At 42.1% G+C, this 1,153,433-nt stretch overlaps 1 protein-coding gene across 2 annotated transcripts; it reads right to left on the bottom strand.

Moving 5' to 3' along the window:
* Positions 1-174,629: 174,629 nt before the first annotated feature.
* Positions 174,630-939,720, bottom strand: SYT1 (synaptotagmin 1). 2 transcript variants are annotated; one of them, XM_068276627.1, is made up of 13 exons: positions 939,354-939,720; positions 815,070-815,167; positions 737,840-737,902; positions 643,301-643,339; positions 518,061-518,126; positions 390,186-390,372; positions 368,701-368,885; positions 349,845-349,970; positions 336,477-336,644; positions 291,922-292,089; positions 266,992-267,109; positions 189,103-189,236; positions 174,630-179,905 (listed from the first exon to the last, which is right to left on the bottom strand). In XM_068276627.1, the coding sequence occupies exons 5-13, from the start codon at positions 518,088-518,090 to the stop codon at positions 179,699-179,701; spliced, it is 1,323 nt and encodes a 440-aa protein (XP_068132728.1). In that variant the 5' UTR covers positions 518,091-518,126; positions 643,301-643,339; positions 737,840-737,902; positions 815,070-815,167; positions 939,354-939,720; the 3' UTR covers positions 174,630-179,698. The 2 variants fall into 2 exon arrangements, with proteins under 2 accessions (XP_068132728.1, XP_068132727.1); XM_068276626.1 differs by having other exon boundaries at positions 349,845-349,979; positions 939,354-939,719.
* Positions 939,721-1,153,433: the final 213,713 nt, after the last annotated feature.

Here is a 1,153,433-nt window from a genome sequence, read left to right on the forward strand (position 1 = left end):
GGAAGCTCTCACCCCATTGCAGCTCACTCCACATCCCCCCTTATCTGTCCATGCGCGGCCGTCGCATGCACAGACTACGGATGCCACACCTGATGCTGCTTTGCAGGTGAGCCTGCAATGCTCTTATTATCGCATTTACTTATCTAGAACTTCATCGCGATACCAGCTCTGCTAGAGGTTCTGTGTGTTGTACCCTCTGACCAATGTTTGCCGTGCCACCACCTAAACTACCAAAAAAAAACTGGCTGCCTCCCTGTAGGAAGGAGCACTTTGCACTTAAACTACACAGGGTGCAGGGCTAAGCATACCAGCGTCACATGCCTGTATGCAGATCCCTGAATGCCCACATGGAAGGTAGTCACATGGCCAACAGCGTACTGATACACTGTCACTCTGTAAACGGCAATTCTATCATCTGTATAATTGCCCCATGAACTGTTGTCAGTCCTTGTTCTTTGTGCTACAATTGATAGGAGCTGCAAAAAACATATTTGACCAATCAGTGGACGAACAAAAAACGCACACAAAACAGCTCCAGCCCAGCATAGACCTCTCAGTCCAGCTCTGGCCCTATTCACGACAAAACCGGAAAAAAACGTTACCGCTCTGCAGAAGCGGCGACGGAAACCCGAATTGGTCAACTCCCTTTTTTCCAACTCCGGCACCCCCTTTGATGCGCTGTCCCCCTTTTCTTCTATTGGGAACTCATGCTGCACCACCCATTAAGGTGCCTCACTTACAGGAATAATCCCATAAGCAACACAGTACAGACCCATTTCCGATCTGTACTGCTCCGTGTGTCCCTGCACCGAGCTGGGAAACACTTCCTATTCTGGCATTCCTGTCCATGGACTCTGGGAAAAACTCTGGGGAAATACGTTGAAACCCGAGACACACAGTAGCATGTCTCTGTATCTCTACCCCCCTCCCTTTCAGCTGCTCTGCCCGGAGCCGCGAGCACAGCCTGACGTGACGTGGATCCCCCAGCCCCTCCTCCCCCCTGCCATGACGTGTGGGGGCCATGACTCACGGGGGCGGGCTCTCTCCACTGCCGCCATTTTGAGTCCTGGACTGCCAGCCAAGATGGCTGCTCCCATAGCAGCCTCTTGTTCCTATAGACCTAGGAAAAAAAACAAAACTCACACAGAACATATATTTTTTTTTTTTTATCGTTACACACAGCATCTATCCACAGTGCACAAAAATCAGCCTCAGCATTCCTTCACGTCTCAGCTGTAATCCGAACTGCAATCAAACATACGGATCCCCAGAGACGTAGGAATCTTTCTCACTCTATCACAGACATAACTAGGAACTGCCCGAGCGAGCTATACGACTCCCAACCACTGTAACTGTTTTAACTGTTAACATCCCAGCTCGAACTTCAACACAATACAGACATTGAAAAAACATGTTAGCAGCAGCACCGACTGGAAATGCGAGAAACGTGCAGAACATCTCACAAACAGAAAGACACTCGCTTTCCTCCTCTCTCCCTCTATCCCCTCTCTCCCCAACTCATCTGCAGCTTATCTCAGCCATAACTCGGAACTATTACAGCGCTATTACTGAGACGAACAACAGACGAGCTGGCTGAACAACATAACAGATGCAGATATTTACAAGCATGTTAGCAATGTTAACGCGCGGAGGAAAGACAAACAAAAACCTCACCCATTATCTCAGCTGTCCCTATGCGAACTTCCACAGCTACCCAGAGACAAGGGCTGTCCAGCCAGCTCCCCGAGAAAAACGTACTTCTAAGTTTTACAACTGTTCTCTCCTGTCTACTCTGCTACCTCTCCCCCCTGTCCAGTGCTAACAAAAGCACCGCTGGCTTATCTCCTGCTGCGGGGGACCCCCCCCCCCCTTTTTCCCAGCCTCTGTAGAGACGGGGAGAGAAGAGAAGAGAAAAAAAAAACCCAATCGACTTCTTTCCAGCAAAAACATGCCTGAGACAAATACAGAGATAACCACTACATAAATATACAACAGCCCGCAGCCACCATGCTGCAATTAACACGGAATATACACATTAACACATTATCCTCCTCTCATACAATAAAGATAATGCAACACAACAACGTAAAACATACTTGCCTGAGCAGAAGACTTCGTAAGCCTGCGAATTCGACCAGCTTTTGGCAACTTTCCACGACACTGAGTGGATCTCTGGAACTACTGAGCGTCAGCTCTGTGTACCCACACTGGCTCAGCGGATCATCTCCAGCGGCAGCTGCCAGCCGGCCTCGGAGCTTCCAGACACCTGCGATCCGGTTTAGGCTAGGACTGATGTGCACTTCAGTCTAAGTTTAACATCCACGAGTGTCGCCGCTGGTTCTCTCGAATTGCAGCTGTGTGCTTGGCTCCCGGGTTTCGGCACCACTGTTATAAACTGTTCTTATCACCTTGCTTCGACACCATCGTCTCACAGACTGTGAGATCACTTGACTCTCCACACAGCAAACAGGATATAGACTTTCTCAGGCTTCTTAAAATGTTTACGTTATTTATTCAGGAAACAGGAATACTACATTCATCTCCTGGCAAAGCAGACTTCCATGTTGCGTTACAGCTGCTTGAGTACCTTCCTTCTGAAAGTACCCAGGTCTTCTTGTATCTACTCTATGTTACATCTAGACTACCTATGTACAGCATACATTATATCAGATTACAGAAAGGACGAACATACTTAGAGAAATAATTGGGTTCCAGTCAGTATTGCGAGCTAGTGAGGAAGGAAGAAGCAGAAGTGAGTTCTCCATTGCTTGCTCCAGCTTTAATACCGACTAGGAAAGAGTTAAATATGACATCATCTTCGCCACCCCCTATATCAGTCTATTGGTGGACCCACTCGTGGTGTCATCATACCCGCCTACTCGATTAATAATCAATGAGGCACTTGACCCAGATGCGGGAATGTGAATGTTTAGTAAATATGGCCAATGTTTACTGTTCCTGTCCTGTAAGTGGAGGTCAGAGTAAACCGATGGCCTTCTCTTAGGAACATGTTCTCAGTATCTGCGTGTATCTTCTGCTACACGCAGACCCTGAGATGCCTCTGTCTATTTTAAAGGCATACACTGCGGACAAGCCTTTTACATAAAACTCAGGCCAAGTAACTGAGGCCTACTTAAATTATAACAGGAGTCATTTGTTTCCTATGCTAGCTACAGAAACTAACATTTTGCAGGGATGTGCACTCATAGGTTTAAGATTAGAGTGATTTTCCCTGTATCTATTTTTTTCTTTTCTCCTATCCTCTGTGTCCATGTGATCTAGCTGTGAATGTTAAGCAGCAGGTGGAGTGAAGGTGAAATTGTTGCCATTGCAGCAATTGGCTTCCCCAATATTAGAACATGGTGATTTGTCAAACCTGCACTGAAGCGATGGTGATTGACAATTAAGTGGTAATGGAAACTTTCAAGAAATGAATCTCTGGTTAGTTTTCAAGGAGTCCCTTGTTTCGAATTTGACTTCGAATCTGTTTCGATTATGACTTTCAGTCTTTCGATGATGACTTTCAGTCTTTCGTTTATGACTTTCAGTCTTTCGTTTATGACTTTCAGTCTTTCGATTATGACTTTCAGTCTTTCGATTATGACTTTCAGTCTTTCGATTATGACTTTCAGTCTTTCGTTTATGACTTTCAGTCTTTCGATTATGACTTTCAGTCTTTCGATTATGACTTTCAGTCTTTCGTTTATGACTTTCAGTCTTTCGATTATGACTTTCAGTCTTTCGATTATGACTTTCAGTCTTTCGATTATGACTTTCAGTCTTTCGATTATGACTTTCAGTCTTTCGTTTATGACTTTCAGTCTTTCGATTATGACTTTCAGTCTTTCGATTATGACTTTCAGTCTTTCGATTTTGACTTTCAGTCTTTCGATTATGACTTTCAGTCTTTCGATTTTGACTTTCAGTCTTTCGATTATGACTTTCAGTCTTTCGATGATGACTTTCAGTCTTTCGATTTTGACTTTCAGTCTTTCGATGATGACTTTCAGTCTTTCGATGATGACTTTCAGTCTTTCGATGATGACTTTCAGTCTTTCGATGATGACTTTCAGTCTTTCGATGATGACTTTCAGTCTTTCGATGATGACTTTCAGTCTTTCGATGATAACTTTCTATCGGTTTTGACTTCGTCTGGTTTGATTTTGACTTCGAGCCTCTTTCGAATTGGTCTGCAAACCTGTTTCGAATTGGTCTGATATACAGGCCGGCACTTTATCTATGCTGGCTGTGGATATTGAAAATCTTGTAGAGAGGATATAGGTGGAGAGCAGAGTTGACAATACTGCTCTGAGGGCCAGTGCGGTTGTGTGGCAGAACTGTTCTGCATGGGAATTTACTGCCCATACGGTTCTGTGGACCTATGCATAGTACGGTGTTGTTTTGGTAGAGTAGTGCTCCAGGGTTGTGGCCCTCCCTAGTTATGTCTTTTCAGACTACTTGTTTATCATCTCCAGTGTCCCGTATGACGGCTGGAGAATATTACAGTTAGACTTACCGGTAACTGTATTTCTAGACTTCATACGGGACACCGACCCACCTCTATTCCTGTCGCACTCTCTTACGGCTATTGGATTGGGGGTTTATGGGTTACACTTCTTTTGAGGTGTCTTATTTCCTCTCCTCTTCTCTGTGTTTTAGTTGGAAGTTACTTGCATTACACTGAGGAGCCAGGGGAGGGTGGGGGCTATTAATACTCTTTTTACTCTTTCAGGTGGTTTCCACTGATTGGATGGGCGGAGCCACATCTCCAGTGTCCCGTATGACGTCTAGAAATACAGTTACCGGTAAGTCTAACTGTAATATTTACCTCTCTTGCAATTTATTTTGCTGTTCAAAATGCACAACACTATCTCCAAGGTTGTCTTTTCTGCTTGAGTTGAGGTAAGAACAGAGTTGTGACCAGCACTTTATGTTGGTCACCTTGTACTTATTTAGGGGTTGCTTGGTCTATTCAGTATGAAAATCTTAGGGGAAGCTTAGAAGGGAATTATATCCCTATTTATCAGAAACACACTGAGACAGAAACTTGTTCTTCCCAAGTATTGAACATAAAAGCAATTCAACTTACCAGTGTAGCAACTCTTCAAGGAGAAAGGAAACACTTTTGAGGATGTTAAGCTTCACATTTTGGACTCAGCATAAAATTCATTTGCAAAATGTCTGAATGATGCCATCTATTCCAGACTGTAAAAAATATACCTAAACAGGGCAGGGGGCCTACAGCACAATTCATTAGAAATACAAATGTTTTAAAGTACACAACTTCAGACAGGTATTACAATAAATAACTTGTTGGCAGAGGAGCAGCCTTCAAAGGGAATGGAACTATTAGGGATCCTCAGGAGTTCAGGAACTATTACCGGTAATCGCAATATTGTTGGTCATTCAATTACAAATCATAAACTAAGAAATACAAGGCTATATGCACAAAAAATAAATAAAATGATGAAACATATCCCACAGTGGATAGCTGGGAGCATAGTAGCTGAAGCGTTCAGAGCTTACAGAAATGTTAATATTGGTCATAAATAGCAAAAATATTTAAACAAGCAAAAATACCGCGGGGATCATACCAGATGTTTATATAACCATATACATGATTGCAAAAATCTATTAACCCTTCGCACTCTCGCATGCAAATGTTCATACAAATGCATTCACAGATTCACTCATCCAGGCACAACGGTTATCCCTACAGCTAAGTTAAAAGCCGGGGTTTTAGTTCACAGAAGAATGCATTCTTATGCTTGGCCACCTGATTGGGCATAATAGAACTCCCTTTGAAAAGTACGTCTTAAGATGTTGCCCTTCCCAGTGCATTATGCAGGCCAGCTCCCTTTTCATCAGGGGTTGCATTAACTCAGATATGAACAGGGGATGTCCTTTATCTGTGACGCTGAAATGAATAAAAAGCAGTTTGTAGTGGAAAAATACATTAATGGCTTGATCTTCCTAATATGGTATTCAGTAAAACTATTTTTGACGTGTAGAAATAAAGAATATATTTGAGCAGTCACTTCTGTGGCAGTTGCAGCCAAAGTATTGTAAGGTCCCCAATTCTATCCAGCTGGAGGTGATGGGAGCATTAACCTACTTGTTTAGTTATGTTTTTCCCCCAGTGTTATATTTTGGGACCATTTATCTAGCTGTAAGTTGACCCTGCTCTACTCTGTTAATTACCATGTTATTCTTTAGCTATGTCCATTGTCAGAAATAAGATTACCATGACGTGCTTACTCCATTTGTGAATGCAGCTCTGAACCCAGTGACCCGCTGCACACATTCATTGAACATTTATTCTGATGACCCTTTCTTACTAGAGTTCACTGAACCTCTTGTGCAGTGCTAGATGAAATGAGTTTCATATTAAAAGAAGCATCCACAGAAATGAAGAACCAGTGTGTTTGTAATGTGTTTTCTAACAGTGGTTGCAGTTCTGCTTTCATATGTTCTTTGTGCGATATGTATGTTCAATAAATTTATTCTAAGGGTGTGGCAGTTGCCAGTGTAGTATGCAGTCATATCTAAATTGAGTGCTGCCAAATGAAATGGTTGTGTACAGGACTGGCTTTTTCAATGTATCTATTTAAAGTGGTAGGGTAATTACATTTAAAGAGACTCCGTAACAAAAATTGCATCCTGTTTTTTATCATCCTACAAGTTCCAAAAGCTATTCTAATGTGTTCTGGCTAACTGCAGCACTTTATACTATCTTTGTCTCTGTAATAAATCAATGTATCTTTCCCCTGTCAGACTTGTCGGCCTGTGTCTGGAAGGCTGCCAAGTTCTTCAGTGTTGTGGTTCTGATATGAACTCACCCCCAGGCCCCTCTCTGCACACTGCCTGTGTATTATTTAGATTAGAGCAGCTGCTCTCTTCTCTCTTATCTTTTACAAGCTGGATAAATCTTCCTCTGAGCTGGCTGGGCTTTCACATACTGAGGAATTACAAACAAGGGCAAAGCTGTTTGCAGAAAGAAAAGAGCAGCCTGAAACTTCAGTGCATGGGGGAAAGAAACACACAAATGATCTCTTGAGATTCAAAAGGAATGCTGTATACAGCCTGCTTGTGTATGGATGTATTTTTTTATGTGTGGACATACTGTACATCAACCTACTTCCTGTTTTGGTGGCCATTTTGTTTGTTTACAAACAAGCTTTTTAACCACTTCAGGATTCTGCGTACGCTTAACTACGCCCCTGAATCCTGAAGTGGTTTCCATGGAAACAACGAGCGGCCGTTCCATGTCAGTTCACGGAGGGTGTCTCCGTGAACACCCTGCGAGCCGCCGATCGCAGCTCGCAGGGTAAATGTAAACACGCGGGGAAGATCTTCCCCGGTGTTTACATATATACGGCGCTGCGCAGCAGCAGCGCCGTAGAGGAGATCGGCGATCCCCGGCCTCTGATTGGCCGGGGATCGCCAGCATCTGATAGGCTAAAGCCTATCCTATCCGGCGCAGGACGGCTTTCCATCCTGCACCGCACACAGGGGACGGGAGAGGGAGGGAAGGAGGCAGAGGGAGGACTAGTGCTGCGGAGGGGGGCTTTGAGGAGCCCCCCCCCCGCTAGGCACAGCAGCGCGGCGGCGATCAGACCCCCCCAGCAGGACAACTCCCTAGTGGGGAAAAAAGGGGGGAGGTCTGATCGCCCTGCCTGATTTCTGATCTGTGCTGCGGGCTGAAGAGCCCCCGCAGCACAGATCAGCCAAACCACCCGGTATCCGGAAGTGGTTAAAACTGTTTTTAACCACTTTTAATGCGGCGAGGAGCGGCGAAATTGTGACAGAGGGTAATAGGAGATGTCCCCTAACGCACTGGTATGTATACTTTTGAGTGATTTTAACAATACAGATTCTCAAAGTTTAGATTCAATGAGGCTGTAGTCATTAATGCAGTTTTGCATGGTTGGTTTTAGCCATAGTTTCCAATACCAGCATGTTACCTCCAGCATATGCAGTAAAAACTGTGCTGTACTACCCTGTGTCTATCTTGATAAACTATCTATAGAGTGTCCTCCTCCCATCTTTAAATTTGTACTTCTAAAATGTCTCCTTTCCCCCAGATTGTTGTCCGCACTGAGGATAAAGTACTGGCAAGTCATTAGCCTTTTTTAACAACGTGAGTGACATGTTAAGAACCTAAACTAAACCTAAAGTGACAGGAGTATAAATACTGTCAGCTTTTTTCTCTTTTAAGCTATTCATACCGTCAGACTGGCATACTCCTCTCCTAGTTTCAGTAGTTACACCTGGGACAAGCATGTAACCTGTGATGCTGGACACAAGTCAGTTCATTTGTTCTGCATAGTCCTTTTAGGTAAGTGAATCCATTCAGTTTGTGGGGCTGAACTGAAGGGGTTGCTTTTTACTTAACGGTGGTGAGATTTTACTTTTACTATGGTTACTCTCATTGTGTTGAGCTGATAGGAGAATTTTCTGCCTCCCCACTCTACAATTAGTAAATAATGAGTGCATAGAAGTGATTCATGCAGGAATTCTGAGTAATTGCCTTCTTATTTGTTCTAGGTAATGAAGTAGGTTCAGATATCTTTGTGTCCGCTAAGTCTTAGGTGTGACTCATTCTGGTGAAAATTCCATGTCTGTTAGAGTTAATAATGGATGTTTGGCATATGCATTAACACATGGATATAAGATGTTTTACAGCATTAATTCCCCACTTGGTGTTTTTGTCCTATTCTACATGCACTGTATGTAATTTGGTGTGATGTTCCTGTGCCTTCAAACCAACTCAACAAGTTTACTTCTATTTGCGTAGGCATCATTTCTTAGCACGTTCTATGTAACCTTTATTCATTTCTGAAAGATTGTAAACACTGTTCATTCTGAAAATTGTCTTTGGATGCAAAAATACAATTTTCTAGCTTTTATAATAATTTATTCAATGTATACAATAGAAACTGCAAATACTGACTGTTTGTAATGGACCATTATAGAAGACACAGCTGTTGTTGTAAAAGAAAATATGAAATTAACAAAATTATTGTATTTATACTTACCTGGGGCTTACCAGGGGGATCGTGGGCTCCCTCTTCATCCTTCCGGCCACTCTGTTGTCCCAGAATTGCCTCTGGTATCTTCTTCGGTTGTGGTGTTCCAAGTATGCGCAGCCTGGTCGCGTGTGCCCCCATCACGCTCCTGCAATTGGGATCATTCTGCACCTGCGCAGGGAGGCCATGCAGCCAAGCAGCACATGCGCAAAGCACCGTGACTGGCCCTGACTGAAGGAGATACCGGAGGCGATCCTGGGACAACAAAGTGGACATGGAGGATGGCAAGGAAGCTCACAGTCCTCATGGGGATAGTAGAAGCACCAGGTAAGTATAAATAAGGTTCAGTGTACTGTCTCAGATACACTTTAAACAAGAAAATTGTCAAATTGTGCTTTTGTTTTTCAGGATTGTAATTGGAATCACAGATTTTTCTTTTTCAACAATTTTATTCAAAGCATAACTTTAAAAAAAGTATGTTGGCACAAATATTTCAGTTATATGTACACAGACATGATATTGTACAGTACTTTCTAACAATCCCACAGGGGGTTCAAGAAAAGGCTAAAGAAAACTACTAAGAACAAACACAACAACAACAAAAAAATCTATGCCAGATAGGTGCAATCTAGCCATGAAAAATAGACCTTTTAAAATGTCATTAAAACTCTATCTAGGTTTTCCTACACATATACCAACATCCCAGAATCACAGATTTTTCTTGTTACACAAAGCTATAGAATAGATGTGAGAGCCATAACTGAATGGAACAGAAAACTTCAAGGATACCATAGATGAAATGAAATACTGTTCTTTTACTTACCTGGGGCTTCTCCCATCCCCGTAGGCTTCTATGTCCCTTGCTGTACTCCTCGCTCAGCTGTTAGGCCCGCAGCAGCAGTTGAGTCCCCTGAGCCATGCACTTCTGTGCTTGTCCAGTGACATGTGATTGCACCTCTGTGGCCCTGAGCATTCTGCGCATGATTGACTACGAGGCTTGTCATAGTTTGCATGTGCAGAGCGCTACAGGAGCACAATCAAGGAGACACACCTCCGGGCCAATGCATGTGCAGTACTGCGTGATTTGGACGACTCAGCTGCTGCAGCGGGCCAAACAGCTGAGCTATGTGGACATCGAGGGACATACAAGCCTACCTTTTAAAAAAAAAAGATTGGTAAGAGCACCTGCCTTTTGAAATGGTCTGCAGGGAAGTCTTAACAGCAAATTTAAGGCACAGCAACGTGCACCCAAATCTGCAGTACCAGATTATGCAAGGACTAAACAGATTTTATTACCGCCTCGAAACTCGAAGGAGACTTTCAGTTTACACAATAATACAATTATATTGCATTAGGAGCAGCGTGGACAGTCAGTCTCCAGGCCCCAGTCTTACAACTGTTATGTGACTTGTAAACTAACTTACCTGTGGGGTTTTCAAAACGTACACACAGGGATGCGCAAAACCTGTGGCCTCCCTGGCACAGTGCAATTTATGCAGCTGTAGAAGCACATTTTTCATCTATCCAGAACCAGGTTTTATTCCAATAATCCCTCACTACAGCTTTGCACAGGTGACTGTAAGCACACAAATGCCATTTCATTCAACTTCCAGACTTTCTCAATGGGATGTACAATTCTCAGGTGAAGGTTTCAAACATTTGCCATGCCTTTAAATTTGCTGATTGTCTTCCATGCAGACCATTTTAAAAGGCAGGTTCTGTTTGAAAAAGAGCTCTTACCAATCTTTTTTTTAATGCTGTGGTTGGAGGTTTTGTGAGTAATCTCTAGTGGTGGGGACAGTAGTGGATAGTCCCTCAAGTGGTGAGAGCATCTTCGGGGGGCTATCTGCACTGCTACTACTTTCAATTGGGTATAGCTTGCAGTTGGTGGTCCCCGGAGGTGAGAGTGCATGGGACCCCACCTGTTTTGCGCACCCCCTTGTGTAAATGTCCACCTGTTACACAGTGATGCTTTGCACACAGGTCAGATAAAAAAATAAAATGAAGCATATTGAAGACCTCTGCACAGTTCAAATTCTTATGTAAGAGAAACTATCTTGATAAAAATGAGCAACAATCTAACTGCAAAGAATGTTCAGAAGTAGAGAAAATTGTTTTGTACTGTTAGCTGAGAGGAATACGTGGGTAGAAATAAAACTACTTTTTAATGGCAAACTGAAGAAATACAAACTTAGCTTTTTATCTTATCTTCAAAAGATTGGGATTTGAAACTTTTTTTTTGTTAGCCATAAAAAAGCAACAATTATTTCCTTTCCAAGTCTAGAATATTAAAAAAAAAAAAACTTAGCTATAAATAATCACTTTTGATGAGAAGAATCTAGTATAGATGAGATGGGAAAGTTGCAAACTTACCAGTTTTCCTCTGATGATGATACTCCAAAAATAAGTCTTTGTCCAGGGCAGGGCAGTTTCTAGGCTAAATTGCACCCAGGGCGAGGGTGTAAAAATTGCGCCCCCCACCCCTGTGGACTCGGGAACCCTTACTCTTTAGGAACAGAAACACAGCCACAGGTCACAAGTAGATCTGTCTACTTTCTAGTGACCAGCCGCTCATCCAGGAGGAAGCAAGAAAACACCCACGCGAGGAGAGCCCAGAAAGCCAACTCCTCCATGTACTGACAGCCTGCAGTACCGCTACAGGACATCAGGTGTCATCACAGGGTGGTGACGTGATGATGACTTGAAGTCTGACGCAGGCAGCCTAGGAGGAGTCAAGGAGGGTGATCACGCTGGTAATCTTTCTTCTTCCATTTGGCTGCACTGCTTGTCACCAGCTCCCTAGCGGTAATGTCCTTCTGCCTGCGCCCCTCTTCATCTACTTTCTGGTCTGCGCCCAGTGCGGTCGCCCTGCCCGCACTGCCCAAGAAACTGCCCTGGTCCAGGGGCCTGATTTATTGTGGCTCTTCAGAACAGAGGGAACAGAAGCAACCCAGCAAACCTGGACTAGATTTTTTAAAACTGCAATTGGTTGAAAAATGTTTGAAACCTTCACCTGAGAGTTACAGATCCCGATGATAAATTCTGGAAGTTTAATGAAATGACATTTGTGTGTTTACAGTCACCTGGGCACAGCTGTAGTGAGGGATTATTGGGGGAAAAACGGTTTCTGGATATATCAAAAAAATTGCAAGTGCAGCTGTATATACTTCAAGAGGCTCCAATCCACAACCATTATTTCACTAACTTTCCAGTTAGATTTGCTGTAGTCTTTAGAACCACTCAAGGGTTGCAAAGTTTTGCCACTTAAACACTGAAGGGAAAAAAAAAATTATGATATATTATGATTTGTATGTGTAGTACAGCTAAGAAATAAAACATTAAGATCAGATACATCAGTCTAATTGTTTCCAGTACAGGAAGAGTTGAGAAACTCCAGTTGTTATCTCTATGCAAACAAGCCATTAAAGAGAATCTGTATTGTTAAAATCGCACAAAAGTAAACATACCAGTGCGTTAGGGGACATCTCCTATTACCCTCTGACACAATTTCGCCGCTCCTCACCGCATTAAAAGTGGTTAAAAACAGTTTTAAAAAGTTTGTTTATAAACAAACAAAATGGCCACCAAAACAGGAAGTAGGTTGATGTACAGTATGTCCACACATAGAAAATACATCCATACACAAGCAGGCTGTATACACCCTTCCTTTTGAATCTCAAGAGATCATTTGTGTGTTTCTTTCCCCCTGTTCTCATGCACTGAAGTTTCAGGCTGCTTGTTTCTTCCTGCAAACAGCTTTGCCCTTGTCTGTAATTCTTCAGTATGTGAAAGCCCAGCCAGCTCAGAGGACGATTTATCCAGCTTGTAAAAGATAAGAGAGAAACTGCTCTAATCCTAAATAACACACAGGCAGTGTGCAGAGAGGGGCCTGGAAGGGGGAGTTCATAGCAGAACCACAACACTGAAGAACTTGGCAGCCTTCCAGACACAGGCTGACAAGTCTGACAAGGGAAAGATACATTGATTTATTACAGAGACTGTTATAGTAGAAAGTGCTGCAGTAAGCCAGAACACATTAGAATAGCTTTTTGAACTTGTAGGATGATAAAAAACAGGATGCAATTTTTGTTACGGAGTCTCTTTAAGCTCTCCGACTAAGTGGAGAGGGCTGTTATCTGACTTATTATCTCAACTGTAAGTGAACTGTTTACTTTTTCTCTGCTAGAGGAGAGGTCATTACTTCACAGACTGCTCTGAAAGAATCATTTTGAATGCTGAGTGTTGTGTAATCTGCACATATTATAGAATGATGCAATGTTAGAAAAAACACTATATACCTGAAAATAAAAGTATGAGAATATTTTCTTTGCTGCTAATCTTCTAGTAATTATTCATAGTACACAACCAATTCATTATATCATATTTTTTTTTCCGCTTCAGTGTCTCTTTAAGGGCAAATCATAAACACAATGCAATTTTGTAATCCGTACTTACATTTGCAGTTTTTCTCTGGATGCCAGGAATGCAGAAGAAATGCAGCATGTTTGTCAAAATGTAATAGCAAATCCCAGTAAATCGCAGTATAAAAGGGTTTACATGATTTTTATTTCTTTTGAAGATGTCCTTGCATTTTGCGTTCTTGCATGTGATCTGAAACAGCAGCAAATCGTATTTAGTATAAAACAGCCTTTATAGACAATTTTATAAACCGTCCTATCCAGGTTTGTGGAGTCACTTGTGATATCCAGTGTTCTGTCAATGCTTTATAAAGACAATACCATATATGTTTGTTGAAACAAAGAAAGGAGGGGGGCGGGTCTGTATGTTCTCCTTTAGGTAATTATGTACATATCTTCTTTACTTTGTCTCTGTGATGTCCGATTCCTCAGATATTCTTACTTCCTGCCTTGTTAACTTACTCAGCAGTAGAGGTTGTCCATGAGATGAAAATAATTCTGTCTCACATGCAAGTTTTAAGCACATTATATGCAGTTTGAAATCAGGGCAATCAAATTCAGAAGGAAGGTATTCCGATTGGTCCAATTCTAAGCTGCAGGCAATTTGTATGCAAGCTGGAATTATTTTCATCTCAAAACATCATCATCAGCTACTTCTCCTCACCTCTAATCCCCCAAAGCCCCCCATTCCCCCTTCTACCCACTTACTCCCAAGATATTTAGAGCAAGAGACAGATAATGTAACGATCGGAGTAACACAGAGAGGGTCTGATTACCGGTGATCTGCAGTATCACAGAGAATGCAGAATATACCCGATTATTGATGATCTGCAGTATCACCAATAATCAGATATATCTACTAACCTCTGGACACCTGAGAGAGAAGTGAGTGATTGGGTGTAACAGTAACACAGTGGATTGTACTTAAGGAGTAGGTACAGAGGCAGTAAGGAGTACTGCACAGAAGTATGCTCCTTCCGTAAGCCTAGACTCTCCCGGGGGAGGAGCTAAGCAGGATATGGGAAGGACAGAGTGTGAGTGACACCAATGAGCGGGTGTCACTAACCGATCTGGGAACTGCCTCTAACAGTAAGGCTAGTTCTCGAGGTCGGCCAAGCCAGGTCGTCAACACACAGACAGATAAAGTACAGAATCAGAAGGCAGGTGCGGAATCCAATAACAGGCAGGGTCAGGCAACGGAGAATCAGAATAACGAGGTACAGAATCAGGAGGCAGGTACAGAGTCCAGGAACGAGCAGAGATTGGCAACAGGATATCAGAAATAGCAAGGTACAGGATCAGAGTTCAGAGGAATAGTCAGGCAGGCAGAAGGTCATAACAAATACAATTCAATATTCCTAATGCTAAGGTGTGAGCGCCTTGATGTCGACACCTTTGGAAACTATGCTAGAACACAGAAACAGACAAGGCCTGAGTGCTACCACGTAGTGATCGCAACGACAGACAACCAGAGAATGACCAGCACCCAGTATAAATACTATAGCGCTCTCCAGCGCCACCCTTAAGTGCTGGACCAATGAAAAGTGGTGGAGATGTCAGCTGACCAGCTTGGTCAGCTGACCTTCTTCTGGCTGTCATATTAACTGTGCCTCTCAGCGCGCGCGTCATTCTGAACCTGTGTGGACTATCAGTCCCAGCCACACCAGTCACGTTTTGCAATGTCTCTGCTGGCCTGCACGCGGGGTGAGACGCACCGCTATCTGCACATGTGGTGGCCTCCCCGCGCCTGGTCAGATCGTCAGTAGCAGGCCTGTGCGCGCAAACCGCCGTGTCAGACGCGGTGGTTTCTCCGCGTTCCGCTATGCCAGCCGTGGAAACAGCCGCCTCATCCTGCGTCCATGCGGCGGCTTTTCCGCGTTTTTTCACAGATAACAACATTTTTTAAAAGCTGTGGAGAGCAAGATGGCAGCCCCTATGTCATAGATGCATTTTGCAGTGCCGCTCAGAATGGCTAGGTGGCATTGCAGATTAGTGAAAAAAAAATGTAATTCAGGAATGTAGAACAGAGTTGAGATGAGATCAAGAAATGGTGAAATACGGTTTGCATGAAGTTTTCATGTAGTTGATGGAAATACTCTCTTCAGATGAGTAATAAAACCTCAGCATTCACCCAGCCCTGTCCTGCAGGTTCACGAGACTAGAGTTGGAAGATCCAGCAAATCATACATTGCAGTTCACAAGGAAGTAGAGTTATAAAGTAATGGCTAATGTCCTGTAAAGTACATTCCAAAAGAGTGTATACAGCAACTTTTCAAGTATATCACTTTCTTTGGAAACTGCTATAAAGGTATATCTGTGCCTCACTTTTTCCATCTAAAGCTACTTGTAAAATTCCAAAGCTGATTTAAAGAACCACCATGGGTAAAAGCTGTCAAAGTTTAAATACATTTGTCCCTGGGTAAAATGCACTCTAATTGACCTTTTATTCCTTTGATGCTGTCACTTATGGTAAGTAGTAAACATCTGCCAAATTTGACTTTGGCTTTGGACTGGTCCATCTTCTAATGAGAGATTCTCTGTTTTTTTCCCTAATTTTCAAAAGCACTTGAAGAACTGTTGCTCGGTCCAGCTGCTAAAATAGCTTGCAAGCGAGTAGGGAGGCTGGCCAAAATCTTTGTATAGATCCTCTCCAGGAAGTGATTTTCTAAAGAACAAAGGAGAATCCCCCATAAGAGGATGGATTAGTCCAAAACTAGTCAGATTTGTCAGATGGTTATTACCTGCTATAAGTGACATAAGACAAAAAGTAATTTATAGTGCATTTTACTCTTACATTAATAGTCATTATATGTGATGTTTTTGTATTACATTTAGGTTTGACAACTCTGGTGTTTGCAGTTCATTTTCCTGCCTTTGTTTTGAGGAATGTTACATCAACACAGTTTTTACAGAGGCAGATGAATGCAGTTTGGCGTACGGAGCATTGACCCGAATGGCCTGTTACAAAACTATCATCCTCCGGTGAATACATATGATTTTTTCTTCTCTAACAAAGAATTATAGCCAGAACTAGTTTACACATCAGCATTTAAAATGACAAAGAACATCTCACAAATACATTACTAGCTGAAAAAAAACAAAACAAAAAGCTGTAAATGCTTTCCTTTGCTAAGAGTACACGGAAGGTAACACTAGAAAATGAAGGTAATCCTTATTAAAACATGCTTTATAGCTGCATTTGATTGACTAGGGTTCTTTTATTGATTTATTAAGCACCATTTCTCCCATTTGAGAGTATTCCTTTCCTTTATTGTTCATGTTCAGGTTCACTGAGATCAGCTATTAGGCTTCATTCCAACATTTACACCTTCTTTTGTCTTTATGTCTGAAGGTGGGGATGTCCAGCTTACTAGAGACATTGGAATCTTTTGCTGGATGGCAGTTTGTGTACATCCAAACATATATGGCATGTGAAGTATGCAGGGTCAGTTCCCCTGGGCCTGCACGGAGCAGGGATACATCAATTGCAGCCACACACAATCAAAGTTATTTAAGGTTAAGATGAAACATGTTTAACTAAGAAGGAAAAGGCTGTCTCCAAGCTCCTTATATCTATTCTGAGGATTCTAGCATATATTATCTGCTTTTGTTCAGTTGATAATGAAATAGGCTATGACAGTTAAGGTGGGACCACATTATGCAATTTTTTTTAACCAATTAGATCTAACCAATCAGATCTTGGTTAGGAAAAATAAGTTTTAATGTTCAAACGTTGCTCACAAAATGTTTCCAGTGTGAGATCAAGCAGGATGGAGCACAGGGGTAACAGGGGCATGCAGGAGCAGCACGAGAGCAAGGCTTCCTATCTTTGTATTGTAGCAAGCAGCGGGTCTATCAGATTAACTCTAGTGGGACCTGTTTGAGCTCTGCTGTTTCATTCTTATAGACCAGGCATGGGCAAACTCGGCCCTCCAGCTGTTACGGAACTACAAGTCCCACAGTGCATTTGCCTTTGAGTCATGACTGTGGCTGTCCGACTCCTGCAATGCATTGTGGGACTTGTAGTTCCTTAACAGCTGGAGGGCCAAGTTTGCCCATGCCTGTTATAGACCAATAGCAACCCTACTAGTCTGTAGCAGTGGGCTAACGGGATTGTTTGGTGGGAAATTAAAATATGCACCATGCTGATTTGAATTATTGGTGCTCAGCAATGGGAGGACTTAGCTGGAAATTCAAATATGAAGATGCTGGGCTCTGCTACCTAATCGGCAGGGAAGTGACGGTAATGGACAATGGAAGTGGTGTTTTTCAATCATGAAAGAAGAATTGCAGAGCAGAAAAGGAAATGTACTGATTAAAAATGGAAACATTACAGACAGCAGAAGAATTAAAGAGTTTGTGTATCTGTGTTTATTTTATTACATTACTTTTTAATGGTGTGGGTGTTTTTATGTTTTACATTTTATAGTAAAAAAAAAAAAAAGTAAAAAAGTATAGGGGCCATAAAGTGATTAGTGAAAATTATGTACATCTCATCCTATCCTATCTGAGATATTCGTACGTGTAATTTTAATGTCGAAGGCTTGAATTAACTTGTCTATTATGATCCCATTGCCAAAACTATTTTGGGCATGTGCCATTAAAACAAAAACACCTGGTGTTTTACTCACAAGCAGAAGCGCAGCTATGACAATGAATGTAGTAATCCTTGGAAATGTGCCTTATTACAAAGCTTATTCATGTTAACATTACTTTATTTCATCATCACGAAATGACAATGTATTGAACCTGTTCAATGAATGGTTCCCTGATAGTGTGCTTCAACACGTAAAGTATTAAAATGTACGATAAAACATAAGTACTTAACAGAACTTGAGAAATTGTCAGTTGTTCACATAGTGCTCAAATGTTTTCTATTACATATGCTTAGAATTATTCAGTGAAACCTTTGTAGAGAGTAATTCAGTTCAGCTGAAAGGGTTATTTAGCTGGTGGTTTTGTAGACTGGAGACAGGAATGACCTCCTGTTTAGTGGAGATTCATGTCAATGATTTATTGATAAATAAAACATTATTATAAATAGTAGGGATGCACACATTTTGGCAAAATCTTGCCTGCCAGATATAGACCCAGAAATAATTTAGCAGTTTTGGATCCAGTTCTCCTGATTTATGATATTATTTAAAGTTCATCAGCAGTTTAAATACAAAATAGCAGTAGGTTAGTGCAGACTAGTTCCATACTAGATAGTGACTCTCAATGGGGTGCACACACTAAACTGCGTTAAAGTCAATGGGAACCTGGGAAAAAAAAAAAAATCACCCTCTCAAGTAATGAGAGGGAAAGCTCTAGGTCTTATAGTACCTTCCCGCTCCTCTCACGGTCACATCATTGCAGTGCTGGCTTCCCAATTTGAATCCCCGCCAGAGGAGGTGGCTCTGTACTGTGCATGCGTGAGTGCGCGAGAGAGCGTGCTCATGCAGGCGCAATACAGAGCCACCCATCTTTGGGAGCACTTGGGCTCCTGAAGACTTCTGAAGCCTCCTGTGGCAGCAGAAAGCAGTATTTGACCAGTTGGTCGAATACTGCTACTGGGGGAGGAGCGGGAAGGCTCTATAGGACCCAGAGCCTCCCTCTCCTTAGGTAAGGTTCGCAATGACTTTAAGCAATGCATATGCTCTACTCATCCTGTATATTACTTTACGCTCGTAATCTTACTTAATGCAGTTTAATGCCTACACCCAAATGTCCCCAGCTCTGCTTGTCTGTAAATCTGTATTTCTATCAGACCTGAATGTCAGCATTTTTCTGCACATGAAAGAAAAACTAAACATTAGAACTGACAGCTCGTTTAAAATCAATTTGCTGTTTTTATCTAATGTGTTTACTGTGTGCAGGAAAAAGACTTAAAGAGAAATTGTTGCGAAAAATCATAAAATTTAAAACACATACAAATAAGAAGTACATTTCTCCCAGAGTAAAATGAGTGACAAATTATTTTTCTCCTATGTTGCTGTCACTTACAGTAGGTAGTAGAAATCTGACAGAAGCGACAGGTTTTGGGCTAGTCCATCTCTTTATGGGAGATTCTCAGCATGGGCTTTATTCAGGGATGGCAAACTTTAGTTAAGGGCCATATCCATGCCAGTGTTTAGGATGGACTGAGAAATGGAGCTATGTGTTCTGCTTGATGAACCACACCTCTCCTGATTCAGTCCCATCAATTTATTTGAGCTGTGCCAAACATGTGTGAGAACCTCGGCCCTTGAGGACTGGAGACATATCTGCACTAAATGGTGAAGGGTTGCATACATTATAGTGAGCTCATGGTCCTTCCACAAAACGAATGCAATTATAATTGACCTGATCCAATTCATTTTTCTCTCCAAAGTTTTCTCCTAGGAGATAATTTTTCATCTTCTTCTAACTTTTGCACTCTGCAATTGAAAAAGTACCAAAAAGTAGGTTAAATAGTACTGTCAAAATTATGCTAAGTATTTTCGTGCTTGCTGGTGGCTTAAAATGACATTTTATTTTATAATGTGAAAATATTACTTAGGAGAAAAGTAAATTGGATTGGGCCCATTGTCTCCCTATATGATAAGTGACACCTTAACCACCTGACCACTGAGGGGGTTTTCCCCTGTAGAACCAGAGCAATTTTCACCTGTCAGCGCTCCTCCCATTCTTTTGCCGATAACCTAATCACTACTAATCACAACGAAATTATCTGTATTCTTTTTTTTTTTTTTTGCCACCAATTAGGCTTTCTTTGGGTGGTACATTATTCTAAGAATTATTTTATTCTAAATGCATTTTAATAATAAGAAGAAAAAAATAGAAAAAAAATCATTCTTTTTCAGTTTTGGCCAATATAGTTTTAAAATAAAACATTTAAAACCCACACATTTTATTTGGCCATTTGTCCCAGTTATTGCACTGTTTAAAATATTTCCCTAGTACAATGTATGGTGCCAATATTTTATTTGAAAATAAAGGTGCATTTTTTCAGTTTTGCATCCACCACTAATTACAAGACCATATATGCAAATATAACAGTAATATACCCTCCCGACACACACACTAAAAAGTTCAGTCCCTAAGGTAACTGTTTATGTTGTTGTCATTTTTTTATGCAAAAATACAACAATATTTCTTTAAAATGGATAAAATGAAGTAGGTAGCGGTGGACTTACCCCTTCAAAACAGACACAAAAATTGCTGTTTTAAGCAAAAATCAGTTTATTTACATACTCCGAAAAAGGTGCAACGCGTTTCGCGGGTATATCCCACTTCCTCAGGCAATAAATAGGAGCATATCACTGTTGACAGAAGACAGTATGCTAAGTACTCATACAGACAGCCAAGATATATAAAAATATTATACAAAAATTAATTCAACATTTTTTATATATAGAATATTTTCATAAAATGGCTAAAATGGGCTTTGAATTGAATTTATATCTGTGTATATGCGTGCTCATATTTTTGTCTCTCATACATATTAACACAGGGGTATATAGTGTATTCCAAGTATAATAGGTTGTGGGGAAAGAAACTGGGGGGGGGGGGGGTGTTGTGTTTTTTTTTTTCTCTCAAGGGGGGGGGGGGGGGACGAGAAGCGATCAATGTGTGGACTAGTAAGAGAAGCAATCTTATATGCATATGGGTCTTACATGTGCAAACATAGGGACTGGTGAGGTCTGTGGATAAAGAGTATTCTTACATACAACAAATTAAAATTAAGTGCTTAAAAAGGGGTTAAATAAAGTAATCAAAAGACTCACCCAATGCGGTCCGGTACATAGCCTGGCGCCTCTGTACCGAGCAATGTTGGAATGAGGCCTCTTATACCGTGTTAATCCCCTATTAGGGTGTAATTAGCCAATCGGAGGGAGAGTGTGGGTGTGCATCATCAGTGTGGGTCGTAGCTCTGTGTATGACATCACTCACATGTCTAATGCAGTCCTCATAATAAGAGCTGGTGAGGGCAGGATTTTTGTGTCTGATGTTGTGGTGGCTGGATAGTACACTGGTCAAGGGTTCCGCCTCTGACACAGGAGACCCGAGTTCGAATCCCGGCTCTGCCTGATCAGCAAGCCGGGCAAAATCTCACATATAAAATTTATATAACCTGCCAGCATGTTGAGAATGGGATTTTATGCCTATTTTGGGGGATACCTTATTTTGAGTATAAAAAATATAAAGGTTATAAAGCAAAAATCAACATAAAAGTAGATAGTAGATTTAGACTGGGTGGTTTAAAACGTCTAAAACTCAAATGGTCTAAAAAAGACCTTTTTTAGACTATTTTTAGACCATTTGAGTTTTAGACGTTTTAAACCACCCAGTCTAAAACTGTATATATGGGTCCATACCGAACAATCCTTCGCAGTGTATAAATCATTAATTTGCCAGTTTGTACAATGTTTGAGTTATTCTTATAATTACTATTGAATATACTAATTGTATTGGTCTTATGTTAGATGTTTTACACTATTCATCATTTCTATCTTGTTTATTACTCATGTACTATTAATTATTTTTATCAACACATTGATTTTTAATGTACTATTAATCATTTTTATCACCACACTGATTTTTAATGTTATATCTACTTTTATGTTGATTTTTGCTTTATAACCTTTATATTTTTTATACTCAAAATAAGGTATCCCCCAAAATAGGCATAAAATCCCATTCTCAACATGCTGGCAGGTTATATAAATTTTATATGTGAGATTTTGCCCGGCTTGCTGATCAGGCAGAGCCGGGATTCGAACTCGGGTCTCCTGTGTCAGAGGCGGAACCCTTGACCAGTGTACTATCCAGCCACCACAACATCAGACACAAAAATCCTGCCCTCACCAGCTCTTATTATGAGGACTGCATTAGCCATGTGAGTGATGTCATACACAGAGCGACGGCCCACACTGATGATGCACACCCACACTCTCCCTCCCATTGGCTAATTACACCCTAATAGGGGATTAACACGGTATAAGAGGCCTCATTCCAACATTGCTCGGTACAGAGGCGCCAGGCTATGTACCGGACCGCATTGGGTGAGTCTTTTGATTACTTTATTTAACCCCTTTTTAAGCACTTAATTTTAATTTGTTGTATGTAAGAATACTCTTTATCCACAGACCTCACCAGTCCCTATGTTTGCACATGTAAGACCCATATGCATATAAGATTGCTTCTCTTACTAGTCCACGCATTGATCGCTTCTCCCCCCCCCCCCCCCCCTTGAGAGGAAAAAAAAAACACAACACCCCCCCCCCCCCCAGTTTCTTTCCCCACAACCTATTATACTTGGAATACACTATATACCCCTGTGTTAATATGTATGAGAGACAAAAATATGAGCACGCATATACACAGATATAAATTCAATTCAAAGCCCATTTTAGCCATTTTATGAAAATATTCTATATATAAAAAAATGTTAAATTAATTTTTGTATAATAATTTTTTTATATATCTTGGCTGTCTGTATGAGTACTTAGCATACTGTCTTCTGTCAACAGTGATATGCTCCTATTTATTGCCTGAGGAAGTGGGATATACCCGTGAAACGCGTTGCACCTTTTTCGGAGTATGTAAATAAACTGATTTTTGCTTAAAACAGCAATTTTTGTGTCTGTTTTGGAGGGGTAAGTCCACCGCTACCTACTTCATTTTATCCATTTTAAAGAAATATTGTTTTTACCCTGTTGGCGCCTCTGTACTACTTTTACAGTTGTTTCCACCCTGGTGGAGGGAAATTCCTCTTTTTTCCCGATCTACAGAGAGCGACTTCTTAATCCTGAGTGGGGACAGGTCTAATCTCCTCACCTGCCTTCATAGTGGTTACCTGGACGGTAACCCTTGTTTGTGAGTATAATCTACCTATACTTACCTTCCATACCCAATTTACAGTACATACTACACTATACTGGGCTCTCGGCGTCTTCCCTTATATTTTATGCAAAAATGTTATTTGGGTACTATGGGAGAGTGTGTGAGGTAAGGAGTTAATTTTAAATGTAAGTTAGGTCTTTTATTAAAAAAATGTATGTAGATGTCATTTTACTATTTGTCCACAAGAGCTTTGAATCCAGGTTGTTCAACTCTTTGCCTAGCTTAAAAGAACTAAACATAGCGATTGTTTCGTCTGCATCTTTAATACCGATTAGAGATACTCAATAAGATGCATCACAAGTTTATTGCAAATAACGTGAAACTTGGAAACAAATGGAAAAGCTACTAATGTGATATAGTCTCTGGGCTGTGTTCCCATTTGTGCATAAAAATACAACCGGACCTGCACAGTAATGTGAAGCTGCTTGTCCACAAGCGTCTTCGTGCTACTGTGCATGTGCAGCCATACATCTGCATGTGCAAGTGGCCATGCATAAGAAGACTGTCCTGTCCAGCAGGGGTGGGGTGCAAGGAGGACATTAGAAACCTCTGGACCATTCAGAAGCTTCCCTCTACTTAGGTAAGTATATAACTTTTCCTGTAAGGGACATGTTACAGGTTTGCAATAACACTTTATTTAAGGGGTAATCAGATGTGTTAATTGAATTTAGCCAAAGTCATATAAGCATAAAAAATTCAATCTCTACGAAATGCATACGAGGCAAATATTTGATTTTGAAGCCGTCGTTTGGCGAAGCGTAATTGCATAAAACTACGCGTAGTTCCAGCGTAGCGAAGTTGGCTGACTACGACCATCCCTGTTTGAAATCAAATATTCGCCTCGTATGCATTTCGTAGAATACGCGTTAAAATACGCAATTACGCATAGTGCAAAACATAGTGTATGCGGATACTTATGCTTGTATGCAGAAAATTGTAAGCATTAATTCCTCTTTAATTGCTTATACCGGGAACTCTTCTATGCGTGCATTCCCCTTTACAATGCGTAAATTTGTAAGTATACAATCGCACGTGGAAAATTAGCCGTAACGCATTCATAGTTCACTACACAATACACATGTTAACTACGCCTAGTGGGCGTAAGCTATGCGTAGCGGAACTTCACTACGTGTAAATTCGTAAGCGCAGTTTTGAAACGTCACCTACAAACTATGATACGTAGATGCGGACTATGATGCGTAAATTCGCACTGGCGTGGTTTCTGCTCATCCCTGGTGAGAATGAAGTTCGATTTGGAAACATGGACATATATGTTGGAAAAAGCAGGCAAGTTACAGTTGTGCATATATACAGTGAGTGGAGCAGTATTTTGATGTTCATAGTATGCTTGCAGCACTGCTCAGTTCAGTGAGGGGAAAGGCGCACAGCCCTGTGAATAACATAATAGCACCAGATGAGGTAGCTTTCAAATCCTCAAAGATATAGTAACATTATGTAAGAGCACCTGTTATTTACAGAATGTTTCAGATTTCTCTTCAACAGAATAAGGCTGTTTCTGTTTTTTGCTGCATTGAAAACTTAGATCACTGTGATTTAAACGAAGGAATGAATGATGTACTAAGAAAAAGATTGGTTTATGGGCTATACACTGAGAGCATACTAAAAAGGCTGCTGACAAAAGATCACATTATATTTAAGTGAGCCATTGAAACTGCACTAGCAGCAGAGAATGCTGGATGGACCTACAGAACAAAATAAATGGTGCAGAGTGACTACAGATATACATAAATTTAAGATATATACTGTATACTGCTATACTATAATGAATGTAATAAGAAAGATCATAGTCAAGCCCAGTTTCTGGACTGAAAGAGACGGTACAGCCACAATCCCATAGCATCCAACTACCTTTCTGATAGGACCTGTGTTTGGGTCATTAAAAAAATGTGTTGCTGGGGAAAATGGGAGTGGTCCGTTCAACATACAAACAATTTAGGATAATGACTGGGTAATTTGGCCTTGAAAAGTTCCTGTCTTGGGAAGATCAATGCAAAACATGCTATATATTATGTATGTAAGTATGGATGTGTGTGTTTGTATAAATACACTGTGAGGGAGACAGAGAGAGAAGACTGGTTATAATCTTCTATGTGTCTGCTTTTTAAAAAAAAAATCATCACAATTTAATCCCTCAGCATCATAGATCAGGCTCCCTTCCCTTAAGTGTGTGCCTCAGGAGTGGTTTGAGCAGCCAGATATATTTAAAATGAACCTGTAATTCTTATACCGCCCCCCACCAACCAAGAAAGGTAGATACTTATCTAAGTAGAGGGAATCCTCTGGATTATGCAGAGGCTTCCCAATCCATCCATAAGCTAGAGTGACCAGCCGAAAAATGGGGTGCTGCCTCAGCGCGCACGCCGGAAAATGGGCGTGGCCATGACATTGTATGGGCGGAGCTAACAATGATGTAACAGCGAGGCATAAGAAAGCAGTGTTTACGGCATGATGTGGTCAAACGACGTTGGTCAAACGACGTTTCGCATCATGGATGTGCAGAAACTGTGTGAAGCTATTTAATAGTATACCGTCACCCCAAAGCAGCAAACATAGCCAACTATGACCATTAAATAATAAATGCAGCAACAGTTACCCCAGACACCACAAAATAAACGCATTGCGGGCAACATGTCAGCACAAAATAAATGCATTGCGGGCAACATGTCAGCACAAAATAAATGCATTGCGGGCAACATTTCAGCATAAAATAAATGCATTGTGGGCAACATGTCAGCACAAAACGCATTGCGGGCAACATTTCAGCACAAAATAAACGCATTGCGGGCAACATGTCAGCACAAAATAAACGCATTATGGGCAACATTTCAGCACAAAATAAACGCATTGCGGGCAACATTTCAGCACAAAATAAACACATTGTGGGCAACACACAAACTAAACGCATTATGGGCAACATTTCAGCACAAAATAAACGCATTATGGGCAACATGTCAGCACAAAATAAACGCATTGCGGGCAACATGTCAGCACAAAATAAACGCATTATGGGCAACATTTCAGCACAAAATAAACGCATTGCGGGCAACATGTCAGCACAAACTAAACGCATTATGGGCAACATTTCAGCACAAAATAAACGCATTGCGGGCAACATGTCAGTAGAAAATAAACGCATTGTGGGCAACACCTGGGGAAAAAAAATTTACTCACCTGACAGAAGACTCCTCTGGTGCGCAGCTCCCCGGACGATCCTCCTGCAGCACATCTCCTGCGCTGACAGGCAGAGCAGGGCTACGGCAAGATGGCGCCAGAAACCCTGTACTGGAGACACAAACAGTCTCCAGTACAGGGCTTCGGCAGTGTAATGATCTGCTCAGCTGCCTGTGCAGGCAGGCAGCTTTTTGACCATTGTTCAGGTCTGCATTCTGCAGGTCTCTGGAAGAGAGACCTTTTGTCAGTTTTTCAGCTTGCTGCTGCTGAAGAATTTGCATACGTTTGTCATGCAAATTGCCTAGCCACATCCTATATATACCATGTGATATCACAGACCTTTGCTGGTCATAAGGGTTAGTTCCTGTAAAACACTACGGAGAGTGTCAGCCTTGCTCATTGTTTGAAGATTAGCTTAGAGTAATTCCTGGGACTGCACTAGGCAGGTTTTCCTAGTGCAGTTAGGATTGCTTATCTGTTTTGTTTGTCTGTTGCGATTGTCCTGTCCCTGCGGTGGTCGACAGGAAGTCGTTCTGATCTTTGTTCTTGGAGTATAGCTGGAGCAGCGGTTGCTACCAGCTATCTCCTCTATCTGTCTTGCCTGGATCGCACTCGCCTAGCGCTAGTGCTGTGGATCCGTCTGATCTCCATCTCTCTGTCTCCCTGGATCGCACTGGCCTCTTTTCGCTAGTGCTGTGGATCCTATCTTTCGCTTGTTCCTGTTTTCGTGTGTCTGTCTTGTCTGCTACGAATGCTTGCTGGAGACTTGGTGAGGTAACCGTTAAGCAAGCGCTCGCGTCCTCTGTTTTATGTTTGTCTGTCGGTGGTTAGTTAGGCGTGCTTGTCTCTATTGTGCTTATGTGGAGACCGCGCACAAACGCGTGCACTGTTGTGAATGAGTGCGGTGTTCGCGTTTAGCTAGCATTTGTTGTTTTCCTTATCTCCTCATTGTATGATTTGCTGTACCTTTGCTACTCTCGTGCTCTGCCTTGCTGTAGCCTTGTGTCACCTCTGGCAATCGCCTCTCCCGCGATTGCGTTCCTACTTCATATCTGCTGTTGCGTGTGCACCATCGCGGGTTGTCGACTAGTTTGGTGCACACACATACAATCTGTCTCTGTGCTCACTCTCAATCGCTTCTCTTGCGATTGCGTTTCTTCCCTTCGTACAATTCCTGTTTGGCATGTGTGGTAGGACAGAGGAGCTGTTCCTCTGCACTCCACAGCTCCACCTGCCGACAGGAATTTCCCTCTACAGGTGCATGCACCTTCTGCTGTGTTCCCTCAAATTATACGCTTGTGGAGGATTTCCGCAGTGTCAGCGCACGCCTTGTGCGCTGATCACGGAGAGAATTCCACAACCGTTACAGGCAGCCATCTTCCCGTAGCCCTGCTCTGCCGGAAGAGGAAGACTGAGGAGGTTGGAGCGGGGCTGCGGGCTATGAACTGGCAGCCAGTGCATTCATTACGCTGGCCAGTGTCCCGAGGCCGGGACGTCCCGCAGCTGAAAGCGGGATGTTTCCTGGGACCTCATGCTGCCTGGGACAGCGGACCCCGAAGGCGGGACGTGTCCCAGGTAAAGCGGGACGTATGGTCAGCGTACATAAGCCCACAGTTGCTGTGTAAGGTCCCTCTTGATATATCTGACTAGAGCTCGTCAAATATATTTTCATGGCTGCATGCATGCACAATACGGCCACCAGGGGCGTAACTATAAATCATCCCCTAGCAAAACTTTAATGGGGCCTCCCAATGTTCACACTCTTTCCCTTGCCTACCCCTTGTGACCCTCACAGCCTGGTGGCCAATCTTGCAAGAGTCATAAAACAAGTGTGGACATTGTAATCCTCACAAACATAACAAATGTAGCCACCAAAACCCCTAAAAAGGATTGACCCCTTTATCAGAGGGAGTGAAGTAGTTGTTGGGGCCCCCTTACAGCGCTGGGCTCCCTTGCAGTCACTGGGGCTGCTCCCCTGTAGTTACACCCCTGACGGCCACGTTCATACATGGAGGGGAGCGTGGCCCTGAACAAGAAGATGGTCGACGATGGGCTTGAGGAGGAAATTAAAACACTCTTCCCAGGCCTAGATTTATCTCACAGGAGCCTATAGGCATAGATGTCCCGGTACCTAAGACTTCGCCCTCCACGAACCTACAAACCCCCACCGAACTGCATAGCAAGTGTGCTGCCTGTCCAAGCTGTCATTTCCCAATTACCTATCATAAGGTGCCCCTTAGTATCAGCCAGAAGTACCCTCAATATTAAGTAGCTAGAGATGCCACCAAGTATTAGGTAGCTAGAAAAACCTCAGTATTAGGTAGCTAGAGGTGCCCCTGTCTGAAGGGAGACCTAGTCAGTGGAATGCCGAGAGCAGGGTGAGAAACCTCATTTACACTCTCATCAGGACTCTGTATAGGGAAGGAGGGAGACACTCGGTGAGGGGAGTGAGCCGCCTTTCCATCATCGTGCGCCTGTAGACACGTACCTACAGTGCCCTATGTTAAACCCAGCCCTGACTCTTCCTTTGAATTTTGTTCACTGGATACACCCAGTGATATTACCTAATCATGTATTTTCTAGCCATAACAATGTATTATTAAAGAAACTACTGTGCATTGGTAGAAAGGGGAATTTGGACTGTAGACTCCAGGAAGAGCAGTTTGGAGCAGGTCAAAAGGACTACACAGCATATGCGTGGCAAGTTTGTCAGGATAATCTGGTATAACAGTTGTACATTGTATTGTTACTTCCCTTTGTGCTCTGCTATTTTGTGCTCTTTTTTTTAATTTAGACAAAGCATGTTTACAAATGCTTGAAAATATACATTTTGCTCAAGAGGTCATTGCAATCTCTCGAACTGGAGGTGTGGTGGGGGTGTAATTTGCCTAAATATTTCTGCACTGGAAGTTGTCCTCCCTCTTTCCCATCTCTAAATGCTGGGAGGTATGGTAAACTACTGACTCATGTTGGTACAAGGAAAGATTGTCTCGTTTTCTCTGTTCACTGCCAACGCCCAAGGAGCTGCATCCTGCATGTGATCAGCCTGCACAAACAAGGCAGCAGGCACAGCCAGGCTCATTCTAAAAAGCTTCCTGTTTCGTGGCTATCAGACTGTATATCAAGAGTGTCATAAAACAAGAAGCTTCAAAGTGCTCTCTGTGCTCCTGCTCTCACTTTCCTCCTAGACATCTATTTGTACTCAAGCCTTCCAGTCATATTTGTCCTGCGGACATTCCTATTATGTTTTAAAACAAAAGAACCACACTGATATGTATGTATGTATGTATGTATGTATGTGTGTGTGTATTTCTGTAATAAATCCAGATATTAAGGATATTTTAACCCCTTCCTGCCCCTATGGATCTGAAGTGTAAAAATATAAACCACATTGTCCTGATTCACAAGACAGAGCAAGATGCAGAGAGGCCAGCAGATTGTCCTTACATGGATTATGGGTAGATTGTCACCTAATATAATCATAAACAATTGGTCCAGGTGATGGTTATCCTTCATGTTTAGTTAGTCTTTGTGTAATGTGTAAAGTACTGTTGAAAATTTGGTTATGCCACATAAAGGCATAACACCATTAATACTAATATGTTAAATCAATGGCATTGGTAAGTCAAAGTGATCCTTCCATGGAACTAAATAGTCTTGCTTGCCATGAAGCCACGAGGCAGTGTACTATAGATTGTCCTGTGTGCCCCTCCTGTCTGCAACGTCGGTTTTTATCGAGTGATATCTCCTTTCAGCAGACTATTAAGCTAATTATGTAGACTAGTTGCAGGGACAGGGGCATCAGGGGCATAATACACTGGGCGAGGCCACCCAGCAGAGAACTGTTGCCCCCCCCCCCCAACCACTATTCCAGGGCGGGCCAGGAGGTAGGTTGGCTCGGTTGTGTACATAATGCAGAGCAGCAGCAAAGCGTTATACATTACCTATTCCTGGCAGAGATACAGGTCTCTCTTCACTTCCTCATCAGTTTGCAAGTGCAGTGCAGCCAACTAGAGATGGCCCGAACCTCCGATTTTAGGTTCGTGAACCCGTTTCGCGGGATCTGTCGTGAACCGCAATAGACTTCAATGGAGAGGCGAACTTGGAAAATTAGAAAAAATGATGCTGGCCACAAAAGTGATGGACAAGATGTTTCAAGGGGTCTATTACCTGGAGGGAGACATGGTTGAGTGGAATAAACATCAAAAGTTCCAGAACAAAATCTGGATTTGACACAAAGCAGTGTTTTAAGGTCAGAAACCTCATTGAATGTTCAATTGCAGGCCTACACTGCTTTACAACATCAGGAAGTGTAATGCTCCTTCCTCCCTTCCCCCAGAGGGAGGAGGAGGGTCTTGTCTTCCAGGGAATTGTAGGATTTAAAAAGCCAGCTTACATACATTGGCCAGGAATCTAACCCAGGTCTAGTGCTTGGTAGGCAGCTCTCCTCACCACTATACCACCACCAACACTACATGCTGAAGCCAGCCTAGCATGTACCATTATGATATATCCAAGAGAAAAATGAGCTTGCTTAGGGATTTGTAGGATGTCAAAGGCCAACTCACATACATTGGCCGGGATTAGAACCCAGGCCTACCGCATGGTAAGCTGCTATCCTAACCATTATACCACCAACACAACACACTACAATGCTAGTTGGCAGGCAAGTGAGTAAAATGGCTAGAGAACATTGCCTTTTATAAGGGGTGGTGGGGCTCTAGGAGTGAGTGTAGTCTGATTGGTGACTATGTGCCTGCTGACTGTGTTGTAGAGGGTCAAAGTTGACCCTAATGGAGCATTATGGGGCGAATCAAACTTCCGTAAAAGTTCGCTTTCGGTGGCGAACGTGAACCACCCAAAGCTCGCCTGGAACCGTTCGGGCCATCTCTACAGCCAACCAATTATATTGCGGAATCAGTCCCATGTCATTTGACAGGGAAGGAGGGTGCATGGGCAATGGCTTGTTGCATGGCACTTGCAAACTGAGGAAGTTAAGAGAACCTGTGTAACCACCGGAACCAGTAATGTATAACTCTCCACTCCCCTGCTATTCTGTATTGCACAGGACTGCCCTCTAGCTCCTGATCCTGCCTCCTCCCACGCCCTTGTCTGAAACAGCATTAGCATGACAAGGGCCTACATGTACACTGCATCTAAGGGAGGAATCTGGTACCCTCCAGGTAAATCTGCTCTCACACTAGTCTGCTGTGATATTCATAGTGCTGAATATATATCTGAGAAGTTGTCTGCTATGCTATGTGAGTTTACTCTAGGGAGAAATCCCCAGATCTCCTTGACTCTAGGAAGAGACTCGCTGCAGACTTCCTGTCTCCACTGAGTGGCAGAGGTTGTAAAACTTATCTGACTTTCTCTCTTATGCACATAGCACAGATGTTACCAATCAGACAAAAATAACCAAGCATGGTGCTTGAGAGTCAAATGAACTGTAGTAAACAAACAGTGGAGATGAGCAACTACACTTTGCAATCATACATAGTAACTACTCACTGCATTTATGAATCTCAGAGGATCGTAGCTAGTCTTATACAAGTTCATTGTTTCAGCAGATTTCACTGCAGTGATGTTTTTGTGATTGTTTGCCTGAAGTTCCTAATTTATACCCATTATTCAATGTACAGCACCACTTAATGAAATGTCAAGGCAAGGATCACACTTGGAATCCCTTGCATTTTGCCGCAACGCGTAATAGCATGTAAAAATACACATGATGCTTTCCAATGGACATTTGCGTGATCATTCCTCATTATACCTCAGTCCTTTCTGTACCTCCTGTTGCTTATGTCTTCCTTCTACATGCCTTGTATTTTATCATGCCTTTAGCATTGTCTCTTCCTTATGCTTCACTATACCTCATATCTCTTGGTGTATTACTATGTTAGGCCAGACCATGTTTGGCTAAAAAGCTTATGTCCTCCAGTGTTCTTCAATGCTAGTTAAATAAGCAACCGTATTATATGGGTATTGATGATTTTTTTTTTTTTTTTTTTTTTGCATTACGCATGTTATTATTACTGATCATTGTGCATTTACAGTATTGACATATTGTGCAGCCAGGGCAGCTTCTAGGCTAAAATGCACCCAGGGCGAGGGTGTAAAAATTGCCCCCCCCCCCAACTGAGCCAGGTATAGGTACCTGCAGTATAGGTTAGCCAGGTCTAGTTGCACTCAATATAGGTCCCCCCAGTATAGGTAGCCAGGAATAGGTACCCCAGTATAGGTAGCCAGCTATAGGTCCCCCAGTATAGGTAGCCAGGCATAGGTGCCCCAGTATAGTTTCCCCCAGTATAGGTTAGCCAGGTAGGAGCCTCTAGTATAGGTAGCCAGTATAGTTGCCCCCACTATAGGTTAGATAGGCAGGTGCCCCTGGTATAAGTTAGATAGCTAGGTGCCCCCAGTACAGGTTAGCTAGGTGGGTGCCTCTAATATAGGTAGCCAGAATAGTTGCCCCCAGCATAGGTTAAATAGGTAGGTGCCCCCAGTATAGGTTAGTTAGGTAGATGCCTTCAATATAGGTAGCCAGTATAGTTGTCACCAGTATAGGCTAGCTAGGTAGGTAGGTGCCCCCAATACAGGTTAGATAAGTAGGTGCCCCCAGTATAGGTTAGGTAGGTAGCTCTCCCCAGTATAGGTTAGATTAGGTAGGTGCCCCCCAGTATAGGTTAGATAGGTAGCTGCCCCAGTATAGGTTAGATTAGGTAGCTGCCCCCCAGTATAGGTTAGATAGGTAGCTGCCCCCCAGTATAGGTTAGATTAGGTAGGTGCCCCCAGTATAGGTTAGATTAGGTAGCTGCCCCCAGTATAGGTTAGATTGGTACCTGCCCCCCAGTATAGGTTAGGTAGCTGCCCCCCAGTATAGGTTAGATAGGTAGCTGCCCCCCAGTATAAGTTAGGTTAGGTAGCTGCCCCCCAGTATAGGTTAGGTAGTTGCCCGCCAGTATAGGTTAGATAGATAGCTGCCCCCAGTATAGGTTAGATTGGTTGCTGCTCCCCAGTATAGGTTAGATTAGGTTGGTGCCCCCCAAGTATAGTTTAGATTAGGTAGCTGACCCCCCCAGTATAAGGTAGGTAGGGGGGAGCCGCAGATACTCTGCATCTGAGGGGGGAGCACGGAGGGCGGCCTGGGGAGAGGAAGGGAAGGAGAAGTTGGGCTGCCCTCCCCACGGCTGCAGCTCCACCCTCCATTACAGCGCCCCCCCTCCCAAAAGCGCTCAGGACGGCTACACGGCCCCTAGAAACAGGCCTGTGTGCAGCCCTTTACAGAGTTATGCCACTGATGCTAGGTACACAGTGCCTAGACATGGTATACAATCAATAGCTGTCTGATATCCACCATTTACCTCCTGGATATGTGATCTCAGTAGAGGTACAATAAACTACCCCCTCCCTGTTGGCTAGCTTAGAACTGTTCGCTTTAATACAAAGTCTTACTCTTAATACAGAGCCTTACTCTGTTGCCCTTCCTGTACTCCTGTCCTTTCTATCTCTAGTACAACAGTCTTTCTCAATCAATTTTTGATCAACAAAAGGATCAATATTAATTAAGATAGACCTTAACTCTTGAACCAGAGATGAAGCACCCTCATGTATTTTACCCTATATATCAGTGGGAACATTAGAGAAAACATCTACCCTGCTTTCTGCTTCATCCTTTCTGCTCAGCCTGCTTGTTTTCAGCCCTGATAAAATCCCTGACTGAGCATTCAGTCTGGCTTTGCTCAGGAATCATTATAGCTGAGTCTGTCTTCTCTGATATCTTTTCAAGCCCAAGCCTGCCCTCTTCTGGCTCTGCTATAATGACTCAGCTATAATGATTCCTGAGCAAAGCCAGACTGAATGCTCAGTCAGAGATTTTATCAGGGCTGATAACAGGAAGACTGAGCAGTGAAGGATAAAACGAGAGCAGGGTAGGTGTTTTTTCTAATGTTCCCACTAATATATATGATAAAATACATGAGGGTGCTTCGTCTCTGGTTCACTTTAAAGGTTATTATGCTGTTGCTTATATTTTAGAGCAGAGAGGAAGTTCTGAGTTCAGGTCCCCTTTAAGGGGGTGCCCTTGTTCTATTAGAGTTTAATTGATTTGGATTTATTTTAATATTTATTTTTAATCTAATAGAAGACTGCATGATGTATGCCCAGCTTAACTGTCTCTCAGAGGAACTCACAATCTAATCCCTACTATTGTATACTGTCCCATGCTGCTGCTCCTTTCAGCTGGTTATAATAAGCCTTACTGAGCAGATGATTTCTTTCTTTTTGCACACGATTCTTACTTCTGCAGTCTGGGTGTCTATGCTTGTGCTGCCTGCCATACTACGCAGTGACTGAAGATGGTGCTGTAGTGGTGGCTTTATGAGCTAATCATTAGTAAAAAAGATGTACTTTACTTGTGGGAACACAGAAATATGTTGTTATCTTTGGCATGTTCTGTTGTCAGAGCAGGCTGAAGACTGCAGAACATTTCACAGCTGCTGGAAGTGGTATACATACCAGCTACGTATTATAAAGGAAATTGTTTCCAAAGATACTTATTGTTGACCGTAAATGGAAAAGCCGGTTCTCTTGTGTTCCACGTAGAAAAAATAACACAAACACACTCAGAGCATATAAAGTTTCAGTGTAGATATAATAATTCATGCAAAGTAGAAAATGAAGTGTTACGTAGACTTGCTATTTTCAAAACATACTTATTATTGCCAAGTATTGTTTGTAAATGGTTGGCACGCATGGTACCTAACAATCTGTGAAATATTTTGACTGCTATGTGTGTGGTTTTTGTTCAAGTTAAGGCCCATACACACATTCAATTAATGTTGCCTGACTGGGATTGGGACTCGAACCTTTTGGCGACATTGAATGGCTGAGGCTTGTTCTGTCGGGTCGGCAACTTCTGTGCACAGGCTGGATTCTCAGCAAAGGCGGCCGATACTGCCCGCCTTGGCCGAGTTTCATCAAGTGTGTATATGGAGCTTAGCTGACCTGCGTATTACCTACGACAGATTGAGCATCTGGAGTACGAATAATTTTTCAACGTGATCACCGCAGGGCTGGATTTGTGGAAAGGCCACAAAGGCCCGGGTCTTGGGCAGCTATAGCCCCAGGGGGCATCTGGACCTGAAAACAAGGGTTGCTGCAAATGAAAGAGAAGGCTGCAAATGGAGAGCCACACATGAAAAAGGGAAGCTGATGCCCAAATAAGCTGTACATGACAGAAAGGGGCAATGGCGTAGCTAAGGAGTTATGGGCCCCGATGCAAGTTTTACAATGGGGCCCCCCCAAACACTCTATACGTAATAATTGATACGGAGCACCAAAATCTGCCAATGGCAACTACAGGGTCAGAGGTGCAAGAAGGGGATGGGGAATAGTTTGTTAATGATAACCACTATTCAAAGTATCTATAGAAGTCATTATTATGAGCACAGGACCAATAGAGAGCTAATACTGCAGTTGAGAGATGGCCCTTCGGGGCCCCTCTGGCCCAAAGGCCCCGATGCAGTCACAACCTCTGCAACCCCTATTGCTATGCCCCTGGAAAAGGGGCTACAGTACATGGATGAGACACATGTAGGAGAGGGCTACATGTAGAATGGAAGGAGCGCTGCTGCACATGGAAGGAGAGCCCAAACCTACTTGGCCTAGTAGAAGCAGTAAAGTGGTGTACCGTGTTAGCCATGAGTAAAAGCAGTAACTACTTGGCCTAGGGGTGGCAAAAGTATAAATCCAGCCTTGGATCACCCATATTATTGCCCGGTAAATGCGTATATAGAACACTAGATTTCTTGCCTTGGGCTGCTATGTGTGTAAGTAACAAGGCCAGGAGCTATAATCTAACCTTGCTTTGCTGCATGATAGTTCACCAGTCAGAGTGTTCTGTTCTGTGGCTGATTACCATCAAGCTGGAGGAATCTTTGGAGTACACATAGTACAGGATGTTAATCAATGTACCTTCTGGCACAAGGATCCTGTCAGGAGGAGGTGACTGCAATTAACTTAGCCTGTGATGAAAGCCACACACTTCATTAAAGGAGAGTTGTGGAAGTTGTGGAAAATAACCATTTTTTTTAGCTGCAATGGTTTAAGAAAATATCTAAAGTTACAGATTACTATAAATCCTCAAGTGGAATTCATGCAGAATATGTCTAGATCTTCTCCAAAATATTGCCTCAAAATTAAGGCAGTATTGTGATATACATGTATTTCTGTATGTTTCACATAACATTCAGATGTATCTCTGGATACTTTCACTGTACTTTATTGCTGCATAGCTCTCAACTGTGCCTTTTTCAGAGGGAAAGTCCCTCTTTGGGAACTAAATCCCTTTGTCCCTCTTTCTTCCTTATTTGTTCTACCTTCAGGATCATACAAACAGGGCCGGTTCCAGATTTTTTGCTGCCTGAGGCCATCGTGTTAGGATTGCCCCCCCCCCCCCTGATTTCGAATGATCGCACAGCCTCTCCCCTCCTTACTCACGATCAGACTTCTCACACAGCACAACAAGCTGCTTTTCCCCAATGATGACCTCTTCACCTCGCTCTCCTTTCCCGTCCCTCCTACTCTGACTGCATGCTGTTAGTGTTAACACAGTACAAACATGCTGCCCCTGTAAACTCTGCACCTAATGCAAATGTTTCACCTTGCTTCATGAGAGAACTGACCCTGCATACAGTTGTAAATATATGTATTTTTTACTGAAAAAATGTGTTTAATAGACTCTAAATATTATTTCTATCACTTAACCACCTCGGCGTTCTGATTCCCAAGGATTTCTGTGCAAAAAGCGGTACATTTAATTTTCAGCACCTTTTTCCTGTAACTTACCAAAATGAGCCAAGCAAGAGTTTAGTATACATTCTGAGTATAATAAAAGTGTCAAACACTAATTCTTGTCAAAAATAAAATAAAATTTATGAATAACTAACTGAAATACCTTGCATTTTTCCTCAATGCAGAAATATAAAGAAAATGCAGAAATAAATAAATCAATGCAGAAATAAATAAATGAAGGCAGAAACAAAATTATACAGGCTACAAGTGTACCTTAGAACACTTCTTTAGTGTGGTAGATCTTGAAGCATGGTAATGCGCAAAGTGCCACGTCACAATCTGGGCAGTAAGTGCGGGTCTCCTTCCGCATCTTTTTGCCATCCTTGTCCTTCTTATTGCAGCAAACAACGCACCTTCTTGTAGGGTTTGCTTTCTGTGGGGTCGGTGGCAAGTACTCCACAAAGTGTCTCCCTGAAAGCCGTGCCGGATTCACGACATATGATGCCCTGCGCCCCGGTCTAGATGTTGACTCTGGTGCGGGGTACTTCGTGCAGATTGCTTCCGTCAGCTGCCAGACAAAGTCATGGTGGGGTACAGGCCTTACACACCTTTTCTTGTAGAGCACATAGCCATTCCACAAGCACTGCTCAAGTAAGTGGCGGAATTTTTTTTTATAATATTTCCGCTGCTGCTTGCGGACAGCCGGATAGAAAGTCATGGCTCCATCAGCCCTGTCCACACCCCCCATAGTGTTGTTATAATCCAGTATGGCTTTGGGTTTATCCACCTCCTGTTTACTCCTGTTGGTGGTGCGGACAGTCTCGGCATTATGAATAGTGCTGAGGACACAGACATCACGTTTGTCCTTCCACCTTAGAGCCATCATTTTGCCTTTCTGCCAGGCAACGACCTCCCCCTTTTTCAGCTTCCTGGCAGAAAAGGCCGGCGGCAGATTCCGACGGTTAGCCCTCAAGGTACCATAGGCATCGGTTTTATGCTGGACCAGGTAATCAAAAAGTTCAGGGGAGCTGTAGAAATTGTCTGTCGTCAGGCAGTACCCCTGATCCAGCAATGGCTCAATTAGGGTTAGGACAGAGGAGGTGGCACACCCAAACTGGCTGAACTGAGGGGCAAATTTGGTGCCTTTGCCCGTGTAAATTACAGAGTTCCAGATGTACCCGGAGTTTGCCTCACAGAGCATATACGACTTCACCCCAAAGCGTGCCCTTTTTGAGGCAATAAATTGCACCCAGCTCAGTCTCCCCTTATATGCCATGAGGCTTTCGTCAACCGTGATGTCGCGATCTGGAACATACACAGCCTTGAAGTTCGCAACAATCATCTGGTATATGTCCCAAATTTTTTTCAGCTTGGGTGCGGGATGGGTGGCCTCATCAAACTCCTCGTTGTTTCCGAAGTGCAAATACTTTATGATGAGGGTATACCGTGGCTCGGACATAACAGATCCAAAGAAGGGCGTACTGAGGATCTTATTAGTGGTCCAGTACCACTTCTGCAGCGGCTTACCAACAACTCCCTGGAGGATGACGAGCCCCAGGAACACCCAGATGTCGTTGCTGGTCACAGGTTCCCACTTCCTGCTCCGCGAGAACCTGGGTAGAGAAGATCCCTGCTGATGTTGCGCTGCATAGCGATTCGTCTCCTCAACAATCTTGCGGATGACGTCATCAGTCAGGAAGAGCTCCAGAAAGGACAGCGGACTCTCGTCGCACGCGATCTTCTGCCCGGGTGCCCCTGTGAAGGGGAACCTGGGTGGCGGAGCTTGAGTGGGGCTCCCCAGCTCACACCAGGTGCGTGCGACCGTCACTGGCTCCTCGGCTTCCTCATCACTGGTCTCCGTCTCCGAAGACAGGTTACCGGGAACATCGCTGTCTGTCGATTCCTCTAGGAGCTCGTCTTCGCTGTCGCTTGCCTCGAGGACATCCAACAACTCCTCGTCACGCACACGCCTCCGGGAGGACGAGGCCATGACCCCAAGCAGGGTACGGGGTCACGAGCAGCGACAAAAAAAAAAAACAAAAAAAACCAGCAAAAGCAAACGCACAGGGATCACAGCGTCTTGAAAAAGACGGAAAGCAATACGCAATCTGACAGTAATATGAACGAAGCTAAGGCTGGAAAAAAAGCAGTAATCGCACAGAAATCGCACAGAAATCACAGATGATAGCTGTAAACAGACTAACACTGGACGCTGAGGACTCTGAAAGAGGGAGAGCCAGTAACTGTTCAGGGCTTTTATTGAGAGCTGACAGGTGTTTGTGTTTGTGCAAACAACTTTTTTAATTACTGTAGCATGATTGGATTACATAGAGTTTGTGTACCTATGTAATCCAATGATGCAGTCGCCGCGACGGACACTAGGGGGCGCAGGAGCCGGCGTCAGAGGAAGTGGCTGGGCTACGCCATCTTCCCTGACTGCCGGATCTCCATAGGCTTGCGGAGAGGAGGGGAGCAGGGACCGGAGGATCGGGGGAGCCTGGGGAGCGGGGACCGGAGGATCGGAGGAGCCTGGGGAGCCTGGCGCCGGCGATCAGAGCCAGCAGGAGGGAGAGGGAGCCCCGCAGCAGCCGCAGCAGCACAGAGGAGGCGGCGGAGATCACGCTGTGCACGCTGGTGAGTGGGGACAGCGCTGGACGAGCTGAGCTCGTCCTAAACACTAACAGCAACTTTTTCTTGGACGAGCTCAGCTCGTCCAGAACGCTAGGGTGGTTAAATTGAGATATTTCTCATTTAAAAATGTTAAAATGAGGGAGAACTAATACTAATAGAGAGGACCAGTGTGGTCTGAATTTAAAAAATCTTATATTTTGCTCCTGAATGTGATTAGCGGTGTGGTGGGGTGTGTCTTAAAGTGTCCCTCTTTCTTATCTCCAAAAAGTTGGGAGGTAGGCTACTACGAAATAAAATGTCAACTGTAAAAAAAAGTTACAGTTTAGAGCATTTGTTGGTGACTTCTAAAATTGTTTGGGGACCCCAGTGTGGTACAGATGCATTGTTAAGCAACAGTACAGCAATGCATATATACAGGTAGTCCACGGTTAAAGAACGAGATAGGGACTGTAGATTTGTTCTTAAATTAAATCCGTTCTTAAGTTGGGACAATTGAAACCGCTTCTTCAAAACTTCCCCCACGGAAATGACATCATCGCAACGGAATTGGGCTGTTCATATTGGCGGATCATTCCTAAGTCGGGCGTCTGTAAATCGGGGACTACCTGTGCAGCGTTAGGTCCCTTCACTACAAGGGCTGATCCAGATGGCCGGCTGAACCAGCAGCAGTATCGTCTAGTTTTAACACTATCAAATGCTTCTCTGCTAGTGAGCAGGAAAGCATTTGGCAGCCTTTGGTGGTACTTCCCCCGCTTTTACTTGCCCCGCGTCCCATTTTGACCCTTGGGGAAGGACACGGAAGCGCAAAGTATAGCGGATCCTGGGACCTGCTTGTAGCACCCAGGATGAAATAAGACAACAGGATCGAGCACAACGTTAGCACAAACAGGAGAAGCTGGTACCAACATTGAAAAAGAGCTGTCCATTCATATGTTAGGACAGGACTTGAACGACGAACACAGCAACCACCGTTTAACGCCCATGTGAACCCGCCTTTAGTTTGACTGTCGCTTTGATGAAATTTTTTTTTCAAACTGCTACCCTTTTTTTTGGGGGGGGGGGGGGAGGGGAATGATCACTGCTATTTACTACAGCAGCCGCGATTATTCACTTTTAAACTCGACGGGGCGTGTGCGTAATGACTTTAAATGCAGGACAGGGATTTGAAAAGGGAGGATTTAAAAATTCATGTCCTTAAAGTAAAACTGTAAGGAAAGAAAGTACCCCCTATGCGGTACTTACCCCTTGGAAGGGGGAAGCCCCTGGATTCTAACGAGGCTTCCCCTGTCCTCTACAACCTTGGGGATCCAGAAATTGCAGCCCCTGAAAATCCACCAAGCTTGTTGGTGGGCGCGCAGGCACAGTAAGGGCTTTGGCGCGCAGCAATATTTACCAATACACACTTCTGCGCAGGCACAGTACAAGCTTCCCATCAGGCTCTGCGGAAAATAGCTGAGCCTGATGAGGTGCGCTCTACTGTGTGGACACACTGATCTTGCAGCTGAATCATCTTTAGGAGATGGTCCAGTCACATGCTTTCTTGGGTGCCTTGAAGCCTTCTTTACAATTGAACCTCTCTCCTTGAAATTCTTTTTGCAGAATATCAACCTGTCCCTAATGTTTTTCTTGGAGAGAAGTGGTATCTTTGCTGCCCCTCTGGACATCAGGTCATCCTCCAAAAGTCTTCACCTCACTGTATGTGCAGATGCATTCACACCTGCCCGTTGCCATTCCTGAGCAAGCTCTGCACTGGTGGGACTCCAATTCGGCAGCTGATTCATCTTTAGGAGATGGTCATGGTGCCTGCTGGACTTTCTTGGGAGCTCTTCACAACAATTACCCCTCTTTTCTTGAAGTTCTTGATGACCGGATACAAGGTTGATTTAGGTGCAATCTTAGTAGCAGCCTGTGAAGCCCTTTTTATATACCGCAATAATGGCTGCATGTGTTTCCTTGCAAGTAACCATAGTTAACAGAGGAAGAACAATGATTTCAAGAATTTAACCACCCTCCTTTTAAATCATCCAGTCTGTTATTTTAACTCAATCAGCATGACATAATGCTCTTAATCCTTGGGTTCCTCAACATTTTCACCTTTGTTAAGGAGAAGGTTACTGAAATTATCTCCACAGGGATTAAGTTCACTTTCATGGCAAAGAAGGACTTTGCAATTCATCTGATCACTTTTCATTCTGAAGTGTATGCAAACTGCCATTTTAAAAACCGAAGCAGCAAACGTTTTAAAAACCAGTATTTGTGCTATTCTTAAAACTTGTGGCCATCACTGTACATAATACAAGTAGATAGGTAGGTAAACAACCTTATAGATACTGTGAGGTAGACCAGGTTGTTGGGCTTCTGATATCAGAGTCCTCTCAACCCTGGCCCTACCAGACCATCCTAACATTAATATTTAAAGTGTAAGTGTACTTTTACGAGGGTGGGATTAAAATGTTTTAAGACGAGACTCTGGAAAATGATACACTATACATGGATTACTGATTTTAGCTCTATATTAGAATACTACTCTAAGTAAATTACTCATCACTAATCCTGCATAATCTCTGTACTGAAGAGCTGATAAAATCTGCACATTGATGAAAAATGCAAAATGGAGCATGTAAGAAGCATATTATTCAGCACACACTGCAGCTAGTTTATAATCATTATATGCACAGTAGAGATGGCTCAAACCTCTGATTTTAGGTTCGTGAACCTCGAACACGAACTTCCGCAAAAGTTTGCAAACTGTCGATCTTCGCGAACCGCAATAGACTTCAATGGGCAGGCAAACTTTCAAAACTACAAACACTAATTCTGGCCACAAAAGTGATGGAAAAGATGTTTCAAGGGGTCTAACACCTTGAGGGGGGCATGGCAGCGTGGGATACACACCAAAAGTCCCGGGGGAAATTACGGATTTGATGCACAGCAGGGTTTTAAGGGCAGAAATCACATTGCATTGCTAAATTGGAGGCATAAAGTGCTTTAAAACATCTTGAGTGTGTATACATCAATCAGGTAGTGTAATTAGCGTACTGCTTCACACTGACAGACCAAACTCACTGTGTAACGCACCGCAAACAGCTGTTTGTGTAGTGATGGCCATGCTGGACTGGTGCGCATGATGGCGAGAGTGCAGGCGATGGCGGTTTTCAAGCCCATATGATCAGGCTGATGTAGCTCAATGACAGAACTACAGTGACTGTCCAGCTGATCGAATTTGGTCTGTCAACAATAAAGCAATGACCTTATTATCTTGGGTCAGGTGTCCCCCCCTCCCCCCCCCAACACACACATCTAGCCGGTCATTGCTTCATTGTGATACGCACGCCCCTTCACCGCGGCAAGGTAACGATCGCGAAAGGGAATTGACACATGTACATGCTTTTTGTTTTGTTGTTGCAGCCCCAGTGCATCCAGAAAAATTAGGCAGGCATGTACACATACTAGAAAAATTATTATTCTTTTTGTTCAGGAATCCACCTGGAGTCCTGGACCCTGTTGGTGGTGGCGCAGAAGGCAGTCAAGCAGCCTGCAGAGATGCTGTGTGGGGACTGACTTAGTCTTTGGGCAGGCAGTCACACAGCGTGCAGGCAGAGATGCTGTGTGTGTGGGGACTGACTTAGTCTTCGGGCAGGCAGTAGCCCTCCGGGATCCATGCCTCATTCATTTTAATAAAGGTGAGGTACTGAACACTTTTTTTGACCTAAGTGACTTCTCTTTGCACTGACAATGCCTCCAGCTGCACTGAAGGTCCTTTCTAGGGCGCTTGAGGCAGGGCAAGGCAGAAGTTGGATGGCAAATTGTGACAGATCTGGCCACAGGTCAAACCTGCGCACCCATTAGTCCAGGGGTTCATTGCTGCTTAGACTGTCGATGGTTCTTTATCTACCATTGTTAAAGAAGGGGTCTGGCCGGGGAATCAGGGTTCGATTCCAGTCCAGAGTGGGAGCCAGAGAAACGGCTACTACCACACATCCAAGGAAGGCAGCAAGTCCCGACTCGGGGAGGTAGTGAAGAAAAATAACAATACAGGACTCTTTCGAGGCCCTGTATAATGAGTACACTTGAAATCCTTTAATGGGAATCTGTTATGGAGGGCAAGTTTGCCATTCTTTCAACTGTGTGACCAACTCTCTTTGGTACTTTCTGCACCATGATGACCACGGGTAATGGCCAGGGAATCAGGAGTGGGAGCCTGAGAAACGGCTACCACCACACATCCAAGGAAGGACCCAATGTGCTGTATAAGTAATGTACCTGCCCTGACCGTGATTTTCAGATCAGGCATCTGTGGTCAGATGGACCCTTGACCCAACGCTGTGGGCCAGAGATGACACCACTTGCCTTTCAACATCACGGTACAGTTTGGGTATCGCCTTTTTAGGAAAATAATTGCGGCCTGGCTGACTGCTGGTATAATACAATGTGCAGTCACACAGGTGCAGTGAAAGGTATCCACTGACTGCTGGTATAATACAATGTGCAGTCACAGATGCAGTGAAAGTTATGCAGTGACTGGTATTATAATACAATGTGCAGCAGTCACACAGGTGCAGTGAAAAGGTTGAAGTGACTGCTGGTATAACAATGTGCAGTCACACAGGTGCAGTGAAAGGTATACAGTGACTGCTGGTATAACAATGTGCAGTCACACAGGTGCAGTGAAAAGGTTGCAGTGAGTGCTGGTATAACAATGTGCAGTCACACAGGTGCAGTGAAAAGGTTGCAGTGACTGCTGGTATAACAATGTGCCGTGACACAGGTGCAGTGAAAAGGTTGTAGTGACTGCTGGTATAACAATATGCAGTGACACAGGTGCAGTGAAAAGGTTGCAGTGACTGCTGGTTTAACAATGTGCCGTGACACAGGTGCAGTGAAAAGGTTGCAGTGACTACTGGTATAACAATGTGCAGTCACACAGGTGCAGTGAAAGGTATGCAGTGACTGCTGGTATAACAATGTGCAGTCACACAGGTGCAGTGAAAATGTTGCAGTGACTACTGGTATACCAATGTGTAGTCACACAGGTGCAGTGAAAGGTATGCAGTAACTGCTGGTGTAACAGTGTGCAGTCACACAGGTGCAGTGAAAAGGTTGCAGTGACTGCTGGTATAACAATGTGCAGTCACACAGATGCAGTGAAAGGTATGCACTGACTGCTGGTATAATACAATATGCAGTCACACAGATGCAGTGAAAGGTATGCAGTGACTGGTATTATAATACAATTTGCAGCAGTCACACAGGTGCAGTGAAAGGTATGCAGTGACTGCTGGTATAACAATGTGCAGTCACACAGGTGCAGTGAAAAGCTTGCAGTGACTGCTGGTATAACAATGTGCAGTCACACAGGTGCAGTGAAAAGGTTGCAGTGACTACTGGTATAACAATGTGCAGTCACACAGGTGCAGTGAAAAGGTTGTAGTGACTGCTGGTATAACAATGTGTAGTGACACAGGTGCAGTGAAAGGTATGCAGTGACTGCTAGTGTAACAATGTGCAGTCACACAGGTGCAGTGAAAAGGTTGCAGTGACTGCTGGTATAACAATGTGCAGTGAAAATGGATGCACTGACTGCTGGTATATAAAACAGCAGGCGGTCACACAGATGCAGTGAAATGTATGCAGTGACTGGTGTATAAAACAGTGTGCGATCACACAGGTGCAGTGACTGGTATTATAATACAATGTAGTGTAAGTGTAAGTGAGGAACACAGGTGAATGCTAATGTGCCTGGCTGTACACCGGCTTACCTAGAGGACACCTCACACTTATTTGAGGACGGGATGTTCTCTTTAAGTGGCTGTGAATAGTTAACTGTTACTATCTTTTTCTTCTACATCTTCCCGATCTTTGCTGCAGGATTTAGTTTCCATTGGGCAGACCAGCATGCTTCTAATCCTAATCACACACCAGGTTGTACAGCTGCCAATGTTCATTACTGTAATTCCTTCACACCAGCTTGCTGAATAAAAGAGGCAGGATGGCTTTTGTTTCAAGCAGGGTACTGGAGCTGAAAAACAGGCTGCTGTGCAGCAATATAATCAATGTTTATATAATGTAACTTCCGCCTACTTCCTTACTACTTGCCTTTTGCACTGTAAAATAAACTGTGGAAGTGGAATATCATTATAAATGTCCTTCATTGTAATTAGTGCTGATACTGCTGGCAATGGCATGTCTTTTGTGTGCCCTACGGGTGGGTGCATTGGGACTGTTTTAACTGTGAGTAATGTTATTCCACAATATTCAAGTTCCAGAAACTTGTCCAACTCTTATTATATGCAGCCATGTTTTTGTGATAGCTACGGGAGTAACACTCTATATTAGCTGCATTTTATACTGCCACACATGCTTATTAGTTATGGCATGGATACATGAGCACTGATGCAGGACGCTTGCCTCTTTTACACCACATATACAGGAGGTGAAAGGGAGCATCCACACAATGAAATCAGGATCTGCATGTCATTTGGATTTAAATGGTATTTAATTTGCAGTTGAACAGTGTCATAGACCGCACAGGCCGATCCTTGATCGGGTCAATCACTCAGAGTCAGAAACTCGGTCTCGCTGTCACTTTGCGCATAGATGCTCATATGTGGATTCGCAGTCTATGAACCGACTAGCCGAGAGGAGCGTCCTGACTCCAAAGGATTCCCCACACACGTACAATTCAAAAGCTTGCCACCACCTGTGAGTCAGCACAGGACTGTAAATATATTAGCACATTGCGAACACTGTAAGTTAACCCTTAGCTGTATGCAGGGATCGGCGACAGATCTGTCTATCTGTGCCTGATTCAAACATACGGGTTGTAAATACAAGCTACTCTAGAACACAAGGTAAAGTTTTCGGAGGAGTAAGTACGATTGTGTATGTTTAGCAACAGGTCATAACCGCTAAACGATTTTTAAATGTTTAATAACAAAAATGCATTACACACATTTAAATACACTAATTAACATATACACACAAAGCTTAAAATAAAAGGGAATAATTGTGAAAAGGCTTACTTAGCCGAAATGCAGTCTGTGTGGGGATATTTCCTTATGGAAGAATAAATGCAAAGTCAGAGGCCTTTAGGTATACTTTGTAATCCAAACTGAGGTTACAGTTCCAAGATGGCTGCTAACCACATGATCCTCTGGTTAGCAGCAGCAGGTCGAGTTGTAATCCAGATGATGTTAAAATGGAGGACTGAAGTCCGCCTGCTGGCAATGTGCTTTTGATGAAGCTGGTTTGGGGGTGTGGCAACGCCTGCCCCCTCTGAATTACCCACCAATGACAGTCCACCTCCTCCTAGGAGGATGTTGAGCTTAAACTGTAAAGCCCTGTAACTCATAAACTATACATGTCATATTTGGGTGGATAGCAGATTAATATTCCTCAGATTACGACAATTCCTATGACATCAGACTTGATTAGGGTAGAGGGTCCAGTTCCTGAGAAGTTAAATAACTTGGTTGTAGCGTACCCCTTGCCCCTCAAGACTGGGATCAAAAGATTCAGCAAGACACTACAAACCCAATGATACTACTCTCATAACTATCCTAGATACTATTTTCCGTAAATAGGCAAACAATCATATACAGCATTCATTTTCGCTCTGCTTCTGACGGAGTCAGGCAGTCTGGTCTCATGCTGAGTTTATCCTGTCTCTTCAAAAGGCAGTAGCACTTGCCATTTGGTTACTACTGGAGAGCTTTCACACCTCTGTGTCATTGGCCAGCAAGGAATCCTTTTGAACAAGTTAATTCAATGTGGGTGATGGGTTTGCTTTCACTCAGAAGAGAGAAAAAGACATCTGTTGTACATTTAAAAAGAGAAAAAAATGTCATTCTGCTTTGCTGTGCAGAAAGATACAGAATCGCTAATCGTCTTGATTTCGGTATCATTCATCACAAACAGCATTTGTTTTAACTCTTTCTGATCCTGTGTTGGATTATGTCCAAAATTTCCACTTTCCAGTATAGGCCCAAATGGCTGCCGCTAGGTGGTGATGTTGTTGGATAAAATCCAGCACCACATCAGCCTCTTTAAGTGGTGGACTGAGTTCAACACTTTGATTGCTGCCCGGCCTCATCCACCGCTGCTGTGCCACATAATATAAATATTATGTGGGTGCATTTGGGCTGCCTGCACCACTGCTGGCATGGCTTCAGGCAATGTGGAACAATGTCTGACCATGCCCCACTCTTTCAGCACCTTCAGTATCACACGGCGCTGTCTTATAGCATAAGTACACTGGTGCATAATTAACCTGCTTATCAACCCTATGCACCTCTTATGAGAACCTCAGCATGTGCTGAGTACAGGGGAGCAGAACTAATGATAAGTCACTCCTTTGTGTAAACAGCGGGATTCTCATGACGGTAATTTAACCCCCGTGGCGTTACAAAAAAATTGCCAGGGGGGTGGCGCAGCACTTTTTTTTTTTTTTTTTTTTTAATTATGTAGCTAGCCTAGCGCTAGCTACATGATAGCCACTGCAGCGGCATCCCCCACCCCTTCCGATTGCCTCCGGCGATCAGAGTCCGTTTGGGTAAATATTCATGGTGGAAATAAAAGTTACCAATTGCTTATTGGGGTATGCTACAGGCCACCTCATATTAATGAAGCTGCAGAACTGCGACTACACCAGCAAATTGAAAAAGCTGCAAGTAAAAATGAGGTCATAGTTATTGGCGACTTCAACTTTCCAGACATTGACTGGGGTATTGAGGCTACCCATTCTGGTAAAAGCAGCAGATTTCTGGCAGCACTACAGGACAATTACTTGACTCAAATGGTAACAGAACCAATTAGGGGGAATGCGTTACTGGATCTGATCATTTCTAATAGACCAGATAATGTATCAAATGTGCAGGTTCAAGAACATTTGGGAAATAGTGATCACAACATGTAATGTAGCAGAAGGCAGCACACCGTCAGTAGAAACAAGAGGGATGTGCCAGGGCTATCCGGTAAACCAGTCGGATGCTTGAAATGAAAGTATGGAGCCGGCACCATCCAGTAGTATCATGCTCTTTTAATGCAGATTCATAGCAATCACAAAAACGACGTTTCGGGGCGCAGCCCCTTTCTCAAGTTGGTGACAGCCTGACTGAATGAAACAATTGTGCATAATATATACCCCCTCCCAGATTCAAACTGCCCAATCCTGGCCTGAGAAGACTCTCAGCCAATCAGGTGTGTTAGGCCACAAACCGGACCTGATGGGAAACATGTGCAATCTGGTGAGCCAATAGAAAATAGAATAACCCACCTGTGTATACATACTGGCAAGGAACGGATTCCTCCGCTCTCCGCGATGGACGCCGCCATATTGGCACGCCCCCTCTCCCAGCAGGCAAAGGAGACGCGCACATTGACCAGCCGCGGTGGGCGGCGTCCCGCGGTCAGATGACCACGCAGTCGGAGGGGACACGACGTCTAAACCAGCGCGAGGCGCAGATGTAACAGCGCACTGAACGCGCTGGGACGTCAGTCCCCTCCGGCATGACCCCGCCCACCACAGCGTGGCCACTTCCTGGCTGGTTTGACGCAGCTCGTGGCTTTGTTTACATGCTGGCTGGAGGGGAGGATCCTGCTCCCGTGGTGGTTGTTTCCATGGCCACGCTGTGGTGGGCGGGGTCATGCCGGAGGGGACTGACGTCCCAGCGCGTTCAGTGCGCTGTTACATCTGCGCCTCGCGCTGGTTTAGACGTCGTGTCCCCTCCGACTGCGTGGTCATCTGACCGCGGGACGCCGCCCACCGCGGCTGGTCAATGTGCGCGTCTCCTTTGCCTGCTGGGAGAGGGGGCGTGCCAATATGGCGGCGTCCATCGCGGAGAGCGGAGGAATCCGTTCCTTGCCAGTATGTATACACAGGTGGGTTATTCTATTTTCTATTGGCTCACCAGATTGCACATGTTTCCCATCAGGTCCGGTTTGTGGCCTAACACACCTGATTGGCTGAGAGTCTTCTCAGCCCAGGATTGGGCAGTTTGAATCTGGGAGGGGGTATATATTATGCACAATTGTTTCATTCAGTCAGGCTGTCACCAACTTGAGAAAGGGGCTGCGCCCCGAAACGTCGTTTTTGTGATTGCTATGAATCTGCATTAAAAGAGCATGATACTACTGGACAGTGATCACAACATGATAACGTTTGATCTGGTGACTGATAGGCCACGGGGCAGCGGGACCACTAAAACTATGAATTTTAGAAAAGCAAAGTTCAATCAAATTAGGCAGGCACTAAGTTTAGTGAACTGGGATAATGTACTACAAGGGGAGGACACTGAAGGGAAATGGCAAGCTTTTAAACTTATTCTCAATCAATATTGTAGTATGTATATCCCATATGGAAACAAAATGTCTAGGAATAAAAAAAGGACTCTATGGATGAATAGAAAGGTTAGGGATAAAATGAAGAGGAAAAAGAATGCCTATAAGGTCCTAAAACATGAGGGGACCGAGGCTGCACTAAGCAATTATAAGGAGTGCAATAAAAATTTAAAAAAATAAATTAGGCTGGCAAAGATCGAAGCTGAAAATCAAATCGCTAGGGATATCAAATCTAACCCAAAAAAGTTTTACAAGTACATCAACTCTAAAAAAAGAAAGGTTGACTGTATAGGACTCCTAAAGGATGAGGGTGGAAACTCAATGGTGGATGACCAAGGTAAGGCAGAGTTATTAAATGCTTTCTTTGCTTCTGTATTCACAAAGGAAACAGCACTGTTGCAAATTACAGAGGCAGAAGAGTCTCAATCTTCAAACTGTAATATTAAATACTTAACGCAGGAAGAAGTGAAGGCAAGACTAAATAAATTAAAAATAGACAAGGCACCTGGCCCGGATGGCATGCATCCTTGGGTCCTAAGGGAATTAAGTTCAGTTATAGATAAACCCCTTTATCTTATCTTTTGTGACTCTCTTTCAACTGGCAGAGTCCCAGTGGATTGGTGTACAGCCCACGTTTTCCCATTATTTAAGAAGGGCAAAAAATCAGATCCAGGAAATTAGACCTGTAAGCTTAACATCAGTTGTATGCAAACTATTTGAAGGGTTACTAAGAGATACTATACATGACTTCATAGTAGAAAATAATCTTATTTCTCAGCATCAACATGGGTTTACTAAAGACAGGTCCTGTTTGACTAACATGCTCAGCTTTTATGAGGTAGTGAACGCTAATATGGATATTGGGAATGCTGTAGATGTGATATACTTGGACTTTGCAAAGGCCTTCAACACTGTTCCCCACAAAAGTCTGGTGCAAAAATTGAGGATGCAAGGATTGGGGAAGAGTCTGTGTGCATGGATAGGGAACTGGCTAATGGACAGAAAACAGAGTTGTGGTCAATGGATCGTACTCAAAATGGGAGACTGTTAGCAGTGGGGTCCCACAGGGGTCTGTACTGGGTCCAGTGCTCTTCAATTTATTTATTAATGACCTAGTAGATGCAGTAGTGAGCAATGTTGCTATTTTTGCAGATGATACAAAATTGTGCAGAATCATCAACTCTCAGGAAGATAGTGTCATATTGCAACAGGATCTGGATAGGATGGCTATATGGGCACATACATGGCAGATGAAATTCAATGTTGAAAAATGTAAAGTCATGCATTTTGGTCGTACCAATGGTCTAGCACCATACAAAATAAATGGGATACAGTTGGGGACATCAAACTTGGAGAAGGACTTAGGAGTACTCATCGACAACAAGTTAAATAATCGTACACAATGCCAAGCCGCTGCAGCTAAAGCTAACAACATTTTGGGATGCATTAAAAGGGAAATAAAAACTCGAGATTACAAAAAAGATATTGCAGTTTTAGAGCAGGTGCAGAGACGAGCAACAAAATTGATACGTGGGATGGAAGGTCTCACTTACCAAGAAAGGTTAGATAAACTGGGTTTATTTAGTCTAGAGAAAAGACGCCTTAGAGGAGATCTAATTAACATGTATAAATACATCAGAGGTGTAAGGCTTGGTGGTGTATTCTCCACAGTCAGCATGCAACGCATGAGCTGACGTGGAGGAGGTACACACACTAGCACCAGGAAACAGGCTATCCCTTAGTATAGTGGAGGGGAGGACTGACTCCAATAGGAGATTGTGGCGCACAGAGCCGGTGCAGATCTGACAGCCACAAACAATGCTTTCGTATAACGTCTCAGCGCAAAGTAGCGCTGAGCGCACAAACCAGAACTGAGGAGATCAGGACAGGTAGACAGAATGAACGCTTGCTAGCTAGCGGCTACTTAGCGACAGCAAGCGTCCAAAACCAGACAGACTGGAATGAGGCAGCCAATGCGATGCGGCGATGGCGTGCCTCACAAAGACAGGACAGGACAGTCAGAAAACAGCAGGATTAAGATAGATGAACGTAACACAGATAAATATACAATAAGTATGTTTTCCTAGCGTATTACAATTACAGCTATCAATGAAACTATTTGTAACGTCTGACTAACATATGTATATATCGGCAATGAACCGATATATGACATAAGCAGGAACGCTGACTAGGAATGGAGTAACACAGGGAACAGGACTCAGAAGGATTCGCTATCTCTTCGCAGGGATGAACGCAACCCACAAACGGTAACAGAACAGGATTCAGAAGGATTCGTTATCTCTTCGCAGAGATGAACGCAATCCACAAACGGTAACAGAACAGGATTCAGAAGGATTCGTTATCTCTTCGCAGAGATGAACGCAATCCACAAACAGAACCAGGAGCAGGGTAACTACCTCAGCACGGGTGGTCACGGTACGCGCAACCTACCAAAACGTGCTGGAAAGCTGACTAGCTGCACACAGGATATAAACAGTTCGTGTACGTATACATCAGCGACACTGATGTATTAACGTAACACAAATACAAGGAAAATAATAAACGTGCTGGTATGCATATATATTGGCAATGAACCAATATATGATGCAAAGACCAGCAAAGTATCTTTAACAAGAAACACGATCGGGGGCTAAAGCGACAGCAAGGCAGGCTTAAGCTGAAGCTATGAAAACCCAAGGAAACCCTGCAGGAAGCAGATCTTTATACTGAGGTCATCCAATGGGAGCAGACATGCAGATTCCCACACAGGTGAATGATAATCAGTCACAAGCTGACAGCAGGGAAAGACAGACAAGGCTATGCAGCTTGCATGGAAAGACATCAGAACTGCCTGAGCTGCAGCACTACTTCCAGCAATAGCTGCTGCAGCAGCGATCATTACAGTACCCCCGCCTTTAAAAGTGGATTCCAGACGCTTTTCAAAACTGAAATTTCCAACAAAACAGTCTGACTGATAATTCATGATGACCGGGACAGCCCGGCAAGACCGAATTCCAGAATCAGTCCCCACAAGACTGGACCCATCAGAACCAGAACCTACAGAACCATGCCCATCAGTACTACAAGCCCCAGTGTGACACCCATCAGAACCATGATTTCCAGAAGAAAGCCCTCCGAAACTCCCTGAGCGATACCCACCGCCTTCCAGGAACCGTTCAGAAACGACAAAGCCTTTGCAATGCCCACCGGTACTGTCTTTACCAACACAAAACCCACTGTTGAACCAGTCCAAGGCACCAGGACAAGTTTTCTCAGAGACCTCCCAGAACACCTTGAAGCTCCAAAGAGATCTCCATAGGTCAGAATGCCCCTTAGGCTCACATGGAGAACCATCAAGAACCCCTATGGAACCTAGGGCAATTCCCGAGTCAGGGCCACAAGGACAAACATCAATATCAGGGCTTTCAGGGACCAGAACCATCTCTGGGCATGCAGGCAGACTGGCAATATCAGGACGTGTTCCCACTAAGGAAGCATCAGAGCACGCTAACACCTTAGACACACTTGGGCATTCTGGCACACAAAGAACATCTGGGCACACCGGCACAAGAGAAACCTCTGGGCATGTCGAGGAACTGTGAGCCTCAGGGTCAGCCAAGACAGGACCAAAACCAGGACTGGCCAAAAAAAAATCATCATGACTAAACTTCGCAACTACTGGACTTTTACACGAGAATGCTGGATCAGACTTAGATGTCGCTGATTCCAGCAAAGTCAGTAACAAATCAGATTCAGGGGCACTAACAAGACAGGACAAATCTTCTGATGTATGCACTGAACCAGACAGGGACTCCACAACTACCTCTGGACTGGACAGAGACTCATTTAATACACTGGATTGGAGCTCATGAGGCGCTGCAGAACAAGTCAGTATTGCAGCAGCCCCCACTGGACTAGGCAAAACTGAGGAATTCCCTGGACAGGAAGGGGACTCTGGAACCTCTGCCACAGCGGCCAGAGAACCAGAATCTTTCAGGATACAGGGCTGGGTTTCAGGAACACTCATCAGACCGGACTGAAATTCTGAGATTTCTATTATTTTGACCAGAGAATCAGAATTATCCATGTTACAGGGCAAGACTTCTGAAACATTCAGAGGACAGGGCTGGAGTTCCTCGGCTGTTACAACACTGGAGAGGGACTCAACAACATTGGTTAAATCAGACTGTGTACAGGACAAGGTATCTGACACACTTGCTGACGAGGACAATATTTCAATGGCTTCTGCTTTGCTGGGCAGAAATTCATCAAGTTTTATTAGAGCAGACTGTAATTCCAAAACAGCTGCTAGACAAGTGAATATTACTGCAACACCAACTGAGGTAAGCAGTGCTTCAGCCTCCTCTGCTAGAGGGTTTAAAGTATCCAAAGTACTGGGTGAAGCATAAGACTCTGCGACCACAGCTTCACTGGACAGGATCACTGAACAGTCCATATTGCAGGGCAAAACCATGGAAGCACCTGCTGGACAGCATAATGATTCTGTGACCTGAGTTTCATTGGAGAGATCTACTGCACAATTCATGGTACAGGGCAAATTTATTGGAAAATTTTCTGAACAAGGTAATAATTCTGCGATTTCAGGTTCACATAGCAGATGCTCTGAGCTATTCACGAAACTAGAGCAAGGTGTAGAAACAGGAAGATCAAGACACAATGTTTGCGCATCTGCTGGATCAGACAGGAGTTGAACTTTATTAACACAGGTAATTTCTGCAGAAGTGTTTGCAGAGACAGGCAAGATTTTTCTGGTGTCTGTTTCACTAAACAAAGAGTCATGAGTACTGGCTAGGCTGGACTCGGAAGTCAGCAGGACCTCTGGATTCTCTGCTGAGAAATTTGCGCAGGGCAAGGTTAAGAATGTATCAGTGGCTTCTGTTTTACTGGGAAGTAACACTGAGTTATCCATGGTACAGGGTGGAATTGCAGGAACTTCAATTTCACACAAAAAGAGCTCCGAATCACCTGCTGAATCAGCCAAAGGTGCTGAAGCAGGCGGGTCAGAACGCCAAATTTGCGAATTCGGAGTCACAAAAAAATCATCCAAAATCAGTTCCCACACATCAATCAATGGAGCCACAAAGTCATACTCACACACACCAGTTTTTATTAGGTTATAGGCAGACTTAATGCATGCATTCAATACCAATTCACTTTTTGCACTGTAAAATTGACAAAATGAACTTGAATCATTCTTCCATTCATTGACCAGAGCTTCCATCTCTCCTTTCTCAAATGGAGGATTCCAAGCATACTTAACAGGCAGATCATGGTTTGCAGATATGATTGTGGCAGGCACATGTATAGGGTTAATTAGCAGGTGATTGGCAGATTCCTTATTCTTAAGAATATCCAATACCTGTAGCAAGTGTTGAACTGTAGTGTATGCAAACTTCCCTTGGTTCACAAATAAGTTGATTTGTTCAATACTCTGTAATATCTCATCATAATCATACTCAGATAATTCTTTTAAACAAAAATCTTTATTTTCCCTAGCCAGGGAGGAAAGTTCATTAGTAGTTTCATAAGTCCATTTAACTCCCCTGAAAGACAATTGCATTTCATTATCTGTTAATGGCAGAATCTCATTATAGGTCTCAGTCGCTAAGGATAACGATTCTGCAGATTGGACACGTTTCTTAGAACGTTTGCGTTTTGCCTTTGACCTTGCGGTTTTTGGTGATTTATTCAAAGCTGCAGGAAAATTATCAGTAACACTTTCTGCTTGCTGCTCATTCTTGCAAGCAATTGAAGGAGTAGCTGATTGGCCTGCTGCCAGGAGTTCATTAAGAGGAAAAGGCAATGGATCTATGCGCAACCAGTTATGGATCACAAACTCTAGAAATTCCAGTGGTCTCTCTTTCAAATCGGAATGATTGAGAACATCAAATGCCCACTGGAATAATTCCCCTTTAAACAAAATATAACTTAGTTGGAGTGCCCAGGTTGAAACAGGAGTCGCTTGGAGATCAGGATTGGTCAGGAACCTGGCACATTCAGAGAAAAACTCATTTTCTGTTTCAGAGCTAAGTTCTTCAAATTTCTTAAAGGAACAGGAACCATAATTAACAGTGTCATACTTTCTGGGAATCCCCCCCACAATGGGGATTGGTAAGGGGGTTTTCATAATGTAAGGCTTGGTGGTGTATTCTCCACAGTCAGCATGCAACGCATGAGCTGACGTGGAGGAGGTACACACACTAGCACCAGGAAACAGGCTATCCCTTAGTATAGTGGAGGGGAGGACTGACTCCAATAGGAGATTGTGGCGCACAGAGCCGGTGCAGATCTGACAGCCACAAACAATGCTTTCGTATAACGTCTCAGCGCAAAGTAGCGCTGAGCGCACAAACCAGAACTGAGGAGATCAGGACAGGTAGACAGAATGAACGCTTGCTAGCTAGCGGCTACTTAGCGACAGCAAGCGTCCAAAACCAGACAGACTGGAATGAGGCAGCCAATGCGATGCGGCGATGGCGTGCCTCACAAAGACAGGACAGGACAGTCAGAAAACAGCAGGATTAAGATAGATGAACGTAACACAGATAAATATACAATAAGTATGTTTTCCTAGCGTATTACAATTACAGCTATCAATGAAACTATTTGTAACGTCTGACTAACATATGTATATATCGGCAATGAACCGATATATGACATAAGCAGGAACGCTGACTAGGAATGGAGTAACACAGGGAACAGGACTCAGAAGGATTCGCTATCTCTTCGCAGAGATGAACGCAACCCACAAACGGTAACAGAACAGGATTCAGAAGGATTCGTTATCTCTTCGCAGAGATGAACGCAATCCACAAACGGTAACAGAACAGGATTCAGAAGGATTCGTTATCTCTTCGCAGAGATGAACGCAATCCACAAACAGAACCAGGAGCAGGGTAACTACCTCAGCACGGGTGGTCACGGTACGCGCAACCTACCAAAACGTGCTGGAAAGCTGACTAGCTGCACACAGGATATAAACAGTTCGTGTACGTATACATCAGCGACACTGATGTATTAACGTAACACAAATACAAGGAAAATAATAAACGTGCTGGTATGCATATATATTGGCAATGAACCAATATATGATGCAAAGACCAGCAAAGTATCTTTAACAAGAAACACGATCGGGGGCTAAAGCGACAGCAAGGCAGGCTTAAGCTGAAGCTATGAAAACCCAAGGAAACCCTGCAGGAAGCAGATCTTTATACTGAGGTCATCCAATGGGAGCAGACATGCAGATTCCCACACAGGTGAATGATAATCAGTCACAAGCTGACAGCAGGGAAAGACAGACAAGGCTATGCAGCTTGCATGGAAAGACATCAGAACTGCCTGAGCTGCAGCACTACTTCCAGCAATAGCTGCTGCAGCAGCGATCATTACAAGAGGGCAATATAATAGCTTGGCGGATGAGCTTTTTGTCCCTAGGCCTTCTCAAAGGACTAGAGGACATGATCTGCGCATGGAGGATAATTGTTTTAGCCATTTATTTAGGAAAGGGTTCTTTAAAGTAAGAGTGATTAAGATGTGGAATGCATTGCCACAGGAAGTCGTTATGGCAAACTCTATACCTGCATTTAAAGGGGGCTTAGATGCTTTCCTTGTGTTGAAAGACATCCATGGCTACAATTACTAGGTAATGCCTAATGATGTTGATCCAGGGTTTTTATCTGATTGCCATCTGGAGTCGGGAAGGAATTTTTCCTTTTTGGGGCTAATTGGACCATGCCTTGTAAGGGTTTTTTCGCCTTCCTCTGGATCAACAGTGATATGTGAGGGAGCAGGCTGGAGTTGTACTTTGTACTTGTTGAACTCGATGGACGTATGTCTTTTTTCAACCAAAATAACTATAACTATGTAAGAGCAAACAGTTTGGCTTCCCCGTCGCCATGGCGACAATCGGGATGAGGTCATCAACGTCATGGCACACGGGGGAGTCCCGATCCACCCCTTAGCACTGCCTGGCAGTGATTGGCCAGGCTGCGCAAGGGGTCTGGGGGGGGGGCGGCGCGGCGTGGTGGGTAGCGGCGAATCGGCGCGGAGTGGCAGCGATCGTGTAGTACATGCAGCTAACAAAGTGCTAGCTGCGTGTAACGTAGTAAAAAAAATTGTGCAAATCGGCCCACCGGGGCCTGAGAAATCTTCTGCGGCGGCTTAGCCCAAACTCAGTTGGGGATTACTGCCAAGGAGGTTAAAATCGAGGTGAAATCATAACTGCAAGTATGGTGCATTCTGGGTTACAATCTAATTTTAAAACACTCCAACTACATTTCAATTATAAATACATTAATACTTTAAGGTGGAATTAAATCCCAGACTTTTCAATAACTTTAAATACTATGGGAAAAGGTTGGAATTTTTTTCAGTTTAGTTTTAATTTTGCCTTTGAGCCTGACAAGGAGTGTTTCTTTTACTGTCTAACTAAATAGTTGGGGTTATGTCTTTGACAGAAAGTGAGGAAAAGTGTGACACACACACAAGCCCTTAGAATTTAATATGATAAGATGGTTAATGAAATATTTACTGCTTGCAAGCATATTTAATGCAAATTGTATATTGGAATTGGGCCTACCAAAAATAAACAGGTAGTTAATTTGACTGGTCCATATTCAAGCTACATAAAGGGGGCATTTCATTTGCATGCAAGTTGAAATTATTTGTGTCTCATTGACCAATAGGCATGCAGCAGGACTTCTGCAGAGTTGATAACCACAGGTACCTTTTCCAATTCCAAGGAAGTGGATATTTTGTTGCCGCCCCCCCCCCCCCTTCTACCCCCATCCCTGCTTGTTAATACCTACTCAGTAGTAGCTTACTTTACAGAAAAAAACTGCCTCTGTCTAAAAGGTAATCCTGATAGAAACATGTGGACGAAGCAGGGCTTTTTGGTGCACGCCATGCGCCGCATAGAACCAAAGCTCGTCACGCTATAGCGATAATGCTATATGTGGGCGTTTTCCTACCCACAGTCTACTTTACAGGAAAACTGCCCCTGTCACCAAGGTAACTCTAATAGCAGCATGTGGGTGTTTTTCCACCCACAGTCTACTTTACAGAAAAACCGCCTCTGTCACCAAGTTAACCCTGATAGTAGCATGTGGGCGTTTTCCCACCCACAGTCTACTTTACAGGAAAACTTCCTCTGTCACCAAGGTAACCCTGATAGCAGCATGTGTACGTTTTCCCACCCACGGTCTGCTTCACAGAAAAAAAAGCCTCTGTCACCAAGGTAACTGTAACGATCGGTGTAACACAGAGAGGATCTGATTACCGGTGATCTGCAGTATCACTGGAAATACAGATATATACCAGATTATTGATGATCTGCAGTATCACCGATAATCAAATATATAGGCTAACCTCTGGACACCTGAGTAGAGTAGTAGTGTTTGGTGCAACAGTGATACTTAGAGGACTAGGCCTCAGGGCAGTAAGGAGTACTGCACAAATTCCTTCCGGAGACCTGAACTCTCCCGGAGGGAGGAGTCAGGCTGAGAGTAGGAAGGACAACCTAGAGTGACACTCAGGAGGGAGTGTCACTACCAGGACAGAGAACCGCCTCTGACAGTAAGGTCGGTTCTCGAGGTCGGGCAAACCAGGTCGTAACCACACAGACAGATACAGTACAGATTCAGAAGGCAGATGTGGGGTCTAATAAACAAGCAGGGTTCGGCAACAGGGTATCAGAAATATCGAGGTACAGAATCAGGAGGCAGATGCAGAGTCTTAGGGCGAGCCGGGGTTCGGCAACAGAGTATCAGAATAGCAAGGTACAGGATCAGAGTTCAGAAGAATAGTCAGGCAAGCAGAAGGTCATAACAGATAATACAGTATAATTTCCTAACGCTAAGGTGTGAGATCCGTGGCCGTCAACACCTTTGGAAACTATGCTAGAACACAGATACAGACAGGTCTGAGTGCTACCACGTTGTGTTCGCAACGCCAGACAACCAGCAACTGAACAGCCAGCAGTATATATACACAGATACTCTCCAGCACCTCCCTAAGTGCTGGACCAATGAAAAAGAGCAGAGTTGTCAGCTGACCGACCAGGTCAGCTGACCTTTTTCTGGCTGCCATATAAGCTCTGCCTCTCCGCGCGCACGCGCATCATTCTGAACCTAGAGGGACTATGAGTCCCAGCCACACCAACACCGTCTTGCAGTGTTCCTGCTGCCCCATGCGTGGGGTTGGTCGCACCGCTGGCAGCACTGGCGGCGGCCTCCCCGCGCTGGGACAAAGTATCGGTAGCAGGGTCATGCGCGCTAACCGCCACGTCAGACGCGGCGGTTTCTCCGCGTTCCGCCATGCCCTTCCCGGAAACAGCCGCCTCACGCTGTACAGAGGCGGCTGTCTTTCCGCGTTTCCTCACAGTAATTCTGTTAGCAGCATGTGGGAGTTTTCCCACCTACAGTCTACTTTACAGGAGGAAAACTTCCTCTGTCACCAAGGTAACCCTAATAGCAGCATGTGGGTGTTTTCCCACCCACAGTTTTCTCACCCACAGTCTACTTTACAGGAAAAACATTCTACTTTACAGGGGTCCAAGAGCGGCAACTAAGGTCCGGAGGACAGTGTGAGAAGCCTCTACAGGATCCAGAGGCTTCCCTCTTCTTATGTAAGAATGTTTTTTCTTTGACCCAAGGTTTGCTTCGTGTATACTTTTAAACTGGTCATAGACTAGAGAATTTTCAGGAGTAACGCAAGTATTTTTTTGTGGTCTACATCATTTTATAAACAACAACAGAAAATTAGGGAAAAAAATGAATATGGTTAGGGTTACTTCCTGCAATCATTCACAATGGTGGAAAATGAAGTGTGTCCATTGCAGTGATCATTTCACATTTACAAGGATGGAAGGGGTATGCCAAGGTTTTCTGTGGTTTTCCTCTGCTAGGCAGCAGGCTCACTTAAAGAGAACCTGTACTGAGTAAAAATATTTAAAATAAACACATGATTGCCATCAGTTCCTCTCAGAAGCTCACTATTTTCTTCTGACAATGATCCCTTCCAGTTCTGACACCATTTTGTCAGATCTGAAATATATCAGTTGCTGTCAGTAAAATATCAGTTGCTGTCAGTTATAGCTGAGAGGAAAACTGATGTACCAGGTAATGTCCATGTTTCCCTATGGCTCAAGTGGGCGTTGTTACAGTTTAACTGTGTGCTGACCAGAAAGCTGTTATGGGTAATGACCATTTTCAAAATGGAGGACGGAAAATTCCCTTGATCACAGTGAACAAACAGGACGCGGGACAGGAGAGACACTGAGGAGTAGACTACATGGAAGGTAAGTATGACTTGTGTATGCTTATTTTGACTTTTAATTTTCAGTTCAGGTTTTCTTTAAGCAGCAGAAGTTTTCATGGAGCAATTTGTCATGATAATAATGAGAGTCTTTGCTTCATTTAAAAGATACAATCTGATTGAGCTGTTTAAAGAAGAGCTGTCAGCCATACTATCTCAGAAAAAAAAACACATATATAAGTAGATAAATACTTTCTCTACTTACATAATGTATTGCACTGTCCACGTTTTGATTTTAGTGATTTTTCTACAGTAAAAAAAAGAGAAAATCCTTCTTAGCATTTCCCATTTTAACTGTGGCTATTTTGAAGCCAATCCTGATGTCATTTCCTCCCTTACTTTCCCCTGCCTGATTTGCCCACCCTTCACTATAGAAAGTGCATTGTCTCAGCATGAGAAATATTGGCCAATCAGGGAGGAACAGAGGCGTGGGAAGGAAAAACAGGGGGGAAAGAGGCTTCAGCAAATTAGGCTGCATTAGTTAACTCTGAGGGGAAGTAGAGAAGCAAAAAAGGACAACCCAGCATGCCCTACAACTTCCTTTTTGTGTACCAAATAAGAGTCAGGTAAACCGGGGAAGGATCATTTATCAGCAAGAAAAGTAATAGTGATTTTAACTTTTGGATTACCTGATTAGCATCCTTATTACTTGTTTACCAGATAAAAATAAAGAATCTATTTTTTATTTTATGCCCAACAGTTACACTTTAAGCTAGTCTTCCATTTTATGTGAATCAGCCCCTATCTGCATGCTGTTTGTTGTCCTCCCTTTTTTTCAGTTCTGTCTGGATGCTCTCTGGTTTCCTTCCATGTACACACAGGTAAGTTAATTGACATCTGATAAGATTGGCAACAGTGTGCACCTACTTATATTACTATGGCACAGACTGGGGCACTATGGCGAAAAATTTTAAAATTTACAGTATGTGCAAACATAAACCAATAAGAAGTACATTTTTTTTCTAGAGCAAAATGAGCCATTAATTAGTTTTCTTCCATGTTGCTGTCACTTACAGTAGGTAGTAGAAATCTGACAGAAGCGACAGGTTTTGGACTAGTCCATCTTTTCATCGTTCGCATCCAGGACTTTTTTGACTGTGGCCAAATAGTAAACTGCACCCACGTACATTTTTTTATTAAACAATTCTATTATATTACATGTAAAAATAGCTGTTTCCCTCCCACACCAAAAATTACCCAAATACATTTTTTTATAAAAAAAAAAATACAATTAAAAAAACAAAAACAACACAAATAGTTACCCAAGGGTCTGAACTTTTTAAATATGCATGCCAAGAGAATATGTTATTATAATATTTTAAATTATAAGCTTATAAAAAGTGATTGACGCAAATTGAAAAAATGCACCTTTTATTTCTAAATAAAATATCGGCGCCATAAATTGTGATAGGGACATCGTTTAAACGGTGTAATAATCGGGACAGATGGGCAAATAAAATACATGAGTTTTTATTACGGTAGCGTATATTAATTTCAAACTATAATGGCCAAAAACTGAGAAATAATTTTTTTTCATTTCTTTCTTAATCTTCCTGTTAAAATGGATTTAAAAATAATTCTTAGCAAAATGTACTACCCAAAGAAAGCCTAATTAGTGGCGGAAAAAACAAGATATAGATCAATTAATTGTGATAAGTATCAATAACGTTATTGGCGAATGAATGGGAGGTGAACGTTGCTCGGATGCATGCGGTTCTCGACACTGTGGCGCTGAACCGGTTAAAGAGAACCTGAACTGAAAATAAAAAGTCAAAATAACCACTCACAGGTCATACTTACCTCCCGTGTAGTCTACTCCTCAATCTTTCTCCTCTCCTGCATCCCATTTGTCCACTGTGATGAATGGAGTTCTCCGTCCCCCATTTTAAAAGTGGCCATTACCCCATAACAGCTTCCTGGTCAGCACACTGTTAAACTGTAATATCATCCACTTGAGCCATAGGTAAACATTGACATTACCTTGCGCATTCAGTTGTAACTGACAGCTGCTGATATATAACTGACAGCAACTGGTATATGAGATGAACTGATGGTGAGGTTAGTATGTAATATTCATTTGCAGCTACTTCATGTGTTTATTTTAAAGAGAAACTCCGACCAAGAATTGAACTTTATCCCAATCAATAGCTGATACCCCCATTTACATGAGAAAGCTATTCTTTTTCACAAACAGACCATCAGGGGGCACTGTATGACTGATATTGTGGGGAAACCCATCCCACAAGAAACTCTGAGGACCATGGTACTCCTTGCAGTTTCCTGTCTGTGAACCTTGCTGCATTATGGGAAATAGCTGTTTACAGCTGTTTCCAACTGCCAAAAAAAGCATGCAGCAGCTACCTCACCTGCCAACAATAAAAATGTCACCATGTAATAAATGTCAGAATGTAAATCAGGGATTTAAAAGATTTTACAATGGGCAAACACTGACTAAATCATTTATACATAATTATTGTAAAAATGAAGCACTTTTTTTACATTATTTTCACTGGAGTTCCTCTTTAAATAATTGTACTCGCTTCAGGTACCCTTTAAAACCAGGTGTGTTATATGCCTATGGCTTAAGGCATTTGGTCACTTTTACCTGCATTTGCCACCATTTTACTATACCCAAATACAGAAAGCTGCGATTATGTTGACTCCATTAAAAAAAAATCTGTAATGTCCGATTTGTACAATAAAAAACATACCAATCGAGTCACTGTAATCTCCTGGGACCCTCTGCCATTTTCTGCCTCTCCCGTCCATGATCCTGGCTTTTAATCGCCCATTTTAGGCAGTGTTTACAAACAAAAAACATGGCTGCTAACCAGGAAGTGATGTTTGTGTTTGTGTGTATGTACAGTGGCTTGCAAAGGTATTCGGCCCCCTTGAAGTTTTTTTTACATTTTATCATATTACTGCCACAAACATGAATCAATTATATTGGAATTCCATGTGAAAGACCAATACAAAGTGGTGCACACTTGAGAAGTGGAACGAAAATCATACATGATTCCAAACATTTTTACAAATAACTGCAAAGTGGGGTGTGTGTAATTATTCAGCCCCCTTTGGTCTAAGTGCAGTCAGTTGCCCATAGACATTGCCTGATGAGTGCTAATGACTAAATAGAGTGCACCTGAGTGTAATCTAATGTCAGTACACATACAGCTGCTCTGTGATGGCCTCAAAGGTTGTCTAAGAGAATATTGGGAGCAACAATACCATGAAGTCCAAAGAACACACCAGACAGGTCAGGGATAAGGTTATTGGGAAATTTAAAGCAGGCCTGCAAAAATATTTCCAAAGCCTTGAACATCCCCCCGAGCACTGTTCAAGCGATCATTCAGAAATGGAAGGAGTATGGCACAACTGTAAACCTACCAAGACAAGGCCGTGCACATAAACTCACAGGCCAAACAAGGAGAGCGCTGATGAGAAACTCAGTCAAGAGGCCCATGGTGACTCTGGATGAGCTGAAGAGATCTACAGCTCAGGTGGGGGAATCTGTCCATAGGACACCTATTAGTCGTGCACTGCACAAAGTTGGCCTTTATGAAAAAGTGGCAAGAAGATAGCCATTGTTAACAGAAAAGCATAGGAAGTCCCGTTTGCAGTTTGCCACAAGCCATGTGGGGGACACAGCAAACATGTGGAAGAAGGTGCTCTATTCAGATGAGACCAAAATGGAACTTTTTGGCCAAAATGCAAAACGCTATGTGTGGCGGAAAAGTAACACTGCACATCACTCTGAACACACCATCCCCACTGTCAAACATGGTGGTGGCAGCAACATGCTCTGGGGGTGCTTCTCTTCAACAGCGACAGGAAAGCTGGTCAGAGTTGATGGGAAGATGGATGGAGCCAAATACAGGTCAATCTTGGAATAAAACCTCTTGGAGTCTGCAAAAGACTTGAGACTGGGGTGGAGGTTCACCTTCCAGCAGGACAACGACCCTAAACATAAAGCCAGGGCAACAATGGAATGGTTTAAAACAAAACATATCCATGTGTTAGAATGGTCCAGTCAAAGTCCAGATCTAAATCCAATCGAGAATCTGTGGCAAGATCTGAAAACCTCTGTTCACAAACGCTGTAACTCTAATCTGACTGAGCTGGAGTGGTTTTGCAAGGAAGAATGGGCAAGGATTTCAGTCTCTAGATGTGCAAAGCTGGTAGAGACATACCCTGAAAGATTGGCAGCTGCAATTGCAGCAAAAGGAGGTTGTACTAAGTATTGACTTAGGGGGCTGAATAATTACGCACACCCCACTTTGAAGTTATTTTTTTTTTTAAATGTTTGGAATCATGTATGATTTTCATTCCACTTCTCACATGTACACCACTTTGTATTGGTCTTTCACGTGGAATTCCAATAAAATTGAGTCATGTTTGTGGCAGTAATATGACAAAATGTGGAAAACTTCAAGGGGGGCTGAATACTTTTGCAAACCACTGTTTATATATATATTTATATTTATATTTCAAAGTCAGCCATTTTGAATCCAACTTTTGTTGTTTTAATAGTAAGAAGGTCATGTTGACACATCAAGGTGACACATCAAACTTATTGGGAATTTCATAAGAAAAACAATGGTGTGCTTGGTTTTAACATAACTTTATTCTTTCATTAGGTATTTACAAGTTTCTGACCACTTATAAAATGTGTTCAATGTGCTGCCCATTGTGTTGGATTGTCAATGCAACCCTCTTCTCCCACTCTTAACACACTGATAGCAACACCACAGGAGAAATGCTAGCACAGGCTTCCAGTATCCATAGTTTCAGGTGCTGCACATCTCGTATCTTCTCAGCATAGACAATTGCCTTCAGATGACCCCAAAGATAAAAGTCTAAAGGAGTCAGATTGGAAGACCTTGGGGGCCACTTTCCAGGAAACTGTTCATCTAAGAATGCTTGGACCTGACACACAGGGCCGGGCCGAGGCAGAGGCTGGAGAGGCTCCAGCCTCAGGGTGCAGTGTAGGAGGGGGCGCACAATTCATTCAGCTGTCATTCCCAATTGTGTTTGAAGCAGAAAGAAATAAGAAAAGGGGATACATGACAGTGACTGTAAGCAAGATAACTAGAGATTAAGTTGTTGGGGAGGTTGGGTCCTTGGGGCACCTATTAGTCTAATAGCAATCAGTGTGTGATGGCTGGGGTTCGAGGGATGGGGGGGCGAACTTTGGTGTCTCAGCCTTGGGTGCTGAAGGACCTTGTCCCGCCTCTGCTGACACCCATAATGTGGTGGCGCACCATCTTGCTAGAAGAACTCAGGGAACATGCCAGCTTCAGTGCATAAAGAGGGAAAAACATCATCATGTAGCAATTTCACATATCCAGTGGCCTTGAGGTTTACATTGATGAAGAATGCCCCCACTATCTTTGTACCCCATATACCACATCATACCATAATTTTTTTTTGTTCCAACAGTCTTGGAGGGATCTATCCAATGTGTGTCAGTGTCAGACCAATAGCGGTGGTTTTGTTTGTAAACTTCACCATTCGCATAAAAGTTTGCCTCATCACTGAACAAAATCTGCTGGGTAAACTGAGGGTCCTGTTCCAATTTTTGTTTTGCCCATTCTGCATATTTAGTGCACCGATTTGGGTCATCCTCATTGAGATACTGCAGTAGCTGGAGTTTGTAAGGGTGCCATTTGTGAGTAGCTAATATCCGCCTAAGGGGTGTTCGACTAATGCCACTCTCCAGTGACATGCAGTGAGTGCTACGCTGTGGACTCTTGCTGAATGAAGCTAGGACAGCCACTGATGTTTGTTCATTAGTGACAGATTTCATGCTTCCACATTTTGGCAAATCCAACACTGAACCAGTTTCACAAAACTTAGCAAGCAGTTTGCTAACTGTAGCAAGGGAGATGGGTGGTCTCGTAAGGTGTCTTGCATTGAAATCTGCTGAAAAGACCCGGTTACTGCATTCACCAGACATCAACACAATTTCTATCCGCTCCTAACGTGTTAACCTCGGGGACATGTCAATGGCTGTAAACAACGAGAAACTTGTAAATAACTCATGAAAGAATAAAGTTATGTGAAAACCAAACACACCATTGTTTTTCTTGTGAAATTCCCAATAAGTTTGATGTGTCACATGACCCTCCTTCCTATTGAAAAAAACAAAAGATGGATTCAAAATGGCCGACTTAAAAATGGCCACCATGGTCACCACCCATCTTGAAAAGTTTTCCCTCTCACATATACTAATGTGCCACAAACAGAAAGTTAATATGAGGCCGCAATAGCAGCATAGGGGGCGATATACAGGCTGGGAACGCGAAGAATTACGCTCGTTCCCATGCCTGTCGGCCGGTGACGGCCAAACCGGAATTGTTCGCCGGCGGGTCCTGGACCATCGGAGCAGGGCTGCGAGGGCACCGACCGGCTGCAGGGGGCTGAGGGAAGCCCCAGGTGAGTTAATCTCATTTTTTTACTTGACTTTAGGTTCACTTTAAGGGGCGTAACTAGAAATCACTGGGTCCCCCTGCAAAACTTTGAATGGGGCCACCTCCCCTGTACTGAATAGGGACTGTCTACAAATCTTTGTCTACAAAACTTTGTATGATTCGTTATCAGTAGCTGGGTAGATGCAGTCATTAGAACAATTGTGCAGAGAGCAGAAAGCTTTTTCACTCCTTGCCCTGAGTTGTCAGTCTTTCAGGACGGGGCCTCCTGTGTCTTCTGGGCCCCCCCGGCAGCTACATCTCTTGCAGGGTCTATTGTTACGCCCCTGCATACAACTGTATAAGCAAATTCTAAACCAAATCCATATTTATGATGTAAAATATCTGTTGTGGATGTATTGCAATTACAATTAAAGTGAACCTGCAGTAAAAATAAACTTAAGAGAATTAACTGTATGTGTACTATGGATGATAAATAGAACATTAGTAGTATAGAAATTAGTCTCATAGATTGCATCAGACTGTCACAGTTACTGTTTAGAATATACAGCCTTTGAAGCTGAAAAAGAAGCAGAAATAATGACCATTTGATTTTTCTTGCACTAAAACCTTATTATTCATCTCCTTTCTGACAGATAACAAACTTTAGGCTTCTGTTTACTTTTCAGGAAATCTGACTGAATTCAACAAGCTGTTCCACAAGCTTGTTTATATAGGTAACAACTAAAATTTTAATTACAACAGAGAGAAAATGTGTGCATCAACCAAGTGAACCTGACAAATCTGGCTTTGCAAATTTGGCCTATTGGCTAATCACGAGACATTGCTCATGCAAATATGCATTTGCTTTCGCATGCCTAAATATGCAGGGTCAAAAACCAAAAACCGAAAACAATCGCCCTGCGGGAATTAGTTCATGCATATTTGCATGAGCAATGTCTCGTGATTAGCCAATAGGCCAAATTTGCAAAGCCAGATTTGTCAGGTTCACTTGGTTGATGCACACATTTTCTCTCTGTTGTAATTAACAACTAAAATTTTGTTTAACTCTTACTGTACTGGAAAACAGAATGGATCTTCAGATAATTTCTTAGTAGAATTAGTACAGTGAGTGTATATGTTTATCTCATGCTTATATCATGGCACCTGTCCCTTCAAGTACGTGTTAAAGCTAAACATTTATTTAGTTTTCAATAACGTCTTAACATTTTTAGTTTTTCTATTATTTTGCTGTTAGCCTTTCTATAGAACCTAAAAAATTGTGTCATCTTTTGACAGGAAAGAGGAGGAAGTCTTCCCACCCAGGACACAGCAGCAAAATCAATTATTCCAAAATAGTGATATAGGTTTAAATCCTCCTCAGTCAGTGTTTTCTTTCAGCTGTCTTTGTCTCTAGTGATAAGTGTTTCCCTCACTTCCTTTTCTAATGATTGGGGTTTCCTAGACAGGAAGTTAGCGGAAACAATCCCACTGTGTCTAAAACTAAGCAAGTTTAGTCTTGAGTTTCACCTCCAGTGACAGGATGAAATGAATGCCCCCCCAAATGTCACTCATAAACCGTTAAGTGTTTTCAGCAAAAGAGTGAGCGTCTTTTTCTCTCTTAGATCACCTAGATCTTCTGTGAATCTGTTTCTGTGCAAAGCAGTCCGCTCAGCATTCATTCTTTTCATTTCACAGGGGAACCTTCTGGAGGAGAAACATAAAGAAATATAGGCATTTTTAATTGCTTTCTAACCGCAGCTTTGGGCACAGAAGGTCCACTGAAGATGAAGTAAATAGCAGCAGAGCAGCAGGGTGAGGCAGCACAGAGTTGCATACAGAACATCCTCTCTCTATGCAGGAACAGCTCCTATATCCCCATGTAGGCCAGGCTGAAATGAGTGCAGGAAATTGTTAGAGAAAGGCACAGCATGCTAAGGTCTGCTCTGATTTTTCTCTTGTCTGCTTTTCCGACAGAAGCTGAGGGGGAAGCAGATCGGTTCTTGCCAAGACAACAGGGATCCTGCATGTAAATACTTCCCTCTCTGCACTACATCTCTCATAACATGGGTAGCTATAGGATAATAACCTGCTGTTCTTATATATTTCTTGCTCTCTCTCTCACTCTCTCTCTCTGTCTCATTCTCTCCCTTTCTTGCTTTCATTCTTATCCAGACAGTTCAGCAGAATCTACAGTATTATATTTGCTACTGAACTTTTGTAACATACTCTTGTGCATGAACACTGCTTTCCTCATGATACTGTCTGTGTAGAAGGCATTCACACACTGCTAATAACTACTTAATACTTCATTCACGTTAGAACTTGCAGGAACAAATGTCTCCACCTTCTTTATAGCTGAAGGAAAAAGAAGCCTAGAAAAGGCAAGCAATGGCTGGTAGGCCACAGGACTGCACAACACATATATTCATATTCATGCGCATTACCTGACTAATAATCCTGAGACATGGATTGTATGTCACATTGCTTGGTTATCTTATACTGGATCTGTCTACACCCTTAAAGTGCCACATTATCTAGCTCTATTTCGTGAAAGCAATATCAGTGCTGCTAGAGAACAAACAATGGATTGCTGTCAGTCCTTCTATGTATAGTCTCAGTGATTTAGTGTATCAGTCATGCATTTGCTTTGCTGGAAATGACGTCAGCAGGCCAGAGTACACATTGCAGGGCGACGTGCTGTATACTCCAGGCTCAGCCACTTATTCATGGAATTTCACTGGAGAACACTTTTGTTCGTGACTCTCCAGTCATTCTTTTATCTTATATAACAGCGGTGAGATGGGTTCTGATAAGGCACTGCAGTCAGCTATACTGTTCATACATGGACATGTCTCTGAGAACTTTGGAGGACTTTGTATAATTCAGATAAGCTAAGCTAGTTTAAAAAAATTTTTTAAACGTAAAAGTAATAGGGATAGAGAGGATCCAAAGCTACTTAACGATGAACTGTAAGCAGGGTTTGAACTTCATTCCAATCAGTAGCTGATACCCCTTTTCCCATGAGAAATCTGATTCCAGGACCTAGAACAGTGTTGCATTGTAGAAAATAAAGATTGTTTCCAACTGCCAAGCAAGCAGTATTTCCCTCTGTGAATATATGCAGGGTGGTCCATTTATATGGATACACCTTAATAAAGTGTGAATGGTTGGTGATATTAACTTCCTGTTTGTGGCACATTAGTATATGTTATGTGAGGGGGAAAACTTTTCAAGATGGGTGGTAACCATCACAGCCATTTTGAAGTCAGCCATTTTGAATCCAACTTTGGCAAATCCAACACTGAACCAGTTTCACGAAACTTAGAAAGCAGTTTGCTAACTGTAGCATAGGAGATGAGTGGTCTCGTAGAGTGTCTTGCATTGAAATCTGCTGCAAAGACCCATTTACTGCATTCACCAGACATCAACACAATTTTTATCCGCTCCTCACGTGTTAACTTTGGCGACATGTCAATGGCTGTAAACAAAGAGAAACTTGTAAATAACTCATGAAAGAATAAAGTTATGTTAAAACCAAGCACACCATTGTTTTTCTTGTGGAATTCCCAATAAGTTTAATGTCACATGACCCTCTTCCTGTTGAAAAAACAAAAGTTGGATTCAAAATAGCCAACTTCAAAATGGCCGCCATGGTCACCACTCATCTTGAAAAGTTTTCCCCCTCACATATACTAATGTGTCACAAACAGGAAGTTAATATCACCAACCATTCCCATTTTATTAAGGTGTATCCATATAAATGGCCCACCCTGTATATATATATATGTCTATAGAAAAACAACCTTTTAGCCTGTTGCATTGTTAGGGGGTGTGGTTATAGATGATGGCAGTTGGTGCAGTCTGGTTTTTTTTTTCATGTCTTCCAGCAGTAAAGATGATTACATGCAGGCTGATAAAAAAAATATAAACAAATTACATGGCGAATATCAATCATTTCTTGATCTCTCTCTCTTTTTTAACTTCTCAGTTTGCAATGTAGTGATTACTTTTTTCCCTTTTTCCGTTAAAGTTCTTTTTTAAAGGCATGACTGTCCCATGAACCAACCAACTAGATTCACATGAGAACCCAGAAACAAAGTAACTGGGCAGTTTAGATTTTCCCTACATATCACTGTTGTTTCCCTAAAGACATGAGTATTACTCCTTGCTTATACCCAGCAGAGGTTCTCAACCTGGGTTCTGCGGTGCCCTGGTGCACCACAAGCACTTCTCAGGGGTGCCGCGCTACCCTCTGAGTCACTAATCTATTTCTGCTGACATTTGTGTCTCTCGCCTAATCCGATGGTGCCTGCGGGATCATTGGCTTCTCCTCTCCCTCACTATTCCCCTAGTGCTTTTCCTGATTGCGTCATTAAACCTAACCGGCACTAGGGGGAAGAGTGAGGGGGAGGAGAGGTCTCTGATCGGCGCTGGCTCCCAGGATCAGATGAGACATGCGTTCGTCTTCTGTTGCTTTCAACACTGCATGGGGAGCAGCGGAGAAGGACACAGGAGGACATGAAGGAGGGGACAGCAATGCACATCATGCTCAACTGAGCGTAAAGTACACCTGACATGAAAAGCATATGGAGACTGACAAATGTATTTCTATTTAAACAATACCACTTGCCTGCCATCCTGCTGATTTCTTTGGCTGCAGAAGTGATTGAAACACACAACTGAAACAAGCATGTGGCTAATCCATTTAGGGGCGTTTTTAGGCTTTACTGTCCACTGCCTGGAGTGCCATTGGTCCTGGGAGGTGCCATGTCCCTGATTAAGCCTCAGCCCCTGAACTAAGCCATGCCCCTGAATGAAGCCACACCCACAACAGGTGTTTGTACCTCCTTCTGTCCCCTTTTGCCACCTTCAGTCCCCCTGTGCCACCTCTGCCCCCCTGTGTGTTCATCTGTCCCCGGTGCCTCCTTCTGTCTCCTGTTGTACCTCCTTCTGGCTCCTTGTGCCTCCTTCAGTCTCCCTGTACCACCTCTGCCACCTCTGTGACCAGAGATGGATTAAGGTGAAATGGTGCCCTAAGCAAGCAACGACTTTGGGCCCACACTTAATGGCTACCTTACTTTTTTGGGAAGATTTGTTGGGGGTTAGCATAAACCGAGCCCCTAGACTCTCTCCAGGCCATAGGCACCTGCCTAAGTTGCCTTGTGGATGATCCAGCTCTGTGTGTGTCCCTCTGTCCCTCCCTCTGTCCTACTGTGCCTCCTTCTGCTCCCCTTTGTACCTCCCTCTGTCCCCTTGTCCCATTATCTGTTTCCGTCCCCCTTCTGCACTCCCCTAGTCCTGTGTGTGAAGGCAGTGTATAGCACAGCAAAAGCTGTGCTCTAACCTCCCCTTTGGAGTCCAGTACTGTGCCAGTATGACCATCCTGTCTGTTTTTAACTCCCTCTAGTGATCGCACCTTACTCTCCTCATGTATCGTGTAATCATGCTACATGCGGTAGGAGATGCTGGGCACTATGGCGAGTAGTGAGCGGACAGGTGGAAGCACAACACCCAGCAGAAAGGTCAGAGCACAGCTTCTGCTGCACTATATTCTGCATTTACACACTAAGCTGGGTTAGAGCCACAAGGGAGTGTGCAATGAAATGTGATGGGATCGTCAGGGGTCAGGCCTGCAAACCACCTGCCTTTGCTGGAATGAACCTTAGAAAATCAGAATGACAGATATTGAAATATAGATGGTCCACATTTAAACCAAATTTAAACCAAACTTTCTCGGGCGAAAGTTTAAAACACAAATCTTTAATAGACTACAGACGCAAGTTTTTGTAATTGTAGCTTATTTAAAAAAAAAATCTTTTTTTTCTGCTTGCTATTGCTGATCTCTGATTGCCAGTCTCCTAGTCGCTGATTGAGATTGGGTTCAGCTGCTGCTTGTCTGTTTTGTCAAAGAAGATGGAAAAATGAAATGTAAATCCAAGATATAAAACTGTACAACTGGTATGGCATGCTTGACTGGCTTTCAATATTTCAACAATAGTCAGATTAGTTATTTATGATGTTAGAATTTTGCTGTTCTGGTCATTTCTTGTTACATTTGTGCTGGAGGGAGTATCTATGCACAACAGCAGACTGATAATGGAAAGCTGCTAAGTTATGCCTAATTTGTAGTCTACTCCTGCCACCTAATGGAAATCACGTTTAGTACATGCAGAATGATAAATGCTTAGGGCATGTGCAAAAATGAAATCAAATGTACGGTATATTAGATGTTACACATCAAATATGGTGAAGATAGAATGCCTGACACAATGAAAATACTGTATTAATGGCATAGCTCAGAGAATGTGATAAAGAATATGGACACCACTCTATGTGGCACTGCGTTTTTTTTGTATTTCGGTGCCTGTGACCAACAGACTTTTCTTCTTGACTGGTTAAGATCAGGGATGTGGTGGGGGAGGCATTCTGTGTAAAGACTGGGCTAATCAGGTGGTACCTACAGAGCCTACAGGATGTGTATGTGTGTGTTGATGGGAACGTGTGTGTTTAGAATATCACCTAAAATAACGACATAAAAATAGACAGTACCATGTGTTCATAGTTAAAGACTTTAATCCAGAACTACACATATACTATTATGTATTTATTTGTGTTCTATAGAGTACATTGAACAATTCACAAGTTAACCATTCTGCGACCGCCTTACTCTGAGTGGCGGCCGCAGAGCAGCTCTCTCATTCCTCGATCACGCCATATGGCATCATCTCGCGAAGAGCGAGATTAAATAGGGCTCGGACAAGTGCTCTCTCCCGTCACTAAGCACAGGGGGCACCAGTGATCAGCCTGTCAGCCCACGATCGCAGCTGGCAGGCTGTTTTTTGTACTTACACATTGAAATCTGTGCATATAGCGCTGACATCTTACACAGCACTGCACAGAGTATAGCCTTGTCATTTCACTGTCCCTCGGATGGGCTCACAATATAATCCCTATCACAGGTATATGCCTATGTATGTATAGTGCAGTGTATGGATTGTAGTGTAGGGCCAATTTAGGGGGGAAAGGGGGGAGGGAGGCATACAAATATACAAAAAATGTGCCCTTTTTATGTTAAAAAAAAAACCCTAAAACTAGTAACAGCAATCAGAGACCATCAACAGAAATTTTTTTTGTGAGAAGAAAAGGGGGTAAAATTCATTTGGGTGCTAAGTTGTATGACCAAGCAATAAACCGTTAAAGTTGTGTGAATTGTAAAAAATGGCCCGGTCACTAGGAGGGTATAAACCTCTGGTCCTCAAGTGGTTAACATGGTCACAATCTAATGTGCATACAGTGTTTCACGGCTAGTTATTGGGAAAGTGATATCTAACAGTTTTAAGAGGAGAAAAGAGATCCAGTAGGAAACCAACCAAAAACACCAACCACTGTGCTGCTGGTGGCAAGTTGAAAAAAACAACAACAAAAAAAAAAACAACATGCTTCTTAAATGCAATTTCACAAAAAAATATGCCATAAACATACATCAGTGCAGATTGATACTATTACTTTAATTACCTCTTCTATATAAATTCACAGCCAGCTATGAATTTCCAAAACTGACCATAACCATAGATGGCATTTTTTTGTGCAGCCTTGAATCTGTACTCTGTGTTTTCAGTAAAGATAGTACAAGTATATGCTTTTTGTTGTATGAGTAATGAGCTGCACCAGTGGCGGACATACGGCCGTGCAGGCCGTGCCGCCGCACGAGGGCCCCTGAAGTTCCGCTGCTTCAGGGGCCCATTAAGTATTGCAGGTTTTTTTTTTAAATTTTACCTTTTATTTTAACCTGGGGGGCCCCGACTCCTGTCCTCCCCCCTCACATCGGCCCCCCCCTCCCCCTCATGCGATGCGGCGGGAGAGCAGAAAATCCAGGAAGTCTCCGCCGGGGCTGCAGCAGACACTAGAGGCTGCTGCCGCTTGGTCTCCCGTGTCTCCAACTTTGTACACTGCTCGCTACTTCCTGGTTTAGTAGCGAGCAGTGTACAAAGTTGGAGACACGGGAGACCAAGCGGCAGCAGCCTCTAGTGTCTGCTGCAGCCCCGGCGGAGACTTCCTGGATTTTCTGCTCTCCCGCCCGCCGCCGCCGCCGCGCATACCGGGAGGGGGGCCCCGAGGTGAGTGAGGGAGGATAGGAGTCGGGCCCTTCACCCGGATAGCTACACACCCATCCACCCGGCTACCTTACCCACCCGGCTAACTACCCACCCGGATACCCACACACTCACCCGGCTACCTACCCACCCGGATACCCACACACCCACCCGGCTACCTAACCACCCACCCAGCTACCTACCCGGCTACCTAACCACCCTGCCGGCTACCTACCCACCCGGCTACCTACCCACCCGGATACCCACACACCCACCCGGCTACCTAACCACCCACCCGGCTACCTAACCACCCTGCCGGCTACCTACCCACCCGGCTACCTACCCACCCGGATACCCACACACCCACCCGGCTACCTACCCGGCTACCTAACCACCCACCCGGCTACCTAACCACCCTGCCGGCTACCTACCCACCCACCCACCCACCCGGCTACCTACCCGGCTACCTAACCACCCTGCCGGCTACCTACCCACCCACCCGGCTACCTACCCACCCGGCTACCTAACCACCCACCCGGCTACCTACCCACCCGGCTACCTAACCACCCACCCGACTACCTACCCACCCGGCTACCCACCCACCCGGCTACCTAACCACCCACACATCTACGCACTCACCCGGCTACCTACCCACCCGGCTACCTAACCACCCACCCGTCTACCCACCCGGCTACCTACCCACCCAGCTACCTAACCACCCTGCCGGCTACCTACCCACCCACCCGGATACCTACCCACCCACCCGGCTACCCACCCGGCTACCTAACCACCCACACATCTACCCACCCACCCGGCTACCTAACCACCCACCCGGCTACCTACCCACCCGGCTACCTAACCACCCACCCGTCTACCTACCCACCCAGCTACCTAACCACCCTGCCGGCTACCTACCCACCCGGCTACCTACCTACCCACCCGGCTACCTACCCACCCGGCTACCTACCCACCCGGCTACCTACCCACCCGGCTACCCACCCACCCGGCTACCCAACCACTCACCCGGCTACCTAACCACCTACCCGGCTACCTAACCACCCACCCGGCTACCTACACACCCACCCGGCTACCTACCCACCCACCAGGCTACCTACCTACCTACCCACCCGGCTACCTACCAACCCACCAGGCTACCTACCTAAAGACCCACCAGGCTACCTACCCACCCACCCAGCTACCTAACCACCCACCTACCCACCCACCAGGCTACCTACCCACCAGGCTACCCACCCACCCGGCTACCCAGCCACCCACCAGGCTACTTACCCACCCGGCTAAGGGCTGCCTACCTACCTACCCACCAGGCTACCTATCCACCCAACCACCCATGGGAGCTGCGCGCTGGATGGAGGCTGGGACAGGAGGTCTGCTGCTGCAGGTGAGTAAATGGTTTTTTTTATTATTTATTTTAGCAGGTGTATGTTCTGGGCAGGTCTGCCACATGATTGCGTGTATGTTCTGGGCAGGTCTGCCACATGATTGCATGTATGTTCTGGGCAAATTTGCTACATGATTGCATGTGTTTTCTGGGCAAATCTGCCGACATGATTGCACGTATTTTCTGGGCATATCTGCCGACATGATTGCACGTATTTTCTGGGCATATCTGCCGACATGATTGCGCGTATTTTCTGGGCATATCTGCCGACATGATTGCACGTATTTTCTGGGCATATCTGCCGACATGATTGCACGTATTTTCTGGGCATATCTGCCGACATGATTGCACGTATTTTCTGGGCATATCTGCCGACATGATTGCACGTATTTTCTGGGCATATCTGCTCACATTATGTGTATTTTCATGAGAAAACCTGCACAATTATGTGAATTTTCTGGGGAAAGGGTCACCAAAACCTGGGCCCACTGTCTTTGCGTTGCACTTTTCAAGGGAACCTGAGGTGAGAATAATATTGAGGCTGCCATATTTCTCTCCTTTTAAGCAATACCAGTTGCCTGGTTGCCGTTCTGGTCCTCTGCCTCTTATTCTTTCAACCATAGACCCTGAACAAGCATGCAGCAGGTCAGGGGTTTCTGACAATATTGTCAGAACTGAGAAGATTAAGCTGCATGCTTGTTGCTGGTGTAATTCAGTTTATTACTGCAGCCAAATAGATCAGCAGGGCCGCCAGGCAACTAGTATTGTTTAAAAGGAAATAAATATGGCAGCCTCCATATCACTCTCACCCCGGGATCACTTTAAATTACAGTTAGCTCCGCCCTTATCCGGTCATTGCCACGCCCATTTTTTGCCGCGGCGCTACGCGCCGCAGGTTCTATCCACACCCATTTTTTGCTGCGGCGTGCTTCGCGCGTCGTAGGTTATAGCCACGCCCATTTTTTGCCGCGGCGCGCTTCGCGCGCCGCAGGTCAGGGGGGCCCACAATTGATATTTTGCACAGGGGCCCACTGCTGCCTGTGTCCGCCACTGAGCTGCACAAAGCAGAAAGTCTTGTTAGTTTTCACACTTGAACTGATTGAGTGACTGGACACTCACAGCCTGACAGTTTGCATTATGATTATGATGGAGGGTTGAAGGAGGTGCTGGGCGCTCTTGTGCTCAGAATCACAACTAGAAATACTGTAATGTTTATGCCAACAATGTGTACAGCTGAGCAATGAGTACAGCTAAACCAATTGTACATTGTCTTTGCGCTACTGTGCAGGTGCAGCTGTACTCATGCATGTGCAGGATGGCCACAATTGTACATAGAAGGGAGCATGGCCGTGAATCGGTGGTGGAGGTGGTGGTGGTGGGGGGGGGGGGGGTTAAGAAGGACAATGGAAACCTCTGCTGCTCTGCACCATCCAGAGACTTCCTTCTAGGTGGGTCAGTATCTGTTTTTTTTTTTTTTCACTCATCGGTTATCTTTAATTGCTCTTTTTGAGAAGCCTACAAGATTATTCCATGGATTTAAACACTTTTCTGTATGGTTCCAGCAAAACAAAGTAGAACAAGTGTGGAGAAATGTATGGATCATATCTGTTGAAAGATATACAGTATGTTCAGGGTCTGCTCATCTCTGCAACTGCACTTCACATTGCAAAACAGTTTTTAGAGACCCTGTACTTCCAGCTGGACACTGTTAAGCTTCCAGCTTCCATGTGGCAGACTATGGCAGGGAGAAGGTCACCCATTCCAGCAGCAGTGCTGCTCAGGTTAATGCGTGTTTGATGGGGTGTATCTCTGTATTCTCTCATTTATCTGTTGGATAATGATGTCTGTTTGGGTTTCTACGCAATGCTAATTAAAGAGTGGCTGTACAACCCAACCAGGGCCAAACATAGGAAATAACAGATTCTTCTGGTAAAGGCCAGGCCAGTGCTTGGAAATAATTCTTGAACGATTTTCTGTGGAACTCTGTGGACCTGGTGAGTAACGGTTTCTATTTTTATGGAGTGACATTTAGGGTTCTTAGTCAGGGGCATAGCAATAGGGGGTGCAGAGGTAGCGACCGCATCGGGGCCCTTGGGCCAGAGGGGCCCCAAAGGGCCCTCCCTTAACTTCAGTATTAGCTCTCTATTGGTCCTGTGATCATAATAATTACTTCTATAGATACTTTGAATAGTAATAATCATTAACAAACTGCTCCCCATACCCTTCTTGCACCTCTGATACTGTAGTTGCCATTGGCAGGTTTTGGTGCGCCGTATTAATTGTTATGTATAGAGTACTTGGGGGGCCCCAATGTAAAACTTGCATCGGGGTCCACAGCTCCTTAGCTACGCCACTGTTCTTAGGCTTTCCAATCTTCGGTATGAAGCAAGCGCCCAGGAGAGGATAGTAGACGTGCTATGCTTTCCCACATGTGGAAGAGTTTAGATATCCACCCCTCATGTCATTCCGACGCCCACCATCCATTAGGGACAAAGTTGCATGCACCTATATTCAGCCTGAGCATAGATAGAGTAGACAGGGTACATATCGCTGTCTAAACTGCCACATGTGCAGTCATGTGACGAAAGAGAACTGCTTTACACACCCACGGAGCGGTCAGACATTTTCTATTAATGGGTGTCATAATTGTGAATCGAGATTTGTGGTATATTTGATCAAATGTCCTTGTGGGTTGGAGTATGTCGGTATGACAACCCAGCGATTAAAGGTGAGGATTTTGTTGCATAAAACTGCGATTAGAGGTGGGAATAAAGAACAAGCCATTTCCTGCACTTTAAAAACGTTGGGCATACTGTTGCACAGCTCAGAGTGCAGGTTATTGATCATGTCCCTTTAACTCTGAGGAGGGGGTACCGTCACAAACTGTTACTCACCAAGTAAGCTAGTTGGATCCGGAAGTAAGGAACTATGGGGAGGGGAGGTCTAAACAAAGAATATGATCTGCTGCCTTGTATTTGAATATAGGAGTTATTGGGGTGTCTTTTTCATGTATTGGATAATGTTTTCATTTTTAATATTGTGTTTACTGTGTACAGGTATTTCTCAGCTGAAAAGATGCAGGTGGCTGTCCTTTCCCAAAAGAAGTCTGGGGCGGGCGGTGAGTCTTGATCTAGTGCAGCACTTTAACTTCTATTTTTTCTTTAAATAATGTGGCAGCGTCTTTGTATATATGTAACATGTATGCGCCGGCTTGGTCGCGATGAAAACTCCACTGAGGTGGAACACCCCTCTGAGGATGAATCACGTGACTTGGTCATGTGGTCAGAGACATCATTCCGATGTTCTAATGCGGAAGATGCCGCGGTGGATGGGGAGAAGCCGGCCGGCCGGCTGTGTGACAGTGTCCAGTGGGGAGCACTCTATTATGTAGGTGCGCAGATGATTTTATGCATGCGCCTAGTACATTAGTATTTTTGATTAGTGGTCCCTTCTGGATTTGACAGTGAGGGGAGGGGTTGCATACTAGGATGAGCGGTTTGGATATTATGGAATGTAGCAATTTGCATATGTAGGACCTTAGTTCTCTATCAGGTACGCCGGAGAGCAACTGCAATCTGATTGGTTGAGGAAGCCTGACTGTGATTGGTTAGAATTTAGGTATGTGCCTATATATGTGGATTGATTTTAGATGGTAGCTTGATGCACAAACTGAACGGCTTGAGAAAGGTCTGCTTGACCGAAACAGCAGGGCTGTCACTGTTAGGCTCCCTGCACACTGCATGCGATTCCGATTCCGCTTTTTAATCGGTTTTTACATCCAATTCCGATTTCGATTTTTAATCTTTACTGCATGCTGCATTTTTTCATCCGTTTTTCTGTTGAATGTATTCAGGGAAAATCGGAATTGAAAATCGGAAACGGAATCGCAATTGGAAAACGGATTTGCAGTGTGCAGGAAGCCTTACAGCTAGACATCATGCTATTTTAATCAATAAAGAGCTTTAATACTTTTTTGACGGTGCTGACTCGACTGCTGTTAGGTTCTTACTCTTTAGCCCCCCAGACCCCAAATGCACAGAGATAAAAGTCCTCAACTAAGTGGCCACAAAATATCCATTTGTCTCAACAACTCTGAGTAGGACACTTGTTTTTAAGTGTGAACAGCTTTTTACTACCTTCAGCATGGGGAGAAAAAGTAACTGACAAATTCATGTTTGCTAGCAGCAGCTTTTACAAATTACTAAAAATAATACAAGTGTCTAAATGTCACACTGTTCTGTTAGAAATAGGTTCAGAAAACTTCTCCATAAAGGGAAGAAAAAGACTGTTCGTAAGTTTATAATGAGGTCACTTATTGCTGAGAAGATTCAGCATACGCCTCATTCTCATTCTATGTATGTCTTATCTCAGTGTGAAAAAGTCTAACCTGTAAATAAGTCTGCTTTCTACTTGTCGCTTGCATGCCTGAGTTAAAATCTAAAGATAAGGCCGGGGATTATTTGGTGATTTAGACCAGCAGTATAGCTCTCTCGTAGCTTCAGGGCTGCACCCTGACATATAAGCTCCTTGACACAAGACTATGAAATTTCATAATCTACATTTCCCTAAGTAAAGTTTAAAAGCTAACCTTTTCTTTGTTGCTGCATGCCTTTATCTGGGCTTCTGGTACTATCAGCCTGACAGATGCCTGAGAAGGGGAACTGTAGTTGATTTTCTGTCACTGCCTGTATTATTTGTAGTGCTTGCCCTAAAGAAATGTTTGTATTTTACATACGTCAGATGCTTCCTTCACTTGCTGCTTTATTTCAATAGAATCACTCAGCTAACCTAATCAAAAACTGATGAGATAAAATCTCTGTCACATGGGGACTGTATTGCTAATAAATCAGACCGCACTGACAGTGAATGTAAATCTCTTAAAGCAGTATTGTCACCATAAAAATCAAATTTCACCAGCAACTGGTCTGAGTGTATTACCGTAAGTGATAAAGATGCTAATACTGCATTCAAAACTTGCAAAAACTTTTTCTGCTGTTATGATTTGGAGTTATCACATACTTAAAGGGACACTTAAGCCAGAAATAAAAAAAATCAGTTTTACTTGCCTGGGGCTTCTACCAGCCCCCTGCAGCCGTCCTGTGCCTTTTCAGGCACTCACAGAGCCTCTGGTCCCCTGCTGCCAGCTAGTTTAATTTTCGCTGACAGGCCCTGACAGGGAGTGGGTGGGCTTTCTGCGCCTGCACAGACCTGGCCACACGTATTCCTCATCATGTTCTAATCCTCAATAGCATCCTGCACAGGCGCAGGACGTTATTGCAGACGGGAACGCAAATAAAAATACACGTGGCCAGGCCTGTCGGGCCTGTCAGCGAAAACGAAACTAGCTGGCTACGGGGGACCAGAGGCTCTGTGAGTGACTGTGAGGGCACAGGATGGCCGCAGGGGGCTGGTAGAAGCCCCTGGAAAGTAAAAATGATTTTTTATTCCTGACTTAAGTGTCCCTTTAAGGAGCACTGGCCCTTTAGTAGTCAGTGCCAAACAGTTGAATGTTGGGGGTTCTTTTTATCTATAATATATTCCTCCTCTTCCATTTATTTCCCAGCCTAGCTGCTTATCCTCTGCTTACTTGTGTTTACCAGAAAGGCTGAAGTGACTCAGCGATTGGAGGAGAAAAGTGCAGTTCTTAGTATTCACCTCAGTGGGAGTTTCTGAAGACTCTGGGAGGAGGGCAGCTAATGAATACACAATGAGCAAGAGAAGGGAGGGGGGGGGGAAACTAGAGTCAGGGAGGATATGATGTCAGTATTGGCTTAGCCAAGATGGCCACTGCCTCGAATAGGATTTTCTGGTTTTCCTTTATAACATTCACAGGAATCATTACGTTTATAGCACAATACATCTGTTATGTAAGTAGAACTAGTATTTATCTACTTATATATGTGTTTTTTATTTCTAGGTTAGCATGGGTGTCGCTTGTTCTTTAAAGTAACATAAAGAGCAGTGAAGCAAACCTATTTTCCCTTCAGGCTCCATTGCCACATGCACCGGATCACATGCGACCAGCGGGAACAGACAGTGTAGTGTCCGCTCCAGTAGTCTGCTGTGGTCTAGCTGGAGCCTGGGGCAGATGGGTTTCTCCCCTAGGCTATAAGGGGAACACCTCTGCCTGATTGCAATTATCAGGAACTGCACAGAAATGCAGCCCGCTTGCCACGCTCAGTCTAGACTGACAAGTGTGAACGGCTCCTATATATAAAATACAATAGTCAGTTTAGCAATGAGCAGAGAATGGACAAATATGTCCTTTCTCAGCTCAAGTAGGAACACAGCCTTAAGCTTGCAGAAGTGCTGCTGCAATTTTAAAGGAAACCATAGATGGGAAAAGTAAAAAAATGTATACATACCTGGGGCTTCCTCCAGCCCCATCCGCCTGGGTTGCTCCCACGCCACCATCCTCCGATGTCTGCAGCTATGAAAACCGGGTCCTTGCATTGCCGTCAGTTGGAGCCAGTCTAGCGTAAGAGAGGTGCGCTGTATATTTAGGCATCCCCTACAAAAAAAAAAAAAAAAATTGAGTAAATATTTGGAGTTTTATTTGTACTATTCTTTTCTATTACACAACCTGAATAGGAACTCCACTAAACAGCAATAGGAACTCCACTTAAAACTGCAAAATGCATACAAATTGACTTTACCTCCAGACAGGTCTTAAACTGATCGGTAAATTATGTGCTAACATGCCCCCTAATTTCCATGAGAATAGCTATTTCCGGGAAAATTAATGCAAATAACTCACAAATTACCTCATCATTTACCGCATGAGGTAAAACACGACTAAAACCTACTAGAATTGCTAAATGTCATTACCTCATGAGGTAAATTACTGTACATGAGGTAATTTATTTGAAAACCCTACCAGAATTGAGGCCATTGTGTCTGGAACTGTCAGCGAAGGGCATGAGATTTAATTGCATTCTAGTCATACAGCTCACCAGAGAGACACTTCACCAAACTTTTGCTTGTATTAACTTTTTTTCGTTATACAAAGTTTTTTATTGTAAATTGTAACAGGTAAGATAGGCAGTTCACTACAAATTATTGGGATACACAGCTCATTGTACAAATGCGGAACAATGAAAGAGGTAACATCATTATACTTAACAGGACAAGTCATTAATCAGGAGGAGAGCTCCTTATCTGACATTTACACAACCCTTAGGGTAGTCATCAAGGCGGGTGAGCCCAATTACTAAAACCGGCAGGACCAGATGGCCATAAGGCCACCTGCCAGTGTAGGTATATAGTCTGGTTTCACTTGTAGTTGGGTTCCAAGTAGGCATGTATTAACTTTTAAAAGAAAAGCAATATTTTACAGATGCATGAACTACAAACTGTTATTCGTATTCAATGTCCAATGCAAATCAATTTCCATGTACATAGATTTCATTTAATGAAAAATAGACATTTCCCCTGCATTCCTAATTGAGAATTTTAATTTGTCACACCTGTATTCATATCTCTGGGCTTAGAGAAGGAACACAGGAGAATATGTTGTAGGCTGTACGCTACACACTTGCTTAAGTCTCTTAAGCTATAAAACAAATATAAAAGAAAAAAAAGATTGTTTTAACTGCAGAATTCACACTATGCTTCATCAGGCTAAAGGCTATTCTTACTACAGACAAGCTCAAATACTGCATATATAGTTTATAGTACTACATTGTATGTAATATTATCAGGAATTGATGGATTATACTACATTCTCCTTTCCTACAGGATCCTTTCCTACTCCCACCTCATTAAAGTTACCTTAGTTCAGTTCTAACAAACTTATCGTAGAGTTATATAATTTTATCTTACCTTATTCACTCAATAACATTTCAGCCTATAGCAAGTCAAAATGTCAACCAAAATAAAGCTTATGCTTGATATAACTTTTTTTTATTATTTAGCATTTATATCCTTCTTATAGCTTCTGTGATCTCTGTAAGGCCCAGTGCACACCGAGCGGTTTTTGGAGCGATGCGCCGGCCGCATCCGCCTCTAAAAACGCTTGTCTAATGTATTGCAATGGGATGGTGCACACCGACGGTTTGCGGTTTTTGCCAAGCCGCAAACGCGCCTCCTGCTGCGCGTTTGTGGTTTTCGGAAGCGTTTCGTCTTCAATGTAAAGTATAGGAAAAACGCAAACCGCTCTGAAAAACGCTAGTTCAGAGCGGTTTGCCAGGCATTTTTGTTACAGTAGCTGTTCAGTAACAGCTTTTACTGTAACAATATGTGTAATCTGCTACACAAAAACGCACGCAAAACCGCTAGGTATGTTTAGAAAACCTCTCTAAACATACCTAGAATCGCTCTGAAATCAGCTCCCAAAACCGCTAGCGTATTGCGGATCTGCTAGCGGTTTTGGTGTGCACTGGGCCTAAAAGTGCTTTTACAGAGATCATAGTCTTCTCACTAACTGGGTCTGATCCAATTCACTTTTTCTTATAAGTTTTCTCCTAGGCAATATTTTCACATTTTAAATAAAATGCCTTTCAAAGGGACCCTGAGCAAAGACCTAAATTAAAAATCTGGACTTAACTGGGGCTTCCTCCAGCCCCGACAGTCCGCGAGGTCCCCAGCATCCTCTTTGTCCCTTTGTCTCTTCGTGGTCCTGCTCTGGTAATCTGGCAAATTTGGCTGAAGTTGCATGTGTGTGAACACGGGGTGTTATCACGCCGGTCGCCAAAAGTTTACTGCGCATTTGCCGCACATGTGTGGGAGGCTTACGGCAACCAGCCTGATAATGGGCCAGATGCACACAATTGCGATTACCAGAGCCACCAGAGGGAACATGGAAGGGACAAAGAAGATGCTCAAGGACCATGTAAGCCACCAGCAAACAAGGAAATACTCAGAATTTTACCTACTTTTTGGTACTTTTGAAATTGCTAAATCTATTTTAAACAGAAGATGAAAATTATCTCCCAGGAGAAAACTCTGGAGAAAGAATTAATTGAGCTTAGTACAGAGAGGCAGTCCAGACACTGTCCCTTTAAACGCTTTATTTCATGCTTCAGCCATGTCTACAAAAACAACAGTTCCATATAAGCATTCTTAGCAAGACACTGCAAACCTGCATTTATGCGTAGTGTGGGGGTGGCTGGGAAGAAGGTGACCAGGGGATGAAGGACGGCACTACAGCCGTTTCACGACGTTCAGGCGCTTGCTCACCTGCTCTTGTGTCCTGGGTCAGTGGCAGTGCTGTTGGGCTTCCGTAATAAGTATATAAGCTCCGCCCCGCTTCACCACCATTGGCCCGATTAAGCTGACATAATTTAGGTCAAAGGGGAATAGGTGGAGATTTGCCGCGTTTCAGCGAAGTGCATAGGAAGGCAGTGCGTACATTACATAGTGCAAAGCTGCTAATGAAAACAATTAAAAATCACAACTGTGCAAAAAAAGTATACAAACCAATATGAAAATCTTGTGTTAATACAATACATTACATTAATCTTAGTGAAACGCTTATATCCACTCCACATCGTGTGCCTCGCAGTTCTGCTGTCTGTAACCATGGTGACATAGCCTCATTTTCCTACACATAAAAACACTGTTTATTACTACATTTAAAACACCTACACCTGTTAAAAACCTAAGCGCATGCTGGGGGTATAACCTAGGCATATAGATAGGAGACTTAATAGAGGTGCATTCACCACATATGTGTTTAGTCGCCAACTCAAAGGACAAGGAGGTGACAAATAATTCTGGAGGTAATCTCTCACAGAACATAACCTGTAGTTGGGAAAGTATTAGAGGGAACCCCGAGAGGTGGGGGACATTACCCCCTCTCCTGCTGCATACACGTCATCCCAAGGTCTTTATGGCTTGGATGGGGGTACGTCCCCATGCAGCTCCAGAGAAGTACAGTAGGAACATAAGCTAGGGCGCCTCCCGCATCCAGAATGGTGATAGGCAACCGCTGGCAAAATGCTGCTCGGGGTTAGCACAGGTGAGAAGGGGCCGCATGTCCTGGATGGCTGAGAAATGGTCTCCAGGAGGGTGCACAAATGATGGTATATGCTGCCTGCCTAAAGGGGGACGGGGATAATCACTGTACATACCTCCTCCCCACTCCATACCGCTTTTATTAAAGCTAATCTTTAGGGATACACTGCCGTGGGTGGCCCTCCAGGGTGCCATACATCTAACGGTGTGAGCCCTGCCCTAAATCAATCTATGCCAAACCCAACCGCGTTTCAATCGCCAGTTGTTCCATTCCGCAAAAAAAACAGTGAGAAAGTCCACCATTCAAGTGCAGGCTCACTTGGCACCCCAAACTTACCCCAATGGGCCCCACCCTGGAGAATGCAGGAACATCCGGGGATGTTTGCAAAGATCTTCCAGAAGATATTCACATAATGTTGACCTAAATACATAGAGGCCAAAAATGGGGAGAAAAGGAACGGGAAAGGAAGAGGGAAAAACGGGGAAGGAGAGAAGGGGAAGAGGGAAAAAAGGGGAAAGCAGGAGGGGAGGAGGGGGGAGGATGAATTCAGGGGAATACCCCATTTAGGTGGGGTCCAGTGAGAGGTGAGAGCCTTCATCACGTGACAGACTAGTTTTGTACTAAGCTGAATTTGTTTTCTGGGTATTGACCCGCTGCACACCCCTATGCTACTTCAAGTATAGCCAATTCCATGGTTTAATTTGGGGTGAAGAAATACCCAGTGTTTGTTTGTATTGGTGCGGCATAACCTTCCCTCTCCCTATACCGGGTGCCGAGTATAATATCCTCCAGTGTACTTGTGAAAAAGTGAATTGGATCGGGCCCATTGTCCATCAGAGGAGCTCACAATCTGGTCTTTGCCACAGTCCACTGTTTCTCAAACCTGTCCTCGTGACTCCAATGGTGCATGTTTTTCAGGCACAGGTGGAGTAATTAGTGTCTTAGCTACATGGAATCCACCTAGCTGAGACACTAATTGACTGAGAAACCTGTGCATAGGTGAAGTTGTCTGCAAAACATGCACCGTTGGGAAGTCACAAGGACAGGTTTGAGAAACACTGCCACTGCCCAATTCTCGGGAAACCAGTATCAGTATCAGTGTTATTTGTATATTTCTGAAATGTGGGAGGAAATTAGAATGTTAGAGGAAACCCACACAAGCAAAGGGAGGACATATAAACTCCTTGTAGATTTTATCCTGGCTGAAATTGATATCTGAGGCTCTTGTTCTACAAGGCAAGAATGTGGTCATTGCATCACCATTGTGCCTTTATTTAGACTATTTTTTCTTTCTAATTAAAATGTTTTAATTATTTTCTAATTGAAATGGTATTAGACAGGTAAGGTGAGTTGATAAGGGAATATTAATAAAAAAGCTTAGTGTATGAGGGCCTCTTTGTAAAGGAATCGTTGTCCCATGTGCAGAAAGGTGTTTCACATCCTAATTTCTTAAAGCAGGAGGGTCAGCCATAGTATGCCAGGAAACAAAAACACATATATAAGTAGAGAAATGCTTGATCTACTTACATAACAGATGTATTGTAGTGCCCACGTTTTGATTTCAGTGAATTTTATATAGTAAATGAAGAGAATTCTGTTCCTGGCAGTCTCTCTGTCTTTTTCCCACAGTCTAAAGCTAAATCCTGATGTCATTTCTTCCCGTAGTTCTCCTACAATCCGCTGTGTCAGTCTGTCTTGCTTTCTAACCACGTGTGAGCAAAGCATCAGACTTCAGCTTCAGCCTGCCACTCTGCCCAATCAGAGAGGAGCAGGAATGTGGGAGGGGAGATGACAAGTAGAGATGGGCCGAACGGTTCCCGGCGAACTTTGGTGGTTCCAGTTCGCCTGCCAAAGGCGAACTTTCCCGGAAGTTCAATTCGCCCCATAATGCTCTATTGAGCAAAACGTTGACCCTCTACATCACAGTCAGCAGGCACATTGTTGCCAATCAGACTGCACTCACTGGTGGAGCCCCACCTCCCCTTATACAAGGCAAGGTCCTTGAGCCATTTGACTCACTCATCTACCTATACTAATTAGTTAAGGGAGAGCTGCTAGGGAGAGTTTAATTAGCCTCTTGTAGGCTTCTCCACCCTTCGAACCCTGGTCTCCTATTTCAGAGGCAGAGCCCTTAACCATTACACCATCCAGCCACTGCTTAAGGATATGTAGCCAGGCATGGCCTTGCCTTTTGTGTTCAACAGTTGTCCAAAGAGAACCCCAGATAGCCAGGTAGATTCATCACTTTGAGTCTGCCAGGAGAAAAGCGTGATATAAATGTTATTTGTCTTGTCTAAGTTTTCTCTTGACAACTGTTGAACACGAAAGCAAAGGCCATGCCTGGCTACATATCCTTAAGCAGTGGCTGGATAGTGTAATGGTTAAGGGCTCTGACACAGGAGGCCAGGGTTCGAATCTCGGCTCTGTCTGCTCAGTAAGCCAGCACCTATTCAGTAGGAGACCTTAGGCAAGTCTTCCTAACACTGCTACTGCCTATAGAGCGTGTCCTAGTGGCTGCAGCTCTGGCGCTTTGAGTCCACCAGGAGAAAAGCACGATATAAATGTTATTTGTCTTGTCTAATCTTTCTCTTGACAACTGTTGAACACAAAAGGCCAGGCCATGCCTGGCTACATATCCTTAACCGGAGGCTGGATGGTGTAATGGTTAAGGGCTCTGCCTCTGAAATAGGAGACCAGGGTTCGAATCTTGGCTCTGTCTGCTCAGTAAGCCAGCACCTATTCAGTAGGAGACCTTAGGCAAGTCTTCCTAACACTGCTACTGCCTATAGAGCGTGTCCTAGTAACTGCAGCTCTGGCGCTTTGAGTCCGCCAGGAGAAAAGCTCGATATAAATGTTATTTGTCTTGTCTAATCTTTCTCTTGACAACTGTTGAACACAAAAGGCAAGGCCATGCCTGGCTACATATCCTTAAGCGGAGGCTGGATGGTGTAATGGTTAAGGGCTCTGCCTTTGAAATAGGAGACCAGGGTTCGAATCTTGGCTCTGTCTGCTCAGTAAGCCAGCACCTATTCAGTAGGAGACCTTAGGCAAGTCTTCCTAACACTGCTACTGCCTATAGAGCGTGCCCTAGTGGCTGCAGCTCTGGCGCTTTGAGTCCGCCAGGAGAAAAGTGTGATATAAATGTTATTTGTCTTGTCTAATTTTTCTCTTGGATTGAGCATAAATGGTACATGCTAGGCTAGCTTCAACTAGTAGTGTTGGTGGTATAATGGATATGTTAGCTACCTACCATACACTGAGACCTGGGTTCAATTCATAGCCACGGTATGTAAGCTGGCTTTTGAAATAGATGAGAACCTCCTCAGATGAGAACCTCCTCCCTCCGGTAGGAGCGTGGAGGGTGGAGCTCCAGGTATTAGAACCCTTGAAACATGATTTCTATCATTTTTCCAGCCAGTAGAAATTTTTCTAAATTTTGAAGTTCGCCTCCCCATTGAAGTCTACTGCAGTTCGCAAACTTTTTCGCGAACCGAACTTTCCGCGGAGGTTCACGAACAGCGTTCGCGAACCTAAAATCAAAGGTTCGGCCCATCTCTAATGACAAGCTTCCTTCTCTCACTGTCTTCAGCATCTGTTAGAGAATAGAGCCTTAAGCTGCGTACACATGCCGTACTTTTGCAAACAACGGGTCCGTCAGACCCTCCCACGGGGCGGTCATTCTGCCGACAGTTGCACGTGAGTACAAGCTGTCGGATCAATCAAAAACAGTCATCAGTCTGCGACAGCTTGTCCTCACGTGCAACTGTCGGCAGAGCGACCGCCCCGCGGGAGGGTCTGATGGACCCGTCGTTTGCAAAAGTACGGCGTGTGTACACGTGCCTTTAGTGTTCTGAGATAAGATAATTACAGCAGAGACATTTCTGAATGGATAGGATAGCTTTCACTGCAGGGTGAGATTCCTGGCAGCATCATAAACACATTGCAGTGTTTAAATGGAATTTGATTTTGTGGCTTACAATCCCGCTTTAAACAATCATTTTCCTAACCCCTACTAGCCCTAATTCTTCTAGCCCATATTCCCCTACCACTAGTTCTTCTATCTCAAATTTTATTAAATACATCCCATAGTGAGAGGTATACGGAGGCTGCTATATTTATTTCCTTTTAAACAATGCATATTGGGTAGCTGATCTTGTGGCTCTAATAATAATTTGAAGCACTGACCCAGCGAATATACTAATTAGGTGCTCTGACCAAAGCCTGGCAGGTGTTTGATTCAGACACTACTGAAGTTAAAATGATCAACAGGACAGCCAGGCAACTGGCATTGTTTAAAGCAAGTATGTATGGCAGTGTCCATATCCGTATTGCTTCAGGTTCAATTTTAAGCTAACTAATTTTCTTAATTCGTATTGAACCTATTATATAGGTTTAACTTAGAGTTATATAATTTAGAATTATATAATTTAACTTAGAGTTAGAGGAATAAGGGTTAGGAAAGAACAAGTCAAGCATAATTTATTGCATCATTCCTACCAACATTAGCAATTTATGTCAAGAATTCTCTTTTGGAATCACTTTAAACCTCCCCAAAATCTGCCTTTCTCATAAACTTTAATACATTTTGGTAAACTTTCAAAAAAATTTACTGAAATTTTACATAATTTGGTTCAAGGTAAACCAACAAATTCATACATTATTATCATTATTAATGATAGTTTATATAGTGGCATAATCTTCCATGTCACGCTACAGCTTAAAGAGACTCTGTAACATCAAAAAGATCCCCTGGGGGGTACTCACCTCGGGTGGGGGAAGCCTCGGGATCCTAATGAGGCTTCCCACGCCGTCCTCTGTCCCACGGGGGTCTCGCTGCAGCCCTCCGAACAGCCGGCGACAGACCCGACTGTCAGTTCAATATTTACCTTTGCAGGCTCCAGCGGGGGCGCTGTGGCTGCTTTCGGCTCGGAACTAGACGGAAATACCCGATCTCCGTCGGGTCTGCTCTACTGTGCAGGCGCCGGAGACTTGCGCCTGCGCAGTAGAGCAGACCCGACGACGATCGGGTATTTCCGCCTACTTCGGAGCCGACAGCCACCAGAGCGCCTGAGCAGGTGCTGGGAAGGTAAATATTTACGTAACCGCTGTACGGAGGGCTGCAGCAAGACCCCCGAGGGACGGAGGATGGCGTGGGAAGCCTCATTAGGATCCTGAGGCTTCCCCCACCCGAGGTGAGTACCCCCCAGGGGACATTTTGATGTTACAGTTCCTCTTTAAGAAACAAACAAGGGTACATAAAACCACAGACACCCTCCCTCAAAAGGACCCAGGGACCTCCTCCAGTCCCCACCCTCCCTCAGAAGCACCCAGGGACCTCTCCCAGTCCCCACTCTCCCTCAGAAGCACCCTGGGACCTCTCCCAGTCCCCACCCTCCCTCAGAAGCACCCTGGGACCTCTCCCAGTCCCACCCTCCCTCAGAAGCACCCAGGGACCTCTCCCAGTCCCCACCCTCCCTCAGAAGCACCCTGGGACCTCTCCCAATCCCCATCCTCCCTCGGAAGCACACTGGGACCTCTCTCGTAGTCCACCACCCTCCTCAGAAGTACCCTGGGACCTCTCCCAGCCAGTGGCGGCGCCACACTGGGGCTTACCCAGGCTTAAGCCCCAGCTGTCAACCTCTTAGCCCCCCTTAAAGCCACCCCCACGGCGGGCCGTGGCTGCGCGGTTCAGAACGTCGGAACTTGGAAGGAAGGAGGAGGAGGAGGAGGAGGAAGAGGGCTGGCCTGTCAGACGTCCCTGCCTGTAATTATACTGACAGGTGCAGCCAGGCACAGTCAGAGCAGCCCGCAAGGGAAGGGGACATTCGGGGCAGTTAAATTTGAGTCACGTCACGTGACGACGTCCGTCACGTGACACTCACGTAGTGTGCAGCGCGCTCAGTCTCCCCTTCGCCTGGCTCGCACAGCTTCAGAGAGAAGCTTGCCACTTTCGCTCCGTCCAACCAACAGCCGTTGTAGGTGGCAGCAGCAGCAGCAGCACCGGGGACTCAGTGCAGCCAGCCACACCAGACCAGACCAGACTGTGTCACTACTAGTGACTCGAGGTGGGTTACCGTGGGGTAAGCAGCCAACTTGAATGATTTTTTTTTTTTGGGGGGGGGGGGGGGGCATGTGATGCTGATGTGACATGTGAGCCTGGGGCTCCCAGACCCAGACCACCACCAGCCAGGCCTGAGCCTCCCTCTCTCTCTCTGTCTCCCCTCTACTCCCCAACCCACCCCTCACCACCACCAGCCAGGCCTGAGCCTGGGGCTCCCAGACCCAGCCCACCACCAGCCAGGCCTGAGCCTGGGGCCTCCCTAGCTCTCTCTCCCCTCTACTCCCCAACCCACCCCTCACCACCACCAGCCAGGCCTGAGCCTGAGGCTCCCAGACCCAGCCCACCACCAGCTAGGCCTGAGCCTCCCTCCCCCTCTCTCTCTGTCTCCCCTCTACTCCCCAACCCACCCCTCACCACCACCAGCCAGGCCTGAGCCTGGGGCCTCCCTCTCTCTCTCTCTGTCTCCCCTCTACTCCCCAACCCACCCCTCACTACCCAGGCCTGAGCCTGGGGCTCCCAGAACCAGCCCACCACCAGCCAGGCCTGAGCCTGGGGCCTCCCTCCCTCTCTGTCTCCCCTCTACTCCCCAACCCACCCCTCACCACCACCAGCCAGGCCTGAGCTGGGGGCCTCCCTCTCTCTCTCTCTCTCTCTCTCTCTGTCTCCCCTCTACTCCCCAACCCACCCCTCACCACCACCAGGCAGCCAGGCCTGAGCTGGGGGCCTCCCTCTCTCTCTCTCTGTCTCCCCTCTACTACCCAACCCACCCCTCACCACCACCAGCCAGGCCTGAGCCTGGGGCTCCCAGACCCAGCCCACCACCAGCCAGGCCTGAGCCTGGGGCCTCCCTCCCTCTCTCTCTCTGTCTCCCCTCTACTCCCCAACCCACCCCACACCACCACCAGCCAGGCCTGAGCCTGGGGCCTCCAGCACACCACCAGGCAGGCCAGAGCTGCCCTGGGGCCCCCATCCCACCACTACCACCACCAGCAAGGCCTGAGCCTGGGGCCTCCAGCCCACCACCAGGCAAGCCAGAGCTGCCCTGGGGCCCCCAGCCCACCACCACCAGCCAGGTCTCAGGCCCCCATCCCACCACTACCACCACCAGCCAGGCCTGAGCCTGGGGCCTCCAGCACACCACCAGGCAGGCCAGAGCTGCCCTGGGGCCCCCATCCCACCACTACCACCACCAGCAAGGCCTGAGCCTGGGGCCTCCAGCCCACCACCAGGCAAGCCAGAGCTGCCCTGGGGCCCCCAGCCCACCACCACCAGCCAGGTCTCAGGCCTCCAGCCCACCACCAGCCAGGCCTGAGGTGCCCTGGGGCCCCCAGCCCACCATCACTAGAATGACTACATATACTAGGGACAGCTATACGCCTGGCTACATATACTGGGGACACTGGCTGTCTGTCATTATGTGCATTAACTGGTGAAACGCTGTCTCTCATTACATGCATTTACTGGGGAAACGCTGTCTGTCATTACGTACATTAACTGGCGAAAAGCTGTCTCTTATGTGCATTTACTGCAGAAACGCTGTCTGTCATTACGTGCATTTACTGGTGAAAAGCTGTCTCTTATGTGCATTTAATGGGGAAACGCTGTCTGTTATTACATGCATTTACTGGTGAAAAGCTGTCTGTCATTACGTGCATTTACTGGTGAAAAGCTGTCTGTCATTACGTGCATTTACTGGTGAAAAGCTGTCTCTTATGTGCATTTACTGGTGAAAGGCTGTCTGTCATTACGTGCGTCAGCTGGTGAAAAGCTGTCTCTTATGTGCATTTACTGGTAAAAAGCTGTCTCTTATGGGCATTAACTGGTGAAAGGCTGTCTGTCATTATGTGCATTAACTGGTGAAAAGCTGTCTCTTATGTGCATTTACTGGGAAAATGCTGTCTGTCATTATGTGCATGAACTGGTAAAAAGTTGTCCCTTATGTGCATTTACTGTGGAAACGCAGTCTGTCATTATGTGCATTAACTGGTGAAAAGCTGTCCCTTATGTCCATTTACTGCGGAAACGCAGTCTATCATTATGTGAATTAACTGGTGAAAAGCTGTCTCTTATGTGCATTTAATGGGGAAACTGTCTGTCATTACATGCATTAACTGGTGAAAAGCAGGCTCTTATGTGCATTTACTGCAGAAACGCAGTCTGTCATTATGTGCATTAACTGGTGAAAAGCTGTCTCTTATGTGCATTTAATGGGGAAACGCTGTCTGTCATTACGTGCATTAACTGCTGAAAAGCTGATTCTTATGTGCATTTAGTGGTGAAAGGCTACCTGTCATTATGTGCGTTTACTTCATTTTTTTTCCATGTAACTACGTTAGCTGGTACAACTACATTACAGTTAGCCCCGCCCACATGACATCATGACCACGCCCAATTTTTCGCCGCGGCGCAAGTCCCCCCCCCAAGCCCGGCCTGCCAGCCCTCGTGCCCCCTTTGAGCCCCCCCAAAAATCTGAAGCTGGAGCCGCCACTGCTCCCAGCCCACCCCCCCTCCCTCAGAAGCACCCTGGGACCTCTCCCAGTCCACCACCCTCCCTCAGAAGCACCCTGGGACCTCTCTTAAGGCTCGTACACACGCTTGATAGTCTGGAACGACGGGTCCATCGCAGAAGCGTTGTGGCCAGCCGCTATGGACTTGGACAGCATTGCAGAGTTACAAGAAGAAGATGTAGAATAGCAGCCGCCAGTCACTCACATCTCCGCTCGTCTCCAACGTAGAAGCTTCCTCTTCCTATATGACTCGCTGGTAACGGCAAGTCACAAGTGAGAGATGCTGGTTGGAGGGACAAATATACAGCAGCGGCTGATGGAAATAGATGTGAAGAGGAAGCTTCTGCGCTGGAGACAAGCGGAGAGGAGACACAGATGGCTACTATGGTGCGGAGGCGAGCTGGCTACCTATACTGAAAGGTGGGAGTGGGATAGGGGGGTATTAAGGGAGTTATCTGGCTACCTATACTTGAGGGGGAGTGATCATCATGGCTACCTATACTAGAGGGAAAGGGTCATCTGGATACATATACTGAAGGAGGGTGGCTGGCGACAGTGGCCTTGGGCGGAAAAGAGTACAAATTCAGCCCTTAGCAATTAGAATTCCAGTCTAAATCAATACCAAACACTAAAATTTTGGATGCTAATAGTTTTCATAATAATCTCATAGAGACTGTATGTACATTCAGAGTTTGATAGATAACTGATGGGTTCCTATGCTGCAGCGCCTGATAGCAGTCTTATGGTTTGATAGGTCTGCAATGGTTATAGTTAACACATTCTCTATGAATTCTCATTTCTTCCTCTTGCTGGGAGGAAAAGTACCTTATACTAGCGAATGTGTACTGGAGGTATACAGGCAGCCTACGTACATTGCAGATGGAAATCACACATTGAAACTGACAGTATGAGCACACTGCATGCATTTAAATATTATTAGACAACTGAAAAACATCCTACCTCATCTTATCCATATCCCGTTCAGTATGAATGTGAAAGCAGCCACTTCTGATCTAAAGCTCCCCTAGTTGTACGGTAACTGTGCAACAGAGAAAAAAAGGGAATTTCACATTTCCATTATATCGTGGCTGGTGCAATAAACACATGCAATATAAAATCAGAGAAGACTCTTTTACCTGCTCCCACACTGCAGACAGATTTCCAATACATTTCAACATATAATCTATTGTAAAGCATCCTAGCGGTGTCGTCAACGCCTCCACCTGCTGGGGTCACCCATGTAAAGTAGATAAATACTTGTTCTACTTACATAACATATGTATTGTACTATTCACATTTTTATTTCAGTGAATTAGTAAATAGAGAGAAAACTGTTTTAGGCATTTTCCATCTTTACTGCCTCTGACTGAACCCAATCCTTATATCATTTCCTCCCTTACTACCCTACTGCACTATCATTTCTAGCTTGCTTTGTAAATGGATAAGAGCACAGGATAGATCGTATTTCAGCAGGTTCTGCTGGTACATTGCAAGGTATTTTCTCAGCCTGTCACACTGAACTGCCCTGAATAATAAGTGAGGAACAGAAATGTGGGTAGGGAGATAACAAGCTTCCTTCTACCCTGCAATGTACCAGCCAGGCTGACTGAGATAAGATTCATTACAGCAGAAACATTCATGATTGTATTGGAATGCTTTCAATGCATGGTCAGGCTGTAGACTGCATAATAAACACAGAGCAGTGAGTAAATGAAATTTGATTTTGTGGCTCACAATCCTGCTTTAAAAACCTGTGCCATGTCTCCCCCCAAAAAAATCTGTGAAAAAAACAAACAAAAAGTTTACCTTCCTCTGGAAACAGGAGACCCAAAATGGCCCATATGCAATTGACTTTTTCTCCTGAGTTTTCTTTTAAATAACTTTTCAGCATGATGTATTTGAAAAAGCATCAACAAATAGGAGAAAAAGTACTCTCAAAATTATTTTGAGTATTTTCTTGCTTGCTGGTGGTTTAAAAGGCATTGGGCCATATGCAATTCCCTTTTTTCCCAGAAGAGACATTTTTTTTCATCTTCTGTTTAAAACAACTTTTCAGCACTCTTTAATTGAAAAATTACCAAAAAGTAGGTTAAAAGTATTGTCGAGTATTTTATTGCTTGCTGGTAGCTTAAAAATATCCCCTAGGAGATACATTGAATTGAGTAAGGGCCATTATATTGACAAGGTATGAAAATGACACCTAGGAGAAAACTCAGGGGAAGAAAAACTCAATTGCATATTGGCCAGTAAATTCTGTACATAGTTTTGCTTTGGTAGATGTATTCTTATCCCCTAATTACCTAAGATATGAAGTGATTCAACATATCCTTGTATATTTCACATTTATCCAACCCTTTTTGTTCTCAAATCGCTAGCGTGCTCCGTTGTCGGTGTGGTCCATGATAAATAATTTATTTTTAAAATGTAGCCAGTTAGTCCATATGCACATTACATTACAGTGACCCCTTTACTCCGTGGTGTTTGCTAATAGGTTGTATTATTTATATCATAATGAGGTGTTTTTCCACCTTCTGCTCCTGGACTGCTAGGCACCAGCGGGAGTCCTCTCTCTCTGACCCAATGCTTTCCTCTGATTGAGTGCCGCTTGGGTAGCCGAGAGCACTAGACACTTGTTGGCTTTATACGGCTTGACCTGTGTCAGTGCAGCCTAGTAAAAAATAAGTTGCCAGTTGGTCTCTTCTGACTTTCTGACTTTTCTTGTATATAATAAATATTAGATGTCTTCCTTTGCCACTGTTTCTCCTTTTGAATCAAAAAGAGCAGAAAATGATAAAAAACAGGCTGGCTAGTGGCTACACTTTGGAGAAGAGACTTTACAATTTCCATACCCCACTGTAATTTATCCTGCTTGCTCAGTAACTGGAAATCGTTTTCTGACTGGTCAGATTGTGAAAAAGAACAGTTGTAATCATTGAAAACATTTACAGTCTACTTTTGGCAAACTTCCATCTGTGGAGTGGGAATTTGTTGTTCCCAGACTGATTAGATTAACCAGTCCATGAGAAAAATTGACTGGAATAGCTGAGATACTACAACACTAAGGATTTATCAAAACATATTTGGTACAGTGATTTTCCACTATCCTTAGACTGATGAAGCAATCCTATAAGCAGAGCATGTACGTTGCTTTTGCATTATGCATGCTAAAATGTCGTGTTCGCATCTACGGCTGAAACAACCGATTCCTGTAATATTGTCAGTTTCACGTTCACATATGAAAACGCTAGATAGTCGTATAAAGCAGCTGTATATTTCCATATAATTAAATCTGTTTCTTGGTACTTAGATGTTCCAAGTCTATTATATCTGAACAGTGAATAAAGAAACAGAGTAGTACATTTAAAGAGGAACTCTAACCAAGGAGTGAACTTCACCCCAGACAGTAGCTGATACCCCTTTTCTCAAATACAGTAGATCATCAGGGTGCTCTGTATGGCTGATATTGTGATGAAACCCCTCCCACAGTGTGATGTCAGCACCTAGGTACTGACTAGGGATGCTCAAATTCGGATTCGGAAGATACCCGGATAGTTGCAATCCGGATATCTCCCAGTAATGCTGTGCGGGCTGGGCGGGGGGGTCAAGCTTACCTCTCTGACGTCTTCTTCGCTCGTCCCTCGGCGCCTCCTACGATGCGGTCCACGCGCATCACGTGACTACAAATGCTTCCTCCTTAAACCCGGAAGGAGGAAGTGTTTGTAGTCACGTGACCGCCGCGTGGACCGCATCATGGGAGGCGCCGAGGGACGAGCGAAGAAGACGTCAGAGAGGTAAGCTTGACCCCCCCGCCCAGCCCGCACAGCATTACTGGGAGATATCCGGATTGCAACTATCCGGGTATCTTCCGAATCCGAATTTGAGCATCCCTGGTACTGACATCACACTGTGGAAACCTTTTTGCATTGTGGGAAATAACAGCTGTTTCCAACTGCTAAAAAAAGCAGCATCTCCTTCCACAGACATCACTTGCCAGCAGTGAAGATGTCACCACGTGATAAATAAGAAAGATTTTACAATGGGCAAACACTGACTAAATAATTTGTAGATAATTATTGTAAAAATGAAGCACTTTTTCTCATTACTTTATTTACACTGCAGCTCCTCTTTAAAGAAAACCTGAACTGAAAATTAAAAGTCAAAATAAAAATACACACGTCATACTTACCTCTTGCATAGTCTCCTTATCAATCTCTTCTCCTCTCCTGCTTCCTGTTTGTCCACTGTGATCAATGGAATTCTCCATCCTCCATTTTGAAAATGGCAATGACCCCATAACAGCTTCCTGGTCAGCACACTGTTAAACTGTAACATCGCCCACTTGAGCCATAGGGAAACATGGACATTACCTTGCTCATCAATTGTCATTTCAGTTATAACTGACAGCAACTGATATATAACTGACAGCAACTGATATATTTCAGTTCTAACAAAATCAGAATCAGAATAATTTATTTCGCCAAGTACAACGGGGGTTGTACCTAGAATTGTTTTTGGCTCATACAGGGTCGGTGATGGTACAAACACATAGGCGCGATGGTACAACACATATAATCTGTACAGTAATAAACAAGTAAACATATACATGAATGCATACTATAGTGAAGTGCTATGTGAGGGGAGCAGCCACATCTACCAGCTGCGCTCTCTCTGCTCTGCAGCAGTATCAGATGCCCCACAGTGTGTAATGGAAAAGAGAGGATAGAGAGAGAGAGAGAGAGAGAGAGAGAGAGAGAAGGGATAGATAGAAGAGAGAGTGTGGAAAGAAAGAGACAGAGAAACAAAGAAAGAGGAGAGCGATAGAGGCAGAGAGTCCCTCTAGGGCTGCAGATTGAAGCACCCGTGCGTACAGACAGATGATCAGTCCGAAACCATGTGCTCCCAGTCGAACTGTTGGGATCACTGAGGGGGGGGGGGGGGTCAGTCTGAGTTGGTCAGGTCCAGAGTCCATTTGATAGTGGTTGCAGGCAGAGGGGGCCCGGTGCTCCTGGGAGCTGAAGTACACAAAGCCAGGTCTGGTGGAGGAAACACTAAGCCTTCCAGGGCGTATGGGGATCCAGGGCTGCTGTGTGGGCTTGTCTGAGTGGCCTGGTGAATGAGAGCAGAGAGGACCCAGGGCTGCACTGTGCTGTTGGTGACTGCAAGGCTCGGTGGTGGGGAGCAGGGCCTGGCTTGTTACAGTGGCATGCATGGGGCAGGGAAGAGATCAGGGTGAGCGGAGGCGCACATACCCCTATGGGCTGCAGCAGTGGAGAGGCCACAGCCCTAATTCTCAGTGGCCGTCAGGGAGAAGGACAGGGAGCAGGGTGAGCGGTGGTGCACATACCCCTCCGGGCCGTGGCGGTGGAGAGGCCTGCATGTTTTTGTGATGACATCTTCAGGCAGCAGCGGTGTAGTGGCCCCACATGGAGAGAAGCAGTGTGGATCGGGCATGGCAGGGCAGCCGCATGTCCCTGGCGGCATCTTGTTACCCTGGCAGTGGTGCTGCAGCTGCACCTGTGTTGGACAGGCAGTTGCCGGGTCTTTGGATCGTCAAAGAGCCACTGTGTCTCCTAGGTGGTGTCTGGTTGCCCCGGCTCCCATCGTATCGGCGATGTGGCAGCCAGCGGTGATGGAAATGGCTCCCCTTGTGCAGTGGTGAGAGGGTCTGGTTTGCGCCAAGAGTCAGGCAATGAGGGTAGTGCAGTGAGCACAAGGGCCCGAACAGCTGATCAGCTAGCGGCCCACAGCCAGTATCTGAAACTGGGTGCCCTGGACCAGCGCATGTCTCCGTGTGTCTGTGCGTGCCTTCTCCTGTGTCCCCACATCCTACCCTGTAGATTAGGAGGGATTAGGGGCAGAAAAGAGATAGAAAAGGAGATAAAAACAAAAGAGGAGGCCGGAGCCCTGTGGCCGTGGCTACCGGTGTGGCGCCATCAGTGATTTTAAAATCTTGTCAGAACTGGAAGGCATCGTTTTTAGAAGAAAATGGTGGGCTTCTGAGAGGAACAGATGATGAAGTAAGTATGTAATATTCATTTACAAGTACATCATGGGCCATATGCAATTCACTTGTTCACCTGAGTTTTCTCCTAGGAGATAATTTTTTATCTTCGATTTATTATAACTTTTTAGCATTTTGCAAAGGAAAAAGTACCAAAAGTACATGGAAAAGTACTATCAAAATTATTTTGAGTATTTGTTTGGTTGTTGGTTTGTTTAAAAGGCATTTTGAAAATTTCACCTAGGAGAAAACTCAGGTGAAAAAGTGAATTGCATATGGACCCATGTGTTTGTTTTAAAAAAATTGTACTCGGTTCAGGTTCCCTTTAAGGTGGCTGTACATTACTCAATGCCCGACCAGATCGTTCATCAGAAAGATCCCTCTCTAATTGAATCTGATCACAGAGGGATCCTTTACCTGCCCACATACTGCACACCGATTTCCAATACATTTAGGCATGGCATCTATTAAAAAATCTCTACCACTCCCCCATGTAATGTGCCCCCCTCGGTCTGTGGTGATTGTGGAAGTATCTCACCTATGCACTGGCGCACCTCCTCTAGTGTCTTTTCTTCATCACCCAGGGTGACTGCACCCCATGACCCTGTTGCAGGTACATGACATCAGTACTTGTGGCGGGGTCAAAGAGTACAGGTGCCAGGTGCCACTGGTGGCAATGGAGAGAAGACACCGGAGAAGGCATGTGGGTGAATAGGCAGCATAGAGACCAAAGGAGTATCTGTCCATAGGACCATAAGCCATACTCTCCATAGAGCTGAGCTTTGTGGAAGAGTGGCCGGAAAAAAAGCCATTGTTTAGCGTTAAAAATAAGAAGGCACATTTTGAGTTTGCCAAAAGGCAGCAGTTCCTGGGCAACTTTCCTAATGTTTGAAGGAAGATACTCTGGTAAGATGAGACTAAAATGTAACTTTTACTGTTACTCCATTGAGTGGAAGCGCTTGCCTTTAGCGCTGTATGTGTTTTGATGTCTTGGATTATCATTTTTTTAATCATTTGTGTACAGCTTTTCAGCAGCAGTTTCACATGGCTCACATTTAGCCCATTTTAGTTTAACTTGGAAACTATTACATATGTATTATTATTATTATTATTATTGATTTATAAAGCACCAACATGTTCCATGGCACTGTGAAAATTAAGAAACAAACATGGTATACATAACAATAGGCAATGGTATACACCAAATATAGACACTGGTACAAAAAACAGAATTGGTAGACATAGTAATTACAGTGACAAAAATGTAACATAATGAATGAAATATATAACAAATTTCAAGACATAAAAAAGTTGAGAGAACCCTACCCTTGGGATTTTACAATCTAAAAGAAAATGTTCATTAAGTGTTTACAATTGGGGCTATCAGAGTTCTGCGGATCCCAGCACAATAACACACTTCATGCAGTGCGTTACCGGGGCAACTTGCACATATACCCTGGAAGTGAGGCATGCTTTCAATGGGAAGTGTGCCTCATTGATTTGGTTGCACCATGGCTATAACATGTGCTGCAACTTCTCACGCACAGTGGGCTCTATTCACAAAAGCGTGATAACTGCTATCACGGCAGTTATCACGCGATCTGCCGTGCGTGAAGGTTTGCACGCATAAAGGATTACGTTAGCTTGTAAACGAAGGTTTGCGCACGATCGTGTGCAATTCACACACGTGATTGCGTGCAAACCTTCGTTTATCACGCAGCATAATCCTTTACGCGCGCAAACCTTCACACGTGGCAGATTGCTTTTGCGAATCGAGCCCATTAACTTTCAAGTAACATCGCACTAAGTGTAAAAAGAGCCTTACCATTTATATTGTTACTACTGTTTATATTCTTACTTCATTTGACTGGCTAGGTTATGGAACAGTGTCTCCATGTCTGTGTTTGTGCTGTTTCTCCGATTCCACATAGTTTCATTATCAGTGCAGTGTAGATAGAACTTGCGGCAAAGTCCACTCTGCTTATCCTGCTCACCAGAAGATGATTGACATAAACAGCACAGACGTCTGACTATAGCTCACTGCTTGAGTGATTTCTGATTCGCCAGAGGGAAATAAAAAATACAGTTTGTATCTAAGAGTGAGAAATGCCTATTGGTTCTAATTTTCAGTTTTCAGCTTTTTGGATGCTCTTTCTATTTCTTCTCACTGAGCCGATAGCAGGTGAAGCTCCTTCTGGTTCAAATGAGTGACACTGACAAATGACCAACACATTCTTTGATGCTAGACTTGAAAGTACATTATAGATTTACTACAACTGGAAAAAAGGTCAGCATGCTAGGAGAATGGTTACAATTAAAATCAGTTCTTTATTAATACAGTTACAGCAACATAACAGAAGATGATTAAGACCATGCAGTGAGTTGCAAAAGTATTCGGCCCCCTTGAAGTTTTCCACATTTTGTCACATTACTGCCACAAGCATGCATCAGTTTTATTGGAATTCCACATGAAAGACCAATACAAAGTGGTGTACATGTGAGAAGTGGATCGAAAATCATACATCATTCCAAACATGTTTTACAAATAAATAACTGCAAAGTGGTGTGTGCGTAATTATTCGGCCCCCTGAGTCAATACTTTGTAGAACCACCTTTTGCTGCAATTACAGCTGCCAGTCTTTTAGGGTATGTCTCTACCAGATTTGCACATCTAGAGACTGGAATATTTGCCCATTCTTCTTTGCAAAAGTACTCCAGCTCAGTCAGATTATATGGACAGCGTTTGTGAACAGCAGTTTTCAGATCTTGCCACAAATTCTCGATTGGATTTAGATCTGGACTTTGACTGGGCCATTCTAACACATAGATATGTTTTGTTTTAAACCATTCCATTGTTGCCCTGGCTTTATGTTTAGGATCATTGTCCTGCTGGAAGGTGAACCTCTGCCCCAGTCTCACGTCTTTTGCAGTCTCCAAGAGGTTTTCTTCCAAGTTTGCCCTGTATTTGGCTCCATCCATCTTCCCATCAACTCTAACCAGCTTCCCTGTCCCTGCTGAAGAGATGCACCCCCCGACCATGATGCTGCCACCACCATATTTGACAGTGGGGATGGTGTGTTCAGAGTGATGTGCAGTGTTAGTTTTCCGCCACACATAGAGTTTTGCATTTTGGCCAAAAAGTTCCATTTTGGTCTCATCTGACCAGAGCACTTTCTTCCACATGGTTGCTGTGTCCCCCACATGGCTTGTGGCAAACTGCAAACGGGACTTCTTATGCTTTCTGTTAACAATGGCTTTCTTCTTGCCACTCTTCCATAAAGGCCAACTTTGTACAGTGCATGACTAATAGTTGTCCTATGGACAGAGTCTCCCACCTGAGCTGTAGATCTCTGCAGCTCGTCCAGATTAACCATGGGCCTCTTGACTGCATTTCTGATCAGCGCTCTACTTGTTCGGCCTGTGAGTTTAGGTGGATGGCCTTGTCTTGGTAGGTTTACAGTTGTGCCATACTCCTTCCATTTCTGAATGATCGCTTGAACAGTGCTTTTTGGGATGTTCAAGGCTTTGGAAATCTTTTTGTAGCCTAAGCCTGTTTTAAATTTCTCAATAACTTGATCCCTGACCTGTCTTGGACCTGTCTTGTGTGTTCTTTGGACTTCACAGTGTTGTTGCTCCCAATATTCTCTTAAACAACCTCTGAGGCCCTCACAGAGCAGCTGTATTTGTACTTACATTAGATTACACACATGTGCACTCTATTTAGTCATTAGCACTCATCAGGCAATGTCTATAGGCAACTGACTGCACTCAGATCAAAGGGGGCCGAATAATTATGCACACACCACTTTGCAGTTATTGATTTGTAAAAAATGTTTGGAATCCTGCATTATTTTCGTTCCACTTCTCACGTGTACACCACTTTGTATTGGTCTTTCATGTGGAATTCCAATAAAATTGATTTATGTTTGTGGCAGTAATATGACTAACTGTGGAAAACTTCAAGGGGGCCGAATACTTTTGCAACCCACTGTATATACTAATGTATATTTTAGATGGTAGCTGGACAATCTTTCAAAATATATATTATTAAGTGAGGATCCAAACTGTGCTTCTGCATTCTCCCCATAGCACAGTAATGTGTGCCATTTCAGCCTACTTTTAACTGGATGGTTTGCAAACCTGACTACATGCAGCTTAAAGAGGAACTCCAGTGAAAATAATGTAATAAAAAAAGTGCTTCATTTTTACAATAATTATGTATAAATGATTTAGTCAGTGTTTGCTCATTGTAAAATCTTTCCTCTCCTAGATTTACATTCTGACATTTATCACATGGTGACATTTTTACTGTGGGCAGGTTATGTAGCTGCTCCTAGCTGTTTTGGCTGTTACAGACAGCTGTAAACAGCCATTTCCTGTCTGTGAACATTGTTACATTGTGGCAGTTTTCCCAGAGTACTGCGGTACCAGAGCTTCTTGTGGGAGAGGTTTCATCACAAAATCAGTCATACAGCGCCCCCTGATGGTCTGTTTGTGAAATGCAATAGATTTGTCATGTAAAAGGGGGTATCAGCTACTGGTTGGGATAAAGTTCAATTCTTGGTCGGAGTTTCTCTTTAAGTTATAGCTGCATTATCCACTGTGATATTTAGCGAGCAAAGTCTCACAACACAGTTGCATGAGGACTTCTGTCTGTATGTATGCAATGGGCTGTGGTGCATATAAAGAATGCTCTTAAGTTAACCATAAATCTATTGATTCTGTGGCTCAATCAACCCTCCAATTTAATGATTTTATCAAATTGGAGGAAAGTCAGTGGTGCAACAAGCATGCCCAATGCCCAATCAACAATTCAATCGATTTAGGGGCTGAAATGTATCAATCCAGCATGCTGACCGATGTGTTTGATCATGTGCATGGTGGTAATGGTGGGCGATATCACCACTACCGACAAACATGATGTAACCCCTTTTCCGCTGTCCCCCTAAATGTTAATGGGCCTGTGCATTCAAACTTTCACCTGTCCAGCTCCTGCGAGCGTCTAGCTGCTCCTGCTTCCCTATTTGCGCCCCACGTGGCTGCTGCGTATAGCACCTGGTGTGTATGGGTAACTGATCTCTCTCTGATCAAATTAGATCAGAGAGAGATCTGTCTCTTGGTCGATCTTCCCATAAACTGCTATAAGCTGGAAGGATTTCCTTATGCATTTAATATGATACATAGATGTATGTCTTTCCCTGGCCTGAGGGGTTGTGGTGTTTTGGAACAACAGCGGCTGTTGTGTGCTGGGTAACAGTGCCTAAGCTCTTTGCCTCTTTAGTACATATGGAGAGAATATGGTACATTTTGGGAAAAGAGGTAAGGATTCTCTGTTAAAGCGAGATGGTCAGCCATAAAATCAAATTCCTATTACTCACTGCTCTGTGTTTATTATGTAGTCTACATCCTGACCCTGCATTGCAAGCATTCCAATGTAATCATACATGTGTCTGCTGTAATCAAACTTATCTCAGTCAGCCTGGCTCTTTTCTCGTACATTGCCAGAGAGATGAAAGCTTGTTATCTTCCCTTCTTCCCCTCCCACATTCCTGCTCCTTGCTTATTGCCTGAGGGCAGTTCAGTGTGACACGAGGTTGAGAATGGAAATAGAAGATAAATCACCTTATCTCTTTGCAGAGGCTGCTGAAATCCGATCTATGTTCTGCTTACATGTGTTTACAAGGCAAACTAGATATGACAGTGCAGTTTCTAGAACAAAGCTCAGTGAGGAGGAGTAAGGGCAATGCATACACCATTTCAGGCAGAGGATTAAAAAAGAGTAAGGGAGGAAATGACATCGGAATTGGCTGCAGTCAGAGGCAGTGAAGATGGGCAATTCCTGGAACAGTTTACTCTTTATTTACTGTATAATTGATTGAAATCAAAATGTGGACAGTACAATACATATGTTTTGTAAGCATTTACTTATATATGTGTTTTTTCCCAGGAATAGTATGGCTGACCCTTGTGCTTTAAGAAGAAAATTCCTAGACATTGGCCTCAATTCACTAAGCTTATCTCCTGTCTTTAATAACATTTCTAGAGTTGTTACCATGGTGATAAGGCATGTAGTATTCAGGAAACATTTTACCTCAGGCAAACCCAAAGTTACCTCTTCTGTCTTTAAGTTAACTCTCCAATCCTTAAAATAACTCCAGAGTTAAAGACAGGCTGTTAATTAACCGCGTGTGAAAATAACTACAGAGGAGGTAACTTAACTACAGAGGAGGTAACTTAAAGAATGAAGAGATAAGATAACTCTCTCACTGGGCCATATGCAATTCACTTTTCTCCTGACTTTTCTCCTAGAAGATACTTTTTCACCTTTTATTTAAAATAACTTTTCAGCACTCTGCAAATGAAAAAGTACCAATAAGTAGGAGTAAAGTACTATCAACATTATTTTGAGTTTTTTCTTGCTTGTCGGAGTCTTAAAAGACATTTTATTGACAGGTTTGAAAATATCAGCTAGGAGAAAACTAAGGAGAAAAACTTAATTGCATATGGGCCACTGTGTGGAGGTAAGTTTTCTCTTGCCTTATCTCCAGCATGATCTTAGTGAATTGAGGCCATTGGCCTCAATTCACTAAGATCATGCTGGAGATAATAAGGCAAGAGAAAACTTACCTCCACACAGTGAGAGAGTTATCTTATCTCTTCATTCCTTAAGTTACCTCCTTGGTAGTTAAATTACCTCCTCTGTAGTTAAGTTACCTCCTCTGTAGTTAATTTACCTCCTCTGTAGATAAGTTACCTCCTCTGTAGCTATTTTCACACGCAGTTAATAAACAGCCTGGCCCATATGCAATTTACTTTTTTTCCTCAGTTTTCTCCTAAGTGATATTTCAAAACTTGTAAATAAAAATGCCTTTTAAACACCAGCAAGCAAGAAAATACTCAAAATAATTTTGATAGTACATTTCCACCTACTTTTGGGTACCTTTTCAATTGCAAAATACTCAAAAGCTATTTTAAACAGAAGATGAAAAATTATCTCCTAGGAGAAAAGTCAGGAATAAAAGTGAATTGCATATGTGCCCCTGTCTTTAACTCTGGAATTATTTTAAGGATTGAAGAGTTAACTTAAAGGGCCATATGCAATTCATTTTTTCACCTGAGTTTTCTCCTGGGTGATATTTTCCCAACTTCTAAATAAAACGCCTTTTACTCCACCAGCAAGCAAACAAATTCTTAAAATAATTTTGACAGTACCTTTTAGCCTACTTTTTGGTAATTTTTCCATTGCAAAGTGCTAAAAAAATTTATTTAAATTGAAGATGAAAAATTATCTCCTAGGAGAAAAAGTGAATTGCATATGGCCCAAAGACAGAAGAGGTAACTTTAGGTTTGCCTGAGGTAAACGGTTTCCTGATAACAACATGCCTCATTACCATGGTGATCACTCTAGAAACGTTGTTAAAGACAGGAGATAAGCTTAGTGAATTGAGGCCAATATCAATTCAGGGAGTACCTTCAAAGTGATCAAGAATAGCAGGAACCACGATCTGTTGGAGGTGCTTCAAACAATGTTCGGATTTTTAATTTGATTGTATCTGCAGAGACAGCTTCAGTCTTGCCACAGGACTAGTAATAACAATAAATCTGCTGGGAATATCAGTTGAAAAATGACTGCATGTGTTCAGTGCACAGTTGCAATGCTCCCCGTTCTGTGCATCCATTCACTCATAAAGAAATATGGGAGGTTTTGGGTTATTACTGAATAAGCTATTCTTTAGAGTTTTTTCTGAAATGTAGTCACAGTTAGAAAAATTGTTGTTTGTAGTTATAGTACTTTTTGGACTTCTTATCTTAACAGCAAACTGAAATGGGAAGATAATTTTAAACAACCTATTACAAAAGGATTTTTGAAGTAGTTACATATGTCATAGCAATTATTTTAAACAAAGGTAGAATTTATTTTAAAAATAAACACAATATAGCTTTAAAGTGTATTTTCACTTTTTGTGGAGAATTCAGAGGGAATTAGGTAGGCACCCCCTACAGCACAGTACCCCCATGAATGTAATCCCGCCCATCATGTCATGCACTCTCTTCTCTCGTATCTCAGCAACAAGGGGACTCACTTTTACTGCTCTTTGCTGTCTCTTCACCTTCTCTTTTGCTTATCTTTCCTTCCTATCCTCTATCTCTCTTTCTGGGATAAACCTCGGGTGTATCTGATTCAAAATATCGCTGCAGAAGCGTTTTGAGTGGATTAATTACCTGGTCCTTTTCCTGGGTCCTCCTGTGTATCTATCTACTCCTTATTCTACTCACATGCACTATACCCTGTATGATAGACAAATATATGCACACTGCATACTGTTACAACCAGGACTAAAGGATACTATGTCCAAATTGAATCAGTTCTCCAATGCCAGTGTCAGACAATGAAAGGAGGAAAGGTAGCATCCAGTGCAGCTCTCTCAGTGGTGGGATTTGACAAGTGTCTGTATCAGAAAAAAGAGAGAGAAGAGAGCGCCTCTATAGTGCAATACCGTTAATTCAGTTGGCAAATGGTAAAACAAATGCATGTACAAGATTGCATAAATTTGCAAGCTTAACTCACATGCTCAATGTTCCACTCCTCGGATGTCAACCATGAACAGCGGGGGACATCAATAAGGGTACATGGTAGGCCTGGAGTCCAGGCAAGCTCCAAGTGCCGGGTGATAATGATGATGCGTTTCAACACACCAGTGTGTCTTTGTCAAGTCAGAATCAAGGATCAAAGATCAAGTTCCTGACATGACAAAGATACACTGGTGTGTCAAAACGCATTGTCATTATCACCTAGCACACAGAGCTTGCCTGGGCCCCAGACCTACCACGTACCCTTGTTTATGTCCCCCGCTGGCCACGGTGGACATCCGAGAAGTGGAACATTGAGCATGTGAGATATGCTTGCAAATTTATGCGATCTTATACATGCATTTCTTTTGCAATTTGCAAACTGAATTAAAGGTATTGCACCATAGAGGCGTTCTCTTCTCTTTTCTTTTACTGTACCCTGTAAGGACTGTATCTACCATACTTGTATGTATCTGCATGCAGTTACTGTATATTACTGTTATCTACTGTATCCACTGCATGCTAAATGCACTTTTCAGCTATTGTATTACCACCGACCCTGTTTGTGCCAAAATCAATTCCAGGTACCTCTCTTGTTGTACTTGGCGAAATAAACATGATTCTGATGTGTAGCGTGCAATCTGCAAGCCCCAGGGCCTGTTTCAGTTCTCCCCTTGGTGTGTGGTTGTATTTTGGATGCAGACTAATACTTAGCAAAAAGGAGCTCACTCTCCAACCATGGACAAGGAGGATAGAATGGTGGGAGGGAGGAAGGGTCCATTCAGAAGCAAACAGTGTGTCCCTTTGTTCCTGATTTTCACCCGCTAACCAGGAGAGGAGACTTTGGGCTTGATTCACTAAACCGTGATAAGTCATATCACGGCCGTTTTCACGTGCATTTTCGTGATTGCGCGCAAACGCGAATTTGCGTGCGAAAACTGCTGTGATATGACTCATCACGGTTTAGTGAATCAAGCCCTAAGAGTCCCCCAGTATCAACTATATCCACTATGTTGACGGATCCCATGTTATTAATAGGATCTGTTCACTCATCTCATTTTGCAATGGATCTGTTGAAATGTAAATTCCTCCGGACCTGTATTATAATTCTGGACTTGTTGATGCATTTCCTTTAGATGCTTATGTATGAAATGCATGTGCTCCTGACTCCAAATGGACCACCGGAGTGAAATCTACAATGTCTGCTCCAGCTGGTTATTGGAGATCCAGCTCTAGTGCGGACAGAGCCTCAGACCATAACCAATTTTGATTGTGTGTGTATGAGGGAAAGGGGGAGGGGCAGGGGATGTAGAAAGGGACCCATGAAGTTTCTTCTGTGCGGGGACTATTATTTGCTTTCCCTGTCCTTCTTGTAGTCCTTATCTCATAGATGTGTGTCTTTACCAGTTATTTGATTGTAGAAGTGGATCAGAATAATTGCAAATGGGGAGTGACTGTATCTTCTAATTAGCTGTTCATTTTGCATAGGACTTTAAAGAATGTTAATCTGGACTTCAGTATATTCTATCTGGGTATAATATCTTATTTGGCCAGTTTTTGCTTTGTAGATTTGGTTTGGCTTTAGTAGCTTTAGCTACAAGTTTGGAAATACAGAAACCTACCTAATTACCTTTTTTGGTGTGTGGAAGCTCTGAATACTCATACTGCTAAAATACCAGTTGCTTTATTGTTGTATACATCCAAATAGTATCAATTTTATATAATTAAAAAATAGCTTTACACCCCAGAAATCTTCTTCTATACCTTTTATATTATACTTTTCATCAAAGAAGAATGATGTACTGCTATTGATGTACAGCCATACTTTGTTTTTGCTCAGCTGCACTGTGTCCATACGTTCAGGTATTGTGCCCTATGCACACAACACGTTGTTTATTTCAGATTGATTCTTATACTGTGATTAATCTAACAATACACTCACTGTGTGGTGCCTGGATGCTCGCTGAAGTCATTAAAACTAGGAGGCAGTACATGATTCCTGCACATTACACAGAATATCTGTTTGTCAGTGCAGCTTCATTGATTACCAATGCGCAGGAAGGGAAGCGGCGTTATCTACAGGTTGAATCTTATCAAATACTCTTTTCTTCCCATTGTCACACCGTGAAGCCTGTTTTCCAAGCTGTATTGAATATATGCGCTAAAAGAAGTAATGATTTATTTGTTCCGTGGCAAGTATAATAGCTCTTTTCTCTCAGTGACAGAATTACTAATTATGAGCGTGTATTAATTGTTTATCTCTCTCTTTAAATCATATTCCCTGTTTCAGCTTTGAGCAATGCGCTATTTCATGTGCTGACAGTTGTACCCCTGGGAAGTGTGCCTGCTATGGAATGTAAAATGCATGTTGCTATAATTCTTTGTCATAGTTAGTCATTGTCTTCCTTCTATGTCTTTTATTTAGCATAATGTTTGTAACAGTGTTAGACGTCAGCATCTCTCCATGACTCTTTTTAAACATGATCTATGCTTCAGTGCGGATTTCATCTTTTTCTTTGTGCTTTATTTAAAGTAATTTTTGACAGGATGAGATATGTATCTTTGTGCCACTGGACTTCCAGTTAATACGTATTCACTCATCCTTCCTAGGACAGGTTTCTCCATTAGCGACCTTGAAAAGATTAAAGGACGGAGTTAAAATTGTATCCGTAGCCACTGGACATTATGAATAAAGTGGCAGAGGGGAAAACGCAGTTGATTGCCATAGAGCAGTACAGATATAAGGTGTCAGTGCACGCTATAATTAAAGCCTAACTAAAGGAAAAAATTTAATTTCAATCATGGATAGTGTGGAAAGGGTTTAGTAGCTGATTTCTAGCAGCAATGTCCCCTCAAGCATCTATATTGAACTTCACAACCCAAATGCTTTTTTTTGGCTGTGGAAATGGCCGCTATATATGTAAGTATATAGAACAACAAGGCAATAGTGGACATCTCATTTGTGTTAAGTTCAATTAAAGTGTGACATTTCCTTAAAGTGAACTTAACACAAAGTAAATGCCCGCTATTGTCTTGCTGTTCCATAGGGTTTGGTTGAAGTTTTTCTGCTGTTGTTTTCCCATTGAAGGGATTTTCACTTCAATCCCATTTATAGGGCATCCATGGACACTGAACCAAATTTTAGGGGAAACAATAGTTTTGAATAGTGCAAAAAGGGTCTAGAAATTTTGAGAGATTTTAATTGATTTTGGTATTGCCATTTAATTTAAAGATATCCCTCCGCTCCCTGGGACCTAAATGGAGATATGTGACTTCAACCATGTCAGGGTTCAAATGCCCACACATGCTTTTTCAAGCAGCTGGGCAGCTTGAAAAAGGGCAACAGCACCTGAAACAGAGGACTGTAGCAGCTATTCAGCTCTATCTGCTACCATGGCTTTTTTGATGTTCTTGTTGTTTTATGGATCATCAAATAAAATTTGATTTATGGAGGTGGTGTTGGTGAAGATCCTGGTGGTACCCAGGAAGGGATTTCAGCACATCTCACCCTTTCTTTGGGCTAAGCTAAGTGTGTGTATGTTTGAGCCGCTGGTGAGCTTGGACGCAGGGTGAGCCAAATGACAGCTCAACCTGCTGCCGCTCAAATCCCAGGAGGCGTTAAATACTATTTCTATTCTGAGTTGAGTTGTAGCAACTCAGAAGGAGATGTTATTCAGGGTCTGGTGATTGCTGGATCCGCAAATTACTTTTTTTTACATGGGGCACGCAGCATAGCACTAGTGCTGTGACAGAGCCCAGCTTCGGCACTCGGTGCTGAGCTCCAGGCGACGAAATGACCTGCTTTATAAGTCAAGTAGTGTGGATCCATGATCCAATTGCAAATATTCAATATATAGAAATTGTATTGCCTTCTTGTTTTGTTTATTGTAGATGATTTTACATACTGTAATTGTGTATCATTTGTGAAGAACATTACCTTGTCTGGGCCAGCTTTATACCCCCCCCCCCCCCCAGGTTAGGCCATGTTTCTTTTCAAGCTGAGCTACAATGGAACTAGGTTACATTTCTATCTATAAATCTTATGGTGACACAACATCCCATCTGTCACATGCCCCCTAGTGGCCGGACCGCACCGCACCGCACCGCACCATGGATTCCAAACAGTTTTAGCACACAGACCATGCAATCTGTGGTCACAATCGATGTGCAGAAACCACTGGAATTTTGACAGCAGACAGACTAGAAGGGAGCTTGTGAGTTACAGTAATACAAATTACACACTATTTCAGGGTATAACTGCCACCACTCCTACAGAAGGGTAGGAGACCTAACTGCACTGATACAAATACCTGCAAATAAAACGGTTAAACACCTCTATTTTATCTAGCTACCAACAGTAGTAGCGACTTCAGAAGCTAGAATTCGGTTTGTGCGGCTGAATTGCAGGGGTAGCTAAACAAATAAATGACTTTTTAGAAGTCTTTTATTATAAATGCAATATAAATAATTAATATATACAGAAAATCATTAAAATCAACAATTATAGAGACATTAGTAGCACAGTATGAAAATAAAAATAAGGGAAGAAATAAAAGGATACTTAAGCCAGGTGAAAATATGTCCTTTCTGGGAAATCTGAGCACATGGAAAATGTCCTTTGTTTCAGTTCAGGCAAATGGCCGCCAGCCATGTGGTCCTCTGACTGGTTGGCTTGATCAGGTGATGGTACACAGGGGAGGACTAAGGGAGGAGTCGCTGGCAGTTCTTTTGAATGACCCACAATTTTGGGTGGGGTCTCAGGTTCAGCCCAGGGGTTGGACAGGGGCAGTTACCCTCCTGGGTGGGACATTTCCCATCCACCAAATATGACATATTTCATAACTCAGCTTACGCTTCCCGCAAACACATCACAATCACAGATTCATATTCCTCAGAATATGACAGTTCATATGACATCAAACTTGATTAGCATATTATGCGTAGTTCCTGAGAGGTTTAATACTTTGTCGAGGCTTATCCCTGGCCCCCCAAGACTGGTATCAAAATGTCCATCAAAACACCACGAATCCAATGATATAACTCCCATAACCGTCCTAGGCAGGGTATTCCTTAAACAGGCTAAAAATTATAAACTCCATGTATTTCTAAGGCTGGCTACATGGCTCCGCGGTGTCTAGACCCCTGCTGTGTGGGAAGCTTGCTTTTGGCTGGAGTCACCAAATGGTATCCTTTCAAATAGCCTTAACTGGGATCTGCTTGTGAAGAGAAAATCCTTTGTTCTTTGCTAATTAAACAAACCTTGGAACATTCAGAGACAAAAGGGGCTTCATGAAAAGAGCTCTATCAGCTAAAAAGAAAAAGGGAGACCCCCAGGCTTGACAGCTTGCTACCCCTAAACACAAGATTTTGATCTGGGGTTGGTAACAACAATCAGTGCAGGAAACCGATTTCGACTGTGTTCTCTTTTCTCACGGCTGTTCAGTAACACCATCCTCATGACGAGATTGTGACAGCATGCCACTCATCACCAATGTGCTTAGTGTAAATGTATAAAAGTAAATAATGAAATATTCAGTTTTGTTGGCTATTCAGATGGTATGAATTATTATATCGGGTTAAGTCAGCTTGAGATTGATGTGATTCAAGTATTTTTTCTGAAGTGAAAATGAATTAGATAATTAAAAGAAACATGAGAACACAAGCCCCTTACAATTCTGACTGTGGTAGGTAGCACTGGAGCATCCAACACAGGGACCCCCCCACCCTCCGAATCTTCAACAGAGGTCATTGCAAGAGATGAAGAGCTGAGACTCTCAGTGGGTCACTCACAGCCCCCCGAATTACCTCACCAGAGTGAGTGGACAGATTGGGCATAGCAAGAACAGAGTTTGACTGGATAAATTGATGCTGGAAGAAGCAGGTGGATGACAGGTTTTGTTGAGAAACATAGCTGAAATTGAGGTGGGTGGCTGACAGGCTTGGTCTGGAAGTGTAGCTGAAGTCGAGGCAATTGGTAAGCACTGGGCAGGCTCAATAACGATTGTAGCTGAGGCAGGGGGCAGGCAGACTTGGTTAGGAAATGTGGCATAATTCTAAACAAGTGCAGGCAGAGAATAATTGAGAACATGTTGAGGTTGGCAATTCACATAGGAGACAGGATTGAATTCATTAAAAACAATTGACAGAGTACAAGGTACAAACAGGAGCTGTATGGAGGTCACAGCACCTGGCTGTAAGCTGATGAGGACCTATGTACCTTTGTTGAAAAATGACATGTGGCACAACAGGACAAATGCTGGCCCATGTGTTTGGTGCTCATTTAAATCTCACACCTGAATGCAAACACACCATGTGCATGTACCACATGCCTTAGATAATGGACCATGGTTCACATAACATTCATCACAGGGACATGACACCTGCAGATATCAGTCAAAGTTTGACACTCAGACAGTACCTTCATTTATTTATGTATCCTGAACTTAACTTTAGCAAAATTCAGAATATTTATTATTGATTGCTTATGTAGGGGGCCAAGGATTTTTGGCAGATTTGGTCAAAATGATTACATTACTTAAAAAATGTGATATGTATAATGTCCACATAAACGTTGCATGGTCCAGAAAGGCTGCAGAAGAAAGAAAAGGAGTCAAACGAGGAGTGAGGACATTCATGCAATTCTGATCATATAATTTATAATAATAAAAATTATACATTACTGTATTTATACCTGATCCCACAGAAAGTGATGCTGTCAGATTTCTTTGACTGGAGATGCACTTTAAAAATTTTTAATTCTACGATGATCTTTATTGGTACCCAAGGGAAATTTTCCTTCTAGTAGTTTTTAGAAAGTTTAGAGGGAATAAGCTGCTACTACATATATTGTATGTTAAAAGTTAAAAATATGTAATTTTCTTGAGTTTTATTTATATGCTTTTCCTGAAAAGACCTGACTGTTCTATACACACAATCACTGCTGAGTATGCGTTGTTTGAGCAAGAGATGTAAAAATAAGCTTAAGATGTACAAAAGCATTAATCAGAATTTCAGTCCAATGTAACCATTTAGAGTTATATGCAAAATGACTAGAGTAAGGTGAAAATTATATCCAGTCCACCACTATGTTTATATGTTACAGTGGATGTTTATAAAAAAGCACAATATTATTAACTAAATAAAGAAAGATCATTTTATTTCAGAATTCTGAGTCCCTTTGGGGTTGATGGACTAAACTGCAGTAATATTGCTGTGCGCAGACAGCGCATGGCAATATTACCGTTACTAATGGCAGCATGTATCCCAAGTTACGATATTAGCGCGACCCATGGTACTCAAGTGGTGGAAACGTTGCTAAGGTAACGTGCATTACTAACGGTAACGCTCATTAGTAATATACATTACTGCAGCTCAGACTAATATCGTAACCTGCGGTGCACATTGTCGGTAGTAATGGTACTAATGTTGTGCACAGCAATACTGCAGTTTAGTGCATCAACCCCACTGTCATTTAGCAAGTACATTGATTTGGTTTCCACTTGTATTATTTATACATCTTTGCTCCTAGAGTCCTGCAGATACCTAGAGTTGGAAGTTCCTGAGGGATGATGCAAAAAATAAGCCAATGCATTCTAAATCTAACATTGGGCAAGCAGTCTCTTGCCAGCAATGGCATTGTTACAAAAGACAAGCTCTCATGCATTGCCTATGTTTTGGGCTCTGCACATCTATGTAGCTGGTCAACTCAGGTCAGGTGCAGCCTGTATTTAGAAGTGCTGCCAATATCTCCTGTTGTACAAAAATGTAAGTCTACTTGTGGCTAGCCGCATCCATGTGTATCAGTTTGCATTCAATTTATCTAGATGATGGTTTAGTGCATAGATTTGCATCTGATTCGTATTCAAGCTGTGTATTTAAGTCCCTGGGGGGTGTTGCACCCCTCTGTTGGTTTTATTTCAATTGCAGCCTGATTAGGGGCAATGCCAGTTTTTTCCTGTTCTTTAGAAAATATGTATACCATTAATGGCTAGCAGCCTCAGGTTCATACTATATTTTAACTGTTAGCTAGTGGTTAGGTCTCTTCCATGAGCATGTGATCACAGTGGAAGAGTCTAGTACTTAACAATTTGCGCGCAAACTGTTTTGAAAGCTAATGTACTCCATTTGCTGCACCTTAAATGCAAGTTAGTAATGTAAGGTAATCTGCCCGTGTTTTGGGCTCTGCACATCTATTCAGCTGGTCAATTCGTGTGCAGCCTGCATTTGGACGCTCTGTCAATATCTCCTGTTGTACAGGCTCCCACGGTTTGCTGGCAAAGAGCCAGGGAAAGCTGTGCAGGTCATGCGACTACAATGCAGTGGAATAAAATCAAGGTGAGAAAAGATTTTTTTAAAATATATAAAATGTGTTTGGGTAAGAGGGTGCTACTCACATGAACAATAATAATATAGAAATTGTAACGATCGGTGTAACACAGAGAGGATCTGATTACTGGTGATCTGCAGTATCACATAGAATACAGAATATACCCGATTATTGATGATCTGCAGTATCACTGATAATCAGATATATCTACTAACCTCTGGACACCTGAGAGATGAGAGTGTTTTGGTGCAACAGTAATACTTTGAGGAACGCACCCGTAAGATGGATGCTAGACAGTAAGAGATACTGCTATGGATCAGATTCCTTCTACCGGCCTGAGGCTCCCCAAGGGGAGGAGCAAGGCTGAGAGAGAGAGAAGGATAGAAGGGGAGTGACACCAATGGTGAAGTGTCACTGACAGGTCTGTGAACTATCTCCAGACAGGGAAGATAGATCTCGAGGTCGGACAGGCCAGGTCGGCTACAGACAGACAAGGTACAGAGACAAAAGGCAGATGCAGATTCCAGAGACTAGCCGAGTTCAGCAACAGAGTATCAGAATGACAAAGGTACACAATCAGGGATCAGAAGAATTGTCAGGAAAGCAGAAGGTCATAACAAATAATCAACAATGCCTAAACTTGAGTGTGAGCTCCAAGATTCTCACACTCCAGGAACTAGACTAGATATTACAATTATACAGAAGGTACAGAACTCCTAGACTAAGGTGTGAGTTCCTTGGCTGTCAACACCTAGGAAACTGGTCTGATGACAATACAGATGATAACAGAATTCCTATACTAAGGTGTAAGATCTTTGGCCATCAACACCTTTGGAAACTGGTCTAATAACACAGATACAGACAAGGTCTGAGTGCTACCACGTAGTGATCGCAACGGCAGACAACCAGAGAATGACCAGCACCCAGTATATATAGCAAAGCGCTCTCCAGCGCCTCCCCTAAGTGCTGGACCAATAGGAACTGGTTGAATCGTCAGCTGACGGGCTTGGTCAGCTGACTCCCCTCTGGCTGTCATAAAAGTTCTGCCTCTCGGCGCGCGCGCGCGTCCTTCTGAACCTGTGTGGACTATCAGTCCCAGCCACACCAGACATGTTTTGCAAATCCCCCTCCGCGCTGGACTCGGAATCTGCCGCACCGCTATCAAGGCATGCGGCGGTTCCTCCGCGTTCGGCCATATTACTGGATGTAGGCCTATGCGTGCAAACCGCCACGTTGGACGCGGAATCAGCCGCCCTGTTCTGAGTACACGCGGCAGCTTTTCTGCGTTTTCTCACAGTAATGCTGCATAAACAGACTCCCCTGATAGTGTACATGTAAAATAGACACTAATGAATTTGCTGCTAGCCGCCGATAGTATTAATATTGATCATTTTAAATTACTGGTGTTAAACTATTATAATTGTAACAGTCTCATCAAACTCTCTTTATCCCTTCTCTCACACTGACCCTCCTACTCCTGCTACACCTAGCACTAGCCCTCCTTATAACGCTGCACCTAACTGCTGTTACACCTATACTAACCTCACTGCAGCTACTGCTAACAGTAATATCACTGCTGCTACACCTATATTAACCTCTCTGCCGCTACACCTACTTGGAACTCACTGCTGCTACTTCTTAAGCCCCATCTACACCATACAACTTTTTGTCCGATTCAATTCATTGATTCGATTCAATCCAACATGTCCGATCAGGACTCAATTTGCCATTGCAAAACAATGGCAAATTGAATGAAATCGAATCGAATCCCGATCGGACATGTCAAATTGAATCGAATCAATGAATTTGAGCTATTTAAGCGGTGCATATGAGGTGATGAGTCATTCAGTTGCAGCCCATGTTGGTGAGCGCTTGCTTTGTTTTCTGCTGAATCAATGAATCAAATCGGACACAAAATTGTATGGTGTAGATGGGGCTTTAGACTAACCTCACTGCCACAGCAACTAACAATAAATGTCCTTCCAATACACCCAGCACTAACCTTCCTGCATAAAATACTGACCTCAATTACCAATGGCCACAATTCACTAAGATCACACTGGTGATAATAAGGAACGTGAAAACTTATCGCCACACATTGATCAAAATTTTAAGTATTGATTCACTAAAGAAGCTTGCCTTATTAACATGTAGTGATAAGTTTTCACAGTGAGAGTGTTTTCATTCCAGTCCTTGAAGGATAACCGAGGCACTGAACATTGTTAGAACCTTGTCATTTCTGTCCCTTTCCATTCTCTCGTAAGAGCAATCAGAAGCTGCTTCCTGGTCATCTGGGTCGACAGCAGTGCGCAAGTACTAAGCCCAGCGGCACGCATAATTGATTGCGCTCCCGTTACCGGGGGGGGGGGGGGGTATACTGTGCACACGCACTACGTCATGGCTCCACTGCTGGGCAGCAGCTTCTGATTGCTCTTATGAGAAAACTGAAGTAAACGGGGGAAGCTGTGGGAATGGGGACTGCTCTCTATACATGCCTGCTTCCCCCGTTCTTACAATGCTCTTTTCCTCAGTTATCCTTTAAGTTATCACCTCTGTAGTTATTCTTACATGCAGTAGATAGGGAGGGGAGGGGCACATGCAGGCAGGATGTATTTCCACCCCTTCTGCTGTCTCCTCTGCCAGCATGATTACAGCCAGCCTGTAGCTTGTGTATGGCAGCCAGTGAAGGAGAGAGAGAGTGTGCAGCTCTGTGTGTGTGAAAAAGCACTGCTGTAGAGGACTTCAATCACTATAAACAAACTATGCAGGAGCTCAGGGATGCCCTCACCTCTGCTAAGCAGTCTTATTTCTCCTCGCTCATGTCCTCACAGTCCCACAACCCAAAACAATTGTTCAACACCTTTAACTCCCTACTTTGTCCCCCACCTCCTCTCCCTACCACATGTCTGTCAGCCGACGACTTTGCATCATACTTTACAAGAAAGATTGATGCAATACGTAATAGCTTCAACACGCAACTATTTTTACCAGCTCAACCGTCACCTAAAAAATTCCTTCTGTCCGCCTGCACCCTCGCCCACCACTAACTGCCTTCCCCCCGCTCCACAAGACCACTCTCCCACTCTAACATCTTTCACCACACTAACTGAACAGTGTCTTTCCTCACTAATCTCCAAAGCGCATCTCACTACCTGTGCCCTGGACCCCATTCCCTCTCATCTAATCCCCCAGCTTTCCTCCTCCTTTAAAGAGACTCCGTAACAAAAATTGCATCCTGTTTTTTATCATCCTACAATTCAAAAAGCTATTCTAATGTGTTCTGGCTTACTGCAGCACTTTATACTATCACTGTCTCTGTAATAAATCAATGTATCTTTCCCCTGTCAGACTTGTCGGCCTGTGTCTGGAAGGCTGCCAAGTTCTTCAGTGTTGTGGTTCTGCTATGAACTCCCCCTTCCAGGCCCCTCTATGCACACTGCCTGTGTGTTATTTAGGATTAGAGCAGCTTCTCTCTTCTCTCTTCTCTTTTACAAGCTGGATAAATCGTCCTCTGAGCTGACTGGGCTTTCACATACTGAAGAATTACAGACAAGGGCAAAGCTGTTTGCAGGAAGAATCAAGCAGCCTGAAACTTCAGTGCATGAGAACAGGGGGAAAGAAACACACAAATGATCTCTTGAGATTCAAAAGGAAGGCTGTGTACAGCATGCTTGTGTATAGATGTATTTTCTATGTGTGGACATACTGTACATCAACCTACTTCCTGTTTTGGTGGCCATTTTGTTTGTTTATAAACAAACTTTTAAAAACTGTTTTTAACCACTTTTAATGTGGCGAGAAGCAGCGAAATTGTGTCAGAGGGTAATAGGAGATGTCCCCTAACGCACTGGTATGTTTACTTTTGTGCGATTTTAACAATACAGATTCTCTTTAATCCCGCTCTAACAACTCTATTCAACCTGTCTATCTCCACTGGCACTTTTCCTTCCTTATTCAAACAAGCTATAATCACACGGCTAATCAAAAAACCCTCTCTTGATCCAACTTCTCTATCCAACTACCGTCCTGTCTCTCTCCTCCCCTTTGCTTCTAAACTGCTGGAACGTCACATCCACTCAGAATTGTCTGCCTTTCTCTCTACCAACTTCTTACTTGACCCCTTTCAATCTGGATTCCGCACACACCATTCCACTGAAACTGTCCTCAGGAAAGTTGCTAATGACCTACTGGTAGCTAAATCCAAAGGCCAGTTCTCCATTCTAATACTCCTTGACCTTTCCTCTGCCTTTGACACGGTTGATCATGCTCTGCTTCTGCAGACACTGTCATCTTTAGGAATCAAGGGACAAGCACATTCCTGGATCTCCTCTTATCTCTCTGGACGCTCTTAGGCCTCTTGCACACTGCAAGCGATTCAGATTCCGATTCCGCTTTTTAATCAGTTTTTATATCAGATTCCGATTCAGATTTGCAGTTTGCTCCCTGCACACTGCAAATTGGAATCTGAATCGGATGTAAAAACAGATTAAAAAGCGGAATCTGAATCGGAATCGCGTGCAGTGTGCAAGAGGCCTAACACTGTCTCCTTCTCTAACACCAATTCCTCTCCACACCCACTGTCTGTTGGTGTGCCTCAAGGCTCTGTTCTTGGGCCACTTCTTTTCTCAATCTACACCCATGGCCTGGGACAACTAATTAACTCTTTTGGCTTCCAGTATCACCTCTATGCGGATGACACCCACATTTATCTCTCAGCTCTTGACCTGTCCTCACTACTATCCAGAGTCCCCGACTGTCTACGTGCCGTTTCTGCATTCATGTCCTCCCGCTTCCTCAAACTCAACATGACTAAAACGGAAATTGTGATTTTTCCACCATCGCTATCTACACCCCCACCAATTGCAACCATAACGGTTGACAACACCCCAATAACCTCAGGCCCGCTGCTTGGGGGTTATACTTGACTCAGAGCTCTCATTTAAACCTCACATTGCCTCATTAACCACCACCTGCTATTTCCAGCTCAAAAATATATTCCGTATCCGTCCCTTCCTCACACAAGAAGCCACCAAAATGCTCGTTCATGCCTTAATCGTCTCCCGCCTAGACTACTGCAACACCCTGCTCTGTGGCCTACCAAAAAACAGGCTAGCACCTTTCCAATCCCTTCTAAATTCAGCGGCCCGCCTCATTCACCTTTCCACACGCTCTTCTGATGCAGCCCCACTGTGCCATTCTCTCCACTGGTTACCCATTACCCAGAGGATCCAGTTCAAACTCCTGACTCTAACATAAAAAGCACTCCACGAGTTGTCTCCTCCATACATCTCCTCACTAATCTCAAGATATTGGCTATCATTCATAAAGGAGCTGTCGGTACAGGGAATCAGTGCGGGAAAACACCGCTGCCGGTGTTTTAGACTTCTGGGTGGGCATTCATAAAAAAACATCCAGGTGCGGTGGCAGTGCGGAGATTCCCCAAACTAGGCAGGTGGTAGGCTGGCGGTAGGCAGGCGGAGACACGGAAGCTGCCGAGTTGATACATTTCTCCGTGTTCCGCTCTGCTGCAGCTGCCTGGGAGGTTTGTGTGTCTCCATTCACTTGCATTGGTATCGCCACATCACAGGGAGCGGTACTTCCCGACCTCTCACCGCTTGCGGTGATCTTTATGAATAAACATTTTGCTACATTTGTTCCGATAATCACCGCACAAGGCGGTGATTTATCACTCTGCTCGGTAGTGTCATTTTTTTATGCGGAAAGAGCCTTTATGAATGCTGACTTTGCCGAGTGGTCGGTAAAGTCAGCTGTTTTTAGCATTTCCGCATGCGGAAATGCTTTATGAATGATAGCCATTGTCACTCCCGCAACCTTCGCTCCTCCCAAGAAATTCTCCTGGCCTCTAAGCTGATCACCTCCTCTCATGCTCGCATCCAGGACTTTACACAAGCATCATTCCCTATCTGGAACTCTCTTCCACAGCCTGTACGTCATGCTCCAAACCTGGACATCTTCAAACGCACTCTTAAAACACACCTTTTCAGACAAGCTTATAACATTCTATAGCCCTTATTTACTTCTCTGTCACAATGTAATCACTGCCTCATCCATCCTCCACCCCCTTACCTAGTGTGTCCCCCACAACCCATTAGATTGTAAGCTCTCAAGGGCAGGGTCATCCTCCTAATGTTTACCGTTCTTGTAACAATATTTGTGCTGCTTGGAACTCTGCTGTACATTTGTTAGTTGTATCTATGTTCCCCTTGTCGTCTTATTGTGCTTTGTAAAGCGCTGCGGAATATGTTGGCGCTATATAAATAAAAAATAATAATAATAATAATATGGCTGTGTGTATACATACACTTGATGTCTTTCTCTTCCTCTCTCCCTGTGTGCCTGCTGTGTATTTATCTCTATACACAGTCCCCTTCTATATAAAATAATAAAAAAAATTACGCAGATAGCTCAGAATCGTGTACTTTAGGTAGCTGTCTCAAGTAACACTTCACTTAATGACTTAGGCAAGGTGATAATTTCTCACACACTTTACAGTTATCACTTGCATTCCTTTCTGTGAAATAACATCCTGTCTTTAAGTTTAGGATTCAGTCATTAATTTAAGGATTCAGTTGTTAACTTTAGGAGTCACTCATTAACTTAAGGACAGAATCCTTGTTTTAAGGTTTGCCTGAGGTAAATTGCTTAGGGAATACTAAATGATTTATCGTTATGGTGATAACGGTAAGAAAAAAAAAGCTGAAAACCATTATTAAAGACAGTAGATAAGCTTAATAAATTGTGGAAAATGTCTGCTTCCTGATCGTCATACTGTTGAAACGCTTGACTTTGGTACTGCCAAGGACATTGGGGTTGATTCATCAATAGTAACGTGCTGCGGCAGCGTGAGTTAAATGGCCTTACGTGCATTCATTATACTAGCGCAACTTAATGCACCCACGGGCAGTGTAGCGTGTGCTCCTTAGCAATGCTCCACACTTTGAAAGTTCACACAATAGTGCACTAGTGTGGCCGTGCTACTACGTTAATTAACATAGTAGCAAAGGTGATAGTGAAGTCACTATTGTGCAGCCTTTCAAAGTATTGGGCATTGCTAAAGAGCGCATGCTATGCTGCCAGTAGCGAGCGTAGCGTGCCTGTGGCATCATTAAGTTGCGCTAGTATAATTAACGCGCTTAAGGCCATTTAACTTGCGCTGCTGTAGTGCATTACTATTGTTAAATCAACCCGATTGCATAGCACCTGTTTCAAAAGTAAGCATTTTGCACAAAATACATCTGAGGATTATCATGAATTTGCTACTGTTTTTTAAGTGAGTTTACATTTTTATCATATAACAGATTAACATAAAGGAAAAGCAATGTTTTCATCTGTTCACTTGATGATGGTTTTACAAATTTAGAATTGTGAAAGAAATAACTAGAAAGCTGCTAAACTTTCAACAATGAAACATGTAGCTTTTACAGCAGTCATTTAACTTTTCAACAGTTTATTTTCACTGTAAATAATGGCTGTCATTTTAGCAGACCTAGGGCTTGATTCACAAAGCCGTGATAACTCTTATCAAGGTCGCGCTAGCGCTATAACGTGCGTAACGAATTTGCGCGTAAATTTGCGCCCGTTTTTGTGGGAAAAGTCACGTTTGTGCCACGTTACACGCGTTATAGCACGCACAAAAACGCTAGCGCAACCGTGATGAGTTATCACGGCTTTGTGAATCAAGCCCCTAGAGTCCAGAACATTGTTGTAATTGTGTAAATGCTTTCCTGGATGCACAACTGCGCTTTCACAGCGGATCCACTCAGTATACACTGTGTTCCATTGTATGTCCATCGCAGGTCCATGCGTAATGCTTATATTACCTTTCTGTGAATCCCATCTGCTGTCATCTCTACCCATCTGGTTCACCTGCCACCATCCAATTGCTTTCACTACCGCTTCTGGCACTGCTGCTTGTGTCCACTGTAGGGAAGAAACTCCAGTATACATATTGAAGCCCTGGCAAAAGTATTGGGGGGCTCCCCATAGGATTGCAGCAAATCAATAGGAATCCTCTCTTCCATCAGGGAGGATTCTCATTGGTCCATCACTCATTGAACCCCTTGTTGCAATCCAGTGGCGAGTCCCATGCTTCTGCCAGGGCTCTGGTCTGTATACTGGCACCTCCCCCCTGCAGTGCATTGAGCGGGGGTGGAACTGAATGGACTGTGGCAAGTGAGTAAAATTAGCAAAACGTACAGAAGACCAGCCTAGTGAGAACGGACACTGTCCATTCTTATAGGCTTCAATTGATTCTGTCGGCATCTACTTCAACAGCAATCTGTATCCAGAATCTGTACGTCCTTGCATTCCGCTTGTTGGAACAGATCAAACAGATCTATTCCAAATGGACTTACGTGAACGGGTCCTATTGTTTTGTATAGAATCTTTTCTTCTGCAAGTTGGTTCACTCCACTGGAATTATCGCAAGTCACACATCCTTGCATTACTGTCATTGGAACTGAATCATGAATCCATTCTGAATGGACTTGTGTATTGTTTTGCATAGGATCTGTTTGCTTGCGTGCCAATTTGTTGCATTAATATGAATTCTATCAAACATACATGGAAAGAACTTAAAGAGAACCTGAGATGAAGAAAAAGGGTATATTTATACTTCCACATGACATGGCAATAAAACCACAAGGTTCAACTGCCGCGTGTCGGGCTTACAATCTGCCCTTAGTCATAGTTAAAAGTGAACCTGCAAGGGGAAGGCTTTATGTAGGTGGGAGAAGAACAAGCTCCACCCCATACCTCAACCAGCCTTCACCTTAAAGGAGACATATACAAATATACATTGTACATAGATACATAAGAAAATATTCAAAATATCTAAGATTATAAAGCGGAATAAAAAGTTATCTGTATAAAAAATCATCTCTGGAAAAGACAAAGTGCCTCAAATTGCCCACAAAAAAGGTTTCTAAATAAAGGAGGGGAGAGAGCACCTGAGTCCCAAGAGAGGGTGAAAAGGAGGGAAATGGCAAAATTAGTGATCATAGACTAAACTCAGATCCCAACGTGTGTTAAGACCCTTTGGGATGCGAGTGCCCATCTTATAGATCCAATATGCTTCTCGCCTTAAAAGCAACTTATAGATATCACCACCTCTCTTGGGACTCACCACCCGTTCAACCCCCTGAAAAACAAAAGAGGAAAGATCACCTTTACGTACGTTTTGAAAATGTTTGGAAACCACCGACTTTTTGAAGGTGTTCCAATTTGTACCACAATAATGTTCGGCAATGCGGGCTCTCAAATTGCGGGTGGTACACCCCACATATTGTAGGTGGCACATAGTGCAGGAAATAACATAAATAACGTACTTGGTATCACAATTCACATACTGTTTGATGGGGAAATTAGTACCAGTGGCAAAAGAAACAATGGAGGATCCCTTTTTATGGCAGTGACAATAGTGGCAGGTTGTAAACCCGCAGGGATAAGATCCCACTGTTGCCAACTAGGTAGGGGGACGAGAAGGGAGGGGGGACTGAAAGGAGCTGGGGAAAGAATAGACCCAAGGGTGCGTGCCCTTCTGGCAGAGAAGCGGCACCTCTTCTTTAAAATAAGTTTAAGTTTAGAGTCGGAGTGCAGCAACGGGAGATATTTACTCACAATGTTCGTGATTTTATTGTACTCGAGGCTGTACTCCGTAACAAATGTCACCCTGTCGTCTCGGCCCCCGTCCCGGTCTCTAGTATGTAAAAGTTCACTTCGTGGTTTTCTGGTACCTCTAATTCGTCCCCTAGTTAGCTGTTTTTTTGTGTAACCTCTTTGTTTTAGTCTGTCTTCTACCAAGAGGCATTCCTGCTCCAATTGTTCAGAGCTAGAGCAGTTGCGGGCTGCCCGAGTAAATTCCCCTGTGGGAATAGCATTGATAGTGTGTCTTGGGTGGCAGGAACTGGCAAGGAGTATGGAGTTGCCTGCTGTGGGCTTGCGGTATGTTTTGGTGGAAAATCGATGGAGTGAGAGATCCCCAGTCAAGGTTAGATCCAAGTAGTCAATTTGTGTGTTGTGGTGGCTCATAGTAAATGTCAGATTGAGTTCATTGCTGTTAACATAAGCTAAGAAATCCTCCAGAAGGCCGGGAGGACCCCCCCACACCAAAAGCAAATCATCTATAAACCTGCCATACCAAATGATATGGGAGGCAAAGGGGTTCTCATCCCCAAAGATGCGGAGCTCCTCCCACCATCCCATAAATAGGTTGGCTAGGGAGGGGGAAAATTTCGCCCCCATGGAAGCTCCGCATCTTTGGAGGTAGAACCCCGAATCGAACATAAAATAGTTATGTGTGAGGAGGTACTCCACGGCCCTCAAAAGGTAAGATCGCAGGGAAGCGTCAAAAGTAGAATATTTGTCAAGGTGAAAGTCCAAAGCCTTCAACGCGAGTTTGTGTGGGATTGAGGAATATAAAGAGGCAACATCCAACGTTACCCAATGAAAATGTTCCTCCCACACAAAGTCTGCAAAACTGGACAAAACATGTTGAGTATCCTGCAAATAGCCTGGTAGCCTCAGAACTAGGGGCTGCAGATGTGAATCGACCCACTCACTGAGGCGCTCGCCCACGGAGCCGATGCCCGCCACAATAGGTCGGCCCCGGGGGGGAGCGCCCGGCTTGTGTATCTTCGGGAGGTGATGGAAAACAGGGACAATGGGATGAGATGGGCATAAGAATTCTGACATACTTTTAGTAATGACGCCCATATTCTGACCCAATTCCAAGAGCTCCCCAAGATCACTAAGAAAATCCATGGTAGGATTTCGGAGTAGGGGTCGATACACATCTGCATCCCCCAACTGCCTCAAGGCCTCCGACCGGTAGTCTACGGCATCCAGGACAACGACCGCACCGCCCTTATCCGCAGAGCGGATGACAATGTCAGTGTTATTCTGTAAGGAAATCAGAGCCTGCCGCTCAGAGGACAAGAGGTCAGACGGTGCCCTGGACGATCTCGACAAACCGGTGAGTTCCTTCTCTATGAGATCCTGGAAGGTATCAAGCTCAGGAGACCTAGCATTGACTGGATAGAATGAGGGGTTAGAAACCCTAATAGGTGTCACCTGTTTAATGTCAACTCCTGTGATGGGGGGGAGGGGCAGGCACCCCTGACTAATCTACCTTTGGGTAACCCCACCAACTTTCGAGCGTGCAAGTCCACACGGTCAGTGCCCATTCCCCCCGGCTCCCCAATTGACCAGTTTTTTCACCAGGTCGTGGCAGAAATGAAGGCCATGTGTTACCAGCAGGCCCCTGACAATTTAAACAAAACCGATAAGGCTGCCATTAGATGGTTAAGACAACGCCGCGACCTGGTGATCAAGCAGGCGGACAAAGGGGGGAATGTAGTGATCATGTCCAGTGAGTTTTATGTCAACGAGGCCCACAGGCAATTAAACAATACAGAGTTCTACCAGAGATTGGGTGGAAATCCCACCCCAAGGTATCAGGCCAGCCTCCGCTCCCTACTGAGACGGGGGGTGGAAAAAGGGTACATGCCGCAGAGATTAGCGGTTGATTTGCTTCCCATGTCTCCCCGAAATCCAGTGTGGTACCATCTTCCCAAATTGCACAAGTCCTCGGAGAGCCCCCCAGGGAGACCGATCGTCTCGGGGTGTGGCTCCCTGACGGAACGTCTGTCCCGGTTCCTCGACCACCTGCTACGCCCTCTCCTGTCGGGGGTCCCATCCTACCTGGCGGATACGCTCGACGCAATTAAGTTGGTCGAGAAAATCCAGTGGAGAAATGACTATATTATGGCCACCATAGATGTGGAAAGTCTCTATAGCAGGATACCCCACGGGGAGGGCGTGGGGGCAGTCCGGAGGTACCTGGACAGAACTAACAAGGATGAGGGATACAAGGAATTTCTCTGTGATTGTCTAAATTTCATTTTGACACACACTGCCTTCATGTTCGATGGAAGATGGTACCACCAGAGGTCGGGAACAGCCATGGGAACCTCTGTGGCATGTACCTATGCGGGTCTTTTTTTGGGGGCCTGGGAGGAGGACTATGTCCACAATCCCAGGAATCCGTACAGGAAGAACATTAAAATTTGGGCCAGGTATGTGGACGATGTGCTGGTCGTGTGGCAGGGGGGCCGGGAGGTTTTCAACGCCTTTATGAGTTACCTCGATGATAACCAGGTGAATATGCGCTTTACGACAGAGGTAAGCGAGCAATCCATCAGTTTCTTGGATCTGAGGATTAGGCCCGATGGGGCCAAGCTGGCCTGTGAGGGGTACAGGAAGGATACTGCTGTGAACTCCCTCCTACACAGACATAGCTTCCACCCTAAGCATGTCAAAACCTCCCTGCCATACGGCCAGTACCTCCGTCTAAGACGAAATAACTCTAACATGGAGACCTTTGAGATACAAGCACGAGAACTAACCGCAAGACTTGAGGCTAGAAAGTATGACAGGAATTGCCTGGAACAAGCCCAGGATAGGGCGAGAAAGATGGATAGGAACTCCCTACTTCTGAGAGGTTCAGAGGATCGAAGGGATAATGGGAAAAATAATCTGACCCTTACCTTCGACTTCACCCCAATGTCAGCTAAGTTGACTGAGATCATAAAGAAAAATTGGGGGGTAGTAGTGAGAGATCCAACCCTCCAGAAGGTGTTCCCAAGCCCTCCCAGGGTTGTATTTAGAAGGGCTCCCACTTTAGGGGACACCCTAATTCGAAGCAAATATCGCTCACCCCCCATTCGGAATTGGCTATCGAGCAATCGCCCCAAAGGTAACCACAAGTGTGGTCACTGCGATTTTTGTGCCAACATGTGGGAAGGTACCAATTACCGTTTGGGGGGCTTACAGTGGGAAGTGAGAGCCTTTATTACATGCCAGACGAAGTTTGTTTCTTATGTGGTATTTTGCCCCTGCCTCTTTTACTATGTTGGGAAGACTACTCGCCCCCTTAAAGAGAGGGTGGGGGAACATTTCAGCTCAATCAAGTCGGGCAAAGGTAGCCCTAGACTGATTGAGCATGTAAGGGAGGCACATGGTGGGAGGGCAAGATGTTTAAGATTTGCGGGCCTCCTGCATGTCGCCCCGTCAGGGCGAGGGGGTGACCGCGATCGCGAATTGACCAGACGTGAGTCAAGGGTCATCCTGCGCTCAGAAGCTATGGGACCTTTGGGCCTGAATGATAGATTGGAGTTGGCGTGTTTTCTTGAACCTTAGAACACCTGGTGCCCCCTTTTTCTTTTTCTCTTGGTGGAATACCCTGACTCCCCCCTTTGGTGAACGAATCTCCCGGGAAACTCTATTCTTCTGTTCTTTTCCCCTTTTTTGGGTAACTTTTTGGAGGTGATGGCTGGACAGTCCTCCGCGAGGCGTGGGCAGGGGCACAGTGCCTAGTATGGTTTGTTCGGATGTCCGCATGGGCAGTACAAAAACGGGCAATAATGAAAATATAACCTCAAAAAGGTCCCCAATAGGTGGACATGTAGGGACCCAATAGGGCCCAACAAAATAGGAAAAGAGTTGTTAATTTATTGTCCTGTAACTGGGGTCCCGTGGGCTGCACCATGCGAACATCCGACTATGGGGGTGAACCTATCCACTCCTGGGCGAGCTAGAGGATGTAGGGTACACAACGCACCCCCTTAAACCAAGGACTAATAAAGTCCTCCCCCTATGCACAACAGGTGGGATGGGTCTGCAAGGTGGTGCCCCATGGGATGACGGGGGACAATGCCCCTCCCTTTCTTTCTTCTTCTTCTTCTCTTTCCACTCCCGCTCTCCTCTCCCCCCCCTTTACCCGACTAACTTCTAAAATTTGCGGGGACAGAGGATGTCCCCACAATAATGGGGTGCGTGAGTTCACCTTTTTTTTTTTTTTCTTTAAGAAATATCTCCATAAATGTAATTATGTGATTGTCCTTCCCCTCCTCCTCCTTTGTTCATAAGGGTACGTTAGAGATGGGGTTAAATATAACCCACAAAGTATATGGTCTCCAGAGTCCCGCCCAGCTCTTCCAGGTTTTTAATGAGGGTTTTTCTTCAGGTTCGGGGGTCCCCTTTAAGGGTTTTATTGGATGAAATAAAGTGATAATTTTCTACAATGCAGGGATGAAACAGGTGAGCTTTATGACATACACATAGGCTAATGGTGTATATAGATGCTTATTTGCACAGAGCACGGCGATATGCCTTTTTTATTTATTTTTTGACAAATTGAATGGGTTATGGCATAACTATGTTTGTTATGATGTGTATGATGTTAAATTTATCCAATAGGAGTTGTAAACACTGTTCACGTCACGATCTGGGCGTTCTGCCCCTTCTAGATGCACTGCACAGCGCTATTTGGATGTGCAACACTGATTCACTTTCTTTTCCGCATAACGGCGGAATCCCGCCCCCTCACCCCCGACCTTTCCCTGTCACAACTCCAAACCAATGGGGTGGCGCCGGAGGCGGGGACTGTAGGTCCTATACAGGAAGCTCTCCGGCGTCATCCCCATACGGACACGCATGTGAGCAAGCGCCCAAGCGGCGAGAAACGGCTGTAGTGCCGTCCGGATTTTCCCCTGGTCACCTCTCCCCTCCACACCACCACAACGTCGGCACACACAGGTTTGGCACCTCTCTTTGAAGTATGTCAAGGCTGATTATGTATGTCTAAAGGAACGGAATAAATCTTTTTGGGAACTGTTTATGTTACAGGTGCACAGTATTCCTTTTCACACGTACTGTTAATGTCAACTCCGACAGTGTCACTGTCATCTAAAGCCTGCAATGCCAAAATATTCCTAACGTCACAGAAGGAGGGAACATCCTCAATTTCAGTCCGTGGCCTGGACAATGGCAAGCAAGGTTCAATCGTCTCGGAAGGATCTTCAAAAAAATGTTTTTTCACTACTAAGTTTCTTACAAATTTATTGAGATCCAAAATTGTGTGAAACAGATCAAAATGATTAGAAGGGGCAAATGATAAGCCTCTGAATAGCAGTTTGACCTGGTCAGGAGAGAGGGTATAACTGGAAAGATTGACTACGTTGTGTGTGGAGGGCTCACTATTAAAAACTACCTGGTACCTCGGCTTACTGTGTTTGCGCCCTGCTCGTCTAACACGTTTCTTTTTTGTTTTCGTTTCTTGGTTCTGTTTGGTTTCCTCTGTGTCCTGTAGTAAGATGGCTGGGAGATGGGAACCCCTGACGTTTGGAGAGGAGGAGGGTCCCCTATCTGATGGGTAGTATTGGGGAAAATGGACTGTAAGTTCCTGCGATTAGAATCAGGGGCCTCAGAGGTATCTGATTGGGAGCCTGAGGTGTCAAGGGAACTGAAGCTCACATTTTTCTTAGGAGTGAACTTTTTCAGGATGGACTTGGGAGACCTGTAAAAAGACTCCCATCTCCCCCATTCGTAAACTACATTGCGGTTGTAATCATTGGTGTCTCTGAGGAATTTGACTCGTTTTGTCTCCATGATGATAGTTTCAAGTTTACTAATGTTGTTCTTGAGTTTACAATTAAGTTCATCATAGAGGCTCAAGGAGTCAAATTTCCTCAGATCCTGACTGGTTTTGTCAATCTGCAGCTTGAGGTCTATTAACATTTGTTCTTCATACGAGACTATAAGTCTCATAAGCTGCAGAGAACAATCAGTTAGGATCTGGTTCCACTCTATGACAAATTTGTCTGAATAGATTGTGGTAGGAATTTTTTTGATTCTTAAACCCCTAGGAATAATGCCTTTACTAATGTAATGTTTTAAACTAGTGACATCCCACCAGAGACGCACCTCCTTATCCATCAAACACTCCAATGTAGTGCATAGGGAATGTAACGTAAGTTCCGGTTGCAGGCTAGCTGCATTACTGTCACCTGAAAAAACTGACATAAACTTATTTTTACGGTCAGAATTTTGCAAAAGGTTACTAAAAGTATTTAAATTTGTATTGGGATCAAAATTGTAGCTAGATTCACTGACAGTGTCAGTCTGTCTAGAAGATACCTCTAAAGAGCTAAGAGCTATTTCATTATACACAGTGTCGTTGGAAGACAGGTCAGCATCTACATTAACAGTTGGATCAGGTGACTGTGCAGCTTCAACAGTCTGGGTAGACAAAATGTGATCAGTGGATGGCAAGGGATACCCAGAGTTGATATTGGAAGACATAGGTAAAACACCACCCTGCATTGACACAGACGAATGATCCTGATATTGACCAAAGTACATGGGCCTGTGTGAATAACCAGCAGAGTGTCCCAATGCATGATAAGGGAAAGACATATGAGTGGGCATATTAGCAAAAGGTGGCAAATTCGGGGGTACGAGAGAAGCAAAGTTCAGTCTCTGGAAGTCCATAAAGGAAGGTTGTATGCCCGCATAAGTGGGTAAATTCTGATTGGAAACCAAAGTCTGTGGTAAAGCATGCGGAATGGCAGCAGCACTTGAGGCAGTAATATATGATGGAGCCAGAGATTGAGAGGCTGCGGTTACATATGTGCCAGCAAAGATATTAGTTCCACATGAGTACTTTGGAATAGCCCCCAAGCAATGTGGCACAGAAATCTGTGTATGCAGGTCACTCACCATAGGTTCAGGTTTGTTAAAGTCCTCAGAGGAAGCCATGGAAGGGAGCCTAGGGCAGGAAAGCGTGGCAGCGGTGATGGGATGGATATCATACCGCTGTTTGGCCAAACGGAGGAGATCTTATGTCGACAGCTGGGATAAGAGAGGTGAGCTAGGAGAGCTGTGTGATGCCGGGGCTCTGGACGCTGGCTCCGTCTCTCGGCGCGGATCCGTCGTGTCATCATTTCCGGGGGAAGTGTGTGCCACCAACATTCCCCCGGCAGTATCGGCAGGTAGTGGAGGTTCCCTTACAGCATGCTCACCGCCGGGCGCGGACAGCGCAACTGTGACGGAGCTGGGATCCTCTTGGTTGGCAAAAATGTGGCTTGATCCCTCCGGAGACGTCAAGACCGGGACCACACCAGATTGCTGCTCCTGCACACCAGTTTGAGCAGGGAAGGAAGGAATCAATCGATCAGCCATCCAGGTACCCACCAAAGTAGCAGAAGTCTCGATGTTGGGGGGAACATGATGCACAGTACTCTCCCCTTTGTGAGTGGGCAGTAAGTTCTTGGAGCGCAGCTCCATGATGGGATCCAGAGATGATTAAAATGTGGATTGTTGCATAGCCATCTTAGTGGAATGAATCAAAGCAGCGTTTGGGGGGGAGCATAAAGACAGGCAAACATAGAGCAGTGGGAAAGTTCAAAACGCTCTACCCCCTCAAATCAGACCAGCAGGTGCAGGACCAGGAAAGCCAGGCCAATTCTCAGATATGCATAGAAGGATCCACAGACCAAGTGCTGGTAGAAAAATGCTGTTGTTCTTTATTCAAAAGATTCCACATGACATGGCAATAAAACCACAAGGTTCAACTGACGCGTGTCGGGCTTACAATCTGCCCTTAGTCATAGTTAAAAGTGAACTTGCAAGGGGAAGGCTTTATGTAGGTGGGAGAAGAACAAGCTCCACCCCATACCTCAACCAGCCTTCACCTTAAAGGAGACCTAGTAATCAGGCTGGCCGCGCTCTTCTGCGCATGCACTGCTGGGCCGCGTGCACACCCCCACCACATGGGCACAGAATGCCCCCAGCACGAGAGAGAGAGTGGGGCTCGCATGCGGCCATGCCACACATGTGCAGAAACCCACTGCTGGCCAGATCACCAGGGATGATTAGAAGGTGGCAGAGAGGACAGCAAAGGAGCCCATGGACCTTATGTGGAGGAAGCCCCAGGTAAGTATATATTAATAAATATACCCTTTCTCTTCATCTCAGTAACCTTTTAGACTTTCAGTCTGGAGAAAGCACCTTTCAAATCTGACACAGATGGAGCACTTTGCTCAGAAAGTGTGGGCCAAACTGCCTGCTGATAGGTGCAGATGTTTTATTGCGAGCTGCAGGAATGGTTTGTTTCCAGAGATGGCCTCTAAAACTTGTGCAAGAGTATTAGTATAGTTTTGTCCATGCCGTTTTCATTTGTATTATTTGAAATATTCTGTTGAAACAGAAGCTCTAAAGCAAAATCTGGTTTATGTTGAACATAAAATAAACAACGATGGATGCAATGGATGTCAGTTACATTTGTCAGCTTTAAAGTGATACTTAAGTGAAATAAATTGAAGAGATAAACAATTGTATCTATTCTCCTACTCCTAAAAATGACTTTTAGATAGCCCACAGTTTTATGCTATGTTTAAAAACTTAAAAAAGCAGATTCATTGTTTTGTCTCAGCTAAATGTAACAGGCTCTCTCTGTGTCTCAGAGTGCTCAAATATATGAACTATTGACCTTTTTTTTTTAATCTATCTGTGTCTCAGAGTGCTCAAATATATGAACCATTGACCTTTTTTTTTAAATCTATCTGTGTCTCAGAGTGCTCAAATATATGAACTGGGCTTCCTAGAGCAAAGTATTTTATGGCTGTAATTTCTCATCAGTGGGGGATGCTATAGTCCAACTGGGTCCTGACTGGAGAAAAACTGTTAGTTGCATAGTAGAATATTAACTCTTTCAGGCAGAGAAAGAAGAAAAGCAACACAGCATATGTATTTGTGTGCTATGCACCGTATATACACATGTCTATCTCATCATGTTACATGTCACTTAAGGTTCCCTTGAAGAGGAACTCCAGTGAAAATAATGTAATATAAAAAGTGCTTCATTTTTACAATAATTATGTATAAATGATTTAGTACCTGGCCAAATCTTTCCTCTCCTTGATTTACATTCTGACTTTTATCACATGGTGACATTCTACTGCTGGCAGGTGATGTAGCTGCTGCTTGCTTTTTTGGCAGTTGGAAACAGCTGTAAACAGCTAATTCCCACAATGTAATACGGTTCACAGACAGGAAACTGCCTGGACCATGGTTCCCACAGTTTCCTGTGGGAGGGGTTTCACCACCATATCAGCCATACAGAGCCCCCTGATGATCTGTTTGTGAAAAGGAATAGATTTGTCATGTAAAAGGGGGTATCAGCTACTGATTGGGATGAAGTTCAATTCTTCGTCACGGTTTCTCTTTAACGTTATATCAAGAACAACTGTGGCTTCTTTTTTCCATGGATGGCCATTTCAGTCCTAGGCACGATATAAGTTTATATTACATTGGGAATATTTTTAGGTTTTTAAAAGTCCACATTATTTTATCATTTTTCAGTCATAGACACAACATTTTTTGTCGTTTTCTTAGTTCCACATTGTAATGATCCGCTAAGCTGGCTGCACAGGCAGACAGCTGTTTGACCATTCCTCAAGTCTGTGGGCTGCAGATCTCTGGAAGAGAGACCTGTCTTCACTTTGCAAGTTTCAGACCTGCTCTGCTGCTGAGGAATTTGCATACATTTGTCATGCAAATTATCTAGCCACCTCCTTTGAAGGCTTGCAGCATAAATCCCATGTGATCCCACAATCCTTTGCTGGTCATGATGGTTTGTTACCACTAAAACACTCTTTGAGTGTCAGCCTTGCTATTGTTTGCTAAAGATTATCTTAGAGTAATTCCTGGGGACTGCACTAGGCAATCCTTCTAGTGCAGTCAGGTTGTATTGTCTGTATTGCCTGTCTTGTCTTGTCCTTGCGATTGCACTCGCTCTGGCGGAAAGAGCAGTGGATCCTGCTAGGCCTATTCCTGTACTCGGATCACACTTGCTCTGTTGGAAAAGAGCAGTGGATCCTGCTAGCTCTGTTTCTGTACTTGGATCACACTTGCTCTGGTGGAAAAGAGCAGTGGATCCTTCTAGCTCTGTTTCTGTACTTGGATCACACTTGCTCTGGTGGAAAAGAGCAGTGGATCCTGCTAGCTCTGTTTCTGTACTCGGATCACTCTCTGGCGGAAGAGCGGTGGATCTTATCTGACCTATCCCTATTTTCCGTTCGTCTGTCTGTCTGGAGCAAAAGCTTGCGGTTGTCTGCGGTGAGGCAGCCGTTTAGCAAGCGTTCCTGTTATTTGTTCATTTGTGTTCATTCGTTAGTAAGGGTGGCGTGCTTGTCTCTGTTGCGCATGACGTGCGGAGACCGCACCATAAACGCACTTGTCGCTGTTGCGCCTAACGCGCGGTGACCGCGTTTAGGTATTGCGTTTGTTATTTTCGTTGACATTCTCATTGTATGATATGCTGTGCCTTTCTCTCTGCTCCTGTGTTTAACCTTCACTCTGTCTTGTGTCATTATTGGCAATCGCCACTCCTGCAATTGCGTTCCTAATTTGTTTCTGCTGTTGTGTGTTCACCGTCGCTGGTTGGCGACTGGATTGGTGCACACACATACATTCTGTCCCTGTGCTCATTCTCATTGGCAATCGCATCTCTTGCGATTGCGTTCTCACTTGGTTTCTACTGTTGTGTGTTCGCCATCGCTGGTTGGCGACTAGATTGGTGGACATACATACATTCCTTCTCTGTGCTTGTTCAGTCTTGTGTCGCTGTTAGCAATCGCCATCTCTTGCGATTGCTTTTCCACCTGGTCTTCATGGTTGTGTGTTCATCGTTGCTCTGGCGACTAGATTGGTGGACACACATACACCCTGTCTCTGTGCTCTCTCTCTTTAAGGGCTATCTTGCTCTGCATCACTTCCCCTCATACAATTCCTATCTGGCATCTGTGGCTGTGCAGAGGATCTGTTCCTCTGTACTCCATGGCTCCATCTGCCGGCAGGAATTCCCCTCTACAGGTGCATAGCACCATTGCTGGGTTCTCTCAGATTATACGCTTGTGGAGGATTTCCGCAGTGTCAGCGCGCACCCTGTGCGCTGACCGCGGGAATAATTCCACAATCGTTACAGTATGACCAGCCAAACCGAAATTCCCAGTGTAGAGGGAATTTCCGATTTGTACGATTTTGTCGAATATGGGTCTTGTATCTTTAAGAGGTTTAAGATACTGGACTCTGATTTCATATCAGAATGTTCCAGATTCTTGGCAAATCCTGAATTTCAGGCCACCAACATTTCCACTTGGAGTGTTCAGATTGCTTACAATCTTTTCCAAGGAGATCTGTTTGTGTGGGCTGCTGAGTATGCCAGACACAAGAATCTGAGACATAACCCTCACAGATTTCTTGCTCATTTGTTCTCTCGTAAGCTTGGAATTCCCATGCCATGCTATTTCTATGAGTTTTTTTCCTGCAGTGCAAGATGCTGATCAGATTGGTTTATGCAACACCTCTCAGTCATTAACATATGCTAATGAGTTGGTGCTTGCAGGCCAGTCTGCTGATTCGGCTTTTCCGCCAAAAAATCCGTTGCCCATAGCAACTACAAATAAGGAAATTATTTCTGTCAAGTCTGAAATGTGTAAAACCCTTGGGTGTGATGAATTCAGAGAGACTTCTCAGTCTCAGGGTTTGTTGCCCCAGGCTAAAGCATATGTGGAACCTATGATAGGCAGAAGTATTTGGTATATTAAAGGTGTAAGAAAATCTATACATATTCCTGATCCCAATCCATATGAATCTTACCTTGATACAGGTTTGTTTGATCCCCCATTTGCTTCATGGGATATTGGGGCTTTGGTTGAGGAGCTTGAGTTTGATTGGAAGGCCTTTTGCGATTATTACATCGCAAAAAGCGAGGTGACTCTTAATGCTTGTGTTGACTCGGTGTACGCTTTGATTGGTTCTGATGAGTGTGAAGAATGTTTTGTGGATCCGCTGATTTGTGTGTGGCAGACGATTTTGGATGAATTGCACACACATCAACCAATTGACTCCAATAAAACGACACCATGGTCTGATGATTGTTCCTGTCTTTCTGGGGTAAAGCAAGTGAGTTTAGACACTGTGCGATCTGAAATGAATGGGTGTACTACGCTGGTGGACACCTGTGTGAATTCTGAAAGACTCTCTCTTGTTTCTGCAGATTGTGATCAACATAAATGTGTCAGTTTTGTCAAAGATATGTGGGATCCCGTGTCAATTAAAAACAGATCTTTAAGACCTTCCATCTATGATCCTGCTATGGGGAAAATTCCTAAACTATGCAGCATCAAAATTAAAATTAATATGTCTAATAAAGTTTCTCCTGTTGTTGTCGCAACTTCTTCTGCATATGAATCGATGTCCCACTCTGTTCACACCTGTAAAGGCCCTTTGCCTGATGACAGTTGCTCCAGTGTTTCTGTCCTGAACACCTTGCAGTCTGGTCCACAGATTGCGGACGTTTGTGCTAAGGAAGCGTCAGTTTCACAACCTAAAGCGATCTTGTATTCGCAAATTTTGCGTTCTGACTACTCGGTTTCGACATTGTTAGCCGAGTCTAAGGGTGAGACAGCGCTTTGGTTTTGCGAATCTGATACTGGGGAATCTTTGCCTTGTCCAGAGAAGATCTCTGGGAGCCTGCCCTGTACCATGAATAAAACCATGATGTCCAATCGCACTGACATTTGTGAGTCCCTTTCTTGCTCAGAGGCTGGTGCTAACTCTCCACCCTGTACTCTGGATGAGTCAGTATTGCCTTGCATAAAATCTCCTGCAGTGACCCTAGAGGCTCGTCTACATATTGCTACCATTCTCACCTGTTTTTCTGCCATTTTGGAATTGCAGTCTAGTTTAACTGCTATGCAGAATTCTGTGTGCAGTGAGATTAGAGTTAGGGAGTCAGTGTGTGTTCCAGTAAATATTCCTGTGCATCCTGTTCATGAAGATAAAATTCAGTCTCAGCAGATTGTAGAACCATCCCTGGGACATTTGCTCTGTCCGCAAAATGTATCTGATGTTTTGCCCTGTAACATGGATAGTTCAGAATCCTTGATTTCTTTGTCAGAGAACTTGGGAAACGATGCTCCTGAGCTTTTGTCTATTGTTCTGGAGGTCTCCGACTTGCTTCCAAAGGGTGCAGAACTTTTAGGAGGTGCCTCCTGACCCGCAGGGCCACCTCAGGTGTTGCCCACTTCAGTAGGCATTGCTGCTATATTGACTACCTTTGCAGCTCTTGGGGAGCTTCAGTCATGCGTAGTCAATGATGAGTGTTGGTTGGATACCAGTACAGTCACGGAAATTTCTAAGTTGGAGTCCAGGACTTCTTTTGTAAGTCCAGTGCTTGTGACCACTACTCGTGATGATTCTCTGCCCGGTTTTGGTTTTGATCTTGTCGTGACGGACTCTGAGGTTGGCAGTTCCTCAACATGTCCTGAGGTTTCTCTTGTACTAGTGTACCCCGATGTGCTCTGTGACCCAGAAAGCCCAAGTGTCTCTCGGTTGTTAGCATGCTCAGATGCTTCCTCAGTGGAGACATTTTCTGATATTGCCTGCCTGCTTGCATGCCCAGAAGTGGTCCCTGAAAGCCCTGATCTTGATACTTGACCTGGTAATCCTGAATCCAGAATTGTCATCGGTTCCATAGGGGTTCTTGGTAGTTCTCCATGTGAGCCTGGTGATCATTTTGCCCTCTTGGGATCTCTGCGGAGCTTCAAAGCGTTCTGGGAGATTCTGGGAGAAATATTTACTGGTACCCTGGATGAGATCAACAGTGGCTTCTCTGTGGAAAGAGACACTTCGAATAGGTATTGTGGCAGGTTTGGTATTTTTGCACGATCCCTGGAAGGTGGTGGGCATGGCTAGGAGGGTGTCGATAGGGTCTTCTCGGGCATTCACAGTTCTGATGGGTGTTACGCTGAGACTTGTAGGGCATGTTTCGATGGCTTCTGCTTCCGTTGAGGTCGGTTTCAGGAGGATTGACTCTGGAAGTGGGTCTAGTCGGGCTGTCCCGACCTTCATGAGTCTTCAGTCACGGTTTTTTGCTAATACCAGTTTTGAGAGATATCTAGAAGCCATCTCTAGAGGGAAGGGGGGGGGGTACTGTAATGATCCGCTCAGCTGGCTGCACAGGCAGACAGCTGTTTGACCATTCCTCAAGTCTGTGGGCTGCAGATCTCTGGAAGAGAGACCTGTCTTCACTTTGCAAGTTTCAGACCTGCTCTGCTGCTGAGGAATTTGCATACATTTGACATGCAAATTATCTAGCCGCCTCCTTTGAAGGCTTGCAGCATAAATCCCATGTGATCCCACAATCCTTTGCTGGTCATGATGGTTTGTTACCACTAAAACACTCTTTGAGTGTCAGCCTTGCTATTGTTTGCTAAAGATTATCTTAGAGTAATTCCTGGGGACTGCACTAGGCAATCCTTCTAGTGCAGTCAGGTTGTATTGTCTGTATTGCCTGTCTTGTCTTGTCCTTGCGATTGCACTCGCTCTGGCGGAAAGAGCAGTGGATCCTGCTAGGCCTATTCCTGTACTCGGATCACACTTGCTCTGTTGGAAAAGAGCAGTGGATCCTGCTAGCTCTGTTTCTGTACTTGGATCACACTTGCTCTGGTGGAAAAGAGCAGTGGACCCTTCTAGCTCTGTTTCTGTACTTGGATCACACTTGCTCTGGTGGAAAAGAGCAGTGGATCCTGCTAGCTCTGTTTTTGTACTTGGATCACACTTGCTCTGGTGGAAAAGAGCAGTGAATACTACTAGCTCCGTTTCTGTACTTGGATCACACTTGCTCTGGTGGAAAAGAGCAGTGGATCCTGCTAGCTTTGTTTCTCTACTTGGTTCACACTCGCTCTGGCGGAAAGAGCAGTGGATCCTTCCTGTCCTATCCCTGAACCTGGATCGCACTCGCTCTGGCGGTAGAGCGGTGGATCTTATCTGACCTATTCCTGTTTTCCGTTCGTCTGTCTGTCTGGAGCAAACGCTTGCAGTTGTCTGCGGTGAGGCAACGTTCCTGTTATTTGTTAATTTATTGTCGCTGTTGCGCCTAACGCGCGGCGACCGCGTTTAGGTATTGTGTTTGTTATTTTCGTTGACATTCTCATTGTATGATATGCTGAGCCTTTCTCTCTGCTCCTGTGTTTAACCTTTACTCTGTCTTGTGTCACTATTGGCAATCGCCACTCTTGCGATTGCGTTCCTAATTTGTTTCTGCTGTTGTGTGTTCACCGTCGCTGGTTGGCGACTGGATTGGTGCACACACATACATTCTGTCCCTGTGCTCATTCTCATTGGCAATCACATCTCTTGCAATTGCGTTCTCACTTGGTTTCCACTGTTGTGTGTTCGCCGTCGCTGGTTGGCGACTAGATTGGTGGACATATATACATTCCTTCTCTGTGCTTGTTCAGTCTTGTGTCGCTGTTAGCAATCGCCATCTCTTGCGATTGCTTTCCCACCTGGTCTTCACAGTTGTGTGTTCATCATCGCTCTGGCGACTAGATTGGTGGACACACATACACCCTGTCTATGTGCTCTCTCTCTTTAAGGACTATCTTCCCCTGCATCGCTTCCCCTCGTACAATTCCTATCTGGCATCTGTGGCTGTGCAGAGTATCTGTTCCTCTGTACTCCATGGCTCCATCTGCCGGCAGGAATTCCCCTCTACAGGTGCATAGCACCATTGCTGGGTTCTCTCAGATTATACGCTTGTGGAGGATTTCCGCAGTGTCAGTGCGCATCCTGTGCGCTGACCACGGGAATAATTCCACAATCGTTAGACACATGTTTTCATACAGATTTTCCCATGTTCCTTTGGGCACAATGGATTCTTCTCTACAATCATGGAAGTCGATAAACAGTTAACAAATACATGCTGAAACTTAGAGATTTCAACATCTCTTTTTCAATATCATATTTTCTCAGTAAAAGAAAAAAGTCTTTAAAAGCCATTTTTTCAAAATTGTATTTCACTGAACAGTTTTCAAGCGCTCAGAAAAGGGCACATAAACATAAAAGTATTACCCACCCTGCCTCTCTCCCTCCAAGCGAAGGGCCAGAAATGTCAGCTCTTCAGATCACCCTCAGTGTAATAACACTGCACACTGTGTTATAGGGCTGCATCTGAACCAGTAATGGCAGCTGCTGTCAATATCAGTAAGCTATAAAAAGCATCCTGGAAAGTGAAGATTAGCCTCAGTAGCTGCCTGCTTTCAAATCTAAATCTTCAAATAGGAGAATGCTGCATTTAAACTTGACACGACAAAAAAAGAAAAAAAAAAAAAGAAACTGCTGAAACTGTAATCAGAACCCATAATGGCTTCATTCTTCTTCTGCATAAATGATAAGCAATTAGTTTGCTTTCTTTGGATCACTATCAGGAAGAAGTAGAATTGAGAAATGCATTCAGGCTACGTGCTATAAACTGAGCCTGTCAGCGGGGATTTCTTCCTTCTGACAATTGATTCGGGGGTTAAATGTACTGGAGAAAATAGATAATTTCTTTCTGTTATCTCCCTGAAATGTAGTCATGTATGTGTTTGAAATGAGCTCTAAAGAATGCTCAGTGCTCCGGAGTAACTCCCGATGTCAGTGTTGGCCAATCTCTCGTTCGGCGCACTGCTTCTGCTTCAGTGTGTAGCACATGTCAATAACTAGATCAAGACTTCAAAGTCCCAGCAAAGCAGTTCTGTTTAGCTCCCAGGATCGGATGAAAATGCTTGAAAATATTTAAGCTGCATGAATAAATGTGCCTTAATATGTGGCTTTGTGTGTGTGATAGAAAAGCTGGCATCCTGTCTTGCATTAAATGAGCAGGATTTCAAGGAGAATTTCCGTAATGCAATGTGGCAAACCAGAGCCTTTGATTCAATACTTTGACAATCCGACGTGCTACTACCTCAGTCTGTCAAGTTCCTGGTTAGTGCTGCTAAGATGTATACAGTCAACACGCCCACACCAGTATAATCATCTGAATTATGTTCTGTACGTAAAATCCACTTAGTTATGTTTTTTTTCAGATTTCTTTGAAAAGTTATCAGACATCTGTGTAATCCAGACATATGAGGGATGCTTGACGTGGAAGTGAACTTTTCATCTCTTGTTGCAGATGGTGAACCTGTAAGTGTTACTTAGTATGACTGCTTTTCTGACTTACTCTCTGCAGAGAAAAGGGATGATGAGTGTCAGCTAGAGATTATGGGGCCCCATAGGAGAATTTTGATGGGGTCATCAGACATAGGCACTCTTGAGCAATGCCACCTGCCCCTCCCCATGGGATATGATTGATTGGACAATGTACGTGTCTATTCAATGTACACTGCAAACAGTCTATGGGCACTGGGATAACATCAGAGGGTGGAGAAACACAGGAAAATTAATAGTGAACATATCTATTACCACTTGGGCCTTTTCTGCTCCAGGGCCCCATAGCAGTTGCTATGGCTGCTATGGCTATTGCCATGCCCCTGATGATTGTTCACCAAGCCTCTTCTATTCTGGCTCCTTATCTCCTAACTGCCCTGTGAGTGTGTTTGTGGGACCACATGGAACCCCTGGGTCCCCCTCTGCCTATTTGGTTTGGACCAACAGGCATGACATCTTTATTCCAGACGTGCCTGAGCAAAATGACAGCCTGACATACTGCATGCGGCCGCTGTGTGGTTTGCATTATATACACAGGATGGCTTGTGAAGAGTCAGTGGCTTCAGGCCCACTGTTGATGGGTGTGAGGGGAGAGTTTGATAAATTTTTACATTCTCGATGCACCCACACCGGTCGAAAGAAGTCTAAATTACTTCTAAAATGATCACAGAGGATGAACTTGTTGTAATTCTTGTAAATTATGGGTTTTTACCTACATCGTTGTCCACCTAGGAAAGGAACAAAAATGGCCTACGTTATCTGTCACTGGCAAGTAAAAGACTGAAGCTGAATATAGCTATTCAGGCCAAGAGTGTCTTTACTTTACCCCCAATCCACAATCATGGCTGGCCTATCTAATGTAAAAAAGGAAAACATCTACTGTGAACTTTTTGTGAAAATTCTCAGTTATCCAGGGCATGATATGTACTAAGAATATATATAGGCAGTAATAAATACCACTACTGAATAACTACTGAATATTCTTGTTAGTAAAGACTTAATTATTGGCTAAGTGGTGTGAATAAAAGTTTGTAGCTATTAATGGGTGCTGGATGCATGCTTGCTAACAAGTGCCTCTACTTACTTCCCCTATGAATCAGTTACAGAAAAAGATCAGGGATACCCTCACTGATAGCTGACCCAATACTTTCCTTCCCCACCCTGTAGTATATGGAGTGCCCTGTTATCTTGCTAATTACAATATGAATGATACACATCTAGCCTACTTTAGCCTCAATTCATAAAAATGAGTGCGGTAGTTCAGAGACGGGCGGGAAATACTGCTAGCGGTAAATGAGGGTTTTTGCAGTGAATTCATAAAAAAATTCTGAGTGCGATAGCAGTCGGTAAGTGTGTGGTGCGGAAAGCTGTCGGTAAAATTTGCTGAGTGCGGTAGTTTGCCACTGACTTCCTAATGACAAGGTGCATGCTGGGTAGAAGTGGGCAGTTTTAGACACGTGACTTATTTTTTATAAATTATATTTTTTATAAATTATTATATATATATATACTGGTATATATATATATATATATATATATAGATAGATAGATAGATAGATAGATAGATAGATAGATATAGATATGTATGTATGTATGTATGTATGATATATATACATATATATGTGTATATGTATGTATGTATATATATATATGTATATATATATATATATATATAATTACTCTTATAAATTATATAACTCTGTACGATTTCTAACCCTTCCTCCTCTATATCCTTAAAAATTCCATAACATTAAAGAGAATCTGTATTGTTAAAATCGCACAAAAGTAAACATACCAGTGCGTTAGGGGACATCTCCTATTACCCTCTGTCACAATTTCGCCGCTCCCCGCCGCATTAAAAGTAGTCAAAAACTGTTTTAAAAAGTTTGTTTATAAACAAACAAAATTGCCACCAAAACAGGAAGTAGATTGATGTACAATATGTCCACACATAGAAAATACATCCATACACAAGCAGGCTGTATACAGCTTTCCTTTTGAATCTCAAAAGATCATTTGTGTGTTTACCTTCTGTCCCCTTCTTCTCTCATGCACTGAACATTACAGGCTTCCTGCAGACAGCTCTGCCTGTGCCTGTGTTTGTAATTCCTCAGTATGTGTCAGCCAGCTACTTTCACAGCCTAACAGAGGAGGATTTTTATCCAGCTCTCTTCTATCACTGATAAGATAGCAGAGAAGCTGCTGGCTTATGTAAATAAAACACACACTGGAGTGTGCATAGAGGAACAGACCAGCACAGAAGAGTTGGCAGCCTTCCAGACACAGGCCGACAAGTCTGACAGGGGAAAGATGCATTGATTTATTACAGACACCGTGATAGTACAAAGTGCTGCAGTGAGCCAGAACAGATTAGAATAGGTTTAGGAACTTGTAGGATGGTAGAAAAAACATTGTAATTTTTGTTACAGAGTCACTTTAAGCTGCAAGGGCTCCATTTGTCACCTAAAATGCTACTCTGCAGGGCAAACTCGCCAGGTCTTTGCTGGCAATAACAAGCTGCTTTTTATCGCTTCCTTACTCCCCCCTTTTTTTTCCATGAATACACTTTATTCACTTTACCGACACAAACAACGTTTACATTACCGCACCATTACCGCACTGTTACCGGTTATGCGGTAAACATGCGGTAAATTTTATGAATCCACTAACAAAAACATACCATGCGGTAATTTACCGCTTGGGTGATAACGCATGCGGTAATGCTTTATGAATTAAGGCCTTGGTAGGGAAGCTGTAGCCTGTAGGGAGAGAGAAATGGAATGGCATGTCTCAAAATGCTACATGCCTGGCTGTTAAACTGATCTTCTACCAGTAATACTATACTGACCCAGCATGAGGGTGCAAATCAGCTGTTCTGAATCCAGACATATTCCACTGTCTGCATGTTTGTTGCAGGTGTGTAACTCCAAAAACATGGAACAGAAAAAAAGAAACAGCCTGGTAAATGTCATGTTTCAAAAATGGAAATAAACATATTATCTTAAACATTGATCCTCCAGTGGTATTCTTAAGGCTCAGTTCAGAAGCTCATTGACAAACTCTGCCAGGAGCTATGCCCATGCCTTGGAAATAATTACCACGATTATATTTTAGGATTATGATGAGGATAGCTTGCATGTGTTACTTATTTTAGAAAGATGACTGTATTGCTTGGCACCGTTGTACTGATTGCAGATTGCTTTTGCATATGACTTTTTTCAAATGTATTCTATCTTGCCAAAACACTGTTTCCAATACCTCATTATAGCAGATTTCCTGAGTATTTGCATTCTTCAGAGGTGACACTGGTACTGTGGTTTGCAGATAATTCTTTTACTGCAGACTTCACAACAGGGCAGAGATTAAACTGCATGCAAATAAACACAAGATCCAGGCAATTCTCTAGGAGTTCAACATCATAACATTTACAGACTGTGTAAGCTATAGTAGCTCAAGATAGAACGAATTCTCCTCTAGTCCACCCTAATCCCCCCTGCTGTGAACAATATTAATGTGTAGGTTTGAAAAAAAAATTACATACATATTTTCCTAAACATTCCAGTATTTGCTCTTTGGAATACACCATTATTACTCTCTCCTCTAAAGGGAGAAACAGATTTTCCCTTGAAGAATACCTGTCTTCGTATATGTATATTTGTAATTAGTGCTAGTGTCTTGGCACCTTTTAAATGGGCACAGAATATTATATGAAATCCTATAAACTCTATATATGACTAGGGATGTTAATGAGATGTAAATGATTCAGAGTTGATGCAGGTTATGCAAATTTTATATGCACATGTATACAGCTTGAAAATGGACCAATCGAATCCCGTTGAGATGGAATTCAATTGGGCAATTTTCAATCTGCATAAATGCTCATCTCGTTAATCACCCCTAATCTGGACTTTTTGTGTCAGATTGCAGACTGCTATCTTCAGCTAAGTACCACGGGCAGATCAGGGCCAGATGGATCGGGAATCTCCACCAACAAATTATCGTTTCCTGATCCAGCTGGCCGAATCTGCAATTGTCATTTGCACCATCATAAATGAATGATAATGTAAATGATCATTTACACGACTTTGGCAAAACAGAATGAAAGTCAATGAGGATCAGAACAATCCTCCACAATTTAATCCAACATGGTGGTCATTCAAAAGTAAACGGTCACCATGGCTGGCGTGCATCATAAAACATCATTTAACACATTTTAATTAAACAATGTTGCGCAATAACGTGAAAAAAATGGTTTGCAAAAAAAATCATTTGAAAATAATTGCAAAATGATTATGGCCCGTTAAACATAATTTCACATCTGCCCCATGTCCAACCCTAACTTCTCCCTTGCTATGTCCTAGCCATAACATCTTTGCTGGCTGCATTAACTTTAACTTTGTAATTAATCCATACTCTTTTCCTCCAGTTCCCTAACAATAACCCAGGCTATTGTGTAACCCTAATTCTAAGGTTAAAAGTTTAGTGAGTGCCTAATCCTCATCTACTGCTAGTAATAACATAATGTGATCTGGTGCCTTAAAGAGACTCCGTAACAAAAATTGCATCCTGTTTTTTATCATCCTACAAGTTCCAAAAGCTATTCTAATGTGTTCTGGCTAACTGCAGCACTTTATACTATCACTGTCTCTGTAATAAATCAATGTATCTTTCCCCTGTCAGACTTGTCGGCCTGTGTCTGGAAGGCTGCCAAGTTCTTCAGTGTTGTGGTTCTGCTATGAACTCCCCTTCCAGGACCCTCTCTGCACACTACCTGTGTGTTATTTAGATTAGGGGAGCTTCTCTCTTATCTTTTACAAGCTGGATAAATCGTCCTCTGAGCTGGCTGGGCTTTCACATACTGAGGAATTACAAACAAGGGCAAAGCTGTTTGCAGGAAGAAAAGAGCAGCCTGAAACTTCAGTGCATGAGAACAGGGGGAAAGAAACACACAAATGATCTCTTGATATTCAAAAGGAATGCTGTATACAGCCTGCTTGTGTATGGATGTATTTTCTATGTGTGGACATACTGTACATCAACCTACTTCCTGTTTTGGTGGCCATTTTGTTTGTTTACAAACAAACTTTTTAAAACTGTTTTTAACCACTTTTAATGCGGCGAGGAGCGGCGAAATTGTGACAGAGGGTAATAGGAGATGTCCCCTAACGCACTGGTATGTTTACTTTTGAGCGATTTTAACAATACAGATTCTCTTTAAAGTATACCTAAAGGCAAATTCGGAGAAAAAGTTAGATACTTACCTCACTATAGGCTTTCCCACCCCGTTCGAGTTAGCTGTTCCAGTGCTGGGACCCTCACAACCTATTTGACAAGGGTACAAGTGGCTCCATGCTACTGTACAGACACAAGCCATCAGTAGACTTGTGCAGTGTGGCCACGCTTGTTCACACATGGGAGTGCAGCAGCGAGGAGAAGAGGGTCCCAGAGAAGAGCTTTGAGCTCCCCAGAAGAACAGATAAGCCTCTGGAGGATCCAGGGCTTAACTCTACCAAGGAAAGTATCTAACCTTACTGCATCATTTTTTCTGATTGACTACCACCTGGTTTCATTGAACCTGACAGTCATCTATTGCTCCAACATATCTGACCAATTCAGTTTTGACCAATTTTATGCATTTTATGGATTGAAAGACTGATCAGACATGTTGGAAAATCCCTACGTGAGGGGAGAAGGGCAAGAACTGTTTTTTTTTATTGAACCCCACTATGTTGTTTTTGTAGTTGCTGCTCTTTGTATGCAGCAGGTCACTGACATTTTAGTAGTGCAGTGAATCACTGTGCCATCAAACACCTCAGTACTCAATCAACTTGAACCACTAGGATTATTTAAGGAACTACAAGAAACCCCCTCCCCACATTAAACGTTATGCTAAATATATGGTAGATTTGCCTTTCAAAGGTAATTGAAATTAATCAGCATTTAGTGAGCACTCTTATGATGCATCATTTCTAGTGTTGGTGTTCAAATTCATCATAGCCGATTTGAAACTCTCAAATATTACTGTTTTCTGCTGTTAAGCAGTAAACAACCAGGGTCAGGAGGAGGAGTTCATTGGCTTGCAAGTCATCTTGCACTTCTAGTTTAGAGGGAGAAAGCATCGGAGTCACAGGAAACACCACACGACTTGCAAGCCAGTTAACTCCTCCTGACCCTGCTTGTTCAGTGCTGAACAGCGGCAAATGGGAGTATTCGGGTGTCTCAAATCAGCTATGCCAAATTCGAACACCAACACTAATCATTACTGTTCAGTGAGTAAATATGCAAATCATTCATTTATGTCCCTGTAGAGCCAAGCACACATCCAGAGTCACAGCTCAACAATATGCCTATAGCTTATTAATTTATTAATTTTAAAGAGCCATTTCATCCAACCTGCAGACAGCAGTTTCGGGCACTGATGAAAGACAGCTTATGCCATAAACAGTGTTCTGCAAGTTGGATTGAAATAGCGCTCTTAAATTAATAGGACAAAGCACTGTGACTCTGGATGCACGCTTGGGGACATACATATATGATTTGCATATATATTCACTGAGCAGAAATTATGCACCATGGGAGTTTTTTATTGCTCATGTAATGCTGAATATTTGGTTTAAAGTGTTCTCTGAGGTGAACTTCAAGTTCAAAAAAATATATACTTACCCAAGAAGAGGGAAGCCTCTGGAACCAATAGAGGCTTCCCACTCCATCCTCTGGTCTCCCATTGCCAAGCCCGGACCCACAAAGAAAATGGACAAGGGCTTGTTGTTAAGAAGATCGGGGCCTTGCTCCTCTTTAGGCAAGAGCAAGGCCGTTCTGCTCCTGCACAAGTATGGCCACACCCCCATTTGGCCTTGATGTTCCAGAGAGTCTCCAGGAACAGTGTCTTCTACAGGATCCAGCAACTTACCTATTCTTAGGTAAGTATGTTTTTTTTCACTCAAGGTTTGCCTCGGGGTCCCTTTAAGCAGATGCATTTCTATATATTCAGAGAGATCTATCAGTTTTGATCTTTATGATTGCCCTGTGTCAGTACAGTACAGGTATTTGTGGTAAGAGAGATTGCTGTTCATTTCATTCTGGCTGTGTGCTTTCTCTTCACCCACCTGCAGTTATACCTAGACTAGTGCTTTATCATTGTATTACACCGACACAAATAGGCAAGTAATTGTACATGAGTTTGCAGGGCCTTCCCTTGTTATAGCAAGGGAGGCAGTCATACATTTATCTTAATGATACAGAGCTAGCTACAGACGTATACCTAGAGAGGCTACTTGGCATAGCAAACTAGGTGGTAATAACTGTGAGTCTCACGTTTGTATTAATAATGTAGTTTTATTGTGTGTGTTTAAATGATTTATAAGAAGGGAAGCTGAAATCATTTGGGTAAGTTGCTTCAAGCTGTGTGCACATTGGAAGGCCTCGGATACTAAAAAGCCCTGTAGTTAAACTTGCCGCACACAAATGAATGCCAAATGTGAGCATTTAAATAACTCTCTAGAACCGATGAAGTATTTAAAACCAAATTACCTTGTGGAACAATTGTTTGAAAGGTTGTGCATTTCTGTGCCGGTTTTACATTCATTAGCACTGAATACATGCACACATTTTGTCATAAAGGTATTTAATGTCTAATCCTTTTGATGGCCACAGTACTGCATTTAGTGATATTATTGGCATTATTCAATTTGCAGAATGCAGTAAACCATGTCAACGAATTAGCAGTTCTCTTTCATGGTTTATGCGGCCGCTCTCTCTAGTGTGGTGAGAGCGAAATTAGTTGCTATGTTTCTCTATTCAAATCATTATTGCTTCCTGTTCTGCCTCGATAATACAAATTTGTTTGCCTGTTAGTTCAAACCTTGCTGCCGAAAGTGCTCCCGAACTCAGAAACTCCACTGCAGACAGAAACTAGTTGTAAGCATGGGCAGCACAGCGGCATTGTGGGATAGAGCTCATGCTTTATGCTACGTTTCCACTGCTGTGATTTCCATCCGATTCCCTACATGCAAAATGCAAATTTGGATGCAGTTTTTCAGCCTATGGGAATTCACGGGTATGTAAAAACAGACGACATGCACAGGGCCGGCCCGCTTATGAGGCGGGATGAAACTTTTGCCTCAGGCGGCAAATTTCTAGGGACGGCATCTGCCCGTCGGTGGGTGCGGGGAGCCCAACCTGGAGGGGTAGCGGGCAGGACGGGGGTATTGGGCCTAGCGGCCTCTTCCTCGCTCAATCCAGCGTGCGATCCACTGACGTCACTTCCTGCAACGCCGCCCACTGTATTGTAAGTGGACGACCGCGGCGTTGCAGGAAGTGACGTCAGTGGAGCGCACGTTGGATCGAGCGAGGAAGAGGTGAGTCCTCCCCGCCCGTGCCTCTTACGAGTAGCGGCTGCTTCTGATCTATTTAAGGCTGGAGGGGAGCGCAGATCGGGGGACCCAGGCGAGGGAGGGGGAGGTCCTACCCCCCTCCCCGCCTCTAGGCCCAATACCCCCGTCCTGCCCGCTACCCCTCCAGCTCGGCGGCGGCGGGGGTGGGGGAGTGGGGTGTTAGCAATCATTTCTTTCAAAATTTGCCTCAGGCGGCAAAAAGTCTAGGGCCGGCCCTGGGCATGCAGCATTAAATCGCATCACGCATTCTAATCCCATAGCCATGCATGAAACATCTAGAGGGATTTGGTTGTGTCCTGCATCACAGCTGTGCCGTCATCACGTCTTGCAGGACACATGCCTTGCACAGTGGAAACTTAGCCTTACAGCCAGGGCCGGAATGGTACTCTTTACCGCCCATGGCCACTGTCAGCAGCCGCCCCCTTTGCTATAGACAGTTAGATGGGCCCCCTTCCCCCCAGTATAAGTAGCCGGATGACCCTTCCCACCGCCTCCTCCAGTTTAGATAGCCTGATGACCCTCCCTTCCCTCCAGTATAGGTATCCTGATGACCCCTCCCCCATCTCTTTAGTATAAGAAGCCCAATGACCCCCCCCCTTCTATATAGATAGCCTGATGACCCCCTCCCTCCAGTATAGGTAGCCAGGTGACCCTTCCCTTCCCTTAGTCCACATATATTCAAATAAATGCTAAAAAAGCAAAGTTTTGGAAAATTGCAAGACCAAACAAAAACTATTTTAAATGGACAATCAATATGTATTGTTATTAAGATTATCACTAATAGTATTATCATGTTTTTTATTATTGTATTTGTTATTGGATCATTTTACATTTTGTAACATATTATACTTTTATTATAACTTTTTCAAATGGTGTCGCTTTCCTGTTTTTTTTTTTTTTTTTTTTTTACTTTTTCTTAAAGGACAACTGTAGTGAGAAGAATGTGGAGGCTGCCATATTTATTTCCTTTTAAACAATACCAGTTGTCTGGCAGACCTGATGATCTATTTGGCTGAAGTAGTGTTTGAACAACACCAGAAACAATAAAAAGGAGAGAAACCGAGAGCCCAATATGGTGTAGTATGTTTGATACAAAGAGGAAATGTGACATGTAAGTATTATACTCACAAACATGGGTTACCTCTCAGGTAACCACTGTATAGGCAGGTGGGGAGATTAAACCTGTCCCCACTCAGGATTAAGAAGTCGCTCTCTGAAGAAAGAAGAGGGTTTGTCACCCTTCCACCCAGGGTGGTAATCACAATTTGACGATGTACAGAGGCGCCAATAGGATAAAAGATAATTAAAAAGTTTAAAATATTCGGGTGGCGGCGGTGGACCAGCCACTCAAAAATGGACTTGATGCGTCAGTCAAGAAACATAAAATTTATTCACATACTCCAAATGAACAAAATCGCAACGCGTTTCACGGGCAAACACCCCGCTTCATCAGGCATTCAATAGTAGGAGTACAACACTGAAAGATGACAGAGATAAAAGGCATATCAGAGTTCTGCACAAGTATTTGTTGTAGAAAATATAATGATATAATATAGCACATATGGTGTATGGCAGCCTTCCTCAGACTATAAAATAAACCGTGGGGCATACAATATGGTGACAGTTGCAGATCACATAATAGTGGCCAGTGACTTTTATGACTATATATAAAAAAAAAAAAAAAAAAACATGCCAAGAAGTGGAAAGTAGGTAGCTTGGGGTGTATCAATATATTGAGCAGTTCTCTGTCTAGTGAAAAGTGTAGTTTTTGAGAGAGTGAGGGGTGCTGGGGAAAATGAGAGGTACGAGGGCTGATAATAGGCAGGGCTGCAGGGGACTCAGGGGGAGAAGAGGGATTGCGTGAGGAGAAGGTATTAGGTGAGGGGAAATAAGCTGAGTACATGTAAAAACAAATAGACCTTCATGCTAGAGAAAAAACCCTTATTTACCTTGAACAGGTCCAGTATACGCTTGGCACCTCTGTGCCTTAGTGTCAGCGTAGGACCTTTAAATAGAAATGTATGGAGCGAGGACCTGCGGGAGGGGGGTGTGGGAATGCGGAGGGTACTGGCCAATGAAAATCCGTGTCTAAGGGACGGTGGCCAATGAGGGTAGGTGTGGGGCGGGGTTTTGCTATTTGTATAAACGGGTGGGGGATTAGGCGGCAAGGGTAGGGGCGGAGTATCACGCACGCTGCGTCATGTGTGAGGCAGGCGCCCGTACTGATTGTGGAGGTGTACAGGCGTATGTAAGGACGCATGCGCAGACACCATATGCGTGTCACTGATTAGGGTGGGACGCACCGCGGGTGTACTGCGCATGCGCCCGCACATGTGACGCAGTGCACGCCATGTTTAGTAGGGGAAGAGAATCCTCCAGACTTAGTATTGCTGGTGACAACAAAAGGAAACATATACTTGTAACATAGAATAGATAATATACATAAAAAGAATATAAATGTTGGTTAGTAGACAGCATTAGAATAAAAACATGTGTAAAAGCAGGAAAAACATAGATAGCAAGGTAAAACAGTGGGCTGATGCCCTCTGGTGGTATATATGTATATTGCACGTCTTTCACATTGATCAGACTAATGTAATGCATTGTGTGATGAGATTGTATACTGTTGTCTAGGAGATACAAAAAATCCAACCTAGAGACAGTATATGACACAGACTCATAAAACAAATCAGAATCATAAACGGAATTAACATTCACTTTAAAAATCAATATCACTGTTAAAAAATAGAGTTAAAAGACAATATTAATAAATGTTCTATTGTACACAGTAGGAATTGCACTAGCAAGAGGAGTAATGCCCGTTAGGAAGAGCAGTAAAAGAGAGGACTATATTAAAAGAGAGCGGTCGCTATGATATGGAGTGGTTAATACGTTTTTTCCAATATTTCATTAAGGCCATCCGGGACCAGAGTTTTAAGGATTTGAATCCAGTACATCTCGCGTTTTTTTAGAGAGTCAAAAGAGTCTGGACCATTGTGCGGGGTGGATTCAATGAATGTGATCCGAAACAGTGCAGGATTGCTGTTGTGATGAGTGGAGAAGTGGCGCGAAATGCTGTGTAGGGGAAATTTATTGAGGATGTTTCTTTTGTGTTGCCCCACCCTACTTCTAGCAGGTTGGGTCGTTCTGCCCACATACTGCAGTTGGCAGGGGCATGAGATAACGTAAATGATGTATTTGGATTCGCAGTTGATGAAATTCTTTATTTGATATTCTATGTTGGTAACAACAGATGAAAATGTGGAGGATTTGTTTACAAACTGACAAGCTAAGCATCTTTTATGATTGCATGGGGCGCTACCAGGTGTGTGAGTGATGGGGAAGTGTGTATTCTTACTCTGTCTCTGGCGCAGTCTGCTGGGGGCCAGGATACTGCGGAGGTTGGGGGCCCGTCTGTACGTAATTGCTGGTGTAGTGGGTATAATGGATCGTAAGTGTGGATCCTGAAGGAGGATCTCCCATCTGTTGGTAAGGATGTTGCGGATGGACTGGTGTTGTTGACTGTATTGTGTAATGAAGCGTGGTGTGTCCGGAAAAAGGTTGTCTGGTGGTGGTAATGAAGGCCCTTGAGTTTTGGCTTTGAACTGTGCATCCTTCAGAAGTTTTCTCGGGTATTTTCGGTCTGTGAATTTTGTAGTGAGGACATTGGATTGGCTGTTGTATTGTTGGATGTCTGTGCAATTACGATAGATTCTCTTATACTGGCTGTAAGGAGTATTTCTGGTCCAGGGGCGGTGATGAAAACTGTGATAGTGGATATAATTGTTAGCGTCAACGGGTTTGAAAAATGTTTTTGTTTTTATCTGGTGTGATTCAGCGTATAGAACCAGATCTAGAAATTCGATTGATATTGGGTCGTGGTGGGAAGTGAATTGTAAGCCTGCGGGGTTATTGTTAAGATAATTCAAGAAAGACGGGATGAGATCGGGAGTGCCTTTCCAGATGAAAATTAGATCGTCTATGTACCTTTTATAGAAGATGATGTTGTGTGAAAATGGGTTGTCTTGGTGTATTTTGATCTTTTCGAGGAGTCCCATGGTTAGGTTAGCATAAGAGGGTGAGAACGAACTTCCCATGGAAACTCCGCTGACTTGATGGTAGGTAATGTCTTGGAAGGTGAAGAAATTATTGTTGAGGATGAACTCTGTACAGTGTATTAGGAAGGATTGTTGTGTTGGTGGCATGGATGTATCGGATTTTAAGTAGTATTTCAGGGCCGTGAGACCAAAGGTATGTGGAATGTTAGTGTACAGGGATGTGACGTCACAAGTTAGCCAGATGTAGTCTTTGTGCCAGGGTGTGGATTGTATAAACTGTGTCAGATGTTGAGAGTCTTTGAGGAAGGAAGGGAGGGACTGGACGTGGGGCTGTAGGTGTGTGTCTACAAATCGCGATAAGTTGCTGGTGACTGAGTCTATTCCAGAAATAATGGGTCTGCCGGGGGGTTTATGGATGTCCTTATGGATTTTGGGTAAATAGTAAAAGAAGGGAGTTTTGGGGTGTGGATTGATGATAAAATTTCTCTCGTTTTTGGTGATGATATTGTTGAGTAGTGCTTCATTAATGAAAGTTTTGAGACTTTTGTTAATCTCTGGGGTAGGGTCCGAGTTTAGTATTGCATAGTGTTTGGGATTGTTTAATAGTTGATGGGATTCTTCCAGATAATCTGACCTATTTAGGATGACAATCCCCCCCCCTTTATCAGCTGGTTTAATAACAATGTCGGAGTTGTTACGAAGGGTTTTTAGGGCTGTGGTTTCAGGTAGAGAGAGATTGGAGGTGGGTAAGGAATCCGGGATATTCAAATCTTGTAGGTCCTTAAGGACCAGAGAGTAGAAAGTGTCAATAAAGTTACCTTTAGAAGCTATGGGATAGAAGCGTGAGCGGCCTTTGAGTTTGGTGTTGATGTACTTCTCTGTTTCTATTTCTGCTGTAGAGGTGGAAACTATGGGTAATTGGTCATTGTTGGTGATGATGATTTGGGTGGAATCGATATGTTGTTTGGGATTGTGTTTTTTCATGGCAAAATGTCTTTTGAGGGTGAGTTTTCGAATGTACGTGTTGAGATCGTTAAATAGTTCGAATAGTTCTGACTGATTGGTGGGGCAAAAGGACAGACCTTTCTCTAAAAGGCTCGTTTCATATTTTGTAAGAGTATGATTAGAGAGGTTGAAAATGCTTCTTTTGGTTGCTGTGGTGGAAGTGGGCTGTGGGGGGGTGGTTAACATTTGTTTCGTTTTTCTTTTACCTCTAGATCCTCGTTTTCTGATTCGGACAGCTGTCGTTTCGTTCTCTTTGGTAGTTGTGGAAAGGAGCGGGTTGAAATGGGGCTGGGTAATTGAGTGGCTAGAGTGTTGGTTGAGAGGGAGGCTGGTAATTCTAAAAAAGAAGATGATAGAGTTTGGTTTTGTGGTTCTGAGTTGTCGATGTATTGGGTGATTCTAGGTACGAAAAATTTACAGATAGTGGTTTGATGAGATGGAGCTGTGGTGGAACTGGATGGAGGGGATGATGAGTTGGAGATGAGAGGGGACTCGGGGCTTGAGGTATATGTGCTAATTTGAGATAGCCGGAGGGCAATATCCGGATCAGTGATTGGTGGGGCCTGGTTGAGGGAGGGACTGTCATCCCTAGGGGGTCCCATAATATTGGGTGTCTGTATTGTCAGGCTACCTGGGGGGTTGGAGTTTGTGAAGTTGAATTTTGGTGAATTTGGGTCATTTGTTACAGAATGGAGGTCAACTGCAGTATGTGGGTTTTTTGTTTGAGATTTTGTTTGGGCTGGAGAAGGTGAATAGGAGATGATTGGTCGAGGTTTGGTGCGTGTGTATCGTGATGCTTTTGGGGTATGTTTCACCGGGGTGGGTTTCTTGTGACTGAAACTGTTTGGAGTTGGTACTAATACGGATAAATTTATGGTGTTCTCCTGAGGGGGTGGATTCTTCCTGGTGTTGTCTGGTGTGTGGTTCTGGATTTTAGTTGAGAAGGTGTTGTCTTGGGGAGGTACGGTGTTGGATGGTGTGGGCTTGTGGGTGTCAGTGGTGAAGATAGGAGGGGGTGGATAAGGTGGATATATTTGTGATGTGGGTCTAGGGACGGTGATGCTTATGAGTGGGGGTGGTGGGAAGGAAGGGAATTGGCCTAGTGTTGGTGGTGCTGGTAGGGTGGGCCGTGGTTTCCGTTCCCTTTCCCTGTGTTCAGCGTACGCTAGTCTGTCCCGATTGAGTTTTTTAAGTTTTGTTTCCGTGGTGTCTTGTTCAAATCTTTTGACTCTGGACGTGAGACTGGAGATAAGGGGATGATATTGAGGATTATGGTGTTGTTGGGCTAAGAATTTTTTACAATCGGTGATGGTGGGCTGTAATTCAGCCACTAGGGATTTTCTCTTTTTAATAATTCTCTCCATTATACCCTGTGTGCAGCTCTCTAGATAGCTGTAGAATTCGGTGGTAAAGACGGTGTCTTTGGGGAATGCGGAGTGTATTTTGATTCTAATCCCATCCGGGGAAATTTTCTCGTTGATATAGGTTTCCTGCATGGTGATATCCGCTATATTAGAGAACTCGTCTTTCAATGCTGTTTCTAATTTCTGGAAGGTGGGTTTTAAATCAATGTGGGCGATGGTACTGGATACTGTCGCATTATTTTTGGGTTCTGGTGTAGTATGTTGAATGTTCTTGAATTGTGCCAGAAGTTTGAGTCTGTGTGTGTTGTGTTCTTCACTGGCCACTATTATGTGATCTGCAACTGTCACCATATTGTATGCCCCACGGTTTATTTTATAGTCTGAGGAAGGCTGCCATACACCATATGTGCTATATTATATCATTATATTTTCTACAACAAATACTTGTGCAGAACTCTGATATGCCTTTTATCTCTGTCATCTTTCAGTGTTGTACTCCTACTATTGAATGCCTGATGAAGCGGGGTGTTTGCCCGTGAAACGCGTTGCGATTTTGTTCATTTGGAGTATGTGAATAAATTTTATGTTTCTTGACTGACGCATCAAGTCCATTTTTGAGTGGCTGGTCCACCGCCGCCACCCGAATATTTTAAACTTTTTAATTATCTTTTATCCTATTGGCGCCTCTGTACATCGTCAAACACCAGAAACAAGTATGCAGTTAATCTTGTCAGATCTGACAATAAAGTCAGAAACACCTGATCTGCATATGCTTGTTAAGGGTCCATGGCTAAAAGTATTAGGCTGGGTTCACAGTAGTGATGCTCATCCGAGCTAGGATATCCGAGATACTCGGATATCCTAGCTCTTTTTTCACTATTCGAGCTCGAATACCGAGCTCGAATAGTATTAGCTATCCGGGCTGTGCTATCCGAGCGCATTCGGATAGCAATCAGCTATCCGGAGATATCTGAGCTATCCAAGCTCGAATACGGAGCTCGGATAGCGTCATCAGCGGGTGACGTCACCTCGAGTCCTCACAAGTGAATCAGAGGGCTCCCAGTCCTCTGACTGCAGCCAATCACAGAGGGGGAGCCTGGCCAAGCCCCCCTCTATAAATAGCGGGCGCCATGTTGCCTCACTCGTCCTGCTTGTGACTTACTGACTGACTGTACTGAGAGACTGCTCCAGTGCTTTTTGTCTGTGCATTTATTGTTCAATACACCTAGCGTTTTTACACTTCAACACTTGATATTCACCTGTATTGCTTTGTATTGTAGATAGATTGTATTTTAGGCAGTTTAGTTTGTAATTCCGCCATGGCTCCAGCACTAATAATGGCCCTGGTCGAGTCCCGACCCCTCTGAACGGGTCGGGTTCTCAACTCATTCCCCCCTCAATATGGCCGCCACAGATTGCCGCGGCTGCGCAGTCCGCATAGACGCGATTGCGGCTGCGCAGCTCTAGCACTTCCTCCCGATGCGTCCGATGTATGCACGCATATTGATGACGCGGCGGGAGGAGGGCCTGGAGCTGCACAGCCGCAATCGCGCCTATGCAGACTGCACAGCAGCGGCAATCTGTGGCGGCCATATTGAGGAGGGAATGAGAACCCCACCCGTTTGGAGGGGTCGGGGCCCGACCGGGGCCGGTATTACTGCGGGAGCCATGGGGGAATGAACGGGAGGGCGCGGATGGCGTCCTCCATGGATCTGGATTATGAAAAGGTATTTAACTTTTTTCACATTTGTGGCCTAGGAAGTCAGTTAAATATTGTTTCCTGCTATCTTTTTAACATATTCTGCAAATTTGGTGTTGCTAGGATGTAAGGGTCCTTTGCTATTAACTGCTAAAGTCGGCGGGTGATGATGATAACCAACCAGAATTATAGGGGTGCAAAAGTGCTGAATTCTGCCATAGGCTTCCATTAGGCTCCCTATTTCACTTTCAAAAATCTCAAATCTTTTCAAAGGGCTATGGCTCAGCAGTGGCAAATTTTCTAGCATTGTAGGGACTCTTAGGGGGATCATGACTGGTGAGTTTCGGGCCCCTAGGCCAAAGAGGTCATAGCCTAAGGCAGGGGTGCCCACACTTTTTCGCTTCTTTAAAATTTGCCAAGCCCAGGAGATCTACCAACATTAAGGTAGCTAGGTATACATGCCTTCAGTATAGGTAGATAGGTATAGGGGCCTTCAGTATAGTTAGGCAGGTATAGTGTAGTTAGGTGTGGGTGCCTTCAGTATAGTTAGCCAGGCATAGTGTAGTTAGGTGTGGGTGCCTTCAGTATAGTTAGCCAGGTATAGAGTAGTTAGGTGTAGGTGGCTTCAGTATAGTTAGCCAGGTATAGTGTAGTTAGGTGTAGGGACCTTCAGTATAGTTAGCCAGGTATAGAGTAGTTAGGTGTAGGTGCCACTCACCTCCCTCCAGTTCCAGCGGCGGTGTCTGGGGCTCCTCCTGGTCTCCCCTCCTTCGGCCGCGCTGGCTAGAGTCAGTGCAGATGCGCGGCATAGAAGAAGACTCCGGCGAGCAAAGAGGCGGCGGGCAGCATGCGCTGACGCATTGTGCCCAGCACCGCCCCCAGCTATGACGTTGCGGCATCCTCCATTCCCACTGCGCCGCCCCTCTCCTCTCTGCCTCTTCTGATTGGCTAGCGACCGACAGGGGTGCAAAAGTGGTAAAATCCGCCATAGGCTTTCATTGGGTCTCCTATTTCACGTTCCAAAATCTCACAACATTTCAAAGGGCAATGGCTCAGCTGTGGCAAAACTCACAAGTCATGATCCCACTAAGAGTCCCTACAATGGTAGAAAATGTGAAACTGCTGAGCCATCGCCCTATGAAAAAATGTGAGATTTTGGATAGTGAAATAGGGAGCCAATAAAAGCCTATGGGGGATTTCACTACTTTTGCCCCCCTGTAACTCTGGTTTGCAGAGATGTAGGGAACCCATCTTTGGAGTCCAAGTCTAACAATATGTCTTCTACCTGCATGAGACATTTCGTGAGATTCAGACGTTGCTAATGGCCATGGCTGCGATTTATGTACGTCAGAATCACCACCATTGAAATTGCCCAAATAAACAGGTTTTTGTGACCCTAGGCTATGACCTCTTCGGCCTAGGGGCCCGAAACTCACCAGTTGTGATCCCCTAACAGTTCCTACAATGCTAGAAAATTTGCCACTGCTGAGCAATTGCCCTTTGAAAAGATGTGAGGTTTTGGAAAGTGAAATAGGGAGCCAATGAAAGCGATTTATGTACGTCAGAAGAAGAAGATATAGAAGAAGAAGATATAGAGAAAGAAGAAGAAGAAGAAGACAACGCAAATGCGGACTTCCAACTTACAACCATTTTGGACACACATTCTCATGCAAACATTTTTCATGAAGTTAATTTACTTTTTTTGATACCTTTTTTATAACTACTACATCGCCACATAATCACTTGATGTTTTTCTTCATAAAAAAGGTGGTTTCATGCATCATTGACCTCCAATACAAGTTTTAAAAGCTATTTAAGGCCAGCTCGAATATTTTACTCGAATACAGACTCGGATAGTGACGTCGGATATCCGAGTTCGAATCGGATATTCGATTAACTCGAATATCGAACTTCGAGTGAATTCGGATAGTTTACCAAACTCGAATAGGATAATGAGGTATCCGATCAACACTGGTTCACAGTGGGATGTTACGTTATGTTCCATGTTCATTACCGCTGTGTTGTATACAGTAGGCATACAGTAGGTACAGTGAAGGATCCAGACAATGAAGAGTGTGCTTCTCTGTACCTGTTAACATGTGGGTTTAGAGGTATTGCCGGCATGCAGTGCATCACCATAACGCAACACATTACACCGTTATGCTAACGCCACTTTGTGAGTGTCACATAGACTTATAATTGCAGTGTGATAAGCAACATTATAAGACTTTCTAACATACAACCAAAACGTCCCACTGTGAACCTAGCCTAAGCGGCAAAGAGAGAGCAGTATAGCCAGGCAACTAGTATTGCTTAAATGGAAATAAATATGGCAATCTCCATCTCCCTCTCTTTTCAGTTGCCCTTTAACAGAGAGACACAAACACTGTTGCCAGCAGTGAGTACTCTTGTCCTACTTCTGAGTACTAAGGAGAGAACAGACTTGCAACAGTTTGACCAGTGTGATCACACGTGAGTGCCAACTGGCTGCTCTCCATACACCTTTGACTTTCTCCAGAAAAGTGTCAACAGGTCAATCAAACAGTAGTACAAGCACTGCATATATACATGATACTTTGGCTTACAACTGACCCTTTTGTGCCATATGGTTATCCAAGAGCTGTGCTAGCTGATTAGGGAATTGCTAGAACTAACACTTTTAGGTAAAACTAATTTACATGTTGGGAGATTTGGTTTTTTTCTGCTCATCACTACAAGTCAGTAGTTTCAAAGATTTAGGCTGTTGGACTAATAAGCTTGGGCTCGCCTCATCCATTTTGCAAAACTTTTTATTGGAGATAGATTCTCTGACCAGTATGGGAATTCAGAATTCAACTCACCTTACTTTTACTTTGCCTACACATGTGAGAAAGATTAGTAGTATTAAGTGTTCAGTTTGCTGGAAAATTGTAAAAATAAAGTAAGTTGAGCTTCACTTACTGGTCAGTGAAGAAGACTTACAAGGTGGAAGAGATAGGCAAAATCAGACTGACTGACATATCCAATGTTCACTTTACATTTCTGTAACAAAATGTTTTGATTAGTTTTTTACTGATGGTAATATCTAATGATATTGTTGACACAGTGCCCCATGCGCAACTAACTCCTAGGTGTTATTTCACTCTTTGTCAATAAAATGCCCTTTAAAGAGACTCAGAGATGAGTCTCACTACAGTTTTTTTACTTACCTGGGGCTTCCTCCAGCCCCATAAGCATGGCTGTGTCCCTCGTCGTCCTCCTACGATGTCCCGTTCAGCCGCGGTGAGCCCTGGTAAGCGGCTGACTTCACTCAGTCAGACCGAGTCCGACTGAGCCGATTACCGGGGGTTGTTTGCGGGAGAACGGCGGCGCTGAGGAGGACACATCCATGCTTATGGGGTTGGAGGAAGCCCCGGGTAAGTAAAAACTGCAGTGTGACTCGTCTCTGAGCCTCTTTAAACCACCAGAAAGCAAGAAAATACTCAAAATAATATTGATAGGTCTTTTTCAACTACTTTTTGGTACTTTTTCAATTGCAAAATGATGAAAAAATATTTCATATTCATATTACATTATTTTATTGATGACCCATCTGATCTGCCTTTTTGTTTCTTGTTTTAATTCTGTTCAATATTGCTAGTACTAAAATGGAAACACATAACAGATGTATCATCCTCAATCTGGCTGTTATTTTCTTTAAAGTTGACTAAGGCCTTTAGGGCTGTAAACACATTAGATATTCACAGTAATTTACTGCACATCTCTAATTAAATAATTTTTTCCCCAGTTTTATGGACACCAAGGTAACAGGGTGTAGATTTCAGCCTTAGGCTGCATACATTTAAGATAGCTCAGTTAGGCACATTGTATTTTCTACACCAACCCAATTAATGTCCTCCTTTCCAATGGAGAAAAAAATGAGATTCATCCCCTCCAGCAAATCATACTACAGCAACAAAAGGTGGATATGGAAATCGAGAAGGCCCCCAACTTGGTTCTTTGCTTGGGAAATATTGTGTTCAGATGTTCACAACTGTGGGTATAATTGCAGAACTATTTATAGTTATTCATAATAACTGCTCCATTTACAATGTAATATTATATTTCAGGGGGTGAAAACAAGCTAAAAATATTTTTAGATTGGCTCAATATTAATGATTACCACCTGACCTTCACTAGTGAGTACAGCCAAAGTGAGGTCAATTTTTTAGATTTAAATTTAAAGGTAGAAGGCAGTGAAATTAAAACTAAAACCTTTTTCAAAAAGGTAGACTGTAATAGTTTTATCTATTTAGATAGTTGCCATATGATCAAATGGCTGGCTAACATTCCCAAGAGCCAATATATGAGGGTGCGTAGAAACTGTTCCGATATACAGGATTTTAACGAACAAGCTATGACTTTAAAAAGTAGGTTCCTAGAGAGGAAGTACGAAGAGTCCACATTAGTTAAGATAGAGGAGGAAGTTAGGAATTACAAAAGAGAGGACCTTTTGATCCCCAAAAATAGGCACCCCACTTCCCCTCCAGTTAGTATCAAGATGCAGTATACACAACAGTCCAGTAAGGTGAAGCAAATTGTGGGTAGATATTGGTCCATCTTGCAGCAAGATAAGACCTTAAACGGGATTTTACCTGACAAACCGCGATTTACATTCAGCAAGGCATCAAACATTAAAAATATGATTGCTCCCACCGTACCACGATTGGATAAAAAAGTGCTAAGGGGGTCCTTCAGGAGGTGTGGATTTTGTATTCCGTGCAGAAGCACAGGCCATGTGAGTCCTATGTATAGCTTTAAATCTTGCGCAACTTGTGAGGAATTTAAAATAAATGCCAATTTAAATTGTATGAGTATGGGTGTAATATATGTAATAGAGTGCGGGTGTCAGAAGCAATATGTGGGTAGGACCAAAAGGAAGTTGCTATCTAGACTTGGGGAGCATATTAATAACATCAAGGGGGGTAATGTTAAATATCCACTAAGTAAACATTTTATGGAGAAGCATGGTGGAAGCTTACGGTCTTTTAAATTTTATGCCATATGCCAAGTAGAGAAAGAATGGAGGGGGGGTGATTTCATTAAAAAAATGTCGAAAAAAGAAACGGAATGGATTTTTCTTTTAAATAGCCTAGCACCAAGAGGGTTAAACAACGACATTGAACTTTTTGCCTTCTGAGAGTATCGTCTATTGGAGAACGGGGGAAATGGTAAACAATGTATCTCCACACAATGCCTAGCGCAAGCTCCTATCAGCGTGGCCAAGATGGAAGAGGAGGGTGGAGCTACCAAGATAAGTGAAGGAGTCCAGGGACCAATCGGGAGATGCCCTGAAGAAGACAGGCGTGCCTGTTGAAACTAGTTGGCTCTGATTGGTCCTCTAACTGTGGTGACGTCACCGAAGGATTTCCGCCCGCTCGAACGGCGGCTCTGGACTTACAGCGGCACCAATCTCCATAGTGTTCACGGCCGGAACCCAGGAGTATGCAAGCCGCAACCAGTATCACACTTACGGAACCCTCTATCTCTCCGGACCTGGTGGGACACGTGAGTCAATAGACTACTCAACCACGGAGTCTATATAAACAGACTTGGCTATCGTGAAATGAATGACGCTTTAGAGTACATGCCAAACTTACGTACAGATTGATACATTACACTCTAAAACTGCAAAAAAACCTCCGGATCAGAGGTTTACCAACCAATTTATGTTGAAGCGGATGATCTGCTTTGTGGAGAGGTGCATCACTATTGCAGCGCTGCACTGTTGGACATTAGGCTTGTTTCATTGAGGCACCCGCCAGGAGCTGATATTTGGGCATATACGAGCAGCTCTGGATAGTTCACTATTCATGGTGCTGGCTTTTGTCTAGGTTCAGATCTAGTTGTGGATGTTTGATGCATGAGGCTTATTTGTCACGAAAGGCACTGCATATGCAGAGTATGTGAGACTGCGAAGAGGTGTGCAATATGATTTTACTGTTTATTTATTATCATTCTGAATTCTAACATTGAGATTTGTTTTTTATCATTTTTATTAAAAGTGCTTACTTTAATCAGTGGCAGTTCCAATTATTAGTAGGCGCAGAGAATTGTTGAAATCTAATATTATATTCAATCTAATTTTTCATTATTGACGTGTTTGTGAATTTTCGTTGTTGTCTGATGACAATTAAGAAAAAATCCTCCAGATGCATCACTTTTTCATGCTACCTAAATAAAATGTTTTCATTGCTGTCTTTGTCCCCAGGGGAGAGATCTAACTTTACTTTCTGCAGTTGGTGACAGACAGCAATAAAATACATTCTAATGCTTTCCCATTCTATTCGAAATGAAATACAAAGGTGCTGTCTGTGACTGTCCCTTTACAATCCATTGTTTGAGATCCCACCCTTGTCCAGGATGACAGTTATTAAGCCACTAAATGTGATTATATGGTGTAAAGTTATTATTATTTTTATTATTTATATAGTGCTGACATCTTACGCAGTGCTGTACAGAGTATATTGTCTTGTCACTTAACTGTCCCTCACAGGGGCTCACCATCTAATCCCTACCATAGTCATATGTCTATGTATGTATCGTGTAATGTATGTATTGTAGTCTAGGACTCCTTACAGTGCTAATCTGCATTTTCTTGTAATCATCACATATTAATTTGCAGCAAAAACAAAACAAGAGTTAAAGTGAACCTTAAAGAGAAACTCCGACCAAGAATTGAACTTTATCCCAATCAGTAGCTGATACCCACTTTTACATGAAAAATATAATGATTTTCACAAACAGACCATCAGGGGGCGCTGTATGACTGATTTTGTGCTGAAACCCCTCCCACAAGAGGCTCTGGTACCGTACGGTACTCTGGGCAAACTGCCACAATGTAACAATGACACACACAGGAAATGGCTGTTTATAGCTGTCTGTTAAAGCCAGAACAGCTACATAATCTGCCCACAGTAACAATGTCACCATGTAATACATGTCAGAATGTGAATCTGGGAGAGGAAAGATTTTACAATGAGCAAACTCTGACTAAATCATGTATACATAATTATTGTAAAAATTAAGCACCTTTTTATATTAAATTATTTTCACTGGAGTTCCTCTTTAAGTTAAAATAAACAGATAAGATAAACAATTGTATCTATACTACTCCTAAAATGACTTTTTAAGATATTCCACAATTTTTTGTTATGTTTAAAAACTTCAAAAAGTAGCTTTATTGTTTTCTCTCTGCTCAATGACATAGTCTTTCTGTGTCTCAGAGAGCTCAAATTTCCTTCGGGAGTCAGAAGCTGAGAGAACAGCTTCTGACTCCCGGAGGAGCTTCTGATGCCAGGAAAGAGTTTTATGGCTGTAATTCCTTATCAGTAAGGATTCCGCATGCCTGAATGGTTAACTCTTTCAGGCAGTAAAAGAAAAAAAAAAGAACACAGACTTGTTATGTATGATGTATGCTTGACACTGTACATACACATGTAAATCTCGTCATGTCACGTCACACTTTAAATGCTCTTTATTGGCTTTAGAATTAAATCAAGTGACTTCAGGGAGAAGATTTTCTGTATCTCAGGCTCATATTCAGGGCCCCATGTAACCTCTTTACAGTGCCCTATAGGAGTGAGTACTGCACTTCCATGCTATTTTCCCTTGCCACAAAGCCCAGGAAGGAAAAGCAGAGAATTACTGCAGTCACATGTTTGCTCATTACATACTTGAGACTTGAGACTCTGAAGCCATTATAAAATCATCTTTTTACTTTCTATTTATCTTAAGCAGTATGAGTAGACCTGAAACATTGCATTCCCACAGCAAAACGAGGGTTTTATACCCCCCAAATCCCGGGGCAAACATCCACGACTTTCAAAGTCGTGGATTTTGCTGCCCGGGGAGGCAGAGCTTAGTGCTGTAGCTCTGCCTCTACTGAAGTCAATCTCTGTGTGGATCTCCGCCTCTCCCCACCCCTCTCAGTGAAGAAAGACTGAGAGGGGCAGGGAGAGGGGGCGATCAGCGGTGATTGACTCCAGTAGAGGCAGAGCTACATCGCTAAGCTCTGCCTCTACCAGGAAGCGCTGCCCACATTTTGCCATGGGGATTTGGGGGGTAATAAAACCTTGTTCTGCCATTGGAATGCGTCATTTCAGGTCTACTAATATTGCTGAAGATAAATAGCCTGTAAAAAAAAAAGTTTTTTGGCTGCAGACTCTCTTCAATTCAGTTTATTCGTAATTAGCAGCTAGTGAAATTGCTGTATGGGAGCTGTGAGAATCATTTTGTTTCATTTGGTCTGCTGGAAACCCTAATAAATGTTTAAAATACAATCTTCAATCAGCAGCTCTTTAACCCCCATCTCACCTTTTATCCATTCATATGTAGAAAATGCAGCTGGGTTTCGGAGAAAGGGGAATATTCTTTTTGTCTGGTTTATGGTGGCGTTATAGCAGTCACAGCCAGAGTACAATGTACCAGGCCAACTGCCCTGGTCAAAAACATTGTGCTCTGGTTTTGATTCTTGTACTGCCAGCCTAAAACCAAATAAAGAGGATATTTCTGTCAATAAAGCTGAGCTCCTGCCATGTTTTTTTGCATGAAAACAATAGAGCTGCCTTTGCTGACCTTCTTGAAATGATCTTGAATAAAAGTTGAACATCATAAACAAAGCCTGTGATTACAAAGTTCGTGAAAGGTTACATTCAGAAACAAAATGCATGACCTAATGATTTTCTTTTTTTAAAAAGCTACAATTCAAATAGATGCACATTTTGCCAAGTCATGAGCTATTTTAAAGGGATACTTAATATGTAATTATTATTATTACAAAATGTTTACCTTGGAAATTGGATTACCACTGTAATTTTAGACCAGTCACAATTCTAGAATACTAGGTATTCCGATTTCTACGGTAATCTTTTTCACTGATTGGTCCAATACCTCTGAAGTATTTGGGCAATCAGATAAATTGGAAGTGTATTGTGGATGTACGCATAATAGCGTACATCTGCAAATTATTCAAATGTTTGTGAAAAAAACATATATATATATATTAAATTAACTAACCTTATTAACAAAAATAACAAAAGAAAATGTTTCCACAGAAATTAGACCATCCCTGGTTTCAATGACCATTAGGAAAGCTCACCTCATTTTAATAGCTTCCACTTTGTCTTATGAAATCTGATCCAATCTCTGGCACTACTGAAAATTTTCCAACAGTGCTGTTAATCATCATGGACAATTGTAAATGTTAAAATACAAAGATATAAGATGTACATTTCTTCCAGAGTAAAATGCACGGAGTAGTCCATCTCCTCAAAGGGGGTTCAACAATCAACCCCACATATTGAACACAAGGAATTATCCCCACATATCAAATGCAACAATTACTCCCACAAAAGAAATTGCAGCCACATATAAATTGCAATAATTACCTTCACATACATATGCAATGCAGTGAATACCCCACATATGAAAAACAACAATCACCCACAAACATGAAATGGAGTGAATACCCCACATATGAAATGTTGCAATCACTCCCTCATATGAAATATGCAGTGATTTGAGCCTCCTCCCAGAGACGCACACATAGTGCAGCCGCCATCCCCTAATCATTGCTGCAAGTAAGCTATTAAAAAGTGTGCTCCCCATGCAGTACATGTCCCCCAATGCAGCCACCATCCCCCAATTTAGTGGTGTATAACAAAAGTGTGTAAAACATTCGTTGTTATAACATTAGTGTTATAACATTCGTTGGTGTCAGTGGGCTAAAAAAGTGTGTCCTCCAATGCAGTTACTGTCCCCCAAATCAAATCGTTGTTGTCCTCTCTCCCACCCCACCCTTTGCCTCTGTAATCATTTGCACAATATTTTGGCAGTTGATCTGAGCAATTGCTGTAGTAAATGCTTTTGAAAATAAATAAAACCTTGAGAATCTCCGATAAGGAGATAGGCGAGTCCAAAACAAGTTATATTTGTTGTACCAATTGTATGTGACCGCTACATAGAAAAAAAATCATCTAATTTACAGGGAATTAGTCTCTGGGACAAATGTTCATCTTAAATGCATGTATTTTATTTTAATTTTTTTTTATTAAATGTGCAGTAAAGAATATTAAACATTCTATAATTTGCAGAGAACATCATATTTCTTACTGTCTCGCCACCTGGCTGCATGTTTGAAATCATTCCATCAAACATTTTTGTTTCAACTTTTGTTTTTGTTTTTTGCTTTTCAAGCACAACTTTTATTTTGCTTGAAATCAACACATTAACCACTTCAGCCCACAGGTGTTTTCACCTTAAGGATGGAAGCAATTTTCCCCTGTCAGCGCTCCTCCCATTCATTCACTCATAATTTTATCACTTCTTATCACACCTAAATTATCTATATCTTGTTTTTATGCCACCAATTAAGCTTTCTTTGGATGGTACCTTTAGCTAAGAATTATTTTATTCTAAATGCATTCTAACGGGATTAATATAAGAAAATTGAAAAAAATAATTATTTCTCAGTTTTCTGCCATTATAGTTGTAATATAAAATGTTCTACTGTGCATAAACCCCACACATTTTATTTGCCCATTTGTCCCTGTTATTGCAATGTTTAAAATATTTCCCTAGAACAATATATGGCGACAATATTTTATTTGGAAATAAAGGTGCATTTTTTTTCAGTTTTGCGTCCATCACTACTTACAAGCCCATATAGGCAAACAATCACAGTAACATACAGTACATATTAAAAAAGTTCACTCCCTAAGGTAACAATTTATGTATTTTTATTAACTGTCATTTTTTTTACATGTTACATTTTTTCAGCTACGGGGGAGGTGGGGGGTTTAATATGGTTTTATTAAATATTAAATGCATATATTTTTATTATTTTAAATGGAATATTACATTTTGGCCACTAGATTGCTCGTTGCATAAGGTGAAAAAATACAAGTGTTTGGCACATCCCATAAAAATGGGGTAAGGTTTGATTGGAGCAGAGCAGTATATGAATGACACTTAGCAATATACAATGTTTCAATTCCCTGCACCTATGAGCTTGCGTTTTCTGTCAGATCGCATTGCAGACGTGTGCACAGCTTTACACAGTAGAAAGACACATCAGTATTCAGTATTCCAAGAAAAAGTAGATAGCGTGCACCTTCCGTCTTAAATAGATGGTTTAATGGCCAAAAAAATGACAGTTCATTCAAATGTGCAAGCAAAATGTCATTTCCATCAAACAATGACACCCCCTGTTGGGGCAAACAATGCCAGGCAAATCTTACGTGACCGGCGGTGGCAGGGATGTGAGAGTTGGAGTTGAACAGTGGTTCGCGTGACCAAGCGTCAGACAGACGCGAAACGGCCGTCGCTCCACCACCACAGCCTCCACCCACCTCCAACTCTCACATCCCTGCCACCGCCGGTCACATAAGATTTGCCTGGCATTGTTTGCCCCAACAGGGGGTGTCATTGTTTGATGGAAATGACATTTTGCTTGCACATTTGAATGAACTGTCATTTTTTTGGCCATTAAACCATCTATTTAAGACGGAAGGTGCACGCTATCTACTTTTTCTTGGAATACTGGCCACTAGATTGCACTGTACACTATCCTGGAAGTTACGAGGAAGTGTATGATATATATATATATATATATTTTTTTTTTTCTACATTCTTTCACTTGCGGTTTTAAGAATCAACATGCCTCACGATTTAAGGCATGTTGATTCATTCACAGGGAATCGGTTGCCTCAGGGGAACACTCGTTCCTCTTCCACATTTGTTCCCCTGTAATAGTGGCCTGGACCAAGTGTGCACCTGCTGGGAATGAGCGCGCACCCACTGCAACACTGCTGGACGAATATATCCATCAAGATTGCTGCTAAGCAACTCCTGCTGGACAAATATATTCGTCCACTTAGGCAGAAGTGGTTAAAGTTTCAGTAAACCATCTGCATTGTACGTACATTTTGGCTGAGCTAATAAAACCTGCCAGGTCAATCTGCCAGTGTATGACCAGCATTGGTTTGTTTGCTAGCTTTGCAGTCCAGCTGTTGGAAGGGAGTATGCACCCCAAAGTAAATGATTTAAAAACAGCTTAAAATCGTGAGAATTGCTTGCCTACTATAATGTACAACCATATTAGGTAAAATAGTTTCATGAAAGACTATGGACAACACATTGCGAGGGAAACTTTATTTTTTTTCAGTTCAATACAGGTGTCTGCATGTACAGCAAGCATGGCTAAGGTGCTTCTAGCAGTATTATGTAGCAGATCATACAAACAGGTTAATTAAAGAGTCAGAGACCAAAATCAGGAAATAAAATATTTTTATTGAATATTTGCTGACTATGTCAAGGTTTTTAACAATGACCTGAAAACTCTACTGTGGGAATCACTACACAAAAGTGAAACTAAACTGTAACCACTTCATCAGAAATGAAGGTATACACAGCAAACTTTGTTAGCTCGCGGGTTACGAGCAATATGGCAGGAGAAAACACCCGAACATTTCTACCAGTTACAAGAGAAAAACTCACACATAGAAACACTCAAGCAGGCAGTAAGTATAGACAAAGGCAACTAGGATTCTACAGCATCAGATTCTAATACTTTACACAGCTTTGTCCAGAAGGTAGATGTGGCTTTTTTGTATGGAGTAAACTATATATTGATCAAATAGCAGGTTCAAGGACTGATGCAAAGTACTGCCTTATGATAAACCTAAGCATTACTATAGGAACGCATCAAATCTATGCTCCATAATGGATGCAAACCTGCAGCTTGAGCATATTTGTCAATACACATACATATGCTGAAAAACAATAAAATAAGCTGAACTAGTATGGTTAACTTTGTGTGCGTATATATATATATATATATATATATATATATATATATATATATATATATATATATATATATTCATACTTGTCTGGCTTTTTAGACTGCACCATACAGGTTTGCAGTTTGTACACTTGTGGGATATGTACACACACTATGTGGTCCATGTAGTCACTGTAAGGAGAATTTGTTTGTGATGCTGACTGCAGTCTGTTCATTGTTGGACTATATGCAATTACTTGAACTAGAGACCATAGAAGGTGTATGTATTAATTTGCCTGTAACTAATGGCAGCTCTAGAAATATGACCACATATATTCATAGTGAAGTTTACAATAAATATGTCATCATCATTCAAGATATTTGGATATAGTATTTGGCTTATTCAATAAAAAAGAGCAAAGGCAATGATGTTGATAATCTGCTTCAAAGCAAAACCCTAACATGAATTTAGCGATGATTTTACATAGAACAGAGGAAGGTTACAACTTCAGCTAATTTTATTTTCTGTGGACCCACTGAGAAGATTCTACCTCTCTTGCTGCTCTGATGACATCCAATGCCCTGCTGTTAGCATAGATGATTGTTTCTGCATTATTATATGGAGCGGACCAGTGGCCTAGCCCCCAGCACGTATGGGATGCAAACCATGATTTATACAATAGATTGCTGTTTAGAGAAGTGAAACTGGTGGTTATGCTCAAAACAGAGCCCAGGAAGTCACATGGACAGGAAGTGAGGAGGAACTTGTAAAATGCTTGTTGAAGAAGTTGTTTCCCTGCATCCATTCTACTAGTAAAACATGTCACTTGGATTTCCTCTTTTTTATAGTAACTGTTTTTAAAGGAAAAAAAATAAGACTTCAGTGTACTTAAGCCACATGACTGGAATATTCTTTAGAGGGAGATACAGGAATGATCGGCACACAAAACAGACTGTCAACAAGTCACAGAGGATGCTGAAGTCACACTGTGCTCTCGGTTTAACCAGATTCCAAAAGTAACTTGAAGAGACAAAGTGACGCCGGGCACCAGCGTGTCGATGCTTCAGTGCTTTAATCCAAAAGGTACACCAGTTACAGCAATTTAAGGATACCTGAAGTGACATGGGACATGATGAGATAGACATGTGTATGTGCAGTGCCTAGCACACAAATAACTATGCTGTCTTCCTTTTTTTCTTTCTCTGTCTGAAAGAGTTAAATATCAGGTATGTAAGTGGCTGACTCAGTCCTGTCAATAAGTGACTACAGTGTGACCCTCACTGATAAGAAATTCCAACTATAAAACCCTTTCCTAGCAGAAAATGGATTCTGCGAGCAGGAAAGAGATAAAAAGGGGAATTTCTTATCAGTGAGGGACACACTGTAGTCACTTCCTGTCTGAGGTCAAGACTGAGTCAGCCACTTACATACCTGATATTTAACGCTTTCAGGCAGAGAAAGAAAAAAAGCATAGCATAGTTATTTGTGTGCTAGGCACTATACATATACATGTCTATCTTATAATGCCACATGTCACTTTGGGTATCCTTTAAGGAGTGGCAGGGCAGCCTGACAGCTGGGTTTCCCTGCTTTGTCAGAGGGCTTTGCCTCTTCAAGTTACTTTTGGAACATGACTGGAATATGTTTTCTCATTCACTGCTGTACTGACCAATGTCCTTTTTTTCCCTTTTTTTTCTTGAATAAACCTCCTAATCCTTGATCACAAAGCGAATAATGTTGCATTATTACTGTACTAGTGTGTACATAACCTTACAGGAACATTAAAATAATAATAATTAAAAAAATAATCTCCTTCTAAGGGTTCCTTAATTTTACTGTTTGAAACAGCTTTAACCTCCTTAAGTCTCATCAGCTGTCGAGGAACTACACGTCTCAACAGGATGTGACAGAATGTGGCTCACGGTGTAAGTTAGAGTATGTGATTCATCAATGGCCTGATGGTCAGTTGGTGCCCAACACTGGTTTGCAGTAAGACAATCTCTGACACGTTGTACAGTTTTATATCAAAATCTGTCAGAAACTTATTACAATCACATGCGACATTGCTGATGTTCAGTAATACCAATTCCTAAAATTAAAAAGTGTACATTTTACTTTCGCAGTAAAATATGTTGGAATGTTTGCTAATCTTTTCCCTGACATCACTTGTAAAAAAGTAAATAGATAAAACTAGAGGCTATAGACCCTTTTACCATACTTATCTCTCCAAAGCCACAAATCAGATTTAGACTTTAAGATCTGGTTTAAAGGATACCTTAGTCCTTATCAAAATCAAAAATGACACTGTGTGTATGTATGTGGAGGTGCGCATAGGTTTACCGCAACTTCCGTGGCCCAGCATCTGCCTCCATTTGCCCACATTGGTTCCCGTTATCCTCTTCCTGGTCAGAGTGGTTGGCGACTGTTGCCCAGGAAATACTGTGAAGGCAGCTTGTGCACACTGGGTACATCATCGTGCAGGCTTGCACGGTCACAAGCCACCCCAAGAGGTCACCATTCGTATGGGCAGCACAGTATTTCTGGGGCAAAGGTCGCCAACCACTCCGACCAGGAAGAAGATAACGGGAGGCAATGTGGGTGAACGGAGGCAGACGCCGGGCCATGGGAGGTGCGGTAAGCCTATGCGCACCTCCCCCCACACACACAGGGTATCATTTTTATATTTTAATCAGGACTAAGGTATCCTTTAAATGTCATTAGTGATTAGGGAAAGCAAAATTAGGCCTATAACCTCTATTTTATTCTTAATTCTCCTTCACCATAGTAACTTATAAAAAGACCAAAGTGTCCTATTCACATTCTGTGCAGAGAAATGAACGAATCATATTTTGTGCCACTGTCCAAGGTATATTTACTGAATGATATGTATAAAGGATATAGTCTACGCTATTTATTATTGATATTCATATAGTATTTATAACAATATATAGAGATAATTTATGGATTATATTGCACAGTGCTCAATACATTGCTGTGTGATCTACCTGTTCTATGACCAAGACCCAGCATAGCTCCCAGTTTCTAATTGGTCCGTAGTAACCTGTTTGTGCTATGCTCTCCTGCAACAGTGCAGTAGAAAGAAATGGCAGTATCAGTATACAATATCACTATAGAATTAATTGATTGCTATTCACTGAGAGAACTAAGTTTCATCTAAGCACACACGGCAGTCACAGTGATACACAGAGCAGTCATTTAAGACTTGTATGGAATGACTAATAGCTTCATAATAGTGCCATTTACTACATAATAACATTGAAAACATTTAAAAACTCCTCCTGAAATGAACATCTAGTATACACAAGAGGGTGCTCCAGTTTGCTAGCACTTGTTCTTTGTTTTATACCATTTTTAAAGGACAAATTAAAACTCATTATACAAATAGTATATATATATAAAAAAGGTCACTAGCTGTTTTGGCTTACTTGAAGTGCATTCAGAATTATGGCTAAATTAGTTTAGTCTTTATATATATATATTTATAGAGGGTCACAATACTGTTCATTAACTATGACAATGTAGATGACTGTGTTCATTGCACAATGGTTTTCAGCAATGTTCAGTATGCCTCACAATCCATCAATGTAACAAGGTTTTTTTTTTTTTTTAACATACACACGCGCACACACACACGCACACGCACACACACACATATATGAAATATGGCATGTGAAAACACAAGGATAAATACCAGGATGTACACTCTATCTATAGCTATAATTTACAGAAATGAGTGACAGTTGCTTTATACAGAAGCAATTATCAAGGAATGTTGAGGTTAATCTTAGAGTGAAACCTTCACTCAGATCTAAAGATCTAACGAACAGATTTTTTTCTCTCCTACAACCTGTTAATGTATATACACCAATAGCTTGGCATCTATTGACCAGATCTGTTGAGGACAATCACGAATTTAGTTAACCTGATCGAGCTTGTTGCTCCTGACTCTAATCTACGCAAATACGAACTTGGAATGGTGGAAGGTTGCCCATCTAGTGATCATTTCATGTATCTGGTCAACCTCAGATTTAAGTTGTCCTTTAAGATGTCAGTGCAACTCTTCTAGTGCCCTGTAAGTTGGAATTTCTCCTGGAATGCGGACGATACAATAGTTAAAACCTGTAATATATTATCAGCTCTTCTCTATTTAGTCAATTTACATTGTTTAAAATAGAACATCTTATTAAAAACATCAAAGTATACACAGAATAAGAAACTCTTACGACATACAAATACACAGACTAGAAATCAATGTTGGCATACTGTTATGTACAAGAGTGTGATAATAACAAATTGAATCATGCTCTATCTACACATCATATTGCTTAAAAGAAGAGTAAGAGGGCAGTTTTGTGGCGCACAATAGGGTTCCTTTTGGAGGGAAGTAAGGACATTTAAAATTTGTGCAAATAAAATGAATTTACAAATAACCTAGGTCAGGAATGCATGGAAAGACATGAAAGGACCCATACTACTGAGGTATTTACATGTACTGGCTAAAGAGCACTATGTGGGCAGTTGTAGAGAGAATGTTTTATTTCTTACATCCTAGCATTACATCTACTTCCTCCTCAGGTTGTAAAGTGTGCCACTGTGCAATGGGTCGTCGTGGGTTGGCCAACATGTCTGACCAGTGCCGCAGCTCAGCACCAGTGCAGTTGTATCCCACAAACACCTTTCCAATGGCATCATTTTTTCCAATCTTGTCATAGTCCAAAACTGTCACAACAACTTGCACTTTCTGCAAAAAAAGGAGTGAAAAGACAAAGGTGAGAATATACATATACCTTTTGTCTAACAGTATTTAGAATGGCTGATCACTGAATAAGTTAAAGACAAAACACATTTTAGATAGAGTGGGGAAGCTTTATACCTCTTTTGGGTTTCTTTTTTTTTTTGTCATTCTGTGTGCAGGTTGGGGGATTTTCATTTACACTATGTTATGGTGATTTCCTGCTAAGCATTTATTTGTTTTATTTTTTATACTCATTTTGGCTTCTAGAAACATTTATATCAGGATTTACTCCTGGTGGACTCAAAGCTCCAGAACTGCAGCCACTAAAGATGTGCTCCAGGGGTGAGCAGGATCATTAGGGAGTCTTGCCCAAAGACTGCTTACTGTTTAACATACTGGCTTGAGCCGGAATTTAAACTCTCAAAGGGTTCAAATCCTACATCACAGGTAACAGCCTTTCCAGTACGCTATATCCAGCTGGCCTCTTTATTCTTGCATAGGTTCCTTTGTGCTGCCAAAACAACTCTGACCTATTGGGGCATGGACTCCACAAGACCTTAGAAGGTGTTCTGTGGTATCTTGCACCAAAATGTTAACAATAGAAAGTCTTGCAGATTGTGACTGAGTTGAGGCTTTCTCAAATTGGATTTATTCTATAGATTTTAGTTGTATTGTTTGAGATCTAGGGAATTTGCAAGGCAGAGAAACTCTGATTCATCATCCCAGGACAAACTCTTTTGTTGCTCCATGGTCAAGGTTTGAGGCTCAAATCCCCACTGTAGGCCCTTCTGGAGGTCTACAGATATAAGTATGGGCAACCTGACTGTTCGCAGGAAGCTGAGATGCACAGTACATTCTGACAAAATTAATTTTTTTCATCATTTTGTGCTTCAGAACTTAGATCTTCTGTGTGATTGGACCAGATATACTAGCCTTCTCTCAAACACATAACTTATAAGATCGGACTATAAAGTTACTGTCTAATATATTCCACTCCTTGAGAGATGAAATGATCTATGTTATTCATGTCACCCATCAGTGGTTTTAATGTTCTGGGTGGTTGGTATGAAAAATACATTTCATAAAGGGTAAAAAGGAAGTTCAGTTTACAGCATAGAAAATGAGAAAATATTTCCATTGTGCACATGAATGGCAATAAACTCTGGCTCTTGCTCTTAACACTTCACCACTTCAGCTGAAACTATAAATAAAAAAAAAAGTTGAAGTTTAGATCATGGCTAGACATGGTCAATGAGGTGGTAATCATTCTGGCTTGCATGCAAATGTAATGCAAATTGTATGCAGCTTTAAACTGGCCCAATCAAATGCAATTCCTGTGCTATTGTAATTGGGAATTGCCAGCTTTAAACAATCGTTCACACTACAGGAGCTTTGTGATTTTAAAAGCTCTTGCTAATGTTATCCTATGTGAGTGTTCCAACTGCAGCGATGTGATTTTGTAAAAATCCCCCATAGCATTGCATTAGCAAGAGCTTTTAAAATCTTTGGCATTTAAAAAGCTCTTGTAGTGTGAATCAGCCCTAAGCTGCATACATTTTGCATTATATTTGCTTGCAGGGTAGAATAATTAGCATCTTGTTAACCACATCTAGTCTTGGCAAAAACTTTGGCTAAAATTTGCTTTATTTTTTAAAATATTTACCATCTCCAACTATGACTTTTAATTTTGTTTCATTGGTTTGTGTTTGTGGCTTATTCAATGCAATTTTGCATTTGTGAAACACTAAGCTCTGGTATACATGCTACGTACTGAGCAGGCATATTCTTGAACGTAAAGATTGTGCATAATGTACACAGAGTACAAATAAAGAACAGCCTGTTTATAAAGGTGAAACATGCAAAAAGCAATTAACATATTTAAATAATAACAAAAAAAACAGAATCAGATGAAACTCTGCTTTTTCCGGTGTATAAAGATGCAATATAACACTTTTCCACGGTCATATCACAACTTTTTTTGTAGAATACCTTCAACAATGTAGTAAAGCCAATTATTCTGTGAGGCTCAACAAAATCGTGTGTGTGCAACCCCCCAACCCGGAAACACACAAACACTTTCAGAGGGCTGACCATCAGTAACCCCCCACCTCATCCCATGTGGAGCTCTCAATAGTGGCCATTATTTTCTTTCTCACTATCCAATTACCTTCTTCAGGCATGATATGGAAGGGGTAGGGATAATAATTGTCACTTTTCCCTCTTATTTTGCATTAGAAGGAGCATGACATCAGTAATAAAGTTTGTGGTATATGCCATGGAGCACTGTGGTAGGGGGAATGAGGAGGGTGGGGGAGTGGGAAAGTTTATGAGAGGAGGCTGGTCGACCTACTTGTCAACCTCTCTCTTCTGTAGGCAGTTGGGGGCTAGGCAACAGACTTGACTTCTGAAGTACCAGTAACCAGACACGTGCGTGGAAGGGACAGCCTAGTCATCTGAAAGCACGGTAATCTCACCCTTCAAATTGAGGACCCCAATAGGTGAGTATGCTGGGTTTAGGGGAAAGGACTAATTTTTAGTGTTAAACAGCAGCACAAAAGTTTTGGGTTAGTCTTTAAAAGCAGAGCATCACTAAGTCAGGCATAATATTAGAGATTGTCCATGCGATGCAAATAATTCTGACTTTCATGCACATTTAATGCAAACGGTATACAGCTTGGAACTGGGCCAATGTGTACTTCCTGACATCAGGGCACAAGATATCTTTCATAACAGGCTAATTATACTTAAGTAAATTGAAGAGGCACATAAGACATATAGTATGTAACACGTTGTTCAGGATAAACAATTTTATATGGGTTATCCGGGTTGCAGCAGCAGAAACACTTTTCATTTCTATGTATTGCTGTATATTGGTATGTAACCCTGTTTTCCCAGTGATGTTTAACCTAGGCTATGTTACTATGCAGCCTTCCGCCCTAGAGCCTTCTGGGATACCAGATGTTGGCTGCTTGCTTTGAGACATACAACAAGTGAACATTCTGTTATTAAATACAAAAAAGATCAAATAAGTTATTCTGGACTTCAGGATCACCAAAAACACCAATCACATACTGATAACGTCAATGCAGAGGCTATCACAGAAGACCTGTTCTGGGCTGACAATGCTTTTGCTGTATTTTGCAAAGCACAACAACGCCTCTACTTTTTGAGAAAGTTAAGGAACGCTAACCTTCCACAGAAGCTGCTAGTTAATTTCTACAGTACTATAGAAAGCGTCTTGATCAACTGCATGACAGCCTGGTACAACAGCTGCACCAAGGCTGGTAGAGAAGCCCTGCAGTGAGTTGTCAAAACAGCAGAGGTCATTATTGGCACTGAACTACCATTACTTAAACTCTTGTATAAGACCTGCTGTATAACAAGGGCCCAAAACGTTACCAAGGACGACACCCACCCTGGAAACGCCTTGTTTGAACTCCTTCCATCAGGTAGACATTTTAGGTTAATCAGCATACACACAAACAGACTGAAAACCTGATTATCTGCCATAAACTTGTTAAACTGAATCCTCTTGAAAATAATGAATACTGTGTACTAATTGTTTAAATAGTAATTGAAATACCTGGCAAACTTGTATAATTCCTCCATTTCTACCTTTATTCTATCACTATGTTCCTTACTTACAGTGGCTTGCAAAAGTATTCGGCACTCTTGAAGTTTTTCACATTTTGTCACATTACTGCCACAAACATGAATCAATTTTATTGGAATTCCACATGAAAGACCAATACAAAGTGGTGTACACATGAGAAGTGGAACGAAAATCATACATGATTCCAAACATTTTTTACAAATAAATAACAGCAAAGTGGGGTGTGCGTAATTATTCAGCCCCCTTTGGTCTTAGTGCAGTCAGCTGCCCATGGGCATTGCCTGATGAGTGCTAATGACTAAATAGAGTGCACCTGTGTGTAATCTAATGTCATTACAAATACAGCTGCTCTGTGACGACCTCAGAGGTTGTCTAAGAGAATATTGGGAGCAACAACACCATGAAGTCCAAAGAACACACCAGACAGGTCAGGGATAAAGTTATTGAGAAACTTAAAGCAGGTTTAGGCTACAAGAAGATTTCCAAAGCCTTGAACATCCCACGGAGCACTGTTCAAGCGATCATTCAGAAATGGAAGGAGTATGGCACAACTGCAAACCTACCAAGACAAGGCCGTCCACCTAAATTCACAGGCCGAACAAGGAGAGCACTGATCAGAAATGCAGTCAAGAGGCCCATGGTGACTCTGGACGAACTGCAGAGATCTACAGCTCAGGTGGGGGAATCTGTCCATAGGACAACTATTAGTCGGCCTTTATGGAAGAGTGGTAAAAAGAAAGCCATTGTTAACAGAAAAGCATAAGAAGTCCTGTTTGCAGTTTGTCACAAGCCATGTGGGGGACACAGCAAACATGTGAAAAAAGGTGCTCTGGTCAGATGAGACCAAAACTGAACTTTTTGGCCAAAATGCAAAACGCTATGTGTGGCGGAAAACTAACACTGCACATCATTCTTAACACACCATCCCCACTGTCAAATATGGTGGTAGCAGTATCATGCTCTGGGGGTGCTTCTCTTCAGCAGGGACAGGGAAGCTGGTCAGAGTTGATGGGAAGATGGATGGAGCCAAATACAGGGCAATCTTGGAAGAAAACCTCTTGGAGTCTGCAAAAGACTTGAGACTGGGTTCACCTTCCAGCAGGACAATGACCCTAAACATAAAGCCAGGGCAACAATGGAATGGTTTAAAACAAAACATATCCATGTGTTAGAATAGCCCAGTCAAAGTCCAGATCTAAATCCAATCGAAAATCTGTGGCAAGATCTGAAAACTGCTGTTCACAAACACTGTCCATCTATTCTGACTGAGCTGGAGCTGTTTTGCAAAGAAGAATGGGCAAGGATTTCTGCCTCTAGATGTGCAAAGCTGGTAGAGACATACCCTAAAAGACTGGCAGCTATAATTGCAGCAAAAGGTGGTTCTACAAAGTATTGACTCAGGGGGGCTGAATAATTACGCACACCCCACTTTGCAGTTATTCATTTGTAAAAAAGGTTTGGAATCATGTATGATTTTCGTTCCACTTCTCATGTGTACACCACTTTGTATTGGTCTTTCACGTGGAATTCCAATAAAATTGATTCATGTTTGTGGCAGTAATATGACAAAATGTGGAAAACTTCAAGGGGGCCAAATACTTTTGCAAGCAAAGAGAGGGTGGTGGATGACACCCCTTGGTGCGATCAGGCCCCTGTCGAATATGCTCAGCTGCTCCCAGTATAACCACTGTAGAGAAAAATATAGAAGAAGGGGCGCTTTGAGTCTTCTACCAACGTAATACAGCGCTGCTGTTGGGCAGGTCTAACCTGATTCAGATGTGGCTGGCACAGCGTACGCAGCCTCAGCACACTTGCGTCCCACTTGGCCGAGCCGGGGACCAGGCTCACACACGTAGGGGCGGATGTGACGTCACGTCCCGGCGTCCTCCGTGGTCTGTAGTGATGGAAACCAGGACGCTCACCCGGGGAGCGATATACGGAAGTGAACTATCCAATATGCTGCTGCGGACGGAACTCCGCAGTTTGGATGGAAAAAAGAGGTGCATTCAAAGATAAAAGTACTGGGAAAGTACAATTTATTAAAACGACGCGTTTCACGAAGGCTCACCCTCCGCTTTATCAAGTACTTGATAAAGCGGAGGGTGAGCCTTCGTGAAACGCGTCGTTTTAATAAATTGTACTTTCCCAGTACTTTTATCTTTGAATGCACCTCTTTTTTCCATCCAAACTGCGGAGTTCCGTCCGCAGCAGCATATTGGATAGTTCACTTCCGTATATCGCTCCCCGGGTGAGCGTCCTGGTTTCCATCACTACAGACCACGGAGGACGCCGGGACGTGACGTCACATCCGCCCCTACGTGTGTGAGCCTGGTCCCCGGCTCGGCCAAGTGGAATACTTTTGCAATCCACTGTATATGCACCGTGGGTCTGTCATGAAAGTAATTTTATTGTGTTACACAATAACAATAAAGTGCTTGAATCTTAAATGAATATTGTAAAATATAAACAATTTTATTCATTAAGTTATATCACAAGACGTTAGACCAAGCACTCCAATGGAGATGAGGCGTGCTATAGCTGATGAGTCCCTGTTGCCCTCCAGGGTCACAAATCAAAAAAGCCAAAATCAGCAGCACAGCACATGAAAAAAGATAGCTCTTTATTGAAACATGCAATTAAAATCACATGTCAAAAAATGGGCTTAGGCCAGTTTCACTTGTATGATGGCCGATCGTTAGGGAGCATGACTCAGGCGAAATCCTGAGCGATGCTCCCATATGACAGGCGATGGGGAGTGAGGTTTTAACCTGCGGTGCTGTCCTTCAGCACCATGGCCTCCAGAGCCGGCCTTTGGGGGTGGCAAGTGGGGCAATTGCCCCAGACCCTGCGCCTGAAGAGGCCCCGCACCCTCTGCGGCGGTGGGGAGAGCGGTCATAGTAGTTAAAACTCAGCTTTCTTCCTCCGATCATTGCAGCTTCCAACTCCTTCCTGTCCCGACATCTTATGTATTGGTAACAGCGCCCCCTATGATGATGTGACCACATGTCACCACAGGGGGTGCTGTTACCAATGCGTCAGATGCTGAGAGAGGAAGGAGATGGAAGCTGCGATGATCAGAGGAAGAAAGGTGAGTTTTAACTACTATGTCCGCTCTCCCCACCGCTGCAGCCACCTACCTATCTAACCTGTACTGCAGGACACCTACCTATCTAATCTATACTGCGGGGCACCTACCTATCTAATCTATACTGCGGGGCACCTACCTATCTAACCTATACTGCAGGTACCTATCTAATCTATACTGCGGGGCAGCTACCTATCTAATCTATATTGCAGGCACTTATCTAATCTATACTGTGGGGGCACCTACCTATTTAACCTATACTGCAGGCACCTATCTAATCTATACTGCAGGGCACCTACCTATCTAATCTATACTGCAGGGCACCTACCTATCTAATCTATACTGCAGGCACCTACCTATCTAACCTATAATGCAGGCACCTACCTATATAATCTATACTGCAGGCACCTACCTATCTAATCTATACTGCGGGGCAGCTACCTATCCAATCTATACTACGGGGCAGCTACCTATCTAACCTATACTGCAGGCACCTACCTATCTAATCTATACTGCAGGCACCTACCTATCTAATCTATACTGCGGGGCAGCTACCTATCTAACCTATACAGAGTGTGTGTTTCCACAGTGTGTATGTATCCACAGCATATGTCTCTAGGCTCCGCATATGACACTCGCCCCAGGCCCCGCATACTCTGACGGCCTCGTTCCCCACACATGCGTGTGCACACTCACCGAATGTTGCCGCCATCTTCTGCCACTGCACCTGGGAGTCTCCTTTAACCTCTTGACGACCAGCTAACGCCGATTGGCGTAAACTGGTCGTCTGCGGGTTACCATGAGCGGCCTTTCCATGTCAGTTCACGGAGGGTGTCTCCGTGAACAGCCGGAGAGCCGCCGTTCGCGGCTCGCCGGCAAAATGTAAACACGCGGGGAAGAAATCCCCGCTGTTTACATCTTACGGCGCTGCTGCGCAGCAGCGCCGTAGGGCAGATCGGCGATCCCCGGCCTCTGATTGGCCGGGGATTGCCGGCATCTGATAGGCGGAAGCCTATCCTTCAATGCGCAGGACGGAACTCCATCCTGCGCATTACGGAGAGAGGGAGGGAGGGAGGTAAGGAGGCAGAGGGCGGAAATGACTGCGGAGGGGGGCTTTGAGGAGCCCCCCCCCCCCGCAAAACGCAGATGGCCGGCGGCGATCAGACCCCCCCCCCCCGGCAGGACATCCCCTTAGTGGGGAAAAAAGGGGGGAAGTCTGATTGCCCTGGCATAATACTGATCTGTGCTGCGGGCTGGAGAGCCCACGCAGCACAGATCAGGCAAATCACCCCTGGTTGGCAAGTGGTTAATAAGGAGACCCCAGAGCTCCTTGTCAGGCCGCACATCTCTAATGCTCCCCACGAAGCTGCACACCCCAGAGCAATTTACCTCCCGCCGCTGTACACCCATCGGCCGCCACCACTCGCCGCAAGTCTCATTGGTAATTACAGTGTATGTGTAACTGTAATTACTCTGTCTCTATCGCAGAGCTCTGGCAAAAGATCTTTGAATCTCCCACCGGGGCTACCCATTAGTCCACTGTCTGAGCCAATGAAAATGGTCCAGACAGTGGACTAATGGGGAGCCCCGGTGGGAGATTTGAGAGTAATTACAGTGACTCATACATTGTAATTACATGATGGGGCTTGCAGTGAGAGGGGACGGGTGTTCAGTGGCAGAAGGTAAATTGCTGTGGGGTGCCTGCACAGCTACATGGAGGGTGTCAGAGATGTGCAGTGGCCCGACGGGGTGCTCTGGGGGTCTCCTTATTGTTGTTAGCATGTTTAGACCTGCTTTTTGCAGATCTAAGCTAAACCTCATGCCTCCCGGGAAGCATCACTTCCCGGAGGCAGGCAAAGTATAATAGGATAGTGTGTAAAGAACTCGCTGGGCAATAATACCACCCAGGTGAGTTTTTTTAACACCCATCCTAGGGCTTAAATGCAATTGGATCAGGCAACATTATCGCTGCCCGATTATCGGACTCACCAGCGTTTAACGCTGGGGAGTCTGACAATTGCATCAGACCCATTCAGTAAAGTTTCTCTTTAATTGTCAAATTAAATTAGATTGCATTTATCCAAATAACATTTGTTGGGATACCTCTTATTATTTTGTATTTTATGTTCAAATAAGACTTACTACTGTTTAAACACAACACCAAATGTCAGTTGAGCATTTTTTAATGGTACTCTACTCAGAATGGAATGTTCAGCCCCATTGGAACATAGCAGCAGTAGCTAAAAAGGGACACTGATTAGTAAAATGTGATTGCACAGCGCAAAAAGCCTCTGCCCACACTCTACCCCTTTTCTCTCCTATATTTTAAGATATGTCTAAAGCTTTTTAAAAGAGATGCTAAGAGCTTCAGTAAAATCATATTTCAAGGTCATGTGAGAACCTTGAAATTATGGTAATATCATGGCAAAGCTGCATACATCTGCTGGAGAATAGAGCAACAGAAGACAACATATTTGGATACTCGGAGGAGATGTTTCAGATTACCTGAATTTGCTCAAATGGTACTTCGAAGCTGAACGACTCATTGTAATAGGGATTAAGAGTATTCTTCTTAATAGTTGTCTTCTTTTTCTTCAGTCTCTTGCCGTTCTGCATGAGATGAATTTTCACATAGGGATCTGAAAAGATTTAAATTTAATTAAACATAAGTACATGGAATGCAGAGGTCTATAAAAAAGTATTTAACATTTTTCTGCAAACAGTTGGCACAATTTGCGGTGGATTGCACTGTGAAGTTTACCTCGTGCAAAAAAAACAACAATCCGACATATGAAGATGTGTGAGGGCTGATCTTCATAAGATACAAATTACAGGTGTTTAGATGGAAGATTCGTAGCATTAAATATTAGCTCAACAGATAAAGGAACAAGGAAATTCATCAGAATAATGAGAACAATATTAGTCTCTTTATTAATCCTGAGGTAAAACTAGAAGTCTGCTACACGTTTGACTCTTAAGATTTGCTTTGACAAAGTGCTATTAGTTATATGAAAAAGCAGCCGGGTATATTATAATAGTCACGATTAAAGCCTAGGCTACATTCACAGTGGTGTGGCATAGTGGCTGTATTCTAACCAGGGCCGGATTTCTACTTTTTGGTGCCCAAGGCCCGCTGTCATCATGCGCCTACCCCAAACAGCATCCTTACCAACCACACACACAAACTTTTTCCCCCAGCAAACACAAAACTTTAACTGAAGCTACTGTAGAAATCATCTTACATCCCACCATTTCAGCACTGGGTCCCTCTCTGGTCAAATGGGTTTCTGCAGTGTTCGAGCTTGGCTGTAGGTGAGTGTGTCCATACTGGGCATGTACAAGTAAAGTTGCCACATTCTCAGTAGAACTAAGGCACTTGTGTACAGCTTTTTTCCTCCATGCACAAGCATTTCATTTTACTGAGCATATGCAAACCTTTTTTGCACATGCCCAGTACAGATACGCTTGGCCACAGTCCTGCTTGCACACTTAAGAAACCTATTGGACCAGAAAGGGTCCCAGCACTGCAACTGTGTATGTGTGTGTGTGCATGTGAATGGAAGAAGGCAGTTATAACTGAGGAAGGTCAACTAGAGGAGGTGTATGCAGAGGGACAGAACTAACGCCTGGCAGACACAATGAGATTTTCTGGCAGATTTCCTGTCAGATTGATTTCCAATATGATTTCTGATCGATTATTAGGCCCATACACACGTTGGATTACCGCGAACGACGGGTCGTTTGAACGTCCCGTCGTTCGCCCGCTAAATCGGGCGTGTGTACAGACTGTCGTTCGCTTGATAAGGGTGAGTTTGAGCGATCCGCCCGGCGGATCGCTCAAACCCACCCTTATCAAGTGAACGACAGTCTGTACACACGCCCGATTTAGCGGGCGAACGACGGGACATTCAAACGACCCGTCGTTCGCGGAAATCCGACGTGTGTATGGGCCTTATTTCTTTACTTCTATTGAAGATCGATCGGAAATTAGATTGGACATGTTGGAAATAATCGATTTCACAGTACATCTGCCAGAAAATCTCATCGTGCATACCAGGCATTAGGGACAGAAGGGTTGGTGTAAGGTAAGTGAAGGGCAGTTAAAACTGAAGAAGTGGTCATGGTGAGGAGAGATCAGTCAGGCTGGAATGAGGTAAGAAAGGATAGAGAAGGGCGGTCAGAACTGAAGGGGTGTTCAGGGTAAATAGGTCAGCCAGGGTAGGGGATGGTAACAATTGAAGGGCTAGCCAGGGCTCGTTTCCATAGGGGCAAGCAGCCCCCAGCATGTGCACCCCCCACCTACAGAAGCGCCACAGCTTCCAGTTTGCCCCTCCATAGAAGCACAACAGTTCCCAGCATGCAGCTTTTAAAGAGAAAAAAAATTGGCGCTAGATGCACCTGGCAGCCTATGGTGGCGTCCTGGTGAACAACTCACTGTGCCTCCGGTTAGAAGATTCCACTCAAACCTGAAGAAAGGCAAGTTCCGGGCACCAGATGCGTTGCAAATAACACCACTTTATTTCATCCCACCAAACAAATACATAGCACGGCTGGTCTGACAGCTGTTTCGCAAAGGAAGCGAGTTTTTTGTGAAACAGCTGTCAGACCAGCCGTGCTATGTATTTGTTTGGTGGGATGAATTAAAGTGGTGTTATTTGCAAACGCATCTGGTGCCCGGAACTTGCCTTTCTTCAGTTTTAAGTTCCCAGCATGCTCCACCTCTCCATAGAGGCACCACAGCTCCCAGCATTCCCCTCCTTATAGTATTGGGGTGACCCCAGGGCCCAAGAGCAGGCTGGCGACCCTAACCCCCCAATGTGTATAGTGGTCCACGGTGCCCCTGCACAGTATTCGCAGCAAGGTGCACTCACCTGTCCAATCGGCATGCTCCTCCTTCAGTCTGCGTGCATCATCCTTGTGGATGCTTCATCTCCATGACCTGGCGGCATGTACATACTCGTGTGCCACTGGGTCATGAAGATGAGGCATCTGTGTGGATGAAGCCGGAGGCACCCAGAGGAGTGTATCAGCTGGACAGACGAGGGCACTCCGCTGCAAATACTCTGCAAAGGCATTATTGACTACTATACACAGAGGGAAGAGGGGCATGCTAGGAGCTGTAGTGCCTCTATAAATGTGGGCATGCTGGGAGCTATAGTGCCTCTACAGAGGTGGGCATGCTGGGAGCTGTAGTGCCTCTACAGAGGTGGGCATGCTGGGAGCTGTAGTGCCTTTATGGAAGGGGGCAGCCTCCATACAGGTGGGCATTCTGGAAGCTGTAGTGCCTCTATAAAAGTGGGTAGCTTGGAGCTATAGTGCCTCTACAGAGATGGGGAATGCTGGGAGCTGTACTGCCTCTATAGACTTGGGCATGCTAGGAGCTGTAGTGCCTCTATGGAGGGGGAAGCCTCCATATAGGTGGGCATTCTGGAAGCTATAGTGCCTCTGTATAGGTGGGGGAAGCTGGGAGCTGTAGTGCCTCTATAAAGGTGGGCATGCTGGGAGCTATAGTGCCTCTACAGAGATGGGGAATGCTGGGAGCTGTACTGCCTCCATAGACGTGGGCATGCTAGAAGCTGTAGTGCCTCTATGGAGGGGAGCTGGCTAAATTGTGCATTCTGGGAGCTGTAGTGCCTCTGTATAGCTGAGCAAGCTGGAAGCTGTAGTGCCTCTATGGTGGGTGGAGGGAACAAAGGGGTCACCATCTAATGCTGCTTCCTGGTGGGAGTTCAGGACCAGGTACTTACACAGGTTTGAAGTCAATCTGCAGCAGAAGGCACCCTTCCTGATCTCTATTCTGTACAGTGTCTTGCTTCAGCTTTCTCCCCACGTGCAGTCCGGGTGACTTCAGCACTCTCTCCCTCCCCCGTGCTTTGCTGTCAGGACTCAAAGGAGGGAGGGGGGAGTGTATACACAAACGTTCTGTGGCCTTCCTGATGAGTTCTGCTGTGCACAGAGGTCTGTCTCCTTCTCTGCCTGCGCCCTGGGGTTTCTGACATGTGTGTCCTATGTCTGCCCCAGCGGCGTGGTGAGACTTCCGTGCAGCACTTGTTCCTATGCTGCCGCTGCCTGCTCTGATCAGCTGATCCGCTGCTAAGTGCTAAGTTAACTTCCCTGGCGTCCGCATTAGCCGCCCGCTGCGCACACACACACAACATGCTGCAATGTGCAAAGCAATGCGGGCGGCTGCATGAAGGAGAGGTGACAGGTGGATAAGTGGCTTCCCAGTCGCCCCAAGAATTCCCCGCCCTAGGAACCGGCCTTGGAGGCCTGCCCAGAAATCCGGCCCTGATTCTAACACAGCTTGCTGCACTGTATTGCAATACCTATTGCAACATTCACAGTGCATCGCATACAGTGCGTTACTGCAAAATCAACCAATAACAGTATAAGTTACATGGGATGCAACACAATGTTCACTGTGAACCTAGCCTAAGGCTAGATTTAAAATGGGGTGTTGCAATGTGTTGCATATAACACAATGGAGAACAACATTTGCTGTAGCATGGCAAAGAAGCTGCTAACCAATGTGCACCTTCAGTGACTGATGTTGTGTCCATCAACATGTGCACATCTTGCAACACTATGTTCTGCATTGTAAATAAGTTGTGAATTGTTCATAGACTTTGAATTGCACCACTTTGCAATGTGCAAAGCAGTGTCCATTAAAACGCACCACAACATGTTAGTGTGAAAGTACAGTACCCTTACTTTTTCAAACAATGTTTGCACTTTGCAGCTATTGACCATAAATTGTTGGGAACAATGACTTTTGCAGTCATGCACACAAAAAGAGCAAGCAGAGAGAAAACAAACAAGGTGACTTTGCACCAAGTAAACTGGATATTGTTTTTTTTGGAGCAGCCAATATTTCAGTAGTCCTGATACTGATAGGTAAGAGTCAAATGTTTAAGGCTAAGACTGTTTAGGGTTATACAGAGTTAATATCAGGGAAAGTAATCTAATGACCCCCAAATCTATAGATCTATTTGGTGGACTTAGGTCTTGGTTTTCTGACTACATCAAAGCTGGTGGGGAATAGGATGGCTAAGGAAGGAGATGTGCTTTGCATGCATTTGAAATCTTCTGGATCCCTTATTCAATTTAAGTTTTCTCCTTGGAGATAATGTTTCATCTTCTGTTTTAAATAACTTTTCAGCACTCTGCAATTGAAAAAGTACCAAAAAGTGGATTAAAAGGTACTGTTAAAATTATTCTGAGTATTTTCTTGCTTGCTGGTGGCTTAAAAGGCATTTTAATTGATAAGATGTGAAAATATCACCTAGAAAAAAACTTAGGAGAAAAGCCCAGTGCACACCAAAACCGCTAGCAGATCCTCAAAACGCTACCGGTTTTTGGAGCAGTTTTCAGAGCGAGTCTAGGCATGTTTACAGACATTTTCTAAACATGCCTAGCGTTTTTGTGTAGCAGATTACACATATTGTTACAGTAAATGCTGTTACTGAACAGCTTCTGTAACAAAAACGCCTGGAAAACCGCTCTGATCTAGCATTTTCCAGAGCGGTTTGCGGTTTTCCTATACTTTACATTGAGGCAGAAACGCTTCTGCAAACCACAAACGTGCAGCAGGAGGCACGTTTGCGGTTTGCTAAAAACCTCAAACCGCTGGTGTGCACCATCTCATTTGAAATACATTAGCCAAGCGTTTTCACTGGCGGAAGCGGTTTGTGGATCGCTGCAAAAACCGCTCGGTGTGCACCAGGCCACAAAGCAAATTGGATCGGGCCATGGGACCCATATGCAATTCACTTTTCCCTCTGAGTTTTCTCCAAGGAGAGAGTTTTCCAACTTCTTTTTAAAATAATTTTTAGCACTTTGCAATTGAAAAAGTACCAAAAAGTAGGTGAAAAAGTATTATCAAAATTATTTTGAGTATTTTACTGGTTGCTGTGGGGTTGAAAAGCATTTTATTGACAAGGTGTGAAAATAACACCTAGGAGAAAACTCAGGAAAAAAGTTGCATATGGGCCTGGAGAAATCAGCTGAATTACAGTAGTTTGCATGGTCTATAAGAAATATATCCAAATGCATGCATCAACTGCCTTCAAATGCCTTGGATAATATCTGCTAGGTCCCATCAGTATTTATTCAAAGCCTCACCTACTCCTAATGAAACACAACAAAAATGTTACACTGCAGAATCAATCATACGAATTATTTGAAGTGTTTAGAGTGGGTTTTACGATTAAAAAATGCATGCAAAAATGCTTTAATTGATTGACTATGGTTCCGCTGCATTTTCAGGCAGTATATGTGATTCTGCGTAGCATTTAAAAAAAATACAACCTGCACTGCTTTTCTGCACAACACATGCATTTTCTCATTGAAATCACCAGCTACTGTAAAAACGCATGCATTAAAACGCACCGAAAAAAACACAAAGGCAGCAAAACTATTGCAGGAAATTGACTGTGGTCCCCACACACACAAATGTGATCCCTCCTAACACTTGTATGACTTTCAAATGTTCAAGAACATGCATGCTGAAATCTAAAATAAAATGAAAATAAATAAACTGAAATAAATACAACTAAGAGAGGCATCCTCAGTCTATTTAAAAGTTAACATTTCACTATTTATTAAACCACAGAAATCGGTAAAGTTAATGGCTGGGACATTGTTTGGGACATAAACTTTTATTCTAAACTAAACTCCAGCAAATTCCTTTTTAAACTGGTGTCACAGGAACAGCAATTTCAATTGCAAGTTTATGGCTGCTATTTTAGACAGAAATTCAAAGCAAGAAATTTGTGATTCAGTTCGTTTCAAGAATGTTTCGCTTTTACGTAGCATTTTTTTGCAGTAAAAGCTTTACAGGCACTAAAAATGAATCGCTCCAAAGACCCATTCAATCACGCAAGCTGATTGGAAGTATGGCTACATTCTAAATTATGTTTGATTGTTCAGACACCTGGAAAGGCATACTTTATACTGTATCCTCCGCTTCCCCCGTGGAATATGCTGCCCATCTTGATAACCAATGTAGCATGAGGAAGTCTATCAACTGCATGACATAAAACATCCCAGCAGACATCGGTCTCTTGGGACAATGCTAGCACAAATACACAGAGGAACAGATGGCTTGCTCTGCTCACAGAAGCCAATGGTAGGATGAACGAATGGCTCCATAGATTTGGTGCCATGTGACTTAGCCTTTTACAGCACAATAGTTCAACATATAGTACTGAGCCTTTGAGAAAAACAGCGCAGAGTTTAGGCAATTTAATCCATCTGATGTCGGTGACTGATGTCAAAATATTTTAAATGGTGTGATTTCCTGCTGAAGGTCACCTAATCTTTCAAATCTGAGGGTAAAATATGTTGTTCAGCTTTACAGTGATTGCGGTGTTTGTAAAAACTGAAAGCTGAATTGGACATTTTCATTGCCGCAGTTAGAAAGTGTTGAAATCTCATCGTTGCACAAATGGCATAGTGCAGCAAGGCAAGTTGTGTGACATCACTGGCATCTGGTGGTCCATTTACCATTCCATTAATCTGTCTGCTCTGCAAAGCAATACAGTTACCATCATTTTTTTTAAAATAAGATATTAAAAGCTAGTTCAGAGATATGGAGCAGACAGAAGGTTTGAATCAGCTATTTTATATATCAGAATTCCTAATAAAGCCATGAGAAATTAAAGCAAAACTATCATCAATCATCTTTAACCTTAAAGTAACTCTGTAGTGACATGTGGCATAGAGAGACCTCAGTATATACTAATGTACAGTATATATATATATATATATATATATATATATATATATATATATATATATATATATATATATATATATATATATATAGTACCCCTTTTCCCCATTTTGGTTGTGAGAGTTAAGAATCCAGTGTTATAAATTGCAGTCCATTTCTAATTGGCCTGCATCCACTTCAGGAGCATTCTTTGCTCATTTCCTCTATAATTCAGATAATTGGAGTAGCATTTAATCCCCTTTTAAATGTGTGTGTGGGGCATCTAAAATCTAAACCTGTATGACCATGACATGGACCATATCTCTGCTGGAATAAATTGTGAAAATCAGAACGCTCAAAACCCCCTACCAGTTCGACCAGTGGGTGCAGGATCTGGGAAGCCAAGCCAATCCAAGAATGTGCACAAAAGGATCCGCAAGCCAACAGTGGTAGAAAATGCTGGTATTCTTTATTCAGGAATTCCACATGGCAAATGTTAAAAATCACAGGGTTCAACTGACGCGTGTCGGGCTTACAATCTGCCCTAAGTCATAGTTAAAGGTGCAAGGGGAGGGCTTTATGTAGGTGGGAGGAAAAAGACTCCACCCTATACCTCAACCAGCCCTCGCCTTAAAGGGAACATTACACACATACATTATCTTAAAAGAGACATAATAAAAAGAGACATAATAAATGTACAACATTCATAAATATGCTCAGTTATGATTAATAACAACTATCAACGAGTGTTAATAAGTAATGTAAAAGACCAGTACTGGAGAAAACATGTAAGGCCAAATATGAAAGCCCATTTAGCAAAGGAGAGCAAAAGAACGCATAAATCCCATGAGTAAAAGAAGATTGAAGGGAAAGCAAATACATAGGTGTCCAAACATTTCAAAAATGTTCATGAGGGCAACCTTTCTTCTTTCATTTTTCAAGGGGTGGAACGCATAGTGAGTCCCAAGAGAGGTGGGGACACTTATAAATTACTTCTGAGGCGAGAAGCTTATTGGATACATAGGATGGATACTCGTACTCCTATGGGTCTCAATACACGCTGGGATCTGAATCTTGTTTATGATTGTTGACCATATGTATTTGCTTTCCCTTCGATCTTCTTTTACTCATGGGATTTATGCGTTCTTTTGCTCTCCTTTGCTAAATGGGCTTTCATATTTGGCCTTACAGTTGCCATGTTTTCTCCAGTACTGGTCTTTTACATTACTTTTTAACACTCGTTGATAGTTGTTATTAATCATAACTGAGCATATTTATGAATTTTGTACATTTATTATGTCTCTTTTAAGATAATGTATGTGTGTAATGTTCCCTTTAAGGCGAGGGCTGGTTGAGGTATAGGGTGGAGTCTTTTTCCTCCCACCTACATAAAGCCCTCCCCTTGCAGGTTCACCTTTAACTATGACTAAGGGCAGATTGTAAGCCCGACACGCGTCAGTTGAACCCTGTGATTTTTAACATTTGCCATGTGGAATTCCTGAATAAAGAATACCAGCATTTTCTCCACTGTTGGCTTGCGGATCCTTTTGTGCACATATCTCTGCTGGGGTGGAGGAGGAAGAAGATGACACACGGCAAGAAGGTCACAGCCTGACGACAAAGTAAATCTAGAATGAAAATAAATAGGTTCCTGTCTTAGGCTCTGAATCGAGCTTGTATGTTTTCCATATTCTTGTGTGGGCTTCTTCCAATCATTCTGGTTTCCTCCCACATCCAAAAACATGCTTGTGGGCTAACTAATTTACCTCCAAATTGTCTTCAGGCTAAGTCTAGGGACATTATACATAGACAATGTTATTGACTAGACTTGGAACTCCTTTGAGGGATAGTAACTGACATGATTCGTTAGATGTACTCTGCAGAAAATGTTTAGCGCTATATAAATGAATAATAGTAATAATAATAATAATAATAATAATAATAATGCATGCCACGTGTAGTTATTAGAGATCATTAAATTAACAACGGCATACAGAAGGGACACATTCTATGTATGTATGCTTCCTTCGCCGTGTTATAGAAAGTCTGTACATTTGCCAGCAAATACATTTAGACAGTGGGTGACAAGAAAATAACTCACTGCAAGAAATTATTCCGGTGGGATGAAGAAACTGCAGACAAAAATAACATTGTAGATGAAATACTGATTCCTGTTGAAGTCTCTCCATATAAAAAGGAGCTTGCTTGAATGCATTTGTATGCATTTTATCTTCATACTTAGGATTTATGCATGGAATAACTTATAGGAATAAAATTGCTTGCAAGTAAAACAGTTTTACTTCTTACATGGAGCACCTTGCATTTTTATATTGAGGTTTTTGTACTCCTACTGTTCATGAATTCACATCTGTTTTGATGATATCCATGTTTCTTTTTCTTACTCCCACTGTGCATGAATTCAATCATATTTATGATTTATTTTGAAAGAAACATTACATTAGCATTTGTATTATCTGTACTTCTCAGTGTATATTGTCTACTGAATGTAAAAATAATTTAGTTTCATTGTTTTTTTAGTTAGACTTTGATAAACATATATGCAGCTGGTGAGTGAAACTGCATTTTCCTGTTTGGACACCTGATGTCTTCATAGTAGCCTTTTGCCCTAGTAAGCTAAATTTCCGATGTTAGACTGGACTGCTCATCTCAAAATAGTAGCTTTACCTTTCCTATCACTTAGTGGCTTAGCCAATCTGAACTTTGCACAGCAGATCATTCTGGAATCCAGAGGATAGAGAGCTACTTCTTCTCTTACAGCCCCACAAGTCTAAAATTAGAAGCTTAAAAGGACATCCAAGCCTGGGGTGTCTTTTGAATGGCTCCAGCTTCTGAGCTTCTGAGGTAGCTGGTGCTATAGGGGAGGCAGCTGTTTTGCCTCCATTCAGTGAATGCTGCAACAACCTGGAGGACATCACTCTGTGGGCCTGGGGGCAAAACTCCAGACAGGCTTCTTTTCCAATGCAGTAGAAGCCCCATTTTTATACCTATATATACTCACCTTTGTAACTCCTATCTTTACTTGGACCTACCAACCAGATAGCAATATATGTGAATATGTGTGTACCGCTACTGAAACAGTTGACTGCTGTTATGCATTTGGAATTTCTTTGAGCTGGATCACCATAGATGATTGGTCAGGGATTTCAAGCTCCATTTCTTAAAGCGGAATATAACCTAGAATTTCTTCTTTGCTCTAATAGAATGTTCACAGCATATTATATACAACCAGCATTTTTTTTTTACTAGAATATCATTCAAAGGGTTAATCACAGGCTTTTGAAGCTCCCCTGCCAGTAGAGTTGCTGCATCGGAATGTTAAACAATGTAATCTTGTGTTTACTTAAATGTATCAAGTGTGGAATGTGACACATTCTCTGACTGTGCAGAAGCTGGTGGACAGAGAGAGAGAGTCAAAGCTTGTCTGCCTGAATGAATGAATGAATGCATGAATAAAACCAGTTATTAATAAAATGCAAAGTCAGCTCACAAAGCAAAAAAACTGTAGTTTTGGGAACCTATAACTTATAAATGAATAATAATACTTATGCACAAATGCAAATATGATAACCGTATGGCATATAAAAAGTAGGAAAACATGTTTTTATTGAAAAAACAAAAATGTGTGAGGACCTCGTCCCTCGTGGACTGGAGTTCAACATTCCTGGCCTAGATATTAATTTATAACTATTCATTGATATGTTGATGATTATTGTGTAAAATTACATTATTCTATAGAAACATCAAGGTGAGGTGCTGGTAACTTTCTTAAAAGGACCCAGAGTAAGAGACATATGGAGGCTGTCATATTTATTTCTTTTTTAACATTACCAGTTGGCTTTCAGCCCTGCTGGTCTTTCTGGTCAGTTGTGTCTGAATTACACACCTAAAACAAGCATGCAGCTAATCTTGTCAGAAAACATCTGAACTGCATGCTTGTTCAGCGTCTATGGCAAAAAAAATCATCAGGACAGCCAGGAAATGTGCATTGTTTAAAATTAAAAAAATATGTCAGCCCCCATTTGTCTCTCATCTTGGGTTCCCTTCTTGTTTTCCATACCATCTTGTTTTGTGATGGAGATTGCTGACAAGTTAGTGAATAAGCAGATTTGTGATTCCAATCTTATTTAAATCCCTGCAGTCAAAACTTTTATTTTGCCAATTTAAACTGTCCTGCATTTATAAAAAAAATAAATCAAAACAAAACAAACTCTGCAGTCACGCAATTACTTATTCACACACCTCTCCGCAATCCTGACTATGATCTGTTGTGTGGCAGATGAGGGTGACAAATTCTATTCCTAACCACTTAACAACAGGCAGTTTTTATTAAATCTAGTCCAGGTTTCCAGGATCCCTTATGATGGCGTACGCATTAGTAGAGCTGGCACAGGGTGAGCTGAATGGTCACAACTTGGAGGGAGAAGTAATTCAGAGTCTGGCAATCACCAGAACCCTGAATTACTCTAACACACCCCGCGCACTATAGCATTACTGCTATAGCGGCACCTAGTTTTGGCGCTCAGCACCAAAACCACCTGCTTCATTAAGATGTCCCCATAGAATGTGCTTGGTGATCTAAGGTAGAATAGTTTGGTAAATCAAACCTTCCATGTAACAAATAATAAAGATACATTTAAAAGAGACCGGTATCATTAACCTATTACCGACCACGTCACGCTGATGGGCGTGGCCACAGCAGCAGCCCCATGCCGATTGGCGTAAAGTCCTGGGGCTTGCTTTTGCATCGTGCGCAGGCTGCGTGCGCATCTCCTGCTTGGTAGGCGGAGTTCAGCTCCGCCTTCAGTCTCCCAGCGGTGATAGACGTTCACAGACTGTTAGACGGCGAAACCGCCATCTAATTACCCTGTACAGTGCTGCGATCAAAGGCAGCGCTGTACTGGGGACAGCCATGTGACATGGCTGTCCCCTCCATAGGCTGGGAAGTGATCGGCTGTCATAGGCTGAAGCCTATGACAGCCGATCATGCTGATTGACTGGCGGGGGGAGGGAGACGGATAAAAAAAATATACAAATTTAATAAAAAATGAATAACAAAAATATTTGACACAAAATAAACAAACATCTGGGGGGCGATCAGACCCCACCAACAGAAAGCTCTGTTGGTGGGGAGAAAAGGGGGGTGGAATCACTTGTGTTATGCGGCCCTGCAGCTTGGCCTTAAAGCTGCAGTGGCCTATTTTACAAAAAATGGCCTGGTCTTTAGGAGGGTTTAACACCGTGGTCCTCAAGAGGTTAAACTGGCAAAGAGAAATGTGTAGCTTAGGTATTATCGGCTCAGTAACAAGATTATTCAAAACTCTATTTTGTGACCAGTGAAGTATTGTACATGTTTGTAGAGCCATATGAAATTAAAGGCAATCTTGCTTAGAAGAAAGGGGAATCTTTCAAACACAGACAAGCTATTGTGAAGAGGTACAACTGTCTCTCTTTATCCCACAAATTAGAGCTCTTGTCTTCTATGCTGCTGCTTCAGTGTGAGCAACAAAATGGTTAAGAAAGCAATTACTGGGCCTACCCTATCTTCTGTGCAGTGGCAGATTGTTGACTTCAGTTTTATTTTTATCTTATTTTGTTAGACAAATTATTTCATTTTTAGCTACAGTTTTTGTGTTTTTAATAAATGTTGATGTGTTTCTAAATTAAAGATATGCGCTGTGTTTTCTTGCTTGACAATAAGAGCAACTGGTATTTTTCTGAATCAATACAGCAGTAATTCTAACATTAGCAAAATATAAATTCTAGTTAACATTCTAACCATGACTGTTGAATCAGTCCATAATTACGTGAAGGTACTAATTTAAAAGCCTTCATTTCACTTAAAATTAGAGCAAGATATCAGCCAATTATCTGAAGCTGAGCAATTGTCCTGTTTATCACGAGAATAAAAATAGCAATAGTATTATATAAACAGCAAATTGCCAATTCCTTCTCAGATGAGCTGCTTCATTTAAGGATATATAAAGCGGCTCATAAGATGTGCTTAGAATGCTACAAATGGAACAATTCAACTATTTTCTTGTATATTTTTCAAGCACTTTCTAACACGGATTCTCCAAAGTTAGATATCTTAAAGCGTGTTTCAGTCAGACAAGGAAATGTCATATTTAAGCCTCAGTAAAGTCAAAAGTGAAAAAGCAAATGCTTAATGCAATTATGTTAAATTGTAAGTATTACCTTTGGAACTAAACTTTCAAAGTTCAAAAATTAATTGGCAAGCTGTGTTTGACTCTCAGCTTTGAACTTATCCATATAAACGTATAACTACTAGACTCTGAGCAGTTTCCTGTGAGCAGATAGCCATCTTACATTTTCTTACACACCTACTTCCTGTGGTTCACAAGTATGTGTCCTCAAGTAGAGGATAGAGCACCAGCATAATAGTGATTGGTCTAAGGTTCCATCCACCTGTTGTAGATACATCTGAACATGGATGAAGGGGGCAGGCAGAATGGTGAATTGTGCAGCAAAGGAAGGGACCTTGGCCCATGTGCAGAGTAAACTCTTGTATGCATAAAATACAAACTGCCACTGTTTCCACCCACCCCTGCCTCTTTCTCATCTCTCATCTTCAGCTATTCCACCATCTGTATACGTTCCCTAACATGCTGTTAGGAAACCTGCTATTCACTGTCTTACCTGCTGGTGGCATAGCTTACATTAAGTACTGTTGGACTTTTGCTCACCAGCAGGTGGCTCTCTTCATTCAGTTACAGAAGACTGCTACTCTCAGTTTTACCTGTAGATGGCACTTTGGACTTGGAGCATCGTGTACTTCTATTACTTACCACCAGATGTCCTCAGAGGGACTTTACTCTGCAATTATGCAGTCAGCTGCAGAGAGCCTATTTGAAGACTCCACCCTGCTACAGATTTTGCCAGAGCTCCAGTTAGGATTAGGCCTCTGCTTGCTGCTAGCTGCCTGAACTCCTGGTCCCATTGCCTGTTCCTGATTTCCCTGGTCTGACCTCTTGCCTGTTTACTTACCTGTCTTTGGATTCCGATTCTGTACTGCATTGCTCTCCTGGTTTATGATATTGTGCTTTGTCTCAACTTGCTCTTGATTACGATTTGGTACTGCATTCTTGGATCTGTATATTGTGTATATATTCCTGTCACTTCTAGTTAGTATTGTATGGTGTGTGCATGTGGAATTATTCACTGTGGTTGTATTGTTCATACTGACCACATTCACTGTTGTATATAGTTATTGCACTTTTCAATAAACATTATTGCTGATATCTACTGTCTCATCTCCTGTATGTGCTGCACAGAGTGGTCACCAGCTCTTCTGTCAGTGAGGTTTACAACAGATGCATTTTGGATAGAAAATGTACTGGGAGCAGCACACACAATCTCTGTTCTCTTGTCCAGCAAAATCCCTTGACTCTGGCGCTGCCCTTTTTTCTTGCCTATCTGCCAGGGACGTAACTAGAAATCACTGGGCCCCCCTGCGAAAATGAGGATGGGGCCCCCCATAGGCGCCAAATAATCGTAATGGGGCAGCGTTTCACTATAAAATAATCCTAATGCAGCAATGTTTTACCAGAAATGAATCATAAATTGGGCAGCATATCACCAGAAATGAATCGTAAAATGGGCAGCATTTCACCATAAAATAATCGTAAAGTGGGCAGCATTTCACCAGAAATTAATCATAAATTGGGCAGCATTTCACCAGAAATTAATTGCAAATTGGGCAGCATTTCCCTATAAAATAATCGTAAAGTGAGCAGCATTTCCCCATAAAATAATCGTAAAGTGGGCAGCATTTTACCATAAAATAATCGTAAAGTGGGCAGCAGTCACCATAAAATAATCATAATGTGGGCAGCAGTCACCAGAAAATAATCGTAAAGTGGGCAGCAGTCACCAGAAAATCTCAATGTGGGCAGCAGTCACCAGAAAATCGTAATGTGGGCAGCAGTCACCAGAAAATCGCAATGTGGGCAGCAGTCACCAGAAAATCGTAACGTGGGCAGCAGTCACCAGAAAATCGCAATGTGGGCAGCAGTCACCAGAAAATCGCAACGTGGGCAGCAGTCACCAGAAAATCGTAATGTGGGCAGCAGTCACCAGAAAATCGCAATGTGGACAGCAGACACCAGAAAATCGTAATGTGGGCAGCAGTGACCAGAAAATCGCAACGTGGGCAGCAGTCACCAGAAAATTGCAATGTGGGCAACAGTGACCAGAAAATCGCAATGTGGGCAGCAGTCACCAGAAAATCACAATGTGGGCAGCAGACACCAGAAAATCGCAATGTGGGCAGCAGACACCAGAAAATCGCCATGTGGCAGAAAATCGCAATGTGGGCAGCAGACACCAGAAAATCGCAATGTGGGCAGGAGTTACCAGAAAATCGCAATGTGGGCAGCAGTGACCAGAAAATTGTAATGCGGGCAGCAGTCACCAGAAAATAGCAATGTAGGCAGCAGTTACCAGAAAATCGTAATGTAGGCAGCAGGCACCAGAAAATAGAAATGTGGGCAGCAGACACCAGATAATGGCAATGTGGGCAGCAGTCACCAGAAGATAGAAATGTGGGTAGCAGTTACCAAAAAAAAAAAAAAAAACCTATTTCACCTGTGAAAAGAAAACCAATTCACTCACCTGACAAAAGTCTCCTCTCCTGGCATCTGGCTCGCAGCTCCCCGACGATCCTTCTGTAGCACATCTCCCGCGCTGACAGGCAGAGTGCAGGGCTACAGCAGGATGGCTCCCGAAGCCCTGTACTGGAGACATGAATAGTCTCCAGTGCAAGCTTCGGCAGCCATCTTGCCGTAGCCCTGCACTCTGCCTCCCGAGAGACTGCGGGGCTGCGGGCAATGAACTGGCCCGGCGTCTATTAGACGCCGCGGCCAGTTATACACCTGGCTGGGGGGTCCCACAATCGGGGGGCAGCGCTTCCCCCGCACATGGCTGGCGGGTCCCAGAGCGGCCCCGGGCCCCCCTGCAGCCAATGGGGTTGCATCCCCAGTAGGTACGCCACTGTTGTCTGCAACCTTTATCATCCCTGTGCATTTTAGCAATTATTGTCATTGTCATTTTCTACTATAAACAAAGTGAGTCACATGCTAGTATTTTAAAACAGCAAAAATCAGCAATGTCCATCGCTGACCAGAGTTTCAATTTAAGATACTTAATTTCAAGTTCAGAAACACTTAGGCCAGAAACCCACTAGGAGCGCTTTCTAAGCGCTGGTGATTTGGAAAAGCTCTTGCTAATGCAATGCTATGGGGGATTTTTATAAAATCACATCGCTCAAGTGGGATCACACCCATAGCATTACATTAGCAAGAGCTTTTCAACTCACAAACCACTCAGAAAAGCACTCCTAGTGGGTTTCTGGCCTAAGAGCACAAATTCCTAAATGTCCACTAGTGCCATAGTTGCCATGGAGGCCTAAAACTTCTAAAACAGGAAACAAAAATGTTTGGCATCTACATAGAATTACTCTTTAGGAAATGTTTCCTACTAAAATGCATTGCACAAAACATTTAGTGCACTAGAAGACCAGTAAGAGTAATGAGCAGTGCTGCTCACAGACCAGCCAAGGAGCTGCTGAGTGCAGGTCCAATTGCATTGGATGTTTGTAGGCAGCTACAGGTTATAAGGCCTTGTTCCCACTGGGCATGTATGTATGTATCTGTTCTCTGCAATTGTGTGCCTCCCTCCCTGTGCCACCCTCTCTCCCTGTGCCACCCTCCGCCACCACAACTCTAATCTCACCCCACCACACCCCTAGTCATGTATGCCACAAATAATGTATACACAAAATATGTAGTTTTATAAAAACACACTGGTCCTTTCTATCATCATTAGTTTTCCTTCATATTAACATTTAAAAATAAATAAGAAATACAGGTGAGACTCGAAAAATAATAATGTGCAAAAGTTCAATTATTCCAGTAATTCAACTTAAAAGGTGAAACTAATATATGAAATAGACTCATTACATGCAAAGCGAAATATTTCAAGCCTTTATTTGTTATAATTTTGATTATTATGGCTTAGAGCTTATGAAAGAAGAATGATTTAAGAAGAACGAGGGACAGATGGATTTGGTTCTTGAAGAGGGAAAGTCTTTTCAAAAAAGGGATAGTTGGGAGCTATGTTACTGTGTTTGTGGTTTGTGCATCCACCATCAAACTTAGACAGAGAGAGACAAAGATGAAAGCATGGTTCCCTTTGGGAGGGAAAGCAATAGGGCCTATATGCAATTACCCTTTTCTCCTGAGTTTCCTCCTAGATAATATTTTTACACCTTATCAAGAAAATGCATTTTTAACCACCAGCAAGCAAGACACTTCTCAAAATACTTTTGATAGTAGTGCTAAAAAGTGCTAAAAAATTATTTTAAATAGAAGATGAAAAATTATCTCTTTGGAGAAAACTCAGGAAAAAAAGTGAATTGCATATGATGGGCCGAGCAATTGTAAGAAAACATCTATTTTAGGTGACAGCGCTACCGCCAAACAAAGTTATCTTTAGAAGCTGGGAGCAGCTGTAGTGTTCATAAATGACTGTGGAAATGAGCAAGTATGGCTGTCCTCATCTTCTTATATTATAACAAACTATACTTAGAAATAAGTTTAAAAAAACAAAAAACATTAGGATGTAATAAAATAATTTTCAATCAGCTAATCACAATAACATAAAGAGCTTAAAAATATAAATAAACAGGCTACAGCATTACTTAACAAAAAACAATTGAACACAACTGAATAAAAATGCTCACTTTGATGAGGAGCATTTTCACAATTATATTTTTTTCTTCCATTCAGTGTATGGTTTTGTATATGATCCACTAAAACATTGGCTTGTAGTGTACATAGCTGCAAGGCACTATTGATGTCTATACCCTAGGGAGAGAAGTTCATTCTACTGGTCAACAGCACAAGACTAGAGGTCATGCTTTGATAAGCTTAGAACATGAGCTCTGAGACCCCGAGTAGCTTATTTTTAATCTAGTGAGCTTGTTTAACAAACTACCTGCAGCAATAAAATGACATCCTACATAATGTAGAAAGACATAAATACTGTAATATGCTTTTGGGATTAGCCATTTGCCATTCTTATTTATAGCATGCAATTTTTTATGCAGCTCTGTAAAAATATGTATACAATTTAAAGAAACAGTTGTTCTTGGTTTCTGATGGTTTCTCATGATGCCAGAAAATGGAGGCATTAGATATCCGCTCAGCCAGATTAAGACTAAGTAGGGCCCTAGGCTGAGTAAAAGCTTTGTGTCCCCTGCCTCCCACACTATCAACTGAAAGGTTGATCAGACAAGATGGAAGTAAGAGATTATGTATTATACTGAAGCAAAGATGGTTTGTTTCTTATCTGTGGGCCCACTTCAGCAATTAGACAGCTGTGTGCCCACCAGGTACTTAAATTAAGTAGCCGTGAGCCCCAAGATCCAGAATTAGGTTGTTTTGTGCCCCCAAATACTAGAATTAAACTGGCATACACCCTCATCAGATTTAGTATTCCATGTGCCCCTAGTTATCAGTGTTAGGTAGTTGTATGCCCCTAGATATTAGAATTACCGGTAAGTAGCCATGTGTCCCCTGATAGAAGGTTTGGATAGCCACTTGCCCACCAGATTTCTGAATTAAGAATTCACGTGCCCCCGGATAAGACAATTAAGTAGCTGTGTGCCCACTGGATATCAGTTTTCTGCCTCTAGAGCACAGGTGAAATCTAAGGCCAACCTGCAATCCATAATCTCAGAGAAATATATATACAGTACAACTTGCAGCCTTGGTACCCAGAGATACATCTCTTCTGTCCTCACAGAAGAGAGAACAGGCAGCCAGACCACCATGATGTGACTGACTGCACGCAGTGTTAGGTACGTGAACAGGTGCAGTGACTGGTATAGAACACTGCCTGCGGTCACGTAGGTAGGTGCACTGAACAGGTAGGTATGCAGTGATTGGTATTACAAATGTGCAGCTGTCACACACACAGGTACCGTGAACAGGTGCAGCGAGTGCCTGGTATATAATGTAACACTGCTTGCGGTCACGTAGGTAGGTGCACTACTGAACAGGTATGTAGAGATTGGTATTACAAATGTGCAGCTGTCACACACACAGGTACCATGAACAGGTGCAGTGACTGGTATATAACACTGTGTGCGCTCACGTAGGTAGGTGCACTGAATAGGTAGGTATGCAGTGAATGGTATTACAAATGTGCAGCTGTCACACACACAGGTACCGTGAACAGGTGCAGCGAGTGCCTGGTATATAATGTAACACTGCTTGCGGTCACGTAGGTAGGTGCACTACTGAACAGGTATGTAGAGATTGGTATTACAAATGTGCAGCTGTCACACACACAGGTACCGTGAACAGGTGCAGTGACTGGTATATGTGTGTGTGACAGCTGCACATTTGTAATACCAATCAATGCATACCTGTTCATTGCACCTACCTACGTGACCGCACTCAGTGTTATATACCAGTCACTGCACCTGTTCCCGGTAAAACATGGCCTGACATATCATTGCTATGCTGATGACACCCAGCTATATTTGTCATTCAAACCTGACGTCACAGACCCTACTCCACAAATAAACGCATGCTTAGCTGAGCTTCAGGAGTGGATGAATAATAATTGGCTAAAACGTAATGCTGACAAAACTGAGGTTCTTGTTATCGAGGGCCAGGGCTCAACAGCAAAGCAGCTCCAGTCTCAACCAACACCGCTAAGGATAGGGAGCTCAGACCTGAACAACTCAGACTGTGTGCGCAGCCTGGGAGTACTGATTGATGGGAAATTAAGCTTCAGGAATCAAATCTCAGCTGTTGTGAAACATTCCTTCTTTCACCTATGGAATATTGCAAGGATTAAACACCTAATTCCTTCAGAGGATCTTCCAACCCTAGTTCATGCCTTCGTCACATCAAGGTTAGACTACTGCAACGTCCTCTATACAGGCCTGCATAAGAAAGACTTACGCCGCCTGCAATTAGTACAGAATGCCGCCGCAAGGCTGTTAACGAGTCAACCCCGCCATTGCCACATAACACCAACCCTGAGCTCACTCCACTGGCTACCGATAAAATGGAGAATTCTGTTTAAGATTGGCTTACTGACATTCAAATCCTTGCACAATCTGGGCCCTGGATACCTGAAGGACTTGTTGCAACTACATCACACCCCCCACAATCTTAGATCAAAAGGACGTAACACCTTGGTCACCCCCAGAGTCCACCTCAAAACCTTTGGAGACAGAGCCTTTTGTCATGCTGCCCCTACACTTTGGAACTCCCTGCCACACCCAATCAGGACAGCGCCATCCCTGGAAACATTTAAGTCTAAACTGAAAACCTACCTTTTCAGTCTGGCATTTATGAACATCTCATCTCCTCTGTAACACAACCCAGCCTGAAACCCTGTATTAATCTGAGACACAGCTATGCGCTTTGAGTCCTATGGAAGAAAAGCGCTTTACAAATGTTATTGTATTGTATTATTGTATTGTACCTTTGTGTGTGACAGCTGCACATTTGTAATACCAATCACTGCATACTTGTTCATTGCACCTACCTACGTGACCACACGCAGTGTTATATACCAGTCACTGCACCTGTTCACAGTACCTGTGTGTGTGACAGCTGCACATTGTATTGATACCAGTCACTGCATACCTGTTCAGTGCACCTGTGTGATGCATACCTAATACCAGTGCACCACTGAAAGGTATGCAGTGACTGGTATTACAATACAATGTGCAGCTGTCACCCAGGTGCAGTTAACAGGTATGCACGGACTGGTATATTAACACTGTGTGACTGCACATTGTATTAGTCAAGTCAGTGCATACCTTTCACTTGAATGGATGGCAAACTTGCCCTTCATAACAGATTATCGTTAAAGGATTTAAAGTTGATTCATCTCATATACAGCAGGGCCTCAAAAGAGTCCTCCTGTATTGTTATTTCTCGTCACTACCTCCCTGATTCGGGACTTGCGTGCCGTGCCTGCTGCCTTCCTTGGATGTGTGGTGGTAGCCGTTTCTCAGGCTCCCACTCCGGACCGGAATCGAACCTTGATTCCCCGGCCATTACCCGTGGTCACCATGGTACTGAGAAAGTAATATGGAAAGTGTTTATCAGTCACACAGTTGAATGAATGGCAGAATTGCCCTCCATAACAGATTCTCATTAAAGGCAAGTGGTGTCATCTCTGGCACACAGCATTGGGTGAAGGGTCCATCTGACCACAGATGCCTGGTCTGCAAAGCACGGTCAGGGCAGGTACATTACCTTTACAGCACAATGGGTCCTTCCTTGGATGTATGGTGGTAGCCGTTTCTCAGGCTCCCACTCCGGGCCGGAATCGAAACCAGATTACCATTACCCGTGTCACTATGTCACTGTGTCATAGCCATTACCCGTGTCACCATGGTACAGAGAAAGTACCATTGAAAGTTTCAAACAGTTGAATCAATGGCAGATTTGCCCTCCATAACAGATTCTCATTACAGGTACTGAACAGCCAGCAGAAAAAAGTAATTTACAAAAATAGATGTAAGCTGTAACAATAGTAGAGAAAGAACCATCGAAAGCTGATAAGGCAGTCAGATATTACCTGATATCACTGAGAAAGAGCAATCTCGCCATGGTGCGCACCAGTCCAGCACGGCCGTCACTACACAAACAGCTGTTTGCAGTGCGTTACACAATGAGTTTGGTCTGTCTGTGAAGCAGTACACTAATTACACTCCCTGATTGATGTATACACATGCAAGATGTTTTAAAGCACTTTAGGCCTCTAATTTAGCATTCAATGTGATTTCTGCCCTTAAAACGCTGCTGTGCGTAAAATCCGGATTTTTCCCCGGGAAATTTGGCGTGTATCCCACTCCACCATGCAAAAACTCAGATGTTAGACCCCTTGAAACATCTTTTCCATCACTGTTGGGGCCAGCATAAATGTTTCTACTTTTCAAAGTTCGCCTCCCCATTGAAGACTATTGCGGTTCGCGAAAGTTCGCGCGAACTGAACTTTTGCAGAAATTTGCGTTCGAGGTTCGCAAACTGAAAATCGGAGGTTCGAGACATCTCTAGCAGGCAACCCGCTATACAAATTGCAGCTACAAATGGCGTGTGGCACCCACATTTCCTGTTTTGCTTGGTTTATCAACTCATGTTTAGCAGTCATGTGCCCAGGATGCATACAAGTTGAGTTGCATCTTCGGGGCCAGAGTGGAAATCAGCAATACATGGCAGGCCAATCTCCTGAATATAAGTAGCCTAAAGAACATTTCCTGGTGACAGTTTTGTAGACACTTAGGGCTCGATTCACAAAGCGGTGATAACCCAGTTAAAGACTTTAGGCGTGATAACCATTTTTATCATGCCTAAACTCAGTTTAGGCATGATAAGTTTAGGCATGATAAGTTTAGATAGGTTTAGATCGCACGCAAAGTCCCGCCCGCAAAGCAGCACCATTAAACTCTATGCAAAGTGCACCAGACTTTGCTAGCGCAAAACTTTTGATCAGCTGTGCACTGCGGTGCTAACCCAGTTGGTGCTTAAACTTATCATGCCTAAAAACTTATCACACCTAAACTTATCATGCCTAAACTTATCACACCTAAACTTATCACACCTAAACTTATCACACCTAAACTGGCTTTTCACCAGCGTGGTGCAATGGTTATCATGCCTAAAGTCTCTAACTGGGTTAGCACCACTTTGTGAATCGAGCCCAAGGCGTGATAAAGGGCTTTTCACTAGTGTGCTAACTGTTAGCACCGCTTTGTGAATCAGGCCCTATATGTTTCATGGCATACCTAAAAGGTTACATGTACAACTAATAAAGGCAGAAAAGAAATTAGCAATCAAAAAGTTATCAGAAGTACTACATGGAATGAATAGCAGATGAAGTTTTGATTTGATGAAGTGGTGTTCACATTAAGCACTTCAATCAAAGAAGTCAGCTAGTTCTGTGTTAGAAAAAAAAAGCCAAAATACTGCAATCTTTCTCTTCTGATTACATTTTCACCTGCAAGATCTTCAAGCTGAAACCCGATAAGTAATGCAGTGAAAAAACATCCGTAGTGGTACAGAAATGTGAGCACAGGTTGTTGTTGCTAGTTTTATTTTAAAAAACAGCTAGTATATTATTTAAACCATGACAGATTGTAATGAAAACTTGGACAAGATGGAGATTTTTTCCATCTGCAAGCATGACCCTTGTGCTGGCATTACATTTTCAATTAAAATGGTACTATTCACTAAGGAGACCCACAGGCCTAAATTTTACTTCATCAGTTCATTATTAGTGTATGTCATCTTGCTGCTGTCTATTTCAATAAATGTTAATCATTAAGCACAAGCCAGACTGCAGTAGAGATTTGCCAGACACTAATATGATATAATTCACTTATTCATTACTCTCTCCTCACTCCTCTCCTGTAACTGGGACCCCCTTTTCTTCTTAATGATATGATGAATAATTTTTAGTGTGATGGTTTCTTGTTAGCTCTGTGCTGTGGAACAACCTGGAGGCTGTGGCATTATCAGCAGATGGAACACAATTTTACAAGTAGAAAGTGATAGAGGAACAGATTGAAAAATTCTTCTCCATGACCACTGACATGAAACATTACAGAAAAAAAAAATAATAACTTAGAAAGCAGAGTACTCAAATGTTTCTTTTTTGTGTGTAAATTAAGACCTTTACAGGTTTTGGATTACCATGGCCAAAAAAAGCAAAACTTGAGGCAGCTTTTAGGCTCTATTTGGGACGATGCTGCTGATACTTCAATTGCATTATGCTAGCTGTTCAGACTGGAGTCTGGCACAGTCTGAACGTGTCTTAAAGGGAAGGTTCAGGGAGGGTGGGTAAAAAATAAAAATCAATTTCCACTTACCTGGGGCTTCCTCCAGCCCGTGGCAGGCAGGAGGTGCCCTCGCCGCCGCTCCGCAGGCTCCCGGTGGTCTCCGGTGGCCGACCCGACCTGGCCAGGCCAGCTGCCAGGTCGGGCTCTTCTGCGCTCCAAGGCCCGGAACTTCTGCGCCCCACGCCGGCGCGCTGACGTCATCGGACGTCCGCCGGGCTGTGCTGCGCAGGCGCAGAACTACTGCGCCTGCGCAGTACAGCCCGGAGGACGTCCGATGACGTCAGCGCGCCGGCGTGGGAGGCAGAAGTTCCGGGCCTTGGAGCGCAGAAGAGCCCGACCTGGCAGCCGGCCTGGCCAGGTCGGGTCGGCCACCGGAGACCACCGGGAGCCTGCGGAGCGGCGGCAAGGGCACCTCCTGCCTGCCACGGGCTGGAGGAAGCCTAGGTAAGTGGAAATTGATTTTTATTTTTTACCCACCCTCCCTGAACCTTCCCTTTAAAGCGGAATATAACCCTGCATTTCAACTTTGCTCTAAAACATTATTTACAGCATATTATATGCAAAAAGCATTTTTTTTTTACTAGACCAGCATTGGAAGGGTTAAACACAGAGGTTTCAAGTTCCGTGGAGAGATATGCAGAAGTTCAGATCGTTACATTCTATTTAGTTAGATGTATCTATTGATAAATGTTACACACTCTTTGGCTGTCCTCCAAGCTCCTTCTCAGTCAGAGAGAGTGAGTCACATTCAACACTTAGATACATTTATGTAAACAAAATGTATCTAATTCAGCTTCGGATGCATCTGCAGAAATCTCCAGGAACTTTAAAGCCCTGTGTAACCCTTCCAATGCTGGTCTAGTAAAAAAAAAAATGCTGGTTGCATATAATATACTGTAAATAATGTTTTAGAGCAAAGTTGAAATGCAGGGTTATATTCTGCAGCCTAAAGCACAGTCAGTTACACAGGAAGTGGCCAGCATCTGGACTGCTCACCAAATACTTTATTATTGATTTATACAAAATAAGCTTATGTGGATTTTATTTTTTTGGCAAATGCTGATTCTGACCATTCTTACTATTTATAAATTGACAGGGGTGTTGTTAAAGAGGCATCATAGAAGCGTAAAGAATGGCACCGGGGAAATTTTGGTGCTGTGAAAAGCTGCTACTGCAATATCTATAAACTTACAGATATTCTACTATTGATCACTGGCTAATACCAACATCAGACTATTGGCAATGTTACTGATATTCTGCTATTGCTCTACCAAACCTTCCTCTCACATTTATCCTCTCCTTCCTACAGTTTGTTGACTTGCACACTGGATTTATGAGCTTGACTGATGGATATAACCTACTTTTAGTCACTCAGGCACAGTCAGTTTTTTGAAGATAAGGTAGGGGGGGCCCCATACTGCAACATCTTCTGAACTTGATCTACTATGCAGATTAGCATGGGCAACTGAATGTTTGATTGTGTGGGTCAGTTGGCTGTTTGACTGACAGTGGCCACTATATGCACCATTGCAGCAGATATGCATTTTATTTGCAGAGTCCAACCCCCCCCCAAAAAAAAAACACAACAACAGCGCTCAAATCTTTTCCTGCTGGATTTTTTTCTCATTTAACCACTTCCCGACCGCCGTATATACAATTGGCGGCCGGGAAGTGGACGCCGCAAGGACCGCCGTATTGACAATTGGCTGCGGTCCTTGTATGGGCATGGGCGGAGCGATCGCGTCATCCGTGACGCGATCCTCCGCCTCCGCCTGGCGCCGCTCACCCGCCGCAACATCCCGCCGGCCATACGGAAGCGCCGGCGGGATGTTAACCCGACGATCGCCGCATACAAAGTGTATAATACACTTTGTAATGTTTACAAAGTGTATTATACAGGCTGCCTCCTGCCCTGGTGGTCCCAATGTCCGAGGGACCACCAGGGCAGGCTGCAACCACCCTAGTCTGCACCAAGCACACTGATTTCCCCCCCCCCTGCCCCAGATCGCCCACAGCACCCATCAGACCCCCCCCCTGCCCACCCCCCAGACCCCTGTTTGCACCCAATCACCCCCCTAATCACCCATCAATCACTCCCTGTCACTATCTGTCAACGCTATTTTTTTTATCCCCCCCCTGCCCCCCGCTCCCTCCTGATCATCCCCCCACCCCTCAGATTCTCCCCAGACCCCCCCCCAGACCCTCCCCCCCCCCATGTACTGTATGCATCTATCCCCCCTGATCACCTGTCAATCACCTGTCCATCACCTGTCAATCACCCGTCAATCACCCGTCAATCACCCCCTGTCACTGCCACCCATCAATCAGCCCCTAACCTGCCCCTTGCGGGCAATCTGATCACCCCCCCCACACCAATAGATCGCCCGCAGATCCGACATCAGATCACCTCCCAAATCCATTGTTTACATCTATTCTCTCCTCTAAACACCCACTAATTGCCCATCAATCACCCATCAATCACCCCCTATCACCACCTGTCACTTTTACCTATCAGATCAGACCCTAATCTGCCCCTTGCGGGCACCCAATCACCCGCCCACACGCTCAGATTGCCCTCTGACCCCCCCTTATCAATTCACCAGTGCATTAATTACATCTGTTCTTCCCTGTAATAACCCACTGATCACCTGTCAATCACCTGCCAATCACCTATCACCCATCAATCACCCCCTGTCACCCCCTGTCACTGCCACCCATCAATCAGCCCCTAACCTGCCCCTTGCGGGCAATCTGATCACCCACCCACACCATTAGATCGCCCGCAAACCCGCCGTCAGATTACCTCCCAAATGTATTGTTTACATCTGTTATCTTCTCTAAACACCCACTAATTACCCATCAATCACCCATCAATCACCCCCTATCACCAACCGTCACTGTTACCTATCAGATCAGACCCTAATCTGCCCCTTGCGGGCACCCAATCACCCGCCCACACGCTCAGATTGCCCTCAGACCCCCCCCTTATAAATTTGCCAGTGCATTAATTACATCTGGCCTTCCCTGTAATAACCCACTGATCACCTGTCAATCACCTGCCAATCACCTATCACCCATCAATCACCCCCTGTCACTGCCACCCAACAATCAGCCCCTAACCTGCCCCTTGCGGGCAAACTGATCACCCACCCACACCAATAGATCGCCCGCAGATCCGACATCAGATCACCACCCAAGCGCAGTGTTTCCATCTATTCTCTCCTCTAAACACCCACTAATTACCCATCAATCACCCATCAATCACCCCCTATCACCACCTGTCACTGTTACCCATCAGATCAGACCCTAATCTGCCCCTTGCGGGCACCCAATCGCCCGCCTACACGCTCAGATTGCCCTCAGACCCCCCTTATCAATTCGCCAGTGCAATATTTACATCTGTTCTCCCCTGTAATAACCCACTGATTACCTGTCAATCACCTATCAATCACCCATCAATCACCCCCTGTCACTGCCGCCCATCAATCACCCGCTGTCACTGCCACCCATCAATCAGCCCCTAACCTGCCCCTTGCGGGCAATCTGATCACCCACCCACACCAATAGATCGCCCGCAGATCCGACGTCCGATCACCTCCCAAGTGCAGTGTTTACATCTGTTTTCTACCCTAAACACCCACTAATTACCCATCAATCACCCCCTGTCACTGCTACCTATCAGATTAGACCCCTATCTGCCCCTAGGGCACTCAATCACCCGCCCACACCCTCAGAATGCCCTCAGACCCCAGCCCTGATCACCTCGCCAGTGCATTGCTTGCATCTATTCCCCCCTCTAATCACACCTTGAGACACCCATCAATCACCTCCTGTCACCCCCTAGCACACCTACCCATCAGATCAGGCCCCAATTTGCCCCGTGTGGGCTCCTGATCACTCGGCCAAACCCTCAGATCCCCCTCAGACCCCCTTCCGATCACCTCCCCAGTGCATTGATTGCATCTATTTTCCCCTCTAACCACCCCCTGAGACACCCATCAATCACCTCATGTCACCCCCCTAGCACTCCTATCCATCAGATCAGGCCCAATACAACCTGTCATCTAAAAGGCCACCCTGCTTATGACCGGTTCCACAAAATTCGCCCCCTCATAGACCACCTGTCATCAAAATTTGCAGATGCTTATACCCCTGAACAGTCATTTTGAGACATTTGGTTTCCAGACTACTCACGGTTTTGGGCCTGTAAAATGCCAGGGCGGTATAGGAACCCCACAAGTGACCCCATTTTAGAAAAAAAGACACCCCAAGGTATTCTGTTAGGTGTATGACGAGTTCATAGAAGATTTTATTTTTTGTCAAAAGTTAGCGGAAATTGATTTTTATTGGTTTTTTTTCACAAAGTGTCATTTTTCACTAACTTGTGACAAAAAATAAAATCTTCTATGAACTCGCCATACACCTAACGGAATACCTTGGGGTGTCTTCTTTCTAAAATGGGGTCACTTGTGGGGTTCCTATACTGCCCTTGCATTTTAGGGGCCCTAAACCGCGAGGAGTAGTCTAGAAAACAAATGCCTCAAAATGACCTGTGAATAGGACGTTGGGCCCCTTAGCGCACCTAGGCTGCAAAAAAGTGTCACACATGTGGTACCGCCGTACTCAGGAAAAGTAGTATCATGTGTTTTGGGGTGTATTTTTACACATACTCATGCTGGGTGGGAAAAATTTCTATGTAAATGGACAATTGTGTGTAAAAAAATCAAACAATTGTCATTTACAGAGATATTTCTCCCACTTAGCATGGGTATGTGTAAAAATACACCCCAAAACGCATTATACTACTTCTCCTGAGTACGGCGGTACCACATGTGTGGCACTTTTTTTTACACCCTAAGTACGCTAAGGGGCCCAAAGTCCAATGAGTACCTTTAGGATTTCGCAGGTCATTTTGCGACATTTGGTTTCAAGACTACTCCTCACGGTTTAGGGCCCCTAAAATGCCACGGCAGTATAGGAACCCCACAAATGACCCCATTCTAGAAAGAAGACACCCAAAGGTATTCCGTACGGAGTAGGGTGAGTTCATAGAAGATTTTATTTTTTGTCACAAGTTAGCGGAAAATGACACTTTGTGAAAAAAAACAATTAAAATCAATTTCCGCTAACTTGTGACAAAAAAATAAAAACTTCTATGAACTCACCATACTCCTAACGGAATACCTTGGGGTGTCTTCTTTCTAAAATGGGGTCATTAGTGGGGTTCCTATACTGCCCTGGCATTTTAGGGGCCCTAAACCGTGAGGAGTAGTCTTGAAACAAAAATGACCTGTGAAATCCTAAAGGTACTCATTGGACTTTGGGCCCCTTAGTGCAGTTAGGGTGCAAAAAAGTGCCACACATGTGGTATCGCCGTACTCGGGAGAAGTAGTATAATGTGTTTTGGGGTGTATTTTTACACATACCCATGCTGGGTGGGAGAAATACTTCTGTAAATGACAATCTTTTGATTTTTTTTACACACAATTGTCCATTTACAGAGGTATTTCTCCCCCTGAGCATGGGTATGTTTAAAAATACACCCCAAAACACATTGTACTACTTCTCCCGAGTATGGCGATACCACATGTGTGGCACTTTTTTGCACCCTAACTGCGCTAAAGGGCCCAAAGTCCAATGAGTACCTTTAGGATTTCACAGGTCATTTTGAGAAATTTCGTTTCAAGACTACTCCTCACGGTTTAGGGCCCCTAAAATGCCAGGGCAGTATAGGAACCCCACAAATGACCCCATTTTAGAAAGAAGACACCCCAAGGTATTCCGTTAGTAGTATGGCGAATTCATAGAAGATTTTATTTTTTGTCACAAGTTAGCGGAAATTGATTTTAATTGTGTTTTTTCACAAAGTGTCATTTTCCGCTAACTTTTGACAAAAAATAAAATCTTCTATGAACTCACCATACTCCTAACGGAATACCTTGGGGTGTCTTCTTTCTAAAATGGGGTCATTTGTGGGGTTCCTATATTGTGTGTAAAAAAATTAACAAATTGTCAGTTACAGAGATATTTCTCCCACCCAGCATAGGTATGTGTAAAAATACACCCCAAAACACATTATACTACTTCTCCTGAGTACGGCAATACCACATGTGTGGCACTTTTTTGCAGCCTAACTGCGCTAAGGGGTCCAAAGCCCAATGAGCACCTTTAGGCTTTACAGGGGTGCTTACAATTTAGCACCCCCCAAAATGTCAGGACAGTAAACACACCCCACAAATGACCCTATTTTGGAAAGTAGACCCTTCAAGGTATTCAGAGAGGGGCATGGTGAGTCCGTGGCAGATTTCATTTTTTTTTGTCGCAAGTTAGAAGAAATGGAAACTTTTTTTTTTTTTTTCTCACAAAGTGTCATTTTCCGCTTACTTGTGACAAAAAATAATATCTTCTATGAACTCACTATTCCTCTCAGTGAATACTTTGGGATGTCTTCTTTCCAAAATGGGGTAATTTGGGGGGTATTTATACTATCCTGGAATTCTAGCCCCTCATGAAACATGACAGGGGGTCAGAAAAGTCATAGATGCTTGAAAATGAGAAAATTCACTTTTTGCACCATAGTTTGTAAACGCTATAACTTTTACCCAAACCAATAAATATACACTGAATGGGTTTTTTTTTTTTATCAAAAACATGTTTGTCCACATTTTTCGCGCTGCTTGTATACAGAAATTTTACTTTATTTGAAAAATGTCAGCACAGAAAGTTAAAAAAATCATTTTTTTGCCAAAATTCATGTCTTTTTTGATGAATATAATAAAAAGTAAAAATCGCAGGAGCAATCAAATAGCACCAAAAGAAAGCTTTATTAGTGACAAGAAAAGGAGCCAAAATTCATTTAGGTGGTAGGTTGTATGAGCGAGCAATAAACCGTGAAAGCTGCAGTGGTCTGAATGGAAAAAAAGTGGCCGGTCCTTAAGGGGTAGAAAGCCCTAGGTCCTCAAATGGTTAAACGTCGCCATCACCACACAACTTATGAAATGACTCACCAAGTCCTATGACCATAATCAATGGCCATATGCACTTATGCTGTATCCTAGGCCCGCCTTGTCTCAATAGGGCTCCTGCAGCTGTGGCGTGGATGGTAAATTTCCTCCAACCATGCATGTAAAAAGTACTAAACTAGCAATAGTGTCATGCTTCTTTTCTTAAAATGTATTCTCACACAATATCTATGGATGACTGTTACAGGCATACTGAACCAAGAGAGTGCAGTTAGGATTGGGTAGCAGGAAAGCAGCATTACAAATGATCGTTCCACACACACCACCTGGGTGGCATCCCTCTGCCCTCCCCTCTCTCTCCTGGCACACAAGCATCAGCAGATGCCATCAGGCACATACAGGAAGTGAAAATCACTTTAAAAACATTGTTGACATGTCTGTGTAAAAGATCCTCACATATCTGTTAATGTTCTGAGGAACTAGCATATACTTTATAATTACTGCAGCTTATTATACTGTGCTGGAAATGTGGACAGGTAATAATGTACATGACCCCAAATTATGATCTAGGATGGGCACAAACACTCAAACACATATTTTCTATGTTCTGTTAAGGCGACTTTATTCTCTTGTGTGTTATTGCCACAAATCACACATACTCAGAGAAGCTGTATGAGCCACACTCTCATTCTCTAGTGCTCTGCGCATTGGGCTTATAATTACAGTTGATGGACAGGTTGGAGGGAAAAATAGCCAAATTGTGCTGGATTAAAAGAAGGTTAATGGCCACTAGATGCCAGTGAATAAAAGAAACACATTATTTGTCATTAATAATTCATTACACTAGATAAATCAGGAAGTAAGCACATCATTTGCATATTTTAACCTATTGCGCAGTGTGAAATGTATGTGTCCTATAATCTGCAGTAATTAACTAACCTACTATAAGCCCAGCAATAAAATGGAGGCACACAATTTGCAATAACTAATCAGCTGCAAATCAGAGAAAAAGGTGCATGCCACACAGATCTGGCTGGTCAGTGTTGCAGATGGTGTACACCAGCAAAGGTGGTATCAGGAAAATAAATATTCTGAGTATGGGAAACAGGGTCGGTTGAAGCCACATGGGGTCCTCAGAACAAAGGTAACCTGGGGCCCCTCCACCACCAAAGTTAGCCCCCGATCACCCTGATCTGGCTGCCGCACATCCACTCTGATCAAGGTGTGATTCCCTTGCAGCGCTGTGTAGGGGATGCGGAGGCCACACACATCTGCATTACAGTACCCATGATCCCTTGCATCGCCTACTGCTCATACCAGGTGACAGCTCCTAGCCAATGAGTGGTCCCTTGGTATGAACAGTAGACGATACAAGTGATTGTGAGGGCTGTAGTGCGGATGTGTGTGGCCTATGCATCCCTTATGCAGCGCTGCAATGCCGCACAGCCAGCCCTTAAACTGTAGTGGTGCTGGGAGAAGTAGGGGGGGGGGCACTCTGAGTTCCAGCGCTGCAAGGGGGCCTGGTAGCTGTCGGGGACCTAAGGGCAATTTCTCCCTTTTCCTTAAAGCGGAATATAACCCTGCATTTCAACTTTGCTCTAAAACATAATTTACAGCATATTATATGCAAAAAGCATTTTTTTTTTACTAGACCAGCATTGGAAGGGTTAAACACAGAGGTTTTAAGTTCCGTGCAGACATTCAGATGGTTACATTCTATTTAGTTAGTGTGTAACTGTTTATCAATAGATACATCTCTTTGGCTGTCCTCCAAGCTCCTTCTCAGTGAGAGAGATGAGTCATAATAAACACATATTTGTAAACAAAAAGTATCTAACTCAAGTTCGGATTCGGTTGCAGAAATCTCTAGGGACTTTAAAGCCCTGTGTAACCCTTCCAATGCTGGTCTAGTAAAAAAAAAAATGCTGGTTGCATATAATATACTGTAAATAATGTTTTAGAGCAAAGTTGAAATGCAGGGTTATATTCCGCTTTAATGGCAGCGCCAGCCCTGATGGGAAATTGCAGTACAAGTTTCTGCAAAAAAAAAAAAAGGTTGGATTTTCCATTTTCAGAAATGTTAATACAAATAGTCATTATGATGAAACGCGTAAAACGGAGTAAGGGAACGTGCTGACGTCACCAGGAAGTAATTGGCAGAATCGTGAAGACGCCCTGCCCTTTTTTACCGCGGCCAGGGCGAGGAGAGATCTGTCACTTACTGCCATTTTATGTTTGCTTTTAATAAAGCTGTAAATTGTATCTGGATATACCGCCTGGACAGTACAGTTTTATCTGGTACACGCAAGAGACAAGTTTGGAGTTGGTGAGTGAACTCACGAGGGGGGACCTACCTATTGAACTTCCCAGGTGGTGGCACATCCCCCAGGAGTGGAAGCACGAGGTGTCAGAATTGGTTTTAAAAGCAGTACTGTGCACTATGTGCGCATTTTATCTTTTATAGAGAGATCTTCATGCTGTGTGAACGATTTGATGCGCAACTTGTTTTTGGATTTGAACTGTATTGAGTGAGGTACTCTCGTGGAGTTGCAATCCCCTATACCCTATTGGCTTTTTTCTATGGAGCGCAGTTGAATTCCTACTTATTGTGCAACTTTACAGAGGTGTCTTAATGCAGAAGGTCGCACTACAATAGTAAGTCTATGCGACATTCAGAGAGCATCCGCTGCATTGCAAACCAAAGGACCAAAGTATCCCAACGGAGTGCATGCAGTGCATTAGTGTATAACACATATGTTAACAGTTGCAGTGAAGCATACTTTCCATTGAATGTATGCTTCCCTATGTGCGACCCAATGGTTGCATAAGGGGCGGTGAGACTTTTTCGTTCTGTTGTGTTTCTGTTTTTACAAGGATCACAATCCAGCTTCCACTGTGAACCTAGCCTAAAATGAAGAGAATGAGGGATAAAGAGATGTCAGGAATAATAATGGCAAATGAGCTTTATAAATCAGGCAAGGAAGTCATCAGTGAAAGTATGGTGAGGCCTGGCCTTGGTCGTCTATGTATAAACTGACCCCACATTCATGCCGTGTTTTATCACAGACACCATATTTTGTTCTTTTTTCCCCCTCTCTCTTTTACCCGAACCAATAAAATATGTAATTAACAAACACATTTCATTTTTTCAGGGCATGCATTTATCATGCAGAGACTCAGTGACCTGAATTCTAATACTAGTTCAAAGCCGATGCTTATATTTCATACTTAGCTGTGAGCAGAAAGTACCATAATCTAGCATTTCTTACATCCTGAGCACAAATACACACCTGATTTCTGATGGTTTTAAACAGGAATTCCTTGCAAAGGGGACACATTTTGCTATTACAGTTCTTAATTTCCACCTTAAAAAACCTAAGATGGCAAGATGGGCAGTACTTCCTGCAAATGGCAGCAACAGGTTAGTTGATGCTCAATTACCCCACCGCCTGTCTGTCTTATACAGCTCTGCAGTGTATGTTTCTTTCTGTATGAAACGTACAACTCCAGGGTTGTCACAAATATAAATAATATAATAATACATTTTCCTCATTCTGCTTTCAATAATTCTGCCTTTTTACAACAGCAGTAGAATCAATGGAATGTGTAGTAGAAGCACTTATGCCTATACTTCCCTGCATGCCCGGGTGTTCATGGGAAATTGGAGGAGGAGGGAGGTGGTGGTTTACAGAGGAACTGTAGGGAAAATAACATAATAAATAAAATGGCTTATATATTACGATACTATTTATAGATTATTTAGTCAGTGTTTGCCCATTGTAAAATCTTTCCTCCTCCTGATTTACATTCTGAAATGTATCACTGGGCTGACCTGTACAGCATGCTGCCAGGTGATCTGTATGGAATGTTTGTTACTGAGAGTTCTATGCCCAGAGGAAGACACTGCTTGCTTAGCAATTGGAAAAGGGCAATATTTCCCACAATTCAACGAGTTTTACAGAGAGCAAACTGTCAGGTCCGCAGACATAGCCTCGGAAGAAGCACCACAAGACGTAAAATGGCCTTCAGGCTTTTTGTGTCCGCACCCACTGCTTGAGACCACCTCTGGAGCCCAGTATGTTAACCGTACACTGTGCACTTTATGTGCAAATTGTACCAGCTGTACGCAACCTTTGTATGAAGTAATAAACAACATTTAGCAGCAGTGCCTGATGCCCTCTCTCTCCATTTTGCATATTTACAAAATAACTCTTCTATATTGGCATCAAGAGCACACTGCATTTTATGTCGGGGAGCAAGAACTGTGCAAAACTAATCCATGTGCAATGTAGTGCTGACAATTTTTTTTACATGACTGTCAAGACCACGGTCATGACATCACACTGTGGAAGGGATTTCACCACAACATCAGCTATAGAGACCCCCCTGGTGATCTGTTCGGGAGAAGGTAAAGATTTCTCATGGGGAAGGGGGTATCAGCTACTGACTGGAATGAAGTTAAATCCTTGGTTACAGTTCCTCTTTAAATTGGAGCTACTTATTTTTTCATTACTTATAGCAGAAACTGAAAAAACAAGAACCCTCACAGAATAATCTAGAAACCTTGACTGTGTTTTGAATCATGTCTGAAAAGCATTACTGACTAGAAGATACATTTAAATACCTGGAATATGGCAGAACATCCTGGAAATATGAGATTTTCTCTCCGGTATCTATTAGTAGTTATCTGAATTCAATTTCCATTTACCTCTGCCTGTGAGTGTGCCTTAAATGCAGAGAGGAATATGGAAATTGCCTTTTAAAACATTCTACTTTCCTGTGCTGATCTTCTGCTGCCAATCATTTCTGAATCACTGACCCAGAACAGGAAAGCAGATCAGGTGATCTGGCTGAGGTATGACCTTACTGCCTGCATGCTTGGTGCAAGTGTGGGACTTAGAGGTTGATTCACTAAAGCACTATAGGTCTTACAATGCGGGTTAAAATTAGCAGATGCAAGCTACGCGTGGTCCTGGCAGGGTAGTGTGCACTGTAATCTTATGCAAGATCTTGCTAAGCACTGTGCGGTACGCTCGTAGTGCAAACACGCTACTCCTCTAGCTAAAAGAGTAGCGGGGTCAAGCTACGAGCGCACCACCCAGCAATTAGCAGGAAGTTTACAGTGTATGCTACTCTGCCAGGACCGCGCGTAGCTTGTGCATGCTAATTTTAACACGCATTGTAAGTCCTAACGTGCTTAAAGGGGAACTTCAGCCTAAACAAACATACTGTCATTAAGTTACATTAGTTATGTTAATTAGAATAGATAGGTAATATAATTTTTTACCCACTCGGTTTTAAAAGAATAGGCAAATGTTTGTGATTCATGGGAGCTGCCATCTTTTTGGTTGAAAGGAGGTGACAAGGAGCATAAGACACAGTTCCAACTGTCCTTTGTCCTGATAACCCCTCCCAGCTGCATGCGCTAGGCTTCAAATGTCAAATTCAAAATGTAAAAAAAAAAAATTGCACCAAAACAGCAGAACGAGAACATCATCATCAAAAATCCCATCATGCTTTGCACAGCATCAGGGGAAAAAAGCCCGGGCAGTTTTCTTCTGTGCAGCTAAAAATGAGGCTTGTATAAGAGAAACAACGTTCTAATGCTGTGAAACTGTTAAAGAAACACCAGGCCTTTTCAGTGCTGCTGAGTCGATTTTTAGTCTGGAGGTTCACTTTAAGTGAATCAGCCTCTTAGAGACTAAAGATGGCAGCCTCCATGTATCCCTGTAATGGAAAGAACAAAGACTCAACCGGTTGTGAAGTCTTCACAAAGTAATTTCCATTTATTTCATGCAGAGTACATGTAGCAACATCAGCACAAGGTTTTGGGCTGGTTTCCCTTTTATCAAGTACCCATTGCACTGAGGGAACAGCACAGAATAATTATCTTTAAAGTGGACCTAAACCCAGAACTTCCTCTCTGCTCTAAAAGATACGCAACATCATACTAACCTTTAAAGAAAAACATTTATTTGTTACAGCTTACAGATCTCATACAACAAATTTGCAGTGTCTACTTCCTGGTTTCATGGGAGCACAGAACGAGTGAACCTCCTGTGTTTGCATATTAGCACATAACTCAGTTGGCACACCCACGGCACAGAGCTGACAGCTCAAATTACACTTGTGAGTTCTTGCTGAGGAGGGAGAATTAGACAGGCTGCTCTCTATAAACACACACAGGGTGGACACACAATAGATTTCTCTGTGTTTTCCTTTTCTCTTATGCAAGAGTTTAGGACCACTTTAACACAGTTAAACACAACCACAAAGGTCAGGCACAAACTTTAACGAGGTACTTAACCCTCATAGATAACAAGGTAATTAAAAATAATTGTTCAGTCCACCTGGCTTCAGCGACCCCAGGCAATCAAATCACCATGTTTCGCATCACAGCAACATATTGATGCAGTCCCAACCCTCAGGCATTTTGACACACTCCAAAATGACGGAACCCTGAATTAGTCGTGTACAGGATGTGGACTGGACTACAGCATTGTTGCTATAGAGGTAGCGATTAAATAAATCAATACTAATAATAACTTGGTAAACAATGATGTTAACCTTACTTCACTACTCTTGTGGGCTTCATGTAAAAAAAATAAAAATGTCAGCAATATGAGCCAATATTGTGATATTAAACAGTATTTTAGATAATTTTTAAGAAAGGCGAGTCTTAAAGTTTACACTTTTCTCAATGCCTAATCGTAAAATGTACCTAAATCTTTATAACCTACCGGTAACTCTTTATATTTATATTATGGTCTTATTTTATGGAATGCAATCATTCTAGCAAGTTTACTGCACAACCAGTATTCTACTATGTTGTAAAGGATATTGTATTGCTTTATTTTTAAACCAAAATAAGTGCACAAACTAAGTGGGAAGAAAAATCCATTTCCAATAATACTTTCAGATTGAATTAAAAGATAGAACTGAAAAATCTTTGTAGCTTATAAGTGACTCAAAGGAACAAAGGGAGCCTTTCATATTTGTGGCCTTGCTATATTTCTCCATAAAATAAGCTATATAGACATGAATAGATCTTCCCTAGATCTAAGGACATTGGTTTCTAAACTAACAGGATTTCTGGCAGCTGGATACTTATTGTAGTAGGTGTCCTTTATGACCTAGAGCAGAATCCAAGAGCATTCATCAGACTTGTATTAAAACATACAAGGGGTTTCATATGATACAAACAGAACTTTCGGTATTTTATAGTGCTAAAAGGGACCACTGATGTACTGATCCTACTGATAACAGTCCATAAATCACAGGCTCAATATTAACATATCAGACCCAATATTTACAAAAAAATGTATTGAAATAATGTGGCATCCTGCATGTTCTCGCAGTTCTGGTTTTTATTAAATTGTAATCAAACTTAAGTTTTCTTGGTGGGGTACAGTTCTCTTATCTGTTTGTTTACATCTTCTTACCCCTTTGAGGCACTGGCCCTTATTCAATTCACCTTTCCTCCTATGTTTTCTCATAGAAGATAATTTTTCATTTTCTGTTCAAAATAACTTTTCAGTACTTTGCAATTGAATAAGTACCAAAATGTAGGTACTGTTAAAATTTCAGTATTCTGGGTATTTTCTTGCTTGCTGGTGGATTAAAAGGCAAATTATTTATGAGGTGTAAATTTATCACCTAGTGGAAAACTTAGGGTAAAAATGAATTGAATAAGGTCCATATGCAATTCACTTTTTCATCTGAGCTTTCTCTTTGGTGATAATTTTTCATTTTCTCTTTAAAACAACTTTTCAGCTTTTCACAATTAAAAAAAGTACCAAAAGTAGTAGTAAAAATACTATCAAAATAATGTTGTGTATATTTTTACTTGCTGGGTGTTTGAAAGGCATTTTATTGACAGGGTGTGAAAATATCAACTTGGAGAAATCTTAATGAGAAAAAGTGAATTGCATATGGCCCATTGAGTCTTAAAGCAAACCTGAACTTAAATACATTTATGAGGTAATTAATTCCATGCGTAAGTAGCAATAGTATATAGAATCTCCCAGTAGTCTCATATCTATATTTCTATTTTAAAGGGATGTCATTTTTACTTTGAAGTCTACACAACAGCCATTTCAGTGGGATGTGCAATCTGGTTCATTCAGCTGTCAACAAAACACATTTTGAACATTTTATTACATTAATTACTGTGGTGCTGCTCATTTCCTAGTCACCCGATGACCACCAGAATTACAAAACAACATGAGCCAACTGGGTTTAGACTTTTGTGTTGTATGTAAGCAGATTTTATAGAAGCCTTGGCTTCCTCTTTATTGAACAGACTGAGATAACTGCATTGAACTGTCATATTTAGAATGTCTATGCTAGTTATATATGAGAAACGGAATGTTTTGCCAACTGATATACAGTCATAGACAGTTATGGCTCATTTAGAAGTAATTATCTCAGGCAGTACAGTAGACAGATTTTAGGGGTCCTTCTCCTGTTGAAGCATTTTTTATAAGAATATTTTCAGTACCTCCCAATGGAAGGTTGATGCAGTGTATGACACCATTCTCATCTCCACAGGCATACAAAATATGTATGATAGGATAGGAATTCCAAAGCTTGACTCTGCTCTAAGTCACTTATAAAACTGCAGGGCTTCCAGGGGTATGTTGTGTAAAACATATAACTGTCCCATTAAGCAGGTAAAGTAATATTTTGTGTGGCGTTCAGCTTTAATGGGAACATCTATGTTGTTTTATCACTCTTAGCGTCCCCGTTATTTCTCTACATACTGCAGCAAAAATGTTGTAAGCTCACAGTCGAATTATAACATGAGAAATCTGCACTGCGCAGATAAAGGAAGCAACATTCCATTTATGTGACATAATAACAAATAAATGAATACATATTTACATTGCCGTCTTGGGAGAACAACACAATATTTTAACGCTGCCCATAATGATACAAACTTGCAGTTACATAATAGGAAACATCATACAAATGAACCACAATCTAATCACTGTGAGCACATTACAAAATTCTGTTCATTTACACCTTGCACATTGTTTAGACAATACAATGGGACTAAATTGAAATTTACCAGAATCTGCCTCAAGTCTTATCATTTTCAACAGTGTCTTTTAAATTCCCAGCGCGGAGTGGAAATCTATTGTCTTGATGACTTTGCAGGAAATAAAGTCTGTGGTGATTTCTTTCTTTCATGCTGAATGCTAACCATTTCTCTGAACAAAGGTTTCTAATAAGTAGGAGATTTTACATACATTATTCAAAGCTGGAAAATGAAGCATTCACATTGTAAAGGCAGAAGCCGCAGTCGCTTTCCACATTATTCATCAACTCTTGTTTTGTCACCAGCTTTGTTTTTTAACCCATTAACTGACATGACAAAGTCATTTGTGTTTTCAGATCAAAAGTAGCCGCTGGGCTGTTTATGAAGCTCATCATGGTCTATTTAAAAGCTTGGCTGTTCTGTTGATCTTTTTGTGTTCATTGGTGTCGGTATCAGCCACCTCAAACAAACATGTAGCTGGTGAGGTCAAAGTTTAGTCAGAGCATCTGGGTTGCCTACCTGTTGTGGGTCAGTGGCTTAAAGTTTTGCAGGGTACCAAATAGTTATTGCCATAAACATATATGTAAACCCTTTTCCCTAAAATATGCCCCTATATGTACCCCCATTTATGTCTTGTTACTTGGTCTGGGTGACTTTGCCTTACTGCAGGAACTGTACACAGCTTGCTGGATTGTGGGCAGTTTTTTTCTTTAACTACAGTATCAAGATTATCTCAGCAAGCAAATAACAAAAAGCCTCCTATTTTGAAGAAAATAAGGACACCATGACCAGACTGTTATTGAATCCCCCTTCCCTTTGAAGAGTTTACACAGTGATGTAAGCCTATTGTCTAGGGTGTGATTGCTATGGGAGGGACAGTAAACTGTGGCAGTTGGGAGGGAAAAAAGAAAAGGGCAGAAGTGATGTCAATTTTGGCTTTACAGAAAAGATGGAATCCAACAGAAATATATTTTTTGGTATTTTTTCCTTATCGCATTTCTCTAAAATCTGACATCATTATATGTATTTATATTCTTCCACTTTAAGTCATACACCTGGGATAAACATGCAATCACTGGAGTTAGACTTGGATCAGAACTTAGGAAATGAATACATATTCTGGGCCAGTCAATCAAACAGTCCATTACAAATGTGTTTTTCTAGGGATCAGATTCCTCACTGCTAAACTTAGCAACCTGTCCTTTTCTATAGAGAAGAGAGTTAGGAAGAAAATCAGAGATGCATATTGCAGGTATTACAATAGAAGAACAATAGAACTTGCATGTTAGTAATCCACATGACTGAGCACTGTGATATCATAAATGACATTAGGGAAAATTGAAGACTGCCACAATCTAAATTATGCTCTTTCATTGTAACCACATGTGTTACAGCCATTCATAGGCAACATTTTGGAGCAATGTGCTCCTTGTCAAGCTTTGCTGCATCAATGAGCACAGTATATGGAAACAGGAAATTTGGGTGACCACTAGCGGTGGAAGTTTGGGGCCACCATAAGCACCCATATAAATACTGGTATTTATATGGGCCGGTATTTATATGGCACCTATGGTGGTGGGGTGGTTAAGGAGGTGAGGTGGTTAAGGTTAGATGTGGAAGAGTGGTTAAGGGCAGGTGTGGAGGATGGTTAAGGTTAGGCATCAAGGAAGGGTGTTTAAGATTATGGATTCAGTAGAGGAAGGGTTCAGTGTGAGAACAGGGCTAGGACTAGGTTTAGCTGTAGTAAAATAAAGGAAATTTACCGATAGCTGACCCCTACAATACTATGACATTAGGGCAAAGTCTCCCATGAGTTTATTGATCTCCCATGAGTTTATTGATCTCATCTTTAGTAAACCTCTGTATAATAACATTTTTGAATAATGAGAATTTTTTTTTTATTCTCTCCTCTTTTGCTTGTAAAGTGAACAATGGATCCATTTTAAAAAGAGAATGTAAGGCCTCTTCAAGAGAGGGAACAGTTGGGGGTTCCTTCTGGATCCACTGTTTAAATATAATTCTAGGCATTTCTAGAATGATATGGTTAAGTGGTAACAAGTGGTCTCTATATCTTGCAGTGCCTTCCAGGTTTGAATAAATAGATGGGAAATCAAACTGTCCATACATTTTTCTCTTGTCTTGAGATTATTCTTTCAACACAGGAAAAAGGGGGTGGGAGAGGACTTAGTTGTACTGAGAGTTCTTGGTACAAGATGTAAGGGTTTAACAAATTCAGCCTGCAGGTTGTGTGACGAATATTACGGAAAGTCGTGCGCAAAATCGTCATCGATTTTCGCATGGTCGTGCACAGTTCCTGTCAGTCCTGGGTAAATGCACAATAGATGTCAATTTCCCTCTCTCTTACTGAGAGCAGCAGCCCTCCCCCACATCCTGTGTCATTAAAGAATTTCACAAGTGGCTCGCTTCCCTGGGCCGAGAAGCCATTTGGTCACTCAGCTCATGTTCCCCAAGCCAGCTCAAACTGGTTGAAATTCAAAATTCCCTCCCAAACTCATAAGCTTCAGACAAAGAGAACTTTATGTATTAATAATTCAAAATGAGGTTGGCACAGCAAGACAAAAATTACATTTCCTGATACCTAGGAATCAGTTCTATCCTACAAAGGAAGTGCACTTTTCTAGCTATCAGGAATCGGTAGAGAATCCACTTTATCCGGCCTGCGTAGAGCGAATGCGACAGACTAGGCATGTATAGCCTTGTTTAATACAGAGTCGCATGCTGCTTATGAATATGGTCTGGGATTTGCGATGCACCAATCTTGGGCCGAGTCACACAAATTATTAATAATTGATACATTCCTTGCTCTGAGTCTGTGGGTGGCAACCTGACTGCAAGGAGGTAACCCTGCCTTAAACACACCTACTTTCCAGGTAGTGACCGCCCCAAAACTCAGGTCAGTAAAAAGTTTTTGCGAGGAACTCCTCCCAAGTTCTTCAATTTCCATCGACCAGGGAAGTCCAGACATGTGCTCAAGGAGAACCGGGCACATGTTGTGTACAAAGGACTTTTAACCTGAATGCCTACCTTTAAACTGGACTATTTTTTTTCATGCTTCAAATGGACTGCTCAGCTAGCTAAGTAAAAATTTTCTGATTGTATTCCTTTTTATTTATAAGCTCTGTGTTTATATGTTAATAGGTGTATATAACTGTATGTAATGCATTTTTGTTATTAAACGTTTTAAAAACGTTTAAACGTTCTAAAAATCGTTTAGCAGTTATGACCTGTTGCTGAACATACACAATTGTACCTATTCTCCTGAAATCGCTACCCTGTGTTTAATAGAAGTATACACTTATAACCCGTATGCTAGAACCCGGCCCAGACATAACGATCTGACCCAGATTCTTGCATACTGCTAAGGGTTAATAGAGCGTTCTCGAAGTCCTAGTAAAATTACAGTAGCAGGCTGTGTAACTCGCTTGGTGGCAGATCTTTGAATTGTATGTGTGTGGTGAATCGGTTGGTATCAGAACGCTCCCTTCGCGAGTCAGTTCATCAAATTGCGAACGCGGGTTACCCTTCGTGATGAACAAATGACCGTGTGAGAGGATTTCTGACGCTGATCGATTTACCCCATCCGCAGACCGGCCTAGCGGTCTGTGACAGGTTGGTTTCACCTTAAAAATGGAAGCAATTTTCCCCTGTAGAGCTCCTCCCATTCATTCACCAATAACTTTATCACTACTCATCACACCTAAATCAGAATCAGAATCAATTTATTTTCGCCAAGTAAGTTTGAACCTACAAGGAATTTGTCTTGGCAGTTGTTTAACAAACACAAACAAAAACAATACAAGGACAGACAGTGTGTATATTACAAGTCAAGGACATTATAAGTATAGTGGCAGTAAGCAATGTGAGAATTGATCATTTTCAGTTCTGTGCTGATTATTTTCAGTCCTAGCAGCTCTAACGTGGTTCAGCATTAAGTATGGCTACCACTTGAGGAAAAAAGCTGTTCCTGTGTCTAGAGGTTTTGGTAGCGATTGACCGGAATCTTACTCCTGAAGGAATGCGCTGGAAGATGGAGTGAGCTGGGTGAGAGGGGTCAGAGGCAATTTTGGTCGCTCTCTTTCTGCACCTGCTAGCGTAAAGATCCTGCAGGATGATCTATATATTGTTTTTTTTGCCAGATTAAAGGTGCGTACATACGCACTACTATAAGGACCGTCCCGCTGGGTGGGCGTTCCAGTGATAGTAGAGCATGTATACAGTCTGTCGGCAGACTGATAACACGGTTTCTGAACAATACGCTCAGCGGATAATTCAGAAACAGTGTTATCAGTCTGCTGACAGACTGTACACACGCTCTACTATTGCTGGAACGCCCGCCCAGTGGGAGGGTCTGACAGACCCATCATTCCTTATAGTGGTGCGTGTGTACGCACCTTTAGGCTTTTTGGGGGTGATATTTGCTTTTAGTAATTACTTTACTTTCTATGCATTTTAAAGGGCAAAACAAGTTAAAAATAAAATATACACTATTTCTCCACTTCCATCCCCTGTAGTTTTAAAATACACAATGCTACTGTAAATAAAAGCCACACATTTTATTTGCCCATTAGTCCCAGCTATCACAACATTTAAATTATGTTCCTAGTACAAACTACGGTGACAATATATTATTTGGAAATAAAGGTGTATATTTTTCTGCTTCTACCTTATCAATCACAAGCCCCTTATTACTAAAATAATAGTACTATACCCTCATTACGTACATATTAAAAATTCACTATTTTTAATATGTATTTAACTATTTATTTATTGTTTTAAACTGTCACTTTTTTTTAAACATGTGGGGTTTTTTTTGTAGCTAAGGGGAGAGGGGGGAGTGTTAATACGGTTTTATTTAATATATAATGTATTTATTTTAATTTTTTTAACTTTAATTTTACTTTTTGGCTACTACGTGGTGCTAAGCACTATCCTGGTAGTTATCAGGAAGTGCTCACTCTTTTTTTTTTTTTGTACAACTTTTAACTTTCAGATTTATAAATCAACATGCCTCATGATTTGAGGCATGTTAATTAATTTACAGGGGCTTCAGTTGGCTTGGGGAAACAATTTTTCCCCTTCACTGATCAATCCCCTATAAGTGGCATTGTGAAAGATTGGCGGGTGCATGCATATGTGCGCACCTGCCTCAACAACACTGGGCACGAATACACATCCAGATAGACTTCAATGGCTCCTATCTGGACGACTATAGTCTTCCAGTTCAGGGATGGGCTCACGAGTAATCACGAGTCCGTAAGGATTCAAATTCATAATTAAAATGGGTCTTAATAGCCACAGCTGTGCGGCTGGATGATAAGGGATTATTTACCCATAATTCCGCCATCCAGCCTGTGCTCCAAACAGCTTGCATGCGTTTATTGGCTTGTAGGAGGAAGTGCGCGTAGTGAGGCTTGACACGCGTCAATAGGATGTGTGCATGCTGTTTAGAGCACAGGCAGGATGGCGGAATTATGGGTAAATAACCCCTTGTCATCCAGCTGCGGCAATTAAGGCTCATTTTAATTATGAATTAGAGTTCTTACAGACTCGTGATTACTCGTGAGCCCATCCCTGGTCCTGAAAGGAGTAACTGGTTAAATAGGATACTGTAGAAAATAGTAATGGATCGTATAGACAGTGAGTCTTATATTTTTAACTGTAACTATGCGAAGATGTCTTAGTATCTGGAATTTTATACATACATGTTATTAGATCTGCAGTATGAAAAATCTCAATAAAAAGATATTGGAAAAAAAGGAAATTTACTGATATTCTACTTTCGGCTATTTATGGGTGCCCTTTTTTCATGAATACCAGTATATAGCTATATATATATATCATACAGACATGTCATTTCCACAAATCATGTATCATTATTTCAAACTAGCCAATCACATAGATCTCGCCACTTGCAGACCTGATGGGGGAGTGACCTCTCTTTGTTACGATTGGTTTGCCGATATGGCAGACACTGCATCCTCCCCCTGCTGGTGTGTATGGCATACAACCGAGATACCATGCCCCTAGCATCTCACATCATCACCCTCCCACCCAGGTCATGCCCTCAATGGACTTGATGGTGTGCCATTCAAGTCTGACTCCAGTGACTGCATGCGCTCATCCCATTTGTGTGGGGATTTCCCTACATATACCTTTTGAAGCTGACATTTTATAATAATTTGTGTGATACAACTACATGAAAATATCTTAATAAGAATAAATGATATAATACCCTAATGCTTGACATGACTATGGATGAATGTTGCAATGTTTTGTAGTTCATAGAACACTATAATATGTACTGTAAATTGTATTTTTTCCAATCAACTACATGACAGTCTAATTGCACAAAAATAATCAGTTTGAGGCATACTTGTATTAGGTAATATTGCTTGAAAGAAAATATATGGTGAAAATCTAAAACAAAATGCCCCAACAAAGTTAACAGCGAGCACGAGTGATCTATGTATTTGTTAAAAGAAATTGGAGTTTACTCCCCAGGCAACAAACGGAAATTGGGTATAATTAGCTTTCTCTATAGTGAGATGTACAGAAATTACAAATTGAGCTTATTATTTCTGTGTTATCTTAATAACTACGTAGATATTTTACCCAGTCAGTTTTATTATGGCCTTTAGCCATATTTTACTATATGTAGTTTCATCAACAGCAATTTAAAGTACTGTGTGGGAAGGTCTTAAAGGGTCCTATTGCAAAGAACTTGCGATTTTTCTATTTACCTAAATTGCTACCTACTATAATCCTGCAGAAATGTATTCACTCTCCCTTTTGGGGTTGTAACGTTGCCTACATTATGAAGAATGCAGTACAATAGATTCTACTTCAGCTGGGGCAATGTGAAGGCGATTCCATGGCAGGAGGAAGGACACAGAATTGGTGATGCACAGTGGATAAGCGGTTGTACCAAGCCTTGCAACTGTTGAGTTCTGGGTATAAATCCCACAAAGGACACTGCATGAAAGTTACATGTTCTCAATGTTTGCTGAATTTCCTCTGGTTGTGGCCACTCTACTTACCACTCCAGTATACGTCATTACCATTAGTGTTGGTGTTCCAACTCGGCATATCAAATCTGGAACTCTCGAATACAGCCTAACACCACACTTATTAATTTATTGTATTTATAAAGTGCCAACCGCCATTTCAGTACCCGACAGGCAGAGAGGGTCCGGGGTAGATCAAAAGTCAAAAGAAGTAAGTATCAGAGTGTTTCCAAATTTGATATGCCAGATTTGGACACCAACACTAATTACCATACATGCCATAGTGTAGCTAAATTCCATTAAATACTACCTTTAAACTTTAGTCTGAAGCTGTTATTGGTTCAAAAATCTGCACATAGCAGGAGGTGAAACTTATTGCATCCCTTTGCATCCTAGTTGCTTTGCTGAGTTTGTAATAAGTAATAGTATATCGAGTAATAGGTACACCAAAGCAAGGCAGATTTTACAGTGAAACATGCATTACTGAGAAGTGATGTGAGCAAATACCAGAGTAATTACAGATATGTCTATGTAGCTGTTTTGTTAATATACTATAGCTATCTAGAGACTATTATTTATTATGATTTGTTGTAATAGGCGAGTAGGGGGATAATGGAGATGCACTTTAAAGTGCACCTGCACTCAGAATCCTCATTGCAAATAAAAACTATGTCTAAGCTCCCTGCATGATCATAGCCCAACACTAATATTTTGTTTGCACAGCTGTAGCTCTGTTAATGAGAAATTCATCTCCTTCATTGTTGAGTCTGTCTGAGAGTTTGATAAATTAGAGTGCACTTTCCTTGCTGACTCTGTTTGAACTGTCTAGTGCAGATGAACATCTGGCAGGGGAAAAGCAGAGACAGATATTGTCCTTTAGTGTATTAGGGAGCTGCCAGATATCACTCGCAGACATCAGCTCTGCAGGTAAGGTAGCTGAAATGACGTAGTGCACTTGCATAACAATCCTATTTCTATTTGTTCAATTTTGCTTTATAATAACTGGTTTGTTCCAAATTGATATGGACATTACACTGTGAGCGTTAAACTATATAAGCAAGGACATTAGGATCTGAGTGATTTGGATTGCCCAGTATACCTTGTAAAGTGACACATAGCATCACGAATATGTAACAATCAGAAATACATGAATACTGTACAAGAGATTTTAACAAGCAGAAACTCTTCTCAATAGCTGTAGGAAGCCAATCTGTGGTTTAATTATTTACAGACATCTTAAAGTGGACCTGAACTCAGAATGTCCTCTCTGCTCTAAAAGATAAACAACAGCATAATAACCTTTAACAAAAAACTTTTCTTTGTTACAGCTGATACAAATCCTGCAATAAATCTGCAGTGCTTCTACTTCCTGATAATGAGGGGGAATTAAACAGGCGAAACTCTCTAAATACATACAGGGTGCATTTCTGTTATGTTTTCCTTCTGTTCTGTGCAAGAGTTCAGGTCCACTTTAAGGCTCATACACACGCTGCTTCAGCTGTTTATCATGCGTGTGTATGTCAGCCCTCGACCCCAACCCATGAACGATCCTGATGTATCTATTTACCTGACTGGCAGCCAACTTCTCTGGAGGCACTGCCACGTGACATTGCGCAATTGATGCTCCGTACCCCCACCCCGCATAGCTACAGAACACATTGTCAGCTGCATAGCTGACACACATCTGTACTTCCCCACCCAGCAATGTCACCCAAGGGGATGGGGTCCCAATCCCCAACAGGTAACGTACATCATAGGTGTGTATGCACCTTAAACCACAAATCAGAGTGTGATTACAGTCTGGCATACAGTTAAAAATGTACCTCCTAACTCCTCATTGCCTATACAATCATCTTACCTCCTTTTACTCAAAGTAGCATAATCTTGGTGAAAAAAACATAATCCTTTATTAGTCACAGCAGCTAGTACTGGAAGACTTACTGAAGTCTTGCACAATAATGTAATGTTCAATTCAATCTGAAAGCATACACTGCTATGACCCTAAAAGTACAGGTTTCTATCAATGTAGCTTGCAGACAGAAATTTTCTGCTTTAAATCAGCCTTATTATCTACACTGAGGCATAATAAAACTAACTCCTGGTAGCCTGGAGAGGTCACTACACCACTCTAATAAGTCTTCTTGGAGAAAACGCCCAGAGTTACAGAGTACCCAGCAAGCTCATGGTGAACCAGAACTCCTGGGAGTGTGTAAGGGGCTACAATGAACCAAAAAGCCCTCTTTCTAAAATGCTATGGAAAACAAAAATGTGCTTTCTTAAAACAAAAAGTATTTGCAATAATTCAGGTTGGAGTGAGCTCTGAGATGTCTCCCAGTGCATCAGTGCTAAAATATGCAAATCATCCATTATCGTCCCTGCATATTTCATCAGTGATGCACTGGGAGAAATCTCGGAGCTCACTACAACCTGAATTATTGCAAATACTTTCTGTTTCAAGAAATCAAACTTTTGTTTTCCTTGGAGAAAAAGCTATTAACCCATGTTCTTAGAACCTATAGTAGCAAAAGTAGCGCGACTCCCAAATCCTAGGTAACACACACGTTGCTAGCAATGCATATGTTGCTAGCAACATCTGTATTACCTAGGTAATGTGAATTGTGTTATCTGTGCAGCATGCATTATGTACCTTGCTAAGTATTAATAATATTGCTGTGTGTTGCCTGCGCATAGCAACTTTACAGAAATGTAGTGAACCCACCCCAATAAGCTGTGGGGCATTGAAAAAAGTGGGATCTTGGAGCACAAAGGATATTAAGAATACATTTTTTTTGCAATAGTGTTCCTTTAACATAAGCATTAGAAACAAGCAGGGGTGTAATTGGCCCTCCCCTGCAAAACTTTGGATGACCCCCCCCCCCCACCTTGCTTTCTGCACAGGTAAACTGAGAACCAATGTCAGTCAATTGGCTAGTGTGCACTTGAATGTGTTCTCCCAATGCTGATAAAAATAGACTTCAAAACTTTGCATGGCTCCTTATCAGTAGCTGAGAAGATGCAGTTTTTAGAACAATTGTGCAGAGAGCAGAAACATTTTCTTAGTTGACAGTCTCTCAGTACAGGGAAAATAAACGTCTCCCCCCTGCGGCTTTTGGGCCCCCCTGTGGCTGCATCCCTTGCAGGGTCTATTGTTACGCCCCTGATATCAGACTTAAAACAGAGACAACAAAAGACTAAAGAGGGCTGAAATTTACATCCAGAAGAGGGCTAATATGTAGCAGGTATACATTCTTCCTTTAAAAGCCATTACTGTTTGAGTCCATCCCTAAAATTCCATGTAGTAATGTGTTGGCATAATAAGAAAAGGAATCTCAGAAGGTATACAGTATGAACTTTGCAGAATTGTTTCTAACATACTGAAGCTCATTAATAAACAAGATGCAGTCATGCTAAGTGTTCTGATTTCTGGCAAAACTATCAGAGCTACTCTAATATAATCAGACCATAAGTAGTTGTTAAATACGCCATCAGTGCATGGCATGCTTGAGTTCATTTAAAACATGCCAGTGCTAATTGTCAGAAACCATTAACAGTGTTAATCATCTACTGGCACTTTTTCTACTCTTGATTTGAAATAAATAATTCAGCATTTTTATTTGCCAGAATAAAAAAAAATATATAAGGAGCACAATTAAAAAAAAAAAAAAAAAAGCAACCACCACTATGTAACACATCATATTGGAACCTTGATTATTGTTTATTAGTTACTGCAATAGAAGACTTAATAATTATGCAGAGGTAGAACCCACAGTGAAAGCTAGGTGAATGAGCATAAACAGTGCTTTACTCAAGCTGTGCAATGAAACACCACCTGTTAGTCATCAACACGTAAATAATCACTTATTAGACGGTGCTGCATAGAGCAATACGTACATCGTATACAATGCCAGAATATTCCATGCAGATGTAGAGACTAATTCCATAAAGCTACGGTACGTACACTTTAGTGCTTTTATATGCACCATGTTGCAAGGCAGTATGGTGTACTTGGATAGCAGCTTTCAATGTTGGCAGTGTTTACAAGACAAAGATGATATCACTATACATATGGTAAGGGCTGATTGCACTCTCATGTAGCGGAACCCGATATGTACTTTCTTCCTGCTTTAGTTTGTACTCTAAAGGAAATCTGTATTAAGCAGATCAGAACTGTATTTCCATAAAAATGGCAATAGCCTACATAAGCATTTTTAGAGTACATATGTTTCAGCTGCCCAATCAGTTGGGTGCAGGGTGAGGTGAATGACAGCTTATTGCTGCTGCCACTGAAATTCTCATCTGTGTTAAAGAGAAACCGTGACCGAGAATTGAACTTCATCCCAATCAGTAGCTGATACCCCCTTTCCCATGAGAAATCTTTTCCTTTTCACAAACGGATCATCAGGGGGCGCTGTATGGCTGATATTGTGGTGAAACCCTCCCACAGTGTGATGTCAGGACCAAGGTTCTGACATCACACTGTGGGAGCCTTGTTGCATTGTAAGAAATAACAGCTGTTTACAGCGGTTTCCAACTGCCAAAAAAGCAAGCAGCATCTCCTTCTACTGACATCACCTGACAGCAGTAAAAATGTCACCATGTGGTAAATGTCAGAATTTAAATCAGGGAGAGGAAAGATTTTACAATGGGCAAACACTGACTAAATCATTTATACATAATTACTGTAAGCACTTTTTCTATTACATTATTTTCACTGGAGTTCCTCTTTAAAACCCCTCAGTTGTGAACACTATTCCCCCTCCAACTTGTAGCAACTCGGAGGGAGAAGTAATTCGGGCCGGCACCAGAAATTACACTGTAAATCCATCTGCGACCGCTATAGCCGTAATAACGTTATGTCTGTGGCGGTGCCTACGTCAGGCACAACACAGCAGAGGGAGTGCACGAAAATGACCTGCTTCGTTGCAATGGTACTTTCATCAGTTGTCTTTCATCATTGCCTTAAAGCAAACACCTGTGCACTCCGGTCTTCATCAACTGCTGGCTGCATCTTCTCTGTGACCCGCAGCATGTTATTATGTAATAAAATGTTCCAGGTCACAGAGGAGAGGCTCACCTGCGAGGATGAAGTTACAGAGTGCATGGAATTACAGATTGATATTACAGATTGATAGTAGCAAGCTCTGTTGGGGGGCCTATGGGTTAATTCTGCCCACGGACTCCATTGCATTGTTACTATAACTGGCCCTGTACATTATAATAGAAGGTAAAGAGGCGCCCAATGTATATATAAAACACTTTAAAATCAATAAAATGAAAAGGATTGAGGTAGCTTACCTCATAGACGACTGAGGAGTGTTTTGTCATCTATGAGGTAAGCCACCTTTTCATTTTATTGATTTTAAAGTGTTTTATATATACATTGGGCGCCTCTTTAGCTTCTACTGTACCTTACTCCCCCCATCCTCTCTGGAGGGGGGCCTTGCACACCTGCTCAAGGAGCGCAGATTTTTTATGAAGAGAGCGACCGAGTCCAGGATTCCTGGGTAACTTGAGTGGAGTCGGGTTTTAAAATACTCCACGTGCCTGAAGTGGTCGGTTGCCCCCTGGTGCAACCCACCTTTGTGAGTACCTTTCTATAGAAGTATTTTTCAATACTCAATACTCGTGACATGCTGCACCATTTGGGCTCCCGTTTGTCTTTGTTTTTTCATTCCAGTATTATACTGTACATTATAAAGTGTTGCAGAAGATGTCAGCATTATATAAATACTGAAATAATAATAATGCTTCCCTACTAGATACTGATGGCCATGATGAGCTATGAGCCAACAGGAAGGCATGTCTAAAGCTGTTAGAGCCATCACCCCCCAGCATGCCCATGAAACAGAAGCCAGGCATTCATTCTATGCTGATTAAACCCTCCCTGAAAAATAAAGTTACCTGCAAGAAAATATTCACAGCACTGTGACCAGAGTGAGCAAAAGAGTAATGGTATCTTAATGAATTGGGGCAGATATAATTAGAATAAGTTTGCATATTATGACAAAGTCACCCTTCACATGTGTGACTACTAGAATTAGTAACTTGGGTTTCTGAGTTCTTGGAGACAAGTTTGTGGTAATAGTAATACATAAATCAGCAAAAGGGGCTGCCTGGAGCACAAATAGCATGTATATACTAAAATAACCCTCTATGTCTGTTTAAGTTTCAGAAAAACATAAAAATCTGTTGTACATGCTAGGTTTTCCATCACACTAGCTTGGTTTGGACGTTTGTGTTATCCTAAACACCTTTTTTTTTTCAAAGCACTGTACACTTTCTACAGTTCTCAAATGTATCACACTATCCACATGCTGTAAAGGTTATGTCATTTTAATCCACACATTGTTGCTGTGTTCACTTCGTAAACTGCATAGAAATGAGCCATTTATGTTATGATTACTTCTGCAGTCAGGTTTTGCTGGCCTGTCTGAGTCGGCTTTAGGATAATGACCTATTGTTTGTGCTGTGCTTTGCGAAATTACTTTCTTTCACTGCAACAGAACATTTCAAACTGTGTCACCGCTTTACAGATCTGCAAGATCTATATATTCCGTTCCTGGCAAAGAACCTCAAATTATTTGTCCTCTCTCTATTTTCTGAGTCATTGGTTTCCATTTCGTGGTTTACAGTTGAAATGTTCTATACACTTGAGCTTTAATCTTAAGCCCTATCAATTTGTTGTTTTATCCAGGATTTTCCTTGGATGACCTGTTGTTCAAGGTGCCAATGTATGTTTTTTCTGTAAGCCATTATATAATTACTTTCAAACTGACACAGGCAAAACAAAGCCATGTACATACCTAATATATCATATTTAACAAAGAAATAACAGATCTGCAGCACAAAACATAAAGATAAATCTTGTATTTAACATATGGAAGCCATCTCCAGTCATAGTTATAATACAAAATAGAGATACTGCAGGAGTTTATTGCCTTTGTCACGCTATGATGATGGGGGTCACATGTTTTGTCTGGGTATGCTTCTGGACTGGTGTCAGAATATTGACCCTCCTCCAGGCTTTAGCAACAGCCAAAGCTTTCACAATGGCCCTTATGGGGTCCAGAAGCCTGGAGGGACCAGTCTGTCCTGAACCTGTGGTGATGGAGATCAGAGAAGGAAGGTGGTGCACGATGCATGAAGTGTGGAGACTGGGACATCAATGAGCACATGTAATACAGCACTAAAGTGCCCGCAGCAAAGTTCTACTGAATATTGCAACATCTCTTCCAAGCGCTTAGAATGATATGGCGTTCCTTTTCTGCATGAAGTACCATTTTTGATCAGAAGACCCTGCAGGAGAGGTAGGGATATTTCTAACATGGTACTTGGAGAACACAAGTAGACACAGCTTTCCTGTAGGCTCTGCATCTATCTGCAGACGACAGCTCTGTGTCCAGTACTGAGTGCACAGCACTGTATAAAAGTTCTCTTAAGCCTGGGGCCCACAAGCAATGCTTGCCGGTCACTGGCGAATGGCAATGCACTGCACCAATGGAACTCTAGGGAGGTGGTTCCACAGCAGCATTGTAGAGTGATTGCAAAAGTGCTGCCTGCAACAATTTTGGGATAGATCCAGAGTGGTTGCATACAAGGCAAGGGTGCAATTGTGATTGCTCCAGAAATTGTGCAGAAAATTGCAGTACTTCTGTGATCTGGAAATTGCGAGTCATTTTCGAATCTTTAACAAATGCTCTAGTGGGTCCCAGGCCTTCTCTATGAGTGAAGAGAGATAGCAGGTCATCAGTGCTCAAGTGTCTAGGGCTTTGGGCTAATTGGTTTCTAATTTTTCACTCAATAATTTCAACCCCCTTGTTTAACTGCAACATCTAAAACAAAATAAAATATTTCCAATAGAATTGCTTTCAGAGTCTGTGGTCTGCTAAATCATCCTGTAAAAAAGACAGGAATTCTCCTCCCTGACAACTGTGGCAGCTTTAAATTAGCAATCAAGTAAAGCTATGGGGGAAAGAAACATGGCAGACCATGATAAATTAGCTGCCCAGAGATCACTGTGGAACATGGCACAGAAATATCAGTGAACATTATTCATGGCCTCAATCACAGTCTATTGAATCTGCACAACAGGAAGTGGTCCATCATCCATGCTCAAGGTCTGCAATAGATTGATGTCATTTTAAAAGGTAAGATCTTAAACATAATCATCTCTATAATTTTTGATACTGAGCGGACTGCTTACATCTATTGGATTTGCTTCTATTCCTTCTAGAAGGAATAGGAATAGGGATATGACTTAAAATGTAGCACCACTTTAAAAATGACTGTGCTTGTTATATAATGGTGTGTGTGTGTGTGTGTGTGTGTGTGTGTGTGTGTGTGTGTGTGTGTGTGTGTGTGTGTGTGTGTGTGTGTGTGTGTGTGTGTGTGTGTGTTTGTGTGTGTGTGTGTGTGTGTAATAGGGCATTATGAATGCATGTATTATTAGGGTGGGGGTACAAGGGCAATTCATTACACGATGTAGGTGGAATGCTGTGATTGCACCAGGGCAGTTGCAGGGGAGTGGGGTCTGCAATATTTGCACTAGTATCTCAGGGCTGTCTACCTGTGCCAATGGTTACATCAGCCACTGTGTGAGTTTTTAATTCATTGTTTCCCGGCTTAAAGGACACATCTGAGGAATTGGAAAAAAAAGGATCTGCTTACCCGGCGCAGAACTGCAGTAGTGCAGTAGTGCAGTGCCTGTGCAGAAAGCTCCAGGCCATGTGAGGGTGATCGCAATCGGTGCAGCCGCAGCTCGCTCAGTGGCAGAAGATGCTGACCTGGCGAGGTCGGCATCTGCAATGGAGGGGATCCTTGGGTAAGTATTTTTTTGTTAATTCCTTGGACCTTCCCTTTAAATACGTTTAGCATTAGCAATATTAAACCAATTTCTTCTTGATATGAACCACCTATTCTAATGTCTCTACAGGAGAAGAAAATGTTGATGCGTATGAAAGCTGACTAGAGAGGGGAGTGAGCAGTATTAAAACATGTTATAGATGTCACATTTTAAAGTACTCAACATTGAACTTAAAGGATAAGTGAAGTGACATGTGACATGATGAGATAGACATGTGTATGTACAGTGCCAAGCACACAAATAACTATGAGGTATTCCTATTTTATTTCTCTGCCTGAAAGAGTTAAATATCAGGTATGTAAGTGGCTGACTCAGTCCTGACTCAGACAGGAAGTGACTACAGTGTGACCCTTACTGATAAGAAATTCCCCTTTTTATCTCTTTTTTACTCTCAGAAGCCATTTTCTGCTAGGAAAGTGTTTTATAGTTGGAATTTCTTATCAGTGAGGGTCACACTTCCTGTCTGAGTCAGGACTGAGTCAGCCACTTACATACCTGGTATTTAACTCTTCCAGACAGAGAAAGAAAAAAAGGAACACAGCATAGTTGTTTGTGTGCTAGGCACATGTCTATCTCATCATGTCGCATGTCACTTTGGGTATCCTTTAATCAGTGAAAAATACAATTAAACTTCATGGAGTGCTCTGTTAAGTTGCAAAACATCTCTTTTGTATAAAAAGTTCAATATTGTTTTTGATGTTTTGCTGGGGCTTGTGCATCTACATTCAGAGCTGCTACTCAGTGTTCCTCTGTCCATACAAGTCTGTCTCAATAGATTATTTGTAGCATTGCCAACACCTCAGTGTTACAAAATGGTTCCTTAACGCATCCTCTGGAGCATAAGAGTAGTCTGTTATTTATAATACATACAACAAACTCAAGCAACATTTTCAATCCCGCCATGTAGGGGTTCACATCAAAGCAATGTAGAGTGCTTCTGAACATCACAAGAGCTTTTGTTGCATATGAGATTTCCCATGTTGTTAAAAAATCTATGCGTAGTGAAGCTACAGGAAGTTTTTTTAAAAAAAAATCTTACTGCACAGTCCTAGCAGTCAGCATATCTTTCATATCTCTTATTTTTTTTTTTAAACATTTGCTTTTTAAAACTGGGTATATAGATGTACAAAGCATGATTTGACATCTATTATACCCAATACTTATGTGAACATGTACCTTAGCTCAGCTAACCAGCATTCTCATTTGCATAGAAGACAGTGGGATGTGGGGGGATGGGTGGAAAATCAAGGAGTGGGGTAGAGCGCACTCAGGTTGTCATTCAATAAAAATGGCCAGCCATGCGATGAGAATAACCCACTCACAGCGACTTCATTTTAACTACAATGCATCATGGTCCACCAGCATATCAGCATACTGACGTGGGATTGGATAATCTCCCACTCCATGTCACACCAATCAGTGAAGAGTGCATTGTATATAAACCCATCTCAATTGTAACAATATTTTAGCCTGATGAAAGAGGGTTGAGCCCTCTGAAACGCGTTGCTTAGTTACAATAAAAGTTTTTACTTTTGATTCACACGGCAGCCGCCGTCTATTTCCTACTTGCATACACTTGAACTGGCAAATCGCTTAAACTCAAATTTCTTAATCCAACCACGACTGCCTGACAGTGCAGCCGCCTATAGTGGCATCACACCACTCAGGCTAGGTGGAAAATATACCAGAACAGCAGCCTGCTACTACAGCTCTGAAGGAGGCTATCGTCTTCACGCCTTGTGGAGGAGGACTTCTGCCAAGACTTGGTCCCAGGTCCAAGTGGGACAAAGCCTTTCTGCTGGCCACCCCGTATGGGACAGTCAGCCACAGATCCAGGTGAGAATATTCCACGGCCGGCTGGCCATTTTTATTGAATGACAACCTGAGTGCGCTCTCCCCCACCCCTTGTTTTTCCACCCATCCCCCCACATCCCACTGTCTACTGCAGATTATATACCACCTAGAGTGGCACCCAAGAGAGCAGCACCCTTCGATGACAACTACACAGACTTGCACAGTATTGTCAAGATCGCTCCCTCTGTCCAACACAGGGGTTTAGGCTCCTTTCCTCTTCACATTTGCATAGAAGGAGGGAAAGAGAGCACAAGAACCTCCCACTCTGGGGCAGTTAAAGTGGACCCAAATTAAAAAAATACAAGATTTCAGAAATAAAATCTATTTTCTAACTTATAATAATAAATAGCAGCCTTTTTTTTAGCTGCATGATGACAAATATAAAATATTTTACATTTATTGGAGGAACCCCTCCCTTCCTTTCAGATTGCCGGGACAGAATCAGGCAGACTGGTAGAGGAGATAAAAAACAAAAACAAATCACAGGCTGCTACTGATGATGTCACAGGGGAGGTGATCTCAGCTTGTGTGAGATTTCACATAGACAACGCCCCTGTAAGAGTGGGTAGCTGATGACAAACACACCCATGATCTAAAACCTCCTACTAAACTCAGAAGTAATGGCTGCCACCTGTATAGCCCTAGTTATGAAAAGAGAAGGGTGAAAAGCATGCACTGAAATGCTCATGAGCTTGAAGGAGTGTTTATTTATCTTTGTATGTGTCAGAGTGCTGCAACTAAATATTTTGAATTAAAAACATGTTTGGGTTTGGGTCCGCTTTAAGTAGTAAATAAGAAGTAGTAATAGAAGTTATCGGCTTCCATTGAGCTTATCGGCTTCCATTCCCTTGAGGATTGCTGATGTCAGGTAATAACAGGGAATCTTACAGCCATAGGATTGTTACCTGAACAAACTAAATGGGATGTGGGCTTTATGTATACCTAGGCTTTTGGAATTTGTATTGGTTTTGGCATTATCATAGACTGTAGGGCCGTGTTACAACACTACTTTAAAGCCAACAAATTTCAGCTATTTAAATATGCTACATTACACTGGCACATCTGTGATTACTCCAGCAACTTCCTGATCTCTCCTTTGAACCATTCCATTTTCTTTATAATAAAAATACTTGGAAAGCTGTGAAATTATACATAATTTTTGTGATTACGATCATAATGGAAAAATCGCAATCACGAAACATTACACAAAATTTGGCGAAGTTCTGACCATACACAATTTTTTGTAACTACGATTATTTTCATAATTACAGTTATTTTCATAACACAATTTTCATCATTATGAAAATTTTGAAAATTATCAGTATTTCGGGTTACCTGTTATATTGTTTAATTTTTCGTAATTATGCTAAATTAAGGAATTAGGAATGAAACGCAAAATTACAAAAAAATACGAATGACAAAATTAATAATTACGAATTACGATTTTGTGTAGTAATCGCAAATTTTGTGTCCTAATTACGAAAATGTGACATTTCTGCTCATCACTAGTGAGGACACCTCCTCCCTGTGGAATAAATATGTCATCATTGCATTAAACCCAATATAACTTCAGGTTTATAAGTGGGGTGATAAATTTTGCTCCGTGCAAATTTATGAACCATTTAGGGAAACAGAGGGTTTACTTTACTGCAAATATTTCTGACTGAACTGAATATTATATTACTATGCAAAATGGCTGCTTCCATTTTTTGGGGATTTCCACAAAAATGACCTTTTGTTGGGTCGAAGGCAGGTACAGTAACTATAAAGCCAAAGAGGAGTTGTTAGACAGGTTTTTAAATGTATGTCTTTCCAGAGTTTAGTTCTGCTTTAAGACCATAGTTTCATTGAGTCTTCAAAAAAGTTATAGCAGCTGCAGACTTAATTTTTGATGTCCCCCTGTCCGGATTTAAGCCAAGGCCACATAGGCCATCGCCTAGGGCACCACAGGATCAAGGGTGGGTGTGCAGCAGGCTATACTAGGGGGAAGGGAAAGATCTCCTTGCTGCCTAAACTGGAGGGAGGGGGCGTCATCAGGCTATCTATATGGAAGTGTGGGGAGGGTCATCTGGCTTCTTATGCTAGAGGGATGGGGAAGGGGTGATCATGATACCTATACTGGAGGGAAGGGGAGTCATCATTCTATCTAAACTGAAGGGGGGGGGGGGAAAGAGTCATCTGGCTACTTATAGTGGAGGGAAGGGTCAATGGGCTACCTATACCAGAGGTATGGGGAAGGGTCATCTGGCTATCTATACTGGAGGGAAGGGTCATCTGGCTACCTATACTCGAGGGGTTCATCTGGCTATCTTAACTAAAGGGGGGCGGTTGCTGACAGTGGCCTTGGGTGGTAATGAGTACAAATCCGGCCCTGGATGTCCCTGTTATAGTCCAATATGTGGATACTGCACATGCGTTGTGAAAGGGTACGATGGAGGAATTAGAGTTGTTTGTTAAATTAAAATATACTGTTATTCCCCTCCAAAATCTTCTGTTTAGTCTTCTTGAGGCCCCAAGCTTCCACCTGCAGTACTAAAAGAGGCAGTTCCTCCGGAACAGTTCTTATAGTTTTGGTGAACCTATAACAGCTGGAGTTACTCCAGACGGACATTTATAAATGCCTGCAAAAGACCTGGAAATACTGTACATCCTTATGTCCCGACAATACGTTTTGAAATGGTGACTAGGTATGGACGGAAAATGTCTGTGGAATAAAAATTTCCGATTGGAAATGGGCGTAACGCAGCAGTAATTGAAAACCAGTATTGGAAATTGGTATCCCACGGAATTACAGCAACATGAACATTTTAGCCTAATCACAGAGCTCAGAAGCATTGAGCCAGTCACAGGCTGCAGAATTTTTCTGTTACAATCAGAATACCGCTGAAATTTTAGACCAATCATAAGACTCAGTAAAACTCGATCATATCCGAGCCTCGTGATTGGTCTAAAATTTCTGTGCTATTCCATTTTCTGTGGTAAATCACTATATTCTCCGCTTGATCTAATACTAAAGAGTATTTCCAAATTATGAGTGTTATGATTGGCATAAAATTGGAAATTTTAGGCCAATCACAGGACTTGGAAATACTCATTACTATTGGACTGAACTCAGAATACGTACACAGGCTAAACCAAAATCTGTATTTTGCTGAACATGTTGATATAAATGTATTAAGTGTATTACATTATTGAAATGCTGAACACAAAAGATAATCTCAGCAACATGAATTCTATAAAACTTTTAATTCCACCCTAACATAAAACTTTTTTTATACAGTCTTGCTGACCTTGGAGCTTAATTTGTAAGTCACATAATAAGTACCAATGGGTGATTGCAATGTACTATCTGTGTTTTGCACATAATTAACATCACACTATGTGGTTCAGATTTAGCTGACAATTTGTATAGGTCTTTCACAAAGTCTTATCAGCTACCTGGTAATTTGCATATCATTACCCTCTGTAATCCTTCATTTGAGTTATGCTTGGATTAAAAACTCTAATTAAGTGTTATAGTCTGGTTAAAACATATTTTATGGATTCTGCCTTTTAATCAACTTTGCTTGTGCATGAAATTTAACAATAGCAAATTAGTTTTTGTAACATTTACCAATAAAGAAAGACTGTGTAAACATAGCCATTGATCTCTGCTGGTTCCAGCTAGCAACCTGGGCAGAAGTGAAAGGAATCGAACAATCATTCTGTGAGCATTCATTAGAGACTTGACCTATGTCTCCACACCTGTCTTCATTATTAATAAAACCAATGTTCAAAATACACTTTTTTTGTGTGCAGTTATGCTTCTGTATCCACAGCCGATGAGCTGGCAGTCGCAAAATCTTTGTCATGACACATTATCTATTTTTTCATTCAGTACGCACATTATCATACACACCTGCATTCAAATACTGTATAATAATTTGAGAACTATGGAAACAGCTTATCTCTGTACCGACTCTAGAGAACAATAGAGACTTGATGCAGACCAGATTTTTGCCTCCCCGATCTCCTATTTAAGCTTTAGAATAATAAACAGCAGGCATCAGTGGGCCAGGAGACATTACATTATCTCTAGAGTAGCTGACTACGCATTTAATGATGGAAGGGATGGGACATTTACAATAACATCTGGTAATATATATATATATATATATATATATATATATATATATATATATATACATATATATATATATATATATATATATATATATACAGTATATAACTTTTGTCTGGAACCACTTTTTTTTTTTTTTTATTCTATCTGACAGAAATGATACAAAGCTATGTTGACGCCGGGGTAAAACCAAAATAGTTAAATTCAGCAACAGGTAATTTTGGCATAATGGTACTTGTCATAACCAAAACAGTAAGCCAGAATTTTTTAGCAGGAGGAGCTGAATTTTATTGGTGCCCTTGCTAATTCTTATCAGGTGCTTTATTTTGGCACCCGTGTTTGGCTATTATAACACTGAAACATCAGGTACTGAAGGCAACAAATGGTATTTGTTAGGCTTATTAATTAGATATTGGTATATAACAGGAAGGTTGGTGTTATGGGGATAGGATGGGGATTTATTTTATTGGTCACCTCTAAGAGGTTAGGGATAGACATCATAAAATAATTAGCTTAGGGGACAAAGTACCGTAAATGGGGGAGAAGAGAGTTATATTTCAGGATGCAGTTAACACTGGGAGTGAAGTTAGGTTTAGGCCTCAATACAAAATAAAAAGAATTAATAACGTTGTTCTGACTTTTAAGTTGAGCACCTTCATGTTAATTTATCAGCATTTTCTGAATAAAGATACTATTGCAGATCAACTTGCACTGTGCCTAGCTCTAACCTCAATGCCAATACATGTCCTTTCTCTAGCTTTTACTTTACCCCCACAGTTTGTGTGTAAGTGCTGCATACCAGTCTTTACCACCTCTTCTATCATGTGCCTAAAAAAACTTCCCCCATACACTGTGCTTCACATTAAACTATCTATCCTGCCATGTGTTTCACTATAAGCTTACCACCAGTTCTATGACTAGTTCTAACCTTATCTTACTAACTTTGCCTTTTAGTATCTCCCTTGCCCTAAGCTTCTTCACTTATCCAGTGCCTAACATTAATCCTCACCACCTACCCTTTGCCTTATTCTAGTCCTCCCATGATTAACCTTTTTGCACACGGCACCCAATTTACATCCTTACGTGCGCCCAACTGGCACACATTTGCTAATATACGCATTTATGTCATGATCTTAAATCTCTTTTACTGTGATGCCCATTCTGTGTTAGTTAAAGTGTTATTTATTTAAGCTGGTACATACTTTGAAAACAAACAGTATATTACTATCACGCAAAACTGGTGCATGAGCTCTGTAAAGGTATTGTGGAAGTATTTAGGCTGAATAAATGAATTAAATATGTTACATTTTAGTCCATTTTTCATGATGAAACAGAAAGGCTGTTAATGTGCATGCGACATCTGAGAATTGGAGGCTATTTATCAGTTTCATCAAGATCTGAGGTCATGACCATAGTATCTCAGGTGTCCTGAGGCAAAGTGCCAACCATCTGCTCTCCAAATTCTGACATCCAATTTACTTTGCCTTGTTACTAAATACAGGAGATTAATATTAGTCAGAGCACATGAGGTGTATTGCAAATCCCACTTTCTGTCTGACACACCATATTCCTAACTGGACCAGAGTCTGTTGGTACAGTGTCCATTTTAGGATCTTGTCAGCTGGAACTTTGTTGCTCATGCCAAACTCTCTATTACAAACCGGTTCTGTTTTGTACTATGCATGGCTTTGTCTGTATAAAACAAGTCACCTATGAAATTGCAGTGCAAGTTAAATTTTCTTATCTTCTTTAAAGCGACTTAATTATAGAGCGGACATCGGTACTAATAAACGGTTAGAATACGCCACTATCGCGTGGCATTTTCAAGGATCGCCCGTTGCTTAAGGATCCCATGCTACGCTGTCATTAGTGTACATAGCCTGCCCGCACTATAATTATATTGCGTTAATTTAATTTACGTACATAAGAAGATTTAACTTGCGCTGTTTCAGTGTGTTAAGCATTAATGTATCAACCTACTTGCCTTAGTAGGAGGAATGTTGATAAGAAGTGTAGGTCTTCGTGGTCATCTCTGTGACATGGATCGCTATGCTATCGTTCTGCAGATATCACAGGGAGTTTGGCTGAGCTCAACAGTAACAGATCAAACCACTTTTGTGGCAAGTTAGATTGAGAGACACTGGCTTTACCACTTGGGGAGACCTGCAGGTATGGTGGCCACATTCACAGGATTGGGCTCAGGCGTGCTTAGGTCAGCCAGACCAAGGTATCTGATATACAAAACAGAGAGTATATCCAGTACTACCAATAAGCTTTAGTGGTGTGAAAACACACTGTTTAAAAATAAATTGGTACCTGTCAGATGAACAGGCGGTGGGTCCATGGCACTGACTTATGCCTTCATTAGTCAGTGCCCTGCACCCACCGCCAGTTCATCTCACAGGTACCAATTTCTTATTGCGCCAGCATATTTTTACACCAATAAAGCTTATTGTCAGAGCCGAACATACAGATCAAACCACTGTAGTAGCAGTCTACAGTGTGTCTACATTTGACTTTTCACTATATTATTCTGCCTGTGTCTTCATATTACTAAACTTGCTGATATATCAACAGAAGGATACCTCCATCAGGGTGGGGTCCCTGGTCCAGCCCATCTTTTGATTGCTGGGACCTTAAGCTGCCAGAGATCTTGTTAACTGCTTTGGCAACTTAAGCATGCTAAGTGTTTGTCACAAGTGCCTGAGCAAGGCACTTTCTCTTCGTTTCTATGGTCCTGTCCTCACCTTTCTCCTTCTATAAACCCTGATGGTACTGACCCTACCCACAGCACTCTAATGCTGAATTGTTTTATGCCCACCTCTGTCCAGTGCCTTAGCTGTCATCAGCAGGCTCATCCTGAATAAAGGGTACACTACCTGTCTGGCAAGCATGGCAGAGTGCTCCTATCAATGTGATGATGAGCATTGCCATATCTATATAAAGATATGATTATAAGTCTTCTGCTTTAAAAGATATCTCATGATAGAGCAACTACACTGCAGATGATGTACTAATCTAAAAATGTATTCTCATAATACTCATGCATAGGTTTCATGAAACATGCAATTACCTACTGTAATTACTTTCAGGAGGTAAACTGATTGGACAGGTAAGAAATCTTTGGCAAGAGCACTAGGAGCATCTATATTTCTCTTTATATTTTTATTCAGAACGCAATGTCCTGACTGCAGCTGGAATACGTCTTTGTGTCTAAACACCCTCTACTGGTTTCTAAGCTTCAGAAAAAGTGTTTGCGGCATGGACTCAGTTAGAGATGGAGAAGTGCCAAGAGAGACAAAACACAGGCCCCAGGGTATTCATTGAAAGGACTCGGGAAAGATGTATACTGGGGATCTCAGGTAACGGCACAGTAGGTCAAACTATTATTTCTTTGTTGAAAATATTAGCATTCAAATACACCAGAACTGTAAATAATGAAGCAAGCAGGTGATGGTAAACATGAAAAGCTGAACACGAATGCCCAAGAGCAAGCAAATTCTTGTGTAAATAGCAAGCGTTCTGGCCTTCTGTCGAATGCAGTGTTTTCTCTTCAAAAGCCAATATAATCTACTGAAACATTTTCTAAAATCCCGATAATTTGTAAGATAGAGGCCAAACAGTTTCTTTATGCTATTCTCTCCAGGATGCCAGCATCACAGTGAGAGTCCTCTTGGTCGCTGCAATATAAATCCCTAAGATGGAATTAACTGAACTTGGAGTGCTTCTTTTATAAAAGATGCTGACTTATCTTATAACATTTGAGCTCATAGCCTGCATAGAAGTGCTTATATTACAAAACTCCACTTTTCCATTTTCCCTCTCTGTACATACTGTTCAGTGCTTTAGATAAAATGCAGAGGTGAAATAAAATGCTGCAGATGCAAGAAAACGCTAAGTCAATTCGATATCTAACTTTTCTTGAGTGGAAAAACGGCTGATGTAGGTGTTTCAAATGTGTATTTATTTATTTATATAGTGCCAACATATTACGCAGTGCTGTACAGAGTATCTTGTCTTGTCACTAACTGTTCCAATGTGGTCTGTCTTACTGCAGTCTTTCCTAGTTGCACAGTACAAACTCCTTGCAGATGTTGACCTGGCTGGGATTCGAACCCTATACCTGTTCTAATGTGGTCTGTCTTGCTGCAGTCTTTCCTAGTTGCACAGTGGCTGTATTATCTTGTCTTTTGCTTGTAAACACTGCATAAAAATGGCAATTACAAGCCAGGATTGCAGCAGGGAGTGGCAGCAACAGCACAGAGGGGCCCAGGAGAATAATGAATAGAATGGTATGCTTTTTATTGTAATAATTTTAGAGTACAGATTCTCTTTAAAAGAACTACAGCTGTTTAAACAGGTTACCAAATTGTGCTACATCTTAATCTCTGTTTAAAGGGAACCTGATGTGAGAGATATATGGAGGCTGGCATATGTATTTCCAGGCTACTGGTCAGTGGCATAACTACAATTCATGGGGAACCCAGGGGAACTTTGATGAAGGCCCCCAATGTTCACACCCCTTCCCTTGTGCCTTTCACAGCTTTGGGGCCCATCTCACAAGGGTCATAAAACAAGTGTGGCCATCATGATCTTCTCACCCATAAAAAATATAGCCACAAAACACCTGAAGTATATCTTCCCCTGTATAGGAGGAAGGGAAGGTTAGTAGTTGCCCCTCCCCCAACAGCGCTGGGCCCCCTGCGATTGCAGGGGCTGCTCCCCTCTAGTTACACCCCTGCAACTGGTCTACCATAATGCAAAACACTTAAATAAAAATGCCCTCCCAGAAGAAAATATAGTGAAATCATAAAGCAGTTATAAATAAAATGCAAAGTCAGCTTTCAGAGCAAAAAAAAGTGTACTTTGGGAACGTATCATTTCTAAATGAATACTAATACTTATGCACAAAAGCAAATATGATAACCGTATGACATATAAAAAGTAGGAAAACATGTTTTTATTGAATATTATGTCAGGGTTTTATACCGCTTTAAACTATGTAGGCATTCCAAGGGACGGAAAGATATCTACTGTATATTACCTAAACACACTTAGATGACATCGCAAACATGGCTAGAGGGGTGATATTCTGACTTGCTCTATTCATAGAATACACATGTACTACTCAGGCTCTGAAAGCAAAAGCAACTACATTTGTAACAATGGTTGCAGGCTACAAAAGCTTGATCTGATGAAAACAATAAAACATAGTAACAGGCCATCTGGATTCCAGCCCTGCCACATTTGGAAGCAGGATCATCCAATTTATGCAATCGGAGATCCACTTTAAGTGATGTAACATACACATTATTGAATCAAAACTGTTTGCAGCCCAATCCTGATATTATTATGATTATTATTACTATTATACTAGAACAATATACACTTCCGGTGTTACGGTAATCCAACATGCACATTGCTTTAAAATGTGGCATGAATGGTAAGCGTGCATCATTTATTAAAAGTTAATGTATGACTACTAACTGATTTTTATTTTTTTTTGCTGGGTTTATTCCACAACAAAAGCAATAAAGGCAAAAAATATGTGTGTTAATTTGCATGCTAATGTTAAGCATTTAAAAGTACTCCCTAGAGCAGAAATTATTTTAACAGCAGATGGGAAAGCATATTTTCTGCAGTTGTTATTCCAGAAGAAGCTAAAATTTTTTTTAAATTAAATGTATAAAATCTTGTTATAACACACATACACATTATTTATAGAAAAATCATGTACATATATTATTTCTAATGGATTCTATCTTTCAGATTTCTAGAATGGTATAGCTAAGTAATGAACATTTTGCACTATTATCTCTACTGCTAAAGCCATTTAAAGCCCTACTTATAATTATTAGAGAGAAACCGTGACCAAGAATTGAACTTCATCCCAATCCTTAGCTAATACCCCCTTTCCCATGAGAAATCTTTTCCTTTTCACAAACGGATCATCAGGGGGCTCTGTACGGCTGATATTGTGGTGAAACCCCTCCCACAGTGTGAACTGTCAGGACCATGGTCCTGGCAGTTTCCTGTCTGTGAACCTCATTGCATTGTGGGAAATAACAGCTGTTTACAGCTGGGTCCAACTGCTAAAAAAGCAAGCAGCATCTCCTTCCACTGACATCACCTGCCAGCAATAAAAATGTCACCATGTGATAAATGTCAGAATGTAAATCAGGGAGAGGAAAGATTTTACAATGAGCAAACACTGACTAAATCATTTACACATAATTATTGTAAAAATGAAGCACTTTTTTATTACGTTATTTTCACTGCGTTCCTCTTTAAGGTTTAACCTCCTTAGCGGTAACCCCGTGCTGGACACGGGGTAAGCCGCTGCGGAGGATTTCTCAGGCCCCGCTGGGCCGATTTGCATAATTATTTTTTTATACACGCAGCTAGCATTTTGCTAGCTGCGTGGTACCTTTGATTGCCGCCGCTCAGCACCGATTCACCGCTACCCGCCGCGATAGAGGTTGCCGACCCGAAACCCCATGCGCTGCCTGGCCAATTAGTGCCAGGCAGCGCTGAGGGGTGGATCGGGACTCCCTCTGATGTCACAACATCGGTGATGTCTGTGACGTCATCGCGCTCATCGCCATGGCGACGGGGGAAGCCCTCATGGAAATCCCGTTTAGAACAGGATTTCCTAATGCGCCTGATCGCCGGAGGCGATCGGAGGGGGTGGGGGATGCCGCTGCTCAGCGGCTGTCATGTAGCTAGTGCTAGACTAGCTACATGATTTAAAAAAAAAAAAATTAAAATAGGGCTGTGCTGCCTCCCTGGCGGATTTAATTGACCGCCAGGGAGGTTAAAAAATATTTTTTTTTAAGTGTACCTGAAGGGAAAAAAAAGATACTTACCTCAGTAGAGTGAAGCCTCTGGATAGTCCAGAGACTTCCTTGATCTTCTTTTCCCACCCTATATTCATGTGCTGGGACCTTTTGAAAATATTCTACAATAATGTTGAATATGGTGCTTGCAGCCTTGCTCCGCTCCATGTATAAGTGTGGACGAACTGTGCAGGCGCAAACTATGGCCCACCCCTGCGCAGTAGCATGAAGGCACTTGTGCATGCCTTTTCCTCCATGCAGGTGCGTCTCTGTGCTACTGCATGGATTTGAATCGTAACCTGATCAGTGCGGCTGTAACTTGTACACCGAGGGGAACATGGTTAAGGAGAATAAAAGGGTCCCAGCGAGAAGCGCAGGACTTGATGAGGATTGGGGAAGCATCCAGTCTTCTCTCTACTGTAGTAAGCATTTTTTTTTCTTTGTAGCTTCAGATTCGGTTTAAGTGTACAAGAGAATTGGCACAAGCATTACAACTTTATCATACTAACTCCGAAACTGATAAACAACTTCTCACAGTGCACTTTCCCAAGCAAAAAATAAAACCTCTGTAGGTTATAGATAGATGATCAGTCATTTTATTATAGGATTATGCTTTTTGCCTGTAAAAAGGCACCGAATTGCTGTATGAAAAATATAGAGGTTGCCATTGTTGACCTACTTTTGAAAATCCTTAGCTGTGTGGATATCTTTCAGTTCTCTTACCATTAGTAAAAATGATTCAGTTAGTGAAGTCAAAACACTTAGGTCCCTGTTTATAAAAATAGTAATAACACTAAAGCCTAAATCACCTGCTTAATGCATTTTTTCCTTTCTGCTCCTATTTATTGTCATGCCTTCCTTGGTGGTTGTGGGTTTTCTGTCTATGTGCCACAGTACAAGCATTGTTGATTGCAGTCTTTTAGTTGTGGCTGAATTCCACATACATGTGCATACAATCTAGCATGGGTATCATATGCTGTGCATAGAGACATGTGCCAGATATCCCAAGGGAATACTTTGAGTCCTATGAGTAAACACCTTAGGCAGGTGTCCTCAAACAGATTGATTGATTAGATTAATCTTAATTTGCTTTTTCCCACTGTACCTGTAACCGTTACTCCTTCTTTTGACTACTCCTTACCTGCTGCTACCTTTAACCCTGCTGTTGATATTTAGCCTAGCCCAGGGATGTCAAACCGGTCCTTCAAGGGCCAAGGTCCTCACACATTTTTGACACAGCTCAAATTAATTGATTGGACTGAATCAGGAAAGATGTGGTCCATCAGGTAGAACACATTCCTCTCTATCTCAGTCCATCCTAAACACTGACATGGATCTGGCCCTCCAGGCCTGGGGTTCGACACCTGTGGCCTAACCTGTCTGTCATCTACCTTGAACTTGCTGTGGATGCTTGACCAAGCCTGCAAGCCTCCGGCTGCATCCTTTGCTACAATCAATGAACAAAGCTTCCCAGCCACCTACCCATATCTTCCATTGCTCTTGACTATGTCTTCTGTCGCTCCTACTCACTCTCCTAAGGCCTTCTCTATACTATAGTAGTATTTTACAACAGCAAAAATCAGTAATGCATGTCTATTACCGTAGTAATCAAAGTCTTTTACAGCACTGGAATATAAAAATGCTAACACTTTAAAGGACTACTATTGCCAAAAATTGTAAAATTTAAAAAACATATTTATAAGATGTACATTTCTCCAAGAGTAAAATGTACCATACATTACTCTTCTCCTGTGTTGCTGTCACTTATGCTGTTGTAGAGATAGAGGTAATCCGCACTCCAATTCTTAAGTTGTGGGACGTGCCAGGATAAGGAATTGACAGCTATCGATTCCAAACTTCAGTAAATAGAGTTGAGTCCGTATGATATGTCAGCAATCTTTTAATAAATTATAAAGAGCAAAAAGTGGATGGTGCCAGACTCAACTCTATTTGCTGTCACTTATGCTGGGAATACACGGTGCGTTTCCGTGGCTCGATTCTGCCACCCGATCAATTCCCCGCTCGACCCCGCGGGCAATTCTCTTATCTTCTGCTCGTTTTCCTTATCTTTTTCCATTGTCCCCCATGTGGTATCAAGCGTGGAATCGATTGGGCTGGTGATCGATCGCACATATCGGAAATTATCAATGGCGCCATCTAAATACCGTGTAGTCCCAGCATAACAGTAGGCAGTGGAATTCTGGCAGATATGATAGGTTTTGGACTAGTCCATCTCCCCACCTTCTGGCATGCTGTAGCATGATAAATATGTGCGGAGTTGAGAAATGTGGTATGCAATATTTAACAGTGTTCCAAATGCATATGATTGTCCAGAAGATAATTTATGTATTGTATCACATGCATATGAAATTACAGATGTATTGCTTTACAAATTTACTTGTTGTGTTGCTTTAAATGTTTTGTTTTACTTGCAGTTTGAAAGTAGTGCAAGCAGTGTTAAGGGTCTATTCTGTCCTCTTGGAGCTGGAGTGCAGATTTTTGATCATGAAATTGATAAAAATGGTATTTGTCATCAGAACACACCACTGTGGTCATAACCTTATAATTCCTCTTGACCTAAATTAATCTTGCCCGAGGCACGTCATTTCTATGTTGTATATTTTACAACTATAGTCCAGAACCACAGTTTTATATTATCTGTTGTTATTTAAAAAAATGCTTTCATTATTCTAATTTCCAGAAAAATGTGTCCATATATTCCAGTCATGTATATAATTTTAAGGAAGGATTACTTGTAGCTGTAAGCATTCATCTTTAAACTTGTACAGCACACTTTCAGCCAATTGTAATAAAAATAATTTTTTAACATGGTTAATCAAATACAACAGTTCTCCCTCAGTGAAAACAAGCTAGATTGATTACATTATCATACATTTGAATGATGGCTGAAGGCAATAAACATTGCCATTGTAAGTAATGGAAATTAGCCTCTTAATGAAAACCTTTGGTTAAAGAATTAAATTTGTTGATCTGCGTCTAAAAATAAATGGCCACTTGCCTGAGTGTGGTGCTGGTCCGTTGGCCCTTAATACTTTCAGAGCCACTGACTAGGGAAATTACAGTGGTCAAAAAAACTGTGTGTTTATTTAGGGTTAGTGATTCAAGGTGACAGGCAGGTAACTAGTAGCTTTTGAAGGAAAAAAAGATTCAACATGTGTCTGCAGTTGTTATGTTGAATTAAACCTCTACATCCTGAGTCAAGCAGCCCTAGCTACTTAACAATAATACTGTTTGTAAAGTATTTTTATCTTATTTATTTTTTGTTTTCTGTTAGCATATGTTGTAGCTCCTTTTTGTAACAAGCATTAGCACGTGCTTTTTTATATATGCATGTGAATATCCATTGATGCATTCTCTTCATGTATATTAATGTGAGTTTTTTCTCTGATATGTTATGCAAATTGAAAATCTAGCATTTGTGGGGAAAAAAATCATTTTCAGTATGCACATGGGCTAAAGGAGCTCATTTAACGCTTGTGAGTGCATTTTTAACATTAAAAGTTTTTAAGTTTTATGGAGCTGTACTATGTGAGCTTTTGTTCCATGAGGTGTACATAGCGTGGAGGAAGCACCAGGAACTGAAGTGGAGGAGAGTGACGAGCAACTACAGCACAGGCGGTGCAGGACATCACACAAGTAACGACAGCACAGGCGGTGCAGGACATCACACAAGTAACGACAGCACAGGCGGTGCAGGATATCACACAAGCGATTGATGACCAATCTAACAGTGGTCAACTGACGGGGTGAGTGTGATACCAGATGGAAAGTTACTATTGAGTGTCAATTAATGTTGAACCATTGTGAGCTGGAGCGCTACCCGATTATACCTGAAGTTTAAAGGACTTGCTCTCAGGATTGCTAGTTGCCCGTGATAGCTTTAGTCACTGGAGCTAGCTACTGGGTGTGATTCCATTGCCTTCTGTTTGGAACGATTGCTTTTTGCCTGACCACTCTTCTGACTATTGCCTGGACTAACCTTTGCTAAGTTTCACCATTCTTCAGTCTCCACTTTGTATTCCTGGTATTGATTGCTTGTGTATGGACTTTGGCTTGTTTGACTACATTATTGGATTACCCTCTGTTTGTTGGTCATCTAATCCCTGACCCATATGCAATTAACTTTTTCACCTGCGTTTTCTCCTAGGAGATAATTTTCCTCTTCTCTTTAAACTAACTTTTGAGCATTTTACAATTGAAAAAATACTGAAAAGTTGGTGAACGGAAAATTGTCCGCGTCCGCCGGCAGTGACACACTGCGTTTGCGTCGACTGGCTTGACTGGCCGAAAGTACGGGACCCGGTACCGGCGGATAGAGGCAGCGGAGGACAGTGGCGTGGGAGCGATCCAGGCTTATGGGGCTGGAGGAAGCCCCAGGTATGTATAAAATCTTTTTGCACACGTCTCTGGTTCTCTTTAAAAGGCCTTTTATGACAAGTTGTGAAAATATCACCTAGGAGAAAACTCAGGAGAAAAAGTGAATTGCATATGGGCCCCTGTGTATGACCTTGGAGTGTTAAACTACTCTAAATCGACAGAGCAACTGCCTAGTGAATCTTGGTGGCATCATTTCTTATACCTCATCAGTTTCTATATCCTATGCATTAAGGCTTGGGTGTAACCATGTGCTGGGTAGATGCATCAAGTCTCCGGAGGCTGAGTGGGGACCCACCACATAGGGTAAAGACTGTGGTGTAATTTATGGGCATACAAAATGATAATAGAACAGTGGGTCCAATGGGCCTGTCATCTGAATTTCTGAAGCATACTTTAAATAGTACCATATAAAATCTCACAAAGGACTTGTATTCTGTGTCCAAAGGCACTGATCACATGGCTGCTGCATTTTCCATTTCTGTACCTGGACCCCAGGGAAGGTCCTGACATTTGCCATTCCTCATCCTACTTCCTTTGATAGAACACCATGGTGAGGTTGGGGGGTGCATATCATTACCATAAGATGTGATGCATCTCCCAACATACCAGAGATGGATAAGACAGTAGAAATAGCTGTGGTCATGTCATCAGTGTCATCCTACTAATATAATAAATGGGAAAGTTCGGATGTTTGGATGTTTGGATGTTTGTTACTCGATCACACAAAAATGGCTTAACGGATTTGAATGAAATTTGGTACACACATAGTACATTACCTGGAATAAAGTATAGGATACTTTTTATTCCCATAACCAAAAAGGGGGCGGAGACAAATACAAATTTCACTGGTAAAATGTACACTGCAGCCATTCTTACACTGTTAATGGTAAGGTTCTCAAACTTTGTACAGTTGGTCGCTGGGTGACTGGGATTAATATTCAGAAAAGTGGGTGGAGCCTATAACAGCCAATCAAAATTCACCTACTGGTTTTCAAAGGGAATATGTAATTGCTGCCATTCTTGCACTGTTAATGGCACAAGCCTCAAACCTGGTACAGTTGCTCAATGGGTGACTGGGGTTCAATTTCAGAAAGGGGGGTGAAGCCACAAACAGCTAATCAGATTTGTTTCATTCCAATGCAAATTATTGATGTCAAACATCGCAAAGCTCACAAACTTGGTAATTGAGTAATTGATTAATTGTGTGTTAGGGTTAGAAAAGTGGGCACAGCCAACAACGCCAGCCAAATACATAAGCGGGCAACGCGGGGTCATAAGTGGGTGGAGACAAATACAAATTTTACTAGGAAAATGTAAACAGCAGCCATTCTTAAACTGTTAATTGTAGGGTTCTCAAACTTTGCACAGTTGGTTACTGGGTGACTGGGATTAATATTCAGAAAAGTGTGTGGAGCCTACAAAAGCCAATCAAAAATTATCTATTGATTTTAAAGGGGAATATTTAATTGCTGCCATTCTTGCACTGTAATGATTCCAAAGACCGCAAAGCTCACAAACTTGGTCATTGAGTAATTGATTAATTGTGTGTTAGGGTTAGGAAAAGTAAGCGCAGCCAACACCAGCCAAAAACATAACTGGGCAATGTCGGGTCATCAGTAGGCGGAGACAAATACAAATTTTACTGAGAAAATATAAACTGCAGCAATTCTTACACTATTAATGGTAGGTTTCTCAAACTTTGCAGAGTTGGTCACTGGGTGACTGAGATTAATATTCAGAAACGTGGGTGGAGCCTACAAAAGCCAATCAAAATTCACCTATTAATCTTTAAGGGGGATATTTAATTGATGCCATTCTTGCACTGTTAATGGCACAAGGCTCTTGCACTGTTAATCACCTGTAACTGGTACAATTGGCCATTGGGTGATTTGGGTTCAAATTCAGAAAAGGGGTGGAGCCACATCAATCAGATTTATTTTATTTCAATGCAAATTATTGATGCCAAAGACCACAAAGCTCACAAACTTGGTCATTAAGTAATTGTGTGTTAGGGTTAGGAAAAGTGGGCAGAGCCAATACTAGCCAAATACATACCCGGGCATTGCCGGGCATCCAGCTAGTTGGTTAAAAAGGTTAGATACTCACCTAAGTAATAGAAAGACTCAAGATGCTACAGGGGCTCTCCCTGTCCTCCTCGATCCCACCGCTGATGGCCAGGACCCTGTTCTTGTTTGCGGCTGTGCTCCTATCTCTCTATGAGTGTGGTTATCCTGCATTCTTGTTGAACATACTAAGAGGATCCCAGGGACAGTGGGGCAAAGGTTGGTGGAGAAAGCCTTTTGGACTATTCAGAGACTTCTGCCTACTGAGGTACGTATCTAACTTTTATTTATTTTTTTCTTTACAGGTTCACTTTAAAGAAACCCTGCATAAGATACATATGCCATCTTCATCCTCTAACAAAAATGCCAGTTGCCTGACTTCTGTGCTGATGCCTCTTATGCTCTAACTCACTTGTCCAGAATGAGCATGCAGATCTGTTGCTTTGACTCTGGTCTGACTCCACTGGCTACACGATTGTTGCAGTTGGGTGACTTAAAAACCAGTCAAAGTCAAAAGCTAACAACATCACAGGCAGACACCTGAAATTGTTTATAAGGATATTAAATGACAGTCTCCATATTCCTATCACCATAGGTTCCTTTTAAGGAGTTATTTACCATCCTTTAGTTCAGCTTTAAAGAGTAACTGAGGGAAATATAAACTGATGAGATAAAAATGTGTTTCTATCCTCCTACTCCTGAAATTTTATTTTTTTTAGATATCCAACATTTTTATTTTATCAAAATTAAAATTGATGACTGTGGCGCTTTATAACAATAATAGTGTGGGCTGCAGAAAGAGCTATGGGGTTTGCTCAAACCCTAATCGACTTAAGGACATATATGATACTTGCCTCACTGCGCCTCAATGACCATTCATTTGATACTTCGATAAAAATATTTATTATAAAATTCATTTGTCAGAATGATAATTGATGATACTGAAATGTCTCCCAAGCTTTTACTGAGATCAGCTGACCTCACCACACTGCATACCTTCCTGCATACTGTACAGTATGCATGAAGGTATGCAGTGTGGTGAGGTCAGCTGGAGTCAGACCAGAGTCAAAGCAACAGATCTGCATGCTCATTCTGGACAAGTGAGTTAGAGCATAAGAGGCATCAGCACAGAAGTCAGGCAACTGGCATTTTTTGTTAGAGGATGAAGATGGCAGCCTCCATATTTATCTTATGCAGGGTTTCTTTAAAGTGAATCTTTAAAGTGGTCATTGAGGCACAGTGAGGCAAGTATCATATACATCTTTATTTTATGTTTTAAAACTCAAAAAGTAGATTTAATGTTTTATTGTCTCTGCTCAATGACACGGTGCTTTCAAGTGTTCCAGAGCTACATTAACTACATGAACTGTTGACCTTTTTTAAATGTGTATCCTTTTTAATCTCTGCCAGGAAATGGATGTAATTCCATATTAGTGAGGGTTATGCTATAGTCAGACTAGGTCCCAACTGGAGGGAAACTGTCACTTGTATACTTGAATGTTTAATTCTTTCAGACTCAGAAAAGAAAAAAAAGTAACATTCCATAGTTATCAATATGCTTGACAGCACTGTACATACATGTCTCTCTCATCATGTCACATGTCACCTCAGGTACACTTTAACATACCTTTTTTAAATAGACAGACACAGCCAACAACTGAAGATCTGCCCTCTAAAGGTGCTCAGTAGCATTTACAACAGCACAATCCTAAATTTTACACATTGACATAATTCGCTACACAGAGAGGTAAGAATTCTCATAGGTAATCTTCTGCTATCACTGCTTCAGAGAGTTTACCTTTAAGCACATGCTGTGGAGACTTATAACATATATATAATTCTTGCTATACAATCATTTGAAAATGACTAGGACACAGTGTGTACAAATTTGAGTACCAAACTTTATTGTCTATGATAATACCATGCATAATTTTTTTCTATTGGGAGGAGAGATGGATTTCTATCACTGTTCTTTTATACTTATGTATTGTTGTACTCTAAGGACTTTTTTGTACTTTTGTACTGAAAAATTAAACAAAAAGTTTAATTAAAATGCATGTATAAAGGAAAGACTTGGAGGCAAAAACAGGTGCAAAAAACAAAATAAAAAACAGTGGAGTAGAAGTGGACGAGGTGCCCAGAGGGAATAATCAAAATTCTTGCTTCATTTAACAGTTTAAAACTAATTGGTTTCACTGGGCAACTGCATGTCAATTGCTCCAGTTTTCCTTTCCTCCCTTTCTGTAAATTTGCTGCTGGGTTTGATTATTGCTTAGTTTCACATAGAACACCATAAGCTGTTCTTGGTCTGCAGGAAAGCTCAACAGAGTTTATCATTACGTTATTACTGCTGTAAATAACCTTTTGTGTTTTCTGTTAGTATAAAGTGAATATCCTTTATTCAGCCATACCATACATTGCATGCATCATGCTTGCTGTCACCGCTTAAGATATCATAAAATCAAACCTGTATCACATTACATGGACATGTTGCTTGGCTGAATTATTTAAAATGCAAATGACCAGATAAGAAGACTAACGGCAATTGTATTCTGAACGCTTTAGAGTTTAACACAAACACATTAATTTACTTGTAGCTATGTATCACTTACCAGATAAGCCACCAACATCCATCTTCTTGAGGTTCTTTGCTTCGAGAATAACAACTGTGAGCTTGCCAGCCGTGGGTACATAGCGGAGAGAGAAGCAGATGTCCCCAAGTTTCTCTTGCTGTAAAACAAATCAACCAGTAAATCAGCCAAAATGTTCATACTCATGCATATCCTTACCAAATGGACCAGTTCTGATTATATGTGCAGAATAGTGATGTTAGTTTAAATCATTAATACTTTTGCGCTGAATTTTTAAGAATAACTTGGTTGTAAACTTATGGTTGTAAACTTATGGTTGTGAAAAAGTTTCCACTGGGGAAAAAAAAGGTCAACGTACATAATTACCTCAGAAAAGGGAAGCCGCTGGATGATCCTGCACCCCACCACTGCTCACCGGGACCCTCTTCATCTACACGGCTGAGCTCCTGTCCTTGTGCATTGCGCAGGCGCAAGTGCGGTCCACTCCTGCATAGCAGCACAGAGCCACCCCTGCACACAGGAGAAAGCCATGCACGTGTGGTTCTGTGCTACCGTGCAGGCATGGGCCATATTTTTGTCTGTGCAGTGCAGCCGCACTCTCGTGCCAGATGGGAGCACGGCAGCAAGAACATTTTCCACAAGCCCTTGTCTAATATGTTCAGAGGGTCTTAGCACTGTATCAACAGGACTGAGGAGGATGGAGGATTATCCAGAGGGTGCCCTCTACTGAGAAGCAGTTAGAAAGGACACAAATCGTGCTTTGTTTAAATGGGCGCCCGCTATGATAGAGGGAGGCCGTGGTGCCCGCTATCATAGTGAGCAAAAATACGGATTGTGGTTACAATATTTGTAGCTGCAATCTGCATAGTGGGTGGTCCCAGCACAAACTATTATAGTGGGTGTAGATGTAGATGAGCGGTGTAAGGATTAGTTTTGCAGGGGTTAAGGTTAGGCACCACAAGGGAGTTTTAAGGTTATGCACCATGAGGAAGAGTTAAGGTCAGACACCATGAGGGGGGGTTAAGATTAGGCACCACGAGGGGGGGTTAAGGTTATGCACCACGAGGAAGGTTAAGGTTAGGCACCACAAGGGGGAAGGTTAAGGGGTTAGGCAACCCCAGAGGAGGGTTCTGTGTGAGAGTAGGGAGAGGTTGGATCATAGTCTGCACCCTTTTAAATAGGTGCCTTTTAAAAATGTTTGCCCCTCTACTGAGTGAGGTATGGTAAGTAACTAAGTTTGACCTTTCTCTCCCCTTCAGGTACCCTTTAATGTAAATCTAATAAGCATAGAGACTTGGTAGTGTAGATCTTGTAAAAATCGCTAACTTTTTCCCCAAAGGTGCCCTCAGAGAAGTCATTGTGTTGAACTGTGTCACTTTAAATGCACAAGTAGGTTTGCATTCTCTGTATTCAGGCAGCACTGTGAGTAGAGGCTGACATAGCTGTAGCTATTGCTGTCCCATTTGAAGGTGAAGAAAACAGTCCCACTTGTTTCCTTTGATGCAGTAAAGCACCAATCCATGCTCTTTCCACCAACCACCATTTTCTCCACCACACACATTATTTACTACTTCCAAATTGCCTTCCAAACAGTTGTTCCCACTGCTATTAAGTTTCACCCACTTTGTGGAGGGATTCTAAAATCACTGATGTGATTGCAGCAGCTTAGCATTGCCCTGTTTAGCAGATTTATTTATTGCCACTGCTGTTTGAAACCTACGTTCAGCTACTGTCAGCTGACTATTTTCCACTGTGAGCGATAGCAAAATATCATTAATTTTGGCTCACAACAACTTGGAGTGATAATTCATGTTTAACAGTTCTACACTGAAAATAATCTTCTCATATACTTCCAAAAAAGCATTGTTCCCATACCCACATATAATGTATTATTCACTTGTCCTTAATATAAATGTTGTTGGAGTTGATAAATGCAGCTCTTTGTTTACATGTATATGAAAGTAAAGTCCAACATCCTGCTACCATTAATCTACTGCTGCTATGTAAACAATGTGCTTCATTTTCGAGAGATCCAAAATACCAAAAAATTATTTTGAACTTATGGAGAAGCATTAAACAAACACCATTCGAATCCTGTTTTGAGTTATATTCTGCTTTTCTAAATGCAGCCTAATCTCTTCTCTTGTTATTCAGAAATCCTTTGGTTAGCTGATAGAGACCAAAGAATATGTAAATGCAAATGCATTGTCAAATCAAAATGAAACTGTACAGCCAAAAATGCCTTGAAAATGGACATGCACTTGTTCTGTTAACCACTTGATGACCCACCCTTTACCCCCCCTTAAAGCGGAATATAACCCTGCATTTCAACTTTGCTCTAAAACATTATTTACAGTATATTATATGCAACCAGCATTTTTTTTTTTACTAGACCAGCATTGGAAGGGTTACACAGGGCTTTAAAGTCCCTAGAGATTTCTGCAGACGAATCCGAACTTGAGTTAGATACTTTTTGTTTACAAATATGTGTTTATTATGACTCATCTCTCTCACTGAGAAGGAGCTTGGAGGACAGCCAAAGAGATGTATCTATTGATAAACAGTTACACACTAACTAAATAGAATGTAACCATCTGAATGTCTGCACGGAACTTAAAACCTCTGTGTTTAACCCTTCCAATGCTGGTCTAGTAAAAAAAAAATGCTTTTTGCATATAATATGCTGTAAATAATGTTTTAGAGCAAAGTTGAAATGCAGGGTTATATTCCGCTTTAAGGACTAGCGCTGTTTTTAGTGATCTGTGCTGGGTGGGCTCTACAGCCCCCAGCACAGATCAGGGTGCAGGCAGAGAGATCAGATTGCCCCCCTTTTTTCCCCCCTATGGGATGATGTGCAGGGGGGGTCTGATCTTTTCTGCCTACGTGTGGCTGGCGGGGGGGGCACCTCAAAGCCCCCCTCCGCGGCGAAATTCCCCCCTCCCTCTCCTACCTGCTCCCCCCCGGAGATCGGGGCTGCACAGGACGCTATCCCTCCTGTGCAGCCAGTGACAGGACGTCCCCTGTCACATGGCGGCGATCCCCGGCCGCTGATTGGCCGGGGATCGCCGATCTGCCTTACGGCGCTGCTGCGCAGCAGCGCCGTACAAATGTAAACAAAGCGGATTATTTCCGTTTGTGTTTACATTTAGCCTGCGAGCCGCCATCGGCGGCCCGCAGGCTATTCACGGAGCCCCCGCCGTGATTTGACAGGAAGCAGCCGCTCGCGCGAGCGGCTGCTTCCTGATTAATCAGCCTGCAGCTGGCGACGCAGTACTGCGTCGCTGGTCCTGCAGCTGCCACTTTGCCGACGCACGGTATAAGCGTGCGGTCGGCAAGTGGTTAAGATATTAGTTTGCAAGCCTAAGCCTTTAGGTGAAAATCAATCATCAAGATAATGTTATGTAATTAACAGAATTTCTCAAGCAACACATTTTCCCTCTCATTGTGTGTGTGTGTGTGTGTGTGTGTGTGTGTGTGCGTTTGTGCGTGTGTGTGTGTGTGTGCGTGCGTGCGTGTGTGTGCGTGCGCGCATATGTGTTGAGGAGTGGGTTGCTCCTACCCCACTCAGTTCAGTACCATTTTTCTTTTTCTTCACCCATTGGCATTTGTTAATAAATTCAGTGTAAGGGCAAGGCTCAAGGAATGGATGAGAGCTGTTTAGGTACTATTGAAATCAGTGGGTGTCAACAGATGCAGAGCCTGCAGAGAAACTCTGCTGAGTGTTTTAGCACATCCCCTAACAGCATTTTTAGAGGCCAGGTTTTTGAACATATTTTCCCTGCAGGCTTTGCACTGTAGGTTGTACTTGGATGTATGTTATCACGTTCACTTATTGCACAATGGAGCAGCTTCCAGTAGACAGGGTGAGTAGGAGAACAATCCACTTGGGGCTGCTCAAGCATCAGAAGAAGGTACTAAAAGTCTGGCATGATGGATCTTTAGGTGATGTTGGGACGCTTACGTGCACACAATAGATTCTTGAACGAAGTAGTCTCTATCTGCCGCCTCAGCCCAGTTTAATCCAGTGTGTGTACAGAGCTTTAGTGTGAATGTTGATACGTTTATTATCAGGTTTACATTGGTATCAGAATTATACCAGTCATAAAAATATTTTTTTTTCTGTATTTCACCTCTTTATAAGCACAATAACATTAAATTGGATTACTTCCTCCCTTAGAAGGACTTGAGATCAGATTACATATAGCCTTTTGCATAGATTATATGATCCCCATTAAAGAGGAACTGTAACCAAGGATTGAACTTCATTCCAATCAGTAGCTTATACAATACAATACAATAACATTTCTATAGCGCTTTTCTCCCATGGGACTCAAAGCGCTTAGGCTCTCTCAGATTCAGTAATTGGTAGTAGGATGAAGTATTCACACAACAAAAGTTATATTTCTGCAAATGCCAAACTGAACAGGTGGGTTTTCAGTCTGGCTTTAAACACGTCCAGAGATGGAGCTGTCCTGATCTGTTGTGGTAAGGAGCTCCAAAACATAGGGGCAGCATGACAGAAGGCTCTTGGACCAAAAGTTTCCAAGTGGACTCTGGGTATGACTAGATTATTAGAACCTGTGGATCTCAGAATGCGGGGATTGCTACGCAGCTGCAACATTTCTTTCATGTATCCAGGGCCCAGCTTATTCAGGGATTTAAATGTCAGTAGGCCGATCTTGAATAGGACCCTCCATTCTATAGGTAGCCAGTGAAGGGAGTCCAGGACTGGCGTTATGTGACGAGGTTGGTTGGCTAGCAGTCTGGCAGCAGTATTCTGTATCGGCTGTAGGCGGTACAAGACCTTTTTTGGAAGGCCAGTGTAGAGAGCATTGCAGTAGCTTATACCCCTTTTCCCATGAGAAATCTTTACCTTTTTTCGACAAGATCATCAGGGAGCTCTGTATGGCTGATAATGTCGTAAAACCCATCCCACAGTGTGACATCAGCACCTAGGTACTGCCATTACAATGTGGGAGCCTTGTTGCATTATGGGAAATAACTGCTGTTTTCAACTGCCGAAACAGCAGTATCTCCTTCCACAGACATCACCTGCCAGCAGTAAAGATGTCGCCATTTATACATTTCAGAATGTAAATCAGGGAGAGGAAAGATTTTACAATGGACAAACACTGACTAAATCGTTTGTAACTAATTAATGTAAAGATTAAGCACTTTTTCAGCACATTATTTTCACTGCAGTTCCTGTTTAAATTTGCTACATTGCCTCTTTAAGGATATACTAGCACAGAAAATATACATTTATAACTGTACAACTGATAAAGCTAGCCATACACAGGTCAATAATGTCAATTGATTGATCACACCTAAAGCATAAATCCATCAGGATGTAGTGATTGATTGACCATCTTGCCCATTTAGTCTCTATCAGATTTTATTATTGATCTGATCAGACCAATGAACCTGCCAGTACTGTATTGCTCAGTGCTGTACAAAACTTTGTCAGTGTCAATTGCTGACTGTTCCTCCCCATCCACTTCATTAAAATTTACTGCTACACCTGATTATTGCTTTTTATAACATAAGGGTGTGAAACCCTTTGGAGGTCTATCTATCAGATATATAAAAATGATTGCCAGATTCAAACTCTTCTTTCAAAATGATCAAATCTGACAGAAACCTTGACCATTACAGTAACTGCTAAATGTTTCAGATTCAGTGAGAGCCATTATTTCAAAATTGTCTTAATCATAAACTGTCCATGTTGTTCATGGCCATTAATCAGAGCCAACCCTGTCAATGGTCTCAAGACAGAATTTGGGGTGAAGGTGACATATCCCTTATGTGAAACAGGGCTCTGCGGCAAATATACTGCACCTTGCTGAGTCTATAACAATTATTGTGCTCTAATAAAGTTACAATAGTCAGCTTTAGAAGAAAACTGGGGAGTAGTTAAAGGGCTGGACAGAGGTGAGACAGACTTCAGCCTCGGGACTAAGTGTAGGAGGGGGCACATAACTCACAGACCTATCATCCCCCATTGGGTTTGAAGCAGTGAGAAATTAGGAATGGGGTGACATGTCAGTGACTGCAAGACAGCTAACTTGAGATTAAGGCATAGGTGAGTTTGGGGGCTCTGTTGCACCTATTAGTCTCATAGCATGGCTGGGGTGAGAGGGTAGGAGGGGCAAACTTTGGTGTGTCAGCGTTGGATGCTGGAAGACCTTGTCCCAGCACTGAGTAGTAATATGTTCCGTGTCCCATATTTTGTCAGAACCCATACCCAGAATTTAGATTTTATAAAATGACAGATACCGGCGTGAGATAACAGGTAGAGAACTGGGGGCCACTGTTATTTGGACTACAGATTTGTGTCAGGCTGATGTGCTTTTATAATAGGATATGTTTGCAAAGATCAGAACTGATACCAAATTTTGAACGGTGAAGTAATCATACAATTTTCATGACATCTACCAAGAATTGAAGAAATGAGCGTTGCAGTCCCGTTTGGACGAGGAAGTTGTATGATGTGCAAAAAGTGTCTCCTGTGGCCTAATTATCTCATGTAGGTAGTGTGTGAATGTAGTGATATGAACTTTTTTTCTGCCCTGAAAATAAATAATTTATGTAAGTAAATTACTTTGATCACTACATGAAATCTGCAAGGTACTGTTCGAGGAATCCCACTGTGTGGCTTGCAGATGCAGCCTTAACCTTCTATCTTAGAACACTAAACTGACAGCAAGCAATGTTCTACTGCCGTGTTCTTGTCATACATTACTCATTACTGTTTTAATTTAAAATAAACTGACTTAGACACTTGAAAGGAGTGGAAACCATTTGAACATTTTATTGAGCAATAAGTCCATGACAAACTTTTGCCTTTTTCAAAGTAGCAGGTTTGCAGTAATGCAGTCTTTTCTTTTTTTTTTTTTACATAAGATGGGAAGGATTTGTCTTTTGTGTAATTAAGGTGGGCACTAACGATTCAATTTCTAACGAAAAATTGTTCGAGCGATCAGAAATTCTGATCGGAAGTGAAATATTGTAATACATCATTCACTAAACCATTTTTCACTAGAAATTGGACCATTAGTGGCCACCTTTAGTAATTTCTTAAGAACTGGTGAAAGTTAAAAAGATACATTTTTAAGAGACAGCGCAGCTCACTGCCCTTAAAGTAATGCCATCACTGCATCTGAATAACCATTCAATTGCTTTTTTGGTAGTTTACAAAATGTGTGGATGGGTTTGTTGATGAATAGGGCACGAGCGGGCAATTTTTTAGAGAAACTGTTTTTGCTACAAAAGCAGTGTATTGACAATGACTGAAATCTCTAGGAAAACAACTGTCATTTTAGTTTTGATGATAAAAGCATTTGTTAGAGGTCCAGTGGCTAACAGATTCCACCAGAAGGCCCCTTCAGAGCCTCAACCTAATAAATGATTTACTTACACTTACCCCCACCTCCCTTAGCAATTAGGGCAATTTTCAAAAGGGAGGAGACTTTCACATATCCCCTTTGCAGATTGCCTCCTATTCTTTTTGACAGCCTCCGAGCTAGCCCCTAACTAGAGGGGTGCAGAACTGGCATTCACATGGGGGCCCAGAGCTGTCAGGGACCCTAACTACTAACCTTCCCTTCCTCTGATGCAGAGGACTACAATTCAGATCAGGTGTTTTTGTGGCTACACTTGTTATGGGTGTGAAGATCATGATGGTCACATTTGTTTTATGACCCCTTGTGAGATGGGCCCCAAGGCCACAGAGGACACTAAGGGGAGGCAAGGGAAAGGGTGTGAACATGAGGGGAGCCCCATCAAAGTTTCTCTGGGGGGGCCTCATGAATTATTGTTGCGTCACTGCTTATGGACTATGTAGCTTGATTTAGCTTATTGTATGTAGCCCAGCATTGGTGGGCTCAGCAGTCACTGAGTTATATGGGGCATGGGGCTAAACAGCTTGGGGACAGGGGAGGAAATATGATCATACTTATTCTTAAACTCTTGAGGACTGCAGTCTTAAACCCCCCCTAGTGACCAGGCCATTTTTTGCTAATTAGGCCACTGCAACTTTAAGGCCTCACTGCAGGGCTGTACAAATCAGCACACAAGTGATCCCCCGCCTTTTCTGCCCACCAACAGAGCTTTATGTTGGTGGGCTGTGATTACTCCCCTAATGTTTATTTATTTTTAAAAAAAATATTTATTTGTTTATTTTTCAATAAATGTATCTTTTTTTTTAACCATCCCTCCCTTCCTCCCCCCAATAGCCAATCAGCGTGATCAGCTTTCATAGGCTTCAGCCTATGACAGCGGATAACTTTTCTGCCACCCAGGGGGACAGCCGTGTCACACGGCTATCCCCAGTACAGCGCTGCCGTAGATCGATGGAAATAGATGGTTTCGTCGTCTAACAGTCTCCTAGTGGCGATCGCCGCTGGGAAGCTGATGATGGAGTGTAGCTCCAGCATTAAATCGGGGATGCGTGCACATTGGTGCATGCGATCCCCTGCAATCTCCGCCCATTAGCACTTCACGCCACTTGGCGTGGTGTGGTCCTGGGGCTGCCGCTCTGCTCACGCCGATCGGTGTTGAGCTGTCGTTAAGCAGTTAAAATTCATGTAAGTCTTACTTTTGACACACATAGCCCATTTGTGGCAAGTGTCTTGTAATGCGATCTCTATCACTTTTTTGGAAAACTTGCAAAGAATCACTGGCAATGAAACAGAAATTATATGAGATTTTTATTTAATAAGCTAATTAATGACATTGTAGTTTTCAGCGTACACCTATTTAAATCAATCTTGTATCTTTTTCGTTCTACATAATTAACTTGCAAGCAGTATTTAATTTATACTGTCCTTGAGACTTCAGCTTTCCTCCTTTTTAGAAATTCAGAAATTAACACATTTAAATGCAGATCACATAATAGAAAGCAAGGTTGCGACTATTTTTGGTTTGTGACTTGTAAAACCCAGACGACATGGATAAAACACAACAGGATATAGCATTTTTCTTGAGCAGGTCACAAATGACACACTAATTGAAATCATCATCCAGTTAATCCAAATCTACTTAATCATGCTAATTAAGCTGAGACTCTGAGAAAGTCACTCATTTAGGGAAACACTGTAAGGCATAAGAATATTTTGCAGATCATTTGTATTTTGGAATGCAGCATTTCTGCATATGAAAAAATGCCATGTTTTGTACTAAAGGTCTGTGTACACATCCAATTTTGATTGGCCGATTTTTTGCTTTCGTGTAGTATTGGAGCTTACCTACACAATCTGTTTGTAGTCTTCAAAATCTATTGGCCCTCATAAAAGGAAATTATACAATTGTCCAACCATTGGCCAATCAACATTTGATCTGTGTACACACCCTTAGATAGTTTTTATTGGTTTTCAGAGTGACCTGTGAATTGTATGCAATAAAATAAAAACTGTTCTTATTAAAATATATTGTGAATGTTCTTTTATTATTATATTATGTGGTAATTAAATGTTATTACTATTAATATTCCTTTTCATTTCAAACTAAAGCTAGCTATAATATTTTATAGGTGTAAAAAATATATATTTTTTGTATCACTGACTAAAACAGTATAGTAAATTCCCAGAGTTATGGTCTATCTACATGGGCACCAATCTGCTTTTCAGAAGTTTTAAAACAGTTTGAAGTAAAATTTGAAGCATCTTCATGCATTGCCATTAAGATTAATACAGTAGTAATAGCTACTCATGTATACATTTTATTGTAATCTGCCAATCTTCAATTTTTAACTATTTTAGTTAATTTATTAAATAAGTTATTTTTCCTGAGTCACTCTGTGTAAGTAAAAAAAAAAAAAAAAAAAAAAACATTTAAAAAAAGGAAAAAAACAGCATGGGGTGCCCCTTAACCACTTCACCACTGAGGGGTTTTACCCCTTGAACACCAGAGCAATTTTCACCTTTCAGCGCTCCGTCCATTCATTTGTCTATAACTTTATTATTACTTATCGCAATGAAATGAACTATATCTTGTTTTTTTTTGCCACCAATTAGGCTTTGTTTAGGTGGGACATTATGCCAAGAATTATTTTATTCTAAATGTGTTTCAATGGGAAAATAGGAAAAAATGTGGGAAAAAAATATTATTTTTCAGTTTTCGGCCATTATAGTTTTTAAATAATGCATGCTACTGTAATTAAAACCCATGAAATGTATTTGCCGATTTGTCCCGGTTATAAAACCGTTTAAATTATGTCCCTATCACAATGTTTGGCACCAATATTTTATTTGGAAATAAAGGTGCATTTTTTTTCAGTTTTGCGTCCATCCCTAATTACAAGCCTGTAGTTTATAAAGTAACAGTGTTATACCCTCTTGACATAAATATTTAAAAAGTTCAGTCCCTAAGGTAACTATTTATGTTTTTTTTATTGTATTTTTTTTTTAATTACAAAAAAAAAAAATTGGGGAGTGTGGGAGGTAATGAGTTAATTGATTGTGTAAAACAATGTACTTGTATGTGTAAAATGCTTTAGGGTGTAGTTTACTATTTGGACACAAGATGGCCACAGTGAGTCTGTTTACATGCAACCTGTAAGCGTCCGGAAGGACGCTTACAGGAAGCAGTAGGAGGCTGGGAGAATCACAATGGATCGCGCTGTTTCGCAAAGAAGCAGCAGATCATTGCGGGGGCTTAGATCAACGAATGGGAATGGATTTTCCCGTTCATTGATCTCCGGGCAAGCGGACGGCGGCGTTCACGAGCGGCGGGAGTGCGCGCACGAGCGGTGGGAGCGCGGACAGCGGCAGTAGCGCGGAAGGTACGGATTTCTCCGTCCCTGGTTTTTTAGGGGGGGAAAAAGGGACGGAGAAATTCGTACCGCCGGGGGTAAAGTGGTTAATATCCTAGCCAGGCATGCAGCTTGGGTGGCCAAGAAAAGAAAGGCAGAAATGGTGCTTCCCCTTCTCACTTTCTGAACCCTACCAGACAAAACTCCATATCTAACACCTGGGATACCTTTGAAGTTGAGCAAGTGGGGAAGACAACCCCTAATTTCCCAACCCAATGCCCCTCAATTTCCCAGCTCAATGCCCCTCAATTTGAGATGAAGGTGATATTATTTTTTAGCAAAATCTTATAGTCCCCTTAGTTTATAAGGGGGTTGTCAAATATCCACTTTTGGAAATCCACTAAGTGTATGGGCATTGAATTCACAAAAAGAAAAACAAAAATACACAAGACAGAAAAAAAAACCTTTCCACTTATGTCCCATGATATTATCAAGGCCAAGGTGGGTTTCTCAATCTTTAAATCCTCTGGGGTATTTGCAAAGTCTTTACTGAGGAACCTCAAGGCACCCCTGAGTACCACCACTGAGCCATGAAAAATTGCCACCAGCTTGAGTCTTGGATTTCTAAATGACAAAAGTCAAGAGGATGGCAGGAATCCTAATAATGATATTTAGTCATGTCATTGACTAAATATGATATCAAGATTTATATTATTTCTGGCAATCATGGTGTAGAGTTAAATCATCAGAAAGAGAGGCATTGGATAAATATTTATCATGGCAGTTTAGACTAAGAAGGAGATCCACCTCAAAAAGGGCTTGTGTGCAGTGTTTCCCAAAATGTTGTAGTCAAAGCCCGCCAACAATACATGTTTTGCAGGAAACTGCACATATTCATTGGTGGGGCAATTGGTGCCTCAGCAGTGCTAATTAACTACAGTGTGTGCACTGTTGGGTGTCCTTCAGGACTGGGTTGGGAAGCACTGTTGTAGTGGAATGAATATGTAGACCCTGTAGTGAGATGAATATGTAGGCTGCCATCTTTATTTCTTTTTAAGCAATGCCAGGTGCCTGGCTCTACTGCTGACCTTTGTCACTTCAGCAGTGACTGAATCACATAACTGAAGTTAGCATTTGGTTAATGTGGTCCAACGTTTGTCAGGGCACTTGATCTGCTATTCATTCTGGGTCTGTTGTAAAATGTTTGACACAGAGGATCAGCAGAATAGCAAAGCAATTGCCACTGTTATACATTGTAGCAGTCTGCATATCTGTCTCACTACAGGGTCACTTTAAAATCGCTTAATTCAGCTAAACTGTAACCCTAAGGATAGGCATAGAAATTCAAGATGGTGCCAGTAATGTAAGCGGTCATTTTGCAATGTCACTGAGTATGATATTGGGATTGCCCTACTTTCTCACATTCAGGATTTAGTGATGGTGTAAGCACATGAAAGGCATTGGACATAAATAATACTCATTATTCAAAATACTCCTTATGGGATTTTTTTTAAAGGTTTATTTATTTAAACATTTAGCACTGTGTGATTAAAGGAGAGGTTTGCAATGATATATCTGCTTATTCACATTGGTATGAGCTGATAACCAGAGTTCAGCTTATTATTAAAGTCCTTCCTCCCAGTTGCAAGGTACCACCCATAAGGTGGTATGAGGGGAGCCTACAGACTCTTCACCCTTTTCCTGGTAGCAAAGGTTCCATATCTGAATATAAGTCTGGGGTATTATGGGAACACCCTTGACATTTTTTTTTCATTTTTTTAATAATTTCACTTAACCCCTTTAATGCTTTAACATTACCTAAGATAGGACTGCTATCCTGTTGGGCCTTTCCAACCAACTCTCCATGCTAATGCAAAGCATGGGAATGTGGGGTTAGTGGTGTATAAAGTGGGCAGGGAGAAGCTGTACTGCAAGAGTAGTCACACCAATGACAATAGCAACCAGAATGAGATAGATCAGCGGTAGGGAACCTTGGCTCTCCAGCTGTGATAAAACTACAAATTCCAGCATGCCTTTGCCTTTATTAATCATGACTGTGGTTGTCAGACTCCTGCAATGCATTGTGGGGCTTGTAGTTCCTTAACAGCTGGAGAGTCAAGGTTCCCTACCCCTGAGATAGATGTATCTGGTGCCTGGACCTTCCACATTATGAACCTTCCTGAATGAACAGCACTGGACCTTCCAGGCACCAAGATTACACAGTTAGCAGTTAGCAAAAGTAATTTTAGCGCTGGCTTGAATTCATCTCAGTTCTGGGAATTTTGTCAATGGACTTTTTCACTAGTTAAGTAATTTAGGGGATTTAGTTGGTTGTACTACTTTAACTCTTTCTTGGGGGTGGGGAGTTTGGTTAGGATTTGGTACTACAGGGAGATAATTCTAGAAAGGGTAATATTATGTTGTGTGGAATTAATGCTAGGCTACGAATGAGAAGGTAAGATATTGCTATGCTTTGGGGGAGATGTATTCAATACTGGGGCTAAATACTAGGGGAGTGAATATTTTTTAAGGTGTTTTATTTATTTTCTTTATAAGTAGTGTGGAGGAGCGGGAGTAGGAGGTAAAATGCATTGTTTGCTTTTTGCATATATTTTCATTGCATCGATGGGTTCTGGCCACAAAAGATAGGGGAGGAACTTAGAAAAAGGATTTAGAATATTTATTGCAGACAAGAGTGTTTTTTTAAATGTAAATGCATCCAGCTTTGTCTGTGTTCTTGTAAAGAATGTACACATAGGTCTGCTTTAACCTTGATTTTTTTAGCATTGTCCCAAAGGTGCATACTGAGATCTAATTTTATGGCACCAGAAGCCCTTTGCTGCACTATACCATTATTATGAATCCTTTGCTGGTGCTCTAGAAAAGAATTTCTCTTTGTGCAGCAGTAAATAACACAGACAATTCCACTGACAAGCTACACAATTCTTTCCTGAGACCATAGCACTTCAATGTATTTTCTTAACTATCTGTGAGGACTACGTTGCTGTTTGACAGAAAGTTGAAGGTGCTTCACAAACAAACACTGTAATTTGAGTTTTATGAAAATGCTACTTGATTGTCATTACCGGGTAAAAAGCCTATGCAATCATCTGTTCTTCACATAGTTCTAAAAGACGGTAGTTGAAAACACTTTAAATCACTGCTTAGGCACTGGAAAATGCTCTTTCATTTCAAAATGAGGGTCATGATGTCAACCATCACGTGTCTTAGTTCAAGTAAAAGTAGAAGTAAAAGGGAGAGAAAACAAGAAAAAGGTAGGGAGAAATTCTTTGAAATGAAACCAAAAAAGAAAAACCTCTCAGGAATGACATTTGAGTGCACTTTGCTTCTTACCACTAATGCCTACAGCTGGCTGCTATGCTCTAATGATTGCATCTCATTCCATTTTGCAACTTGGCTTTCCCTAAGCTTCTGCCTGATCATATTTCCAAATGTCACTCACGTTTATGTGGGCCATTGCACAAAACAAAAATTAATTTAATTCAGAATAGAATCTTAATAATATTACTTTGGACAGCATGGAAAACTTATTAACTATAGCTTGTCAAAAAGCTTTCCCACAAATGAATTAAACATTGAGCGGAAACATAATATGGATTGGATTTTTTTTTTTATTTCAGATTGTGAGAAGTTAAACTGCACAGTCCTGGTATAATTACAGTGGAATAATGTGAGCATTGTATGGTGTTGAGAGTTAATCTTTGTTCTGTTGTATTGGCTAATCAGAAGTCACAATGTGATTGCTTGCGTAGCAAATAAGCTGGATGGACAAGACGGGAAATGAAATTTGCTTAGGGAATCAACATGTCGTGTTTGCATGGCTCTCTCAGGCATTGACACCTTCCAATAACCCGTGCTACGTGTTTTAGCGTTTTCTGTAATTGTTGTCTGTCCCAATAATCATAACGATTTGGAAAATCGACAGCCTAAGGGTCAGTTCTTAGTAAGCAAAATGCTATTACTTTTCCTGCTTGCAGGTTTGATAGCACATTCTGAGCGAGGCAGACATTTAATATATAAATAGCCTTAGCACAGCTGCCAGTTGATGTTTGTCATGGGAAAGCATAAACAGATTTCCTTCCTCTCTCTATCGTTAACGTCTGGAGAAACATTGCTGATGGTGTTAAACTAAAATCACATTCCAGCTACTTCAGTACAGTATGTGTTTTGATAGCAAGATATCATTAGTGCTGTTTCATGAGCTGTGTGTTCACATTTTTATGCCACTTAGCCACTAGCAGTGTGTAGATGATTACAGCACTTAAAGTGAACAGATACTTACCTACAGTATGTAAAAGGAAGGCTCTGGATCCCATTAAGCTTTCTTGGTCCACTCTTTGTGCCCTTGTCCCACTGCTGTTCCCCATTGGATTTACATGCCTGGTATTCCTCAGCAGGTCTTGGAAGCACTTGCGCATCCTCATGGGCGCATCTGTACTCTGCATACAAGAGCCTGGACTCACACATGCGCAGTACGGATCCGCTCATCTTCGGCAATACTTGATGTGAATATTTCCAAAGCCTGCGCAAGGAGTCCCAAAGAGGTATTCTACCTGCACGTTGAATAACTTCAACAGGGGACAGCAGTGGAACAATGGGAGGATGAGAGGACTGAGAAGGTTCTATGGGATACAGAGCCTTTCCTCTACATAGGTAAGTATCACTTTTTTTCCCCACTTCAGGTTCAATTTAACCACTATGTGACTAAGCTGCTAGAGTTCACACCTTGCAGCACTAAAATTCCAACCAGTATACTGTCTGCAAAAAATGTGCCTGCCCTAGACGGTGGTAGGTATTCCAGGATATTACTCTGGTAGGGATATTCAACTGTGAGCTCCTCTAAGGGACAGATAATTACATAATTTGCTTAACCAGCTTAGCGGTAGTATTCTTCACAGATTTTAGCTTCTAAAAGCGGTACAATGTTTTCCTGGAAAGAATCAGACTGCTAAGTTAAGGCAGGTAGAGAGCCCCCACCCCCACTTTTAGGCAGCCTCCCCCAAGTGTAGGTAGTCATATCGTACCCCCCAGTTTAGTTAGAGAGAGTGTAATGCTGGTACAGGTATCCAGAGTGTGCTTATGGGTAGCCAGGGAGCGTGACATGAGCAGGACTGTCACACTGGCCCCGGTAATGGCGCATAGCGGCTGGCGTGATGACAAGGAGCGTCATAAAGCAGGAAGAGCCGGCCTGACACCCGGCCCGAGTGTCGCCGGTAACGGAGCCACCAGAGGGACACGGACAGGAGCCAGGATGACTCCGGGGGACCTCGCGGCCTACGGTGGGCTGGAGGAAACCCCAGGTAAGTGACATTTTTTTATTTTAGGGTACTGCTCAGAGTCCCTTTAAAACAAAGTGAACTTGAAGTAAAAGAGGGATATGGACAATCACACATTAGAAAAAAAGCATGCATCCTGTCTGTTAAGCCCTTCACATGCTCAACAGCTGTCTTTTATGCAGCACAATGGTCAAACAGCTTTTGTCGTGAAACAAGTTGAAACCACAAAAAAAGTATTTTGCTATTGTTCAAAAAAGCTGATAAAATCCTTATCAGTCTTATCAGCTGTTTGAACAATAGCAAAATATTTTTTTTAGTTGTTTCAACTTGTTTCACAACAAAAGTTGTATGGGGCTTAACAGACAAGTTTGGTAGATAGTTGGACAGATAGCTGGTAGGTGTGTATGAACCTTTAGATTTGCTTTAAATGTGATTTATTAAGCCCATACTGAGGAGGTTCCTCAAACTTTCTGTTCTGGTTCCTTCACATGCATCATATAATTGGTGCATGAATTCCAAGGCATCAAGAATACAAGAAAGGATTTTCAATGTCTCTGTTACATTAATGTTTACTCTTATTACAAATTTATTTAGTGTTGTTACATTGATGGCATTGCCTACCATAGGTAAACTTTAACTTGGATTCCTAATAATATCAAGCAACCTAGTTACAGACTTAGCAGCAGGCTTGACACTTGCACATAACAATACATCAAGAATACAAAAAATAATATAAGTTATTTCTACTGAGAACACGCCTGTTCTGAGTTCTGACCTCACTGAACATTGCATTTCTTGATAATAATTAAATTGCACTGAAGAAGATGCAGAAGATGAGAGTTCTAACATAATAATTTCAGAGTAAAAAACACTCAAAAAGCATTCTGTAAGAGTGTATGAAACTCTCAAATAAAACAAACAACACTTTGGCTATTTTATTGACTTACATTTTCTCAGAGTAATTGTCTTTCCGTGAACAAGGCATAGCATTAAAGATTTTGCTTTTAGTCAAAAATTGCAGTACTTTTATTCAAGAAACAGAAATTCTTAGCTTGAGTGTGGTTCAGAACAATAATGCATACATTTAAATTCATTATTACCCCAAACCTTATCTGAACTCTAGTAAACTTTTTTTCAAAGCAGGAAAAAGGGGCACAGGAGATCTTTCAGAAAAAACAGCACTGCTATAGTTGCCTATAGCAAGAGCCGAATGAAAGGGAAATTTGGGCTCATGGTGGCGGCCACTAGTGGGTGCCTCTGGGTGCCAAATTTTACCTTCTTTACCGATGGTAACAGTGCAGTGTACAATAGAGTAAACGTGGATTATCTTGATTATTGTAGAGCTTTCAGAATAGCTGCAATATGTGGCTTTGAAGGTAAATTGTGTTGCCCGATTAGCAGCAAGTGGAGGCAATTTCGGCAGACAGGATTGCGGAAAACAAAATTGGCTTGAGCATAACAAAATTGCGGCCTTGCATAGCAGGCGCGGAGCATTGTTATCTGCAAGCCAATTTTGTTTTCCGCAAGCATATCTGGTGAAATTGCCCATCTCTTGTCGCTAATCAGGCACCTCTGGGCGCCAAAATTTACCTTCATAGCCACATATTGCGACTTTATGGAAGGAGGGTTTAGCTTTAGGAGGGGGATTTAGGGTTATGCAGCACCAGGCAGGTTTAGGTTTATTATTTTACTATCAAAATCCAGTAGTAGAATATCACTAACTTAAGCAATATTTTACAAGGAGCAATGCCCTGTGTCCTTTTTTTCCAGGTGCCTTTTTTCATGTATGCCTTTTTTTGGGAGGTCAGTTGTTTCATATATATGTTACGGCCAGAACCCGAAGTTTGGCCAGAACTAGAAGTGGCCGGCCACTTCGGGTTCTGGCCGGCCAATGTGCGAACTGGCCGCTGCGCTGCGGCCAATGTGAGAAATGCAACAATTCCTGTAAGGTTAATGTTATGTTGTGGCCGCAGCGCAGCGGGCAAATGTATCACATCTTACTTTATTCAATGAAATTAAGCCGCCCGGCTTTTTCTCTGCCTCTCTCTCCTCCCCCCCGCCTCTCTCTCCTCCTCCCCCGCCTCTCTCGGTCTCCTATGGGCAGCCGGCGGGGACACGCGTGTCCCCTCCAGAGTCGTTCGTCGCGGCAGGGGAATCCTGCCGTTCTTGCAGAGCGGGTGCTGGCAGAAGCAATGTCTGCAGCCTCCCCACTCTGCTCTCCTGCCGCGAGGAACGACTCTTGGGGACACGCGTGTCCCCTCCGGCTGGCCATAAGAGAAGGAGAGAGAGGCGGGGGGAGGAGAGAGGCAGAGAAAAAGCCGTGCAGCTTAATTTCATTGAATAAAGTAAGATGTGATACATTTGCCCGCTGCGCTGCGGCCACAACATAACATTAACCTTACAGGAATTGTTGCATTTCTCACATTGGCCGCAGCGCAGCGGCCAGTTCGCACATTGGCCGGCCAGAACCCGAAGTGGCCGGCCACTTCTAGTTCTGGCCAAACTTGGGGTTCTGGCCGTAACATATATACTACAACCTAATTTGCTGTGTAAACTATAAATAAAAGCAGAAAAGCATGGTAAAGTGAGAAATATTTTTTTAATACGTATTTATTATTTGTTGATTTCTACACAGCCTTTCCAACTTTTTTTTTCATTGTTGTTGGTATCAAATTTGATCATATATTTTTCAGAAGACATTATGTTATGTTTTTATACTGATTTGCACTGATATTTGCAGCTAAGCACATTCTATGTTTATTTTAAGGCCTGGCAGATCTCTTGCCTTCCTTCAGCCTCTATATCGCAATCCATTACCATGCTCTTCACCTAAATGACAAGCCCCTGTGTGAATGGGAGTCAAGTACTTCTACCCAACTACTTTTACCCAGCAAGACTTCAGCAAGGTATAGAGACAGAGGCAGAGAAGACAAGAGTACTACCAGAACCCACTAAGCAAGATAAACGTTACTGGATAATATCAGATAATAGTGCAGGAAGCATTTGTAGAGGAGACAACACAGATTACAGCAGGAGTAGTAGACTAGAGACAAGGAGGAAGGTTTCTCAAAGTGACTGCAGCTCTGCGCTTCTGATAATCACGACAATAAACAAGAACAGGATGGTTGCTCAGAGCGACTGCAGCTCTGAGCTTCTAGCAACCGCCACAACAAAGACAAGGACAGACAAATCGCTACTGCAGCAATGGCAAATATCCACACATCCACAAACAAGACAGAACAGGTAGAAGCGTCACTAATAACAACCGCTGCTATAGTCACATCCACAGGAGCAGGGCTAGCAGGAGAGCTTGCCAATCACTACCGCAGTGATGGCTGCGTCCAGACTAGCTAGATTGGAAGGGACTTTGCTGTTTGCCCATGCAGGAACAGCAACCGTTCACTATGAAGCAAGACAAGGCCTGGTTGTAGCCCAGCTGCAGCAAGCCACAGGTGGATTCATGACAGTATCCTGTGCTGCTCTGAACTGCAGGATAATTGCAGATGGAAATGACACTAACTGCAAATGCTAGCAAAACTATGCAGCTGGCCCAGCTGCAACAAGCCACAGGTGGGCTCATGACATATTTATTCCACAACTTGTTGGATAACTGAGTTGTATATTTTATCTGTGTATTTTGCTTTCAGTCTGGATTCTTTAAAGAAAATCCTGGTATGAGGAGATTTTTTATTAACTGGGCCAATGTCTAAACAATTTATTGCTACAAAAAAGAAGTTGATATTGCAGGTATCTACAATGTTCTAGGAGTCTATTGTTCATAACATTGTTGGCCATAGTGGTACATGGTACAGCACAGCCTCATTTAAAACAACAAATGGGCAACCCCATCCATTGCATCAAAATGTAACCTGCCAGATTTTCTTCTGCTTTTGGCTGCATGGGCTGCAGTGTGAATACGAGAACTGTAAGAAAGAAAATAGTGTGTAAGTCCCCATAGACTTACATTGCCCTAGCGCTGAGCTGTGTGTGTGTGTGTGGGGGGGGGGGGGGGGGAGAGAGTCCCGCAATGTATTAAATGCAGTAAGTGTGAAAGTAGCTTAAAAGTCCTTTTTCTCTGCTTCTGTTTTTTTTTTTTAAATTAATGATCACAAATGCCCTTTTCCTTCTCCACTTAATTGTATATGTACAAAGAGATTTTTTTGGGAATATTAAGCCCGTAACAAAGAATATGGTACAACATGGTTTGTAGTACATTCTACAGCTACAGACTATGGTTTAGTACCATAACCCAATATATTTCACTTTAGAGGTAGATGTTAAATACGGAGCTGCCAGATAATAAAGGGCTCATTTATTTCCTAAGAATATATTGTGTTCCAAATAATGTCATTTACAAGTAGCCCAGAAACGTACATCTTTTTGTGAAATGTCAGATACTGTGGAAAAGTCAAGCTTTCCATATCTGTTTGACACATCAGGGCCATGCATGCTATTTTTCACAGTATATTCCTGTTTCAAACTTACATTTTATTTGTTCTTATTGATTGTGTCTAGACGATAGTGCTTACTTTTTATCTGTTCCCAGTCTCAAGAGACTCTTGATCATGAAGGTGTCTGCTGCAAACCACTTCTTGAAATAATACTTCTGAATGCAGGTTTTTTTTGGTTATTTTTATTAGAATTCTTGTTTAAGCATCCCTATATCTGCTTGGAGATTTTTTTTATACTTCTTTAATCAGGAACACATTTGAAGATAAGGCACAATTAAGTACTGTTTGTAAAAAAAAGAAAACAAACTAAATGCGGTGAGTTTGTTTTCAAAAACTGTGTATGTCATTTCTGATTACTGCTTCTTCAGTCCTGATCCTTCGGCTGGTTTTAGTATCTACTTATATGTTGTCCTACTTGTTAACAATGAACTGTCAGGCCTAGGACCCGCTACAATGCACAAAGTGCTATCTCAAACGCTAGTAATTTGTGGTAGTGCTTTGTACGCAATTTTGGGAGTGGTTTCCCTGCTCCTATACAATACATTAACATGGAAATGTTCCCAAAATACTGCATGTCCTGCAATTATGATTTCCCTAATTGCAATTGCTCCAGTGGGATCTACTTCATCCACTCATTGGCAAAGCGTTTTGGGAAATTGCTAGCGATTGATCCCAAAATGCTACCAAAAATGCATGATTGGGTCCAAGCCCTAGTTGCTTAAATATCAGGTTGCACCATTGTAGTAGCTTGTGAATACCATGTGGGGTCAGCACAAATTGGACTCTTGCAGTCTTTTGTGGTCTGCTGGGACTTACAGGAATGAATGAATCAGGAGTACGTGTAAAAATGTACATGATTCTGCCTTACATTCATTTTAATTTTTTGTGAGTTTTAAATCAGTTTAATTGAGATGAATAAACTTAGGGCTCTTTCATACAGGCAGCTCTCTTGCACTGGTTGGGTGCTTGTTAGAGTTCAGCACTGGCAGTGGACAATCAGCCCCCTATGAGGCCACATCTGAGCATGGCCGTACTCAGACTGTCGCTGTTCTCTGCCACCAGGTAATGCCATTGTGTGTCAAGCACTGACACACATAGTGCTACAAACGTAGCCATATGGCTGCAGATTTTAATTACACTCAAATGGCTCATGGGTGGCATACATGACACCAAACTGCGGGATAAGCTTGCAGTTAACCCTCCAATCTAAAAAAGGCCTTATTGGGCTTACTTACTTACTACTATGGATTAATACAGTTAGTAAACTATTCATGCACATTGCACTAAGTAGCCCAATAAACTTTCACAAGAACTTTCTTATTTCCATTTGTTAAAGTTTTAAACTTTGCTGTAAAAAAACCCTGAATCTTTTCAGGACAACTATAACCATTTTAGATGTAAATATTAAACGTTAAGTTTTATCCCTTGTTGAGGGAATATTTTGTGAATTGTCTGAGCAATCAGGTTCTGTGTTGATTTCAACTATAACCATTGCAAGGATTTTACCAAATTTCACTACAGCAAGATAACCTCTGCCCATCTGATTGGGGTGAGGTTACTACTTGGGTTGATAAGAGGATTTGAAAACAGGCGTTTCTCTAAAAACTAAACCCTGGCTTGTAGAACAGAACTATCAAGGGTAAATCGATAATTGGTTATGCACAAAACCCAACCATTCAAATAAAATATGTAGTGCACAAAGGCAAAGAAATTAGCAATTTTGGGGGGGAAAGAGTATACTGTTGCCATGGTTACAAAGAAGCAATATTTTGAAATATTTAGAAAAACATAGATGGCTGTAGACTAAAAAGGAATGGTGATTTAAAACAACATTGCAAAAATCACTTGTATGGCATACTTCCTCTGTATGCCATGTTTAAAGAAAGATAACATTTCCTTAAGGCAAACTACTGTTGGTTTAATTACAAAATAAACACTGCTTATGCTTGGTACACACTATGAGATTTTCTGGCAGATTTACTGTCAGATTAGACATGTTGGAAGAAATCAATCTGACAGTAAATCTGCCAGAAAATCTCACAGTGTGTACCAGGCATTAGGCTAATTTATGCTTTAGCTTAAAGAGGAACTCCAGTGAAAATAATGTAGTAAAAAAAGTGCTTAATTTTTTACCATAATTATGTATAAATGATTTAGTCAGGGTTTGCTCATTGCTCATCAAATCTTTCCTCTCCCCGATTTACATTCTGACATTTATTACATGGTGACATTGTTACTGTGGGCAGGTTATGTAGCTGCTCCTAGCTGTTTTGGCTGTTAGAGACAGCTGTAAACAGCTAATTCCTGTCTGTGAACATTGTTACATTGTGGCAGTTTGCCCAGAGTACCGCGGTAATCAGAGCTTCTTGTGGGAGGGGTTTCAGCACAAAATCAGTCATACAGCGCCCCCTGATGGTCTGTTTGTGAAAAGCACTATATTTCTCATGTAAAAGGGGGTATCAGCTACTGATTGGGATAAAGTTCAATTCTAGGTTGGAGTTTCTCTTTAACAGGTCTGGTAAATCACCCTATATAATAAAACCCCTGTGTCTCTGCGTCCTGCGAACCTCATTGCATTATGGGAACAGCTTTTTCCAACTGCCAAGCAAGCAACATCTCCCTGTGTGCATATACTGCAGACAACGGTGGAGGAGGGGCAAGCGGGACGCATCTGTGCTCGCGTTGCTGGGAGGGGGGGACGCCCGTTGCCTAGCGCCTATTTTTGAATGGGCAGACTTTTTTACTAGTACATATATAGAGGATTTATTTAGCTAAGCCTTCTCTCATTGTGCAATAAACTCTTTGGATTAAGCATTTTGAGCATAATAGCTTGTAACTGAGTGAATAAGAAATTACCTCTACAGTGGATTCATAAATATAATATGAAGCAAGGCAAATGTGAAATTGATGATTTAATTAAAAAGGTATGCAGAAACATTTCATGTGATGGGGATTGGGGAATTACACGATACCTAAACAGTGATAACATCATCAAGAATAAGGAGATTATGCATTGCTGCACCAGAAATAACAATACACCTATAATTCTGTTGTTTTAAAGCTTTCATATATGTGATTATAACCTGTGTCATAGAAGTACACTAAACATTTCAGGTGGACTTTTCTAGTGTAATGTTGCATTATACAGTACATGCAGTAAAAGCTGCTAGTAGGATATCGGCATTACCAATATTCTTTTATTGGGCGCTGGCTAATGCTGATAGTAGAATTTCTTTAATTTACCGATATTGTCCTATCGCTCTACCTAAGTTTCTTCTCACACTAAACCTCCCCCTATCAACTCCTAACACTAACCTACCCCTATTTTATGCCGAACATTAGCCCCCCCCCACCCCCACCTATGGCTAACACTGTACCTCCTATTTGGGATTCAGCTAGAGTCTAGATCCCACATCCCAACCATCATCTGTCCTTCTAGTTCTAATTTTCTTGCTTTTTGTTGCTATCTGTCCTTCCGCCACTCTTTCCAATGCTTTGGCTATCCCATCACCTCCAGCGCCCAAATTGTCCACTGGGCACTGCTATAGTCACGATTAACATTGCAGTCTATGGCGACGCCCACATTTCTAAAAAGCTTTATGCACCCATTTTTGCTCATTTAAACCATTGAATTGATTTACTACTATAAACACTGGGTAATGTAAGACCACAGAGGAAATGTACACAAAGAAATGGTATTTGCAATTAACTAAGCAAATAATAATTTATAAGGAGTGGTGCAATGTAAGACTGTGACTTTATTATGCTTTGTAACATCCTTTTAAACATGAAAAGCTAGGTTTTAAAGTATTTTCACTTGAAAATGTTGTTCTTCAGATCCTTAACCTTCCTGGCGGTAAGCCCGAACTGAGTTCGGGCTATGCCGCCGGAAGGCACCGCTCAGGCCCCGCTGGGCCGATTTGCATAATTTTTTTTTTTGCTGCACGCAGCTAGCACTTTGCTAGCTGCGTGCAGTGCCCGATCGCCGCTGCTACCCGCCGATCCACCGCTATCCGTCGCGCCGCAGCCGCCCCCCCCCCCAGACCCCGTGCGCTGCCTGGCCAATCAGTGCCAGGCAGCTCTATAGGGTGGATCGGAATCCCCTTTGACGTCACGACGTCGATGACGTCGGTGACGTCATCCCGCCCCGTCGCCATGGCGACGGGGGAAGCCCTCCGGGAGATCCCGTTCTTTGAACGGGATCTCTGGATCTCCGATCGCCGGCGGCGATCGGAGGGGCTGGGGGGATGCCGCTGAGCAGCGGCTATCATGTAGCGAGACTTTGTCTCGCTACATGAAAAAAAAAAAAAATTAAAAAAAAAAGATTTGCTGCCCCCTGGCGATTTTTTTGCAAACCGCCAGGAGGGTTAATGAAGCGTTTAGCAGAAAACCACCACAACAACGCACACAAGTACGTATGTTCATACTAAGTTACACATTAGCATTCTCTTACCTCTTCCTTCTCAGCACTGAGTAGGTCTCGCCATTCTTCTGTCACATGGCCAAAATCTACAGAACTCATGGGGATCTTCACCTCTCCAATTATGTCATGTTTGGAGAATCGATCAAAGTCATAAACAGTCATCACCAATGTCTTCCCTCCCAGTTCTGCATAGGGAACCTATGAAATAAAGATGTTTGTTACTCTTAAAGCGGTATCAAACTCTGACATAATATTCATTAAAAAGTTGTTTTCCTACTTTTTATATCCCATACAGTTATATTTGCTTTTGAGCACAAGTATTATTATTCATTTAAAAATTACAAGTCCCTAAAGTACAGTTTTATTTGATCGGCCATTGCATTTTATTCATAACTGGTGTATTTATATTGTAATGTACCCAGTAATGTTTTCTAAACAGCTGTCTGTGTTCTGGACACATTAGAAGAAGTTTCTGCACAGTCAGGGAATGTTTACATTCCTCTCTGCTACAATTAAGTAAACAAAAAATAATGTTATCACCAGTAAGGATGCAGATCTCCCAAGAAGGGAGCTTGCTATTGAAAATGTAAAGGTACACATGGACACATGTCCAACTTTTTCAAACAACTTGTCATTCGACTTATCATTTGAATGACAGATTGGATGTGTGTACGCGCTAATGAATCTATCAACTATCATTGTGGCGCGTGGTGGGCGCGCACATGCGCACTCTGTGGCGGCAGTCACAGGGAGAAGGGGTTCCGACACAGACCTAGAGGTCGTTTTTAAACGGGCTTAGGTCTACTAGTATAGAATAAATCATTATAAATCATTTGAAAATCTGTTATTTATCTTCGTATATTAGTAAGCAGAATTGTTTTATTTTAATCTTTTCACACACAAAATCAGTAGAATTGCAACCATGTTTGCAAGTGAGCTTTGCATAATATATTACCTCTCTTACATGTAATATAGTCAGATATTAACACTATTTGTATATATCTATTGTGTTTAGAGACTTGTATCAAAGTTTGCTTTGCACTAAGCAGTCTATCTTCTTGGAATTAAATGCGAATTATAGGACCAAATGATTCTCTGAAACAGTTATAATATTGGCATGTCTTTGTAACATAAGTACACTATGATGCATGAAAATATACTGGTGTTGGGAAACACGTAATATTAATTAATCTAAAGTTCAGTTAATATATTGTTATTGCAGTTTAGGAATTAAGGAAACATTTTTCTTCTAAATTTTTTCCTCAGAGATAATTTTTATCTTCTGTTTAAAATAACTTTTCAGCATTGTGCAATACAGGGCTTATTCAAAGTGGGGCGTTGCAGAGCTGCGTTAAAAACACTTATAACGCAGCTTACCGAACTGCAATTATAAGCCTATGAGATGTTCACAGTGCAACGTTAGCATCGCATTGTAACAGTGCAGTGCATTATCTCTAAACACACACGTTACCAGGTACAGGAAAGCATACTTTTCATTGCCTGTATGCTTTACTGTACTATTGTATGCAGCAGTAACGCAGCATTAACCCCCTTGGTGGTATGAAACATTCCGCCAGGGGGCAGTGCAGCTGTTTTTTTAAAAAAATTTTTTAAAATCATGTAGCGAGCCTAGGGCTCGCTACATGATAGCCGCTACTCAGCGGCATCCCCCCAGCCCCGCCGATCGCCTCCGGCGATAGGCGATCAGGAAATCCCGTTCAAAGAACGGGATTTCCTGGAGGGCTTCCCCTGTCGCCATGGCGACGGGGCGGGATGACGTCACCGACGTCGGGACATCATTGGGACTCCAGATCCACCCCTCGGCGCTGCCTGGCACTGATTGGCCAGGCAGCGCACGGGGTCTGGGGGGGGGGGGCCCGCGCCACAACGAATAGCGGCGATCGGGCGCCCGGTGGCAGCGATCGGGGTGCTGGCGCAGCTAGCAAAGTGCTAGCTGCTTCCAGCAAAAAAAATTATTTAAATCGGCCCAGCAGGGCCTGAGCGGCACCCTCCAGCGGCTTACCCCGTGTCACACACGGGGTTACCGCTAAGGAGGTTAATGTGCTTTACCACCTTTTTTTGTGTGTTGCCTTGTAGTGCTGTGTTGTGTGACTTTAACATCGCTTTACAACGCAACGTCCCACTGTGAATGTAGCCTGAAAAAGTACCAAAAAATACTGCCAAAATTATTTTGTCATAAGAGTGGAGAAGCACCCATGCAATAAGACTTTGGTGTGCCCAAGCCTAAGGTCACAGTACCATGTGGCCAAACAGCAGACAGTCCACGAGGCTGGCACCACCAAAGGGGTAAAACAATGCTCTTTTATTAGAACGTCATTAAAATGACATTGAGTCAGTAGAAAATAGTAAATATAGCCAAGGCTATATAAGACAGTAGAAAATAGTAAATATAGCCATGGCTATATTTACTATTAAAGCCATGGCTATATTTTCTATTTTACTGTTTTCTACTGACTTCTAATAAAAGAGCAAAGAGCAATGTTTTACACTATTGGTGGTACCAGCCTTGTGGACTGTCTGACAATTTATTTAAATTATTTTCTGCTTGCTGGTGGCTTAAAATGCATTTTATTGATTAGGTTGAAAAAAAAATCACCTAGGAGAAAAGGTGATTTCAATAGGAGCGGATGTATTTTATTCAATAGCTTTATACAAAAACCACTGTTATTTGGCTCTAGCAGCTGAGGAAAGGCTATATGAACTAACAAATTAAAAGCTGTCATCAAAAATATTTACTAGTTTACTTTTTTGCATATTATTCATTAAAAAAAGAAACTCTTGCCCATATGCAATTTACTTTTTCTCCTGAGTTTTCTCCTAGGTGAAACTTTTTCATCTTCTCTTTAAAATAACTTTTCAGCATTTTGCAATTGAAAAAAAAAATAGCAAAAGTAGTAGAAAAAGTACTATCAAAATTATTTTGTGTATTTTCTTGCTTGCTGAGGATTGCTGGGGGTTTAAAAGGCATTTTATTAACAAGGTGTGAAAGCATCAACTTGGAGAAAACTAAGGAGAAAAAGTGAATTGCACTCTTTCATATTATACTCTATACTTAACCAACCTCCACAAAACTTTTGACATAAATACCAAACAGACTGGGAAAATGATATAGGATCGCTCTTATAGGAGGAAGACTGGTTACAATGTATGGAAACATTATGTCAGGGACTTACCTGTATGCTCCTGCGATGATGGCCCAAACGCTTCGCCGGCAAACGGTTCCAGGTGAACTTTGGGTGGTTTGCGTTCGCATGCGAACATTAACTTTTCCGGAAGTTCGATTTGCCCCCATAGTGCACCATTAGGGTCAACTTTGACCCTCTAATCACAATCAGCAGGCCCGTTGTAGCCAATCAGGCTACACTATCTCCTGCAGCCACCCCACCCCTTATATAGGGCAGGCAGCGCTGGCCATTATAGTCGTTCGTGTCCCTGTAGTAATTAGTGAAGGGAAAGCTGCTGACAGTCTCTCATAGGGAAAGATTAGTTAGGCTCTTGTAAGCTTGTTAGCTTGCTCCTGCCTGATTGTTATTCTTAAAATAGCACCCCACAACAGCTCTTTTGAGAGATAATCTTGCTCTTATGCTTTTTTTTTTTACCCTCCTCCCTCTCTCTCTGATTTTGTCTTCCAGGGATTTGTAGGCTGTCAAAAGCAACCTCACATACATTGGCCAGGCATCGAACCCAGGTCAACTGCTTGGAAGGCAGCTATGCTCACCACTATACCACCATTGGCCAGGAATCGAACGCAGGTCAATTAACATTACAGGCTGAAGCCAGCCATTTCACTCATCTCTTCAACTACAAGAAAGGCCCAGGAGTAGTCTTAGTGTAACATCTGCAACTATGGTGGCTGCGGACATGCAGGGGATACCCGCAGCCGCCTTTGTTCCCTGTTCACAGGCCTCATCTGTTCCGTCGGCGTCTAGCACGCCGGGAACGGTACTGTCTCGTGCTCATAGGGTCGCTGTAGCACGCGGGCACGCGCGGAGACAGGGCCTTTATGCTGGAAGAAGGCGCATCAGCTGACCTGCCGGTCGGCTGACGTCAGAGGTGACTCACGCCACTTGGATTGGCTGATTGGTAAGGGGTGCGGCTGTGAGCTCTCCTCTGCTTCTTAAGCCTTCACTGATCATTGGCAACTTGTCTGCTGTTGTGAATATACTCGTTTTAGCGCTCAGACCTTAGACTAGTATCCGGTGTGCTTTGATCTGGGAGGAAACCAGGGATTTCACACAAGACTAGGACTATTGTTATATTGTATTACTGATTACCTGTGTATGATTCTGGCTATACTCTGACCTTGCTATTGCTTATCGATTCTGTACTTCTGCCTATCTGACCTTAGTTGCTGAACCTCTGCCTGATAACTCACTATTCTTCTGCCTCACGTTTCTGTACTGTAATTGCCTCTCAGTTGCCAAACCTTGCCTGTCTGACCTCTCTACTCACCAGTGTCCCCTTGCCACTGGTGAGGTGCTCTTTTGACTAATACCCACCAGCTCCTCTGGTGAGGTAAGTTTAAGTAATACAGCTCCTGTGACTGATAGTACCTTAGCAGCTCCTCTGGTAAGGTCTAGTTAAACTTTTCTGTCGCTTGTGCTGTTAGTACCTTACCAGCTTCTCTGGTAAGGTTTAGCCAAACTTTGTTGTTACTCTTGCTGTTAGTACTTTACCAGCTCCTCTGGTAAAGACCTATTATTTATACTACTGTTGTTGCAGCTAGTACCCACCAGCTCCCCTGGTGAGGGCTTGCACTATTGTTGCAGCTAGTACCCACCAGCTCCCCTGGTGAGGTCTAGCACTGTTGTTTCAGATAGTACTCACCAGCTTCTCTGGTGAGATCTATCCATTTATCTACTGTTGCACCAAACACTTTACACCTCTGTTTCTCAGCCTTCTATACTTGCATTATTGGTGATACTGCAGATCACCACATAATCAGGTATAGAGTCTGTATTATTGGTGATTCTGCAGATCACCCAATAATCAGACGTCTGTGTGCTACACCAATCGTTACACTTAGCTACCGTAATATCTATGTTACAGCAGGGCCCTTATTACACTTTCTCTTACAGAGCTATGGAAACCGTTTTGCCCATGTGATAAAGCAAGGTGCAAAAATTAAATCATGCCTAGCAGAGGATGGTTTCAATCCATTAACTTCTGGGTTATGGGCCCAGCACACTTCCGCTGCACCACTGCATGCTATGCAACTGGAGAATTTAACCATAAAACTGTTATGTACTGATTCTATAAGTGAAAATGTAATGCCTCTATTTATTGAATATGCACCCATCTGTACTACTATTGCATACATTTGTGGGGAACAAAAATATGTTTATATACAGGTCAATGTAAATGTCTAGAGGTACAGCATGCAAGGCACTCCAATCCAGACATGCTGTACCTCTAGACACCTACATTGACCTGAAGAAGTGGGAATGTACCTGCAAAACTTGTCATCTTGAGTGTTCAATAAATATTTTATCTTCTCAATAATGGTTGTACATAATTGAGCAAATCCATTTTAGATTATTTTTAGATGTTTCTTTTTCTTGGTGTGCCTCCTCCCTCCTATTTATTGCCATAAACTGACTCATCAGGTACATAGCTCTGATTTGGTTGCATCACTCTACAAAAAAGCTTTCATCTTCTGCCACTCACCAGCTTAACCCTTTCCCCATCCGACAATGGATATCAAATAATAGTACAATTCATTTCATGTACATGAGTCATGGTACATTCTGACACAAAGAAATATTGCTGCCAAAGTTCTTGAATACAATACTGCACATACACACATTTGACTTGGTCTTTGTGTGCATTATTAATATAAAAGAATCAGAATTGTAAAGGTAACTATAGTAACATCAGAACCATTTATTACAGTCCCCTGTGTTAACAAAGGTTACATAAGAGGGATGCTGATTTCATGGTTGGGGACTGACATTTTACGCAGTGAGTAGTTTCCAGGTCATTTATTTCTGAGGGAGAACCCAATGTTATTCTGAAAAAAGTAAATTTCCAAAATTCCGAATGTTGAGCAGTAGAAAAAAACACTTTCAGTTACCAGCAAACAGATCTGCATAACTGATTAGAAATACAGTTGACACAATAGAAATTGAATAATGCTGGTATTTTTGAACAGTACTTTTGGTTTTGGGGTTGAATACAGGAATTAAAGGAGGAAGTCTGGAGTAAAAGGGAGACCGCTTTAGAAGGGGTACATGAGGACTGAGTTGAGAAACCCTAGATTACAACAGAAGCCAATGGCCCATATGCAATTAACTTTTTCTCCTGAATTATCTCCCAGGAGATAATTTTCAACTATTCTTTAAATTAACTTTTCAGCATTGTATAATTGAAAACTATTGTTTAGTATTTTCTTGCTTGCTTGAGGGTTAAAGGGCATTTTATGACAGGGCATGAAAATAACACCCTAGGAGAAAAAGGGAATTGTATATTGGCCTATGTCTTTGATAACTTTGCTGCACTCTGTAAAGAGTGTGTACAGAAATTGCTAGATTTGTAACAGTGTCTGTGCAGTGTGCATAACTGAGCAAAGTGCAGCTGTGGTATAGGGCTTATGTTTGCTTTTCTGTAATAACACATCCACTGTCATTAATGATACCATCTTGAACTGTCAAATGCTGTCTTTAGGACTCAGTGTACATCCATCTTTCGAAGAGGTATGTCCAAATTCTCAGCAGTCCTGCACTCTGGATGGGTTTGGTGTTAAGTGGGACCAGGGGAGGACTGGGACCTTTTGGCCTGGGGGGAAAACACAAACTAGAGGCCCGTTTTCACGGCAGCCCCAGCCCAAATGACATCACACACGTGCCCCACGTGCTATATGTCGGTAGTCACGTGGGAAATACAGCAAGGACACTCGAGGGACAGCGTGACAGGTAAAGTATGAATGCACTGGCTCCGGGGGGCACATAATACATTTTGAGTTACAACGGTTAGGGTTTCTATCACTTACACAAGTCCTGCAAGCAGCCCTTATGGAGTCTAGGGACTGTCTGTAAGCAGCCCTTCTGGAGTCTAGGGAGTGTCGAAAACTTTTCAACCTAGACAATATCTTATGTAGCTGTGCACATGCAGTTAACAATGGTGAGAGACCAGACAGATTTTTTTTCCCACGGACCCTGCAGGCAAGTCTCTGCTCTGTATCATGCTGTGTATATGTGAGGATCTGTGCCTGTGTTATCCTGCTGGTGGCAGCACTGAGGTGGACTTCCGCTGTCTACCAGCAGATGGCTCTCATATTGCTGGGAGCAGGGCAATTCCTCAGCTCACCAGCAGATGGAACTGTGGGAGATTCTGGCCAGTCACCTGAGCAATGTGCTGCTTATTTAAGGCCGGACTTCCTAGCAGCACATTGCTAGGTCATTCCGTTTGTCTGCTTGCTGCAGTTGTGACTCTGGCCATCCAGTCCTGTGCTCCTGAACTCTGCTCTGATATTATGTACTCCTGGTATTTGATCCTTGCTAGTCTGACTATTCTCTGTCTTCTGCCCTTGTACCTTGTATTCTCTGGTTATTGATCTTGGCTTGTATGACTATTCTTCCGTGTGCTGATTCTGCTGAGACGTGTCTGTATATATTGTATATATTCTCATATTGTGTGTGTTGCTGTATAGATTTGTATAGATAGATAGTTAGATAGTCAGGGTCCTGGTATTTGTGGTGCACCACGCGTTGTTTGATTGTATATTGTATGTGTATGGTGATCTGCATTTGTTCACTTGCATTTTTGTAAATAAAACACATTTATTATTCTACTCTGTTGTGCAGACGTCAGTATTTCCATTGTGATCTTCTGGTTTTGTTTAAACCAAAACGATTGCCATGCAGAGATCGTGGATCTGCCAGTCAGGTTCCAGTCACGACCACGATCTGCATGGCCAATCGTTACAGTATACTTACTAGCTTGCCCGTCCTGCAATTGCTCTGTAATTGGGCATTTATTTCCCTCATTCAGCCTTGTGTTTCACATTGCCTTATACAAAAACCTGAATTCACCAGGCACAGTGCCAGCCCTAAATCACTAAATGAGAGGCAGCCTGGGGGGAAATCTCCCCCCGTCCCCCCTGGCCAGTCCTCCCCTGAGTGGGACTGTTGGTTATGGTTACACTTATTCTACAATGTAGGGCATGTCTATCAATATGGGAATTTAGTCTATTGGTAGTACAGCTAGTCATTATTATCCTACTCTATACTATTTTGAAAGAAGCATGGTGATGCATTCACATGTAGGGATTGGAAGCCTTTCTATCGAAAGGTATTTTTGGAGGTGTTATTATAAACATTCTTGCTGAGTCCTAAAAGACATGATTTTGGTACTTAGTGCTGTAAGGGCTAAATGTGCATTTGCTTGTCAGGATTTGTCCTGTTGTCAAAGTATAAATGTCAATGCGGATATTTTATGGCAAATTAAATACAGTTAGTCCGCAGATCTTTGATGTGAAACAGCCAGTGAAAAGGAGTGATGATTAGATTTTTTTAAAAGAGGTTTTCATCTAAGAAAAATGTTGTATGTCTATTTGACAGCAAGAAACAGAAAGTGAACATTTGCTGCGTAGCACACAGTTTTCTGAACACGTGTAAAAGTCAAAGAGTAAAAGCAGACACACTTTTCTTGGTTGACACTTAACCTTCCTAAATTGTTAGAGTCTCTGTGGATGATGGAAACTTCAAGTGTTATTTATAGCCTAAGTATTATTACAATTTGACAACATTGTCCCTTCTTTTTCATTTACTCCTTCAAATGCTTTGGGCAGAAAATAAAATAGAGGAAAGCGTGCTGCACTTTCCGAATTTATTTCTGATTTTATTTATTTATTTATTTTGCTCTTACCCTGGTGTGCAATTATGTAACCAGTGAATATCAACATGGCTGCATCCGACGTCTGGTGTCCTTAAGGCAGACAACTCTACATTCATGTTAAAACACAGCTGTCTTATGACTAACAATCTACCTAAGGGTTCTCATTGCAACCAGAATGATAAATAGAAAATCCTTCATTGTGCTACAGGCCTTTCACGGATTAACCCCGCAATTCATAATTAACTCAGTTTAATTATAAATATACTAAAATGTGGCAAATACACTGATCAGCTGCAATATTAAACCCATGACAGGTGAAATAAAAGACACTAGTTTTCCTATTACAATGGCACTTGTCAAGTGGTCTGGATATATAATTCAGTAAGTGAGCAGTCACTTATAGAAGCTGATGTATTGGAAGCAGGAAAATGGGCAAGCATAAGGAACTGAGCGATTTTAACAAAGAAGGAATTGTTGTAACTGGACAACTGAGTCAACATTTCTCTAAAATAGCAGGTCTTGTGGAGCATTTCCAATATGCAGTGGGTAGCACCTACTAAAATGATCCAAGAAAAGGAAATACATTGAACTGACCACAGGTTTATGGGATTCCAATGTTCGTTGATTCTAGTGGGTTGCAAAGACTAGTTTGCTTGGTGCAAACCCACAACAGCTACTGAAGTGCATAGTCGGAAAACTCAATTTAGGTAAATAGAGAAAGGTGTCAGAACACACAGTGCATCGTAGCTCAATGAGTATGGAGCTGCATAGTCCCATACCAATGCCCATAATTCCCCCATGTCCACAGTACAAATCATCCAAACTGGACCATGAAGCATTGGGTAAAGGTGGCCTGGTCTGAAGAATTCTGTTTTCTTTGGATTACATGATCTCTGAGATGTGCTGGAACAACATTTTATGCCAAGGAGGCCCTACTTTGCACCTTTAAAGTCTTAAAGGTACTGTTGCCAATCCCTTGGTATCTGAAATCACAGGATCCATACTTCAGATGGGGAGTGCTAGCTTTAATAGGACAGAGCTGTTTTTCTGGCACAAAGGGACCTACATAAAATTAGGAAGATAAGTTTGATGTTTTGGTCAGTGTATGTACAGTGGTATTTCAACCTTGTGGGGAATCAGCGGTTAAACTGTAGTGAGAGGGATATGGAGGATATTTTTTTTAAAAACAAATGCCTAGAAGTTTGCTGCCATGATTTTTAGAAACAGTAGTTAAATAGTAGGCTTCAGCAGAGGCGCTTAATTTGAATCCTTGTGCAGATTGTTTGATACTCCTCCCTATATTGCCTGATGAAGCGGGGTTGAACCTGCGAAACGCGTTGCATTTCTTTTTGGAGTTCCTAATAAATGTGTTTGACTGTCTGAATCGCAGTCGTTGTCGTGTCTGCTTGAGGGAGGTAAGACCACCACTTCCTCCTTCAATTTTGCCATTTAAGTTGGTTTTTAAGCTCATTTAATCTAATCTTATACTTTTGGCGCCTCTGTTCATTGTATACAGTAGGCTTCAGTAGTCAAACTGGGGAAAACTACATTAAAAAACATGGACAAAACCTGTTAAACCATAACTAAGTGTCAATAATTATAATAATTAATTAAACGTATTATTGGATACGTGTTATCTCTATGATTCTCTAGAAGATTCAGTCATTCAGAGGCTTGCCATCTCTTTGTACAAATATGTGTACAGCCACGTATGTACCTGTGGTGGATGCTCTCTAGTGACAGAAATGGAATAGTATTTCCTTCAGTGTTGTCATTAAGACATCATCTTATTATTATTATATTGTGAAAGTTTGAGTACAAACTTTTCCTGCCTCACCCTGATTCTTGCTTACATTGTCTCTCAATAAAATAACTTGTAGCAAATCTCCTCTAGGTTCACCTCTGATTGTCATCTCTCCTTGTTAAAACAATTTGCTTCTTATCGGTTATGAGTCTGATAACTGTGATGAGCCTGTTTACCAAATTAGCTTGCAAACACATATTTGTATAAAGACAGGAATTAATAAAGGGGGGGGGGGAGCCCAGGACCATTGGAGAGGGCTCATGTGGCCACAATGCAAAGTACTAACCACGGCATGTTTCATGAGTCAGGTAGGCTGAAAATACTTCCAGACACAAATTTTATTTATTCTGCTGAGCAGCATGTCTGGGACTCTAGAAATTGCATTTGCATATCTATTATTATCTTTCATTTAAACAGATGCTTTAAGAATTTGTGTGTGTAAAAAAGCTATCAAATAAAATCTGCATGGTTTTACCAGTTAGTAATATTGATAATTTACTGATATCGTACTACCTGTTTTTGACATTAGTAGCATATCAGAAAATTGACTATGTACTTGTACTATTAGCAGAATATCATTGGATTTACTGTTATACTAGTATGACTCAACCATTTTCTAACCCTCACATGAGCCCACCCCTACCTATGCCTAACACTAACCCCCCACCTACTCCTTACACTAACCCTCCAGACCAATGCCTAACACTAAACCTCCCACTTACTCCTAACACTAATCTTCGACCATAGCCCCTAATAGTCTCACGCTATAGTAGCTAAACTCCGGCACCTGCAATAGCCGCTTATTATCCCCTGCTGGAGGACTGCTATAGCATAGTGGAACTCCACCACCCACCATAGCTGCTAATTATGCAGCACTGGAGCTCCCACTTATCCTGTGCAAGAGTTTCGCTATAGATTAGTGGAACTCTTGTGCCCGCCATAACAGCTACTTATCCGGTGCCAAAATCACAGCTGTGGTGCGGCCATAGCCACATTTTGACAGCGGCCTATGGATTTTCCCATATTATCAGGAGCGAACCGCATTTAAATGAACTGATTCTGGAATTTTTGCTATGAGGATGATCATATTTGGTTTGCAAAATGGGTGTCAGTGAGGTGAGATACATTTTTTTAACTTAACTAAAATGATTAAAAACAAGTTAAAGTGTAGTCTAAAAATATAAAAAAAAACAACAAAAAAAACTCAAAAAGGCAAATTATATGACACCATTTGTATGATGTGAACAATGATTAATTTAGTATCCTAACTTCTTTTCTACTCATCTCTTGCTTAACTACATGGTTATATATACAGGGACAACATTTGCATAAACTGGAATAACATATAATTATATTCTGTGTCGACATATTTGGTAATTTAAAAGTAACATGTTTATCTGAAATGATGTAGTCCTTTCTCAAACGGCAATCCGAAGACACATCTGTTATTTTCCTTACACAGCAGAACTACAATAAAAGAACATTTTGCTCAAGGATTCATGCCTTATTGATATGTTAAGGAAAATACAGTCTTCCTTGCAAGTGCTGAAATGAAATGCTCATTTATGCCGAATTTCGTTTTTCTTTAGCTCTGTAGAATGACCCATTTTACATTTCTCTAATATGAACATCCTTAATGTGCTTCTTATTGACAGTTACAGATTGGAATACCATCTTACTAAAACAGAAGACATTGAAAAGAGCAGTATGAAATCGAAATGAGGATTGAAATGCTTTTTTCCAGGGTAAAGTTTACACAACTTAACCTGTAAGTTTTAGATTGTAAGCTTGCAAGGACAGGGCTCTCAACCTTTTGTGTTTTGGATTTTGTTACACATTTATTTGTATTAATTCTGTCACTGTTATTACCAATTCTGTACTTTGTTCCAGTTCTGTATTTTGTACCCACTTTGTATTTTGTACATTGGGGTATAACATTCTCTGTATTATTTTGTACCCCATGTTTGTTTCTTACTTTGTACAGCACCATGGAATATGTTGGCGCTTTATAAATCACTAATAAAGGCAGCATGACATTTGTGGCATAATTTTCTGTAGATTCCACTGAATGAAATGTGCAAAAATAATTCATCACATACTTACTTGTGATCTATTTTACTGTAATTAGTTTTATTGTTTATTGACCTAAGGAAGCGGGCAGAGACCAGTGAAACACGTTGCCTTTTATAAAAATGCTTGAATAAAATCTTACCCTACAAAACCCCACCTTGTCTGGGTTTTGCATCCGGTGAGGTAAGATTAAGACCCCCCCCCCCCCCCCCACACACACACACACCCCCCCGCATTATTGTAAACACAGTGTTTTTTGCTGAATTTGTAGTTGTCAGTAAATTTTATCCTCACCGTTTTCAGAAGCTGTTGTTTTTTCTGACTTACCTTTGAAATATAATATTCAATTGTCACTTGTGATCTCTATTACTATGCACAGGAACCCAGCTGTTTGTGTGTATGAATTTTCCAGTGGGACTGTATTTTATCCTGTTTTCAAAAGGAGCTGTTCTTGTTTTGGTAACTGATTTTTGAAATTTATAGTCACAAATGTAAAACCTAATTACTCTTGTATTATATTACTGTGTAGACAGACACCCAGCTGTTGGCATTCTAATTCTCTGGTGGTATTGCAGTTCATTCTGTTTTCAGAAGAAACTGCTCTTGATTTTATATGTTATAATGATAAACAATTGGTCAAAATAATGCAGCAAGTATATGGGGATCTATGTGCCACAACCAATGGAGATTATCTCTTCTAACTTATCTCTAATAAATAAAATAGTAAGAGGCAAAGGAAAATTAAGGATCAGTGGTACTAGTGGAAGGGTACAAACTGCAACAAATAATGTACCCAATGAACCTTTTATTAAAGCAAACCGTAATTACTGAAGATACAAACCGGGAGTGGGACATTTTCTTTAGAAGACACAATTCAAGGAGGCCCATACAGTAACCCAACTTCCAGTCCTAACTTATCTCATTAGCTGAAATCATGTAATTTATTATATGCTCTCTTGGTGTTTATGTGTATTTCCTCCAGACAAACCACTTCCCTCCTTCATTCCCAAAACATTCTGGCAAGCTAATTCGCTCCCCTTCAAAATCAGGCTTATAATATGTTAACTGCACTAGACTATGACTATGGTAGGGATTCAATTATGAGTTTCTCTGATGAATAGTTAGTGACATGATGAAGGACTCCATAAAGCACTTTGGCCAGGCATGTGCAGGGGGGGGAGGGCTCTGGCTGCCCAAGCACCCCCTCTTTTAAAATACCCATAAAAAGGCTTCTTTGGAGGTGAAGAATAAGTCCTGCCCCTGGCCGCAATAAACTCTGCCCACTGCACATGGGAAGCCCCGCCCACCACCAACAGTAAGCTCCTCCCCATCTGGGACACTTTGGAGTAAAGAGGTCCCATACAGGATTCTAGTGTAACCATCCCTGCAGCTGTGTGGGAGAAGGTAAGATGATGTCTCCCTGACACCAGTGACCTCTCCCTCCCCAGCATTCATAGTGATCTCTCCCTTAACCCTGCACCCACAATAACCTTTCCTTTCACCTAGGACCCATACTGACCTCTCCCTCTTCAGCATTAGCACTGCAGTGATCCTGTCTCCCCCAGCACCCACAGTGACCTCTCCCTCCCCCAATGGCACCTTTCTTGTCCTCAACAGCACCCATAGTGACCTCCCTCAGCACCTAAACTGACCTCTCCCTCCCCAGCACCACCAATTACTTCCCCTTCCTGCTGCACCCACACTTTCCACTACTGACCTCTACTTCTCCCAGCATTCATCCACACCCTTTTCCCCCGTAGTTGGCACCCAGTACTCCCTTTCACATGATACCAAGTACCTGCACCCAGGCATAACATTGCACCCAGTACTTACACCTGCACTCAGCTTCCACATGGCACCCACTATCTGCACCTAGCACCCACTTAACCAGTACCTGCACTTAAAATTCCTGCATTTTGACACCCAATGCCCACCTGTAGCCAGCACCCAGTACAGGGACTAGAGTTGGGCCGAACCTCCGATTTTAGGTTCGCGAACCGGGTTCGCGAACTTTCGCGTAACGTTCAGTTCGTGTTAAAGTTCGCGAACCGCAATAGACTTCAATGGGGATGCGAACTTTGAAAAAAAAAATTATGCTGGCCACAAAAGTGATGGAAAAGATGTTTCAAGGGGTCTAACACCTGGAGGGGGGCATGGCGGAGTGGGATACACGCCAAAAGTCCCCGGGAAAAATCTGGATTTGACGCAAAGCAGCGTTTTAAGGGCAGAAATCACATTGAATGCTAAATGACAGGCCTAAAGTGCTTTAAAACATCTTGCATGTGTATACATCAATCAGGGAGTGTAATTAAGGTACTGCTTCACACTGACACACCAAACTCACCGTGTAACGCACCGCAAACAGCTGTTTGTGTAGTGACGGCCGTGCTGGACTGGTGCGCACCATGGTGAGAGTGCAGGTTTTGGTGGCTTTACAGCCCATATGGTCGCCTGGCTGATGTAGCTGAATGACAGAACAGTGACTGTCCAGCTGATCAAATTTGGTCTGACCACAATGAAGCAACGACCTTATTATCTTTTGTGTGCCCCCCGAGACACTCATCTAGGCGCCGGTCATTGCTTCATTGTGATACACAAGCCCCTTCACCACGGCAAGGTAATGATCACGAAGGGGAATGGGCGCATGTACATGCCTTTTCTTTTGTTGTTGCAGCTGCCCGCAGTGCAGCCAGAAAAATTAGGCAGTCATGTACACGCACCAGAAAAATTATTACAGCGGCCGCTGCTAGCAGCGGCCTAAAAAATTCAGCAATCCGCCTGGAGTCCCGGACCCTGTTGGTGGTGGCGGAGAAGGTAGTCAAGCGGCCTGCAGACAGACATGCTGTGTGGAGGAACTGGGAGCGACTTAGTCTTCTTGGGGCAGGCCAGGCAGCCAGTCACACGGCGTGCAGGCAAAGATGCTGTGTGTGCGGGGACTGACTTAGTCTTGGGGCGAGCAGCAGCCCTCCGGGATCCATGCCTCATTCATTTTGATTAAGGTGAGGTACTTAACACTTTTGTGACTTAGGCGACTTCTCTTCTCAGTGACAATGCCTCCAGCTGCGCTGAAGGTCCTTTCTGACAGGACGCTTGCGGCAGGGCAGGAGAGAAGTTGGATGGCAAATTGGGACAGCTCTAGCCACAGGTCAATCCTGCGCACCCAGTAGTTCAAGGGTTCCTCATCGCTGTTCACAGCAGTGTCTACATCCACACTTAAGGCCAGGTAGTCGGCTACCTGCCGTTCCAGGCGTTGGTGGAGGGTGGATCCGGAAGGGCTACGGCGAGGCGTTGGACTAAAGAACGTCCGCATGTCCGACATCACCATGAGATCGCTGGAGCGTCCTGTCTTTGACTGCGTGGACACGGGAGGAGGATTAGTGGCAGTGGTACCTTGCTGGCGTTGTGCTGTCACATCACCCTTAAAGGCATTGTAAAGCATAGTTGACAGCTGGTTCTGCATGTGCTGCATCCTTTCCACCTTCAGGTGAGTTGGTAACAGGTCCGCCACTTTGTGCCTGTACCGAGGGTCTAGTAGTGTGGCCACCCAGTACAGCTCATTCCCCTTGAGGTTTTTTATACGGGGGTCCCTCAACAGGCAGGACAGCATAAAAGACGACATCTGCACAAAGTCGGATCCAGTACCCTCCATCTCCTCTTGCTCTTCCTCAGTGATGTCACGTAAGTCAACCTCCTCCTCCCAGCCACGAACAATACCACGGGAAGGTTGAGCAGCACAAGCCCCCTGCGACGCCTGCTGCGGGTGTTCTCCTGCCACCGTCCCCTCCTCCTCCTCCTCCCCCAAAGAAACACCTTGCTCATCATCCTCTGAGTCTGACTCATCTTCTGCACACGACTTCTCTTCTTCCTCCTCCTCCCCCCTCTGTGCTGCCGCAGGTGTTGAGGAAACAGCTGGGTCTGATGAAAATTGGTCCCATGCCTGTTCCTGCCGTAACGGTTCCTGGTCACGCTCATTCGCAGCTTCATCCGCCACTCTACGCACAGCACGCTCCAAGAAGTAAGCGTAGGGAATTAAGTCGCTGATGGTGCCCTCACTGCGGCTCACCAGGTTGGTCACCTCCTCAAACGGCCGCATAAGCCTGCATGCATTTTTCATCAGTGTCCAGTTGTCGGGCCAGAACATCCCCATCTTCCCAGACTGTTTCATTCTACTGTAGTTGTAGAGGTACTGGGTGACGGCTTTCTTTTGTTCTAGCAGGCGGGAGAACATAAGCAGGGTCGAATTCCAGCGAGTCGGGCTATCGCAAATGAGGCGTCTCACCGGCATGTTGTTTTTCCGCTGAATTTCCGCAAAGCGTGCCATGGCTGTGTAAGACCGCCTCAAATGCCCACAGAACTTCCTGGCCTGCTTCAGGACATCCGCTAAGCCAGGGTACTTTGCCACAAATCTTTGAACAACTAGATTCATGACATGTGCCATGCAGGGTATGTGTGTCAGCTTCCCCATATGCAAAGCGGCAAGCAGATTGCTGCCGTTGTCGCACACCACGTTGCCTATTTCCAGGTGGTGCGGGGTCAGCCACTCATCCACCTGTTTCTTAAGAGCAGCCAGGAGAGCTGCTCCAGTGTGACTCTCCGCTTTGAGACAAGACATGTCTAAGATGGCGTGACACCGTCGTACCTGGCATGCAGCATAGGCCCTGCGGAGCTGGGGCTGTGTAGCTGGAGAGGAGAACTGCCACTCAGCCAAGGAGGAGGAGGACAGCGAAGAGCATGTAGCAGGAGGAGAGGAGGTGGCAGGAGGCCTGCCTGCAAGCCGTGGAGGTGTCACAATTTGGTCCGCTGCGCCCTGCTTGCCATCGTTCACCACCAGGTTGACCCAATGGGCTGTGTACGTAATGTAGCGGCCCTGCCCATGCTTGGCAGACCAGGCATCCATGGTCAGGTGTACCCTTGACCCAACGCTCTTCGCAAGAGATGACACCACTTGCCTCTCAACTTCACGGTGCAGTTGGGGTATGGCCTTTCTCGAAAAATAAGTGCGGCCTGGCATCTTCCACTGCGGTGTTCCGATGGCCACAAATTTACAGAAGGCCTCAGAGTCCACCAGCCGTTATGGTAACAGCTGGCGAGCTAACAGTTCCGCCACGCCAGCTGTCAGACGCCGGGCAAGGGGGTGACTGGCCGAAATTGGCTTCTTCCGCTCAAACATTTCCTTAATGGACACCTGACTGCTGCTGTGGGCAGAGGAGCAGGAAGCGCTCAAGGGCAGAGGCGGAGTGGAGGAGGGTGCCTGTGAAGGTGGAAGGGAGAAAGCGGCAGAAGCAGATGATGCACCTGAAGGAGGAAGAGGAGAAGGAGGGTGACTTTTCTTTTGTGTGCTGCTGCTGCTTTTGCTCAGGTGGCCATCCCATTGCTGTTTGTGCCTTTTCTCCAGGTGCCTTCGTAAGGCACTTGTCCCTACGTGAGTGTTGGCCTTTCCACGGCTCAATTTTTGTTTGCAGAGCGAACAGATGGCTTTGGTCCGATCTGAGGCACACACATTAAAAAATTTCCACACCGCTGAGCCACCCTGGGATGTGGGCACTATGGGGACCTCAGCAGCTGATGCTGAAGGGCAAGTTGGCTGGCTGTACATAGGTGGCGATACATGGTGCCGGACACTGCCACCAGCTGTTTCTGACGAAGAGCTACCACAGCTTCTTTCAGCAACTTCTCTCCTCCTACTACTCTCTGACTCCCCCTCTGAACTGTCCCCCTCTTCATCTCCTCTATTGGGAACATACAGAGGATCCCTATCATCGTCATCATCGTAATCATCCTGCCCAGCTTCGCTTGCCTCAGACAAATCCAAACATGCACCATCAGTAGGTCCTTCATCCTCCTTACACGTTACATCCATAGTGTTGCCGCGTAACTCAGACATATGAGCTGGTGAAAATTCATCTGGCTGTAACAACAATGGCTGTGCATCAGTGATTTCAACACTAAATAATTCTTGCGAAGTGTCAAATGCAGCGGAAGTGGTGCTAGTAGTAGCGCTGGTGGCTGAGCAAGATGAGGTGTTCTGTGTCGCTAAATACTCAACCACGTCCTGACAATCTTGGGAGGTGATGGGACGTGCCTTCTTCCGAGCACTGTACTGTGGGCCAGGTCCACATGAAATTACATTTACACGACTTCGCGCATACCTGCCATGTGGCCTTCCTTTGGCTCTGGCACTACCTCTTCCTCTACCTGTTTTGTCCATATCGGGTATGCACGGAGTGGTATATCACACTGCGTGCACTCACGTAGGTAGGTGGGTTCACTTACCTGCACAGGTATGCGCACTGATGTGGTGGGTTCACTGAACAGAACAGGTATACAGTGGCGGGTTCACAGAACAGGTATGCAGTGGCGGGTTCACTGAACAGAACAGGTATGCAGTGGCGGGTTCACTGAACAGTACAGGTATACAGTGGCGGGTTCACTGAACACAACAGGTATGCAGTGGCGGGTTCACTAAACAGAAAAGGTATACAGTGGTGGGTCCACTGAACAGAACAGGTATACAGTAGCGGGTCCACTGAACAGAACAGGTATGCAGTGGCGGGTTCACTGAACAGTACAGGTATACAGTGGCGGGTTCACAGAACAGGTATGCAGTGGCAGGTTCACTGAACAGAACAGGTATGCAGTGGCGGGTTCACTGAACAGGTATACAGTGGCAGGTTCACTGAACAGAACAGGTATACAGTGGCGGGTTCACTGAACAGGACAGGTATACAGTGGTGGGTCCACTGAACAGAACAGGTATGCAGTGGCGGGTTCACAGAACAGGTATGCAGTGGCAGGTTCACTGAACACAACAGGGATGCAGTGGCGGGTTCACTGAACAGGTATACAGTGGCGGGTCCACTGAACAGAACAGGTATGCAGTGGCAGGTTCACTGAACACAACAGGTATGCAGTGGTGGGTTCACTGAACAGGTATGCAGTGGTGGGTTCACAGAACAGGTATGCAGTGGTGGGTTCACAGAACAGGTATGCAGTGGTGGGTTCACTGAACAGGTATGCAGTGGTGGGTTCACTGAACAGGTATGCAGTGGTGGGTTCACAGTACAGGTATGCAGTGGTGGGTTCACAGAACAGGTATGCAGTGGTGGGTTCACTGAACAGGTATGCAGTGGTGGGTTCACAGTACAGGTATGCAGTGGTGGGTTCACAGAACAGGTATGCAGCCAGGAACAAGCTAAGCCTAACTAATCTTTCCCTATGAGAGACAGTCTGCAGCAGCTCGCCCTACTCTCACTAATGCAGACACACGAGTGACCGTAATGGCCGCCGCTGCCTGCCTTATATAAGGGGGGTGGGGCTCCAGGGGCTAGTGTAGCTTAATTGGCTACACTGGGCCTGCTGACTGTGATGTAGAGGGTCAAAGTTGACCCTCCATGTGCATTATGGGGCGAACCGAACTTCCGCAAAGGTTCGCCTGCGGGACGCGAACGCGAACCATGGAAGTTCGCATGGAACCGTTCGCAGGCGAACCGTTTGGCCCAACTCTAACAGGGACGGCACCAAATATTCACATCCATGTCACACCCAGTACCTGCACCCACATGCCAACCAGTACACACCCAGATCTCACATGTCACTAAGTACCTGCAATCAACACCCGCATGACACTCGATACCCACCCATAGTCAGAACCCACATGACACCCACACCCAGAACCCACATGGCACCATACCCACATGACAACCAGTACTCCTAGCCAGAAATAAGGAGGGGGGAATGTGCGGCCACCAGTGACAGGTCCGACTGACTCCACACTATTGAATGCAGCCAGCGCTTCTGTGACTGAATGTGTGTGTAAAGCGGAGGGGCTCAGGGGTAAGGTTTGGGACAGTTGGAGAGCCTGGGATCCCAAGGTCACATGTCACAGCAGGGTCAGGGGCCTGGGGGGAGGTCTTCCACCACTTCTAGGTACTACTCTGCATTTCGGGGGGAGGATGGGGGGAGTCCCCTTTATTAAATTTGAGCATCCCTTACTTAAGGACCCTCTGCACAGCCCTGACTGCGCCAGTGCTATATAAACATGCAATTATAATATTCTTGGGGAGTTGTTTCATAGCTCTGCTATGTCAGAGAATATTACAGCAAGCTACTTGAGATAAGCGGTTTGGGGAAAGCGTGCATTAGACATCTGCCTATATTTTGTGAAAATGTTTTAAACATGACAGTTAATCACAGTCCCAGTTAAAAAATAAAATGTAGACTATTTACCAACTTGCCCAAAATTTCACTCAGACAGCCATGGCCGTAGTTAAAGAAAACAACCACATACAACAATATGTGTAAAGTTGCTTTCCACTATTTAACATTGTGACACATGCCCAAGATAAACAATATACAGTAGTTCCCTGAAACATATCCCATATTGTTTAAAGTAACTTTGTTTAAACGTAGGGACATTTTAAAGCTCTGGATACTTTGCAAAAGTTTAGCAACTCACTAATTTTCATCCTCTCCATTGACCACAAGGGGCAAATTCTAACAAAATTCCAGCAGAGCAGAGTTTGCTTTTTCCCAATCATAAAAAAGTCAACCTCACTGGATTTTTAAAGTGATCTAGTTTTACTACTAATCAAGGTACATTATTCAGTTGAAATGTGATGAGAAAAATTCTAGCACAATTTAAGTAACCACTCTCTCAGATTTGCATTATATTTTTCTCAATAATTAATGATTCTCCAGTGATGAATTGTTTAAGTTTTTTGTAGATGAGGAAGGTTTAAACTCTCTGATGCTATACTTGTGCTTATTGAATCAAATCTGTATAGTCATGCAATATACCCTACAATTATTCTTTCTACACAGGCAATAACAAACACTCAGTTTAGTGGATAACAATACTGTATACTGAGTACAACTATGTATGGTATGCATAACATCTCTCCAATGTCAGCTTCATCACACCCCCCACTACTCAACCCCCTTTTCTCACCACCAACAGAGCTCAAAGCTGTGTGTGGTAGCTACTTATATATCTGTGATATGCACATCTCTTTTATTCTCTCCCACCACAGATACTGTAGTGGGAGAATAGGAATGTACATAGGAACTGTTTGCATATGCAGAGAGCAATGATCAAACCTTTGAAGCAACAGGGACAGCCATACTATCCCTGGGAAAAAAAACACATATAAGTAGATAAATACTTGTTCTATTTACATATCATCAGGCAAACATTTGTTGGAGGGTACTGGGTGAGGGGAACAAAGGGGAACATGGGTTGCTAGAGTAACACTTAACACAAGCACCCAGAAGGGCAACAGTATACAGGTAATAGTAATATAATGCAAAATATATATACACAACAATGTGGTTCTAGATACATTGTAAATGTCAATAATTACTGCAAAAATGCCAATGCTACGTAATGAAAATGACAGTGCAAAACAATACTACTCAATGGGTTTAAGATGTCAAGAAACAATAAAAACACATAAAAAATAGCAAGCATCCAAATGTTATGCAAACTGAAATTATGATCGAGCCTGGAGAATGGAAGTACTTCCACATGGGTTGGGACAGGTTGATGAATATTTGTATTAAAGAGAATCTCCGACCAAGAATTGAACTTTATCCCAATCAGTAGCTGATACCCCCTTTTACATGAGAAATCTATTCCTTTTCACAAACAGACCATCAGGGGGTGCTGTATGACTGATATTGTGGTGAAACCCCTCCCACAAGAAGCTCTGAGTACCGAGGTACTTCTGGCAGTTTCCAGTCTGTGAACCCTGTTACATTGTGGGAAATAGCTGTTTACAGCTGTTTCCAACTGCCAAAACAGCAAGCAGCAGCTACATCACTTGCCAGCAGTAAAAATGTCCCCATGTAATAAATGTAAGAATATAAATCAGGGATTTAACCACTTGCCGACCGCCCACTCATAACGCGCGTCGGCAAAGTGGTAGCTGCAGGACCAGCGACGCACATCTGCGTCGCCGGCTGCAGGCTAATTAATCAGCAAACAGCCACTCGCTCCAGCACCTGCTTCCTGTCAATTCACGGCGGGGGGCTCTGTGAATAGCCTGCGGGCTGTCGATCGCGGCTCGCAGGCTAAATGTAAACACAATTGGAAATAATCCGCTTTGTTTACATTTTTACACCGCTGCTAACAGTAGCAGCGTTGTACTAGATCAGCGATCCCCGGCCAATCAGCGGCCGGGGATCGCTGTCACATGACAGGCAGGAGCCTGTTAGAGGCTGCACAGGACAGATCCGTTCCTGTGCAGCCTCCGATCTCCGGGGCAGGGAGGGAGAAGAGGGAGAGGGGGAATCCTGCCGTGGAGGGGGCTTTGAGGTGCCCCCCCCCCGCCACCACCCACACGCATGCAGGAGCGATCAGACCCCCCCAGCACATCATCCCCCTAGTGGGGAAAAAAGGGGGGTGATCTGGTCGCTCTGCCTGGTATTTGATCTGTGCTGGGGGCTGTAGAGCCCACCCAGCACAGATCTTAGAAATCAGCGCTGGTCCTTAAAGGGGGTTAAAGGCTGAGTCCTGAAGTGGTTAAAATATTTTACAATGGGCAAACACTGACTAAATCATTTTTACATAATTATTGTAAAAATGAAGTACTTTTTTTATTACATTATTTTCACTCTTTAAGTAAATTTGAAAATTGTGTTACGCTTGCAATGTGTTCTGGGAAAGTATAAATAAATGCATAGAATTGTATGATGCTAACAATTAAATTAGTTATTAGTTATTATTTAAAGAATTAAATAAGGAAAGGGGAATGAAGCAACTTACATAAAATACAAAAAGCATAAAATCGAGTGAGAATAAGAGAGAGGACAACTAGTATATTTTTTCCAGTTGTTCATTCAACCCTTCTAGCATTAGTGTCTTAAGGATCTGGATCTAAAACATTTCCTCAAAAGCATTTTGTGTTGAGATGGATACAATGAGTGGGATTTTAAGTGTTAGTGGATATTGACATTAATTAAGCTCAGTGACAGGTAATATCAGTGGACATGAACAAGTACATTGTGGTCTGATAAAAAGCAAGTCGTGATAAAGTGCAGTTGAAGTAAAAAGTATGGGAGTTTCAGTTAACAAAATTGGGTCCTTCCATATTGTCAGCACCCAAATTCTGTTTTGGACACCCCACAAATCTGACAAAATCAATTTTTGACAAACCAATAAACAAACAACCCACCCAGGGCCTCAAACCCAAACCAGTTGGCAAACCCTCCCTAAAAAAAACTATTCCCTCCCTAGGTAATCCCAATACAGCCATTGTTGCTGAAAATATAGATCATGATCTTACAAATAATCTCCAATCCACACCCCTCCACTACTAAGAATGCCCCATTCATACCCAACACCAGTCCTGCTTGTACTTTCCTGGGTGGTTCCCCTCCGGAAACCCTCGCTGGACTAACAAAAAACTATGCTAGTGGATTATCCACGGACGAAGTCCATACGAACTCCGTGTTAAAATCCACGAAGACTGATAACCTAAGACTATCCCAAATCAGTGTCTATGATACACAACCACCACCACCACCCACAGCTACCGCGATCCACAGTCCAAAACCCATCCCAGGTACTAAAACCACTATGATCAAAAATTACTTTTTAACAGTTACCAAACAGCTTAAAGAACTCATTCCCAATGATGACAACCCCAATAGCACCATGTCCTCATCTTTTTTAGATCTTCCCTTTTGCATCACCCAGAACACGTTACTACAACCACTACCCAGCCCCACCGCCTCCCATGTGATCCTCCAACCGAAATACAAACTAAAGAGATTACTCCCAGAATCAAGAAAAGAGGACATGGAGGGAAAAGAAAAAAAGAAATTGAATAGAATCACCAACCCCGTAACGACTAATCAAACAACCACGCTGCATTTTCAATCTCTCCCATCCTGTACTCACCCCCCATGAAACTCAACTGCTAGAAAAGGGTCTCTCCTTTTGCCCCACCAGTACTTCACAGATGACTAAATTATTTGTTGAATTCAACTCATACATCCGTAAATTAACCCGTAAAAGGCACTTTGCAATAAAAAAGCATGGGTCTTCCCTAAGAGAGACAGAAAATGTCCTCATCATCACAGCTAATGATCAACTACCTACCTACCTACACAGCCAATGCAAATGAAATCAGCACTGAAAAATAAATTAACACACATCTAAAAGGCCGTTTACGTTTTTATCCTACTGCTTCGAAGGGCAGTTTCATAGAGACTTTTTACTCATTAGTACTCAATGACTTGCAAAAACTTGACCTGGATACATTGTTCCCTCAGTCAAATCTGACCATACTTGAGAAAAGAGCTCTTAACACTCTCAAAAAGGATCAGGATTTAATCCTCAAACCCACCGATAAGGGTGGGGGTATAGTATTATTAAATAAAACTGACTATTTATGGGAAGCACACAGACTATTAGATGATCCCCGTCACTACACCAAACTAGACACTGACCCCACCACTGACTTCAACACCATTCTCAAACAGTTCATCAACCAAGCATTCATAAATGGCATTATTACTAAAAAAGAGAGGAATTTTATCATTAATCATCATCCAAAAACACCTTTTTTCTATTACCTCCCAAAAATTCACAAAACCCTGACTAACCCACCCGGCAGACACATCATTGCAGGCATTGAATCAGTCACTAGCAACCTATCCAAATGTGTTGATCATCACTTACAACCCCATGTGCAAAATTTACCATCATACCTGAAAGATTACCAGCACTTAATCCAATTTCTAAATAATGCTCCATGGGATATAGAATACCTTTCGTTGACATGTGACGTTTCTTCATTATATACAAGCATTTGACATTTATTCTGGCTCAGAACATTAGTACATTTCCTGACATGCCCTCCTCTCAACAACAGTTCATTACCCAATGTGCAGAATTTATTTTACAGCATAATGCTTTTTCCTTTGCTGACAACTATTACCACCAAATTACAGGCACGGCCATGGGAAGCTCATTTGCACTCCCTCATATGCCAACCAATCCATGGGACTAATAGAACATCTCAAATTTTCACAAACGCACCCTTTCTCCAAGAACATTATTCTATATAAAGATACATTGATGACCTCATTTTCATTTGGAAGGGCGACCATTCACTCATTCCCTCTTTCCTTACATTTCTTAACGACAATCTGGCTGGTCTGACTTTTACTCACCAACATCACCCGACTTGTATTGATTTTCTAGATTTAGTTCTATTTATCGATGCAAATAATATTAAAACAAAAACCCATTTCAAAAAAGTTGACTCTAATAACTACATACATTTCGACAGTCACCATCATCGCCCATGGACAAACAACACACCATATAGTCAGTTCCGTAGAATTCTTCATAATTGCACAGATCTCACAAACTATCAGTCCCAATCTGACATACTCACCAAGAAATTCATTGAACATGGATATCCCAGAAAACTCATTAAGGACGCCAAATGGAAAGCCACTACTACCACTATTAAAACTACTGTACTGTTAACCCCGTCCACATATACCTCGTTTCCCAGATTCATCACAGGATTTAGCAAACAACACAGACAGATACGATCAGTTTTACAAAACAGGTGGGAGATCCTCGCAAAGGATCCTTACCTCAAATTGACACTGCCAAAAACCCCTCTGCTCACTTTCAGAAGGGCACCAAATCTCAGGAGCCTTCTAGCCCCCAGAAAACTTTGTTACCAAAGTCCCAATAATACTGAAACCCCACTTCCCACTGCTCCTGGTTTTTTCCCCTGCAAAAACGCTAAGTGTACTGCTTGCAGATACATTAACACTGCTAGCAGCTTCCAAACAAGTACTACACAAATCGAATATGATATTAAACAACCTATCACTTGCTCTTCCAGGAATGTTATTTATGTCATTTCATGTCCGTGTAATCTACAATATGTAGGCCGCACCACCCAATTAGCCCAGAACAGAATAGGGCAGCACAAACGCAACATACTGAAAAACTATCCACTCCATAGTGTATCCCGGTATTTCAGGTCCTTTCACAGCTGTAATCCACTAACACTTAAAATCACGCTCATTGAATCCATCTCAACACAAAATGCTTTTGAGGTCCTGAGGAGTAAGGAAATGTTTTGGATCCAGATCCTTAAGACACTAACGCCAGAAGGGTTGAATGAACAACTAGAAAAATTATAATAATAAAATCATACGAATTTGGTTATCCTTTAGACTTATTATTACTTTTTAAAGGTCTTCTGACTGGTCCTCTCTCTTATTCTCACTCGATTTTATGCTTATTGTATTTTATGCAAGTTGCTCCATTCCCTTTTCCTTATTTAATTCCTTTTTAATCACAATTTTTATATTTTTCTATAACTCATGCAATTCTTTGCAATATATGCATAATTTTGTATCTGTAAAAACATTAATGCTGTGAAGATTTCGTTTTGAACCCTACAGAATTCTTATCCACTGCCTTTATCGGTATAGCCTATTTTACACATTAGTAGCGTTATATAATACTGTTTTATTGATTGATCCCCCATTAAGACATTTGATTTGTCTATATCATTTTTATCCGGAAGTTCTGTGTTTTTAGGCTTCACGGCTCACAATGTGTATAATATTTGTACCCACCCCTGCTTTTTATGTTTTCAAGCTGATAATAACATTTGATGCAATTTTTAGCAACATACAATTCTTTGCATGTATTTATACTTTCCCAGAACACATTGCAAGAGTAACACACACTTTTCAAATTTACTTAATACAGATATCATCAACCTGTCCCAACCCCTGTGCCAGTACTCCCATTCTCCAGGTTCGACCATATTTTCAGTTTGCATATTTTTTGGATGCTTGCTATATAAAAACTCATAATTGCCCATAATATTCATGTCTGTTCACCTGCAAGAGTTAATGATGCAATGATATAATCGCACCCGCCCCTCATCAAGTGGGCATCTCTTAACAGTTATAAGGGAGTAGTGGAGCGTCCCAGACCTCTTCAGAGGCGCTCAGCCAGGCTATTGACCCGATTTTGGTAAGTGAAACTCCCATACTTTTTACTTCAACTGCACTTTATCACGACTTGCTTATTATCAGACCACAATTTACTTGTTACCAGTTCACGTCCACTGATACTACCTGTCACTGAGCTTAATTAATGTCAATATTCACTAACACTTAAAATTACGATCATTGTATCCATCTCAACACAAAATGCTTTTGAGGAAATGTTTTGGATCCAGATCCTTAAGACACTAACGCTAGAGGGGATGAATGAACATCTAGAAAAATTATACTAATAAAATCATACGAATTTGGTTATACTTTAGACTTATTATTACTTTTTAAAGGTCTTCCGACTGGTCCTCTCTCTTATTCTCACTCAATCTTATGCTTATTGTATTTTATGAAAGTTGCTCCATTCCCTTTTCCTTATTTAATTCGTTTTTAATCACAATTTTTATATTTTTCTATAACTCATGCAATTCTTTGCAATATATGCATACTTTTGTATCCATAAAGACGTTAATGCTGTGAAGATATCGTTTTGAACCCTACAGAATTCTTATCCACTGCCTTTATCGGTATAGCCTATTTTCCACATGAGTAGCGTTATATAATACTGTTTTTACTGATTGATCTCCCATTAAGACATTTGATTTGTCTATATAATCTTTATCCGGAAGTTCTGTCTTTTTAGGCTTCACGGCTCACAATGTGTATATTATTTGTACCCAACCCCGTTCTTTATGTTTTCAAATGGATGACGTTTGATGCAATTTTTAGCAACATACAATTCTATGCATTTATTTATACTTTCCCAGAACACATTGCAAGCGTAACACAATTTTCAAATTTACTTAATACAGATATCAATAACCTGTCCCAACCCCTGTGGAAGTACTTCCATTCTCCAGGCTCGACCATAATTTCAGTTTGGATGCTTGCTATTTTTTATTTGTTTTTATTGTTTCTTGACATCTTAACCACTTCCGGATACCGGGTGGTTTTGCTGATCGGTGCTGCGTGGGCTCTCCAGCCCGCAGCACCGATCAGCTAGCAGCCAGGCCGATCAGACTTCCCCCCTTTTTTCCCCACTAGGGGGATGTCCTGCTGGGGGGGTCTGATCGCCGCCGGCTGCTTGCGCTTGCGGGGGGGGGGCTCTCTTCAAAGCCCCCCTCCGCAGAGCTTCCTGGCCGCCTTCCCCTTCCCTCCCTTTACCTCCCCCTGTGAGCGGCGCAGGACGGAATTCCGTCCTGCGCCGGAGGTGCCGGCGGTCCCCGGCCAATCAGAGGCCGGGGATCGCCGATCTCCGCCACGGCGCTGCTGCGCAGCAGCGCCGTATACATGTAAACACCGGGGAAGATCTTCCCCGTGTGTTTACATTTACCCTGCGAGCCACGATCGGAGGCTCGCAGGGTGTTCACGGAGACACCCTCCGTGAACTGACATGGAACGGCCGCTCGTATTTCCATGCAATCCACTTCAGCATTCAGGGGCGTAGTTAAGCGTACGCCGAATCCTGAAGTGGTTAAACCTGTTGCGTAGTATTGTTTTGCACTGTCATTTTCATTATGTAGCATTGGCATTTTTGCATAAATTATTTACATTTACAATGTATCTAGAACCACATTGTTGTGTATATATATATTTTGCATTATATTACTATTACCTATATACTGTTGCACTTGTGGGTGCTTGTGTTAAGTGTTCCTCTGGCAACCAATTTTCCCCTTTGTTTCCTTCCCCCAGTACCTTCCAAAAAATTTTGCCTGATGAAGCGGGATTGTGACCCGTTAAACGTGTTGCAACTTTGGAGCTTTTAATAAAAAGTTACTTTATTCTGTAAGTAACATTCCATTGTCCGGTCTTTCTTTCTACGAGGGAGGTGAGTCCACCAACTTCCCCCTTTTAAACAGTTTTTAATCGATTTTACTCTACTTGGCGCCTCTGTGTTACTGCTTTACAAATTGTCTAGTCCCCCCTTGGTGGAGGGGTGTATCCCCATTTCTTCCTGTCTACAGAGACCGACTTCTTAAACCTGAGCGGGGTCAGGTTATAATTCTCCCCGCCCACTTATCCAGTGGTTGCCTTTGTGGCGACCCACGTTTGTGAGTATAACCATTACTTTGTTGTACACCTGACTAATTGTCACTGAGATACTACACTATATTGGGCTCTTGGTTTCCTTTTGTCTCCTTCAAGCTACTTACATATCATATGCACTGTATTGTCCAGGTTTAAATTTTGTGTGAATTTTATATAGTAAATAAAGAGTAAACTGTTTCAGGCATTTTCCATCTTTACTGCCTCTGACTGAAGCCGATCCTGATGTAATTTCATCCCTTACTCTTTTTTCCTCCTAGAAACTGCACTGTTATATCTAATTTGCTTTGTAAACATGTGAGCACAGCATAGATCCCATTTTAGCAGCTTCTGTAGAGGGGTAAGGTTTATTTTCCTTCTCAAGTTTAGCTTGTCACAATCAACTGCCATATCAGTGAGGAGCAGGAATGTGGGAGGGGAGATAACAAGCTTCCCTCTCTTCTGCACCAGAATAGAGTCAGGCTGACTAAGATAAGATTAATAATTATGATTCTATTAGAATGCTTACAATGCAGACTGCATGTTGACTACATAATAAAAACAGAGCAGTGGGTAAATGGAATTTGATTTTGTGGCTGACAATCTTGCTTTAAGGAAGAATCACAGATATGTATGACACAGTGATGTATGTATAGCAAGACATGGGTGGAGGATGAAGGGCAGGGATTAGCATGAGGAAGAAAACAGAGAAGCAGAAAGTGGGTATGACAGAAGAAAGTATATGTAAACAATGCTTGGCCAGAAAGCTCTTAGATAAGTTCATAGGGTGATAATTAACAATTCATGATAACTGCATTATTGATCGGTGTAGTCTGTGAGAGAGTTAGAATACTGATGTTATCATTGCAATTACATTTTAAGGCATCATAGCTCCAGGAACTTCAGAGCCTGTTCGCTTAATAAAATCTGTTGTTAAAAATGTTTTCTTACACTTGTGTTATAGCATATTTAGCGATATGTTAAATATGATGACATTATTATTATAGGACTTCACTGATAACTAGAATTTTATGTAAGCATTTATGGTTTGTGAATAGCTATGCAAATGACATTACAATCATTTAGGTCTACAGGATCTTCTAAAAAAAATAGCATATTGTGATAAAGTTCATTATTTTCTGTAATGTACTGATAAACATTAGACTTTCATATATTTTACATTCATTACACACAACTGAAGTAGTTAAAGCATTTTATTGTTTTTCTTATTGATGATTTTGGCATACAGCTCATTAAAACCCAAATTTCCTATCTCAAAAAATACTTCCATCTGCTGAAAAGCTTTATGGAGATGAAGATTTCATTTTTCAGCATGACCTGACACCTGCTCACAGTGCCAAAACCACTGGTAAATGGTTTACTGACCATGGTATTACTGTGCTCAATTGGCCTGCCAACTCTCCTGACCTGAACCCCATAGAGAATCTGTGGGATATTGTGAAGAGAAAGTTGCGACGCAAGACCCAACACTCTGGATGAGCTTAAGGCCGCTAGCGAAAGCAATACCTGGGCCTCCATAACACCTGATCAGTGCCACAGGCTGATTGCCTCCATGCCATGCCGCATTGAAGCAGTCATTTCTGCAAAAGGATTCCCAACCAAGTATTGAGTGCATAACTGAACATAATTATTTGAAGGTTGACATTTTTTTGTTTTAAAAACACTTTTTTCTTTTATTGGTCGGATGAAATATGCTAATTTTTTGAGATAGGAAATTTGGGTTTTCATGAACTGTATGCCAAAATTTATCAATAAGAAAAACAATAAAAGGCTTGAACTACTTCAGTTGTGTGTAATGAATCTAAAATATATGAAAGTCTAATGTTTATCAGTACATTACAGAAAATAATGAACTTTATCACAATATGCTAATTTTTTTTAGAAGATCCTGTATGTGTTCCATGGTTCTGAAGTAGTAATAAACACACCGACTGACTGCCTTGCCATAATAGCAGGTCTATGCTTCTTTTGGGAGACTGTTGCCAAAACAACAACACAAAGCTATTAACTCACTATATTAGAACTTTAGACTTGAGGTATAAAGCACGTTGTGGCCAAATGCCAGCTGGGCTATAATGGAGCATTCAAAAAATATTGTGAAAAAAAGAACAAGGAAAAAAAAAGAAACCATTGGATGCAGTGAACTGCTATAGTTGTGTTACAATGTCAGAACAAGGGGTTAAAGTAATTACGACCACAGGGTTTCCAAATAATTTTAAAGCTGAAAGCTTCTAGTAAAAGGGGAAAATAAAAGAATTATTGTGATGGGAAATTACCTGAGGGGGTTAGAAAGACTTTAGCACACAGTAAAGGCTAAAGCCTGTAGGGATATCTATCTTACTGAGTGATTATTGAGCTTGTATCTTTTATTGTCTCTGTTTGTGAACTGAAGCTGTCACCATAAGACTGAGCATGCTGTTGAAATGAAAACGGCCTAGAGAAAAACAAATGGGATGTGAGTTAAAAAGATATTTAGGAGATGACATAACATAATGAAGAATTACTGAGTGAGAAGTGACAGTATCTGTGCCCCCAAACAGGCTTGGGAATATTAATTCCTTTCAGTGTTAACATAACACACAAACCTGAAAATTGAAAATGTAAATGCCCCAAAAAAAGAATGCATGCTCAGCTAGAAGGGACAAGATCCATTGTCACTGCATGTCAGCAGTGAGTGGCTATATGGATTGTTACTTGAGACTTTATCACATGCTTTAATTTTCAGTTCTTCATTCCAAAGATAAATAGTGGATCATCCTTATTATCTCAAGACATTGGTATCATTCCTTATGCCTTTGCACAATATCCTAATATATTCAGTGGGGCAGTGCACATAGGCATTTTGAGGCAGTAGGTGTGAGCTGGCCCTGAGGGAAGGGAGGAGTTCTCCCTTTGGACCTCCTCCTTTTCCTGGGTCCAGTGATTAGCTTTAGGGTGGTTTGAAAGGAGGCCTGACTTACTTCCTCCTTCCTAGGGTATCCCTCCTAAGTCCCCTATATGCAGCATATGATTCAGCAGTGAGGCTTAAGTCTGACCTGATCTGATGCCTCCATTCATCCTCAGCACCAGCTGGCTGCTCACTGCTTCCTGATTCTCCTGCATGTTCCATAATTATTGTTGGCATGCAGAGATCAAGCAGACACAGAGCACCAAGCTACTTAAGAGGACGGATTGGACACATTACAGCAGGTAAGGCTCTAAAGCTCTTACTGCTGCACTTTACTCTGCATATAGAGGAGGCAGGAGGGGGAAGGCACAAGATTACCAAAGAAGCCATTGAGGATGGGGCGGGTCTAAGCCACTAGGGAAGCTATATCGGGATGGAAGGGCTACTAGATCACTAGGGGAGCTATACGGCAGTGTTTTCCAAACCTGTTCTCATCACCCACCAATGCTACATGTTTTGCAGGTAACGTCACATATGCACAGAGAGGGTAATTAGTGTGTCAGCTATGTGGATTAACTGACTGCATGGATTTCCACAAAACATGAACAGATTTATTTATTTAAGTATTTATATAGCGCCAACATGTTACGCAGCACTGTACAGAGTATATTGTCTTGTCACTAACTGTCCCTCAGAGGGGGCTCACAATCTAATCCCCACCATAGTCATATGTCTATGTATGTATCGTGTAGTCATGTATATATCATCATCTAGGGCCAATTTAGAGGGAAGCCAATTCACTTATCTGTATGTTTTTGGGGTGTGGGAGGAAACCGGAGTGCCCGGAGGAAACCCACACAGATACGGGGAGAACATACAAACTCCTTGCAGATGTTGACCTAGCTGGGATTCGAACCGGGACCCAGCGTTGCAAGGCAAGAGCGCTAACCACTACGCCACCGTGCTGCCCACGTTGGTGGGTCATGAGGACAGGTTTGAAAAACACTGTTATGTGGGGCTGGGGACACGACTAGACTACCAGGGAAGCCATTTGGGATGATAGGGGGCAACTAGATCACCAGAGGTGCTTCTGTATATGGTGATGGGGCACCTCTAGACCACCAAGCAAGCTATATGGGTGACCACTAGAACACCAGGGAAGATATATGGGGATGGGGGCACCAATAGACCACAAGCGATACTATATGGGGATCAGGAACCATTATTTATACATTATGTTATTTTTGTCTTTCTGAAGTCAAAACCCAATAATTCAAGCAAACTTTTACTTAGTGTGGACCTTAAAAAAGTAATATTACCTGCACCTTGCAGCAAATCTCTGTTGACCATGGTATGTATTCTCTGTTAAGTCTTCCTGATACCTGATTATGGTGCTTAGTATTTTTTGTTGCCTGCATAGGAGCTAAAATCTTGCTACCAATTTCAGAACTATGCACAGAAGAGGGATAATACACAGCATTTAGCTGCTGTGCAGTTGCCTCTGCCTGCCAGGTGAAACATGCCACATGAAACGTGAAACGTTAACTGCTTAAATTGACCCTGATTAATTCTGTGTAATCAGAAAATGGTCATGAAGCATTAATTGGTTATTCACATCTGCACGGGCCCTGAACTATTGGAAATTTAGACTTGTTTTCATCCATTCTTGTATTGTTCGAAACCTTTTTCTTCAAGAAAAACTTTACTCGTTCCAGGCTAAAAATATGAATCTTGCTGCTGTAGTCATTCAGTGTCAAGCTCAGTGTCTGTGTCAGTTTCTCATTTACATGTATATTATTCAGTAAAAGAAAATAAAGTGTTAGTGATACATAGTTGTCATTTTGGGGAAAACACTTGAAAAATGTCATTATCATTGTATCAGAATCAGTGACATTGAGCAGCAATGTTTCAATTTTTCCCCATCACCATTTCCCCCCCTTTGTTGAATCAGATATAAAGAGGGTGGAATGGAAAGCTGTAGACACAAACTGGAACAGGATGGCATCTCTGGTAGGCAAGGATGTACCCTAGAGATGTGCCAGATTGCTAAGTTTTACATACTCACATTACTTAAAGCAAACTTGAAGTGATAATACATTTATGAGATTTGACATTTGTAAAACGAATACTAAGTAAAAAGTACACAGTACATACAGTATATTCATTTTAAGGTTTGAAAAGGCAGGCCTGAAGTTTCATCCAGATGTAACGTCACACTGACAATGCTGTTATTCAGTTACCACGCAGTGAAATTAGGATTTGTAGTTCTTCATCATCATCCTGCTATCATAAAGTGTATACAGGGGATTTATGGCCTCTAATTAGTTCTAATAGTGCTTCTGCGGCAGTCTGACTGCTCTGACTGTACAGATAAAGTCCCAGTTTACAAATCAGTTTATACATCAGAAAAATATAAAATTAAAGAAACTCAGGCACATTCTAACCAGGATTGGTACTATATGTGCATATCATTCACAGCACAATAGGGGTAAAGAGGCACCCAGATTTGACATTACTTTGCACATGCAACACATTTCACAGTAGCAGTAGCCGGATACTATACTATCCAGCTACTGCTATTTGGCACTTGTATTGGCCTGAGGAAGCAGGCTCAGACCCGTGAAATGCATTGCCTGTGCGAAACAAACTTTGTTGTCTAATGAGGCTATTGTTATTGAGGTAAGCCACCTCATGTTTCATTTTTATTGATTTTAACCTAATTGTATTAAAATCTGGATGCCTCTTTACCCCTATTGTGCTATTAACCCCCCTTCCTTAGAGGTTGGAGGGGACCCTATTAGTGTCACGTGGCTCGCACCACTGTGACAACCAAGTTCTTTTACCAAGGAGAGTGACCGCATTTGGCCTGGACACCCTGAATGGAGTCAGGTTTATTTTTGCCACCTGCTTCAAGTGGTTGGTTGCCCCTGCTGCAAACCACCTCTATGAGAAGCCCTTTACTTGATTATCTCACATCCATTTTATTACAAAGTTACTACACTATCTGGGCTCCTGTTGTCTTTGTGTCTTTTCATTTAGGGTGACAAGACACCCTTCCCCCCACACATCCTCCACAGGTGCTCTTTAACCACAAATGTTGTGCAAAAAAAAAATAATAAAATGAAAATCGGTTCTGGAAAACTTAGTAGTAGATCTTATGATGTATCATTAAAGGGCTTGATGAGACTCCTTAGTGATACAAATGCTGCAATCAGAATAATCACAGTAGCCCCCACCTGCATGGCTTCCATCTGCATGGTGCTGATTGAGCAAACAGTACCTTTTCAGACCCAAAATCAGAGTAAAAAAAAGCCTTTGATGAGCAATTTCCAGTGTCAGCAAAGGAACTATTTGGTCAATGTTACTGGCCAATCATAGTGTGGCCCCAAGGCATTCTGTCACAGGCAGGCAAAACACTAGTCATATTTGTGCAAAGCATTTCGTTAGCTATACGCTGAGGTGATTTGCTATTCTTCCTTCTATGGTTATGAACTCTCTAGTTATAATCAATTGCATCGTTGGCTGGTTAGAATTGTAGCCTCCTGTGCTCACATTTCTATCTCTACAAACTGAGCAATTTACTGTTATATCTCTTGCGGATAATAACTGAACAGAACTTAGGAGGTTGGTAAAATACTATTATTTTTTTTCTCTCTTTAAATAACAAGGAAAGGACAGAAATAAGACTGTGGTTGCTTAGGCTCCCTGCACACTGCATGCGATTCCAATTCCGATTCCGCTTTTTAATCTGATTTTTTATCCGATTCCGATTCCAGTTTTTAATCTTTACTGCATGATGCGTTTTTTGATCCGTTTTTCTGTTGAATGTATTCAGGGAAAATCGGAAATTGAAAATCGGAATCAGAAACGGAATCGGAAAACAGATTTGCAGTGTGCAGGAGAACTGTTTTCAATGAATGGTTGCCATGCATTCTGCATGAACTGCACATTAGTCTGTCTGGCTAGGCTGAAACCATGGTAGATAGAGCCCACAGCAGAGTTTGATACACTTGAAACTCTGCCTGAATGAAGCCAGTATCCACTTATTAACTGGATACATTGGGAATTGGCAGTGATTTGTGCAAAAGCATAAGAGATTAAAAGACACAAGGCAGATAGATGAGTTTTCACTGTATGTTCTATGATGCCGAAAACAACTCAGATAAAGAGATTCAGGACATTGCTCTGCTTATAGTAAGTCTATTCATAATCAACTTGAATTTGTAATATAAATAGGTTGCCTAATGCTATTTATAAACTACAGTACCTACAAAATAAATGCATATTGTACAAATGGCCATTAAACATGTCAAACTGAGCCACATATGGGTTTTGCAAATGGAGCATGCACTTGTAATCCTGAAAAGAGGATTAAAAGACTTCCCTGCTCTGCACCAGTTACGGCTGTGAGGCTGTTATAGTCAGTACATTTTAGCCTTCAGTAATGCACATGGGATGACAGTTGAATGCTCTTTTTATCACAATTACTGTATATAAAAATGTATATGTTCAAATATGTTCTTTTTATAGTGCAAATCATTCTTTCTAATTGACAGCTGTCTAGAAGAAATTTTTTTTTTATCAAAATCAAATCAATCAAAATTCCATTCTTTGCATTTACCTGCAGAACATGTTTGTGAATGTCATTCATTATTTTATAATGGTAACCACATTTAAAGGAAACCTTAAAAGACATGTGACATGATGAGACAGACATGTTAAGTACAGTGCCTAGCACACAAATAAGTATGCTGGGATGCTTTTTTTTCTTTCTCTGCCTGAAAGAGTGGATATTCTACTATGCAACTACTCTACTTGTTTTAAAGTGACACTGTAGGGGGGTCAGGAGAAAATGAGTTGAAGTTACCCGGGGCTTTTAATGGTCCCCCACAGCCACTCTCCAATGCTCCGGCCCCGCCTCCCGTTCACTTCTGGAATTTCAGACTTTAAAGTCTGAAAACCACTGCGCCTGCATTGCCGTGTTCTCGCTCCCGCTGATGGCACCAGGAGCGTACTGCGCAGGCCCAGTATGGTCTGTGCCTGCACTGTGTGCTCCTGGTGACATCAGGGGAAGCAAGGACACCGCAACGCAGGCGCAGTGGTTTTCAGAATTTAAAGTCTGAAATTCCAGAAGTGAACCGGAGGCGGGAGGCGAAGCCGGAGCATTGGTGAGTGGCTGCACGGGCACAGGATGTCTGTGGGGGACCATTAGAAGCCCCAGGTAACTTCAACTCATTTTCCCCCAACTCCCCTCTAGTATCCCTTTAAGTTTTTAAACATAACATAAAACTATAAGATATCTAAAAGTAATTTTAGGAGTAGGAGGATAGATACCATTGTTTATTTCTTCACTTTGGTTTCACTTAAAGTGAACCTAAACTCTTGCACAGGACTGAAGGAAAACATAAATAAATGCACCCTGTATGTATTTTGAGAGTTTAGCCGGTCTTATTCCTCTCATCATCTGTGACTAATCACCACTGTAATTTGATCTCTTCAGCTGTGTCAGCTCAGGAATCTCGTCTGCTAAGACAGAGCTGCTAATTGGTAAACACAAGATGTTAACCCTATGTCTGCTTCCATGAAAGCAGGAAGTAGACCCACTGAAAATGTATTGAAGGATTCGTATCAGCTGTAACAAAGAAATGTTGTTCTTTAAAGGCTATTATGCTTTTGCATATCTTATAAAGCAGAGAGGAAGTTCTGAGTTCAGGTCCGCTTTAAGTATGACTTCAACTGTAGTCTTCTTTAAAGTGAACCTTCGGAATAAAAATCTACTCAACAGAACTGAAAAGGCTTGGTGATTCTTTAACAGTTTCACAGCATCAGAACTTTGTTTTTCTTACCAAAGCATCATTTTTAGCTGCATTTTTCTCTAAGCTCCACCCATAAAAGAAAAAAAGCCCAGGCTTTTTTCCCTGATGCCGTGCAGAGCATGATGGGTTTTCCTATGTTGTGATTCACGTTGCCTAGCAACTGGGAGGGGTGATCAGGACACAGGACAGTTGGAACTGTGTATCATACTCCCTGTCACCTCATTACAACCAAAAAGATGGCTGCCATCATGGAATCAAACATTTGCCTGTTCTTTTAAAACAGGGTGGGTAAGAGATTATATTACCTATCTATTTTAATTAAAATAAGTAATGTAACTTAATGAAAGTATGTTTGTTAAGGCTGAAGTTCCTCTTTAAACAGAAGCTAAAGACATGTAATTGCTTTCAGCTATCCGGATTAAAACATATATAATGCATACATTTAGGACAATGGGCAGAGCCATGCAATTCATTCCTTTATGTCTCTGTGGGCTGGAAATGCGTGCATAAACCTTAATGTACAAGCAGATGGAATTATGTATGTGGCTCAGTCTATTGTCCTGAAATGATGTATTATAGGAGTCTTGTGTTGGACAAGAGGAAGCAATTACAATGCTAATGTCTGACTACATTTCCAGTGGCTGGATATGCAATGATTGTGTATATGGCTCTGCATGACACCTTCTTTCCAATACATCTCCTATATAGTGTCAGGCATTACAGTGTCTTCCATTGTCACATGTGCAGAGGGTTGCAGGCACGGGTCTAGATATGAAGCTGAGGAGGCAAAGTGTAAACAGAAAAGGCCATTTCCCCTTGTGAGCCATTCATGTATACATGACACACTTCATCTACATACTCATTGCGTGACACCCTCTCCTGGTCTTCTCTGAGTGGAAGGTCATGTAAAATATTTTATGATGGACACACTTTTAAATTGTCATGTTGGCTTTACTGTTTTTACCTAAATTTAGCACTTTAAATGAACTATTTACAGCATATATTGTCAAATAAAAAAAAGACAACAAATGACAGCTTCATCCAGATTTATTTTATATGACTTCTATGCCCTGTCTATTCTGCCTGGATACATTAATATAACATTTTGATTCCTGATGAAGAAACGTTAACCTGGTATCACTCCCTAATTGTGGCCTCTATAGCCATTCACATTTGCATGCAAGATCTATCTCACATGCAAATAGCAAAGTAAGAGCTAATTTCACATCAAAACAGATTTGCAGCATCTGACTGATCGGCCAATCCCACACCACTTCCTCCAGCTGATCACATAAATCAATCAGCTGCGAGTAGGCTTTATTTTTCTGTCTGTAACTAACAATCTCAGTGCCCCAAGCAATACTATCTCCCCCCCCCCTCAATCCCCAATTCACCACCCCACCCATTGTCCATGACTTTTCCAACACTATCAGTGCCCCAAGCAAGACAGCCTCCCCCCAAAATTCCCACCCTTGGTCCATGGCTGTTTCTGAAAACTTCAGTGCCCAAAGAAAAACAGCCTCCCCCAATTCCCCCCCCTACCCCCCCCCCATCCTGTACATGGCTGTTTCTGACAACTTAAAAGCCCTAAGTAAGACAATCACCCCCCATCCCCCTCCCACCCCCCATGGCTGTCTCCAACAATTTCAGTGCCCCAAGCAAGACTTCCTACCCCTTATCACCCCACCCCATCACCCATGGCTGTTTCTAACCATTTCAGTACCCCAAGCAAGGCTATAACCAACTTGCATATGTGCATTCCGTTCATCCTAAATCCAGCTATAGATATGCCAGAAATACAGGGTGTGCAGATGTAATTCAGCCTCCATCAGCACACTCTATAAGCAGGAGCACAATACTTATACATATACTAACAGCTCCTGCTTGTGCAATAGAGAATGGAATGTGGCATGAAGCAGACACTGAAGTTCCTGGAAGATTTTCCATCATATTCAGCAGATTTAGTTACTAGTCTCTTGTCTTTGCTGACAGATTTTTTGGGAAGTTTACTCAGGTCAGTTTTTAGCTGGATTGAGCTATGGTTAATTTAAATCTATGGGCAACTTTAAATAGTAACAACCAATGCTGAATGGAAAAAATAACTAAATTAAATACATACATGCAGTCCTTTTACCATTAATATGACTTGATTATTTTTTACTTTTATCAGTGATATATTGAATGTATTATTTGTGTATTTACTTTATTAATTAATGTTTTTTCTACTATTTGATTGATCAGAAAGGACTCTGAGCATCAAAATCATATCCATATGTATTAATAATAGTCACACTCCAAATGTGGGGCATATGAAGGTATGGGGGTAAAGGTAATTGACCCACCTAGCAATATTATTATTAAGAGATGAAAACCAGTCCCCTTATGATCACATGGCACTACACATTTGACATTGTGCAATCAAACAATTAGTTTATTGAAACACCTGTTACAAACAATATGAAAACAAATTACGTCATTGGGACGTCTACGCAATGCCTCCGGTCCCACACGCCCACTATGCTTCTCTGTTTCTATAGGAACGAACGTGCTTTGCGTATGAATGGATTGGCTGCTTGTTGGGTAAAAGGTGAGGGGAAACAGTATTGTGGCAACCACGCCCCCTTGAGGAAGCCGGAAGCCGGCGAAACGTCGGGGGAGCCGCATACTTCCTGCATGGGACGCCACGCCGTCCCGACCTCCATTCAGTGCATTGCAGGTCCGCATTAAGGCATTGACATCTAGCCGTGCAAGCCGCCCGGTCCCGGGGCCGAGGTGGAGTTTGCTGTGGACTTGCTGTGCTACTCCTCTGCACGCCTTCACATACCCGCTTGGGGCACCTGCTGGAGCATTACACACGCACAATCTGCTTAAACTTCATTGATGGATGCCTGGGAGATGAGATTGCCATCCTCTGATGCGGTCTGGTGAGCCAAACTGTTGCACATTGACAAGTTCTTTGCTGGGCATTTATATATATTGCATATGAACTGTGATCGTGGAGATCCGATCTGTGTGTTCTTCTTTATGCTGCCTGGCTTTTGCATGGACTTACAGGTCAATTCGCATATAGCTTGTTATACTCCTGCTTACTAACAACCCGCTTCAAACCTGCTGCATAGACTCCCGTCCATTTATCCTGGTGGACTACATATCAATAGTGAGCTATACTTTGGTTGATTATATTTTTGAACTGCTCTGGAATTCCTGTCAACCAGTAGACATTGGAACATAGACCCTATACATTGGGTCCGACTTTCCAGATGCCGGCTAGTGAATGATGGTGTGCATGAGGAGCTGGATGGTTTGTGTTGTGACGGGGTGGCCATCCCATGTTCCTTTTATTGATTTTATGCTGTCTCTTGATATTTAATAAAATATACATTTTTGTTGCTACATACATGAATGAAGCTTGTTCTTCTAGTTAATGCTATAGGGGGTGTAGGTCCTGTTGCTTAAAATTTACCACTGCCATTATATTGTTTGTTGATGAAAACATTTAAAAGCAAGATGTGACTACAGGGTCCTCCCCTATAGTAATAGGTACAACTGGGAAGCTGGGAGCAAATAAATACAGTACAGTTGTAAAGACTGCCCCGCTCTGACCAATGAGAAATAAACACAGTCCATGACCATTGAAATAATGTCAGGGAAATTCAATGATATCATGATTGGTCACTGTTCTTAACAGGTGTTGAGGTGGTTATATCTTTTCCTGAATCCTGACTTCTGTTCTAACCCCTCACTTGTACCATCTGTCTTTTTCTATTGCCTCACGGTGAGGAGGCCAGAATTTAATGTGTCTGATTATTGTCATCTGGGATGATTGAATGACTACGAGTCCTCTTTCTTACACAGAATATGTTTTGTTAGTTATTTCAGAAAGAAAAGCTAATTTGGACATAAATACCTTTGAAGACCATCCATACCACTCAGCTGCGACAAAACCTCAAAGAACCAGATAATGTTTTTTTTTGTTTTTTTTTGCTAAATTGCATCTTTGCATATAATTTTTCTTATACATGTTTTAATGGGCTTGTCATTTCTTGTCTCTCGCCTGAACTACTCTACCTCTAATATATGTTTAATTTAAATATAAACTCCAGAAATGGTACAATCTGCTATAAAATAAATAGGCTATAAACAAATCCATTTGTATGTCTACTTTAATGGAACTGCTTAGAAACCACTGTATATTTCCATTACACACTGTGGTCCTGATCTATTAAGAAATCTCTTGTGATACCTGAGGATCCCCAGGGGTAAAACCATCTCTGATCCAGAAAACCCAGACTGGATCCTATTAATTAATCATTTTCCTGCTATTAATTTGTTAAGCTTTTCCATCTTTATCTGGTACACAACAGATCTTAGTGAGGCTTGCCAGGACGTTTGTGAATTAGTAGTGGTGTGGTTGCAGTTGAATGCATCATCCATAACAAGAGTTGTTTTCTTAACCCTCAGGCTGTCACAGATAACTATAGATGTTCTGTGTTTTCCCATTCATATGCCACGGATGTGTAAGGCATTTTAGTATAAAACTAATTCCGCCTGCAGCAGAAGTCTATAGGCATTTACGTTTCCCAATACTCATGTGCCACAGATGTCTACAAGGTGTTTAGTACAAAGTTTTGGCTCAGCGGCAACTTTCTCCTTTACTTGAAAAATGTACAATAATGCAGAATTATGCAAATGTTGCTGCAAATCTATTCAGCTTCAAAATGAACCAATTAAATGCTTGCACTACAGCATTTGATTAGTCAATTTTACAATAGATTTTAATTATAATTAGCATAATTCTGTATCATGATAATTAGCATAATTCTCCATCATCTCAAATGTATTTGCACCTGAATGACATCCCTACTGACTAATGTGGACTTTGGTACATGTAGATTTGGGCATTTTTTTTTAAAAGCTGGCAGTCTATCTGTTATCAGAGATGAGGTCTTCCACCTAGATCCTTTGAACCACCTCATGGAAATACATAGTTTCTATAGAAATGCTAGGTTTTGGGGAAATCTACTCAAGAATCTATTTTTTCTAAGAATGCTACAAAATTTTTGTGACACATGGTTGCACCCATCCCACCCAGCAGCTATCTCCACGGAGGAGAGAAATCAAGTTATACCACAATTTCAAGCACATTCAAACATGGACGGACCCTGGAAGTGGCACGGAGCTTATAAAAGGAGAATAACGTGGCGGGGAATAGGGGACAAGATGAGCGAGCTTCCGGCAGAACCAGCCTGTGTATAGTAGCTGGATGTCGGGAGGAGCTCTCCAGTGTCCAGTGGAGAGCCCATGGAGAAACTAGACTGAACTAGAATATGTAAGTGCAATAAAATATTAAATTTCAAGTTCAAGTCCTACAGTGTTACACTATTATTCTGAGGTACTGTGAATCAAAGCTGCTGGGATTTGATGGAAATTAATCAAGCTGATATGGAGTCTGGATGACTCAGTCACTCACTTTGGATACAGATCAATAGGTTAGGGGTGACCTGGAAATATCCCCAAATTGCTACTAGACCTAATTGGAGGTCTAAGAAAAGGAAGAGTCCTGTTTAATTGGGTGAGGGGGTGGCTTTCCTTGTCACGGATTAAGAAACTTGTGATTGGGAATAGACCTGTGAAGTGTCAGACCTGTGAATAGATCTGAAAAGTGTCAGTTCTTGGACAAACCTGATAATTGAAGGACATTGTATGACACCCTGATTGTTTTTTTGCAGACCCTTTTGTTGAAGTATATTGAGAAACACACCAAACATAGTAGTGTAGTGTGGACTAAGTATCTGTCAGCGTGTTGGTATAAAGTAAGTGAATTATACATTTGATTCATCATCAGTCAGGTATTCTGTTTAGGACTAGATTTTGATAACTTTTCTATTGTTAGAGGTATAAAAACACAGTTGCTCTTTTCACAGAATCCATCTTTCACTGGTCTGACTCCAGGTAAGTGAAATTTGTTTGCCATGTGCTGCTACAGTTTATGTTGCCGTATACACATCCTGAGTACTCTTTTAACTTCACATGATTAAACTCATATACAATTTGTAAATACCTTAAAGGTGAACTGTTCATTGAAGACAGGGTTAAGTGTCTTTCTGTGGACCTTGGTTTCAAATTTCTTCTTTTTATCTGGCAGCAGAAACAGCTTCACATAAGGATCAGATGTACCTCCCATATCTAAAGCGGGCAGCTCAGCTGCTTGAATTATCCCAACCATCAGCTAAAAATAGAATAAAAGGAAGAAGACATTCAGCTCTACATATAGCAAAGCACATCATATTCTTAATTCTTCCCTATAGGTTTTAGTACAAAGTTAAGAATAAGCCTAAAACATTTACTGCATGGAAACGTAGGTTAAGCTTCATTTTAAAGTGAATCTGAAGTGAAAATAAACTTATGAAATAATGATTTGTATGTGTAGTACAGCTAAGAAATAGAACATTAATAGCACAGATATGGGTCTAATATTGTTTCCAGTTTCAGAAAGAGTTTAGAAACTTCAGTTATCTCTGAGCTCTCGACCACTTGAGTTGGCTACTGTGCTGTTTTCTGAGACACTTATACTGTACTTCAAAGAAACAGCGACAGACAGCTTCAGATAAGATTTTTACTGCAGGGAAGTTGAAAGGGTAATTAGCTCTGCTCTGTTTCATAGTTTAATATACAGTGTGGTTTGTAAATTGAAAATATGATAGAATGATGCAATGCTATAAAAAGCTTTATACCTGAAAATATAAACATAAGACTGATTTGTTTGCTACTAATGTTCTATTAATTATCCGTACAACACATACAATTTATTATATCATAAGCTCTTTTTCGCTTGAGTGTCACTTTAAGATAATAATATCTTATTTTTCTAGATCACTATGTATATCCTATAAGGCACCCAGTAACATGCATGTTGTGAGGTTGACAGCACATCAAATATATTTTAATGGCTCGGGATGCAACACTACTGAAACATACTGCAGGACCAGTTTCCATGTGATATAATGTGGGGAATGATTTACTGCAGACATTGGGGAGTGGGTTATATCATATACTACACTGGCCACAATGCAGTAGCTGTGCGTTGTGGTATTTCCCTAATTGTCATATAGTGTTATAACCAGTTATTTTAATGATATAATAGTACTAATAATATTTCATATATTATAATACTTAAATAATACATTTTTGAATCCTCCTGAACATTAAAGTCTGAAAGTGGACAAAAACAAAAATTCCTCCACTAAAATAATGTAGTGAACAGCTCCATGGAAATTTATAAGGCCCAGATAAGTCTTTGCTATATTGTTTGACAGATATATCCAGGCCATTCAGCTCTGGAATATCTGTGCTTTAAACTAGCCAAAAGGAGCAACATGGCTGTTCGTCCTTCTGATGTGTAACAATGGCTTACAGTGCTGTTTATAGCCTACCTAAAGGATATCCAACATAAGTGAGTTTAAAAAAGTAATTACCTATTTATGTTCAATATCCTTCTGGTACACCCTGATTTGCTCCAATTGTTGCTAAAGACTCCGGACTGACCCCTGACCCTCCTTGACCCGGAAGAAGAACTCTGACTGAAATCACTGCTTGCAACCTGTGCAGGTGCACTCACTGCCATGCAAACTGCATAGGTGCGGTGGCAATTGCAGAATTCTATCATGTCAAGGCTGCCGGAATAAACTCACTTGTCTCAGATGTCCTTTAAGTATTTTAAGTTGATATTTACCTAATCCAGAAGCAGGACTCCTCTTCCACCACTGAGCAGTGCTGTAATGCTGACATCCTCCTTTGGATCCCAATTATCGTATTTTTTGGACTATAAGACACACTTTTTCTCCCCAAAAGTGGGGGGAAAAAGTCACTGGGTCTTATGGTCCAAATACAGGGAATCCCTGACTTACGAACGCCTGCCAATATGAACTACCGCTTCGCTGCAATGTCGGGGACTCCCTGTGCAGTCCCTATGTCCTCTCTTTGTCACCCTGTCTTTCTCCACCTTTCCCTTTCCCCTGTAAGTAGCGGAAGTATGTACCAATTGCCCCCACGCTGTGTACTTAGTGGCAGCCATGTATTACCGCCCCCTGCTGTGTAATTAGTGGCATCAGTATAATCCAATTGCCCCCGCTGAGTAATTAGCGGCAGCAGTATAATCTGATTGCCCCCTGCTGAGTAGCAGCCATGTCTCACCCGATCTTGAAAGTCCACGCTGTTCAGAGACCTCTCCTATGCATCATTCTTCCCCTACTGCCGGCCCCCTGTAATGACGCTATCAGGAAAAGCTGGCACTAGGGGGAAGAATAACGTGTAGGAGAGGTCTCTGAACAGCGCGGACTTCCAGGATCGGGTAAGACATGGCTGCTACTTAGTGGGTGGAAGGGAGGGGGGGTAGGGCAATAGGATTATACTGATTACACAGCGGAGGCGATCAGGTTATACATGGCTGCTGATAATTACACAGCGGAGGACAATCTGAGTATACGGATGCCGCTACTTACACTGCAGGGGCAGCTGGTGTAGGACATACAAAAAAGAGAGGGCACTTGCACAAATGCAGGATGCAGGGGAACAAGCTGGGGACACAGGGGGACAAGCAGAGGACACATGAGGACAAACAGAGGACACTGGGTCAGGGTCACAAACAGAAGACAAAGGGTGACAAGCTGAGGACACAGGGTGACAAGCTGAGGACACAGGGGGACAAGCAGAGGACACAGGGAGACAAGCTGAGGACACAACAGGACAAGCATAGCACACATGGGGACAAGCAGAGGGACAAGCATAGCACATATGGGTAAACAATTTATTTTAACACAGTTGCGATTCTGGATAGTATTAGTCTCAGCAGACCTGCAAGCATGGTATTTTCCTAGAAAGCAAGTTAAAAATACATAGCGGGTAATCCTCTACTGCAGTACACCCTGTGCTGAAACACACACTGTGTAGGAAAAACTTCCACCGCATGCAGGATGGGGATACACTCTCCCCCTTCAGTTCCCTGCTCACCAAAACGATAAGTTGTTCTAGGTGTATCACAGTATCTTTGCAGGCAAAGTTCTAAAGTGAGAAACACAGAAAGCCGCTTCTCATAGCGTAAAAAATGACTTTTTAATATGGCTCAAAAGCCCCACAGTCCATAAAACATACCAGATACAGAAAGAGTTAAAAGCTTATCTCACAATTCCATAATACGAGCAGGTCTCTCGGTTTCTCTGCCAGCAGCCCTCCGTCTCATGTTGATTCAGCAGCGTGCGTGTCTCTAGCTCCGCCCTACGTGTTTCATCACTAGGGGGCGTGACTCATCAGGAATTGTGAGATATACTTTTAACTCTTTTTGTATCTGGTACATTTTATGGACTGTGGGGCTTTTGAGCCATATTAAAAAGTCATTTTATGTTATGAGAAGCGGCTTTCTGTGTTTCTCACTTTAGAGCTTTGCCTGCAAAGATACTGTGATATGTCTAGAACAACTTATCGTTTTGGTGAGCAGGGAACTGAAGGGGGAGAGTGTATCCCCATTCTGCATGCGGTGGAAGTTTTCCCTACACAGTGTGTGTTTAAGCACAGGGTGTACTGCAGTAGAGGATTACCCGCTATGTATTTCTAACTTGCTTTCTAGGAAAGAGGGCCATAATAATTGGGGTGAGGACATCCACAAGATGCCCCTGGACCATAGGCGCACCAGGTTTAGTATATTTTTTCCCCTGGTTTTTGCCCTCTAAGCCTAGGTGCGTCTTATGGTCCAGGGCATCTTATAGTTCGAAAAATATGGTACATGTCATGTCATGTTGTGACCGGGACCTGGAGGATGATGTCTGCATTACAGCACCACTCAGTGGTGAAAGCAAAGAGCCGATCCTGCAACAAGAGAAATGATCCTGTGTCCAAATCAGGTAAACATCATGCAAGCCCTGGCCCACTCTGCATTTACTATGCCGGAGGCCACCAGAGTTTAGCTGTGGCAGACCTGCCCGAGTTATCTAAAATGAGATAACTTGAGTGGAGCTGTTAAAAGGTTCATTAACAAAACCCTAGCAAAAACTGGAGTGCACTGACAGCTATATGAACATATGAAGATATATCTTCTTATATTGTAGTATGAGCGCTCCTCTTTGATGACACCGATATTAACTATAATACCCAGTATGATTGTTTGATTATTTTTACTCTTATCATCGGTGCAATGAGCACTCTGTATTTAATTTAAGTCTATCTGGACGGATATATCCGTCCAGATAGACTGTGCAGCTGCCGTTGCCTGCCATTACCCCCCTGCCCCATCAGTGAATGGGAATATAAATAAATGAATAGTTACCTAAGGGTCTGAACTTTTTAAATATACATGTCAAGAGAGTACCATATATACTCACAAGCAAGCCGAATTTTTCACCCCCCAAAAGTGGCCCAAAAGTTGGGGGGTCGACTTGTTTGCGAGTTATGGTCCAGTATGGGTAGGTAGGTTGGTAGGTAGTGCCCCTCCCCGCTCCCCCCGCGGCCGCCGCTGCTATTACCTTAGGTGGCGCTGCTTCCTCTATCCCCGTCCTGCTCCGGTAACTAATTCACAGCAGCGTGCCCCTCGGCGGCTGCTGTGTGATGATGGAGGAAACCATAGAGAGCGGTTCCCATAGTAACGGCGATACATATTGCCGCTACAGGAAGCCGCTCTCTATGGTTTCCTCCGTCATCACACAGCAGCCGCCGAGGGGCGCGCTGCTGTGAATTAGTTACCGGAGCAGGACGGGGATAGAGGAAGCGGCGCCGCCTAAGGTAATAGCAGCGGCGGCCGTGGGGGGAGCGGGGAGGGGCACTAACTACCTACCCACCCACCTAGCCATACTGGGCACTATACTAGCCATACTGGGGCACTATGCTAGCTATACTGGGGCACTATGCTAGCTATACTGGGGCACTATACTAGCTATACTGGGGCACTATACTAGCCATACTGGGCACTATGCTAGCCATACTGGGCACTATACTAGCCATACTGGGCACTATACTAGCTATACTGGGACACCATACTAGCTATACTGGGACACTATACTAGCTATACTGGGCACTATACTAGCTATACTGGGGGACTACCTACCCATACTGGGCACTATACTAGCTATACTGTGCACTATACTAGCTATACAGGGACACACTGGGGGGATTACGCGGCCAGCATTTCATACCCCTGGCTTGTATGGGGGTCAATCATTTTTTCCTGGTTTTTCAGGTAAAAGTTGGGGGGTCGGCTTACATGCGGGTCGGCTTGCTTGCGAGTATATACGGTATTTTATTATATATTTTTAAATTATACGCTTGTAAATAGTAATGGACGCAAATTGAAAAAATGCACGTTTATTTCTAAATAAAATATCGGCGCCATAAATTGTGATAGGGACATAATTTAAATGGTGTAATAACTGGGACAAATGGGCAAATAAAATACATGAGTTTTAATTATGGTAGCATGTATTAATTTTAAACTATAATGGCCAAAAACTAAGAAATAATGAATTTTTTCCATTTCCAAATGTACTACCAAAAGAAAGCTTAATAAGTGGAGGAAAAAAACAAGATATAGATCAATTAATTGTGATAAGTAGCGATAAAGTTATTGGCAAATGAATAGGAGGTGAACTTTGATCGGATGCATACGATTTTCGAAACTGTAGGCAGTTAACTGTAGTGGTTAATGTTAGGCACTGTACTTGGCCTGAGTAAGTACAAAAATATTATTGACATTAGAGATGGCTCGAACCTTCGATTTTCGGTTCGCGAACCTCTAACGCGAACTTCCGCAAACTTTCGCGAACCGCAATAGACTTCAATGGGGAGGCGAACTTTGAAAACTAGAAACATTTCTGCTGGCCAGAAAAGTGATGGAAAAGATGTTTCAAGGGGTCTAACACCTGGAGGGGGGCATGGCGGAGTGGGATACCCGGCAAAAGTCCCGGGGAAAAATCTGGATTTGACGCAAAGCAGGGTTTCAAGGGCAGAAATCACATTGCATGCTAAATTGGAGGCCTAAAGTGCTTTAAAACATCTTGCATGTGTATACATCAATCAGGGAGTGTAATTAGAGTATTGCTTCGCTTGCCTCAGACACCTCATAAACTGCACCAACAGCAGTTACATCATCCTCCTCCTCACACGTTACGTCCATAGTGTCACCTAACTCAGACATATGAGGTGGTGTAACTTGCTTAGCGCCTTCATCTTGTTGTAACAATAATGGCTGTGAATCAGTAATTTCCCCACCAAATAACTCCTGCAAAGTGTCAAATGCAGTGGATGTGGTGCGTGTAGTTGCGCTGGTGGCTGCGGAAGATGAGGTGTTCTGTGTTTAATAGTCATCCACGTCCTGACAATCTTGGGAGTTGATGGGACATGCCTTCTTCTGAGCACTGTACTTTGGTCCAGGGCTGCACGAAATCACATCAGCACGACCTTGAACAGACCTGCCGGGTGGCGTGTGCTCACGTAGGTAGATGTGTGGGTGCACTGTGAACAACAGGTAGGTATATGCAGTGATGGGTATTACAAATGTGCACCTGTCACACACACACAGGTACCGAACAGGTACAGTGACACTGCATGTGCTCACGTAGGTAGGTGGGTGCACTGAACAACAGGTAGGTATATGCAGTGATGGGTATTCCAAATGTGCACCTGTCACACACACAGGTACCGAACAGATACAGTGACACTGCATGCGCTCACGTAGGTAGGTGGGTGGGTGTACTGTGAACAACAGGTAGGTATATGCAGTGATGGGTATTACAAATGTGCAACTGCCTGTCACACACACAGGTAGTCACTGAATGTTTTGAGCCTGGCAGTGGCGCAGTAGGAAACAGTAGAAATTACCAAGGGGCCAAGGTCCAGCACCTAAGACTGACTGACAGGGCTGTATATGCAACACAAGTGTCTGTGGGACGCACACACACAAAAACAAATAGATCACAAGAACAACATTAGCTCTCAAAAGAGCTGTTGATGATGAGGAGTGCTTTTTAGCAATAAGGATCAGCAAGAAAGAGCAACCTAACAAGCCTAACTAAGCTTTCCCTACCGCAACCACACGAGTGAGTGAAATGGGTGACGCTGCCTGCTTTTTTTAAGGGGGGGGGGGGTTGGGGTTCTAGGAGGGAGTGTAGCCTGATTGGCTATCCTGTGCCTGCTTACTGTGATGTATTGGGTCAAAGTTGACCCTAATGATGTAGTATAGGGGGCGGGTCGAACCGCAATAAAGTTTGGGTTCGTTCGCAAACGCGAACCACCGAAGTTCGCGCAAATAAGTTTGCGGTCAAACCATTCATGCTATCTCTAATTGACATATGTGATGGTCATTATTGAGGTAAGCCACCTCCCCTTTTTTGATTTTTAGTTTTTTTAACCTAGTTTTATATACCCTTGGGCGCCTTTTCTGCCTTTTCTGCTATTTATCAAGTTTACCTGGGTTACATTGAATTATTGAATTCTCTTAGATATTTGTAATTCTTCAAGCCAGGCAATTCACAGTTGCTGTGCCAGTTCAAGTCCCATGTCTATAAAGGTTAGATCATTTTCATCCCTTATGTTCATACTGCAGCATGCAATATATTTTTAGATCTACATTAACATGGGGCTTGTTATTAAGAGTAATGGTCTATCTCACAGAGAGAATTGCTATGTGATAATGTAAATCAAGGCAGCAACATGCAAATAATAATTTAGTGCAAATTGTTTTATTTTGATGGCATTATTATTATTCGAGAGAGAGAGAGAGACCAAAACAACAGCAGTAACTTTACATGAAAGGCTGAGAAACGAGTCTATGATTTTTACCCAGTGGAGTGGAAAAATAATTCACTTCCTCTTCTGAAATATTTGCTTGAAATAAGCTATCATGCTCCTACAGAGTTCTTTGGTCATGTCTCCCTTTGAAGCCTAGTGCAATGCACAGCTCAAGGTGAATGACAATTAGGTTTCCAGCATCCTGCATGTCTGGGTAAGTGCACAGTGCAGAAATCTGTTTCATATCAGAATCAACATCTATAGCCATATTGCTGGAATATGAGCTCTTCAATATAACAATAATAATAGGGATACAATTCAGAGTTATCATTTAACCTTTTTTAATATCGGTTCAGATCATTTATCATATTAATAGATTAATAGATTATTCATGTTATAACTATTTTATTGCGAAAGGGAGATGGACCTTTCAAGCTTGTCATTGTAGCTTTTTTCCCCTTTTCTTTGTATGTATTTGGAGATTGATCTTGAATCTGCTTTCAGCCTTCAGTGCATTTAGCATATCAATGTCTACCAAAATCTTGTGTTGTTGAAATAACTCAATGCTTTCAGAGATATTATTGGAATAAAACCTGGTGCAAATTTAATATTAAACATATTTATTGGGAGGATAATAAAGGGTACTGTTTAATTGCCTCCTATTGTCTAGGTTTTTTTCTTTAGGGAAATGGTTAGTAAAGTGAATTAGTGACAAAACATATTTTTTGTTGTTATTACACCCTTGATTATACTTTGGAGCTGAATCAGTAGTTCAGCTAAGCAGGGCCGGCTCTCTCATGAAGCAAGGTGAAACATTTGCATCAGGCGCAGAGATTACAGGAGCAGCATTTTTTGTACCGTGTTTACTATTATTATGAGAGCTAGAACAAATAAATATATTTTAAGGGGGTATACATACTTTCCTAACAGCTATCTACATAGGGCTGAAGTGCATATTGCTGAAAATATTAGGCTTCATTGACTTCAAATACATGTAATGACATATATGGCATGGGACTATTTAGTGATGATTCTCCGTCACATAACTAAACATTTTTTATCCGCCAAGCATCAACATATGTTAATTGCTTCTGGACCACACTAATTGAAATCTACACCTTTCAATAAATCTCATTGGCTCATACTGATCACAGGGTCAGGAATCAATGAAATCAGTGAATCCTTAGCAGGCCCCGTTCTTTGTACCAGTGGTCTCTGATCCATAAGAGGCCAGAGACCACTTGTACTGATGTGGTTCAGTTTAATCATTTTTGTTCTCTTGCATACAACATAAAAGACCAATATCAACATCTTAAGATCTCTTAATGGGAAAACCATTGCAAGATGTAAAATTAAAAATGTTCAAAATTTTAGAACAGGTCAAGCACCCTAGCTCTAAGAAACAATCCTGACAAGGCACACGTGCACCAATATAGGTAGCCAGGCAAATGTGCGCCAGTATAGGTAGCCAGGCACATGTGTTCCAGTATAGGTAGCTAGGCATACGTGCACCAATATAGGTAGCCAGGCAAATGTGCGCCAGTATAGGTAGCCAGGCATATGTGCTCCAGTATAGGTAGCCAGGCATATGTGCTCCAATATAGGTAGCCAGGCATATGAGCTCCAATATAGGTAGCCAGGCATATGTGTTCCAGTATAGGTAGCCCAGCAAATATGTTCCTGTATAGGTAGCCAGGCACATGTGTAAAGGTAGTGTTCCAGTATGCCCCCCACCCTCTCCACCGGCTGCCGCTCAGCCACCCTCCTCCATCACCACACTGGCTTCCCCCTCGCTGGCGCTGCATGCCAGGCTCAGAGACTTCATATCAGTGGCGACATGCAGAGAAAAGGAGAGCAGTAGCCTAATAACTGCACATATGTGCACCGTTGCAAGGCCACCACTCTCCACTCCAATGCGGGTCGCCGCTGATATGAGGTCTCCGAGGCAGACATTCAATGCCAGAGAGGGAGATGCCAGTGTGTGGAGGAGCAACCGGGGAGGAAGGGGGGCAGGTCCAGAAGGAAGAGGTGGAAAGTCTGCCTCTGGCTCTCTCTTGCCGTGCCTCTCCCTTCTCCCCCTCTGAGAGGCTGCATGCTGCTCTGCATAGGACAGCAGAGCAGCAGAATTAGATGGTACGCCACCGCTGCACAGTCAGTGCCCAGCATACTATTTTAAAAAGTCCTTTGCGATCTACCCAGCAGTCCTTCACGACCTACTGGTAGATCGCGATCGACGTAATGGGCACCCCTGACTTAAAGGAAACCCAAGGTGAGAGTGATATGCAGACTGCCATATTTATTTTCTTTTCCACAATACTAATTGCAGACATCCTGCTGATCTTACTGGAATCAGTAGTGTCTGAGTCAAAACCCGGAAACAAGCATGTGGCTAATCCAGTCACACTTGAATCATTGCACCTGATCTGTATGCTTGTTTAGGGTCTATAGCTAAAACTTTAATTGACACAGGATCAGGGGACAGCAATTGTTTAAAAGGAAATTAATATGGCAGCCTCCATATAAATCTCACCTCAGGTTCCCTTTAAACTTTCTGCTCACATCCATCATTCATACCTCATCTGCTTTCTATGCAGCTTTAATACTGTATATTATTATATTGCATCTCCTATGTTTAAAGCCTATGGTCAGTGAAAGCAGTTTTGGGATATTGTGGGCACATGCTTGTATATTTACAATACAGCTCTTAAACACAGCTCAATTGTTCTGCACACATTTTACACAGTGGGGGATTTCAATGACTTTTCATTTGACTTTGCAGCAGCAAGGACCAGCACAACGGTTTTCCTTCAATAAAGTTTCCAAGTTTGTTTTTATCTGCAGAGAAAGTAAAATGGGTTTCTAAGGACCAATTTCTCCCACTTATTATTCTTTGGCAGGAATAAGATGTTTGAGGTTTAGAAAGTCCCCCATCGATTTAATGATATTCTCTGAGTATTGAGTGGTCAGTCACAATGGAATGGCACAGCTGAAATGTGCTCCTGCATTGCCACAGAACATTAAGATGACATGTCTTTCATCTGCAGGCTCCTCGATCTGCCTCATTTGAAATGTACACGTTTTATCATAATCACACACTGTTCTCCCGGTATCTCTAGTAATGTTGCTAATGTATTTAGCACAAACAAACTAAGCCATAAAAGGATACTTGTAAAAGTAGCAAAATCATATTACTGAATTATGTTCACTAGTAATTGAATGCAATGATGTTTTAAGTTATTTTTTATCTGCTCTAGCTACATCACATCTTAATGCCTATCTGTCTGTCTATCTATCTATCTATCTATCTATCTATCTATCTATCTATCTATCTATCTTAAAGTGGGTTTATGCTTTATAACAGACGCACTGATTGTTTCCATTTGTGGGGCCAGACTAATGCTGGGGATACACGGTACGTTTCTGTATGTGTATCAACCAGCTGATCCGGCCAGGGAATCGAGCGCTGATAAGGAAGCGCCGGCGGGAATGAGCGGCAATCGATCCGCGCGCGCAGATGAGCGGGGACGCGGCAGGGATCCGGCTGGGGTCGATCCGGTGGCTAATCGGCCGCCGGATCGACCCGTGTATTCCCAGCATTAGTCACATGACAGAGTCCTCACTTCCTCTCCTGTTGACTTGGAACATCTCTAGTGGGATCCATATAAACAATTGTATTCATTTGCACCTACATTTAATTTGTATTTGCACCACATTTTGTGTTCCTTAAAAAAATGCATTAAATTCAAGTAGTTCAGTACCCAGTTAGTTCATAGGGTCCCCAGACCACTAGAAAATTATAAGGGACTCAAAGAGTCCAAAAAAACCTTCTTACTAAAAACAAAAGCTGCACTTAATACAAGTTTGCCTTCTTAAAACAGAAGATATTTGCAATAATTGCATTGGTATGGCTCTGTAAAATTAATAGACTAAAGGCTCACTGCACACGTCTCTGGCTTTTGAGCCATGAAAATATGCTTTGTATGATGGGAGATCTTTCTTGCTAAATTATTGCAGATGCCTTCAGTTTTAAGAAGGCAAATGTATATTAAGCTTCCGTACAGTCATTCAAGTTAGCAAACAAAGAAGAAAAGAATAGGCTTACTTTAGAAGAATGCTATTTAATGTAATAGAAATGCAAATGGTGTACCTATATTTAAATGCAAAAGAATGCGATTCAAACACAAATGATTGTCTCGTTTATGTAAGCTTTTGGGATCAGGTCCATTGGTGGCACTAATGTGACAGAAAGGAAAGTTAGCAGTGGTGGTGATTTGAAAGATTGATCATTTAAAGACATTGGGGTAAGGTATATTAATTTGGTAAGCCTTTCTAAAAGCTAGTAAATGGCATGAACTGTACTTTGTAAAATGCTGTGGAAAATATCAGTGCACTATAAGTGAATAATAATAATAATAATGTCCGAATAATAAAGTTAAAATGTGGCAGCACACACTTGTGGTTCCTTGGAAGCAGCAAACTGCAGCAAAATGTTGCCAGGTGATGCCTCAGCATTGGGACACAAATATACAGATAAACATGGAACAACACAATTTTTGATGTGTTGTATAATGACATAGACAAACAAGAAGGATCCACAGGCCAGGTGGGTTCGATGAAAACTGATATACTTTTATTGGTGGCTCTGTATGGTGACTCCATACAGAAAGACCAGGGGCGTAACTAGGCCCCACCGGGCCCCCCTGCAGATTTTCTGAGCGCCCCCCCCCCCCCCGGGGCCCGCTCGCGGCCGTTTTGTGGGTGCTGGAGGGGTGGCAGCATGAGGGGAAAGCCTTGCCCACAGTCGGCGGGGAGAGGGGTAGTTCCCCCCTCTCCCTCACCTCGGGGCTCTCCCCTCTGCGCTCCCCTCCAGCTCGTAAGTGTCTGTGGGGCTGTGGTGGGCAGCGAGCGGCGGGCAGATACATACCTGCTTCCGTGCGTTCCATCGGAGACTTCTCCCTCTAGCGGCTGATGTCACTTCCGGAAGTGACGTCACTTCCGGAAGTGACGTCAGCCGCTAGAGGGAGAAGTCTCCGATGGAACGCACGGAAGCAGGTATGTATCTGCCCGCCGCTCGCTGCCCACCACAGCCCCACAGACACTTACGAGCTGGAGGGGAGCGCAGAGGGGAGAGCCCCGAGGTGAGGGAGAGGGGGGAACTACCCCTCTCCCCGCCGACTGTGGGCAAGGCTTTCCCCTCATGCTGCCACCCCTCCAGCACCCACAAAACGGCCCCGAGCGGGCCCCAGGGGGGGGCCGGGCCCCCCCGCGGGCGCAGGGGCTGCAGGGCCTATTCCTACGCCCCTGAGAAAGACAACACATCCACACATCCATGTGTGGAGTTAACAATAAAAGTATACCGGATTTCAACTATCCCACTTGGCATGCGGATCCTTCTTGTTTGTCTATGTGAATTGGTTTAGCTTGCCAGATCCTGCACCGGTAGGTGAGCATTAATGGGGGGTTCAAAGCGTTCTGGACATTCTTTTTGACCTGTATAATCTCATTGTTTGCTGTCTATTTTGTGACAGTGATCTTTCTCTCACTTATACACCCAGCTATAGAGTAGTATATAGGGCTGCTCCTTAAAGTGACAAGAAACCAACAAAGGTTGTCATATAATAAAACACAGCTTTATTTTGTATCTTATCATTTGCCTGACCTGGTTATTTTGGAAGTCATAGTCCAAAGAGTACTGAAGTTTCCCAAGCTTCTCTTCTTCTTTTGGTTTCTCCTTATCTTCTCCGTCAGTTAAACCTGTTTCTGCATCGTCATCATCATCATCATCCTTCAAAGCCTGGTGAGAAATACATAAAGTCTTTAAACTGTTTGAGGTATAAGCAATCAAAGTGGAAAACAGTTTTCTTTACCCTTTGAAATGTATGCTCAGCAAGCAGCAGAATAATCATTTCATAGAAGGCAGGCAGAAAAAATATATGTAATAAAGTACTAGATTAAGTCATATCCTGTGAGGTCTTACTGAAGAGATTAAAACAAGCTTTATTAAAATACAGTGAACATGCTCATACCAGTATGCAAAAAATGTTACCACAAGAGTAACGTACTGTTTTACAAGGCATTTCGGCATGCAATATATCAGGCCTCATTCAGAAAATGTGACATGTGGAAGTTTCTAGTTTTCTATATGGTAGTTGTCAGTATGAAAGTGCCAACCATGGGTACATATGCAGTTCAAGAAATCAACATGCTGTTATTGCATTGAATGGAGGCGTATGAAATAAAGGGTCCTCTATGCTAATTATTTCATTTTTTTTAGGTAAAGCCAGGCTGATCTAAATTAATTTCACAATGATTATATTTCACTAAGTCATCTGGGCATTGTTTGCTTGGTAATTAAGTAGTCACTTTACAGTTTCATTAAGTGAAGATTTAGTTTTATATTTCCAACTACTAATTAGAAGCTTACGTGTTCTTGCTGCATTATAATAACATTTAGAAAATGAATGTTTCTCCCTACTGGAGGTCAGGAGGATTTTTATAACCTGCGTATTTGTGTTTTCCTTTATTTTGCTGTGTGGAATTTGATGCTCGCTGTTATCTAGCCGTGAGTACAAACATCATGTTATTTATATAAGAGACAGAAAAAAGTGTTAAGCCTCTAAGAATGAATCATAATGTGATTGCAAGGTAATTACACTTTTAGAACTTTTATTCTAAGAATACTCCTTGTTACTGTCTATTAATAATACTCTAGTTCTTCAAGCTCCCATCTCCAACTGTCCCTTTCGTTTATCAGCTGTGACTGACACACCCTTGTAAAAGAATGCTACCAGGTGTCTTTAGAAAGACTACAATGTACGCCTTATTTTTGAGTGGATAAAGCCTTATACTGCTCTTTGATGACAGAAGGCAGTTAATCAAGGCTGATTTTTGGACATTCTAGTGGAAGACCATATATTATATACATATTTTATATACACAAAAGGTCAGCTTGACTCATAATTTGTGTTTTTGCTTATAGAAAGAGAGAAGTGGCATTTTATGTGGGGATTAGGCAAAAGATGCTACCCACCATGGTCATTCTAGTAGGAATAGATCAATAGCAATGAAGTTAGGGTTTAATATGGCTTGAATATGCTACCTGCAATAGGTGGCAGCCATCTACACTGCCTACAGGCATGAGATTATTACTCAAATGACCCAAAAATGACAATATTGGTGGCTTGTCATCCCAGGTCTTGGAGCATTTTAAGTGTGTTATTTAGTGTAACAACAGATTGAATAAAGCCTATTAACTAATTATATAAAAGAAAAGTCAACTGGCAGGTTGAAATCTTTGTTAGACAGTGAAATTAACCCCTTAGATGAGCAGTACCCGGGCCATCCAGCTGCTCTTGCCTCCTCTTTGCCTTCCTTAGCTACGGTAAATATATGACAAGAAGAAGCTAACCCACAGACATACCCTTGAGCAGTTAAATCATGTTTGTGTATATCTATAACATATAATTTCCTAGTGCTGCTACATGAATGAATGGCTTCTTGTTTTAAGACTTAACAAACAAACACTACGGTGTGTGTCAATTTTAATTTACAGCAGCACGTCGTTCAGAAAGATGTGCCTAAACTGCAGCGAATGCCAAATCTACATTTCCAGTGGTATTCAATCACATTGGCATTAGGGCTTGGCTGTCAAGCAGGCCATAGAGACATTCAGTTCATTTCGGGTCCTACAGTAATAATTGGAATAGGTGATAACTATCAGATGTCTTTTCACAGTTTGAGACTTTGGTAAATTTACATAATGTTCATTTGCATAAAAAGTATATTAAATCTATTATATTGTATGCATGACTTGGAGAGTACATTTTAGCATAATATTTTGCAGGAACACACGACATGATTTGGCTCCAGAACTCGAGGTATCTGCCAAGAAACTATGCAGCAAATGAAACAACAGCATAAAAGTTCAGGATAAATGTTAACTAAGGAATATATCTGGCAGAACACTCTCTAACGGATGCCAGTGTGTTAAATGCTTTTTTATTACTGTATTTTATGTGTGGGCAAAACAACAGTTTTATGGCAGAGAGGACTCAAATAACGTAGAAGTCATTTGACCTACCGTGCATACTTCCCTAGATAGTTAACTAAGTTGCTTTTTTATTCAAACCACTGATAAGATTTTAGAGATCGCTCTGTAAGTTATAGCAAGCTTATGCAGACACCTGCAGTAATGTGATATGCCTTATGATAAAACAAGGAAGTCATTTGTTATCAAGACATTTATTGTATTTGATCTTGAAAAAGTTTGAATTTATCTCATGCCATGGTATGCCATCAACCAGAAACATCAAATTTATATACAAGGGTATGGTTACCAATCTCAGTACTGACAGCATTTCTTTTTGGCTTATTTAAATGATATTCATGAGCTATGTAACATGAGCTACATGATTGATCAGTCATTTTGTGTGATAAATGTTAATTATTTGCAGCAATTACACAATTTTCTCTTTAGAATGCAATTTTGTTTGTGTTGGTGGGGATAACGCTATTTATGTTTGAATGAAATCAATTTAGTTCAGCCTCTTGATGTATTAAGCAATGTTAAGCAGAGGATTAATCTCAGTTGAGAAGCCCCAGCTGTCAAGACAACTAATCACAAAATGTTTTCACTGTCTATGGTTTATCCAAACAGGAAAAAAAAAACCTACCGCAAGTGACAATCCAGAACAGTCATGAGATACAACACAGAAAGGGATGACACAGAAGGAAGAAATCAAATTAGGACAGCCACACATTGTAAGAGCCATGGAGAAATGACCATTAGATATGCATCTTATTAGCACTTTATCTTATTGCAATGTAGGTCAATGCTGCTTTGTAGAAAGCACTTCATATGCCTTCCAAATACATTCTGCCCATGTAGTTTGTAAGGGTGCTACTTGAACAGTTGCTGCACACACTTGGATTTTACATGTGTGTTGGACTGGAAACTTGCTAAAAATCAATATGTTGTGTTGACTACAGATGCTACAGATATGACATTTGTAAATTAATCCATCTTTGCAAGACTTTAAAGAACATTAAAGCCAAATATGTCTTATTCATTAGCTAGAGGTATTAATCGGCTTCATTTAATTCCCTCACTGGGTCTGTGGAGAATTGAATGTTAAGAGAATGTTTTGCTCATCACTGTTGTCCAAAGTCCAGTACCAAAATACAGAGATTAAACTAAGAACTCTATTTCATAGGTAGTTGAACTGCCTGAATTTTTGGGCTTTCAGATACCTGCACAGCATCTGCCTGGTCACTTATTTACATTAATGAGAGTTTTATTGTAGGATATGTATGGTATATACAAGAACTGAGCAGCCACATGTATATTTTCTCAGAATTTCTGTGTTTGCCAGAGACTGAGTAGCAGGTAAGCAGCAGCTAAAAAGGCTAATTGAACCTTGTTAAGCAGTCCAGAAATTGTGAACAGTTGTCTGATGTTTCCAAAAAGCATCCATACATATAAAATATTGTTTTCTTCTACAATTCGATACCATGGGCCATATGCAATTCACTTTTTCACCAGGTTGATCGTTTCAAAATGTGTTAATAAAATGCATTTTAAATCACCAGCAAGCAAAAATAAATAAATAAATACTTAAAGTACTTTTGATTGTACTATTTTTTAACAACTTTTGGGTACTTTTTCTGTTGTAAAATGCTTAAAAGCTAGTTTAAAGAAAATATGAAAATTATCTCCTAGGAGATAACTCAGGAGAATATGTTAATTGCATATGGGCCCATCTTCTGATTAAAAGTGACAATTTTTGTCCATTTTGCTAAAGCATTCCATAATATGAATTCTAAATATTTCCCTTAGTGCCAATTCTTTCATTTTTAATTTGAGGATGACACTAATACAGCATAGAATAGAGAACAAGATCAAAAACATTTTATTTTTTGGTAAATGGATACAAATTAAAATAAAACACAGACTTGTTTATTTTTATTGCCTTGTGTACTAGGCTATGGCCCATATGCAAATCACTTTTTCTACTGAGTTTTCTCCTAGCTGATAATTTCACAACTTGTCAATAAAATGCCCTTTAACCACTTTCCGACCGCCTAACGCACAGAGGCGGCCGGGAAGTGGAGCCCTGAAGGACCGGCTCACCCACAGAGGCGGCGGCCCTTCTAAGGGCATGGGCGGAGCGATCGCGTCATCCGTGACGCGATCCTCCGCCGGCGCCTGTCACCGCTCGCTCGCCGCAACATCCCGCCGGCTATACGGAAGCGCCGGCGGGATGTTAACCCCGCGATCGCCGCATACAAAGTGTATAATACACTTTGTAATGTTTACAAAGTGTATTATACAGGCTGCCTCCTGCCCTGGTGGTCCCAGTGTCCGAGGGACCACCAGGGCAGGCTGCAGCCACCCTAGTCTGCACCCAAGCACACTGATTTCTCCCCCCCTGCCCCAGATCGCACACAGCACCCATCAGACCCCCCCCTGCCCACCCCCCAGACCCCTGTTTGCACCCAATCACCCCCCTAATCACCCATCAATCACTCCCTGTCACTATCTGTCAACGCTATTTTTTTTTATCCCCCCCCTGCTCCCTGCCCCCTCCTGATCACCCCCCACCCCTCAGATTCTCCCCAGACCCCCCCCCCCCCAGACCACCACCCCCCTGTTTACTGTATGCATCTATCCCCCTGATCACCTGTCAATCACCTGTCAATCACCTGTCAATCACCCGTCAATCACCCGTCAATCAACCCCTGTCACTGCCACCCATCAATCAGCCCCTAACCTGCCCCTTGCGGGCAATCTGATCACCCCCCCACACCAATAGATCGCCCACAGATCCGACATCAGATCACCTCCCAAATCCATTGTTTACATCTATTCTCTCCTCTAAACACCCACTAATTACCCATCAATCACCCATCAATCACCCCCTATCACCACCTGTCACTTTTACCTATCAGATCAGACCCTAATCTGCCCCTTGCGGGCACCCAATCACCCGCCCACACGCTCAGATTGCCCTCTGACCCCCCCTTATCAATTCACCAGTGCATTAATTACATCTGTTCTTCCCTGTAATAACCCACTGATCACCTGTCAATCACCTGCCAATCACCTATCACCCATCAGTCACCCCCTGTCACTGCCACCCATCAATCAGCCCCTAACCTGCCCCTTGCGGGCAATCTGATCACCCACCCACACCATTAGATCGCCCGCAAACCCGCCGTCAGATTACCTCCCAAATGTATCGTTTACATCTGTTATCTTCTCTAAACACCCACTAATTACCCATCAATCACCCATCAATCACCCCCTATCACCACCTGTCACTGTTACCTATCAGATCAGACCCTAATCTGCCCCTTGCGGGCACCCAATCACCCGCCCACACGCTCAGATTGCCCTCAGACCCCCCCCCCCCTTATCAATTCGCCAGTGCATTAATTACATCTGTCCTTCCCTGTAATAACCCACTGATCACCTGTCAATCACCTGCCAATCACCTATCACCCATCAATCACCCCCTGTCACTGCCACCCAACAATCAGCCCCTAACCTGCCCCTTGCGGGCAATCTGATCACCCACCCACACCAATAGATCGCCCGCAGATCCGACATCAGATCACCACCCAAGCGCAGCGTTTACATCTATTCTCTCCTCTAAACACCCACTAATTACCCATCAATCACCCATCAATCACTCCCTATCACCACCTGTCACTGTTACCTATCAGATCAGACCCTAATCTGCCCCTTGCGGGCACCCAATCACCCGCCTACACGCTCAGATTGCCCTCAGACCCCCCTTTATCAATTCGCCAGTGCAATATTTACATCTGTCCTTCCCTGTAATAACCCACTGATCACCTGTCAATCACCTGCCAATCACCTATCACCCATCAATCACCCCCTGTCACTGCCACCCAACAATCAGCCCCTAACCTGCCCCTTGCGGGCAAACTGATCACCCACCCACACCAATAGATCGCCCGCAGATCCGACATCAGATCACCACCCAAGCACAGTGTTTCCATCTATTCTCTCCTCTAAACACCCACTAATTACCCATCAATCACCCATCAATCACCCCCTATCACCACCTGTCACTGTTACCCATCAGATCAGACCCTAATCTGCCCCTTGCGGGCACCCAATCGCCCGCCTACACGCTCAGATTGCCCTCAGACCCCCCCTTATCAATTCGCCAGTGCAATATTTACATCTGTTCTCCCCTGTAATAACCCACTGATTACCTGTCAATCACCTATCAATCACCCATCAATCACCCCCTGTCACTGCCACCCATCAATCACCCCCTGTCACTGCCACCCATCAATCACCCGCTGTCACTGCCACCCATCAATCAGCCCCTAACCTGCCCCTTGCGGGCAAACTGATCACCCACCCACACCAATAGATCGCCCGCAGATCCGACATCAGATCACCACCCAAGCGCAGTGTTTCCATCTATTCTCTACCCTAAACACCCACTAATTACCCATCAATCACCCCCTGTCACTGCTACCTATCAGATTAGACCCCTATCTGCCCCTAGGGCACTCAATCACCCGCCCACACCCTCAGAATGCCCTCAGACCCCAGCCCTGATCACCTCGCCAGTGCATTGCTTGCATCTATTCCCCCCTCTAATCACACCTTGAGACACCCATCAATCACCTCCTGTCACCCCCTAGCACACCTACCCATCAGATCAGGCCCCAATTTGCCCCGTGTGGGCTCCTGATCACTCGGCCAAACCCTCAGACCCCCTTCCGATCACCTCCCCAGTGCATTGATTGCATCTATTTTCCCCTCTAACCACCCCCTGAGACACCCATCAATCACCTCCTGTCACCCCCCTAGCACTCCTATCCATCAGATCAGGCCCAATACAACCTGTCATCTAAAAGGCCACCCTGATTATGACCGGTTCCACAAAATTCGCCCCCTCATAGACCACCTGTCATCAAAATTTGCAGATGCTTATACCCCTGAACAGTCATTTTGAGACATTTGGTTTCCAGACTACTCACGGTTTTGGGCCTGTAAAATGCCAGGGCGGTATAGGAACCCCACAAGTGACCCCATTTTAGAAAAAAAGACACCCCAAGGTATTCTGTTAGGTGTATGACGAGTTCATAGAAGATTTTATTTTTTGTCAAAAGTTAGCGGAAATTAATTTTTATTGGTTTTTTTTCACAAAGTGTCATTTTTCACTAACTTGTGACAAAAAATAAAATCTTCTATGAACTCGCCATACACCTAACGGAATACCTTGGGGTGTCTTCTTTCTAAAATGGGGTCACTTGTGGGGTTCCTATACTGCCCTGGCATTTTAGGGGCCCTAAACCGCGAGGAGTAGTCTAGAAAACAAATGCTTCAAAATGACCTGTGAATAGGACGTTGGGCCCCTTAGCGCACCTAGGCTGCAAAAAAGTGTCACACATGTGGTACCGCCGTACTCAGGAAAAGTAGTATAATGTGTTTTGGGGTGCATTTTTACACATACCCATGCTGGGTGGGAGAAATTTCTATGTAAATGGACAATTGTGTGTAAAAAAATCAAACAATTGTCATTTACAGAGATATTTCTCCCACTTAGCATGGGTATGTGTAAAAATACACCCCAAAACGCATTATACTACTTCTCCTGAGTACAGCGGTACCACATGTGTGGCACTTTTTTACACCCTAAGTACGCTAAGGGGCCCAAAGTCCAATGAGTACCTTTAGGATTTCACAGGTCATTTTGCGACATTTGGTTTCAAGACTACTCCTCACGGTTTAGGGCCCCTAAAATGCCAGGGCAGTATAGGAACCCCACAAATGACCCCATTCTAGAAAGAAGACACCCAAAGGTATTCCGTACGGAGTATGGTCAGTTCATAGAAGATTTTATTTTTTGTCACAAGTTAGCGGAAAATGACACTTTGTGAAAAAAAACTATTAAAATCAATTTCCGCTAACTTGTGACAAAAAAATAAAAACTTCTATGAACTCACCATACTCCTAACAGAATACCTTGGGGTGTCTTCTTTCTAAAATGGGGTCATTAGTGGGGTTCCTATACTGCCCTGACATTTTAGGGGCCCTAAACCGTGAGGAGTAGTCTTGAAACAAAAATGACCTGTGAAATCCTAAAGGTACTCATTGGACTTTGGGCCCCTTAGTGCAGTTAGGGTGCAAAAAAGTGCCACACATGTGGTATCGCCGTACTCGGGAGAAGTAGTACAATGTGTTTTGGGGTGTATTTTTACACATACCCATGCTGGGTGGGAGAAATACCTCTGTAAATGACAATCGTTTGATTTTTTGACACACAATTGTCCATTTACAGAGGTATTTCTCCCACCCAGCATGGGTATGTGTAAAAATACACCCCAAAACACATTGTACTACTTCTCCCGAGTATGGCGATACCACATGTGTGGCACTTTTTTGCACCCTAACTGCGCTAAAGGGCCCAAAGTCCAATGAGTACCTTTAGGATTTCACAGGTCATTTTGAGAAATTTCGTTTCAAGACTACTCCTCACGGTTTAGGGCCCCTAAAATGCCAGGGCAGTATAGGAACCCCACAAATGACCCCATTTTAGAAAGAAGACACCCCAAGGTATTCCGTTAGGAGTATGGTGAGTTCATAGAAGATTTTATTTTTTGTCAAAAGTTAGCGGAAATTGATTTTAATTGTGTTTTTTCACAAAGTGTCATTTTCCGCTAACTTTTGACAAAAAATAAAATCTTCTATGAACTCACCATACTCCTAACGGAATACCTTGGGGTGTCTTCTTTCTAAAATGGGGTCATTTGTGGGGTTCCTATACTGCCCTGGCATTTTAGGGGCCCTAAACCGTGAGGAGTAGTCTTGAAATGAAATTTCTCAAAATGACCTGTGAAATCCTAAAGGTACTCATTGGACTTTGGGCCCTTTAGCGCAGTTAGGGTGCAAAAAAGTGCCACACATGTGGTATCGCCGTACTCAGGAGAAGTAGTATAATGTATTTTGTGGTGTATTTTTACACATACCCATGCTGAGTGGGAGAAATATCTCTGTAAATGGACAATTGTGTGTAAAAAAAATTAACAAATTGTCATTTACAGAGATATTTCTCCCACCCAGCATGGGTATGTGTAAAAATACACCCCAAAACACATTATCCTACTTCTCCTGAGTACGGCAATACCACATGTGTGGCACTTTTTTGCAGCCTAACTGCGCTAAGGGGTCCAAAGTCCAATGAGCACCTTTAGGCTTTACGGGGTGCTTACAATTTAGCACCCCCCAAAATGTCAGGACAGTAAACACACCCCACAAATGATCCCATTTTGGAAAGTAGACCCTTCAAGGTATTCAGAGAGGGGCATGGTGAGTCCGTGGCAGATTTCATTTTTTTTGTCGCAAGTTAGAAGAAATGGAAACTTTTTTTTTTTTTTTTTTTCTCACAAAGTGTCATTTTCCGCTTACTTGTGACAAAAAATAATATCTTCTATGAACTCACTATGCCTCTCAGTGAATACTTTGGGATGTCTTCTTTCCAAAATGGGGTCATTTGGGGGGTATTTATACTATCCTGGAATTCTAGCCCCTCATGAAACATGACAGGGGGTCAGAAAAGTCAGAGATGCTTGAAAATGGGAAAATTCACTTTTTGCACCATAGTTTGTAAACGCTATAACTTTTACCCAAACCAATAAATATACACTGAATGGGTTTTTTTTTATCAAAAACATGTTTGTCCACATTTTTCGCGCTGCATGTATACAGAAATTTTACTTTATTTGAAAAATGTCAGCACAGAAAGTAAAAAAAATCATTTTTTTGCCAAAATTCATGTCTTTTTTGATGAATATAATAAAAAGTAAAAATCGCAGGAGCAATCAAATAGCACCAAAAGAAAGCTTTATTAGTGACAAGAAAAGGAGCCAAAATTCATTTGGGTGGTAGGTTGTATGAGCGAGCAATAAACCGTGAAAGCTGCAGTGGTCTGAATGGAAAAAAGTGGCCGGTCCTTAAGGGGTAGAAAGCCCTAGGTCCTCAAGTGGTTAAGCCACTGGCAAGCAAGAAAATACTATAATGGATTTACTGTGAATAATAGATAGTGCTGTATCGCCTATTTTTTTGGTATTTTTTCAGTTGCAAAGGGCTGGAATGTTATTTTAAAGGAAAGAGGAAAAATTATCTCCTAGGAGACAAGTCAGGAGAAAAAGTGAATTGCATATGGACCTATGACTGTTCAAGGATAGTAGCTGCCTCTCACTCCCAGCAACCACAGCCACCATAAGAATATGTGCTGATTCTGTTTAAGAGCCAATGTAGACCTTACATTAAGTAGTTTTTTTAACAAAAAAAAAATATATTGTGCTAGTCAGTTCGTTAATAAACCTTAATGTTCATAAAACATATAACTGTAAAAATAGGTTTCTGTAAACTGTATTTTGGATTTAAAATAAGAGAGAATGTTTGTTTTTCATTTCATTTTATTACTCAGTAAACCATGGGTAGAAACCATTGAAGAGTGTATCCTTAGCATTGACCTGCTTTGTAATAAATAGAAATAACTTTATAGAGATAACATTAATAGCACACTTCATGAAAGGCTCTTTGCTGTAACACTAAGCACATTGCTGTAAAACTATTATGAAATGACCATTGACCTGCCATATGACAGCGTAATTCACATTACACAGCAGAAGCCACCATGAAATGTGCCTGTAAATAAGACAATTTTTCTAATGATATTGCCGCAAAGAAGATTTTAAATGCTAATGTATTTTTACAAATATTTCAGTTGCCTTCTTTCTAATACAACAAACACTGCAGGTCATTTTTCCAGTTAGGAACGGAGATAATACATTCTGCAACAACTGATATTTTGCAAACATTAAAAAAAACAAAAAAACACAAACACAAAAATATGAATTAACATTTACAATACACGTTGTTAGCGACACAGTGGGAACTATTCACATAAAAGATGTGGATTTCAGCTGAATAAGTATACATTTGTAGCAGTTATTTTTTACTCTAAATATGTTTCAATCTATTGTAATTGTCTGATGTCTGTACATAGTGTGCCTCTAGTTTTGGTTCAGTTACATTATTTTTTCTGAAATCATGACTCAATGAGCCATTAAATGACATCAGTTGGAGACCTTGTCAGAGCCAGTTTTATTATTTTCGCTAGGCAATGGAGCTGAGCAGATCAGTTCAGAAAATTGGTATCAACAAAGCGATGGTGTAGAGCAGCCCAGGTTGATGCTGGAGAACCAATTCACCTGTGAATTTCGGATCTCCTAAGAGTTCATGATTGAATGCATTATTTCTAAACATTATTAAAGGGAACCATTGTCTGGCTGTCCTGATGATCCTCTGCCTTAAGTCATAGACCCTGAACAAGAATGCAGATCAGATAACTATGACAAATCTCACAAGATTAGCTGCATGCTTGTTTCAGGTGTGTGATCTAGACCCTACTGACGAGAAAGATCAGCAGGATAGCCAGGCAACTTGTATTGTTTAAAAGGAAATAAATATGACAGTTTCCATAGGTCTCACACCTCAGGTTCCTTTTAAAGCATGTATCACTTTATTAAATGTGGCATTTACCATTTAGTATTTCCTCATGCTGTTAATTAACTAAAACTTATTTTGGGTTCTAAACATATATTTGACTTTTTTTCTCTAAATTTCAAATAATGGATTTCCTGTGACAAGTTCAGCCACCCTCTGACTCTAACATACTTTAAGTATCCTCAGGGGTACATATACTATATTCTGAGAACCTACACTTTAAAGGGAACCTGCAGTGATGTGTGACATGACAAAATAATCATGTGTATGTACAGTCCCCTTCCTTCACTGATGAAAAAATCAATGCTTCAAGATTAAGCTGTTAAAGTGCATCCGAGATAAACTTTTACTCATTGCATAATTGTGTTCCTTTCATATAGTTTAGAGGGCATTCCTCAAGCCAAATATATATATTTTTTGTTTTAATGCTCTAATTCCCTATAAACTAAACAAGCCTTGCCCACAGCTTCTCCAGTGACTTGGCAATCTCAGATCTGATCCCATGGCTTATGGAAGCTCAGTCTGGGCAGGAAGAGGTTACTAGCTAGAGCTTTCAGGGGCAGAGGGGAGGAAGGAGGAGGAGAGGGGAGTGAAGTTTTCACAGGCCGAGGGCTGGAGATACAGATCAGCTTGCCTGTATATAATGTGACAAACAGAACATGGCCACTCTCGTTGTATCACAGGAATAAATAATCATAAACTGTTGAAGCTGTTTGCAGCTAAATTTGCTGTGTAAACTATCTCAACTTTAGATAAGCTATATAGACAAGTTACTTATTATAGTTAGTTTTTCATCTCGGATCCGCTTTAAATACTACAAATCTGCTCTGATTCAACTGACACAATAGAAAAAAATGAAACTTTTTTTTTTAAACACAAAGTACAATTGTGGGATTCCATAGGATGAGCACTATGGATACAATTATTTATCTCATCAGTTTATTTTCAGTTCAGGTTCTCTTTACTCCAAATATGCTTTTATTATTGCACTGCTCCACAGTGATAGCTAACAACTAGGGTGACTAAACTTAAACTATCCTCCATGTAATTTTGATAATTATGCCTTTCTGAAACCCCAAAGACAGGAAAGGTTTATTATTTCAAAGATATAGTATTAAATAACAAAGTATTACAAAATTTGCAAAATGAATCCACAACATCCATGTTGTTCCAGGATTCTGTTGATAACAACTCTAGTTCATTCATTTGCCACTTGGTACTACACACCTTTGTCCAGTCCAGTTGGAACTTGACTAACACTGGCCACACAAAAATTGATGTTTCCATTCCAGTACTGATCAATTCAATCAATGTGTTTAAGTCTGCCTATTATTAGCCAATCAATTCTAAGCAGTTAATCAACATGTTGGGAGATCTCTCTATGAAGGAAGCAATACGGGTAGGAAATTGTTGGCCCATAGTGTTGCACTGAATTGAACAGTACAACGCCTGTTGTCTGATTGATGCTCAATAGACTTCTGGTGAAATTTACTGGAAATGGTGCATGCCATGTAGAGAATGAATTAATCACTATTTGATCAAATTCAAATTGGGACTGATTGGTTGGCCAGCTTTACTCCCAAGGAAAAAAAAAACAATCATTTTTAAATCTATAAGGTCAGGTCAAATTATAAACATGTACAAGTTGTCCTCATTAGTAGTTACTTACATTGATAAGTAGAAAAACTAGTGCAAAAGGTTAAACATGAGATCAAGCAATCATGTTTCATTGTCAAAAGCAAGCAGCCATGGATCATCTGTTCAATGAAATAATGAGCCTGTTGCACTACGCTGCAGTAATGTTTACCCCAACTTTACCACAATGTAGGGCATTGGGTATATTGATTATTATTGGCTGATCTGATCTGCTATGCTTTTGTTTCAGTTCTTTTTGCACCTGTCTTTGTAAATCAGCCCTAGTCATATAAGTTAAACACAAAACAATTTTTCACAATTAGCAGACTTAATGAGATGTTATATAATGCCCTGAGCTTTGAAAATAAGGAGTAAAAATGGAAAAATGGTACTAATCCATTAGCCGGACGCAACCACCAGGTGGCGTTAATTACGATTCCCCCTCCAGGCCACCATGGATAGTAGAGAAAGATGTAACTCTGGTGGAGTTTTATCTCCACCTAGTGGATGCGCCCGGCTAATGGAAAAGAACCAAAAAATGTTAATGATCCTGTGTAATTTTAACAAACAAACATAAATGGAACAAAGCGATGCTTCCTCTTTTCCAACATGCTAAATTAACTTGAGGAAACAAGACTGCTTATAAAAGAACAAAAAAAACCACACTTTATAAAATGATAATTCTGCACAATATATTTCAGTTCAGTTAATCATTACTATGGTTAAAGTTGTAAAATGCCATTAAATGGCATATTTTAACATACATATTAGAATTATTAAATTTATAAGTGTAACATTTTATTTGAACCATTGTGATACTATATTAGATCTATTAATAATTTATCATACTGTGAAAGTTCTTAGGACCAAGGCCCATGGTTGAGAATATTGCATGGTACTACTGCTACAAATAAAATAATAATAAAAAAAGCTGTTTAATCTTTCAGTGTTGGCTAATAAACATTGGCTGTTTTTTAGCTACCAGAACAACATTGCATTGGTGGCCAGAGACACTATACATTATAAAGATAGATATATTCAGGAAGCTCTAGTAAATTGTCATCAGAAATGGAGCAACCAGTGCGCTACAGCTTTTAAATCTCTACTCCTTTGCTGTTCTCAAATATGGTATTTTTGGGGGGACATCCCATGCTTTTGGATGCTGTTGTATCTGTTATCTGACTCAAGTTCTTTGATCAATCCATAACCATCTACACTTCAAACCTATTCAGAAGTAAAGACAATATGGTAATATTAGCACCATGGAATATGTACAGTGCCATGGAATATGTTGGTGCTTTATAAATCAATAATAATAATTAAGGGATGCCATATTAGAGACACTGTACCATTAATGGGCACCTTTAAGAGTAAGGTTGAATTTTATTAAGCTGTTTCATCCTCTCTACAGTGCTCTTTTTTTACAGCTGATTTTTTTTACTGCTTGGGAAAGTGGTACTGGAGTACTGGCATTGACCTTAGTCATACCCCTGTTCACCCACCTGACCATGCATCAGCTTTTGGAACACTGGGGAAGTGACCATAGTCCATTAAGCCATGATCTGTGTCTACACAAATACTCAAATAGGCAGTAGTGTGGCTTTATGGACTATTGCTATTGGGTCAGTGGGGATATGGCTACTGTTACAAAAGGATTGAACTCTTGAACCAGGAAATTCAGACCTCATATTGGTCTGTAAGCTTTCTGCATACTGGTTGTAGGAGTGGGTGCTGCAGTAATGTTGGCAGTTCTGCAAAGAATATGTGAAGTATGACACAGGTTCACTTTAAAGGGGTTCTTTCGCGAAAAAAGTAGGCAGTTAAAAAATGTGACAGATGACAGGTTTTGGGCCAGTCCATCTTTTTAAGGGGGATTCTCAGGGCTTTCTTTGTTTTCAACAGCATTTCCTGAACAACAGTTGCAAAATCTAACTGACATAATAGTGTGCAAGTGATTAGGGAAGCCGGCTGGTATCTTGCTATTTTGGCAGTTAAACTGCTGTTCAGGAAATGCTGTTGAAAACAAAGAAAGCCCTGAGAATCCCCCTTAAAAAGATGGACTGGCCCAAAACCTGTCATCTGTCACATTTTTTAACTGCCTACTTTTTTCGCGAAAGAACCCCTTTAAGTAAGTACTTCCATAGATTAATTAGCCTTAGTTTATTTAGATTTTGATTACATTCTGAAGCACATTGACTGTTTTATGTGTTTGATGGGCTTTTAGAGCAGATCTTCTTATCCTCTTGACTATTTATATGTATGCGTAGAGTGGGATCAATATTCTTCAGTACAGACACAGGAGAGGAAACAATTTTTCTTCAAAGAAGATGATTCTCAGAAAATCAGAATAATACTTATGAGAATATATTGGTTCTTATTTCTAATGATATATAGTGGAAATATCATTCCGCACATCTGTCATACATATATATTTACTGCCTTGACAGACTCAAGTAGAGTTCATTTAAAATCATGAGTATATACTGTAGTATATTATAATGTCATCATTTTTCAAACTTGAAATAAGAAGAATAAACAGGCCTTTTGAGGTTTGGATGTTACATGATAAATCAAATATCTATCTGTATATATGTATAGTGAGATTTATCACATGTAGAACAAGGAGCAATATGCAGCGGGATTTAAAAATAGGTAAATGCAGATCAGATTTCCTAATGCCTGGTACACATCATGCAAGATAGACAGATAGACAATCAAATAGACAATTTCCAGCAGGGCTGAACTGATTTCTGATCGTTTTTATGATCGATGTTGTATAGAAGTGTTCAGAAAAATGATCAGAAAAATCAGATCGGACCAGTTGGAAATTATCTTTTCAACCGTCTCTCTTGGCTGAAAAATTGCATGGTGTGTACCAGGCATTAGTCTGATTACTCCAGTTTGTTTAATAATCTTATCTGTTACAGATTACCATTGATCTTTGCACTGTATTATTACAGCGTTTCACAAGATGGTGAGGTCACACCAACAAAATAACAGATTTAAAGGTCAAATCCCTGTTAGAAAATGGTAATGTATAGTGATTTTATGTTTCGACAATATTTTAGTGCCTGATGCTAGAAATATTTTTTTCTTCTAATTCAGAAAATAAAATATTGCATATGAATATTGTATATTTATTAGCAGGTGGGCAGGGAAAGCAACGTCTTTTTCAAATTTAGAGGACAGCTGCTCATATGAGATCACATTACAGACACATTTAGAAAACACCCCTTTGCTCCACCTCCTGACAAAGTAAAAGAAAAAAAAAAAGAAAAGAAAAACGCTAAAAAAAAAGCTCTATTTTATTTGCACAATATTTAACTAAAATAGTTTTTTTTAGATATGTTACCAGTGAGCTGCTTTATTTTTATTTGGTACAACCTGTATTAAAAGATTGTTTTGAAAATTAACTACTTGAAATCACTTGAAAAGTGATTGAAATGTAATAAAACATTGTTTAAACGTTCAAAACATTTATAAGAGTTACACAAATTAAAGAAACAAGTAATTATCATCAAATTGGCCATTGTGCTTCCCTTTTTAAATGGGCTTTAACACACACATACTGCAGCTACTGCTGTAATTTTGTACAAGGTTAGGGCCCTTTTCCACTATGAGATCGCGATTCTAATCGCGATCACAATCGCGTTTCAATTTCCACCATGCGATTGCGATTGAGCTACTATACTCATTATAGTCCAGCTCAATCGCATACAAAACGCGGCAGGACGACGATTGCGCTTTTACCAAAATCGCATCGCAATCGGATCGCACTAATGGAAATTGCTGCTGCAGTTTCCATTAGTTTAATGTACCTTGCGATTTGCGATCAGAAGCAAATCGCAAATCGCAGGCTAGTGGAAAAAGGCCCTTAATAACAGTAGGAAATCATCAGAATAAATGTTTAGACAAAAAAAGATATTTTATACAATTTTATAAAATTAATGAAGATAATCAATTTCTCCTACATGACTTTTCTTTTAGTAAAACAGAAACTATAGAACCTGTTTGCGACCAGGCAATCAGATACTTGCAAATTATTCATATGATCATGCTTCACTTCCTCTTCCTGTTGGGACATATGATCACATAATCATATTATCTGTTTTCAAGTCTCTAACTGGCAGGCTATGGTCATGCTTTCTGTTTTATGCTACACAATGCAGAGAAAATGTAACACAGTAAATGCATGCATACATTGTAGAATTCTCAATTATTTTGCAGCATTGTACATGTTAATGCAATCCTGAAGTCAAGGGAAAAAATAGATTATCCTGAGGTTTATCTTCATACACTTTATCTTCATTTGGCTCTGGATCACTCTAAACATATTCAACCAAATGGATTCAATATGTTTCTGCAGTTTATGTGCGCGGCAGTGGACGAACACGTCTATGCTACACATGCGAAAGTACATTTCTTACATGCACAGGAGAATGAAGGTGCTTGTGCATGGCTTTTTTGCCTCCTTGCATGAGTCCCATTGTTCTACTGGCCCTGCACAAACCATACTTGCGCATGCGCAGTATGGTCATTCTCATCCAAGGCCATGCTCACACACTGGAGACATCTATGGACTGTACTATTCCATTCCTGGCACTGGAATAGTACAGTGTAAGAAGATACAGGAAGCAAGAAGTATCTATCTTTTTTTGCCAAGTTTTAAAGGGGTTCTCCAGGGGGGTTTATAAATAAAATCTGACACTTACCTGGGGCTTCTATCAGCCCGCTGTAGCTGTAATGTCCCACGCCGTCCTCCTCCGATCCGCCGTTCTCCACCACCGGCACCGGACAATTATTCATCTAACAAGACGAATAATGCGCGCTCCCACTTGCATCATTAGAAGCTTACTGCGCAGGCGCAGTATAAAGTTTTCTTGTATTTCGCCTGCGCAGTAAGCTTCTGCTGACGCACATGGGAGCGAGCATGCGCCAGGCCATGGCTGCGCAGCCGCAGTTGGATGGGATGCCGTGCTAGACCAGGGCCGGCGGTGAGGAATGGCGGATCAGTGAAAGACGGTGCTACAGGGGGCTGATAGAAGCCCCAGGTAAGTATCAGATTTTATTTTCAAACCCCTCTGGAGAACCCCTTTAAGGTTTGCTTTAGACTACACAAATTAAATTACAAAATGACTGGAAACAGAGTTCTGCATTAAAAACATGTAATACAAATTATAATAAGTAAATTGCTGCCATATACAGCCTTTTAAAAAGAAAACCATGTTCTTTGATAGCCCTATTGAGGAAACAAAAGCATTAAAATGACTTTATATTTGCTGTACACATGGCTTTATCTCAATTAAAAAATATTTGTTACCTGATCTTTCATAGTCTTGCCTAAATCTTTCACATCTTTCATGTTGATGGCATTTTTTCCACCCTTTTCTTTTCCCTTCTTCTTGTTCTTCTTTTTGAATAAACATTTTTTGCACACGCAGAAACAACAGGTAAGTATCAAGAGGACAGCAACTATGGCTATAGCAATTAAGGCCCATGGTGGCACTGAAAAACAAAAGTTATACATCTACATATAACATCAAACAGGTAAAGAAATTGCTCACAATTAGTTAAATATACCATGAAGATAAATACTGGCTATCCAAACTAATGCATAACGCAGCATCAGGCTATATACATGTGGCTAGGTTAAATAGAGATACACGTTTCTGTGTAACACTCAAAGCAAAATCATGGGTATGCTCATTATGGTAAAGTGACTTCAATATTGAGTGAGCCTATGTGACGTTAAGAAAGTAGCGCACATAATGAGAGCACAATTCCAGAGCTTCATCTTGGAGTTAAAGTTATCATTTGCATATTTTACATGTTCCATTTTGGAAGCTCTGGGAGGTTAATTTGTGATTTAGGAAAAATAACACCTATACCTGTGTACATTCTGGTGCCCAGGAGATGGATTTGCTGGTGCATCTTTGCATGGTTCTTTTTGAACCGATTGCCAGCACATTTTCTGTGCCCTCTACTTAAAGGGAAATCTGTTTTCGGGGTGCCCACAAATTTATATATAGTGTTTATTAATTGAATGATGCATATATTTATTTTATCAACACAAGAAGCAACACTTTCAGCACAAGAAAATATCACCTAGGAAAAAAACTTAGCATAAAACGTTAATTGCATATGGGCCTTTAGCGCTAAAGACAAAGTATAGTAATCTATAGGCAAAAGCACATAGGTATTGGATCTAGAAAATATGCTTATATTGTTAAAGGATAAGCTGAAAAGGGTTTGTTGATTACATTTTCCTCACTTTTAAAGATGCCCTGGAGCATATTTTGGGTAGATGAAATGGTAAATTTAAGACCTGATCCTCCAGAAAGAAAACAACTACAAAGTACTTGAAAAAAAAACCTCTGCACACCAGTAGCTCTCACATGTGCACACAAAACAAGGCAATTTCAATGAGGCAGTTATTTTGCTTCTGACATGACTGCAGCAATGTCAAGGACATTCAAAAACAGGACAAGAATTTTAATGATATATTCAAATAAAAAGGGCTTTCTTATTGTGAGGCTTGGTGGTGTATTCTTCACAGTCAGCATGCAACGCATGAGCTGACGTGGAGGAGGTACACACACTAGCACAAGGAAACAGGCTATCCCTAGTATAGTGGAGGGGAGGACTGACTCCAATAGGAGATTGTGGCGCACAGAGCCGGTGCAGATCTGACAGCCACAAACAATGCTTTCGTTATAACGTCTCAGCGCAAAGTAGCGCTGAGCGCATAAACCAGAACTGAGGAGATCAGGACAGGTAAACAGAATGAACGCTTGCTTAACTAGCCACTACTTAGTGACAGCAAGCGTCCACAATAACACAGACTGGAATGAGGCAGCCAATGCGTTGCGGCGATGGCGTGCCTCACAAAGACAGGACAGGATAGTCAGGAAATAGCAGGATCAAGATAGATGAACGTAACACAGACAAATATACAATAAGTATGTATTCCTAGCGTATTACAATTACAGATATCAATGAAACTATTTGTAACGTCTGACTAACATATGTATATATCGGCAATGAACCGATATATGACATAAGCAGGAACGCTGACTAGGACTGGAGTAATACAGGGAACAGGACTCAGAAGGATTCGCTATCTCTTCGCAGAGATGAACGCAATCCACAAACGGTAACAGAACAGGATTCAGAAGGATTCGTTATCTCTTCGCAGAGATGAACGCAATCCACAAACAGTAACAGAACAGGATTCAGAAGGATTCGTTATCTCTTCACAGAGATGAACGCAATCCACAAACGGTAACAGGACAGGATTCAGAAGGATTCGTTATCTCCTCGCAGAGATGAACGCAATCCACGAACAGGACCAGGAGCAGGATACTAGCTCAGCACGGGTGCTCACGATACGCGCAAACTACCAAAACGTGCTGGAAAGCTGACTAACTGCACACAGGATATAAACAGTTTGTGTACGTATACATCAGCGACACTGATGTATCAATGTAACACGAATACAAGGAAAATAATAAACGTGCTGGTATGCATATATATGGGCAATGAACCAATATATGATGCAAAACCAGCAAAGTATCTTTTAGAACAAGAAACACGAACGGGGCTGAAGCGACAGCAAGACAGGCTCAAACTGAAGCTATGAAAACCCGAGGAGTCCTGCAGGAAGCAGATCTTTATACTGAGGTCATCCAATGGGAGCAGACATGCAGATTCCCACACAGGTGAATAATAATCAGTCAGAAGCTGACAGCAGGGAAAGGCAGACAAAGCTATGCAGCTTGCATGGAAAGAGATCAGAACTGCCTGAGCTGCAGCACTACTACTTCCAGCAACACCTGCTGCAGCAGCGATCATTACACTTATAGAATCAGGAGACAAGTCATCATTAATATTAAACACAGTTGCTGGTAAAAGTAAATTGAAATTCACAATAAAGTATATAATCTGTGTACCAACTGTTTGGTACAGATGATATTCAAATAAAAAATGAATTTACCTAAACTGGATATCATTTTCTTTTCTACAAAAAGAACATAATTCCTGCATGGAACCTTCTTCAGTATGACTATTGTGTCACTTTCTCACCACAACACTGACTGTAAGGCCCACATTTTTTGAATTTCCCACAAAGGTTTCACTTTGATCCACTGAAACCAATGAAAGTTACTGGCAGCAAATTCAAATGATCCTTCCAGCAAATGAAAATGAGATCCAGTGGGGCTTATTTGAATGTACTGTTGAGTATCCATATAAGTTCATACCAATTAGGGTAAAGACATTAATAACAAATATCCATCCCTACCTTAAAACTTAACACCAGTATAAAAATAAAAGTGGCTGCCTGGCTGAATACATATCTACTTACTTTTGTCATCAAAATAGTTCAGTGCTGTGGACATAAACTAGTACTTTACATTTATTATCACCTGTCAATACCAATCTCCTTTAGAGAAATGACAAAGGGTAAGCCCATGTAAAAATCCTTTATCTAGACCCTTTCTTTGCCTTTCTGCATTAATGTGACTTTTTTCTCTAATAAAAATGAGACAATTTTGAAAATATTTAGACTGTGATTGCATCTTTAAATTTCCTCAAAATGTGACATCTCTGATCAGCATCCCCTGGCTGAAAGCACAAAAGCATGCAGACCCTGATTTGTTGCTTAGGCATTCCGCATTTGTAGTTAAAAAATAAATAAAAAACATTTTGAACAGGTCTTGGAGGATAGCCAGACTTCTACAGGGTATACTTTAATTGATTGCTAACATTGTAGGTCAACTGCTGAAATTACATGTATTTTGTCCTTCTAAAGAAATCAAGATGTCCAAAAAAGGAAACAGAATCTCTTGTCAGTGCACAAGACCTTTCCCAAGCTCGGACAATTTTACTTTTTAGCCGGTGGGAAGAGAATGCTAACTCCCCAGGGACAGTCAGATTTACAGTTATCTTAAGTTTACCACAGCACAACTAAAACATCCCCGAGAAACATCTGCCTCAAACAGATTGGACATATCCAACTTGAAGCTGGTTTTCAGTGAATTACTTCATTCATATTTGTTATCTACATTTAACAAAGAAAAAAGAAGGTAAATGTATGTGCAGAAAAAAATAACACCACATTTGATTCTTCTGAATCAGTAAGAAATACTTATTATGACAATTACGTCAATTGGTTACTATGGTTACTGGAAATACAGAGATTCCAGGTAATTACTGAAAACAACAAAAGTAGTTGTAACTGACAGATGAAGATAAAATAATGCCGCAGAACTGTTAAATAATAATAGCCTGTGAAGCAAGTCATGAAAGTCTCTTAGGGTCTGTTTATTAAGTTGTCTCCAGAGATCTCGAAGCATCTCCGGTGGGGATATCACAAGCAATCCAGTAAACTAAAATGGATTAATTAAAAAGCATGTACTGGCACTGCAGCCCTCACTTGGTGGCTGTTGAAAATGGAAAAATTAAGTTAGCAGTTGTGTGATTGCAACCTTATAAACGTGAACCTGAAAAATGTAAACAAAAAGACTTAGATACTTACCTAAGAAGAGGGAAGGCTCTGGATCCCATAGAGCCTTCCCGCTCCCTCCACCCACTGCGGTCCCCCGGTGAAGTTATTCAACTAACTCTGTTGAATACCTCTTTGGGACTCCCCGAGCAGGCTTTGGAAGTACTCACATCTCTAAGTTCTACCAAAGATTAGTGGATCTGTCAGTGTTGTAGCTAGAGATTATGGGGCCCTATAGTAAAACTTTAATGGGGCCATAAGATGTAGCACTGTTAAGCAATGCCCCATGCCCCTAACCTATGTATTTAAGGTAATAAGGCAACTAACTTCCTCATGCAATGTACATTGCATATAGTCCATGGGCACTGAGACTAAGTGGGAGGATGGAGGAACACAAGAAAGTTAATAGTAAATACTTCAAGTATTACCTGGGCTCCCTCTGCTCCAGGGCCCCATAGCAGTTGCTATGGCTGCTATAGCCATTGCTTCACCCCTGGGGTCTGTATTGCGCACATTCAAGTCCGAACTCGCACATAAGCTGTATGGTATGGATGTGCCCATCTTTGGAAGCACTCGTGCATGAGAGTGCTTCCAAAGCTTACTGAGTTTTATATGATTTTTACAGACAAGATATAAAGCATTATTCTTTGTTTAAAACAGTAACACTGCCCACAGACAGCAACTGTGTATTATCACCACCTGGATTCTCTGCTCACAGCCACCTCCCACTCCATGTCCACTGTGGAAACCCTCAAAGCAATTCAGAGAGATATCATTGTGCAACATACTACTATTAGTATTCAGCATACATGCTCGGCCAGAATGACACTAACATGTGCAGCATCTGCAATGATCAAACAATACCTGTCTGGTCACCCTTAGACCCTGCTGTCCATTCTAGCTGTATGCACTCTGACACCTGACTGCTGCTTCTTCGTCCTGGTTATATACTGTAACAATATTTGTAATCTGCTACACAAAAACGCTCCCAAAAACGCTAGGCATGTTTAGAAAACGTCTCTAAACATGCCTAGAATCGCTCTGAAATCTGCTCCAAAAACCGCTAGCGTTTTGAGGATCTGCTAGCGGTTTTGGTGTGCACTGGGCCTTTCTCTGGATGTTTGAATTCTCAGCAGCCCTGGCACAGAATGCTGAAAGTTCTCATTGTTTACTGCTTCAAGGCATCTTGAAGATTTATTATGAGTAAGGGGAGTAAACAGCAGTGTTTTGTGTAAGTGTTCAGACTATTGATATAACAGAAGAAGTACCAGGAAACAACATGTAGCCAGAAAGTTTTTTTATCCCAATGGGGCAAAATCATTAAAACATTATGACTGCAATATTGAGCTGATTTAAAATACTTATCTTATTAGTCCATTCATCCTTTAGTCATCTTGACTGTAGAATACAGACAAACTAAACAATTCATTGATCCACAACAGTTTCACTAATTATATGGGTCAAAAAGGCACAAAGCACACACATAAATCTTTCCACCATCATCCACAAGGAAATCAGGGTCAGATTTTTGGAAAGGCCCCCAAGGTCTAGGCCTTTGTCAGCTGCAGCCCAAGGGGCCACGTAGACCTGGAATAGGGGTTGCTACATATGAATTTGGGACCAACACATGAAAAGGGAAGTGTGAGAATCCGCTCAGCTGCCTGCGCAGGCAGGCAGCCTTTTGACCATTGTTTAGGTTTGCATGCTGCAGGACTCTGGAACAGAGACCTGTCTTTCCATTGCAAGTTCTGGTCTGTTCTCTTGCTGGGGAATTTGCATACATTCGTTATGCAAATCCCCTACCTGCCTTCTTTGATGACTGGCACTATAAGAGCTTTATGTTTCCCAGAAGGCTTTGCTGGTCATTTCCCTTCCATGGTCTGTTCCTGATGGATACTGCTGGAGTGTCAGCCATTGCTATCTAGTATAGTTAATTCCTGGGGGTTGCTTTAGGCTCCCCTTCTAGCCCAGTCAGGTTGTATTATCTGTATTGCCTGTTCTGTCTTGTCTTGCCTGTTGCCATTGTCCTGTCCCAACGGTGGCCGACAGGAAATGGTTCTGATCTCTGTTCTTGGAGTATAGCTGGTGCAGCGGTTGCTACCAGCTATCTCTTTTGTTCTGTCTCCTGGGATCGCGCTAGCTACTTTTCGCTAGCGCTGGGGATCCTTCTGTTCTGTCTTCTGGGATCGCGCTAGCTACGTTTCGCTAGTGCTGGGGATCCTTCTGTTCTGTCTTCTGGGATCGCGCTGGCCACTTTTTGCTGGCGCTGGGGATCCTTCTGTTCTGCTACTCTGTACCTGGATCGCGCTAGCCACTTTTCGCTAGTGCTGTGGATCCTATCTCTCGCTTGTCCCTGTTTTCGTGTGTCTGTCTTGTCTGCTATGCTTGCTGGAGGCTCGGTGAGGTAACCGTTAAGCAAGCGCTCGCGTCCTCTGTTTCATGTTTGTCTGTCGATGGTTAGTTAGGCGTGCTTGTCTCTATTGTGCTTATCACGTGGAGACCGCGCATAACCACGTGCACTGTTGCGAATGAGTGCGGTGTTCGCGGTTAGCTAGCGTTTGTTATTTTCCGCATCTTCTCATTGTATTATTTGCTGTGCCTCGTATTCTAATCTGATCTGCCTTATGTCACGTCTGGCGATCGCACCTCTCGCGATCGCGTTCCTATTTCATATCTGCTGTTGTGTGTGCGCGGTCGCGGGGTGGCGACTGGATTGGCGCACACACATACAACCTGTCCCTTTGCTCGCTCTCATTCGCAATTGCCTCTCTTGCGATTGCGTTCTGCGCTTCGTACAATTCCTGTCTGGCACTTGTGGAGGTACAGAGGATTGGTTCCTCTGCACTCCCCAGCGCCATCTGCCGACAGGAATTTCCCTCTACAGGTGCATAGCACCTTTTGCTGGGTGCCTGCAAATATACGCTTGTGGAGGATTTCCGCCGTGTCAGCGCACGCGTTGTGCGCTGATCACGGAGAAAGTTCCACAATCGTTACAGGAAGCTGATGTCCAAGAGAGTTGTTCATAAAAGAAAGGGTCTTCTGTACATGGATGATACGCATGAAAAAGAGGGGCAGCACATGGAATGGGAGTGGTACTGCTGCAATTGGAAGGGGAGTCCCAACATACTTGGCCTAGGTGCGAAAAAAAGTATAAATCTGGCCTTGAAGGAAATTCTAGGCAGCTGCCTAGTGCCTGGAGAGAGTCTAGGGGCCTGGTGGATGCTATCCCCCACCAAATCTTATTTAAAAAATAAGCCGGGTGACCATCAGCAGAGGGCACAAAGTGCTATCTTGCCTAGGGCCCCATTTCTTCGTAATCCTTTATTTGAGCATCACGTAAGATAATTAACCACTCAGGACAGACTAGATGCTCTGTGCTCACCCAGTATTACACCACTCACTAGATGCACTCACCAGAAGCATAGGTATTGAACAGCAAAAAACATGTTATTTTTCCTGAGTGAATAATCATCTTACACTTGCAAGTGAAGAAAGTGGAAGCACTTGCACAGACTGTGTGCTTTTGTGACCTATGAACTGCAATACCTTGGGAAATTTTTGTTTACCACAGCTGCCCCAATTTAAGCAACTCCTCTGTGGCGCAACTGAGAATCATTAAAATATAATTGATTATGCTATCACTTTATAATACAATGTAAAGGGGGAAAAAAACACGGACCTTTGGACAAGTGGAGGTTTTTAAACCACATTAAAGCCGTTAGTTAAGAACGAGCAATGTGCACGAGGATGTTTTGACACAAGAAGCCCTTCATCACGACTTCCTTCAAAGCACACGGAGCCGACACTCCTTTCTGCTTGCATGATTACATGCTAGAATAATGATGAAAGAAAATCAAAAAACCATCTGCTGATGGAGACAATTGCAACGATGCCTGTCATCACTAGACTGATAATTTCCCCTTGCTAACATACCTTTTTGGTAAAGCTCAATACTTTTCTTAGCATCTGTACTAAAAAAAAAAGAGCAACACAGCAGTAATTTACTAAGAAGAGAGTCGAGGCTGAAAACAGGAAAATTGCTTGCTGAAAGTAGCCAAATGGAGTGGAAATTATGACTGCAAGACGGTGGATAGGATATTGCTACTTGAAGAGATAATTTGTGTCTTTGGTGAGAAAATGAACACCTTCCATAGATGGCTACAGTGTCCCTCCTTCCTAAAGTAGCTGCACTGTTCACACACGTCAAGAGAGAACAAGCTTCCTCCCGGCTACTCCAACAGAAGCATTTACATAATTCTAACCATAAAAGCCAATTCTTAAAGTCATTTTCCCCAATCAAGACCACTTTCAAGCAAATGATTAATTTGCCATTTATTAACCCTCCATGAAATTGGAAAATACATTACTGTATATAAGAGAAGAAACATGGCTGGACAGTTTTTTTTTAATTATTCCTGTAGACTAAGAGCATTTTTACGATAGTAATGAAATTCTGCCATTATCAGTTTAAATATATATCAAAGCAGCCAAGGTATAGAATACTGTCATTACACACACACTACTGGTGTCACATGTTATTTGTATAGCTATATCAGCTCAAAATTAGAGATGTCGCGAACCTCCGATTTTCGGTTCGCGAACCCTGTTCGCGAACTTCCGCGAAAGGTTCGGTTCGCGAAAAAGTTCGCGAACCGCAATAGACTTCAATGGGGAGGCGAACTTTGAAAATTTTAAAAAATTCTACCAGCTAGAAAAATGATATAAAACATGTTTCAAGAGCTCTAATACCTGGAGGCACACCTGATTGAGTGAAATACACTGCTGAAGGACCCACCCACCCACCCTCCCTCCTCCAAGTTAGGTCCTTTATACCATTTGACTCAGTTGTCTGCCTACACTAATTAGTTATGGGACAGCTGCTACACACTCTGCTAGGGAGATTTTAATTGGCCTCCTCCCTCCTACCGGAGGGAGGAGGGTCTCATCTGCCAGGGAATTCCAGTATTTCAAAAACCAGCTTATATACCATGATATGGATTTTATACCCAGGCCTCAGTGTATGGTAGGCAACTAGCATATCCATTGTACCACCAACACTACTAGCTGAAAGTAGCTGAAAGTAGCTGAAAGTAGCCTAGCATGTACCATTTATGCTTAATGCAAGAGATAAATTAGAAAAGACAAATAACATTTATATCACACTTTACTCCTGGCAGACTCAAAGCACCAGAGCTGCAGCCACTAGGGCACACTCTATAGGCAGTAGCACAGATATGTAGACAGACATGTCCTTGTATTTTGTGTTCAACAGTTGTCAAGAGAAAAATTAGACAAGATAGCAGTGTTAGGAAGACTTGCCTAAGGTCTGCTACTGAATAGGTGCTGGCTTACTGAACAGACAGAGGCAAGATTTGAACTCTGGTCTCCTGTGTCAGAGGCAGAGCCATTCACCATTACACCATGCAGCCACTGCTTACCGACATGTAGCCAGACATGGCCTTGTATTTTGTGTTCAACAGTTGTCACGAGAAAAATTAGACAATATAGCAGTGTTAGGAAGACTTGCCTAATGTCTCCTACTGAATAGGTGCTGGCTTACTGAACAGACAGAGACAAGATTTGAACTCTGGTCTCCTGTGTCAGAGGCAGAGCCGTTCACCATTACACCATGCAGCCACTGCTTACCGACATGTAGCCAGACATGGCCTTGTATTTTGTGTTCAACAGTTGTCAGGAGAAAAATTAAACAAGATAGCAGTGTTAGGAAGACTTGCCTAAGGTTTCCTACTGAATAGGTGCTGGCTTACTGAACAGAAAGAGACGAGATTTGAACTCAGGTCTCCTGTGTCAAAGGCAGAGCCATTCACCATTACACCATGCAGCCACTGCTTACCAACATGTAGCCAGACATGGCCTTGTATTTTGTGTTCAACAGTTGTCAAGAGAAAAATTAGACAAGATAGCAGTGTTAGGGAGACTTGCCTAAGGTCTCCTACTGAATAGGTGCTGGCTTACTGAACAGACAGAGATGAGATTTGAACTCTGGTCTCCAGTGTCAGAGGCTGAGCCATTCACCATTACACCATGCAGCCACTGCTTACCAACATGTAGCCAGACATGGCCTTGTTTTTTGTGTTCAACAGTTGTCAAGAGAAAAATTAGACAAGATAGCAGTGTTAGGAAGACTTGCCTAAGGTCTCCTACTGAATAGGTGCTGGCTTACTGAACAGACAGAGACGAGATTTGAACTCTGGTCTCATGTGTCAGAGGCAGAGCCATTCACCATTACACCATGCAGCCACTGCTTACCAACATGTAGCCAGACATGGCCTTGTATTTTGTGTGGGCGGGCCTCCAGCATTGAGAGCAGTGTGAATGGCAATAATGTGTCTGCTGGCTGTAATATAAAGAGTCAAAGTTTTGCTCAATAGAGGTTGATGGGGCGAATCGAACTTCCGGAAAAGTTCGCGTTTGGTAGGCGAATGCGAACCCCCGAAGTTCGCCTGGAACCGTTCGCCGGCGAACAGTTCGCGACATCTCTACTCAAAATCTAATTCTCCATTAAGTTGCAATTTTGTTTTTAAGATTTTTTTTTTATAGAAAGTGTAAACTCCAGCACAGGCTAATAATATTATCACTATATCATACCATATTATCGGGCTTCAGTAAAACCTGATCTGCATACTTGTTTAGGGTCTATGGGTAAAGGTATTTGAGGTGATCAGAAAGACAGGCAGGCATTTCACATTGTTTAAAAGAAAAAAAATATGCCAGTTTCCATATCTCTCTCTCTTCAGGTGTGTGTTAACCCCCAATTTGAAATAATCCATATACAAAATCATATAAATTAAAGTAAAAAAACTCTCTCGCTTAGAAAAAAAAAGTCAATTCCTTCATCATATCTGTGGATAGCAGGGGTTCATGGAAAATGTTATTTCAGCTCACTTACATGCAAGCACATAAAACATGGGCAAGTAGAATGCCACATGATCTGCGACATGGGTGTGTCCGCATTTGCTGCCAGCCAGCTGCCTTTCTTTGCTTGCACCGAAGTTAGTGCAACACATATTTATGAATCAGGAAAGGGTGATATCGGATCACAATTCTTCACTTCTTTAATGTCTTTGTTTATAACATTTCATAGTTGTAAAATTATTCTCATATAAACCAAACTATTGATAGCCATTCTTTCTAACTTATAGCATGGTTTCAAGTCCGTGCTTTTAGTAGTCTTTTTGGGTCCATGTTTGTCATAGCATGCCATAGTACCAAAAAAATCCATGTTTTTATGAGTTTTCACAGCCTATTCAGTACAGTGAATAGTGAAATATTTCAAATTGCATATATCAGGATTCAGGAACAGTGCCATTGAAATACATTGGATATGGGGAAACACAATAAAATAATCATGTTCAGAGAACTTAAAGGTACATACACAAAAGTCGTCCAAAATGGCTCATAATGGCTGCTTTGGCTTATGATTGGTCATGTCCCTGGTGTGTGTAGCTTACAGCTGATGTCGCTTAATGACCCCCAATGCTCGAGCATGCCTGATTACAATGTTATTTTTGCTCCCTCGACCCACTCCACTGAATCAATCGTCTGTATAACATCAGTACCCATCTTGTCACCCGAGGAATCATTTCCTGGAATCCTGATCCCTGATGGTGTGTAAATAGCTTTAGTTAGGGCTGTATTGCATATTTTCATTGACCCTTTTTCTACTACATTGGGCAAAACTCTCTGATCCTAAAAAAATGCTTGCCCCATCACCTTTTTGATGTTTATGAAAGTATCCTGTCTCAGTGAAACATGTTCCACACTTTAATCTGGTAGGAGTTTTCTGTCATATGTAGGCCACCGCCCTCCCCTCCTCCACTAAGTGCATCATCCCCCCCTAGATAATGCAGCATGTGGATTTTACAAAAATCCTACTTATCATATCCCACCGAAGACATTGATGAAGTAAAATGATTTCTCTTCTTCTGCCCCCTTGGTTTTTATTTTATGCCTCTTTTTGCATCATATTAGGTCCAGCTTAGATAAAAAAATTCCTCCAACAGTTGGGCACATTTTTTGCTTATTGCTTACTGCAATTTGCTCCAAGCTCCCTATTTTTACCACTGTTGGTGACTTCAAATCTTTTAAATTAAAAACTTGATAAAACTGTACATTTTTGCAAAATATCTGGTTGGTAAAGTCCAAACAACCATAGTAATTTACAACTACTAGTTAGTAATAGAGATCATTTTGGCTTGCATGGAAATGTTATGGTAATTGTGTGCAGCTTGGAATTGGAATAATATTAGAAGAAAAATTAAATAAAAGAGATTGAGAGCCCCAAAAGTGCAATATGTTACTTAAATTGTTATCAGTTATGTGTATATGAGCTTATACTGACAAATCTGGGTTATCCCACAGGTAACCACTGGACAAGCAGGTGGGGAGATTAGACCCAACCCCACTCAGGTTAAGAATGTTGCTCTTGTAAAAGCAGAAATAAGGGGATAACACCCCTCTACCAAAGGTGTACTTACAAGACTGATGGCTAGAAACAGTGGTACCAGATAAGGACAACATCATTAAAAACCTTTTAAAATAGGGAGGTAGTTTTGGACTGCCCCAAGTAGACTCAACAGTCTGTTTTCACAGAAAATAATACCTTTATTCAAGGGTACTCCAAAAATTGTGCAACGTGTATCACAGGCTTCAACCCATTTCATCAGGCAATATAAGTTGCTCCTTGCATTGTATTGTAATGTTATTGTTGTGGTTGCATTATTATAAGGAGGTATGGCAGCATGCATGGTTTCTTATGCAGAACAATAGAGGTTAAATTTTTTTTTACAACGCAAATTTAATTTGTTCCTCATTTTAATGAAATCACAAAATCTGACACGTCCAAATTGCAATACTAAATCTTCTAATGTATTGTTCCTGTTATGAAATAACTATGTACTTTTTCTGATTACACACTTTCCTTGACAGCTTTGAATTGCTAGTCATGCTTCATCTGACATTTTTAATTTAAAATTTTAATTCAAGTCCTTTAGTCATTTTAAAAGCCTCCTGATTAAATCCAAACAGAAAGCAGAAATGGAATGGATGCATGTAGGTTTCGAAGAAACCTGAATACATTCACGATAATAGTAGTAGTAGAAAAAGTAAAAGCAAAAATATCCACACAACACTGCCAGACTGATTTACTGTGGCAAGTACATCACAATCCCGCATTTTACTTCTTGCCATGATAACCTAAGTAGTAGATAGTGTACACCTGAATTGGCATTAGCTGTGGCTGGTTGCCACTGCAGCTATACATGTCTTCACTGAGCTAAACAGAGAAACAATGCACTTGCAAGCCAAGTCCATTTCCCTATACATAGCCAGCCTTGCAGTGGCCAGATAGTCACCTGTTCACACAAATGGGTGGAGGCAGGACACTGTAATGGACAGCTATGTCACTCTTGACAATCTTATGCATGTATGTGCCCTTGAGCATGTACAGTTTGTCAAGAGTGGGACAAAAGTTTTTTTTTTTTAATAAAATAAATGTGAAAAACCCCAAGCCTCGTTCTTCAGCCCCCCTTAGACCTTTGTCACCCATGTAGCCTGATAAATACCATTCACTGAAGAAGACATCAGTATGGGATTCAGTTCTATAAGCAATTCTAGTCCACAGGATACCTAACATTGTGGTTTGGGTCAATCTTATGAAAGGGGAGGCAAGCAATTCAGATTTCAGAACACAGCAGCCACCACTCTCTAGTAACATCTGACCCCCTTCTCTCTCTGCTTGCCAGGTTTAGAAGTCAACATTACTTCTCTTCCAATGCTATCAATAAAGAAAGAGGAGGCAAAGCCTGTAAGGTGGTCATACATCTTTCAATTTTTGCAGCAGGATTGACCATCCAATTTAATAATTTTATTGAATCAGATGAAAATCATTGCAGCAAGCATGCCTGATCGATGATTCGACTGATTTTGGATTGAAATTAGTCAAATGTATGGATGCATGTGATATTGTGACAACCAATGAATGCGATGGAACCCCCAGCTGCTGTCCTTTCAAATGTTAATGTGCGGCCCCTGTGCCGTGAGTGAGTGGGGAAGCAAGAGTGGCTAGATGCTAGCAGCAGCTTGAACAGGTGAGATTTGAATGCACAGGCACCGAGGGGGCACTTTAAAGGGACTCTGTAACAAAAATGTCATTGTGTTTTCTACCATCCTACAGGTTCCTAAACCTATTATAATGTGCCCTGGCTTACTGCAGCATGTTCTACTATCACCATCTCTGTAATAAATCAGCTTATCTTTTCCCTGTCTGACTTGTCGTCCTGTGTCTGGAAGGCTGCCAACTCTTCAGTGTGATCTGCTATGCATGCCCCCTCTACGCACACTCCCCTGTGTGTGTGTGTTATTTACATTAGCCAGCTTTTCTCTGCTCTCTTATCTTTTACAAGCTGGATAAATCCTCTGTTCACATACTGATGAGCCACATACTGCAGAATTACAGACAACCGGGCAGAGCTGTCTGCAAGAAGAAACAATCAGCTTGTAACTCTTCAGTGAGCTACAGGGGGACTGAAACTCAAAAATGATCTCTTGAGATTTAAATGGAATGCTGTATACAGCCTGCCTGTGTATGGATGTATTTTCTATGTGTGGACATGCTGTACATCAACCTACTTCCTGTTTTGGTGGCCATTTTGTTTGTTTACAAACAAACTTTTTAAAACTGTTTTTGACTACTTTTCATGCGGCGGGGAGCGGCGAAATTGTGACAGAGGGGAGTAGGAGATGTCCCCTAACACACTGGTATGTTTACTTTTGTGTGATTTTAACAATACAGATTCTCTTTAACATTTAGGGGACAGCAGCCGGGCAGTGGAAGAGGCGAAGGTGGCTTCACAAGGCCGATTCCGGTGTATGGGAAGCAAAGAGATCTTGGATCAGATTCGATCAGAGAGAGATTTGTCTCTTGGTCGATCTTATATCACTAGATGTATGGGCATTTTAACACACAGACAAAAGTACAATACCAATCTCTGCACTCTAGCAAACTATAATCAAGCCAGAGTAAAGTAAGCAATAGAGATGGCTCGAACCTCCGATTTTCGGTTCATGAACCTCGAACGCGAACCTCCGCAAAAAGTTCAGTTCGCGCGAACTTCCGCGAACCGCAATAGAATTCAATGGGGAGGCGAACTTTGAAAATTAGAAACATTTATGCTGGCCACAAAAGTGATGGAAAATATGTTTGAAGGGGTCTAACATCTGAGTTTTTGCATGGGGGAGTGGGATACACACCAAAAGTCCCATGGAAAAATCTGGATTTGACGCACAGCAGCGTTTTAAGGGCAGAAATCACATTGCATGCTAAATTGGAGGCCTAAAGTGCTTTAAAACATCTTGCATGTGTATATATCAATCAGGTAGTGAAATTAGTGTACTGCTTCATACTGACTGACCAAACTCACCGTGTAACACACCGCACACAGCAGTTTGTGTAGTGACGGCCGTGCTGGACTGGTGCGCACCAAGGCGCAAGGTCATGGCGGCATTCCAGCCCATATGGTCGCTGGGCTGAGGTAGCGCAATGACAGAACAGTGACTGTACAGCTGATCGAATTTGGTCTGTCCACAATGAAGCAACGAACTTATTATCTTGGGTGTGCCCCCTCCCCCCCCAGAGACACTCATATAGCTGGCGGTCATTTGTTCACCGAGGCAAGGTAACGATCACGAAGGGAAATTGACACATGTACATGCTTTTTGTTATGTTGTTGCAGCTGCAGTGCAGCTAGAAAAATTAGGCAGGCATGTACACGCACGAGAAAAATTATTATAGTGGCTGCTGCTAACAGCGGCCTTAAAAATTCAGGAATCCGCCTGGAGTCCTAGACCCTGTTGGTGGTGGTGGAGAAGGTAGTCAAGCAATCTGCAGGCAGAGATGCTGTGTGGTGACCGACTTAGTCATGGGGCAGGCAGTCACACAGCGTGCAGGCAGAGATGCTGTGTGCAGGGACTGACTTAGTCTTCGGGCGGGCAGTAGCCCTCCGGTATCCATACCTCATTAATTTTGATAAAGGTGAGATACTGAACACTTTTGTGACCTAGGCGACTTCTCTTCTCAGTGACAATGCCTCCAGCTGCGCTGAAGGTCCTTTCTGACAGGACGCTTGAGACAAGGCAAGACAAAAGTTGGATAACAAATAGTGACAGCTCTGGCCACAGGTCAAGCCTGCGCACCCAGTAGTCCAAGGGTTCATTGCTGCTCACAGTGTCTACATCCACACTTAAGGCCAGGTAGTCGGCTACCTGCCAGTCCTTTATTCCATTGTGCTGTGACATCACCCTTAAACGCACTTTAAAGCATAGTTGCCAGCTTGTTCTGCAAGTGCTACATCCTTTCGGCCTTCTAGTGATTTGGAAACATCTCCGCCACTTTGTGCCTATACCGAGGGTGTAGTAGCGTGCCCACCCAGTACAGCTCATTCCCCTTGAGTTTTTTTATACGGGGGTCCCTCAACAGGCTGGACAGCATGAAAGATGCGATCTGCACAAAGTTGGATGCAGTCGTACTATCCATCTCCTCTTGCTCTTCCTCAGTGATGTCAGCTGAGTTCTCCTCCTCCCCCCAGCCCCGAACAATACCACAGGAAAGTTGAGCAGCATAAGCCCCCTTCAACACCTGCTGCGGTTGTTCTTCCGCCACCTCCTCCAAAAAAAAAACACCTTCCTGTGTGTCACGCTTGGAGGTGTATTCTCCACGGTCAGCACGTGATGCATAAGCTGACGTGAAGGAGGTACACACACCAGCACAAGGAATCAGGATATCCCCAGTTTAGTGGAGGAGAGGACTGACTCCAATAGGAGATTGTGGCGCACAGAGCCGGTGCAGATCCGAACAGCCACAAACAATACTTTCGTGATAACGTCTCAGCGCAAAATAGCGCTGAGCGCATAAACCAGAACTGAGGAGATCAGGGCAGGTAGACAGAATGAACGCTTGCTTAACTAGCCACTACTTAGTGACAGCAAGCGTCCACAACAAGACAGACTGGAATGAGGCAGCCAATGCGTTTACAGCGATGGCGTGCCTCACAAAGACAGGACAGGATAGTCAGGAAATAGCAGAATCAAGATAGATGAACGTAACACAGACAAATATACAATAAGTATGTTTTCCTAGCGTATTACAATTACAGCTATCAATGAAACTATTTGTAACGTCTGACTAACATATGTATATATCGGCAATGAACCGATATATGACATAAGCAGGAACACTGACTCGCACTGGAGCAATACAGGGAACAGGACTCAGAAGGTTTCGCTATCTCTTCGCAGAGATGAACGCAATCCACAAACGGAAACAGGACAGGATTCAGAAGGATTCGTTATCTCCTCGCAGAGATGAACGCAATCCACAAACAGGACCAGGAGCAGGATACTAGCTCAGCACGGGTGATCACGATACGCGCAAACTACCAAAACGTGCTGGAAAACTGACTAACTGAACACAGGATATAAACAGTTCGTGTACGTATATATCAGCGACACTGATGTATCAACGTAACACGAATACAAGGAAAATAATAAACGTGCTGGTATGCATATATATTGGCAATGAACCAATATATGATGCAAGACCAGTAAAGTATCTTTTGAACAAGAAACACGGTCTGGGGCTGAAGCAACAGCAAGAATAGCTACACTGAAACTATGATAGCCCAAGGAAACCCTGCAGGAAGCAGATCTTTATACTGAGGTCATCCAATGGGAGCAGACATGCAGATTCCCACACAGGTGAATGATAATCAGTCACAAGCTGACAGCAGGGAAAGGCAGACAAAGCTATGCAGCTTGCATGGAAAGAGATCAGAACTGCCTCAGCAGCACTACTACTGCCAGCAATACCTGCTGCAGCAGCGACCATAACACTGTGATTTTAGCAGCCTGATTGAATGACCATCTGATTTGACATTAACATTTGGGCAGTGGCCATGTGGGCACAATCAGTGGCATCACAAAGCTGATTCCTGAGAGATTTCCAACTGAAATCGATTGGGAATTGGCCTGGGCTGTATGGGCAGCCAATATATTTCTTTCCAATCATATTACATCAGAGAGAAATCTGTCTCTTGGTCGATCTGCCCATACATCCCTAGATGAATGGGCACCTTTAGAAATGTAGCTATGGGCACATTTAGAAATGTGACTACTTACATGAACAAAGACTATTATAACGAGCAGGAAGTTTTGAATGCGGGTGACACAATTTATTGGTTAATTTAAGAGAGGAAAAAGTTTTCAGCCAATAAGCTGTCTTAAGACTCTATTCCTGTGGACCACTGTACATTATAATGAGTATAAGAGAAACTTTGCTAATTAATAATTTCAACAAAGCAATATGTTAATATTCAGAAGAAAATGACAAATTCTAATCTGATATGGACATTCACCACCACAGAACTTTACCATTTATTACTGTGCCATTTAAAATCCTACATCAGCTTATACCATTCATTTTTTTCTTTTGTTTAATGCTGAGTTTATCTTTGCCTAATTAATTGTTAGGAGAGATAATGAAATGCTAGACGGAAAACAATGACAGTTTGTTAACCTTAATGATCTAAAGTAGGCCTGTGAGAAATAAACGCCAGATAAATGAGAACAAATCCAGCAACACAACTTTGCTTTGTTCACAACTTTCAGCAGGGTAGCAGATTTAATATTATATTAATAAAGTACTGGTGGTATCCTGTCCTTGTTGGTCACTGCACATGTCTTTGTTAATGACATGCAGGCTATAGCTATAATAACACATCTCTCTCGGCGAAGGGGAATTTTATGTGACACGGAAAATCTGCTTGCTATCAATTCTGCAAACACGGCATCTGCCAGATTGCCAAGATCCATCTCAGGGATGAAAATCAATTAATATTCTAATTTATCTGTCATTATTGGTCACAGTGCATTATTCATCCCAATTTATGGAGTCCTACATGACTGTACTTGAAAGACAGACTTGTCTTATATTCCCAAAGTGCTCATAGTGAAAGCTATAAAATGATATTCTGTAAATGTTGCACTGGTATATTTTCTTCTAAAATGGATTATATTACACTTTGTTTTTTCTAGGTTAGCCATGCAGCCATTTTCTTTACTGTATATTATATATTACAGCATTAGATATCATGCTATATTACACCTTACTGTTTCCTATTATTGAGTTCTCTTTATTAATGTTTTTTGGCATGGCACTTTTAAATGCTCTTTCAATACAATTTGAGTTAAAAAACAAGTGGGTTAATATGTATTGTTTCGTTTAAGTTATATTGCAGCAAGTATACTGCAGGCCTGCTATGTATGTTACCCTGTCTGCGCACTGTGCCACAGGGTAATATGCATGGTGGAATGGTGCAGTGCAATTGTCCTGCCCCAGGCTCTCCTGCCGCAGGACGATCACACCGCACCATGTGTAAAAGTAGCCTGACACAACCTATAGTACAGTCACAGACAGAGAACATTTATAAAGAAAGTAATTTTGGGGTGTTACACAATGACAATAAAGTGCTTAAATCTATACTGCACTTTTCTCCTGATGGGCTCAAAGAGCTGCAGCCACTAAGATGCGCTCTATAGTCAGTAACAGGGTTAGGGACTCTTGCCCAAGGTCTGCTACTGAATAGGTGCTGACTTACTGAACAGGAAGAGCCAAGACTCGAACCATAGTCTCTGGTGTCAGAGGCAGAGCCCTTAACCATTAACTGCTACTGCTAGTATCTAACAAATGTACACTATGCAAACTAGACTTTTATCATGGTAAGGAAGCCAAAGTTATATTTTAAATAACTTTTAACATGGTAAGGAAGCAAAATTGTATTATACATATAGTCATAAAAGAAAGGACATAAGAAATTAACATTTTTTTTTACTAGTTTCATTGATTTTTTTTTTTTCGTTTCATGTCACTCCTGTAGAAATTGTGCATATTGAGCGAGCTCCAGTAAAGTTGGTGTGCACACTTACAAGGTAGAGCACATTACACAATTAGTGCAACTCATGGTCCCTAGGTAATGAGAGTAAGGTGCTACCTGCTTAGTGCACGGTATTCTAACAATGCTCACATTATCCAGGTAACACGGGTTAATGGTGCAATGTACTACCTCACCAGCAAAATGGTAAAATTGGCATGCATTTCCTGCATAGTGGCAACTTTGCTTGAGATTACTGAAAATGCTGCATTGATTCTTATCTTTACTTCTAAGGCCCAAGCCTTGGCAACCTTTCCAGAAATCTGTCCCTGAGAGCCCTTCTCCTCTATGTACATATTATCTGCATACAGTATACAGTTCAATATGCCATGGTTACAAAAAAATACATTTTTAACGATGCATATCTTTTACAGCAAACTGCTAAGTAATTAGGCAACATACTACAATCTGCTCATAAGTAATATGTACAAAATGTAAAACTGTTTTACATTTGCTTGTCTAGGCACAAGCCGCACGACTGAGCAAGAGACATTTTTAAAGTTACCATTCCTTTAAAGCCTAAATAAACCTAAAATCAACCACTAGTGCAAATTCTCAAAGTAATCATGCTGATAAGACTAAACTATAAGAACTGCTATTGGTACTGAACTTTTCAAATTTATAAACTTGGCTAATTTCTTTGTAGCAGATTGATGTCTTACCCACTACCTACTTCCTGTGAACTGTAAGGTATGCCTCCTTGTAGGAACACATGATTTCTACCATAATGCAGGTAAAATGTAGCTTAGTATTTATTGGTCTTTGTACTTTGCATGTCACAAGGTCACACCTTATTGACTAACTTAGCAACTGAAGCTACAGAGAGGAAGACTAAATCTGTACTGCAGATTGCCAAGTCCGTTGACCCATGAATCAGGCATTCTGTCTTTCACTTTGCTTCTACGCATGTATGAATTTGCTTATCATCCTGGTTAGTATTTGAATTGGCCTTGTTTAATTACAAGTTCAGTTAGGCTTTAAGTTGAAAAGTTCAAGCCAGACAGTAAAACAATAAACATCTGAAACACTTGTAGGACACAAATCTTAATCCAACATCCCAATTATTAGAAGTCCTTTACTGCATTAACCTGATATGACATTAGTTAAACCAGCAATTTGCAAGAAAAGCTGTTAAACCTGTCAGACAGAGAAATACTTCAGGCCATGGTAATTCCCGTCTAAGGAGAAAGCTCTTTTTAAGTGTGTTATTATAATCGAAAATAAATGACTTTTATATAACTTTAATGTTACCATTAGAAATAAAAATTAGAAGTTTCATTTTTTCTCTCTGGTACTCACATGGAATTTTATTCAGTTCGTTCATGAACTTCTCTTTGAGCTTTGAAAAGTGATTATCTTTCCCATCGCCCGGAGCCCCCGCCTCGGTAGTGTTCTCCCGTAATGCAGGTGTGACAATTGTTGTTTGGGGTGCTGTCATCGCCTCGCGACGAATATCGCTTGACTTCACTTTGGTCCCAAGGGACTGCTGCAGACGAAAGATAACAGAAAATATTTTTTCAAAAGATTCAAGATGAATTCTATCTCGCAGCCAGAAAAAGTAATCAAATGCTGCATCTGCAGGGTACCCGCTCACTATATAAATATGACTTTACTTGTGCATTCATTGGTGTTATTTCCCATAATATTTAACAAGAGAATATTTTCCTGTTTCATCCAAGGCTTTCTGCTTAGTTATACAATTAGTTTAACCAGCAAATCTGCAATCAGGGCCGTATCTATAATGAAGCCGACTGAATCATGCAATTCATGTGGCAAACTGATGGGGGCAGCATGCAGCACTATGCAGTGGTACTGCCAATTTTTCTCTTTCCCTCTCTTATGGTGCCACCATCACTGTGCAGGAAGAGATTTCCTCCTCCGTAGTTGGGGAGCCGCAAAAAATAAAAATCACAGAGCGGCATAGAGCTTTCCCTGTGCCCTGCCTGATAGGACTCAGATCAGATTACTGCAGAAAGTCTGGAGCCTGCCCTGTCTGCAGTGCTCATTCAATGTATAATTCTTTACTGTTATTGATCACAGTGCTTATTCTACATGAATTTTTGTAGTCCTCAAAGAGGACAAATCACAAATAAGCATTTAACCTGAAAACCACCCTAGCACTGACATTTTAACCTCTCAAAACAAAGCACTGCCATTTAATCACGTCATCTTTCTCCACTAAAACTGCTGAATCAACTAGTATGATTGCAGAGGGCTGTGTTTTTTACTGTCTGAATCCAATGGTTCTGATTGCCTTATTCTGAAAACTCACATAGCACATAATTCTTTTTCAACTATTTTTTAATGCTTTACAGTTTTATTACTACTTATTCTCGTTAACAACCTCAGACTGTGAATAAGAACCCTTTCCTTCCAACACAGTCAGTGTTAAGTTCTATTTCCTAGTGGCAGTAAGCATGACTAAGTAAAAAAAAAGTCACTGGGTCAGATTTGACATAGTGACCTCAAGAGCATACAATCTATAAGTGGCGAGAAAGGTCACAAATGCAGTCTCTGCAGTTTTTATTAGGGCACTCCTAAAACTGCTGTTAAGAATGTTTACAGCTTTTTTCTTTAAAACCAATACTGCAGAGGGTGTGTTAAAGTCTTAATCATGCAACACTTTCTGATTTAAAGAAATGGCTGGCCTGTAGGCAAGTAGATGCACAGCAACCATTACAAAGCCTCAAAAAGCCACACATTTGAGGGCATGGCCATTCTCTTCTTCCTCCTGAATGCAAGATTGCATCACCTGCAATGCAGGAGATTGCTTATAGGAAGGTGTCAAACTCCAGGCCTGGAGGGCCAGATCCATGCCAGTGTTTAGAATGGACTGAGAAAGAGAGGGATGTGTTCTACCTGATGGACCACACCTTTCCTGATTCAGACCCATCAATTAATTTGAGCTGTGTCAAATATGTGTGAGGACCTCGGCCCTCGTAGGACCGGTTTGACATCCCTGGATTATAGGAAGGTGAATAGGCAGGAGGCATGGCTAAAATAAAAATAAACAGAAAATTCTATCTGCAGTCTTTTTTTTAGACAAAAAAAAATACTGTCTATAATAATAATAATACTGTTATTATTATTTTGTAAATGCACTAAAATATCTATAAGACTTAATAAAACAGAGATTAAATTCTACATTTCGATTTTCCATATATCTTCTGAATTTGACTTTAAGATTGTAATTGTTATTTTGCAGCCACTAGGATAAAAACCAATATCTTTGACTTGGGTGTGAGATTACTTTATGATGATTGCTAGAGGGATATTGTGTTATGGAAAGGTCTCCAGTGAGGTCAGAGAGCACGCTATAAAATAAATTTGCCAGAAGGTAACAAAGAGAAAGCAGCAAAGAAATCAAAGGTCCAAGCAAAATTATGTCAAATGGAGCTTTTTCTAGACCTGAACATTGTTGAGATTAAACATTAAGGTTAACAAGGGTATGTTTGCCACTCACAAAGTTTTCCATTACTGCATTTTACTTACAGAAACATGAGGATATATTCCAAGCACAAACCATTTCATGACATTAACAATGTTGATTGTTAAATAAGTTACTATTTATCTAAATAAGACGTTTATAGGTTTATTTTCCTAAGAACTTCAGTGTTACTGTACAATTTTGCTGATCTTCAGTCATGTTTATTTTGTGATTATAAAAAAAATTATATAGAAAAACATAAAGCACCACAAGCTGTATTATAAACTACTGTTTTCTTATGTTGCTGTCACTTATAGTAGATAGTGATATCAGTAGAGTGTTGTACAAGGTTAGCCATCAATAAAAGCGAGAAGTTCTTAATCAGGATGATAACATGTATTAGCTAAGTTAAAAGAATAAGGGTAATCTTTTGGTTATTCAGCTTTCTCAGACTGGAATTCTGTATGCTGACAATATTTAAGAACAGACAAGAATATACATGCAACATCAAAAGTGGATACATAGATTTTTTTTGCAAGTATAAATACATGTTATTAAGATACCTTAATTGTAACAAAACATCCAAACAGGGTCTTGAGAGGATTTTAGCTGATTTGACACATAGATAAGGCCCTTTGTTTACTCAATCCTCACAAAACTGAGACTTAGACAGGTGTAGAGGCATCATAAATTACGAGTTCAAAAGTAAGCTAAATTCAGAATGGATGCAATATTTGTCTAGGATGAAAAATAATTATGGCATTAAACAGGGCCGCCTTCAGAAATTTCTGGGCCTCTTACTGGGCAAACTAACTGGGCCCCCACTTCACCTTCAGTGGATGATTTTGTAAGTGAAATACTGAGAATCCACTTTGGAGAGATTGACTAGTCCAAAACTTGGCAGATTTTTATTACTATTGCAAGTGACAGTGATACAGGAAGAAGATAGTTTATAGTGCACCACACACTGGAAGAATTGCACATCATATGCATGTGTTAAAATTTCTTTTAAATCTTACAATTTTATTCGTGGCCGTTTAAGAGTGAAAACATATTCCGGAATGCCATTTGTGGTCTTGACTAAACAGCTGCAAAAATATTAAAGTAACAATTTTGTATTCATTTTTTTCACTGACTTATGAATAGGCATTGGGAAGAATTGAAGTTTTGATACTTAAACTGTTATCACTATAGATTTTTTTAAATGTTAACTTCAAGACATTTTGGGCCATATGCAATTCAATTTTTCACCTGAGTTTTCTCCTAGGAGAAAAAATGTCATCTTTGATTTAAAATAACTTTTTAGCATCTTGCAATGGAAAAAGTATCAATAAGTAGGTACAAAGAACTATCAAAATTATTTTGAGTATTCTTTTGCTTGCTGGTGGTTTAACCACTTTACCCCCGCCCGTACGGATTTCTCCGTCCCTTTTTCCATCCTTTAACCCCCAGGGACGGAGAAATCCGTACTTTGCGCACTCCCGCCGCTGCCCGTGCTCCCGCTCGTAAACACGCCGCCCACCGCTAGTAAACACGCCGCCGCCCGCTCGCCCAGAGATCAACGAACGGGAAAATCCATTCCTGTTCGTTGATCTAAGCCCCGCAATGATCCGCTGCCGCTCGGCTGAGCAGCGCGATCATTGTGAGCAATAACAAACTCCCAGCCTCTTTCTACTTCCTGCAAGCGTCCGGAAGGACGCTTGCAGGTCGCATGAAACAAAAAGTTACTGTTGCCATCTTGTGGCCAAATAGTAAAACTACACCCTAAGCATTTTTTACACACAAATAAACTAGTTTTACACAAAAAATTAACTCCTTACCTCCCACACTCCCCAATTTTTTTTTGTAATAAAAAAAAATAAAAAATTTACAATTTAAAAAAAATACATAAATAGTTACCTTAGGGACTGAACTTTTTAAATATTTATGTCAAGAGGGTATAACGCTGTTACTTTATAAACTATGGGCTTGTAATTAGGGATGGACGCAAAACTGAAAAAAATGCACCTTTATTTCCAATTAAAATATTGGCGGCAAACATTGTGATAGGGACATAATTTAAACGGTTTTATAACCGGGATAAATAGGCATATACATTTAATGGGTTTTAATTACAGTAGCATGCATTATTTAAAAACTATAAAGGCCGAAAACTGAAAAATAATAAATTTTTTCCCACATTTTTTCCTATTTTCCCATTAAAACACATTTAAAATAAAATTATTCTTGGCATAATGTCCCACCTAAAGAAAGCCTAATTGGTGACGAAAAAAACAAGATATAGTTCATTTCATTGCGATAAGTAATGATAAAATTATAGACGAATGAATGGAAGGAGCGCTGAAAGGTGAAAATTGCTCTGGTGGTCAGGGGATAAAACCCCTCAGTTGGGAAGTGGTTAAAAGTCATTTTATTGACACTTTTTAAAATATCACCTAGGAGGAAACTCAGGTGAAAAAGTGAATTGCATATGGCCCTTTATCTTTTTGGAAAACACACTATGTTAAGGCTTTAACAACATGGCTTTAACATTTTTATATACACACACACCAAAAATTCAGAACTCCTCATATGGTACATTCACATCCCTAAAGTGTAAAGCAGGCCATACACTGGCTCGATTCCCGGCCGTTTCGACAGCAGATTCGATCCTGGGATCGAATCTGCTGCCAATCGTTCGCGGTAAACGCAGCCGCCGATCCGATTTCCTCCCGAAATCGGATCAGTCCGTCGATCGCGCCGTGCAGGAAATTACCCTCGATCGCCCGCGGGTAAAGTGCGCGTCGCTAGCGGCGGCCGATCCGATCAAGTATACATTACCTGAGGCTGGCTCCCGGGCGTCTTCTCCATGCTGCACGGCTCTGTTCCGGCTCCATCCATCCCGGCACTTCCTGTGTCACTGCAGTGACCAGGAAGTTCAAATAGAGGGCGCTGTATTTGAACTTCCTGGTCACGGAGTAACACAGGAAGCGCCGTAATGGAGCCGGAACAGAGCCGTGCAATGCGGAGAAGATGCCCGGGAGCCAGCATCAGGTAATGTATACGGGGGGGGACAGGCGGCAGGAGCAGCTCAGCAGATGGTGAATCGGTTTCAGGCTGAAATCGATTCACAATCTGTTTGCAGTAAAGGCAGCCATACGATCCCTCTCTGATCAGATTCGATCAGATAGGGATCTGTCAGCTGGTCGATCTAATGGCACATCGACCAGTGTATGGCCACCTTTAGAGTGCTTACATACATCCAGTTTTGGTTGGCCAATAACCTGCCAGTTTTACCACTTACGTATAAGGGCCAACAGACTTTGAGTACTATGAACAGATTGTGTAGGTACATGATTCAGAGGCCCCAAAGTGAAATATAATTATTCAAAAAGGTTGAAAAATCAAGGATCTAAAGGTAACATTTTCCTCCTCTTGGGGAAACACTTAATGGTGAGGTTATCAACTGTTATTTCATGGATCTTAATTAACAAAACTCTCTTAGATTTCAATGTGAGTGTAATCATTGTCAGAAACTCACTACCCTATGTTGGCTATTGGTTTCCTCCCACATTCCCCTCCTCCTTCTTTTCCTTTGAGATTGTGTAGGTAAGCTCTATATAGAGCTGTAAGATGGGTCAACCATTGGCCAGTTGAAATTGGATGTGTCTACCGGGGTTTAACTATTGTACATTACAATATTTGTTATTCTTTAATTTATTCTTAACGTTAACTAGAGGCCCAACTACTGGTTGAGTGGGTTGAGAGTGAGCATCTGCATTTAGGTGCCCCCTTACCCAAGTTCAATCTGCACTGATGCAGAGCAGATATGCCAACCTTCGTCCCACAGCTTTTGTTGTACATAGTCACAATGTCACAACTTCCATCACAGCGCAGCCCAGAAAAGTAGATTTGCTCCTTTAAAAACTGACTGTCATCTCAAAGGATGGAAATAGTGGAAAATGACAGACAACTATTAGCCTGACTGACAAGATAAAATAGTCTGTTTCATGCATCTACAGTTGTGAATTGTAAAGAGAACGTGGAGTTTTTAATGTGACTTTATTTCTGTATATTTAATTGCAGACTTTAAATATCCTATAATTGCTTAAATAATACTTTCCCGGGTCTGTTAAAATCTGGAATATAAAAATGACAGTATTTATGGCTACAAAATATGAAAAATTTCATTAAGCTCTAGCAGAAAGTAAATGAGAGATGAACATATGCAGAAAGTCTTATAAATTCAATCACAAAATTAATAAAAGGCATTGGTGTACCAAAGACACAAACAACAGCTGCAGACTGTGTCAGATTCACTATATCAAAGCATAAAGCCTCAAAGTCAGCTTCAAAATGCAGAAAAAGGAATCAGAGATAGGAACTGAACAAATGCGTGCCATGCATAGATTGCCACCTTCTGTGCCACTGGCATTAGCTAGAATAATTCACATTTGTATAGTCATGGCGTGTAAATGGACTTAAACCTTCCTAATATTGCAGTTGATTGTACTGTATGTATTCACATTCACTGGTAGTTGCATATTTCCTGTGAGAAAAGGTAGGGTATTAAATCCAGTAATTATGAAGCCTTTTTTTTGGGGGGGGGGGGGGGCACCTCCCTATACAAGGTAGAGGAAATCCATTTGAATGTATTACTTGAATTTATTATTTTGAAAACCTGCTTCATTTTTTTTGTCCAGTTTTATTTGCACTGATTAATGAATTTATGATTAACTTTTGTAATGTATTTACCTTACATTTTGACCTGAATATTAAAGTACACACATATATAATATTTCCAGATTGATCGAATTGTCCATATTCAAGTATACATGTCAACAAACCTTCCCGGTTGCCTGATCTGAAGGGGAAGACTTGTTCCCAGATGAGATTTCTTAGTCAATAGCTCTGAAATAAGAGTGACAAGGGGTTGCCTGGTCATGCACACACGTAATTCATGCTCCAAGGATTCAGAGCAGTATGCTAATGTTGTCATGATTGTCAGCTGAGTAGTGGACCTTTGGTGTCTTTCATTGGGCTACACTACTTACTCTACCTTTTTAGTTGCGTTCTTCAGCTTTATCAGTCTTCATTTATGAAGTGAATATTGTGCTCACCAGTATGCTGTTCCCCCCCAACAGCGGATTTATATCAATAGTGTACATTTGTGATTATACTTGACAAACTGTCCAAATCACTATAAACATGCCTAGATTTTAAATAAGACAGTAGTCTGTTTTCCTTTTGTCAGAATGTCAAGCTTTGCTGTTCATTTATCATTTGAAGAAATAAGTGACAGCTCAAGATTCTATATATATATCCAGACATTCAACAGGTATAAGTTGTCTGGATCTAAGTTAAATGAACTTGTCACAGTAAAGTCAGCCTGTTTTCAAGACATGACAAAAAGCAGTTGAACCAATTAGTAAAGAAAAGATTCTTTTTGCAACATGACCATTTTTCATTTTGTGTAATTGTGCTTTGCACGGATCATATTGCACAGACTTAATGAACCTATCAATGGAATAAAAAAGATACAGATGGATTTTAGTCAAAACACCTAGTGTTTAGATAATTTGCTAAGGATAGGAAATGAATCATGTAAAGTGAAGAAAGGCGTTTTTCTTTTGGATTTTAATATTTCCTGAACGTGTGCAGAATATGAATTATTTTAAAGTAAACCTGAGACGAGTTAAAAAAAAAAAACGTTTTATGCATACTTGGGACTTTCTCCAGCCCCCTTCAGGCTGATCAGTCCCTTGCTGTCCTCCTCCTCTGCCTGAATCCTCTGCTTGGTGGCCACGCACACACGTGAGAGGTCTATGCCTGAACAGTACTACTGTTCTGGTGCAGAACACTCCCAGCTGCAGGATTGCAATGCGAGAGTGCACACGGCCGGACTGTCCTGCGCTGACTGCCACCACCTTGGGAAATTACCGAGCTACCAAGCGGAGGATCCAGGCAGTGAAGGAGGATGGTGAGGGACCAATCAGCCTGAAGGGGGCTGGAGAAAGCCCCAGATATGTTTAAAATTTTTTTTACTTGTCTCAGATACACTTTAAATACAGTATTTTGGAAATATATTTAATAAGGTACTACTTCTGATAAGAGCAATTTATAGTAATAATCACTACTGATATGGGTCAGATTACAGTGTATATTTGTTGTCGGCGCAGGGCTTTTTTGGTGCACGGTGAGCTGAATGAGCCCAAAAATCCTTACAGATTACAGACACTATTCAATTCACTTTTTCTCCTAGGTGATACTTTCACATTCAAATCAATAAAATGCCTTTTAAGCAACCTGGGAAGCAAGAAGGTACGCAATATAATTTTGACAGTACTTTTTCACCTACTTTTTGAATTGCAGAGTGATGAAAAGTTATTTTAAAAAGGTGAAAAAACTCCTAGTAAAAAAAACAATGAATAAGGGCCTGTGGGGTTGAAGTGCAAAAGAGCAGTAATATTACTGTGCATAGATAGCTCATGGCAATATTACTTTTAGGACCCTTTTACACTTAATCAGTTGCTTAATCAGTTGCTCAGTTCCCAATATATGCGTTTTACTTTTAACTGAAATCTTTTTCACAATGCACTGCTATGGAAAAAATGCATACCAACGTGTACTAACGCATACTAACGCACACTAACGCATATCAACACATTAAGTGTAAAAGGGCCCTTACTACCAAGGGCCACAAGATATGCTATTAGTGTGACTTGCAGTACTTGAGTAGCATGAGCATTGCAATGAGCATTACTAAATGGTAACAAGCATTACTAATGTTATCCTGGCAATGCTCACGCCAGTCGAGTACCGCATAATATATCAGGCTAATAGCACAATTTGAATTTCATGCTGCTGGTAGTAATAGTAATATAATATTGTCATGCATTGTCTGTGAATGGCAATATTATCACACTTTTGCGCATGAATCCCCGTTTGTGCCAAACAGTGACTGAGCATGATCCCACAGAGCAGGCCACTGTGAGGAGAAAAATGTACTGTAGAGCCTTAGTGATATGTAATATGTCCCATTTGTATTATAGCAGCAGAATTTTGGCATCTAGCTCACCATATAAAAATGTCATCACAAAGAATAGTGTCATTGGAGGTTGCGCTGAGAAATGACAAGCTAGTTCCCCCTCATAGCAAAAGTGATGAAATTGCCAGTGGGACTGGGAAGTCTAACTTTCCATTCATCATAGGATGATGAATATAAGACAGACACTTTATTTGAACCAAGGTACAGCCTCCATGTAATCATTCTGTTTGTGCATAAATCATCATGCAAATTTCTCTTCATCTTAGTCTCCCCTAGCGCCAGGTCATTCTGATTTTGTTGTCAGGTAAAATTACACTGGTCGTGCCAGTGCAAGGCTTATATCTAAAGTTAAGCTCTATTTAAGAAGGACATGAAAATGGATGAAAAAATGTAATGTCTGTAACAAGATGATGAATCAAACAAAGGAAAAAAATGTGAAGAGGAGCATTGAAAGTGAAATAGCAGGTGCTGGTAGCAGTATTATAAGTAGTAGCAGTTGTGATATCTGTGTTAAATCTAGAAGAGGTAAGAACAGGAGAGGAAGAGGGAATTTGTTTTTGTTTTAAATAAGAGCATTATTAGTTTTTACATTTTCATTATTATTAATATGTGGTTATTGTTGTTGTAAAAACGGCATGTTAAAGCAAACCTGATTTCAGAACTTCCTCTCTGCTCCAAATGTTAAGCAACAGCATAATAACCTTTATAGAAAACTATTTCTTTGTTACAGCTGCAATGAATCTGCAGTGTGACTACTTCCTGCTTTCATGGAAGCAGACATAGGGTTAGCATCCTTACAAATTAGCTGCTCTGCTGAGGCTGCCAAGATTCCTGTGCTCACACAGCTGAGAGATCAAATTACAGTTGTAATTACTCACAGATATGGGGGAATTAGAAAGGCTAAACTGTTTAAATACATACAGGGTCGGTCCTCTGCAAGAGTACAGGTCCACTTTAAGTATGGTGATGTAATGGTTACATGGAGTAGATATCACTATAGAAATGAAGTGGAGCTAAAAAATATTATGAGCTGTGCTTAGGCTTGTCCAAAAAGACAAAGCTGTGCTTCTATAGTTGTATAGAAACTGGTACTGCAGTTGTAACCTCTCCCTCTCAGGTTGCCAAAACTTGGAAAGGGTCATTGGAAGCAGTAATCTTTGAATGCACCTGTCCATTCTGGTGTTTTTTACCTACTTGACCATGTGACTTATACATTACCATATGAAGTTTGTATAAGCCAAGTCTATAGTGTAACCATCTAGTCGTGCATTTAATAGGTTTGTATTTAAACATGTATGTATACAACTAACCGTGAGGTTCATTTTTTGTTACTAAAATAGTATTGTATAATTCTGCCATACTGTGTGAAATGCATAGTGGCCTACAGCATGAACCCTTAGGCCAGAAACCCACTAGGAGCGATTTTCTGAGCGCTTTGCGATTTGAAAACTCTTGCTGATGTAATGCTATGGGTGTGATCCCATTTGAGCGATGTGATTTTATAAAAATACCCCATAGCATTGCATTAGCAAGAAGTTTTTCAAATCACTAGCGATTAGAAATCGCTCCTAGTGGGTTTCTGGCCTTATAGTGTTATCAACAACAACAAATAACATTTGTAGAGCGCTTTTCTGCCATAGGACTCAAAGCGCATAAGCATGGCTCAGACCATCGTGGTACAGAGGAAGAATTTTATAAGTCCGGAAATGCCAGGCTAAACAGGTGGTTTTTCAGTCTGGATTTGAATAGCTCCAAAGATGGTGCTGTCTTTACTGGGTGTGGCAGGGAGTTCCAAAGAGTAGGGGCAGCATGACAGAAGGCTCTATCTCCAGATTTTTTGAGGTGCACTCTGGGAGTGACCACGTTTATAGAACTTGCTGATCTGAGGTTGTGAGAGGTGTGGTGCAGCTTCAGCAAGTCCTTCATGTATCCAGGGCCCAGATTGTGCAGGGATTTTAATGTCAGCAGTCCAATCTTGAAGAGTATTCTCCATTCTACTGGTAGCCAGTGCAGTGAGTGAAGGATCGGTGTAATGTGACAGTGGTGAGGCTGGTTTGTTAGCAATCTGGCAGCAGCATTCTGCACTAATTGCAGGCGACGCAGGTCCTTTTTGGGGAGGCCAGCATAAAGGGCATTGCAGTAATCCAGCCGTGATGTGATGAAGGCGTGAACTAGGGTTATGCTTTTCTCAGTCAGCAATCCAGAGGACTGTATCTTTATTATAATGTACAGCAATTGTGCTATTGAATAGAATCTCCACTGATATGTAATTCATCCCTTTCACCTTTATTCTTCCTTGTCAAACACTATGCTTTTCCATTCACATAGTCTACAGAACTTGCTATAACTCATATTCACTTCCATAAAGAGGATATTTGGAAAGATTTCAAATGTAAATGAATCAAGTAGTTCAAGGGATGTGATATATAATTTGTAACACATATACTTATTTACTTTGGAAAGGATAGATAGCTCTATTTAGAGTCTAAGAGGATCCTCAGCATAAATACCACATTTAATTGATAGTTTTCTAATATTAAGTTATACAGTAACAACCTGCTGGGTCTTTTGCTTCCAAATCCATTACCAAGATGCGTGTTCACCATTGTTCGCTGTATAACCCCGCCCCCTTGCCGAATAAGACTGTGGCACTTTCTCTAGCTCGAGTAGAGAATGTGCCGAGGTTCGTTTCCCCTTTACAGTGGTATCTAACTTTTTTTTTCGTGGCTTTAGACTTACTGCAATGCATATCAAGTTTTCTGTAGAATTGATTTTAGTAAGCTAGTTATGCACATCAGATGACTTTTAGATTAGCCAGCACAGTCTGATCATTCTCTATAGGAGACTACTGGCAGAAGAGAGCATTAACTCGCACACTTGGATTAGACCAGCATTCACCTAATGCTTATTGGAGAGGAGAAATGGTGAAAGAAATATGAATACTTGATCAGCTGTTCAGGGGCGTAACTGAAGGGGAGCAGCACCTGTGATAACTTTGGTGCCCAGAGCTGTGGGGGGGCCCTAACCTTCCCTTCCACCGATACAGACTATACTTCAGATCAGGTGTTTTTATGGCTACACTTCATGATGTAGATCATGATCTACACACTTGTTTTATGACCCTTGTGAGATGGGACCCAAGGCCATGAAGGGCACCAAGGGGAGGCAAGGGAAGGGGTCTGAACATTTGGGAGCCCCAGCAAGGTTTAGCTGGGGGGCTCAATGAATTGTAGTTATGCCACTGGCTGCAACTGTTCCTCCCAACATTGTTTGTACAATGATTGTTAGCTGTTGGTACTCTAGGCGCCTGACCTAATAAATACTGACTCTTTTAAATTGAAATCATGTAAACTGTATTTATTTACCAAACTCACATATTTTATTATTGCCACAACATTCTTACATATGGTTCCAAGGAAGGATATCCCGCTATACCAGATGGCAGGGTAAAAATCCAAGTCTTTATTTAGAACATCATATGACACACAGGTCATATGACATGGCTCTTACATGGCTCTTTAATCATAGCTTACATACAGGTGTGTTATACAGGTTTAAATTGACAGGTAGCCACCTCCAATGGGCATGGCTCCTGTTTAAAAGCAATACATACACATATATATAAAATGGCTAGGCCAAATGCAAAAATACAGTAAAATTTAAAACCGTGAAAAACATCACACAATCAAGTACCAAATCAATGTTAAACAACAGCATCAAGTATATCACCTATGTCCCACACACCATCAACCCAAAAAGATTGGGTGCGGGTGAAGCATAAGATTGAAGCCTAGGGGATGCACATGAAAAAAGACAAATGAACATGCACAAAATTGTATGCTATAGTTAGGTTCTAATGTCGTAGATCAAACTAATGTCTAACCTAGATTTTAAACCTGCGGGAACTTAGGTGCCCAACCTCCAGATCCAGAAAGCTTCGTGTTTTAATAGCCGTCTGAGGATATCACCCCCTCTGGGTGAATGAGCTAACCTCGTGATTGCAGCGGCCTCATCTTCCACTACTATTCTTAAATATGCTTGCTACAAACATGGCTTGCTACAAACATGGGTGGTAGAAACTGATCATATGATAAAATAATGTATTCACAAAAGAATGATATATTGAAATAGAGATCTCAGCTGCTGAAGTTTTAAGCAAAAATGTACTTTTCTGTAGAAGTTTTACTGGTCTGCTCATAGTCTCTGATACAGCAGACATATAAAGTTATTTAAAGTGGGCCTGAACTCTTGCACAGGACAGAAGGAAAACATAGAGCAATACACCCTGTATGTATTTTGAGAGTTTAGCCTGTTTAATTCCCCCTCATTTGTGTCTAATCACATATTGTAATTCGATCCTCCCCTGTGTCACATGACTGCCTATGGCAGAGGAGCAGATAAGCCCATTTGAATGCACAGGCTGTAAACAATATGTCTGCCTCCATCAATCAGGATGTAGAAACTGTGCAGATTTATTTTAGGATTTGTATCAGCTGTAACAAAGACATTTTTTTTGTTTAAAGGTTACTATGATATTGTGTATCTTTTAGAGCAGAGAGGAGTTCTGAGTTCAGGTCCACTTTAAGTTAAGCGAATTATCACAAGCAAAGTTCAGTGGTATATAGCATCCCCTTTCACTATTCATTATTGTGTATTAGTAATACTAATAATATCCTGTGTGAGCGAAATACTGAGAATTTTAATGAGTACATTTTTTTTCATGAAATGCTTATTTTGAAAGATTTATGTACAAGCATGTAAATACAATCACACTGCTGGAATGGAATACCTTCAAAATAATAAGCTAATAAATAATACACGTCAAAATACACCATAAAACAACATGGTTAGTGACTCAACGTAGTTATTACAATCTATATGGGTCATATTTTTGGAGTGAAATGCTTCCTTTGAATAATATCCAGGCTTTATATAGCCTAATATACTCACTCGTTACCAGGGGATTAGAAAAATTAATTAGAACATGCAAGATGGTTCATGCACTGATGTACCAAACATGAGGATCTGAGAAGCACAGATTAGTTTCAGCTCACAATGTTGTTAATTGTCAGAAATATGTCTTGAGATTAGCATTTTAAATACAATTCTTGAGATTTTACCGTTAGACTAATCACTCTGGCAACCGGGATTTGAACTGACATAATTCTGGGATCTGATATTAAAGGGATATATCTCATATAAAATAAACGGATGTAAGGATGACCTATACGTGTTGTAAAGGTTGGCTCTTCAAGACTGTTGTGGTGTTCGGGGAAAGCTAAACTATTATTTCTAATTAGTGTTTAAATGCGATGCAGTGCATTGTACACAGCAATCCTCTCTTGCTTGCTTCACTGGAGACACATCTTCAAATTGGTTGCCTCATTTTAACAAAGCTGGTTTATCACCCATACAAAGTGTATCTGTTAAAGTAAATCTTCTGCTTTCTTCCACTTAACAAATAGAGATGGCTGAATGACGGTTCGCAGGCGTACAGTTCCTGGTGAATTTCCGCTGTTCGCGTTCTCCGCGAACTGCGAACATATGGCGTGTTTGACCCGCCCCCTTTACATTATCATGAAGCCAAACTTTGACCCCTTACCTCACAGTAAGCAGACACATGGCAGCCAATCAGCTAGCACCCCCTCCTGGACCCCCCACCCCCCTATCAAAAAGCAGTTGCAGTGGCCATATTGGATTCATTCTCTGCTGGCTGCTGACTGTTAGTGAGAGCAGGGTCAGACTGGCCGCAGGTAGGTAGGGAAAGCATTAGCTCGGCCTGTGTTCTTGTTCCTTACTTGCTGTGAAAGCACCCCAAACAGCCCTTTTGAGGGCTAGCACATCGGTCTCCAGTGTTTTTTTGTGTGTGTGACACTCCACAGCCCACTGACAGCCAGAGCTGTGTGCACACTACTGCTGTTACGGAAGTTTGAGTTCGCTGTTTGTGAAAGAAAAATTCTATGTTCGCGACATCTCTATTAACAAACTAAACTGAGATTTATGAAGCAAGATTTGATTTGATTTTGGATTTTTTTCTTTGGAATTGGGAAACAACAAAATGCTGAAAAGAATGGCACTTCCATGGGGTGAAACTAAGAAATTCGGGTGCTGTCATAGGCTTCCACATTTAAAAAAGGAAATACCTGCTAGAGATGGAAATGTAGGCTCCAGTGTGCCCAAAAATGTATAGCGGTGGTAGAGTTCTATTTTTATGTAGTAGAACTCCGAAGAAACAACAGTGGGCATGTGATGGCGAGTGGCTATATATCTGCTCACTGGGATAAGTAGTGCACCCGAGTTTGGCTACTCTGTTGCTGACCTTTGAGGTTTTAATTACCTGCCTGGCTTGGTCGGTTAATTAGCAGGTTTAGAGTTAGGCATAAGTGGATGGTGGTCAAAGTTATGGTGGCCATACATGATACAATAAAAATGTTTGATTATACCGTTTATTCGATCTAAATGATCGAATTGAATGAAAGTTGAAAATATTTTTTTTTCAAACAAAAAATTCAACCGATTATCCCGTTTTTTTTGAGAAAAATCAGATTGGACATGCTGGAAAATTCTTTATATTAGATCTAACGGAATAATTGAACTAAATTATCTAATTGAAAAAAGGTGAAACATTGTACCATGTATTGCTACCTTTAGGAAGAGGTTGGGGGTGGTTAGCGTTAGGTATAGTTAGGGGAGAGTTTATGTCAGAATAAGGGTCCAGAGGGAAATGTAGAATGTTGGTAATTTTACCAATATTCTTCTATTGCGGATAGTAGAATACCAGTAAAATTACCAATATTCTGCTATTGTGGATAGTAGAATTAAGTACCAGTAACATTACCAATATTCATCTATAGATATTTGATTCCTATTTTTACTTATGCCTTTATTTGTAAAAATTCAACAAAATTAGGTCACATGATGTCACATATCATGTGACTTTGTAAATAATTAAGTAAATGAAAGGATACCCCACTCCTTCTCTGAAAAATTAAGGGGCCTGATTCACAAAGCGGTGCTAACAGTTAGCACCCTGGTGAAAAGCCCTTTATCATGCCTAAACTCAGTTTAGGCATGATAAGTTTAGGTGTGATAAGTTTAGGTGTGATAAGTTTAGGCATGATAAGTTTAGGTGTGATAAGTTTAGGTGTGATAAGTTTAAGCGCCAACTGCGTTAGCACCGCAGTGCACAGCTGATCAAAAGTTTTACGCTAGCAAAGACTGGTGCACTTCGTATAAAGTTTAATGGCGCTGCTTTGCGTGCGGGACTTTGCAAGCGATCTAAACTTATCTAAACTTAGCATGCCTAAACTTATCACACCTAAACTTATCATGCCTAAACTTATCACACCTAAACTGGCTTTTCACCAGAGTGGTGCAATGGTTATCATGCCTAAAGTCTCTAACTGGGTTAGCACCGCTTTGTGAATCGAGCCCCAAGAGAAGCTGTAACCAAGGATTGAACTTTATCTCAATCAGTAGCTGATAACCATTTTCCCATAAAAAATATTTTCTTTTTCCCAAAAAGATCATCTCACTCTGTGGGAGCCTTGTTGCATTGTGGAAAATACCAGCTGTTTCCAACTGCCAAAAAAAACAGCATCTCCTTCCACAGACATCACCTGCCAGCATTAAAGATGCAGCCATGTGATACCTGTCAAAATGTAAATCAGGGAGAGGAAAGATTTTACAATGGGCAAACACTGACTAAATCATTTATAAATAATTATTGTAAAAATTAAGCACTTACATTACATTATTTTCACTGGAGTTCCTCTTTAAATAGGCCATGATTTGTGGCTGTGACTGACCAAAGAACAGACCTGCGCATTGGCTTGTATTCACTGAATATGGAAATTTCTTGTGCAGGCTCAAAGGGCACTTGAAGGTCACATGACTATTCTACAAGGAGATGTGATGCGCCATAAGCGACGTGCCTCCTTCAAGCTTTAGTAGGAAATAGGATACCAGACTTTTTTTGCATACAATTTGTCAAATGAGGCTTTCTTTGGCTATCAAAAATATTCTCGAGTATCAAAATCGGAAAAACTTTATAACTACATTATTAATCAGATGCAATTTAGTACTGATTTAAAACGGTCTATTTATGTTTTAATATATACATGTAGATTTTTTTAAATAATTTAAACATTTGCAAAGGACCCACTTTTACATTTTTTTTACATCTGCTATATATTTTAATATTAGTGGCACACTAGTTGTATTCATAGCACTGTCTGGGTTACTGACTGTCACTATATATTAAATCACATTTGCACAGTAACTACACAGTAATCACAAGATACCTTGTCTGCAAATGGAAGTTTATTAATTGCACACTGTCACTGCCTAATTGTTATTACACAAATGTCATAAATAAAGGCATATAGAGCAATCAACTCACCATCTGCTGGGGAAGGGATTAGATATACGATCTGTGTGCATAAGCATTTGTATTTTGAAGACTATTTTGTATGTTGTGTATTTTTACTAGAGCTGAACAAATAGTGTGGATTTCAGTCTGCTGTCTGTCTGTACACCTGGTCCAGTGACCCCAATCATTTGTAGTTGCCAGCCTTGCAAATGTCTAATAATTTTTCATTTTCAGCTTTAAAGTGGCAGGGGGGTGTAACAAGAGCCCCACGACCAACTTCAATGCGCATGGGGGGTGGGGGTGGGACTGGAGGTGGTCCTGGGGTGCAGAGTGGTGTACTAGTGGAGCTTCATACTTTACTTTAGCTCAGCTGTGAGACAGGCCCTCCTCGCTCTTCTGTGTACCTGCACAATGCAGCCTATCACCTTGCGGTTCAGGAATGCCTCTCAAATGACAAGCAGTGTCAGGTAATAGTCTGCACATGGCACATCGCGGTAACACTAAATAGGAGTGAGGAGGCCCTATCCTGCTGCCAAGTCGAGCTAAAATATGAAGCTTTGCTGTAACTTTTGTGCAAGATCTGGGGAGGAAAGAGTTTGGGAGCTGTACACATGGGGAGTGGGGGGGGTCTCTGCAGCTCTTCAACCCTCCTTCTCTTTGGTGTGTGTGTGTGTGTGTGTGTGTGTGTGTGTGTGTGCGTGCGTGCGTGCGTGCGTGCGTGCGTGCGTGCGTGTGTGTGTGTGTGTGTGTGCGTCTCAAGAGGAAATTTACTGTACATAACTTTATAAATTGAATTGAATTGACAATGTTTGCCCCAGTGTAAAATCTAACCTCACCCTTATTTACAGGTCAGCGCCTAAATAATAAAGTACAATCCGCATGCAAATCGACTCATGAAGAACACTATGCCTATTAATGGTTACACAGGATAACTATAATCAAAAGAAAGTTTCCTCAAAATCTACACAGATCAAGGAGGGTCCATCAACTAAGATACCATACACTGGGATAGCAACATCCTTACAGAGAACCCTACCTCATACGACAGAAATTCTGTACATCACTTGCAAGGGGCAACAGGAAGAGACAAACCAGAAGAAACTGCATGAAAAAAGGTCAACTCCAACTGCACCACATCTTTGAACAGGGATGCTTCAGATCTTATGAAAACATTCAGGATTTGTAGCTGCAGAGGAATACTACCAGCAAAAAAATAACATTTTGGCACTTTGGTACAAGTAGAGTTCCAGGATTATTTTGAATCTTGCCCTCACAATCCAGAACATGGCATTTATTGTTTTCTTGATTTTTAAATATACATACATACTTTTATTTTTATGATAGTGCCTACATTGCTCTTGCATTTTTGAAGAACCTGGCTGATATTACAGAGAAGGCCTTACTTTGACGTCTTCCCATCTCTTTGGGCACCTTTGGAAGCTAAAGCTGCCCATTGAGGATGCAATCTTGATAGTACAATCTTACCAAATCTATGCAGTAGAAAAGTAAGTTGCCTGAATGTACTTTGAAGTGGTCCTTTAGTTAGTCCCTCACATGAGATAGATGTGGTAAGATTGTACAATCAAGACAGTTTCACAGATGGGCATGCTTACAGGCACAGTGATAATGCACTGGTGAAGTGCCTTGTCTCTAGCAGGAGTAAGGAGGGGGTAACATGTAGAACTGTGGGGTCTGCAATCTAAATCAACAGTTTTCTAACTTTTCTTCTTTAACTTAATGATACCATTTCTCCTACCCCTTTAGTGTTTAATTAGGCAGTGATGCCAATAAACATGAAAAAGACCTAAGGATAACTGATAGTAACAGAGGCGCCAATTTAGAATAAAATAATTTAAAATCTGTTTAAAAGGAGGGGGGTTGGTGGTTACCACCCTCAGAAATATAATGACCAGCCAATAAGTGGTTGTACATAAATAATAAAATTTATTATAAGTTCTCCAGGCATGCAACGCGTTTCACGGGTCAAGAGCCCGCTTCATCAGGCAATCAGTGTTGGAGATACATACGACTGTGTCACTCAAGAGGCCCAGCGCCAAATGTGTCATTTATTATTTATGTACAACCACTTATTGGCTGGTCATTATATTTCTGAGGGTGGTAACCACCAACCCCCCTCCTTTTAAACAGATTTTAAATTATTTTATTCTAAATTGGCGCCTCTGTTACTATCAGTTATCCTTTGATCTAGTCCACCCCTGGTGGAGGGGTATATCCCCACTTCTATCTACGGAGAGCGACTTCTTAATACCTGAGTGGGGTCAGGTCATAATTCTCCCCACCTGCACATCCAGTGGTTGCCTTTGTGGTAACCCAGACTTGTGAGTATAATACTCGTAATCGTTTTGTCATATTTCCTTTACATGACATACTACACTATATTGGGCTCTCGGTTTTTTCATTTTTGTATTCTTCTAAGCTAATGAAAAAGACCTAATACTTAAAACAAAAGAAAAAAAGAACATGTTTTTTTCCAGCAGTTAAGTCTGTTGGGATGAAATAAAACTATTTTCAATGGCTTCAACATAGACAAAGAGCTGCCAAAAACAACTGTGAGCATAAAAAAGCTATTTTCTTTGTGTTGTTCTAATTAAACAAGATTGCACCAGAATCAACAGCAGGAAATTACACAAGATGCTTTTTGGTATAATTAGAAAATATGGATATTGTATGTACTGGAAGGCTATGAAGTCTCTTATGGCTGGACTGTGCTGGTGGTGAATCTACAATATAAATTTGTAGAAGATAAGGAATGGCTGACTCGTGAATTTGTTTGGGGCAAGTCTGACCTCACAGTGGTGGAAAGGGCACTCTATCGTGCTGATAATAAGTTTGTGAATAGAACAAAAATGACTATCAATACTGTTTTTGGCATATGAAATTTGATTCTCTGACTTAAATGAGGACTGGATGTTTGGCTTCTCTCTAGACAAAATAAAATTTACATGAATATGTAATTTAATTCAAAAAGGGAAAACTGAGAGCCCACTATAATGTGTTTATACAGATGAGGATGTAGGTGTTTAGCAAAATAATAATACTCACAAGTCTGGGTTACCAAAGGTAACCACTATATAGACAGGTGGAGAGAAAAACCCCGACCCACTCGGGGTAAGACGTCACTCTCTGTAGTAGCTGGAAGCAAGGGGTAACACCGATCTACCAAGAATGGACAATCGATAATACAAAAATGAGATGAAAAACAGAGGCACAAAAAAAAATAATAAAAGATACAAAAAACAGTTTAAGAGAATGGGAGGTAGTGACTGACTTATCTCCCAACAGAATACACATTTGGTGTTATTTGAGAAAAGCAATCCAATCTTTATTGACATACACTCCGCTTTGCAACATGTTTTGTGGGTAGAAGCCTGCTTTTTCAGACAGTAAAGGAGCAACTGTATTGAAGTCTCTTAGCACTTATATGGAGGTGCCCAGAGACCTCGATACAGTTGCTCCCATTATTAAACTGATTTAGCATATTTTATTCTTTTTTGGCACCTCTGTTTTTATCTCACTTCTGCAATGACATTTAATTCATTCAGCTCATGGCTTTGAAACATACTCATATGAAAACTTTTTTTCTTGAAAACCTTTGGGCTCAGTGTATGGATACATATATTAGTTTGTTTTTTTTGTTTGTTTTTTTGCATTCACACAACTTCCTGATTTGCAGTCAGTGCATATCTTTTAGTCACTTTAAATATTGGTGCTTTAGCTGAACCATTGTAAAGACAAAATAATATATTAAGATTATCATCATCTTCAAAACACAATAAAAGACAAGTTTCCACTTGCTCTTCAGTTATCAATGTATACTGAGGGTTTTATGATATTAGATTTACATTGGATAATGTAATTGTAATGAATCAGGCCACCATATAGAATTATTTTCTCCTAACATGTTTAGACAGCTTCTCGATAAGGACAGAGCCTTTAAGCAACCTGTCTGCTATCTAGACCACTGGCTACACAATGATTACTAATGTAGATACTTAGATAACAAACCTGACCCAGCTCCATTCAAGACCACCCCTTTTTAATATCTTTCATAGATCCAATTACTGGTCCCCTTGAATTGTATTATTCTGTATTTTTACAACCTTAATCAATGTTTATTTCAAAGTCTGATGTTATTTCAGTATTAATTTGCATATCTGTGTAGCAATTCAGGGAAAATCACAGCTATGCTGTGAATACATGCAGTGTCAACACATACAGCTTATACAACTGCTGAACAGATCTCACATGCACACACACACTAGCTTCAACATAGCAAAGCTTTATATACCAAGGTTTCTGTCTCACTACAGACAGTACTAACAGTTCCTTGACATTGCCATTTCTAGTAGTAAATACACATGCTTAGCAAAGGCATATGAGTGATTCTTTAAATTGATAAGGTCTCACTAGAGGAAATGATTAGCTGTGATTGCAGATTATCATGGCTATCCAAGTGCTTTAATCAATTCTAGGAATGCTAATATATGGTAATATGAAAGTATATTTATGACTACCAAATCTCACTTGATAAACAGACAACTTAAGTTGTTGTTCTTCCCACAGACCAACTGCCACTTACAGCTAGCTAGCGCATAATTATATTTCCTCTTCAGTTCAAGTGTAATATGGAATATGAAAGGCTTACATCCTAACTGACAGCTATCCATTGCTAAAGACCACTTTATCTAGTAATTATTTGTACTTTATTCCACCACATTAAAATCAAACTAAAAACATATCAAGACAATAAAAAAAATAGTTGGGCCTGTTACTAAAAAAAAAAATTGGTAGATTTCAGAACTCAGCTAAAGATTTGTGTGACAGGGATAAATATCTTCAGACAGTATAACGCTTATCTAGACAAGTGCTTGAAAGGATTGGGTCGGTTTCGCCAGAATCGCCAGCAGCAAGCAATCAGGCTCTAACTGTCACATTATGTGGATTTGAAACAGGAAGGAAAATGTAATAGGTTGCTGTACCAGGCACATATCATTTCCCATTGCAGAATTTGTGGGCACACGAGAAAGGCTGTATCCTCCAGATCTACTCTGCTCAAATGTTGTAAGCTGTTCATTTCCAGCATTGGTTAGCTTGTCTCCACTGCTTTGATGTTTGGCACTTAAAGTGGACCTGATCTCAGAACTAATTTTCTGCTGTAAAAGATACACAACAGCATAATAACCTTCAAAGAAAAACATTTATTTGTACCAGCTCAGTAGACATTGTTGACAGGTACCCTTTCCAGACAATAGAGTTCTGTTCAGATACCACATACTGCATGTCCTTTGTAAGTGATCAGGCTCAATACCATACATAGGTACAGTCTGGCACACTTTCACAAACTGTGAAGTACTCAGGCAGCTGCAGCCATTCAATGTGAGCTCTTTGACCACTTGAGGACCCACCCTTTAACCCCCCTTAAGGACCAGCGCTGTTTGATGGGATCTGTGCTGGGTGGGCTCTGCAGCCCCCAGCACAGATCAGAGGGCACGCAGAGCGATCAGATCGCCCCCCTTTTTTCCCCCCTATGGGGATGATGTGCAGGGGGGGTCTGATCGCTCCTGCTGGTGGCATGTTGTGGGGGGGGGCACCTCAAAGCCCCCCTCCGCGGCGACATTCCCTCCCCCTCCCTCTCCTACCTGTCCCCCCAGTGATCCGGGCTGCACAGGACGCTATCCGTCCTGTGCAGCCAGTGACAGGACGTCCTCTGTCACATGGCGGCGATCCCCGGCCGCTGATTGGCCGGGGATCGCCGATCTGCCTTACGGCGCTGCTGCGCAGCAGCGCCGTACAATGTAAACAAAGCGGATTATTTCCGCTTGTGTTTACATTTAGCCTGCGAACCGCCATCGGCGGCCCGCAGGCTATTCACGGAGCCCCCCGCCGTGATTTGACAGGAAGCAGCCGCTCACGCGAGCGGCTGCTTCCTAATTAATCAGCCTGCAGCTGGCGACGCAGTACTGCGTCGCTGGTCCTGCAGCTGCCACTTTGCCGACGCACGTTATAAGCGTGCGGTCGGCAAGTGGTTAATCTCCTGCTCCAGACATCCTGATATTTTTTCTGGCCATTCTGAATAGAAGGGGACAGAAGTAGGCTGAAGGGGGGGGGGAGTGTCAGCAGTTGCAGTATGTGTAACCAGTACCACAAGTGTAACCAGCAGTTGTGGAGTTCATAGGTGTGAAGGGGTGGCTGGAAAGTTGCCCCTAAACAATGCACAGAAGTGGTACATTATTTTTTAAAACAAGCTTGTAGTGACTATTGCTGTTTCAACCCTTTCACTGCCATGACAGATGACTGTCAGTGATAGGCACAGTCTTTTTCAGATTCATCTAATCAATGCCAGTCAAAATTGGGAAAAAATAAGGCAAGCCGTTGTTTTTAAAGGATCAGATACCAGCAATCCACTCCCTCACTATGTTAAGAGAGTAACTGTCGGGCATAAGATAAAAAAATCAATTCTTTGTTTTTATCTGGTAAACAAGTAATAAGGATGCTAACCAGGCAATTCAAAAGTTAAAATCACTATTATTTTTCTTGTTGACAAATGATCATTCCAGTTTACCTGACTCTTATTTGGTACACATACAATTTGGTATGTAAAAAGGAAGTTGCAGGGCATGCTGGGTTGTCCTTTTTTGCTTCTATACTTCCCCCTCAGACTTAACTAATGCAGCCTGATTGGCTGAAGCCTCTTTCCCTCCTGTTTTCCCCTACCACACCTCTGTTCCTCTCTGATTGGCCAATATTTCTCATGCTGAGACAAAGCACTTTCTATAGTGAAGGGCGGGCAAATCAGGCAGAGGAGAGTAAGGCAGGAAATGACATCAGGATTGGTTTCAAAATAGCCACACTTTAAATGGGAAATGCTAAGCAGGATTTTCTCTTTCTTTACTATAGAAAAATCACTAAAATCAAACCGTGGATAGTGCAATACATATGTTATGTAAGTAGAGCAAGTATTTATCTACTTATATGTATTGTATGTATTATCTACTTATATGTATGTATTTTTTTCTGAGAAAGCATGGCTGGCAGCTCCCTTTTTAAACATATTTATGTCACCTCAGATAAAAGAAAAAAAAAATCAGTTACACACAAAAGTCATTTTGCGCAGTTTGTGCCTCACAAGACTATACCACGCTATTAAGACCAGAATACAGTCATAGTAATGAGCATTCATATGACTAAAAAATTCTTGAGTCAAGTAGCTTTAATAATGTTACTCAGAGCTTAAAGCTAATTCATGCCAAGGAGACAGATGGGTTATTAGAAGCTGGCGAACATAACATCTCTTTTTATGCATATGCAGTAAAATTAAGTAATATGGCTGAAACCACATTAATTCTACATTTCTAAATGATAGCAAATATATTTATTAAATTGCACTCTATTTAAATAGCAGTGATGGGCAAATTCTCTAGACGTACATTTGCCATCAGTCCTGCATTTAGATAGCTATGAAATGGGCTTTGGGAACGCTTAGGGTATCCTTAGAGATGAGTTGAGTGTGGCTTGGACCATCTATATTTAGCTGCACTTGGTCACTGCCAGATGACAGCTTTTGAGTACCTTTATTAGTCTACTTAGGAAACCTGATCTCTAGTCTTTGAGTCCTATGGGAGAAAAGCGCTTTACAAATGTTATTGTATTATTGTATTGTATTATTGTAGTCTTGCTTAAAGTCTGGTTCAGGGACCATTCACACAACACTGTTGATATCCACAAAGGTCTGCATTGTACTATGCATTACAGCCAAACAGAGGGACAACATTAACTATTAACAGTGCCTGAAAAAGTTTTTCAGCCTCATTTTACTGCAGTACCATACCATTGTATCATACTGATGGGTTGTGATATGTAGAGTAATGCATAGATATACAAATATTAACCTTATAGAAGGAGCCTCATCTGGGCTAATCAAAGATACTCTGTTGGAGGCACCCTAATGATTCTAATAACAGGTTGGTGTATTTTGGAGTGTATAGCTCTTACCTTCTTAAGGACAAACCGCAAAGGAAAGTGTACTCTTTATTCATGCACATAAGACAATGCATTTCACGGGTGCTGGCCTGCTTCCTCAGGTCAATACAAAAGTGCCTTAGCTGCAGCATAACACAGACGTGAGCACCTCTCTATTCTAATCTAAGCGATTAGAGAGGTGCTCATGTCTGTGTTATACTGCTCCTAAGGAGCTTTTGTATTGACCTGAGGAAGCGGGTCAGCACCTGTAAAACGTGTGGTTTGTCTTATGTGCATGAATAAAAAGTACACTTACCTTTGTGGTTTGTCCTTAAGGAGGTAAAAGCTATACATTCGTAAATACACCAACCTGTTATTAGAATCATTAGGGCGCCTCCAACAGAGTATCTTAGATTAGCCCCACCCTTTGGGGTCTCATATTGCAAGCACTAGTGTATGCAATAAAACCCAAGGAGCTGACCGACCAGAGCCTGCCCAGCAGACCTGGAATACCGAGCGAGGATGGTTATTTTCCCATAGGCCTGAATGGTGGTTGGAGATTGCTGCAACCTACCTTTGTGAGTATAACTTTTACATTGTTCTATACCATCTCTTACAAACGATGTTGCACCATTGGGCTCCTGGACTCTCTCATACAGATACTTGGAGACGATTTCAACCACCAAGGATCACACCAGTCTTTCTCTCATCCTATATTCCTGCCTGTTTAAAGTGGACCTGAACTCTTGCACAGGACAGAAGGAAAACAGAGAGAAATGTACCCTGGATGTATTTAGAGAGTTTAGCCTGTCTAATCCGCATCGGCATTTCATCACAACTGCAATTTAATCTATTAGATGTGTCAACTGGCTGCCATGGCTGAGCAGCTAATTGGTAAACACAGGATGTTAACAATATGTCTGCTTCCATGAAAGCAGGAAGTAGGCACATTGCAGATTTACTGCTGGATTTGTATCAGCTGTAACAAATACATTTTTTCTTTAAAGGTCATTATGCTGTTACATATCTTTTAGAGCAGAGAGGAAGTTCTGAGTTCAGAGGTAGTAACTTAGCGAAAAATGACTTGCAAGGTGACAACAGCTAGCTACAGTAGATACGCCTGAAGCACTGTGTAGTTGTAAACACATTTTAGCAGAACTGGTCCAGTAATTATTATGACTTCATTTTAAACATATTCCCTTTTAGAAAATACATTCCCATATATCGGTGAAAAGGGTTAAGTTTCTATCCCTGTCACAGTATAGTGCTATTTTAAACTTTGCATCTGAGTGACTATACAGAGGCATCACCAGAGTGAGCTTCTCATTAAATGCAGAAATGCTGCTCTGCAAAATACTTTAGTGCAGTAATTCCTGAACCAGAGGTTTTAGTTGACATGTGAATTTCATTTCTTGTTTTGAAATATTCAGACATTAATGATCATTTTCTCATGCTATACTCACAGTCACTGTATAGTACATGTCAGATACATTCCCATAGCCAGAGTGTGATTGTTTGCAATAAGGAAAAGTTTAACTTATTCTGTGCAGTTCTTTCTCACACATTGCACAGTTGTTATATATTGTAAAACTGACCACACAATGCATTGCACTCCCTCTCAGGGGTATTGTTTATGGTAGGCAGCCCCAGGACTAGTATACGCACTATACATTATTTAGGAAATTATGGCATCAGTATAGTATGTCCCTGTGAATGGAGAAATATCCTCTAACTCATTCTTAAAGGGACCTCGAGGTGAGAAACTTATGAAGGCTGACATATTTATTTCCTTTGAAAAAATGTACATTGCCTGGTTGTCCTGATCCATAGCCTCTAATAATTGTAGACAAGCATGCAGATTAGATGTTTCTGTCAAAAATCTGACAAGATTAGTTGCATGCTAGTTTCTGTTGTGTGATCCAGGCATTACCGATGCCAGGAAGATCAGCAAGACTGCCAGGCAACTGGTATTGTCTGAAAGGAAATAAATATGACAGCCTTTAGGGCTTGTTCACTCCTGGGGTGTTTTTGCCTATTTTTTAGCACCTGTGATTTTCAAAATTGCCCTAAAAACGCTTGTGCAATGAATCATTATGGGATAGTTCACATCAGAGCGTTTCATTTGCTTTTCGCTGACCAAAGCGCTGCCTGCACCATTTTGGGGCAATTTAGCTACAATGGAAGGTATAGGAAAAGTGCACAACACTCACAAAATCACTTTGTGTGGCGATTGCGTTGGCACTTTCATGAATAAGTACATTGTATTTATTCATTTTCTGGTGAAAGAGTTCACTTCCTGATGTCAGTCAAAAACAAATCGTTCTGCAAAAGTGCTTAGAAAAGCATTTTACAAAAAAATCATAGCGCGTAGGTAAGTGCCAGGAGGGGAAAAAAATCACTCACAAAATCGCAAAACGCTGGTCTCAGCGACTGCAATTTTAGATGTGAACAAAGCCTTATATGTCGCTCAACTTGTGTTACTTTTAAAAGTAGGAATCATTAAAAACCTCAGTATGCAAATTACCTTGACCTCAGTAATACTGTTGCCACTGATGGTGCAGCAGAGGTATTGGTGGTGCAGTATAGGGTTAGGCACTGCAGCTAAAGCATTAACAAAAGCCATTAAGTAAATATAGGAAAGTTAGTATAAGGCAATAGACATTAATAGGAAAGGTTATGAATATGAAGTAATGTAGAGGGAGAATAGTTTTTTCCAGATATGTTTGAGAGGTAAGGATTAGACACTGCTAATAAGGATAAGTTAGTGATATGTGTTATTTCATTTTAAAGGAAAGGTAAGATGTGACTAAGCATTAGAAAGAGGGATTTGTTGGGATAGTTCAAGGGGGAGAGCAGTGGGTAGACATTCTAAAGTAGAATCTCGTATGACAAAGATGGGCTTGGCCTAATCAATGGGCTAGGCCTAAGCAAGGGAAGAAGTTATGTTAGGAAAATTATGAGTGGAAACCATCAAAATACGGCATTATTTGATAACGGTAATGAAAAAACACGATCTGGCAGTTAATTCCAAACCATTGGTAGTGTATCCATACATTCATAGACCAGGGGCCCAATAAAATTAAAACACTTGCAAGCAATAAGCACTGGTGGGTTCTTAAATCAGATTTAATTAAACTTAACACCCCCAGGTGGTAAAGAACTCGCTTTAGCGATATTATAGCCCAGCAAGTTCTTTCCTCCCTATCCAATTGTAGAAATCACTCCACAGGAAACGTTGCAGGGTGATTTTCAATGAGGAGCCCAAGCGGGAGTTTCAAAGATGCTTCTACTGGGCCTCCAAAGAACAGTGAGAAAAGGATGGCAGCAGCGGCAATCATGAAGGGTCCGAAGGGTGACACAGAACGATGGGAGGCTGGCATGCAGCATGGGCGTCAGGTAAGTTCTGGGAGCCTGTTGGCTCTAGTAATGGGCATCAGGTGGAAGTGTCAAGCGCACACGCATTGTCTGGGGGAGTGAGACAGCAGTGCCATGGTGCTGAGTTAAGCTCTTAGCTACCAAAAAGTGAGTAAGAAAGTAATATCAAACTTATTTTGAATATGTATTTTCTAGCTGGTGCTTAAAAAAGTATTTTTTTTATAAAGGGTGAAAATAGGTTGTGCAAAAAAAAAAAAAAAAAGTAATTGAATAGAGGCCTTGATTCATTACTGGAGATGCAGAAAGTATGCCAGTGTGTGTGACCATTATTCACCAGTGCCAGGCCATACATTGTTATACTACCTAAATTTATAATGAATCCACCTATATTGTTTTCATGTATATCTAGGTTTAATTTCCCAGTGAATTGTTGATATATAAAATGTATTATTATCTTTTACATTTAAACTATACTATTCCTCTAACTTTTCCTAGCTTTGGTATGTTTATGTGATTGTTGTAAGCTGTTGTATTCTGTCTTTATAACATGTAAGCTTTCTTTCTTTCTTTTAATTACACATCTATGTTATTTTTATATGTATGCTGTCTTTGTTCATCAAGCTTATGGTGAACCAGAACTCCTATGAGCATGTAAGGAGCTGAAAGAGACCAAAAAATATCCTTACTAAAATGCTATGCAAAATTTATACTTGTTTAAGACATTACTTGGGGGTTTGACTGACAAGCTCATGAAAGTCCTGAGATTGCTATAGTAAAACCTGCATATTTGCAAATACCTTCTGTTTTAAGAAGGCAAACTTCTGTTTAAGGCCTCTTTCACAGTGCGACGTTAAAGTCGCATGTTAGAAAATGTTTTAATGTGAACTAACGCACAGCAATACTAAGTCTGTGCAACATTCACAGTGCACACGTTGCATTGTGTGTAATGTGTAGCAATATTTAGAAAGTGCTGCATGCTGTGTGTTTAGCAATACATTTGCTGCGTTATGTGTGTTGCACATGCTCAGTAATGTTTCTTTTTTTTAAAAAATGTAACGCATTCGCCGTTTTTGTTCCATCAGTATGCGACGAAAACAGCGCACAAAGAGACACATAACGCAGTGTAAAATAACGTCTAATTGCATAAACTACCTGCGCTGCGTTAGGGGCACGTTGTGCAATCAAACGCAACGTCCCACTGTGAAAGAGGCCTTACTGTAGCAATCTAAGTATTTTCATGAGCTTCCTGCAACAAACACAATTGCTAACTCCCAGCTAGAGCAATTTCCTGCCTTTATCTGGTCAGTAGACGCCAGTTAGCTAATCAGGTGGTGTACTATTATACACCCTTTGCCTGCTGTACCAAATCTAGCAGGAATTGCATAAATTAGCATTCAGGTGGGAGGCTTCGGTTGGACGCAATTGTAGTTACAGGGATGCCCCATGTAGGCACATCTCCCACATGGTCCTGTCCCTTACCACTCACCTGTCAACTGCATCCTGGAAGCTGCAAAAAAGAAATTTAAAATCACAAACACTGGTCTGCATGACAGGTGGGGCCCCCAGTCTCTCTCACTGGCTGGGGACCCCAAACCACCATGCGATATGCAGTTAGCATTCAGTTTAGAGGCAGTGGGGGTAAGTTCCCTGGAGGTAAGAGGTCCAGGGCTTGCCCGCACTTCCCTCTAGGTATCACATGGTGGTTTGGGGGCCCCAGCCAGTGAGAGAGACTGGGGCCCCTGGCTGTCATGCGGACCAGTGTTTGTGATTTTAAATTTCTTTTTTGCAGCTTCCAGGATGCGTCTGGCAGGTGAGTGATTAGGAAGGGGACCATGTGGGAGATGTGCCTACATGGGGCGTCCCTGTAACCGATGCAATCTACGATTACGTCCAACCGAAGCCTCACACCTGAATGCTAATTTATGCAATCCCTGCTAGATTTGGTACAGCAGGCAAAGGGTGTATAATAGTACACCTGATTGGCTGACTGGCGTCTGCTGACCAGATAAAGGCAGGAAATTGCTCTAGCTAGGAGTTAGCAATTGTGTTTTTTGCAGTTAGCATTCAGTTTAGAGGCAGTGAGGGTGAGTTCCCTGGAGGTAAGAGGTCCAAGGCTTGCCCGCACTTCCCTCTAGGTATCGCATGATGGTTTGGGGGCCCCAGCCAGTGAGAGACTGGGGCCCCCGGCTGTTGTGCGGACCAGTGTTTCTTATTTTTATTTGCACGAGCTTGTCAGTCAAATATACATTTTCCATCTACTATGTTTAAAGAGACTCCGTAACAAAAATTGCACCCTGTTTTTTATCATCCTACAAGTTCCAAAAACTATTCTAATGTGTTCTGGCTTACTGCAGCACTTTCTGCTATCACAGTCTCTGTAATTAATCAATGTATCTTTCCCCTGTCAGACTTGTCGGCCTGTGTCTGGAAGGCTGCCAAGTTCTTCAGTGTTGTGGTTCTGCTATGAACTCCCCTTCCAGGCCCCTCTATGCACACTGCCTGTGTATTATTTAGATTAGGGCAGCTTCTCTCTTCTCTCTTATCTTTTACAAGCTGGATAAATCGTCCTATGAGCTGGCTGGGCTTTCACATACTGAGGAATTAGACAAGGGCAAAGCTGTTTGCAGGAAGAAAAGAGCAGCCTGAAACGTCAGTGCATGAGAGATGCAGGGGGAAAGAAACACACAAATGATCTCTTGAGATTCAAAAGGAAGGGTGTATACAGCCTGCTTGTGTATGGATGTATTTTCTATGTGTGGACATACTGTACATCAACCTACTTCCTGTTTTGGTGGCCATTTTGTTTGTTTATAAACAAACTTTTAAAAACTGTTTTTAACCACTTTTAATGCGGCAGGGAGCGGCGAAATTGTGACAGAGGGTAATAGGAGATGTCCCCTAACGCACTGGTATGTTTACTTTTGTGCGATTTTAACAAAACAGATTCTCTTTAAAATGTCATGATTTCATAAACAAAAGACTTTTTAAATCTATGTTTTATTCGTAAAGCTAAACAAAATTAAAAAGAATACAATGATTCTGCATTCACTCTGAACTATCATTTATAAAGCCATACCTACAGTATTTTACACATGTAAAAACAACTTACTAGATTGTAAAATCTATGTTTGGCCCTGGTAAAAAAGAGAACATTTTATTTTTTGCTCAGATGGCAAAGGACTTAAGTCACGCTAACCTTCTGACTTCTAATTCTTAGATATGGAAACAAGCTAAGATTAAGTCAAGTAGCCTGAAAAGATTAGATAGCTATTATTAAATTGGCTTTACAGTCTATTTCACAGCACAAGCAAAATTGCCCAGGCTGCACTTAGGTATAGAGCACAGTTGGAAAACTGTAAAACTAAAGTTAAATAAAAAATATAAAGGTTTTTAGAATTGAGGCTTGATGTCGATATTCATTACTACAAAATGGCGAGACAGGACACAGGCATTCAAGAACACATATGGCCACTTTATTCTATTTAATGTGAAATAGTTTAAAACATCTTATTAAAAACTTGTATTGCAACCTGGAAATGTATATACGTGTATATATATATATATATATATATATATATATATATATATATTCATGATAATGAAATATTCAATGAGATCCTCTAGGTATGTACACCACAAACTGCTTATTGCTTCTTCTTGTAAATCTTTAAGCAACTCAATCCAAATAAAGTACTCTGGACAACGGACAAAGCAAGTCTTGCCTTTTACAGTAGTACTAGAAGTTAAACTTTTGCTAAATAATTATTGGGCACATAATTGATTCACAATTATATTTGTAATGTATTGTTACCAATAATTTAAAATGACCTGTTTAGTTCAGTCTACAGTCAGCCATAGTTTACTTTACATGCTGAATTAGATATTTTTTTCCGCTATGGCAACAATGTACTGTTTGGTGTAAGGAAATGCTCTGAATTTTTGTCACCCTGTAGTGAGCAGTATTAGTATTTTTTGCTATTGATTGCACTTTATTTTGGTGAAACATTTATTCATGACTTCCCCTCTTTTCCTTGTTAGGTTAATTTTAGTACATACCAGTAGAGCTTACAGATGCTCATAATTTTGGACCATTGAGAGACCTTGTAAAATATTTCATATTTCATGCATAATTTTTATGGATGTGACACTATGCTCTTCACCTTTGGGTGATTTTTAATTGTTTTTATATATTTTTGGTGTTCTGTAATGTCTCAATAAAGTTCATGTGATTATTCTAATTTATTGGGTCAGTGTGTTGTGGTGAGCATTTCAGTCCTGTGGCTAGGGCTACATACAGTATAATGTCAAATGTCTGTTCACAAACACAGTCCATGTACAGCCACACTTAAATAAGTAATCAGCAGTCAGTATACACATTGCCCTCAGCTGACACAGAAACAAATGGAAAGAAGTCAACAACTTTTAGAAATGTAAAGGTTTAGAATGCACAGTAAAACCTTGGACTGCAAATAACTTGGTATGCAAGACAATCAACATTTTTATTACATTTTTTGAAACTTTTATGAAATGTTGGCTTGATAAACAAGCAACGTCTTAATATAAGAGCACAGTAAACAAGATGTTGCATGCTTCACTTCCCCCCCCCCCCCTCTGGAATGCCCTTCCACAACACATCCTTCACTCTCCAAACTTTGATATCTTTAAACACTCCCTCAAAACTCACTTTTTCCAACAAGCATACATTCTACCTTAGGCCATTCCCCATTTGACCTCTGGCCAAGTTACACTCCTTACTAAATAACCTAAAGACACACTGCCTCTATTTATGATTAGTGTATACTACCCCTCCTCTTGCCCCCCCCCATTCCTTTAGATTGTAAGCTCACAAGGGCAGGGCTCTCTCACCATTTTGTGGCTTGGAGTTTGTTATACATTATACTCATCATGTTACTTTTGTCACTATAATACCATTTCTGTATTTTGTACAAGTTCTGTATTTTGTATATTGGTGTATACCATTATCTTTATTATTATGTACACCATGGTTGCCTCTTGCTATGTACAGCGCCACAGAATATGTTTGCACTTTATAAATCAATAAAAATAATAAAACAAGTAAACTGTCCTTTAAAAAGTTTTTGTCTTGTCAAATGCAAAAAAAAAAGTCCCCTGCCCCCGCAAGCATTACTTTGTTACTAAAGAAAACCATATGTTTCCCTATGAAAAAAGTACAAGATTGTGTATGTCAGGTAAACGAGCTGCAAATAAAAAAAACCCATACCGAGAGATGGTTGTACTGGTAGTAGTGAAGTGGTTAATATAAACACTGATCATCTCACATATTTGGAAAACCCATTATTTTATATAACAACTCAATATAGTTTAGTGAGTTCTAAAAGATAAGGTGCTATTAAAACTGTGCTAATGTACTTGTCAAATTTGAAGTAAAACAATTGTGACTAGCATATGTAGAGCTCTCAGTGTTTCAGTTTTCACAAAGTAATCACATTAGCTGTAGAGGAAAAACAACTAATATATTCCGGCAATTGTGAGTATTTTCAAAGCACTCACTTTTTATGGGGCAAATTACACATTTTATGGACTGCTTTTTTTAATGGGATTTTTATGAACACAACTTCCACAAATCTACATTTTTACTTCAGAGCTGGTTCAGCTAGGCACTCAAGCTTAATGTCAAATATAGCTTTTCTACTTCTAAAAGTAGATCTTAAAATGTCAAGTGAATAAAATGCCCATGTTCTTTGCTAACCATGAATTTTATTTGTCTCACTTCACTTGCTAGCATAATGCAGCAATAAGCACCCCGTGATCATTGTCATTATGTATTATTATTTTGATGTACCACAAATTTCTGTTTATGGAACAACTAAGGAAAAATGGGACTTTAATTGTGGTGTTTCAAGATGTTAATTTTTTTTCTAGGCATCTATTTATAAACTTTAAGTACCATACCCAGCTAAATGGAAAACATAACTTTTTATTTCCCAACATAACTGATGTTGTTATTAAAGAACTCCAATTATAGGAATACTTGGGGAATTTATGAAATCAGGCAAAAAAGAGACAGAGAGAATAAGCACAGTGTGTCACCCATTCGTGCAAATCTGGCGCACAATCCCTGCTAGCAATGTCTTCCTCTGGTGTTTTGATATCCTGACCGTGCTCAACTCAATAATTGCCCTCTATTTGAACTGGAAAAGGTCAAAATTAACTAATGCCATTCAGGGGCAAATCTTGTGCCCCCCCCCCCGTCCGTCGGAGCCCCCTTCCCCTCTAAAAACAGCACTTTTTCTTGTGCATATTTCTTATGTTTGCCGGTGGTTTTTTGGCTCGGGATATTGCTGAAGTTACTTTTTTGGAAATATCTATTTTTATTCTCTATATACTCCATTCTAATACAAAGTGCACCCTACATACATAAATTAAGTAGCCATGTTCCCCAGATAACAGAATTAATCTGATATGAGGTGATCTGAGGGAAGGAATAGCATGGGACAGGCATGGTGCGCAGCAAAGGAGCAGGCATGGAGCGCAGCACAGGAGCAGGCATGGGGCGCAGCACAGGAGCAGGTATGGTGGTGGAGCACAGGAGCAGGCATGGTGGCATAGCAGAGGCGCAGGCATGGTGGCAGAGCAGAGGAGCAGGCATGGGGCTCAGCACAGGAGCAGACATGGGGATTAGCACTGGAGCAGGCATAGGGTGCAGCATATGGGCAGGCATGGTGCCCCTCTTGATACGCCACTGGTGCCACTACCAGCACCCACATAATTATTCAAATGCACTTTTAATTAGATTTTTTTTTAAACTAAACAGCACACTTAAAGGATACCCCAACTGAAATGTAACATAATGAGATAGACATGTGTATGTACAGTGCCTAGTACCCAAATAACTATGCTGTGTTCCTTTTTTTCTTTCTCTGCCTGAAAGAGTTAAATATCAGGTATGTAAGTAGCTGACTCAGTCCTGACTCAGACAGGAAGTGACTACAGTGTCACCCTCACTGATAAGAAATTCCCCTTTTTTATCTCTTTCTTGCTCTCAGAAGCCATTTTCTGCTAGAAAAGTGTTTTATAGTTGTAATTTCTTATCAGTGAGGGTCACACTGTAGTCACTTCCTGTCTGAGTCAGGACTGAGTCAGCCACTTGCATACCTTATATTTAACTCTTTCAGGCAGAGAAAGAAAAAAAGGAACACAGCATAGTTATTTGTGTACTAGGCACTGTACATACACATGTCTATCTCATTATGTCACATTTCAGTTGGGGTATCCTTTAACACACATATGTCTAGCCACATTCTGGCTAAAGATTTTTCAGCCTTTTCTCAAATGAAAAAACACTACCACTGAAAATACACATCTGTTAAAGAAAACCTGAACTGAACATTAAAAGTCAAAATAAGCATACACTAGTCATACTTACCTTCCATGTAGTCTAATCCTCAGTGTCTTTCTACTGTCCCGCGTCCTGTTTGTTCACTGTGATCAAGGGAATTCTCTGTCCTCCATTTTGAAAATGGCCATTACCCCATAACAGCTTTCTGGTCAGCACACAGTTAAACTGTAACATCGCCCACTTGAACCATAGGAAAACATGGACACATCAGTTGTCCACTCAGCTATAACTGACAGCTACTGATATTTTACTGACAGCAACTGATATATTTCAGTTCTGACAAAATATTGTCAGAACTGGAGGGGATTCTTGTAAGAAGAAAATGGTGAGCTTCTGAGAGGAACTGATGGCAAGGTAACTATGTAATGTTCATTTGAAGTTACCTCATGTGTTTATTTGAAATATTTTTACTCAGTACAGGTTCTCTTTAAGAAAGTACTTTCTTGTGTCTTAAAGGGAACCTGAACGAGTAAAATTATTTAAAATAAGCACATGATGTACATGCAAATACATATTACACACTTACCTCATCATCAATTCCACTCAGAAGCTCACCATTTGCTTCTAACAATTATTCATTGCACCACAAGATTTTGTCAGACCTGAATTATGTCTGTTGCTGTCAGTTATACATTAGTTGCTGACAGTTACAACTGAAAGGGCAACTGATGTGCAATGTAATGTCCATGTTTCCCTATGGCTCATGTGAGCGATATTACAGTTTAACAGTGTGCTGACCCGGTGTTACAGGGTCATTGCCATTTTTAAAATGGAAGACAGAGAGTTCCATTGATCACAGTGAACAAACAGGACGCAGTAGAGGCAAAAACGATTGATAAGTAGACTACACGGGAGGTCTGTATTATGTGTGTATGTTTATTTTGCCTTTTAATTTTGAGTTCAGGTTTACTTTAAGCCCCATATATGTTTTTAAATTCTATCACCTAATATGATCTATAGTGATGTTTTCAAGCAGCAATTTAGCGACAAGTGCTATGCAGACATACTACTCAGCTCTTAGCCAAAACTGTTCTTCTGTATGGTGTGCAAAGGGTGGAAGATAAGCGAGTGAGGAACCACTTCACTTATCTCTTCTAGATCTGTGTCTGTAGTATAAGCCTACATCTAAATAGATTAAAATATTAATAAAATGTATTTTTACCCAATATTCTATCAAATATAAACAACAAAAAGCACAATGAGTCCATGCTTTTGCCCTTTAGATAGGTCCTGCAAAAACGAGTCTGTTGCTCAATATACTTATGTGCTGCTTACATAAATGGTAGCATACCACCAAGGTGGTGGTCTATCACCTGTGTAAGCAGCAGACTAATATATTGAGCAACAGACAAGTTTTTGCAGATTTAAACCTGGTTGAAACAGTAAAAACACTGTATGTTTCGTTGCTGTGCTCAGTCTTGCTGTTATGTAAGATTTTTTAACTGAAAAGGCCAACAAGCATGGACTATTTGTGCTACACATTGTTTAGATTTATTGGAACAATGCTTATATAGTTGAAATGGAAGCACAGGGTGTGCACTATTTTGTACACTTGGTATAGTGCAGCATTGATTGCATTGTTTAATTCTAAATTCTATGCTGTCTGCATTGTGATTTCCAACCAGGTTTGTTTATTATTATTATTTAGTATTCATAAAGTGCCTACATCTTCCATGCCGACAACTGTTTGTCAGAGGAGCTCACAGTCTAATCCCTACCATAGTCAAAGGTCTGTTGTAGTCTATGGCCATCTTTTATGGGGAAGCCAGTTAACTTATTTGTATTGTTTGTGGTACATGGGAGGAAACCGGAGTGGCTGGAGAAAACCCAGAAAGAACATACAAGCTCCATGCAGATAGTTCACTGGCTTGGATATGAGCTGGGAGCCAAGCATTGCAAGGCGGGAGTGCTATCCACTATACCACTGTGCTACCTCTGTTTGATGCAAACAAGTGCCAATGGATATTGATCCCTTAAAACCACACTTTTTGGCCTAACCAACCCCTTTTAATTTATGCTGTGCTTGCATTACAAGCAAGACAGTGGTAGCCTTGTGAGAAAACACAAGCAGCAGAAATCACTTATGAAGAGGAAGTAATGGTGGAACATACTGTGGTAGGTATATTTGTTAGTTCCGTAAACAGATAGTGTCACATATTTTTAGGCATGTGAAAAAAGAAAGGTTTTCTTTAATTCTTGTATGGTTTGAATGATTATAACCATCCTAAAAATGCAGCAATAACTTAAATATATCACACATATATAAATCTAAAATGTTAGTGAGTCACAAGTAATAGGATAGAACTTTATTTCAGCTACAGCAATATAAATACAGAAGCCTGGCATTGATGTGCTACAAAATATGCTATTGAGTTTTATGTAAATGTGCTTATAAATATTAACAAGAAATCCAGAAATGCAAAGGTGTTTTTGACATGTCTTTAACAGCTTATGCAATCTGAAGTTTGAGACTGTTGAATATTGGATGTCAAGATGTGTGAATCATCCCTGTTGATTGGTTTTCCAATCCATTATAGTTTTACTTTAATAACATATTTTTCTAAGGCAAGCAGGCTTGTGACATGAATTTGGATTGTCAAATAAAAATAAAAAGAGAAAATAAGGAAAACAAAGAGCAAGTAGGACCTCAACCACATTATTTGCAACATTTAATAATCTAATTTATTAATTTGACACATTTATATTTTAAGCTAGTCCATGTAAACATAGATTAATAGTTTAATGTAATTTAGAGAAATACATCATATCCAAGTTTGTTTCAGTCATCTGAAGAAAGTTTTATTATGAGGAAAACTAGAGATGAGCCAAATAATTCAGCAAGTTTTATAATCTTACAGCTTTATTCCAGGCAAGAGAAAAAGTCTAAATTTAAAGTGAGACTCAATTTCACAGAAAGGAAAAAAGCAATTACTTCCAACCAGATTGCATAGATTTTCGCAAACAATACAAAAACAGTTTAGCTGTTTGCTTTGATCTGTATGATTATGATTATTACAACGCACTTATCTAGCACTGACATCTTCTACATCCCATAGTCATTTCACCAACTGTCCTTTGGAGGAGCACACCATCTAATCCATATTACGGTTAAAGTCTGATGTCCTTACCATATTCTAAGGTCATTTTGGAGAGATTACATTAACCCATCGGTATGTTTGGGAGAGTGGGAGGAAACTTGAGTGCTCAGAATAAACCCATGCCAACATGAGGAGAACCAGCAAACTGCATGTAGACAGTATCATACATCACGGATACTCATATTCCTCTATATGTGAATATACAGCTAGATAGATAAAGTGTAGGGATTTTAGCTGGTCATGTGAAAATGAGAATGTGACTTTTTCATCCATCAGGTGAGGAATTGTTACCATGGTTGCAAGTATATTTTGAGTATGTTGGTATACAGAAAATCATAGCTGGATGCGGATTGAAATGTAAAGATAATCTATATAACATTAAACTGCAAAGTGTCTTGTGTATCAGTGATATGCAGTTTTGTGCAAAAGTTTAAGGGCTTGATTCACAAAAGGGTGATAACTAAGTTATAACGCCTAAAAGCTTTGCACGTGCAAACTAGGGTGCTAAGTAGTTTGTACTCTAGTTTGCATGTGCAAACTAGGGTGCAAACTAGGGTGCAAACTACTTTGCACCCTAGTTTGCACGTGCAAAGCTTTTAGGCGTGATAACTGAGTTTTTAGGCGTGATAACAGAGTTATCACACTTTTGTGAATCAAACCCTAAGAAAAACTCTGTGCAGTTAGGATACTTTCAATATATATGCAATGCACTGCACTATAATTCAACTTTTTGCATTTTTGATCCTCAGCACTGCTTAGTTTTGTCTTACTTGAAATGTCTGCCTGGGAGAGACCTAGTTGAAATAGCAGCAATCTGCAGCATTTTTCACTAGTCCCTAAAATGTTTGCAGTAGTGCTTTATTTATAGTCTATGCTTTTTTATGCTTTTCATGAAAGTAGAGTTACACTTTCTCCAAGTCATGTATCAAATAATTAGTAACAGTATCTCCTGCATTTCCTGCACAACAGAAATCAGACGTTGACGTAGAGATTCAGAACTATGAGCTACTCATACTTTACTTGAGCTCTGGCAGCCTTACTAAAGAAGCCTAATTACAATAGGGATTTTAGAATCACCACTTCTTCAGTATGTTGTTGCATTTTACTATTTCATAAGCTATACTTGGGAGGATCTGTGACCTGTCCAAAGTCAAGCACAGCAATAAGGGAGCGGAGGTTGCAATACAGCTAAGACCCTCTGTACGACAATGGCAATGATCTCTTCTCTTTGTGCTTTGAGCAGTGCTCATAGATTTGCAATCATTAAAGAGAGTCTGAAGTAAAAAAAAAAAAAAAACAGATACTCACCTAAGGAGAGGGAAGGCTCCTCATGGTCCCCGTGTTAACCCATAGGCTCCTCCGTTAGCAATATATTCGACCCATGGGTCGTAGACTGCTCTCTTCTGCATTTAGCTGGCTTCCGGAGTCTTTGGAAACTCTCGGGCATTCGAAGATGGGCTGCTCCGAAATGCGCATGCGCGAGAGTCCCCTCTGTACAAAGCCGCCGATTTTTGGGAGCCTAAGTGCTTCCAAAGACTTCCAAAGTCTCCTGTGTGGGAGATTTAAACGGAGGAGCCTGTGGGTAGAGATGGCCCAAACCTTCAATTTTCGGTTCGCGAACTGCATTCGCGAACTTCTGCAAAAGTTTGGTTAGCGCGAACTTTCGCGAAACACAATAGACTTCAATGGGGAGGCGAACTTTGACAACTAGAAACACTTATGCTGACCACAAAAGTAATGGAAAAGATGTTTCAAGGGGTCTAACATCTTAGTTTTTGCATGGATGAGTGGGATATATGCCAAAAGTCCCGGGGAAAAATCCTGATTTGATGCAAAGCAGCGTTTTCAGGGCAGAAATCAAATTGGATGCTAAATTGCAGGCCTAAAGTGCTTTAAAACATCTTGTATGTGTATACATCAATCAGGGAGAGCAGTTAGAGTACTGCTTCACCCTGAAACACCAAATTCACTGTGTACGCTCCGCACACAGCTGTTTGTGTTGTGACGGCTGTGCTGGACTGGTGCGCACCATGGCGAGAGTGCATGCCGTGGCGGTTTTCAAGCCCATATGGCCGCCGGGCTGTGGTAGCTCAATGATAGAACAACAGTGACTGTCCAGCTGATCAAATTTGGTCTGTCCACAATGAAGCAATGACCTTATTATCTTAGGTGTGCGCCCCCCTGAGACACTCATATAGCCGGCTGTCATTGCTTCATTGTGATACGCAAGCCCCTTCACCGCGGCAAGGTAATGATCACGAAGGGGAATTGGCGCATGTACATGCCTTTTGATTTGTTGTTGCAGCTGCAGTGCAGCCAGAAAAATTAGGCAGGTATGTACACGCACCAGAAAAATTAGTATAGCGGCCGCTGCTAGCAGCAGCCTTAAAAATTCAGGAATCCACCTGGAGTCCTGGACCCTGTTGGTGGTGGCGGAGAAGGCAGTCAAGTGGCCTGCGGGCAAAGGTGCTGTGTGGGGAGCGACTTAGTCTTGGGGCAGACAGTCACATGGCGTGCAGGCAGAGATGCTGTGTGTGGGGACTGACTTAGTCTTCGGGCAGGCAGTAGCCCTCCGGGATCCATGCCTCATTCATTTTGATAAAGGTGAGGTACTGAACACTTTTGTGACTTAGGCGACTTCTCTTCTCAGTGACAATGCCTCCAGCTGCTCTGAAAGTCCTTTCCGACAGGACGCTTGTGGCAGGGCAAGACAGAAGTTGGATGGCAAATTGGGACAGCTCTGGCCACAGGTCAAGCCTGCGCACCCAGTAAGGGTTGATCACTGCTTACAGTGTCTACATCCACACTTAACCACTTGAGGACCGCAGTGTTAAACCTCCCTAGTGACCAGGCCAGTTTTAGCAAAATAGGCCACTGCAGCTTTAAGGCAAAGCTACAAAGGCGTACAACACAGCACACAAGTGATCCCCCCTCCTTTTCTCCCCACCAACAGAGCTCTCTGTTCAAAAAATATTTTCTCCTGCTAGCCCCATAGACGGCCATTCACGCCTATCGGCGTGGAGTGGTCCTGGGGCTCCGGAAGGGCTAAGGCAATGCGTTGGACTAAAGAATGCTGTTTGCCTTTAACATCTGCCACAGCTATCGGGCTCCATGTGTGAGTGATCCCAGCATGCCAAAGGGTGCACCTGCCTTTCTACTTCTCTCCTAGACCTGAGGGACTTTCCTGCCCAGAAAGCATTTCATAAGACCGTTTCCTTCCATGTTGTTGGGTGGTGGATTTATTCCTAGCAGTTCCCTGTGGAAGTGGAGTTATTCTAGCAGCTAGCATAAGGACTCAATTGACCACCACAGTCTGTGCATTGCTAAAGTGAGAGTGTGACTGTGTGTGGTGTGATTCATTGGCCCCAGTGGGCTATGGAGAGTGGGAGGGAATTAATGTGGTGTTTTGATGCAACCTTTTTAACTCAAACAAAGATGAATTATTGCTGATTGAGCACAAGTACTTTATTTATATATTGCAGCTTTCTGATAATTTTGTACAGATTTTCCCACACTCGTTGGTGAACCAGCAAATAGTCATAGGGTGGTGCAATTCAGGCTTTTTCATTTTTATGATTGGTCCATACCAACACAGAAAAACACAAGGAAGGGAGGTAGAAGTGGAAATGCCAAAGAGATTTGAAATTGTTATATTAGAGGGCTTTGGGTTTCTGGTCCTAGTAGGAGCCCGTTCTCTTAAAAATCTCAAGGAATCAGAAAGCAAAAGTTTGTTTTCAAAATATACTTCTAAAGAAAAGTACTTTTGCTCCTATTCTCCTATTTGTGCTTTTCTAAGCTTAAGGTCTTAAATGCATAGTTTAATCCCTCTTTTAGCTGCTATAAAGGAGACAAAAAAAAAAAACACACAATCAATACACACAATCAAATTACTTTGCTGAACATGTACTACATGACCTCGAATTTTGGAGGATTACACATTTAAATGGCTTGTTTTGTCAGTTTTAAAGCAGTTACGTGTCTAAATTGCAGCAACATTCAGGACAGTTGAATAGCCAGTGTTCTAAATTGCAATCATTTACTATTCACTAAAGAAAGCAACCTCAAACATAATTTTCCAGATGGTAAGTTGAATAGTTCTCTAGCTTCATATGTCACAGCTGGTACAAAAATAAAACATTAGAAAAAAAAATGACAACAATAACAAAAACACTTTGTTAAACAATCTATAAACCTTAAAATACCCTGTATAAAATAATATTTATTTGAAATATGTCACAGATAAACAAATATAAAGTCTTGGTACCTGCATTAAAAGCTTGGCTACTAGTCGTGTCATGTGACTGGGTTGCCTGTGAAATAGTTATGGAGGTCATGCATACTATCCACTTATTAACACCCAATATAGAAGGGAAGTTTTTATGAGGGGCAAAGTCTTTTGAGGGGCTTAAATATAAAGAATTAATCACATAAATAAAAACAGTCCAGGATCGTCAGGGATTCCGCTGCAAATCTGCTTTATTTCTCACATGGATGTGTTAACAGGACTTAGGGTGCAGAGGGGAAAAAGGAACACACACTACAGCTGTTTCACATAACAAAACCCTTGTTCACATGCTAAGTTGAATGCAGAATTCACACCGAAGCAAGTAATTTGGGCATGATCATGGCCTGGAGAAATGGGCACCGGCATAGTTGCCCATGTTATTGACTATAGCCATATGTAAAAAGAGAACCGAGAGCCCAATATAGTGTAGTAATTCAAGTCAATTGATATGATGAGAAAGAGTAAAATGTATACTCACAAACCAGGGTTACCTCCAGGCAACCACAGTATAGGCAGGTGAGGAGATTAACCTGTCCTCACTCAGGATTAAGAAGTCGCCATCTGTAGACGTGAAGAAAAAGGGGTATCCCCCTCCACCAAGGGTGAATGTATAACGTATTGTAAATTGAACAGAGGCGCCAAAAGAATAAAATCAATATTTAAAATATTTAAAAGGGCTTAGGAGGCAGTGGTGGACTTACCTCCTTCAAGCAGACACAACAAGCTGTGTATTCAACAAAGGTATATTTATTGGTACACCCCAAGGGTTAATCACAATGCGTTTCGCCGGTCTATACCCGCTTCATCAGGCAGTAAGGGTAGGAGTACACAACAGCAGTATGTCAGAGTCACACCTGCCGCCTTTGTCCAGGTACATTGTACAGAGCTGCGATTTACAGCAGCGCTATACAGGGGACAGCCGTGTGACACAGCTATCCCCCTGGGATGCACACAAGTGATCCGCTGTCATAGGCTGAAGCCTATGACAGGTGATCACAGTGATTGGCTGGTGGGGGGAGGGAGAGAGGGGATCTAGTGAAAATTAAAAAAAATGTATTTAAAAATAAATTAAATAAATATTTATATATAAAAAAACATCCTGGAAGCGATCATTGCTCACCAACAGAGAGCTCTGTTGGTGGGCAGAAAAAGGGGGGGGGGAATCACTTGTGTGCTGAGTTGTACAGCCCTGCAGCGAGACCTTAAAGCTGCAATGGCCTAATTTGGAAAAAATGGCCTGGTCACTAGTGGGGTTTAAGCCCAGGATCCTCAAGAGGTTAAATTGGTCACATAATATTGAAAAACTAATGCGATCTGGCTGACCAGTGAGAGACTGTGAGAATATCTTAACCTTTATGCCGCCAGGCAGCATGGTGGCATTGTGGTTAGCACATTCATCTTGCAGCACTGGGTCCTCGGTTTGAAACACAGCCAGGGCACCATCTGCATGGAGTTTGTATGTTATCCCTATGTCTGCGTGGGTTTCCTCCTGGCACTCCGGTTTCCTCTCACATCCCAAAAACATACAGATAAGTTAATTGGCTTCCTCCTAAAATTGGCCTTAGACTACGATACATACACTACACGATATACATACATAAGCATTAGATTGTGAGCTCCTCTGAGGAGCAGTTAAGTGACAAAACAATATACTCTATACAGTGCCGCATAAGATGTTGTCACTATATAAATTCTAAATAATAATAATAATAATAATAATAATAATAACAACAACCTCTCATTGAAATACATTGGCATACTTGGCATCTGGGAGTCAACAGAAACCCCTGACTGAAAGGGGCTTGTGATTATTCACTTCCACTGTTAAGCTCCTCAGTAGCCTCATAGATTTGAGTAAGGCCTGGTTCACATTAGCGTTCGCTGTCTGGATTCGCCTGATCGGATCCAGACCGTATACTGTACAAACGGAACGTACGTTCCACATAGCAATGCAAAGTCTATGCGGACGTTCACATGCGTCCCTTCCGTACAGAACGGAGCCGGATCAGATCCGGACTCCGGACACTTTTCCAACATGCGCTATTTTTCGGGTCCGGATCATCCGGCCCACGCACCCGGGCCGGATCCTGACCGAACATGCGGCCATGCTGTGCAATGAGAAACGGATGTTTCTCATCACACTGGCAATAGGACTGGATGCTTCCAGCACCGGTCCTAAGCCACTTGGGGGACCCGGACTACACGCCGGTATCCCCCATGCTTGCGGTGCCTTTCTGGCACTGCAATGTATCTAGTTCCGGCTACTTTATTGTAGCCAGAACTGATACATTCCGGATCCGCAACTGGTGGCAACTTGTGGCCACCGCAGAGACCCGTACGGTCTCTTTGCGGCCCCCGGACCCGGACCCCCGGACACTTGCGGACTCGAACTGCAAGTGTGAACAGGGCCTTATATTCACTACCATTGATGTGACAAAGCTATTCTTGCAAAGAGATGCAAACTGATAGTTTGCATTTTTCATGCCCCATTACTGTATATATAAGCCCCTAAAATCATAAGAATGTATCAGCATCAAATTCCTCCCTATTTATTAAAGTGGAAAGTAAAATAAATAATTATGTAATTGTTTAATTTCTATTCACCAAAAAGAACAACCAAAAAGAAAGAAAGCATACAGTAGCATGCAATAATTATTTTATATATTTTTAGCTACATTAAAAGCAATGTTGTCCTCTTTTTACGCCTGGTGATAAATTTTAAGCTTCAATTTTCCAATGAGAACAAATTTTGATCTAACCTAGAAATAGTTTGTTTATGCTTTATATGTACTACACTGTATATGTTTGGAATATATAAGAATATTTCTAGTAAGCATGGTCCACAATCACCTCTCGATTAATGCTTGTTTCTCAAACATTGGACATATTCTATATAGTACAGATTCTACAACACATGCAAAATGATTTGTACAACTGAAAACTAATAGTCAAATGAACATGTTACAGCTATACTTTTTTTTTCTAAGGCGCCTCTCTTTTACATAATAGTGTCATTTATATGCAAAAATGTATAATATGTTTGATTTAAAATGCTTGTCAGTTCTTGTACTAATTAATGTGAAATTATCTTCCATGAGCAGTTCAACTTAATTATAGTCATTTTAAAAGAAATGAACTTTGTGTCAAACTAATCTCCAAACCATCATCACAGGAAAACAAACTCCGAGTCCTGAATACATTTCCAAGTCTATATACTTGCTACAGTTTGGCCCTGGGTATTTATTTCAGAGTTTTTTCTTCAGTTGTCATAGCAAAGTTCTGTACAATTTAGACTTAATTTGCAGAAATTTAAATTTTTATAATTGTTCTCAGAATCAAAAAATATTTTTTTCTTTCAGTTTGAACAATTAAAGGGGCACTACAGCGAAAAACTGTAAAATTTAAAATATGTGCAAACATATGCAAATAAGAAGTACATTTTTTTTCCAGAGTAAAATGAGCCATAAATTACTATTCTCCTATGTTGCTGTCACTTACAGTAGGTAGTAGAAATCTGACAGAAGTGACAGGTTTTGGACGAGTCCATCTCTTCATAGGGGATTCTCAGCAAGGCTTTTATTCTTCATAAAGATATTCCCTAAAAAGCATTTAAACAATGATGCTGGTCAGCTTCCCTGCTCCCTACAAAGTTTTTTGGCAGTTGGACGGAGCAACTGCCATTCACTAAGTGCTTTTGATAATAAATATATCCCTGAGAGTCCCCTATAAAGAGAAGGACTAGTCCAAAGCCTGTCACTTCTGTCAGATTTCTACTACCTACTGTAAGTGACAGCAACATAGGAGAAAAGAAATGTATGGCTCATTTTACTCATATTTTAAATGTTACAGTTTTTCGCTGTAGTGCCCCTTTAAGCTAGTGATTGCCTTGATTCATCATTTAAAAAGGTATCTATGAATATAATTAAATGAAAACTTACAGTATATGGTGAGTGCTTTACAACAAAATGAGAGCCCAAACCTGATCAACAAAAGTTTATTTTCTTTAAAATGACACATATTATTCTAGGTGCACACAATGAGATTTTCTGTCAGATTTGCTGTCAGATCAATTATTTCCGACAGATTTTCCAACCAATTTTCCTATCAATTTTACATGGAAGTGAATGGAAAATGGATAAGAAATCAGATTGGCCCTGTCGCAAATAATAGCTCTGACAGTAAATCTGACAGAAAATCTCATTGTGTGTACGAAGCATTAGCTTATATGACTAAAACGCAGACAAACAGTTATCCTGATACCCACCAGAGTAACGAATAATACTAAGTGCTGCTACTGACCCCATATGCATTATCGTAGTGGTACGGACAAGGGTCACAGAGCAAACTGACCAACCAGTCTAATCATTGACACCACTGTCTGTGAAAGTAGAAAGGGGCATAAGGCAGGGAATAAGACATTACGGTCATCAGTGACCATAATGACAGAAGTACTTCCTCAGCCTTGTCCTACCTCCTATTTCCATAGGTGCTAGACATTATGTTGTTCAACCACCCAACTACTGTGTTAAGCCAGTTTATTCTGCATATAATGCTGACAGGGTGAGTAGGGTGAGCATTGGAGAATGCGGGTTGTGACTGTGGTGATTAACTCACCTATGATGCTGCCTCTGGTCGCAGCTCTCCTTGCTTCCTCCTGATACTTCCTCCATAACAGTATCGGGAGCGGAAGGAGGAAGTATAAAGAGGATGAAGAAGGGCGTAGAACACTATGGCCAGCGTTGCCATGGCCTGCATACAGCACTGCTAACTTTCTGTTTTGCCTCCATTAATTTCTATTCTTGAGAATGAATCATTAAATAAAGCCTTAATTTTTCAAGTGTAGAATGCAAGCAAGCCTCCGACCAAACAAAAAAAATATGCATTTATCAGTGGACACTGAGTCTGTTCAAGAATATCTTCACGCCCAAAACGTTAACACTGTCTGTCTTACAATTTTCTTGACATATTTAGTGATTAGTGCTATTAGAAATACTGAAATAAAATACTAATTTTATAAAGAAAAACATACTCTATTTTAGATACAGTTTCCATTGCGCATTATGTCTTTTTTTTCCTTAATAAAGTTAAGAGCAATGTGCAAAATTCAATAATCCAACAAAATCAATAACTATTTTACTAATTTTCCTACAGTAGACTAAAATCTGATTGGGTGCTGAATCATTGCTGGCACAGTTATGCGTTGATGTTATATATTGATCAACATTAAAAGGCATGTAAGACAACAGCTATTTCTAGATAGGATATCGACGCTGTATTGTTGGAGTGGAAAAAACTTGATTGCCATTTATCTTTATAAACCTGAATACATTCTTTCTTCTCAGTTTCTGAAATTAGGTTTGTAATGGCAAGTGGCACACCAGTACATTTTATTTGACTTTGCAGAGATCGATAATCTACCAACTATTACATTTAAGAAAAGGTTGAAATCAATGAACATATGTCCTCTCAACCTTAAATGTTTATTGCATGTGTTATTATTTTCAAGATGAATAATACATTGCTGTATGGATAGAAAAAACAAAACTGTAAACCTGTAATTTAAAGGTATATGCTGAAAAAAAACCTAAATATAGAAAAATAAGATGTTAAAAGATCTGCATTATTGACATACAAATATAGCCATAGTGGTTTGGATTAAAACTTTTAGTTGTGAATATCAAAGCTGGTTCTCCATCACTGGTTTAGTCCAGGTGTTGAAAATAAGTAACAAGGGCTTGTACACTGTATGGCTAAATACGCATACTACAGTACAAATGAGGCATCTTGCTCCATGCTTCCTTGTGACCATATTAGGCAGGTACCAAGAATTGTTAAAAAGAAAGAAAAATGCCATAACTGGCTCTTTGCATATATCTTTCATAAGAAGTCCCTTTAATGCTACCAATAAAATACAAAGAATTGGAAATCATACATACAGTGCACATTTTTAACCACTTGAGGACCGCGGGCTTTACCCCCCTTAAGGACCAGACCACCCTTTTTTTCCATTCAGACCACTGCAGCTTTCACGGTTTATTGCTCGCTCATACAACCTACCACCTAAATGAATGTTGGATCCTTTTCTTGTCACTAATAAAGCTTTCTTTTGGTGCTATTTGATTACTGCTGCGATTTTTACTTTTTATTATATTCATAAAAAAAACATGAATTTTGTCAAAAAAATAATTTTTTTAACTTTCTGTGCTGACATTTTTCAAATAAAGTAAAATGTCTGTATACATGCAGCACGAAAAATGTGGACAAACATGTTTTTGATTAAAAAAAACCCATTCAGCCTATATTTATTGGTTTGGGTAAAAGTTATAGCGTTTACAAACTATGGTGCAAAAAGTGAATTTTCCCATTTTCAAGCATCTCTGACTTTTCTGACCACCTGTCATGTTTCATGAGGGGCTAGAATTCCAGGATAGTATAAATACCCCCCTAATGACCCCATTTTTGAAAGAAGACATCCCAAATGATTCACTCAGAGGCATAGTGAGTTCATAGAAGATATTATTTTTTGTCACAAGGTAGCGGAAAATGACAGTTTGTGACAAGAAAAAAAAAAGTTTCCATTTCTGCTAACTTGTGACAAAAAAAAAGGAAATCTGCCACGGACTCACCATGCCCCTCTCTGAATACCTTGAAGTGTCTACTTTCCAAAATGGGGTCATTTGTGGGGTGTGTTTACTGTCCTCACATTTTGGGGGGTGCTAATTTGTAAGCACCCCTGTAAAGCCTAAAGGTGCTCATTGGACTTTGGGCACCTTAGCGCAGTTAGGCTGCAAAAAAGTGCCACACATGTGGTATTGCTGTACTAAGGAGAAGTAGTATAATGTGTTTTGAGGTGTATTTTTACACATACCCATTCTGAGTGGGAGAAATATCTCTGTAAATGACAATTGTTTGATTTTTTTTACACACAATTGTCCATTTACAGAGATATTTCTCCCACTCAGCATGGGTATGTGTAAAAATACACCCCAAAACACATTATACTACTTCTCCTGAGTACGGCGATACCACATGTGTGGCACTTTTTTGCACCCTAACTGCGCTAAGGGGCCCAAAGTCCAATGAGTACCTTTAGGATTTCACAGGTCATTTTTGTTTCAAGACTACTCTAACGGTTTAGGGCCCCTAAAATGCCAGGGCAGTATAGGAACCCCACTAATGACCCTATTTTAGAAAGAAGACACCCCAAGGTATTCCGTTAGGAGTATGGTGAGTTCATAGAAGATTTTATTTCTTGTCACAAGTTAGCGGAAATTGATTTTAATTGTTTTTTTTCACAAAGTGTCATTTTCCGCTAATTTGTGACAAAAAATAAAATCTTCTATGAACTCACCATACTCCTAACGGAATACCTTTGGGTGTCTTCTTTCTAGAATGGGGTTATTTGTGGGGTTCCTATACTGCCCTGGCATTTTAGGGTCCCTAAACCGTGAGGAGTAGTTTTGAAACCAAATGTCGCAAAATGACCTGTGAAATCCTAAAGGTACTCATTGGACTTTGGGCCCCTTAGCGCACTTAGGGTGCAAAAAAGTGCCACACGTGGTATTTCCGTACTCAGGAGAAGTAGTATAATGTGTTTTGGGGTGTATTTTTACACATACCCATGCTGGGTGGGAGAAATATCTCTGTAAATGACAATTGTTTGATTTTTTTTACACACAATTGTCCATTTACAGAGATATTTCTCCCACTCAGCATGGGTATGTGTAAAAATACACCCCAAAACACATTATACTACTTCTCCTGAGTACGGCGATACCACATGTGTGGCACTTTTTTGCACCCTAACTGCGCTAAGGGGCCCAAAGTCAAATGCGTACCTTTAGGATTTCACAGGTCATTTTTGTTTCAAGACTACTCCTCACGGTTTAGGGCCCCTAAAATGCCAGGACAGTATAGGAACCCCACTAATGACCCCATTTTAGAAAGAAGACACCCCAAGGTATTCCGTTAGGAGTATGGTGAGTTCATAGAAGATTTTATTTTTTGTCACAAGTTAGCAGAAATTGATTTTAATTTTTTTTTTTTTCACAAAGTGTCATTTTCCGCTAACTTGTGACAAAAAATAAAATCTTCTATGAACTGACCATACTCCTAATGGAATACCGTTGGGTGTCTTCTTTCTAGAATGGGGTCATTTGTGGGGTTCCTATACTGCCCTGGCATTTTAGGGGCCCTAAACCGTGAGGAGTAGCCTTGAAACCAAATGTCGTAAAATGACCTGTGAAATCCTAAAGGTACTCATTGGACTTTGGGCCCCTTAGCGTACTTAGAGTGTAAAAAAGTGCCACACATGTGGTACCACCGTACTCAGGAGAAGTAGTATAATGTGTTTTGTGGTGTATTTTTACACATACCCATGCTGGGTGGGAGAAATATCTCTGTAAATGACAATTGTTTGATTTTTTTTACACACAATTGTCCATTTACAGAGAGATTTCTTGATATACTACTTCTCCTGAGTACGGTGATACAACATGTGTGACACTTTTTTGCAGCCTAGGTGCGCTAAAGGGCCCAATGTCCTATTCACAGGTCATTTTGAGGCATTTGTTTTCTAGACTACTCCTCACGGTTTAGGGCCCCTAAAATTCCAGGGCAGTATAGGAACCCCACAAGTGATCCCATTTTAGAAATAATACACCCCAAGGTATTCCGTTAGGTGTATGGCGAGTTCATAGAAGATTTTATTTTTTGTCACAAGTTAGTGAAAAATGACACTTTGTGGAATAAAAACATTAAAAATCAATTTCCGCTAACTTTTGACAAAAAATAAAATCTTCTATGAACTTGTCAGACACCTAACAGAATACCTTGGGGTGTCTTTTTTCTAAAATGGGGTCACTTGTGGGGTTCCTATACCGCCCTAGCATTTTACGGGCCCAAAACCGTGAGTAGTCTGGAAACCAAATGTCTCAAAATGACTGTTCAGGCGTATAAGCACCTGCAAATTTTTATGACAGGTGGTCTATGAGGGGGCGAATTTTGTGGAACCGGGGACCCAGTGGTGCAAGGTGAGAGCGCTAACCACAATGTCACCATGCTGGGATGGCAGTGTGTTGTTCTTCTTTTACCGCTTACAATTATGAACATTTGAAGCTCTCCAGGGCCGCTTAAAATGGCAATGGCGTATATGGCCCGCAGGCCTGGAGTTTGACACCTATGGTCTAAATGAAAAACCAAAATGTAAAATGCAAAAAGAAGAGAAAAAGAGAGCGAGAGAGAGAGAAAAAGAATCCATTTAGTTATTTCATTCTTTCAAGTGACTTATTTTTCATGCAAATGACAAGCATTCTAATGGACTTAGTGAAACCCTCTGCAAGCTCATTATGCTCTAAATTATAACTGTGCCTGGTGTTTCAATTTTCCAATTAGCATACAGTTTTATTAATAATTATAAATGTAAAATAAAGGCTCACTTTGCTTATAACTGTTTAATATATATCTGTTTAATTAGATACATTGCATCCTCATAAGCACTGTGGAGCAGGTTTTACTGTCCAGTATTAAATATAGTGCTGAGTGTTCTTTTTACATTATTTTAAGTGCGTGTATGTCTGTGTATATAAGTGTATATGTATGTGTGTGTATGTGTATATGTGTGCGTATGTGTGTATATGTGTGTGTGTGTGTGTGTGCATGCATGCGTGCGTGCGTGCATGCGTGTGTTTTCACCTTATGGATGAGAGGAATTTTCACATTTCACAGCTTCCCTCTTTCATTCCCCAATAACTTTATCACCACTTATCACAACAAAATGATCCACACCTTGTTTTTTTGCCATCTATTAGGCTTGGAAGTTAGTGCTAATAATTATTTTATTCTAAATATATTTTACAAGGAAAAATAAGAACTACTGTGGATAAAAGACACACATTTTATTTGCTTATTTGTCCTGGTTATTGCAATGTTTGAATTATATTCCTAGTACAATGTATAGCGACAATATTTTATTTGAAAAAAAAAGGTAGGTGTACTTTTACTATTTGGCCACAATATGTCCTTGCGCAGTATTTCCTATTAGTGCACTATAAGTATGCAAATAGGAAGTAATGCATGGCTGTGTTACTTTGGAAGTGACGCAGGCATCTCATTGATGCCGCTGATCACGGGGACTTAAAGGGGAGATAAATGAATGAGAATGAAGTTCCCATTGATTAATCTAACTATCAGCAGCGGGGCAGTGGGAGCGAGCAAGCGGGAGGGAGCGCGGCGGCACAATCTTTCCTACATCTGAGAATGATCACTGTTTTTGAACAAAAATACGTACAAGCACGGATTGGCTCAGGGACTTCTGTCTCCTGCCACAACCCCTCCCCCCCCTCCCTCGTCTCTGTGACCATCGTTATCGTGGGCTTACGCCCGCACGATCATTCGCGCAGCCCTGCAAAGTGCATGGACGTGAGTCTCCCTACTCTGCGGCTGAAATGGTTAAAGCCTTAGTGTTCTTGTCCTAAGATATGCATAAATGTCTTAAAATGGGTCACATTATATGTACACTAATTTTTTTAACACAAAGGCAGGCCAGTTCTAATATGTACAGTATAAGCTGTTACAATTTTCTTATACAGATAGAAAATAAACTGCAGTCTGAGTTGATTTCTACTAGAATGTGCTGTAAAGCTACCTCCTACCAACTCCTAAAGTTGTAAATTCCCTCTTAGCTGACACACGTCACTTTGGCGTGTGCTCAAAGCCACATAGCACCTGACCTGGGCCCATACATAGACATAACGTTATTATGGCTATAGCGGCGCAGCAGGATTTTCAATGTAATTTGGATGGTTTTCAATGTATTACTTGCGCCTCCAAATTGCTACAACTCATAGTGGGACTAGTATTTAATGCTGCCGTAATTTCAGCGGCAGCAGGATGAGCCGTCATTCGGCTACCCTTCACCTGGGCGACAATCCATTATGTATGTCTTTCAGTGCTTGTTATCTTTCCTCTATATAAATTCTGATATTATCAGCAGCAATACTAAGTATACAGAATAGGCTGCAAATAGCTCATTTTTGTAATGAAAACAGTGGCAGTGATAAGCTTGGTTTTTATCACATACATACATGGCATTGGTTATGTCACATACATTCTCAGAGCTTCATATAAGTTATATTAAACACACATGAAGGAAAATGTCATGATTGTTAGGGAAAAAACTCAGTGTTTTCAGTTTGGCTTTATATAGTGCAAAGGTAAATGGTAAACATGGTTATAGTTTGAGTACTTTCTACTAGTAAGTGGATTAACCATTTCAGCCCCGGGGTATTTTTCACCTTATGCATGAGAGCAATTTTCACCTCCTATTCATTCACCAATAACTTTATCACTAATTATCACAATAAATTGATCTATATCTTGTTTTTTTCTGCCACCAATTAGGCTTTCTTTAGGTGGTCCACGGGGGCACGCGTGCGCACGCACAATCGCGCGCGGGAGCATGCAGAAGCACAGCAGCAGCCGCCTGGACGTGACATTCACGTCCAGGCGGCTTAAATGGTTAACCCATTCAGGTTCCGTCGTTTTCACGTGAGAAATGTTCACCTCCTATTCATTAGCCTATAACTTTATCACTACTTATCAAAATGCACTGATCTATATCTTGTTTTTTCCGCCACCAATTAGGCTTTCTTTGGGGGGTACATTTTGCTAAAAGCCACTTTACTGTAAATGCATTTTAACAGGAAAAATAAGAAAAAAATGGAAAAATTAATTATTTCTCAGTTTTTAGCCATTATAGTTTTAAAACAATACATGCCTCCATAATTAAAACTCACGTATTGTATTTGCCCATATGTCCCGGTTATTACACCGTTAAAATGATGTCCCTGTCACAATGTATGGCGACAATATTTTATTTGGAAATAAAGGTGCATTTTTTTCATTTTGCATCTATCACTATTTACAAGTTTAAAATAAAAAAAAAATTGAAATATTTCATCTTTACATTGATATTTAAAAAGTTTAGACCCTTAGGTAAATATTTACATTTTTTTTTTATTGTAATGGTTTTTTTTTTATAGTAAACATTTTATTTGGGTAGTTTTGGGAGGGTGGGAGATAAACAATAGATTTATAATGTAAATGTGTGTTAATTTTTATTTTTTTTTCTTACAGGTGTAGTATTACTTTTTGCTTGAGTTTGTTTATATGACGTCACTCTAAGCGTAACACACGCTTAGAGTGACTCATCGGAGAGGGAACGGTCAGAAAAGGCGCAGCTTCCGAGAGAAGCTGTCGCTTTTTCAGCGGGGGAGAGGAATCAATGATCGGGCACCATAGCCCGATACATTGATTCCGTGGCTACCGAATCCGCGGCCGGGAGTGCACGTGCACGCGCGCGATTGGCTGCGGGAGTGCGCGGTAGCGCGCATGGTTCCTGGACGTAGAAACTACGTCCAGGAACCAGAATAGGTTAAACTAGGTTTCTAAATTCAGTAACAAAGCCTCTTGTCCTGTGTGGTTACTTACCTCTGCAGCAAGGTGGGAATTTCTGGAAAGTCTCATAGCAACTGCACTCCAAACAGAGTTGACAGTACTATTGCTAAGGCTGAAAAGACAAGTATTTTACCCCTTTCTGAACCAAAGTAATGTAGATCTCTTGCCTTTTTATATTCAGTAATCGCTGCCAGGACATAGATTTCAATTACTCAGCTGCAGCCCACTCGCTCATCTGTATAAAAGATAGCTGAGCTCTGTACACCAATCAGGAGATAATTTATTGGCTCCTGACTATGTGTTCATTGTGAGCCAATCACAGTGACCACAGAAATGTGTGAAAAAAATATCCTTTTACTCGTTAGCATCTTCAAACAAAATATTTTGTTTGAAGATGCTGCACCCATTTTAACTTCAGCTGGCAGAACTCGTTGTTCTGCCTACTGAGGTCATGCAGAGCAGTGCAGGGAGCAGTTTTCATAGGTAGCTGTTTCAGATGCTGGACCAGCTTCTCCTCCACCTAAGACGATTCACTCCCAACAGCCTCTTCTGACTTCCGATCACGGTATTAAATGTAGTCGGGGCTCAGAGAATAGAGTCAGCGGTGCAGCGCCACCCAGTGGTGGAAGAGGGGTAATAGAAGAGTCTCTTCTATCTACCCTGTCCCACCACTGGGTGGCGCTGCACAGCTGACACTATCTTCTGAGCCTCCAATCACAATAGATCTCTTCTATGTGACTATTTAACATACTAAACCTAACAAACCTAGAAATATCTTTATCTTAAGTTTTTTTGACAATGTTAACTTATTATTAACTCCTGAAATATATTAATCGGGACCTAAAGGCTAACCATTCTATCCAATAAGCCATTGCCAATTTCAGATTACATTAATACATGGCAACTATTCATAACATATATTTTCACTTTGCTATATACAGTATGTTCACTGATATTTGAACAGTCTTGAATAAGTATAGATTTAATTTGCATTCAAAAATAGTTCCATCAGTGATAATGCTGAATGAGCTAGTTACAGCTTTATGTTAGTGTTTGGATGCCTCTGTTCTTAGGAATTGCAGAGTATTGCAGAATACATAGTTGTGCCTCTCCAGAGAATTTCCTGCTAGCAACCTCAGATGGAAAGAAGAGACACTTGTGGCTTAAAAGGCATTATTTGGGATCATGGTTTCTGTACAGTTTGCACGAGGGAATCCTTTCAAGATAATGCAGATGTGTTAAGTGTATTGAAAAGGCTTAAAGCAACACTTTACTTAAAGGGAAGGTCCAAGCAAAATAAAAAAAATGAGTTTCACTTACCTGGGGCTTCTACCAGCCCCATTCAGCCATCCTGTGCCCTTGTAGTCACTCACTGCTGTTCCAGTCCCCTGCTGGCAGCTTGCCGACCTCGGAGGTCGGCGGGCCGCATTGCGTAGATTATTACGCATTCCAGCTAGCGCAGGAACATTAACACATACATTTTTACGCGTTAGTGGTTCAATGCGTACATTTTTAAGCTGCCAGCGGGGGACTGGAGCAGCAGTGAGTGACTACGAGGGCACAGGATGGCTGCATGGGGCTGGTAGAAGCCCCAGGTAAGTGAAACTCATTTTTTTATTTTGCTTGGACCTTCCCTTTAAGGCATTTTCCTAAAATAAATGTGAAATTATCACCATCTTGAAGTAAAGGACATGCTTAGCACTGTACCTTTCTACTTAAACTTTTTCCATACCCACAGTAATTTCTATTGTCCTTTTTTCCATGCATGGGAAATGGCATCTTGCTGTTGATATCAGTGCACAGAACAAAAAGAATCAACTAACTACCATCTCAGGGTGTCATCAAAATGAATGGCCAGAGAATATCAGCTTCTAATCACTGCTTTGTTTCCACAGCAACAAGTGTAGATAAAAGTATAACATTTATTAGCTAGTAAATTCAGACAGGGCCCGCACAATTTTTTTTATCATAATATATTTTATTTGGTGTGCTGTCCAAAAATGTTGTGATGCTGTGTAAAATCAGGGAAAAATACTAAACCTGGTGCGTCTATGGTGCAGAGGCATCTTATGGACCACCACCAAACTCTTTCTAAGCTACTCTATGCTACACTGTCCAGCTAACACTAACACCTGCTGCATCCACCAGTTACACTGCATTACACTGCACTGCACCGCACTACACCGCAGTGCAGCTACACACTAAACTACACTAACCCCCGCTGCACCCACCAGTTGCACTGCACTCCAATAAACACTACACTACACTAACACTACACTGTAATGCACCAACACTACACTGCACTACACTAACAACTCAGTACTTCAGCTATTACCTGATCCACCCTCTCCCCTTTGCTCATGTTCTGCTTCTATACTGTACATGTTTCTCTTCTCCTCCAGCGTACATGCGCTGGGGTAACGCATGATGTAACCCCAGCGGTGCACGTGAATTCCTGGGGTTACACAACAGAACCAATACTCTGGAAGTACAGAAGCAACAAACAATGGTTAGTAGATATGAGATTATGTGCAGGGTGGTATCTGGAGACAAATGCATTCGAGTAGGGAGGGGATGTGACTGTAGAGTGCTTTGTAGGTGAGAGTAAAGGTGCCCATACACTTAAAGATTTGCAGCAGATACGACCATCAGATAGATTTCTGTCAGATGCCTAACAGGTCGAATCTGACAGGAATGTATCTGATGTGTGCCACATAGTAGGAATCAAATTTAAATCGGTTTCAGTATGAAATCGATTGAAATTCGATCGAAATGCAGTGGTGGACCATTCGATCCAATGCAACCCTATGGGCCATCGATCGGCTGCCGGCAACGGATCGACCCAGATTTTCCGTCTGGACCGAACGATCAAATCGATCGAAATTGGATGGAAATCGATCGTTCTGCCGATCGATCATGCTTTCTGCTGCATCGAATTCTAGCCGATTCAATCAAAACGGTTGAATCGGCCGTCGATCGATAGCTAAAATCGACCAGTGTATGGGCCCCTTTAGTATCTTGAATTGCATCCTTTGTGTGATAGGCAGCCAGTGCAGTGAGAATGACAGAGTGGGTTAGCAACAGAAGCAGCATTACTACTTCTCAGATTTTCAGTAAAGAAAATCAGTGCATTGTTCAGGGCTGTTTTTAAACAAAGGCATTCCAGGTGTTTCTGAGATTTTTCTCAGACCGGATTCCGACTGGATTAGCTGCAGGCTTTTTTCCGGTGTGATTCAGACTCTACTGCAGCCAAATAGAACAGCAGGGCTGCCAGGCAACTGGTATAGTTTAAAAGGAATTAAATAATGTAGCCTCCATATACTTCTCACCAGGGCAGTGTAATGATCTGCTCAGCTGCCTGTGCAGGCGGGCAGCTTTTTGACCATTGTTTAGGTTTGCATGCTGCAGGACTCTGGAAAGGAGAGCTTCTGTCAGTTTTGCAGCTTGTGCTTGCTGAGGAATTTGCATACGTTGTCATGCAAATTGCCTGGCCACATTCATTGGAGGCGTGTACTATAAATACTATGTGTTTCCCACAATGCTTGGCTGGTCATAAGGATTCAGTCCTGTGTAACACTCCTGGAGGAGTGTCAGCCTTACTCTCTGTTTGAAGATCAGCTTAAAGTAATTCCTGGAAAACTGCACTAGGCAGGTTTCCTTAGTGCAGTTAGGATTGCTTATCTGTTTGTTTGTTCTGTTGCGATTGTCCTGTCCCAGCGGTGGTCGACAGGAAATGGTTCTGATCTCTGTTCTTGGAGTATAGCTGGTGCAGCGGTTGCTACCAGCTATCTCTTCTGATCTGTCTCACTTGGATCGCACTAGCATCTTGCGCTAGCGCTGTGGATCCTTCTGTTCTGTCTCCTTGGATCGCGCTAGCCACTTTCCGCTAGTGCTGTGGATCCTTCTGTTCTGCTACTCTGTACCTGGATCGCGCCAGCCACTTTCGCTAGCGCTGTGGATCCTTCTGTTCTGTCTCCTTGGATCGCGCTAGCCACTTTCCGCTAGTGCTGTGGATCCTTCTGTTCTGCTACTCTGTACCTGGATCGTGCTAGCCACTTTCACTAGTGCTGTGGATCCTTCTGTTCTGCTACTCTGTCTGCCTGGATCGCACTCACCTAGCGCTAGTGCTGTGGATCCTTCTGTTCTGTCTTCCTGGATCGCGCTAGCCACTTTCGCTAGTGCTGTGGATCCTATCTCTCGCTTGTCCCTGTTTTCGTGTGTCTGTCTTGTCTGCTACGAACGCTTGCTGGAGGCTCGGTGAGGTAACGTTAAGCAAGCGCTCGCGTCCTCTGTTACATGTTTGTCTGTCGATGGTTAGTTAGGCGTGCTTGTCTCTATTGTGCTTATCACGTGGAGACCGCGCATGAACGCGTGCACTGTTGCGAATGAGTGCGGTGTTCGCGTTCAGTTAGCGTTTGTTATTTTCCGTATCTCCTCATTGTATGATTTGCTGTGCCTTTGCTATCCTCGTATTCTGTTCTGATCTGCCTTGTGTCACTTTTGGCAATCGCCTTTCTTGCGGTTGCGTTTCTGTTTCGTATCTGCTGTTGTGTGTGCGCTGTCGCGGGGTGGCGACTAGATTGGCGCACACACATACAACCTGTCCCTTTGCTCGTTCTCATTCGCAATCGCTTCTCTTGCGATTGCGTTCTGCGCTTCGTACAATTACTGTCTGGCATCTGTAGAGGTACAGAGGATTGGTTCCTCTGCACTCCTCAGCGCCATCTGCCGACAGGAATTTCCCTCTACGGGTGCGTAGGACCTTTTGCTGGGTTCCTGCAATTATACGCTTGTGGAGGATTTCCGCCGTATCAGCGCACGCGTTGTGTGCCGATCACGGAGAAAGTTCCACAATCGTTACAGGCAGTTTCTAGGCTAAATTTCACCCAGGGCATGGATGTAAAAATTATGCTCCCTCCCCGCCACCCCTGTGGACTTGTGAACCCTTACTCTTTAGAGACAGTCAAAATGCCACAGGTCACAAGTAGATCTGCCTACTTATCATCCGCTCATCCAGGAGAAAGCAGGGACCAGGAAAACATACAGGCGAAAAGAGCCCGGAAAGCTGACACCTTCATGGGCACTGCACACTGACAGCCTGCAGTACCGCTACAGGACACCAGGTGTCATCACGTGATGGTGACTTGACATCTGACGCAGGCAGCCCAAGAAGAGTCAAGGAAGGTTATCGCGATGGTAATCTTCTTATTCCATTTGGCTGCACCATGCGTCACCAGCTCCCTAGCGGTTATGTCCTTCTGCCTGCACCCTCCTTCTTCTACTTGCTTGTCTGCGCCCAGGGCAGTCGCCCTGCCCGCACTGCCTAAGAAACAGCCCTACTTCTTGCTTCAGGTTCTCTTTAAACTGCAGTGTCAGTTGTAACTTACAAACATTGCAGGTCCAATTTCCAAAAAGCTTTTAAAACAAATGGATAGAAACCTATCCATAGGAGCTTATCTGTCATGTTGTTTATCTAGACCATTAAAGGTAGATTCACAAGGGCAAAAGTACACGATGCATTATTCTAACCTTTGAGCACAGCTAATTTCTGAAACAGCACAGAGCACATTTACCAATCACTTTATTTATGTAAAGAAGTCAAATTTCTCACCTATTCACGCAACAAATGCACACATTTACTTTATGTTTTATGAGGTATTATTATGTGTAATGGGATGTTAATATGACCCCAAATGTCCATAATGGCTAATACGCTTCAGTGAGAGTTAGCTATTTAACCTGATGTTCAGTTTGAGCTTTGTGGTATAAGCAGGCTAGGATGAGTCATGCACGCACCCTTTTCATGTCTCACAGAGACCATTACAAGCTAGATGGAACAATTATCTGCCTCACAAATGTTTTTAGTACTGTGCAATTTTTCATCACAGGCTTTACCACAGTTAAGAGTATCAAACGGTTTTCTCCAAATGTACGTAAAACGAAGAAGATGGAAATGGCGCTGCATTATAATTGAAATGTTTACGTTAGCCCCCAAGCATGTTAATTTGTACAGCTGCCAAAAGCACCTGTAACAAATCTTTGCCTCTCATCAAACGACAATACATTAAAATAAGCCTTTATCATACCTGCAGCTTGAAGTAAAATACATGCCTACCACTGGATTTTTTATTTATTTTCATTTTGCCTGTATGGAAGTTGCCATCTTTCTAATGATGTCAGCAGGCCTGGATTTACATCACAGGAGCCTATAGGCACAGATGTCATAGCACCCTAGAGTTTGCCTGACATAAACCTACAAACACCTGCCAAACCACAGCACAAGCTGTCACTTCTCCCTTACTTCCCTTGCCCATCATAGTTAGCTACAAGTACCCCTTAGTATTAAGTAACTAGAGCAGAGCTATCCTCTGTATTAAAGGAACAATATCAAACCAAGTGTTCTAAAATGACAATGTACAAAAAATGTCTAAGTAGTGGTGTTAACATATTCCTGCTTTTCATGTTAAATATCAGAAGCTGACAAAAGCAAAAAAGGCAAAAGCTGTAATTCACTGTGTGTAGATTTTAGCTGCGGTTGGATTGTCTCATTTGCATAGGTGAATCTCTGCAGTCTGACATGCTAAGAACAGTGTAATATTTTTTATTTTTTTTTAACAATAGATTTTTATTGTAATTTTTTCTTTCAAAACAGACATATATGGTGCGGGATATACAATAAATGTGTAACATAGCATATAATAAAAAGTTCAGAAATTAAACCTGTTCGCCAACTCCTTCCATATTTCAGGCTCTTAACCTTTTGAGGACTGCAGTCTTAAACCCCCCCTAGTGACCAGGCCATTTTATGCAAAATTGGCCACTGCAGCTTTAAGGCCAAGCTGCAGGGCCACACCATACAGCACACAAGTGATCCTTCCTCCCTTTTCTCCCCACCAACAGAGCTTTCTGTTGGTGGGATCTGATCGCTCCTCATGTTTATTTTATTTTACAAATATTTTTGTTTATTTTTTTTACATTTTTTAAACTAAAAATCTGTAACGATCGGTGTAGCACAGAGAGGATCTGATTACCGGTGATCTGCAGTATCACTGGAAATACAGATATATACCAGATTATAGATGATCTGCAGTATCACCGATAATCCGATATACAAACTAACCTCTGGACACCTGAGTAGAGTGTTTGGTGCAAACAGTAATAATGAGAGGACTGGGCCTCAGAGCAGTAAGGAGTACTGCACAATTCCTTCAGGACTCTCCCGGAGGGAGGAGTAAGGCAGAGAGAAGGAACGACAGAACGAAAGTGACACTCAAGAGGAAGTGTCACTATCAGGACTGGGAACCGCCTCTAACAGTAAGGTCGGTTCTCGAGGTCGGACAAGCCAGGTTGTAAACACGTGGACAGATAAGGTACAGATTCAGAAGGCAGAAGCGGAGTCTAAAGTACAGGCAGGGTCGGCAACAGGGTATCAGATATATCGGGGTACAGAATCAGGAGGCAGGTGCGGAGTCTAAAGACGAGCCGGGGTTCGGCAACAGAGTATCAGATAAAGCAAGGTACAAGATCAGAGTTCAGAAGAATGGTCAGACAGGCAAACAGGTCATAACAGATAATCACAATCAAACTAGTACTTTAAACTATCAACAGAATCTAGCAAAGTGTAGGATTACAGCTCCAGCTGGTCCCGGCACACTTTAGGATCTGCCTAAGGTCTGAGTGCTACCACGTTGTGTTCGCAACGCCAGACAAACAGCAACTGAAGAGCCAGCAGTATATATATACAGGCATCTCTCCAGCACCTCCCTAAGTGCTGGACCATTGAGATGTGGAGCCAGTGTCAGCTGACCCACTTCTGGCTGTCATATAATCCCTGCCTGAGTGCGCGCGCGTGTCACTCTAAGCCTAGAGGGACTACGTGTCCCAGCCACACCTCAGCAATGGGGCCATGCGCGCTAACCGCCGCGTCCAACGCGACGGTTTCTCCGCGCTCCGCCATGCCCCGTATGGAGACAGCCGCCTCACACTGAGTGGAGGCGGCTGCCTCTCCGTGCTCCGCCATGCCATGTGCGGAAAGAGTCGCCTCCCGCCGAGTCATCCCAGAAGGGCTGAATCCCTGGACACTCCCAGAATATGTGTACAAGAGTACCAGTTTGGAAGCACTTCCTCCAGCATAGATCAGATGTGGAAGTGAAAAAAAGAGCTAGCTTTTTGGGGGTATAGTACCATTTGAGTAAGATTTTGTGATACGTTTTCCAGTGAGCCATATATTTGGAGTATTTGCAAATATCTGCGGAAGCTTTTATTAAATGGTATGGTTGTATTTGTGTGGAAAGATCATTTGACCATGTCAAGCAGTATCTATTTAACTGTCTGTTAGAATCGGAGGTTAGGGCATTATACCATACTAGTAGACCTAAGCCCCTCCCCTCTCCTCTCCCCTCCCCACTTCTCTCCTCTCCCCTTCCTTCCCTTTCACTCTCCCCGTGACCGCTGCAGTCACCGCGCATGCGCGCACCAGCCACGCGCACACCCACCGCAGGCACGCCGATGACCCGCCGCGCATGCGCACACCGCCTGCCCGCCATGTGCGCGCACAGCCAGCCCATCCTCCCTCATCTGTCAGTCTCTGCATCCCTCCCTGCACATGTGCAGTAGCGCAAAACACGGGACACACACACACACACACCGGAAGTGCAGGGATGGGACGCAGAGACATTAGGGTTTTATTATATACGAATGCCTTCGGGCTTGGGGAAGATGGAGTTAAGATGCTTAATTAGTAAGAATAGTGTAATATTGAAGCAGAGTTATATGAAAAGCCTTGTGGTATCAGGTTTCACATACTATTACAAATGTTCATGTTGTGCTTCATGTTGTGCATAAGATACATTTCCTCTGTTTTCTGCAGACAGCTCAGTCAGAGACAGGCAGCTGCCAAGAGCTTTCTCACACACACAGGTTTAACAGATGCAGTGTGACAGGAATTTCCCCCTCCCTTCATGATGTAGCCCATCAGATTTTGGCGTCACTGAAGCATGAAAGGAATTTGATAACAGTAAACAAAGAGATAACCAGTCAAATGTATACACCTGTACTTAACAGCACTTCCCTAACAATTCCTATCTTAATTGAAAAAAACATGTTAATTGATAGTGTTTCTTTAAGTAGCTAGAGGTACACCCAAGTATTAGGTAGCCTCCTACTGAAGGGAGATATGGCCATTGGAATGCAGAGACCAGGGTAAGAAACCTCACATTTGCACTCCACTTGGGACTCTGCATATGGAGAGAGGGAGGCACTTGGGGAGGGGAATGAGCCGTCTTTCAATTATCAGACGCCTGTAGGCAAGTGCCTACAGTGCTTTATGGTAAATCCAGTTCTGAATGTCAGAAGTAAGCAAAAAATAGAAACATTTAGCCACCCCTACTCTACAGTCACTTCAGCCTTTCAGTGAAAGCTACCAGACTGTAGCGATTCCTTATCAGGTTATTGTTTAAAGCCGACCTGAACTCAGAACTTCCTCTCTGCTCTAAAAGATAAGTAACAGCATAATAACGTTTAAAGAAAAACATTTCTTTGTTACAGCACATACAAATCCTGCAATAAATCTGCACTGTGTCTACTATCTGCTTTTATGGAAGCAGACATAGGGTTAACGTCCGGTGTTTAAAAATTAGCTGCTCTGCTGAGGCAGCCAGCTGAGAGTTTAAATGACACTCATGATTAGTCACAGATAGGGGGAATTAGACAGGCTAAACTTTGTAAATACATACAGAGTGCATTTCTCTATGTTTTCCTTCTGTCCTGTGCAAGAGTTGAGCTCCATTTTAAACCAGAGTCTGTAAAATTTGTATTAACTTTATCAGTATAAACATGAAGAAGTCTTAACAGTGAATTAGCTGTTGACCTACATTTATGCTGCTGCTTATTTATTCTATTGTTTTATGGAAAAAAAATCTAGCACAAAGTGTACTTAAAATTCATGAGGGATTGTAATAAATTACTCTTGTGCTGCCGATCTGGTTTGGCAGAAAACTAACTTTTGCCTTTTTTACCCCTGTGATGATCTGAATTTAAAGGGAATGTGAAGTAAAAAGTATAGGGAGGCTGCCATATTTATTTCCTTTTAAATAATACCAGTTGGCTGGCAGCCCTGCGATCTATTTAGCTGCAGTAGTCTCTGAATCACACCAGAAACAAGCATGCAGCTAATCTTGTCAGATTTGACAGGAATGTCAGAAACACCTGATCTGCTGCATGCTTGTTCAGGGTCTATGGCCAAATGTTTAACCTCTTGAGGACTGCAGTGCTAAACCCCCCTAGTAACCAGGCCATTTTCAATAAAATAGGCCACTGCAGCTTTAAGGCTAAGCTGCAGGGCCGCACAACATAGCACACAAGTGATCCCCCCCCTTTTCTCCCCACCAACAGAGCTCTCTGTTGGTGGGGTCTAATCGCTCCTCCCATGTTTATTTATTTTTTTTATAAATGTTATTGTTGTCTTTAAAAAAAACAAAAACCTGTTTCTTTAAATAATCTCCCTCCCTCCAGCCAGCCAATTATGGCGATCGGCTGTCATAGGCTTCTGCCTATAAGAGCCGAACGCTCTCTTGTCCCCCAGGGGGACAGCCGTGTCACACGGCTGTCCCCAGTGCAGCGCTGCTGCTGATCACAGCGGTGTACCATGCAAATAGACGGCGATCACGCCGTCTAACAGTCTTCAGAGTGGCAATAGCCGCTCGGAGACTGAAGGCGGGACGGAGCTCCGCGCCCCAAGCAGGAGATGCACGCGCAGCCTGCGCGCGATCTCCTGCAAAACAGAGCCCCAGGACTTTACGCCAATTGGCGTTAGGCGGTCCTGGGGCTGCCGCCGCGGCCACGCACATCGGCAAGAGGTTAAGAGGCAGAGTATCAGCAGGATAGCCAGGCAACTGGTATTGTTTAAAAAGAAATAAATATGGCAGCCTCCCTCTACCTCTCGCTTCTGGTCCCCTAAAGGCCACCTGATTAAGAGGGATATGGAGGCTGCCATATTTGTTTGCTCTTAAACAATGCAAATTGCCTGGCTGTCCTGCTAGCCATAGACCCTGAACAAGCACGCAGAGCAGATTTTTGACAGAAGTCTGGATTTGCCACATGCTTTTTTCAGGTATGTGATTGATACACTTCTGATGCTAGAGAAATCAGCAGGACAGTTAGGGCCCGTTTCCACTAGCCACCGCGCGTGTGGGAGACACGCGGCGGCACTTTTGGGTCTGCGGGAACGCAGACGAATCCCAGAAGACGGCTATGGGATTTGCTGCCTCCCGTGCGAAAACTGTGGGCAATGCCGGCTGAATTGCTAGGGCAAGCGATTCGGCCGGTGACGCCATTATTTCCTATGGCAGAATTTCCCCAAGCAATTTGCCTGCGGGAAAACTCTGCGGATTCGGCCCGGTTTCCGCACTAGTGGAAACGGGCCCTCAGGCAGGCAATTTGCATTGTTTAAAAGGAAACAAATATAGCAGCCTCCATATTCCTCTCATTTTAGGCGTCCTATAAATAAAAAGATAGTAGGCAGTAGTACTTTCCACAGCTGCGTTAACAGTGATACATAATTTCTTCCAAGCAAAACCCATTCCTTTTGTTGTCCCTCTAGGTGATGGTACTGTCTGTGGTACAATCAATCAAGAATGGAATGATGTCTCCCTAGTGCCCTCTCAGAGCACAGCCTAAGAGATGACTAAAGAGGAAGTTTGAAAAGCATTTAAAATTTTTTAAAGCTGGTTTCAGACAAATACATTGTTATGTTTACCTCAAAAATGCTTGACATCCGCAAGCCTTTGTATACAGTAATGGCTATAGTGTGAAAAGATAACAGGATGTTCCCAATATAGCTGTCAGAGAGGCCATTTTAGTTAAACTGTATGTGCTGCTAAAGGTCCAGCTGACTATTCCAACAGAACTGGCAAAAAAACAAAAAAACAAAAACAAAACAGCATCACAACGACAAGCAGATGTTTAAAGGACCACTGTCACAAAAATCCTAAAATACAAGTGAACACAAACAGGAAGCATGTTTCTTCCAGAGTAAAATGTGCCATACATTACTTTTCTCCTATGGTGCTGTCACTTCCAGTAGGTAGTCCATCTCTCCATAGGGGATTCTCAGCATGGCCTTTATTCATTATAAAGACACTCCTTTAAAAAGATTAATAAAAAAGATGCTGGCCTGCCTCCATACTTGCTGCCCACTTTTTTGGCAGTTGGACAGTGCAACTGCCATTCACTAAGTGCTTTTGAAAATAAAGAAAACCCTGAGAATCCCCCATGCACAGATGGGCTAGTTCAAAACCTGTCAGTTCTGTCAGATTTCTACTACTTACTGTAAGTGAAAGCAACATAAGGGAAAAGTAATTTATGGCTCATTTTACTCTGGAAGAAACATACTAATTATTTTTGTATGTTTACATATATTTTAAATTGTAATATTTTTTTGTGACGGTGGCCCTTTAACTTTTTGGTCTTATATTTTGTCCTCATCATTTCCTCAGTTCTGAGCATCATTAACCTCAAAGTATAACTCCATTTTTCTGTTGGAAAAATAGTATTATGCAAGTAATTCTGTACCGGTAATAGTAGTTTACACTGCTACTGACAGGAAATTATTTGTTGGGCATATCAGGTTGGCATCGGCGATTATTATTTAAAGCCCCTCCTGTGGTGTTAAGCTAATATCCTGTGCAGAAGAAATAAAGTGGGGCATTACTGGGCAGGACATACTTAGAGGGTTGACCAAATTGTAATCATTCACGTGAATTACATGAATCATTCAAATGGAATAAGAAATAATTTTAACATTAAATAGCAAAATGACTTGTTGAAGTACACCTCATTTGAGAGTGATATGGGGGCAGATATTTCCTTTTAAACAATACTGTTTGCCCAGCTCTCCTGGTGAGCCTTTGTCTCTAAAACTCTTGAACAAGTATACAGATCGGGTGTTTCTGACTAGAGATGGCCCGAAAGCTTCGCCGGCGAACGGTTCCAGGCGAACTTCGGTGGTTCGAAATCGCGGAGAACTGTGAACTTTACCGGAAGTTCGATTCGCCCCTATAGTGCACCATTAGGGTCAACTTTGACCCTCTACATCACACGTCAGCAGGCACATTGTAGCCAATCAGGCTACACTCCCTCCTGGAGCCTCTCCCCCCCTTATAAAGGGCAGGCAGCATCAGCCATTTTACTCACTATATCTACCTGCTGTTGTTCACTTCAGTGCACCCACCTACCTATGTGAGCTGAGCACAAGCAGTGTCACTGTGCCTGTCCAATACCTGTCTGAGTGTGACAGGTGCACATTGTAATACCCAACACTGCATATACCTACCTGCCGTTGTTTCCTTCAGTGCACCCACCTACCTATGTGAGCTGAGCGCATGCAGTGTCACTGGGCCTCTTCGATACGTGTCTGTGTGTGGCAGGTGCACATTGTAATACCCATTACTGCATATACCTACCTGTTGTTCACAGTGCACCCACCTACCTATGTGAGCTGAGCGCGCACAGTATCACTGTGCCTGTCCGGTACCTGTCTGTTCCCTGCTGGGTGGCCTTCCCAAAGGAAGGCCACCCAGCAGGTCTGTGCGAGGTTTTGGCATGTATCCCACTCCGCCATGCCCCCCTCCAGGTGTTAGACCCCTTGAAACATCTTTTCCATCACTTTTGTGGCCAGCATAAGTGTTTCTAGTTTTCAAAGTTCACCTGTCCATTAAAGTCTATTGCAAATCGAACGTTTGGCGAAGGTTCCTGGTTCGCGAACCTAAAATCGGAGGTTTGGGCCATCTCTATTTCTGACTGATATCTGACTGGATTAGCTGCATGCTTGATTCAGATGTGTGATTCAGACACTCCTGCAGCTAGAGAGACCAGCAGTACTGGTATTGTTTAAAGCAGCAGGGACAGCCATACTATCCCAGGAAAAAAATATATATATAAGTAGATAAATACTTGTTCTACTTACACAACATATGTAATGCACTGTCCATGTTTTGATTTCAGTGAATTTTATATAGTAAATAAAGAGAAACCTCTTTTAGGCATTTTCCATCTTTACTGTTTCTGCCTGAAGCCAATCATGATGACATTTTCTCCCTTACTCTTTTTTTCTCCTAGAAACTGCACTGTTATATCTAGCTTGCTTTGTAAACACATGTGAGCACAGCATAGATCGTAATTTAGCATTTTCTGCAGAGGGGAGAGGTGTATTGTTTCACACTGAACTGTCCTCAGCCGATCAGTGAGAAGCAGGAATGTGGGAGGGGAGATAACAAGCTTCCCTCTACTCGGTAATGTACCAAATAGAGCCAGGCCGACTGAGATAAGATTTATTAAAGCAGAAACATTTATAAGTATATTAGCATACCTGCAATGCAGAATCAGGTTGTAGACTGCATAATAAACACAGAGCAGTGGGTAAATGGAATTTGAGTTTATGGCTGCTAATCCTGCTTTAAAAGGAAAATATATATATATATATATATATATATATATATATATATATATATATATATATATATATATATATATATATATATATATCCATATCCCTCTCAGATCATATGTACTTTACACACTGATGCACGGTATAACAGTTTATAACAACAGTTGAATATCATTTTGCAATACGTTTTTCAATTTATATCATTTATCTCCATGAAATGTTTGTCTTTTCTTCCTAAAAACAAAGTTATACATCCCATAGACAGCATGAGAGTTTATAAGTAATGAAACTCACAATATTATCAGCACCTATCTGTTTAGAGATATATATAGAGCTAAGAAGAAATTGAGTAATTCTCATGGATTCTTACAAGGTGAAGGAGTTTGGTGAGCTGCTGAAAAGGTTAGGTAAGGGTTAGGACCTGCTTATCCCATGGCGGTGCTGAAGGTCTGCTGCTTTGCAGTAGGCAGTACATACAGATGAGGAAATATAATTAAACAATAAAAAGTAACTCTATTTATCATGCAGCTTTTATTGTCTTTTTTGTCTGTCTACCCTTTGTGTGAATAAATATTCAAGTCTTGAAATGATGTCAGTGAAATGACTTACAATTGATTGGAGCCTTCACTTTCCTTTATCCATCTAATTTCCTTTTGTCTTTTGACTTTACCTCTTAATTGGATGAGGTTGCAATCTTGTTTTGCCAAGAGAATATTTAAAAAGGCATGGTTCACAAAATTCTTTTAGTTCCAGCACCTTTGATTTTATATCCTTGGACATCTATTTCATTAACGTTTACCTCTCATTGTGCATTACAATTACTTTCAGTAATTACTACCTGTGGTGGATTACATTAGTCTGAACTAAGATGTGACTAAAAAAATTCCATCTCAAAGCAATTACACATTCACATATGTGTGCAATTATCCTCTGCTTGTTCCCCTCCCATCTTTCTTTAAGGTTTACCATGGGTATTGTGTGGAAGAAAATCCATTGTTTTTGGTTGAAACACAGAGTATGCTTAAAAGTATAAAAATCATCATGATTTGAGCACTATGTCATTAAAATTATTATGCACAGAAAAATAATAAAATACTGTGGCCCTTTTCAATATTAACATGCAAGTTTTAAAATGAGGTTTCTTTAGAGAAATACTACTGCCACAGCTGACATTTGTTAAAGCGGTATTGTCACCATAAAAATCAAATTTCAACAGCAACTAGTCTAAGTGATAAAGATGCTAATCCTGCATTTAAACTTGCAAAACTTTTTCTGCTGGAGTTATCACATACTTTATGCAGAGCAGGGACAAGGTCCTCCAGCACCCAAGGCTGAGACACCAAAGTGCGCCCCTCCATCCCTTCCACCCCAGCCGTCACACACTGATTGCTATTACACTAAGAGGGCCACAGGGCCCACAACCTCCCCTACACCTTAATATCTAGTTATCTGGCTTGCAGTCACTGCTATGTATCCCCTTTTCTTATTTCTTTCTGTTTCATACACAATTAGGAATGACAGCTGAATGAATTGTGCGCCCCCTCCTACACTGCGCCCTGAGGCTGGAGCCTCTCCAGCCTATGCCTCGGCCCGGCCCTGACTTTATGAGCACTGATCCTAGTGCCAAACAATGCAAAAGAGTTGAATGCTGGGAGTTCTTTTTATCTATTATATATTTCTCCTCTTCCATTTATTTCCCTGCCTAGCTTTCTTATCTGAAACACCTCTGCTCACTTGTGTTTACAAGCAAGGGCTGAGGTGACTCAGCGATTGGAGGATAAGACAGTGTAGTTCCTAGTATACACCTCAGTGTCTGAAGACTCTGGGAGGAGGGCAGCTAATGCATACACAATGAGCAAGAGAAGGGAGGGGGAGAAAACAAGAGTCAGGGAGGATATGATGTCAGCACTACCTTGGCAAGATGGCCATTGCCTAGAATTGGATTTTCTGCTTTTCCTTTATAAAATTCACAGGAATCAGTACGTGGATAACACAATACATCTGTTATGCAAGTAGAAGTAGTATTTATCTACTTATATATGTGTTTTTTATTTCTAGGTGTAACGATTGGTGTCAGCAAGAACAGATTTTCTGATTATTGGTGATCTGCAGTATCACCAATAATACAGATACTATACCTGATTATGTGGTTATCTGCAGAATTCCCAATAATGCGAGTATAGCAAGACACAGGACAACCAGATGTAAAGATAGGTGTTTGGTGCAACAGTAACACAGAGATACCAACTCCCCCAGAGAAGCTGGTAGAGGGAGATATCTCTATAGAACACAGGGATCAGCACTCGAGCAAGCTGGAGATGCAGATGAACTAGTAATCAGTTCACCCGAGGAGCGGGTGGTGCACAGTAAGACAACGTATACTGATCACCCGTGGAGCGGGTGATTCAGACTGTACTGCAGCAGGTGATCACCTGAGGGGCAGGAGATCAAGACTGTACTGCAACTCCTGAGGAGCAGGTGATGAGGACAGTACCGTAGTTACTAGTCACCTGAGGAGCAGGTGATTTAGACTGTACTGCAGCTACTGGTCACCTGAGGAGCAGGTGATTAAGAATGTACTGCAGCTACTGGTCACCTGAGGAGCAGGTGATTAAGACTGTACTGCAGCTACTGGTCACCTGAGGAGCAGGTGATTAAGCTGTACAGAGAATCCCTCGCCAGGGACTAGGCTCACTGGTGAGGGCAGGAAAGTCAGACAAGCAGATTCGGCAACAAACGGACAGATACGGTACAAAGACAGAAGGCATAAATCAGAGTAGTGTTCATGCTGAGTCGGCAACAGGATCAGATAGGCAGAAGCACAGAATCAGTAAGCAGAAGAGTAGTCAAGGCTAGCAGAAGGTCATAACAAATAATACAATTCAATTAGTACTTTAGCTATCAACAGAATCTGACTAAGTTTGGATCCCCAGCTCCTGCTGGTTCTAGCACACTTTGGGATCTGACTAAGGTCTGAGTGCTAACACGTAGCATTTGCAACAGCAGACGAGGAGCTACTGACAGGCAGGTCCTATATATACTGAGAGCGCCTCACAGCGCCGCCCCAGTCACTCAACCAATCAGGAGCACTGCTGGAGTCAGCTGACCGGCTGATCAGCTGACTCCCCTTCTATTCGCATAAAGGTCCTGTCGCTTGGCGCGCGCGCGCGTAGCCCTCAGTCTATGTGCAACTGACAGACCAGGCAAAACTCCACCGTGTAACTGCACGGCGAAGGCCGCCGGCTGAGACGCGGAGACAGCCGCCATGCCGCTCTCCGCTGCGGCAGCATCTCCGCTATCTATTACAGTACCCCCCCCCCCCTGAGGAGTGGACCCCGGACACTTCTTACACGGCTTTTCAGGGTGTAACTCATGAAACTCTTTCTTTAGATCCTCGGCATGCATGCGGCAATCCGGAACCCAAGTTCTCTCCTCCAGGCCATACCCCTTCCAATGGACCAGGTACTGTACAGAATTCTGCACTAATCGAGAATCTAAAATCTTCTTGATCTCATACTCAGGTTGGTCGTCAATCATCACAGGGGGGGGGGGGGGGGGAGAGGAATCCACATGTACAGCAGGCTTCAACAAAAAAATATGAAATTATCTCACACCTCTCATGCTGGCTGGGAGATCAATTACATATGTCACGTCATTACTCTTTCTGGACACAGGATATGGGCCTACAAATCTGGGTCCTAACTTAGGTGATGGTTGCTTTAACGCCAGATGCCGAGTAGACACCTACACCATGTTTCCTGGGAAAAACTTCCACTCTACAGACCGCCTTTTATCCACCTGTTTTTTCTGCGTCTGGAAGGCTTTTCCCAGATTCCTTTTTACAAGCCCCCAAATTTCCTTCAATGCCCTTTGCCAATCCTCTAGAGCCGGAAAAGGGGAAGATTCCACTGGTATTGGGGAGAATTTGGGAGATCTCCCCGAAACCACCTGGAAAGGAGAAAAACCTGAAGAGGAACTCTTCAGATTATTATGCGCAAATTCCGCAAATGGCAGAAACTTTACCCAATCTGACTGCGCATCTGCCACATAACACCTGAGAAATCGCTCCAAGGACTGGTTAGCTCTTTCGGTCTGTCCATTGGTCTGTGGGTAGTAGCCTGATGAAAATGAAAGGTCCATACCGAGCTGGTGGCAAAAGGCTCTCCAGAATTTAGACACAAACTGGACTCCCCTATCTGACACCACATTTTCCGCAATGCCATGCAGCCGGAAAATGTGCTGGATGAAGAGATCAGCCAATTCCTGGGCCGAGGGGAGTCCCTTCAGAGGGACAAAATGAGCCATTTTACTGAACCTATCAACTACCACCCAGATGACCGACTTGCCCTCAGATCTGGGGAGTTCTCCTACAAAGTCCATAGACAAGTGAGTCCATGGTTCATTTGGCACCGGTAAAGGTTGTAGCATACCTACTGGTGCTTGATGAGAGGGTTTATTTCGGACACACACAGAGCACTCTCTCACAAACTCTTTGCAATCAAGAGCCAACGAAGGCCACCATACACATCTGGCCAGAAGGTCCTGAGTTCGAGCAGCCCTGGAATGCCCTGCATTCTTATGGGCGTGGAACAATTGCAAGAGTTGTAGGCGAAAAGGAAGTGGCAAAAACAGAACCCCCTCGGGCTTCCCTTCTGGAATATCTTGCTGGTAAGGCCCTAGGGTAACCGCCCAGTCTTCCCAGGTTTCCGTGGCTGCCACCACCAGTCTTTGAGGTAAGATGGTCTCAGGGGTTGATGGCTGAACTGTCTCACGCTCAAAACACCTAGATAATGCATCTGCTTTGACATTCTTACTTCGCGGTGTATACGTGATAACAAACCTGAACCATGAAAAGAACAAGGACCAGCGAGCCTGTCGGGGGCTAAGTCTCTTGGCCCCTTCGATGTACTCCAAATTTTCATGATCAGTATAGACCGTGATTGTATGTTCTGCCCCTTCCAGCCAATGGCACCATTCTTCAAAGGCTAACTTAATGGCCAAGAGCTCCCTATTGCCAATATCGTAGTTCCTCTCAGCTGGAGAGAACCTACGAGAAAAGAAGGCACAGAGATGTAGTTTGCCTTGAAGGCCAGAGCGTTGAGACAGTACAGCCCCAACCCCAATCTCCGATGCATCCACCTCAACAATGAAGGGGAAGGTGACATCCACGTGTCTCAAAATGGGAGCAGAACAAAATAACTTTTTCAACGTAGCGAAGGCAGACTGTGCCTCTACTGTCCAATGGTAAGTGTCAGCCCCCTTCTTGGTAAGGTTGGTGAGGGGTGACATTACAGAAGAAAACCCTTTGATGAACTTCCTGTAGTAATTGGCGAAGCAAAGAAATCTTTGGAGTGCCTTCAATCCTACAGGTTGAGGCCACTCCAATACAGCAGCGACTTTTTCAGGATCCATGGAGAGACCTGAAGTGGAAATAATATATACAAAAAAAGGGACCTTAGTGACTTCAAAGAGGCATTTCTCTAACTTCGCATACAACGAGTTCTGCCTCAATTTTCTTAAAACGAACTTCACATGTTTCCGATGTTCACTTAGATTGGGTGAGAAAATCAGTATATCGTCCAGATACACTAGCACACATTTTCCCAGAACTTCCCTAAAGACTTCATTGATCAACTCCTGGAAGACGGCAGGAGCATTACACTACCCGAAGGGCATGACCAGATACTCGTAGTGCCCATCTGGCGTGTTGAATGCTGTCTTCCATTCATCACCGTCCCTAATGCGTACCAGGTTGTATGCTCCTCGTAGGTCTAGCTTAGAGAAGATACTGGCATTAGTCATCTGAGCAAACAAATCATCAATCAAAGGCAATGGATAGCGATTTTTCACTGTGATCTTATGTAAACCCCGATAGTCAATACAAGGTCGAAGCCTACCGTCCTTTTTCTGTACAAAAAGGAACCCAGCCCCTGCTGGTGACCGGGAAGGATGGGTAAAGCCCTTGGCCAAATTTTCTTTAATGTATTCCTGCATAGCCAGCTTCTCTGGCCCCAACAGATTATAGAGATGGCCTCTAGGGGGCATACAACCTGATCTTAACTCTATGGGACAGTCGAAGCTCCAGTGTGGCGGGAGTTTCTCTGCTAATTTTGGACAAAACACATCAGAAAATTCTGCGTACTGCACTGGCACCCCTTTCACCTGAACCTTGGTGGCGCAAACAGCAACTCTCTCCAAACAATGATGATGACAATCGGCTGAACAGCTCTGTAGCTGACCTGAAGCCCAGTCAATCTAAGGGGAGTGTAGTTGCAACCAAGGCATACAGAGGATTATGGTGGAGGTTGCCATTTGCAGGACAAAGAACTGTAGTTTCTCCTTATGTAGAACCCCGATATTACACAACAATAAGGGGGTTTGGGAGAGAGGCTGTCTACACTGTAATGGAGAGTCATCTACCGCTGTGATCAAAATCTGACAGTCTAAAGGAAGTAAGGGAATCCCCAATTTTTTGACAAAGTCATAATCTATAAAATTAGCTGCAGAGCCTGAGTCCATGAATGCTTCTGTGGTCGTGACCCTCCCCTCCCAGGTAATGGAGTAAGGGAGGAGTAAGCGGTTATTATCTAGAGGTAAACACGGCTCGCCTAGGGTATTACCTCTGACTACACCTAGGCGGCAGCATTTCCCGACTTTTTAGGGTAATTCTGGACAATGTGACCCTCCTCAGCACAGTATAGACAGAGTCTTTCTGACCTTCTGCGATTCTTCTCCACTTGTGTTATCCTAGACTGACCGAACTGCATCGGTTCGTCCTGAGGTGACGAGGGTGGAGAAGAGGCATAGGAAACAGATCTTACAGCATTTCTGCCACTGGTTTGTTTTTGATAGCGAAGGCGGCGATCAACCCGCACCGCCAATGAAATTGCTTCGTCTAGAGATTTAGGCTCAGGATGACCTAACATCAAATCAGAAACTGCATCGGATAGTCCTGACAGGAAACAGTCTAATAAAGCATACGTTCACCATCTAGCTGATACAGCCCACCTCCTAAATTCTGCGGCATAAACCTCCACTGGATTACGACCTTGCCTGAGAGTCTTTAGTTTCCTCTCAGCCGTGATAGCAATATCCAGATCATCGTATATAACGGCCATGGCCTTAAAAAACTCCTGAACTGAGCATAATGCCTCATGCCCTATGTGAAGACTATATGCCCATGTTTGTGAATCTCCTGTCAAAAGGGTCATTATAAAGGTTACCCTCTGGTTCTCAGATCCTGACAGATTGTGTCTCAACTCAAAATAGGATAGTACACGGTTTCTGAAATTCTGAAAGTCAGATCTATGCCCAGAAAACTTTTTGGGTACGGACATACGAAGGTCCGTGACTGAAGGGGATCGCACTGTATCAATAGTCGTTTGAAGTACCTGTACTGTCCCAGACAGTTGAGTGATCTGAGTCTGTTGGGTATTGATCACCCCGGTAAGATTGTTTACTGCGGTGGTCAGGACTTAAACCTGACTATACATTGCGTCCATAATGTTTGGTCTGCTGTTCTGTAACGATTGGTGTCAGCAAGAACAGATTTTCTGATTATTGGTGATCTGCAGTATCACCAATAATACAGATGCTATACCTGATTATGTGGTGATCTGCAGAATCACCAATAATGCGAGTATAGCGAGACACAGGACAACCAGATGTAAAGATAGGTGTTTGGTGCAACAGTAATACAGATAGAGATACCAACTCCTGACAATATAGAAACAAGGGCACAAATTGCCCATGGCTGTAGTCCCTTAGCTATCTTACCCATATTTGAGAAAAGGTGATGGGCGGGGCCAACCCCAAAACTACAATTTACCAATTAATCTGAACACATATGGGTTTTCCGGCCACCTTAATATGCAAAGTATCACAATTTTATTGATTAGCCAAGGACATACAAAATTCTCAATTATTCACAAAAGAAAAGGACACATATGATTCAAGTTTAAAATTGCGTATGCAAAGCTACATATAGCCATCAATCAGCCGTAATAATTACTATTTCAGCTCGGTAGTGCATAAAGGAATTACACATTCACACACTCCAAGCATTCCGCGCTTTCGCACTGGTGCCATGCAGTATTAAATAGTTGTGGTGGGGGCCCCCCTTTTAATAATTCAATAGTTCAGATTCCTGTTAAGGTCCACCACTGATACTTGGATTAAGGAACATTTGGGCTGACAAAAGTCAATTCCCCCGGAGATAATACAGTTCAAATGTCTGTCTTAGAAAGGTAAAGGATGGGTCTCACCACATGTTATTGCTAGCGTCCATTCAACTCCCCTGGTACAAATATCACCATTTCATGCACCATCATGGAGTAACCTGAAGAATGGAAGGCCGCCTCTCTACCCGTTGAGTGGATCGCCTCGTCCTATGCAGTCTTGTTAGCTGCTTCATCCGCGAAGGCATCCAAAGGAGACGGGACCCTACTCCATGCGCTCACCAGCGCGAAAGCGCAGCCGAGAGGTTAGGCTGTGTGGCTCCGGCCACCGACGTTTCGCGTCATATGCACCAGGGAGTACAGGCCAAGAGGTGGCCTTCCATTCTTCAGGTTACTCCATAATGGTGCACGAAATGGTGATACTTGTACCGGGGGAGTTGAATGAACGCTAGCAATAACATGTGGTGAGACCCATCCTTTACCTTTCTAAGACAGACATTTGAACTGTATTATCTCCGGGGGAATTGACTTTTGTCAGCCCAAATGTTCCTTAATCCAAGTATCAGTGGTGGACCTTAACAGGAATCTGAACTATTGAATTATTAAAAGGGGGGCCCCCACCACAACTATTTAATACTGCATGGCACCAGTGCGAAAGCGCGGAATGCTTGGAGTGTGTGAATGTGTAATTCCTTTATGCACTACCGAGCTGAAATAGTAATTATTACGGCTGATTGATGGCTATATGTAGCATTGCATACGCAATTTTAAACTTGAATCATATGTGTCCTTTTCTTTTGTGAATAATTGAGAATTTTGTATGTCCTTGACTAATCAATAAAATTTTGATACTTTGCATATTAAGGTGGCCGGAAAACCCATATGTGTTCAGATTAATTGGTAAAGAGATACCAACTCCCCCAGAGAAGCTGGTAGAGGGAGATATCTCTATAGAACACAGGGATCAACACTCCAGCAAGCTGGAGATGCAGATGAACTAGTAATCAGTTCACTCGAAGAGCGGGTGGTGCACAGTAAGACAACGTATACTGATCACCCGTGGAGCGGGTGATTCAGACTGTACTGCAGCAGGTGATCACTTGAGGGGCAGGAGATCAAGACTGTACTGCAACTCCTAATCACCTGAGGAGCAGGTGATGAGGACAGTACCGTAGTTACTAGTCACCTGAGGAGCAGGTGATTTAGACTGTACTGCAGCTACTGGCCACCTGAGGAGCAGGTGATTAAGAATGTACTGCAGCTACTGGTCACCTGAGGAGCAGGTGATTAAGACTGTACTGCAGCTACTGGTCACCTGAGGAGCAGCTGATTAAGACTGTACTGCAGCTACTGGTCTCCTGAGGAGCAGGTGATTAAGCTGTACAGAGAATCCCTCACCAGGGACTAGGCTCACTGGTGAGGGCAGGAGAGTCAGACAAGCAGATTCGCCAACAAACAGACAGATACGGTACAAAGACAGAAGGCATAAATCAGAGTAGTGTTCAGGCTGAGTCGGCAACAGGATCAGATAGGCAGAAGCACAGAATCAGTAAGCAGAAGAGTATTCAAGGCTAGCAGAAGATCATAACAAATAATACAATTCAATTAGTACTTTAGCTATCAACAGAATCTGACTAAGTTTGGATCCCCAGCTCCTGCTGGTTCTAGCACACTTTGGGATCTGACTAAGGTCTGAGTGCTAACACGTAGCATTTGCAACAGCAGACGAGGAGCTACTGACAGGCAGGTCCTGTATATACTGAGAGCGCCCCACAGCGCTGCCCCAGTCACTCAACCAATCAGGAGCACTGCTGGAGTCAGCTGACCGGCTGATCAGCTGACTCCCCTTCTATTCGCATAAAGGTCCTGTCGCCTGGCGCGCGTGCGTAGCCCTCAGTCTATGTACAACTGACGGACCAGGCAAAACTCCACCATGTAACTGCGCGGCAAAGACGTGGAGACAGCTGCCATGCTGCTCACCGCTTCGGCAGCATCTCCGCTATCTATTACACTAGGTTGGCATGGGTGTCGCTTGTTCTTTAAAGGACTTACGATGTAATGAAAAAGACTGTCAGCGTTTTCCTTTCAACTGTCTGGCCCTCTGATAAGGTAATCCACTCATCATTGCTGGCCCTGACCCTCCCCTCGGTCGTCTTATCAAATGGCTATTAGAATTGCCGCTTTAAAAGATCCAACGTCTGTGCAGTTCTGTGCCACTAGTGCGGTTGCGCAGGTATTCTGTGACGTCCGCGGCTTTCCTGCTCCTATCGCTCTGCTGGAACGTCATGTGGGCGTGACTACACGACCGCCCACATGACTGAATGAACTACAAGTCAGCCGCACTCCCTCAGCAGAGAAGAGCAGCACCGAGGGAGGGGAGACGCAACTTGTCATAAACTTGTGCTGACACTTTTCATTCAGTCATGGGGGCGGTCGTGTAGTCATGCCCACATGTTGTTCCAGCAGAGTGATAGGAGCAGGATGGCCGCGGACGTCACAGAATACCTGTGCAGCCGCACTAGTGGAGAAGAACTGCGCAGATGCTGGATCTTTTAAAGCAGCAATTCATATTGCCATCTGATAAGGCGACCCGGGGGGGGGGGGGGGGGGGTCGGGTCGGGGCCAGCAATGATGAGTGGATAACCTTATCAGAGTGCCAGACAGTTAAAAGGAAAATACTGCTCTGAGGATTACAATGGCCATGAGGTAATTCATTTTTTTTTTCATTACTCACTTCATAAGTCTTTTAAGGCTTTATCTTGTTTTGAGGTAGTCTCAGAGTGATTTCTGAATTCCATTACTGGCAGTAAACATGATTGGTTACAGGTTGTAGATGCTTGATTTTTTTATGTTTTCCTTTTATCTTGTAACATTTGGTACATAATTTGTTTTAAAACTGTTTGCTTGCCAATATATTGTATCTTTGTTATTTTACTAGACATAAGGTAAAAATATTTTTTTTCCTTAATTATAAATATTAAGCATTTTGTGTAGTACTCACAACTCAGACAGTCCAACCGAACAACAATGCCAAGATGGCAATTAAAATTATTTTATATCCACAATACATTAAGAAAACAGACTATAATAAAGCAAATATAACTACAAGAAAATAAGATAAAGCACCACATTATATATCCCTATAGTCACCATCTACACAGGTATATAGACAGACATATGGCCATTAAGTTCTTCCAAAGGACACAAAATAAATAGTGGATGATCAGAAAGTTCCAAGTCATCCAATATTAAAAAATAAACAAAGAGTAAAGCAAATTATATATATATATATATATATATATATATATATATATATATATATATATATATATATACATATATATATATGTATATATATATATATATATATATATATATATATATATATATATATATATATATATATATATATATGTGTGTATCTTATTTCATTGAATGTAACTGAACCATCGTACCTCATTCATAGCAGAGATAGATATGGCAGATATCTGCTACATTCAAAGAATGTTTAGATTTTCTTTAAGAATTAAATGTCCCTCCTAATTCCTTATTGCAATGAAGCATTGGCTTAACATTCCTCTTCATAGTCACGCTTATAACCAGTATGCTTATAAATGGCACAGTATTTTCCAAAGAGGAATATAGCACAGTTCGTCCAATGAAGAATACATTTATGCAGCCATATACTGTAAGATCAAGCAGATACATTACTTGATTTAGTTCTTAAAGTGAACCTGACAGCAGAACATTTTGTCAGGAACTGAAAGATGAGCCATGGAAAACACTGAAAGGGGAAGGGGCGAGCTTGACCTTAAGACTTAAGTCAGTAGTTGATTTATTAGTCACTTTCAGAAATGACAGAAGTTACAGATTACTCATCCACTAACACCTGGGCACTGACTGTTGATATTAGAATAAGAAACACATCTGATAAAGTAGTAAGCATACTGCATGTAGTGCAAACTTCAGTTTCTTTGGATGAAATGCAGTAAGTGTCAGGTTTAGTATAAAGATTCCATATGCATGGTCATAAATATGGTTATTTATATTAGATACAACCTGCTAACCAGGGGCTTAACTCGAAATCACCAGGCACCCCTGCAAATATTTGGATGCCCCCCCAGGTCCATATTGTGGGGCTGGAGGGGTCGCAGCACGAGAGGAAAGCATGGCCGCTCATAGGTGGGGAGGGGGGACATTCCCCCCCTCCCTCACTCAAGGGAAAACAAAGCTAAATCTAAAGGTGCCTATAAATCAGACAATATATGGGCAGATCGACTGAGAGACAAATCTATCTCTGATTAAATCTGATTGCCTGTTTATGCAACACAGAATGATTCCTGATCAACAGAAATACAAAAAAGATGGAGCACTTCTTGATGCATTACCTTTTTAAAACAACCACACAACAATAATATTGCACTTACAAGATTCTGTAAAACAACTTGTGTTTTGCACCCTCTGGTGCAGAGTAACCTTCTCCCCTCCAGGTCTTTCCACCACATCAAACTCATCCGCACTATGGCCACAGTGTAGGACTCCTGAAAGGAACATAGCTTCAGCGTGTAGAAGGGGGACGGACCTGGAAGCAGACTAATGCTTATTGCGTCATTACGCATTTTGGCGCTCTACGCCTTCGTCTTATCTAATTCCTGATCAATTTCAGCATAAAATCTCAGGGAATCGGCCTTGTGACACTGCATCCGCCAAACTCACACGGTAGCTGGCATATATGTTGGCAAATATATGCCATCAGACATGTACCTACGTTATGTGGGGTGCATGGATGAAGATGGAGCCCAGAACCAGCAGCGGACACGGACAGTTAAAGAATACTGCAACGGGCACCAAGGGGAGCACATTTTACATTAGGGGAGGACAGCTCTGAGGGTTCTGTTGCAATCGTTGCTCATCCTGATATTGGCCGCCATTACTACTGCACACCCGATCGAGCATGTCGGCCCCACATCTTGCAGCATGTCCGACAATTCACCAATACTTGCTGTGCTGAGGCCGATTGCAATATGGGATGTTGGGCAAAACCTCCCTATAAAATAGACATAGAGGTGCTGGTATGCTGTGTAAAGAACATCACAAACTATAATCTTGTTATTAGGACTCCCTGCATTGGGGCACCTGCAGAGATGGATTAGGATGTAATGTTGCCCTGGCAAGGTAATAGATGTTGGCCCCCTTGTGGTCAATTCCGTAAACTGAAGCAAAGAAGCAAAGAGAGGTCAAAGAAGGTGGCAGGTGGGTCCCTTGACACCCACTAGGACCCAAGTTCCTGCCTATGTTTCCTGATGGATGATCCTGCTCTGGGCACCTGCTAGAAGACGAGGATGTATCCTGTAATTGTTCAGTAACACCATTAGTAGTTGAAAAACATTATACATTCATTTCCTCATAGAACTTTCCTTCAAAGAAATAGTTAATGTTTTAGTTTCATCTTTCCTTTTCCCTATATTTTTTGTCATGAGTAAAGATAACTGCTGCAATTTCTATTGATGTGGATTATTCTAAGATCAAAGCGCAATTGTTATGCTTTAGAGAGGGAATATGGAATTCGTCATGCAAATCTTTCTGCAATCATTCTCACAAGCATATTATCATGATTACATGTGTATGGATGAAGACCATAGTACACTACTTAGAGAAGCACATACTGGGCCAATTACTTGGAGCAATCTGGCCTGCATAAGAACATTGGAAATATTTCAAAAGATCCTGTCAGAAGAAGAAAATTGAAGCTACCGTTTTTTTTAAAGGTGCAATGTTCCAGTAATGTTATCTTGCACCACATAGTGGAACACTGACCTAGGATAAATGTGCAGTGTCCTAATGTCAAACACTCAGCATTGTGCTTTAGGGCTGTTTTATGCTACCCATTATTTGTTGTGTTAATCTAATCACATGCAAATCATAACACCCAAGGACATTGGCAAAATAATACAAACCATTTTAATTCTAGTAAAACCTGATTTTGCCTGATTATAAATGTCCTGCATGCAGCATTTCTTCTGCATTTCTTATGTGCCTAACATCAGCAGAGATTGCAAAATGCAATCGCAGAAAAATCGTGTAAAAATCGCATCGTAAAATTGCTAAGAAATCACATTGAACTTGTGTTTTGAGATTTGTAGTATAAAAAGCTCTTTGGGCAAATAATTTTCAAACTGTGAAGCAAATGGAAAAGTCCTGAACATTGTATATTTTTTGTTAGATATGTTTTCTAAAGCAGCACCAGTTTTTTGTCCTTAAGACACTTCACTTTTTAGTCTTTCCTTGAAGTGAGAAGTGGGTACTTTTTCTCTATCTATCCACCATGTATCTTTATCCAAATTTTATTTTATTAATTTCATGAGTTATTTATGTGCGATCATTTTTATTGTGCTTATTTTAATCTTTTGCGGTTGTATTTTTCTAAAATGGTAGTATTATTATGTTTTTCTATAATAGTAGTATTGCTTATTTTCATGTTTGCACTTTATCCCTCTAACTTTGCCAAATGATTTTTTCCTTCTTCAGTTAAATCCACTTCCCTGTTGTTTTGCTTTATTTTTTGTTTTGTTTGATGTAGGGAACTTTCTGTACCTGCACATCTCGGCATGTAATTCAAACAACAAGAAGATGGGTACAGGATAAACTTCAATAGCTTTTTATAGTGACATAGGAGACCCAAAATACCACTAAGGAGACAGAAACTAAGCAGAGAGATGTCAAAGAAAAATGAAGCATAAAGAGGACAATCTGACCCAAACTGCAATATGCATTATAAAATTACACATCTAGGCAATAATACAAACAGAATAAAAAAAACAGCAACAGAATGCATTTTTGCTTTAGGTAGAACTATGTACTGCATTAAAGCCTCATTATACGCAAAACTGAACAAGGTACATTAGCAATCAGGTTTATAACTGAACTGTTTAGAAACTAAGTGGTTAATAGGATAGCTATTTCAAGTGCCAGATATTCTAGGAAGGAATTTGCACTAAAAGTCTATGAAATTGCAGCCAAAGTCCAGTTTTCAGTAAACCTCTTCAAAACACTATCCAATACTTCAGCGCAGGTATAAACCGTCACCACAATGAAAAATGGAAACATAGGCCCTTAGAAGCTTTTTGGAAGTGAAATCAGATGGGTGTGGTGGATGTGGCTGGTGGACAGCATCCTGCACTATTACATGTGAGATACTACAGCTTGGTCCCTGTAATAAGGGCGCTGATGTATGTTTCACTCTGTTTTTATACAGCCAAAGACTTCCCTCTTCTTGTAATCCCAATAAACACAATTAAATATCTCAGCGAGCTCCACTATTGTGTTAGCTAAACCTATCATCCACTGTGGGTATGCTGCAAAGTCACAGATGTTGCACCAATATATAAATCATACACAAATACTTAAAAACTTTGCGCTGCCTCACAGTCCACTAATGAGTAGAAAAAAGTCCCCAGCCACACAGCCAACGTGTTTCTTCATTGCATAGACTCAGATCAACGAGACCAATCTTCCACCAACTATGGCCCTTGCAATTATGAAGCTTCTCATGTACTTTCATGAAATAAACCACATTTGTTACAGGATGATCAACCAAGTGCAGTACCAAAACTAAGAAGAACTAGTAGAGTCTTAGTCCTGCTAACTGTGGCACCTTGCTGGAGTGGGAGAATGCACATCCCACTACCTACAGAAAATAACAGTAGTTGGTGATCAGCATTGCAGGTGGTGCTGACCTAGTTAGTAATAGTCTTGCTGATAATATTTAAGAGAGAATTTACTTTTGTTACAAAGATTGAAACATTGCTATAAACATAGATTGGCGCTACATATGTTGCAATATAAGATCTGTCAAGAAATTGACCATTTTGCTGTAGGAGGGACTACCACATCTGCAGCACAATGAGTATTACAATCCTCTTCTTTTTCAGATTATAAATTGGCAAAAGCATTGCTGAGCAACAGCATATACACCAAGCACTTCCTGCCAAAAAAACTCTCCTGCCAATAAACTTTCTGGTGCTGGCAATGGCTATGTTACAGCTGAGCACCAGCTCCCAAACTAAGGTGTCAAAACAACCTGATTAAATCCTGGCTGTCAACCAGCCAGCACTGATTGCTTAATCAGCAACCATTTGTGACTTAAGTGTGTCCATCTGGGGTAAGCAAGTCTCTGGCTGGCCACTGGGCTGTAAACAAAGGCATTGATTAAAAAAATTCCTACTCCACTCTTCAAATGAGTTTAATATATTTAATTTTATGAAAATAATTCCATTTGGCAAAGTTGTAATGAATTTTTGAGAAGTCTTTTGCAAAACAAAAATTGGACTGTGTCACTCATCTTTACTTTTGGCAACCATATAAAGCTTGTGCATTAAAGTACACCTGAAGGGAAAAAAATCTATGCAATAATGAATTGTATGTGTAGTATGGATATTAATAAATAGAATAATGGTATTACTGGAAAGAGTCTCATATTTTTTTATTTTCAGTTTTATAGCTTTATTTTTAGGATTGCATCAGTCTGTCACATCTATGGTTTAGAATCAACAGCTGAAAAATAAACAAAAAACTGCAATTGTTATCTATGCAAAAGAGCTGATTTAACAGCTTCTCAAATTCGGCCTGCTTTTCTGATAAGTAAATAGATGCTAAAATGCTGATATCTGTCAGGGAGAAAGTAGATAATGAGATTTTACTGCAGAAAAGTTGAAAGGGTCATTACTTCTAATTTTTTTTCTAGAAAACAAAAAGGGACTATAGATATGTTAATGAGTGTGTCCTGACACCTGAGGATATCTGGTTTAATAAATCTTTTTGAAACCCACTGCTGTAAGTGCTTTGTCTGTAGGGGTTATAAATATATGTCAAGGACCTCTTTAGAGGAAATCTAAGCCTTTGGGTGCTTTCACACAGATATCTATGTAGTGTTGCGACAGACAATGTAATCACAGGCAAGCGCAATGCAATCAAAATGTAATGATACATTAACATTGGTGGGTTACCAGTGCAGTACGTGATGGAATCTTACAGAATAACATGAAGCATACTGTGCATTACTGGAGGACACATGCTTTTACAGTTGCCGTGAAGTATATTTTTTATGTACTGTATGCTTCACTGTTCGCATCATAGTATGCAATGCCATTTTCCCCTCCAGTGTTTTGCAATCCTGTTTCTACACAATGCGCAATCCCCCGGTGTGCAAATAGGCTTTGTGGAAAAAATAAATTCACTGACTCTTGCGAGCTAATTAAGCACCTGCACAGCAAGTGGAAACTGGGTGTGGCTTCAGAAAAAATACACCAATACTGAAAAGGAATATTTGAGGTGTGGTTTTCTTTTCACTGTACACTGTTCTGTCGGTAAGTTTTCTTTCTATCTTCCCCACCAAAACCACATTTGTTTACAGAGTGAAAAGTAAAGATAATTTTTAAAAACATTATATTACAAATTAGCTTTGCACAACACTGGTATATTTTATAAATTAGTGTAAAACATTTGCTTTTTTATTGGGTACGCATTAAAGGTGCCTCAATGTGGGTTCCTGCCGTGTTTCTGATTGAGTTATTTCGTATGGATTGAACTGACATTTTAAGTGTTGATTTATAGGGTTTATATTTTACCCTAAAGCAATGGCCATGTGTGTTTTCACTAAATGAACTGTCAGAGTTAGCCTGAACATAGACAATCATGCAATTACTATTTAGTAATTGGAGTTACCTGAGGCTGAACAAATATACAGAAATGGCATTATGGAGGAAATATAGCTAAAGGCAATATGCAATGAAAAAATTGAGAACAAAATAGAGTTGTTATTTGATTTAAAAAAAAGTATTTGCAGGTGAAATAGGTTTTGTCTTTGGTAAAGTGGGAAAGGTCAAAGATTGGAAATTGGGCCAACCAGCTGCACTTCCTGTTGAATGAAATTGGTGCAGTTCCAAGCTGCATGCTATTTAGATACAATGATAACATTTGTATGCAAGATGGAATCTAATTGACCATCTCTACATGTGGTCTAAGGCAGAGCTCCCCAACCCTGTTCTCAAGGCCCACCAACAGTACATGTTTTGCAGGAAATTCTAATTAACTGCACTTTCCTAGCAGCAGGGCTAATGAGGGGGCCTGATGTCTTCAGCACTAGCTGTCTGCTGGGCCAAGATGTTCACTTCCCAAAATAACCCGTGGTGACTTTTGGCTGCTAATACCCTCTAGGAACCTCTAAATATTCATGGCTGATTTTAAATTGTATTGTAGTTCTGATGGCCATACATGGCAATGAAAGGAACAGAGTAACAGTAGAGTCACTAACTCTTGTCTGTCATGCCAACACAGCTAGTATGGGTGTCGAGTTTTTCAGCAACTAAAAATGCAAGAATTAACAGTCAAGGAAAAGTGCAATATCTTTAATGTATTTACAAATGGATCCATAGATTTTACATTCTCATTTTTATCCCTAGGATTTATAATGCAATTCAGTACCAGCAAAAAAAAATCTAAAAAATAAAAACAACTGAAAAAAGCCTGGTTCAGTGTCCAAATAGTACTATAATTATATTACGTACTACACAAATATTCTACGCTTAGACCGTTTTTAGCACATTACATGTACCATCATATTGGTACAATCGAATCTTGCTACTATTGATCTAGAGACACACTGGACCTTATGGAATGGAGGGAGGACCTCCTTAACACATTGTCTGTGAATAAATGCGATTTACTTTACCTATGATTCTGCTCTGTCTATAGCACGTTCCCCAACCGCGTCCTCAAAGCCCACCAACAGTACATGTTTTGCAGAAAGCCACAAACATGCACAGGTGAGGTAATTAGTGTCTCTGACTATCTACCTCTGTGGATTTCCACAAAACAAGCACTCTTGGTGGGCCTTGAGGACTGGGTTGGGAACACTGCTCTATAGCATATGCTGTATGCTGCCAGCAACCTAGCGGCAGTGCAGCGTTCTCATTCAGCAGCTATGGCTGCCTGCGGCTTTACAGCGTCTACCCTCTGGGCTTGATTCACAAACCGGTGCTAACTGTTAGCACGGGCATGCTAAACAATTAGCATGTGAAGTGCTGCTCGCGGTCTTTTCCACGCGCAAAGTCCCGCGTGCTGTTTAGCACGCCTGTGCTAACAGTTATCACCGGTTTGTGAATCAAGCCCTCTGTATGCTAGAGACCACTGAGTAAAGCATACTGCTCCCCATTGGGGTCTCCCTGCAATCCTGGAATACACGCAGGGGATACCATCACCTCCGCTGCCAAAGGGAAGCACGTCCACCTCCACCACTGCAGCCTGAGAGCCTGGTCCCCGGCTACCAAGTGGGACAAACACTACTACAGGCTGTTATCAAACCACAGCCACATCTTAAAGGGAACCTAAAGTGAGTAAAAGTATTTAAAATAAACACATGACGTAGCTGCAAATGAATATTTTACATGCTAACCTCACAGTCAGTTCCTCTCAGAAGCTCACCATTTTCTTCTTACAGTGATCCCTTCCCGCTCTGACAAATTTTGTCAGAAATGAAATATACCAGTTGCTGTCAGTTATATATCAGCAGCTGTCAGTTACAACTGAATGTACAAGGTAATGTCCATGTTTCCCTATAGCTCAAGTGGGTGGTATTACAGTTTAACAGTGTGCTGACCAGGAAGCCATTATGGGATAATGGTCATTTTTAAAATGGAGGATGGAGAATTCCATTGATCACAGTGGACAAACAGGACGCAGGAGAGGAGAAAGAGATTGAGGAGTAGACTACATGGGAGGTAAGTATGACCTGTGTATGGTTATTTTGACTTTTTATTTTTAGTTCAGGTTCTCTTTAAGGAGGTGAGGCCTGTCCTGGATAGGGCCCTACGCCATATTTACACAATAAGCTGAGAATGCTTTTTTCTTTTCTTATCTTTGTACTACAGTGGATACAGAGCTGCCCAGCTTAACATCACGCCTGATCGTTGCACCTATGGAGACTATCCAACTCCTGCCATACATATGTATTTAAGGAGAAACTCCAACCAAGAATTGAACTTTATCCCAATCAGTAGCTGATACCCCCTTTTACATGAGAAATATATTGCTTTTCACAAACAGACCATCACGGGGCACTGTATGACTGATTTTGTGATGAAACCCCTCCCACAAGAAGCTCTGGGACCGCGGTACTTTTGGCAGTTTGTTACAATGTAACAAGGTTCACAGACAGGAATTAGCTGTTTACAGCTGTTTCCAACTGCCAAAAAAAGCAAGCAGCAGCTACATCACCTGCCAGCAGTAAAAATGTGACCATGTAATAAATGTCAGAATGTAAATCGGGGAGAGGACAGATTTTACAATGAGCAAACACTGACTAAATCATTTATACATAATTATTGTAAAAATGAAGCACTTTTTTAATTACATTATTTTCACTGGAGTTCCTCTTTAAAGGACCACTATCACAAAAAAGTAGGCAGTTAAAGGGGTTCTTTCGCGAAAAAAGTAGGCAGTTAAAAAATGTGACAGATGACAGGTTTTGGGCCAGTCCATCTTTTTAAGGGGGATTCTCAGGGCTTTCTTTGTTTTCAACAGCATTTCCTGAACAACAGTTGCAAAATCTAACTGACATAATAGTGTGCAAGTTATTAGGGAGGGCGGCTGGTATCTTGCTATTTTGGCAGTTAAACTGCTGTTCAGGAAATGCTGTTGAAAACAAAGAAAGCCCTGAGAATCCCCCTTAAAAAGATGGACTGGCCCAAAACCTGTCATCTGTCACATTTTTTAACTGCCTACTTTTTTCGCGAAAGAACCCCTTTAAAATCTAACAGAACCGACAGGTTTTGGGCCAGTCCATCTCCTTCGTTCATCTCAGCAGTTTAACTGCCAAAATTGTAAGATACCAGCCAGTCTCCCTACTCACTTGCACACTATTTTGTCAGTTAGACTTTGCAACTACTGTTCAGGAAATGCTGTTGAAAACAAAGAAAACCCTGAGAATCCCGCATGAGGAGATAGACTGGCTTAAAACCTGTCGATTCTGTCAGATTTTAACTGCCTACTTTTTTTTTGCGATATTGATCCTTTAAAGTCTGAAACATTGTAACTAAAATCTAAGAATGTAAAATGCCTTTCTTTTTTTTTTTTGAAAATATATTTTATTAAACTTTTCAAATATATTTAACATACAAAACATTACATAACCCAAGTACCTCCCACCCCCCTTCCCACACAGTCTTCCCACCCCCCCCCCCAGATCGACCCTCCTCCCTCCACCCCACATTGTATTCATAATAAATATGGAAAATCTCCAATTGACACTTGAGAAACTTCTGGCTGAATCAAATATCAATATCAAAAGTTTTTAACCATTTTTTCCACACCTTATAAAAATTTTTAACAGAACCACGATTTTCATATACATTTTTATAAATCGGTAAATCGAGATTTACAGAAGATTTAAATTCTGCAATAGAGGGCGCTTCTGGTCTCTTCCATGCAAGAGCAATTGCTCGCCTAGCATAGAAAAGCAGGAGCTTAGCAAGAAATATTTTTTTGTCACTAAGAGTGGTATCCCCAAAGTGGTTGAGTAACATAGCGACAGCTGTGAAAGGGATCTGCGGACCAATCACCTCTGTTAACAGATCATGCACCTGTGACCAGAACTGCTTAATCCACCTACATTCCCAGAAGATATGGAAGAATCCTGCTCCCTCTGCCTTACATCTCCAGCATGCGTCCTCAACATTAAACCCCATTTGGGAGAGTCTTCGGGGAGTGTAATATACCCTATACAAGTATTTTAATGCACTTAATTTTTTAAGAAAGTCTACTACTATTCCTCCCCAGTCTTTGAGGGACAGATCTGGAAAGTCTATTGCCCATGCTGCTAGGGCTCTATTGGGCAATTTGGAAGGGTGTGAAATGAAAATACCGTATAGTTGAGATACAATCCCAGTGAGACCAGAGTGCATGTAAAATGCCTTTCTAAGTAAGACAAAGTTCATTCATCAGCTTGTTTTCCTGTGTGTCTCAGGTACTTGGAAAGTCGCTTTCACCTTCTCTGCCCCATGACTGCTTTGGCCTTGACGTGCCTTATGGCAACATCAAGAAGTACACTCGTGCTTTTGTAATTTAAAATTTCCATTCAGTAGCCAGATTTAGAAGTGTAAGTTCACAAACTTATTAGCTTGCAGTCATTTCCCCGGCCTTCTGTGAATTCCTTGATTATTATAAATAGACTCAACAGCCAGCACACTGCAGCCGTAATACAACATTATGGAGACACTACAAGAATTCAAGCACGGTTACACAAAAGCTCCATGTGAGGCTGTTCTCACTGCCCAATAAAATACTGACAGATATCATACCACGTTTGTCGTGCTACCTACCATTTATTTGTATGTTCATGGAAACACTGTAAAACACATTTCTTTTGTTTTCTACTAGTGTTTCATGAGAATTATTATGCATGATGTGCTGCTTTTTTTCCTTTGTAAAAAAATACAGCTTAAAGCGGGCCGGAACGCATAACTTCCTCTCTGCTCTAAAAGAAAAGCAACAGCATTTAAAAAAAATGTCTTTGGTACAGTTGATACAAATCCTGCAATAAATCTGCAGTGTGTCCACTTCCTGCTTTCATGAAAGCAGACATGGGGTTAAAGGACAACTGTAACAAGAGGGGTATGGAGGCTGCCATATTTATTTGCTTTTGAGCAATACCAGTTGCGTGGCTATGTTACTGATCTTCTGCCTCTAATACTATTAGCCATAGACCCGGGACAAGCCTGAAGCAGATCAGGTGTTTCTGACATTAATGTCACATCTGACAAGATTAGCTGCATGCTTGTTTCTGGTGTTTTTCAAACACTACTGTAGCCAAGTAGATCAGCAGGGCTGCCAGGCAACCAGTATTGTTTAACAGGAAATAAATGTGGCAGCCTCCATACTTTTCTCACTTTAGTTGGCCTTTAACATCCTGTGTTTGCCAATTAACTGCTCTGCTGAGGCTCCAAGGTCCCTGAGCTGACACAGCTAAGAGATCAAATTACACTTGTGATTAGTCACAGGTGAGGGGGGAATTAGACAGGCTAAACTCTCTAAATACATACAGGATGCATTTCTTTATGTTTTCCTTCTTTCCTGTACAAGAGTTCAGGTTCACTTTAACATTAGATCTATCTGTATATTGCACAATATGACATTAACGCCTCCCTGAATTTATGAATTTATGAATAATTGGTTATCTTCATCAGAATGGTAAGACTTAATAAAACAGCAAGATGAGTCTTCAGACTGCAGATTAAATCATCACCTGTTGCCAAGAGCAGCTCTGTGTAAATATGTAGTAAAGTGAGCTGGTATGATCCCAAGGTGCAAACCCCAGTCCACTACTTGATGTTCGTTAATCACTGAACAATGATCCTGACATTTCTGTTGAGCTTTTCTGAGCTCTAAAAGTAGACACATTCACCCAGGATTTATGCACAGTGCCTAAAACATATTAGCTATCCAACTCCTTAGCCATGCTGCTCACGTCTAATACAAGACAGCTACTAAAGCACATTCAAGGGCATTACCCAAGAAACAGTATGCTAATTTGGTGTCTCAAGACGCTGCTAGCTAAACTGGGCCCAGATGCACATCAGAGCACACTTCTGAAAGAAATGAGGATCATTGACACACATTTAATAAATAATAGAACTCTGATATTATTATCACATGTATTTAATTTCTTTCACAATTCTGCAGCAATACATAAAGTACCAATAGTCATTAAGGGTAACAAATGCCACGTATTCACTGCCTCGGGTTCATATTTCCCATTCATATAAAAACTCCATTATGAAATTCCAATAGAGGATTTTCTACAAAATACTCACTGGTTTTCTGCCGACTTAAAATAAATATGTTAACATCAGTCTGTATTATTAAGGCTGAACTCTAGGCAATCCGTTAAATACATAGCTTAAATACTGACATTTGAAATCTTCCTGCCAATAGATTTGTATTAGTGCTCATCAAGCTCAACAGCACATCCAGGTTGGTGAGTGACATCACTTTTCTCCCTTAAAGCAAAACAATACCCGCTTGTCCAGCCTGCCATTGGATGCACCAGCACACTGAGGAGGACGTTATAATTTTTTTTCTCTCCTTTTTTTTTCATACTAGTCACAGTATTACAGCAACAGCATTACACAACGCTGAATAACCTGACTGATTCATTGGTCTTGATGCACAAAAGGGTGCTAACACAGTTAGCACGCCTAAAAGCTTTGGACGTGCAAACTAGGGTGCTAAGTAGTTAGCACGTCCAAAGCTGTTACGGATTGCCCGTTAGGTTGATGCACCCGAAACGTTGCACCAGTGTGCACAAAATGTCGTACTGTTCATGAGTAAAATTCAGGCTATTTTGTGCGCGAATGGTGCAACGTTTTTGCGCGCACCACGCAGCACTAACCTTTGCGCTTGCAAACACTTGCAGGCATATTAGCGCGTGAAACGTCAGTTTTCGCGTCCTAAGTGCCTTTTTTACTGGCGTGCTAACACTTATCACCCTTTAGTGAATCAAGGCCATAATGTTGCCCATCTGTTTCTAAATATGGATCCTCAGTGCTAAAAAATTACAGATGGCGAATATAAAGATGGGTTTGGTTCGGTCACATGTACTATCTCTACTTAAAAGTAAGTCATTTCTCCTTGCATACACAACTGACATAGCATATGTATTTATTTGGGGTTCATTTCTGGAGAGGCCAAAGGGGTAATTTGTCAGGGATTCTTATGGAGTATCAAACCCACATAAGATACATACGCACATTAGATAAAGATTGGACAAAGTGTCTGATAATAATTGATTCAACTGATAATAGTTTGCTTATCTCTTGCATGTACAGCATCCACCCGACATTGCTTAAAGATCCAACAGGATGGATCCTTAAAAACCTCCAATGCCCAAACAGCCCTAATTGCAGTGCTGGGCCGAAATTACGCATTAGCGTAATTACGCATCGTAATTCACTACAAATGCACCGTAAGCGTTACGTGTAAGGTTACGGTATTACGCGTAATTAATTACGCGTAGATCGCAGGGTTACGTTTTACGCGTAACAAATTACGCGTAAGACAGTAAACTCCCATTGAAATTACACAGTCTGCCGTAATCCCGTAATATTACGCTCCCGTATAATATAAAAAAGCCGCCGACTTTAAGGGTTAATAGCAAAGCCCCCTTAAGTGCTAAGAGCCTCAAATTTGGAGAATATATTAAGGAGATCAGAAGGATCTCCTTAAGGATCTCCCCGGCGGGGACTTAGAGTGTATGCGGCGGCCGGCGGGTGAGCGGCGAGTGACGTCGGGTGCGGTGGTGTTACAAAGTAACAAAGTTGTTACATTGAATAACTTTGTTACATTGTAACTGATTAGTATATTTCCGAGGATATTGCGTGGGAACTGGCTTTTAAAGGGACAGGTAAGTATTAATGGTTAATTAAGAATATTAAAGGACTTTTTTCGTGGTTATGTTTTTTGTTCAATTAAAATACTTTTTCTATGTGTTTGTGTGTTTATTTACTTTTAACTCTTAAAGGAAATGGGTAAGGGGTACTACAAGTACCTCTATACTCATTTCTCCTGGGAGGGGGGTGGGCATCTGGGGGACCCCTTTTTAAAGGGGACTCCCAGATGCCACCATGAACCCCTCCCCAGGAAATCGCGGCCTCCACCTCCACCGCCCATCGGAGGTGGAGAAGAGCCCCTTGTCCTTGGATTGGACAAGGGCTCGGAGGGGGAGGGGAAAGCTTGGCTGCCCCTCCCCTTCCGAGACCCCCCAATCCATGGACCATGCGGGCTGGTATAGTCAGGGTGCGGAGCCCCACGCGGCCGGTGCTCCGCATTCTGGCTATCCCAGTCTGCATGGGGGACAAGGGGTTAAAGAGGTCTGGGAGGGGGGACCCCACGTCGTTTTTTTTTTATATTTCCCACACTCAGAACGAAGTAAGTAAAACTCTTCCCACTTGGGGGAATCTATGAAAATAAAACACTATTGTTACCTGTGCAAAAAAAACTGACATTTTCCGCATTTAAAAGACATTTTCGCCCTTGAAACTTAAAAATCGATTTTTAAAAAACTATAAGGTCTTTTTGAAAAAAATTTTTTTCCTCTTATTCCCACTGATCCCCTTAATATACCCTGTGAATTTGGTGTTCCTAAATTTTAAGCAGGCTTTGCTATTAACCGTTAAAGTCGGCGGGTTTTTAAATGTATATATTTTTCCTTTGAAACTTTAACATCGATTTTCTCAAAAACTATAAGGTCTTTTTGAAAAAAATTTTTTTCCTCTTATTCCTTCTGATCTCCTTAATATATTCTCCAAATTTGAGGCTCTTAGCACTTAAGGGGGCTTTGCTATTAACCCTTAAATTCGGCGGCTACCTAACATTGATCCATGCGTCAACTTTTCCGCTTGGCAGCATGACCTTACGCATTAATTGCTAGCAGGATTTTACGCGTAAGCCTATAACGTAATAACCTGCACTACGGTATACTTACGCGTAATTGCGTAAGTGCTATGCGTAATTATGGACATGTACCGAAATTTACTGTCTATGCCGTAAGCGTAATTTCGTAATGCGTAATAGCGTAAAATTACGCGTAATGATCCGTAAGCGTAGCTTTCTCCATTACGACCAGCACTGCCTAATTGCATTGTTTCTTTTCCCACTCGCTCACCCACAGGAAGCCACTCCATCATGCTTCAATCGTTGCCCCTCTGCCTTCCTCTATAGCAAAATATTGCATCACAGCATAGGAAAAACGAGGGGAGAAGGCATGTAAGGGGAGCTGTCCTGATGTCCACCTCTCCCTCTGTTCTGCTATGTCCCCCTCCTTTCTTACCTAAAGCCCCACGGCAGTCTCTTCCAGGTTGCCAGAGTTGGTCATCAGTGTGCAGGTGCTGGCCCAGCTGCGAGCGTCCTACAGCATGCAACCACGGCCTGAAGTGCTCTATGTATGCCCATGAGGCCACGATTATGTCATGTGCATGCACAGAGCACTCCCAGCGGCGGTTGTGCACTGTAGAATGCATGCAGCTGGACCAGCACCTGCGCACTAATGCCTGTCCTGCGGTAACCCGGAAGAGGCTGCTGTGGGGCTTTAGGTAAGGGGCTTTAGGTAAGAAAGGAGGGGACACAGGAGAACAAGGGGAGCAGTGGCCATCAGGACAGTTCTCATATATGCCTGCTCCCCCTGTTTCTCCTAATGTTTTCAGCTCTGGTATCCTTTAAAGACCATCACATTTGCAATTCTTTTGGAGAATATGCAGGTACAAAATGCTGATCACCTTAAGGTGAGTTTAACTTTTACAGTGTTACAAATGTGCACATATGTGGCTGGGAGACAGCTTTAGAATGTATGACAATCCAGTATAAACAAATCACTTGGACCTTCCCTCTATTGATGTCTAACCCTGACCGACCCCTCAACTGCAATTTCTGCCAATACGTGCACCACCTGCCAAAAACTCCCTCTTCCAATATCCACACTGCCTAACTACAAAATGTAATGTGCATCACAGAACCCAATTTCCTCCCCTAGCCTTTTACACTGCAAGCTTATAAGGACAGAATATTATTCCTTATTGCCTGTAATTATTGTAAGTTTTATTATTACCTATTGTCACATTATGACTTTTTTTTTTAATCTGCACCAATGAAGAATGTGACCCATATAGAGACTCTCTCACTAGAGAGAATAATAATAATAATAATTTGCCAAATTAGATAAGAAAACAATATTTAAGGTAAACCTGCCACCTGCATCACATTAAAATAAGTTAGCAACCACTATATACTATGTGTTCCTCGATTTGATCTACCATTAAAATGACCCTCAGCAAAAAGTAGGCATGACTGTTAGGAGATAAAGCAAGATTTCCTGTCCTATTATCCTCTGAGCAGCAAACTTGTAGTGATTGGACTCTTATCTATGCAAGTCTGATCACAGGGCCCATCCAACCCTACTCTAAAGGCTCATACACATGCTCAACAAAAGTATTTTAAATGCACGATTATCAAACAACTTTAAGAAGTTGGATAACTTTTGTCAAGTAAAAGACGTGCAAACGTCAACGTGTTATCACTGATAAGAGGCGACCAATGACTGATAAGACGCAGCACAAGTCAATCCAACTGTTGGATTGCGTTGCAGTCATGTGATAGTATGCTTTGGTTCAACTGAGAATCCTTTCAAAATTATCATTGCATAAAATGATAGGTACAGACAAAGTTGTTGTGCTACAGTATCATTCTCAGTTAGCCTTAACTATAATTTTTACACTTTTAGAATTGGCAGTATGATTATTATTTAGTATTTATGGCATACAGGGACTGTTTTTAGTAGATGCAATTGCACTTGATTGATTTTCTATACTTGATTTTTTTAAGTTAAGATAAAATGAATGCTTTCAAAAAGTAGCAAATATTAGCTATTATGTGAACTGTAGATGTATTGTACCATTTGACACAATACTCTTACTTCAACTTTTGTAGAATCATCATGGGTCCAATGACCCAGGGCAAGTCTCTTCACAAAGCTCACTATAAAATAGATTACAGGTCTTCTGGAATAAATACTAGCATCTGTGCCTGTTTACAAATAGTAGTTAAGGCTAAAGTGTGCTTCAAGGGTGACATCCTGTCATTGATGAGTCATTATTCAGCAGCAAAAAGCTGAAATTACTACAGAACTTAACTTGAAAGGATTATGGTTAAATCTGATGGATGCTTTGCCCTGCTTGCATGAAAACATTTGTATTTTAATAGTTCAATCAAGAATGTTATTAATGCTATCAATCAATTTGTTTCTTAAAATACCTTAATAAGGCACTGAAAAAATATTTGTACTCACTGTAAAATAAATATCTTAATGATTATGCATTTGGATACCTATGGCATTTAGACACAATGGTGTTGCCTCTTCAGAGTAAAACTGGTAGGCTATAAAGATTCTAAATTCAAGGAGACCTGAAAAGAAATATTGGAGGCAATGAGTATGGATGGCCTAGAGCAGAGTTCCCCAACCATGTCCTCAAGGCCCACCAACAGTACATGTTTTGCAGAAAAGCACAAACATCCACAGGTGAGGTAATTAGTGTCTCACCAGAGCTGATTAACTACCTCTGTGGATTTCCACAAAACATGCACTGTTGGTGGGCCTTGAGGACAGGGTTGGGGAACACTGGCCTAGAGTTTGTAAGTGCCATTAGATCTAGCCCACAGTCTCAGTAAATTTTGGCCTGTGTTAGTTCATTTTGTATTTGTTCACAACTATGCTAGCTTGCTTTGTTGTCTTGCAGATGTTCCAAGCCAAGTCAGTTTACAAGGATGGATATATGAGGAACTGCTGTTATATCATTTGTAATCGTAAAGTCCACTGCGCTCTCACACCAGAAACCTAAAAACAAAAAACAGACTACACATACAGACAGCTGAAACACGTGCAGGAGAAGACTTTTAAGTCATTTCCTGCACTTGTTTCAGCTGTTTGTAGTCTGTCTGGAGCCTCACAGCTGCCTGTCTCCCCTCTGCCTGCCATCCTATGCCTCCTTTAGCAGGACCAGCAGCAGAAGCCAGCCACATACTCACATTTTATGAAGAATTAAAAAGATTTAAACAAGCATCTTGTTATTGTTCACTGAAGTTCCCTGTTGAAGCATAAGATTAAGCGAGAGATCCACCTGAAAAAAGAGGTGTTTTTTATCCGGTGAGCCTCTCTGATTGTGGGTGATGGTATCATGAGTGAGAGCACTTGGTTCACACTGCACAGATTTGAAGTGTATTGACTGTTGAAACAGGATCACGCGATGTGTGGTCTGTTTTTTTGTTTTTAGGTTTCTGGTGTGAGAGCGCAGTGGACTTTATGATTACAAATCTACTGTATGGGAATTCCCACAGCGAACTCACAGAATTTTTTATGAAAAAAGTATTGGTGTATTTAAGGACTGTATATGTGTAAGAGGTGGTGCAGCCTGTTGTGTTGTATAATTATTGCTGTTATATCATGTCTAGAATTTGTAAGGATTCTGCATTCAGTCACTAAGAAAGCTAATACAAAGAATATCTAGAAAGTATGATCTGGCTGAGAAAATCTGAAGCATCAACTTTGGCAGCCAAATAAGAATACATATAAAAATTACTATTTAATAATACAGGACATACACAGGGAGTGCACAGCAAATTTACCGTTACCCCAGGGAATTAACCTTCTAGCACCATAGGCAGTACCGGGGTAACAAGTGCATTGCTATGGTAATGCTCGGTGAAATGCACATTACCATAGCAACGCTCACCACACCTTAGAACGTATGTACTTGCCCCCTGGTTAGTTGGCAAAGGGGGAGCAGAATGAGACCTCACCCTGCGGTCGCACAAATTCCAGATGGCATTAAATACTATTCCCCTTCCGAGTCATAGCAACTCGAAGGGAGAAGTAATTCGGGGTCCAGCTGTTGCCAACACCTGAGTTACACTGTATATCTTGCTGTGCCACTCTAGATATAATGACATTACGTCTATGGCGGCACCCAGGTCAGACGCACACATTAATGACCTGCTTCGAAACATACTTACACAAGTATGCTTTCAGAGAAGCTTGATTTCCTTTCTGTAAGTGAAGGAATACAAATGCATTAAATATCACAAGCCTATACACACACACATGTATAATGTATATGAAGGAGGTACGTATCAGTAAAGCAGAGATACTGGCAGAGAGGCCAAGAAGTGGGACCATAATTCAGTTAATGATAAGGTCCATGGAATAGAGCTTTGAATATTGGTAACCTTAGGTAATTGCTGTCTGTTCTATACATCTGTTAGCCTGTCATCTGAAAAGGTACATTATTAGTGTTTTGAATGGATTATAAAAAAAGAGGAAAAGCACTTAAGAGCACTTAAAGGTACTTCTAAATTGCACTTTCTAAATTGCTCTCCTTTAGTACCTCTATTACTCCACAAGTGACTCGCAATACCTTTGCAAGATATCACTGTGGCTTAATGAACATAAACATAGCATTAGTAACTATGGGCCAACAACGCTGACAAGGCTAATTGGAGCATTGGTGTGCAGGCATCTCTTGATATGGCATTTTTTTACATTAAAACATATTGTAACAGCAATTGATATGGTTACTGTTGGAAAGGGTAAAAGTACCTGAAGGAAAATATCTTTCTAAAGGGGCCCATACACTCAGCCGATTTTCTGGCCGACCGATCGATCGAAATCGATCGATCGATTGATCGATTGCAAATCGGTTGGCCAATCGACCGATCGACGGCCGATTTCAATGGATTTCGATGAATTTCCATCGAACTGGCAGGGTGGAAAATCTAGGTCGATCTGATGAGATTGCTTATCATTTTGCATTGGCCCTAATGGAAATCTGATGGCAAAAAAAATGCCATCAGATTGAATTTCAATGGATTTCAAACTGAAATCTATTGGAATTCTATCCTGGTAAAAAATGTTCTAAAACACATCAGATAGATCATCAGATCCATTTCTTATCTATCTGCTGCCAATCTGACGAGTGTATGGGCCCCTTAATGGTGCCCATACATGGTACAATTTTTTTCATCCAATCTTACCATTTCTATGTAGTATAAGGGTAAATAAGGATAATTTGGCAGTTACCTTATATTACAAAGAAAAGGTAAGACTGGATGAAAAAAATTCATGGGCACCATAAGTCTTTCCACCAAAAAGAGTTTTATTGGATTAATAGGCTGGATGCACACAATCTTTCGGGTTTAAGTAAGGTTGATTTAAAGGAATACTATCGATTCACATATTTTTTTCAATTGACACAGGAATTGTTTGAGAAGTGCTGCTAAGTACTGGTGTATACATTTTAGTAGCAATCTCTTTGTTTACTGTTATCAAAATACTTTCAATCTTTACTGACGCCAAAACTGACGGCTGACTGAGCCATGAGGAGAGGGGAAATTCCCCTCACACTTGATCATTTAACTCTATGGCCTGGAACACACCAAAGGAGTTTTTCTGAGCGTTTTGAGTTTTTAAATCTGCTGCTAATGTTATCCTATGTGTCTGTGCACACTGGAGCAGTGAGGTTTTGTAAAAAACCCCATAGCATTACATTGGGAAGAGCTTTTAGAGGTTTCAAAAGCTCTTCCCAATGTAATGCTATGGGGTTTTTTACAAAACCTCACTGCTCCAGTGTGCACAGACACATAGGATAACATTAGCAGCAGATTTAAAAACTCAAAACGCTCAGAAAAACTCCTCTGGTGTGTTCCAGGCCTATGTGTAGCTCTGTGTGTGACAGAGAGAGACATGACACAGGAGCTGCAGCTGTTGGGAGCTCTGTTTCTGACTGAAGTGTCTGAAGAGAGCAGAGAAAATGTAACTAATTGTCACAGCTTTTCATACTGTTTTTGCTTTCAGAGTTTGATATATTTGATATTTTCTTTCTGTAGTCTGATATGCAACACTGGCTGTGCATTGAAGCAGACACCCCTTCTGCAATTGATTTGTCCCAATATAGCTAAATCCTACCCTCAATAAATTACAGTTTTTGCCTCTGATATTTAACATGAAAAGTCGGAAAATGTTTACACAGCTACTTAGACATTATTTGCACACTGTCATTTTAGAACACTTGGGTATCGATAGTATTCCTTTAAGTGTCTTAATGAATCAATGCATTACAGATGTGTTTAAAGAAAATCTGTACTATCTGATTTGTACAATAAAAAACATACCAATCGAGTCACTGTGATCTCCTGGGTCCCTATTTGTCCTTTCTGCTGCTGCCCGCCGCGATCCTGGCTTTTAATCGCCAGTGTTAGGCAGTGTTTAGAAACAAAAAACATGGCCGCCAACCAGGAAGTGATGTATGTGTGCATATAGATTTACACACACACACACACACACGTACGCACACACACACACACACACACACACTCAAACACACACACACGCACACACACACACACACACGCACAAACACAAATAATTATGTATGTGTATATATATATATATATATATATATATATATATATATATATATATATATATATATACAAGACAAGACAAGACAAATAACATTTATATCGTGCTTTTCTCCTAGCGGACTCAAAGCGCCAGAGCTGCAGCCACAAGGACACGTTCTATAGGCAGTAGCAGTGTTAGGGAGACTTGCCTAAGGTCTCCTACTGAATAGGTGTTGACTTGTATAAATATATTACAAGTTAGAATTATCTGCACTCCAGTCTGGGATTAGTCACAGTTTGCATGTGACAGACAGCAGCTCCCTTCCCCCCTCAGCCTCACATTCTGCAATAAACAAATCACACATACAGAGCCTGCAGGGGTGTGCATAACTTCTCCCTATCACAGCAGCGGCAGTGTATTCCTCCCTGGGTCCACAAAGCTTGATAAAGAAAAGAAGATTAGATTTATTACAGAGACAGTGCAACTAGAAAAGGCTGCAGTAAGCCAGAGCACATTAGAACAGGTGTAGGAACTTATAGGATAGAAGAAATAAGGCTGACCATTTTGTTACAGAGTCTCTTTAAAGCTATACAATTTTCAAAAAGCATGCAGTAGGAAGCTACCCATGCCATGTGCGCTAATGCACCTTCATATCAACTCAGATGTTGGCTTTTGAACATTAATCAGATGATCCTTACTCTTTAGCCTAGAGGACAAATCAACGAGTTTAACATTTTAATTGATCATATCACAGGACAGGTTCATTTTGCTTTGTCGTCTTATTAAATGAGCTCAGGCCCACTGAAGGTGGCAGTGTCTTTGCAACATGTTTATCTCTATAGTTTCACTATTTTAGCTTATTTCTCATGTGTACATGCAGGCACATATAATGCATCACTCTACAACTATTAACAACACACGGTACCCTTCAAAGGGGCTCATAGCAATGGTTGGAAATACCGATTTCTGATTCCATGGAAATTCCAATTTCCGTCAATGCCGATTACTGATTCCACTGATTTCCGATTCCCAAGTAGTCTTCTTTTGGTTATTTTTTGCATTCTCTTATTGGCCAAATACTTCTGAGTTGACTCTGCATTCTCTAATTGGTCCAATCCTTCCGAGTTCTGTGATAGGGCTAAAATTACAGAGTTGTGGTAATGCAGAATTTCTGCAGAATCCGAATGAGCATCCCTATTCATAATTGAATGTCCCAATTAACGTTTAGGGCCAACGTGGCAGGAAGCTAGTTATCTTACCAATTTATTTTTGGGATGTGGAAGAAAAGGAGAGTGTCCAGAGGAATCCATACTGACATGGAAGAACATACAACATTAAAATAGTCTCTTTGTTGGTGACTGATCCTGTGATTCTAGCACTGGAAGACCACAGGACCACAGTGCTTACCACTTGGGTGCGAATATATATATATATATATATATATATATATATATATATATATATATATATATATATATATATATATATATATATATATATATATATATATATATATATATATATATATATAATATATATATATACTATTCTGCTTTTGCTCCCTTTTAATAGCAATTTCCTACAGAAATAGGAATCTCTGCATGGGGTATGCGTACACACTGAAATATCACAAACCTGAGGCACTTGCTTAGAAAGTCTATTCTTTCAACATTCCCATGCTAATTAACATTCTCATTTGCTTACAGTGCACTGAGTCCAGCTTATAAATGAATTTAACCTGGAGTGTTTCATCTGCTTTGCCGTTTTACATCCTAGAAAAGACTTTCAGGATTCCTTTTATGTTTTCATCATCCTGTCATACTGTATCCAGCAGGTACACTGATTTATTGATAACAATATCTCTGCTAAAGTAGAAAAGGCAGAACGCAAGCTATCCACCAGAGGTTAAGTCGACTGACTTAATGACACTGAATTTCCTGAGTCTGAAAGGACAAATAGAATTGAGGGCACTTTCTTAAAGGTTTTTCTTTTATTTATCAAATGTTTTCATCTTTAAAAAAAACAAAAAAAAAACACTGCGAGTAGTATACTAATTAGATGCAATGATGAAACTCAAATGTCAAACTAGATGAGGGATCTTACTATATATACATATATCTCACTTCCCTTAATTTTGTTGCAGTGAATTAAGTTATCTCTATTATTATTTTTTCATTCCATTGATATGGGCAGACAGTATGATCAAAATGTGCATAAGTGAAATTGTTTCCAACAAACGCATGACTGGGACAATTGATGAAATGTACGTGAGGTCTGCAACTGTATTAAGGTATGTTTAATTTAAAAGAAATATTATTTATTAACTTCATATCTTAATCCAAAACTGAGCACAAAGTAAATTCTAATAGTCATCAGAATGATAAGTAAATATAAACAGTGTATATAAGCAAAGTGGTGACCATTGCATACAACTAATCTCTCCTTTACATGCTGAAGCTGCTGGGCAGGTCAAACAGGTTTAACCCATGTAACACAAAGGAGGAAGAACTATGTAGTTCTTCAGCTAGTCAGACAGCTACATTTCCAAGAATCTCCCAGCGTTACAGGAAAAAATGTGTATGGGGAGGTGGTACCTGTATTAACAGGAAGTAGGAAGAAAGACCCCAACAGAAAACTAACAAGATCTAGAGTGTTGAGCTTGCTAGTATAAATACCAAGCTGAATAATCTTGTGGAGACGGATAAGGGATTCTGATTTACCTGTTCCCACTTCTCCAGATTATAAAGATATGTAGAGAGCTATCATGGCATAACTCTGGAATAGAATGCAGCTCCTTTAAGATCAGAGTAGTCTGATATGTTTAAGCATTTTGGGTTGATGCTAACCAGTGGGCTCTGCCCTCCAGATCTATCCAGATCTATCCTTGCATTGTATAGCTATAAGGTAGCATCATATAGACCTAGAGCACACCAGTATGAATCAACCCTCAAACTGACCTGTGAATTCCTACAATGCAAAGAAGAACTTTAGTCTTTGGATACAGAATCATATTCTAGATGCTGGCTAATTTATTTTAATGCATGAGCACAAATGTCCTATACTTCCTTTCTGTTGGCATCACCTTAATCAAGTGTATGGTGTAATGGTGTAATGGCATTCAGTAGATGCTACTAGTGGTGAATGTCTTTGCTATTTTAGATGTAAAATTCTTGCCTGTAACATCTATGGACATTTCCTTTTTTCTGTTTGTTCTAACCTATATTCCTTAAAAATGTAATTATAGTATTGTGAGGAAACGCAGAAAAGCCGCCGCAAGGGCTCATAGTGAGGAGGCTGTTTCCGTGTCTAACATGGCGGCACAACGTGAAGAAACCGCCGCATGCCGCATGGGCAGAGCGGTGGAGTCCGCGTTGGATGCGGCGGATTGTACACATGGCAAAGCAGCTGGCATTGCGGCTTGACGCGGGGAAACCGACGCTCGCTTAGAGAGCGGGGCGGCGGTCCCCGCGCCTGAATCAGTGGTCACATTGCAAGACATGTCTGGTGTGGCTGGGACTGCTAGTCCACACAGGTTCAGAAGGACGCACGCGCGCGCTGAGAGGCAGAGCTTATATGACAGCCAGAAAAGGGTCAGCTGACCAGACGGGTCAGCTGACATTTTCACCACCTGCCATTGGTCCAGCACTTAGGGGAGGCGCTGGAGAGCGCTTTGCTATATATACTGGGTGCTGGTCATTCTCTGGTTTTCTGCCGTTGCGATCACTACGTGGTAGTACTCAGACCTTGTCTGTATCTGTGTTCTAGCATAGTTTCCAAAGGTGTTGACGATCAAGGAACTCACACCTTAGCATTAGGAATATTGAACTGTATTATTTGTTATGACCTTCTGCCTGTCTGACCATTCCTCTGAACTCTGATTCTGTACCTCGCTATTTCTGTTACCCTGTTGCCAATCTCTGCTCGTTCCTGGACTCTGTATTGGCCTCCTGATTCTGTACTGTGCTATTCTGATACTCCGTTGCCAAACCCTGTCTGTTTATTGGATTCCGTATCTGCCTCCTGAATCTGTACCTTATCTGTCTGTGTGTTAATGACCTGGCTTGCCGACCCCGAAAACTGGCCTTACTGTTAGAGGCAGTTCCCAGACCTGTTAGTGACACTGTCTTCCTCGGGTGTCACTCTCGCTCTGTCCTTCCTCCGATCAGCCTAGCTCCTCCCTCCTGGAGAGTCTAGGCCAGAGGAAGGAACATACTTCTGGAGAAGTACTCAAAGTATACTGTTGCATCTAAACACTCACTTGTTCTATCAGGTGTCCAGAGGTTAGTAGATATATCTGATTATCGGTGATACTGCAGATCACCAATATTCGGGTATATTCTGTATTCTCGGTGATACTGCAGTTCACCGGTAATCAGACCCTCTCTGTGTTACACCGATCGTTACAAGTATATTTTACATTTAAACATGAGGTACAGTTTTTTGTCACTCAAAATACAATTTCCCAATTTCAACAAACTCAGCTAAAATGAGCTTGAGAGTATCCAGTGGTCTCTCCAGTTCTCTGTAATTCTCTTCTCCCCTTCTCTATTGAATGTCAGATGGTTGCTGTTTTATTTTATTTTCCAAAGCTCTGTTCACAAATCAAAGTTAATATGTAAATATATGTGTATTTATCAGACACAGGTGATATAAAATACAAAGTAAAGAGAATTGTTTAGAAAGTCTCAAAATTTGGAGTGGATCTAGATATCAATTGCTATGAATCTGCTTCAAAAAGGCAGGAAGGTAGAGTATAGTCATACAGCAATTTATTTTACTACATGTCGAGATATGCTGGCAAAAAAATAATAGTTTGTTGGATTTCAGCCTGAGCAAATGGAAAGCAATACTGTACTAATTCTGTGATCTGCAAAATGTATTAGCACTAACTGTCTCACTCTGCTATTAATTACAGTGTAAAGTAATTGTTACAAATCACTTGGTAAAATGCAATTCTGTCCTACTTTTAATAATTTAGCAGGTAAAAAATCAAATACAAATTATTGAAAAGTTCATTAATATTGTTTCAACACATTTGATTACAAAAAAAGTGAATGGTATTTGAAAAATTGTGAGTAATAACATCTTTAAAAACAAAAACAAAATTACATTTTTACTGTCTATGTCACCATTGGAATTATTCTCTCACTTTCTAGTGGTGACACCATGCATAGTGAGTGGGATTAATCTAATATGGCCACAGATAACAATAAATGACAGAAGCTTCAACCTTCCCTTCTATACCCACTGAAAAAGACAAAAAGTTTAGCTGGATCCTGGTTTTTACAGTTAAGCTGAATGAGATGGGCTAAAATTTGTACACGGGAAATCAAATGTCAAAATATTATGTAGTATGGTAGTTAACAAATTTTGACTCTTAGGTCCTCTACCTACATGCCATGCTTTTAGCCAAGATTTCCAAACATTGATGCGATCTGCGGGAACATCAGAAGTGCATAGACAGTGCATAGACACTGTCTGATGTCCATATTAGTGTTGGGCGAACAGTGTTCGCCACTGTTCGGGTTCTGCAGAACATCACCCTGTTCGGGTGATGTTCGAGTTCGGCCGAACACCTAATGGTGTTCGGCCAAACTGTTCGGGTTCGCCCGAACTGCTCAATGGCCGACCGAACAGGGCCCCTGTTCGGCCAAACAGGGCCCTGTTCGGCCGAATACGGCCCACCTATGGGGTCGCAGGCATAAGGGGGGAGCATGCCCCGATCGCGGGGGGGGGGGTCGGAAATTCCCCCCACCCCCTCCGCTAGCGCTCCCCCCTCTGCCCGCTTCCCAATAAAAAAAGTTTAATGCAAGTTAAATAGTAGCGGTGGCTGGCAGTGGAGTGAGGAGGAGGAGTCCGAGTAGGAGAGTGACGCGTTGAGGCCGGGCAGCGGGCGGTTCAGCGGTAGTACCCTTGTGGTACTTCCGCCCTTTCTCTGACCTCACGTCCTCTACGTGATGACGCATACGAGGGTACGCGTGACGCATACCCTCGTATGCAGAGGACGTGAGGTCAGAGAAAGGGCGGAAGTACCACAATGGTACTACCGCTGAACCGCCCGCTGCCCGGCCTCAACGCGTCACTCTCCTACTTGGACTCCTCCTCCTCACTCCACTGCCAGCCACCGCTACTATTTAACTTGCATTAAACTTTTTTTATGGGGAAGCGGGCAGAGGGGGGAGCGCTAGCGGAGGTGGTGGGGGGAATTCCCCCCCCGCGATCGGGGCATGCTCCCCCCTTATGCCTGCGACCCCATAGGGCCCCCAAAATGGGCATGTTCGGGGGTCCCATTGACTTCCATTGAGTTCGGCATGTTCGGGCCGAACATGCCGAACATCTGGCCCATGTTCGGCCTGTTCGGCCCGAACCCGAACATCCAGGTGTTCGCCCAACACTAGTCCATATCCATGTGTTGCGATTCACCACGGAATCTCAATGCACAGTTGCTGATTAAAACGTGCATTGTGATTTCCATTCATTATATGAATGCAATTGCATTGCCGAAAATTGCATCTAACGTCACATTAACCGAACATCCCAGCGAACCAGGACTTGGTTACTATGGCAACAGACCGGAAATTCCGTTTAATCATCTAGAGTGTGCGAGCTGTATGCCGCAGCCGCGCTAGTCTGTAAAGGTCTGCCTCTTTGCAAACTTTCTGCTGGATAAATAGAAGTTGCGAAACCCACTGAGGATACAAAAAGGATAAAAGCTTTATGAAGTGTGGACAGTGAACTGTGAGTAACCATCATAAAAGATATAACGATCATATGGATGCAAAATTTTGCACTGGATAAATTAAGAACTGTTATTTTTAGTACATAATTTAACTTTTTTTTTACCGGTATATTTTTTGTGCATCAGCAAAAATTAGAGTAACAGTGGATGCTTTACGACAATAATCATCACAACAACCCTAATCAAGCAGGATCTTGCGGTGTGTGATTCTGTGATGGTGGGTCGGTGAGTGTGGTTGGATGTGTGTTCTGGAGCATTAGCACTGCCATAATTGAGCTGATTTTTATAGGTGAATGCATGCATAATGTATATATATATATATAAATGTATTTTATCATTATTAAAGTTTGTATACAAGATTATTTTTACACGTTTTTGGATCTGTTTGAGTGGAATTAGGGTACTTGTCCACTTTTCTTCCTTGCAGGCTAATCTAATTTTGGGAGAAGATGCTCTGTAATCAGAACTATGAATAGTGGCTGATAAGGCAGTGCTTCATACTGGCAGTACTTTAACTGAACACAAGCAGAGAGTGTACACAGAAGGCAAAGTCTCACTGGATACATTATAATTTATATGCTATACAAGATATTCCAATGGCAGCTTTCAAGCAAATAAACTGCACTTTGGGAACTTGTAATTTGTAAATGGATGATAATACTTTAAATAAGTAACTGTATGGATCATAAAAAGTAGGAAAACATGTTTTTATTGAATGTTATACCATAGTTTAATCCCACTTTAATTAAGTTATGAATAATAAATTTTACAGCTCAGTTTTATGATCCCTGTCACTGAATCATTATTCCACTGTGCTGTGGTTGTACAACTTTGCACGTTTTTCAATTTTTCCTTATTTTGTTTTTGGATTTTCCACATTTAACTATGCAAGGAAACTGAGATGGGCTAAGAGAAGGTTTTGGCCAAATGTTGCCTTAAATAGATGTTGCACGCTGACAGAGACTTGTCCCAAAAAGTTTGAAGCTGTGACTATGGAAAAATACAACTGTTTGAATACTTTCAAGATGCTAAATGTAACCTCACCCATGGTCTCCTTCACTGGTCTAATCAAAGTCTCTCCTTTAATATTCACTGTACTTGATTCTGCATGTATGTGTGTTTTCTTATTTTATTTTAATAGTCTGTGTAACAACATGCCGGACAAAGAAAACTGAATTTTCTCAACATATTGCATCAAAAGATAAACACTACTAGCATCTTAAGCTTGCAAATAAAAATGAATAAACATCAGATTTCATTTTCTGAAAAATGAAGAGGTAGCAAATGCTTTTGTCATGCATGTCCAAATATAAACCGTATAGAAAAGCATACATATATCACAATTATACACGTTTCTTCAATTGTTTATGTTCCCTTTATCATTTGAGCTCACTTCACAAAGAAAAAAAAAACATGCATACAAGATAAATGTATGCCCTGAAGAACTTACAATTTTACTTAGTGTCTGAGATTCAGGGAGATAAAGTGGCCTGCCTAGGGTCAGCGTAATGCAGCCAAACAAATCAACAAAAGCTCTCCGCTGTGCTCCTGTAGTGAGAATGAAGTCTGATACACTTGATAGAAAAAGAACTCCAGGACCCGCTGTAAATTCCCACTGGCTTCACAAAAGCATATCTGAGTGATCTGCTATGCTGCGTATATTGATTATTTTTACAGTCCTTCAAACAGGCAAACATATCTATAGACCATTTATTAGTAGAAACTCTAGTGTAATGAAACAGGAGGACTTTGTATTAAAATGAGATGCATTTCATGACCCAAAATATAACAAAGTAACTAAAATCTTCTCATTCTTAAATCTCCCATCCTCATTATGAGAAAGCTGCTAATTAGGTTTATGGTGCACATTGATCTCACCTCCCCCAACCAAAAACAAAAAACAAAAAACAAAATTGGTTTGTCTTTCCCCTGCACCTTTTACTGTAAAATACTGATCAAGAAAACTGTTTACACAGGTAAAAATTATAAAGTTCTTACTGTACTATCAAAGCAGACAGTTTATTTTCTGCATTTAAAGGATACCTGAGGTGACGTGACATAATGAAATAGACGTGTATTTACAGTGCCTAGTACACAAATAACTGAGCTGTGTTCCTTTTTTTTTCTTTCTCTGCATGAAAGAGTTAAACTTCAGGTATGTAAATGGAAGTTCCTGTCTGGGTCAGGACTGAGAGACTACAGTGTGACCCCTCACTGATAAGAAATTACAACTATAAAACACTTTTCTAGCAGAAACTGGTTTCTGAGAGCATGAAAGAGATAAAAAGAGTCAATAGTTCATAGATTTTTGCTCTAGCATACTTCAATGAATGTGTCATTGAGCAAAAACAATAAAACAGTAAAAACTTGAAAAGTATATTTAAATATAAAATACAACTGTGGAATATCTTAAAAAGTCATTTTTAAGAAAGGTAGATACAATGGTTTATTTCATTCGTTTATTTTCACCTCGGGCTTCCTTTAATCTGTTGAGCTATGATGTGCAAATTACATGAAATGACCCCACTTTGGTCCTTGACATTTTCCTTCTGCATCAGATTGGCTGTTTAAGATCTTGAAAATTATTTGAAGTATAATTAATTAAGTGTTGTCATGTTTATTATTTTTTAATTTTGTTTTTAGATCACATTGAGGTTATATTCCTTGTATATTCATGCCAACTTTTATTTTCCTTCTGCAGCAATGTGTTACTGTTAATTAGTGTGACTGATCTTCTAGACATTTGTAGAAATGTTAATGCACCCTAATAGCTGCTTATGAAGGTAGAATCAAAGTCTCAGGGAGATGACTGTGTAACAGTATTAGTATAACTTTCTCATTATTCTTTGTAAAGCCAAAACTGTATGTTTTTTTCTGCCACTTTTAGCTTATATCATTGCTCATCCTCATACTTTTCTTTTCCAGGCCCAGGCTATCTGGAGAAGTAAAAATCTCATGGGTTGCCTAAAATAAGTTCTCTGCAGTCTAGACTCTCAGCCAAGAGTAAAACGCTAGGTATTTGTATGAAGAAGTTTAAACAAAAGTATCTACTTTGGTAATTTTCATGTAGTAAACTTGTTGTTAAGAAAAAGCTCGTTTAAAGAGAACCAGAGGTGTGTTTAAAGAATGTTATCTGCATACAGAGGCTGGATCTGCCTATACAGCCCAGCCTCTGTTGCTATCCCAAACCCCACTAAGGTCCCCCTGCACTCTGCAATCCCTCATAAATCACAGCCGTGTTGTGAGGCTGTGTTTACATCTGTAGTGTCAGTCTCAGCTGCTCCCCCGCCTCCTGCATAGCTCCGGTCCCTGCCCCTGTCCCTTCCCTCCAATCAGCAGGGAGGGAAAGGGATGCAGGCGGGGACTGGAGTTCTGCAGGAGGCGGGGAGAGCAGCAGACTGACACTATAGAGATAAACACAGCCAGCTCTGACAAGCTGTTTGTCAGCAGCGTGGCTGTGATTTATGAGGGATTTATGAGTTCAGGGGGACCTTAGGGGGGTTTGGGATAGCAACAGAGGCTGGGCTGTATAGGCAGATCCAGCCTCTGTATGCAGATAATATTCTTCAAACCCACCTCGGGTTCTCTTTAAGTGCAGGTGTCTAAAGAAGCATAAACATGCACTATTGGTGCCATCACTAGTACAAACATGTACTATTGCAAAAGGGAGAGTAACAGGAAAGAAGATATGGTGCACAATGTAGTGATGTTTGGCAGGGGATCAATGTGCTTAATCAACGCTCATGTTTAATGATTTCAGGAAAGGAAAGGAAAGGATTGCTACCTCCACCGATACATGACCCAAGGGAGCAGGGATCATGTGGTCTCAATTCAGGCAGCAAAATGAAGAATGTCCCACTAAACCATGGGTTGAGTATAAGAGTTTCTTCAATTTTATTAGCACATCAGTAGATACACAACAGGCTCACGCGTATCGGAGCTCTAAATGGCTCCTTAATCATAGCCAACATACACAAATTCATCACAGGTTTAAGTAGTTGAGTGCCAGTCCACAATGGGCATGGCTGCTCCTCTTAAAGTGACATATACAAAAATACATATAAAATGGTATTGCCAATATACAAAAGTAGAACATTTAAAGACCGATAAAGACATAGTCAAGCACTAAGATATATAGATGGATAAAAAACAGACATAACATTTATCAGATAAAGTAATATCCAGAAGAGAGCTTATATGTGAGTTATCGCTCTCAGGAGAAAGGTTGCAGTAGTACACATTATAGGTGAATTGATGTCTAATCCAGATAGGATGAATAAGTATATATCTATTTTTCAACGGCGTTCTTGCCTCTGATCCCTCTCTTAACATGCAGTCTTCTTTTACTAATCTTGAATGTTTATTGGAAAAAGAGGTGCGATTGTGGTGGGATACTACTACTTTGAAACATTATGTCTCTGAAGGTATGATCCCGAGAGGCTTACGTATCAAAAATATACCCACCACTATTTATTCCAATCAATTCATAATAGAATGGAACCAATTTCTTACTGACTGTTCCATTCGACTCCTGAAATTGATTATATATTATGAGGAAAAAAAGCTTGCTGACATCATAGTTCAAATTACAGAGACTAAAAGGGATCTTGAAAAATTATCTTCCTTTGAACTCTTTGATGAACTCAACAGTAAAATAAAAGACAATATTGCTAAATTTGGAAAGTATCGTTACTAACACAAAACAAGTGAAATTTCTCAGGGACTCGGGAGACTACAAGAACAATGTGGTGCTTGACTATGTCATTATTGGTTTTTAAATTTTCTACTATTGTATATTGTCAATGCCATTTTATATGTATTTTTGTATATGTCACTTTAAGAGGAGAAGCCATGCCCATTGTTGGCTGGCACTCAACTACTTAAACCTGTGATGAATTTGTGTATGTTGGCTATGATTAAGGAGCCATTTAGAGCTCCGATATGCATGAGCCTGTTGTGTATCTCCTGATGTGCTAATAAAATTGAAGAAAATCTTATACTCAACCCATGGTGTAGCGGGACATTCATCGTTTTGCTGCCTTTAATGATTTCACATGCTGGACCTTTAACCAATGTCAGGGATAATGCTACACACTAGATTCTTGGCCAAATGATCCTAAAATAACTGCCTTGGCCAGGTTCCATCTAGCATGTGTGTGAGGTGAGGCTTAATTCTGTCAGTAATTACATACACATAGGGGCTAGCACCCTTGTATCTCTTCCCAAACAAGCTCGACCTAGATTGTGATTGGGACATCAGACTGTGAACCACTCTCATAGACAGTTAGTGACAATTCTACACTCTATTGTAGAGCACTTAAAAATTGTACCCTCTATTGCAAAGCATTGCAAAATATGCGAACATAACATAAATGAATAATATAATAATAATAATAATAATAATAAACTGGAAAATCTAGCCTAAAGATTAATTAGTGTGTCATTAGTGTCATCCATAAGACATGCCATGATGAAACATAATATAATAATTATACTTTTCTATAAAAAAAAAAATATATATATATATATATAAATATATATATTCATATTCTGTATGCAAACAATGAATCAGAAGCTACACAAGTACTCCCTTGCTGGGGGAAAGTGTGCAGACAAAAGAGGGTCCTTAGGGTCCTTAGATTCAGAAATAAATGCAACAGGGTTTTAGCACATGAGATGGTCTTTACTGAGCCAAAAGCAAGTTGCACAGCAATACAGCAACGGTTTTGTACATGACTGCTATGGGTGCCTTACTTTTCTTTATCTAAACAACAAGCACGCAATTTAGAAGATAGAGTAGAAATCTATATTGCTGTACATTATCAGCGCTGCAGATAATCATGGGCAGCAATGAGACAAATCTATAACTACATTATACGTGCCATTACTATTTTTTTCAGTTACACTGTCAAATTTTCCTTTGATCCTTAAAATCCTTTGATGTTATTACATGGTTTGCAGCAATTTTCCAGATATGTTGAATGAAGACTGTCATGTGTAATAATTAAATAGCTAACCCATTATTTCGAACTTAATGCAAACCTGTTCCTGCAGCATACTTCCTAAAAAGTGACTTTGCATGTTAACAGAAATGCTTATCACAACAAGATTAAAGGTCACTTGTTCTCCCAGGGGATTTATTATGCCTGTTTTTTTCCTTGTATGGGGTCTTCCATATTTTTGTGAAGTTATATCTATAAATGGAATCAGTTGTAAAATTTGTAAAACCAAATTTTTGACAAAAACTGGATTTTTTTGTGTACTTGAGGCGACATGAGACATAAGATAAACATGTGTATGTACAGTGCAAAACATATATAATAATCAATCTGTTTTACGTCTTCTACTTCTATTTTGTTGTCTAAAATAGTTAATTTCTAGGCATGGAAGTGACAGCTTCTGTCTTGTCGGTACCTTGTCAGAAATATAATGAACATTACTGATAAGCAAATTACAGTCATAAAGTTTTCCTGGCAGAATACAACTTCTGAACGCAGAGGGAGATAAAATACATGAACTATTAACCTTTTTCTAACTCTGGGATACTTATTAGGCTGGCACTGACCAGAGACAAAAAACATTCAATCCAGTTTGTAAATGTTTAGATATAAAATAAAACCACAGGAAATCTAAAAAAAAGTCGTTTTCAGGGGTAGAAGCATAGATACAATTGCTTATTTAATCTGTTTATTTTCATCTCGGGTTCACTTTAAAGAGACTCTGAAGCGAGAATAAATCTCGCTTCAGAGCTCATAAATAGCAGGGGCACGTGTGCCCCTGCTAAAACGCCGCTATCCCGCGGCTAAACGGGGGTCCCTTCACCCCCAACCCACCCCCCGCAAAAGTGTGTCGTGAAAAGGTCGCTGGCTGTCTCTTCCTGGAGGCAGGGCTAACGGCTGCAGCCCTGCCTCCAGTCGCGTCTGTCAGCGGCGCATCGCCGCCTCTCCCCCGCCCCTCTCAGTGAAGGAAGACTGAGAGGGGCGGGGGAGAGGCGGAGATACGCGCTGACAGACGCGCGTGGGGCAGGGCTGCGGCGGTTAGCCCTGCCCCAACCAGGAAGCGCTCCCCCGGTGTATCGAGGGGGATTTGGGGGTGAAGGGACCCCCATTAAGCCGCGCTATAGCGGCGTTTTAGCAGGGGCACACATGCCCCTGCTATTTATGAGGTCTGAAGCGAGATTTATTCTCGCTTCAGACTCTCTTTAAAAGATTCCTCACTGTCTCCAATTCTTTTTTTTTTTGCAAAAACCTTTCTCAATAAATATGCATATTTTTTACAAATCATTCAGCAAAAATGACCATCCTGCTCATCAATAGTACAAAGATTGGCATAATCCTGTGCAATTCTCTCTCCGTGTCTCAACACAAATTATGCTACTGTGTTATCAAAAATATTTGTGTATCTCGGAAAAAAATATTTCTCATCAGCGGTAATCTTTGTCTGCAATCTTCTCCTGAGGTTTTTCTCCTCAGGGAACTTAGAAGCAAAGCAGCAGGGGCACAATACAGTTAAAATATAGACAGAAAGAAGGAAATGAGACAAGGTTGTAGAATCAAGATAAAGCTTCCAGTCCATGCCTTGAAAAGATGAAGTGACTGCATCTGTTGGCAGCTGGCCATTTTTTGTACTGAGCTTTCAGCATTGTAAACTCATAAAAAAGTTTGGTCTAATGAAAAACTTTAATCACTTCACCACTGAGTTTTTTTCTCTTTTTGGACCAGAGCAATTTTCATATATCAGCGCTTCTCCAATTCATTCGCCAAAATCACTTCTTTTCACACCTAAATGATCTATAGCTTGTTTTTTTCTGTCACAAATTAGGCTTTTGAGGGGGATCATATTTGTTTTTAGTAATTACTTTAATTTATATGAATTTTTAAAGGATAGTGTACTGGTCAAGGGCACTACCTTTGACATGGGATACCAGGGTTTGAATCCTGGTTAGGGTCAGTACTTATTCAGTAAGGCGTTCAAGGCAAGACTCCCTAACACTGCAGGGTGGCCTCTTGAGCGCATCCCAGTGGCTTCAGCTCTGGATCGCTTTGTGTCCGAATGGAGAAAAGTGCTATAAAATGTTTGAATTATTATTATTACTAAAGGGAAAACTGGGGAAGAAATGAAAGATGGTCTGGATTAAATTATCCTTCTATTTTTTTAGTCTATGACACCTACCTGTTAAAGCACAAATGAAGTGAGAGGGATATGGAGGCTGCTATATTTATTTACTTTTAAACAATGCAAATTGTCTGGCAATCCTGCTGGTCTATTAGGCAGCAGTAGTGTCTGAATCACAAACCTGAAACAAGCTTGTGACTAATCTAGTCAGACTTCATTCAGAAACATCTGATCTGCATGCTTGTTTAGGGTCTATGGCTAAAAATTTTCAAGGCAAAGGGTCAGCAGAAAAGCAATTTGAGCTGTTTAGAAGGAAATACATACAGTATGGCAGCCTCAATATCTCTCTCACTTTGTCTGCTCATTATGCTATATGAGCATCTAGGACATGATTTTGATAGGTGGAAGACCTATGTTTTAACATTATTATAACATAAATATTGATCACATAAAGGTTATTTTTTGTGGAAATGGATTATTAAAATGTTTTTTTTTTAAATCTATAATCAATACCTCAAAAGGCAAGTCTTATTTATAAAAAAAAATAAGTATGTATGAGAAGTGATAGGAAGCAACACAGTGAATAGGACTTTTTAAATAAGAAGATTACACAGTGAAAACAGTGAATTATTTTTTATCATTTCTATGAAAATGTCTGCCTCACACACAAAAGATACCAAATGCCTCCACCTCAGTGTGAGGTATATATATATAGTATATATATATATATATATATATATATATATATATATATATATATATATATATATATATATATATATGTATATATAGGTGTGTGAGTATATATATATATACATATATATATATATATATATATATATATATATATATATATATATATATATATATATATATATATATATATAGGCAGGGGGTCAGCAGCATCACAAGTCTATTCCACTCAAGGGAAGTGTATGCAGGCAGACAGAGGAATCCCCAGGTCCTCACGATATCATAGAAAATCCACACGGGTCTGCAGCACACAATGCTCTTTATTGGAGACAAACTGAAACAGATACAAGCAGCAACAGTTTCAGGCATCCCCACCCTTTGTCAAGCTAATTACATACAGGAGTTTATACATTTATATATACTCCCACACAGGAAGTGAACTCATGGTTGCCTGGAAACCAATCCAAACAAAAACAATAACAGATCAATATAACACATGTGTTCAGTCACAATTATCTGAAAGAATGAAAATTAAATATAAGTTCATTTCAAAGTCCAACAGTAGTTCCATGGTGATGTGGATAAAACCCATGGTGACCTAGAAAAACTCAACTACCAAGCATTCTCAATCATTCGGCAAATATGGCCATCAGTGCTCAAAGTGATGAAGGCCAATTTCTTAGCCTCTTTGGGTGCTCTGCTGAGCTTAAAGACCGAGTTCCTCAGCTCCCTCAGGGTTACTTTACTTTCAGTCACTGTATTTTAACATTTAATACAGAGTTCATGGTATGTATATATAGTGGGGGTATAGTATTTTTTAAATTTTATCTCAAGCAACCAGAAAGCTCACTTATCCTGCATCAGCTGATCCCTGTCAGTGCACTATCTATTATTATTATTATTATTATTATTATTATTATTATTATTATTATTATTATTATGTATTTATAAAGCGCCAACATATCTATCTATCTATCTATCTATCTCTCTATCTATCTTTCTTTCTTTCTTTCTATCTATCTATTACCTTAAAAAGCAGCTTACCCTTTCTTCCACCTGCAAAGCATAATATAGCATAGAACTATTATGCTTTTTTTCTCCTTTGATTTGGATACATAGCTGTCTACCTATCTATTTTTTTTATCTAAACATGTTAAACAGGTCACATAGAAGGTAGAATATAAACTGAATATACTTTGAATGGGTACGTAAGATAGTCCATCATATTGCATAGAGGTGGTAAGATTGTACAATCAAGATTGAATTGTTAGTGGGCACCTTGAGGAATAACTGGTAATTCTTTCAAAGATGTTTTAAAAGTATTAAAAAGTATTTTTAAATGGCCTGGGAGCTTTTAATAAGCTAAAAGTTTCTGTTGCCTGGGGCAGCAATGGCATAGGAGATCTGAAAGTATATAGACTAAGCAAATCAGCATCCACTTTTCTGGAAGGAAATGGAGACAGGTATGCTTAATCACTTGCTGACCGCACACTCATATCGTGCGGCGGCAAAGTGGTAGCTGGAGGACCAGCGATGCACATCTGCATCGCCAGGGGCCTCCCTAATTAATCAGGAAAGGCCGTTTCCTGTTAGATCACGGAGCAGGTCTCCGTGAATAGCCTGCGAGCCGCTGATCGCGTCTCGCAGACTAAATATAAACGCAGGAGACGTTTGTCTCCTTTGTTTACATTAAACGGCGCTGCTGCTACAGCAGCGCCGTAAGGCAGATCGGCGATCCCCGGCCGCTGACTGTCACAGGCTGCACAGGACAGATAGCGTCCTGTGCAGCCCTGATCACCAGGGGTGAGAGGGAGGAGAGGGAGGGGGGAATTTCACCACGGAGGGGGCTTTGAGGTGCCCCCCCGCAACACCCAGGCAGGCAGGAGCGATCAGACCCCCCCTGCACATCATCCCCATAGGGGGGGGGGGGGGGAAGGGGGGCGATCTGATTGCTCTGCCTGCAACCTGATCTGTGCTGGTGGCTGCAGAGCCCACCCAGCACAGATCATAAAAAAACACGCTGGTCCTTAAGGGGGGGGGGGTAAAGGCTGAGTCCTCAAGTGATTAAAAAATGATCTTCCATGACAATCCCACTGCAAATGAAATGCAAATTCCATTGCTGTATCCACTCATTCCTATTGCATATCATATTGTGAATATGTGTATCAGACAGATCAACGTATACAGGAAACCGCAAATTGTGTCTGATTTTCTGATGATTTGATTCTGGATTGGGAAATTGGGCAACTGAAAGATAGATTGCCTGTAGAATGGCTTATATATTTATAGCTCTTGCTCCAACAGCTGGATTGTGGTATCAGTCTTTCAGCAGGCGAGCGCCTGCAGGTGGTTTACAACAGGAACACATTTTGACCTGAATTATGAAACTGTGACCTCTGTTGCTCAAACAGCAGGGATTGCTGAGAAATTACTATATTAACAGCGGTGTGCTTTCAATATCACGCAGGTACTCCCAGTGAAAAGTTTTTATTTTTACATTTCTCATAAACTCAGTCAGTCCTAGCTTTATTTATAAAAGGAACATGCTTGCTGTGGATGCTGCATGCAGTTGTAGTCACACTACCACAACCTTGGAATTCTTATGAGAGTGGCAAATCCTAGGTTAATAATAACATAACAATACTTTACTATTATATTATATCATCAGAATAGCTGTTAATCTAACATTGTTCACTATATAAAAATCACACAACATTTTCTAAACTGGGTAACCCCCGCTGTGTCCCATGTCTCAGTGGTCACAAATCTCTAGGTTAAAGGCACTATGTAATATTGGTCCAGCTTGCAAAAAGACTCTTAAAGGAACATTATCAATAACCAAGTGTTCTAAAATGACAATGTACAAATAATGTCTAAGTAGCTGTGTAAACATTTTCCTACTTTTCATGTTAAATATCAGAGGCAAAAGCTGTAATGCGTTGTGGATTAGTTGTAGCTGCATTGGGATGATTCATTTGCAAAGGTGTGTGCCTGTGCTTCTGTATTAGAGGGCCAGTGCTTTTCCTTGCATGTGAGACTACAGAGTTACATGAAAAGCCTTGAGTGTCAGGTTTCACACACAATTACAAACAAGATACATTTATCTTCTGCTCTCTGTGCAGACAGCTCATTCAGAGAGATACAAGCAGCTGCAGTTAAGCTAGTGAGACTTATCTCACACACAGGGCTAACAGATGTAGTGTTAGGAATTCCTCCCTTCCCCATGGTCTACTGGTCCATCAATTTGGTGTCAGTGAAGTGTGAAAGGAATTTGATAACAGTAAACAAAGAGATAAGCATTCAAATGTATACACCAGTACTTAGCAACACTTCCCAAAGTATTCTCATCTCAATTAAAAAACAAAACAAAACATGTTCCTTTAACTGTTGTTCCTGGATGATTCATGGAATCCTCACTAGAGAAGTTTAGAGATGTCTTAGTAAATTGAGTCCTGAGAGTCTTTTTTTAAATACATAAATCTAGGATGGTCTTAGTTCATCAGAAAAAAAAATGCAGGCTGAAACACACAGCTGCTAATGTATTAACCTGTTAGCAGTTCCCACTGTGTCAACATGATTTCAATATGAATCATTTTTTAAAATCCAAACTAGGTTTCCTGAATCACTTGTGACAATTTAAATGTAAATGTTTAGTGAAATCAGAAGATTCTTAGAGATGCCTTAAAGTAAAGTGTGAGAATAAAAAATAAAAAATGGGGTAATTACCTCAGGAGAGGCAAGTCTCTGGATCCTCTAGGATCTAGAGGCTTCTCTCTCCTGAGGTAAGTACCCCATTCTTTTATCCTCCTCCACCATGGGTGTGACTCCCAAAGCTCTCAGGCATGTAGCCTGCACAGTAGCACTAGCAAGGACCCACATGGGGTTCAGTGGAAAAAGGATCCAGAGGCTTCCCTCAATTAATATAAGTACCATTTTGGAGCACTTCTCTTTCCCTACAGGTGCGCTTTAAAAAAAAATCAAGCTCATAATGCTGTGGTGTATAATCTACCCTGGCTGAATGAATCATAGATTATGACAAAACAGGTAAGGGGATGTACCCAACTAATTTCATGGATTTGGCCAAGTGACAATATTTACTAATACTTGCATACTTGCTTATCATAAGCCATCTTTTCTCATTTGTCCTGCTGCCTGTCTTCTTTACACTGCTACTGCAGTACCTGGTTTCCTTCTGCGCTTCACCTTATACTCCCCTGCCTTTACATTGGTACAGAGAAACGCCCAAACGGCATGGCAGTCCTGTCCATTCCCTGCCATGACATTATTCATGTGCAAGGGTGTGCAGAAGAGAGCTACAAAACTGAGTCAGTTTCCACTTTAAGTGATAGAGCCAGTCAAAGTAAATTAACTCAAGTTGGTAAGAACAATAGATTCTTGCATGATTGCTGTGTGGTTAGCAGTGTACATAATTTATTCTTTAAAAATGTAAAAGCTACTTGTCTGCTTTACTCTGCAAGAAACACAAGCACACACATATATACGGCTGCCCTAACATCTTCTTTGTTATCTTCATTTTAAGTGTCAAACTGTTGTAGCGCTGGTTCATGACTATGTCAAATTCCATTCACAATCCAAGCGCTTGACTGTTAAGCTATCTATACGGCCTGTTCCTCTCTCTTTTTGTATATAAGGCCATATTAGTTGAATCGATGAAGCTATTTGTCAGCTAGCCATGCATTATTAAAGTTTATTTGTTCCACATATTTGTTGGTTCTTTCGAAGCAGTCGAGAAACTCTTTCATTTGTCTAATTTATAAGCTTTCCTGGGCTTGCATTCTAGTAGTTTAGACGTGTCACCGGCAATAACTATGAAAAATTGCAGTGTGCATCTTGCTCTCCTTTACTTTCTCCAGCTTTACAGTCTATCCCAGCTACCAAAGGGACTTCAGCTTCAAGACGTAACAAATCTAATTTAACCCTACTGAATTTCCATTTTCGTGCCTAATGTTCATTTTGTGGAGCCTGAACACATTTCAAATTGTATAGAATCATTTATAGTAAAATAAAAAAGCAATCAAAGCAAATTTTATATTAAAAGATATTTTATTTAAAGAAGTTGAAATATAGCATCAGTACTGAAGGTGGTCTTTGTTAAAACTGGTTCATAAGTGTATTGCAAATACCTTATTATACCCCTTTTAAGTTCATAAAAAGTAAATTGATCAGTGTACCTAAATTTGCAAATGGCACATATGGCTAAGCCCAAGACAGAGACTATGGGAGCCCTGATTGTGTAGTAGTTTTTGTCATTTGGAGAAGAGGTATATTAAAGGGGGTACTCACAATATGAGATCTCTGTAAAGGGCAATCATCCAATATAGCCTTTTGGGAGACTACAGTCTCCCCACGGGCTCAGGGATCACCAAGTGTACTTTGGTCACTCTCCAATGCCAAGGCTACTGTTGGATTCTGGCACTACTATTTGACATTATGAAGTCAGTTGTGTACACTCGTGTTGCCCTAGTGCAAATACATTTTGTTTACCTAACCCTATATCCATGTCATTCTTGAGGTAAGACACCTTTTAATCTTTAATTTTAAGGATTTTCATGCATTTTATTTCCTCCTGGCTTCCTCTTTCCCCATTATGTCTTCCAATGATCTTTTTTATGCACCAGTGAACCAGTATACTCCCTAAACTACTAAAAAGGCGATTTAAAGCAAACTCAAAATGAAAACAACCATAGAAGATAATTAACCTCCTTAGCAGTAACCCCAGGCTGGACACGGGGTAAGCCGCGCAGGAGGATTTCTCAGGCCCCGCTGGGCCAATTTGCATAATTTTTTTATACACGCAGCTAGCACTTTGCCATGGCGATGGGGGAAGCCCTCATGGAAATCCGGTTCAGAACGGGATTTCCTGACGGGAGAGGGTAGGGGGATGCCGCTGCTCATGATTTAATAAAAATATGTTTAAATAGTGCTGCGCTGCCTCCCTGGCGGATTCAATTGACCGCTAGGGAGGTTAATTGTATGTTTTTTCTAAAGGTAAGTTAAACAATTAACTGGGTCTCATATTTGTATGTTGAGTTTAAGGTGCTCATTTTATGACTTCATTGTAAAAAACAGCCATGATAATTCTGCCTTTATGAATGGAAAAACTACATAATGGCTGGTATAATAAAGAACAGTCTTACCTTGTCAGGAGTTTTTTTTTAGAGTTTTATTGGACACCACAAGACAGGTGCTCCTGGGAAATTGCTGTCACTAAGACTATACTACAGTGGTATTATTAACCTGAAGAAGCGGGAGAATCCCAAGAAATGCTTCAATTGTTTGTGGTGTCCAATAAAACTCTAAAAAAGCTACTGACAAAGTAAGACCTTTATTATACAAGCCATTATCCTGATACACCAGTGGGGTGCCTCCTTCCTCCCAGTATAATAATACATATGTTTATGGTTTCACATTTAAGTTCATGGGTGATTATCCATTGAGCAAAATAATCATTGCTGAAGAGACCATAGCATAGTTATGCCTTCACATTGCAGCTAGTGGTATCTTTAGTGATGGCAGCAAAACTGCTACTGTCAGCTTTTCAACTAGCCACAGGACTACATTGTGCAAGTGGCTGTAATTAAAAGCACATGTTAGTGAATGTGTTACTAACTGGGGATTCACTTGTGTGCCACCATGGCCTGGATTTATGTGATCTTTGTTATTTCTACCTTACCATTATTAACTTTGGGGTAAAGATATCACTCATACTCACTATATTATATGATAACCAACATGGTGACACTGCTGTTTCATTGTAATAAAAAAAATATAGTTGCAATTTTGAAATTCTCTCCATTATGCAAAAAATAGCACCTCTAGCATGTGTTCTGCAGCCTCTGACCTCTGGTCTATTTTAGACATGCAGTTGTCTTTTCTTCTTGGGTTGGAGTTATCCAAACTGGAGCTGAAATACTCATTAACCACCATGGACAAGCAATGTCTATGACTACTATCTGGGCCTAGGCCTGCTTTCAAAATGCAATGTGAAAAAAAAACCCTTTTAAAGCATTTGCTAGATGTTTCCTGCTGATGGCCTCGAAGATCAACATAGCTCACAGAGCCTTCAGCCAGAAGCATGGGGATGCAGTACAAGGTGGGAGATTCCTATCTCAGGTGAATGGGGAGGGAGTGAAAATGCCAGACAGGATATTAGCTGCTACAGTTGTCCCCCACATTTAAATGGGCAGTGCTAGAGATGCGTCAGTAACTTACCAAACACACAATTGGAGAAACTCACTCCCAAACAGTTCTCTGCTTCTTTATAAAGCCTGCAGGCTGCTTATAAGCCAATGAGAAATGCACACATATGCGTCAGTAACTTATCTGGTGTAAGTCATGTCAAAACTTGCCAATTTAAGTATGTCAAAACTTGCTTATCTTGCACAAATCAGGTATTACTTTAACTGCGTAACCAAGCAGCTCGAGGTGACCCAAAACCACTAGGAAAGTAAGGGGACTAAAAGAGGCCAAAAATCCCTCCTACTAAAAATCAATGCTTCATGTGTTTTGAAAACAGAAGGTATTTGCAATAATTCAGCTTTAAATGCACATCCATGGTTATCCGCAATGCACTGCTACTGATTATGAGATTCAGAGATAATTTGCATATTCAGTAGCGGTGTATTGTGGGCAAACACACATGTTCATTTAAAGCTGAATTATCGCCAATACCTTCTGTTTTAAAAAGGCAAAACACACTAAGCATACCTTAACTGAAAAACCCTGAATTCACAATAGGGCCCCTTTAATTTCAGTTCAATAGTTTCACTGTCAGTTTTCCTTTGTTCCAGTTTTTCTTTGTGACAGAACGCTTTTTTCTGTATATATCTGTATATTTTTAATACAATGGCATGAAATATGTTTACAAAATACTTTTATAAAATAGATCGTTATACAGTAGTCATTATACATCATCTTCTACAAGACACAAAAGTTAAGTATTTCACAAAATATTTATGTATGACATACCTGTAAGCAATTATAGGATAATATGCTGCCGTAACAGCTGGCAAGTATACAAATACCATCTGTTAGGAGCAACTAATTCAAGGCTTTCATGTTTGGCTGTGATGGTGTATGGAATGACTGGCAGCAGATAAAGCCCTTACCATAGGTATATACAATATTAAAAATAATGCATAAAATGTTTTGCGTTATTTATGTTAATGATTTCATTAAATAGAAAAATGAGTTATGCCACTGGTAGAAGATGATCTTTGTCCACAGGAATAAGAAATATGAGCAGAAAGAAAGGAAGATTGACTCTTGGCTAATGAGTAATAAATTATTCAGCTTGAAATAAAATTATGTTTAGCATTTTACAAATGTGCTGAACTATAACGAGGGCAGGCACCAGATAAACCAGACCAAGCAACTATGTAATAGGATTAAAATCTATTATGAATCCTATAAATAGTGCAAGCATCAGTCAGACTCCTGGTCACAAGACAAAATACACACACTTTCTAATGAGCAAAAACTGCTTTGTAATTGTGTATAGTAAATATATATAGCAGTGACATTCAGTAGAGGTCAACGTAACACAATTTTTAATTTCAATTCTTCAGGACAGTGCGTGCTATACTATACCTTATCAACGTGATTGAGATAAAATCCCATCTTTCTCTGATTCCACGTCACAGTTTAGGCAGATCCCTACACAAAATAAAGATACAAAATAGATTATAGAAAAAATGCGCAAACAAGAAACACGCTTGAATACTTTGAATACCAATACACTAAAAATTATAGCTTCCTTGGAATAAAAAAATATGTTAACATAGTTTCAGTTCTAGAGACATAGGCCCATATGCAATTCACTTTTTCACCTAAGTTTTCTCCTAGGAGATCATTTTTAATTTTTGATTTCAAATAACTTTCCAGTACTTTTCAACTAAAAAAGCACCAAAAAGTAGGTGAAATAGTACTATCAAAATTATTTTAATTATTTTCTTGCTTTCTAGTGGCTTAAACAGTATTTTATTGACAAGTTTAAAAATATCACCTAGGAGAAAACTTAGGAGAAAAAGTTAATTGCATATGGGCCATAAACTCACAAAATAGTTTTTAAATGCAAATACTCTCTGTACATTTCTAGCTTGCCCTCATTCATCTACCCCTTTTCTCTTCTAAGGACCCTTTTGTGATTTATGGCTTCACTGACCAGCAGTGATAGTTTTGACATGCAACATAAACTGGAGGTAGCTTAGCTAATTCTGAATGTTCATCATCATATGCACAGATTTGTTACCAGTTTGCATTAAGCTTTGAAGGAAAATTGAAATACATTAGCCATATATATATAACAGCAGATAGGCCAATAAAGTTTGGGTGTAAAGTGGGGGGATCGGCCTATCCATAGGCGATATACCGCAGGTGACTTGTGGGGGCTCCCTGTATGCACAATGCACTGCGGAGCGTGCTTCAGCTATAGCTACCTGTGCTTGCTCTGACTTGCTTCCTGTAGTGTCCCTGATAGCTTTCTGAACTGGCCACTTAGGCTCCAGACTCTTTGTGGTCACATGACACTGAGCCTAGAGCTCTGGTGGCCAGTACAGAATCTGCGCGGGACACTAGAGGATGCAAGTTCAAGTGAGGAAAGACAGCTAAATATACTGAAGCAAGCTCTGCAGTGCACTGAACTCTGCACCTATGGACATACTCCAATATGCGCTCTGCATGTGGAGCACCTGCGCCATGCATGGGTTGGGGGTTCAAACAATTGGAAGGTCATAGCTTTGGGCCTATTTTGTAGGACAAAGGTGTGTGTGTGTGTGTGGGGGGGGAGGTGGTGTTTGTCTACACGTAGGAGAGCGTATCCAAGCGTATATACAATAGGTTTGTTTTACAAATTGTCATGTTTGCATTTGTGATTATTCAGAAAAGAGTGAGCATAGGATGTCTCCCACAATGCATCACTGCTGAATGTGCAATTCATCCTTTGTTGTCCGTGTAAGCTAACCACACCTCCAGAACTGCTGGAATGCAATGGCATGTCATATTGTTAATTGTACAGAGCCACAATAATCCACCATGAGGTTCTAATGTTATAGCTGTTAGCATGAAAAATATTTTCCCAATTAAGTGATTGTTGTGCTTACATTTATTAAACATAATTCCTACAGTTAATTCTTGAGGTCAAGCATGTTTTCATTAATTTTTAGCATAACCCATTAAAATCATTGTTTAAAAAAAGCATCTGCTGGTGTGTGTGTGTGTGTGTGTGTTTGTGTGTGTGTGTGTGTGTGTGTGTGTCAATGTTCCCAGTTGTTTGTTTCATTTCCAGCTAAAGCTGTACATTTTGCTTATCACAGTTTTGTGGAGAAAATCCATTTTTGAAAGCTTGGTATAGTTACAGCCTAGGAAATTGCAGCTAGGCTTATCTTCTTACTAATATTTCTCATCTATCAAACCGCGGTGATTATGAAACTCCAAAGGACAAAATCAATACTCATATAGCATTTGAGATCATGTCTTCAAAGGTAGCTTTCATAGAGGAACTTCAAAAGCCTATAAACATTGTTCTGAAGCCCTGGTTTGGTGTCATAAAAGCCATGTACTTCCTAAAAAGGATTTGTCTCAGCAAACTGTTGGCCTACAAATATATGTATATAAAATCAACAAATCTGTAGGCCTTAGGTGCCTTAGGTCAAGACAGTCATTGGTCAGTACATTAACATACTTGAAGATTCCGTACACTGATAATATGTAAGAGAGCACTGTCATACAAAACAGACATTTTAGATAAAACTGTTGTCACTGTTCACTTCTAAAATGCTATATAATGTATTAAAAAAAAAAACAGCAAATGCCTATTTTATCAATGGCATGAATCACATTTTACAAAAAGGCATCCACTCGGGTTTCTCTAAAATGATCCATTTTGAATGAAAATGACTACTGCGGTCCCAGGTTGATATTTTGCAGGCAATCGATCAGCAGTTACTCATTCATTCTGTTTTTGCACAGGGAATTAATGCTCAGATATCATGACCCCGAGGTATGCATTCGCTGCATAAGCTAGAAGTATGTCACCCTTTGCTGATGATGTCATGCCCCAAGGGCCTCTGTGCAGAGTTCTCAGTCAATTTTGTTCATGACACGTCAGTAGCTAAAGCTATTAATAAAGTGCTGGCAAAATATGCCTTAATGACTGCTAGTAATAATGTAAATCTGCTTAGGCCTCTTCTATGGGTAGAATTTGTTGTAGAAGTGATGGGTTTCATACAAAGCAGCTGCTAGTTTACTTATGGCAATAAATGAAGTTTTTGTTATAGGTGAGAAAATAATAGGATTTAACTAGTATTTGAAAAGGAATCAGCAACTGAAATAGAAAATATATTTTTTTTTTAAAGTGGACCTGAACTCTTGCACAGGACAGAGGGAGAGAAGACAGAAATGCACCCTAGATGTATTTAGATAGATTAACCTGTTCATTCCCTCCCATTTGTGTCTAATCACACGTTGTAATTTGATCTGTCCCTTGTGTCACATGACTGCCATGGCAGATAAGGTCATATGAAAGTACAGGCTGTAAACCATATGTCTGCTTCCATAAATCATGAAGTAGAAACGGTGCAGATTTATTTTAGGATTTGCATTAGCTGTAACAAAGAAATGTTTTATGTTTAAAGATTATTATGCTGATGCGTATCTTTTAGAGCAGAGAGGACATTCTGAGTTCAGGTCCGCTTTAAGGAAAAAGCCCTCCGGTCCTGATGCTTAGACATTTTAATTAGTTTAATAGAGTATGACAGGAGAGGAAGTCGCATACAAGACAGCTTTCACTTAAGTAACTAGCAAATCGTTTCTCTGTTGAGATTGATTGAAAGGGTGGAAACTTTTGACCTTTGTGTTAAGAACACCATGTTCTCTATGTGAAAATTATGCATCCAAGGTTTAATACATCCTACGCAGAATATAAAACACTTCTAGCTGTGGAATAAGAGGTTAAGCATGGACACCCTTAAAATGTGACAGCATCCACAGACATAAACAGGCTGAGCTGTGTAGCTATGACAAAAACCATCTGATATTCTCTGAATTCTCTTTAGAATAAACATAAATAGACTTTATTCATTTGTAGAGATGAAAGAATGGAAGAAAATGTTATTTGTATTTTTTTACCCTTTTTTTTTTTTTTTTTTTATACAATTCAGTAAAATGCCAAAGAGAAAATTTTAGCAGCTCTAAATATAATTATGAAATCCTGAAAATCTGTGGAGTCTTAAAGACCCCTTTTAAAGCGGATCCGAGATGAAAAACTAACTATAACAAGTAACTTATCTACATATCTTATCTAAAGTTTAGATGGTTTACACAGTAAATCTAGCTGCAAACAGTTTTAATAGATTAGGATTATTTATTCCTGCGATACAATGTCAGCAGGCATGTTATTTGTAAACATTACATAGAGGCAGGCTTATCTGTATCTTGAGCCATCAGCCTAATCCCCTCTCCTCCTCCCCTCTGCCTCTGAAATCAATGGCTAGTAACACCTCCCCCTCCTCCTGCCCAGACTAAGCTCCCATGAGCCCTCGCTACTGCCAAGGCTCTCTGAACCTGTGGGTGTGGCTTATTTAGTTTATAGGGAATTAGAGTATTAAAACAAAAACAAAAAAGTATTTGGTTAGAGGAATGCCCTATAAACAATAGGAAAGGAACACAATTATGCAATGTGTAAAAGTTCACCTCGGATCCACTTTAAAGTCTATAACACCATCCTGTTACCTGAACAGGAAGCTACAACTATATTTGTCAGCTTTCAGCACTTATATATACAGGGAAATGCTTCTTCAGCTGTGAGTAGTATGAATAAGAGCAGAATTAAAAATCAATTGCAGCTTCAATCACATGTCGGTAAAATAGTCTAATGATGAGTACACATTTGCGATGTATGTCGCCCATAAAGGATTGAGACCCTGATGACCTTGGGTGACATTGCTGGAATGGACAATACAGATGTGTGTCAGCTGTATAGCTGATGATGCGCACTGTTGCTATGTGGGGGGCGGAGGGAAAATGGAGTGGTGCGTGCGTAACATCATGTGGCGGATGGTGGAGCAGTGTCTTCAAAGTAGTTGGCGGTTCGTCGGGTGAGTAGATCCGTCGGGCAGATCTCTCTGGTTTGGGGGTCAGGGGCTGCCATACACATGCCTAATTATCAGCTGAGGCGGTTGCTATTTGGCTTCTCATCTGACTTTAGTCAAGATGAGACCCCTAACTGACCCCTAACCATTAGTGTCTATATAAAATAAAAGGGAGAGGTTGAGTGGTGATGCAGATGACAGTGGCCAAACATCTTCCATTATCTTCTATGGTGAGCATCATTTCCTGTTTTGTTGCAATAATTTATTAGCCATTACATATTAAGTTTTCCCAAGTCTTCTGCTTAATGGCCAGAACTGTAGGCTAATTAGTATTCTCCATGGTAGTCCTATTTCCCATATATCAGTCCAAAAGACCTGCCCAACCTACATCTCTGAACTGGTCCACGGACATACACCAAGCTGCCCTCTCTGATCTTCCAATGACCTATGCCTGACCACATCTCCCACTCACATGCAAGACTGCAGGGTTGCGCAAGAGCTGCACCTACTCTCTGTAACTCCCTTCCACCACCCATCAGACTCACCTCATCTTCGCCACACCTTCAAACAAGCCCTAAAAACTCACCTACCCTTAAAGCCATAACTGCTGAGCACCTATTATGCAACCTGTACCTAGTGTGTCCCTATCCCCTCCCTTTACACTTTAAGCCTCTGGCAGGGTCTTATCCCTTAGTGTATCCAACTTGACCATGCACCCCCATCATCGGGTACCCTTCCTGCGGACTGAATTGCACTTGAATTATGTAATTTCCAAGACTTAAACTTCATTGTATGATCTTGTAGCTCAGCGCTACATAATATGTTGGTGCTTTATAAATACGATAAATAATAATACTATTGTTTCTGTCCAATAGCTCTATGCAATAAAGGCTGAGGAATACTGGTTCTGTTACAAATAAAAATATCAGAACAGTAGAGAAGAGAGTAATTCCAGGCAGTTTCTATGCATTGCTTACAAGATATCATAAACATTTAGTAAGGTATGCTCACCAATTGGGGAAAAAATGGGAAATAGCATATTTTTATTAAACAATTATGAAAGTTAAAAGGCTGCTTTAGGTGCAAAATTGATTTATTGTGAAATGTCTACTTTTCCTTAATATTATTTTGCAATGGTAGATGTTAATCTATGTAAGCACATAAACCATACACATTGCGTGATAGGATTTTAAAGAGTTGGATTCTTTGAAGTCTGATAGATTGTATAATACGGTTCTAGTTAAATAAGAGAGTGTGGGTACCCATACAGATAATCCAGTTTCGTGCCAGGAACATTGGCAGTTGTACAATTTGGAAAGCAAGCTAATTTGTGCTGCCAAGACCAAAACTGTAAATGAGGAATGTGAAGATCATTTATTTGAATCTTACTCTCTGAATCCTAAAGTACATAGAAACTGAACACTAACAATTCCTACAAAGCTTCTAAATGATGAAACGTGGTATAAGAATTGGGACACAACCAGTGTTAATGACTGTTTATGTTGCAAAATTCAAGGAAAATAATAATACTTTTCTAGTGCTTTTCTCCAAGGGAATTGCTGTGCTGGCCACTGGAATCATACAGTCTCATAGGGTGGGCAACTCTGGACTTGGATAAATGTTTTTGGATCTATTTGGTGGGTTTTCAATGTGTTTAAACTGCTTACAAAAGTTTATGCAGTATATTGCATAAACTTTTGCAAGCAGTTTAAGCACATTGAAAACCTACCAAAAAGAACAAAAAAAAAACATTTATCCAAGTCCAGAGTTGCCCACTAGTAAATAATGTATTCACTATGTACAACTAATGACACAAATTACAAACTGCATGTTTTTGCCATTGAAAAAGCATAGTCCCATATGGGTCAAAAACATCAAACGGGCAGGATGAACAGTAATACCAGCTTTGGTGCAGTTAAATATTGCAATCTTTGACACCTGGCAGACATTACGTGGCTCACTGGCCTCTTCCTCAGACACAAGCTTTTAGTTTACAGACAGTAAACCTCAAAGTTAGTTACACTGTCATAATTCTCTCTATAAAATGGACATAAGAGACTTGAAAACAATGGCATGAAAAAGGAAAACAGGAAATAAAAGTTTTTGTAAACAAATGCCAGTCAAATTAAGAGGCTTTTAGTCATAGTATGATCTTTTTTATCTGTATAAAACACACACTACGAGCCAAGCATTGGTCTGCTCCCTAAAAGAAGAACTAACAAACTAACCAAAAAAACAAAAACAAACAAACAAACAAACAAAAAAAAAAACAACAACACATTTTTTCATTATTTTTAGTATTGTCAGTTATTTTTTAATAGTTGTTAGAGAAGCATAGAAACCTAGATGCAGAAATAGACATCTCAATAGCAATCTGATATGGCTGGCAAAAATGAGAACTCTAGCTCTCTCATTTTTCAGATTAAAATGTTTCACGTGGTACACCATTTGCATGGCATGGCATTACAACATACAAGTCAATTCACTAACCTACAGTAAAACTGCCCTGCATATAAAGTGCACACACTTGTGTACTTATCTACCACTGGTTGTGCCAATTATGCCTGCTGAAAATAAAGTACCAGTAAAATTGTTTTGGACAGCATGTGTACAACAGTTTTACCATAGATTAATGAATTGACCCCCAGCGTTGCTATACTACAGCTAATTCAGAAGCCAGTGTCTCTTGCACGCCCCCCATGCTTACCAATGCCTATGAACAGTACACATTCCTTAAGGTGTGCTTAAAGAAATGTTTTTTTTCGTAATAATCTTGTAGAATAATATTGTATTTTTACTGTTCAGAATAACTTTGTAGTCCTTTAAATTATCATAATTTTATGTTTTTAATGTAATATTTTTAATGACATTGTTGCTGATACCCAGTGCTGTCTGAGTACGTGTTTCTCTACCAACTAACAGTTTTTACCTGGGTTAGGGCCCATTTCCACGGTGCGATGCGGCTACATAGCCGCATCGCACTGCGGGTATACTGAAACACATGCACGACAATGGAATAGTTTCCACTGCGTGCATGTTGTGCGGAGCGGTGCGGAGCTATCCGAGAATCTGCAGCATGCTGCAGATTCTCACACGGCCGCATCCTCCCACAGCTGCAGGGAGATGCGGAAGTGACGCGGGTGCCTGCGGAAGTGATGTGTTGCTACATCACATCACTGGAAAAAGGCCCTTAGAGATTATGATCATACAGAAAATAAATTTACACACCCCTGTATTTTTATTATCATACAGGTTATGCTTAAAATGTTTCCAACCACAGAGCTGTTATTTACATTCTCAGAAGACAAACAGTTAAAAAGATACATAGCATAAACTGATCAGGGCATATATCGTTGCCTCTTTTTATCTGTTTGTCTGCCCGCTAATGACAGCAGTACCCATCAATTTCAAATAGAGAAAGAAGTGGGCACTGAATAAAAATGTAGACTATTTACTTCATGACGTAAAAAGGAGAGGCCCAGAGCACATACCCTTCACTTCTTTTTTCCATGAGAGATTGCTATTTAAATTAACCCTAACCACCACAGATTTATTTTCTGTCATAAACATTCTAGGATAATGTCATATTTATACAATTGTGCAATTTAAATTGGTGTTCAGCCTTGAATTTTCTGGTCCAGTATACAAAGACATCTCAAAAGATGTTTTGTAAAATCTGTAAATAAAGCCTGGGTTTTTAGTAGCCATGATAATTCCAAGCTCGCTTTTATTCCCTTATTTGGAAATGGACAAAAAGGAAAGAAATGCCTTGTTGGGGATTTTTTTTTAACCTTTTCAAAAATGGATACCTCTAGCCCCTTAAAATCGAAGTCTTTTCCCTATTGTGAGCTGTGATTACTGTGATTGGCTCACAGTAATCAAGAGGTCAGGAGCCAATGATATTGGCTCCTGACTGAGATGCGGAAGCTCTGCTGTCGCTGAGATAGCAGAACAAGCGTGTGCAGTGATAGAACAGGGGCGCTAATGGCAAGGAGGGTGTGAGAGCTTGGCAGTCAATGGAATCTATGGCCTGACAGAGCCACACAGCCACCTGCAGGATGTAGATTCAAACCCTGCCAGTCCAGAAAAGGTTAAGTCTATGTCTATGTTTATGTTATATCTATTTATTTATTTTGTAAACAGAAACATTTAATAATGTAAACAAATGAAAAATATAAACTCATCTTAGGTATTCCTGGTCAGGGCTGAATTTGAACTCTCAACAAAGCTTCCTCAACTACTGCAGACCATGGAAGGAGGCCAGATAATGCCTGCTCACTACACTTCCCACAAGCCCTCACTGCAACACAACTTTGCTTCCAAGGCATCAGCACCTTTTATCACTCCCTGTCCTTTCCCATTTTCTCCAACAACACCATTATACCTGTTTGAGTTACATTACAAAGTAATATATTAAAAGGTATTAATTATTATTATTATTTTTGTTGAAAGGTAGTAGAGATAACATGACTGCGGCTTTCTTGTCCAGGTGGGTGCTGCCTAGAAAATGGGGTGCTGCTGTGTTCCAAGTTCTGTCCTCCCTGTAGGGGTTAAAGGTGGGCATGTAGCTTGCATTGCAAGAGTGCAGGACTGCATTGATTCTCACTAGACCATCCAAGACTAGCAGACTAGCAAGAGAGAAGAGAGGTAATGGGATAATCACTACTCTTCAGGAAATACACCATTTTTCATTATTCTGTTTAGCAAAAAAAGTGCTAGGTTTCCCATGCTCTTCAGGGCAATCCCTGGGGCATTGTTATTATTATTTTTCTTTTACTTCCGAAACAGCACAAGAATAGTAAAGCTGTATGTTTTTAAGCCATAGGATTATTTTCATATTTCATGGATTTGTCCTCAAATACTGAATTAAGATGAAGCAACTTTGACTTTAAAACACCTCCGCTAACCCAAATGAAGCCAATTTATATTTCTTATTGCTAATGTTGTTGTCTTGATTGTTTCAGATTTAAACTACTGTATCTTATGTTTATAACAAGTCAATAAGAAAGAAAACTATTTTTTAAGGTTCTAACGTTGCATTACAGATGCCTCATGGGAACAGACAGCAATGTCTATTCTCAGTGCTTAAAAGCTGTGTTTCTGCCAATCTGAAATTGTCCTTCACCACTGCATAATTCATCATAGTTATTCTAGCATGACTTAAATACAAGTGGAGTCAAACCAATGCCAATTTAACTTCACACAAAAATGAAATAGTACCGACCATATAGCAAAGCTATCCTCAAATTATGTCAAGCCAGCATCGATCTACCAAAATATAGATAACTGAATAATGTTGTAGCTTAAACATGTAATTATACAGTAGCTGCAACATCATTTTTAATCAAACTGAATGAAAGCTTACAGTCTGATTTTAGTACTATACAGTAACTAAACACAAACACGATGAACACATTTATTGAAATGCATTCTTTCCTTGATTCACGAGAAGCCAAATATGGAAAGCCTGCGCGGATTGTATGGGTCAGGCGATGGATTCTACTAATTATATATAGACAGATATGTGTGAGAGTCTAATAAAATAATTTAATGCTTGATTTTTGTTTAACAATTAGCTCTAGTTTGGATTTGGATGCATGCAGATTACTTTGATAATAACAGTAATTAAACATGATTCTCATGCTATGTAACCTCACAGGCAGTGAGTGAACCTGAACAAATTGAAATAAGCTGAATTCATTTGATATGAATCATGAAAATCTACCGTGGAGCTTAAGATCCAAACATGTGCATTGAGAATGGCTTTAACTGTATTATTTCTGTAACTGCACCATATGGTGAAAAGCTGAAAGGAATGTGGACGCTCTTGGAGGATGGAGTTTGGTACTGCCCAACTCTTGATCTGAGTCCTGTGTGAGGCAGCATGGTGACAAAAGTCTGGTCCTGTTCTGGTAAGGAATCTTGATCCTGGTCCTCCATGGGGATTAGTTATATGGAATGAGCTTAAATAGTAACAGACATGACAACTGAAATAAGAAGAACAAGGTGCCTGCTTTCGTGCATTCACCTTTTTTATTTCCAAATCATAAAACCATATTGCATTTACTTGAATGTAAAAGTTGCAGGCATATCATAAAATCAAGGATTTCCCTCCAGTGCTGCCTAGTCCCATCCTTCCTCTTTAAAGAGAAACTCCAACCAAGAATTTAACTTTATCCCAATCAGTAGCTGATACCCCCTTTTACATGATAAATCTATTGCTTTTCACAAACAGACCATCAGGGGGCACTGTATGACCTGATATTGTGGTGAAACCCCTCCCACAAGAAGCTCTGAGGACCGCGGTACTTTTGGCAGTTTGTTACAATGTAACAAGGTTCACAGACAGGAAATAGCTGTTTACAACTGTCTCCAACAGCCAAAACAGCTAGCAGCAGCTACATAACCTGCCCACAGTAAAAATGTCACCATGTAATAAATGTCAGAATGTAAATCGGGGAGACTAAAGATTTTACAATGAGCAAACACTGACTTAATCATATATACATACTGATTGTAAAAATGAAGCACTTTTTGTTATTACATTATTTTCACTGAAGTTTCTCTTTAAGTCATGGCCAGTAGCATTGGTGTAAACTCGAGTACTCAAATCTACCTGGAGAGGAGCCAGCTGAGAGGTGGATCCAAGCGTGCTATTGCTCCAAATCTTTGATTTTATTATATTCCTGCATCTTTTACATTCTATCAAGTGAAATATAGTTTCATGATTTGAAAATAAGAAAAGTTAATAGCAGGCTCCTTGTTCTTCTTCTTAGACACCATCACTGACCCTCAGTATTGGAGCTGCGCTTGTTGCTACCTCAGAAATTGTTCCTGTTGGTTTCTTTAGGTTGTAGCGCAGGCATCTTACTGTAATAACTATAATAACAACTGAAATGCTTGATATCATTTTTATAGAGATTGCAATGATTAGCAGCATTAAGGTTCTGTCTATGTGACCAGACTATGTAAAGAGCAGAAAACAGTAGGTCTTGATGGTGAAAATATTCTCCTGGTGATTAATAATGGAGCAATAGAGTAACAGAAATAAAATGGCAATGGCGGTAGGTTAGTGGTGGCAGATGCAGTCATGCATGATGCAGTGTTTATGGCAGTCCCTTTCCACCGTGTGTTGATTCAATAAATCTCTGCTTTAGGTGTCCAGGAGATGTGAGGGTAATTGCACCCCCCCCCCCCATTCTTGTGGTGGTAAATCCTGGGGGGGGGGTGACATAGGTGGACACTGGAAGTCACCTTAAAGAAAACCTGAACTAAAAATTAAAAGTCAAAATAAGCATACACAAGTCATACTTACCTTCCATGTAGTCTACTCCTCAGTGTCTTTCTCCTCTCCCGCGTCCTGTTTGTTCACTGTGATCAAGGGAATTTTCCATCCTCCATTTTGAAAATGGCCATTACCTATAACAGCTTTCTGGTCAGCACACAGTTAAACTGTAACATCACCCACTTGAGCCATAGGGAAACATGGACATTACCTGGGACATCAGTTTTCCTCTCAGCTATAACTGACAGCAACTGATATTTTACTGACAGCAACTGATATATTTCAGATCTGACAAAATATTGTCAGAACTGGAAGGGATCACTGTAATAAGAAAATGGTGAGCTTCTGAGAGGTACTGATGGCAAGGTAACTATGTAATGTTCATTTGAAGTTACCTCATGTGTTTATTTTAAATATTTTTACTCAGTACAGGTTCTCTTTAAATCAGGGTATCCCAGATATCCCCCAACCCAATGTAAATTGTATCCATTTCCACAAATCATTAAATGTACAAAAACAAACACTTTAACCAATGAAAAAAACTTTCTAAAATTGTATTTAACCCCCCCCCCCCCAAAAAAAAACTAAAAAAAAAAACTGTTGTGCTGGTGATACACCTGCTGATGTACAGTATATTTTAACAGGCTCATGCTGTTGCCTGAAGCCTGTATCTGTTCTGGACCTGGATTGTCTGTCTTACTTTGCTGTTAGACTTACACTTAACCTCTTGACGACCAGCTAACGCCGATTGGCGTAAACTGGTCGTCTGCGGGTTACCATGGAAACGGCTGCTCGATCGAGCGGCCTTTCCATGTCAGTTCACGGAGGGTGTCTCCGTAAACAGCCGGAGAGCCGCCGATCACGGCTCGCCGGCAAAATGTAAACAGGCGGGGAGAAATCCCCGCTGTTTACATCATACGGCGCTGCTGCGCAGCAGCGCCGTAAGGCAGATCGGCGATCCCCGGCCTCTGATTGGCCGGGGATCGCCGGCATATGATAGGCTGAAGCCTATCCTTCAATGCGCAGGACGGAAATCCGTCCTGCGCAGCTCACAGGGGGAAGGAGAGGGTGGGAGCGGCGAGACGGCGGAGAACGCTGTGGAGGGGGGCTTTGAAGAGCCCCCCCGCTAAGCAAATGCAGCCGGCAGCGATCAGACCCCCCCAGCAGGACATCCCCCTAGTGGGGAAAAAAGGGGGGTAGTCTGATCGCCCTGCTTCACTCCTGATCGGTGCTGCAAGCTGTAGAGCCCACGCAGCACCGATCACTGTAATATCCCCTGGTCGGCAAGTGGTTAATCACTGCTTGCCTCTGCCCTGTTCCTAAACTTATGTCTGTTTGCCACCTGCCACTGACTTCAGGTTACCACAATTTACCTCCCCCCCCCAAAACCAACACCACCATTTTGGCAAGCGGTTAACTACCCCATGTTCTCCTGAGTCCTAGGAGTGCAGATGAGCCCCTTGTCCTTGACACTGACATATATTCACAAACTGTTTTATGAATCAGCTGGTAAAATGTGCATCATAAGGGCTCAACAGTTTACTCTCAGGAAGCCAGTTTTATTATTGGGATTGAATTAGGCCCAAATATGGTTATTGGGAATTATAGCACTTTAGATACTACATACTATTAGGCTAGGTTCACAGTGGGACGTTGCGGAGCTGCGTTATAAAGTCTTATAATGCAGCTCACCGCACTACAATAAGATGTCTATGAGACATTCATAGTGTGACGTTAGCGTTGCATTGTAACGTGTTGCGTTATAGTAACATACTGCTGCAGTGCTTTACCTTTAAACGCACACACTACCAGATATAGGAAAGCATACTTTTCATTGCCGGTATGCTGTACTTAATGCTGTACTTAATGTGACGGTAATACAGTGTTAATGTACGTTTCCACTTTTTTGTTGCATTGCGTTGTAATGTTGCGTTGCAACTTTAACGATGCAAAGCAACATCCTACTGTGAACCTAGTCTGAATCTTCTCTGCACTGCCTTGTTGAATTAGCTAAATTATTTTCATTGCTCTCGGGACGTCCTGCTTTAAAACAATAGAAAGTGAACTTGAAAATAACTTCATGTAAAGCATTTTTCATTTGTAGGTCATTTTTCCTTTGAGCATTGCAGTATAATATTCTGCTATTAATGTTACTATTCTTTGTTAAATACATTGGCAAAGGTTGTCAGGTTCCAACCTAAAATAAAAAAAGAGCCTTAAAGATTATATAGAACAGCAGGCATGTTAAAAGTAAAGGTAAAACTTTTTTCCTATCGTTCTTTAGAATGGGATGACAAGCGTCCAATGTATTATGCCCGTGACAGTATGAGCAGCGCTGAACTAAGAAGGCCTACTGTCTTGCAAAGACACATCTAAAGAACAAATTGGCAGACTAGCTGCAGCCATTTGTCCTTCACACTGGGGAGTTATCTCATGCAAGACTAGCCATGGAGATCATTTTACCCCAAAACTTGTTTCACAGTCAGAATCGGTATAATCCCCGCGGGCTGCAATCAATGAAACGCAAACCATTTGGTATGGATCATGGTTTTCATGATGTTTTTGGACATAAGAGCACTGAAAAATAACCTAGATTCAGCTAGCACAAATCCCTTTGTTACTCAATGAACAGACAATAATCTTTTCTCTTTGGACATTTCGCAGACGGATAAATGATCTGGAACCATGGTAAGAAAGCTCTTTATAGCAATCCAGCAAGGGTAACATATGTAGTCCTTTAATATTTTCTGCTAACAGAGTTGAAGGAACCTGCTTTCAATTAGTTATAGCTGTAATTGTTAATTAACTTTTTTGGGAATTAATTAAAAGTGGAAATATAAGACTGATCCCTGGAATCATTTCAAACATTCAGAAAAAAAGAAAAGACACTAAAATGCCTTAAATACATATCAAAGAATATTTTGCAGGCATTCAGTTATGAAGACCGCATAGTAGGTTTTTGTTGATCAAAACAGTACTTGTTAATAATGCCCTACAATGGTTTATTGATGTCCATGCATGAAAAGACTTTTGCAGCAATACAAAGATAAAATGCAGTGCAAATACATCAAAGAAAAATGGCTCTTTTAAAGTTATGTTTCTTTTATTACATACAAGCTATATACAACTTTGATGGTGCGCTATACAGTTTGTCATATAAGAGATTGCTGCCAATTTAAGACACCGCTTCACACACTCTTCTTGACACAAAGTAGGATATTATATGGAATACAAAAGATCCATAGTTAAATAACATTTGGGATGGTTTATCAACACACAGAAACAGGAAATAAAAGTGGAACAGTTACCCAGAGCAAATAATACGTTTACAGATATAAAAATTAAAGGGTTTGAATTGGCTGCTCTGAGTAATGTGAAGGGTGCCATATTAATTTCCTTTTAAACAATGCACATTGCCTGGCTGTCCTGTTGATGTTCTCCCTCTAATACTTTTAGCCACAGACCCAGAAGAAGTATGCAGATCAGATGTTTCTAACTGAAGTCTGGCTAGATTAGCTGCATGCCTGTTTCAGGTTTGTGATTCAGACACTACTGATAACTAAAAGATCACCAGGATGCCAGGCATCTGGTGTTCCATTTAAGCACTGCACTGTGTTTATAATGCTGCCAGGAATCTCACCCTTCGTTGCAAGCACTTCAATTTATTCAGAAATTTCTCTATTGTAATTATCTTATCTCAGTCAGCCAGGCTCTATTCTCTTTCCATCACTGAAGACAATGAGAGAGGGAAGCTTGTCATCGCCCTTCCCACATTCCTGCTCCTCAGTAATTGGCTGAGAGCAATTCCGTGTGACAGGCTGAGGTGAAACCTGATCCTGTGCTTACACGTGTTTAGAAAGCAAGCCAGAGATGACACTGCAGTCTGCAGATTGGAGAAGTAATATAAGGGAGGAAATTACATCAGGATGTATCTTCCGTCTGTGGGAAAAAGAGATGGAGACTGCCAGTAACAGAAATCTCTTAATTTACTATATAAAATTCCCTGAAATCAAAACATGGACAGTACAATACATGTGTTATGTAAGTAGATCAAGTATTTATCTACTTATATATGTGTTTTTATCCCTGGCATAGTATGGCTGAGTCTGCTGCTTTAAAAGAAAATAAATATGGCATCCTTCATATACCTCTAAGTTCTGGTGTCCTTTTACTGTCTTAGTAACTCACTTCCAAAGAATCACTAAATTGTGACCATATGACATCAAAACATGCAAGAATATTACATGCCAGATTACATTTCCCAGCATGCTTGCATTACAGTAGAAACCATGTGTCTACATGAGCAGACAGGACTGGTAGTTCACAGGAAGCTTCATAAAGGGTTTCTAAACTTGAAGAGCTCTGCTCCAAAGACACTACTGGCACTTATAATTTACACTTATTAATGTAACTACTTTGAAAATGTGGCTCATTCATCTAGCTAAATACTACTATTTACATGACAATAAAACTTTCACCGGCAAACTAAGAATTTATACACAGATACTGGGAGCAGAAAACTATGTGAGTTTGATTGAGCAATAGTAATGGTTAAAAGGAATCTGAAGTGAGAGGAATACAGGGGCTGCCATCTTTATTAACTTCTACACAATGCCAGTTACCTGGTTGTCATGCTAATCTTTTGGCTTTAGTTGTTTTTAAATCACACATCTACAAGCAGCATGCAGCCAGTGGAGTCAGAGAGTTAAAGATTTTGCATGCTCATTCTGGGCCAGTAACTTTAATCACTAGAGGCAGAGCATCAGCACAGAAATCAATCAACTGGTATTGTTTTTGTTTTTTTTTAAGAATGAAGATGGCAGCCTCCATATCACTCTCACTTCAGAGGAATGTATAAATATAAATGAAAGAATGTATAAATAAGGCAAATCCCCTCAAATCTAATGATATCGTTTTAGCCAGTGGTATCAGAAATTCATGCCCCATCGAAATACAATACAAAGCTTTATTCTAGTTTATTATCTTACTGTAGCGTATTCATGGCAATGTGCTGCAAACAAGGAATACTCCAGGTGATTTATTGAATATTCAACACAGATTATAAGGATTTTAATTATAGATAAAAGTCAGCATTAATGATACTGTTGCATCTATAATAAGTGTGAGTCCAGCCCAGAGTCTCCTTGAGGCATTGCTGCATAGTAATAATAAGTCCTGCATTCTTGTGCAATTATACAGTACGTTATATTTATTTATCATATGGAGTAAAATAATATACAGTTGTTCTTTAGATTAGCATTATATGTATAATACAGAGCAAAGAGTATATTTACTAAGAAGAATAGCATGGTAAAACGTAAAACGAAAATAATAAATGGAGCTCAACCTAATCATACAGGCGCTGATCCAGGGAATGAGCATGATTTTCACTGTAATGTGCTTTTGGTATATTAACAGGTGACAGATGCCCAACACGTAACTATAGTCAACACTGATGCAGATCGTTATACTGTTACATTACAATGTAAAAGCTTCATTTATGTAGTACCTCTGCAATTGGTACCAAAAGAACATGCTTCCAATGAACAATTCCAGATAGCAACAATGTGTAAAATACCATGAAACACAATAACTGGACTTTAATTAAAAGATGAAATCTGTTCCAGTGATATGACAGGAGGCTGGAACAAACTTTCCCAGGTGGAGGTGAGATTTTTCTTTTGGTTACTGTAGCATCCATCCCTACTTGGAATTGTATTTGTAACAAGCACATGAGTTTGGGATTTAAAGAGCAACTCTGACCAAGAATTGAACTTTATCCCAATCAGTGGCTGATACCCCCTTTTACATGAAAAATCTATTCCTTTTCACAAACAGACCATCAGGGTGCGCTGTATGACTGATAGTGTAGTGAAACCCCTCCCACAAGAAACCCCTACCACAAGAAATGTACGTACTCTTGGCAGTTTCCTGTCTGTGAACCTTGCTGCATTGTGGGAAATAGCTGTTTACAGCTGTTTCCAACTGCCAAAAACCCTGCAGCAGCTACATCACCTGCCAACAGTAAAATGTTCACTGGAGTTCCTCTTTAACCCTTGATGACCGCCTAACGCTGATAGGTGTCGGCGGGCCGTTAGTGGTATAGCATGGAGGCCTTTCCATGCCAGTTCACGGAGGCTGTCTCCGTGAACAGCCGGAGAGCTGCCGATCGCGGCTCGCCAGCAAACTGTAAACAGGCGGGGAAGAAATCCCCGCTGTTTACATCACACGGCGCTGCTGTGCAGCAGCGCCGTGACGTAGATTGCCGGCATATGATAGGCTGAAGCCTATCCTTCAATGCGCAGGACGGATATCCATCCTGCGCAGCCCATGGAGGGAGAGGGAGGTAAGGGGAAGGAGGGAGTGCCGAAAACGCTGCGGAGGGGGGCTTTGAAGAGCCCCCCGCAGATCACAAACAGCCGGCGGCGATCAGACCCCCCCAGCAGGACATCCCCCTAGCGGGGAAAAAGGGGGGGAAGTTATGATCACCAAGGCTCAATCCTGATCGGTGCTGCGGGCCGAGAGCCCACGCAGCACCGATCACTGCAGAAAGCCCTGGTCCTTAAGCGGTTAAAGAAGAACTGTAGTGAAAATAACGTAATGAATAAAATTGCTTATTTTTTACAATATTAATTTATTGATTATTTAGTCAGTGTTTGTCCATTGTAAAATCTTTCCTCTCATGATTTACATTCTAAAATGTATCACATGGCGACATATTTACTGCTGGCTGGTGATCTGTGCGGAATGTTCGTTTACTGAGGGTTCTATGCACAGAGAAAGATATAGCTTGCTTGGCAGTGGTAAAACACCATTATTTCCCACAATGCAAAAAGGTTCACAGGCAGGAAATATTCAGGATCATGGTCCTGACATCTCTATGTGGGTGTCACCGTTTAAAAGCAGTATCCGCACACTCCAACGGGTGACATCCAAGCAATTTTATTGAACAACAAGACAAATTAAAAAGAGGGGTGTCACCACAATATCAACCACACAGAACCCCCCTGAAGCTTTATTAGAGAAAAGGTAAAGATTTCTCATGGAAAAGGGGATATTGGCTACTAATGAGATGAATTTCAATCCAGAGGAACTCCAGTGAAACTAATGTAATAAACAAGTGCTTCATTTTTACAATAATTATGTATAAATGATTTAGTCAGTGTTTGCCCATTGTAAAATCTTTCCTCTCCCTGATTTACATTCTGACATTTATCACATGGTGACATTTTTACTGCTGGCAGGTGATGTCACTGGAAGGAGATGCTGCTTGCTTTTTTGGCAGTTGGAAACAGCTGTAAACAGCTATTTCCCACAATGCAATGAGGTTCACAAAGAGGAAACTGTCAGGACCATGGTCCTGACATCACACTGTGGGAGGGGTTTCACCACAATATTAGCCATACAGAGCCCCCTGATGATCCGTTTGTGAAAAGGAATAGATTTCTCATGGGAAAGGGGTATCAGCTACTGATTGGGATGAAGTTCAATTCTTAATTACCATTTCTCTTTAAAGTTCCTTTTTAACTCACATGTTTCTTCAGTGCCAAATGTCACTGAAAGAACCTCACTAAGAAAAAGTTATGGACACACTTACATCTTAAAGTGCGCTCAAACTGACAATTTGCATGGGCAGTTAAATACACGTGGATACCCAACTGAGGTTACTAAAAGGCTTCCTGTTTTTATCCTCTTAAGACTGTAGTATTTGTAATTCACACCTAACTGGAGAGTCAGCAGGCCCGGCTCAATATTTATGCTCCCCCAAGAAACAGCAGGCAGGTAGCCTCGACAGTACCATGGAAAAGAGAGAGTGGTAGTGTTGCTGCATCATTAGCTTCATTCATCTGATCTGCATTGTGCTTGCAGGTCTGCACTGATTGCAAGTGCCCTTTCAGTCCATGTGTGGTTCAGCTGAATGAAGAAAATCGTTTGGAAGTCGTAACAGACCTCTCCAGTTTTAATGTACAGAATTGGCTCTTTATTGTTTTAAAGGGGAGCATAGAGAAGAAGGGTCTGTTTCTCAATGCTAACAAGCAAAACACACACACACACACACACACACACACACACACACACACACACACACACACAGAGATACAGAGCTCATTGTGCCATAGCCCAAAAAGCCAGAACAAAAGTGACTATCTTTACACACAGTTGCTATGGGTGACTTCCTCAGGCATTGCTCTCAGGTTTACTGAATATGCTGTTCACTAATGTTAGTGTATTCCCACTAATATGTTATTTTATTTGACAATGTAGTCAGACTGTGGTATAACGTTATTTTATTTCCCATCAGTTATTCTTACATAATGAAATTCAAATTCTAAGGGCACAGTGTTGACCCAAAGTCTAAGTGATGTAATATTATTTCTGAACAATAAAAAAAATGCAAAGTACAGTAACTCATAGTGAATATTCAGAATTCCCTGGGCTGAAGTCAGATCAGTATGTCAACAAATTGTAATAACTCCAATTGATATTGCACTTTATAGCTACCATATTTGTTGAGACAAGAAACACTTTAGTTCAACTCTAAACCATAAAAGGGTTAATGTCAACTGTTGTTTCACCTTGCTTGCTTTATGTGTATACCAAGCGGTGCCTTTCCATCAGTGGTGCTCAGCAAGATTTTGGATATCCGAACTACCCAGATAATGAGAGAGAGAGAGAGAGAGAGAGAGAGAGAGAGAGAGAGAAGAGAGAGAGAGAGAGAGAGAGAGAGACCTCTGAAAGAGGTTTTTGCTATTTGAAGAAACTTTTGGAAGTTATCCAGATATCTGAATCCGGACGGTTATTGGGTTTTGATATCCTAGTTTACTGGGTATCTGGATCCGAATCAATTCGGATTTTAAAAAAGAATATCCGAGCACCCCTGCTTTCCATAGTGCTTTACACAGAAACTGTCAGATTGGAGTGTCAAAGCCTTTTGTCAGTCAATGGACTTACCCATGTCTTGAAAATGAGTAACAGGAGCTCCTGTTCTGCTAATTTGTTCAGGAAAATGAGAATCTCTAGGCAGTCCATATTTTAGAAAGAGTCAAATGCAAATAGCAAGATCCCAAGGACATCAAAGAGGCACTACACAGTAACCGAGTCTCTAAGAATAGTCTATGTATGGAACAAGTAGATGAAAGTGAACAGTATAAATACTTCTCACAAACCAGGGCATCCACTGCACAGATAAGTGGAGAAATAAATATGTTGCCACTGGGGTCTCTCTGGTGTTCCTCAAGGATTTCACAAGGAATTGACTCTATAACTAAAAGATAGTGGTGGAGCACAACTGGTGGTAAAGACAACTAGAGTTATTTTCTTAGTAACATACAACTAGATTCCATGCTCCCCCCCCCCCCGCCATTTTAGTGCTGCGCTGCTATGTGAATATATTTACCAGGATCTGTCCTCCATACATGGCGCCTGATGTCACATGATAGCCATGTATGCAGCACAGAGTGGGTGGCCTCCTGGAGGAGGAGAAGAAGCAAGGCACAGGGATTAAGTAAGTATAGTCACATAGCACCACTTCGCTAATGCTTTGCAAAGTGGGTGGTTGGAGAAGTGGGCTCCCATAGCACTGGGCTTCAAGATTATGATAATCTTAAAGGTGTTTTTTATATAGATATACTGTACATATTCACAGAAATAGATACTGGTTGTTCGACAGTTGGAAATGTTTCCCACAATGCAACAAGGCTCCTACAATGAGATGTCAGGACCTAGGTGCTGACATCACAATTTGGGAGGAGTTTCACCACAATATCAGCCATTAGACCCTGCCGATGATCCTTTTAAGAAAAGGTACAGATTTCTCATGGAGATGATGTTCAATCCTTGATTACAGTTTCTCTTTAAGGTTTATAACCAGTTAAAGCTAATATGTTGGAATCTGAATTTTCTTTGTGTACTTACTTTTACTTTGCATTGTCTACCATCTGGTGCAAACCCAATGCTAAAATGCAGCAGCGCACACCTCATTGACTCTATTAACTATCTCTCCCCTGCAACAGTTACCCTAAACTCTAAGCCATGTGGTTGACTTTGTGGGATGCATTGTAGAACAAACTCAGAGACGCATTCAGAAGGCTTTTTCAATTACTGTATTTACAGTAACCAGAGCAAACAGAGGCACATGACATGTTTTGGGCGTAGCCCTTCCTCAGGTGTGGCCATGCCCGAAACATGTTGTGTGCCTTTGTTTGCTCTGGTTACTGCCAATACAGTTATTGAAAAAGCCTTCTGAGTGTGGTCTCTGAGTTTGTTCTACAGTTCTGGTGTGAAGGAGTGGTGTACCTGCACCGGCATCCAGGTCAAGGGTTTCTGACCTGTCAAGTGGTAGCTAAAGTGCGTGTTTCGAATTGACTCTGCGGGATGTCTCTCAATTCTACCACATTAAAAATGTAATAGTAATTACAGGTTCACGTTAAACGGTTAATATCTAAACCAACAGTTTTTTAATATGTATATTAAGAACTACATGTGTTTATGTTTTAAAATATCAGAACATACAGATCAGTACATCAGCTCATTTCTCATCTATATTCCTATATGGTGCAGCCTGCAATACTTCGTATATATTCATCGCATTGCCTCCTGGAATGAACAGTTTTTAGCTAACAACTGTATGTGGCCTCAGGAAACAAACATGCCAAATGTCAGCTGAGCTGTTCGGTCAGCCACACTTAATAGCACAATGCTGCAATGATATTTCACTGTTTGCCTTTCTATTTACTGTCTATTCCTCTCTGAATTGTCAGCTCTCGTGGACACTTAGCAACACAGGAAACCAACAATTTTGCTTGTGTCTGTCTATCCATTCTTCCATCCTCCTTTCCACCCATCATTTCAGTTTTTCCATTATTTCCAGTAATACTTTTAAAATAAATATGACTATTCACTTGTAGCGTTTCATTTGATTGAATGTGGATTTGAAAGGCACTCCAGGGAATACGTTGGATATGACTGAAAGAAAATAGCACTAAAATCTGAACATCACAGCTTGTCTTGAGCAGAACTTCAGAGTGATAGAAATGATTGTGTTTCCTGTTCTGCTTACTATGCAGAATGTTCATCGCCTATTTCATTTGCTATTACATTTCATCTTGGGATGTTTATCAAGGATAGAGAGAAAAATGACTTTTGTAAACTGGAACAGAAACATTGATATGCAGGAAAAACATTGTTACACTTATTCAGTATAAAAATAAGTCATAAATGTATGACACACTGGTGCTAACGGAGCAATGACTGACTTCTCTGCCCTTTATATGTCTTGCCTTTTGCTCTAATATCACTGTGGTTGCTAATGACAAACTCATCAGTCTTCACTACCTAGAGGTCAATTTATAAAAGGTGAGAATTAAAACATTTGCACCTTTGCCAACTACATAGCACCCTGTTCTGATATGACAGCAAAGGGTGCTATTTATAAATCTGTGAAGCGACACGTCACAAGAACCACTTTCCAAGTATAGCTTTATCAGCTTTAAGGTGTCAAACTCTGTTCATTTTATATTGACATTACTGATGGGAGTGGATTTACGAAGGTCAGAAAACTGATGAGAACATTCGATCCAGCAAGCATAGCATGATTCTTTTGAAAATTGTCTCCTGTTGCATTTAAATTGGTTTATTGTCAAGCTGAATAAATATACATGCTATTACCATACCATTTTCACCAACATCTCATTTCTATCCCTTTTCTGCAGTCTTTTTATATTATCCTTAGTGAAGAGTGTAATGACCCAATTACGATTATGCGAAAATTCACATAATTTGCGAAATTACGAATATGGCCGTAATCCTAATTTCGTGAATTTCACAAAATTTGTAATTACAATAGTTTACGTAACACAAACAAATGTTTAACACAGAAATGTGTCTGTTCTTGAAATTGTGTTGCGGTCCAGAGCCTCCTGATTAGGGATGGGCTCAAATTCGAATTCGGGTGAATCCGGATAGTTGCTATCTGGATTTCACCCAGATACCTGTGCGGGGTAGGCGGGGGGTCAAGCTTACCTAGCTGACGTCTTCTTCGGTCCGTTCCTCGGCACCTCTCATGATGCGGTCCACGCAGCGGTCACGTGATTAGAAACACTTCCTCCTTCCGGGTTGAAGGAGGAAGTGTATAGTCACGTGATGCCGGATTGGACCGCATCGTGGGAGGTGCCAAGGAACGGACCGAAGAAGATGTCAGATAGGTAAGCTTGAATGCCCCGCCCACCCCGCACAGGTATCTGGGTGAAATCTGGATAGCAACTATCTGGATTCACCCGAATTCGAATTTGAGCCCATCCCTGCTTCTGATACATTTAAAGTGACAGCACTTGCATTACCACCTTTGCCTTATCAGATATTGCAACTAAGGCCCAAAACCAAGTTTCTCAGCATGCATGACCGCTAAGTGCACCTTGACAAAGAGCACCCTTCTTAGAAGTGGCTGCAGGTAGAGCCTCCTGATGCATTTAAAGTGACAGCCCGTTCAGGGACCTTTGCATTATCAGTAATTGCAATCAATGAGTGACTTTCCTGAATGTATGCATTACCTAAATGTGCATAGTTACTATTAGAAACAAAATTATGTCCATTTTCATAATTAAAAAACCTTTGTTTCTATAAAAATCCCGAAATTATGAAATTTTGCGTTAAACACGAATTTGCACCGAAATGTGAAATTATGAAATCGAAATTTCACTTACGGAATTACGGTTTGTATGGCAATTACGAAAATACAAATTTGTGTCATAGCGACAAAATTTCGTATCAGTAATTCACCTATTTTGGTTCCTGGATGTAGAAACTACGTCCAGGAACCATGCGCGCTACCGCGCGCTCCCGCGCCCGATCGCGTGCATGCGCGCGCACTCCCGGCCGCGGATTCGGTAGCCACGGAATCAATGTATCGGGCTATGGTGCCCGATCACTGATTCCTCTCCCCCACTGAAAAAGCGACAGCTTCTCTCGGAAGCCTCGCTTTTTCTGGCCGTTCCCTCCCCGATGCGTCACTCTAAACGTGTGTTACGCTTAGAGTGACGTCATGTAAACTAACTCATGGCCGCCATCTTGTGGCCAAATAGTAAAACTACAACAAAAAGTAAAAAAAATTAAAATCAACACACAATTACATTAAAAAACTATGGTTTACATCCCACCCTCCCAAAAATACCCAAATAAAATGTTTAATATAAAAAAAAAACATTACAATTAAAAAAAAACATGTAAATATTTACCTAAGGGTCTAAACTTTTTAAATATCAATGTAAAGATGAAATATTTCTATATTTTTTTTATTTTAAACTTGTAAATAGTGATAGATGCAAAACGGAAAAAAATGCACCTTTATTTCCAAATAAAATATTGTCGCCATACATTGTGATAGGGACATAATTTTAACGGTGTAATAACCGGGACATATGGGCAAATACAATACGTGAGTTTTAATTATGGAGGCATGTATTATTTTAAAACTATAATGGCTGAAAACTGAGAAATAATGATTTTTTTCAGTTTTTTCTTATTCTTCCTGTTAAAATGCATTTACAGTAAAGTGGCTCTTAGCAAAAAGTACCCCCCAAAGAAAGCCTAATTGGTGGCGGAAAAAACAAGACATAGATCAGTTCAATGTGATAAGTAGTGATAAAGTTATAGGCTAATCAATGGGAGATGAACATTGCTCAAGTGAAAACGACGGAACGCGAATGGGTTAAGGAAACACGAAATTACAAAAATTTTGGCTCAGCGCTAATTATCCTTACTATGCTCATGTGCAATAGCACCAGTAAAATCCAGGATACCTCTCGACTGGCTGTAGTTCCTTCAGCTGCTGGAGACAGTGAAGATCAGTCATCCATTTTTCCACAATTGCATCTGTTTTTTTTTTTATTAAGGAAGGAAGGGAAATAGCTGCCCTGTGATCAGTAATTTTTGCATCATGTGTTCTAAACAGGCAGCTCCTAATGTGGAGTTATTATAGACACATCAGAGTATCCTCTGCGTGATCATCAAATTGAACCTCAAGTGAGGGGAATACACAGGATGCCCTTTCCATTCCCTTATGAACAATAACAGTTATCTGGTTGTCATGCAAAGCTTTTGGCTTTTAGTTGTGTTTGAGTCACACACCTACAACAAGCATGGAGTCAAGATAGAATAAAAAAAAAAAATAGGTCTACATGCTCATTCTGGACCAAAGTATTAGAGACAGCGCATCAGCACAGATGTAATATCCACCAAACCCAGGAATAAGCATTTATGTGACAAAGAAATGATGCTAACCCTGGAAAGAGTTAATATAGCATGCATGAAAAGGTAACAAAATGATGATGAGCTTTGCCCTTATTGGGCATGGCGTAGTAGGCAGCATGGTGGCATAGTGAATAACACTCACTTAGCAGAGCTGGGTCCCTGGCTTGAATTTCAGCCAGGGCAACATCTGCACTGAGTTTTTTGTGTTCTACCCGTGTCTGGGGACTATGGCTTCCTCCCACATCCCAAAAACGTACAGATAACTTAATTGGTTTCTCCTCAAAAATTGCACTAGACTATGAAGGACATATGACTCAGGTATGGAGTAGAATGTGAGCTCCACTGACAATACTATATATAATCAGTAAAAGCACTGCAGAAGAAAGTTTAATGAAAAAAATTTAAATACACTCACTGAGTGTATAATAATTAATTGTTATATCTACCCCACTATATGGAATAGCACGTAAAACATGTAATATTGTATTTAAAGACTGTAACAGAGAGTTTATTAGGGCTGTAAGAACAAACAATAGTAATTTAGTATATGCATAGTAATGCATACATGTTACAAGTAACATCCTGGGGATGAAAGAAATTAATGTACACATGTAGGAATTGCACAAAAAGAGGACAAACAATACCTCCATGTGTCCCTGATGAGTTACAATGAAAATGAATCATGTAAAATGGAACTACAGAGCCTACATGTGTGCTCGTAGTATGTGGTGATATCACGTACCTTGTGCTATCACGTTCCTGCTAATATGGAAGCCTAATACCAGACATTGCTTTAATTAGCATGTTTATTTTTTGTTTTTGAAAAGCAAGTCAAGTTTATTGAGGCAAATATGACAAAGAATAGTTACATACATAGTGCAAAGTAAAAACATTAATGTACAGTCTTACAGGGTAAAAAAGCACACCATGTAACATCAAACATTGTTGCCAATATCCCAGAGAAAAACAATATAATTACATGGGAGAGATCCGTACCCTATCAAAATAATTATCACAAACAGACAGCTAGTACCTATTATCATAAGGGGGCAATTACCTGGTCCTATGGAACTCAGTCCAGGTATTCCAGACTTTATTAAACATAGACAAAGTTTTTCTCCTTTTTGTATATCCGAAAAGAATATTAGATTCATCTGATCCACTCTGTACATGTCGGGACCGTAGCGAGGATCCAGGAACTGGTTACACGTTTATGGGCTAGATGTCGTACCTCTATAGTGATAGTAAGCTGTATTGCGTATTTGCCTCTAAAATATTTAAGGGAAATGGAGAGGAGGCATGCCTTTGGGTAACATATCATTAAAGGGACTCCGAGCAGTGCAAAAACTATGGAAAGATGCATATCATTTTAAAGCTCTCTTTCTCCTCTTTCCAAGGATATATAAACCACCACCCTACGCCTTTTAGTTTTTGCTATTTTCGCGATTGAAATAGCTGCGGCCGCAATTCTACAGCAATTCAGCAGAATGGAGCTGCTGACTTTAGGAAAAAGTCGCCCTGTGTAATACAATGTAACTATGGAAAGATGGATATCATTTTAAAACTCTCTTTCTCCTCTTTCTGACGACCCCTAAATAGTCGCCCTACGCCTTTTATTTTTCTCTATTTTCGCGATCGAAATTGCAGCCACTGCAATTTCAATCGCAAAAATAGCGAAAACTAAAAGGCGTAGGGCGGTGATTTATATATCATTGGAAAGAGGAGAAAGAGAGCTTTAAAATGATGTGCATCTTTCCATAGTTTCTGCACTGCTCGGAGTCCCTTTAAGAAATTTGACAATTTGCATCCAATATGCATTGACCACTGTACAGGACCACATCAATTGGCAAAAGGTGTCTAATTAAAAAAAAAACATTTAGGACAGTTGGTCAGCACACCAGGTTTGAACCTCGCTAATCTATTTGGAGTGAGGAATGCTTTATGCAACACATACAGGTACAGGAGTCAAACTAGGTACATGTGTGAAGACTTTAAGCACTCTTTCAAGCGTTTCATCTCATTCCTCTGTGGAGATGGATCCCACATCCTGCTGCCACATAATTCTACGGTAGGTAACCCGTGCAGAGGCAGAGTGGGTAATAAGTGTACTATATAGAGCTGAGGTTAGCTGTTTAGAAGAACCTCTAATGATTTAAAAAAATTCGATAGTCAAGTAATTCTGTGGAGAGAACATCAAACTGACTATACAGGACATGCGTGAGTTGTAAGGATATGCACAACTTTCTAGTGGATTTTTGCCTAGTTTCAAACTAAGGGTGATTATGCCATGTATGCATGGAGTTTTCCAATGTCCCAAGGAAAACATGGTTTTAAAGTGAAATAGTCTATGCTAGTATGAGAAGGTGAAATAACCCAAAGTAGAATAGAGTTCACATCAGGGAACTTAACCCTTACCTGTGGCAAGGGGCGGCAAACACCCCAAATAATTATTTTGTCCCAATCCGATCTGAGTTGAATATATGATGAGCCTCTCCTTGGTGGTGGTGGTAGTTGTGGGGGAGGGAGGGGGGCTGCTAAGTGCACAGCACTTCAGCACTTTACTGCTTGAATTTTTTGTTGAAATGATCAATACAACTGCATATTAAACATGCTTGTATAAATTTGCATCTAGATTCATAACTTAAAATTCATCCATTGTCCATAGTTGTAATCAGTGCCAAGATTAATCTCCTTATGAGAACTATTAATTTTATATTTCTTAATTATTGATATCTTTAACAGGATAGCAATTCACTAATCACTTTTCTTGATGAATGACTCAAGGGTAATTTGAATTATACATTGTGAAGGAAATGCTGCAACATAGAAATATGTAATTTGAAGCACATACCTGGGAAAGCCTCTGAGAGAGATGCAATCAGTTTAATTATAACAAAAGCATCAAAGAGCAATATTAAGTTTGAGCTATTAGTTGCAGTGAATATTGTGCTAGTCAAGCATGGCACTGGTGGTGACAGACAGTAGATGTGGCTAACAGGATAAGGATATAACAGCTGGGTTACTGTAGGTGTAGAAGAAACATTAAAGGACACCTGAAGTGAGAAGGATATGGAGGCTGCCAAATGTATTATCTTGTAAACAATCATCGGTCAGAAGCACTTGATCTTCATGGTTTTTCATGCTCTAAAATGTACCGTATTTTTCAGCACATAAGACGCAAACATTTGGGGGAGTTTGGGTCAGTACATCACTGCTGAAGGTCTGGCCAGGTGTCCACCCCACAAGCTCTTACCCATCTAGTGACGCGCTCTGTCTCCTCCGTTCATCTCCACCATCCACCTCCGTTTGTCTCCTCATCCACCAAGTGTAGTATTTTTCTTTCCTGATTTTTTCCCTCTAAACCTAGGTGCGTCGTATATGCCGAAAAATACGTCAGAGGGTCAGCAAGACAGCCAGGCTACTTTTATTGTTTAAAAAGAAATAAATATGAAAAACAGAAGTTTGCCTTCTTAAAACGGAAGTTATTTACAACTATTCAGGTTGGAGTGAGCTCTGTAATGTCTTCCAGTGCATCATCATTGCATTCCAGCTGTTCTGGAGGTGTGTTTAGCTTTCAAGGACATCAAAGAGATGATTTGCCTATTCAGCAGTGATGCACGGAGAGACATCTCAGAGCTCACTCCAACCTGAATAATTGTAAATACCTTCTGTTTTAAGAAGGCAACCTTCTGTTTTTCATATCATCTTAGTAAGAGGGCTTTTTTGGTCTCTTTTAGCTCCTCACACACTCCTGGAAGATCTGGTTTACCATGAGCTTGCTGGATACTCTTTAATTCAAGAAATAAATATGGAAGCCACCATATCCCTCCCACTTCAGGCACCCTTTAAATGTTAGCTATCTAGGCAGAGACAGGATTAACTGGTTATATGGTTGAGATGAAAGGGATTAAGCTGAAAGTGTAAGCAATCAGTCACGTGAGCATGAAGTAAAAAAAATATGGCAGTAGCACTTTTTGTCTGATTCTTTGATTTATCACCCAGGCATATTTTTTCTTACTGCTTTTATTAGCAGCATATTTTAGTTTGACCCAAGAAATAATTAAACCCAGGCAATTGGACCTGTGACAACATGTTTTTTTTGGCTCTAAATCAACTTCCTCAGGTCAGAGTGTTCTGTAATAGGGCTCATAAAAATCCTAAAACTTCCAATTGCTGGTTAGTTGGTTAGCAGTTAGGCCTCTTGCACACTGCATGCATTTCAGATTCCGATTCCGCTTTTTAATCTGTTTTTACATCCGATTCCGATTCAGATTTTTAATCTTAACTGCATGCTGCGTTTTTTGATCCGTTTTTCTGTTGAATGTATTCAAGGAAAATCGGAAACGGAATCGGAATCGGAATCGGAAACGGAATCGGAATCGGAAAACGGATTTGCAGTGTGCAGGGAGCCTTACTGAGTTTAATTATCTAAATTTCTGGATCTTCATGGATGATTAAAGTGCAGTTTTTACAAGGAAAGAAACTCCTACTCTACCAGGGTTTACCTTCTTTACAGGGAACATCACAGAACTTCAGGATAGAATATTTTGAAGGGCTTTTCTATAGTGATGATTGTAACCAGCTAATTACGATTACGCGAAATTACGCGTACATTTTCGCAATATACGTAATTACAAATTGTTAAATCAATTGACTTTGTATAATCCTTTGTAATTACACATGAATTTATGCTTAATTTACACACAATTTTGTGTCAATTTTGACGGTGAATAGCAAAGCTCCCATACATGCTATTGCTACCAAAATTGCCACATATGTTAAGATGAACAGTGGGTACAAGTAAAAAAAAAAAAGTAAGAGTTTTTGAGAAAATCGATTTTAAAAATGCAATGAAAAATGGTTTTTAAACCCAGAAAAATTAAAATTTAAAAATATTTTTCTTTGTATTTTTTAAATCAATTTTCACAAAAACTACAAGGTCTTTTTGAACAATTCTTTTTTTTTTTTACTTATACCCACTATTCTTCTTAACATATGTAGCAATTTTGGTAGCAATAGAATGTATGGGGGTTTTGCTATTCACCCCCAAAGTCGGCACACAATTACACATAAATTACATGTATTCACGCGTAATTATGAATGCTAGCAATTAACTACAAAATCAATTACGCTTTCCCCCTAAAATTTTGAATTACGATTATGATGCGTAATTGCAAATTATGATGCTCATCACTACTTTTCTGTAAACAAACTTAGGTCTATCTGGTTCTACTCCACCCAGACTACAGCCACTACTTCTATACTTCCCAATGTTTCTTAACCATGTATCTAGCTCTTCAGTGAACTGTATTTCTCACTAATCTGAACCAGTCGTTAAAAATGTCTATTCTGCCCCCCCCCCCCCCCAAAAAAAAGAAATACATACACACACTCACTAAAGAATATGAACCATGTGGTGTATAATGTGGATACTTAAAACAGGGAGGAAGGTACAAGCACCTGCTGATACAGTTACATTTCATTGCACAACCCCTTCCTGCTCTCCCCCAGCTTAGTGTGTAAATGCAGAGTGTAGCACAGCAGAAGCTGTGCTCTCACCTCTCTGCTGGCGTTCAGTGCTGTGCTTCCATCTGTTTGCTCACTGCTCAACCTAGTGCCCAGCATCTCCTACCACATGTAGCATGATTATACACCACATGAGGAGAGCGAGGTGCCAGTACTAGAGGAAGCAGGAGACAGGATAATCACACAGGCACAACTCTGGACTCTGGCAGGGATGTGAGAGCACAACTTGTTATGTGCTACATTCTGCATTAACACACTGGGCTGGGGGGTTGCAAGGGGGGGCAGTGACAGATAGTGACAAGGGGACATAAGGAGGCACAGGGGACAGAGAGCGGCACAAGGGGGACTGAAGGAGTCACAGAAAGGCACATGGAGACAGAAGAAGGCACAAAGGGGGACAGAAGGACAAACAGAGGGGCAGAGGTGGCAAGGGGCACAGAAGGAGGCACAAAGGAGACAAAAGGTGGCACAAAGGGGGAAAGAAGATGCACAAGGGGCAGAGGGATGCATGGGAAGAAGGGGGTGGAGGTGGCACAAAGGGACACAGTAGCAGCTGCCTGCAATGTACACTACCCGGGTGCAGCTGAATCAGGTGATAAAACACCTGTGGGGTGGGGCTTAGTCCAGGAGTGGGGCTTCTTTTGGGGCGGGGTCTAATACAGTTCTTCAATGAACTCAAATACACAGGGAAACTGTTTACTTTTTCATGTAATGTTATTTATGGGATCTGAAAATGTACATGTATAAATGTTTGCTTTTGGTTGACTTTTATGTGTATTAAAACAAAAAAAATAAAAATATATATATATATATAAGCTGATGCTATGCTACTTGTTTTTGAAGGGGTACTGCTTTTTTTTCAAAAGAAAGAGGAGCACTACCTACATGCTTGGAGGTTCCTTCTGAAATGCTAAATGGTAATGGGATTGATCTTATTAAAATCACTGAGAAAAGAAGGCCATTGTGATGATCCGCTCAGCTGGCTGCACAGGCAGACAGCTGTTTGTCCATTCCTCTAGTCTGTGGGCTGCAGGTCTCTGGAACAGAGACCTGTCTTTCCATTGCAAGTTTCTGGTCTGTTCTCTTGCTGGGGAATTTGCATACATTCGTTATGCAAATCCCCTACCTGCCTTCTTTGATGACTGGCACTATAAGAGCTTTATGTTTCCCAGAAGGCTTTGCTGGTCATTTCCTTTCCATGGTCTGTTCCTGATGGACACTGCTGGAGTGTCAGCCATTGCTATCTAGTATAGTTAATTCCTGGGGGTTGCTTTAGGCTCCCCTTCTAGCCCAGTCAGGTTGTATTATCTGTATTGCCTGTTCTGTCTTGTCTTGCCTGTTGCCATTATCCTGTCCCAAAGGTGGTCGACAGGAAATGGTTCTGATCTCTGTTCTTGGAGTATAGCTGGTGCAGCGGTTGCTACCAGCTATCTCTTCTGTTCTGTCTCCTGGGATCGCGCTAGCTACTTTTTGCTAGCGCTGGGGATCCTTCTGTTCTGTCTTCTGGGATCGCGCTAGCTACTTTTCGCTAGCGCTGGGGATCCTTCTGTTCTGCTACTCAGTACCTGGATCGCGCTAGCCACTTTTTGCTAGTGCTGTGGATCCTATCTCTCGCTTGTCCCTGTTTTCGTGTGTCTGTCTTGTCTGCTACGCTTGCTGGAGGCTCGGTGAGGTAACCGTTAAGCAAGCGCTCGCGTCCTCGGTTTCATGTTTGTCTGTCGATGGTTAGTTAGGCGTGCTTGTCTCTATTGTGCTTATCACATGGAGACTGCGCATAACCGCGTGCACTGTTGCGAATGAGTGCGGTGTTCGCGGTTAGCTAGCGTTTGTTATTTTCCGTATCTCCTTATTGTATTATTTGCTGTGCCTTTGCTACCCTCGTATTCTATTCTGATCTGCCTTGTGTCACGTCTGGCGATCGCACCTCTCGCGATCGCGTTCCTATTTCATATCTGCTGTTGTGTGTGCGCGGTCGCGGGGTGGCGACTGGATTGGCGCACACACATACAACCTGTCCCTTTGCTCAATCTCATTCGCAATCGCCTCTCTTGCGATTGCGTTCTGCGCTTCGTACAATTCCTGTCTGGCACTTGTGGAGGTACAGAGGATTGGTTCCTCTGCACTCCCCAGCGCCATCTGCCGACAGGAATTTCCCTCTACAGGTACGTAGCACCTTTTGCTGGTGCCTGCAAATATACGCTTGTGGAGGATTTCCGCTGTGTCAGCGCACGTGTTGTGCGCTGATCACGGAGAAAGTTCCACAATCATTACAGAATGACCAGCCAAACCCAAAACTCCAGTGTAGACTTAATTTCCGATTTGTACGATTTTGTCGAATATGGCTCTTGTACCTTTAAGAGATTTAAAAAACTTGAACCTGAATCAGCAGACGAATTTTTGTCTGAGTGTACGAAACTGTTAGCGAACTCTGAATTCCAATGCACTCCAGTGTCTACCTGGGCCCCCCAAATGGTCTACATTCTGTTGGGGGGCGAAATGTCAATGTGGGGTTATGATGTGTTAGATCATACCACCCTGAGTCAAAGACCCCTGGAATTCTTGGCCTTTTTAATTCACAATTGGCTGAGATTACCTCAATTACCATACCCCCTTAATGAGTTGTTGTCAGCAGCTCAATCAGCTGTTCCATCTACTCTTTCATCCATAAAGCAGCCATCCAAAGCCTCTAAGTCTAAACGTAAAAGATCTAGGAAGGCTTCCCAGCGGAAAGATCCGTTGCCCATGGCAACCACAGATAGAGAGGTTATTTCTGTCAAGTCTGAAATGGGCAAAACCATGCAGTATGATAATGATGTTTATAATGCATCTGCTGATCAGTTTCCAGGTTTCTTGCCCCAATCCAAAGCTTATGTGGATCCTGCTATAGGTAGGATCGCACACTATATTAAAGCAGTTAAAAAATCTGTACTCGTTCCTGATCCCCACCCATATGGAGATTATTTAGATACTGGGTTGTTCGAAGCGCCATTTGCCTCATGGGAAATCGGGGCCTTGGTGGAGGAATTTGATTTGGATTGGAAAGCCTTTTGCGATTTTTACATCGCAAAAAGCGCGGATATCCTGAACGATTGTCTTGACTCTGTGTGCCTTTTGATTGATTCTGATGAATGTGACGAGTGTGTTGTGGATCTGGTGATGTATGTGTGGCAGATCATTTTGGATGAATTACACACACACCAATTAATTGATCCCAATAAAGAGGTAAAATATTTCCGTTCTGTTCCTGCTCCAGTTCCATCTGTAGACTGTGCGCACTATGATTGTTCATCCTTTGTTAAGTGTGCATGGGAGCCCCCATTTGAGAAATGGGAGATCGAACTCCTGGTCTATGAATTGGAATGTGATTGGAGATCGTTTTGCAATCATTACCGTTCTAAAAACGAAGCAGTTTTGTATGCGTGCATTGAGTCTGCGTGCACTTTAATCAAGACTGGTGAATGTATCTCTGACTTTGTGACTCCGCTGTTTGACGTGTGGAGAATGATTTTGGATGAACTACATGCGCTTCAATCTGCTAAAAACACATTGTCAGCGGACGATTGTTCCAATCCTCTGGATTTAAAGAAAGTGAGTTTTGAATGCATTCCCTTTCCCAAAGCAACTGAGTGTTTGAAGTCTGAGTGCAAGTCGTTCAGAGCAGTTGCTTGTGTGGAAGTTGAACCAGTGCGGTCTGATGTCGCCACCGCACGTATGGCTGCAAAAGGTCTGTGTGGTCCTGTGTCTAAGGAAGACAGATTTTTTCCCTCAGGTTCTCTAAGATCGTCCGTTTGTGAGCCTGCCATGGGGAAAATTCCTAAGTTATGCAACTTTAAGAAAATTATTGATGTGTCTAATAAAGTTTCTCCTGTTGTTGTCGCCACTTCTTTTGCAAATGAATCTATGTCTTATTCTGTTCGCACCTGTGCAGGCCTGTTGCCTGATGACAGTTGCTCCAATGTTTCTGTCCTAGATGCCTTGCAGTCTGCTCCGCAGATCGCGGAGGTTTGCGATATGGAAGCGTCAGTTTCGCAACCTAAAGCGATCTTGGATCCGCAAATTTTGCGTTCTGACTCCTCGGATTCGACATTGTTAGCCGAATCTAAGAGTGAGACAGCGCTTCGGTTTTGCGAATCTGATGCTGAACCTTCTTTGCCTTATTCAGAGACGCTTTCTCTGAACCTGCCCTGTACCATGGATAAAAACATGTTTTCCTTTCACACTGACGTTTGTGAGCCCCTTTCTTGCTCTGAGGGAAGTTCTGGCTCTCCACCCTGTACTCTGGATGAGTCAATATTGCCTTGTACAATATCTCCTGCCCTGCCCCTAGAGGCTCGTCTAGGTATTGCTGCTATTTTTACCTGTTTTTCTGCAGTTTTGGAGTTGCAAGCTAGTTTGACTGCTATGCAGAATTCCGGGTGCAGTGAGATTGAAGTTAGGGAGTCAGTGTGTGTTCCAATAAATATACCTGTACATTCCTCTCATGATGATGAGATCCAGTCTCAGTTTGTGGTGGAATCTTTCCTGGGACATCTGCCCTGTTCACAAAATAAAGTTCCAGTTTTGCCCTGTAACATGGATAGTACAGAATCCTTCTTAGACAACTTAAAAAATGATGTTCCTGAGGTCTTGTTTGATGATCTGAAGGTCTCCGAGTTCCTCCCAAAGGGTGCAGAACTTGTAGGAGATGCCTCCTGCCCCCCAGGTCCTTCTGAGGTGTTGCCCACTTCAGTAGGCATTGCTGCCCTGCTGACTACTTTTGCAGCTCTTGTGGAGCTTCATTCATGTGTAGTCAATGATGATATTACAGTTACAGAAAATTCTAAATTTGAGTCCGAGTCTTCTTTTGAAAGACCAGTACCTGTGACCTTTACTCGTGATCATTTTCTGCCCGGTACTGGTTTTGGTCTTGTCGTGTCGGACTCTGAGGTTGGCAGTTCCCCGACATGTCCTGAGGTTTCTCCTGTACTAGTGTACCCCGATGTGCTCTGTGACCCAGAAAGCCCAAGTGTGCCTCGGTTACCAGCGTACTCAGATGCTTCCTCAGTGGAGACATGTTCTGATATAGCCTGCCTGCTTGCATGCCCAGAAGTGGTCCCTGAAAGTCCTGATCTTGATGGGTGTCCTGCTAATTTTGAGTCTGGAATGATCATAGGTTCCATAGGGGTTCTTGGTGGTTCTCCATGTGAGCCTGGTGAGCGTTCTGGCTTCTTGGGATCTCTGCGGAGCTTCAAGGCGTTCTGGGAGATTCCGGGAAAGGTTTTGCTTGGTGCCCTGAATACGATCAGCAATGGCTTTGGTGTTGTAAAGGGACACTTCGAACAGGTATTGCGGCAGGTTTGGTATTCTTGGACGCTCCTTGGAAGGTGGTGGGTATTGTCTGGAGGGTGTCGATGGCTTCTTCTCTGGTGTCCACACTCCTGATGGGTGTTACGCTGAGACTTGTAGTGCTGATGGGCATGTTTCGGTGGCTTCTGCTTCCGATGAGGTCGGTTTCGGATGGACTGACTCTGGAATTGGGCCTTGTCGGGCTGTCCCGACCTTCATGAGTCTTCAGTTAGAGTTTTGTGATGATACCAGTTTTGAGGGATGTCTGGAATCCATCCCTAGAGGGGGGGGGGGGGTACTGTGATGATCCGCTCAGCTGGCTGCACAGGCAGACAGCTGTTTGTCCATTCCTCTAGTCTGTGGGCTGCAGGTCTCTGGAACAGAGACCTGTCTTTCCATTGCAAGTTTCTGGTCTGTTCTCTTGCTGGGGAATTTGCATACATTCGTTATGCAAATCCCCTACCTGCCTTCTTTGATGACTGGCACTATAAGAGCTTTATGTTTCCCAGAAGGCTTTGCTGGTCATTTCCTTTCCATGGTCTGTTCCTGATGGACACTGCTGGAGTGTCAGCCATTGCTATCTAGTATAGTTAATTCCTGGGGGTTGCTTTAGGCTCCCCTTCTAGCCCAGTCAGGTTGTATTATCTGTATTGCCTGTTCTGTCTTGTCTTGCCTGTTGCCATTATCCTGTCCCAAAGGTGGTCGACAGGAAATGGTTCTGATCTCTGTTCTTGGAGTATAGCTGGTGCAGCGGTTGCTACCAGCTATCTCTTCTGTTCTGTCTCCTGGGATCGCGCTAGCTACTTTTTGCTAGCGCTGGGGATCCTTCTGTTCTGTCTTCTGGGATCGCGCTAGCTACTTTTCGCTAACGCTGGGGATCCTTCTGTTCTGCTACTCTGTACCTGGATCGCGCTAGCCACTTTTCGCTAGTGCTGTGGATCCTATCTCTCGCTTGTCCCTGTTTTCGTGTGTCTGTCTTGTCTGCTACGCTTGCTGGAGGCTCGGTGAGGTAACCGTTAAGCAAGCGCTCGCGTCCTCTGTTTCATGTTTGTCTGTCGATGGTTAGTTAGGCGTGCTTGTCTCTATTGTGCTTATCACGTGGAGACCGCGCATAACCGCGTGCACTGTTGCGAATGAGTGCGGTGTTCGCGGTTAGCTAGCGTTTGTTATTTTCCATATCTCCTTATTGTATTATTTGCTGTGCCTTTGCTACCCTCGTATTCTATTCTGATCTGCCTTGTGTCACGTCTGGCGATCGCACCTCTCGCGATCGCGCTCCTATTTCATATCTGCTGTTGTGTGTGCACTGTCGCGGGGTGGCGACTGGATTGGCGCACACACATACAACCTGTCCCTTTGCTCAATCTCATTCGCAATCGCCTCTCTTGCGATTGCGTTCTGCGCTTCGTACAATTCCTGTCTGGCACTTGTGGAGGTACAGAGGATTGGTTCCTCTGCACTCCCCAGCGCCATCTGCCGTCAGGAATTTCCCTCTACAGGTGCGTAGCACCTTTTGCTGGTGCCTGCAAATATACGCTTGTGGAGGATTTCCACTGTGTCAGCGCACGCGTTGTGCGCTGATCACGGAAAAAGTTCCACAATCGTTACAGCCATGCAATCCTATCTGACTCAATGTACTATGCAGAATACCTATCATACCCCAAAATTATTTTTTTATATTCTTTTGCTAATTGCTATATTATTCCTACAGTTAGTGTTCAGTACCATTTAAATTTTACAGCACATTGCATAACTATTTCCCCTCTTGATTTATCCACGTTTTACTCTACAATAGACCTGAGAATGAGGAATAGAATAAACAGAAATCTTTGAACCCAGATGTAAAAACTAGCAGTGATTTGCTCAGACAAATACCGAGCCAGTGAAGTGAATCTTTATATGCAAATAGCAAACACTTGTTTTTTTCTTTTCTGATTTACCTTTGAGCCAAAGTGTAGAGCATTGTGTTAACATAAGTGAAGAAAATTATAATGAAAACCAATATATATAATATGCATAACATGTTGGTATATACACACACACACATATATACACACATGCACACACACAACTTAACTCTTGAAATTATGTTACTGGCATACAGTATATAAAATATGAAGCAGTTTCAGAATGCCCAAAATACCTTTATTGTACTTTTAATAACCACTGCTCCTGTTTATTTCCTGCATGTTGAATTCAGGTTAGCAAGAAACATTTTAAATTGAACACAGTTTTTTTCCCTAGCCTTACTCAACTTATTTTTCAACCTCTGCTGAATGTCACTGTCATCTGTGCACCACTTACTTCTGGGGCAAACACACAACGCTTCAAGAAGCAGCTGGTGTCAGAGGTTAGTGGAGGAATGCCAGTGAGATCTCGTGCAAAATGATGACAAGCCATTATCAAACATTCATTAACAAGCCATTAACAACTGATGCTTCCACATGATAGGACACTAATTCACTCCTAAGAGCATGTTGATGGCTATACAATTTCTGTACAAAATAAGAAGTGTTACAGTTCAGAGCTTATTCCTAGTAAGACACTAAGGGGATGCATAAGTAACGTTACTTATTGATAATTAGGATATGCACCTATATATTTTAACATGACCCCTTATTTGATGACATATGCTTGTCTGTAATTACACATGGTTTTGATATATAAATGTTTTGATGGAAAGAATTTAGGTTTTATTCCACTGTCTTAAGCAATGCTAACATAATTCATGTGCTGAATAACTTTGGAGTGCTTCTATTACCTTCACATGTACTTTTACACATTATGAGTCATTTCAGATACTTGACCTTTCATTAAATGTACATGAGTGGCAAATATGCAACCTTGCTTCTTTTGCATAATTATCACATCAAAATGAGCATAAGGATTAAATGAATTCCATAAACAGCATAACAGCATTTCTGTTGTTTCATTACTGTATACTGAGTAAGAGAGAGGCAATTTATTTGAGATGTGACTATGGAAATACAAATGTAGCAGGTTGTATTTTATAATTTTGTATAAAACGTGTTTCAAATTGGGCTTCTAATACATGACATAGCAACTTAACACCCCCAAAAAATAGATATAGTATATTTCAAGAAACGTAATGTATACTAAAATCAGTATAGCAGTATTACAGCTTAGTCCCACCACAAAAAAAAAAAAAAAAAACATTTGTAGCAGGATAACAAGTTCTAAGCAGGAGTGGATATTTTTGCTATGAAAGTGGGCCTGAATTTTTGCACAGGATACAAGGAAAACAGAGAGAACGTGTTTAGAGATACAAGCCTGTCTAACGTCCCCTCATCTTCAAGTAATCACAAGTGTAATTTGATCTCTCAGTCGTGTCAGCACAGACATGCGATAGTCCTCAGCAGACACAGATAATATATAAACATAATGTTAACCCATTGTCTGTTTCCATTCAAGCTAGAAATAAACACAATGCAGACTTATTGCAGGAGTTCTGTAAGCTGTAACAAAGAAATGTTTTTTTAAAGGTTATTATGTTGTTGCTTGTCTTTTAGAGTAGAGAGGAAGTTTGGAGTTCAGGTCCGCTTTAATGGGGAGACGTGAACCTGCTAAAGTGTCTGGTCGTTACAGTCACAACACAAAAAGTTCTTGTAGTAACACAACAAAGTTCTCAATGCAGTTTGTGGAATGTCCAAATAGGTTCCTCTTATCAGGAAGGGGAATGCTCCAAATAAGTGTTCGCAAGATTTGATAAAAAGAACACAGACTTACAAATTTAAAAGTAACCCTAAAAACAAAATAACTTGAGCATAAAAATAACACAAACTGCTGTGTAAACTATGTCCAATTGCCATAAATCAATATAGCCTTCATGTACATGACTGCTATGCAACACTAAATCTGGAAGCACCAAAAGAATGAGTAACAAAGCACATACTGTGCTGAAAACCTAACAATGGAAAGCACCAATTGGTTTAAAGAGGTGCCCTGGTGGTTTGTAAAAATGTTTTGAGGTTGCTTACCTCAATGACGACAAATCTTTGTATAGACAAAAGATTTTATTCGTAGCACAGGCAATGCGTTTTTCGATGGTCTGAGCCCACTTCCTCAGGCCAATAGCCGTGCCAAGCCAAATAGAATAGCATGCTAAGGGAGCCTCCCTTAACATTCTATTCTATTTGGCTTGGCTCTGCTATTGGCCTGAGGAAACGGGCCCAGACCCGCGAAACGCATTGCCTGTGCTACCAATAAAATCTTTTGTCTATACAAAGATTTGTCGTCATTGAGGTAAGCAACCTCAAACCTTTGGCGGTTTTAAACTGCTTTTAAACGTTTTTACAAACCACCAGGGCACCTCTTTAACCCAATTAGTGCTTACCTAACCCCCATACGGTACCCATGTGAGGGGTGGAGGCAGAATTGATGTGGTTCACACCACTGTGGACATCTGCCCCCTTTCTTCTTCCAAGGAGAGCGACCGCATCTAGGTCCCCAGTGACCTCCCCAAGTGGAGCCGGGTTAATTGTCTACACCTGCTTCCTGTGGTCGGTTGCCCCCCTGCAACCCACTCTTGTGAGTAGATTCTTATCTTCTACACTACTAACTTTGACTCAACATACTACACTATTGGGCTCCCTTTCTTTTGTTTCCTGTGTCTTTTTCCCAGAAGGTGTTTTGACGCCCATTACCCACTACTAACAATGGAAAGAAAGAGAGCAAATGGTAGTGGGAAAGAAAGGGTAAGTTGAAGGCAGGCAGAAGAAGGGAAAGTGGAGTGTTGGGGTAGGATTTATTCAACCATGAAGATTTCACAATATTACCTACTCGACATTCTTATATGGCAGCGGAACATATCTTTGTGGTATGGACTGATATTTTCACTTGGTTACCGGACTGTATTTCATTTTTGACCAGAATCACTTATAATTTACAATGTATACATACTTATAACCAAAACCAAACTGAGTTTTTGGATTTAACTATTAGAAATCAGAGGAGTGTTTGATCTCCACTAAATTATATGGAAAGGAAACTCTGTTCTTTATGCTACAAGCACGCATCCTTCCTTTTTAAAAAGAAATATCCCAGTGGGACAGTATTAATGATTAGGAGAATATGTTCAGATGATATGGATTTTGAAGTTAAGACCAGAGGACTCTGTGATCCTCTTCTTAAGCCAGACTATAGTTAAAATGTGTAAAGAGAGCATGCAAGAGGGCAAAGAATAATGACAGATCTAGTTTACTGTCAGTAAAACAGAAAGATAAGGGCATTTCCAATTCTCATTTAAAGAGGAACTGTAACCTCCTATTGTACTCAGCACCAGTGTGTACATCATGCCCACTTTATAGGGGAAAAACAAGTATCTCCTAGTGAAATAATATAAATTTACTTAGTTTCTGTAGCTTTAACCAGTAAGCCACGCCCACCACACTAGCTGCCTCCGCGGATGTATAATAATTAGCCTACTCTCAGTGCCTTCTGGGTAGTGACGTTTAGAAACGTCACAAGCTCTCTCCTGGTGTTTGGGGAAAAAAAAAGTCTCATTCAACAAGAGACAGGCAGCAGAGTGAGCCGGCCACGCCCCCAAATCTCGTGCAGTGCCAGCAGCTTTCAGGAGAGTGAGCAGCGTGTATCTAGCAGCCAGCTCACTCATCCACCGTCCTCCTCACTGTTTCTCTCCCACAGGCATGACAGGCAACAGGTAATCTCCAGCATCTGATAAAATGTATACAGTGTGAAAACGCTGCTCCTCTGATGCATCTGGGGGAGGGGGAGAGAGGTCTGACTTCTTAGCCTGAACTTTTTTTACTTTGAGTTCAGAAACAAAGCAGAGAGCTGTGCATTCTCAGTGACAGGCTGCCAGCATGCTTTACACTGCTGTGTCTCCTGTGCTTTGCTTAGAAAGTAGTAAAAGTGCAGAGCTAGAAGTCAGACCTCTCCAGCTGTCCCTTATGTATGCCTTAACCTCCTTGGCGGTAATCCCGAGCTGAGCTCGGGGTATGCCGCCGGAGGTCGCCGCTCAGGCCCTGCTGGGCCGATTTCCGTTCTGAAAAAAGCAGCACACGCAGCCGGCACTTTGCCAGCCGCGTGTGCTGCCCGATCGCCGCCGCTCCGCGGCGATCCGCCACGTGCAGCGGCGAAAGAGGGTCCCCCCAGTCCATGACGTCACTCCGCTCGTCGCCATGGCGACGCTCATTGCGGCCTATCTTGTTACTTTCGATTGCCGGAGGCGATCGAAAGTACGCTTCCGGAGCGCCCTCTAGTGGGCTTTCATGCAGCCAACTTTCAGTTGGCTGCATGAAATATTTTTTTTTTAATAAAAAAAAAACCACATTGCAGCCTCCCTGGCAAAATAAATAAACCGCCAGGGAGGTTAAAGGAGTCCTTAAGGGAATTGAAGGAAAATAAGTGCTACTTACCCGGGGCTTCGTCCAGCCACAAGCTCCCAGCATGTCCCTTGGTGCAGCTCTGCGGTGAGCCGTTCGCTTGTGAAGCTTTCCGGTCCCCGGCGATGACGTCAGGCTGACCAGGAGGTACTGCACCTGCATGAGGGGTGCTGTCAATCGCCGCCACGTGGACCGGAGCATACTGCAGAGGCGCAGAACTACTACGCCTGCGCAGTACGCTCCGGTCCACGTGGCAGTGATAGCGACGCTCACGCAAGTGCAGTTCAGGCTGACCTCCTGGTCACCCTTCGTCCTGGTCAGCCTGGACGAAGCCCCGGATAAGTGGCACTTATTTTCCTCATATCCCTTGATGACTCCTTTAAAGAGAACCTGAACTGAAAATAAAAATAACCATACACAGATCATACTTACCTCCTGTATACTCCTCAATCTCTTTCTCCTCTCCTGCGTCCCATTTGTCAACTGTGATCAATTAAATTCTCCATCCTCCATTTTAAAAACAGCCATTACCCCTTAACAGCTTCCTGGTCAGCACACTGTTAAACTGTAATATCACACCACTTGAGCCATAGGGAAACATGGACATTACCTTGCACATTCAGTTGTAACTGACAACTGCTGATATATAACTGACAGCAACTGGTATATTTCAGTTCTGACAAAATATTGTCAGAACTGGAAGGCATCATTGTAAGAAGAAAATGGTGAGCTTCTGAGAGGAACTGACGGTGAGGTTAGTATGTAATATTCATTTGCAGCTACGTCATGTGTTTATTTTGACACAGGATTAGACTGTGAGCTCCTCTAAGGACAGTCAGTGACATGACTATGTACTCTGTAAAGTTCAGCAGAAGATGTTAGTGCTATATAACTACATAACAATATGGTAGATCATTACATTATGACTATGGTAGGATTAGACTGTGAGCTCCTCTGCGGACAGTCAGAGACATGACTATGTACCCTGTAATGTGCTGCAGAAGGTGTCAGTGCTATATAAACACATCATAATAATATGGTAGGACATTAGACTATGACTGTGGTAGGATTAGATTGTGAGCTCCTCTGAGGACAGTCAGTGGCATGACTATGTACCCTGTAATGTGCTGCAGAAGATGTCAGTGCTATATAAATACATAATAATAATATGTTAGGACATTAGACCCATGACAATAGTAAGGATTAGATTGTGAGCTCCTCTGAGAACAGTCAGTGACATTACTATGTACTCTGTACAGTGATGCAGATGATGTCAGATGAGTGTGCTCTTCAGGGCCTATTCACACTGGGGCGATTCGTAGGCGGTTTCTGCGGATTAAAGTGCTTGTGTAATCCCAATCGCTCAAAAATCATGAAAATGTAGTCAAAAATATGCGTTTGCTGCAAAAAAAAAATCACAGCCGCAAAACGCTAGCGCTAATTGCCAGCATTTTGTGATCACCAGTGTGAATGGGCCCAATCTGTCCTACTCTGATGGCTGGCTCTGCAGACTGCTCCAGCATCACTACAGTACAAAGCTCTTGGGGATTTGGGGTGAAAAGGCTGGAGGCAGGGTGCTGTACTCAAGACCCTGCAGAATACTCAATAGGGACTGTCTACAAATCTTTGTATTTCTTATCAGTGGACGAGCAGATGCAGTCATTAGCACAATTGTGCAGGGGGGAGAAAGCTTATAATCAAATCAGATTAAAATCACGCCGCCAAGTGCATGCCTAATTGACAACGCAACCAATTTCAGGCTGATATTTGGGCACATGAGACAATCGGAAATGCTGCAAATTGGCTATCGTGGTTGGTCGCGTGCATGGTGGTAAAAGGCAAGCGATATCGGGGTGAGTGATGAAACTCCTGGCGCTATGTGTGTATGTGTATTTACTCATTACCTGTCCTGTGTCCCAGTGACCGCCCTCTTCTGAATCCGCTGCTACACTTCCCATACTTGCTGCCGGCACGTATCTCGCTGGCATGCGTGTGCGACGTTACGCTGGCCGGCATTTATAGGGAGGAGCGGTGGAAGACAGATACAGGACAGGTAATGTATAAATACACATACATGTACATACATTTATACACAGAGGAACAGCGGCGGGCTCTGCCGATTTCCAGGAGATTTCAGGCTGAAATTGATCGGGAATCGGACTGTGGTGTATGAGCAGCTGACAGATCTCTCTCTAATCAGATTCAATTAGAGAGAGATTTGTCTCTTGGTCGAATCTGCCCATCATTGCCTGATGTATGGCTAGCTTTAGTTTTCAGTCTCTCAAGACATGGAAAAGAAACTTTTTTTTCCTGGACTGCCAGAAAATTTACAATGCCTTTGTAGACAGCTCTGTGCTTCAGGGCCCTTTTCCACTGCAAAACGCAACTGCCAATGCATTTGCGGTTTCCCAATTTTGATGTTCGTTTTGTGCGTTTATGCGTTTGCAGTCTCCGTTTTTCTGATTGGCAAATGGCAAGTGTTGTCTTGAAAATAGATACTGGTGGTTAAATCAATACATAACGCAAAACACATTTCTATGCGTTTTTCATGCATTCCTATACTTTACATTGAAACACAAAATGCATCATAATCGCACAGACATGGGTTTGCGTTTTTAAAAACCGGAATGCAGCAGTGGAAAAGGCCACCCAAGATTCTTATTTTAAACAAGCTTCACTTCAGAATCAGCAAACGCATGCGTTTTGCGTTTCTGGCAAAAACACAGCTAGTGGCCCTTATGCTGTAATGCCAGTGGTTTGAAACGCCTCTGCTATTTAGCTATATTACAATACAATACTCAGCATCTCCAGCTCATTCCCTATCTGCTTCTGTTTACACATGTGCATATTATACTTCCTGGGCTTCTGCAAATTATGTCAGTTAGGAAAAAAAAAGGTTGGGGAAGGAGGGTGTAACAACCTTCACTGTGGGCGTGTTTTCAACTGCTGGGATGAAGAAAAAAAACCTTGCTACTCCTGCCAGTAGTAAACAGGGATCCTCCCAGGCTGCCCATGGCATTTTTACAGCACCTTGCTGCACAACAGCACAACAAGCCCTGGTTCAACAATAAGCTGCGTCAGCTTCGAAAACGCAAGGAGCAGGCGCACAAGTCTGGCTCCCAAGAAGAGTTTAAGGAGGCCAGGTATGCCCTGAAACGGGAACTGCACGCTGCAAAGAGAGCCTACTCTGACAAGCTGGGACTCCGTCTCCAATCTAACAACTCGAGGGAGGTATGGCAAGGCCTCAGAGCGGTCACTAACTTCAAACCCCCCCCCCCCCTCAACTGGTGACCCCGAGCACTCAGCTGGCCGAGGAACTGAACGAGTTCTACTGTAGGTTTGAGCGACAGCCCAAACAGCTCGGGGCCCCAGGGTCGGTGACGACAGCGGCACCCTCCTCACTGAGAGACCAAGACATCACTGCACCGGTTGCAGTTCAAGAAGCAGAAGTACTCATGCTGCTTCGCAAGCTCAACCCGAGGAAGGCTTCAGGCCCGGATGGAGTGTCATCGAACTGCTTAAGAACCTGTGCGGACCAGTTGGCTCCGGTGCTCACCACTCTATTCAGAAAATCGCTAGCGGAAGGCACAGTCCCCTCCTGTTTCAAGAGGTCCACAATTGTACCAGTCCCAAAAAAGCCAGACAGCACAGACCTCAACAACTTCAGACCCGTGGCTTTAACACCTACCATTATGAAGGTTCTAGAACGGCTAGTCCTCGCTCACCTGAAACGCACCACTGATGCACTGCTTGACCCACTCCAATTCGCATACAGGGCCAACAGGTCCATAGAGGACGCCATAAACATCAGCCTGGCACACATCATGGAGCACCTCGGCCGGCCTGGCTCCCATGCCAGAATCCTGTTCCTGGACTTCAGTTCAGCCTTCAACACGATCTGCCCAGACACCCTGGTCGACAACCTGGCGCAGCTCGGTGTTGACCCCACACTTCGCGCATGGGTCAAGAGCTTCCTTTCAGACAGGACACAACAGGTCAAGCTCGGAAACTGCACCTCCAGCATGAGAACTACCAATACAGGGGCACCTCAAGGGTGTGTACTGTCCCCGCTTCTATTCTCTATGTACACCAATAACTGCACTTCCGCCTCAGACTCCGTCAAGGTCATCAAATTTGCTGACGACACAACAATCATCAGTCTCATCGGCGAAAACGGAGAGTGGGAATACCGCAGGGAGATAGGGAGAATCTGCGAGTGGTGCAAGAACAGCAACCTGGTCCTCAACGCAACAAAGACTGTCGAGCTGATTGTTGATTTCAGGAGGAACCCTCCCACTCACGAACCAGTCTACATAGGCGAGACCGAAGTCTCCAGAGTATCATCGGTCTGGTTCCTTGGCACTACCTTATCCACTGATCTAAGGTGGGAACAGAACACCATCAAAATTCAGAAGAAGGCACAGCAGAGGCTTTTTTTCCTGCGCCAACTTAAAAAATTTGGTATGCCTAGGGAGCTGCTGACCAGCTTCTACACCGCTACCACGGAGTCCATACTTTGCTCCTCAGTTATCGTATGGTATGCCCGCGCAACGGCCAGCGACAGACATAAACTGCAAAGAATCATCAGTGAGGCGGAAAGGATCATCGGATCGCCCCTGCCACCCCTCGATCTCCTCCACGAGGCTAGGATGAGGAAGAGGGCCACCAGGATTTCCTGCGACCCCGCCCACCCTGGCAGCCGCTTTTTTGAGCCCCTCCCATCCGACCAAGACCACCAGGCACAGGAACTCTTTTTTCCCCCAGGCAGTTCTGCTGCTCAACAACTCTGACCCTTGACTCTTCCATCCTAGTCTGCAACCAGCATACTTGCCTTAGTGGCCCTTCTGCCTTCTCTTCTGCATCTCTAACACACAATATCACAATAGATGTTATCGTACTGTTATGCTGCTAGTATGTGGAACTGTAGCTGCTAATGTATTGTAAATGCTGTCAGTATGTGTAATTGTCGCTGTATATATGTGAAATGTACAACTGTCATTACGTACTTGCCCAAGCCATGTGTACCACAAGCAATTCCGAGTACGGTACCACCGTACTTGGCGAATAAATCCATCTTGTATCTTGTATCTTGTATCTTGTACCTTGCTGACAGGGTTACGAGATTTATTAGTCAATCCTTCTTATCTATATACTTAAATCACTGTCTTATACTGCTTTTTAAGGAATATTTATTCCTCCTTACAGTTCCTCTTTAATATGTTTCAATGCCTAGTTTAGATCCAATCATGAAGGTCCTTAACAGATATTATTGCCTTCTTACTAGAGATGATCCTTTGAAACCTCTCCTCAAAGCCCATTTTCAGGAAACTAAATTCCTAGAAAGACATTTTAGTAAAAAGGCACTGCAGAAATCTTCCCAAGGCACTTTTTAAATCGACATACAACCCATGTAATGCTCTTTTCCCTTTTGGGCATGGACACTTCTGGCCCATAAAGTGCCAGAGCCATCATTTCCCTATTGTGAGCCGTGATTACTGTGATTGGCTCCTGACCAAGATGCGGAAGCTCTGCTGTTACTGAGACAGCGGAGTGAGTGGGTGTAGTGATGGAACAGTGGCACGAACTGCCAGGATGGAGTGAGTTCATGGCAGTGATTAGTTGGAATCTATGTCCTGTCAGAGCTGTGCAGACATTAGCAGGACATAGATTCCAACTACTTTGGTCTGGAAAAGGTTAAGGTGGCCTTGCACATTTAGATTGCTGCCCAATGTGGCAAACAGATCAATACCCTACGATCTGATTCTGATCGGAAAGGGGTTGAATCCCCCCATATAGTGCACACAGGTTTTCCATAGATTTTACCATGAAATCTATTGAAAATCTCTTGAACTGCAGCATTGCACTGTTCAATATAGTGCAATGCTACGGGCTTAATTACGAATTAGCTATCATGAAAATAATTATAAACACATAAAACATTATCATAATCACAAAAATATGAATATAGTCATAATATTGTCTAATTTTACATACTTTTTCACAATTACACATTTTCTATTATGATTGTAATTACAAAATGTACAAAACATTTTGCATAATCGTAAATAGCACATTATGGACATCACTACATTTGAAGTGAGGTTTGTCATTCTATTAGTCTTTGTCTCAAAAAACTTTCATGATTTTTTTTAATACCATTGTATTTATAATTCTGCCAAATATCACCAATGTGGACTCTTTGATGTAAAGCTTTTTCTGTATACAGGTCTTTTTTTACTCTGAAGCCTGGTACACATCCAATTTTCGATTGGCCACTATCACCACTTGTATAACAGTGTACTGTTTGTATAACAATGTATACTTTGCTCTCCCAACAAAATAACTCAACACACAGCCATTTATGTCTAAACCACTGGCAACAAAAGTAAGAATAACCTTAAAGGAAACCTGTACTGAGTAAAATTATTTAAAATAAACATATGAGGTAACTTCAAATGAACATCGCATAGTTACCTTGCCATCAGTTCCTCTCAGAAGCTCACCATTTTCTTCTGACAAAAATCCCTTCCAGTTCTGACAACATTTTGTCAGAACTGAAATATATCAGTTGCTGTCAGTTACATTTCAGTTGCTGTCAGTTACAGCTGAGAGGAGAACTGATGTGTCCATGTTTCCCTATAGTTTAAGAGGGCGATGTTACAGTTTAACTGTGTGCCGACCAGAAAGCTGTTATGGCGTAATGGCCATTTTCAAAATGGAGGACGGAGAATTCCATTGATCACAGTGGACAAACAGGACGCAGGAGAGGAAAAAGGGGTTGAGGAGTAGACTACACAGGAGGTAAGTATGACTTGTGTATGTTTATTTTGACTTTTAATTTTCAGTTCAGGTTTTCTTTAAGTGAAGAGTGTCAGAATTGTGCCCAAAATGTCACTATTTTGTGTGTCCACTATTATTTTCCAGCACTGCCTTAGCTATCTTGAGCATGAAGTTCACTACAGCTTTACAAGTTGCCAATGGAATAATCTTTCATTCCTCCATGATTAAGCTTATAGATGTTAGAGACTTCCATTAGAGGATGTCCCACAGATGCTCTATAGCGTTTAGGTCTGGAGATATGCTTGGCCAGTCCATCAAGGTAGTGGTCATCTTGAAGATGTGTTTGGGGTCATTATGTTGGAATACTGCCTTGCAGCCCAGTTTCCGAAGGGAGGGAATCATGCGCAGCTTCAGCATGTCACAGTACATGCTGGGATTCATGGTTCCCTCAATAGCCTCAAACCGTGACACTCCAACCACCATGCTTGACTGTAGACAAGACACACTTGTCCTTTTACTCCTTATCTGGTTGCTGCCACACAAGCTTGAAACTATCTGAACCAAATAAGTTTAATTTGGTCTCATCAGACCACAGGACATGATTCCAGTAACCCATGTCCTTAGTCTTTTAGTTTTTGGGGGCTTTCTTTTGCATCATTTTTAAAAGCGGCTTCCTTCTGGGATGAAAGCCATGCAGACTAATGTGATGCTTGGTCTGAGCACTGACAGGCTGAACCCCTCCCCCCCACCTCTTCAACCTCTACAGCAAAACTGAGAGCACTCATACATCTATTTGCAACAGACATCCTATTGATATCACGCTGAGCACGCATACTCAACCTCCTTGGTCAACCACTGTTTTAAGTGGAATCTGTCCTGTTAAACTGCTGTATGGGCTTGTCCACCATGCAGCAAGTATGTTTCAGGGTGTTGCTAATCTTTTTATAATCTAGGCCATTTTTATTTTAAGCAACAATTATTTTTTTAAGATCTTCAGAGAGTTCTCTGCCATGAGGTGCCATGTTGAATACAGACTAGTATGAGGAATGTAAAAGCAATAACATTACATTTAAAACACCTGCACTCCATACCCACCTGAGACCTTGTAGCACTAATGAGCAACATGAGTCATGACCCAAGAGAGGGAAAATATCTAAATGGGCCGCATTTTGACATATTTTATATAGGGGTGTGCTCCCGTTTGTTGCCAACAGTTTAGACATAAATGGCTGTGTGTTATTTTGATGAGACAGCAAATCTTAACAATTATACAAGCTATACACTGACCCCTTTACATCGTATCTAAGTTTCCTATGTTTAGTGTTGTCCCATGACAAGGTATAATAAAATAATAACAAAAATGTGACCGGTATACTCACTTTTGTAAGAAACAAAAGTAAGTGTAAACTATTTCCTCAAACATGTATTTTTCCTCTTCCCTTTGCTTCATCCCTTTTGCCTTTATTTTGTTTTCCTTAGGAAGGGTTCACACTTATTTGTATGGAAACCGTATGTTTTTTTCAAATGCAAATTTTCTAGACACTAGTCAAGTTTGTTTGCATTTTTTGCACGCATTCCTTCAGAGTAACTAATGAAAGTCAATGAGAATTACCATGTGGTGTGCAAATTTATGCTGTAAGATGTATGTTTTTTGGGCATGGGATAGCGCAAACACAATTTTGCAATTTTCAAAAAGAAGCACAAATCTCTATTGACTTTCATTGTAGGAGCAGCGAAAAACATTTGCACAAATTAACAATTTACACGTGATTTTTGATAGGTGTAAACCCTGCCTAGCCCCCATTTCTCTCTCCCTTTTCCACTCCTTTCCATTCAGTATCTGGCATAAGCACAGGAAGAAAGCATTGCAAACCCAGCCAGACAAGTGATAAAAAGAATAGTAATACAATTTTTTTTTAAACTCTGTGCATTGCAAATTATGATATATTATACACACTATGCAATAAATAAGCATAAGCCTGAACTACAGATTTAACATTTAATTTATAGGAAGTACAGTTACAGTGATATGGTTATGTCTCATATTTAATTTAAATCTATAATACAATGTACATGAACAGTTGGTACATTTTCCTGCAGTTTCCTTGGATTTTACATTAATAATCTGCAATCCTCTGCACTTTATAAAATAAACATTTGCTTATCACTGGGAAATAAAAGGGACATGTATTTTAATAGAGGAAGAGATTGGGCTATATTAACTGCGCACAGGTGTTTTTTTCTAACTGCTAATATTTTATCCTTAATGACTATACATATTGTACTAAAAGTCATGACATTTATACAAGCCTGCCGCTAAGCATGATAATTAGATATGTAAATAATAGGTAATGTTAAGGTTGAGCATGGGAATACACAGATTTAAAGGCCACATTTGTGCTGTGCTTTCAATAAAGCTTTGTTTTTTTAATCTTAATATTTACAAAATGGGCCATTCCTTTTTGTATTCACAATGAATGCACAGAAAACAAATGCTAGTCCTAATTTGAGATGTTGCAAACATCACATTTTTGGTTTGCGAAAGCAAAATTTCTGCAAAAGTTCACGAATGGGCGAACTTGAACCGCCATAGGCTTCAATGGGCAGGCAAATTTTAAAACCTATAGGGACTGTTTCTGGCCACAAAACTGAAAAAGTTTTTTAAAGGGGTCTAACACCTGGACTGTGGCATGCCAGAAGGGGATTCATGGCAAAAATCCCACCAAAAATGATGTAGTTTACACAGAGTTGTGTTTTGATCGCTAAAGGGCAGAAATCACAGTACATGCCTAAATTCGTGGAATTAAGTGCTTTAAAACATCTGGCGTGTGTTCACAACAATAAGGCAGTGTAAGGGTTAGGCCCGGTTCACACTGACAGATGCACTGCAAACAACCGCAAAGAGCTTTAGTGATAACGTCAGGTGAGAAAATCATTGTTTTTACTAGTTGACACCTCCAGGACTAAGGTGTTAGTCTTTTCAGCTGCAATCTTTGTGTAGTAGTGTGTAGTGGCCGCTGCGCTTATGTGCATGTTTGCGGGAGTGCAGACAATCATGGTTTTCCGGCCCCTATGGTCTGGCTGAGGTAGTTCAGTGACAGTTAAGTGACCAAAAACAAACACTGATGCTGCACTGAGGCCTTATACAGGGGGGCAGTAATGGATACTAGATGCCAGTAGTGGTTCTGGACACGCAGATATTTTTTTTGTTTAACTGAATGTCACTTTAGGTCAGGTGACACATAGGTTTATGCTACGTGCAACAATCAACGTGCAACAATCAACGCAAAATATAGGCCTTGCCAGTGAGGCCTTATGCAGGGCAGTAGTGGATACTAAATGCCAATAGTAGTGGTAAAGGATTATTGGGTTGTGGTCGGTGCACTACTAGGACCAGCATACCTATCTCCAACAGCTATCGTGTGCACTGGACACGCAGAACTGGAATATAACAATAGCAAGAAAAAGAAAAACCACCCTTAGAATGGCGATTGGATGAACTACTGTAGCAATAAGCACTGACTGCACCTGTAAGCACTGACTGCACCTGCCTGCAACAGCTAAAGTGCACTGTGTGGATACACTGAACACCAATATCACAAGAACAAAACACAGCCCTAAGAAGGGCTCTTGGGGTTATGTAGATAGTGAATTGGTACTTTAGCAGCAAGATACTGCACTGGGGACAAAGAACACAGTCCTAACTAATGCTTTCCCTATCTGCAGCACAGCTCTCACCTGGGCCCATATGCAATTCCCTTTTTCTCCTGAGTTTTCTCATAGGAGACAATTTTTCATCTTCGATTTATAATAACTTTTTAGCATTTTGCATTGGAAAAGTACCAAAAAGTAGGGAAAAAAGCTCTACCAAAATTATTTTGAGTGTTTGCTTGCTGGTGGTGTAAAAGGAATTGTATTGACAAGTTTGAAAATTTCACCTACGAGAAAACTCAAGTGAAAAAGTAAATTGCATATAGGCCCTGTTCTCTTCTGCCTTTTCACTTGCTGACATGAACGCGAACACCCATAGTTCACCTGGAACTGTCCGCCGACGAACAGTTCAGGCCATCTCTAGTCCTAATGTATGCTGTTGGCTGGAAAGTGTTCTGTCTTACTTTTCATAAAATCAGTTTATCCACAAAAGTTTCTGGATACAAATTACTACAAAATGCCAACATTTTGTTGAAAAAAAACCTCTTACTGAGTCAATGCATTTTTTTCTGATGAAATAGGAATCCTCACCATTCAGTGTAAATAAGTTGAAATTGTTATTTCTTTCTACTGAAATATGTCATCCAGCAAACTGGAACAAAAACTAATCAGTCAGCAGCAAGTCTACATCTGTGCAGCACAGCTGTCCTTCCTGTTAGCCACCTTTTATTTCAGTGTCCTATAGCTGACTATAAATGTTCTAATAACAAACAATATGAAAAAAATGTGGTAACAGTGCAAATGCTCCTCCCCCTACATATAATTCATACACAACTTTGGACTTCTGTTTGTCCCTGGAATCATTTTTGGGGGATTAAAAGAGCATATACTTTCATAATAGATGAAAAGCCCATTTTATTTACATAACCCATTGTTATGATCGCTGCTGCAGCAGGTGTTGCTGGAAGTAGTAGTGCTGCAGCTCAGGCAGTTCTGATCTCTTTCCATGCAAGCTGCATAGCTATGTCTGCCTTTCCCTGCGGTCAGCTTGTGACTGATTATCATTCACCTGTGTGGGAATCTGCATGTCTGCTCCCATTGGATGACCTCAGTATAAAGATCTGCTTCCTGCAGGACTCCTCGGGTTTTCATAGCTTCAGTTTAAGCCTGTCTTGCTGTCGCTTCAGCCCCCGATCGTGTTTCTTGTTCTAAAGATACTTTGCTGGTTTTGCATCATATATTGGTTCATTGCCCATATATATGCATACCAGCACGTTTATTATTTTCCTTGTATTCGTGTTACGTTGATACATCAGTGTCGCTGATGTATACGTACACGAACTGTTTATATCCTGTGTGCAGTTAGTCAGCTTTCCAGCACGTTTTGGTAGTTTGCGCGTATCGTGAGCACCCGTGCTAAGCTAGTATCCTGCTCCTGGTCCTGTTCGTGGATTGCGTTCATCTCTGCGAGGAGATAACGAATCCTTCTGAATCCTGTCCTGTTACCGTTTGTGGATTGCGTTCATCTCTGCGAAGAGATAACGAATCCTTCTGAATCCTGTTCTGTTACTGTTTGTGGATTGCGTTCATCTCTGCGAAGAGATAACGAATCCTTCTGAATCCTGTTCTGTTACCGTTTGTGGATTGCGTTCATCTCTGCGAAGAGATAGCGAATCCTTCTGAGTCCTGTTCCCTGTATTACTCCAGTCCTAGTCAGCGTTCCTGCTTATGTCATATATCGGTTCATTGCCGATATATACATATGTTAGTCAGACGTTACAAATAGTTTCATTGATAGCTGTAATTGTAATACGCTAGGAAAACATACTTATTGTATATTTGTCTGTGTTACGTTCATCTATCTTGATCCTGCTATTTCCTGACTATCCTGTCCTGTCTTTGTGAGGCACGCCATCGCTGCAATCGCATTGGCTGCCTCATTCCAGTCTGTCTTGTTTTGGACGCTTGCTGTCGCTAAGTAGCCGCTAGCTAGCAAGCGTTCATTCTGTCTACCTGTCCTGATCTCCTCAGTTCTGGTTTATGCGCTCAGCGCTACTTTGCGCTGAGACGTTATAACGAAAGCATTGTTTGTGGCTGTCAGATCTGCACCGGCTCTGTGCACCACAATCTCCTATTGGAGTCAGTCCTCCCCTCCACTATACTAGGGATAGCCTGTTTCCTTGTGCTAGTGTGTGTACCTCCTCCACGCCAGCTCATGCGTTGCATGCTGACTGTGGAGAATACACCACCAAGCCTTACACCCATAAAACATTTTAAATGTAAATCAGTCAATCTACTAGTAATGCATGCATTTGTTCATTGATCCTCAGTACAATGCCTTCCATGAATTTCACAGCCAATGAACATCTTTCTTGATTCTAGTACTGAGCAACACTTCTATAAGACACTGTTCGATAAAGTTTTAAGCCAATCCAGTAGCATCTATCCACTCTTGTGGTGTGCCGTTACAGTGGTACACTGAACAAAAGAGTGGCCACATCAGGCCTGGGCAAACTATGGCCCGTGCATGCTACGAAGCCAGCTCACTGATAGAGGGTGTAGTGTTTCGCTCTTCTCCCCTTCTCCTGCTGTCTGTTCAAACATATGTACAGCGCACGTATTAGATAATCAACTTACCAACTCACACTCTCTAGCGCCAATCTCCATGACAACGGTGGCATCATGTGACCTGCCATCAGTACGTACCAGCTTGTCACATGACGCCACCATCAACATGGAGATTGCTGCTGGAAAGTGTGATTGGGTGAGTTACCACCCAATCTCTCCCCGTGCATTATTTTCCCGGAGGGAGAGAGACAGACAGACCCTCTTTCTGCGGGCCACATTGTAGGGTAATGTGGCCCACAGCTAGAAAAGTTTGCCCACCCCTTGGTTACATGCTACTGGATTAATTTGAAAATATTACTGCGAAGTGTCATATGGAAGTATTGCATGGTTATAGAATAAAGGAAAGTAGTTTCTGATGAGTCTTGTAGGCTGTGAAAATGCATGTCAGACATTGCAATGTGGACCAAATTCATTGAATTGTGTTAATAAAATGCACTTTTTATCTGTTTGTGCTCCTTTAAACCCCCAAAACTGTTTATAGATATTGCCCCACAATTTTGAACCCCCTGAATAACCGCTTCTTACCTCTCCCTCATAGGCAGAGCAACCCCTTCACACAAACAGAGCCTCCCCCCAAAAAAAAAAATCAGGGAACTCCTCCTCCCCCAGAGCCCTCAGTCTGTTCCCAGTATAGTATAGCCAAAGGTGTCTCTCCCCCAATAAAGTAATCAACGGTGCCTCTCCAGTATAGGTAGCACTCATCTATAGGTAGGCAAAGGCAAGTCCCTCGGTATAGGCAGTCAACCCCATAGATACCAATAGGTAGCCAAAGGTGTCCCCAGTATAGGTACTAAGGTAATGTCCCTAGTGCAGGCAGGAGGTAATGTCCCCAGTATAGGTAGGAAGTACATTTCACTAAGCAAGCTCATTTTTCTCTTGGATATATCAAAATGGTACATGCTAGGCTGGCTTCAGCATGTAGCATTGTAGTGTGTTGTGTTGGTGGTATAATGGTCAGGATGGCAGTCTACAGAGCGGTAGGCCTGGGTTCTATTCCTGGCCAATGTGAGTTGGCTTTTGACATACTACAAATCCTGAAGCAAGCTCATTTTTCTCTTGGATATATCATAATGGTACATGCTAGGCTGGCTTCAGCATGTAGTGTTGGTGGTGGTATAGTGGTGAAAAGAGCTACCTACCACACACTCAGACCTGGGTTCAATTCCTGACCAAGGTATGTAAGCTGGCTTTTTTAAAATACTACAATTCCCTGGAAGACAAGACCCTCCTCCCACCGGGAGAAGGGAGTTAGGGAGATAAGGAATAACAATCAGCTAGGAACAAGCCTACAAGAGCCTAACTAAGCTCTCCCTAGCAGAGTCTGTCAGCAGCTGTCCCTTAAGTAATTACTGTAGGCAGACGAGTGAGTAAAACGACAGGAGAACCTTGCCTTTTATAAGGGGGGTGGGGCTCCAGGAGTGAGTGCAGTTTGATTGGTGACAATGTGCCTGCTGACTGTGATGTAGAGGGTCAAAGTTGTGCTCAATGGAGCATTATGGGGACGAATCAAACTTCTGCAAAATTTCGCCTCCGCCGGCGAACGCGAACCACCTAAAGTTCGCCTGGAACCGTTCGCGGGTGAACCGTTCGGGCCATCTCTAGTGGCAAGTTTTCTCTTGCCTTATTATCTCCAGCATGATGTTAGTGAATTGAGGCCATTCTCTTTACTTGAGATAGAGAAAACCCAATGACATTTTCAGTTGGGAGTGAGGCTACACCCCAGAAGCTGGCAGACACAGACCCACAGGAGAGACTCACAACAAGAGGACTGGGCAGGTTAGTATAATTTTACAGGAGAAGAGGATCCTGCGAATTTGTGATATAGGCTGGATATCCACTTTAAAGGGAAAATTGTATTTCTATTTTGGTTCACAACCAGCCATACATTCCCAAACTGACAGTAAGCACATAAACTGCTTTCATTTGCAACGTTGGCAATAGTACTCTACTTGGAATACCAGAAACTACTACCTTGCTACAGACATGATTAACTGCAGGAAGTAAGAACCTTTGTTGCTTATTTTCAGTGCCTGGACTAATCCTTTGACATTTCTATTTCTCAATTTCTGTTGTAAACACTGTAGGTGACTGTCTTTAATATGCACATTGCCCAAATCCATCATGTTGAAATCATGTTTGCCATCTATACTTGCAATATATAGAGCTGAATTAAAAGCATTGAATTTTCTCAACAAAAGTGACATTTTCTTTTAAAATGATTAAAGTAAAATTATAAAGCTCATTTGAGAATTGAAAAAAATGTGGTTCTTTGAACTGTGCAGACAATATTGCTACAAGCATATTAAAATCATTATTCAACTCTAGTGAAGAAGTGTAAGCAGAAAAGCTTAAAGTTAAAGTTACCGTAAGTAACTTATTGTAGCCACTCACAATCATAATCCATTCTACTAATGTACCTCATATAACCAGTAAAATATGGATCTTAATGATTTACGCCATGTATTGCACTTCATAATTAATAAATGCAACTTTTATTGAATAAGCCTTTCAAAAAAAAAAAACAACAACACTGAACTTATTATTTAGGTCTTTCCTTTTTACTCTTTGTACTTTCCCACTTAGTTTTATTTGATACTAGTAGTAATGATTTAACAATACACATACACAGAGATTTGCTAGATATAGAAATCCAAACGTACTTATCTTCCATATTCCTTATTCCATATTTAAGCCAACTACTGACGAGATGCTATAAATTCTGCACTCTGATTATTAAGTTTTTGTTCTTGTGCATTTATTCTTAATTTTTTTTGTTTTAAGGGCAACTTTTAAATGAAATATGTATAACAAAATGTGTATAAGTATAATTTCTCATCCAATTAATTAAGTAGGTGAGTGCCCAAACCACCAGCCAGTATGGTCCCTTGCTAAATGATAAGATATCATGGCTGTCAGTTTTTAGTAGGAAAGCATGGATTTAGAGTGGCTTGAGTGGTCAGAGAGTGGAAGTAGGCAGGCCAAAAGAGGTTGCTTAGGAGGATATTATTAATCTATGAATTGGTGTCCAAGATAGTGCCTGGTTTATTTAGCATAAACTGCCTTTTTAAAGGACACAATTAACTTACCGTATTTTGGCAATGTATATATAGCTGTACTTTAATAACTGTATTATACATCAGATCCATGGTGGAAACATGTGTAACGAATAGCATGAAGGGTACAACTCTGGAAATTTTAACCCATCAGAGGAGTTCTACTTCAATATGCATGCTCAGAGATCATCTCCATACTGCGCACGTCTCCAAAAACAGCTGTTCAGCAGTAGTTTTGGAGGTAAGAAAGATTATATTGGGCATGCGCAGGGACAGACTGCGTGACAACCCTGGAAAGTACTCAGTAAACTGGTTTAGTGCTATAAAATACTGAATAGGTAAATATTTAGAAGCGGTATTATAAAAATTATACATTTAAATCACAATATATTGAAATACATTGGCTCCACTTTATATTTTTAAAGTGTAAACTGCACTCCCACATTAAATGTCTGTGCATATAATTGAATGCTTAATGTGAACAAAGTGTGCTTAACTTATCAAGAGGAATGCAAAGCAAAAAAGACCTTTAAGCAAACAGAACAGTCATCCAAAGTAATGAATCCAATTTGTTTTATTGAATAATTTAGCTTCAACTAACTTTCTATTTCATAACTTACTGCTGTACAACAGCTGGAATGTACTAAACTTTGAACATTTCTTTAAGCCTGTTGACAAATACATAGCCTTTAGGATGGTAAAGGTGAAAGCCAGCAGAAGAATTAAAATGACTCTGTGTGAAATCACTTCCCACTGCTAGCAAAACCTACATAATCTAAAAGTTAAAAGCGTTATAAATATTAATGAAAAGTTTTCATGTGAGAGATGTCTAAGAACATCTCACTATGAGGCATTTGATAGAAATGTTTATTATTTCCAGCAGGCTAAAATGATTTCACATAGATGCTGTCACTTTTCTCTCGCAGACTTATCAGCACCTAATCCCTAATGTTGAGGTTATTAAAAAATAAAGTTTTCCAAAGAAAATCCTGATGGAACTACTGTATTCATAAGTTGAGCTGTTCCCCAGTAAGAAATGATGATTAACGTGTGCTTTTTGATGTTTCTTTCAGACTTCAGTACTACTTTAGTAATTGAGACAGATGATACTACAGTACACAGGTATTGTGCCATATTAACAATTATTTCATAAGCACTTGCCATGATAGCTTTCCAAGGTACATAGGTAAGTTACAGAGAATCAGAACCAGCACGACCACCCCTCTCAAGCCAAAGTAAGCTGGTTCAGATAGCTTTGTAAAATGTATAAGATATTTGGGCTCAATCAACCCTTAGTTCTGGATATACACTTGCCTTTCAAGGGCATAAAGGAATGATTTGCATTTTTCAATCACTGTCTTAAAGTGATGTATTATGGGTGTTCTTTTTTGGAGGTTTAAAGAGACTCTGACGCCTCCTAAAATGCCACTTTTTATTTAATGATTCTCTTCTACACTATCACCCAAGCTAAAATGCCACATCCCCTCGGCAGAACTCTGTATTTAAGCCCCCAAATACAGGGGCAAAAATCCATGACTTTCAAAGTCGTTTATTTTGCTGCCTGGGGAGGCAGAGCTTACCACTGTAGCTCTGCCTTTATTAGCATCAATCACCGCTGATCGCCGCCTCTCCCCCACCCCTCTCAGTGAAAGAAGACTGAGAGGGGCAGGGAGAGGAAGCAATCAGTGGGGATTGACACAAGTAGAGGCAAAGCTACAGCGCTAAGCTCTGCCTCTATAAGGAAGCACTCCCCACATTTTGCCCAGGGGATTTGGGGAGTTTATACACATTGTTCTGCCATGGGGATGCTGCGTTTTAGAAATGTTAAATAAAAAGTGGCATTTTAGGAGGCTTCAGAGTCTCTTAGAGTCTCTTTAACTTGCAAATCTCTTCTGTTTGTAAAAGGTAAAGTCAAACCTCTCTATGGTAATATTGTATTTATTTGAAACAATTTTCAATGCAATGATTTTCCTATGCTTTTTAGCAGCTTCTGCACAGAAAATCCTGAACAGCTAACTATAATGGTTTTTCAAAAATAAGAAGGATTTTTATTCCTTGGTTTATTTTATGCATATTTCAATCCTATGTACGCTTTCAAGTTCTCTTCCTTAACTCATGGCGTATCAGCAGTCTCTAGCCCATTAAGGACCAGAGACTGCTGTTACCACAAAACGGCGCTTACGGATGAATCACTACACATACCCGCTGCTCTCACTGGTCATGGTGCTCTCTCATTGCCGCAGGCCCCTGTCTCTTCTATTGTTAAGGTGGCAGAGCTCTGTGCTCCGGTCAGGAGCTATTTTTATTGGCTCCTGACCCTGTCCATCAATGTGAGCCAATGCAATTCGCTCACAGTGATCATGCGGTCAGGAGCCAATGAAAGTGGCACCTGGCTTGCTCATATAGCTCTGCCATCAAATAGAGGCAGGGAAAATGAACTGCAGAAGATGCAGAGGGTCTAGATCGGTGGTAGCGGTGGGAGTACGCAGCAGGGAAGGTGAAATCTACGTCCTGTCAGAGCCATGCAGCCACCTGCAGGATGTAGATTTCAATCAATGTGGTCCGGAAGCAGTTAAGCATGATGTAAACTACTATGATCAAATATCAGAGGCAGATTTGAGGCAGAAGGAGGTTTCATAAGTTTCATAAGTTTAATTTTGACTTTCATAAGTTTAATTTTGACAGTGCTATTCTTCTGAGCTTCTGAAAAAGGTCATAAAAGTACTCAGTATAAAAGCAGTATAAAAGTATAAAAGCACAAAGTACTCCATGTAAAGTATTTCCCTGCTCCTGTCTTGCCTCCTGTCTCTGACATAAACATTGATCAACTTCACCTGGTAATTCTCTATTATAACTAAGAGTTGTACTGATCCACTAGATGTTGTAAACTTTGAAGTGAATGCTTAATGCTGCTTGTGATTTAACCGGTTCAGCACCGCAGTGCCGAAAATCTCATGCATCCAAGCAACGTTCACCTCCCATTCATTCGCCTATAACTTTATTGCTACTTATCATAATGAATTGATCTAGATCTTGTTTTTTCCGCCACTAATTAGGCTTTCTTTGAGTAGTACATTTTGCTAAGATTTATTTTTTTTCTAAATCCATTTTAACAGGAAGATTAAGAAAGAAATGAAAAAAATTCATTATTTCTCAGTTTTAGGCCATTATAGTTTGAAATTAATATACGCTACCGTAATTAAAACACATCAGAATCAGAATCAGAATCAGAATCAATTTATTTTTCGCCAAGTAAGTTTGCACCTACAAGGAATTTGTCTTGGCAGTTGCTTAACAAACACAAACAAAAAACAATACAAGGACAGACAGTGTGAATATTACAAGTTAAGGACATTATAAGTATAGTGGCAGTAAGCAATGTGAGAATTGTTCATGTTCAGTTCTGTGCTGATTACTTTCAGTCCTAGCAGCTCTAACGTGGTTCAGCATTAAGTATGGCTACCGCTTGAGGAAAAAAACTGTTCCTGTGTCTGGAGGTTTTGGTAGCGATTGACCGGAATCTTACTCCTGAAGGCATGCGCTGGAAGATGGAGTGAGCTGGGTGAGAGGGGTCAGAGGCAATTTTGGTCGCTCTCTTTCTGCACCTGCTAGTGTAAAGATCCTGCAGGGAAGGTAAGCTACAGCCAATTATCCTTTCCGCTGATCGGATGATGCGCTGCAGCCTCCCCTTTTCTAATGCTGAGCAGGAGCTGAACCATACAGTCATGGATGATGTTATGGTGGATTCGATGATTGCAGTGTAGAACTGCACCATTAGATTTTGAGGTAGGCCAAACTTTTTCAGCTGCCGCAGATGGTACATTCTCTGTTGTGCTTTCTTGACAATAGTGGCAGTGTTGTTGTCCCATTTTAAGTCGTTTGAGATCGTGGACCCAAGAAACTTGAATGACTCTACATGGGTTATTGTGGATCCATTTATGGTTAAGGGGAGGTGCTGGGGGGGAGATCTCCTAAAGTCTATTATCATCTCCATGGTTTTGAGAGCATTTAGTTCTAAGTTGTTGCTGCTGCACCAGGAGGAAAGCTGTCCCACCACATGCCTGTATGCAGACTCATCCCCGTTTTGAATGAGACCAACAACTGTTGTGTCGTCTGCAAACTTCAGAACCTTAACAGATGGATCTGTGGAGATGCAGTCATTGGTGTAAAGTGAGTACAGCAGTGGGGAAAGCACACAGCCCTGGGGTGCACCAGTACTGACTGTCAGAGAGCTTGATGTGAGTTTACCAAGTCTAACACGCTGTCTTCTGTCGGTTAAGAAGTCGGTTATCCATTTGCAGAGGGATTCAGGTATGTGTAGCTGGGAGAGCTTGCTGTGCAGCAGTGATGGAATTATGGTATTAAATGCAGAGCTGAAATCTATAAATAAAATCCTGGTGTAGGTTCCTGGGTTATCTAAATGCTGTAGTACATAATGCATACACATGTTCACGGCATCGTCTGCGGATCTGTTAGGTCTGTAGGCAAATTGCAAAGAGTCCAGCAGGGGATCTGTGATGGATTTCAGATAAGTCATTATCAGTTTTTCAAATGCTTTCATGACCAGTGATGTCAGGGCAACAGGCCTGTAATCATTTAAACATGTAGGTTTTTTTTTTTTTTTTGAATTGGTACAATAGTTGCGCATTTAAAACAGGCAGGAACAATTGAGAGTTCTAGAGATGCTTTGAATATGTCTGTAAATACAGGCGCTAATTGGTCGGCACAGAGATTCAAGCATTTCGCAGACACAGCGTCTGGTCCCATTGCTTTCCTGGTGTTTTGTTTTTTAAAGAGTCTATTTACATCTGATTGGCATATTGTTAGAGCATGCACATCTGGGGACAGGTTAGCAGATTGTGTCTGGCCTCCTGTGTTGTGTAGTTGCTGAGGCACCGCAGGGGGTGGAGACATTGGCTGGCAGGAAGAGTGTTCAGTTTGCCTGTGTCCCGGTTATTACACCATTTAAACAATGTCCCTATCACAATTTATGGTGCCGATATTTCATTTAGAAATAAAGGTGCATTTTTTCAATTTGCGTCCATCACTATTTATAAGCTTATAATTTTAAATAATATAATAACATACTCTCTTGACGTGCATATTTAAAAAGTTCAGACCCTTGGGTAACGATTTATGTTGTTTTTTTTTTTTTATTGTATTTTTTTAATTATTTTTTTTTTAATAAAAAATGTATGTGGGTAATTTTTGGTGTGGGAGGGAAATTGTTTATTTTACATGTAAAATAATAGAATTCTTTAATTAAAAATGTATGTGGGTGCAGTTTACTATTTGGCCACAAGATGGCCACAGTGAAAAAATTCCTGGATGCGAACGATCTCGCATCCAGGAACTAAAAATCAGAGTAGTTGTTTCCTGGGGGCAGAAATACCGTGCTCTCTGGAGAGAAAGCGTCGGTATTTCTGCGGGGAGGTTAGATCGGTGAATGGGAATTATATTCCCATTCACTAATCGGGGGGCTAGTGGAGGGCAGCGGGTGCGCGCCCAATCGCGCGCACCACGCAGGGAAAGCTGCAGTGCCTATCTGGACGAGGAAGCTCGTCCAGATAGACTGAACTGGTTAATACTGTAGTTCACAGCTGGTCCTCATTAAACCTTAAGACCCGGTAGAAATAAAATATAAAACATGCTAAAAAGTTTTTTTTTTTTTAAACAGAAGTTGAAAGATTATCTCCTAGGAGAAAACTTGGGAGAAAAGGTTAATTTAATAAGGCCCTTTAAGATTTTTTCTAAAGAATATGTTGAAATGATATTCAGAAGGTTTCTATCTTATATTACAAAATAGGATCAATCCAGTTCACTTTTTCTCTTAAAGGGAAATACCTGAAATACTTTTTAAAAAGAAGTTCACTTACCCGGGTCTTCTACCAGCCCCCTTCAGCTGTCCTGTGCCCACAATGTCACTCAAAGATCCTCCGGTCCCCCAGGGCAGCTCACTTTAATTTCTGCCAGTTGATGGCCACTGGCTGTCGACTTCGGCGGTAAAGAAAGTAAGTCACGGCGGGGGATCGGAGGATCTTTGAGTGATGGTGCGGACACAGGACAGCTGCAGGGGGTTGGTAGAAGCCCCAGGTAAGTGAAACTCTTTTTTTAAAGGTATTTTAGGTTTTCTTAAAGTTTTCTCCTAGATTATATTTTCACATCTTATAAGTAAAATTCCTTTTAAGCCACTAGAAAGCAAGAAAACACTATTTTTTACAGTACCTTTTTATCTACTTTTTGGTACTTGTTCAATTGCAGATTGCTGAAAATATATTTTAAACAGAAAACAAACTATTATCTCCTAGTAGAAAACTTAGGAGAAAAAAGTGGATCAGGCCCAATGCATCTAAAGTGGTATATAGGCTAAAATCATAGAAATGCTTTAGTATTTTTCTTATTAACAATTCCCTCTAAAGACCATACTGTGGCTGGATGCAGAAGCATACAATATTTGAATTCCATTTTTCTGATTAAAAGTAATTATTTCTGAATATTATGATTTTCAAAAACAATGGAATTCCACAATTTTCAATACAAAACAATTCCACCAATTCCATAATTTTGAATAAAAAAATAGAGTAAAAATGTATATTGAGTGGCCTAACAAATATTTGATTCATTAAAATAAATCAAAAAAAATCTAATACAAGTAAAATAAGTTGCTTTTATTGCCACCTGTATGGACAACATAGAATATGTAAGGTTATATTAATTACTATAAAAAGAAAAAGCAAAAATAAGTATGCTGATTTAAATTAAGCAACTATCTTTTGTGTAATTAATTTTCCTTTTGAAAATATGAAGGACATGTTCACATATCATTTGATATCCATTATTTAATTCTTAAAGTTCTGCAGACACATTTTTAAAACAACTACAGATTTAAGAAAATAAATTAAGGTATTTAATTTTAAATATTTAATAGGAAATAAATAATAATAATAATAATAATAATAATAATAATAATAATAATAATAATAATAATAATAATAATAATAATAATAATAATAATAATAATAATACACATAGCTGGATAAAAAAAATATTTCTGCAGCTTAATTGTTTTAAAAACTCTCTTTCCAATCCAATCTTCAGTCTGCTTATGATTTCTAACATAGTAAATTCAGGTGCTATTTTTGCAACCTTATCAGCAGTACTCTCTGTACATAATTCTATTTGGAGTACAGTTGCTACGGGACTGTCCATAAATTCCCACCTTGCCGCAGGGGTAATTGACAGCTAAAGACAGGAGGCGTTGTTGCTCATTTCCAAGACCTGGAGTAATCCATTGGCTGGCAGTAAATTGTGACACTGCTAGTTCCTGTTCAAAGCATTGTGTAATTACTATTTAAGCAAACTTAACAATAATGCAATTGAGGTGAATAAAAATTTCAAAATGTAATGTTTTCTCAAAAAAGGTGGCATTTCCTTTTCAATGAGGACATCATAAATAAATATTTTAGATGAGCAAAATGGGTCTATGACTCTGTGTGGTATAAGTTTGGTTTTGAAGGTATTGATCTGCTTCCAGTTCTTGCTCTGTGTTTTATTCTCCTCAAGTTACTTGAATTAAATTGAATTCTGCTGATAAGCAACGAGATGGTGGGCTTGACATTAAAGAACCACTACTATGAAAATGTATAAGAATTAAAACACATGTAAACACATACATATAATATGTACATTACTCCCTGAGAAAAATGCACTATACATTTATTTTATTTAAATGTTGCCGTTGCTTACAGTAAGCCGTAAAAATCTGACAGATCTGACAGGTTTAGAACTAGTCCATCTCCTCTTTTTTTTTAGCTTCTCCATTATTCTTTACAAAAGCACTCCCTGTAAAGGACTACATATATACCACCCAGCCTCCCTACTTAGTTGCACAATGTTTTGACAGTTGTACTGAGCAACTGTTGTTCATGTTCAGTAAGTGCTTTTGAAAATAAAGAAAACCCTAAGAATCCCCCATGAGGAGAATCTGTCAGATCTGTCAGATTTTAATTTCCTCCTGTAGGTGACAAAGACATAGGAAAAACTAAATGCATGGTGCATTTTATTCTGAATTAATAATTATATGTTTGATTTTAAAATATAGTGGTTCATTAAAAAATGTATTACACTAACCACCTCCTCCTCTTACTTTCTAAAGCACTGTGATGAGGATCATTAGTTAACACATTTACATGTTAGTCATCAATATTCCCAGGATTTATACTGTAAGTCTGTAACAGCAGGTCAGATGTGACTATGTTGAGTATGCTTTTTACAGCAGCATCTTAACATAGTGCTAGGGCTTAAATAGCTAAAATATAGTTAAAATGGACAGAAATGTAGGCATAAATACATTTTATAAAACTTCATGTAAGTCTTGTTTTGCACAGTTCTCATTATTCAATCTTATTATGTATTCTTCTAAATGTTTAAAGGACATCTGGAGTGAGAGGTACTGTATATGAAGATTTCCAGATTTACTATATTAAGTCTTTTTTTAAATAGTTTGGTGAGCCCAGGCAGCATTAGGCATGGAAGACTCAGGAACCTGGCTTTAAAGGTACCCTGAATAGAGATGGCCCATACAGTTCGCCAGCAAACTTCTGGGGTTCGCGATCGCGGAGAACCGCAAACTTTACCAGAAGTTCGATTCACCCCCATAGTGCATCATTAGGGTCAACTTTGACCCTCTTCATTACAGTTAGCAGGCACATTGTAGCCAATCAGGCTACACTCCCTCCTGGAGCCCCACCCCCCTTATAAAAGGCAGGCAGTGTCAGCCTTTTCACTCACTCATGTGCCTGCAGTAATTAGAGAAGGAAGAGCTGCTGCTGCTGCTGCTGCTGCTGCAGAGAGAGCTTTAGGGAAAGCTTAGTTAGTCTCTTGTAGGCTTGTTAGCTTGTTCCTTGCTGATTCTTATTGCTAAGACAGCACCCCTCAACAGCTCTTTTGAGAGCTAATCTTGTCCTTGTGATCTATTGTTTTTGTGTGTGTGTGTGGCCCACTTGCATTATATACAGCCCTGTCAGTCAGTCGCAGCAGGCCTTTGGTGGTAATTGCTACTGTGCCACTGCCAGGCCCAGCACATTCAGTGACTACCTGTGTCTGTGACAGGCAGCTGCACATGTGTAATCCCAATCACTGCACCTGTTCACTGTTCAGTGCACCCACCTACCTACGTGAGCGCATGCAATGACACTGTGCCTGTCCGGTACCTGTCTGTGTGTGACAGGTGCACATTTGTAATACCCACCACTGCATATATCTACCTGTTGCTCAGTGCACCCACCTAGCTACATGAGTGCACGCAGTATCACTGTGCCTGTCCGGTACCTGTGTGTGTGTGACAGGTGCACATTTGTAATACCCACCACTGCATATACTTACCTGTTGTTCAGTGCACCCACCTATCTACGTGAGTGCACGCAGTGTCACTGTGCCTGTCCGGTACCTGTCTGTGTGTGACAGGTGCACATTTGTAATACCCACCACTGCATATACTTACCTGTTGTTCAGTGCACCCACCTACCTACGTGAGCGCATGCAGTGTCACTGTTCCTGTCCGGTACCTGTCTGTGTGTGACGGGTTAGGGTTAGGTGTCTGAATCATGAACCTGAAACAAGCATGCAATCAATCTAGTCAGACTTCTGTCAGAGCACCTGATCTGCATTCCTGTACAGGTTGTATGACTAAAAGTATTAGAGGTAGATAATCAGCAGGACAGCCAGGCAATTTGAATTGTTTAAAAGGCCATAAATATGTTAGCCTCTATATTCCTCTCACTTTAAATAACCTTTACCTATCAATAGCATTCCATCTTCTGCAAAAAAAAAAAAAATTCTTATAAAAACATAATAATAATAATAATAATAATTAATTATGAAAACACGTGTAAACGAAGTAATTAACTAATATTTTTTTTCTCATGTTTTGTTTACAAACATGTACATCTTGTATATGTAAGTTTTGCAATTTAACAAAAAGCAGATGATGTATTTATGTACTATAATGTATAGACTGACAATACTGTATAAGGTTCATCCACAAATATGGAAAATAAATGGCTTCACTCTGTGGCAAGATTATTTTTGAAACACGAGCTGCTTCTTCCCTCAGGACAACGGCAAGATGTAGAGTTTAACTACTGCACTAGAAAGCTTGTCTGTTGAATGTGAAGAAAATCCCCAGTAATGCAGAACAGATTCTTCTGAATTATTTATTACATCATATAGGATACTTTTCAAAGCAGCTTCTAAAATTAAAAAGGAACCTGTCATTTCATGGAAGCTCTGAGATTAATTTACAATCAATAGCACAGGAAATAAGAGTATAAATCCACTTTCATTAAGACAGATAGGGATATCCCAAGTGCCCTTGTGTGACTAACATGAAGGCCTAGTAAATGCTACAAACCTCGAAGGAAGATATTACCTTCAGGACAGTGTCTAAGGATAACCTCTATAGCGTGCATAGACAACTATGATGAGATTATCAATAGTCATATAGTAGGATATCAATAGTCATGTAGCAGCAGCATCAGTTTTGGTATGATGTAGGTAAATGTGAAGGCTTTGATTAAGAAAATAATTGCTATTGTATGACCTTAATGATGGTCAATTGAGACTGGGGAAACCAAAAGAGCTCAATTCCAGGTCAATCTAACAATAAATGAATGTGCAAAAATAATATATGTGCTAATAACTAAAATAAAAACCAAGACAATATTGCGGGATATCAACCTGAAAGATTCAAATTCTGTCTCACCTATCAATACATATGAATCACAAAAGAACAAGATATAGGGAGCCTGAATTATTGCAATTTATCAAAAATTTAATTTATCAAAAATTTAATCACTTATTTTACATGCCATAAGAACACCACCAATTAAAATCAATTAAAAATCACATTCATACAGCAACCTACACCAGGCCGGCCAGGTTATTTGGAAGACTACAGGTGCACCTATATATCTAATGTTACCGGTGTATTTATAGTGTGAGTCTTCAGGCCCCTTTTGATCCTGCACAGTTGCTGTATATGGTCATCCCAAAAGCATATCTTCAATCCACCCTTATATTTGTAGTGCCTCTATGTAAGTCTCTTCAATACAGAACACCCCCATTACATGTAGCAGAGGCTACAACACCCTGTCACGCCAGGCTTCAACCACAGCAGGTTAAACAATGACATCCAGCAATGAAGGACTTTGAGAACTGGCTTGCTTAGCAATGTCCTTTTATCAGCTCCACAACTTGTCTAGATACCTCCATATATGGCTGGTACTCACGGGCTCTGACTGGTTAGCAGGGACTATCCATTTCTTTCATTGGCTCCGTCCAGAGATCTGGGCTGCTAGGAGACCAAGACACTTTCTGAGGATTACCCGCACAAATGGCTTCCATCCGGAGCGAAGCCGGCGAGGGATGAGGGGCGGAGGCGCAGGGTGGATCGATGCCGCCGAGAACTTCGGCGGGATGACGTCACTAGACACGTGACGCGTTTCGCCAATAGGCTTCTTCAGATGCGTGCGCATGTGTCTGGGCATGGGTCTTCTTATATACGACCATTGCTACGCCCATTACATGCGGAATTCCGTAAGTGTTACTATGGAGATTCCGTGACTGAGCAGACTCCATCTAGTGGCCATTGTTGAGAAAGCAGGCAGAATTATCTTTTTGCATTTACAGAAATACTTTTAGGTTCATGTCACTATTAAGCCCATATGGTTGCATGGAGTTGCATTTATAGATCCAGAAGGACTCTTTTCTCAGCAACTGCTGGTCAAAGTCCCCCCTTCTAGGGCTTATGTTTAATTTGTAAATTCCTTTTACCTTCAAGCAATTAGGATTGGAATTATGTGCCATTTTAAAGTGCATAGCAACCAGACTTTTTTCATAGCTATTTTTGATGTTATTGACATGCTCCTGTATACGATCTCTTAGAGGTCTATATGTTTTTCCAATATAGACCTTGTTGATATCCCGCAATATTGTCTTGGTTTGTTTAATTGTGTTGGTTGTGGTTGATATTCCTAATCTTTGAATAATTATACATATATTAATTATCATGGCTTATGCTCCAGTGTTTGAATTAGATTCCGATGAGCAGCAGGTCTATGATGAGGTGCAGGTAGAAGTAGCCAATGAAGCTAAGTTAACCTTGGTCCGGTTATTTAGACAACACCAGAAAATATCCCTAAAATTTCTTAGGAAAAAGTGGGAGATCCTGGGGATGGACCGATACATTGACAAACAGATTATTCCGTGAGGTATCCGGGAGAGGGTTGCCCCAGCCGACCATCTACAAACCCTCCGTATGCTCCCAGAATGGGAAACGGAATGTAAATTGCATGGCGTTAGAGTCATGAAAATTTTCATTAAAGAAGAAAGAATCCAATTTAAAGATATCGAAAAGGAGCTTGAGATAAGTACTCTGAAGCTCAATGAATATAAAAATGACCCCAATTTTGATGAGCTTAACACTAAATTGAAAAATATTGTTGAAAAAGAAAATGAACGAATTAAAAATAATAAAGAAAAAAAGTTTATGAGAGATGTTGAAGATTACAAAAGAGGCGATATTTTCAATTTAAGCGGCCAAAAATATGGCCTAAGGAAAGGAGGGGGCAGGAGGGTCGGTTGGGGAGGCACCTCAGAGGTATCGGCTGGTGAATCATCAGGTCAAGAAAGTGAGGGTTCTGAAAAATCAGGTATTTTTAAAAAGACAGGGAAAAACATCAATAGAAATAGAAATAATAGGAGAAGGAAGCCAAAAATGAAAAATGGTCAAAACAAAAATGGAGCACAAAATGTGGATGAGGATGATTTTTTAGACGTAAACCCAGAAGGAGAGGTAAACGTGGTAAGAAGAGAAGGCATGCAGACCCGGGGACAGCAGGGGAGGGGGGGCGGTTGCCCCTATTAGAGAATGCTAAACTTGATGTTATTAACTTAACCGATATACCCCTCAGTGAACCCCAATTATCAGTTTTGCAACAAGGCTTATCCTTCTGCCCAAAACAAACAGGTTGTGAATTTGAGACATATAAAGACATACAATTATTTTTGAGACGTGTCCTCCTGAAGAGGATGTACACTTCAACTCCGCCGGAAGGTGATATAGGTGAAGAATTGGATGAGATTGATAATTTGAATTTGAGCAATCTCCTCTATGAGGTAGAACATGGTGAAACCCCGCCCGTTCTGCATACAAATCTACGACCGAAATCTACCTTTATGCCTGCATTGAGCAGTAATAAATACACATCCATGTTTATGGATTTAGTGGCTGAGGATCTGAAGTTGATAAATTGGAAGCAGAGAGGTGGACCGGACAATTTAAGTGCAGTGGAAAGGAAGGCTTTAGAGGAATTGCAGAATAATAAAGATATTGAGATTAAAAAGAGTGATAAGGGGGGCAACGTAGTGGTTATGGGGAAAGAAATGTATGAGAAGGAAGTAAAACATTTGTTGAGTGATAAAAATACTTATGAAAGAGTACGCAATAACCCCTTTAAGGAATTGGTAGAAAAGATCAATGATAAAATTATATGGGGTTATTTGGATGGAATTCTTTTGGAAAGGGAGATGAAGTTTTTGAAAATTGACATTTATACTACGCCCACCTTTTACATACTACCCAAAACCCATAAAGATATTAAAAATCCCCCAGGCCGTCCTATTGTTTCGGGCAATAATGGCCCTCTGGAGAAGGTCGCTCAATATGTAGAACAAAAGATTAAAGATATTGTAAAAAAATTGCCATCCTTTGTGATGGATACAAAAGCCGTCCTGGCGGAGATTGAAGGGGTGCAGGTTGAGGAGGATTGCCTCTTGGTGGGGTTGGACGTGGAAGCTCTCTTCACGTCCATCCCCCACCAGAGGGGTTTGGAAGCTCTAAATTATTTTTTGGAGAGGAAATATAATGATCAACGGGTTCATTCTGAGTTTGTGCTAGACATGATGAAACTTATTCTGAATTTTAACTATTTTGAATTTAAGGGAGAATTGCATCGACAGAAAAAAGGCGTGGCCATGGGCGCGGCGTGTTCCCCGTCCTACGCGTGCCTACACCTGGGCTTCTGGGAGGAGACCATGGTCAGGGGCATGCGTGGGTACCGGGAACACGTCGCCCTATGGCTAAGATATGTGGACGACATACTCGTAGTGTGGAAGGGGGCTGAGTCCCAATTGCACGAGTTTGTCAGTGAATTAAATAACAATGGTAGAGATATATTTCTAACGTACACTTACAGTAAAACTGAGATCTCCTTTTTAGATTTAAAAATCAAAAAGTTGGGGGATGGACTGATCACGGGCACGTACCGCAAGGAGACCGCCGGAAACACCCTGCTGTCAGCAAAAAAAAAAAGTGCTCATTTGCCGTCACAGAAATGGGCTGTACCTACAGGTCAGTTCATGCGATTATGACGCAACTGCAGCCAAATTTATGATTTCAAAACAGAGGTCGAGGACCTCAAGATGAGGCTTACGGCCCGAGGGTATCCTAGACATATAATCAATAAAGCCTATTATAAGGCCTTATCAAAAAAAAAAAAAAAAAAGAAGAATTGATCTGTTGGTCAACAGATCAGATGACAATTCAAAAAAAGCAAATGATCCTGGATTGGTCAGAGTTGTGACCACCTATGGATCCCATTATAATGAAATAGGGGACATACTTGGCAAACATTGGCATTTGCTAGGTAGGGACCCGATTATTAAAAAGTTAGTGGGTGATTACCCCCATATGGCAGCGAGGAGGGGCAGAAACCTGTCGGACGTGCTCGTGAGCAGTGAATTCAAACCAAAAGATAGACCTGGGATGGTCAAAAGAAATTAAAAGGGAATGTTTCGCTGCTGTGGTTGTTCTATGTGCCCATATATGGAAAAAGTAGATTCTTTCCCTAATCATGATGGCTCTGTCAATTATGGGATTAATGATTATATTGATTGTAACACGGATAAGGTTGTCTATCAGCTAAGGTGTAGTTGCAACAAGGTCTATATTGGAAAAACATATAGACCTCTAAGAGATCGTATACAGGAGCATGTCAATAACATCAAAAATAGCTATGAAAAAAGTCCGGTTGCTATGCACTTTAAAATGGCACATAATTCCAATCCTAATTGCTTGAAGGTAAAAGGAATTTACAAATTAAACATAAGCCCTAGAAGGGGGGACTTTGACCAGCAGTTGCTGAGAAAAGAGTCCTTCTGGATCTATAAATGCAACTCCATGCAACCATATGGGCTTAATAGTGACATGAACCTAAAAGTATTTCTGTAAATGCAAAAAGATAATTCTGCCTGCTTTCTCAACAATGGCCACTAGATGGAGTCTGCTCAGTCACGGAATCTCCATAGTCACACTTACGGAATTCCGCATGTAGTGGGCGTAGCAATGGTCGTATATAAGAAGACCCATGCCCAGACACATGCGCACACGTCTGAAGAAGCCTATTGGCGAAACGCGTCACGTGTCTAGTGACGTCATCCCGCCGAAGTTCTCGGCGGCATCGATCCACCCTGCGCCTCCACCCCTCATCCCTCGCCGGCTTCGCTCCGGATGGAAGCCATTTGTGCGGGCAATCCTCAGAAAGTGTCTTGGTCTCCTAGCAGCCCGGATCTCTGGACGGAGCCAATGAAAGAAATGGATAGTCCCTGCTAACCAGTCAGGGCCCGTGAGTACCAGCCATATATGGAGGTATCTAGACAAGTTGTGGAGCTGATAAAAGGACATTGCTAAGCAAGCCAGTTCTCAAAGTCCTTCATTGCTGGATGTCATTGTTTAACCTGCTGTGGTTGAAGCCTGGCGTGACAGGATGTTGTAGCCTCTGCTACATGTAATGGGGGTGTTCTGTATTGAAGAGACTTACATAGAGGCACTACAAATATAAGGGTGGATTGAAGATATGCTTTTTGGGATGACCATATACAGCAACTGTGCAGGATCTAAAGGGGCCTGAAGACTCACACTATAAATATACCGGTAACATTAGATATATAGGTGCACCTGTAGTCTTCCAAATAACCTGGCCGGCCTGGTGTAGGTTGCTGTATAAATGTAATTTTTAATTGATTTTAATTGGTGGTGTTCTTATGGCATGTAAAATAAGTGATTACATTTTTGATAAATTAAATTTTTGATAAATTGCAATAATTCAGGCTCCCTATATCTTGTTCTTTTGTAATAACTAAAATAAGCCAAAGAAATTTGAAATTGCCCTTTAGGAAGGTAGAAGAAAACAAAGTTTTGTAAAAGTAATACCTTTTAATGGCTAACTGATAAAGTTACATTTTGCAAGCTTTTGGGGATCTAGTCTCCTTCTTATTTGCCCTTTAAAAATGCATTTATAATGCACTGTCACCCACAAAAGAAATCAGAGAGCAGACTTTGTACATATAGCAGTACAGTGGTTAGCACTGGATCCCCATGTATGTTCTCCCAGTGTCTATGTGGGTTTCCTCAGAGCACTTCAGTGTCCTCCTACATCTCAACACCATACAGATAAGTTAATTGGCTTCCCCCTAATTTGGCCATAGACTATGATACATAGTTACATAGTTACTTGGGTTGAAAAAAGACATACGTCCATTGATTTCAACCAGAGAACAAAGTACAACACCAGCCTGCTCCCTCACATATCACTGTTGATCCAGAGGAAGGCAAAAAACCCTTACAAGGCATGCTCCAATTAGCCCCAAAAGGGAAAAAATTCCTTCCCGACTCCAGATGGCAATCAGATAAAATCCCTGGATCAACATCATTGGGCATTCCTAGTAATTGTAGCCATGGATGTCTTTCAACGCAAGGAAAGCATCTAAACCCCCTTTAAATGCAGTATAGAATTTGCCATTACTACTTCCTGTGGCAATGCACACCACGGCTTAATCACTCTTATTGTAAAGAACCCTTTCCTAAATAAATGGCTAAAACGTTTTTCCTCCATGCACAGATCATGTCCTCTAGTCCTTTGAGAAGGCCTAGGGACGAAAAGCTCATCCTCCAAGCTTTTATATTGCCCTCTGACGTATGTATACATGTAAATTAGATCCCCTCTAAGGCATCTTTTCTCTAGACTAAATAAACCCAGTTTATCTATTCTTCCTTGGTAATTGAGACCTTCCATTCCACGTATCAATTTTGCTGCAGATGTCAAGCAGATGTTAAGCAGATGTCATTACATATACTACACAATATATACATAGACATAGGACTATGGTAGGGATTTGATTATGTGCCCCTCTGAGAGACAGTTAAGTGACCAAAAGACTTTATGCTCTGTACAGTGTTGCGGAAGATGTCATTGCTATATAAATACATATACTTAAACATACTGTGGCTGTTGCCTGCTAGTTTGACTGCATCAGCTTGTTTCTCCTGCTCCATGCAAACTACCACTGCTGCCCAAGAATGTGTATGTCAACTTTACTTACACCTCTGTGATGAGAATGACATATATATTTGCGATATGTTATTTGTACCTTAGTTACTCATCTCTGTAACTAATTCACTTCATATAGTGTTATTTCAGACATGATGTGCAGATGCAAGAGCCTCAGATTCATTTCTATAGGGCTATTGGACAGCCAAAAGTGGATTTATACTCAATTTGGCTTTTGACAGTTTGGCAAGCAAAGCATTGAGTGATCAATGTGTGTTTTTTCTTCTTTACATGCAAAATCAACAATGAGCAGCATAAGCAAATGCTTGCCTGACTGCTTGCCTGCAAACTGTTATCACCGCCTTTGCAAAACTGTGAATTAATTGTCAAAGCCTGATTTTAAGCGTGTGGGGAGTAGTAATGCCATTGTCACCACATTTTCCATGTGTTCTGAGACAAAGACAATTTTTGTTTGAGACTAAGCCAATTTTTGTTGTTGTTGTAGCAGATGTAGTTAAGTGCAGTACTACTGTTTCTACAATAGTTGTAAAACAAATAAAGTATGAGTAGACAATATGTGTTTTCCTGTATGAATGTTTAATTTGTCACCCTGTAAATGTATGTTAATGTAAAATATACCAGCGCTCAAAATTTGTGTTTGGCTATATCACAAAACACTTGTGTATCTGTCACTCAAATCACCTTAAATAATACAATAACATTATAAGACCCCTTACATTGCACTGGCATTGTTTCAGCCCTACTGTACAGCTTGAAATTCTCAAACTTATTTAATGGTATTCTTTAGAGTAATGCAGTATACAACTATAACATTTTGGTAAATTATAGATAATAGCATATATTCTTCATTTTCTAATAGTTTAATCCAGTAGAAATTGCATTGTTTTCAGGATTTGTCTTTATGTGTTTTCCATAGGGCATACAATTCAACCATAAACTGTAAAAATGGTATACTGCAAATCACAGCATAATAGGTAAATATTTCAACAACCTGTTTGGAATGTTAAGTCCTTATCTGTTTATAGTTATAATGGCATCCTCCTCTAATGTCAGAACAATGTCTTCTCACATCCATCCATATTCATCATTTTTCACACTGCTGTCTAGGATGATTGATTGCTACATTTTGTGTATGCTTCCTTTAGTACACTGATGCTAATGAGGGGTTACATCTCAAAGGGTTGTTACCAAGTATAATAAATAGCACCAGATAGGGAGTACAGTACTACATGAGATCAGACAGGGCTATACTGTGGCTCACAATGAGTGTGGGGTGACTTCCTTTCATATTCAATCAGACATTTAACCAACAATACATTAGCATTGTTAAACATTTCCCATAGGCCCAAGCTAACAAAACCAGGTGTATGAAAACAAAAATGAAAGCAAGAGCACATCATTTGTGAACTTCTGAGCGGCCAGGTATCAAAAGGCAACTCTTTTCCACTTTTGTCTGTTTGGGTATTGTCAAATAGTATTTGTCAGATTCTGACCTCATTTTGGCAGTGTATAAATCAGGGTTTCTGTGTACACCAATAAATCAGAATAAAAGACTTCATAAAAAATGTACTTCTACATGGAACAGAAACTCGCTGCACAATAGAGAACATTTAAGCAGCATTCATTAAAGATTATGGTTATTTTGTCCATCAATCTTTTTTTTTTTTTTTTTACAGCTAGTGTTCTATTAACTGAGAGGTGTTCATACTCAAAGTCAATGCATTCCTAATAGGAAAGTGTTTTATTGTATCCAGGAGGTATTATTTATTTAAAGGGCTCACAAGGTGAGTAAAAAAATTTTTTTTTTACTTACCTGGGGCTTCTTCCAGCCCCTACAGATCATGTCTGTTCCTCACCACAGCTCCGGTCTTCTCCCATCTCCTGCTGGCAGCATCTGAAGATTGCTGACCCCGGATCGGTCGGCGTCTTTTGCGCAAGCATAGAGGCATGTGCCTGCACCATACATGAATGCACCTGCACTATCAGGCACGTACACTCCTGGTGAAACAGGTTTGGGCATGTGCGGCACATGTGCAGAAGACACTGACCCATCTGGGGGTCAGCGATCTTCAGAGCCTTTTGAGACGGGAGAAGACCGGAGCTGCGGCGAGGGAAAGGCCTGGAAGAAACCCCAGGTAAGTAAAAATAGTTTTTTTGCTCACCTCGTGTGTCTTTTAAGGTTTCTGGTAACATGAAATATTTTCATGAGGGTACTTGTAATGTGGGCAGATTAGAGTTGGATATATGGGAAAGATACAGTATATTAATGGCATCACAGGTAGGGTAAATAATGAACTGAACAAATAAGCTAGAGGTAATTTACCAACTAAAAGTGCCAAAAGTGGTTTCTCTATAGCAACACCTCTGATGAATGAACAGATCCACAAACAGTGATTGATTACCACATACAAATGTTAAATTCCTCAAGCAGTACAGTTTTATGAATGTTGCCCTTCATGAAAATATATGTTCATCAGACAATCCTATGATTATTAAACTGGTCACTGCTATCACTATGATAACATAAAGATTGTACTAAGTCTTGTGCATTTTGATACTTGGGCCCTAAGGTAGCCATACACACGTAGATGTTTGCCCAATGGTCCCAAATGATCAATTCTAATCAGGAAGTATTGAGTGTATAAGCAGCACTGCAGACAGAGGAGCCCGGCTCAGGTGAACATCGCTTGGAGCCGGGAAGGAGGTGAGTTGTGTGTTTAGAGGCTTCCGTTGCATGCATACTCTGCAGTGGGGGGGGGGGGGGGGGGGCATGGAGGGAGGCCTTGGGGAGAGAGAGGGAGGGAGAAGTCAGGCCCCCTCCCTACAGCTGAGTCCAAGTGTGGCCGCAGCTCCTCCCTCCATCACCTATACGGGGGCACCGATATCTAGCTGATCGATACTGGGGGCTCCTATAGCTAGCTAACCTATACTGAGGGCACCTATAGATAGCTAACCTATACTGGAGGCTCCTATAGCTAGCTAATCTATACTGGGGGCTCCTATAGCTAGCTAACCAACCTATACTAGGGGTACCTATAGCTAGCTAACCTATACTGGGGGCACCTATAGCTAGTTAACCTATACTGGGGGCACCTATAGCTAGCTAACTTATACTGGGGGCACCTATAACTAGCCAACTATAATGGGTGCACTTATACCTGGCTAACTTATACTGGAGGCACCTATAGCTAGCTACCTATACTAGGGGCACCTACAGCTGGCTACTTATATTGGCGTCAGCTATGCCTGACTAACCTATACTGAGGGCACCTATGCCTGGCTACCTATACTGGGGGCACCTATGACTGGATAACCTATACTGGGGGTAAGTATAGCTAGCTACCTATATCTGGGGCACCTACAGCTGGCTACATATACTGGGGGCACTTATGCCTAGCTACCTATACTGGGGCACCAATGTGTGGCTACCTATACTGGGAGCACCTATGTCTGGATACCTACACTGAGGACGCATATGCCTGACTGCCTTTACTGAGGGCACCCATACCTGACTAACTATACTGTGGGCATAGTATGAGTTCACAAGTCCATGGAGGAGAGGGATTTTAACACCTCGTCCTGGGTGCTATTTAGTCTAGAAACTGCCCTGACAATAGGCAGTAACAGTAAGAGTGATAAAGATCTGGAATGCATTGCCACAGGAAATAATTATGGCAAATTCTTTCAGATGCTTTCCTTGCATTGAAAGACATCCATGGCTATAAATACTAGGTAATGCCCAGTGGTGTTGATCCAGGGATTTTATCTGATTGCCATCTGGAGTCGGGAAGGATTTTTTTCTCTTTTGGGGCTAATTGGACCACACCTTGTACGTTTTTTTTTGCCTTCCTCTGGATCAACAGGAATATCTGAGGGAGCAGGCTGATGTTGTACTTTATTTTCTGGTTGAACTCGATGAACGTACATCCTTTTCAACCCAAATAACTATGCAGCTATAAAAGCAGGAAGTAGAAACACTGCAGATTTATTGTAAGATTTGTATAAGCTGTAACCAAGAAATATTTTTCTTTAAAAGTTATTATGTTGTTGCATATATTTTAGAGCAGAGAGGAAGTTCTAAGTTTAGGCCCTCTTTAATTAAAATTTTTCTTAAAAGTTTTTCTTTCATCCTATCTCTATAATGACGTTTCAGCACCTAGCAACTGAATGAGAACCGCAAAATAGGTAAAAGAGTAATATCAAACCAATTTTAAATAATTCTTACTTGCTGAGTACTTTAAATTTTATGTGTTAAATTTATATCTATGTGTACATTTGTATTTTAATTGTTGCAGTTTTTCATCTTATTGGTCTTTTAAGGCCAGTACAGACCTTAATTTTAATTGCAGACTTTGCTTTTTATTTTGTAAACTTTTTCTAATAGTAACATAGTTACAGCTAATTTTATCGAAAAAACTCAGTTCCGTTCCTGATTTAAATAAGACTAATTCAATATAATATCGACACCAATGTCGCATGTTGCTTTTTTCTCTTGTATTGCACATATTACTAAGCAATTATCTCTAGCTGGGCTCTTATATTATTCACTGCACCATACCCTTGATGAATGCAACATTATAATAATATCTGCAATTTATTTGATTACTTAATAATAGATAATAGGGCATTTTAAAGGTCAACAACTAAAGCTAAAACATTCTACTGTATTCTCTGTGTTGTCACTTCTCCCTTGAATCACTGGTTGCAATGATGATTAAATGGAACTCACAATTATCTTTTTTTTCATTCTGAATAGAATAGGAAAAAGTTAGATGGCCTTTCAGGTTTTTACTCTTTTCTTTATCTCTGTTAGATATATTTCCAAATCTTTTCTGTCCCCGTTTCTGTGACATCTGGAACCAGGCTGGAAAGTAAAGTGAATTGTTACATCTGTCTAATGGTGCCCATACATGGTAGAATAAAAATGTTTGATTTTCCTATTTATTCAACCAAAATGATCGAATCGAATGAAAGTCAAAAATAATCTTTATTTTTAATCAAGAAAAATGTATTAATTGTCCTGTTTTTCCAATAAAAATCCAATCAGACATGTTGGAAAAATCTTTATATTCGATCTAATGGAATAATCAAGCAAAATGATCTAATAAAAACATAAAAACATTGTACCATGTATGGGTACTATTAGGAGTTAGGGACATATTGCAAACAAGAGACTGCTAAAGGTGGGGATACCCATCTTTTTGGTAAGATTAAATGTATAGACACTGTGGTTGTGGCACACCTTACCCCTTAAGATGTGGGTGCATAGCCTAGATGGTGCTAAGCCCAAGCACCACAAAAGTCAATAGTTCAATGAAGTTTAGGCTAGCACACCTGCTTCAAAATGCAATCGTTCTCCTTTATTGCTGCATCAACACAAGAATGACAATTGTTTCGGAGTCACGGCGGGTCTCCTTCCTCAGAATGTGCAGACAAACAAAAATGTGTCTGCACATTCTGAGGAAGTAGACCCACCGTGGCTCCGAAACAATTGTCATTCTTTTTAGTAAGATTGGTAAGGTTTATAGGTACTTTATTCTAATAATGCTTACACTGCTGTTACACTGTAGATTAACTTCTTTACAAAAAAATACTTATTTCAGATGTCCTGGTCTGGAGCCTGCTATGCTATACTTGCCTCAGTACATTGCACATGGGCTACTTATTTCATACAAAATGCTGGAATGATGAACTGGAACACAAACACTCCATGTATACTGTCACCTTCACTAGGGATTACTGTATGCAAAGGGTCCAGTGCCCATCAGTTGTGGCCTTTGTGCTTTTCAAGGAATACAACACGTTACTTCTAACTATTTCACAACACTCATCCAGCATTGAAGAGCAATGGCAGCTTGTGATGGTTTTAGAAGGTGGATGAAGGGTGCTATCTCTTCTTCTGCTGGCTCGTTTGCATTATATTTTATAATGTATAGTTCAGTAAAAAAATAAAATGACTGGAAGTTGTCTGGTCAGTGTGACACTTTTGTGAGAATTATGCTACTAATGATAGCTTATTTTAGGGAACAACAGCAGTCTAACACATGCATTAACCTCCTTGCCGGTCTAATTCCACCGGCAAGGAGGCAGCGCAGCACTATTTTTTTTTTTAAATGATGTAGCAAGCCCAGGGCTCGTTACATGATAGCCGCTAAGCGGCGGCATCCCCCCACCCACTCCAATCGCCTTCAGTGATCAGAGTAAGCAGGAAATCCCGTTCAGAAAGGGATTTCCTGCAGGGCTTCCCCGGTCACCATGGCGACGGGGCGGGATGACGTCATCGACGTCGGGACGTCACAGGGAATCCCGATCCGCCCCTCAGTGTTGCGCAGGGGTCTGGGGCGGGGGGGGGGGGGCGAATCGGCGGCGAGCGGCGGCGATTGTAGTATGCATGCAGCTAGCAAAGTGCTAGCTGCATGCAGGAAAAAAATTATGCAAATTGGCCCAGCGGGGCCTGGGAAATCCTCCTGCGCTGGTTACCCCAAGCTGAGCTCGGGATAACCGGCAAGGAGGTTAAAGAGACACTGAAGTCTCTTTTTTTCCTTATTTTCTTCTTAACCACTTCTCTACCACAGTTTTTTCCCCTTTCATAAGGTCTTCCTATTCATTCAATAATAACTTTATTAAACTAGCTTTAATTTAATTTAATCACACTAAAATGATTTACAGTATATAGAGTTTTTTTGCGGTACAAACTAGTCTTTCATTGAGCAGTACTTTATGCTAAGAATTATATAATTTTATATGCATTTGACAGGGAAGAAGAAGAAAAAAAATTAAAAAAATTCACAATTTCTCAGCTTTAAGCCATTGTAGTTTAAAAATAAAATGTGTTATTGTAGATAAAACAGACACATTTTATTTGCCTATTTGTCCTGGTTATTACAATGTTTAAATTGTTTCTCTAGTAGAATGTATGGCGATAATATTTTATTTTGGGTTAGCGGTGAAGGTGTTAAAAAATAATGAAAATGTATGTAATGTTTCTATGGTAAGTGTATAATGGTGTATTTGGAAGTAGTTTTACTTTTTGGCCACAAGATGGTGCTATACTAACTTTGTTTTCTAAAAATAGAAAACAGAACCAAGTGTTTAAATGTGTTTACCAGTGTTTATAAACAGGGACATAGAAAAGCATCGCAGAAGTTGCTAAGTGGTCAAAGCGGACCCAAACCAAACATTTTTTTAATTCAAAATATTTAGTTGCACTACTCTGACAAATACAAAGATAAATAAACACTCCTTCAAGCCTATGAGCATTTCAGTGCATGCTCACCCTTCTCTTTTCATAACTGGGTTTATACAGGTGGCAGCCATTAGCAATTCCTTCTTTGCCGACACCATTTACTCCACCAGTTTGCCGGAATCTGCCCCGGCAATATGAAAGGAAGGGAGGGGTTTCTCCAATAAATGTAAAATATGTTGTATTTGTCATCATGCAGCTGAAAAACGACTGCTATTTATTATTATAATTTAGAAAATAGATTTTATTTCTGAAATCTTGTATTTTTAATGTGGGTCCACTTTAAGTCCTCTTCAGTATTAACCTCCTTGCCGGTTATCCCGAGCTGTGTTCGGGGAAAGCTGCGGCAGAGGATTGCTCAGGCCCAGCTGGGCCGATTTACATAATTTTTTTTTGGTGCATGCAGCCAGGGCCGGGCCGAGGCATAGGCTGGAGAGGCTCCAGCCTCAGGGCGCAGTGTAGGAGGGGGTGCACAATTCATTCAGTTGTCATTCCTAATTGTGTATGAAGCAGAAAGAAATAAGAAAAGGGGATACATAGCAGTGACTGCAAGCCAAATATCTAGATATTAAGGTGTTGGGGAGGTTGTGGGCCCTGTGGCCCTCTTAGTCTAATAGCAATCAGTGTGTGACGGCTGGGGTGGGAGGGATGGAGGGGCGCACTTTGGTGTCTCAGCCTTGGGTGCTGGAGGACCTTGTCCTTGCTCTGAATGCAGCTAGCACTTTGCTTGCTGCGTGAACTCACCGCTCGCCGCCGCTCACCGCCTATTCACCGCCGCTCGCTGCATTAGAGGGTGCCCCCCTCCCCTGAGGCCCCTGTGCAGCCTGGCCAATCAGTGCCAGGCAGCGCTGAGGGGTGGATCGGGACTTCCTCTGACATCATGACGTCGATGAGGTCGGTGACATCATCGCGCCAGTCGCCATGGCGACGGGGGAAGCCCTAATTGAAATCCCGTTCGGGACGGGATTTCCTGATGGGCCTGATCGCTGGAGGCGATCAGAGGGGGTGGGGGGATGCCGCTGCTCAGCGGCTATCATGTAGCTAGCACTAGGCTAGCTACATGATTTAAAAAAAAAAAACTGCTGCGCTGCCCCCCTGCCAAAATAATTGTAATGGCAGGTGGGTTAAATTCTAAGCAGATTCGCCACATTCCCACAGCAGAACGAGTGATTTATTACCCAGAAATAGCCCAGCAAAGTTCCTGGGCTTGCAGATCATCCTTCCTGGTAGAGGCAGAGCTGTACGCAGTAACGCTTCCTCCTCTCCAGTCAATCTCCGACGATCTCCGCCTCTCTCCGCCCTCTCAGTCTTCTTTCACTGAGAGGGGTGGGGAGAGATGGAGATTGTTGGAGTAAATGAACTTATAGTACTTATATAGTAAATGAAGAGAATTCTGTTCCTGGTGGGAACCATGTCTTTTGCCCACAGTTTGAGGCTAAATCCTGATGTCAGTTCTGCCCTTTACTTTTTTTTCTTTTCTCCTCCAATTGCTGAGTCATCTCAGCCTTGCTTGTAAACACAAGTGAGCAGGGAATCATGTTTCAGATAGGCAGCTAGGCAGGGAAATAAATGGAAGAGGAGGAATATATTATAGATAAAAAGAACCTCCAGCATGCAACTGTTTGGCACTGACTATTAAAGGGCCAGTGCTCCTTAAGTATGTGATAACTCCAAAATATAACAGCAGAAAATGTTTTTAAATGTTTTGAATGCAGGATTAGCATCTTTATCACTTAATACACTCAGACCAGTTGTTGTTGAAATTTGTTTTTTATGGTGACAATCCAGCTTTAACTTTTCAGCATAATTTGTTTGTGGAAAGGGACAAATTTAATTATTGGCAGCTATGTCCACCAATAAGTAAAAATGTGATTTCACAGACAAACATACAAAAAAATGTGAGACATCTCTGATCACAGGATCTAAAGTAACAATAATGTGCCAAACTATCAATTCATGAAAATATTTTCACACCATTATAATAATATCTTATTGTTTTGTTGGTCTGAAAATAGGGGGAAAAATGAGCTATGAACATCTAAAATAGCCAAATAAATATGAAAATGATGCTTTCTTGTAACCAGAAAGGAGTATACTGAGTATAGGGGTTTTCCAGAATAATAACTTGCATTCTTTTACTAGAGGCAAAATTAAGGTGCATACACATGCAGAAACCTAGCAGCGTTATAGCAGAGCAAAGCATCTGTTGCTATCTGTTGCTATGGGTGGACGGAAGGACGAAGGCACAGTTTTTATTTTGTGTTTAAAAGCTTAAAAATAGGTTTAATGTTTTTATTGTTAGAGATGGCCCGAACGGTTCGCATGCAAACATATTCGTGCGAACTTCGGTGGTTCGCGTTCACGATCGAATGCAAACTTTATGGTGGTTCAGCCCACCCCCTATACTACATCATTAGGGTCAACTTTGACCCTCTATATCACAGTCAGCAGGCACAGGGTAGCCAATCAGGCTACACTCCATCCTGGAGCCCCCCCTTATAAAACGCAGGCAGCATCAGCCATTTCACTCACTCGTGTAGCTGCAGTAATTAGAGAAGGGAGAGAAACCTGCTGCTGCTGACAGCTTAGTTGGGCTCTTGTGTTAGGCTTGTTAGCTTGCTCCTTCTTGCTGATCTTATTGCTAAAAAACACTCCTCATCCTCAACAGCTCTTTTGAGAGTTAATGTTGTTCTTGTGATGTATTTTTTTTGGTGTGTGTCCCACATACACTTGTGTTACATATATAGCCTTGGTAATTCCTACTGTGCCACTGCCAGGCCCAGCACACTTAGTGACTACCTGTGTGTGTGACAGGCAGCTGCACATTTGTAATACCAATCACTGCATACCCACCTGTTGTTGTTCAGTGCACCTAGCTACCTACATGGCCACACGCAGTGTCACTGCACCTGTTCACGGTACCTGTGTGTGTGTGTGTGTGAGACAGGTGCACATTTGTAATACCAATCACTGCATACCCACCTGTTGTTCAGTACACCTACCTACCTACGTGACGGCATGCAGTGTCACTGCACCTGTTCACGGCACCTGTGTGTGTGTGTGTGACAGGTGTACATTTGTAATACCAATCACTGCATACCAACCCATTGTTCAGTGCACCTACCTACCTTCCGGATCCACCCCCCACCAACGGCTCCACTGGCAGGTGGCCTTAAGTGTGGTTGTAGACACTGTGAGCAGCGATGAACCCTTGGACCGCTATGTGCGCAGGCTTGACCTGTGTCCAGAGCTGTCACAATTTGCCATCCAACTTCTGTCTTGACCTGCCTCAGAAAGTCAGAAAGGACTTCCAGCGCAGCTGGAAGCATTGTCACTGAGAAGAGAAGTTGCCTAAGTCACAAAAGTGTTTAGTACCTCACCTTTATTAAAATTAATGAGGCATGGATTTCGGAGGGCTACTGCCCGCCCGAAGACTAAGTCAGTCCCCACACACAGCATCTCTGCCTGCACACCGATTGACGGCCTGCCCCAAGCCTAAGTTGCTCCCCACACAGCATCTCTGCCTGCAGGCAGCTTGACTGCCTTCTCCGCCACCACCAACAGGGTCCAGGACTCCAGGCGGATTCCTGAATTTTTTAAGGCCACTGCTACAACAAAACAAAAGGCATGCACATGTGTCAATTCCCCTTCATGATCGTTACCTTGTCACGGTGAAGGGGCTTGCATATCCCAATGAAGCAATGACCGCCGGCTATATGAGTGTTTCAGGGGGGGGGGGGGCACACCAAAGATAATAAGGTCGTTGCTTCATTGTGGTCAGACAAAATTTAAACAGCTGGACAGTCACTGTTGTGCTGTTATTGAGCTACCTCACCCCGGCGACCATATGGGCTTGAAAACCGCCATGGCCTGCACTCTTGCCATGGTGCACACCAGTCCATCATGGTCGTCACTACATAAACAGCTGTGTGCGGTGCATTACACAGTGAGTTTGGTCTGTCAGTGTGAAGCAGTACTCTAATTACACTCCCTGATTGATGTATACACATGCAAGATGTTTTAAAGCACTTTAGGCCTCCAATTTAGCATTCAATGTGATTTCTGCCCTTAAAACACTGCTTTGCGTCAAATCCAGATTTTTCCCCGGGACTTTTGGCGTGTATCCCACTCATCCATACAAAAACTCAGATGTTAGACCCCTTGAAACATCTTTTCCATCACTTTTCTGGCCAGCATAATATTTTTCTAGTTTTCAAAGTTCGCCTCCCCATTGAAGTCTATTGCGGTTCGCGCAAACCGAAGTTTTGGCGAAGGTTCGCGTTCGAGGTTCGCAAACCAAAAATCAGAGGTTCGAGCCATCTCTATTTATTGTCGCAGCTGAATAGCACTGTCTTAATTGCTCATTAGTCACAATCTTTGAAGCACTAGTCGCCTTTTTATCTATTATCTGTACTCAAAAGTTGTACATTGCCAGGGAAGAGTTTTATAGCTTGTAATTATTTGTCAGTAAGAGCTATACTATAATCTGAATTACTATATATCCATGGGTAGATGAAGACAATGCCAGCACAGAAATCAGATACTAGCTAGTGTATTGTTGCCATAATTTAGTTTATTAATGTATGGATTCTACATATATTTTGTATTTTTAAATATTGATTACAAAAAGGAACAAAGTGAATAAGAAGGTGTATAATATCACTGAATGTTCATATGCACCTCTCAGCTGATCAACCTTAAAGTGAACCTGTTTTTTACACAGTGTCCATTAAAGTGGATCCGAGATGAACTTTTACTCATTGCATAATTGTGTTCCTTACATATAGTTTATAGGGCATTCCTCAAGCCAAATACTTGTATTGTTTTGTTTTAATACCCTAATTTCCTATAAACTAAATAAGCCACACCCACAGCTTCTCCAGAGTGCCTTGGCGCTTGCAAGGGATTGTGGGATTTCAGTCTGGGCAGGTGAAAAAGGTGTTACTAGCTATAGATTTCAGAGGCAGAGTTTTTACAATCTGAGAGCTGCAGTGCAGATACAGATCAGTTGCCTGTGTAATGGAGGAGATAAGAGTGGAGTTTTCACAGAATATGCAGATTAGCATGCCTAGATACAGATAAGCTTGCCTGTGTGTGTGATTGTGTAATAGTGACAAGCAGAAAACATGTCTGCTCCCATTGTATCACAGGAAAAAATATTAATATACTGTTGAAGCTGTTTGAAGATAGATTTGCTGTGTAAACTATCTAAACTTTAGATAAGATATATAGACAAGTCACTTGTTATATTTAGTTTTTCATCTCGGATCCGCTTTAAGTGTAAGGCTGTATGTTTTGTGGCCTTAGCACTGCTTTGCCCAATTTCTATTCTTAGCTAACCATGATTTCTTATGCTCATTTTGAAACGTGAGAATGAAAAAGCTGATATGCTTAAAGAGAAATTCTGACCAAGAATTGAACATTATCCCAATCAGTAGCTGATACCCTCTTTTACATGAGAAATCTATTCCTTTTCACAAACAGATCATCAGGGGGCGCTGTATGGCTGATATTGTGGTGAAACCCCTCCCACAAAGAAATTATGAGTACGTACTCTTGGCAGTTTCCTGTCTGTGAACCCTGTTGCATTGTGGGAAATAGCTGTTTACAGCTGTTTCCAACTGCCAAAACAGCAAGCAGCAGCTACATCATTTGCCAGTAGTAAAAATGTCACCATGTGATAAATGTCAGAATATAAATCAGGGATTTCAAATATTTTACAATGGGCAAACACTGACTAAATCATTTATACATAATTATTGTAAAAATGAAGCACTTTTTTATTACATTATTTTCACTGGAGTTCCTCTGCTGCGTGTACTTCCTGGTACAAGTCCATGACTGCCATTGTAACCATAGCCACACCTCTTTCCAATCTTTCTGACTACACATCAGTCAGAGGCTAACTTATGGTCAGATGGGTGGGCAGGGATTGCGCCTTCCTGTCTGACACAAAGGGATAATTTTTATTCTTGTTTTCTTAAGTTATATATTATTAACATCTCTGTTATGGAGAAATTGCCTTGTGTCTTGTTTACATATACTACACAGCCTTCATCTCACACTATAGTACAACGGATTGTCACAAAAAGTTGTACAGCTGCACATCCATAAAAATATCCATTGCGAATGGATATTATTGTCTTTTTTCATACAACTAGTGGAAAATATTCCTTTTTTGAATTACAGCTTTCACTACTACTCATCTTAATACACGCAATTAGTCTGAACATAGCATCATGCACAGTGTTACATTTTCAAAGGCAGCAATTAAATTATGCATAACAAGCAACCTGCTGGCTGTGATATCATCAAATAGGCTTGGAGAACAAAAAGTCACAGTTGTGTTCCAGTTCCATCAGGAATGCATTATGTTTTTTAGAAACTAATCTTTAAAAACAAAATTTCTAAAATGTGCTTAAAACATAAAATGGAATAAGTTAGTGAACAGAATATATCTAATTATGCTTCATGGAACAGACAGTTCAGAGTAATTCTGAATTAGTAATTTTAAATATTGCAAAAAGTATAAGTATACAAATAGGCGCATCAACTCTTGGTAACACAGCAACACAGCAGAACAGATCTGGGTTGTCCATCCCATAAACAGTTCAAAACCATAAATAGAAAAAATCCTCATCCTCAACTTGCCATCAGCTTTCAGCATGGGATATACAGTATATGCACAACATTTAACAGCACATGTGTACCAGGTTTCACAGGTCCTTCATCTTAGCTAATTAACACAAGGACATAACTGGTCTATTCATTCATTCAAAAGAATTTTGAAGTAAATCTGTGACGGTGAAATGAAAAGATTTTATACTTACCCGGGGCTTCCGCCAGGCCCATGAACACCGATGCATCCCTCACCGCCCTCCCGCGTGCCTCCGTTCCGTCCCGCAGTCCTGTAATCTGCCTCAGTCGTGGTAACTGACTGGTGTGACTGAGGCTGATTACCGGGGCTGATTGCAGCCAAATGGTGGCACTCGGGAGGACGGCAAGGGATGCATCGGTGATCATGGGGCTGGAGAAAGCACCGGGTGAGTATAAAATGTATTAATTTGGCCATCACAGGCTCCTTTTAAACCCAGGAAGCACTCTTAGTATAAACCAACATTTCCACACAAAGTTCACAGCAACTGATAAAAATAAAAAGGGCAGTTTAAAGGGAAGCATCAACTGTGTATGAAAAAGTTAATTTAAACATCCTTAATGACAAATTTATTAATAAAACAATTCACATCTATGGTTCCATGGTTCTAGCCCACAACATTTATTTTTCAAGTATTTCTCGTTAGACTCAACCTAATGGGACCGTATGCCATATAGGCTTGAATTTAAAAACCTGTGAAACCTTAGCAAATCTATGTATCATAGTAGCCAACAGACTAAGACTACTTTGAATAGATTGTAAAGGTAACCTCTCATACTACTGCACATGATCGTAATATGATTGGACACAAGTGTACAATCAAAATTGAATGGTGTATGGCCAGTTTAACTTTTTCAATTTATCATAATTCAATACCTTATAAATCACCAGCCTATTCATTTAAAGTGCAGATACTGCTAAGAGATTTTTTTTGCATCTGATTGTTGCCCCTTCAGAAGTGTTAAACATAAATACTGTTTATTACCAGGCCAATGGCATGGAATATATTATGTCTAGTGTTGCTATTTATATAAGACAGAATAGGAAAGCATATATATTTGCTAAAGGGGTAATCATATCATTGACAACATGTATTTTGTAATATTTGCACATCTTAATGCTATGTTTGAAAGAACCCCTCAATGCTAACCCTCTTGAACCTACTCCACTCTCCGTTAGTTGAAAAAGGCATTGAGATAGTTTATCATACACGTTTTGAGCTTTTAAGCTCACAACTGTACAGACCTCTTGCCTGGATGCTTTTAGAGATGTGTCAGTGACAAATAAAAGGAAGTGGAAATGCCTCTAGAGCAGCCTTTCTCAGCCGTCTTATCCTGGAGGAACCCTGCAAATAATGTTTGGCTCTCAAGGAACCCTTGCAAATATTTTTTCTAACTCAAGGAACCCCTGTGTTTATTTTGCAGTAGGCAAGATCTTCTATTACAGTGCCCCTCAATATGCTGTCTACTTATTCTAGTGCTTTTTATTAATGTGCTAATTATTATTATTCTGACCCCCAATGTAATGCTTCTTTTTATAGTACTCCTATTATAGTGTGCTCTATCATACTTACCTCACACCCATGATGGGGGAAAATGCCAAGGAACCCCTGCAGAGTAATCAAGGAACCCTGGAGTTCCAGGGAACCCTGGTTGAAAATGCCTTCTCTAGAAGATGTCAAGGTTTTTTATCCATTTATTTTCTCTACTGTGATACTAGGTAACACAGTTTCACCAATGGAGATTCTATTAGGGAGAACTCACTGTCATGAGCTCACTCTACAGACAGTTGCCATATGCCCCGACAATAGGAATCCCTCTTATCATTTAGTTGGGGTGGCAAATAATAGCCAAAAAGATAATGTTCCCACTACAAGCTTCTCTGCAAGTTTTGTTATCTCTTGTGTGTGTCAGATCCTTATTCTCCAGGCTGGTGTCTAAAAAAATGATAGTTCTGCAATGGCAACTCAAAGTATAAAAAATACATTTTTTAACTGATTTCTATTCACAGAATCCATAAAAGGAAATATAGAACACTAGGAACCTCATGAAGTAATTTAACAAATAATAAATTAAAATAAAGGGATTGAAATCAGTAGAAATACCTTCCACCATATCATGCAGAGGTTAGTCAATGTACTTGAGATGAGACTAAAAAGGAACATTACACTGCACATCTGTGTCTGAAAGCTCAGAGAACTGTGGGCAATTGCCCATTTTACCCCTATTGAACAGTCAGCCATGCTCACAGGTCCTCCCACTTGTGGGTTTTACTTAACATACTCCCATTTGCCAGTCATGATGCTGATGAAAGATCACTTCTTCACTTACTAGTAATTGGACCAATGCAGCACTAATAGTATGCCAATTGCACTATGCATTCTTGAACACTTTGGTAGCGCCAGCAATGCAAATGCAGTAAACCTCAGCATCAGCATTATCAAGGAATTTTATAAACATGGAGATTATCTATTAGGTTAAGAATTACAGGGAATTAAAAGACTTATGTTTAATCTGGAAGTCTGGATGGGTAGAAGTCTACAAAGGAGTACACTTCAGTGAGAGGTTTCATGGATTCTCAAGCTGGGAAGCAGGGAACCAAAGGAATTTAATCGTTGATGTGATGTTTTTTTTTTAAATGAATACATTTGCCTTGTAAGATGTTTTAGATCACTTTATTGATGCTCTCCTGTAATTTGACATTTTTAATTGTATCTGTTGTTATGGATTTTGTGTAGAAAGAATGGGTTTCCACTTTTAAGTATTGATAAATAGTGCATTATTTAGTGATCCACAGGCATGAGGGTTGATTTGGCTATGGCTGAAGAACTGTGGAGAACATGTAAAAACACAAGAGATCCAGAAAATATGAACTAGAGTAAAAAAAACTAAATAAACAAAAAGGTGAAATAAATTTGGCAATCTCACTTAAAAGAAACCTAAAGAGTACTAGGTTGCCCAGTTTAATTTAGCTGGACTTCTTTCAGACATCTGTAGTCATCCTGATCCCTCATTGTCTTCTGCTCTGTTCCTTTCAGCAGCTGTTCCCTCTAAAAGCTGCATGCATGGCTCTAGGCCACACACTGCCTTGATCATGCTCCTGCAATTCATAAAAATGATACTCAACATATGCTGAATGCTGAGCCACAGGAGCATGATTGAGGCGAAATGCCGCAGGTACATGCACACTGCCCGGCAACTGGCTCAGTTGGCCAGCTTTTAGAGGGGCACAATAGCTGTAGAGATTAGAGTGAAACAACGGCAAGAGACCAGGCTGACTAGAGGGAGCCAGAAGAAGCCCCAGGTAAGTTAAACTGGACACCTCATTGTCACTTTAGGTACCCTTTAAGCCATATCAGAACATTGTGGTGATCAGAGATGAGGGACAGACTGTTTAATTGAGCTGAGACACAATAATAACTCTTTTTTAAGTTTGTAAACATAACATAAAACTGCGGGATATCTAAAAGTAATTTTTAGAAGTAAGAGGATGGATACAATTGTTTATCTCATAAGTTTATTTTCACTTAAGTTTCACTTTGAATAGCTGGTAAATTTGTGGTAGTGTCCTGACTCCTGTACTTGTGTGCAAAATCTGTCCTGAGTTTTACTTTAAAAATCTATTCCAAGCTGCCTTGTTGTGACTGCAACAACACAAACTCTCATCCACTAACCTTTCAGCAACTCTCACTGTATTGCGATATGACTCAGGTAAAGATTCTAAGCTTGTGCCATCATTCCATATTATAGAAAGGACACTTTAAAAAAATCCAGTCCAAATTACTGGATGAAATGCTCTCCAGTGTTTTCAGCTCTTCTGCAGTGAGTAAATCAGCACTATATTATTTCCAACACTGTGTGCATTAAAATGCTTACAGTTCTAGCTCTGCACGCTATGTGCACTTGAAAGCAAATATAAGCGATTTGACATCATTTATAAAAGCTGAAGGAATGGGAAAGTGGAAGCATTTCTTGAGGCATTCGATCATTTAATCTTGCCATTAGAAATGTGATAGCTGAATTGTGATATGGACAACACTTTCACTTTGCTTTCTTCTTGTCTATATCAATGACTGGTTGAATATGACTGGTTTATACATACACATATATTTACCCATCATAGAAGAAAAGCATTTATATTTGAGTTACCCATTTCTGTAAACAAAAAGGTCTTCATTCTCATTGATTTTTTTTTCTGTATTTTCAGTCTTTAAAATTCCTCCTTTTCCATGACTGAAGCATAAATTATGGGCACATTCAGGACATTTTTAAGACATCCTGATTCCTGAACTATTTCCTTGAGGCCGGTTTTATATTTGTGGCAAGCACTGCAATGCAATGCTCTTACCCCTCGCAACGCACTGCAACGCCAAGAAATCAATTTATATGACCCTGTCGGCAAAGTGCACTGACAGAGTCATATGCATAGTGCCACCCTCCACACACCCCTCACACACCTCTACACACCCTTCACCACCCCTTGCCGAGTGACATACACCCTGCGTTACAGGAAGTACTTAACTGGGATTCCCGGCTTCCCTGTTGTATTTGCATCATGTTGACTGCACCTCCGGTGCCAACATTTTTAAAGTTTCTGTATTGCCCATGAATTTGGTCGCTGTGGAAGTTTGGCGGTGAATCTGGTACTTTTATTGTGTCTTGAGTACTAGGCCCCATACACTTGCTTTGCTCTTGTGTTACCCTGCGTGCACTTATCATTCTTTGTACCCGATTTGGAAGCTTCATTGTTATAAAAAAAATCAAACTGCAATCAAAGCTTAAGGTCAAACAACAATTTTAAATGTTGTCTTTAAAGTAAGTCCATAAGCATAAAAGTATAGGAGCTGCCATTATTTGAATTATTATTATTATTTTTATGAAATTTGGGGTGTCATCTTGTTCCGGTATTTATTGACTAAGGAATTACTGATGTCGAACAAGCATGTACAATTACAGTTCATAACTTTTAGATTTTAGTGAATACATGTTTGTTTTTTTTCTAGTCCAGTGACTAACCAGGTAGAACTGATTAACTTTCAGTTACGGCGGTTGCAATATTTCTTTTCTTGCACGTTAACTTTAATTTTGCTGTTGTATATTTTGCATCACATATGTGTGGTGTGCTGTACTTTATATTATATATCACTGTACTATAATTAGAGATGAGTGAATCCTCTGTTTGAAGCTTTGGTTTGTTGCAGTGTTTGGCAAATTTGTAGTCATCAATTGGTTTCCTTACCAACAGCTATGAAAGCCCAAAGGGTGGGCTAAAAAATTTGAAGGGGTCAGGTGATTGTTTTCCTATCTTCTCCTAGCTCAGTTTCCCAATTCCCACCGTAAATGGCATTTCTCTATTGCTGTCCATTGCTCCAATTTTAATTGCAGTACCAATACAATGAGGTTCCTGCCTTCTTATCCTAGCATGATTATAGTTAAAGGGACCCAAGATAAATGGCATATGGAGACCACCATATTTATTCCCTTTTTAACAATGCCAGTTTCCTGGGCGGCGTGCTGTTGATCTTCTGGATGCAGTAGTGTGAGTCACCGTCCTGAAACAAGCAAGCATGCGGCTAATCCAGTCATACTTGAGTAAGACCACCTGATCTGCATACTTGTTCATGGCCTATGATGACTAAAAGTATTAAAGGCAGAGAATCAGGAGGACATCCAGGCAACTTGCATTATTTAAAAGGAAATAAATATGTTAGCCGCTGTATAACTCTCACCTAGGGTTTCCTTTAATACAATAGTAATACATCGCTGAGTTGAAATGGAAAACTGCAGAGCAGACTTACTCGCTCTGTTCATGAACATGAGGGAAGCAGCAAGCAAAGAGGTCACGTGACCTTTTGTATAAAGCCACAAAGTATTTTTGGACCATTTTTCACTTTTGCAAACAGTGATCTATAGTGTGAATGTATGAAACAAAGCTTGAAACAGAGGCACCAAAGTAGAGTAAACATTTTTAAAAACCATTTAAAAAGGGGCAGTAGTGGTAGACTTACCTCGCCATCAAATAAATGCAGACTGTGTTGGTATAAGTTCAACAATCATACCATTTATTCAAGTACTCCACATTGCAGTGCGTTTCACAGGTTCTATCCTGCTTCATCAGGCAATATAGGGAGCAAAAAACTAATACATATCTAGATCAAAGGCAAGCCCCTCTGTGTCAAGTGAAAGGGTGGGCCCTTGAAAACCTTTCCTTCCATTTGATGCCCACACATCTTTTACATGACAGATACAGAAAAGGTAGTCAGATCTTTTAAAATTTTAAGTCATTTTAGTTTGCTAACCTAAAGATTCTGAACCATCAGGGTACAAAAATGGACCATTCATCTCTAGTTGCACTTCATCCATGGTAGAAATCCTAAATGAATCTAGGTTCAAACATTCATTGAGACAAAAATCATGTTATAAAATACCTGCTTTCATGTTCACATGCTTCATGCAACTGTCATCCTGTGCGATTAGACAAGCAGGTTATATAAAGATTCCTTGCAGTATAGTTGTGGATTGTGCTGTGTTTAGCATCTACTAAATGACAATGCTTTATAATGTAAAAAGAAGCTCGCGCATCCCTTTTCATTCTTGCTGCTGCTTATATGCATATGGTAAGTATGACATAAAAAAAATGTTCCTTATTCCACAGGACATACCGAGGCCAGTGAGCTCATTCGTGAAAAATTGCATTAAAAAACACAAAATAGCTCTTTCATATAGAATATCATGCGTCTTTATGACCATAAGCTCTTATCCATCGTGGTAGTGCCCCCAGCACTGGGATGAGATCAAGCAGAAAATTAATGTAAAAAAATGCATTTTCGATGCATGCATGCTGTGCTTCTAGCGCATGTACAATGAAGCAAAGAACTTAGCAATATACTTATCCCTGAGGAGTATATGGTGGGATTCCCTGCCATCGTTGCCACCTTACTGCCACTGCCTGTAGCTGGTAAGGCATATAAAGAAAGAGAAAACATTAAGATCATAGGCTGAATATGATACCTGTAAAAGCAAAGCAATTTGCTAGTGATAGACATGTTTCAGCCCACACAGGAGATGTAGTGACAGCTGCCAATAAGACAAGGAAAATACCAACATACTGCTAGCTATTGATTGTCAGCTTTGTACACTACAAACACCTTCATAAGCAAGTGATGTGACATGCTTGTTACCATTAAGCCTGTAACAGGGATTCTATATAAACCATTCATTGACCAGTTAGTGGATTATCAACAAGATGCTCATATTTATGCAGATCTATTTGATATAAAGTTTGAATACATTCATTTTTACTATTATGTAGCTCAAACCCCTGGTAGCTATAAAATTGTACATTAAAATATATGGAAAGTTCCAAAAATATTGTCATGTCTGCTTCATATTTGCCAGAATTTATCCCAACTACAGGTGTCGGAGGCTATTACATAGATAAGTGCATTGCTTATGTGGTTCCAATACCTGCCTACAGGAAACATAATAGTGATGCTGACACAAGATATCCTCTTGGCATGCCCGTTTCTAGCCCCGTGCGGGGCGTGCCACCGCCCGGTGCGCTGTTGGGAGGGGGGCGCTGTAATGGAGGGGGGAAGCACCGTAGCCGCGGGGAGGGCAACCCGACCTCTCCCTCCCTCTCCCGGGCCGCCTTCCGTGCTCCCCCCTCAGATGTATAGTGAGCAGCAGCAGCCAGGGAGGGAGCGCTGTATACAACATACCTCCCTGGCTCCAAGCGCTGCTCTCTCGCCGCCGGTCTTCTCTCTGCATACACGCGTATACACACGCTGCTTCCTGTTTAGCCGGAAGCACCGTATGTATACGCGTGTAGGCAGATGGGAGAAGACCGGCGACGAGAGAGCAGCACTTGGAGCCAGGGAGGTATGTTGTATACAGCGCTCCCTCCCTGGCTGCTGCTGCTCACTATACATCTGAGGGGGGAGCACGGAGGGCGGCCCGGGAGAGGGAGGGAGAGGTCGGGTTGCCCTCCCCGCGGCTACGGTGCTTCCCCTCTCCATTATGGGGGGCAGCTACCTATCTAACCTATCCTGGGGGGCACCTACCTAATCTAACCTACGCTGGGGGCAGCTACCTATCTAACCTATCCTGGGGGGCACCTACCTAATCTAATCTATGCTGGGGGGCACCTACCTAATCTAATCTACGCTGGGGGGCACCTACCTAATCTAATCTACGCTGGGGGGCACCTACCTAATCTAACCTACACTGGGGGGCACCTACCTATCTAACCTATCCTGGGGGGCACCTACCTAATCTAACCTACGCTGGGGGGCAGCTACCTATCTAACCTATCCTGGGGGGCACCTACCTAATCTAACCTATGCTGGGGGGCAGCTACCTATCTAACCTATCCTGGGAGGCACCTACCTAATCTAACCTACGCTGGGGGGCAGCTACCTATCTAACCTATCCTGGGGGGCACCTACCTAATCTAACCTACGCTGGGGGGCAGCTACCTATCTAACCTATCCTGGGGGGCATCTACCTAATCTAATCTACGCTGGGGGGCACCTACCTAATCTAACCTGCACTGGGGGGCAGCTACCTATCTAACCTATCCTGGGGGGCACCTACCTAATCTAACCTACGCTGGGGGGCAGCTACCTATCTAACCTATCCTGGGGGGCACCTACCTAATCTAACCTATGCTGGGGGGGAGCTACCTAATCTAACCTACACTGGGGTGCAGCTACCTATCTAACCTATCCTGGGAGGCACCTACCTAATCTAACCTATACTGGGGGGCACCTACCTAATCTAACCTATGCTGGGGGGCAGCTACCTATCTAACCTATACTGGGGGGCACCTGTCTAATCTAGCCTATACTGGAAGGGGGGGCAGCTACCTAATCTAACCTATACTGGGGGGCACCTACCTATCTAACGTATACTGAGGGGAACCTACCTATCCAACCTATACTGGGGGGCAGCTACCTATCTAACCTATACTGGGGGGGGGGCAGCTACTTATCTAACCTATACTGGGGGCACTTATCTAACCTGTATTGGGGGCACCTACCTACCTAGCTAGCATATACAGGTGACAACTATACTGGCTCCCTTTATTGGAGACACCTACCTAAATGACCTATACTGGGGGCACCTACCTATCTAACCTATGCTGGGGGCAACTATTCTGGCTACCTATATTAGAGGCACCCACCTAGCTAACCTGTACTGGGGCACCTACCTATCTAACTTATACCGGGGGTGCCTGCCTATCTAACCTATACTGGGGGCAACTATACTGGCTACCTATACTGGAGGCACCTACCTGGCTAACCTATAGCGGGGGCAACTATACTGGCTCACCTATGCCTGGCTACCTATACTGGGGTACCTATTCTTGGCTACCTATACTGGGGGGACCTATACTAAGTGAAACTAGACCTGGCTAACCTATACTGCGGGCACCCATACCTTGCTCCGGGGGGGGGTGCAATTTTTACACCCACGCCCTGGGTGCATTTTAGCCTAGAAACTGCACTGCCTCTTGGAAACATATTTGTTCATCCAGTGATTTTTATTTTATTCACAAGTACATTTGCTTGTCAGTGGTTACGAGAAATAAATTAGTGTGATCAGAAGAAGATAAAGAAGTACTTCAGAAAATAGGGTGCATTTGTGACCTTTTTTACTAAGCTCTTGTGAGGTGATTCAAAATATGGATTACTCTTTGTCCACATTAAGAATGAAAGAATAAAACAGGCAAAGAAACCAATTACATTTCATTTTGCTAAGTCAAAACAGTGCTCATGCCTGTTCCTAAACTTTACAAACTGCTGTTCTAGCCAGGGCCAGACAACAAGGAGATGGTCCTAGCTCCCCGTATATTGACAAGCACTGGGAAGGGAAGGAGGCTGCACAACCCACTGCACTACAGAAAAGATTGTGAGGAATAGAGAGAGTAGCAGGGCAGTGCTGAGCTAGTCACCATGGGGTTGATTTGTGAAATAGCATGCACACACGGCGCATGGGAATATTACTGTTACTACTAAGTACAGCGAGTTACACTAGTAGCATGACCCATGGTACTCTAGTCGTGCGATTGCTACTACGGTAACACACGCATTACCATATTAACAGTTGTACTACGAGAGTACCGCGGGTCAAGCTACTAGCATATCTTGTGGTCCTTACATGCGGAAGTAATACTGTTTTGCGTACAGTGTTACAGTACTGCTATTTCATGAATCAACCCCTATAAGCCCTGTTAGTGTTGATTGCAATGGCCAGTTTCATGAATTTGTACGTCCTTTTTTCAGTTTTGTGTGTTATCTTGATTTTGCATAATTTTTGCAAGTTACCCAAAATTCTGTCCAAAGAATTCGTTGCCATGAAACATGTTTTGCACAAAAGCAATGAAGTCATGGCTGATTTTTAGCACTTCGTATTTTTATTCAAGTATTGTCTTGAAAAGATCTGCACAAAAATGCCGGCCTCCCAGCCTGTGTGTACACTATTTGGTAGTTGGACTTAGCAACTGCCATTCAATAAATGCTTTTAAAAAAATAAAGAAATACTCGAGAATCCCTCATGAGGAGATGGACTAGTCCAAAACTTTCAGATCTGGCAGATTTTTACTTCCTACTGTAAGTGACAGTCCCGTAGGAAAAAATACATTAACAGTGCATTTTAGTCTGGGACAAATGTAAATTTTACATATGTATTTTACATTTTTATTTTTCGTTTCTGTGATACTGGTCCTTTAAATCAAGATGGAATTTAAAGCTCAAAGTCAAGAAGGGTTGCAAAACTCATTTATTTGAAACTTAAATCTCTGACACACAACATGGCATGCCAGAAGTGCCCACTGATAACATCTAAGAATAACACAGCAAGTATTCAAAGTAAGCCATATGCATCTTATCATTGCAATTAATATTGTAATTACTCACATAGCTATAGCATACATAGCTATTCAAAAGAAATTAACATTAAAATACATGCAAAATGTCATGAAGTTGACATTTTAATTACTCAATGCCATCACATAATTTCCATATCTGTTCCAGCTACTTGTCCTATGCAGATACGATTACTTTTTGATTATTTACTCGTCATCGTGATGGAGTATAGCTAAAGAAAAACAAATGTTTCCTGGAGAGATCTTTCAGATTCACTCGGCCCTTATACGTATATTGAAGAGGATTGCTGCCACATCAAGACAAGCTACTATTTTCTTTCTTAAATTGTTATATGAAAGCAAGGAAGATAAATTCTCCATTTTGTATGTCAATGTGTCATTTTCAATAAGCTGCAACACTCCAAGCAGCCACAGCTGTTTTATGACAACACTTGATTGCATTGGACAAATAATATTACAGGATGTTGTTCTCTATGTGTAGCCCTTGCCTGCTAAAATTAATGTACCACATAGTGCTCTTCCCATTTTGCCAAGGCATATTGAATTTGATAGTGTTCCATTTCACTGTATCTGAAAGAAATGTTCAGAAGTCTTCCTTTTCCCCATTAATTCTGTCAAAAATTACTTTCAATCTAGCAAGAGCTGGAAAAACACTCCTTTTTATGCTTCAGTGTGCGCACATGAATTATAAGAGATGGTGATTGAATAGCTAGAGTTGGTTCTAGTGAGACTCAAGAAAACCTAAGGAGACATGAGCAACTCCATAGAACAAATGAAAATCTAAACTAACACAAGGAGAGGTGATAGAGATGCCACATAAGTAAGTTATGAAGATACAGCATGCAGAGTGTGTTTACACTTGAGAGCCTGAAAATATTATCAACTATACAAACGAAATGTGTGTGTGTGAAATTGCCTTTGTGAGGGGAAATAATCTTTTGTTCACTCCATGTATACTTTTAGCAGTGTAGTGCTGTTTTTTGCACTCATCTTCTGGGCAAAGACAACTTTCAAGATCTATTTCTCATGGGTCTGATTATACTTTTTGATGTCAAGGTGCTAACAGTACAGTTTATTCATTTAAAAAAAAAAACCATCAAAAGTAACAAAAGCCCCCATAGAAAATTGAAAACCTACTGTAATTGCAAAAAGTCACTTAACCTTTTCCAGACTGATGCAGTTGAAATCTACGTCCTGAATGTGGCAGTGCACATCTAACAGGACGTAGACTTCAACGTGCTCCCGCCAATCATGCCACTCTGTCCACGCCGCAGATCACTCACCCTGCCACCTATATGACGGCAGAACTGTGTGAGCCGGTCAGAATCTGATTTCATTGGCTCCTGACCCTGTCATCACTGTAAGCCAATCCCATTGGCTTACATTGATTGACAGCATTAGGAGCCAATGAAAGCGGCTCCTGACCTGCTTGCACACCTCTGCCGTCATTGCGACGGCAGAGAGAGGGACCTGCAGCGGGGGCAGAGAGAGGGACCTGCAGCGGGGACAGAGCGGTGTGACCGGTGGGAGCATCAGATCTTTGCAGCGGTTCATTGGTAAGAGGCATTACCGTACTAGCAGTCTCTGGTCCTTAAGGGGGCAGAGACTGCTGGTATGGAAGTAGTTAATTTAATAAACATGTTGTTTGACATAACAATGCAACCTTCCAAGTATTTCCCCCACCACTTCCTCCTGCCACTACATAACTCTGACCGGATACCTATGCCCCAAAAAACTAACACACTGTCATAAAGGAGCTTGATAAAGTTAGAGATCCTAACACATTGCCCTGGAGAAGTTTGGAATTTTGATGAAAAAAAATTAGATATGTATTCTAACTTTAGGTGCCAATCTGGTACTACACAAATGTATTCGACATCTGGCCCTTTTGGTGCCAGGGGTTGGAATTTAGGCACAAAATCCTAGATGGATGTGTTTAATCTCATAAAAAAATATATTTAAACTACGGTAATGACTTCATAATTTTTCTACATATTTAATTTGAAATACATTTTACTTTAACTAATACATATAGGAATGTCATGGTACAGATGATTTTGTGATTTACATTTCAAATCATGTGCAATATAGAACCACATGGACTATGTAAAATTTAAAGAATTGTACATGTGTCTATGACTATAAATATACCTGCCAATTGAATTAGAACATTCACAAACTAAATGAAAATTATCCAACTTAACTTCTTGACTAGCTAGAACTACATAATCCCAGATGAGCTATTCTGTAGAATTACTGAAATGGTTTACTGGGCAAGTTGGCAATACATGTGATGCTAATTAATTCAAAGTAAAACATTACTCTACAACAAATATAAAAAAAAGAAAGAAGAAAATAATCTTGATGTAAATAATTGCATGATTATTGTAAATCATGTGAATTATGTGTCCAAACTCTCCTGTAACGTGATCTATTTTAGTCACATGAAATGGATGCCTCTGGGGTTACTTAGATCATATAATGTAAAATTCACTTTAACAATTTTGTCCCCTGCTTTGCCATTATAAGTTGCAAGGTGATCTTGATGATGCTAGGTGATTTTGAGATGCAGAGATGGTGTTAGTGAGATGTACGAGGGTATATTACCTTCTTTTGCAGTTTATGAATCATTTCTGAATCTCTGGGCTGCATATCAGCCAAGCTATAGTAATTGTTCCATTAGGCTGGTGAACTCAGCTATTATTTTGGCATATAAGATGTTGGCATTGCATAATGCAGATGAAAATTATTCCTGCTATGTCTTAACTCCCTGTTCCCAAGTAACTTATTCTAACTGTAACTGATAACAGTATGTTAATCCCAGCATGACCCTATCACTAACCACTAATAATCATCCATTTACCCTAACCTGACCTGACCTTTGGATCCATGAAAAAGCAATACTTAGCAACACCACCGCTTAACCCCAGCAGCATCTATAATGACCTCTCCTGTCCCAATTACCCACACTGACCTTTCCCTCTCCCAGCACAAACAGTGCTGCAGAAGTGTTGCTAAAAAGCCATGGAGCTCCATAGCAACATTTTGATTGGGGCCCCCCAAAACAATTTTTATAAGGTACCTATGTGCCACAGGTAGCCCCCCACTAAGGGTGCATCTGGGGACAGGAGAGGTGCTGCTGGGGCAGGGAGATGTCAGTGTGGGTACTGGGAGAGGGAAGGAGACAGGCACGTTTTAATTTCATCCAGTTGTTTGCCCAACACACAAGTGCAACACACTACCTCTCTACATTGCTCTACATTGTGGGGTGCAGGGGTGAATATATATATATATATATATATATATATATATATATATATATATATATATATATATATATATATTCAAGACAAGACAAGACAAATAACATTTATATTGTGCTTTTCTCCTGGCGGACTCAAAGCGCCAGAGCAGCAGCCACAAGAGCGCGCTCTATAGGCAGTAGCAGTGTTAGGGAGACTTGCCAAAGTTCTCGCAGAGCCGAGATTCAAACCCTGGTCTCCTGTGTCAAAGGCAGAGCCCTTATTCATCTGTTTGTCCCAAAACTGGATCTAAACTGAGGTAAGGACTTAACACTGTGTGCACCCTTGAGGGACAGTGAATAGTGGGAATAGTTGCATGTACTTTGTAAGGTTATGACTAATACCCCAGCACTATATAAATGCAGAATATAAAAATGATAATTTCAAGAATATGATAAACAAAACAAAGAAATTGCACCTCTGTTTGAATAATTCATACTTTAGCAAATAAAGTACTGACATGACTTCTTCAGAGTTTTAAATAAAATGTCAATTAGCCAGTATATGACTGTATTTCTGTAATTAAGTTGTTCCTGTTAAGACACATGCATTCTCTTGTACTTCTACGACTTCTAATTAACTAAAGGATACTGTACACTGCTTATGCAGAGATAATCCGCCTGAGGGACGAACAACTGTTATGTGATAAAGTGCCAGTGGATGCTGATTAACTTGCATTGCATGTACAGCTTATGGTGTTCTTATAAAGTAGCAAACACTCTCTTATATTAATTATATTAATAGGGAAAAGAAATGGAAATGCACAACTAATTTACAGTGCAACTCAAAATAAAGTAAAATACATAAAGTTATTGATGCTGATGTCTCTTGTGTTATCATCTATAGTTATTAATTAAAGAGAATCTGAAGCGAGATTAAAAACAGCTTTTTACCTTATATTAACCACTTCCCGACCGCCTAACGCACAGAGGCGGCCGGGAAGTGGACGCCGCAAGGACCGCCGTATAGACAAATGGCGGCGGTCCTTGTAGGGGCATGGGCGGAGCGATCGCGACATCCGTGACGCGATCCTCCGCCTCCGCCTGGCGCCGCTCACCCGCCGCAACATCCCGCCGGCCATACGGAAGCGCCGGCGGGATGTTAACCCGACGATCGCCGCATACAAAGTGTATAATACACTTTGTAATGTTTACAAAGTGTATTATACAGGCAGCCTCCTGCCCTGGTGGTCCCAGTGTCCGAGGGACCACCAGGGCAGGCTGCAGCCACCCTAGTCTGCACCAAGCACACTGATTTCCCCCCCCCCCTGCCCCAGATCGCCCACAGCACCCATCAGACCCCCCCCCCTGCCCACCCCCAGACCCCTGTTTGCACCCAATCACCCCCCTAATCACCCATCAATCACTCCCTGTCACTATCTGTCAACGCAATTTTTTTTTTATCCCCCCCTGCCCCCTGCTCCCTCCTGATCACCCCCCCCACCCCTCAGATTCTCCCCAGACCCCCCCTCAGACCCCCCCCATGTACTGTATGCATCTATCCCCCCTGATCACCTGTCAATCACCTGTCAATCACCCGTCAATCACCCGCCAATCACCCCCTGTCACTGCCACCCATTAATCAGCCCCTAACCTGCCCCTTGCGGGCAATCTGATCACCCCCCCACACCAATAGATCGCCCGCAGATCCGACATCAGATCACCTCCCAAATCCATTGTTTACATCTATTCTCTCCTCTAAACACCCACTAATTACCCATCAATCACCCATCAATCACCCCCTATCACCACCTGTCACTTTTACCTATCAGATCAGACCCTAATCTGCCCCTTGCGGGCACCCAATCACCCGCCCACACGCTCAGATTGCCCTCTGACCCCCCCCCCCTTATCAATTCACCAGTGCATTAATTACATCTGTTCTTCCCTGTAATAACCCACTGATCACCTGTCAATCACCTGCCAATCACCTATCACCCATCAATCACCCCCTGTCACTGCCACCCAACAATCAGCCCCTAACCTGCCCCTTGCGGGCAATCTGATCACCCACCCACACCAATAGATCGCCCGCAGATCCGACATCAGATCACCTCCCAAATCCATTGTTTACATCTATTCTCTCCTCTAAACACCCACTAATTACCCATCAATCACCCATCAATCACCCCCTATCACCACCTGTCACTGTTACCCATCAGATCAGACCCTAATCTGCCCCTTGCGGGCACCCAATCACCCGCCTACACGCTCAGATTGCCCTCAGACCCCCCCCTTATCAATTCGCCAGGGCATTATTTACATCTGTCCTTCCCTGTAATAACCCACTGATCACCTGTCAATCACCTGTCAATCACCCATCAATCACCCCCTATCACCCCCTGTCACTGCCACCCATCAATCACCCCCTGTCACTGCCACCCATCAATCAGCCCCTAACCTGCCCCTTGCGGGCAAACTGATCACCCACCCACACCAATAGATCGCCCGCAGATCCGACATCAGATCACCACCCAAGCGCAGTGTTTCCATCTATTCTCTCCTCTAAACACCCACTAATTACCCATCAATCACCCATCAATCACCCCCTATTACCACCTGTCACTGTTACCCATCAGATCAGACCCTAATCTGCCCCTTGCGGGCACCCAATCACCCGCCTACACGCTCAGATTGCCCTCAGACCCCCCCCCCTTATCAATTCGCCAGTGCAATATTTACATCTGTTCTCCCCTGTAATAACCCACTGATTACCTGTCAATCACCTATCAATCACCCCGTCACTGCCACCCATCAATCACCCCCTGTCACTGCCACCCATCAATCACCCGCTGTCACTGCCACCCATCAATCAGCCCCTAACCTGCTCCTTGCGGGCAATCTGATCACCCACCCACACCAATAGATCGCCCGCAGATCCGACGTCCGATCAAATCCCAAGTGCAGTGTTTACATCTGTTCTCTACCCTAAACACCCACTAATTACCCATCAATCACCCCCTGTCACTGCTACCTATCAGATTAGACCCCTATCTGCCCCTAGGGCACTCAATCACCTGCCCACACCCTCAGAATGCCCTCAGACCCCAGCCCTGATCACCTCGCCAGTGCATTGCTTGCATCTATTCCCCCCTCTAATCACACCTTGAGACACCCATCAATCACCTCCTGTCACCCCCTAGCACACCTACCCATCAGATCAGGCCCTAATTTGCCCCGTGTGGGCTCCTGATCACTCGGTCAAACCCTCAGATCCCCCTCAGACCCCCTTCCGATCACCTCCCCAGTGCATTGATTGCATCTATTTTCCCCTCTAACCACCCCCTGAGACACCCATCAATCACCTCCTGTCACCCCCCTAGCACTCCTATCCATCAGATCAGGCCCAATACAACCTGTCATCTAAAAGGCCACCCTGCTTATGACCGGTTCCACAAAATTCGCCCCCTCATAGACCACCTGTCATCAAAATTTGCAGATGCTTATACCCCTGAACAGTCATTTTGAGACATTTGGTTTCCAGACTACTCACGGTTTTGGGCCCGTAAAATGCCAGGGCGGTATAGGAACCCCACAAGTGACCCCATTTTAGAAAAAAAGACACCCCAAGGTATTCTGTTAGGTGTATGACGAGTTCATAGAAGATTTTATTTTTTGTCAAAAGTTAGCGGAAATTGATTTTTATTGTTTTTTTTTCACAAAGTGTCATTTTTCACTAACTTGTGACAAAAAATAAAATCTTCTATGAACTCACCATACACCTAATGGAATACCTTGGGGTGTCTTCTTTCTAAAATGGGGTCACTTGTGGGGTTCCTATACTGCCCTGGCATTTTAGGGGCCCTAAACCACGAGGAGTAGTCTAGAAAACAAATGCCTCAAAATGACCTGTGAATAGGACGTTGGGCCCCTTAGCGCACCCAGGCTGCAAAAAAGTGTCACACATGTGGTACCGCCGTACTCAGGAAAAGTAGTATAATGTGTTTTGGGGTGTATTTTTACACATACCCATGCTGGGTGGGAGACATTTCTATGTAAATGGACAATTGTGTGTAAAAAATCAAACAATTGTCATTTACAGAGATATTTCTCCCACTTAGCATGGGTATGTGTAAAAATACACCCCAAAACGCATGACAAAACAAATGACCCCATTCTAGAAAGAAGACACCCAAAGGTATTCCGTGCGGAGTATGGTGAGTTCATAGAAGATTTTATTTTTTGTCACAAGTTAGCGGAAATCGACACTTTGTGAAAAAAAAACAATTAAAATCAATTTCCGCTAACTTGTGACAAAAAAATAAAAACTTCTATGAACTCACCATACTCCTAACGGAATACCTTGGGGTGTCTTCTTTCTAAAATGGGGTCATTAGTGGGGTTCCTATACTGCCCTGGCATTTTAGGGGCCCTAAACCGTGAGGAGTAGTCTTGAAACAAAAATGACCTGTGAAATCCTAAAGGTACTCATTGGACTTTGGGCCCCTTAGTGCAGTTAGGGTGCAAAAAAGTGCCACACATGTGGTATCGCCGTACTCGGGAGAAGTAGTATAATGTGTTTTGGGGTGTGTTTTTACACATACCCATGCTGGGTGGGAGAAATACCTCTGTAAATGACAATCTTTTGATTTTTTTACACACAATTGTCCATTTACAGAGGTATTTCTCCCACCCAGCATGGATATGTGTACAAATACACCCCAAAACACATTGTACTACTTCTCCCGAGTACGGCGATACCACATGTGTGGCACTTTTTTGCACCCTAACTGCGCTAAAGGGTCCAAAGTCCAATGAGTACCTTTAGGATTTCACAGGTCATTTTGAGAAATTTCGTTTCAAGACTACTCCTCACGGTTTAGGGCCCCTAAAATGCCAGGGCAGTATAGGAACCCCACAAATGACCCCATTTTAGAAAGAAGACACCCCAAGGTATTCCGTTAGTAGTATAGCGAGTTCATAGAAGATTTTATTTTTTGTCACAAGTTAGCGGAAATTGATTTTTATTGTTTTTTTCACAAAGTGTCATTTTCCGCTAACTTGTGACAAAAAATAAAATCTTCTATGAACTCACCATACTCCTAACGGAATACCTTGGGGTGTCTTCTTTCTAAAATGGGGTCATTTGTGGGGTTCCTATACTGCCCTGGCATTTTAGGGGCCCTAAACCATGAGGAGTAGTCTTGAAACGAAATTTCTCAAAATGACCTGTGAAATCCTAAAGGTACTCATTGGACTTTGGGCCCTTTAGTGCAGTTAGGGTGCAAAAAAGTGCCACACATGTGGTATCGCCGTACTCAGGAGAAGTAGTATAATGTGTTTTGGGGTGTATTTTTACACATACCCATGCTAAGTGGGAGAAAGATCTCTGTAAATGGACAATTGTGTGTAAAAAAAATTAAAAAATTGTCATTTACAGAGATATTTCTCCCACCCAGCATGGGTATGTGTAAAAATACACCCCAAAACACATTATACTACTTCTCCTGAGTATGGCAATACCACATGTGTGGCACTTTTTTGCAGCCTAACTGCGCTAAGGGGTCCAAAGTTCAATGAGCACCTTTAGGCTTTACAGGGGTGCATACAATTTAGCACCCCCCAAAATGTCAGGACAGTAAACACACCCCACAAATGACCCATTTTGGAAAGTAGACCCTTCAAGGTATTCAGAGAGGGGCATGGTGAGTCCGTGGCAGATTTCATTTTTTTTTTGTCGCAAGTTAGAAGAAATGGAAACTTTTTTTTTTTTGGTCACAAAGTGTCATTTTCCGCTTACTTGTGACAAAAATTAATATCTTCTATGAACTCACTATGCCTCTCAGTGAATACTTTGGGATGTCTTCTTTCCAAAATGGGGTCATTTGGGGGGTATTTATACTATCCTGGAATTCTAGCCCCTCATGAAACATGACAGGTGGTCAGAAAAGTCAGAGATGCTTGAAAATGGGAAAATTCACTTTTTGCACCATAGTTTGTAAACGCTATAACTTTTACCCAAACCAATAAATATACACTGAATGGCTTTTTTTTAATCCAAAACATGTTTGTCCACATTTTTCGCGCTGCATGTATACAGAAATTTTACTTTATTTGAAAAATGTCAGCACAGAAAGTTAAAAAAATCATTTTTTTGCCAAAATTCATGTCTTTTTTGATGAATATAATAAAAAGTAAAAATTGCAGGAGCAATCAAATAGCACCAAAAGAAAGCTTTATTAGTGACAAGAAAAGGAGCCAAAATTCATTTAGGTGGTAGGTTGTATGAGCGAGCAATAAACCGTGAAAGCTGCAGTGGTCTGAATGGAAAAAAAGTGGCCGGTCCTTAAGGGGTAGAAAGCCCTAGGTCCTCAAGTGGTTAAACAGGGGCATGGTTGCCCCTGCTAAAATGCTGCTATCCCGTGGCATAACGAGGGGTCTTTACCCCCCAAATTCCCTCTGTGGTGCCCGGGGAGCGCTTCCTGATGAGGCAGAGCTAATGGCTGTAGCCCTGCCTCCATGCGCATCTATCAGCACGTATCTCCGCCTCTCCCCGCCCCTCTCAGTCTTCCTTCACTGGCAGGGAGAAGCGGAGATCCACCACTGATAGATGCGCATGGAGGCAGGGCTACAGCCGAAAGCTCTGCCTCCATGAGCAGCAAAATCTACGACCAAGTTGGTAGTGGATTTTGCAGGGGGGGATTTGGGGGGTAAAGACCCCTCGTTCTGCTGCGGGATAGCAACGTTTTAGCAGAGGCAAACATGCCCATGTAGAATATAAGGTAAAAGCTGTTTTTAAAGTCGCTTCAGAGTCTCTTTAAATATGCTTTTTAATTGAGATGTATATGAAATATTGAACATATTTCATACTTACTTTAATTTGCATTGCAGGTGGTACACTACTTCGGTATAATAGAACCTCTTTGCTTGGAAACTGCTAATGGAACCAGCATAGCTGAGTTCTCTGAATATATATTAATATTTTTTTTCTATTTTTAATACGAAACAAAATCAATTTTATACTACACAATTTTTATCACTCTGTGCTATTGGTCTTTTGAATGGAGCCACAAGGCACCTTGTTAGATCCTATACTCCTACAGAGTCCTATCCCTGTATACCTGGGTAATGGAAGCATAGTCCACTTGATTTCTTTGCTTACATCACACTATAGCTTCTTTACCATTGTCACAAAGTTCAGGACATGTCTGAACCATACCCAAGGTAGATTTTCTTGATTTATCAATTTGCCATTGAAAAAGAAAATAAAGCATTTTCTTAGTGATCTATAGTTTTGCAATTCTTTATTTAGTTTTGGTCAAAAACGCTTCAAGATTACTTTAAGAAAATATTTACAAACAGATAGTGCACTGTAAAATTGCATAGTTTTCAAAGTAAGCACACTGTAAAATGCCATTTAAAAATATTAAATCTAGGCTCCTCAAGGAAATAAATACCAGTTAACCATCCACTCTTTCCCTTGGTATGAATCTAGGTCAGATGAAGGGTAGAGCAGGAGGCCGATAGAAGGTTTAAACACAATGTAGGTTAGAAACAGAATAAGAAAATAGAGCTATTGAATATACATTGCAATCATGTTCCAGGAAGATTCCACCTCTAGGCTTAGAGAGAAAATGTTACCTTATTATGAACAAGTTTAGATGGAGAGAGATTGAATGGGTTTTCTACTTACACAGGGATTCAATGTAGCACAGTATAACTATGCACATATTCAGATATAGGAAGAAACATCCCTGCAGCAAGAATAACATTTGCATAGCCATCTTATCAAACCTACATTCAGCTGACATTTTAACTATACAGATTATTCTTACAGATTATTCTTTTAAGTCGATGGGAATGATGTTTTGCTTATTAAACAGATTAGAATTAGTGACGTGTTCTGTTTTTGAAGATCATGCTGAAAACCATATAGGACTTGTTTTTGTACATTTTATTTAGTATTAAGATATGTTAAAAGTGCTCTTAAAACAGCACACACCACTCACTGAGAGAAAGGGTGACCTGTTTTTTGATTGGTTGCCCTCTGCTGTGAGGGTGCATTATGCATAGGTATTAGATAGGATTTAGTTCTCCATCAATTCTGCAAAGCGGACAGCATTACTAGAATACATTTTGAAGGACAGCAATAATTGTAAACTCTCCCAAGCTTTACTGTCAGGTTTGGAAGGTGTGTTCATTATGTGTTTACTGAATCATTTAGAATGGTCAGTGACATAGTTTTAATTTTGATGCATAAAATTTCACTATTATGTACATAGTGTTATGTCAGGTCTACTGAGATCCAATTGCAGTGCCTACCAAGAAAGAATTCTGAATTTCCGCCAGCTCCAGCAGAGTGTAACATGACTGGTGGAAGTTAATTGGTCTGCACCAAACTGGTACTAGAAATCTGACTGGCCCGTATGCTAAATGATAGATAGATAGATGTATTTTCTATAGTGTTTAGCTCAGCAGTCATGCATGCATATTTCTGTAGTTTCCATTTAAATAGACCAGTTTGGCTTGGGTATCCTTTAAAGAGATTCTGTAACAAAAAAAGTTCCCCTGGGGGTACTCCCCTCAGTAGGGGGAAGCCTCTGGACCCTATCGAGGCTCCCCCCGTCCTCCTGTGTCCCACGGCGGTCTCGCTGCAGCCCACGGAATGCACAGCCACAATATTTACCTTTTCTGGCTCCAGCGGGGTTCTGTTGTGGCTCTTCCCACGGAGATAGGTGAAAATAGCCGATCTCCGTCAGGTCCGCTCTACTGCGCAGGTGCAAGTCTCCTGAGCCTGCGCAGTAGAGTAGCCCGACAGTGAGCAGCTATTTCCAACCTATCTCCGAGTGGAGAGCTGATACTGTGCCAGCGCTGGAGCCGGGAAGGTAAATATTTACATCCCTGCTGTTCGGGAAGCTTTATCGCGGCCACCGTGGGACGCAGGAGGACGGGGGAAGCCTCGATAGGATCCGGAGGTGTCCCCCACCCGAGGTGAGTACCCCCAGGGGAACTTTTTTCATTACAGATTTTATTTAAGCCACCAGCGAGCGAAAATACTTAATAATTTTGGCAGTACTTTTTAACCTTCTTGCCGGTTATCCCGAGCTGAGCTCGGGGTAACCTGCGCAGGAGGATTGCTCAGGCCCCGCTGGGCCGATTTTCAAATTTTTTTTTATTACACGCAGCTAGCACTTTACTAGCTGCGTGCATAAGTCGTTCGCCGCCGATTCGCCGCTACCCTTCGCGCCGCGCCGCCCCTCCCAGACCCCTTGCGCAGCCTGGCCAATCAGTGCCAGGCAGCACTGAGGGGTGGATCGGGATTCCCTCTGACGTCCCAACGTCCATGGCGTCGGTGACATCATCCCGCCCCGTCGCCAAGCCTTGCAGGAAATCCCATTCTCAACGGGATTTCCTGCTTGCGCAGATCGCCGGCGCCGATCGAAGTAGATAGGGGGATGATGCTTGTCAGTGGCTATCATGTAGCTAGCGCTAGGCTAGCTACATGATTTTAAAAAATAAAACATATAAAAAAAAGTGCTGCGCTGCCCCCTTGCCGCAGTAATTGGAATGGCAAGGGGGTTAACCTACTTTTTGGTACTTTTTTCAATTGCAGAGTGCTGAAAAGTAATTTTAAACAAAATATGAAAAATGATCTCCTAGGGTAAAACGTAGGAGAAAAGGTGAAATGAGTAAGGGCCTAGGGGTGATGGATTTGTTCATAAAAGAGAGGTGTTATATTCTATTGAACTGATGTGGATGAACCAAATTAACAACTAAACAAGATTCCTTCTATGGCTAATAAATGGGGAAGCACCTGCTTTTTAAGATCCTGTAATTAATGTTGATTATTATGGTAAAATATGTTAAGCTATGTTTATGCAAAACCTGTAACAGTGGTCCAAGTATAAGGGAAGATAGGCTAGCATTATAAACCATAATTAAATACCGTATATACTCGCATATAAGCCGACCCGCATATAAGCCGACCCCCCAACTTTTCCCTGAAAAAACTGGGAAAAATGATTGACCCCCATATAAGCCGGGGGTAGGAAATGCTGGATTGGTGCAGCCCCCCAGTGTGTCCCAGTATAGCTAGTATAGTGCCCAGTATAGGTAGGTAGTGTCCAGTATAGCTAGTATAGTGCCCAGTATAGCTAGTAAAGTGCCCAGTATAGCCAGTATAGTGCCCAGTATAGCGCCCAGTATGGGTAGGTAGTGCCTCAGTTTAGCTAGTATAGTGCCCAGTTTAGCTAGTATAGTGCCCCAGTATGGCTAGTAAAGTGCCCAGTTTAGCCAGTATAGTGCCCAGTTTAGTTAGTATAGTGCCCAGTTTAGCCAGTATAGTGCCCAGTTTAGTGCCCAGTTTAGCTAGTATAGTGCCCAGTTTAGCCAGTATAGTGCCCAGTTTAGCTAGTATAGTGCCCAGTTTAGCCAGTATAGTGCCCAGTTTAGCCAGTATAGTGCCCAGTTTAGCTAGTATAGTGCCCAGTTTAGCCAGTATAGTGCCCAGTTTAGCCAGTATAGTGCCCAGTTTAGCCAGTATAGTGCCCAGTTTAGCTAGTATAGTGCCCAGTTTAGCTAGTATAGTGCCCAGTTTAGCCAGTATAGTGCCCCAGTTTAGCTAGTATAGTGCCCAGTTTAGCCAATATAGTGCCCAGTTTAGCCAATATAGTGCCCAGTTTAGCCAGTATAGTGCCCAGTTTAGCCAGTATAGTGCCCCAGTTTAGCTAGTATAGTGCCCAGTTTAGCCAATATAGTGCCCAGTTTAGCCAATATAGTGCCCAGTTTAGCTAGTATAGTGCCCAGTTTAGCCAGTATAGTGCCCAGTTTAGCCAGTATAGTGCCCAGTTTAGCTAGTTTAGTGCCCAGTTTAGCTAGTTTAGTGCCCAGTTTAGCCAGTATAGTGCCCAGCATAGGTAGGTAGTACTCCCGGCTCCCCCCCCCCTCCCCGCCGCTGCTATTACCTGCAGGCAGCGGCCGCTTCCTAATCCACGTTCTTCTTCTTAAACTTTTCAGCGTGTATCACAGCAGCGCGCCCGGCGCTGCTGCTGTGACGATGCAGAGTGCAGGAAAGAGCGTGGCTCCCTATAACGGCGATCTGTATCGCCGTTACCAAGGGAACCGCTCTTTCCTGCCCCTGCATCGTCACAGCAGCAGCGCCGGGCGCGCTGCTGTGATACACGCTGAAAAGTTTAAGAAGAAGAACGTGGATTAGGAAGCGGCCGCTGCCTGCAGGTATTAGCAGCGGCGGCCGCGGGGGGAGCGGGGAGCGGGGAGGGGGGGAGCGGGGCACGGAACACCCACCACCCACCACTATACCACCAGGGAAGACTCGCATACAAGCCGACCCCCCAACTTTTGACCCCCTTTTTGGGGGTCAAAAATTCGGCTTGTATGCGAGTATATACGGTAAGTCTAATTTTAAAGAACTACAGAAAATATTTACTGAATCAATGTACAGTATTATATATAAAATATAGCTGATATATGAGTTTAAAGTGTGTTTGAATACTCTTTTACACTGAAGTATAACTCCATCTGGCAACCTGAAACACTACACTGCAGTCATCTGTTATAGTTCACAGCTAAGCTTTAGGAATTCAATACTTAAGTCTTAATGTAATAATTTTCACCCTACATTGCAGATCTAGTAACTACTCTTTGCTTCATCATATTGACACATAGGAGCAGTTCCTAAGCTTGTCACAATACATCCAGTCTGCTGAGCATTTAATAGACTCTTTGCAGTTCCAAATGCAGCACTTACAGCAGGTCAAACTTCAAAGAACTGCAGAATCTCATCAAGTTTTCATGAAGATGAGTCTTCTTAAATAATAAATCCCTGGGGCAGGAGAATGGAATCAGCCAAAGAGAATGGTATGTACTGAGACTTGGGTCACCTTCTCCTTTAGAGCACACAAAGGCTACCCTTTACAAAGGGCAAGTGAAATGACTTCCATTTTAACATATAATTGTTCACTGGCTGAAACAATAGAAACAGCTGCAAAAAGTTTTTTTTTTAAAATGACTTATTAAATGTGGTGGAAATTAATTGAACCAGATGATATCAAATCCTACAATGAGCTTTTTGGATATTTTTATGCAGCTAAACTGAACAGTATTATAATCTATAATATAACGCTGCTACTTGATAGAGCTTTTTAGAGATTTCATGTCTGATTCAACTACCATTATTGAGATAATACAATAAAAAAGTGTAAAAAAAATCATACCCAAGAATTAAAAATTCTTATAGGTAGTAACAGCCTTACATTTTCCATGGATTCAAGTATTATTTTCTGATATGGGAAGAGTAGCTTAAAGCGGACCCAAACCAAACATTTTTTTTAATTAAAAATATTTAGTTGCACCACTCTGACACATACAAAGATAAATAAACACTCCTTCAAACCTATGATCATTTCAGTGCATGCTTTTTACCCTTATCTTTTCATAACTAGGGTTATATTGGGGGCAGCCATTAGCAATTCCTCCATTGCTGGACACCATGTACTCCACCAGTTTGCCGGATTTTGTCCCGGCAATTTGAAAGGAAGGGAGGGGTTGCTCCAATAAATGTAAAATATTGTATGTTTGTCATCATGCAGCCTAAAAAAGGCTGCTATTTATTATTATAATTTAGAAAATAGACTTTATTTCTGAAATCTTGTATTTTTAATTTGGGTCCACTTTAATATAAAAAAGTGTGAATAAGTGTAAGAGCTAGTCCACACTAGGTCCGGAAACGTATCCGTGGCTGAGTTTTTCAGCCCTGATGAAAAACGGAGTCCCGGATACTAATGTTAAAAATAGCAGCCGTCCTCACCCAAATAAAAAACGGATCCGTCTGCGTTTGCAGGGACCCGTTTTCAAAACCTGAACGGAAGGTCCGGAATTGCTGCATTTTTATGGACCATGGATACACGGATGGGTAGGGAAAAGCAATGAGAAAACGCAACTCCATCTCCACAGGCAAAATAGCACCAAAAACTGGTGAAAAACGGATAGCCTGAACTGTATTATTGGCCCAAAAAATCCTCCCACTACCTTCCTAATGATAGAGACATTTTCTGTCCGTTTTTTGGGGTAAAAAACTGAATGGAAACTGATGCAAAACTGATGCACTTTGATCAGTTTGCAGTCTGGTGGTACTTCCCCTGATCTTCCCCTCATCCCGGACTGCAGTGTCCGTCCTGCAACCGTGCCTAGTGTGGACCTAGCCTTAAGTTCTGACTTGCTCCACCTAGGTGAAAATACTTTTTGCTTATCTCAGGCTGGAGTATTTGAATCATTACACAGCTCACTCGCCATGCTGTCGGTATGACAGCGGAGCTCCGTGAGCTGGCCAGGAGCCTATTTCATTGTCTCCTGACCCTGTCATCTATGTGAGCCAATCTCATTGGCTTACATTGATCACAGAGTCAGGAGCCAATGAAACCGTCTCCTAACCAGCTCTCAGAGCTCTGCTGTCATAGAGACGACAGAGTGGGTGGGCTGAGGTTTGGCGTGAATGGTGGTAACAGTGATTCAATGCGGCAATACGTCAGTATGCACTTTTTTGTTATCAGCGGTCTCTGTTCCTTAAAGCGGGATTGTCACCATAAAATTCAAATTTTAACAGAAACTGGTCTGAGTGTATTAAGTGATAAAGATGCTAATCCTGCATTCAAAACTTTCAAAATGTTTTCTGCTGTTATATTTTGGAGTTATCACATACTTAAGGAGCACTGGCCCTTTAGTAGTCAGTGCTAAACAGTTGCATGCTGGGGGTTCTTTTTATCTATAATATATTCCTCCTCTTCCATTTATTTTCTGCCTAGCTGCGTATCTGAAACACGATCCCCTGCTCACTTGTGTTTACAAGCAAAGCTGAGGTGACTCAGCGAATGGAGGAGAAAAGAAAAAAGTAAAGGGCAGAAATGACATCAGGATTTAGCCAAAACTGTGGGCAAAAGACATGATTCCCACCAGGAACAGAATTCTCTTCATTTACTATATAAAATTCACTGAAATCAAAACGTGGACAGTACAATAAATGTGTTATGTAAGTAGCTCGAGTATTTATCTTCTTATATATGTGTTTTTTTCCCTGGCATAGTATGGCTAATCCTACTGCTTTAAGGGGCCAGAGACTGCTGTAACTGAAGGGTGATAATGTAATGTTCATTAGGTCATTTATAAACTGTCAGCATACTCAAGGGCAGACCCTCATGTTTTTGGCCTCTGCCTCTCTGGCTTGTACCAGCCTACAAGGGTAAAAAGCAGTTAAAACGACTTTGGAGAGATTGAATACACTGTAATTTTTTTTAATTATTTATAATCTAAATCATGAAATAATAATAAGAACATTAATAATATTATTATAATTAGTATAGTATGGTGATAACTGATCTTTAAAAAAAACTGAGATATTGTCCAATATAATATATACAAAAGTCCCTCCAACACAAAATCCAAATGTTTAAGAACATTTGGGATTTATTTTTTATTTTTTTTTATTTTTTTGCAAACATGCAACCAATAAAAAAAAAAAAACCTGAATGAAAGCGATTCATTCTGTGTACATCGAACAGTCAGAGTATCCAGTCAGATTTGGAAAGTCGTTGTGGATCAATTTAACCCCATTGGTGGCAGCGGGGATCACTGCTGAAGTAGCAAGGCTACACTGTATGCAGTATGAGCACCAAGTTAATACTTGGATCAACACAATTCTACATCTTTAAACAGGCATTGGTGGTCTATTTTTTTACTTTTATGGCTCATTCACATTGTCATATTTGTAATGGCAGATCAAAAAGACCTGGCATTATTATAACCTGCTTTTCAATATGTTCAGTGCACTGAGAAGCAGTCTTAGAAAGACACCTGTCACAGTGCTCTAAAAAAGGTGTGCTAAGACTGGTGTATGCAGAAGAGTGAGAATGCTGAGGGTAGGAACACTCTAGGCAGAATCACATATGTGGTTTCCATAGCACATAGTGGAAAATGCATATGCAATTCTGCCTAGTGTGTTCCTACCCTGAGTTATAAAACAGCCAGATCAGGTTGACTGGGGACCTGTTGCAGAAAGCCCCTCATGGAAACCAATGCAAATAGTGGGTATTGGATGTCCAGTCGGGGATTTGGGCAAATGGTGCTCCAATAGTATGTAGCCAATTGGCTATAAGTAGCTGATCAGCTATTACATACAGTAAAATAGGGGTTAGTATCAGTATCTGACTGGTGACTAATAGCTAAATGTTTACTAGTCTCCATAGCCGATCAGCTATTACAGCTATTAGCCAAATGGCTACCATACTTTTGGTTGTTTGGGTGATGGGGAGTAAAGTCAGGCATTAGGAGGGTGGTTAGAGTTAGGCACATGGAGGGGGAGTTAGTGTTAGGCATTAAGGGGGGATTAGTGTTATGAACTAGAAGGAGGTTAGTGTAATAATATGAGCCAGTTAAGTCGACAGTAAAATATTGGTAATGCAGATTATATATATATATATATATATATATATATATATATATATATATATATATATGTATATTCAATAAAAGCGCTACCTGAAGCCCAAGCAAACATATGTAAATCCAATTTGTACTTGTAAACAGTGGCACAGCCATATATGGAAATGAGTTTGATTTTTTTTTAAGTAGTGTGTATTGTATACTTTTACTCAAAAGCAGGAGTGCCCATTAGGTAGATTGAGAGCGACCAGTAGATCCCAAAGGACTTCTGAGTAGAGCTCACACCATCCGAATGATGTACGCATTGTACTCTGTCTCTTTGACTTGGATGAGCATATTCATATACTCTGTCCTAAATATTTGCACAGCAGTGTAGAGGATTATGATGTTGCAAGGTGTGAGCCATACATTTAGAAGTATTATGTGCTGCTGCTGATTACAGTTTTGATGGACACTGAGAACAATATTGTAAGCAAGATATTGTGACTCTATTTGGTCATTCACTGTTCTGTTTGGGTTACTGTGGAGGACTCTATGATATGCATCTAATTAACTGTCTGCTTGTAACCACTGATGGACTGCCACTGTGCACGTGCTGCAGTTGTGGCTTGCATCTGTAGGTAGATTCTACCCGGTAGATTTTTTAAATTTGTAATTTTCTAAGTAGCCCGCAAGCTGAAAACGTGTGGGAACCTCTGCTGAAAAGCATAAACGGGATTTATGGTTGGAAATATCATAGCCATTAGCTTTTTACAAAACTCCCATAGATTTTCCTCTTTTCAGTTAACAAACAGGAGGCATTCTTGACTAACAAGTAGTATTTATTAACAGGTCTTGTTTTTACTTGTCTCTATAATGAACACGTCTTAATTGGTTATGGTTTCCTATCTTCAGCTGAAGGGAAAACAAATGCGCACATCTACCTTAGAAACATACTGAAATCAAAGCATTTTCAAAGAAGTAGCCACATCAGCTTATTTAAAGCTACAAGTGAAGAAGCTTCTTTAATGATTTCTCAAGTACAGCTCAGACTCTGCATCAATCACTATCAGGGATGTAATGTGATCATTAAAGAAATACTGCTTATAATTTTGAACAAATTAAAGATCATAGACTGGAACCCCGCAAGTCTGTCTCTGGCAGGAATATTAAAGTACCTTATTCCATCTGTCAAAAGTAATTTTCTTAACACCCACTATATGCTGAGAATGATAAAGGAAAGTGCAGAATTCCTTACTCTACTTACAATTGCACAAGTTTATAGATCTGCTGCTAAGACCCTGTCTGATGAAAGGTTCAAGAGTATGCAAGCATTACACAGTAATAACTCTATTTGTAGAAATGATTAGCAGGAGAATCCTATGAAGCGTAAGTGGACTGCACCTTGAATAACACATTTGTAATTTATAACTTTCTACTAGGGACAGTTTTAGACTTTTTGCTACCTTATGCAAGCTTTAAAATAATCCTTTCTCTCCTACCCCCCACACCCAAACAGGGTATGGTATGAGCGAGCCCTTGGTAGTAGCACTAATGTTAACTGTCTCATCTAAAACTATTAAAAAATAGTTTTTTTTAACAACTAATAAGCAACAAAAAATGTATCATACATAGACCAATGAAAGTTAAAAATTGCTGCCCCTCTTTTTGTGGCCACCTAAGGGTACTGCCTCATTTTGACACATAAAACAGGCCAGTCTTGCCTTTAACAGCTGTAAACAGGAAACATGTAAGCATCCAAATACTCTCTCTCTAAACAGTCACCTGCTGTTGGTCTCATTCTCTAAGTACAATTCTGCAAAAAAAAAAAAATGGAGAGATTTCTTGATTGATAGCTCTAGATATATTAAATCACTTACAATGTATGTAAGTATAGGATTTTCATTATCATTGCAATAATGGCTAATATAGGTAACTTAATTTTAAATCAAAACATAAAATGATCTTTACAAGAGCAAACATTTTTTATTTTGGTGGTCCATCAAAGCATATTTCAAGGAAGGTTCACAGACTTGCAGTCATAATCCATATAATGTTATAATGTAACTATTAAATGTATCCTGAAATGTTCCTTTGTTGAAAGCCACAGTTTGCTTCCAGTCAATACATTATTCCAGGTGTTGAATATAAGTAGCAAAACCTTTTGCCTTATGCAGCTCTTGCAGAAAGGTAGAACCTTCTGGACAGTTTTATAGTACCTATACTCTTACCAGTACACAGAGGACAGCTGTGAAGGTTTGGTTACCACATAAAAAGGTGTCTAGTCCTGTCCTGTCAGTTTTTAATAGTTGACATCAGTTTTGTATGTGTTTCTATGGATGTGTTCACACATAAATCTGTAAATTTCTAGTCTAGTCCTGTTCTATCAGTTTTCTATCAGTTTTTTATGACTGTGTTAACACATAAAAAGTGTACAATACATTTTCGGTCCAGTCAGGTAAAACTTATAGAAAACTTGCTCTTTGCAGCTCTTGCAGGAAGGTAGTACCTATTCCTACCAGTACACAGAGAACAGCTGCTAAGAATACAAAGAACAGCAATTTAAGTTTGCTGGTAGTGTTGGAAGTTCTTATCTGGCTGCAGACTAATATGGAAAAAAAGGACTTCTCTTTAAAACTGCAGCTTTATGTTATTTTAAATTACTGGGCTATCTATGACGGGAAATGATAACAGGTTAAACACTATACTTGATCTTAAAACATTCACAATGCACATACAGTACATACGGTGACCCAGCTCATATTGGTGCCTTTTTTGAACCAAATTGTGATTATCTTTTATTTTTTTCTACACTTTCTTAAAAATGTTGTACATTAATGTGTTTTACCCCAGCGTCTTTTTTATTTACCTAGCGCCTGCGCGGCTTAGATGGGGCTCTGTCACCTCAACAATCCCAACAACCATGGTTCTTCACATGGAGGTTTATTATAAAGGGGTGGGGTGGCACTTGAAAAAAAAACACCTAACCACAATTACAATTCTAGGAATCATTTGTTCACACCCGTTGATCAATGGGGAGTCCCAGCAGGAGTGTGGCAGCAGTGAAGACATTTTTTGGAGGCTGCTCAATTAAGATGTATGCAAGATGCTAAAAGATTATAATGATCATATGATCTTGCTATAGTCATTTTTCAAACATTTTCTAATAATTCTGTGGGAGGCAGGATTTAAAAAAAAAACTTGTACTGAAAAAAAGTTCCCCTGGGGGGTGCTCACCTCAGTAGGGGGAAGCCTCTGGACCCTATCGAGGCTTCCCCGTCCTCCCGTGTCTCACGGCGGTCTCGCTGCAACCCCCGGAATGCACAGGCGACAATTTGTCGCGCTGTGCAATATTTACTTTTTCTGGCTCCAGCGGGGCACTGTTGCAACTCTTCTGATGGAGATAGGTGTAAATAGCCGATCTCCGTTGGGTCCGCTCTACTGCGCAGGCGCGGGAGACTTGCGCCTGTGCAGTAGAGCGGCCCGACGGAGATCGGCTATTTTCGCCTATCTTCGTGGGAAGAGCAGATACTGCGCCTGCGCTGGAGCCAAGAGGTAAATATTTACATCGCCACCGCTACGGGAGCCGCCATGGGACCGAGGAGGATGGGGGAAGCCTCAATAGGATCCGGAGGCTTCCCCCACCTGAGGTGAGTACCCCCCAGGGGAGTTTTTTTTCATTACAAATTTTCTTTAAGGTACATTCCATGAGTGTGATTGAGATTGCTTGTAATCAGGTTAATCCTTTGCTGTTTAGAAACATTAACATTTGACACCATCAAAATGTGTATATTATATGCAGGTAACATCGAGGACCAGCTCCTTATGTTCTTGACAGAAACAGTGGTTTGAGCATAGTTCTCTTCCAAATCTACTGATCTAGTTTTCATAGCCAAACACGTATTATTTGGTTAATTTTAATGTCATGCCCATTAATAATAATAAAATTAAAAAAGCAAAAAATCAAAACAAAACACAAACAAAACAAAACTATTAGAAAAAAAAAACTTAAAAAAAATCCTAATTTTCAATACATTTCAGAGAAACATAACTTGTATTCAATCATGTGTACCTGCCAGTACAATATTTAATAATACATGAATCATCATTATAGTCTGTTTCAAGAGTTCCTTAAAGCGGAATATAACCCTGCATTTCAACTTTGCTCTAAAACATTATGTACAGCATATTATATGCAACCAGCATTTTTTTTTACTAGACCAGCATTGGAAGGGTTAAACACAGAGGTTTAAAGTTCCGTGGAGAGATATGCAGAAGTTCAGATAGATACATTTAACTAAATAGAATGTAACAAGTGATAAATGTTACACACTCTTTGGCTGTCCTCCAGCTCCTTCTCAGTCAGAGTGAGTCACATTCAACACTTAGATACATTTATGTAAACAAACAAAGTGTATCTATGTAAGCTTTGGATGCGTCTGCAGTTCTCTCCAGGAACTTTAAAGCTCTGTGTAACCCTTTCAATGCTGGTCTAGTAAAAAAAATGCTGGTTGCATATAATATACTGTAAATAATGTTTTAGAGCAAAGTTGAAATGCAGGGTTATATTCCGCTTTAAGAAAAATGCTAGTTGCATCTATTCTATGTATTGACATGGGGGAACACATATTTGTGCAAAGACAACTATGTTAAACTTATCGCCTATGTCTTTAAACACTTTTCAAAACCATTCCATAGAATGTCACTTTTCATTTCTTGCACAGCATGTATACATCATTCACAGCTGTTATTGTTCTGCCAACATCAGTGAAAATGGATAAGCTACCCATACAAGTTATTGAGTCATGTAGATAAGTCAGCTCAAACCTTCATAAGAGGAAAAGAGTGTACACAATAGTTTTATTATTTTCTGTTTGTTGTAATATTTTAAACAATCTGATCTGAAGTATTTTACCTGGACACAACACTAAAAATGTACCAATATTTGCTATACATATGCACATATAACCTGATGTAATACTAGTATTAATAGATCATAGAATTAAAATACTCACAGTGTTCTCAATGTATTTATTGACTCGAAAATCTGAATCCTGAAACAGAAAATAACATGGAGTTTAGATATAATATGCTTTTAGTACTTTAAGAAGAAAGTCTTTGTAATTTTATCATTAACAACAAGATAGTAAATAGTATAGCATATAAAATAAACTAAATCCATATTTATAACACTTTTATTATAAAGATTACAGGATATAGATTTCACATTGTAGGGTTAAGGGAACCCTGTAACTTGTTACTTACTTACCCACCTAGATAGAAGCTTCTCAATGGTCCAGAAGCTTCCTGATCCATCTTGTAGCCCACTGCTGCTGTGCAGGATCCCTCCAAACATACCCAACAAGAGCTTGTTGGATATGTTCTCATGACTGTGCTCCTCTTCATGTATGAATGCAGCCGTACTGTGCATGTGTGAGTCTGGCTGCCCCTGCGTTCCTGCGCAGTAAACCAAGATAGTTCACAAGTGGCTATGTCTTACTGCACTGACGTGGCTGTACTTATGTACACGCAGTATGGCCATGCTTGTTCACAGAGGAACCACGACCACAAACTAGAAGAGGCTCCTGGTCAGTGGAAGTGGGGTTAAGGAGGACATGGAAAGCCTGAAGACCATCCACAGGCTTCTCTCTAAGTGGCTAATGTTAATGTCATAGCTGTATGTTAATCCAAGTTTCATAGATATGCACTTAATAGATATAAGGTGACACAAATGTTTAATAAGGCCAATGTAACACAGATGATTCAGATGAGTAGAGTTACCCTTTAACGTTAGACTCGGAATTTTCCATTGCTGACATGCTTTAGCCAAGATCTAGTACTGTGTGAGTTTTTTCTTCTTCTTAGGAATGTCTAAAAAGATAAGGAGTGCCTGGTACTGCTACCCCCATCTCAGATGAGTCGAGTCCCACAAGCCAGGACCTTGATGTATCTATGTGAACAGGATGTTGAAGAGATTGTTTACTGGAATCGAGAGCAGGTGCAAGGCTGTGAGAATCCTCCACCCTCTTAGGGTGTAAGGAGAGAGACTCTCAGAAATGAACATTATTATTGGACGAGTAAAGCACATCATGACTACGTAATTTGTGGTATAAGAATCAATGCACAGCGGAAGTGAAGCCAGAAACCTTAACTGCCTGAATCCTTTCACTAGGCTTACTTGTTTTCCAGCATGTATACATGTGATATTTTTGAATAAAGCCATATCTTGTTTTTCTTTTCATCTCCTGACGTATTTTTGAAATCTTGGTGTATTGATAAGTAAGTGATTTCCACACTAACTATGTAACTTACAGGTTTCCTTTAAAATAAATTAAGTACCATAGAAATTAAGAGTATTCAGATGCCATAGAATGGCTTAGTGACCACAGTACTAAAATGGTACCTTATTTGTGTAAAAAAAAAAAAAAAAGCTAAAAAGCTTCCTGCTGCAAAAAACTGTTGGTCACATGACCAGAAGCTGTTGTAAGAGATTGCATAACTTCCACCATTCAGACTGGAGGATACAGTCTGAGTCTCTCTGAGATCTAATGTGTTATGCTGAAAGCCAAACATTCTTGTTTAAGAAAAATATGGTCGCACTTACCATCTAACCTACCAGGTTACTTTATAGAGAGTTACTCAGGTTAATGAAAGGGACTATTCATGCTGTTATATTATTGACTCCGCCTGGCTTCTTCATGCCAGGTGTAAATAGTGTATCAGTCAAAAGACTGCTCTCTGACTACAATTTAGGCTTATTGAGTCTTATACAGGGCAAATCAGTGCCACTACCCCTTTCTTTGTCAGGGGAATTTGCAGAGCATCATCACTCTCTGCATGCTATGGGAAGGATTTGACTGGTCTGGAAAGTTCCCACAACTAGACAAAGATGAAGGAGTAGGCATCACTTGCATGATAAACCTTACAACAGGCATGCCGTAATCCTTCTGATTACTCTAATGCAGTGATAAAGTAAGAAGGGAAATTTGAACTGGTGATGTAAAGTCATGAAGACAAACATTGAATTTGAAGAGCAGAGAGCCCATATTATGTCAATACTATTCATAGGTAGCTAAAGTCCTTGATTTTTATGCTGTCTTGGTAATACCAAATCAGTGGGCTATACAGCAGTGCTTTCAACTAGGATACCTGAATTCCACTTTTATTATTTAACTACAGATTTTTCCTAATTAATGTAATATTTACAGTATGTGAGTAGGCCAGGGGTTTGCTTAAAGCCATGTAGCCATAAACCCTGTCCACCATCATTGCTTCAAGTGATCTGCATATGTAATATGTACTCTGCAATATTTCATAATTTGTATTTTCAAGATTTAAAGGGAACCTTAACTGAGTGGGATATGAATGTTTCCTTTTCCTTTGGCAGTCCTGATGAGCTCTTTGGCTGCAGTAGTGGCTGAATCACACACCTGAAACAAGCATGCAGCTAATCCAGTCCGCCTTCAGTCAGAGCACCTGATCTGCATGCTTGCTGAGGGGCTGTGGCTAATAGTATTAGAGACACGGGATCAGCAGGAGAGTCACGCAACTAGTATTATTTTAAAAGGAAAATCAATATCCTTCTCAGTTTAGGTTCCACTTAAGATATCTCAAAATTTTCGGCCTAATCTAATCAGTGAGGAAGAGATCCAAAAACAGCATTCTGACTGCGGCAGTTAAACTTACTCTGATATCATAGAGATATTAAAAATGCCATTGGTAGTTTCTTTTTGCAAAATTCAAAGTTGCTGAACTATTGCACTTCGCTGTGGTACTCATTATCAGTGTTGTTCGCAAATTTTTCCACAGTCATTTTCGCATCAAAAATAGCATTTCTGACTTTGAGAAAATGTTTGTGAAAATACATTGTATTTTTGCAATATTGCTAACATTAGCAAAAACGCGAAAAAAAATTATTTCCTCAAAAACATGAAAAATCATTTTTACCTTGAAAAATCACACTTATTACAAAATTATTTTTGATGGCATTTTTGCTCGATATTTGAGTTTAACATTCTTTTCACAAAAATGAATGTGAAAAGAATATCGGCATTTTCGCTCATCAGTGCTCATTTCTTAGATACTGACTTAACTGGAACAAGTATATTGTCTTCAGTTTTCTAAATAAAAGCTACAGTCTATGCATTCTTACTAAATAAAAACATAAAAAATGTCTGTATGGCAATGGCCATTCTTTTAACAAAAAAAAAAAAACATACGGTATGTACAGTATAAATAAAGAGATATGCTTACATTTTCCCATGGCCCAAATACACATATATGAATACACCTTCCCTCTACTTATACTTCTTGTGTAACCAGATTTTACAAAAGAGTTTTATAGCATAGCATTTTAACTTGTTTGAGATGCTCTACAAAGTATTTCTCTAGTCGGCAAACTGCCAGCATGTGTAACAGCAAGCTGGCTGATCACAATTTCCAAAAACAAATGTTACAAATGTCTTTTCCTTTTTCTTAAAAAAAGCAGAAAACTATTTATTTTTCAAAGCTTCTTTCATTCTAAGTCTTCCTTTTTTTTAATTTTAAAAGCACATATATTTGCAGTATTATAGGATTTATATAAATATATCCAAACTACTGTAGTTTACACATTCTGCAACATAGAACACCAGAGGTCCATAAATGCTGGATTGTCATTAGAGCAACCCACACCATAATAATCAGTGTTCTAAACATTAGTAATTACCAACAGCTGTTTTTGCTATAATAATATTGTACAATAAGCATTATTGCAATAAACGTGGGGAGTTCTGTTTAGGACGGCAGGAAAATAATAAAAACCATACAATACAGCAAATTAACTAATTAATAAGAATCAGACAGACAAAACCATGGCTGAAGGGTGAAATTAGTCTGTAAGACATGTGCTCATGCAAGAAAACCACATGGATAAATAGCATGCATTTATTTATTTATTTTATAAGCTACTTATTCACTACAAACTAAAACTCATTACAGAATACACAGAAGCTTTCACATTAGTTCATGTTATGTTATACAGCTATAAACACTAGGTCAGCAAGGCATGACCAACATGTATACTTATGTGTGTTTAAAATAGCGCATTTATTGAGAGATGTAGCTGAAGGTAGTCTATGGAGCTTTCCTCTTCCCCTCCAACCAAGCAAAGCAGCTAAAATTCCCCAAGTTTCTTGTGATTCAACCACACCTGATCCATAGAGATGTCGCGAACATAGAATTTTCTGTTCCCAAATGGCGAACACGAACTTCTGCAAATGTTCGCGAACATGCAAATCTGGCGAGCTGCCATAGGCTTCAATGGGCAGGCGAATTTTAAAACCTACAAAGACTGTTTCTGGCCACAAAAGTGATGGAAAAGTTGTTTTAACCACTTGAGGACCCACCCTTTACCCCCCCTTAAGGACCAGCGCTAGTTTGATTGATCTGTGCTGGGTGGGCTCTGCAGCCCCCAGCACAGATCAGGGTGCAGGCAGGGAGATCAGATTGCCCCCCTTTTTTCCCCCCTATGGGGATGATGTGCTGGGGGGGTCTGATCTCTGCTGCCTGCGAGTGGCTGGCGGGGGGGGCACCTCAAAGCCCCCCTCCGCGGCGAAATGCTCCCCCTCCCTCTCCTACCTGGCCCCCTTTGGTAAGCCGGGCTGCACAGGACGCTATCCGCCCTGTGCAGCCAGTGACAGGCTGTCTCCTGTCACATGGCGGCGATCCCCGGCTGCTGATTGGCCGGGGATCGCCGATCTGCCTTACGGCGCTGCTGCGCAGCAGCGCCGTACAAATGTAAACAAAGCGGATTATTTCCGCTTGTGTTTACATCTAGCCTGCGAGCCGCCATCGGCGGCCCGCAGGCTATTCACGGAGCCCCCCGCCGTGATTTGACAGGAAGCAGCCGCTCGTACGAGCGGCTGCTTCCTGATTAATTAGGCTGCAGCTGGCGACGCAGTACTGCGTCGCTGGTCCTGCAGCTGCCACTTTGCCGACGCACGTTATGAGTGTGCGGTCGGCAAGTGGTTAAAGGGTCTAACACCTGGACAGTGGCATGCCAGAGGGGGTTCCATGCCAAAAGTCTCACCAAAAATTACAGAATTGACGCAAAGTCGGGTTTTAACCCCTAAAGGGCAGGAATCCCATTATGCACAGCTCTGGGTGTCAGTGGGCTGTGGAGTGTCACAAACAGAGAAATGCAATAGTGCTACCAGAATACAGTGAAATAATAATGCACAGGAGTGGTTCTCTGCCTGTAACTTAATGAGGCAACCGCAGTAGTATGCACACAGCTGTGGGTGTCAGTGGGTTGTTGAGTGTCACACACAAAAAAACCCACCAGGGAGCAATGTGCTCAATAAGGCTGTTTGAAGTGCTTTCACAGCAAGCAAGGAACAAGAACACAGGCCTAGCTAATGCTTTCCCTACCTATCTGCAGCAAGTCTGTCCCTGCTCTCACTAACAGTCTTCAGGAGGAGCCTTGCCGAACATGTGTAGGAATGCAAGGACGCTGCATGTGGTGGCGAAGCTACATGTGAGCAGAGGCCAGTGAAAGATGGCAGCAATTGGAATGCAACTCGGCAGTCAGCCCGGGAGACCGCACGGGGTGGAACCCGCTGTTACATTTCCAAAACCCTTTATGCCTACAATATCACGTGAGTAAAAATTTTAAATAAAAGTTTGTAAGGTTTTTAACTATATTGCGCAATGATAGGCTTTTTGCTTCATGTTTGAGGTATTGATCTGAGGAAATTGCATATAAGAACTGCCCCTGGAATCTGAACAGACAAAAACTCGGGAAGTGGAGTGTAAAGAATTGCGGGTGAAGGCGAGGGGAGCCTAGGGGCATATGCTACTGTGATCGTAGCATTAATAGGAGGTGAGTCGCACTCCTTTGGGTGACTGATTTATATGGTGGAGGAAGCGCTGCTGACAACAATAGTGACAATATATTATTTGAAAATAAAGATGGGTTTTTGTGTTGTGGTTTTCGTTCTCTCATTGCACGCTACCAATGATTACAAGCCCTTCCTAGCAAAAATAAGAGCAATACACCCTCATGGCATACATATTTTTTAAAAAGTCCCTAAAGTAACTTTTTATGTATTCTCTTTTCAATTCTGTCACTTTGGGTTTTTACAAGTGTTTTATTTTGGTACAAAGTATATGAAAATAATAATTGTATTGCTTATCATTCAGTTTGCCGGTAAAAAAAATTCGAATGTCATAGGCCTCAGATCTCAAACACCCCAAATTCTATTCTCTCACTTGTCACGATTAAAATGATACCCTATATAGATAATCAGATAGCTTTTGGCCAGGCAATACACTGCTAACCATGAGCAGCACCAATTGATTTTTCAAGGCTATTTTTTTTTGCACCAAAAGCAATATAGTCATTCTTTTGTAGAAAAGCCCATGGAGCAGTCAAGAAAAGCCATAAATATCCCGATGCTGAAAAATAGAGACACAGGCTTACTCAAATATACATATTTTGTAACATTTGTACTTATGCGGTTTTGCTAAAATTGTACCATAACTTTAAAAACTGTATTTTTTTTTACAGTTTTTTTTTTCACTTTGGCAAAAAAACAAATTTAAATGACTTAGTCCTGAGCTCTTAAACACCAAATTTTATTCTCTCGCTTGTCGCGGTTAAAATCATACCTTATACACACAATCAGATAGCTTTTTGGCTACGCAATACACTGTTACCATGAGCAGCACCAATTGATTTTTCAAGGCCATTTTTTGCACCAAAAATTAATACAATCATTCTTTCTCAGCAAAGCCTCTGGAGTTTCTGATCAGTAAAAAGCCATAAATGTCATCATTCTGAAAAGAGACCCAGGACTACTCAGATATACATATTTTTTAATATTTGTACTCATGCCATTTTGCTGAAATTATACCATAACTTGGAAATTGTAGTTTTTACAGGTTTTTTTTCACATTGGCACAACAAAAAAAATCTAATTACATAGTCCTCAGCTCTCAAACACGCCAAATTATATTCTCTCGCTTGTCACGGGTAAAATCATAACCTATATAGATAATCAGTTTTGGGCACATGGCAGACTGTTAACTACCAGTTTTTTTCACCAAATGTAACAATGTAATTCTTTCTTATCAAAGGCCCTGGAGTGACAGAACATTTGATACATGTCATAAATAGAAGGTTCGGTTCGCGTAAAAGTTTGCGAACCGCAATAGACTTCAATGGGGATGCGAACTTTGAAAAATAGAAAAAATTATGCTGGCCACAAAAGTGATGGAAAAGATGTTTCAAGGGGTCTAACACCTGGAGGGGGGCATGGCGGAGTGGGATACATGCCCAAAGTCCCGGGGAAAAATCTGGATTTGACGCAAAGCAGCGTTTTAAGGGCAGAAATCACATGGAATGCTAAATTGCAGGCCTAAAGTGCTTTCAAACATCTTACATGGGTATACATCAATCAGGGAGTGTAATTAGAGTTCTGCTTCATACTGACACACCAAACTCACTGTGTAACGCACCGCAAACAGCTGTTTGCGTAGTGATGGCCGTGCTGGACTGGTGCGCAACATGGCCAGAGTGTAGGCCATGGCGTTTTTCAAGCCCATATGGTCGCCGGGCTGTGGTAGCTCAATGATAGAACAACAGTGACTGTCCAGCTGATCAAATTTGGTCTGACCACAATGAAGCAACGACCTTATTATCTTTTGTTTGCCACCCCCACCCGAGACACTCAAATAGCCGGCGGTATTGCTTCATTGTGATACGCAAGCCCCTTCACCGTGGCAAGGTAATGATCACAAAGGGGGATGAGCACATGTACATGCCTTTTGTTTATTTGGTGCAGCCGCCCGCAGTGCAGCCAGAAAAATTAGGCAGGCATGTACACGCACCAGAAAAATTAGTGTAGCGGCCGCAGCTAGCGGCGGCCTTAAAAATTCAGGAATCCGCCTAGAGTACAGGTAGTTAGATGCAGTGAGGTGGGTTCACTGAACAGTAAAGGTACTTAGATGCAGTGAGGTGGGTTCACTCAACACAACAGGTAGTTGGATGCAGTGAGCTGGGTTCACTGAACAGTAAAGGTACTCAGATGCAGTGAGCTGCGTTCACTGAACACAACAGGTAGTAAGATGCAGTGAGCTGGGTTCACTGAACAGTAAAGGTACTTAGATGCAGTGAGGTGAGTTCACTCAACACAACAGGTAGTAAGATGCAGTGAGCTGGGTTCACTGAACAGTAAAGGTACTTAGATGCAGTGAGGTGGGTTCACTGAACACAACAGGTAGTTAGATGCAGTGAGGTGGGTTCACTGAACAGTAAAGGTACTTAGATGCAGTGAGCTGGGTTCACTCAAAAAGTAAAATGTATTAAAAAACAAATAAAATAAATATTTATTAAAAAAAATAAACAACTGTGGAGTGATGAGACCCCACCAACAGAGAGCTCTGTTGGTGGGGGGAAAAGGGGGGGGGGAATCACTCGTGTGCTGTGTTGTGCGGCCCTGCAGCTTGGCCGTAAAGCTGCAGTGGCCAATTTAGGAATAATTAGCCTGGTCTTTAACACTGCAGTCCTCAGTCCTGCAAACATTTTTTTCTTGAACGTGTCTGCAATTCTGCGTTTGCAGCGACATGTACTGTATGCGAACGTGAGCATTGTGTGGAAAAAAGCAGAAAGCTGTGTGATTTAAAAAACACACGTAAGTTAAGATTCCCTTTAGGCAGGGAACACACTAGATGCATTTGTGTGTGTTTTACCCCGGACAGCAAAACGCGCACGATTTTACAGGTTATTGAAGGCAATAGCCTTGTGCAGGAAATGTGCGTCGCTACTGTTTGTTCACGCTTTGCGTTTGTTTTTTTCCTAGCATTTTTAAATTGCACAGCTTTCTGCTTTTTTTCTGCACAACATGCACATTCACATAATGTACATGCTGTAAGAAATGTAGAAACATTCCCAGAAAAAATTTACACATTAAGTGCAAATGCAAAAAGCATGAATTCAAAAGCCAATGGAGACCCAGGTATTGTAGGGGAAAACAGCCTGGCAAGCAGGGACGTAACTAGAAATCACTGGGCCCCCCTGCAAATATTTGGATGGGCCCCCCCCCCCCCCATACGTGCCAAATAATCGTAATGGGGCAGCGCTTCACTGTAAATTAATTGTAAAGTGGGCAGCATTTTATCAGACAATCATAATGTGGGCCAGAAAATCGTAATGTGGGCAGAGTTCACCAGAAAATCGTAATGTGGGCCTTTAGAAAATCATAATGTGGGCAGAGTTCACCAGAAAATCGTAATGTGGGCAGAGTTCACCAGAAAATCGTAATGTGGGCCTTTAGAAAATCATAATGTGGGCAGAGTTCACCAGAAAATCGTAATGTGGGCACCAGTCACCAGAAAATCGTAACGTGAGCAGCAGTCACCAGAAAATTGTAACGTGGACAGCATTCACCAGACAATCGTAATGTGGGCAGCGTTCACCAGAATATCGTAATGTGGGACAGAAAATCGTAATGTGGGCAGAGTTCACCAGAAAATCGTAATGTGGGCAGCGTTCACCAGAAAATTGTAACATGGACAGCATTCACCAGACAATCGTAACGTGGGCAGTGTTCACCAGAAAATCGTAATGTGGGCCAGAAAATCGTAATGTGGGCAGCGTTCACCAGAAAATCGTAACGTGGACAGCATTCACCAGACAATCGTAACGTGGGCAGTGTTCACCAGAAAATCGTAATGTGGGCAGTAGTCACCAGAAAATCGCCATGTGGGCAGCAGTCACCAGAAAATCGCCATGTGGGCATCAGTCACCAGAAAATGCTAATGTGGGCAGCAGTCACCAGAATATCGTAATGTGGGCAGCAGTCACCAGAAAATCCTTATGTGGGCAGCAGTCACCAGAAAATCGCAATGTGGGCAGCAGTCACCAGAAAATCGCAATGTGGGCAGCAGTCACCAGAAAATCGCAATGTGGGCAGCAGTCACCAGAAAATCCTAATGTGGGCAGCATACACCAGAAAATCGTAATGTGGGCAGCAGACACCAGAAAATCGCAATGTGGGCAGCAGACACCTGAAAATCGCAATGTGGGCAGCAGACACCTGAAAATCGCAATGTGGGCAGCAGACACCTGAAAATCGTAATGTGGGCAGCAGACACCTGAAAATCGCAATGTGGGCAGCAGACACCTGAAAATCATAATGTGGGCAGCAGACACCTGAAAATCGTATTGTGGGCAGCAGACACCTGAAAATCGTAATGTGGGCAGCAGACACCTGAAAATCGCAATGTGGGTAGCAGTGACCAGAAAATCGCAATGTGGGCAGCAGTGACCAGAAAATCGTAATGTGGGCAGCAGACACCTGAAAATCGCAATGTGGGTAGCAGTGACCAGAAAATCGCAATGTGGGCAGCAGTGACCAGAAAATCGTAATGTGGGCAGCAGACACCTGAAAATCGCAATGTGGGCAGCAGACACCAGAAAATCGTAATGTGGGCAGCAGACACCAGAAAATCGCAATGTGGGCAGCAGACACCAGAAAATCGCAGTGTGGGCAGCAGTGATCAGAAAATCGTAATGTGGGCAGCAGACACCTGAAAATCGTAATGTGGGCAGCAGACACCTGAAAATCACAATGTAGGAAGCAGACACTAGAAAAAAAAATGCACCTGTGAAAAAAAAAACAATTCACTTACCTGACAGAAGTCTTCTCCTCTCCTGGCATCTGGCTCGCAGCTCCCCGAGTCCTCCTGCAGCACATCTCCCGCGCTGACAGGCAGAGAGCAGGGCTACGGCAAGATGGCTGCCGAAGCCCTGTACTAGAGACACAAATAGTCTCCAGTGTAGGGCTTCTTCTGCGGCCATCTTGCCGTAGCCCTGCTCTGCCTGCCAGAGACTATGCAGGCTGCTGGAGTGAGGCTGCGGGGAATGAACTGGTGCAGCGTCTATTAGACGCTGCGGCCAGTTGAGCACCTTGCTGGGGGGTCCAGAGCAGCGCTCCCCCCACGCACAGTGAGCGGGCCCCAGAGCAGCCCCGGGCCCCCCTGCGGCTGAGGGGGTTGCATCCCTGGTAGGTACGCCGGTGCTGGCAAGTGTGTACCCTGCTTTAAAGAACAGGTGCGAGGTGAAAAAAAAAACAAGATCTACTAACCTGGGGCTTCTTCCAGCCCCTGGCAGGCTATCTGTCCCTCGCCGCAGTTCTGCTTCCATTGCAGATGCAAATCTCCACTAACACAGGAAGTGGAGTTCATTTTCAGCAAATAAAAGCACAGCTAATAGCTTACTTTAAAATCTAAAATGCTTCCACTTCAAGGATCACTGAAGATTTACGAGTTAGGACAATTTGTCACTACATTATCCTTTTTATAAACTATTGCCTTTGCCCCCTCACCATCACCACCTACTAAAATTGCATGAGTTGCTTGATTGATAGCTATACTTTTTTAGTCATTTACCCTTGCCCTCTACATGCCTGCTACCGCCTACCATAGTTAAGATTAAAACATCAAAATTAGCCATCCTTGCAAGTAACACCTTTTACATCAACATTTGCAGTGTACTATACAATTTGTACACCATGAAAGACATGCAGTATATGCAGCAATTCTGCATGCGTGGGAAATTATTCACCGTAGCTTCACTCACTCATTTATCTATAGGGTCTCTGAACCACACCTGCTCTACTTTTGAAAAAACTTATTACACTACATGTATTATTAAACTGTTCTCCTTTTTTGCTTGTGTCAGAAACACGCATATGGCCCACATAATCAGAGGCGGGACAAGGTCCTCCAACACCCAAGGCTGAGACACCAAAATGCGCCCCTCCATCCCTGCCACCCCAGCCGTCACACACTGATTGCTATTAGCCTAAGAGGTGCCACAGGGCTCACAACCTCCCCAACACCTTAATATCTAGTTATCTGGCTTGCAGTCACTGCTATGTATCCTCTTTTCTTATTTCTTTCTGCTTCAAACACAATTAGGAATGACAGCTGAATGAATTGTGCGCCCCCCTCCTACACTGCGCCCTGAGGCTGGAGCCTCTCCAGCCTATGCCTTGGCCCGGCCCTGCACATAATCCATTATCTAGCTGTAACAGTAGATATTGCAGAAATAATTTGTACAGTGCTACATACAAAAAGGATATACATCATGTCATACAAATAGTTTCTTTGAGACATAATCATAGTTTTATTTCAGTTAATTGCAGGGTAAGAGAGAATTTACTACAGTGTGTTCATATAGATTATTGATATAAGGCAGTCACATGTCATTTTGTGACTTGAAATAAGAGCAGGAACCATATCTGACACAAAATAAACACATAAAGGGTTTAACAAAAGCTACAGTTCACTTGTTATCACTTAAGCAGAGCAGCAGTCTCTGCTGGATAATAGTATCAAATAAAATGACTTTAGCACAGGAAATGTCATTCATAATTGTCATTGGCTATCATGCTGGGACTAATAGCTTCACAAACCTAATATGAATTTACCATATATTATGCAAGTATATTCCGGCAAACACTTTTTTCTTAGCACTTATTATAACTAAACACATTTCATTAATAGAGCAAATACCTGGTGTTTATTTATACATAAGCTTCAATATTTTAATGTTTTTTTTCTAAAAATAGATGCTTTGTTTTGTGCAAAATTAACACCCGATTTAAATATCTGCCAAATGCTTTAGAGTTAACACAATAAAGTGTGGGCTAAAATGCTAAATGCACTGGCCCAAAGCAGCTAGTCAGCATTCATATTTTATGCTCTAAGCTCATGAAAAATAAAATCCAGTTGACATCTGCAAACTATGCTCTCCACTATTACCCTTTAAACTACTTTCCTTGAATTGTCTTCAATTTACATAGTTTTTATCTTCTAAAAGGTTTACATGTATTGAATGTTTGATATAGGGCAACTGGCTGAATTTTAATGCTAAAATATGCTAATTTTATTATTGTAATACTCAAATTTTGATGCTTAAAGGCAAAATAAATGTAGAAAATGTATCCAAATATATATATATATATATATATATATATATATATATATATATATATATATATATATATATATTTTTTTTTTTTACAACAAACCTACATTCAATTAGAGATAAGTAGGGGGCTGAAGGTGCACATCATAATAAGTAGTGTTTAATAGTTTCGAATTGTCTCCTAATATATTTAACTTATATGCCAAATATTTAATGCAGAAATTTGGTTTGGATGAGACACGTGCACGAGTTAAAATAGCTGTCAGTAATATTAACAATTTGAGATATGCTGATGATACCACCCTGATGACTGAAACTGAGGAAGAATTGAAGAGCTTAGTCATGAATGTCAAAGGAGAAAGTACCAAAGCTGGTCTACTGCAAAAATACTAGATTGGGAAAAAGTAGAAGTTGTAAAAGAGTTTTTTTTCGTGGGATCGAAGACCTCTGCATATGGTGACTGCAGCCATGAGATTAACAGATGTTTTTTGCTTGGGAAGAAAACTATGGCAAATTTGGAGGAGATACCACAGTATAGAGATGTCACTTTACCAACAAAGATCACAATAGTTAAAGCTGTGGTCTTTCCAGTAATAACATGTGGCTGTGAAAGTTGGACTATAAATAAGATAATGTGCAGAAAAAATTATGCTTTTGAATTGTAAGTGTGTAGAAAGCTGCCGAGAGTTCCTTGGACTACCAAAATATCTAACCAGTCAAAACAAGGCCAGAATGTTCACTAGAAGGGTTGATACTACTATTAAAACTCAAATACTTTGGTTAAATAATAGGAAGATGGAACTCTTTAGATAAATCATTGATGCTTGGAAAAATTGAAGGTAAAGGAAGAAGAGGATAACAGAGGAGGTAAAGGGGGATAGACAGCATATGTGAAGCTATGAACATACCTATGCAACAGCTGGCAGAAACATTGATTAACAGGCACATCTGCCATTCAAAGTACATATGGTCACAAAGAGCCGGAAGCCAATTAAATGAGTGAGTAGGAATGTTTAATGAATCTACTTGAGTTTAGCTTAAAGGCAGTTCAGTTATTTGCCTTAACATTGGGGATACTGGGGATCTCAAGTCGGAAGGCTATTAAAGTCAATGGAAAATAGAAAATAATTGCACGTGACTGCTTGGTGGGCGTGTAGCGGTGACGTGGGGGCGGCGGGACGCTGGGCGGGCGGCGCGGTGGGACCCACTGATGTATTTATAGACGCTGTGATGGCGTCTAGCTGACATCCACGCTGCCTGCCTTTGAAAAAGCCGCTAGTTGCGGCGAAACATGTCAGGCTCTCCTGGCAGCCCGTTCGCTCCTCCACACCCTTCAGCCCAGCAACCTTAGGAGCTTTTCCATCAGATCCGGACATCCTGGCATGGGACTGGTAACTATTGGGCACGCATGACATCTTCCAATTGTTTCCTCTACTGTTACATCTGCTGAGAATATTGTTGATCTCTCTCTGGAAGGACACACTCTGCTATGATTTGTGCTCAATCCATTATGATGCTGCCATGCATGATTTAAACATCAAGATTATGTGGGCAGATGCTTCTATGCCCTGCGATTGAGGGATATGGACTTCAATGCATGCTTTGGTTATAAGTGGTGCCAATCATCCATGCCTGCATGTGCCTTACTACCCTGCGACTGAGGGATATGAACTTTAGTGCACATTGACTGCATATATTGTGTCCGCTACTACTAACAAATTACTCATGCTTCATGTTTAGAGGACCTGTGAACTATGAGCTTAGTCACTGGCGCTTGTTGCTTTTCGCTTTCCTGCACATCCACATGTATCAACTTACATTGCCTGTCATAGTAGTGAACCAATCATGCTAAAAGGGGCTCCATAGCCAGGATTTTTGTGATGAACATTTTTTTGATCCGGAACTGGACTTTCTGTACTAACAGCTCTATTTGGGTTGGGGGACTGCAGCCCCCTGAGGTTGAATTGTGTTGAGGAGGATTTTTATCTTATGTGTTTGTTTGTAATTTAGGGGGATTTATATGTAGTGTTTTTTATATGTCATTTATTTAATAAAGCAAGTGTATACTCTTTTTCATGCACCAGAGAGCCAATCCTCAATGTTTTTTTGTTTCTCTACTTACTTGTTGGCATGTGCATGGAAGAGATATTATATCCACTCTAGTTATAGCATATTTGATTTATTTGGTCATCTTCCTATTTGACGCTGTTTCCTGTGCTTGAGATATTTACTATACAAAGAAAATAATTAAAGCATTCATCTTGGGCTCTAGAAAACAAAGTACAACCAAGCCACCAAAAAATGGCATAGCAAGCAAACCACATTTATAATGTTCAAGTGCTTTATTCTACATGCCACCACTCATAGTGGCAGAAAGAGATAATTGTTATAACCAGCTTCCAATGTGCTTAAAGAATTAAAAAATGTTAAACTGGATGCAAAGTGGATTTAAACAGTTCAACCTCTGAAGAAGTGGCCTTGAGCCACAAAACACATATCAGGCATATAGTGGATTTTTTCTGACTTTATGTCTGAAGCCAGGACATACATCTCTTGGGTTTTTGTTTTCTTCTTGCACTAAAAGCTATGTTTTTTTAACTTGCACTGTTTTGGTTCTTTAAACCCAATGCTTTTCTTTTTTTGCATATTCATATCTTGAAATCCAATCAGTGAACTACTGAAGGAGTCAAGGGGACCCATTACCATTGCTCTAATATTGGTCAGGCAGTGACCAAAGGAAAACCTTACTGTAAATGAGTTTTGGGGCAGTATCAAGAAAGTATTCATAAAGCTAAATCAGTTGTTGTTTTAGCAATAACCTAATTTTGTTAGCATTGTCCATCTCTAAAATTCAATACCCATCAATTTGTGGTAATACTCTAAGGCCCTTATCTAATTAAAGAGAATCTGTACTCTAACATTTTTACAATAAAAACCATACCATTCTATTCATTATGTTCTCCTGGGCCCCTCTGTGCTGTTTCTGCCACTCCCTGCTGTGATCCTGGCTTGTAATTGTCAGTTTTAGGCAGTGTTTACAAACAAAAGACATGGCTGAAAACCAGAGTGTGATAGGCTGAGAGGAGCTCTGTCTGTGACTCACACAGAGCCTGCAGGTGGCATGGAGAGGGTGTGTATAGCTTCTATCCTATCACAAGCAGAGCAGCAAATTCCTGCCTGAATGCCTGAGCCCGACAAAGCCGTCAGAGGAAAGAAGATTAGATTATATAACAGAGATAATACAGCCACTGTGCTACTAGGAAAGGCTGCAGTAAGACAGACCACATTAGAACAGGTATAGGAACATAAAAAAAAATTGTAACTTCCATGCTTCAAAATAATAAGAAAGAAAAGTAATGATGTCATTGAATGTCCACATCATTTTTATTTTATCATGTTGAACAAAGGTAAAAAATCAGTGTATGATCCACAATCCTCTAAAGCAGAACTATCAAATAAAATGATTGTTATATGTAAAAATCCTTCCAAAAAATACTTACTTTCTCTTCAACCTTTTACATGTGTATTGTTGGAAGAATTTTGTAGGTTACATATTTCAAATTAAAATGATGGTTTTGCAGAAATAAATCAGCTATCCAGTTTTATTCTCTTTTAACATTTCTTTGTTTTATGTTTTTCCTACTGACAGTTTGACAGACCAACTAGCATGTATGTCAGATGTTTTGTAAGCCACCTACTATAGTGACAATGCAGACAATCTCTGCACGCTGCTACATTCTGTGTGCTCATGAAAGTTCATGAAGGTCTTAGAAATATGACATTTTCTTTAACCAGGAAATTATCTAATGTAATACAAAAGGAACTGTCACTCTAAATCATCAGATTGTGCAATAAAGGGATAGAACCACAAGAAACCATAATATTCTAAATCCCTAACATCAAACATTCTAAATGTAGTGTTTTAGTCATCACATTTCTTTAAATAGCCAATGCATATTTGCTTTGTTTGTGATTACATCTGGAGTTTGATCTGAGGTGGCCTTATTTAAGTGTAGTTAAACTGGATTTTTTTCTTATTTTCCTCATATGTCAAACAATAAAAAGTTTAATTATTTTATTTGCAATAAATATGTTTGCCATTTGTCCTCTTTTTTTTTTTTTTTTTGCTATAAGAATGATTTTGTTCCCCACATTATGTTAAGTGACAGTAAGTGTGCAATGGAGGGGAGGGTGGAGAAAAGATCTTTGGATGATGACCTTGCAGAAAAGAAGGTTAAGTAGGAAGACGGTCATCACACAAGTAGTAATGGTATCATTAACTGATATTACTTCAAATTTACAAGCCATGATTTACCAAGTTTCTTAATCTTCAGAGATGGAAAATCTAAGAGAACATAAACAATCCAGCACACTCCAGCACACCTGACTCGGATCTATACTAAAGCTGCTCATAGGTTTAGGATGGTAACATTGCCTTGGTTATTTTTCAAAAAACAAGACATAAATCAATTTTTGTGATATTTAATTCACAAAACAATTTTGCAAATAATAATAATACCACATGGGTAATAAATTCAAATTTGTAAAGATAAGAGAAAATCCTGGGGAATGGAAACAGAAACGAAGCTAGATGACTAGAAAGCAGCTCGATCAAAGAGGTTAACCCAGCAAAATACTGTACATATTGTTTAACAAAACACAATGGGTGTCCTTTATGTGAACCATGATGAACTTAGACCTAAATAAAACTCCCCAGTAGGTAGTAACATTTATACTGGATTAAACATTCACTAGCGAGAGTGATCAGTATAGTTCAGTAGGACTTGTATCATGGTTAAACCTTTTCATTGAATATCCACCAATTTTGAGTGCTTCTAAGTGAAGGGATGTACCATAATTACTGTCTGTAACTATTTTGCCTTCTACACCAAGAGCACATTCAGGGGTTCTCAATGCCTGGTGGGACTTAATTTTAATGTATGACTTTTGGTCAGGTTCATTTCCTCTTTCTTTTCTTCTCTTTTTTTTTCTTCTTTTTCTCCTTCCTCTCCCCTTTTCCCTTCTCTTCTTCCTTTTTTCCTGTTCTTTTCAGTACTAGGCATCTTGGTGTTTTTAGGGAAACGTTTTGGTTTTAAACATATGCATAAATGTATGTTTATTTATATGTCTATCCCTTTAAATCAAGAGGTGTCATTTTGTCTTTAGGGTGGGAGGGTCTTTTTCCCCACCTATAAAAACTCCACCTCTATGCAAGTTCATTGCAACTATGACTAAGGGCATATTGTAAGGCCAACACACATCAGTTGATCCTGTGGATTGATTTTTTTCCTGTGTTTGTCTGTATTTCCAATAAAATTGCCAGTTTTGTCTGCAGATCTTTCTGTTAATCCACAAAATGTGCATTCATTGTTGCAGGACGATTGAAATGAGACATTCATCCATGGCATCCTTTTTGCAACAGACTTATGCTGGGTACACACTATGAGATTTTATGGTCGATTTACTGTCAGATCGCTTATTTCTAACGATTTGCTTTCCGATCGATTTCCGAGCATTTTCCGATTGATTGCTACTTTAATAGGAATTTGATTGGAAAATGCTCGGAAATTGATCAGAAAGCAAATCAGACATATTGGAAATAATCGATCTGACAGTAAATGGACCATAAAATCTCATAGTGTGTACCCAGCATAATGTTCTTAGACAGAGTCAGTTTACCAATCCATATATGAATAGATCTTACTCTTTCAATGGTAGGTTCAGATGTCCCATTCACCTGTTTTATATATGCTGAAATGCCCTTGTAGAGATAAATATATTACAGAAACTACTATCTATGCCCATACATCATCAAACAAGAGAAACCTGGTTTAATTTCCAGTGTATATTTTGTGGAACATAGTTATTTCTAACCAACTGTCATTTAAAATTTTGGACTCAGCTATGAAAAAGTGATGGAAAATCTTTAAACTAAATCCAAGTGAGGGCTAATGTACAAAAGATGTTAAGTGTAAGTTGTATTCGGATTGCAACCTGAGATCAAACTGAAAGATGTTTTGCTAGTATACATCTGTAAATAGTGAGAAAATGACTTCAAACTGCAACTGTCTAGCAGATGATCTGCACAGAAACTATTGTTAAAATTACAGCTTAACTTAATGTAAAAGTCTCCCTACACGACCCTTTGGATAGGCCTATGTAAACATTGTGTCATGAGCTGCAGTGTTAACTACAGAACCTGCATTTGTCTCATATAGGCAAAATTTGCAACTTTTTGACACAGCATTTGCTTCTTCTCTTTTCCTATTTTGATTGTTTATTGTTTTTCATTTTTCATACGTTTGGAATTTAATTGGATACAGGTTTGATTTAATAGTATTATTCTTAAAGGCAATATTTCTTTTCATGAGGAACTGTTTGGTTGTTAGCTATCTGCTCTCATGTGAACATCCTTAACAGATACATCACAAGAGTCCCGATGTACATACATACCGTTGGTAGCCACTGTCAAGAACTGTCAAGAACATTACCACATTTCACCTGTTTTTGGCAGTATGTGTGTGAACTGCCATGGACTTCCAACCAGGGGGCCAAAAGTTGGGGGGTCGGCTTGTATGCGAGTCATGTTGGTCCGCGGGTCCCCCCCTCCACTGGTCCGCGGGTCCCCCGCTCCCCCCAAGGCCGCCGCCGCTGCTATTACCTTTCCGCATCTTCTATTCCCCTCTCCGTGCTTGTAAACATCCACAGCAGCGCGCCCGGCGCTGCTACTGTGACGAGGCAGGAAAGAGCGTCCTGTTACTATGGGAACCGCTCTTTCCTGGCTCGCCGCTCGTCACAGTAGCAGCGCCAGGCGCGCTGCTGTGGATGTTTACAAGCACGGAGAGGGGAATAGAAGATGCGGAAAGGTAATAGCAGCGGCGGCGGCGGCGGCCGTGGGGGGAGCGGGGGACCGGCAGACCAGCTATACTGAGCGCTATACTGAGCACTATACTAGCTAAACTGGGGCACATTACTAGCTATACTGAGCACTATACTAGCTAAACTGGGGCACATTACTAGCTATACTGAGCACTATACTAGCTAAACTGGGGCACATTACTAGCTATACTGAGCACTATACTAGCTAAACTGGGGCACATTACTAGCTATACTGAGCACTATACTAGCTAAACTGGGGCACATTACTAGCTATACTGAGCAGTATACTAGCTAAACTGGGGCACATTACTAGCTATACTGAGCGCTATACTAGCTAAACTGGGGCACATTACTAGCTATACTGAGCACTATACTAGCTAAACTGGGGCACATTACTAGCTATACTGAGCACTATACTAGCTAAACTGGGGCACATTACTAGCTATACTGATCACTATACTAGCTAAACTGGGGCACATTACTAGCTATACTGATCACTATACTAGCTAAACTGGGGTACATTACTAGCTATACTGAGCACTATACTAGCTAAACTGGGGCACATTACTAGCTATACTGAGCACTATACTAGCTAAACTGGGGCACATTACTAGCTATACTGAGCACTATACTAGCTAAACTGGGGCACATTACTAGCTATACTGAGCACTATACTAGCTAAACTGGGGCACATTACTAGCTATACTGAGCGCTATACTAGCTAAACCGGGGCACATTACTAGCTAGACTGAGCACTATACTAGCTATACTGAGCACTATACTAGCTAAACTGAGCACTATACTAGCTAGACTGAGCACTATACTAGCTATACTGGGCACTATACTAGCTATACTGGGGCACTTTACTAGCTATACTGAGCACTATAATAGCTATACTGGGCACTATACTAGCTATACTGGTGCACTACCTACCTATACTGGGCACTTTACTAGCTATACTGGGACACACTAGGGGAATAAGGCGGCCAGCATTTCCTACCCCCGGCTTATATGGGGGTCAATCATTTTTCCCTGGTTTTTCAGGTAAAAGTTGGGGGGTCTGCTTATATGCGGGTCGGTTTATATGCGAGTATATACGGTATATTTATACTTGCAGTGTTCTCGCTTGTAAATCGCTTGTAAATAGTGCACTAACCTTATTGTTGTTATTGTTGTTAACCTTATTGTTATTCCTTAGTATGTCACAGGTGGGTGCAGTGACAGCAGTGGGTGACCTTGTTTAGATAAAGCTTTTGATATTATGATGGGTACTATGAACAATATGGCAATCTATTATTTTATGACCGACTAAAGACCAGCATTGTAGATCAATCTTTACATCGATTTTATCACTTGTTAATTGTAATTTAGATCACCAATGTTTAAAACCACTTTATTATATGCTCAAATAGATCTTTTGCCTAATGAAATGTCTAATAGGGCAAAAAAATTGTACAGTGTATGGCTTCTTTATGTGGCATTGGTAGTCTCACTCATTGGTCACCACATGGTTTTCCTTAGCTTTATGTTGCTTTTAGCTAATTTCAGCTTTTATATAAGGTTTAAACAGAAAGGATTGTGATTAAAACCAATACAACAGATGAAAAGTGAACCAGTTTTCAGTATGCTGAATTTAGGCAGTGAGCCATAAACAAAAGTAGTTAACTGTATGACTAATTTTATAACTCTGCTGAACTGTATGCGGTACCCTGTATATAACAGTATACAGGTGATTGACTGGTTGTATTGGTCAACTCTCCCTAAGTGGATTGGTCAGCTCTCCTGGTCTACCTGTTTATCAGAGCGGTATGGAAGAATTGATCGTGCTGTGCCCATAAAACACTTCTCTTTCACCGTCTGGCCCACTTTTGTATCCTATTTACCTCCTTTTCTGCCTCTCAGATCTTGCACATGTGCAGTGTGCATCTGCGCCGCTTCACTACAGTCCTCAGCAGCGAGACCTGAGAGTCAGTAACAGGATAGGGTGTATCACCCGGCATCAATGACACCCGGCGTTTAAGACGACCTCTGACTTTTCAGAAGATTTTCAAGGGTTTAAAAGTAGTCTTATACACCAGGATATACTGTACTTTATAAATACTTTCTCTCTAATAAACGCACACTGGGGTATTCTGTGTCTGTGACTAGATACCACTGTTATTGTCAATGAACAGAAACTTAAGATAAATATATTCTGTATTTCACTGATAATATAATGGCTTTAAGATGGTTGCCATCGCCATTAGATGTAAGTAATATTGATTGAGACCAATGCTCAAGTAACACACAAGACAGATCTAAGAATTAACTTACCATAAAATTTACAACACATGCTGTGAGTCATTCAACAACTACCACTTAAGATCTTTTCAGTCAAACCCAGATGGTTCACCATGGCAACTACATCTTAAGCACCAGGTTTGTAAGCAACAAAAAATAAAGTGAGTAATACATGAACTGCAGGGTAGCTCCTTTTGACAAACTCCTATTGAGCTTACAAGTTTACAGTAAATTACAGTTACAAAATAGTCATGCTTATTATTTTTATATGCATGACAATTTTGAAAATATATACATGAGTTCATTACTTTGCTTTACCTTTTTGCTAAATAGTTATATGAAGTAAAATATACATATAATCATAACTGTTAATAAGCAGAGCAAAAACAGATGGCATTGCCTGTTCTGTCTGCTTCTGCCTAAGCTGTTTAATATAATTAAGATATCATCTCCATAAATAATCGACATGCAATACCTAGATACAGGAGGCTGTTTAATGCTGTTGCACAATGACCAGACATATTTCAGCATGAATGTGTTTAGAGACGTCTCTCTAGGTTGTTACTGATATTGAATGTGGCAAATCATGTGTTGACTCAATATACTCAATATAAATCAAAACTGTTTCTGAAAAAATAAGTAAAATGAAGGGAATAAGGAGATTATTAAAATATTTTGTCTATTGCATGGAATTAACTCTAGCTGGTACCAAGACTGACAGTATATTATTCAGCTCTCAAGTAAAAGGTCACGTTTTGCCTAACACTATCCTCCCCAACTACTCCTAACACTAATCTTCCCCAGCTACTCCTAACAGTAACCTTCCCTAGCTATTCCTAACACTAACCTTCCCCACCGATTCCTAACACAAACATTCCCCAGCTACTAACACTAATCTTCCCCAAATACTCCTAACACTAACCTTCCCACCTACTCCTAAAACTAATCTTCCCCAGCTACTCCTAACAGTAACCTTTCTTAGCTATTCCTAACACTAACCTTCCCCACCGATTCCTAACACAAACATTCCCCAGCTACTAACACTAATCTTCCCCAAATACTCCTAACACTAACCTTCCCACCTACTCCTAAAACTAATCTTCCCCAGCTACTCCAAACACTAAACTTCCCCAGCTATTCCTAACACTATCCTTCTCCAGCTACTCCTAACACTAACCTTCCGCAACTACTCCTAACACTAACATTTCCCAGCTACTCCTAACATTAACCTTCTCCACCTACTCCTAACACTAACCTTCCCCACCTACTCTTAACATTAACCTTCCCCAGGAACTTCTAACACTAACCTTCTCCAGCTACTCCTAACACTATCCTCCGCCAGCTATAAAGCCGCAATTTACCTAAGTGACTTTAAAGCTGCTATTTACAATTTCCGTAAAGCCGCATTTTACCCCAGCAACTGTAAAGCCACTAATTACAGTACCTACAGCAGCTATAAAGAAGTAATTTACCCAAAGCCTGTAAAAGCTACAAATTACAGCAGCTGTAAAGCTGCAATTTACCCGAGCACCTCGCAATTTACCCAACCGCCTGTAAAGCCACTAATTAGAACTGCTGTAAAGCCATTATTTAACCGAGAACCCATATTATACCGTTAGTGCTGTTAATAAGGAGATTTGTATTGCCCCAAATAGGGCACCCAAATTAGCAGATGCTATTTTTCAGTGTCCTGGTCTACTATACCTTATTTACAATTATTTTTCTGTTTCATTGTGAAATCCACCATGTTATTATTGTATTGCACAACTGTATTTAACACAGCTGATAACCCACCGTGTTGAAGGGAAAATATAAAAACATTTAAATGGAGGCTTACACATTCATCTACCGATACAGATGAAACACATTTAAATTGGATGGCGCAATATGAAACACTTGTCAGTGCAGTGTGAATATTTAACAGTTTAATACATATCACTTCCTTTTCTGTATATAAATGCATTTACACCATCATACTGTTCTTCAGATAAATCATTTTCAATATGATGTTTTGTGTTTGCAATATTGCACCTGTGGGACAAGAAATACATATTCAGATGAATGTTCTGCCACACATAAACAGAAGTCATTCTAATTCATATTTATTTGCAAGTAATGCATTTAGCCACTATCTGGGGAGCATATATTTATTAAATTTGGCCCACAAGAATGAACATGGTAGGCTATTACAATGCAAATTGACCATGTTCTTTAAAATTATGGGAGATAATCTAAGTGTCTCATTTTCTGTTTTCCACTGTTATTAATAAAATGACAGGTCAAACAAATTATGTGCTTCATTTGAGGAAAAAAAAGAACCAATGTTAAATTTAAACACATTCTGAATGTAAAACAAAGCAAACGATTTACTTAAGTTACTGATAATGTTGCTTTTATTATGCAGATCTTTTTTGTTTAAAATAAATTCACAAATGAATGCATGTTGGTATAAAATGTCCAATATGATCAGGATTTGGAGTAACCCTGTGTCAAACCTGACACTGTGGTCACTGAGGGGTAAGGCTGTATTACAGTATATCATGTTTCCCCTGGGCAAGTTTAGCATGGAGGAGCTGCAGTCAGGACTTTCCGGGATTAGAGACTTATTGCAGAAGCAACCATAACCACACCCAACCAATTGTTCACGTGACTATATACAGCTCTACACTAGAAAAGTGGTTGGCTTATAGTTATGTGGGTGTAAATGTGGCTAGATCACACCCAGAAAAGGATAAGTCGATACTAAGAAACCTCTGTTCCAATGCAGAGCTACTGTGGGTGGGCAAAGATGTGGTTACCCTCATGTATCAGGATGCACAAAATACTGTAGGGAGGTAGGTAGGGCTTAACTTATTTCTGTTCTGTTTAAAATAACTTTTCAGTACTCAGAACTTGAAAAAGTATCAAAAGTAAGTGTAAAAGTACTATACAACTTATTTTTTTGTTTGCTGGTAGCTTAAAGGGTATTTTATTGATGACAAGTTGTAAAAATATCACCTAGGAGAAAACCCAGGAGAAATGTTAATTGCATATGGTCCATTGTGTCGTCCTGTGGCACGGGTTTGGTTATGGCCAAGGTAGCATATCCTAAGTTTTTAATTACTAGGCAAGTAGAGAAAATAAGTAAGGGGTTACTTTAAACATAAAGAAAGAGCAAAAGGTAGGTAATATTATGTGCCAAACCCCTAAATATAAAAACGGTTTCGTTTTATGCTTAATAGAATAGGTGATATATAATTATTAATAATAACTGTGTAAATAATCGTTAATGATGATTATGATGATTACATCACTTATGGGACAGGAAAGCTACCAATCAATTTTGAATTCATACAGCTTCCTTTACTGCTTACAGTAGCTAAGTGGAGATTTTCCCTTTCAAATGTCAACATTATAAATGTCCCTTGATAATAAGTTGCCTTCCCCTGTCTTTTAATCTGTCCACGTATTTGGTTAATGTAATATATTCACGTAAGGATTAGCCACCCAAAACTGTTTGCTGCAGAAAAATATTTTGGTTCTTGACTCCAACACAAAAAATCTCAATTCCATAACTTATTCTAACAACATACTGTAATTCTGGACTGTCTTCAGGGTGTCTCAGTATTACAAACTCACCACACTGGTAACCCCTTTGATCACTACACTGGGGCATGCTGGGGCACTGGCCCATCCTGGGAATCACTATAATCACTATACCCCCCCCCCCCCCCCGAGTGCCCCACTCCGAACCTCAGTAACATACAGTTAGCTGTTTCCAGGCTCCAGCAGCATACAGTGAACAGTATAGGGTCTGCAAACAACTCTCCATGTCAGCCTTAGTCTATTTAGGTGTTAAGTAAACTAAGAATCTTATCTATATACTTTGTTGCAAAAAACTACTGAGATACAATTCAAGTGAAATTATAATTGTACTGTGAGGATCCGCTCAGCTGCCTGCGCAGGCAGGCAGCTTTTTGACCACTGTTCAGGTCTGCATTCTGCAGGTCTCTGGAAGAGAGACCTTTTGTCAGTTTTGCAGCTTGCTGCTGAGGAATTTGCATACGTTTGTCATGCAGATTGCCTAGCCACATCCTTTGTAGGCTTGTACTATAAATACCATGTGATATCACAGACCTGGGCTGGTCATAAGGGTTTGTCCTGTGAAACACTCCTGGAGTGTCAGCCTTGCTCATTGTTTGAAGATTAGCTTAGAGTAATTCCTGGGACTGCACTAGGCAGGTTCCCTAGTGCAGTTAGGATTGCATATCTGTTTGTTAGTCTGTCGCGATTGTCCTGTCCCAGCGGTGGTCGACAGGAAATCGTTCTGTGTGTCTGGGTGCTAACCGGAACAGCGGTTGTTACTGGTAGCCCCTTCTGATCTATCTTCCCTGGATCGCACTCGTCTTGCGCTAGTGCTGTGGATCCTATCTCTCACTTATTCCTGTTTTCGTGTATCTGTCTTGTCTGCTACGAACGCTTGCTGGAGGTTGGTTAGGGTGACCGTTAAGCAAGCGCTCGCGTCCTCTGTTTCATGTTTGTCTGTTGGTGGTTAGTTAGGCGTGCTTGTCTCTGTTGTGCTTAACACGCAGAGACCGCGCATAAACGCGTGCACTGTTGCGAATGAGTGCGTAGATCGCGTTTAGTTAGCGTTTGTTATTTTCCTTATCTTTTCATTGTATTATTTGCTGTGCCTTTGCTACTCTCGTGCTCTGCTTTGCTGTAGCCTTGTGTCACCTCTGGCAATCGCCTCTCTAGTGATTGCGTTCCTACTTCATATCTGCTGTTGTGTATGCACTGTCACGGGTTGGCGACTAGATTGGTGCACACACATACCCTCTGTCGCTTTGCTCTCTCTCTTTCAGGGCTATCTTGCCCTGCGTTTCTTCCCTTCGTACAATTCCTATCTGCCGTCTGTGGCAGGGCAGAGGATCTGTTCCTCTGCACTCCACAGCTCCACCTGCCAACAGGAATTTCCCTCTACAGGTGCATTGCACCTTTTGCTGGGTTCCCTCAAATTATACGCTTGTGGAGGATTTCCGCACATCTTGTGCGCTGATCACGGAGAGAATTCCACAATCGTTACATGTACAACATGGGCTACTGCAATAAAATGTAACTTTTACTGTCACATTATAAAATATATATAACTCTAAAATCCCTATAAGGGAAACTAAGCAAAACCCTCACAGTGTGCACCGTTAATCAAAAACTTGTGTTTTACACCATAGTCACTCTGTCTGTGGCCTACAGACTGAAAAAAGATCATAGAAAAAATCGTGGCAAAAGGATCACCAGTTCCAATTAGAACACACTCCTTCAATATATAAATTCTCGATCCAAGAATCCAGTTCTCTAGTGTTATCATAAAGCCATGACTTCTTAATAAAAGACGTAGGTATGCAGAGAGAGTGTCAATCTGTATATCAAGATATACTGACTCACGCCAGGACAATCTACATCCAGTTTGCCTCAGTGTTAAATTGTAAAACATAAACGGTCTCACCAATCTGTTTCCACAGTTACGTGTGATCACAAGATAAGGTTACATCCACCAACCAGATATAGGTATGTCCGTTAGTTACACTGAGGCCCCACTGGGAAAGATAGTCCTCATCATCACCTCCGCCGCTATAGCGATATCAGGAGTCTGGCTGTTGCTGCAGTAATAAAGTGCCCATTTGTGAAGAGAATTTGCGTAATGGCATCTACTGGTTTCACCGGACACGCCAGCTTTCTCGAAACTGTCCGGTGAAACTGGTAGACACCATTACGCATATATATATTATATTTTATAATGTGACAATAAAAGTTATATTTTATTGCAGTAGCCCATGTTGTACAATTATAATTTCACTTGAATTGTATCCCAGTAGTTTTTTGCAACAAATTAGTTGATGGGTTATTCAAGTTGTGGTCAGCTGACTGCATATTGATTCTTATCTATATACAATAAATACCTCACAATCCTTGCAATATCCCTTTTAATTGATGTATCTGGATGACACTTATATTTGCAAACAAAATCTCCCCCTTCTGATTGTATGTTCTATTTCTAACATTATCAGTGCACAAGAATGGAGTCTGAAGAAGGCTTACAAGCTAACAGGTTACTGTTTTTCTTTTAAATTAGTCAATACACCTAGAGTTTGTATTTTATAGGTAGGAATAATCTTGATTAAAAACTTCCTGTTTTTAAAATACAAGCTCCAGCAATGCTTAGCTACTAAGATAAGGAATTACATGCACAGTGTGACTATGATCTGTCCACACAGGAGCAGCTTGCTAACAAGTAAGGATTAAAGCATGCCGGCAAACTAGCCAAGTACATCTGTAGGTAACTTTTCTTCAATAATAGCACCATCATTTGGACAATCTGCTCTGCTCAAAAGCCTCTGATTTTTGTTTTTGATGTTTACATTTTGTTTCTGTCATTGCTGAACTAGTTAGCTTTAACCTAATCGCCTGAGTTAGGTAAAAAAAAAAATCTAAACCTTGCCATTCAAACATCGATTTTGATTACCCAAACAGGCTCCACCAGCAAGCCATCGGGCCCCTTTTGTGCCCCCAAAAAATTGGAAGCTGGAGCCGCCACTGCCTTTGATATTCCCATTTCTTGAGTGGCTCAAGAGCTGCTTACCAAAACTATACTGGGCTTCCTTCTTACCCAACACAAGCTAGCTAATAATAATAATTATTATTATTTTTACTATAACATTTGTATAGCGCTCTCTTCTGTCTGACTCAAAGCGCTTGAGAGCTGCAGCCAATAGGGGCATGCTCAGTAGTCAATAGCAGTGTTAGGGACTCCTTACTGAATAGATACTGATTAACTAAATAGGAAGAGCTGAGATTAGAACCTTGGTCTCCTATGTCAGGGGTGGTGCCCTTAACCAGTACACTACACTGGGTCAGATAATTCACTAAAGAACAGTTCATGTTATGTTTAACATCAAAAATAAAAACATCTAGCTCTAAATTAAGTCCTGTTAAACAATGCAATTAAAATGCATGACTGTACTGTTGGTCAGCATTAAGGGTTGAAATATACAATGCATTATATATAGGTTTGTTAATCAGGAACACATTTCTGATTGAATATTATGTATATGTGCAATTTTTCTCCTGCATATATTTGGATGAGTAGGATGCCAAGCGTGCCTCACTGCTCTTTACTGCACTTCTATTTGAGTATAAATACTGTATATTGGATGAGGTCCTAACCTCAGTAATATTAGTGCCAAATATAGGATTTTTGTATTTATGTAAGCAGAAAATTTTACTAGATTAGAAGAAAATATAAAACAAATGCTTAAACTAATTTTATTGTATAACACATCTGACATTTTTCACAAGAATCTTTGATGTTCTGAGATGTATGTTTTGCTTACATATTAAAATCTATAGTTTGACAGTGAGCACAGAGGTGACATTAATTTGCCAACCAGCATTACAAGATCACATCAACTCATTATACACCTCATGCAAGCAAGCAACAACATTTATCTCTGGAGAAAACGTTTTCGCTACTGCAATATAATCTGAAATGTATTCTATATGTCTTGTATGTAAAGCTATCATCTTGTTACAGGTGATGTGTATATGAGATAATTTGAAGAAATTTGCAATATAAATTGAGCTTAAAGCAGTAGCGCTCAGCAGAGCTCAGTAGAGCTCAGTACAACACTAATTGATGTGGAGGGGGCAGGGAGCAGGCAGTTAGAAGGCTCTGATAGGCGGACAAGGGGAGTTACACGGGCATTCATATCCCGCAGTGGGATACCCCTTCCCTGTTAGTTTACCAACATTTGATTATCGGCAGATTCCAGGTGGGCTAGCGGGGCACAGGGGGCACAGAGAGCGGCGAGCAGGGCACACATGTCCTGCAGATGGAAAATTGCCTCTGTGTCCCTTTTTTAGATTTAAAAACCCACCTTGGGTACTCTTTAAAAGATACCTGACATCAATCATACATTTGTTATTTCATTAATTCACTCATCCATTAATTAATTGTGCTTTTTCCACTTGTAAGAGCAGATGCTGAGAGAAGACAAAGGCAGCAAAGGCTTCCCATAGAGAAACGGACACCAAACACCAGCAATATTGTTTACGTGTGATGCACAAAAGGACTGACTAAAGGTGGGTACAGTTAAAAGACAGGTATAGTAATTGATCAGAGGCAGGCTATCAGTAGTGATGAGCACAACATTCATAATTACAATTTAAAATTGTAATAGGAAATTTGGGGAAAAATCATAAATAATTTTGTATGTAAACGTAATCAGGAATTGTAATTTCACAATTTTGCATAATTTTTGCATAATTTCATGCCAAATAGCAAAGCCTCCATACATGCTATCATTACCAAAATTGTCACATACAGTATGTTAAGGGGAATAGTGGGGACAAGTTAAGAAAAGACCTTCTACTTTTTAAGAAACTTTAAAATGCAAAGGAAAAATTATTTTTAAACTGTAATTTTTCTCAGTTTAAAAACAATTTTTCCTTTCCTTTCCGTTTTTAAAATTTGTTTTTCTCAAAAACTACAAGGTATTTTTGTAAAATAATTTATTCGATTTATTCCTACTATTTTCATTACCATACCTAGCAATATTGGGGACAATAGCATGTATAAGGGCTTTGTTGTTAACAGCTAAAGTTGGCAAAAAAATTACACAAAAATTAAGCAAAATTACAAATGGATTACCCGAAATCAATTAAATGTCCAAATCATAATTAAAACAATTGTAGCAAATGCAGGAAGGAGGCATCATCATAAAATATAGAGGCTTGTGATTTTACCTTTGCAAAATAAAAGGGTACACATCTGCTGTACCAATTAAAAGATCCTGGTGCCCTCCTCATTAACTTCTGCCTGCCTTTCCACCTCTCCCATTACTGCACATCTGAAGGGTTGCCAGCCATCAAAGGCTCTCAGTCAGCATAGTCAGCATGACAACATCAGTTAGACTGACTGAGCAATCACTCTCTCCTACATACTCATGTGACTAATGACTGCAAGGGGAGTATTTCAGAGATTCTGGGAATGAGCAGGAAGCTGTTGGTCACTGAGGTAGAGCTGTTACTGTATACAGTACATATAAATTGGTCCAGCAGGAATTGTCTTTCTAGAATTTATAAATATATAAAGCAAACGCATTATTTTCAAAAATTATTTTATACACAATTAAAAATGGTATTACATATGCTAAATGTAGGTAAATGAACTGGTGGTTTCAAAAAGGATTTTTTTTTATATTGAAGAAATGTTGGAAGGCCCGCTGTGGATGTGTAGACTCAGTGTATAAATTACTTTTGGGAGTTTTTCAAATATACATTACAAGAAAATAACATAAAATTCAATTAAAAAATGTTTTTACTTAACAGCACATAACAGATTACAGGCCTTAAGGTGCGTACACACATGCGACTATAGTCGTTTGTAACGATCGTTCCCCGATCTTTACCAACGACGATCGTTACAAAAAACGAACCACCGACTATTAAGTCAAACGACGAACGAGCCAAATCGCTACAAAAGAAAGTTCTGTCTCGGCGGATTTTAACCAACGACGATCGTTTGCAAAAGTAGTACATCGTTGGAAACGATCGTTTGTACCAGGCTGGACATGCGCATTTCACTTTTTCTCCAGGGAACTTTACAATTTTATGCGCAGGCGCATTGAGTGCTTTTACGTGGTGTAACGTTCGTTCTAACGATGTGATCGTTACACACTTTTTAGAACTAACTTTACTCCGGTCGTTCTTTCGTCAATTAAAAGATCGTTCGTCGTTAACAACGAACGATCGTAGTCGCATGTGTGTACGTAGCATTAGTCAATTCAAATGAATGTCGCCTAATTTGATTTATTGGTCCAATGAGAATCAGGGAGATCACAAGACTATCCATGCACACTGCAGCTGGACGAAGCATGTGGTGGATTGAGCAGCTTCTGGCAGGCTCATTCCAGCCTTAGTGCCTTTACTTGTTCACCAGCGGAGAGTAATAGTCATTCAAATTCTCCATAGAGAATCTGTATTAGCCTATTGTGCCTTTTCAAGTTGAACAGTCTGTTGTGGCCAGCAGCAGTTTGCATGGAAATAATCCATTGTGGCTGACCACAACTATATGCCGTTTGATAAGAAGTAACTTGTGAGATAAATTTTGTCTATGGAGAAGTTTAGAGTGTGGTGGATTGTGGCTGTTTGATTCCACTTTTACTTTTTTGAGGATCTTATCTATTACTACCAAGTATACTTTATACTTTTATCTTGGATTCCCCCTGGCTCTAGTTGCAATTAAAAGTTTAAACTTTCTGAGGAGTGTATGTGTATCAGCATACATAGTTACATACATCACTGACCTACCAAGTGCTAGTGTATATACATATTGAGCTTGTTTTACTCAAACCCAAGAGAAAGTTTCATAGTTCACCTTACGTTGCTAGTAAATTACAGTCACCGATATCCAGTGCAATCACACAGGACATGGACCCCAATAATGTTCAGGGATCCTCAGCTTCTAATATTTTGAAGGATTTATTTTATTTTCACTTCACTGTTTTAAATATAAATTAAAAATGACCACTGTGTTCAGTTACATGAAAATAAATTGTACCACTTCAGCATAGAAGTCAGCGATCTGTTCTGGGGTGATTCTTGGTGAGCAAATGTATGTACTTGTGTCTGTATACACACAATTTTTTTTATTTTCCTCTTTATTTTACAGAGATACATGTAAGTTCCAATTAATTATATTTATTTATTGTATATTTTAACTATGCTGTTCTCAGGCTTTGATTTCAAATATATGTACTGATAAAAACGACAACAAATATAGTAAAATACAAACAAAAAAAACATAAAAACAAATAAGTAAAAATCTAACTGATACATTTTCAAAATGTTTTTTATAGAAATAGTAAATGATGATATTTCTATAACCGAAAGTAGACATTTTTTTAAAAACCAAAATTGCCAGAGATGATGGAGAATCAATTTATAAAAGCATGGTTACTACTTAGATATTTACATTACTATGATTATTTGAATTATTACAGCATGCAAAATAATAAATAAGAAGGTTTTCCATATAAAATTCACTGTTATAAAGGGACAGTACCTGCTATTTGCTGGAGATCACTGTAGATATAGCTTTGAGCCAACCAGGACATAGTGATGACTAATAAATAATTAGTAAATGTGTGGTGTGCAAGCAACCGATCATGCACAGATTTCCTTGCAAGCATTCCTCTTTCATAAATATCAGAGATAATATATGACCAGCACAGGAAGACGTGTAAGCTCTTTTTTATTCACTTCAGCTAGTGAACAAGAGTTAGCCAACATCCATATTAGCCATCAGATGTAATTATAGCTCATATACAGTATATAGCTCTCCATGCTGCCGAAGGCATTGTGTCTACTGCCAGATGGGATCGGCAGTGTTACACCGCGGCACCGCGGCATGGTTCCAAATACAACGGACTGTCACCGTTTCTGTGATTCCGTCCTTTGTCAAGTGGGTAATGCATCAGATTGTGCATCACCACATCCTTTTATACTCCCCTCCTTCCAGGGGCTAACTAGAAATCACTGGGCCTCCCTGCAAAATTCTGGATGGGGACCCCTCCCCCTGCACACTGAATAGGGACTGGCTACAAATATTTGTCTACAAAACTTTGTATGATTCATTATCAGTGGCTGAGAAGATGCAGTCATTAGATCAATTGTGCAAAGAGCAGAACGTTTTTTCTCTCCATGCCCTCACTTGTCAGTCTCTCAGGATGGGGCCCCCTGTGGCTTCTGGGCGCCCCTGTGGCTGCATCCATTGCAGGGTCTATTGTTACGCCCCTGCCTCCTTCCCTTCCAACCAATGCCTAACCAAGAGGACCTGATGGGGAACTGTGAATAAAAAACAACTTACAAGTCTTTCTGTGCTGGTCATCCATTATCTCTGAGATTGAGGACCCTGTCTCTGTCCGACAGACTGTACCATGTGCACAGTAGCTAAGAAGCTGTGGGCCCCAGTGCAAGTTTAGCATTGGGGCCCCCCAAGCATGCTATAGATAACAATTGATATGGCACAACAAAATCAATCAAGGACAACCACAGTGTCAGAGGTGCAGTAAGGGGATGGGAAATAGTGTGTTAATGATCACTACTATTCAAAGCATCTATAGAAGTGATCATTACCAGCACAAGACTAATAGAGAGATGATACTGTGGTTAAGAGTGGGCCCCATGGGGCCGCTCTACCCCAAGAGCTACCTCTGCACCCCTATTGCTATGTCACTGTGTGTGCGGATTGAATCGTGAAAGAAGGTGTAACGTCACCCGTTTATTTCTTTTATATATATTAATAAATACTCATTGGGATTTAGCAAATCAGTCCCTTTGTCTCTCTATCATATTGTGCTCATATTCTTGTTTATTGTACTGCCCATCTTCCTCCATTTATATTAATCCTAAATTGAATAGTATTTGCAACACTCATACTCAAATGAAAAAGCAAAGTGTTTGCACTGATGTCAATTGACTCTATAAGGGATACAATTAAATGATGCACTATACATAAGAAGTCGGTTGAAGAGATCAGCAGCACCACGTGGATGTATTCAAGCTCTTTATTGCATAAAGATAGCGCCCAGGGACAGCGACAGACGCTGTTTCGGAGACAAGCTCCTTTCTCAAGCTGTATAGGCTCACTCAAAAGAGACATACAGGCAAACATAAAGGCATTTATATACAGTTTCAATAGGGTCACATGGACCAATCAGATGACATCACAATACAAAAAAGCATAAGTATCCAATCACAGGGCAAAGCATAATGAGAGGACCTGATGGGACTTCGTCAGCATGTTCGGCTTTATATGCGTTTTATGCGCCAGTTTGCGTATTTTTGCATTCGGCATAGCGGCTATTCTATATTGTTCTGTATTTGATTTTATGCGTAAGTTTTTTCTGCGTTTTTTTCGCGTTTTTGGCGCGTGGTTTGGACGTTTCTACGCACGGAGGCCTTTTTGTACGCGTACGCTTTTACGCATCGCTAGGACGCTTTTACGAGCTTGTCTCCGAAACAGCGTCTGTCGCTGTCCCTGGGCGCTATCTTTATGCAATAAAGAGCTTGAATACATCCACGTGGTGCTGCTGATCTCTTCAACCGATGTCTTAGGAGCTGCTGGACCACAGCGCCACATCAGCCTAGCACACGGATACCCTCACCGGGGTGCCTATCGACTGTGCTATACATAAGAAGAGCAGGGACTGACCCAGGGAAACAGCTGTACATGAGTGATGAGTAGGAAAGATGAGGCTAACAGTGTAACTCATTATAGATTGAATTGGGAAAAGCCTTAAAGGTCAATTAGCGTAATGTAGACCTCCTGTATGCAATGTTTTGAGGGTTTCTTTAATAATGCACAAGTGACTGCACATAATTGACTGAGCCACCGATTATGCTGGGTGTACTAACATAAGAAAATCATTAACACAGGACCAGTTCCAGAGTACAGGAGAAGGTTACATGTTTAAGTCATATGAAAGCAAGGTGATACAGCTCTGCCATATACTATATGAATTCAGACTTTACATGGATGCTACAGCATATTTGCTTTTGAACGTATTTAGACAAATCATACATAGTTTGCTTATTTAAAGGCAAGGTGTAAATCACTCCATATTTAAAGTTGAAAAATAAAAATATTTGAGGACAGCAAAGGGACATATAGGGACAGCAGACTCATTTGCTGCAGACTCACAGTATTAGTAATAGCTAACACAAAAACAGATTTGTGTTATGAATGCGTTCTATATTGTGTCTATGCTTTAGCTTTTAAATGCCTTTTGCATGTTTATTTTTTAGCACTGTTTTTCCACTGTATCTCTCTTCATATATTACATTTTTGTAAATATAATCTCCACTTATAGGATATAGGATGACCACTGACAAGGCTATTAACATGCTCTTCTAGAAGTGTGACTTAGACACTAATAATATACTACATTGTTGATAATCAATTTTAAGCATTTAAAATAATAAAACAAATTTACACTTTTAAATGTACATATATTAAAAACTGATTCTTACATTCGCAACATTATAAGTACCCACACCTATAATGACCCAGGGTTAGTCAATGATATGCAAATCATTTTTTTGTTGAAAGAATTTTTGTATGTTAATTTTAATGCAAATGTATGCAGCTTAAAGAGACTCTGAAGCGAGAATAAATCTCGCTTCAGAGCTCATAGTTAGCAGGGGCATGTGTGCCCCTGCTAAAACGCCACTATCCCGCGGCTAAACGGGGGTCCCTTACCCCCCAAAATCCCCTCCGTGCAGTTGGGGATATCTTCCTGATTGAGGCAGGGCTAACCGCCGCAGCCCTGCCCCACGCACGTCTGTCAGCGCGTATCTCCGCCTCTCCCCTGCTCCTCTCAGTCTTCCTTCACCGAGAGGGGTGGGGCAGAGGCGGCGATGCACCGCTGATAGACGCGCTGAGAGGCAGCCGTTAGCCCTGCCACTAGGAGCAGCAAAATCTACGACCAATTTGGTCGTTGATTTTGCGGGGGGGGGGGGGGTTGGGGGTGAAGGGACCCCCGTTTAGCCGCGGGATAGCCACGTTTTAGCAGGGGCACACGTGCCCCTGCTAACTATGAGACAAGAAGCGAGAATTATTCTCGCTTCAGTGTCTCTTTAAAACTGAAGCAGCAGCATTTTGTTTGGGCTGTAATTAAGCTAGAATTTTCATAAAATGAACATAAAAATGTGATATGCATCTTACTGACCATCTCCATTAGAACTCTTCTTTGCAGCTCTTCCCACTTTCTATTTGCTTATAGGGCCCGTTTCCACTGGCCTTTGGGATGCGAGGCGATTGCCGCATCACTTCGCATTCCCCGTCAGATACTTTCTGTTGTCATCCGAACAACCAGATGTGACATCATGAGGCTTCCTGTTAGCGGTAATGGGGAGTCAAATGCGTACTGCGGAAATCTTCAGCATGCTATCCATAATTTTCTCTGCTACGTATCACACAGCTTCGCATCGGGAAATTCATGTCAATTGGAACTGTTCCATTGACTAACAGTTGTTGCAGTTTAAATGCGGTGTGGTGCAATGCGATGAGTATAGTGGAAACAAGCCCTTATTGCACAACATTAGAGTACCAGGGTTGCCTATCAAACACTTTTTTCATATTTACCAGTGCCACAAATATAAAGCCTATTTTCTCAGCTCAAAAATCATATTTGATTTGCTCTATGATGTCACTGGAGTGTTGATTTGCTGTTTTACTTCATCAGCTGTGATATGGCAAGAGAGGTACAAAATCATAAAATAAGAAAAAAAATTAATTCTTAACGTGCTTTGTCATTAGTTCCACTGATGTGTGCCATTAAATGAAGCAATGTGTCATAGGAAAAAAAATAACAAGTTCTTATTTCAAGCCTGCAGAGAGTGGTTGGAATAAACAAAGGCACTCTTGCATTTTGTCATCTGCAAACATTATTGATTATTGCTGCATTCATAGCAAAATAATTGTCTTGTCGTAGCATTTATATTAAGGCACAGCGTTGTGTCATGGGAAAACTTCTATTCAAAGCCATGACAGTCATTTCAAGTAAAATTATGAAGTGTGAAATTAAAAGCAGACTATTCATGGGGAAAAGCATGTAGATTTCAGCACAAAATAAATAATGTTTCTGCATTTTGGTCAATACATTTGAAGATATTAGTGTCAAGGAACTAAGGATTAATCATGAATAAAGAAGTGTAGGTGGAGAAAAAAACATAATTGTAAAAAGAAAAATAATCAATAAAATTCTATAAGAATTGTAAACCATACAAGCATTTAACACAAAATCAAAGCTGATATAGTGACTCTCCTACACAATAAAGTAGCTTATATCAGCCCTTTATAGCTAGATTGCATGATGATCTGTTGTTTCTGCAGGGTGGCAGCAAACTCAGTGAGCAGTAAGAGCAAAAAGTGACTAGTAATTTTGGGAAAACACTGTCTGACCACTACTTTCTAACCAAGGAAGAGGCACCAACATTATATACAAATAATATCCGGTACCTGTCGCACAACATGCCCCTAACGCAGTGCATGTAGGTTATGAAATTGGACATTATTTTGCATACTGATGGAACGAAAACGGTGCATACGTTACATTTTAAAAAAAACAAAACATTACTGAGCATGTGCAACACACATAACGCAGCAGATACATTGCTAAACGCACAGCATGCAGCACTTCTTGATAACGCTACACGTTACTAGAGATGGGCCAAACGGTTCGCCTGCGAACGGTTCCAGGCGAACTTTAGGTGGTTCGCGAACGCCGGCGAAGGCGAACTTTTGTGGAAGTTCGATTCGTTCCCATACTACTCCATTATGGTCAACCTTGACCCTCTACATCACAGTCAGCAGGCACATTGTCGCCAATCAGACTACACTCACTCCTGGAGCCCCACCCCCCTTATAAAAGGCAAGGTTCTTTGGCCGTTTTACTCACTCGTCTGCCTACAGTAATTAGTGAAGGGACAGCTGCTGACAGACTCTGCTAGGGGAAGCTTAGTTAGGCTTTTGTAGGCTTGTTAGCTTGCTCCTGGCTGATTTTAATTCCTTATATAGCACCCCACAACAGCACCTTCACTCCCCCCTTCCTCCGGAGGAGGATCTTGTCTTTCAGGGATTTGTAGGATGTCAAAAGCACGCTCCCATACATTGGCCAGGAAGAAAACCCAGGTCAACTGCTTGGAGGGCAGCTATGCTCACCACTATACCACCAACACTACAGGCTGAAGCCAGCCTAGCTGGCCTGGGAAAGATGAAAAGCTAGGTGGCCATGCAACCATTCCTGCTAACCGGGTTCGCGAACCGAAAATCAGAGGTTTGGCCCATCTCTACACGTTACACACTAACACAACATGTACACTGTGAATGTCGCACAGACTTTACATTGCTGTGCGTTACTCTGCGTTAAGTATTTTATAACGTGCAACTTTAACGTCGCACTGTGAAAGAGGCCTTAGGCATCATGCTTAACAAGCATCAGCTTTTGTGATAAAGGCAGTTCTATATGCACATGCATTATGGTCAGCTAGCTTTCCTTCACATCTAATTCTGCAGCATTCATGATTGTGGCAAAAGTATAAGAGATTTTTTTTAATAATCTGAATAGAAAAAAAAGGGAAGATGGAATGGAGGGTTCATGTTAATGTTACAGAATAAATCTGTATTGCCATTGCTAAGATTAAATATCAGCCGGTATGGCTAAGAGATGAAACATAGCTAGCAAGGGATACTATTGACCTTTACAATTTATTGACATAATGCTAGGTTTTTGTGTTTATTTAGTCCAATAGCCAAAAAGAGAATATAAGCAGAATAAGGCACACTGCTTTAATGTCCATAAACCCACAGTAGAAAATGGCACAGAGAGTCATACTACTGTAATTTTCACGTTATATCATATAGAGAATGTTTACTACCATAAGCTTATTTGCTTAACTAGCCATCTTTGTCCAATTATATACATTTTTGTTAAATATGACAACATTCCACTGGGATGTTAAATGGACATGCCATACTAATATGCTTTTAGACGTAATTAAGCCTTATCTGCAGACAGATTGATAACAGGGGAATTGCAGACAGTTCATAATGATATCCCCCCCCCCCCTTGCATTATGACCAGGGTATGCTGTTTCCCTGATAGCAGAAACATGGGATCATTCTTTACCAGTATCCATGCACAAATGTAGTGGGTTACAAAACTGGCATATGAATGTATGTGTAACGATTGCGGAATAATCTCCGTGATCAGCGCACAAGGTGCTTTGGTGCAAGCACCAGTAGAGGGCAATTCCCACCGGCAGATGGCGCTGTGGAGTGCAGACGAGTACAACTCTGCACGGCCACAGATGTCAGATGGGGACTGTACAGATCAAGACAATGCGGGGCTGAACAGCCCTAAAAGGGAAAGAGCACAGGTACAGGATGAATGTGTGTTCACCAATCTAGTCGCAACCCTGCGACGGTGAACACACATCAGCAGAAACAAAAGTAGGAACGCAATCGCGAGAGAGGCGATTGCCAGAGGTGACACAAGGCTTAAGCAAGACAGGGCACGAGAGTAGCAAAGGCACAGCAAACGACAATGAGAAGTAACTAAAATAACAAACGCTAACTAAACGCGAACACCACACTCATTCGCAACAGCGAACGCGTCTACAGCGCAGTCTCCGCGTGTTAAGCACAACAGAGACAATCACGCCTAACTAACCACCGACAGACAAACACGAAACAAAGAATGCGAGCGCTTGCTTAGCGGTTACCTCACCGAGCCTACAGCAAGCATTCGTATCAGACAAGGCAGACAAATGGAAAACAGGAATACGAGAGGAAAGATCCACTGCTCTTTCCGTCAGTGCGAGTGCAATCTAAGCTCTGGAACAACAAAACAGATCAGAAGGATCCACAGCGCTAGTGCAAGGCTAGTGCGATCCAGGCAAGACAGAACAGAAGGATCCACTGCCACTACCGCTAGAGGCTAGTGCGATCCAAGCAAGACAGAACAGAAGGATCCACAGCGCTAGCACAAGGCTAGTGCGATCCAGGCAAGACAGAACAGAAGGATCCACAGCGCTAGCACAAGGCTAGTGCGATCCAGGCAAGACAGAACAGAAGGATCCACTGCCACTACCGCTAGAGGCTAGTGTGATCCAAGCAAGACAGATCAGAAGGGACTACCGGTAGCAACCGCTGCTCCGGTTAGCACCCAGACAAACAGAACGATTTCCTGTCGACCAACGCTGGGACAGGACAATCGCAACAGACAGACAAAACAGATATGCAATCTAACTGCACTAGGGAAACTGCCTAGTGCAGTCCCAGGAATTACTCTAAGATAACTTTGACAAGATATAGCATGGCTGACACTCTAGGAGTGTTTCAACAAACCCTGAAGGATGACCAGCCAAGGACTCTGGGAAACATAGCTTCTTATACTGCCAGCCCTCAAATTAGACAGCTAGATGATTTGCATAACCAATGTATGCAAATTCCTCAGCAGCAGAGCAAATCAGAAACTTGCAAAGGAAAGACAGGTCTCTCTTCCAGAGACCTGCAGCCCACAGACTAGAGGAATGGTCAAACAGCTGTCTGCCTGTGCAGCCAGCTGAGCGGATCCTTACAGTACCCCCTCCTCTCGGGACGGATTCCAGACGTCCCTCAAAACTGGTATTTCCACAAAACTCTAACTGAAGACTCATGAAGGTTGGGACAGCCCGACAGGGCCCAATTCCAGAGTCAGTCCACCCGAAACCGATTTCATCGGAAGCAGAAGTCACCGAAACATGCCCATCAGTACTACCAGTCTCAGCATAACACTCATCAGGATTGTGAACGCCAGAGAAGAAGCCATCGACACCCTCCAGACAATACCCACCACCTTCCAGGGAGCGTCCGAAAATACCAAACCTGCCACAATACCTGTTCGAAGTGTCTCTTTCAACACAAAAGCCACTGTTGATCTTATCCAGGGTACCAAGCAAAATTTCTCCCAGAATCTCCCAGAACCCTTTGAAGCTCCGCAGAGATCCTAAGAGGCCAGAACGCTCAGCAGGCTCACATGGAGAACTACCAAGAACCCCTATGGAACCGATGATTATTCTGGATTCAGAATCACCAGGACCCCCATCAAGATCAGGACTTTCAGGGACCACTTCTGGGCATGCAAGCAGGCAGGCAATATCAGAGCATGTCTCCCCCGAGGAAGCATCTGAGCATGCTGGTAACCGAGGCACACTTGGGCTTTCTGGGTCACAGAGCACATTGGGGTACACCAGCACAGGAGAAACCTCAGGACATGTCGGGGAACTGCCAACCTCAGAGTCCGACACGACAAGACCAAAACCAGGACCGGGCGGAAAATCATCACGAGTAGAGGTCACAGGTACTGGTCTTTCATAAGAAGACTCGGACTTAACTTCAGAATTTTCTGTGACTGTAATATCATCATTGACTACACATGAGTGAAGTTCCACAATAGCTGCAAAGGTAGTCAGCACAAGAGCAATGCCTACCGAAGTGGGCAAAACCTCAGATGGATCTGGGGGGCAGGAGGTATCTCCTAGAAGTTCTGCACCCTTTAGGAGGGACTTGGAAACCTCCAAAACATCAACTAAGACCTCAGAGATGTCATTTTCCAAGTTTACTATGAAGGATTCTGAACTATCGATGTTACAGGGCTGAACATTAAATACCTCCTGCAGACAGGGCAGATGTCCCAGGAATGGTTCCACCATAAGCTGAGACTGAATTTCATCATCATGAGTGGGATGTACTGGAATATTTACTGGAACACACACTGACTCCCTAACTTCAATCTCACTGCACCCAGAATTCTGCGTAGCAGTCAAACTAGCTTGCAACTCCAAAACTGCAGAAAAACAGGTGAGAATAGCAGCAATACCTAGACGAGTCTCTAGGGACACTGCAGGAGATATTGTACAAGGCAATATTGACTCATCCAGAGTACAGGGTGGAGAGTCAGTACTTTCCTCAAAGCAAGAAAGGGACTCCCAAATGTCAGTGCGATTGGACATCATATTGTTATTCATGGTACAGGGCAGGCTCAGAGAAACCTTCTCTGGACCCAGCAAAGATGCTTCAGAGTCAGATTTGCAAAACCAAAGTGCTGTCTCACTCTTAGACTCGGCTAACGATGTCGAATCCGAGGAGGCAGAACGCAAAAATTGTGAATCCAAGATCGCTTTAGGTTCAAACTGCACACAGTCAGGAGAGAATCTTTCAGGATTTGCACAGGAATCAAACACAAAGATACACCCATTCATTTCAGATCGTATGGTGTCCAAACTCACATGCTTTACCCCAGGAAGGCAGGAACAATCATTCGATAATGATGTCTCTCTATTGGAATCAATTGACTGGTGTGTGTGCAACTCATCCAAGATCGTCTGCCAGACACACATCACTGGATCCACAAAACATTGGTCACACTCATCAGAATCTATCAAAGTGTACACAGAATTTAAACAAGCATTTAGCGTCTCTGCGCTTTCTGCGATGTAGAAATCGCAAAACGCCTTCCAATCAATCTCGAACTCATCAACCAACGCTCCAATATCCCATGGAGCAAATGGGGGCTCAAACAACCCGGTATCTAGGTAAGATTTATATGGATCGGGATCAGGAATATCATATGTATAGATTTTTTTACACCTTTAATATGGAAAATAATTCTGCCAATCATAGGCTCCACATAGGCTTTTGCTTAGGACAACAAAATCTGAGCCTGAGGAGCCCCTAAGGGTTTATCACAATCAAGTGTGTTCCACATTTCAGACCTTATGGAAATGATGTCTTTATTTGTAGTTGCTATAGGCAACGGATCTTTCCGCTGGGAAGCCTTCCTAGTTCTTTTACGCTTAGACTTAGAAGCTTTGGATGGCTGCTTTTTGGATAAAGGTGAACTGTTAATGCAAATCTTTGCAGGCTGAGAGATTTCGCACTGAGTAGATGAAACAGCTGATTGAGCTGCCGACAACAACTCGTTAAGGGGGTATGGTAATTGAGGTAGTCTCAGCCAATTATGAATTATAAAGGCCAAGAATTCCAGGGGTCTTTGACTCAGGGTGGTATGATCTAACACATCATAAGCCCACTTTAACATTTCGCCCCAAACAGAATGTAGGCCATTTGGTGGGCCCAGGTAGACACTGGGGTGCTTAGGAATTCAGGATTCGCTAAAAGTTTAGTGCACTCAGACAAAAATTCATCTCCTGTTTCAGGTTCAAGAATTTTAAATCTCTTAAAGGTACAAGAGCCATATTCGACAAAATTGCATAAATCGGAAATGCCCTCTACACTGGGAATTTTGGTTGGGCTGGTCATTCTGTAACGATTGCGGAATAATCTCCGTGATCAGCGCACAAGGCGCGCGCTGAGACGGCGGAAATCCTCCACAAGCATATGAAGGGGGGAACCCAGCTTTGGTGCAAGCACCAGTAGAGGGCAATTCCCACCGGCAGATGGCGCTGTGGAGTGCAGACGAGTACAACCGCTGCATGGCCACAGATGCCAGATGGGGACTGTACAGATCAAGACAATGCGGGGCTGAACAGCCCTAAAAGGGAAAGAGCACAGGTACAGGATGAATGTGTGTTCACCAATCCAGTCGCGACCCTGCGACGGTGAACACACATCAGCAGAAACAAAAGTAGGAACGCAATCGCAAGAGAGGCGATTGCCAGAGGTGACACAAGGCTTAAGCGAGACAGGGCACGAGAGTAGCAAAGGCACAGTAAACGACAATGAGAAGTAACAAAAATAACAAATGCTAACTAAACGCGAACACCGCACTCATTCGCAACAGCGAACGCGTCTACAGCGCGGTCTCCGCGTGTTAAGCACAACAGAGACAAGCATGCCTAACCAACCACCGACAGACAAACACGAAACAAAGAACGCGAGCGCTTGCTTAGAGGTTACCTCACCGAGCCTACAGCAAGCATTCGTATCAGACAAGGCAGACAAACGGAAAACAGGAATATGAGAGGAAAGATCCACTGCTCTTTCCATCAGAGCGAGTGCAATCTAAGCTCAGGAACAAGAAAACAGATCAGAAGGATCCACAGCGCTAGCGCAAGGCTAGTGCGATCCAGGCAAGACAGAACAGAAGGATCCACTGCCACTACCGCTAGAGGCTAGTGCGATCCAAGCAAGACAGAAAAGAAGGATCCACAGCGCTAGCACAAGGCTAGTGCGATCCAGGCAAGACAGAACAGAAGGATCCACAGCGCTAGCACAAGGCTAGTGCGATCCAGGCAAGACAGAACAGAAGGATCCACTGCCACTATCGCTAGAGGCTAGTGCGATCCAAGCAAGACAGATCAGAAGGGACTACCGGTAGCAACCGCTGCTCCGGTTAGCACCCAGACAAACAGAACGATTTCCTGTCGACCACTGCTGGGACAGGACAATCGCAACAGACAGACAAAACAGATATGCAATCTAACTGCACTAGGGAAACTGCCTAGTGCAGTCCCAGGAATTACTCTAAGATAACTTTGACAAGATATAGCATGGTTGACACTCTTTTCAACAAACCCTGAAGGATGACCAGCCAAGGACTCTGGGAAACATAGCTTCTTATACTGCCAGCCCTCAAATGAGACATCTGCAAGAAGCAGGGAAAGTACATCAAAATACATGTTGAATAGGTTTTAACCACACTGTTGTGACTGCAAACTGCATGTCGACACTGACCTATGATTTTAATAATGACTCCAAAGGAAATAAGAAGGCAATGGTGATAGCAGTGGTGGAGATTTTAGGGATGCATATTTTATGATGGTGAGATTTTTTAACTGGTTTAAAGGAATTGTGCATAGCAGCATTCTTGAAGCATGAAATGAGAGCAACTAAGCAAAACATCTGCAAGGCTCTTTGCAATCTTTCAAAGTCTGAGCTAACACTAACCCCTCTTTCCTCTTATTTTTTTGTTACTGCTGTGTAAAGCATTACACATTTTCCACCTTCACATATGATGCATTGCTGACCTGTTCAGTTGTCTTCAAGTTATCTGTGACTCATTGCCTTGTAACTGTCTGTACTGTGCTGTACTAAGTGCCATGGAAGATGCTGACAGTATATAAATCCAAAACAATCATAATAATAAACAGACATGCAAAATCCCCAAAAAAGAACATGGCGTTTTTAAAAACTTGGTGTACTGACAAATCACAAGCCTAGATAAAACCTTGAGTGGGACTTTGTAAATCATGGAGCATTATTTTATGCCTGGAATCCAACTTCAGTAGTAGGGAATCATGATATCTCCTCCATGCGACATTCTTAAGTAACTCTCCAGACCATGCCACAGTCCTTAAAACATAGTTATTGTTCTTGTGTTACTCAGCTGGAAATAACAGCCTCCTCCCACATTACTGCTCTTAAGCATGGCGTTTTCTAGAAATCTTAAATCACTTCCACTCAAGACCAGCTGTCTTCTAGAGTTCTGTCACAGTCAAATCCTATCTCTACTTTCAATGCTTACTTTACAGTACCCTTCACCTGCAACCATCTTGGCTGCTAACACTGGGCTTAAACCCCAATTCAGTTAATACGAATAAAGAAATAAGAAATGTGTAATACAAGGACGGATGCAACGTTCTTAACATTATAAAAACATTTATTTTTTTATTTTATTTATTTATTGTATTTATAAAGCGCCAACATAGCATGACACTCCTCCAACCAATCGGGAAGTGGTGGCTGCACCCACCGGGTTAGATAGCACCTCTTTCACCAACTGCAACCAGATAGTCAGCTGAGGGGAGGGCAGGATGCTACCAGCCTCGAGTCCTTTTTAACAGTTTAGGTTCTAATAATAATTGCTTGCACTGCAGTCACATGGACAAATTGTTTCCTTCACAAAATGCAAGACAAAGAGATATTCTTGACCAGCGCTGCACCAATTTCTATTGTCACTTTCCACCATCACCACCACATGGAGAGTGATTCCCTGAGTCAGATGGACCACTACTGAGAATGGTCATAAGCGCATGTGGGGTATTCCCCGGCTCCTCTTACCTCCACCTCTGCAGCTGATTCCAATACTTCAGTAGTGTCACACTTTTATAGATTAGTAATTGCCTCAAAGAAAAAGAAAAACTTTCATTGCACAGCACTATTTAAAACCAGTAAACACGTATTCATCAGTTACACTAACAGTCAGATTGCTTGTATTGGAATTCAGTAGAAACAACGGATCTCTATGCTCTGGATAAGGGTATAAGAGATGGAGGCTCAGAAAGACAGCCAGGCCATCTACATTGTTTAAAAGGAAATAAATATGACAGCTTCCATATCGCTCTCAGTTCAGGTGTGCTTTAACACATAACAATAATACCTGCAGCAAGAATACTGCTTTTCTTAACCAGCAGAAATATATCTTTATCAATCTTCAACTTCTATGGATTAAAAATATAACAAAAGGAAGAAAAAAACTCCATAAGTAGGAACCTTGCACAGAATTCATAGGTGTTGCCAATCTCACCATCATGTATACAAAATGTGAATAAAACATACTCTTTAATAGTTTATAAAATGGTTAAGACCCAAACATAGAAGGATATATTAAAACAACAGAACATATTAAATTCAAGATCAGCATTTTTTCCATGCTGGACTGCTTTATAACACTTTACCGAATCTGTGCTCATACTAGAATATCTGTCATGTTTCCTGGAAGCCTAAATGTATGTACAATATATCCAATAACATTCTTTATCAGCATCATCTGATACAAAGTGCGGCCTCTAGTTACCAGAATCTTCACGTTACACAATGGTTCAATTTACTAATATTTCCCATTATTCCAGATGTTGCTTTGGTAACAATCTATCTCCAAAACCACTATCATCTATCTATCTATCTATCTATCTATCTATCTATCTATCTGTATGTTAGTGTGTGTGTGCACGTGGGTCCATAAATATACTTGATCAAAATCAGATGTTTACATACGCTTACAGTGAATTCTTTAAACCTCACTTTGTGAATCCTCTAAGGCTCAATTTTTAAATCTATTACAAATCTTTGTAATACATTTTACACTTACAAATTCTAAGAGAAAATGGAGGTTTTTTTTTTAAACAAGTACTCGGACAGTTTATTTCCCTTTTTATTTACTCAATCACAATTCCAGGGAGTTAAAGTTTTACAATAAACTTTTAAATTGTTAGCTTATACCAAATGTTTTGTGTAGAATTCTAAGTTTCTAAGGGCTATAACCCTTGGGAAATCCCAGTTGCGGGTCCTGCAGCATTTTTGGAGCAATTTAATAGGGGAAAACAAGGCTCAAAATCGCTTTCCTTTAAAATGCTCTGAAAATCACTGGAAATAATCACATTGCAAAATCACTTCAGCCTATTGGGAGCAATTTGCAAATGCAAGTGGGCACCCGGCATTAGAAAACATTGCCGGAAATGTGGCTCATTCTCCAATGAGGAGTGGGGATGGTGCTCGTTGGCTTGTGAATATCACTCTTTTTCCTCCAAACATAACTCTGATCATTATGTTCAAACAGCTCAATCTTGAATTCATTAGACCAGAGAATGTCTCCACTAGGTCTTTATCCACACGCACCTTTGCAAACTGCAGTCTGTTTTTTTATGGCAGGTTTGGAGCAATAACTTCTCCTTTACTGAGCAGCCATTAGGTAATGTTGCTAGAGAAAAAAATTACTTATCCTTTGTTGTTATTCTGCACCTGATTTGCACTTTTCATGCCAAAATATATGCTAGTCTAGGAGGCCAAGCCTGTATCCTTCATGAGCAGTATGCAGGTTGTGTGGTACTATGGTACTTGTGTATTATTTTTTGTACAGAGCTTTCAGGCATTTATAAATTGTTCCTATGGAAATAGCCGATTTATGGAAGTCCACAATCTTTTGGCTTACTTCCTTTTTTATTTTCCCATTATTTCAAACAAAAAAAAATCATAGTGCACCTGTCATAGGTCCAGATGTTAATGATAGTTGGCTATCAGAAGCTAATTATCAAATAAAATGAAAGTGTAACATGTTTGGAATTTTCCATTCCTTTTAAAGACATATGGCCTGATGCACGAAAGCTCGGTAATATTGCCACGCACAGATATTGTAAGGCAATATTACCCTTACAACCTGCACATTGTATCCCAAATTATGCTATTAATGCCACCTGCAGTACTCAACTAGAACTTGGTCGCACTAACCAAGTAGCGTATCTTGCAGTACACAATGCCTGTAGTAAGGGTAGTATTGCCTTGCGATGTCTGTGCATGGCAATATTACTGCACTTTTGGGCATCAGGCCCATAGTTAGCAAACTGTATGCAAACTTATGACTGACCAGATTTGGGCGGTAATAAAAATTAAATGTAGTTGATATGGCTGTTAATGGAAATACTACTTTTTCAATGTGGATTAATGGTAGTGTAGAAGCAGTGGGGAAGTTATTAAAGTGTAATCAACATCAAATGTATTAGGGCCATCATCATGTAACAAATCTGACATCTAATTGTTCTTCTGCACAGACTTATTCCTAAACCAAATGTTACATTTTCACTGTGTTTAGTTTTGCATTTTTATAATTCCAATCAGAGTCAAAAATCTAAAATAATACATTTATTTAAAAAAGTCATGAATTTCATAAATATATTTTTAAGAAAAAAGCATGAACCTGCCAGAAGTTTCTGCTCTTTGAGCATCTAAAGTTAGTTAATATTTAAATTCATTCTGATTTGATAAAGACAGTTTATATTAACTTTTAAAATGTATTAGAAAATATCAAGACTTTGTTTTAACAAACAGGAAACATATTTCAGAATTTATGCAGTGTTTTAGGAAACTGTGAAGTTGATGTTTAATTTACTGGGATTATATTTTCCCTATGCCATTTTTTTGGACTTAAACCATCTGTAAATTGAATGAGAAATATATATGTGATAGGTCCTTTTCAGGTCCTTATATTATTTTATAAGTGATGTGAGTGTAGAAAAATGATGGTACTGGCATAGATGCCACAAATCTGGGGATTTTATAAAGACTTTGGGAATTGTAGTTTGATCCTTCTTCTCATTCTCCAGGGTAATTTAGATTCTAATGAGCATTTTCCAATTCAACCCTTGCCAAAATGTCTTAAAATTTGTAATTAACTGCACAGCCTATTAAATTTTAAGTTTAGAAATATATTTTAAAAGAGTATTTTGTAAATTAAATAATCTGGCACACTGCAAACTAATTAAAAATAACTTAGGTCACAAAACACATGGCTCTCAAAGCTACTGATTTCTATTGTGAGATTAAGACAACAAAAGAGGCTTATGAGAGGGACCTGTTGGGTTATTTAGCAAAGTGGCAAACATAATGTTTAAATCAGGAAGATAAATCATTACTAACACTACTAATTAAACATTGCACACTAAAAAATGAGAGACAATACCACAAGGAGAAAATGTTACAAACCAGACCAGTAAACGGGACCTATAAGGGGTATCAGCTGAAAAGGGTGCTCCAGCCAACTGTGTCAAAAGGGCGCCGCCATAGACTTCAGTGTTATTTGCAGTGATTAGTGCCTCTGACCAGTAAAAAGGGTGCCCGCTATTTTATATCAGCCATATCATATTCATATTGGCTATATCATGGAAATATTTGCAATTATAATAAAGGACGTGATTTAAATTGTGATTACACTATATGCCCTTAATATTATAACAGCTATACAACTAAATTTTGCCTCATTATTTGTTTCATTTTTTTTTGCAGCTACTGCAATAAACATATTTAAAAAAATGGTTATTTTGATCAAGCCAAACACTGGTTATATATTTACTGGTTATATGGCATTTCTTACAGAGACTTAGCTTGAAAAATGTAAATATGTATGAAGTAATTAACCACTTCTGTGCCATGTGGTTTTTTGCTGATCGGTGCTGCGTGGGCTCTCCAGCCCGCAGCACCGATCAGATAGCAGTCAGGCCGATCAGACTTCCCCCCTTTTTTCCCCACTAGGGGGATGTCCTGCTGGGGGGGTCTGATCGCCGCCGGCTGCTTGCGCTTGCGGGGGCTCTTCAAAGCCCCCCTCCGCAGCGCTTCCTGGCCTCTTTCCCCTTCCCTCCCTCTCCCTCCCCCTGTGAGCAGCGCAGGACGGATTTCGGTCCTGCGCCTGATGGGATAGACATTAGCCTATCAGATGCCGGCAATCCCCGGCCAATCAGAGGCCGGGGATCGCCAATCTCCTCTACGGCGCTGCTGCAACTGGGGAAGATCTTCCCCGTGTGTTTACATTTACCCTGCGAGCCGCGATCGGCAGCTCGCAGGGTGTCCACGGAGACACCCTCCGTGAACTGACATGGAACGGCCGCTCGTATGAATCCACTTCAGGATTCAGGGGCGTACTTAAGCATACGCAGAATCCTGAAGTGGTTAAAATGGTTAATTTACTGATTAACATGTTGATGTGGAGCTGCTAACAGTCAAATATTCTAAAACAGTAAACATGTTGCCGGATCACTGTAAAGTTACATTTCAGGTTGTGCCAATAAATGCCTTTTTAAAACTTAATTAAATGTAATCTAATGTCAGTGTGGAGCAGTGAAAATAGGTGCAGCGCGCACATGTTAATTTGGGTGCAACCATAGCCCACAATGTAAATACCAGCTATTGACAGCACCAGGAAGGGTAATTTGGGCACTAGGTACCCGAGTTCCTGATTTCAATTTTGGCTATTTAGCCGAACTCCAGGAATAGTCTTTGGTTTCCTCTATAATTCTGGGTGTCAGCTCTAGTACAGCAGCTGATATTTGTTAATGCTCTCTGCTGCTCTTATTTTGTAAGCTTCCTGCAACTGCCACATACACAGCTGCTGCTAAAGTGTTCATAGACACAGCCACTAAAGGGCATTGTGGGTGCCCAATTTTGTCAGTTTCCTGTGGCTCTCCACAGCAGCTACAAAATCCCTTTTCAGCTTGTGGCAATTTGGGCGCTGGATGCTTCAGCAGCTTCCTGCTGCTCTATCTGCAATAGAAACAGCCACTTTCTCTTTCCCAAGCAGGTCCCCATGTGCTTATTTTTGAAAGCTTCCTACAGCTGCCATGGACAGGGCTGTGGCTTCAGCACTAAATCTTAGTTATAGATGGGGGAAATTGTGTGAGAATAAGGATATAATGAGGAATAGTAGAACATATAATTACTGAAATTTTACCATCGAGGATAGTAAAATAATGGTAAAATTACAGAAATTCTACCATCAGAATTTTCTCATGCCCATAGGTACTGGTCCCCTTTGTACATGGTCAGAGCACTATAAACAATAACAACCTTCATATAATAACAATCTATGTCATCCAACGGTATGTACCTAATGCACAGAGCACCGAACAGGTTTTTAAAATAAAAAATGGGATTCCACTGAAAACAAGCAGACTTTTATCAAGCTCATGCTTACAATATGTTTCTCTCTCCAAAAAACTTCTAAAAGGTTTTATTTAATTTCTTTCCAGACTGCTTTTGCTACCTCTAGTTTGGCACTTGTAGAACTAATATAAACTCTTTGTATATGGAAGTCAGTTCCACAAGGCAATATGGTGTGAGATTCCCTGCTTCAATGTCATTGTATCACTGCATTGACATAGTACAAACATACAATGTTTCCTAGTATGCCCTGCATGGAATAAAGGACTGTTTTTTGCTTGAAGTTACAGAAGTACGGGGTGTCACTAAAATACATGAGGCAAGGTGACAACTTCTTTTCAAGTTACCCCTACAGCACATTACTTGAGGGCGAGGCAAGATCCTGGTTCATAGTCATGTTTGCTCTGAATGTGGAAAATGGTTTACAAATAGTATTGTTGTATGCTAGTATAGTCTTCTGATATGAATATCTTCACCCGTAATATGAGTATAACCAATTTCAGTAAAATGGCAACATAATGTAATATAAAGTCCTAAGCATGGAGCTATTTTGTAGAAATTGATTTTCCTAAGCCATTATCAAAAGATTACAATCCTTGGTGCTCTAAGTAAAAAGAGTCTGTACTGAGAACCGCATCTTTTCTTTTATACCGATCAATTACATATGTGCTATTGGAAAATTGAATCAGATGCTTTCCATTGATAATCACTAGACAATGTTAGGGTTGTTTGTCTTTTTTTAACCATTAATTGCTAACAAGCCTTTTTTCTTACATGTAGATTACCTTAGCAGCTGGAAGTGCTGATGAAATTTGGCATCTCTGAAAATGTAGGTAGATGTTTTTTATTTGGCAGTTAAGGGCATCTTGCAGAGGGCAAATATAAGCTGTCAAGGCTGTGCTACTTTCCCTAGTGAGGACCATTTTATCACAATGCACTAGTATGTCTGAAAGTGGTGTGCGCTATCTCACAGCTGAGTGCACAAGCCATTAGGTGAAAACATATTTCATATCTTTATTTCATTTTCTGCCTGTCACATATAACATGGCTGGCAGGAAATCCTTGGGGTAAGCGCAGAGGTCTTTTCAGTTGTGTTCTGCCCAGCGTGACTGCGTACCTTGCAATAAACATAAAATTCAATGTAGTTCATCTACAATGTTAGCAGATGGCATTGATCAAGTTACAGCTATGCAGATGGTAAGGGAAAATGGAAAGTAATGTTGATGTTTGTGTACACTATATATTTAAGCATAGACATTATAAGTCATGTTGCAACAGAAGATTAAACACACAGGACTAATAGACACTCTTGTTCTGCCACCACATGACTGCACTGTGCATGCTTCTGAATGGTAGATACATTCATTAATGTATTTACATTTCAAGTAATGAGTGGCTACTGCTTATCCTATTGACTATATGTGCTTTTCACTTGGCATTCATGCTACCTGAAAACATATGAAAATTTTATTTAAAGTAACCAAAACATGCATATAAAATTTCATGACAATAATACAAAAGTAAACCTTGAATGGCCGAGACATTGTGAAAATTAATTTACATCAATTGGGAATGCAGACAAAATGCTGGAGCAGTATTTATATGGTGTTTATTTGAACCAATGTGCTATAAGGCAGCATGGCACACAATAGCCATCTGTGGTATCTTATTGGTGTATTTGGATCCCTTTCATTACAGGGGACGGCAACATACATTACAGGGGACAGGAAGGCATTAAGTGCAACACATGCTACCAGGCAATGCACAGTGGTGCCTGTGTCATAGTGTGAATGTGCCATTAAAGCAGGATGAAACACTGATTTTTAAAATCATACGAAATTAATTCCCCCAGCAATAAATAATAATTGCACATTCAGGAATATATACCTGTTTGAATCTGCAGTTCCTTAGTGACCTATGCCAGGTACAAGGAAGTAGATTTTTCTGCTACTGCGATTTTGCTGTGTTCTTCCCATGTTTTTTATTTTGGTGCATTTTTAGTGCATTCGCTTTTTTGAAGCAAATTTTGGTGCAATTACGATCTTGGAGCAATTTTGAGCTACTGTATTTTTCATGCAGAAGTGAGCAGCTGAAAGTGGGCGTCAGACATGTGAAACGCGTTGCAAATATTTGGAGTAAGAAATAAATGGATACTGTATCAGAGATGGCTAGAACAGTTCGCTGGCGAGCATTATTCTGCGAACATCGGCTGTTCACATTTGCGGCGAACATTTGGCGTGTTCGATTCGCCCCCTATACATTATCATTGATCTAAACTTTGACCCCTTACCTCACAGTCAGCAGAAACATGGCAGCCAATCAGCTTGAACTGCTTCCTGGACCCCCCACCCCCTATGAAAAAGCAGTAGCAGTGGCCATATTGGTTTAATTCTCTACTGTCTGCTGAATGTTAGTGAGAGCAGGGACAGACTCGCTTCAGATAGGTAGGGAAAGCATTAGTTAGGCCTGTGTTCTTGTTCCTCACTTGCTGTGAAAGCACACCAAACAGGGCTAGCACATCGGTCTCCTATGTTTTTTTTGTGTGTGACACTCCACAGCCCACACCCAGAACTGTACTCTACTGCTGTTGTTACATTAAGTTGCAGGCACAGTACCAGTCCAGTGCATTATTATTTCACTGTATTCTGATAGTACTATTGCATTTCTCTGTGTGAGACACTCCACTGCCCACTGACACCCAGAGCTGTGCATAATGTGATTTCTGTCCTTCAGGGATTAAAACCAGACTCTGCGTCAATGCCATAATTTTTGGTGGGACTTTTGGCATGGATCTCCCTCTGGCATGCTCTGTCTAGGTGTTAGACCCCTTGAAACAACCTTTCCATCATTTTTATGGCCAGAAACTGTCTTTGTAGGTTTTAAAATTCACCTGCCCATTGAAGTCTATAGGGGTTCGCCAGATTTGCGAACATTTGCAGGGGTTAGCGTTTGCCGTTTACGAATGGAAAATTCTATGTTCGCGACATCTCTATACTGTATATAATACATACTGTCGTGTCATTTGTGGGGAGGTAAGTCCACCAGTACCCCCCATTTTTGAACTGTTCTTAATTTATTTTATGCTTCATTGGCGCCTCTGTAATGTCAAAGTGATAAAGAAAAGAAGAGCATTACCAACCATGGTGCCAGACTTTGGGCACAGCAAAAGGTGTTACAAGTACAGTCAATTTATTGTGAGGTTGCCAAACAATATATTTTTTTAATTCATCCCCCTTTAAAGCAGACCTTAACCCAGAACTAAAATTGATAAACACATTACCGCCCACATTAGCTGCACCCACTTCTCCAAACTGCCTTCTTACAAGAATCAAATTATCTGCCCTGCAGGTCACCTGAAGGATTTTATGGATTCAGGTGTCACTACATCCCACAACATGACAATCCCTTGACCTTTGCTTTGGTGCAGAGGCTGAAGGTTGTCTGCATTAACGGAGATTGAACAAAGACTGGGGCAAAGGTATGTAGGACACACGCCCCAAAAGACCCTTCAACTAACATCCTCAGTCACAAGTCAGAACAGATGTTTTAATACAGATAAATCTGAAAATGAATTGGCAAATAAAGCCTGCTAGGCAATGTTATAACATGCATTAAACCGAATGATGAATCATTTGAAATCAGGGCCAGGACTGCTCTAAGAAAGATTTATTTTTTGATGCTGTGCTATTTGGCCAGATTTGCACATCAAAGAGGACCATGTTCCTCTCCAACAAGAAACAATATGGCTTTCCGTGACCTACCTGATAAAATGCATATTTTATTAAGGCAACACAGAGGCATAACAAAGAAATGAAACAATTCATAAAGCAGAATGCAGAACCTTCAGAAATGTGATAATTATCTAATCTTTTACGTTAGAGCTGCAGACAATGAAAACATAGCAAAAGCCTTTGAAGCTGGCATAGCAAAGCAAGCATTTCTGTTTCAAGGATACATAAGTTTGCCCAGAATGAAGGGTCATAAATTACATGAAAACTCAGACAAGCAATTTCAAAGCGATAGACTTCCCACTGAGATTTTCTCAAAAAAAGACAACAGAACGCTTACGCTGTGAAATTTGCTGAAAATAGCAGATGTATATGAGCAAGTCATTTCATAAATAAAAATACCGCTTTTAAAAAACCAACAGCCTAACCACACAGTAATGCTGTCAGATGGCAAATACTGGAGACTAGAGATGGCCCGAACTGTTCACCGGCGAACGGTTCCCGGCGAATTTCGGTGATTCGCGTTCACGGTGAAACAAACATTTCCGGAAGTTCAGTTTGCCCCCATAGTGCATCATTAGGGTCAACTTTGACCCTCTACATCACAGTCAGCAGGCACATTGTAGCCAATCAGGCTACACTCCCTCCTGGAGCCCCACCCCACCTTATAAAAGGCAGGCAGTGTCAGGCATTGGACTCACTCGTGTGCCTGCAGTAATTAGAGAAGGGAGAGCTGCTGTGCAGAGACCTTTAGGGAAAGCTTGGTCAGGCTCTTGTTGGCTTGTTAGCTTGCTCCTTGCTGATTCTTATTGCTAAAAAAGCACCCCTCAACAGCTCTTTTGAGAGCTAATCTTGTTCTTGTGATCTTTTTTTTTTTTGTGTCCCACACTACTGTTTGTGCCACTGCCAGGCCCAGCACATTCAGTGTGACTACCTGTGTGTGACAGGTGCACATTGCAATACCCATCACTGCATATACCTACCTGTTGTTCACTTCAGTGCACCCACCTACCTACATGAGCACACGCATTGTCACTGTGCCTGTCTGGTACCTGTCTGTGTGTGACAGGTGCACATTATAATACTCATCACTGCATATACCTACCTGTTGTTCACAGTGCACCCACCCACCTACGTGAGTGCACGCAGTGTCACTGTGCCTGTCCGGTACCTGTCTGTGTGTGACAGGTGCACATTATAATACCCATCACTGCATATACCTACCTGTTGTTCACAGTGCACCCACCCACCTATGTGAGTGCCCGCAGTGTCACTGTGCCTGTCCGGTACCTGTCTGTGTGTGACAGGTGCACATTATAATACCCATCACTGCATATACCTACCTGTTGTTCACAGTTCACCCACCTACCTGCGTGAGCGCACGCAGTGACACTGTGCCTGTCCGGTAGCTGTCTGTGTGTGACAGGTGCACATTGTAATACCCATCACTGCATATTCCTACCTGTTGTGTTCAGTGCACCCACCTACCTATGTGAGTGCACACAGTGTGATATACCACTCCGTGCATACCTGTTAACTGCACCTGTGTGACTGACTGCACATTGTATTAGTCAAATCAGTGCATACCTTTCACTTCATCCCCCCCAATATGGATAAAACAAAAGGTAGAGACAGGACACCTGGCAGGTCTGTTCGAGGTTGCGCTGTTGTGATTTTGTGTGGCCCTCGACCAAAGTACAGTGTTCAGAAGAAGGCACGTGACATCAACCCCCAATATTGTCAGGACGTAGTTGACTATTTAACACAGAGCACCTCATCTTTCTCAGCTTCTGCATGGAAGCGTGACATATCTTCCTCCTCCTGCTCTGATTCTGGCACCCCACTTAACACTCAGTCGGCTGCCACCACCAAAGTGCTATCACCCCAGGGCTCAGCTGTGTGGAATGTTTTTTGTGTGTTTGGCTCAGATGAGAGCAATGCCATCTGTACTCTTTGCCACTGAAAATTGAGCCGTGGAAAGACCAAGACCCGCGTAGGGACAACTACCTTACGAAGGCACATGATTACAAAGCACAAACTGCAATTAGATGACTACCTGAGGAAAAGCAGCACACAAAAGCAAAGCCACACACCGCAGTGGAAGATACCAGGCCGCAATTTTTTCTCAAAAAAGGCGATACCTAAACTGTACCGTGATGTTGAAAGGCAAGTGGTGACATCTCTGGCACACAGCATTGGTCCAAGGGTCCATCTGACCATTGATGCCTGGTCTGCAAAGCACTCTCTGGCCTGCCCAAAGACTAAGTCAGTCCCCACACACAGCATCTCTGCCTGCATGCCGTGTGACTGCCTGCCCCAAGACTAAGTCGCTCCCCACACAGCATCTCTGCCTGCAGGCCGCTTGACTGCCTTCTCCACCACCACCAACAGGGTCCAGAACTCCAGGCAGATTCCTGAATTTTTAAAGCTTCTGCTAGCAGCGGCCGCTATAATAATTTTTCTGGTGCGTGTACATGCCTGCCTAATTTTTCTGGCTGCACTGCAGCGGCAGCAACAAAGCAAAAGGCATGTACACGTGCCAATTCCCCTTCGTGATCATTACCTTGCTGTGGTGAAGGGGCTTGCGTATCACAATGAAGCAATGACCGACGGCTATATGAGTGTCTCGGGGGGGAGGGGGCGCACCCAAGATACTAAGGTCATTGCTTCATTGTGGACAGACCAAATTTGATCAGCTGGACTGTCACTGTTGTTCTATCATTGAGCTACTACAGCCCGGTGACCACATGGGCTTGAAAACCGACACGGCCTGCACTCTCGCCAAGGTGCGCACCAGTCCAGCACGGCCGTTACTACACAAACAGCTGTTTGCGGTGCATTACACAGTGAGTTTGGTGTGTCAGTGTAAAGCAGTACTCTAATTACACTCCCTGATTGATGTATACACATGCAAGATGTTTTAAAGCACTTTAGGCCTGCAAGTTAGCATTCAATGTGATTTCTGCCCTTAAAACGCTGCTTTGCATCAAATACAGATTTTTCCCCAAGACTTTTGGCATCCATCCCACTCATCCATGCAAAAACTCAGATGTTAGACCCCTTGAAACATCTTTTCCATCACTTTTGTGGCCAGCATAAGTGTTTCTAGTTTTCAAAGTTTGCCTCCCCATTGAAGTCTATTGCGGTTCGCGAAGGTTCGCGCAAACTGAACTTTTGCGGAAGTTCGTGAACCCGGTTCGCGAACCTAAAATCAGAGGTTCGGGCCATCTTTACTGGAGACCTGTGATTATCTTCCTGTAGAGGAAACCTGAAATATCATTTACATTAACTACATGCATAGAAAGTAGAAAATGCTCAATACACAATGAAATTATGAAATATAGCATAAAACTTAGTTATTACTGGTTGAAGCATTATTTACAATGATTTAGTGATTTTTTTTTAAGGCATTATCACTACTTAACCGATTTTTTAACAAGATCCTAAAAAATGTTATTTTTCCATTGCTGTCTGTTTATGCAATTGTAAAATGTACCAAATTGTAAAAGATTTACAGAAATTCGCCATAGGTTTATAAGCCTGCAGAAAACAGGAAGTGAAAATTAACACATTTCTCTGCACCTTTTTGTTTTCTTTTTTTTTAGGTAGAAATAAATTTTGTATCACTAGTAGAGAACATATAACTAGAGATGTCGCGAACGGTTCCAGGCGAACTTCGGGGGTTCGCGTTCGCCTACCAAACGCGAACTTTTCCAGAAGTTCGATTCACTCCATAAAGCTCTATTGAGCAAAACTTTGACTCTTTATATTACAGCCAGCAGACACATTATTGCCATTCACACTGCTCTCAATGCTGGAGGCCCACCCTCCTCCCTCCTCCAAGCTAGGTCCTTTATACCATTTGACTCAGTTGTCTGCCTACACTAATTAGTTAAGGGACAGCTGCTACACACTCTGCTAGGAAAATTTTAATTAGCCTGTTTGTGGGTTCCTCCCACCTCCCTCCTCCCTTCTACCCTTTGACCTATTCCCTCCTCCCTCCTACTGGAGGGAGGAGGGTCTCATCTGCCAGGGAATTCCAGTATTTCAAAAACCAGCTTACATACCATGATAGGGATTTGAACCCAGGCCTCAGTGTATGGTAGGCAACTAGCATATCCATTGTACCACCAACACTACTAGCTGAAAGTAGCTGAAAGTAGCTGAAAGTAGCTGAAAGTAGCTGAAAGTAGCTGAAAGTAGCCTAGCATGTACCATTTATGCTTAATGCAAGAGAAAAATTAGACAAGGCAAATAACATTTATATCACACTTTTCTCCTGGCAGACTCAAAGCACCAGAGCTGCAGCCACTAGGGCACACTCTATAGGCAGTAGCACAGATATGTAGCCAGACATGGCCTTGTATTTTGTGTTCAACAGTTGTCAAGAGAAAAATTAGACAAGATAGCAGTGTTAGGAAGACTTGCCTAATGTCTCCTACTGAATAGGTGCTGGCTTACTGAACAGACAGAGACGAGATTTGAACTCTGGTCTCCTGTGTCAGAGGCAGAGCCATTCACCATTACACCATGCAGCCACTGCTTACAGACATGTAGCCAGACATGGCCTTGTATTTTGTGTTCAACAGTTGTCACGAGAAAAATTAGACAAGATAGCAGTGTTAGGAAGACTTGCCTAAGGTCTCCTACTGAATAGGTGCTGGCTTACTGAACAGACAGAGACAAGATTCGAACTCTGGTCTCCTGTGTCAGAGGCAGAGCCATTCACCATTACACCATGCATCCACTGCTTACAGACATGTAGCCAGACATGGCCTTGTATTTTGTGTTCAACAGTTGTCCAAAGAGAACCCCAGATAGCCAGGTAGATTCATCTATCTCTCTCTCTCTCTCTCTCACCAACACTACATGCTGAAGCCAGCCTAGCATGTACCATTTATGCTCAATCCATTTATGCTCAAAATACAATTCCGCGGAAAGCGGTGACCATCCCTACTAGAGAGAGAGAGAGAGAGAGAGAGAGAGAGAGAGAGAGAGAGAGAGAGAGAGAGAGAGAGAGAGAGAGAGAGAGAGAGAGAGAGAGAGAGAGAGAGAGAGAGAGAGAGAGAGAGAGATATGAATCTACCTGGCTAGGCCATGCCTGGCTACAGATCTGTGAGCAGTGGATGCATGGTGTAATGGTGAATGGCTCTGCCTCTGACACAGGAGACCAGAGTTCAAATCTCATCTCTGTCTGTTCAGTAAGCCAGCACCTATTCAGTAGGAAACCTTAATTTTCAAAGTTCGCCTCCCCATTGAAGTCTATTGCGGTTCGCGAACTTTTTCGCGAACCGAACCTTTCGCGGAAGTTCGCGAACAGGGTGGAGGTTCGCGACATCTCTACATATAACCAGGTATAAGAGAGAATGCAAGTTGCCATGACAAAAGCAATACTTTGTGTTACAGGAACATTAAAGATGGATTATTGTGGGGGTCTGTAACATAACCAGTATCTTCCCCCAAAAAAAATCAAAGAGCTGTTGAAATAGCAACAAGGTATGTTAAGGATGTGACAATAAACAGTCCCATATCAAGAGATGCTTTTTAATATTGGCCCTATATGAATATATTTATTTTTTAAATGGAAACACTTACCTTAATTTTCAGAATGTAAGACACCCCCCCCCCCCCCCCCCAAATGGTCAGAAACTGTGTCTTATATTCCAAATACATGAGTCCCTGACTTACGTACGCCCATCAATATTAACTGCTGGCCCTCCCGATGTCAGAGACTCCCTGCATTGTCTCAGTGTCCTTCTCTGCTCCCTGTGTCCTCCTCCACTCCCCCATGCATAGATACAAGCAGTAGCAGTGCATCTCTGACCTCATCCATCGGAGCCCGAGGTTATCACAGACCTCTCCCTCACTGCTCTCTTAGTGCTGGTCGCGAGTATTGACGTCATCAGCAGAAACCAGGACTAGGGGAGCAGTGAGGGAGAGGTCTCTGATCACTGCAGGCTCTAGTGGATGAGGTGAGAGATGCGCTGCCACTGCTTATACAGTATCTATGCATGGGGGAGTGGAGGAGGACACTAGAGGGACAAAAGACACATTGGGGGCAGAGGACACAAAGGGGGCAGACAGAGGACAGAGGACACAAGGGGGGCAGAGGACACAAGAGGGGCAGAGGGTACAATTGGGACAGAGGACACAAGGGATACACAGGAGGACACATAGGGATGTAGTAGGACACAGGAGGACAAATGGGGACACAAGAGGTACAAGGGGACACAATAATTGGGAGAGAACTTCTACAAGACACCCCTGAACCATGGACACACCAGGTTTAGTATATTTTTTTCCCCTGGATTTGTCCTCTAAACCTAGGTGCGTCCTATAGTCCAGGGCCTCTTACATTCTGAAAAATATAGTAGTCTTCTTTCAACAACTCAGAAGCCATGTCGGAGTCACCTATGTGACATGACCTTAAGAGCTTGGACAAACACTAGTAAAAGCAATGTGCACTTGCAAAAACCACTTGCACTTGATGATGTCTTTTAACAGTAACGTCACATTCATGAAAGTATAGATAACAAACCTTAGCATTACACAGACAGGAATGCATCTAACTTTAGCTGGGTGTTCTTTCATAAGCTGCTTGCTGAAGAAGCATTTATTCATTACAGGCAGGATGTTCACCATTAATTAAAAAAAAAAAAAGAAGAGAGAGCAGAGAAGTGATACTAAGTGGGAATGATTCAATTTTAGGCACAGGGCTGCAACCAGTTGTGAATGTAAATAACAAAAGAACATTAACTAAACACAGCTGAACTGGAATATCTCTTTTACTTTAAAGTACTGATGAACTGGGATATGGAGACTGCCATATGTATTTCCTTTTAAACAATACTAGTTTCTTGGCAGTCCTGCTGATCCTCTGCCTTTAATACTTTTAGCCATAGACCCTGATCAAGCATGCAGATCAGATGTTTCTGACTTGAAGTCTGACATGATTTAGTCGGACTTCAGTTGCAAGCTGCATACTTGTTTTAGGTTTGTTAATGTGTACATATGGCCCATATTGTGATTGTGTACATATGGCACATCTGACAATACAGATGGCATCCTTAATTTCCCTCCCAGTTCAGGTATCCTTTAAGTATAGTAGTAAAAAAAAAAGCGCAGCTACCCCTACCTGTTGTTCTACCTCTTATCCCCTTACACTGCAAGCCCAATTGGGCAAGACTCTATCTCCTTATATACTTTTACTGCTGTGTACAGTGTTACATATTTTCCACCTTCATGTATGATAAATCGCTGAGCTATTTCATTGCTGTTTATCTGCAACTGCCATTGCCTTGTACTTGTGTCTGCACTTTATAGTCTCTATTTTGAAATGCCACAGAAGATGCTGGTGCTATATAAATCCAAAATAATAAGAGCATAGGAGGGAGGCTTGTACCAATTTGTCTCTTGTATTTCTATGTAAAAGTTAATGAAGTCTTTATTTTAAAGAAAACCTATAACATAAAAAGTGCCCCTGTGGAGTACTCACCTCATGAGGGGGAAGCCTCTAGATCCTATCGAGGCTTCCTCGTTCTCCTCCGTACCACGGTGGTCTCGCTGGGCCCCTCCAAATGGCAGTCATGTAAATATTTACCTCTCCGGCTCCAGTGCAGGCGCAGTAGCGGCTCTTGGCTCGAGATCAAGGGGAAGAAGCCAATCCCAGTGGGTTCCACTCTACTGAGGAAAGTAAATATTGCAGGAGCTATTACGCCTGTGCCACAGCTTAACAAATTGTCAGTTGTGGCTTCAGAGGGGCCCAGCGAGACCACCGTGGAACGGAGGAGGATGGGGGAAGCCTCCATAGGATCCAGAGGCTCCCTCCTCCCAAGATAAGTACCCTCCAGGACCATTTTTTTTTCGTTACAGAATCTCTTTAAGCAATTATAAAAACTCTGCTCCAATAGGCGTTGTGCTTCATCCCTGCACCACATCTCTGTGTCCATTTACTATCCCATTGCACCCTTTACCATAGTTGTAATCGCTCAGTTTGGAGATTAAAGAAAATATGATTCATCAGATCAGACCACCTTCTTCTGTTGTCCCATTGTCCACTTCCGATGGTCACGTGTCAATTGCAGGCAATGGTCACTGGTCAGAGGTCTGGTCAGGCTTTCTGACTGGTCTATGGTTACACATCAAGTTATAATGCACTGTCTGTTCTGACACCTTTCTTTCATGGCCAGCCTTTGGTATTTTAGCAATTTGTGCTGCAGCTCTTTGGTCTGCTCACCAGTCTTCACTCCCTACATGAGTCAGTGAGTCTTTTCTGGCCAGTAGCCTGTAACTGGTTTACCAGTTTACCTTCCTTTAAATCCTGCATAACAGAATATGCTCTGACACAGTTCCTAGCTATCACAATTTTGAACTTGTCAAATGTGCCCATCTGTCTTGCTTATAGCACATCACCTTCAAGAAATGACTTTTCAGTTGCTGCCTAATGACCTTATATATCCTACTACTTGATACAATTTATCTCTCAATGGTATGGCTGATCTGTGTGTTTGCATTCAAAATATGTATATATATATATATATATATATATATATATATATATATATATATATATATATATATATATATATATAAAAAAATATAAATATATATATATGTAAACATACATATATATATATCTGGGCACAGACAGGCCATATTAAGAAAGCATATGAGTACTAACAGGAAGGTCTACACACACACACACACACACACACACACACACACACACACACACACACACACACACACACACACACACACACACACACACACACACACACACACACACACACACACACACACACACACACACACACACACACACACACACACACACACACACACACACACACACACACACACACACACACACACACACACACGAAACAAAGAGGAGACATTGCTTTTTATAGGCCAGCAAAGCACTGTCTGTGTCTTAGGGTAATTTTTTCAACTGTCTCAGGCTCCTGCGTGTAATTACATTTTTATGTGAAAATTAAGTCCCTAAATGCATCTTTTACCACAAGTCACAAATACGGATCTACAGGAATAGAATATCCTAATTCAATTTGTAAGCAGGAACCTTAGCTATGCTATGTTTCAGTGCAACCTCATTTATTTCAGTTGAAAGCTCACACTTCTCTGTTTCATAAGGAACGGTGGCAAAGGAGTAATGGTGATTTACTGTTCAATAAACCTATACCGAGAAGGATAACAACTGCTAAAAAGAGGGAATGTGGTGGCGGCATTAATTTTTTTAAGAAAGCAAGTTTATTTAGCTGATTCTCTTACATGTTTCCTATGCTTAGTCCTCTAGGTTTAGCTAAACCCTTCAAGAAATTGTGTTTTTTTGTACTTACTGGCTATAAAAATGTGTTGAGTGAATTGATTTGTTTGGCTTTTCCCCCCTAAAATACCATGACACTACGGGGTCTCACAATTATTAATTCACAGACAGACAAAATGACTCTTTTAAGAGAACCCAAGGTGGTTCTTGGTGGGGGCAGATGGGACACAGAGGAGTATTCTCTGCCTCATGACATGCCTCTGTGTCCCCACATCGCCGCTCTCTGCCCCTCCCCCCACCACAGCTCTATAGCCTCCTGAGATTGGCAACATTATTTGTCACCATCTCGGAGGTAAACACACAGGAAAGAAATTCGCCACTGCTTCCTCTATGATTTGTAACATTTTGGTCAAGTTTTATTCTTTTTGCGCCTCTGTTTGCTGTATACATTTTTTGGGTGCTTTGGTACTTTTTCAGTTGCAGATGATAAAAAAAGTTATTTTAAACTGAAGATGAAAAATGATCTCCCAGGAGAAAACTTAGGAGAAAACGTGAATTGAATGAGAGCCTAGGTCACCAACTGGAATAAGACAGATTGGGCCTGTGCATCAATGGCCTCAATTCACTAAGCTTATCTCCTGTCTTTAATAATGTTTCTAGAGTTATCACCATGGTGATGAGGCATGTAGTATTCAGGAAACATTTTACCTCAGGCAAACCTAAAGTTAACTCTTGTGTCTTTAACCTCCTTGCCGGTTTTCCCGACCTGAGCTCGGGGTAGAAAAAATAAGCTGTTAGCGGTGATCCCGAGCTCAGGTCGGGGTAGGCATTGCAGAGCTTTACCTGTAGTTTTGGAGTCCCGCGCGCGATCTCGCTGCGCAGCGGGACTGCAGCCTCTCTCCCCGGCAGTGTGGGGTCTTTCCCTGGCCGCCGGGATCCCCCATGTCCCCGCTATTCTTCCGGGGACCCGGCAGCCAGTTGGAGCAGCGCAGCCGTGGTGGCAGCAGCAGAGCGGTGGTGGCAGCGTGACGTCATCGGGGGCGGGGCTAATATTGAAAATGAACTTCTCTATATTAGAGAAATATAGAGAAGTTCGTTTATATGTATATTAGCGCCATCTTGTGGGCAAAGAGAAAACTGCAGCACAGGAGCCCAGGAAGGTACTTTTTTTTTTTTTTTTTGCTGCAGATCTCCCTGCCAGAATGATTTTTTTCAGGTTTTAGGGTCTGAAAGAGTGGAAAAAAATTGCACTGCTTTTAGACCCTAAAATCTGGAAAGAATCAGACCGCCAAGGAGGTTAAGTTAAGGTGAGATCTCTAAAGGCCGGTTTCCACTAGTGAAACTTCCTGGTCTGCAGGAACGCTGATGAATCCCATAAGCCGTGCCATGAATGGCTATGGGATCGCAGCCTCCCGCACAGAAACTGATGGCAATGTCTGCCGAATCACTAAGGTTAGCGATTCGGCCGGCGGCGCCATTGTTTCCTATGGCAGAGTTTTCCTGAGCGATTTGCCTGCAGGGAAACTCTGCAGCCTGGTTTCCACACTAGTGGAAATGGGCTCTAAAGTTAACTCTTCAATCTTTAAAATAACTCCAGAATTCTAAAGTTAAAGACAAGCTGCATGTGAAAATAACTACACAGGAGGTAACTTAAGGACTGAAGAGATAAGATAACTCTCTCACTGTGAAAACGTATCTCTATACCTTAATTAGTCAAGATCGATGTGTGGAGGTAAGTTTTCTCTTGCCTTATTATCTCCAGCATGATCTTAGTGAATTGAGGCCAATGTCTGGTAAAATCGCTGTGCGGGTGAAGTGCACGGCAATTTTTCTGTTGAAAGGGCAGGGGGAGCACTGGTCATTAACCCATTTGTGCCAGGCACTAAAACAGATTAAAATGCATGTTGCTAAGGTAACACGTGGGATAACCTTCGTAACGCATGTGGCAGTAATGGAATAATGGTCGTTGCCCTCCTTGCACTATAAATGGTAAAATTACCAAGCACTGCCTGTGCACGGAAACTTAACTGGACATTAGTGCATCAGGCCCATTATGTGTAAATCTGGCTACTAGTTTTACATCAGTGCATGAGATTGTTAATTGTTAGAGATAATTTACACCTGATGTTCAGTTCCATTTTTGCAATGAAATCCACAAGCCCAGAAGCAAAGTCATTTGTTGAAATGGTGCTGATTCATTAAAATGCACCATTTTACAGTCAGCTTAAAAAACGACTTGTATGCTCCATGTCACTGAACTTAGTTGACTTTTTAATTCAACATAGCAATGCAACAATAGAAACATGTAGCAGTAACACACAACAAAATGCTAAAAGTGAAAGTGGCTAATACTTTCACCTTGAACACCAGAGTCCTAGGTTTGACTCCAGTTGGGACAACATCTGCATGGAGCATGTATATGCTATGATTGTTCATGTGAGTTCCCTCTGGGTACTCTGGTTTCCTCTCACTCCCTAAAAAGTACTGATACATTAAATGATTCTCCTTAATTTGGCCCTAGATGTGATAAGGACATTAGAGTATGTTAAGGGTAAGTAATATAGTTTGTAAACCCTTCTGAAAGATAGTTCATGGTGTGGATTATTAAGTATACACAATGGAAAACATTAGCACTTTATACAGTCATAATAATAGTCTACTGCAAATAACCTTTACATGTATTTACAATGCATTAACCTGTATTCCACTAGCCTACAACAGAGTTATAAATATGATAGCACAAAACATCTGTGCTGGTGAATAGTGCCTCTCTTGTCTAATTGTAATTTTGCCTTCTTAAAAAATACATTATTTACAATAATCCAGCAAGTGAGCAACTGCAGAATGCAACACTCCCAAATATGCAAATCATCTCTTTCTGCTTTTGAAAGTAAGGCTGCACAAAGTGCATAACATTCCAAATATCTCAAAGAGGAAAAAACATACCAAATTTTTTGGAATATAAGACACACTATTTCTTCCCCAAAACTGGTAGGAAAGAGCCTTATGTTATAAATACAGTGGTGCATTTTCAGTGGAAGGATGTGTGGTGGCTGCAGCCTGTAGACAGAGACTGTGGGGAAGAGAAGCATGGTGTGGTCCATCTGGGGTCCTGATGTGTGAAGGACTGTTCCCTTGGATGACCAGAGCATCATAGTGTACAGCAGCCAGATCACCCGAGATGGAGGAGGAGAGGAGCATGGTAGCAAGAGCAGGTGAGATTTTCTACTGCAGGTGTAGTGTAGCCATTCAGCTGTGTGGAAATTTGCATACTTGCATCCATTGGCTGATGCCAGTTTAAAAGTCTGCCTCCCGTTTTAGACGCTGCCTGTCATAGCGGTCAGTACGCTGGTCTGCTGGGCACCTTGACACTCTGTTATAGATCTGTTATTGTAGTTCAATGTGACCTTATTATTTGTGCTTTAGCTAGTTTCTTGATAAATATATATGCAGACTTGCTAATATATATATTTATCCGTTCGTTGAGCATTGCGCACGGTGCGGGTGCCTATATTAGTGCGCAGTGCGACGATAATGTCGCACCCGCTGCCCCTTAAACATCGCACCTGGTGTGACAAAACGGCGCATTGGTTGCCCCTGAAACAATGCATTAACGCGCCGCTTCGGGGGCACCCGATACGCCGTTATCAAGGGGCAGCGGGTGCTATGATATCGTCGCACTGCGCACTAATATAGGCGCACACGCGCTGCGTGCGCAGTGAGCTGGGCTGTATGCAATATGTGGGCGCAAACCACTTAATGCCGTGGTTTGTGCACACTAAAGGCTTGATTCACAAAGTGGTGCTAACAGTTAGCACCCTGGTGAAAAGCTCCTTATCATGCCTAAACTCAGTTTAGGCGTGATAAGTTTAGGCATGATAGGTTTAGGCATGATAAGTTTAGGCATGATAATAAGATAAGGCGTGATAAGTTTAAGCACCAACTGGGTTATCACCACAGTGCACAGCTGATCAAAAGTTTTGCGCTAGCAAAGTCTGGTGCACTTCGCATAGAGTTTAATGGCGCTGCTTTGCGCATGGGACTTTGCGCGCGATCTAAATGTATCTAAACTTATCACGCCTAAACTTATCATGCCTAAACTTATCACACCTAAACTGGCTTTCCACCAGTGTGGTGCAATGGTTATCACGCCTAAAGTCTTTTAGGGGTGCTAACTGGGTTAGCACCGCTTTGTGAATCGAAGCCTAAGTCTTAGGGCACACTAACCAGCTTAGCGCTGGTTAGTGAATCAAGCCCATTGTGTATTATTTGAAGCGATATCAGAAGCTCAGACCTGCAGTTGCTCTGGACAACCAGGTGTAGCCTCTTCCATTGTCCAGCTGCTTAGCCTTCTTGCGCTGGGTGATCAGAAAGTATGGCCCCCCAGCATTACAATGCCTTTGACCATAGACCAGGTTTAGTATTTTTTTTCCTTATTTCTGCCCTCTAAACCTAAGTGCTTCTTACAGCTCGGAGCGTCTTATGTAAAATAAAATACATTTAGGAAACATTTGAGCCACTGAGTGATATTTTTAAAATTAAGGTGGGACTATAATTATAGGAGATAGTTATGCTCAATACATTAGGTTGGTTATAAGAGCAACCACCAAACAGTTAAGATGAGAGAGTTGGTCTGTCAAAAATCCAAAGAGAGATCTCTAAACAGTAGTACACACTTAAAAGTTTCTAGTGACCTAGATGAATGTAACATAAACAACAGAAGAGGCTGCCTAATAGATAAAATAGTTAAATTATGAAAAGTGAGTACAGTCAGTTCCCTAATTACAAACAAATGAAGTCACACATACATACAAACAAAATTGTCTCTATGTACAGAATATACATTCCTGTTTTTATTACTTTTTTTTTGTTACATGTTACAGTACTGTATAAACTTTTGTAAGTAGTAAACAAATTGAAAGCATATTGAAAACAATCAAAAAACATTGTTTATACTATACATCCGAATCCAGTTGTACATCTTATAACGTAATTATGACATACAGTAAGTATATTATATACAGTTTAAAAAGGTAATATGTACAGCACACAAATGTATAGTACAGCTATACAGTAGAATTTCTTTAATGCACTAAAGCTATTGCAGAATAAAGTGTTCAATAAGGGGCATGCAGACTGTTCAAATGGACATCCGGTTTGCATGACCTCTTAAGTTGACCTCAATCAGCTCACTAAAGAAACTAATGCTAAGAGGACACTTCACAGTGAAAAAAAATGAATAATATTAACTTTAGTGGTCTAGTTATTGCTATTATCATCAATAGCCATTAGGCAGCTTCAAACTTATTTGTGAATTCAAAAGAACTAAAAACTCAGAAATAGATTACTAAATTTTAAAGAAAGTCATCCTTTTATCCAATATATAACAATGCTTACAAGCTGTTTTAATTTTTTGCTTGTTTTATGAATTTGGGTACCCCCTCTATTATTGTTTATATATTCCATCTGCAGATTGGCTGCATCTTCACTATGTCACTTAAAATCACACCTACTTTTAACACAGTCTCAAACTTCTGTAGTCCCTAATGTATTCTTATGTTCCTACTTTGTGGTACCCTAGGATACTAGCAATGCCCTCTAGCGAGTTTTTACCATGTGTACAACTCTTCATGAAGCCATTAACCTCCTGAGCATTACGCCGCTCAGGAGGTTTTGCTAGCCTGAGTCTGCCCCACTAAAACTAATAGATTATCTAGCTGTATAAGATCATAGCTAGCACTAGGCCAGCTAGTACATGTGGTCGGCACCCCATCGATGTCATGACGTCTTTCGCAGACCCGATCCTCCCCATTGAGAAGACCGGAGCTGTACCGTGAGGCTGCGGCGATCAATAGAGCCTGGCTGGGTCAAGTATAAGTGAACTAATCGGGGGGATTGTAGGCAATCGGGGGGCTCTGACCACATGTACTAGCTAGCATAGTGCTAGCTATAATCTTATACAACCGGATAACCTATTAGTTAAGGCCAGTAAAACCTCTTGTTTTCAGGCATACCACTAAGGGGGTTAAGGCCATTATTCATGGTCACAGTTTTCTTTGTTAAAATTTCACAACCTTAGCACTCAGAAACCTGTTTTTTATTTATAAAGTTATAAGGATTCACCTATTATTTCACCTCATTCATCAGAACAGTTAAAACCTGTTTTGGATAACATTTGAAAAAAAGAAGAATCATTAAAAATATTGGAGAGTTCCAAAGTCATAAAGAAAATACAGTCCAAATTTAAACAGTATGTGAATGTGACAGTAACTGGAAATGTGAGTGAGTACATGTAGCACTCAAGCGATATTTCCTGTAGTACGATGTGCTACAGTGAGCAGCACAAAACTAGTGGAGGCGGAAGTCCGTCTGCGGAAAGCTGACAGAATATTAAGTGATCCATGACAGTACCCAGGTAAATGATCCATATCAGTCAGATAATGATGGTTTACCTGGTCTAAAGCCCATCTGAACAGTATGGTGGGATTTTATGGGATAGATTTATCAATACAGATGCCAAGAAAGCTAGAGCAAGATTAGCAGAGTTGCCTTATGAATATGAGTGCAATTATCTGTCCAGCTACTATACACTCTAAGAAGATAGCTATTATCATATTAATGAAATCACGATCACTGCACTGGGTTTTACTCTATTTTGTGACATTTGACTTATTCCTATGGTGACATGATATAGAACATTGCTAATTAGGAGAGCTCTGAAGATTTGAAAATGAGTAACTATAAAGGTTCTAATGAATATCCCAGCAGGTACAAACGTATTACGTAGATTACCATTACATGTAAATTTTAGAACACTAATACTCTTTGCATTTTTTTGCACATTCTGCCAAAACTATTTTGGAAATTCATTCTAGGTAATATTACTTAGCACACATTGCTGACCTTAATAGTTAAAATTATTCTACACTCTGCTTTAAAATTAAGTAATAGTGATCTGTATACTGGAAATGGGTGCTTGGGTAAACTACAGACTATTCAGTCTCACACAACACAGATTTCATGAACAACATAGTCCTTGGGCCCATATTCATTTCATTTTTCTCCTAAGTATTCTCCTAGGAGATACTTTTCCACTCAATGTTTAAAATAACTTTTCAGGACCCTGCAAATAAAAAAGGTGAAAAAGTACTGCCAGAATTATTTGGAGTATTGTATTGATTGATGTTGGCTTAAAAGACAATTTATTGATAAGGTGTGACATATAACTTAGGAGAAAAGGTGAATTGAATAAGGCCCCGTGGCCCATATGCAATAAACTTTTTCTCCTGAGGAGATAATTTTTATCTTCTATTTAGAATATTTTTCTTAGCATTTTTCAATTGAAAAAGTAACAAAAAGTAGGTGGAAATGTACTATCATAACTATTTTAAGTATTTTATTCCTTGCTGGTGATTTAAAATGCATTTTATTGACAAGTTTGAAAATATAACTTAGGAGAACACTCAAAAGAAATAGGGAATTGCTTATTGGCCCATGTGTCAGGACTTGCAGTACCCTCACATTTAGGACTCTAATTCCTAGGATTAAGACTAGTGGCATAAATAATTTGAGCATAAAGCAACAAAACATATAATCCAAAGCCATAAGGTCAGCCAGTTTAGTAGAGAATCAGATGTGGAAACCAAACCAAAAACAATCCATAAATACAAGGTATGTTAGTAAGAAGTTGCTGAGAGCTGAAACATATCCAAAAGATCAAGACTGAAATTGCACAATCTGCATATGCTTTGTGTTTGCAACAACCCCCTTACACATTAACGTCTTAAGTACAGCTTTACTTAGATGATTCCAGAACATATATTATAACACACACCTTCTTTTACCTAAGTGAGAAAGAATGACCAGATCTAAGCAAGTGAGAGAATCAGCACACAAACTTAGTTGGTCAGAGTAGGCATAAATACACAGAAATGGGCCGAGGTGGAAACTAATGCGGGTGAGTCTATGGTGGTTTCCACTGAATGAGCAAAAACAAATCCAAAACTTGTGAATTTATGGACTAATAATTGGCTCTGCTAGAAAAATCTAGTAGTGAACAAACAAAACAAGACAAACAGTCAGACTAACAACAAGGCACAACTGCTGGACTGGATATAGGACTCCAAAACAGAAATAAAAAAGTCAAAGAAATAGGTATAAAACTGGAAAGCCAAATGCAAGTTAGATGTAGAGGTGTAGCGAACGGTTCGCCGGCGAATGGTTCCAGGCGAACATTGGTGGTTCGCGTTCGCCTGCGCCAGGCGAACTTTTACAGAAGTTCGATTCGCCCCATAATGCACTATGAGGGTCAACTTTGACCCTCTGCATCACAGTCAGCAGGCACATTGTAGCCATTCAGGCTACAGTAAGCCCTGGAGCCCCACCCCCCCTTATATAAGGCAGCCTCCGGCGGCCATTACACTCACTCGTGTGCCTGCTAGTGAGAGGAAAGGGACAGCTGCTGCAGACTTGTTCTTCTAGGGACAGATTAGTTAGGTTCTTGGCTGCTTAGTTTGCTCCTTGGCTGATTGTTATTGCTTTATAGCACCCTAGCTTTTGTCAGAGCTCATCCTGTACTTTTTTTTTTTTTACTGTGTGTCAAACTGACACTTTTGTTGCATGCACAGCCTTGCTAATTGATAGTGTGTGTGTGCCACTGCCAGCAGCCCAGCACATTCAGTGACTGACTGCCTGTGTGTGTGACAGGGAGCTTCACATTGTACTACCCAGTACTGCATATACCCCCAGTACCTGTTGTGTTTACTTAACCCACTTCATCACTGCACATAACTACCTGTAGTGTTGAGTGAACCCAGCTCACTGCATCCTACTACTACCTGTTGTGTTTACTTAACCCACCTCATCACTGCACATAACTACCTGTAGTGTTGAGTGAACCCAGCTCACTGCATCCTACTACTACCTGTTGTGTTTACTTAACCCACCTCATCACTGCACATAACTACCTGTAGTGTTGAGTGAACCCAGCTCACTGCATACACCTAATACCTGTTGTGTTTACTTAACCCACCTCATCACTGCACATAACTACCTGTAGTGTTGAGTGAACCCAGCTCACTGCATCCTACTACTACCTGTTGTGTTTACTTAACCCACCTCATCACTGCACATAACTACCTGTAGTGTTGAGTGAACCCAGCTCACTGCATATACCTACTACTACCTGTTGTGTTGAGTGAACCCAGCTCACTGCATATACCTACTACCTGTTGTGTTTACTTAACCCACCTCATCACTGCACATAACTACCTGTAGTGTTGAGCGAACCCAGCTCACTGCATATACCTACTACTACCTGTTGTGTTGAGTGAACCCAGCTCACTGCATCCTACTACTACCTGTTGTGTTTACTTAACCCACCGCATCACTGCACATAACTACCTGTAGTGTTGAGTGAACCCAGCTCACTGCATATACCTACTACCTGTTGTGTTGAGTGAACCCACCTCACCGCATCCTAGTACCTTTACTGTTCAGTGAACCCAGCTCACTGCATCCTACTACCTGTTGTGTTGAGTGAACCCACCTCACTGCATCCTAGTACCTTTACTGTTCAGTGAACCCAGCTCACTGCATATACCTAGCATCCCCCCGAGATGGACAAAATGGACAAACCAGGTAGAGGAAGAGGTAGAGGCAGACCCAGAGGATGGCCACCAGGCACCGGCAGGTCTGTGCGAGGTGGTGTTGCTGTGATTTCGTGCGGACCTGCCCCAAAATACAGTGCTCAGAAGAAGGCACGTGCCATCACTTCCCAAAATCGTGAGGAGGTGATTGAGTATTTAACACAGAACACCTCATCTCCCGCAGCCACCAGCGCTACAACAAGCACCACATCTGCTGCATTTGACACTTCGCAGGAGTTATTTGGTGGTGGTGGTGGTGGTGAAATCACCGATTCACAGCCACTACTGCAACAACAAGAAGAAGGCGCAGGTACACCACCTCCTATGTCTGAGTTAGGTGGCGATAGTATGGACGTAACGTGTGTGGAGGGGGCTGATGAAACACCTGAAGTTGGTGCAGTTGAGGAGGTGTCTGAGGAAAGTGCAGCTGGCCAGGAGGATTATGATGACGATTATACGGATACCACATATGTTCCCGGTAGAGGAGATGACCAGGGGGACAGTTCAGAGGAGGAGTCAGAGAGGACTAGGAGGAGACGACTCCATGATAGAAGCAGAGGGAGCTCGTCCTCAGAAACAGCTGGGGGCAGTGTCCCTGCGCCATGTATCGCCCGCTATGGCCAGACAGCCAACATGCCCTTCAACGTCAGCTGCTGATGCCACTGTAGCGCCATCAGCCCAGGGGGGCTCAGCGGTTTGGAAATTTTTTAACGTGTGTGTCTCAGATCGGAGCAAAGCCATCTAGTGTCTCTGCCAGCAAAAATTGAGCCGTGGAAAGGCCAACTGTCACGTAGGGACAAGTGCTTTACGAAGGCACCTGGAGAGAAGGCACAAACAGCTATGGCAAGAACACCTGAGGAAAAGCAGCACCTCTCAAAAGACAAGCCGCGGAGAACAACCGCGGCAGCCGTCACAGGGGGCTTCTGCTGCTCCACGTTCCCATGGTATTGTTCGTGGCTGGGGGGAGGAAGAATGGCTACACTTAAACAATTTAAAAATACAACCATCTAAACTTTCAAACAATTTAAAAATACAACCATCTAAACTTTCAAACCATTTAAAAATACAACCATCTAAACTTTCAAACTATTTAAAAATACAACCATCTATCATTTTCAAACAATGTAAAAAAAGGGCAAAAAAACTTGCCCTCCGTAAAAAAAACTTGGCAAATGCTTTCGACTTGGTTTGTCTTCCGCTGGCTCAAGGGTCCCTCTGACCACAGATGCCTGGTCTGCAAAGCACGGTCAGGGCAGCTACAGCATGGGTCTCAGCAGGCTCCCACTTCGGGCCGGAATCCAACCTTCATTCCCCGGTGGTGACAATGGCAGACTTGCCCTCCATAACGGATTCCCGTTAAAGGATTAAAGTTAATTCATTTCAAATACACAGCAGGGCCTCGAAAGTCCGCCTCCTGTATTGTTATTTTTGGTCACTACCTCGGGGCGGGCGTGCATGCCCTCCTTGGATGTGTAGTGGTAGCCGTTTCTCAGGCTCCACACCGGATTCCATCCCTCATTCCCCGGCCATTACCCGGGGTCACAAATGGCAGACTTGCCCGCCTCCATATGATTCCCGTGAAAGGAATGTGGTGTCATCTTTGCCCGCCATTAACTGGTTCTCGTTCAAGGATTTAAAGTAATATTCATTTCAAATACACAGCAGGGCCTCAAAAGTCCGCCTCCTGTATTGTTATTTTTGGTCACTACCTCGGGGCGGGCGGGTGTGCATGCCTGCCCGCTGCCCTCCTTGGATGTGTAGTGGTAGCCGTTGCTCAGGCTCCACACCGGATTCAAACCCCTCATTCCCCGGCCATTACCCGGGGTCACAATGGCAGACTTGCCCGCCTCCACAGGATTCTCATTGTAGCGGTACTGAACAAGTACACAGCAAGTAGAAAATGAAATTTAAAAACAAAACGTAAGCTTTTTAACAATGCCATGGAAAGTTGAGAAGGAAGTCACACATTACCTGACATCACTGAGTGAGGAAGAGCAAACTCGCCATGTTGGGCAGTAGTCCAGCATGGCCGTCACTACACAAACAGCTGTTTGCGGTGCGTTACACAGTGAGTTTGGTGTGTCAGTGTGAAGCAGTACTCTAATTACACTCCCTGATTGATGTATACACATGCAAGATGTTTGAAAGCACGTTAGGCCTGCAATTTAGCATTCAATGTGATTTCTGCCCTTAAAACGCTGCTTTGCGTCACATCCCGATTTTTCCCCGGGACTTTTGGCATGTATCCCACTCCGCCATCCCCCCGTCCAGGTGTTAGACCCCTTGAAACATCTTTTCCATCACTTTTGTAGCCAGCATATTTTTTTCTATTTTTCAAAGTTCGCCTCCCCATTGAAGTCTATTGCGGTTCGCGAACTTTTCCGCGAACCGAACCTTCTGCGGAAGTTCGCGAACCAAAAATCGGAGGTTCGCGACATCTCTAGTTAGATGCAAACAGTCCAAATCTGTCCAGCAGTCTTTATAAGATCAGGTTATAAATGTCCCGGAGGCTTGGAAGAGAAGAGATAAAGGAACAGAAACAAATTAGACATAAGATATGACAGACACCTAATACATACTAGACAACAGGAGAGGCTATTTTCCCAGTGCAGCTGCCATAGTAGGCCCTTGGCTAAAAATCATTCACTGAAACACAAAGGCTATTAGTTTAAATCCAAGTGTGTCGGCAATAACTCCCATAACACTGAGATGGCAGCAGTGCCCACAAGGAATCATCACTTCTATGCCCCTCTTAGCAAATTTGGTCAGCTATCATCCATATGACAGGGCAGATTTTATCTTCTAGCCTAGCCTTATGTAAAATCATCATGGTTTTCATAAAGTCCTAGTCTACATGGTTTGTGAATTGGGAGTGTACTGCAGAAATGCTAAAGAATGCCGCAAGGTATGTTTTAATGGCAAAAGCTATCAAAACCAAGTATTTCACACGGACACAAGCTTTGTACCATATCTCTACCCTTGAAATGGAAACCTGATTAATTTGTGTAAATGTACAATAATAGTAGCTAATGCATGGTAAGGAAAATTAAGTTAGAACATGAAATCAAGACCTAATGAGAAATCTAATAAAAAATGTAACTACAGTAATGACTTATTTTTCTAAACTAGTCATTATTATCTCCATATACGGCTGTAATATGATGAATAAAATATATACCACTCTAAAAGGATGTACAGTATTTCAAATGTTAAATATTTAAAACATCTTTTCACTGAAAATGACAGTCACTGTATCTAAAATTCACTCAACAGAAGCAGTATTTAATAAAACTAATTATCAGTGAGCTACTAAACTCAAAGGTCACCCTTCCTACTGACTCTAATGGGCATAAAAGACGTTTATGACACAGCCTATGACATTCTCCTACTTATGATCCTGAATAAAGAATATGATTGTGTAAAGTGGACCTCTACGGGCAGTTTAAAGAGGAACTGTAGTGACATATAGCAGAATGCAGTTAATAATTCAAGATATCCACTTCTACAGTAATTCTCTTGGTTTTAACACCAGAAACACTTCCTATAGTTATATATTGCTGTATATTGAATGTAGCCATTCCCTCCCAGTGAATATTAGCCTAGGCTGATAATCTATTCAGAATCCCCACCCCTAGCATTCTGTGAGACTAGATATATTTTATACTGGCTTTAGATCCCTTAGTAACCAAATTTTCTGCAGATCACCTGACAGGCCTAAAAATGTCACCACCTGTGATACATTCCAGAATGTAAATCAGGGAGAGGAAATATTGTGCAAGTGGCAAGCAGTGACTAAATAATTTATAAATGAATATTGTACAAAAATAAACAATTGTATTAATTATGTTATTTTCACAACAGCTCCTCTTTAAGATTTCTTTGATGATTATGAATATTGCACATAACGGGTATTAGAAAAAAAAACTGGGCTTCTAAGAGCAGGGGATAGATAAAAAGGCCAATAGTTCATTTACTGTATTTTAGCACTCTGAACACGAGACAGACTGTTTCATTGAGCAGAGACAAAACAATAAATCTACTTTTTTTTTAAAAAATTGCATAAAACTTTGGGATTTCTAAAAGTAATTTTTCAAGGCAGGTGGTTTCATACCTTGAGAAAGGGTGGCCCCCTGAAACAATTGTCGGTTCTGTGCCTGGATTATTGCAAAATAAAAGTGCATTTCATCTAACTACGACTAGTGTGCTGATGGACTGTGTTTACTATATAACTATGGAGTGATATTCAATCCCATGGATGCTGCGCTCTCAATCAATATCCACCAGCTTCCAACTTCCTGTGTCTTTATACTCCGTTATACATAGAAAAAACAAACAAAACAAAACATAGTGTAACTCTGAAAATAATATTTGACACCACCATGTGTGATCCAAAACCAGTGTGAACCCGCCACACACTCAGAATCCAAAGCTTCTCACCCTCTATACAGACTGACAAATCACAGACAGCACATGTGCTGTATCACCAGTGATTACACTCCATTATTCCATGCTTCCTCCACCATGGATATTTCTGCATCAAGCACCAGGACACCTAGCCTCTCACCTTATCTAAATGCTGCCAAATTATAGGTCAGCTACAGTGTATGATAGGTTCCAGGCTTAATATGTCTTCTCAGACATCCACACGAGTTATACCATCTCCATAGTACTTGTATCCCGCCAAGCACCAGACGTAATAACTAGAAGGGAGTCTCCATAGCGTAAAACTGTTGCTTTAATATAATAAATTAAAAGTAGTGCACTCACATTATCCCATAAAAAACAAGCATGTAATATCCATTATCCAGCTGTAGTCCACGTCTTTAGGCTCCGCACAACGCTTTTCTTATCACATACTTATCAGGGGCATGGCATGGAGTGATATTGCCTGAGTCACATCATCAAGCACCCAGAACCTGATGGTGTACCTGCTTCTGTTTTCGTATAAAATTAATTTTTAGGGGTTGAAGGATAAATTATATTTGTTATCTCATCAGTTTATTTATTATCACTTAAGTTTCACTTTAAAGTTGGAGAGTGGCACTGTATCTCTATTGTATGGATGCAATGTACCATTCCATAAGAAGTACTGCAGTTCATTGCAAGGCCCACTGACATTCTGGACAGCACTGTCTATTGTGGAAACACAACCTACAAAAACTGCCCTATGTGAAATATCTGCCAGCTTCAACCCATTACTTTTAAGTCTGCTGCGCATTACACCAAAATGCAGGGCAGTAGATCTAGTGCAAACCTAACTTTATCTTTCACTATAGTGTATTATGAATGATGGATTCTTTTTATATGTATGCTATGATTTTCATTTTTATGTAGACATTTTTTTATATACATTTAGATTTTAGTTTGTGCTATACAAACCTCCTCTACTACATAGAAGTTTTAAGCATATGGACTATAGATCCTTTTGAACAATATATACATATACTTTATATAGCTATATACTGCATTTTGCATAAATATTTACAATCCATTGTGGATCATTGGTTCAGATTCTTAATTTTAGGCTATGCCCACCATTGAAAAATTGTTTTTCTGATTGATCGATCTATCAGATGAGTTGATATTGTTTTATTTAACTATAAAAGCAGATATATCATTATGATACAAATGTGTAATGCATAAATATTTATTGTATGAGTACATAACGCTATTGATATAGTGATATTGAGGAGCTCTTTTACCATTGTAGGCACTTTTATTGGCCTGATGAAGCGGGTTTAGACCCGCAAAACGCGTTGCCTGTGCTAAATAAAAATCTTTTGTCACACACAAAGATTTAGTTATTGAGGTAAGCCACCTCATATTATTTTCTCGTTTTTAAGCTGCTTTTAGATGCTTTTATCTCAACCAGGGCGCCTCTTTATCTCTATTGTGCTTATCTTTCAAAACTTGTTTTACTATGGTACTCTGCAGCGCACCACAGATAATTTATTGTCGGGTGCTCTAAGTGGACCAAGGTAACCACCAACCCAACTCAAACATCTGATTCCCACACAAAATATACCATCAAGATACCTTTGTATGATACCAAGTTAGCTTTTGACTTCTATTTACTAATTAGTAAATTTGGTGTATTGCTGCATGTGCTCCTTTGGGAAGTTTTGAACTCGTCTCCTGTGCAAATTACCTCCATGTTAATGCTAGTAAGCTTGGTGTTCCTGCAGGTATTCTGTTGCTGCCGTGGTTAGACTGAGTTTTCACTGTTGTGAATTGTATGGCATTGCATCACTTCCGCCGCCGGACGCATCACTTCCGCATCTCCCAATGCCAATTGAGTCAGTTGAGAAGATGGGACGCGGCTCCAGGCAGATGCAGCCATGCGAGAATCTGCAGCATGCTGCAGATTCTCAGATCGCGCCGCACAACATGCACGCAGTGGAAACTCATCCATTGCCATGCATGTGTTTCAGCACACCTGAGGTGCGATGCGGCTATGTAGCCCCATCGCACCGCTCCTAGTGGAAACGGGCCCTAAGGAGATATCTCCTTACTTCCTGTTCAGGTGTGTAATGATCCGCTCAGCTGTCTGCACAGGCAGACAGCTGTTTGTCCATTCTTTGGGTCTGAGTGTTGCAGGTCTCTGGAAAAGAGACCTGTCTTCACTTTGCAAGTTTCAGAGTTCCTCTGCTGGTCAGGAATTTGCATACTCTTGTCATGCAAATTGCCTAGCTGCCTCCATTGATGGCTTGCAGTATAAATACCTTGTGCTCCCAGAATTCCTTGCTGGTCATGATCGTTTGTTCCTGCTAACACCTGGAGTGTCAGCCTTTGCTATCGTTTGCTAAAGATTATCTTAGAGTAATTCCTTGGGACTGCACTAGGCATCCCTTCTAGTGCAGTCAGGTTGTATTATCTGTATTGCCTTGTTCTGTTTCTCTGCCTCGATTGTCTTGTCGCCAGTGGCGGTCGACAGGAAATCGTTCTGTCTGTCTGGGAGTGTAGGCCAGAGCTGCGGTTGCTACTGGCTGCTCCCTCTGTCTGGATTGCATTCACTCTAGTGGTAGTGGCAGTGCTTCCTTCTGTATTCTGCCTTAGGGGTGCCAACCAGAGCAGCGGTTGCTACTGGTAGCCCCATCTGTTTGTCTGTCTGGATCGCATCTGCTCTAGTGGTAGCAGAGGTGGTTCCTTCTATATTCTGCCTTAGGGGTGCTAGCCAGAGCAGCGGTTGCTACTGGTAGCCCCATCTGTCCATCTTGTCTGGTGCGAACGCTTGCTGTAGGCTCGGTGAGGTAACCGTTTAGCAAGCGTTCACGTTCTCTATTTCGTGTTTGTGTTCATTGGTTAGTTAGGGTGGCACGCTTATCACTGGCACCTAACACGCGATGATCGTGTCTTAAACGCGTTTGCTGTTGCGAATGAGTGCGGTGTTCGCGTTTAGCTAGCGTTTGTTATTTTCCTTGACGTTCTGATCATTGTTATTTGCTATGTTGTTCCTGCTACACTTGTGCTCTGTCTAATTCGGTCTTGTGTCACTATTGGAAATCGCCATTCTTGTGATTGCATTCCCACTTCGTTTCCGGTGTTGTGTGTTCACCGTCGCTGGGTGGCGACTAGATTGGTGGACACACATACATTCTATCTCTGTGCTTATTCAGTCTTGTGTTGCTGTTAGCAATCGTCATCTCTTGCGATTGCGTTCTCACTTGGTTTCCGCTGTTGTGTGTTCACCGTTGCTGGGTGGCGACTGGATTGGTAGACATACATACATTCCATCTCTGTGTTTATTCAGTCTTGTGTCGCTGTTAGCAATCGCCATCTCTTGCGATTGCCTTCCCACTTGGTCTTCACACTTGTGTGTTTACCGTCGCTGGGTGGAGACTAGATTGGTGGACACACATACATTCTGTCTCTGTGCTCTCTCTCTTTAAGGGCTATCTTGCCCTGCATTGCTTCTACTCGTACAATTCCCTGTGGCAGTGCAGAGGCTGTGTTCGTCTGCACTCCACAGCTCCATCTGCCAGAGGGAATTTCCCTCTACAGGTGCATAGCACCATTGCTGGGTTCTCTCAGATTATACGCTTGTGGAGGATTTCCGCAGTGTCAGCGCGCATCCTGTGCCCTGACCACGGAAATAATTCCACAATTGTTACAAGGTGATTGTGGATGACTCAACAGAAAATAAATAGGAATTTCTCAAATGGGGAGATGAACAATGAAAAAGCAACAGAAACTCTACCCTTTCTTTACTTTAAATAAAACTAAAATAAAAGTCTTGGCTTGAGTCCCATTTCCAAGTTGTGGCATCTCTCCATTTCCTTTCTAATCCAAAGTATTTGCAAAATAATTTTTAAATAAGTTCAGTAAATTAAGTTATGAGGTTTACAAGGAAATTGCCTTCCTTATGAAAGTCTATGTAAACCTATAATAATCTTCAAAGCAGGACTAGTGTTGGCTAACTCAGTCCTGCCTTGCATTATTCAATTGTCCCTAATGTCTTTTTCACAGCGTAGTGGAGTGAGAGTGTGGTTGGCTGCTGCTTCTTCTGTTTTTACCTGTCAATTTGCCAGTATCTAGAATCACATCACTGCTGCCTAGGTGCAATAGTGGTCTTTAATCCCATAGACTGAAATGTTAGGTGGCACATGCACATTTACATGCCAACTAGCATTAGACTCTGGGAGCTAGGCCTGCTGCAAATAGGCTGCAGCAATGCAGTCCTAGTTTCTAGCAAGCTGCAAGCCAGTGGGGAGTGAAAAAAGCCACATGTGTCAAGATATTAGGGAACAGTATGCAATGCAGGACAGCACTTAACAGGTCAATATAGGCTTTTAAATGGTCTCAGTCAAATTTTCATGATGGAAAAATAATATGTCCATTCTCACAGCAGCCAGTTGTTGGATTTCATCAGCAAGCCCAGCTTCAGTTGGCTCTTTGTGCTCATATTCATTTTCCTTGCTGAGTCATCTGGCAGTAAGCTTACATGGATAGAGTTATTAAGCCAAAACTCATCAATCATGCAATGAAGCACATTGTCTTTCGTCTGCAATTTATGTCAACTGACGGTCTGTGTACTGCTTGTGCAGTACTGCTAACCCGGTTATGATGGATGCTTGCTTTTATTTTAGGACACCTAGAATGTATGAAGTGTTTTCTTGTGAACATGATCAGGATTTTTCATAGCTTTACATTGTATTTGCACAAAACATTATAGAAAAAAAATGACATATATGAACAGCAAAACAATTTGCGACAAACAAATGAGATCCATGTCATTTAGTGATGATGGTCATGTTATTTAATAACGATGGTCATACTATGCTAATATCCTTCATCCTGCATTTCAGCCCATTAAAGAAAATGTCAACCCTTATTGTCATGGCTTTTTCTGATCATTTTTATTCCTTAAGCAACACACCCCTGATACCTCCAACTATTTGCTATTACATGTACTCCCATAACAAGTACAACATTGAGCCCCATAATATGTTTCATAATAACCAATGAAATAACAACAATTCAAATAGTAAAAGGATTTGGGCTGTTAGTTGTGTGCTGCTTATTACTAGAGATGTCCCAAACGGTTCACCGGCGAACGGTTCCCGGCGAACTTCGGTGGTTCGCGTTCGCCTGCCAAAGGCAAACTTTCCCGGAAGTTAGATTCGCCCCATAATGCTCTATTGAGCAAAACTTTGACCCTCTAATCACAGTCAACAGGCACATTGTTGCCAATTAGACTGCACTCACTGGTGGAGCCCCACCCCCCCTTATTGACTCACTCATCTGCCTACACTAATTAGTTAAGGGACAGCTGCTACACACACTCTGCTAGGGAGAGTTTAATTAGGCTCCCTCCTCCCCTTCTACTTTTTCCCTCCTCCAGAGGGAGGAGGGTCTCATCTGCCAGGGAATTCCAGTATTTCAAAAGCCAGCTTACATACCGTGGCTGGGAATTGAACCCAGGTCTCAGTGTATGGTAGGTAACTAACATATCCATTATACCACCAACACTACTAGCTGAAGCTAGCCTAGCAAGTACCATTTATGCTCAATCCAAAAGAAAAATTAGACAAGACAAATAACATTTATATCACGCTTTTCTCCTGGCAGACTCAAAGCACCAGAGCTGCAGCCACTAGGGCACGCTGTATAGGCAGTAGCAGTGTTAGGAAGACTTGCCTGAGGTCTCCTACTGAATAGGTGCTGGCTTACTGAACAGACAGAGCCGAGATTCGAACCCTGGTCTCCTGTGTCAGAGGCAGAGCCCTTAATCATTACACCATCCAGCCACTGCTTAAGGATTTGTAGCCAGGCATGGCCTTGCCTTTTGTGTTCAACAGTTGTCCAAAGAGAACCCCAAATAGCCTGGTAGATTCATCTCTCTCTCTCTCTCTCTCTCTCTCTCTCTCTCTCTACCTGGCTATCTGGGGTTCTCTTTGGACAACTGTTGAACACAAAAGGCCTGGCTAAAAATCATTAAGCAGTGGCTGGATGGTGTAATGGTTAAGGCCTCTGCTTCTGACACATGCGACCAGGGTTTGAATCTCGGCTCTGTCTGTCCAGTAAGCCAGCACCTATTCAGTAGGAGACCTTAGGCAAGTCTTCCTAACACTGCTACTGCCTATAGAGCGTGCCCTAGTGGCTGCAGCTCTGGCGCTTTGAGTCTGCCAGGAGAAAAGCTGATACAAATGTTATTTGTCTTGTCTAATTTTTCTCTTGACAACTGTTAAACACAAAAGGCAAGGCCATGCCTGGCTACATATCCTTAAGCAGTGGCTGGATGGTGTAATGGTTAAGGGCGCTGCCTCTGACACAGGAGACCAGAGTTCAAATCTCGGCTATGTCTGTGGAGATAATAATCTTCAAAGCAGGACTAGTGTTGGCTAACTCAGTCCTGCCTTGCATTATTCAATTGTCCCTAATGTCTTTTTCACAGCGTAGTAGAGTGAGAGTGTGGTTGGCTGCTGCTGCTATAACATTTATATCACGCTTTTCTCCTGGCAGACTCAAAGCACCAGAGCTGCAGCCACTAGGGCACGCTGTATAGGCAGTAGCAGTGTTAGGAAGACTTGCCTGAGGTCTCCTACTGAATAGGTGCTGGCTTACTGAACAGACAGAGCCGAGATTCGAACCCTGGTCTCCTGTGTCAGAGGCAGAGCCCTTAATCATTACACCATCAAGCCACTGCTTAAGGATTTGTAGCCAGGCATGGCCTTGCCTTTTGTGTTCAACAGTTGTCCAAAGAGAACCCCAAATAGCCTGGTAGATTCATCTCTCTCTCTCTCTCTCTCTCTCTCTCTCTCTCTCTACCTGGCTATCTGGGGTTCTCTTTGGACAACTGTTGAACACAAAAGGCCTGGCTAAAAATCATTAAGCAGTGGCTGGATGGTGTAATGGTTAAGGCCTCTGCTTCTGACACATGCGACCAGGGTTTGAATCTCGGCTCTGTCTGTCCAGTAAGCCAGCACCTATTCAGTAGGCAAGGCCATGCCTGGCTACATATCCTTAAGCAGTGGCTGGATGGTGTAATGGTTAAGGGCTCTGCCTCTGACACAGGAGACCAGAGTTCAAACCTCGGCTATGTCTGTCCAGTAAGCCAACACCTATTCAGTAGGAGACCTTAGGCAAGTCTTCCTAACACTGCTACTGCCTATACAGCGTGCCCTGGTGGCTGCAGCTCTGGTGCTTTGAGTCCGCCAGGAGAAAAGCGCAATATAAATGTTAATTGTCTTGTCTAATTTTTCTCTTGACAACTGTTGAACACAAAAGGTCAACCCATGCCTTGCTACATATCCTTAAGCAGTGGATTGATGGTGTAACGGTTAAGGGCTCTGCCTCTGACACAGGAGACCAGAGTTCAAATCTCAGCTCTGTCTGTTCAGTAAGCCAGCACCTATTCAGTAGGAGACCTTAGGAAAGTTCTTCCTAACACTGCTACTGCCTATAGAGCGTGCCCTAGTGGCTGCAGCTCTGGTGCTTTGAGTCCGCCAGGAGAAAAGCGCAATATAAATGTTATTTGTCTTGTCTAATTATTCTCTTGGATTGAGCATAAATGGTACATGCTAGGCTAGTTTCAGCTAGTAGTGTTGGTGGTATAATAAATATGTTAGTTACCTACCATACACTGAGACCTGGGTTCAATACCCAGCCATGGTATGTAAGCTGGCTTTTGAAAAACTATAATTCCCTGGCAGATGAGACCCTCCTCCCGTCCGGTAGGAGGGAGGAGGGAATGGGAGGAGCTCCAGGTATTAGAACCCTTGAAACATGTTTTCTATCATTTTTCCAGCCAGTAGAAATGTTTCTAAATTTTGAAGTTTGCCTCCCTATTGAAGTCTATTGCGGTTCGCAAACTTTTTCACAAACCTAACTTTCCCTCCTAAGTTTTCAGAATTGCATTTGTGGAGGTGTTGTGATCTGCACTCTTAGTTAGTGAGCTATTGATATTAAGATTGAGTCCCCTTCTCATACAAGTTTTTCCCAATAAAATAGTTCTTTCTTGGCTTTTTATTGTGCAGCAAGGCAAAACATACAGATAATCATGCAGCAACAGCATGCTGTTTTGAGCTTTCTCCCCTTTCAAGCTGCTTAGCAAACATCACGTCATAACTCATACGCTTTTGCTTTCTCAAAATGCATCATGCTTCAGTCGGTTTATTTACTTATTTTTCTCTCTTCACTTTGTCTTGTAATTCACTAATCTTAAAGGGAACCTGAGTGAGAGCTATATGGAGGCTGCCATGTTTATTTCCCTTTAAACAATACCAGTCACCAGGCTGTCCTGCTGGTCCTCTGCCTCTAATACTTTTAGCCATAGACCCTGAACAAGAATGCAGATCAGAGGCTTCTGACAAAAATCTGATATGATTAGCTACATGCTTGTTTCAGGTGATTTAGACACTACTGATATTAGAATGATCAGCAGGACTGCCAGGCAACTGGTACTGCTTAAAAGGAAACAAATATGGCAACATCCATTTACCTCTCACTTCAAGTTTCCTTTAAGCACTCATGGAAACAAATGTATTTACTGACTGCCTAATTATGTAAATACATACACTATCCAACTTGTAGTAGCAGTAGAGTATTGTACCATGTTAGCCATCAGTAAAAGCAAGAAGTTTTGAATCAGAATGATACCATTTATTAACTAACTTAAAAGAATAAGAGTAAGCTTTCAGCTGTATAGTCTTTATCAGACTTCAATCTTGTTGCTTACAAGATGTTGGAACAAACACCTATAGACATGTAACATCAAAAGGGATACATAGCTTTTTTTTTTGGAAGCAGAAATACATATCAGTCATTTACGGCATCTTAGTGACATGTATTTATGCTTTCAAAAAATATATGTACCCCTTTGATGGTGCGTGTATATAGCTGTCTGTTCCAACACCTTGTAATCAAACAGGATTGACGTCTGAGGAAGGCTGCACAGCCAAAAGCTTACTCTTATTGTTTTAAGATAGCCAATAAATGGTATCATCCTGATTCAAAACGTCTTGCTTTTATCCAACTTGCTATTACATAACTATTATGACAGCATGCCTGCAGCAGCATCTTCATGTTGCTTACAATACCACAGCCGTGCCTATATGTATTGTCTCATCAGGATGATGCAGAATATATTACATAAAATTTATGTTATGAAAGTAGGAAATTTAAATAAGCCTCATCATCCCATTGCAACCCACATCAGTCTCATAGAGTCTTTTGATGTAGGGGAGGATTACATTAGTGCACTGCACCTGACCACTGCTGACAGGTATACTGAGCAGGTAGCTAGTGTTGCTAGGGGCCTACATGCTTTTGAAGTCCCTCTCTGCTCATTATCAACTGCTACAGGGGACTCTTTGTTTACTTTTATCATGATTGAGCATGCTCAGCTCCTTGGAAAATATCTGCTCTGAAAATAGGCTCAGGCAGCCAATAATGAACAATTCTGACTCTTATTACACTATAACATGTGAGATAAATCTCACAGCAACATAATAAATCAAGCATGAAGGAAAGGTTCCGTGGGATATGATAAACCTCAGTCATTTGTGTTCTGGCTATAGCAACCTTACACTTTTTTAATACATCAGCCCCTTGGTTTCAATCCATGCTTTCCTAGGGACAGAACCTCGTAATATCATGCCAACCCTGTGGCAAAGAGCATTACTATAACCTAAATGTATACGTTTCTAGAAAGCGATCGCCCTGTAAGCATGATCTGGTATGAAAAGTCTGTAAGGAAAAACAAGACAATGGTATTTCTGTAAAATATTCCTTTGGTGTGTAAGATTTGAATGCTATACTTTTTGGAAGCCTTTGATGTGCCTTCTGGCCCTTGATACCAAATATATGATTTTTTTCCCCACTGTACAAGTGATTAAAGGAAAGGATGCATGTAGAGTAGAGTTATAAAACCATGAAATTACCTAGAGCACATTTCTAACTTAATCCAATAACTCATGTTAATCCATGCAACAAAAATACTCCCAAGGTAATCACAAAAAAAAATTACTAAAGTAAATCAAGTTTTTTGAATACAGCTTAGATATAGAAGAATAACATGAAATGTTTGTGCAGCAGTTATATTTGTGCGCAAAACAAAAGCAATGTGTTCTTTATGCAGCAGTAAAAGGTTTCAAACACAAGGGTTTGCCTGAACCAGGATTTTCTGTGCAATTTCCTGATCTAGGAGAAGCAGAGTTTTTTTCTGCACATCTTAACCACTTAAGGACCACGGGCTTAAACCCCCTTAGTGACCAGGCTATTTTTTACAAATTAGGTCACTGCAGCTTTAAGGTCTCTGATGGGAGACTGATGGGGAGCAGAGCTCAGTCATTAAAGTAGAGATGCGCACGCATCGGCGTGCGCGATGTCCTGCAAAACCCTGCCCCAGGACTTCACACCAATTGGCGTGGAATAGTCCTGTGGCTGCTGCGTTCACGCTAATTGGCGTTACGTGGTCAGCAAGGGGTTAAGCCTCATCTACACTAACTAGCATTCAGGAGGCGGGGAGCAGCCGAGACTGAAGTTAGTGAGATAAACGGCTGTGTTTTATGGGATCTGACAGCGTGCAGGGGGGGTTTTTGGAGGAAACTAACTAGCAACAGAGGCTGGGCTCTATAGACAGACCCAGCCTCTGTATGGGGATTGCGATGTAAGAACCCCGCATCAGGTTCTCTTTAAGGCCTTTCTTAGTGAACTAATGAAGGGATCCTTGATATGCTCTGCTGCTTTCCACTTACGTGAATTACCTATGTAACTTTCAGACAGCATACCACTTAAAAAAGGAGATCTCTGCACTGCTTCTACTGTAGGTTATCACAAAGTGGTGAACAGGAATTTCACAATCTATAGTAAAACCAATTAAAGTGCCTGTGCAGCTTCTTTAATCTAGTCTTTTAGATGCTTAACAAGTCCTGCTCCTGCCACCATGTGCTCCCTTTGTGCCTCCTCTACCCCTCCGTGCCTGCTTCTACTGCCATGCATCCCCCCTGCAACCATATGCCCCCTCTGAGCCTCTTGCTGCTGCAAAGTGCCACTTTGTGCCTCCTCCTTCTGTCGACATGTTCCTCTCCTGAGTTACTCACCCCCAACAATGTCAAAAGCAGCTCTCCGCAATCTCTGCAGAAATGATGCCATCGTGCTAGGCATGTGTTCACATTGGTGGGTCATTTGTATTTTGGATGTCCATAAACTGTGGATCACCTGTAAAGCCACCTGCATAAACCAGGTCAGTTGGTGCCTGATCATATAATTTGAAATCATCAGGTAATGATCTAAACATGTAACAATTTTCAGCTTCACATCTATGATTCTGTTAAAGAGAAATAGTGATGGACCAAATTAAATCTTCCCATTAGATTACTTTGTATTTTTCTAATGATAAGGCACCTCAAGAGGTCTGGGTCTCTCACACCTCATAGATATTTAAACTCAGTGAAGCCAAGTGCACATGCTTGTGCAATGATCTTCAGTAGTCAAATCATTCTTTCCCCAAAAGACTACTGTTGCATTTTATGTCTACAGGTAGGTATGTCTATAGGTAGCCCAATGGAGAACTGCATAAACTGCCAAATAATATTCAAAGAAGACCATTGTATTCTGTTTGAAAATAGGAAACCATGTTACACAGAAGCTTTGATTTTTACATACCTGCTTCAACCCCACCCTATAATCCTATGAGCAGCACAATGGCGTAGTTGTTAGCGCTCTTGCCTTTCAGCACTGGGTCTGCAAGGAGTTTGTATGTTCTCCCCATGTATTCCTGTGTTCGTTCTCACTGTGTACTCCCCCAGCACTCTGGTTCTCTCCCACATCACAAAAACATACAGGTAAGTTAACTGGCTTCCCCCTAAATTGGCCCTATGATACATGCACTGCACAATACATACATAGACATATGACTATAGTAGGGATCAGATTGGGAGCCCCTCTGAGGGACAGTTAAGTGACAAAACACTATACTCTGTACAGCGCTGCGGAAGATGTTGGCATTATATAAATACCAAACAATAATATATGGCAAGTCAGAACTATTGGCCAATCAGGACTTTACAGAACATTACCTTATGAATTTCAGCAGTGGTCAAAATCTAGTAGTTTTATGAGGGATTTCCCACACAAAAGTAGCAATATCATTACTGATCAAAGAAGTCAGGGTTCTTAGAAGGAGGAGAAACTATGTTACTACAACAAACGCAAAACAGTTCCAGCCTGCCAGCCCCTAAAGCACCAGGACTGAAAAGATGGCAAGTAGAGAGCCAGATGCGGAAGATGAATCTTAAAAAACACTTTGGCCATGCATCATACACAAGACAAGACAAATCATATGTATATTACACTTTTCTCCTGGTGGACAAAAACTGCCAGAGCTGCAGCCACTAGGGCGCACTCTATAGGCAGAAGCAGTGTTAGGGAGTCTTGCCCAAGGTCTCCAACTGAATAGGTGCAGCCAAGATTTGAACCCAGGTCTCCTGTTTCAGAGGCAGTGCCCTTAATGTAATACAATGTTGAATCCAAGTTGAAATAGTCAACATTTTATAATATTTCGTTTCAAATGAAACCTACTACGTTTGCTGTAAAATGAATTTTGTGTGCTACTCCAGTTTATCACTAGTATAGAGACAGAATCAAAAGCAATGTTAACATTTATTTGGTAGAATAACATAATATTTCAAATATGTAATGAGTTAAAAGTACATATGAATATTAAATGAGTAATTAGCAATTAATGATCAAAAGTGACAAGAGCAGGATAATTAGTAATGAGTAGTGATTGATGAGAGATGAGTACTTGTAATGAGAAAAATCTGATGAGTGCTATATAAATAATACTAAGCAACTCATGGAAGAAAACTGAAGATGTGTTGTGGGATAAATACTATACACAGTACATAGGTTTATGATTTCTCTAAATCACCTTTCCACAACATACATTGTATTAAAAACATATCCACTCTTTCTGTAGTGTTCACATTTTATTACCATAGAATATTAAATAATGGTGGAATGAAAATGTTCCTTTTTTTACAGTGATCAACAGACTTTTCATGTTAAAGTGGGAACAGAACACAAAGTGATTTCAATTAATTACAAAGATAAAACACACATTTACTAATTACATAAGTATCCAGCCTCCTTAATACAAATCATCACTGCTGCACTTAATTATTTTCTAAAGACACATAGTTGAAGAGAAAATTTAGTAGATTAAACACCATTTAACTGAATATTACAGCATGTTAACAGGTTATAATACTGATAATCCTGATTTATTTAATATGTGTAATGTCATATATTGCTGTAATGTAAACTTGAAAATTCAATCAAGATCTGATTGTTCATGAAGTGACTTACAGTTTGATCTGAGTAGCTTCCCTCACTCTACTTATATATACCCACTAACTAGTGTAAACGTTCACTCAATTTACTTACTATTGTAAAAGCTCACTCAATTTACTAACTAGTATAAAAGCTCACTCAGTTTACCTTTCCTGCTAGTCCTGCTCACTTTTTTCAAACTCTTGAGGCACTTGCGAGCTACATAAGGAAAACTACCAGAAAGGGGAGATGTTTCTTGGTATGGGTATGTGAGAAGGGTGAGGGATGTTCAAGTTCTGGGTAAATTCCTAAACACAAGGGTCTAGAAGGGATTTTCAGGTTAACAGTACAATATATATATATATTTAAATAATATAAAAATAAGGTGGATTGTTAGTAGTATGACCTGTTATTATGCTAGAAAAGTCAGCTTAATCACTTATACCCCACTTCAGGTTTTCTTTACACGGACATATGTATAGTTAAGGGATTTGTAGTGATTGCATTATACATACTGTACTCTAAATACTGTACTCTATCTGTAAGGTGAAACCTCAAGTTAATCTGTATTGTAGCAAAACTTTCACTATCAAGCTAAAAGAGCACTCTGTGAAAAGGTTATTGAAAATCAAGGATGGATGTTAGAAAAGATACTGAATATACCTTGGAGCACAGTTAAATCAACCATTAGTTGAGAGTATAACACTATGGCTTGAAAATCTATCAAAGAATAGTCCATCCACCAAAAGTGAATGATCACAAAAAAAGTAGACTAGAAAAAGTACTTACTAAGGGGACTATGCCAACTCTGATGGAATTACAAGCCCCAGTGTCCAAGTTTGGAGAAATTATACATATAGCTGGTACCCAGGTGCTTTCAACACTCAATGCTTAACGGGACACTGGCAATTCAAAAGCTATGGTTAACTGAAATTGATTTCTCAGCTACAATGTGTCAGAAGGCAATAGGAAACTAATTGCTATAAACACACAAATGGTACACATTAGAAGCAGACCATACCAAACATAAAGAATCATGATGTCAAAAGCTTCTCTCCAGTAGGCCCGGCAGTCTCGTGAAAGTAGAAAGAATGTATCAAAATACAGGGAAATTCTGCAGGAAAACCTAAAAACTCCCCCCCCCCCCCCCAAAGAAAAAAACCCAAAATGCTACAGAGGACTGACTCAAAAACAACAAATGCAAGAAGCTAAAGCACCTCAACCAGAAACCAAACATACTTTAGCAGGTTCACTACATGAATTCTCTACAACCTTTAAAACATGCAGTTCTGATAGTAACTAGATAACTTACTAGCATCTGGATAATGAACTGGTTTAGGGCAAAGCCTCTGACACAGGGTTCAAATCTCAGTTATTCCTGTTCAGCAAGACAGCACCTATTCAGTAGGGAGTTCTTGGGTGAGACTGTGTAACACTGCTACTGCCTACTGAGTGCACTCTAGTGGCTAACTTGCAAGAGGTTTTACAAACCGTAGTTACATATAAGCGTAAATGCAAAAATGTATGCGAAATTATGCGTAATCGTAATTAGCTGATTACGACCATAACTGCTTTGCGTGCTGTTCTACTGTATGTGCATTTACTGAGAATAAGAACAGTCTTCTTTGGTTTTGAGACACTACTAGATCAGTTTTGGTGTATATGTCAAGTACACCTAACAAAAATGAACTTTGTGTACAATTATTTATGTCAAATATCCAGGTACACTGCATTGTTTATCTCCCTAACTGACTAGGTGACTTGACTAGGTGATTAAAAAAGATATATGCTTGTTGGAAATTGCTATGTATGATACGGATATACTTTTTATAGGCACAGACAGCTGCACACAAATACAGGTTTGGATGCTGCAGATTAATGTTAAAACTACTGTTCCACATCCATTTTGTGAAATAATATACATTAGTTTTATAAATGAGAATAATATAGACAAAACACAAATGTTATAGTTTTTTTTGTTATTTGCTAGCTTATATATGTCCTATGTTATACTTACTGCAGAGCAACAGACTCGCTTGTACTTTATACGGGTTTTCACGAAGAAGATTTCTTTTTCTTCCTAAAAGAATTGAACACATTTTTAATGCTGTTGCAATAACATGATTTAAGATAATGACGATTGTTTCCATTACAGCAATTATCCCAAAACATTATCCTTGTGAAAAAAATGTGAAATGTGTTCCAATTGCCCCACATCAGAGCGCCACATAAATGTCAGTATTATAAAGGTTACCCATATCTCTAATGAATTTTAAGCTTCCATTTAGAGACTCTGTATTTGGAGAGGTAATCTTTTCCATAATTCATGAATAAATTCAGTGCAGGATCAAGGACAACAGGACCTTACTTTGAAAAAATGATTACGTGCCAACTGTCACAGGCTAGTAGTTAACTTGCCTGACGAATCTGATTAGTGTCTACAATACTTAAAATTGATAATGGAGTCTCATTTTCATCTTTGCCTTGCTTGGAGAATAGTCTGATTGTAATTTACAGAGCTAAGGGAAAACCTCAAACAGGCACCTCGAAGTATAATGAAGAAAATCACGAGTGGCGCATTTTAGAACAGATCTAAAAAAAAATAATAACCTGCAATTGTGTCTTTTTTATGTTGTTTTTCTTCATTCAACTTTATGTCTTTTTGTTTTATTCTTAGCAAACCAGTAATAACAATAAGTATTTATTTAACATTTCAATTACATTGTTATTACTCTAAACTTCTTTATGGGCACCAAAACAGAAGTTTTCCTACTTTATAGATTGTGCAGGATAGGATGATTTTCTTCCATCACCCAATCCTCCTGCACATAAACTTTTGCACTAAAACATCTGTTAGAGCTTAGGCATATAACGTAAAAAGCACAAAAACCTCGCAGCTTGTATGCTAACTCTACAAAATCATCATCAGCACGTTCTTTAGCAGGTGATAGCTTTCATTTACTCCATTGGCTTCAGACATCAGCAAAGTTGATGGAAATTATTAACAATGGAAAGAAAATAAATTTGATATCTGCTTGTGTTGTGCTTTAAAACATAAAGAAGCACACTTCTTGTATCAATATATTGATTTATATTGGTATTTAAGGCAATGATGCTTAGCCTAGGCTATGAGGTCACACAGAGCATTCTGGGAGACCAGGTGTTGTTTCTGCTTACTTTGGAACACACAAAAAATAAACATTCCGCTATGATGCACCTTGCCAGCAGTAAAGATTTTGAAATCTGTGATAAATTTAGGAATGTAAATAAGGGTGCAGAAAGATTTTACAATAGTCAAAAATGTACTAAAGCATCTGTAAAGTAATACTTTAAAATATAAGCAACTTTAATCATTAACCCCCATGGTGGTCTATTAAAAACCACCAGGGGCAGCAGAGCAGTTTTTTTAAATGCTTTTTTTAATCATGTAGCGAGCCCAGGGCTCGCTACATGATAGCCGCTGTGCAGCGGCATCCCCCCACCCTCTTCGATCGCCTCCGGCGATATCCGATCAGGAGGGCCTCCCTCGTCCTGGAGGGCCTCCCCCGTCGCCATGGCGACGGGCGGCATCACATCACCGACGTCATCGACATCGTGACGTCATTGGGAGTCCCGATCTACCCCTCAGCACTGCCTGGCACTGATTGGCCAGGCAGTGCACGGGGTCTGGGGGGGGGGCGGCGCGGCGAGCGGCGGTGATCATAGTGCACACGCAGCTAGCAAAGTGCTAGCTGCGTGTTGCAAAAAAAAGTATGTAAATCGGCCCAGCAGGGCCTGAGAAATCCTCAGCATGGGCTTACCGCCAGGGAGGTTAAAGGACCACTATCGTGTAAAAAGTAGGCAGTTAAAATCTGGTTTTGGGCCAGTCTATTCATGGAGGATTCTCAAGCTTTTCTTTGGTTTGAACAGCATTTCCTGAACAGCAGTTGTAAAGTCTTACTGACAAAATAGTGTGCAAGTGAGTAGGCAGGCTGGCTGGTATCTTACTAATTTAGCAATTAAACTGCTGTTCAGGAAATGCTGTTGAAAACAAACAAAAACCCTGAAAAATAGTAAGAGACAAGCCAGCCTCCCTACTCACTTGCACACTATTTTGTCAGTTAGACTTTACAACTGCTGTTCAGGAAATGCTGGTGAAAACAAAGAAAACCCCGAGATTCTCCCATGAGGAGAAGGACTGACCCAAAACCTGTCGGTTCTGTCAGAATTTAACTGCCTTCCTTTTTCGCAATAGTGGTCCTTTAAGTTACATTAGGTGAACTTCCTCTTAAAATGAGGGCACAGTAAAAAGAAATGTAGCCAGGATGTTTATCACTGGCATGCAGTTTAGCCAAAAGTACCTCCCCAAAATTATCTAATTTATGGAGTTTTTGGATAAAGTTACATAACTCATAAAGATAAAGCTACATAACTGCTTTTGGCCCAGCTCTTGCCTCTTTTGGTTCTGAAATAGGATGCTATGCCGTTGTTTTTTCACAAGCTGATCATCATTCAACCCTTCCTAACAGACAGCATTTCATGTCAAGATGACTAAAAGATGACATTTTGTAGTTCTAATAAGGTCTTTTTTCTTGTTCACATATTTTTAAAGACCTTAGGTCTTTTATTTTAATCCTAAATGTAACTTTTAATTTAGATCTATTATCAAGGAAAAATGTGAGCATTTTTAATTTAAAAAATCTGCAGTTTTGTTTTGTTGCAATTTCTTCTTTAACCACTTGAGGACCCACCCTTTACCCCCCCTTAAGGACCAGCGCTGTTTGAAGGGATCTGTGCTGGGTGGGCTCTGCAGCCCCCAGCACAGATCAGAGGGCACGCAGAGCGATCAGATTGCCCCCCTTTTTTTCCCCCTATGGGGATGATGTGCAGGGGGGGTCTGATCGCTCCTGCGTGCAGGCTAGTTGCGGGGGGGGCACCTCAAAGCCCCCCTCCGCGGCGACATTCTCCCCCTCCCTCTCCTACCTCTCCCTCCCGGTGATCCGGGCTGCACAGGACGCTATCCGTCCTGTGCAGCCAGTGACAGGACGTCCCCTGTCACATGGAGGCGATCCCCGGCCGCTGATTGGCCGGGGATCGCCGATCTGCCTTATGGCGCTGCTGCGCAGCAGCGCCGTACAATGTAAACAAAGCGGATTATTTCCGCTTGTGTTTACATTTAGCCTGCGAGCCACCATCGGCGGCCCGCAGGCTATTCACAGAGCCCCCCGCCGTGATTTGACAGGAAGCAGCCGCTCGCGCGAGCGGCTGCTTCCTAATTAATCAGCCTGCAGCTGGCGACGCAGTACTGCGTCGCTGGTCCTGCAGCTGCCACTTTGCCGACGCGCGGTATGAGTGCGCGGTCGGCAAGTGGTTAAAAGTCAAAAAAGACAAATACAAACACTTATATTGCACTTTTCTCCCGGTGGACTGATATCAAGCATGTCATATAGTGTACAGCCCAATTACAAATGTAAACATATTTCCTGTTTTGCCTGATTTCTGAGATAGCAAACATGTAGCTGTTCTGCATAATATGGGCAAGTTCCATCACCCAAAATAAGCTAGTGTGTATCTATTTACATAGGTAAATTCATTTCTGTGTTTTTGACTGCAAATAAAGTGAGAGAGAGAGAGAGAGAGAGAGAGTGCGCAAGTACACGGTGTGTCATGAAATATTTTTACAAGATAATATATATATATATATATATATACATCTCACATACTGTTTATAATAGCAACTATACAGTAGAGCGGAACTTTGCTTAATATAACTTAATTAAATACATTGCCTAGTCTTTATGATATTCTCATGTATTATTTAGCCAGGGTTTGCCCACTGTGAAATCTTACATTTTTTAAGTTTCAGTGATGCTGGCATCTTTACTGTTGGCAAGGTGAGTCACTGTAGGATTTCCCCAACAGATGAAAAAATTTGGCCCACAACCTGAATATGGTCCACATTTGGCAAATTTGTTCAAAGTGTGAACATAGTGTAAACAACAATGCTTTGGTCTAAGGGACCTTTATCAAGTGCACTTTATTATTACAATTTAATAAACTGCCCCATTCCATAATAAGTAAATGGAAAAAAAAACACTGGCAAATGTGTAAATATGTACAAAGGAGTGGTTGCTTTTAGTAATAAAAAAACGTTGCTCTTTGGTGTCTGTCACAATATCTCCAGTGACTCTTAACAACTGTAGATTTATAGCATTTACAAAGGAAAATTTGTACACATGTTTAAATACTTTGCACAACCTCCCATTAGTCTGCCAAGCAACTAAAAATAGGTATTCAGTTTTATGTATATAAGATTTAATAGTTTTTACATCTGAGAACTTGTAATAATAAATTGACTGTAGCAAGCACAAGTACTTCCACATTCCATCTTTGGACTCTATGTACCATACGTCAAGAAGTACTGGTATTATGTATTAGAAACTCAGAATATAACCTACATTCTAGGAAGATGCTAGTTAGACATGAATATGTCTCAGTTCCAGCCAGCCTCTGCAATCAGAAGCTTCATCTCTAGTGCATCTGTCAAGCAGTGTCTAATATGGTCTAAATCTTGGCCATCAAATTCAGGAGATGAGTTTACCCTGTCTTCTTTTTATTACATTTTCTGAATGAAACGGATATAAGCTCTAACATAAGCCAGTCTTATCAATACTAAAGAAAAAGGATATTTGATGAAAATGAAATTCTGTCTGTCAGTAGAAAACAGACTACAAATAGAGGGTTAATTCAATAATTAAAAAATGATATATATGTATCAGAATGTCTGGAAATGTATTACAGATGAACTGTGTAAAACATACGACTACCAGATAAGAACTTGAAATCACAAATACAATATTGTAATGGTATTAATCTTTTATTGCTTTGTGTGCATGATAATAAATGAGTGTAGTAAATGTCTGTTTTGTCCTTAGATACACATATAATTATCATACAGTCAAAGCCTGTGTAAGTTATGTAGGCATAGAGGTCAAGGTTTCGTGTTGTATACCACTGTATATTGTATTGTGCTGCAGAAAATTGTATATATATATATATATATATATATATATATATATATATATATATATATATATATATATATATATATATATATATATATACAATTAACCAATGAGATGGGTCAACAGCACTACAACAGTACTTTTATTACATTTTTTACAGACACTGGAAAATCTAGATATATCATATGGAAGAGAAGAAAAACAGAGCTACTGTATCAATTATGTGTCTTAGGTGCTGACATCCCTAAAAACTTTACTATTTTTGTATAAGCTTCTAAATCATAACACCATGATAAAATAAAAGCTACAATACAATACCAGTTTTAATTTGTACCTATAAAATTATTGGCAAGAACTACAAAATGTGGATGAATTAATCCTACACCTAAAAGGAAGAGATACTGGGCTTGATTCAGTAAACCGTGCTAAGTGTTAGCATGCCTGTCAAAAACGCCCTATATCACGCCTAAAGTTAATTTAGGCGTGATAAATTCACATCGCGTGCAAAGTCCCGCACGCAAAACTTAGAAACCAAAACGGCGCACTCGATGCGCCTGTAAGGTCGCATAAGGTCGCATGGTGCAACATTAAGGTCCAAAGTTTTGCACGCGGGACTTTGCACGTGATGTGAATTTAGAAACGGTGCTAACCCAGTTAGCACCCTAGTTATCATGCCCAAAGACTTTAGGCGTGCTATCTGAGTTAGCACCGTTTACTAAATAAAGCCCAATGGCCTCAATTCACTAAGCTTATCTCCTGTCTTTAATAACGTTTCTCTAGTTATCACCATGGTGACGAGGCATGTAGTACTCAGGAAACATTTTACCTCAGGCAAACCTAAAGTTAACTCTTCTGTCTTTAAGTTAACTCTTCAATCCTTAAAATAACTCCATAGTTAAAGACAGGTTGTAAATTAACTGCATGTGAAAATAACTACAGAGGAGGTAACTTAACTACAGAGGAGGTAACTTAAGGAATGAAGAGATAAGATAACTCTCTCACTGTATAGAGGTAAGTTTTCTCTTGCCTTATTATCTCCAGCATGATCTTAGTAAATTGAGGCCATTGTCTTCATAAATGTATATGTGTCCATCACACAAATATACTAGAAACTGTTTATGATACAATAGCTAGCACAGATGAAGTGGGTTGGTGAAATGATCTAGTAGCCCTAGAAATAGACATATCTCCCCATATCCACATAGGAAGAGAATACCTTCTCTGTATCGACCACATACAGGTGAAGGAAAAGTGCATTTGAGTATTAAAAACGTATGTATGTATCAAAGCAGTTATAACATGAAGCAAATATAAGGCCCACTAAATTGTTATTTCAAGGTATAAAAGGACAGAGGAATTCCAAAGGTTTTTTTTTTCTTTGGGGGGGGGGGGGGGGGGTGTGGAGGCTGACCCCAAATAAAATCTTTAAAAATATTTTTTATTAAACTATTAACGCACTGCAATTTCATTTAATTGTATTCAGTTTTACAATGTTATTTAATATGATTTTGAGGCTAGCTATACTCACAACTGTAATTACTTCCACAAACAGGGATAGCATCAAAACTGTGATTACAGATATTCAACTGCTGAACATAAACATATATTCCACTTCATATTTGGTATGCAGTCCAGAACCCTGTGGCAGGAATCTGGATTAAACAGCAAATAGTGACATGCCACCCCCATCTATAGAATTGGGGCAAGGGAATAACTAAACGGCAAGGACTTCTGGTATTACTGGCTCTGACAAATATGAAGATGCCACAAATCTAACACTCCTAGCCAGAAGTCTGGCTCACCGTTGCTGACTTTCATAATAGCACCAACATTTTTTGAATGGAGATTAATAACATAAGTGTCTAGGTTGCACTACTCAGTCCTGCATACACCTGCTTCCGAGTGAGCAGTAGAACAAATCCATTCATGGGGACATATAGTTTACTTACTTTTTTTTTTCCCTTTTTTTGTAATTGTAATTAGTATAGTATTGTTAATCTGCCAATACAAAATAACTTTAAACAACGATGTTTACAGGTATGTAAAAATCTAATATTTGCATTAATCTTAAGATTTTTGGAATCATAAATATGCTTGGAAATTCTTTTGGATTTTTAGATCCTCTATACATGCCATTGACTTTAGCATTATGTGGTTGGATGGAACCTAGAATTATGAGGAGGAGAATAGAGGATAGGATCATTTTTGTCTTCTGGGTCATGGAATTAACAGAAAATGTATATTTTACCAACTGTTTTACTTCAGCAATTTTACAACACAGTGTTAAATCCCTGTATAAACACTAACAATACTACAATATTAATCTATACATCACAGATAACGCATATCTTTTAGTTATTAATTTGTTAAAGGAAACCTGAGGCCAAAGAAGTCTCAGGTTTTATACTCACCTGGGGCATCCTCCAGCCCCCTGGAGGCCACTCAGTTCCTCGTCGTCTCCCCGGGCCTCTTCTGTCACGCGCTGGATGGATAGCCCGGTACCCTGGCTGAGTCACGCTTCATCAGGCATGTGTGGTCCAGGGTGCACAAACTGCCATGTCGTGCTCTCCCAGTCAGTAGCAGGGATGAGCAGAAACTACGCCAGTGCGAATTTACGCATCGTAGTTTGCATCTACGCATCCTAGTTCGTAGGTGAAGTTGCAGAACAACACTTACGAATTTACGCGTAGCGAAGTACTGCTATGCGTAGCTTACGCTTACTATGCGTAGTTAACATGTGTATTGCATAGTGAACTACATATGCATTACTCGCGTCTATTTTTCCACGTACTATTGTATGCTTACACATTTACGCATTGGAAAGGGGAATGTACGCATAGAAGAGTTTCCGGGATAAGCATCTAAAGAGGAATTAATGCGTAAAATTTTCTGCATACAGGCATAAGCATCCGCATCCACTACGCTTCGCACTACACGTAATTGCGTATTTTAACGCGTATTCTACGAAATGCATACAAAGCGAATATTTGATTTTGAAGCCGTAGTTTGGCGAAGCGTAATTGCGTAAAACTACGCGTAGTTCCAGCGTAGCGAAGTTGGCTGACTACGATACGACCATCCCTGAGTCAGTAGCTCTCTGCAACCTGTGCAGTAGTTACTGCACAGGCACAGAATGCTCCCAGGCCATCCAGTGATAGACAGGAATGGCCTGGGGAGATGGTAAGGGACTGAGTAGCCTCAAGGGGGCTGGAGGATTCCCCAGGTAAGTATACACCCTGAAACTTCTTTGGTCTCAGGTACACTTTAAACAGTGACCCACCATACAGCAACAATTATTGATATTGTTCTTCTTCTTATCAGTATTATTATTATTATTATAATTATTATTATTATGTGTTACATCTGCTGCAGTGCTTTACAGAATACATAGCCACATCACTAATTGTCCCCCACTCACTGTATGCCACTAACTGTATGTCTAAAATCAATTTCAGGATCAACCAATTTAATGTATAACTATATTTTTGGGATGTGGGAATGAAAGGGTATGACAAATAGTGAGGAATTGAAAGCAAATAAATACACAATGGATGCAACACAATAAAAACTAAGGTTTTTTTAATTTGTCCATTGGCACGTATATATCCTTTCTACAGTTTAAATAAAAACTATTTTCATACAGGGTAGAAGGTATCAAGCAGTATGATCTGACAAAAACTTGCAGTAACTATTTTACATTTCCCTTCTTTTCTGCAGATTCACTAAGTCTAAATGTGCTTTTTTTCTGGACAGAATAGAAGCAGATATTTTTAGGACAAAATTTGTACTTCTTTGTGTTCTGTTGCAATGCGTTTATGCTTCATCAACTCCAGACTTGTCATGGCTCATTATCTATAGATCATCATTGTGGCAGCTTCCCGGCTTAAAAATATGTTAAGGCATCTGCCCATGTGCTTCTCTGCACCACAGCACATACTGAGCTTTTCCAATAGCTATGAATTGTAGTTTGAGATTTATATATAATAATAATAATAATCATCTCATGATCATAATACTAAAATTAACATAAAGAAATATGTTTGTATGTTAGTTATCAAAACTATACACAATGAAATAAACATGAAGAAATGTGTTTGTAAGTTAGTTATCAAAACTAACATACAAACAACATAATAACTTATGACTTAAAATAAATTAAGTCAACACAATATAGCTCAGACTCTGCCAGGCAGAACGGTAGCTTCTGGTCACGTCTTTGTGTTCTGTAACTTCCTCTTGCTCTTAATTACCGTATTTTTCGGACAATAAGACACACTTTTTCTCCCCCAAAAGTGGGGCGACAAAGTCCCTGCGTCTTATGGTCCGAATGTACAGATTTACATATGTTTGAAAAACCTTTTTCTTACTTGCGCGATCTGTTGGTCTCAATGCTGCAGCCGCTGCTCCATGCCCTGCTCCTTGCTCTGCCGCCAATCACCCCTTTAGGCTATTTAGTCGGCGCTACGGTAATTAGCTTTGTTCGGGGCCCCGCTGCAGCCATGCCTCCTAATGAGTCCAGCTCTGATGCGACCAATCACCGATGTTCTGTTGCCATCAAACTTCCACCTTCTTGCCCGCTGAAGAATTCGGTCATTCAGCACATCTCCGTACCCACGTGGTAGTACAGCGTACTGTACCGGCAGATCCCTGCCCACCGCTGGACATCCCGCATGGTATGCGTGGCCGAAGTATCCCGGAACTCTGCCTACCACTCCGCCCACCTCTGAATGCCTTGCTTGATGCTGGGCAGAAGTACCTCCATGCCTGCTACAGCCATGCCATTGTGGCCATGTTGAGCCCAGCTCTGATGTGGCCAATCACCTCCGCTCCGCCGCCACCAAACTTCCGCCTCCTTGCCCGCTGAAAAATTTGGTCATTCAGCACATCTCCGTACCCATGTGGTAGTACAGCGTACTGTACCGGCAGATCTCCACCCACCGCTGGATGTCCCACATGGTATGCGTGGCCGAAGTATCCCGGAACTCCACCTACCACTCCGCCCACCTCTGGATGCCTTGCTTGATGCTGGGCAGAAGTACCGTGGTTCTCCGCCCACCTCTTGATGCTTGTTTGATGGACAGCCCAACCCTACATCACACGGCAACACTATTCGTGCACAGCAGCGTCTCGAAGGTATGGTAATACTGCACAAGTCTCATAACAGTTCCCTACCATACTTTTATATAGTACCGTATTTACTGCTACTCAAAGCCTTTGCCATCATACTGGGCCATAAATCATACAGAGACTTTCTGCTCTTCAGCAATAACTTCAAGTACTGTCACACAGTGTAAAATACTCTCATGCCTCTTTTCTCACAAGGCTTAACGCTGTCAGCAAAATTCAGTGTTACCTATACCCATAAATCATGCAGGCATACTCTCACTGCATGATGGGTATCCACGCATCTTACTGGTAACACTGAACTTTGCTGACAGCGTTTAGCCTTGTGAGAAAAGAGGCATGAGAGTTTTACACTGTGTGACAGTACAAGTTATTGCTGGAGAGCAGAAAGTCTCTGCCTGATTTATGATCCCTGTTTTGGGACACTGTCCTGGGTATTATAAACTTTGAACTGCAAGATAGAGGGTTCTCTACCATACCCAAATATAATATATCGGTAACATATAGCATTTGGAGTGAATATACAAGATTTCAAGCAACTGTTTCTTGATTGTATTAAAAGGTGTGTGGGGAGGGGAGTAAGGAGAGAACCTGATGGAATATGGGGGGATATGAGAGCACGGTTCTGTTGACCGCTGTCCATTTTAATATATATGGTCATGAAAATGTGTTTGTTACAGTAATGTTGGGTCTTGATATTGTTGCTGACTGATGTTAACTTTATATTCTTGATATAAAATATTTAACTACACTATTTGGTTCAAAATCTTTTTTTTCTTAATTTTTCTCCTCTAAAACTGGGTGCGTCTTATGGTCAGGTGCGTCTTATGGTACGAAAAATACGGTATTTGAACTCAGGCAATTTTTAAGATTGTTCATTTTTGGATGTGCGTCATCTACAAGGATGTGCTGCTTTCTTCTGTTTTTTGATCATTGTAGCAGAATCCATGCTTGACTAGACTTTCCAATATAAAACCTAGATTCTCAAAACCTGGGGAGGTTTTTAGTTTGGCGCAGGGGTACCTGAGATGATTTTTCCCAGAGTAAGAAAGTACATGGCCAGTATGGTCATTATGAATAATAATGTTGAAAAACATTGATCTAGAAGATGTTGCCCCACTTGTCAGATTGCTTTACTCTACCATCGTTTCAGCTGAGGAAGACAACTGAATGACAACTTTCAAGAAGTGCAATCAAGTATGACTTACTTCCACTAAAAGCTTTTGCGCCCTTTTGAACATCACACAATGTTACCTTCTATGCAAAACTAGAAGCTAGCCTACATAGCCATATTAATATACCCCATGCATGGATGAGAATCAAACATTCGAAAACAGTCTGTACGGCATGTTAAATTAGTTTGGCTCCGCAATATTAATAAGCTGACACATCATTGCATTCCAGTGGTTCTGGAGGTGTGTTAAGCTATCAGGGACAACACAAAGATGATTTGCATATTCAGCAGTGATGCATTGTGGGACACCTCAGAGCTCACTCCAACCTGAATAATTACAAATACCTTCTGTTATAAGAAGAAACACTTCTGTTTTGCATAGCATTTTAGTAAGGAGGCCCTTTCAGCCCCTTACACACTACTAGGAGTTCTGGTTCACTATGAGCTTGCTGGACAATCTGTAACTCCTCCTATACGCATAGGAAGCTCACCATACACAGTTCTTGAATATTTTTTTTTCATCACAGCTGGAAATGTTCTGTATCTAGGTAATTACATCCACCTTTTAATTTTCAGGGTAAATGAAGTTATCTTGTAAAATTATAATGCACTGTGCTGCTGAATGTTAATTATTCTTAAACATACAGATAAAAAATGACATTCCTCAACAAGATGTAATGCTTGGTCTGAATAATTGGAGATCTAAAACATGTTTTATAAAGCAAGAACAATTAAGATCCACCTAAGGGTCCTTTTCCACTGCAAAATGCAAAATGCAAAACGCAACACAACGTTTTTGACCAATTTTGATGTTCGTTTTTTGTAAGTTTTTTATGCGTTTGCTTTTGCCTTTTTTTGATTAGCAAGTGTTGTCTTGATTTTTGAAAATATATACTAGAGGTTAAATCAATACAAAGCGCAAAACACATTTCTATGTTTTTTTCATGCCTTTTTCATGCGTTCCTATACTTTACATTGAAATGCAAAACGCATCATAATCGCACAGACATGCATTTGCACTTTTTTTTTAAAATCAGAACGCAGCAGTGGAAAAGGCCACCCAAGATTCGTATTTTAAACAGAGTAACCAAGCAGCTCAGGGTGACCCAAACTACTAGGAATGTGTAGGGGGATAAAAGGGACCCAAAAGCCCTCTTACTAAAAAAGCAAAGCTTGGTGTAATTGCCTTCTTAAAACAGAAGGAAATTTGCAATAATTCTGTTATAAATGAACATTTGTGGCTACCCACAATGCACTACTACTAAATATGCAAATTATCCCTTTTCGCCCTTGTTAAGCCAAGCAAGCATCCAGAACCGCTGGTATATAGCAAGCCTATAGCTTTAAGTTTTACACAGCCATATCAAACCCACATGTAGACAGCCTGTTTCAGACTTTTGGTCCTCATCAGTACATGGCAGGGATTGATAAAGCAACAAGGGCGAAAAGGGATAATTTGCATATTTAGTAGTAGTGCATTGTGGGTAACCACAAATGTTCATTTATAACTGAATTATTGCAAAGTTCCTTCTGTTTTAAGAAGGCAATTACACCAAGCTTATTTTAAACAGGCTGCACTTAGGAATCAGCAAACACATGCATTTTGCATTTTTGGCAAAAACGCAGCTAGTGGAAAATGGCCCTAACTTGGTTTATTATAAATTGTGTGAACATGCAAAATATATAAAGAGTTCAAGTCACAAATATAGAATATTCATCAGTGCTTCCATTTGGCTTTGCTTATAAGTGATTGCAAATGGTGTAGGAGGTGTATCTATTTGGTAATATGTACCTAGCACTAAGACGTTGCGTGTGGAAATTAAAATAAAGTAATACATTCAGAAAAAATAAATAATTATAAACTCCTCTGTACCTCCACATGAAAACAGAATTAAGATTATTTACATAGCACTTGTGATTTGATAGTACTTTTACAATAAAAGACTAGGCATGCTATAAACAAAGTGATATATTGCTGCTCAGTGAGATAAGCTGCTGAGTGATACTGGAAACTTGAAATGCTTAACTCATCAGTATTTATTCAAATTCACATACCCACCCACCAATCTGTGCATTCTTCATTCAATACCAGGTTAGGTCCACATTGGGGAATTGCATTGTGTTGTAATATGATGTGCATGTAATTCAACACAGAACAACATTTGCAGCGGTATGCTATGTAAAGCAGGCAAAGAAGTAACTGATCATTTGTAACCTTAATTGACAAAAATTGTATACATCAATGTGTGCAATTCAAGCAATGCACTACATGTTCTGTGTTGTGACATTGGAATCAGTTACATCCCATTGAAACTGATAAGAAGTGAACAGTTCATAGACTTAAAGTATACCTGTAGTCATCCCTGTCCAGGTGTGTCTGCCCTTACAGCTACTATCTCCATTACCTAGATGTTCCTTAAAGTGCAAACTTTGAACGTCAGGGGACTACATGTTCCTGAGAAACGTAGAGCCCTCCTGAGGCAACTTCACAGAGACAAAGTACACATTGCTTCCCTGCAGGAGACACATTTTAAAGACAAAATTCACCCCAAACTGACAGATAAGAACTTTCCACAGGCTTTTTACAGCAATAATCCAGACTCAAAATCCAAAGGGGTTGCCATCCTTCTTTCCAAAGATATCTCTATTATGTCCCTGCAGGAATGCAAAGATTCAGCTGCGAGGTTCCTTTTCATAAAAAGGTGAATATTTAGATAGAAAACTCACATTGGGTACTATTTATGCCCCCAATGGTGGGCAATCGACTTTCTTGATCAGGGCCCTCGAGTCCCTAGATACATTTGCTGAGGGTAATCTAATCATAGGGGGTGATCTAAAAGCTGTTTTGGACCCGACATTAGACAACTCAGCCAACAAGAGCTCCCTGACCAATAAAGCAATTCGAGCTTGTCGAACCGCCTTGAGGCAGAGACAACTTATTGATATTTGGAGGGTCCAAAACCCCACAGCAAGGATTATACCTATTTCTCACCCTTACATAATATATATACGCGGATAGACTACATTTTCATTTCCCAAAACTTGTTATCAGAACAAATATTCACAGATATATCCCCATCACTTTTATCAGACCACTCCTCAGTTAACCTTGATATTGGCCTACGCCCTAAACAATGCCTCTCTCAGCAGTGGTGTCTGAATACATCTTTAATACAAAACCCAGAGTTCAGAAACAAAATACAAAATACGATTGCAGAATATTTCAGAACTAACGACACTAAAGATATCACCCCTCTTACGCTATGGGCTGCGGATAAATGTGTCGTTAGAGGGACCCTCATCCAAGAAAGTAGCATACTAAACAGACAACGTAGGACAGCCTTAAACAACTCTCTTTCTCTCATTAATCAGCTAGAACAAAAATATAAAGCTACACTCTCACCTGAGGATCTATCAACTCTCACTAACGAAAAGGATAAACTGCGCCAATTGCTCTTTCAAAAGGAAAAACACATATCTCAATCTATCACTTACCTGGGAGTCCAATTGCCCCCGGTACCTTCTGCCATATACAAAACTAACTTTCCCTCCATTGTGAATAGAATCAAACAAGATCTGCATAGAAGGAACCAGCCCCATTTTTCCTGGTTAGGTCGTGTAAACATACTGAAAATGAATGTGCTCCCTAGAATTCTCTACTTATACCAAGCACTTCCTATCACACCTCCCTCCGAACACTTTACAGACCTCAGAAAATGCTTTACACAATTCATTTGGAACAAAAAAACGCCCCGTATTCGACACTCAGCCATGATTTTACCAAAAAATCTAGGAGGCCTTGCTGTCCCAGACCCTAAAAAATACCACACAGCTGCCTCATTAGTTTGCTTAATCGATTGGCATCGACATGGCCCCTATAAACGCTGGGTGCAATTGGAACTTGATCTCTTGAAACAAGACCTCAATGTTCTCCCCTGGCTCTCCCCGAAATTCTCTGTGGAATTTATCTCTCCTGCCTCTACTCTCTCCACATTTTCTAAAATTCGACATAACCCGCTAATCTCCCCCTGGCCATCTCCGCTAATTCCACTGCTAAAAAACCCTCTGTTCCCGCTGGGCTGTAATCCTAGAGGTTATAGTTTATGGAGAACAGAACCTATCCTTAGGGCCAGAGACCTAATTAATAAAGAACACTGGACTCCCCTGCCTTCCCTCCAAACCACTAGGAACAATCCTTCCCTTGACAGCTGGAGTCTTACTCAATTTCAGCATTTCTTGCTCTCCCTGGGTACTAGAAGGCAATTACCTAGAAATATTACACCATTTGAGTCTCTTTGTATGAACTCTGGTATGATCAAAAAATCTCTATCCCAGATCTACCAATTACTCATCTCGGATGACTCTTGGTCCACACACCTTAAGGAGAAATGGGAGTTGGAACTAGGTTCCACTTTCACAGATAAACAGTGGGAGAAAATTATTTTGCTCAACCAGAAGTCATCTATCTCAGCAAGAATCCAAGAGGCAAATTATAAGGTTCTTAGTAGATGGTACCATACACCTGTTAAGCTACATCAAATATTCCCTACGGCTGATCCCCTCTGCTGGAGGTGCGAGGCAGGACAAGGCACTCTACTTCACATATTTTGGAGTTGCCTGCAGATTATCCCCTTTTGGCAGGCAGTACAGAAATTTATAAAAATACTCACAGATGGAGACTCCAATCCCAACCCAGCTTATTACCTGCTACACCACACCACCAAATCTATTTGCAGCTTTAAGAAATCACTTTCTAAACACTTGATACAAGTGGCACGAATCCTAATTGCACGCCATTGGAAATCCAATACTCCTCCTTCTATCCCTGAATGGCTCACAGAAGTACACACAATCAGCCTGATGGAATCTATGACACACTCTGTACACAACAGGGAAGAATCCCACAAACAAACCTGGGTACACTGGAATATATTTGTAGAATCTCCTGAATACAGAGACGCTTTGGCTTCTACTTAATCACATTCCTACCCTAGAGAAAATCATTAAGGGTAGGTTGGAGGAGGAGTACACCCCAAAGAAAACAAGTGTACTAACTAATTTATAAACATATACATTTTATTATTACATTTCACAGTTTAAAAGGAAATAAATTCCAATAAAAGGCACTATGCCTGCACTAGGGTCGGCCGACCCCCAAACTCACCGCACCCACCGCACACACATTCATACACACCAGGGATGTAGAATTGGAGTGATCACTTAGTTGGAAAAACAGGGATGCCCATATAAAAAACTGCACCTTCAATTCCTCTCAACAGAAATAGAGATAATGTTCCTCATAGATAAACATGGCCACAGTAATGATTAGTAAAGCGGTAGCAATCCAAGCAATACAGCAGAAGGGAGGAGGCAGGAAAATAGGCTCCACTCGCAAGCCAATTCAAGTTAGCGACATAAGCAGCATAATGCATAAGCGATGATTGTAAACATACTCTACCGGCTCCACGGTGTCGACATTGTGGAACAGTTCCAGTTCAACACTTCCGTAAGTGCTCCAAGTGAGCCAGGTAGAGCCGCTGTGAAACTGCCGGTAAAGAGCCTCCTAGCTGATGATACTGAATCCAGGACCCGCGTGCTGTGGCTTGTGGACTGTGTGAATCCGGAATATGCAGATCCAAGGTGTGCAAGATAGAAGGTCCACACTGTGAGAGAAATGGGGTAGGGAATCCACGCTGCGGAGTGCAGTAATGATGCGGTGAAGGTGTGGGGCGGCTGCGATGGCAGAGGACAGTTCACCCCATGCAGGCCGTGCCAGAACGCCAAGGACCCGACATGTTTCGCCGGCAAGCTTCCGGCTTTCTCAAGGGGGCGTGTCAGTCATTCACGTCAGTGAGTGCACACTTGCTATTCATACAAGTATTCAACCAATCAGCGCCTATCGGCCGCCCCGCCCACATGTCCGCAAGACGCGGACGCCATGCGGGCAAAAATGGGCGGGCGGCCGGCGGCGCCAAGCAGTGCATCGCATAGAAAGACAAAACTATCAAAGTAAAATTCCTACCCTAACCTCCCCTGGCATTCAAATACTACGTTCTGAACCTCAGCATCATACTCTAGCTGTGGCGGACCATCTGGGGAACCCAGGGTTTCCTTGGGTTTACAGGTCTTTTCTCTCTACTTCTTCTGTTCTTCTTTACTTTCTCCTTCCTTCCTTTATTCTCTCCTTCTTCCTGATGTTCCTTCCTCCCCCATAACACACATTGACTGAGGGAGTTATACTATTTCTCCCTCCTTATTCAGTTACCAACCTAATCCCTACTCAAGGAATTGGATTGTACTTTATTAAAGTCAAATGCTGATTCTGTAGACAGGTGGGAGGAGAGGACCCAGAGACTGCCACCCACGTCCCCTCCATTTCCTTAAATTATATTACCCTGGTGGAATGATCCCTCTGGGCCCCAGGGTACTCTTAACCACTTGCCGACCGCGCACTCATACCGCGCGTCAGCAAAGTGGCAGCTGCAGGACCAGCGACGCAGTTCTGCGTTGCCGGCTGCAGGCTAATTAATCAGGAAGCAGCCGCTCGCGCGAGCGGCTGCTTCCTGTCAATTCACGGCGGGGGGCTCCGTGAATAGCCTGCGGGCCGCCGATCGTGGCTCGCAGGCTAAATGTAAACACAAGCGGAAATAATCTGCTTTGCTTACATTGTACAGCGCTGCTGCGCAGCAGCGCCGTAAGGCAGATCGGCGATCCCCGGCCAATCAGTGGCCGGGGATTGCCGTCATGTGACAGGGGACGTCCTGTCACAGGCTGCACAGGACGGATAGCGTCCTGTGCAGCCCCGATCACCAGGGGGCCAGGTAGGAGAGGGGGAAGCGGAATTTCGCCGCGGAGGGGGGCTTTGAGGTGCCCCACCCCGCCAGCCACACGCAGGCAGGAGAGATCGGACCCCCCCCAGCACATCATCCCCCTAGTGGGGAAAAAAGGGGTGTGATCTGATCTCTCTGCCTGGTGTTTGATCTGTGCTGGTTGCTGTAGAGCCCACCCAGCACAGATCACAGAACTCAACGCTGGTCCTTAAGGGGGGGGGTAAAGGGTGGGTCCTCAAGTGGTTAAACAGCTCTTTTGCTAACATGGATGGTCGTTAACTACTATATTCCTCATAGTGTCCTCTCTACCCTCTTAGGTTGTCTCACACCTCCTCTAGTCCCACTTGCATTTGTATTTTCCCCTATTTCTAGGTATAAGCTCTCTGGACTTTGAGATAACCCCGGTCCTTACTCTTGCACTTGTGGCACTGGCTCGCCACCACATACAAAATATGTCATTAAATGGACGGTTGTTGTCTTCGAGACCAATACTATTCTACATAATGTATTATCTATCTACACACTTTACTTTTGTTTATGGTTGGATGTTATGAACTGGGTTTTTTGTCTCACATTGATACTCATGTTTGTTACTTCTCTTAAAAATATATGAAAAACTTCTTAAATAAAGAATCTTTAAAAAAAAAAAGTATACGTGTAGTGAAAAAGTGTCCCTAGGGGGTACTTATCTGGCTAGGGGGAATCTTCTGGATCCTAAAGAGGATTCCCCTGCCCTCCTTAGCAGAGGGGATCTATTGCTGGCATCCCCCAAAAATCTCCTTGATGGTGCTTGTCGGTGTGCACACAAGCCTGATCGGGTTCACTTGACTACTACCCAGGTGAGAGCCTGCACCTGTGTAGCACAGCAAACCTGCTTGGGCTCTGGCGGAAATAGCAGACCATGATCAGTTCTGCTCTGCTGCGCAGGTGCAGGCTTGCAGGCTAGTATATGATAATAATTATTATTATTATTTGTAAAGGGGCAACATATTCCTTGGTAGGAAGGAAGAAAGAAAAACAAACATGAAGTGCATAATAATACAAGCAAGAAAAACTACCATGAAGTTTTTGAAGTCAATAATACAAACAATGGTATACAACAAATATGGACACTGGTACAAAATACAGAATTGGTAGTTACAGCGACAAATGTAACATGATTAATAAAATGGATAACAGATCGCTAGATACAAAATGAATAACAATTTCCAAGACACAAAATATTGAGAGAGTCCTGCCCTTGTGAGCTTACAATCTAAAGCAGTTGAGTATGAGCTGGATTGTATAGTTCTTTAAAAATTATAAAGGTATAAGTGTGCTATAACCTGATTCTGGATTCATGTCTGACTTTCAGTGACACAATGGGGTATATTTACATATTCCATGCATTCTGGGTATTGTTTATTGCTTTTATAGAGCTGGAATTAGCAATTTTCTTCTGTTTTAAGATGGTTACATTTTATTCATGTAGTTAAGAAATCACAAAAACTGCTGTTAAATAGTTTTTAATTAAACACAACAATGGTTCGATGCTAAAATATTGTCTATTAAACCACGCCATTTACATGTTTCTACTTGAAAGACTTCTACTTATGGAGTGATTTGTGCATCTTTAGCAAAAGCCAACATGAATAGTGTTTCAAGGTGTAAATCAATGTATACGTTTGGCCCTTAATCCCGTGTAAATGTCATGGTACACATCCTGTATGCAATTACAGTTACTATCCTAGTATCACTACATCTTTGCTTTAAAAGAATCATATTATACTCATGCTTGCATCCCAAAGCATAGTTCTATCATGCATGAAAAATGTACTAAAATATAATTTTATCTTAACATCTGGATGGGCTTGGTTATGGCAATCATCATGAAATGGGCATGAATTTTAAACATATAAATATACTTTCTTCATAATGTTGGAGAAATACGGAAAAACTGATGAATTCTCTAAATACCTGTGTGAATGTATGGCATTTATTTTAGAACAGAACTCCTTCATGTTTAATGGAAAATGGTATACGCAGGTGTCAGGCACCGCGATGGGGACCCCGGTGGCCCCAACATATTCCAATCTTTTTCTTTCAGTATGGGAGGACGAGACCATCTGGTCCCCCATTAACCCCTTCCGCAGCAAACTTAAAATGTGGCGTCGGTACGTGGATGACGTCCTTGTAGTCTGGGGTGGTGACAGAGGCGAATTTGCTCAATTCATGGAGTGGATTAATTGCAACCAGATTAATATGAGCTTTACGTCACACTTTGGGGACAGGGAAGTGGAGTACCTGGACCTCAGGGTTGTGATTGAGAATCATAGGATTGTGACTAAGGGTTACAGAAAAGAAACTGCTACTAATAGCTTACTTCACGCCTCTAGTTACCACCCTAGACATGTCAAGGATGCCATCCCGTATGGACAGTTTTTACGCCTTAAGAGAAACAACCAAAGTCAGGTTGATTTCGAGACACAGGCAGAAGACCTGTGTGAACGCCTTGTGAATAGGGGATATGACACCCTATCTATTCGCAGGGCTTTGGATAGAGCCCGGGAGGTCCCTAGGGAACAGCTACTTTTGAGGAAAAAACGGCTACGTCCTAGTGGGAATCGGTGCAGCTTCGTTTTTGACTATTCACCCCTTTCTGACAGAATCAGGCAGGCCATCCGTAATCAATGGAGGATTCTTAAATTCGATAGGACCCTTAGTGAACTAACTACTGCTCCACCTAGAGTTAGCTTTAGACGGGGAAAGACCATCAGGAAAGTGTTGGTTAACAGTGATGTTAGGATTAAAGATGAAGGCCAGCAGAATTGGTTATCCAAACATAAGTGGGAAGGAAATTATGGGTGTGGGCACTGTAGTGCTTGTCGATCAATGAAAAAAGGGAAGGTGGTCCAGATTGGTCCAATCACCTGGAGAATTAGAGAATTCATTAATTGTCGCACGAAATACGTGGTATATTGTGTATGGTGTCCGTGCGGTCGGTACTATATTGGTAAGACCGTTCAGCCATTAAAGGAACGCTTTCTCCAACATAAGAGATCGATTGGTAACGGTGTAGGTGCTACCCGTCTCATAGAGCATGTGAAGGGGGTTCACTCGGGTGATGCGGAGTGTCTTTCCTTTGCAGGTTTGGAAGTTGTGCAAAGTGACCCGAGGGGAGGTTGGAGGGATGATAAGCTCTCTAAAAGGGAAGCATGGATGATATCACGTACTGAGGCTCTGGGGAATCTGGGTTTTAATGAGAGGGATGAAGTTAATGCTTTTTTTAAATAAGGGTCTAGGAAAGAATTTGGTATTCACTACACTGCCACCCATACACCTCACTTAGCGTAATATCCCCCCCTCCCCCCTGTGAGAGAGAGGTAGATGGTGGGAGGAGTTACATGTATATAGGTGGGGAGGAAGTGATGGGTGTCAGGCCCCACGTGTCCTGAAGAGGCGTGTTGTACACGTGAAACAGCTGTAGACTGAGGGGCGTCCTTTTGTACCTGTAACATGTGGCGTGAATAAAGAGAAGATGTTGATGGAGTGCCGGAGTCTGTCCATTTCTTTTGAAAGATTCTTCATAATGTAGATTGGGTACATGTTGACATCCATACTGAAAACACAATGGGCTTGATTCACTAAGCGGGTGTGCTAAACAGTTAGCACGTGAAGTGCCGTTCGCGGACCTTTGCGCCCACAAGAGTGCGCAAATGGCACTTCACGTGCACTGCTAACTGTTTAGCACACCCGTGCTAAACAGTTTGCACCGCTCTGTGAATCAGGCCCATTGAATGAGATGTTATGTCCAGCATGAACTATACAGTCTCATAGCCCCTAACTTTACCTTGCTGCTTTGTACTTACTGTGTCTGTATCTCTAGAATACTACTCTGAATAAATAGTAAGAATAATTACTACAGTATGATAACCAGAGAACAGGGCTTAGAATCAGATGTGACATTTCAGTGCTGCCTCAGCACACTTGTACCTATATTCTCAAAGAGCAGTTGTGTTGTCTTTAACCACTTGAGGACAACAGGCTTACACCCCCCTAGTGACCAGAGCTTTATGTTGGTGAGAATTCTATTGTTCTTTTTTTTTTATAAAAATGGCTATTTTTTTTCTCCCTGCCACTTCCCTCCCTCCCCCCGAGATCCAATCACAATGATCGCCTCTCATGCATATTAGCCTATGAGATGGATCTGTTTCCATGGCATTCCTGGGAACAGATGAGTGACAGAGCTGTCCCCTGTACAGCGTAGCGCTGTTCAATGTAAATACCGGCTTTTCCCCCCTAAAAGCCTGCCAACCGCAATTGCGGGCTGGCAGGCTGTGTCTTGGCAATTGTGCATGCACGCGCACATTCCCTGCTACTAGTCTCTGCCCCCAGGACTGGACACCAATCGGCATCAGGCAGTCCTTTAGGGGCCGCTCTGCAGTTGCCAATTGGTGTGAGGAGGTTGCAGAGCAGTTCATTTTCTCAGCCTAAACTTTAAAAAATTCTATCAACATTTTCTTATATGCAGATCAAACAACTAGTTCAAAAAAGGTTTATTTAAAAAAAAAACAGAAAAAAACTTTACTGATTTTTTTTACTGGGTATAGTTTTTAAAACATCTTGGTCTGGGGGTGAGTGCTTATTGGCCAATAGCATATCCAGTCTTATTGAGTTTTATATGGTATTTAATGTATCCACATCCATATACAGGCAGTGATTAAAACATTCCTCTGCTTTTGTCTGGGAACACCCTAAAGAGGAAATGGCTGGGCAGGACCACCTGTTATGAGTGCTCAGCTGGTCTCCTTCTAACAGAGCAAGGAAGTTTACAAACCTCTGCCACATTTTATTGCTGCTGCCTGTGCCCACTCTGAGAAGATTTTCATTCACTTGCTGTTGCTATCATAGGTTTCATGCAAATTTATTTGAATAAAAGGAAATTAAAAAATAAATGAATAAAAGTTTGGATCAAATTTCTGGTATCTGTGAGTTACAGCTACTGTATAACAAGTATCGTATAACAGCAGAAAATAAAAAAAGCTTACCGTATATACTCGCATATAAGCCGACCCGCATATAAGCCGACCCCCCAACTTTTCCCTGAAAAAAACAGGGAAAAATTATTGACCCCCATATAAGCCGGGGGTAGGAAATGCTGGATTGGTGCAGCCCCCCAGTGTGTCCCAATATAGCTAGTATAGTGCCCAGTATAGGTAGGTAGTGTCCAGTATAGCTAGTATAGTGCCCAGTATAGCTAGTAAAGTGCCCAGTATAGCCAGTATAGTGCCCAGTATGGGTAGGTAGTGCCTCAGTTTAGCCAGTATAGTGCCCAGTTTAGCTAGTATAGTGCCCAGTTTAGCCAGTATAGTGCCCAGTTTAGCCAGTATAGTGCCCAGTTTAGCCAGTATAGTGCCCAGTTTAGCTAGTATAGTGCCCAGTTTAGCTAGTATAGTGCCCCAGTATGGCTAGTAAAGTGCCCAGTTTAGCCAGTATAGTGCCCAGTTTAGCCAGTATAGTGCCTAGTTTAGCCAGTATAGTGCCCAGTTTAGCCAGTATAGTGCCTAGTTTAGCCAGTATAGTGCCCAGTTTAGCTAGTATAGTACCCAAGTATGGCTAGTATAGTGCCCAGTTTAGCCAGTATAGTGCCCAGTTTAGCCAGTATAGTGCCCAGTTTAGCTAGTATAGTACCCAAGTATGGCTAGTAAAGTGCCCAGTTTAGCCAGTATAGTGCCCAGTTTAGCCAGTATAGTGCCCAGTTTAGCCAGTATAGTGCCCAGCATAGGTGGGTAGTGCTCCCCCCTGCTCCCCCCGCGGCCGCCGCTGCTACTATTACCTTGTTAGACAGTGGCCGCTTCCTAATCCGCGTTCCTCTTCTTCCTCAGAGTGCATCACAGCAGCGCGCCCGGCGCTGCTGCTGTGACGATGCAGGGGGCAGGAAAGAGCGCGGCTCCCTATAGCGGCGATCTGTATCGCCGTTACCAAGGGAACCGCTCTTTCCTGCCCCCTGCATCGTCACAGCAGCAGCGCCGGGCGCGCTGCTGTGATGCACTCTGAGGAAGAAGAGGAACGCGGATTAGGAAGCGGCCGCTGTCTAACAAGGTAATAGCAGCAGCGGCCGCGGGGGGAGCGGGGAGGGGGGGGAGCGGGGCGCGGACCACCCGACCACCCACCACTAGACCACCAGGGAAGACTCGCATACAAGCCGACCCCCCAACTTTTGACCCCCTTTTTGGGGGTCAAAAATTCGGCTTGTATGCGAGTATATACGGTATTTATGTAAAAAGCTCAACAAAATCTGCTTACTCTATTAGTCACTACTGGTCTTTTTGGAACTCTTGAAAATTAAGCATCCATCAAAAAACTTGGTACATAAGACCTGCTTTATTAAGGTTGGAACACAATGTAAAGCCTAAAGATACAATAAGCCTGGACCAAATGTTTTAACATTGTATACTATAAGGTGGCACAAGCTTGTAACCTTTGCCTGAAATTCATCACCAGAACTTCACCATTTGAACTGAATCCTTCCTGTAATAAATCCTGAATAGCCTGAATTTACTACAAAATGTTCACGTATTGCTGGTGTGTGCATGCATCTGCACAGGACTGCTATTTCCTGATACTGTACAACCCCATCTCTGTGGACTAATATGACCTAGGTGATAGTTTTAAATATGACCTAGGTGAAAGGTAAAATTTTACCAACTCTTTTTATGGACTAATGTGACCTAGATGAAGGTTGTTACATTTTACCAACCCTCTCCATGGGCTAATATGACCTAGATGTGAGTTGTAAAAAGTTTTACCACCTCATAGAAGACTGTTTGGTATAGTATAATGAAAAATTCCAACAAGATTTTCTGGCTCACTGATCTCCACTGCTCTCAAATCTCAGTAAATCAAGGTCACAGCATGGTAATGATGTGGTAGTCAGAACACATGTGGACCAGCACTGCTTCACCAGGCTTGCTTTCTATACACAATCTACCACTGCTTCTATGTAATACATTTGAGAAACTCTGGACTTTCACATCTGCCTGTATATATATATATATATATATTATATATATATATATATATAGGGGCAATAAAGGGGCACAGAAGAAATAGCCAAATAACATTTGTCTTTACAGTGGCACTATTTTATTTTTTTAGGCTGTAAACGGTAAACACTGTAAATGAATGTATTTTTTCCCACCAAATTGCATAGAAAACACTGGGAAAAAACACTGCCCAATAAAAGTCTAGTTTGTCTTGAAAAAAGTGATATCATTGAGGTGTCATAGGTAGGGAAAAAATATTGCTGACTAAACAGAGAGAGCTAAAATGTCAAAACTGCTCTGGTCCATAAGGTGGAAATGAGGTCTAGATTGAAGTAGTTTAACAGTGTATTAGGCACACCTGAAAGGAAAAAAGTACCTTTATTTCAAAATAAAATACCTTCGCCATATACAGGCATAGCCAGAGCCAGGACAAGGTCCTCCAGCACCCAAGGCTGAGACACCAAAGTGCGCCCCTCCATCCCTCCACCCCAGCCGTCACACACTGATTGCTCTTAGACTAAGAGGCACCCCAGGGCTTCCAACACCTTAATCTCTAGTTATCTGGCTTGTAGTCACTTCCATGTATCTCCTTTTCTTATTTCTTTCTGCTTCAAACACAATTGGGAATGACAGCTGAATGAATTGTGCGCCCCTCCTACACTGCGCCCTGAGGCTGGAGCCTCTCCAGCCTATGCCTCGGCCCGGCCCTGGGCATAGCTAACACATCAAAACTGCTCAGGGGAAAACAAGCCTGGATGTGAAGTGGTTAATAATCTAAATATTATTATCTGTGAGGGACTGGCTAGTGCGCCCAATCATATCTTTAACAAATAGTTGTGAAAGCTTGTAAAAATATGAACATACCCAAAATATTATTCAAAACCTATATACGGCACTGGTTTAATATGCATCTAGGACAAAAACATTATTTCAAATGAATAATGCTTAAAACATTTCATAAAAAGCAGGGGGAACCTGTGTATATAAAAAGGAAACTTCTACCCCACCGGTTTAGATGTTTAGTGACTGATAACTGTCTACTGACAACAGAGACAACAGAGCCAGTTGGCCTGAAACATTGCCCCTTTAGTCACATGGACATGAAAGAGGGAGGGTGGTTACACTTTCAGATGAAACTATGCCTTAGCATGACTGACTGACAGCCTATGAAGGCTTCAGACTGACTGAGCAGGGGTTAGGAAGGAGTAGGTGGACATCTGGATATTACTTGCGATAATTTAATATATTTTAGGAAACGTTAAAAAACTGTGCCTGAACTAAGAGCTTCAATAATTCTGTTTAGATAATAAAACTAAGTGTTTTACTAGCAGACAAAACAAAAACTGCTGACCTTATTCGTATAATTCCATACTGGATAAAGTGTACTCCAGTGAGCCTAAAGTTTACCCGAGGTGATATGTGACATGATTAGATAAACATGTGTATGTGCAGTACAAAACATATTAATAACCAGGCTGTTTTACTTAATTTATTTTGCTGCCTAAAATAGTTCATTTCTAGGCATGGAAGTGACAGCTTCTGTCTTGTCTGTACCTTGTCTCAGGGCCGGATTTACAGCTCAGGAGCCTATAGGCACTGATGTTCTGGCGCCCTAAGCCCCACCCATCAGCACCAGCCACACCCCCAACTCACGCCCCCTTTTCTTACGCAAGCTAATATAAATATTAACAAAGGCAATTAGAGAATACCAACAATATGCAGATATTGCCAATGACATGCAGAATTTACCAAATGTAGGCTACTACCAGCAACAAGCAGATGTAGATTTTAGTGATGGGTAGATTCTATTGATAGGAAGGTGGTGGTAGGCAATATGGATGGCCTGTAAGTTGTTGCAAATTTGGTTACAATTAGTCTGCATGTTGAAAGTGAGCCAAATCAAAATCAGTTGCAGGGGTATTTCATTGGTCAAATTTAAATCGGTGTGGCCTCTTTCAGACCAGAGGCTGAGTTGTGCGGCACCAGTACAGAGCGCTAGCAATTCTAAGGGCCAGAAGGTACTGATCGGTCTAATATATTGGCAGGCTGACAGTGTTTGGTTGATTTTTGTGGCGGGCTGGTAGTATTCAGTTAATTCTAGCGCCAGACTGGTAGTGATCAGTCAAATCTGGTGACAGACATGGAGTGATCGACATTCTTAGTGCCAGGCTGGTGGTGATCAGTCAAACCTAGTGGCAGACAGGCAGTGATTCATTGAACCTAGTGCTAGGCTGGTAGGGGTTGGTTAGTTGATTGTAGTGACTGGCAGACAGTAATTGGTCGGTTCTAGTTGCAGGCAGGCAGTACATTGGTGCATTGTTCCCCTCCTCCCAGCTAGTGGAAAGCAGCTGTGTCATGCCTCCCCACATAGAAACAGCACACTGTTCAAGTGATGTCGCAATAAGGACTGAGCTTGAGGCCCCGTTTACACTTAATCAGTTGGTACACATTTTTTTTGCTGCTCCACAGCAGTGCATTATGAAAAATCTTCCAGTTAAAATGTGTATAGTGTGAACTGAGCCATAGGAAAACATGGGCATTACTTTGAAAATCAGTTGACATTTCAGTTTTAACTGAGTGCAACTGATTAAGTGTAAATGGGGCCTAATCCTTACGGGTGACACTTATTATAATAGGAGACACATCAGTCCTCAAAGCATACCTTAATCCTAAACATATCATATGAGAGAGAGAGAGAGAGTGTCTGTGTGTTGTGCACATGCTTACAGCATCTCCCAGTGTCTGCATCTGTTTGCCCGTTATCCTCCCCATTCAAAGGGTCCTGGTCGGCACCCTGTGACCCTCACATACTATGCTGTGCATGCGCAGTTTGTCCGCCGGGTACGTTTTGGTTTCGGAGTGCGCACGTAAAGCACTTGGGGTTCCACTTCCCAGCAAGCGCGGTCACAAGGCGCTCAAGCGGACATACTGTGCATACACAGTGTAGTATGTCTGGGTCAGAGGATACCGAGCAGGACACTTAGAATGGGGAGGGAAACAAGCAAACAGAGGCAGACGCCGGGAGGTGCAGTAAGCATATGTACAACTCCCCTCACACACAGAGCGTCAATTTGAGGATATGTTTCGGACCAAAGAATCCTTTAAAGGAAATATCAGGCATTTGCTTCCTGTTGCTTCCTCCAGCCCCTGGAAGACTGTGTCCCTCACCGCAGCTCCGCTCTCAGCCAGTCTCCCGGGGTCACCTCGGTTGCAGATGCTGACCTAGCGAGGTCGGTATCTTCTGCGCCTGCACAGAACGCTCCCAGCTACGTGAGCGTGATCTCGCAGGCGCAGAAGATACCGACCTCGCCGGGTCGGCATCTGCAACCGAGGTGACCCCGGGAGACTGGCTGGGAGCAGAGCTGCGGTGAGGGACACAGCCTTCCAGGGGCTGGAGGAAGCAACAGGTAAGTAGATCACATTTTCTTTAAAAAAACTGATATTTTCTTTAACCCTCACTAACCACTGATATCCCTACTTCTCTAGCTGAGTGACAACATGTCCCCTGATGAGGCAATCCTATGCTTCCCTTTACTCTTTCAAGTAGCCCCCCTCCCCATCTGACACCAACAACCTGGCTTTCAGCAGCGTTTCCATAGGGCAACACTTCAGCACCGACCAGCTGTCACCTGACCTGATTACAGCAGCAATGACATCTGATCAGGTCAGGTGACAACTGGACATAGCTAAAGTGTCACCCTATGTAAACACTGGGAAGCATCACAGGATTGTCTCAGCAGGGGATACTGTTCAGAAAGGGGGGAGGAGGCAGGGGGGAGCATTACAGTGTCAGCTAGAAAAAGGAGGGATGAGGATCAATTAGGGTCCCAAGCCTCTCTCAGTCTCTTTGCATGATCAGTCACTCACTTTGTCCCTGTACCTGGCTGCAGATCTCACTGGCTGCAACGCAGGTCTGTGTAGCTGTACGCTGTCCTGTGATAGGAATAGCATAGTAGCACTGGCATCTTCAAATGTCCCGGGCACAGGTTGAACCAATGGGGGCAGAGCTGTAGCCTGCGGCAATCATCCTAATGCCATTTGTTTGCAGCATGAGCATTCCGTGCTGCTCTCCCACCACGCGGCTGTCACGTTACTAACCAGACTTTAGCCTGCACCATGTGAGAAGGAGGGGGGACGGAGCTTTTTGTGTTTAGCCTAGCTCTGTTTCCTCTTCCTCCCTCCCCCCTACACACTTTGAAGTAACAAACTTTCTCCCCTAATAGCTCCCGGCTGCTACAGAGCGTGCAAAAATAAATAAAGCCAGCCGAGACACAGTGCACAGAGCCGCTCTCATCTCCCTGACACCCCCCGCCTGTAGCCTGCTCGCAGCTGAAAGGCAATGCTGCGTCCTCACTCCCTGTGTGTATGTGTAGTAATTTATACAGTGGACGCTCGCTGTAAAACTGACGTGATGCGGGCGGGCCGATTAATTATCTCCTGCGCTCACTGCTCTGCCGCTCTTTCTCTGCGTAGGGGCACATTCAGGACCCGCCCCTGTCCTATAAGTCCGCCTATAGGCACGTGCCTATAGTGCCTTATGGGAAATCCGGCCCTGCCTTGTCTGGAATATAGTAAACATCGCTGATAAACAAATTACAGCCATAAATGTGTTCCTGGCAGAATACAACTCCTAAGGGCAGGTAGAGATAAAATACATGAACTTTACAGCTTTTTCTAACTATGGCACACTTAACCTCCCTGGCGGTAAGCCCGAGCTGAGCTCGGGCTATGCCACACAGGGAGATATCTCAGCCCCTGGTGGGGCGATTTTCACAAAGTAAAGTGCTGTGCGCGCAGCCGGCACTTTGCTAGCTGCGCGCACAGCTTGATCAGCGCCACTCTGCGGCGATCGCCCGCACGCAGCGGCAGAAGAGGCCCCCCCCGCCAGAGCCCTGCGCTGCCCGGACCAATGAGTTCCGGGCAGCGCTATGGGCTGGATCGAGTACGCCTGACGTCAGGACATCGGCTGACGTCCATGACGTTATGCCGATCGTCGCCATGGCGACAGGAGAAGCCAAACAGGGGAACGCGTTATATACGCGTTCTCCTGTTTGCTATTGTTGGCGGCGGCGATCGGACTAGAGGGCCACATGTGCCCTCTAGTGGTGTTTCATGTAGCTACCACTCTGGTAGCTTTACATGAAACAAAAAAAAATAAAAAAAAAAAGTTTTTTTCCACCATCTGAAAAAAAAAATTAACCGCCAGGAAGGTTAATAGGCTGCCACTGATTAGAGACGGTAAAACATTCAACCTGTTTGTAAATGTTTAAATAGAAAAAAAAACATGAGATATTAAAAAAAGTAATTTTTAGCAGTAGGATGATAAATATTATTGTTTATCTCGTCAGTTTATTTTCACCTTGGGTTCACTTTAAAGGAATTGTCAGGCAAAAAAAAAGTAATAATTTTCATTTACCTGGGGCTTCTCCCAGCCCCATGCAGCCATGTGCCCTCGTAGTCACTCACTGCTGCTCCAGTCCCCCGCTGCTAGCTAGCTTCCTTTTTGCTGACCTCGGGGTTGGCAGGCCTCATTGCATACATTTTTACGCATATCCGCTGGTGCAGGAACATTAACACATACATTTTTACATACATTTGTACGCGTTGCACCACTAACGCATAAACATTTGTTAATGTTCCTGCACCAGCAGGGGTGTGTAAAAATGTACACAATGAGGCCTGCCGACCCCGAGGTCGGCAAAAACTAGCTGGCAGCGGGGGACTGGAGCAGCAGTGAGTGACACCCCAGGTAAGTGAAACTCATTTTTTTTTGCCTGACAATTCCTTTAAGCAGGTTTTTGATACATATGAGTTGGAAAGCTACTGCACATTCTTATGCCACATACATGCACTTATGTACTTTTGATTGATTTTTGCAACCTGTAGTGGGCTATCTCCTTTTGTACAGATGTATTCATTGTGAGAAGATAAACTATGCATCCGCCACTGCTATTATTCTCAGTGTTTATGGTAGCAAGTTGATAAATCGTGACAGGCAGGAATAAACAAACAACCAGTCTTTGGTCCTGCCATACAATTAGGTGGGAGCTGGTCGCTGATCAGGAGCCTGACAGCCGTTTTGCACATCCGTGCTTCTTCCAAGGCTAATTCATGACACTGAACAAAGCTTTTTCCGAATATATTTCCTGGAGGCGGGGCACTACTTTTCCATATCTACCCATACAACAGCATCTGTGGGTTACATTGCTAGGATGTTTCCAAGGTGACGAGGAGTCTGCGCATTAGACAGTAGCACTGCAAGCCTATGTATTCACAGGACTTGTGAACTCATTGACAACTTCACTGCTGAATAAAAAGATTAGCCTCGGAAGATGCACAGTTTCTTTTTGTCATATATTTGCCATGCTCATCTCAAGCTTCCAGAGCACACTGTTACATTGATGGAGAGTCTTGTTGTCCATTAACCCTTTTCCCCAGAATAAAATAATTTGATGTTTAGTATATTACAGTCTCATTTGCTTATTCAATATATTTAATTCTCGTGCAATAGCAAAACATAGTCACGTGTTCTGATACACTCTATTTAGTATTATACTATATCTGTAATCCATGTAGAATGGCTTGTTGTTTATTATGGCTTTTGGGCTACTGAAATATAATTTCCAGGGATAACCTATCTCTGTGGACATACTGTAACAGGCTTCCTGTGTTTATGAGCTAAATTCATTAAGTGATATGCATAGATCGGGATAATCACAGACTAGATTTTAAAGCTTGTTTTGTAGACCTATAATTTTTGAATGAGAGCACAGTGCTTCTAAATCTACAATGCCATATGTCATTTTAGTACAGATAGGAAAATGCAATAATCGTATGCAGCTCACGCCCTAACTCATACATGTTTGAAGAATCTAATGCAAGACTGATGCTTTGGGATGATACTCATTGAATGGGAATGCATTATTTATATCTTTGTTCTATGAAAAAGCCTTCATTTACAGTTTGATATTTTGAAGTGAAACCCAATGCAAAGAATCAAATATATAATGTATTCAGGAAAGAAAATGTTAAACATTTCAAGATGAGACTCTGGAAAATCGGCAATTCTCAACATCAATCATGCATTTTTGTATGCACAATTTACAACACCATTAAGGGAATCAGTAAATAAGAGAAAACAAAAACAATGTAAAGCCATAGGGTGTGCTGTTTTTTAGAGACCACAATTTGGTTATCCTTTCTCCAGGAGCAAATTCAGTGGCAATAGTCAGCAGTAGCTAACATAAACATGAAGGCACATTGTTTACCTTCTGTGCATCAGAATTCTACCTACATGTTTGAATTTTGCATTGTTCATTTTGGTGATCACACCATACTGTGGCATAAAATGCAATTTTCAGCAATACTTGCATCATTTCTTCCCTGCTTATCAGCCATCCCTGAGCAATTCTCATAACGTTAACACTTATCCTGATGCCTTACTCTAACCTCACCACTTAAGATTCACCCCTTCCTAATGCCTTACTCTAACCACCCCTTAAAGACTATCTGCATTTAAAAAAAAGGGGCCAAAAAGAGTATATCCATGCATGGTATCCACACTAGGACTGCCTACCAGAGCAGGTCCCGCAACCACAAGTAGTTGGCTGGATATTCTTTCACTTGTGCATGTGCAGTTGTCTCTTGGATGCCGATGCCGCTCTGCCCATAGACCTGGCGGCTTCCTGATTAAGCCATGCATGCTCACAGCACTATTATTATTATTATTATTTAGTATTTATATAGCGCTGACATCTTCCGCAGCGCTGTACATAGTACATATAGTCTTGTCATTAACTGTCCCTCGAAAGAGCTCACAATCTAGTCCCTACCATAGTCATATGTATATGTATGTATCATGTAGCGTAGTGTATTTTATCCAATTTTAGGGGGAAGCCAATTAACTTATCTGTATGTTTTTGGGATGTGGGAGGAAACCGTAGTACCTGGAGGAAACCCACGCAGACACGGGGAGAACATACAAACTCCTTGCAGATGTTGACCTGGCTGGGATCACTATCAGCACGATCAGCAGTGCTGACAAGGTGAAAGTGCTGTGAATGTGTGCGCCGCAATCACAAGGGCACCGGGAGCGTGACCTGAGTGATGTACAAAGCCAACTGCAAATGCACAAGTGAAAGAATATCCAGCCAACCACTTTTGTAGGAGGAAACTGAGAAATGCGGTGAAACTCCATCCTGATGTCTTGGAAATTTCTTTTTAATGATTTTACACAGAAACAAAAAACAGAACAACAACAACATAAGCAAAAAAAGAAGGAAAAGACAACCCCCCCCCCCGCAAACACACAGACACAATCTTCTTAAGTCCATAGGCCTCAGCCCAATGTCCACCAATGTCATAAACAGCAGTAATCAAAAGAGAGATACATAGTAGTACGGAGCACATAATGGGTAACATTCATAAAGCATTTCCGCATGCGAAAATGCTGAAAACAGCTGACTTTACCAAACACTTAGCAAAATCTCCATTCATAAAAGCTCTTTACGCATGAAAAGCTGACATTCTCGAGCAGAGCGATAAATCACCGCCTTGTGTGGTGATTATCGTAAAAAATTTAACAAAATGTCAATTCATAAATATTAGAGCAAGCGGTATGAGTACGGGAAATACCACTCCCTTGGATGTGGCGAGAACCATGCTGAGTTAATGGAGACACAGACCTCCCAGGCAGCTGCAGTAGAGCGGAAAACAGAGAAATGTATCAACTCGGCAGCTTCCTGTGTTTCCGCAAGCTCCCGCCTGCCTACAGCCAGCCTAGTTCGGGAAATCTCTGCACTGCTATCGCAACTGTGCACTTTTTCATGAATGACTACACCGAAGTCTAAAATACCGACAGCGGTGTTTTTCCGCACTGATTCTCATTACTGACAACACTTTTATGAATGACACCCAATGTATTTCAGATTACAGAAAAAAAGCTTTACAATCACACATCAATTTTGAGTTTGGATAACCAGCGGGTCCAGATTTTGTAAAATTTATTTTTAGATCCCCTATTTTCAGATATATTTTTATACACTGGTAGGTCAGTGTGGACAGATTAAATGAGGTCTATCAAGAGCAGTGCGTTTGCATCCTTCCATTTCAGGGCAACCTGCCTTCTTGCATAAAATAAGAGTAACCTAACCAAAAACAGTTTTCGTTCCTATCCTAAAGTCTACCCTCAACCTTGTCCTTTTAATATGAATTCCTTCGTTAACCACTTTAGGACCGCAGTGTTAAACCCCCCCAAAGACCAGGCCATTTTTCTCTAAATGGGCCACTGCAGTTTTAATACCTCGCTGCAGGGCCACACAACTCAGCACACAAGTGATCCCCCCCCCCCTTTTCTCCCCAGCAACAGAGCTTTCTGTTGCTGGGGTCTGATTGCTCCCCCAGTGTTTATTTTTTTATATAAATATTTATGTCCTTTATAGGCAAAGAGGAGCTCTGTCATCATCGGCGCGCAATGTCCCGCAATCCACGCCCCAAGGACCTTACGCCGATCGGTGTTAGGTGGTCCTCGGGCTGCCGACGCCTCCACGCCCATCCGCGTGATGCGATCAGCAAGTGGTTAAAGACCGACTTCAACTAAAACCTTTTTCAAAGTTTAGATGACATGGAGAAGGGTTAAAATGTCAAGCTGTCACCTTTATCTCTGTGTCTGTTTACAATAACAACCCCCTTGGCTTCTGTGCCAGTGATACCCAGGGTTCTAATCTATTACATTGATGGACACCAGGACTGCAAGTGAGAAAAAAACAAAATCTGAGAGAAGTTCTATTTCACAATTGCTTTCTTCATCCATGTTGTTGAGATTTACCCACACTTAATCCACTTAATCCACTATCTCGTTGTGGCCACCTTTTGTTGACAAAGAAACTGGAAAGATTCTTTACAGTGACATGAAAAGGTTAAAAAACAATAACCTAAAACATTTTATTTTTCACTTCACTCAAAAATGTAAACATTTTTTTAACTGGAACTGTATTTTTTCTGTTGAAAAGTTTAGGTTTCAAAAACCCAAGTATCGAGTCAGCTGCCTGGGGCTCCAAACATGTGGTCCATCTTGAATGATTTAAAATGGACATTCCACATGCCTGGTAGTATGTATGGGAGCCCCCTTAAGCCACAATGTAAATAGCAGCTATAATGGAGCTGACAAGGTAAACTGTGCTACTGGATGAGAGGGAGAATTTAACATTTGCAATGGAGTTCAGCTACTATATAGTATAATCGAACTCTGGCTACTGCATTCGGGAGAATATGGGAACAAGAGTTTGGTTACAGCATAGCCGGACTTCGGGTATGGGTGCAGAGGGAACAGTTTCAAAGTGTTTAAGCTACAGCTGTGAGGATCAGCAGGACTGAAGTTAGCACTGCAGCGGTAATTAAAGCAAACATTAACTGCTAAGATGGGGGGAGGGGTTTTAGTGTTAGGCATAAGTAGTGGAGGTTTAATGTGAGAGTAGGTCAGATGAGGTGATAGTGGAACATCAGTAATGTTACTGAAAGGCTATTATTGGCTTCTTCTGGTGTCAAAATTAACATTGCCTTTATTAGTAGTACTAGATCTGTCTATGACTAGCTTGAACAATAAACAGTCTCTAGCATTTCCCAAAGTAATCTGACCGGTTGGTATATACTCCATAGGTTCACCTTTGATTGCTATGTTATTTAAGCTAGAGCCAACCAAAAGCTGAGTAGAGCACACATTGGGCCTGATCCAATTCACTTTTCCTCCAAAGTTTTCTCCCACATGATATTTTCACATTTTTTCACATCAATAAAATGCCCTTTAAACCACTAGCAAGCAGGAAAATATTTTTGACAGATCTTTTTCATCTACTTTTTGGTACTTGTTCAATTGCTGAGTGCTGAAAAGTTATTTTAAACTGAAGGTGAAACATGATCTCCTAGAAGAAAATGTAGGAGAAACAGTGACTTGGATGGAACCCATCGAGTCACTCAACTATTTAATCTTTTATATTCTAATTACATCTGTAAGAAGGTAATTGAAATGGAAGAGAACAAGAGAAAAGAAAGAGAAAGAGAAAAAGGCAATCATGAAAATCTTTCTGAAATATGGGACAAATTGGAAATAATTTTATAAAATCCAGGAAAATAAGACTTAAGAAAGATCATTTTACACTTATTTGTTGTTGACCACTATCTGACAGATAGTATCTGTAACTTGAGCCAAAGTGGTTCAGTCATTTATTTGATGCTAAACAAGGAGCTGAAATCTAAACTACGACTGTGACCTTCAATTGATATGAAATAACAAAAACATAATCAATGCTGAGGAAGAGGACCAGAGTGCAGATGGAAGCAAAACTTGCTATTTTTACAGCTACATGGCAAAAATACTAACAAGCTGTCACACAAAGGCCAAATTTAGTTGCTTTCTCATGCTTATTGCTTTAGGCAGCTAGAAAATATGTACCGTATTTTTCGCCATATAAGATGCACTTTTTCTTCCCCAAAACTGGGGGGGGGGGGGAAGTTAGTGCATCTTATACGACAAATACACACTTTGCACGCATTGAAACTGCCCCTTACCTGGTATGCTGCTGCCTCATGGTCCTCCTGTTTATTCTCTGTGTGCTTCAGGCTGTATGTGTGACATGTATTGTGGGCTGTGAGGCTTCTCTGATCCTCGCTGCAGTGCCAGGGTCTGTGTGTTTCTGGGCTTCCCTCTTCCTCCTATAGTGTGCGCTGAGCCGCGTCTCCCCTCCTCACAGTCTCACCACATGCTGTTCGTGCACCATGTCCACACTCGCTGGGCTCACCATACCTTTCCCTCCTTCAGTGCGGGCTGTGCCTCCTCATGTCTCCCTGGGCTGTGGTCACTCCATGCTGGGCAGTGTGGGCACCATGTCCATTATTTCTCCACTGGGCTTCTGAATTGCGCCGCTTCTCTCCCCTTCGGGCAAAGTATCAATCCATGCTGCAGTGAAATACACATGTCCGCCCTCCTGCTCTATTCGTTCCGCCTCCTGATTACGCTCTCCTCCTCTGGCGGGTGTTACAACGCGCTGTCCGTGATCCGCTCCGCCCCCCTACTACTCCATTGGATGCATGCCATGATTGATGGGCAATAGAATGGTCCGCAAAAGCTCCGCCCCCGAATCCCGGGGAGAAGACACACCGCCCTCCCTACGTTATACTGCTGCTTCTGCTCCGCCCCCACTATGCCTACTACTTTACTGGATGCCCATGATTGATGGGCAGAAGACTGGCTCCACAAAAGCTCCACCCCCCGAATCCCCATGAAAAGACACACCGCCCTCCCCATGTCATACTGCTGCTTCTGGATAGAGACACAGGCAGCGTGTATGGTGTGTGAGAAAGTGATCAGGTGGACCAGCTGCACGGGTAAATGAAATGTAAAGCATGCATAGACACCCCCACACACCTAGGGCATAAAGTAGATCTTAGAGCACAATGAACAATTAAAGTCAAGAATTGGCTGATTTTACTGATTATAAAATTGCAGTATGGCTGTTCCTGTGCCCCCATATTATGATAAATTTGCCATTGGCTGTTCCTGTGCCCCCATATGTTGTCAGTGTGATGAATGGCTAGTCCCATGACACCTGTATGTTCCCCTATGTGGTCAGTGTAACAGTCTGTAAACTAAGGCTGTAGACTATGCCATAACATTCTCTCCAGCAGCATTCTCTCAAATCAGATGAAATATGAGGGGTTGTGAGACCACCAGATGAAATATCAGAGGATATGAGACCACCAGATAAAATATGTGGCATAAGAGAGCACCAGTTGAAATATGAGGGGTTATGAGACAACCAGATGAAATATGAGGGGGTATGAGACCACCAGATGAAATATGAGAGGGTATGAAACCACCGGATGAACTATGGGAGGTAAAAGAGCACCAGATGGAATATGAGGTAGTACGAGACCACCAGATGAAATGTGAGGGGGGTAAGAGAGCACCAGTTGAAATATGAGGGGGTATGAGACCACCAGATGAAATATGAGGGGGTAAGAGAGCACCAGAAGAAATATGAGAGGGTATGAGATCACCAGATGGACTACAGGGGGATAAGAGAGCACCAGATGGAATATGAGGTGGTACAAGACCACCAGATGAAATGTGAGGGGGTAAGAGAGCACCAGATGAAATATAAGAGGGTATGAGACCACCAGATGAAATATGGGGGGGGGGGTAAGAAAGCACCATATGAAATATGAGGGGGTAAGGGAGCACCAGATAAAATATATGGGGGGGGGGAGGGGAAATTAAAAATGTATTTGTAATATTGACAGTTCTTTCTTTTCTTGATTTCTTGCAGAAAAATACCAGTACCACCTCCTTGACATGTCTAAGCAGAAGAGACTGGCATATGAAGTTGCTTTCAAACTGGAAGTAATCAAATATGCTAAGGAGCATGGAAACCCAGCAGCAGAGAGACACTTTGAGCCACCTCCAACTGAGAAAATGATACGAGAGTGGAGGAAACAGGAGGATCAGCTTCAAAAGTTGGATAAAAGCAAGAACACTTTATGTGGACCAACTGAAAAGTGGCCAGAGTTAGAGGTGGATGTAAAGGAGTGGATCACACGTCACCGGCAAAATGGACTTTGTGTCTCAACAAAAATGATAATCTATGAGGCCAAACGCATTGATGCGGAGAAAGACATCCAGGATTTCACTGGATCGTCATCATGGTGCTATAGATTCATGAAGAGATCGGGCCTTTCTTTGCGCACCAAAACGAGAATTGCCCAAAGGAATATTAATCAAAGATTCTGTCTTTTCATAACTTTGTTATTGATGCAAGAAAGAAGAATAACTTTGAAATTAGGCAGATTGGGAATATGGATGAAGTCCCACTAACTTTTGATGTCCCATCTAAAAGGAATGTAGACACAAAAGGTGCCAAATCCATAACCGTGAAAACTTCAGAGCATTAGAAAACCTATTACACGGTTGTGCTATCCTGCTGTGCAGATGGTACCAAACTGCCACCAATGTTGATCTGCAAAAGGAAAACATTTCCCAAAGAAGCAATTCCACGTGGAGTCTGTGTGCACGTTCATGACAAAGGGTGGATGGACGAAAATGGCATGAGGCTGTTGATTGATAAAGTGTGGTCCAAACGTCCTGGTGGGCTTCTGAAGAAATCTTCCTTGTTGGTGCTTGACCAGTTCAGAGCATACATCACGGAAACAACTTTAAGGAGGTAAAGACACACATAGCAGTAATTCCTGGTGGTCTTACCAGCCAGCTGCAACCTCTGGACATTTCCATTAACAAACCATTTAAAGTTCTGATGTGAGAGGAATGGAACAACTGGATGGCTGCTGGAAACCATGATTTGATGCCTACTGGACGTATGAAGAGGCCCACTATCACGCACGTGTGTGAATGGGTTAAAAGGTCATGGGACTCTGTAAAGGAGGACATTGTTATAAAATCATTCAAGAAATGTTGCATTAGTAATTCCTTATATGGAACAGAGGATGATGTCTTATTTGACACCAGTGAGGAAGAAAGTAATGACAGTGACTGTGTGGATCTGTCCTTCCTCAATTCTAATAGTAGCGAAAAAGAGGAATTCTTAGGGTTCGAATAAAAATGGCAGCACATTACAACCTTATTTTGGTATTGTTACTGTTTACTGACTTTGCTGACTGACTGAGTGAAGATAGTTCTTAACCACTTGAGGACCGCAGTCTTTTCGCCCCTTAAAGGAATACTATCGATACCCAAGTGTTCTAAAATGACAATGTACAAATAATGTCTAAGTAGCTGTGTAAACATTTTCCTACTTTTCATATTAAATATCAGAGGCAAAAGCTGTAATTTATTGAGGGTAGGATTTAGCTATATTGGATTGCAGAAGGAGTGTCTGCTTCAATGCACAGCCAGAGTTGCATATCAGACTACAGAAAGAAAATATCAAACACATCAAACTCTGAAAGCAAAAACAATATGAAAAAGCTGTGACAATTAGTTACATTTCCTCTGCTCTCTACAGACACTTCAGTCAGAAACAGAGCTCCCAACAGCTGCAGCTCCTGTGTCCTGTCTCTCTCTGTCACACACATGCTACACATAGAGTTAACTGATCAAGTGTGAGGAGAATTTCCCCTCTCCTCATGGCTCAGTCAGCCGTCAGTCTTGGCGTCAGTAAACTTTGAATGTATTTTGCTAACAGTAAACAAAGAAGTTGCTACTAAAATGTAAAGCTTGGTGCAATTGCCTTCTTAAAACAGAAGGAAATTTGCAATAATTCAGTTATAAATGAACATTTGCAGTTACCCACAATGCACACCTACTAAATATGCAAATTATCCCTTTCCGCCCTTGTTAAGCCAAGCAAGCATCCAGAACCGCTGGTTTATAGCAAGCCTATAGCTTTAAGTTTTACACAGCCATACCAAACCCACATGTAGACAGCCTGTTTCGGACTTTTGGTCCTCATCAGTACATGGCAGGGATTGATAAGGCTGTATGAAATAGGGCTTGGTCGAGTACAACAGAGTAACCAAGCAGCTTAGGGTGACCCAAACTACTAGGAATGTATAGGGGGATGAAAGGAACCAAAAAGCCCTCCTACTAAAAAAGCAAAGCTTGGTGTAATTGCACCAAGCTTTGCTTTTTTAGTAGGAGGGCTTTTTGGTTCCTTTCATCCCCCTATACATTCCTAGCAGTTTGGGTCACCCTAAGCTGCTTGGTTACTCTGTTGTACTCGACCAAGCCCTATTTCATACAGCCTTATCAATCCCTGCCATGTACTGATGAGGACCAAAAGTCCGAAACAGGCTGTCTACATGTGGGTTTGGTATGGCTGTGTAAAACTTAAAGCTATAGGCTTGCTATAAACCAGCGGTTCTGGATGCTTGCTTGGCTTAACAAGGGCGGAAAGGGATAATTTGCATATTTAGTAGGTGTGCATTGTGGGTAACCGCAAATGTTCATTTATAACTGAATTATTGCAAATTTCCTTCTATTTTAAGAAGGCAATTGCACCAAGCTTTGCTTTTTTAGTAGGAGGGCTTTTTGGTTCCTTTCATCCCCCTATACATTCCTAGTAGTTTGGGTCAGCCTAAGCTGCTTGGTTACTCTGTTGTACTCGACCAAGCCCTATTTCATACAGCCTTATCAATCCCTGCCATGTACTGATGAGGACCAAAAGTCCGAAACAGGCTGTCTACATGTGGGTTTGGTATGGCTGTGTAAAACTTAAAGCTATAGGCTTGCTATAAACCAGCGGTTCTGGATGCTTGCTTGGCTTAACAAGGGCGGAAAGGGATAATTTGCATATTTAGTAGGTGTGCATTGTGGGTAACCGCAAATGTTCATTTATAACTGAATTATTGCAAATTTCCTTCTGTTTTAAGAAGGCAATTACACCAAGCTTTGCTTTTTTAGTAGGAGGGCTTTTTGGTTCCTTTCATCCCCCTATACATTCCTAGTAGTTTGGGTCACCCTAAGCTGCTTGGTTACTCTGTTCTACTAAAATGTATACACCAGTACTTAGCAGCACTTCCCAAACAATTCCTGTGTCAATTGAAAAAAATATGTGAATCGATAGTATTTCTTTAACCACTTCAGCCTTCAGTCGTTTTCACTTTATGCATCCGAGCAATGTTCACCTCCCATTCATTAGCCTATAACTTTATCACTACTTATCACAATGAACTGATCTATGCCTTGTTTTTTCCGCCACCAATTAGGCTTGCTTTGGGGGGTACATTTTGCTAAGAGCCACTTTACTGTAAATGCATTTTAACAGGAAGAATAAGGAAAAACCGGAAAAATGCATTATTTCTCAGTTTTCGGCCATTATAGTTTTAAAATAATACATGCCTCCACAATTAAAACTCACGTATTGTATGTGCCCATTTCTCCCGGTTATTACACCGTTTAAATTATGTCCCTATCACAATGTATGGTGACAATATTTTACTTGGAAATAAAAGTGCATTTTTTCCGTTTTGAATCCATCACTATTTACAAGCTTATAATTAAAAAAATATATAGAAATATTTCATGTTTACATAGATATTTAAAAGTTTAGACCCTTAGGTAAATATTTATGTTTTTTTTTTAATTACAATTTTAATTGTAATTTTTTTTTTATTATTAAACATTTGATGTGGGTATTTTTGGGAGGGTGGGATGCAAATCAGTTTTTTTTTGTACATATTGGTCTATTTTGTAATTTTTTTTGCATTTTCATGCAGTTAGCTTTTTGGCCACAAGATGGCAGCCATGAGTTTGTTTACAATGACGTCACTCTAAGCATAACACGGACGTTTAGAGTGACGTCGGGGGAAATAGGAACAGAAAAACCTCAGCTTCCGTGCGAAGCTGACGGTTTTTCTCGGGGGGAGAAACCATAATCGGGCACCATAGCCCGATTCACTAATTGCCTGGCTAGCAAACCGCGGGCCGGAAGTGCGCGTGCACGTGCGCGATCGGCCGCCGGGGCGTGCGGCAGCGCACATGGCCTCCTGGGTGTAGCTAGTACGTCCAGGAGGCCAAAGTAGTTAAGGACCAGAGCCTTTCTTTCCATTCAGACCACTGCAGCTTTCACGGTTTATTGCTCGGTCATACAACCTACCACCTAAATGAATTTTACCTCCTTTTCTTGTCACTAATACAGCTTTCTTTTGGTGCTATTTGATTGCTGCTGCGAGTTTTAGTTTTTATTATATTCATCAAAAAGACATGAATTTTGTCAAAAAAAATGACTTTTTTAACTTTCTGTGCTGACATTTTTCAAATAAAGTAAAATTTCCTATACATTTGAGCACAAAAGTTATTCTGCTACATGTCTTTGATAAAAAAAAAACCATTCAGTGTATATTTATTGGATTGGGTAAAAGTTATAGCGTTTACAAAGTATGGTGCCAAAAGTGAATTTTCCCATTTTGAAGCATCTCTGACTTTCTGACCACCTGTCATGTTTCATGAGGTGCTAAAATTCCAGGATAGTATAAATACCCCCAAATGACCCCATTTTGGAAAGAAGACATCAAAAGTATTCACTGAGAGGCATGGTGAGTTCATAGAAGATTTTATTTTTTGTCACAAGTTAGCGGAAAATGACACTTTGTGACAAAAAAAAAGGTTTCCATTTTTTCTAACTTGCGACAAAAAAAATGAAATCTGCCATGGACTCACTATGCTCCTCTCTGAATACCTTGAAGTGTCTACTTTTCAAAATGCGGTCATTTGTGGGGTGTGTTCACTGTCCTGGCATTTTGGGGGGTGCCTAATTGTAAGCACCCCTGTAAAACCTAAAAATGCTCATTGGACTTTGGGCCCCTTAGCGCAGTTAGGCTGCAAAAAAGTGCCACACATGTAGTATTGCGGTACTCAGGAGAAGTAGTATAATGTGTTTTGTGGTGTATTTTTACACATACCCATGCTGAGTGGGAGAAAGATCTCTGTAAATGGACAATTGTGTGTAAAAAAAATTAACAAATTGTCATTTACAGAGATATTTCTCCCACCCAGCATGGTTATGTGTAAAAATACACCCCAAAACACATTATACTACTTCTCCTGCGTACGGTGATACCACATGTGTGGCATTTTTTTGCACCCTAACTGCGCTAAGGGGCCCAAAGTCCAATGAGTAGCTTTAGGATTTCACAGGTCATTTTGCGACATTTGGTTTCAAGACTACTTCTCGCGGTTTAGGGCCCCTAAAATGCCAGGGCAGTATAGGAACCCCACAAATGACCTAATTTTAGAAAGAAGACACCCCAAGGTATTCTGTTAGGTGTATGATGAGTTCATAGAAGATTTTATTTTTTGTCACAAGTTAGCGGAAATTGATTTGTATTGGGTTTTTTTTCACAAGGAGTCATTTTCTTGTGACAAAAAAAAAATCTTCTATGAACTCACCATACTCCTAACAGAAGTAGTATAATGTGTTTTGTGGTGTATTTTTACATATAACCATGCTGGGTGGGAGAAATATCTCTGTAAATGACACATTTTTGATTTTTTTTTTACACACAATTGTCCATTTACAGAGATTTCTCCCACCCAGCATGGGTATGTGTAAAAATACACCACAAAACACATTATATTACTTCTCCTGAGTACGGCGATACCACATGTGTGACACTTTTTTGCAGCCTAGGTGCGCTGAGGGGCACAACGTCCTATTCACAGGTCATTTTGAGGCATTTGTTTTCTAGACTACTCCTCACGGTTTAGGGCCCCTAAAATGCCAGGGCAGTATAGGAACCCCACAAGTGACCCCATTTTAGAAAGAAGACACCCCAAGGTATTCTGTTAGGTGTATGGTGAGTTCATAGAAGATTTTATTTTTTGTTACAAGTTAGTGAAAAACGTCACTTTGTGAAAAAAAAACAATAAAAATCAATTTCCGCTTACTTTTGACAACAAATAAAATCTTCTATGAACTCAGCATACACCTACCAGAATACCTTGGGGTGTCTTTTTTTCTAAAATGGGGTCACTTGTGGGGTTCCTATACTGCCCTGGCATTTTACGGGCCCAAAACCATGAGTAGTCTGGAAACCAAATGTCTCAAAATGACTGTTCAGGGGTATAAGCATCTGCAAATTTTGATGACAGGTGGTCTATGAGGGGGCAAATTTTGTGGAACCAGTCATAAGCAGGGTGGCTTCTTAGATGACAGGTTGTATTGGGCCTGATCTGATGGATAGGAGTGCTAGGGGTGTGACAGGAGGTGATTGATGGGTGTCTCAGGGGGTGGTTAGAGGGGAAAATAAATGCAATCAATGCACTGGGGAGGTGATCGGAAGGGGGTCTAAGGGGGATCTGAGGGATTGGCCGAGTGATCAGGAGCCCACACGGGGCAAATTAGGGCCTGATCTGATGGGTAGGTGTGCTAGGGGGTGACAGGTGGTGATTGATGGGTGTCTCAAGGTGTGATTAGAGGGGGGAAATAGATGCAAGCAATGCACTGGCGAGGTGGTCAGGGCTGGGGTCTGAGGGCGTTCTGAGGGTGTGGGCGGGTGATTGGGTGCCCTAGGGGCAGATTAGGGACTAATCTGATGGGTAACAGTGATAGGTGGTGATAGGGGGTGATTGATGGGTGATTGATGGGTAATTAGTGGGTGTTTAGGGTAGAGAACAGATGTAAACACTGCACTTGGGAGGCGATCTGACGTCGGATCTGCGGGCGATCTATTAGTGTGGGTGGGTGATCAGATTGCCCGCAAGGGGCAGGTTAGGGGCTGATTGATGGGTGGCAGTGACAGGGGGTGATTGATGGGTGGCGGTGACAGGGGGTGATTGATGGGTGATTGATAGATGATTGACAGGTGATCAGTGGGTTATTACAGGGAAGAACAGATGTAAATAATGCACTGGCGAATTGATAAGGGGGGGTCTGAGGGCAATCTGAGCATGTGGGCGGATGATTCTGTGCCCGCAAGGGGCAGATTAGGGTCTAATCTGATGGGTAACAGTGACAGGTGGTGATAGGGGGTGATTGATGGGTGATTGATTGGTAATTAGTGGGTGTTTAGAGGAGAGAACAGATGTAAACACTGCACTTGGGAGGTGATCTGATGTCGGATCTGCGGGCAATCTATTGGTGTGGGTGGGTGATCAGATTGCCCGCAAGGGGCAGGTTAGGGGCTGATTGATGGGTGGCAGTGACAGGGGGTGATTGATGGGTGATTGACAGGTGATTGACAGGTGACTGACAGGTGATCAGTGGGTTATTACAGGGGGATAGAGGCATACAGTACACAGGGGGGGGGGGGTCTGGGGAGAATCTGAGGGGTGGGGGGTGATCAGGAGGGAGCAGGGGGCAGTTTAGGGTTAAAAAAAAATACTGTTGACAGATAGTGACAGGGAGTGATTGATGGGTGATTAGGAGGGTGACTGGGTGCAAACAGTGGTCTGGGGGGGGTGGGCAGGAGGGGTCTGAGGGGTGCTGTGGGCGATCAGGGGGCAGGGGGGGATCAGTGTGCTTGGGTGCGACATAGGGTGGCTGCAGCCTGCCCTGGTAGTCCCTCGGACATTGGGACCACCAGGGCAGGAGGCAGCCTGTATAATAGGCTTTGTATACATTACAAAGCCTATTATACGCAATCCATGCAGCGATCCGGGGGCTAGTAACCCGTCGGCACTTCCGAACGGCCGGCGGGTTACAGCGCGAGGGGGGCGGAGCCAGTCGCCGGCAGCTGATGGGCGTATTGCGCATAACCGCGTATTGCGGTCGTTTAGGCCCGGTCTTTGCCGCCGCCCATCGGCTGGGGGCGATCCTTAAGTGGTTAATATGTTACGTTATGTTAATATGTTACATGGTTGACATAAAATTGTTCTTAATGGTTCTTAAACTGCTGTTAACTTCATGCAGTTATAAAATATTTTACTACAGAATTTGGTTCAGAATCTTTTTTTTCTTCATTTCCCTCCTCTAAAATTGGGTGCGTCTTATATTTACGAGCATCTTATATGGCAAAAAATACGGTATTCACCCCATGGTATTTTGAGTAAAACTAAGAAAATACACACAATACCAAATAGGAAGTACTAGATGGAATGTGTGGTGTTAATGCAGTGAGTGATGGCAGATTCAACATGAGCTTATTGATCCAGTTATAGCAGCCACAACAAAATGGGAAATGGGCTTTTTATAAGTGGTATAAAATCTGGCAGCTCCCATTCATATTTTTTATGATCCTCTTAACCATACAGCACTTCTGCTTTGCTAAGAATGACATTAGATTGTATTTATTGTGATAGCTTTTTTAATGATCATTTATTTATTGTGGCAGCTTTTTTTAATGGCCATGCATTGCCTCTTCATTTACGTCATAAACAACTTTTACTAGACTATGCCTTAGTTCTTTAATGTTTACATTATTATGAACATATATTGCGCTAACATTTCTGAAGCACTGTACAGAGAACATTAAACAATTCATAATGCTGGCTACTGAGGGTTCCTCAATGGGGCTCACAATCTAATGATCATACTGCAGTGTAAATCCAGTTTTGCAAAAGCCAGATGTCCGCCCAGTATGTTTTTGGAAGGGAATTGAAGAGAGAGGTGGAATCATGTAGAACTCCATGCAGATAATATTCTGCCCAAAATTCCAACCAGAATATTAAAATTGAGAGTAAAAGTCACTTAAGGTGGCCACACACGATACAATAAAATGATCCGATTTTACAGTAATTCTATAAAAACTATCGTATCTCCCGAAAAAATTGAAAGCTTTTTTTTCATTCGACTGAAAAATCTGATCGGATTTCCCGTTTTCTTCGATTTTAATCGATCCGGACTGCCAGATATTTTTCTTCAATCTTTCTAAAGATTGTATGGTGTGTGTTGGATTGTCAATTTATTAATATACACACCCTAGCAATTTTGTTAGAGTTTCCAATCATTTTTATCCTAATTGGGGGAAAAATTGAACATAGGTGTGTGGTACATTGGTCATATTTTTGAAATGTTACAATCAGGCAGAAAAATTTATTGCAATTCTTAAATTGAACAGATATTTAAAAAATTGTATGGTGTGTGGCCACCTTTAGCCTTATTGCCATTCATTACAAGCAGTGAGTTATCATTCATCCCAGATGTAGACAAATGTGTACTGTTCTATGAATTCTTCTGGTAGAAAGGCAATGCCAGATCAGAACCAGGGATGCTCATTCGGATGATATGAAATTTCCGCAATTCCGATCAGAAATTGGCATTTCTAAATGGAACTTTGGATTTGGATTTCTGTGGAAATACCACATTACCGTAACTCTGTCATTTTAGCTCTATCACAGAACTCAGAAGCATTGGACCAGTCCAAAAATGCAGCGTCAACTAGGAAATATTTGACCCATCAGAGAATGCAAAAAATGACCTACAAAAGACTCCTCGGAAATGTATGCAGAAATACTACATTACTGCAACTTGGTAATTTTAGCCCTTTTTAGACTCCCTGGGAAAACAGAAATCTGCTGAATCGGTAATCGGCATTGTCGGATATCGGAATTTCCACAGAATCATAAATCGCCATTTCCGACCATCTATAATTACACATCTATGCAACCTGCACCAATCTGTTAAAAAAACACAGGCTTATAGCTGGAAATGATAATAGCTGCTGTGAGTTTCTAGTTCTACTAGCCATCCAGAAACAATGTAATGAAAAGAATCACAATAATTCACTCTCATTGTCTTACTACAGGGTGCAGTCATACTGATTTTTTCACCAACTACTGCAGGGAAATGCAGGAGACAACAGAAAACCAACGGCACAACTGTTTTAATATGTGGGTGCAACATGTCATCATGACAAAATGGGTTTACAGCAGGGAGAAAAATGGGTCCACTGCTCAATAACAGGCAAAATCCTTTAACATTTTAAATCACAAAAACAGTGCCTCATGTGTTTCAGGCAGAGAATATGTACTTAATTATAGCCCATGATGAAATACTTATAGTTTGCCCAGAGTGCATGAGCCATTGTGCTTATATTTTTGTGATTTAAAAAAATTCCCCTTATGTAATTTACTAGAAGAAATCTATGCTAGTAAAAAAAAACTTGGTAACATTCATTGGTTAGCAGCAAACCTCAATGTGTTACCTGCTAGATCTACTGAATATAAATCCCTTGCCTTCCAGTTCATGTGCATATACAGGCTATATATTCCAAAGCATAAGATTCAGAATTATATTATAATTAACTCCCCTGAAAATTGTTGTTCGCACTAAAAAGCAACTTTATCATCACTTCCCATTCACATCTTTCCAGCTGTCAGAAAAAGCATACATAATTGGAGATTCACTTTCTATGTGAGGTCTTTCAGCTCTCTTAAATCTCAACACGAAAAAAAAATACATTTACCGCTATTCATTTTACTAAAAATGCCTAAACATATTTTTGCGAATTAAAAAGGAAAATCACTCACATGCAGGCTTTGTTGTTTGGCTCAGGTATGATAATGATTGAATTCTTAACCCAAGGCAAATTAATACCAACAACTTACCATACTTACCTTTGAAGAGGGAAGCCTCTGGATCCTCTTAGAGTGCTTGAAAGTTCTGGCCACACTACTCTTCATGCACAAGCATGGTTATTGTGCCTACATGAATATTGCTATGCTTGGGCAGTAGCATGAAGCTGTTGGTGGACATACACAGCAGGGAGCACAGCCACGAGACCATATCCAACAAGCTCTTGTTGAATATGTTCAGAGGGTACACAAGTGGCAAGGGTGGGGGTGAGGAGGACACAGACAGCCTCTGGACTTTCTGGAGCAGGGGTGGGCAAATTTTGCGTAGACCATGTGCCACATTCAACTTCTGAATAACTCCTATAACATTCTTAAAAATGTCAATTAAAAAATATTGAACACTCACAAAAACAAGGAAACAAATCTGACTTGGTGTGGCTGAACTGCATGAAAACATGAGAAAGACTGTTTACAATGAAATAGCATTCTCTTCTACAATTTATGGATTATTTCAGTAGGGTGCTTTGTGTGATTCATAAACAGATATCAAAAAGCTGGTCTGGTCTGTGGATGGTGGGATTTAAACTTAACAATGAGTTAAGAATAATGGGCATTTATGGGACAAGTTCAGGAGAAGCTTTATTTATAAAGCACCTGCCCACACTGCAAAAAATACCAAAACCTGGTTCAATGACCATAGGATTACTGTGCTTGATTGGCCAGCAAACTCACCTGACCTGAACCCCATAGAGAATCTATGGGCCATAGCCAAGGGAAAGGCCAGTGGTTCCCAAATCTGTCCTCATAGCCCAGCAACAGTGCATGTTTCACAGATTACAACACATATGCACAGATCGGGTAATAAGGATCTCAGTTATCTTGAATCCACAGAGCTTATCCACCAAATACCCCACCAGTGCATATATGGGGTTACATACAACATGGGGGCATGGGAGGCCTACATGCGGTGCCCCTGTTGAGATGTAAATAATTTTGCATGGGCCAACTAGGGCAGGGCATAGCAATGAGTTAGTTTAGACCTTGCCCATTTTGGCAATATGCATTTGTTGTGCCATTTTAATTAGTCAATAGACAATTGGCAGCCAGTATATAAGTCAGGTGATACCTGGTCTGAGCACACACCTCTTTCTTTTATATCTATATGTGGAGTTACTTGGAAAACATGCACTCTCAGTAGTCTCTAATGGCAGTTATTTGAAACACATTTCTAGATACTTTATTCAGGTGTAGTTATGTCAGTCTAAAATAGCATAGTATGATTTCCTCAAGAAAAATGCCTGAATATGGTACAGCCTTGTTTTAGAGAATTCCTTACAATGAGATTCACCTCTTTTTTTCACCCATCTATCATGAACATTGTTTCCAAACATCAGAAAGCACACAACAATAATGCATGAGACAACTTGTGCAGTGTCTGGTAAGGACATCTTTACATGTACAGTTAAGTAGCGTAATGGTTAGCACTCTTGCCTTGCAGCGCTGGCACCGCGGGGTTTGAATCCCAGCCAGGGCACTATCTGCACAGCGTTTGTATGTTCTCCCTGTGTCTGTGTGGGTTTCCTCTGGGCACTCCAGTTTCTGCCCACATCCCCAAAACATACAGATAAGTTAATTGTCTTTCTTCTAAACTGACCCTACACTATGATACATACACAACATGATATAGACATATGACTATGGTAGGGATTAGATTGTGAGCCCCTCTGAGGGACAGTTAAGTGACAGGACAATATACTCTGTACAGCGCTGCGGATGATGTCTGCGCTAAATAATTACCAAATAATAATAATATTAATGTACAATGATGCTTGTATCAATTTTATCATCAGTTTGCCATTTCAGGCTTTTAGAGGATGAAAATTGTTACAGTAAAACAGCTTGCCAGTTTATGGAATACCTGTGAGATATATTTGTCTTATGCTAACAGATGCCTGGGCAGACCTGAATCCTGACCTAGAAAATTCCTGGTTGCTTGACACATAATAGATCATCCTCTCCAGATACTTGTACTGTAGGTTACACTTTTATGGAAGCTGCTATTAAGCGCTATATATAGTACATATCCAATGACTGCAGAAAATAATCGTTAATTAACCTAGTAAATAAACGTAACATTTCCTGTACTGGACATCAGTTTTACAGCATAAAATAATTTTCACGATATTCTACATCACCCATGGCAGCTACATAGCTAAAAGAAATTAAACTGAGCTAAAAAGATGAATCACTGTTGCATTGACAGTCAGGGCAAGATTCAAAACAAATTGGAGATGCAATTTGCAGCACAAAAGAAGTAAAGACATTGACATACGCCGTGCAGCTTTGAGAATTCCTGAAAATAATAGCTGCAGGTACCAGTGACACTATTGACAGTACAGAAGAATGATTAATAGCCGAGCCATTTAGGTAACATTTAGTTGAGCTAAACGTATTGTTTTTAAAGTACAATCTGTATGCTAGTCGAGAACAGATTCCATTGTTAAGATGGGATTAGAAATGATTTCATTATCATATGAATATAATGAGAAGATGAAGTGTCCAGCACCCTCTAATTTCAGCTGTCTGTGTTTGTATTACATTCAAATGAAGAACATTTTTTTTACAGAATAAAATATGTGAAATGGGGATTGCACTGTCAATCTTCAAGTGTAAACTTTCCTAAAATATTATTAAAAACATGGCATTCAAATGTGCTTTACACTACAACCAGATTTCAGCCTTCAAAATGAAAAGGAATCTTTAACCAATTATTGCAGTCTCCTTTTCTGTTTCAATTTAAATAAATGAACTAAGTTGGGAACATTGCATTCAATCTGACCTAAACATTCATTTTTTAGCGGTCAGATAGAGCCTGGATGCTGTGAGTCAACACAGACCAACCTTTATAAATAATGTACATTGTGTTAGTTATTTAAGTAATGTGTGCATTTCCAAAATAGGATAAAGTGGCTACTTGTTCATAGTTAATCTCTCCAAACTTTATCCATAAAATATGACATTAACCACAGGTTTTAATTTAGCTTTGGATAGCATGAAAAAGGACTGCATTCTCTTTCAGGCTTTACTGATGTTTGTGCCTCTATCTTGGATGATTATTTTTTTACAATCTTACCTGATAGGAGGTTAATTAAGGTAGCCATACATCTAGCGATGATGGGCAGATTCGACAAAGAGACAAATCTCTCTCTGATTGAATCTGATTACAGAGAGATCTGTCTAATGCCCATACACCTTAGGCCGATTCCTGATCAATTTCATGCTCTAATCGGTCACGAATCCACCTTGTGACACCACATCGGACCACCGTGCTGACCCTATGTAATGTCCGCCCTAATGTTTAATGGGCTGCCCCCCCCCCCCCCGGTGCGCCCAGTGCACTCTATATATTACATGTCTGCGGCCTCCGCTTACTTCGGCTCCCTCCGCTGTCCATATATGTGCGCCATATGTGGTTGCATGTGCCCACGTTACAAGGCAACCACATGGTACGTGTGTATGGACAGTGGAGAGAGCCCAGAGCAAGCGGAGGCCGCAGCCATGTAATGTATAGAGTGCACTGTGCACCAGGGGCCACAATAAACATTAGGGCGGACAGCGTTGGGGGTTTTGTTGCATTTGTTGCTTATCCCGATATCACTCCCCGTTACCACTGTGCACCGATCAAGCAAGTCAGCTCTACATCTTGCAGTATGTCCAACCGATTAATACGACCAATTTGGGCCTGAAATTGGTTGCATTGACGGTTGGGCATGCACTTGACGGCACCAATTTTTATCCAATTCCGATTATAATAATCAAATTGGATGGTCGATCGGCCGTCAAGTTGCCTGATGTATGGCCACCTTTAGTCTCTCTACTAAGAACTGAAGATGGGATTTATGAAAACTGGTAAATGGTAAACTATTTGGACAAAACAGAGCCGTTGTTTAGAGTCAACAATCAACAGCCTGGTTTCATTGAACAGTTAAAACCTGATTTTGGGAAACTGCTGCTCTGTTGCTCTATGTTTCAGAATATTTGCCAAGCACAGGGGTTCATACAAGGAATTGTTTTGGCACAGACAGCTCAGAGATGAACATACAATAAGAACTTGCATAGATACATAATGTTATTGTGCACGTTACTTATTTGTGGATTGCTAGTTGGAAGGATGGGGGGGGGGCTGAGTTGAGGGCAAAGACAGCTTGAGGCCAAAAAAATAGTTCCTGTGTCTGGAAGTCCTGGCGGTGATGGTCCTGGAGCAGCGACCTAATGGTAGTAGGTTGAGGTAGTGGTTGCTGGGGTGTGAGGGATCGTTTACAATCCTGATGTTCCTGGAATGCAATCTGGAGGTGTGAAGGAGGTCTAGAGTTGGGAGGGGGTCCAGATAATGTGCAAAGGCCACAACAAATCAATTTCAGAGACAGCAAGACATACAAGACTTCATACCTCCTTTTAAGACCTTCATACCTTCGTTTTGGACTTGGTAAAGGTGCGATGTATGGACAGGTCATCCAAGTAACAGCTCTCTTTCTGATGAAATCAGATTAGAGAGAGATCTGTTTGCTGCCCATACACCACAGACCGATTCCCAAAATATTATTTCAGCATGAAATCTATCAGGAATCAGACTCGCAACGCTGGCAGTTTTGCCTGCCTGGCTGACCCCAGATGTAAATGTTACTCTCACCCTCGCCCCCCCTCCCCTTGCCTATGCAATATAAATCTCACCTGTCTAGTAGAGTTGGGCGAACCTCTCTGGGCCTCTTACTACTTCCGGGTCGCAATGACCCGGATTAGTACGCCTGCGCTGCCCGGCAGAGCGCGTCCTAGATCGCGCTCCCGTTGCCGGGCACTCTCTGCGCATGTGCGTGACGTCATGAGTGATGTCACGCTCATGCGCAGAGAGTGCCCGGCAACGGGAGCGCGATCTAGGACGCGCTCCGCCGGGCAGCGCAGGCGTACTACTCCGGGTCATTGCGACCCGGAAGTAGTAAGAGGCCCATGGATTTAGAGATGTTCGCCGGCGAACGGTTCGGGAACCGTTCGCCACATCTCTACTGTCTAGCTTCTACACTCCTCCACTGTCTCCCTGAGCATCGCTGTAACATGATGCCACCAACCTTTTAGAATTCTCACTGATGCGTTGCAATGCAGTGGGTTTTCAAAATACCCTGCTGCATGTATTTCTGTCTGTTAATCTACATGTTTGAACTTGTGGAAACCTAAAAACGCATACAAGTGCATGTTGAAAGCTGTGGAAAGATTATGTTCAACTCTTTCCCCATTTTAACATTTTTTAAATGTTAAAGAGAATCTGTACTCTAAAATTCTTGCAATAAAAACCATATCATTCTATTCATTATGTTCTCCTGGGCCCCTCTGTGCTTTTTCTGCCACTCCCTGCTGCGATCCTGGCTTGTAATTGCCAGTTTTAGGCAGTGTTTACAAACAAAAGACATGGCTGCTAAAAGCTTGTGATAGGCTCTGAGAAGCTCTGTCTGTGACTCACACAGAGCCTGCAGGGGGCATGGAGAGGGTGTGTTATAGCTTCTATCCTATCGCAGCAGAGCAGCAGATTCATGCCTGAGTGCCTGAGCCCGACAAAGCCGTCAGAGGAAAGAAGATTATATTATATAACAGAGATAATACAGCCACTGTGCAACTAGGAAAGGCTGCAATAAGACATACCACATTAGAACAGGTATGGGAACTTATAGGATAGAAGAAATAAGGCTGAAAATTTTGTTACAGAGTCTCTTTAAGCGGAAAAAAAACACTATGGCTGCCCATACCTTTTTGACCACTCTCCCCCATACAGATTTGTATTGTCCAGGCAGACTCAATACATGAGGTGGTGCCTCCTGAACAATACCAGTCCACATGGTTCTTGGCACTGAAATTGAGGCAAAATACCTATCTTCCTTACAAAATAAACCCCCTTGTCTTATATAAGAACAAAAAAAAAACTCTGAACCTTGTCTGGCTGTCTTGCTGATCCTCTGCCTCTAATACTTTTAGCCATAGACTCTGAACAAGCATGCAGCAGATCAGGTGTTTCTGACATTATTGTCAGATTGGACAAGATTAGCTGCATGCTTGTTTCTGGTGTGGTTCAGACATTACTACGGCCAAATAGATCAGCAAGATTGCAAGGAAACTGGTAAGGTTTCAAAGGAAATAAATATGACAGCCTCCACATTTTTCTCACTTCAGTTGTCCTTTTAACAATATGCTTACAAGACAAAACATATTGGCCTTTTGTTTTGCCTCATTTCTGGTAGGGTTATCAAACAAATTACCTCATGCGAGGTAATTTACCTCATGAGGTAATTACATTTAGCAATTCTGGTAGATTTTAGTCATGTTTTACCTGATTTGGTAAATTATGAGGTAGTTTATGAGGTAATTTGCATTCATTTTACTGAAAATAGCTATTTTCATGGAAATTAGGGGGCATGTTAGCATATAATTTACCGATCAGTTTAAGACCTGCCTGTACCTGGAGGTAAAGTCAATTTGTATGCATTTTGCAGTTTTTAGTGGAGTTCCTATTTCTGTTTTAGTGTTGTTCCTATTCAGGCTGTGTAATAGAAAAGAATAGTAGAAATAAAACTCCAAATATTTACTGGATTTTTTTTTTATAAGGGATGCCTATAAATATACTTTTCATAGGTTGCTACATAATCAAATACACCTTCCCCCCTCAAAAAAAAAAAAAAATCTTCCAAAGACTATCCTAACTTATAGAAGACAATTAAAGACTGCTATTATTTATTTACGGCATGCTTACCACTGAAATACCTCATGTTTTACCTCACTTTTTGCATCTACCTCATGTTTTATCTCATGTTCAGAAATGGAGAAAAATCTTTCAGAATTGCTAAAAAAAAAAGAGGAAAATACCTCGAGGTATTTTACCTACAAAAAAATATTTACCTCACATAGCTACCAGAATTGAGGCTATTATGTATGTTCCCCATTGTAATCAAAATCTTATTTTTTTTATTACAATGGAGTTACACATTAAAATAACTATCAAGGTAGAAACATGCCTTTTTTTTGCCTTCTAAATGTCCTCTACCATATTTCAGTGATAAGCTACTTATGTAAATAAAAAACTTCAAGCGCTTGTCTAGTTTGCAGACAATTTTCACTGTCTACATTACATTCCAGCAATAATCCCCCTGAACTTAAATAACTATATGCTTCACAGACACACTAACAATGCATTTTATTCATTTAAAATACAACATTTGAGCAGAACAAGGGTAAGACATGAGAGAATTGTAAAGCTTTCAGTTAAATAAAAGATTAGATCAACAATAAAATAACAATTTAATGGATGATGGGGGCACAAAGATCTAATAAAATTAATGTCATGTCCAATCTGAGCTAGACGACTAAACAAATGAACGGTTTGAGCTTGTAATTGAAGTTATGTCAGTAATTCAATGGCATGGATAGGTCACAATATATCATCATTATGTCACTGTAATCCTAAACACCTTTACTCCATGAACAAGATTGTACTAGTAGGCAGCACAAACTTGCAATGACAGATACGTTATGGAGCTTCATTTGTAAAATTGCTGGAGCATTACTGATAACTTACTATAAAGAAAGAAAAAAGACACAACACGGACACACACACACGCACGCACGCACGCACGCACGCACACACACACACACACACAAACACACACGTAGGAAAGGTGTGCATCTTACCAAGGTTTCTCTCACCTGCACTGCCATTTGAAATCCACTCTAGGATTTTGTGTTCTCCCTGAGACAGGTGCTCAAGTGAGAAAATATATCCACACCGAGATTTCCTGTTCTCCCTGGGAGAAGTGCTCAGTGAGAATATAAGGGCTAATTAGTCAGCCTGCTTGGAAAAGCACATGGTGTGACTGATAAACAGGAGGCATTGGCGTTAAGTCTCGTTAAAGACTGGTTTATGTATGTTTTTATGTTGATTTGGGACAAACACGTTTAATCCATGTCTAAGGATTCACCATTTTTACCCTGCAGGTTGTAGCCTATCTAGTGGTAAGGTTTTAGTTTATGTTTAGTTAACTCCTTTTCAGTAAATATTTATAAATGACCTGTTTATAGTCCACGGTACAACTTTTCTTTCCCACTGGTTGTTTTGAGTCCTCTGCCTGCAGCACTGATACAGAATGCTGAATGCTCATTGCCGACTGCATCAAACTTTTATGGCTTTGGTATACTGTATGTGTTAGTAAAGGGACCCTGTTGTCCATACAGCACAATTTGGCTGCTCTGTGCCTTCGGGGATGAGAATGAGAAGGTGGCTGAAGGTGATTCATGCTGATACTTCCACTCTTCTGCTTTTTTATTCTGCTGTGGTTATAAGAAATTACCAATACCATTAGTAAGAAATGCATGCCTAGCTTCTTGTAAGCATTCACTTAGTTGTGCTGGGGCTGGTTAACCTCCTTAGCGGTAACCCCGTGCTGGACACGGGGTAAGCGGCCGGAGGGTGCCGCTCAGGCCCTGCTGGGCCGATTTTCATAATTTTTTTTTCTGCTGGGAGCAGCTAGCACTTTGCCGCCGCCGCCGCGCGCCCGATCGCCGCTATCCGGTGCGGCGCGCCCCCCCCCCAGACCCCTGCCTGGCCAATCAGTGCCAGGCAGCGCCAAGGGGTGGATCGGGTCTCCCAATGACGTCCCGACGTCATCCCGCCCCGTCGCCATGGCGGCGGGGGAAGCCCTCCAGGAAATCCCGTTCTTTGAACGGGATTTCCTGATCGCCTATCGCCGGAGGCGATCGGCGGGGCTGGGGGGATGCCGCTGAGCAGCGGCTATGCTCGCTACATGATTTAAAAAAAAAATTTTTTTAAAAAACTGCTGCGCTGCCCCCTGGCGGTATTTTTCATACCGCCAAGGGGGTTAAAGAGCAATTTTTCCGTGTTCCTACCATTCCTTTGCTTACTAGCTTTGCCCCTTCCTGTGGAACTATTTGAAAAAACATGCTGCTCTTAAAATGGACCTGAACTCTTGCACAGGACAGAAGAAAAACATAGAGAAATGGACCCTGTATGTATTTAGACATTTTAGCCTAAGTCCCCTTTATCTGTGATTAAGTGCAAGTTGTAATTTGATCCCTCAGCTTTGTCACCTGACTGTCATGGCAGAGAGTTAATTTGTAAACACAGGATATTAACAATACGTCTGCTTCCATGAAAGCAGGAAGTAACACACTGCAGATTTCTTGCAGGATTTGTATCAGCTGTAACAAAGAAATGTTTTTTTTTAAATAAATGTTATTATGCTGTTGCTTATCTTTTAAAGCAGAGAGGAAGTTCTAAAGTCAGTCAGGTTCGCTTTAAGTGTTGCATATGTAAGGAATAAAGGATGTTTCCAAAGTTTCTTATCTATAATTTATTAATGGTAACACTGACTTGCTGAGGCACGTTACACAGCAAATAAATACAAAATAATATATTCCCATGCATCTAACTGTATAGAAGCAATTATTGGAATTAATTGGGCCTCTACTGCTTCAATCTCATGTTCCTTTGGACTAGTGTTTTTCAGCATGATTGCAGAAGTTCCTTCTTTTGTTAGGGCCCTTTTCCACAAGAGCGGTTGCGATTGCTGCATCGTAAAATCGCAAATCGCTAGCGATTTTAAAATCGTTAAGGTTTGCTAAATAACATAGGAATCACGGTAGGTAATTTCCACTACCATGATTCATTTTTTACTAAATCGCGATCGCTCAGCGAAGCGATTTTTGCCGTGATTTTGCTATGCAGTGTAAAATCGCTATTGAAAACGTCAGGAAATCGCCGGGAAATTTTGGACTTTGCTGAATCACAATCGCTACCGTTTAGCGCAAACGCTAGCGATTGCTAGTGGAAAAAGACTCACTAAAGTCCGTGTTGGCTAGGTAGCTACAATTGTAGTTACCTTCATCTCAAGTACTTTGACACGTGCATTTATTAACAGCATGCCCTAACTATGCATAGGCACTTTACACATAATCATTTATTCTTTTAGTTAACCAAAATACCTATACCAGTTTCCTTACATATGATTTGTAATTTTGTTAATCTCAAAAAATTCTTCAATGGTCTCTGTAACAAGTTCAAGTACACCTTGAGCCCAACATCCTGTAAGTAACACCTGAGGTACATGTAGTGCTTGCTGAGAAACCTTAACCTCTTGAGGACTGCAGGGCTAAACCCCCCTAGTGACCAGGCAATTTTTAGTTTAAAAGGCCATTGCAGCTTTAAGGCCAAGCTGCAGGGCCGCACAACATAGTACACGAGTGATTCCCCCCCCCTTTTCTCCCCACCAACAGAGCTCTCTGTTGGTGGGGTCTGATCGCTCCCCCATGTTTATTTTTTTTTAATAAATATTTGTGTTGCCGCTTTTTTTAAAAAAAACCCTCTTCCTTTAAATCCCTTCCCTCCCTCGCTCCCTCCCTCCCCACAGCCAGCCAATTACGGCGATCGGCTGTCATAGGCTTCTGCCTATGAGAGCCGATCGCTCTCTTGTCCCCCAGGGGGACAGCCGTGTTACACGGCTGTCCCCAGTGCAGCGCTGCTGCTGATCGCAGCGCTGCACAGAGTAAATAGACGGCGATCACGCCGTCTAACAGTCTCCCGAGCGGCAATGGCCGCTCGTAGACTGAAGGCGGGGCGGAGCTTCGCCCCCCAAGCAGGAGATGCGCGCGCAGCCTGCGCGCGATCTCCTGCAAAACAGAGCCCCAGGACTTTACGCCAATTGGCGTTAGGCGGTCCTGGGGCTGCCGCCGCGGCCACGCCTACCGGCGTGACGCGGTCGGCAAGAGGTTAAACTGTGTTTACAGTACCACAACACAATACACAGTACAGGTATTGTTATGTGTGTTTACTGTTATTTTACCCTGAAAATTAGAAGGTAAAAAGCGTTGAGGACTGGAGTCCATATATTTATAACTGACTGAGTGTAGGGAACTAAGGAAGGCAGGTTTGTCACTAGGACATCATTTTTCTAGGAAGAGAGAGAGAGAGAGAGAGAAAGAGAGAGAGAGAGAGAGTGTATGTGTGGTGGGGGGAGGTCTCTGGAAAGTTATGGCAGCCTAGCCTCCCCTTCTTGTTAGAGCGCTAATCCCATAGTTGTGGGCATGGGATATGGGAGCTTCAACTAATATGCACAGGTGGTCTCCTGAGACCCCTTACACATTTACCTTAAGTGTGTGAATCAATAAAGATGCTGTTTGTGGAAGTATTTAAATACCTGTAAATTGATACAAGTCTTTGTGATTCATCTTTTCACCTTCATCAGCTACATTGATTGCAACCTGGCTTATTTCTTAGAGGGTGTGGTACCAATGGAGTCCGAGGACCTTCCAAAGGAGACAAAAACGAGACAGGGACACCAGGAGCCCCTGATAGTATAGCACGTTGAGGGTATGGGACACTCAACAACAGTATGTGCAGAATACTCACAAGAATAGGTTTAAAGACCAGCAACCACAGTGTAACGGCTGGTGAAGAAAGCTCATCCTCACTTGGGTTCTTTGGTCTTCGTCAATGTAGGTCACTCTTCAGGAAAAGAAAAAGGGGTGTAAGGGTTCCAAGGAACCAACATACGTGGTCAACACCCCGAGCAGAGGGGGTTGGTGTGGGATATTACTGGGAGGAGGAGGTGCCCCAAGATGTGATGTGTGGAATGGATAATGTAAGCTGGATAAAACATACATAAATAAGCTTACCTCTAAAAGAAGGGGGAAGCCCCAAAAAAGTAATAGAATTTTTAATAGAAAACAGACACATGAATGATAGCGCGTTTCGCGGATAGCAGTCCGCTTCCTCAGATCAAGTAACAAAAGTGTCGCAATACTAGCAATTTGCAAGCAGGTTGCACCTCCCTGCTTGCAAATTGCTAGTATTGAGACACTTTTGTTGTTTAATCTGGGGAAGCGGACTGTGATTCGCGAAACGCGTTATCATTCAAGTGTCTGGTTTCTATTAAAAATGAGATTACTTTTTTTGGGCTACCCCCTTCTTTTAGAGGTAAGCCTATTTATGTATGTTTTATCCAGCTTACATTATAAACTCCACACATCACATCTTGGGGCGCTTCCTCCCTCCCAGTAATAACTTTTTTCTTGTCACTTTAAGACTTCCCCACGTGTTGCGTGCAGTCTTTATCTTGCTCTAAAAACCTTCAGTAGGAGATTCATCTTCTTTGAACTCTTCCTCACAACGAACTTAACTCCTATTAAAAGACTTTCAGCAGGCTGACAGGCCTAGTCAAATCAGCAATGACAAGAAATTCAAATAAGCACCTTTAAAGACTTCTAATAAAAAGAAACAATTCAAACTCCAACAAACATGAGGCGGAGGAATCAATAAAGAGTCAGGCTGCAATCAAAATAACTGATGATGGAGGTTCTGAAAAAGAAACCAGAAGACTTCTAGTTAGATAGATAATAAAATATTACTACAATGTTTTTTATTGACTTCTGTTTTTGCTTGCCTTGGCCAAATGTATAGGGATCTCCAGAGACCTCCTGCAATTTATATCTTCCAAATGACTAAGTTCAGTTTGCCAATCCAAAAAGTTTGTTATTAGTAGTTGTCAGTCGTCATGGTGATCTTGTTGAACTTAAATTTGGCTAAATGTTAAAAAACAACAATCGCTCTCTCTGCATCAAACAGTGAATTATTACTTTTGTCGCAACTGAGCTGTACCTGCATATATTATTCCTATGGAAGTGGTGGCTATTTCAGTATGGCATGGCGTGTTTCATTATCCACTGTGGGTTATTCATACAATAATTAATGAAACCTGAATAGAAAAAGGTTTGCTAGAACCTCTGTCTACGCTGAATATTGTAATTAGCATAAATGTGCACCCTAGGGGTGGTAGAAAATTGAAGCCTTAAGCTTGTTTGTTGTGCTCAGAGGGTTTTTGTACAGAGTGGTTGTTTTTCCCACTAAGCATCTTTTCATGTGAAAGAGCACTCGGAAATGTCGGTAGAATGGACTATAATTATCTTAATCCTCGAATGGAATAAGACACTGGCTGTGAACAGATTTTAGTGCTGATATACATAGTTTAAATCACATGCATATTCTATTCACTACAAAACATGCATTTGTGTTTTATGCATGAGAAACTGAAAATGGCAACGAAATATGGTTATTACATATCAAAGATGATTGTCTTTTACTGCAATGGACATGTTTGTCAACTAGTCGTAGGCTACTTTCAAACTGACACATTGCAATGCATAACATTACCTCATTACAAATGCAAGAATATCGAAATGGTAAGTTCACATCGGCCTATTAGCAGTGTAGTGAGGTGGAATCCGACATAATAACGCTAGGCATGCTGTGCGGTACTTGGTCAACGTGCGCATTTGCAGTTACAGTGAGTGCTTTTTAAGTACTGTATGCTTTACTTTGCATCACACGCATATCACACAAATTAATTACCCCCCATCCCCCTATTGTGTTGTGATCCTGTTTTTACAGGACATGCACTGCCTCATTGTGCAACTAGCCTTAAAGGGACACTGTAGGGGGGTCAGGGGAAAATGAGTTGAAGTTACCCGGGGCTTCTAATGGTCCCCCGCAGACATCCTGTGCCCGCGCAGCCACTCCCCAATGCTCCGGCCCCGCCTCTGGTTCACTTCTGAAATTTCAGACTTTAAAGTCTGAAAACCACTGAGCCTGCGTTGCCGTGTCCTCGCTCCCGCTGACGTCACCAGGAGTGTATCGTGCAGACCCAGTATGGTCTGTGCCTGTGCCGCTCCTGGTGACATCAGGGGAAGCGAGGACACGGCAACGCAGGCGAAGTGTTTTTCAGACTTTAAAGTCTGAAATTCCAGAAGTGAACAAGAGGCGGTGCCGGAGCATCGGTGAGTGGCTGCGCGGGTACACGATGTCTGCGGGGGACCATTAGAAGCCCCGGGTAACTTCAACTCATTTTCCCCCGACCCCCCAACAGTATCCCTTTAACCCTTTTCTGTAAAAATACTATTTTGCGGATTCTTATTTATTCAAGAGTCAGATAGCTTTGTAGGGGTTTAAATCAAGACCTGCACTATGGACATATCTCATCCACTGTTCAGGGCTGAGAAGATGTCAGTGAGAAAAGTTCTGGTCTAATAATTCAATAAAACTTCTGTGTAGGTAAATCTTCCAACCATCTTATAGCTGTGGGGTTGAAAGATAGATATAGAATGTTTAAGAAGCTGCCAAAGTCTAGAATAGAGCTATGTGCATGTTCAACAGCGTGTTCTGTTAACTTATGTGCGCTCCTTTGAAATGATGACCGCTTGATCCCTTAATCCTGCCTTGAGCCCTGTCGGGTCCTGTGGCTTTCTAGGCCGTGATTTCCGCAATTTGTGTTTTTTTTCGGGTGCGTTTTATGTGAGTTTTTTTCAAGCATTTCCATTATGCATTTTTAATGAATATTCATATAAGTGAAAAAAACATTTTCAAATAATTGTTCCCCTTTTTTTTTTTCAAAAAACTCATCAAAAACTCATGTCAATCGCATTCGTTTTTCATTTCCCATAGGAAAGCATTGTGTGCATGTGTTTCTCACAACTAATGCAGAAATAATTAACTTGCTGAGATTTATTTTCCCCACACCTAAAAACACACTGGCAAACTCACATCACTAAGGTTTTTGTGCAGCCCATAGACCATTATGGCATTGTATATGTTTTCTAAATAAGTGTGACCCTGGCCCAAGGCTTGGTTCACACATAAAAAGACGTCCAGTCCTGCCCTGACAGTTTTTGACTGTTGGCATCAGTTTTGTATGGCTGTGTTCAACCATAAACCTGTACATTTTCAGTCCTGTCCTGTCAGTTTTGTATCGGTTTTGTTTGTGTTTCTATGGCTGTTTTCACAGATAAAAGGGGTACATTTCTGGTCCAATACAGTCCTGTCAGTTTTGTATTAGATTTCTATGAGTGTGTTCACACATCAAATGTGTACATTTCCAGTCCAGTCAAGTAAAATGGATAGAAAACTGATGCAAAACTGACAGGACAGTACTGGACTGGACCAGAAATGTGCAGATTTATGTGTGAACCAGGCCCTAATTCTTTACAAAAGCACTTAATTAAACACAAAAGGTAACATTTTAAGGAAGCAGCAGATTTGGGCGCATGAGACAAGTGGACAAAAAGGGAGCCCCATTCACTCCCATTATAAATATCGTTTAATGGGCGCCGAACAGGGAAAAAAGGCGCCGGAGATTATTTACGTTTTACAAACGGCGCCCGGAGATTTTTAATGTTTTATAACTGTGCTTGTGATGATTTACGTTTAGAAAATGAGCCTGTGACGAATAACGTTTATACAAATACTAAACATATTTATCCTATTTAATTAAAACATTATTTAACATTTTAACCCTTACTGTTTGTGAAACATTATTATTCACAAAATAAAGCGATCAGTATGTAACGTAAATTGCAATATATTTTTTACAATCACTATTTGTAAAACATTTCTAAAACATTATTATCCACCCAAAAAATTATTTACATTTTTTTATTTAAATTTTTTATTTATTAATGTTTGTAAAACATTATTATCTATAGGGGGTCTTAGGTTTAGGCACCACCAGGGGGGTCTTAGGATTAGGCACCACCAGGGGGGTCTTAGGTTTAGGCACCACCAGGGGGGTCTTAGGTTTAGGCACCACCAGGGGGGTCTTAGGTTTAGGCACCACCAGGGGGGTCTTAGGTTTAGGCACCACCAGGGGGTCTTAGGTTTAGGCACCACCAGGGGGGTCTTAGGTTTAGGCACCACCAGGGAGGTCTTAGGTTTAGGCACCACCAGGGGGGTCTTAGGTTTAGGCACCACCAGGGGGGGTCTTAAGTTTAGGCACCACCAGGGGATCTAGGGGTTAGGGATAGGTACAGGGAGGGTTCTGTGTGAGAGTAGGGTTAGGTATAGTTTTAGTACAATTTTAATAATACTAATCAACAGTTATTATGAATGTACTTATATTAATATCATTGTTATAAACAATATTTTCACATTTTATTATAATAATAAACGATAAATCAAGATTATTCATAACAATATATAATTATAATGTTTAAACAAATAATACTGTTTTTTAACAAACAAAATTATAAGTTTCAGTTTAGAAACAGGGAAGATTAACGTTTTAAGAATTGCCGATTCCATACACATTATTTAATGATTTATAAATTCTTAAAACACTATTTGTAAACGAAATTCTACACAATATTTTTATAAACGATAATACTGCTTATCGTTTACACCACGCGCCCTTTTTTCCCGACGCCCTTTTTTGATGTACGCACATTTTAATACTATTACTAAATTATTAGATGGTATTTTAGATCTGTGCCTGGAGATGGGCATTGTGTAAAAGAAAAATGGATAGTTTGAAATGGACAAATCATTTAGAAAATACATTAAATACAAATTTGAAACATCAGTCACATGATCTTTATCTGCTAATTACTGCAATGAATATTTCAGTTTCAGAGAGTGACACCTACACAGAACAGAGCTGAGTCAGCATGCTTGAGTTGATGTGGTGTAGAGCCTGTATTATATAGAAAATCAGGTGATTTGGCTTAAGTAAGGTCCATCATTTTCTCAATAAATCAATGAGGAAATGATGGACATTCCTATGGGACTAAATCACCTGACTGTCTGTTGTAATAAAGGCTCTACATTAGCTTTTCATGGAAATTGGAAGTGATGTTGGTTTCTATGCTAACACTATAGTGTAGTGACAACGCTGATTACGATATCTTGTTATAGAGAATAATGTGGCCTTCAAGAATCACAGGGCAAGAACAAAGAAAATAAAGAGCTTATAGATGGAGAACATTGATATTTATGCAATAGTTTTATACATTACATCAAAGTAAAAACAAAAATGTCTGCCTAAACTTCAGCGCTAATTTTGCTATTTTGACACCGCCTCTTTTTAAAAACAATATCTCTATTTTTTATTTTGCTTGAGATCAACTTGAATTAAGAATATTAGATGAATCAAAAGGAGCCGAAAGGCCTTGCAGGGCAAACAGACATAGCAGTTCAAAATAAGCAGCTTTTAAACTCCATATTTCTAAGCAGACTGGCTGGTTCAATATATTATTGATAAGCAAAGGCGTCTGCTTGGCTGCCTCCTTTTCATTTAAACCCCATGGGTCAGATGGGATTCTCCTCTTGTAGGTGTCCATTTTTGACCTCTTGAAGCACTGTATAAGCACCGTATAAAAAAAAAAACTTTTTATATGGTAGGCTGCTAAGACACCAATGAATCCACCCGGACGAGAAACATTAGAAATATAGATTTGTTCAAGCTAATGATGAAGTGTGATTTAAAGACTTGCTGCCCTTTTCTTGTATTAACTTTAATATTTTTCTATGATCTAAAAAGAGGGCATTCAAAAGGTTAGACATAAAAATACAGCAGTTACTTCAAATGATTTATAAAAGCACTTGTAGTGATGTCACACAGTTTGTAGGCCAAAAGGGAAATGTATATCTAATAATCCTTTTAAAGAAGCAGTGCAAAAAAAATGAACTACAGTAATTTGAATGACAGAAATTGAGGCTCACTACCTCATCTGCAAATCCCTCTGTCTACTCCCCTAGCGTCTTCCCCCCAATATCCTCTAGATTGTAAGCTTGCAAGAGTAGGGACCTCCCCTTTGTGTTTCCTGTTTCTATTGCGCTTTACCAAATGAACAAGAACCAGTATTGGTGATGTTTTCAAACTACACATCAATTGTTTGCAGTTATGAGCCAAAATAACGACATTCTTTTCGCATTCATTTTAGTGAAAATAATGTAAGATTCAACATTTAAGCGAAAATGCCTTTTGAAAATCATTTGTGCTTTTTCACGTTTTTTGCAAATTTTCGCATTGGAATGAAACATTTGTTTCCTTTGACCATATTGCAATAATACAATGTATTTTTTTATGGATATATTCTCGAAATAGAATATGGCTTCGGTGAAAGTTTGCAAGCAACACTGATTGTATTTGTACTTGTGTGTTGAACTGCTTATGTATTAATGCTGCTTATTACTGTATATTTTTCTCCTATGTACAGTGCTACAGAAGATGCTGGCACAATATATACAAAAAATAATTATAATCTGCAACAATCAACCAGGATTCAGTTTTTATCATGTAAAAGAACAGAGAAGTAAACCGGCATTATGCTTTTTAATCTGTGACATGGTATTGTTATTGTATGTAAATATGTTCAGCGTATGTATAGCCTTTTATAGAAACAGTATTCACTGGTGGGTGGAGTTGCACACCCATATACGGTTGATGTGCGTCAGGGACGCAACAGATGAAGTTGACAGGTGGCTGTTATCCAATCAAGCCAAAAAAATGACAGAAAATGAAAAGGCTTACTTTAAGCCCCCTGGTGGGCAACTAGCCTTAACCCCCCCCCCGTGGGTGCCTAACCTTAACCTCCCTGGTGGGTATCCAACTCTCCAGGGTGGCCTTGGGACTATTTTGTTACTTCCATCGCATCGCAACCCCTCGCCATAGTGTGTAAGTCCCCAGAGAGACATCGCAGAGAGACTGCGACGTGTGAAGTGTGAAAGTAGACTTAATGTTCTTCTGGCAATAATTCAGGTTGTGAGTTGTCTTCCACATTAAGAGGCTTATCTGGATGTAAATTTAAAAGCACTGCAAGATAATTTGGGTGCAGTAATGGGAGTACTGGGAGAAAAAAATGGTCTTAAAGAAACAGCTGTATTAGAATATCGGTAAATTTACTGATATTCTACTACTTAATTCATACAATGAAATATCGGTAATATTTGCTGGTATTTCACTATCACCTAGCATCTCTCTACTCTCACACAGAACCACCCTGATGGTGGCTAACCTTAACCGCCCCTGGTGGTTGCCTAAGCTTAACCTCCCCTAGTGGGCAACTAACCTTAAGCCCCCTGTTGTGTTCTTAACCTTAACTTACCCTGGTGGGCAACTGACCATAACCCCCTCTGGTGTGCATCTAACCATAAGCCCCTCCTGCTGGCCACCTAACCTTAACCTCAAACAGCCCCCTGACCCCCACTTAGCACTAACCCTCAAACAAATTTGGACAGCCACTAAATAGTGGGTGTGGGGCCACCCAGTAAGCAAACTGTGGCTGCTAACAGCAGGCCCACAGTTCGCACAGTGGGCAGTAGTGATGGGCAGAAATTATGCCTATGCATAATTACACATTGTAATTCGCTAATTGTAATTACAAATGTTAGCATAATTTACACTAAACTTTTTTTGTATAAATTCAATAGACATAATTACATACAGTATCCTATATAATAAAATCCCTGTGTCCCTGCGTACACCTGTCTCTGTGTAGCATTGACCGTGCCTTTTGCTACTGCGCATGTGCGCAGCACGGACCCAGCCTCACAGAGACAGGAGGACAGGAATGGGTCCAGGGAGCTGAGCGGGTGGCATGTGAGCGGGCGGCCAGGTGTGCGGCGGGTGTGCGTGCTGTGGTGGGGGCGCACGCGTGGTGGGTGGTGGGCGCGCGCACCCAAAAAACACAGACCTAGAGCCCATTTTTAAACGGGCTTAGGTCTACTAGTCCGATCCAAAAAAATGCAAGTGTCCCTGCATCATCAACTGAATGGTTGTGTGTCCCTGGCTTTTTTGCACTGAGCATGTGCGCAGCCAGGGCAGTTAGGACACAGGGCCGGACCTGACAGATTGCTGTCTGTGGTTCACAGAGGTTTTCATTGCATTGTGGGAAATAACAGCTTTTTCCAACTGTCAAACAAGCAGCTCCCTGTGTGCATATACTTCAGACAGTGGTGGGGAATGAGCAAGTGAGACGCGTATGTGAGCGCATTGCGGTGGGGGGGTTAGCGGCTGTGACCTAGCACCAGTTTTTTAATGGGCGGGCCTTTTTACTAGTATAGGCATAATTTATGTGAATGTCACCTAATTTAGTTTGCGTAATTTAGGACGCGAACATTTTTATGCATATAGATGGATTTTTTGCATTGAGTATTTATGAGTATTTAAAGAACTGAACATGTGCAGTACACTGGCTTATGAAAACCAATGTTTTATCCATAAAACAAATTTTTTGCATTGAATATTTAAATAATAGCTGTGCATGTGCAGTATACTGACTGATGAACACAAATTTGTTCACTCATACAACCACATTTCTCGTATTGAATATTTAACTAATGGCCACACATGCGCAGTACATTGGCGAATAGAGGCAAATATTTTTGCATTGAACACAACATTACGGGTTATTGTGTAATTACAGGCGTAATTACAATTCACAAACGTATTATGCTGTACGTAACGTAATTGCAATTATGCAATGTGTAATTGCAAAAAATTATGCAACATTTTGAGTAATTGTAATTGACCCATTACGAGCACGAGGGCAACCTTGACCCCATTATTTAGTGGCCACCCCATTTACTGGAATCAAGAGTGACTTCAAAAGCATCTACTAAAAAGAGAGCGATAAGGGTCAAGACCTTCTAGATGGCTCTTGGAAAGCAGGGCTGAAAAAAACAAAAAACAGATGTTTAGTGGCTGTTTTAAAAAAATGTCCCTGAGAAAATTGTATGGAAACAGCTATATGCTTAGTTAGGTGCAAGCTATGCTTTGGCTAAGTTGTAAAAAGAAATAGCATATAGAGAGTTGGCACCATATTGGCTCGTTGAAATCTATTGTGCCATAGTGGACATGAACAAGAAGCAGGAGGAACATGCAGCATAAATCTATTAACCCTTCGCACTCTCTCTTCACAACTCCCTTTCCTTAATAACTTATTTAATGTCCTAACTAGAGGCGATGTGCCTGGATATATCTGTTTTTTTCTTGGAACATCCAGCATACCTGGGGAGTCTGAAGAAGGTGCACATTATTAGCCTGAGCCTGATTGTAGACCATTTTCTGCCATAAAGACTGCTAACCAGGCCTGAGTGACAAAGACTAAAGGTGCATACACACATCTAATTTTGATTGGCCAATCACTGGACAATTTTACCACCTCCATGTAGTATAAGAGCTTATCTGCGAAATCTGTTCATAGTATTCTAATTCTGTTGGTCCTCATACAACATTGAGCCATTTAAATTGGCCAATGATTGACCTATCAAAAATAGATGTGTGTACCAGGCTTAAGGTCACCTATTAAGAAGTATTGGTGACAGTCAGAAAAGAGAATACTGGCCAGGAAGGGTGATATCAACTTATACAGTAGGCACTCCTATGTGAACAGTGCTAAAATATACTAAAATATAATTACAAATATGTAAAATCCTCACATTTAGGCAATCCATTTCAGCATGTTATAAAACACAATCAAAGGAAACAGGTAAAGGTAAAACTACAGAAAAAGTAATCTATAGCAACTAGATTTTGAGTGTAACAGTTTTACCATTTGCCAAATCAGGTAAATGGAAGCTTGTGTGTTGCTGAATGATACTGTGCATTATTGGTCCTTGTACAACCTATATAATAAACTTCAAGATGACATTTTTAAAATGCACTTAAATGCAAATCAGTTTTATAAGTAAAATCTTAGTTTCTTAGTATGCAACAGATATTTTGCCTGCATCACAACACATACTACTATTTGTTTACCTTCCATCTCACTTTAAAAATATAGCATGCCAAACGTGAGGTTCTCATGTTATTGACAGTGTGCTTGTAATGTAGGATTTAACTCAAAATTGGGAACAGCAGCATTGAAATCCAATTTAAAAAAAGGTCTGGGGGCAAAATGTGGAAAGCAGAAAATAATAAGACAACTTTCCCCGTTAATGCAAAGAAAGCCCAGCAGACATTTTTACCTGCAGGAAGTAATGAAAGCCAAGAGGGAATTTCATACTTGAAATCCATACTGAATATCAATTTAATCAATGGGAGTCACAAAATAGAAAGCTCGGATAATCGGTTTAGAGAAATAATAAAATTACAGGTGAACTAATTCCCCAACCATGTTACACTTCAGTAATGTAATAGCTTATACATGGTCCTGGATGCAGATATGCATTTTACTAATAAGCCAGTACAAATTATGCAACTAACTAGGCAATTCATGCATTAAATTGTTTTGCTTTTTATACTCAGTAACAAATTCGCTATTGGAAACACAAGCACACACACACACACACACACACACACACACACACACACACACACACACACACACACACACACACACACACACACACACACACACACACACACACACACACAATCTTTAATGTAACCCTTAACTGAGAGGGATATGGATGTTTCCTTTTAACCTCCCTAGCAGTATGGTTATTTCCAGATTTTTTTTCCAAAAGCGTTGCAATTTTTTCACGAGCTTTCAGAACCCTAAAAATCATACCGCTAGATAGATCTGGGGCAGCCCTGCACATTCCACACCTCCAATGGATCCAACTCGGGATTACTGCTCTAAGCTGTGGATTTCTGTCCCGAGCCTGACTCGGGGTTACCGCTAAGAAAGTTAAACAATACCAGTTGCTTGGCAGTCCTCCTGATCTCTTTGGCTGTAGTAGTGGCTGAACCACACACCTGAAACAAGCACACAGCTAATCCAGTCTGACTTCAGTCAGAGCACTGTGGCTAAAAGTATAAGAGACACAGGATCAACAGGAGAGTCAGACACTGGTATTATTTTCAAAGGAAAAAAGTATATCCTTCTCAGTTTAGTTTCCCTTTAAGGCCAAATGCACTAAACCTGTTTCACCTTATTTATGTAACACCTTTTTCAGCATTCAAAAGGTACAAACTTAGTAAAGATAATGTGAACAAAACAGACAAACAGATTTAATTGAATTTGGAACACCTTATTTTAAGGAAGTGTTTAATATTTATACTCTGAGGAGGGTATTATGAAAGTAAAGTGAGAAACAAATCAATATGAACACATACCTAGTAATTAAGCTATGTTTAAATACTAAGAGAATTTCTAACGCATCTACAAGAAAATAGGAAAGCCTTTATTCCCCCCGCCAAAAAAAGAAAACAGCATACATGTAAAAAAGGGTCCCCGGTATAAAGGGCCCCAGAGATAACCACGAGTAAATTTACCAATATTATACTAGTTAATTCTGAAAGCATAATATCGGTACATTGATTTTACCCTCCTCCTCAATGCCCAATACTAAGATGGTGGTGCCTAACATTAAGGATCTACTTACATTAGGCAAACAGAAGAGAAAGCACCATTATAGTTCTGCTAGATAGGTATGATTTGGCAAGTTCAATTGGTCTGTTTTAATTTACCAAACTTTTTTGCAGAATTGTACTGAATTACAATTACAAATTACAATGAATAGCAAATCAGTGATACATGCTAGTCGCCAAAAGGTAAAATAAAGGGATCTTATTGGTCAATGTAATAATCAATGGGACACCCCAGCAGCAAATTAAAAGATGTTTTTGGTAGGGTTTCCCTAGTAGTTAAGCAGTGTTGCTTGCAAATTTTTGTCAAAGTCATTTTTGCATTGAAAATGCCATTTTAGTTTCCGAGATTTTTTAATAAAAAAAAATACGCTTACATTTTTGCATTTTAGATTTTACATGTAAATACACTAACATTTTCACCTAATGTTTACCAACTTTCGCAGTTAATTGCAAAGCCCCCTTACCAGCTAGAAGCACTAAATTTTCAGGTATGTTAAGGAGAAAAGTGGGTACAAGAGAAAACATTTTTTTTTCAAAAAGACCTTATAGTTTTGAAGAAAATCGATTTTAAATAAGTATACATTTAAATGAGGTAAATGACAGATAATGTAGCAACCTAATGGTAGTGTAAATGTTCATATATCAAAAGAAAGAGCATTGAATTTCATGACGGGTGTGCAGGGTGCGAAGCCCCATGGGGCCAGGTCTCCCAGCCTGCATGGGGGACAAGGGGTTAGAGGCTTGGGAGGGGGAACCCCACATCATTTTTTTTAAAATTTCCCACACTCTGAATAAAAAAATGTTTAAAAAAATAGGTGAAGTTGCCAGGGATCCTTATACAGCCGTATTGCGGCCATCATCATTTGTCAGTAAAGTTTGAAAGTATTTTGATAACAGTAAACAATGAAGTTGCTACTAAAATGTATACACCAGTACTTAGCAGCACCTCCCAAACAATTCTTGTGTCAATTGAAAAAAAATGTGAATCAATAGTATTCCTTTAAAGCTGAAGCTCCTACCAACTGAAATATTATTATCTCTGAAGAACTCAACATAATTATAATTGTGGACTCTTCCTTCTCTAGTGCCAGGAGAAGCTATTCCTTCATATCCCTTCAGTTAAGTCAATTATGGTAGGCAGCCATACAATACCGAGCTATTAAAGTCAAGTTAGGCTTTTAGGCAGTGCCACTGACAACATCATTTATTTAAAAAAAAATAAGGTCATTATTACTAACGATATTGTTCTTAGCCACATCATGCTCTTCAAACTTCTTCATTACTATATTTTCAAACATATTTATGGCAAGCTTGATGAAGGCAAGTTAATTTTTCCTTTGTCTGAAAATGTGGGCATCATAAAGATATTAAAGGACCACTATCTTGAAAATCACTAAATTTTAAATACATGTAAAGACACAAAAATAAAAAGTATGTTTTTTCCAGAGTAAAATGAGCCATAAATTACATATATCACATTTTGCTATCACTTACAGTAGGTAGTAGAAATATGACAGAACTGGCAGGTTTTGGACTAGCCCATCTCATCATTGGGGATTATCAGGGTTTTTTTTTTTTTTTCAAAAGCACTTAGTGAATGGCAGTTGCACCATCCAACTGCCAAAAAAAGTGTGCAGCAAGCAAGGAGGCTGGCCAGCATGACTGTATAGGTCCTTTTCAGGGAGTGCCTTTATAAAGAATAAAGGCCATGCTGAGAGTCTCCCATGAAGAGATGGACTACCCCAAGACCTGTCAGTAATGTCAAATGTCTACTACCTACAGTAAGCAACAAGAACATGGGAGGAAAGTAATATATGTCTCATTTATAAATGCATCATCTATGCACTGCAAACAGTTGGATGAACAAATACAATTTACATCTGGTACATTGTAGTGGATAGAAAAGACTAACATTTATATCTGTAGCAGTACTTCCTTCTTTCTCATGCTGAAGCCTTGCCAAAACACCCCCAGGTCCTCCCCTCCAGTCTAGTTCCCTCCACTGCCCCTCCCTACCCTGCTCTCTGCCTGCCTGGATCAAATTCCATCTCTTTTCAAAAGACAGGAGAGACAGGAGAACTGCTGCAGCCTGGCTTATCATGTCTGTTTGCTATAATTCCCTATTTTATATGTCTGCCTGCCTGCCTGGATTAGATCACATCTCTTTTCACAGTGGTGTGGGCTGGGATAAGGACATGGGTGGAGTTATGACATCAATCCCCCAGCATCCTTTGCACCTATGGTTTGGAAAGAAAAAAAAACACATAGGCTCAGTTTCACAGTGGGGGCAGGGATTTCAAGACCATATGCAGAATACAGACCCTGGGGGTGAGAAAATTACACTTTATTATGTGTGATTTTATATATCTTGGCAACTTATTAGTTTTAAAGCAAACTGTCATTTTTAATTTAGGTACTCTTTAATAGGACATTAATAGCAAAGAAAACAGTCTCATATTTACATTTTTAGATACACAGCTTTCTTATATAACATTGCATAATTCTGTCATATTTGCTATTACAAGCATGTATTTTAAACTATAAAACAAGCAGAGCTAATGAGCCTTTAAACTTCCCTGCAGTAAAAATCTTATCTAAATCTGTCTCTGACTGTTTCTTTGATGTATAAGTGCTCCAGAAAACAGGGACCCAAGTTGGGTCGAGAGCTCAGAGAAGCTCTTTTGCATAGACAACTGAAGTTTCTTAATGCTTCCTGTACTGGAAACAATATTAGACTCATAATTGTGCTACTAATGTCCTATTTATTAGCTGTACTACACATACAAATTTTCTCATAAGTTTATTTTCACTTCAGATTCCCTTTAAAATAACCTTAGAAAAAAAACATTGTGCAATGCAGTGCATAATTGACAGATATCTCAGAGATTCCAGGATATAACCAGGCTTATAGAATACTAACAATCTATCAAGTAAGAATCTCCAGGGGTCTCACACCCTCTTAGCACACTTGCCTTGTCTGCTACAAAGGGGAAGGAGCACATCCTACAATAGTAAGTGTTAACATCTTGTGTTAAATCCTGATAGGGTGCTGTCACATTCAACATTTCACTAGCATGCAACACATTGACAAGCTGGTAACTTACCTAAATAATGACATAAATAAAACAAGAGTTACACTCCGATACAGGTGGTTAAATAAAACAGGCAGGTTATATTCCTCAGTCACATGAGCCTATTTACTTTTACATTACCCTAGTTTACATAAACTTTTAGAAATAGAGAGCGATAGAACAATGGATATGACAGAATATATATAAAAATGTACTAACACATTCACCTCTTATGTTCAATACAACCAGTGTGGTGATCTTAAAGAAGAACAGTAAAGACAATAAATAGAACATAATAAATTATTCAGGATACCCATTTTACCTTACAGTGGACCTAAACTCAGAACTTCATCTCAGCTCTACTAGATACACAACAGCATAATGACCTTTAACCTACCTGGCGTTTAATTTCCCCAGGATTTTGGTGCAAAAAGTGGTTCAATTAATTTCAAATAATTGTCGAGCATTTTTTTTTTAACCACTTCACCCCCCAAGGGATTTTATCTTAATGGACCAGAACAATTTTCACCTGTCAATGCTCTTCCCTTTCATTTGCCAATAACGTTTTCAAAAACGTTTTCAATACTTATCAATCTAAATGATATATTGTTTTTTTCGCCACAAATTAGGCTTTTTGGGGGTGATATTTGTTTTCAGTAATTACTGTACTTTCTATGCATTTTAAAGGGAAAAACAAGGAAAACATGAAAACATACTGGATTTCTCCAATTCCAGCCCCTATAGTTTTTAAAAGAATTCATTCAGTGTGCCGCAAAAAAAAAAAAAAAATATCAAAGGCCTCAGATCTCAAACAACCCAAATTCTATTATTTCGCTTGTCACAATTAAAATGATACCCTATACATAAAATCAGATAGTTTTTTGGCCATGCAATACACTGTTAACCATGAGCAGCACCAAATGATTTTTCAGGGCCATTTTTTTGCACCAAAAGCAATACAGTCATTCTTTCTTAGAAAAGCTTTTCTATTGAGTATTGAGAAGGGTATGAATAATTTTGGACTGGACAATTTTTGCTAAAATGTAAATAAAAGCTGAGAATTTTTTTCCCCACAATATTTCCTCTTGTACATCATCTCATTATCTTTTGGGAGACACCTATATTATTTCCTGTAAAAAAAGAAATACTTGGTGGTTGAATAAAAGTAATGTAATGTCCTCGCAATGTAATGTCCTCACAATGTCCAGTCATATATTTTAAGTCCATATCCTTTCTCCCAGTGGTGGGACAATATGATTAAAGTATTAAAAATGATATGAAACACCTTATTTTTTTTTCATTTACATGAGATGACGGCTGATGGTCCTTCTTGTTTATGTTGGAGGCTCAGAAAGGAAGGAGGAAGTGAGGAGAAGCATGACACTCCCCAACCCTCCCAGTAAGGACGAGGACAGGTTGTAGACTAGCTACCACTCAACCAACTTTCCTTAGAGGGAACTTTGGAGGGGGATAGTGCAAAATAATGCAGGGGCAGGGTTTCTCTACAGATCTTGAATATAAGAGCCATAGCTTTGAACAGTTGAAGGAGCACTGACTGTTCTGTGATCACCACTGAAAACTGAAAAATGTAGGTGTTTAACTTTATTACTACTCTGCAGAGAGCCTCTGAGGACGCTCAGTGAGCGAAATGGTCGTCAGGCCCCACACTGCTCCCACCATACCCCACAGCATTTGAAGGACCTGGTAGGACTTTTTAATTATGACATTCACAATTCTTTGTATGTGATTTATGAGAAATTTTGAAGCCGCAAGAATAAAGCTTTTTTAGTGGAATGCAAGTGCCAAACTGCTCCTTTCTCCTTTCTTTTTTCCTAAAAAATAAAGTAAACAAGGCTGTAATGTTCTTTTACCTTTTGCTTGTGTCCTGTCTAAATATACTCTGCCTCCTCCTTCAGTAAGTCTGCAAGCAGAAAGTCATCTTGTGTTGATTTCAAATTTGCAAAGCCCCCTGAAACAATACAAAAAGAGAGTAGATGTTAACGGCACCATCTCATTCATATGTATTGATTTCTCTTTCAGTGTTTTTTCACTAGTAAGGCACATAAAGCTGACATCAAATTAGTAGCAGGTACTAATAGATACATTAGACTGCTGTTAAAGGATACCACAACTGACATGTGGCATAATGAGATAGACATGGATATGTACAGTGCCTAGCACACAAATAACTATGCTGTGTTCCTTTTTTTCTTTCTCTGCCTGAAAGAGGTAAATATCAGGTATGTAAGTGGCTGACTCAGTCCTGACTCAGACAGGAAGTGACTACAGTGTGACCTTCACTAATAAGAAATTCCAACTATAAAACACTTTCCTAGAAGAAAATGGCTTCTAAGAGCAAGACAGAAATAAAAAAGGGGGGAATTCTTATCAGTGAGGGTCACACTGTAGTCACTTCCTGTCTGAGTCAGGACTGAGTCAGCCACTTACATACCTGATATTTACCTCTTTCAGGCAGAGAAAGAAAAAAAGGAACACAGCATAGTTATTTGTGTGCTAGGCACTGTACATACCCATGTCTATCTCATTATGCCACATGTCAGTTGTGGTATCCTTTAAACACACTGATCTATGTAACACATCTTAACTTTACTGTCTGTTTACCAGTAGAGATACTTCAATCAGATACAGCAATAACAAAATCAGGAAGACTGTTCATGCAATTAAGGCCCAGTGGGCTCAAGGTATCCCTCCCCTCCCCCAGGCCCAGTGGGCTGGAAGGAGTTTGGTTAGAGATTAAGTCAGTTTCCAAGTTTCCTGTCCAATGTCCTGTGCTTTAGCCACCCCTCTGTGCCCCTTCTTACACACTCCTTGCCTCCCCACCACATACACGAATGCATACACACAAACAGTTCCCCTGTTTCCTTACTAGCATGCTCACAGCTCTCTTCTTTTAGCAGCACACAGAAGCATAGACAGAATCTAGATATACTTTGATTCTCTTGCTTCCTAAGATGTGCTGTGCCCTGAGTTATGTGAAGGGAACTTGAGCTGCAGACTGGCCTGGAACAGGTATGGTTGAATTGAATTTAAAGGGACACAGAGGTGTGTTAGTAATTGTAAAGATGGGGCACTGATTACAGAAGAGGACATCCCAGAGAGGACTCTAGCCATAGAGCAGGTGTGAAATTCAAATGGAAAGGCAAGCTATCTACTCCTCTGAAGTAAGTCTTCCTCTTCTTTGCATGGGCTTCCTCTGGGCGGTCAGATTACTCCCACTTTTCAAAAACATACTGATAAGTAAAAAAAAAACAAAAACACAAAAGCCTGTCCTTGGACAATCAGGGTAAGGATCAGATAGTGAGCTCCTCTGAAGGACTGCAAGCAGTGGCGAAGCTAAGGAGCTGTGGGCCCCGATGCAAGTTTTACATTGGGACCCCCCGAGCACTCTATATATAACAATTGATACAGCGCATCAAAACCTGCCAATGGCAACTACAGTTTTCTGTATAGGAGGATCTATATGTGATGAAACCACAAGACAGTATTTTGATTCCAAGGTTCAATATCACACTTTATTGTATCCAAAAAAATCTTTTTTTCAAAAAGGTAAAAAAAACCTCTGTATTTATCAGCAAAAATTTTTCATAATATAAATGTAGAAGGTCATTCTATTTAGACAGACAGTAGACAGTATGTGCCTTGTTTGATGAAACAGCACATTTCAGGCAGTACATTTCAGGCAACGACACTAGTCCACCTCGGGTTGTTAACCCTTCATCAGGCCTTTACAAAGTAAAAAATTATATCTTTACAAGACAAAATACATAATCTAGAAGTCTATATATATATATATATATATATATATATATATATATATATATATATATATATATATGTATATATATATATATATATATATATATATCGGCATCTGTTCCGACCAGGCACGACCCGGCAACTAACTGATGGCTGGCAAGGAGAAGATCAGCTGCAAATACAGTGTGCCTTTTAGTCCAATTGATGCACAGTAAACACACCAAACCTTTATTTTTAAATAGAGCTAAAATAATAGGATCGTTAATATATTTCTCATAAGGGGTAACTGTGTAAGGCACTATAAAAAAAGAAAAGGAGAAAAGCAACATTTTGAAACTGTCTGTTTCATGTGGCCGTAATGACGTGCATCACATATCAATCAATGCTAACAATAAACTGAATTCCAGACTGCATTTGGAAAAAATGACTTACATTTGTTGCATTTGGAGTTGTACTGCACAAGGGTTTATGTTTTTAGCTTACTGCTCAATGACCAAATAAATTACCCTACATTCCCAAGTGACTCATTTTAATACCTCTGCTCTCTGACTGTTCTGTATGAATTTAAATCATCATTACTACACAACATTTTAATATTTAACAAGACTAAAGCACAAAATATATTTCCTCATCAATGGAAATCAATATACTGTATGTTGTTTTCACCTTTTACACTCAAGATACCGGTTTCCTCAACAAAAATATACACACACAAAAAAAAAGAAATAACAGAAAGATATGCTTTACAAAGAGAGCATCTGTTTCCAGAACTGTTATAACACATCAATGCACATCCCCAGCACACTGGATTTATGCCTTTGGCCCAGTATGCTAATGCCTTTGAAGGCATTTATAGGAGGATTATTATTATTATTATTGTTATTGCTATTGTTATTATCCACTTTACCCCCGGCGGTACGAATTTCTCCATCCCTTTTTTCCCCTCTAAAAAAACAGGGGCGGTGAAGTCCGTACCTTCCGCGCTACCGCCGCTGTCCGTGCTCCCGCTGCTCGTGCACGCCGCGCCCGCTCACCTGGATACCAATGAACAGGAAATTTCATTCCCGTTCGTTGATCTAAGCCCCCGCAATGATCCACTGCTTCTATTAGAAACAGTACGATCATTGTGATTCTCCCAGCCTCCTACTGCTTCCTGTAAGTGTCCTTCCTGACGCTTACAGGTCGCATGTAAACAGACTCACTGTGGCCATCTTGTGTCCAAATAGTAAACTACACCCTAAAGCATTTTACACATACAAATACATTGTTTTACACAATAAATTAACTCATTACCTCCCACACTCCCCAATTTATTTATTTTTTGTAATTTAAAAAAAAATACAATAAAAAAAACATAAATAGTTACCTTAGGGACTGAACTTTTTAAATATTTAAGTCAAAAGGGTATAACACTGTTACTTTATAAACTACGGGCTTGTAATTAGGGATGGACGCAAAACTGAAAAAATGCACCTTTATTTCCAAATAAAATATTGGCGCCAAACATTGTGATAGGGACATAATTTAAACGGTTTTATAACCAGGACAAATGGGCACATACATTTCATGGGTTTTAATTACAGTAGCATGCATTATTTAAAAACTATAATGGCCGAAAACTGAAAAATAATATTTTTTTCCCACATTTTTTCCTATTTTCCCATTAAAACACATTTAAAATACAATAATTATTGGCATAATGTCCCACCTAAAGAAAGCCTAATTGGTGGCGAAAAAAACAAGATATAGTTAATTTCATTGCGATAAGTAATAATAAAGTTACAGACGAATGAATGGATGGAGTGCTGAAAGGTGAAAATTGCTCTGTTGTTCAAGGGGTAAAACCCCTCAGTGGTGAAGTGGTTATTATTATTTGTTTATCACATTATATTCTATCATGTATTGTTTGCAATAATTTTAGAGCGACTCTGTTACTTATGGATAATGCGGTAAACTAAAAATTATGAAATAAGGGATTTTATCTTAGTTTGATTCTTCATGTCAAAGTGTTAAGATATGTGATGATTCATATGCCCATATACAGGTTATCTACTGATCTAGAGCCATATGACAACGCTGTCTGTTTGTTAACCAGGAAGTGTTAAATAAAGTTTACTCAGAGAGCAGAGGGAAAAAAGAATCAGTGTGTGTTCCTAAGAGAAACCAAAACATGGGATCGGTGTGCAATTTATCCTCCGTCAAGGTTTGGACGTAACTGCAAATCATGGGGCCCCCATTCAAAATGTGGATGGGGCCCCCCAGTGTTCACACCCTTAACCCACCTATATTCTGTGACCCTCACAGCCTGGGGGCCCATCTTGCAATGATGATAAAACAAGTTTGGTCATCATAATCTTCACACCCATTAACTCACAAGATAAGATGAGAAAGCAGCATCAGGCCAGTTCTCTTAAATGAAAATGGCAACACAAAGCAATGGCAGCAGTTTTGTGGTACTTGTTTGTTCATACACATACACACTTCAATACCTAAGGTCATAAAGAGGGGCAGGGGGAGGGCACATGGTTGAGGTCCACACCATGCTTCATGTGACTCTGATACTTTCTACTTCCACGCTGGAAGGAGGAAGTAGTGGGCTCTTGTAAAGCATGGTGTGGATGGCACGTCAGTGACCTTCTCCTGTCCTTCTCCACTACCTAAGGATCTGAAGTGAGTTGCACTGCGTAATTTGAGTTTCTGATGTAGGAAACACGGATTTGAACAGCAACACTACTTGCAACCCACTTTTGTGAAATCCAATCTTTCACACACACTAAATGGATCTGGTGTCCTAATATACTACACCATATAGAGCTCCTGGAATCTCTGTGTTTTTTCTTCTTTCCGGAAAGTCCTGCAGACTTCTCCAGATGCTTTGCAAGTCTTGATTGTACAATTTTTTTGTACCACATTTATGTGAGAAACTACCAAATGCATCCATTCAAAGGATATTCCGATGAAAAAGGTTTCCGCACTTATCTTTAGTTGAAACAATATTTTTATTTGCCTAAGGTGCCACACACTTATAGATGGCCACCAGATTCGACCATCACATAGATTCCTGTCAGATCAAATATAATCTAAGAAGGATCAATTACTGACACACAATGGGCATAGATTTTTAATGGATTTATCAAGAAATCTATTAAAAATTCATCTAACCATACCGTTGCACTTTTCAATGCAGTGCAATGCTCCCGACCTGCCGCGGATTGATCGATATCATCCATCCAGAGTGATCATCTGATTCGATCTTGGGCAAAAATTAATTGGGCCAGCCAGGGCATTAATTTTGAGCAGATTTGATAAAAAAATGGATAGGTGTATGGCCACCAATCTATCAGACTTAAAAATTATAAGGCACACATTTTTTTATTCCTTTCAAAGATAAACATTAAGAGTTTTGTGTGCTATCGTCACTGCTTATCTATTTTTTTCCATAAGACAGTTTGACACAAAAAATGCTTGCAAACTAAACACAGATGGTTTGCCTCAACAGTCTGACCTCAGCTTGTTATCTATAAGAAAGATTTTTCTGGGCAGAAATTCAAATGTCTGCAGATCTAGCATAATATAGTTATAAGTATCTGTGAAGCATTGGTCAAACTGAGAAAAGTGTAACGCTGTACTGGGGTAGTGTCATAAAGCATAACCTTTAATGGTTTCTAGTAGAGAAAATAATGTTACAGAGAGGCTTTTGATTTTGGGTAACTTGAATGAATAACCATTTACCTCCCCTTCAATTTTTTTACAAAAATTGGTAAAAACTAAAATTTTTTATATTGTAAGCATTTTTGCACACCGCTTGCAAGTGGCAGTCTTTCATTCTGTCTGCAAGCATGTGTACAATATAAAAATGCACTTTTATGGGTTTTTAAATTTATATAAAAAAATGTTTTGAGTTAATTTAAATTTTTTTTTGCTTAATTATTTGCTGCTATGGCTAGTACTGCTGCCCATAGCTTTTTTTAATACTTCAATTTTTTTATATTGGATCCAATACAAAAAAATTGAATTTGCCACCTTATGTGATGACCCTGCAGCATTATCAGAGGGACATGAATGCCGAGGGACATGACCATTGGGGGACAGGAAGCAGATAAAGGAGGAAGAAGAGGAGATCACCACCGGGGATCGCCACAAAGAAGATGGGAATATGCGCCCAGGGAAGCCGCTAGATACTGGTGAAGGACTCTGCAGGTAAGTAATAGCAATTACTGGATGAGCTTGACTCGTCCTTACCGATTCCTGCTATTTTTTTTTTTCAAGGACAGGTGATAGATCAGACCCCACCAATAGAGAGCTCTGTTGGTGGGGATAAAAGTGGGTGACCCACTTGTGTGCTGTGTTGTGCGGCTCTGCAGTGAGCCCTTAAAGCTGCAGTGGCCAATTCAGTGAAAATTGGCCTGGTCTTTAGGGGGTTTAACACTGCGGTCCTCAAGTGGTTAAGTAGGGGGTCACACTTGCAAAGAGTTGCATGCATTTTTCACAAAACGAAAGTGGACATAATGTTTCTCTATTAAGAATTGCAGGAAGTAGGGGTAATGTGCATTTTCCCACTGCAGGGAAAAAATATTGACTTTTTACACACTGCGTGCAATTCCCAATTGTGTGCAGAGACTGCAGATTTGTCTGTGGGAAAAAGCATTTGTTTTCTAAAAACTCAAGTGTAACCCTAGCCTTAACGTCTCAAGTTTGATGGCATCCAATTAAATGAGGCATAAAGCATTCAGGGCCCATTCAACAGGGAAACATAGCCAAATTAATCCAAATGGGACCAAATACTTAGTGTCCAAAAGCCTACCATTCAGAGACAGGTTAAAGGAAACCCAAGGTGAGAGAGAAAGGGAGGCTGCCATATTTATCTCCTTTTAAGCAATTTGGGTTGCATGGCTATACTGCTGATCCGGTGTCTCTAACTTTTAGCCATAGACCCTGAACAAGCATGCAGCAGATCAGGTACTCTGACTCAGCTGATTAAGGTTTTTCTGAATTAGCAATATTGTTCCAGGGTTTTGACTAAGACACTACTTATGCCAGACGATTAACAGGTCTGTCAGGCAACTGACATTGTTTAGAAGGAAATAAATATGGCAGCCTCCATATCCCTCTCACCTCCAGTTCCCTTTAAAAACACTAAATAATTTCAATCTACAATATTCTTAAAGCAGCTCTGAGATAACTCGGTTTACATTGAGAGGAGCTAACAGATGCCCAGGGCTAAGCTGATCATAACAATACAGGAAACTTGTAGCGAATAGGGGAATTCCGCTACACTTTGGACACCAGGATAGTGCTGGAACCAGGCGACTTGACCCAAATATGCATAAAAAACAAAAGGGAAGAGGTTCCGCACAATATCCTGCGTTCAATCGAGTCCCAACTTTATTAATACAGGTAAAAGCCATACAGTCAAGGAGCTGACATGTTTCGGACTCACAGGTCCTTAATCATAGCATATCATAGTCTGAAACATGTCAGCTCCTTGACTGTATGGCTTTTACCTGTATTAATAAAGTTGGGACTCGATTGAATGCAGGATTTTGTGCGGAACATCTTCCCTTTTGTTTTTTATGCATATTTTAGTCAAGTCGCGTGGTTCCAGCACTATCCTGGTGTCTGAGGTGTAGCGAAAGTCACCTATTCGCTACTGAGCACTCAGGTCACACTGCATGTAAAACTTAAAGAGAACCCAAGGTGGGGTTCTGACAATGCTATCCGCATACAGAGGCTGGGTCTGCCTATACTGCCCAGCCTCTGTTGCTATCCAGATCCCCCCTAAGTTCCCCCTGCACTCTGCTTGCCCCCATAAATCACACCCGCGCTGTGCGGGCTGTGTTTACCTTTGTACTGTCAGTCTCGACAAGGCTGGAGCCTCTGGGCATAAGTCCCTGCAAGGATCAGGTCTATCCATCTGTATTGCCCACCTGGCCGCCCCCCTGCTCGCCCTGCTGTGTTCACGCTGACAACGGCTGTGCAGCAGAGGCGGTTCACCACAGAAGTGCTGGCTGTCTGCCTGGGATGATGGAGCACCGAGCGTGAGCGTAATGTACTGTATACATGTTGCCATGGTCACCGTGCCGCTGCCAGTGCCTGTCTCTGTGTGTTGGAGCCAGCAAGCATCTCAGGTGACGTCAGCGGTGGCAGCTTCAGAATCAGAAGAATCAGAATCAGAATCAGCTTTATTCGCCAAGTATGCCAGAGACATACCCGGAATTGTTTTTGGAGCACATGGCATGGCGTTTATACATACATACATAAGGCCTACATACATACGGCGTAGGTGGGCTACATAAACATGACATAGTAAGAGGAGTTCATGACATGACATAGTAAGAGGGCAGTCAATCGAGTAAAAAAGCATGAAGGAACACAAGCTGTCAGTTCAGTTGTTCAGTTGGAGTACCGCTTGGGGGAAGAAGGTGCTCCAGCGTCTGGTGGTTCTGGTGGGGACAGCCCTGTAGCGGCGGCCCAGTGGGAGGAGATTAAAGAACCGACTGCCCGGGTGGGAGGGGTCGGTCGAGATCTTGGTGGCCCGCGTCCTCATTCTGGCCATGTAGAGGAGATCGAGGGGTGGCAGTGGCTGACCGATGATCTTTTCAGCCGTGCTGATTACTCTGTGGAGTTTGTACTTCTCGCTAGCAGAAGCCGCTGCGTACCAGACGGTGAGGGATGAGCAGAGGATGGACTCCACAGTGGCAGTGTAAAAGCTCCTGAGCAACTCGCGAGGGATGCCAAATTTTTTCAGTTGGCGCAGGAAGAATAACCTCTGCTGTGCCTTTTTCTGGGTTATGGTGGTGTTCTGCCCCCATTTTAGGTCCTTCGTGATAGTAGTGCCGAGGAACCGAACACTTGGGACCCTGGAGACTTCGTTATCTCTTATGAGGATTGGGTGGAGAGGGGGTGGGCGTCTCCTATAGTCCACAACTAGTTCCACTGTCTTTGCTGCATTGAGGACTAAATTGTTATCTGTGCACCAGTTGCAGATCCTGTCTATCTCGCTGCGGTAGGCATCCTCCTTGTTGCCACTGATGAGTCCAATGATTGTGGTGTCGTCCGCAAACTTGATGACCTTGACAGAGTCATCAGTTGAGGTACAGCTGTTGGTGTACAGGGAGAACAGGAGCGGGGACAGGACACATCCTTGCGGAGCACCTATGTTGGTAGTTCTCACCTTGGAGTAGCAGCTGCCTAGCTTGACTCTCTGCGTTCTATTGGAAAGGAAGTCGCCGACCCACCTGCAGAGGGTGGGGGCTACTCCCAGCTGAGCGAGGTTGGTAAGCAGGATATCAGGGCAGATGGTGTTGAAGGCGGAACTGAAGTCCAAGAACAGGAGCCTGGCGTATAAGTTGGGCCTGTCTAGGTGTTCCGTGATGTACGCCAGGCTGATATTTATGGCGTCCTCCACCGACCGGTTTGCCCTGTATGCGAATTGATGTGAGTCCAAGAGGGCGTTGGTGGAGTGCTTCAGGGAGGCAAGGACCAGCCGTTCAAAGATCTTCATGATGGTGGGGGTTAGGGCCACTGGTCTGTAATTGTTGAGGTCAGTGCTACCCGTCTTTTTGGGGATTGGAATAATCGTGGACCTTTTGAAGCAGGAGGGGACCTTGCCCTCCTTAAGAGATCTGTTGTAAATGGAGGAGAGGACAGGGGCCAGCTGGTCTGCACACACCTTCAGACAGATTGACGACACACCATCCGGGCCCGAGGCTTTCCTCGGGTTGAGCTTGCGTAGGTGTCTTAGTACTTCCTCCTCGCAAACTGCGATCGATGTGTCGCCGCCGTCTCCCGGGACGGGTAGAGGGGAGTACGCCCCATTGTCCCTGGCCGTTGTCGTGCCCGGCTGCGTGGGTAGTTTTTCGAACCTGCAATAAAACTCGTTGAGTTCATCAGCCAGTTTAGTGCTGGGGGTTGCTTGCTGGGGTGGAGGCTTGAGGTTTGTCGCTGCCCTCAGGCCTTTCCATACCTCTCGTGGATTATTGGACTGGAGGCTCAGGCTCAATTTGTCCGAGAAGGCCCTCTTTGCGATTTTTAGCTCCCGATTTAAGGCATTTCTGGCAGCTCTGAACTCCTCCAAGGAACCAGACTTGTGCGCCTCCTCCTTCATTTTCCTGAGCCGTCGCAACTTGCTGTTGAACCAAGGCTTGTTGTTGGGGTACACCTTGAAGGTTTTGGTTGGTATGCAGGTGTCCTCACAGAAGCTGATGTAGGAGGTGACATTCTCTGCCCATTCCTCCAGGGAGGGAGCTGCCAGGGTTGACCAGTCCGTGCAATCGAAGCATGCCTGGAGCTCCAGCTTTGCCTCCTCTGTCCACCTTTTGGTTGACCTGACGACAGGCTTGGTGGTGTCAAGATGCCTTCTGTAGGTGGGGATCAGATGAATTAGACTGTGATCGGAGTTCCCCAGGGCAGCTCCTTGTGCAGCCTTGTACGCGTTCTTGTGGGCTGTGTAACAGTGGTCAAGGGTGCGGTCGTTTTTGGAGGGGCAGGTGACGTGTTGCTTGTACCTTGGCAGTTCTTGGTTCAGGTTTGCGTGATTGAAGTCCCCCAATATGACAAGGAGGGCCCCTGGATGGCAGGTTTCCCACCGAGAGATGCAGTCGCTCAGAGTGCTCAGGGCCTGCTTTGCATTAGCGTCGGGGGGGATGTAAACACCGACAAGAACAAAGGATGTGATCTCTCTGGGTGAGTACTGTGGTCTGCAGTTGATGGCTAGGATCTCGACGTCAGGAGAGCAGCTGATGCTAAGGATGGAGTTTGCGGTGCACCATGCGGAGCTAATGTAGAAGCATATCCCGCCACCCCGTTTTTTCCCCGAGAGTATGGGATCCCGGTCGGCACGGAGGAGGTTGTAGCCAGGCACCTGCAGGTGGTTGTCGGGGATGCACTCATTCAGCCAGGTCTCGGTGAAGCAGAGGACTGGGGTGTTCCTGCTGATTTCAGGTTTGCTGTCGAGGAGTAGGAGCAGCTCGTCTATCTTGTTGGGGAGAGAGCAAACATTCGCTAGTAGGATGGCAGGGATGGGGGAGCGGAGCCCTTTCTTTTTGAGTCGTACCAGGGCGCCTGCCCTGCACCCCCTATGGCGCCGCTTCCTCGGGGCGCTGTTGGTCCTGCTAGTTAGGTGTTCGATGTGGGAGCTGACTGTGTCCCACAGGGATCTGGCGCTAGGCGACTCGCAGTGGGCTCTCGGTTCCCAAAATAGAAGGACCTCCCTTGACAGTTCTCTGGGCTGCAGGGCACGGGGTGTGCTTGAGGCCATGAGTTGGCTGCCCCAGCATATGAGAACAGTGGTGGTGCTGGCACTATGGAAGCTGGTGGAGGTACTGTTGCTGGCACTGTGTATATTATCCAGGGTGGCGGACACGCAGACAGGGGCTCGATCTTGAGATCTGCGTGGGATCAGGTGCAGGCCGGCCGGGCCACAGTGGGCCGGGGGTTTGAGCGGGGAACAGGGCAGTGTCACGTGAGGCTGGGGGGCCAGGTTGGTGCAGGCAGGCCGGTCCTGAGGGCACAGGGCTGATATGCGTTAGAGGGAACAGGCCAGAGTTGCAGGCCAGGCCTAACCACGTGAGGCGCGCTGATGTGCGTTAGGGGGAAAAAAAACGGGCCAGAGTTGCAGGCCAGGCCTAGCCACGTGGGGCACGCTGATGTGCGTTAGAGGGAACAGGCCACAGTTGCAGGTCAGGTCAGGCCTAGCCACGTGGGGCACAGGATCACCGGGCTGGTGTGCGATAGAGGGAGCAGGCCAGAGTAGCAGGCCAGGCCTAATCATGTGGGGCCGGATTTTGGGCATGCGGAGGAGCAGACGTACCTTTGGTCTAGCCCTGGCCAGGGCGTGTGCTGAGGAGCATGCAGAGGAGAGACCCTTCGGCAGGGCGTGTGCTGAGGAGCATGCGGAGGAGAGACCCTTCGGCAGGAGCTTCAGCGGAAGGCCGCTGGCGCAGCAGCAGCAGCTGGGAGCAGGAGGCTAAGTCTAGAGGGGCATCGGCAGTCCAGAGGGGGCATCAGGAGTGTCTGGGAGCGGGAGGTTGAGTCCCGGAGGGCAACGGCAGCCGCAAGCCAGTTGGAGCAGGAGTCCGGGTGGCGGCGGGAGCGGAGGGTCAGAGCGGCAAGTTGAGGCGGTCCTGGCGAGCCTGTGAGTTGATCGGGCAGAGTGGTGGGCTCTGGAGCGGCATCAGCGGCGGAGGTCCGAGTGGCGGCGGAAGTCCTGGGTCGCAGCCACAGGGGAGCCTGTAATCTATGCGGGCAGCGGTCCAGAGCAGCCTCTGCGGCGGAGGTCCGGAGGGCAGGAGCGGCAGTTGGAGCGGGTGGTGAGGACGTCCAAGGAGTGTCGGCCGGCAGGAGTGTGTCTCTGAGGGGAGCTGCAGCCAGAGTCTTTACAGCCGCCGGGAGCAGATGTCTGAGTCCCTGGGATGGAGTACGCTGCATGGAGTACGCTGCACTCGGAGAGTGGACTGGGGCTACACAGCGCTGCTGCCTAGGTGTGTACAACCCGCTTAGTCTGTACTGATCTGCTTAATCTAAACTACTAAACTACCGCTAAATATACAGTTAACTACAATCTAAAACTACAAAAACTACGAGAATGCCAGGAGCCATGTGTCCGAGGCGCCCAGCACAGGCGCCATCTTGGACATAACAGCTTGTGTCTGTGAGTCCCGCCCCCTGGTGGCTGAACGTGCCTCTCAGCATCTCCAACTCTCCGTCTTCTATCCTATGAATCAGCAGCAGCCAGGAGGAGTCAGGCAGGAGTGATGTTACTTCTTAACTAAGTAAGTGTGTGTGTCATCTGCATCATGTCACATTTTATCTCAGACAGCCAAGCCAAGTGCCCAATATTTTGATGATTGATGTGGTTCTGTGTATCTGATCAGTGCTCTTCCCACAGACAAGTCACAAGGGAGAGGAGCAGCAGCTGCAGCACACAAACAGTGATGATGTGACGTCACGTTCAGATTGATGAGACAATTAATTAATTCTGCATAAACATCTCATTTAAATATCTAATGGAAGAGGAGGCCATTCAGATTATAATGCTGCTAAACATTTAAAGAGACCCTGAACTGAGTCTTCAAGGTCCCTCTGTGTTCTCAGGCTCCCCCTCAGTTGTCTGGCTGGAGCTCCCAAAATCCTGTGACTTCGCTTGAGGTTGTGGCAAAGTGTGCATGCGTGTCTGCGCTCCTGGCAAGATGGTGCAGGCTCTCTCTGTAAGCTTACTGCACGAAGTTCAGTCATCAGAGAACCGTGCATGCACAGTAAGCTTACGGAGACGGCCTGCGCCATCTTGCCAGGAGCATGGACAAGCCATGCATGCGCACTTTGCCGTGACTTCGAGCAAAGTTACAGGATTTCTAGAGCTCCAGCTGGATGACTGATGGGGACCCTAATGACGTTGTAGTTGATTAGGGGGGGCGGACTTCGGCAGCTCAGCCTCTGTTGGTGGTGGACCTTGTCCCGGCTCTGCTCGGCGCTCCCCCGCCTCCTGCATAGCTCCAGTCCCTGCCCGCATTCCTTCCCTCCAATCAGCGGGGAGGGAAGGGACGCGGGCGGGGACTAGAGCTATGCAGGAGGCGGGGGAGCGCCGAGACTGACAGTACATAGGTAAACACAGCCCGCTGTGACACGCTGCGTGTCAACAGCGAGGTTGTGATTTATGGGGGATAGCAGTGCGCAGGGCGGGCTTAGGGGTGATCTGGATATCAAAAGAGGCTGGGCAGTATAGGCAGACCCAGCCTCTGTGGGCAAATAGCATTGTCAGAACCCCCTGCTCAGTTTTCCCACTCCAGTTTAAACATAAAAAGCTCTTAAGTGTAGCAGGAGTAGGAGGAATAGTGTTAGGTTTATCAGAAGTGTAAGGGCTTGTGTGCAACAAGGTTTTAGGATGAGTTTGACAGGAGTATTACATTATTAATAGTATAATGTTGGTCATATAACATTACCAATATTCAAACTATTGGCTACTCACATCAAACTCATTAGTGTCTATAATAAATACTGTCTTTCCCCGAATATAAGACACTGTCTTATATTCTTTTGTGGGAAGAAATATGTGCTAGGTCTTTTTTTTTTGTTTTTTGTTGGGGAGGAGGGGGGCTTACTCTCTGGAGAGGGGTATATGCTTTGTGTTTGGGGAGGTGTATGGTCTCTTACCACACCTCGCTACTGCAGATAAAAAAAAACATACATTTTGTTTGGCTATTTCTACGTTTCATCACAAAACTTATGTTCTGCCCACGATTTATAGTGAAGATATGTGATTCTGAAATAATGCTACAGTATGTATTTTTCATTATGAAATGAGAACATACAATTATTTTTAAAGGTAAAAATCAATCCTATTGGCCTAGGGAACATATATGCCCTTTCACCAATTAGTGCTGCATCAGATAGTGCCAGAGATTTGCAAAGGAGCAAGCCCAATTGTGCACAGCTCTGCCTCAGCTACAAGACGTATATCTACATCCTCGGGGCTTAGATGAAGTCACAGAGGATGTAGATATACTGTAGTGGTGGATAAAGTGGTTAAAAGAAAATAAATATGGCATCCTCCATATTCTTCTCCCTTCAGTTGTCCTTTAAGCACATTTTGTTATAGGAGCATTTTAGGATTATTCATCCTAACAGTTATCTATCTACATATAAGAACATATGTAGTGCATTAACATTTTGGTGAAAAAGCAAACATAGGAGCTGAACAGAAAATCTTAGGGACCTATTTGTAAATAGCAAAATTCTTCAACCGCAAAGTGGGGGTGAAATTAGCGTTTATCAATGCTTTAAAAATCGGTCCCACTGTGTATGTTGTTGATAACATTTCTAATATTCTCTACTACTAGCTGCCTAGAGAGAAGTCAAGGTGAGGGCGCATTTCACCGTCTGTACACTGTTGTTGACATACATTTTTCATATTTTGGATTCATGTTTACTTCAGGCATGTAAGCATGACAGCTGTGCAACTGCTAATGAGCCAAGTTATTAAGAACACAAACACATTTAATTGTATATAAATACAAAGATTCACTCTAGTGATCCCAGCAATCATGTCTGATCCAGAAGAATACACCTGGGACAGCATACACTGAGGATAAATGCTAAAGGATTACATCAACCTGGCACAATACCCAGTTATATTAATAACATAGTTGTGTGCTATCACTGATGACAAATTCTCCATTGCTCTCTTAAAAAAAGAATATGTTACAGATAGCTATTTATCATTATATAGATAAGGCACACTGAATTACTATTACTATAATAGTGATGTTCCGCTTGTCAGAATTAGCTGTCCATTATGATTAATTAGTTGCACTGACTGACTGGTGCGGCGCAGAGTGTCAGGCTTACATTTAGCTGCAGATGCTGCCTTATCTACTTTTTGAGGACATTGCTTATAGAACTAAACAGTTAAAAAGGACATAAGATGTATCTTATTGCAAAGAGTGCCCCTAAAATAGCAGCTGCCTGCTGTGCAAATTGTGGCTACAGATAGTGGGCACAAGGCATGCATGATATTGGCTGGCATGATAATAATATGGGGGGGGGGTTAAGGTTAGGCACTCATGGGGTGTGTGTTAAGGTTAGCTGCCCTCCGGGTGGGGTTAAGGTTAGGTGTCTGTGTGGGTTTAAGGTTAGGTACCTTGGGGGGATTAAGGTTAGGCACCACCGGGGGTGGGGGGTTAAGGTAAGGTACCACCAGAACTGGGGGTTGGTTCTGTGGGAGAGGTTAGGTCATAGTAAAACATTGGTAAATATTATTATTATTATTATTATTATTATTTTATGATCACTGTACTATTAGAATGAAGTAGTAGAATATTTTTAAATTTACCAATATTCTACTATAGGATATTTTCTGTGCTTAGTGGACTTACACTTTAATGTAGGTAATGATGCAATTTCTTTAAAAATGACATTCCATACTCAGTGTTTGCTAAAGTGTCATATTTTCAGAGTTACCTTTAGGCAGGGAACACACTTGACAGTTTTCTACGCGTTTTCTGCACAGAAAAACTGAGAACTGATGTTAATCAATGGGCTAGTACACACTTACTGTGTTGTTTGCACACAGAAAAAAAATTGACATTCTGCATGATGACTCTGCACATTGTGGCAGTTTTCTCTATCAATTACATCAGCTACTGTGAAAAAACGCGCGCGTTTTCCTGCATGGAAACACACTTGGTGTGCAGAAAAAGTATGCAGAAAAACGCGCGCGGAAAACTGAAAGTCAAGTGTGTTCCCTGCCTTAGGACAATTTAAGATTGCTTACATATAAATACAGGAACACTTTAATTATCAACATTTACTGTCAGGATTGGAACACTTAAATTAAAATTATTATTTTTTTTTTTTAATATATCAGTTTTAGCAGCAGTGACAAACCTATGTTATCAGCGGAGACCTCAGGCAGACATGCTTAATGGGGCTTTTAGCTCGATGCTGAGCTGATGTTTGGAATAATTCCATTGTTGGTGCGGTTTCAGAGAGGAGAATCAGAGTATTAATTTTTTTTAAAGATTTTTGACTGGTTTTGAAGCAGAAGTTTTTGTTGTTGTTTTTTTGCTAGCCTAAAACAGAAATAGAGAAATAAAGTAAAAACAAAAACAAAAGGAAAAAAAAGGAGATGTGCTAAAAACAACAACCCCATTTAAACACCAGCATACATGGTCTGCAATGAGTAGTGCAGTACACTTAGCAACAGATTCTTCACGACTTTGCTAGAGGCAGCACAAAAGTATTATGATCAGGAAGCGCCAGCGTGACAGTACGACAATCAACAACCAGACAGATTTTATTGGTACGTAAGGGGTAGTGTTAGGTGTAGAGGGTAAGAAGGCTAGTGTTAGGTGTAGGGGGTAAGAAGGTTAGTGTTAGGTTTAGGGGTAGGGCGATTAGTGTTAAAGGAAGCAGCAGTAAGGTTATTGTAGGTGTTGTGGCAGTAAGTAGGGGTAGTAGAAGGGTTGCTGTTAGTTGTAGCAGTAGTAGGAGGGCTAGCGTTAAGTGTAGCAGGAGTAGGAGGAATAGTGTTAGGTTTTTAAGAAGTATCACAGTAGTCATCTTTTATTACTGTACAAAAGCTAAAAAAAACTAATGAAAATCAGTAGATCACAAAATGGTTTTATTAACCTCTTGACGACCAGCTAACGCGATTGGCGTAAACTGGTCGTCTGCGGGTTACCATGGAAACGGCCGCTCGATCGAGCGGCCTTTCCATGTCAGTTCACGGAGGGTGTCTCCGTGAACAGCCGGAGAGCCGCCGATGGTGGCTCGCCGGCAAAATGTAAACAGGCGGGGAAGAAATCCCCGCTGTTTACATCATACGGCGCTGCTGCGCAGCAGCGCCGTAAGGCAGATCGGCGATCCCCGGCCTCTGATTGGCCGGGGATCGCCGGCATATGATGGGCTGAAGCCTATCCTTCAATGCGCAGGACGGAAATCCGTACTGCGCAGCACACAGGGGAAGGGAGAGGGAGGGAGCTGGCGAGAGGGCTGAAAGCGCTGCGGAGGGGGGCTTTGAAGAGCCCCCCCCCCCGCTAAGCAACTGCAGCCGGCGGCGATCAGACCCCCCCAGCAGGACATCCCCCTAGTGGGGAAAAAAGGGGGGTAGTCTGATCGCCCTGCTGCACTCCTGATCGGTGCTGCGGGCTGTAGAGCCCACGCAGCACCGATCAGTGTAACATCCCCTGGTCGGCAAGTGGTTAATAAAGTGCATAAATTATCAAATAAAACTGTAGATGTTAAAGCAGATCCGAGATGAAAAACTTACTGTAACAAGTAACGTGCCTATATATCTTATCTAAAGTTTAGCTAGTTTACACAGCATATCTAGCTGCAAACAGCTTCAACAGTTTATGATTATTTATTCCTGTGATACAATGAAGGCAGCCATGTTCTGTATGTCACATTGTCACAGGCTGAGGGCTGGAGATGCTATCGGCTTGCTTGTGTGTAAATTCAGTCCCCTCTCCTCCTCACTCCTCCCCTCTGCCTCTGAAATCAATGGCTAGTAATCTCTCCTCCTCCTGCCCAGACTGAGCTCCCATAAGCCCTTGCTACAGTGCCAGGGCACAAAAGGAGCTGTGGGCGAGGCTTGTTTAGTTTATAGGGAATTTGAGTATTAAAATAAAACAAAAAAGGTATTTGGCTTGAGGAATGCCCTATAAACTATATGTAAGGAACACAATTATGCAATGAGTAAAAGTTTATCTCGAATCCACTTTAAAAACAAATACACAAACATACTAAATGTATGGTATGAATGTTGATTCCAGAAACAGCATCCAAATACATTACTATGACCAAACCAGCAGCAGTACCGTCAGTTAAAACATAAATAGTGCTTACATGATACCAGCTATAACAAAAACCTAATTAGCAAGGTTAATAATGCTTTTAGAATTCACAAACTAAAAAAACAGATCACTTTTAGTAACTTATCTTCATCTAAGATCACTATAATTGTATTTGCAATAAGTTATGCTCCTCATATTGACTGAAGTCACTATTAATACATGAAGTGTGTGACATTAATGTGATTATTAAATGCTTTTCAAAAGTGCAACTAATGGTTAACCAATGTTCATAGATCCAGAAATAACACAATAATGAAGCATCAATACATTCAGTATGTAGGCAAGGCAACAAACAGGCTTGCTACTCTGTACAGGAAACATAACAAATTATAGATACCTAGAGCCCAAACTGTGCACAGATGGTCTCCCAGTGGTGATTAATGCAAAGTCACTGTCACAGCATAAGGTGCCTTAGGGCCAATAATATATAAGAAAGATTTCACATGTAGTCCCAATAATGCAGTAGAGACCTCCACCACTCCCCAGCTGGTGGAACCTCACTACATAATTGACCACCACTGACATCCCATTGGCTCTTTTTTACACACCAGTACTTGGGGGCAAATACACAGAGAGTTCCCACTGATTGGAGGCCGCCAGAGGTCACCACTAGGGTATTTGTGACTATATCTGGCTTTTTACTTGTGTATTATTGGAACTAAAGCTGTGACAGTGATATTGCATTACATTCCTTTGGAAAAGTATGTGAGGGCAGTTTGGACTATAGAACTGTATTTATTTAGATAAACGATGCACCACTGGAAACAGGGCAGCATCAGTCATTTTAACTTAAAGGAATACTATCGATGTATGCATTTATTTTTAAATGCTGTATGTTGTAGCACACATTAGGACAAGTACTAGGAGCAATTTGATTCCTCACACAGCTCTGCCTCTCAGCTGTAAAATCCTCTGTCAGTTTTGGCGTCAGTGTTGGATACAAAATGTATCTAAATACTGGGCTCCCAGTCTCTGCACAGGGGAGTTGCTATCAACTCCTCAGTTTATAGTTTAATTATCACCTTGCTGAAAGAATCTTATTGATATGGTGGTAAGGGGTTAAAGATTCTAGCAATGTGTGTTTACTATCTTTGCTTCTCTTGACTGATAAAAATACTAATAATGCTAATTGTAGACAGTGGTCTACCCCTCTCAGCAGCTTGTAAAGTGGATGCAGCCTGGAGTGAATCACCACACAGGCAGCCAGTCTGAGTGTAAACACAGACTAGTGTTATAGCTAGTTATATTTCAGCAATATTACAGCTCATTTAGTTACCTGTTACCACCTCAGATCAGCCTATTTCTCCTCATGTCTGCTGCATGCTGTGAGTGACACAGTGAAATATATTTGTGAGCTGCGTGACAGAGTAACCAAGCAGCTCAGGGTGACCCAAACTACGAGCTGTGTGAGAAATGAATTTTTAAGCAGGGATAGCGAGAGAGAGACCTGGGTGAATAAATAAAGTGCCCCTAGCACTAGTGGTAATGTGTACACTAATATAGAGTATTAAAAAAAAAGTCGTTTCAATCGATAGTATTCCTTTAAGGTAATAAAAAGAGGTTTATTCATTTTGTTTTACTTCTGGTATTTTTGTTGTAGACATTTAACACAGCACACACCAATATTGCTATTTCCTTTCTGCACATCTAATAAGCTTTTATAGGGTTAATATATATCTGGTGATTCTGATTATGACTTTAACTTGCCCAACATTTTTCTTATCATCCCACCACCTTCCCTGTCCTTCAGACTAATATCCAATGAATCTCCCCAACATTTTGTTCTCCGATTTGTCTTAATCCTTGCTCTGCTTGCCACTATATCTGTAACTGCTGAACGATGGAAAAAGGTGGAGCATGCGGGATTGGCTTACTGGGTAAAAAAATAATAGCTCTTTCCTCTGTACAAAAATGCCTTATTTTATAGCCTCTTGAATACACATTGGCATTGATAATCTTTAAATGTCTTCTGTTTCTGAGCCCAACCCCAAGAATATATTTTACCTAAATTATTCCTTTTGTCCAACCTAACTAGCCTAAACCCTCTGACCACCTACTCCCATTGTCACCAGAGGTCCGCAAGTTCAGAGTCACATTACTTTCCAGGTGGACAGCCGCGATCCTCCAAATCACTTTATCTCTAGTCACACTCTCATGGACACGCACCCTCACACAGTCATTGGTGTTTCATCTCAGGAACCCCTGTGCTAACCCTGCATCACCACATCCTTCTGCCATGTCGTACAGTAGCCAGGGAATGAATAGATCAATCACCACGCCCCCCTTCCACCACTGACAGATGCAGGTTAGGCCACTCTGAATATGTGGCAGCACACCCAATGAGTTTGGTTTCAATGCCAGTGGGCATGAGAGTAAGGTTGTTACAAATAAATGAAAGTGTAGATAGAGTGTAGTGTAGATGCTTTCACTAATAGGTGTTTTGGTTTCTTTTGGTCCACTTCATATAATTCATATAATCTTAGGGCTGTTTTCCACTGAGAAACCTATCTTGTAGTTGCCACTATCGTGATTGTGGCACAATTCCTCTTGCTGTGTCGGATGTATATTGCTATTGCAGTGCATTTGCATTTGTGATTTCTGACAGGAGAACAAAAGAGGCCAGAGAAAGTATTACAAATGGCTGAGTCATGGAAAATTCACATAGTGGTGCAATTGCTATGCGATTTTCCTGCACTCCTATGCTTTGTATAGTAGGCTAATTGCATACAAAATGCAGCAGGCACAAGAATTGCGATGAGAGAAAATCACAGTACACTAATGGAAACATCCTCATGCGGTTTTCATTAGTTTGAAGTGTACCAATGTGCATCACAATCATATATACAGTATAGATTCATTCAAAGCCTTAAGATGCACTGAAAGGCACAAATAGCTGGAAAAAATGGATCCAATGGCTTTCTAAAGTTTTTAATGTTTGCTTGACCAAGCAAGGCATTAATAATTTTTTGCATGGCCATGACCTCCGTCTAATTGACACATTATGAACGTGTGTCTAAGACAGTGATGCCATCCTCAGTAAAAGTTTTTTACTGACAAAGTAAGAGAGGCGCCTTATTTGTGGCTACAAGCACTATTAGGCACTGCTATTTGGCCTGAGGAAGTGGGTATGCACCCACGAAACGCGTTACCAGTGCAATAAAATTCTATTAATACGTGCCACCTCACTTTTTTCATTTTATTTGTTTTCAACGTATTTTATCTGCTCTGGGCGCCTCTTCCCCCTTTACCTTGTATCCTCAGAAAAAGTTTTTTACTGACAAAGCTTCAAAAACGTACTGAAAGTATATTTATTTGTTGACTTCTAATATTACTGAGATGAAATTTAAGATGTCATATACTTGCCCCATGTGCAATACACTGTCAACCACGTAGGGTGCAAATAAGGAAGAAGAGTGCAGAGACAGCGGTGGACACTGGACAGATAAAGTATTAATGCACAGGCACCGTGGGGGGGCTTACATCTTATTTGGGAAGATATGTCCAGGGGTTTCCGTCATGTTTGTCACTTGTGATTATCGCATACCATTATCGCCACGCACCCAATCGAGCGTGTGTCGGCTCAAGATTTTCCAGCATGTCCAATTGATACACGTGATACACATTTTCATCAGATTCGATAATAATTATAGAATCTGATGGTTGATCGCCACCAAGTCTACTGATTTATGGCCAACTTTAGCTAGAGCAGTGTACATTCCAGGATGATAAGAACTGATAAGCAGTAAGTACTGTAATCTACTAGGGAAAAGAGAGGATTTTTTTTACTGACACCACAAAATTATCATGGACTTTACCGGCAGACCAGATTTGTTTATTTATTTTCCTGTCAGTAAATTTACTGATGGTTGGCAACACTGGTCTAAGAAGGAAGGGATGACCTGTAATTACAGTACATTCAGTTTTAAGAGCACAGTGTTTTATCTTGTGTTACTCATCTAGAATGCAATTTTTTGAGATGGAGTCTTAACCTTTCCCATTTTTCCTTCACATTACATGCTACTAGTTAATAAAAAAAAGTCCTTTTTGTCCACACAAATTTGGAAAAGTAACTGTATTTTTAATTGTACATGGTATTTTTCTTATAATGCATAGACTCATCATCACTTTTATGTGAAATCCGTCATTGATCTATAAGTTTTATCTTAAAAGCCGTCAGGACGGTTAGCCTGCATTTCAGCATAGATATTACTATTTCTATCTTTTATCTGATATACAATTATTTTACAGCACCTGAGTTCAACATTCTATTATAAATCATTCTGAGGTTCATCTTCTTCCTGTCTACATACTCAGTTGTTTTATAAAGAAAACCTTCAAAAAGAAGCTCTCAACTAACAGGGAGAGTAAAGGAAAATAGAGCGATAACATAGTTACACCTTTTCTCCAGATAAGAATGAGCTATGTCAATGTAACAGTCTGCAAAAGCAAGATAATGTACATCTAATATTTTTTTTATAGTCCATTGAGCTCTGCCAACTTAATAGAGGTGGAAAATATTTGCAAGGTCACATACAAGGACGTACAATGAAGCAGTAGAAGGTCTTCTTGCAGACCAGAACGGAATGTTCTCCAGCTTTGGAAGCAAATGCACTGCACTGCAATTTTCATTGTTTCCTGTCTCTTTTTCTGTTGTACATGATACAGCTCCAGAATTTATAATCTCTATGACAACCATTATTGCAAGTGTGCATGGAGCTTTTGCAGTTTCACGGTAACTCATAAAATACAACAGTCAATAACATCTTTGTTTAGTATTTCATTTGCTTAGAAAAATGAGTAAGGCGTTGTTTGTTTGCATTTTTGTCACCCTTTCAAGCAAGGGGGATTGCCTTCCTGGCCTTCCTGTGCACTTATGAAATGCAAACACAGCTCCTTTGTGTTAATTATTCATTTTTAAATTATTCTGCAAATGGAGGTCCTCCTTCCATTTTATGAGGTTAGGAGACCTGATGAAACGGAGGGAGGACCTCCGTGAAATGTTGTCTGTGAATAAAAGCTATTTACTTTACCTACGATTCTGCACTGTCCATAGCGTATACTATATGCTGCCAGTTACCTAGCAGCAGTGCAGCGCTCTCATTCAGCAGCTATCGCTCCCTGCGGCTTTACAGCTTCCACACTCTGTGTGCTAGCAACCACTGAGTCGAATTTTTTTTAAAAAAACACACGATTGGTTCACACGATGGCCAGAGGCCCCGGACCTCACTCACTGGCCGGGGCCCCAAGGCCAACATGCGATACCTGGAGGGGAGTGCAGGTGGGCCTGGACCTCTCACACCCAGGCTCTGGACCTCTCACATCCAGAAAACTCACCAACACTGCCTCCATACTGAATGCTAAATTCAACACACACAAGCAATAGAACACAGCATCACATGCATCCAGCTACACCAAGTGGTCAGCAGGTGCTCGTCAGCCAATCAACCACTGAGTAGAGCGTACTGCTCCCCATCGGGGCCTTCCTGCAAGCCTGGAATACACGCTGGGGATATCAGAGGGAAGCACGTTCACCTCCACCGCTACAGCCTGAGAGCCTGGTCCACGGCTACCAAGAGCGACAAACACTAACTACAGGCTGTTATCCAAGCACAGCCACATCTTAAGGAGGTGAGGCCTGTCCTAAATAGGGCCCTACACTATCTATAGCTGAGAACTTTTTTTTTCTTGTCTTTGTACTACAGTGGATACAGAGCTGCCCAGCTTAACATCACGCCTGATCACTGCACCTAGGGAGACTATCCAACTCCTGCCATACACTGAATTTAATAAAGACGCTATAAAGAAAGACGTATTGTAGCAAAGTGGTTGCTGTCTTGCTGATATATTTTATACCGTTATTATATTACACAATAAAATGAATACAGTACATGCATATTTTGTCACCATTGTTGTGTTCTTGCTATTATTTTCAGCTTGCATTTTTACTGTGCTGGAAGCTTGTTAAACTTGTTATTATGGTTCATTAGTTAGAGATCTGCAAATCAACCTTGGCAAAGATTTTTTTGGCATTAACAATTTTGGGAAACAAGTAACAGATGCCCAATTTCATACATCTCATTATACAATGGAGCATCATAAACATGTTTTGTGCCATCTGTAGTCTCATACATACATTAAAGCTCCGTCTACTCATAACATGTATTATTACCATGCTCAACCCAATACTTCCAGCACAAATATTCAAGGAAGATATTTAAAAGGGTACAATAATTAAAAAAAAATATTAACAAATAATAACAAAAGTGACACACGTATTTACTTAAAAATACAACACATTTGTCTAATACAACAAAATTAAAAACAAAAAAGCAGGGCATCCCCCATCCCTTTTTTTTGTGCAACAATGGGAGGTCCCACTCCCAACACTGCATGACAGAAGTGATAGCTTACAATTACTATATACCACATTAGCTTCACAATTGTTCACAAGCTCTACAAGGTTTATTTCTTTAGGAGCCTAGTCATGAAATATATAGTAGGACAAAACTTAAAAAGAAAGATTATATTATCATTTTTAATATCCCAGTTTTTACTCACTTATAATGTAGTAAGTATGTTTACATATGTATTATCAGAGATTCTTTCTAATAATCCTAGCTGATCTTTCTTTTACTTGTTAAGGGTGGAGGTGTCATTTAATAAAGCTCTTGTGTCTGCTCTCTCTCATTTTGCACTAGTCTTATTTTCATGGAGTGCTTCATAAATGCACCTTTATTGTTTGGTTGATTTAATTGCTTCTATAATTGCAAAGCTTGTTTGGATCACTCTCATTTTTTGCAGCTCAATGTCATTGCTTTTGGTGAATGGTGCTCTGAATGATATGTGATTGTAAATAGATTTAAAGAGATTCTGTACTGTCCGATTTGTACAATAAAAAACATACCAAGCAAGCCACTGTGATCACCTGGATCCCTCTTTGCCGTTTCCACTGCTCCCTGCCATGATCCTGGCTTCTAATCGTCAGTTTTATTCAGTGTTTACAAACAAAAAACATGGCTGCTAACCAGGAAGTGATGTTTGTGTGTGTGTGTGTGTGTGTGTGTGTATGTGTATATATATATATATATATATATATATATATATATATATATATATATATATATATATATACACACTATGTATGCATGTACACATACATACATATCATGTTACAGTATAGATTACATATATTACAGAGACAGTGCAACTAGAAAAGGCTGCAGTAAGCCAGACCACATTAGATCAGGTGTAGGAAATTATAGGATAGAAGAAATAAGGCTGAACATTTTGTTACAGAGTTTTTTTAAGTGTAAATTCTCCCAATTCTCATGTTTACTCTTTTCCAATTTACTCCCCTTTCTATGTCCACTTATCTCCTTCCCTTCCTTTTTTTTGCTCCATTGTTTCCATGCCAAATCACCTGTTTTACCTTCCATTCCTCCTTCCCTGTTTCCTCTTCTTATCCTCCCTTTACCGTTCTTATCCTCCCAACTTGTCCCCAAATGTTTATCACATTCTTCTTTTTATTCCCCCTCCCTAGCAATTTCTACTACATTCAAGCAGAATGGATGCCTGGAAACTTGCCCAAAATAGCCACTAGTAGAAATTTGGTAAATTAAATCGATATTCTATTATTTTGCAGTGCTAATTCTGATATTGGTAATAAACTATTGATAAATGATACCAATATTTTACAATGGCTAAACCTAACCCTATTCTCACACAGAGACCTCTTTTTACCAATGCCTAACACTAACCATCCCCTCCCTGATGACTAACCCTAACCACCCCCCGCCAAAGATTAACCCTCACTAACCCACTCACCGATGCCTAACCTTAAAAAAATCCCACTGATGCCATTGTCTACCCTTAAAAGACCCCTCCCCCAGCAACACCTAACCTTCACCATATCCCCACTGCCACTAAATGAAAAATATCAGGTGTTACGGAAGTTTGAGAACTGCCATAGGTGCCCGTGCCAATTTCAGCTACAGGTGGAAATTTGGTCACCGGGGGAGCTTGCTAAAATAGTGGGGGACAGGGTCCCTGGCTATGCAAACTTCTGCACAATATGTCGTTCTATTGCCTATCACTTAATTAACCTTTGTGGCCTCATATATATATTTTTCTTTTGCATAATCTACATAAAAGGGGGAAAGAAACTATTTAACTGCTTCATACAGTAATCACAAATCCAGCAGTCTGTACCCTTGCTCAAGATAAAATGCAACAAAATAAAATGCACAGAAACAGATGTATACTTTATCATGTCCAAACCTTCCTAGTCATTGGAGAAAGAATGAGACTAACCCCTTGGCAAACAGAAATGTCACCTGCATCTGCAACATTTTTCCTAAATCCATCAATAAAATGTCATAAATTACCTTTGATGATTTCTAACCATGATAAATAAAGTAACAGATACTTAAAAGGTGATTTACTCCTTTCAGAACCTATTTTGATGCAAAAGGTCAAGCTTTTCAAGGACATGAATTATGAATTCATGACTGCATAGTTGAATAATGATGACATGCAATCATGGCTGAGGATGATCTGAACTGAAAGATATCTGTCCTATGGCCAACAAATAATAACCTGGAAAAGAGTCTGGCATATACTCACTGCATCCCATTATAGCTGCAACCATATACTGATTATTTGCCAATATTTTAAATCTTTAAATGTAAATGTAAAAAACATTTTAGATACTTTAGACTGTTAAGCACTATATAACTCCAACTGTTTCCACACCAGACACATTATTTTAAAACATTGTGCTACAGTAGTAACTCATTTCAAATAGAAAGCAGAAAAATACACTTTAATAGAATAAATGTTTCTAGCAAAACTAACTATGATTGATTGAGTAATAACTATTATGCAGATCTTTTATAAGGTGCGATTGACTATATTATGAAAATCCTTCAACATAATAGAGCTGACCAGGAGAAATATTGAATATTTTTTTGTTGTTTCTTAAATCTCATTAATCTGGAGGTGTCAGTCTTCAGCACATTATCAATCAATAGGACATTTGAAGTCAATGTGCTAGTTGCCATCTTGCCAAGAAGGAAACACAAACATCTATGGATCTGATTCAATCACAGGCTTAAATAGACTTCATAATCGCCATGGCAACTTGGTGTCTTTTTTACAAATATTTAAAAAATGCCATTTAACTTAATATACTGTAACACGATAGATGAACACATAGATGGTGACAGTTTTACTGTACTGTGGCTTAAAGTGGTTCTTCTAATACCCTTGGCAGTTTTTTCAATTATTGATAACACTACTACTTCTAATAATAGTAATAATAATAATAATAATCTACAGTGAAACTCAGTGATCTCGCAATGTTGAAGATTTCTCAAATATAATTGCCTGCATGACAAGTCAAGGACATCATAAAACAGAAATATTTGCCATTAACATGAACAAAACAACAGGATGGAACACATTACTCTTGCTCTAAGCCAGGGATGAGCAGAAACAACGCCAGTGTGAATTTACGCATCATAGTTCGCAGACGAATTTTCAAAACTATGCTTAAGAATTTACGCGTAGCGAAGTACCGCTACGCGTAGTTTACGCCCCTACGCGTAGTTAACATGTGTATTGTGAAGTGAACTACGAATGCGTTATTTGTGTCTACTTTTCCGCGTACCATTGTATGCTTACAAAACTACGCATTTGAAAGGGGAATGTACGCATAGAAGAGTTCCTGCTACAAGCATCTACAGAGGAATTAATGCGTAAATTCTTCCACATAATGGCATAAGCGGCCGCATACACTACGCTTCGCACTACGCGTAATTGTGTATTTTAACGCGTAGTCTACGAAATATTTGATTTCGAAGCCGCAGCTGCTCCTGTGCAGTACACTGCAGACAACATGGACTTGATTGACGGCAGCCATCGCGCAGACGAGTAGAGGAGGTCGGCCTCTGTACTGGTGGGGGCCGGCAGCTGCGAGTGGAGATGCTGCAAGGGAGGTGTCGGCTGCGAGGGGCTGGAGAAAGCCCCGGGTAAGTATATCATGGGGAAACACATTTTGGCTGACAATTACTTTAAAAAAGAAACCAAGTATTTTAATGTTTATAATTACATATGCAGGAGATCATTTTATGTGAATTAAAGCTAAACGCCATGCAAATATGAAAAATATTTGGGTATTTGAGAGATTAATCTCTTTTTCACCTGAAAGTTTTTAGTAAAAAATCTATGTCTAACACTTGCAATTGTGCAATTACAATTAAAACCAGGTTATTGTACCATGTCAGTTATGAATTAAAATTAGTAAATGAAGACTTTGAAGTGATACCATTTATTGGCAAAATCAACACATTGGCCTCAATTCACTAAGCAGTTTAGACCAGTCTGCTGATGGTTTGATGTAAATCAGTCGCATCAAAAGGGAATTCACTAATAATTATTAATAATTACCAAATGTTTTAGACCTGTTTTTAGACCTGATCTAAAACATTCAGGCTGGGTTCACATATCATGTGAAAGATAACGTATTTTGCCATGTGCGTTGTGGGTTTTTTTTGTACGTTTTTTGTGCGTTTGTGTTTTTGATGGGTTTTGCGTGTGTTTTTACGCATTTGCGGTTTGCTAATACAAAACACATTTTGTATGCATTTTTCATGCATTTTTGTATTGCGTTTTATGCACCTCACTAAGAAGACAGCATGAAGAGAAAATGCATCACTTAACAATTTTTTAAAGAAAAAAACACATTAAAAAAACACATGAAAAATGCATACCATTGCATTCCAATTGACTTTCATTATGTGCGTTCTGGCAGCCATCCTAAATATTATGCAACAGAATCAGCGTTTTGTGAAATGCATAGTGTGAAATGCATAGAAAACGCATATGCATTTTTTCCTGCTGCCCATAGACTTCTGTTAGCGGCATGTGTGCACCCAGCCTCAGTAATTACACGTAGGGATGCTCACCGCGTTCCGCGGAATTCCATTTTCCGCGATTCCGGACGGAATTTAGTGATTCCTTTCTGTTGCAACGGAGCTATAACGGAAATTCCACGGAACGATGCGTAATTCCGGAGGAATGCAGAATTTTGTTAGCCAATCACAAGGAAGCCTCTAGAAGGGATACTTTCCATGCATGGAATTATGTTTTCCGCAATTCAAGTTGGACTAAGGATGATGCAGCAGAAAAAATCTCTCTCTCTCCCTCCCTCCTCCTCCTCCATGGATTTTGTCTTCCAGGGATTTGTAGGGTCTCAAAAGCAAGCTCACATGCATTGACCAGGAATGTAACCCAGGTCAACTACTTGGAAGGCAGCTATGCTCACCACTATACCACCAACACTACATGCTGAAGCCAGCCTAGCATGTACCATTGCGATATACCCAAGAGAAAAATGAGCTTGCTTATTTGCCTAATTTGCTAGATGAAAGCAGTGGGACTCATGGTTATACTGCTTACAGGCTTCAATTCAAGAATACAGAAAGATCATGTGCCCCCCCTAGATGATGCTGGTGTAACACACACAGCAACAGACAGCAATTTGAAGTCTGGAAGATTCCAGGGCAAGGGTGGGAAGGATGAAAAGCTAGGTGGCCATGCAACCATTTCTGATAACCTAAAGCTTACTTGTGGCTTACAACACATTGGGCTCAATTCTGGTAGCTGTGCGAGGCAAAGTAATCAGCAGTTGGGAAAATACCTCACATGTTATTTTTATTTTGCTTTTCTTAATTCTGGTACATTTTACCACCTGCTGCTTACAGTCGCTAAATTACCGACATGCAGGGGGAAAACAGTGAGGTATTTTCCCGACTGCTGGAAGCCCCGGCCAGACCGCCTCCTGAGGGTCCCAGAGCTGAGGAGGGTGGCACAGCGCAGGAAGGGGGGAAATTTTGCACAGAGCGGTGGGGAGGGGGGGAAGTCTCCCCCCCTCCCTCACCTAGGGCCCCCCCTTCCGCGCTCCCCCCCTCCCTCCAAAAGTGCAGCCAGCCAATGATGACCGGCAATGATCAGAGCAATAGCGCTGCGTGCCGCTGGGCTGGGCTTGTCTCCATCTCCTGCACTGATCAATCACGCTCTCGCAGTACTTCCTGCGAGACCGTGATTGGTCAGTGCAGGAGATGGAGACCAGCCCAGCGGCACGCAGCGCTATTGCTCTGATCATTGCCGGTAAGTGATTCTTCGCTGAGTTGCTGCTGCCGCTGGCTGCACTTTTGGAAAGAGGGGGAGCGCGGAAGGGGGGCCCCTGGGTGAGGGAGGGGGGGGAGACTTCCCCCCTCCCCGCTGCTCTGTGCACAATTTCCCCCCTTCTTGCGCTGTGCCCCTCTCCTCAGCTCTGGGACCCCCACTAACTGGGGACCTGCCTTTGTAGGGAAATCTGCTGCCAATCTCGTCACATTTGTGGGGAAATCTGCTGCCAATAAGATTGTATTTGTGGGGATATCTGCTGCCAATCTCGTTACATTTGTGGGGAAATCGGCTGCCAATCTCGTCGCATTTGTGGGGAAATCTGCTGCCAATAAGATTGTATTTGTGGGGAAATCTGCCGCCAATCTAATTGTCTTTGTGGGGATATCTGCCGCCAATCTAATTGCCTTTGTGGGGATAACTGCCACCAATCGAATTGCATTTTCTAGGGATATCTGCCGCCAATCTGATTGTATTTTGTTGGGAAATCTGCCACCAATCTAATTGCTTTTGTGGGGATATCTGCCGCCAATCGAATTGCATTTGTGGGGATATCTGCCGCCAATCGAATTGCATTTGTGGGGATATCTGCCGCCAATCTGACTGCATTTTGTGGGGGTATCTGCCGCCAATCTAAATGCATTTTGTGGGGATATCTGCCGCCAATTTGATTGCATTTTCTCAGAAAATTTGCTACCATTTGACTACTTGATGAATTATCATGAGGCATGTAACTACTTGATTATTTTATCTAAAATGTATCTGGTCGGACCTAATCTCTGTGAATAACACCACTACTTACTTTGTAGGTTTTTTCCGAGCACTTTTAGAGGCTGGGAGTCGTGAGTGGGAGGTCGGAACAAAGAACAAGCTGAAAAGGCTCCATGTTATGTGACAGATATCACAATTCTATCACAACACTGCATTTATCATGTGGTAGAGGTAGGTCTAATTATGTGAGGTAAAAGACATGCAAACACGCACCTTATTTCACTTCAGAATAAGAATGAGTGTGAGGTATTTCACTACTAAATACCACACATTTTTAGTCGAAAATTACCACATGAATTCCCTCATGAAATTACATGAGGTAAAACTTTACTTAAACTACCAGAATTCAAAAGTTGATTTCCCTCATGAGGTAAACCCAATTCCATGAGGTAATTATTTACTAAACGCTACCAGAATTGAGCCCATTGGCTTAAGACTTTACCAAATACAATGCTCCAATATGGGGAAGCTTCTCTGTTTGCTGGGTTTTTTTTTGTGTGTGGTGTCACAGTTCACTCATCTCTTCAACTACAAGAAAGGCCCAGGAGTATTCTTAGCTACCGTAATATCTATGTTACGGCAGGGCCCTTATTACACTTTCTCTTACAGGGCTATGGAAACCATTTTGCCCATGCGAGAAAGCGAGGTGCAAAAATGAAATCATGCCTAGCAGAGGATGGTTTTGATCCATTGACCTCTGGGTTATGGGCCCAGCACACTTCCGCTGCACCACTCTACTTACATTTGTATACAATCTTCAAGTTTAAGAAGGGTACATTAGTTGAAATAGTTACACTACAATCTATGTTACAGCAAGGCCCTAATGACACTTTCTCTTAAGGGGCTATGGCCGCCGATTGGCCCATGTGGTAAAGCAAGGTGTAAAAAACAAAGTACACCTAGCAGAGGATGGTTTCAATCCATGAACCTCTGGGTTATGGGCCCAGCATGCTTCCGCTGCACCACTCTGCTGCCACACAGTGAATGCTTTGTTGTAGGAAAAAGTGGCGTTAAACTTCTTGGAGCAGACTTACTTCCTCCCTCCAAAAGACACACATACATCCCCATAAAATCGTTTAGCAGCAACTGCGTGCACAGTCTCTGTGGGGCAATCGGTTAGCGTGTCCGGCTGTTAACCAAAAGGTTTGTGGTTCAAGCCCACCCAGGGACGCCTTGCCTTTTGTGTTCAACAGTTGCCCGAAGAAAACCCCAGATAGCCATGTAGAATCATCTCTCTCTCTCTCTCTACTATCTATGTTACAGCAAGGCCCTAATGACACTTTCTCTTACGGGGCCATGGCCACCGATTGGCCCATGTGGTAAAGCAAGGTGTAAAAACCAAAGTACACCTAGCAGAGGATGGTTTCGATCAATCGACCTCTGGGTTATGGGCTCAGCACGCTTCTGCTGCACCACTCTGCTGCCGTACAGCAGACGCTTCGTTGTAGGAAAAAAAACATGATCTTTCTTACGTCTTGAATTGAAGCCTGTAAGCAGTATCACCATGTGTCCCACTGCTTTCATCTAGCAAATTAGGCAAATAATCAAGATCATTTGGGTATATCACAATGGTACATGCTAGGCTGGCTTCAGCATGTAGTGTTGGTGGTATAGTGGTGAGCATAGCTGCCTTCCAAGCAGTTGACTTGGGTTAGATTCCTGGCCAATGCATGTGAGCTTGCTTTTGAGACCCTACAAATCCCTGGAAGACAAAATCCATGGAGGAGGAGGAGAGAGACAGACAGAGAGAGAGACAGACAGAGAGATATTTTTTTCCACCGGAATGGAATTCCGCGGAATTTAGAAAAACTCCGACGGTATGTTGCAGTTACGGAATTTTGTGCTGGCGGAATTCTGCAATTCCAGCGGAACGGAAATTGCACTTTCCGATCATCCCTAATTACACGATTCACAAAGGTAAACAAGGAGTAACCACGCCCACTTTCTCTGACAGAGATTAGACCAGCTGATTTCTGTCGGTAAAGTACTTTTGTGAGGTATTTTAGATCTGAGGCTGGAGCTTTTGAATTAATTATGCAGGAGTGTAATTGTATCCAGAGGAAAGCTCGTCAGAGGAGAAGGATGTCAGTCATAGCTACCCATATCTTTAGACCTCGTACGGTAATTAGACCTAATTACCGAATGTTTTAGACCAGGTCTAAAAACAGGTCTAGAACATTCGGTAATTATTAGTGAATTCCCTTTTGATGCAACTGATTGCCGGTTTACACCAAACCATCAGTAGACTAAAACCATGAGTAGACTAGTCTAAACTACTTAGTGAATTAAGGCCATTGTTAGGTATTATGCATAATGTATGGGCAGCACAGAGGCATAGTGAATAGAACTCCTGGGTTGCTAATTTAATGTCTCCTATTCAGTGTGCCAGCCAGGACACTACTTGCATGAGGTTTGAATGCTTTTCCTGTGTTTGTGTGGATTTTTCCCCACATCCTAAAAACATACGTATAGGTTTACTAGTCACCCCTCCCTAAAATTAGCCAAATACAACAGAAAGACAAGGCGATAGATTGACTACTGAAATTATTATTGTAGGGATTAGATTTTGAAGCCCTCTGAAGTGCTTTTTTTTTTAAAGAGACTCCGTAACAAAAATTGCATCCTGTTTTTAATCATCCTACAAGTTCCAAAAGCTATTCTAATGTGTTCTGGCTTACTGCAGCACTTTGTACTATCACAGTCTCTGTAATAAATCAATGTATCTTTCCCTTGTCAGACTTGTCAGCCTGTGTCTGGAAGGCTGCCAAGTTCTTCAGTGTTGTGGTTCTGCTATGCACTCCCCCTCAGGGGGGAAAGAAACACACAAATGATCTCTTGAGATTCAAAAGGAATGCTGTATACAGCCTGCTTGTGTATGGATGTATTTTCTATGTGTGGACATACTGTACATCAACCTACTTCCTGTTTTGGTGGCCATTTTGTTTGTTTATAAACAAACTTTTTAAAACTGTTTTTAACCACTTTTAATGCGGCGGGGAGCGGCGAAATTGTGACAGAGGGTAATAGGAGATGTCCCCTAACGCACTAGTATGTTTACTTTTGTGCGATTTTAACAATACAGATTCTCTTTAACATGATTTTCACTACATAAAAGTGCTGTGTAAGATGTCAGCATGATATAAATACACAATAGTAATAATAATGTATGATGACTGATGTAAAAAAAAATATCAAAAGCTTGCATTTCTCATTTATTCATCAGTCAACAACTGATATCAACCTTACTGCCAAGTTTGTTGCCAAACTATAAGAACTGGAGTACATATTATTTTGGCGCCGTTCAGTTCGGCGCAGGGAGAGCCGAATGACGGCTCTTCATGCTGCCGCTAAACTGGCGGCATTTAATATTATTCCCCCTCCGAGTTGTCCCACCTCGAAGGGAGATGTAATTTGGGGTCCAGCAGCCGCCAGTGCCCCTAATTACCGCTACGTGGGGTGCGCATCACAGCATTGCTGCTATGACAGCGCCCAGCTTTGGCTCTCGGCTCTCAGAGCCGCACACCGAGACGAACTGATTCATAAGACCTGTATCTGTGTATTAAACTGGCTTTTGCTTTAGTGCAATCGTTTTGGCTTTTACCAAAGGTGAGTCTGATACTACATTTCAAACAAGAGACATAAAGTAAAACCAGCTACTAAACAGTTAGTGAGTTAAAATAACAAAAGTAAGCTTTACTACTCACTTTCCATTCCTAGTCTACACCATTGAATGACAGAAAATGTTGATATTGCTATCTCCAGGTTTCTGTTAGAAACACGAAATAAGCTAGCTGAAATAATTTTTTTCCATTAGCACTTGCAGTTTATACAGCCAAACCAAAAGCACTCAGATTTTCTCATCACAATATTACTATTTCCTTTACAAATAATAGTAATATTTAAGAGTGCTGGGTACAATATAAAATGCATCCTGGATCAATAATGTAATTTACTTGTTTTATTTATTTTACAAGCTTGCCACTCTGTTGTTTACACTATAAAATGACTAATTACTAGCACTTTGGTAGATGAATGAAACTGAGTCATTTTTCCAAATGACTGGCCATGAATATCTGTAAAGTATTTTTAGTTTTTGTTTGGCATACATTATTCCAAAACTTAAAGGACTACTAAATTTGTGAAATTTAAAATACATGTGTAGTAGTTGTACATTTTTTCGCAGAGCAAAATGCACTATAGATTTATTTTTTCCTAGGTAGCTGTCATTTAAAGTAACAAGTATAAATCTGACAGATCAGACAAATTTTGGACTAGCGCATTTCCTCATGAGAAATTTCCCATATTTTCTTCTTTTCTATTCTTTTCACAAGCACTTTCTCGATAAGACCTTCACAATGATGCTGGAAAACCTGGTTCCTCCTGTACTTACTATTCTGGCAGTTGGAATAACCCACTGCCATCCAGGGAGTGCTCTGAAAAGAAAGTAATTAAATAGAATCTCCCTTGAGGAGATGGATTAGTCTAAAAACTGTTTTCTATTGCCTACTGTAAGTGACAGGGACATGTGAAAAAATAATTGACAGTGTATTCCCCCCTGGGACAAATGTACAACTAATACACTTGTATTTTATTTAGTATCATAAGTGCTCAAGAATCAAGAAAAGCGGCCACAAATAATATATCATTCAATATATATATATATATATATATATATATATATATCTATATATATCTATATATATCTATATATATCTATATATATATATATATATCTATATATATATATATATATATATATATATATATATATATATATATATATATATATATATATATATATATATATATAATCAACCTATCATGCACTATACAGTCTCATCAGGTAGAACTAAATTTTTTTCATCTAAGCCAATCAGACTTTTCCTTGACTTCAGAAAAGTCGGCAAAAATGTGTAGAAAATAATTTAAATAATTTATCAGGAAACAAAATTGCCAGCTTTAAACCCATGCTACGTGTAAACAGTGTGAACCCCATTTTAATCTTATAGATACTGTTATATTAATTAATTTTACGTTAAGGGGGGACTGTATTTCAGATTGAACCTCATCCCCATCAGTAGCCAGTACCTCCTGTGCAATATATATATATATATATATATATATATATATATATATATATATATATATATATATATATATCCCAAACATTTTAGCCTATCACCACATTGTTAGCAGGTGTATTTCTAGATAATGGAAGTTAGTGTTTTTTATGTTTGCCAGTAGTGAAGATGATGACCTGCAGGCTCACAGGGGGCGTACGAGAGATATGGGCGCGGGAGACTTGGGCGCAGGATACAGCCGGTATATGGCTAATCCTGCTGCCGCACAAGTTCCCGGCCGTGCTAAATACTATTCCCCCTCCAGGCCGCCATGGATGGTGGGGAATGAAATAATTTGGCTTCCTGCAATTGCTGGAAGCCGAATTATTGTATTTTAAAAGTAACTTCAGCTCCGTCTTCTGACGGCGCCAAAGTTACTCCCTGTGCACTGCTATAGCCATAATTACGGCCTATGGTGGCGCCAGCTGCGCCCAAGTCTCCAGCGCTGGATTCAGTGTGTTCGTCACAGTGGACCAAACAACATGAACAAATTACATGGTAAAAGTCAATCATTTCTTGAGTTAGCATCTATTTTTTAACTTCTCAGTTTGCTATGTATTGGTTTATTTTATGTTTTTATTCCCTACTACTATCTTTCAGAAAAGTTCCTCTTTAAAATATTTTGTGCAGAAAAATCTATCCATATTAGAAAAAAAAATGTCACATGAGAGTTCTGAACGGAACACCAGCCTTATATTACAAAAGGGTAATACAGACATTTATGGTCCAAAGGAAATGATTATAACTAGAATTTCACTGAACATAGAGTGTGTAGCCTGTCATTTTCTATCCAGCTGACAATGAGGACCAAGATTTTCTAACAGTGACATTCATCTTTAGAATTATCTATGGCCTGCCTTATTAATGTAAAGATGTTGACATTGACTGTCTTCATTTATAAGAAACAGAATGAATTGCCTGTTATAGATGCAGTTTACTTTTTATTAATGACTCTATGGATTAGTTCAATTATATTTTTTACTGCCTGACAAATGTGTAGCAATAATTAGTAGCATAAATGAAGCATAGCTGAAGCTCACTTAACTGATGAGCTATTAATCTGATGACACATTCTACATCTAAATTGATTTAAGTAATTTCTGAAAAACATCCTGATATTGTATTAGACAATCATGCCAACTCTGAGTACAAAGAAGAAGATGTACTATAGGCTGGCACAGAGAAGTGTTTTTCTTCCCTCAACAATAATGACACAATGACCTCCAAAGGTGATCACCCAAAACTGGCCTGGTTGTTAACCATCTGCTATTTGGTGGCAAGGGTTTGCAAGTCTAAGCTAACACAAAGCATAGTCAGGGTTTCTTAAAGAGGATCACCAGGCTGAAATAAAAAAAAAACCCTGCAGAGATGCTATAAGAAAAAGTTATATTTACCTGCAGTGTGATGTCCCGGGAAGCCGCCCGGAAGACCCCGCATCACTCCACTTGGCCCTGCCTCCTCTCTCTCCCCGGAGAAAAAATTGCCCGCCTATTTACTGCATTTTTTCTCTGAGGAGAGAGGGAAGGTGGGGCCAGGCGCTTTTTATTTCAGTCTGGAGGTCCTCTTTAAGAAACCCAGACTATGCCTTGCTTTCTTTAAGGATTAGTAATATAGAATTTGTGGAACTCCTGCTCATGCCTCAGCAAGATCATTAAAAAAATAAATAAATCCAGGACGATTTGCCATCATTTCCAGCAGGACACCTTAACGTAGGGCTAGCAATCCTTGGCTCACCGATAAATTCTAAATTCACCCCTTGTTACTTTGCTACTTCAAATTTCAGCCTCAGGGTCCCATGGTGGCCTCCATTTGTGTACTGACATATCCCAGTGTTTCTCCATCTGACAGCTTACATTTACAATGTCACTGTCCACAACACATATATGGTTTCCCCAGGAGCACAGTACTAAGCAGATTAGCGTTAATCTTCACACAAATGTAGATGTTAGGCATGTGGCCATATGAATGGAGCAGGTGGCCTAGGAGTACAGTCAGTTGGTGTGTCAGGGAGGGCAAAGTAAAACTCCAGGATTTGCCACTTTCACAACACCAGTGCAAAAAGAAAATATGGCAAAGCTTGGAAAAAAAATTATTTATGACAAGTATACATTTTTAAGTAGACACACCCACCCTCCCTCTTCCTTCCAGTTGTCCCTTCTTGTATATGTATTTTTGATACCTTATGCCGATGTACTACTCCTCATTATGTAAGTTATTGTTAGTGTAAGAATAACTTGAAATACTTTAATAAGCGCAAAGAAATCAGAGCTTCCATCCAGATCTTTCTTGCCAATACACAGCACAAGCTCATTCCTAGTTCTATGATGTACCATGAAGTGAAACTTTCAGAATATGATGGAAGGCATCAATTTCAAATCAAAATTAAGTAATCTTGTCTGCAATCACTTCTTGCAGGAAAATGATTAAGTTACTTATTTTAGGCCACTTCCACACTTCCACACTGTGTCATACCGCAGAACTCTTTCCTGCCGCTTTCCTGCCACAAGGGCCATGCAAGTCTATGGAGACTTGCACACTTTAAGCAACAAAAATGCTGCAATGGGAATGCAAAGACTGCAGCACATTACTGCATGATCTGTGCCTACCGCATTGATTATACAGTAATGCAATTCAATGGGTGATGCACGCAGTGTGCACAACGGGAGTATGGTGAGACACACAAATGCGCGAACCGACGGGAATTGCCCAGTAGGGAGTACGACATTAGCCGAGGGCGGGCTTTTGCATGTGACCCTGTTGCCGCACCATGGCGCAGGGTAATATGACGCCTCATTTATTCAGTGCAATAAGGTGCACACACTGCAAACATCAATTATAAAACTGCCATAAATTACATATTCTTAATTAATCGTGGGACTATGTGTAAATAGTGGGATATATTTTTACTGTGAACAGCCCTGAACAGCCCTGAAATTAAATACCACAAAAAGGTACTTGTGATGTCTTTACATTTGGGAATGTGAGTAGAGTTTCTCATCATGAAATACTGGCTAAGGCCTTGTGTTTACAACAGTATGATGTTAGGAAGAACTGATGCTGATTTTTTTTAGCTAGTGAAAGCTTAGAAGGCTTAGCTGCATAAATATAGCACAGTTCTGTAACATTTAAGTCTCATCTTTGAGAGGATGCCAAGGTATTGACTGAGGAGGACATCATACATCTCTAATTCACAGTGAAGAAAAAGGATGTGTCTGGTTGTAAATGATTCCTTGAAATTGGTTTGCATTAATATAGTACAGTCAGTGGCTAGCGGCTGGTTTATGCCCACATTATACACCTAAAGCCACAAATACACTTCCAAGGGGTCCCTGGTCCCCTGTAATGACGTCCATTAACAGTGTTATAAAAATGTGTATTTTAATATTACACCCTATTGGGCACTGCAAAATGAGGATGAATGAGAACAGCATGTAGAGGGGTGCAGTCCCAGCATGTACAGGGGTGAGTTCCATGGCAAAAGGGGTTAACTTACTTGTGTTGCCACTGCCAGCTCTGACCACTGCCCTACACACCGTTCCTGATTGGCTGCCTCTCTGGGAGCTAAGCCATTGTTAGGCCAATCAGTGACTAAGCTTGCAACAAAGAGGAACCAATCTGAGGCTCTGCTGTCCTCTGATTGCTCAAGCTCACATCACAAAAGATGATGAAGGCATCATTATAGAGCTAACAGATGTGGCAGGGGAAGGACTGCTGCGATCTTTCTAATTGCTCCAGATCTCCCTCCCAAAAAAAAATTCCAAACTGAAGCACAGATTTTTGATGAAAGCCCAAATCACCGAAAATAGGGTTGAACTGAACTTCATATTCCAGGGTTAATATTTTCACCTCTCTTCCTTTTTTATAGCATCTTCAGACACATTGGGACCAAATTTTGACTAATTTTCCTATCAACATTTTTTAGCCAGAGTTTCTTCTAAATGAAAAACAAATGTTTTATACTTTCTTTTTTCTTGGGTAAAAAAAGACACTTTGAAGTAGCTTGGGCTTTGAAGAACATTTCTTAGGTAAGTATTTCAGTGTAAAATCAATTAATGCAGTCAATGAAGGCACATGAGTCCTAATGCATAAAATCAATTCAGTGTAAAGCAGGCAAACAACATTTCTTTGCGAGTAAGTAATATTTATCTACCTAGCTATGTTAAAAGTTACCAGCATGCACTGTGTAGGCTTATTTCATGAAGAAAAGCAAATTAATTCTTGAAGTGCTGAGTCTGACCCCAAAAATCATAGAGTATGGATAAGCTAGTTTATTTGAGAAACTGCAAGCTATTGCTATGCTGAACACTAAAATATAATATCTTTTTATTTGTATTTATTTTTTCATTAAAATAGGTTTTACATTTAAGAGCAGCTCTTGGTATCAATTACAGTACCCCAAGCAAGTCTAGCAAAGCATGTGTCATGATGAATGTCTTTTAGATCAATGTTTTGTACTTATGCAGCCTACTTACAGGCCTGTTCTCTATCACACTGTCACTTTCCCCAGAACACTACCAGCTTGTACTATTTATCTGTGTCACTGGTTTATCTCTTTTCCTGCGTGAGATGCTGAAGTGCATCAAAACACACTTGAGGGGAAATTGTTGCTCAAGTGCAAATTGTTCCAGTCTGATCAATACTGATCTTGTTTCTTTAGAGAGGCATCTCCAAAAATAATGGGAAAAACAAATCCTTCAAAATTTAAAGAAATGATGGGATATTGATATGAAGACAGAAAATATGTTCTTTATAAATGATGTTCTTTGTTTTTTCCTACTGTATTTAATAAAGGACAGAAAAAGGTATTATTTTTATTTTTAAGTGTATTGCACTTCTATAATCTCATAAGTGACTACTTTTGATGTAGGTGCAGAACATCAAATTGTGAAGTATTGACTTTTTTGCAAGAGATGTGACACATCAGAGTGTGACCTATAACAGCTGCGTAGAGTATGGGCAACAGGCATGTGAAAATGAGCTTTCAGAAGCTAAGAAAGTCTGCTGTTATGATTACAGATATCTTATAGAATGGAGTTTTTTTCTGTAAGATTGAGTGCTTAAACCAACAGAAATGCAGTGACCTTCTTAGACTGTAAGACACCAGATTTAAAGCAACCCTATGGCGGACTATTGCAATACTAACAAGAATGTAGTCTTACCCCCTCTGAAGGTGGCTGCTGTCACCAATGAAGCAATGCTAAACCTCAACAAGTCCCTGAAGTTGTATTACAGTCTAAATACAGGCTGTCCCCTGCCCCCCCCCCCCCCTGCATTTGTGCTGGAGGTGTAAAGGGCATGGTCCTACTTAAAGTTGACTTGAACTCTTGCACTGGACAGAAGGAAAACATATAGAAAGGCACCCTGTATGTATTTAGAGAGTTTAGCCTGTCTAATTCCCCCTCATCTATGACTAAGCACAAGTGTATTTTGTCCCCTTAGCTGGTTCAGCTGACTGCCAAGGCAGAGAGATCATTTGTAAAAAGAGGATATTAACAATATGTCTGCCTCCATGAAAACAGGAAGTAAGACAAACTGCAGATTTATTGCAGGATTTGTATTAGCTGTAACAAATAAATGTTTTTTTTCTTTAAAGGTTGTTATGCTGTTGCTTATTTTTGAGATGAAGTTCTGAGTTCAGGTCCGCTTTAAGGACAGTATGCCCAAGGCAGGAGATGGCATGCCATAGGTGACAGGTGGTGTGGCTACTGGCTAGATTTCCAAAGTTCAGCTGAATTTGGGAACTTACACTATAACATAAAAAAATCCTTTAAAATCCAAACCCTAATGTTGCACTTGTTTGTTTTTGTATTCTTCAAGAGTTGCAATATTTAATTAACTTGATGTTTTCCTTTCTTTTCGCAGTTAATTTTTTTGCTATTGCCAATACATGTTTCCTTCTGCACAAATAATGAGTTTCTTTCGTTATCTCATACAGCCATATCAATCCCTGCCATATACTGATGAGGACCAAATGTCGGAAACAGGCTGTCTACATGTGGGTTTGATGTGGCTGTGTAATATTTAAAGCTATAGGCTTGCTATACACCAGCGGCTCTGGATGCAAGCTTGGCTTACAGGGGCAAAAAGAGATAATGTGCATATTCAGTAGTGGTGCATTGTGGGTAACTACAAATGTCCACTTATAGCTAAATTATTGCAAATTTCCTTCTGCTTTAAGAAGGCAAATCACATTAAGCATTGCTTCTTAGTAGGAGGGCTTTTCGGTCTCTTTTATCCCCCTATACATTCCTAGTGGTTTGGGTCACTCCAAGCCGCTTGGTTACTCTTTAGTTATGAGAGTTACTTCATGTTGGTATCAGTTATCACAGTGCAGGTGTGACTAGGTTTGGGAAATTCACACATTAGAGACTGCTTTTTCAAAGACCCCAGCATTAATGCTTAATAAGAAGAAGACCCAATACTTTAGCACTTGCAATGTATTTACTGTAGCTACATTGCTATCTAGGTCCACGAAAGACATGCATGCATGCAGTTCAACCTCCTGAATCTTTTTGTATAGATGAAGGAAAAAGCCATAAACATTAAATTGTCTCACTGATGAGATCAAGGCATCACTATTCCGTGCCTAGTAATCCATAGAAAAATAATAATAACTACTGCCAGTGTGACAGATATTCCACGTTAACAACTCTTACTGTAAAGAGCTCCTCTTTAAGCATTTGGCAATATCTTCTTTCCTCCCTATGCAGTTCATTTGATCTTGTACTTCGTACAGATCTAGGGATAAAAAGCTAATTTTCCAAGCTTTTATAGCAACCTTGGATGTACTCATACATGTTAATTAGGTCCCTTCTGAGTCTTTTCTTTTCCAAACAAAATAAGCTCAGTTTGCCTAATCTTTCTTTGTTAGTGGGATCTTTCTTTCCTTTGATTTAGTAGCCAATTTTTGTATCCTTTCTAATAACACCTGTGCCTTTCTTCTGTTGTGGAGCCCACTGCTCCTGGTCCCATGAGAGTTGTGAGGGTGGTTGCATTGGTACCACACCACCCTCCAACAGAGAGATTTGTAAGACACTTAAAAATTACCATTGAGATTAAACTGTGAGGACATGCAACCACCCTCCCTCATTTGGGGCCATATGCAATTCACATTTTCTCCTGAGTTTTCTCCTAGGTAGATATTTTTACAACTTGTCATAAAATGCCTTTTAAGTCACCGGCAAGCAAGAAAATACTCAAAATATATTTGATAATACTTTTTCACCAACTTTTGGGTACTTTTTCAATTGTAAAATGCTGAAAATTTAGTTTACAGAGAAGATGAAAATTATCTCCTAGAAGATAACTCAGGTGAAAAAAATAATTGCATATGGGCCTTGGTGAGAAGATAAGCAGTACATTTTAGAAATCATATTTTAAGTTACAGCATATGCTTTATAACTCACTGACACAAGTGCCACATGTACATTTGTATGCTTATGTGCTGAGACATATTTATTTTCACATTATGCAAGCCTTTTTAAAAGTAAAATATTTGTATTTATCTGCAGTGTCCCTTCTTGTTTAGCTGATGACAAAAAAAGTCATTTTTATAGTATTTATAGTATAGCAGCACAGAACAGGATTTTTATATGCCTTATTTTGCTTATGGAAGTTAACATTTGGGGGATTTAGCTTTCTAAGTAAATATGACATTATCTGAATGTTTAAGTAACACACACACTAACCATAGATTTTTCGCTTGCGAAGTGGCCGTGCTAACGCAACAAATGTTAGAAATGATTTGTGGCTCTGCCTCCTCCCCTTGCAATCACAGCTGTGAGTGTCATCCTTTGTCACTGACAGCCTCGGCTTCCTACGTCCCTTCCCATCCATCAATCTCCCCTCGCCAATGCAAGCTCCCCGCCACCAGTGATTGGTATGATGGAACCTGCTCAGAGGTTCACAAAGAGTGAGGCTGCCTCTGTCCCTTCCCGGCTCCTCCCCTTGCTCCCCTCACGACCACAGCTGTGAGTGGCATCCCTTGCCATTGCCAGCCTCGGTTGATCTCCAAGGTGTTGCTATCCTGCATACATGACATTTTTGTCCATGATTAGCAATTGCTATCCAAAATTACAGTACGTGCAGGCCTAAGGTTTTACAATACTTGTGTATGAAGGTTAAGTAGCAGAGTTTATTTTATATTTGTATAATCAACGTGATCAGTTGATGTTAAGGAAATACCTTAACATCTATTATCTGACAAGGAATACTTTCACCAGCCACTGCCTGAATCGTGTACTTTCAGAGCTGCAGGCTGTGATTTTCTTAGCCAAGTCTGTTTGTAACCTGACCTCTTATCATCTGAAGCGCACGATCTAAAGCCAAGTAGCAGCAACAGCATTACCCACTGTACCTGCTGTCAACCCTTCAGATGGAATAGTCCAGTGTAATGTGTTTTTATCTGTTTTCATCTGTTGATGCATTGTGGTGTTGATGTATGAACCAACATAGCTGTAACATGCGTTTTAATTCAAAGACTCCTGTGGTGCCAACTTCAACACCCAGGCCTTTGATGCAAAATGCATTTTTTTTCTTTTTAGTTGTGTAGTGCGTTAGGTTTTTACACACTTAACAATTACAATGAGAATATTACAATGCACGTATAAAATTAGCAAGTAAGGGGTATTTTTTATTTATTTTATTTAATTAGTTTTTTAGGTATTTATATAGTGCCGACATGTTACACAGCACTGTAAATATTATATACTGTCTTGTCACTAACTGTTCCTCAGAGAGGCTCACAATCTAGTCCCTGCCATAGTCATATGTCTATGTATGTATCGTGTAGTGCATGTATCACAGTCTATGGACAATTTAGGGGGAAGCCAGTTAACTTATCTGTATGTTTTTTTTATGTGGGAGGAAATCGGAGTGCCCAGAGGAAACCCGCAGACACAGGGAGAACATACAAACTCCTTGCAGATGTTGACCTGGCTGGGATTTGAACTGGGGACCCAGCACTTCAAGGAGAGAGCGCTAACCACTACACCACAGTGTTGGTGTATACTAGTGTTGGGCGAACACCTGGATGTTTGGGTCCGTTCGCCGAACATGGGCCAGATGTTCGGCATGTTCGGCCCGAACCCTGAACTCCCCCGAACATCCCGCTTTTGGGGGCCCTATGGGGTCGCAGGCATAAGGGGGGAGCATGCCCCGGTCGCGGGGGGGTCGGAAATTCCCCCCACCCCCTCCGCTAGTGCTTCCCCCTCTGCCCGATTCCCCATACAAAAATTTTCCGTAAAGTTCAATAGGGATCGGTTGAAAAGGGCGCCCGAGCTGCCTGTATGAAAAGGGCGCCGCCATAGACATCAATGTTATTTCTGGAAATATGGGCTACAAGGTGTAGAAAAGGGCGCCCGAGTTTTGATATAGGCTACAAGTGGGCTCCCCTTTGTAGCCCATATTTTTTCGGCTACAAGGTTTTCGGCTACAAGCGGGCTCCCCTTTGTAGCCCATATTTTTTCGGCTACAGTAAGGTGCCCCTCTGTAGCCCATATTATTGACTTTTTTTTTTGTAGCCGAAGTTTTTATATGGGCTACAAGCACTGTTAGCCGAATTATTTCATTCCCCCACTATCCATGGCGGCCTGGAGGGGGAATAGTAATTAACACATCCCGGAGTTTTTTTGTAGCCGAAGTTTGTATATGGGCTACAAGCGCTGGAAGCCGAATTATTTCATTCCCCCACTATCCATGGCGGCCTGGAGGGGGAATAGTAATTAACACATCCCCGGGTTTTTTTGTAGCCGAAGTTTTTATATGGGCTACACCAGGCGCCTTTTTTTTGTAGCCGAAGTGTTTATATGGGCTACACCAAGCGTCTTTTTTGTAGCCGAAGTTTATATGGGCTACACCAGGCGCCTTTTTTGTAGCCGAAGTTTATATGGGCTACACCAGGCGCCTTTTTTGTAGCCGAAGTTTGTATATATATGGGCTCCACCAGGCGCCCTTTTTTACCGGCGCCCTTTTCATGTAGACCCGTTCAATAGTACCTTCAGTGGCTGGCTGGCACTGTGGTGTGAGTGAGTAGGAGGAGTCCAAATAGGACGCGTTGAGGCCGGGCAGCGGGCGGTTCAGCGGTAGTACCCTTGTGGTACTTCCGCCCTTTCTCTGACCTCACGTCCTCTACGTGATGACGCATACGAGGGTACGCGTGATGCGTACCCTCGTATGCAGAGGACGTGAGGTCAGAGAAAGGGCGGAAGTACCACAAGGGTACTACCGCTGAACCGCCCGCTGCCCGGCCTCAACGCGTCCTACTCGGACTCCTCCTACTCACTCACACCACAGTGCCAGCCAGCCACTGAGGGTACTATTGAACTTTACGGAAAATTCTTGTATGGGGAAGCGGGCAGAGGGGGGAGCACTAGCGGAGGGGGTGGGGGGAATTTCCGACCCCCCCCCCCCCCCCGCGACCGGGGCATGCTCCCCCCTTATGCCTGCGACCCCATAGGGGGGCAGTATTCGGCCGAACAGGGCCCTGTTCGGCCGAACAGGGGCCCTGTTCAGCCTGTTCGGCTGGGCATTGAGCTGTTTGGGCGAACCCGAACTAAAAAGGTCGAACACCATGAGGTGTTCGGCCGAACTCGAACATCACCCGAACAGGGTGATGTTCTGCAGAACCCGAACAGTGGCGAACACTGTTCGCCCAACACTAGTGTATACTGTATTAGCTTATAAAATAAAATTATACTTGCACATAACTGGGATGGCGCTAAAGTTTACAATAGTGCATTTGGGAAATATGCTGTTGGAGACATCTTTCTTATAGCTCCTGCATCTGGGCAAGGGTGGTCTAACTTATACATCTGTGTAAATGCACTGCATACTCTAAGTGACAGTACATTGTCATGTCCACTCATATCCATGAGGAGCCTCCAGTGTACCTAGGAGATAAATGCGATTGGGCTTTTCTACAGCTTGGGACAAGAGTGAGATGCAGATCATGTTGTGTTGATGCAGCATTATGTAAATTTTGTAAGCAAATGTATGCAGCTTGAAAATGAACCAATCAAATCTTGCTGCAGTAAAATTTGATTGGTCCATTTTAAGCTGCATATATTTGCATACACAATTTGCAAATCCTGCATCAACTCAAAATTGCATCTCATTCACTATCCCTAATTTCCATGTCCTTCCACATCCCTGATGTGTACATAGGGTTGGAATGTAAACCAATGAAAATGTAACTATAGTGTCTTACACATCTGCTACACACATGACTAAAAATATACACATTATTGATTGAATAACTGTTCTAAGAAAAGGTAATTCATGTCTTTATACTGTGTAAAAGTAATGTTATGGTCTGCAGGTTATTGTGTCAGGATTCCGCTTTAAAGAAAAAGCACCATGTATTTCTGTAGGGAAAGCTTGCAGACTGTGCTGTTTGCTTGAAATGGAAAAAAGTAATTTGTGTAGAGATAAGATTAATGTTTTCGTCAGAAGCCCTGCTAAATATAAAAGCTTTTAGGAGAAGCAAATGAAGAATTGTTAATAAAGGATGGAAGGACAGAGAACGTCAGTCCATTTTTTTTGTTTTAACCTTATGAGGCAACTTAATTTCATATTTCCTGGTACTGAAATAAAATGCTATTTCAGAGATCTCTAGTCGGAGAGAGCAAGCTCTTTACAGTGCCAGGCTCCCACAGTCATCAGATGATATTAAAAAGCAATCTACATTTCACCTTTTCCTAATTGCATAGCAGGAAAAAAAATCTGATGTGGAGACTGGGAGCAGCCATTTAACTAATGACTGCAGTAAGTACTGCATCTCTCTCGGAGGTTTCTTAGCTTGAATGTCACTAGCAGCTATCCTTGCTTCTAGTACTCAAATGGTTGCTTTATGTTCCGACATGTATTTGATAAAACTCTGACATAACATTTAATAAAAATGTGTTTTCCTATTTTTTTCTCATACAGTTATCATATATGCTTTTGTACACAAGTAATATTATCTGTCTACAAATTACAAGTTCCTAAAGTACAGTTTATCTGCTCTGAAAGCTGCCATTGCATTTAATTGCATAGCTGCTGTATTTATATATTCAAATCTGTCTAGTGATCACTTTGCAGCTCTTTCTGCTTCTCAGCTCAGTACAACTTAGTTTAATGTTTATTAAATGTATCTAACAAAGGCATGTAAACAAAAAAAAAGATAATGTTAACACCTCTTTGGATGCGGCCAGAAACGTTTTACTGAAGCAAGTAGCTTTTCACTGAAGAACAAAGTGCTGTGTTTAACTGTAAGAATGCTGTTTTGCTAAAACATTTTGTGATAGTAGATTTTATGCTGTAAATTATCTGTTTGAGTGAAGAAGAAATGCTGAGTTTCATACCATTTTAAATATTACTGACTCAGTGAAAATGTTTTTTTTGTGAACTCATACAGCATGGTGACTAAATGATTAGTACTAAAAAAACTAGAAGATGTGGGGTGGTTGGTTTGGGTACCATTTTTATAGGCGATTACAAAAATGCTACATGTGTTTTTTAATCTGCTTTGGGTTCCATATGAAGCCTACAAAGACACATATAGGTAAGCTGAGTTCTGACCATATTGGTCTTACTGTTAGTGTTTATGTTTATGGTGGTAGATCATTAGATCTTCAGCTGACATATGTTACTGTCTTCTGTGAATTTCTGTGAAGTGTTGCATAATACGTCAGTGCTACCGAATTTAGATTTCAAAAATTGAGTTTAACAGGAGGTTAAACTGTGTTCTGGGTAATAAGACCTTTGCAAACTTTACATGAAAATCCTATTTTTTTTTTCCTGGTACAAAAATACATTATTAGTGCTACTGAGTTCTGAATCCAGTTATTCCAAGACAAAAAGTTACAGTATTTACAGGGATGGAAAGGGATCATAGAAATGTAAACGTTCTGGATCCTAATAATGGGTATTTGAAAATCCCTAAGTGCCTTATTACTATCACCACACACCAGACTTTTCAGAATTTACCCCGCTGGGATTTCCTTTCTTTCCTGACCTTATATGACCACTCCAGCAAAAAATGGAAGCAGTTAAAATCTGCCAGAACCAACAGGTGGTGGACTAGTCCATCTCCTCATGGGGAATTCTCAGGGTTTTCTTTGTTTTCAAAAGCATTTCCTGAATGGCAGCTGATAAGTCTAACCGACAAAATAGTGTGCAAGTGAGAAAGGAGGCTGGCTGGTATCTTATTATTTTGGCAGTTAAATTGCCGTTCAGGAAATGCCGCTCAGGAAAGGCCACTATCGCCAGCCATCCTCCTGACAAACAGCAAAATCCCTACCACATACACATACCTTTATCAGTCCCAGTAATCAATATATTTAAAGTCCGTCTGACGAAGCCCGAGGGGCGGGCGATACCGGTAACAGAAGTGAGCCGCTAGTTACGTCACCGGCTTCTCCGTGTTTGGAACTGAATGGCGTGGAGCAGTGGCGTCCCTACAATAGAGCGCAGGGGGGCGGGGCGCACCGGGTGTCAGACACCCAGGGGGGTGTCGCCACGACCCCCCCACAGCAGCACAATCGGAGGGGGAAGCAGGGCTAGAAGGAGAGGCTGTGGAGGCAGCGGTGGGGAGGGGGGAAATATCCCCCCCCTCCCTCACCTGGGACCCCTCCTTCTGCCTCTCTCTCCCCCTCCAGGATAGCGGCGATAAGTGCGGGGCGGCCGGAGGCAGGGCCGCGCCTGGGCGAGTGCTGTGGTGTGGGTGCATTGCACCCAGGCGCCCGGCTGTGCTTGCCCCCAGTCTGGTCTTCACCGGTGCCCTCTGCCTCCCCCTCGGTCGCTGCTCTCTCCCCCTGGCCGCCTGCAACATCAGACCTCATCAGCGGGTGGCCAGATAGACGGGCGCCGGCGCTAGGACCTAGCGGACACCGCTCATGCGGAAGTGACATCACTTCCGCATAGCGGTGCGCCCGCCGCCCGCTCTAAGGTCGGGTCGCCCACTGATAGAGAGGTCTGCTGCTGCTGGGAGGTGAGGGGTCCCTGTCACTCACTACCTACCTAGCCTGGAGGCACCTGTCACTCACTGGGGGTCCCTGTCACTCACTACCTACCTAGCCTGGGGGCACCTGTCACTCACTGGGGGTCCCTGTCACCCACTACCTACCTAGCCTGGGGGCACCTGTCACTCACTGGGGGCACCTGTCACTCACTACCTACCTAGCCTGGGGGCACCTGTCACTCACTGGGGGTCCCTGTCACTCACTACTTACCTAGCCTGGGGGCACCTGTCACTCACTGGGGGTCCCTGTCACTCACTACCTACCTAGCCTGGGGGCACCTGTCACTCACTGGGGGTCCCTGTCACTCACTACCTACCTAGCCTGGGGGCACCTGTCACTCACTGGGGGTCCCTGTCACCCACTACCTACCTAGCCTGGGGGCACCTGTCACTCACTGGGGGCACCTGTCACTCACTACCTACCTAGCCTGGGGGCACCTGTCACTCACTGGGGGTCCCTGTCACTCACTACTTACCTAGCCTGGGGGCACCTGTCACTCACTGGGGGTCCCTGTCACTCACTACCTACCTAGCCTGGGGGCACCTGTCACTCACTGGGGGTCCCTGTCACTCACTACCTACCTAGCCTGGGGGCACCTGTCACTTACTGGGGGTCCCTGTCACCCACTACCTACCTAGCCTGGGGGCACCTGTCACTCACTGGGGTCCCTGTCACTCACTAGCTAGTCTGGGGGCACCTGTCACTCACTGGGGGTCCCTGTCACTCACTACCTACCTAGCCTGGGGGCACCTGTCACTTACTGGGGGTCCCTGTCACTCACTACCTACCTAGCCTGGGGGCACCTGTCACTCACTGGGGGCACCTGTCACTCACTACCTACCTAGCCTGGGGGCACCTGTCACTCAATGGGGGTCCCTGTCACTCACTACCTACCTAGCCTGGGGGCACCTGTCACTCACTGGGGGTCCCTGTCACTCACTACCTACCTAGCCTGGGGGCACCTGTCACTCACTGGGGGTGCCAGTCACTCACTACCTACCTAGCCTGTGGGCACCTGTCACTTACTGGGGGTCCCTGTCACTCACTACCTACCTAGCCTGGGGGCACCTGTCACTCACTGGGGCACCTGTCACTCACTACCTACCTAGCCTGGGGGCACCTGTCACTCACTGGGAGTCCCTGTTACGCACTACCTACCTAGCCTGGGGGCACCTGTCACTCACTGGGGGCACCTGTCACTCACTACCTACCTAGCCTGGGGGCACCTGTCACTCACTGGGGGTCCCTGTCACTCACTACCTAGCTAGCCTGGGCGCACCGGTCACTCACTGGGGGTCCCTGTCACTCACTACCTAGCTAGCCTGGGGGCACCTGTCACTCACTGGGGGGTCCCTGTCACTCACTACCTACCTAGCCTGGGGGCACCTGTCACTCACTGGGGGTCCCTGTCACTCACTACCTAGCTAGCCTGGGGGCACCTGTCACTCACTGGGGGGTCCCTGCCACTCACTACCTACCTAGCCTGGGGGCACCTGTCACTCACTACCTAAAGGGCTCCCTGTCACTCACTACCTAAAGGGCTCCCTGTCACTCACTACCTAAAGGGGCTGGTGAAAAGCTGTCTCTTATTATGTGCATTTGCTGGTGAAAAGCTGTCTCTTATTATGTGCATTTGCTGGTGAAAAGCTGTCTCTTATTATGTGCATTTACTGGTGAAAAGCGGTTTCTTATTATGTGCATTTACTGGTGAAAAGCGGTCTCTTATTATGTGCATTTACTGGTGAAAAGCGGTCTCTTATGTGCATTTACTGGTGAAAAGCGGTCTCCTATTATGTGCATTTACTGGTGAAAAGCGGTCTCTTATTATGTGCATTTACTGGTGAAAGGCTGTCTGTCATTACGTGCATTTACTGGTGAAACGCTGTCTCTTATGTGCATTTAGTGGGGAAATTTTGTCAGTAAAAATAATCTTTTGTCCGTAAATTTTTAGGTATTTGTCAGTAAAAAATAACGTGAAAGGTTGGCAACACTGGCAGGCTGCGTGGCGCAACGGGAAAGATACAGGCAGCCCACCTCACACTTGGGCTTGGCGGGGGGAGGAGCCGACGATAGCGAGCGAGAGTAGGGGGGCCGCAGGCAGCCATAAATACGCAGTGTGTGACTGTGTTGCACTCGCAGAGCCTCTCAGCCTGAATCAGTCCAGAGACTCGCAGACAGCCAAAGCCAGCCAGGAGCAAGCCCATGGAAGAGGGGTAGGAATGGAGTATCGCATGCATGCGTAAAGAGGTGGAAGGTGTGGGTGTGATGAGGCAGGACATGGGTGTGGTTATGTGGTTGGGCGCGGTTAATTTAACCACTCCCATAGGCGCCAGAGAAAATCTTGCACCCAGGTGCCAGGCACCCCAGGCTCTCACCCCTGGGCGTATGGACAATTACTTACTTGATTTCCGCGTTCCAAGTGTGGAGCGCAGCGTCATGATGACGTTACAGGTCTCCATCTTCAATGCCGCCCACTGTGCTTCCTGATTAGCGGAAGCACAGTGGGCGGCATTGGAGGCGGAGACCTGTAACGTCATGACACTTGGATCTCCCCACCGCTACCTCCACAGCCCCTCCATCTAGCCCTGCTTCCCCCTCCTGGGGCACCTACACTGGGGGCAACTATACTAGCTTACTGGGGGCAACTATACTAGCCATACTGGGGGCAACTATACCAGCTATACTGGGGCAACTATACTAGCCATACTGGGGGCAACTATACTAGCCATACTGGGGAAAACTATACTAGCCATACTGGGGACAACTATACTTACTGGGGGCAACTATATTAGCCATACTGGGGGCAACTAAACTATACTAGCTATACTGGGGGCAACCAAACTATACTAGCTATACTGGCTGGGGCAACTATACTAGCTATACTGGGGGCAGCTATCCTGGCTGGGGGGCAACTATACTAGCTATACTGGCTGGGGGCAACTATACTAGCTGTACTGGCTGGGGGCAACTATACTAGCTGTACTGGCTGGGGGCAACTATACTAGCTATACTGTCTGGGGGCAACTACACTAGCTATACTGGCTGGGGCGACCATACTAGCTATACTGGGGCAACTATACTAACTTCGTTGGGGGCAACTGTACTAGCTATACTGGGGGCAGCTATACTGGGGGCAACTATGTTACCTACACTAAGGGCAACTATACTAGGTATTTTGGGGGCAACTATACTAGCTATACTGGGGCCGCTATTCTGGAGGGGGAAGAGAGAGGCAGAAGGAGGGGTCCCAGGTGAGGGAGGGGGGGATATGTCCCCCCTCCCCACCGCTGCCTCCACAGCCCCTCCATCTAGCCCTGCTTCCCCCTCCTGGGGGTACAGCCTCCATATCACTCTCATCCCGGGTTCACTTTAAATTAGTTAGCTCCGCCCTCATCTGGTCATGGCCATGCCCATCTTCCACCGCAGCGCGCAAAGCCACGCCCATTTTTTTTTGGGGGGGGGGGGTGTCTTTTAATACCCAGCACCGGGTGTCAAATGCCCTACGTACGCCACTGGCGTGGAGTGCCAGCGGCAACGTAGTTTGCGGGGGTTGAGTGGAGACAGCGGGCGGCAGGAGTACCTGGTCATCACGAGGACCTTACAGCGGAACACTGTCCCAAGGAGGTGGTGAGAGCCCTCCGGGCAACGCTGTTTATACCGCATGCTTGTTACCAGCTCCCCCCACAGCATAATACCTTGCAGTATAGTAAGAACTGCCTGATCATTCTTACAGTAGAAGTGGAGTATTACACTGGAGCTGTTGTCATCAGGATAAGGACTTACATTGGCAGCCAAGCAATCTGGACCTAGGAAATCCTGTGTGAACACACATCTTACAAATACTCTTGTCTAACTGGAGAGACACTCGTGGGAGTTTAAAGACAAGTGTGTGTAGACACTGGATTATTGAGACGTGTGGTTGACACAGCCGGCTGTGTATGTTTAGGCTGAATATCACTGTAGGCTCACGGTTTTATGGGGGTTTCTAGGGGTTTTGTATTGCAAATTAAATAATAAAGCATAGTGTGATGTGTAGACTCTATGGTAGTGTGTGGTTGTTGGAGATCAGATTGACCATATGAGGCTCCCCTGTGAGGAGGGTACACACACCTGTCAATTAGATCAGAGCGCTTAATACTATTGTTGTATCAATATATTTAAAGGATACCCAAAGTGACATGTGACATAATGAGATAGACATGGGTATGTCCAGTGCCTAGCACACACATAACTATGCTGTGTTCCTTTTTTTCTTTCTCTGCCTGAAAGAGTTAAATATCAGGTATGTAAGTGGCTGACTCAGTCCTGGCTCTACTTCCAGACAGGAAGTGAATACAATGTGACCCTCACTGATAAGAAATTCCCCTTTTTATCTCTTTCTTGCTCTCAGAAGCCATGTTCTGCTAGGAAAGCGTTTTATAGTTGGAATTTCTTATCAGTGAGGGTCACACTGTAGTCACTTCCTGTCCAGTCAGGACTGAGTCAGCAACTTACATACCTGATATTTAACTCTTTCAGGCAGTAAAAGAAAAAAAGGAGCACAGCACAGTTATTTGTGTGCTAGACACTGTGCATACCCATGTCTATCTCATCATGTCACATGTCACTTCGGGTATCCTTTAAAGATACTTATTAATGATGCAATTTTACTGAATTATCAACCTCTCAATTGATTGGATTGGACTATATCGATGGTGCCATTCAACTACAAATGATCAATTTGTCAATTGTTTTATCAGTCTGCTTTGCGCATCGATTCCATCTGAAATGATCAGAATTATTATAATTTTTATTCCATTTATGGGTCAAATCGATGCTTTCTGATTGTTTTCCAATTTATGGATCGGAAGGTTGATCGTTTGGTAAAATTGCATTGTTAATGGGCACCTTAAGATCTTGGTGGTGGTGTTATATTTAAATTACATAGCACACACAACAGTGAAAAATGGCATTTTCAATTTCAAGAACATTTTAGCGAAAATACATAGCATTTTTGTAATATGGTGGAAACTGAGAAAACATGAAAAATCATTTATGTTATTCAAGAATTTGTGTAAAATTGTAAAAATCACAGAATTATTGCAAAATAATTTTTCGATGGCATTTTCACATGAGGTTGAATTTAACAATATTTTCAGGAAAATTAATGCAAAAAGAATATCATCATTGACACACAATTTGCATACTTCCTTGTCCCTCTCCTCTCTTGCCCTGCTGCAGCTCCATTCCAACTTTGTATTCTTCTTCAAGGAGGTCACTCCCTCTGTGCCTGTGCACTGGGGCTTTTCTGCCTCCCCAGCCATCACTGAGCCACATATGATGTAATATAATGAACCTCCACAGCTCTGATAGGCTGGAGCTGAGTGGAGGGTAGAGCTGGACTTAAAGAGTGGCAAGCGGTGATGGTAGTGACAGCTTAGGTTTACCTCCCCCTTATCCCAGACATTTTTCAGACTGCTACAGTTTACATTTGGCAGCTTGACTGCATGACTGTGCCAACTCACTGCCTCCCCCTTGCTTTCTGGTGCTCTAGGCCATGGCCTTGGTGACCTTGCCTGAAATCAAGCCATGAATATATCCTACATTTGGTGTGCTGTGTATATTCTTTAAGCTGCAACTCATTTTGTTTATTTTTACTATTATACTATTTTTCAAGACATGTTTGCAGAAAACCATATCATTAAAGAGAACCAGATACGAAGAGTAAAACAGATTTATACATACCTGGGGCTTCCTCCAGCCCTATCAGCCTGGATCGCTCTCACGCTGCCTCTGTCCACCGGTACCGAGTCCCATCATTTCAACCAGTCAAGCCAGTCAATGCAAGCGCAATGCGCTCCCTCCATACTGCGCAGAGCATGTGTAAAGAGCCGGAGGGAGCCCCTGCGCATGCGAAAGACTGGTTGCATCCAGCGGAAGTGACAGGAGCCGGTACCGGCAATAGAGGCAGCGGAGGACGGTGGCGTGGGAGTGATCCATGCGGATGGGGCTGGAGGAAGCCCCAGGTATGTATAAATTTTTTTTTCATTTTTTAGCTAGTCGTCTTCGTCTCTGGTTGTAAAAGGATTTCATAAATGTAAGCATATTGTAACAAGCACTAGTTTAACAAGACACATAGATGTGTGCATATTTTCAGACGGTACTAAAGTATAATTCAAATGATCTCCCTATATGGCGAATATTGAACACACAAAAGAGAAAAAACCCTGTTTTCCACACAAACAACTCTGAGAATCCTGATGTTTCCAAACAGCTGTAAAGACATTCCATTTATACAAATTTACCTCCTAATACTGTAAATCATTGTGGAAAATATTAGTATAATTAAATATAAATTATATATGAATGATAATTGCTTAAAGGAAAATGTGAGCAATTATAATTACATTAATACATTACAATGTCATTTTGTCCGTTGTGTTCTGAACATTCCACGCAATTTGTCATACCTAGTCTAGATATAACTCGATATAAGGGGTTGTTTTGTATTTACTAAGCAACATTAATATGTATTTAAATATGATCTATCTAATTACTAAAATGTATCTTTGCATTACCTTTCCATAATCTTGTAGGCCTTTGAGGTCAGGTAAAGATGGGAGTGTGTGGAGTTGGAGTATGGCTTCACTAGACTCTATTAAACACTACAGCAGTGGTGCTCATCTGGATTCTGGATATCCAAACTACCCAGATAATCCAAACTTTTTCCACTATCCGAACTTTGAATAGCAATTTGGATATTTTTTAAAATCCGAAGAGTACTATCCGACAAACTCGGATTTATCATCTGAAATCCATGCGGATAGTTAGTTCAGATATCCGAGCAGAAGCCAAAATCACCTTCAATGGCTAAAATCCATTTCGTAGAGAGAGAGAGAGAGAGACCTTTAAAAGGGATTTTGACCATTTGCAGATACTTTTGGAAGCATTTTACGCCATTTTCAGGTCACTTCCGGTTTACTATTCAGATATCCAAATCCGGACAGATATTAGGTTCGGATATCCGAGTTTACTCGGATAACAAGAAGTTCGGATTCGGATATCCGATTCGGATCCTGATATCTGGGTATCCGGATCCGGATCAATTCAGATTTTGAAAAGGGGTATCTGAGCACCCCTACACTATAGTATGATCATCTTAACCTGTTTCAGGCACTGTGAGATAAGCAGGATGTTGATTAGGAGAGCCTACAGGAAGGAAGCACACACAATGGGGTTGATTCATTAAGCTGCACTTAAAATAAGCAGCATGAATGAAAATTCCCAGAGCGCTTGCTAGGTGTGGTAGTGCTGCATAACGTGCGCGCCTAAGTTATGCCTGCTCCTTTAACAGTACCGGCCGCTCCCAGCAGGAGATGTGAAGTAGCTGTTTAATAGACTTTGATTGGCCCAAATGCTGCCTGCCACATGCATACAACGTAGGGCCTTTCTGTAAGCCCTCTTGAACCACCTTTGGCGCCAACAGTAGTTCTGTACTAGCATACTGGCGGTTCTGAATTGGGCAATGGTCCTGTGTGCATATAAGTAGCAGCACTATCAGCAGAAGCAGCACTTCCCCATGTAGCGTGTGCTCAGGGATTTTTAGCTTCTGGATTGGCGGTTCTGGATTGGGCAATGGTCCTGTGTGCATATAAGTGGCAGCACTATCAGCAGCAGCAGCACTTCCCCATGTAGCGTGTGCTCAGGGATTTTTAGCTTCTGGATTGGCGGTTCTGGATTGGGCAATGGTCCTGTGTGCATATAAGTGGCAGCACTATCAGCAGCAGCAGCACTTCCCCATGTAGCGTGTGCTCAGGGATTTTTAGCTTCTGGATTGGCGGTTCTGGATTGGGCAATGGTCCTGTGTGCATATAAGTGGCAGCACTATCATCAGCAGCAGCACTTCCCCATGTAGCGTGTGCTCAGGGATTTTTAGCTTCTGTATTTGGCGGTTCTGGATTGGACAATGGTCCTGTGTGCATATAAGTAGTAGCACTATCAGCAGCAGCAGCACTTCCCCATGTAGCGTGTGCTCAGGGATTTTTAGCTTCTGGCTTTGGCGGTTCTGGATTGGGCAATGGTCCTGTGTGCATATAAGTAGCAGCACTATCAGCAGCAGCAGCACTTCCCCATGTAGCGTGTGCTCAGGGATTTTTAGCTTCTGGCTTTGGCGGTTCTGGATTGGGCAATGGTCCTGTGTGCATATAAGTAGCAGCACTATCAGCAGCAGCAGCACTTCCCCATGTAGCGTGTGCTCAGGGATTTTTAGCTTTTAAATTGCGCTTCTTTAGCAGTGCAGCTTAATGAATCGACCCCATAAGACCCTTATTAAATTCACCTTTTTCTCCTACGTTTTCTCTTAGGAGATCATTTTTTCTTCTTCTGTTTTTCAGCACTTTGCAAGTTTATTCCAATTATTCTGAGTATTTTCTTGCTTGCTAGTGGCTTAAAAGGAATGTAATTGATAAGGTATGAAAATATCACCTAGGAGAAAACTTAAGAGAAAAACTGAATTAAACAGGGGCAATAGGGTCTTATTGGATCAAGGAAATAATCTGAAAGCTAAACATCTGGAAACCAAAAGGAATGAAATGAGGGAATTGTTTTTACAGTTACTCATGGTATATTTTGAAGATTTTTAAGTTGAAATGGAAGATTCACATTAATGAACCTCTACAGGGTTCTTTAAGATACTTATACAACCCCAAAGGCACCAATCTTCCAGTACTTGCATCACAACTCAGCACTGCCTAAAACTTCTTGAACTCCAAGTACTTACATAAATTGTACTACAGGTTTCAATTTTGCCAAACATCATTATGTGTCTATATTGATGTTTGAAAAATTCCTTACAGATAAATTACTTGCTGTGTTGAAAAGAGAACTCTATAAACATGTCATTGGACTGAGAACTGCACAGAAATAACACTTGTAAAATATGTCCAAAACATGTTTGCCCTTGGAAAGCTGTCATCTGAAAAGTTTAATATTCCTCAGACTCACTTTCAGTCCAGCTGGTTCTTGTATGAGATTTGATAAAGTCATGATGACTACATAAACAAATAGTTTGATTTACAAATGCAGGGCTCAAGCTTAGTTCCCGCTTGTACCGGATCAGCAGGAACAGATAGTTTAATGTCTGCTTTGATGGTTGGTCTGGCTTTAGCCCAGGGTAGATGTGTTGCAATCATAGGCTATACAGGGGAAGACATCCGCGTCCCCGGGATTTTTGCAGACTGCACAGAAGTGCGGTCCGCTTAACGTAATGGATCGCACAAATCCGTTGCAGAGTGAATGGCTACTATTTATAAAATAGGAGCCATTCACTGTTCGTTTGGAGAACGGACAAAAAAATATCTGTTCTCCGCTCAAGAGGAAACAGAGCCTAGGGTCCATTCACACTTGTCACACTGCAAAAGATCCATGAGATCCATTGCAGAAAGCAGACTGCACTTCTGTGCAATCCGCGATAATCCTAGGAATATAGCCTATGGAGTACCACATCTGCCCCGGGATACAGCCGGACCACAGCGGACTATCAGAGCGGACACTAAACCGGCCCTTCCCGCTTGCTGTACGTGATCCGGCACAAGTGGGAACAGAGCCTAACTGTTATTAATGGGAGGAATTAATTTCATATATTTCATGCCTTCTTTTTTAATTAGGCAGAACTAAGGCACAAATAATGTTGTCTCCACTTTGAGGTTATCCTAACTCATATAATGTCAACTCCAACACTTGACTCCATTAATAATATATTGATATGGGAAGAAAATGATAAATATAGCAATTATATATTTCCTATAGAGACTGTATGCAAGCAACATTGAAGGGATTGTTTTATTTGCCAATATGAACCATCGGGCCTTTTTTTTAGAACTCTAATCTATTAAAGCTTAAGTCTATAGCTATGCTATTCTGTTTCTTTATTTTAGGGCTGGTTCACACGGGCATCTGCCATGCGTTTACCGCAGGTGTTAGGAACCCAGTGTTAAACACTCCCATTCAAGTGAATGAGAGCGTTTGTACCAGGCTTTTACCGCTGTTTGCATGAGCGTTCCGATCCTGACCTTCTCTGGTGTTTGAGGCGACCCTGGACATTACATGTAGCGTCCTGGGGCAGTTAACTGTTGCTTCTAATGCCCCCCTATGGGGGGAAAAACGCTGACTGCAACTGAAAGCCACTGAAAGCCCAAACGCGACACCGCTGCAACGCTGCCAAACGCGACCCTACAGAAAGCCAGGCAAATGCCCGTGTGAACCAGCCCTAATTTGCTAAAGAAATTGCAATTATTCTGCAATCTTGCTGTTTAAACAAAGGGCAAAATGTAAAGTCATAGTTCATCTTCTTAAATGTTTAATCATTAGTAAAGGTGCATTTTTATTTCTGATGCAGGCATTCCAGTGAATTTCTTTTTTAGAAGGTCAATCACATAACCGAGATGTCAGATGAGCCATCATCTGGCCATCCCTACCTCCTCCTTCTCCTAAAAACAGTAATTAACTCTTTGTGGCCTGCACTGTAGTTACACATCTGCAGATATCCACTGTAATCATTCTGCAATAAAGCATTTAACGCTTTCCACATTCTCAAGACTGTGTTTATCAAAGTCAAATGTGCTGCTGCCCAGCCTGCAATGAGAAAACATGTCTCACTGCTCTTTAACTTACTAGGGAGTGTGTGGGGAGGATAAATGCTTCATTATACTAAACACACAGTAGTCACAGGAAAGGTCAGGAATGGATGCCAAAACTCTTTTGAACTGTAGTGCTGGCCACAAATCATTCATCTCTTCAGAGCAGCAGAGAAAAGGTGGGTATGTCCAGCTCTATGCTCAGAAAGAAAGACTATCTGCCACTCCTATCACCACCCTGATTACCCCATGTAGGTGATGATAGGAAGCAAAACAACAAAACATTTCAATCCAGCTGAGCACCATCTGGCTGTGACCCAAAAATTCAGCATTTCAAATGCAGTAATGGAGGTGACCAAAAATATGAATTATATAAAACAATACCCATATTTACACCATTGTCTTAGTACTCATTGCACAATTAATGCGAACACGCATTACATTGGAAACAGGGCCGTTACCTAAGTAATTGTACGACATGCGTTACATCAGTGGTGTAAGTACCGGTAAAATTGCTGTGTGCTGCTTGTGCATGGCAATTTTACCACTGACTAATGAATATGCCCCTACATGCATTAAGAACACACACCAGAATAAGGCTTTAAAAAATGTTCACTTAGGTAATAATGGTGAGCTAAGTTTAGACTTGATTACATACAATATACACAATTTTAATTTAATGGGAGTCAGACAGTACATTTTTTTGACTTTGGTTCCAGCAACACAAAAAATGTTTCTGACTGCACAAGCCTGGTATTAGCTGTCAGTTTGTGATCCAGTTTTCTCTGCAAAACTGCTTTCTCTGCTAGCTCATCACAATAGGCAGACAATTGCTCAACAAGGAAATGCTAATACTGTAAAAAGTAATACATGTAAAGCTTTGTATGCTTAAATCATCAGCTGGCTTCAAAATATGTCAACATAAGCACGAATCCCTGAGTTGCAGCAGATCTATGAGGCTTATATCAAATATGGCATGAGGGACCAGTTGACATGTGCAGCATGGGCACGCAACAGACTGCTTATATATGGCATGTACACTCAAATAAATTGCATTTTAAGAATCCCAACATTCCCTACCCTCCTGCATTATATTCTTTTAAAATGAATGAAGGACACTCTTTAATTAATTAAAGCATGCCAACTCATACCAAAATGTAATGGTCTCATCTGCTCAACACCAATCAAAGTTCGTTTAAAAAGAGCCATGTAATGTTTTGCTCAGTGAAAAATAGAGATTTATTTATTTATTGTTTTTATAAAGCACCAGCATATTATGCAGCACTAGAGGTGGTCAATAACCTACAAATAATTATGGCTTGTATCAGATGTTTTGGCAAATTGTAAGCAGCTTAACCCTCCTGGCGGTCTATCAAAATCCGCCAGGGGGCAGCGCAGCAGTCTTTTAAAAAAAAAAAATTTAAATCATGTAGCGAGTCCAGGGCTCGCTACATGATAGCCGCTGTGCAGCGGCATCCCCCCGCCCGCTTCGATCAGGAAATCCCATTCAAAGAACGGGATTTCCTGGAGGGCTTCCCCCGTCACCATGGCGACGGGCGGGATGATGTCACCAACGTCATCGACGTCGTGACGTCATTGGGAGTCCCGATCCACCCCTCAGCGCTGCCTGCCACTGATTGGCCAGGCAGCGCACGTGGTCTGGGGGGGGGCGCCGCGGATTGTGGCGAATTGGTGCGGAGCGGCGGCGATCGGTGTGCTCACGCAGCTAGCAAAGTGCTAGCTGCGTGCAGCAAAAAAAATTATGCAAATCGGCCCACCAGGGCCTGAGAAAACCTCCTACGTGGCTTACCCCGAACTACGTTACTACGTGGGGTTACCGCCAGGAAGGTTAAAAATAGACCAATCATACTCATTTCCTGCTGAAACTGATTGGTCAGATTTCAAAATACATTCAATTTGCAGGAAATCTGCATGCAAGATAGAGTTATTTGCATTTCATTGACGATCTCTTCTGTTAATTAAATGTCCTAAATTAAATCTCATAACTAGCATTGTGCATTAAGATTAAATAAAAGCTGAATGTTGCTTTTGCTTGATTTTATTACACATGACGATGATTGCCAAGTATTATGTTCCAAAACCCTTCATTAAGTTTGTATCATTGGTGTTTACAGAAAGAAAAAATCCAGTAAGTTTTAGACTCCTTATCTTGAAGAAACATAATATACAGCCTGAAATGTTCTTTAATCAAGGGAATGGCAATACCATAGTCAAGTCTGTATAAAAATGATAAAACAAATAGGAGAAATGGGTAATCCCCGTGGCATAGAATTACAGGATAAAAGTATTGTCTCCTCCATACTGAAGATGAACTAAATGTAAGAAATTCTGATCAGTTTAAAGGTACACACAAATTGCGAAAAAAGGTTTATTCAGCATTTCTATTCACACATATGCCCATATGCACTGTATTATATTACCTGTGTTGTTTATATTGCAAGTGCTTAGGTGTGTTGTCATGGAGCTTGATGTAACTAACAGCACTACTGCAAAAGTTCCTAGCACTGTGTGGTAATAAATGCAGGTTGTGTAGTCCTATTATGTAGGCTCACATTAGTTAATGCAATAAAAATACACCTTGCAGTGGCACGCCTAAGGAGCTAAGGGCCCCTGTGTAATTTTCAGATTAGGCCCCCCAAGCACTCTATACATAACAATTGATATGGTGCCCCACCTTGGAAGTGCAAGAAGGGGTTGGGGAACAGTTTGTTTAAGATTACTACTATTCAAAGCATCTATAGATGTTGCTATTACTAGCACAGAACCAATAAAGAGCTAATACTGTGGGGCCCCTCTGGCTCAAGAGTCGCACCCTCTGCAGCCCCTCTTGCTATTGGTATGCCCCTGATACTATAGGGTAAGGTAGTTTGGAACTATCACTTTTGATAAGGGTTCTCTATGTAATAATTAAGTTGTTAATATCCTGCATATGGAGGTATAATAACAACCATTCTGCAGATTAGGAAAATCAGAAATAAATATTTTCCAGCACGTTCCTGTAAGCAGGTACCAGTACAGATGTTGACATTGGTAATTAGATTTTGGACAGCAGTTTCTAACAGCTTCTAACACTCAAGTGGTGAGATGTAGGATGGCAGGATGCCTCCTTATCCATGGTCAGTGGTAGTGAGACATCTACATACCTATCTATTCCCTGCCTAAAGCTGCTAATAAACCTTAGAGAATTGGGAGTTCAATAGTGCAGGTATGAACCAAAAGCAGAAATCATGTAGCTGGGGCTACTCTGTTCCCAAGGTTAAACATGGAGTATACGTTTTGCAGTATCCAGTCAGAATCCTCACCTCAGTCAGCAGCTAAAACCTGATTGGTTGCTGTAGGCAATTGCCTCTATTTTGCTCTAATTGTTGGAGCTCAATGGGGATGATACAATAAAAACACTGGAGAACATAAGTATTCAGCAAAACTTCACTGGAATTTTTAAATTATCTGCAACAATAATAATTCTAACTTTTGTATAGCAATTTTCTCCTGTCAGACTCAAAGCGTTAGAGAGCTGCTGCCACTAAGGGCTCACTCAATAGGACACCGAACGGTGTTAGGGATAGATATTGGCTTTAATAGGAAGAGCCAAGATTTAGACCCCTAGTCTCCTATGCCAGAGGTGGTGTTCTTAACCAGAACACTATGCAGCCACAGTAAGTCACCAGATTAATACAATACTGTGGGATTATTGAAAGGTTGTGGTTGTTGGTCTTTTATTAAATGTCTTGAATTTATTAAAGATATGCTGTTGCTGCAGGTGTCTGCAAATGACTGCAATGCCAATGACAGAAATTCTAATTTACTAACATTTTAGCATACCTATGTTCCAGGGTTACTCACTCAAGTGAGGAATACAAATGTTTGCCAAAAGGCCCCATATGCAATTATCTTTTTCTCTTAAATTTTCCCCTAGGTGATATTTTCACACCTTGTCATTAAATGTGTTTTTAAGTCACCAGAAAGTAAGAACATGCTGAATTGCATATGGGCTCTAATGGTAGACATTTTCCATAAATTCCAGTAGAGATTTGTCGAATCAATTGTATTATCCATTATCCTCCAATTATTTTCCACTCTTAATACAGCAAATTATAGTTCTTAGCATTAATAAAAGAGCTTTGCTTCACTTGAATTTATTCCTGCCTAACCTTTTAAAAAGATGTGTTCAGGCTCTGGATTTTAAGAAATTCCAACTTTTGCATTGGAATTTTGAAATTTCAATTTAAAGTCAGAAATATGTGAATTCCAAAAGTTACGCAAACTTACATAATGACTTTCCTGTAACGCAGACATTTTTTTGCATAAGCAATGTAAATATATGAATGGACCATTCTAAGCGTTCAACATATTACTGTGCATCAACTCACAAAGCAAAATGGTAGCCTGTTGTTAACATATTTTTTTTGTATGAACTATAATTAATTGTGGTTAATGTAAACATATATTCATGATCAATTACTATTATTTCGTGATTTTACAGTGCAAACTCAGAATCAGCTAAATTGTGAATTTTTTCTAGAATTCTGTGCAAAAGTTTTGAATTTCATTGGATTCAGAATGTTAGGAATCATGTACTGTCATTTCCTGGCTGCTGGTTGTAGTATTGAATTGGACTGCCCTGGACTTCCATTATCCACCAGCAGGTGGCTGTATCCTGATCTTGGCAACCTTGGACTTCCTCCATCCATCAGCAGGTGGCCTTTTATTGAATGTAAGAAGTAATTGTGGTTCCTATTCTGGCCTTCGGGTGGTTCTGGAGCACTTTCTGCAAGAGCACACCATCAGCTGCTCCCTGTTACTGATTACATGGACTATTTACAACTGACTTTCTCCTACTATTTGCCAGAACTTTGTTGCTCCCAGGTCTGAGTATTCTGGACATTCCTGAAATCTGTTCCATGATTCTAATCCTGTACTGGCTTACTTGTTGCCGAACATGTTACTTTGCACTTAGGCCTCCGAAGAAGCAAGGCTTATCCCACAGCGAAACGGTCGTAAGGCCATGCACCCACTGGCGCCCACAGACGTCTCCCTCACCTCAGCAGCAGCATGATAAGTACCTGTGAGACATATGTACCACTTTGTCACATCACTGTTTTCACCATTGTATGCTTGCTGACATGTATTAAAGCTACAGTGCCAGACCAGCTCTTCTCTTGCATGATGTTCTATTACTTTGCCTTGACTCTGGTTTTTCCTGCTCCTTTGCACTTAACATGTATATGATAAACCCGTTGCCAAACCTCTTAGCTTGTCCTGACTCTGCTACCACCTGCTCCTTTGACCCCAAGCATGATTGGATACAGTATATCTGTATGTTGTATATCCTATATAATAAAACCCCTCTGTCTCTGCATCCTGTCCCTGCGTGTGTGTGTGTCCCTGCATTTGTGCTACAGTGCATGTGCTGCAGAGACAGCCTGGGACAGGAGCAGGATGGGCCAGGGAGCCATCCAGGTGGGCAGGTGTGCGCACGGCCAGCGGGTGTGCGTGCGCGATGGTGATGACAGACCTAGAGCCCATTTTTAAATGGGCTAAGGTCACTAGTGTTTATATAATATCTCCTATATATTGCCTTGTAAATAGTTAGATAGTTAGTCAGGGTATGTGGTTATATGTGTGTACACTGCATGTCCTGGTTTGTTGGTGATTCCCTGGATATAGTGTGCTATACATATAGTTTCATTTAATTTGCATTGTCAGTTTTGTATGCACAATCTTTTTTTTTTTGCAACAAGCACTTTATTGCACCTTATTTCTTGGACTTAGTGTCTTTATTGCTGCAAACAGTGGTCATCTCCTGTTCCTATTTTCAGGTTTGTGACAAATAATTTGGTAATTCCGACCATTCCTAACTCTCATTATTAAATTTAAATGTTTGTATTATTCTATCATATTCTGTGGCACTTTACAATTGCAAGGCTGCAAACTAAGTATATATACAAATATATATAACAAAAAAAATCTGTATGAACAGTTGTATGCAAACAAGGGTCATATATTCTGTACAGCACTGCGAAAGATGGCGCTATATAAAAACTAAATAATAATAATAATAATACAGATAATGAACAGTCATGCAGCATACCTGAATCCATGCCTACAAATGGAAGGACTTATACCACAGATAATAGTCAGTACCCCAAATCATAAACCACTAAGCTTTACCAAGCAAAAAGCCGTGGCACTAAATGAAAACGGTGCATTTGTATCTCAATATGAGCTTACAGTTTAAAGGAATAAATGAGCTGAAATACTGTATATAATATCAGGATAGCACGCTTTACAAGAGATTGAGAATATCCATTTAACCTTCAATGATTAAGTAATGGATGGGATTCTGGGGCTCACTCTGCTAAAAAGAGAGACTGGAATGGTTTCTGAACAGGAATTAAGTATCCTATTTTCACTGAAATCAGGATAGGTTAGTAACTTGTGCAAAACGCCTTAATTTAGCATTTTTCAGTAGTCAAAGATCTGCATGGCTGTACTTGCTGATCATTAGTGAAAACAAACAAGCAGGGAAACATATATGAAAATTATGCTAAAGGAAACTTTTTGTTACCAAGTACCATGTGACTGGACATTGTGCATAAAAGAGTTTTTAAGGGTACACATCGATTTTGACAGTTATTATTACAGTCGTGTACTTTTTCTTCCATATTTCAAAGTTGCAGAAAATGTTAATAACAGTTTGTGATAGTTTTGCATAGTTGAACTAAAGAAAGGAGTGCACATTTAAATAAACACAAAAGAAATGCTGAAATAGCTTTTCCCACGCACTCTGTACCAAGACTTTCCTGCAGTGTCAGAAAAAGTAATAATGATCATTGTATTATTATGAAAAATGAAAAGCGATTTGAATACATTTAATGTAAAAGCACATTTTAAGGAGAAAAATGTCACTGCGCCACTTCAGTGCCAGAACTGCCTACAATAGCAAAAGGCAGCATGCCTCTAGCCTTATGTAGAATTGTCATATTTGAGAGATTAATATGTCATACCCTTCTTATATGCACATTAACTTTTTAACTCAAACTGGACGTTTATATGCATTCAGATTAAGGTCTCTTTAAAACAATTAGGATGTATACGCGCATCCTGTCATTCAGCAGCATGCGTCTGGCTCATTCATGGCAGGACATAAACATCAGCAATGTGAAAATGGGAACATTTGTTCCCTGAGCCAATTAACCACTTCCCGACCGCCTAACGCACAGAGGCGGCCGGGAAGTGGAGCCCTTAAGGACCGGCTCACCCACAGAGGCGGGGGTCCATTTAAGGGCATGGGCGGAGCGATCGCGTCATCCGTGACGCGATCCTCCGCCGGCGCCTGTCACCGCTCGCTCGCCGCAACATCCCGCCGGCTATACGGAAGCGCCGGCGGGATGTTAACCCCGCGATCGCCGCATACAAAGTGTATAATACACTTTGTAATGTTTACAAAGTGTATTATACAGGCTGCCTCCTGCCCTGGTGGTCCCAGTGTCCGAGGGACCACCAGGGCAGGCTGCAGCCACCCTAGTCTGCACCAAGCACACTGATTTCTCCCCCCCCTGCCCCAGATCGCCCACAGCACCCATCAGACCCCCCCCCTGCCCACCCCCCAGACCCCTGTTTGCACCCAATCACCCCCCTAATCACCCATCAATCACTCCCTGTCACTATCTGTCAACGCTATTTTTTTTTTATCCCCCCCCCTGCTCCCTGCCCCCTCCTGATCACCCCCCACCCCTCAGATTCTCCCCAGACCCCCCCCCCAGACCACCCCCCCTGTTTACTGTATGCATCTATCCCCCTGATCACCTGTCAATCACCTGTCAATCACCTGTCAATCACCCGTCAATCACCCATCAATCACCCGTCAATCACCCCCTGTCACTGCCACCCATCAATCAGCCCCTAACCTGCCCCTTGCGGGCAATCTGATCACCCCCCCACACCAATAGATCGCCCACAGATCCGACATCAGATCACCTCCCAAATCCATTGTTTACATCTATTCTCTCCTCTAAACACCCACTAATTACCCATCAATCACCCATCAATCACCCCTATCACCACCTGTCACTTTTACCTATCAGATCAGACCCTAATCTGCCCCTTGCGGGCACCCAATCACCCGCCCACACGCTCAGATTGCCCTCTGACCCCCCCTTATCAATTCACCAGTGCATTAATTACATCTGTTCTTCCCTGTAATAACCCACTGATCACCTGTCAATCACCTGCCAATCACCTATCACCCATCAATCACCCCCTGTCACCCCCTGTCACTGCCACCCATCAATCAGCCCCTAACCTACCCCTTGCGGGCAATCTGATCACCCACCCACACCATTAGATCGCCCGCAAACCCGCCGTCAGATTACCTCCCAAATGTATCGTTTACATCTGTTATCTTCTCTAAACACCCACTAATTACCCATCAATCACCCATCAATCACCCCCTATCACCACCTGTCACTGTTACCTATCAGATCAGACCCTAATCTGCCCCTTGCGGGCACCCAATCACCCGCCCACACGCTCAGATTGCCCTCAGACCCCCCCCCCCTTATCAATTCGCCAGTGCATTAATTACATCTGTCCTTCCCTGTAATAACCCACTGATCACCTGTCAATCACCTGCCAATCACCTATCACCCATCAATCACCCCCTGTCACTGCCACCCAACAATCAGCCCCTAACCTGCCCCTTGCGGGCAATCTGATCACCCACCCACACCAATAGATCGCCCGCAGATCCGACATCAGATCACCACCCAAGCGCAGTGTTTCCATCTATTCTCTCCTCTAAACACCCACTAATTACCCATCAATCACCCATCAATCACTCCCTATCACCACCTGTCACTGTTACCTATCAGATCAGACCCTAATCTGCCCCTTGCGGGCACCCAATCGCCCGCCTACACGCTCAGAATGCCCTCAGACCCCCCCTTATCAATTCGCCAGTGCAATATTTACATCTGTTCTCCCCTGTAATAACCCACTGATTACCTGTCAATCACCTATCAATCACCCATCAATCACCCCCTGTCACTGCCACCCATCAATCACCCCCTGTCACTGCCACCCATCAATCACCCGCTGTCACTGCCACCCATCAATCAGCCCCTAACCTGCCCCTTGTGGGCAAACTGATCACCCACCCACACCAATAGATCGCCCGCAGATCCGACATCAGATCACCACCCAAGCGCAGTGTTTCCATCTATTCTCTACCCTAAACACCCACTAATTACCCATCAATCACCCCCTGTCACTGCTACCTATCAGATTAGACCCCTATCTGCCCCTAGGGCACTCAATCACCCGCCCACACCCTCAGAATGTCCTCAGACCCCAGCCCTAATCACGTCGCCAGTGCATTGCTTGCATCTATTCCCCCCTCTAATCACACCTTGAGACACCCATCAATCACCTCCTGTCACCCCCTAGCACACCTACCCATCAGATCAGGCCCCAATTTGCCCCGTGTGGGCTCCTGATCACTCGGCCAAACCCTCAGACCCCCTTCCGATCACCTCCCCAGTGCATGGATTGCATCTATTTTCCCCTCTAACCACCCCCTGAGACACCCATCAATCACCTCCTGTCACCCCCCTAGCACTCCTATCCATCAGATCAGGCCCAATACAACCTGTCATCTAAAAGGCCACCCTGCTTATGACCGGTTCCACAAAATTCGCCCCCTCATAGACCACCTGTCATCAAAATTTGCAGATGCTTATACCCCTGAACAGTCATTTTGAGACATTTGGTTTCCAGACTACTCACGGTTTTGGGCCTGTAAAATGCCAGGGCGGTATAGGAACCCCACAAGTGACCCCATTTTAGAAAAAAAAGACACCCCAAGGTATTATGTTAGGTGTATGACGAGTTCATAGAAGATTTTATTTTTTGTCAAAAGTTAGCGGAAATTAATTTTTATTGGTTTTTTTTTCACAAAGTGTCATTTTTCACTAACTTGTGACAAAAAATAAAATCTTCTATGAACTCGCCATACACCTAACGGAATACCTTGGGGTGTCTTCTTTCTAAAATGGGGTCACTTGTGGGGTTCCTATACTGCCCTGGCATTTTAGGGGCCCTAAACCGTGAGGAGTAGTCTAGAAAACAAATGCTTCAAAATGACCTGTGAATAGGACGTTGGGCCCCTTAGCGCACCTAGGCTGCAAAAAAGTGTCACACATGTGGTACCGCCGTACTCAGGAAAAGTAGTATAATGTGTTTTGGGGTGTATTTTTACACATACCCATGCTGGGTGGGAGAAATTTCTATGTAAATGGACAATTGTGTGTAAAAAAATCAAACAATTGTCATTTACAGAGATATTTCTCCCACTTAGCATGGGTATGTGTAAAAATACACCCCAAAACGCATTATACTACTTCTCCTGAGTACAGCGGTACCACATGTGTGGCACTTTTTTACACCCTAACTGCGCTAAAGGGCCCAAAGTCCAATGAGTACCTTTAGGATTTCACAGGTCATTTTGAGAAATTTCGTTTCAAGACTACTCCTCACGGTTTAGGGCCCCTAAAATGCCAGGGCAGTATAGGAACCCCACAAATGACCCCATTTTAGAAAGAAGACACCCCAAGGTATTCCGTTAGTAGTATGGCGAGTTCATAGAAGATTTTATTTTTTGTCACAAGTTAGCGGAAAATGACACTTTGTGAAAAAACACAATTAAAATCAATTTCCGCTAACTTTTGACAAAAAATAAAAACTTCTATGAACTCACCATACTCCTAACGGAATACCTTGGGGTGTCTTCTTTCTAAAATGGGGTCATTAGTGGGGTTCCTATACTGCCCTGGCATTTTAGGGGCCCTAAACCGTGAGGAGTAGTCTTGAAACAAAAATGACCTGTGAAATCCTAAAGGTACTCATTGGACTTTGGGCCCCTTAGTGCAGTTAGGGTGCAAAAAAGTGCCACACATGTGGTATCGCCATACTCGGGAGAAGTAGTACAATGTGTTTTGGGGCGTATTTTTACACATACCCATGCTGGGTGGGAGAAATACCTCTGTAAATGACAATCTTTACACACAATTGTCCATTTACAGAGGTATTTCTCCCACCCAGCATGGGTATGTGTAAAAATACACCCCAAAACACATTGTACTACTTCTCCCGAGTATGGCGATACCACATGTGTGGCACTTTTTTGCACCCTAACTGCGCTAAAGGGCCCAAAGTCCAATGAGTACCTTTAGGATTTCACAGGTCATTTTGAGAAATTTCGTTTCAAGACTACTCCTCACGGTTTAGGGCCCCTAAAATGCCAGGGCAGTATAGGAACCCCACAAATGACCCCATTTTAGAAAGAAGACACCCCAAGGTATTCCGTTAGGAGTATGGTGAGTTCATAGAAGATTTTATTTTTTGTCAAAAGTTAGCGGAAATTGATTTTAATTGTGTTTTTTCACAAAGTGTCATTTTCCGCTAACTTGTGACAAAAAATAAAATCTTCTATGAACTCGCCATACTACTAACGGAATACCTTGGGGTGCCTTCTTTCTAAAATGGGGTCATTTGTGGGGTTCCTATACTGCCCTGGCATTTTAGGGGCCCTAAACCGTGAGGAGTAGTCTTGAAACGAAATTTCTCAAAATGACCTGTGAAATCCTAAAGGTACTCATTGGACTTTGGGCCCTTTAGCGCAGTTAGGGTGCAAAAAAGTGCCACACATGTGGTATCGCCGTACTCAGGAGAAGTAGTATAATGTGTTTTGTGGTGTATTTTTACACATACCCATGCTGAGTGGGAGAAATATCTCTGTAAATGGACAATTGTGTGTAAAAAAAATTAACAAATTGTCATTTACAGAGATATTTCTCCCACCCAGCATGGGTATGTGTAAAAATACACCCCAAAACACATTATACTACTTCTTCTGAGTACGGCAATACCACATGTGTGGCACTTTTTTGCAGCCTAACTGCGCTAAGGGGTCCAAAGTCCAATGAGCACCTTTAGGCTTTACAGGGGTGCTTACAATTTAGCACCCCCCAAAATGTCAGGACAGTAAACACACCCCACAAATGATCCCATTTTGGAAAGTAGACCCTTCAAGGTATTCAGAGAGGGGCATGGTGAGTCCGTGGCAGATTTCATTTTTTTTGTCGCAAGTTAGAAGAAATGGAAACTTTTTTTTTTTTTTTTTTTTCTCACAAAGTGTCATTTTCCGCTTACTTGTGACAAAAAATAATATCTTCTATGAACTCACTATGCCTCTCAGTGAATACTTTGGGATGTCTTCTTTCCAAAATGGGGTCATTTGGGGGGTATTTATACTATCCTGGAATTCTAGCCCCTCATGAAACATGACAGGGGGTCAGAAAAGTCAGAGATGCTTGAAAATGGGAAAATTCACTTTTTGCACCATAGTTTGTAAACGCTATAACTTTTACCCAAACCAATAAATATACACTGAATGGGTTTTTTTTTATCAAAAACATGTTTGTCCACATTTTTCGCGCTGCATGTATACAGAAATTTTACTTTATTTGAAAAATGTCAGCACAGAAAGTTAAAAAAATCATTTTTTTGCCAAAATTCATGTCTTTTTTGATGAATATAATAAAAAGTAAAAATCGCAGGAGCAATCAAATAACACCAAAAGAAAGCTTTATTAGTGACAAGAAAAGGAGCCAAAATTCATTTAGGTGGTAGGTTGTATGAGCGAGCAATAAACCGTGAAAGCTGCAGTGGTCTGAATGGAAAAAAAGTGGCCGGTCCTTAAGGGGTAGAAAGCCCTAGGTCCTCAAGTGGTTAAAGTACCTGGGAATGAATAAACAGGACTCCAATCAGAAGCTTTATTTACAAATAAGGTGCTGTTGGATTCTTTGCTGTTATGCTCAGCCCCTGTAACGTTACAGGGTCATATATGCTGAGTACATGTTTTATTTACATTTGGATGCTTGTTAGCCTTGCTGCAATTTCATTTAACCAATGATGATGGCACCATGGGTTATAACTAAGGAGGCCATGTTGTTAATATCTTTGCCTACACTGAGGACCAGGCAGTCCAGATAATGACTGAGGATGCTGGTGGTAGTTTGTTCCTGCAACAACCGAATCACAAACTTCTGAGGAGGGAATTGGAAAGACTGAAATGAGGACACATTGATTTGGATCTACATGCAAAACCCCTTGCTGAATATCATAGATTGTGTTGCACACCTAGACAAGGCAGTGCCAATGTGGTGCCACTTTTAGTTTTATGCAGTATGGGAGCATATATGGAACAAAGTGGCTTTTTACTTCATGGTCCATGCAGTGGCTGAGATTCAGCATGAATCACCACTTCAAGATTAAAAAATTTCCAGTATTGAGTATAGCCTTCCTGAACTATTTCTGGCTAATGAATTTACTCAGTATGATCAGCAACTGTCTACAAAAATGGGCCTCTTTCTTAAAATGGGTAAGTCGTAAAAAGATTTAAGTTCCAGATGGATGCTATGGACTATTCCTTGGATAATGTCCATGCCTGGCAGAAGGCCCCAATGGTTAGGAGGAGACCTCATTTCCAGAGACCTGCACAGCCTGGCCAACTCCCTATAGATGTCTAATTCCCTCAGAAGGTGATAATAAGTCTTCTGATGTTCAATCCTCACCTTGAGAGGGTTCACCTACCGCCCCCCCCCCCCCCAAAAAAAAAACACAATGAAGGGGGCAAGTGGTTCAAGTGAAAGAGGCAACAGTGGCAAAGATGCTCTCAGAATCAACAAGATGACTCTGAGGCAGAGGATGGACTTGATACATTGCTAGTCATCAATATCTCCAAACACCAGTTAACTGATGCAGAAACCAAGGTCTTGAGCCATGGTTTTGGCTTCTGCCCCACTAATCCACCTGACAGTTTTTACTCAGGGAATACAAACTTAAGAAAATGATCACTTTAATCCCCCTAGCCATACAACTGTTGACGTATTTTCTTCCAAATTAATGGAGGGCATAAGGCAGATAGAGGGTGACTATAGTGAGGGACATCTGAAGACTAAATCCAATGTAAGTCATCCAGAGAAGGAAGCTCTCTTGAGCCTACACAGTAAACCTGAGATTGTCATCAGGGCAGTGGAGGTCTTGGGCTTTAGCTATTAGTGCAAGGAGATATTGACTCAGCTTGCCCAACAGGATGTTAACAGGAGATTGAATGAAGATTTGGTACAGGGTATCCGTGTTAGAGTATGGACTGTTTTACATCAGGCTTATGTGAGATCATCGATGAGGGCCTTAAGAGGTTTCTACTTTGTAAACACCCTGCTAACCCCCACTTCTTTACTACTTTGCCTAAGATACACAATAATTTACTCTGGCCACATAGTAGACCCATTAATGCTGTCTTTGTCCCGCTGGCCAGGATCTGGACAAATTATTACAACATTTTGTGGCATCTTTGGAGTCTTATTTGAGGGATATGTCCATGTTCTTGGACAGACTGAAAGACCTGAGACTTGACTATTCTGATGTACTGTTGGTGACCCTTGATGTCAAGAGCCTCTACACCTCCATCCCACATGATGGGGGTGTGGAGGCTGTCAATTACCTTCCTTCTTACATAGTCTGACCTTTAAGTGGATCAGAGAAAATTAACTGTTACTCTCCTTAGGATTATTTTGCAGAACTATTTTGAATTTGAGGTTGTGTTCTTTCAACAACAGTGAGGCACAGCTATGGGTTCTATTGCGGCCCCCTCCTATGCAAATTTATTTATGGGCCTTTATGAGGGGGCATTTGTATAAAACAATTTCTACTTCCCCCAGCATGTTGTTTGCTGGTGGAGGTACATTGATGATATTTTTGCATGGGGCAAGGTCACACTTGGCCCTAGTACAGTTTTTTGAGGAAAGTCCATTCATTAAATTAACAGCACACGTACACCCGGTTCAGGTTTCCGTCTTGTCATCCGGAGAGAAGGTGGTTTCCATACTGATTTATATGTTATGCGCACAGATAGGAACTCCCTATTGGAGTTTTCTAGTTTTTACCCTAAGTCTACTGTGGAGCATATTCCTGGGGGTCAGCTGGAGAGGGTTACATGTATAGTTTCTGATCCAGCCACTTGAGAGGAGCATATTGATGAAATAAGGAGGAAGTTTAGGAAGAGGAGGTATCCCGATTACATCCTGGAGGATAGACAGGTTCCTGGTAGGCATCCCAATGGTGTGAGACTCCCTTTTGTTGCCAGGTACAATACTTGCAGTCATAACTACCTGCAGTCATACCTACCTGCAGTCATAAACTGGGGTCTAATGTCTTTCCTGTGGGTAGCAAAATGTATATATCCACCTCTCCTTTCATTAAAAAGTGCCCCTAGGTGAGGGACAAGGTAAAATCCAAAACTTCAAACGCTGCTCCGACACAGCCAGGCAAGAAAGATCCATTTCATTGTTTAGGTTGCCTTTCATGCAGCCATATCTGGAAGAAGGATATGGTCATGCATACATATAAGGGCACAGACTTCCACATACAAGGCCTCTGCATATGTGACTCTTCACATGTGGTATATCTTTTAAAATGCCCTTGTGAGTTGGGATTGGGAAGACCACCAAGCGGTTGCGTGGTCACATCTTATCCCACAAACCAGTCATTCAAGCTGGCAATATGGAACAATCAGTTTCTGATTATTTCCAACAATGCCGCCATTCTTTGTTGCAGCTACATGCCTGGGTAATTTATGGGGTCCCCAAGCACTTTAGAGAGGGAGAAAGGAAAACAACTTCTGTGGTGGGAGGCAGGGTGGATTAGATGGCTGGGCACCCTGGATAGGGGCAGTCTTAATAGAGATAATGATCTCTCATTCTGTATTAGATTTGCATTGATCTGGGTTTGATCTGTGCTTTTAGTGTGGAGGAGGATTGACTGCAAAATCTATGTGTAGGTATTTAGGTATTTACACATTCAATACACAAGGGGTTTCCATTGTTTTTGTGAGTTTTCTCTTTTTCTGTATATTTTTTACGTGATCACACCCCCTCCTGGAGCTGATGGGTACAGAGACTTTGCTTTGTTTCACATTGTTTTACATTATTTTTTCCATTTTACCCACATGCTATTTTATATGTATTCTTTATGACGCTCACCTCTCACTGCAGTTGTGTGTTACATATATATATATATATCCTACTTCTTTATTGGTTGCTACTGGCAGTTAATGAACATGTAGAGTGGGCTGAAAGGCTTTATTCACACTTCCTGTGTGTATAGGGTGATCCCGAGTGCGTCCCAGCCCCTCTGTGACTCTCCACAGACAGTAAATACACTATTTAAGGGTGTGTATAGTGGCATTCCTCATCTCCTAGTAACCAGGCTTTCAGTCCCGTGTGCTGGGGGCGGGTGCTGTGACATTGCATGTGGCTAGTCCAACTTCTCTTTGACACACGCCGTTACATGCTACCGAGTGCAAGTTTATTCTGCCTCTACATCTCCTAGCAACTAGGCTAGGATCAACTTAGGGGTGAATCTATGATGTGCTGCTTTGTTGGATGTAGAGCTCAATATAGTTCTCCATCAGGTTCTCCTGTTCCACATTGCTCTAGGAATGGTGGTCCATATTTTAATGGATTTTTCACTGGCCCATGTAACCTTTTTAAAAAGTTCTGTGGTTTTTGTAACATTTAGTGAGAGACAACACAGCTTAAGAAAGGAACCTTCTTCCGAAACAGTGTATGTCGCTGCTTATGGCTACGTTTGCTCGTAACTGAAATTATGAGTAGCACTTCCTGCCCGAGGAAGAGGGGGGGTTAACTTAACCATGCCGATGCCTATAGCGGATGTGCTCCACTTGTGTTCCAAGTCGCAGTTCCACATCACTCCCATGCTTCCTTCTTCCGGGTTCTATCTTCTTCTTCATAAACATATAATACTATATTTTAAACACTGAAAAAACTCTGGTTTAGGGCCCGTTTCCACTTGTGCGGTGCGAATTAGTCACGGAAAACGCAAAATGAATTTGCACGCGTATGCGAATTTTACTGCGAATTTTACCACGAATTCGCGGGCGTTTTCGCATATGTTTCGAATTTAACCATATCAGTGCCTGTGTGCTTTTACATTGATTTTATGCGAAAATGCCCGCGAATTCGCGGTAAAATTTGCATACGAAAATGCATGCGGATTTCCTATTAAATACATTGTATGCGATTCGCATAGCGGTATGCGGTATGCGAATTCTGCGGGGTCTACCGTGCAGATTTTTTCTGCACAGAAAAACACTCAGAAATCCTGACAAGTGGAAACAGGCCCATCCACTTGTATTGTCTATGCAAATCAGCATGCAGGAAACGCATGCAGATTCGCTCTAGTGGAAACGGGCCCTTAAAGGGGAACTTCAGCCTAAACAAACATACTGTCATCAAGTTACATTAGTTATGTTAATTAGAATAGATGGGTAATATAATCTCTTACCCACCCTGTTTTAAAAGTACAGGCAAATGTTTGTGATTCATGGGGGCTGCCATCTTTGTCATGGGGGCAGCCATCTTTTTGGTTGAAAGGAGGTGACAAGGAGCAGGAGACACAGTTCCAACTGTCCTGTGTCCTGGTAACCCATCCCAGCTGCACACGCTAGGCTTCAAATGTCAAATTCAATATGTAAAGAAAAAAAAAATTGCATCAAAACAGCAGACCGAGAACAACAAAATCAGAAATCCCATCATGCTTTGCACAGCATCAGGGGAAAAAAGCCCGGGCAGTTTTCTTCTGTGCAGCTAAAAATGAGGCTTGTATAAGAGAAACAAAGTTCTGATGCTGTGAAACCGGTAAAGAAACACCAAGCCTATTCAGTGCTGCTGAGTCGATTTTTAGTCCTGAGGTTCACTTTAATGTCAGCATATTCACAGGATAACACCTTTTACTTACATATACAACAATAAAAAGCTTGGTCTGGTTTTGGAATGTGCGTTGTCACAGCCTGAAGCTCCCGAATCACAGTCTGTTCCAATTAAGACTGCTGTGTTGCTTAGATTCATCTATGAAATTGCACTCAATCAGTATTCTACACTGCATGCACCTTGAAAATATTCTATTTTCACAGCTCACAAGAAATCTTGGATAGCCGTGCAAAAACAAACAAGGTTTGTAAATATACAAAAGAAATTCAAAATCATCATTCAGAATATTGGTTAGTTTGTTGTGAATTTTCCACATTTCATTTGTTTTATCATATAACTGTGTTGTTAGAAGATATACATAGCCCTTTATTAAGCCGTCTAACTTTTCTATCTTGAAACCTGCAGAATGAAAATACTCCTGTTCTCCTGGTTGGGTTAGAGGCTTTCAATAATTATTTTACAGGTTTCCCTAGATGAGAGTGGTACAAAAGTTCTCCAAATGTGTACTGCATAAGATAATATCAACTCGCATATTTATGTTTGCAAAAAGGGAATAACTTTCTGTAATCAGATGTTGACAAAGTGTGCATTTAGGCTATTATTGGGCCAAAAGGAATATATAAGTATTTTTTATTTTTGTTATTTTTTTTTTTTCAAGATTTTGTACAAAACAAAAATAGATTTGTATAAGGTATATATAAAGTGGTCTGAAACTCAGCCTTTTTTCTTTGCTGGGAATAAACCTATCCAATTATGCGCCAGATCGAGCCGCTGGCTTGATGCCGGCGCATCCCCGCTCGTCCGTGCGTGCGCACGGATCGATCCCCGCTCATCCCCGCTGGTGCTCCTTATCAGCAGCTCGATTGATAAGGACTAGAAATGCCGTGTATGCTTAGCATAAAAGATTCATTCTAGCCTTAAATGTGGCAGAACAGCATTCACACACAGCAATTTGTCCTGCAGCGGAAAGCACCTTCAGCTTATGATCCTGATCCAAAGAGTGATAACATTATCTTTTGTTTACATTCTGATGTTGATACATTCTTAGCTGTGCTAAGAAAGAGCCGCACACAGATTTTAAAGTATAATAAAAATGGCTTGAATAAAATGCAATAGCAGCTTTCATGGCACATAAACTGTACTTTAGGAACTTGTAAATGGACAATATTAATTGTGCACACAAGCAAATATAACTGAATGAGTGATAAAAAGTCGGAAAACAAATTTTATTGAATGTTATGTCAGAGTTTCGGACCACTTTAAACTTTTTTTTATAAAAAAAAAGTACATATTAGGAAATCACTTCACTTACATCAGTACAGACATACGTAAATGATCCAAAATACCCTCTTAGACACATAGGAAAAAAAGTGGGTTTTTTCAGTTTGATCAAACAAATACTGCTCTAAAAAAGGCAGTTAACACTGGAATGGTGACTGGCTCCTCTGCTAACAGCCTCTTTTCAAGAAGTGTAATGGCAGGTTCCAAAGCTGATCAGCAGGGTAGCAGAGCACACTTAGAACTATTGCCATATTTTAGCAGCAGTATGGCTGTGAACTGACAGCAATGTGCTGTAAATATATGGCAGCCACTAGGACTAACATGGTTATATATCACAGATAAAAATGTATTTTTTTTTTCAGAATTCCACATGCAGGTTTGAGTAGTAAGCTCTGTTGATACAAGAAAAAGACGATTTTACTGCTGAACCGTATCGATAAGGTAGCTCCATACAGTTAAAAAAAATGTAGTCATTAGCCCCCAAGTCTTCTAGAGTTTGTAATTGTAGAGACTAATTTACTGCCACAGTAAGGCATAATTTTCTGCTGCTCACAAATACAGTACTTCTATCAGAAAGTGAAGGTGAACACCTCCCCACTACCCAAACACACACCCACATCAAAAAGGTTATTTGTAATATTTAATATTTCTAAATAATTAAGAAAAATAAATACAAATATATTATAACTGCTAAATAAAATAATATCTTTTAAAAACGCACTATATGTTCTTGGTGATATTAAGTTAGACTATATTAGAATGAAAATTGTATTTCAGAGGACAACAAATTATTCAATAAAGTATGTAACATGCAGTAACTATCCAATGAATCTGAACTTATCTTCCATTGGCACAGCCACAGTAAAAAAAAAAAATATATATACACTGTATATATATATATATATATATATATATATATATATATATATATATAATTTTATTTTGTAATTGCTTAAGTATTAGTCTATAGAATGTTTTTATCAACAATCCTCAGTGACTTTTCTGTCTTAGCAGCCATTTCACAGTGTAGTACTAGATTTCTGCAGAGAATTGCTGATACATTGCTTAAGTAACACGGAAGATGGATGTGCTGTGTCCTATTCATCTATTTTCTGCACATATGTGTAAGGAAGTTCTTTGATCTCTGAACAAAAGGTTGATCCAAGGGCACCCAAGTATATAGCATTATGTGAGATTCCTGTTAATATACAGCTGGATTTGCTGTTTAGGGTTCATTATTTTACATGACTTTACTGTACATAACCTAATGAATAAAATTGCTAATTTTTACACTATTTAGTTATAAATTATACAGTCAGTGTTTGCCTACTGTAAAATATTAACCTCACCCTGATTTACTTTCTTAGATGATGCTGACATCTTTACTGCTGGCAAGGTGAATAACTGATTTTTTCTCCCTCTGTGAAGTGATTAGAAACATCACATGATCTCTAAGAGTCGTCTGAGGGAGAAGGCCACATGACATCATAGCATAGGCTAAACATCACCGGAAGGGCCAAGTTATATACCAATGTACAGCAAATATAGATATCAGAAGCATTTCTAATGCTGGAACCAAGAAAATTAAAGTAAAGAACATTGCTGAAATGTTAAAAAGGGTCATATCACTGCTTTTTTTATTAACAACAATTTTACAAGTTGTCTATGATTTTTTGTTGTGTGTGCATTTTGATATACCTTTTAGAAGTACTTATTAGTTGTTTTGTTCTTATATTACCTAGAATAGGGCTGAATATTTTTACTACCGAAAAGCAACAGACTTAAAAAAAAAAAATCCAGTCCAGCTTTACTGCATCATCCATGTCCTCCAGTGTTTTAAATGGTTTACCCACTTTGGTAAATGAGTCTCTTTATATTCAAATTGTTTCGTTGTAAAAGTCTTTAAACATTGTTACTTGTATGGCTAATACTTGATTGCTCTTTTTGGGCTGCTTTCCTTATCTGGCTTGGTGTTTTCTTAATGCAAATATATGCTACTGCACTTATGTGTCACAACCAGTAAAATAACCAACATACCATGACGTACATATATAGCTAGAACTACCATTTTCACACTACCATTCTGAACACATTTGTTATATAGGCTGCACATGCTGAACTCTATGTTTTATGAAATCTCTCAACCTGATCTAAACTACTTTATCATGTGAACATTCCATCATCCGTAGTTCCTTAAATAGTGCTATATAAAGGCTGATCTCAGATAAATGGAGAAAAGTACAGCCAAAGAAGAAATTACCAGGAACATGCATCTGTACCAGCTAAGTGATACTTGCTTAGATCAGTAAAATGAGACCATCTTATCTATCACATATGAAGGTCTTGTCCCAGATCAAATCAATTACAGTGTGTGATGTGACAAGATAACAATATATGTGTTACTTTATCTGTCTGTATATTAGGTCACATGTAAGTTTCCAATCAATTCATCATGATTGCCCCTGTGCAGCCTCATAAGACAAGGGGAAAAATAATCATTATTAGTCTATTTAATAGATGTTTTTATAAGGACCACAAAAAACATCCAGGGTGTAAGTACCCTATTACTCAACTAATAGCTAACCTACATGTTGGCCATTTCATATGACTTATGTGTCTTAAGTTATAAAGATATAATTTACTACACAACCCTTTCAAATAGGAATGTAACCTAGGCTGATTTCCATTTCTTTCAGTTAAAAGATGTGTAGTAACAGAAACAAAAAGTAGATGTGCAGATTTGCTGTAACGTGCATGCTATTTGCAATATTCATGCACTATGTTACTACACTTTCATAGCTTGGAACATGTAAGTGTTTGCACTTACATTTATAGTTATCACCACCTTGGAATGTGCTCTGATTTGTTGTAACACCTATAAGTAGCAATGAAGTAGCCACATACCTATATTGATTATTGATATGGTCGTGATTTTCCCTGCAGTTCTTTAAAATGAAGCCGTTTGGGAAGAGGAACAGTGTGTGTAGCTAGCAGGCAGCCCCTACATTCTGCTTCAGGTTAGAGGCTGGGTTTGGTTTTGGGGCTACTGCAGTCAAAATTGAGTCAAGCAAGTATTGTAGCTGAGCTTTAGTTCATAAGTCATCATCCATTGCTCTCTAGATACTCGACTCCATTGATACTCTACCATGTAACAACAGCAAGCCTATCATAACTTTAGGTAAGGAAGAAACTTTACTGGACATAAATGAATGAAAAAAAATACTTTTTTTTGCAATATTTATTTTTAAGATATTTAGACAATAATGTGTGCCCATTGTAAAACCTTAGCTCACCCTGATTTACATTCTTAAATGTATTGGTGATGCTGTCTTTACTATCGGTAAGGTAGATCAAGCATCTTTGCCAGTAGCATCTTTACTACTGGCAAGTTAAATCACAGAGGAATGTTTTGTTTCCCCCTCTTTGAAGTGAGAAAAAACCTCACCCCATCTCCTGGAGTGCTCTGCAGAAGCAAGGCTGTGTGACATGGCCTTGGCTAAACATCACTGTGGCGGTGGGTTACATGTAAGTACACAGCAATACAGTATACGGATATAAAAAGCATTTCTGACTGAATATTTTATTATGTTCAACTATATGTCATTACAATTCCAATTTAATCACTGGTGTCAGAGATCTGGAGGCTTTACCTGGTAACAGCTGAGTCATTGTGGAAACCTTGATGAAATTACTTAATCAGCCAAAAAAGACACTTAACAATGGTGACAACAACAGATGTACATTTCATATTTTAGGCTTTGTTTTCTGTCTGGACTTTGGTTTTAATGTCTGGGGATGAATGGAGGAAGCAGACAATTTAGAATGTGTTGTTGATCTGTCCATTTGCAAAGAAGGGTTAACCACCTCCTTGCTGCTGTAAAGGGTTTAAGTAGCAAATAGGGCTTAGTACAAAAAAGTGATATGAATTTAAATTATAAGTGCTTTTCTCTAGTACTACCTCAGAATTTTCAAACTAGGCATATTTGTAAATATACCCTCTGATAGCTTAGTAGACAAAGCGTCCAAATGTTACCGTCTGTGTGCCAAATAAAGCTTCTGCAGTTCAAAAATCCTGTTAGGTTTTGTGACCTGAGCAGCTGGCTCTGTAGCTGCTGCTCGGCTTTTATGATGATGCTGTTCAGACTGTATGAGGACAGAGCACAGATGGATCTCACAGAGAAGATTACAGTCTATAGTTTTGGAAGGCTGCAGTGCAGGGAAAGGTTGATAAAGGGGCTCGCTCCAGTCCTCACCGTCCACATTCAAAGTGATTTCACTACAGCTAATCAGGAAGCTTATACACAGAAACAAATTCTGCAATGCATGCCTGCACCAGATTAGGGACATGCCTGGAATCGGGCTTTAAGTTCAAAAATAACTGTTTTAGATAGCGGTTATTTTATTTCTAGCCAGAAGCAAGATAAAATAAGAAATAGTCTTGTGATGTCTCTGGCAAGTGGTTGGGAATATGGAGCCATTTGTGATGTTTTACTCGAATTGAAAGCGATTTTGAGATAGTGCAGATGGAGAAAAGCTACTATAATTTTAAGCACCTCATACTCTTTACGAACAAAGCTCAGTGAGTCATTTTTTTTCTTAAGAACTCTTTTTTCTTTTTGAACAAGACTACATACGGTGATTCAAACTCAGAAGGTATCGCCACCATTAAGGATTGATCAGAAGGAAGCTTTATCAGTACTGCCTGATATTGCAAATGATTAAGACAGCCTTATCAATTACACTGTGTGTGTGTGTGTGTGTGTGTGTGTGTGTGTGTGTGTGCGTGCGTGCGTGCGTGCGCGCGCGTGCGTGCGTGCGTGCGTGCGTGTGGGTGTGTGTGTGTGGGTGTGTGTGTGTGTGTTGTGTGTGTGTGTGTGTGTGTGTGTGTGTGTGTATACAGGATCTTCTCAAAAAATTAGCATATTGTGATAAAGTTCATTATTTTCTGTAATGTACTGATAAACATTAGACTTTCGTATATTTTAGATTCAAATACACACAACTGAGGTAGTTCAAGCCTTTTATTGTTTTAATATTGATGATTTTGGCATACAGCTCATGAAAACCCAAATTTCCTATCTCAAAAATTAGCATATTTCATCCGACCAATAAAAGAAAAGTGTTTTGAAAACAAAAAGAGTCAACCTTCAAATAATTATGTTCAGTTATGCACTCAATACTTGGTCGGGAATCCTTTTGCAGAAATGACTGCTTCAATGCGGCGTGGCATGGAGGCAATCAGCCTGTGGCACTGCTCAGGTGTTATGGAGGCCCAGGATGCTTCGATAGCAGCCTTAAGCTCATCCAGAGTGTTGGGTCTTGCATCTCTCAACTTTCTCTTCACAATATCCCACAAATTCTCTATGGGGTTCAGGTGAGGAGAGTTGGCAGGCCAATTGAGCACAGTAATACCATGGTCAGTAAACCATTTACCAGTGGTTTTGGCACTGTGAGTAGGTGCCAGTGTGATATATATATATCACACTTAACACAGGTCAGGGGACCTTACATGGGTGTTTGAATCGAAGTGCATGGCCAGATGTTTGTTTCCCTGACAACTAACAGAACAACATCTGCCTGTTCCTGGTAACATCACTACGACACAGAAAACAGCTTTAAAGAGACAGCATGGCAAGAAATGATATTGTTCAGATATAGCCCTGAAGGAAAGCCTTAAAGGAAGCCATATAATAAGAACTGCATAAAACTCTTCCACCATCAGGAACAGCTATCAAATCTGACAGGTAATTCTCCTTACTTGGAGTGGTCTAACTGTCTGACTGGAGTGGCCTAACTGTCATTCCTTTCCCTCTTTCTGCACACACAGAATCAATTCTGGAAAGGCCCCATATGTGCTGTTATATGTAGCTGAATTTTATACAATAGTTGACATACTTTGGGAGAATTAATCAATCTCATTTACTTTTTACTGTTATCATTCAGTTGAAAAGTCAGTAAAATGATGACTTAACTTAAAGCTAAATGCTAGTTCTGAATGTCCCTGCTAGTCTGCACATTTGCAAATTTTGCAATTGCAGAAGTAATCAGAGGATATGGGCGTAAACACTCCCAGTAACACCTGAACAATGCAAGACTGCTTTCCCAGTGAATCCAAGTAAAGCATTGGCATTCTTTCCTATTTATACAGTATAATGGAAAAGGATATGTAGTCACTGACAACAAATTGAAAAAATTCCATGTACTAAGTCAAGTTATCTGTTTTCCCCTAGGAAGTTCATGGTTCATAAATTGTCCTATTATCACTGACTAAGACTATCTACAAAAATCCTGATAGTGAAATATAAAACACAAAAAGTGGAGTATTCCAAAGCCATCACTTATTTCTCATAAATACATGCCTCACACCAACAGAAATACCATAGGTAGGAGACAGTTACTTACATTCATAATCACTTATTTCCGTCCAAGATTGTGGCCCTTATTCAATTCACATTTTCTCCTAAGCTTTCTGTTTGAAAGTAGACCAATAACCAATCAGAAAAATGTATGTTAAACAAATTAATCCAAGATTGAATACCATAGAGCCACAAAGACATCAATTATGTTTTCCCACTTCCACCCATAGAATTCCACTACCAAATACTTGACAGATGCCTACACATCTATACAGAGACATGTGGAGAAATCTTCCCACTGGGAATACATCAAATAAAGAATAATTCTATCTGTGGAGTTGGGACAATGCACACCACTCACCCCTCCACTCTGTTAGCAGATATTTCCTATAGAACAAATGTATACCTAAATGGGGCTGTGCATCACCTTGATGTGAACAACTGCTAGACGGCTCATGGACAGTCTAGGTAGTAGTATTAAAGCAAGTCTGAATTGAAAATTAAAAAACAAAAAATAAAAAAATGATATTAACCTAAGGAGAGGGAAAGCTCTCTAGAGCTTTCCCGTTCTACTCACGGTCCCCACGGTCCCCCGCAGACTCCCCCTTTAGAAGTTAATGACCCATGGGTCGTAGACTGCTCTCTTCTATGTTGGGCTGGCTTCAGGAGTCTTCAGAAGCACTCGGGCTTCCGAAGACATGTCGCTGTGTACTGTGCACGTGCAAGCGCCCTCTCTGGCACTCTCGCGCATTCACAGTATAGAGCCGCTGGTCTTTGGGAGCCTGAGTGCTTTCAAAGACTTATGAAGTCTCCTGCCATGGGAGATTCAAACAGAGGAGCCTGTGAGGGAAAGAGGAAAACAACAAGGAGAATGAGAAGGCTCTATAAGACCCAGAGCCTTCCCTCTCCTTAGGTGAGTATCTATTTCTTTTTTATTCTAACTTCAGACTTGCTTTAAGGAGTTGGTTTCAGGTATTATGGAACACTCAACTTAACCCTAACTTAACTTTTAAACATTTTCACTACAAACAGAAAGAAATTCCCCTAATTTCCACTAACTTTCCGCTTCTAGAGGTAAAAAGAAGTTTTCCTTTGGAGGCTTTTTCATCTCGTTCAGCCACTTTCACACTCCTAGGAGTTCTAGTTCACCATGAGCTTGCTGGGTAATCTGTAACTCTGGTTCTAAAGATGTGTCAGTGGGACAGGGAATGAGGGAAAATGTACTCAATGTTGATATATTGAAAGTAAAAACCTGACATCGATGATCACATTTATCCTTAGCAGAATTCCCAAACCAAAAGTAATAACAATGTTGACAGAGTTTTAAAATATTACTATTATCACTCATTTATTTGTTGCCACATAACTGCATATCAGGGAAAATGGCAGCTTATAGTCCATTAACAATAAATATTGGTGAATAATGGTGCAGCAGTTGCTCTATAACTCCAGAATCCCCTCACTCAGCATACATTATATCATAAGTGCATGCTCCATAAATGGATGAGTCATCATTCAAAGAATGAGATTACAATGGAATACATCTGCTGATTGCCAGTCCCGTGAAACTGAAGACTTAGAAATTACATTTGTCTTGCTGCCAGTAAACTCTATTTCTGATCTTGTAACTGTGGAAGTGTTAAGGGATCATTTTACTGGGACACAATAATACTTCTTCCATGATTTTAGAATAATTGAAGTATACAAGCATCAGAATCAGTGTTTCTGGATTATAGATATAGTAATTAGATACAGTTATTATTACATGCCGGCTACAGAGATTTTTGGGATTTTTTTTTTCATAGCGGGGAATCACAAAAACTTCCACCAGGTTGTTTCTGACATCTGTGACCACATGTTCCCACATAACTTGTCTGCTGACTACAAGAGCTCTAAACTGGCTCAAATATAAGTACAAGGAGATATATATATATATATATATATATATATATATATATATATATATATATATATATATATATATATATATATATATATATATATATATATATATCCTGCAGCTATTGTGAGATGGGATAATTCTGAAAACTTTTACTTTTATTTCTTTTATATTGGGGTAGAAATCATTATTACTGTTTGTTTGAGAATACATATATAGTTATTTTAATAATATATATGACTTGGGACAGTATAAAATATGAAGCAATCTGACTACATCTGTTAGACTATAGAAATACAACTAGTAATATAATTGATGGTTGATAGTATTGAAATGGCTATATTTACTCTGTATATTACTGTAGAATGTTGCTTTTGTATTTATACCAGTAAAAATGTATATAAAACATTAACTCAAAAGATATCCTACTGTTCGATTGTCTACAAAAATAGACGTTCATGTCATTGCTTTTAATATGTATTTTGAAGAGCTTGACTTCTTTACTAAAAAATTCTAATAAAGATAATAATAGTAATTAAAACTCAAGTTGGGCTTTGAAACGAGGATCAAGTATCTGGGCAACCTAGGCAAGAGACAAGGTGAATAACTACAGCACCACTCCTAACTGATTTCAGCACATGGGGATAAGTCTCTGTTCCCCTATCCCTGGCACTCTCTTCCTCCCATATGAGATAGGACTATGTCACTTCCTCCTAAGTACAATTAGTTCCTGTGAATAAAAAAAAAATGGGGGGAGGGGAAGTGTGGCTCATCTCATAGCTTGAAAAGTCTATTGTGCATAAGATGTCCCCTCTGCAACCCACAAACTTACACGATTGCTGCTTGTATACAGCATATCACCATCATAGATGGCACAACTTCACAGACAGCATGTAACCACAACATTCCATATGGAAATCCACAAGTACATACAATCTGAATTAAAATATGCCCATTTCTAAGACACTTATGCATCTAGAGATGACTGCAGATTCAGAGAGTAGCGGTATAGCAGTGGGGAGGAACAAGAGTGCATCTGCCACTGAGTGAACATTGTGCCTGTATGGCCCTAGACTTGGTAAGATACCTTTTGGCACGGGGACTTAAAAAACTTTTATCCAGAGCTGAGAGGAGATGGTGATGTAGTTCTCCCTCACATGGAAGGACGACAGTACCAGGGGTATCTGTTTTGTTTCTTCGCTAGACTGATTGATCAATCTAGCCCAAATACCTTTCCTCCATATTTTGAGGAGAGAAAAGAAAAAGCCTCCAGCCTCCCCGACCCAACAATACTATTTGTATCTAGCATTTGTCTTTTCACCAACATGCTATTGTACAACAAGGACCAAAAATGGAGAAAAGAAAGACTGGCACTGGGTGCAGCTGGAGTACACGAGGGCTACACTGGATTAGTACAGCAAGTACGTGTTCTCAGCAAAACAACAAATTCCATATGATCCATAATCAGATTCTAATGTACAACAATGCCTAGTATTGCCTTTTAAAAAAAACAGAATGTAACTACCAGTTAGTGTTTACAGGACATTTCTAAAAAACAATTGTACCACAACCTCTTGAGAGTTAATTATGTAGATATAAATAGTATGTAGATTCAAGGTCACTCATGGTGGTCAAGTAGATTAGCTGTAAATAGCAATATAATAGCTTGGGAATTAGAGTTAAAAGACAGAAACTTCAAAACAAATAAAATTGAGTTTGTATTTATGGCGTGCCACCCAACTATTTACTAATTTGTATCACAGATGGTAATAAATATAATCCAGAAATGCTAATAACAAAGGGAATTGGCAATAAATAAAATAAGTGCTTAAATACAATTAATTCTTAAAACAAACCCATTGCTTCTACTACTCAAGGGGGAATAAGAGGTAAAGCTCAGCCCTTTTTATAGTAGTACACTTCAAAGCACGAGTTTGCACATGTAACTTTCTGTAACATAAAATGATACCATGCCGAAAGGGCAATAACCATAGCAGATGTTCTAGCAAGCAATATAGCACATGAAGGAGTGAAAATAGTATAGGATAAAATGCAGCTTATTTAACATGTCAAATTACACAGACGGTACAAGAAGGTCAGAATATAAAACTACAGTGGGTAAAGTATCACAAGCAGAACTACAAGCTGCATGGCAGCAATGAGTGAAGCCTAATGTTGTCACAATTACCCTTTGTACAAAACCAACACAAGATCATCATAAAAAAACAACAACAAAAAAAACAACAAAAAAACACCAGCCTAACAGATCCAGGGACTAATTTGTCAAGTTACTGTTCTGTTATTGTAGTCAGAAGATGCTGGCACTTTTCAAATTACAGCATGCAAGGATGATTATTGTATTCAAATTTAACTTAAAGTAGCATGCTGTTGATTCCAAAACATTACCACCGTAGAGAAAAAGAAAACTGAAGCAAATATGCAGTAGCTGTCCAAAACAACAAATCCACACCCTTATTCTATTTAACAGCTGAAAGCTAGTGTTGAGTTTTGGGTTTGGGTTAAATGTCAACTTCGACAGAATACTGGCCATTCAGCTTGGCTGAGCTAAACCCCAACATTGACAACAGTATCCCATGTCCCATGTTGAGGCATTCGCCAGGCCAATGTGTTCAACAGCACTCATATAGCCATATATGCAGCCTTTAATTTAGTGCAAGTAGGATTTCAGAGGTAAACAAAGCCCCTGAATGGCCACCACCAAGTTCTTAACATTTTAAAGCCCACCCAAAAGATTATGGTGCCTCTGTTGTCTTTTTTACCTTTGAACAACTTGCTTATGGCGACCATCAAATTTAGATAAACATGGAAGTAATTATGAAGGGAGCAGTTATAAAAGGGGCAGCTGACATCCTGTTTAAAAGGGCACCTGCTATAATAGTGGGCACAGAGGCAGCATACTATGGGAACTGTGGATACAAATAGGTAAGTTGAACACCACTGGGGGTTAATGGTTAGGTGTTAGGCACCATCGGGAGGATGCTAAGTGTAAGGCACCACCTGGGGGGTGGGGGCAGCGCGGGGTAAGTGTTACACACCACCAGTAAAGGGGGCTGTGTTAGAGTAAGGCGACGTTATGTAATAGTAAAATATCAGTAATTATTACCAATATTTTACTGTGTGAATTAAGAAGTGGAATATTGGTAAATGTACAGATTTTTTACTACCACAATCCTGCACCATTTTCAACAGGCCCTTTTTTCAAATGTATGCAATGTGAATTCAGGGCCCTCATTTTACTTGACCCCTACCTCCCACCACTATCCAGCAAGCAAAGTTTGACAGAGAGGCTTTGTTGTTACCAGGTATATCGTCAGTCATATTGGAGTTGGGTCTTGTCATACATTCTCAGAACAGGGAGTTAGTAGCAGAATAGTGGCAGCTACTGATGTGCACACAATTGTACTGCAAATGTTTTCTCTAGATCAACTTAAACTAAGGAGAGGTACGCGTTAATGGCAGTGTGTGTACGTGTGTATGTGCGTGTGGCTGGTGGGGGGGGGGGGGGCATGGGCACATTCATGATCAGAATCAGAATCAGAATCAGAATCAGAATCATATTTATTTCGCCAAGTACAACGGGGGTTGTACCCGGAATTATTTTTGGCTCATACAGGGTCGGAGATGGTAAAACACGTGCATGCAATTCAACACATACAAATAGGTACAGTGGTACAAGTAAGCAAATACCTAAATATACATATAGCCCATACTGTAGTGAAGGACGCGTGGGGAAAACTGGAGTGCTGTGTGAGGGGAGCAGCCTGCCAACTACTGACGGCGCTCGCTCGCTCCACAACAGCTCCAGGTGCCCCGCAGTGTGTCCTGGAAAGGAGTGGATAGAGAAAGAGAGAAAGGATAGCAAGAGAAGAACCAAGGCAAGGAGAGAGAGACAGAGGCAGGGACCTTATGGGGCTGCAGATTAAAAAAGAACACCCCTGGGTCCGACAATCAGTCCAATTGGTGTGCAGGGATCTCCCGAGGCAGCGGCAGTGAAGGATCCCTCTAAGGGGAAATGGGCCAAAAATCTGTATGGATGGTGGTTGCAGGCAGAGTGGACCCCGTGCTCCCGGCAGCTGAAACCCACAGGGCCAGGGCTGTAGAAGAGAGAACCAAGCTCTCCAGGGCCCAAGGGGATCCAGGGCTGCCATGTGGACAAAAAGGATCCTCAGGCCTTGAAAAGGATCCTCAGGCCTTGGTGGATGAGGCCTGCCATGGCTTCTCCACGTGCAGTGAGAAGCTGGGGGCAGCAGCGGAGGACCAGCTGTGACCCACCTCTGTGCGTCGACCTGGATCCTCCGGCAGCGTTTGCTGGCTGTGAGCGGTGTGGGAACAGCTGTGCGTTCCCCCCTTGCGTCCTGGTCTCCATAGCGGCGGCTTCCTGGTCTCCATGGCAGCGGCTTCAGGGGACGGCTGTGGACGCTGGTAACCACTTGATATAGCCGTCCTGGATGATGCTGGGAGCTGTTCAGGGTTACACGCTGCGGTGCCTGGTGGAGTCAGCCATATGTTTTTGCCCAGTTTAGCTAAACATTACTCAAACTGAACTGGGTCACATTCAAGCAACCCTACTGACAGCTTTGCTTTTCTCTGTGCAGTCTTTAAAGGGAAAATGAAATAAAACAGTGGCGTAGCAATAGGGGGTGCAGTGGTAGCCACTGTATCGGGGCCCTTGGGCCAGAGGGGCCCTGAAAGGTCCCCCCTCTATCACAGTATTAGCTCTCTATTGATCCTGTGCTTGTAATAATCACTTTACAAAGTAGTAATCCTTAACACACGGTTCCCCATCCCCTTCTTGCACCTCTGACACTGTGGTTGTCCTTGGCAGGTTTTGGTAGGCCATATCATTTGCTATGTATGGAGTGCTTGGGGGGGGGGGGGGCATGTAAAACTTGCACTGGTGCTCATAGCTCCTTAGCTACGCCACTGAAATGAAAGGAATATAAAGGCTGCAATATTTATTTAATCTTAAACTATTCCAGTTGCCTGGCAGTTCTGCTGTTCTTCTAGAATCAGTAGTGTCTGAATAACACATCTGAAACAAGCATTTGGCTAATCTAGTCAGACTTCAGTCAGAAACACTTGATCTGCATCCTTGTTCTGGGTCTAAAGCTGAAAGTATTAGAGACAGGAAAGCAATTTACATTGTTTAAAGTGAAATACTGTAAATATGTCAGTCTATATATCCCTCTCACATCGTGTTCTCTTTACTGAACTAGAAGAATCAGCCCCAAGAATTTTGAAAAACCTCTGATTAGTCTAGTTTAATATACAGTAATATACAATGGGATTGTTTCATCGAGGTAGAAACACAAGTGGTGCAGATCCCAGTGTGGCCATCCTTGTTTCATATACCTGATGAAAACATTTTATTTACATTTGTCTTGATTAATCATCTCCAGGAAATAGGGAGTGTGAGAATCTGAAGATGTGCTTCTACATAACTGCATCTCCTTGTTTATGACCAGCTTCTAAGAAGTAATCATAGGAAATGGACTCATTTATTGGGCCACTCATTAACATTCCAACCCTTGCTTTTTCAAACTGCATCTATTCCTACAAGTGTTCCCATCAAGTAACTGGAAGCAGGGGGGAGGGGGTGTTATCAAAATAGCATGAGTGTTTGTTCAGTTCATTTCTGTTTGTCTTGTGGATTTAGCAGGACCTCTGTATAACGTTGAAACTTGCAAGTGACAAGAAATTGCCAACACGACTTTCCTCTCCTGTTTCGCAAAACAATATTTACATAACAATAAGCTCTGTTGATTTACCTTGACAATTGAATTTCTTTTAATAAGTTTCATCTCTTGAAGTTGTTGGTGGCAAACAAAGCTTCAGCCATAGAAGAAATTCTCCGGTGTATATTTAGGAATAGCTTCTCTTAGATACAGAAACATGTTTAAAGCAAGCATGTGCCTTAGAGACATATAGCATAGTGGCTAACAAAATATCGCTTAAGCACAAGGTAATAGACATTCCATTAAATTGAATGTGTTTTTTAAAGAGGAACTTGAAACATGAAAATAACTGAATTAATAAAACTGCTTAAAGGGATACTGTAGGGGGGTCGGAGGAAAATGAGTTGAAGTTATCCGGGGCTTCTAATGGTCCCCCGCAGACATCCTGTGCCCGCGCAGCCACTCACCGATGCTCCGGCCCCAGACTTTAAAGTCTGAAAACCACTGTGACTGCGTTGCCATGTCCTCGCTTCCCCTGGTGTCACCAGGAGCGCACGGCGCAGGCACAGACCATACTGGGCCTGCACAGTACGCTCCTGGTGACATCAGCGGGCCTGCACAGTACAGCCCGGAGGATGTCCGATGATGTCAGCGCACCCACGTGAAGCGCATTTTGGAGCGCAGAAGAGCCCGACCTGGCAGCCGGCCTGTCCAGGTTGGGTGCGCCACCGGGCACATTCCTATTTTGAAATTCCTCTCATCTTGCCTCCCTTTTCTGCTTTCCCTTACGTACTTCTCACTGAACTATTCTCATAGGCCTCCCATCTTGCTACCCTTTTCTCCTTCACCTTATGTACTCCCACCTGGACTATTCTCATAGGCAATAACTGCCCGTTTCCATATTTCTATATTGACCATAAATATTTCATTGGACTAAGTCTCTCTTGAACCTGATTTGATTACCAATAACTGTGTGGAGTGTTTTATCCATTCTTTTAGGAAGGGTATGTTTGTTGGAACCTTATCACTTTCTTTAAGTCTATACCTAAAAACTGCCACCATGTAAGGAAACGCGGAAAAGCCGCCGTCTCTCGAGGTGAGGCGGCTGTTTCCGTGTCCAGCATGGCGTCACAACGCGGAAAAAACGCCGCATGCCGCATGGGCAGTGCGGCGGAATCCGCATTGGTAACGGCGGAATCCACATCAGAGGCGACCCCCGCATTAGATACATTGCAAAACAGTACTGGTGTGGCTGGGACTGATAGTCCACCAAGATTCAGACTTACACGCGCGCGAGCACAGAGGCAGAGTTTAAATAGCAGTTAGAAGGGTGTCGGCTGACCAGCTGGGTCAGCTGACAAATTCCACTGCTCTCATTGGACCAGCAATTAGGGAGGTCCTGGAAAGGTCCTAGAGTATATATACTGCTGGTTGTTCACTTGCTCTTTGTCTGGCGTGCGATCACATATGTGGGAGCACCCAGATCCGTAGTCAGATCCGTTAGTGTGCCGGGACCAGCTGGAGCTGTAATCCTACACTAAGATAGATTCTGTTGATAGCTAAAGTACTAGTTTGATTGTGATTATCTGTTATGACTTCCTGCCTGCCTTGACTATCCTCCTGAACTCTGATCTTGTACCTCGATATTTCTGATACTCTGTTGCCGAACCCCGGCTCGTTCCTTGACTCTGCTTCTGCCTCCTGATTTTGTACCCCGATATTTCTGATACCCCGTTGCTGAACCCTGCCTGTACTTTGACTCTGCCTTTGCCTCCTGATCCTGTACTTTATCTGTCCGTGTGTGTACGACCTGGCTTGTCCGACCTCGAGAACTGACCTTACCGTTAGAGGCGGTTCCTCGCTCTGTTAGCGATCCTTCCTCCTGAGGGTCACTTTCAGATATCCCTTCCTACTGTCAGTCTGACTCCTCCCGTCTTGGAGAGCTCAGGTCTGCGGAAGGAATCTGTGCAGTACTCCTTACTGCATTGAGGCCTTGTCCTCTTAGTGTTACAGTTACACCAAACACTACACTCTACTCGGGTGATCAGAGGTTAGTTTGTATATCGGATTATCGGTGAGACTGCAGTTCACTTATAATCTGGTATATATCTGTATTTTCGGTGATACTGCAGATCACCGGTAATCAGATACTCTCTGCGCCCACCGATCGTTACACACCATGGCATCTATTTCCTCCTCTGAATTTACACATTTTTATAAAATGTTTTATTTGTGCCCACAGTTTTTTTCATATTTGGACATAGCAAGGAAATGAGCAGCGCTACTTAAAAACAGACTAGTGCCTACCTGCAAAAGAGTGCAAGCCCCATCCTCCTCTAGTGGTAGACAGGTCATGTGTATGCTCGGTGTGTATTCGACCCCACAAGTGGGGCTTGCACTCTTTTGCAGGTAGGCACTAGTCTGTTTTTAAGTAGCGCTGCTCATTTCCTTGCTATGTACTAATGTAATTCGTTTTTGGTCAGCTGCTCCCACTTAACAGCCATGCTTTTGGTGTATATGCAGAGCTTTTGTTTGGGTTCAAGGTGCGTTTGTAGTTCCTGGGGGGGCTCAGCGCATCTCTGATGGAGGCCATTCGGAGGCGGCCTGGTGTTGCGCTGATCCACCTTTTGCGCATATTTGGACATAGTCAAAACTCTTGTAGCAGATCCCCAGTATTTAACCCACATCTCCAGCAGTTAACCTTATATCCCGTATTAATTTTACGTAATTTTTGTGGAGTTAGGTGCCATCTAGTACAAATCTTATATTGTAGTAACATAATATAAGTATTCATAGGCAGCCAGATATAGGAAGTTATTTCCTTCCATGTAAAATTGTCTATATCCCTGGCTAGATAAAAAAAATGGGTAACCTGATTTTTTTTTTATGTTCTTCTATGAGTCATTATGTGACCACTTTAAAGAGGTACATGATGTAAGGTTGTGAGTACAGAATTTATAACATAGCCACGGCCTCTGTGCCTCATTTTCTCCCTCCATTCTAACGTAATTGCCCAAGTTATTCACTTCATGGTTGGCACGGTCAGTGCCCTCTGACCCAGACATACTATGCTGTGCATGCGCAGTATGTCCACTTGAGTGCCTTGTGACCGCTCGAGCATGCTTATGTCATAAGGTGTTGCTAGGGAGCATGGTTGCAAGGAGCCCAAGCAGACATGCTGAGCTTGCGTAGTATGTCCAAGTCTGAGGTCACCGACCACGCCAACCAGGAAGTGAAGAACTTGGGCAATTACAGGAGAACAGAGGGAGATGCCGGGACTTGGGAGGTGTGGTAAGCATCTGCACAACTCCCCACACACAGTAGGCGTCCTTTTTGAAAAATAAGATATCCTTTAAGGTATCTACATATATTTTCAAGAAATGTATAGTTTTATTTTTAATATTTATATATGTAACTTTTTTTTGTCACATTTTAGCTTAATTTTAATTCCAGCTATTACAGAGCACAGTCAGTTGTAACCACATATAACCACAAAACATTAAAACATTAAAAAACAAAATGTGCAATTGGATCTTAAACAAATCTGATAGACACTGTACAGACAGTATAAAATACATGGAATACAAGAGTCAAAAATCTATAATCCTGCTTGGGTTTGTTCATAGTGCAAAATAGCAAGCATTAAGTCTATTAAATGTCCAGGTTATAGGCCCACACCATTAGTTAAAAAAAGTGAGCTAGACCCTACATGGACAATGCTCCATCATTGCAGAGTCTTGCCTCTCCTCTTTGCTCCTCATATGAAAGCTAGAAAGAACCAAAGAAATGAAAAGCTAGAACTAAACAGTAAGAAAAGAAAGAGAAATAACACAAGGTAGTCTCAATCAGAACACCCCAAGGCTGCACTCTCCTTTGTATCATATGGCCCATATCTGAACATGAAGTTCCATCTTATTCTGGGCTGCTGAAATAAGCTCCTCCATGTCAGCTATTATCTTCACTTTCTCCCACCACTGAGCCATCGTGGGGATCTTGCCAGTTTTCACTTGTTATTCTTGCCCCACTGCTATAATTTTAAAGTAACACTCCACCAAACACTGTAAATCTAATTTACTAAGGTATCTCCAGAGACCTCTAGTATGTCTAGTGGGGATTCCATAAATGATCCAGCAAATCTGCTGCTGTTTGCTATTCAGATGTTATGATTTGCAATGCTTACCTGGGTCATATTAGATTACAATGAGAGTTTCAGACAGGTTAATAACTGCAGAATTGTAGTTGCATGCAGCATATTAAGAATATGTTTTATTTTTTTCAAATAAATCAAAATTAACTTGACTTAAAATAAAAGAAAATGTTCTCACAGTGGGTATCTGCATGAGGTTACAATCACAGAAAAGATCATTTACTAGCCTTTCAGCACTTCTATTGTTTCTAAATATGACCTAGGCAAAGGCTGTGGTTTTCTACCACATTGGCCTCAATTCATAAAGCATTACCGCATGCGTTAATGCTGAAAACAGCAGACTTTCCAGAGCACTTAGCAATGTGTCATTTCATAAAGGCTGTTACTGCATGAAAAGCTACAATTACCAAGCAGGGAGATAAATTACCCACTTGGCTGTAGTTACCTCCAACACATGTCAGTACATTGTCAGCAAATGTCAATTCATAAAGCCTTCAACAAGCGGTAAGCCTGACAATAGATACCGACACCTCTGGTGAGGTCTCAACAAGTTACCGTCACCTCTGGTGAGGTGTTAACAATGCAAAGTGCAGGGAGTCGAAAGTCTGAGCAGGGAGCCTAAGACTGTGTGAGTCATCTGTGCAGAGAGCAGTCTGTGTGAGTCATCTGTGCAGGGAAAGTCTGTGTGAGTCCTCTGTGCAGAGAGCCGTCTGTGTGAGTCATCTGTGCAGGGCAAAAGAGAGAAATGGCTACACTGCTCTACCGCTCAATGGGCTACTGTAATTTACCGACCTTCAAAGGCCGCTGGGAAATTCTTTATGAATTAGCACACAGACCGGGAAAATACCGCACTTTTCCCTCCCAGATTTTTTTTTATTGCACTGCTTTTATGAATGGAGGCCATAATAGCAGACAAAAAAAATCTAGTGCAGGTTTTCTTGGTTTACTACACATGGTATGGGTACCCCAGACAGAGCAGAGCTCTCCAACATGTCCTCAAGGCCCGCGAACAGTGCATGTTTTGCAGGAAACCACACAACCATGGGTGGGCTAATTAGTGTCTCAGCAGAGCTGATTAACTACCTCTGCGGATTTCCACAAAACATGCCCTGTTGGTTGGCCTTGAGGGCAGGGTTGGGGAACACTGCCCCAGGGGGTATTTTAAGGGGCCCATGGAGTAGGTTTAAAGATAGAAAATTATAATTAGAACATAAACAGTCATAAGGCATCAAAAATATTTGAAAAGCATGTATGCACACTTATGCATATTAAAACTATATATATTGTGTGTGATGGGTCACTTTAGATGAATTTGCACACAACAGGGGGTACCCAGCCAACACAGTCAATAAAGGGATACATGTTATAATAATGTTCACAAACACTGTGTAGAACACTTACAGAGGCACCATAATGACATATAGTAGAATATACTACATTATCTAGAATACCTCATTTTACATTAACTATCCTGGTTTCAGTTTCAGAAACAAATTCTATATCTATCTACTGCTGTAGATCATTTTTTTACGCTGCCTGCCTTTGAAAAGGCCGCTAGTTGCGGCGAAACATGTCAGGCAATCCTGGCAGCAGATCTCCTTCTCCACCTCCATCCACCTGACCCAACAGGATTATACCAGAAGCCTTCCTACATTCATCCGACCACGGACATTGGTTTGGTAACTATGTGGCATGCCTGACAACATCAATTGATTCAACTGCTTCCCACATTGCCTCAATTTTATTGCATGGAGGGATATACATTTGATGAACACTGCATATACTCCATACTGTTGCAGTTGCCGTTTTTGCATGATGTGGGCACTAGGAATTTGCTGATGGCTGCTACCTGCCCTGCGATTGAGGGACATCCATTGTAGTATATGCTGCTTCTGCCATTGCTATTGCTTTGTGTGCTTATCGCCCTGTGAGTGAGGGTCATGGACAATAGTGCACATCATTTGGCCCATCTTGCTTGCATCTACTAACAAGCTTTCTGCAACTTGCTTGGAGACACTGTGAACTATGCATCCATCGCTTTATGTTTATGTGGAAGCCACACACTGCTTATATTCATCATAACTGCCATTCATGCATCAGTCAGTAACAAGTTTGTTATGCCCCTTGGGATCCCACAGTCGGATTTCTTTGTGATGATTATCAATGTTTGTGGTCTGGAAGTGGACTCTGCATTTTTCAACAACCAGTTGTTTTTTGGGGGACTGCAGCCCCCTCAGGTGGTATAGGTGGTTAGGAGGAGTATTTAACTTCATGTCTGTGGGTTTGTATGTATGTTTAGGGGGGATTTGTTTGTAGTGGTTTTATATATGCGATTTATATAATAAAGAAAAACATTTTTTTACTCTTTTCCATGCACCTAAGAGCCAATCCTCATTCTTTTTGCTTTTTTATTGACATTTTTGTTGGCATGTGCATGGAATAGACACTGTTCCACATTTGTTTAGCTACATGATTGGATCCATTTAGTTTCCCATTTGATGCCGTTTCCTTTTCTTGAGAAAGTTCTTTACACATGCTGTAGATTGGTATGTACCCCACCCTCCCAATTACGTTCAGCCAAACTGTTTAGTTCTGCAGAATTCTCCTCCCAGAACATTCTGGAAGACCAGGTGTTGTTTTTACTGGCTTTGGAACATACACTAAACAGACATTCCACAGTGATAGACCTACTAGCAGTAAAGATGTTTTCTATATGATTGGCACTGTGCATGCACATGTCTGTCTCATCATGTCATCTTGGGTACACTGTAAGTCACTTTCCTCTTTAACCTTCTGCCGCCCGCGTCACGCCAGTAGGCGTGTCCGCGGCGTCAGCCCCAAGACCGCCTAACGCCAATTGGCGTAAAGTCCTAGGGCTCTGTTTTGCATCAAATCGCGCGCATGGTGCGCGCGCATCTCATGCACGGAGGGCGGAGCTCCGCCCCGTCTTCAGTCTCCGAGCGGCTATTGCCGCTCGGGAAACTGTTAGACGGCGATCACGCCGTCTATTTACTAGGTGCAGCGCTGCGATGAGCAGCAGCGCTGCACTGGGGACAGCCGTGTGACACGGCTGTCCCCATGGGGGACAAGAGAGCGATCGACTCTCATAGGCAGAAGCCTATGACAGCCGATAGCCGTAATTGGCCGGCTGTGGGGTGGGAGGGAGGGAGGGAGGGAAGGGGTTTAAAGCAACAGTTTGTTTTTTAAAAAAAAGCAGCAACACAAATATTGATTAAAAAAAAAATAAACATGGGGGAGCGATCAGACCTCACCAACAGAGAGCTCTGTTGGTGGGGAGAAAAAGGGGGGGGGGATCACTTGTGTGCTGAGTTGTGCAGCCCTGCAGCTTGGCCTTAAAGCTGCAGTGGCCAATTTAGCTAAAAATTGCCTGGTCACTAGGGGGGTTTAGCCCTGCAGTCCTCAAGTGGTTAAGATACCTGCACTGGAGATACTTGGGCATCTTTGGAGAAGTCTTTGAAAGTCAGGCCTTGTGAGCCAATCAGGACTAAATTATTCCACTCCTACCCAGCCACGCCAGTTAAGGGAATGAGTCTGACCTCAAAGTTAAGCTAAAGTCATTAAAGAAGAAAAGGAAAAAACTATAACTATTGTGAGTAACAGACATGTATGTTTTTTGACAGTGAGCTGTTCTGTTTACACATAATTCCTCATGTGTTGTGTTACAAAATATGACCATGCAACCTAATGGAAGACAACAATGCTGCATCAGCATTGCAGCATTTCAGCACCAATCATCATGCCTCGTTTCTATCACTTGGAAGTTCCCACAGATTCAGCAGACCATCTGATGCTCAGAGTAGTTAGGAGTATTTATTTGCATCAATCAGCAATACAAGGTGTTGATTCATGTTATCTTGGTTACAGCAAATCAAGAAGTAGGACTATCTTAGTCCATCTTAAAGTAGCAGCAAAGTTAAAGACGCTAGCGTAGCAATCATAAGTAAGCACCTAAGTTCCGAAGTAAACATCAGAAGACATAAATAGGCAAGTATAAGCACAAGTAAGCTAACTAAAAAATATGGACACAACTTGCATTCAATAAAACTCTCCAGCTTAACAAGTGTTAATTAGTCTCGTCACATTGTAGGTGGGCTGTGGGTGGATGATACGTATTAACTACATTATGAGCTTTCTAATGGCTTATATGATTGACGTACCATCCACTGAGCATGCCAATCACAGCAAGCCCATACTTGGGGTTCTGATGACCTGTCCTTTGCTATTTCATGGAAACTGTTGTTCCTCTGCATGCTGTCAAAGTTCCATTTTGTGTTTTGGTGCCTCCCGGACTGATCAACATGTAGCGCAGAGCTAGATGGCCTTCCCTCTATCCAGCAAGATGTTTCACTAGAATCTATATCTTAAGGGAGAACTCTGCATATAGCCTTCTGTTGAAACATTGGTTCTACATGAAAAGGGATTTTATATTTCAAGAACCTCACAGATTGTTACAAAAGACAGGGATTGCTTTTGAATGCAGCTACCTTCATGCAAACAAGAGTTATGGGTGGAAACATGTTTATAAGGGAAGCTTTTCATAGACTCTGTTCTCAAAGGATTACCTGAGTTCAGGTACACATTAATAGTAGTAACCACAAGTTGAAGAAGCACTTGATCAGTGTGTGATGATTTTATGTAAACAAGCTATACAGTTTATCATATTGAGAACCTATCATGTCATAAATATAGGAATTTCCACTACTGATTTTTAGAAGTTACTAGTTTCTGTCATGCTTGTACTGTGGATCCATTGGGTCAATATTTCAAAATTCATAGTCAATCCAATGGTTGGACTATGTATGTAATATATGTAATATGTAACTGCTAGAGAGTTACTGCTAAAAAAAACCAAGCTATTAGTGACAGTCTACATACTTTTATCATGACAGTGACAATTAATAAATAGAGATTGTAACAGATAACAGTAACACCCTGAAATGTTCATTTCCTACTGACAATAGCTAGATATAGAAAGTGTTAAGGGTTTTTGCCATAATGAAGTCACAAAAAATTATTTATAGTTATTTTTTTCATCCAAGGTTATTCATGCATTAAAACCATTATCTGAAAATCCAGCTTCCCCAGTCTGTTGATGTCCCCAAGTGTGTTCAAAGGTACAAGTAAACATAATGATTCACACCTAATCTTATCTATAGCGACATTATTAATCATTCAGTGCCAGTGATGTCATCTCCTCAGCCCGTCATAAGGCCATGAGGTCAAACTACTATGAGAGGAGCTTTTACAAATAACACAGAAGACTTCAAGGAGAAAAAAGATGAAATGCAAACAGACATATTAACCACTTAAGGACTGCAGTCTTAAAACCCCTTAAAGGACTTACGAGGCCAAAACGGCTAAAAAAAGGCCAAGTACCTTTAAGATGTTTAAATGCACGGAGGATGCCGTCCGCGCCCTCCGTGCAGTTCCGCCGGGTCCCCTTCCTGTGATCGCCCCCCGTGCCGATCGCGACCCCACAGGCCGGGTCGGGCTCTCGTTCCACTCCCAATATGGCCGCTTCCTCTGGCCGCGGCTGCGCAGTCCGCCTGGCCGCTAGTGCGGCTGCGCAGCTCTACGGCCAACCCCTCCGATCCACGCTACAGTGCGTGGTTCGGGGGGTTGGCCGTAGAGCTGCACAGCCGCACTAGCGGCCAGGCGGACTGCGCAGCCGCGGCCGAAGGAAGCGGCCATATTGGGAGCGGAACGAGAGCCCGACCCGGCCTGTGGGGCCGCGATCGGCACGGGGGGCGATTACAGGAAGGGGACCCGGCGGAACTGCACGGAGGGCGCGGACGGCGTCCTCCGTGCATTTAAACATTTTAAAGGTACTAGGCTTTTTTTAGCCGTTTTGGCCTCGTAAGTCCTTTAAGGACCAGACACTTTTTTTCCAATCAGACCACTGCAGCTTTCACGGTTTATTGCTTGGTCATACAACCTTCCACCTAAATGAATTTTACCTCCTTTTCTTGTCACTAATACAGCTTTCTTTTGGTGCTATTTGATTGCTGCTGTGATTTTTAGTTTTTATTATATTCATCAAAAAAGACATGAATTTTGTCAAAAAAAATTATTTTTTTAAACTTCTGCTGACATTTTTCAAATAAAGTAAAATTTCTATATACATTTTTGTCAAAATGTATTGTGCTATATGTCTTTGATTAAAAAAAAATCCAATAAGTGTATATTTATTGGTTTGGGTAAAAGTTATAGCGTTTACAAACTATGGTGCAAAAAGTGAATTTTCCCATTTTGAAGCATCTCTGACTTTTCTGAGCACCTGTCATGTTTCATGAGGTGCTAGAATTCCATGATAGTATAAATACCCCCCAAATGACCCCATTTTGGAAAGAAGACATCCTAAAGTATTCACTAAGAGGCATGGTGAGTTCATAGAAGATTTTATTTTTTGTCACAAGTTAGCGGAAAATGACACTTTGTGACAAAAAAAAAATGAAATCTGCCACGGATTCACCATGCCCCTCTCTGAATAATTTGGGGTGTCTACTTTCCAAAATGGGGTCATTTGTGGGGTTTGTTTACTGTCCTGGCATTTTGAGGGGTGCTAAATTGTAAGCACTCCTGTAAAGAGATATTTCTCCCACCCAGCATGGGTATTTGTAAAAATACACCCCAAAACACATTATACTACTTCTGCTGAGTACGGCAATACCACATGTGTGACACTTTGCAGTCTAGGTGCGCTAAGGGACCCAAAGTCTTATGAGTGCAGTAGGATTTCACAGGTCATTTTGAGGCATTTGGTTTCCAGACTGCCTCAAAATGACTGTTCAGGGGTATAAGCATCTGCAAATTTTGATGACAGGTGGTCTATGAGGGGCCGAATTTTGTGGAACCGGTCATAAGTAGGGTGCCCTCTTAGATGACAGGTTGTATTGGCACTGAAGTGCAGAAAGCGCAGGATGTTCTCAAATGGTGACCTGGGCATGGCAGCAGAGAACATGGGCATGTGATGTATTGGGTGCGTAGACCAATAAGTCCGCAATACATTGTTTTTGACTAGACCCATGTTAAGGAGAAGGCCCCGAAAAATTTTACATTCGGAAACTTGGTGTGGCTTCCACCGAAAAGGCTGGGCATGGTAGCTTCTTGGATTGGCGGTTGCGTATTGTGTGGCATAATGGTTGGTCTCAGCCACAATTAAGTCGTAGAGAGCAGCAGTGATCAGAAAAAAAACATTCTGTCACTGTGGTGGGGCGGGTGAGGGTTTGGCCGGGTGATCAGAAGCCCGCAGGGGCAGATTAGGGCCTGATCTGATGGGTAGCAATGACAGGTGGTGACAGGGGGTGATTGATGGGTGATCAGTGGGTGATTAGAGGGGAGAACAGTTGTAAATATTGCACTGGGGAGGTGATCAGGGGGGGTCTGAGGGCAATCTGAGGGTGTGGGCGGGTAATTGGCTGCCCACAAGGGGCAGATTAGGGTCTGATCTGATGGGTAGCAGTGACAGGTGGTGACGGGGTGATGGGGTGATTGATAGGCGATCAGGATGTGATTAGAGGGGAGAATAGATGCAAGCAATGCACTGGCGAGGTGATCGGGGGGGGGGGGGGGGGGTCTGAGGGCGATCTGAGGGGGGGGGCGGGTAATTGGGTGCCCACAAGGGGCAGATTAGGGTCTGATCTGATGGGTAGCAGTGACAGGTGGTGACAGGGGGTGATTGATGGGTGACTGATGGGCAGTGGCGTAGCTAGGGCACTTGACACCCGGTGCTAGGTATTGAAAGACACCCCCCACCCACGGTACACCACCCGCGGCGCAACATGGGCGTGGCTATGACCGGATGGGGCGGAGCTAATTTAAAAGTGCACCCAAGTTTTAGTCAACCTTTCTCCAGAAAATTCACATCATTGCGCAGCTTTTCTCCAGAAAATACACAAAATGTCAGAAGCTTTCAACATAAAATACACGTAATGCGAGAAAATTTCCCCAGACATTACACGTTATGTGAGCAGATTTCACAAGAAAATACATTCAATCATGTCGGCAGATTTGACCAGAAAAAAATCATTCAATCTTGCGGCACATTTGACCAGAACATACATAATATCAGCACCAGATTTTACCACAAAATACACAATATCGGTAGTTAAACTGACCACAAAATACACAATGTCGGCAGTTAATCTGACCACAAAATACACAATGTCGGTAGCAGATCTGACCACAAAATACACAATATCGGTAGTTAATCTGATCACAAAATACACAATGTCGGTAGCAGATTTGAGTGTTGTCAAGCTGATAGCCTGGTGGGTAGGTGGTGAAGGGTGAGCAGCCTGATTGCCTAGTGGTTAGGTGGGCAGTCTGCTGGGTAGCAGTGGTGGGTAGGGGGGCAGCAGTGGTGGGTAGGTGGGCAGCCTGCTGGGTAGCCTGGTGGGTAGGTGGGCAGCCTGGTGGGTAGGTGGGCAGCAGTGGTGGTTAGGTGGGTAGCATGGTGGGTAGGTGGGTAGCCTGCTGGGTAGCCTGGTGGGTAGGGGGGCAGCAGTGGTGGGTAGGTGGCCAGCCTGCTGGGTAGCCTGGTGGGTAGGTGGGCAGCCTGCTGGGTAGCAGTGGTGGGTAGGTGGGCAGCAGTGGTGGGTAGGTGGGCAGCAGCGGTGGGTGGCCGGGCCAGTGCACCTGTAAAAGAAAAAAAAAACATTCACTTACCTGCAGATGAAACCTCTCTTCTGAATCCCAGGCAGCCTCTCTCTCTGCAGCTCCTCTTGAATGTCCTGCGCAGTCTCCCGCTGCGTCATCAGTGCAGGGCTACGGGAAGATGGCCACCGACGCCCGCACTGGAGACAAAAATAGACGGCAAGATGGCGTCGGCGGCCATCTTGCCGTCTATTTTTGTCTCCAGTGCGGGCGTCGGCGGCCATCTTCCCGTAGCCCTGCTCGGGTAAGCTGAGGGCGGCTATCAGCCGCCCTGTCAGTGCCCGTTGCCGGCGCCCGTGGAGGGGAAGCGCCGAAGGAGGGGACCCAGGTGAGGGAGATGTGGGGGGGGGTATTTCCCCCCTCCCCGCCGATGCTGCCACCCCTCCTTCAGCGCTGCTTCCCCTCCTGTATCATCAAGGCTTCTGGGGAGGAGCGCTCCTGGCCGCCCCATGGTAGCGACGCCACTGCTGATGGGTGATCAGTGGGTGATTAGAGGGGAGAACAGATGTAAACAATGCACTTGGGAGGTGATCTGAGGGCGGGTCTGCAGGCAACCTGAGGGTGTAGGAGGGTGATCAGGTGCCAGCAAGGGGCAGGTTAGTGTCCAATCTGATGGGTGGCACCAGTGGCAGGTGGTGACAAGGGGTGATCGATGGGTGATTGACAGGTGATTGATAGGTGATCAGTGGGTGATTACAGGGGAGAATAGATGTATACAGTACACAGGGGGGAGGGGGGTCTGGGGAGGATCTGAGGGTGGGGGGTGATCAGGAGCCCCCAGGGGGCAGTTTAGGACCTAATCTAAAATATAGCATTGACAGATAGTGACAGGGGGTGATTGATGGGTGATTAGGGGGGTGATTGAGTGCAAACAGTGGTCTGAGGGGGTGATCAGGGGGGTCTGAGGGGTGCTGTGGGCAATCAGGGGGCAGGATCAGTGTGCTTCTGTGTTTACTAGAAGGGCTGCCTCCTGCCCTGGTGGTCTCTCGATCACTGGGACCACCAGGCCAGGAGGCAGCTTGTATAATACACTTTGTTAGCTTAACAAAGTGTATTATACAATTTGTATGGGGTTCCTCAAGCGTCCAGGAGCACCACCAAGGCTCAGTATAAACAGCTAGCGTGCCAAGGTCCTCACCCCAGTACCAAGGGGCCACAGTCAGCAATCATTCGAAAAGGACCGGCACCACTCCGTAGGATTATAGCTCTTTCACAGCTTTATTATGTAAGCATGATAAGCAACAACAAACTGTTGTTTCGGCCTCCAATGGCCTTTGTCAAGTTGCTGGACAATCATATAAACACATAGTGCTCAAACATATACATATATAGTGCAAATCCCGCCCCCAAACGGACCAGTGACCAATCATGGGAGGTATATACAGGAGGACCTGGTGGAAGACTGAGCCTGTCCAAATGGACGAATAGCAAGTAAGAAAGTTTAAATTCAAACACTCACCAGTCAAAACGAGGGTCCACCGCTGCCTGCATCACTAGCAAGCGAATAGGCGCATCAATATGCCGAAAACCGCCGCCTCCATGCACGGAGGAGAGCGGTGTGACGTCACAGTCATGTGACTCAGTCACATGAATGAGTCAGCTGATCGGCCCAACGAATCACTTGCGCCAACGAATCACAGGTCGTGGCATTCCAGGAGGAAGTGGCTCAGGAGCAGGTACATCAGGCTCGGAAGAAGCTGCCACATCAAGGGATAACTCCCCAGCACACCCCCAAGGCGCAGGAGGAGGAGAGCTGGCCGCCAATATAGGAGGAGGACTCAAAAACAAACCTCCCAGAAATCCGATGAACCTCAGGCCCAGGAGGGGCAGATAACTTCGTCCAATCTGGTGGTAAATATCTCCTTCCATGTGTTGTCTGAAGTTGAGGAGCATGTGCTCAATTATGGTCTTTCCTTTAGTCCCACCTTCTTGCCTGACTTTTTCAAGTTAGAGATGGATTTATACCGCTTTTTTCGTTCAATTAAGCTAAAGCACTTTTTTGGTACTGTCCCACAGGCCTCGTTCCCTAGAGGGGATGGGAATACAGCCTGTGATACATTACGTTTGAGAGACACTAGTTTACGTAATCCGAGTACTTTCAAACCTCCTAGTCATGCTATTATTGACACTTATACTTCTAAGGTGATGGATGATTTGGCGAGAATTGAACATGACTATAGGAGTGGGTTGTTTCGTGTCTCTCATAATTTATCTCAGTCCGAGAACATTGCCCTTAAAGCTTTACAGAACAACAGTGATATTGTTGTGTGCCCTGCGGATAAGGGGGGAGTCATTGTTGTATTGAACAAGGATGAGTATATTGGTGAAATTTATAGACAACTGTCTGATCAGTGTGTCTATGTAGAATTACCAGGTGATCCATTGCCTGGGATTCAGGGAATGATTTTGAAGGTATTACGTGATGCCCTGGCTAGGGACATCATTGATGAACCTTTATTTAAATTTTTACAGCAGACCAATCCCACCACGCCACATATGTATATTCTTCCCAAGATACATAAGACTTTACATCATCCTCCTGGACGTCCTATTGTGGCGGGGGTGGGCTCGGTCTTTGTACCAATTGCACAATATTTGGACAAATTGCTTCAACCGTTTGTACATTCCCTTGATTCGTATTTGCAGGACACAGGGATGTTTTTGAATAAGTTGAGAGAGCTGCCACCTCTGGAGGGGGATGTAGCTTTGGTCACCTTGGATGTCGAGAGCCTCTACACCTCCATCCCACACAATGGAGGTGTGGAGGCGGTCGATTGGTACCTTATGTTATACTCTGACTGTACCACCCCCCAGCGCAGGTTTTTGAAGCAGCTGCTCGAAATTGTACTTAAAGAAAACTATTTTCAATTTGAGGGGCGGTTCTACGGACAGTTACGGGGGACTGCTATGGGTTCCAACGTGGCCCCCTCCTATGCAAACCTATTTATGGGGTTTTATGAGGAGTCGTTTGTTTACTCGAGCCCCTTTTTTCGCCAACATGCAGTTTGCTGGTGGCGTTATATTGACGACGTGTTTTGCATATGGAGGGGGCCACGTTGTGCCCTTGATTCATTTATTGAGGAGTTGCACCAACGATGCCCAGTGATTAAACTCACTGCTAATTGGGACACCAAACAGTTGCCTTTTCTTGATGTAATGGTGTGCAACAGTGGGGGAATACTCTCCACTGATTTGTATACTAAACCGACGGACAGAAATTCCACCCTCCACTATGGTAGTTTCCATCCTGGTGGTGTGAGGGATGGAATCCCTGGAAGTCAGTTTTCTAGGGTGGAAAGGATCGTCAGTGATCCTGACAGATGTGCCGATCGGAAAAATGAATTACGTAATAAATTTGTGAAAAGGGGATATCCATCTGAAATTCTTCAAGAGGGAAGATCTCGTCGATCCCTTTGCAACAAGAGGGTACCACGTATCCCTTTTGTCTCTACATATAATACGTGCAGCGACGTGATTTCTAGGGCGGTTCGACGACACTGGCACTTGTTAAGGGATGGTTTCCCCACAGTGCCGGAATTTAATTATCCCCCGAGAATGTCATTTCGACGTGCACCGACGCTTCGTGATAAATTACAACCTAAAACGGCACCTTCTGTTCAGGCTCACTGTGGTAGAACCAGAATGTTCCCCTGCCTGTCCTGCCATATGTGCAACAGTGTGATACGATGTAATACATTCACTCATCCCACCTTGGGCACTGTGTATCATGTCAGAGGGCACTATACTTGTGAATCAAGTTGCGTTGTGTATTTACTGAAGTGCCCATGTAGTTTCATTTATGTTGGCATGACTACACAGTGCCTGAGGATGAGGATTTCTGCTCATAAATCCACGATTCGTAAAGGCACAGCGGGACAGGCAGTAGCGGAACATTTTAAGGCCTGTGGACACACTGTTTCCCAGCTTAGGGTAATGGCCATTGATGGGGTACCTGCACAATGGCGGGGAGGTGATAGACTCAAGGGGCTTGATTCACAAAGCGGTGCAAAGTGTTTGCACGCCTGTGAAAAGCCCTTTATCACTCCTAAACTCAGTTTAGGAGTGATAAGAAGAAACTCGCGCGATCTCCCGCGCGCAAAGTTTTGCGCGCGTAGCGCACCGCGCTGCGCGCGCAGTGTGCCGTGCTTCGCGCGCAGCGTCCATTGAGCCCTATGGGACTTTGGGCGCGCAGCGCGGTGCGCTACGCGCGCAAAACTTTGCGCGCGGGAGCTTCGCGCGAAGAGCAGCACAAATCGGTGATAACTCAGCTTTGCACCGCTTATCACGCCTAAAGTCTTTTAGGCGTGATAACTGAGTTATCACCGCTTTGTGAATCAAGCCCATGGAGTTAGAGAGGCGGGTTGGATCAGGCGATTGGATGCTATGGGGAGGGCGGGACTCAATCGTGAGATAGATCTGGGATTCTGTATTTAATTTATGGGTATTTTGATACTGTGTACCTCTATTTATGATATTGTGATATTAGGTTTTTATGGCTCTGTTACTGTCTTAATATTTATGTCACTTTGTTTTATTCATTTTCAGACCATCCGTGGGAAGTGATTGGAGATATGAGGAGTTCCCCTTTAACCCTGCAGCGGTTTGGTGAGTGCTGCGGTCTATGTTTGTATGTTTGTATGTTGATGCGCGCTCCGTTGCTATGGCAATATGGGCGGCTACTTGGCCGCTGTAGCACCACCCACCGTGATGATGCAGGGGCTGCTGAGCTATCTGGCAGCGTCTCGGCGCAAGTGATTCGTTGGGCCGATCAGCTGACTCATTCATGTGACTGAGTCACATGACTGTGACGTCACACCGCTCTCCTCCGTGCATGGAGGCGGCGGTTTTCGGCATATTGATGCGCCTATTCGCTTGCTAGTGATGCAGGCAGGGGTGGACCCTCGTTTTGACTGGTGAGTGTTAGAATTTAAACTTTCTTACTTGCTATTCGTCCATTTGGACAGGCTCAGTCTTCCACCAGGTCCTCCTGTATATACCTCCCCTGATTGGTCACTGGTCCGTTTGGGGGCGGGATTTGCACTATATATGTATATGTTTGAGCACTATGTGTTTATATGATTGTCCAGCAACTTGACAAAGGCCATTGGAGGCCGAAACAACAGTTTGTTGTTGCTTATCATGCTTACATAATAAAGCTGTGAAAGAGCTATAATCCTACGGAGTGGTGCCGGTCCTTTTTGAATGATTACAATTTGTATGGGGCAGATCGGGGGTTAACAATCCACACACGCTGCTAATTGGCCGGTGGGTTGACGTCACGGGTGGGTATAGCCTATTGCCAGTGGATGCGTGCCCATCCATGTGCATGATCCCCGGCTACTCAGTCCCCCAGGTACCGCCGCCGATCGGCATTACGCGGTCCTGGGGGTGCCACTTTGCCGATGCCCATAGGTAGTGGGCGGTTGGCAAGTGGTTAAAGTTAAGTCCTGGCATTCAATATATATACCTCTTCATCTATTCTACACACTAGCCCCAGTGCAGTTTTCAATTCAGCAAAGTTAAAGAACAAAAAATACAAAGATTAGCATCACATGGCTGGTGCTGTCTCTGACCTCCCAGTAATAATCTTCCATAACAGAAAGAGACTGGGGCACTGCTACAGTTCAGAGGACATGCCCATCTAATATTCTGAATGGGTGAATCCTTTAATCTCAAATACAGTCTGAAAAGTGAAATTTGGAAAAACTGAAAAAGTAACAGGTTTATCTTTTCAGTTTCAAGATTTGTTTCCTTGGCTGTTATGGAGTGTAGCAATGTTGCCTTGCCAGGATTTCAAAACAACTGGACTGACAGGGGCATAGCAATAGCCATAGCAGCCATAGTAACTGCTATGGTTACTGGAGAAAGGAGGGCCCAGGTACAAGTACTTGATGTGTACTATTAACTTTCCTTTGCTTCTCCACCCTCTGACATTTGTCTTAGTGCCCATGAACTTTACACAGTGCACAATGCATGGACATGTTAATTTCCCAGTCAACTTATATCCAGAGGGTAGGGGCAGGTGACATTGCTCAAAAGTGTCTAAATTGGATGGCCCCATGAAACTTTTGCTATGTTGCCCCATAGTCTCTAGCTACACCACCGACAGGACAATTAAAGAACCACTATTGCAAAAAAAAATTGTAAAAGTTAAAAATACACACCTATAGGATGTACATGTGTCCCATAATGAAATGTACTATAAAAGATTTTTATTTTATGAGAATCCCCCAATGAAGAGATGGGCTAGTTCAAAACCAGTCATATTTGTAAGATTTTTGCTACATACTGCAAGTTAATGTGACATAAGTAAATGGAAGAAGGAATCAGCACTTTACTTTTTCCATTAGTGCAGCCTTGTCTTACTTTTTAAAATCTGCACGAAATCTGCACTGGATCACTCTGATCATCTTCTCATTGTTGCTAAAATATAGCACATTAGCCTGTTCAGACTATCTGCGTATGAAGAATGCATTTTAAATCAAAGAAACGCAAGTTGAAAAACGCATGCGTTTTGCTTGCGTTCTAATGCGTATTCTATTGCGTTTTGCACACACACGTGACCCAGGGGAAAAAAAAGAATTATGGGAACCGCAGAGGAAAACGGACGCTAAAAACGCAATAGTACGCGTTTTTGATACGCGTCCATAGACTTTCATTGCGTCCGTTTCTATGCGTGACGCACAGAACTGCGTGCAGCAATGCGGATGAGAAACGTATGCGTCTCATACGCATACATGTGAACTAGCCCATTCAAAAGCATTAGGAGCCGTTCCTATGCGTTTTTGGTACCCGTACGTGTCCCCTGAAAACGTCTAGGAACGCGCATAGTCTGAACAGGCCCTCAAAATGGAGGATGTTGTTGTCTACACTATGAAGCACAGCGATGTTTGCATCATGCACTGTAAAAACTAATAGTTCAGAGACACAATGCAAGCCAGTAGGCTGTGCATCACTGTTTCGTTGACTTATCTACATATAATATCAGAATGCCCCTTTATAAATCAATTGGTCATAATGAGGCAAACTGATTTTTTAAAAATAATAAAAAAAACGCTATATTTTAGTTGTGAATAGACAAAAGGAGATGAAAAGTAATCTCAGTGTCAACTGTAATCTCCACTTGGAATAGTTTCAACTAATGTAAAGTGCTGGAGAACCCCTATGAGTGACCAGTAGTAAACCTAATCCATGTTTAAGCCTGTGAGTCAGATGGCAGGCCATGATGTCAACTAATGGAAGTCCACAACTCCTTCTTGGGATCAATGGATTGGTTACTGATATATCATTTTACTTGCATCGTGTTTCATAGGGGTGTAGTGTTACTGCCACTTCCTTAGGCCTGAGGACATGGACATGATCACTTATAGTGGTTCGAATCACCAGCACTTTACATCAGATGAGATCATCTTTAGCAGAGGTGACAGTTGACACTGACATTACTACACAGAGTGCACTTTATTGTGTCTTCAGTTTTGCATTGCTTTTTTTTCATATCATTTAATTTATTGGAAGAAAAAGAAATGCATCCACAAATAATGCAACAATACCATCATCGATAATACCATAAAGCATCCCTTTCTCCATTTTCTCCCACATTTCCTATTAACAGAAATCTAAAAAACAAATCAAACAAAAGAAAACAACCCCTCCTCTCCTCCCCCTCCAATCATCTATATCAAAAATCTCATATAATAACATTCAGCAAAACTGAGAAATCCTCCCTACAATTATGAACATCACAATTCCAAATATTTACCGAAAAGAGACTCCTCCCCTACACCCTCATCATAATTCCATACTCAAACGAGTTCTAAAACACAAACCATCTATCCCATTTATCGTTAAAGAGACTCTGTAACACATTTTTCAGCCTTAGTTCTTCTATCCTATAAGTTCCTATGCCTGTTCTAATGTGCTCTGGCTTACTGCAGCCTTTCCTAATTGCACTGTCTCTGTAATAAATCTTATCTCATTTCCTCTGTCGTGTCTGTCGGGCTAAGGCTTGAATGTGTGGAATGTGTAGGGCTGCTTGTGATTGGATAGAAGCGATACACACCCTCTGCAGGCCCCCTGCACACTCTGTATGACTCACACACTCTGTTTATGTGAGCCTATCACAAGCTGGTTAGTTTGTTTGTAAACACTGCCTAAAACTGTTAATTACAAGCCAGGATTGCAGCAGAGAGTGGCAGAAACAGCACAGAGGGGTCCAGGAGAAAATAAGGAATAGAATGGTATGCTTTTTAGTGTAAGAATATTAGAGTACAGATTCTCTTTAAACACCTCCAGTCTATCCTGCTGAGGCACAAGCTGATTCTCTGCGTCCTTCAATATATTAACTTTTCCCACCCAATCCTTAAGGGTTGGGGGATCCTGACATCTTCACTTAACTGGAATGAAACTTTTAGCAGCAATCAATAATTGGGGAATCAACAATCTCTTATAGCTACTAACAGATTTCAACATATCAAGCAGTAACACTGTAGAAGGATCCCAAATAACACTAGCATCAATCAGTTTTGCATTGCTTAGCTTCTGTGTACTATACAATCCCAACAGTGGTCTGATTGCTCCCTCAATCAACATCTGGAGGTTCTCTCTGCAACCTTTTTGCAGATCAGCATTTCTTTATAAATACGTCGCTGGGTGTTTCAAAACACATACTGATTACTGGAGTGCTGGAATTTGTTCTCTGTATTTCCCATGCATTTATCATACAAAATAACTTTGCGCTTTGTGTGAGCTGGAAAACATAGGCCCATATTCAATTCACTTTTTCTCATAGCGTATCTCCTAGGACAAGTTTTCATCTTCCGTTTGAAATAACTTTTCAGCACTCTGCAATTGAAAAAGTACCACAAAGTAGGTGGAAAATTACTTTTAAAATTATTCAGAGCACTTTTTTGCTTGCAAGTGACGTAAAAAGGAATTTTATTAATGAGGTTTGAAAATATCATCTAGGAGAAACTTAGTAGAAAAAGTGAATAAAATAAGGGCCCAAGTATCCAAAAAGCTCCAGCCATTAAATTTAAAGAGGAACCTATAATTTAACTTCTTCAATCCTTTCCTACGAGAAATATTTATCTTTTCTCAAATAGACCATCAGTTTGGTCTGTGTGGCTGATATTGTGGTGAAACCCCTCCCACAGTGTGATGTAATAACCATGGTCCAGACAGTTTGCTGTCTGTGAACCTCACTGCATTGTGGGAAATAACTTTTTTTTCCAACAGCCAAGCAAACAATATCTCTGTGCATAGAATGCATAGAACATTCCATACAGATCACCTGGCAGAACGTAAGATGTTACCATCAGTGATACTGTAAGGAAACGCGGAAAAGCCGGCGCGTGTACTGACAGCAAGGCGGCTGGTTCCGCGTCCAGCGCGGTGGTCTGCACGCAGCAGCGTGCTTCTGGTACTGTGGGAAAACGCGGAAAAGCCGCCGCTTGTACCGACAGCAAGGCGGCTGATTCTGCGTCCAGTGCGGTGGTTTGTCCGCGCAGCAACACATGTCCGGGTCGGCTGGGATCTCTAGTGCACCTGGATGGAGAGCTACGCGCATAAGCCAGAAGTCAGGACCTTTATACCAGCAGGAGATATATCAGCTGATCAGGACGATCAGCTGATTCCTGCTGGACTCCTGACTGGCAGAGTGGCTCGGGCGGGGCGGCAGAGTCCTGCAACTATATATACAGCTTGCTTGTCAGTTGCTGGTTGTCTGCCGTTGCGATCACTACGTGGAAGCACTCAGACCTTAGTCAGATCCAACAGTGTGTTTGAATCAGGAGGACCTGGGAATTCACACTGAGCCAGATTACTTGTATTATTATTCTGTTATACTTCAGACTAGTTCCAGGGTGTAGAGACCACGGACCTCACACCCAAGACTAGGGAACTTGTGTTTTCATTCTGTTATACTTCAGACTAGTTCCAGGGTGTAGAGACCACGGACCTCACACCCAAGACTAGGGAACTTGTGTTATCATTTTGTTATACTTCAGACTAGTTCCAGGGTGTAGAGACCACGGACCTCACACCCAAGACTAGGGAACTTGCATTATCATTCTGTTATACTTCAGACTAGTTCCGGGGTGTAGAGACCACGGACCTCACACCCAAGACTAGGCATTGTGTGTTATTTGTTATGACCTGTTGCTTTCCTGACTATCCCTCTGCTTTCTGATTCGGTACCACGCATATCTGATATCTCGTTGCCAAACCCTGCCTGACTTAGATACCGAATCAGCCTTCTGTCTTTGTACTTTATCTGTCTGTGTGTTGCCGACCTGGCTTGCCCGACCTCGAGAGCTATCTCTCTCCACTTAAGAGATAGTCTCCAAGATCAGTCAGTGACATCCACCTTCAGGTGTCACTCACTCTCTGGTCCTTCCTACCTTCAGCCTGACTCCACCCCTTGGAGAGTCTCAGGCTGCTGGAAGGTTTCTGTACCCTCCATAGAAGTATCTTCTGTACTGCTTAGGGTCACCTGTTCATCAGGTGGGTTGCTCAAAGTCATACTGTTACACCAAACACTCACTATATATATCTATCACGAGTATACATAGGTGTGCAGAGGTTAGAACTATATCTGTATTATTGGTGATTCTGCAGATCACCAATAATCAGATTCTCTCTGCATGCAGACACCGATCGTTACAGATACATTTCAGAATGTAAATCAGGGAGAGGAAAGGTTTTGAAATGGGCAAACACTGACTAAATAATATGAATATTGCAAAAAATAAGCAATTTTATTTATTATGTTATTTCCACTACAGTTCCTCTTTAACCACTTGAGGACCCACCCTTTACCCCCCCTTAAGGACCAGCGTTATTTTTTGTGATCTGTGCTGGGTGGGCTCTGCAGCCCCCAGCACAGATCACCTGGCACACAGAGCGATCAGATCGCCCCCCTTTTTTCCCCCCTATGGGGATGATGTGCAGGGGGGGTCTGATCGCTGCTCCTGTCTGGCATGTTGTGGGGGGGGCACCTCAAAGCCCCCCTCCGCGTCGAAATTCCCCCCTCCCTCTCCTATCTGCTCATCCCCGGTGATCGGGGCTGCACAGGACGCTATCCGTCCTGTGCAGCCAGTGACAGGCTGTCCCCTGTCACATGGCGGCGATCCCCGGCCGCTGATTGGCCGGGGATCGCCGATCTGCCTTACGGCGCTGCTGCGCAGCAGCGCCGTACAATGTAAACAAAGCGGATTATTTCCGCTTGTGTTTACATTTAGCCTGCGAGCTGTGATCGGCGCCCCGCAGGCTATTCACGGAGCCCCCCGCCGTGAATTGACAGGAAGCAGCCGCTCGTGCGAGCGGCTGCTTCCTGATTAATCAGCCTGCAGCTGGCGACGCAATACTGCGTCGCTGGTCCTGCAGCTGCCACTTTGCCGATGCGCGGTATGAGTGCGCGGTCGGCAAGTGGTTAAACTTGTTGTTTACTCCCATCAAAAATAAGACATTTATTTTCCTGGAATAAATACAGTGCTCACTCCTTAAATCAAACCTTGACTGAACTTTTTGTTTACTTGAATTCACCTCTGACATGTGCTACATCTCTAAATTATATTGTTTTATTGGTGCACATGTACCCTTACTGTGGCTATAGCTTTAGCTACTATTGTCACTGTTGCATGGAGACTGTCTTTTGCTTTTGGAAGTTACAAGCAACGCTGATGTTACTAGGTGACATCTGTTCCAGACACTAAAAGGGTATTAATGCCTCTGAAAACACCAGTCTTAGACATTAGTTTACAATGGCTAAATGTCACAGGGTCACGTAGTCAGATTATAAAGACTCACAGAGAAGCTCAAAAATAATCTCATGATCAAAACTGCTGCCGAACAAACAAAAGATATATGCTGAACCAGGTTTGTGATGGGAACTTAAAAATAGCTTTTGTTCGCAAGACGGCATTATCACCATGCAATCATTCAACCACAAAATGTATTCCTGTTCACAGTATGGGGTTTATGTAAATATAATACATTTAACTGGTGCTGAATGCATGATGCATGAATAATAGTTCTGGATGCATCTATGCTCAGGGGTCCACCAGTATGATATCCTCATAAAAAGTCCATACGTAAATGTGGCTAAAGTGAAGCGAGAACACACAGTGCATAGACCATATAACTGTGCACATACCCTACAGTCACACAGTCAGGTCTGTTGAAAATAAAAAGGCCAAATATGCCCAATCAATCATGCCCTGCCCAATCAGGTCACGCCCATCATAGATGCAGGATGTTAAAATATTAGATGTCTATATTTGTATACGGTCCCCTGCACTCACTAAAGTTAGACTGGCTCTAGTGCTCACAATCTTTATCTGTAATATTAGGCCACAAAGAATCAGGTCACAATGGGAAACTGTAATGTATTTGTAATTAGTATAGATCTTCCAATGTTCCTGTTGGAAGGTCCACCTGACAGTAAAGGTGTCAATACACCTCTTGATCTGCTACAAGATCGATTATCAGATAGATCCCTCTCTAATTGAATCTGATTAGAGAAGGATCTATTGTCTAGCCATACACTGCAGACAGATTTCCAATAGATTTCAGCATCTATTGGAAATTGTCCTAGTACTGTTGCTTCTCCTTACCTGGTTTCACCTTCCATGGTGAGTGTTGATGGCTTACCTGCCATGGTAAGGTAACTCCTCACCTCCTCCTGTGTCCAGCGTCTTTTTGAATTGTCACTCTGTGAGCGCCCATACCATGTGACACTGACTCTGCATGTAGTGGTAGCAGAGTATCATGTATTACGTGGTACATGTCCCTGGTAGCAATGAAGAAAGATGCTGGACACAGAGCAAGGTGAGCAGTGATGCCAGTGGACAGGTGAGCCTGCAACGTTCACAACAGGCCCGGGTGGTACACACACAGGTGGGGGGGAGGCTGGCTGGGGGTTTGTCAGGCCTGTTAGTCATTGGGAAATTGAACGCTGTTACCATCACACACCCAATCAACCCCTTGAAACTGAGATTTTCCAGCACGCTTTTACAATCCCTTTTGATTAATTTTGGCAAGAAATCGATGAAAATGATTGATTAGGTGACCACAGATCATTATGATCAAATCGGGGAGATATTGATGAGAAAAACAAGTAATGTATGGACACCCTATAACTGTGTGACTTTCATATTGCCACATAGTGGTTATTATCCTGCAATACCCTGACTATATTACAGGTATAGATTTGATTTGAAGATCCTTCCTATGGAAAATATTTAGCCTTACATCAGATTATACCCTTTCCTAAAATAAAAGCACTAACATGTTCAAACAATCTCCCCATTACTTTAAAGGCCAAGTTTTATATGCATTTAATTAAAATACTGTATATGTATTTTGTATAACATAGCTTCGTAAAATAAAAAAAGTTATCTAAAAAGGGACGATATCTGCTGAACTAATGCACTACACCTCACTTCCTCCTAAGCAGTCTCCTTCCTCCTGTTCACACCTCCCTAATGCTTGGTATACACGGCTTGTTTTTGAGCCATTAAGATGGCTCGATAGATAATTTCCGACATGTCCGATCTCCCGCCCGATCGTTTTGCCGCTTGATTCTGGACTGCAGTGAATGGAAAAAGATAAGAAAAACTAGCGGGAGATAAGAGAATCGACTACAGAATCGAGCAGCAAAACGATCGAATGAGAGAATCGAGCGGCAAAAACGAGTCGTGTATGCCTAGTATTACAGGAAGTCATAACAGGCGGTCATTCAGAGGAATCACCCTGCACCTTCCATGCCCATGTGACCAAAAGTGAAATGTTTCAGGCTGACAGTGTGTTTGAGCAGGAGAGCTGTCACTGTGGATCTCTGAACTTGTAAAATAGTATTTAAAAACCTTTTGAATTAATTTTAAATTAATTTCCATTTGATGAATTAAAAAAAAATAGATTGAACCACAGATTTAAATTTCACCTTCTAATTTAGGCCACATTATGCTTTGTGTGGACAACACTAGCATACATCCAGTGACCTGTGGAGGTCACTCCTGGGAGTGGTTAAGGTGCCTATCTAGACACAGTGGTGTGTCAGTCCAGCTTACAAATGCATGGGGTGATACTGCAACCTACCCTCCCCAATCCACTTCCTAGTCATGTGTACTGGGACATTCTGTATAACAGTGAGCACAGGCCTGCATAGCTATTTATTATAAGTTGGTCATTTTTGTAAAAATACTTAAAATGTGAGATTCAGCGAGTCAAATTAATTTAAGTAAACAGTCATCTGCGTGTTGCTGAATTTATAACTGAGACTAGAGTTCAGCTTTAATAAGCCTCTTACCACCAAAATAGATCATTACCTAACAAACAGATCATTGGCTAAAATGACTCCTTTCTCCAGTGCTTAATGCTTATATATTCTTCTTTGAAAAAGACTGGGTTTTGCAAATCTGTGCAAATCGCAAATATAAAGTAGCCTTGCGTTAGAAAGCCAGACTGGGGTTGTGGGACGCCGGCTTTTATACTCCAGTATTTTTTTGCTAGCATTGGCATGTTTTGAATATAGATGTGTCAACTCCAGCCATTGCAGAGCAGTACATGATAAATGCACGGATTGCTGGAAGTGACAGCTGCACAACTATCACATACACTGGCCGTGTTTATAATTGCAGTAATGAACTTGATAACGTGTTGAGGAAATGCTGGTGATAATTCTGCAGAGTGAAAATAACGCCTTTTCATTATTCATGGGAAGTGTGAGGCAACAAATATAGCAAGAATTTCATAATTCAATATTTATAATTTTATAGGGTGGAAAAAGTTATACAGAGGAAGACATCTATTGCAGAGTGTGCGTCACATATTTATGTATCTTATGAAATATCTCACCATTTTAGATTACAGTGTGTGATCATTTGTACAAATGTCTTTTGTAAAACCTTTAATTACCCCTCAACACGGGTCAAATGTGAAGTTAGAGAGTGGTGGCGCATACCTTACTTATTCAACTCTTGACTTTGCTTTCCTATTTCAGATAAACCAAACAGCTCCCCAAAGAAACCTGTTTAGATCTGGAAATCCTCTTAGAAAAGTTAACAATGAAAATTCAAAATGATCAGAAAATGTATATCCAGAAATATCCTGATGTTCTAACTCAGCTACCTACATATACTGTAGTCCTTTGTACAAATGATCTCCTTGCTGTCAAATGTCTTGTACAGTTGTATGCTGACAACACTGTAAGAGTTTAGCATATATATGAAAAGGTGAACAGATGTACATTACAGTGTAAAATCACCATCAATTATTAACTCTATAAAGATTGACTGTTAAAATCAGTTGCACTGAAACACTTTCTTAAAAGAATTCAGCTGCATTTAAACCTGTTATAACCTCTCCTCTGCCACTATTGGCACCAGAGACTGGTAATTGTAACATACAGCATCTATACATGTCATTAACACTCATTAAGCAATTGAATGATTGTCCTTTTGTCCTTGTAGGGAGAAGACTGTAATGCCATAAAAGTCAAAATTTGCTGAGCCCGCTGGATGCTTTCAAATGCCATTCAAAAAGTCATACGTATACCTATAGATTTTTTAAGTAGGAGTTTTATCTATGGAAACACAAACAGTGTAGTTTCTCTTTGCGGTTGTACAAGCTAATACATTAGACCATATACTCTAGCAAGTCATAACCATATGCCAGATGTGCAAACTGTATCCTTATATTACTAAGGCGCCAATCTATATTTCATGCCACAGAATGCATACATTGGAACAGTCAAAGTAAAAGCAGCCCATCCTGGAAATTTAGACAGTTCATTATCTAAGGAATGAATTTTTAAGGAAGCAGAGTAAGACATGACAGCCCCATTGACAGTCAAAAGAAAGGATTTATTAGCATGCTAACATCTGCCTGCACACTGCAGCCAACTGTGTGTGTGCTCATTTAAGACTATACTTGGAAAGCTTTCCAAATACATTTACCTAGAGATTTTGCACTAGCACTTCCCATCTGACAGAAATCATCCAGCTGGGTCTAATGAATAATGGTAGAAGGCAGCCTGCATCAGGTTAATGATTGAATTACACATGGAGGAAAACACCAAGACATTCCAACAAGGAAGGACGTCTTATCTATATGCCATGCTTTTCTGATGAATATTGTGAGTATGCAGGTAAATGTGCAATAATTAGCATATAATGCATGCATGCCTGTCTGTCATCTCTTGATACATTCATATTATAATAGATGGGGTAGGTGTGGAGCAATCTTTCTGATGATGTCCTGTTTCAGCACTTATGGTCCCCTAGCAGTAAGTTCCCACCCCTTTTCTTCATTGTGCAATTAGGTGAGCCTCTTTCCTTTCCCCTTTCTCGGAGATGGTTAGCAGCAGGCACACTATAATGCACACAATGGTGCTGTTCTTCCACATAAAGCAGGAACATTTAATCTGACCACCATATTCCATTTTCCTACTGCTGATCATGCTGCACGGAAGTGACACAGTGCATAGCTCTGTCCTAGGCAAGTTTCATTATGTAGCCTTCTGCTGACGCTAAGCATCCCACACAGATGTGTGCAAGGGCAACAGATAGAAACCAACTGGATTGTTCAGATAACATATTACATTCATTTCTGATGTTTACCAATGTGAAGTGCATATTTTTAAAAGTTCACTCATCTATCGCACATACAAGCAATGAAGGAGCAGTGTGTGTATGTTGGGCTTGGACTGAACCCAGGTCACTCTAATGACTTGTGAACTGAAGACAAATTCGAAGTTTTAATTCGTCCCTGTTCAGCAATATACTGCACTTTGTTTTCATAATGGCCGGACGCTTCAGCACTTACAATGGAGGACAAGCCGGCTAGTCTAAAAGTTATCAGCACCATGGACAGCGACAAGCCAGGGAGAGAGCCAATTCCACATTGAGGAGGACCACACAGCAGCAGTTTACAGTGTTATGGGGTGTCACCAACTCAGCATATGAAGCTGTAAAGTGCAGGAAGCTGAAGAGGCAGCAGATGTGTCTGATAGCTGACACTTGCAATCAACAGCAATTAAGCAATCACCGGGCTTTTTAAGCAAGCATGTCAAGTATAAAGCAACACTCAGAGCCAAGTTGCCTGAGTATTGTGCAGCTCTGCCCAACCATAGCAGCCTAGGTGATTTGCTCCCCTGGCCATTTCAGCAATGAATATTTCATGTAGGGAAGGTGCAAGGTAGGGAGACACAGGACAATCCAATCATAATGAAATAATGCATTTCGCCCCCATAATACAAACTGCTCCAATTACAGAGGCACATGACAGCTTGATCCATATCTACTTAACAGGGTAACGTGCTCGGTTCATCCACAAATTAACCATAAGGTGTCCTTTCAAAACAAGCTGGGCGACTGAAATCGTGCATTTAATCTAGAAATGCCAGGCTTACCTGCAAGATGAGGGTGTCCTTCAGCTCTGCTTCTTCCGTACAGCCTGCAGGGAAGAATTCCACTCTTGCCTACTCAACACAAAAGGTATGTACAATACTGGAGGCGAGGGGGATCAGCTGCTGTCAGCTGCTCTTTATTACAGGCAGCTGCCTTTTGATTTAGCCACACAGACACAACACAATGAAGCAGGCAGAGAACGAGGCGTTCTCTGTGAGCAATAAGCTGTATAGCCCCCTCAAGTTTTTGCTATGGGTAATAATAGAGGAGACTGAGTAAGGATGACACCAGACTGCTAAGAGTGGAGCATCAGCTCACTGCAACCTCTCCGGCATCCCTCCTTGTGGAAAGGCAGGACCCAGCAGAGCGCTCGCAGCCCATTGGCTCCCCGCTCAGGATGCTGCCCTGAATATCCAATCTAGCAGCACAAATACAACCTGCGTCGCCCATCCCATGTATTACTATCCTCCAGATGGGCAGGGGCCAGGGAGGAAGGAGATCCCGGCGAATGACAATCAAGGACACCGTATGAGTCCTCTGGAACAGCAAAGTGACCCTGGCTTACTTTGCAACCTGTGCACGGGGAAGGCAGAACATCTGGCTGTGACCTGAATATGCCCCAGTACGCTCCATCCTCCCGGGAGTGCCCGTGATTTATCATCCACAACAAAGCATTACACGGGGATCAGGACAGATGTGGGGGATGGTGTGGAGGATGCAGGGATGCTGAATCCTCAAATCTCAGGGGAGCACAGCATACACCTTGCAATGCACTGACACAATGCTCAAATCCTCTCATTTGGTGTTGAGATTTACTGGGGAATCACTCACCCGGCTGATAAAAGCAACGCAGCCGCTTATTGGGTGTTTTAAAAATCCATGGTATTTATCTTCCTTTCTAGTGGAGGAGGAAATGTTATTTTTCCCTTTGCAATTTCTCTTCTTGCTGTTCTGCACAGTCCTATTTGAGGTGCAGGTCTTGTTAATAATAAAGGTAATACAACAGTGTAGGTTATCACTTTAGATGTCCCACATTTTCCTTTTTCTTTTTTTAAATAGCCCCAAGCAGTGGAGTGCTGCTGTATTTAAAGCTGATACATTGCAGTCAGCATTCTATCTCTGTGGTGCTGCAGCTGACACACAGGCTGATGTGGGAGTGGAGGAGGGGCTGTGGGGAAATGAACAGAAGCTTTTAACTCACTGTGTGCCAGGACTGGAGTGCTTGTGGGGCTTTAGACAGATGGTTACATATGCTCGTCTCTGGAAGTCTTCCTTTGTTACCTAGAATAGCAGTTACACAACCTCTTGCTGACCCTAATCATCCTACTGTCCTCCAACAGCACAGCTACTAGAGCTGAACTGTGCTCGAGTTAATACAGATTGGATAGATTTGCTCTCAGGAGGAACACAGGCAGAGACTAATGATACTTAAAGGATGACTGTAATCATAACAAAGTACCTTAAATTTACTTCTGGGCAATAGTACGATGCATAACTAGTTTGTGCCCACTCAAGAGACCTGAGTACCTCTCATTGTTTATTTAGGAATACTTCCCTTTCACTGCAGTCTGTACATTGTGTGCAATAAACACCAAGAGGAGACTTAGAACATGTATATTGTGCTTTTCTCCTGGCAGACTCAAAGCACCAGAGCTACATTCACTAGGGTGCTCAGTAGGCAGTAGCAGTGTTAGATAGTCTTGCCCAAGGTCTCCTCACTGAATAGGCAGAGCTGAAAGATCAGTAGTACTAACTCAGAATAGCGCTTCTCATTCAGTCTCCCCATATTTTTCTCAGTGCTCTACAAAGCCTCTATTGTTGTCCATTTCTGTGTGAAAGCTAAAAGGTTCCTACACACTTTAGAGTGAACTTGGTTGAGGCAGCTGCTAAAAATCCCGTCAAGCAAGAATCTAATGTGTGTGTGGCAGCCCCAATACATTGGCAAGAGATTTAGTATGCCAAATCATCTCATCCAAGCACAGCCCACATCCCTCTGCCCCCTCATAGTGACAGAACATCTGTACCATCTCAGCCATCAACTGTCACTCAAGGGATCATGGGGTCGATTCATTATTGTTACCACGCTGTAACAGCACGACTCAAGTTCAATGCCATTACGTGCACAAGTGCAACTTTATTATCCCTCATGCAGGCTACTCATGCTAGTGGCAGTGTAGTGTGTGTACCTAAGCAACGGCTGATGCTCTCATTAGCTGCGCAGTAGTGACATATTGCTGCTGTGATACTTCACTAGTGTGGCCGATACTATGTTATGTTAATTAATGTAATAGTGACCATGCTAGTGACGTATTGCAGTAGCAATTCATCACTTCCATGCGGCTAGCTAAAGCATCAGCTGTTGCTTAGGTACACACGCTATGCGGCCCCCGGAGCGCATAGCATGCATGAGGCAAAAATTAAGTCGCACTGCTTCAATAGTGCGCGTAACATCGTTTAACTTGCACTGTTACAGCGCAATAACAATAATGAATTGACTTCCATGTCCCAGTCTCTGTCAGATGACTGTAATATCAAACGTATATCCAGCTTTAGGCTTAGTTCTCATTGGAGATGAGTGCATTAAGTGTTATGATCATGTCTCCATTGCAGAGTCCATTGTACCAGAGGCTTGCCATTCATCAGATAAATAGCAATGCAATCTGCTCTCCAGGAGAAATTCAGCAGGACTTGAAAATGAAACAAGGAAATGTGAACTGGCCCATAGGACATTGCAGTTTCCAGAGGCATTACTAGGGTTAATGTCACCAGGTGTGGTTACCCATGGTGCCACCAATCTCTTCTCCCATGGACTTCCTCCCATATTAGGCACAACAAAATCAATGATTTTTTTGTAACAACGTTACTCATAAGTAAACAAATGTAATGGCAATAGTTGATATTAAAGGATGAGCTAATGTGTTTTGTAAGTTTGATCTCGTAACAAACTGGGCCTTTCTCGCATATTGAAGTTTTTCATGAGAAGGGCCCAGTGATTCACCATGCAATAATTTTTCTTTTCTACATAAATGCGGGAAATCGGAGGAAAGCATGGAATGGGCATCTGCTTAGTGAATCATTTGCTACCAGCAAGAATCCTTTGCACAGAGAGGCCAAGCAGCCAATGAGAATAGACCCCACCACTGGCAGAAATTAAGAGGGACAGAGGGAGGGGTTTGTCACTCCATCTTGTGTTCTATGTGTGATAACAGCCAGAGAGACAGGGAGAGAAGTGTATGCTTCAAGTAGAGGTAGCTTGCAGTTAGGTCTGTTTTACCAACTTAGAACTGTGATTTATAGGGTGTATAGTGAGCAGAGCTATTATTTCTAGGATGTATTGTGTGTTGAAGTGGTTAGATTGAATCATCTGTAGTTTCATTACTCACACGACAACTTGTTAGCTTTCTGAACTGTGTTGCCAGCTACTGAGAAAACTAGCTAACAGCTATAGCCTATGATTAATTCAGTGCAGATTTACATAGGTTAGAACTGTGTGGACAGCAAGTTACCTGTAGTCCTCCAGAGTACAGCTTGTTTTGTTGCTAGCTGTACTTCACTTCAAGACTATTAACAAGCCAACCCAGCCATTGCCACATAACACCAATCCTTTGCTCACTACACTGGCTACCCATAAAATGGAGAATTCTCGTCAAAACTGGCATGCTAACATTCAAATCCCTACACGACCTGGCCCAGGATACCTGAAGGATTTGTTGCAACTGCGTCACACCTCCCACAACCTCAGATCCAATAACTTGACCACCCCCAGATTTCAACTAAAAACCTTTGGAGCCAGAGCTTTCTGTCATGCTGCCCCTACCCTGTGGAATGTCTTGCCAAATGTAATCAAGTCATCTTCAACCCTGGACACGTTTAAGTCAAAACTGAAAAGCCACCTGTTTAGTCTGGCATTTATGATCACACAACCTTTACCCTGGTACACATCGCTATGTACTGATCTGAGAAAAATATATGTGCTTTGGGTCCTACAGGAGAAAAGCAATTTATAAATGTTTGTTGTTGTTGTAGTACTGAGAGAAGAACTGTCGGCTACAGCATTCCTTCAGTGTTAACTCAGTAACTTAGAGTAGAAGGGTGTGTTCCACTAAGTAGGTACTATACTAGTACTGCAGGGATACATTGTCCCTTAAAGGGATACTGTAGGGGGGTCGGGGGAAAATGAGTTGAACTTACCCGGGGCTTCTAATGGTCCCCCACAGACATCCTGTGCCCACGCAGCCACTCACCGATGCTCCAGCCCCGCCTCCGGTTCACTTCTGGAATTTCAGACTTTAAAGTCTGAAAAACACTGTGCCTGCGTTGCCATGTCCTCAATCCCTCTGATGTCACCAGGAGCGTACTGCGCAGACACAGGCCATACTGGGCCTGCGCAGTATGCTCCTGGTGACATCAGCAGGATCGAGGACACGGCAACGCAGGTGCAGTAGTTTTCAGACTTTAAAGTCTGAAATTCCAGAAGTGAACCAGAGGCGGGGCCAGAGCATCAGTGAGTGGCTGCGCGGAAACAGGATGTCTGCGGGGGACCATTAGAAGCCACGGGTAAGTTCAACTCATTTTCCCTCGACCCCCTACAGTATCCCTTTAACTAGCTGTATTGTACTAGCAACATAGTGAACTGCCATTCCTAGGAGTGAATGTATGCTGTTTTAATACTTATTTGCATACTGTACAAATCCAACCAAGCAGTTGTGTTATGCTATATCAATTGCCCACCCCAATGAAAACGATCTTCATTTCATTCTATTTTTACATTTTCACTCGGTGACTGACTGTTTGTATGCTGACTGACTGAGCTGTCTGTATGCTGTCCATCAGACAAAATTTGCTTGCTTTTACTTTAAAGAGAGACTGAAGCCATTAAAATGTCCTCTTTTTATTTCCCAGTCCTGTTCAACATTAAGATCAAAGATGATTCGCCGCATCCCAACGGCAGAAGGAGGTATTTATCCCCCCAAAAATTGCAGGGCAAAAGTCTACGACTTTCCAAGTCGCAGATTTTGCTGCCCGGAGGAGGCAGAGCTGAGTGCAGTAGCTCTGCCTCCAGTCCAGTCAAGCTCCACCGATCTTCCCCTATCCCCGCCCCGTGAAAGAAGACTGAGGGGGGTGGGGAGAGGCAGAGATCTGCAGAAATTGACTGGAGCAGGATAAATACATGATTCTGCCACTGGGATGCAGCAAATCATCTTTGATCTTAATGCTGAAGAGGACTGTGAAATAAAAAGAGGTACTTTTAATGGCTTCAGACCAGGGGTCTAGTCCTGGAAAAAAAGGTGAGTGGACTCACCGTAAAAAGCCCTGCGCCGCGCATAGCGCGGTGTGCCAAAAAAATGGGCGTAGTCAACATAATGTGGGCGTGGTCATGGGTGGGGCCAAATATACATGACCTTAGCAGTGATTTAAAAGGTCTGCCAGGGAAGTTTGAGCTCTGCCATAGTGTATCCCCCAAAAATAGATGTAATCTGACAGCATTTCACCCAAAAAACACATAATCTGGTAGAAGTTCCTCCAAAATACAGATAATATGGCAGTGGTTCCTCCAAAATAGACAATGTCGCAGCAGCAGTTCCCCCAACATACACATAATTTGGAAGCAGTTCCCCAAAATACGCAAAACCTGGCAGTGAGTCACCCGAAATACAAGTAACACCCAAAATACATATAATCTGGCAGCAGTGCTCCCCCAAACATACACAATCTGGCAGCAGTTCCCCAAAATACATATAATCTGGCAGCAGTAGTCCCCCAAACATACACATTCTGGCAGCTGTTCCCCAAAATACATAACAGCGGTTCCACAAAAATGCAGATAATCTGACAGCAGTTCCCCCAAAATAGGTACCCCCAGCATAGGTAGCGAGGTCTATAAGTGTCCCCAGTATAAGTAGCCATGAGTATAGTAGTCCCCAGTATATGTAGCCAGAGGTATAGTTGCCTAGTATATGTAGCCAGGGGTATATGTGCTCAGTATATGTAGTCAGGGGTATAAGTGCCAGTATATGTAGCTAGAGGTATATGTCCCCAGTATATGTGCCCAGGAGTATATGTCCCTAGTATATGTGCCCAGGAGTATATGTCCCCAGTATATGTAGCCAGGAGTATATGTCCCCAGTATATGTAGACAGGTGTATATATCCCCAGTATATGTAGCCAGGAGTATATGTCCCCAGTATATGTAGCCAGGAGTATATGTCCCCAGTATATGTAGCCAGGAGTATATGTCCCCAGTATATGTAGCCAGGAATATATGTCCCCAGTATATGTAGCCAGGAGTATATGTCCCCAGTATATGTAGACAGGTGTATATATCCCCAGTATATGTAGCCAGGAGTATATGTCCCCAGTATATGTAGCCAGGAGTATATGTCCCCAGTATATGTAGACAGGTGTAGATATCCCCAGTATATGTAGCCAGGAGTATATGTCCCCAGTATATGTAGCCAGGAGTATATGTCCCCAGTATATGTAGCCAGGAGTATATGTCCCCAGTATATATGTAGACAGGTGTATATATCCCCAGTATATGTAGCCAGGAGTATATGTCCCCAGTATATGTAGACAGGTGTATATGTCCCCAGTATATGTAGCCAGGCAGCACAGAGAGGAGGGATTGGTGGGCACCGCGGGGAATGTCTCCTCCCCCTCAGGGCTCCCCCTTCCTCCCTCTACCCCTCCAGAACTAAAATTTGTGGGAGCCTGACAGCAGCGTGACTTACCTCTTCCTTCCGGGTAAGCCGGGTAAGTAGTGATGTCCGGTTCATTTGAGCCGGTTCTTTCCTGTGAGTTCAGTGATCCGGCTCATCATACTGAATCGAATCAGTTCAGTGGAGGAGACAAGAACTGCAGCTGCAGTATTCAGCTGCAGTTCCTGTCTCATCCACTGAACTGATTCAGTTCAGTGTGATAAGCCGGATCACACAACTCACAGGAAAGAACCGGCTCAAATGAACCGGACATCACTACTTACTCAGCTTTTCGGACGAGAGTGAGGTAAGTTTCGACTCCCGCCCGCTGCCAGCTGCTCATTTGTTACTTTTGGAGGGGAGAGCGGGGGATGGAGAGCCCCAAGGTGAGGGAAGGAGGGGGGAAATGGCCCCCCTTCCCCACCGCTGCGCACAGCTCTCCTTCCACTGCGCTCTCTCCCTCCACAGATGCCAGGGTGGACGGAGTCCACTTTCTGAAAAAAGCAAGTGGACGTCGTCCACCTGCGTCCACGCCCCACTCGACCCCTGCTTCAGACTCTCTTTAACTGTCTGGGAACTTCTGAAAAAACACAGGGTCTTTTTGAACTTTTCTCTCCTTGTTGTCACTGTTCTCTTACACATACTTAGCAAACTTGGTGGCTATTACATGCATAGGGGATTTGCTATTAACCTCTAAAGTGTGCCCATTGACTTTAATGGTATTTGCGAATTAGCTTTGAGGTATGACCCAAAGTTTGGGGACATTTCCTAAGACTGCCAGAGGCATTGTTGCTAATCCCTAGTAGTTATAAAAAGAAATATAAACACTACAGTTAAACCAATTGCAATATCACATACAAAGGGCCCTAATTACAAATAAGATAGTTAGGCTGAGGGTCTTTTCCAAATAACAAAATTAACATGTTGCTACTTTTTGAAGCAATTGATTGTTTCAGTTGATTTCCTGGTCATAATTGACTGGTCAGGATCAGGAATACAAAACCAATGTACAAAAACAACTTTCCAGATTTTGGTTCTTGACAAAGCACTTAAAGTACCCTTAAACTGGTTTTTAAACAACATACTTTTAATGCTGTTTTATTTGTGGTGCTGTGACATATGTCACAGCAGCACCTTTCTCCACCTCCAGCGCCCCTTGTGTCCCCCGCTCTGCTTAGCTGTAATATTCGACTGAGCAGAAAGTTGATGATGGGCGGGGAGGAAGTGGCAGTTCTTCCTCCTCTCTGCCCGTCCTCAGGAATGCCCCCTCCAATCGCTGCTTATAGTTCACGATATGTGTTACAACACTGTTACTGCACACAGCGTGCAGGGGGCTGTGATGTGTGTGGGTTTGTAATAATTGAGCTCGGAATGATAGTGTACTAATAGCTGTATTAGTACACTATCGTTCCAAGCTCACACACATCGCATCTCCCCTGTATGCTGTGTGCAGTTACACATATCAGTAACTATAGGCAGCGATTGGAGGGGGCATCCTAGGGATGGGCAGAGAGGAGGAAGAACTGCCGCTTCATTCCCTCCCATAATAGACAGTTGAGCAGCGTTGGGGACACAGGGAGCGCTAGAGGGGAAGGAAGGTGCTGTGATATATGTCACCGTACCACAAATAAAACAACATTAAGTATGTGATTTAAAAAACAGTTCAGGGGTACTTTAAGATATGCAAAACCAATTAATATTTACCAATAGGGCTCATTGCTCACTGACCCATAAAGCAATTGTTAACACTTGCAGTACTATGATGACACATTGCATAACAGATGGCAGGCAGTATGAAGCAGTTGTTGTGCCCCCATCTCCTTTGTATCAGTATTAGTTGGCCTTTGTGCCCCCTGATCTCCCAAATAGCAATATTAGGTAACCTTTGCCCCCTTCAACATTGCAGAGTAAGGACTGTGGAGTAGGTTGTTATTGATTCACCTGCCCTTCACTGTGTTTTCTCATAAAGCCTGTTTGGAAAGAGAAGAATTTACTATAAAGTGAAAGAGGAGGAAGGCAAGAATGATGTTCTCAAAAATTGTATTTAATGTTGGCAATGTTGCTGTTTTTATTGTGATGGGGAGTCTAATCTAAATTCATCACTTCACAATGCAGCTTAACTTTTGTCTACAAGTTGTGCAGATAATGTTGGAGTTGTTTCATGCAATAGCACAAATTCCTGAAACCTCAGATACTCTCAGCAGTACATAATTCTACAAAAAGTTTCCTACATTTAGACAGCTAGTAGTGCTTTAAAGAAGATCTGCATTGTTTTACTCTCTTTAAATATAAACATAATACCTTGATTCATGTTGCTGTTATCCCATTGCGCCCTATTTTGTGGCTCCCCTCAGGTCCAGGAATGTTACATTTCTATTTTAAAACTTGCATAAATACCCAAGCTTGCTGCGACCACGGAAGTACTTCCAGGGCATTGCAGCCTGCACACTCCTTGTGCACTTCTTTCACAGACATGTAGGAGAGGACATCAGCCTTGGGCACGTGATGTATTCCCTCTCATGCACAGCTCTGTCATTTTGGGAGTCCCCAAAATGAAATGTGACAAGTGCCATGTGTCGACTATGGCAGCTCTTTCACTGTCTAGCCTGCGCGACATACATAGGACTGCGCGAATGAATAGCGTGTACACTGGGGAATGATGTCAGGGATGACGTGCAATCTGTGGGCGTAAGTGGGCAGAGCGGGGGCGGAACATCGGCAACAGTTATGCCCCTTCATTTAGATTGAATATTTGACTTTTAGGATGAAAAATTAACATAGAGGAGCCTGGACAACTCAGCAAATAAAAGAGGAAGACACCTGCACATATCGGTATCTCTGAATTAAAGTGACATTAGGAGTTTTTAATTGAAAAACATTGATGCAGTTCTATTTTAAAGGGGTTCTGTGGGGGTTCCTGAGAAGAAAAACAGACCCTTACCTTGGGCTTCTATCAGCCCCGTGCAGCGGTAATGTCCCACGCCGTCCTCCTCCCATCTGCTATTCTCCGCCGCCGGCCCCGGTCTAAGCGGCATGGGATCCAACTGCAGCTGCGCTACAGTGGCCGCGCACCCGCTCGCTTCCGCCTGCGCCATCAGAAGCTTACTGCGCAAGCGCAGTACAAGGCTCCGTTGTACTGCGCCTGCGCAGTAAGCCTCAGATGACGCGAGCGGAGGCACGGCAACGCGCATTATTCGTCTGTGTGACAGCCGAATAATAGCCCTGTGCCGGCTGCGGGGAACGGCAGATGGGAGCAGGACGGCGTGGGACATTACCACTGCAGGTGGCTGATAGAAGCCCAAGGTAAGTGACAGTTTTTCTCCTCAGGAACCCCCACAGAACCCCTTTAAGGCTAGGGAAACAGACATAGACACAGGAAATTTTGTAGGTTGCTACTAATCTTTTAACTGTCCTTCAACTTAACAGCCCCCACAATTCTGGATTCTGTAGATCCAAGATCCACTGACATGTACAGGGTAAAATGATGTGACTATGTTTTGATATTTGGAAAGCAACTTTAAGAAAAGGGTTAAATATGCTCCGTGCTGGGAAAAGGCCATTTTATGCAGCTTGAAGGGCAACATAAGAAATACACATGTCCAATTTATAGTTTTATGTGGTTCCTTAATGATGTAAATAGTGTCCCAGCATCACTACAACTTACGTCTAAAACTTCCAACAGTAACACCATACATTTGTAGATTTTTTTCTATATATCAACATAAAAAATACATATTTGGTGCCCAACATCATCCCACAAACAATGTTTTCAAAGAAACAGTCAAAGTAAAAGGCTTCCCCCTTGTAGTCTAAGCCTGAAGTTTTGTCAGTTTAGAAAACTGTATTACTCATGCATTGGTATGATTCCTGTAGAAACCCTTATTTCAAGACTGATATTGAGTAAAAGAGTAGTTAAAAGAAGGCCCTCAAAAAAGAATTACCGGTAGGTAGACATCTGTATAGAGACAATAAACCCTGAGAGTGGCCTTTCAATAATAATTAAAAAAAATAAATAAGCATCACTAAGAATAGAAGGAGAAGGGGTTTTGCTGAAAAAAAAATGTCCCTGTCCTCATCTGACTTCAGAGTAGAGACAGAAGGACATTGGATGAGACCTTAGTTTAGGATCAAAAGGCTTTAGGAGGGTCATTTTTTAAAGAATTAACCATGCCTTTAAAACAGAGGTAGAATGCTCTTGGAGTGTTCTGTCTACATATTTGGAAGGCCCCGGAGTGAAGGCAGAAGGTCCTTGGCCAGGTCTTTCAAAATAAAAAAAAATAGTTTGAATTCTTTATTTCAACTTATGAAAGGGAAAGAGGAAGATAAAAGGCGGTAAAATAAGCAGATTAGGAATTTAGTGAAGATAGGAAGATAATGGAGATGAGGGTATGAGAGTGGGAAGGGTGATACATAAGCCAGCTGCTCAGGCTTTTGTGTCTACTTGATAACATCATGCTCAAAGCACAGATGTAGCTGTAATAGATAGCGAAGATACCGCCACAGATGCAAGCGGCATGGCGGCTATCTCCACATATCAGCCGGCGGCCTCTGCCTCGCAGTTACATGCTGCTGTTCTGCCTGGTCCTTCTATTGCACATAGATTGAGGGCTACGCGAGCGCGCCAGGCGACAGGACCTTTATGCGAATAGAAGGGGAGTCAGCTGATCTGCCAAGTCAGCTGACTCCAACGGTACTTTAAATTGGCCCAAGTGATGGGGCGGCGCTGCGGGTCATCTCTGTATATATAGTACTAGTCTGTCAGTTGCCCCGTGTCTGCTGTTGCAAATGCTTACGTGTTAGCGCTCAGACCCTAGTCAGATTCCAAAGTGTGCTAGAACCAGCTGGAGCTGGGGATCCACACTTAGCCAGATTCTGTTGATAGCTTAAAGTACTAATTGCATTGTATTATCTGTTATGACCTTCTGCTTCCTTTGACTATTCTCCTGCTTGTTGATTCTGTACCTCTGCCCATCTGATTCCTGTTGCCGACTCTGCCTGAACGTGACACTGAATCAGCCTTCTGTCTTTGTACTTTATCTGTCCGTACATTGCCTACCCTGCTTGTCTGACCTTCATGTCCTCACCGGTGGGCCTAGCCACTGGTGAGGGATCTCTAGTAGCTTTCACCTACTCCTCAGGTGAAGCTCAGCTGCAGCACTGTCTGTAACACCTGCTCCTCAGGTGTCCGCTAGCTGCAGTATAGTCTTAATCACCTGCTCCTCAGGTGATCAGCCTTTGCAGCACCATCTGTAACACCTGCTCCTCAGGTGTCCACTAGCTGCAGTATAGTCTTAATCACCTGCTCCTCAGGTGATCAGCCTTTGCAGCACTGTCTGTAACACCTGCTCCTCAGGTGTCCACTAGTTGCAGTATAGTCTTAATTGCCTGCTCCTGAGGTGATCATCCTTTGCAGCACAGTCAGTGGTTCCTGCTCCTCAGGTGTCCACTGGCTGCAGTATAGTCTTAATCGCCTGCTCCTCAGGTGATTATCCTTGCAGCACAGTCAGTGGTCCCTGCTCCCCAGGTGTCCACTGGCTGCAGTACAGTCTGAATCACCTGCTCCTCAGGTGATCATTGGCTGCAGTACTGTCTGAGTCACCCGCTCCTCGGGAGATCTCCTCTTACTAATTATAATAATAATAATAATAATAATAATCTGAACATTTGTATAGCGATTTTCTCCTGTCGGACTCAAAGCGCTCAAGAGCTGCAGCCACTGGGACACGATCAAGAGGCCACCCTGCAGTGTTAGGGAGTCTTGCCTTGAACTCCTTACTGAATAGGTACTTGACCTAGCCAGGATTTGAACCCTGGTCTCCCATGTCAAAGGCAGAGCCCTTAACCAGTACACTGTCCAGCCACTGTTGCACCAAACGCTATCTCACATTGGTTGTCCTGTGTCTGGCTATACTAGCATTATTGGTGATTCTGCAGATCACCACATGATCAGGTATAGCATTTGTATTATTGGTGATACTGCAGATCACCAATAATCAGAAAATCTGTTTTGCTGACACCAATTGTTACAGTAGCAGATTACTATTTTCTTTTTGAATTTGTTGCTGGGACTTATCATTGGTTCACTGATCTGACCACTAAGAATTCTCTTCAGGAAAGGTTCTCAATGGTCCACAATTAAATGGGTAAAAAATTCTAATGTACTCTTATACAGCCCCCTCTGTGAGCCCCTTTATCAGAACAAGATTTAAATTGTACCATTACTCACCCCAGGACTTCCCTTAACCATCACCTCCTTCTGGTCACCAAGGTAGGGTTAGTGCCATGGTCCATAACAGGGGCAAAAGTTTTTTGTCTGACAGAGAAACAGTTTCTGCTCATTTCTTTTATAGCCACCCCCATTTAAAGGACCACATAGGCTGGTATGGTTTAAGTGCTAGTTCCGCACGCTGACAAAATCAGCTGTTCAGACAATACCACCCTGTATGGGGCACATACCTTAAAAAAAGGCTCAATGGGGCTCAACTAAAGACAAATGAACTAGTGACAATAAAAAAAACAGCTTTAATTTCTCTTAACGTAGTCTAAAATTCAGCATTTTTTCTTTGCTCTAAAAGATTACTTACAGCCTTAAATTTACTACCAGAAAAAAAATGTAGCAGAACAGCATTCAAACAGTTAAACACAGCACTTTGTCCTGCCATGGAAACCCCTTCAGCTTAGGATCCTAGCCAAAGTGGAGATAGCATTATCTTATGTGTACATTCCTCAGTTGTTATAATTACTTACAGCCAGCCCCTTGCAGAAGGAACTGCTGGGGAGCTGACAAGCAGGGACATATGAGAAATCATCACTAGGTAGCCGCTGTATACATATTAAAATGTATTATAAAATGCAATGACAGCTTTCAGAGCAGATAAACTGAACTTTGGGAACTTGTAATTTGTAAACAGACACTATTACTTGTACACAGAAGCAAATATGATAACTGTATGGATAATAAAAAGTAGGAAAAACACATTTTTATTGTATGTTATGTCAGAGTTTTATTCCACTGTAAGTAAGTTTTATAGCTGTTAAATTTTGAAGGGGATTTTTCTAAATTGATGGCATAACTAGCCCTTTATGTTAGTGATACTTGCAGTTTAAAGAGAATCTGTACTGTCCGATTTGTACAATAAAAACATACCAATTGAGTCAGAGTCACTATGATCTCCTGGATCCCTTTATTCCATTTCTGTCGCTCCCCGCCACAATCCTTGCTTTTAACTTTTAATCGCCAGTTTTAGGCAGTGTTTACAAACAAAAAACATGGCCGCTAACCAGGAAGTGATGTATGCATATATATGCATACATCACTTCCTGGTTAGCGGCCATGTTTTATATACATGAGATATATATATATATATATATATATATATATATATATATATATATATATATATATATATATATATCATGTTGCAGTATACTACAAGTCTTTAAGAACAATACTGTCCGCAACACTAAGCAAGATTATGAGCGTGCTAGGGCCCAAAAAGGCAGGATTGATTGCAGCTGTTTAGAATGGGAATATGTGGTCTGTTTTTAGTGTTTTTACTCATTTGAATATTCAATTAATGTCCTATATAAATATTGTAATTATGTATCAATAAAATTTGCTTATCCTTGAGTGGTGCTGTTGTTGTGGGCCTTCTTTCTCTTTCTTTTTCTATACTACAAGTCTTTATTACAAAGTGAATTATCTGCACTCCTGTCAGGGATTCACAGTTTCTCAGCATGACAAGCTGAAACTGAGAACAGAGACCTGTCTGTGAGAGATAAACAAAGCACACACACAGAGCCTGCAGGGGGCCTGCAGAGGGCATGCATAACTTCTCCCTATCACAGCAGAGGCAGTGCATTTATCTCTATGTCGGCAAAGCCTGACAAAGGAAAGAAAATAAGATATATTACAGAGACAGTGCAACTAGAAAAGGCTGCAGTAATCCAGACCACATTAGAACAGGTAAAGGAAGTTATAGGAGAGAAGAAATAAGGCTGACAATTTTGTTACAGAGTCTCTTTAACTGAGCCAATGGTCTAGAAAACTGTACTGTCATGCAATTGTTGTAGGACCAAAACATTAACACCAGCACACAGATGAAATGGGAAGTATATTTTTTTTATTCGCTTGATTGACATCACACTGAAAGCACTCATCTGAAATCAATCAACTTCAATTAGCAATGTTTGAGAGATGCAGGCTGCTAATTTCACAGGTGAGTCTGTGAAGTAAGCCAGGAACCTGGCACTATTACATGTATTTATTTAAATGGTCTTTCAAGGAAAGAAAAAACAGCTACAATGTTCTATAAATAAACAGAAATAAATAATATAGTTATAGATAATGACATCTACTAGAATCTATACTATTAAGACGTGTTTTTTTCATGGCTAGACTCGTCTTGTTTCACACATAACAATTGCAGATCACCAAATGTAATGTTCACTTTAGACTTGACAAGGTATCAAGACTCCAACTTTGACTACTGCTCCATGATGATCATATATCCTTATACAACCAGGCTGCAGGCAAGTCCTTAATGCTTCACTGGTTTATCTGTCATGGATGGTATATGATGCGGGTGGCTAATATTAGAATGACACAGCACACCATTATTAATGTTGTGCCACATGATCATGTCAGCTTTATCTAGAAATTAGTATTTAATGAATATTTGACTTTTAAATGAAATCATTCACGTGGATTTCTTGTTTCAGAAGGACTACAAAGATCTATGGCTTAATAAGCCTTAGATCCCCACAACTACAATTAAGCTTTAAGTGACTAAGTGAAACACTAATCATTTTAATTTATTCATAATTAAACAGTGAACACATGTACTGTGTACATCAATGTATTTATTCAACATGAATCATATTTCAACTTCTTATATCTCTAGGAGAATTGTGTCCTGGACTCTCACTGCTTTTTTGTCTCCTCCTCCTTTGTCTTCCTCACTGAGGCCAGTACAAAGAAGTAATCTTCCTCACAATGGATTCTACATTCATATAGCAACAGGAAAATCTCAGTGTCATAGTTCTTTATCTCTAACAGAGGGATCTAACCATCCAAGTTGCTTATGTAAATGTAAGACTAAAATAACAGTTTAAAGCCTAACTGCTGTAAACAAATATTCTTGTTATGGTATGTGGAAATGGTCGAGAATCTGAATGTTCATTGATGTGTATGCAAAAGAGGGATAATTTCTTTGACTTTCTGTTCTGACAGGAACTGAACAAGTATAAAGTGGGTTGCAAAAGTATTCAGCCCCCTTGAAGTTTTCCACATTTTGTCACATTACTGCCACAAACATGCATCAATTTTATTGGAATTCCACGTGAAAGACCAATACAAAGTGGTGTACACAGGAGAAGTGGAATGAAAACCGTTCATGATTCCAAACATTTTTTACAAATCAATAACTGCAAAGTGGGGTGTGCGTAATTATTCGGCCCCCTGAGTCAATACTTTGTAGAACCACCTTTTGCTACAATTACAGCTGCCAGTCTTTTAGGGTATGTCTCTACCAGCTTTGCACATCTAGAGACTGAAATCCTTGCCCATTCTTCTTTGCAAAACAGCTCCAACTCAGTCAGATTAGATGGACAGTGTTTGTGAACAGCAGTTTTCAGATCTTGCCACAGATTCTCGATTGGATTTAGATCTGGACTTTGACTGGGCCATTCTAACACATAGATATGTTTTGTTTTAAACCATTACATTGTTGCCCCGGCTTTATGTTTAGGGTCATTGTCCTGCTGGAAGGTGAACCTCCGCCCCAGTCTCAAGTCTTTTGCAGTCTCCAAGAGGTTTTCTTCCAAGTTTGCCCTGTATTTGGCTCCATCCATCTTCCCATCAACTCTGAGCAGCTTCCCTGTCCCTGCTGAAGAGAAGCACCCCAGAGCATGATGCTGCCACCACCATATTTGACAGTGGGGATCGTGTGTTCAGAGTGATGTGCAGTGTTAGTTTTCCACCACACATAGCGTTTTGCATTTTGGCCAAAAAGTTCCATTTTGGTCTCATCTGACCAGAGCACCTTCTTCCACATGGTTGCTGTGTCCCCCACATGGCTTGTGGCAAACTGCAAATGGGACTTCTTATGCTTTCTGTTAACAATGCCTTTCTTCTTGCCACTCTTCCATAAAGGCCAGCTTTGTACAGTGCATGACTAATAGTTGTCCTATAGACAGAGTCTCCCACCTGAGCTGTAGATCTCTGCAGCTCGTCCAGAGCCACCATAGGCCTCTTGACTGCATTTCTGATCAGCGCTCTCCTTGTTCGGCCTTTGAGTTTAGGTGGACGGCCTTGTCTTGGTAGGTTTACAGTTGTGCCATACTCCTTCCATTTCTGAATGATCGCTTGAACAGTGCTCCGTGGGATGTTCAAGGCTTTGGAAATCTTTTTGTAGCCTAAGCCTGCTTTAAATTTCTCAATAACTTGATCCCTGACCTGTCTTGGACCTGTCTTGTGTGTTCTTTGGACTTCACGGCGTTGTTGCTCCCAGTATTCTCTTAGACAACCTCTGAGGCCCTCACAGAGCAGCTGTATTTGTACTGACATTAGATTACACACAGGTGCACTCTATTTAGTCATTAGCACTCATCAGGCAATGTCTATAGGAAACTGACTGCACTCAGATCAAAGGAGGCCGAATAATTATGCACACACCACTTTGCAGTTATTTATTTGTAAAAAATGTTTGGAATCATGTATGATTTTCATTCCACCTCTCACGTGTACACCACTTTGTATTGGTCTTGTGGAATTCCAATAAAATTGATTCATGTTTGTCGCAGTAATATGACAAAATGTGGAAAACTTCAAGGGGGCTGAATACTTTTGCAACCCACTGTACATTTAAAAGCCGCATGGTAATGAGATAGTGCTAATAGTAGTCACCACCACTACCTATTGCCACTGCCGCTAACCAGAGTTTGGCTGCAAAATAGCCAATCTACGGCACTCCTTCCACTAATTACTACTACTACCTGAAGTTAGGCTAAACAGTAGCCAAACTCCACCACTGCTACCAATGCAGTCACCACAGTCATCCAGTTTATCAAATATGGTGATATAGCAGTGCCTCTGGTGTTCAAATTACCCACCGTAGCTGCGGATTATACATATTAACATTGTTGTCCATTGTGGTACTTAATTTGTTGGCCACAAATTGCACCCAAATTACCTGCTCCAGATAATAAATCTCTTCAGCAAAGACAAAAAGAGCAACACATGAAACATTTTTGTAAATATGGAAAGGTTACAGCCTCTGTCAAGTTTTATTGATTACTCTCATATCTGGCCTTTCAGGACCAACAGTGCTCATGTTAAAGTTACAGAGGTCAATCAAAGTCTAAGGAAATTTAAAAACAAATGTTCCAATTTGTTGGGGTGCTGGTAGGACAAATACCGCAGGAAAAAAAAAAGAGACTCTACAGAATGATGAGAAGTAGCAGGAGTTTTAAAAAATTATATGGCAGCTGGAATAGCTTGCAGAGATAAACTAATACAGGATTGTATTTTTCACTAGATTTATTTCACTTTATTTGAACTATTAAAAATGACATTTAAGTGTGGGGAAGTTTGCAATTCTGGTGGTATCTAAGAGATAAGTAGTGGCAATATGGTCACTTTAACCTCCCTCCTATATTTTCAGTAACAGTTGTTTTTTAGGATCCTTGGAAGTTTGGAAGATGGGGACAAATATGAAATACAGGTAGTCCTCGGTTAACGAACGAGATAGGGACTGTAGGTTCATTCTTAACCTAAATCTGTTCTTAAGTCAGAACATTGTGCCATCTCTGTCCCCTGTACCTCCTCTGTGCCCCCCTGTGCCTCCAGTGTCCTCCTCTGTGTCACTTCTGCCCTTTGTACCCGTTTATACAAGTTTAAAAGCCATTTTTCTTAGATTTTTTTAAAATTGATTTTCTCAAAAACTACGAGTCCAATTTGGAAAAAAAATGGCTTGTTCCCATGGAAACAGAGAATCCATGCCGTTCATATCAGCGGGTCGTTCGTAAGTCGGGCGTTCGCAAGTCGGGGACTACCTGTATTTCATAAGACTCCTTATAGTATAGCTGAAAAAATGCTTACAGCTTGACACACCTAGCATTAGGTATTGGTCCACATTGATTTAAAAAGCTGTACCTCTCTGTATGGAGATATATGAGGTGAGGGGCTGCAAGTACATTTAATAAAATTTGGTGGAATTGAATGAAGCTGAACAAGGAGATGAATGTGATGCTACATTGATACTGAAACTATAATCTATAACTGTTGCAATCTGTTGCAATATCAATGACAGTTGTTGAATGTGATTATTGACCTTCACACATGGATGCACATTATTCATAACTGGCACCAAGGTGCTCAACTGATTAATTGTGTCAAAAAAAGCAGTAAACTCATTTTGTTACTGCAAAATTATGATAGCTATTTATTGAAAAATAGTCTCTTTGCATTTTTTTTCTAAATTGTGGAGAACTTATACCCTCTTTGAAATATTTGTTGTAGAAAGTGTGAAAGCATATCTGAGCTCAAGAACTATGTTGCATACACATGCTATATCTAGGATCCTCTCCCTTAAATGGTTACACACATGGCTATTGTGTATATATATGTGTATATACTAACAGTTCTGTCCACTATCATTTCATCTCTTTCATTATTAAAGTCAATGGGAATCCTTCTAAAAGAATTAACCAGATACTTACCTAAGGAGAGAGAAGGCTCTGGGTCCTATAGAGCCTTCCCGTTCCACTCACAGATCTCTTGTTTCAGTGCTGGCTCCCCTATAGCAGTATTAAAAAAAATTGGTCAAAAGCTGCTTTCCGTCGTTGAATGGGGGTTTCAGAAGTCTTCCAGAGCTTGAGTGCTCCCAAAGATGGGTGGCTCCATACTGCACCTGTGCATGCACGCTCTCTCACACTCACGCAGGCGCAGTATGGAGCCACGTGTCTTTGGGAGCACTTGGGCTCCTGAAGACTTCTGAAGTCCCCCACGTTGGGGGATTCGAATGGGGAAGCTGCCGCTGCAATGGGGGTACTGAGAGAGGAACGGGAAGGCTCTAGAGGACCCAGAGCCTTCCCTCTCCTTAGGTAAGTTATCTGGCTGATTTTTTTGTAAGTTCCCATTGACTTTAAGTCTCTATGAAGTAGTGCTTGATTTGACTGTGCCCTGTACAATATACAAATATAGTAGTGAAGCTGCAAAGGCAAATAAAACCCTACAGTGTGTAAAGTGCCAAAGTATCAAAATTTGTCTGACAATGATAAACATAGGGGGGCACCGTGCTGGATCATATCCAGCATCGGCGCCACTACATTAAGCCCAAATGCACCCAAGTAATATTTATATTACACGGTGCAGCAGTGGAGGATGAGTCCAGTGGCAATGGGAGTGTCAGATTTAGTCCGACACTTTGATCTAGGATGACGATGTGCTAGATTTTATCCATCAACAGTGCAATCTACCAGCAGCCTACCAGCAGGGAAAGGGTTTAAACTTGTAGCTCCCCTCAGGAAACTGTAGGGGTCCTAAGTATTGCAAAATATATCCCTGATTTGGAACCTCACTGGTTAATGGATGAACCAAGAAACAGCACAGTTGTAATGTTTGTTACTCTATTCCCATTAAAAAAAAAATTATTAAGTGAGGGAAGGCTTGTAATTGTTATTTACATTATTGTTTTTATTATTATAATTAGAAAAAAGGGCATTTCATTTACAGTGCCCAACATGCAGAGTTAAAGAACAAATGGGAATGTGTAATTGCCAAAACACAGCTAGATTAAGTTTGAAAGGATTACTGTAAGCAAGGCATATTTTAACTAAACTACCCATTTTTGGCTGCTGTTGAGTGATCGCATACTGCAAATATACACTGCATCGTAGCACAGAGCGTCTCTCATCAGCAGGTCATAACAGTATTTTGGAAGCTCCAGAGTCTTGTCACGTCTAGTGTGAGTAGAATACAACTTCGTGTTATAGGATCTCGGGGAGGTATGCTAAGAAACTGTGTTTAAAAGTCTTCACTTGTAGCTTTGGTGATAAAAAATGTGTTCTTTTTTTTTTTTAGAAATACTGTTTGCTTACGTTGGGTAAATTCACATTTGCAGTCAGTGCTGTTAAACATGGATAAAAAAAGTACTTTTGCACCTAATTGAACACATTAATTAATGAATATGCACAAGATTATGAATACATTACAGGTAGTCAGCGACTTACGAACGCCCGACTTGCGAACAACACACCGATATGAATGGCATGGATTTTGTGTTTCCATGGGAACAAGTGAAAAAAATGTAGTTTTTGAGATAATCAATTATAAAAAAAAATTAAAGAAAAAATGGCTTTTAACCACTTGCCGACCGCCCATGGCCGATGGGCGGCGGCAAAGTGGATACCTTAAGGACCGCAATACGCCCAAGGGCGTTGCGTCCTTTTCCTATGCCGGGGGAGCGATTGCGTCATTGATGACGCGCACTTCCCCCGGCAACTGGCTCTGCCCACCCGCCGCAACATCCCGCCGGCCATACGGAAGCGCCGGCGGGATGTTAACCCCGCGATGGCCGCTACAAAGTGTATAATACACTTTGTAATGTATATAAAGTGTATTATACAAGCTGCCTCCTGCCCTGGTGGTCCCAGTGTCCGAGGGACCACCAGGGCAAGCTGCAGCCACCCTAGTCTGCACCCAAACACACTGATCTGCCCCCCCCCTGCCCCCTGATCGCCCACAGCACCCCTCAGACCTCCCCCCCTGCCCAGCCCCCAGACCACTGTTTGCACCCAATCACCCCCCTAATAACCCATCAATCACTCCCTGTCACTATCTGTCAACGCTATTTTTTCTATCCCCCCCCCCCTGCTCCCTCCTGATCACCCCCCCACCCCTCAGATTCTCCCCAGACCACCCCCCCAGACACCCCCCCCCCCTGTGTACTGTATGCATCTATCCCCCCTGATCACCTGTCAATCACCTGTCAATCACCCATCAATCACCTATCAATCACCCATCAATCACCCCCTGTCACTGCCACCCAACAATCAGCCCCTAACCTGCCCCTTGCGGGCAATCTGATCACCCACCCACACCAATAGATCGCCCGCAGATCCGACATCAGATCACCTCCCGAATCCATTGTTTACATCTATTTTCTCCTCTAAACACCCACTAATTACCCATCAATCGCCCCTTTAATCACCCCCTATCACCACCTGTCACTTTTACCTATCAGATCAGACCCTAATCTGCCCCTTGCGGGCACCCAATCACCCGCCCACACACTCAGATTGCCCTCTGACCCCCCCTTATCAATTCACCAGTGCATTAATTACATCTGTTCTTCCCTGTAATAACCCACTGATCACCTGTCAATCACCTGCCAATCACCTATCACCCATCAATCACCCCCTGTCACTGCCACCCATCAATCAGCCCCTAACCTGCCCCTTGCGGGCAATCTGATCACCCACCCACACCATTAGATCGCCCGCAAACCCGCCATCAGATTACCATCCCAAATGTATTGTTTACATCTGTTATCTTCTCTAAACACCCACTAATTACCCACCAATCACCCCCTATCACCACCTGTCACTGTTACCTATCAGATCAGACCCTAATCTGCCCCTTGCGGGCACCCAATCACCCGCCCACATGCTCAGATTGCCCTCAGACCCCCCCCTTATCAATTCGCCAGTGCATTAGTTACATCTGTTCTTCCCTGTAATAACCCACTGATCACCTGTCAATCACCTGCTAATCACCTATCACCCATCAATCACCCCCTGTCACCCCCTGTCACTGCCACCCAACAATCAGCCCCTAACCTGCCCCTTGCGGGCAATCTAATCACCCACCCACACCAATAGATCGCCCGCAGATCCGACATCAGATCACCTCCCAAGTGCAGTGTTTACATCTGTTCTCTACCCTAAACACCCACTAATTACCCATCAATCACCCATCAATCACCCCCTATCACCACCTGTCACTTTTACCTATCATATCAGACCCTAATCTGCCCCTTGCGGGCACCCAATCACCCGCCCACACGCTCAGATTGCCCTCTGACCCCCCCTTATCAATTCACCAGTGCATTAATTACATCTGTTCTTCCCTGTAATAACCCACTGATCACCTGTCAATCACCTGCCAATCACCTATCACCCATCAATCACCCCCTGTCACCCCCTGTCACTGCCACCCATCAATCAGCCCCAAACCTGCCCCTTGCGGGCAATCTGATCACCCACCCACACCATTAGATCGCCCGCAAACCCGCCGTCAGATTACCTCCCTAATGTATTGTTTACATATGTTATCTTCTCTAAACACCCACTAATTACCCATCAATCACCCCTATCACCACCTGTCACTGTTACCTATCAGATCAGACCCTAATCTGCCCCTTGCGGGCACCCAATCACCCGCCCACATGCTCAGATTGCCCTCATACCCCCCCCCCCCCCTTATCAATTTGCCAGTGCATTAGTTACATCTGTTCTTCCCTGTAATAACCCACTGATCACCTGTCAATCACCTGCTAATCACCTATCACCCATCAATCACCCCCTGTCTCCCCCTGTCACTGCCACCCAACAATCAGCCCCTAACCTGCCCCTTGCGGGCAATCTAATCACCCACCCACACCAATAGATCGCCCGCAGATCCGACATCAGATCACCTCCCAAGTGCAGTGTTTACATCTATTCTCTACCCTAAACACCCACTAATTACCCATCAATCACCCATCAATCACCCCCTATCACCACCTGTCACTTTTACCTATCATATCAGACCCTAATCTGCCCCTTGCGGGCACCCAATCACCCGCCCACACGCTCAGATTGCCCTCTGACCCCCCCTTATCAATTCACCAGTGCATTAATTACATCTGTTCTTCCCTGTAATAACCCACTGATCACCTGTCAATCACCTGCCAATCACCTATCACCCATCAATCACCCCCTGTCACCCCCTGTCACTGCCACCCATCAATCAGCCCCAAACCTGCCCCTTGCGGGCAATCTGATCACCCACCCACACCATTAGATCGCCCGCAAACCCGCCGTCAGATTACCTCCCTAATGTATTGTTTACATATGTTATCTTCTCTAAACACCCACTAATTACCCATCAATCACCCCTATCACCACCTGTCACTGTTACCTATCAGATCAGACCCTAATCTGCCCCTTGCGGGCACCCAATCACCCGCCCACATGCTCAGATTGCCCTCAGACCCCCCCCCCCCCCCTTATCAATTTGCCAGTGCATTAGTTACATCTGTTCTTCCCTGTAATAACCCACTGATCACCTGTCAATCACCTGCTAATCACCTATCACCCATCAATCACCCCCTGTCTCCCCCTGTCACTGCCACCCAACAATCAGCCCCTAACCTGCCCCTTGCGGGCAATCTAATCACCCACCCACACCAATAGATCGCCCGCAGATCCGACATCAGATCACCTCCCAAGTGCAGTGTTTACATCTATTCTCTACCCTAAACACCCACTAATTACCCATCAATCACCCATCAATCACCCCCTATCACCACCTGTCACTTTTACCTATCATATCAGACCCTAATCTGCCCCTTGCGGGCACCCAATCACCCGCCCACACGCTCAGATTGCCCTCTGACCCCCCCTTATCAATTCACCAGTGCATTAATTACATCTGTTCTTCCCTGTAATAACCCACTGATCACCTGTCAATCACCTGCCAATCACCTATCACCCATCAATCACCCCCTGTCACCCCCTGTCACTGCCACCCATCAATCAGCCCCTAACCTGCCCCTTGTGGGCAATCTGATCACCCACCCACACCATTAGATCGCCCGCAAACCCGCCGTCAGATTACCTCCCTAATGTATTGTTTACATATGTTATCTTCTCTAAACACCCACTAATTACCCATCAATCACCCCTATCACCACCTGTCACTGTTACCTATCAGATCAGACCCTAATCTGCCCCTTGCGGGAACCCAATCACCCGCCCTCAGATTGCCCTCAGACCCCCCCTTATCAGTTCGCCAGTGCATTAATTACATCTGTTCTTCCCTGTAATAACCCACTGATCATCTGTCAATCACCTGCCAATCACCTATCACCCATCAATCACCCCCTGTCACTGCCACCCATCAATCAGCCCCTGTCACTGCCACCCATCAATCACCCCCTGTCACTGCCACCCATCAATCAGTCCCTAACCTGCCCCTTGCGGGCAATCTGATCACCCACCCACATCATCCGATCGCCTGCAGACCCGCAGTCAGATCACCTCCCAAGTGCATTGCATCTGTTCTCTCCTCTAAACACCCACTAATTACCCATCAATCACCCCCTGTCACTGCTACCCATCAGATTAGACCCCTATCTGCCCCTAGGGCACCCAATCACCCGCCCACACCCTCAGACCCCAGCGCTGATCACCTCGCCAGTGCATTACTTGCATCTATTCCCCCCACTAATCACACCTTGAGACACCCATCAATCACCTCCTGTCACCACCTGTCACCCCCTAGCACACCTACCCATCAGATCAGGCCCTAATTTGCCCCGTGTGGGCTCCTGCTCATTCGGCCAAACCCTCAGATCCCCCTCAGACCGCCTTCCGATCACCTCCCCAGTGCATTGAGTGCATCTATTTTCCCCTCTAATCACCCCCTGAGACACCCATCAATCACCTCCTGTCACCCCCCTAGCACTCCTATCCATCAGATCAGGCCCAATACAACCTGTCATCTAAAAGGCCACCCTGCTTATGACCGGTTCCACGAAATTCGCCCCCTCATAGACCACCTGTCATCAAAATTTGCAGATGCTTATACCCCTGAACAGTCATTTTGAGACATTTGTTTTCCAGACTACTCACGGTTTTGGGCCCGTAAAATGCCAGGGCGGTATAGGAACCCCACAAGTGACCCCATTTTAGAAAAAAGACACCCCAAGGTATTCTGTTAGGTGTATGACGAGTTCATAGAAGATTTTATTTTTTGTCAAAAGTTAGCGAAAATTGATTTTTATTGTTTTTTTTCACAAAGTGTCATTTTTCACTAACTTGTGACAAAAAATAAATTCTTCTATGAACTCGCCATACACCTAACGGAATACCTTGGGGTGTCTTCTTTCTAAAATGGGGTCACTTGTGGGGTTCCTATACTGCCCTGGCATTTTAGGGGCCCTAAACCGTGAGGAGTAGTCTAGAAAACAAATGCCTCAAAATGACCTGTGAATAGGATGTTGGGCCCCTTAGCGCACCTAGGCTGCAAAAAAAGTGTCACACATGTGGTATCGCCGTACTCAGGAGAAGTAGTATAATGTGTTTTGGGGTGTATTTTTACACATACCCATACTGGGTGGGAGAAATCTCTCTGTAAATGGACAATTGTGTGTAAAAAAAATCAAACAATTGTCATGTACAGAGATATTTCTACCACCCAGCATGGGTATGTGTAAAAATACACCACAAAACACATTATACTACTTCTCCTGAGTACGGCGGTACCACATGTGTGGCACTTTTTTACACCCTAAGTGCGCTAAGGGGCCCAAAGTCCAATGAGTACCTTTAGGATTTCACAGGTCATTTTGCGACATTTGGTTTCAAGACTACTCCTCACGGTTTAGGGCCCCTAAAATGCCAGGGCAGTATAGGAACCCCACAAATGACCCCATTCTAGAAAGAAGACACCCAAAGGTATTCCGTTAGGAGTATGGTGAGTTCATAGAAGATTTTATTTTTTATCACAAGTTAGCGGAATATGACACTTTTTGAAAAAAAACAATTAAAATCAATTTCCGCTAACTTGTGACAAAAAATAAAATCTTCTATGAACTCACCATACTCCTAACAGAATACCTTGGGGTGTCTTCTTTCTGAAATGGGGTCATTAGTGGGGTTCCTATACTGCCCTGGCATTTTAGGGGCCCTAAACCGTGAGGAGTAGTCTTGAAACAAAAATGACCTGTGAAATCCTAAAGGTACTCATTGGACTTTGGGCCCCTTAGCGCAGTTAGGGTGCAAAAAAGTGCCACACATGTGGTATCGCCGTACTCAGGAGAAGTAGTATAATGTGTTTTGGGGTGTATTTTTACACATACCCATGCTGAGTGGGAGAAATATCTCTGTAAATGGACAATTGTGTGTAAAAAAAATCAAACAATTGTCATTTACAGAGATATTTCTCCCACCCAGCATGGGTATATGTAAAAATACACCCCAAAACACACTATACTACTTCTCCGGAGTACGGCAGTACCACATTTGTGGCACTTTTTTGCACCCTAAGTGCGCTAAGGGGACCAAAGTCCAATGAGTACCTTTAGGATTCCAAGGGTCATTTTGAGACATTTGTTTTTAAGACTACTCCTCACTGTTTAGGGCCCCTAAAATGCCAGGGCAGTATAGGAACCCCACAAATGACCCCATTTTAGAAAGAAGACACCCCAAGGAATTCCGTTAGGAGTATGGTAAGTTCATAGAAGATTTTATTTTTTGTCACAAGTTAGCGGAAAATGACACTTTGTGAAAAAAATCACTTAAAATCAATTTCCGCTAACTTGTGACAAAAAATAAAATCTTCTATGAACTCACCATACTCCTAAAGGAATACCTTGGGGTGTCTTCTTTCTAAAATGGGGTCATTTGTGGGGTTCCTATACTGCCCTGGCATTTTAGGGGCCCTAAACTGTGAGGAGTAGTCTTAAAAACAAATGTCTCAAAATGACCTGTGAAATCCTAAAGGTACTCATTGGACTTTGGGCCCCTTAGCGCAGTTAGGGTGCAAAAAAGTGCCACACATGTGGTATCGCCGTACTCAGGAGAAGTAGTATAATGTGTTTTGGGGTGTATTTTTACACATACCCATGCTGAGTGGGAGAAATATCTCTGTAAATGGACAATTGTGTGTAAAAAAAATAAACAAATTGTCATTTACAGAGATATTTCTCCCACCCAGCATGGGTATGTGTAAAAATACACCCCAAAACACATTATACTACTTCTCCTGAGTACGGCAATACCACATGTGTGGCACTTTTTTGCAGCCTAACTGCGCTAAGGGGCCCAAAGTCCAATGAGCACCTTTAGGCTTTACAGAGGTGCTTACAATTTAGCACCCCCCAAAATGCCAGGACAGTAAACACACCCCACAAATGACCCCATTTTGGAAAGTAGACCCTTCAAGGTATTCAGAGAGGAGCATAGTGAGTCCGTGGCAGATTTCATTTTTTTTTGTCGCAAGTTAGAAAAAATTGAAACTTTTTTTTATCACAAAGTGTCATTTTCCGCTAACTTGTGACAAAAAATAAAATCTTCTATGAACTCACCATGCCTCTCACTGAATACTTTGGGATGTCTTATTTCCAAAATGGGGTCATTTGGGGGGTATTTATACTATCCTGGAATTTTAGCCCCTCATTAAACATGACAGGTGTGCAGAAAAGTCAGAGATGCTTGAAAATGGGAAAATTCACTTTTGGCACCATAGTTTGTAAACGCTATAACTTTTACCCAATCCAATAAATATACACTGAATGTTTTTTTTTTTATCAAAGACATGTAGCAGAATAACTTTCGTGCTCAAATGTATAGGAAATTTTACTTTATTTGAAAATGTCAGCACAGAAAGTTTAAAAAGTCATTTTTTTGACAAAATTCATGTCTTTTTTGATGAATATAATAAAAAGTAAAACACGCAGCAGCAATCAAATAGCACCAAAAGAAAGCTGTATTAGTGACAAGAAAAGGAGGTAAAATTCATTTAGGTGGTAGGTTGTATGAGCGAGCAATAAACCATGAAAGCTGCAGTGGTCTGAATGGAAACAAAAGTGCCTGGTCCTTAAAGGGGAACTGAAGAGAGAGGTATATGGAGGCTGTCATGTTTATTTCCTTTTAGACAATACCAGTTTCCTGGCAGCCCTGCTGATCCTCTGCCTCTAATACTATTAGCCATAGCCCCTGAACAAGCATGCAGCAGATCAGGTGTTTCAGTGGTTCAGACTTATAAGTCTGATCTGACAAGACTAGCTGCATGCTTGTTTCTGGTTTTAATCAGATACTACTGCAGAGAAATAGACCAGCAGGGCCGCCAGGTAACTGGTATTGATTAAAAGGAAATAAACATGACAGCCTCCATATACCTCTCTCTTCAGTTCCCCTTTAAGGGGTAGAAAAACTGTGGTCCTCAAGTGGTTAAACTTGTATAAGGTGGTACAGAGGGCAGAGGTGACACAGAGGAGGACACTGGAGGCACACGGGGGCACAGAGAAGGTACAGGGGACAGAGATGGCACATTGTTCTGACTTAAGGACAGATTCGGGTTAAGAACGAACCTACAGTCCCTATCTCGCTAACCGGGGGGCTACCTGTATCTCACATTTACCAAATCAGCTGGCTCTTGTGAGTGACTTACTATCTTACAGTTTTGTTATTCAAAAAATGGCATGGTTGAGCCATGACTCAAGTCATAGAAACTGGTAACAAGCAGGTTGAGTCATATATATTGAACATTAGGTTCACCCCCAAATTTAGTTAGTTGTTATTGCATGACCGCAATACTCCACTAGTGCGGTCGCTACTACATTAATTAATGTAGTAGAGGCCACGCTAGTGGAGTATTGTGGTCATGCTACAAGCACATCGTACGGCAGTTAGAAGCATTACACATAAGAGCCCATGCTACACTGACAGGACCATGCGTTGTGTGTTTGCGCTAATATTAACCTGCACTGTTTGTGTCTCTAAGGCAACCCCTTCATCTCTTTGACTCCACATCATGGGCTTCTCCAAATCACCTACTGATTGTTCAATTACAACCAGAATCTTGTCATTACTGTATGTAAAACTTTATGGGTAACCATTGAAATGACATGAGCTAGGTGCTGGAATTTAAAGAGGAAGGATACTACAGGTGTCACGAAACTGGACACCCCATTACCGTAATCCAAATAGAAGAAGATAGCTATTAGTATGAAAACTCCATGGTGCAATCAAGATGACAAGATTCCTGAGAGGCGCTTAAAGACAGTTGTGCAGGGTGGGGTTAGCACTTAGTGGAGGTAGAAAGGACAGGTTACCAGGGTGGGGGGAGCAGACATAGGTGGTAAGAAGGACAGGTCAAACAAGACTGATGACTGAGATGCCCATTACTTAACTTACTAGTACTACTACGCAGGGTACCATGTTAATTATGTTTGTAGGGGTGACTGCTGCCATGTGCATTGTGGCAGCAGAAACTCTCTCTACTTCTAGGATAAGCCAACACACACACACACAAACATTCTAAACCAAACCACTGCTGATCCTCTGAGGATAGCTCCTATAGTGCAGCACTTCAATGCCTCTGTGTAAGGGTATAATCTGCAATTTACCCTGGAGGATAGTAGTTTGCATTAAAGTGGTTATGTTCCATTTTGGATGGGAATAGTTATACCGTCCATAAGCCTAGCTTAATTCAAGGGGAATATATGAAATGAATTGCTGGCAAAAATGTCAGTAAGATATTGATAATAAATACTGATATTTTACGGTATCTAAACCTGAGCCTATTTTCACACAGAAACCCCCCCGACGCCAAACCCTAACTGTCACCCCTGCTCAAACATCCTTCTTGATGCCTAGCCTTCACCACCACCCTGGCAAAAACACTCTTCCTGATGCCTAACCCACCTCCCTGCACAAACATCCTTCCTGACACCTAACTTTAACTGCCCCCCGCGCACATTCACCCTTACTGACACCTAACTTTACCCCCCACACACACACCTAACCTAAGTACCCTCCCACTATGAGCTATGAACAACAACACAAAGTTTATTTGAGTTGGTAAAAATAAAATGAAGGTATAGAACAAAATAATTTTTGGGATATGTAAAAAGCAATACATGATATTTGAAGAATATTAAAAAATTGTTGTATATTACAGAATATAAATGTAATGCAAGTTTACACAGTTAAAAATGAAGGAAGTCAGATATTGTAAAAGTAATATTTTATTGTTCGTTTGGATAAAAACTGATAAACATTATTGGGCGCCAGGGCGGAGCCGGACATGGTGCTGTGAAGACGTGTGTCTACAGAGCTCCGAGCCAGCAGCACTTTTCTTCTGCAAAATGAGCAAGAATACCACCTCACATCCTGAAGCTGATACCGGGCTACCCAAGACAAGCAAAAGAGGCACCAAAACGAACCAAGCAGCGGCCCCGGGCTCCTCTATAAACACAGTCTCCAAGTATTTTACAGGCCCGCTCACACGGCAAGCCACAGACAAGATAGCAGAAGCAACAGCTCCCTCCACCAATGTGCAAGGCCCCTCTTCCCCGACCACATCTCATACCTCGCCCAATACTAAAAGCCTAGAGGACATTTAGGCCTTTTTACGTGATCTCCCCACAAAATCCGACATGGCTCAGCAAACCGAGATGATCTTGTTCACCACGCGGTCCGAGATTGCGGCCCTGAAAGAAGACATCGGCACCCTCACAGAACGAATTGAGTCTGCAGAAACAGACATCACCTCTGCTCAAGAGAAGCTGAAATCCCTCCAAGAGGCTTCTAAAAAGCAATCCACCCTGAATGATATCTTCCGCTCCCATATTGAAGATCTACAGAACCGCAGTAGACACAACAACGTGCGCTTGAGAGGCCTACCTAAAGCAACTCGACAAGAAGATCTAGCGGATTCAGTGAGAGCCATCTTTGATAAGGTTCTCAACCACATCCATTCTCCCCCGATCCGCATTGACTGAGTGCACCGAGCCCTCCGCCCGATGCCATGTGGAGAGGCACCCCATCGAGACATGATTTGTAGGATCCACCATTTTGAAATAAAAGATGCAATCATGAGAGCGGCGAGACAGCATGGCGCAGTGGACTTCGATGGAGCCTCAGTTACCCTGTTTCAAGATCTGGCTCCCTTCACCCTTGCACAACGGAAAGCTATCCGCCCATTAGTACAGCAACTCCAGACATCTGGCACAGTTTACCGATGGGGTTTCCCCTTCCATCTGCACGCAAAGATAGACACTCGCACAGCAATCCTGAGAAGCCCTGCAGACCTCACAAGTTTTTGCACCACGCTTGCCATCCCCCATGTCGCACTTCCAGAGTGGGACCCAGACTCTTTACTTATTGAAAGCCAACAATGGCCACGATGAAATGGGCCTCAGGACCCCCCAGCATCGTAAGTAAAGCTCAGAGACTGCACTCCCACTGCTTTTTTATTCACATAAACTGTATTTTTCTTTTCTTCTTGGAGCCTCCGGACGTGTTTATTTTCATGCATTGACTCCAGACATGGTATACACCCGTCCATAAGAAGCTACCCAAGCTCTGCATTAGCAGGTTACTCTTTAACATGAGAGGTTTTTCTATCTCACTTTGTCCTACGATTTTAGTTTTAACATAAACTCTCACCACCTTTCTAAAAGCATTATTTGTATATTACCTGCTCAATATTTAAGTATAATACTGGTTGGTTTATTTTAGCATAACTACTGTGATTTGTAGATAATCTATAACCATATTGTTGCATATTACTTTATTTGCGAAGCCTAAACATCTAAAATACACCTTTCCCCGGAGAGTTTGCCATGCATGCCCTCTATTTGGAACTCCTCCTCTTTTCCCCTTGCTACTTTTTTTTGCAAATCTATGCAATTTTAGGTCTTTAGGCTCGTGAGTTCTGGAAAAATGGTACCATGCAGCTTTGTTCCCCACCCATTATGGCCTTTAGGGCTATACAAAATGTTCTAGATATAAATTTCGCATTTTCCATTCTGACCTTAATAATCTACTCATCGCCCAATACTGGACGACCACCCCTTTGTAAATACCCTAACTCTGTCTTTTATTTCTTTTTTTCTGTCCCGGTGGCCGTGGGTCCCACGCTGCGCCACTCCAGTCCCCACAGCTATTATCAACACCATTTAAATGTTCCTTAAAATAAGAACAGTGAACGCCAGGGGACTCAATGTCCCTGAAAAACGGAGGGCTCAATTGAAGCAGTTGCATAGAGACAAAATACATATTGTGTACCTGCAGGAGACGCACTTCAGAGGTGATGTCCACCCCAAATTAACAGACAAAAACTACACTCAGGCTTTTTACAGCAACAATCCAGACTCCAAGTCTAAAGGAGTAGCAATTCTCCTTTCAAATCATGTCTCCTTCTCATCCCTGCAGATACACAAAGACTCTGCTGGTAGATTCCTTTTTATAAAAGGTAATTATTTAGCCAGGAAACTCACATTGGGTACATTTTATGCCCCCAATGGAGGGCAGCCAGCCTTTTTGGTCAGGGCCCTCGAAACCCTGTACTCATTTGCCGAAGGAAGCCTCATTCTAGGGGGAGATCTAAACGCGGTCCTGAACCCCGCAATAGACAACTTGGCTGGTAGGAGCTCCTTGACCAATAAGGCTATCAGATCTTGCCGATCTGCCCTCAGGAATAGACAGCTTATTGATGTATGGAGGATACAGAATCCCACCACCAGAGATTTTACATTTTTCTCACCTCTCCACAATACTTATACTCGCATAGATTTTATATTCATTTCCCAAAACCTTCTCTCAGAGCCAATCACCACTGATATCAACCCCTCCCTCCTATCTGATCACTCCACTGTGACCCTTTAGATAGGACTCCGTCCCAAACAGAGCCTTCCTCGACAATGGCTCCTAAATGTCTCCCTGTTGCAAAAACCGGAACTCAAATATAAACTACAAAAAGCTATCTCAGATTATTTTCAAACCAACAATGTTGAGAATATTTCCCCGCTTACCCTTTGGACGGCGCACAAATGTGTCATCCGAGTCATCCTCATACAAGAAGCCAGCATACTCAACAAACAACGCTTGAAAGCTCTAAATAACTCCCTTTCATTAATCAACCAGTTAGAACAAAAACAAAAAATCCACCATGACGGTAGAGGATTATTCCAATCTCACACAGGAAAATGATAAATTATGCCAACTCCTCTACCAAAAAGAGAAGCACATAGCCCTGAAGTGCAGACGCACTTATTATGAGTATAGCAACAAATGCAGCAAATTCCTGGCTCGGGCCTTGCATGAACAGCAGACACGCTCACATGTCCCATACATACAAGATCATAATGGATCTAAGAAAACCAGAAATGAATCCATAGCAAGAGTTTTCCGGAATTTTTACCATTCTCTTTACAACCTCCCAAATCAACAAACACACTCCTCTTCTATATTAAAGTAACAATCTATCACTCAATACCTGAGCAACTCAGGACTTCCTTCTCTCTCAGCGGAGGCCTTGGAGGACCTAGAACAACCCATCACATCAGATGAAATTAGATTAGCTATTAAAGGGTCCCTAACTGGAAAAGCCCCCGGCCCAGATGGATTCCCCTTGGAATACTATAAAGCCTTCAAAGAGGATCTCTGCCCCTTTTTAACCACAGCATTCAATAGCCTAATCTCAGTTGACCCCCCGCAAGCCCAACTTCCTCAAGACATGCTGGCAGCACAAATCACGGTCATTCCGAAAGCGGGTAAGGACGCCACCTTGTGTTCCAATTATAGACCCATTTCCTTACTCAATGTGGATTTAAAATTGTTTGCCAAAATTCTCGCCAACAGACTCTCCCCCTACATGGGCCATCTTGTTCACCCTGACCAAGCCGGCTTCATTCCCTGCAGAGAGGCTAGGGACAATACCATCAGAGCAGTTGATTTGACTGAATGGGCTCATAAAGCTCATGTCCCCACTCTGCTTCTGTCAACTGACGCTGAAAAAGCGTTTGACAGAGTAGACTGGGGCTTCCTAGAGGGCACCCTTAAACATATTGGACTCGGGTCTCATATGCTGAAATGGATCCTGTCTCTATACTCTCGCCCTTCAGCTTGTGTCAGGGTGAACGGCACTATATCAGACTCCCTACCTATTACCAACGGCACCAGGCAGGGCTGCCCGTTATCCCCACTTATTTTCGCCTTAACACTTGAACCACTCTTACGCACAATACGGGCGAACAAAGATGTGAAAGGCCTACAACTCCCCTCTTCTGAACACAAGGTGGCGGCCTACGTGGATGACCTACTCTTTTTTATTACAGAACCCCATATATCCCTCCCTAACTTAATGCTCGAATTAAACACCTACCAGCATTTGGCCAACTACAAAATTAACTCAGACAAATGCCAGGTGATGGGAATCTCACTCAATGCAGAGCAGAAAGCTAATATTCAACATAACTTCTCTTTCAAATGGGTACCACACTCTATCAACTACCTTGGAATCCAACTTCCACCTCTAAGTTCTCTAATATATAAATATAACTTTTCTCCTATAGTAGCTAAAATTAAACAGGATCTACAGAAATGGTACCAACCCCATTTTTCATGGCTGGGCCGCATAAACATTTTGAAAATGAATGTGCTCCCCAGGCTACTATACTTATATCAAGCTTTACCCATCACGTCCCCTTTAGAACATTTCCGTGATCTGAAAAAATGCTTCACCCAGTTCATCTGGAAAAGAAAACCCCCTAGAATTCGGCACACAGCTATGGTACTAACGAAATCTCAAGGAGGATTGGCAGTTCCTGACCTAAAGAAATATCATGCGGCCGCATCTCTTTGTCGCCTTATTGATTGGCACCGCCATAACGCATATAAAAGATGGGTACAGCTGTAACGTGACCTTTTAGGAAAAGATCTCAATATAATTCCCTAGCAGTCCGCCAAGGTCTCTGCTGATTACACCTCTCCATCCTCTACCCTTACCGCCCTCTATCAATATCGCCGCCTGTACTTGATATCACCCTGGCCGACCCCTACTTCCACTACTGAATAACCCCTCTTTCCACTGGGTAGCAACCCTCGAGGATATACTGTTTGGAGATTGGAGCCGATCCTACGGGTTAAGGAGCTGATCTCCAATAGTACCTGGACACCTTTACCTAATATCCAATCATCTAGAAAAAACCCAAACCTAGATGCATGGAGTCTTACTCAATTTCAGCACTTTTTGCGCTCCCTGGGCACCAGAGACCAATTACCCAGGTATCTAACTCCTTTCAAATCGCTTTGCATGGGCACTGGTCAGACCAAAAAGTCTCTTTCCCAAATTTACCAACTGCTCATACATGATGACTCTTGGTCCACACATCTCAAACTTCAATGGGAACAGGATCTAGGACAGGTCTTCACAGACAAACAATGGGAAAAAATACTCCTTCTCAATCAAAAAGCATCTATCTCAGCAAAGATTCAAGAGTCCAATTATAAAATATTGAGCAGATTGTATTATACCCCCGTCAGACTACACCATATGTACCCTTCGGCTGATCCTTTATGCTGGAGATGCAGCTCTGACCAGGGCACACTGCTACACATTTTCTGAAGTTGCCCTAAGATCACTCCCTTCTGGCAGGAAGTGCAGAAAATTATTAAAACACTTACAGATGGAGATCCTAATCCTGACCCAGCCTATTACCTGCTGCACCACACTACTAAATCCATTAAAAGCTTCAAAAAGTCTCTATCTAAGCACTTAATACAAGCAGCACGCATACTCATAGCACACCATTGGAAATCCACTACCCCTCCCACTATCCCTGAATGGCTGAAAGAAATACAAATGATTAACCTCATGGAGTCCATGACCCATGCCATTCATGATAGGGAAGAATCACATAACTGTACCTGGATCCACTGGCATATGTACGCTGAATCACCCGAATACAAAAAAGCTGTAGCTTCCACTTAACTAACCTCCTGGGCATTGTATTCCCCTTTGGCGCTCACAGATTCCTCATCATCACCTAAAGTTCTTTATCACCTTTAAAGGGGATGGACCCTTGAGGCGTGGGGTGGGTCGCTAGGCTGCCGGGACTCTATTTCCTCCTTTTTTTTCTTTTTTTTTCTTCTCCTTCTCTTTTTACTTTACCTTATTCGTTTCACTCCTTTTCTTCCACCTATTCTCCTCATTCAGTCTTTCAACTTGCCTATCAACAGGACAATAAATAATCTATATCTCTTATTGATATTATCCTCCATTGAAAGGTGTTACTTTTCTTTACATATGGTTACTCACAATACACTTCTGGGGGGAGACGCCGAGAGTACACTCAACTGCCAACAATATACCTTTATTAGGGTGAGTCCCTGGAGGAATGATCCCCAAGGGCCCCAGGGCCTCCTCATTTTCAAATGTCGAAGTAATTAATGGTTGAGTTGTGATCCATTCCTCATACTGTCTCATATATATTGGGTGGTTCTCCTCTCTGCCTCTCCCAAGACTATACTTTCACTTAACCAAAAATCAGGAGACCTGCCTCATCTGTTCAAAGTTCAGTCTATGAAATGCACATGGCAGAGAGGTAGAATTTATAGTGTGAGTGGATCAGTAACTGCCAGGTTCACAGAGGTTTTCCTTTTAACAAGGACCGTCAATTAACCACTGGACAGTTGCTTTGAAGAAGCATCTATAAAGGCAGAAGACTGAGACAGCAGTTGGAGAGAGTTAATGAGGGATCCAGAAAGGCCAAGTGGGTGTTATATTTGAAAGATATCTGAGCAACAATTTACAATTTCTCATGATAGAAATTGCTGGTTCTTCAGTTAGGCCCTAATAAACTTTGACTCAATGTAATGATTGAAGAGGCAGCTGCGGCAAACAGCACCGCCACCGCAGCTGCCTCCATTCCCCTGCCCGTCCCCTCGGCGTCCTAGACGTTCGTTAGCTGGTAGGGTCCCTGTCTCGCGCGGGCGTGCACACAGACGGGACCTGGAAGGAGGTTCGTCAGCTGGTCAGCTGACCTCAGAGGAGACTCACGGCGCCCAGGATTGGCTGAGTGCGGGGGGCGTGCCAGTGAGGTCTCCTCTGCTTCTTAAGCCTCCGGGCTTCGGTCTGGTGCTGTCTGCTGTGGTGAATACATCCTGTGTTAGCGCTCAGACTAGATCCCAGGTGTTGAAACCAAGTACTTCACACCTAGACTAGGATATTATTTATATTGTGATTGATATTCTGTGTTTGACTCTGGCTATACTCTGACTCTGCTCTAAGCTTATCGATTCTATACCTCTGCCTATCTGCCTACGTTGCTGAACCTCTGCCCGATTACCGACTACTCTTCTGCCTTATGATTCTACTCTGATACTGTCCTCTCTGTTGCCAACCCTTGCCTGTCTGACCATTCTACTCACCAGTGGGCCCTCGCCACTGGTGAGGTGTTAGCTTCACCAGTTCCTCTGGTGAAGTTATTTACTTATGACCGATTGCTCCTAGGCTGCAGTACAGTCTGAATCGCCTACTCCTCAGGCGATCATTAGTTACAGTGCTGTTTTTACCTCCTGCTCCTAGGCTGCAGTACGCTCTGAATCACCTGCTCCTCAGGTGATCATTACTCACAGTACTGTCTGTATCTCCTGCTCCTCAGGCTGCAGTACAGTCTCAATCACCTGCCCCTCAGGTGATCACTAGGCTGCAGTACTGTCTGAATCACCCACTCCTCGGGAGATTCTATCTCTTCAGTTTCAGTATCTCCAGCTTGCTGGGGTTTGTACTTTATTATATGGTCAGTGTGCCGATAGTACCTCACCAGCCCCTCTGGTGAGGTCTCGCTAAACTATTAAAGTTCTGAACTCTATTACACGGTCAGTGTATCGATAGTTCCTCATCAGCCCCTCTGGTGAGGTCTCGTCAGGCTATTGAGTTGCGGTTGCACCAAGCACTACATACTCAGTTCCTTGTGCTGCTGTACTGGTATTATTGGTGATTCTGCAGATCACACATGGTCGGGTATGGCGTCTGCATTGTTGGTGATTGAGCAGATTACCAAATAATCAGACGTCTGAGTTGCGACACCCAACCGTTACACTCAAACAATATTATTGTACAACATCAGTGACTTAGCTGACATCAAAGAACATTCTACCATGTTCTAAAGCTGCACTAATATTTTTTTCCTCTGAGAATATTCAACACTAACTGTAAAATATTAATTCTTAGAGTTTACATTTATATTGTCTTTAAATTGATTGTATGTTAAAAGGAAATTCCTGCAGAGAATGCTTTGCAATTTCACAATGCAAAGTGTAAAATCTGCCTCAGAATAATTTGCCTACAATGCTAAAATGTTTACCTATCTCATAGAAAGTATACCTTATTTCTGCTTCACAGTAACTTACTTACACACGCCCATATGCAATTCACCTTTCATCCTCAGTTTTCTCCTAGTTGAAATTCAAACTTGTCAATAAAATGCCTTTAAGGCCAGAAACCCACAAGGAGCGATTTCTAATTGCTAGTGATTTGAAAAAGCTCTTGCTAATGCAATGCTATGCTTTTTTTTTCTAAAATCACATCCCTCAAGTGGTATCACACCCATAGCGTTACATTAGCAAGAGTTTTTAAATCGCAAAGCGCTCAGAAAATCAATCCTAGTGCGTTTCTGGCCTCTAACCACCAGCAAGCAAGAAAATGCTCTAAATAATTTTGATAGTCCTTTATCAACTACTATTTGGTACTTTTTAATCACAAAATGATGATGTTATTTTAAATAAAATATGAAAATGTATCAAAACGCAGGAGAAAAAAATCGTGTCAATAAAATATCTTTTAAACCACCAGCAAGCAGGAAAATACTCCAAATAATTTTAATAGCACTTTTTAACCTACTTTTTGGTAAACTTTCTATTGAAAAGTGCTGTAAAATTATTTTAAATACAAGATGAAATGTTTTCTCCTAGGAGAAAACTCAGGAGAAAAAGTTCATTGCTTGTGGGCCATTGCCTAATTCTTATCTCAAAGTGTTTGTGTCTAATCTGCCTAAACTTCCTTAATAAAGCTACAAAATGTTTGTTAAACTGTACAGTGACCACGTCTCAATTGTGCCTCATAGTAAGTTGCCTACAAAGTCTCAAAATTACTGCAGAGCTTTTAGCTTAAAACGCCAAGATTGTGCCTCAAGATTGCCTCAGATGAAGTGACTATTAAGTGACAGTTAAACCATATAACAGCAGGTTAAATGCGCCAGCTTTTCTATATTGCTGTAAGGTTCTCTGCCTATTTTCAACAGTATTCTGCCTACAAGGGACATTAAACATTACAATTGTAAAATGTAATTTTCATATTTAATAACCTATGTTAAAGGGACAACCTGTATTTATGTGTTCATACTAAGCATGTTACCTTGCACAATAATATCATATGTGAAATCACACACTCCCCATGCAGTTACTGTAAAGGAAGTTAGTTCATATGCAGTTTAACTGTGGGCACAGTGTGAACACACCCTAAGAAACTTTTGCTACATATAAATTTAATGTAATTTGAGTTTGCTTTTATGCTATACATGCTATTTAGCAGTCCTGATAATGTCTGATTTCTTCAAAAGACACGATAAACTGTTGAACAACATGGCAGGTCATTTTTATGGGATTCTAGATTTTGTAGTTTTTGATAGGCTGGCAGAGAAGTAAAACCTATAGTGAATCATTATTGCACCTATAATTTTACCTCAGTGATAATTTGTCGGTGAACAGAAACTCAAAGGAAGTCACAGTGAGGAAACAGAAAGCAATGGAAATTTTACAGAAATTTCAGCTGTTCTCCTCCTCAAGGAAATTAAAAAAAAAAATAAAGTTCTGGATGCTTCCCAGCCTTGCAAATGGCTTGTATTGTGACAAATAGAACCCAAAGTTCACAATATATTTACACCTACAAAATCACAATAACTACTACAAAAGGGCTTATACGTTATGAGAAGAAAAATGGTGGAGGTGCCTCTTATGATAATGGAGCGTGTCCACTTACCGAAAAGAAGACTACACAAATCACAAAGTGAAATGCTCTATTAATCTGTTATTGCTTTGAATGAGAGATTGTGTGCTACTGTTCCAGCACTTTTAGTGCTTTCAGCTGCCAAGGCTCTACATGAAGTACTTTGGACACTGAGCTGTCTTGTGTTCCAGTGTAAGAGTGCTCCAAGTTCAATATAAAAGTTAATCACAAACATGATATTTTGAATGCTGTTTTTGTCAAGCTGGAAACCCATGGAGCTCAAAAAGCACGTGTGGAGAGCAGGAATCAGACTTATATAGTAAACCCAGATTTGTTACAGGCACGGCTTACAAGTTTATAAAAGATTTCTAACTGTATCTCTGCAGTTTTTTTTTTAACCAAAAGAAGAACTAAAAAAGTTAGAAAATGTCCATTGATATTTAATCTTCAAAGAAACCTAGTATTAGCTGTTTTTTTTCCGATTTTTGAAAGTGAGAAAAACTGCATTTTATAATTGCCTAACGTTGGTATGATTTCTTTAGTGTATTTTAAAGGACCACTGTCGTGAAAATCTTAACATTTAAAAAAACATGTAAACACATACAAATAAGAAATATGTTTCTTCCAGAGTAAAATGAGCTATAATTTACTTTTTTCCTATGTTGCTGTTACTTACAGTAGGTAGTAGGTTTTGGGCTAGCCCATCTCCTCATGGGGGGTTCTTAGGGTTTACTTTATCTTCAAAAGCACTTAGTGAATGGCAGTTGCTCCATCTAACTGCCAAGAAAGTGTGCATTGTGCAGGGAAGCTGGCCAGCATCTTTGCATAAATATTTCACAGGGAGTGTCTTTATAAAGAACAAAGGCAGTGTGCAGAATTCCCATGAAGAGATGGACTAGCTGAAAAACCTGTTGATTCTGTAAGATTTGTTTTACTTACTGTAAGTGACAGTAACATAGAAGAAAAGCAATTTATGGCTCATTTTACTTTGGAAGAAATGTAATTCTTATTTTTATGTGTTTACATGTATTTTACATTTTGTTCACGATAGTGGTCTTTTTGGAAAATAAGTTTTTATTGAGATTTTAATCATACAGACAAAACATTGCTCATTTTGGTAGAAGGCGGTTTGACTTACAGACAATGAAAAAATGTCAGGAGAACTATGTTTCTTACAATGCGTGCAAAGATCACATTGATGATGATTTATCTACCCAATGAGGCAAAGGTGTGAGGGGGGGAGGGGGAATGGGGGTATGGGATACGTGGAGAGGGGGTGGTATTGGGGGTATAGGAGGTGGGGAGGAAGGGGGGTACATAACCAACATTAAACAAAGGGGATATGGCAATATTCCATGATACATTATAACTGATGCGGTTGCTTCTCACATTTCCACACAGATAAAGGTTGATTCATATGGGGTCTATCACTTTCTTTGAGTATGGTGCTGTAGTTGTAGATAAGTATGGAGGTAACCAGTAATGCATACACTACCCATTGACCAGGTTAATTAGTAGGGACCCTCATTTGTTCTCAAGATGTTTTTAGGAATGATTTGGCCTTATCCGACTCCCTGTAATCTACCCATATGGCCCATCTGTGTACAAACTTTTCTTGTCTATCTTGAGCTGTTAGGCAGAGCTCATCCATTCTCATTAGTTCGTTCAAATGTGAACAAAGATCAGTGACTGTAGGGGTGTCGGTGGAGCGCCACTTTCTAGTTATCAGTGTTCTGGCTGCCGTAAGAATGAATCTGAACACAGAACTTTTGATAGTAGAAAATGAGCCAGGTAAAGCGGATAACAAGGCCACTGCTGGAGATGGAGAGATGGGGGTAAGGTACATTTCTTTATGTAGCTCAAATACTTTAGTCCAAAAGTGTTGTAATTTACTACATTCCCACTATATGTGTAGGTACGTTCCCTTGTGGTTGTTGCATCTCCAGCAAAGATCAGGGGTGGTAGGTTGGAATTTGCTCAGTCGTTCTGGGTCCCTGTACCATCTTGAGAATATCCTGTAATTTCTTTCCTGGTGTTTGGTGGATATGGAGAGTTTGTGGGAGAGTATGAAAATTTTCTCCCAGGTCTCGGCAGGGAGGGGGGAACCCAGGTCTCTGTCCCATATATCTGTGATTTTTTGGAGATGTTGCTCAGACCCTCTAGCAATGAGTAAGTTGTATAATTTGGATAGGGTGTGTTCTACCCGCTCTGTTTGTGAGCAGAGGTTCTCAAAGGGTGTCAGGGACCTGTGGATGTTTGATTTAGGGTGTAGGGAGTTATAGAATTTGTCTAGCTGGAATTTGGTGAGCCATGTGGGTTTGCAGTTAGGGATTGTAATGGGCCATTCAGTCATGTTTTTAACACCATGTTGAGTTAGGTAGTGCCTAATTTGTGGCCATTCTGTTCTGTTGTTTCCTAGGATTGATGGGGATCCTAAATCTGTTTTGAAGTCAGGGTTGTCTAGCAGTGGGTTGAGAGGGCTGGGCATGGTGGTAAGATTATAGGTTTTGTATAGTTTGTCCCATATGGTGAGAGTTTTTCCCACCCAGAAAGATAATTTCGCACTTGAGGGTCTCTTTGTTTTGGCTGTCCAAAGTAATGAGCGGGGGTCCAGGCCCAGTTCTCCCTCCTCAAGCTCTATCCATTGTTTTTGGTTTCTGCCTTGAAACCAATATTTTATTAAGAGTAGCCTTGCGGCTTGGTAGTATTTTGTTAGGTCAGGGAGTCCTACCCCCCCCTGCTTCTTTAGGTCTTGTAAGTAGACTGCAATTGGTCCTTGATTTCTTCCCCGCCCATATAAATTCGAGGAAAGTCGTTTTCATAGATTTTAATATGGAGCGTGGAATATGTATTGGGATGGCTTGTAATACATATAGGAGTCTGGGGAGGACGTTCATTTTTAGAACATTTATTCTACCTAACCATGACAAACGAAGGTTGTTCCATTTAGCCAAGTCTTGTTGTATTTTGAGTATAAGTGGGGTGTGGTTTAAGTTGAGTAATTTTGTTAGGTCTGTGGGAATGTTGATCCCAAGGTATTTGATATGGTCAGATTTCCATTTAATAGGGAACGATTGCTTCAGAGTCTGTAATGTTTTATTTGGGAGAGATATGTTTAGGGCCTCAGTTTTAGAAAGGTTCATTTTAAAATTGCTAATGGCAGAGAACTTTTCGGCTTCTTGTAAGAAGTTTGGGATGGAGATGAGTGGGTTCGTTATATATAGTAATAGGTCATCAGCGTATAGGGCTAATTTGAATTCTTTGCTGCCAGATTTGAAACCTGAGATGTCAGTGTTTTTCCTTATGGTCGCAGCAAAATGTTCCATACATATTACAAATAATAATGGTGACAGGGGGCACCCCTGTCTCGTTCCGTTATGGATATTGAAGGCACTCGACAGGACCCCGTTTGTTTTGACCCGAGCAGAAGGACCCCGGTATAATCCCATAATTCTGTGTAAGGCTTTCTGGCCTAATCCCACATTTTCTAATACCCGTCTTAAATAGCCCCAATGGATCCTGTCGAATGCCTTCTCCGCATCAACTGATAGAAGACACAGGGGTACCCCTTGTTTTTGTGCCCTAGCCAACAGAGATGTAGTTTTAAGGGTATTATCCCTTGCTTCACGAAATTGTGTGAACCCCACCTGGTCTGTGTGTAGTATCCGGGGGAGGGAAAGCTTTAGTCGTTCAGCTATGAGTTTGGCAAATAATTTGATGTCTATATTAATTAATGAAATATGCCTATAGTTGCCGCAATTTGTGTGGTCCTTATCGGGTTTTGGTATGACTGTAATATATGCCTGTAGTGACTGGGTAGGAAAGAAGGTGTCTGCTGAAATGGAGTTGAATGAGGCTAGTAGAAAGGGGATTAGGTCTGGGGCGAGGGCCTTGTAGAATGCCGCCGTAAAGCCATCTGGGCCTGGGCCTTTCCCTACCTTCAAGGATCTGATTACAGCTAGGAGTTCGTCATTTGTAAAGTCTTCCTCTAGTGCTTTGATTTCTTCCTGATCAAGTGAAGGGGTATTGGAGGATCTTGTGTAGTCATCTATTTTATTATCTAGCTTGGTTTGGGGGAGTCGGTGATATTTTCCACGTATAGAGTATAAGTCTTGATAGTATGATTTAAAGGTGTCTGCTATCTCAGTAGGTTTAGTCTTCAGGGAACTGTCTTTTGCTCTGATGGTAGGGATGTAAGTGGAAGGTTGTTTAGGGTGAAGATAGTTTGCTAGCAACGTCCCGCATTTATCAGCTTTTTCAAATAACAGTCCCTGAAATCTCTCTCTTTCTCTAAGCGATTTTTGATCTAGTAAAGTCAGCAGTTTCTGTCTGGTGTTTGATAGTTGAAGGGAGATACAATCATCTTTTCCTTTACTGTTTTTCAATTGCTGATCTAGGTTTGAGACTTCTGTGAACAGGGTGTCTATTTGGATTGTTCTTTCTTTTTTAAGTCTTGCACCGTGAGAGATTAACCACCTTAGCGGTATGGACGAGCTCAGCTTGTCCATTACCGCCAGAGGGTGCCGCTCAGGCCCTGCTGGGCCGATTTTCATGAAACAAAGTGCAGCACACGCAGCCGGCACTTTGCCAGCCACGTGTGCTGCCTGATCTCCGCTGCTCTGCGGCGATCCGCCGCGAGCAGCGGCGAAAGAGGGTCCCCCCAGCCGCCTGAGCCCTGCGCAGCCGGAACAAATAGTTCCGGCCAGCGCTAAGGGCTGGATCGGAGGCGGCTGACGTCAGGACGTCGGCTGACGTCCATGACGTCACTCCGCTCGTCGCCATAGCGACAAAGTAAGCAAAACACGGAAGGCCGCTCATTGCGGCCTTCCGTGTTACTTTTGGCCGCCGGAGGCGATCAGAAGAACGCCTCCGGAGCGCCATCTAGTGGGCTTTCATGCAGCCAACTTTCAGTTGGCTGCATGAAATAGTTTTTTTTTAATTTTAAAAAAACCCTCCCGCAGCCGCCCTGGCGATCTTAATAGAACGCCAGGGTGGTTAATATTCCTCTCAGGGTGCATTTAAGGGCCTCCCATTTTATAGGTGCAGCCGTTTCATCGTTCGCATGATTTTGTGTGAATTCTGAGATAGTCTTTTTAACGGCATTCATACACTCTATATCTTTCAGTAAGTTATTATTAAGATGCCAATGGAATCCTGAACGAGACCCCCCAAAGATTTTAATTGTGCATGAGACTGGGGCGTGGTCCGACCACACTCTTGTGCCTATATGTGAGTCTATGATGACATCTAAAATTAAGTGGGACACTAATATATAGTCCAGTCTACTGTAAGACTTGTGGACAGAGGAGAAATGAGTAAAGTCTTGTGCTTTGGGATTAAGAGTTCTCCAGCAGTCAGCAAGCCTTAGATCGAATAATTTTTGTTTAATGGCTGTCAATTTACATTGAGGCACTGAAGAATGGCCTGTTGAGGAGTCCCGAGCAGGGTCCAGGCATAGATTGAGGTCAGCACCAATTATTATTCTCCCTTCTGCGAAGCTCTGTAATTTAGTCAAAAATTGCAGCAGCCATTTTCCCTGGTTAGTATTGGGGAGGTATAGATTTGCTATTGTGTAGAGAGAACCAGATATTTCTATGATAATGAAGACGAATCTGCCTTCTTCATCAATAAGTTGTTTCTTAAGGATAAAGGGAAGGGTTCTATGTAGTCCTATGGAGGTTCCTCTCGCTTTCGTGGTAGGGTTGGTGCTATGAAACCAGGTGGGGTATTGTTTTGTGGGCATTTTGGGCATATGGTTTAGCTTAAAATGTGTTTCCTGTAGAAGGATAATTTGGGATTTTTCTTTGTGTAAATGGTTTAATATTTGGGTTCTCTTTGTAGGGTTATTGAGGCCATTAACATTAAATGAGGTTAGTTTTAACTCCCCCATGATATGTTAGGGTGGTCAGTGTGGGTAGTTTGAGAGAAAGTGGTATCGATTATTGTGTGTGGAGGGACTAGAAATGGTATTGCCATACAACAGGGGGGAAACAAAAATATAACATTGAACACAATAACAACAACAAGATAGGTGCTCAAGGGGCACCGGAATGAGTTGTCCAGTCCCATCAGGTGAGGCGTAGCTCTTCCCGGTGGGAGGGGGCAACCCAAGCCAAATGTTGACCACGTTTTGGTCTTTTAGATCTTAGAAAGATCTACCCTATTAGGTGCGGAGTGGAAGCCCTGAAGGAGCAAACATCTTCTCCCTGAAGCCAGGACCCCCTTCCCCCGGTCCCGCATGAGTATGATTAATAATAAGTTATGAACATGAGGCTTAAGGCCTTAATGATACTATCGACTATAAAACAACTTGTGTTATAACATGGTAAGCCAGGCAATATTAGCTTCAACATAACAGAAGATATAGGTTTAAGCGAACAACCTGTTGCGAATCATAATATTCATAGGTAGTCAAAAACCGTTTGGCAACTGTCACTTCCCAGTCTTCAACAGGATGGTAGTTCTGGTAGCAGCTTCTTATATGGGTGTAAAATCAGCCCGTGTGCGTCCCGGTCAGTAGTACTTTATGCAATGTCCTGGCCAGACCTACTGGCTGCCTACTGATATTGGTGGATATGGTATCCTGGGCTAGTGGGAGGAAACCGTTAGAGGAAAATCCAGGAGTGCCAGTTCGGGTACGCAGTTGCTAGCTGGTAACTTATAATAAAAGTAAAATCCATGCTCATGGAATGATAACACTGTTATAAGCGTACATAGGGATGTAAAGATAGGACATTGCAATTGTAGAGGGTTGTAGGGAAGTGAGATAAATTGTAGCATTAAAGTCACCTTTTATGCTAAAACTTAGCCTGTGTTTATCATAAGCGTACATTACTCACGCTGTGCGTTTCTGTTGTTGCGGCGAGCGTTCCTCCAGTGGGCTCTTTGTGGAAGTGATGAGGTCTGTACAGAGGGTTCTGAATGTAACGGCCACTCTAAGATCTCGAAGGCCGGGAGAGCCAGGGCATCCTTGATTATAGGTGCGTCTGAGGGATTTTTTAGCGTATATGTTTGACCATCATGCCGGATTTGCAGATTAAAAGGATATCCCCATTTATATGGAATGCTTCTTTCTTGGAGAATTGAGAGAAGTGGCTTCAATGATCTCCGCATCTGTAGGGTAAGTTTAGAGAGATCCGATAAGAAGGTGATGCGGGCTCCATCGAAAGTCGATACTGCCTTTTTCACGGGCCGCTGCCATGATGTCATCTTTGATAATGAAACGATGGACACGGCAAATGACGTCTCTAGGTCTTTCAGGGTTTGTGCTGATCGGTGCAAGGATCCTATGTACTCTGTCTAGCTCTATATTGTGATCTGCCGGTCTCCCCAGGAGTTGGTTGAAGATCCCCACCAGGGTATGCACAAGGTCTGCTTGTTTTGTCGATTCCGGAATGCCTCTGACCCTGATGTTGTTCCTTCTCTGTCTATTTTCTTGGTCATCTAATTTCAGGTAGAGATCTTTGATTTGGTTATCGTGGCGACTTATATCAGCTTGTTGTTTTTCTTGCGTGCGCGCCATCTTGTCTACTTCTTTTTCTGTGTCATCAACACGGTGACCTATTTGTTTTATATCTTGTTTGACTTCAGCCATTTCTTTTCTATAAGTAGCTTCAATTCTGCTAACATATCTCTCTAGGTCATCTTTGGTTGGCAAAGCACGTATATAGTCATGTAGATCCATTTCTATATAAGATTCTGAGCTGCCTGAATGTGTAGGAGAAAGCATGATGGTGGGTCCCCCCGCCCCATCTGTATCGTGTGCTGGGGAGGCTGACATTGGTGACTCTCTCCCTTTGCGCTTAGCAGATTGTGAGTCTTTGAGGGTGGGATGTGGGGACCCTTGGTTGGTGCTTACCGGGTGTGTCGGTGAGGGTGCAGCACTGGACGCCTTGTTGTCCGAGGTCGTGCTGTGGGTCGGGGAGGCCTGTATTGTTCTCCTGTTTGCCTCGTGTTGTGGAGATTGTCTTGCCTCTGGAGACATTTGTGGGACACTACGATCCTGGCTTAGTTGGTGTGCCTGGATGTTCTCGTTCGAGGGTCCGTTCATGATAGGTGAGTTATGCTCTGGGGAGTTGGCCGGAGATGTCTCCTTCTCCCTGTTCTCCTGTGCAGGCGCCATCTTGGAGGAATGCGGCGGAGTTAAGATCGGAGCTAACGGCTTCAGGAATTTCTTTATCTGTGAGCTTCTGTTTTTTCCGGGTGAGCGCTTGGTTTGTTTGCGCCTAGTACTCCCCATAGATGTAGATTTTAGCCTCTGTTAAGTGCGGGATTCGGGGTTATAGCAGTCCTGGCAGCGGGAACTCTTCTCACTCACGTCTTGTCCGCGCCATCGGCAAGCCACGCCCCCCCCACGATAGTGGTCTTTTAAGTACAATACAGGGTGGTGTGGTTAAGTAAAAAATAAGTGGAGTTGTGTGAGCTATAGGGACTGCAGCAATTATTTGTTATGTTTCATTGGGTGATTCATTTGAATTTGTTCATCACCACACTTCAGCACCCAGAAATGTGGACAGGGAGTTCCCTTCCCCCCAACCCTCCACACATTTCTGGGTGCTATGTGGTGATGGGCAAATTCAGGTTTCTGTATCTCAATAACCCAAATTCAAAACACCAACACTACTCCACATCATTCAGTTACTGTTTTTAAGATAAATTCTGCAATACTCAGCATAGCTTCCCTGCAAGCTTTGCTTATGTGAGTATCCACTGACTTTCCATATTCTTCCACTGTGCATCCCTTACATCCCTTCTGAGTCCCTGTGTTTAATTTAAATGTAAGTGATTGATGGTCACAAGGGGTGAGGGAGGAAGCTCTTGCTATGGTATTACTTCTTTGCCCCAGGTGATAATATGGACTTGCATGCAAACTGATTATCTGATATTAGAAGCATTGACAGGTCTGTGCACTACAGTTGCCTTCTACATTGTATGTGAGAAGGATTGTTGATGCCTCGCCCCTGAACTGTTTTTCCAGCTTCTGACTGTCATTTTATAATTTTACAGTTAAAATTTGCAACAACAGATATAGGCTCCCTGCACACTGCAAATCCGTTTTGTGATTCTGATTCCGTTTCTGTAATGGAACGCAGAAAAGCCGCCGCGTGTACTGACAGCGGGGCGGCTGATTCCGCGTCCAGCGCGGCGGTTTGCATGCAGCAGCGTGCGTCTGGTGTGGCTGGGTCTGTTTGTTCACACAGATTGAAAAATACGCACGCACGGCGAGGCAGAACCTTTATGACAGCCGAGGAGGGATCAGCTGACCAGGTTGGTCAGCTGACCTCAGAGCAAGTGACTATTGGTCAATCACTGATGGGTGGTGCCGGAGAGCGCTGCTCTATATATAGTCACTGCTGGTCAGTCTCAGGTTATCTACCGTTGCGAATACTTACGTGGAAGCACTCAGACCTTAGTCAGATCCTACAGTGTGTTAGAACCAGGAGGACCTGGGAATTCACACTGAGCCAGATTACTTCTGTTTATCATTGTGTTATACTTCAGACTAGTTCCAGGGTGCCGAGACCACGGACCTCACACCCAAGATTAGGGACTTTGTGTTATCATTCTGTTATACTTCAGACTAGTTCCAGGGTGTCGAGACCACGGACCTCACACCCAAGATTAGGAACTTTGTGTTATCATTTGGTTATACTTCAGACTAGTTCCAGGGTGTTGAGACCACTGACCTCACACCCAAGACTAGGGATACTGTGTATAACACAATGATAAACAGAAGTAATCTGGCTCAGTGTGAATTCCCAGGTCCTCCTGGTTCTAACACACTGTAGGATCTGACTAAGGTCTGAGTGCTTCCACGTAAGTGTTCGCAACGGCAGACAACCTGAGACTGACCAGCAGTGACTATATATAGAGCAGCGCTCTCCGGCGCCACCCATCAGTGATTGACCAATAGTCACTTGCTCTGAGGTCAGCTGACCAACCTGGTCAGCTGATCCCTCCTCGACTGTCATAAAGGTTCCGCCTCTCTCGCGCGTGCGTATTTCTCAATCTGTGTGAACTAACAGACCCAGACGCATGCTGCTACGTGCAAACCGCCGCGCTGGGTGCAAAATCAGCCACCCCGCTGTCAGTACACGCGTCGGCTTTTCCGCGTTCCATTACAGTTTCCGATTCCGATTTGCAATTCCGATTTTCCCTGAATACAATCGACAGAAAAATGGAGGAAAAATCCAGCATGCAGTGATGATTAAAAATTGGAATCGAATGTAAAAAACAATTAAAGCTGGAGTGTCAAAAGCAATTTTATGTACACTGACAACCCTGCGCACAAATTCTCAGCCACCATGTATCTAACAACAAGGATCACTCCCAGGAGAGGAGAAAAGGACAGCGCTCCACAGTAATATAAAAATATATATATAAATTTGCACCAATGTCACCAATTATTGTATTGGGGATCCGCAGACTTCAACCGAGTACACACACTCTCCAACAAAATCCAGTCCACCAAACGAAGTTGCGATCACAATCATGCCTCCCCAATATGAGCCTAGGATTTCCCTGTAAAAGAGCAGGTGATAGTGCAATACTGCCTTTTAAGAAGCACCACGTGAGTCACTTCAATAGTTTGTGTAAATAAAGGCCTCCACCAGGACAATAGGAAAGCAAGGGGGATCTATACACCCCCTCTGTGAGTCTCACTCACCAGATTGTTTCTTGGGTTTTATGCAAACAAGCCCTCCTTCCTGGGCAACAGCAGCAACAGTAAACACCTTCAAACACAAAGCGGAACTTGCATAGTGTAAAAAAGCTTTAAAATTTATTCCTAAAATGTTTAAAAGATCTGCGTACCAGATTGATGATCATACAAGCGCTTTCTATGTGTGCCAGCACCGCCGCGGTCGGATCTCCGCTGCACGCCACAGTCCCCGCTCTGTTCAATTCCCCCTTCCGTCCTGCGTGACTCCTAGCTCCGCCCTACGCGTTTCGTCATTCGACTCAGGGGAGTCGAATGACGAAACGCGTAGGGCGGAGCTAGGAGTCACGCAGGACGGAAGGGGGAATTGAACAGAGCGGGGACTGTGGCGTGCAGCGGAGATCCGACCGCGGCGGTGCTGGCACACATAGAAAGCGCTTGTATGATCATCAATCTGGTACGCAGATCTTTTAAGCATTTTAGGAATAAATTTTAAAGCTTTTTTACACTATGCAAGTTCCGCTTTGTGTTTGAAGGTGTTTACTGTTGCTGCTGTTGCCCAGGAAGGAGGGCTTGTTTGCATAAAACCCAAGAAACAATCTGGTGAGTGAGACTCACAGAGGGGGCGTATAGATCCCCCTTGCTTTCCTATTGTCCTGGTGGAGGCCTTTATTTACACAAACTATTGAAGTGACTCACGTGGTGCTTCTTAAAAGGCAGTATTGCACTATCACCTGCTCTTTTACAGGGAAATCCTAGGCTCATATTGGGGAGGCAGGATTGTGATCGCAACTTCGTTTGGTGGACTGCACCATGTATCTAATAACCAGGGACAATAACGTTTTTTCAAGCAAGATCTGTATCATCGTCTGCAGTACTCTTGCAGAATGGTACAGAGTTTCAAGCATTTAATATGAATAAGGTAGAACATAGATGCAGGTTCTATACTGTAAACACTAAGAACATGGAGATAGCAAAGAGATTTTATATAATTTATATAAAAAAGGTAAAATGGGGCATACAAACAAATAATATATCCTACAGAAAAAAAAAAGAATAAATGAAAGCAATACTGATTTAGTCCTTAGGATTCTAATTACAGTTGCTGCAAAAACTGGTCTGTTGGTCCAGAAGGTCCTTTACAAGTACTAAGTTGCATTTGATGTTTGAGCTTTGCCAGCATCAGTGCCAAAATACAGAAGTAATTACATTACAGCTTACACAGCATTGTAAAGCATAACAATGCCATAGCAACTCTCCCCTGAAGAGGTCAGTGCTTGTTTATTACCTTTGCTGAAAACCAGGCCTGCTCTGAGTACGTATCGGGGTAGGAATCTAGTGCAATCACAGATTGAAGAAATCCTCTGAAGTTCAAGTGTATTCATGGCGTTAGGGTATTTGGGTGGTGTCTTGATTAGATAGAGGTACCGGCTGTTGTTATAGCCTATCAAAAGTCCATATTTTGCAGGTAAACTCACATATGGAGTAACTCATGTCTCTGCTATGTGGAATCCACTGCTGGTGGTAGGGGCATAACTAGAAATCACTGGGCCCCCCTGCGAAACTTTGAATGGGGCCCCCTCCTGCCAACCTGCCCCCCCTCCCCCCGTGCTTTCTTCACAGGTAAGCTGAGAGCCAATGTTATTCAGTTGGCTAGTGCACACTTGAATGTGTTTTCCCCATGCAGATGAAAACCGACAGCTGTGAAGCACTGCACGCATTTTCTCTATCAATTACATAAGCTTATGTGATAAAATGTGCATATTTTCACACATACACTCACTCACACACATGGTGTGCAGATAATGCATACAGAAAACCAACAGATCTCTGATGGAACAGAATTGGCTCTGCAGATTTCTCCAGCATCACTCAGCATCAGAGGTGCACACTGAATAGGGACTGTCTACAAATTCAGTGGCTGAGCAGATGCAGTCATTAAAACAATTGTGCAGAGAATAGAAAGCTTTTTCTCTCCATGCCCTTTGTTGTTAGTTTCTCAGGTTAGGGCCACCTGTGGCTCCTGGGCCCCCCTGCAGATGCATCCCTTGCAGGGTCTATTGTTACGCCCCTGGCTGGTGGGCTGTGGGAGACAAGTTTGGGAAACATTGTTTAAGATACACTTTAAAATGTTTGGTTGCTTCCCAAATGTAATTTTTTATTTTGTAAATTCAAGACTCAATCACAGTGCATGAATTGAAAAAGATTCTATAATCCAGTTTGATTAAGAGAAAAAAAAAACTTCTGCATGTAGGAATTTGATATATTAGTTCTCCTCCTTGGATAAAGGAGCATCAAATCACACCGCATAGCATTGCAAAGCAACGTGTGGTTCTGCGTGTTTCTAATGTGGAAGATGCTGTCTGCCTAACAACTCAATGGTAAACTGTTAACTTGCTAACTTTTAATTTTAGTAATCTAGTGTGAACCTTCTGAATGTCAAGAAATGCATGTAATGAAGCAGAAGCAAGCTTTAATCATAGCAAGGCACACAGGAAAAGCAGGAAAAAAGCAATGTACATAAAAAGAGACATTTTAATTGGGCTTATAACTACTATTGCTGTTTGAATACAGTTCAAAGTCAAATTCATCTCGTATTTGATTCTTCAGCTTGCTAAGTCAAACAAGCAGAGCTGGATTTATACTTTTAAACTGCCCAAGGCCAACTGTCACCAGCTGCCCCCTGACCAACAGCATCGCACTCCCCTCCCCCTTTCAGAATAGGAAAGCAGATGTCCCCCCTCTTCAGTAAAGGTAGCCAAATGCTCCCCGCATGTCACTGCAATATAGGTAGCAAGATGCTCCCCCTTTGCAGCTTAGGAAGCCATATTCCCCCCCATTCCCCGCAGTGTAGGCGGCCAGATGCCCCCTCCCAGAGCCGGGACAAGGTCCTCCAGCACCCAAGGCTGAGACACCAAAGTGCGCCCCTCCATCCCTGCCTCTCCAGCCGTCACACACTGATTGCTAATAGACTAAGAGGCGCCACACAAGGCCCACAACCTCCCCAACACCTTAAAATCTAGTTATCTGGCTTGCAGTCACTGCCATGTATCCCTTTTTATTATTTCTTTCTGCTTCAAACACAATTAGGAATGACAGCTGAATGAATTCTGCGCCCCCTCCTACACTGCGCCCTGAGGCTGGAGCCTCTCCAGCCTATGCCTCGGCCCGGCCCTGCCCCCTCCCTTGTACTATAGCTGACCAGATATTTCCTTGTACTATGGGTGCCCAGATGTTTCCCCCCTCCCCTCCTTGTATTATAGAAGGCCAGATGCTCCCCCAATTCCCCCTCCTTGTAGTATAGATGGCCAGATGTTTCCCCTTCCCCCTTCCTTGTAGTATAAATAGCCAGATGTTTCCCCCTACTCCCCTTTAAAGAGACACTGAAGCCAGTTTCAAAACATCTTTTTACCTTTTATTTATGTGAGGCATGTTTGCCCCTGTGAAAACGCTGCTATCCCACGGCAGAACGAGGGTTTTTTTACCCTCCAAATCCCCTGGGACATACTACAGGGAGCGCTTCCATGAGAGGCAGAGCTTTTGGCTGTAGCTCTGCCTTTACACGTGTCTATCAGCGCTGATCGGCGCCTCTCCCCGCCCCTCTCAGTCTTCCTTCACTGAGAGGGGCGGGGGAGAGGTGGAGATCTGCGGCTGATTGACGCGCATGGAGGCAGAGCTGCAGCCGAAAGCTCTGCCTCCATGAGCAGCAAAATCCACGACCAAGAAAGTCGTGGATTTTGCACAGAGGATTTGGGGGGTAAAGACCCCTCATTCTGCCGTGGGATAGCGGCGTTTTAACGGGGCAAACGTGCCTCACATTAAAAGGTAAAAAGCCGTTTTTAAACTGGCTTACGTGTTTCTTTAAGCTTAGGTAGCTAGGTGGCCTGGCAGTCCCCTCCCACTTCACTACAGCTCCCCCGCAGCAGTGCTGCCAGTCACTCACCTCTCCACTCACCTCCAGTGCTGAAGCTTACTTTTCCCCTCCTTTGACATCAACCGCCACTCTGCATCTCTTTCTGCAGCCAGCCTCTCTCACATGTGACTCACTGGCATGTTGATAGGAAATGTCGACTGCATTAAATGCACAGCAGCCGGTGATGACAAAGGAGGTTAAGGGGAAGAGGAGGGGAAGAGGATGTTTCAGTGCTGGAGGCAAGTGGAGACTAGAGGTGAGTGAGTGACTGGATGCACTGCTGTGTGGAAGAGGGAGGGGGAAAACATCTGGCAGGTGACTCTCTGCTCACAAGACCAGTCAGATCCAGTTTGTCACATCTTTTGTGAAGGATCCAAACAATGAAGCAGGTGTCCTGTTGCGGACCAGGTCTAGAAAGCAGCCAAACAGACTGCACAGCTAGCCATAGGCAACAGCAGGAGAGTTCTGCAGTCGGGCGCTCACCCGATCTCTCCCTGCACTGCAAGCTTGCAATTGGTCCACCAGAGCTAGCAGTCAGTGACTGGGGACAGGCAGGGGACTCTAGAAATCATATTTGTGGCAAATGGATTTCTTGATCACTTGGTATATGACCATTTTACGTGATATAATAGCAGAGAGTTTCCCTCATCCATTTTGCTGCTGATATTGTAGCTAATTAGATATCTGCTGCTGAGACGATGGCCAAACCTTTTTCTTGTTTTTTGGGGGGAGGATGGGGAATTTATATGAACTGCCTTGGGGGCCCATATAGTTCAGCATTTACTTAGTATAGAGATGGTATATTAGAACTTAGTACAGACAGACACTTCCAGTTTTTGATGCCTTAGTTGACCACTTTGTAAACTCTTGCCTAAGTGCTGTCACAATTACTTAAGGATTAGGTGACCAGCATTGCACAGCCTAAAGTATAAGGACCACACTTTTGAAGCTGTGAATAGGGAAAAGTGCGCATGCATGTTCACTTTCTTATACATATTTTAACCTGTCTACACTTATGTCAAATACATGTGCAAATGCTGGGCATTACATTGACAGTTATCTACTAAACTAGGTGGACCAAGCCTTTTAATATAACGGGCTCTAGTACCTCACAACCCCTCTCCCTCCCGCCCCTATGACCCCCGCTGCAAGCAAGCGCACCTGCGCGCATGCACATGTCCGTACGCATACCCGAGTGCACAAACTCCTCCCCCCCCCGGTTCTGTCCTCCTCCTGTCCCAACCGCTACAGATGCGCAGTAGCTAAAACACACAGACACAGAGACAAGAGGATGCCGCAGGGACAGAGGGGTTATATTATATAGGATACTGATCTGGAGCTTCATCAGCAGGCATTTAAATGTCCAGTCCCATTAGGGTTTCCCATTGGTCCATGCATGAAGGAATAGTAAAAGTAAAATGGTGGGAAGATCAATATGATAATTTGCTGCATTATTAATATAAATTATTTTATTTAGTATTAATAGACAATTATTATGAAATACCTTTTTACTTGATAGAGGCCAAGCATTTGAGGCTGCCCATAATATTATTAACACGGGCCTTAGTCATAAATAGGACCAATGCCTGTGAATAAGTAATAGAGATAATAAAAGAGACAGAAAACTTTACTAAAACATATAAAGATGAAAGAGTTCCCTAAAGAACAATTGTTGGATACTGATTGGAAGAATTTGCTTATATCTAAAGGCAACACAAGATGTATAGAAATGCCTTCAGGCAGGTAATGTAAATCGAAACCAAGATGTACTACGCTTCAGGATCGGAAATCATATTTTGATGATCTTTCAAAGAGAATTATAAGCGATATTTTAAAAAAATGTACATAGAAATGATTTTGCAAAAACTAACATAACTTTGGAGGACACTGTTAGTTAATGCATCATGGAATGCTACAAAGTCCATCTGCAGCGACAATAATCATAACCGGGAAATTTCTTTTTATCAAATAGAAGATTTCTGAGTGATTCCAGCCCTTATGGTTTCTGGGCTGGGGGAAGGATGGTTCCCTATAAAGGATGGTGGGAAATCCATCCCCACTCCTCTTACACAGCACTCACTTATGTCGAGAATTGTTAAAAAGGAGGTAACCATGCTTATACATGCCTGGAAATCAGAGACAGGAGAATAACTCCTATTTTGGGGGGTATGTCCAGGTGGAATCTGGAAGAATCCTTCAATTAATTAAAGTGTACAAGAGACCATTAACAATGAAAGTTTTATACATACCTGGGGCTTCCTCCAGCCCCATCCGCACAGATCGCTCCCACGCCGCCTTCCTCAGCCTTCTCCAACTCTGGTACTGGGTCCTGTAACTTCAGCCAGTTGCATCCAGTCTGCGCAAGAGAAGTGCCCGCTCTACGTATCTCTCCGGCAGCCGCCAGAGAGATACGTAGAGTGCTCACTACTCTTGCGCAGACTGGCCGCAACTGACTGAAGTTACTGGACCCGGTACCAGAGCTGGAGAAGGCTGAGCACAGTGACGTGGGAGAGATCCATGCGGATGGGGCTGGAGGAAGCCCCAGTTAAGTATAAAACTTTTGTTGTTAATGGTCTCTGCTTTCCTTTGAGGAGGTCCCAGAATGATATCTGTCCCCATCAAGTGAAGGAGTGTAGGTGTTTATTCATAACCCTTACCATTTCCCACAGAGTTAAATGTTTAAAAAATACACATGCTTTGAAATATTTGAATCCAGGTCTCCTGTGTCAGAGGCAAAGCTCTTAACTATCCAGCCCCATATACGTAACATAACGTTGTTGATTTCCTCCACCCTTATGGGTGTTGAGGAGGTTTCTTGTTGATCTTAATTGTTTTTTATCTTTTTCGTCCTGCACTAGACTTATTGATTTGTACTTATTATAGTGGTGTAGTCTTTTTATACAAATTCTTGACATTTTTGTCTATTGATCTATTTTTATCCCTCAGTTTTGCATGCCAGTATGTCAGGCGCTGAACTCCTTCTCTTCCGATATTCAGACATCACTTAGAGCAGTGTTCCCCAAGCTTTTTTGACCCAAGGACCACTTCCACATCAGACAGTTTTTCCAAGGACCGGTGTGTGCATATGCGGGTGTGGTAATGGGGGGGGGGGGGGGGGGGGGGTTGGGGCGCCTGTTCTATGGACAGTGTCAGTACATAAGGAAGTCCTGGAAGCCCCAGCCCCTAGCCACCAACATAATCACCTTCGCAATTTGGACTTTTATTATTTTGCTGACGGGCAGTGCTCACTGGTGGAGTATGGAGCAGTGCACAAGATGCATTTGGTGTGCAGGAGGAGAAATGAAGGGGGTACTGCCTGGGCTTCCCTATCTACTGGTGCAGTCACCCCCAGCCTTTCCTGCCCCCATCTGCCTCTCCACACTCACTTTAACACTTCCCTCCTCCTCACATTTGCTTTTACCATTACCTCCTCCCCTCACTCACTTCTACCCTTCCCTACACTTTAAGCCCCACACTCACTTTAACACTTCCCTCCTCCTCACATTTACTGTTACCCTCCTTACCTCCTCCCCTCATTCACTTCCACCCTTCCCTACACTTTAAGCCTTCCATTGTAACTACATTAACTTTTTGCCTCAGCTGCTTACCTCACCTCCGTGCAGGCTTAGTGGCTGGCAAGAAACATTCTCACTGCTGCCACCCAGTGTCCACCCAGACAGAAAACATGCTGCTTTACAAATTACTGACACCAGGTGGCAGCAGTAGGAAAGGCTGCAGACAGCTCTATATCTCTTCAGCATCCTGGTTACTGCAGTGACATAGTGTCTCTAACTCGGTGAAGTCAGACGGCACGGCCCAGCTCAGCACAGTCTGCGGCCTGGCAGTGGGCCACCGGAGGTTGGGGACCCCTGACTATACAGCTCTGCATTGATGGTCAAGGATTGCTTAAATCGCAAATCAGGGACTGAAGTTGCATATTGGGACATTAGTAAATTACCAATCCAATGTGGTAAGGGTACATCAATGGTGTCCAAGGCATCACTAGCCTTTCAGTTTTTAAAACAACTTTCCTAATATGGTAGAGCAGCATTGCACTTTCTTTTTCAAATAGAGTTATTCTAGAGAGAAAACAGATGATTCTTTTACTTCTGCCATTTCTATGTCACTAGCACTGCTTATTTCAAACCTGTCCCTGCAGCCGAGGCAGCTGCTGATGCAAAACAACAACACAATTTTTCCTCTTCAGTCTGAAAATTAGACCAGTCCTGATCTATATTGAAACGTGGTTGTGGAGGTCAGTGGGAACAAGGAGACATTGTCCGCTCCTTGTATTATGTTGTTCTAAGCAAGCTGCCACCTGGAACGAAGCTCTGGCCACGCCTTCTGATAGGAATGTTATTTCTGCAGTAAAAGGCTTCATAAAGCAAAGGTTAATATAAACATTACATTAAGAAATGTGTTTTGCATAGCCCACAGCAATGTCCATTTCTCTGTAAGTCTTAAGCTTGAATCTTTAACAGAGAACAGCTAATGGGATGTCACTCTAAATGTGGAAGGAATAGGAGGATAGAAAGCAGGCACAGCTGTATGGAGAATAATATGCTAGAAACACACTGGTAATAAACATACTTAATTTAACGCAAAGCCAATCTCGCCTCCAAAGCCAGAAGGCAGTGATTTAATTATTTTTATTTTCTGTAAAGGCTTACATGTGAAGGCAGATGAGCAGTGTGTTAGACGTATGATGCATGCTGGAAAGACTGAGCACATGTTTTATGGCACCTTTGCCTTCTGATGAAACAGTCAATTATATTTTGTCTGTGTTCAAAACTAGATTGCCAAGCAGATGTGCCTGCATTTTTAAAGCAACGCTCTTAATTAATCCCTTGATTGCTAAACAAACAACATGTATCGGGTCACATTTTGTGGTATAAGAAATGCAGCGTTTTTTACTATGTACATATGTAGCCATATAAATGCTGTAACAGACTTTGAACTACATGATCCCACAACATCCAGGCTACAATAAGCTCTGTGTAGAAAAGGAAAACAGCAAGTGGAAGCTGTAGGGATGGCTGGACTAGAGACTGGGAATCTGGGAATAAGGTGGGCCTAGAGCAGTGATCTGCAAACTTTGCTCCCCAGCTGTTAAGGAACTACAAGTCCCACAATGCATTGCAGGGGTCTGACAGCCACAGTCATGATTCATAAAGGCAAATGCATTGAGGGACTTGTAGTTCCTTAACAGCTGGAGAGCCAAGTTTGCAGATAACTGGCCTAGAGAATGAGTTCAGGTTCAGTCCTAGAGAATAGCTCTGCAGTAATGCACCTGAATGTGAAACGATTATGTTGCAAAATATACAAGCAAGTACCATCAGAAGGAAACCATCTGAGTACCATCAGAAGGGGAAAACAACACACAGCAATCTTCTGAAAAACACTGCTCTCTTCATCTGCTTGGAGCGATACTTACCACAAGTTCAATACTATGGTCAGATAGCATTTTATGCTATAGGCCTCCTTCCGGTAGCTTTACAGTATTATTTGGAATTAAATCAGAGCACACTCTTATAATTCATTAATGTTTTAATCAGAAAAATTAAATGTACAAACCTCTGATCATCTTAATATGCAAGATCATACACATACAATTGAGTGTTATCAGTGAGTCAGAGCTTGGCGTTGGCTTATGCGAGTAAGGGATCAGCATGTGAGGGATGGGATGATAGCATGTCCATCTAACGTCACCTTCACCTTCAGAAACAAGAAGTACGATACTGCCTCACTACTTTTACCTAAAGGACTCATTGGGGGTAACATGAAGTGGTGTTATGTGTGCTATGGGTAGAAGATCTTAACATACTGCTGTGCTTTATTTTATTTATTGAGTTTTATATATGTAAAAAAAAGTCCAAGCCCAATAAAAGAAAGAAAATCAAACAATCAGTAGTATGACATTCAATCCTGAAGATCATGTATAGATTATTAAGTTAGTGCTTGCTCACTGTAAAATATTTCTTCTCCCTGATTTACATTTTGAAATGTATCACTGGTGGTGACTAGTGTTGGGCGAACATCTAGATGTTCGGGTTCGGGCCGAACAGGCCGAACATGGCCGCGATGTTCGGGTGTTCGACCCGAACTTCGAACATAATGGAAGTCAATGGGGACCTGAACTTTCGTGCTTTGTAAAGCTTCCTTACATGCTACATACCCCAAATTAGCAGGGTATGTGCACCTTGGGAGTGGGTACAAGAGGAAAAAAAATATTTGAAAAAGAGCTTATAGTTTTTGAGAAAATTGATTGTAAAGTTTCAAAGGAAAAACTGTCTTTTAAATGTGGAAAATGTCATGTTTCTTTGGACAGGTAACATGCTTTTTGTCGCCATGCAGTCATAAATGTAATACAGAGAAGAGGTTCCAGGAAAAGGGACCGGTAACGGTAACCCAGCAGCAGCAGCACACGTGATGGAACAGGAGCAGGCGCAGGAGGAGAAGGCCATGCTTTTTGAGACACAACAACCCAGGCCTTGCATGAGGACAAGAAGCGTGCGGATAGCATGCTTTTTACCGCCATGCAGTCATAAATGTAATAAAGATAAGAGGTTCAATAAACAGGGACCGGGCGTCAACGCTAACCCAGCAGCAGCAGATGTGATGGAACAGGAGGAGGCGCAGGAGGAGAAGGCCACGCTTTCAGGTGCAACTCAGGCCTTGCATGAGGACAAAAAAATGTGTGCGCAAAGCAATGCAATGAGTAGTTTTCAGGACACAATGGGCTATTCGGAGGAGCTATTCCCACCCCCACAATCTTCTACCTGTGAAAGGTCAATGGAACAGCCACAAATGTTGTGCCCGGATTCACAACCTTTTTCTGTGGAAAATGCACCTCGCACTGAAATGCAAGGCGAGGCCGAGGATGAACATGACGTCAACAACTCAACATGACGCAAAATGGGGGCGGAACAGAAAGCTGCTTTCAATGTTTTGAAGGCCTTAATTGCCTCCGGTGGCCAGTTAGATGCATCATTCATCACACCCAAATCCCAGAGCAATGTGTGCAGGAATTTGAATCTCAGGAGGTGTACCGAGATCATCTGGACAAGTGACCAAGTGACAAAGTGACCAGTGACAAAGTGACAAAGTGACAAAATGACAAAGTGACAAAATGACAAAGTGACAAGTGACAAGTGACAAAATGACAAAGTGACAAGTGACAAAGTGAGAAGTGACAAGTGACAAAGTGACAAGTGACAAAATGACAAAGTGACAAGTGACAAAGTGAGAAGTGACAAGTGACAAAGTGACAAGTGACAAAATGTCAAAGTGACAAGTGACAAAGTGAGATGTGACAAGTGACAAAGTGACAAGTGACAAAATGACAAAGTGACAAGTGACAAAGTGACCAGTGACAAAGTGACAACTGACAAAGTGACAAAATGACAAAGTGACAAAGTGACCAGTGACAAAGTGACAACTGAGAGGTTGTTCTGGGGAGCTCCACTGCACTCAGTCGCATATGAGGAGAGGTCTCGTCGGGACTGCTGATCCTCCTCAGCTTGCTCAAAGCCTTGAGGGTTCCTGAAGATCCTCTGCTTGATGTTCGCCGGGGTTCAGCTTGGTGTCGGGGTCGGCGGCGTCCTCCTCACTCCAACGTGGCAGATCTTCTGTTGAAGGAAAAAAAAAAAAACATTGTTAAAAGTCCAGTACCGCTTCTGAAGGACTCACCAAGAGATGCAGGAGCGCTTCAATCTAGCGCACCATCGCTCGCTGGGTGATGTCCCTGCCTACGCGCTGGAATTCTACGCTGCACATGCTAGCACGCTTTTGCGCAGTGCCGAGGCGCATTCCAGCAGCTAGTAGCTACCAAGCTTCTGTGGATCTGATTGGGCCACCATGTTGGATCTCTGCCAAGTCCTCCAAAATTTTGAGCAATCCACATTGCGTGACTGAGCAGTGACAACTCTACAGTCAGCATTACAATACCACTCCTGTGTTTACTGAAGAAATCAATGTTGAAGATGGAAACCGCTGGCATGATGCAAGTGGGGGATTCTGAAGATGAAAACGATCAGCGTGATGATACCAACATCAGGCAACCTGCCTCAGGAAACGCTGGTCCCAGCTATGACAAAGAACAGGACGAGGAACAGCTGGAGTTGGAGCAGGAATTGGATGCCCCCACTGCCGAGGGACAGAGCGGTGCACTTTGGACTTCCACAATTTAGCGGGAAAGGACAGCAGAAGAGGAAGAAAGTGATGCTGGTGATGAATATGGTGCATCACAACAATCACAACGCTTACAAGAACATGAAGATAGAGGAGTCTGGCAGGACTCTCTGGCACACATGGCTCAATTCATGCTAGACTGCATTGAACGCGGCCCGCGCATTATTCACTATTCATTATTATTCATTATTCTGGAATCTGGACAACACCAATTACTGGGTTTATACCCAGTTTATACAAACACAATGTTAAAAAACTGATTGAAGAAAGTGTCAGACAGGTCAAAAATGGAACAATTCCAGCAGGCCCTTGAGGATGGAGACTTTAGAGAGGAGATTGACATCCTCCTCCTTCTCTAGCCAGTTGTACGCCGACAGACTGACTTCAGCAAACCCAGGAGGACCAGGAGGGCAGCAAAGAACACAAGCTGCTGCTAGTGCCCAAAAGGGAATGGTATTGGCAGTGTCCTTGGAGTGGGAACATTTTCTGACACCCATGCAGCAGCCCACAGAACAGCAATCGGGCAGTTCCACGTCCTCCAACACCAATCGCCTAGAGAAGATGGTCAAGGTCCAGGACTACATGTCAGATGGCGTAGCTGTGTTGAACAATCCATCTGCAGACAGACGGTGAGTGTGACAGGCAGCACAGAAGGACCATGGCAACTCACTCATAGTACCACAGTTTGATAGTGCTGCCCAAAAAATTATATGGATCCGTGGACCCGGGCACTGCAGGCAGTACTGGGAAGTGGGAACGCAGATTTTAGTACCTAAACACATGATACAACATGTTTTCCGGGGTCGGACTCTGAGGCACATACAGATGGTCCCGATCATCATCCTCATCATACAACTCTTCTCCTGAGTCTGACCCACCCACCACCTCTGCCACCCCAACATCCCCAGACACAGACCCCTCATCGTCCTCAACATTAACTTGGGATGCTGGCCTGAGCCCGACCTCCTCCTCCACATCAGGCCCCATCATCTCCTCAATAGCAGCCCTCATTAATCATTCTGGCGACGGACCGATGGACACAACATTCTCCTCCGGAGAGGGCTGCTGCTGACCACTGGCTGCTGTAGTGGATGTTATAGCTTGCGTGGGGCGTTGGCTGTTGCTGTTGTTGGGAGTGCTGCTCACAGCGGAGGTCTCTGAGGAACTCATGGTGAGCTCATATAGTGGTTGGCGGTGAGTGGAGTATTACTGATCCCAGCAATATACACACTGACTGGCAGAGTACGCAATGCTATATAGTCTGGCTGAGCGGTGTACACAGAGTGGCAGTACACACAATGCTATATAGTCTGGCTGAGCCGTGTACACAGAGTGGCAGTACACACAATGCTATATAGTCTGGCTGAGCGGTGTACACAGAGTGGCAGTACACACAATGCTATATAGTCTGGCTGAGCCGTGTACACAGAGTGGCAGTAAACACAATGCTATATATAGCGTGGCTGAGCGAGGTACACAGTGGCAGTACACACAATGCTATATAGTCAGGCTAAGCCGTGTACACAGAGTGTCAGAAAACACAATGCTATATATAGCGTGGCTGAGCGAGGTGCACAGTGGCAGTACACACAATGCTATATAGCCAGGCTAAGCCGTGTACACAGAGTGTCAGAAAACACAATGCTATATATAGCGTGGCTGAGCGAGGTGCACAGTGGCAGTACACACAATGCTATATATAGCGTGGCTGAGCGAGGTGCACAGTGGCAGTACACACAATGCTATATATAGCGTGGCTGAGCGAGGTGCACAGTGGCAGTACACACAATGCTATATTAGTCAGGCTAAGCCGTGTACACAGAGTGTCAGAAAACACAATGCTATATATATAGCGTGGCTGAGCGAGGTGCACAGTGGCAGTACACACAATGCTATATATAGCGTGGCTGAGCGAGGTGCACAGTGGCAGTACACACAATGCTATATATAGCGTGGCTGAGCGAGGTGCACAGTGGCAGTACACACAATGCTATATATAGCGTGGCTGAGCGAGGTGCACAGTGGCAGTACACACAATGCTATATTAGTCAGGCTAAGCCGTGTACACAGAGTGTCAGAAAACACAATGCTATATATATAGCGTGGCTGAGCGAGGTGCACAGTGGCAGTACACACAATGCTATATATAGCGTGGCTGAGCAAGGTGCACAGTGGCAGTACACACAATGCTATATTAGTCAGGCTAAGCCGTGTACACAGAGTGTCAGAAAACACAATGCTATATATATAGCGTGGCTGAGCGAGGTACACAGTGGCAGTAAACAATGCTATATATAGTGTGGCTGAGCGAGCGGTGTACTACTGTTCCCAGCAGCGACACACAATGACTGGGGGGGACCCTGGCTAGCGTGGCTGGAGAGCGAACTACCCTGCCTGCCTACCCAAAGCTAAACCCACAGACAAATGGCGGAGATATGACGTGGTTCGGGTATTTATTTACCCGAACCACGTGACCGTTCGGCCAATCAGAGCGCGTTCAGGCCCGAACCACGTGACCCGTTCGGCCAATCACAGCGCTAGCCGAACGTTCGGGGAACGTTCGGCCATGCGCTCTTAGTTCGGCCATGTGGCCGAACGGTTTCGCCGAGCACCGTCAGGTGTTCGGCCGAACTCGAACATCACCCGAACAGGGTGATGTTCTGCAGAACCCGAACAGTGGCGAACACTGTTCGCCCAACACTAGTGGTGACATCTTTAGTTCTGCCAGGTGCTCTGTACGGAATGTTCATTTACTAAGAGTTCTATTCACATAGGGAGATATGGCTTGCTTGGCAGTTGGAAGAAGCCATTATTTCCCATAATTCAACAAGTTTCACAGACAGAAAACTGTCAGGACCATGGGCATGACAGCACACTGTGGGATATCAGCCAGACAGACTCCCCCCCCCCCTCCCCTTATGATCTATTTGAGAAAAGATATTTTTTTTCTTGTGGAAAAGGGGGTATCAGTTACTTATTGAAATGGAATGTAATCCCTGGTTAAAGTTCCTCTTTAAGGACAGCAGACTTGATGCTTTGTCTTAGTACACCACAACAGATACTTTTATAGGTGGGATTCATTATATCCTGCCCAGGCAGCAATACAGCTGTGATGTGCTTAGATTGTGGACATCTGCAGCTAGATGGAAGTACGGGGCTGTGCATTTCTCACCATTTGTATGCTTTGGAGTAGAGATACTTGGTATCAAAATAATGGTTATGCTAATCTAGTGCCATTTCTCTCTGTGTGTAATCTGTATTTAGCTTGGTAACGGAGACATAAAAATGCTGTTTAAAGAGAACCCGAGGTGGGTTTGAAGAATATTATCTGCATACAGAGGCTGGATCTGCCTATACAGCCCAGCCTCTGTTGCTATCCCAAACCCCCCTAAGGTCCCCCTGCACTCTGCAATCCCTCATAAATCACAGCCTTGCTGCTGACAAACAGCTTGTCAGAGCTGGCTGTGTTTATCTCAATAGTGTCAGTCTGCTGCTCTCCCCGCCTCCTGCAGAACTCCAGTCCCCGCCTGCATCCCTTCCCTCCCTGCTGATTGGAGGGAAGGGACAGGGGCAGGGACCGGAGCTATGCAGGAGGCGGGGGAGCAGCTGAGACTGACACTACAAATGTAAACACAGCCTCACAACATGGCTGTGATTTATGAGGGATTGCAGAGTGCAGGGGGACATTAGGGGGGTTTGGAATAGCAACAGAGGCTGGGCTGTATAGGCAGATCCAGCCTCTGTATGCAGATAACATTCTTTAAACACACCTCGGGTTCTCTTTAAATGTGTTTCCACAAGCAATTAAGAGATCACCAAATGGGCAGGTAACAGATTCTAACAGAATGTGAAGAAATGAGAAACAATTCTATACACGTTTCTGCTTGTAAAAACAGAGCGCCAGCAAGTGTAAAATGAGTTAAAAACAGTAAAAACTGGGCGGTAGTGGTGGACTTACCTCCCCACAGTAGATTCAACAGATCGGAGTTGGTACAGCAGTAATAATCATCAATTCCTTATAAACCCAAAGTATAGGAAATAAGAAATGGAGTAGAATCAGAATCAGAATCTTTATTTCGCCAAGCACGACTGGGTCGTGCCCGGAATTGGGCTTGGCACGTACAGGGTACTGATACACGATACACAGTGTTTACAGATACAGGACAGGACAGCAGTAGGAACAGAACATTTACAGAATTAGAACATTATATAACATTTATGCAGAGGGAGACACTGTGGCATAAATTACAATACAAAAAAAAAAAAAAACACAACCGAAAGGTACGCTTGAGCTGGAGCGCCGTCTATGTGCAGAGTGCTTCAGTGCGTCATGGTATTGTGGGGTGGGGATGGGCATTTCCATGGAGAGAGTTCAGGAGGTTGACAGCCGAGGGAAAGAAACTGTTTTTATGTCTTGAGGTCCTGGTGAAGATGGATCGGAACTGGAGCTTCCGGCTCGAGGGGAGCTGATTAAAGAAGCGGTGGCCTGGGTGTGAGGGGTCGTTGGCGATCTTTAATGCTCTGGTGTTCAGCCTGGAGTGGTAGAGGAGGTCCAGAGTGGGGAGGGATCTCCCGATGATCCTCCCCGCAGATTTGATGACCCTCTGCAGTTTGAGCTTGTCGCTGGCGGAGGAGCTGGCGTACCAGACCAGGATGGACGAGCATAGGACGGATTCGATCGTGGCCGAGTAGAAATTTGACAGGAGTTTTGGGGCCATACCAAACTTTTTCAGTTGGCGGAGAAAGAAAAGTCTCTGTTGGGCTTTCCCCTGTGTTGAGACAGTGTTGGTGTTCCACCTCAGGTCGTTGGAGATAGTTGTGCCCAGTAGGCGGACGCTGGGGACTCTTTTCACTTCCATGCCATCAATGTGGATTGGAGGTGGGGTAGAGGCGCGCCTCCTGAAATCAACGATCATCTCCACCGTTTTTGCTGCGTTTAGGACCAGACCGTTCTCTCTGCACCAGCGGCATATGCTTTCGACCTGGTGGCGGTACGCCTTCTCGTCGTTTTTGGTGATGAGCCCTACAATGGTCGTGTCGTCGGCAAATTTGATTACTTTTACCGAGTCTGACGTGGATTTGCAGTTGTTCGTATACAGAGAGAACAGAAACGGCGACAGGACGCAGCCTTGTGGGGCCCCTGTGTTGGTGATCCTAGGTTGTGAGGAGATGGAGCCTAACCTGACGACCTAGAACCTGTTGGTGAGGAAGTCCGTGATCCACAGGCGTAGGGTGGGGTGGACTCCTAGCGCAGCGAGATTGTCTTGAAGTATCTTAGAGCTGATGGTGTTGAATGCTGAGCTGAAATCCAGTAGGAGGATCCTGGCGTAGGAGTCCAGTCTATCCAGGTGATCATAGACGTGCTCCAAGCAGATGTTGATGGCGTCATTAGTGGACCTGTTTGCTCTGTACGCAAACTGGTGCGGGTCCAGCAGTCCCTCAGTAGAGTGCTTAAGGAGGGGTAGTACCATGCTTTCAAAAGCTTTCATGATCACGGATGTAAGTGCCACGGGCCTGAAGTTGTTGAGGTCGAGGATGCCCTGCTTTTTGGGGACAGGGATAATGGCAGACCTCTTGAAGCACGCGGGAACTTTGCCTTCCTGGAGGGACCTCGTGAAGATGGAAGAGAGGGTGGAAGCGAGCTGACGAGCACAGGTTTTTAGGCATGCTGGCGACACTCCGTCCGGACCTGAGGCTTTCCTGGCATTTAGCCTTAGCAAGTGTTTCAGTACATCCGCCTCCCTCACTGACGGTGGGGGTGAGTAAGGGCCTAGGGCTACAGTGGCAGATTGTGCCGGTGGCTGTGGGAGTCCTGCAGGTGCTGGCTGGTTCTCGAATCTGCAGTAGAAGTCACTGAGACTCTCTGCAAGCTCAGTGCTCGGTGTGGCATGCTGAGGGGGAGGCTTGTAGTTGGTGGCAGCCTTCAAACCTTTCCACACGGCTCGTGAGTCGTTTGAGGAGAGGTTCTGTTCCAGCTTTTCCGCGTAGCACTTCTTTGCGGACCTCAGCTCCTTGTTCAGGTCGTTTCTTGCCTTCTTGTATTCCTCCTGGTTGCCGGACTTATGTGCGGCTTCCTTGCTACGTCGTAGTTGTCGTAGTCTTTTTGAGAACCACGGTTTATCGTTTGGATACAGTTTGAAGGTTTTTGTTGGGATACAGGAGTGCTCGCAGAAACTAATGTACGCGGATACGTTGTCCGCCCACTCGTCCAGGTTAGGCGATTCCAGAGCCTTCCAGTCTGTGCAGTCAAAGCAGGCCTGAAGTTGAAGTTTAGCCTCACTTGACCACACTTTGGAGGACTTAGTGACAGGTTTTGAGGTTACCAGGCACCTTTTATAAGTAGGTACCAGGTGGATGATGCAGTGGTCAGATGAGCCTAGGGCTGCCCACGGTGTCGCTTTGTATGCATCTTTCAGGGCATACTGTATATATATATATATATATATATATATATATATATATATATATATATATATATATATATATATATATATATATCTATCTATATCTATCTATCTATCTATCTATCTATCTATATATATATATATATATATATATATGAGACAGACTTTGACTTGTCGAATCTTCTGTGGCAAGGTAATCCCCACCTCTCAGTTCTTACTGTTTTTAACTCATTTTACACTTGCTGGCACCTCTGTTTTTAGAAAATATTATTCTAACAGTAAGTTCCCTATACAGAGCTCTGCTGTGAGTTGTCTCTGTCCTTGCTATTTTTTACACAGGAGGGCCTGATGATAAAAAGAATCCCCCTTTCCTATATTGTTAGCCTGCTATGTTGCTGCTCAGTCACGAACATTTAAAGTGTTTTATTTTACAACAAATGTCATGATACTTCAGGGACGAGGTGGTTTGGTAGTGCGATGAAATTATATCTGCTCAAACTCGCTCCAAAACTAATAAGGGACAAGCATTAAAGTAAACATGATATTTTGAATAATTCACACTTTTAATAAAATGATGAGCTCTTGCAAACCTCTTGTGCAGTAAGTGATTATTTTCAGCAAGTCTAGAGGGGCCTCTTGGAAGTGTCAGCATAAAGGTCATCTGACAATATAACAATAAAACACACACACACAAAAACCTTTGGAAAGGCCTCTGTATAAAGACTATAGCAGTGACCTTAATAAGTCTTTGTATCTTTTTAAGAAGTGCAACACAATTAATTATAATAAACTCTATTTGCAGGGAAGCTACGCCAGAGGCCTGTGCACATTACCATGTAACATCAGCAAGCTCCACTATGGAAAAATAATGATGGTGTTGAAATAAAAGAGGTCAGCAAATCCTTTCTTGTAAATAATTTCTTAATTTAATCAAGAGAAGAAGAAGAATACTACACAAGTTCATAGCCATTTAACGTACTGGAAAAAAAACACTGAACTCAGAACTTGCTCTCTGTTCTATAAGATATGTAACAGCATAATAACCTTTAAAGAAAGACATTACTTTGTTACAGCTGATAAGAATCCTGCAACAAATCTTCAGTGTTTTTACTTCCTGCTTTCAGGGAATCAGACAAATTATTAACATCCTGTGTTTACAAATTAGCTCTCTGCCAAGACAGGCAGCTGATATGGCTGAGGAATCAAATTACAACTTGTGCTTAGTCACAGATGAATAGATACAGGGTGCATTTCTATATGTTTTCCTTCGGTCCTGTACAAGAGGTCAGGTCCACTTTAAAGAACTTTGCTAAATGTAACTTAATGATTATAATAGCTTATATTTTCAAGTATTCATTGCCTATTGCAAAATCTTTCCTCTCCTTGGTTACATTCTTAAATATATCACTGGTAGCAGCATCTTTACTGCTGGCAAGGTGCACTGCTCCAGAGTGTTTATTTGTTGTGTGTTGTTGTGGTGAGCCACACCTAAAAACAATACCTGGGCTTATATGCAAGTCACTTTTTCTCATTAAAATGTTCATCTTATTTTTAAAATAACTTTACTGCATTTTGCAATTAAAGACCTATCAAAAAGTATGTGAAAAAGTACTAAGATAATTATTTGAAATATTTTCTTGCTCATTGGTGGTTTAAAAGGCAGCAGCAGCAGAAGCATGATGGTTTAAAAGGCAGCACAGTGGCATAGTGGTTAGCACTCTCGCCTTGCAGGGCAGGGTCCCCGGTTCAAATCCCTACCAGGTCGACATCTGCAAGGAGTTTGTATGTTCTCCCTGTGTCTGCGTGGGTTTCCTCTGGGCACTCTGGTTTCCTCCCACATCCCAAAAACATACAGATAAGTTAATTTGCTTTTCCGTAAATTGGCCCTAGACTGCAATACATACACTACAGAATCAGAATCAGTATCAGGATCAGAATCAAATTTATTTCGCCAAGTGCAACGGGGGTTGTACCCGGAATTATTTTTGGCTCATACAGGGGCGGAGATGGTACAAACACATGCAGCAATTCAACACATACAATCAGGTACAATAGTACAATTAAGCATATACCTATATATACATATTGCCAGTAACTGTAGTGAAGGACGCATGGGGAAATTTGGAGTGCTATGTGAGGGGAGCAGCCTGCCAACTATCGACGGCGCTCGCTCGCTCCACAGCAGCTCCAGATGCCCCGCAGTGTGTCCTGGATAGAGAAAGAGAGAGAGAAAGGATAGCTAAGAGAGACGAAGAAAGAGAGAGAGAGAGAAAGGATAGCTGAGAGAGACGAAGAGAAGACCAAGGCAAGGAGAGAGAGACAGATACAGAGGCAGAGTCCCTGGGGCTGCAGATTGAAAAGCACCCCTGGGTCCGGCCATCAGTCCAGTCCAGTTGTCCAGTTGTTGTGCAGGGATCTATTGTGGATGCAGGCCCAGTTGTTGTGCAGGGATCTATGATAGATGCAGGCAGATGGGACCCTGTGCTTCTGGCAGCTGTAGCATACAGAGCCAGGACCGGTGGAGAAAGGACCGAGCTCCAGGGCCCATGGGAGTCCAGGTAGACAAAAGGATCCTCCGGCCTTGGTGGATGGGGCCTGCCGTGGCGTGTCCCTCGTGCAGTGAGAGGCTGGGAGCAGCTGTGACCCTCCGCTGGCCTGGATCCCTTTGCAGCGCCTGCTAGCTGTGAGCGGTGGGGGAACGGCCATGAGATCCTCCTTCCTTGTGGCGTCCGGGTCTCCATGGCAGCGGCTTCAAGCCGCTGTGAAATGTGGCAGGGGGACGGCTGTGGGCCCCTCCATGCGACGTCCTTAAATTTCCTCCAGCAGCAGCTTCTAGCCACCCGAGGGGGTCCCCACCACTGGGAACTGTCCTGGGTGACGAGCTGCAGTGATCGGCGCAGGTGGAGTCTGTGATGATCTGGATGCAGCAGCGGCAGACCAGTGGAACTCCGTGCTGCCTCTTCATGCCTGCGCACAACCACGTGGCCCCGATCAGCTGATCCTCAACAGCTGATCCTCACGCCCCCTGCGATCCGTGTCTGATGCGGAGCAGGACCGGTAGTGCCCATGTCCTCCCCCTCCGCCTCTTACCCAGCAAGAGTGAAGCTAAGAGGTGACAGGTGAGTGGAGAGAGAGAAAGTACTAAAAGAGCCGGAGCCCTGTGGCCGTGGCGACCGAGTCCGGCGCCATCTTGTGTCATCTATGTATACACAATGCATACATAGGGCCTGATTCACAAAGCGGTGCTAACCGTTAGCACGCTGGTGAAAAGCCCTTTATCATGCCTAAACTCAGTTTAGGCATGATAAGTTTAGGTGTGATAAGTTTAGGTGTGATAAGTTTAGGCATGATAAGTTTAGGTGTGATAAGTTTAGGCATGATAAGTTTAAGCGCCAACTGCGTTAGCACCGCAGTGCACAGCTGATCAAATGTTTTACGCTAGCAAAGTCTGGTGCACTTCGTATAAAGTTTAATGGCACTGCTTTGCGTGCGGGACTTTGAAAGCGATCTAAACTTATCTAAACTTATCACGCCTAAACTTATCACACCTAAACTTATCATGCCTAAACTTATCACACCTAAACTGGCTTTTCACCAGCGTGGTGCAATGGTTATCATGCCTAAAGTCTCTAACTGGGTTAGCACCGCTTTGTGAATCGAGCCCTTAGTGACAAGACAATATACTCTGTACAGCACTGTGTAATATGTTGACGCTATATAAATACTTAAATAAATAAAATATTTACAATGTGTGAGAATATCCCTTAGGAGAAATCTCAGGATTTAAATGCATATGGGCCTTAGTCTCTCTGGGAGGAGAAGTCTGCCTAACTAAATAGTCTAGGCTAAATATCACTGAGAGGGTGGAGTTACATGCTGAATATACAGCAATATATACTGGAAATACAGGAAGTGTTTCTAATGCTGAAACCAGGATAATTAAGGTAAAAGTTGGTATCTGGAATAATGTATCACATTCTACTATATGTTGTTGCATTGTCTCTTTAATAGCTTCAGCTCAGTCAAAATGTAATGCATACAGCACATTACTTAAAGTCAGCAGCGGGTAACACACTGATATAAATTATGTAAGATGACAGTCTTTTGCATTGTCAATAGTCAGTTTTTCTATTATTTAAGGGTGGACCACTTTTTTAGAAATTCTTTTAAACAATACTGTATATTAGCCCTGAAATTGTCTAGAGACATACCTGTCAGTCATGTGCATACCTGGTGAATTTCTGGCAGAGATAGAGAAGTGGCATTTCTTAATAACAATCTGACACTGGAGGTCAGGGAGCCTGGAAAGGAAGATCAGGTTCAAATTCTGTTATACAAGGTGTGGCCAGGCAGCCAGTGCAGGTTCCCATTTTGTAGCATTAGGAATACGGAAGGCAGACAAAAAGCAACATGGTCAAGGTAAAGATGAGGTCAGTTCTGTTCTCTAGAGAGGTCAGAGCATCAGCACAAGAACACAGAATCAATGCTAGCATTTCTGATGATAACCTTCCAGCAAACAGTTGCTAGAAATGTGTGAATTTGTTTAGCAGTTCGTAGTTCCTCTGTGGTTTGGACTGACAATATGGCTAGCGGTTAGCCATAAAAATCAGCTAATCTACAATCTATTTATTAACCTAACTGCACCACACATTTTTGGGCTACATATTTCCATTTTATTTACAATTTAATAATTTAAAGAGACTCTGTAACACATTTTTCAGCCTTAGTTCTTCTATCCTATAAGTTCCTATTCCTGTTCTAATGTGCTCTGACTTACTGCAGCCTTTCCTAATTGCACTGTCTCTGTAATAAATCTTATCTCCTTTCCTCTGTCATGTCTGTCGGGCTAAGGCTTGAATGTGTGGAATGTGCAGGGCTGCTTGTGATTGGGTAGAAGCGATTCACACCCTCTGCAGGCCCCCTGCAGACTCGGCATGACTCACACACTCTGCTTATGTGAGTCTAACACAAGCTGGTTAGTTTGTTTGTAAACACTGCCTAAAACTGTTAGTTACAAGCCAGGAATGCAGCAGAGAGCGGCAGAAACAGCACAGAGGGGCACAAGAGAAAATAAGGAATAGAATGGTATGCTTTTTAGTGTAAGAATATTAGAGTACAGATTCTCTTTAAGTAAATATTTAAAAACAGGGAATATGAGTTTGGCATGCAAGACAAATGGCATGCAAATATGCATAGCTATGATTGAGATGCAACCAAGAACCAAACAGAAAAACACATATCCTTTGTAGTACAACTGTCACTTATCCCCGTGTCCGAATCCCTACCGCATTGGTCCAGAGTATTCTAGATAACATCCATTTGTTATCCTTCTGCTTGCTAATAGAAAACATTGCAACAAGCTGGTTAGACTTGGGTCACACTTGGTCCATTGCTGGACCAATTCCTGGAGTGTGCAGCAGTAAACCAATGAAAGTGTCGAACCCAGGCTTTCCTATGGACTCATTCACATTTCTGTTTTATTGTGCCCAGTTTGCCATTAATGCAACACACATACCCATTGTAGGATTCTTTTAGGCAACAATGCATTGCCATTCATACAATAGCGTGGCATGCATTAGGTCCTAAATGCAGGGGGCACTACAACGGACCTCCATAGTAGTATCATGTATCCACAGTATGGAGATAAATTATAATTCTTAAAAGTGGATTGTTTTTTAGTTTTTTCTTTTTAAATCTTTTGAATTACTCACTACTAAATGGTATACAAGCAGATATTACAGTAGCAAAGAAACAAACAATCTAATGCAGATAATATAACTTGGGAAGATGAGCACACCTTCTAAAAAAAAGCATCTTGGATCAGATCAATTGGTCATTTAATAATAACATCTCAATTGTGCAAAGACTTTAGATCTGGAGGACTAGTTTGCTCATCTTTAATATGTAATTAAACATAAAAGGTATTGATATTCTTTTTTCCCCTCTATTATACAAGTGCCTAGCCTCTACTGAAAAATCCTCACCTACATTAAAAATGGAGATCATTTTCAACTCCACTATGGGATGATGATCTGCAGATAGTTTGAAAATTTATGCAAAACAGCTCCATCAGTGCCTTCCTGGTGGAAACCCAGAACGAGTGGTTTAGCAATAGAGGGTGCAGAAGTTGCGACCGAAACAGGACCCTTGGGCCAAAGGGACCTAAGGGGTCTTCCCTCATCCACAGTATTTGCTCTTTATTGGTCTTGTGCTGGTAATTTTCACTTCTATAAATGCTTTGATAAGTAGAAATCATTAACAAACTGTTTAGCATCCATTGGTGTGCCATGTCAATTGTTATGTATAGAGTGCTTGGGGAGGGGGGGGGGGGGGGGGGGGGCATGTAAAACACACATACACCACTGTCCAGAACAAAGTACTGATGTGTGTAAACTTTAGACTACAGTCTTTCAGGTAATTTACACCACCACCATGGCCCTTCTGGGTATGAAAGTGCTTTACTCATCCTGGCAGATTTTAAGTTGTTCCTTTTGTATTTTCCTTGGAAGCAGGCTGTTAACACGAGAAACGTGTTGCAGCACTTTTTTGGAGTAAGAAAAAAAAAAACAATTGTTCTAAATTTATTCTAATCTGTTGAGTCTTTTGTGGGGAGGTAAGTCCACCGCTAACTCCCTCCTTCCCCCTTTTTAAACTGTTTTTAATACATTTTATAATGTACTGATGCCTCTGTTTCAACAAATAGACTTTCTATTTTCTAGAAGTTTGTTCTGAACATGTATTGTCAGGACATGGTAAGATTGCTAAAAGTTTAGTAAATTAGTGGATGTGTGACTTTCTATTGAAAAATGAAGCATGTCCTGGTAATATTGAAAATAAGATCTGGCTGTGGGAACAATAATCTTGCAGCAATCCTTATCATGGGTCTGCTTTGGTAAACCAGCCATAGGGTTGCAAACCTTTTCCATTTAATTGCATGCAATTAAAAAAATATTCAGTCCAGGTTTTCTGGATCACTTAGGTCCTTAGGTGTTCTCACATTTTCTTCTGCTTTAATAAATCAACTTTCTGCTGTCTATCACATCATTAATTGTCATCAATGAGGCAAACTCATGGGAATCGACTTGGAAGTGTTTTTTAGAAAAGGGAGCTGGGAATTGTTAGCAGCATCTTATTGACCATATCTAGGGTGCATCTATGGGGAACTGGTGACCTTTAAACTTTGCTTATGTCTACCTTAGAGAGGGAAATGTATCAGACTACGTTTCATGGTCCCGTGTAGTGTTGGTGTTCGAATTCAGCTTAACAAATTCGGGACACCTGAATACTCCAAACAAGCAGACAGGATCAGGGTAAAGTTCACTTACTTGGGCTTCACGGCATGTTTCATAAGACTGATACTTCCTCCTTCCAGCTTTGGAAGGAAGAAGCATCGGTGTCACATGATATGCGCCGTGAAACACAAGTAAATAAACGCACCCGTACCCTGTCCGATTCTTTGGTGTTCCTCAGTATTCATATGTTCCGAATTTATAATGCCTAATTTGCTCTCCCAAGCTTCAGATCTGATCTTAATGCCCAATTATGTCTTAGAATATGACCTGTACATCTTTTGTATAACCAGGCATTTTATACTTTGCAGTCTTTTTCTTCCAAGAGTCATTATTCAGAAAATATGCAAATGAATATGCATTTTTTCTGGTAGTAGCATTTATTTTCACGATTTGATTTCCATATAGGAGCTGTTGAATCGTGTTTGTTTTCTTATCACCAAACTCTTACTTTGAAAGTTGAGAAGTCTGCTTATCAAATAATTACAATAACCCCAAAGCAAAGCATAGGAGCCATTGCAGCATGTTGGTTCGTTGCCAAGATTTAGAAAGAATAATCAAAGAAAAAGAGATTCTGCCATCACAATTTGCTGTTTCACTCAACATAGGCAGTACACAGAGGAAAGTGCCAAGTACAAGGATGCTGGAGAATAGCAGGAAAATTGGCATCATTTAAAATACAGCACGCTAGCAGGTTTAGCAATGTGAGAAAAAGGGAAATATACTCACTAGATCTTTGTTGAATGCCTGTATGCCTCAATTATTGTTTACATCACATGGCTGTATCTTCCAAGAATGCCACCTGGATTTAATAAATAATGTATAAAAAATAGGCTTGAAAGAAACAATGTAAAAACATTGAAATGTTCCTAATGTGCATCACAGCTGGGTACATTTGTAAAGTAAGTTTTAGCTCTTTTATCAAAGCAGCAATCTTAATCACTTTTGGGGTGCCTGAATAGTGAGATTGTGGATTTTCTAGAAATGTACATTGGATGTACAGTATGTGCTGTCTTTCCCATATTATTGTACTACCATCAACATTTGTTCTACCACCCATACCATAACTTGCTTCTCGATCAGATGCTTCAACTGGTCATACGAAATTGAAGGAAGGCTACACACAAAAAGGGAAAGCATATTGTTATACTAATACAGTATGTTCAAATAACATTGTGTGAGATGTTGTTGAAATGGACATATACATCAGTGGCTAGGTGTAATGATCCGCTCAGCTGGCTGCACAGGCAGACAGCTGTTTGACCATTCCTCTAGTCTGTGGGCTGCAGGTCTCTGGAAGAGAGACCTGTCTTTCCTTTGCAAGTTTCTGATCTGCTCTGCTGCTGAGGAATTTTTATACATTGGTTATGCAGATCACCTAGCTGCCTCCTTTGTAGGCTGGCAGTATAAAAGCCATGTTTTCCCAGAGTCCTTTGCTGGTCATCCTTCATGGTTTGTTGAAACACTCCTAGAGTGTCAGCCCTGCTATTGCTTGTTAAAGTTATCTTAGAGTAATTCTTGGGACTGCACTAGGCAGCTTCCCTAGTGTAGTTAGCTTGCTATCTGTTTTGTCTGTATTGCCTCTCTGTTGCGATTGTCCTGTCACCAACGGTGGTTGTCAGGAAATCGTTCTGTCTGTCTGGGGTGCTAACCAGAGCAGCGGTCTCTACTGGTAGCCCCTTCTGTTCAACTGTCTGTCTTGTTTGGATCGCACTAGCCTCTAGCAGTAGCGGCTGTGGATCCTTCTGATCTTTGTTCTTGGAGTGTAAGCTGGAGCAGCGGTCGCTACCGCCTACCTCATCTGTCTGACGTGTTTGGATCGCACTGGCCCCTAGCGGTAGCGGCTGTGGATCCTTCTGATCTGTTAACCTGTTCCTGTACCTGGATCGCACTCGCTCTGGCGGAAAGAGCAGTGGATCTTTCCTAGCCTGTTCCTGAACTCGGATCACACTCGCTCTGACGGAAAGAGCAGTGGATCTTTCCTCTCTTATTCCTGTTTTCCGTTTGTCTGTCTTGTCTGATACGAACGCTTGCAGTAGGCTCAGTGAGGTAACCGTTAAGCAAGCGCTCATGTCCTCTGTTTCGTGTTTGTCTGTCGGTAGTTAGTCAGGCATGCTTGTCTCTGTTGCGCTTGATGTGCGGAGATCGCGCTGTAAACGCGTTCGCTGTTGCGAATGAGTGCGGTGTTCGCGTTTAGTTAGCATTTGTTATTTTCGTTATTTTCTCATTGTCTTCTGCTGTGCATTTGCTACTCTTGAGTTCTGTTCTGATCAGTCTTGTGTCACTTCTGGCGATCGCCTTTCGCGCGATTGCATTCTTGCTTTTGTTTCTGCTGATGTGTGTTCACCATCGCAGGGTCACGACTAGATTGGTGAACACACATTCATCCTGTACCTGTGCTCTTTCTCTTTAAGGGCTGTTCCACCCCGCATTGTCTTAGATTGGTAAAATTTCCATCTGGCATTTGTGGCTGTGCAGAGGCTGTGCTCATCTGCACTCCACAGCGCCATCTGCCGGTGGGAATTACCCTCTGCTGGTGCATTGCACCTAGCCTGGGTTCACCCAATTATACGCTTGTGGAGGGTTTTCGCTGTGTCAGTGCGCATCTTGTGCTCTGACCGCGAAAACGATTCCGCAAACGTTACACTAGGACACTGATGCTATGCGGGTGAGGATCATGTAAAATAAAACAGGCTCAAGTAAATTGTTGTTCTTTTTGGAATTGACGTTGTTTTTGGAATCATATGTTAGTTTATCTCTTAAATACCTTAGGGCTGGTTCACACTGCAAGAGCTTTTTAAGCTCTAGTGATTTGTAAAGCTGTTGCTAATGCAAGGCTATGGGTGACTTTTATAAAATCACATTACCCTAGTGAGAACACACATATAGCATCACATTAGCAAGAGCTTTTAAAGCAAGAGCTCACTACAGCTCCAGAAGATGCAAAGAACAAACTAAAGACTTATAGTTAGAAGGGACCCATCCTTCATTGTTTGAAAGAGACTTCAGCTCCACATATTGTAATACGAGTTAGCAGGGAGACCGCATGCAACCTACGTTTAAAATGACCTAACAATTTGGAAACATGCATGTAAATAATGTCTTGTGCGCAGCTAACCAAATGGGGGGGGGGGGGGGAGGTCAGCCCTGGGAAGCACCCCAAGTTCTCTCACCACCTTGGGACATTGCCCACAACCACAACCCTCCGTGATCAACAAGCACCCTGCCAGAAATGAGTCTGTTGCTGCCTGAGCCATGACTGAGCATGTCTGTCTGTCTGTCATCAGTGTCTCCCTAAATCCGTCTTCCACTGGAATTAATATGAGAAAGACACTAGTGAGTGAAAAGGAGCTGGGTGAGCTGGGGTTTAATAAAAATGGAGCTAGCGTATTCACTCCATATGGATTTACTTTAGAGAGAGCCTTGGGGGGGGGGGGGGGGGTAGGTATAATAACTCTACGAATCCCAGGAAAGTGAAAGTAAAGTGAAAGTGAATTTTAAGTGAGTTTGCTCCAGGAAATGGCTCAACATTGCATATAGTATGTTGTTTATAGAGTTGAGCTGAAATTTTCGTAATTTCGCATTACTATAATTACGCATGCGAAATTTGCGATTACGATGCGAAATTAGCGTAGCGAAATTGCCCTTAAAATCGTAATTGAAAATACCGTAAGCGTAATTTTCAACGCGAAATTTCGCGTTTCGTTCATGCCGTAATTTCGCATTAAACGCTACCGTAATTTCGCGTTAAACCGTAACGCTCTGTATAATATAAAAAAGCCGCCGACTTTAAGGGTTAATAGCAAAGCCCCCTTAAATGCTAAGAGCCTCAAATTTGGAGAATATATTAAGGAGATCAGGAGGAATAAGAGGAAAAAAATTTTTTTCAAAAAGACCTTATAGTTTTTGAGAAAATCGATGTTAAAGTTTCAAAGTAAAAATGTATACATTTAAAAACCCGCCGACTTTAACGGTTAATAGCAAAGCCTGCTTAAAGTTTAGGAACACCAAATTCCTAGGGTATATTAAGGGGATCAGTGGGAATAAGAGGAAAAAATTTTTTTTCAAAAACACCTTATAGTTTTTGAGAAAATCGATTTTTAAGTTTCAAGGGCAAAAATGTCTTTTAAATGCGGAAAATGTCAGTTTTTTTTTGCACAGGTAACAATAGTGTATTATTTTCATAGATTCCCCCAAGTGGGAAGAGTTTTACTTACTTCGTTCTGAGTGTGGGAAATATAAAAAAAAAACGACGTGGGGTCCCCCCTCCCAGACCTCTTTAACCCCTTGTCCCCCATGCAGGCTGGGATAGCCAGAATGCAGAGCACCGGCCGCGTGGGGCTCCGCACCCTGACTATACCAGCCCGCATGGTCCATGGATTGGGGGGTCTCGGAAGGGGAGGGGCAGCCAAGCTTTCCCCTCCCCCTCCGAGCCCTTGTCCAATCCAAGGACAAGGGGCTCTTCTCCACCTCCGATGGGCGGTGGAGGTGGAGGCCGCGATTTCCTGGGTGGGGGGTTCATGGTGGAATCTGGGAGTCCCCTTTAAAAAGGGGTCCCCCAGATGCCCACCCCCCTCCCAGGAGAAATGAGTATAGAGGTACTTGTAGTACCCCTTACCCATTTCCTTTAAGAGTTAAAAGTAAATAAACACACAAACACATAGAAAAAGTATTTTAATTGAACAAAAAACATAACCACGAAAAAAGTCCTTTAATATTCTTAATTAACCATTAATACTTACCTGTCCCTTTAAATAAATGATCCCACGCAATATCCTCGGAAATGTTCTATCAGTTACAATGTAACAAAGTTATTACAATATAACAACTTTGTTACAATGTAACTACGCCGCACCCGACGTCACTCACCGCCGCCGCCGCCGCCGCGTCTGCGCTGCAGGACCCGACAGAGCTCTGAGCTATAGCTCAGAGCTCTCGAAAGCATCTTTGTATTTGGGCTCCAAGGAGCCCCATTGGTCCTTAGCAGACCAATGGGGTTCCTTCTGATTTGAAGGAACCCCATTGGTCTGCTAAGGACCAATGGGGCTCCTTGGAGCCCAAATACAAAGATGCTTCTCAGAGCTCTGAGCTATATAGCTCAGAGCTCTGTCGGCAGGGGCGGCGCTACACTGGGGCTTGCCGGGGCTGAAGCCCCAGCTGACAAACTGTAAGCCTCCCCCAAAGCCCCCCCAGAGCTGAGTGTACTTTAAAAAAAAAAAACTTTCCCTCATGCTGCTGCTGCTTAAATGTTCTGCCCTCATCAGTGTCGTTGTTAAGCTCAATTTATTTGTAGCACGTGCCGGTATCAGCCCCATTGTGCCCCGAACGGGCTTTTCCACTGTACAAAATAGTCCCGATCGCTGCATATTTACACTAGCTGACTCAAAGGCGTAAGGATACAGGATTTTGCAGCTGCAGGGCGGAAGGATACAGTTTCAGCTGACAGCGAGCGCGGGTGTTTGAAAAGCTTTTAATAGGAAGGAAGAATTGAAGAGAGGAGGAGGAGAAGCAGGAGGCTGGAGGAATGTCTGATGCTGCAGTAGTCAGAAATCAGCGGTGTCTGTGAGTGTTTCTCCCCCACGACTTCACTCACACCACCAGTGGACTAAAGGGCAGATCATGGATGTCTGATAGCTGACACCACGGAGAGAAGCAGACACGGAGGGATTACTAGTGACTAGTGTGAGTCTATGACGTCTAGGGGAAAGCAGCAGCAGGATAGATACTGTGAAAGCAAGCAGGGATTCTGGGCATACATTAGAATAGATGACAGATCACCAAGTACATTTCTCTTAGCATGCAGGGAACTTGGTTACTCTGCTGTGCAGGGAAGGGAGTCACACATCCTCACCATACACTGAAAATAATGCACTTTACCTGACTGCTTAATAGCTAACCTGTTGCCTATTATATGAATGATATGGTGCAAAATCAGGGTGCCTAATTGCTATATGGGAAACGTCTACTTTCAAGTGGTATGTGTCACTAATTGCTGTGTGCTCTGCTACCTTTCTACTTCCTACTATCCTACTTCCTACTATCCATCTGCTACCTTACTACTGTGCACAGGGATACGCTGCCTAACTGCCATGCAGGGGTATAAATGGGGGATATATGCAGTCCTATTGCTATGTGACGGATGCCTAATTACTGTACTATGTGGGACATATGCAGATGTATTACTATGTGGTAGATGTAGTGCCTAACTGCTAAATGGGGGATTTGCTGCCTAAAAATTGCTATGTGTGAGATATTTTGGCTGTTATGTGGGAAGATTCTATAGGAGACTTCGGAGCTAGTCTACTTTAGGAGACCCAGCAGGAAATCTAGCTAACGTGATTGGGTGGACGGCATGCTCTTGAACTTATAGGTTTCAGATAGGTTGTAATAAACTACACCCACGTTGTTCAGCCAATCACAATGCTCTGTGCAGTAAAGGGTGCTGTGATTGGAGAGCTGTTCCCTATGAGGTTTCCTGCTGGGTCCCCTAAAGTAGACTAGCTCTGAGACTTCTAGCCTTATTCTTTTTTATTATGGTGACATATAACCTGTCATTGCCATGCCCACAAACACCACAGCATGTCACACGGTTTCCTTTTATTGGTGCCCAGAAGTGCCCCGAATCTTTTGGGATGCTGGCAACGCACCTGCCCCTTATTCTCCCCTGTGGTGGTGCTGCTGCTGCCACAGCTAACACACCTCAGATCAGTAGATAGGAATCAGCCAGACCAGCGCATAGCAGCCGCACGGTGGACTTTAAATGCTGGACGTGACCGATGATGTCACTTCCTGCATTTGATTTCACCGCGTGGCTGCAATGCGCTGGTCTGGCTGACTCCTATCTCCTGCTCGCTGCCGATCTGAGGTGTGTTAGCGTCAGCAGCAGCACCACCACAGGGGAGAATGAGGGTGGAGGGTATATTTAAGCAGCGATGCAACAGCAGTAGATGGCTTCTTCCTTCTCCACACCCCCAGACGGACCCAGGACCATGGGAGCCACATACTTCTCTCGCTGCCACTCAAGTACCAGCTGCTCTGGGGTCCTGGGCTGAAGGATGGGGTCAGTGCTAGAGGGAAGAATGAGATGTGCTGCTGGGGTTACAGAGGGACAGGGGTGTGATATGCTGGGGGAGGGGGGTGGCTGGAGTGTGATGTTTTTGGGGGGACTGGAGGGGACAGGTGTGTGATGTGCTGGAGGGGACAGTGAAGTGAGGTGCTGGATGGGACTGGGGTGTGATGTGCTGGAGGGGACTGGGGTGTGATGTGCTGAGAGGGACAGTATTGGCATGTTCTGGAGAGGACAGGGGTGTGATTTTCTGGGAGTACAGGGGTTTTGTGCTGGAGGGGACATGGGTGTCGTGCTTGGGAGACAGGGGTGTCATGACACCCCTGTCTCCCCAGCTCACAATACCCCCTGTCCTCCCAGCATGACACCCCTGTCCCTCGATTTCCTCAGCATACATTTACTGGTGAAAAGCTGTCTGTCATAATGTGCATTTACTGGTGAAAAGCTGTCTCTTATGTGCATTTACTGGTGAAACGCTGTCTCTCATTACGTGCATTTAGTGGTGAAATGCTGTCTGGGGAAACGCTGTCCCTCCTTACATGCATTTACTGGTGAAAGGTTGTCTGTCATTACGTGCATTTACTGGTGAAACGCTGTCTCTTATTACATGCATTTACTGGAAAAACCCTGTCTGTCATTACGTGCATTTGCTGGGGAAACGCTGTCTGTCATTATGTGCATTTACTTTATATTTTTTTTTATGCAACTACATTAGCTGGTACAAATACATTACAGTTAGCCCCTCCCACATGATGTCATGACCACGCCCACATGGTCGCCGCGGCAAATTCCCCCCATGAGCCCCGCCTGCCATCCATTGTGCCCCTCTTGAGCCCCCCCAAAAATCTGAAGCTGGAGCTGCCACTGTCTGTCGGGTCCGTGCAGGACGCTAAGTCCCCGCCGGCTCCGCTGCCCTCCCCGCCTCTCCCACATGTCACCCACATGTCACCCACATGTGGGTGACATGTGGGTGACAGATGTGGGCGGGGTGGACAGCGGGAGCTGCGGGGACTTAGCGTCCTGCACGGACGCGTATGCGGCGGCTGAGCGGCGAGTGGCGTCGGGTGCGGCGTAGTTACAATGTAACAAAGTTGTTACATAATAACTTTGTTACATTGTAACTGATAGAACATTTCCGAGGATATTGCGTGGGATCATTTATTTAAAGGGACAGGTAAGTATTAATGGTTAATTAAGTATATTAAAGGACTTTTTTCGTGGTTATGTTTTTTGTTCAATTAAAATACTTTTTCTATGTGTTTGTGTGTTTATTTACTTTTAACTCTTAAAGGAAATGGGTAAGGGGTACTACAAGTACCTCTATACTCATTTCTCCTGGGAGGGGGGTGGGCATCTGGGGGACCCCTTTTTAAAGGGGACTCCCAGATTCCACCATGAACCCCCCCACCCAGGAAATCGCGGCCTCCACCTCCACCGCCCATCGGAGGTGGAGAAGAGCCCCTTGTCCTTGGATTGGACAAGGGCTCGGAGGGGGAGGGGAAAGCTTGGCTGCCCCTCCCCTTCCGAGACCCCCCAATCCATGGACCATGCGGGCTGGTATAGTCAGGGTGCGGAGCCCCACGCGGCCGGTGCTCCGCATTCTGGCTATCCCAGCCTGCATGGGGGACAAGGGGTTAAAGAGGTCTGGGAGGGGGGACCCCACGTCGTTTTTTTTTTATATTTCCCACACTCAGAACGAAGTAAGTAAAACTCTTCCCACTTGGGGGAATCTATGAAAATAATACACTATTGTTACCTGTGCCAAAAAAACGGACATTTTCCGCATTTAAAAGACATTTTCGCCCTTGAAACTTAAAAATCGATTTTCTCAAAAACTATAAGGTCTTTTTGAAAAAAATTTTTTCCTCTTATTCCCACTGATCCCCTTAATATACCCTGGGAATTTGGTGTTCCTAAACTTTAAGCAGGCTAAGTCGGCGGGTTTTTAAATGTTTTTAAATGTTTACATTTTTCCTTTGAAACTTTAAAGGGACACTTAAGTCAAACAAAAAAAATGAGTTTTACTCACCTGGGGCTTCCAATAGCCCGCTGCAGCTGTCCGGTGCCCTCGCCATCTCCCTCCGATCCTCCTGGCCCCGCCGGCAGCCACTTCCTGTTTCGGTGACAGGAGCTGACAGGCTGGAGACGCAAGTGATTCTTCGCGTTCCTGGCCACAATAGTGCTATCTATGCTGCTATAGCATATATCATATACCATATAGCAGCATAGAGGGTGCTAATGTGTCTGGGAACACGAAGAATCACTCGCGTCCCCAGCCTGTCAGCTCCTGTCACCGAAACAGGAAGTGGCTGCTGGCAGGGCCAGGGGGATCGGAGGGAGACGGCGAGGGCACCGGACAGCTGCAGGGGGCTATTGGAAGCCCTAGGTGAGTAAAACTCATTTTTTTTGTTTGACTTAAGTGTCCCTTTAACATCGATTTTCTCAAAAACTATAAGGTCTTTTTGAAAAAAAAATTTTTCCTCTTATTCCTCCTGATCTCCTTAATATATTCTCCAAATTTGAGGCTCTTAGCATTTAAGGGGGCTTTGCTATTAACCCTTAAAGTCGGCGGCTTTTTTATACTATACGGAGCGTTACGGTTTAACGCGAAATTACGGTAGCGTTTAATGCGAAATTACGGCATGATACGACTGTAATGCGAAAATTACGCGAAAATTACGCTTACGCGAAATTTCGCGAAATCCTTCTTCATTACGATTATGTACTTACGGCCATAATCGTAATTACACTAATTACGCGAAATTTCGCAAAATCGTAATTAGGTCATTACGCTCATCTCTAGTTGTTTAGCTACTATTTATAGCTTTCTAACATAATACACCTCCAGGACTACTTTATCACCCTGTTCTCAGACTGAATGGAGGTTAATAGAACTTTCGATGATATGGCACTAGACTATCAAAGCAGCAGAAAACATATTGGAGTGTTAAAAATCGCATTTGCTATTTATTCTATGTGGCTCATCAACATTAATGCTAGAACTGCATATAAGAGAAGATACTCATCTGGATTGGGGTGTTAAAGAGGAGCTCCAGTGAAAATAATGTAATAAAAAAAGTGCTTCATTTTTACTATAATTATGTATAAATAATTTAGTCAGTATTTGCCCATTGTAAAATCTTTTAAATCCCTGATTTACATTCTGACATTTATCACATGCTGACATTTTTACTGTTGGCGGGTGGTGTAGCTGCTGCATGCTTTTTTGGTAGTTGGAAAAAGCCGTAAACAGCTATTTCCCACAATGTCACAAGGTTCACAGACAGGAAACTGCCAGGAGTACCACAAAGTTTCTTGTGGGAGGGGTTTCACCACAATATTGGCCATACAGAGCCCCCTGATGATCTGTTTGTGAAAAGGAACAGATTTATCATGTAAAAGGAGGTATCAGCTCCTGATTGGGATAAAGATCAATCCTTGGTCGGAGTTTCTCTTTAAGCCTTGCAGGCAAATTGTGCCTTGCACCTACCTACAGCCTCTTGACCTGCACCTCTTGACCTGTGTTATGTCACTCCTTATTCACATTAATACATGAGCTTTCCAGCAGTGCCAACCGTTTTTTTCTCTCCAGTTGATGATACTTATGTCTGTTACTATGGTCAGAGCATGCACAGAGCAACCCCACTACAGGTCAGCAGCTTCAGTGCTGCCATACAGTTTCTCCCTAAAAGCATCCATAGTGCCAATGCTACACTCTGTCTTTCTGTCTACAACAATAAATTTATTTTAGATTTCAATTTAGGGATATTTATTTATAAAGATATAAAGAATTTCTTAAAAGGTTTAGTGGCCTTTCACAACCATGTTATTTTGCTTCTGGTAGTTTGCACTTGACAAAAATAGAAGGTGCTAAAAACCCTTTCATTCTATTGAGCCTCTGAAGAAGCTCATTGTGATTTAGCAGTAAGGAGAAGTTTGTCTTGTGTGTTTGTTTTTTATGCAAAATGGTTTTACTGGATACTACCCAACAATGTACATACATGACACTTACATCACATGACTACAACAATGTGTACATCTTAAATATGCTTTGATTCATTTTTAATGCTGTAAGTGCTGTCATTTCCAGCAATGTCAACCACAACAAAGTTAAGTCTTCTGCAAAATAGGTCCCTAAGAGGCATCATAGCAAAGGTGTTGAGTTGATTTTCACAACAAATACCCCCCCCCCCCCCCATTTTAAAAATGTGTTTTTAAAATCATACTTAATTTTCAGAAACCTGTAAAACTTTTTTTTATCTGCTTAATATATTAGAATCTTATCATTGTAATCTTTGAAGTTAATACTCAAGGGAAGAACATATACAAGGTACGAAATAAAATTCATTTTCAATGTATGCATATTTTTACATATCTGGGGTATTTAATTTTCTCTGGTTCCCTAAAATAAAAGTAAAATTACTATAACAGTTAAGCGCACATACATTTTACTGTTGTTTTGTGAATCATCTGCCCCCATGTACCAGAATGAAGGCACACTGACACGGCAGATACACTGCAGGCCTTTTGGGAAACTGCATCAGCTGTAAAATTATAAAATTACCCTGGCCAGGGTTTCCACTGGGTTTATTTGAGTGTAGGAAGGTAAGCTCCACAAGACCTTTTTAATAAATCAAGATAATGCTTGATTTTTACACAAAAAAAAAGAGAGAGAGAAGTTTGCACTGTGGATTTGTACAGGATACTTTATTAACCTTTTGACAGTTTTGCTATGCCATCCTGACAATTTTTATTCAATATAGGCCAGGTCTGCTAGATTATTTAGGCTCTCACATGTTCTTGGGTTGGGAGAACCACATGAAATTGGGACTACTGCAGTAAAGTGTCTCAGGTAGCTCTGTCTCAAAGCTAGAATTATAGGCAAAATATAGGCGAAAATCCTCTAACAAAGAAATTAACAACAATATTACAAGGAACTTATCTGTGTATGCTGAAACTTGCGCTGAGAACCGGGCTGAGACCTCCACTTCCGAGTCTCAGCACTTGTTCCCCGTTGATGACGTGCAGGCTGGAACGCAGGCTGCACTTCCTGATAGGCAGAGGGTGCGTTCTCAGTCAGTACGCCCTCCGCAAAGGTAAACAGTAGTCAGCTGACTGTGGTCAGCTGACAGCTGCAGTGTCAGCTGACTGTGGTCAGGTGACAGCGCAGTGTCAGCTGATGTTACAGCTGACACTTAGGCAGGATGTGCTGCTGTCTGATTGGATATGCGTAGAGGTGAGCGTAATGACTTAATTACGATTTCACGAAATTTCGCGTTATTAGTGTAAGTACGATTAAGGCCGTAAGTACATAATCGTAATGAAGAAGGATTTCGCGAAATTCCACGTAAGCGTAATTTTCGCATAGCTTTCGTATTACAGTGGGTATCACGAAATTACGTTTGCCATGCATGCAACCGTTTGTAAGCGTAGTTACATAACGTAATTTCGCGATAGTTCATATTACTGTAAGCGTTAATTTTCGTATAGTTTTCGCGTTACGGTGGGTATCGCGAAATTACGTTTGCCTTGCATGCAAACGTTTGTAAGCGTAGTTACGTAACGTAATTTCGCGATAGTTCATATTACTCTCATTGATCACAGTGTAATTATTGCGTAATTATAATTATAGTATAATAGATTATAATTATAGTATAAAGCAAAATGCTAGAAAAGGCAAAGAAATGGTGTATATGAGTTCTGCAATGTGCTCTCTCTCTCACTCCTTCTCCTACAGAAACAATAACCCACAAAGTGAAACTAACATGGCTGCCAGATTATATACTAGGAGGGTGGGTCAAACTACAATTGGTTGTTTAGGATGTATCTCAAAAGAAGCCTGTAATATGATTGGACAATCTCCAATACCCAGACACTTTCCTGTGTCTAGTAATTACTATTATAAACGAAATTACTTTCATTAAAATGTATTTCTTTTTATAGCTAACAAGTAATTACGAAATTCGCGAAATTACGAAGAAATGCGAAATTACGTTATGGTTTAACGTGAAATTACGGTATAGTTGTACGTGAAATTACGTTATGAACGAAACGCGAAATTACACGTTGAAAATTACGCTTGAGGTATTATCAATTACGATTTTAATGGCAATTACGCTACCATAATTTCGTGCCGTAATAGCAAATTTCGCATGCGTAATTATAGTAACGCGGAAATTCGAAAATTTCAGCTCAACCCTAGATATGCGGAGTGTGGCCACTGGCCAGCCACTGATTGGATGAGAGTTGTATTTAAACGTGCTGAGTGCTCCCAGTCATCGCCCCTGATAGCATAGCTGTGGCTAGTTGCTAGTTACTGATATTGTTTATCTGGAATTTGACCCTTGGCTTGTTTCTCGACCATTCTTGTTCTTTTACTTGAACTGACCTCTGCTTGTTACCTGGATACTCTTGCCTGCTGCCTGGACCGACCTCTGCTTGTTACCTGGACACTCTTGCTTATTGCTTGGATCAACCATTACCTGTCACTGGACCTGGCCTATTGCCATTGTGGGCCTCATCCTCATTATCAAGGTACTATAAGAGCTTGACACTTGTAAACTCTTGAACTCTGTTTATACTTGCCTCAGTGGAGCTCTGTTTTTTTATGTCCACTCTACCTCAGTCTGTATACCTTACACGTTAAGACCTGGAAGCAACCATAGTCAGGAGACATATAAGGTGTCCTGGTCACGCGAGGGCTTGTGTATAGGTGAAGACCGTGGGCTGGGCTCAGAGTCATTGCACTAGATTGGGGTATAGAGACTGATTGCGGACAAAACCTGTCAAGCCTTATAAATATTATGTTGATGATGATTAAAACCCATCCTTTTCTCATCAACACTTACAGATAGTTTTAACTGGTGTTCTGTGTTAGTAGCAGTGAATTAATCTGTGGATAACTTTATACTAGTAGACCTGTTGAATTAATCTGTGGATAACTTTATACTAGTAGACCTGTTTATACTAGTAGACCTGTTGGAATTGAGCAACGTAGAAACTGTAAAACAGGTTTAAGACACCCAATTTCTTGCTCTCAGACATATACTGTTCAACATTGACATTTATGACATTTTTATATATTACTTAATTTAATTCAGCCTGTCTGTGAATGTACTGGAAGGAATATGAAAAATATAAAAAGCTAAAAATAAAATAACATCTTATTCAGAATGGCAAGTATTGTGGAGAAGAATTGGTGATACTCTGATGCCCACTGCTGTAAATAATAATAATAATAATAATTATTATTATTATTATTATTATTAGTGTTATTAAACATTAGAAGCAATCCTACACTTAAAGTTGAACTCTGGTGAAACTCATAATGAGAATATATATCAACGTCATAAAAAATAACTCCACCAATATATACTGTATATATTTATTAGAAAAACATGGGTAAACATGTTCAGTGTTACTGAAATTACTGAATCTTGTGTATCTGTTTTTACAATATAGCTGTGTTTTTAAATGAAGGTTTGGGTTTCCCCTTCAAAGTCCCAATTTTGCCCTTTTCACACAAAGGTTTTGAAAGATTCTGTCTCTAGTCAACCATCGGCTGAAGGCTGTCAGATTTTCTGGAGTTAACTACTTATTCCCAATACTATCAGGAAAAATCAGCAACTATACCTGCTTTATGGCTATGTAATGTACAGGAGTGTCTGTACAGAATTAGAAATGTTTTTCCAGGTAAAGTGTTTGGCTTGTTCCATGTTACAACTGAATATCCATCTTGTTTAATGGAGTTCAGCCTTTAAGTCTCTTAGGAAATATTTTTATTTCTGACATTTCCATGACTGCATCATTCTTTCCATTCTTTTAACTTCAATTCTTTTAAGCCGGACAGGGTGTGCAAACTTCTACCTTGCTTGCAGTTGCTTAGCAACTAATTATGAAGAGGTTTTTGTTGCCCTGTGGTTGCTTTTGATGGTTTAATAAAGACATACTTCTACAAATCTTTTTCTTTCTCTGCGGTAACATTTAGTGTTTGTAGCATTCAGCCGAGAGCCAAATGATCTCTTCTTGCCATTTGTTAATGAGCTACCAGCATTTATTATTTACAAATTAGACAGTGCTGGTCATTTGCTGTTCCAATAATCTGACTCTTAACTACAATGTGTTAATAGCCAGTTTACATCCTCTTCCTGCTCACTTTTAATTGCTAGCACTCTGATTTATTAACCTCAGCTAAAGATTTGTCATCATACATAGTAAAACTCCTATGAGAGACAGCAAGCAATTTGAATGGTGCAGTCTACTATGTAAAGCAATGTGTAATATGTCAGTACTATAGAAACATGAGTATTAATAATAATAATTTCCCCAAATCAGGCCTTGTTATTATAACTGAAATCAAGTGTGCAAAGCATGTGTAGGTGTGATACCACTTATATTTAGCAACTAGATTATGGTTCCTGTAAGGGTCTTGGCACGCTGTCACATTGCTGAGCAGATTTCAGCAATGTGTATCAGTGCGTTATATGCATGGACATCAGGCAGTGCATATGCTGCACAGCAGTGCATTCTGTGCACAATGCAGTGCTGTCCCATTCTGTTTAACTTATTCAGGTCAATGCTGCAATGGAGAGCAACACAGGTGCTATGCACAGGAACCCAGGCCCTGGTGATACATTAACCTCCCTGGTGTTCAATTTCTCCAGGATGTCTGTACAAAAAGGGATCCACACAATTATTCATAACCTTTTTTTTCCTGTAACTTGCCAAAATGTGTCAAGCAAGGGTCAAGTATACAGTGCAGGAGAGTATTAACATGTCTGCATGTCAATACTGTTCACATCATGCTTTGTATGGAGGTGTATAAGCGTCTATACTGCCAGGGAGGTTTACCAAAAGATGAAAATTTGCAGTAGGTGTTTTATTGATCCTGTGTCTCATTACATTTCCTAGGTGTCTAAATAAGGGTAATATTGCAAATGTCTCATTGACACTGTAAAACTCCAATTCTGTTTTAAGAATGCCTTTAAAGAGACACTGAAGCGAAAAAAAAAATATGATATAATGAATTGGTTGTGTACTATGAATAATTACTAGAAGATTAGCAGCAAAGAAAATATTCTCATATTTTTATTTTCAGGTATATGGTGTTTTTTCTAACAGTGCATCATTCTCTAATATGTGCAGATTACACAACACTCAGCATTCAAAATGATTATTTCAGAGCAGTCTGTGAACTAATGACCTCTCCTCTGGCAGAGCAAAAGTAAACAGTTGAGATAATAAAAGTCAGAAGACAGCCCTCTTCACGACTTTTGAAAGTTGTAGAAATGAATGGCTTTTTTTGTATAGAGATAACAACTGGAGTTTCTTAACTCTTCCTGTACTGGAAACAATTAGACTGATGTATCTGATCTTAATGTTTTATTTCTTAGCTGTACTACACATACAAATCATAATATCATTTTTTTTCGCTTCAGTGTCTCTTTGATAAAGGAAGTTGAAAGAATGCAGACAATGAAAATGCAGGCTTTACAAGCATGAGACTGCACTGTTAGCTTTACAAAAAGAGTGTGCAGTTTGTACGTACAACTGACAAAGACATCTGTTTTGCCTCTCATTAAAATGTGACTTTGGCAATAGAAACCCACTTTTGAAAAATGTGGCTATACATATATAACGGCCTCTCATTTTGCAAATGAATATCTTGAGAGGACAATGTAATTTTAAATCTTTTTACTTGTTTTTATTTCCAACGGGCAGTTGCTGCTGAGTTCAAGTGAGAGAAAGGCTTACCAAAGGAGTACAGAGACAGTCAAGTTAGATAACAGTGTTTAGAAAACACAAAAACACCACTTTGAACTGAATTCCAACACCACAAAGTGTTAAAGAACTAAACATAACCCTTAAGGGGGAGCCGGCAAAGCGGGACGCCGAGAAAGGCTGTTGGAGTCATGGACCCATCAGACTTGCCGCGATGACACACTAATCTATCCCAGTGGGAGCTTGTAAGTTGCTGGAAAGCGCGAGAGGCGCACGTTGTTTTTACTTGGAGCTAACATATTGCGCTATGAATTTTTCACCTTTGTTTTATTAAATTAAAGTATGATTTGATTTGGATATGATCACTGATGTTCTGAGTGATACATATATGTTTATGCAAGATTGCCACCTGTATCATGGTGGTGTATATCTGGTGAGCCTCTTTTGATCTTTAGGGTGGTGAGCATCACGAGTGAGCACAGTTGATCACCCGCACCCGTAGTGTGGAGCTTGCTGTACAATTATCATAACAGTATTACGCTATGTGAGGCTGTTTTATAGGTTCTACAATTTGGAAAGCGTGCAGTGGAGTGCCTTGCACCTAAAGATCACGTCTACTAACAGGAATGACCACAACGCACTAACAGGATTTATTTGGACTGCTTTTATTGACTTTAAGGTTTTGTGTGTGTGTGTGGGGGGGGGGGGGTGCGAGTGTTCTGGGCAGTGCAGCATTTTCTCTGTAAACTTGTAAATACTTTCAGTATTCACTAGCAGTTGGCCTTCATGCAATTCATCCTGGACAATTAATGATTATGACGTTACCTGTTGTATTTGCATTTAAGGACTCCACCCACCTCAGAACCTTTCCAGAACCTCAGTTCAGCTTGGCTGTCCTGTTGCTGTGTTCTCTGCTCCCTGCTCTGAAAAGCTCTGTTCTGATCAAACCTTCTGGCTATTGTTTCCTGCTGGCTCTGACTCTGATTTGCCTTACCTTTGTCTGCTGCTCCATTATGTCTGTATATATATTTGTATATATTTGCATTAATTGACAATAAATATTCTCTTACTCACATTCATGGTTTCCATCTCAGTCTTTGCTGCTACTTGTGATCTTTTTTTCTGCTGTGTTAGGAACATGATTAGCAGCTGGTGTTTATCCTGCAGAACTTTACATTTTCCTGTGTAATTGCCTTACAAAACATTAGGCCCCTTTAAGGGTAGATCCACTTTTAGGTTCTTCTGTAGAATAGGATAAGGTAGTACCATTGTACTGAAGCAGGCATTCCTAGAGACACAGTAACCTGTCACAGCACTATATGTAGCTCAAGCTGCTGAACAGAAAAGGAGCACTACCTCACCAGCACCTGGCCCAAAACATGTTTTAAGCTAATCGGATCAATTTAAAGCCAGTTAAAGTATCCCATAAGATAAGAGTGCAAAATGTCTCATCTTAATCCAGGTGTTTACCTTTATATGCACAAATCAGCAAATAAGATACAGTAAATAGGTAGTGTGCACTTGTGTCAATATTCAAAGAGGAGAGACTCTAGATGGATTGATGACACAGTGGAAACTAGTTCAACAGGCAGAGGAGAGTCAGTAAGACAGCCAGCCAGACCACTGGAAGAAGCAAATAGGCCAGCAGAGGAAAGTATTGACAGCAAGTAATTTACTATAGACAAATCAAGTCTTAACTGTAAAGTAGGATGACCATTGATTAAATGACCATCAACATCCTAGCTGGTGGAACCCCCACAAGTAAATCCCTGACTAACTATTCAGATGGTCATATTTTTATTTCAAGTACATTTCTTTACACATGTGGTTTATATTAATAAGCAACATAAATACATATCTTTATAGTCCTTATTTTAGGCAGGATAAACACCCACATCACTAAATGTGATAGTATCTTAATTTTGCAATATACATATTATTCAGAAAAACATCCAATCTTCATATCGCTTTATGATTCTTATTCAGAAAAACATCAATTTCTCCATTTTGATGATCATTGTTTTACCCCTACATTTTACCATTCATTTGATGGTTTCATTTGATTTTTGAGGGTTTTATTTCACTTTAGCACAGTATTCAACAATACAGGCAATTGTCTATTTTGTACTTGACCTATTGATCACTTTTCTATCTCTGAAAAACACCTTATACATTCTTTAATCCATCACTGTCTTTTTCAATTACTTTCCTCAGTGTTCATTTATTTGTTGACTTTTAAGTGGTTCTACAATCTTGAATCCAGATTAAAACTTTTAACTGTCTCCAGTCACGTATGTAATTCATAATCAAATGGGATGTTTATGCCTACTGGCATATTTTAGTTTTACTGTTTTTGTCTGTCTCGTGGGAATTAAGAACACGGACCTGTGAATATGCAATGAAATCCTTGGTCAAGGCATGCAAAGCCTCTGCATTTTGCATCTTATAACAACGAAAAGTGAAGCCAAACACACGTAAAATGCAATTGACTGTGGCTTCTCCAAAACATGATCAGTGGATGAAATCTACAATATCTCACACAGACTTAAATTTTAGGTATCACTTTGTGTGCTATGTTATCTACTAACAGATATCCTAAAAGACATTATTAGCTAGAGGCACATACAGTGGCAGTGGGGTGACTTTGTGATATCATGTGAAGCAGACACACTCAGCTTAGTGTTAAGGTGCTGGACACCCACAGTGCTTGTCACCCGAAGGGATCAGGACTCAAACCCTCTGGTGACATTGTTGGTACTAATTGATGTAAAAATGCCTCACTATAGCTTGGCCATGTATCTGTTGCTATGGGGATGAGAGGAAGGGTGTCACAAATCTAAGCAACTTTTTGCAGGGTAAGGAGGAGAATAATGGACTTGGCCTCCAATTGTTGTTTAAGGATCAGGAATCAGGAAATAGTAAGCAACCCTGGTGGACCTGAGGGGGCACCTGCACACGATAGGTTTTCCGCTGAGACGTCCCCAATCGGCTGCCTTGGTTGACAAAAGTTTTTTGTGTTTATGAGGCTTTAGGGAAAATAAACTATAATACAGATTGGTGGGACAAATTATTTTCCAATAATCCTTAAAGGACACCAGAATTGGAAGGGATACAGAGGCTGTCATAGTTATTTTTTTTTAACAATGCCAGACCTGCTGATCTCTTTGACTGTAATAGTATTTGGATCACACGTCAAGTCAGACTTCAGTCAGAAACATCTAATCTGCATGCCTGTTCAGAGTCTATGGCTAAAATTATTGGAGGCACAGGATCAACAGGAAAGCCATGCAGCTAGTATTGTTTAAAATTAAATATGACATCCTCCATATCCCTTTCAGTTCAGGTGTCCTTTAAGAATCCTTCATTAACTCCCTTTAATTAATTTGGATCTAGTTTGCTGCACATGAATCTCCGACTTTTGAAAATCTCTAATAAATTGTAGAAAAACAAATATTTCATTCAAGCTTTCAAAATCATCCAGTTAATTAAATCACTGCTTCATACATTATTTGATTGTATGTTCTTTACTGTTTGTTCATTAACACCACAGGCATTTTGTCCCTAGCAGAAACTGTAAGGGGTCAAATCGGGTGCCAATCAAAAATACTAAAGAATTTAAAAAATGGGATCCAGCTCTGAGCATTTCTTATGTAGAAATATGCAAAGCACTGAAAAGTACTTCAGCGAGTATAGATGCCATGCTTGTAAAGATAAGTAATTTGAGTTTACAGACAGTTTTGAAAATACATATCTGAATGCAAGTGGCTGTACATTCTTAGCATTTAAAAAAAAACAAAAAAACAAAAGTGGAGTTTCGCTTTAAAATACATAATTTGACCATTAGATAATTTAGTATAACCTAATGCTCCTTCCTTCAGCTAATCTGGCAAATTGCATTGGGGCTTAGAAGATCTGTGGCTGCAGTTTGTAATTGGGCATTATGAACTTAAATTGCATAATAGAAATGTTCAGCCACACTATCCATATTCATTACGATCTACCGATGTATGTTTTCAACCATTTACATACACAAATAACACTGCAAATGAAGAACAATTTAGTTGCCATTGTCTTTCATCTAACTTGCAAATGAAACATTAATTTACACGGTTCATTAGGTTCATACAGCTAGTCAAAAGGGGGTAATAACTCATGCTCTGCATTTTTAAGGGCAATACTTTAATGCGTAAGGGAAAAATATTGTTAAAACCCTAATAAAATAGTAAAATATTGTTGTGACTTATTAAGCTGTAAAACATCTTGTATGGATACGAGTAACTCTAAACCAGAGTTTTAGACTGATCAATGTCACTTTGGTGTAGTCATTGCAGCGCAGAGCAAGCTATTGTCAGCAAAAGCCTCCAAACAAAATCAAATAAAACTGTTTCCTCCCTCTTAGCAAAACCTTCTCTAATATAACCCCCCATCCCACCTATCTAACTTGAAAAATCTTCCCCTCCATATCCCAATCACTGTAATTTAATCTTTACAATAACTCCCTTCCTAACATAACATCTTCCCCTCTTCCATATCCTAGCAATCCACCCCCTAATGTAAACCTTAAAAAATCCATACCTAACAGAAAAACTAAATGTTTTTCCTTATATGGGCTTGATGCTAAAGCAGCACAGCTTAATGTTGTGTAGTGTGTGCTATTACATCGCTGCCATGTAAGGAGCATGCCTTCCTTAGTTACACGCATTACTTCCTTAGCAATGCATGTAACATTAACTACCGGTGGCAATTATCGCTACCGCGGTACTTCACTCGTGGCCACTACTGTATTAATTTACATAACAATGTAAATTAATTCAGTAGTGGCCGCGAGTGAAGTATTGTATTGTATTGCGAATGAATCAAGCCCTATGTGTCAACAATATCCTATGTAAGAATTCCTGCAGCATACAAAAACTGCTTCCTCTTGGTGTTCTACGACTAGTCTGCCCCAGCGCATAACTATAACTTTCCCCAAGCTTCCAAGATAAATTAGCCCCCAAAACACTCATTTCATGACACCACCAGTGCCAAATCCCCCAGCACTGATAGCACCTGAGCACTGCTGAAACACCCTGGGCCAAGATTACATAACAGCTGTATAGTCTTAGGCCTACTACTCTGTTGCTGGGGTAGTTTCAGCACAACTCTATACCAGTACAATGGAAAGAGAACTTGCATTAATGCATCGCAGTGCTGGCTCAATCCATCTCACAAATGCCTACTTTACTCAAGCCATTAAGCTTATTTGCTTTTATTGTCTAAACAATGTATGTAAAAATGTGGGTCTCTTAAGTATACTTTCACAGTTTTGCCCTTTTTTCAGACTATTATCTTACATTTACTGAAGCATTTAAAGCTTGCAATCCTTTCATTAGGCCCTCCTCAGTGAGAAGATATCACTATATTAAATAGAAACACAGAATATTGATGTCAGATAAAGACCAATAGGTCCATCAAGTATTAATGGTTTAGCCTTAAGGTAGACATGTATTTCACCCAGACATCTTTAAATGAGTTTATTATTGATTTACCCATTACACTAGCAGAGAGTCTTGCTTTTCTATAAGGGTATGGACACACAGGAGTTATTCTTGTCTGTGATTGTTATACGAAGGAAACAGTGTAGTGCTGTCAAGTAAGTGGTTCCTCTTCCTGATATTCTATACATCAGGCTCATTAAAGTCCACAGGAAAATAATACAGTGATCCTCAGCTACATGTAAAGCCCTTGTTGATATTACTATAGTTTGGGGTGTAAAGGGAAACGATTAGAGCTTTGTAAGGTTTTTTTTTTCTTGCTTTTTATGTCCCTATAATGAAGATTCCCTTTTATTCCTATGACACAGGGATGGTTGTAGTCAGCCAACTTCGCTACGCTGGAACGACGTAGTTTTACGCAATTACGCTTTGCCAAACTATGGCTTTGAAATCAAATATTCGCTTCGTATGCATTTCGTAGACTACGCATTAAAATAGTGTGAAGCGTAGTGTATGCGGATGCTTATGCCCGTATTAAAAAAAATGTACGCATTAATTCCTTTAAAAATGCTTAAAACTCTTCTATGCGTACATAGAATGTGTACTCTTCTATGCGTACATTGTATGCAAACTCTTCTATGGGTACATTCCCCTTTCCAATGCGTAAATTTGGAAGCATACAATCGCACGCTGGAAAATTATATGCGAGTAACGCATTCGTAGTTCACTAGGCAATACACATGTTAACTACACGTAGCGGTACTTTGCTACGCGTAAATTCGTAAGCGTAGTTTTGAAATTTCACCTACGAACTACGATGCGTAGATGCGAACTACGATGCGTAAATTCGCACTGGTGTACTTTCTGCTCATCCCTGCTATGACATTTTATACCTGGAAAGAAAGTGTGATAAATTCACAAACTTTTTAACTGTTACCAGAAAAATGTATGTTTTTAGAAATTGTACACTGCCTTCTCTTCAAGGCCCAGTGATTAGTGCCACTAATATTGAAAATGAATGAAAATCATGGTATTGATGCAAAGTATGCAGGGGCACAACAATAGATCCTGCAAGGGATGCAGCCGCAGGGGGTCCCAGAAACCACAGGTGGCCCCGTGGAGGGGAGGAGAAGTTTATTTTTCCTGTCCTGAGAGACTGACCACTAAGGGCACAGAGAAAAAACTTTCTGTTATCTGCACAATTGGTCTAATGACTGAATCTGCTCAGCCACTGATAAGGAATCATACAAAGTTTTGCAGACAAATATTTGTAGGCAGTCCATATTCAGTGTGCAGCAGGGTCTTGTGTACAGCCCCCAGCCTCCAATATCTCTACCCCTCCCCAAGCACTGTGTACTGTAGTGATGCTGGAGAAATCTGCAGAGCCAGTTCTGCTCCATCAGAGATGGACAGAGTAAGTGTAATAAGCCGAGGCTTGGCGCACACATGTCTGTTTGTTTTCTGTATGCGTTTTCTGAACACTGTGTGTGCCTGTATGTGTGAAAACATGCACGTTTTATCACAATAGCTAATGTAATTGATAGAGAATATGCATGCAGTGCTTCACTGCTGTCTGTTTTATCTGCATGGGGAAAACACATTCAAGTGCGCACTTGCCAACTGAATAACATTGTTTCTCAGTTTACCTGTGCAGAAAGCTGGGAAGGTAGGGAGGCCCAATCCAAAGTTTCACAGGGGGGCCCAGTGATTTCTAGTTACGCCCCTGAAAGTATGACAATTTCAAAAGAGTTAAGTGAAGAGTTTGATAATTCTTTGGGTTTTTATTGCTGCCTTTGTCACTGTCTGGGGTATTTCCACACTTCTATTCCTGATTCTTAGATATTAGTCTTGCAATTAGAGCAATCATTCCAGGGATGCAAGAAAAAAAAACAGAATATTTTGATACCATTTTACATTTTAAAGTCTACCTTGGTGGATTGATATCTTTTTACATTTTCATGTCTACTTTGGTGGATGCTTTGTGTAAAAAAAAGCTGAGGATTAGCTGAGGACAAGTACATGTAAAGCTCATTTTAGACCTCCTAGGGCAAACCTTACTATAGTGTCTACCCTCTTCTCAGTCAGAGCAATGGCCGCTGCAAGCGGCCCAAAATACTTCCAGCTGTAGTTCAGATATGCTTCAAATGCATCTGGTCAGGTCACACCATTCAATGATGACACTTGCACTCCTGTGGGTAAATAGCAAGATCTTCTTGATCCTAGGAGAAACAGATTTAAATACTTTATTTTAAAAAATGTCTAAAGCGTCTCTTAATGCAATAGATGAGGGAAAGTGTTATATGATACAGTAATGATGTATTGATGGTACAGAATTCCAAGGTTTATGTGCAAAGTAGGTTTCTCTTTATATACATTGCAGTGACTCTGCAAATATGTTTCACTTCTGGTGAGTTGCATAGAAGTAAAGCAATTTTGGATTAGGATGACCTTTAAAGTGTTTCTGAAGAGGCATGTAGCATGAGGAGAAAGATGTGTTCCAGTCAGTCTTCCAGTCAGCTCCCGTATCTTTTTATCACCTCAGGGTATAATGCATTGCATTTTGTCTAAACATAGGGTTTTAAACTTACACCATTCTGTCTTTTTCAACTCTCCATTTAGATATAATAAGCAAAAGTTGGTCACCACATCCAAGATGGCTGGAAACCAAACTGATATAATTATTTTACTTAAGCAGGGGACCCTTGTTCCGCTAGAGGAATTCCTTTGTTTAAGTTAAAACCCCTCATTCAGCAAAGCTAAAATATACTGGTGCTAATCGGGAGGCAAGCCTTCTGATTCACTGAACCCTCACTCACAGCAGCAAATTAGTGATTGATTGATTGATTGATGTCTGAAAGTGCACGTCTCATCTATAAATAGGATCTACATGGCATCCAGAAAGGGGATGAATTCATGAGATCCCTCTGGTCACAGTCTTCTGTTATATCTAGAGAACATCACTAAATGGACTGTTTAATAAAACTGTATGTTTACTTTTTTCTAATAAGATCTTTTGTGGCATCGTATAGGAGTGAAATATGTATTTCAATGAGATGTCATGCTTTCTATACAGAAAGTAGCTTTGGGGCAACAAATGTAAAAAACCCACTGCATTATCCGCACCAATCTACTCATCCTTAATCGTTAAAATAAGTATATTATAAGTGAGGAAAAGAAAGTTAATCAAATAAAGTTTTGATAGGAGAATAGTTTGCTCCTCACAGGAAAATAGTTTTATTTAACACATTCGGGGAAGTGTTTTAAGAAATAAAGAGATTTAAAACACAATATATGCCTTTACACAGCTATATTATGAGTTTAACCTATGGATGATCTTAAAAACTTGGCTGGATACACCAAAACAATCGAGATGAAAAGGGTGCAAAGGATTTTTTTTCCTGCTGTCATTTTACAAAAACAGTTTTCCAAGCAATTAGTCAAATCTGAAATATCTAGATGAAATATGTGTTGCTAAAATACATCTGTGATCAACATACAGTATATCATAATGGGGAATATGTCCAGCCAGGTAAAGACAGTTCACTCAATCTCTTGCTGGATAGAAGTGGCAGATTACTCCCTCTTGATTCCCAATTAGTTGGTGAGGCCAACTATCATTGTGATGGATCATTGATATGGCTATGAAGGTCTCCTGAGAGCTCCGATAGACTATGATCATAGTAAAAGCCACCCGAGTCTGTAGAGGAAAGTAAGAACACAGACACATCATGTAGGAGTTTGTATGTTAGCTCATATTAATTAATGGGCAGGTTCACAATCATCTATGGACTGCAAGTGGTAAGGAGGCCATAGTACTGAATTTAGTAACATAGTAAAATATCCTAAATACGCTGAGACTAAACAAAATAACATTTAGCAGAATAAGAAAAATGCATGGGACTATTTGTATGATGGTCAATAGGATACAAGCTGTCAACTTTCGAAACTGGCATTTTATTTCACCCTTACAAGCTGTCTGTGGATAAAAACAAGGACCTAATACCATAAGCACACAAGCTGGCAGGACTGTATTCACTACTTTAGGGAATTTTTAACAGCTACATTAAGGGAGGTGTGTGACTCAGTCAAGTACCGTATATTAATTATCTGTACAGCAAAACGTATATGGTTTAAAGTGAACCTGAGGTGAGAGGTATATGGAGACTGCCATATTTATTTCCTTAATACCAGTAACCTGGCTGGCCTGCTGATCTTCTGCCTCTAATACTATTAGCCATAGATCCTGAATAAGTATATGCAGATCAGGTGTTTCTGACATTATTGTCAGATATGAAAAGATTAGCTGCATGCTTGTTTCTGGTGTAATTCAGATACTACTGCAGCCAAATAGATCAGCAGGGATGCCAGGCAACTGGTATTGTTTAAAAGGAAATACATATGGCAGTCTCCATATCACTTTCACCTCGGGGTTCACTGAAGGAAAAAAAACACTTCTGTTATTATCCCTTATAATGGAAAGTATTAGGTGGTCACACACCATACAATTTTTTTTAAATTATTTTGATTCGATTCGAGCATTCCAATCCAATTTTCAGATTGATCAGAAGTTTTGATCAGAATCTTCAACGTACCACACAAGTATTTTCAAGATTGCCGCAATTTCAGGATAAAAGATTGTAAACTCTGAAAAAAATAGTTGGTTAGAAAAAAATCAAGTGAAAAAGTGAATAAATAAAGTTTAGTATGTACTGAATAGTTGCATACAATTATTTTCTGGTTTAATACAATTTCACAATTCAGCACACACTAAAGGTATTACTTTTACAAGACTTTGTTTTTTTTTCTACCTACATAACACACACTATAGAATTCTTAATAAAATTAATCTGAATTTTCCAACACATCCAATCTCAAAAAATCTGAAAGAATGGGAAATTCTATTGGATTTGGGAAATACATTTCGGGACAACCAACTGTATTTATTGCATTGGTGTTAAATTTGATCTTTAAATTGTATGATGTGTGGCCACATTTAGTTAACAAGCAGCTGTTGCAGATTTCTTTATGCTGATCAACCATAGGAAGATTCCTCCCTCCAATCATACCATAATTAAACGATTAGCATCATGGGCGTAACAATCACCCCTACGACTCCTGCCATCACAGGGGGGCCCAGAGGCTTTGGGGGCTCCCTCCTCCCTCTCCCCAACCGCAAGAACAGCCAATTAGTAAAAAAAAAAACCTCCCTGTTTGCTCAAAAAATTGTCCCCAACGCTTCCGCCCGCCATGCAGTGTAGGGAGTAGCAGGAGCATGTGTAATTTTTTTCCTGCTTCCAGACATTGCTTCACAGCAGAACACTACCTGCTGCCATCCACCGACTGCCAATCACATGGCCTTCATGGGGTGTGGGGACCAAGGGGGCCCATGCTATCATTTTTGCAGTGAGGCCCTATTAAGTCTAGTTATGACCCTGATTAGCATAAAAAATTAAATTTTGAGACCTAATACTTTTGAATTTAATTTATGCTAATAGCAGAACTTCTGTTCACATCTAAAATCGAAATCACTGACACCATCGATTTACGATTTTGTGGGTAATTTTTTTCCCCCTCCCAACACTCAGGTGGGCGTTTCGGTTTTTGTAAAGCGTTTTTATGAGTGCTTTTGCAGAGCGATTGTAATTTTTCACTTCCTGATGTCAGCAAGTGAACTCTTTGAACCGGAAAAGAACAAAGCGTTTTGCAATTTCCCTATACCTTCCATTGAGGCAAAATGCCTCAAAAATGGTACGGGCACCGCTTTGCTGAGCGGATCGGAAATAAACCGCTCAGATGTGAACTCTCTCATAGGGAATCAATGCACAAGCATTTTGAGGGCGATTTTCAAAATCGCCTGCGCTTGAAAAAAGGCTGAAAACGCCCTTAGTGTGAACGAGCCCTTATTGTTGTCTTAATAAAAGCTTTGAGTTTTACAATTTATACACGTGTTTGAACATAAGCAACATGGTACCCACCACTGTAACACAGAATCATAGTCACATGATAGTTTTAAATTTTTTTTACTGTGAAACTCATTGAATGAAAACAGAAGCAGATTATTATCAATAATATTCATATAAAAAATATACATATGTAGTAGAAAACCTGTAACATCAGACAGCATATAATGTGAAAATAAGATTATTAACCTTTTTTTTTATAGTATTTGACCTTTCTGTGCATAAGGTGTAAAGGTAGATGTGTTTGCATGTGTACAATAAATTCCACTATATGTCAGGGTGTATTTTCTGAACATGTGTAAAGATAAGAATCCGATTATGTGCATGTTTTCCTGTTTATAAATTATGCTTTCATTTTGTTTTGTTTTTCTGTCTCATTTATTATTGAAGGGCCTTTCAGTGTTATTGATTCTTACTTATGCTCTTGTTCACCTTTCATTGATTTATTAGTATATATTATGTGGTGTTAGATTATTGTTTACACTTCAGGTTTTACATTTTGCGGTTATAAATAATTAAAAAATATAATCTTTGCTGCTTATTTGTATTTGAATAACATCTGCTGGTTTTATTTAGGTAGTATATGATAATGTATTATTAATCTATGTTTTGAACATGCTTTGTGCACTGTGGCCTAAAGTGTGAATTGGATGTGTGGAAAAACATAGTAAGCTGGAAATTGAATGCTCTCTACTGCAGTCGCAGTGCCAGAAGCTGCAAGTTTTCAGTTCCTTGCCAGAGGCATTATGTGCTGGCATGGTGGTTCATTTACAACTGCACACACCTCCTAGTGGCCTCAATAAAGAATACTGCAGACCCTGGCACAGTGTTTAAATTGTGCACATAAAGAATGCCCTCTTTCCAGACAGTTTTTGTCAATTAACATTTGACCAATAGAAGATGATATCAAATGGATGCCAGGTACACTTTATTTCATAGCCATCCTTTTTATAGTTTCTTTCTTCTCCAGCTACACATTTTTTTCTCCAATTTGTTCAGGTATTTAATGTGGACATAAAAACAGACGCTATAATTAACAAGTCCTTGGATCGGCAAGCGTGCTGCTTGTGCTTGGCAGGTTAATCCACTCCATGAATTCTGGTCTTTTGGTGTTTTTGCCAGGACATGAAAATACTCCACCTTTCCAAGGAATTTGCTCTGAATTGCAAAACGGTTCTAAAGGTTCCCATGCTAGCTCTCTACCACTGCCAGCGCTTCTGGCTAGCCAATCACCAGGTTACTTTCAGTCAGTCCCTGTACTTTTTAAACTAGCCCCTTGGAATTTTCTAAATTTTTTCATTATGTACACAAATTATTTCACCTGTTGTTTGCATTATGTAATGTAAAAGTGACCCATCATTTCTCCCAGAGGTGAACTAAAAGTCTTGTGAGACAAGGGCTCATTTGCACTTTTTCACCTGAGATTATTTTCATCTTCTCTTTAAACTTTAAAAAGTTTTAATCATTTTACAATTGGAAAAGTACCCAAAAGTTGGTGAAAAAGCAGTGTCAATTTTATTTTGAGTATTTCCTTGCTTACTGGTAGCTTACAAGGCATTTTATGACAAGTTAAGAAAATATCACCTAGGAGAAAACGTGAATTGCATATGGGCCAAAGTGTTAATTAGGATCAATGGAGTAAAGTTCTATCAGGCACTGCAGTAGATTCAAATTTATTCAATCTTCAAGCATAATGTGAAAAACATACCTGGTCTCCTAAAATGCTTGGTGGTGGTGGTGGTGGTGGGGCGGGTGGTGGTGGTGGTGGTGGGGCGGGTGGGAGGAATTCTGCATCCTGCTTAGCTAATCAGCATATGGTAAACTTTACTGGGAGGGATGAACTATATTCAACATACAGGAATATATAGGTATAGGAAGTGTTTATGATGCTGAAACCAGAATAATTCATGAAAAAGTAGTTATCCTGAATAATTTACTACATTCAACTATATGTAATTACATTGCATTATTCTTTTATATTTAATATGATAGTATGTATAAATTACTCCACTTCAATACTTTTAGCCATAAACCCCTTAACAAGGATGTAAATCAGGTACTCTGACTGACTAATGTCATGTGATTAGATTAATAGCTACATGTTTGTTTCTGTTGTGATTCAAACGCTACTGAGACCAGAAAGATCAGCAGGACTGCCAGGCAGCTGGTATTGTTTTAAGCCACTTTCACACTAATCACATTTTTTAGCATCTTCCCCACCAGAGCCCGCTTTGAGGTCAATGGAAGTCTATAGAGACTTACACACTATGGCGATGTGGCGCAATGGAAGTAGCGAAATCGGTGCAAGTCTACCGCAAACTTTGATGTGCATTGCCGCATGATCCATGTCTAACACGACACAGTAAGTGTGCACAAACGATCTTAGAAGCGGGATGGCATGCGCAGAATGATGGCAATCCAGTGATGTACTTCATGTACAGCAGAAAGTACATCACTGAGCGGGGGGCAGCAGTATGCATATTACCCTGTCAGTGCACTCAGCTGCAGCGTAATAAGCATGAGGGAATAGTGCGGTGTGATCGTTCTGCCCCAGGCTCTCCTTCCACAGAATGATGGTACTGCCTAAAAGGAAAGAAAAATGGCAGCCTTCTTATATTCCTCACCTCAGGTTCCCCCTTAATTTGTACCTGCATTGTTCAAAGTAAGGTTGTGTTCACAGTGTGCGCATTGCATAATGTATTACAGCGTGTGTGAGCTGCAGTGGAGACTTGACAAAGACTTACGGTGACCATACATCCCGAATTACCCGAGACGGGTCCTGCCTTCGAGGTCCGCTGTCCCAGGCTGCATGAGGTCCTGGGAAACATCCTGCTTTCAGCTGTGGGACGTCCCGTCCTCGGGACTCTGGCCACCGTACGATCGCATGAACTGGCTGCAGTGTCTAATAGACACTGCGCCAGTTCATAGCCTGCAGCCCCGCTCCAGCCTGCATAGACAGTCCCCCGGCAGGCAGAGCCGGGCTACGAGAAGATGGCTGCCGAAGCCCTGTACTGGAGACTATTTGTGTCTACAGTACAGGGCTTCGGGCGCCATCTTCCCGTAGCCCTGTTCTGCCTGTCAGCGCAGGAGACTGCAGGAGCAAGATCGTCCAGGGAGCTGCACACCAGAGGCCACCCGGGAGTCGAGAGAAGACTTCTGTCAGGTGAGTAAATGCTTTTTTTTCCAGGTGAAATGCTGCCCAAATTGCGTTATTTTCTGCTAAATGTTGCCCACATTGCGTTTATTTTGTGCTGAAATGTTGCCTACATTGCGTTTATTTTGTGCTGACATGTTGCCCATTGCGTTTATTTTGTGCTGACATGTTTGCCCACGTTGCGTTTATTTTGTGCTGACATGTTGCCCACATTGTGTTTATTTTGTGCTGACATGTTGCCCACATTGCGTTTATTTTGTGATGACATGTTGCCCATTGCGTTTATTTTCTGGTGTCTGGGGTAACTGTTGCTGCATTTATTATTTAATGGTCACAGTTGGCTATGTTTGCTGCATTAGGGTTAAGGTATACTATTAAATAGCATCACCCAGTTTCTGCACACCCATGATGCGAATCCTCGTTTGACCACATCATGGCGTAAACACTACTTTCTTATGCCTCGCTGTTACATCATTTTTTAGCTCCACCCATACAATGACATGGCCATGCCCATTTTTCGGGTAGGCCTCCCCATTTCTTGGCGCAGCACGCAGCGCGCGACCCCCCAACCCCCATCCCAGGTTGAACCCACAAAAATCTGGTCACTGTACATAGACTGGACATAGAACTAAGCAGACATAGTGCAGAGGCTGCATGCAGTGGGTTAGAATAACACTACACATTACAACACACAGAAGTGAACAGCTCCAGAAAATTGTATGAGCAGTGAGTTTAAAGGGATACTGTAGGGGGGTCGGGGGAAAATGAGTTGAACTTACCCGGGGCTTCTAATGGTCCCCCGCAGACATCCTGTGTTGGAGCAGCCACTCCCCAATGCTCCAGCCCCGCCTCCGGTTCACTTCTGGAATTTCTGACTTTAAAGTCAGAAAACCACTGCGCCTGTGTTGCCGTGTCCTTGCTCCCGCTGATGTCACCAGGAGTGTACTGCGCAGACACAGACCATACTGGGCCTGCGCTGTGCGCTCTTGATGACATCAGCGGGATCGAGGACACGGCAACGCAGGCGCAGTGGTTTTCTGACTTTAAAGTCAGAAATTCCAGAAGTGAACCGGAGGCGGGGCCGGAGCATCGGTGAGCGGCTGCACGGGGAACAGGATGTCTGTGGGGACTATTAGAAGCCCCGGGTAAGTTCAGCTCATTTTCCCCCGATCCCCCTACAGTATCCCTTTAACCCTCCTGGCGGTTTGCAAAAAAATCGCCAGGGGGCAGCAAATCTTTTTTTTTAAATTTTTTTTTTTTTTTCATGTAGCGAGACAAAGTCTCGCTACATGATAGCCGCTGCTCAGCGGCATCCCCCCAGCCCCTCCGATCGCCGCCGGCGATCGGAGATCCGGAGATCCCGTTCAAAGAACGGGATCTCCTGGAGGGCTTCCCCCGTCGCCATGGCGACGGGCGGGATGACGTCACCGACGTCATCGACGTCGTGACGTCAGAGGGGACTCCGATCTGCCCCATAGCGCTGCCTGGCACTGATTGGCCAGGCAGCGCACGGGGTCTGGGGGGGGGGGGCGGCCGCGGCGAGAGGAATTGCGGCGGATCGGCGGGTAGCGGCGGCGATCGGGCACTGCACGCAACTAGCAAAGTGCTAGCTGCGTGCAGCAAAAAAAAAATTATGCAAATCGGCCCAGCGGGGCCTGAGCGGTGCCTTCCGGCGGCATAGCCCGAACTCAGTTCGGGCTTACCGCCAGGAAGGTTAATTATTGTACAACTGATGCAGTGTGAATGATGAATGTGAATGTGAGGGTGAATGTGGTGCACAGTTCCCACAAGAGCACCACTACAATTGTGGCTAGCTATGCTGCCCCTTCAACAGTGTTGCACTGATAGGACCCCAGCTGAAGATTTACAAGCCCAGCCACAGACAGACTCCATCTCTCAGATCCCAGCAATGTGTACTGCATATATAAAGAAGAACTTGTGCAGGGACGGATTTGTACTCTTTACTGCCCAAGGACACTGTCACCAGGCGGCAGGCGCCCTCCTTCAGTATAGGTAGCGAAATGACTCATCTGTCTTCCCTCCAGTATAGGTAGCCAGATGACTCCTCACCCCTTTCCCTCCAGTATACGTAGCCAGATGACTCATCACCCTTCCCTCTAGTATATGTAGCAAGATGACTCCTCCCCCTTTCCCTCCAGTATAGGTAGTCAGATGACTCCCTTAATCTCTCCCCCCCCCCCTTCAGTATAGGTAGCCAGCTTGCCTTCACACTGCAAAAGCCATAAGCTCATCTTCAGTGCAGAAGCTTCCTCTTCCTTTCTGTCTCCAATGCTACCCAAGTGCATAGCCGCCGGCCACAATGCAAACATGCACAGCGAGCAAGGTGGCTGCTGCACAGGTGGCTGGCAGCAGAGTACCACAGTCAGGCGCTTACCTAATCTCTCTGCATTGCATCATTTGCAAGCCTTGCTCATTGTTTGAAGATTAGCTTAGAGTAATTCCTGGGACTGCACTAGGCAGGTTCCCTAGTGCAGTTAGGATTGCATATCTGTTTTGTTTGTCTGTTGCGATTGTCCTGTCCCAGCGGTGGTCGACAGGAAGTCGTTCTGATCTTTGTTCTTGGAGTATAGCGGGAGCAGCGGATGCTACCAGCTATCTCATCTGATCTGTCTTGCCTGGATCACACTCGCCTTGTGCTAGTGCTGTGGATCCTTCTGTTCTGTCTTCCTGGATCGCACTAGCCTCTTGCGCTAGTGCTGTGGATCCTATCTCTCACTTATTCCTGTTTTCGTGTATCTGTCTTGTCTGCTACGAACGCTTGCTGGAGGCTCGGTGAGGTAACCGTTAAGCAAGCGCTCGTGTCCTCTGTTTCATGCTTGTCTGTCGGTGGTTAGTTAGGCGTGCTTGTCTCTGTTGTGCTTAACACGCGGAGACCACGCATAAACGCGTGCACTGTTGCGAATGAGTGCGGTGTTCGCGTTTAGTTAGCGTTTGTTATTTTCCTTATCTTCTCATTGTTTGATTTGCTGTGCCTTTGCTACTCTCGTGCTCTGCCTTGCTGTAGCCTTGTGTCACCTCTGGCAATCGCCTCTCTCGCAATTGCGTTCCTACTTCATATCTGCTGTTGTGTATGCACCGTCGCGGGTTGGCGATTAGTTTGGTGCACACACATACAATCTGTCCCTTTGCTCAATCTCATTCGCAATCGCTTCTCAGGCGATTGCGTTCTCACTCGGTTTCCTTGTTGTGTGTCCGCCGTCGCAGGTGGCGGCTAGATTGGTGGACATACATATATTCCTCATCTGTGCTTATTCGGTCTTGTGTCGCTGTTAGCAATCGCCATCTCTGGTGATTGCCTTCTCACTTTATCTTCATGGTTGTGTGTTCATCGTCGCAGGGTGGCGACTAGTTTGGTGGACACACATACCCTCTGTTGCTTTGATCTCTCCCTTTCAGGGCTATCTTGCCCTGCGTTTCTTCCCTTCGTACAATTCCTGTCTGGCATCTGTGGCAGGGCAGAGGAGCTGTTCCTCTGCACTCCACAGCTCCACCTGTCGACAGGAATTTCCCGCTACAGGTGCATTGCACCTTTTGCTGGGTTCCCTCAAATTATACGCTTGTGGAGGATTTCCGCAGTGTCAGCGCACGTCTTACGACCAGCCAAGCCGAAATTCCTAGTGTAGAGGGAATTTCCGATTTGTACGATTTGGTCAAATATGGGTCCTGTGTCTTTAAGAGGTTTAAGATACTGGACTCTGAAACCAGAGATGAGTTTATATCAGAATGTTCCAGATTCTTGGCAAATCCTGAATTTCAGGCCACCAATATTTCCACTTGGAGTGGTTAGATTGCTTACAATCTTTTCCAAGGGGATCTGTTTGTGTGGGCTGATGAGTATGCCAGACACAAGAATCTGAGACATAACCCTCGCAGATTTCTGGCTCATGTATTTTTCTCGTAAGCTTAGAATTCCCCTGCCAGGTTATTTCTATGAGTTTTTTCCTGCAGTGCATGACGCTGATCAGATTAGGTTATGCAACATTTCTGTGTCATTACCATATGTTAATGAATTGGTGCTTGCAGGCCAATCTGCTGATTTGGCTTGTCAGCCAAAAGATTCGTTGCCCATAGCAACCACAAATAAAGAGGTTATTTCTGTCAAGTCTGAAATGTGCAAAACCATTCAGTATGATAATGATGTTTACAGTGATGTTGCTCCGTCTCCGGGTTTTTTGCCCCAATCCAAAGCTTATGTGGATCCTATTATAGGTAGGATCGCACACTATATTAAAGCAGTTAAAAAATCTGTTCTTGTTCCTGAACTCCACCCATATGGAGATTATCTGGATACTGGCTTGTTTGAACCTCCATTTGCCTCATGGGACATTAGGGCCTTGATGGAGGAATTTGATTTTGATTGGAAAGCCTTTTGCGATTTTTACATCGCAAAAAGCGAAGATGTCTTGAATGAATGTTTCGATTCTATGTACCTTTTGATTGATTCCGATGAATGTGACAAGGGTGATGTGGATCTGGTGATTTATGTGTGGCAGGCGATTTTGGATGAGTTGCACACACACCAATCAATTGATTCCAATAAAGAGACATCGTTGTCGGATGATTGTTCCTGCCTTCCTGGGGTAAAGCATGTGAGTCTTGACATTGTGCGATCTGAAATGAATGGGTGTACCACTGTGGTTGATTCCTGTGCGAATCCTGAAAGATTCTCTCCTGACTGTGTGCAGTTTGAATCTATGCGATCTAATGCCTGTTTCTCGGATGTCCCTGCAGATTGTGATCAGCATGAATGTGCCAGTTTTCTCAAGGATGTGTGGGACCCCTTGTCATTTAGAAACAGATCTTTAAGATCTTCCATCTGTGATCCTGCTATGGGGAAAATTCCTAAATTATGCAGCATCAAAAGTAAAATTAATATGTCTAATAAAGTTTTTCCTGATGTTGTCGCTATTTCTACTGCAAATGCGTCTTTGTCTCACCCTGTTCACACCTGTAAGGGCCCGTTGCCTGGTGACAGTTGTTCCAGTGTTTCTGTCCTGAACGCCTTTCAGTCTGCCCCGCAGATCGCGGAGGTTTGCGCTATGGAAGCGTCAGTTTTACAACCTAAAGCGATTTTTGATTCACAAGTTTTGCGTTCTGACTCCTCGGATTTGACATTGTTAGCCGAATCTAAGAGTGAGACAGCGCTTCGGTTTTGCGAATCTGATGCTGAAGCTTCTTTGCTTTGCCCAGAGAAGCTTTCTCTGAATCTGCCCTGTACCATGAATGAAAACATGATCTCCACTCGCACTGACATTTGTGAGTCCCTTTCTTGTTCTGAGGAAAATGCTGATTCTGCACCCTGTACTCTGGATGAGTTAATATGGCCTTGTTTAGAGTCTCCTGCAGTGTCCCTAGAGACTCATCTAGGTATTGCTACTATACTCACCTGTTTTTCTGCAGTTTTGGAGTTGCAAGCTAGTTTGACTGCTACGCAGAATTCTGGGTGCAGTGAGATTAAAGTTAGGGAGTCAGTGTATGTTCCAGTAAATATTCCTGTACATTCCGCTCATGATGATGAAATTCAGTCTCAGTTTATGGTGGAACCTTCCCTGGGACATCTGCCCTGTCCACAAAATAAAGTTCCAGTTTTGCCCTGTAACATGGATAGTTCAGAATCCTTCTCAGAAAACTTGAAAAATGATGTTCCTGAGGTCTTGTCTGATGTCCTGGAGACCTCTGAGTTCCTCCCAAAGGGTGCAGAACTTGTAGGAGATGTCTCCTGCCCTCCAAGTCCTTCTGAGGTGTTGCCCACTTCAGTAGGCATTGCTGTTGTGTTGACTACCTTTGCAGCTCTGGTGGAGCTTCACTCATATGTAGTCAATGATGATATTATTGTCACAGAGATTTCTAGGTTTGAGTCCAAGCCTTCTTTTGAAAGTCCAGTGCTTGAGACCACTGCTCGTGATGATTCTCTGCCCGGTTCTGGTTTTGGTCTTGTCATATCGGACTCTGAGGTTGGCAGTTCCTCGACGTGTCCTGAGGTTCCCCTTGGGCTAGTGTACCCCGATGTGTTCTGTAACCCAGAAAGCCCAAGTGTGTCTCGATTGCCAGCCTGCTCAGATGCTTCCTCGGTGGAAACCTGTTCTGATGTTGCCTCTCTGCCTGCATGCCCAGAGGTGGTCCCTGAAGGCCCTGGTCTTGATGCTTGTCCTGGTAATTCTGAATCCGGAATTGTCATTGGTTCCATAGGGGTTCTTAATAGTTCTCCGTGTGAGCCTGGTGATCGTTCTGCCCTCCTGGGATCTCTGCGGAGCTTCAAAGTGTTCTGGGAGATCCTGGGAGAAATCTTTCCTGGTACCTTGGATAAGATCAGCAGTGGGTGCTTTGTGGAAAGGGACACTTCGAATGGGTATTGTGGCAGGTTTGGTATTTTTGGACGGTCCTTGGAAGGTGGTGGGCATGGCTCGGTGGGTGTCGATGGCTTCTTCTCTGGCATTCACAGTCCTGATGGGTGTTACACTGAGACTTGTGGTACTGATGGGCATGTTTCGGTGGCTTCTCCTTCCGATGAGGTCGGTTTCGGGTAGGCTGACCTCTGGAATTGGGCCTTGTCGGGCTGTCCTGACCTTCATGAGTCTTCAGTTAGAGTCTTTTGCAAATATCAGGTTAGAGGCTCGTCTGGAATCCGACCCTAGAAGGGGGGGTACTGTGAGGATCCGCTCGGCTGCCTGCGCAGGCAGGCAGCCTTTTGACCACTGTTCAGGTCCGCATTCTGCAGGTCTCTGGAAGAGAGACCTTTTGTCAGTTTTGCAGCTTGCTGCTGAGGAATTTGCATACGTTTGTCATGCAGATTGCCTAGCCACATCCTTTGTAGGCTTGTACTATAAATACCATGTGATATCACAGACCTGGGCTGGTCATAAGGGTTAGTCCTGTGTAACACTCCTGAGTGTCAGCCTTGCTCATTGTTTGAAGATTAGCTTAGAGTAATTCCTGGGACTGCACTAGGCAGGTTCCCTAGTGCAGTTAGGATTGCATATCTGTTTTGTTTGTCTGTTGCGATTGTCCTGTCCCAGCGGTGGTCGACAGGAAGTCGTTCTAATCTTTGTTCTTGGAGTATAGCTGGAGCAGCGGATGCTACCAGCTATCTCATCTGATCTGTCTTGCCTGGATCGCACTCGCCTTGCGCTAGTGCTGTGAATCCTTCTGTTCTGTCTTCCTGGATCGCACTAGCCTCTTGCGCTAGTGCTGTGGATCCTATCTCTCACTTATTCCTGTTTTCGTGTATCTGTCTTGTCTGCTACGAACGCTTTCTGGAGGCTCGGTGAGGTAACCGTTAAGCAGCTCTGTTTCATGTTTGTCTGTCGGTGGTTAGTTAGGCGTGCTTGTCTCTGTTGTGCTTAACACGCGGAGACCGCGCATAAACGCGTGCACTGTTGCGAATGAGTGCGGTGTTCGGGTTTAGTTAGCGTTTGTTATTTTCCTTATCTTCTCATTGTTTGATTTGGTGTGCCTTTGCTACTCAGGTGCTCTGCCTTGCTGTAGCCTTGTGTCACCTCTGGCAATCGCCTCTCTCGCGATTGCGTTCCTACTTCATATCTACTGTTGTGTATGCACCGTCGCGGGTTGGCGACTAGTTTGGTGCACACACATACAATCTGTCCCTTTGCTCAATCTCATTCGCAATCGCTTCTCAGGCGATTGCGTTCTCACTCGGTTTCCTTGTTGTGTGTCCGCCGTCACAGGTGGTGGCTAGATTGGTGGACATACATACATTCCTCATCTGTGCTTATTCGGTCTTGTGTCGCTGTTAGCAATCGCCATCTCTGGCGATTGCCTTCTCACTTTATCTTCATGGTTGTGTGTTCATCGTCGCAGGGTGGCGACTAGTTTGGTGGACACACATACCCTCTGTTGCTTTGATCTCTCCCTTTCAGGGCTATTTTGCCCTGCATTCCTTCCCTTCGTACAATTCCTGTCTGGCGTCTGTGGCAGGGCAGAGGAGCTGTTCCTCTGCACTCCACAGCTCCACCTGTCGCCAGGAATTTCCCTCTACAGGTGCATTGCACCTTTTGCTGGGTTCCCTCAAATTATACGCTTGTGGAGGATTTCCGCAGTGTCAGCGCACGTCTTGTGCGCTGATCACGGAGAGAATTCCACAATCGTTACAAAATCACATTTTGGCATACATGAGAATATTTGTGAAAAAAATTAGCATGAGAAAACAAGTGCATTGAAGTATATAGGCACGAGAAAACACATTTTCACACAGATATGTAAACTCTTTAAAAAGTATGGGTAGGCATGCGAAAACACATTTTTACCAAATGAATTGAAGTCAATGGAAATGAGAAAAAAGAAAATCCAAGCTCAACCCTACCGGACAGCCTTCAATGAACACCATATTGTTTGCCCCTCCCTATGTTTAATGCCAACTATTAATGTAGGTGCTACCATGTTATATAAGCTAGAAGTGGCAAAATACTGAAAACAGTTCTGTAGCACTTACATTAGTGTCTCATTAAAAAAAATCCCATAATAAATGCCCCACTCTGAAGAACAGTTTCAGGATGCCCCCATTTGTGACACGCATTCAACTTCCTCTTGTCTCGCTGTATTTGGTATCTTTAAACGTTTGTAACTGCCATTACTATGTATGATTTTTTTTTTTATGCTCTGCTTAAAAAAAACACATTTACAGAGAAAAACGGTTTCAGTCCAAACACAAACGGTTGCAAGCCAAAATCCTATAATAAATGGCCCATGCTGAATAAAACCTTAGCATGCAAATTCCTATAATACATAATAATACATTTCCTATAGGAAAAACAATCCTATATTACCGGTATATATACTTTTCTTGGTTGGATGAAATCTTGCATGTAGCAATCAGCTTTTGTAACTTTTGCTTATTTAAGCTAACAAGTAGGATGAAAGGATTAAAAAAAATAAGAGACCAGTATGGTGATCCTAATCTTAGACCTCTATTCTAGCAGAAGGGCAATTTCTTTAACAGAAATAAAATATATTAAACCCCAAATATTCAATAATATGGCAATAAACGCTGACTGACCATTTTTTTTTTATGACAGCCAATCAGTAGTTGGTTTATGTCTAAAGGACCATCTCTGGTCAGTAAATAAGGCCTTTGGTCTCCAATATAACAGCTGCCGAGGTGGTGACCAGACAGTGTGGCCTGTTGGAGATAACACTTATCACAGTGTCCCATAAAAATAAATAACAAATATCACTGAGGAGTATTTTGAGATGTTGTAGATAGTTGAACCACTTCCCCTCCCCAGGACAAATAACTCTCATTTCTTTCCCTTGCAGGGACACCCTTGCAGTCATCCACTCCTGCCCACTCCCGTGCTCGTTCTCGCCGATTGGTAGAGGGGGTATGAGTGAAAGGGAATGCAGTTCCAAGTCCCCGTGTGAATGAGTGCTGGCGATCAATGAGATGCCGTGTCACTCACATAAACAGGAATGCCAAGCATTGCTTCCTGTTTAGCATACTAATAGTACGCAACAGAAAGTAATGCACGAGGGCATCTTGTGGAAAAACAGTAAAATTACACCTACATACAATCTTTTTAATAAAAAGTCTCACATTTACATTTAAAATTAAATTGTTCCCTCCCACATTCTCCCATAGTACCCAGGTTTTTTTTTTGTATAAAAAAACATACAAAAATATAAATAGTTACCTTAGGGACTGAACTTTTTAAATATGTACGAAAAGAGGGTATATTACTGGCAAAATTGAAAAAATGCATCTTTATTTCCAAATAAAATATTGGCACCATACATTGCACTAGGGAAATATTTTAAACATTGCAATAACAAATAGGTAACTAAAATATGTGGGTTTTAATTATGGTAGCATGTATTATTTTAAACTATAGAAAATGACCAAAAACTGAGAAATAATGATTTTTTTTTCCAGTTTTTTATTATTATTATTACCACCATTAAAATGCAGTTAGAATAAAATAATTCTTGGTTAAAAGTACTACCCAAAAGCAAGCTTAATTGGTTTTGTTGTGATAAGCAGTAATAAAGTTATAGGTGAATGAATGGAAGAAGCGCTGTTGCTCTGGTGTTTAAGGGGAAAAGTGGTTAAAGCACATTGAAACAACTAAATACTATAGTTTATACTATATATCCAAATCCAGAGTTGTCCAGAAATAAATAATTTAATCCCGTTTTACCAGGTTTAACACAGGACTCAACTAACAAAGAAATTTAATTTACAAACAATCTTCCAGAACGGAACCTGGCAGTGCACTCCATAGACACACTAATAAGACTCAATACAGAGCTTTTATAGCAGTGGACAGAGGTATAGCAGTCTGCACTCCTTCAAAGAATATCATATACCTTCGGAACAGGAAATTACATTTTTCCACAGGCAATCCAGCAGAGTGGAATCTTTCGGCTCATCACTAGTGAAGAGATGCAAGCCGTGTACTGATCATGCAATGATAATAAAGCCACACTCCCATATTACATTACTTGTCATTGCAATAGTATAAGTATGTGCACCAGAACACGGCAAGTTTTTGAAAGGCCATTTCACTTTACAAGTACTGATCCTGAATTGGTTAATGTGTGCTGTACTTGTGTAGCCTAACTGGCTATTTCAACATAGTACCATTTTGGGTGTCAATTATTAAATTATATATTGTTATTTAAGATTATACACTCATTTTGCAGTTTTATCCTGTCCATTATATACACAATATATACAGTATATATATATATATATATATATATATATATATATATATATATATATATATATATATATATATATATATATATATATATATATATATATATACTATAAAGTGTATATGATGCAGTATGTAGCATATATTTCTAATCAACTAAAGCACTGTTTTTTGGATCAACAAGAAGGCTTGATAAATAAAAGAAAACACTTTCACAATCTCTGCAGGGAGCTTTTGTTGTTTTGCTGTGTCGATCTTCCCTACAGTATAGGTGCCAGGGAAAAACGAATCAACCCAAGAATATTGGCTGTTGTTTCTTCAGTATAAACATTTAGCATAAAACAATGCTTTTTCAAGCATTTCTTACTAAGAATTACAAAAAGATGAAGGCAAAAAGGGGATGGGGATAGTGATAGTATAGAGAGGGGGTAGGTAGGCTACAGTTAAGGGTGGACACATTGGGCTGATACAATAGATGTGTGGCAGCTCATGATTTAGTTTGAGAATAGAGAGGGGAGATATAGTATAGCTGAGACAAAGGACAAAAGACGTAGGTGGATATGGTGTCTGGGAAGTCCAATTTGTAGCTGTGACATGCACAATGGACACATTTACTAAAAGGGTTGGTGAAGGTTTGGAAAGGTGACATGGTGCTGTGGAGACAGAAACTGGAAGGGTCAGCAAGGGGCAGGAGAGGTGATGTCAGCTGTGTAGACAGTGGCTTAGAAGGTAGATGTGGGGCAGGACAGGTAATATGTTGGTGGACACAGTTTCCCTGAAAGTAATGAGGGTCAGCAGAGGTGATAGGGCAGTGGAGTCAGTGGCTAAGAGGGTAGCTAAGTATGGAAGGTAGGTGAGCAGCACTGCCTCCTGGCCAAATCTGATAGTCTGAGCATAGTTATATTTCATTCCAAAAGCCTTTGTTTTCTTTTTATACAAACCGCCGTTAGATTATTAATTGGTGAATCTCACATGGATGTTTGGAAGCCTGAAAATGATTAAAAAAAAATTAGAATGATTGTGCAGAAAGGCTTTGGGAATACAAGTGTTTCTGAACAGAAAATGTAGTTTGTAATTTTACAGCTAACTAAGCACTAATTATAATGACTTAGCCGGATTCTAATGGAAAATGTGCCATTTATTTTCTTTTTTTAGCAAATCACTTCTTTCTCTTTGTAAGCAATTCAGTCGTGCTTTTCTAGTTGTTGGTGCTTATAAGGCAGCATAAAACATTTATACAGCAGAGTCATACACACATCTCACTTAACTCTGCAGAAGAAAAGATTCTGGTCTGAACGCCACTGAGGCTTTTTTAAAACAAAGCAACAAAAAGTAGACAGCTTACTCTAGATATGACAGAATAAATAATCATATATATGAAAACAGAATACAAATTACGGTGATTCCACTTCTGTGTCTCACAGAATGCCAGCCTGTTCTTTCTACACGCAGCACACGGGGGAAAATGCTGATTTTACTGCAACACTGCCACCAAAGTCCTATCAAGCCTGACCATAAAAGAATTGCAAATTATAGTAAGCTTTCCAGAAAACCTGGCTGGGTTTATAAAAAAATATCTGTCATTAGGTGGAAAACATTTGCAGTGCTTACATTTGCAACCTATCCATGGGTCATATCACAATATGGCAAGGTTTGGGGAAAAGTTAGCAAAATAGCAGTTATGTGATTGCAGTCACAATACAAAACAATTGCAAACACACTATCCAGAAAAAAAGGAAGGGCATTATAATTTATAAATGTAATAGATATAAGCCCGTCGATTTAAAAAAGAGTGCTAGGGCTCGACTGTGACCTCCCTCACTCTCTTCTCCCATCTCCCCCCTCTGCAACAGCTGAGCTCTTGCTCATGCACATGGGCTCCTGACGCGCGTGCATGCACACACCCGCCCCCTGCATCCGTCCTCCTCTGCTGTCCCAAGTCCGTCCATGTGCCCCACATGTACGCTGGGCAAAATGCACGGACGGGACAAAGGGACACAAGAGGACACAGAGATTATTATATAGGATTTGAATTGAGGCATACAGAGCCAGAGGCAGTTTCAATCAGATATTCTTTGTTTACTTTATGTGGCATTGGAACATCCCCTACTTTTTGCCCTAGGTATGATGGTCAGAGAAGGTGATGCCACTGGGAAAAAAGAGCGCCTGGTACAGGCGAAGTTTTTAGATATTGTCTATAACAATTTTTTTAGCATTTCCTCATCTTTATCTAAGATAGAATTATAAATATGTTAAAATAACGGTATTAAAAAAACAAAAATATATTTACAGTCATAATACTCTCACAGAGAACTCTATCCTGGTGGTGCATAACCCTAAGACCCCCCGCCCTCTTGTGGTGCCTAACCCGTAGACCCCCCCGGTAGTTCCTAACCCTAAGAAGCGTACCTAACCCTAAACCCCCCTTCCTGAAGCCTAACCCTAAAACCCCTTTCCTAATGCCTAGCCCTAAAATCAATATTTTTCAAAACACATTCTCAAAACTAAAAATTTTGGTTGGACAAAGGCCTCATTCCTCTTTTGCATAGTAAATAGGCAGAATATGTATGTTTATAAGGTGGGGATGGTTGGGCACACAGAAGTTAATTTAAGTTAATCTTGAGCATGAGGGTGATCTCTCTTAAAAATTCTTAAAAATATCGGTGTTTCTAACTTTGACTATAATGAAAAAAAAAATGCAAAAGAAAAAATGTATTTCCATGGTGCTCTCAACATACGCCTCCCCCACTGCCCCCAAAATATACGCCTTGAGCTTGTTGTTGCTGTCACTGTGGCAAAGCATTCATCTTCAGTCACAATGCCTGATTTTGTTGTAAAAGAAAGCAATGTACCACTGACTGACGCAGGTCATCACATCACTGTTGGACAGTTCATAATAATGAGCACTTTCTAACTATTTAAAACCCAAAATTAAAAAAAAAAATCTAAATTAGATAAGATATTGCAAATACATGCTACAGATTAAACACTATTTCATAGTTCCATATACATTTTAGCTTTCTGATTACTATTATCATAAACCAAACCTTGTGAGCCTAATCATTAAAAAATCTAATCAAGACATCTCTGTACTCAGTGTAAAATCGAATTCCAAACAGCCCATCAAGTATTAGAAATACATTTTATAAGGGCTGTACTTCAAGTGATTTATGAAAAGCAATAGGCATCTAATTTCTAAAGACTAGAAGAACTGAGAAATTCATTTCCATCACAATTTCTGTGGAACTGCAAAATTTCCATAGAATGCATTGTTCTCAATGGGGAAGGCAGAATTTTTGAGTTTATACACAGTATAAATGAAAGTCAGAGTATCTGACATGGGTGAGATGGCATTGGAGAAGACCAGCCAGCAGATTGCTACTATTGTATAGTGCCAAGTTCACAACATTCCCAACTGTGAGCTTATTTGGGGTCAGCCACTTGTCCATTTGACCCTGTAAAACTATCAGTATCTTCGGACTGATGAGAATTCATCCTGATAGGCACAACAGCTGAAGTACAGCCTAGCAGCAGCAGTTGGCTGTGATTTGTCTCATAGATACATCCTGGTGGAGAAAGCAACACAGGTGGTGATTGTGGCATTGTTACGATCAGCACTTGTAGTGGGAACATGAGATAGAGGAGCACCCTCTATCACACTTCTTCTAGCACTCAGTAGTGTACGTATTGCACTGTGAACAAAATATAGCAACCTTGACCATTGCCTCTGGTTTATGAATCAGTGGTAGCAAGAACCCTTTTCCCAAGTACATGTTGGTGCAAGGTGGGAAATACCATTTGTAAAAAACAGTGATGGCTTGTGATTCACCAGTTAGGGATTTCCAAAGACATTAGGTTAGAGAAGTCATCTATATCAGCATTTATATCAAAAAAACATCAAGAACAAGAAATCCTGAGAAAAGTAGGCTGCACCACCAATATAGTATGTTCAATATCTTTATTTAAACACTAGGTCAATACAATTATAAAATCACACCACAGTAACAAACCACTGCTAGACACCCCAGAAACAATCCACGTCAAACACATCTCTGTGCAGGGAGACATCAATACTCAAATGCCTTACCTGACATGAGTAACCCTATGAGCTGTACTATACAACCCACCTGGGTTCAAATGAGAACCCAGTGTGGGATGCGAAGAAGACCCACTGTGCATGACAACACTACGTAACAAGCATCAAAACTGCTAGTGCAAACAATATAAGGTACAGACTACAGAGAAGGTGCTTGAATCAAAAAGATTTAGTGCAAATAAAGTGCATAAGTAGCAAAAATAAGATGTGCTTATATCCTTATGACCAATTTATAAGAACAAAGCATGATGATAGAGCAATGCATAATAGAGGGTTGGCAATGCATAGTTATAATATACATACTATACCCCAGGACAGGGCCAACCAGATAAGAATGACCACTGCGACCAAATGAGAGCATAGGGAGGTACGCAGTGATTGGCAAGTCCACGTTTAATGATGAAATAGGTTTTAATAATGACATATAAAATATTATTTTCTGCATAGGCTAACTTAGTACAGGCATAAGTTCCATTGCTTTATTTTATAGATCAGTGGATGACGACTATGAAGATTTATAAATATCAAATAAAAATCGTATAAGTCAGGATTTGTTGCATATGTCAATGCTAATGCTAATGTAATTGAGATTGCTGATATTAGACCAACACATGTGCCGTTCTATTTCATAAAATAAGGTTTTTGACCTTTATACCTCTCAGAAAACGGTGACTGGATGAAGCTGAATAACTATCATGCCCTGGATAACCGAGAGCGGACTCAGAACTGTCTGCTTAGCAGTTTTCAGAAATTCTGTGAGATTACCTTTCTACAAGTAACTTGGCTCCTGAATTGAACTAAAACTTTACTACTGTATATAGTAAACATACTCTTTGTAACAATATGCAGCTTTGATTTGGTTAAGAAAATGGTATATTTAAAGCCTTAAATAAGTGTTTTGTAAATATTTGAACACCATCATCTACCAAGACAAGGTAACTGCTGTGTCTTCTCTCAGAAACCTGGTTCAATTTGATGATGTGATTGTTACAATTGAGTAAGGTCAGTTACAACAACATCAATTTGTTCCACTACATGCCAAACCAGAGGACGCAGGAGACAACACACTGTGAGTGATGACATCACGGATTTGTGAAGCGATCATTTGTGGCGAGCTCCATTGACTTTAATGGCAGGCAAACTAAAACCCTCAGGGCATCTCTGCAGCCACAATTTCTTTGAAAAAGGTGTACAGAGTGTTCAAAAATCCAAACAGTGGCATGACAGAGGGGGATCAATGGCTAAATAGTCACTCAAAGAAATGTGTATTTTATGCAAATGTTTTTTCTTAAAGAAATGTCAATGGCCCCTAACTAACGATAAGGTTATTAGTTAAGCCTGCATGCCTGTTAAAATCCCAAAGATTCCTATTGGTATGTTAAAGGACCAATAGGAGGCACTGGAGGGAAACTTAGTATACTTAGTATAGCAAGCTCAGAACAGCAGCAGCTGCCGCTCTTTCTGCATTCATCCTCTGCTGCTGCATCTACTGTCACACAGGGCAGGGCACCCACAGCACCCTGCTCTATGACACACCTGCCACACCAGACAGGGGAGGGGTGCAAGTAGAGCAGCAGCTGCAGCTGTGTTTGGGCTTGCTATACTAAGTATAGCAAGCCCCAGAGTGTCTTTGAAACCCTTCTCCAGTGGTCCCTATTGGTCTTTTAACAGATGAATGGGAATCCTTAGAGGTTTGTTAAAAGACCAATAGAGGGCACTGGAGGGGATTTTAAAGATGCTCTGCCTGGGTGAATGTTGGTGTTTTCTTTGCAAAACATGCCCTGTTGGTGATATTTTAGGACAGTGTTGGGAAGCCCTGCTCTATGCCATTTTTGTCCATTTGAATGTATTTCAATTGAGATAAGTAACTTCACTTTAGAGGACTTTTTCTCTTTTTATATTCTTTCCTATTATTACACTAAGGAATAATTCCTTTTTTAATAATATGTTGAATGATTTTTAAGCATGCATGTGGTGTTTGTATGTCTGGGAAAGGGGGAAGAATAAAACAAAAAAAATCTTCTTTGTGCATCCAGACTATCTGCTACATACACAGCTGCAACTGTACAGAATTGCATATATTTTATCTTACCTGACAAATATTTGTAAATCTGTACAGCCAGTCCTGTGTTTCAAGCCCTCCTGCCAGGCTACATAGCCAGGTTAGTGACTTCACTATTCTCCCCTGCAGTCAAGCAATCCATCTTTTTCAACAACCCACATCCAGCCTGGTGAATGAATAATAAAGCAACTTCACACCACACAGGAGAGGTCAGGGTTCTTTCTTGTGGACATCAAACACCTAGTGTTAGATTGACAGCAATGTGCACAGCAATAGCACTAGACTGTGTAAGAGGGGTGATTATTATTTCCTGGATTTAATGAATACTTAGGTAAATAAATATAAACTCTAAGCAAAACTTTGATTTACATCTTTGTATTATTCTAGAACATAAAAAATAACTTGCCTAGTTGAGTCAGTACTCTTATCCTTTGGAGATATTGTATAACTAGCTTATATGTAGAAGCCCTTTATATAGTATACTTTTAACCACTTCACCACTGAGGGGTTTTACCCCCTGAGCACCAGAGCAATTTTCACCTTTCAGCGCTCCTTCCATTCATTCGTCTATAACTTTATCATTACTTATCGCAATGAAATGAACTATATCTTGTTTTTTACGCCACCAATTAGGCTTTCTTTAGGTGGGACATTATGCCAAGAATTATTTTTTTCTAAATGTGTTTTAATGGGAAAATAGGAAAAATGTGGGGAAAAAAATAATTATTTTTCAGTTTTCGGCCATTATAGTTTTTAAATAATGCATGCTACTGTAATTAAAACCCATGAAATGTATTTGCCCTTTTGTCCCGGTTATAAAACCATTTAAATTATGTCCCTATCACAATGTTTGGCGCCAATATTTTATTTGGAAATAAAGGTGCATTTTTTTCATTTTTGCATCCATCCCTAATTACAAGCCCATAGTTTATAAAGTAACAGTGTTATACCCTCTTGACATAAATATTTAAAAAGTTCAGTCCCTAAGGTAACTATTTATGTATTTTTTTTAATTGTAAATTTTTTATTTTTTTTTTAATTACAAAAAAAAAAAAATGGGGAGTGTGGGAGGTAATGAGTTAATTTTATGTGTAAAAGTCATTTATTTGTATGTGAAAAATGTGTAGGGTGTAGTTTACTATTTGGCCACAAGATGGCCACAGTAACTTTTTGTTTTAATGCGACCTCCAAGCTTCCTTCCGGAAGCTTGGAGGAAGTATAAGGAGGCTGGACACTTGAGTTTTTTCTCACAATGATCGCGCTGCCCATAGGAGAGCAGCGGATCATTGCGGGGCTTAGATCAACGAACGGGAATGGATTTTCCCGTTCATTGATCTCTGGGCGAGCGGGCGGCGGCGTGTTTACTAGCGGCGGGCGGCGTGTTTACGAGCGGGAGCGCGGACAGCGTCGGGAACGCGGAAAGTACGTATTTCTCCGTCCCTGGTTGTTAAAGGATGGAAAAAGGGGCGGAGAAATACGTACGCGCGGGGGTAAGGTGGTTAAAATACTGCTCAGTCTTTGCACATAAAAAATATCTGGTTTAATAAAAAGTTAAAGCTCAATGACTGACATTTTGCTACACATAATTCTGGCTGTCATTTTAAATAAACGGTATTGTTATGTGCACATCTAAAATATGATTAGCTACATACCTTTACTTTGTCTCTGTGAAGTCATATTCCACATCTTTTCACACTCCTTCAGAAATAGTCAACGTATTTGTATTTTCTCCTGAAAACAATGATCACATACCTTTACTTTATTCCTGTGAAGTCCAGGAAATTTACAGACAGGAAGGGGGCATATTTGAGGAATAGGAACTTCAAAGAAGCAACGTAAAAGTATGTAAATAATCATGCTTCAAAGCAGAACATACAAAAATGCCTTTTATTTTAAAAAGACCCCCAGAGTTCAGTTACAGTTTGAGGTCCTGAGGCTACGGCTCTTTTATACAATTTGCAATATGCAAATCATGTGTGGTGACACTTTATACCTGTAATCATTGTAACTGGTGACCAGTATTCATGAATATATGATTTATTTTTTTTAAAAGGTGAAAGCTATCAAGCACAGTGCTCCCTTTTCCAAGGGGACTTTAAAGGTTGTGTAAAGGTTCACAATTTACCAAGTCAAAAGGGGTGCAAGCCTAAAACTTTGCATTGCTTATAGACTTGAAATACAAATAAAGTTGTCACTAAAACTGTGCCAAGAGTTCAACACAATCTGAGACACCTTAGACTCAGCTCAGAGTACCCTTTGGCACTTTATTCAGCCTGAGGAAGTGGGTATAGACCCACAAAACACATAGCCAGTGCATATTCAAATTCATTATCTACATGAATTTGTCTTCATTGAGGTAAGCCACCTCCCTTTTTTTCTATTTTATGTGTTTTTATCCTAGTTTTATTGATATCCTGGTGCCTCTTTCCTCCATTTGAACTCAATCTTTCAGTTTTTAATCTGCATAACTACAAGGGTATCCCTGATCAAACAGTATGCAGAAATGTTCTTAGAAATGGAGGTTAATACACTTATCAATACATCATTTTCTAACCTAAGCATTTGATTATCAGTTCCCAAATATAGATCTTCTCTGTGTTAAATGATTGTATACTAAAGTGAAGGAAAGGAAAATTCTGCAATGTAAAAGTCTTATGGAACTGTAAGATGTAATAAAAAAAGTACATGCTAAGTAATATTCCAGATAAATGGAAAACTGCATTTTACATTTTCTTTGTAAGTCAAAACTGAGATAAATAATAGTTCTGAACAGTGTTTTTTCCTATTTTTGAGTAATAATTATAAATAAACAATAATAAACATATCATTAAAATAGCATAAGAAAATTTTCCAATGAAAAACAATGCAACAGATGGGTGTTTGACTACAGAACCAAAATGTACTTATCTCTTAATACGTGACATCAGTGATGAGTGAAAATGTCAATATTCTCTTTGCATACATTTTAATAATGGTAGATTAGATTTGTGGGCAAAAATGCAACCGAAAATAAGTTTTATTTTTTGCGAATTTTCGCAGTAAAAATATTGATTTTCGCATTTTTATGTTAAAAATTGTCATAGTAAAATATCATTTTTCCACATTTTCACTCTTTTTTGTGGTAAAAACAGAAGCGTTTTTGTATTTTCATGGAAACTGTGAAAAGGGCAAGCTATTTTCGTGAAAATTTTCTCGAAATCGAAAACAGAATTTCCAATGCTACAATAACTTTGGCAAAAATTCACATGCAACACTGCATTACATCTTCAAAGGTTTTGAAGGTAGTCTGAGCATACAGATATTTAAAAGTCTGGCTGAAATTATTTGATAAATATTTTGATGAAAAATAAATTGAATGGATCCATTTCCTAAGAACACAGATTCTGTATTTTGCCTGGCAGTTTTGCTAGTACACAGGTATTTTTTGTATAGCTTTAACATTTTCAAATTCACTAAACTTCCACGCTGTCGCCTAGTTAGATTATTCTAGTACCATTTACAAGACATGGGAAGGCTTTAAGACAAAGCAGAAATGTACTAAGCAAAGCATGCTTGTCGGCTTTCAGTCTGTTATCTCTCAAAATATCAAAGATGTGAGAAAACACCTTATGGAACTTCTTGCAGGCATAGTACAAATGCTGCAAGAAATTTTTACAGTATGTCCTGAAATATTATTCTTTCATATCCCTTAGTTTAGATTCCTGAGAGAAGAGATTTTCTGTATGCATTTCTTTTTTACTAAATTTGACAGCTATTGCTCTCAATTCCACTCTCACTGAGAAATATTTGCTGATAAAATTCAAGGAAAAGTTGCATTTAAATGGAGGCTGAATTTAAAGAGAAACTTTAACCACTTCAGGATTCGGCGTACGCTTAACTACGCCCCTGAATCCTGAAGTGGATTGCATGGAAACGGCCGCTCGTATGAGCGGCCGTTCCATGTCAGTTCACGGGGGGTGTCTCCGTGAACACCCTGCGAGCCTCCGATCGTGGCTCGCAGGGTAAATGTAAACACACGGGGAAGATCTTCCCCGGTGTTTACATGTATACGGCGCTGCTGCGCAGCAGCGCCGTGGTGGAGATCGGCGATCCCCGGCCTCTGATTGGCTGGGGACCGCCGGCACCTGATAGGATGAAGCCTATCCTATCCGGCGCAGGACGGAATTCCGTCCTGCGCCGCTCACAGGGGGAGGTAGAGAGAGGGAAGGGGAAGGCGGCCAGGAAGCGCTGCGGAGGGGGGCTTTGAAGAGTGCCCCCCCCCCGCAAGCGCAAGCAGCCGGAGGCGATCAGACCCCCCCAGCAGGACATCCCCCTAGTGGGGAAAAAAGGGGGGAAGTCTGATCGGCCTGGCTGCCAGCTGATCGGTGCTGCGGGCTGGAGAGCCCACGCAGCACCGATCAGCAAAACCACCCGGTATCCGGAAGTGGTTAATAATGTACAGTAGAACATAAATTATTGAGAATTCACAATTTTACCTTAATCCTCAAAGATGCTTCTTATAGCCAGGTATTGCTTTATGTTCTTATATCCATGTATTGATATTTGTTGGTATTTAACACCACTCTTATAGTATACCACTCTACTAGTGAAGTTTAGTGTTACAAGCCTGAATGGAAAAACTTAAAGAGACACTGTAACATCAAAAACATCCCCTGGGGGGTACTCACCTCGGGTGGGGGAAGCCTTGGGATCCTAATGAGGCTTCCCATGCAGTCCTCTGTCCCACGGGGGTCTTGCTGCAGTCCTCCGAACAGCTGGCGACAGACCCGACTGTCAATTCAATATTTACCTTTGCTGGCTCCTGCGGGGGCGCTGTGGCTGCTTTCGGCTCCGAAGTAGACAGAAATACCCTATCTCAGTTGGGTCCGCTGCGCCTGCGCAGTAGAGCAAACCCGACAGCGATCGGGTATTTCCACCTACTTAGGAGCCGACAGCCGCCAGAGCGCCTGCGCAGGAGCCGGGAAGGTAAATATTGACGTCACTGCTGTACGGAGGGCTGCAGCGAGACCCCTGAGGGATGGAGGACGACGTGGGAAGCCTCATTAGGATCCTGAGGCTTCCCCCACCTGAGGTGAGTACCCCCAGGGGACGTTTTGACATTACAGGTTCTCTTTAAGATTGATCACAGTTTGCAGCAACACAGACACTGAGGCAGGGAAATACTGTGCAAAAATGTTTATTAACAATCATGCATACAATATAATGCAAATTCAATGCAATTGTATGCATGACAAACTATGTACAAACAATCAGGAAATGCAGTGACAAATATATACAACGCTGCAACCACCACATGCAAACACACCATACAAGCAAGCAAAGTGTAAACCAGTGGTGCTCAAATACCCCTTTTCAAAATTCGAGTTAGGTCGAATTCGAATAGTAAATTATTCGAGGTCAGTCGAATATTCGAGTCGAATAATTTTTACTATTCGATTCGACCTCGGAATTCGAGCTCACTATTCGAGTCGGTATTCGAGCTCATTATTCGAGCTGACTATTCGAAATGGCCTTAAATAGCTTCCAACACTTGTTTTGAGGGTGAATGATGCAAGAAACCTCTTTTTTTCCAAGTAACAACAGCAAGTGATTATGTGGGGATGTTCCTTTAAAAAAAAAAGTTGAAAAGAGAAGTTGTGTCCAGAAATTTGTTCAGTACTGTATATACTTCTTCTTCTTCTTCTTTATCTTCTATATCTTCTTCTTCTTCTTCTTCTATATCTTCTTCTTCTATATCTTCTTCTTCTATATCTTCTTCTATATCTTCTTCTTCTTTTATATTGTCTTCTTCTTCTTCTTCATCTTCTTCATCTTCTTCATCATCATCTTCTTCTTCTTCATCTTCTTTTTCTTCATCTTCTTCATCTTCTTCATCTTCTTCTTCATCTTCTTCATCTTCTTCTTCATCTTCTTCATCTTCTTCATCTTCTTCTTCTTCATCTTCTTCATCTTCATCTTCTTCATCTTCTTCATCTTCTTCTTCATCTTCTTCATCTTCTTCTTCTTCTTCATTTTCTTCTTCTTCATCTTCTTCATCTTCTTCTTCATCTTCTTCTTCATCTTCTTCTTCATCTTCTTCATCTTCTTCATCTTCTTCTTCTTCATCATCATCTTCATCTTCTTCTTCTTCATCATCTTCTTCTTCTTCATCATCTTCTTCTTCTTCTTCATCTTCTTCATCTTCCTCATCTTCATCTTCTTCATCTTATTCATCTTCTTCTTCTTCTTCTTCTTCATCTTCTTCTTCTTCATCTTCTTCATCTTCATCTTCTTCATCTTCTTCATCTTCTTCATCTTCTTCATCTTCATCTTCTTCTCCTTCTCCTTCTTCTTCTTCTTCTTCTTCTTCTTCTTCTTCTTCATCTTCTTCTTCTTCATCTTCTTCATCTTCTTCTATATCGTCTTCTTCTTCACTTATTTCTCTTTTCAAATTTTTTTTTTAAAGAAATGCAGCTATTTTTGAGCGTAACAAATAGCTGGTGGCGCACGCATGTTGGAAGCGCCATTGTATGTGCTCCCTGGCAGTGGAAACACACAGACAGCAGGAGGTAAATTCAGCAGCAGGAGGAGGAGGATGAGTGTGTGGCAGCAGGCAGTCAATGAGGCAGGCAGCGTCACATAATAGCCCTGGTACCTAGCGGTGATACCAGGGCTGTAAATAAACACAGCAGGCAGGAGGTCCCAGACAGCGGTCGTGCAGCCCACATTGTGTCCAATACACAACTGGGACAACACAGTTTTCAACCCGGGCACCTCAGAAAAATTAAACCTTTTTTTTTTTTGGTTTTTTTTTTTTTGTTTTTACAACAAATTACACAGATATAGCTATTTTTTGACGTAATAGCTGGTGGCAGAGTGGCAGCAGAAGGTAAATCTGTGTACCCTGGCAGTGGGAAACACAGACAGACAGCAGCAGCAGCAGGAGGAATGGAGGAGTAATTATGTGTGCAGCTATTGTTTGACGTAATAGCTGGTGGCAGAGTGGCAGCAGAAGGTAAATCTGTGTACCCTGGCGTTGGGAAACACAGACAGACAGCAGCAGCAGCAGGAGGAATGGAGGAGTAATGTGAGCAGCTATTGTTTGACGTAATAGCTGGTGGCAGAGTGGCAGCAGAAGCTAATTCTGTGTACCCTGGCAGTGGGAAACACAGACAGACAGCAGCATCAGCAGGAGGAATGGAGGAGTAGTGTGAGTGTGGCAGCAGGTAGGCAGCGTGACATAATAGCCCTGGTACCTAGCGGTGATACCAGGCCGTAAATGAACACAACAGGAGGTCCCAGACAGCGGTCGTGCAGCCCACATCGTGTCCAATACACAACTGGGACAACACAGTTTTCAACCCGGGCACCTCAGAAAAATTAAACCTTTTTTTTTGTAATGGTTTTGTAGTTTTGGTTTTACAACCAATTACACAGATATAGCTATTTTTTGACGTAATAGCTGGTGGCAGAGTGGCAGCAGAAGGTAAATCTGTGTACCCTGGCGTTGGGAAACACAGACAGACAGACAGCAGCAGCAGCAGGAGGAATGGAGGAGTAATTATGTGTGCAGCTATTGTTTGACGTAATAGCTGGTGGCAGACTGGCAGCAGAAGGTAATTCTGTGTACCCTGGCAGTGGGAAACACAGACAGACAGCAGCAGCAGGAGGAATGGAGGAGTAGTGTGAGTGTGGCAGCAGGTAGGCAGCGTGACATAATAGCCCTGGTACCTAGCGGTGATACCAGGCCGTAAATGAACACAACAGGAGGTCCCAGACAGCGGTCGTGCAGCCCACATCGTGTCCAATACACAACTGGGACAACACAGTTTTCAACCCGGGCACCTCAGAAAAATTTAACCTTTTTTTTTGTAATGGTTTTGTAGTTTTGGTTTTACAACCAATTACACAGATATAGCTATTTTTTGACGTAATAGCTGGTGGCAGAGTGGCAGCAGAAGGTAAATCTGTGTACCCTGGCGTTGGGAAACACAGACAGACAGCAGCAGCAGCAGGAGGAATGGAGGAGTAATTATGTGTGCAGCTATTGTTTGACGTAATAGCTGGTGGCAGACTGGCAGCAGAAGGTAATTCTGTGTACCCTGGCAGTGGGAAACACAGACAGACAGCAGCAGCAGGAGGAATGAAGGAGTAGTGTGAGTGTGGCAGCAGGCAGGCAGCGTGACATAATAGCCCTGGTACCTAGCGTTGATACCAGGCCGTAAATGAACACAACAGGAGGTCCCAGACAGCGGTCGTGCAGCCCACATCGTGTCCAATACACAACTGGGACAACACAGTTTTCAACCCGGGCACCTCAGAAAAATTAAACCTTTTTTTTTTTTTAATGGTTTTTTGGTTTTGTTTGTAAAACAAATTACACAGATATATAGCTATTGTTTGACGTAATAGCTGGTGGCAGAGTGGCAGCAGAAGGTAAATCTGTGTACCCTGGCAGTGGGAAACACAGACAGACAGCAGAAGGGCAGTACACAGCAGCCCACTGTAGGTGTAAAATGTGTGGCTGCAGGCGACGTAATAGTCAAAGTGAACCAGGCTGGCTTAGTGAGCAGGAGCCAGGAGGTGGTAAAGGGTGGTAAGGCACATTAACGATGGTTCTTAGCCAGTTCATGTCCCCCTCTCGCCGACAACAGGGGCCAGGAACTCGCCTTCCACCCACGCCTGGTTCATCTTGAGAAACGTCAGTCTGTCCACAGACTTGTGAGACAGACGTGAGCGTTTCTCGGTGACCACACCACCAGCTGCACTGAAGCAGCGCTCGGACAGCACGCTGGAAGGGGGGCAGGACAGCACTTCCAGGGCGTACTGCGCCAGCTCGCTCCAGATCTCCAGGCGCTTGACCCAATACTCCATGGGATCAACAGGGGCATCGCTGTCAAGCCCGCTGTAGGACCCCATGTAGTCAGCCACCATGCGGGTCAGGAGCTGGCTGTGACCGGTGGAGGATGCTGCTGCATGCACCTCCTCTCTAGTCACTGCTGCCGGAGCCTCTACAGTCCTGTAGAGCTCGTGGCTGAGAGACAGCAGGTCTGTGGGGCGCTTGCTGCTGGATGCAGGCACCTGCTGCTGCCTCTGTGCTGGCTGCTGGACAGTGGGTGTGGAAGGCTGGGGGAAGGCTTCCTCCAAGCGCTCAACAAGGGCCTGCTGCAAGCTCCTTATTTGTTGCGCTGGGTCTCCTCCTGCAGGCGGCAGGAACTGGCTCAACTTCCCCTTGAGGCGTGGGTCCAACATCATGCTGATCCAGATGTCCTCCCTCTGCTTCATCTGGATCACCCTGGGGTCTCTGCGCAGGCACGTCAGCATGTGCGCTGCCATTGGGAAGAGGCGGGCCACGTCTGCTGGCACATCGACGGCAGTGCTGCTGTCCTCATCCTCCTCCTCTGCCTCGTCAGCCTCATCCTCTCTCCACCCCCGCACCAACTCAGCTGCACTGTGCTGCTCCCCCTCATCAGCAGCAAGGTCAGGGACCTCCACCAAGTCCTTCTCCTCCTCCCCCTCAGAGGTGGACTGTGCAGCTGCTTGCCGCTCCTGCTGGTCCAAGGCTGCCGCTCCCTGTTCCAGCAAAGCATCGAGGGCCCTGTTCAGCAGACAAACCAGGGGCACCCACTCGCAGACCATAGCATGGTCCCTGCTCACCATGTTAGTGGCCTGCAGAAAGGGAGCCAACACTAAGCACACCTGCTGCATGTGCCTCCAGTCATCATCGGGGACGATGGACGGGATGTTGCTGGTCTTGTCCCTTCTCTGAGCGGCGGAAACAGTGGCCAGGGCAAGGTACTGTTTGACAGCGCGCTTCTGTTCAACCAGACGCTCCAACATCGCCAGGGTGGAGTTCCAGCGAGTCGGAACGTCAAGGATCAGCCGATGGCGTGGCAGATCCAGCTCCTTTTGCACGTCTTCCAGGCTCGCACAGGCTGCAGCCGAGCGCCGGAAGTGACGCACAACGTTCCTTGCCGTTTCCAGCAGTTCGCCCATCCCCTGGTAGGTGCGCAAGAACTTCTGCACCACCAGGTTCAGCACGTGGGCAAGACAGGGGATGTGGGTCAGGTTTCCCCTGTCTATTGCGGCAACCAGATTGGCCCCATTGTCGGCCACCACCTCTCCGACTCTGAGGCCTCTGGGGGTCAGCCAAATCCTCTCCTGCTCCTGGAGTTTGGCCAACACATGGGTTGCCGTCAGCTTGGTCTTCCCAAGGCTGACCAAGTGCAGCAGCGCTTGGCAGTGGCGGGCCTTCACGCTGCTGCTGAGGCGGGGGGTTTGGCCAGGTGTGCCGGAGGATGGCAGAGGATCGGAGGAACCTGCTGCAGTTCCCCTGACCCTGCGGGGTGGCACCACCCACTGTGTTGCTGCTGCTGCTGTGCCCGCTGCTGCTCTCCCATCCTCACCCCCTTCCACCAAGTTGACCCAGTGGACAGTGAAGGACAGGTAGCGGCCTGTCCCGAAGTGGCTGCTCCAGGAGTCCATAGTGACGTGGACCCTTTCACCAACCGCGTGCTCCAGCCCTCGCTCCACATTGGCCATCACAAAGCGGTGCAGTGCAGGAATGGCCTTGCGGGAGAAAAAGTGTCTGCTGGGGAGCTGCCAGTCTGGGGCTGCGCAAGCAAGCAGCGCACGAATGTCGCTCCCCTCCTGCACGAGCGTGTACGGCAGGAGTTGGGAGCACATGGCCCGTGCCAGCAAGCCGTTCAGCTGCCGCACGCGACGGCTGCTGGGAGGCAGAGCCCTAACCACCCCCTGGAAGGACTCGCTCAAAAGGCTCTGGCGTGGCCTTTTGCTGGCACGGGAATCAGCAGACACAGCGGAGGAGGCCACTGAGGACTGGCTGCCAGAACAGGCCTCAGTGTCGACGGCAGGAGTTGCAGAGGGGGGAGGAGCAGTGCGTTTCCGCACTCCTGCTGGTGCTGCTGGAGGAGCAGGAGGGCGGGTGGCTGCTGTTGCTGCTGCTGCTGCTGCTGAAGGCTGTGCAGTGATGGGTGTGGTGCCACTGCCAGCACCAGATGCCTTCAGCCTCTGGAACTCCTCATGCTGGTGGAAATGTTTCGCAGCAAGGTGGTTGATGAGCGAGCTGGTGCTGAACTTTAAGGGGTCTGCACCTCTGCTCAACTTCCGCTGACAGTGGTTGCAAGTGGCGTACTTGCTGTACACAGTGGGCATGGTGAAATATCGCCAGATTGGTGACAGAAACATCCCCCTATGGCATGGAAGCGCTGCTGCCTGTCTCCCTGTGGTGGTTGGGGGGGGGGGGGGTTGGGTGCGGCTGGTGGTGGTACTGGCAGATGCTGCTGCTGCTGCTGAGCCTGAGACACCAGCAGGCTGTGGGACCTGCCTACTGCTGCCAATGCTTGCAATGATGCGCCTCCTTGCAAGGCCCACAAGCGCATCCTCCTCCTCCTCCTCAGAGCTGCTGAGGACGACATCCCCTGGAGGTGGTGGCACCCAGTCTCTGTCTGTCACCGGGTCATCATCATCCTCCCCCTCCTGAAACATGTCCTGCTGGGATGATGACCCCCCAAACTCCTCTCCTGATGCATGGATGGGCTGCTTGACTGTCGCCACAGTCTTGCTGTCCAATCCCTCATCCCCCAAAGTGCCCATCAGCATCTCCTCCTCAAGATCGTCAACAACAGCAGACAATTTACTCATGATGCCTGGGGTCAAAAGACTGCTGAATGACAGGTCGGCGAGTGACGGTGAACTGGCCTCCTCCCCAGACCCTGCTGGGTGGCTGCTGCGAACAGGGGTGGTGGTGGTGGTGGTGAGGGTGGAGGCCTCGGATGCAGAGCTGATGGCAGGCTGCTCATCCTCCGTCATGAGTTGCACCACAGTGTCTGCATGCTTTTCCTCAATGGGACGTTTCCGACCCGGCTGGAGGAAAATCGGAGCAGGTGCTACACGCTGCTGCTGCTGTGTCTCTGCAGCGTGAGTTGCAGATGCTCCTGCTGGGCGGTGCCCAAGGCGTCCACGGCCAGTGGCTATGGGAGGAATGTTAGCCACTGACGCTGCTGCTGCGGAACTGTGCATGGTGGCGCGGCCGCGGCCTGCCACAATGCTGCTCCCTCTCCTCCTGATTCCCTTGCTGCCCTTCCCCTTGCCCAAACTGCGCTGGCTGCCACTTCCAGACATCTTTGATGTTTTGGGCGTATAGACAAAAGTTTTTTAAAAGGGCGGGTGAAAAGTGGGGTACTTTAATGGAGTGGGTTGGTGGGTGAGGTGACTGAGTGAGTGTCCCTAGTACAGTAAGTAAGTAGTAACAGTCAGGAAGTACAACTAGCAGTTACAATAATCAGTAGTAATCACAAGTAAATTTAGTGTGTGTACACTACAGACAGTGAGTGCACGCACGCGCAAACACGTGCAGGAGCTAGCCTATGAACAGTGACTGAGTGAGTGTCCCTAGTACAGTAAGTAAGTAAGTAGTAACAGTCAGTAAGTACAACTAACTAATTACAATAATCAATCAGTAATCAGAAGGAAATAGAGTGTGTGTAGTGTGTGTACACAGACAGTGAGTGCACACACGCAGGAGCTAGTAGCCTATGAACAGTGACTGAGTGTCCTAGACTCCTAGTACAGTAAGAGTAAGTAGTAACAGTAAGTACAACTAACTAATTACAATAATCAATCAGTTATCAGAAGGAAATAGAGTGTGTGACTGTGTGTAGTGTGTGTACACAGACAGTGAGTGCACACACGCAGGAGCCAGTAGCCTATGAACAGTGACTGAGTGTCCTAGACTCCTAGTACAGTAAGAGTAAGTAGTAACAGTAAGTACAACTAACTAATTACAATAAGCAATCAGTTATCAGAAGGAAATAGAGTGTGTGTAGTGTGTGTACACAGACAGTGAGTGCACACACGCAGGAGCTAGTAGCCTATGAACAGTGACTGAGTGTCCTAGACTCCTAGTACAGTAAGAGTAAGTAGTAACAGTAAGTACAACTAACTAATTACAATAAGCAATCAGTTATCAGAAGGAAATAGAGTGTGTGTAGTGTGTGTACACAGACAGTGAGTGCACACACGCAGGAGCTAGTAGCCTATGAACAGTGACTGAGTGTTCTAGACTCCTAGTACAGTAAGAGTAAGTAGTAACAGTAAGTACAAACAACTAACTAATTACAATAATCAATCAGTTATCAGAAGGAAATAGAGTGTGTGTAGTGTGTGTACACAGACAGTGAGTGCACACACGCAGGAGCTAGTAGCCTATGAACAGTGACTGAGTGTCCTAGACTCCTAGTACAGTAAGTAGTAACAGTAAGTACAACTAACTAATTACAATAATCAATCAGTTATCAGAAGGAAATAGAGTGTGTGTAGTGTGTACACAGACAGTGAGTGCACACACGCAGGAGCTAGTAGCCTATGAACAGTGACTGAGTGTCCTAGACTCCTAGTACAGTAAGTAGTAACAGTAAGTACAACTAACTAATTACAATAATCAATTACAATAATCAATCAGTTATCAGAAGGAAATAGAGTGTGTGTAGTGTGTACACAGAAAGTGAGTGCACACACGCAGGAGCAGCTAGTAGCCTATGAACAGTGACAGTGAGTGTCCTAGTACAGTTACAGTATATAACTACAATACTAATACAATCAGTAGTAAAGGACAGCAGAAATACTGGTATAGAATAGAGAGAAATAAACAGAGGACAGGAGGACAGCTGCCCACACAGGCAAGGCCCTGAGGCCTAAAGCTGTAAGCCTGCAGCAGCTGGCCTGTCTCTATGTAACACAAAAGCTACTAACTAAAATACAATGTCTAACTAACTAACAACAATATAGGTGTGTATAGGAGGTGTATGTGAGCAAAAACGCTAGGTAAATGACCACAATAGAGCTCTTGCTAAGCCAAAGCACAAAGGAGCAACTCTCTCTCTGTACAAGTCTCAGGCAAGCACGGAGAAACCTAACATGGCGGCCGCTATTTATAGGGTAGGGGCTGGCCAGGGTCCCCCTCTGTGATTGGCTGCCGTCAGAGGGCCTGGGAGCCCTCTGATTGGCTCTAAGGACATCAATCTGGGCTATGACGCTATTCGAGCTCGGTACCGAGCTCGAATAGCGCTGTTTTGCTCGAATAGCTCGAATAGTGAATGGGCTATTCGAGTGTACTCGAATAGCCCATTCGAATAGCTACAGCTATTCGGAGCTCGAATACCGAGCTCGAATAGCTGGAAAAGAGCTTGAATATTCGAGCTACTCGAATATTCGAGCTCTGCTGAGCACCACTGGTGTAAACCCCCAAAACCCTATCTATCTATCTATCTATCTATCTAACTAAATATATACAGGATATATACACAGAATAAATATATACACCAATCGCGGTACAAGGAGGCAAGCAGCAATCACGGTCAGAACACAGCATAACTTCGGCAACAAGTCAATCGCAGTACAGAAGGAGCAGGCAGGGATCAAGGTCAGACAGAATATAGGTTCGGCAGCAAAAAAGCAGATACAGGAGTACAGGGTTACAAGATAACAGGATACCAATGAACCAGGATTGTCCAGATACCCAGGCCTATGAGCACAAAGTTCTGGCATGGGTTACATCTTGCAGGGCCCTTAGATAAGGAGGACACACCTGCTGCATAATTGAGATGCATAGTCCATATAGAGCATCCTTTGCCATGGCAGAGCTGTTTCCAAACAGCATAGAGCCACCTAATGGTGGAACAGCATAAGTCCAGGGCACACAAGTCCCCCGAGCCACTGCTGGTGATATAATAGAAGTCAATCAAAGTTCAAGTCAATGCTGGCACCAGCAGGCAGAAAATGGCATGACCAGATTCCTAATATTTAGTCTAGGCTATGTCATGTAGAACTCTGCCCCAGAGCATTCTGGGAGATCAGGTGATCACATTGCAAGAAGCCATAATTCTGACACCACTGTTAAATTTAAGAATACAAATCCGGGGAGATACGATTTTTTAGTATGTGCAAACATTGACTTAACAATTAAAAAATTAATATTGTATAAAGTAAAACCTGCATTTTTTTTTATTAAGACATACTTTTGGAAAACAGTTTTTAAAATGTATCCTTTTTATATATATTTACTTTGCATCCTATTTAACAGCAATGTAATATTTACATTGTGTCTGGGAGCCTTCCCAGAATGAGCCCCTGGTGGTTTGAAGTAAAATAGTCCACCCCCTGTATCTAAGAGAATAAGACCCGCTGTCCTGCTTTATATGCCAAAATTGACAACATGCATAGAAACACGTATCCATTGTTTATTGCTGTGGACTGTGTATAATTATATCCAGTGTACTCAAAATTGCACAATTTTCAGCGATGGCTTAAAGCGGTATAAAACCCTGACATAATATTCAATAAAAACATGTTTTCCTACTTTTTATATGCCATACGGTTAGCATATTTGCTTTTGTGCATAAGTATTATTATTCATTTAGAAAGTATACGTTCCTAAAGTACATTTATTTTACTCTGAGAGCTGACTTTGCATTTTATTTTTAACTGCTTTATTCATCCTCTAACTTAATCAGAAAGCATCAGAAAGCATTTATGCTTGTCTGACTTTGTTCAGGGGACCCGGCAGTGTGAGATAAGGCTTTGTTTACATTTCTCACTTGATACAATTAACCTCCTTGCCGGTTATCCCGAGCTGAGCTTGGGGTAACCCGCGCAGGAGGATTGCTCAGGCCCCGCTGGGCCGATTTTCACAAATTTTTTTTATTACACGCAGCTAGCACTTTGCTAGCTGCCTGCATAACTCGATCGCCACCGCGCGCCGCCGATTCGCCGCTACCCACCGCGCCGCCCCCCCAGACCCCTTGCACACCCTGGCCAATAAGTGCCAGGCAGCACTGAGGGGTGGATCGGGACTCCCTCTGACGTCACAACGTCAATGATGTTGGTGACGTTATCGCGATCCTCGCCATAGCGACGGGGGAAGCCATGCAGGAAATCCCTTTCTGAACGGAGATCGGCGGAGGCGATTGGAGAGGGTAGGGGAATGCCGCTGCTCAGTGGCTATCATGCAGTGCTGCGCTGCCCCCTTGCAACAATAATTGGAACGGCAAGGGGGTTAAACACAAGATAAAATTACGTAAAGTTCAGAAGCGGCCAGCTCTGCAGACAGGGAAGCTACTAAAGCCTGTGTTAACCCTTTGAATGCAGTTCTAGTAAAAAAAATGCTGGTTGTATATAATATTCTGTAAATAATTTGTTAGAGCAAAGTAGAAATGCTGGGTTTCATTCCGCTTTATACTTAAGTCAAAGAAAAAAAAGGAGTTTTAATCACCTGGGGCTTCCCTCAGCCCCCTGCAGCTGTCCGGTGCCCTTGCAGCATCGCTCCGATCTTCCTGTCCCCGCCGGCGGCTCCTTCCGGTTTCGGCGACAGGCGCCGACAGGCTGGGAACGCGAGTGATTCTTCGCGTTCCCAGCCACAATAGCACCCTCTATGCTATTATTGCGCCCAGAAGGCCCCAGGTAAGTAAAACTCTTTTTTTTTCTTTGACTTAAGTATCCCTTTAAGTCTGCAGCAATGCTAGCACCAACCACAGGAGTGGACAATCTTGGCAGGGTGTCTAATAATGTGATTTAGATATGGTAAAATATATATTATAGTGGAAGGACAGGACGCTGGTCTGACTTTATGTATAGGCTATATTTTCTTATTGCCCCTCTTACTGCTCAAAAGGAGTCTAAAAAGTACAGTAACATGCTAAATGTATAGATAGCAATATACCTTACCTAGCACTCCAAAACACTTTATTTGGTTCAACAAACCTCTGATTTCATTGTCAAACTAAATGCTTTGCCTATTTCACATATTTTGATACAAATGATTTGTTGTGCATATAATTATTTGATATTAGTTCTAACACTATCATCAAAAACTAAAAAAGGGTTATTTGAGACTGCATGTAGTATTTATACAACATTCCAATAGCTAAGGGAATGCACTTAGTGATGAAATTGTTTCTTTACATGCTGTTTCATGTCATCCTTTTTGTTGTACAGTATCTCAATTGACATGCAGCACAATCAGATATCTATATGAATGTGCTGTATCAATCCTTTTTTGTACTTGTCTATATATACATTTTCTCGGGGAGGCACTGGAGTCTTGCAGACCCCAGCTGTTTGGCACGTTATCTTTAATGACCTGAAGAAGTGGGATAGACCTACAAGATGCAGAGTCCTTGTTTTTGTGCAATAAAACAAAACATTTTCCACCACTAATGACCGGTGTGTATCTTCAAGAGAGGTAAGTCAACAGACCTCTCTTTTTAACTGTTTTTTTTAGTTTATTTCATATTTTGTGGGCACCTACAACAAGTAGTCACTTCTTAGACACCTCTGTTGGAAGGGTGTAGTTTTTGACCACTTGAATCCTAAAGTTCTTGGGATCCGAACCAGAGTAGAGATGACCAATTCTTAATTAGACGGCGGTTTCGCTGTCTAACAGTCTCTGAGAGGCGATTGCCGCTGGGGGACTGAAGGCGGAGTAGAGCTCCGCCTTCCAAGCAGGAAATGCGCGCACAGCCTGCGCGTGATCACCTGCTAGCCCCATAGACAGCCGTTCACGCCAATTGGCTGCCGCCGCATTCATGCCAATTGGCGTGGAGTGGTCGGCATGTAGTTAAAATCAGTATCTAGGATTTCAGGAAAGCCCCCTTTAAGATTATTTTATTAATAGAATAAATGAATCTCATAATGATATTTTCAATTTTCACTCTTTCTAAAGGAAGCAACAAGCAAGAGACTAGAAAAAGGGATCCTAAAATGTCTTCTCTTAGGCTAGGGTCACAATGAGAGTTTTGTTGCATTCCCTGTAACAGCAGGAATGTAATGCAATGGAATGGGAAAGCGGAACCGCATGTTGTCCCAAGATTGCATTGCCTACAGTGAAGCATGCAGTCAATGAAAAGTATGCTTCATTGTCACTTTTAATGTGTACATTTATCTGCATGCAGTGAGCTACCATGCCACACACCGTTATATTGCACCCGCACACTGTGAAAGTCACATAGGTAGTGCATTGAAGTGCACAACAAGACAAATTACAAAGCAGCCATTGTGCCGCACTGCAACACACCACTGTGAACATAGCCTAGAGGATAATTTCATGTAAAATACACACATTAATTAGCAATCTTTAGTCTAATAGCATCTGAGTAACAAATTGATACTTTTTTTTTTCTATGAAGGGAGATGCTTTAGCTATGCCGCATAGGAAAAGAAGAATGCAAAGAAACTGTGTGCATATGAGGAGTGAAAGCGTGGGACAAAGGGGAATAAACAAAGATAAATAAAGGACAAAGACAGATGGAGGAATGACTCAGAGTTCCTATGTATTATATAAAATGTATTTGGCATATTATAAAATGTTAATAAGAGAGAATTGTAAGTTACATTTATGATATGTTCATGTATTTCAAAGTTGAATTTGTTTTTGAAATATTTACAGCATTCTTTAGAAATAGCTCAAGCTCATTATCAACAATGTACATAGCTCACATGACTGACATTTCTCAATGTCTCCTATGTTTCACACTGTAGTGTCAGAGCTGCAGCTCCTAGTTATTGCCCATGTATTCCTACCATTGGTGTATACAAAGAAGCCATGCTGAATCTCAGATACAAGCTTTTTATCTACATACACTAGTTCCTGCAGGCTCTGTTCACCTTCTCAATTCTTCTCTAACCTAACCAGGACTTAAATCTGCCCCTTAGAAATCTGGTGTATCTTTACTGAATTCCTGAGACTATATTGAATTGAGCTTAAATCAGAATTCCGGGAGGACTGATTTCAAACTCTGACAATCCGGAAATGAAGAAATAAGATGTGTAGAGAGTGCCAGGGCTTGTACAGAAATATAAATGGAACCCTATCAACGTTTTCTGTGTTTTTTTTCACAAAGCAGTGGCAGAAATGTAGACTCTTGTAGAGTAGTGTTTGGTGGAAGCTAGATTCTGAACAGCTGTCCTTCCATTGCTATGTAAAAATCAATAATACAAGGTATTTGTATTAGTGATCAGTAGCAGCACTGGAAATTTTCTTGAAGACCTATTTAACCCATTAGCATCTTTAATAGAGTTATCTCATTTGAGATAAGTGCACTACTTTTGATCTCAGTCGGCAGAACTCGTTGTGCTGTAAATTTTTGGAATGCTTTGATCTCACTCTAATAAGAAACTGTATAAGCAGACAGAGGCGCCAAAAGGATTAAATATTTTTAAATATTTAAAATGAGAGGAGGCAAAGGGGAACTTACCTCCCCCAAGCAGACACACATGAGTGTTGTGTATATTCAAAACAATAAAAATGTATTTATATACTCCAATAAGTGCAAGTGCAACTCGTTTCGCGGGCATCTTCCGCTTCATCAGGCAATAGAAACGGAGCATAAAACTCAAATAAGTCTGGTACAAAGCTCAGCGCCTTAGCACCAGACTTATTTGAGTTTTATGCTCTGTTTCTATTGCCTGGGAGATGCCAGCGAAACGCGTTGCACTTGCACTTTCTGGAGTATATAAATAAATGTTTGTTGTTTTGAATCTACACAACACTCAAGTGTGTCTGCTTGAGGGAGGTAAGTCCACCTCTGCCTCCTCTCATTTTAAGCATTTTAGAATATTTTATATATTTTGGTGCCTCTGTCTGCTTATACAGTTCCTGAGTCCACCCTTGGTGGAGGGGTGTTGCCCCTTATTTCCTATCTACAGAGAGTGACTTCTTAATCCTGAGTGGGGACAGGTCTAATCTCCTCACCTGCTGATAATGGGCTTGATTCACAAAGCAGAGCTAACTGTTAGCACGCCTGTGAAAACCCCCTTAGCACATCCAAACGAGCTTTTCGCGCGTAAAACTTTATGCGCAGAAAACTTCACATGCTTAAAACTTTACACATGTACTGCACAGAGCAGGGCGCTCCGTGCGAAGTGCCCATTAAAGCCTATGGGACTTAGCACGCGCATAGGACTTTGCGCACGCAAAACTTTGCGCACAAAACTTTGTGCGCGATCTGATTAAGAAATCTGGTGCTAACCTACTTAGCACCCTGGTTAGCACTTCTAAAGACTTTAGACGTGCTAAGTAGGTTAGCACCACTTTGTGAATCAAGCCCATAGTGGTTACCTGGACGGTAACCCATGTTTGTGAGTATAAATACTCTTGGTGTCTCTATTCTGTGTCGCTCTACTCAGAATCAGAATCTGTTTATTTCACCAAGCATTATTGGGTCATGCCCAGAATTGATTTTAGCAACACAGGGCAGCTTGAGCACTTATTGTCACAGACAAAGGGACAGTAGAAAAGAAAACAATACGTTACAGCAGCAGCAAAACATAAACAGTGCAAGAAATCGTAAAAAAAAACCTCTCCAATAGATACAGCGGCTTTGTAAAAGACAGCGAAAACAAGACAAAAACAGAATAAAAAGAGGTAAGCAATAACACCACTTCTCATAACATGGGGTGCGGCAACTAAGGAGGTGCTTCCTTAAGTGGAGGGTCCACCGAGGGGCTTGTAAGGAGTTCAGGAGTCTCACCGCTGTGGGGAAGAAAGTGTCTCTGTGCCTTAATGTTCTGGTGAGGATGGCCTGGAACCTCCGACCCTATGGGAGGTTTTGGAAGAAACAATGGCCCGGTGTGACAGATCCTTGGCAATCCTGGCATTGTGAATGAGCTCCAGTGGGGGAAGGGGTTTCCCAATTATTTTCTCAGCTGTTCTGATGACCCTCTGAATTTTTATCTGTTGTTAGCAGTGGCGCCAGCATACCAGCCTGGAAGAGCAGAGGACAGACTTTATAGTGACGGAGTAGAAGGACTTAAAATGTTCTTGCAGAAGTACTGGCAGAATATATGGAAACTGGAAGCAGAAGTCCTCTGTTCTCGTCTCAAACTGCCCCTGCCCCCTAGTGACAAGTGGCCATAAATACACATTACAGCAGTACTAATTGGAAGCAAAGGAAACTTAACAAAAAGAAATAAAAAAAGTGCTAAAATAAATTGGCCTGGAGCCCTTACAAGCCTCTAAATAAATTATCTGCTAAAGTGTTAAAAGTGACAACATGCCTGGCAGAGCACACATTAACATAGACGTTTATTGTTTATTACTTGTTATACATCCAGAACTTATAGAGGAACAAAAAAACACTGTGCAAAACACTCCCTCTAGAAATGTAAAAGAGTGAAAGAAAGCCAGTGCAGGGAACTTTACTAGTTCTTCAAACTCCAGTAATTGCTTTAGATTTATAAAGCAGATGACATTTTGAAGGAAGCATACCACACACTTTTGACAAGATACATTAGAAGCCTCTCTGTGACCATGCAGAAATACACTTAATTCACACCATGGCTCACAGAGACAGAAAATGAGAAAATATCCTTTCCAGGCAGTGGCCGATTATGACCTGCTGCTTGACAGCATTCACACTCTAATTTCATATCATTCACACACTGACTTGCCTATATCTGTAGCTCAGGGCCATATTTATATTTTTTCTAGTTCCCTCCCTCAAATCATTTAATTTATGACCATGAATGATGCCACTGCCATCTAAGGTTACAGCTGTTTTCTAATAAAAATGAGGACATTCAGTTTGTGAATATGAGTAATACATGTACTTCCAGGTATAAAGGTTTGTGAACATCCTGCCAAATATAGGATTAGCTGCATCAAGGTTGAAAAATAGTATAGTGCAACTCATAAGAAATCGATTGAACCTGCATTGGTTTTTTTAGTAGTGTCTGCTGTTAACCACTTTCCGACCTCGTCACGCCGATGGGCGTGGCCGCGGTGGCAGCCCCAGGACCGCCTAACACAGATGGGCGTAAAGTCCATGTTTTGCAGGAGATCGCGCGCAGGCTGTGCGCGCATCTCCTGCTTGGGGGGCGGAGCTCCGCCCCGCCTTCAGTCTCCGAGCGGGAGACTGTTAGACGCCGTGATCGCCGTCTATTTACTCTGTGCAGCTGTCTATTTACTCTGTGCTGCTGTCCCCTGGGGGACAAGAGAGCGATCGGCTCTCATAGGCAGAAGCCTATGGCAGCCGATTGCCGTAATTGGCCGGCTGTGGGGAGGGAGGGAGGGAGGGAAGGGATTTAAAGGAACAGATTTTTTTTTAAAAGCTGCAACAAAAATATTTATTAAAAAAAAAAAAAACATGGGGGGAGCGATCAGACCCCACCAACAGAGAGCTCTGTTGGTGGGGAGAAAAGGGGAGGGGGAATCACTTGTGTGCTGTGTTGCGCGGCCCTGCAGCTTGGCCTTAAAGCTGCAGTGGCCAATTTCACTAACAATGGCCTGGTCACTAGGGGGTTTAACCCTGCAGTCCTCAAGAGGTTAAGCAGGAGCCCTCATCTTGGTCATATCATATTACAGAAGTGTGAATCGGTTGAATCCCAAAGATTAAAGAGGCACTAGAGTGACATGTAGTAGAATGCAGTAAATTAGATAGGATACTCTTTTTTTACAGTAATTTTTACTGATTTCAGCAACAAAAACACTTCCTATATCTGCTGTATATGGGTATGTAGCACTACCCTCCCACTGATGCTTAGTCGAGGCTGATTAGCTATGTGGAATTCCCCATCCCGAGCATTCTTGGAGACCAGCTATATTTTGCACTAGCTTTGGAACTCTCAGTAAATGAACATTCAGCAGAGATGCATTTGACAGGACTAAAGATTTTGCCACCTGATAAGTGTCAGAATGTAAATCAGGGAGAGGAAAGATTATACAATGGGAAAAGAAGGACTATAATTTATAAAGTAATGTACAAAAAAAAAAGGTATTTTATCAATTACATTATTTTCAGTACAGTTCCTCTTCGTAAGTAGCGCATGTAAAACACTGATACCAGTAGCCGCCAGCTTCAATAGAGAAGTCCCTGTCCAGCCAGCCATATGGGCCAAGGAAATGGCTGGAGATGGTTCTTCCTAAACTACATATGCTGCATACTATATACTGTATGTTGAACTGTTGGAAATATGTTCATAAGATGACAAAGAATATTTTTTATTTGTAACTCCTAATATATGAAACTCCTTTGTAATGTATTTTTATAAATTGATAAAAATGTATTGTGGAAAAAAAAGCTTACATAGGAGCATGGAAAAGACAGAAACATCTGCAAGCAAACTGACAATGGATTAGGCATGGAACCCACTAGCAGCGCTTTTCTGAGCCTTCTGTAAGGTTTTGTTCACATCTAAAACTGAAATCGCTGATGTCAGCGATTTTCAATTTTTTGCATATTTTATTTTCTCCTCCCGTCACTTATCTGTAAGCTTTGACTTTGTGTAAAGTGCTTTCCAAAGCGATTTTGCAGAGCGATTCATTTTTCACTTCCTGACTTGCATCAGCAAGTGAACTATTTGACCCAGAAATGAATAAGTACGATGTATTTATTAATCAAATTGTGAACGCAATCGACACACAAAACTATTTTGTGAGCATTTTGCGCTTTTCCTATACCTTCCATTGAAGCTGAATCGCCCTAAAAATTGTATAGGCAGTGCTTTGCTGAGCGGATCGGAAATGAACCGCTCAGATGTGAACTCTCCCATAGGGGATCCTTGCACATGCGCTTTCAGGGCAATAAAGAATAGCGAAAACGCCCTAGGTGTGAACAAGCCCGAAGCGCTTGTGATTTAAAAAGCTCTTGCTAACGTAATGCTATGTGTGTGATCCCACTTAAAGGATGTGATTTTTTTTTTAAAAAAGCATAGTATTACATTATCAAGAGCTTTTAATATCACAAGTGCTTAGAAAGTGCTGCTAGTGGGTCCCAGGCTTTACAGTAGATGAAATGACTGTAAAAGCCAATTGCCACTATTATTATTTAGTAAAAGTGAAGATGAGACAGTGAATTGTTAATGTGTGCAATAGAGGCTCGAATGGTTTGCCGGCGAACAGTTCCTGGCGAACTTCGGTGGTTCGCATTCGCGGAGAACCGCAAACTTTTCCGGAAGTTTGATTTGCCCGCATAGTGCATCATTCGGGTCAACTTTGACCCTCTACATCACAGTCAGCAGGCACATTGTAGCCAATCAGGCTACACTACCTCCTGGATCCCCCCCCCCCCCCCCTTATAAAAGGCAGTCAGCGTCAGGCATTGGACTCACTCGTGTGCCTGCAGTAATTAGAAAAGGGAGAGCTGCTGTACAGAGACCTATAGTGAAAGCTTAGTTAGGATCTTGTAGGCTTCTTAGCTTGCTCCTTGCTGATTCTTATTGCTAAAAAAGCACCCCTCAACAGCTCTTTTGAGAGCTAATCTTCTTCTTGTGATCTATTTTTTTTATTGTGTGTGTGTGGCCCACTTGCATTATATACAGCTCTGTCAGTCAGTCGCAGCTGGCCTTTGGCCCCTTGGTGGTATAATTACTACTTTGCCAGGTGCAGATTTGTAATACCCATCACTGCATATACCTACCTGTTGTTTACAGTGCACCCACCTACCTACGTGAGCGCACACAGTGTCACTGTGCCTGTCTGGTACCTGTCTGCATTTGCCCGGTGCACATTGTAATACCCATCACTGCATATACCTACCCGTTGTTCAGTGCACCCACCTACCTACGTGAGCTCATGCAGTGTCACTGTGCCTGTCCGGTACCTGTCTGCATGTGACAGGTGTACATTATAATACCCATCACTGCATATACCTACCTGTTGTTCACAGTGCACCCACCTATCTACGTGAGTGCACGCAGTGTCACTGTGCCTGTCTGGTACCTGTCTGTGTGTGACAGGTGCACATTGTAATACCCATCACTGCATATACCTACCTGTTGTTCACTTCAGTGCACCCACCTACCTACGTGAGCACATGCAGTGTCACTGTGCCTGTCTGGTACCTGTCTGTTTGTGACAAGTGCACATTGTAATACCCATCACTGAATATACCTACCTGTTGTTCACTTCAGGGCACCCACCTACCTACGTGAGTGCACGCAGTGGGATATTTAATACCACCAGTCACTGTACCTGTTCACGGTACGTGTGTGTGACAGGTGCACATTTGTAATATCCATCACTGCATATACCTACCTGTTGTGTTCAGTGCACCCACCTACCTACGTGAGTGCACGCAGTGTGATATACCACCCCATGCATAGCTGTTAACTGCACCTGTGTGACTGCACATTGTAATAGTGAAGTCAGTGCATACCTTTCACTTCACCCCCCCCCCCCCCCCCGATATGGACAAAACGGACAAAACAGCTAGAGGCAGAGGTAGAGGCAGACCCAGAGAAAGGCCACCTGGCAGGTCAGTGCGAGGTCATGCTGATGTGATTTCGACCAAAGTACAGTGCTCAGAAGAAGGCACGTCCCATCAACTCCTAAGATTGTCAGGACGTGGTCGACTATTTAGCACAGAACACCTCATCTTCCTAGCCACCAGCACTACACCAAGCACCACATCCGCTGCATTTGAAACTTCGCAGGAGTTATTTGGTGGGAAAATCACTGATTCGCAGCCATTATTGTTACAACCAGATGAAGGCGCTAAGCAAGTTACACCACCTCATATGTCTGAGTTAGGTGACACTATGGACGTAACGTGTGAGGAGGAGGAGGATGAAGTACCTGCTGTTAGTGCAGTTTTGGAGGTGTCTGAGGCAAGCGAAGCTGAGCAGGATGATTAGGATGATGACGATGATACGGATGCCACGTGTGTTCCCAATAGAGGAGATGAACAGGGGGCAGTTCAGAGGGATGTCAGAGAGGAGTAGGAGGAGATGAGTTCCTGAAAGAAGCAGAGGGAGCTCATCCTCAGAAACATCTGGTGGCAGTGTCAGGCCCCACGTATCGCCACCTATGGACAGCCAGCCAACATGCCCTTCAGCCTCATCTGCTGATGCCACCATAGTGCCATCACCCCAGCTGTAGACCAGAGCAATGCCATCTTTTCTCTCTGTCTCTAAAAATTGAGCCGTGGAAAGGCCAACACCCACGTAGGGACAACCACCTTACGAAGGCGCATGCAGAAAAGGCAAAAACTGCAATAGGAAGAGCACCTGAGCAAAAGCATCACACAAAAGAAAAGCCACCCTCCTTCTCCTCTTCCTCTTTCAGGTGCAGCATCTTCAGCCACTTTCTCCCTTGCACCTTCATAGCCACCCTCCTCCTCTCCACCTCTGACCTTGAGCGGTTCCTGCTCTTCTGCACACAGCAGCCAGGTGTCTGTGAGGGAAATCTTTGAGCGGAAGAAGCCAATTTCTGCCAGTCACCCCCTTGCCCGTTGTCTGACAGCTGGCGTGGCGGAACTGTTAGCTCGCCAGCTGTTACCATACCAGCTGGTGGACTCTGAGGCCTTCCGTAAATATGTGGCCATTGGGACACCGCAGTGGAAGATACCAGGCCGCAATTATTTCTCTAAAAAGGCCATACCCAAACTGTACCGTGAAGTTGAGAGGCAAGTGGTGTCATCTCTGGCACACAGTGTTGGGTCAAGGGTCCACCTGACCACGGATGCCTGGTCTGCCAAGCACGGTCAGGGCAGGTACATTACTTACACAGCCCATTGGGTCAACCTGGTGACCGCTGACAAGCAGGGAGTACGTGGCTATGCAGCGGACCAACTTGTGACACCTCCACGGCTTGCAGGCAGGCCTCCTGCCACCTCCTCTCCTCCTGCTACATCCTCTTCACTGTCATCATCCTCCTCCTCCTTGGCTGAGTGGCAGTTCAACTCTACTGGTGCTGTGATCTCCTCTCCAGCTGCACAGCCCCAGCTCCCCAGGGCCTATGCTGCATGCCAGGTACAACGGCGTCACGCCATCTTAGACATGTCTTTCCTCAAAGCGGAGAGTCACACTGGAGCAGCTCTCCTGGCTGCTCTTAACAAACAGGTAGATCAGTGGCTTACTCCACACCAGCTGAAGATCGGCAATGTGGTGTGTGACAAGGACAGCAATCTCATTCCAGCTTTGAATTTGGGAAAGCTGACACACATACCCTGCATAACACATTTGCTGAATCTAGTCATTGAAAGATTTGTGTCAAAATACCCAGGCTTAGAGGACATCCTGAAGCAGGCCAGGAGGCTGTGAGGGCATTTCAGGCAGTCTTACACGGTCATGGCACGCTTTGCCGATATTCAGCGGAGAAACAGGTTGCCGGTGAGATACCTGCTTTGCGATAGCCCGACTGGAATTCGACCCTCCTTATGTTCTCTAGAGATATCGCGAACCTCCGATTTTTGGTTCGTGAACCCCGTTCGCGAACCTTCGCGGAAGGTTCGGTTCGCGGAAAAGTTTGCGAACCGCAATAGACTTCAATGGGGAGGCGAACTTTGAAAAATAGAAAAAATTATGCTGGCCACAAAAGTGATGGAAAAGACGTTTCAAAAGGTCTAACACCTGGAGGGGGGCATGGCGGAGTGGGATACATGCCCAAAGTCCCGGGTTAAAATCTGGATTTGCCACAAAGCAGCGTTTTAAGGGCAGAAATCACATTGAATGCTAAATTGCAGGCCTAACGTGCTTTCAAACATCTTGCATGGGTATACATCAATCAGGGAGTATAATTAGAGTTCTGCTTCACACTGACACACCAAGCTCACTGTGTAACGCACCGCAAGCAGCTGTTTGCGTAGTGACGGCCGTGCTGGAGTGGTGCGCACCGTGGCCAGAGTGTAGGCCGTGGTGTTTTTCAAGCCCATATGGTCGCCGGGCTATGGTAGCTCAATGATAGAACAACAGTGACTGTCCAGCTGATCAAATTTGGTCTGACCACAATGAAGCAACAACCTTATTATCTTTTGTGTGCCACCCCCACCCGAGACACTCAAATAGCCGGCGGTCATTGTTTCATTGTGATACGCAAGCCCCTTCACCGCGGCAAGGTAATGATCACGAAGGGGGATGGGCACATGTACATGCCTTTTGGTTTTTTGTTGCAGCCGCCCGCATGCAGCCAGAAAAATTAGGCAGGCATGTACACGAACCAGAAAAATTAGTGTAGCGGCCGCTGCTTGCAGCGGCCTTAAAAATTCAGGAATCTGCCTAGAGTCCTGGATCCTGTTGGTGGTGGCGGAGAAGGCAAGCGGCCTGCAGGCAGAGATGCTGTGTGTGGGGACTGACTTAGTCTTCGGTCGTGCAGTAGCCCTCCGGGATCCATTCCTCATTCATTTTGATAAAGGTCAGGTACTGAACACTGTCGTGACTTAGGCTACTTCTCTTCTCAGTAACTATGCCTCCAGCTGCACTGAAGGTCCTTTCTGTCAGGACGCTTGCGGCAGGGCAAGAGAGAAGTTGTATGGCAAATTGGGACAGCTCTGGCCACAGGTCAAGCCTGCGCAACCAGTACTCCAAGGGTTCATCGGCGCTTTTCGCAGTGTCTACATCCACACTCAAGGCCAGGTAGTCGGCTACCTGCCGGTCCAGGCGTTGGTGTAGGGTGGATCTGGAAGGACTATGGCGAGGAGTTGGACTAAAGAACGTCCGCATGTCCGACATCACCCTGAAATCGCTGGAGCGTCCTGTCCTTGCCTGCGTGGACTTGGGAGGAGGAGGGTTACTCCTCCTTGGTACCTTGATTGCGTTGTGCAGCCACATCACCCTTAAACGCATTGTAACGCATCATCGACAGCTTGTTCTGCAAGTGCTGCATCCTTTCCGCCTTCTGTTGAGTTGTTAACACTAGGTCCGCCACTTTGTGCCTGTACTGAGGGTCTAGTAGCGTGGCCACCCAGTACAGGTCATTCGACTTGAGTTTTTTGATACGGGGGTCCCTCAACAGGCTGGACAACATGAAAGTGGACATCTGCACAAAGCTGGATGCAGACGTACTCTCCATCTCCTCTTGCTCTTCCTCAGTGACGGGGCGCAACTCCTCTTCCTCCCCCCAGCAACGAACAATACCACGGGAACGTGGAGTAGCAGAAGCCCCCTGTGACGGCTGCCGCGGTTATTCTTCTTCCACTGCCGCTTCCTCCTCCACAGAAACACCTTCCTCATCATCACCATCATCAGAGTCTGACTCCTCTCCTTCCCCACACGACTCCTCTTCTTCCTCCTCCTCCTCCCCCCTCTGTGCTGCCACAGGTGTTGTGGGAACTGTAATGATACAGGTACTGGGTGACGGCTTTCTCCTGGTCTAGCAGGCAAGAGAGCATCAGCGAGTCGGGCTATCGCAAAATAGGCGTCTCACCGGCAAGTTGTTTCTACGCTGAATGTCCGCAAAGCGTGCCATGGCCTTGTAAGAGCGCCTGAAATGCCAACACAACTTCCTGGCCTGCTTCAGGACGTCCTCTAAGCCTGGGTACTTGGACACAAATCTTTGCACGACCAGATTCAGCACATGTGCCATGCAGGGTATGTGTGTCAGCTTTCCCAAATTCAACGCAGCAATGAGATTGCTGCCGTTGTCACTCACCACGTTGCCGATCTCAAGCTTGTGCGGGGTCAGCCATTGCTCCACCTGTTTGTTAAGAGCAGCCAGGAGAGCTGCTCCAGTGTGACTCTCCGCTTTCAGGCAAGACATGTCTAACACTGCGTGACACCATCGTACCTGGCATGCAGCATAGGCCCTGGGGTGCTGGGGCTGTGTAGCTGGAGAGGAGATCACGGCACCAGCCAAGGAGGAGGAGGATGACGACAGCGAAGCAGTGGTAGCAGGTGGAGAGGAGGTGGCTGGAGGCCTGCCTGCAAGCCGTGGAGGTGTGATAAGTCGGTCCGCTGCGCAGCCACGTACTCCCTGCTTGCTGCCATCGGTCACCAGGTTGACCCAATGGGCTGTGTATGTAATGTAGTGGCCCTGCCCGTTCTTGGCAGACCAGGCATCCGTGGTCAGGTGGACCCTTGACCCAACGCTGTGTGCCAGAGATGACACCACTTGCCTCTCAACTACACGGTACAGTTTGGGTATGGCCTTTTGTGAAAAATAATTGCGGCCTGGTATCTTCCACTGCGGTGTACCAATGGCCACAAACATATGGAAAGCCTCCGACTCCACCAGCTTGTATGGTAATAGCTGGCGAGCTAATAGTTCCGCCACGCCAGCTGTCAGACGCCGGGCAAGAGGGTGACTGGCAGACATTTGCTTCTTATGCTCAAATACTTCCTTCACGGACAGCTGGGTACTGCTGTAGGCAGAGGAGAAGGAACCGCTGAAGGGAAGAGGCGGTGTGGAGGAGGGTGGCTGTGAAGGTGCAAGGGAGAAAGTGGATGAAGACGATGCACCTGAAGGAGGAAGAGGAGAAGGAGGATGGCTTGTCTTTTGAGGGGTGCTGCTTTTCCTCAGGTGTTCTTGCCATAACTGTTTGTGTACCTGCGCCTTCTTGTTGCTGTTGCAGTAGTGGCTGGGAATCAGTGATTTCACCACCACCAAATAACTCCTGCGAAGTGTCAAATGCAGCGGATGTGGTGCTTGTTGTAGCGCTGGTGGCTGCGGGAGATGAGGTGTTCTGTGTTAAATACTCAAGCACCTCCTCACGATTTTGGGAAGTGATGGCACGTGCCTTCTTCTGAGCAATGTATTTTGGGCCAGGTCCGCACGAAATCACAGCAACACCACCTCGCACAGCCACAGACCTGCCGGTGCCTGGTGGCCTTCCTCTGGGTCTGCCTCTACCTCTTCCTCTACCTGGTTTGTCCATTTTGTCCATCTCGGGGGGATGCTAGGTATATGCAGTGAGGTGGGTTCACTCAACACAACAGGTAGTTAGATGCAGTGAGCTGGGTTCACTGAACAGTAAAGGTACTTAAGATACAGTGAGGTGGGTTCTCACTCAACACAACAGGTAGTTAGATGCAGTGAGGTGGCTAGGTGGGTTCACTCAACACAACAGGTAGTTAAATGCAGTAAGCTGGGTTCACTCAACACAAAGCTAGGTATATGCAGTGATGAGGTGGGTTAATTAAACACAACATGTACTGGGTAGTTAGATGCAGTGAGCTGGGTTCACTGAACAGTAAAGGTACTTAAGATGCAGTGAGGTGGGTTCTCACTCAACACAACAGGTAGTAAGATGCAGTGAGCTGGGTTCACTGAACAGTAAAGGTACTTAAGATTAAGGCTGTGCATGCAACCAAAGTGTCAGTTTGACACACAGGAAAAAAAATATGTACAGGATGAGCTCTGAAAAGAGCTGTTGCTGTTGATGGGTGCTTTAAAAGCAATAATAACCAGTCAGGAGCAAGCAAAGCAGCCTAGAACCTAACTAATCTGTCCCTAGGAGAAAAAGTCTGCAGCAGCTGTCCCTTTCCTCTCTCTAGCAGGCACACGAGTGAGTGTAATGGCCGCCGGACCCTGCCTTATATAAGGGGGGGGCTCCAGGGCTTAGTGTAGCCTGAATGGCTACAATTTGCCTGCTGACTGTGATGCAGAGGGTCAAAGTTGACCCTCATAGTGCATTATGGGGCGAATCGAACTTCCACAAAAGCAAACCCCCTAAGTTCGCCTGGAACCGTTTGCTGGTGAACCGTTCGCTACATCTCTAATGTTCTCTTGCCTGCTAGAACAGGAGAAATCCGTCACCCAGTACCTCTACAACTACAGTAGAAGGACACACTCTGGTGAGATGGGGATGTTCTGGCCCAACAACTGGACACTTATGCGAAATGCATGCAGGCTCATGCGGCAGTTTGAGGAGGTGACCAACCTGGTGAGTCGCAGTGAAGGCACCATCAGCGACTTGATGCCGTACGCTTACTTCCTGGAGCGTGCCATGCGTAGAATTGTGGATCAAGCTGTGGAGGAGCGCGAACTGGAACAGTTACAGGAGGAAGCGTTGTGGGATCAATTCTCATCAGAAACAGATGTTTCCTCAACACCTGTGGCAGCACAGAGGGGGAGGAGGAGGAGGAACAAGAGTCGTGTGGGAAAGAGGAGTCAGACTCGGATGATGAGGAAGGTGTTTCTTTGGAGGAGGAGGAGGGGGCGGCCGCAGAAGAACAACTACAGCAGACGTCGCAGGGGGCTTGTGCTTCTCAACGTTCCCGTGGTATTGTTCGTGGCTAGGGGGAGGAGAAGCACATACCTGACATCACTGAGGAAGAGGAGATGGATAGTACGTCTTCATCCAGCTTTGTGCAGATGGCGTCTTTCATGCTGTCCAGCCTGTTGAGGGACCCCCGTATAAAAAAAATTCAAGGAGAAAGAGCTGTACTGGGTGACCACGCTACTAGACCCTCGGTATAGGCACAAAGTGGCGTAAATGAAATCACCAGAAGGCAGAAAGGATGCAACACTTGCAGAACAAGCTGGCAACTTTGCTTTACAATGCGTTTAAAGAGACTCTGAAGCGAGAATAAATCTCGCTTCAGAGCTCATAGTTAGCAGGGGCATGTGTGCCCCTGCTAAAACGCCGCTATCCCGCGGCTAAACGGGGGTCCCTTTACCCCCAAACCCCCCCTGCAAAATCAACTACCAACTTGGTCGTAAATTTTGCTCTTCCTGGAGACAGGGCTAACGGCTGCAGCCCTGCCTCTCAGCGCGTCTATCAGACGCGCATTGCCGCCTCTCCCCGCCCCTCTCAGTGAAGGAAGACTGAGAGGGGCGGGGAGAGGTGGAGGTACGCGTCAATAGACGTGTGGGAGGCAGGGCTGCGGCGGTTAGCCCTGCCCCAATGCGGAAGCGCTCCCCCGCTGCACGGAGGGGATTTGGGGGATCAGGGACTCCCGTTAAGACGCGGGATAGCGGCATTTTAGCAGGGGCACACATGCCCCTGCTATCTATGAGGTCTGAAGCGAGATTTATTCTCGCTTCAGACTCTCTTTAAGGGTGATGTTACAGCACAACGCAATGAAGGTACCACTGCCAGTAATCCTTCTCCCATGTCCATGCAGGCAAGGACAGGACGCTCCAGCAATCTCATGGTGATGTTGGACATGTGGACATTCTTTAGACCAATGCCTCAGCTTAGCCCTTCCGGATCCACCCTCCACCAATGCCTGGACTGGCAGGTAGCCGACTACCTGGCCTTAAGTGTGGATGTAGACACTGTGAGCAGCAATGAACCCTTGGACTACTGGGTGCGCAGGCTTGACCTGTGGCCAGAGCTGTCCCAATTTGCCATCCAACTTCTGTCTTGCCATGCCTCAAGCGTCCTGTCAGAAAGGACCTTCAGCACTGCTGGAGGCATTGTCACTGAGAAGAGAAGTCGCCTAAGTCACAAAAGTGTTCAGTACCTCACCTTTATCAAAATGAATGAGGCATGGTTCCCAGATGGCTACTGCCCGCCCGAAGACTAAGTCAGTCACCACACGCAGCATCTCTGCCTGCACGCCGTGTGACTGCCTGCCCGGCTTGAAAACTGCTACGACCTGCACTCTCGCCATGGTGCGCACCAGTCCAGCACAGCCGTCACTACACAAACAGCTCTTTGCGGTGAATTACACCGTGAGTTTGGTGTGTCAGTGTGAAGCAGTACTCTAATTACACTCCCTGATTGATGTATATGTTACGGCCAGAACAGCGTTTTAAGGGCTGAGATCACATTGAATGCTAAATTGCAGGCCTAAAGCGATTTAAAACATCTTGCATGTGTATATGTTACGGCCAGAACCCGAAGTGTGGCCACTCTGCATTCTGGCCAGCCACTTCGGGTTCTGGCCAGCCAATGTGCGAAGTGGCCGTAGCGCAGCGGCCAATGTTAGAAATGTAATGATTATAATACATTCAATGTATTTTACGGCCGTCTCGCTGCGGCCAAATGTATTACAACTTGGTTAATTCGCTGGCTTTTGCACTGCCTCCTCTCCCCCCCCCCCCCCTCCCGCCTCTCTCCTCTCCCTGCCTCCTATACAATACGGAGCAGCTGGGGACATGCGTGTCCCCGAGAGTCGTTCGTGGCTGCAGGGGAGGCTGCTAGCACCCGCTCTGCAGGAACGGCAGGATTCTCCTGCTGCGATGAACGACTCTCGGGGACACGCATGTCCCCGGCTGCTCCGTATTGTATAGGAGGCAGGGAGAGGAGAGAGGCGGGGGGGAGGAGGCAATGCAAAAGCCGACAAATTAACCAAGTTGTAATACATTTGGCCGCAGCGAGACAGCCGTAAAATATATTGAACTTATTGTTATCATTACATTTCTAACATTGGCCGCTGCGCTGCGGCCACTTCGCACATTGGCCGGCCAGAACCCGAAGTGGCTGGCCAGAGCGCGAAGTGGCCACACTTCGGGTTCTGGCCGTAACATATACACATGCAAGATGTTTTAAAGCGCTTTAGGCCTGCAATTTAGAATTCAATGTGATCTCAGCCCTTAAAACGCTGCTTTGCATCAAATCCAGATTTTTCCCCAGGACTTTTGGCGTCAATCTCACTCATCTATGCAAAAACTCAGACATTAGATGCCTTGAAACATCTTTTCCATCACTTTTGTGGCCAGCATAAGTGTTTCTAGTTTTAAAACTTCGCCTCCCCATTGAAGTCTATTGCGGTTCGCAAAAGTTCGCGCGAACCGAACTTTTGCGGAAGTTTGCGTTCGCAGTTCACGGACCAAAATTCGGAGGTTCAGGCCATCTGAATCCAAAAAATGATGATTGGGAAGCAAACAAAAAAAAAATCAGACATCTACTATATTCAAGAAGCAATATCAAAAAGAACTGGTCATAAACTTAAAGACTGTATTCACAAGTAAAATGCACATGAAAGTTGGTTGAGTGATGGGTGGATGAGAATCATGAACGGGTGAATGGTTGTTATTTCCTGATAAGTGTTTCCTGCCAAACATGTTCGGCTATCCCTCCTTATTATTAAAATGCCTTCTAAGCCACCAACAAGCAAGAAAATTGTACTTTTCAGTTGCAGAGTGTTCAAAAGTTACTTTAAAGAGAAGATAAAAACAGTGGTGCTCACCGCCAGGTCGTGATCACGCTTACGCGTGGATTCACGACCATTTTGACGCATTCCGCCTCGGACACGAAAATCCGTGAATAGATTTTCAACCACGAAAATCTACTTCGGCTTCGCGTGAATGCGAACAGAAATCCGCATTCACGCTCGTGAAACCCGGCGCTGAAGTCGTGGTTAGCGGAAATGCGTCAAACTATGCGGAAGTGACACATTGCAGGCCAATCAGAGTGCCCCAGCCAGGCCCTAGCAACCAATCACAGGAGGGGAGCTATGCCCTCCCCTCCTGAATATAAAGCGGCGGCCATGATGGAAAAGCTCTGTCCTTGCTAGACTGTGGTGCTGAGAGGATTATCTCCAGGCCATTGTTGTTTGAGCAAGTGCATTTATTGTGTTAAAAACAAAGCGTTTTTTTTTGCTAACACTGCTCTTATACTGTACACAGTTAGCTAGTCAGTGAGTGATTGCTGTAGTTAGTTGTAGTCAGTGTAGTGTAGTGGGAGTTTGGGAGTCTAGTGATTATTTAACTGTGTGTAGTGCAGGCAGGTTCAGTGCTGCAGTGTAGTCAGTGTAGTGGGAGTGGGGATTATCTGTGTGTAGTGCAGGCAGGCAGGTTAGTGCAAGTTAACTGCAGTGTTCACTTGTATATTCCAGTGACAGTTATACACTTGTACTATTTGCAGGCAGCCAGCCACTCTCTGCCAGCGCTGTTCATTCATTCTGTCAGTGACCTTGTGCCGTGCCCAGTGCCCACTGCTCGCTCGCTGGCATATGAGCATCTCATTACACAGTGTGACATCCTTGTGTGCCCACTGCATCCTTCAGTGACCTAGTTGTATATCCAGTGCCCACTGCTGTGCCCACTGCATCCTTCAGTGACCTTGTACTGTGCCCACTGCATCCTTCAGTGACCTAGTTGTATATCCAGTGCCCACTGCTGTGCCCACTGCATCCTTCAGTGACCTTGTACTGTGCCCACTGCATCCTTCAGTGACCTTGTACTGTGCCCACTGCATCCTTCAGTGACCTAGTTGTATATCCAGTGCCCACTGCTGTGCCCACTGCATCCTTCAGTGACCTTGTACTGTGCCCACTGCATCCTTCAGTGACCTTGTACTGTGCCCACTGCATCCTTCAGTGACCTAGTTGTATATCCAGTGCCCACTGCTGTGCCCACTGCATCCTTCAGTGACCTTGTACTGTGCCCACTGCATCCTTCAGTGCCGTTGTACTGTGCCTGGTGCATCCTTCAGTGACCTTGTACTGTGCCCACTGCATCCAGTGATTCATTACTAGCAACATGTCTGGCAGGGTTTCGCAGGGTGAGAGGAAAGGGAGTTCAATTGCCTCAGCCACTTCTGGGACTGCTCCACGTCCAGGGAGAGGACGCCCAGCTGTACGTGGTCGTGATGCAGCAGAAAGGGGGGCAGCAAAGCCTGGGCCGAGTCAGCGGACGCCATTGTCCAAATATTTTAAAGTTTCTGGTCCCCGTGTGGTGGTTGAGCAAATGGAACCTGACGTACTCATGGACATCATGACTTCCTCCCAGACCTCTACTGTGAGCACCACTCCAAGCAGCAGCAGCAGCAGCAGCCAACGTCTCACGCTTGTTGTGACATCCACCCCAGCACCCACTGGTCAGCAGCCCTCCCAGGATGACAGCTTTCTGTCCCTCAGTCTGGCTTCTGGAAACCTGCTGATGCAAGAAGCTCAGGACTTACTGGGGACTGATGTGGCAGAGATTGAGATCGGGCCACAATCACAAGCGTTGTTGAGTTCTGGTGATGAAGAAGAGGGGTCTGTGTCTGGGGATGTAGGGACAGAAGAGGAGGTGGTGGAGTCAGAGGAAGAGCTGGATTATGAAGATGCTGCTGATGATGACGACGTTGTGGACCCTAACTATGTGCAGCCTGCTGAGTCCGTGGAAGAATGGTCAGAGGCAGAGCAGGATGACGAGTCACCTCGGCCTAGGCAAGGATATCGCCATATGTCAGGCAGGGGCATCGGCAGCAGTGGGCATGGAGGAAGTAGACAGGACACTGCTTCAGCCGGCACCAGGGGCGCCTCTAGCCATTTTGTCACTCCAGGCAAGAAAACGTGTGGCGCCCCCCCCTTCCCCCATGGTGCCCCCCCAAATAATTGTAGTGCGGCAGCGTTTCACCAGGAAATAACCCTAATGTGGCAATGTTTCACCAGAAAATAATTGTAATGTGGCAGCGTTTCACCAGAAATTACACTATTTTCAGCAGCGTTTCACCAGAAAATACATGTAAGAAAGAAAATACAAGTAAGGAAGAAGGCACACAGGGGGACATATGGAGGCACAGGGGGACAGAAGGAAGCACGAGGGACAGAAGAACTCACAAAGGCGGACAGAAGGATGCATAAGGGGACAGAAGGAGGCACACAGGGGGGCAAAAAGAGGCACAATGGGGGCAGAATGAGACACTAAGGAGGATAGAAGAAGGCACACAAGGACAGAAGAAGGTACGCAAAGGGTCAGCGGGAGGTACAGGGGGACAGAAGACGGCAAGAGGGCCAGAAAGAGGCACAAAAGTGGACAGAAGGAGGCACAGAGGGACTGAATGAGGCACACAGGGGACAGGAGGCACAATGGGGGACAGAAAAAAGCACAGGGAGGCTGTAGGAGGCACAAAGGGGGACAAAGGTATGCACAAAGGGGGACAGAAGATGGCAGAGGGGGATGTAAGGAGGCACAGGGTGACAGATGGAGGCAGAGGGGACAGAAAGAGCCACAGGGAGACAGAAGGTGGCACAAAGGGGCACAGAAGGAGGCACAGGGGTTGCAGAGGAAGGCACATGGGGACTGAAGAGGCACATGGAGACAGAAGGAGGCACAAAGGGAGGCACAGGAGGACAGAAGGAGGCAGAGGGGGACTGAAGAAGGAACAGGGGGCAGAGGTAGCACAGGAGGACAAATAAAGGCAAAGGGGACATATGTAGGCACAGGGGGACCGAAGGAGGCAAGAAGGGGTAAAGGAGGAGGCAGAGGAGGCATAGGGGGACTGAAGGAGGCACATGGAGACAGAAGAAGGCAAAAAGGGAGACAGAAGGACAAACAGGGGGCCAGACATGGCACAAGGGACTGAAGGAGGGGGCACAAAAGGGACAGAAGGAGGTAAAAAAGGGGAAAGAAGAAAGCACAAGGCACAGAGGTGGCAGGTGCCTGCAACTTACGCTAAGTAGATGCAGCAGAAGCAAGTAATAGAACACCCACAGGGTGGTGCTTAATTTGGGGGTGGGGCTTAATCCAGCAACATGGCACCCCCCGGGACCAATGGCACTCCAGGCAATGGCCTGTACTGCCTATGCCTAGAGGCACCCCTGGCCGGCACCACCACCATGCAACCCCCGGCAACTACTACCACACATTGTTCCGCTGCACCCTCTGCTAGTGGGGGCCGCAGTAAATTAAAGTCACCAGTGTGGGATTGCTTTGAGGAATGTACTGATGACAAAAGGTATGCGGTGTGCAGGTTATGCAGCAAAAGATTGAGCCGTGGGAAAAGTCTGAGCAAGATGGGTACCTCATCCCTCCAGGGCCACCTGAGAAGCCGCCACTGCCGCGAGTATGCGGACTTTAAGAGGAAGCAGGCACTGTTGGCAGGGGTTCCTGAGAGCAGAAGGCCCACCAGCGCAGCAGCATCATCCCTCCCTCAGGGTCGTGAATCCCCCACAGCAGCAGCAGTAGTAGCACGCAAGCGCTCTTCCACCTCAGCTACTCAGGACACAGACATTGAGGCTGGCAGCCAGTGTTCGTCTCTCTCCTCTGTCTCCCCTGCATCCCAGCATCGTCAGACGCTGCTGAGCGACACCTTTCAGGGTCTGACCAAGCCTCTGCCTCCAAGCCACAGGCGGATCCGCAAACTAAATGGCTTGCTGGCCCGGGCCATGGCATCACAGCTGCTTCCCTACTCCCTGGTGCAGGAGGGGAGCGCCATGCGGACGCTGCTCCAATTTGGCATCCCCGAGTGGCAAGTCCCCAGTCGCCACTATTTCAGCAGGAGCGCGATCCCAGCACTCCACAAGTTTGCGGTGGAAAACGTGGCCCGTTCCCTGGACTACTCTGTGGGCAAGCGGGTCCACGTGACCATGGACTCGTGGAGTAGCAGATTTGGGACAGGTCGCTACCTGTCCTTTACGGCCCACTGGGTGACACTGATGGAAGGGAGGGAGGACAAGAGCGCATCAGCCCAGCTAGTGGTGCCACCACGCGGGATCAGGGGGGATGCAGAAGGGTCCTGTCACGAAACTCCCTCTGTACCCGGAAAGCAAGCCCGCCTCGGCAGCAGCAGCGCCAAGCCTCAGCACTGCCAAGCCCTTTTAAAATTGGTGACCCTGGGGAAGGAGAGGCTTACGGCCACCAACGTCCTGGCCGCCCTCAGGAAGCAGGAGCGGAGGTGGCTGACCCCCAGAGGCCTGGAAGTGGGGGATGTGGCAGCCGATAACGGGGCCAACCTGGTGGCAGCAGTGCAGCAGGGAAACCTCCAGCACATCCCCTGCTTGGCCCACGTGCTCAATCTTGTGGTGCAGCGCTTCTTGCGCACCTATCAGGGGATGAGCGAGCTGCTGCAGGATGCCCGGGCGGTGGTACGCTTTTTCCGCCTGTCAGCCACTGCCTCTGCACTCTTGTCCACCTTACAGCAGCAGTATGGAAGGCCACAACACCGGATGATCATCGACATGCCAGTTCGCTGGAATTCGACTCTGGCCATGTTGGAGCGGCTGTGTCAGCACAGGCTGGCTCTTAGGGCCTACATGCTAGACCCAAGTGTCCCCAGCAACCAGCAAGTCCCCATGATTACTGCCACTCAGTGGACACTGATGCAGCAAGTATGCCTGGTGCTGAGTCCCTTCCAGTGAGGAGCGGGCCTCTGTGTGCCAGTGGGTGCCCTTGGTTTGTCTACTGGAGCAGGCAATGGACAATTTAATTGAGCGTGGGGATGAAGCCCTGAGGCAGTTGGAAGAACAGGAGCAAATGGCAGCACAGTCCAGCTCAGAGGAGGGCTCACAGCAGGTAGTGGAAGAGTTGGAGGTCCCTAACCTGAATGAGGAGGAGGAGGAGGAGGAGGAGCAGAGTGCAGCAGGCGTTGTACGTGGATGGCGGTTTGAGGAGGACAACGACATGGCACAGGAAGAGGACAGGCATGCGTTATGGGACAATGGCGAGGACGAGGAAGATCTTGCTGGCAGGGCCCACTTGTTTCCCATGGCTGTGCACATGTTGCGCTGCCTTCGCAGGGACCCCCGGGTGATCCAGATGCGTTCAAGGGAGGACATCTGGATTACCTTGATGCTTGATCCCCGTCTGAAAGGGAAGCTGGGAGACTTAATGACGCCATCCACCACCGAGCAACGCACAAGGGAGTTGAAGGAGGCCCTTGTGCGCAGACTACTGGAAGCATTCCCCCAGCCTTCCACCCCCACTGTAACTGCTCTGCCAAGCCAGCAAGAGGTGCCTGCCATTGCCACTAGCAGCATAACAACAACCACCAGCAGCAGCAGCAGCAACTGGCGCCCCGGAGACCTGAAGAGCCTAAGCAAGAGCCTGTATGCAGTGCAGCAGCCCAGAACAGAGGTGCCCGCCACAGCATCCACCACCAACCAGCACAAGCAACGACTGACCTCCATGGTGTCTGAATATATGGGGTCATCCAGCGGGCTCAATGACACCGACAGCCCCGTGGACCCCTTGGAGTACTGGGTCAAGAGACTGGACATCTGGAGCGAGCTTTCCCAGTACGCCCTGGAACTCCTATCCTGCCCGCCTTCCAGTGTCCTCTCAGAGAGATGCTTTAGTGCGGCCGGTGGCGTGGTCACAGAGAAGCGCTCTCGGCTCTCCCACGGCTCTGTGGACAAACTCACCTTCCTGAAAATCAACCAGGCTTGGGTGGAAGGTGAATTCCTGGCCCCTATTGTCGGACACAGGGGGACATGAAGTGGCTGCTGCATGTGCTGTTGTTATCTATGCCTGCCTTTATAAAGACAGTTACTACCTGCCTAGTGCCTACCTTGGTTAATTTTTTGGTGTTATGGTACTACTACCAGTAAGTTGCCATGGTCCTCCTTCTGAGCTGCTGAACTGACCGCCTGCTTTGTCCTCCTGACTCAGTCGCTACTACACTCTGCGTTCACACTGCCCGGGTCACTGGGTGCATTTAATTTTTTGGCCAGCACTATGACACTGTGCTGCTACTGCTACTACTACCACCAGTATGTTGCCATGGTCCTTCTGTGCTGTTGCTGCTGAACTGACCGCCCGCATTGTCCTCCTCCTCCTGACTCAGTCGCTTCCCGCTGCTGCACTCTGCGTTCACACTGCCCGGGTCACCGGGTGCATTTAATTTTTTGGCCAGCACTATGACGCTGTGCTGCTACTACTACCACCAGTATTTTGCCATGGTCCTTCTGTGCTGCTGCTGCTGAACTGAACGCCCGCTTTGTCCTCCTCCTCCTCCTGACTAAGTCGCTACCACGGTACCACCAATGTACTCTGTCTGCGTTATCACTGCCTGGGTCACCGGGTGCATTTAATTTTTTGGCCAGCACTATGACACTGTGCTACTACTACTACCACCAGTATGTTGCCATGGTCCTTCTGTGCTGCTGCTGATCTGACCGCCCGCATTGTCCTCCTCCTCCTGACTCAGTCGCTTCCACCAATGTACTCTGTCTGCGTTCACACTGCCCGGGTCACCGGGTGCATTTAATTTTTTGGCCAGCACTATGACGCTGTGCTGCTACTACTACCACCAGTATGTTGCCATGGTCCTTCTGTGCTGCTGAATTGACCGCCGGCATTGTCCTCCTCCTCCTGACTCACTCGCTTCCACCAATGTACTCTGTCTGTGTTCACACTGCCCGGGTCACCGGGTGCATTTAATTTTTTGGCCAGCACTATGACGCTGTGCTGCTACTACTACTACCAGTATGTTGCCGTGGTCCTTCTGTGCTGCTGAACTGACCGCCCGCATAGTCCTTCTCCTGACTCAGTCGCTACCACCACTGCACTCTGCGTTCACACTGCCCGTGTCCACTGACAACTCTGCTGCGATGTCATTGCTAATTGCTGCAAAAAAAAAACAAAAAAAAATTACAAAAACCTCTCTGGGGCCTTTTTGGCGTCAGCCACTCATCCTCCTCCAGCGGTACCTTCGCCGCCAAGTGCCATTGGAACTCGCCTTCACCTCTTTGACTGCTTAACGCATATATCCCTTTTTAAAACCACTTATTACCAATTAATAGCCCCATTTAAACTGTTGATTTCACTTTAAAATCCATTTTCTCTAGAAAAAAAAAATTTTAAGGAATTTTTTATGTTGAAGTTATGTTGCCCCTTATCACCTCGATAATCCATGCAATTTGGGGGATTGTAGCATGTATGGGGGCTTTGTTATTAACGTTAAAAGAAAATCCGCCTCCGGGCGGGAATCCACGCGTGATTACGCCATTCACGGCAGAAAATCCGCGTGGTTGCGTGGACGCGAACGAAAATCCGCATGCGGCGGGGCCGAATGCGGATTTTTTTTTTCAACCACGCGGATTTCCGAATTCGTGGATGAGGCACATCCGAGCATCCCTGGATAAAAATGATCTTCTAGGAGAAATCTTAAAAAGTTTTTCCAGTAAAATAGACAGGCTCTGTCAGCTTGAGGACAAATGGGAGGGTGGGTTATATACATTACCAGTCCTGAAGTCTTCCAAAAGAGAGAGCTGCTCCGCCCCCTCCTTGGCAGGGCAGTGGTGGCCACATTTCTGAAGATTGCCGAAGGTCTTCAGAAACTTCCACCTGTGTGGCCACAGCCGATCCCCAGCTCGGAAGCCAATAATCAGGACACAGCAGCTGCGGTCATGTAGGAGGGCGTGTACAGATCCCTGGTGCCAATTTGAAAAAAAAATGCTTGCGCCCATTCTGACAGGTAGGTGGAGTGATCACCTGCCTGGATGAATGACATCAGAACTGGTGAGTATTTCACCCCCAATACCCCCCAATCCTCCATCATGCAGACATAGCCTGGCATTACAGGCTCTATAGTCCCCCGTTGCAGCTTAGTTTCGTTTCTGCTATCTGTAAGTCAGCGAGCCACTGCGCCTCGTGTTCCCATCTGCAAGAGTGTCCAGCACAGACGCAGTATGAGGTTTTCCCCATACTGCACCTGCCCAGGACACTTTTGCGGACAGGAACACAAGGCGCAGTGACCCGCCAACTCCCAGTTGGCAGAAAAAAATACTATTCCGCAGCGGGAGAATGGAGGATTGTTGAGGCCCAGGCAGGCACAGGATGGCTGCAGGGGGCTGGTAGAAGCCCCAGATAATTAAACTGTTGAAGTGGTTAAAGGAGTAGATTAGCAGAGAAAATGCTATATTACTAGTCAGTAGAAGGAAGAAATAAGAGAACCAATTATATTTAAACAGGTTATGGGAGAGTCTGCAGCATCTAAAAAGGGGTTATTTTACTGATACTGAGTACTGTTTATGAAGTGTTCTCCACTCTATTTTATAACAGCAGGTGGACTGGAGACCATCAATTTGGATTCTGTATGGGCAGATCATTTATCAATTGCCTACACATGCTGCAACAAGGAGTGTTCTGAGAACAATATTGTTTTGCCTAATCTTTTTGTCAACTATAAGCAAGCCTGTGACAGAGGCTGCAGAGATAAAATGATAAATAATTTGATGCTGGAAATATCACTGAAGCTTGCTGACATGATTGCTTCAACTTTACAAGAATCAAGAACAATGGATACTTTGGTGGTAAAATAACAGATCCGTTTGAAGTAAAGAAACTGGGTTAGAAAAGGAGAAACCTTGTCAGCATTATTTTTATTGTGATACTTGAAACTACAATTAAAATACTTTATATGAATAATGATTTTGCAGATGATAATAATAGTCACAATGCTATTATAGGTAATCAGCGCATATAGTAAAAATAATAAAGTTTAATATGCATGCTACCATCTTAATAAAACTTGTGGAAAGATAAATAAGAACAGTCAATATAAAAAAAATGTAAAAAGAAAAATAGTAGAAAAGGTTAGTTTACAGGTCTTTAAGAATTCCTGTGTTTAATCGAAAATGATAGCTTTAGGTATGGAAGTTAATTTGTGAGTTGCTTCAAAAGTCAATATAATGATGTAACCATTAGGCTGCACTTAGCACTGTAGACTCTGCAATATAAACCACCAATATCACATGATGAGTCGGGTAGCAGTGCTGTAATCCTCCCACCACACTACACAAACTGATGAGAACAACTCCCCCCTCTTTCTGTAAACCTCAGGTTATAATGGTCTTAATGTTCTTACAAAGGCACTGTAGTGATGTATAGTAAAATGTAGTAAATTATTCAGAATACACACTTTTACAGTCATTTTCCTGTTTTCAGTATCACTTCCTAGATCTATATATTTCTGTATATTGGTATGTAGCCCTGTCCTCCCAGTGATTCTTAGCCTAGACTGATTAGATTTGCAAAAGTATACACTCTACAGAATTCTAGGAGACCAGGACCCACCTGCAATTAACTTTTTCTCCTGTGTTTTCTCCTAGGTCAGTGGTTCTCAAACTCTTTTGGGTGAGGGCAAAACAACTACTGAAATGCTGTCATGACTGTTATTAGGCAGCCCCCTCCAAGTAGCTAGTGATGCTTATTAGGGAGCTTCCCCCTCCAAATATTCATTGACTCACAATCAGGCAGCACAACATCCAAATAATCATAGCCCCCCCCCCCATTAGGCAGCATACCCCACTCCAGTTAGTCAGTGAGGCAGCATTCCCTCCATTATGCAGCATCCCCCTGAATGAACATGCCAAGGATATAGAGTCAATATTGTAGACCACATAGACATTTCCCCACATGGGGACTTCAGTTAGTAACACATTATTTAATTATGCAGCATCACCTCAGCACCCACTCCAGATTGTAAGTCACCCCAATTAGCTGGGCAAATATTTCCTTACCTATCCAGGCCAAGGTGTACTGATCTGCCACCCTGATTCCTCTGATGTCAAAGTTCAACTACGGCTGCCAGGGCTTAAAGCTAACTGCTGAGCAATGCATTTGTAATGAATGTGTTAGAATCAGGATCCCTGATCACTAGTGATCTGCAGTATCACTAGTAATGCAGAGGCTAACTGATTATATGGTGATCTGCAGAATCACCAAATAATGCAGGTAATAGCACAGGAATGAACACACAAAATTACAATTCAAGATGAGAGAAGCTTTGTGGAAATATCCACCACACTGCGATTCCTCAAAGGAATGGTTACCTCTGAATGGGAACCCCGTGTGTGAGATCCTCCAAGGGAAACAGTGGAGGAGTCTCAGTCTCTAGTAATAATGGTGTACTAGAGGCCAGGCGTCTCAGAGAGGTGAACCTCTATAACGGAAACCCCTCAGTGGGAGACGAGCCACTGAAGAGAGGAAGGTCGGACAGAAATAGGTTCAGCAACGATACAGGCAGTGAGGTACAGAATCAGGAGATGGATATCAGAGTCGGAAATGAGCCAAGGTCAGCAGGAGGTCAGAGAGGCAAAGTACAATATCAGAAGGCGAGAGAATAGTCAAGAAACAGGCAAAAGTCAAATACAATGAGATCAATCAGGCTAACTGCGTGTGCAAGTAACGGGGTCCTGCCGCACTTCAAAAACCGGGAACATCCCCATCTCCCCAGACTGTGTCCTTCTACTGTAGTTGTAGAGGTACTGGGTGACAGCTTTCTCCTGTTCTAGCAGGCGAGAGAACATAAGGAGGGTCGAATTCCAGCGAGTCGGGCTATCGCAAATCAGGCGTCTCACTGGCAACTTGTTTCTCAACTGAATATTGGCAAAGTGTGCCATGGCCATGTAAGACCGCCTGAAATGCCCACACACCTTCCTGGCCTGCTTCAGGATGACCCCTAAGCCTGGATACTTTGACACAAATCTTTGAATGAGCCTCCATGTGAGGGCGGGATTTGTGGTGGGTGGATACGTTGCGCCGCGATTGGCTGGGTGCTGCCACATAGTGTGTGACTGTGTTGCAGGATGTTGAACGCTGTAGCTACGCCCACCTGAGGAAACCGGAAGTGTCTGGTGAAACATGTCATGGGCTAGCGTGGTTTGCCTGGCGTGTGTGTGGTCGTTGCCCCAACGCCTCTCTTCACTTCCCTGGCAACAGACTTTGTATGGATCTCTCTCACTTGCCCCGGCTGAGACCACTGTGCTCCAGATGATTCATGTTGAGAAGTGGATCACTTTGACTGCCACAATACTTGGATATCATTGCAAGATTCCTGGAAGCTTGACACTGACGGATCGGTTCTGTACAGTGCTGGGCGTAATGGAAAAAGCTACGCTTACGGATCATTACGCGTAATTTTACGCTATTACGCATTACGAAATTACGCTTGCGGCGTAGACATTCAATTACGGTACATGTCTGTAATTACGCATAGACCTTACGCAATTACGCGTAAGAATACCGTAATTCATGTTGTTATGTTATAGGCTTACGCGTAAAAATCCTACTAGCAATTAATGCGTAAGGTCATGCTGCCAAGCGGAAAAGTTGACGCATGGATCAATGTTAGGTAGCCGCCGACTTTAAGTGTTAATAGCAAAGCCCCCTTAATTGCTAAGAGCCTCAAATTTGGAGAATATATTAAGGAGATCAGAAGGAATAAGAGGAAAAATGTTTTTTCAAAAAGACCTTATAGTTTTTGAGAAAATCGATTTTTAAGTTTCAAGGGCAAAAATGTCTTTTAAATGCGGAAAATGTCAGTTTTTTTTGCACAGGTAACAATAGTGTTTTATTTTCATAGATTCCCCCAAGTGGGAAGAGTTTTACTTACTTCGTTCTGAGTGTGGGAAATATTAAAAAAAAACGACGTGGGGTCCCCCCTCCCAGACCTCTTTAACCCCTTGTCCCCCATGCAGACTGGGATAGCCAGAATGCGGAGCACCGGCCGTGTGGGGCCCCGCACCCTGACTATACCAGCCCGCATGGTCCATGGATTGGGGGGTCTCGGAAGGGGAGGGGCAGCCAAGCTTTCCCCTCCCCCTCCGAGCCCTTGTCCAATCCAAGGACAAGGGGCTCTTCTCCACCTCCGATGGGCGGTGGAGGTGGAGGCCGCGATTTCCTGGGTGGGGTTCATGGTGGCATCTGGGAGTCCCCTTTAAAAAGGGGTCCCCCAGATGCCCACCCCCCCTCCCAGGAGAAATGAGTATAGAGGTACTTGTACCCCTTACCCATTTCCTTTAAGAGTTAAAAGTAAATAAACACACAAACACATAGAAAAAGTATTTTAATTGAACAAAAAACATAACCACGAAAAAAGTCCTTTAATATTCTTAATTAACCATTAATACTTACCTGTCCCTTTAAAAGCCAGTTCCCACGCAATATCCTCGGAAATATACTAATCAGTTACAATGTAACAAAGTTGTTACAATGTAACAACTTTGTTACTTTGTAACACCACCGCACCCGCCGTCACTCGCCGCTCACCCGCCGGCCGCCGCATACACTAACGCTAAGTCCCCGCCGGCTCCCGCCGTCCACTCCGCCCACACCTGTCACCCATATACATGCTGGCACCCATGGGTGCCAGCATGTATATAGGTGACATGTGGGAGAGGCGGGGAGGGCAGCGGAGCCGGCGAGGACTTAGCGTCCTAAACCCGACAGAGCTCTGAGCTATATAGCTCAGAGCTCTCGAAAGCATCTTTGTATTTGGGCTCCAAGGAGCCCCATTGGTCCTTAGCAGACCAATGGGGTTCCTTCAAATCAGAAGGAACCCCATTGGTCTGCTAAGGACCAATGGGGCTCCTTGGAGCCCAAATACAAAGATGCTTTCGAGAGCTCTGAGCTATATAGCTCAGAGCTCTGTCGGGTCCGTGCAGCGCAGACGGGTATGCAGCGGCGGCGGCGAGTGACGTCGGGTGCGGTGGTGTTACAAAGTAACAAAGTTGTTACATTGTAATAACTTTGTTACATTGTAACTGATTAGTATATTTCCGAGGATATTGCGTGGGAACTGGCTTTTAAAGGGAAAGGTAAGTATTAATGGTTAATTAAGAATATTAAAGGACTTTTTTCGTGGTTATGTTTTTTGTTCAATTAAAATACTTTTTCTATGTGTTTGTGTGTTTATTTACTTTTAACTCTTAAAGGAAATGGGTAAGGGGTACAAGTACCTCTATACTCATTTCTCCTGGGAGGGGGGGGTGGGCATCTGGGGGACCCCTTTTTAAAGGGGACTCCCAGATGCCACCATGAAACCCCCCCCCCCCCAGGAAATCGCGGCCTCCACCTCCACCGCCCATCGGAGGTGGAGAAGAGCCCCTTGTCCTTGGATTGGACAAGGGCTCGGAGGGGGAGGGAAAAGCTTGGCTGCCCCTCCCCTTCCGAGACCCCCCAATCCATGGACCATGCGGGCTGGTATAGTCAGGGTGCGGAGCCCCACACGGCCGGTGCTCCGCATTCTGGCTATCCCAGTCTGCATGGGGGACAAGGGGTTAAAGAGGTCTGGGAGGGGGGACCCCACATCGTTTTTTTTTTATATTTCCCACACTCAGAACGAAGTAAGTAAAACTCTTCCCACTTGGGGGAATCTATGAAAATAAAACACTATTGTTACCTGTGCAAAAAAAACTGACATTTTCCGCATTTAAAAGACATTTTTGCCCTTGAAACTTAAAAATCGATTTTCTCAAAAACTATAAGGTCTTTTTGAAAAAAAATGTTTTCCTCTTATTCCCACTGATCCCCTTAATATACCCTGTGGTGTTTTGGTGTTCCTAAATTTTAAGCAGGCTTTGCTATTAACCGTTAAAGTCGGCGGGTTTTTAAATGTATATATTTTTCCTTTGAAACTTTAACATCGATTTTCTCAAAAACTATAAGGTCTTTTTGAAAAAAAAAATGTTCCTCTTATTCCTTCTGATCTCCTTAATATATTCTCCAAATTTGAGGCTCTTAGCACTTAAGGGAGCTTTGCTATTAACCCTTAAAGTCGGCAGGTTTTTTATATTACACGGGAGCGTAATATTACGCGATTACGGCAGACTGTGTAATTTCAATGGGAGTTTACTGTCTTACGCGTAATTTGTTACGCGTAACAATGTAACCTACGGTCTACGCGTAATTAATTACGCGTAATACCGTAACCTTACACTTAACGCTTACGGTGCATTTGTAGTGAATTACGATGCGTAATTACGCTAATGCGTAATTTCGGCCCAGCACTGGTTCTGTATGACACAGAATCTATAGCATGTGAACTTTTGCAGTTATTAATTATCAGCACATACAGTGTCGGCCTCCTTTGCTTTATGAAGTATTCCATCATTGCACTTGTGGCTTTGCCTCTCTGCCATGCTACGCTGCTTTCTGCTACTAACAACATCAAGCAATTGTGGCTGCTGATCTAATGTGTTCTGCCTCTACATGTCTATTATTGCTTTGAACATGCAGCAGTGTGTCTGTGGAACTATATGATGCTCTGTTTATCACCATATTCACGTTAATGAGCTGGAGCAGGAGGACATACCATATATATTGTTTTTCTCTTTTCTGGAATTTTTGTACTCCATGAGGATATAGCATTTTTTGGAGGCATATTACTGGTACCAGTGACTGTGAAAACAATCAGCCATTGGGGCAAATGTGTGAGTTTGGAGTGAGGTGCAAGTTGTGTATGAGAGTTGCGGGGTGATTTGATCCACCACTGTTGGGCCTTTTTAAAATTTGTATTTTTTGATAATTAATAAAAGTTATGATATTTTAATATATTGGTGATATGGATTTTTGGTAACTTTATTGGGATATACGCCCTCCTGATTTTTCCTCTAAAAAGTTTTGTATCTTTGAATGAATCCATTCAGCACATGTGTCATGCAGGGTACATGTGTCAGCTTTCCAAATTCAAAGTGGAAATGAGATTGCTGTCATTGTCACACACCACGTTGCTGATCTCCAGCTGGTGCGTGGTCAGCCACTAATCCACCTGTTTGTTAAGAGCAGCCAGGAGAGCTGTCCCAGTGTGACTCTCCGCTTTGAGGTAAGACATGTCTAAGATGGCGTGACACTGTCGTACCTGGCATGCAGCATAGGCCCTGCGGAACTGGGGCTGTGTAGCTGGAGAGGAGATTGCAGCACCAGTAGAGTTGAACTGCCACTCAGTCAAGGAGGAGGAGGATGATGACAGCGAAGAGGATGTAGCAGGAGGAGAGGAGGTAGCAGGAGGCCTGCCTGCAAGCCGTGGAGGTGTCACAAGTTGGTCCGCTGCACAGCCACATACTCCCCGCTTGTCAGCGGTCACCAGGTTGACCCAATGGGCTGTGTAAGTAATGTACCTGCCCTGACCGTGCTTGGCAGACCAGGCATCCGTGGTCAGGTGGACCCTTGACCCAACGCTGTGTGCCAGAGATGACACCACTTGCCTCTCAACTTCACGGTACAGTTTGAGTATGGCCTTTTTAGAGAAATAATTGTGGCCTGGTATCTTCCACCTTCCACTACGGTGTCCTAATGGCCACAAATTTACGGAAGGCCTCAGAGTCCACCAGCTGGTATGGAAACAGCTGGCGAGCTAACAGTTCCGCCACGCCAGCTGTCAGACGCCGGGCAAGGGGGTGACTGGCAGAAATTGGCTTCTTCAGCTCAATGATTTCCCTCACAGACACCTGACTGCTGCTGTGGGCAGAGGAGCAGGAACCGCTCAAGGTCAGAGGCGGAGTGGAGGAGGGTGGCTGTGAAGGTGCAAGGGAGAAAGTGGCTGAAGAAGCTGCACCTGAAGGAGGAAGAGGAGAAGGAGGATGGCTTTTCTTTTGTGTGCTGTATTTCCTCTGGTGCTCTTCCCATTGCAGTTTTTGCCTTTTCTGCATGTGCCTTCGTAAGGCAGTTGTCCCTACGTGGGTGTTGGCCTTTCCATGGCTCAATTTTTGGAGGTAGAGAGAACAGATGGCATTGCTCTGATCTACGGCAGACACATTAAAAACTTTCCAAACCGCTGAGCCCCCCTCAGGAGATGGTACTATGGTGGCATCAGCAGCTGACGTTGAAGGGCATGTTGGCTGGCTGTCCATAGGTGGAGATACATGGCACCGGACACTGCCACCAGCTGTTTCTGATGACGAGCTCCCCCTGCTTCTTTTAGCAACTCGTCTCCTCCTACTCCTCTCTGACTCCCCTCTGAACTGTCCCCTTGGTCATCTTGTCTCTTAGGAACCTACTTTGCATCCGTATCTTCGTCATCATCATCATCATCCCACCCAGCTTCGCTTGCCTCAGACACCTCAAAAACTGCACCAACAGCAGGTACGTCATCATCCTCCTCCTCATACATTATGTCCATAGTGTCGCCTAACTCAGACATATGAGGTGGTGTAACTTGCTTAGCGCCTTCATCTGGTTGTAACAATAATGGCTGTGCATCAGTGATTTCCCCACCAAATAACTCCTGCAAAGTGTCAAATGCAAAATGTGGATGTGATGCTTGTAGTAGCCCTGGTGGTTGTGGAAGATGAGGTGTTCTGTGTTAAATAGTCAACCACGTCTTGACAATTTTGAGAGTTGATGGGACGTGCCTTCTTTTGAGCACTGTACTTTGGTCCAGGGACCCATTAAATCACATCAGCACGACCTCGCACAGACCTGCCGGGTGGCCTTCCTCTGGGTCTGCCTCTACCTCTGCCTTTACCTGTTTTGTCCGTTTTGTCCATATCGGGGGGGATGAAGTGAAAGGTATGCACTGACTTGACTAATACAATGTGCAGTCACACAGGTACAGTTAACAGGTATGTACGGAGTAGTAATTCTAAAAAGAAAAAATGGAGCGCACAATAGTGCATTACCCAAGGTAGGCTTTAATCGCATAAAAAATTATACTCACAAGATGACAATAAAATCAGCGCTTTTCAGCGGTACAACCAACCGCTTAACCCTGCAGTGTGCGTATGACGTCATGACGCGTTTTGGCGCTCTGCGCCTTCGTCAGATCTGAAACGCGTCATGACGTCATACGCACACTGATCTTCAGCCACGCCTACACCCAGAGCGAGACGGCGCTCCTAACCCACCAGAGATTGCGCTGCTGGCCACAGCGTGCTGTTGCTGATTCGCCTGCAGGGTTAAGTGGTTGGTTGTACCGCTGAGAAGCGCTGACTTTATTGTCATCTTGTGAGTATAATTTTTTATGCGATTAAAGCCTACCTTGGGTAACGCACTATTGTGCGCTCCATTTTTTATTTTTAGAATTGCTCTTTTCCCTGATTTATGGAGCTGCACATTGCATTGGACTAAGGAGATAGGAAGACTTGTGTGAGAGTGTGTCTGCAGCCTCTGAGAAGGAACGCAAGGATATCTTGTTTTTTTCTATTTACGGAGTAGTATATCACACTACATGCACTCACGTAGGTAGGTGGGTGCACTGAACACAACAGGTAGGTATATACAGTGATGGGTATTACAAATGTGTACCTGTCACACACACGTACCGTGAACAGGTACAGTGACTGGTGGTATTAAATATCACACTGCGTGCGCTCACAGGGGTAGTTGGGTGCACTGAAGTGAACAACAGGTAGGTATATGCAGTGATGGGTATTACAATATGCACCTGTCACACACAGACAGGTTCTGGACAGGCACAGTGACACTGCATGCGCTCTCATAGGTAGGTTGAATAAGCATGTGTGAAATCTCATGCAAATAGCATAAGGCATACCGTGATGCACTCAACACATACACTGCTCATTGCACATGCATAAACACCACATACAGAAGGAGCAACATATGCGTTGGTTCAGGGTAGGATTTCTGGAAAGGCTACAAAGGCCTGGGTCTTGGGCGGCTGCAGCTTAAGGGGGAACCTGGACATAAAGAGAAGGAGTTGTAACATATAAAAGAAAAGGCTGAAAATAGGGAGCAACCCATAAAAATGGAAACTGATGCCCACGGGAGCTGTTTATGAAAGAGAGGGGCTACAGTACATGGATAATACACATGGAAGAGGTGCTGCACATGGAATGGGGGTGGAAGGATCGTAGCTGCATATAAAAGGTGAGCCACAACATACTTGGCATAGGGGCACAAAAAGAATAAATCCACCCTTGCATTCGGTACATACCAACGCATACCTCCCAACTTTTTGAGATGAGAAAGAGGGACACTTAAGCCACGCCCCTGCCACACCCCTAATCATGCCCATGTCACGCCCCCTAGTCACACATACCATAAAGATTCCATAAGAAAAATATGTTGTTTTATAATTCAAATCACACTGGTCCTTTCTATCCTGGTTCATTTTCCTTCATATTAACATTTTAAAATTAGAAGTATATCAATTTAAAGGATGGGAATAAAGTTTAGAGTCAATCAAACACATTTTGTAGTAGACAAATATATATATTTACATACAAAGAGGAACAAAGTCCTAAAAAAAGAGGGACAAAAGAGAAAGAAAGCGGGACAGAGGGACAGGGCTCCCAAAGAGGGACTGTCCCTCCAAAAGAGGGACAGTTGGGAGCTATGCTAACGCATATGTGTAAGTCATGGTATGCAATTTGCCTAACGCTTGTTATATTTTACATGCACTTTATCACTTTTGCAGTTTATTGGTTCTTTTTTGATAATGGTAGATGAGAGAGCGGTGATACATGGCCACAATGCAAGTCAGTAGGGCACTGTTAACTACCTTTACAAATAACAGCAGCAGGAGTAATGGCCACAAATGAAAAGCTAACAGACCTCCATTTCCAATATAAGTGGATAAGACTCCTGAACACCACTTTTGGGATATATTGTACTGCAGTTATCCACTATTCAAAGCCAGATCAGCAGGGAATAAAACCTCTTCCTTAATTTAGAAATGAAGCATTGCTAAAGTGGCAATCTGTATTTAAAAGGGGAGAACAACAAAAGGAGATATTTTTTTAGACCATCACGTTTCATCAATAAGCACCTAAGAGTTAATTTAACATATTTATGCAATGAAAGCACTAGTCTTGTTTAAGTCTCTACAACCTATATGAATTTATTTGTCTCAACAAATAACACTTTATTGAACTTAACAAAATGTGTAATTTATACAAGTTACTTCTCTTTTTCTAATGCTGAGCCCTTGAAAGCATCTGTGCATTTTATCCTGTTATATTATGATCAGGACATGATGATTTCTACTTACTGTTTCTATTCCATTTTTCACATGGGGTCTCATGCAGAGCATAATTTACTTATTTGGAGATGTAGCATAAGATATTCACAGTAGCTGCTCCAGGTGGTGTTGATTGGAATTTCATAATCAACAAGATCTTAGTCAATGTAATACAAGAACTAATATGAACAACAGGGAAAATAGGTGTTACCGCAGCCTGAAGAGGGATGCAAATGAAAATGTCTTCTGAACTCTTTCATTTGTTATATTATATTAGGCTATGTGAGAGCCAAAGGGGCTTAGAATATTCATTTATTTAATAAGTCAGTACATTTACTGAATACTGAAAAAATGTAATTAGCCAGAAGCATTATCTTCAGATGGGAAAAAGATAATGCTGTTTTCAGTATATGCATGGTTCATATTTGGTGTGTCATTCTATCCACATAGCTACCTATCTCTCTATCTATATGTCAATAACTAGAAACATAACTCATTTTGACAAAAGTTATTTTTTTCCACACTTGGAACTTCTTTTGTTATCAGTATTATTTAGAAACTAGTAGAAAAAAGCCCGCCCATTAAAAAATGGGCGCTAGGCTACAGGCACCCCCTCCCCTTCCCCGCAGCAAAGCAAGCACAGAAGCGTCCCACTCGCCCGTCCCCCACTGCTGTCTGCAGTATATGCACACAGGGAGATGTTGCTTACTTGGCAGTTGGAAAAAGCTGTTATTTCCCACAATGCAATGAGGTTCACAGACAGCAAACTGTCAAGTCTGGAAGCAGGGGGACACACACACACAGGGCAAGGACGCAGAGACACGGGGGTTTTATTATATAGGATAGTCAATGTATATTCATTCACATCTGCACTATCTTTCCTGGATACTGAGCCAAGGGGACAGCAAAAGAACAAATGTTGTTCGATTGCGTAAAACAGGAAAAAGATGTACAAACCTCCAAAAGTCAGAAAAGGGAGAGACAGGGGTTCTGGTGTTGTTCTGTTGTTTCAACCACAACTATCAGATAAATTTGTCAAGATGCCAAGAATAACCCACAAGCCACTTCAGCTGAAATACAAGCTTCTCTGCAAACAATTGGCGTTGTCTAGGGCTACTTTCTCATATCATATCATGTCGTGGTACCCTCCCCCGCCAATGGTGTGGAGCGATTGTCCTGCCCTGGGTTCCTCTACCACAGGACAGTGGTTCCGCACCATATATAAAACTATCCTCAAGATGTACAGGGTGGTACTTGCGTAACCAAACTGCTGTATTTGGAGAGCATGTAACAAAGCCTATGACAAAAAGTATACCATCTGTGCTATGGGCCAGGGAAGTGGATTGCTGATGCTCTGAGGGTGTAAGAGCTGTAGCATCATAGGTAACTTAGTGAAAAATGGATGGCAAGGTGAGTGCAGCATGTTATTACCAGAAAATATTAGAGGAGACACAGACTCCAGGCTCACATTGGAGGTCAACAGTCTGGAAGCTGCGAATGGGATGCACTCGGATCTTCCAATACATCATCATTTGAAGCTTAAAGGGTGAGAGGGATATAGAGGCTGACCTGTTTATTTCCCTTTAAATAATGCACATTGCCTGGCTGTCCTGCTGACCCTCTGCCCCTATTACTATAAAGCCATCGGCCCTAAACAAGCCTGCAGATCTGATGTCTATGATGTCTATCTGGCAAAATTAGCTTCATGCTTGTTTCAGGTGTGTGATTTATGGTGGGATTACACAATATGTTTTTTGCGTTCGATTCTGCGTGTGATCTATTAGCCATTCGATTCTCTGCTCAATTCTCTTATCTTCCACTCGTTTTTCTTATCTTTTTTCCATTGACTTCTATATGAAATCGAGCGGAAACAAATCAAGCCGAACATCGGACATGTTGGAATTTTATCATCGAAGGCATCTATAGGAACAATTCTTACCAAAAAACGTATTGTGTAATCCCAGCATTAGACCCTACTGACCAGAAAGATCAGCAGGACTGCCAGACAACTATATTGTTTAAAAGGAAATACATGTGGCAGCGTCCATAGGTCTCACACCTCGGGTTCCTTTTAAAGTCAATCTACAGTGTTATTTAACCATATGTATTTCCTTTTAAATAATACCAGTTGGCTGGCTTTCTGGCTGCAGTAGTGTCTGAAATCATTAGACTAATCCAGTCAGACATAGGTTAGAGTGCCTCATCTGCATGCTTGTTCAGGGTCTATGGCTAAAAGTATTAAAGACAGAGGGGATCAGCAGGACAGCCAGGCAATTTATATTGTTTAAAAATAAATACTAGCCTCCATATTGCTTTCAGGTTTCTTTAGGTTTCCTTTAAATCGCTTTACCAAGCTTACCTTCTGAAATAACATTCTGTCATTTTTGGCCTTTTTACAGCTCTTTCTCATACAACTGGTTTCAATTCTGAGGATCTCCTTATTATCTAGCGTGTTACTGTTATTGCCAATGTCAATTATCTAAATTACAGCACCATTAAATACAAAAGAATAAAATTGCTGTTATTATACACCCTTCATTATCAGCACCACCCTTTATTAGAGTAATTGATTGGTAGTGAGTGATTAATAGAACTTATTCCATTAATACCAGTTACTTTGAGTACAGAAGGTGAAAAAATGAAACTACATTAACTACATTCCTTAACTGAGAGCAGCAAAGTAATGTCATATTGGAAAACTTTATTTGTGAGGAAAAATATATATCCTTATCTAAATATATCTATATCCATATTCCATTACACATGCATTACCTTCCAAATTAAACTGTGCTTTCTGTATTTTTCATCAGGTTTTAAAAAGTCTGTAGCTGAAAAGGAGAGATTTTGGTGCTACACGTCTTTGTATGCTGGCATATTGATGGTCATATGAATATATTTCCATTTTCCAGCAAAATCCTTACCTTCCGCCCAGAAGTGCTTTTTTTACCCTAACAAACCACTCAGCTTCCACGTGTTTGTTCTACAGGTTTGGTTTAAAAATTTAAACAAGGACAAGGGCAACATGAAATTGTTTGTGTGTTAAGCTAGCAAGCAAACACAGCTTTTGGGAAAAAAGTTCACACGCCAAAATACTCTGATATGTTGCTTTATCACATACACTCCAAATGGGACCATGATTCATTTGGTTTGTATTTATGAAGTATAAGACATTACTCTCGGACAGAGAGAAAGAAAATCTTCATATAACACGGGACACAAATTACTGAGATTAAAACTGTTTGTTTGCAGATTGTGGGGTTGAGCTGAACATATTTTTAAAAATAATGAAAGATTTATGTGTGGTAAAGTTCTAAAATTTTTACGACATGATAGTTTAACCAGGGCCAGCCCTTCTATAGGGGCAAACTGAGCAATTGCCCAGGGCTCCTGAGCCAGCTGCTGTGCCCCCCCCCCCCCCTCAGTTTTCCTTCCAACTTTATTGCAGTCCCTTGGCCTCTGCAGAGTTTTAAGCAGCAGAGCGATCTCATTTATGAAGCTTGCATGATCTTCAATAGGCCGTGCATTCCTGTCTTCATCTCACTGGCAACCTCTGCTCCATGACCCAGCAGCATGTTATTATGTAAAGAAGGATGAAGACAGAAGCACACGGACAGATGGGGTTTGCTGCACCGCCAAATACTCTGAAGCCTGGGGGGGGGGGGTATTTGTCAGAAAGAAGGAGGCCCCTAATGCTTCTTCCAAGGGATTGTTTGGGGGTGCCAAGGGGGAGGGGCTTATGTTCATTCTGCCCAGGGCCCCATTGTAGCTAGAACCAGCCCTGAGCTTGGTTTGTTGTTGAAGGTCCACAGCTGGGAAAAGTTCTGAGTATGCACATTACTTTCTTCCACAACCCCTTTGACCACCTAAGTGTATACACAGCAGCCACTCTAAGCCATACCATAGTGAACACATGACACAAATACTGTTCTCTCCTCAGTGCTTTTTTTCAGTAGGAGAAGAAAACATTGTAACAGATTGTTGGTAAAAATGTCTGTGGGAAATTGACTGGAAATTATTACATTTGCCAATTAGCAGAAATTAGTAAAGCTGTACAAACTTTTACAGCTCTCTGCATTGAAAGAAACATTTTTCACAAGGAATATGCTTTCACATGTCCTTTTATGTAACCACTTAGTGTATTTATGACAGTATATCTACGCCCATGGAGACGTTATCTTAGCTCCGGGGACGTAGATATATGTACCTCGCCAAGATCGCTGCTGTGTGCATGTTCATGTCATTGCCGCTAGTTAGAAAACTTGTTCCCATTCACTGATCAACATGCCCATGATCAATGATTACCAACAAGATGCCGGTGGTCATTGAGAAAGTGAAAGTAAATGCATACACTAACTATTTCCTGTGTACTGTTCACAATCCACAGGAATAAACTAAAGGAGGGGGGGGCATCAAGTGGCCAAATAGTAAAACAACACCCTAGTACAATGAATTAAATAAAAATAAATAAATCCCCAATTAAAATTAACCCCTTATCTCCCCACTCCCCATAGTTATCAAAATAAAACATTTGTATATAAAACAATGACATACAAATACATAAATAGTTTCATTAGGGTCTCAATTTTTGAAATATGCATGTTACAAGGGTAAATTACTGTTATTTTTGCAAATAAGAGCTTGTAATTAGTGACGAATACAGCACCTTTATTTCCAAGTCAAATATTCTCAACATACATTATATTAGGGACACATTTTAAATGTGTAATAAATGGGACAACTGGGCAATAAAATGTGTGAGTTTTATCCACAGTAGCACATTTTATTTTAAAACTATAATGGTTGAAATCTGAGAAATAATGATTTTTGTTCTGCTTTTTTCATTCCCATTAAAATGCATTTAGAATAAAATAATTCTCAGCAAAATGTACCACACAAAGAAAGCCTAAGTGATGGCAAAAAAACAAGCTATAGATCATTTTGTTGTGATAAGTAGCGATAAAGTTATTGGTGAATGAATGGGAGGAGTGGTGTAAGGTTGCTCTGGTCCATAAGGGGAAAAATCCTTTAGTGTTGAACATGCTAAGCAAGTAACATGGTTACTTCAATGCTTTCTCTTTAAATAATATTAAAGTATGGTGTACTATTAAAAATAATGCCATTTGCATGCCATTAGCAATTAAAAAATTGCTATTTTGGAAAAGATAGAGAGCCTTCTTGCTGTACTACTATGTACCATGTATTGTCCACACGTTAGCTTTTCAATTTGCCTGAAACTCAGATAACAAATACATTTTACTGAGGAATTCTGCTTAGAGAAAATATATATATACAGTTTGACAGAATTACATTCCCAAAGCTGTACAATCCACTTGGAGATCATGATTCAGACATTAAACATCTTATTATTCAGAGAAAGCTACATTTGAAACAAAGGAATACAATAAGACTTGGTTATGTAAAAGTCTCCATGCGGAAACACAAGCAGGTTATTTATTTTGTTTTTGTTTTAGAAGGAAAGCTTTTCATCTCTCCCAAACATGCCAGGGTATTGAATGTTTGTTTTATTCAATCAAATTGTTATTTCAAGGAGTCTTAAATAAACTTCTTGTTTTCTGAAAGATAACCTGCAGAATATCTGGACTGCTGTGTTTTGGAAAAAGTCTCTAATGCTGGGGATACATGGTACGTTTCTGTACCGTGTTGACTATGGTTGTAGGTATTTGCAACCCACCTGTGTGAGTATTCACTTATATAAGTTGCTACATTGAATACAAAACAATTCTGCACCATTGGGCTTCTGGTCTGCTTTTGTCTCCTAGATGACCCTGAGGTTATTACTGAGGTTATAACTGCAGGAACCATTGTTGCAATTGTCCTTGACTTAGTATGATTGTCCTTGACTTAAAACTGTGATTGTAAATATAAAATACTTTTTTCACACACAAAAACAAACATAAGGCCTGTGCATTGAATAGTAACTGAACACCTAGGCCCTCTAAATTCTGGCTTCAGAAAACCCAATATGGCTAGAACTGACTGTGTGGTTAGTTTCTTCCCCCTAGCATTGACCTAGCTAACCAACTGGCTTACCAGTTTTTCAGTGCACATCAGACAACCTGGCTTTGCTGTCTTGTAGGGAAGACTGTGCCATGCTTAGGTATGCATTTTCATTATTGATTAGCTGCAGAGATTGACTAATAAGATAAGTGTAATGATCGCTGCTGCAGCAGCTATTACTGGAAGTATTAGTGCTGCAGCTCAGGCAGTTCTGATCTATTTCCATGCAAGTTGCATAGCTTTGTCTGTCTTTCCCTGCTGTCAGCTTGTGACTGATTATCATTCACCTGTGTGGGAATCTGCATGTCTGCTCCCATTGGATGACCTCAGTATAAAGATCTGCTTCCTGCAGGGTTTCCTTGGGTTTTCATAGCTTCAGCTTAAGCCTGTCTTGCTGTCGCTTTAGCCCCCGATCGTGTTTCTTGTTAAAGATACTTTGCTGGTCCTTGCATCATATATTGGTTCATTGCCAATATATATGCATACCAGCACGTTTATTATTTTCCTTGTATTTGTGTTACGTTGATATATCAGTGTTGCTGATATATACGTACACGAACTGTTTATTTCCTGTGTTCAGTTAGTCAGTTTTCCAGCACGTTTTGGTAGTTTGCGCGTACCGTGAACACCCGTGCTGAGCTAGTTATCCTGTTCCTGGTCCTGTTTGTGGATTGCGTTCATCTCTGCGAAGAGATAACGAATCCTTCTGAATCCTGTTCTGTTACCGTTTGTGGATTGCGTTCATCTCTGCGAAGAGATAACGAATCCTTCTGAATCCTGTTCTGTTACCGTTTGTGGATTGCGTTCATCTCTGCGAAGAGATAGCGAATCCTTCTGAGTCCTGTTCCCTGTGTTACTCCATTCTTAGTCAGCGTTCCTGCTTATGTCATATATCGGTTCATTGCCGATATATACATATGTTAGTCAGAAGTTACAAATAGTTTCATTGATAGCTGTAATTGTATACGCTAGGAAAACATACTTATTGTATATTTATCTGTGTTACGTTCATCTATCTTAATCCTGCTATTTTCTGACTGTCCTGTCCTGTCTTTGTGAGGCACGCCATCGCCGCATCGCATTGGCTGCCTCATTCCAGTCTGTCTGGTTTTGGACGCTTGCTGTCGCTAAGTAGCCGCTAGCTAGCAAGCGTTCATTCTGACTACCTGTCCTGATCTCCTCAGTTCTGGTTTATGCGCTCAGCGCTACTTTGCGCTGAGACGTTATAACGAAAGCATTGTTTGTGGCTGTCAGATCTGCACTGGCTCTGTGCGCCACAATCTCCTATTGGAGTCAGTCCTCCCCTCCACTATACTAGGGATAGCCTGTTTCCTGGTGCTAGTGTGTGTACCTCCTCCACGCCAGCTCATGCGTTACATGCTAACTGTGGAGAATACACCACCAAGCCTTACATTATGAAAACCCCATTACCAATCCCCATTGTGGGGGGGATTCCCAGAAAGTATGACACTGTTAATTATGGTTCCTGTTCCTTTAAAAAATTTGAAGAACTTAGCTCTGAAACAGAAAATGAGTTTTTCTCTGAATGTGCCAGGTTCCTGACCAATCCTGATCTCCAAGCGACTCCTGTTTCAACCTGGGCACTCCAACTAAGTTATATTTTGTTTAAAGGGGAATTATTCCAGTGGGCATTTGATGTTCTCAATCATTCCGATTTGAAAGATAGACCGCTGGAATTTCTAGCGTTTGTGATCCATAACTGGTTGCGCATAGATCCATTGCCTTTTCCTCTTAATGAACTCCTGGCAGCAGGCCAATCAGCTGCTCCTTCAATTGCTTGCAAGAATGAGCAGCAAGCAGAAAGTGTTACTGATAATTTTCCTGCAGCTTTGAATAAATCACCAAAAACCGCAAGGTCAAAGGCAAAACGCAAACGTTCTAAGAAACGTGTCCAATCTGCAGAATCATTATCCTTAGCGACTGAGACCTATAATGAGATTCTGCCATTAACAGATAATGAAATGCAATTGTCTTTCAGGGGAGTTAAATGGACTTATGAAACTACTAATGAACTTTCCTCCCTGGCTAGGGAAAATAAAGATTTTTGTTTAAAAGAATTATCTGAGTATGATTATGATGAGATATTACAGAGTATTGAACAAATCAACTTATTTGTGAACCAAGGGAAGTTTGCATACACTACAGTTCAACACTTGCTACAGGTATTGGAAATTCTTAAGAATAAGGAATCTGCCAATCACCTGCTAATTAACCCTATACATGTGCCTGCCACAATCATATCTGCAGACTGTGATCAGCCTAAATGTTTCGCTGTTAAGTATGCATGGGATCCTCCATTCGAGAGGGGAGAGATGGAAGCCCTGGTCTGTGAATGGAAGAATGATTCAAGTTCATTTTGTCAATTTTACAGTGCAAAAAGTGAAATGGTATTGAACGCATGCATTAAGTCAGCCTATAACCTAATAGAGGCTGGTGTGTGTAGGTATGACCGTGTGGCTCCCTTGATTGATGTGTGGGAACTGATTTTGGATGATTTTTATGTGACTCCGAATTCGCAAATTTGGCGTTCTGACCCGCCTGCTTCAGCACCTTTGGCTGATTCAGCAGGTGATTCGGAGCTCTTTTTGTGTGAAATTGAAGTTCCTGCAATTCCACCCTGTACCAGGGATAACTCAGTGTTACTTCCCAGTAAAACAGAAGCCACTGATACATTCTTAACCTTGCCCTGCGCAAATTTCTCAGCAGAGAATCCAGAGGTCCTGCTGACTTCCGAGTCCAGTCTAGCCAGTACTCATGACTCTTCGTTTAGTGAAACAGACACCAGAAAAATCTTGCCTGTCTCTGCAAACACTTCTGCAGAAATTACCTGTGTTAATAAAGTTCAACTCCTGTCTGATCCAGCAGATGCCAGTAGGTGCACTGCATCAGTTTCCGAGTCCCAGCAATCCTGTCTAGTAAACTCAGAACCCCAGCATCTGAATTTTCCAATTTTACAAATGAATGGTGATTCAGATGCGCAAACATTGTGTCTTGATCTTCCTGTTTCTACACCTCGCTCTAGTTTCGTGAATAGCTCAGAGCATCTGCTATGTGAACCTGAAATCGCAGAATTATTACCTTGTTCAGAAAATTTTCCAATAAATTTGCCCTGTACCATGAATTGTGCAGTAGATCTCTCCAATGAAACTCAGGTCACAGAATCATTATGCTGTCCAGCAGGTGCTTCCATGGTTTTGCCCTGCAATATGGACTGTTCAGTGATCCTGTCCAGTGAAGCTGTGGTCGCAGAGTCTTATGCTTCACCCAGTACTTTGGATACTTTAAACCCTCTAGCAGAGGAGGCTGAAGCACTGCTTACCTCAGTTGGTGTTGCAGTAATATTCACTTGTCTAGCAGCTGTTTTGGAATTAAAGTCTGCTCTAATAAAACTTGATGAATTTCTGCCCAGCAAAGCAGAAGCCATTGAAATATTGTCCTCGTCAGCAAGTGTGTCAGATACCTTGCCCTGTACACAGTCTGATTTAACCAATGTTGAGTCCCTCTCCAGTGTTGTAACAGCCGAGGAACTCCAGCCCTGTCCTCTGAATGTTTCAGAAGTCTTACCCTGTAACATGGATAATTCTGATTCTCTGGTCAAAATAATAGAAATCTCAGAATTTCAGTCCGGTCTGATGAGTGTTCCTGAAACCCAGCCCTGTATCCTGAAAGATTCTGGTTCTCTGGCCGCTGTGGCAGAGGTTCCAGAGTTCCCTTCCTGTCCAGGGAATTCCTCAGTTTTGCCTAGTCCAGTGGGGGCTGCTGCAATACTGACTTGTTCTGCAGCGCCTCATGAGCTCCAATCCAGTGTATTAAATGAGTCTCTGTCCAGTCCAGAGGTAGTTGTGGAGTCCCTGTCTGGTTCAGTGCATACATCAGAAGATTTGTCCTGTCTTGTTAGTGCCCCTGAATCTGATTTGTTACTGACTTTGCTGGAATCAGCGACATCTAAGTCTGATCCAGCATTCTCGTGTAAAAGTCCAGTAGTTGCGAAGTTTAGTCATGATGATTTTTTTTTGGCCAGTCCTGGTTTTGGTCCTGTCTTGGCTGACCCTGAGGCTCACAGTTCCTTGACATGCCCAGAGGTTTCTCTTGTGCCGGTGTGCCCAGATGTTCTTTGTGTGCCAGAATGCCCAAGTGTGTCTAAGGTGTTAGCGTGCTCTGATGCTTCCTTAGTGGGAACACGTTCTGATATTGCCAGTCTGCCTGCATGCCCAGAGATGGTTCTGGTCCCTGAAAGCCCTGATATTGATGTTTGTCCTTGTGGCCCTGACTCGGGAATTGCCCTAGGTTCCATAGGGGTTCTTGATAGTTCTCCATGTGAGCCTAAGGGGCATTCTGACCTATGGGGATCTCTTTGGAGCTTCAAGGTGTTCTGGGAGGTCTCTGAGAAAACTTGTCCTGGTGCCTTGGACTGGTTCAACAGTGGGTTTTGTGTTGGTAAAGACAGTACCGGTGGGCATTGCAAAGGCTTTGGCGTTTCTGAACTGTTCCTGGAAGGCGGTGGGTATCGCTCAGGGAGTTTCGGAGGGCTTTCTTCTGGAAATCATGGTTCTGATGGGTGTCACACTGGGGCTTGTAGTACTGATGGGCATGGTTCTGTAGGTTCTGGTTCTGATGGGTCCAGTCTTGTGGGGACTGATTCTGGAATTCGGTCTTGCCGGGCTGTCCCGGTCATCATGAATTATCAGTCAGACTGTTTTGTTGGAAATTTCAGTTTTGAAAAGCGTCTGGAATCCACTTTTAAAGGCGGGGGTACTGTAATGATCGCTGCTGCAGCAGCTATTACTGGAAGTATTAGTGCTGCAGCTCAGGCAGTTCTGATCTATTTCCATGCAAGTTGCATAGCTTTGTCTGTCTTTCCCTGCTGTCAGCTTGTGACTGATTATCATTCACCTGTGTGGGAATCTGCATGTCTGCTCCCATTGGATGACCTCAGTATAAAGATCTGCTTCCTGCAGGGTTTCCTTGGGTTTTCATAGCTTCAGCTTAAGCCTGTCTTGCTGTCGCTTTAGCCCCCGATCGTGTTTCTTGTTAAAGATACTTTGCTGGTCCTTGCATCATATATTGGTTCATTGCCAATATATATGCATACCAGCACGTTTATTATTTTCCTTGTATTTGTGTTACGTTGATATATCAGTGTTGCTGATATATACGTACACGAACTGTTTATTTCCTGTGTTCAGTTAGTCAGTTTTCCAGCACGTTTTGGTAGTTTGCGCGTACCGTGAACACCCGTGCTGAGCTAGTTATCCTGTTCCTGGTCCTGTTTGTGGATTGCGTTCATCTCTGCGAAGAGATAACGAATCCTTCTGAATCCTGTTCTGTTACCGTTTGTGGATTGCGTTCATCTCTGCGAAGAGATAACGAATCCTTCTGAATCCTGTTCTGTTACCGTTTGTGGATTGCGTTCATCTCTGCGAAGAGATAGCGAATCCTTCTGAGTCCTGTTCCCTGTGTTACTCCATTCTTAGTCAGCGTTCCTGCTTATGTCATATATCGGTTCATTGCCGATATATACATATGTTAGTCAGAAGTTACAAATAGTTTCATTGATAGCTGTAATTGTATACGCTAGGAAAACATACTTATTGTATATTTATCTGTGTTACGTTCATCTATCTTAATCCTGCTATTTTCTGACTGTCCTGTCCTGTCTTTGTGAGGCACGCCATCGCCGCATCGCATTGGCTGCCTCATTCCAGTCTGTCTGGTTTTGGACGCTTGCTGTCGCTAAGTAGCCGCTAGCTAGCAAGCGTTCATTCTGACTACCTGTCCTGATCTCCTCAGTTCTGGTTTATGCGCTCAGCGCTACTTTGCGCTGAGACGTTATAACGAAAGCATTGTTTGTGGCTGTCAGATCTGCACTGGCTCTGTGCGCCACAATCTCCTATTGGAGTCAGTCCTCCCCTCCACTATACTAGGGATAGCCTGTTTCCTGGTGCTAGTGTGTGTACCTCCTCCACGCCAGCTCATGCGTTGCATGCTAACTGTGGAGAATACACCACCAAGCCTTACAATAAGTAATACGATTTATTTTAGCAGATTGGTTTATAAGGTTATGGTAAGGCTATAGAAAGAGGGCAGAATCACAAACAAACAGTTATGAATTTATGTGTTCCTCCCACACACTTACAAACATATGGAGAACAGTATCTCTGCGTGAAGGCCATCTCAGCAACTGTGGGCTTATTCTACAATAAAACATCCAAGCTAAGTCTGGTGCAGAACCTGGCTTTCATTGTAACCTCTAGCAAAGCTAATAAACAAATGGCAATCTACTCACTAGATAATAACTAAAATGTCAATGAAGCATAGTGTGTGATACAATCATACTAAGTCAAGGACAATTGCAACAATGGTTCCTGCAGTTATAACCTCAGTAATAACCTCAGGGTCATCTAGGAGACAAAAGCAGACCAGAAGCCCAATGGTGCAGAATTGTTTTATATTCAATGTAGCAACTTATATAAGTGAATACTCACACAGGTGGGTTGCAAATACCTACAACCATAGTCAGATCTTGCGTTGAAATAACCACCCCCGCTCGGTTTTCCATGTCTGTGGTACAGGAACTGGTTGTTTACACTCCCAGGGTTCTATAGAATGAAGCTAAAAACTGGCACCTCTAATGAGGCCTAATAACATCAACACGAATAGAGGTGGAGGCACCCAATTCATTAAAAAAGGCCTATAAACTCACATTTGAATTGGATAAAACAGATGACCTCGAGCCAACCAGGACAGTAAAGGCACTTTTTATTGGCTCAAGGAAGAGGCAGAAACCCATGAAATGGGTTGACATTGTTGTGCTTGAGTAAAAACATGTTCCGCTAGACTGGTCTATAAGCTTCAGGCTCTGGCAAGGTTCATCTCCTATTTTATGTGACAGAAAATGTGATTTTAGCTGTATAGGCCGTTTTTATGCATTGGGCATCTTGGCCCCTATTATTGTTTAAAGCGGACCTAAAGTATGAAAAAAAAAGAGTTTCACTTACCTGGGCCTGGGACTTCTGCCAGCCCCCTGCAGCCACTCCGTGCCTGCAACATTAGCAAACGATCCTCTGGTCCCCGGCTGCGGCTCAGTTTCTTTACTGCCGACTTACAAGTCAATGGCCATTGCACTACGAGAAAATCGCTACTGCTCCTGCGCAGGATGCTCCCGGCAATAGGAGCACGTACGAGGACAAACGCGTGGCCAGAGCCACACAGGCACAGTGGACGGTGACTGCAGAAAGTGAGCTGCGGCAGGGGACTGGAGGATGGTATGGTAACAGCGTGTGCACAGGGCAGCTGCAGGGGGCTGGCAGAGCCCAGGTAAGTGAAACTTTTTTCATACTTCAGGATGCCTTTAAAGTGGACCTAAACAGGACAGAAGAAGCATAGAGAATGCACCCTATATGTATTTTGAAAGTTTAACCTGCCTAATTCCCCCTCATGTGTGTCTAATCACAAGTTGTAATAGGATCTCTCCCCTGTGCCACATGACTGTCTATGGCAGAGATGGCAGATAAGCCCAATTGAAAGCACTGCATGAGTCTGGAAACCTTCAAACGTACTCTGAAAACACATCTCTTCAGACTAGCCTATAATCTGCTATAGGCAGCTCTGAAGGCACACTGGTTCACCCACTGACCCCTGTGTTTCCTTCCCTGTTGTTTCCTCCCCACTACCCTCTAGATTGTAAGCTTGCAAGGGCAGGGACCTCCTCCTAGTGTTTCTCATACCGCTGTAATTAAAACATATGTACATGTACCAACTACACATCAACTATGTATGTATTTGTATTTATTCTGTTCAATGCCATGATTGTACAGTGTCTTTTACTTCTCATGTATATTTGTTCCCCATTATTTGTTTGTACTATGTACATCGCTACGGAAGATGTTGGCGCTATATAAATAAAAAATAATACTACTAATAAATTAACAATATGTCTGTTTCCAAGAATCAGGAAATAGAAACAGTGCAAATTTATTTTAGGATTTGTATCAGCTGTAACAAAGAAATATTTATTTGTTTAAAGGTTATTATGCTGTTGTGTATCTTATAGAGCAGAGAGGATGTTCTGAGTTCAAGTCCACTTTAAGTCAAGGGCAGCTCTGCTCTCAATGGTTAACTGCTTTGGTGTATGTAATATTTTGAATCTTTTCATTGAAAACTAGAAACTCATTTACAAATATGGTGTGAACTTTGGCTTCCTATATGTTTGTAGTTGTTTAGCTAATATTTTCGTTTGAATCATTAGATAGCGATATTCTTATCCAGACTTCAGTTGACGTGGTCTGGGCTACCTGCTTGCTCATTGATTGCTTGATTACTCCACTATTGTGCTCCAGTCCACACATATAAGTTGTAAACTGGTGAGCCGACTGCTATTTGTTTCTATGTCATGTTATTGCACTCTAGCAGAAATGTATTATAATTTATTGCATTCCAAAGAGGGGATATACTATAATCAATAGCACTCTGAGTGGGACATAAGTAGAAATACTAGAATTAATTGTTTTTGGAAAGGCACATTTTATAATTTGCTGCTGCAGTTTTCAAATACATAGGTTGTGTTCACAACTGGACAAAATATATATCTACTTAACCATTTCAGCCCGCGGGTTGTTTTCACCTTATGGACGAGAGGAATTTTTACATTTCAGCGCTCCTCTGTTTGATTCCCCAATAACTTTATCACTACTTATAAGAACAAAATGATCTATACCTTGTTTTTCCGCCACCAATTAGGCTTTCTTTGGGTGGTACATTATGCTAAGATTTATTTTATTCTAAATGCATTTTAATGGGAATAATAATAAAAAAATGGAAAAATTCATTCTCAGTTTTTGGCCAATACACGTTCTACTGTGGATAAAAGCCACACATTTTATTTGCCCATTTGTCCCGGTTATTGCAATGTTTAAATCAGTGCTGGGCCGAAATTACGCATTAGCGCAATTACGCATCGTAATTCACTACAAATGCACCATAAGCGTTACGTGTAAGGTTACGGTATTACGCGTAATTAATTACGCGTAGACCGTGGGTTACGTTTTTACGCGTAACAAATTACGCGTAAGGCAGTAAACTCCCATTGAAATTACACAGTCTGCCGTAATCGCGTAATATTACGCTCCCATATAATATAAAAAAGCCGCCGACTTTAAGGGTTAATAGCAAAGCCCCCTTAAGAGCTAAGAGCCTCAAATTTGGAGAATATATTAAGGAGATCAGAAGGAATAAGAGGAAAAAAATTTTTTCCAAAAAGACCTTATAGTTTTTGAGAAAATCGATGTTAAAGTTTCAAAGGAAAAATATATACATTTAAAAACCCGCCGACTTTAACGGTTAATAGCAAAGCCTGCTTAAAATTTAGGAACACCAAATTCACAGGGTATATTAAGGGGATCAGTGGGAATAAGAGGAAAACATTTTTTTTCAAAAAGACCTTATAGTTTTTGAGAAAATCGATTTTTAAGTTTCAAGGGCAAAAATGTCTTTTAAATGCGGAAAATGTCAGTTTTTTTTGCACAGGTAACAATAGTGTTTTATTTTCATAGATTCCCCCAAGTGGGAAGAGTTTACTTACTTCGTTCTGAGTGTGGGAAATATTAAAAAAAAACGACGTGGGGTCCCCCCTCCCAGACCTCTTTAACCCCTTGTCCCCCACGCAGACTGGGATAGCCAGAATGCGGAGCACCGGCCGCGTGGGGCTCCGCACCCTGACTATACCAGCCCGCATGGTCCATGGATTGGGGGGTCTCAGAAGGGGAGGGGCAGCCAAGCTTTCCCCTCCCCCTCCGAGCCCTTGTCCAATCCAAGGACAAGGGGCTCTTCTCCACCTCCGATGGGCGGTGGAGGTGGAGGCCGCGATTTCCTGGGGGGGGGGTTCATGGTGGCATCTGGGAGTCCCCTTTAAAAAGGGGTCCCCCAGATGCCCACCCCCCCTCCCAGGAGAAATGAGTATAGAGGTACTTGTACCCCTTACCCATTTCCTTTAAGAGTTAAAAGTAAATAAACACACAAACACATAGAAAAAGTATTTTAATTGAACAAAAAACATAACCACGAAAAAAGTCCTTTAATATTCTTAATTAACCATTAATACTTACCTGTCCCTTTAATAGCCAGTTCCCACGCAATATCCTCGGAAATATACTAATCAGTTACAATGTAACAAAGTTATTACAATGTAACAACTTTGTTACTTTGTAACACCACCGCACCCGACGTCACTCGCCGCTCACCCGCCGGCCGCCGCATACACGCTAAGTCCCCGCCGGCTCCCGCCGTCCACTCCGCCCACACCTGTCACCCTTAAGGGGGCTTTGCTATTAACCCTTAAAGTCGGCGGCTACCTAACATTGATCCATGCGTCAACTTTTCCGCTTGGCAGCATGACCTTACGCATTAATTGCTAGTAGGATTTTACGCGTAAGCCTATAACGTAACAACCTGAATTACGGTATTCTTACGCGTAATTGCGTAAGTGCAATGCGTAATTACAGACATGTACCGAAATTAAATGTCTATGCGTAAGCGTAATTTCGTAATGCGTAATAGCGTAAAATTACGCGTAATGATCCGTAAGCGTAGCTTTTTCCATTACGACCAGCACTGGTTTAAATTATATCCCTAGTACAATGTGTGGTGACAATATTTTATTTGGAAATAAAGGTGCATTTTTTCAGTTTTACATCCATCACTAATCACAAACCCATAACTTAATAATAATATACCCTCTTGACATACATATAAAAAAATGTATTCCCCAATGTATGTAGGTGTAATATTACTATTTGGCCACAAGATGTTCTTGCGCATTTTTTCCTATTGCGTACAATAAGTACGCTAAATAGGAAGTAATGCATGACTGTGTTACTTTGGAAGTGACGCAGGCATCTCATTGATGCTTGTGATCATGTGGGCCTAGAGGGGAGATGATTGAATGGGAACTTTGTTCCCATTCATTAATCTAACAATCGGCGACATGTGCTTGCTATATACAAAAGTGAGTAGGCAACTTAGAGTGTGATATGTATTGATGGGCAAAGTTAAAAGCAACATGATTTTTTTCATATTTATATTTACCTGAGATGTATAACCATGGACATAATACATTTTTAAAACCTCAAGCAGTCTCTTCTCTTTTAAGGAGAGGTAGAGGAATAAAAATAGGAGGTGCTCAATTGAAGCTGGAAGAACAACAGGGGTTGGCCAAACAGTATTACCTTGATGGATTACTGAAGGGGGTGGGGTCACGGATGTCAGGAGACACCTGCACTCATACCAAAATTTCACACAAAATAATCATAAATGTTCATTTCAGGAAATTAAATACTTGTGAATACTTTCCTTTTTCCTTGAATTAAGTGAGTTAGAAACTGTGTAACTAACATACTGAGGTTTTATATTCTTCCCGATCTATTTTCACTGCTGTCTCTGTCCCTGCTGTCCTTTTACATCCTGCCTTTATGACAACCAGGACAGAAACACAAACACCTATAAACTCTACAGCGATTTAAATCAGTCTCCCTTGTCCCTTCTTTTCAAAGCTGTAAAAAAATGTGACTGTATCTCCACTTTCAGTTGGAAACCATCTATACCATTCCACAGCCACCAGGGGGAGATGTCCAGTTTAGTTGTCTTTTCAATAACACTCAAGCCTGAGTGTGATTGATGGTAGAAGAACACATAACCATTCTGAAAAAGGTAGGCAAGGAAGCCAATTATTTTTAATTTAATATAGATGTAATATTACCCATCGCTGTGTCTTTCAACTACTTTTCTGCGTTCCTGTTGAGTAACAAACAAAATCAGTACTCATGTAATTATATATATCTATATAAAAAATACTACAAAGCCAATAAATACACAGATGATGTTAAAAACCCTTTACTTTGCATGAGGTGCATGTCATAATTTCTAAATAAATATATTAATATCCAAGATGTAAGTTAGATAGGTAAATCCATGTAGAAAAGTAGCTTTTGTCTATGAATAAGAAATGTGATAAAAATAAATGATCATAGAAGTGTAAATAGTGTAAATAGCTTGTTCATGTCTTATGTCTGTGTAGCTGCAGGACATCAAATTAAGTGTTTTACAATTTACAGACTTAGAGTCAGCTGGAGTAATGAGTGCTGCCTTCCATGTCCATCAGGTACTCTATCATGCTGCGGATTGCATAAAGCGTAAATATAAGACTAGATTCATTATTTACTTCTTGTTTTCAAGAGGCCAGTATTCTTTATAACTCTTCCTACCATTACAGAAGGGAAAATACATAAACAATATTTCTGGTATTGTTGATATTAGTAGTTGTTGTTGACGACTGCTATCTTAATAAATTTAACATCCTGACCTTCATTTTTGTATGATATGAAAACAGTGATCTTTAAAGTAGATGAATAATCAGATCATTAAAAGGAAATTTCACTTTTGTTAAGGAGAAAAATAATAATTTGTTGTGCTTAAAAGCAATTTCACAAGATACTTAGATACTTGCCGCTGGTAGACTGATGACGGAGAGGAGCTCCGTCATTCAAGCGAGTATGCGCGAGCATCAGCGCGTGTAATCCCCTTTCAATCTCCGCCCCAGGACTCCACGCCAATTGGTGTTGAGCGGTCCTTGGGCTTCCGCCACATTCACGCCAATTGGCGTGGAGCGGTCAGCAAGGAGTTAAATACCTGTCTTTGCATGTTATGTAATACAAAAACATTCTTAGGAAAGTGCCAGTGACATTAAAAGAGAAAAAATATTTCAGTATGTGCAATTTGGCAACAGGTTTTTTTTTTTTTTTAAAACAAACTTTATTATGGAAAAAGATGGTACAATATCAAAAATAGCTTTATACTCATATGTAACACAAGTAGCAGTACTTCACAGTTTTGTTACACAAACATCAGTTTTGTACCTAACATTGCAGAATTCTTCAAATCAGCCGTCCACTATTTTACCCATTAACATCACCCTCCCCCCACCCCCCAATGATCATTTGTCAACCCAACAAACCGGTCTATCATGTATTCACTGCAAACTATGGACACAGATATTTATATGTAATAACCAATCTATCTATACTATTGAATATTGGGTTTTTGGATATATGGCAATTTGGCAAAAAGGTTTAAAATTCTTTACTGCATTCTATGTAAGAACATGGGAGTATTAATCTCCCAATATACTTATTAGTTAAATGCATCCATACTCCTCCATTGAATCTTTACTTGGCAGGGCATTCGAGCTTCCCCAAAGAGCCATGTAGCTGCTCCACACAATACTATTCTGTATATCGGCACGGTTCCATTATTATTTTCTATCTCTAATTTTGAGTAATAAAAAGATATAAACTTTCTCCATTTTTCAAAAAATCTTTTAGTAAATTTGCTTTTATGTGCCAACATTATACATTTTTCTCTGTCAAATACACATTTCAACTCTTTTTTCAGTTTGCCGGTCTTTGGAGTAGTAGGATAGATCCATCTATTGAATACAACTTTTCTAGCTGCTATTATTATTGTGTGGACTAGTTTATTTGGTGTTTTCTTTGGGTCTACTCCAAGGCTTGTGTCCCAGTAGTTAACCTCCCTGGCGGTGCATTTCTGTCTCGAATTATGAGTCAAAAGCGGTAAATTTTTTCTAGAATTTTCTCCCTCCAATTCGTAAGTCATAATTTTCCAAAATATGACAGAATAAAAGCCCGGTAGACATTCTGCATATAAATAAAAGACTAGAACACAAATTCTGTGAATTAATTAAGTTTATGAAGACCCTTACAAATTTTGAAACTGTACAAAGAAAAGAGTAGTCAAAATCAGGGCAGAGGTTGGTGCTGGCGGCAGGCAGAAAGTACTCAAAATCAGGGCAAAAATCGGTAACAGTATGGCAGAAGCACAGAAGCAGTTGGGAACCAAATGGCTATATTGTTACCATCCTGTGCTTTCAAATAAGCTTTTCTGCCATCTCTGCCATGGCAGTCAGGTGACACAGGGGAGAGATCAAATTACAACTTGTGATTAGATACAAATACGAAACCAATAACTCTGGGTAAGGGGCTGAGGTCAATTAGGACAGAGGTAATCATACAATTTCGTATAACAAAGATAATCTTCATGCACTATGCCAACATAAATGTATTTGAAAAAACAAGGAAGAGAATTGGCTCTTTGGTGCATGAAGATGTAAAAAATACACTTTATTAAACAATCAAGTAAACATGATAAGTAACTACTATATCTGATACAAATACATAAAACCCATTAAAAACGATACAGACACCATACAAAAATGGAGCTACCCCTCCACACCACCCCCTGACCCAAAAGAATGGGGCTGCAGTCCCCACTGATCCAAAAATTGACGCCAAAAATCAAAAAGCCCACATAGAAAGAACACATGTGTATGTTTGTGCTAGCATGATGGAGACAGGACTGGAATGATTCCGCTGAGTAGACAGGCAGTTTATGGAACATGAGCATACATTGATGCCTTATGGCACTGGCCCCCCACTCGCAGGGGTCACTCCACAAAGATGTTATCCAGAAAGTGGCCGTAACCAGGCTTTAGATTAAATTGAGAATTGGTTCCTTAATGGCAAAGTTAATCTGTCATTGGATGTAGCAGCATGCAGAAAACATGACATTTATGAGCTGGTTGTTGATAATGAAGGCAATGTAATGTTCCAACATATAAAGCAGACCATGAGCATAACAAGTGCAGGCATAACATGCAAGACTTCCAAGCAATAATTCATATGTTGATGGAGACAGCGAAAGCATATGCACAAGCTTCCAGGCAAGAATTCATGCAGTGATGGCGCAGGCATAAACATGTATAGCCAAAAGTTGCAGTATAGGTAAATAGTGCAGCCATGAGATGGTTCCCAGCATAGTTACCAGTCCTCCTGAAATGTATTTTCCAGCATAATTACCAGTCCTCCTGAAATGTATTTTCCATGAAGCCGGCCATAAAGGATCAATGGTGGATCAGAGGTGATGGTGGAAGCGGGGCTCCAAAGCTACTGAACGCCTGACATGTTTCGCCGCCCCTGGCGGCCTTTTCAAAGGCAAATCAGCTAAATCACGGATGTAGGACGCCATTATGGCGTTCTTAAACCTCCCCATGTGACCTATTCCCTCCTCCCAGCTGCCGAGACACTCCCCATTCCACCTCCCCTGTTGAGGGAGGCGTGGTTTTCTCGTCAGTGGAGCGCATGACGCGCTCCAGGCCGCAAGAGTGAGGCGCAGAGCGCGCACGCGCACCAGAAGGCGGGCGCCCGGGTCCCGCGCCGCCCAGATAGGAGGCACAATCTCAGAATCCGGCCCGCAGCTGGGACGCAAATGCGCTCCATTGCTGCGGACCCGGAAGTGAGAGGCCCCCGTAAGGCGGCCACCAGACGCTTAACCATGCTGGGGGAGTCTCGTGAAACGGGGAAAAGGAAAAAAGGGGGGGGAACATGGATAAAAAAGAGAATACACATATATGAGTACCTATTCCCTATACCCAAACAAAAATGATAATGAATAACAAAAAACGAAAACCAAAGCTAAACAAAACAAAATAAGGAACAAAAAACATTTGTTCAATATAAAGGAACCAATACCCACACGATAAGTCCCTCAGCATAGGCCCAAACCTCAAAAGAGGGGCCCACTAAAAGGGCATGGGGTTGATGCCTATAAATTTACATCAATATTTTCAGTAGGAATACAGCATATAAACGGCTCAAAGATATATAAATCATCCACTGGACCATAAAAAGAAAAAAGGCCAGGGATAAGTAAAGCGGTTGGATACCTATTATTTGCTGCAGTGGGAGGACCACACAAAACACAGGAGGTAGGAAAGGAAGAGATGAGGAAAGAAAAAGGAAGGACAAAAGGAAGAGGGGGGAGGGGGGAAGGGGGGGGGGGAAAGGGAGGGGGGAAAAGGAAAGAGGGAAAGGAGATCCCTGGAGAGACAGAGCAACAACTCAGAAGTTTACATAATTAGTAAGTTAGGTGGGTAAGAATACCCGATAGTTCATACTATCATTAAGTCCCTTATTCTCAGTGGCTCTCAGATTAAAAATCCATCTAGATTCCAATTGCAGGAGGGATCTATCAAGATTCCCCCCCCTCGGATGTTGATGGATCATATCTAAGCCCACAAACCTGATGTAATTAGCATCTCCTCGGTGTTCCAAGTGTATATGTCTGGAAATGGGGGATTTGAAATTACACCCTGCAATATCTCCCACGTGATCCTTGATTCTCTCTTTGAGAGCCCTCGTGGTCTTCCCAATATAGAAGCATCCGCAACGACAGAGGAGCAAGTAAATCACTCCCCTGGTGTTGCAGTTAACAAAATGCTGTAAAAACCATCTCCGACCATTAGGTAGTGTCACTGAATTGCCAATTTCCAAGAAACGTCAGTAGGCGCACCCCCCACAACTATATGTACCCTTCACTTTACAATGTCCTTCAGGGCCTTTCTTGCCCCAGAAGTGACTTGTAGTAAGCATATTTTTTAAGGTTTTACTGCGTCTGTAGGTGACTTTTGGGTTCGGAGACACAAAATCACCCACTGTTTTATCTCCTTTCAGAACATGCCAATGCCGACGGAGGATCCTGTCCACCTCTCCACATTGATCACTATAACGAGTGATCAAACGTGTTTCTTTATTATTATGGCTGGTTTCTCTTTTCTTAGTAATTAATAAATCGGCGCGATTCGCATTTTTTGCCCGTTTATAGGCATGTTTCAGCCATCGATCTTTATAACCTCTTTCTCTAAATCGAGATCGCAGTAGTTTGGCCTCCTTTTCAAAGGTGGCTTCATCAGTACAGTTGCGGCGTACCCGTAGGTACTGACCCATAGGAATCCCGCGTATAGTGTGAGAGGGATGAGCACTTTTAGCATGTAGGTAGGCGTTCGACGCCGTTGATTTACGATATTATTGGGTGGACAGCAATCCCTCATCGTCAACCTTGACCGTGAGGTCCAGAAAGCATATTGAACTAGAGTGACAATCCATTGTGAATTTCAGATTCCACTCATTATGATTTAACACGTTCACAAAATCATCTAAAAGTGCTCATCCCTCTCACACTATACGCGGGATTCCTATGGGTCAGTACCTACGGGTACGCCGCAACTGTACTGATGAAGCCACCTTTGAAAAGGAGGCCAAACTACTGCAATCTCGATTTAAAGAAAGAGGTTATAAAGATCGATGGCTGAAACATGCCTATAAACGGGCAAAAAATGCGAATCGCGCCGATTTATTAATTACTAAGAAAAGAGAAACCAGCCATAATAATAAAGAAACACGTTTGATCACTCGTTATAGTGATCAATGTGGAGAGGTGGACAGGATCCTCCGTCGGCATTGGCATGTTCTGAAAGGAGATAAAACAGTGGGTGATTTTGTGTCTCCGAACCCAAAAGTCACCTACAGACGCAGTAAAACCTTAAAAAATATGCTTACTACAAGTCACTTCTGGGGCAAGAAAGGCCCTGAAGGACATTGTAAAGTGAAGGGTACATATAGTTGTGGGGGGTGCGCCTACTGCCGTTTCTTGGAAATTGGCAATTCAGTGACACTACCTAATGGTCGGAGATGGTTTTTACAGCATTTTGTTAACTGCAACACCAGGGGAGTGATTTACTTGCTCCTCTGTCGTTGCGGATGCTTCTATATTGGGAAGACCACGAGGGCTCTCAAAGAGAGAATCAAGGATCACGTGGGAGATATTGCAGGGTGTAATTTCAAATCCCCCATTTCCAGACATATACACTTGGAACACCGAGGAGATGCTAATTACATCAGGTTTGTGGGCTTAGATATGATCCATCAACATCCGAGAGGGGGGGGAATCTTGATAGATCCCTCCTGCAATTGGAATCTAGATGGATTTTTAATCTGAGAGCCACTGAGAATAAGGGACTTAATGATAGTATGAACTATCGGGTATTCTTACCCACCTAACTTACTAATTATGTAAACTTCTGAGTTGTTGCTCTGTCTCTCCAGGGATCTCCTTTCCCTCTTTCCTTTCCCCCCCCCCTCCCTTTCCCCCCCCCCCCCTTCCCCCCCCCCCTCTTCCTTTTGTCCTTCCTTTTTCTTTCCTCATCTCTTCCTTTCCTACCTCCTGTGTTTTGTGTGGTCCTCCCACTGCAGCAAATAATAGGTATCCAACCGCTTTACTTATCCCTGGCCTTTTTTCTTTTTATGGTCCAGTGGATGATTTATATATCTTTGAGCCGTCTATATGCTGTATTCCTACTGAAAATATTGATGTAAATTTATAGGCATCAACCCCATGCCCTTTTAGTGGGCCCCTCTTTTGAGGTTTGGGCCTATGCTGAGGGACTTATCGTGTGGGTATTGGTTCCTTTATATTGAACAAATGTTTTTTGTTCCTTATTTTGTTTTGTTTAGCTTTGGTTTTCGTTTTTTGTTATTCATTATCATTTTTGTTTGGGTATAGGGAATAGGTACTCATATATGTGTATTCTCTTTTTTATCCATGTTCCCCCCCCTTTTTTCCTTTTCCCCGTTTCACGAGACTCCCCCAGCATGGTTAAGCGTCTGGTGGCCGCCTTACGGGGGCCTCTCACTTCCGGGTCCGCAGCAATGGAGCGCATTTGCGTCCCAGCTGCGGGCCGGATTCTGAGATTGTGCCTCCTATCTGGGCGGCGCGGGACCCGGGCGCCCGCCTTCTGGTGCGCGTGCGCGCTCTGCGCCTCACTCTTGCGGCCTGGAGTGCGTCATGCGCTCCACTGACGAGAAAACCACGCCTCCCTCAACAGGGGAGGTGGAATGGGGAGTGTCTCGGCAGCTGGGAGGAGGGAATAGGTCACATGGGGAGGTTTAAGAACGCCATAATGGCGTCCTACATCCGTGATTTAGCTGCTTTGCCTTTGAAAAGGCCGCCAGGGGCGGCGAAACATGTCAGGCGTTCAGTAGCTTTGGAGCCCCGCTTCCACCATCACCTCTGATCCACCATTGATCCTTTATGGCCTTCTTCATGGAAAATACATTTCAGGAGGACTGGTAATTATGCTGGAAAATACATTTCAGGAGGACTGGTAACTATGCTGGGAACCATCTCATGGCTGCACTATTTACCTATACTGCAACTTTTGGCTATACATGTTTATGCCTGCGCCATCACTGCATGAATTCTTGCCTGGAAGCTTGTGCATATGCTTTCGCTGTCTCCATCAACATTTGAATTATTGCTTGGAAGTCTTGCATGTTATGCCTGCACTTGTTATGCTCATGGTCTGCTTTATATGTTGGAACATTACATTGCCTTCATTATCAACAACCAGCTCATAAATGTCATGTTTTCTGCATGCTGCTACATCCAATGACAGATTAACTTTGCCATTAAGGAACCAATTCTCAATTTAATCTAAAGCCTGGTTACGGCCACTTTCTGGATAACATCTTTGTGGAGTGACCCCTGCGAGTGGGGGGCCAGTGCCATAAGGCATCAATGTATGCTCATGTTCCATAAACTGCCTGTCTACTCAGCGGAATCATTCCAGTCCTGTCTCCATCATGCTAGCACAAACATACACATGTGTTCTTTCTATGTGGGCTTTTTGATTTTTGGCGTCAATTTTTGGATCAGTGGGGACTGCAGCCCCATTCTTTTGGGTCAGGGGGTGGTGTGGAGGGGTAGCTCCATTTTTGTATGGTGTCTGTATCGTTTTTAATGGGTTTTATGTATTTGTATCAGATATAGTAGTTACTTATCATGTTTACTTGATTGTTTAATAAAGTGTATTTTTTACATCTTCATGCACCAAAGAGCCAATTCTCTTCCTTGTTTTTTCAAATTCGATTAGATACAAATGAGGCTAAACTCTCTCTATATATACATGTACATATAAACATGTACATCCATGTACATACATAAACGTACATACGTACGTACATACATGTACGTACATACATACATACACGTAAGTACGTACGTACATACATGTACGTACATACATGAACGTACATACATGCATATATATAGTATATATATATAGACACACACTCTCTCCATATATATATATGCCTAATATATATGCCTAATGATGTTGATCATGGGATTTTATCTGATTGCCATCTGGAGTCGGGAAGGAATTTCTCCCTTTAGGGGCTAATTGGACCATGCCTTGTAAGGGTTTTTTCGCCTTCCTCTTGATCAACAGGGATATGTGAGGGAGCAGGCTGGTGTTGTACTTTATACCGGTTGAACTCGATGGACGTATGTCTTTTTTCAACCAAAATAACTATGTAACTATGTAACTATATCTACATACATAGATACAGTATATATATATATATATATATATATATATATATATATACATATATATATATATATATATATATATATACATATATATATATATACATATATATATATATATATATATATATATATATATATATATATATATATATATATATATATATATATATATATATATATATATATATATATATATATATATTATAGTGTGTATATATATATACATATGTATATATACATATATATACATATATAGAGTATATATATACTAGGGATGGGACGAATCCACAATTTCTTCGAATCCGAATCTGGATCCGAATCTAAAAAGGTTCTCGAATATCTCGCCTTCCTCTTGATCAACAAGGATATGTGAGGGAGCAGGCTGGTGTTGTACTTTATACCGGTTGAACTCGATGGACGTATGTCTTTTTTCAACCAAAATAACTATGTAACTATGTAACTATATCTACATACATAGATACAGTATATATATATATATATATATATCTAATATCTCGAACCTTTCGAATCCCGCACAACGAATCCTGCACATAAGAATTCTGCGATCTGTGGTATAGTTGTCCGCAGTATAAGTACCCAGGCATAGGTACCCACAGTATAGGTAGTGAGGTAAAGGTGCCTTCAGTATAGCTAGCACGGTATGGGTGCCTTCAATATTGGTAGATTTCTGTATAGGTAGCAAGGTATAGGGGCCTCAGTATAGGTAGCAAGGTATATGGGCCTTAAGTATAGGTAGCAGGGTATATGGGCCTTCAGTATAGGTAGCAGGGTATATGGGCCTTCAGTATAAGTAGCAGGGTATAGGGGCCTTCAGTATAGGTAACAGGGTATAGGGGCCTTCAGTACTGATAGCAAGGTACGTGTGCCTTCAGTATCGGTAGCAAGGTATGTGTGCCTTCAGTATCGGTAGCAAGGTACTTCAGTATAGGTAGCAAGGTATAGGGGCCTTCAGTATAGGTAGCAAGGTGCATGTGCTTTCAGTATTGGTAGGTAACTAGGTATAGGGGCCTTCAGTATAGGTAGCAGGGTATATGTGCCTTCAGTATAGGTAGGTAGCTAGGTATAGGGGCCTTCAGTATAGGTAGTAAGGTACATGTGCCTTCAGTATAGGTAGGTAGGTAAAGGGACCTTCAGTATAGGTAGCAGGGTATAGGGCCTTAAGTATAGGTAGGTATGTAGGTAGGTAGGTATAGGGGCCTTTAGGTAGGTAGGTAAGTATAGGGGCCTTCAGGTAGGTAGGTAGGTAGGTAGGTAAAGGGACCTTCAGTATAGGTAGCAGGGTATAGGGCCTTAAGTATATATAATTTATTAAGTATAGTATCTTAAAAAATTGAGTGGAGTACCCATCAGGGCCAGAAGCCTTTTGGCTTGATAAGTTTTTGATTGTTGCTCTAACTTCCCGGACTGTTATAGGGGAGTTAAGAAATTCAAGGTCCTCTGTTTTTAATTTTGCTTACTTAATTTGGTTCAACAATACTTGGGCAGCTTGATCATCATAGCTTTGTTTACTATACAACTTTTTATAGAATTCCTGAAAAATCTCCAGTACTTTGTCAGGGTTAGAGCATAGCCCATTGTTTTTATCACGTAAGATAGGTATCTTTCTCCCATATGAATTTTCCCTGATTTATTACCATGCTGATAAAATTTTACCTGCCAACGATCACTGACAAACATTTCTTTACGTTTTAACCAGTACTCATGCTCTTTCTTCAATAATTGCCATTGAGATCTATCTTGCCCCGTCATTGTCACCGTATGTTTGTTACAGTATATGCATCCCTAACCTTCTGTATAGATTCAGCATATTTTTTGAGAGTAAGTCTCTTTTGTCCTGCTACAAATCCCATTATTCTTCCCCGAATCACTGCTTTCCCAGCCTCCCAGAAATTGGAAATATCTGCACTTGATTTTTCATTCATTTGCACATAATCATACCACCATCCTTTTAGGAGGGCAGCAAAGTTTTCATCTTCATAAAGATACGATGGAAATCTCCACACATAGTCTGGCCCTCTAGTATTCGTGTCCAACAAATCTACACTCAATCGGACTATGCTCAGAAATAACTTGATCATAATTTTCAGAAGCCAAGGCTCTCAATAAATTGGAATTATCTATTAAAAAATAATCTATTCGTGACATGGTAAGATGAACCAGAGAATGATGTGTAAACTCACGTTCATCTGTGCAGATGTCTCCAAATATCTGTTAAATGAAATGAAGTCATAAGATTTCATATCACTTTATCCCTTTTCCCTGGTTTGTGCAGTATCGAGTTCTTATACTGTTTGTCCTCTATTGTATTTGCTACGCAATTAAAATCTCCTCCCAGTATAACATTAGTATATCCCCCTTGGAGCAGTACATTATCTAATGTCTGATAGAATTGGGTCTTAATTTGGCCCATATAGATTTATTATTGTTAAGTTCTCTTCTTTCATCTTTAACAACAATATTGACAATCTACCCTCTTTATAGCATACATGTGATATTTTCTCACAATCTAATTTTTTGTTTATTAAAGTTATGACCCCTGCTTTGCGTCCCACTGCCTCAGATCCCACACACCATCCTACCCACTGTTTTTGCATATAGAAGAACTGATTTTATGCCAAGTGAAATTCTTGCAAAAGGGCGATATCCACCTTTAACCTTTTCAAATGACTCAAGATCCTTGATCGCTTATTGGGTGATCTTAACCCCTTCGCGTTCCATGTAATAATTCTGAGCATTTATCTAATTATAAAAAACCTGTATGTAGAATAAAAGTTGCTCACACTTATGCAGTTATTAATATATACAACCTTCAGAATGTTTGCCCCTTTTGCCATCATATTATCATAGATATTTCCCTTCTTCCCCATAACATATCCCCCAAAACAGTTATCAACCAAACACTTAACCATAAAATACACATTTTCTTTTCAGTCCGTGGAATTCTCTTTTTTCCCAGTAGGACTATCCCCTCTCTCCATACAGCCTCCTTCCCCCTAAGCCTGCTGATAAAGTAGATTAAATGATAGTCTTAGACCCCCGTTTGGTTTTACATAAAAAAGGAAGGAGAAAACATCACTCTTTCTCATTCTCCTCTTGATCCGGTGTTGCAATAGCCCCATCTTGTTTCTGTCTGCGTAGACGACCTTTTAATTTCCATGCAGTCCCTTGGTCTTCTACAGGTGGTTCTACCTGCTTTAAGCTTTTTAGATAAGCTCTGGCTTTAGATGGCGTTTTGAGCATCCGGAAGCCATCTTGATCATCAGTAATTTTTAGGACCGCTGGGTACAGTAATGCAAACTTAATGTTGCGGTCGTAAAGTTCGCTGCAGACCACATTAAATAGCTTTCTCTGTTTGGTCACTTCAACTGAAAAGTCCTGGAAAATTAGCAATTTCTTGTCTTCATATGCCACTTTATGTCTGTTGGTTCTATATGCAGCAAGTATATCCGCCTTTTCACTATAATCCAAATATCTCACCATTACTACACGTGGTCTTGCATCCGAGCTGTTCTCTTTAGGAGGGCCAATTCTGTGTGCCCGCTCCACTTTACATATATTAGCAATGGCCAAAAGCTGTGGAAGAATTTTCTCGCAAAAGACTTTAAAGGTCCTGCTGTGACACGTTCTGGAATCCCAACTATACGCAAATTGTTTCTCCTGGACTGGTTCTCTAAATCGTCCAGCTTTATGGCGTAGTCAGCATCCTGCCGAAGTACATCAGAAAGAGCTGAGTTAGCCTTTTTTAACTCATATTCACAGTTAGAGATCCTCTGCTCTGTCACTGTTATTCTGCGCACACAGGAGGTGAGCTCTGCAGAGATTTCTCCCATAGTACTAATTTCTCAATTATGGCTGTTAAGTCATTAGATATCTTACTCAATACTACCTCAGGGAGTTTGTCATAGTCCACTGATCCTAGGGTTCCCGGGGTTCCCTCCGGCCACTCCGTCTCTGATTCCCCGCTTTCCTCCTCTCTGTTCACAGCGGTTTCACTGCCCCTTGATTGTCTGTCTTTTTTGTGGAGTGGGTGAGGTAGCAATCCATCTGCCGCTGGCATCAGAGTCGGTTCTACCCTCCTATCTTACAAGTGCACTCAGTTGTGTGGGGGTCCGCAAAGAGGCTTGATAGCGGGGAAAGAGTCCGCTTTCCTAGCGGAGCGCTGCTACCTCCATTCTCTCGCATGGGAGCTGAAACCGGAAGTCCATGGCAAGAGGTTTTTTTGTTTTTTTTAGAGGTCCCCTTATTAACAAAAAATAGCTTGGCTTAAGAACAGAAAGTATTTAATATTTAAAAAAATACATAAACACCCATGAGCAAGAGCAGAAGGTTCTGGGGGTCCTCTTAGCCAAAAACTAAGTAGGTCCCAGAGCACAGACAGCAGCCTCTTGATGGAATCTTCCTAAAAATAAACTAAAAATAGCTATATCCGATGTGACAAGATGAGATAGACAAGTTTGTACAGTGGCAAGAATACTAATAATTTAATAATTTTGCTGTGTTCCTTTTCTTTTTTCTCTGCATGAGAGAGTTAACATTCAAGTATACAAGTGACAGTTTCTCTCCAGTCGGGACCTAGTCAGACTATGGGCCTGATTCACAAAGCGGTGCTAACAGTTAGCACGCTAGTGAAAAGCCCTTTATCACGCCTAAACTCTGTTTAGGCATGATAAGTTTAGGTGTGATAAGTTTAGGTGTGATAAGTTTAGGCATGATAAGTTTAGGTGTAATAAGTTTTTAGGCGTGATAAGTTTAAGCACCAACTGGGTTAGCACCGCAGTGCACAGCTGATCAAAAGTTTTGCGCTAGCAAAGTCTGGTGCACTTTGCATAGAGTTTAATGGCGCTGCTTTGCGTGCGGGACTTTGCGCGCGATCTAAACTTATCTAAACTTATCATTTTTTACCTTAAAAAAGTAAAAGAGCGCAGGTAATAAAATCTTAGAGTTGGACTTTATTGTCTAATAGTCAATGTAATTTTTCAACATACATATGAAAAGGTTATTCTTCCAAAGATACTGATACTTCAAAACTCCTTCCCACATCCAAACCACACAACACATACATACATGGGAGCTGTGCGGTGCTCTGAAGAAAAAATGTCAGCAATAAAATATTCTCATAAAAAATATATATATATATATATGTATACGTATTGCGCATATATGTAGACAGTTGCAAATAGAACTTGCATAAAATGATCCTGTATAGGATGGTCAAATACAGGTGCACTGTCACTTTTCCTGGAGGAATATACTTGAGCTGTATATATGAGAGGTCAGAGACCACTATAGCCAGTATACTTCAGGCAAGTGGATGATTAATATCTAGATTTGTGGGTAATAATCCCTCCAATGCTGCTCCACATTACCTACTTCCTTCGTGTAGTTCTTCGATCTACCGTACTGGCCTCACACTGTCCCCGTAGTGATCCCCGCCTGTAAACAGGTTGTAATACAGTCGGCGCGTACGCCCGGACGAGCGCTTCAACTCACGTTCCAGCTAGTTCTTCCTGGTGTGACATCACTCGCTCTCGCGATAGTTCTAAGTCACTTGCGTTGGATGCAGGTACTGATTCTGATGAAGACAATAGGATTTGTCGAAACATGTCAATCTGAGGTCTGGAGGGGCGCCCCAAAGACTTTTAAAAGTACCTAGATTGTAATCTGGAATCACCGTTCATCATCTTGCATAAAACTTATTGCGTACAGGACTTTGGAAGAATCAGGAAGGACTCTGAAATCAAGGTGGAACGCATAACCAATCCACTTCCTCCCTCCGTGAGAAGGACTGTAACGCAAGTGACTTAGAACCCACAAATCTAGATATTAATCATCCACTTGCCTGAAGTATACTGGCTATAGTGGTCTCTGACCTCTCATATATACAGCTCAAGTATATTCCTCCAGGAAAAGTGACAGTGCACCTGTATTTGACCATCCTATACAGGATCATTTTATGCAAGTTCTATTTGCAACTGTCTACATATATGCGCAATACGTATACATATATATATATATATATATTTTTTATGAGAATATTTTATTGCTGACATTTTTTCTTCAGAGCACCGCACAGCTCCCATGTATGTATGTGTTGTGTGGTTTGGATGTGGGAAGGAGTTTTGAAGTATCAGTATCTTTGGAAGAATAACCTTTTCATATGTATGTTGAAAAATTACATTGACTATTAGACAATAAAGTCCAACTCTAAGATTTTATTACCTGCGCTCTTTTACTTTTTTAAGGTATAATTGTGTCAGAAATTTGGCAGTGGGGTTAAGGGGCCCATCACTGCAATAAAGGAAGCAGCAGGTGGAAGGATTGTTCTTGTACAATATTAATAGAAGGAACAAGCAGCGCCATCTAGAATAACATAAACTTATCATGCCTAAACTTATCATGCCTAAACTTATCATGCCTAAACTGAGTTTAGGCATGATAAAAATGGTTATCACGCCTAAAGTCTTTAACTGGGTTATCACCGCTTTGTGAATCGAGCCCCTTGTGTTATCTTTATTGATAGGGATGCTCATTAGATTACGCGGAATGGAAATTTCCGCGATTCCGGTCGGAAATTGGCAATTCCATTCCGGTAATCCGGAATGGAAAAGTCATAGCGGAAATAGCGGAATTTCTATGCAGAATTCCGTCGGAATTTAAACAGAAGCGTGTAAAAGCTGCATTAGGCAATCAGAAGGATCGGAAGGGGATAGACCCATCACAGAAGCTTAAAACATGCTGATTTCCGCATTAAAAACAGAATTTCTGCACCAATTAGAGTCTTAACAAAAAACAACCAATCCTACATTAGCAACCAGCTACTAGCTACCTATCATCAGCTATCCCACCCATTTTGTATATAAGAGAGGTGTGACAGTCACAAATCTTGAGGGTTTCAGTCTGGTGTTGGAGAGAGAAGAGACAGACCCATATTAGTTGTTTCAACATAAAACAATAGTCTTTTTAAAGACTGTATATAAAACAAAAGTCTTTTTAAAGACTGAGAGAGAATTAGATTGAGTGTGAGCTATTATTAGTAGTAGCTAGGTGTATTTGTGAGAGAGTGACAGTAGATTGTTAAGGCTTGATTCACAAAAGAGTGCTAACTGTTAGCACAGCCGTTTTCACGCGAATTTTTGCACGAAACGATAATGTTTTCGCGCGCAAATGTGAATTTTCGCGCAAAATCAATATCGTTTTCGCGCAAAAATTTGCATTTGCGCGTGAAAACGTTATTGTTTCACGTGAAAATTCGTGATTGCGCGCAATGCGAAAATTCGTGCGAAAACGGCCGTTCTAACAGTTAGCACTCTTTTGTGAATCAAGCCCTTAGTTTGAGTGATAGATTGTAGTGTACTGTACTAGTAGTTGCTGTGTGGAGAGGGTTAGACAGCCAGCCAGGCCGCAGGCTTAGTGTTTGACAGAGTGAGAGAGGTGATTGAGTAGTTGAGTGTAGTGCAAGTTTTTTTTTGTTGCTTTCCAAGTTTATTTTTTTTGTTTTGTTTTGTTTATTTTATTTTTGATTTATTTTCTTTATTTCGCCCCCTTATTTTCTTATCTGTTTTTTTATTTCAAGTTAGGTGGATTTATTTTACTTTGGTTCTGTCGCTCATACCCCTTTCCCAATAAAGTTTTTGGCCCCAAAAGAATGGAGCGAGAGCAGCAGCAATTTCCTGCCACTCCTAAAAGAAAATGGAGTGATGGTGGTGTTGGTGGATCACGTCAAGTACGTGATCAGGTTGAGGGTGGCTGCAGCAGCAGGAAGCATTCCGCCCTGATCAGAGATGTCTTCCCTGTGTTCGCATGCAGGAAAATTTTGACAGAGCAGCAGGCAAACAGGGTAGTTGATTATTTTGATCAGGAACCCTCTACCCAGTGTGAGGAACTTGAAGCTAGTGGCAGCAGCACTAGTAGTGGCCAGGTTCCTCATGACCAGAACCCGACCACAGCTGCTTCTCTTGACAAGGTTGCTTCCTCCCAGTACTCTCCTTCAGAGTTAAAGCACACCTATGTCAATGAGAGAGATGTGCAGAAGGATTGGGATGAGGCATTGGAGGAGACCATAGGACCAAGGTCCCAAGAAGTGGTGGGCTCTGTGGTGACAGAAATGGCCCCTGTGTTTTCTTTATCCAGTGATCCATCACAACTGGGATCTTGTGTCACCACCACCAATCTACATCACCACCAGTCAACTACAGAGGTGTTTCGTGGCCAGGTGGAGGGTCCAGAAGAGTCACTTATGGGTTCCCTTGGGTTGAACTGGATGATGTTTTGGTTGATGAGGTGGCTGATCCACCGTGGTTGCCATCGGGTGGGTTAGGCACCAGCAGACGTGAGCAGCATGGAGAAACAGAGCAGACGGTTGGCCAGCAGCCTGCAAGTGCTTTCCCATCTGTCAGTACCCACCAGTCCAATGCTGAGCATCGATGTGCTAGAACAGGTCTGTGTGCACGTGGAGCAGTGGTGCACTGCTCCACGTGCACGCACGTCCCCTGCATGAAATTATTTTACTGTTCTGGAAGAGGATGAATCCAGGGCAGTCTGTTCTGTGTGGCGTAAATCGGTGAGCAGAGGCAAATCGGACAGCGAGTTCGGCACTTCAGGGCTGATGAAATTATTTTACT

Source organism: Hyperolius riggenbachi, chromosome 3 (assembly GCF_040937935.1).
Source record: "Hyperolius riggenbachi isolate aHypRig1 chromosome 3, aHypRig1.pri, whole genome shotgun sequence".
In the NCBI taxonomy this organism is placed as follows: domain Eukaryota; kingdom Metazoa; phylum Chordata; class Amphibia; order Anura; family Hyperoliidae; genus Hyperolius; species Hyperolius riggenbachi.

Bases quoted from the DNA above. Each gene is read 5' to 3' on its own strand.
- SYT1 (XM_068276626.1), bottom strand. From the start codon at position 518,090: ATGGGATTTTATCTCAATCACGTTGATAAG. The intron at 368,886-390,185 runs GTGAGTACCAGA...TTTGTTTTTCAG, and splicing joins CGAACTGAATAAAATTCCAT to TGCCACCATGGGCCTTAATT. The intron at 349,980-368,700 runs GTAACAAATATT...ATTTCTCACCAG, and splicing joins GCAAGACTATGAAAGATCAG to GCTTTGAAGGATGATGATGA.